This window comes from Thermobia domestica, chromosome 7 (assembly GCF_964235325.1).
Source record: "Thermobia domestica chromosome 7, izTheDome1.hap1.1, whole genome shotgun sequence".
Lineage (NCBI taxonomy): Eukaryota > Metazoa > Arthropoda > Insecta > Zygentoma > Lepismatidae > Thermobia > Thermobia domestica.
Window position 1 is genome coordinate 78,794,867 of NC_137460.1, and position 1,153,433 is coordinate 79,948,299.

General features: G+C 35.8%; 11 protein-coding genes and 1 long non-coding RNA gene across 22 annotated transcripts in view; 7 read left to right on the plus strand and 5 right to left on the minus strand.

Moving 5' to 3' along the window:
• The first annotated feature begins 14,808 nt into the window (after positions 1-14,808).
• Positions 14,809-35,227, plus strand: LOC145690213 (uncharacterized). Its single transcript, XM_081764884.1, has 3 exons — positions 14,809-14,962; positions 26,889-27,553; positions 33,463-35,227. Exons 2-3 carry the CDS (start codon positions 26,895-26,897, stop codon positions 34,073-34,075), a joined length of 1,272 nt encoding a protein of 423 aa, XP_081621010.1. The 5' UTR covers positions 14,809-14,962; positions 26,889-26,894; the 3' UTR covers positions 34,076-35,227.
• A 7,823-nt stretch (positions 35,228-43,050) lies between these two features.
• LOC145690215 (uncharacterized) lies at positions 43,051-51,670 on the plus strand. The gene is made up of 2 exons (XR_014132179.1): positions 43,051-43,177; positions 51,312-51,670. It is a non-coding gene; the product is annotated as an uncharacterized LOC145690215 (long non-coding RNA).
• On the minus strand, positions 51,398-98,213 carry LOC145690214 (uncharacterized). The gene is made up of 3 exons (XM_081764886.1): positions 98,056-98,213; positions 59,531-59,803; positions 51,398-55,108 (listed from the first exon to the last, which is right to left on the minus strand). The coding sequence occupies exons 2-3, from the start codon at positions 59,782-59,784 to the stop codon at positions 54,679-54,681; spliced, it is 684 nt and encodes a 227-aa protein (XP_081621012.1). The 5' UTR covers positions 59,785-59,803; positions 98,056-98,213; the 3' UTR covers positions 51,398-54,678.
• A 21,778-nt stretch (positions 98,214-119,991) lies between these two features.
• On the plus strand, positions 119,992-121,443 carry LOC145689230 (uncharacterized). Its single transcript, XM_081763367.1, has one exon. The coding sequence runs from the start codon at positions 119,992-119,994 to the stop codon at positions 121,441-121,443; it is 1,452 nt and encodes a 483-aa protein (XP_081619493.1).
• A 150-nt stretch (positions 121,444-121,593) lies between these two features.
• LOC145689231 (uncharacterized) lies at positions 121,594-122,091 on the plus strand. Its single transcript, XM_081763368.1, has one exon. The coding sequence runs from the start codon at positions 121,594-121,596 to the stop codon at positions 122,089-122,091; it is 498 nt and encodes a 165-aa protein (XP_081619494.1).
• Positions 122,092-129,721: 7,630 nt separating this feature from the next.
• LOC145690216 (uncharacterized) lies at positions 129,722-139,804 on the plus strand. The gene is made up of 2 exons (XM_081764887.1): positions 129,722-129,743; positions 137,968-139,804. Exon 2 carries the CDS (start codon positions 137,978-137,980, stop codon positions 138,665-138,667), a length of 690 nt encoding a protein of 229 aa, XP_081621013.1. The 5' UTR covers positions 129,722-129,743; positions 137,968-137,977; the 3' UTR covers positions 138,668-139,804.
• A 36,592-nt stretch (positions 139,805-176,396) lies between these two features.
• LOC145690217 (uncharacterized) lies at positions 176,397-240,831 on the minus strand. 3 transcript variants are annotated; one of them, XM_081764888.1, is made up of 2 exons: positions 240,678-240,831; positions 176,397-177,979 (listed from the first exon to the last, which is right to left on the minus strand). In XM_081764888.1, exon 2 carries the CDS (start codon positions 177,969-177,971, stop codon positions 177,234-177,236), a length of 738 nt encoding a protein of 245 aa, XP_081621014.1. In that variant the 5' UTR covers positions 177,972-177,979; positions 240,678-240,831; the 3' UTR covers positions 176,397-177,233. The 3 variants fall into 3 exon arrangements, with proteins under 3 accessions (XP_081621014.1, XP_081621016.1, XP_081621017.1); XM_081764890.1 differs by lacking the exon at positions 240,678-240,831 and adding an exon at positions 236,758-236,906; XM_081764891.1 differs by lacking the exon at positions 240,678-240,831 and adding an exon at positions 236,805-236,892.
• Positions 240,832-246,881: 6,050 nt separating this feature from the next.
• LOC145690218 (uncharacterized) lies at positions 246,882-271,774 on the plus strand. The gene is made up of 2 exons (XM_081764892.1): positions 246,882-247,037; positions 269,455-271,774. Exon 2 carries the CDS (start codon positions 269,463-269,465, stop codon positions 270,180-270,182), a length of 720 nt encoding a protein of 239 aa, XP_081621018.1. The 5' UTR covers positions 246,882-247,037; positions 269,455-269,462; the 3' UTR covers positions 270,183-271,774.
• Positions 271,775-288,478: 16,704 nt separating this feature from the next.
• On the minus strand, positions 288,479-872,791 carry LOC145690219 (WD repeat-containing protein 47). Of its 7 annotated transcripts, XM_081764894.1 has the most exons (12): positions 872,634-872,791; positions 829,791-829,898; positions 820,229-820,344; positions 760,688-762,247; positions 679,434-679,634; positions 667,040-667,121; positions 342,087-342,265; positions 315,002-315,171; positions 308,390-308,560; positions 306,608-306,744; positions 292,706-292,925; positions 288,479-288,713 (listed from the first exon to the last, which is right to left on the minus strand). In XM_081764894.1, exons 4-12 carry the CDS (start codon positions 762,226-762,228, stop codon positions 288,568-288,570), a joined length of 2,847 nt encoding a protein of 948 aa, XP_081621020.1. In that variant the 5' UTR covers positions 762,229-762,247; positions 820,229-820,344; positions 829,791-829,898; positions 872,634-872,791; the 3' UTR covers positions 288,479-288,567. The 7 variants fall into 7 exon arrangements, with proteins under 7 accessions (XP_081621020.1, XP_081621019.1, XP_081621021.1 ...); XM_081764893.1 differs by lacking the exon at positions 820,229-820,344; XM_081764895.1 differs by lacking the exons at positions 820,229-820,344; positions 829,791-829,898; positions 872,634-872,791 and adding an exon at positions 795,439-795,628.
• An 89-nt stretch (positions 872,792-872,880) lies between these two features.
• On the plus strand, positions 872,881-902,794 carry eEFSec (eukaryotic translation elongation factor, selenocysteine-specific). 2 transcript variants are annotated; one of them, XM_081764902.1, is made up of 7 exons: positions 873,138-873,275; positions 876,812-877,136; positions 880,508-880,677; positions 883,926-884,037; positions 888,271-888,431; positions 896,851-897,652; positions 902,534-902,794. In XM_081764902.1, exons 2-7 carry the CDS (start codon positions 877,094-877,096, stop codon positions 902,692-902,694), a joined length of 1,449 nt encoding a protein of 482 aa, XP_081621028.1. In that variant the 5' UTR covers positions 873,138-873,275; positions 876,812-877,093; the 3' UTR covers positions 902,695-902,794. The 2 variants fall into 2 exon arrangements, with proteins under 2 accessions (XP_081621027.1, XP_081621028.1); XM_081764901.1 differs by lacking the exon at positions 876,812-877,136 and having other exon boundaries at positions 872,881-873,275.
• A 7,145-nt stretch (positions 902,795-909,939) lies between these two features.
• On the minus strand, positions 909,940-1,053,201 carry Syx6 (Syntaxin 6). Its single transcript, XM_081764903.1, has 7 exons — positions 1,052,975-1,053,201; positions 1,018,689-1,018,858; positions 941,331-941,425; positions 936,337-936,396; positions 928,275-928,504; positions 918,485-918,588; positions 909,940-916,892 (listed from the first exon to the last, which is right to left on the minus strand). The coding sequence occupies exons 1-7, from the start codon at positions 1,053,007-1,053,009 to the stop codon at positions 916,816-916,818; spliced, it is 771 nt and encodes a 256-aa protein (XP_081621029.1). The 5' UTR covers positions 1,053,010-1,053,201; the 3' UTR covers positions 909,940-916,815.
• A 21,350-nt stretch (positions 1,053,202-1,074,551) lies between these two features.
• The window catches only part of LanB2 (laminin subunit gamma-1), a 488,424-nt gene continuing 409,542 nt past the window's right edge, over positions 1,074,552-1,153,433 (minus strand). For both annotated transcript variants that reach the window (XM_081764904.1, XM_081764905.1), the window contains 22 exons: positions 1,140,406-1,140,591; positions 1,137,189-1,137,414; positions 1,134,958-1,135,067; positions 1,133,836-1,133,985; positions 1,131,215-1,131,384; positions 1,128,543-1,128,675; positions 1,126,236-1,126,460; positions 1,121,652-1,121,837; positions 1,118,268-1,118,465; positions 1,109,500-1,109,696; positions 1,102,852-1,103,067; positions 1,102,115-1,102,385; positions 1,100,316-1,100,494; positions 1,098,968-1,099,098; positions 1,097,543-1,097,653; positions 1,094,339-1,094,543; positions 1,091,591-1,091,828; positions 1,089,865-1,090,067; positions 1,085,916-1,086,074; positions 1,083,082-1,083,199; positions 1,079,492-1,079,604; positions 1,074,552-1,077,963 (listed from right to left, as the gene is read on the minus strand). In XM_081764904.1, coding sequence (XP_081621030.1) covers positions 1,077,841-1,077,963; positions 1,079,492-1,079,604; positions 1,083,082-1,083,199; positions 1,085,916-1,086,074; positions 1,089,865-1,090,067; positions 1,091,591-1,091,828; positions 1,094,339-1,094,543; positions 1,097,543-1,097,653; positions 1,098,968-1,099,098; positions 1,100,316-1,100,494; positions 1,102,115-1,102,385; positions 1,102,852-1,103,067; positions 1,109,500-1,109,696; positions 1,118,268-1,118,465; positions 1,121,652-1,121,837; positions 1,126,236-1,126,460; positions 1,128,543-1,128,675; positions 1,131,215-1,131,384; positions 1,133,836-1,133,985; positions 1,134,958-1,135,067; positions 1,137,189-1,137,414; positions 1,140,406-1,140,591 — 3,848 coding nt within the window. In that variant the 3' untranslated portion in view covers positions 1,074,552-1,077,840. The remainder of the gene's footprint in view (positions 1,077,964-1,079,491; positions 1,079,605-1,083,081; positions 1,083,200-1,085,915; positions 1,086,075-1,089,864; positions 1,090,068-1,091,590; positions 1,091,829-1,094,338; positions 1,094,544-1,097,542; positions 1,097,654-1,098,967; positions 1,099,099-1,100,315; positions 1,100,495-1,102,114; positions 1,102,386-1,102,851; positions 1,103,068-1,109,499; positions 1,109,697-1,118,267; positions 1,118,466-1,121,651; positions 1,121,838-1,126,235; positions 1,126,461-1,128,542; positions 1,128,676-1,131,214; positions 1,131,385-1,133,835; positions 1,133,986-1,134,957; positions 1,135,068-1,137,188; positions 1,137,415-1,140,405; positions 1,140,592-1,153,433) is intronic.

Sequence of the window (1,153,433 nt, forward strand, 5' to 3'; positions counted from 1 at the left end):
ACCTGGAGGGGCAGTTGCCCCCTTACCCCCACAAGTTACGGCCCTGGAAGCAACGGCAGTATTTTCTTATTTAATGAATAATTTAATTGATCAATTAAGAAGCCTGAGAAAGACCAATATATCAAACAAGACGGCAGAAATAACTCGTCTCTTCTTGATGCCCCAAACTGGATGTAAAAGAAATGATTATTTTGAAATATCTGTTTTCGTCTCGGTTTACAATTTAGGTACAAAATGTACGCCCTGATTTTTTTTTTTCATCTAGAAGCTACCAGAACCCTTTCGCGTTACTAGAGATCCACGAAGGCTGTGACATGACAACATTAAATCCATATTTATTATTGGAGTAAATTGTGTAATGACTTGCGTATTATTAAAGGTCGATAAAGGTATTATTAAAGGTGTTCTTGATTGTATTCGTACAATAACTTTATCAATATATAGTTTTTTTTTTATACTATGAGCACTGAAGCAGTTTGATATCGAAGACTTGACTGAACTAGTGTTGGTTATGAGACTCGAGAAATTTCTCGTCTAGTCTCACTTCGAGTCTCGTCTCGGAAGCTTATCGTTTCGTCTCGAATTTCAAATGTACTTCTAACAACAATAAACTGAACCGAACTACTATGATACTTCTAAAATTTAAAAAAAAAATAATAATTTCTCATTATGTTATCTTACAGCTAAACGAGACGAGCAATTCATGAAGATGAATGGTAACAAAAAGGAATTGATGGAATAATAATGTTGAAGGAAACCCATTGAACGATGTTGTGAACTACAAACTCACATTCTAGGATCGATTTAGCGTTCTATCCTAAGCTACCGCGCCTTTCAATCTAGCTATTACTTGGATTTTTGTGTCCAAGGAAAGATCTTACAGGAATCGAATCTGGGACCACGCTGACACCAAACGGGCATGTGAGTGAACCACGTGGTATGAAGAAAAATTTCCACATTTCATATATACTTAGGTTTTATTTTAATTTCAATAATTTAAGTTTATAGTTCAATAAATGAGACCTTTGGTATTCCATTCGTGTTGATTTTATTAGACTGGAGTTTCAAACGCACTGACTGCGTCTACCTTTAGAATTGGACTAATTCGGGAACTTGCTGTACAATTATTGTGGAATAATTTTAATTGTTACATTGTTATAATTTTATATTCCAATATTTAATAATTAAATATTGTTACAATTTGATTCAAACTTACATTAACCGTTTTCCTAATATTATTATTGCTTTCGATTTTCTATGGTAACGAAATATTCCAAATTTCACTTATTTCAAACCTTCTTCCCTATTCAGTGTGTTATCGTGTAATTTTATTTGTATTGCTTCTCTCAATATTTTTTTTATATCCATGAATGGCTCTACATATCACCGACAATAAAAGCAATTCACATGCCACGGTTAAAAATCAGAGAAATGCTACCCTCCGTGTAAAATCAAGAAAGATTATACATCCTAGGTATTTATTCAATCCCATTTAAATGTGAATTAACATACATTGAACAAACCCAGAGAAGTCAGAATATTAAATCAACCAGAGAAATCAGGATATTAAATTAACCAGAGAAGTCAGCATATTAAAATCAACCAGAGAAATCAGGATATTAAATCAACCAGAGAAGTCAGGATATTAAATCAATCAGAGAAGTCACAATATTAAATCAACCAGAGAAGTCAGGATATTAAATCAATCAGAGAAGTAACAATATTAAATCAACCACAGAGGGCAGGATATTAAATCAATCAGAGAAGTCACAATATTAAATCAACCACAGAGGGCAGGATATTAAATCAACCAGAGAAGTCACAATATTAAATCAACCAGAGAGGTCAGGATATTAAATCAATCAGAGAAGTCAGTATAGTGCGGTATGTAGTAGAAGAAAATCATAAAATTTTGTTTGAAAATGCGTCGTCAGTGATATTACAGATTCACTGATGGATCTAAAAGGTTATTAAGAGAAGCAATACAAATAAAATAATACGACAACACATTGAATAGAGAAGAAGGTTGGAAATTAAGTGAAATTTGGAATATTTTATTACCATTGAAAAACAAAAGCAATAATAATATTCAGAAAACGCTTCCTATAAATTGGAATCAAACTGTAACTTGTAACACTATTTAGTTGATAAATATCCTTCCTTCCTAATCCTATCCTAACTATATATAAAACTACATTAAACTCACTCACTGACATAAAATAACGGGTACTTCCGGTTGACGTGGAAAGTTGAAATTTGGTATGATTGTAGTTTCTTGGAACTAACCCACAGGAAAATTGCCAAAAGTGAATATTTTAATTTTTAGAGCGTATAAAGGGGGAATGAAGAAATTTTCCATGTTATTTAAATGGGCTTTATTTTAGATGAATAACCTCATGTTTTATGTACTTTGAATTATAATAAAAACTTAAAATTCGGTATGCTTGTACGTTTTCATTAGCGCTACTTAAGTAAATCGCCGAAAATTAAAATCTTCCAACTTTATAGTAGTTTTATGGGAGTAGAGTAGAAAATCTTTCCCGTGTTATTTATATGGAACATCTTCTACATCCCAAAATGCTTAGGCACTTCCGGCAGGATTAGAATGATGAAATTTGGCATAATTGTAGTCTTCCGGGGCTAACCCACAACAAAATTGCTAAAACTGAATAATTTTGTTTAGATGAAGAAATTCCCCATGTTATTTAAATGGGCGTTTTCTTGGGATACGAAATATTATCTTTTAGTTAGTTGAAATACGAAAAGAAACTTGAAGTTCGATAGAATTGTGGGGTTAAGAGAAGTAAGGCCGTAGACCAAGCAAACTTAGTGGTCTGGGGGCAAAGTCCCCAACTGGCCAAATTCAGGAAATATTAAGAGCAAATGCACGAAATTCACTGTTCATACAAAGGTTAATACATAAGAAATGCGAAACCGTAGGTCGAGGAAACAAAGCCAAAGGCTCGTTGAAATATAAAATTATAACAGTATTAAAATTAAAATTATGCAATAAGTCTCCGAATTAGTACAACTCTAAAGATAAACGTAGCGAATACGATTGAAGTGTCAGTCCAGTTGCGTATTTAGGGGGGGCTTCCGGGCTTAAACCCCCCCGAAATCTTACTTACTATAGTAAAGTATATGAAATATCTTGCAGAATTTTCACATTTTCAGGCAAAGCCCCCCTCCCCCGAAAGTTAGCAAAGCCCTCCCCGAAACAAAGTCGTAAATACGCCACTGTGTCAGTCAAATAGAATATCAAAAATGTTATTTATTGAATTATAAAAATATTCGTGAAAATTAAGTGGAATATACAAATTTAAGTTCAGTTTGAATGTCACATAAACCCTTATGGGAGGATCAGGAGAATGTTATTCCTACTAAGAAAGATATTCATCACTATTATTATTATTGTTATTATTATTATTTATCAGCTCCAGTACCGGTACTAATTTTGTCACATTCTGAACTCTTGTATCATGTACAACAATAGTATTGCTTTCGAATAAGCTTTTCTAGAAAAACGAAACATAATAATAGCCATCATTGTCTTCACATAACAGCTAGGAATGTTCGCTATGTGCTTTCCAGATATATGTGGAAGATAAAGCAATCAGAACAAACTGGTCATCAACAACCTCTTTAGTTGAATCTGAATATAAGTTCCGTTAGACCTCTGGTGACCTTAAACTTCCTGTTCATTTAGAATGAATTTTCGTCCTTGAGATACCTAATGGAAATGAGACAAAGATAAATGGAAACGAGGAATAATAAAAAGAACATAAAGAGATTAAGCAAGAATTCTTTATGACAGCACAAGGATTCTATATTCATTTCTTTGTTTTATCTTTCTCTTTTCTTATATGCACTGAAGACTTAAAGACTGGAGTCGAACACAGGATCAGAAGAACCAAAGTTGAATATACTATTTACCTTTTCTCGTGCTTAGAATGAAGAAAGTAAATGTGATTCACATTCCTGATCAAGATATTAAGTAGTTCTTTATTCTTATTTTGCACTAACTGGAATACCCGTTCTTCGGACGGGAAGAATAAAGTTTATGGATTTTTTTTTAACTACCTTCAAAAATTAAATTCAAATGTTTCAGCCTCTTCCTGGCACATTATAATATTATAGAAAAGTCATCCTCCCCTTAGAAGCAGAATTTTCTAAAACGCTGCGACATGTGCTCACTTATTTTTAATGCGCGAAATAGCTCAAGTGGTAGAGTGTTGGCTTCGCATTCGGGAAGTCATGAATTCGATTCCCGCTGCAGACTATCCTGAAGGGTTTTCCGGGGATTTTCTCAGTACTATCAGGCAAATGCCGGGATAATACCTACTAAACCGGCCCTGGTCGATACCTTCCCAAATCCTTTCCATTGTTATTGTTGTTGTTATGTATCGAGTATAAAATGGCCTCTGAGCTGTATCTGGTGGTTGTTAAATAAATAAATAAACGAGAAGTTTATATGCCAAGTTTCATCTTCGTAACTTAAGGAGATATTCTATTCTTAATCCAAAAAAAAAAAAAAAATCTGGATCCCCTTCCTTCCCCTTCTTAGAATACGTTTTCCAATCAAATTGCAATGATAAAAGCTCCGCTTGACTTAAATGTTCATTATGTTTAGAAATTAATTTCAAATTCTTCACCCGTTACCTCATATTGGGCATCTTACGAATACAAAAAATTAAATTAAAATATTGACGTTGTCTCCATCCTCACTTGTGAGTGGAATTTTCGAAAACACTGGATAGTTTTCGGAAACAATCAGATCCCTGCCCTCTCCCCTTGAAAATTATTTTCCTTATTACACATTTTAAGCAAAATAATATCATGAAAACCCAGCTCTAAGTCAGTGTCTAAGTCAGTATGTTCAAATATTCATTGCAAGCAATTCAGTCGTTTTCCCATAATGATGTAACATAACGGCGATTTCATTGCTATTTATTTAGAAGATTTGTAGCTAAGGTTGATTTGATTTTCAGTTTAATGTTCCTTTCAGCATCGAGGCTATATGGGACGTGGACCTACAGCTTAACGTGGGATCCGAATCATATGAAGTCCTGCCGCGAATCGAACTTGGGTCTCCTATGCTAAAAGACGCGTATGCTAACCGCTTAGTCACGAAGGAGCTCTGATTTGTAACTAAGAATACTGAAAAGTGTCGGAATCTTAGGGCTCAGAGCAGAATCTTAATGCATTCAAAGGGATTATGAAGAATAAAGCACAATGTTAAGGGTCACACAATGACAGAAATCTAAAAAAAAAAAAAAAAAAAAAAAAAAAAATCTCAACTTTATCCTCAAGTTCCTCTTAACTTTATCCTTAGCAACATAATTAACTTAAAAAAAAAAAACATTTTAAGAGAATTTTCGGATTAAGAAAGTATTTGACCCCAAAGAGCAAATTTTCAATAGTAACATTTGAACATTTTCATCAGATAAATTGTACGAACAGAGTTAGATAGGCGAATATTAATGCTGTCCACGAGACAACACGACATTGAATATATCTCGTGAATTTTGTTGTGTTGTCTCGTCTCGATTTTCGAATAATTCCTCCTAGTTTCGTCTCGATTGTCGAAAAAGCTTTGGTTGCCTCGTATCGTTTTGTAAATTTAAGTCCCTGTGCTCTGACTTTTTTTTCTTAATTTCAACTAGAAATTACCAGAATTGTGAAGAAAGATACCATTAAGAAAGGATTTTTTGAAATTAGACAAGGAAGGGGGAGGATATGGGTAGCAATTATTATATATTAAAATGTTTGTAAAAAATCTGTAAATTTAGTATATGGATTTCTTATTTAAATAATTAGACATGTGTTTCAGCTTTTATATATTTACTCTAGAAAAGAAGAAAAATGAGAAGATAAGGTGGTATAATTACAATTATTATAAGAGTCTATAGATCAGAATATTTTACTCGTAAATTTAGGATCATAAAATTTGGCATTTGGACTCCTAATTTAAAATATCGACACGTGTTTGATCGTTTTCTGCCATTTGACCTAGAAGGGTAAGAAAATGTTGCTGGACTACAATTATAATAAGATATCGATTTTTATGATAAGAGGGACATATTTTGAAATCACTATTATTAACGCTAGAGACATTAAATTTGTCATTTGAACCTTGAAAATATGCTTCAACATTTTTTGTAGTGTTTAATGTTTTCTCGTCAATTTTGTGGAAAACATGTCTCGACTCGATTCTCGAAAAAAAAATTCCTGTCTCGTCTAGTTTTATAAATTTATGTAGAACATTTTATCCCTGATTTTTATCCCTGAATTCTATCTAGAAGTTACCAGAATCTTTTCCCGTCACGTAATTTTCAAGAAGGGTGCGACATATCATAATTATTAAAGAATATTTATTATTAAAGAATATTTATTATAAAGAATATTTATTATTAAAGAATATTTATTATAAAGAATATTTATTATTAAAGAATATTTATTATAAAGAATATTTATTATAAAGAATATTTATTATTAAAGAATATTTATTATAAAGAATATTTATTATAAAGAATATTTATTATTAAAGAATATTTATTATAAAGAATATTTATTATAAAGAATATTTATTATAAAGAATATTTATTATTAAAGAATATTTATTATTAAATAGGTCTAATATTTAGTAATGACTTGCATATCTTTAAATGTTGATAAATGCTCTTGGTTATGTTCATATAATTATTTTATCTGTCTATGGTTTTTCATACTATGGATCATATAACACAAAAACAGAGTTTGGGATCCAGGCCCGCAACCAGGGGGGCTAGGGGGCTGTCCCCCAAAACTTTTCGTGGCCCCTGCAGACCTTAACACAAAATGCTATTATTAATACAAAAAAAACACACACACACACACAATTTAGCTATTGGTAAGATAATGTTGAATGACTTGGCCCCCCCTTAACATATTCATGCCCCCAATCCTCTGTGGATGGTTGCGGGCTTGTTGGGATCTAAGACTTGGATGAACTAGTGTTGCTCACAAGATTCGCCTATAGATTCTCGTTTCTAAAACGAGATGATTCTCTTGTTTCTCGTCTCGTCTCGAATTGAAAAATACATTTCTCGTTGTATGGGAAACACTAGATTTCTTATATTTGTCCCAAGAGATAAGAGTGTTGGTGTCTGATGAAGAGGACGTTAGGTCCTTGAAACTGTAACACATTGTAAGTATAGTTTTTAATATATTTCATTCTGCTCTGGTCAGAACTGTGTTTTATTTGTTAAGCTACTTGTCCAGAGCTATGGAGTTTGTTCATTACGAAATAAATAAATAACAATATTTACAATGGTGGTTAAAAACTATTTGCTGCTACACAGCATACATATACAAATCTTAAATTTCTGTTCTTCCTGCTCTTCTGTGGTTGGTGACGACGGTGAAAGTGTAATTTAATTAAAATTATTTCTTTAAATTCAAATCTCGTATTCCTGATTTTTTGTAAATGCTGAATCATATTGCACTTCATCGAATTTGTAGTTTTTAATCTCAGATCAAAGAACATTATTAGGCTGCAGCAAGACTTTTTCAAATATTTCATATTTACTGGACAATTTCTTGCAGTCAACCTGTATGTCTCGTCTTGTATTTTCAATAAAGACTACAATTTGTAGGTAATTTATAAAAATGAATTTTGTTAAGGCTTTTTAAACATTAGTTCATAACATTTCATTCAACACTAGTTTTTGCAGTGTAACGTAATACATCTTATTATAATGGTATCCTTTGGTAAAAAATGTACTTACTGGGCAGCAAGACTTTTTGAAATGTTTATATACACTGAGCAATTACATAGAGTCTTCGTGTATCTTTACTCTCATATTTTCAATGAAGACGGATATTAACTAAGTAATTTAGAATATGAATATTATTGGAGGCTTTTGAAAATTTGTTTATAGCATTTTTAAAAAAAACACTTTTTACATAGTAGTATAACAGTGTATTAGAATTGTGTTTTTCTCATATCTTATTACAATTAAATAACAAGACATCATTTCCTTAACGATACTAAAAAACGCATATATAACCCGATTACTAATCCGATTTTAGAGGTGTAACTCGCTAAAGCTCGCTGGGGGCTCCGCCCCCAGACCCCCGGTCATGGCTTTGCCATAAGGTGTCAAGTTCTAGAAAACTATTCCTTGAGGAATTCACTTCCCTTTACAGCACACACCTGTTACCAACACATACTTCAATTGAACCGGTATTATTTCTTCCATTTAACTTTGGAAAGCAAACACACTATTTATAAAAAAGAACCCTATTACTACTTCTATTCTGGCAATCATGTACATGGCTAATTATATACACTTTGCGCACATCTATACATGTTAGAGACAATAACAGAATTTATTTTCTGAAACATAAACACCGGAAACTGTCTTGCAATAGCCTACCAATTAAACATTTCATTTTCCGAAAACACTCACTGTTTACAAATGTGAATTTTTCCACCCTTTTAAATATTATGTTTTGCAGTGTATTTTAGTACGTGCAATGTATTATAATAGTGTCCCTGTTGTTAATTGTACATATTACCTGCACTAAAAGAAATTCACATCTGTGATAAAAGAGTGCGAAAATATTTCAGGCTTCCTGCATATTTATTCTTGTATTTACAATGAAGACTACAATTTACTAGGTAATTTACAAATATGAATATTGTTGGAAATTATTTAAATTTTTTTCATATCATTTGAGTGAACACTACTTTTGTACTGTAATGTAGTACAATGAATTATAATGTAAACTTTGGGCATAGTGGTACATATTACCTGCAGCCAGGGACGTACGGAAGGGGGGGGGACACGGGGGTCCGGACCCCCCCCGAAATTTCGACTTTTTAAAAATTTAGCCTAATTTTAGGGGCAATTTTAGCTATTTTAATATAAAATAGCTTCATATTTAGTTTGAACCCCCCGAAATAAATTCCTGGGTACGCTACTGACTGTGAAGTATAATGATAGTAATAATAATAATAATAAGTGAGTTTCGTTTCACAGTGTGAAACCACGATAGACTTTCAAACTATGCGAATTCAATAATAAACTTGAAGTAGTACATCTAGGTTGCAATAGAGGAATAAGATCAAAGATCAAACCGGTTACTCGAACACTGAATCCAAAATTTCAAGTGAAAAGCCATTATTCGCTACCTCTTACTATTTTTGTTCTATGGAAATTAATATTGAAACCGCAAGTGCTAATTGATGTATATCACTTCCGGTCACAATAAAAGAACAAAATCAGAGGTGAAACGTATTCCTGTAGACTGAATCCGTACCAAAAAGGTACTTATCGCTCTCTCTTTTCGTTTTATCCATTATGCGATTAAGGTCGTAACCAAAAAACCGTAGATTTTTTTTTATCACTTCCAGTTTGAACAGATAGATAAAAATCGACATAAAACTCTTTCTTGAGATGCTGAATCTGTGTCAAATGATCGCTCTTCGATATCTCTTACCATTTCTGCTCTACCGTAATAAGTATTCAACTCGGAAGTAGAGTACTGGTAAATTTCAACCACTTTCGGTTTCGCTAGTGTTGCGGATGGTGATAGTATGTTATCTTAAGATGCTGTTCGATTGCTAGAAACTCCTTGTCGTTATCTGCTACCGTTTATGTTCTATGGAAATAAACGTTGAAACCAAAAATGGTTGATTTCTATCACTTCCGGTTCTAATACAGCGTTAACGGAGGAGATGAAACCTATTCTTGGGACGTTGATTTAATTGGAAAACACGAGTCTCGATATTTCTTACCGTTTTTAGCTCTATGGAAATCACTATTGAAACCGGAAGTACTAAGAAAACTTCAACCGTTTCTGGTTTCCGTAGTGTGTTGTGGGTGCTGATTGAATGCTCGCTTGACACTGAATCGATTGCACACACACAAAAATTGTCGCTTTCTGACACCGTTCTTGTTCTGTGGTGATAAACGTTGAAACCGGAAATGGTTGATTTCTATCTCTTACAGTTTTAATAGAGTTTTAAAGAAGAAAATAGAAACTATTCTTGGGATGCTGAATTGGCTGCAAAAATCCGCTTCTCGATATCATTTTACTGTTATTGTTCTACGAATATAAGTATTGAAACCGGAAGTAGTAGTAAATTTCAACCACTTCCTGTTCTGTTTGATGTGTTGAAGGTTGTAATTATATACTCTCATGAAACCTTTAACCCATTCCAGAAAACCTCTTCTGTCAATTACCATTTTTGTATTGTGGCGATAAGTGATGAAACTAAAATTGGCTAATTTGAACCACTTCCGGTTTGAATAAGTAGTTAACATTGAATATGGAATCTATTCTTGGGACAGTGAATCGATTACAAGAAACTGCATATCGATATCTGTTTCTGTCTTTGCTCTGGGGAATTCAGTGTTGAAGCCGGAAGTAATATTAAATTTGTACCACTTCCAAATTTACTTGCGTGTTGCGAACTCTCCCAGTATATTGCCCCAGTAGGACGCTAAATCGTTTATAAAAATACGTTTCTCGTTATCTGCTACTGTTTGTGTTCTACGGCGATAAACGTCGAACCCGGAAATGGCTAATTTGAATCACTTCTGGTGTGAATACAATATTAAAGAAGGAGATCAAATCTATTCTTGGAATGCTAAATCGATTGAAAAAAAAAAAAAAAAAAGCTTCTCGGTATCTCTTACCATTTTGGCTCTGACACCTGTTGACAGACTGAAGGATGGACGGACTAACAAAATAGCTCTATAAGACTCCCGACAGTGATGGATAGAATAGTTTGGAAGTCTAAAACTGGACAACTGTGGTTTCGGGCATTGATCAAACGTCGGAAATGGCTGATCTAATTTGATTTTTTAAAAAAGACTTAACAATAGGCGTGGTCAAGTGCTCACCCAATGGGTGTGAAGAAGTTGCCCCCCTTCCCTCTACTTCATCGGCTTACATCTCGGCAAGCGGGCTGATGAAACGATGATGTATCGTCTGGTAAGGGATAAAGAAACTGATATTAAATTCAGAATGCGCTGGCGTGAATTTATCTTTCTAATAATAATAATAATAAAAAGGACTATATTGGGTTTTGGGGCATTGATCAAACGTCGGAAATGGCTGATCAAATCTGATTGAAAGAAAGGCATAATGATTGTCGTTGTCACATGCTTAATCCGCTGGATGTGGTGAAATGCCCCCGATCTTCGCTGGCTCATATCTAGGCAAGGGGAGTCAATCAAACATTGAAAATGTTTGATCAAATCTGATCAAACATTAATGTATCGATTGGGAAGGGGGGAAAATGATTTTAAATAGAGAAACTGGTGTGATGGCTGGTATAATTCTTTTGACGAAAAACGAGACGAGATAGGTCACATCCAATAGAAAAATATACTCTACAGATCTCTCACTACATTTTGGAAACGAGATCGCACCAAATCCCGTCTCGGCTGCGACACTATATAGATTCAATACTTCATCATATCCCATGTTTGTTCTTCGTTTGGCCAGACTTATTCAACAATTTGCAGCGTTTGATCGACCTTGCTGATCTTGCTGATGCTGGTTTTAGTACCAGGGCTTAAAAATATGTTAGCTCTACCAATACTTTGATTAGACTCATTCGATCAGCATCTAAACAGGAGATATAAAATGTTAATTTACTTAGATTTAATGAATGATTTCCAACGTTTGATCAATTTAATAGACAGAAATATAAGCTACCTTCAGAAAAGAGCTAAGAACACGCCATCTGTTGTTCCCTCTCATTATGCTAAATTCGTAAACTCTCAATATCAGTCAGTATGGGGCGCGGTGGCTCAGTTGTAGAGCGTTCACCTCCGGTGCTTGGGGTCCCTAGTTCGATCCCAGCTCGCGCCGTGTGGACTTTGTGGTGAACAAACACCGTGCTCGTGGGTTCTCCCGTTTCCTCCCACTTTCTTCATTTCATTCATATCTCATCATCACCGTCTCCTTTAGCCTAACCGGCATAAACGTGGGACGTATAACTTAAACATTTCATTTCATTTTCTTAGTGTCAGTCGTTTGAGTTTTGTTCAATCATCAACGGTTTCCAGAGTTTCATCGGTTGGTTTGACAGATATATATAGCACTCCCTCCCCCCGATTTCTACCCTTTTATAGTTCTGTTAGCAAAGTCGACCAAGCGTTGGAAATTATTGATTAAATCTGATCAAACGAATATCAAATGATTAGCATCGAGAAATTTCGAATTTAGCGTGCAGTTAGCCTGCTTACCAAAAATTGTTTACATTTATGTTAGTAAAGCTGATTAAACGTTAAAAATTGTTGACCATACCTGATCAAACGATAACTAAATTATTAACATAAGAAATAATCGAATCAGTGGTGTAAGGAATCTGGCAATTGTGCAGAGATCTAGAAGTCATACCGGGATCTCAGTGGTAGAGTGCTTATCTCTGGTGGGTGGGGTCTCTTTGGTTCGATCCCCGGACAAGTAAGTTTGTGGTGGACAACATCGGGTTCGTGGGTTTTTCTCGGGGTACTCCCGTTTTCTTTCACATTAAATCCACCAATTCTTCCATCATCATTCACGAAGTCAAGCAAATACATTTTAAGTCTTCCAATCGGCAATAATATAGTTTAATATGTCGCTATTTAATTTTATCGACTTAGAAAATTAAGTTTTAATATTCAATTGCTTTGTATAATGTTTAAGTGTTGTACGAGTAAAAAATGGTTTTAATTTTCATCGGGAAATATAAATTCGTCTGCAGCAAAACAACTCAGGTTTTCCGCGCCACAGCAATGTATGCTAACCATATAGCTACAAGGGGCTCACGAATGTCCTCTGTAATAATAATAATAATAATAATAATAATAATAATAATAATAATAATAATAATAATAATAATAATAATAATAATAATAATAATAATAATAATAATAATACCCGAAGATGAATTTTTGATCATGTTATTGGTGCCTTCCACTTTGCTATGATCATGATCGTGATTGTTTCTACACCCCACACACACTTACATACAGGAGAGGATCCAGGGGGGCGATCGGGCCGATTGCTTTCCCCCCCAGAAGAGAAAACTTTCTTATTTTATATATAAATAAAAATCATTCCAGTGTTTGGAGCTCTTAAAAGTAGCAGTACCCCCAGAAGTCCGTCCTGGATCCGCCCCTGCTTACATACATACACAAAATTCATTTAACGTCTCCAAAACCTTGCGGAAAATGTTATCAATATGTCAAGTGATACATAACTAATGACATAGAAACAAATGAGCCTCCCTCAAACTAATTTCAACCTGAAACTAAATGAGTAAGGCAAAAATCTTGAACAAATTATGCACTTATGTTTTATAAAAATATCGGAGCATTTTATCATGTTTTCGATGAAAATACGCATTTCATTTAAAATAGGAGAAGGAAAGGAATTCACTCTGTCATTATTAATCCATATGAAATCCAACCAATAGGGACGATTAAGAACTCTCGGAAATATTTACGCCACCTTCCACCAAAATCTAATGATTTTAGGGAAGTTATGGGGGATTATTAAAAAAGAATCACACTGAACCAGGCCTGTATCCACGGAGGGCTAGGGCCCCCCCTAAATTTTCACTGCCTCTCCTAAAATTTTCACAGTATGCTTGCAAATGAACTATAATATGGTTGGCTCGGAGCCCCCAAACTTCTATCGCCCCCCTCACATTTTTGGGCTGGCTACCGACCTGCACTGAACAGGGGGAGGGGAAGTGTAAAGAGAGACTTCATTTATTTAATCCAACAGTGGATGTTGTGTGAAATCCTCAGTAAGTATATACAACACATTGTATCTTTTTTTTTTAACGAAAGTAATTGCGGAACATATATCTAGTTTCCCTTAGATTAGCGTCATTTCAGATTTCGCTTGGGGGGGGGGCAAGAGCACCACTGACATAAGACTTTCACGTTTTGTACTAGTATGTTAGTAAACAATCTATTAAAGTATATGTATTCCTCAAACTCTTTGGGGGGGGGGGCAATTGCCCCCTCCTGCCCTCCCTAAATGACGCCCCTGGAAATAAGTTTTCTCTCTTGTTCTCGACTAGAAATTTTAAATCCAAAGAGTAGGGATAATGTCAAGGCTCTTAAAAAAATGCACCATATTGCATATTTATTTTATGAAAATTATAATGGAACATTTAAAAAAAAAAACGGGGAAGGATGTATTAATTCCACATAAGGAGCAAAATTTATCGTTGTCAGTGGTAGAGCTGATCAGTAGGGTCCCTGGTTCGATCTCGGGCCGTGTAAGTTCGTTGTGAACAGCATCGTGTCCGTTTTTGGGGGTACTCCTGTTTCCTCACACATTTTCATGTCATCAATTATTCCATTATTATTGACTTGCCTTAATCATCCGTTTCCCTTAGCCTAATAGGCATACACGTAGGACGTTAAACTTAAAGATTTCATTTATATTTCAAATGGTTAAATTCCTTGGTACGTACAAACTGGTATATTTCCTATTTAAGCTCGTTCGAAGAATTAATGGATACTGGTTGCTTACATTTAAAAAATGTCATCAAATTCTACATATGAGCCCAGTCCTTTGAAAGTACGCAAATCAAGAATTAGTTTCTTTTTCGGCAAAGCGAAAAATCATGAAAACATTTTTACAATAAATTGATATGCTTTAGCAATTTGTTGGACACCACTTGTGACCGTTACATGACCAAAATAAATCTTTTTGGTGCTTCCGTTCCGTTTCTTACTCTTCGGAAAATCCAGAGTTCAATGACTTTCCCCACCCTCTCTCTCTCTCTCTGTAATGAAGGGTAGTTCACATCATGGAATTTTTTTTCCTTGTTGCTATCCTAAATAGCAAGGAGCAGTTATTGAACGGTACCAACGGTATTGTGCCTATATAAACTATTTCTTTCTGCATAAGACAGACAGTACACAATCAGTTAGTTAGTGACCGTGGATCCAGATACACGGTAAGCTCTTCAAATTTACTTTTATATCCAACTCTATATTATTCCATTAGAAATTATTTAACTTTTTAAATACTTAGGACTTGATTATCCTTACTTGTCAAAATATTGTAATGACTGAGATAAGACCATTTTGCTTTATAAATGTGAAAAATAACTCTTTATACTAATCTTTGCTATGTTTATCGCAATTTCCTTTTTTTAAATTTTAATGAATAACTCTAAAAAAAAAAAAAAAGAAAGAAATAGGGTTTGCTATATGTTTGCATTAATGTAATGCATTTTGAAAGTCTTTCCTTCCATATCTATACACCCGGTTCTTTCTGCCAGCGTTTTGCTATGCTATTGTTTTAAAAATAAATTATTTAAATATTTATATGGTTAAATCTGCGCACACTGTGATTCTATTTCTTATTATTGTGGTTATTATATGCTTAGATTAGTATGACAGCGTGTCCGCGTTTTGGAACTTTAGATATGCTAACCCTAGAATGTGAGTCAACAGGTTTTTGCAAAATGCAATTAAACAAACTAACAATATTGTTTTTCAAGACCATTCGTATAATGTAAATGACGTCATAAGTTACGCACCTAGATTTTTTGATCTATAACAAATTGTCTGGAAACAATATATTACTTTATTTTAGTAGCCTTTTGCAGATATTATCTGATTCACTTGCTTTTAAGTTTTCTTTTTTCTAAATTTCAAAATTAGATAAGGCGAAGACCTGTAACTTTGCTGAATGTCTGAGCCATTTTTGATTTTTACTCTATTGATTTACGTGGAGAATTATTGTTCTGTTTCCTTTGAAAGGGATCTGATTTTAATAATTTGATTTTTACTGATTTTTTCTCCAAATATATATTTAAATGTCCTACACTTCATGAAAATTAAACTCTGCATCATATAATTTTAATATTTTGATAATCAAATTCAGTTTACATAGTATTAGTTGTTGCGCCAAATCCTTCTACTTTCTCTGTACACTATAGGTTAAAAAATCATGCTTCACTAAAAAAATTCGAATTCTTTCGTTGTTGGAGCGGTACGGTGGCTCACTGGTAGAGCCCTTACCTCTGGTGCTTGGGGGCACTGGTTTGATCCCCGACCAAGTTTGTTGTGGACAACATTGTGTTCGTTAGTTTCCTCGGGGATTCTCCCGTTTCCTCCCACATGTCATTCCAGCCAATTCTTCAAACATAATTCACTTGCTTTAATCATCCGTCTACCTTAGTGTTAAGGGTATAATTGTGGGACGTTAAACTCAAAGACTTCATTTCATTTTTTTCAAGGAAAATTAAATTTTGTCACGTATATTTTTTAAATATTTTGATGATCAAATTTAATTTAATATAATGCTAGTTGTTGTGCCGAAGCCTTCTGCTCCCTGTATACTATAGGTTGAAGTTTGTGCTTCACTAAAAACTCTAATTGTTTACTTGTTCTAATGATAAAACATGCACGTTCACGTTCAGTGTTATTATTACCTATTAGCAAATAATTAAATTGAAATAATACAGTTAAAGCTGCAATTTAATCGTTACAATATACATATTACTGTAGAAATACACAAATAATAAGTAATGTTCAAATTTAAATATAATTACAGCCCTAGTCCAAATTTTGAAATAATCACATTGAAACAATACAGTTTTTCAGTGGGGATTAAATATATTTTAATGATAACACCTATGAATAATTTTCAATAATTATAATACTTTTCATTGAAACATTCCATTTTATCATTTCATGCATTTAGCATCAGAAAAGGGGATAAAAAAAGTGTGTTTCATTAAAAATAAACAAAAAAGTTTTCTAACGTAAAAATAATAATATTAATAAAGCTCCTTTATGGTAACTAATAGGAATCAATGATGCCAACCTGGAAAATTATAAAATCCTATCACTAGAGTCAAAAAAATTCCATTCTGCTTTTGAAATTTCCACCCTATACTAATTATAAGATAATAATAATAATAATAATAATAATAATAATAATAATAATAATAATAATAATAATAATAATAATAATAATAATAATAATAATAATAATAATAATAATAATAATAATAATAATAATAATAAATGTGCAATTGAACTATTCAATCTTACACTAACATAAAACAGCTTCTGAATAAGTATCCTTTAATCGAGAACAAGTATTATTTGTTGTCAGAAATGCAGTGTGTCCATCACACCTTTGTGCTTTCATTTCATGCTGAAGCTAACGACACTAGAAAATCTTCGTTTTCCACATACATGTGGAAAATTTTAGAAGTTGATTGTTACTTGTTTGATATTTTTCTTTCATTCATTCATTCATTCGTTTCTTCATTATTTTATTTTACCAGAACACAATTTTCGTTCCTTGGCGGTTGAATTTTGACCATTACACACTTCACAAACCAATTCTTAAGTAGCACGAATTTTCGAGATTTTTTTTTAAAAAAAATAATAAGTTCTGGTTAAAATTTGAGAATTAACACTAATTGCACCACACTCTTTGATCATTCATTGTGTTTTAGTCCTATAGAATTTTATTGACGTGGATTTATATATATATATATATATATATATATATATATATATATATATATATATATATATATATATATATATATATATATATATATATATATATATGAAAAATCCCATATTTGTTGCCAATTTCGACGAAACTTCCCTTTATCTCTTTCTGAAAAATTAATGTAAAAAACTCTGATTTATCTCACGAGTTGACATCAGTGTTCGTAGTTTAAGGGAAATTTCCCAAATCTAGGGAAATTTCGTAGGTAAATTTAGCAATAAAGGGAAACAGGATTTTTTTCGATAAAAATTGGAAATTCAGGGAAATTCTAGCGCAGACTGGTTGACTAATATGAGTGTTTAAACTTTTTCTTGTTCTTCAGAAATGAACCAATGCAATAGCAATAGTGTGTGTGTGTTCAAAGTAGTATCACACAACTTCTGTCAGAAATTGGGCACTAAAACTAACTAGGGAAAAATTTTATAAGAAATTGGAAAGTTTTGTCAGTCGAGGGAAATTTTCTTTAGGAAACCTATGAACACTAGTTGACATCATTGACAGCAATACGATTCTGTCACTGAAACACATTGTTGAATACCTACGCGTGTTTACTTTTTAGCTCTTTGTTTCAAATTGTAAATTTTTTTTCTGTTTCTTTTGAAATGAATTGGAATTTTAATTGTGATTTTACCAATTTCCTCTTGAAGTCTGGTTAACTATTCCTTGCATTTTTCAAAATGATAAATTAAATATTTCTTAAATTTAATTGGATTATTAAATATTAAAATTATAGATGTATGGCAAAATTTCATTTTCACGAAGTAAGGACACTTAAATATAGTCCTATTTGAAGAAAGAATCCATTCAATCACATAATTGAAATATCAGTTCGCTTCAAAGAAAACAGAAATATTATTTTCCAATATAAATCAATGTTATATAAAACAAAGATAGTGAATTCAGTATGCAAGCGGGGTTTCAGGGTTCTAATATTGCATTGAACAATATATTATGGAAAACTAAACATTTTTATATTAAGATTCGTATATAAAAATCTCGCGTGTCCTCACAAGAAACGAAATTGAGTACTTGAATCCCCCTTGATGAAATTCTTCGTACGCCACTGGGACTAGGTATTCAACATCGTTTTTCAAAGCTGCTAAGATCGGTAGCCAACATAATTTCGCAATCTTCCATGGTCACTTTGTAAATATGTATTTTCTTTTTCGGGCAATGAAGACATTAGGTAGATAAAAAGAACTACACAATTGCCATATAGATAAAAAAAAATACCAAGATGAAAAAAAAACGAAGGAACGAACTTCGGATGATTTAGCTTTAAAAAGTGCGGAAAGAAAAGAATAGAAAACATAGTTTAAGTTTTGGTCTAGCGAAATGTTTCGATGCATTAGCAACTCAGATGCATTCAAATAATCCACATAAATAAAATTTACTTGTTCTCCTATCGTTCTCAACTTTTCGGAAGTTTTTTTTCTTTAAATTTTAAATTAGTAATTAAAAATGAATATAACTACCAAGACTTTTACTAAGAATTTGAATTTCATCCATTGTTGCGCTTTCATTTATTTCATTTATCTTGCCATATTACATACAAAGTAGAAAATGAAAAACTAAACAAAAACGAAATATTTGAATGTTCATATTTCACTGTCACAAGAGATTATCTCGTTTTGATATTATTATTATTATTATTATTATTATTATTATTATTATTATTATTATTATTATTATTATTATTATTATTATTATTATTGCTTAGTGGTAGGGCGTTCACTTCTGGTGTATGGGGTCCTTGGTTTTGATCCCAGCTCACGCCAAGTGAGCTTTGTGGAGGACAAACACCGTGTGCGTGGGTTTTCTGGGGTTCTCCCGTTTCCTCCCACTTTCTTCATTCCAGTATTTCATTCATTTTTAGCCAGCGTAATCGTGAGACGAGCCGTGAAAATATATTATTATTATTATTATTATTATTATTATTATTATTATTATTATTATTATTATTATTATTATTATTATTATTATTATTATTATTATATGGGGAGCACAAACCTAGATTTGACTTCCTGTGATGATTGATTATAAGTTTGTGGGGTATATTTCGAATTTCAAGAGCAATTGCAAGGTAGTAAAATGAATAAGGAGGTGGTGAGCTGTGGTCTAGAAAGCCACAAATAATAGTGTTGGACGTCCATAAGTTGACCACGTTTGACCATCACCCAGTTGAATGTATATAATAATCTATTTTGGATTTATTGTGTCAGGAAGATAAAAAGTTAAAGTTTTTTAAAAAAAAGTTAAATGTAAAGAATTAGAATTTTTAATAGGGCACGATTTTAATATATAGTGTATAGCGACTCGTGAACTTTTAAGGAAGAACTATATAATTTTAATATTTAATAATCATTTTTAATTTAAGTAATATCAAATTTATATACAATGCAAATTAATTTCTAAAAAAGCGAGAAATATTTAACTAAACTTGAATATATCAGTAAAATCATGTCATTAAAGGTCCAGTTCATTTTAAATAGAACAGAAATATAATTTCTCCATTCTTATCAATGAAATATATATATAGATGGCGTTAGAAGTAATTTCGAAATTTCCTGGGTCAACACCAAAAATTATGAAAATCAAATGAAATCTTTCAGTTTAACGTCCCACGATTATGATGTTCGTTAGGCTAAGGGAGACGATGAATAAGGCAAGTAAATGATGATGGAAGAATTGGTGAAATGAAAAAGTGGGAGGAAACGAGAGTACCCCGAGAAAACCCATGGATACGATGTTGTCATTCACAATCTTACTTAGCCTGGGATCGAACCAGGGATCCTACGTACCAGAAGTAATCGCTTTACCACTGAGCCACCGTGCCCCCACCAAAAATCATGTGTCTACAAGGAATCAAAGTCAGAATCATTCATTATGAAAAATCCAACATACACCAAGTACATAAACCAAGTCCTACTTCAATCAAACCTTTCGGTTTGTGCATTTACTACGAACCTAACATTTCTTGTCTGATTCTGCTTTACAATATAGACGCCTCACTTTAAAAAAAAATCGTCTTCTGTATCTTCTGTGTACTACCTTCCTCTTATATTTACATTATTCATTATGGTCATTAGTGGATTAGTTAGTATTCAAGGTTGACATTGTGCAACAGGCTATAACACTTACATGTGAACTATAGTCAGTATGGACTTCAATTTCCTTCAACATGTCTAAATAGGCATTGACGCTAGTGAATTGGCCGTTACCTTGTATTGGAAATCAGTGGCGTACACAGAACCTCATCAAGGAGAAGTTTCAAGTACTTAAGATTCACATCGCTTCAGGGCATCCGTGATTTTTGCACACATATTTCAGTTATTATTATTATTATTATTATTATTATTATTATTATTATTATTATTATTATTATTATTATTATTATTATTATTATTATTATTATTATTATTATTTTGTTGAAAGCGGATGTTTGGAAGTTCCCACTTGTATACGCCATTGTTGCAAACGCTAAACTACTTATACTTTTATAAGTATGCATGGGTCACGGTAGCACAGTCATGTTAGCGTGGTGTAGTTGAAGCGGTCTGAGGTGTTAGCTTGACGATCGTTAGGCGAGGATTCGAATTCTTCTCTAGAGCATGATCGGATTTTTTAATTTCCTTGATGTTCCTGTGTTCGTGTCCCTGTCAAGTCCGGTAGTTCTGAAAAATGTAACAAAGAGAAAATAAAAGTTCGGAAGTTAAAAAAAAATGGTAAAGCGTTCACTTCCGGTGCTGGAGGACTCTGGTTCGATCCCAGCACATGTGAGTTTACGATTGACAGCATCTTACCCGGGTTCTCCCATTTTCTCCCACATTACCATTCTACCAATTATGGCATAATCATTTACGTTTATGAACGATCGTTACTTTTAACTTAAAGGACACAACTATGGCACGCAGAACTAGAAGTTTCATTTTATTTTCATTTCATAAGTATACACAGTTTCTCTACAACATATGTACTGAGTTTCGTAAGATGTAACCAGGACTATTGTTTGGGAAACGTTGCTTGAGCAGTAGCCTACATAAGGAAGTCTTATAGTATGTCACAGTCATACTTAAAGTTATATTCTCACGTGCGCCATTAAGAGTAAAATTAAGGTACAATGAATTCACAAACACATCAAATCAAAATTTGGATGGGATAGATTGATTGATCACAATTTAATGTCTCTTTTGAACACCGAGGCTACATGAATTAGGACCAGTTGCTCACAACTGAATTTGAGGCTAGCTCCCCACCAAAGATGGAACTTGGAGCGAGGCCTACAGAAACCACGCACGTTATTCGCTTGATCACGAATGCAGACAAAGATTTAGAGTCGAATCTTGAATTTAGCCCCAAATGTTTCTTTATTATTATTATTATTATTATTATTATTATTATTATTATTATTATTATTATTATTATTATTATTATTATTATTATTATTATTATTACAATAATTACAATAATACTAAGAGTTCAGCAAAGAATTTTCTTTCCGTTTCTTTCTTTAATTGTTTAGCTGCCTTTGGGGGACTAAACCCCTTAGCTCCTTATAGATGTAGCATTGCTAGATTTTAATACAAAACACACATATCTATCTAGCCTAAAAAACAATCAAAGCAATCCTTTATTATTACTAGTTACTCTGTGTTATAGTTTCAGGAATATATCATTGCCTTCTTCACTCACAATAACTGATGAAGGCAATAATCTATCGCAGAAACTGTAACATATCATAGATTAATTAGTAACAATAAGCGTGTGCTTCGGTCAAATTTTACTTTTAAATTTAAATTATACGTAGTTCCAAAGGTATTGCAGCAGCTATCAAGCCTATGTCTATATAAAAGAAGAACCTAGGAACCTGAAAAGTAATACAAGTGTTTCTTCTTAAACACTAGATTCTGAATGCCTAAGAGCAGAAAAGGAGTAGTAAATGTTTTCTCGTGTTTTACTAGATCTCGGAAAGTGTCGGAAATAGGAACTTGTCATTTTGTATTTCTTAAACAAACTAGTGAAACGATAGGGGGGCTTTTCTTTGCGAAATTCGATGCTTAAAGCAGACAGCCAGCCAGGGTTGGGGGAAAGGAGTTGAATTTTAAAAAAAATGATTATTAATGTTTCTTTTGATTTAAACCACTGGACGTACAGACATGAACTTCAAAGAGGTTGTGTACCTATGCCATATTTGTTTTCTAGGCCATTGATTTATGGGAGGAATTAATTATTTTTGTTTATCTTTTTAATGAACTTTGATTTTAATAATTTGATTTTATTAATTTCTTATTCAAGATTAGTGAAATTTTGCTTTTCGAAAATGAATTTGCATTATACATACCTTTGATATATATATATAAATATAAATATATATATATATATATATATATATATATATATATATATATATATATATATATATATATATATATGTATTCACGAAGTAAGAGATCCCCATTCAAATTCAGTCATCACAAATAAAACAGAAAAGTGATTCCTCATATAACCAATGGTCTAAAAACAAAGTTGGCGCTAGTATTAACATATTGATGCTTTTTAAATACATAGAATATGAACACATTCACTTTCCAAGAAATTTAAAAATTCTAAGTGACAGCGCTGAAGTGACGGAGGAAATTGGATAGGTTTTACAATTACTATCGTTCAAGACATGCTATATGGCTGAGGACGGGAGGCAGACGGAAAGAAAAACATTACCAAATATTTATGGCAATGGCGTGGATAGAATTTCCTTAAGATAGACAGTGCTTGTTGTGTATTCTAACCCTTTCCCCTTCTTCAACACCCAAGCTCAAGTCGTTTCTGTGCATATTTTCATTTGGTTAATGTTGATCTATCCTAAATATGTAGTTGAGGAAAATGGTTTAAAAAAAACGAAACCCCCTTACAGACGCCACTGATTTACAATATATATATATTCATAATGTCTTTAAAGCACTGAGGCTGTAATAGAAGCAAAGTCTAGTGTTTAAAGTAGAATCCAAACTCCTTAAATTTCCACTGGAACTTGAACTCGGTTTCTCCAGTCTGGAATGAGAAGTCTAATAGTTCAATTCACGAAATAGTTTTTTTTTTTCAGAGTAAAAGATAAGAAAGAAAAAAAAAACAATCGTGATCATTTTGATCAAAATATTAGCCCGTCATTTGTTAAGTGCTAACAAGAACCTGCATATCATTGCTATAGTTCTTCCCTAAAAACAGAATTGAAAGAACTTGGTTGAAAACAATTTAGAATTTTTATACACAACCATATACAGTGCACGGTATAAAGCAGGTGCAGAATCAGAAATTAATTTATATTTTAAAAAAATGGATTTTATTGCATTTTGCCTATCATGTTGAGTAAAGACAAAGTGGGAGAACCACAAAGTAGCCAACTTCTTTTTTTTTTTTTTTTTTTTTTAATATGTTTACTAGTTTGATCGTCGGTAAGAGCAAAGATATTTCGTTTCATGGAAGCTGGAATCTAGAAAGTTATATTAAATTTTTAGACAACAAAAATGAACAAGATAGTTGAAAGCGCATTGTACTGTTCCATAGTACTTCTATAATAATAATAATAATAATAATAATAATAATAATAATAATAATAATAATAATAATAATAATAATAATAATAATAATAATAATAATAATAACGGACAATCATATAGACAAAAATGAAATTAAATTTGCAACTAATAATGGCACTTTCTGACTTTTCCAATTTTCTAAGCAGTGGTAAAGGTTTGCAATCTGCTTAATCCCTGTTAGTGCATACATTCACAAGAGTAACTATGTTGCGACTATTAAAATTAATTAAATTTTCATAAGAAGATTTTAGTAATTTTATTTAGTTTTGTAAAATAATTTCTTGCTATAAAGAACTTGATTTTGTGCTATATTAATAGTAGTTCTCTAATTCATGTTAAATGGTTTTAATTCGTTCGAAGTTTCTTTTACATAAACAAAATTTCATGACGTGTGTAAAGGTAAATGATGACTATAATGAATTTTCGGAACGTGTTTCAAAATACATAAAACCTCTTACTCATGAGCGATTTTTCCATCAAGTTTTGCATCAATCTTTAGATTCAACTCTTGATCTCTCGCTCACAGTAGCAAGTGTGGGATATAATTTCCGTCATGTAACATTTGATCAATAAAATATAAATAGTCCAAAATTCCATCCAATTATTTCTTTATATAATTTGATCAAAACAAATTAAATAAATACATTTTGCAATGCTTTGTATTTTTTTTCTCTGATCAATGACTAATGTGTTACAATTTTATGTTAAGTTCTATTGTCAAAGAGAGTTTTCTTAAAACTGGTAGATGGAGAGTACAAAGATGATGAAAATTTACAAAATAAATATACTTAACAGCAATGTACATTTATAACTCGAAATATTAATTTTCTTTTGACAATAGAAATTAATTTTTAAAAAGTGGGGAAAAAGAGGCTCATCAAATTCTACCTGAATAAGATATTCTGTTGAAAATATACTGTAAATACTTTTGTCATCCTCATAAAACCCCACGATCAACATCCGTAAAGAATTTGATATTAATTGCAATCTATGCATGCTCGTAACATAAACATATACCCTCAAAAAGACTGGTATTATTTTTCAACTTCATATTAAGTTAATAAATAAGTTCTTTTGTTGTAGTTATAGATACTTATAGGGTTTTGTTTTGTATAAAATTATTGTTACTATTTTGGAAGGATTTAATTTCTTTGGGTGAAACAGCAATGTACTTTACCACAAAATATTGTTAAAGAAAAGATATTCTAGCATTTATTTTATAATTATTTCTCTGAATTATTACATTCTCTTTCCCACTTTTTGGTTGCAATGAACAAAAACAAAAACAAAAACAAAAAGAATCAAACTTTAGCGTCATGGTATGTAACACTTCTAACAAATTGGATCAGGTTTTTGCTGTTACAAGCAACAAATAGAATTTATACAATATTTAATGACATAAGTTGGATGAAAAAATTAAACGTGTGATGGGTAAAAGCTTTAAAACTCCAAGGGACAAGGAAAAGATAACTATAAATTGTTTCATAGAACAAATTAACATGTTAATTTTCTTTGCTTTTCTTTAGACAAAACGCACAATTATCGATGTTCCAAAGAATAAGATTAAAATTAATATGATCCGCAGAATTTGTTTATACATTTCTTTTAAAGCTTACAAAAACTTGGTATATGTAGAAGAACTATATGAAACGTCATTTTCTTTCTTTTTCATTTGGATCCAAAGTTATACGTGAGAATTTTTGTTTCAAAGTTTGAATATTTACTATTCATATTTTGAAAGGCTAATGTTCAAAGTAAACCAAATTGGTTTAAAAATATTATAAGGAAAGATCATGATTTAAAACATATTCTTTATTGAGCTTGATGTACTAAACAAGGAACTCCATTATAGTTTTATATACTTTTTAATGATTTCCAAAAAATATACAGAATTTTTGCTAATTTCTATTACAACATTAGGAAAACGATTCTTGTCATGAAAATAAGAACTTTCTTTTCTTCTTCTTTTCAATTAAAATCGATCTTTTTGTTTTCAAGTTATTATAATGTGGGATAAAATATACTACCGCACATACCACATACACTTACACTTTACAGAAAGCAGTGTAGAAAATTTTATAATTTTAGAAAACACATATGGTATTTCTGGAAGTAGACAATAATGTCCAATTCAGAACGTTAGGAAAGAAGCACAAGAATTTTTAATAGAGCTCCTTCGTGGCTAAGCGGTTAGCGTTCACGTCTTTGGCGTAGGAAACCCGGGTTCGATTCCCAGTGGGAGCTCAAGTGATTCGGATTCCACATTACTCAGTAGGTCCATGTAGTCTCATATAGCCTCGCTGCTGAAAGAGATACTAAACTCAAAATCAACTCAACTCAAGAATTTTCATATTGTATAGTAGATTTTTGAAGATTTCCTCTAGGGAACTTTTTCCTCAGTGTCTTCAAATTTATAAATTGAGTAATATTGTTAATTCTGGAATGATTTTCTCTGTTTTCCAAAGTCCTTAATGTTTGTTGTCCAATCTGAAAGTATTTTATCGTACAAATTCTGAGATACTTAACTCAGAAACGAAACAAACTTTTCTTCCATGACCTCCAGAAGTACATATTAGCTTATTTTTGTGAATAGAATAATTTTTTGTCCAAAAAAAAAAGAAAAAGAAAAAAATCCTGAAACAAACTGTATAAAGACAATTATGTCATATTTTTCTTTCGTTTTATGTATTTATTTATTTATATATTTATTTATTTATTTGCTTATTGTATTTTTTTTTTATTCTGCAGGTCAAAATGGAACGCTCTTTTAGCTTGTTTGTAGCCATAGTCGCAGCTCTATGTTATTTCTTAGCCCAAGATGTGGCAACATCTGCTGTAGACCTTACTAAAGTTTCCAAGAGCTCCAACGACGGAGAGAATGTCGCTGTGGCTGAAGTTAAAGAAGCAAGAAGCGCAGAAGAAGAAGTTCAGGCAATAAACGTTGAGTCCAGAGAAAATGTAGAGGAAGAATATCCAGAAGGTAGACAAGGATTGGCTGCTCTTCTTCCGCCCAACAAAGTAATGCATGAAGCAACCAAGACGGTCTTTGTTCAGGTTACTAAAGTTTTGACGAAACATCCTGTTTGTATGACTGTCTACGGAGTGAAGCCACCATGCTTACCACGACCTCCAGAAGTATATCTCAACAAACCCATGCCTTACAAACCACCACCACCACCCCCACCCCCACCAGTGCACAAACCTCACCCTCCACACCATCACGTACCACACCATCCTCCACCCCATGCTCACCATCCACCACCCCATGCTCATCACCCACCACCACCACCACCACCACATAAGCCTGTTCATGAGCATCCTCCTCATAAGCCTGATGATTGCTACAGAGAACACGAACATGGATATGACTACCATCATGGAGACTACGCCATTGAACCAACAGCAGTTGCACCGTAAGTATTTTTTTAATTACGTATTTTTTTAAAAAAAATCGAATAAAGCCGAAATTTTAACATTTCAGTAATCACTCCGTAGTTAGAAAATGTTGGATTAATATTGTAACGTTTAGAAACAGTATGTTCGTATCCGTTAGGAGCACATGTAGCACTGTTAGAAGATATGATTTTTTTTTTTTTTTTTTTTTTACATATACAGTACATTATTATATAAACAATCTATTAAAGCAGAATTAACAAATATTATTGGCAAAGAATGACACTTCATAACGTCAAAAAAAGTATATTTTCGACGATTTTTTTTTAAATTGTGGTAAAAATTTACCCTTAAGAACAGTGATCGAAGTGAGATGTTATGCGGTGGTATGCCATACCGCCTCTGGTTTTTCAGTAATGAAGGCATACCACCTCTGGTGATTCAGTGATCAAGACATACCGTCACTGAAAATGCCTTTAATAAATCCATTTTTATACATAGTAATTGACAAATAGCTCTGCATATAATAAGATTTTATTTCTTATGTATAAATAATTTCTAACTTGACAACACCGATAGTTTTGTTATCTTTTTCTTACGTTTTGTTTTTAAAATGAAGTCTTCAAAGAAGTTCATCTAGTTTATATTTTGATATACCATTTTGAATTATTTATTTCTTATATACGCGTGTATGTTCTTGCCTTAATGCATATAAATGTGTTTTGAGCATGTGAGAATTTAGGGGTTGTCTGCTGTGGGGGATGGATCTTCCGGGGGTTTGGAATATCCCTCAGTGGAGAGAGAACTTCGCTTTTGAGCATTTTCGTGCATAATTATCTGTAAATACAACATAAGGGGATATTTTTTACTTTTTCAGAAAGTTTTGGCGGGGGATCATAGTCTCTCCATGACTCCACCCCCGTAACTAAAGAAAAGCTCTCAAATGGTTTTCAGTCTTTATGTAAATTGAAATGAAATCTTTTAGGCCACATACCCTTACTGTATTTCAACATTTAGATAGCTGGTATGTCAAGTCAAAATCGTAACAAAACATACCGCCTCTCTGTTTTTCTTTTCCACTTCGAACACTGCTTAAGAATGTTAAGCTAGATGTATATTTCTCTTACCTTTAAACAATATTTTTAGTTAAATAAAAATTACAGTTTAAGTATTAAATCATAATTTTGGGCTATATCTTGTTAACCATACTATGTATTGTCCTCTTGCTAGTGTCATAATGAAGAACTTGATAAGCATATACTTTAGGATTAGCTTCATCTTAGTATATATCGTGATTATCGTTCAGAATCAATTTTTAGGTTTAAAAAAAATAAATTCGTTTTTCTAGATTTTTCTCGAAAACTACGCATACTGACGAATGGTATTTTGTTCTACTCAATGAGATTTATCGATGCTTTAAAATATCAAATACTATTTTTGATAAAGTGGATACACTTTCAAATATCTAGGATCAATGTTAACAAACGGAAACCATATTCACCAAAAAATTAAATGTCAACTAAAAGCAGAGAAATCGTGTTATTATTCAGTTTAAAATCTTTTGTTATCGCAAATTCTGCTAAGGAATTTGAAGTTTAAAATATATAAAACAATAATCATGCCGGTTGTTCTGTATGGTTGCGAAACATGGTCACTTACTCTGAGGGAAGAACATAGACTGAAAGAATTTGAGAACAAGATCCTGAGACGAATATTCGGACCCAAGAGGGATGGGAATGGGGAATAGTGGAAACTTCATAACTTATACAGTTTACAAACATTGTTAGGGTCATCAAGCCTAGGAGGCTCAGGTGGGCAGGTCATGTAGCCAGAATGGAAAATAGTAGGAACGCTTTCAAAGTCTTAATTGGAAGTCCAATCAGAAAACGACGATTAGGAAGACCTAGACTCAGATGGGAGGACAATATTAAGATGGATCTCGCAAAAATAGGAATACAAAGTAGAAACTGGATCCAGTTGGCTAAGGATAGAAGTCAGTGGAGAGCTTTTGATAACGCGGCATTTAACCTCCAGGTTCCATAGACCATACAGTTAATTAGTTCGGATTAGAGAGAAGAAGAGAACTGGTCAATGACAACAGTGGTAAAGCCAAGTCTATATGAAAGATCTGAAAAAGACATTGGTGCTAAATATCATATACAGATACTATTGGCATTAAAATCGTACATGACAAGGGATAGGACTTTCATTACAAAATATGAAGTCACACAAATATCAAGTAAAAAAAAAAAAAAGAGGGGGAGAAATTTACCAAATTTCGTTGAATTATGGTAGCAATGTTTAGTATGATTTCCGCTTAACAGGTGACTTTAAAATGAATATGTGATACAAGCAAACGTTATCTAACTTAAAAGAACAATTTAAAATATCCTTAAGCTCCTCAAAGAACAACTGTGCGCCTACCATTATGATGTGCTACCTCATGTTACATGTTCATTTTACAGTCATGTTAGTAATGACATCCGTTGAGAGATAACCATATTATACATTGCTAACCATCCTTCGATTCAAATTCTGAAAATGTTTGCATATATAATTTGTTAAAGTATATATATGTATTTGATTTAGGTATATATATTTGACGGATTATATTGCGCATACTTATATAAGGAATTACTTAGTTCACGAAATTAGTGAAAATGTTCAACACAAGGAAAAAAAACTATAAGCGCTTTCGCTAATTATTTCATCAGATGGTGAGCGCCATATTGGAATGCAGTTACGTAACATTGTTGCCAAGTTGAAAATCGAAAGAGTTTAGTTGAAAAATATAAAACTAGTAAAATGGGTTGCTTTGTAAGAGTACTTTAGGGAGAAGGAGTAGTAAATGAAGAAAGAACTTAAATGCATAATTATGTGAAATATGGGGACTGGGGTCCGGGTTAATTCACGTATAGTGGCAATGTGTTTTCCCATCTCTTTCTCAGTGACATGCATAGTGGAATCTGGGGGAAAGGATTTTCAGGGTATTAAGTTCGAGCTTCAGGGTATCAAGCTTTTCATTATAACACCAAAAGAGCAGTGTAACTTATGAAATTTAATAACCTAAAATTATCATTAACTAATACTTTAATTTGAATCTTAACTTTAATCTTGCAATTAACGTTTTCAAATTTCCTGTAACTCATTTTCCCATAATGATAAACTCCCGTTTGTAAAAATAATAAAAAATGCTGGTATATCTAACAATACTGTACTTTCACGATGTTTCAATGATTAGTTCTACGCTTATATGGAACATTCAGAGCACAAGGAAATCAAGTTCACTTACCAAAATTGCGAGAAAAAGAGATATAAAGTTGGTGCGGTACGCTAAAATGCATCGAAAAGTTAAAACTTGTTTTTAATATTATGAGAATTATTTACATATCTGAACATGAATCTTTCAAAGCTGTGAAAGGAGTTTCAGTTAGAGACCTCGAAGACTAAACATATCTAGATTTACCATAATTTCTTGACACATAAAAAAAAAAAAAAAAAAAAAAAAAAAAAAAAAAAAAAAAAACCGGAGTAGGGGCTTTGAGAAGTAAAAAAGACTAAATTCTAGAAACATTTTTACTCATTTTCTTTACTTAAAATAGATTTTATACAATTATCTTAATTATTTTCTGATTAAAAGTGTATTTTTCTGATGAAAGTATTTTTCCGAGGAATACTTTATTACTCTTCATTTTTTTCATAAAAGTTCACAGAAGACAACATTTTTTGCAAGTTAATCATATAACCAAACAGAGGGAAATTTCCCGGACTTCCATTGACTAACCCAAAAGTCTCGGACAAATTGCCGGACACAGGTTTGAATTCCGGACTGTCCGAGCTAATTCCGGATGTATGGTCAGCCTAAATATATCCAAAAAATGACCCAAAAGAAGACTTAAATTCCGTGAGCACTAAACGCATCATATCTATGATGCAAAGCATTTCACATAAAAGATCTTTTGCTCATGTAAAATGTTAGGTCAGGAACAAATACTTTTCATACGCCCTCACTTCCCTATTTCTTCTCTTTCGAATTTAAATTCCAAAGAGCGGCTGAAGAATTTCGTACCGAAAGTATTGGCAGTATAAGTGTACCTCCCTTAAGCTTGCATTACAATTCTCTCGTCTTTTGCATACTTCTTCATAGATGACTCTGTGGATCAGTTCGCAAATATTGATAAGTTTGCTGAACAAATTTTGTACACTATTGAAACTGAGATTAGAGAAATGTAGAAAATTAGATGTTTTGTAATTTCTCCTTAAATATGAGAGAAAGTATTATTACTTTAACAGACTTTTTTTTTCAGTGCAGTTATATCCAACGTATTAATTCTACAGAAATATCAGAATAGGAAACTCAAATTTTAAGTGATTTGTACAGATTTTTTTTTTCAAGCAATCTGCACCATGGTACACTTATTTTATGACTCGGTTGGTTAAATCTAATGCTAATTATCTACAAGAAATGCATTTAACTAAAGGTATATGTTCTATGTACGTGTAAAAAATAAATAAATAAATGAAAAGTAAATAGTTAAAAATAGTTTACTTTTTTTTCGGTAGTGTAACTCATGAGCAGAATGATAGATTTAAACAAATTACGGAGACCGTAGAAGAATAAAATGCAGGAGATATAAACAAAGCATATTAAATTAGGAATTGCAAGAAATTTTCATTTTTACGTTATTAAACATAATAAACTATATGAATAACGTGTAAGCAATTGTTTTTCAACATATTTCTTCCACTGAAGTAAAACGAGTTTTGATAATTTATCCAATTAACAAGCACACGGTAAAAATATACATTTTACTGGAGGTTCTCTTTTTAGAGCCAGTTTTATGATCTTCTGTTGACTTTGTGATAAAATTAACAGGATACTGGTAATAATTATGCGTTCTATCATCGCCTGATAGTAATAGATAGTAATGTAACTCTCTGATAGCTTTATCTGTAAGTTAACGAACTGAAAGTTTACCAGAAGATCATAAAAGTGGCACTAAACTAACCTTTCTCTAGCTTGCTCAATCCGTGACATATCAATCATTATCATCATAGATATTGTGCCATTATTGGCAGATTACTTGCTGCAACTGAGAAGCTTCCATGCTCCACGGTCTTCCTCTAACCTCTTCGTCTTCACGTACGATTATTCTCTTTTAATATTGTTCATTAATTGTAGTTTCCTTCGCCCCCCTCATCTCTTTCCTGCCACCATACCCTGTAGTACTTCCCTCATGATACCGTTTCTTCTTAGTCAATGTCCCAACCAGTTTCTCTTCCTCCTCTTAATAATATATAAAATTGTTCTTTTCTCTCCCACCATTTCTAACACCTTCTCATTCGTTTTCCGCTCGACCCAGCTAATTCCTAGATTCTTCTACACACTCACATTTCGAAAGCTTTCAATCGTTTCTCATCATTTTTGAATAATGTCTATGTTTCTGACCCGTATAGTGAATATCAAAATGAATATAAAATATCAATATGAATACAGGATAAGAACAAAACTCTGAAAACATGAAAAAAAAATATATTAAAATTTAATTATAAACATGTAGATGATAATTCCTACTCATAAACTACAAAGTAAAATGGAAATTATATGAGTAATGACAGAGGCCATTTTTTGAATATCTGGGAATTATTTTGGATTATCTTGATTAAAAATAATCGTGTTTCAGTGCTCTTTAGTGGCCGTTCCGTCCTCGATTGAAAAATGGGTTGTAATTACTTGTGCAAATTCCATTGATTTTAATAGACCATTCATATAGTTGAAGTGTTGTTCAACTGCCTGTATTTTAAGAACAAATAATTCGCGTCAAATTACAAAACTGCAAACGATGAAAGAATTGTTGTTATTTATTTACTTTCCTTCTTCTTCTTCTTTTTCTTGTTTTTCTTTAAAGTATTTCTTCTTTTTCCTCAGGTATTCAGGCGCTACTGCAGGTGTTGATGATGTTCTTGTAATTCCTGGCTTGAAACAGACAGATACTAAACTTGCATCTCCTTCTAAGGCACAATCTGTAGCCAAAGAAGCTGAACAAGATTTGAAGGCCGGCGCAGAAACTCCATCTGCAAGACAAGGTAGGGTTTTCGACTTGGAGAGTTCTCTACTTGACGAAGATGAATTAGATCTTGACGAATTAGATGATGCTGATGTGCTTATTTCGTCACCACGAGAAGACCTAGAAGGATCACCATTGGAAACACCCGCTTTAGAACCATCTAAAGCTAGACTTATTCTAGGAAACGCTGAGACGAAGATTGTTACCAAAACTCTGTGGGTTACTAAGATCAAGAAAGTTACTGATTATGGTGTAACAGCTACTTTAGTTGCTCACAATTGTATTCCCACGAATAATAAGATTCCTCTTTGTGCACCAGATCATCATCATTACAACCCTCATCATTCATATAAAGACACTGAAGATGAAACTTCTGATTTGAAAAACACAGAATCAGCTAAAGATGGTGAAAATGTCGAAGATGATAGCAATCCTATTGAAGAAATACAGGAAAGTGAACAATCTTTGAATTAAGTTATTCTTAAAAACGAAAACAGTCATAGCATAAATTCATACAATGAACTGCTTTCGATATACTAGCACAACTGAAGCATGTGTTCATGTGATGAGAATTAGTGTCAAAATTACTACATTATAAAAACTTCAATTTTGCAATTATTTAGTAACAAGAAAAAGCTAAACTTAGTAATCAGACTGTTTAGTTTTAAATTTGAATTAGATTTACTAAGCAGTAGTGGTGGTGCCAGAGAAATACTTTCCAGGTAACAACGGAAGGAGAATCAGAAAACTAGAGCAAAGTCAGAAAAAGTTATTTATTTAGTATACACGAATTGTCTAACAAACGTGGGGAAAAACATTTTTGAAGAATAATTACACCATTTCATCTTCTTGCAAAACAATAAATTTCATACATATACTAGGAAGTAAATATTACTTTGAATTGCAACAAAAAAAAATACTAACATGTGTAGTCTACTACCTAACCTAATCCAACCAACTACCTACTCTAACCTAACCTTACTTATCCTAATCTAACCTATTACCTAACTTAAGCTGCTTCCTAGCATAACCTAACTTACTACCTAATCTTACCTAACCTGGTCTAGTAGAGACGCATTTTATAAATATGCATGAAGATTGTAATTACATAATTTTGGTTATTTTCACCTTAAAATATAGCCAACGTAAGTTTGTTTTCCCCGTTTAGATTTTCTCGTATTGTCCTATAATATAGATCTGTAATATTATATTCTATTGTACCAATAAGTACTTCCATCACCTCATTACTGTAATTTAAATATGAGGAAGTTATTTTCTTGTTACTAAATATACACAAGACGATTTTCCTTCTTTGTAAAACATCAGATTATTAATGTTAACAGTTAGCCAATTTTAACACACAATATAATTTTCCACAATTGAAAAGTGCTGGATATGTCTTCAGCTTGTGGGATTTTTATAAGATATTTTATGTAAATCATTATTTACCATAAAAAAAAGAAAAAGCATAATTCATTGTTAATAAAATGCATGTTATTTATACCATTTATTCATGATCAAAAAGTGTACTTAATAAGTATTGGAATGTAACTACTTGAGTATTTATTGCTATTTATTAATGTATTATTTATTATTTAAAATAATAAATAAAGAAAATTATATGAATATGTCTTGTTGTGATTTTTTCCGTATTCCAAAGATTTATACTCCATATTATTTTAGCTTAGTACGAATACTTCATATCACACTATAATTGTGGTACCTTTAGGGAAAGTGTACACTCACACCGTATATAATTTTATCTATAACTTCAAAGTGGATGAAATAACTTGAGTAGAGTTTTCTTTGGCATAGAAAAAATTATCTGTAATTTACCTAAAAAAAGCCCTCTAATTGTTATATTTATTCCTAAGTTATCGCAGTAAATATAGTAGTACAGAGATGAATGTACAGTTTACCTGGCAACAATAGTGGGTTCCTCTCCAGGAAGTACGGGTATGAAAGGTCTTTATCTGAGAAATCTTTCTTCCTCCCTTTTTAAATGTTGTTACTACTCAAATATTTATTCATTAATTTATTTGTCTATTTTGCATACATTTGAGGTTACTCCCGTGTGATTCCATGAATACAGTCCCTTTGATCACCTCTGATCGATAACATAAAACTGCAGCAAAGTCTAGATCATATTGGTAACTGGTGTTCTTCTAATCAACTTGGAGTCAATGCAGGCAAATGCAAACTATTATCCATTCACTAGGAGCAAATCACCTCGTCATTTTGATTATGTAATTAATAAATATGTAGTAAATAGACATAATTCAGTTAAGGATCTTGGTGATACGTTTGATGCTAAGTCAACGTTTGACAGTCACATTGTAAATATAACAAGTGAAACATTTAAGCTATTACGATTCGTAATTAGGACAGGAAAAGAATTTAAGAACTGTTCAACATTAGAGAAGTTGTACAATGTATATGTTCGTTCAAAGTTAGGGTATGCTTCTACTATTTGGAATCTGTCTCAATTAAAAAATCGTGAACAATTAGAAAGAATAAAAGCAAAATTTTTGAAATTTCTAAGCTACAAAGAAACTCACATTTATCTTACTTACGGCAGTTATAAAACCATCCGTGAGAACTTCCATCTTCCAACACTAGAACAAAGACATAAAATGATTGATTTATTATTCATTCAGAAAGTAACCCAAAATATTTTGGACTGTCCTGACTTAGTTTCGTCATTAAATTTTCATGTTCCTTCATTAAAAACATATAAAAATACTGGCCTCTATTACTGTAAAAAATCAAAAACTAATATGTTGATAAAATCACCAATCTGGAGAACTATTTGTAGCTTTGTACAGTGAAACCTGTCTTTAGCGGAATCGAGCGGGACTTGCAAAAATTTCGGTTAAAGTCAGGTTTCCGCTTAGTGGAGGTAGACTTTTCCTTTCTTTTTTTTTTTTCTTTTTTTTAAATACATGCTTATAAAGGGACATACTGAGAAAATATATTGCTGTACGTACATTGTTCGATTATAGTACTTCTTTCTTCTACGAATAAATACACAAAAAATTAAAATGAATACAAAATATGCTATGCATACGTTTTCTTTATTTATCTAATAGCCAAGGAGAGTTTTCTGTGTACATTGCTGCTTGGCTGCTTGACTTTCCGCATACAGTTTAGCCTGAGAAATTATACTAAGTGAGGCAGAATCATTTTTTCGTAAGGCAAATTTTTGCAGTTTCTTTAAACTTCTGAGAGAATCTTGATATGTATTTATTCTATACTCTTCTTGGAACTCGGTATCGTATTCCTCTTCTTCCTCTATCTCGTTTTCTTCTTTCCGGCATTCCGTATGATTCTTCATTAAGTTGCGGGGGTTAAGGACAATTTGTGGGGGTGAATATGAGCAGTGCTTGGGGAAGATCAACATTGTTCAGAAATATTTAACAAAAGAACGAACATTTTATCGCAGACAGTGTAATGTATATGTCTCGCAGAATGTCTAAACATTTTCTAAACGCTGTAGTCCGGAACTCAGAATTTTCCGTTAAATGTTTATTTTTCTTTCCGTTGTCCGCGTAACACAGTTTCCGCTTAATGAAGGAAGTTTTACACGTTTTGTTCTCCAAAATTCATGGGACCGTGAAATATTTCCGTTTAAGACAGTTTTCCGTTTAATAAAGGGTCCGTTGAAGACAGGTTTTACTGTATAATAAAATGTGTGAATAATAAGGAATTAGATATACGTGATGCGTCGCCTAAGAAATTTAGAAAAGCTGTTATCAAGAGTTCCGAATATGTAATTATACAATCTTCAACACTGTAATTGCGCTATAGCCTGTTGTGTTGACAATTAAAAGAAGAATATTCAGCGAAAATATAAATGTTACTTTCAACGTTTCCAATATTTATAAAGCCTGTAGCAAAACCCTATTGTTTCGTCTGGTACCGCCAGATATAATTCTAAGTAAAACAAAAAAGGGAAGAAAAGCTAGTGTGAGGTATTCAATGGGTAGTTCACTTGTAGGACTCCTACCTACTATTTACTAAATAGGAGGGGCCAGCCAACTAGGCATTGAATCCTTCACACAGAATCTTCTTGTCTTTTATTCTTTAACCTCCACTCACTCCTGCCTTAGCACTTTGGTTAACAATTACTTCAGTCGCTTCTCTCCTAGGTAAATTCTAGAAGAATCTCTCCTTTTCTTTTTAAGTATATCATATGTCTTTGTAATTTTAACCTTGTCTTAACTTTTAGTAACTTGAGGTGAGAATATTTTTTTAAAGCATTCACCTAAACTCTAATTAATGATCAACTATTTCATCATTCTGGTTTTTAAAAGTTATGAACGTAACGAATAAAACACAATAGAATAGAATAGAGTAGAATATTTTATTGTCATTAAGCCTTACAAGCAACAGATAATGTCCAACTATAATTATACATAGTTAAGATAACAGTCAATCATAATATACAAAATCAAACAATGGTCAATATAATCGCTAAAATATAGTAAACATCATAATAATAATTTTAATTAAAATTTCATACTGTAGATTGCGACACAGTTTCTTTACATTCAATTAATAGGAGAACACTAATGCAGAAGCCTTATTGAACGCTTGCACGAACATGGATTTAGAAGTAAATGGAGAGATGGAAGTTTGCCGGGTTCGTAATACTGCAAATTATGGATGAGTGAATATATGTATTTAAAAAATGCTTTCGGCAAACTGAATACTTTCAAATATCTAGGATCAATATTAACAGACCAAAATCATATTCACGAAGAAATTAAATGTCGACTGAAAGCAGGGAATTCGTGTTTTATTCAGTTCAAAATCATTTGTTGTGGTGAATTTTATCGAAGAAATTGAAGCTTAAAATACTGTATATAAAACGATAATCATGTCTGTTGTGCTCTATGGTTGTGAAACATGGTCGCTTATTCTGAGGAAAAAATTCAAACTGAAAGTATTTGGGAATAAAATCCTGCGAACGATTTCGAACCCAAGGGTAACTGGAATGGAGAATGGTGGAAACTTCATAACGAGGAATTACATAATTTATACCATTTACCAAACATCGTTAGACTTATCAAGTCTAAGAGGATTAGGGGGACAGGTCATGTAGCCAGAATGGAAAAAAGTAAGAAGATATATCAAACTTTTGATTGGAAATCCAATTGGCAAATGTCTATTAGGAATACCTAGGAACAGATGGAAGACAATATTATGATGAATCTCACAGAAATAGGAATACAAAGTAGAAACTGGATCCAGTTGACTAAGAAGTCAATGAAGAACCTTCGTGAACACTGCCTTGCATCTCCGGGTTCCATAGGTCATACAGTTAGTTAGTTAGTTAGTTTAATTCTTGTACGAAATAAAACTGACACAAATAAAAATACACAACTAAGCTGGTATAAGTAACAGAAATATTATTCTTTTTCATTTCACCTGATTATGTCTTTATAATTTATTTTTCACCATATTACTGAGTATAATCGTAGTTCATATTGGTTTAGTACCTGTTTTTCTCAGCTATGCATTTTGAAGAGAAAAACTTCTGTGTATGTAATCTTCATCCGTTTTACTATATGCAGAAGTATAGTGTTGATTTCTTGATCGTACTTCATTGACTACATAAGTTCAAATAAAACTGTTCTCTCACCCAATATTGTTCTTCCAATTTTTCGTCTTTCTTACTTTTTGAGTGATCGAGTGAATTATTTGAAATATAGGAAAGAAAAAAAAATTGAAAGGAACACTACTATATGAGTAATTTTTTATTTATAGGATGTGTTCAATACGCTAGATATGTAATTGTGTAAGTTTAACCATTTTTATATCTGTTTAACATATACTTTTCTATTTACGCATAAATAAAAATAATTCCCTAACGTAAAAATAAATAAAAAAATAAAATTTGCTCTTCTCAAATATTAAATGTTCTAAAAAAAATCATGTTGGGCTCTTCTAGAAAAAACTATAGAGAGTAGTATTTAAAAAAAAAAAAAAAGACTACCTGTTAGAAATTGTCTTATGCCTTTACCATTTCGACATTCCTTGATTTCGAGTCTGTCTTTAATGTTTTAAAACGTCATAAATGTACTTCTTGCTTTGTTTTTATTTCTTTTAGTAAGGTTGCCATTTGTCGTTACCATTTTTTTTCAATGACTTCGTGTTCTTCGTTTCCAAAAATGTCTGAAACTTTATTTGTTCTTCCATTTTTTAGTAGTAATTTCCTAATGATCTTGTAAAACTGTAAAAATGAAGTAGTTCTGTGGGCAATAATAACTTGAAGTATCATCAAACTAGATGTCGAAATGTCTCCCATTCTTCTTAATAGAGCCATTCTTTACAATTTATTTTACTTTTCACGTACTGTATGTTAATGTTATGTAATATTCTGTGACCCCCAGATATTGTAGCGATAGCTTATTCTACATCAATTGTAATGTTCTTTATCACACCAGCTTTGCTAATTATATACTATAATTAAATAATAAATTAATCGTTAAGTAAAGCAAAGCAATTTTATTATGATAAAACTAATACCTTGTAACAAATTCGTCAACTAAACACTTAGCTTCATCAGACGCTATCAGATGAGATAGTGTATGATGAAGTCAAGTGTTTAACTGGCGAAACTGTCACAAGGTATTAGTTTTATTATAATAAAATTGGTTTGCTTTGCTCAATAATTAGTTTATTATTTAATTACTAGCATGAATTACCCGCTTCGCTGGGTAAAATTAAGAAAAAGTAGTAATATGTTCCAATAGACAGTCACTTTTTACTACTACTAAAGCACTCTTTGATAACGATATTTTCGATGATTTTTATATATCCCCCTCTCCTCCCCATGTTGCGGGGAACGGCATCGGAAGTGTAATTGTTCATCTCAGCGACCCCGAAAACTACAGATAGGACACTAATATCGGTCATTTTCGATCATTTTTAAATGTCTCTTCCCCTCCCCCTCCCTTAATTTACACCGTCAAACTGATACAACGATAAACATTTCGTGATATTGGTAATTTCGATCATTTCTATATATCTCCCCTCTCCCAAGTTGCGGGGCAGGATTTGGATTTAAACGGCATCAGAAGTGTCACTGTTCATTTCAGCGACCTGGAAATCTATAGATTCGGCACTAATATCGGTCATTTTAGATCATTTTATATATCTCCTCCTCACCCTCTCCCAAACTACGGGCCTGAATTTGGATTTAAATAGCATTGGAAGAGTCACTGTTCATCTCAGAAAACCCGGAAACTATAGATAGGACACTAATATCGGTCATTTTTGATCATTTTTAAATGTCTCTTCCCCTCCCCCTTCCTTAATTTACACCGTCAAACTGATACGACGAAAAACATCTGAGGCTCGAACTTCATCTGCGTTGAAAATTTGATCGAGATCGGCCCAATAGTTCAAGAGTTTTTGTTTTATTTATTATTATGTATCTCCCCCTCCCAACCACTCCCCAAAGTTCTACCGTCAAAATGAATAGACAAATACCATCCCATTCCCGAACCTCATCTATGTTGAAAATTTGATCGAAATCGGTCGGGTGGTTCAAGAATGATGAAGTCACAAAAACAGTCACTTTCATATTTTTTACATATATCTTCCCCCCTTCCCCTAGGTTCTACCGCCAAAGTGAAAATATTAAAAAATCTTTCCAGTCCATACCTCACGTATGTTGAAAATTTGATCGAGATCGGTCGAGTGGTTCAAGAGTTATTAAGTTTTATTTATTTTTATGTAACTCTCCCCTCCCCTCCCTCTCGTCTAAGTTACAACGTCAAAGTGATACAATAGAAACCACCCCAGGTTCGAACTTCATCTATGTTGAAAATTTGGTTAAGATCGGTCGGGTGGTTTAAGCATGATGAAGTGAAAAAGACAGTCACTTTTATTTTTATTATTTTTACATATATATCCCTCCTCTCCCTTCCCTATGTTGCACTGTAAAAGTGAAATGAGAAAAACATTCCAGACCTGAACCTTATCTATGTTGAAAGTTGTTTGAGATAAGTTGGATGGTTCAAGAGTTATTAAGTTTTATTTTTTTTTTATATATATATATATATATATAATTCGCCCTCCCCTCAGTTCTACCATCAAGGTGAAATGATAAAAACACTCCCAGGCCCAACCTCATGAATGTTGAAAATTTGATCGAGATCGGTCGGGTGGTTCAAGAGATTAAGAGTAACATAGTCACTTTCAATTTTACAATATACAGATAGAAGATAGCAATAACTTATCATGGCTGCAACTGTTCTCTTCTCGTGAGGTAAAAAATATTTCATTAGAGGGTTGTAATTTCCGCCCATTTTATTTAATATATAGTATATTTATGATTATTAATTTATAACATTTTTAAATATAATTTCTTTTCTTATCTGACCATATATACAAATATTGCTGCCAAACTCTGTGATACTATCAATGAGAATGTATTTTACAAATAAGCGAGAGATTGTACCACTGAGAGAATAGCATGGTGAAGTTACTGTACCACTGAGGGAATAGCATGATGACGATATTGGGAGACATTTTAGTCTCAATAAATTAAATCCCGTAGATTCTGTACACTAAATTCTGTAAACTCATCATGAGACGTGAAAATTGTATCAGCTTTTTAATAAATCTCGCTAACACCTCAGCACTAATCAACTTAACATCTCAGTACTAATCAGGCTAACATCTCAGCACTAATTTTGTATAAAACTCCTATTAAACTCAAAATGAAAAGAAGAAAACAAAGTCATCAAATGGTGAGTTCTTATCATCAACATATTACAATCTTAAAGATCGCAAGGTTTTATACTATTACTTTTGCTGGGGTTATAACGTAGAGCTAGGCGCTCAAAAGTCAGACCCAGAAACTCGGGTTTATGTACAAATCGGAATTTGGTCAGACGATGGAAATATGTCAATTCAAGCTTTACTTGAAGAGGAAGTTATCTTCAGCACATAAAGCGAATTCACAGACAAGATTATAAAAAAAAAATTCTTAACATTCTACAATGAATTTTCTAACATGAAATTACATGTAGTAATATTTTTTTCCCATTTGTTCACTTTCTTCGTGATGAACGACATTAAATTAGAAATAAAGTATAGTATGAATAAGAAGTTTATAATTGGCTGGTTACATTAATTGAAGTACACTCCCAAATGCATCAAATATTGGCTAAAGATTAAAATGAAAGTAAATTGTTATGAAAAAGTATAATATATACTGAAGTAAAAAGTTAAAACCTTCTAGGTAAACAGAACACTCTTAGTTCCTTTCCAAATTCTGGAGGAAACCATGAACTGAACAGAAAATTTAGACTTGAATTGAATTTCTTCTCGTATATGTTGATCTTGTGAACTCAGAAATGATAACCATTCTTCTGTAAACTATACTTTTCGGTGTCCTTTGACTAGTCGTAAATTAATTTGACAATTTTTTTTTTTTTTTTCAGTCCTTTGACTAGTGACAAAAAGTCATCAGAGATAGATCTTGAAGCCATCCTTCAGAAGAACAATTCATGGTGTTGGTATGAATGAAATATTCTTTGCATGTACGCTTATCTTAACAAAGTAAGTTATTATTTTTTTACATTTTCATATTTTGGCAAATTAACTAAGGACATTTCGTATCAGGTCCCCCTTTCATTAGATAGGAGAAAATATTATAGTGACAATAATGAGTCTACTAGTCCTTGTAATTACTCAGAAACTATATTTAAAAAAAAAAAATTAAATGTGTTTCTCGTCACTATAGTAGGTACTGTAATTGTAATATCTATGCTTAAGAGCCTGCCTTACTAAAAATAATACAAAATTTACCATTTTTCTTTTGCTTGTTTATTCATCAGTGAAAGGAGATAATGAAATGCAACTTACCACAATCATAGATAATGTTATTCTACGACAGAAAATATGAACCTGAAGAATGTTCAGTGTTGCCATCCACAGAAATTACAGTGTTGCCAGAAAAACAATTTCCCTAAAATCCAAGTTAAGGCAGCGAGTAGAAGAACAAACTCAATTGCATTTGGTTACGTACCATATTGTTTTGGTTTCCTATGAACTACTTTTTAAATAATAGTTTTATTTAATTTGTAATAAACAAAATAGTTTTAACATACAGTTATTAAAACTAAATAATAATGTTAATTAAAAAGTAGTTCACAAGGAGCCAAAACAACATGATACGTAATCAAATGCAGTTGAGTTCGTTCCTCTACTCGCTGTCTTAACTTAGATTTTAGAGAAATTGTTTTTCTGGCAACATTGTAATTTCTATGGATGCCAACACTGAACATTCTTCAGGTCCATATTTTCTGTTGTACAATAGCATTATCTATGATTGTGGTAAGTTGCATTTCATTATCTCCTTTCACTGATGAATAAACAAGTAAAAGAAAAATGGTAAATTTTGTATTATTTTTAGTAAGACAGGCTCTTAATGCGAAAAATGGCTATAGCCTTTCTATTGGAAGTGTGCACCTTCTGGCGCTTTTGTCGATTTGTGTTTGCTAATACCTCCCTGGAGAGAGGAAGGACAAGTTGTTGCGGCCGAGATCTTTCAATTGTTTTGGATGCAGAAGCGTTGCCACATTGAATTATTTCACGGACTTCGCTGTGCTCTGTCTTGTTGGCCATTCTAAGTAGCCTACGATCTTCGCTCGTCAAGATCGAAAGACTGAATGACAAATTGGCAACACAGCTGAAGTCATTCGTTTCTTTTCTCTAAGCAAAGGGAAGGTTTCTTTCGTCAGAGGGTGGCGGGGGCGGGGCTATAGTATGTTTCGCATATTTTCCGAGGACACACCTGAAATAAACATCATTTTCTTATTTTTCTACGATTACTAATTAATGAGAAAGATGGAACTTGTTGTTTTTCATTCTCTTTTTTCTTTTTCCAAAGGGGCTTAGTATTAAATTAACAGCTTTAGTATTGCTTTCTTCTTTTTAAACTTTGTTTTCTTTTTTTTTTTAAAGAGGTCAACTAAAATAACCATAAGTCGTGTGTAAAGTTACTTCTGCGTTGTCGACCCATCTTACAACACATAAGAAAAGAATAATTATTGTTGTAAAATGTATTACCATTTGCCTTTCTCGAAACACATTTTTTATTTCCCAGCTTAATGATTGTTTTTTCCGAAATTTCTAATTTCCCTTGTTATCTCTCTTCACGCAATGATATAGCTAGGTATAAATGAGGAGATAATCAAAATACATCCTTGTGTCGCTTAGATGTTGGCAATATTTTGTTTCTTGTACTAAATAAACAGCATGGAAAGACTTTTGTGTACTCAATTACTGCTGCAAGGGGTTAATGGCATGTAAAGCTGTCACACAATGTGCTGCTATTCAGCACTTGTACTGAAGCTTTGTACTTACTTCTGATAAAAAAATTTTAAGAGTTTTATTTAGTTTTATATGCAGCTATATAGCACTTGAACTGAGGTTTTGCACTTATTTCTGTTAAAAATCTTAAGAGTTTTATTTAGTTTTATATGCCGCTATATAGCACTTGAACTGAGGCTTTGCACTTATTTCTGTTAAAAATTTTAAGAGTTTTATTTAGTTTTATATGCAGCTATATAGCACTTGAACTGAGGTTTTGCACTTATTTCTGTTAAAAATCTTAAGAGTTTTATTTAGTTTTATGTGCCGCTATAGGCCTATAGCACTTGAACTGAGGCTTGCACTTATTTCTGTTAAAAATCTTAAGAGTTTTATTTAATTTTATATGCCACTATATAGCACTTGAACTGAGGCTTTGCACATATTTCTGTTAAAAATTTTAAGAGTTTTATTTAGTTTTATGTGCCGCTATAGGCCTATAGCACTTGAACTGAGGCTTGCACTTATTTCTGTTAAAAATCTTAAGAGTTTTATTTAATTTTATATGCCGCTATATAGCACTTGAACTGAGGCTTTGCACTTATTTCTGATAAAAATTTTAAGAGTTTTATTTAGTTTTATATGCCGCTATATAACACTTGAATTGAGGCTTTGCACTTATTTCTGTTAAAAATTTTAAGAGTTTTATTTAGTTTTATGTGCCGCTATAGGCCTATAGCACTTGAACTGAGGCTTGCACTTATTTCTGTTCAAAATCTTAAGTTTTATTTCGTTTTATGCGCCACTATATAGCACTTGAATTGAAGCTTTGCACTTACTTCTGTTGAAAATTTTTAAGCTTTATTTAGTTTTATGTGCCTCTATAAAGCACTTGAACTGAGGCTTTGCTCTTATTTCTGTTAAAAATCTTAAGATAAAAATTATAGTAAAATACTTATACTTTAAAAACTGAATGCTATCGTAGAGACGAAACTTATCACAAGATTGAAATTTGCAGTAATAACAAAAGAAACCTCCTAGCTCGTGACTAATGAACATTTTATGGTGAGCAAACATCTTATGTATGGTTACATGGGCGCATGGGGGGATATTCAAAATTAACAAAAAATTGGCTACTTACCAATGAATCCTCCCTTGAAAAATTTAAAGATTTTGGCGTTTCGGAACTCTCAGCTGGTTCCTTCCTCAGTGGCAAGGTAAAAAGGATTAAAACGGAAAGGAGATAAAAGGAGTAAAACCAGGAATACATACCACTATAGAAAAGTAATGTACAAAAAAGATCCTGAGATGAACAGAGCAGAGTGAAAAAAGAATGAGCTGAATAAAAAAGAACGCGGTGTCTATATTAGGCCACTATTGCCAGATCCAAAGTATGCATCAAAGGTAGGTACCCAAGTTCGATCAATGTTGCCAGTATCAAGGTTCAATGCAGGTTTGTATTTATGAATAAAGAACGATTCTTTAATTTCCCGTTTTTTTTCTTCTTTTAATTTTATTTTGCTGGACCTATTACCTTAACCTGTTTTATATTATGTGAATGTTGTTTTAGATGAAGCGCTAAACCAGACATGCCTTCGTCTTGTGACTTTTTTGATTGTCTAACATGTTCCTTCACACGCTTGTTAATATTACGTTTAGTTTCGCCAATGTATGAGGAATCACATTCGCAATGGACACGGTAAATACCTGCCTTATTTAATGGATCGACAAAATAGGTTTTAAATCCAGTGAGATGTTTTTGTAAACTTTTGGGGAGAATACTTGAAGCAGATATATTATGCTTTGCAAGAATACGTTGAATTTTTGTTGAAAGTTGTGGAAAATAAGGAATTTCAATCCAAGTTTTTGCTTTTTTGGATGTTACCGTTCCCAAGCAAGTCCCCAAAACGGTAACTTCCAAAGAAGCAAAAACTTGGATTAGAATTCCTTATTTTCCACAACTTATGTATGGGTTTTCTCGAGGTTCTTCCGTTTCGTCCCACTTTCATCATCCCACCATTATCGTCCATTTTTTCATGACCGTGCAGCGTCTCCCTTAGCTTCGATACAGAAGCATGGAACTTTAAACTAAATAACAAAATGATAATCTGTATTTGTATTGCTGATCAAAATAATGTAAGCGTTATCTTGTAATAAAGAAGTATTGCCAAATATTAAACTTAGAAAATCAAGATGGTAAGAAACAATTAAAAAAATTAATGACAAAGTTATTAATTTATTAATGGTGTGTCAAATACAACCAAACTACTATTTTTATATTGGAAAGACAGATAATAATGGAATATTGGAAACTATTATTATTATTTAAACCGAAAGTCAGCTATAGCTTGTATATTAGATTCCAGGCATTTGTCGAATGAAATAATGAAAATCTCCCAGGTATGCGTCCAATGACAATAAGGAAAATGTAACGATAAACTTAGAGAAGATCTCTGAACAATCCGATTAGATTCGATCCTTGGTTAAGCAAGAACACTAACCATCGATATACGTTAGATGTACTTATTCAAGAGGCATAGTGGTAGACGTTGACTTGCTATATGAAAGAGTGAAATATTATGATGTGCATCTTTTTGGTTCCCGCGTTATGGGCGGTCAAATTTTGAGTCATATTTTAGAAAACAGAACGTCATGCACCGAACACATCGAATCAGGATCAAAGTGAGCATGGTACTAGATTTGACTTGATATATAAGCGTGTGAAATATTATCATATAGGCTTTTGTTTCCGAGTTATAGATGGTCAAGTTTTGAGTCATATTTTAGAAAGAAATCAAACTGAGCATGGTGCTAGACCTTATTAGATATATAAGCGTATGAAATATTGTTATACAGGCTTTTGGTTTCCAAGTTATGGATGGTCAAGTTTTGGGTCATATTTTAGAAAGGAATCAAACTGAGCATGGTGCTAGACCTTGACTTGATATACAATCGTGTGAAATATTGTTATGCAGGTTTTTGGCTTCCGAGTTATGGATGGTCAAGTTTTAAGTCATATTTTAGATAGAAATCAAACTGAGCATGGTGCTAGACCTTGACTTGATATACAATCGTGTGAAATATTGTTATGCAGGTTTTTGGTTTCCGAGTTATGGATGGTCAATTTTTAAGTCTTATTTTAGAAAGAAATCAAACTGAGCATGGTGCTAGACCTTATTAGATATATAAGCGTATGAAATATTGTTATACAGGCTTTTGGTTTCCAAGTTATGAATGGTCAAGTTTTGGGTCATATTTTAGAAAGGAATCAAACTGAGCATGGTGCTAGACTTTGGCTTGATATATAAGCGTGTAAAACATTGTTATACAGACTTTTGGTTTCCGAGTTATGGATGATCAAGTTTTGAGTCATATTTTGGAAAGAGATCAAACTGAGCATGGTGCTAGACCTTGACTTGATATATAAGCGTCTGAATTATTATGCTATGTACACTTTTGGTTTCTGAGTCATGCGTTGTCAAATTATGAGTCATATTTTCGAGAAAGTAATTAACCGAACGTACTCAATCTGAATCGTTTTGGTGTGGTTGTATGATACTGACCTGCTATATATAAGCATGTGAAATATTGTGGAGTTCAGGCTTCTGTTTCCCTAGTTATGCACTGAACTAATGCTCTGAATCAGTTCATTGGGTATATTAAAAATACAAAAAATACTGTTTAATTAGCAATTAAAAAAAGTCAGCTTTGAACATAAAAAATCAAATGAAGAACGAGTTTTTGCACTATGCATATTTCACTTGTACTTGTTTTCATCGACTTTCATTTGACTTCCTCTTATCCATTATATGAAAAAAAAATATCGCAACTGACTTTTTGAATTTCATAATCATGGAGTCATCTTTAACATCCAGATATAGTCACATACTTAAAAAAAAGTAAAAAAAGATCCTCCATGCAATAGCTTCATTCGAAGTCTTTAAAAATATACATTTCTGAAAACAAAAATTGTGAACATGGGAAGAATTTCTACATTAGAGAAGGCATTTTCAAGCTCGTGCCGAACGTAAATAAACCAGATCTAATATCAGAAGTCACTTCGTTTTGAGACCCTACAAGATTTTAAGATATGTTGAGCCAGTCCTTTATATTGCTTGCACCTAAAAGTTAGTTATACATAGTATTATAAAGAAAAAAAGTTAAGACGACATATTCCTAAATATATATAAATTTGATGGATTTCTTTAATAAGACTGGTTCTTTCTACTATTACTACTACTACTACTACTATTGCTACTACTACTACTACTACTACTACTACTACTACTACTACTACTACTACTACTACTACTACTACTACTACTACTTATACATTATTATTATTATTATTATTATTATTATTATTATTATTATTATTATTATTATTATTATTATTATTATTATTATTATTATTATTATTATTATTATTATTATTAAATTATTGGCAGGGTAAATGACAAATGCTTTATGAACGACTACTAAGAGGGTAGTTATATTCTTAAACAGGAAATAAATAGAATAAAATTATTGCTAACATATTTTAGTTCTTTTTCAACTTTTTTTTTTTTTTTAAGTTTATTCTTCTTCTTCTTAAATTGATAAATATCCTGGCATGTTGTTACGAGGAAAATCTTGTGCTTTCTCCGTTTCCCATGTCTACTTCTTTTGCATTCTACACATTGTATTTATGCATACCCATTCGTTTAAGAAAAAACGCCTATATACTATTTTGTGCCTTTATGTAGAACAGTTCAAACTAAAACATAGTGCTAGTAAAATTTCCCTTCTGCTCGCCTCCTTCCTTCGGGAATGTTGTAGCGTATGAATATCATTTTTTCTTCACGAAAACTGCGCGAATTGATTGCCTTTTATTTGATTGTGAGTTATGCAATTTTGTCTAAGGATCTCGTGGTAAAAATCAATAAACTATTCATTACTCTGCGAAAATATTGGACCGTGATATTGGAATGGACCTTACAAACCCAGTGCTATATGCCCAATATGGACATACAAATTTCCCATATTTGTAATCAACTCACGAATAAGTGAACAACTTTTGTTTTCTAAATTTTGCTTGTAAAGCACAAGGTGTAGAATATTGTTATCTACAAAATGGTGTTTCTATAATGACTTGAATTTTATAATCAAATGTCCAGTTTTGTGTGATAGATCTATCCAACTATTATTTATTGCTATATATAGGGTGTTACAAAAATGTGTCAATATTTTGAGAACAGATTCCTTACATCAAAATATATATTAAAATAAAAAGTTCATATGGATCAGTGCTCAAAAGTTGATAGTTTCGGAGTTATAGGGTGCCGAAAACGTGAAAAAAAGGAACTTTAAAAGTTCATGACTCCACAATATTTTATAGTCGGGTCAAGACGTCACTGGTATGTGAACTTTCCAAATATCAATGTTTAAGAATGTTCCAGTACTTGCACACCAATTTTTTTAGAGAGGCAGGTAGAGAATGATCAAGTACTCCCAAACAACCTCTCAAAAAATGATTGTACAAGCACCAGAGGTTCTGAAAAATGGATATTTGGATAGTTTATTTACTAGTTTCTCAGTGATGTCTTGACTCGACTACGATTAGTCCTATAGTAGTGGAACTATGAACCATTAAAGTTCACTTTTTTTTTAAGTTTTCGGCCCCCTATAACTAGGAAACTATGCACTTCCGACCACAGGTTCATATGAACATTTTTTCCTATTTTGATGTGAGGAATCTATTCCCAAAACATTGTGACACATTTTTGTAAGACCCTGAATAAAGTCCAGGGTTATACTTAAGGAGCCGCACTTCCCATTTAGGAAAGGACGAGAAACACCATACTTTTAGGCATTATTCATTAAGTATCTAGCATGTTAAAAAGTAGGTAACAGAGTGAGTTCTAATTAGTTAATGAGTGATTCGAAATAAAAGAAGATGTGTGTGTATTCCGCTCTCGTTGTGTTTTGAAGTTTGTTTTGCCCTTGTACTTAATGTATGAGTATGTGTGGAGGCAATTGAACGCATATCGCATGTTCCGTGCACGTGGATACTTCTTACTGTTGCACTAGTTACAAAATTGATTCTATTTCATGTACAAGTGGTAATACAACACATAAGAAACCCAGATCACGCTGTATTCTCACTCCATATTGGAGTGTGAATACAACATGATCTGGGTTTCTTATGTGTTGTATTACCACTTGTACATCAAATAGAATCAATTTTGTAGCTAGTGCAACAGTAAGAAGTATCCTCGTGCACCGGGGATGAGAAGTAGCTGTTCTTAAGAATTGCCAAGTCCAGAATTGAGATCTACATGTAAATTCTTAACTACATGCTTCAAGTTATTGAATACTGTTTATTTTTTCTTCTCCACAGTTTTTTTCCCTTCGAAAACGAAGTTTCAAACAGTTTTTTTTTTACAAAAAGAAATATAAAAGGTTCAAGAAAAAAAAAACAGTCAGTGTGATGTGAATTTTGTATATTGTGTTTTAAGCTATTGTTCGTTATCTAGTAAAAAGAAAAAAAGGAAGAGAAACAAACTACATAAAAATATAGTACAACATAACATAAAGAGGTATTTAATACAGAGGTAGTAATATAGTATCATACATACAGAGGTATTTAACTAGTAACCATACATATAAATATGAAATGTATTCCAACAAATTAGTGAAGAAATGCCCAATATATATATATATATATATATATATATATATATATATATAATTTTTAATCATCAATTTTGCTGATAAGCTAAAGGAAGTATATACACGTTATGAAATACAAAATATGGCCATCACCACTTGCGCAAAAAATTGTTTGTATTCATTACTGTGTTCACTACGTAATACAACATCTTGTCTATACATATACATCATTACGTCAAAGTTGAAAATAAGTACAAATATTTTATTTTTTAAATATATATATATATATATTCACAAATATGGCAATGATTGCAATTCACCTGGTACTCAAGCTGTCTTTAAATGATAGAAAAAAGTCATAAGAGGAATAAAAGTATTATCTAATACTATATCATGTACATAATATTTTTAATCTCTTAACATATAATTCGATTTTAATGTTTTTTCTTATTATTACTGAATTGAAATAATCACTTAACAAAATTATAAACGGCAATGATAATGTTGATTGTTGACAACATAACAATGAGATATATGCAGGGGACGGATCCAGGCTGAATGTTTGGGGGGGGGGTCGTTTGAAGTCAATAGGTTTAATTTTACATTTATAATACAAAGGTAAAAATTCTTAGGATAGGTTTTATTTTTAAGATAAGAAATATCCTATTCTGGGGGGGGAGGATGATTTCCCTCCCTGGATCCGCCCCTGGATACATGCACCTGAAAAGCCCTTAAAATAAAATAATAAAAGCCCGACTCATGCTAGGAATGAGACTAATATTACCTATGGAACTTGTGAAAATAAGCAAGAAAATGCATTTGAATAATCAAATTAACACAAAAGAGTACTGAAATACCAATTAGTGTTCTTAGAACATTGTTTACACTTCATGGACACTGTCATTAGTCCTAAAACATATGTAAGTGTACACACTAAACATAACATATATTGTTTATATGTTACTGGCTGTGTAATAACCCTTGAAACATATTAACAACAAGTTCAGTACCATTATTTGGCGGAAACATACAGATACGTATGAAAACGAATATAATTGTTCTTTTAAAACATGTACAAGTAAGCATGAGTATATTCGGAATATTTTCGTTAAAATTAAACACTAGATTATTCTCGGACTTTTACATTAAGAAGTTAAAGAAAATCAAATCATGATAGTTTCCCCTACGTATATTTACATTTGTCTTATGTACGTTATAAAAATAGGATAGTATTAGTTACCGCAATAGTATTCATTCATATAAAGATGATTTAAATACTCTTCATTTTAGGCTAAGTACAACACAAAAAAAGTTATAAATATACTGACATAAAGTTATAAATATACAAACACACTACCAAAACGTATGCGAATAATGATGTTATATAAAGAATTTCAAACTGAAATATTAATCATTTCTTATAAATAATTCTATATATAGTATCGACGAATTTGAAGGAAGCTGTAAATTATTTGTTTGTATGTAACTGTTTGAATATGTTTAAATATTGACACTTTCTATGGAAACAAATGTTTAATGACAACAAAATATCATATTTTATTTCATTCCGTTCTATTCTATTTTTTTTAAATATCTATTCGTTTTCTTAGATGCACTTCGAATCGTTAATATAGTTTGGTTATATACTTTATTATGTGTATAATAAATTATGTTGAAATTCTGTCTCTCTCGAAAATAAAGTTCCAACATATTCCAGAGTATCTTTACTTACAATAGAACTTGGGATACTGTCTTTCTGTTATATTATTAACTATAAGCACTTACAAATGTTTACAGATATAACCAAAATATTTCAGGAATGTTGTAGAAACTGTGATAAATAACGTCAAGTGTTCTTTATAATAGGTTTATTTTTTGATGAGATGTGACCAAGTTATGACTAAAAAGAGATTGAAAACCTGATTTTAGAACTCTCAAGATCCTGTTTTTTTGTATTTGTCGAACTCCTAACAAACAAAGACAGAAGCATTGGAAATCTTTTTGTAAATAATTCTATATATAGTATTGACGAATTTGAAGAAAACTATAAATTGTAACTTTATTTCTTTGTATGTAACTGTTCAAATCTTGTATATGTATTTGTATAAATGTTTACAGATCTAATTAAAATATTCCAGGAATGCTATATAGACTCATAAGTTCATTCCTACAACAATATACCAACATTACATCTGTATATAATTCACTCTATTTATTTGTATGTTTATCAATGTTTATATCATTTTCTGTTATCTACCCATATTAGTGTGATTTTCTTGTCTGTGTAATAGTATACCACATATATGTATCTTTTCTTTATTTGTATTCGATATTTTTTCCTTATTTTAGTCTGTTTTGTTTTCACTCAATAAATCAACTTACTATTATGAACTATATTACTATCTACTTATTACTTATATTATATATATATACACTATAAATGAAAAAGTGATATCTTAATGTAAAAACAGGAATTTCTGATACGCTTTAACCAATGACTACACTTGTATGACAAAGAAGAAAACGCCGAAAGAACAAATCCTATTACCCTTAACTTTGATATTAGATCTCATAAGAAAGAATGACGCTGAGGACATTGCTGTGTGAATTATTTTAACGCACCCGTTCTGTTTATTTAGACAATGGTGGCTTACTATGTGTACACAATATCGTTCAATTTTCGCAGTACTGCTTTCAATAACAATGTTGCTCTCTCTTTCGTCTCGTACTAAGCAGATGGGCGCCTTTGATCTCATTACTTTGGTAACATTACAAAATTTGTATCAGATGAATTAGATGCGCACACGGTAGACCTATCCTAGATTGAAAAATCTTGCTCGACCAACAAAACCTACAACCTAGTTGAGATTTCTATTCTTTTCTTTGGTGGTAAGAAGATATATTCGAAATCCAGCAATATTTACCAAACTTTCCTCTTCAAAGCAGCATAAAATTTTAGTCTCGGGCAGGAGTATGTGTCTATACTTTGCGTTGGTTGGTTCTATTAAATTTCGTAATGGTGGTATAGACGTTAGTGCTGTGAGTAGCTGTGTAGTCAAATGTCTGGGTGACTGTTTCGTCGACGGTGCCACTGACTATGACTTCGATTGGTTTGATTGGTTTGTCGTAGGTGTAACGTCAGTTGGTGTGGTGTAGTGCGGGATATTGACTACGTGGTAACTTGTAACATCATATGATTTAGTGATGTCCACTGTCTGGAAGACGGTCAAAACTTGTTCACTTGACGCCTTCTTTTGCGGTTTGCTTTGTGTTGTGCAATATGAATACGTCAAGTCTACAGAAGACGGATTACAACCCTCAATTAATAACGTTACAGTATTATTGGTATCATGTATTGTTGTGGTACTAGTTCCGAATCCCGAAATTGTAATTGTTGTAGTGGTAGTAGATTCTGGAAATAAGTCAAATTGACGTAGCTCTTTCAACCAATCGTTTTCCTCGGGATACCAGAAATATGGTTCCGATCCCTCTACCCTAACGGTAGGCTCTATAGTTGCTTCCTCCCTGTAAATAAATGAAAGACTATTATAGAAACATTATTACAAGGAAAGTATAATTAGAAACATTAGGAATAAGGAAAGTATAGAATAGAATAGTGTAGAATAGAATAAGGAAAGTATACAAACATTATTACTCTATTGCCAGATTGTTCTGTAATTATTATTATTATTATTATTATTATTATTATTATTATTATTATTATTATTATTATTATTATTATTATTATTATTATTATTATTATTATTATTATTATTCGATATTTAACTCCATTTACAGCACCGACACAATATGGGAGTAATACATGAGTCTACAATTTATCTTGGAGTACGAACCACAAGGACTCCCTTTGAGGATGTAACTTGAATTTTCTGAACGCGAAATTCTAATCATTTATTAACCAAGGGAAGTTACATGCTTCTTCATAGTTACCAGACTTGCATGAGTTTGAAAATTTAGTTTCACTTGACACATTAGCAGATCTAGGAGGTTCGTCTGGGAGGGACCAGTCGCTTCCTGAGCAATAAATATATGTTCGATATGCGAAATACAAGTTTACATCAAAAAAGCATAAAGTGGTGCATTATATATATATATATATATATATATATATATATATATATATATATATATATATATATATATATATATATATATATATATATATATATATATATATACGAGGGGCATTCAATAAGTAAAGAGACAAATTGCTATAGCTCAGTAAAGATTTACTTCAATCTTTCAAAACTAAGGCTATTTTTCAATATAATCACCCTTTACAGTTATGCATTTGTCCCATCTTTCTTGCAGCTTCCTAATTCCCTTGGCGAAGAAATCTTTCGATTTACCCCGAAGCCACCTTTGCACCGCTGCCTTAACTTCCTCATTCTTAGCAAATCTTTTTCCACGTAGGACGTCTTTGAATGGTCCAAACAGGATAAAATCAGATGGGGCGAGGTCTGGACTGTAGGCAGGATGAGGTAAGACCTCCCAACCCAATTCTTGAAGCTTATCTCGGGTCAGCTGGGCTGTATGAGGGCGGGCGTTATCGTGCTGAAGAATGACTCCTTTTGACAATCTGTATATCCATACACGTAATAATATTATTGCGTTCATGTGTAAACCTAAGAAACATCTGACATCTGTATATCTTTTCTGTTCGTATGAATACCTTCGACTATGTTATTTTTTCTTTCCTTCTGTGGTAATAATAATAATAATAATAATAATAATAATAATAATAATAATAATAATAATAATAATAATAATAATAATAATAATAATAATAATAATAATAATAATAATAAGGGATAACATAATTACAATACCAATTACATGAACATTCCTTCCCATACAGAAAATTAAATAATGGCCACGACGGGATTTGAGCCCAGGTAGCTGCAATGGGAGTTTCCTGCTTTCACATTTTTTTTAAACAAATCGCCCCAACCGGAGTATTGTTCGCCACTGGTACTTCATGTCCTTTCGTCGTATTCCAAAAACTACAGGGACACGAACACAGAAATACTGATGACAGTTAAAATTCGAACCTTGCCCTTCAGAGGAATTCGAACCCATAGTGGATTACGCATCATGATCAGAAGCCCAGCGCCCGAGATCACTCGACTAGTGGCACCGGCTCAATTTGCCACAAATTCTTCATATGAATATAAGAAAATAAACTAGTAGTTATGGAACATAAACATAGAACTGTCTATTTCTACACGTGTTGATACAATTCAAAGAATGTGAAAATAATTTCTGTCGTCTTTTCTTCTTTGGAAATTAGAAGTTATGGTAAAGAAGAAATGTAATTAATGTAAATCGGGACTATCCCTGAAACCGATGACGTAGTCTCAACTTGAAGAACGTTTCGTGATATTTTCCTCATTGAGGAACGTCTATATAACTTGTTTTTGTGTTAAAGAAATCTCGAGATAGTCATTAAGACACTGACACAAGCATTAGCCTTGTTTATATTTTTCCATGAAACGATTGTAACTAGGTATTAGTTTGGGTGGAAGTTGAAGTGTTGCGATAGGTGAGTGGTTAGTGCATTGAACTTCTATTCGGTCCGGCGAGGCTGAAACTCTTTCAAGTGCTTCTGTTTCAATTTAAATACATACTCAGTGTGACAAGCAAAATCTTCTCTTCCCTAGTAAGAAAAAGATGTTGGAAGAAGGAGAATTGGAGAAGATCTGTCAATGGAGACAGTGATTTACAAACTTATTTCCTGCAGTTGTTCTAGATTTGATATTTTCGTCTGCTTTCAAGCATTTTCTGATTCATGTGTGATCAGTGTTTATATTTCTTTGAATATACAGTATATAATGAAAAATACATTACATACACAGCAATAGTGAGATTAACATATGATGTTCATTGGACAACACGCTTTGAACCAGAAAGATTCCTCTCAGAATGGAGAAGGGTTTCGTGCGTCATCTACTCACAATTTTACTTGCATGAACATCTGACTCAGTGCTACCAACTGCTGTCAGTGCCAAGAAAAGTTACGTGTAAGTTGGGTTGCATCTGTCCAGGCGTTCTCACAACTGCAAATTACCTGGACTCCAAGTAATGGAATTAGAGCACTTAGGGGAGAGATACTTTTGTGGTTCAGTGTACAGCCCAAACAGCTCATCCTATTTAAAAAATTCATTCCTTTAGGTTGAAAACATGATATTTGGAGACGGGTTTCTCTCTTATCTACATTTGTTGTAACTCTAATAATAAGTTACCCTATGTCAAAGGGGCTTTTGAGACACCCTGTATATATATCATTCTATTTCTGTGAAAGAAAAGTAATCTACATAAAAGAAAATTGTAATTGTCTACTTTTCGTAAGATAATGATGAAATTATTATCTATAACAAGAGTTTTATAAGTGTTTCTAGGCATCACTTAGAAAATAACTTCAGAGAATATTGTTGACTAAGGACATTTTGGAAAACAACGCTGTTTTCTTTTACCTCCAATCAATTTGATTTTTGGCATGAAACTAAGTTCAATATACGGAGATGCTAAAATCGAACTTAATAGAATCAATATCTCAAAATTGACAAAAAATGACTTAGGCTCTCGAATGACTTAGACTGTGACTTTGGAGTCCACCACTATATATATATATATATATATATATATATATATATATATATATATATACGAGGGTCATTTAACTCGAAGTGGCAAGATAGTTGTAAAATGGAATGTAGTGAATCACTCACCTTAAGAAGCTTACAGTCCTTCGATCCAGCCTGTTGAACCCTTCGCCAGATGTCTGGTAACCATTGAATACCTGTCAAAGCCTCACTTTGTGAGAGGGTGTTGACAGTGCGCCCTAAGGCACGAACAATGCTGGGAATGTCTCTGAAACGTTTGCCCCTGAAAGGTTCTTTCATTTTAGGAAAAAGATCAAAATCGCAGGGGATCATATCCGGGGAATATAGCGGATGCTCCAGTATCTCCCAACCCCATCATCGTAACAGAGTCTGTACTGGATTGGCTGTATGGTATCTGGCATTGTCGTGTAGGAGAATTGGTCCTGACTTCAGGAGTTGTCGTATGACATTATCATCATCACTTCACGTTATCATCATCATCACCTTACCTAAACTTTTTCGGTCGTGGAGATTCTGGGTGGCGCCATTCACTCGACTGACGTTTCAATTCAGGCTCGTAGGATCTTCCCCACGTTTCGTAACTTGCAATAATGCGATGCAACAAGTCATCACCTTCCTCATTGTTAACGTTGAAGATGTAGGCGCGCACATTCCCACCTATGCTACTTTTGAACCTCGGTCACAGCATGGAGTACCCATCTGGATGCAATTTTCCGCATGCCAAGATCTTGTGTTAGCATGCGGAACACTGATCCGAATGAAATGTTCACCTGTGCCGATTCACTACAAGTCCAGTGCCGATCACCGTCAAGCAGTGTCGTAGTCTGGCAAGATGAATTTCGTCCGTAGCCATTCGCATATGCCCTCCATCGTGCATTTTATCTGTTGACTGTCGTCCCGCCTGAAATGCTGCAAACCATCTCGCCACTGTCCGATACGGTAGAGCAGTTTCACCACAAGCCTCTACTAATCCTCTGAGAATCGCCCTAGTATTTCGCCCTCGTGCCACCTGGAATTTGATAAACACACGATGTTCTTGCACTCGTGAACATTGCGTTAGGGATGTATTTCACACAACAATCACTTTAACAATGTCTACTCACCACACACACTGTAATATGGGACCACAGCAGCGTTGAACTGACTCGTACACATGCACGAAACACACTACCTTCGTCATTTGTCTCCTGCCCACACGACATTCCAATCGTAGCAGTGTTGCCAGTTCGAGTTAAATGACCCTCGTATATGTATATAAAAAAAAGAATTTGTTACTATATATAAGAATTAATTTGATACCTACCGAGCGCTTCTTGTAGGCTTTATTTGTTTATAATATGTTGGTTCTTCACTTGACTTGCATGTATGCAGGTTTTCTTCAGTAGTAACACATGTTGGGTTAGCATACGAAGTTACAATATATGGCTTATAAACAATTTCTGTTATAGTTTTTGTATTGTCCCACAAGTATTTTCCCACACGATCTACAGTTTCGACCTTAGTGCCGAAGAATAACATGATAAGAAGCACTGACAAACTCAACAATCGAACCCACATTCTGGAAGTACAAAGGAATCTGAAAGATATAGAAGCAACATGATTAAAGTAAAATGAGTTGTCGAAAAATTGCGTGGAACAAAATATTTACGAGAACAACAAGAAATATTTACTTTAAATAATATAGTTATGACAGATTTTGCGGCCCCTCGAAACTTACCGCCTTGAGCAAATACAGTTGTTGCACATTTGATAGAGGCGGCCTTGTGCACGGGTAATATGCAATCATTAGTGTGAAATTGCATCTAATACACAGAAAATGCCTAGGAAGCTAAACATAATATAGTAATTCTAATTGCTTATCGCTAGAAAGGAATCTTTTTCGCTAGTGCGATATGTGCGAAACTTTTTTTTTTTTAAATTAGTATATGTTTCACGAAACCTCAAACTTTTCGTTTCAGAGCCAGAAATCACGTTTATATTATCGCGAATTTTTTGCGAAATTCGGCATTACTTGCTATAAATGCGAATGAAAACGAAAAAAAATTATTGCTAACAATAACTAAAAAAGCGCATTTCTAATATTATTTAACTTAAAAATCGTTGCATTGTACCGACAACGTGCATGACGCTAAATTAAGTTCTCGATAAAATCCGTACGCTTGCATGGCATGATATTACTTTCTGGAATTTGATATTGTTTAAGGAAGTTGACATTGTATCATTGTTAAAACAGTTCAAAAGTTAACCACAGGTCTTTTGCTGTCAGCTCATTACGTTCAACATGGTTGCCAGTCTCGAGTGTTGATGCCGAGAGATTCTTTTCCAAGTATAATATGATTTTTACTGACAGATCAAACTTTAAAAAGCATTGGTAATGTCTTACTGCATGTTATCCTTTAACAAGGATGACGTTACAGAAAGTGTTTAAAATTTTGCATTAATTCCTGTATTTCAGTGAATACATTAACTAGAATATGCACCTAATCAGTGGCTGCTAATGTTAGTGTTGCAGCGTTGCGCAACGACCAAAATATTTCAAGAAAAAATATTATCAGCAATGGTAGTAAAGAACAGAAAAAATACTTTCTAATACTCCCATATATACTTTAAATAACATATTTTTTACTTCTGTAACTATCCGTTCCGTTAATCCGTTTTAAAAATCGAAAAACAATCCATCACAGAGCCTCTAATTTATATTGCGTTGCAGCGAGCATACAACGACCAGATTCCTTCAGCGCGGCAATTGGAGCGAATGTTATGTCTCCTTTCCCCTATCTCAGAAGTTAAAGGCTCTGGTCGTTGCAGTGCTTCTGCAACACAGCACGGTTTCCAGTGAAGAAGAAGGTTTTTCGTGCTAAATAAGCTTTCTGAATTTTATTTCACTAGCAATTAACAAATGAAATTTGCTTTACGGGATTCATATTTTTATATTACGGGACTATACTGAAGCAAATCAATATAATGACAATTAAAAAAAATGATAGCAAAATTACAAAATAAGAAATTAAATATGTAGTAGAGCAGAAAACAAATGAAAGTAGACCCGCGTTTACAAGTTAATTCTTAGCTTATATAGATAATGAAGGTTTCTTCTACAGTAATTTGTGAACCAAATATTGATAAGTCAATATGTAGAATCCACCCCCTCTCTGTGGATACTATTTTAGTATGTACATATTTCTTTTATAAAATAAGTATATTTTATACTCTTGATAATTTCCACATTAAACTGTATGATGGGGAACACCACATTGAATTTGGCACTAGTTAGCAATGTTCAAGGACACCGGGTCCGGACCTCCCAAAAATTTCGAAGCTTGACTAACATTTGTAGACTTTCTTAACGGACTATACTTGTTTAACAGAGAAATGATTGATGTAGGCTAAACATTTTATTTTAGGCCTCATCATGTACTCTTTCTTTTCTTATAAAAATAATCTTTCTATAATTTTTTCTAAAAAATATAGGTGACAGTAATTAAGAATTACTTATCGTCTTTTCGGGTGCAGTATAAGAGAGATTCGATATTACGTAGTCGTATTGGACTCCCCTCAAATACTTTGGACCCTTGAAAGCTAAAATGCTGTTCCTACATCTGGCGGGTTTCAAGGTTGCTTTCCAGAACTATGACATTGATAAGCATTGTTTCGCCTCATATGGAAGTATATGTGTTCATCGTGCATTCCGTAACAACCAAGACGGATGATTTGGAATGTAGTTTTTTCCTTTACGCACATGTGTGTGTGTGTTGATGTATGAATAGGGTTGCCAACTCTATAAAATAAAAAACCGGCACCTCCTCAAAATTTCCTATGATATAGGTCTAGGCGTGAAGTATCCCTGTTCGGACCCATCCATGGAAAGAAAATGTACTATAGTGAACAAAAGTGCATTAGCACACATATTCTGTATGTCCTTAGAACATTCACTAATAAGCTCAATTGTGCTATAAATGAGAAACTGAAATTGATCACTCGGCATTGATGAATTGATTGTATTTACCAGTAACTACCATTTCTTTAAAATTATCGAAACAAATGAACAAAAGTATAATAATCTTTACGTGACAATTTTGAATTTGGAAAATGAAATTTACTCTTTAAACATATAGGGCCATATGCAGAATCGTTTTGACGTATGATTAGCAACATACTAAAGGCCTGACTACTGCAGGAAACATATGTTAGTTGAACTCTGTAGAATGGCACTAATCGTGCGTCAGAACGACTCTGGATAAGGCCTATAGTCTATATTTCAATTACAGGAAATTGCTTTAAGAAGTCCTTTTCCGCTCTTAATAAATGTATAAAATTACTTGAAAGTAAATTTCAAATTTTCCCTGATACAGTCTGTGTCATCTATCTAAAATTATCTAAACAAGTGAACAAATTATATTAATCGTTGATAGATGGTGAAAGGTAACAGTTCTGAATCCGAACTACATGAGCTCCCGCCGAGAATCGAACCTAGGTCTCCCACGCCAAAGGCGCGTACGCTTACCGCTTAGCCACGAAGGAGCTCATGAGAATACTAGAGTTCAACCAGCATGTATTAGGCAGATTTGCTCCAATCAAAGAGAGAAGAATGAACTTACTAATTAAATAAGGTGATTAATCGGATAAAATGTTCTGTATTTTTTTTTATTTTTTTTTAAAAAAAAAACAGAATTTTATTTAATTTAACATGTCACATAGCATTTGCATCTAAAGTTATGCTGATTAGTCAATGAGTCTACTTTATATCTTCTGTCTCCGATCGTTCGTACTGCAACAACCGAAACCACAATCTACTGGCCGCCACTGCACCTAATCAAGGTATATTCCCATTTTTGTATCAGATACACCCTACTATTGTGCTGCCAAAATGTCTTGAGCCGTGGCAAAAATGCGAACTAGCGCTCACACCCACGCGTTGAGTTAATAAGGGTTCAGCTGTTGCTAAGCGAAAGAAAGCGAGTGGAATTCCTTCAGCCGATAGCAGCGCTTGCAACGGAAGACTATTGTGTTTTTCAGATGTAAAGCATCACGGGCAGTAGCCAATGCTGTGCGATATTCCGCGCGGTGTTGCCGGATTTCGGACTCCCCTTTCCCTTCTCGCTCTTCCTCTAGTTGAGATTACTACACATACATTGGCAACATTATTCACAATGTAAATATACTATTCCAGCAAACTCAAAGATTTTGGCTGTGTATCCTAGAAGTATATATAGCAACTGAATAACCTACCTATTAACTTATTCCAGTGGAACTGCTAAACGTTCGTCTTCAACACTACTTTCACTATCGTCTATGTCAATTAATATTTCGCCATTGTCTGAATCTGACTCTTGTAAATTTTTTATTATGAGTTCCAAAAATTGTAAACACAAAAAATAATTCTTCGAGCTTCACTTCGTACCATTTTTTTTTTTATTTTTTTTTTTTAAAGAAAATTCTGCACTTGTACTCGGTTTCCTTAAAGACATTGTCAACTATAATTTTGGAGAACAAATGAACTACCACGAAAGAAAGCAACCTAGACACTGATGAATTCTGTTTATGCTAGAAGAAGAGAAGTTGCGTTCCTACACACACAATCAGCTCCTTCGCTTCCATGTAATAACATACTCTTATACTTGATGTAGGTCTCACAACAACAATCCATCTGATTCGTAAGCAACACGATATGCTCGAGTTTGTTTTGGGTTACAATAATTTATGACACCACTCAGACGCCTGGTGCTTTTGCATCCCTGCTAGAGGAGTAAAGAAGGAGTACGTAATTGGCCACACATACGTAAGGTATTGAAACGAAGAAAAAAAATCATACTGCGTTTCTTCTGTCGAATAAGGAAGAATCTTGCATGAAGGCAATTTCAAAACAATATTACGAATGTCCCATACCTTCTGTTCTTCCACATGAGCTCCCGCCGGGAATCGAATATATATATATATATATATATATATATATATATATATATATATATATATATATATGAATCAAATTGCAGAGGCTTGTTATTTAATTCGATCGCTTACTATTCTCAAGGGTGTAGAAACGGGGGAAAAGCGGGCCTTGACTTTCCAAACTATTTCCAGCCCCGAAATGAGGTTCATCTAGTATATGTTTAGTAAACTTATTTAATAATTAATGCAAATTAGGAACGTTTATAATAAAATAAGATTTTTAAAAAAAGAAAAAAGAAAACATCATCAATACAGTTTCTGTACCTAATTACAAGGACGCTGATTTCTCTGTAAATTGGGGGGGGGGTGCATTCAGATGCAGAAAGCATATATGATGATTTTAAGACAAATTGCATTCAAATTATGCCTAATATTGCACATTTACAAATAAAATGAGGGGCCCTGGCTCCCTCAGTCCCCCCAGGATCTCTCACTACTATATTATTGCATAATAATATCTGAGTTGATATTTTTTCGAGTTTTTTCCTTTTAGTATTTTAACCTACATAAACACAAAGTCGGATAAACAGACTGCTAGAAACAGCATTTGTTTTCTTATGAATAGCTTATTGATTTATCTCTTACAATCCGCTTTTCAACTTCAGTACTGTTAAGATCCGTCTTTTGTTAAGGTAGCATCGCGAAAACATAATATGTGTATAGTATACATGGTGAGTTAAAATGCTTTCATATTCTGAAAGAGGTCATTTGTTCTGTTTTTAATGTGTGAAAAGCTTTCCTCCCCCTGAAAGTAATGTTTCCCTAGAACAACCTGTTGGTTACACCCCTGATTATCCTTTAATAAAAGTTGAGTTCCATTTCCAAATCGAAGAAAAATCCACTGGAAATTAGACGGGACTCAACGCTCGTTTTACTAATTGTTTTATATGGAAACCTTTCAAAGCGTGTATCATGACAACCAGTTATCATAAAAAGATGTAGTTTTCACGTATGTGTTCGTAATTCTTTTCTCTACTTCGTAAAGTGAGCAGTTAATGTGCTAATACAATATTTCTAATAAGCGCCTCTGCTATTGTCAAGATTCGCAGTAGCGCGAGAAGTCAGCGTGCAGAACTGCTTGTCGCGAATTGTCAACACCGCTCAAAGCCAATTGGACGCCGCGTAAAGCCAACTCAAGGCCATGCCGCTTCTCATCTGAAATCTGCTGTAGGGATCAAGTCAATGTAGCATATCTATACCAAAAATATACTGTTTACAAGTACCATATGAAAAAAAAACTTGTGCCACATTTGAAAAATAAATACGAAAATAGTGATAATTAATACTACAAATATCAAAATTGTTGCGAAAATGATTCTTCTCTTCATATCGTGGTTAATTGCTTCTTACATACGTTCGAGCTGTGCAAAACCACATTATTCAAGGTCTATTTAAAATAAAGTCAGGTTGAATTCGTTCATCACATAAATTTAGGACAAGAAAGTAATTCTGAAAAACTTTATTTAAAATATGAGCCGAGCTTTTAAAAAGAGCGCTAAAAGGTAGAAAATTATAGAAGCGTAAAAATTAAATAATAATAATAATAATAATGTGCTTAAAACACAAAATAATTTATTTCTATTATATATAAGAAACTGAAGTCGTGTTAAGTCGAACAAATTAATGACTAGTATAAAATTATTTCAATGGTAATTTCACGAGGCATTAATATATTATTTTGTTATTTATATATATATATATATATATATATATATATATATATATATATATATATATATATATATATATATATATATATTATGTTATTTTATAAGAAGTTAGTATATTACACTAACTTCTTATAAAATGTATTTCCATACGAAATATGCGTGGACAAATGCGAAATAATTAATGATCAAGATTATTCAGATTTTTTTTAAAAAAAATAAATGTATGTAGGTAAGAACCTTCCTTGGGACTATTACATTAGTGAAAACCGCATTAAAATCTCACATAGTCTAAATATTAGTGATCTTTTGTGCACGAGGTGGCGTTAGAGTCCAAAATCTAAGGGTATTTGTGTCGCAACGGGTCCAGCCTAACGTCATTTGAAAGCGGGTAGTTGAAGCGAGTAGATATGGGAAAAGGATTGAAATTCTTACAATGAAACGTAAAGTACTGCACAGTGAAGAGGTATGAACTTTCCGTAAAACTCTGCTACATTTTATAATTTTATTTCGGATAAAAAGTAGCAGGTCACAGTAGTCTAGTGGTTAGAGAGTTGGATTCATGTCCGCGTGGTCCCAGGTTCGACTCCCGGCCCCAATTTTCGGTGTCGTGAGGCAAACTGGGGAGTCACGTGAATAAAACAAACATGACGGCCATTAGAAAGCTTGCAGCTGAACACGTGTTCGTCGCTATGCTAGACATAGTTCCGTCAGTCGCTAACAGATGGCGTTGAGCGGCTCAGGCCCACAAATCGGGTCGTTACACCTAGTGGATTGGTTTTTATTTCGATAAAAGTGGAAATGCTGCGCAGCCCCTATGAAGAAATTTGTGCTCTTTATTGACAAGATAAGATACAGTATCAATAGCAATACATTTGCTTTCGCAGGGACGTACGCAGGGGGTGGGTCCTGGGGGTCCAGACCTCCCCCCCAAATTTCGACTTTTGTGAACATTTAGCCTAATTTTAGGGGAAATTTTAGGAATTTTAATATAAAATACCCTCATATTGAATTTGGACCCCTCCCCCGAAATAAATTCCTGCGTACGCTACTGTGCTTTCGTTCTGGAATTTCGATATTATAGATGCTCCTTGCAGTGGGGCAAAGAATCACAGGAAAAAGTGGATGATATTCTAGCAAAAGTTGAGCAAGATTGGTATTTAACAAGTCATGACATTACCAATGACCTTAATAACATCCATCACCAAACAGTGTTAAAACCTTTTGGAGAAAAATAGCTACAAAGATGTTCTCAACTCCTTTGGGATATGCAAAACACCTTACTTTGTTGATTATTATCTCGTTTCAACATATTTTTGGATAAGATTTTTTTTTTTTTTTTTATCAGGCGTTACAGGAATTACTTGATATTTTAAAATGAATTAAATTATTATTTTTTTCTCAATTATTTTAAGCATATGAGCTCTTTGGGAATAGCTTATTTGGTTAGTAAAAATCTCATCGAAATATGACACCAATGCTTCTGGAAATAATCGCGCACATACCTACAAAGATATATATATATATATATATATATATATATATATATATATATATATATATATATATATATATATATATATATCAAACTGAGAAACTTTTAGCCGGTTAAAAAAGATAAGCTATAAGATATTTATAAGCTAAATAATACAGAAAATGATTTTAAGCATAAATACAGAACTTCCAAAATAAAAGTATTTAGTTCTAAATGAAGAAATAATATTTTTTAAATTTTATGCCCCTCGGATATGCCATGTAGGCTAAAGGAAACGAATGATAATGGAAGTAGTTGATGGACTGAGATTGTGGAAGGAAACTTTATGTCCTGGAGAGCTTCCTAATGGCTATGTGGTTAAAGCGTACACATCTTTGGAGCGTGTAAAGACCAGGGTTCATTTCAGAGCAGAAGCTCTTGTGCTTCGGATCCCATATTAAGTTGTAGATTAACTTCTCGTATAGTCTTGCTGCTGAAAGGGACACAAAAACTCAAATCATATGAATATTAGTGATCTCTCCCCAAAACTTTTCTTGCTGGCTGCTGGCCTGCTTTGAACCCGGATAAAACAATAGAACAAATTCTGCCACCCTTAAAAATTGAAACCAAGCTGTCCTGGTGTAGGAAGACGACTTACCGAATTTACGTCCTTCCGGCCCCGAATTTTGTAGAGGTACGTGTTTCAGTTTCGCAAAAAGAGATTTTAGGGACTTGTGCAGACAAGTTACACATTAAGGGCTAATCTAGATGAAATAATGTGGTTTTCCTAACCCAACTTTTAAAGCTACATTGAATCCAGTATTTTAAATACGTCTTTTGATATAAAAAAAGAGGAAAAATTAAACTTAGTTTTATACTATGTTGCCATTCGTCATCGGACACCTATGCCAGTACGTTAATCCAATATCTCAGCATCATATCATAAATTTGTAGGGTCATCTCTTGCCACAGTGACGTCCGCAACTCTTCAAGGAAGAATTTTTCATCAATTTACTGTACGTCTCGACGGAAATATTGGTCCATTCATCTTGCAAAGCGGCAAGCAGCTCAGTGGTGTTTTTTCGGCGACATGGCCTGGCTCTCAAGCATCTCTTCAACTCGTCCCACAGGTGTTAAAATGGGGTTGAGATTTGGATTTTGGGCTGGCTAATCAAGTTTTTCCACTCCCATGTCCTCTAACCACGTGTTTATAATGCCTGCCGTATGATCAGTTTTGGGGAGTAACGTAACGAAAGTAACGCGTTACTTTTTAAGTAACGTTTCGTAGTAACGCATTACATTTTTCCAAAGTAACTGCAACTGTAACGCGTCACAAATTTTTAAGTAATGCAGCAGTTTGCGTTACATTTCGGATGAGTAACAACAATATTTACAGTAATCTCTAATGACGCTTTCTGGTTTGAGTTAATCACGCTTTTTAAGCATCGACGGTCACAATCTGTTAATATTTTCGCATTAATGGACCTAGGCCGGCGTGTCATAACCCTCTCTTGCTTCCACTTCACGATAATACCACTCGCGGTCTTCCGGGATATCTAAAATTTGTTGGAAATTTCATGGGTGAAATGTCCAAACATGTTGACTTCGATGATCATCTCTTTTACCGCCTCACTAAGTTCGAGTCATCTGTCCATATTGACTGTTGTAGCTGAAATGTACCTCCTGTATGTATTCTCAACCTGCAATGTCTTTTATAGGTTGTATGACGTGTACAGACGACCCCAAGCATTTTTTCCGAGGGGTGTCCGGTAACGAATGACAACATAGTGTATAATCATGGAGAAAACATTGATTATGCAGAATAGAAACAAGAAATGTAAAATTTAAACCTTAGAATACAGTGTCGGATACGGCTGGTTTGTTTCAATTCGTTTTATGGGTAGACAAACAAAATCTCGCGCTTGAAACATTGACACATAAAATCTCACGGACCAGAATCTCCCGCTGAAACCTCACCAGTATCGCCTAGCCTCGCCATAACAACGTATGTATAGGAGTTTCTGCTGTCAAAGTATAATAATAATAATAATAATAATAATAATAATAATAATAATAATAATAATAATAATAATAATAATAATAATAATAATAATAATAAAAGAAAATGATGAAGAAGATGATGATGATGATAATAATAATGGTGGTGGTGGTGGTGATTCCGAAAATGCTTAATTTATAGTAGAAGCTAGAAAATTGAAGGCTGGCGGGAGTTCATGTGGTTCGGATTCCACGTTAATCAGTAGGTCTCATATAGCCTCGCTGCTGAACGGGACGTTAAACTAAAAATCAACTCAACTCAACTCAAAATTGAAGGCTCAAAATGAGTAGACGTATAACCTAAAACAAGCTCAAATTAGAGAATTTATTTTTGTTAAATTGTGTTGTAAGAGTGAATTACGAATCTCGTCGGGGGTTCAAAATTTATGCCAAAAATCTAGTGTAACACTAATTCCTTTAGTTGAAATGATGAATTCCTGTATATAAATTTCTCACTAAAAGTAAGTGGAAAAGTATTGCAGTGTTTCGAAAATTCAGCTTTCAGTGGGGTAAGCGGGCAATTTATATATTTTTTCCACATTCAATTCAACATTGTCTGTGTCACAGTCACTTGAAAACAGTTGAACGATTTGAAATGAATATTATGCCTACTATACTGTACTTTATACAGATTTTTTAAAATTGAAGATAGACGAAGTTTTATGTGCTAAATACGTCTGAATTGAGAACAGTTTCTGTCACTTAAGAAGAGGTAAAATAGTACGTTAGTAACATGTGGAGAGGAGAGAAAGAAGAATATTGTCCGTTTCTGAAAGGTCCATGAAATAGAGGGATATGTCCTACGATAATACCGTACATGTTGAGTATTTTCTTATTAGGCCAAAAAAAGAAAATTGTGTTCATATTATGGAGGTGTCAAATACATTTTTCAGAAAAAATGACTTATACATCCTATCCTAAACATCCTGAATTCAAAAACATTATTTCGTAGCTAAACTAGAGACCTGTACGGGCCGAATTTTTCGGCCCGAGCCCAATCCAGCCCGAATATACCTAGGCCCGGCCCAGCCCGGGCCCGAAACACTTTGGAGATTTTCGGCCCGAGCCCGGCCCGGCCCGATAACTTTTTTAAAATTCTTGGCCCAAGCCCCCGGCCCGGGCCCCATCCCGGCCCGATAATTTTTTAAAAAAATTTAGCTTGAGCCCCAATCTTTCTAAAAATTTAGTATTAAACTTGAGCTAACCCTCAGAAACATTTTTAAAACTCTGGTTGACAACCTGACGCTTGCCTCCCGAATGGTACCATTGCGTCCTAGAACTTTGCTGTCATCGAGAGAACAAAAACTCCATTTCCTGTAACAAAAATCTAACTTAATTGATTTTAGCATAAAGTGACGATGGCAATATTGTTTAGCGACAAGCAAAACTTTCCCATCCTTTCTTGTCATATTTAGGGTTCAGTGAAGATCAAGGTCAGAGCTTAATTTACTGCGCAATGCCTGCAATCCTCTATAGTGAAAGTGGAGCCCGCTAAGCAACACAAACTGTAAATAGCTATTGCATTCTTCGTAACATTATTCACGGGCACACTTTTTTAACGTTTGGCTTTATTCCAATTATCGTTTAACGAAAGTCAATAATTATTAAAGAATTGCAATTAACCGGCCCCAGCCCGGCCCGACCTGAAGAGAAATCAGTGTCGGCCAGGGGCGGATCCAGGACCGACTTATGGGGGGGGGCGATGGGTTGTCATACTGCTACTTTTAAGGGCTCCAAACTTTGGGATGGGTTTTATTTATGTATATAAAATAAGAAAGTTTCCTCTTTTGGGGGGGGGCGATTGCCCCGATCGCCCCCCCACTGGATCCGCCCCTGGTGTCGGCCCGCCCAAGCCCGGACCGCGGGCCGGGCCGGGCTTCGGGCTGAGCCTGTACCGTGCAGGTCTCTAAGCTAAACCCGGCATATGCTACTGTAAAATAATGTTGAAAATATGGCTCGGTTTAAAAATCCGCCAGATCCGAAGAGACCTAGGCCATGCTTGGTTTCAACTCCGCCACACGCAAGGCAGCCAATGAGAGTGCCGGCTCAGTCATGTGACTTCCCAGAATGCTCAGCGAGGTGTGTGCTTCACCGGCACTTGTCACTGCACCGGCACGCGGCACCGTTTCACAAGTTCCTTTAGTTACTATGCTTGTGACAAGGAGGACGCTTTAGGGACTAATCTGATTCCTTGTTCTGGAAAATAAGCAGGAAACAAAAAATGAAATCTTTAAGTTTTACGTCCCACGGTTATGCCGGTTAGGCTAAAGGAAACGGTGATGAGAGATGAATGAAATGGTTGAATGAATAAAGCGGGAGGAAACGGGAGAACCCCGGGAAAACCCACGAGCACGGTGTTTGTCCACCACAAAGTCCACACGGCGCGAGCTGGGATCGAACCAGGGACCCCAAATACCGGAGGTGAACGCTTTACCACTGAGCCACCGCGTCCCCAACCAGGAAAGGATATCTCGAACAATCAGGAATGGAAACGCTTTGGAGCAGAATAGAGGAACAATGAATCTCTTTAGCTTTATTATCAATTGGGAAAAAAATCAAGTTGGAGACACGTCTGAAGCAGCTAACGTAACTGAGTCTGACTGCGTAGTCGAGGAAGAAGAAGATGATAATCTTGGTGTCATTTAGGAATATAATGTAAAAAGTTACTCTTCCTAAGATTTAACAACAGTATGTTCTCAAACCTGAGATAGTTTTAAATCCGAGTCTGTGATTATGTAATCTAATTTTGACAACACAATAAAGTGTTTTTCGACATTGCATTTTATTATTGATATCCAATGTCATAAATTTTTGGTTTTCTCTCCTTTTATTGTTAAATCGAAGTTAGTTTTAAAACTTCTTTGAAGCAAAAGTATAAATTTAGTTCTGAGTTTCAATGCCAGCCAAATCCTGTCAGTATCAAACCCCGCCAAATCCTTCATTCACTATCAAAACTCGCCATATCCGAATTTCCAACAACTATTTTTCCTTATATTTTAAATTGGATTGTGTTCATATTTTGTCACTATGACACAATATAATTAACAACATGTTTGGTAAATAAATTATGTTTCAATTTTGAAGGGTTTGTTTGTGACAGTTTTTGTGCCTTTTCCACGAAAGTGTGTAAGAGGATTTGGCGAGGTTTGATTCTAGTCGCCTCAGTTCTGTTAAATACAATCTTGCTGGTACCTACTGCGTTATATTGAATGATCCTCATTCAATAAAAAGAAAATAAACTAGTATTGTAGTTAATTGATTAGAGATTAATGTTCTTTTTCAGACTGAGGTTTTAGAAGACATATCTATTATTTAAAGTAGAATCAGAATTACTATTCGGGTCTTATCAAAGGTTTGATTCATCCACTGGAGACAACCCGCGAACACATGCACAGGAAACAGGAGTGTTAGCCATTTATATACGAAGAAGTACGAAAAAGTGACTGACTATAAGATAAGAGTACTTGTTCCAATTCACAAGAAAGGCGACAAAACTGACTCGAGGCATTTCTCTTCTGTCAACATCCTATAAAATCCTTTCAAATATTCTATTAGCAAGACTGACCCCATACGCAGATGAAATTATTGGAGATTATCAGTGCGGATTTAGACGAAATCGATCAACTATCGACCAAATATTTACCATTCGCCAAATACTCGAAAAAAAGTGAGAATACAATATCCCGGTACATCAACTATTTATTGATTTTAGAAAGGCTTACGACTCGGTTAGGAGAGAAACATTGTACAACGTCCTTACAGAACTTGGAATACCGAGAAAGCTAATTGGATTAATTAAGATATGCTTAAGTGAATCCCAAAGTAAAGTCCGGGTAGGAAAATTTTTGTCCACGAGCTTTCACGTCGAAAATGGCCTGAAACAAGGAGATGCGTTGTCGCCATTATTATTTAACTTTGTGCTGGAATACGCTATAAGGAAAATCAAAGATAGCAACCAGGGCCTACAGTTGAACGGTATTCACCAGGTGATGGCATATGCTGATGATGTAAATTTAATAGGGGATGATAGGAGAACAGTAGAAATAAAGGCAGAGATCTTATTAAATGCTTGCAGAGACATGGGTTTACAAGTAAATGCAGAGAAAACTAAATACATGGAAGTGCGTCGGGACCGTAATACGGCAAATTGTGGGGGCGTTAAAATATTAAATAATACTTTTGATAAAGTGGATAATTTCAAATATTTAGGATCAATATTAACAGGCAAAAATCATATTCACGAAGAAATTAAATGTCGACTAAAAGCAGGGAATTCGTGTTACTATTCGGTTCAAAATCTCTTGTCGTCGCGAATTCTGTCGAGGAATTTGAAGCTTAAAATATATAAAACGATAATTATGCCTGTTGTTCTGTATGGTTGCGAAACATGGTCGCTTACTCTGAGGGAAGAACATAGACTGAAAGTATTTGAGAACAGGATCCTGAGAAGAATATTCGGACCCAAGAGGAACGAGAATGGGGAATGGCGGAAGCTTCATAACGAGGAACTACATAGTTTATACGGTTTACCCAACATTGTTAGGGTCGTCAAGTCTAGGAGGCTTAGGTGGGCAGGTCATGTAGCTAGAATGGAAGAAAGTAGAAGCGCTTTCAAAGTCTTGACTGGAAGACCCATAGGAAAACGACCATTAGGAAGACCTAGGCGCAGATGGGAGGATAATATTAAGATCGATCTCGCAGAGATAGGAATACAAAGTAGAAACTGAATGCAATTAGCTAAGGATAGAAGTCAGTGAAGAGCTTTTGTGAACGCGGCACTGAACCTGCGGGTTCCATAGGTCATAGAGTGAGTGAGTGAGTGATATATATATATATATATATATATATATATATATATATATATATATATATATATATATATGTGTGTGTGTGTGTGTGTGTGTGTGTATGTAGGGGTTGGACAAAAAATCTAAAAACTCTTCATACAGGACACGTAAGTTTGGCCCTCCACTGTACAACACGTGTTGCGGTTGCCGATCGTTTTTTCGTTTTCAATGTGTCATGTGGATCTTCCTCTTCCGTCAGCAGTAACCAGTTTACATCTGAGTGTCGTGGTGTGAAAGTGGTGCGGTAAAATGGGCGACCTGACAGACTGGTTGGAGCTTCAGTGGCAACAGTGGAGAACATTATGGGGGTATCGAAAGGCACTGTGACCAATGTCACGAGGGCATATACAATTCATGGGCAAACAACGTCTGCAAAGCACAACAATGGTCGAAAGACTATCCTGTCAGATAGGGGCCGGAGGGCATTAAAACGAATTGTACCAAAAAAAAAAACTGCAATGAAAATTACGTCTGAACTCAATTCCGGCCTACAGAATCCGGTTTCATCAAAAACAGTGCGACGGGAACTTCATAAAATGAAAATTCATGGCAGGGCCGCTATCGCCAAACCCCTGGTCACAACAGTAAATGCGAAGAGGCGTATCAGTGGTGCAAGGACCACAAGGCGTGGACTCATGAGAAGTGGAAACACGTAATGTGGTCCGATGACTCGACCTTCACCTTGTTTCCAACAACCGGTCGTGTTTACGTATGGAGAACACCATCGCAGGCCTATGATACAGATTGTCTGCTCCCAACTGTAAAGCATGGGGGTGGTTCTGTTACAGTATGGGCAGTGATATCGTGGTTTCCTGCAGGTACTATCATAGCCCTGTATGGAATGATGAATGCTAAGGCGTACGAGGCCATTTTGGGAGACCAGGTTCTACCCATGGCCCAAATATTGTTCCCTGATGGTGATGGTATCTACCAAGATGATTTGGTACCCTGTCACGCTGCAAAAACGGTGAAATCATGGTTTGAGGAGCATGACCAGGAGCTATCACACCTCCCGTGGATCCCACAATCACCAGATCTGAACATCATTGAGCCATTGTGGTCTGAGTTAGAAAGACGTGTGCGGTCTCATTACCCTCCACCAGCATCCCTTAAGTAACTGGACCATGTTTTGGAGGAACAATGGTACAGAATTCCACACACCACGATTCAGGAGCTGTATGCGTCCACTCCACGTCGGATCCAAGCTGTTTTGGATGCAAAAGGAGGCCCCACACCAAACTAGGTATGATTTTCACACTTTTGCAAACGTTTTAGGTTATTTGTCCAACCCCTATATATATATATATATATATAATTTGACACAATTTATTGCGAAACTATTGAGACGACTCTCAAAACCGAGAACTAGACAAACATCTGTCGATCAATACGGGAAAGAGATGGCGTTCTTCGACTCGAGAAAAGACAGAGACTGAGACTGCTATTTGTCGACCGACATTGTATGTAGTCTTGTCTCGTCTCCAGACCATTGCTACCAACAGATTATCTTGAATCTAGTCCTTCCATTTCATTTTAGGTCCTCCCCTCTTCCTTCTTCCCATTACTTCCATCTTTCCAATTCTTTTTCTCACATATAAAACTAACCAAGAAAGTTCTCTCGTTTTTGCATCCACCACCTTCGAATAACGATATGTTGTCTAAGACGAAGACGGAAAATCAAAAATAGTCCCCAGCAGTATCGGCGACCTTCTGTCAACGTTTTGGAAGGCCATGGATTCCAACGCGGAAGAACTTGGTGGGCCGTAAAACGAATAAGGTATCAAGTGCATTTCGCACCTCTACTAGGAATTTGAACTGGTGTCCTATAAGGTGATTGTCCAAGGAATGGAACAAATGATAATTGGACGGCGCAATATCCGGGGAGTATGGCGGACGCAATAGTGTTTCCCACCCAAGGCGTAGAATGGTGTCCCGAGTCATCCTAGCCACGTAGGGCTTAGCGTTGTCCTATACCAGGAGGACCCCTTTGCGATTCAGAAGTGCTGGCTCCAGAGTTTTGATTTTCTCTTGAATACAGCTGAACTGCTGACAGTACACAGTTGCACTGATGCTCAGACCGGCTGGTAGCAGTTCCCGATGCACGATCCCGCGAGCAGTCCACCAAACACACAGGAGAACCTTCTTCTTGTGTAGTGTTGGTTTCGGCTGATTTGGAACCAGTTCATAGGATGCTAACCAATGATGACGGCACCGTGAAGCTGCGTACAGAAGGACACACTTCTCATCACATGTCAACATTCTTTCTAGAAATGATTCCTTCCTCAGACGAGTCGGCAAAAAAACACAGGTATCTGCTCGCGTTGATTGCCGGCCCGGAGTCAAATCATGTGGGACCCATCGACCCAACTTGTAGTGCTTCCTAAGTTGATGGCGGTGCTCCGAATGGTTTCTCCATTTACACTGAATTGTAGTAACAGTTCCTCACATGTCTGGACACTGTTCGCCTCAATTCCTGCTTGAAGATCTTCATTTTGTACATGTGTTGGTCTTCCGGCACATGATACGTCTTCGAGTGTTTCGGCACTGTCCTCAAACTTGTTAAATCGCCGCTGCACTGTTCGCGTAGACACGACGCCCTCAGCAAAGGCTTGGTATATGTTCCACTCCAGTACAGCGGGGTTTGACCCCGTTTGAAGTCGTACAGCATACATGCCCTTATGACACTCTGTGAAGGTTCCATGTTCACTCTGTCTTTACGGAAGTTTACGGTGTAACTGAACTGTATGTTGGATATACACATACCAACAACTGACCTTCGCCTTATCTCCATTCACATTCAACTCACGGTGTGAGGGCCAATGGTACACAGACTTCCACAAAAAGCGACAGAATTTCTTGGTTACCTTTATAATTATCGTTTCTTCATTTTACATGTCCAAGTCATTCACCTTCAATTTTTACTGAAGGCTCCTACCTTAACACTGCTTCTCATATGATTGTTCCTTACTCTATTCTCCTCATCACAGATCCATCTTAACATTCTGATCTCTGCCACTTCTATCCTTTTCTCCTGGACTCTCATGATTGCCCAGGTTTCATTTCTGTACATCATTCCCGGTTTTATTACGGTTTCATAAATACGACCTTTTAACCTGCAACTTATTTTCTTTTCACACAGCGCCCTGCTCACCCTTCTCCAGTTTAATCAACCAGATTGTATTATGTGTCGGGTTTCAGTAACTAATCCTCCATCCTGATCGAATTACGATCAAAGATATTTAAATTTCGAGGTAGACAGTAGTCTCTCTCCTTGTAACCATAAGATCTCGTCTCCTTTATTGAGTTCCTCATGGGTTTCTATTGCAGCACCCTTTTCCATTCCTCCAGTTTCTTCTCTGCCGTTTCTTTGAATGTTTCGCATATAATGACATCATTTGCGAACAGTAGGTATATCCTATAGTAGTGGTTCTCAAACTTTTCGATAACGCGGACCCCTTGTTCATTCGGAAAGTGATCGGCGCACCCCTTTGCAATACTATCTGAAATTTCACTGTGGTATAAAGAAAATACTAATTAGAATTACCACTGACAAGAAAAACATCAAGAAAAATAATGCAATAAGTCATTTATTCTAAAGATACATGATTGATTCCTAGTGAACGAAATTTCAGTTGAAAATACAGTAAATTTCAAGACTGAAAATCAATGTCTTTTTAGTTTATTTTAAAAAAAAAACTATATCCACTTGATAAACAATGTTCTTAAATGTGGAGTCACTAATGTGAGGAATGAAATTCTTTGTCTTTTTCCATAATTGCATTGAAATCTGAAATAAGTTTTGTCAGTATCAATCTTAGATCCGATTCCACATTAAGACGATTTCGTTTTAAGGTTTTAATACTACAAAGAGCAGAAAAAGGTCATCTCACATAAGTAAGTGGTAGGGAAAAGCATCAAATGTTGCAATGCCTTTTTAGACAACTCTTCACACTTACAGCGCACACGCAACCGAAAGCTACAAACTTCATTTTCTTTGAAAAGTTTTTATATGAAATATCGCAGGATAGTTCAAATGACTGTTCTTGCTCTGTGTTAGATTCATACCTTGTATGTCATGGATTTCTACATTTTTCAATTCAACCATTACCAGGTTGTGGGACAAGGAAATAATCTCAAAAAACTTGCAGCTAATGCTTTCAAGTGTCCTGCAAGTGTTTTGTGCATTTCAGCAGTGTTTTTCACCTAAAGAATCAATGAAATCTTTGAGCACTGGAAATGATGATAGTTACGAGTATTGTTTTGTACTCGTACTGCCCACAACTGCAGTTTCTTAATCTTAAAAATACTTCTTAAATAACCGCTGTGAGTTTCATTTTACGAGGGTCACTACGAAACTTTTGAGATGTGAAATAACTTACATACTTAAAATCAATTTAACACTTACATTTTCTCAAAGTATTCACCATTACACTGGAAAACCACTTTTGGAAGCAGTGTTGCCAGTCTTTTTTCTTCAAGTGTTGAAAGTTCATTCTCGTAAGCCACTACAGCTTCTTCAGGGCTGCAAAATCTCTTCCCACGCATGCGATCTTTGATCCTGGGAACACAAAAAATCACATGGGGCCAGGTCAGGGCTATACGGCGGATGAGTCATAAGTTTGACCTCCATAGATTCTAAAAACTGAATTGTGATGTTGGCCGTGTGTGTGGACGCGTTGTCATGATGAATTAGGATCCCACGCAATCCAGTTCTTGGATGCCGTTCCCGAAGTTTCTGGAACACTTTTGTTAGGCAAACAGTGGCCCACCCAACCAGGTACATTCTAGGAACGTGCCATTTAAGTTCCATATGTACCGTTTACGTACCTGGTACTTGAAAAATGTACATTTCATATGCATAGCACGTGTCGCTAGGTACGTGCCTTTCGAGGAATTTCTGACACTTGAAAGGTACTTGTACATGCTTCACTGGAATGTGAGGAATGTGAATGGCACATACCCCATGTACCATGGCATGGTTGTGCGTAAGTTGCTTCGTATTGCGACTAGGGTTGCCAATTTAGCCACTTTGTGACGAGATCTGGCCATTTTGAGAACGTCGTTAGTCACATAATTTCCAAAGAGCCAATAGTGGCTTTTTAGCCATATGCTTTTCACTTCTATAGCCACTTTCTGAGTTTAGCCACATTGTAATATATTGTGTGTGTCATTTTGCAATTTTCTGCAGTGTTTTCTTTCTTCTTGCATGCAGTATGTAATAAGCAAATACATTACATACAAAATTAATATATTGTCAGTTATATATGGTGCTTATTGGGAAAAACACTCCCCAAAAAAGTTCATCTTAGACTGGAGAAATGGTTATCCTTCCTTTTCCATTATTATTTGGCTATGAAACAAATGCCGGAGACATATACAACCGCTATATACAACAGTGTGGTGTTGGAATGTGTAATGATTAGGATGTGATGTTTTATTTTATTTTTTTGAAAGTTCAACACTTCCAATGTACCCGTAAAAATGTACTAAAGAAATAGTGCCCATGTTTTTTAAATATTCAATTAGAACTGGACAATCTACATGAAATTTGCAATCGATCAGTGAAAACATCATCTTTCTAGAGCCTGTAGTTTCTGAGATCTCATTGTCGAGAAACATATATGTGTATTTTAAAAGAGCTCCAAAGATGGCAGCACAATTCATTTGCATGTATTTCGGAGAAGGCTTACTAAAGGCAAAGGCCTTTGAACAATAATTTAAAAGGATAAACTTTGTGAAAAATATTTATTTCAGTAATTTATTTAAACTACACTCTTTTAAAAATATTTGTCTTTGTTACAAACGTGAAATCACAAATAACCGTAAATCAAAGGTTTGAATGCTAAGATTATAGGTTAGAGCTCGGTCGCTCGTAAATGTTACTGTAGTATTTTAATAGATAGTTAAATTGCCACACAGATGCCGGAGGAGGGCATATATTTTCAGAGTTAGTTGCTTGGCTTTTTTTAAAAGTACAAGCTTCTAAATTCGAACGTAAAAATGAAGCGTTAAGGTTTTAGTATTTAAGTACTCGCACCCCCAGTTGCATAGCACTGCCCTAAGGAACATTACTGACATGCCTAGTACATTCCTGGCACATGCCAATGCCAAGTAAATGTGTCAAGTACATACACGGTACGTGATATACACATAATAGATACATTCCTCGGTATGTGTCATGCACGTACTTTTGGGCGGAAGTAACCTTATTCCTTACATGTGTATTTCACATGATTGCTCTATTCACGTACCTATCATGTACACCTTGTCTCAAAAAGGTTGAGCGCATTCTTTATTGGTGTTTTGAGGCAAACATTTTCAAAGTCCAACTTCGGGTATCTTCGGGAAATAGTAAACCAGGTTCGAACCTCCAAGCCAGCCTTTGCAATCGGGAAAAAGTTTGCAGATGTGTTTTTCTTCTTTTAAATATAATAAGAGTTGTTACCAAGTGTAGAAAAAAAGCAACATTGATTGAAATATTTAATGATACAATATTTCGAAACTTTGTATTAATGTCAGCTCATGTTTGTTTGTCATTTAGCTCTCCATATGTGATGGAACATTTAGATACGTAAACGAATCTTTCCATATGTAAAAGAATGCTCAAAGTTAAGACATAGAATATAATTATCACCTGAGCACTAAAATAAAAGTCAAAGTAGAACAAAAACAGCGTTTCTAGTGGGTATGAATGTCATAATTTTCTTGAGAACCGTTATACATCGCTAAAAGTACCTTAGCAGAAGTCCTTGTATTAGCTCACTGGTAAGCTGTCGGGTTTCAAATCATAAGGTTGTGAGTTCGAATCCCGTCTGGGTCAATGCTCTTTTAAAAATTATATTTTCCGCAATACATGAAAAATTATATAAAATAATGACATTAAATACATCAGTTGTATATATATAACATAATCATTGCAGAAAATAGTAATTATTATGTTTAAAATATAACATCTGAAATAGGTAGGTGTTCACAGTACGTGGGTATTATATATATGAAAATTTAAATACAAGTTAAGAAACTCGTTCACTAGCAATAAATAAATCATGTAGTGTATTTATTTGCAGCTATTTGTCATATAGGGGGTAATTCTCGACATTCATAATACAGCATGTCATTTATGTTCTTGAAAACTTATTCGATGCATAAACCGAGGGTTTAAACAGAGAATCCAAAGTCGCAACGCTCGCAAGAAATTCATGAACCCCAAAGGTCACGTGAGCAGACTGGAATTGTCCTTATGAAGCACGCCACAGCAGAAAGTCTTTACATAGATTTTCAATTCAATTCCTGATATATGCTTTTGCAATGTGGAAGTGGTGATGCCTTTAGTCGCTGTCTCTCGCTCGCTCGCTCACTCTCTATTTATACAGAATATAAAAGTGGATGTATGTGTGTGTTTCAACATAATTCTGATATATCTAGCGCAATTATAACTATATTTCTTACAGTCTGGAAAAGAGTACTGTCGGGATACATATCAAAAATGCTAGAAAGGGGTCGATAGTAGTATCGAATCCATAGCTTTGTGATCGCTTAGGTGAATAGTTCTACTTTCAATTCAAGTCCAATTAAGCTCCCATTAGCACCCAGGGTGGTTACGTAGCGACATAAAAATATCGAAATCAACCGATATTAGAATCGAATCGTAAGTTTTCAGCGCCGCTAACAGTGCCGCATTTCCCATTAGTCCACATTAGTCCACATTTCACATTAGTCCCATTGCCTAGAGGGCAATATATTTGCAGAATGCAAAGTTTAAAACTTGAATAATATTTTAATTTTTTTCCGTATGAAAAAGTTAGAAAATCAAGAGCAAATATACTATTTCATGAACAATCCTCTTTTACTGTTCTAATATGTATAATAATATCGTAAGAAATCTAAAAATAATTCAGAACACGTTTCACATTTGTTAGTTTTTGTTACGTAGTTCTAGCTGTAGCATGTAGTGAGTGGTATTTAAATGTAATAAATTCACTAACTAAGCATATTCGAATTAAGTTTTATTTTTAAGTTAGGGATGAAGGGACGGAGAAATATGTAGTTATTGGGGGCGCCGAGAGCAAAAGTGCGTAGGGCCGCCGAGCTTTTAAATGCAACACTGGTCGCTAAATTAATTGGTAGAAATTTTAATGTCATTTAAAACCAAATTTAGTCCTAACGGTGGCAGTATCCGTTTGCTCTCCTAGGAGAAATGAAAGGGGCTGACATCAAAATTATATATATATATATATATATATATATATATATATATATATAAGACCGACATTAGTGTCGAATCCATAATTTTCGAGGTGGATTAGATAAAGAGTGGCACTTCAGGTGCTTAATGATATAGAAAATTAGTTTTTCTTTCTTTTTTTACGTTGGTCTACTTTTCCTAGATTTGAGACTTTCAAATTTCATCCTATTTTCTACTGAAATGTGTCTGTAAGGCAACAAAGAAATAATTATATATGATAAATTTAAATTCATTTTAATTCGGAAGTTGAGAAACACTTTGCCATTATATATCGTAAAGGTCAGATCCACCAGTATTGTAACAGAGAGGTGCTTGAGCCATTGACGGTAGAAATTCAAACTCCGATAAGTGATAATTTCACAGTCTTGTTTTATTACAAGTGTAGCCTCTTTAGTCAATGGAGAAGAGGACGTGGATCATGGGTCAGAGTTGATGTCGATGGGTGTTGGTGAGTCGGAGTTGGTCGCAATGGTTCAGAGTGGTTCATAGTTGGTGGTGGGTCAGAGTGGATCACGATGGATGATGGGTCAGTGGGCCAATGGGTCATTTGGGTGGTGGGTGATACTGGATCATGGTGGGTCGTGGATCAAATTTTTATTGACCCACACCATCTCTGGTTAAAATTGTACTAAAGATAAGAGGCACCGAAGATGCATGTCGGCTATTATGCTCAAATTTTGCACATAGATAGTACCCCACCAGAAAGCAATAAATCTGAAACGGTTCACGGTATCACTTCCTAGAACTCGAGATGTAGGGGTTTGTCTGATTGGCTAAATTAAGACGTCAATGATTTATCCATCAACAAGCAAGCTTTTTATGATCGTTTCCGTGGGGAAATCAGAAGAACACGTGCCTATTAATCATAATATTGATAGTTCGCGTCCACCCCGGGGTATTTGTTTTTTGTTTTTTTGACTCACCTAAATATAAACAAATCACACATATAGGCATTTTAACATATTTTGGGAGAGTAATTTTGTGGTTCGTTGTCGTTTCATCGCGTCTCTGCCGCTGGTAGTAAAGTTTTCAAAACGGAACTGGGGCCACCGCGGATTGTCGCTGCGGGGCCACAATTTTTGGCGAGAGGTCAATAGTTGACCATCTGTAGTCCACCGACGCTTACAGCTTAGGGTAATGAACGATGTCTTTGCTTTGTAGACGTCATGACTACCGACGTCGGCAGTCAACTAGTTTTTAGTATTCCTTTACTTACCATCTATCGTTCATGTTTATACACGGTGTTGTAATAATAATAATAATAATAATAATAATAATAATAATAATAATAATAATAATAATAATAATAATAATAATAATAATAATAATAATATTTGTAGTAATAGTAGTATAATCGATAATAGAATAATTATATTGTCTATGTATTGTCTAGGTAGGACTACAGACAGGATTTGGCTCGTTTTAGTTTGACTCGACTCTAATCCGAGTCGAGTTGGAGGATATTTTTCGCGCCGAGTCCTAGAGTAGACCTCAAAGATGTCTGTTTCGAGTCGAGTCGAGTTTCAAAGAAAAGTCGCTCGTGCCCATCCCTACTAATGAGAGCTTAATCGGAGTTAACCGAAATCGAAAGTCACACTATTTATCTAAGCGACCCCGAAAACTATGAATTCGACACTAATACCGATCATTTTCTAGCAATCTTTTATATGTATCCCTCTCCCATTCACCATAGGTAATCCGACAGCATTCTTTTTCAGACTATAAGAAATTTGGTTAAAATTACTCTAGGCCAGTGGTTCTCAATCTAATTCCTATCACGATCCCCTTTTATCACATCCTCTTGCCAGCGACCCTTCTATAATTTGTGTTTTATAATAGGCTTGTGTGGGATTTTTAACATACCTATTTCTATAATAGTAGAATCCATTTCTTGTTTATAGTGAACAGTGCCGTGGCATGGAAAATCAGCGCTCGGGGCGAAAGTATACGACGATGTCTCCGTACATATGTGTGAGGTCGACAGATAAGCTGCGAAGCGCCACCATGGTTGGCACGGAGCTGAATAAAATTTTCAAAAGTAAACCCTGCCTTTCCTTGATTTTGAGCACATTTTATTACGTTTTTCCTTCTATTTTATACATGTGCACATGCACTTTCCTATAGGGATGCACGCGAGACGTCTCGTCTCGTCTCGCGTCTCGTCTTGCATTTGCGATACGAGACACGAGTCGAGAGTGAAAATTTTATGCGAGACGCGAGACGAGACTAAACCATGCGAGACGAGACGCTAGACGAGACTCGGTTAAGTCTCGCACGAGAAGTCTCGCGAGACTTCCCGCAGTCTCGCAACATTTATGAATTACATTTAATTGTATATTTAGTAATTTTACATTTATTGAGTTTTCTAAGTTGAGCGTTAATGCCTCCAGGAACAAAAAAGTGATTGGGGCAATAGACATTTTATGAGATTTATTATTATTCAAGGTTGATTTTCAGAATTAAAGCCTTCTTTAGTTTCTAAAAAAGAAAAGCTTTGTAAATTGGAAATTTATTACAGCATCGATTTAGGACTTTTTTTTGCGACACAAACACATACACGCGGGTGCGCATGAATACATGAACATCTATTTTTGGTCTGAAAAGCGAATAAGACTCCCTATTGCTGCGAAATATGATATTTCTGTTGTTTCTGTCTTTTTCACATTACTACTAGCGGTTAATGTTGGGGGATGGCGGGGAAATCCCCTCTCATCAAAGTTTATCCCCGGCCCGGCTCGCAGAAATAACATGATATTTTTACATGGAATAAGTATTTTCTTTCTATATATTTATCAAAAACATCCCCCTCTAGTTCGGAAGTTTAATTCAAATACTGGTTTGGCAGGATGTCCATATAGTTTTCGTGGGAGATGGTAGGAATGGCCCTATATCTGTCAGTAATTTTATTTTCTAGATCTGGCAGTATAAGTTGAAAGCGAAAGTTGATAAAATGCGATAATCCAACATTGCTACAAGCGCAAACGAACCAAAAGAATTGGGTCGTATTGTGTTGTGAGGCGTTATTTTGTTGGGTACAAGCGCTTTTGGTGGTATAAAAACATCTTTATACTGGAAAATCACCCTTCAAGGAAACGACCAAAACGTGTAAATGTTGATAGTGGCGACGATATTTTAGAAGAGCCAAATATTGTGCTGGATAACTCTAAACTGGAAAACAATGTTGGATCCAGCAACAATTTGTGCTGGTTTTGCTGTAAATTATGCTATTAATTTGACGAAAATTAATGGTCCAGCGATCAAATTCCAGCACAACTTTTCTTTTAATTTGGAGCGGAGGGGACACAAGTTCGAATACCATGTTGAACTCTAGGTTTCGTCTCCTTAGGATATTATGAACATTCATCCCATGGAAAGCAATGGCAAACCACCATTCACCTTGCCAAGGGACTTTTAGCTCAAATACCTGCCTTCGGACAGAATATCACATCATCATTCATTAACAGCCATAGAATAACACATTGCAAAATTTTGACCTAGAATATATGTGAGACTGCGAGACCATGCGAGAAAGTCTCGCGCGAGACGCGAGATGAGACTCAAAATTTTATGCGAGACGAGACTTCACATTTGCGAGACGAGACCTTACGCGAGACGAGACCAACGTTTGAGGTTGCGAGACGAGACGAAACTTTTCCATTTCTCGTCTCGTCTTGTCTCGCGTGCATCCCTACTTTCCTAACATGAGTAACACACTTCCTCCGAAATTTGTGCCCCCTTTTTCGGCGCCCGGCATTGTCAGTGGATATAGTAACTGTACTATCTATATTCCCAACGACGAAGGTGCTGGTTCAAGATGGATGTTAAACTCCTTCATTGAAGAGGCCATTAACGTATCTGATCTAAGCCCACAACTTCTTGACCAAATAATAGAATGATCATGCTACAAGTCTTTGCAACTGGTTTTCTGTAACGAAGACTTGGACAAGTTCTGCCTGATGAGAAGAGAAGAATATCCTGGTCTGGTATCTGCTGCTTTAAAAGTAATAATTCCATTTGCTACATCGTACTTGTGCGAAAGTTTTTTTTTTTCATGGTAAACATTAAAACAAAGACAAGAAATCGCTTATCAGTTGAGAATGGCTTCATAATGTTCGTCACGAAGATTGAACCGGGCATTGCTGCACTAGTGAAATTACACCATGCTTAGGTATCTCATTAGGTTCCAATTTTAATTGTATTTCAATGTGCAGGTTTTGTTCCATGTGTATTTTTCTAGTATTTCTATATACAGCTCTCATTAGTATCATATCATACGTCTTTCATTTAAATTCATTTTTAAACAACTCTGCACCCTTTGACAATGTTCAGTAGACTTATTTTTTATTGTTCTTTACAGTATGTATAAAAAATAAAAGTATGCCTATCAGAACAAAATTCAAAATAATTTCCGGTATTAGATTCTAACCATATTTATTTCTTCCCCTTATCTTCGCGATCCCCTAGGGGCCACGACTCCCAGGTTGAAAAACCCTGCTCTAGGCATACATGAGTTATATTGGAACATACATACATACACTTTTATATGTATAAATGCAGATAAGAGAGAGTTGAGAGAGAGCGATTAAGGTATTACCGCTCTCAATCTCTTCACTTTACTTTTGCGATTCGTGAATTTCTTACGTGACAGTTTGGGGCTAGCTAGTTTTTTGTCTTGAACCACGATCCGATTTTCGATATTCTCTACCTAAATGCTGTAATGCGAATATTGAGAAGTTACCTGCGTATGAAAATAGCTGCAAATAAATACATTACATAACTTATTTATTGCTATTACACGATTTTCTTAATTTGTATTTAATATTCACATATAACATACCGACGTTCTGTCAATACCTCAAATGTTATATTTTAAAGATAAGAATTGCTTATGTCGTGAAATGATATGAATATATATATTCAACTGATATATACAGCTGATGAATTGTAATGTAACTATTTTACATAATTTTCATGCATTGAGGAAAGTAGAATATCATAAAACAATCTCACCTGAACGGGTATCGAACTCACGATTTAAACGCTCGGGGGTGTACCACTGAGCTAACATGACCGCTTTTCGGAAGCTGCTTCTGAAATATAACTGAGCTCATACGTAAATTATTTTTTTTTTTTCGTATGGAAATCACAATGACGAAACAAGAGTGTGAATATATAGTTTCGAAATATTGTATCATTAACTATTTCAATCAACTTTACTTTTTTTCTACACTTAATACCATTTCAACATGTCTTATTATATATAACAGAAAGAAAAACATATCTGTACATTTTTTCCCGATTGCTAAGGTTGGCTTGGAGGTTCGAACCAGCAGCTTTAGTTTACTGTTTTCAGAAGATACCCGAAGTTGGACTTCGAAAGTGTTCGTCTCAATACAGCTATCATCATATCGCTCAATCTGTTTGGTATATGGTATATGTTTTTATACGTGTAAAGTCAGTATAAAAGTTCATTCTTTAAACAGCTTTTCGTATGTATTAATACTCCTTTATAAAAACTGTTTTTAATATTATTATTACGGCGCACCATTTTCAGATTTCTTTCGCGAGTCGTTGACCAAGTCGTTCCCCACAATAGGCGTGTCGTGCAATTAACCAACCACACGTCAGGTACTAGCTTTTACCTATTGCTTCCTGCTCACAGCTCAGAACATTGGTAACTATGGATAGACGTACAGCAGTAATTACTTTATGGGAGTTGGAAGGCTATTCTGCAACTGTAGCTAGCAGGCGAGTAGGTGTCCCGTCATTTACAGGAAAGCGATGGATTCGGAAATATGGTCCTACACGTCAAACTGGTAATTTACGATCTTCTGGTTATCCGCATGTGTCAACCGAAGCCGAAGATGCGAGATTAGTAAACGAAGCCCGGTTAGACCCACTACGGACGTCTAGACAGCTAAGGGAAGCTTCTCTCTTTCCTGGTAGTAAACATACAGCTCTGCGAAGACTTCGTCATGCTGGGTTACGTGGCTGTGTTGCTGCCGTGAAGGAAAAACTCTCAGACGACCACAAAATTTACCGTCTCGTGTTTGCACAGGCGAATGTGGGTCGCAATTGGGAAAACGTAGTTTTCTCAGATGAATCCATATTCACAACATCAAATGAGGGACGCCGTTTTGTGTATCGCCCGAGAGGCACCCGATATGATCCTGGATGTGTTGCTGCTTGAAATCGCAGTGGCCATGTATCTATTCATGTTGGGGTTGGATTTTCAGGCGCGGAGCAGAACAGCTTCACAGAATTGAAGGACACCTGGACAGTGCTCAGTACTTAGATATTATGAGTAATATCATGGTGCCATCTGTATGAGTATTTCCGCCTGATGGTGTAATTCAGTTCCAGCAAGACCAGTCGCCAATACATACTTCCCGTGTGGTTCAGGAATGGTTCGCAGGGCAGCCTGAGATTGATTTAATTGACTGGCCGCCTCGTGGAACAGACCTCAATCTCATGGAAAATATGTGGGCAGAAGTGAAGCGTACTCTAAGGGATAGTTGGCCTGAGGCAGATCCACCAAGAACCCAGGATGACCTGTGGCATCTTGTTTCCGAAGCATAGCTGGAGGTAGGGGAAGGAGATAAATTTGTCACCCATTTAATAGATTCCATGCCCAGAAGGATGAGGCGTGTAATAAATTCAGAAGGGTATTGGACACAATATTAATGTCCCCGCCTTAACTCCCGAAAACAGTCCTTTTCAAGGCTACCTAAACGCTTCTGAAAATATTTCTAGAAGTAAACCACTCCTTGAATCCGATTTCTGTGCAATTCTACTAACAAAAATAAATAAATAAATAATTCTCTGCAGGCTTTGAACTCAAGAGGACCTCATTAACAAGCCCGTACTCTACCAGTGAGCTAACATGAACACGCAAATCCAACCTGAAGAAACACGACTTTCAATTTCCGGAATTCCATGACACTGATGGTCATATACTTTGCAAATGTTGTATTCAACTTGGGATATTCCGCAACACATAAACAAAGCGAAAGAGAGAGAGAGAGAGAGAGAGAGAGAGAGAGAGAGAGAGAAATGAATATACAAAAGCATATTCAACGTATTCGAATGAGACTCTAAGTAACGATATTCCGTTCTAAAGAGAATTTATGTTTCTTCCCGTGACGTTAAGGGGATCGGGAAAAGTTATGTGTCTTGAAGCAGGATCCGACTTTGGATACTCTGTTTACACACTTTCTATATCCGAAGGAATATACTGTATTTCACGAATATAAATGAAATGTTGTATTGAGAATATTGAGAAGTTACATCTGTATGACAAATATTTAATAGTTGCAAATAAATACACTACATGATTTATTTATTGCTAGTGAACGAGTTTCTTAACTTGTATTTAACATTCTCATATATATAATACAGACCTACTGTGAACACCTACCTATTTCAGATGTTATATTTTAAACATAATAATTACTACATTCTGCAATGATTATGTTATATATATACAACTGATGTATTTAATGTCATTATTTTATATAATTTTTCATGTATTGCGGAAAATATAATTTTTAAAAGAGCATTGACCCAGATGAGATTCGAACTCACAACCTTATGATTTGAAACCCGACAGCTTACCAGTGAGCTAATACAAGGACTTCTGCTAAGGTACTTTTAGCGATGTATAACGGTTCTCAAGAAAATTATGACATTCATACCCACTAGAAACGCTGTTTTTGTTCTACTTTGACTTTTATTTTAGTGCTCAGGTGATAATTATATTCTATGTCTTAACTTTGAGCATTCTTTTACATATGGAAAGATTCGTTTACGTATCTAAATGTTCCATCACATATGGAGAGCTAAATGACAAACAAACATGAGCTGACATTAATACAAAGTTTCGAAATATTGTATCATTAAATATTTCAATCAATGTTGCTTTTTTTCTACACTTGGTAACAACTCTTATTATATTTAAAAGAAGAAAAACACATCTGCAAACTTTTTCCCGATTGCAAAGGCTGGCTTGGAGGTTCGAACCTGGTTTACTACTTCCCGAAGATACCCGAAGTTGGACTTTGAAAATGTTTGCCTCAAAACACCAATAAAGAATGCGCTCAACCTTTTTGAGACAAGGTGTACATTCCAATGTACCTCGAGGAACATTCTTTACACATGATCAGTATGTACTTGTGTTGGGTGGGGGTGTACCACTCAGCAGTAACAGTCCTTTGTTCTTCAAGTGGAACAGTTGCAGATTTGGAGAAGAAAGTTGCGACCATCTTCTTCCTCACACTTTGCGGTCGCTTCACTTTCGTGGGTGGATTTTCGTCTGGAAAGATCCAAACTGTAGACTGGCGTTTATTTTCAGGGTGAAATTGAGAGATCCAAGTCTCATCACCAGTAACAATGTCAGAGATGCGTCGAGAATTACCTCCATCAAACCTTGCAAGCATTTCTTCACACTATTCCACACCCATGCGCTTCTGCTGTTCAGTCAAAGTGTGAGGCACCCAACGAGATGAAACCTTCCTGAGCCGAAGATGATCATGAAGAATTTTTGTTACTGCTGGCGATTCAATGTTCACTGTAGATTCAATGTCCTTGAAAGTTGTTCGAGGATTTTCTCGAATCATTTGTTCCACAGCGGCAATGTTTTCATCTGACACAGCTGTTGCCGGACGTCCAGCTCTCTCTTCATCTTTAAGCGATGTCCGGCCTCTTCTGAATTCACCAAACCACCGATAAATTGTAGCACGGGAAGGAGCAAGGTCCCCAAATGCCCCTGCAAGCGGTCAAGGCTTTGTGTCTCGTTCAAACCACTTTTGAAATCGTAAAGGATCATTGCCCGAAAACATTCCCTTTCGATCTCCATTCTAGACAACCGAATACTGCTCACATCAACAAACAAGTGAAGGCGATACGGCCACGCCGATAAGCGAGGCGAGTAAAAACTTGCTTCGCTTCTTCGCTCTGGATATCACTACCGAACGCAATTGTTGGAATTCAAATACTGTGTCACAACAATGGGTATCTGAAAACTTTCGTAGTGACCCTCGTATTACAACACATTTCAATTTTTAGGCCTTGCGGACCCTCTGGCTCGCTCCCATGGACCCTACTTTGCGAACCACTGTCCTATAGTATTCTGAGGTCGCAGTGATTTAGTGGTATAGCATTCATCTTTTATATGTAGGGTGCTTGGTCCGATTCCAGCTAACGCTAAGTAAGTTTTATGACGAACAAACGCCGTCCGCGTGGATTTTCTCGGGGTTCTCCCGTTTCCTCCCATTTTCTTCATTCCATCACTTCTTTCATTCTCATCATCATACTCTCCTAAAAGCCTACATGACATAACCGTGAGACATAAAACAAAAAGATTTAATATCATTTCCATGGTGCTCTACTTTTTGACTCCCTCACCAATACGTCCATTATAAAATTAAACGAATATGGGCTGAGTGCTGATCGTTGATGTAGACGAATTTTCACAAGAAAACCTTCTATCATATCCACGCTATTCTTCACTTGTATCTCCGCTCCTTCGTATGTATTCAATAATAACTAATTAGTACTCTTTCCTATATAACAGAACTCCCATACTGCGATGTATTATACCCAAACCCGTTTAGCCCTACTTCACTTTGCATTGCTTTCTACTTAAAGGAGACGTTTCTTTCTCTTTAATCTCCAAAACATCTGTCAAAACTTACGCTGTAGTTCAGTTAATTTTAAAATGGATTGGAAGAAAGACCAAATTATAAAACTATCTCTAAGTTCTACTTTAGTTTTAGGATTATCGCCATTATGATTAAACATATATTTTAATATTTTGCTTAGTTGATTTGAAGGTAACGTTCCTTTCGAACGCCAAAATTTTATGAGACTTGGTCTCAGTAAATCGAGAGACGTGCGATTCAAACTACAAAAACATCTACCAGGAATCGAAATCTGGCCTCCCGTGCCGAACGTACGTATACTAAACACCCCCCCCCCCAAAAAAATATAGTATTTATGAGTATAGTTCTATTACGTGAAAGATTGTCCTCCACCTGAAGTTGGATATTAACATGAGAGCTCCCTGTGAGGGCCTTAGTCTTTAGGCGTTACGTTGGAAGAAAATCAGAATATACATTTATATATGAACGTATGTAATGCATTTCACTCTCAATAATTGGTACAAGAAATGGAATATACTTAAAAGTTTGAATCGAACTACGCGATACATCGGAGTTCAAATCTAACAGTTAAAAAAAAAAAAAAAAAAAAAATTCCGGGCTATGTATAGAAAAGATATTGACTATATAAAAGATCAGTTTTCATTAGGACGTGATCATTGCTGTTCCACGTATAAACATTCACCATTTCTAAACAGCACTAGTTCCTTTCCCTTTTTATGTTTTTGTTTAGAAAAACTTTATAATGGTGATCGTGTTTAACTGGAAAATGTCCGGAGATGGGACATATACTAACCGACAGATATCATGGAAAATATTGCTAACTGGCGTTCTCTTAATAAACTTAATGTAAACATAAACACGTGTAACATTTTATCGTTTACTAGAAACAAAAAAATCAAATAGGGTTTAATTCAAGGATGTTATAAATAGAGGATCTGCCCATATGTATCTTCATCCTATTAAATCGATGAAGCAAAAAAAAAAAAAAAAAAAGATCATCGACACGTCTGATTGGCTACTCTCGTTTCCGATATCGTCTGATTGGCTACTTTCGTTTCCGCTATGTTTGTTGGCTCAAAACATTGCGATCCTATTGGGCGGAGTGGACAGAGTAGGGGTGGCGAAACTATGACGTATGGCTTCAAGATTTTGTTGTAAGGGCAGATCCTCTATTTTATAAGATCCTTGGTTTAATTATTCAATTAATCAGATCTTACTAAATAGATTAAATTCAGTCAAAGATCTTGGAAGTTACATTTGATACGAGACTAACATTTAATAGCCATACAGTGAACATTGTGAACCTCTCAACATGTTGGGGTTCATAATTGGAACTAGGAAGGAGTTTAACAATATTACCACGCTAACAAAAATGTACTATTGCTATGTCCGATCAAAACTGGAATATGCTGCTGTGATCTAGAACCCATCGCAACAGCAATACCGACACCAACTGAGAAAAGTCCAATCTAATTTTTTGTCAAATATTTGGCATACAAGAGACTTGGAATCTATCCATCTTATGAAGTCTATCTAACATTAATAGACAACTTCCGTATACTGCACTTGAACAAAGGCGAAACGTGATGGATCTGATAAAATAGTACAAAACAAGTTTAGCTGTACAGTTCTGATATCGACACGAAATTTTCATGTCCTGAGACCCAAACAACTCGTGCTAATAACTCTGGCGTGTTCTATTGAAAAAAAATAGACCAACCTATTATTGGTCACTAATCTGCAGAATATGCTCTTTTTATAACAAAATATGTGTCGAACACAAAGAAATTGACAAATGTAATATGAACTATATGTTTAAGAAAATTATTGTAAATTTATTTTGTAATATACAACCAACACTATAATTGGGCTTATGTCTGTTGTGTTGATGACAAATAAATAAATAAATAAAAAGTAATTTGTTATAAACTTTTTAAAAAAAATGACTACGGTATATGTTAAGATGAAAATAACGTTGACATATACATTAAACAGGCATCTCGTTATGACATTAGCAAGAGAGACAGTACACAGTATTAATTAATAGATATACGCCAAAATTATGATCAAGTATTAAACTTTAATTTTTAGTTTAACATTGTCCAAAGATAAGATGTATATCAATCAAGAGATAGCAAAGAGGAGAAAGAATGATATACTTAAAAGGTTCAGCCCAACATCTGACAGTAATGAAATAGCTATTCTTTTCGAAAATCCCGACGTGCGCCACCGGTGGTACACAATCTTTATTTTGATATTCGTGGCTATGAGTATTTAGTTGCCTTTGGGTTTTTTAGAAAATTAGAACAGTGTTATGGATTTTGTTATTAACTTATATACATCGTAGGCAATCTATGGAGCATATCTGTAAGTCTTTTAGGGGAAATAAACCTGATATTTATTGTACATGAAGTGCGGTTAGTATGACTCTTTTATAATATAAAATATGTGTGGAAATTTACAGATAATATCTGCATGACTACTCCAACTGTGACAAGTAATGCAGGTATTCATCAAACTACCTAATATTCAAATCGGAAAGTTTTGACAAAATTATTGTGCGCTACCGGTGGCACACGTTAGTCCGCGCCTGTGGGCGCACAAATCCCCAAATATGTGAAAATTTCAGAATGATAGTATTTTATGTCCAAAGAGGCGCCTCAGAATAGATTGCTTCATAGAAACCCCAAAATTCTCTGAAATTTGAATGTAAGTTTTTTTTTGTGAAGGTAACGCTTTTCCAACTGCGTTACTTTAATTATCTTATTTTGTAAAACGTGCGCCACCGGTGGCGCACGTCCGGGTTGAACGTGTTAATAGGGTGGGCCGAAATATTTTTTTTTTCAACTAGTAATACCGTGGAAAAGTTGCGAATTGAGTTGACTAAAAACGAGTGAAATAAGAAAAAAGAAATAAAATCGGTTTATATCTTTCGAGAACACATGTGCTCTAAAATTTTCCGAAATATGGAAAAATGTACATTTTTACATTAATTTATAAGAATTTTAATTTAGCCTCTTCCCCAATATAATACATCAAATGTATTAGAGCCAAAAAAATGTTTAAATATTATTTAAATCCATTAACATTTTCTGGTTGCGCATTACCTTAAAAACTTAATAAAATTTTGAAACAAAATTTAGAAATAAAGGTAGATCACAGTTCAAGGAAAAAATTACTAACAACTTACATTTTTTGTTTCGTTTTTTGGCATTTCTTATTAAGTACACGTTCAAATGTTTAAAAACGAATTATTTTAGACCATTAGTAATATTTATAACCAGACTTTTATTGAGAGAACTTATTGACAGAACTTAATTTTGTCAATAAAAATATGTTTATATATATATTACTAATGGTCTAAAACAATGGCGTATGTAAGGGGGATTCCAGGCTTAAGCCTCCCCGAAATTTTATTTACTATATTAAAGTAAATGAAATATCTTGCAGAATTTTCACATTTCCAGGAATAAAGTTAGCAAAGTCCTCCCGAAATAAAATTGTAAATACGACATTGGTCTAAAATCATTTGTTTATAAACATTTAAACTTGTATTCTTTCTTCCAGTTTAACGTCCCACACTTATCCCTTCGAGGCGAAGGAAGACGAATGATTAAAGCAAACCAATGATGATGGAATAACACAGGCCTGCATTATTTCGGCTATGTCATTATTTTCAACATTTGATAATGAATTCCTATGTATCTTGGTGCACTGAATCCAAAAATGACCGTAGTTTGCTTCCATCACGTCAGAATTGTTTGCAAATCGCAGTGTCAGAATGAGTTACCAGTATATGTCTGAAAACATCACAGACGTACAGACAGATGTCAGGACACAGGAAATACCGCCATCTGTTTGATTATGTTGAAAACGAAACGCTGGCAACATAAGCCGGCAGATGGCAGCACTCGCGTCATTAAACGTGTTGTACATAAGGGCGCCCATGTTGTGGTTTCCAAGAGGGGGCAAGTATATGCGACATTTCATATATAGTTCCAAATTTTGTTGTAACTAATGTAAAAATTGTATTGGGTTTTCGATATTCCCAAGTACAATTTCCCCTGGGGCCGAGCGCCCCACCTTACCCCCCCTGATGGACGCCTTTGGTTGTACATTGCATCTGTTTATTCTGGCGCAACCATTCGTACGTATCCTCTGCGATCTAAAGTATGTGTCGGCGGAACAACAAACATACAGTGTTCGACATGGCGTTGAGAAGTTGTCAAACGTCTGTAGATTCCTTTTGTTACATTTGTGGTGAGTTCATGTTGGCAAGGCAAAAAATACAGATAACAACGTTAATGCGACAAGCGTATCTCGTGTATTTCGGTTACAGAAAAACAAATCTTCGTTATCTTTAAAGGAGTAGTAACCAAGTTTCTGGGCAACAAGAAGGATCCGAATTTCAAATCCATCATTAACACTATGCTGCTGAAGTACGAAAAGTTAGGCTGTTCCATGAATTTGAAGGTTCATTTCCTACATTCCCATTTAGACTACTTTCCTGAGAACCTGGGTGCTGTTAGTGAAGATATGGGTAAGAGATTCCATTAGGACATCCAAGAAATGGAAAAGCGTTACCAAGAACGACGGAATACAACAATGATGGTGGACTATTGCTGGATGTTGCACAGAGATGAACCCAGAAAAGAAAACGCGCGGAAAAGCCAGAAACACAGCATTACTGTCCTAAAGAGATCGACACAACGACTAAATTCGTGAGTATTTCTTTTCTATTACATTCTACTATATTACTTCCATTTCTAAGCCACACAGTACCACGTGTTCCATATAAGAAACGACTATGTCATTACGTCGCTTATTTGTGATATTTTTCGACATATATTACATTTGCGTATTATGTATTTCGACATATATTACATATGTCATTCGCTAACAAGTCGGACGTGATGGAAACAAACTAAGGTCCTTTTTGGATTAAGCGCACCAAGATGCATAGAAATCCATCATCAAATGTTGAAAAACAGAACCATCACAGGCTAGTGTAATTGGTGCAATGAAATGTGGGAGGAAACGGGAGTACCCCGAGAAAACTTCCTTGGCGGGGTATCAAACCAAAAACCCTACGCACCACAGTCAAACGCTCAATGATTGAGCTACTGTGCCTAAACTTCTATTCAATGAACAAAACAAAACAAAACAAAAAAACACGCATGTAAGTTGTTAGTTTTGTTTTCCTTGAACTGTGATGTACTTTCATTTGTAAATTTCGTTTCAAAATTTCATTAAGTTTAAAGCCAATGCGCAACCAGAAGATGTTGATGGATTTAAATCATATTTAAACGTTATATTCTGTAGTTCTATAAAGAAGAAGTTCAGGTATTACATTTGGAAAGAGGTTAAATTAAAATATTTAAAAATTATTATAAAAATGTGCAGTTTTCCATATTTTGGCAAACTTTAGAACACATGCGCGCCCGGAAGACAAATCGATTTATTTATTTATTTATTTATTTAAACTCCTTTGCAGTCTCCCCAGTTAGCAACTTTTCCACGGTATTACGACTTGAAGAAAACATTTTGCATTTTTTGGTCCATCCTAATGCTTAAGGATAAATTCTGAAAAACAGTTCCTGAGAAAGCAACAACAACAACAACAACAAAAAACTATATTTTTGGCCTTAAAAAGTCATTCTTTTACCAGTCTGATCCAGTTGATAGGTTTTTATTGCATTAGAATAGATTAATTATAATTATGCATAATTATGCACTCATGTACTGTATTTAATTAATGTATATCTTTACTGAAAAATACAAGTTCTATAAGAATGAGGCGAAGTACGAGCGGTAACTAAATTAAGACCGTTTTACTATATGCTATTGATTGAACTCGATAAAGATGAAAGTTAGTAAAACCAAAATAAATAAATAAATAAATAAATAAATAAATCTATATCTTCGTTACCTGTTTTGGTGTAGTATTAATGTTGACAAAAATGTCTGACTCTCTATGTTGTCTGTGGTGAGATGCTATTCAGTAAACGGTTGTTGTTAAACTGCTTTCTATATAAGTTTCGGAGGAAATAGAAACAAGTCGTTCCTGAAATATAAGTTAAGGTTGTTTTCTTGAAAACGAACGCCAATTAACACCATATCTTAATGTTCTCTCATTCATTATAACATAATAGTGTTTTGTCATCTTCAAAGAAGTTGTTGGTAACATAATTAGTTTGCTCATTCGAGTGTTTGATTAGAAAATCATTTGTCTTCGTTCTTCTCTTTTCTTTTTTTCTTCTTCTTCTTCTTCTTTTTATCAATCTGGATATTCTCGGAAAATTAAAAGTATCAATAAACATAAATGTGTTGCCAACTGAGAGAAAGAAAACTTTGTTGTAACTTTATTAAACTCGATACTGCGGGAGAAAAGTCATTTTTCATTGATTTTTTAGTAAATTATTATTATAAGCATACTGTGCATTTACAACATATGTATCCCTTATCCTCCAGGGGTAAAAGTGGATCTGAAAAGGTAGGGGGACACTTAACGTCACGTGGTCCCCCATGCCTATCTTTACCCATTGCAATTTTTAGAAAGTGGGGGAACATCATAGATCTTTTTGGAAGTAAAGGTACGACATCCACTCGCGTTCCTCCTCACTCTTACCCCTGCCTAAAGGGCATAATCGTGGGACGTTAAACCCTAAGATTTCGTTAATTTCATTTACAACTATGTACCCAACTGTCTCATTATTTACTTTCGTATCTCTTAAATTGAAAAAAAAAATGCAATGAAATCTTTGAGCTAACGTATCATAATTTTGCCTGTTAGGCTAAGGGAGACGACCAGGAATACGCACGACCGAGTTCGAGAAAGTTTTCTTTGAAACTCGACTCGACTCGAAACAGACATCTTTGAGCTGGATTCGAGAACTCCTTTAGCCTAGCCGGCATAACCGTGGGACGTAAAACTCAAAGATTTCATTTCATTTCATTCGAGAACTCGGCTCGAAAAATTTCCTCCAACTCGACTAGAAATTCGACTCGAATTCGGGGCGAGTTTCGAGTAGAATCGGCAAAAAAAAAAAAAAAAAATTAAGCAAGGTGATCCCCTGAATTTTACTAACACTTACTTGCGCAATTTTGAGAAACTCGCAAATTTGCATCGTATATGGGTTTTTATGTTGTAATGCCCCATCATCTTGCGTGATGGCATTACAAATACATAATTTCTGTGCGTTCTTAATTTCCAAATACTTATCCATTTATTACTCTACCTTTATAATTATATTTTAGATCCATCCATAATTATTAAATGATTTGTTAATTTGGTGGCAAGTAAAGACTTTAAATTCTGCGCCAGGAAAGCTACTGTTGCTTAAAGAAGAAGAAGAAATATATTTGAAAAAATACAGATTTCAGCTATGGAGTGAAAAATGTAAATGAAGATTTTAAAATTGTGTCTTTTAAGAAATATTTTAGTATGCGTTGCTTTGAATTTGTGTATCTAATTATGAAGTGAATTTTTCGAACCCACTCCGGGTTCTCATAAGTAATGTATCTTCCGATATTCGTATCAATAGGCTAAATTAATTATAGCCTCGTCAAAATTCCCTGTTAACTTATACTATGTTATTTGTGCATTGGCTATTCAAATGGTATCAGTTCCAATGGAAGAAGGAAGTCGTTAATGTAATGTTTGCAAAAGAGTGGTTTTCGTACTACATCCTATTTCGAAGGTTGCATGTCGATTGGGGATTACGTCGAAAGGAGACGTACTTACATACTTCTGCTTGGAATAAGTTGACGCGGTATTACATACGTATTTGATCTATTGGGTTCACAAGTGGTGCATGTCTGTTAAATACGTATTTACGACGAATAAAATAAAAATAAATATAATGATATTAAAATATTGCAACGAATGAAATGTTCTGCGATGAAAGTTAATATAAAGGTTTATAATAAATATAGTGAAATTGTATAAATATGATGAAAATGAAACCGACATAAGCCAACTTCTATGAACCAAGTACTGTTTAAAGTTATAGTTAAGTAAGAGTGTTAACCTAAAATCAAGCATGCTAAACAACATAAACAACCTTCTGGAATAAACTAGGTATTTAACATCAAACAACTCAACGGCTTGCAAATAATAGGAAATATATTCTACCAGGAACTAAACCTAATTATAGAACTTAATCTACACCTAGTTTTCGTTACAAACTAAACTTACAGCCAATGTATTTATTCATCACTGGAAACTCCAATCATTGGATTCATTAAAAAAAAAAAAAAAAAAAAACTGAAGAAGAAATAAAGCAAATAGACCGTATTTAATGATTCACAGATAACAGAATGGGTGCACCGACATTGCGCAAATTTTCCCACGCTTATCTGTTGACACAGATAAAGCCTTAATGAGCAGGCAACAAAATTGGAAATTGCGAAAAAAATCTTGTGCAACGTTGCCATCATTACCTTAAGTATATCGACTAATAAAAACAGTCACCAAAATGCAAGTCGTTTTAACAAAAAAAAAAAAATACAAAGTAATGGATAACAATAGCATTTTCAGTCATCTATATTATATGTGTGCAATGGCGTCGTTAGAGAGGGTGACTGGGGAATGTGTCCCAGTCATTCATTTTCCGTATCATATCTAACTGTAAGATTAAAACTGTAAGAATATAGTTATTGAAAGCAAATAGTTTTGAAATACTGTAAGGAAAACAAACATATATAAAATAAACAATATATATAAATATTTCTAGAAGTTCTCTTGAAATATCGTGAACAGACGTTCGACCAATCAGAAATAAAGATTTGTCTATATCTTCCAGTTTTGGCCAATCAGAAACAAGCACTTGTATACATATTTCAGGTGTGTCTACCACATATCTTAATAACTATCCTTTCACCTTTCTATAAATGATACTTAGATTTGCATTTGCGTCTTAGTTGTTCTTAGGTGCTGTGAGAAACATTTGTTATATATTACCTAGGTATTATCGTATAAATTGTTACAAGAATGAGTGGTCAGTGTATTAGAGATAAATAGGGCCCCTTGGCAAGAAAGCTCGCCCCCTTGAGTGATGCAGCAACTTATATCTACGTGTACCTCCTACATGCAGTTAGAATTCTAAAGCAGCATGTCGAATGTTGTGTCTCGCCGCGGTTTTCAACGAACTTAAAGAGTTCTGGTTTGGCCAATGGCCACCAATTAATATTGCTACCAAAGTGTTTACCATCCTCTTAGGTATTGATTAAGACCAATATCGTCTCTCTATGAATTACCGTTCCCATGATATTGGCCAAAAATGGCCGATTTCCAGAGATTTAAGGAGCATTATTTGAGGAACCGTAAGTCATAGAGAGGTCATATTGGTGTTGGTCAATATCTAAAAGGGTGGTAAATATTTTGGTAGCAAATAGTAACCGGTGGCCACTGTGCAACTGGCCATCAATTAATATCAGTACGAAAATGTTTAATGTTCTATTAGGGATTAACACTGATATCATCTCTCTATGACTTACCGTTCCCGTGATACTGACTAAAAAAGTTCGAATTTCTAGATATTTAAGCAGTCATATCTCGAGAACTATAAGTCATAAAGAGATGATATTTTGTTAATTTTTGCGAGAAAGAGAAGAGGGTGCGGATAAAAAGATTTACCTTTACATCTAGGAACAATTACAGCTATCCTTCCCGCTAGATCTCTCCATTCTTTTAAAGTTCGTTCTGGCAATGCTCTTAGAGCATTCTCAACTGTTTTATCCTGAAGATATTTACCGGACAGTGTACATTAGAAAGGTTTTGGACCTGAAATTGGTTTGTGGGCCTGAAAAGGGCCTCAGTTCTTTAATTACTGTGTATTTGCTTCACTCCCAGAGAGATAACAAAGCGTTTCCGTTAGCCGACTGTCGGCAAAGCGTGTTCAACGTATATGGCCAGAGCAAATGTTGAAAACATTCTCAAGATGGGTGCTGGTCCCTCCTTTGTTTGGACACGAATGAGGTTCGTGAACTGTACGTTTTGCTGTTTTAATGCATCTCTGATGTTATCTATGTTGGTTGTGGTTGGAACACCTTCTTCAGGAAAGCAATGCATCTCAGCAATTCTTCTCTGCAAAGCTTATTCTTCTCCGTTGTGCACTCTCCCAAATGTCACCAGCAACTGTATGTCCAAGGCCCAAAGACCAGCAGAAGTCAAAAGGAGCGAGTTTGTCATGAGGAAGTATGCTGAGTTCAGGAATTCGCAGAGAAACTATGAGAAGGCACGTATGACATTTTTAAAAGCTGTAGGATTTAAATTTCAAGCATTCAAACTGTAAAATGAAATTTTCTGTAAATAAGTATGTTGCTTTGTAAATATTAGAATGCAATAAAATATATCTCATAAAGGAATAGCTTTATACATTTCATTTCGATGCAAAATTTCACACAATTCCTTAAATCCTGTTGTTGGCAACGTCGCGGCGGAAATTTGCGCAATTTCAGCACTTTCTGCTCCTCGTTAATAAGACATAAATTACTTAGATTATCAACGATCTAATCTTTAGAAAAATTTGCGCAATGTCGTTGCATCGTAACAGAATATAGAAACAGTTATGAAACTATAATATTGTATTCCAACCTTGCTCTGTTCCAATTTATTGAGTTTGTAATAATAATTTTGAATCTGAAATTTCCTTGGTCATTTCTGTGATATATGTTAATAAGTTAAGTTTATACAAATGCTCGATTCCTTGGGTAGAATGTTTTTCACTCCGGATCTGGAAAGCGTTATCTGATGCGCTAATGTTTCTGGAGCTACTCTCCAGATGGCGACCCAAAATATACAGCTGCGTAGGAAAAGAGAAATAATAAGGGCTGTTTCAATGTTCGGCAATAGTATCCGTGTGAACAAATTTTCGTACTTACGTAAAGAACCACGTCCCCCGCGAGATGCAGGTTAGACATTCATATGACTTCTGTTCTGAAAATCACTAGTGCGAATAACATGTTTCCAGACATTTGGAAGATGATTGCGGGTAAAGGGTATATCGTGATCCTTAACACATAGATAAAAGATGAGATGAAGTACTGACTGACTGCATTACGTAAGTCAAGGGAGTGTGCGAAACATCCGTCTTCACATACATCCGCCCCATATCACGTCTCAAAACGGGGAGAGAGCAACAAAAAGTATTCGTTGCGACATATATTTCACACTATATTTTTGTCTCATTTGTTTTAACAGATATTTATTATTCAATTATTTAAGCACTTTTCGCCTATGCTGTATGACATCATTTCATCATCTTCTACAATATTAAACACAAATTCCCTGTTACACGTTCATGCTTTGCAAAACAATAAGAAATAAAAATAATACTCTATTATATTGCACTGTATTGCACTCTCAGGGCCGGACTGGCTACTAGTTAGCCCCCCGGCGGCTGACATGCTATGTTGGCCCCGAATTCTCAATCCCCCAACAACCACCACCCAAATTGCCCACTGTTTCCCCACAATAAAAGCACGCTATAGTCACACCATATATTATACCATAAAGATCATAATATAGAATCAGGGTGTATATATATTATGTAACAATATGAGAACAACACAGGTAATAATCATTAGTATTTTTTTTCATCTCACCATGGGATGGTGATAAAGAACTACGGACAAATTCATTTGGTCAGCACTGGCGGTTTCAATATTCGTGAACAATGGATCAGTGGCAGATCCAGGGGGGAGCGATCGGAGCGATCGGAGCGATCTCCCCCCCCCTCCGAAGGGGAAACTTTCTTATTTTATATATATAAATAAAACCCATCCCAGAGTTTGGAGCTCTTAAAAGTAGCTCTAAGTAGCAGTATTACAACCTACCGCCCCCGCCCAGAAGTACGTCCTGGATCCGCCCCTGCAATGGATATGATATGCTGCTAAACATAGTCCCCTGCACGTAGCCTGAAATATTTTTCGGAGGGATATATCCTCCGGAACAAGCACGACAAAATTTTTTCGTAAGGACATGAAGCACTATTGGTCCTCGAACTATGTTAGTAAGTACCCAGATTGGATGTAATTATTCAAATTGTGTGCATATTTAGACCTACAGGGTTGTCGTAATGGAATTACCTGTTATGGTTACGATGTGATCAAATATCAGGAAAGAAATTATCAATAGTAAATCTAAATATTCCTGCCAGAAAGTGGTGTAATGAGTTTTCATTTCGATTTACGTAATTATGTTCCAAATGTATTTGTATATCCAGTATTGCAGATACGAATACACAAGGACAACCGTGAAGGGGGATTCAACAGCAGCCACAGTTTTATTTAAAAGAAACACGTACGTACAAAGAATTTAATAATTTTTCACTTATCAGTGCTGCAGGTTCAAGAAGTCCGAATTTATAATTTACTCGTTACAATACTACCGTACTATCTCAGTTTTCAACGGTAATTTTTGAAACGACACGGTAACGACACAAAACCTCACAGTAACAGACTTTGAATGCAATGTATATAGAGTATTACAGGTAGCACATTTTCTGCTATCGAGAGAAAAAAATACCCAGAATTCTTGCGCGACGTGACGTCACGTGGAAGAGAGCACGAAACAAACACATTGTAGGGAATACAGTAAGCGGTGTCCATGCGTGAAATTTATAAAGAATGGGTAATTATTGAGACAAAAATGAATAAAAATAATTGTTGTTGCTCAATGTCCGAATTGAGAAAGGAAGACTCCATGTATAACATAGCACCCCTCTCCTAAAATGTTGTTGGTACAACAACAGTGAGTTTCTCCGTGTAAACGCGCCGACAGAATCGATGTAAACAATGCTAATATTTATTCTATTCATTTCTTACCAAAAGATTATGAGAGACTTAGAACACGAACTTCATAAGCTACCTGTAAGAAAAAATGTTCCTCCCTTATGCAATTTCTTCTCTGCATAAATCGAAAAATGAAATCTTTGAGTTTTACGTCCAACGGTTATGCCGGTTAGGTTAAAGGAGACGGTGATAATGAGTAATGAATGAAATGGTGGATTGAAGAAAGTGGGAGGAAACGGGAGAACCCCTAGAAAACCCACGCACACGGAACTGAGGGGAACTGTCTCCCCCAAATAATCAGATTTGAAATATGTTTCTTTTCGGAGGGGGGGGGGGAGAAATGTGATGATTTGTGTCCGATTGCCACAAGGAAAAGTGAGATGAAATTGATTTTCTCCCAGAATAAGCTTCAAATCTACCCGTCTCCCAATGTTGAAGACAGCTGTGCTCCCTTGATCTTCTACAGCATTATCTTTCAACTTCATAAATATTTTGAACATTGCTTAAAAAACTTATGGGAATGGTCTCACCCGCCCCCCCCCCCCCAATGTTGAAGACAGATTTGCGCCGCTGCTTGCAGTTATTATACGAATTTTGTTCGGTCACATTTTCCGCGAACTAAACCCAAAATATAGTAGAACACATGTAAAAACAAGAACATTTATTTGAGCAATCTCAACCTAAAAAAAAAAAAATAAAGCCCAAACAATGAACAAACACAGTGCAAGGAAAAATAATCAATGCGTTCCGGGTTCTGAGACTTCTGAGGGCTGCAATTAGAATTATCACTAACATTTCCTATCAATATTCATAAAACAAAATAACAGTGAGTGGATGATAACATATAATAAATTTATTATAATATAGCAATTTACCCTGCGTATTTGTAGTGTTAGAATTAGTAATATTTTTGTCTCTATGTAGTTTCAACAATCAAATGCAGTTAGAATATGCTCGGAGTATACAAAAAATATATGCTAAAAGCAGAAGACGCGGTTTCTTCTCTTCCACGTGACGTCATACTTCCAGCGACCAATCCCGGTTCGAATCGCATATTTAGCAGCCCCTGCTTTGAATGACTGACCGCGGCTCGACTTCTTGGCTGATAATATTGGCAACTACTGGAAGATGAAAGCAAACACTCAAGAGTGACTCAAAAATGCCAAAACCACGGGATCTTGTTACAGAGGCGACGGCGCAACGCCGTGATATCATTAAAAACAGGAATTAATGTCTTTAATGAAACTATGTACCCCTGACAAACAGCGCCGCGTTACTGATTTGAAAATTGTAAATGGTAAAACTGATTCTGCGGTCTTACTTTCGCAAATTAATTTTCGAGTTCCTCTGCGGCGAAATTGCTCTCTTAATTTGCTAGCTTACGAGACACCTAGGTTGTTCATTGTCAAGCGCTCCTTGTTTTACAGACTAGCGCACAATTACAATACTGTTTCAATAGATCTTAATATTTTTACTTCTGAACGAAACTTCAAACTCAACTGCAGAAAACAGCAGCGCAAATCTATCTTCAACATTAAGGGGGAGACGAGTGAGACTGTTCACACACACACACACACCAAAATATTCATGAAGTTGAAAAATTCCTGTGGAGGATCAGGGGAACAGAGTTGATTTCCACATTAGGAGGCGGGTAAATTTCAGGCTTATTTTGGAGGGACATTAATTTCATCTCACTTTCCTTTGTGGCAATCGGACACAAATCACCACATTTCTCCCCCCAAAAAACACATTTCAAGTCGTCAGATTATTGGGGGGGGGGGGGACAGTTCCCCTAGTTCCAAGATTGGAGGGTACAAGTCCCTCTCATCCCAGTGGAAGAGAATAGTGGCGCCAGTGGAAGAGAATATTCTATATTGAGGGGTGAACCTTCTTTTTTGTATTTGTTTTGTTACCTAGCTTTTATTCTCTTTTTGTTTGATTTTTCTTTCTATGTCTTTTTCTTTTTATTATGTGGATCATTTTCAGCCAATTGGCCGTGTGTTGTATGAAACAGTGAATAAATAAATAAATCATTCGAGTGATCTAAGATTTCTTTCTGTTGGGTTTTAAATTGTTATTTTTCCTAGGACAAGAAAAGAAACTTTCAAGAATTGTATTGTCCGGCCAGTATATTTTCGGCTCCCTTTTATATTCCGCGATAGGAAGCGTGTTGGATTTCACTATTGTTTTTGCTTGCACCGACATGACTCTGAAACTAGCATAGCCCACTCTTACTTTAAGGGAACGTGAGTCGCAACAAAATTTTAGTGAAACACTCAAAGATCTTGATGTGCGCATATTGCCGCCCTGGCTGTTCTCAAGAATATTAGTTGTCGCACATATTTTCCACATTTTTTTCTTTTCCTCCTGACTTTCCCTGTATTAAAATTTTCATTTAGCCGCCTTTTGATCTGGACCCTGTCTGGGCGGCGATGGCCACCTAGCCACCTGGACCAATCCGGGTCTTTGCACTCTACTATATTTTTTCTTTAATTTCATCTAGAAGTTATCAGAATCTGTCCACGTCACAAGAAGTGGACGAAAGGTGTTATACAACAACATTTAAACCATTTTTATTATTGCAATATATTGTGCAATGGCTTGCGTATCTTTAAAACACTTATAATTGCTCTTCATTGTGTTCGTACAATTACTTTATTAATTTAGACTTTTTTAAATACTATGAATCAAGTAACACTAAAACTATGTATGAGATCTAAGACTTGAATGAGCTAATGTTGCTCACGAAATTCGAGAAATTTCTCGTCTCGAAAACGTTCTCGTCTTGTCTCGATATTAAAAAAAAAAAAAAATACTTCTCGAATCCGCTATTATATAGTAGACGGGACGAGAAATTTCTCATTTCTTGGGCAACACTAGAAAAGTTTCATTTCTTCACCCTACGGCACCAAAAAGACCTCCTTCCTACTGCATGTTATTATTCCTTTATTTTTTATTTATTAAAATGAAGTGCAGTATCATTTTTTTAAATTATTAACTATTATTATTAGCTTTCTATTAATAATATTGTTTTCTCTGATAGTTTGCATTTTGTGTTGCGGAAAATGTGTAATAAATCATTAACAAGCTGTTTCGGCTGTTATGTTGTATGAAAACTGTCGGATTCCCCAAATACTGCTTTAAAAAAAAAAAAAAAAAAAAAAAAAAAAAAACAGAGGGCAGGTCACATTCGTGTCACGATGTTTGGAGGTGGTAACATCTCTCATTCTACAGTTTTTCACTACATACTTTTAATACTGTACTATGTAAAACGCTGTAATTAATTTATTAAACGCTTAATATATTCAATAACTGCCCAACGGGGTTTCTAGCCTGGGGCATTTAATTGGTGAAGAAGAAGAAGAAAAAGAAAAGGGCAGGTCAGACACACAACACGAGGTTCTTACTATACGATTTTGCGCTGTGTATTGCGCGAGTCAGGGACAGGACACTTACTCTTTAAAGCCGTTTAGTGTGATTGGTTTGAGGTTCCCAGTGACATAGCTTCCAGTCGTTTCCTACAAGATTCAAGTTAAGGATACTCTGTGCAAAATACTAAGAAGAGAGAAAGACTCAGGAAAATCTCAGGTAATAAGTATGTCTATTTAACGATATATTTATGTATTTCGATTTTACGTGTTATTTACAGCAGTTAATTAATTTATTTAAAGTATATATGCGAACTGCTCATTCCTACCACACAAACTCAAAATTTAAATTGTTCTGAGGTGTACTTCAATATCTTTTTATACGTTTGTAATTGTATGCTCCATTTTAGCATCGATACTGTACGAAATGTGAACATACACTTCATGATGGAATATAATAATAGCATTTGTAATCCAATTGGGGAACTTAGTGGCTCAGTGCTAGTGTTCATCAGTAAAATAGGTTGGGTTATAGTTAAGGAGCCGTACTTCCCATTTAGGGAAGGACGAGAAACGCCATACTTTCAGGCATTATTCATTGACTATCTAGGATGTTAAAAAGTAGGTAATAGACAGAGTTCTTGCCCTTGTACTTAGGGTGTTTAGGTAGTGCAACAGTAAGATGTATCCTCGTGCACGGGAGATGAGAAGTAGCTGTTCTTAACTATTACCATAGGGTGGTTAGATTTGAGTTTAGCAGCGAAGCAATGCGACATGTGGACCTACAGCTTAACGTGGGCTCCGAATCATATAAGCTCCCGTCGGGAATCGAACCCGGATCTTTGTCCCGCCTAGCGTAGCCTCTAATGCTCTCATTTCTGGTGCGAGGGTCACGTGTTCGATTCCCGTTGAGTACTATCTCGAGAAAGTATAAGGTCATGTTAAGACTAGCTATTCTGAATGCTTTCCTCGGTTTTATTCATTCACATCAACAAATGCCGGAATGGTACACGAGTGGAATTTATATTAGCTAAACTGCCGCATATGTCGGCCTCCCTTATAAAGCATACATGAATCTGTTTTCAACGTTGTATTACAACTTATTTATTTGTGACCTGCACTATTCATTATTATTCACAAATATTTATTTTCATGCTTCCTTTGCTCTTTGCTACATCAGTATAGCATTACTGCGCAAAATTAGTATCTTGGAACTGTAAAGTGTTGCAAACTACATACTACTCATTAATGACTAAAACAATGTGGCGAATTAAATGTCATGTCTTCCCAAAGGGGAGGTTAAATTTACATTGAAGTTGCACCATCCGAGCGTGACGTAATGTCATGTGGTATTTACTGCACTTTGAACACACGGCTTCATTGATAGTTATTTTCTTACCTTACGAAACATAGCTGAGCGAGGTTCAGCGAGCGAAGGGGTTTAGAAACTCCGCAGGGCTCCACCTTAACCCCCGTGATAATACAACAGCATACATATTCTAAGTTAGTTAATAACACACTGGGTTTGAAACACTGTCAGATTATGCTTTACTGTAGGGTGACCAAATCGTCAACTAGAAAAAACGGGACACCTTTTATTTCTGGATAGATTGCTCCCCTAAATATATTGTTTAGCCTCTCCGTTCTCTCTCTCTCTTTGTATCTCTCACAAAAAGGGCAAATTTACACTTTTTCGTTTTAAAACCTATTGAAAAGGTAGTGGAATTAATTAGATAGGTAACTATCAGCAGCTAACAAAAAATGAAATATTTGAAAACATTACTAAAAATATATGAGCGCTCAAATCTGTCACCGACAGGATTTATAATTACACTCAGCATCGGATTCCAACTCCTTTTATTTGCATTTTCTTACTTTTAAACATTATTTCACTTAAAACTTATTACCTTTTTTACTTTTACAGTTCTGTACCTTTGTTCTCCTTTCGTAGTGTTACATCTCACAGGAGTAGGCCGTTCCGGTATTCAACTGTTGTGACTAAAAAAACCAGGCTAAAGTCCTCTCGGGATAGTCAACCGTTGAGGTCTATCCGAAAATCTCAAGCCAACATTCAGCCACTGACCCCAAGACTGGTCTGTAGGCATTATTATTATTATTATTATTATTATTATTATTATTATTATTATTATTATTATTATTACTTGCTGTTATGCCCATTCTTCGCACGGGTCAGATAAAATATCAATGTAAACAAACTGAACAATGAGAGAAGAATTAAGAAACATTTCTAAAATTAGAAACATTTTGTGTGAATATATATCCAACAACGTACGTGTTTTCATTGGGAAGGCCGATGGGGGCTGAATTTGAACGTAAACACTATCGGGAGTACTATCGGAACATTCATCTAAGCGACAGCGAAAACTATTGATTTGACACTAATATCGGTCATTTTCGATAATTTTTACATGTCTCGCAATTCTCCACACCGGTGACTCCCGGCCCGCAACATTGGTGGCTGAATTTGAAATCATCGCTAATGAAAGTATCACCATTTATCTCAGAGACCGCGAAAACAGTGAATTTCACACTAATATCGGTCATTGTGGATTATTTTTACATGTCTCGGTGATCTCCTGGCCCAAGTTCCTTAGCTGATGGGGACTAAATGTGAAAGTAAACGCTATCTTGAGTTTCACCATTGAGCTCAATGACCCCGAAAGCTATGGATTTGACATTAATATCGGTCATTTTCGATTATTTTTAAATGTCTCGAAATTCCCCCCCTCCTCTGGTGACCCCCGGCCCGCATACAAATAGTGGCTGAAGTCATCGCTAATGGTAGTGTTACCATTGATCTCAGCGACCGTGAAAACTATGGATTTGACACTAATATCGGTCATTTTCTACTATTAATGTTGGGGGCGCGGTGGCTCAGTGGTAGATCTGGTGCTTGGGGTCCCGGGTTCGATCCCAGCCTCCGCCAAGTGAACTTTGTGGTGGACAAACACCGTGCTCGTGGGTTTTCTCGGGGTTCTCCCGTTTCCTCCCACTTTCTTCATTCCACCATTTCACTCATCTCTCATCATCACCGTCTCCTTTAGCCTAACCGGCATAACCGTGGGACGTAAAAACTTAATTTCATTTCATTTTTTACTTTTACATGTCCTGGTAAACGCCCCCCTGAGACTTCCTGGTTCGATTTTTTTAAAAAAAAAACGCATCGGCTTGATCTGGAGCCTGGACCAAGGTACCCGTGACCAAATTTTGGTAACTTTTGGTCCACTCGTATGGTCCCCAGGTCGCACAAAGACAGACAGACACATAAACTCTTTATTTTAATGATATTATTATTATTATTATTATTATTATTATTATTATTATTATACTATTTCGGGTTTATTCTTTTGTTTTAAGCGTTCTGACTATTGACTCAAGTCTCTTTAAAGCACTGCTCTAGTCCCTGAATTCAGAGGACTCTTGCTTTGCGTAGCAAAATAGTACATAAATATATAGCAAAAGACTGTATTGCTGAAATATTTGATAGTATATATTTCAATTTTTGGTCACCACAAATTTATAGAAGCTCATTTGTCCAGTGCTACCCGGACATCTCCCAATCTTCTATTACATAGAAAAATAATAATTTATATTGATTTCGACACTTCGGTAGGATTGGTCGTTTTCAATTAATTTTGCATGTCATCTTTCCCCATACATTGTATGAACAGGTTTGGTTAATTACTCCAGATGTACTGGGCTAGAACATAACCACATACACAAACACACTCCACACACAAAAAAAACCACACGCTCCCATATTATAGCAGCCACTTTCTGCTCTTTCCTGGCAACACTTGCTTCCTCCCCCAACACCCATCCGGTAGTTTGCTGCGTATATGTGAAGAGCTTCATTGCTTGTAATGTCCCCCTTGGCTATAGACGGCGATTTGCCGCGCCCGATTCTAGCAGGGAGATCCGGCTGTTTTTGCTCGCCGGATAAATGTCCGGCGACCGCCGCACAGATGTGAAGAGCTTCATTGCTTGCAATGTCTTTCTACCCCATCAGGCAAATCGCCGGATAATGTGAAAGGGACATTAGTCAAGTCACGGAAACACTGTACTGTACTGTACTGTACTGATGACAGCGCCTCAATGCGCCCAGACAGAGAGTAAAAACAGGTTACATTGTTCTTCATAAGATTTTCAGCCTGTTGCACTGTCTACGGAGTGGGGAGGCCTAGGAGGGAAAACAGTGCAGCCACTACATCCAAATTCCAAACGTCGTAATGACGTTGCTCAGTAATTAGACATATTCCAATATAATCACATAGCTTAGGAAAAATAATATAAATTAGGAAATTTTAGCGATTCGAAAGGATTTTTGTACCGAATGTACGTAAATACGGGACATTTTGTCGTCCCGGGAGAATTTTTCGGGATACCGGGAATAGTAGTGAAAACACGGGACAATCCCACTTTTACGGGACAGTTGGTCACCCTAGTCTGCCATCTCACCTCATATCGCATCAGCCTACGAACACACACATTCACAATTCAGCTTACGTTTTTCTCTTATTCACCCTACAGTGATGACGTTTCTAACATTTAGTCCGATTCTGTTCATTTCTCCGTAAATTTTGTATTTCGGGGCCGCCATCTGCGGCATTTAACTCTATATTTTTTTCTCTCCCCTTTGGCTTAAGAATATCTGCTCCGATTGGCAACACCGTTCCTGTGTTCACTTTAACTTTTCTCCCGTCACTCTCTTGCACAACACACGAACCGTGCAAAAACTTCGAACGCAGACAAATGACAGGCCAAGAAGTAAAGACTGTTTTAAATCACAAGTATTTTTTTTAAGTACGATTATAAACACCTTTCTTGCTCGAGAACATTGCATAAAGTGCTACTCACGCAGAAGTGCAAAGATGGAAAAGGACAGCTTATGTTATTTTGTGTTTGTAAGGAAACTCGTATAAACACATTTTTCTTTTCTACGTTAAGGATTTATATATTATATTAAATTTACGGTATTGGGTAACTGATCCGAATCGTGCATATTAGTGGATATTTTATTTATTATATTATTTGTAAGGTTTCACACATTCGTAATGTAAGTGAAAAATATATGTACCTAACGAAATAGACACGAAAATGCATGTTTCTTTGAAGGCAATTTGGAGCCCATGCTTTGTGCATGTTGCTAGATTTGACTCCTTATGAGGATGATATTGGTAGGTTCGTTGATTTGAAGTTCAGGGTTGTTTTTCAGCATCCTATTTGTAAAGCCATCAAGCCGCAATTCACTTACCAATAATAATAATAATAATAATAATAATAATAATAATAAATTCCCTGACATTACAGCCAGAACTATAGTCTAGCAAACTACTTTCAACTGAATTGTGTGGTGAACACATCGACACCAACGGGATTTTTACTGGATTTCTAGGCCAACCAGATTGCATTTAGTTGAGTTTTATGTGGCCACCACATTGACCCAAACGCGATTGTTACGGAGTTTCTAAACCTACCAGAATAGTTTTAGTTGGATGATATATTAAGAAATTGATTCCAATGCGATTGTTACTGGGTTTCCAAAAGGTAACAACGGTTTTCAGTTGTTATGCGTGTTAAACACACAGACTCCAACGCAAGAGTTTCCGGACTTTGTAGGTCTACTAGACTCTTATAGTTAAATGATTTATGGTCACACGTGGACCCGAACACGATTGTTACTGGGGTTTTTAGGTATAACCAGGGTTAAAAGTGAGGGGGACGTCCTCCCCCACTTCCAGAAAATATCTGGCGTCCCCTCACTTTCTAAAAAAATATACAATGGACAAAGATAGGCACGAAGGACGGCTTACAATGGTCGAAATAGCAAAAAAGCAGGACAAAACCCCAAAAACTGTCACTGGGACGAATGTCTATAGTCTTTTAGTAGGGGAATGTCCACCCTACATAGGACAGATCTGTTTTTCAACCTGGCATCACTCGTTCATGAGAGAAACATCTGTCGAAAGTTGATAATTGGCTGACCTTGTAAAAATGCTTATTCGTGTGTAGTATGACGGAGCTGTTGCTCTTAAGTATGTTGATACACAGTAAAAAATGGTTGTGTTAATTCAACTCAATTTTAACACAGGGCAGTGGTTCCAGCGTGACTACCACTATGCGGTGTTAGTTCAACACATATCCCGCATATTGGCGTTTAACACAGGGGATGTGTTACGTCTTTAACACACAACCGGTGTTGAGCGGTGTTAAATTCGGACCTGTGTTAGTATTTTCGGTGTTGATTCGACACCATGTCAGGGTCGATAGTGTCGAGAAAAGTGTTGAGTGTTACTTGTGGCGATGTTGCACCAATACGAAGAAAGTAACACAATGTTTAGTGTGTTAATTATTTTGTGTTAATATTACACCATGTCCCTGTGTTACTTCAACATCATTTTCTTACTTCAACACACAATATGTATCATAATTTGAGGTCAAAGCCGTATAAGTAACACAGTTTTCGTATTAATTCAACACTCCCTGTGCTAAAATTCAAGGTCAGATTAACACCGTTTTTGGTGTTAGTTCGACCCTACTTCTGTGTTGCTACGACACCTATTTCGGTGTTGAAATAACTCTGTGTGTGGTGTTGATGTAACCATTTTTGTGTTGGAAAACCATGTGGTGTGCATGCTTATGCTTACCGAAGATTCTAATTTTAAAATAAGAATAGTAAACTACAGAACACTTCATATAGAAAATCTTCATAGAAATTTTTGTCGTCCTCCCCTACGTTTGTGAAGTATTTCTTGATGTGCGAAACACAACCTTTACCAATGTTTAGTCCTAACATGTTTATTTAAATTGTTTAGTTTTGTTTAAAGATGTTTGTTCAATGTAAATTGTTAGCTATAGAAGAAGAAGAAGCAAGGTGTAGATGCTTGTTGAAACTGTGCATAGCAGCAGTGTGTGAGTGAGCGCGTAGCCTATAGCTGCAACATCGTAGTGTTCAATGTGCATTTTATGTTAACTCGGGAATTGTAAAATATATTAACAATATTATTAAACCAAATTATTAAAGAACGAACCAGCGTTTGTGTGATACAGTCCATCATAAAGATTTGGTCCTCCTACCCAGATGTTAATACGTGTTTGTGTTTTATGTGACCTACGTGCTAGGACTTGTGTGTTAACAAGAAAGAAGAAAAAACTGTGTGGGCGACAATGGAAGCTTACAATTCCCGAAAGCGTGTTTTAAAAGGCAAGGTCACTCGTGCTGAAAACTGCATAAACAATATCACAGAACAGGAAGATATTAGTGTAGTTCAAGTCTACAAAAACAAAGTGAGTGAACTGTCACGTGAAACAAATGAGCTTTTATTGCTAGCCAGTAACTTGTGTGCCGAAGAAGAAATTTATTTGGCGCAAGAAGAAGAGCTTGCTGCTATTGAAGATAGACTTACAACAAGGTCCGTAGACCCTACTGTTCCGCGCTTTTACAGGTCCCTTCATAACTCACTGTTTCTGCGTAGCCACTTTCTCCAGCTGTTGTGTGACGTCACCGCGGTGAAGCAGGGACAAATATCGTATGGTAAATCAGTGTTCCACCGTAGCGATTTGCAAGGAAAACAAATTTTAAAAATGAATGAAAAAAAAAGACTACATACAGATACAATATGTACTCACTTTAGCATTGTGCAGCACTTGAATAATAGTTTTGCATCCAGCGTGTTAAGAATATCCCTCGTCCGAAGTTCCCGTGTTTTTCTATTTAAAAACGGAATTTTGAAGAATATCCTTTACTTGTCAAATAGTTTCAACATGGAAGTGTCTTTCTTAGGACATCAAATAGTCGTCCAAACACACTTTTTTTTTTTTATTATTGACAGTTTGTGTGTGTGTGTGTGTGTGTGTGTGTGTGTGTGAGAGAGAGAGAGAGAGAGAGAGAGAGAGAGAGAGAGAGAGAGAGAAATTGTTGAAATAAAACTTCATATATTTTTTTTATTGCTTCCATCCACCCGGAGAGAAGGTGAAACGAGACCACCACATAGCCTCATATTGCCACTATTCAACTTGGAAACAATTGCAACTATTTAGAAACCTGACACATCAACTTTCGACATGATTTCGAAGACCAACTTTTTACTCATAGTTTTATCGAAATCATAATACACTGGCTGTTTCCACGCATCTGTCAAGCCTCCAATCCTTATCACCTGAACATTTATATGCGATCTCAAAATTAAATAAACCTCTTGATCATAGCACACGCGCCCCTTAACATTCATTTCATGAAATATAAACAATTAAAATTTCTCCACATTCTTTAAGCGGAGGCCTCCATCAAAATTTTTATAGCTGGAGTAAGAATAATGGAGAAAATTGTAATTTTTGCACACAACGTCGAGGTGTTGACTCATTGCGTAGGGGGATTCAGACTTGTAACAGAAAATGACTATATAATTTATCACTGAGGCGCGTTGTGTTAATGCACGAATGATACCTTAATCCAGCGTTTCCCAACCGGTGTGCTGCGGCACACTGGCGTGCCGTGAATGGGCCGCTGGTGTGCCGCGGGGAAATCGAACAAAATTATTAATTCTATAACAATCATATTGCAAGACATAAGGGAAAATTTATATTTGTATTTCACATTACTATGAACCTTTACTACGAATCTACAATTTTAAGTTTCATACCGTGTACAATTTTAATGTTGAAAAAAGTATTTTTTATCATTGTTATGACCATTGTTGCTCCTTTATTGTTGCAGACTATTTCGTAACCTGAAATTTTAAAATATCATTCAATACTTTCGACAAAGCAAACATGCATACAAATTACCTATATTTGTGTCTTATAAGTAAAAGAGATTTGTTTGTTCGTTTCTTATTTAGTGATCTATCTTCTTAGTGAAAGGTTGGATACAGTTTTCGAAAAAGAAAGGGTAGTTTTGCAAACCTGAGTCGAATATTTCATTGAATTATTTTCTATTTTTAAATTAGAATGAAAAGTAAGCATAATGATTAACCACGGGGAAAAACCAGTGATCGAGCTTACTTCTCTGTGAGAAAGATCATTAATCACAGAAAAAAAAAATACCACGGTATTTTATATTTACAAATAATAATATCTATGAGTGTGCCGCGAGAATTCAAGTTACACACGTAGTGTGCCGCAAGTTGAAAAAAGTTGGGAAACGCTGCCTTAATCAATCCATCTTAGTTTTTCTTGTCATTTATTGGCTTATTTACTTGGTCCGGCGTACAACTTTTTTTTGTAATATACCACTACTCGGTTTTTAACTACTCTATTGAAAGACCATGAGATTATGAACTGACATTTGAAATTCTTTTTAGTATAATTAACTCTTTAATTCTTTAGTATATTTGCTTTCCAGTTCTTTTAACTTCGTTTATAAATTTATTATTATGGCTTTGTACATACTGTCGGGCTTAAGTTTTTCGTGAGCTTCTTCGTGGCTAAGTGGTTGGCGTAGGCGTCTCTGGCATCAGAGAACCGGGTTCGATTCCCGGCGGGAGCTCATGTGATTTCGGATTCCACGTAAATCTGTAGGCCCGCGTTTCATATAGCCTTGCTGCTGAAAATGACGCTAAACTAAAGTGAAATCAGTTTTTCGTTCTCATCACGCAAAAAGGAAAGCTCTTCCTTTAGTTTATGCCCTTCGCTGTCCACAGAACAAGTAGATAGGGATGCGCACGAGACAAGATTTGAGGCTGTCTCGTCTCGAAAATGTGCTGTAAAAGTGATGTATCGACTCGAAAAACGTATATTTTTATATTGGAGGAGCTGTGTCTCAACTCGAATTTTCTCAGGAAAATTCTGTCTCGACTCGACTCGTGCGCATCCCTACAAGTAGAAGATAACACAGAAAAAGAGTTATTTTTTTGTTTAAGTCACAATAGTCACTTCATCCGAGTGCACCCCACTGTCTGATTTGTTATTTAAAAAAAAAAAAAAAAAAAAAAAGTTCAGTGAAGGCTTAAGATCTCGTTTCAACTTTTTCTTGGGTGGAATATTTAGAAGCTCAGATTTTAAATCACGTTCATAAGCTTCGGGAATAAAATGATAGGATCAGACGCGGGCATTTTCAACTTTAAATGTCTTTCCAACAGCATTTCTTTAGCCAAACTTTCCGCCGAGGATCCGAGGAAAATACATGATAAATAACTTCAGAACCTTTAGTATTGCGACAAGCACTGACAGTACAATTCGACATGCTTAAAGTCGAACCCTACAATAATTAATTTTTCTCAATACAAGAAAACAAAATTCGCTCAGTTCCCTGCAAAAATTAAACAAACAAGCAAGGGTGAATGACAAGGACCTTGGGTGAAAGCTGTTCTGCTCCCGCCGTGACGTCACACTTTTACTGCCGTCTTCGGTTTTCAAAGAAGGGTAGTTATGACGCGACCTTAAAAGAGGAAAGGAACAGTAGAGTCGACGGACCTTGGACTTACAAAGCTTAACGTGAAATTAGTGGAAGTGCAGGGTAAATTATCTCACGCTTCTTCTAGTGATGTGAATAGTCAAAAAAACAGAACAGAAATTAGACTTCCAACATTGCAATTGCCATGCTTTAGCGGGAACTTAAATGATTGGCTTTCGTTTCGTGATTTGTTTATCGCAGCAGTGCATAATAATGAAAAATTGACGGGTGCACAAAAACTTCAGTACTTAAAAGCTAGTCTGCAAGGTGAAGCAGCAACACTTATTCAATCTATACAAATAACTGACGATAACTATAAAGAAGCTTGGGACCTGTTAAATTTAAGGTATCAAAATAAACGAGAATTAGTCACGTCCATCTTGCGGCGCTTTGTGAGTCAAGGTCAAGTGCAGCAAGAATCAGCTGGCGCGTTACGTCGGTTGTTGGATACAAGTGTTGAGTGTGTGCGATCGTTATCAGTGTTGGACATAAAAGTAAACGAATGGGATCCTTTGCTTATATTTCATATAACAGAGAAGCTAGACAGTGAAACAAAAAGGCAGTGTGAACTTTCATTGTCAGACAGTGAACTACCAACATTCGACCAATTGGTGAAATACATAATCATAGGTGTCGTGCATTAGCAAGTAGCACTTCCAATGCAAAATCAACCCCACCTAGTGAGTCAAACAAGAATAATAAAAAATCAACAATAGCGCACCATGCTTCAGCTCAATTTTCGTGTTGCCAGTGCAAAAGCAAAAATCATCCTTTGCATAAATGTGATGACTTTCTTTCGCTGTCAGTTGACGAACGTCATTCTTTAGTGAAAAACAAAGCATTATGCTTTAATTGCTTACAATCTAATCATCAACTGTCCAGTTGCAAATCAGCATCGTGTCGTGAGTGTGGCAAATGTCATCATACTTTACTTCATTTTCCAAATAAACAGAACTCAGGTGTTTCAGTGGGGACTCATTTTTCAAGTGAAACTAATGTGCAACATGCAGTGTTATTACAGACTGCACTAGTGATGGTGAAGGATTCATATGGTAATTTACAACCTGTGAGAGGCTTGTTAGATTCAGCCAGTGAAAAAAGCTTTGTGTCAGAAAACTGCTCACAACGGCTTGGTTTACAAAAACAGCCTGTGTTTGTACATGTTTAAGGACTGAGTTCCAGTAATGTTGCTCGGGCAAAAGGTGTTGTTAATATTGTGTTTACATCAAGTTATGATGTTAAATCAGAATTTTCTGTAGAAGCGTTAGTATTGCCAAAGGTAACAGGTATGTTACCAAAACGGTATATTCATAAAAGCAAGAAGTGGTCGCATGTTAACACGTTAACATTAGCAGATCCGAATTTTAATGTTCCTGACAGAATTGATCTGTTATTGGGTGCAGATATTTACCCTCAATTGCTATTGGCGGGTGTGTGTAGTGGTGTTAATGGTTCTCCCGTAGCAGTAAATACCAAATTAGGATGGGTGTTGTTTGGTTCTATTGGCGACGATGAAGTGCGACGTAAAGAATTCACAGCGTCAACATATCATATCCAGTGCAACAGTGAAAGAATTTTGCAACAGTTTTGGGAATTGGAAGATATTCCTACACAGAAAATAATGTCGTCAGAAGAAAAGCAGTGTGAAATTTATTTCGAGAAGACCCATCAAAGAGATGAGACAGGCAGGTTTCATGTGCAGTTACCGTTTCGCGACAACAGTGCAAGACTTGGTGAGTCACGTGAAGTGGCAATTAAACGCCTTAAACAAGTAGAAAGTCGTTTGAAGAAGAGGCCTAAAATGCGTCAATTATATGTAGATTTTATTCATGAATATGAGGTACTTGGGCATATGGAGATTATTCCAGAGAGTGAAATACTGAAACCGACCAATGAAGTGTGTTATTTACCTCATCACGCAGTGTTGAAAGATTCCAGTTCTACAACAAAACTGAGAGTAGTTTTTGATGGTAGTTGTAAAACTTCATCTAATGTGTCATTGAATGATAAGTTACTTGTCGGACCTAGGTTACAGTGTGACTTAATTCCATTACTTGTGCGTTTTAGACAACATAATGTGGCATTGACGGCTGATATTGAGAAAATGTATAGACAGGTGAGAATCCAACCAGAACATAGAGACTTCCAGCGAATTGTGTGGCATGAGAAACCTAATCTTCCGATCAAAGATTACAGGCTTGTGACGGTAACTTATGGTACAGCTTCAGCACCGTATTTAGCGGTGAAAAGTTTGCAGCAATTAGCGAAATATGAAGAATCATCATTTCCTATTGCATCGGCTGTAGTGATGCAAGACTTTTTTGTTGATGACTTAATCAGTGGTGCCAACTCAGTTAGTGAAGCAATTCAGTTACAAGAACAACTCAGTGCATTATTGCAGAAAGGAGGTTTTGAACTGAGAAAATGGGCATCCAACAGTCCCAACGTTTTGGACTCCGTACCCTCTCATTTGAAACAAGCGACGAGTAGTTTAGACTTTGATAGTAGTAATTCAGTGAAAACGTTCGGAATTCAGTGGTATCCATCAAATGATGTATTTTCGTATAATGTCAATCTGTCATCAGTTAAGTCAGTTATAACTAAGCGTAATATTTTATCAAAAAGTGCAAAAGTGTTTGATCCATTAGGTTTGATTTCTCCAACTACTATTATTGCGAAAATATTATTGCAAGAAATTTGGAAACTAAATTTAGAATGGGGCAGTCCAGTTTTTCAATGAATTTTGAGGAAATGGAGGAATTACTACTCAGAGCTTTCTTTATTAAAAAACATCAAAATCAACAGGTGTATCAGTATCACTCAAGCTACGAGAAGAGAGTTAATAGGATTCTGTGATTCTTACGAAAAGGCCTATTGTGGAGTGGTGTATATGAGGTCTGTATCTCAAGACGGCCAAGTGAGTGTGAACATTGTTATGGGAAAAACGAAGGTGGCTCCAATCAAACAAGTGTCTTTGCCCCGATTAGAGCTCTGTGGTGCCTTGCTATTAGCTAAAATGATGAATCTCATATTAAATTCATTACGTTTGGAAGTGCATGACGTAATTGCCTATTCTGACTCTACTGTTGTGTTATCGTGGCTGAATTCGGATTCAAGCATATGGAAAATGTTTGTCGCGAATCGTGTAGCAAAGATTCAAACTCTTTTGCCATCAGTGAAGTGGCTCAAAGTGGATTCAAAGAATAATCCAGCAGACTGTGGTTCTCGAGGTTTATTACCTTCTGCCTTACTTGCACATCACTTATGGTTCTCAGGTCCAGAGTGGCTCAAAAACCCCATTCTCCCAGAGTGTAATGAAGATACAGTGGATTCAAAGTTAGTCAACCAAGAGGAAAGAAAACATAGTTTGTATGCATGTTCATGTTGATACCTCCATTATTGACAATTGTTCATCGTTGGTGAAACTTGAGCGAATTGTTGCATATTGTAAGCGCTTTAGTAATAATTGTCGTGTGTCGCAAGGAAACAAGCATACAGATCCACTTACAGTAACATAACTTTTCCATTTACATATTGTTTCATTTTTTACAGTTGTTTCAAATATTGTACTAATTCATCTTTTCTGTGTATCTTGAACTAGATCGTTCAAGGGTGGGGGCTATGTTTAGTCCTAACATGTTTATTTAAATTGTTTAGTTTTGTTTAAAGATGTTTGTTCAATGTAAATTGTTAGCTATAGAAGAAGAAGAAGCAAGGTGTAGATGCTTGTTGAAACTGTGCATAGCAGCAGTGTGAGTGAGCGCGTAGCCTATAGCTGCAACATCGTAGTGTTCAATGTGCATTTTATGTTAACTCGGGAATTGTAAAATATATTAACAATATTATTAAACCAAATTATTAAAGAACGAACCAGCGTTTGTGTGATACAGTCCATCAACCAATATCTTGTTCAAGAATGATAGGAAACTCTTACCTATATCCTTATAATTTGTTTGCCTCTTAATCGTGATTAAACTTGTTTTCCGGGGGGCAATGTGGCTCAGTGATAGAGCGTTCACCTCCGGTGCTTGGGGTCCCTGGTTACAACCAGCTCGCGCCGTATGGACTTTGTGGTGGATAAACACCGTACTCGGGGGTTCTCCCGTTTCCTCCCACTTTCTTCATTCCACCGTTTAACTCTAATCAGCACAGTCTCCTTTAGCCTAACCGGCATAACCGTGGGACGTAAAATTTAAAGATTTCATTTTCTCAACTTGTTTTCCGCCATTTTTGAAGCACAGTCCCCGGTGTCGACTGGTGAGCTCTAGTGCAGTGTAAAAGTGACACAGTAATACGATGTTGTTTCTCGCTGTTGACATATTTCTTCAGGAACATTATGTAAGACAATTGAAAACACATCGCGCGGTTTGCATGTTGAAAATTTGCGTATACCTGGATTTGTTTAAGTATTTCTTTTTACTGTGTTTGTCTGTAGCTTCAATTTATAAGCCTTTATAATTAGATGTCCAACATATTTCGCAATCATGCAGAACACAACACCGAAGATTCTACACTTGTGTTAATTTAACACACAGGCTGTTGTCATTTCAATTACCGGCATTTGACACAGAACTCCAAATGGAGGGTGAGTTGTTCAAACCACCTGTTTGTGTTATATTTTAACACAATCGTGTTAACGCATAGGCATGTCGTTGAAATAACACAACGATTTTTTGCAGTATAGTTATGAGATGTTAAATATTGATATTGTTGATCAAAGCAATGGCAATCCTTTAAGGCTAATAGCAGGCCTCTGAGGCAATTCGTATGTGCAACTGGGGGCATTTTTACAATATATTCAAAAGCAATGTTTTGCTATATATTTGTAGACTTTTAAAATTTTCCTAGCAAGTCCAAGGTTTCATTTTCATTTAAATACTTGGTGGTCTTTGAATTAATGATTTTTGTTAAAATTAGCTGCTACTACCTGCTACCTTGTAATTGAAGCGAGCTTCAATGAGTCTGGGCACGCGCTCACGGAGACTGACTGCTAGTCCCGTAGTGTTGTATCGTCTTGTCACCTAGACAAGTCTTCGCGCACATGGTAAATTGCTGGAGAATTTACTATATCCGTAGCTCCTTCCTCAATAGAGATGCTAAGTGAGGAAGCTCAAAAGTCTCGAAACAGACTTCCGCAGATATTGCGAGAAATGGTGCCGGAAAATCTCCAGGGAAGATACAAACCTAGACTTGCTACACATTTTTTGTCAGCGTCTGACCCGATAATTTCATCGCTTAGACCCAGCATGCAACAAATCGTAAGAACATGCAGAACGAAATGCTACAACTTTTAAATAGCCATCACCAATCTAATGTTTGGGCACCAGCACCAGAGACTTTCGAAAGTAATTAATTTCACAATTGAATTTTGTGATTTTTATTGTACTTGATTGGACAACTCCCACTGTTTTGTTTTCAAATGTGTTGCGAGATAGTTTAGTTTCTATAACTACCTCTTACACGGACCGACTTTTGGTTAACTTCATTTTTCTTGTTTATATGCAATTCTATGTTAATGTCCAAACACATGTTTATCTCGTTTATAATGGGATCTTCTCTGAAATTTTAATATGAATAACATTACCAAAGTTTATATATATATATATATAACGACCCAAGATAGTATTTGTAAACCTAATTTTGAAAATGTCGACATTTTTCGCCATCTACATATGCAACCCGCACCACTGACCATAAACGGTAAAATATTGTTCACACTACAGCAGACTAATCGAAAATAGCCTAATGTGCATTCAAAAAACACCATATAGAGAAAAACATTCTTTCAATACGCCCACAAATAGTTTCGCCGCGTTTTCTTGACATTACGACCACTGTGCGGCGTAATGTCATGCGTTCCCCTACCTTTTTAGATCCACTTTTACCCCTGGGTATAACAGACGGTATTTAGTTTATTGGTGTATGGTCACCACATCGATTCCCAACGCGACTGTTACTGGATTTCTAGGCCTACGGGATTGCTTTTAGTTGATTGATGTGGTCAGCATATAGACTACAATGTAAATCGGTTTCTAGGTCTACCACACAGCCTTAAAAATTACAGGTCGTCTATTTTACACTACCACCGTCTGTTCACTGCACACTGACGTTGCTACTCCTCCTTACGTAGTACGGATTTGCCCTAATATAACATCACCACATCCCTGACCTTTGAAAGCTCAGACTTCTGAGGTGTTTCCAACTCTAGAGGTTTCAGTTGAATTTATATATACAAGGCGTTTCAAAACACTGACAACGTTTCGGAAGTGATTTCTGACACCAAGATAAGACAAAAAGTATAGACCAACCTGGGTGCACAAATGCTTCTTTTCGGAGATATTGGTTGCCGAAATCACGGAAACTTAATCTTTAAAGGTCCATAGTTCCAAAACTATAGACCTAACGTAGTCGGGTCAAGACTTCACTTAGGAACTAGTATGTGCCATATCTAAATATCCATGTTTCAGAATCCTGTGATACTTCCGCATCAATTTTTATAGAGGTAGTTGGTGAGTACTTCTAATTATATGCTCGTATCCAAACTCCCTCTATAAAAGCTTGCGTGAGTACCTTATGATTCTAAAACATAGATTTTTGGATAGGGCATATATTTGTTCCTGACCGGACTTCGGTAGGTCCCATAGTTTTGAAGCTATGCACATTTTAAAGTTCAATTTTTCATGATTTCAGCAGCCTATAACTCCGAAAGGAAGCATTTGTGCACCCAAGTTGGTCTATACTTTGTCTTATCATTGTGTCGGTGTCGTTTTGAAACACCCTATATATATATATATATATATATATATATATATATATATATATATATATATATATATATATGGTGTAAAGAAAGGTTGTTTACAACGCTTGGGAGGAGATTCTACAGATGAAAACAAGTAAAAATGTCGATCTAACACAATGTCCATCTCGGCCTCCTAACCGAGTTACGGACGTCCGAAAGGGTGGGAAAATAAACTTTGAAGGCTAATTCTGGCAAAACAAGAAATAGAAGGGCGGTGTTAGGCGGCCCACACTCTCTCAACATGGACTATCCAAAGATACTAAGATTAGATCTGTACAAGAAGGCGAGCGCAAGGGATTCCCTAAAGGATGCCTCACTTTGCCCTCATAACGTCCGCGGCATGCTTCGCATCCTTTGGGGAATCCCTTGCGCTCGCCTTCTTGTACAGATCTAATCTTAGTATCTTTGGATATTCCATGTTGAGAGCCTGTGTGGGCCGCCTAACACCGCCCTTCTATCTCTTGTCGTTTTGCCAGAATTAGCCTTCAAAGTTCATTTTCCTACCCTTTTGGACGTCCATAACTCGGTTAGGAGGCCGAGATGGATATTATGTTACATAGACATTTTTACTTGTTTTCATCTGTAGAATCACCTCCCAAGCGTTGTAAACAACCTTCTTTACACCCTATATACAGGGTGTCAAAAGTCCTTGGACACCTGCATAAGTTTGAAAATCGACGGAAAAAGTAAAAAGTGATTATGGGAACAGAGGTTTGATGAGGGGTCGTAACTTTTGGAGTGTCATTCATGGCCGCCATCTTGAAATCCGCCTTTTTGGATTCAAGTCAATTTTTTTAAATGGGAAGAGGGTGTATAATGCATCAAATAACACTAGCTTGAGCTCAGGAATTTAGTGGTGTAATTTTTTTTCTATCTTGTACAGTTTAGAAGTTATTAATGTTCAAATGTGGAAAATTACCTTGGTACTGAAGTCTACGTGTTGTCCATCCCGTGCAATGCACAACTGTAGTCGCCGCAACCATCCTGACTGCACACGGAGGAGAATGTCTCCTGAAATTTCGTCACAGGCTTGTTGGATGCGTTCCTCCAGGTGTCTCAAATCACGGATTGTCTCAGCATACACTATCTGCTTAAGATGTCCCCATAGATAAAAAATCAAGCGGCGTTAAGTCAGGGGATCTGAGCGGCCACTCCACGCGACCACGGCGACCAATCCACTTCCCTGGCAGTTGTTCAGCCAACCATTCACGGACACCAAGTCTATAGTGTGGAGGGGCTCCATCGTGCTGAAAATAAGATGGGGAAAATGCAGTCAGCGTTCAGTGTGGCAGGGAACACAAGGTCCTGCAGCAGCATCAGATACTGTGGTGCAGTTAAGGTGTTATAAATGAAAAATGGCCCAATGATGCGGGTATCCCATATGCCACACCACACCATCACCTTCCCTGGACTGTTTTCGACTCGGGTCAACCCAGTTCGGATTTGCGTCACACCAGTATCGACAATTATGTCGATTAACCTACCCACTCAAAGTGAAATACACCTCGTCTCTGAACAGTATGCCCTTGGCAAACGCAGGATCCAGTTCGTGTTGTTCAGTAGCCCACATGCAGAAGTCCAACCGGCGATCAGGGTCATCCTCGTTCAGTTTATGTTGCATGTGCAGCTTGTAAGGATGCCACTGATTTGCGTGCAATATCCGGACAACGGAGGATTGGCTTATTGCACATGCTAGGGACACACGGCGAGTACTTGTTTAGGACTTTTCACAAACGACGCAACAACCGCCGTTGCAGTTTCCTCATTGGTGGCAGTCTTTGGTCGCCCACTACGCGCGCTATCTTGAACAGAGCCCGTCTCCCGGAATTTGGTGATCAACTGAGCCACCGTGCTGTGCGATACCGGTTCTCTGTCTGGGTGCCGTCTGTTTTAGTCAGCTGCTATTGTTCGGTAGCTCCGTTCCCCTGATATAAGTATGATTTCGATCTTCTGTTCACGTGTCAGACCCATTTTAAATCACCTGGAACAAAGAGAACTGGGTCAGTAACAAGGTAATTTCCCACCTTTGAGCATAGATAACTTCTAAACTGTTCAAGATAGAAAAAAAAAACAATTATACCATTCACAGTCTCGCGAATTCGAAATAGGGCCTGTTGAAATTTGGCTTTTTTGCGATTTTGGACAGCCCTAGTTCTGAAAATATGCACTTTTCACCATAGGTCCATATGAATTGTTCTCTTATTTTGATGTGAGGAATCACCTATTACAGTTTGTCGGTATAGTTCATTAACACTCTTATTATTATTATTATTATTATTATTATTATTATTATTATTATTATTTATACGGTATATAAATATGTACTTAGGTTGTGTGTGTGTGTGGCACTAAGAGAAAAAGAGATCTATCAATATAACTGAATGTTCTAAAATTGGGAATTGTGTTCCTTTCAATTATAAATTTATATTTATCTGTAGCGAGCGCGCACACATTGTCTACACATGAGATCATAGATCAACTTTACTGTTCTGAAAGAAAATACTTCTGTTTACATTGCAGACATGTTTTTTTTTCTTCCTCCTTGCTAACATGAAATATGCCTATTGTACATAATTAACTTTTAATCAGGCCATCAGATTCCGACGAATAGTTTATATATTAAGTCCACAAAATAGATATATTTCAATGGCCATATGAGACACACACTTAGTTTGTAGTGAGATTCGAACATGACCTGTTGCTTTGAGTTTGATGATTCTTTCACTTCCTAAGGGAGAACTGTAGTCATTTTTCCAATTGAAAAATATTGTCTTCCTGGCAAACGCTGTGGAAACTCTTAAGAGTAAAAATATACCGAAGATGCCTCGCGATCGAGGTCTAGGTTTAAGTCGCGGTCGCTATCTCGATGTCTAGGTCTAGATCAGCGTTTCCCAACCGGTGTGCCGCGGCACAGTGGTGTGCCGCGAGGAAATCGGAACAAAATTATTAATTCTATAGCAATCAAATTGCAAGACATACAGAAAAAGGTATATTTGTATTTCAAATTACTACTATGAATCTAAAATTTAAAGTTTCATACTGTGTTACTTTTCTGTAGAACATTTTTCTGAACATTTCTAATTTTGAAAAAAAAAAAAAGTATTTGTTATCATTGTTATGACCATTATTGCTTCTTTATTGTTGCAGACTATTTCGTAACTTGAAATTTTAAAATATTATTCAATCCTTCCGGCAAAGTAAACATGCATACGAATTACCTATATTTGTGTTTTAAAAGTAAAAGAAATTTTTGTTCGTTCGTTATTTAGTGATCCTCCTCCTTAATGAAAGGTTGGATACAGTTTTCGAAAAAAAAAAAGTGTATTTTTAAGAACTTGAGCCCTATATCTGATTGTAATTGTTTTCTATTTTTAAATTAAAATGAAAAATAAGCATAATGATTTACCACGGGGAAAAAACAGTGGTCTGGCTTTCTTCTCTGTGAGAAGGATGTCAGTAATCAGAAAAAAATACTACAGTATTTTATATTTTCAAATAATAATAATAATAATAATAATAATAATAATAATATGTGTGCCGCGAGAATTCAAGTTACCCTGAAGTGTGCCGCAAGTTGAAAAAGGTTGGGAAACGCTGGTCTAGATGGATGAAGGGCGCACATAGCGAAAAGGTCTCATCCTCGCAGTAAGTTCTCAGTTTTGAGAAGAAACATTAACATGACGCGTGTGAAATTATTCCGTCAGTGCTTAAAAATCGCTCCGAAACCACATTTTGAAATTGAAAGGACCAAACAGTTTATAAATAGGTATGGACGCAAGACGAGACATGAGAAATGTCTTGTCTCTTGTTTCGTAAAAATATTTGATTCTCATCTTTTGTCCATTTCTACCAATAAAAACATACTTTTTTTTCAATTTTCTGTGAAGATATGCCCTCTTTCAGCACTCAGGAGAGAATTAATTTCCTAGTGAAATAAGACAGGTGTATCTTCAGGTTCCGAGGTGGAGGGGTATTAACTTCACCAAATGAAGTTTCGTCACTACAATTCCATTATTCAACGTTGCCTCCCTATGGATACGTGCCTGTCTTTAAGAATTTCTTTCATTAATCTCGGAATTGGGGGCATGAAGTTCTAAGCATATATAGGGTGGCCCGTTTGATTAACACTAGCTTTTCTTTCCTTTAGAATTTCCGGAATTTAGAGACTTCAGCCCGAAAACCTCCTCCCTATAACCGCCACTGCCTTATATAATAATAAGCTACTGTATAATTGGCAAGTAAGTATGAATAACTTATCTGATATTTCCATTTGAGTTACTATTTTGTTCCATTCTCTATTTAAAATGTGCCTATTATGTTTGTGTCTCTTATCCTTATTGCTGAAACATTCCTCATTACTTCTACTAATGTCTCTCATAATAAAATGTAAGTGCAGCAAGCCTCTTGAGCATACACACAATCCTCTGCAGACGAAATTCTGAACAAATGAATATTTTATTCCGTGCAGCGCTTCAGGGAGAGCCAATGAGAACACGAGCCACAGCGATGTTTCCACTGAACATCGATGTTAAAACAAATTCAGTTGTTCATCATCGCGACTACTAATTCACCATCGCGATCGACCTCTAGGTCGCGATGTAGTGTATACACACGAGCAAAAGTGCATCCACACTTCCCATTTTCATATCTTGCAACGTTAGACAATCAACAATACTATTAAAGTTCGCTGGTTAAGAACTACATAAGACGTTCTACAAGTGCTCGAGTTTGTTCAAAACATGTCAGTGTAGCAAACTTCAAAAAATAGAAAAATATATAAAAAAATAATAATAAAAATAAAAAAAATGTTTATTATCTACAAGCGATTGATATCATGAGTTAGAAATTTTATTTAATCTTACACGGAGAAGGCAGACTTTGGTAAGTGAACTTCAGTGTCATCTTTTGCGAGGTGGTAGTGCGCATATAAAGAGTTAATTTTACAAACTGGGAGAGCGCAATAGCCAAAAGTTAACCGAGGAAAAGTCTTACAATTTTCTACTTGCCGCATATATCGTAAGACGCGCAAACTTAAGTGACGGCGTGGCAGAGTGAGAAGAACCTGAGACTCAAGTGCAAAGGGACCCGGGTTCGATTCCCATTTGAGTCAAACTTTTGTTTTATGCTTCAACTAATAAAGTAGCAATTTGCAACTATAAGTAAAATATTAATTCACCATGTATATAATGTATAAAAACAATAGAAATTTTCAATCACTTGTAAAATCTTTCAATATTCCATGTTAACTAGGAACAAAATTTAATTTCTTCCGTAAATATTATTGTTACGGCAGTTGTTGGTAAAAGTTTTTGAAGCTTCGTATCTACATCTGTTGAATGTGCGAATTACAAGGGGAATGAGGGGGGAAATCTCCTTTGGTTATAGCAACATCCAGTATTAGCAAAGGGGATTTCCCCCTCAAATTCTTTGCAATTCGCACACTGTCAACAGATGTATACACGAAGCGTCAAGAACATTTATTACACAACGATTGTCGTAACTAGTGATATCGGTATATTTACGGAATACATTAATTTTTCTTGCTAGTTAACATGGAACATTAGACATTTTCAATCACTTGTAAAATCTTTCATTGTTTTAATATACTATAAACATATGGTGAAATAATATTTTATTTATAGTTACAAATGGCTACTTTATTAGTTGAAGCAAAAAAATGTTTGACTTGAATGGGAATCGAACCCTGGACCCTTTGCATTTGAGTCTCAGGTTCTTCTCACTCTGCCACGCCGCCACTTGATAAGTTTGCACGTCTTACGATATTGCGGCGAGTAGAAACCTTTAAGAAGGTTTTTCTCGGTTATTTTTTGGCTATTGCGCTATCCCAGTTTGTAATATTAACTCTTTAAATGTGCACTACCACTTCGCAAAAATGGCCCCGAAGTTCACTTACCAAAGTCTGCCTTATCCTTATTAGATATACCAAAGAAAGATCAATGTTGGTCAAACATTCATTTCATTTCACAGGTTACAGCAGTAAAATCTGTGAATGTTTTACATTATTAGTTTCAACGTTATCTTTTAGTTTTGTTAGTTATCAGTTTTAGTATCTATTAAACTTTATGAAAAAAATGTCAGGTCAAGGTATTTTGACTTCCATCTTTGTTTTGTGAATTTTTTAAAAAAATCAAAACTATCCGAACTTTTATTTTATAAAAATGTATTTATTATTATTATTATTATTATTAATTTACACATTAAACCTAACAATATTTTTTTGCTATTGTGTTACTGGTTTCCGTGTGTTCAGAAAATGAAACAGAAAAGAAAAAGAAATACAAAGGAAAAAGAAAAAAAGACAATCTAAGAAAGTAAAAACAAGATATGGAGAGTGTCAGTTCAATTTGCGAAAACTATTACATTAGTAGAAAATATGTCATATGTTTTAATGACAAATAGTCATATTTTGTGTGCACATAACATGAGTTTGTGTAATTTAATCTCCAATTATTAATACAAGCATGTTTTTATTAGAAGCATATACGACATCAAAAGAATAAGTTCTCTCTTGTAATACGCCGTAATATGCCATTCACTATCCCTTGCTATATTCTAAGTAATTGAGAACTGTAATTTCGTAAACAAGAATAAATAAAAATGAAGTATAACGTAATCAAATATGAATATCGATGAATGTTTCAGATAATATTTCAATTGGAGATATCTCCACTCTCTCTCTATTTCTGTTAATATGTGCATGACTCTTGCATCTCATCTCTAGATGCAGAACTTTGAGCAAAGAAAGTCATCATACACGCTGCAAGAACTAATTAAATTTAAAAGTATTAAGTTGACTTAAAGTGGATTTGAACCCAAGACTCTCACATTTCTAACCTAGTGCCTATAACACCTCGACTATTCTTCCACTACTGCCGAAGTCTTCCAACTTAAGAGTTCTGTCATGAAATAATGGTCGGAAAACGAAAGAACGGAAACAAAACTTTGATTAAAAAAAAAACAGAAATAAACAAACTTTCGGTTTGCCGAATGAAGGCTTAAGTAGCCAAGTCTCGGTTAGGATAACCCTTTTGAAGAAATCTTGAATGTGACACAATATTTCTTTTCTATCATAAAAACCTGTGTATCTTGGTAGGTATTTAATTAATTACGCTGAAATCTAAAGAGAGCGTCTTGTGAAATAATATATTACTATCTGTCAAAGATTTTTGTCGCGAGTCTGCATTGTTTAACCCTTCTTGGAATCTGTTATGAACAATCAGTGTATACAATACGCATCCACTTCATAATTTAATTATGTTTAACAAAGGTATTCAAGTAGTAAATATGAATAAAATAGTTATATACATTTATTTTAATGTCGCTATTTAAACAAGCTGTAAAAATTAAAAAAAAAAACGGAACAAATCTTCATAGCTTAGCACTTAACGTTAATACAACAAAAGCATTACAACTAGTCCGAGATATTGTTTGTTTCAGAAATTTCTGCTGTGTATCGTTGGGTGAGTGGATACCGTACCTGAACAGTGAGATAGTCGTTAGGTGTCTTGGGTTCGAATCTCCGCCACAGCTATCTTATGATTCCTTTTTTCTAATGCTTGTTAAAAAAAAGAACCACGAAAAGAAGGCAACACTTCGATAATTTCAATTTGGAGCTATTTTTGTGGTGTTAAAAATAACGTATTTTGTTGCCAACCTAATAAAGCTCACAATTTCTATTCAGCTAAAATATTTATTTATAAACTACACAAGTTTTTTCTTGCAAAATTACGATTTTTAACTTCTCTAATGGAGAAGGTAATAAAAAAAAGTTAGAAATTTTACTTTTGAAGAGCAATGGGGGTAGAACAAAGAGGAAAAACTTAAAATACTGATATTCAACTAGTATTCAGGGCAGTGTTCGTAGTTGGAGGGAAATTTCCCTAATCTAGGAAAATTTCGTAGGTAAATCCAGCAAGGAAAAAGGGAATTTTTCGATAAAACCTTAAAAATTCAGGGAAATTCTTGTGCCGACTGATTGACCAGATTGTGTGTGTTTGTGTGTTCTAAGTAGCATAGTTTACAACCATTGTTCATTGGGTGTATTTTTTGTATTAAAAAAAGAGGGGGAAAGTAAAAAACAATAGAAATGAAATGAAAATGGAATCTGAGTTTAACGTCCCACACTTACGTCTGTTAGGCTAAGAGAGACGGATGAGTAAGTCGAGTGAATAATGATGGAAGAATTTGTGGAATTAGATTCTGCGAGAAAACGAACATTGTTGGCCACCACAAACTTACTTCACAGGGATCTAACCAGATACCCACGCACCAGAGGTCACCGCTCTATCCTCAGTCACCGTGTACCTAAAAAAATAAGCAAAAATAAATGAATAAAACAAATGCAATTAGTATTAACTTTAATATTGCTCATTTAACCTTATCACATTACTTCTGTCATAGGAATTGGGGACTCAACAAACTAAGGAAAATTTGATAAAAGGGAAAATTTTGAGTCAGTTGAGGGAAATTTTCTGCAAGAAACCTACGAACACTGATTCAGGGGAGTATGGTGGCTCAGTGGTAGAACGTTCGCATCTGGTGCGTGCGGTCCCCCACAGTGGGCAGAATTGAAAATTCCTAGTCAAAAATCAAAAAGTTGGAAATTCAAGGACGTATGTATTTTCACTGTTACGTGAAACGTAAATAGTAAGTGCATTATATACTGGAATAATTTGGCATTATAGAAAATGCTACTAATTTTTTTCATATGTTTAAAGTGCGGCAATTTTTAGAACCTATTTTACGTAATTTTGTTCACAAACTTTTAATTTCAAATCGTCCAAAGTAATATGATTGTGCAAAATAACTCCAGTCTGTAGAAAGTACATCACAGTATGTAGTTTGCTGCAACATACTTGTTTTTTATCTTTATGCATATTGCATGTGGAACTATGACCTCAAAGAAATAGCTAAATTTCCCTCAGTACAAATTACATTCGAAGTGTTTTTTTTTTTTAAAAAAAGCACCACTTACTAGTTAGTTCCACGGCGACAATTACACTCAATACCGTGCCGTGGGGGAGAGCGAGGCAACGACCCCGGTTGACGAAGTAAGGGGGCGCAAAATTCGGGAGAGAGAAATGGGGAAAAAAGAGGAAAAATTACTCGAAATATGTTTGGGGGCGCCGTCGTATGCTCTCGCCCCTGGCGCGGATTTTCCACCGCACGTCACTGATTTAGCCCTATACTGGAAGATACAGCAGGGTGTGCTGAATACGACAAATAAAAATGCCGATGTACTTGAAAATATTCCTACTTTCTTCCACCCTGGCTACATGATCTGCCTACCTGAGCCTTCTAAACTTGATGACCCTAACAGTGTTAGGTAAACAGTATAAATTATGCAGTTTCTTATTATGAAGTTTCCACCATTCCCGTCCCTCTTAGATCCGAATATTCGCCTTGGATTTTATTTTTGCATGCTTTTAAATAAGTATAAAATTGAATGTCATTATTTGCAGTGTATATTATCACCAACATAGGCCTAATAATTGAATAGTTACATTAGTACTTCACATGTAAACTTTATTTTTAAATGTTGATTTTTTTTTCCTAATTTTATAGTTAAATATAAAATGCCTTTACAGTCACTTTAGATTATAAATCTGCTTTTAAAGAGCATAAATGCTATTTTCTGTTTTATATAGTTTCTGGGCATTTTGTAATTGGAATACTTTCTTACCAGTAAAATGTTGTTAGTGTTTTCATTTCTCCTGCTTGTTTAATCCCTATGGCTCATTAAGAGGCCTCATCACGGCGAAATTAAAATACCGCTAATTTTACAGTAATTATGTGATATCTTCAGATAGATTAAAGATAATCGAAAAGTGGAACAAGAGCTCCCTAGACAATATTATTTTACATGAGATACCGTTATCAGGATTCACTTATCTGCTTTCGATTTACAGCCATTTTGAAAATCAGCATTTATTTTCGCGTTTCTAAATGGCTGCAAACTGAAAGCTACTAGGTGACTCGTGATAACGGTATCTCATGTAAAATAATATTGTCTAGCGCGCTCTTGTTCCATATTTCAATTATCTTTTATCTATTTGAAGATATCATATAATTACTGAAAAATTAGCGATATTTTATTTTTGTAGTGATTAAGCCTCTTAAACAGTAAAATTTCTTAACTTTTATTGCCTTCTCCATCTGAAATACAAGGTGTCCAATATACAATGCAATCCAGAGTTTGAGATAGTAGAACTTTTGAACCTGAAGTGATACACGAAAAATGGTTATACCAAAATGAAGCCTTGTTCATGCATATATTTTTAAACTGGGAAGCAACGATTGAAGCACATTAGGAACCACACAGCGTTGCCAGCTATAAACGAAGATGTAAATAATTTTTTTTGCAAAACATGTAAATTGACTCATAATTCATATGTATGGATGTTCTGTCATTATTTTTGTTTGTTTAGTTGGAGTAGCTTGGAAACTATGGAATGGAAACAAGAATTTTTCATTTCCACTGATAACTAATCGGATGAGACCTCTGTAGGCGGTTACTAGGGAAAACATGGTTTTCATAAATTAACATTCTGAATTGGCAACAGTGCTGATGTTTCAGTGCATCAAAAGGTGTCTTAAGGATATGTCTACATTATGCGATTCCTAAAAACAATGAAAAACAAACTTTGAAATTATCACGATAAAACTTTTACTTACATGCACCCGGCAACACTGCTATTGATCGAATTAAAACTGAGGCACTTCCAGAATCTGCCATAGAACTGACAATTCAGTTCGTGATGAATAGCAATGTTGCCGGGTGCATGTAAGTAAAAGTTTTATCATGATAATTTCAAAGTTTGTTTTTCATTGTTTTCAGGAATCGCATAATGTAGACAGATCCTTAATACGCCTTTTCATGCACTGAAACATCAGCACTGTTGCCAATTCAGTGTTAATTTATGAAAACCACGTTTTCCCTAGTAACCCCTTACAGAGGACTCATCCGATTAGTTATCGGTGGAAATGAAAAATTCTTTTTTCCATTCCATAGTTTCCAAGCTACTCCAGCTATACAAACTGAAAATTAACGAAAGAACATCTATACGTATGAGTTATGAATCAATTTACGTGTCTTGTAAAAAAAAAAAAAAAAAAAAAAATACACCTTTGGTTACATCTGGCAACACTGTGTGGTTCCTAGTGTATTTCAATCGTTGCTTCCTAGTTTAAAAATATATGCATGAACAATTATAGGCTTCATTTTGGTATAACCATTATTTGTGTACCGCTTCCGGTTCAAAAGTTCTACTATCCCAAACTGCGGGTTGCACTGTATAAGAAGTCAAAAATCGTAATTGTGAAATAAAAGTGCATTTTTGATTTCGTATAAAATTAAAGGAAAAGGATATGAAGCTTCAAAACTCATACATACGATCTCTAAATCCATGTAAAGCAGTACTGTTAGTATTAGAACTGATGTTTCTTCCCTTCACAATAAAATACTGATGCGAAAATTGAAATTTCGTAAGTTTCAATGCTCAAATATTAGATAAGTTTACGCTGTTAATGTACAGATGGGAGATTATATGTACTTGTATAAATCAAAATGTAGTGTATTTTGTGTAGAGTACACTAGCTTTTATTTCAAATATCTCAGTTAAGCAGTTTCTGAAATATTCCGAAAACACACACACAAATGCCAAGAATCCCTCCCAAAAAATGCACGTGCGGCACATTTAAAATCTAACCTAGCAAATACATTGTAAAGGTTCTAGAACATATGTCCCCCCGATACAGGTTACTAGGTTGGTTGGTTCCTTTCTGTACTAAAGTTTAATATTTAATTTACATAATATTGCCGAGCGAACGTTGGTTAGTTAGTCCCGCAGGGCACGTTGTTTTCTGTCTTTTTTTTTTTTTTTTTTTAGTTAAATGAGGATGGAGACCTGTGTTCTAGAACCTTAGGAAATACATTTTTTAATGTTAAAAAATTTATTTTTCAACTCTTGAGATAAATGCAAGTTTCAATATTAGCCTACACAAATTGGGTAAATGAAAAATGGTCATAAAATTATTACATTTTAGATTGGATGAATTTGACGTGGAATGAACCTGACATGAGTTTCCCATCAGACGTCAAAGTAGACATTTTATTCGGACAAACATAATATTGCTTAATTTCTCCAAAGAGGACACACACACTCGTACGAGTGGCGCACATTCTACTTTTTTTTCTTCGAATCTCCAAACTTTATCATAAATCAATGGGTTTACATTTGTTAAATCAGTGATTGAAAGCACAATTCACTTTCATGCAATCGGTACGCGACATATGATATTTCCCTCATCTGCATTAGTTTAGTCACACCAAAGCTTAGTGCTTTATTTGTAACATTTTTTTAAAATCACCGAAGATAGAATTAAACTCTTGACGATATGTTTCAAAACTAGGATATTTATTTGCAAACTTTTTATTTTTAGGTTTTGGAGGATGAATTCTTCGAAGAAAACTGGGTTTGGCACTTCTCGTGTGACGAATAAGTCGCGCGCTGCAATTACAGGAAACAAACCAAAGAATTCTTCTACAAGTGGCAAACCTACATCAAAGACATCGTTAAGTCACTCAGCATCCTCTTCCAAACACAATGGAGTCGCTCAGACTACAAATAAAGGAGCTTGCACTTCTGGTGCGACAAATAAGTCTCGTGCTGCAATAACAGGAAGCAAAACAAATAACTTTTCCACAAGTGGCAAACTCGTATCAAGCACATCGTCTTCCAAATACAATGGAGTTGTGCATACTGCAAGTCAAAAAGTAAACGCGAAGCGGCCTGCTAGCCTTAAAACAACAGTTACAGCTAATCCTGAACCTGTGGAGACTCAAGTGTCCGGAGATATTCAACCAGCAATCACAAAATCAGCATTAGAGAAAAATGGCGCAGTCCACTCTTCCAGGAATCAGCTTAGTCCAAGAGTATTTTGCTCAGTGTGTCTGTATTCCATAAAAGAAATTAAGGATAATGATGGAAAGTTGATGACTACAGTATGTGGACATATTATTTGTAAATCTTGCGTTGAATTCAAAATAGATGAGTATAAAGAAACACGTGTCGAAATATTCGAATGTCCCAGGTGTCGTGATTTATCGACAATTAAATCTATACATGAAATATTTCTGTAATGCGGTGCTTTATTTTAATGAACTGAGTATTATGTTATAGATTACAAATCTTGAAGTACTTTATTTTTATATAGAGCATGCAACGGAGTTGAATATTTTTACACGTATTTTTAATTTTATGTATGTTTTCTTAAAACTGAAAAAAAAGTTACTCTTGATTTTAATATATCAATTTTAAAGCCATTAACATATCATAATAATGCTACTACAAATTTATAGTTTCAATTTTTTAAAAAATAACTACAGGCTGTATAAAAATTATTATATAGCCTATAGTTTTTTTTTTTTTTTCAAATTCAAATTTTATAAATTTGTAATAGCATTAGTATGATATGTTAATGGCTTTAAAATAGATATATTCTTTTGAATTTTAAAATATCGACAGAACTATAACAGTATGCATAATGTTAACATTTTGTGATACTAACTTAACAGTCTTCTTATATATTATAACATAACAGTTTAAATGTTCATAATCATATTTGTTATTTGTACGAACAAGAGTGATTGTTTTCAATGGTGAGCGTGTGGGGGAAATCATATTGATAAAAAATAGATTATATCTCTACAAGTTAAAAAACAAGAAAGGTTATTTTAAAATGTACATATACGTAAATTAATACAATATCTGATAAATGAACATCTTTAGTTACATGTTTTAGCTTAGCATGAGAGGATCGTAAATTTTAGACCTGAAATTGTTCACATTTGTAAATTGTAACTATTCCTTTTATTGTATTTATTTATTTATTTATTGAAAAATGCTTTATGAATAAGGAGAGTAATAATGTGTTTTATATAATTATTAACGATTTAATGCCACAAGGTAATCCAAATGTTCATATTTGATTTGTTGAGTTTCCTATAATGGTTTCATAGTTTTCAATGTAATGAGCTTCCAATCCTATATTTCGCTCGTAAGAATCACTGCTGTTCTCTTATGTTCATTAATTATAATAAACAGGAATAGACTTTATCATTAACTAGAAAACGGTAAAATAGACAGTACACAATGGAAAGTTCATTTTTTAATTATATTTAAATTATTACAAGTACTGGATTCAACTTACGTACGTTTCTCTTTCACATGTACTACAGCGATTTAAAATTTGTGGTAATAAATTGGATTCATTAAGATTTGTCTGTAAAATGTCATTTTAAACACTACTAACACTATCAATCATATTTAAACTAAGCGTGATACATAGTGTTCATACGTTCCCAATTCTCTACCAACATGAGATGCGCCTTTTTTTAAAAAAAAAACGAACTTATTCAAAAGACGTCATACTATATTTGTGCACGTCTAATGCACGTACAGAAATGGTCACATTGAGCACGTTGCAACTTGTAGGGTAGAAGGGGAAATTGGAAGGTATGTTTTTGTCAACATTTCCTCCCCCCCCCCCCTCACAGGTTATAGGTGTTTTTCTAGTTTTGAAGAACTGATCAGCGTGGTAGGTTAGTGTTAAACTTTCGGCATCTTTACTTTTGATGCTGCAACATTTTTATTATTGTGGTCTGATTTCCCTTTGGGGGTAAATTGGGTACGAAATAATTAAAGCCATTGCCGGTTCACATAAACATGTGGGAGTGATTGGGTGTAAATGAAGAAAACTCAATTTTTGATTTGGTGTTTATACACGTAGCTTGTATTCCACTTAAAAACAAATAGTTGTATGTGGCCTAGAAAAAAAATACCTTTGTTTACGCAAAATAAGAAGTAATTTATTTCTAAATTCCAAAGACATTTGAATGTCTTTTCAAGCCTTCCAGTTAGTTTATAGCACAGTATATTATCCTGTGAACTTAATCCAACATGTATCACATACGAAAAATACTATAAGCGGTCAAAACTTTGGCCGAAAAGTTTAAAAAAAAAAAAAAAAAAAAAAAGCCCTGATATTCAAACAAACATAGGATAAGCTAATAAGACTAACGCTAAATACCTATAAAATATTACAATAGAACATGTGTTGGAACTCTGCATTGATACAGGTCCTATCTACAGCACCAGCACTATTGGCATACACAACGGCCAATGGAGGCCTAAGTTGAACAAAATATCTTAATTCTGGCGTTCGGTGCGAGCGGTTCCGTGTTCGATTCCCGGTGGGGGCAAACTGTCGAAAACGTGGCTTTTCAGGACAGCCATCTTGAATGACGTTTTCCTGGGTTTTCTTCATTCACACCAAGCGAATGCCACGGTGGTGCCTTGCTTATAGGTCCCAGCGTTATCCCTCATACGTGACGGGCTAAAGTCCTTAGATGCCGAAAGCCCAGAAATCTAAATCCTAAAAATAGCTTAAGCATAATGCACCATGAAACAAAAGTGTACACCACAAAAGACAAAGATAGCACAGCATTTAAATGAATTCTAAGCAAAAAATGTTCACTTAAGGCATTCCACCCATTTACCCCCGCATCATGCGTCCAATTGCCCCGTAGAGGTAATTAGGAGGTACAAATTTTAACAAAATTTTAACTGCCCCACAATAAGGATTCAAGACTGCTGCTCTTCACGGCACCACCTTTATGATGATTTTAAGCAGCAGTAAAAAAATCTGGCTCAAAACATTAACAGATGAGCGAATTATTGTAACCCAAACCAAAACACACAAACCTGAAACACTGTTTCAAATATATCATTTCTCAAGAAAATCAGTTTATCATTATTACACTCTCTAAAAATTAATCTAAGCTTTTTTTTCTGATCAACACCTACCCACACAAAATTTTGGTGTAATTAAATTCCATAAAATATACTGAAATGCAAAATATATTTAAAAAAAAATTAAGCCCAATTCCCCCTTCTACCCTATTGCACGTCAAAATATGTGTACAGTTTTTTTTTTTTTTTTTTTTTCAGAAAAAAAAATGTTCCGGAGGGACACTGCTGGTACTAGTCTATTCATATTATAGACATATTTTGGTCTCCTCTGGGGGGCTTCTCAAATCTAAGGGGACAGTGCCCCCCAAAAAACATATCTGGAAAAAACACTGCAAGGTTAAATACACACGTACAAGGGCAGTACAAAACATGACACTCTTCACGTGAGTAGTACATCGAGAAAATGTAAATCTATGATCGCACATGCGCAAAAACTGGTTTGCTTTCACTGTGATTTTAACAGACTGAGTAGCCAGTTGGCAGACTTCAAGAAATTGCAGTTTTTCTAGTTCCTTCAAAATTTTCTGTTTTGTTGAGGGGGGGGGGGGAATAAGGCAATTCTTGCCAATTGGATAAACCAATATTTGTAATAAAATCTTCATGGCTTATCCTGCGCAAGGAACAATATTAGTGGCCACCTTATAAAGTAGCCTCATGGTTTGAAAAAGCTTTGAACCACGAAGACCCTAACTCGAACAAGTGGAAATTGGTAAAAGTAAAGAGAGTAATATATCAAACAGGTGTCAATTTATGGGAAAACTTACAGAAAAGTCGGGATTTTGAGGAGGGCTCCGGACTTACTGGACCAACCTCTGCGTACGTTCCTGTAGCTACTCAAATATTAAACGAAATCATTCCATTAAAGTTTCGTGTAGAAAGTATTCTACTGTGGGTTTTATGGAAAATAACTGTATATCACTGCTTATAATAAACTAACATTTGGATATGCAGATGTAATTATAAAAGCTTTACTACATATATACTACAATACTATAATTCGAGGAGCTCCGAAATACAAAGTAACAAAATAGTATATATGATTGTTTACAGAGGAATTGCTATTTAAAAAATGAACATACTATTTTGAGAATTGAGATAAGACGAGAAATGTTTACGATACTTTTCCTCTCGTCTAGATCTTCAAAACGAGACGATAATTTGAGTTAGCATTGTCCCGTCTCGAATGTAATATGTTAATTCTAGTCTTTTTTTTTGTTTTGTTTTGTTTTAGAAACGAGAAACACTAAACAAAATGGAAATATTCTTGCCAAATGTCACGTTTCTGGTTGTAATGGTGTAACCTGAGAAATAAGCTAACTTTTAATCTTCTAGATCAGCGTTTCCCAACCTTTTTCAACTTGCGGCACACTACGGGTGTTACTTGGATTCTCGCGGCACACTTATAGATATTATTATTTGTAAATATAAAACACAGTGGTATTTTTTCTGTTATTGTTGATCTCCTCACAGAGAAGAAAGCTCGATCACTGGTTTTCCCCCGTGGTAAATAATTATGCTTATTTTTCATTCAAATTTAAAAATAGAAAACAAATGCAATGAAAACTTGGACTCAGGTTTTTAGAAATACGCTTTCTTTTTAAAAACTGTATCCAACCTTTTTACTAAGAAGGAAGGTCACTAAATAACGAACAAACAAACAAATATCTCTTATTTTTAAAACACAAATGTAGGTAATTTTTTTGAAAGGATTGAATGATATTTTAAATTTTCAAGTTACGAAATAGTCTGCAACGGCATGATGTAACATCTAAGGCATATATAGCATCTAGGATGCATCTAGGCAGTGCATATATAGCATAAGGATAGCGTATGCCTCGTACTGATTCCTGTAGTAAGCAAGAGGTTTCCGTATATTTGTACAATATATCGCTGTCTGGAGAACGGATTTTTCTCAGTATATGAAACTTAAAATTGTAGATTCATAGTAGAGGTTCATAGTAATGTGAAATACAAATATACATTTTTCTCTACGTTTTGCAATTTGATTGCTATAAAATTAATAATTTTGTTTCGTTTTCTCGCGGCACACCAGCGGCCCATTCACGGCACACCAGTGTGCCGCGGCACACCGGTTGGGAAACGCTGTTCTAGATTATAGTAATAATTAGTTTATTACTATTACTGTGATTATTCCTGAAGATTTGATAGTTCAAGTATTGAAACATCCGAGAATTCAAATATCTGAAGATAATAAAATGTCATCGCCGATCAATCAATACCAAAAAAAATTTAAGTAAAAAAATTCTGCCGTAGTTCTGATCCGAGGACCTCCAAATTACTTGTCGAGCGCCTTGACCACTGAACCACGATCACTACGCGTCAGGGATGGAAAATGAACCGGTTCTTATGAAAACTCTCTGGACAGGTTCCTATCTTTATCATGGATTCTTGATGCCTCAACTAGGGATGCATTCGAGTCGAGTCGAGTCGAGATTTAAGCCTGTCTCGACTCGTCTCGAGAAAATGTTGTCTCGACTCGTGTCTCGACTCGAAAATATGTTTGTCTCGACTCGTGTCTCGACTCGACAGTCTCTGTCTCGACTCGACTCGAATTCGAGTCGAGACGTCTCGAAATTCGAGTCGAGACAAAATATACGAGTTAAAATATACGCACACATCAGCCAGAATATTATGACTACCTACCTTGTCAGTGTGTCCAACTTTGGCACGGATAACAATGGCGACGCGTCTTGGCATGGACGCAATGATCCTTGAAAGGTCACTGGAGAGAGTTGATTGGTACACATAGGCAAGGGCGCCGATTTTTCTGTAAATGTGGGGGGCATTCAGATGCAGAAGGCATATATAAGAGGATTTTAAGACGAATTGTATTCAAATTATGCCAAATATTGTATATTCATAAATACAATGCGGGGGCTCACATGAGCTTTGGGGGTCCCCGGCCCCCTCGGCCCCCAGGATCGGCGCCCTTGCACACAGGTCATCTAATTCCCGTAAATTCCGGGAAGAGGGGCGATGCGCTCTGAAGTCATGTTCAATCACATCCCATTTGTGTTCGATTAGGTTCAGATCAGGCGAGTTGGGCGGCCAGCACATCACTTGGAACTTGTCCCTGTGTTCCTCGAGCCACTCCATCACAATCCTGGCCTTGTGATATGGCGCATTATCTTTTCGAAAAATGCCACTACCGTTGGGAAACATGGTCGTCGTCTGCAAGCAGTGTGTGATACGCCTTGGCCGTCATGGTGCCTTGCTCGAGCTTCACTAGACACATAGATGCTCACGTGAATGTTTTCCGGAACATAATTAAGCCACCGCCAGCTTGTCTCCGTCCCGCAGTACAGGTGTCAAAGAACTGTTCTCTTGAAACACGACGAATTCGCACCCTCCCATCGTCATGATGAAGAAGGTATCGGGATTTATCAGACAATGCAACGCTCTGCCACTGTGCCAAGGTTTAATGACGATTGTCATGTGTTCATTTCAGTCGCAGTTGCCGATGTCGTGGTGTTAACATTCGCACATAGATGGGACATGGGCTTCGGAGGACCATCGTTAGGGGTGTTCGGTGCACTGTGTGTTCAAACGCACTTGTACTTTGCCTAGTAATAAAGTATTATGTTAGTTCTGCCACAGTTCGCTGCCTGTCTTGTTTTACCAGTCTGCCCAGCCTATGACGTCCGACATCTGTAATGAGGTGGGGGCGCCCAATCCCTCGACGTTTGGACGTCGTTTTCCCTTGGTTTCGCGACTTGTTGAAGACACTCACCACAGCACTCCTCGAACATCCGACAAGTCCTGCAGTTTCCGAAATTCTCCTGCCGAGTATGCGGGTCATTACAACCTGCCCTCGGTCAAACTCAGATCGCGCGCCTTCCCCATTCTACACACGGCCAGCACTCTCACTGATACTACATGCACCGTACGCGTGACTGACTAGCAGGCATTCGTCGGCAGGTGACACAGATATCGCCTGGACGGAAATTATATCGATAGTAGGTTGGTAGTCATAATGTTCTGACTGATCAGTACATACTAAATAAATTTAAAATGTAGGAAATTTTCAACATTCTGATTAACATGCAGGAAATTTCACAATGAAAAGAAGCAACTGACTTGGACAAGACAACGGTTAGTTGATGGGGCAATCTTTTTTTCTGGTCTTTGAGGTGTGAGCTTTGACCATGCCTTGTGAAATTTTGATGTTTGGTGCTCATCAGTCGCGCTTCCATTTTTTTCTAATTGTTCCAGTTCATGATAATTAACAATACATTGCACAGTTCGAATACATGTTCACGTTTTCATTCAATCCAACTCAAGCCGCTTCAGATACTATAGAGTTGTATTTGTTTACGAAGAATTAATTGCGTATTAGAAATACACCCCAACAAAACATTCTGCGTGCTCATCTGCTCAGTATTCAAGGTTTTAATTACAACCTGAATTGTTAAAATGCGAACGTAAGTTGCATTAGATATCTAAGCAGTTCCTAGTCTATGGATAATTCAAGCAATGCTAATTAAGGTCTTTCTAGCAAGCACTTCTGCTGTTCATAAACCTTATGCATTGGAGTAGGCAAAAAAAAAAAAAAAAAAAAAAAAGAAAAGAAAAGAAAGAAAGAAAGAAAGAAAGAAAGAAGTAAAATTGGTAATTTTGCAACCGTGACTCACTCGGGCTCATGCTCTCTATCCTCAATGGAGCTCGCGTTCGCTAATTTCAATGAGGATCACACTAGTCAAGTTTCTCACTAATTCGAGCTTGAGCTTGATATCTACTGTGAAATTCTCTTCAGCTCGATCTCGTAATGCCACACGTCCTTTCTTGTTTTTACATTTGTCTCACCACTTTCGATTTATACGGGTGGCCGTGGACTTTTCAATTAAGTTTTTGTTTTCATTTTGACCCGCCGCCATTTTGCACAGGGTTGTCGTAGAGAGTCGAGACTTGCTCCATTTTCCTTCATTTTACAACAGATTTCAAACGATGTGCTACTTAACCCCCCTTGCCATTTGAAACTTTTTAGTTGGATCCCGTCTGGGGCCCTGCGGGGAACCCTGAGGCAAACTTTTTACCCCAAAAAAGTGTGGCCTTGAAAATGATGGGATACATGTTCACCGAGTTTTCCATTTACCCAATCGTTTCCGAACAAATGACTCGGTTCAAACTATTCTAGCAGGTAATTTCCTAGCTATGGCTTTTTAAATATCTAGAAATTGGCCATATTTTTGGCCAATATCACGGGAACGGTAAGCCATAGAGATATGATATTGGTGGTAATCAATCCCTAATAGAATGCTAAACATTTTTGTCCTGATATTAATTGGTGGCCACTGGCCAACTGGCCATTGGCCAAACCACTGGCCAGTTGGACAGTGACTACCGGTTACTATTTGGTACCAAAATGTTTACCATCCTTTTAGATATTGATCAACACCAATATGATCTCTCTATGACTTACGTTTCCCGAGATATGGCTGCTTAAATTTCTGTAAATCGGTCATTTTTTTGGCCACTATCTTGCGAACGGTTAGATTGACGCGAAAAATTTAATCATTTTGTCTAATAGTTTTTGATGCTCTATCTAATGCAGTGTACAAAATTGAAAAAAAAAATTGCAAATAACAGACAGACGGACAGATAGACACACAGACATAGAGAATTCAGTAACGAACTTTTTAAGTTCGTTGAATATGTTGTAACTCACATCCCGCCCGGTGACACGTATAACTTCGGGATTCGTCTAGTTATAACATATCCAATGCGAACACAATTGTCTCGTTCGGATCTCACAAGGGAACCTTCCGAAAATGATAGCTGCAGTGAAAGGTGTGGCCTATGCCAATTGAAAGAGCTGTAACAGAGATGAGCATTCCCAAAAAAATTAGCTGCCCATAGCAATAGGCTCAGGAAATATAAGGGGTGGAAGTTCGGGAAACAGCAAGGCTGGACAAGGGGGAAAAGTGCAAATTCCACAAAAAAAAAAAAGGGGGGTCACGGCAAAATACAATGCTGACAAGTGATGTATAGAAAGAGACTTGCCACAATAGGGAACAAATGAAGGCCACCAGTGGGGTTAACAGTGTTGCCAACTGCAATGAAAAGTACATGTTTTGCAAAGAGCACTATATGAAGTGAGTGCAATATTCAGTGTCAACCTATCATGTAGAACATAAGATATGGCGTGTCTAATCAGTGGTACAATCTAACAAAAGAAAATAGAAAAAAACAGAAGTACGAAAAATACGGAAAAAAAACGGAGTTGGCCATAATGCGCTACATTTGATCAGGGGCTGTACATATTAGAATTAACAAAACAAGAAGCACCGAATATGCATGAAACCGACGTACCTAGAGTCGAAAAGAAAAACGAGTTCCAAAGTTGGCAAGACTGGCCATGGGCATCCAGACAAGTCTAATATAGTTAGGCCACTCGCTTCAGAAAAAGAAAATTCCGGCAACAGGCATCACTCGGAATGCATCAATGTTAGAGTGATTGAGGCAATGTCAAGTCGGGGAACATGAAATGGTTGGGTTGAGCCAACAACCGATAATAGAAGCAGTGAACATTATGTCATGGTTGGGTCGTATGTGGGAATATGCAGGGTGTCCCATCAAACTTTGTGACCTGAAAGATTTGCGAAACGAACAAAAATGTGACGGATCCAGTTGTCCAGGAATGTACCAATGTCAGGGGGAAGCAAGTCAGTGAGAAAAGTCTGTGAGAAGCAAGTGCCCCCAGGATCCCCAACATAGGGCTCCAGGAGCCAACTTCAAATTTTCAAAAGGAAACAGGGACCGAGTGTTACCTCTCTCGATTGATCATGGAATGTGCAACAACATATATAGGAAACATTTGCTATATGAAGCATGTTTTTCAAAATGGACGCCACAAATATGTGCTGTCTTAACATGGCATCGAACAATGTGATCTCAAATTGCTGCGAAGCGAAAAGAGATGTTGCAAATCCAATTGCACAGGAATGTACTCATGTCGAGGGCCAAGAGAACTTTGTAAGAAGCAAGTCCCCCAGGGCTCCCATCATAAGGCTCAAGGGGGTCAACCGCAACATTTCAAATGGGAACAGGGGCGGATGATATTTCTCTGGATAGATACAACGCCGTCTATAAAAAAAAAAAAAAAAAAAAAAAACATTTGCTATATGAATATGAAACAGATGTCAGGCAAGGACAACTAGCGGTGTTTCCCATATGATCAGACGATGACTTATTTATGGCACGAGCCATAGTAGAAGGCGGCTTAAGGCCAATCTACACCATAAAAGATCTTGTACAAGATCTTGTAGCTGTCATAAAAAAAATCTTGAAACCCTACCATATTTCCCCGTGTACACATAGGCTTGATAGGGTCATAAAACATTTTTTCCATCTTGCAAGAAGTTCAACAGTGTCCAACTTTTTGGGCCGTCTTGCTTGCTACCTGCTATCGCCCTCCCGCTGACATAAAAGAAAATCCAGTTGCGCCGCTTCCGAAACAACGCTTTCTTTTGGGCTGGAGGGGGAAGAGCCAAAATACACATTTTTACGACTGCCAGGGAAAACAAGTGTCTCTTCTTTTGTTAACAGCTCGGTTCCATGAATGTAGGCATCGAAATAATTTAGCTTCCTCACAGATATGAAAATAGCATACTGAATTCAGGATGGTAGCAGCTTTAATCGAAGTTATTATCTTTCACAATTACTAATTTTCATAATAATAATAATAATAATAATAATAATAATAATAATAATAATAATAATAATAATAATAATAATAATAATAATAATAATAATAATAATGTTTTTTCCGATAAACTGATTATCACCAAATAATATTATATATATATATATATATATATATATATATATATATATATATATATATATATATATATATATATATATATATATATATATATATGATGGATTAAATGGAAATTTGAACCAATGTACATAGTTTTCAGGGTTGTACTTGAGCAGAAATCTTTAGGTTTTGCAATTATTCTAATTATGCCTATATTTTGATTGTAGATAGGAGCTGCGGTGGCTCAGTGGTAGAGCGTTCACCTCCGTTGCTTGGGGTATCTGGTTCGATCCCAGCTCGCGCCGTGTGGACTTTGTGGTGGACAAACACCATGCTCCTGGGTTTTCTCGGGGTTCTCCCGTTTCCTCCCACTTTTTTCATTCCATCATTTCATTCATATCTCATCACCGTCTCCTTTAGCCTAACCGGCATAACCGTGGGACGTAAAACTTAAAGATTTCATTTCATTTTTTCGCAATAATTCTGTAAGAAGAATAACTCTTTCTTTTAGTTTTATCATAAATTTTAGATGTTATTCTACTTGTTCTTCTTGGAAAAATACCTAAATACTATTCTCTTATTAGCAGCGTTATTCACATCTATATCAGTAAAAATGAATGTGATTAAAGAAAAAGAAAAAAAAAAGAAAGAAAGCTAACTGCATAGAAATTGAAAATTGACTGACTCAGTTGCAAGTAAACCGTTTGACATTATAGCTGAAACAAAGATAAAACAAACTTACTTCGGTCTAGTATCAAGTCATTTCAATTGTATTGTTTTCCAGAAGTTCACCTCCAACATGCTAAAGCTCGCAGTCAGGGGCGGCTTTAGGATTTTAATTTTGGGTAGGTCCGCTCCTCGCGTATGGATACATATGCACATTCGATTGATTAATGACAATAGGAAATTACCTGTACAGTAGTTGTTGATGCTGTTTATTAAATAATTATTTACCATTAATAGAAAAAGTGAAAATATATTTACTTTTTATTATATCTTTTAGTGTTTATATATTTTCAGTTTTATATATTTTTGGGTAGCCCCGTGTCTACCTGCTAAAACCGCCACTGCTCGCAGTACGTAAAAGGTTCCACAGTTCACAGCCTCAAGACATGTTTGGCCATATATTAAGCAAACAATGCAAAAGGATGCGTAAGACGGCCCTGATCCCCCATTATCTGACCCTATGATTTGATTGAAACTACAAAAAAAACATACAAGTATTTTGATATTGATATTGATATTTTGTATTGCTGCTATTTACATTGACAATATAAATATGAAAATCAAAGTATATATGATACTATTGCATATAGTATAGAATTATGTGTACACTGAGAAAAATCCGTTATTCGGACAGCGGTATGTTGTACAAATATATGGAATCCTTACGATTAGTACGGAAATCTGTACGGAGCATACGTTATCCATATACTACATAGTTACTGCCTTTTTCTCATTTAGACATTATATCATGTCGCTGCAGGGTGTCTGACATCTAACAAACTTCCGTATACTACACATGTATACGTATATTATATACGTCAGCTATATATTTCATACATCCATCTGTATGTGAGATTCTGACCGCCTATGGACAGTTGTTTCTTTCATCATGAGTGACGTCATTGAACAAAGAACAACTGTCGTTTTCTTGCGAGTCGGTTTATGCATATCGTATCATGGCATGGGAGGTCGTAACACCCCTCATTCTATATCTTCTACTTCGTGCTGTTAATACTTTACTACGCAACACGCTCTTATTAGTTTATTATAAGCTTCATATATTTACTAACTACCGAACGATATTTGTAGCCTCGGGCATTAAATTGGTGAATAATAATAAAATAATAATAACAACAATAATAATAATAATAATAATAATAATAATAATAATAATAAGATGATGATGATGATGATGAGTCATTTACTGAACGAGGTTTGTTTACAACTAAAAAGAACAAAGGAAGGAAACAAAAGCCTGAGTAAGTACAACAGTTATTATAACATCAATTAAATATTCCTTTAATTACCGATTACTTTAGTATAACTCGCTTTAAGTTTAATATATTAGTAACATGTTAACGTGACTTATGGTTGATGATGAGATAGGTGATAATGGTTGAATAAAGTTGGATGCAACAGGAGAATCCCAAGCACAGAGTGTTTGTCCACCAAAAGCTCACTTGACAGTGGCTGAAATTGACCTATGGACCAAACGCATAAGAGTTGAGCGCTCTATTGGGTCCAAGTGCTTTTCGTGAAACACTGTGAAGGGAGGGAATCAATTTTGTGAAGATAGGCGAATAGCACAGAGAGTTGAGGCACCAAATGTGATGGAGGGGGAGTTACTATCAGTCAACTTCACTTAATTTTACTATGCATACAGATTCACTAGCTTATCTGACCTACTTTTAAGCGCGTAACGTTCCAGTTTTGGATGTTCGAAATCTGAAAATATCGTGTTGATAGGTTTTGGCCATAAATACTTTCAATATAGAAAAGGGGTCTAGGAAAATTCGGTGTAAGAAAATTCGGTGTAAGAAAATTCGGTGTAAGAAAACTCGGTGTAGGAAAATTCGGTGTACAGAAAATTCGGTGTACGGAAAACTCGGTGTGGGGAAATTTTGGTGTACGGTAGATTCGGTGTAATGCATATTGAATATTACTACTTACAATAATTTACGGCATTTCATATTGTGAAAACGAAAACCATATAATGTAACGAATAAAATGTTATTACCTATTTCAAGAAAAGCAAATTTATTTTTCTGCCTTGAGTCCAATACCTCTTGCATGTCTTTTGCGGGGTATTACTATAAACTACTTTTCATCACACAATGAAGCTGACACTTTTTGTCAGAAATAAAACAATTACAACTATAAATTCAGAGAATAGTTATAGGAACAACTAAAAACACCTTTCCTATATAGTACATCATAGAACATATACAAGGTGATTCTTTTTAAACTCACGGATTTCATTTGGGGGTCTAGATTTTCTAACTGAAGTCCGATTTTCATGCGGTTTGTGGCAAATGATCAAGGAACGTTGGAAGATTTATGGAACTATGCTTACTGGTTTACATTCATTTGGGGTAATATAGGCCGCGCCTCTAGAAAAGCAGCAAATATTCGCCACTGTACCGAATTGGAATTAGGTGAGGTGCGGTATGGGGATTTGAGTTTCTTCGTTAGATGGTAACCTCGCGACGGTCAATAAGAAACAGGAGACTGGGCCTTCGTATTGAGAATTATGCTGTGCTACTGTACCAATATGATCAGGACGCAGTTACAATAATGTACTCTTTGGAGCAACGTGATTTTATCGTTAAAAAGATTTTAGAGGCCGGGATCTGTTGTTGCTACGCAAAGGGCAGCTACACGCAACTTTGCCTCACGTTCTGCCCCAAACAGGAACATAATATGGTCGCTAGTGAATAAATTGCAAGAAACAGGATCTCTTCTGAGTAAGGCAGGGAAGCGTCGGACACCGCTGGCGGATGTTGTTGGACATAAAACTTAAAGATTTCATTTCATTTCACTAACACTTAATTTGTATTCTCACTTACACTTAATTTGTATTCTTCAATTTCGCTTCAAATATCCAATATCTCATTCGAACTGTAACGTACAATGGCGAATATTTGCTGTTTTTCTTGCGGCCTGCTCGATATTACCCCGGATGAATTTAAACCAGTAAACATAGTCCCATAAACCTCCCATTCTCCCTTGATAATTTGCAACAAACCGCATGAAAACCGGACTTTAGTTGAAAATTCTAGAGCCCAATGAATCCGGGAGTATCACTCTGCATATACATATGTAAGATGCAAAAATATATTGATAAAAAAAGTCTTAGTGGAAAGGGCAATATAAAGCAGGATGGTTTTATCATATAATATTTGTACAAATAGTTTAATTCTCCTCCAATCAGACACTTTAGTTTGTTTGCCTTAAGTTAAGGTAAACAAGTACTGCAACGCTATTGACTCCTTATTGACTTCTCCTCCAATCAGGTTTAGATACTTTAGTTGAGGCATTTATTTTTACACCTTTGAGTAACATAAATAAACTATGTCGTTTTTGAAGAATTTAAATTTAAATATTTATTTATAAAATATATATAAAATCGTCAGAACATTTTTGAAAAATCTACAATTTTCAACTTTACCCGTCTAGTAATCTACTCTTTTTTTTTTTTTTTTTTTGAAATATAAAATTCTAGGAGACATCCTCCAAAACAGCATAAAAACTTAAGTTTTAAATGAAATGTCGATTGGTATCGATGATCGCTTCGCTAAATCACACAAACGGACATCAATAAACAAATTTCGCGTCATGTAAGGGCCATGAAATGCTAAAATCCGTCGAAATCTAGAATTCAAATTATTTCACGATCACAATTTTTCAAAATTTGGTATAGCAGACAGTAAAAGTACGTTCTACACAAAGTTTGAACTTAAAACTAATACGCTCATTTATGCTCAAAGTTAAGTTTTTAATAAATACTACTGTCTACTACAACGAATCTTTCTTTACACCGAACATTCCCCACACCGAGTTTTCCGTACACCGAATTTTCTGTACACCGAATTTTCCTACACCGAGTTTTCTTACACCGAATTATCCTACACCGAAATTTCCTACACCGAATTTTCCTGCTCCCATAGAAAAGTAATTCACGTGAAATATATTTACGACGTTAGAAGGTCCGTGGCATTATTTACATCTCATAGTTTATAAAAGGTATAAATAATACAATGTATATATATACTGTATGCTGTAGACTTATAACATGAATAAAGGTTTGCAATTTTATTAATAGAGGCAGCGATGGCTCAGTGGTAGAACATTTACCTCTGGTGCATGGGGTTCTTGGTTCGATCCCAACTCGCGCCACGTGAGCTTTCTGGAGGACAAATATCGTGTGCATGTTTTTTCTCGGGATTCTCTCGTTTCCTCACACTTTCTTCATTTCACCATTTCATTCATTTCTCTTCATCACTGCCTCTTTTAGCCTAGCCAGCATAACCGTGGGATGTAAAACTTAGAGATTTCATTTTATTTCATTTTTGGAGTAGTGACTTTGACTTTATTCAGCGGAAAGTCAAAGTTTGGTTTGGAAAAAATCATCGAAATTAATTTTATTTCTTCGGAAAATTCGATTACGCCGTTTTGGTGTTTTAAGTTCTTCTAATGTCCTTTTAACACGCAACCACCTAGTTATGTTACTGCATGTAAAGTATTGCTTAAATTGGAGCTTTTGTACAGGGCAACTGTAGTTGCTTCCTCTGAAACTGTAGTTGCTTCCTCTATTATTAAATAATGAGTTACATAGCCCTATTTTAGATATCGTATTTGAGACAAGAGATTACATTTCCAGTAATTCTTTCACAGAAATATTATCATATAGGAAATTTTGTCACGGTTATTTTTCACCTTTGTTGAACTAAATAGAGGCAAAGCATAAGCGTCTTTAAATATAGCCTTATGGAGCTATTAAGTAGTGAAACATGGATGGTGGACGGCATTTTTTCAATGGTTCCTTAAAAAAAAATCATGTATATGTTATTTGAGGTAAGACTTCCTTTACTAGGTGTAGGCCTACGCCTTAATGCACTGCAACACACAAAATTCATATGAAGAACTGTTTCGTGTGGTGGTGCATCAGTGCAATGAATTTAGTGAATATCCAGACCCTGTAACTGTGGTTAAGGATTTCAAGATAGAGGAAATGCGGCTGTAAAAGCAACTTTTGGAAATTCAAGTCGTATACACCGTTGGGTTTTTCATCTGACTCAGTCAACATGAAGGAAGGTCCAAGAGCTTGGACTCACATTACGGTACAAGAGCAATGAAAATATTCGTCTATTTTGCGAGAAAACGAATGGATTGGCATTTCTTCTCATAGCAGATGTGCATCAATTAATACAAGACAATTCAGAGGAAGAGCTGGAACTTCTGGACTATTTTGATAGTACTACGTGTCCGGCGCGTATTACCGTGTTAAAGCTTGGTCTGGGAATATTCGCTTACGTAATGTGCCCCTTCTATATTCCCCAGACACTTGGGATGTTCACCAAGCCACTTTGAACAGCAACTAGGACAAATAATATTTGTGAATCGTGGAACTAGAAGTTTCATCATTTGGTAGGAATGTCCCACCCAACTATTTGGAAGTTTACATGGAATTCAACAAGTTGAAGAAACGGTTTCAACTGCGCTTCATCAAGATGCTGTGGGTCAACCACCAAAAGAGAAAATTGGAAGAGTGTTTCAGATTTTGCAGAAACGACTCCAGTCTTTGTGCATAACGTATAACACTGGAACTAAATGTTTGAAAAATTTTTGCTTGTTGTTTCTTATAATGATATGAATAATAGAAAGTGGACATGTAAAACACTTATTGCATTATAAATAGTTATATTTTGTTTGCTATTTTCTGTTCTGAACTTTTGATATTGGCAAAACCTACTATTTGTAAATAGTGATATGTAAATCCATTAGCGGCCTATTTTTCCTGTGCTTTTAACATTTGCTGAACCTGACATTATGGTTTTCATTGCTGTTTGTTCTTGCGTCGAGTATCCGGGGCTTCGATTTTCCAGAGTCGAATACCAACTGAATTGTTTTCCAAGTTTGATTAACCCTGGAAGTCCAATTTTTTTTTTTTTTTTTTGGTCTCAAGTAGGTCCAACAAGGGAGGCTCCTCGAACCCACAGAATAAAAGTGAGATTTTTTATAGTTTGGTTGAAAAAGAAAAAAAAACTTTGTATGGTACTGGTACTGCATAGTGTATTTGGAAATAGAGTGTAAACCCAAGTCAAGTCAAGTCGTGAGTGGGAACCTTTCATCCTTCGTGGGGATGATATATCATTATCTTATTAACTTAGAGTATTCTAGATTTCATCAAAATAAAAGAATTCTTATTATCGGACTTCCGAAGAGAAAATAAAAATCTAATAAATGTATGACCGTGTTTATTTCAACTTGAGTTCCCAGTCACGACCCCCTTTTTCAGTTTTTATTTTTAAAAGGAGAAAGAAGGAGAGAAAGGAAAAGAAGAAGAAGAAGAAAAGGAAAATGGAAGAAGGTAAAAGAGGGAGAGTAAGAAGATGGAGGAAAGAGAAAATCTGTTATTGGTTAATTTAGGGGATATGGTAAAAGGAGTTGAAAAGTTGTCGAATTGAAATTGATTTCAATGATTATTCGGTAATGATTTGGTATTCGATGGTCGAGATAGCCACATGTCGATTCACACACACCGGACCTAGCACCAGGATGACCACATTTTCGGGGATCACCCCAGGCTAGCGCCGAAAATAAATGAGAAAGTTTATATTATCATTTCAAAACTGTTCGATGTTAATTCAACACTTGAGGTTTAAATTCTGAGATCGATTGTACTGTTAAACTGGTCACAGGAAAAAAAAAAATATTTAATTGGTCTCTGGAGATTCAATATTCCAAAATATTAATAAACAATGGTTAGTTCCGGCTTCTTTTGTTCTCTTCGCTCCTCTCATAGAGCCATTTCAGATAGAATCAACGGTTTTCATTAGTATTTATTAGTAGTAAACTGCAGCCACTGATTACCATTAATGAGCAAGTCTACATATAGGTAAACACAAATATTTCAATTCAAACTAAATCTAATGTCCAGCCACACACACACTTATACAGGACAGCGTGTAGGATTTGTATATTTAAATTAAACTAACCTAACTACAATTTACAAAACAGTTTATTACATCTATTAAAAAAAATATTACAATTGCATAAGTTAAAAAAAAATGTTTGTCATCAATAGTCACATAGATACGACAGTATGGAATTACTACATTATATGTATAGATATTAACGAATTTAAATACATTGAAAGTAAAAGAAGAATGAATATAAAAAAAAAAACATAATGATACTTCAAGTATTGACAATAGGATGTCAACATACTTAAATTTTCGTGAAATAAATGAAAAAATAAAAAAAAAATCTTTCGTTGACCATTCTACAACGTGTAATTAAAAAAAAATGTTTTAGAGAAAATCTTCGATGAGTTTTGGTTCTTTTTAAGCCAAATTATTCAACTTTTAAGTCATGTCTCATATTACTAACATCAATTTATTTAGCGAGACTCAATTGCACTAGTCAAAGTGTCCATATATATATATATATATTTATTTTCCGTGGTCTCTACCTAAACATATATATATATATATATATATATATATATATATATATATATATATATATATATATATATATATATATATATATATATTCACGTCGAAGACATGTCATATTCGTTCTAGGGTACACTCGATGCACATCAAATAAACTTTCAGTCCATATTTTTATTTCAATTACATAAACATTAATTCCATTTAAATTTCTAGGTTCGACTTCTCATCCCCAACCATAGGGAGAAATATCTTTCACTATAAGTTATTCTGATATAATAGGTTCTTGGACCACTCCTTGGTCCCCTATACTAATTGAGAAATATTACGCAATTTAGGTCAATTTCAGGAGCACAAAACACATCTTAATTTCCAATCCATGGAGATTTAATCACTGCACTGGTGAAATTAAATAGTTGCACTTTTGAAACGTATCGGGAGGATTTGGGACACACTGTTTCCGAATTTCGGGTTTGTAAATTCACAGAGGGGAAAAAAAATAATATTCGTCCAAGTGGTTTTTTTTTTTTTTTTTTTTTTTTTTTTTTTTTTTTTAATCTTGGTGTACTGATCACAGGCGAAAAATGCGGAATTGTTTTTCGCTGAAAATGCACTTTATTTTACGTCACATACTGGAGTTATCCAATGTCTTAAAACAACTATAGACTATTTCTATATTCTATGTATATTACTACAATACGGTATCATCCCTGTGATGAACGCATAAGATACCAGGATTACATTGTTGCCTGCTTCTTTATATTTATACAATCTTCCAAATTACGTTTATAATACTGATCTTTCTGTAACGTAAAACGTGCCCATGGAAGCTAATTAGTCGTCTATTAGATTTTGTTTTATGTATATGAAGGATATATATTAATCATCCGATTTGCAGCCAACCCTAAAGCATTTCTGGATTATGTTATTATTATTGAGTTGAGTTGATTTTGAGTTTAATGTACCTTTCAGCAGCGAGGCTATATGAGACGGGACCTACTGATTAACGAAAGGCGGAAATTTTGGCACCAGTAGTTTTGACACGGTAGTTTTGGCACCGGTAATTTTGGCACCAAGAAACGAAGCAAACGGAAATTTTGGCACCATTTATAATTGAAGTACAGAAAATGTGGGAAAATACTCTGAATGTAATAGATATTTAAATTTGCATGTTATGAACTAGAATTGTTCCAACACGACGAATCAAACCAGTGACGAATGTACAATCAGCGACAAAATTTCTTTCTCTTCTGTAAAATTTATTTTGCTTGTAACTTTGGAATTGATGGATTGATTTGAGTAGTTTTCCGAAATTTGCCGAAAACTATATCTGCTTTAAGTTGCTGAATATTGAACTCAAATCTGTCCGTCCATTCTGACAGTATAGACACCGGTAAAGATACTATTGGCAGTTTCATTATATATTCAAAGCAAGTTAAAATTCCCCTCTAATGGGTTTGTATTTTACTTTCAAGTGCAAACAGTAAAAGCTAATTGGAACCGAATTGAAAGCTAACGAATAACCTATCTCCTTTTGCTTTCCTGGTGGGAATTGACCCCTTTTCATTTTCTGTTGCGAATTATCCATGACCCGGTTATATATATATATATATTGCCCACTAGCCCGGTCAATGAAGGGAAAATGTCAGAACAAATTTGTAGCAAGATGAATTATCTACCAATCGTTAGCACACATGTAAAGGTATAATTTCTCAAAATTCTCCTAAATTCTCTCCGATGCTTATCCCGCTATTCCCCTAAACCCCCCTGTGAAGCGTTTATGGCATCACTCATATACTATATACCCTAGCGCGTTCACTCTTTTTTCCCCCCTAAGATTACGTAGTACAAATACGATTCAGTACAATTTATAGCTGGAAGTAACTGGTTAGGGGATATTTGTAAAAATCGAGACCCTCTCTCTCTGGAAGCGTTTACGGTATCACTCATATCTTCGTTATCGTACAGTCTGGCTTGTTTGTTCGTTTTTCATTTTATTTCTAAGACTACTTCTACAAAGAAGGTTCACTAAGATTTTTAACAGGGAGTAACGGTTTGGGAGATATTTGTAAGATGAATCGTGAAAACACCTGCTCGCATCGTGAAACACGGGCCAACAGAGCTGGCATGGCGTAACAACTGACTCGTTATCCCATCCCCCTTCTCTGATATTACACTTGTCTCACTTTTAGATATGATTTAATTAATGGATAGAATAGAAACGTTCGTAATATAATATCATCTTTTGATGTTAAAATATACTTTCAAAAATAATCAAACACAAGCAGGTTTCTAATCCTGAGAGAAATCCATATTCCATGAGGAGTAAAATATATAAATTAGTCCCTAACGGAGCGCTTGTTTAAAGGCTTTAGGAAAAAATATATATATAAAACTTCTTTCAAAAGAAAGATTCTGGGTGCGTTCGCCACTCCTCAGTGCCGCCTCTAGAAGGGTGGAGATAAATACGAATTATGAAGCACTGCAGTCCACACTTTTAGTTAGCGAACCAAATATCGAAAAATGTTTCAAGTTTATTTTTCAAACCTGCCAGCCCCCTCAAAAATTCCTGGATCCGCCTCCGGTATCGGCTGTTGCCAATTAATTGCTAATAGTCATAGCGTACCTTTTGAAATGATTTCAAACGTTCTTTGCATAAAGTCCGTTCGCACATGCACCCTTTTACTGTGCGCCCTGGAGCAACTGTTCCACTCGCTCCATTGTAGTTACACCACTGGCCCAGGTCATACTAATATACTAAAAAAATGTGATATTTGGAAGAAAAATCATTTTAATATGATAGCAAGGAATCAGAAAGGATTTTAAATTAAAATACGAACTCAAATGGGGAAGCGGTAATGGGTGTTCAAATGTTTTACCGAGAGTATTTTAGAAATCCCTTAAGTAAGGGACGTGAAATTCGGCATATCAACTCCTTGTTATATATAACTGAACACATGCTGCAGCGTTGTCAAAAATTTCGATGTTGAAGAGGGAATGAAGGCAAATTTCTTTAATATTTCAAATTTTGCGATTCTTTGTTTAGAAAAAGGTCAAATGTAAGGATTTTTTTAAAATTGGAGGTGTGTAATTCTGTATTTGAACTCTTAATTAAAAATAGTGAATATCTGAAAGCCACATAAAAGTGAAGAAAAATACAGTATATAGATAGACTTCATTCAGGTGATTCAGGTAAACCCATTTGTCATCCAGGCAGAACCCTGTAATGAGAAGGTTCACTATTTGTCCACTAGAGCGCAGTGCTGCATGGGTGGAAATGTCTTTCTTGCTTTCAAGAAGTTGCTATGTGTAGACAGTAAATAGAAAGATTGGGTTTCAAGATTTTTTTATGACAGCTACAAGATCTTGTACAAGATCTTTTATGGTGTAGATTGGCCTTTAGTTGAAGAAACTACACCCTCTCAGTGACCTAAATTGCACGAAAATTTCCAAAGCAGGTTCATTGACCTGACTACCGCATATTGCCCACTTTGTCCAAGAGCGGCATGGTTTGTTTCTAACTTTTCTACCGAAAAGCATTTGTCTGGAATGGTGTTTCGGAGACAATAAAATAAAGAAAATATACTAGGCAGAGAGAGAGCAGGGAGGAGGGAGTGTACCAATTATTCTTTCCTCTAAACCAGCGTTTCCCAACCTTTTTCAACTTGCAGCACACTATGGGTGTAACATGGATTCTCGCGGCACACTTATAAATATTATTATTTGTAAATATAAAACACACTGGTATTTTTTTTCTTTGATTACTGATCTCCTTCGCACAGAGAAGAAAGCTCGATCACTGGGTTTTCCTCGTGGTAAATCACTATGCTTATTTTTCATTCTAATTTAAAAGGAGAAAACAACTGCAATGAAATGTTGGACTCAGGTTATTAAAAATGCGCTTACTCTTTCGAAAACTGTATGCAACCTTTTACTAAGAATGAAGATCATTAAATAACGAACGAACAAATAAATCTATTTTACTTTTAAAACACAAATGTAAATAATTTATCGAAAGGATTGAATGATATTTTAAATTTTCAAGTTACGAAATAGTCTGTAACGATAAAGAAGCAATAATGGTCATAACAATAACAAATACTTTTTTCAACATTAGAAATGTACAGAAAAGTAACACGTCATGAAACTTAAAATTGTAGATTCATAGTAGAGGTTCATAGTAATGTGCAATACAAATATACATTTTCCCCTATGTTTTGCAAATTGATTGCTATAGAATTAATAATTTTGTTTTGATATCCTCGCGGTACATCAGTGGCCCATTCACGACACACCAATGTCGCGGTATTTTCACTGCTAGCTTCTCATTTTAGACAGGTATATTTACAACAAAGGGGGTAGCGTGCACCTTTGCACCCCCTTAAATCTGGCTGTGTCCAGAAGTTATGTAGCCCTATATCGTTCATGGAAATAAAAACACAATATTTATAACTATGCTAAATTACTATAGACTGCCAATTGCTCATTCAGACAATTTATGATGTTCACTTTATTGCAATGTTCTTATACAGACTAGATATAGGCTACGGATAATAGTTTTATACAAACTAGATAATCAATTATTATTATTATTATTATTATTATTATTATTATTATTATTATTATTATTATTATTATTATTATTATTATTATTATTATTATTATTATTATTATATTTGAAGTACAATCAAATATCACGACATTAATTACTAGTTTTAATTAACTGAATTGAGCTGAAAATTAGATCTTGATCTCGGAAGATTAACTATTAAATTTATACGTTCTGTACCTTTCTAAAGTAATAAATGCTGGAATTGGTTTCAAGGCTGTTCCTGAGTGAATAATTTCTTCATAATAATATTAAAAGTTTTAGAAAAATTTTCGAGACATTCGAGTCGAGTCGAGATTTTTATGAGCTGTCTCGACTCGACTCGTGTCTCGACTCGAAAATTCGAGTCGAGAAACACGTTTGTCTCGACTCGTCTCAAATTTTACAAAGTGTGTCTCGACTCGAATCTCGACTCGAATTCGAGTCGAGTCGAGTCGAGATTCGAGACATGTCTCGACTCGGGCGCATCCCTAGCCTCAACCGGTTCTTTTTTCATCTCTGCTACGCGGTTAATGATTCGTCTTTAGTGTGTTTACGTTAAGTTTCTTTGCCTCCACTTACAAATTTCTAGTTTTTTTTTTTTTTTTCAAAGCCTCTTTCGTATTTTTTATAAGTCAATCTTTGGCATAGGTTATATTAATAACTTGTATTGTTCTTAAACCTTTGGTTCACAATTTTGTTTCTTCTTCACACCAAACTACAGATATGACAGATTTAATTCTCATCCCCTGCATTTGGTTTCAAAATGGTCTCCGTTACATGGTCAATAACTTGTGAGAGTCACGATACACTAGCTGTACTTGATGAAAGAAGATAGTTTGCCTTACCTAAGTTACATCACAAGTACTTGATTTACTTACTAGCTAAAATGCCTGCTCTTCGCACGGATAAGGTTAAATATCATTTGAAGAAATTAGTGAAATAAATAAGAGCAGTGCCTTCGGCTAGTGACTGTCAGTATCAGTGAAATCTATATTATAAGATTGAAAGTGACTGTTTGTGACTCTTAATCTTGAACCACCTGGCCGATCTTGATCACATTTTCAACATTCATAAGGTTCGGACCTGGGGTGGATTTTATCGTATCACTTTGACGGTAGAATTTAAGGGAGGAAGGTAATAATAAACTTAATCCGCCTTATGCAGAGTCCTTTTGACGTATGATTAGCGTCATGCTAAAGGCATGACTACTGCAGGAAACATATGTTAGTAGAACACTTAAGTATGACACTAATCGATCGTCAGAACGACTCTGCATAAGGCCCAATGGGTCTTATGCAGAGTCGTTCTGACCCGTGATTAGTGCCATACTAAATAGTTCGACTAACATATGCTTCCTGCAGTAGTCAGGTATTTAGTATGACTAATCATACGTGAAAACGATTCTGCATAAGGTCCCATAACTCTTGAATTACTCAACCGATCTCGATCAAATTTTCAACGCAGATTAAGTTCGGGCCTGGGATAATTTATCATTTTAACTACTCAAATATTAAACTAAAGCGTTCCATTAAAGTTTCATGTAGAAAGTATTCTATTGTAGGTTTTAATGAAAATAACTGTATATCACTGAAAAGTCTGTCTTATAATAAACTAACTTTTAGGATATGCAGATGTAATTATAAAAGCAGGAGAAGGGGGAGATATCTTTAAAAATAAAAATGAGTGTCATTTTGTGATTTCATCACTCTTGAACCATCCGACCGATCTCGATCAAATTTTCAACATAGATGAAGTTCGGGCCTGGGATGGTATTTATCTATTCACTTTGACGATAGAACTAACGAGAGGGGGAGGGAGAAGTTAAAAAAAAATAAAACTGAACAACTCTTGAACCAAATGTCAATCTAGATCAAATTTTTAACAGATGAGTTTCGGGCCTAAAATGCTTTTTATTTCATTTGACAATAGAACTTAGGGGAAGGGAGGGGGAGATGCATAAGAATAAATAAAACTTAAAGGGCCTTATGCAGAGTCGTTCTGACGCGTGATTAGCACCATACTAAAGAGTCCGACTAACATCTGTTTCCTGCAGTAGTCAGGCCTTTAGTATGACGCTAACCATACGTCAAAATGACTCTGCATAAGGCCCAATAACTCTTGAACCACCGGACCGATTTCGATCAAATTTTAAACCTAGATGAAGTTTGAATCTGATATTTTTTTTGTAATATCACTTTGTGTAATTTAAGGAAGCGGGAGAGACATTTAAAAATTATCGAAAATGACTAATATTAGTGCCAAGCAGTGGCGGCGATTGGACGTTAAAAGTGGGGGGGCAAGATATGATCTGAATATTTGTATATCAATGTTAGTTTTCCTGGTTGTTTCTGACACTTTGTTTAATGAAAGGTTGTATAACTAATAGGATACTATCTTTTTCAGTTAAAATACCGTATATCGTGTTTCATATTTAATTAAGTAAATTGACAAGAGCAACGCACATTAGGTACTAACCCTTGATTCCTTGCTCATGAACATCATAAAATTCTGTCTGGAAAATTGTGTGATCAGATTATTTAATAACATATTTGCAAAACAAATAAATAGAAATGATAATATTAATCATACTAATGAATAATGAGCCTTGTTTTGTAGAAGTTATATTGAAACTGGGGATTAATAAACAACTTACATTTTTAATTCCACACTTGCCATTAAATGTATGTCATTACTTTTAGAAAATGAAAGACAGTAAATACTAGAAGCATATGCTACGACGCAATTGTAATATTAATTCCTTTGAATTGCAATTAAAACGCAATTCCTGTAGCTGTCTTAACTTTACGGGAAGACAAATAACCAATACCCACTTACGCAACGATAAATATTATATGGTGCCATTTTTTTATAAACCAGTAATATATGCAAAAACTTTACATTTTCAAATTAAACTATATACATTAACCATTTTAAATTATGGCTTTTTAAAGGTAAATTATTGAATTTCAGTCAATCAGCTACAGCATCATTCCTATTTATCCTAGGATCATGGTCAGTACCTCATTCTCTTTAGAATAGAACAACCTTTCAAACGGTTCCATTTACGTTTTCCTATCATGTCCCTAAGGCAGGAAATTTTGAGGGAAATATGGATTTTTTCTTATTTTTCTCAAACTTTGATCCTCTCTGGACCCCCTATATTAACGCACAGATCTCAAAATCAACTGAAAAATTCGAAGGGGTGTACTAAATATGTATAAAAAATTTCAAGCTTCTATCTTGAAAACTAAGTGCGGGAAAATGTTTACCAATGAGCTAAGAACATTCCCACAATGCCCCAGATGACCCAGATGTAATATAAAATTTTCCTGAGATATCCCTATTTATCCTAGGATCATTGTTCGTACATCATTCCCTTCAGAATAGAGCATAATTTCAAACGGTACCACTCACATGTCTCCATCTTGTACCTGAGGTGGGAAAATCATGAAAAAATGGATTATTTGTTTAAAAAATATTCCTTCATTGTACTTTTTTTGCCCCTCTGTACTCCCTTGTTTTAACGCAGAGATCTGAAACAAATCTGAAAAATACTAAAGGGTGTACTAAATGTGTGTGCAAAATTTAAATCTTCGAGTTGCAAAAGTAAGCCCGCCAAAAATAATATCTCTACAATACTCCAGATTATCGTATAAAAAAGGATCTCAGGTAAAAAAAAATCCCTCAGATATCCCTATTTATACTAGGATCATGGTTCGTACATCATTCTCTTTAGAACAGAACAGCCTTTCAAACGGTACCACTCACAGGTCCCCATCATGTATCTGAGGAGGGAAAATAGCGAAAAAAGGGATCTTTTTTGCCCCTCTGGACCCCACTGTTTTACCGCAGAAATCTGAAAAGAATGTGGGAAATATTAAGGGGTGCACTGAATGTGTGTGCAAAATTTCAATCTTCTAGGTGGAAAAGTAAGCTCTGCAAAAAGTAATAAAACAGAAAATATTTTTAAAGTTATGACGTCATCACACTACATCTCGACGCAGAAAGGCGTGAAAGGGTATTAACGTGTTCTACAATGCCTCAAGGCTTGAGAAAAAACAGAAATAAAAAGCTTTTTTTGGTACTTTTTAAATCGAATAATGAAGATTCTAGCCTATCACAGAAAAAGCCTAGCCTAGATGACATAATTTAAAAGAGTTAAGTGGTCACTTCAAAAAAGTGGGGGGGCAACTGCCCCCTCTTGCCCCCCCTAATCGCCGCCCATGGTGCCAAGTCTATAGATTTCCATGTCGCTGAGATGAACAGTGACATTTCTGATGCCGTTTAAATCCAAATTGAGCCCCACAACTTCGGGAGGGGGAGATATATAAAAATGATCGAAATAACCAATATCAGTGTCGAATTCATAGTTTTCGGGGTCGCTGAGATGAACAATGTCACTTCCGATGCCGTGCCCTGCAACATGGTGTGGGGAGATGATATAAAAATCATACCGATATTAAAGAGCTCTTTAGTAATAGTAAATAGTGACTGACTAACGGAACATATTACTATTATTTTTTCTTAATTTAGCCCAGGGAAGCGGGTAATTGATGCTAGTAATATGTAATTGTGAAGAGTGATGTCTTTGGCGTTGCCTGTATCAACATTACTAAAATAACGGAGTAACTACTTCGACAGCATTAGTATACACCTATCTGTATCGCCACTGATTCTAAATCTCTCCTCCAATCCTTACAATCTTCCTCCTGGATTCTTTATGAAATCCATTTTCTTTTATACCGTCGGACTTCCCTCAACTATACTACTTGCTTAATTTGGTCCAAAGACCATGTAAACATCCTCGGGAATTCTCTTGCCGATGCCGCAGCCCGTTTCGGAGCCCTGCACGGCACTCCCATAGATCTTTCAGTCTCGCCTATTGACCTTTTTCCACGACTTATTACACTTCATTATCAACGCTGGACTGCTTATAATGCCTCCTGTACAAAGGCACGTTGGTACTGGTACCATCCTTGCTCTCTCCGCTCTCCATCTTGGTTTATTCAACATCCTTTCTCTCCCTCCTACCTCCATTTTCTGCTCCGTAACAGACTTCACATTCTGTATACTCCCCAACGCTTATATCTTCTCCGAAAACGTACTACTCCACTTTGTAATTGTGGTCTCGATACTGGCTCTATCGATCATCTCATTTTCTCTTGCCCTCTCTATCAACAATATCGCCCACCATTTCTCTCTATTCTTCATAAATTTCACGGTTCTGGCTCTTTTAATGTAGATTCGTTCATTTTCACCTTATCCCCACCTGTTTTTACTGCCTATTATCTTTATTTACAAAGATCTAAGTTATTTAGCATCTTATAAGCATCTCTAAAGATTCATCTCAATTCCCCATCTGTTTCTTTTGATCATACCGTCTGTAATTGCCGGGAGAGCGATCTTCGCTAAGGCAAGTTGCAACCGCAGAAGAAGAACTACTACTTCGACGTTGCCCCTGCCAATATGAGTAATAAGTGCAACGCATTCGGCGGCATCTATAACCTTAAGCCTGTCACGTATGAGCAGTAATGCCAATTTAGCCTACTTTTTGGCTAAATCTAGCCTATTTGGAGAGGTATTTAGCTATACAAATCTACGAAATGCTTATAGCCTTAAATATAGCTTATTTTATGAAACTCTTTTGCCAATTTTGGCTTTTTTAATTAGCCGTTAAGTTAATTCTAAAAATACTTTTTCTTTAAAGATAGTGTAGTTTTTAAAAATTAACCTATTTGTCATTATACATTATTGTATTCATTGATTTCCCTAGACAGAGGGTGTTTTATTACGCAACAAACGTTTGTTTTTAATTCTTCTTTTCCTTCCTCACATACAGATTTACAACTACTTAACAATAGTTATCGATCCAGAAAGAAAATGTCGCTTCCGTAACAGCCCCGTTTGCTACTTTTTAATTATTTTAGTTTTCCAATATCATTGGAAGGATGAAAGTTTTCTAATACAAATTTAGTAAACTGTTCGGTTCTTCAAACCACAGAGATTGCTTTTGTTTATTAAAATAAACAAATAGGATATCTAAATTAGCTTGAAAACTCTCAATGCAATAATGATGATTCATTTGGGTGTGCGGAGAAATAAGAAGTGTTTGTAAGGACTATAACCTGCCGAAAGAAGTAAAACTGAAAACGGCAATCTACACAAACACAACCAATGTTTCTTCCAGACATGTTTTTTGGGGGCACTGTCCCCCCGGAACATTTTTTCTGAAAGAACGACTGAACACATCCAGTCCACAATCCAACGATGGTATGTACATCCAGTTCCAGGGCTTCGGCCAGCTGTGACGTCATCGATGACTTATTTCAATTCAACTGATAATGTGGCTGTTGACTTTCGCACATCAGATGAGTTGTTCATGGATTTTATTGTAAAAAAAAAAATAAAAGTCATGTATGTTGCTTGTTAGTCTTCAAGGAATAAAATTCAACATTTCAACATAACTCACTTATAATCTTACGTATAAAAAAGAGGGGTTTAAAATCTACAATATGGTTTATAGGTTAGCAGTTCAACATCTAGCTATTTTTTGCTTCAAAAAGCTTTTTTTCTGAAAGCCATGTAGCTTATTTTCTTCAGAGGTTGTTGGCAACACTGCGTATGAGGTATGACTTTCCCCTTCGAGCATACTAACCGAGTAACCGGAAAGGAAGGAACCGGCCTAAGATCTGTGTTAGGTAACATTCCGACATTTGTCTGGTCTGAACGAGGAAAACTTAAATCTGGATGACTGGCCTGAAAAAGTTGTTTCGTCTTTTCGACTGAGTGTCCCTACCGACACAGAAGTGAGAGGGGACTTATGCAGAGTCGTTTTGACGTATGATTAGCGTCATACTAAAGGCCTGGCTACAGCAGGAAACATATGCTAGACGAACTCTTTAGTATGACACTAATCACGCGTCAGAACGACTCTGCATAAGGCCCAGTGTGTTAGTCACACCACAAGCATTCAAGATATTAAACAAGGGCAATAAACATTTTTCATTATATAACATAGGGCTTATGCGAAAGAAGCCTTTAGGAGGAAGAAAGTCTGTTTTGTGGGACCTTGAATAACGAGTTGAGAAAAAGACTCATAAAATGCTTTGTGTGGAGTGTTGTACTGTATGGGGCGGAAACGTGGACATTCCGTAAATGTGATGAAAATAGACTGGAAGCCTTCGAAATGTGGGTGTGGAGAAGAATGGAAAGAATTAGTTGGGTCGAGCGGAAAACGAATGAAAGTGTGTTAGAAATGGTGGATGAGAAAAGAACACTTTTAGATATTAAGAAGAGGAAGAGAAACTGGTTGGGACATTGTCTAAGAAATTGTATCATGAGGGACGTCCTAGAATGTATGGTGGCGGAAAAGAGAGGGAGGGAGCGGAAGAGATTACAATTAATGGATTATATGAAAACAAAGATCATACGTGAGGACGAAGAGGTTCGCGGAGGACCGTGGAGTATGGAAGCTCCTCAGCTGATGCAAATAACCTGCCAATACGGGCAGAACAGTCTTGGGATGTAACGTAACGCAAGTAACGCGTTACTTTTTATTTAACGTTTCCTAGTAACGCGTTACATTTTTTCCAAAGTAACTGTAACGGTAACAAATTTTTAAGTAACGTACCTAGTTTGCGTTACATTTCGGATGGGTAACTACAATATATGTATATTATGTATTTTTCGGAAACAAATGTTTCTTTCCTGTAAGTGAATTCCTCGGAATGGAGCAATGGAGCATGAACGATGTCAGTGGCCGAAAGTCAGTCACCGGCACTCAAACAAACAGATAAGATCATAGTACCACTTGCTGTTTCTGGAAGATGAGGACAGCTTCAGCGAAATCACGTGTACTGATTGCAAGCACCTAGAAGGTTTTGTCATAGATTTTGACAGCTCCAAGTCCATTCAGTGAGTGAACTACGAGTGCAATTGTACCGCTAGTCTATTTTACTTTGATTGGTGTTGTTTTTATAAAGATGGAGAACGAAAATATTTTACCGTTCGAACATTTGAAAGATATTCTAAAAAGCTGAAGATGATGATGGACAAAATTTAAAAGTAAAGTGGTGCCCGACGGGAAATATTTATCAACAACTAGGGAGCCATAATTAACGATATACAGTAAGGGGTTAATATGAATAAACTGTGTTCTGATGAGCAGGCCAGGCCTACTTTATTACTAGAAAATAGTTTGTTGATGGTATGTAATATTGGAGTTCTTTCAGACCAGTTTGCGTATCCTAGAGTCCCGTTGATTATAGAGTTTGGAACAACTAGCTTTAAAAAGCATGTATCGATTTTAGAATTACTGACAAGTTTTGATTCACCTTCAGTTAATGTGTTCTCATTTTATTAGTTGTAGTGTAATGTTTCTCTATATTCTGTATTTTTAATTTTACATAACATTATTATTATTATATAATTAGTTTAGTAGAAGAATAATAAGCAATCATTTCTCTAACGCATATTGATGGTCAAGAGTCGAGTTTTGAGTCGAGTCAAAGGTAATATTTTCGAGTCGAGTTCCCAACCGATTCACTGTTTTTGGCGTAGAGTTTCGAGTAGTTTGATAAATGGTTCGCTCGTTTTAACTAGTTTTGAAATCATGGCCTTATTACAGTGGAAAGCGAAAGCCATGAGAAATGTAAGCTAAGCAGTAATATGGAATACTTTTAGTGTTGCTCACGAGAGAGGACACTGCTTGCATCTCGTCTCGTCTCGATAGCGAGACTACAAGAGATTTTTTATAACAAGCTTAGCTTGCCTCGGCTTAACTAAGCCGATATGGCTCGAGCCGGCTCGCTTGGGGTGAACCATCGGCTCGAGCTGGCTTGGTTGAGATGAGCCATCTGCTCGGTTCGGCTCATCTGGGCCGAAGGCTCTAGCCGACTCGGTTGAGTGAACTGTTGGCTTGGCTCACTTCTCCGTTCGGGTCGATATTGAATGAGCTGTGAGTCGAGCTGCTCAAGTCGTTGACAATTCTCAACTCGGGCCCAGCAGTTTTGAAGATATTTAGTCAGTGCTCTATAACTTTTAACAATGTTTGGCTCGAGCCCGAATACTCACCTAGACCCTCAACCCAAATTGAGAAGCTCGTGAACAATGTCCTTGACTCCTAGACTTCACGACTACAGAGGTTGGCAATCAACTGGTTTCTTAGTATTGAAATACAAACCGCTTATCTTTCATGTTTAAGCACAGTTTTGTTATATTATTATTAATATAATAATAATAATAATAATAATAATAATAATAATAATAATAATAATAATAATAATAATAATAATAATAAAGTAGTAGTAATATCAATGATAACCTATATTGTTTATGCAAGATACTTGAAGAGTACCGTAATTGCGGGCTACTTGGACCCTTAAGGGGCTACTTGGACCCATAACAAAAAAAACGTTTTAAGTCCCATATGCACTGCAATAATGAGTGAGTTCAGAGTTAGATCCGTTAGATGGGATCATAATGCAGGCGTACACACATTGAAACTAGTTCTGTGGTAGGCTACGATTGAGCAGCATTGGTGAGAAAGGTCGTTGACGAAAAGAGTATATTTATTGAGCGCCAAACTTTTATGTGTGGACACTATTTGCAAGGAAGTGGAACCAATGCTAAGTAAACACATAAGTAGTTACATATAGGTTAATGAAACTGACATGGTAAACTTTCTCATATACAATAAGATGTTTGCGTAATTGCATTATACAGTATATGAAGTGTGTACATATGACCTGGAAAACACGGATATTTTGTCCCACATCTTTTGTTATCTTTATCCCACCCCATCCTTTGTTATCTTTATCAATGAAAAATAAAGGTCTGTTGTCACGTGTCACACAAGTAAGGACTTTTCATTGTTTCTTTAAGGATACCGGTACAAAATGGTACATCAATATAAAAGATTGCCTGCAGGTCGAAAATATGCTGATTTTTCACAACAGCTTGAAGAATGTTTACCAGCAATTCAGTCGAGGAAAATGTCGCGAAAAGAAACAGAAGCTCACTTCAAGATAAGTCATTCCACCATAGAAAGAAGATTAAAGAATAGGTCAAGGCAGAATCCGGACCATCTGAAAGTGTTCACTGAAGAAGAAGAATTAGCCTTCGCTAGTCATCTTGATAAAGTTTGTGATTTTGGATTCCTCGTTAATTAACTTGATTTCAGATTTATTGTGAAGTCCTATTTAGCCATGCATGGGAGAACTGTCATTGCTTTCTAAGACAATCTTCCCAGTCAAGATTGGATGAAGTTATTTTAGAAACTGCACCTCCAGTCAACAACTAGATTCGCTGCTAATATAGATAGGGCTCGTGCAGCTGTAGAAGAAAACGTAATAAGCTATTACAGTCATTATATTTGATAGTACCTCTTAATATGTTCTCTTTGTGGTTTGCAGTAAATAAAAAGTGTTGTTCTTGGAACACCTACGTCCTACTTAGTCTCAGAGCAGATTTCAGTGGTTTTCTGTAGGAAAATATGGGGGTGGGTTCAAGTAGCCCGAACGCGAGTCTTACTTGGACCCATTTTTTTACAATAATCGCCTGTGTTTTGTTTTCAATATATGTAACTAAAACTGTCCTGGATATGTACAATAAAGCCTGTAGTTCCACTTAATATGGGTTATGACAATAACTTTGGAGTTTTCGTGGATGAAAACAGGCCGAAAGAACGTATTGCAAAATTGGGTCCAAGTAGCCCGTGTTTACGGTACTCGAAATTACACACCAGATTTGGCTCGACTCGACTTGATCCGAATTAGAGTAGAGTTGGAGGAAATTTTTCGAGACGAGTTCTCGGGTCGAGCTCGAAGATGTCAGTTTCTAGTCGAATCGAGTTTCAAAGAAAACTCGCTCGTGCCCATCCTAGGGTGACCAGATTCTAACAAACGGAAAGTAGGACACAACTATAATAGTATATGATAGTTTACTGCGTCGGCAATACGCATATCCTTATTTAATGTTAACCTTAAGTTAATCAACATTTTTGTTAAAAAAAAAGAAGCACTGAACAAAAGTATTAAAGAAATCCAACAACTCCAAATGCTTTGATGAATGACAAAATGGTTTATTTTTATAAACGTACAGTGAAATTTCGTGTTGGGCTAAAAAAAAAATATTGATTTTCGAAGCGTGGTATTTTAAGAAATGAGAGAAAATTTAGATCGGCACAAAGACACTTCTACAGGTACCTGATCATCACTAACATAAGTTGAAAAATAAACTTTTCCTACCTTACCGATATCTCAACAAGCCCTTCTCAGTAAAAGCAATGTATTGTATAATAATAATAATAATAATAATAATAATAATAATAATAATAATAATAATAATAATAATAATAAAAAGTTTGTTGATTGTTCTCCATCCCGTCTTTTGAGGAGTGTTAAAAACACAGCGATTCATCATTCAGGAAAAGAGTGCGTTTGATTCAAAATAATGTGAATAAAGAATGAAACATTAAGATACTGCAAATAAATTAACTCTGTACATTTAGCAGGACATTTTAAAGGATATTTCTCAATTTTCTAGCAGTCTTCGCAACACGCAGAACAGCTCTTTGAAAAAACAGTATTGTACTGCGAAAATCAGTATGTCTGGTCACCCTAGCCCATCCCTACGTGTAACGCAGTATGGCATTTTAATCAATGTTACATTATATGAAAAAATCATATAGCTGTCAAGTAAAAAATTGTCCTTGTATTTACATAAAGCGATTCAGAACGTACGAAAAATTGAAGTAATAAGATTTTTTCACATATTCAAAGTTTCGGACCTAAAAGTAACGCGTTACTTTCGAAGTAAAATAAGTTACTTTTTGCTGGCAAGTAATGCGTTACATTTTAAGAGAAAGTAAAGTAACTTGTAACGCGTTACATTTTTACAAGTAACTTACCTAACACTGGGGCAGAATACCTATGATGATATTTTCTATGGGGTTCGTGTCAGGTAAATTAGGTGGCCAAAATAATGTTCAAATTCTTTCCATTTCTCTAAATTGTTTGAATAGTCTCTCTTGTATGGCATGTTGACTTATCCTCTTTGAAGAGCCAATAATCCACCTTCGCCTTGAGAAAAATGATCTGCTGCCAACTTCCTTAATTCCTTGTTCAAAACGAAAGTATAGTCATGCTGAATCAAGCTACTCGTCAAGAAATTTGAACCTATCAATTACTTTTGCTGAAAAGCATCCACAGATAGTCACGTATTCAGAGTATTTTTGGTGTTAGTAGCACATTTGTTTCTCAGTTCTTCACTAACCTTTATCCATATTTTCACATTACAATCATTCCTCTGTACATTATAATGTGTGTTTTAAAAAGTCTTCTGTTAATTCATTTCTATTCTTTTCCTAGGACTTGTCAAGAATTTACTATATTATATATATATAGGGTGTTTCAAAACAACACCGACAACATTTGGGAAGTGATTTCCTTACAGCAAGATAAGACAAAAAGTATAGACCAACCTGGGTGCACAAATGCTTCCTTTCGGAATTATAGGCTGCCGAAAATATGAAAAATGAAATTTAAAGGTCCGTAGCTCCAAAACTATGCGACTTACCGTAGTCGGATCAAAACTTCATTTAGGGATAATATGTGCACTATCCAAAAATACATTTTTCGAATCCTAAGATACTCACGAAGCAATTTTTATAGAGCAAGTTTAACTACGGGCATATAATTTGAAGTACTCTCCAACTACCTCTATAAAAAAAAATGTTGCGGAAGTACCATAGGATTCTGAAACTTGGATAGGGTACATACTAGATCCTAAGAAGTCTTGACCTAACCACGGTAGGTCCCATAGTTTTGGAGCTATGAACCTTTAAAGTTCATTTTTTTAAATGTTTTCGGCAACCTATAACTCCGAAAGGAAACATTTTTGCACCCAGAATGGTCTATACTTTTTGTCGTATTTTGGTGTCAGTAATCATCTCCCAAACGTTGTCGGCGTTGTTTTGCAACACCGTAATATTATATATGATTTTAAATAAAGGTAGTGGCTTAAGTTAACTAAGTTGTTTCTCGTTCCCTCTTATTCCTGTATCTTGCTCCAAGAGAGAGAAAGCGAAGAAAAGGTACGTAATAATACAGATTACCTGTACTTTGCAAATAATATATTGCAACTATAAAGAAATTATTCCAGAGTATTTGGTTCTGTATAAATAAAAGCCACTATACATCTTTTATTTACCTAGAAAGGATGCATAAGCTTTTTAGTCTAAAAGTAGGGAATTCTTGCAAACTATCGGGTTCAAAGTTCAAATTCTAAATCAAATATACTCAGCAATTTCTCTTAAACCAATTATTTATTCAAAATTTTGAAGCTTTGCTAATATGAGATTAACTGTTATCTCGCACATGAAGAGGGGACTCTCGATGCAATATCAAAGCTATATTTTCAAGCGCAGGAAATAAGCTCTTAAATATTTGTTTCTAAATTGTTTCTCTCTCTCGCTCGCTCTCGCTCTCTCTAAAATTCAAAGCTAGTATACAAATAGCAAATAGCACTGTGAGGTCTGCAGAGACATTCTCTTACAAGCGTGGTGTTAACCTCTTAATTTATAAGTGCCTTTCCTCACAGAATACCTAGCTGATTCCCATTCGTGTGAAGCCCGATCACGGATAGGATACTAAAAAGAATTGTAATTATGTAATTTACATATAGGAATGAAGTGAGATTATGGTTAGGAAGGATCTCAAAACAGAGATCAAATGATCTTTAAAGATCAGCTTTGTAAGGCAAACTAAAAGCAAACGTTCAGTCTTATTCTTCTTGAGAGCGGAACCTATTTAAAGTCTATCCACCAGGTCTTGTATAACTACTACATTAGACGGACTTGAACCCAGATCCTTTAAATCAACATTCAAAAACCTAACCAGTGGCGTTAAAAGACCGAAATATCAAGTAATATATAAATAAGCAACATAATTCTCTAAAGACCATCCTTTCTAAATTTTTTACAAGTTGTTAAAATCTATCCTGGCAAACATCCCTGCACTTATTTGTTAAACAGGGAATAAACGTTTCTGGAAGAAACGTTCAAGTATCTAATCACATAGACTTAATCGTTTATTCCTTTACCTCATCCTACATGTACTGTTTCTATTCCAAATGACAATCATTTTTTTTTCTGGCATCTAGTACATCCCTTAATGGAACCAATGAGCAGAAACCTGTTTTCCATCAAGGATTTTTTTTAAATGTTACAAAAGCAAAATTGCTAGTTCCTTTCATGTGAAAATCCAAGGCGGTAGCAATCCACAGTCTTGACAAAATTACTTTATATATATATATATATATATATATATATATATATATATATATATATATATATATATATATATATATATATATATATATATAATATATTCCTTATACAAATTAAAAAGAGAGACGACCCAGCATTACATTTGCAATAATAGTAATAATATGTATATACCTTTAATCCTAATACCAGATCAGGTTTCCTAGATAACTAAAGATACATAAAATGAAAATATATTAAATGGACTAATTATTTATACATATAAAATATTTGCATATCAAACCAGCAAATGCCATAAAACACAATCGTAATGATATTTTATAATTTCTTTTTCTAGACTGTAGTACATGATTTCTAGATTACAATTTTGTGCAAGATTGAGTATAATTATATATACGGTTCATACATCTCTTGCTTGCTGTTACATTCGTTATACTATATTTTAAATGTTAATGTTTATAATTAAAAAGAACATGAAAAATTATAATGCATATTTTGTTTTCTAGCTACAAAGTGAAATAAATTTATACCTTTTTTAAAAAAAATAGTAATTATATATCTGAAACAATTATAACCAATATATCAAATATTTACTACAATTTAAGGGGGGAACACGAGAAATGTATATTATATGGACAATAAACCACGTAATAAAATATGTAAGACTGTCAAAAAGAAAAGCAATGATTATATATTTCAACACACACAAACATAACAAATGTAACAAAATAAAGTATCTGCTTGTGTAGAAGACGACAGCAATGGAAATTTGTATTACGTCTATCATGTTTAACAAGTGAAACTTATATTCAAATAGGAACATAGGAACAGATAAAAAAAAAAGTTCACTACAAATATACTTAAAATACAATGTATGGATATAAGATACAGTATATATATTTTCACTGGTTTTTCTTTATTTAAAAAAATTGATTCAACTAAAACATGCACAGAACATTTAAAAAATTGCACACTTTTCAAATATTAAAATATCAAGAGTAAGCGAAAATTTTCTTTATCAAAATAACGTGAACAGTTTGTTTTGCTTAAAGAATTACAGAAAAATTTGATGTATGGTAGAAAAGTCTGATGATTTGCGACAAGTTGGGCACGTAAAATTATATGTGAACATATCTCTGCTCTTTTTAATCATGTCCTGAAGACAAGGATTACAAAGAATATGTCCGCATGTAGGAGACATAATTTCAGTTTTGCTCTTCTTCAAATCCATGTGTGATTCGAGACAAATGGGGCAATGAATGCCAGGACTCGTGGATAGAGCCATTCGCTGACTGAAAGGAGACATATTTCTTGGAGGAGAGCCTGGATAGTGTAAGTCCTTGCTCGCAACAGAGTTTTCTGTTGCTAATGAACAAGTACTCGACACTTGAGTTTCTGCGAGTTTTATCGGAACTTTGGATTTCATGTTGGCGTTCAAAAGTCTAGAAGAAGTGTTTGAATTTGCAGTACTTCTCGATTTGGTTGTATAACTAGTTCTCGTTGGATTAGGAGGAACTGTAACTGTTGTAGTTACTTTGACATTAATCCTCTTACTTGTGGTGAAGGTGGTGGTTGTATGGGAGACTCCATTGTGTGTGGAGGATATTACAGCTGATGTGCTGGAGGACGCTCCACCAGAAGAGCTCGAAGTTGGTACCCTGGCTGAAGTCCTGGTACTTGGAGCAGCGTTTGCTCTTGTAACTCTTGTAGCAGAAGGTCGAACAGTTGTGGCACCACGAGAAGCAACAGTCCCACGGACACTCGTACCCCCAGTTCTTCTATTTAAGGACATTTTAAAATCTGAAAAATAAATTGCAATAATAAATAAATCATTGAAATTTAATTATTTTAACAAATTAAATATGTGGATTGAAGTAAATATTATACGTAATTTAACATTTCATGATTATGACAGCTTACCAAAGGACCTAATAATTTAGTCTGAGGAAGAATGGTGAGGTTTCGTTGAGCGACTGAACAGAAGTAGTTGAATGATAGACCGTGTTGGTTTGGAACTCAAATAGTTAATTCAGCACAGAAACAAATGTAGTGTTACCAGAATCATTATATTGTTAAAAACATGAAATGTGCTTGCATACTAGCGTGTTTCTGTATATACACTCATGTCCAAAATTATTGTCGCATATCTATAACTGTCTTCTTGTAAGAATATAACTTAATAATGATTTCGCAGGGTAGTTTTAATACTGGTACTATGTGTATAATCAGGAAATGTATATTTGTGGTAAATTTTATAGGAAAAGAATTATAAATACGAAAATTATAATGAGTGAAATAAAATGTTGCTAAATGGACAAGGAAGTTTTATTTTCGTTTTATTGTTCTTATTTACTTCTCTTTTGACATGAAATTTTCCACATACATGTCTTTGCCGATTATACACATACTAATATTATAAGAAATACCGGGCGAATTCATTATCAAATTATATTCCTAGAAAAACATATTTATAGACATGCGACAATAATTTTGGACATGAGTGTACATCATTCACAGCGCATGCACAAAGCAAAATTTCATACCAGACACTGAAGCAGTCTAGCGTATTGTTTCACGTGCTTTGGACGTTAGTTTAGTAGATGGATAGATCGGACATCAAGGACCCATTACTTGTCCTCCAAGAAGCCCCGATTTCTCACTATTCTATTGTTTTTTGTAGATTTCATGAGTAAGAAACTGGGAGGGTGCGTTACAGTACAAAAATCTTTTTGAACGCGTCAATGTCAAATTCAGTAACAAGCCTGCCATGAAAGAAATTATAACATAGAAAACATGGAAACACAGAGATAAAGCACTAAGGTATTAGTAACGCAGTAGGATATTAATCTTTTGTCGAAGCTACGCGGCAAGGATAAAGAAAGACCTAAGTTAGAAGGAAAGATAAAGGAAGTCAAATACTTGACGCGATTGTCCATTGAACAGAAAACAAAAAAATGAGTTGAATGACAATAGAAAAAGGCAAACATATACGAGGAAGCAAGAAATAAGTTAACTAAGCACTAGGACAATCGCAATGCAGGTAGAACATGAAAGTGACAAAGAAACAAAAACTTGAGAGAGCGTTCCGTGGTCATCTCCGAGCAGTGTTAGTAAGTCTACTTGTAGGGCAAAGTCAGCTCGAAGCTAGCTTTGATGAGGACAAGCCACATGAAAAACTGTGTAGCTCCACAAGCCGCAGATGGTCGGTTTCACCATGAAATAAAAATCAATGTGTTAAGTATGGATGTCCAATGCGACGTAGAATTATAATTCGTTCCTGCTGTCATGAAGATTTTGAGCTTTTGGTCTACACATCAGGTGCAGGTTAAGTACATGTAATTTGTTGCTGACAGCCTAGCTGCCAAAGATGATGCAATTGAGAAGTAAATAGCAAACCAAATCTGAGTTTGGGATGGGAAGGTGAAGCTTTCTTCCTTCATGGGTAACAACTTTCGCTGTATGGTATGCCTTTTGATTATCCAGATTTGCCAGCATGGCTCGGATGCTATCAGAATTGTACCTCATATTCCTGTGCGAATGATCTTATGACATTATAGGGCTTATTGAACGAATGGGTGTTTACATTGCACATCAAGGGGTCTACTTAGAGCACTTAGCGTATATGACATACAAAGACATGATATAAAGTTTGTAAAATTGCAACCAGTTCAGCAGTGAATATTGAAGAAAAGGCATGTAATTTAAAACTGTAAATACGTGGTTGTAAAAAAAAATCCGACATAACCAGAATCTCTGGAATAATTAGTACAAAATATAGTAAAGACGAAATTACTGCAAGATGGAACGAAGATCTTGTTGAAATTCGTAAGGCCTAGTGCTTGACTTCTGGTGTTGGGCAGATGGAAAGGAGTAGCTGGACGAAGAATATTTCATGGGAGTGTGGGTAGAAAACTCAACTGATATGAAGAGGGAACTTCGACGTCAAGATCCAAAAGTTTCAGAGCACGAATTCCAAAATACATAGTAGCGTTGAGTCGTGGATGATAATGTTGACAGCGATCTCCAGCTTCCAGTTCAAGAGATTAAGGGTACTGAGGCATTGATTCTAGATTAGCAAATTAGTAAAGTATCTGTTGATAACAGCGTTGAGTTAAAGACTACTCCTGTATTTCAACATACAAGCCAGAAATAGAAGTGGAGCTGAATGCATCAGTCGCCAAACGTATGCCAAGATGATGGACAGTGTTCAGTTGACGTAATGTGGTAAGTCTGGCTGATCTATGAACAATGCATTCATATTTCAAATTTGAGTTGATTAGGGTACAATCCAGTTGTAGAAAGAATGCGATCAGCATCCCAAGAAACATGGAGCAATATTTTAAGAAGATTGAATGCTCTTAGGCAGCGATATTTTAGCTCTCGTAGGTGGACTACCCAAGACAGCCGATAATCGAAAGTAAGGACCAGGAATCAGACGTTGTCAACAGAAGACAAGTGTACGGCTCAAAAATATGTGCGCAATTGCGTAAGCGACAAAAGTGAGACAGTCTTGTCGATGGAGAGAGTAAATCCAGTGGTCGTGATCAACATGAAAACCTGTTCAAAGTCAGTCGTAATTGTCTAGCAGCAACACGAAGATAAAGAACTGCAATAAATTGCTAGATACTACACACACATAACATTTCATAAACGACAGCGAGTATGTCATAGCACCATTTATCGCCACAGCAAAGAGAGTGACACTTAGTTATTACCTCGTGGAAAGTCATTTTCTTGTAAGAAGCGGTCTGAGAGAGTGGATCCTAATCGCAGTCAAAAGTATCCATCTCCAAGAAGCTGGTGTAGAAAGCCCATATGGTCTCGTGCTCTCCAAAGTTGCTGTCATAAAATTCCATAACACCAAGTGCTTTTATAAGCCTCAGAAAATCAAAGATGACGACAAATGCTGGGAATGCAAAAAGTATCCTGGATTGCGCTCTCAAGATGAACAAGATGATTAGTAGTGGAATGGAAGTTCCGGAGACCACGTTGGAGATTGGGAAACAAGGAGTTTCAAATACCATAATAAGCATGTATTGATCATTTGCTCCAATAACTCGCATAAGCAACTGGTTAAGGTATTTGATCTGTAATCAGAGCTGGATAAAGCCGATTTTCTGTGTTTGAGGATAGGAAGAATATAAGCTTCATGCCAGGCAACAGGAAAGAATCGTTCAAGCCCAAATTCAATTATAGAGGTCTAAAAGGTATTCTCTACTGGTGTCGGGAAGATTGCGAAACATAACGTAATGTATGGAGCCTGGTCCAGGTGCAATGTTCATAGTGCTAGTGAGAGCAGTGGTAAGTTCAGCAGTAGTTGTTGTAATTATCACTATTTGGTGACGTAAAAGATAAGGGTCTACATTCTGATTGTGCTGTATCTAGCAACTGCAGCAAACTGCTGGTTGCACTAGCTACGCAGTTTCCCTTGTTTAATCAAGTAGTTTCTGCTCTGGCGACGAAATTGTGAGCAGTGGGAGCCAGTGATTCTTCCAGACATGTTTATGGGGAGGGGCACTTCCCCCCCGGAGCTCTGAGAGTGCCCCCCGAAGGAGACCAAAATAATACGTCTACAATATAATAATAAATAGATTAGTACCAGCAGTGCCCCTCCAGAATACTAAGTGTGCCCCCACGTATCATTTTTTCTGAAAAAAAAAATGACTGGTAGAAGCACAAAGCAACGAAGTGGTCGGCATCGTTCAAGAATAACTTGACGTATTTTTTTCAACCACCAAGGAACAGTGCGTTCTCGAGGAGCTCAATTTAGCAATGGAATCTAGGAATTGGCAACAGATATAACACTTGCATGAAAGGCCTCAAGATGTTCATCAACAGAGTTGGGAGCCTGCTATAAACTCAAAGCTGCCAGAAAATTGCCCAGGTAATGATAAAGCAGGTAGCCCAGTGAGAATGAACGAAAAGTGATCACTGTCATAAATCATCGTAGACACGCCACTGAAGATTAACTGTAAGTCGGGGGTAAATATGCCCACTTTGGACTAACCTCACTCGACCTCACGCTGATCCTTTCGACATCACATTCACTTGAAATGAAATGAAACGAAAATTCCTTTATTGAAGCGGGCGAGGTTCAGCCATATTCTTTTGAACCCTTGTCAAAAGAATACAATATTAAACATTACACATCAAAAAACAATGAAAAACCAAAAAATACAAGTAAAAGAATAAATCAGAAAATAAACAAGTCACATATGCAATAAAAAGTATCGATATAGTTGGATTTAGCAAGTTGTTACATAAAACTGTACATGTCGTAAGTGCCAGAGGCCAGTCGAAGGGATTTCATCAAATGTGATTTTAATGAATTTCGAAATGAATTAAATGACTTTTTTTCCGTTAGAGCTTTTGGTATCGCATTCCATACTCTCGGACCTGCTCTAGAAAATGATTCTTGCACTATCTTCAGTTTAAGTCTTTGTACATTGAATTTCTCACTGTTACGCGTAACGTGAGAGTGAATTTCTTACCGCTTTGTAAATTTACAATATAAATATTGTGGGGATTGAGTTTTAAGGATTTTATATATCATACAACTATAGCGTAGGTATCATCTTCTCTACCTTGTTAAATTATCGTTTCTATTTAGCACTGGTAGGATATGTTCCGATTTCTTTAAGTTAAAGGCAAACCTAATGCACGAGTTCTGTATTTTCTGTATAGCTTTAGAATTGTAAAAGGAAAGAGATGGTCCATATACAGCGTCGCAGTAGTCTAATAACGGTAAAACAAGAACTTGTATGAGATATAATTTCATAGACTGAGATAGAAAGTTTTTGGCTTTGTAAAGTCGACGTAATAAAGTAATAGCTTTATTACACTGGGTAGGTATATGGTTATTATAATTTAGTTCCTTATCCAATATGAGTTCTAAGCTTTTCACATGAGTAGAGTAAGAAATGTAAGTGTCCATAACTTTTAATTTTAGATCCGCTGCCTTGATTTTACTCAACTGTTGTGAGGTTCCTATAATCGTAAATGTACACTTACTGGGGTTGATGACAAGACCGTTATCGGTACACCATTTAGATATAGAGGTCAAATCTCTATTAACAAGTTCTACAGTTTGTTCAATATTTTGTGGTGATGACGTAATGCAAAGCTGTGTGTCATCCGCGTAGCAATACACAGTAGAGTGTTTAATGAAATCTATGAGGTCAGCAATGTAATAGAAAATAAAAGGGGACCCAAGATTGATCCTTGAGGTACTCCTTTGTTTATAACGAGTGACGAAGATAAGGGATTTTGAGCTGTCCTAAGATATACTTGTTTCCTGCCTAGTAAGTAGCTTTCAATCCAATTTATAACGGTATCAGAAAATTTATAATACCTTAGTTTAGCCAACAACAGATTATTATTAACTAGATCGAAGGCCTTGGTTAGGTCTAAGAGGACTATGATTGCAACTTGAGAGTTATCAACTGCGTTTAATATCCCATCTGTTACCTCGAGCATCTCACTGACAGTACTATGTTGCTTACGAAACCCGGACTGAATAATAGGGATAATATTATTCCTATGATTTACATAGTCGTATAATTGCTGGTTTACTAATTTCTCTACAACCTTTGACATTATTGGTAAAATACTAATTGGACGTAGCTCGTTTAAGTAAGTTTCTCGGGGTTTCTTTGGTAGCGGCACCACTTTGGCTGTTTTCCAGGCAGTAGGAAAGCAGCCGTTAACTAGTGAATAATTAATTATTTTTGTTAGAGGTGATAGTATGAATGGCAACGCTAGTTTGATCATTTTAGTGCTTATTGCATCAAGGCCAGTTGAATTAGATTTTATGCTGTGTACCGCCTTTCTCACATCGGATTCATTTACTGGGTTGAATAGAAATGTCTGCAACTGTGGATGTTTTTTTTTTTTTTTTTTTTTTTTTTTTTTTTTTACACAGAAATTTCTTACTTTGATTGTCAACTCTCAGTATTAATAGGAGGCAAACCAGGAAGACTGACGAAATGATCATTAATAATATCTGGATCATTGATTTCACTGGGAGGTGCTACATCATTGTTCCTGTTACAAAGGCCCAGCTCTTGTACTACTTTCCATTTGTCTTTAACTGCAGTGCAGTTTTTAATACAATAAGAGAAGTAAGCAATTTTTTCTTGCGAACCACTTGACCTCACGCTCACATCAATTCTTCATGTTCAACATCCTTTCGACATCATTCACTCAACATGTTGACATCACGCTCACATTGTCAAACCAACATAACTCTCATTCGACCTCACGTTCAACATCATTTTGCCATCATACTCACTCGACCTCACGATCCCATTGCCAACACAGCACATTCACTCGACCTCACGCTCACATCTTTTCGACATCACACTCACCCAACTTTACGTTGATATCACTAGTGTGATATCACACACACTCAACCTTACGCTCACTCAAATTCATATTAACCTCGTTTCGACCTTACTTCATTAATCATTGGGACTTCGAATTCAGGAAGTCTTTTTCACCTCTTCAAGCTTCAATGCAGAGGGTAGCCCATTTCTACTTATGATCAATTTATCCTTGACTTTGATTTTCGGGAAGATTAAGTCTATTACATTAGAGAAATTCCCTTTGCAGGCTCATTTTTGGGTACATATATTTCTTTGCTTAATCAAATGGAATACAAAACAAAAAGTGGATATTGAATTTAATTTTCAAGTTTGCATTACTTGTAATTTTAATATCTAGTGTAAAGTACATTATGTAGAATTTCGAAATAAGTGTCGCTGAGTAGAATAGTGTACATCTGTATTCCATTTTCAATTAGTGTTTCTACCTTTTTTAATTAGTTTCTGTACTTACACTTTTTGGTACTCTAGGTACATACTGTCGTTGAAGTAATGAATATTGTAATTACTTTAAGTACTCTCATTGAAGTACAAAGGTTCAATTGTAATTGAATTATTACGGCTTTCTTTTTACCGGTACTTTAGGTACAATAACTGACATGTAATTATGCTGTATCGGACTGCACTCTCATTACTTCGCGTATGTAACATTGAAAGTACTTAGTTTTGTACTTATACTCATTACCTGTAACTAGTATTACTATGTGTACTTACTGTATTGCCCTTTGAACATATGTAACCTCCAAAGTACTTACACTTTCATTACTTGTATGCAACTTACCTTTTCACGTATGTAGTTTTATTGCCGAACTATAATTAAAGTTCATAAGTACCCGTATTGTACCTTTTATTTGAATTAAACTTGTGGTAGTATGTTAATTACTAACCTTTTGCCATTAATATTAACATACGGCTCAAGGACAATTACTCACCCTCCATACTCACCCTTTCAGGACAGCAGGAAGCATTCTTTCTTCTTTGAAGACCATTAACTTCCAAGGTCAAACCTGATCGGTTTAACTGCTTCGTACTCTCTTATATTCATATACGGAGTTGATTTGTATGTAAGAAATATAATTAGTGATCTTTTGTAATTGTTTGGTAGGGATTATTATATTTCTACTTTTACATAAGTTCAGAATAATTTTGTTGCGTGTAATGACAACATTTAAGTACATAGGGTATGTATAAAGAATTAGTAATAAATTAATTTAATATTTAATTGTATTACATGGATGTGATACAGCATAGTAATTCTCTTTACTTGGTTGGAAGAGAGGAGAAAAAACGTGAATAAATTCTTTAGCGATTAGCACGCGGAAAGACGGAACGGAAAAAAAGGATGAAAATATCATTTTTTTTTTCTTTGGCGCAACTGAATAAGGTCGCCGAGGGTTTATGTTAATTTATTTTTTGTTTCGTATTGTCTGAGAGGAAACTTACATCTTTGAAATGTCTGCAGAATGTAATTTATATGAATTCATGTGAATGTACCACCATAGTCGCTTAGTTATATCTATTAAGAAAACGATTATACAGGTACAATAGCAGGGACAGCTGATTGGGTTTTTGTAACAGGTAGCAAGGGTTTTATTCACTTTTTGTTTTTCACTCTCTCTTTCTTTCACTCTCTCTATCTCTCTGTATGTGTATGTGTGTGCGTGTGTGTGTGTGTTTGACCTTCAGAACTCTCACACAAAGGACTTTTTTTTTTACCCGTTAGGAAATATATGCTGTATATTAGCTGGAGTAGTTGGGATATGCTGATTAAAATATATTTCATTATTTAACTGTACATAAACGCACAAATAGTTAATAAGACATATTATGAACAATGAAAACACACTTATTTCTTACTGATTGTGTATTATTGTTTGACGTAAAAATATGTACGTGTTTGTATTTCGAAAGTGGAATGAAATATTTCAAGTTTTACGTTTAACGAATATACCGGCTAAACTAAAGGAGATGGCGATGATGAGAAATGAATGAAATAGTGGAATGGAGAAAGTGAGAGGAAGCAGGAGAACCGCGAGAAACCCTATGCACGCAGTGTTTGGTTACCACAAAGTCCACACGACGCGAGTTGGGATTGAACCAAGTATCCCTGCACCAAAGACGAACTTTACCACTGAGTATTGCAGCTCTTGTTTGTATTTGAGTTTACTTTTTTACGATTATATTTTCGGATAAATTAGAGGAATTAATAAAGTACACATTTATAATTTGGTGGAACGAGAATGTAGGAGGACATGGGAGAACTATTGGCACAATATTTTGTACTAGAAATACACTCGAAATAAACGAAAGCATTTCGTTTCAGAAGTGACTTAGTTTATGGACAGTATTATTTACTGCTTACGAAGTTTTGGTACCAAACATTTTATAAGGAAAGAAACGTATTGTAGGTAAATAATGTTGCAAGCGTAATATGGCACATTTAGCGGATAAAATTCTGAATATGGAATTAGATTTTTATGTATGTGTATACATAATACAGTAAGTTCAAGGAAATGGATCGAAAATAATAAATTGTGTTATATTATTGAAGTTGAATTGAATTTCAGTTTAGCGTCCGTTTTAACAGCGAGGCTATATGAGACGCAGACCTACTGATTAACGTGGAATTTGAACCACATGGGCCCACAGGGAATCGAATCCGGGTTTTTGTATGCTTACCGCTTAGCCACGGAAGAGCTTATTATTGAAGTTGATTGCTTGACTGAAGGATATTGCTTTTAACACTGAAAACCCACCATTATTTTCCACTGAGAGTTCAATAGCGACTATATGTATTTAAAAAAAATAGATTAGTAAAGGAGCTATATGTAATGCACGTTAGGACAACTTTGGTATAATCTAATTAGTGTAGGTAGCGACATTAATAGTGTGTTTGTTTTTATTAGGATTAGCTTTGTATACAAATTGAAATATTCAATTTACAATAAGGGATACCACTTGGAACACTATAGTTTAGTGAAATTGTTTTACAGCGTCAGGTAGAAGGCAAACAGCAGCACAATTGGCGACTACTATTAGCATGACTAAATTATAGGATATAGTATGAATGAGAGACGGGGATGCCTTGTGTATGTAATAATAATAATAATAATTATGGCTAATTTTACACCTAGAAAATTATGCAATTAACATTTCATAACTGTTTTGAGGGTTGCATATGATATTCACAGACAGCCTGATACGTTTTTTAGTTGAGAAGTGTGCTTAAGTATTGAATGTGTTTTTTTCGTGCTTTTGAATTAAGAATAGAATATGTTAGATAAACTAGAAATACTTTCACCCATTGCTATGCTGTTGGAATGAAATACTGAATTTAATTATTTCAGGAAATTGTTGAGTTACTGTTTTTACTGGTTCTTTGAATGACTAAAATTTAAGATCAAGGCTACATGAGAAGGGTACTGTTGTTTAAAGTGTAATTTGAGCTATTACTGTGATTTATAACCGAGGAACGTAGTCCATTTAGAAATAGGAAGAGGTGGACTTAATTCCAAGCAAATGAGAAGTGGCTTGTTTTAATATAGTACTGGATAAAGCATACCCTTTAATTGGCCTACACACCGTCTACATGATGTAACTAGCTCTATTAAGAGTTAGGATGGGTTGTATTTTAGATATAACGAAAGCTTTACGCAGTATACTTAACATTTATGCTACGTAAAAATAACGTATTTTTAAATAATGTTTCATAAGTTTTTTTTTGTAAGTTTGTGATTTTGTTGTTAAAAATATGCATCAGGAACTGTGCTGCAATCTATTTTGTATTTATATAATTATATTTGCTATACTTCAAACAAAATCGAGACTTAGGCCTAATAAATGACTGCTTAATATTTTAACAAAACATATTGCATTTAAATTGTTTTGTTTGAAATATAATTGTGTTCATATATATTTTATATTGAGGAATTTCCGGCTGTACTATGATCATAAGACTTCTAAGAAGGAAGTGAAGAATAGCAAGCGAAACGAAAATGGCCCCAAATGTGTGTAAATCAGCAATTCACAACTTTTAATGCAAGTTGGCTACTAGTATGTAACTGACAGATTGTTAGAATCTAGCAGATGCTCGCTTGCTACTAACTTAGAGATCAGAAAACTTTTAAAAGTTCCGCAAGTCTAGTGCAAGTGAAGCGCAAACTTATGCTATGTAGGTTGTGACATACTCTGCAATGAAGCAGAAACGGAACTGGTGGGTCACATACCTAGAACAGATAGAAGATGGACGAGAAATAACCTACATTGGATTTTTTACAGATAAGGAGCGATGTACATAGAAGACAATCGAATACAAAATGTATAGATATAACCTGTCGTTTAGCAGAAACCGTACAAATGGAAAAGATCAGCTGATGGAAACATGTAGAAGAAAATGGAGACCTTTGTTCACCAGATGATTGATATCATTTGAATACATATGAAAGTTACACTTTTATATTTAAGCTGAACGTTACAATTTTTCTACAGCGATAGGAAAATGATCTATCAGTTGGCAACACTGAAAAAAACGTTAGAAGCACAAACGGTGGATGGTTTAAATTATTTATTTTTACGTCCTAATAGTTTTTAGTCTCACATACATTAATTGTATTTTCGTTTCTTTATTATAAACATGAACATGCAAAGCATTTTGTTTATACGGTTAGTTTTAATTATTTGGTATTTGATACTGTACTGATTGGTATATTATTTCAATTACTACAAGATAGTTGAAAAGTTTTGTGTAGCTAGACGACTATGGAAACCTTAGAGTATTGTGATATGAACATGTTTTAAGTTACAGAAGAAGGGTGAAACAGAATTATGATGAAGGAGAATGTGTAAGGAAATAAGAGAATCGTGAATTTAGAGAGACAATTGAAATCATATTTAGTTATTAAACTAAAATATTTGATAAAGATTTTTAAAACTTTTTTATAATTTTATCTGACATATCCACTTAAAAATGCGTACGTTATTCACAAGTAATGTAGTTAGACACATATTTGAAGACATTTAGTGGTACTTTGATACATTTTTAAAGATATGCCTGAATATTATTTTAACGATATATAATTGTTTGACTACATAGCTGAAAATCAATCATACTGATATGTATTTTGGTTATATGTTTTGTTTTCCAAGGCCCTAATACGTGATATAAGCTATTCAGCATTTTATAAACTTATTTTGTACATCCACTACTAAATTACATCCATCAGTTGCACATTTAAATAAGTAAATTTTTAACTTATGAACCAACTAGTTATTAGTGTGAAGAATACGTTACCTCATAATAAATTATAATGACCAAATCAATTACTTCTAAGTCTTTAGTAGTGGAGGTTCAGATGTTAACTATCTCAATTGTTCAAAATTGGATTCCAATTGTAAGTGCACTTGTTATGATTACTTTTGATATTTTAGTTTCATATTTAAGTATAAAGTTTGTTTGTTTATTATCTATATAAGTAAATGTTTGTATTCATACTATTTAAAAGTTCCTATAATACATTTTCAATGAAAGGAAAATTTTCTGCATTTTAGTTTATCCGAAGAAACAATATGTAGTGTATTCCCCTGCAAGAGAAATGTTTCTGAAATTCAGTTGAACAGAAAAAGTTGGTAACAAAATATGTTAATAAAAATTTTTAGTGCAAAAAGTTAATGTTAACGTTGTAACAATAAACATTCTGCATTTTAGTTTATTAGAAACGTTAGAAACAATATGTGATGTAATTGTCTGCAAGAAAAGTTTCTGAAATACAGTTTAACAAAAGAGTTAGTAACATAATGTTAGTAAAACACTTTTAGTGCAAAATTTATCTGTATAGTGTTGTAACAATAAACATTCTGCATTTTAGTTTATTAGAAACGTTAGAAACAATATGTGATGTAATTGTCTGCAAGAAAAGTTTCTGAAATACAGTTTAACAAAAGAGTTAGTAACATAATGTTAGTAAAACACTTTTAGTGCAAAATTTATCTGTATAGTGTTGTAACAATAAACACTCTGCATTTTAGTTTATCCGAAGAAACATTATGTAGTGTAATTTTCGGCAAGAAAAGTTTTCTGAAACTTCGTTTAACAAAAGAGTTAGTAACATAATGTTAGTAATAAACTTTTAGTGCAAAAGTTAATGTTTAATGTTGTAACAATAAACATTCTACATTCTAGTTTATCAGTAACGTTAGAAACAATATATGGTGTAATTGTCTGCAAGAAAAGTTTCTAGAACTTTGTTTAACAAAACAGTAACATAATGTGAGTAACAATTTTTTAGTGCAAAATTTTATCTGTATAATGTTGTAGCAATAAACATTCTTCATTTTAGTTTATCCCAAGAAACAATATGTAGTGCAATTTTCTGCAAGAAAAGTTTTCTGAAACTTTGTTTAACAAAACACTTAGTAACAATGTTAACAAAACACTTTTAGTGCAAAAGTTAATGTTGTAACAATAAACATTCTTTATTCCAGTTTATCAGTAAAGTTAGAAACAATATGTGCTGTAATTGGCTGCAAGAAAAGTTTCTGGAACTTCGTTTAACAAAACAGTTAGTGACAAAATGTTAGTAAAAAAAATTAGTGCGAAATTTATTTGTATAGTGTTGTTACAATAAACATTCTGCATTTTAGTTTATCAGAAATGTTAGAAACAATATGCACTGGAATGTTCTGCAAGAAAAGTTTTCTGGAATTTCGTTTAACAAAAAGTTAGCAACATAATGTTAGTAATACACTTTTAGTGTATCGTATCCACGAAGTGAAATTTCTCGAGTTGCTACTCGCCAAATTTCACAAGTTTCGTGGATACGATAGACTAAAAGCGTATTACTAACATTATGTTGCTAACTTTTTGTTAAACGAAATTCCAGAAAACTTTTCTTGCAGAACATTCCAGTGCATATTGTTTCTAACATTTCTGATAAACTAAAATGCAGAATGTTTATTGTAACAGCACTATACAAATAAATTTCGCACTAATTTTTTTTACTAACATTTTGTCACTAACTGTTTTGTTAAACGAAGTTCCAGAAACTTTTCTTGCAGCCAATTACAGCACATATTGTTTCTAACTTTACTGATAAACTGGAATAAAGAATGTTTATTGTTACAACATTAACTTTTGCACTAAAAGTGTTTTGTTAACATTGTTACTAAGTGTTTTGTTAAACAAAGTTTCAGAAAACTTTTCTTGCAGAAAATTGCACTACATATTGTTTCTTGGGATAAACTAAAATGAAGAATGTTTATTGCTACAACATTATACAGATAAAATTTTGCACTAAAAAAATTGTTACTCACATTATGTTACTAACTGTTTTGTTAAACAAAGTTCTAGAAACTTTTCTTGCAGACAATTACACCATATATTGTTTCTAACGTTACTGATAAACTAGAATGTAGAATGTTTATTGTTACAACATTAAACATTAACTTTTGCACTAAAAGTTTATTACTAACATTATGTTACTAACTCTTTTGTTAAACGAAGTTTCAGAAAACTTTTCTTGCCGAAAATTACACTACATAATGTTTCTTCGGATAAACTAAAATGCAGAGTGTTTATTGTTACAACACTATACAGATAAATTTTGCACTAAAAGTGTTTTACTAACATTATGTTACTAACTCTTTTGTTAAACTGTATTTCAGAAACTTTTCTTGCAGACAATTACATCACATATTGTTTCTAACGTTTCTAATAAACTAAAATGCAGAATGTTTATTGTTACAACGTTAACATTAACTTTTTGCACTAAAAATTTTTATTAACATATTTTGTTACCAACTTTTTCTGTTCAACTGAATTTCAGAAACATTTCTCTTGCAGGGGAATACACTACATATTGTTTCTTCGGATAAACTAAAATGCAGAAAATTTTCCTTTCATTGAAAATGTATTATAGGAACTTTTAAATAGTATGAATACAAACATTTACTTATATAGATAATAAACAAACAAACTTTATACTTAAATATGAAACTAAAATATCAAAAGTAATCATAACAAGTGCACTTACAATTGGAATCCAATTTTGAACAATTGAGATAGTTAACATCTGAACCTCCACTACTAAAGACTTAGAAGTAATTGATTTGGTCAATTATAATTTATTATGAGGTAACGTATTCTTCACACTAATAACTAGTTGGTTCATAAGTTAAAAATTTACTTATTTAAATGTGCAACTGATGGATGTAATTTAGTAGTGGATGCACAAAATAAGTTTATAAAATGCTGAATAGCTTATATCACGTATTAGGGCCTTGGAAAACAAAACATATAACCAAAATACATATCAGTATGATTGATTTTCAGCTATGTAGTCAAACAATTATATATCGTTAAAATAATATTCAGGCATATCTTTAAAAATGTATCAAAGTACCACTAAATGTCTTCAAATATGTGTCTAACTACATTACTTGTGAATAACGTACGCATTTTTAAGTGGATATGTCAGATAAAATTATAAAAAAGTTTTAAAAATCTTTATCAAATATTTTAGTTTAATAACTAAATATGATTTCAATTGTCTCTCTAAATTCACGATTCTCTTATTTCCTTACACATTCTCCTTCATCATAATTCTGTTTCACCCTTCTTCTGTAACTTAAAACATGTTCATATCACAATACTCTAAGGTTTCCATAGTCGTCTAGCTACACAAAACTTTTCAACTATCTTGTAGTAATTGAAATAATATACCAATCAGTACAGTATCAAATACCAAATAATTAAAACTAACCGTATAAACAAAATGCTTTGCATGTTCATGTTTATAATAAAGAAACGAAAATACAATTAATGTATGTGAGACTAAAAACTATTAGGACGTAAAAATAAATAATTTAAACCATCCACCGTTTGTGCTTCTAACGTTTTTTTTCAGTGTTGCCAACTGATAGATCATTTTCCTATCGCTGTAGAAAAATTGTAACGTTCAGCTTAAATATAAAAGTGTAACTTTCATATGTATTCAAATGATATCAATCATCTGGTGAACAAAGGTCTCCATTTTCTTCTACATGTTTCCATCAGCTGATCTTTTCCATTTGTACGGTTTCTGCTAAACGACAGGTTATATCTATACATTTTGTATTCGATTGTCTTCTATGTACATCGCTCCTTATCTGTAAAAAATCCAATGTAGGTTATTTCTCGTCCATCTTCTATCTGTTCTAGGTATGTGACCCACCAGTTCCGTTTCTGCTTCATTGCAGAGTATGTCACAACCTACATAGCATAAGTTTGCGCTTCACTTGCACTAGACTTGCGGAACTTTTAAAAGTTTTCTGATCTCTAAGTTAGTAGCAAGCGAGCATCTGCTAGATTCTAACAATCTGTCAGTTACATACTAGTAGCCAACTTGCATTAAAAGTTGTGAATTGCTGATTTACACACATTTGGGGCCATTTTCGTTTCGCTTGCTATTCTTCACTTCCTTCTTAGAAGTCTTATGATCATAGTACAGCCGGAAATTCCTCAATATAAAATATATATGAACACAATTATATTTCAAACAAAACAATTTAAATGCAATATGTTTTGTTAAAATATTAAGCAGTCATTTATTAGGCCTAAGTCTCGATTTTGTTTGAAGTATAGCAAATATAATTATATAAATACAAAATAGATTGCAGCACAGTTCCTGATGCATATTTTTAACAACAAAATCACAAACTTACAAAAAAAACTTATGAAACATTATTTAAAAATACGTTATTTTTACGTAGCATAAATGTTAAGTATACTGCGTAAAGCTTTCGTTATATCTAAAATACAACCCATCCTAACTCTTAATAGAGCTAGTTACATCATGTAGACGGTGTGTAGGCCAATTAAAGGGTATGCTTTATCCAGTACTATATTAAAACAAGCCACTTCTCATTTGCTTGGAATTAAGTCCACCTCTTCCTATTTCTAAATGGACTACGTTCCTCGGTTATAAATCACAGTAATAGCTCAAATTACACTTTAAACAACAGTACCCTTCTCATGTAGCCTTGATCTTAAATTTTAGTCATTCAAAGAACCAGTAAAAACAGTAACTCAACAATTTCCTGAAATAATTAAATTCAGTATTTCATTCCAACAGCATAGCAATGGGTGAAAGTATTTCTAGTTTATCTAACATATTCTATTCTTAATTCAAAAGCACGAAAAAAACACATTCAATACTTAAGCACACTTCTCAACTAAAAAACGTATCAGGCTGTCTGTGAATATCATATGCAACCCTCAAAACAGTTATGAAATGTTAATTGCATAATTTTCTAGGTGTAAAATTAGCCATAATTATTATTATTATTATTACATACACAAGGCATCCCCGTCTCTCATTCATACTATATCCTATAATTTAGTCATGCTAATAGTAGTCGCCAATTGTGCTGCTGTTTGCCTTCTACCTGACGCTGTAAAACAATTTCACTAAACTATAGTGTTCCAAGTGGTATCCCTTATTGTAAATTGAATATTTCAATTTGTATACAAAGCTAATCCTAATAAAAACAAACACACTATTAATGTCGCTACCTACACTAATTAGATTATACCAAAGTTGTCCTAACGTGCATTACATATAGCTCCTTTACTAATCTATTTTTTTTAAATACATATAGTCGCTATTGAACTCTCAGTGGAAAATAATGGTGGGTTTTCAGTGTTAAAAGCAATATCCTTCAGTCAAGCAATCAACTTCAATAATAAGCTCTTCCGTGGCTAAGCGGTAAGCATACAAAAACCCGGATTCGATTCCCTGTGGGCCCATGTGGTTCAAATTCCACGTTAATCAGTAGGTCTGCGTCTCATATAGCCTCGCTGTTAAAACGGACGCTAAACTGAAATTCAATTCAACTTCAATAATATAACACAATTTATTATTTTCGATCCATTTCCTTGAACTTACTGTATTATGTATACACATACATAAAAATCTAATTCCATATTCAGAATTTTATCCGCTAAATGTGCCATATTACGCTTGCAACATTATTTACCTACAATACGTTTCTTTCCTTATAAAATGTTTGGTACCAAAACTTCGTAAGCAGTAAATAATACTGTCCATAAACTAAGTCACTTCTGAAACGAAATGCTTTCGTTTATTTCGAGTGTATTTCTAGTACAAAATATTGTGCCAATAGTTCTCCCATGTCCTCCTACATTCTCGTTCCACCAAATTATAAATGTGTACTTTATTAATTCCTCTAATTTATCCGAAAATATAATCGTAAAAAAGTAAACTCAAATACAAACAAGAGCTGCAATACTCAGTGGTAAAGTTCGTCTTTGGTGCAGGGATACTTGGTTCAATCCCAACTCGCGTCGTGTGGACTTTGTGGTAACCAAACACTGCGTGCATAGGGTTTCTCGCGGTTCTCCTGCTTCCTCTCACTTTCTCCATTCCACTATTTCATTCATTTCTCATCATCGCCATCTCCTTTAGTTTAGCCGGTATATTCGTTAAACGTAAAACTTGAAATATTTCATTCCACTTTCGAAATACAAACACGTACATATTTTTACGTCAAACAATAATACACAATCAGTAAGAAATAAGTGTGTTTTCATTGTTCATAATATGTCTTATTAACTATTTGTGCGTTTATGTACAGTTAAATAATGAAATATATTTTAATCAGCATATCCCAACTACTCCAGCTAATATACAGCATATATTTCCTAACGGGTAAAAAAAAAAGTCCTTTGTGTGAGAGTTCTGAAGGTCAAACACACACACACACGCACACACATACACATACAGAGAGATAGAGAGAGTGAAAGAAAGAGAGAGTGAAAAACAAAAAGTGAATAAAACCCTTGCTACCTGTTACAAAAACCCAATCAGCTGTCCCTGCTATTGTACCTGTATAATCGTTTTCTTAATAGATATAACTAAGCGACTATGGTGGTACATTCACATGAATTCATATAAATTACATTCTGCAGACATTTCAAAGATGTAAGTTTCCTCTCAGACAATACGAAACAAAAAATAAATTAACATAAACCCTCGGCGACCTTATTCAGTTGCGCCAAAGAAAAAAAAATGATATTTTCATCCTTTTTTTCCGTTCCGTCTTTCCGCGTGCTAATCGCTAAAGAATTTATTCACGTTTTTTCTCCTCTCTTCCAACCAAGTAAAGAGAATTACTATGCTGTATCACATCCATGTAATACAATTAAATATTAAATTAATTTATTACTAATTCTTTATACATACCCTATGTACTTAAATGTTGTCATTACACGCAACAAAATTATTCTGAACTTATGTAAAAGTAGAAATATAATAATCCCTACCAAACAATTACAAAAGATCACTAATTATATTTCTTACATACAAATCAACTCCGTATATGAATATAAGAGAGTACGAAGCAGTTAAACCGATCAGGTTTGACCTTGGAAGTTAATGGTCTTCAAAGAAGAAAGAATGCTTCCTGCTGTCCTGAAAGGGTGAGTATGGAGGGTGAGTAATTGTCCTTGAGCCGTATGTTAATATTAATGGCAAAAGGTTAGTAATTAACATACTACCACAAGTTTAATTCAAATAAAAGGTACAATACGGGTACTTATGAACTTTAATTATAGTTCGGCAATAAAACTACATACGTGAAAAGGTAAGTTGCATACAAGTAATGAAAGTGTAAGTACTTTGGAGGTTACATATGTTCAAAGGGCAATACAGTAAGTACACATAGTAATACTAGTTACAGGTAATGAGTATAAGTACAAAACTAAGTACTTTCAATGTTACATAAGCGAAGTAATGAGAGTGCAGTCCGATACAGCATAATTACATGTCAGTTATTGTACCTAAAGTATCGGTAAAAAGAAAGCCGTAATAATTCAATTACAATTGAACCTTTGTACTTCAATGAGAGTACTTAAAGTAATTACAATATTCATTACTTCAACGACAGTATGTACCTAGAGTACCAAAAAGTGTAAGTACAGAAACTAATTAAAAAAGGTAGAAACACTAATTGAAAATGGAATACAGATGTACACTATTCTACTTCGCTGTTGTAACCCGAAATGATCCTGGTAACGAATTTATTTCCTCATGAACCTATTTCTGTTTCATTCCTAATTTTAGTTTCTAAGTCTTAAATTTTCAGTGTTCATTAGTGATGCCCACAAGATGAGGCAAGACCAAATAAGTTTTTTCGTCTCGTATTTCTTTTGTCAAATTCTGGCCTCTATACTAAAATTATTTCTAGTTTTGTCTCCAATGTCCGAACTCCTTTTCTAGTCTCGTCTCCAATGTCCGAACTCCTTTTCTAGTCTCGTCTCCAATGTCCGAACTCCTTTTCTAGTCTCGTCTCCAATGTCCGAACTCCTTTTCTAGTCTCGTCTCCAATGTCCGAACTCCTTTTCTAGTCTCGTCTCCAATGTCCGAACTCCTTTTCTAGTCTCGTCTCCAATGTCCGAACTCCTTTTCTAGTCTCGTCTCCAATGTCCGAACTCCTTTTCTAGTCTCGTCTCCAATGTCCGAACTCCTTTTCTAGTCTCGTCTCCAATGTCCGAACTCCTTTTCTAGTCTCGTCTCCAATGTCCGAACTCCTTTTCTAGTCTCGTCTCCAATGTCCGAACTCCTTTTCTAGTCTCGTCTCCAATGTCCGAACTCCTTTTCTAGTCTCGTCTCCAATGTCCGAACTCCTTTTCTAGTCTCGTCTCCAATGTCCGAACTCCTTTTCTAGTCTCGTTTTGTAAATTTATGACCTGATTTTCTTAATTTCATCTGAAAATTATTATTCTTATTCCTCAGCAGCAGTCTTCGAAGGATGTGATGTAACATTTAAACATATTTATTATTGGAATATATTGAGTAATGACTTTCGTATCTCTAACGTTGATAAATGCTCTTCATTGTGTTTGTACAATCACTATCAATTTATAGTTTTTTTTTTTTAACTATGAATCATATGACACTAAAACGTTGGCCATGACACTAAAACAGTGTTTGAGATGTAAAACTTGGTTGAACTAGTGTTGTCAGCGAGACTCGAGAAATTTCTCGTCTCGTAATTTCGAAACTAAAACTTTCATGTTTCTTGTCTCTTCTCGAATTTGAAAATACACTTCTCGTTTCGTTTTTGAAACCTCGAGGTTAACACTAGTATTCATGAAAGGACCAACGAAAACTCGCTTTTAACTATGTTCAAACCATCGATTTTAGTCTAGAAACAATTATATTCCATTAAGACGATCATCTTATGACGGGGCAGTGGTAAAAGGTTTACACCTGATTAAAGAATCCCTGTTTCTATCTCATATTAATTTAGTGAACTTGCTATTTTTTATCTTTTCTCGTTCTCATAGCTGTATTGGTCTGTCATATCACGAATCGAAAATAGTAGTTTTGATCTTGGTCTCGTGTCGATAGCCCCAAAATAAATCTAGTGTGAAATAAAATATGTATAGAATAAGCAATATAATCTTTGCAACCGGTCATTTTTTAAACATTCTCTATTGTAGAAATTGCACTTCGTATATTCCTTCATGACCAAGTAGCTACTGGTTGTGCTTTCTGTGCGTGTGATTGCAAGTTCGATCCCATGAGTAGGGTGAACACGAATTAATCACGAAGGCAAATTAAAGCTTTCAGGTTTATACAATTCTAGGCGTTTGTATACATATCTTAAATCGTAAGTACTACGCGGAGTCTGTCAGACTCCGCTTTTCGCCATAACTTCCCGCTCTACCGCCTCTCCCGATTGTAACTTCCTCTAATTTCTTGGTTATAGTTAGTGTGTGGGCGAAAATTAACATCGTGTTTTTAGTTTGTCCGCAATCTATTGTTCGGAGTCTGATAGACTCCGCGTAGTACTAATGTGTCAAAAAAAAAAAAAAAAACATGCGTATTACTTAAGGGTTAACATGGTAAATGTTTATTTTTGCATATTATCTTGATCACAGGTGGATTAAAACCTGCAAACACACCATCTCTCTCTTGGCCATCTCTTCGTTCCTATGTGCAGTACACACATGGGACCAATGGCGTTGTGTTTCTCTGCGTGTGCTCTTTTATATTATGCATGTTAATGTATATCGTTCCATTTAACAAAATATAACTTTGCTCCAGATGCCTCATTTGTCGCTCTTTTTTGAACCACCCCATACCTCCATTTTACGAGGCCCTACTGCTATTATTGTTTCTCGCAAACCTTACATCGTTAGTGTTTCTAGTTTCTTCGCTATATCAGGTGGTATACTCAAAATTACCAATATATATATATATATATATATATATATATATATATATATATATATATATATATATATATATATATATATATATATATATATATATATATATATAAGTGTATACTTACAAAATAGTTCATATTTGTTTGGGCTACAAATAGTTCAAATCCGTTACTTTTGGAACACACCCTCGATACTTGTTAATCGTCGGGTCTGGTAACACTGACAGGACGTTCCATACTAGTATTATTTACTACCTACGCGTTAGTTTCTTTTCAGAAGATAAAATTAATGGAAAATATTTGAAACATTCACAATTCTACACGACTTGTGGTCCAGGAAACTCGTTGGTACGAGTTCGAATTTAATGCAGTTTATGAGATCCCTATCTGAATATCGACCCTCATGTGCAGGTGAATATATGTCCGTATTCCTTTGCCTCATAATACCAAACTTCACATTTTTATGTCCAATAGTTCAGAATTATCGTCATAAAAGTAAAATTTTCCAGTTCTTTAGGGATACAGTTTCTTACATTAAGGGAGTGGATGAACAGAAGATATAAAAAAATAAATAGAACTTAACTCTTGAGTCACGAGACCGATCTCGATCAAATTTTTAATAGATTAGGTTCCAATCTGATTTTTTAAATTTATTTTTATCATTTCATTTTGACGGAGCAACGTAGGGGAGGAGGACTGGGAGATAAAAAAAATCAATATAAATAAAAATAAAAGTGACTAAATTTGTGACTTGATTTCTGATTCTTGAACCATTCAACCGACCTGGGAAGGAGATATATAAAAATGATCGAATGACCATTATCAGTGTCGATTCCATGGTTTTCGGGGTCACTGACATGAACAGTGACACTTCCGATGCCGTTTAAACCTAAATTCAGTCACGCAACATGGGGAAGGAGGAGGGGGAGAGAAATACCTCATTTCCCAACTATAAGTCGCGGACCCCTTGGTGACCTCCCGCGGACCACCTTTTGGGAACCACTAGGCTAGATAGTAAAACTTATGGGCTGTCTGGGGTAGAAGTGTTAGCTCCTGGGACAACAGTTACTGAGCTATAGGCGCCGAAATTTCGGGGTCTCACATCACGCCTCATAGACTAGCCGAGATAATACATAGATAGTCAAGGTAGTGCGCCTTTTGGGCTATCTGGGCTAACATCTTTCAGTATTTGTTCTATGTAGTTACTGAATAAAACTAATTATAATCTATATGTTGACTTCGACGTTATTATTGGAGGATTGTGTTTACGAACATCCATAGGGAAAATTCTGAACAAAAAACGGTGAAGTTGTTGCTCTTTCTGCTTTGAGCCACCTAGATTTTGCTTGGACCAGCATGTACTCACCCTGGAAGAGTACATAGTTTTTGAGACGTGGGCGTCAAAAATTTGGAGGCGAAGTTTCCGCTAGCCCCCAAGTATTGGGCTAATTGAGAATTTCCTTCGGCAAAGTAGTACTCCTTATGAGCTGTTTGTGCTATGAATTCTTAGTATTTGGGCTGACGTACTTACTGAATAAGAACAACGATATTGTATTATATATTGAATATATCCCTATTATATGATGGCTACGTTCACGACTTCCATTGCTATATTATGTTGTGAAAACCATGGCGATTGCTTACATATGTTTTGCTTGGGCCAACTAATACAAACCCTGGAGGAGTGGCCAAATAAATTCCAGCCTTTGAGACAATAGTTACTAAGATACAAACGCGGAAATTGGGGGGGGGGGTAACTTTATGCGAGCTCTGCAATTGCAACTGGCTAGCCGAAAATTTGCTAGGAACACGTATGACTCCCTACTGCCTGTCTGAGCTAGCATTTTCCACCATTTGGGTAATTTTTCGTTCGAACCTTAATACTAGAAGCTTCTTCAAATTCACTGAATTCACTGAACACCGTATGAATGTTTCTTTCGGTGGTGTTGTTCTGTTTCTTCGCTCCTCTTTCATTCCATCATTTCATTCATTATCAAATTTTTCTTCTTAGTGTCACAAAATAATTGTGACTCAAAAATGTTATTTATGTATTTAATATTTGGTGTGCACCCATTACACTTATCGATAGCGCTCTCCCTTTGGTGCGAGCGGTACCGGGTTCGATTCTCAATGGGAATAATCGCTTGAAACAACATTTTTTTCAGGTCAGACATACTGAGAAGTTTTTTCTCATTCACATCACGTAACTGTAGGGATAGTACCTAGCATACTGGCCCCAGGTAGCTTGCTTTCCCATTCCTCCCTTCCTCGGATAGTGTGCTGGCCGAAGGACCTCATATATATAATGAGCTTAAGGCCATAAATACCGGTAATGTCCAGAAATATGTATAATTGAAACTTAGATATTTGGGCTTTTAGATAAACTAAAGAAAAACTTGAGATGATTTCCATGAATGTAAGAAACTCTACCCCTAAAGAACTGGAAAATTTTACTTTTATAACTTGATAATTCTGAACTATTGGACATAATGTGAAGTTTGGTATTATGAGGCTTTTGATACAGGAATACGGACATACTATTCACCTGCACCTGCGGGTCTGTATTCAGATGGGGATCTCAAACTGCATTAAATTCGAACTCGTACCAATGAATTTCCTGGACCACAAGTCGTGTAGAATCGTGAATGTTTCAAATATTTTCTATTAATTTTATCTTCTGAAAAGAAACTAACGCGTAGGTAGTAAATAATACTAGGAACGTCCTGTCTGTGTTACCAGACCCGACGATTAAAAAGTATCGAGGGTGTGTTCCAAAAGTAGCGGATTTGAACTATTTGTAGCCCAAACAAATATGAATTATTTTGCAAGTATACACTTCTACTTATACTTCTCAGAAGCCTACCGTGTGTACGCTGAGAGATATCAGGCTCGTTCCCCAGATTTGACACCGTTAGACTTTTTCCTGTGGGAACGCTGAAGGACATTGTCTACGGCAGCGTTTCCCAACTGGTGTGCCGCGAATGGGCCGCTGGTGTGCCGCGAGGAAATCGAAACAAATTATTAATTCTATAAGAACCAAATTGCAAGATATAGGGGAAAATGTATATTTGTATTTCACATTACTATGAACTTCTACTCTACTATAAATCTACAATTTAAAGTTTCATACTGTGTTACTTTTCTGTACATTTTTAATGTTGAAAAACGTGTTTATCATTGTCATGACCATTATTGCTTCTTTATTGTTGCAGACTATTTCGTAACTTGAAATTTTAACATATCATTCAATAAATTCAACAAAGCAAACATGCATACAAATTACCTACATTTGTGTTTTAAAAGTATAGAAGATTTGTTTATTTGTTCGTTATTTAGTAGAGATGCAAGGGCTCGGAAAAAAACCGGCTTTTTTGGAAAAAAACTCGGTTTTTTCTGCTTTGCTTTTTTGCTTGGGAAATTTTGGGCTTTTTTCAAAATTCTGCTTTAAATCGATAAAGCAGACTTTGTTTCGCTTCTCTATAACACAGAAAGTCATTTAATTAGTGGTTGATGCCGATAATAATATAAAACCTCGAAAGTAAACCATGAATTTCGAAAAGATATTTTAAACAATTTTACTTCAACATTTTTACATTATGAATTCCAAAGGATTAACCAATGTATATAATAAACACATTTTAACCTCCTATATACAAAAGTAAGCAGAGTTGGCAAGAACCATGGTTGTTTCTGAAAATGCCAAAAACCCGTTTTGGGGGGGCAGTTTAAACCAGGCTTTTTTGGGGTTTAAACCAGAGTTTTTGATTTATATATTTTGCTTTATGTATTTGTATTACATATTCACAGAAATAAGTTTGTTTCGCCTTGGTGTTGTTATTCAACAACGGGGTTATGCTGGAAGAGGTCCCATAAGCTTAAAGAAGTCCGGTCAGTAAATTTCTTAAATTGAGAAACTCCCGCCCTAGCCATCGGGAAAATCCCGTCATTCTTTTAAATGTAAAACAATAACGGGAAAATCCTGTAAAATTTAATTTGCATGTAAAATTTAAAGATCAACGTATTATAATCAGTACGCTAAAACTGAGTGACACACAATCATAGTCAACGTCTTGCGAATAAAATCAGAAAAATAAACACACTGCTGAACAAGACTGCACTTATTTAATATAAAAACACATTTACACCTGACGTTTCGATCTTCTATCCAAGATCCTCATCAGACGTGAGTGTACGTCTGATGAGGATCTTGGATAGAAGATCGAAACGTCACGTGTAAATGTGTTTTTATATTAAATAAGTGCAGTCTTGTTCAGCAGTGTGTTTGTTTTTCTAAAACTGAGGTATTAAATTACAAATTTAGTATGTAGGTATCATTGAAAGTCCAATCCAAGCTAATGTTGGAAGCTAAGTAGGCAATCGATAAATTTTACCAATTTTAATCAATATATTTAAGCAACCTTCGCTTCTTTATAAAACAACAGGCATGCAGAAATATATAATTTGGTTTCGTTTTGTATGTTTAGGCTTAACATCCTTACGTAATACCGAGGTTATCAAGGAGAAGACTTTCGCTTAAAGTGACATCCGAAAGAGTACTTGGTTTACACATGAAAGAAGGGTTGTGGTTCGACCGAGAATTGAACATGGGACACCTTGATTAAAAGGTTAAAAGGAAATAAGACTAATGCAGATGGTTTGACATGTGAAACGTCACTATGAAGTTCACACGATTCGCATTTTTGTTCTTTTAATTTTTTTAGTTTAAACCAGTTATTTTTTTTAAAAAAAAACAGCTGGTGTAAACGAGCCAACCCTAAGAGTAAAAACTTCTTTCAAAAAATACACAAATAACTAGCAAAATTGTATGTAGTATTTTTACTTCAAAATATTCCATACCCTCTTTTTGAAACAAAATAAAATTAAAATAAAACATAAGAGAAATACTTAGATTTGTATGATACAATTAAAGGCTGCACATGGTTCTGTATATTCTTGAAATTCTACAGTCAAGTTTTTTATACCCACCATCAAGGGCGCCCATCAGGGGGGTTAAGGGGGCGCTTGCCCCCCCTAGAGGAAAATGTACTTCAGAATATTGAAAATCCAATAGGATTTTTACATTAGTTACAGCAAAATTTGAAACTATTTTTGAAACGTCGCTTATACTTCCCCTGCTTGGAAACCACAACATGGGCGCCCTTGACCACCATCACGGTTTACCCAGTCCTCAAGTTTTCTGAATTTTTAACAAGAGGGATTGAACATATCATTACGGAACAAAAAAAAAAAAAAAAAAAAAAGACTACGGAATATATTTAAGTTAAGCTAAATACAACTGCACAACAAACGTGACTGAGTGGTTGGCTTTTGCGCTTCTATCGGGAAGTCCGGGATTCAACCCAGCATTCGACCATTCTGACAAAGCCTTCCTTCATTCCATCTGAGAATGTAGAAATAGTGCTTGTACTGGCCGACTAGCAGAGCCGTAGCTAAGGGGGGGCCAGCGGGGCGCCCGCCCCGGGCGCTGACAACAAGGGGCGCCGAACGAGCAAGGAGAAAGAAAAAGTTGTGTTGGACATGAATAAAAGACGAGTCGCCCCCAGAAAGTATTGGCGCCCTATTAGATCAATATTGCTATCGGTTATCAATGAAATACGTAGATTTCTTAAAAATTTTCTTGCTCGCTTCGCTCGCAATCCAAAAGTTTAAATAAGTCACAACAAGTTTTTACTTATTACTTAAACAGTTATAGATGATTTCTTAATGACATGTGGTATACAAGGTGCCGAGTAATGACTTATAGTGTACGCAGGAGCATTTTCAAACTCAGAAACGAGCAAAGTCGTGTTCGGCGTTTTGACAGTGATGAGTTTGGTTAGTTCAAAACATTTTTCTACCCCTGGGGGCTCAGTGGTAGAGCGTTCACCTCTGGTACTTGGGGTTCCGGATTCGATCCCAGCCCCGCCAAGTGAAATTTGTGCTGGACAAACACCGCGTGCGTGTGTTTTCTTGGGGTTCTCCCGTTTCCTCCCACTTTCTTCATTCCACCATTTCACTCGTTACTCATCACAGTCTCCTTTAGCCTAACTGGCATAACCGTGGGACGTAAAAATCAAAGATTTCATTTCATTTTTTTTTCCTATCCAATCCGATTAATCACGACGCACAGTGGAGCCAAGGCACTGAATTCTTGGCAAAAATAAGAATTCGCAATATGAAGCAGAAAATTGAAAGAAAACCAATTAGTTTGGTGTGTGCAGTGGCTACAATAATGTTATTTCGACATTATTTTTATCAAAAACATAGAGTGTTACATCATAAAAGGAAATATTCCTTATATTCGCGCCTAAATAATATAACAGATTATATGATTGGCATAAACAAACGCGTGGGCAATATGCTTTGATTTGGCAACTTACGATTGACTTACATTCTTACGCATGAAAGGAAAAAGTGTACTTATTCTTTTTACAACTGAAGAGTAATAAAATTGAAGAAAAGTTCTTGCTTCTCAAAATTATTTCCAAGTTGTGGAGGATTCGTTATGACAATGAAGATGCAAGGACGCTTCAATACATAAAAATTATCTCATCACAAGTTCTCGATATATTATCAGATGTATTAAACATATGATTTACAAGCATCAGTAACCTGTTCAGCTTGTTTCATATATTGCATCGTGCATTACGTGGGCTGATTTCAGGGCTTGATTGGAACACTCTGAGCTGGAGCGAGCGGAGGCTCATTACAGTTGATTCCAATGTCACTTCTGTGCACGCATCGCATCACAATAAAACGCAATACTGAATTGATCAACACCATTTTAAATATGGTTCTACCTTATGGTCCATAGATTGTTTGGCAAACATTGACGTTTCAAAATATCGCCACCATTAATCACACATGTTTGACTAGAGTTTAGTTCTGTTGGCGAATGCCAGAGAAGTATGATTGGATGTTGGTAACAAGATGGGTCCTAGGGGGCGAAGCACTAAGTAGGTTTGGCGGCAAAATTACCAGAATTGATCTATATTCAACTTTGTCACTGCGTGCATGGGGATCACACGTCTAATAATCTAACACTTGCTCTCACATTCATCCCACCTCAATTCAAAAGCAGCATTGCATCCAAAATGCGGTTTTCCTCAAACATTTTCATGCGCTATATCCCCAAAAGTGCAACTATGTGCAGGTTTTCACTTTGCATACAGTAAGAACAATGTTTCCGCTACGATATATTAAAAAATCACAGACATAACATTATTATGCCATATTTTCTACTAAAATGCCATTCTATCGTTTGACTACAGTTTATATGCTTTCAGAACCACAGCATTTTCCAAATATGATATTAAGTAGGGGATTACCATAGGGATATGATACTGATATTAACATAATTCCAAATATGATTATTGATTACACATTATCTCAACATTCTAAATATACAAAACGATACATACATGTCGGTCGTGTCACCATGTTTACCAGTCACGGAATATCCACACGCAATGTAGGAATAGTCACATTCAAAGTCAATTTCTTATCTTCTGTCACTAAGCAGCACCTTTCCTGCTTCGGTGGATAACCAAATTTACACGTCCCATGAATTCATTGTAAATAGCTATCACTTCTTTTCCTGCACACTATCTTATGTGTACACTATTAAGGTTTCATTATAGCAAATTATATCAAGTCAATCTTTTACTTCATTCTTCGAGTTTTGCTAAGAATTGCCTGGTTTGGTCCCACTGTGCGACGTTGAGAATGAAGGTATGAAAGTGAGAAGAGTGAAGAGACACATTCAAGCTGCTGTTTGCGCGGGAATATTAAAAATAAAAGTAAACGAGGGAAACAATAACATTTTCGAACTTCAAGCAGTTGTAGAATAAGGGCTTAAGAGATCAGAACTTAGCCCGACGAAGTTCAACTTTTTTACACACACTAATCACTACCAATGATTTATTTTAAAATTCCATTGACATATCAAATGCTTCCAATTTGGAGGAATTTATTGAGGTCATTTTTCATCAACTTTTTATATCGGCACCATGTTATTTTGTGTATGCGTGTCTAGTTGTGTGATGTTTTTATCTATCTACATACATACAAAACATAAGTACACACATTCTTCATATATGTACGTGTTAGTGTATTTTAATATGTTAATTAATAATAAGTACCTTAAATTCGGAACTTTCATTCATTAAGAAATTAAGTAATTACTATAATTTCAGACATATGTAGTAGCCAAAGTATATTTTGCATTTTAAGTACAAACATTGAACATATTCTTCACCTCCCTCGATCAATATTTAGAAATTCACAAAGAAGGATCCTTCTGAATTTCCATTACATTTCACAAAATATTTTTTACCGTTAAGAGATCGAAATTAACATACTATTGATGTGGTCACATACAGAATAAAATTAAAAAGTTTACAATTATTACTGAAAATTAATACTGTCACCCATTTGGAACAATTTAAAAGCACGTAGTTTTTAATGTATTAAAATTTCATTTCTTATCAATAGTATGAAATGTTGTAAATAGTAGTAACTTTCCATAACTGTTCTCCTAGCGAATTTGTATACAACCAAAGGTAGTTTTGTCAAGTTTAACAAAAAGTCCAAAATAAGACTCTCGAAAACAGCTCTTATTTGGAAAAGGATACATAATGATCGTTTTTGGTTGTTGTAATGGTCTTTCCAAGAAGATTAATAAAAATTCAGCGTAACAACAAAAGCTGCTTTTCTTATATCTATATGGGAGACCCGGGTTCGATTCCCGGTGGGAGCTCATGTGGTTCGGATTCCACGTTAATCAGTAGGTCCACGTCTCATATAGCCTCGCTGCTGAAAGGGACGCTAAACTAAAATCAACTCAACTCTTATATATATATATAATGATTGCTAAAGTGAGTGTAGGGGCGCTGAATTCTACTTCGCCCCGGGCGCAGAAATCTCTAGCTACGGCTCTGCCGACTAGGAGTGTAGGAGTTGGCACTTCCTTTCTTATTGTTTTTAAATCGTTATTATTACTAATTACCAGCAGTGACGGTTTTGCGAAGGTTAGAGGATCGGTCTTTCGGACTGAAGCCTGTTCTCCAAAGTTGTGGAATGTCTAAAACGAACGAAATATCTATTAGTTATGCCTTTACTCATAAACTTTAAGCTCCCGTCAAATAAAAATTACGAATATTTAGAAAAACTAAACATTAGTAGTAAGAAAACCCCTCCCAAAACACTTTTTTAAATTCGCCACTGATTCTCAGTATAAAATGATCTTCAAGGTTGTATCCGGAAGATTATTGCTAAACATATAAACGAAACGAAATATTAGTTATGCCTGTACTCATAAACTTCAAGCACCTCCCAAATAAAATTAGGACTTTTTAGAAAACGAAACATTCAGAGAAACCCCTCCCAAAGTACTTTTCTAAATTCGCTATTGATTATTTGGGTATAAATTGGTATTCAAGGTTGTATCTGGAAAATTATTCCTAAATCATTGCACAACTACAGTATAACAGAAATGTGGAAATACGGTTTGACGGACATATTGAAAAACGTATGCTTTGACGGATATATAGAAAAACGTAAGTTTAACTTTCGTGCTAGAAGCTGGAGTACTAAGCTCTTAGAAATGAAACACGGATGACAAACTAAAATGATCTAGAGAAGGAAAAAAATGTCGATAACTCAAAAGTTAAAATAAAGTTAAATAACCTGTAAAATTGCCCTCAAATACTACATTCTTCATGTTAGCTTTAATTCGTAAAATATGTGCTCCATCCATCTTGATGGTGAATTACAGAGCTAAATATGGCATTCAGGTCGTGGAAATCTTATCTAACTATAGAATATACTATAAGAAAGCTATTTGGATAGAAAAATCATGAAAATGAAAAAAGCCAAAATTTCCAAAATTCTCGGTTTTTTTCCAAAAAAGCCGGCTTTTTATGTGAAAAAAACCATCGATTCAAAAAAGCCGGCTTTTTTGCATCTCTATTATTTAGTGATCTTCCCTTGTAGTGAAAGGTTAGATACAGTTTTCGAAAGAGAAAGTGGATTTTTAACACGTTGGCCGCCATGTGCATAATTCTGATGCACAAATAGTGTGGTCCAAAATACCCCCAAAATTTGGCTTGGCGGCTAACGTTTAAAAACCTGGGTCCTATATTTCATTCCAATTGTTTTCTATTTTAAAATTAGAATGAAAAATAAGCATAATGATTTACCACGGGGGAAAAGCAGTGAACCAGCTTTTTTCTCTGTAAAGTTGGTCTTGTATAATATGGTTCAACTTTATTACCTGAAACGAGGGGGAGAAAAACTGTAAAATATTATAGAATCTCTCTCTCTCTCTGTGTGTGTGTGTGTGTGTGTGTGTGTGTGTGGTTCATTTACCCTAACCTATCTACACGGGTTTGCAAAGCTCTTAATAGCATAGTAAGTAGGAGTGGTTGGAATTGGTAAATGCAAAAATAAAGTGGGAAAGTACGTTGAGCTAACCAACAATTTGACGATAGCCCAATGGTTCTCAACCTTTTCGAGTCTGGCTCTCCTTGGGTGACTGCTATTGTCCTGAGCGTTCCCGTCTCTTATAGTGGAGTGGCTTAGAGGAAAAATTCATAAGAATCATGCATATTGTGATAAGAACATAAAATTTTGCACAGAGTCTACTAATATAGTAACAAATGAATTCTGACGTAGACCCTAAAAATCCGACGCCAATTTCCTGGAATTTCAGGCGCTGGAACATCTGGAGCACTGGAGAACGATATGTTATCGCTGGAATAGCCATTATGTGAAAACGGTTTGACCTACAGAGCCAAAGTAAGACTCAAATGCAAGAGAAATACCAAGCTTTAATTTAAATTCTATATTGTCTTAATTGAACATCATCCAGGGCCGCATGAGGGGCCTAAAATTCATTAAAAAACAAAAAACCTATGGCGTTTGTTTATGGTTTTATCCATCTGGAAGCTTTGGTTTAACAGATAGCGCAATAACACTCTTGTAAATCGTTTAGCAAAACCTTAAGCTTTACGTTGATATCCTTTTAATGTATATGAGATCAATAGTCTCGGAGCTATGTGCATTTAAAGTGATGCGCTACACCACTGGTTTCCGTTCATGTTAGTATTGAATAAACGCCTGCAGCCATCACACTATCATTTTGTGGGCAAAAAATGAATGCAAAAGTGACCCACCCAGTGGTTGTATCTGACACCGAAGGAAGCATAACAAAGGCATGTAAGTTTCCTCCCAGTATACAGTTACAAATGTTTAGGCAGCAGTGAGAAATTAAACGCGGCTACGTAGATGTTTGTAGATAATTGCAGTGGCTGGCTACAGTGACTCCCAGCTGAAAATATGGTTGTAATGATAGCAACATTGCGCCGTAACTGAAGAAATCTATTTATATTTGACAAACAAGTTGTTGTCTTGAAAAATCAAATTATATTTTATCATCAAGAAAGCCTTTTAATATTACATATGTGTGAAAGAAGCTTGAAGGTGGAACTTTAAATAACCAGCCGATCTTTCTGCTGTTTATTGGGATGTATGCTGATATTCAGGTAATGTTGATAAAGTTTTTGTTTAACAGAAACAGAGCTGAGAAAAGATTTATATATCACAAGAATCTTCGTTGTTTAAGCTACCAGAATATATAAAAATTCCTACTAAACTACTAAATAACTTTCTCGCAATCTGTATGAGAAAGTGCGTTACCAGCGTGGTATACAAATGTCCCCTGGATGACTCCACTGAAATCCAATGTGCCCGTTTCGACCATAAATCCTGATGAACTGCCTGAGCAAAGTAAGCTATTGTCAAGCAAGTGGCTGGAACACATCCAAACAGTTGCAACAGAAAGTCCTGGAAATACGCCAAACATGACATGGACAGTTTTTATACTTGTATCGTGGTAAGGTTCCATCTAAAAGGTAAGGTTCCAGTGTGTTTTACTTCCGTTACTTCCAGATTCCATAAATTCGCCTGCAATAATTCGGCATTGCTTTGATATAATCAAGAGAACTTTATCTTCATTGAATCCATCTCAAGTACCTGTCATTACGTCTGATCAGCCTGTTTATGCGATGGCAAAGCAAGTACAATGAATGCTGCCCAATTTGTATGGAGAATACTTGACCCACAAAAGCCCAAGACCAGTTTTATTCGTTAGCAACTGAATTGAACAATACCGTGTTACACCGAAAACCTGAGAAGAAAACTAAACGAAATTCGTTTAACAAGAGAACGGGTAGTGTGACCGAAGTGGAACAACGGGGTTTTGGCTAAATGAATGATAAAGCCCATGTAACGTAGTGAAAAATAAAGTGGGTTACTGGTGGCACAAGGGGCGTTTGTGGGTTGGGCCCTTTGCATATCGAGATGGCGTCTCTGGAAATGTTGGGCACGTGGTTAACTGGAAGTGGATGGATGGATCTTTTGGTTGAGGCAGGCGTAACAACTTCTGGAAAGGGCGATCAATATCTGCATGGTTCTCACATTAAGCGAGCTAGATATGCTCCGGACGTAACATCAGCAGCATTGTACATTATACTAAGGAAATCGTACGTAGAGTATGTGGCTTCTGGTTCTGACAAACATCTATTATTTGAAGAATGGATTGATAATCGACAAAGTAAATCGGTTTAACTTAAATACTGGTACACAGTATTACAGTTGGAATTGATGCTCTTAAACTTCCTACACAGTGTGCGAATAGCAGATTTTGAACAGTATGTAAGCTCACTATCTCAAATGTGCCCTTGGATGTTTGCTCTTGACCATACTCACTACGCGAGATGGATATCAGTGTTTGTTAACTCTTTACAGGAACTTAGGGTTAGACATCCTGCCATTTTGAGGAATTTGTCCGTGGAGCTTTTGTAGGTTCCAAAACAAGTCGACCACATTCTTGTATGGGACATGATCAAATGCACGAACAGTGCAACAAGACGGTGAAGTCTGAAGGTGGTGCAATTGGAATTCTCGACAACTCAAGTGCGTTGCTAAAATGGATGGTGTCCGGACCTGTAATTGCCAACCTTGTATCGGGTTTTGAGGAAGAGTGTGGATTGATCTCTGATAATGATGATCTCAGAATACGCCACAAAGAATCATCTGGTGCTAAAAATGATGCGATTTAAAAATTATGTCACAGAATTGGTACGTGTGTTCTCAGAGAATGGCAACAATCCTTTTATTCAAGAAGGTAAAGAACAATTTGGTGTTGCGACTAATTCTATAATGCCCGATGATTCAGTTAAGTCGGTATACATTGCTGAAACTCTTGGAAGAGATCAGTATAAGAGTTTTAAATAGGAACGGTTACAGCTGTGCAGTAAATCACTGTTTGAACCAATTAAACGAAATAACCTTGCTCTTTGTCGCAAGACAATGAAAAAACTTAATCCTGAACACCGTAAGCTATCCATATTAAAATGACTGTGCTCTCTTCAGTCGTCTCTTCATAGCATGTCAGAATCGACAGGGAGATCTATCCGACTTTTTTGCTCATGAAAATCTGGGATATCCTCCGTCAACTTCTGAAGATGGATTCATACGCAAAGGAACTAAATCAGATGTAGTTACATGTTTAGAAAAATACAGCGATATCCAATTTACCCCTCCACCTGCTACATGTATGATATTGGACGGCTCTACTATCATCCATATGTTGAAGTCGTCACCATCACAAACATTCCATGATTACTTGCAGATGAAAGTACATCCTTATATTTCATCCATTCTATCAGAGAAGAGCAGAGTATATCTGGTGTTTGATCGTTACTTGCAAGATAGCTTAAAAGTGAAGAGAGACAGAAACGAGGGTCAGCATCACGAGTTCGTATTACAAACTCTACTCCCATCCGAACTTTCCAATGCAGAGAACAAAACCAGTCTTTTTGACTTAATTGCAGAATCTATGAACGCGTCTAAAATACCCAATGAGAAAACTGTTATTTGCACTAAAGGTATTGACATATGGGGTACATTTGACGTAAATATACACGATCCACTAGCACCGTGCACGCATGAAGAGGCCGATACGAGGTTGCTTCTACATGACAAACATGCCAGTAAAGCAGGTCATAAATCCAGTATCATCAAAACGGTAGATTCAGATGTAGATGTCCTGGCTTCGCATGCTTTCTCCAAACTACTTGTCCCACCTGTTGGTTGAATATGGTGTTGGTAAGCATAAACGCTTTTTTCCTATTTACCAGTACGCGGAGAAACTAGGGACTGAAATCTGTGACGGCATCCTGTTTTGGCACGCATTCACCGGATGCGATACTGTATCTGCCTTTGCAGGTCGGGGAAAGAAAACAGCTTGGGAAGCTTGGCGGACAAATCTAGAAATTACTGCAGCATTTGTAGAACTTTCACATGCACCTTTAAAGTTAGACAATACTACATTCATAAAATTGCAAGGTTTCATCTTGTACCTATATGATTGAACCAGCAACCTGCAAAATGTAAACGACTGTCGTCGATTGCTTGTAACTAAAAAGTGTCGTCAGTAGGAAAGTGTACCTCCAACTGAGGATGCACTTCTTCAATATGTGAAAAGAGCCGTTTTGCAAGGAGGATATATTTGGTCACAGTGGTCTGCGCTACAACCTGATTTGCCAGATACTGAACAGTGGGGCTGGAAAAGAAGTGATTCAGGGTATACACTTTTATGGTCTGTGCTACCAGAACTTTCCAAGCACAGCTAAGAACTTGTTCGTTGTGGATGCAAATCTCTGTGCACTAATATGTGTAAATGTGCTGGCCTATTCCTTCCATGCACAGCCTTGTGTGCCTGTGATGGTATGTGTAAATGACTATAAACTGATGCAATTACTACAGCAAGAAACTGTGGTTTACTTAATTTAAATTTTTGACTTTATTATTTGGTCTAGGAATTAATTCGTGCGGTTGGTACGCACACATTGAAGCTGTAGTACAAACACAAAATACATAAATACCTTAAGATAAATATTGTCCATCGCTAGCCACCACTTTCGCCCATCTGTCAGGCAATGTACGGATTCCGTGGCGAAAGAAGTCCTCATCCTTGGAAGCGATCCAGTCAGAGACCCATGTTTCGATATCTTCTGAAGAAGTAAACCGCTGTCCAATCAAATCGTTGTTCATGCAATCGAACAAGTAGTAGTCCGAAGGAGCAACGTCTGGTGAATACGGCGGGTGGGGTAAAACTTCCCATCCGACATTTTCTAAATAGGTTTTGACCGGTTTTGCGACATGTGGGCGAGCGTTATCATGTTGAACAATAAGTTTATCATGTCTGTTCTCCCATTCTGGTCGTGTTCTGGCCAGAGCTTGCTTCAAACGCATTAATTGTCGTCGATAACGTTCTCCATTCATAGTTTCACCCGGTTGCAGCAGCTCATAGTACACCACACCTTTCATATCCCACCACATGCACAGCATAACCTTTGCACAGTGAATATCTCGTTTTGGTTGTGATGGACCTGGTTCACCTGGTTTCACCCAGGCCTTTTTTCGTTTAGGGTTCTTGTAATGGATCCACTTCTCATCACCCGTAATAATTCGATGCAGAAACCCCTTTCTGCTCTGTCGTTGAAGCAGCAATTCGCAAATGGTTTTTCGTCTTTCAACGTCTCTGTCTTTCAATTCATGTGGAACCCAATGTGACATCTTTTGAATCATTCCCATGGCTTTCAAGCGTTTGGAGACTGTTGTTTGATCAACGCCTAATGCTGCTGCAAGTTGTTCCTGCGTTTGACACGAATCCTGCTCGAGCAATGCTGTCAATTCTTCGTCTTGAAATTTTTTTGGCTGTCCAGCTCGCTCTTGGTCTGCCAAGCCGAAATCATCACTTCTAAACCGTGCAAACCACTTCTGACACGTTCGCTCAGCTAGAGCATGGTCACCATACACTTCCACCAAAATACGATGACTTTCAGTCGCACTTTTCTGCATGTTAAAGTAATGCAGCAGGACACCCCGCAAAAACACTATCAGGCACAAATTGCGCCATGTTCACTTAACTACAAACTGGTGTTGTTGACGCTTTAATCCACTGCCCTATACTACGAACGATACGCGATGACAGGGGTTTGCAACACATGTGTGGATACACGGAACTGTGGGACGCTCCGTTCGTTGCGCCATCTCTTGTCCACCCGCACGAAATAATTCCTAGACCAAATACTATTTTATGTAACTTTTCTTCATGAAGTGACCAAATAAAAAGCACAAAGAAAAAGTACACCATAGGGTTTTTGTTTCTTAATGAATTTTGGGCCCCTCATGCGCCCCTGGATGATGTTCAATTAAGACAATATAGAATTTAAATTAAAGGCTTGTTATTTCTCTTGCATTTGAGTCTTACTTTGGCTCTGTAGGTCAAGCCGTTTTCACGTAATGGCTATTCCAGCGATAACATACCGTTCTCCAGTGCTCCAGATGTTCCAGCGCCTGGAATTCCAGGAAATTGTAGTCAGATTTTTGGGGTCTACGTCAAAATTTATTTGTTACTATGTTAGTAAGCTCTGTGCAAAATTTTATGTTCTTATCACAATATGCATGATTCTATCATTATGCTACCCCACTATTATTCCAATTTATATTATAAGAAGGAGATTAGTAATCACATAAAAATACCACGGTATTTTATATTTACAAATAATAGTAATATATATATATATATATATATATATATATATATATATATATATATATATATATATATGGGTGTGCCGCGAGAATTCAAGTTACACCTAAGTGTGCCGCAACATGAAAAAGGTTGGGAAACGCTGGTCTACGGGGATGTGCCAACACCAGAGGATATGCAACATTGCATTACTGCCGCCTGTAGGGACATTCCGTCTGCGATGCTACATTCGGTGCAACGATCTTTGCGTGGGCGTATCGATTCCTGTATCGCAGCTGACTGCCACCATTTTGAACATACACTAACAGGTTTTAGCTTATTATACAGTGGTTCTGCCACATACTGTAATGGCCATTGTCATTATGCTGTAACATTGTCACAAATTGTTCTGACGATGTCTCCTCTATTTTTAGTCCCTGTTATCATGCCCTTTCATCTTGTCCGATTTGTTCTGACAGCTCATACATACATGCCGTGGTACTGACGGTCGAGTGGGCCACTTGCTATTTTGTTTACGCCTATTTATATGGCCATGCGTTCCTATGTGCACTACACACATGGGAGCAACGGCGTTGTGTTTCTCTGAGTGTGCTCTTTTATATTATGCAAGTTAATGTATATCGTTCCATTTAACAAAATATAACTTTGCTCCAGATGCCCCATTTGTCGCACTTTTTCGAAACACCTCATACCTCCATTTTACGAGGCCCTACTGCTATTATTGTTTCTCGCAAACCTTACATCGCTAGTGTTCCTTTTAGCTGCCTCACGCTGAATATATATAAATATACAGGGTGTCCATAAAGCCCTTTGCCACCCCTAAAACTCGAAAACGGTTAAATATATGTCAAAACGAGGAAACACGTATTTCAGCATTTCAAAAGTACCACGTATTGAGGGAAACAAAGTTCCCCAGGGTCCCTCGGAGGGTCCCAGACGGGGTCCAACTCAAACTTTTCAAATGGCAAGGGGGGTGAAGTAGTATATCGTTTGAAAGATATTGTTAAAAGAAGAAAGATGGAACAGGTCTTATGTTTCAATACCAACCCTGCGTGAAATGGTGGGGGGATTAAAATGTTAACACGGTCTTAATCGAAAAGTCCATGTCACTTCCAATGATCCGAAACGGTAAAACATAAGATGTCAAAACGCTAAAAGGAGTGTTTTCTTATTTGTAAAAAGTACAGCTTTTCGATGTGCAAATATTTGTCCCAGAATCGCTCTAAGTTCCCAAGTGGGATCCAACTTAAAATTTGCGAATAGAAAAGGATCAAGTACCATATTCTTTGAAAGTTATTGGTAAAAGAATGAAGATGATACAAGTTCGGAGCGGCTATGCAAACCGTGTCCGAAAGAACATGGATTTGGTGAGCTGAGAGATATGCAAACAGTCGCATCTATTGAAAGGTTTAACTAGGTATAATGTGTGCATTACTAACTGAGACAATACTATTTCAAGTAGAAGTGTGCCTACTACTTCTGACGCTATTACTAATATTCCTAATACAAGTACTAATATTCCTGTTTCATCTTCCTTCTTTTAACAATAGCTTTCAAACGATATACTACTTGACCCCCCTCTTGCCATTTGAAAATTTTGAATTGGACCCCATTGAATGGGACCCTGGGACAATTTTGTTTCCCTCAAAACGTGGTACTTTTGAAATGATGGCACACGTGTTTTTCAGTTTTTATATCAGTTGAGCCATTTCAGATTTCTAGAGGTGCTCAAAGACTTTTCAATGCAAACTGCATTAACATTTTGTCCTGCCGCCATTTTGCACAGGTTTACTGTAGAGGATCGAAACTTATTCCTCGTTTTTATTTTATTTTTTTTTTTTTTTAAGTAGCTTTCAAACGATGTACTACTTGACCCTCTCTTGCCATTTGAAAATAGAGTTGGACCCCGTCTTGGACCCTCTGAGGGACCCTGGGGCAATTTTGTATCCCTCAATACGTGGTGTTTGAAATGATGAAATACGTGTTTCCTCGTTTCTGACATACATTTCATCGTTTCTGAGTTTTAGGGGTAGCAAAGGAATTTAGGATACCCTATATACAGGGTGCGAATTGGCGGGGGGATGCCAGGGATTCCCCCCCTGACAAAATCTTTCCCACCCTGGAGAAGAAAAATTTTATATATATGTGTGTGTGTGTGTGTGAGGACTGGGTGCGCATATGGGTGAAATTCATCCCCCCCCCCCTGGGAAAATTTTTCAATTTGCACACTGCCTTATATATATAGTTCTCAAAATATGAGGCGTACAAGAAAATGTTTGATTGAATGAAATATATTGAAATTTTTTGGATCAGGGGCCACAAAATGTTTGAATGGTCCCTCTATTGAGTTTTCGTATTTTTTACGGAATAAGCACATACTGAGTAAATTGGTAGTTCTGGTTTGGCTACATTATACGTAGTTCTCGAGATATAAGGCCTACAAGAAAATTTTTGCCTGAAATATATTGGATCTTTTGGTCCAAAAAAAGATTTTGAAACATCGTTGCCATTTTTGCATTACTGCAAGTTTCCGTTTATTATGAAAATTTGACAGATGCAATAACGTAATACAGATTCCAAAAATACGTCTGAGTTGGCAACACTACTTATCTGGTGATATTGCGGACTATGTCGAACACTGTTGCGCTGTCAATATTAGTATATGCATCGTAAAAAAAAAAAAATAAAAATAAGAGTCTACTTGTAAATATCAATAAAGTTACAAGAGCATTTCAAGATAAGCCTACGCAGAGGAGAAGGGTTCATTCTGGTTTTAACACTTCAACTTCTCGAACAAGATATGAAGAACTTCTACCATATTATACTGTACATATGCAAAACTGTTGAAACGGTATGAACTTTAGGGCTTGGACCTCCTCCCTCCTGATGAAATTCTGTGTGCGCTACGGGTCTACCATGTATATCAAAATAACTCTCGAATACTTAATTATATGATTTCATATTGAACGATTGAAAATCAGAATGTAATAATAAACTTTCCTCTAATATTCTTTTGCACGCCTCATTTCGTCTTTTAAGCTGTCGACTTTCCATGGAATTACGTTAGTTCTGTTACGACTAAAGATAGATTAAAAGTAACTAAACGAAAGTCTGAGAACACTCAGCGAGAAGATTGATTATTACTTAAGAACTTTGGCAGTAACCCATTGATTATTACTTAAGAACTTTGATTCAAACACAATATTTCAGCTTTGAAGGTTGTCGCTGATATCTTGACAAATTTCTTCTCCCCGTCTTTCCCACATCACACCCATAGACCTGTAATATGCCATTACAGTCTAATGAGATTATGTTTTTAATAGGAGGGTGCCCGAAATTTTTTGCACCGACTGTACTTGACGTTTAACAAAAAATTTCTGGCTGTTCATATAATTCGTAATATTGTTCATTATTCTATTTCAAATTAACATGGAAAAACTGTAAAAAATTTCATTAGGAATTATAGTTTTGGGAATCAATACCTTTATTTATATTTTAAATTAGTTATAAGTCTTGTATATGTATATGTAAATGGATTATTACAATTCTTACGGTGTCAGTGCTATCCGAAAATATAGATCCACTATTGGACGGAACTTTCCAGATCAAATAACCAATCTAAAATTCGACAGAATTTTCAGGACCACCCTTCACCTCTCTTTTAGATACCTAGGTCCTTCTAAAAACTAGTTTAATCCAGATTTTACCAAATTTTATTAGTTTCAAAGCCCCACCGCCAAAATGCTTAGTTTTGATTGGATGATAAACCCACGCTATGATATTAGGGCGCAATTATTCCATTCCATGCCGGAACGTCTCGCTGAAGACACTAGATTTGGATCGTCTAGCTCAAAAAGTTGAAAAAGGAATAGAACAGCTGCAAACAAGGTAATATTTGGGAGTTTATTAATACCTAAAATCTCTGGAAGTTTCGAGGAGCCATGAACTGTTAAATTTCATAGTCAAAACTGAACTAAAAAAGGCTGAAATAGTAAGGGCAATATACTGACGCCATGATTTCATCTGCCGATCGATATGGACAGGATTCAGAAGTGGTGTGATTTCTGTTTTCTTTTCTAAAACCGGTTCTGAAGATCAGTGTTTCCCATCATATTTCCACCTTCCAATTTTCCTGCTATTTGAGGGTTACAAGACCTGTCCATATAGAGATTTGTTTATGTAGGTAGCGAGTGATTTTTTTTTTTTTTTAACATACATGGCGGTATTTAATTTTGTTGTAGTTAGAGTAGTAATCACAATGTACGTGTAAATTTACAGTAAGGGCTCCTATCTGACTCCCAAATTGGGAGTACGGCTTCCAGCGGGATGAGTTGAACATTTAGTTTGTTTCCGGGTTCCTGCCCCTTCAGGGCAGGGGTCCTATTGTTAGCTAATACTCCGATATGTCCCCTCAGGGCATTGATTAAACAGGTTAAGTAAAGAATGTGATTTAGTAAATACAGGGCCAGTTGGCCCTGTTTCCTTTCTTCCCCTTTCCTTTCATAGAGCCGATTTAAAATGGTAAAATATGAATGTTTTCTGTGTATATTTATTAGTATAACATGTATTAATGTAGTGTGTAGTATGAATGTGGCATGTTTGTGTTCGTAATGTAGAAACATGTTCTAGTAGTAGTAATTGTGGTAGTTAAGTGATGAAAGAGTGTGTGAGATAATTAAATATGGACAGTGTAGTATTTACTATGCGATAAATTCTTTATTATTCCGTCATTAAGTGAACTCATACACAATATTTAATAGTGAACGTAATATAGTATAATAATTCCGTGTACAAGGTCACATTCAGTTGTTCAAGGGTTGATTATATCGTCGCTAGCCCTAGTGTCAAAAGTCAGTACTAACCGCCATTCTTCCGTCGAGGTGCTTAGTGATTTAGTTTTCATGAAATTGACCTTTCTTTCCGAAATAAAACCTAGAAGGTATAATTCACAGCCCATATGAATGTACAGTTAGGTCAAGTGACCCAAAATTAATATATTCTGAAAGTTTCAACATTCTGCATAGTCTAGAAATCGAGATATTTAAATAAATAAACAATACGTAATTTTTTAACAGAAGTCGGGCGATATGATGCTAGTTCTTCACGTATGGCAAGATAGCCCCCCCACTTTAGAAAATTGAAATAATGACTAGGTCATTCGTTTGTACTACGTTTGTACCGTTTGTACCGAAAATATTTTCGTTTGTACCATTTTCCTTATAGGGGTACCTGAGAGGTCAACTGGGGGGGTATCTTGGCGCCAAGATAGCCCCCCCTTATCACAGCACAAAATATTGGAATACACCATTCGAAAGCAAATCGTTTGTACCGTTTGTACCGAAAAAAGTTTTGTTTGTACCCCGATAGTTTTCGAAAAACAGGGGATGACATTTGGGGGGGCTATCTTGGCGCCAAAATAGCCCCCCCGTATCACAGCACAAAAAATTGGAATACACCATTCGAAAGCAAATCGTTTGTACCGTTTGTACCGAAAAAAGTTTTGTTTGTACCCCGATAGTTTTCGAGAAACAGGGAATGACATTTGGGGGGGCTATCTTGGCGCCAAGATAGCCCCCCCGTATCACAGCACAAAAAATTGGAATACACCATTCGAAAGCATATCGTTTGTACCGTTTGTACCGAAAAAAGTTTTGTTTGTACCCTGATAATTTTCAAGAAAGAGTGGATGGCGTTTGGGAGGCTATCTTGTACGCAAGATTGGCTCCCTAATATGTACTTTTTCCATGCCCATTAATAAGTATTATGTGTCTATTCATGTGAATTTATGTGAATTTAGATCTCTTGATGTACATATCCAAATGAAAAGAAGGACTTGTTGGGAATAACGCAACGTTAAAACTGAATCGGCGAGTGGGAAAACAGTGTGAGTTCAAAATAAGCCATTTTCAGTTAAAGGGGAAAATAACACTAAAGATGTAGAACTACAAGTTGTAATGAAGAGCAGTACAATTTGGAAGACCTCGCACGTTATAACAGAATGCTATAATGTCGACTGTACATTTGTGGCATTAACAAACGAAAGTTCTTTCTTCAAACATCTCAAAATGCGTTTTGTGCACTAGTAGTGTTTTTCCGCTCAACGATTCAATTAAATTTAATCTATTTGTGCCCTTTTCCGTAAATAAATACCGTAAAAAGCATAACGAAGTGTGTACAAATTCAGAAAGAAACTGGATTTACAGAAATAATCTTAAACAAATAAAACTAAAAGATGAAATGTTTGCTCACCTAAACTGCGTTCTTCCACGTTTCAGCTTTACACCAACTGAAAAAATTAGCTGTTTATATCTGTCACATTAACGGCTCGAGAAGTTTGCCGCTTTCATAGACAATAGACGAAAGCAAATAGGCCATTGCTGAATAATACGTATTTACTTAAGGAAAACGGCAGAAATAGAGAAAATTTAATTGAATCGGTGAGTGGAAAACTACTATAGTCCACAAAACGCATTTTGAGATATTTGAAAAAATAACTTTCGTTACTTAATGCCACAAATGTACAGTCGACATTATAGCATTCTGTTATAACGTGCAAGGTATTGCAAATTGCACTGCTCTTGATTACAACTTGTAGTACTACATCTTTAGTGTTATTTTTGCCTTTATTTCAAAATGGTTTATTTTGGACTCACACTGTTTTCCCACTTGCCGATTCAATTCTAACGTTGAGTTATTACTGAAAAATTCATTTTTTTATTGTGATATGCAGAACCAGAATTCTAAATACACATCAATTCACATGGATAAACATATGATACTTATTAATGGACACGGAAAAAGTACACATTAATGGGCCTATCTTGCGTACAAGATAACCCCCAAACTTCATCCCCTGTTTCTCGAGAACCATCAAGGTACAAACAAAACTTTCTTAGGTACAAACGGTACAAACGATTTGCTTTCGAATGGTGTATTCCAATTTTTTGTGCTGTGATACGGGGGGCTATCTTGGCGCCAAGATAGCCCCCCGCAACAAATATCATCCCCTCTTTCTCAAAAACTATCAGGGTACAAACAAAACTTTTATCGGTACAAACGGTACAAACCATTTGCTTTCAAATTGTATATTCCAATTGTTTGTGCTGTGATACGGCGGGCTATCTTGGCGCCAAGATAGCCCCCCCAAAAGTCATTCCCTGTTTCTCGAAAACTATCAGGGTACAAACAAAACTTTTTTCGTTACAAACGGTACAAACGATTTGCTTTCGAATGGTGTATTCCAATTGTTTGTGCTGTGATACGGGGGGGCTATTTTAGCGCCAAGATAGCCCCCCAAATGTCATTCCCTGTTTTTCGAAAACTATCGGGGTACAAACAAAACTTTTTTCGGTACAAACGGTACAAACTATTTGCTTTCGAATGGTGTATTTCAAATTTTTGTGCTGTGATACGGGGGGGCTATCTTGGCGCCAAGATAGCCCCCCCAAATGTCATCCCCTGTTTTTCGAAAACTATCGGGGTACAAACAAAACCTTTTTCGGTACAAACGGTACAAACGATTTGCTTTCGAAAGGTGTATTCCAATATTTTGTGCTGTGATACGGGGGGGCTATCTTGGCGCCAAGATAGCCCCCCCAGTCGACCTCTCAAGTAACCCTATAAGGAAAATGGTACAAACGAAAATATTTTCGGTACAAACGGTACAAACGTAGTACAAACGAATGACCTAGTCATTATTTCAATTTTCTAAAGTGGGGGGGCTATCTTGCCATACGTAGTTCTTCGCTTTGAAATTATAATAAATGTCCATTTTTCTTCGTGGCTGCAGAAGCTCATTGTTGCTGCAGAATTTTATAAACATTAAATATTATCGCGGATAATTCTATTTTCAGTGAACATACGTAGGATTTTTTTTTCGTTCTTAATAAAGCTACGAGGTATTACATAGTATTGTGTGTGTGTGAAAGAGTCTTGAGTTCGAGTGAGGTTGTCGTGCGGTGATCGGAATGGGAAATGTTTGTAGTGACTATAGATTTTAAAGTATTATGATGAAATGTGTAAATAGGCTGGGCGTAGATAGAGGAAACAGGGTGTTTGTAGAATATAGCGTCGTGGCAAATGAATATTAATGTGAATATGAATATAAAGTATATGAATATTGTAATAAATGAATATAGAATATAGGACACCCATATAGTTAAATATATAGTAGCCCAGTGAATATTTCGCCGCGTGTTGATATATAGATATTGAATAGATACGTGTAGCTACAAACATCTCAAGTTCTGACCCCTGCACCATGATATCACGCGGACCGGAGGGCAATATATAGTCGGACTATGGTAATACTTTGTAGTTTAATGTGTTATAGTAATAATCAACCATAGTAATACCATCTGATAGAATAGGTAGCATCATATAATCGTGGACTAGACATATTGAATAATAAATTATGAAAAGACAGTAGCAGTTATGCAACAGGGCTGTAGTGAATTATATTTTCTGGTCGGTTTTTTAAAATAGAATATCCTGCTCCGTGAGATTTTTTTTTTCCTTCACGTTACCTACTCGGGCTAGCTTACAATGTTCATGGAGGCGACAGCTCTGACAGGGTTACAGAATCAAAACAATTAATTATTGAAATTTATTCGCATACCCGGATGTCGACCCCTAGTCCCTTTAAGTATTTTCATTTCTTTTCTTAGTTTAATTAGACGAGGGAAATTAACGACATCCCAGACTGTGGCGTGTCTGCGCAGGGTAGCTATCGGTGAGGTTTGGCAATAGAAATCACCGATCCAAAATTCAGTTTATTTAATTTTTTTTTATTTCGGCAAATCATTAGTTAGGGATATCTTAGATAATACTTCTATTCTAGTTTCATTACTGTCCTCGAACCTTCTTAGTTTTTCTAAGGGGTCGAATATTTTTTTTTTTACTTAGAGATTTCAAAATTGGGGACGCAGTTACCTGGTCCCTTTCCCCCTCTCCTTTTATCCTGCTGGTCTGGGCCGGATACGGGGATCGGATTTCAATCTTACAAGCAAACTCTTGTGGGATTGGGATCTGATGGACACAGAACTTGCATCCTTGGCAGCAGGGCGCCCCTTGAGTCTACGTATTTGAGTAGACCACCCTTTTTGGCATGTTAAGAATATTTTGGCTATGGATTTGTTGAGAGCGAAATTCGACTTCTATCTTTGTAGCGTTAGTTATTTCTCACTTAAGTCTTTGGCGCCCCTATTCTTCGTCTTCCTTCTTCTCTATCTCTCTCTCTGTCTTCATTACTTCAACATTTTTTTTTCCAAATTTTCAACCTTCCCCCCCCCCCCCGATTTTGAACTTGTCACTTACGATTTATTTAACGTACAACTCTGATCTGAAATTACCAGCTGAGACGTTGCAAGACACGATTCATGGATAAAGTAGATAGTGATTGGGTCCTCCATCACATTTTGACCTATCGCCGAAATGAACAAAGACTTCGTAGTTGACGACACTTCGATTACGTTCTCTCACCGTCGTCCCTCTTAAGTTTTTTTTATCCGTTGGTCACTTTCCTTTCTGTTTTGGTTTTCAATTACCTTGTAGTTAACCTGGGCCCAGAAATTGTACTTTGGTTTATCTAGTTATATCTTTAGAAATGCTCTGTGTTACGTGCCTGCCTCACAAAGTTTTTTTTTCATTATTTAAGCACGAATTGAATATATAAAAGTGAAAAAATTTATAGATGCGCGGTATCAGGTAGAAAAGCGATTTTCTTTTTCATATGTAATGTCGGAAGTCATTTGTTTTTGGACAATGTTCGCAACCTTGTAAAAAATTTATTATTGGGGTGATTAATTTAAATGTGTGCGCATTTATTGAATATAAATATATATATATATATATAGAGAGAGAGAGAAATGAATACGTCGAAATGTATATGTACTTAATATGTGAATATGATTTTAAAGTAAAAGTATGATATTAAATGTATTATGAATATATGTAAGAGCGCTCGTGTCTGTCCCCCCTAAACGTGTATTGGTTGCTATAGTTTGCCAGTGAGTTTTCCGACGAATTTGAGAATGTAGATTTTGTCATGAATACCTCCGTGCACTTAAGTAATTTTTCTTTTCTTTTGAATAAATGTAAATGATACCTTATGTAATTCTGTAATTGCATGTATTGGAAAGTAACGGCAGGTCTAAACGTAACCCACATCATAACGAATATTATCCCTGAACTACCAACCAAAAACCATTGTGGAAAGTGTACCTTGAATCCTTCTCACCTGCATATGTATCCTGTGACTTGACCAGTTTTTTTTTTTTTTTATCCTCAATTTAAAACTTCATACTCCGTACACCTGCGGGAGATCGTTTTTAAAATCCGAATCATATAGACATATATACGAAAGTGATCCTAAAGAAAGGTCTCATGACGTGTCCCAGTGTTAAATAAATAACTTAAAACTATTCAAATAATAAGTTTGGAAATGGATCGTCTAAGAGGAGAAACATCCTCTAGTGAAAGTTATTTTCTCAAAATCCCTAGATGGATAAAGCGTCGTAATGTGCGATTGCAGACATAAACTGTTACGAGTTATAAACCAAATATAGACGATAAATGGTTTTTGTAAACCGATAGTTAGATATATATATATATATATATATATATATATATATATATATATATAGATATATATATATAAACACGAACGAAGTTAAATGGAGCGAAATGTTCTGGACACTACGAGTAGTGCGTGATTTGTGATTTGAACGCTCAAAATCATTAATATCTTATTACCCAATGTGAGGTAGAGACTCATATAAGTTCTAATACACCAGAAAGTTTTTTTTTCTTTCCTCTTTGTCCAAATTTTTTTTTAAAGTGAAATAAGTGTCTTATTTGCGTATGTCGCAAATCATAATTTGTTTTACCATGCCTAAGATATGATACATGTAAATATTTTTTTTTCTTTCCATTTGTCAATATGATTGAATATATAAAAATTTACTAAAATATAACACTATGTACTCTATTAATATATAACCAAGAACTTGTGCTTTTAAGATTTTCCTTGTAATTATTTTTCTTTTTTTTCACTATGAATGTAATAAACTATTTGTACCCTTGTAGTTAGTTGGTTTCCTTTAAACATATATACACTGTCCTGAGTGAGTGAGCGTGTGAATGCATGATGGATTTAATTTAAGTAATTTGTGTGATATCATTTGTCATATTAACATCTGTAATATATGTGTCATGTTTTAATATATGTGTTAAGGTAAATAACCTAGGTCATGAAGGACCGCTACTAATGGTTTAAATCGGCTCTAGGAGTGAAACAAAAAATAGCAGGATGAGACTAAATCCGACATCTTTCTTCCAGGAAGTTGAGACTTCGATTGATACGACACATAAATTTATATTGAGTTTATAATTTTGATTTTTTTTTTCCTTGGCTAATTCATATGTGTGGTCGATCCTAGAGAACAGAGTTCAGATGCTGGATGGTTATCAATCACCGGTTGGAATAACAGTACAAAGAATGATTTCACTTTTCTCATTTCCAGGTCTAGGTCTGGGCAACCCCATGATCGTGGTGCCTGGAGCTAGGTCTGGGTGGTATGAGGGAACATGTGTCTATTCCGAAGCATTCCAAAATTGATTAGTTGTTAATAACATTTAGAATGATTCATCTTTCAACGACTTTCCCGACCTTTTACTATATTTCCGGAATTATCCAGTAATCTGTTTCTTATTAAAATACCCTATTTCTTTTCTTTCTTCTTTACCTACCCCCTTCTTTTACCCTTCTACTTTCTTCTCTTTCTTTCCTATTTCTAAATGAAAGAAAACGGAGTCATGATTGAGAGTAGTCGCTATTGGCACGGTCAATAAGTTGTTTAGATGAGTTTTCTTCGGGAGTCCGATATGGAATAATTAACAATAACAAAAGGTTTATTGGAAGTTACTCTATTGGAAAATAATCTGGATTTCAATCAGTAAGTGATCTTTCGTAATCGTCCTCGTTAAAGAGAATTAATTTTAGCGACTCCTCTCCAGTACTTTGCGCCTTATCTTCGTTTACTTTGTTTTCTTTCAGACCGATTGTGTGCTTTGTACACAATGGATAAAGCGTGTAGTCTCCAACCGAACAGATCAGATTTTATCTTTGGTGAGGATTTCTCTCCATTTATTCTTGTCTAGTATGAGTCAGGGATTGTTACCCAGACCCTGTTAAATAAGCAATTTGGCAGTCAAGGCATCCGAAGTATGATGCTAATCATATTAGCTGCTACTAAGGTGAGTTGACGTGACCAGCACCGAAAAATAAATTCTTGCTAGAGAAAATAAATTTCTTCAATAATTTATCCAGGATAAGATCGTGTTTCGAGCCAAAATCGGCGAGAAAGACTTGTGTGCGCGATCACTGCACTAGCTCTCCATTTTAGTTGTGGTCATCTAGATGAGTTCACTAGATTTGTAATTAGCTTCCTAACTGACTGATGATACGCAAAGGCGCAAATCTGTCTTCAACATTGGGGGGGACAGGTAAGACGTTCCCATATATATATATATATATATATATATATATATATATATATATATATATATATATATATATATATACGATGTTCAAAATATTTATGAAGTTGAAGAACAATGCTCTGACGGATCAGGGGAGCAGAATTGTTTTCAGTGACGTATTTAGGAGGCTATCGGGCTCATTCTCCCCTCGAAATAATTTGTTAGTTTTACGCATTCCACGTACAACAATAATCCTTCTTACCATTTTTAAGAATGTCATTGACTTTCCATTTTCTTATGCTTTTTGTTCAGAAATAATACTGTATTTGTCAAATTTCATTCCGTATAAGAACTGCGTCCTTAATAGTTCTTTCTGTCATCCTTTCTATTTTTCTGTTTCTTTTTCTTGACGTTACTACTTTCATTTCGCCTATCATACTTTATCGACCGTTGTCAGTTGTGATTCAAGTTGGCCGTCATCAGTAACACCAAAACTAAGAAGAGTTGATAAGCGAAACTAATGTACCACACCAACATGCGCGGATATCAACATGACAGGACTTTAGTTATTATAACAAAGGAACAATTATATCGTTTAGTTATTTTTAAATGAAGGAAATGTTTGCATTAAAGAAAATCAAAACGGGGGAATAATTAGCCCGGGAAATTAGGACGGCCAAGAAGATGTTTTCTTTTTCTTGTATGAATAGAATAAAGGGTTAGATTCACCTCTAAATTTTTGTATCATATCATATAGGATTTATCGATCTGTAATACTTGCCATTATAACTTCAAAATGCATAAATTAAAATATATTTAATTCTCAAACTCAGGTGGGCAATTGCCCACTTCCTTCCTTGTGTTGGGCATAGCCCTTGAAAGAAAATCCTAAATACGCCATTGGTTGTCTTCAACATTGGAAGGTGGGCAGATTTGAGGCTTATTCTAGATAAGGGAGATGAAACTCATATTACGGTAGATGAATCTGATCAACTGTTGTAGAGTATATTATATATTAGGTGATGTAGATGAAGTAGTAGTACATATCAGTATTACAAATCACTGATGTGAAAACATTCTGAAATCTGAATACATGCATATTTATAATTGGTATGTTTCTAATTAGGCATCCACAAAGATCCACGTTAAAATTGTTTTATAGTAATATAATAATATAAATGACGCCTTTCCCAAAACCATGAAGAAAGAATATCAATTATGTATGACGCAACAATACTCTTTGAGCAAAATGATTATAATCTCAATAACATTACAGGAATCGTTTCGGAAATCTGACGCATGTTATACTCTTTACTTAACAGATGTAACCTTAAGATTATAGAGAAAAATGTTCCAGCAATTGAATTCTTTTCTTTGCTTACGAAACATCCTCTCTCAAAAGAAAAATTGGGACACGCGGAAATACGTAGGAACAAACCATGGTTCGAACTAGCAGAGAAGAGAAAACAGGCAAAATTACGTTGGTTACAAAATCCGAATGAAATAACTACACAAAATTTCGTAGACATCAGGCGAGGAACTTCCAAAACTCTTAGAACAAAGAAACGCGATATTTTGAAAGCTAAAATTTTGGAACTTGAAGATAATAGTAAAAATAAAAACATTCGGGACATGTATAAAGGGATCAACGAATTTAAGAAAGGCTATGAACCTCGTTCTTATATATGAAAGAAAGCTGATGGAACAGTTCTCACTGATACAGACAGCATTTTAAATAGATGGAAAGATTTCTTTGACGATTTGCTTAACACGCAGCCAAAAACTAATGTGCGTGGAGAAAGGAAGATACACACCGCAGAACCATATATTCCAGAACCCAATCGAATAGAAGTAAAAATCGCTATAAAGAAATTAAAGAAACACAAATCTCGGGTGTAAACGAAATTACGGCTGAGTTAATTTTAGCTGGAGGCAAAAAATTGTGGAACAAGATACACAAACTCATTCTCCTTATCTACAACAACGAAGAATTGCCACAAGAGTGGGAAGAATCAATCATTGTTCCAATCCACAAGAAAGGCGACAAAACTGGCTGCAATAATTATCGAGGCATCTCTCTTCTGTTAATATCCTATAAAATCCTTTCAAACATTCTATTAGCAATATTGACCCCATACGCAGATGAAATGTTTGGAAATTATCAGTGTGGATTTAGACGAAATCGATCAACTATCGACCAAATATTTACCATTCGCCAAATACTTGAAAACAAGCGGGAATACAGTAGTCCGGTACATCAACTATTTATTGATTTTAGAAAGGCTTATAACTCGGTTAGGAGAGAAACATTGTACAACGTTCTTACAGAATTTGGAATACCGATAAAGCTAATTAGATCAATTAAGGCATGTTTAAATGAATCCCAAAGTAAAGTCCGGGTAGGAAAATTTTTGGCCACGAGCTTTCACGTTAACAATGGCCTGAAACAAGAAGATGCGTTGTCGCCATTATTATTCAACTTTGTCCTGGAATACGCTATAAGGAAAATCAAAGATAGCAACCAGGGCCTAGAGCTGAACAGTGTTCACCAGGTTATGCGTACGCTGATTATGTAAACTTAGTAGGGGATGATAGGAGAAAAATAGAAAGAAATGCAAAGGTCTTATTAGACGTGCTTGCATGGACATGGGTTTAGAAATAAATGCAGAGAAAACTAAATATATGGAAGTGCGTCGGGACCGTAATACGGCAATTCATGTATGTGTTAAAATTTTAAATAATACTTTTGATAAAGTGGATTCTTTCAAATATCTAGGATCAATATTAACAGACGAAAATCATATTCACGAAGAAATTAAATGTCGACTAAAAACAGGGAATTCGTGTTATTATTCAGTTCAAAACCTCTTGTCGTCGCGAATTCTGTCGAGGGATTTGAAGCTTAAAATGTATAAAACGATAATCATACCTGTTGTTCTGTATGGTTTCGAAACATGGTCGCTTACTGAGTGCAGAGCATAGACAAAGTATTTGAGAACAAGATCCCGAGAGAAATATTCGGACCAAGAGGAACGGGAATGGGGAATGGTGGAAACTTCATAACGACGAACTACGTAAATTATACGGCTTACCAAACATTCTTAAGGTCATCAAGTCTAGGAGGCTTAGGTGGGCAGGACATGTAGCCAGGATGGAAGAAAGTAGGAACGCTTTCAAAGTGTTAGCAGTAAGACCAATCGGAAAACGACTTTTAAGAAGATCTAGGCGCAGATGGGAAGACAATATTAAGATGGATCTCGCAGAGATAGGAATACAAACTAGAAACTGGATCCAGTTGGCTAAAAATAGAAGTCAGTGGAGAGCTTTTGTGAACGCGGCATTGAACCTCCGGATTCCATAGGCTATAGAGTTAGTTAGCTTACGAAGCATGAGTAGATGCCTAGGCTGATACTACAAATAGATTAAATGCGCATTTACTGAAAAGATGGGTTCTACTGACGTTGGATAGTCTATAAGATTTATACTCTTCGTGTGCTAGGGCCTAGGGGAGAGGAGGAGATAAGATTTCATATCAGGTTACGTCACGCACAGTCGCACGCCTTCATTTTCATTAAAAATGGAAAAGCCAAGAGAAACAAATTTCATCTCACTTTCCTTTGTGCCAGTCGGACACAACTCATCACAGTTATCTGCAAAAAGCACTTTTCAAATCGGATTATTGGGAGAGCCTCCAGTTCCAATGTTGGGGGGGGGACATGTCTCCCCATTTCCCCGGAATGTGTGCCCGTACCTACAGCTGAGACAACTTTCCAGCATGAGGAGAGGGGCATATCCTCCTCTGGCATTTATTGCAATTTGTGCCCAAATAGCGGAATTAATACATATTGATGAGACTACTAAACTCACTACAGCACGACGTTCAGTTTGAAATACTACAGAATACGATTCTTTTTTAGAAAAAAAAAAATGGAAAAGCCAAGAGAAATCAATTTTATCTTACATTCCTTTGGAGCAGTCGGACATAAATAATGACACTTATCCGAAAAAGCACTTTTTAAATCAGATTATTGGGGGGGACAGTCCCCCCCAGGTCCAAGATTGGGGGGACATGTCCCCCTCGTCCCCCCCGGGATTTGCGCCAATGAATGATACGTTATCAACGCCGAAAATGTTCTAGTGAGAAAAGCTCTCGTGGGAATAACCGACCCAAACCCATAACCCCAATGAGATTTGTAATTAGACACGGCGCACAACAACTCTGCACTTGAGTGACGTAATGCTGTTCGCGATTTGGCTCCCATCTGACCGTGATTTAGGAGGCGGAAAAGTGAACTTATCAGCGTTGCCAACTAAAATAAATATTCGCTATGAATCTAGAAATGTGAGGTATTATTCATAAGTCGTACGTTGTACCTTTTCATCTATGTATATCTAGCTCATTACTATTAATAATAGACGTTGCATTCCACAAATAAAAATGAAATGTCAAATATTTTTCATCTATGTGTATGCGTACATAAAGGAAACACTCACCTACATTTCTTCTATTCCGGATAAGTCACCGTCAGCATCCTCTTCTGAATCACTGTTGCTATCACTGTCGACGCCACCGAGACTGATAACGACCCTCTCAGTAATTTCATCCATAATTCCTTCTGCTCCCTAATACTGAGTTTCAATTTGCTTCACGTGATTACAAACTGATATCCATTCGTTCCTCCCGAATTGCCCGAACCTAATTTCACCGAGTTTTTTGAACATCATTAATTTTGAAAGTTGTGTTTCATGACACAACCCATCCTTGGAATCTTTCTGTGCTTCACTTTGGGGTTCACTACAACACACACTGAGACACCTACAAACTATTACACTAGCCTATCCACACTACACTGGACCGGAATACGATCATAACACCCTCGTAACAACAAATATCTTATTTTCTATATACCAGCACACTACACGAAACCCAGCCAAAGAACAAACCTCGACAAGCATAGGAAATATCTAATTTCGAGGGGTGAGTGACACTTGTCCCTTGTTTTAGACCTTAAGCGATTGACCACCAGATTCTTTTTTCTTTCTTTTTCTTTTCTTTTTTTGGGTAATCCAAAGGTTAAAATAAGAAGGGTGAAAGAATGTTTTTCACTCAGTATTACTTAGCATTGTGTTATAGTGGTATATAAAAATCTGAATTTTTGTGTTTTGTAGAACTAAAATACTATGTGTATACATTCTTTTGTGTGGATATAATTGTATGAGTTCTTTACGCTTTTTTCTAATGCTGGCACGTTCAGGTGTTTGATACATTCAGTTATTTTTAATTTTAATAATTGATTTCAAATTCTCTTTTACTTTGGTTACTTAACGCTAGGATATGGAAGATAAAAGATCTTTTTTTAAAAGTTCGGGAGCAGTACTACGATCAGAAGTCTAAGTAGGGAAATTATTTATAATGTCAGAGTTTACTTTGAGAAAGAAAGAGCAAACGATGGTCTATTGTTATCAATTGTACCAATTGCAAAAGCAGTGGAGAGGATGTGTGATGCTTTGCAAAGAGGCAAACATTCAGTAGTATCAAATTATTTTTTAAAAATAAACTATTTAGGATCTACTACTGAGAAGTTTGGATAATCGCGGTTGGCAACATATCTTGCGCATGCGTAGTATCAACAGTTTCCTGTCATTTTCATCTCACTCGCTCGGGAAGCAACGGTTTCAAAGTGCAAAGTTAGCTTGCGCCGTGTATAGCTTCCTAACTGACTGATGATACGTTATCAACGCCGAAAATGTTCTAGTGAGAAAAGCTCTCGTGGGAATAACCGACCCAAACCCATAACCCCAATGAGAAAAGCCAGGGTAATCGATCCAAACTCTCAGCTTGAATGAGAAAATAGCCGACCCCCGTCCATAGCCTCAATGAGAAAAGGCAGGGTAACCGACCCAAGCCCCTAGCTTCAATGAGAAAAGTTAGGATAACAGACACAAAGCCCGAAAGAGAAAAGCCAGGATAAGAGACCAGAACCGTAGCTAAAATGGAAAAATTAGTAGCCCCAATGAGCCCAATAACCCCAGTGAATAACTGCTGCGTAACTGTCTCAAGTCCATAGACAGAACACTAAGGTAGTAGGGATCTGGCAACTAGAAAAAATAAAATGAAATCTATGTTTTACGTCCCTCGATTATGCCAGCTAGGCTAAAGGAGACTGATGAGAAATGAATGAAATGCGAGAAAATGGGAGAACCTCGAGAAAACCCACGCACATGGTGTTTGTCCACCACAAAGTTCATATAACGCGCGCTGGGATCGAACCAGGAACACCACACACCAAGGGTGAACTCTACCACTGAGCCACCGCGGCCTCTATGGCGTAACTAGAGTTCACCTTATATTCAATGTCTTAGCGTACAAATGCTATTAAGGAAATATGATTTTCCGTAATGAGCTTTATACAATCAAAAGGATTTAAAATGCATTGAACATAGTTTAATTGGTTTAAACAACTTCTAAGTATATCAAATTGATTACAAAATGAATACATAATTGTAACAAGTGAATATAACGCATACTTGTTTGCAAGAGACAAAATTATCTGGAACTATCATGAAAATTATAAACAAAATACCGGAACAGATACAATAAATAAACTGTCGCTGACAAAAGACCTTTGATCTCTTAAAACAATAAATGACAATCTATTCCTCCCTTCAGCGATGTAAGAAATCATTGTCAAATCTATAAGAACAACAAACCTTCACAGTAACAGAGCACTCAAGTTTGAAAAAAAGAAAAAAGAAAAAGAAAAAAGAAAGAAGTTGACTGAAATATTCTGAAAGAGACGGCCTGAAATACTAAGATTTTCAATTTATTATTATTATGTTTCGCCCCATAACCAAATTGGAACTTTCTTTTTTGGTCCCCACGAAATAACTCACAACAATTTCTTGTCAACTTACATTCTGAATACGCAGACGTATATTTAAACACACATTTCAGGTGCAGGGGTGCTAAGCTTCCCTGACAACCCTGTACCTACAGATTTGTTTGAACCCCCGGTAGGTAAGCACTCAAACGCCAGAAACCAGTACTTAATCCTCGCATTGTATGTAATTTCCTAGTATTATTACACAGGGACCTGCGAGTTAGATTAAAAAACGAAATGAAATCTTTCAGTTATACGTCCCACAATTATGCTGGCTAGGCTAAAGGAGACGGTGATGTTTAGAAATGAATGAAATGGCGGAATGAAAAAAGTGGAAGAAGACGGGTGAACCCCGAGAAAACCCACGCACATGGTGTTCGTCCATCACAAAGTTCACTTGGCGCGAGCTGGAATCGAACCAGGGACCCCATGCATCAGATGTGAACGCTCTACCACTGAGCCCGAAGTTAGATTGAGAAGCTCAAGAACGAACATTGAGTTTTCTTTGCTGGGTATAAAGTTTAATAACTACGTTTTCAAGAAAAATGTGCCGAGAATGGGTTAAATCCTATTATTTACAAAGTAAACAGTAACAGAACTTATAAGCGATGAGCACAAAGCAAACACATGCGCACAAAAAGCGTAATTTAACAAAGTAGAAGCAATTTTTCCTGGAGCAAACGTTCAATATGTGTATTCCTTATATCCAAAGCCACTTTTAATGTAAATGTTGTCTATAGGGTCTGCTTTAAATAATAAAAATATGCTTCGATTCAGACAACACGTCGACATGTATAACTACTGTATAACTGAACTGCAAAAATTATTATGATAATTGTTTTTTTAAAGAAGAACATACTGTACTAGTTGTAACGTATTTGATGTTATAACTATTTATGCAAAACGAACCGAAAAAGGAAACAAAGCTATAAGAGTAAAAATACTACAAAAAAAAAAAAAAAAAAAAAAAAGTAAATGTAAATTTACCTCGAAATTTCAGAATCACTTGTATATACCATTCCAATTCAACCTACTTTTTAGACACGTAAAATATCCTATAGCGATGTGTTGAGAATGCCGTACCTTTCAAGTCCTATGAGAGGTGGCAGAAGAGCCCTCTCTCGGAAGAACTTGATAGTAGAGACTAGAGCCAGTATTGTTTGATGCGAAATATTTTTTCTTGATACTTAGTATTGATAATATAAATATATATATAACATTTTTTGCTGGAGTTCTACTGACAACTTTCGTGTTCTATAGGTTAGAAACATACTGAATAGTATTACAATTTCACACCTTCTGTCACCCTCAAAGGGTATGTTTCCATGCTCAAACTAGGGGTAAGCCTAAGCTAAACCGATTTTTATAACAACCGGAAACTGATTTCTAGAATAACCGAAAATGGCATTGCGGTTTTCTCCAAAACGATTCGATTTTTCGCTGAAGCTGGTTTCGGATTTTTAGAAAACTTTCAGTTTTCCAAAGGTTCGGTTTCACCGAAGTAATTTCAGTTCAGTTTTCCTGAATAAATAATAAGTTCAGTTTTTCACCGAAACCTGTGTGGCTTTTGCTAAAGCTGGTATACTTTCTAGTTCTTTGAAAACATTTACAATCAAGTTAACGAAAAAAAAAGTTAGATAGCTGAACCAGGTTTAAAGTTTTTTTCTTTATGGTAGAAGACGAAACCAGTTTTGAAAAGCCGAACTGAATTTCAAAAGAAACACTACTTTGAAAGTTATCAAAAAAACAGTTATGGTTTTTGTGAAAACCGAAAAAATCTTCTCTGCTCGCCTCTAGCTCAAACCATAGGAGAAACACAAGACTCCTAGTTTCCTGCCTCGGTAAATTATTTATATTTCTTTATTTGCACATTTATGCGTAATACTGTAGGTCGCACCTGTATGAACCGTCTTAAGTTTTTGGTAGGGACGGTGGTGTCTCAGTGGTTGAGCGTTTACCTCTGGTGCATGAGGTCCTTGGTTCGATTCCAGTTCACACCAAATGAACTTTGTAGTGAACAAACACCGTGTGCGTAGGTTTTCTCGGGGTTTTCCCGTTTCCTCCCACTTTCTTCATTCCGCCATTTCATTCATATCTCATCATCACCGTCTCCTTTAGCCTGACCGGTATAAACGTGGGACGTAAAACTCAAAGATTTCATTTTTTCTACCTCATTCGATAAGTTTCTTTAGCCCTATTGTTTTTTTTATTGAAACCGTTTCTGTTCCCCATGTTTTAGGAAGTTCATTTGGAGCGCGATGGCTCAGCGGTAGTCCATTACCTCTGGTGCATAGAAATTGGTTCGATTCCAGCTTCCACCAAATGGGCTTCTTAGTCGATAAATACCGTTTTTATGAGTTTTCTCAGATTACCCCGTCTCCTTCCACATTCTTCGTTGCGCTATTTTCCTATTATTTTTATCACCATGTCCTTTAACCTCGGAATATAATCATTGGTCGTTAAACTTCAAGAAGGGTTTCTTTTTAAATTTTATTTTAGCATCTGTTCATTTTTTCTTAAGGGTCTGTACAGTGTGTTTCTAAGACGAAATACCTGCAATGAGTTTTCATTTTAAACCATGTTCTTGTTTCTTATTTTCGAAAAATATTTTTTCTGAAAAAAAAAAATACGCTTAATACCTTTGTTGTCTGGAAAATAATAATATATAAAAATACTATATTTTCTTTACAGTTTACTAAGCTGGAAAAGCTGAATATTATTTTCTCCAGCTTCTCTTGTTTTATTAGGATTAAGTTAATGTGAAAAATACGATTGCAATGCAAGTCCGTACGTCTGTCCGTTGCTCTACACGATAACTCTTGAATGAAAGCGAGTTTTAGATTAGGGGCGAGGGAAAGGTGTTACCATCTTTTCTCTCCAGATATGCTTACTGTCTCTTTCACTAACATAATAAATTATTATTTAATAGGAAATAGACACAACGAGATTGTATTTGTAGTGTTTAGACCTGTGAGTGCGAGTGTCCTTTTCCTCTCCTTCGTTGTTTATGAATTGTTATCATTCTATAACATTGTGGCTTTTAAGATTTGTTCTTTCTGGAGAAAAAGGGGACGGTAAATGATGTCATCCCACGGGACGACAAATTGCCTAGGGCAGGCCCTGCTTCTAGTTGAAGTGGTCAGCATTTCATGTATCAGATATAGAATATTGACAGTTACCGTTATTCTTGAAAATATTAGGAGATTGATTGCATTAATGAACTGGACCAAAATATTCGTTCAATCTGTATATTGTATAAAAAATCGAAAATCGCTTTCATTCAAGAATTATCGTGTGGAGCAACGGACGGGCGGACGAACTAGCATTGCAATCGTACAGTATATGGCACATTACCTTGACCCTAATAAAACAAGAGAAGATGGGGAAAAAATAATATTCAGATGTTCCAGCTTAGTAAACTGTAAAGAAAATATGGTATTTTTATATATCATTATTTACCAAACAACAAAGGTATTAAACATTGTACTTTTTAATTTTTTTTTTCAAAAATAATAAACAAGAACATGGTTTAAAATGAAAACTCATAAACTCAGGTATTTGGTCATAGAAACACATCGTACAGATCCTAAAGAAAAAAATCAACAGATGCTTAAAAAAAAACTTCTCTCGAAGTTTAACGACCAATGAAATGAAAAGTGAAATCTGTGAGTTTTACGTTTCACGGTTATGCCGGTTAGGCTAAAGGAGACGGTGATGAGGAGTAATGAATGAAATGGTGGAATGGAGAAAGTGGGAGGAAACAGGAGAACCTCCAGAAAACCCACGCACACGGTGTTTGTCCACCACAAAGTTCACTTGGCTTGGGCTGGGATTGTTTAACGACCAATGATTGCACTTCCAGGCTAAAGGAGACTGACATAATAATAATAATAATAATAATAATAATAATAAGCAAATAGTAGAACGAAGAATGTGGGAGGAGACGGGGGAAACATAAGAAAACTCATAAAAACGGTGTTTGTCGACTACAGAGTCCATTTGATGGAGCTGGAATTGAATCATGTTCTATGCACCATAAATGATGGACTATCACTGAGTCATCCTGCTCTAAAAGAACTTCCTAAAACATGGGAAACACTAATGACTTCAATAAAAAAAAATAAGGGAAAGGAAAGAAACTTGTCGAATGAAGGAGAAAAATCAAAAAATGAATCTTTCAGTTTTACGTCCCATGATTATACTGGCTATGCTAAAGGAGACGGTGATGATGAGAAGTGAATGAAATGGTAGAATGAAGAAAGTAGGAGGAAACGGGAGAACCCTGACAAAACCCACGCACAATGTGTTCGCCCACCACAAAGTTTACTTGGCCCAAGCTGGAATCGAACCAGGGTCCCCATGCATCAGATGTGAACGCTCTACCACTGAGCCCGAAGTTAGATTGAGAAGCTCAAGAACGAACATGGGAACCCCTTTGAGTTTTCTTTGCTGGGTATCAAGTTTAATAACTATGTTTGCAAGAAATATCTACCGAGAATGGGTTAAATTATTTACAAAGTAAACCGTAACAGAACTTGTAAGTGATAAGCACACACATGCGCACAAAAAGCGCAATTTAACAAAGCAGAAGCAATTCTTACTGGAGCAAACATTCAATATGTGCATTCCTTATATAAAGCCACTTTTAATGTAAACGTTGTCTATAGGGTCTGCTTTAAATAATAAAAATATGCTTCGATTCAGACAACACGTCGACAAGTATAACTACTGTATAACTGAACTGCAAAAATTATGATAATAATTGTTTTTTTAAAAGAAGAACATACTGTACTAGTTGTAACGTATTTGATGTTATAACTATTTATGCAAAACGAACCGAAAAAGGAAACAAAGCTATAAGAGTAAAAATACTACAAAAAAAAAAAAAAAAGTAAATGTAAATTTACCTCGAAATTTCAGAACCACTTGTATATACCATTCCAATTCAACCTACTTTTTAGACACGTAAAATATCCTATAGCGATGTGTTGAGAATGCCGTACCTTTCAAGTCCTATGAGAGGCGGCAGAAGAGCCCTCTCTCGGAAGAACTTGATAGTAGAGACCAGAGCCAGTATTGTTTGATGCGAAATATTTTTTCTTGATACTTAGTATTGATAATATAAAAATACATATAAAACTTTTTCCTGGAGTTCTACTGACAGCTTTCATGTTCTATAGGTTAGAAACATACTGAATAGTATTACAATTTCAGACCTTCTGTCACCCTCAGAGGGTATGTTTCCATGCTCAAACTAGGGGTAACCCTAAGCTAAACCGATTTTTATAACAACCGGAAACTGATTTCTAGAATAACTGAAAACGGCATTTCGGTTTTCTCCAAAACGATTCGATTTTTCACTGAAGCTAGTTTCGGATTTTTAGAAAACTGGCTCAGTTTTCCAAAGGTTCGGTTTCACCGAAACCAGTGTAGTTTTTGCTGAAGCTGGTATACTTTCCAGTTCTTTGAAAACATTTACAATCAAGTTAAAGAAAAAGAAAAAAGTTTGTTTGAAAACTGAACCAGGTTTAAAACTTTAAAAAAAAAAAAAAAAAGACGAAACCAGTTATGAAAAACCGAACTGAATTTCAAAAGAAACACTACTTTGAAAGTTTTCGAAAACCAGTTTTGTTTTTTGAAAACCGGAAAATCTTTTTCTCTGCTCACTTCTAGCTCAAAAAATAGGAGAAATACAAGACTCGTAGTTTCCTGCTTCGGTAAATTATTTATATTTCTTTCTTTATTTGTACATTTATGCATAATACTGTAGGTCGTACCTCTATGAACCCTTTTAATTTTTTGGTAGGGACGGCGCGGCGGTGTCTCAGCGGTAGAGCGTTTACCTGTGGTGCATGAGGCCCTTGGTTCGATTCCAGTTCACGCCAAATGAACTTTGTAGTGGACAGGTTTTCTCGGGGTTCTCCCGTTTCCTCCCACTTTCTTCATTCCGCCATTTCATTCATATCTCATCATCACCGTCTCCTTTAGCCTGACCGGTATAAACGTGGGACGTAAAACTCAAAGATTTCATTTTTTCTACCTCATTCGATAAGTTTCTTTAGCCCTATTGTTTTTTTTTATTGAAACCGTTTCTGTTCCCCGTGTTTTAGGAAGTTCATTTGGATCAGCGGTAGTGCATCACTTCTGGTGCATAGAACTTGGTTCGAATCCAGCTTCCGCCAAATGGGCTTCTTAGTCGAAAAATACCGTTTTTATGAGTTTTTTTCAGATTTCCCCGTCTCCTTCCACATTTTTCGTTGCACTATTTGCTTATTATTATTATTATCACCATGTCCTTTAACCTCGGAGTATAATCATTGGTTGTTAAACTTCAAGAAGGGTTTCTTTTTAATTTTATTTTAGCATCTGTTGATTTTTTCTTAAGGATCTGTACAGTGTGTTTCTAAAACGAAATACCTGCAATCATGAGATTTCATTTTAAATCATGTTCTTGTTTATTATTTTCGAATATATATATATATATATATATATATATATATATATATATATATATATTTTTTTTTTTTTTTTTTTTTGCTGAAAAAATACGCTTAATATCTTTGTTGTTTGGGAAATAACCATACGTAAAAAATACTATATTTTCTTTACAGTTCACTGAGCTGGAAAAGCTGAATATTATTTTTTCCAGTTTTTCTTGTTTTATTAGGATCAAGCTAATGTGCCATATAAGATTGCAATGCAAGTCCGTGCGTCTGCCTGTTGCTCTACTCGATAATTCTTGAACGAAAGCGAGTTTTAGATGGGGGGGAGGAGGGAAAGGTGTATGTGGTTACCATCTTTTCTCTCCAGATATGCTTACTGTCTCTTTCACTAACATAATAGATTATTATTTAATGGGAAAAACAGACACAACGACATTGTATTTGTAGTGTTTAGACCTGTCTGAGTGCGAGTGTCCGTTCCCTTTACTTCGTTGTTTATGATTTGTTATCATTCTTTAAAATCGTGGCTTTTAAGATTTGTTCTTTCTGCAGAAAAGGGGGACGGTAAATGATGTCACTGCACGAGACGGCAAATTGCCTAGGGCAGGCCCTGCTGGTAGTCGAAGTGGTCAGAAGTTCATGTATCAGATATAGGATATTGACAGTTACCGCTATCCTTGAAGATATTAGCAGATTGATTGCATTAACGAACTGGACCAAAATATTCGTTCAATCTGAACATTGCATAAAAAATCGAAAATTCGCTTTCATTCAAGAATTATCGTGTGGAGCAACGGACGGACGTTGGAACTAGCATCGCAATCGTACAGTATATGGCACATTACCTTGACCCTAATAAAACAACAGAAGCTGGGGAAAAATAATATTCAGCTTTCCCAGCTTAGTAAACTGTAAAGAAAATATGGTATTTTTATATATCATTATTTCCCAATCAACAAAGGTATTAAACATTTTTTTTCGATTTTTTTTTCAAAAATAATAAAAAAGAACATGGTTTAAAATGAAAACTCATAAATGCAGGTATTTGGTCATAGAAACACATCGTACATATCTAAAGACAAAAATCAACAGATGTTTTTTTTTTTTTTAAAAAAAAAAACTTTTCTCGAAGTTTAACGACCAATGATTGCACTTCGAGGCTAAAGGAGTCTGAGATAATAATAATAATAATAATAATAATAATAATAATAATAATAATAATAATAATAATAATAATAATAATAATAATAATAATAATAATAATAATAAGCAAATAGTGGACCGAAGAATGTGGGACCAGACGGGGGAAACCTAAGAAAACTCATAAAAACGATGTTTGTTTACTACAAAGTCCATATGACGGAAGCTGGAATCGAATCAGGTTCTATGCACCAGAAATGACGGACTATCACTAAGTCATCCTGCTCTAAAAGAACTTCCTAAACCATGGGAAACACTAATGACTTCAATAAAAAAAATTAAGGGAAAGGAAAGAAACTTGTCGAATGAAGGAGAAAAAACGAAAAAAATGAAATCTTTCACTTTTACGTCCTATGATTATACTGGCTATGCTAAAGGAGACGGTGATGATGAGAAATGAGTGAAATGGTAGAATGAAGAAAGTGGGAGGAAACGCGAGAACCCTGAGAACGCACAATGTGTTTGTCCACCACAAAGTCCACTTGGCGCGAGTTGAGATCGAACCAGGGTCCCCATGCACCAGAGGTGAACGCTCTACCACTGAGCCAACGCGGCCCTCTTGAATAAACGAAATTGATGTGATAACAACATAAGCTTTTCGCGAGACATCGACGTAGGTATTTTACTGTTGGCACGTAATGTATTTTCCTTCTGTAAGAAAATACCAGATTCACATGAGTGATTGAAGATCATACTATACATTTGCTTATCTTTATTTATTTTGCGATTTGAGCTCCCTTGTGACTAGGGATGCACGCGAGACGAGACGAGACGAGAGATGGAAATGTCTCGTCTCGTCTCGCAGAATCAAATGTTGGTCTTGTCTCGCGTCTCGTCTCGTTTCGCAAATGTGAAGTCTCGTTTCGCGTCTCGCATAAAATTTTGAATCTCATCTCGCGTTTCGCGCGAGACTTTCTCGCATGGTCTCGCAGTCTCGCATATATTCTGGGTCAAAATTTGGAATGTGTTATTCTATGGCTGTTAATGAATGATGATGTGATATTCTGTCCGAAGGCAGGTATTTGACCTAAAAGTCCCTTGGCAAGGTGAATCCATGGTGGTTTGCCATTGCTTACCATGGGATGAATGTTAATAACATCCTATGGAGACGGAACCTAGAGTTCAACTTGGTATGCGAATTTGTGTCCCCTCCGCTCCAAATTAAAAGAAAACTTGTGCTGGAATTTGATTGCTGGACCACTAATTTTCGTCAAATTAATAGCATAATTTACAGCAAAACCAGCATAAATTGTTGCTGGATCCAACATTGTTTTCCAGCTTAGAGGTCTCCAGCAATATTTGGCTCTTCTAAAATATCGTCGCGACTATCAACATTTACACGTTTTGTTCGTTTCCTTGAAGGGTGATTTTCCATTGTAAAGATATTTTTACACCACCAAAAGCGCTTGTAGACAACAAAAGAACTCCTCACAACAGAATACGACCCAATTCTTTCGGTTCGTTCGCGCTTGTAACAATGTTGCATTATCGCATTTTATCAACTTTCGCTTTCAACTTATATAATGTTGCCAGATCTAGATAATAAAATTACTGACAGATATAGGGTCATTCCTACCATCTCCCACCAAACCTATAGGGTCATCCTACCAAACCAATGTTTGAATTAAACTTCCGAACTAGAGGGGGATGTTTTTGGTAAATATATAGAAAGAAAATACTTATTCCATGTAAAAATATCACATTATTTCTGCGAGCCGGGCCGGGGATAAACTTTGACGAGAGGGGATTTCCCCGCCATCCCCCAATATTAATCGCTAGTAGTAATGTGAAAAAGACAGAAACAACAGAAATATCACATTTCGCAGCAATAGGGAGTCTTATTCACTTTTCAGACCAAAAACAGAAGTTCATGTATTCGTGCGCGCCCGCGTGTATGTGTTTGTGTAGGAAATAAAGTCCTAAATCGATGCTGTAATAAATGTCAAATTTACAAAGCTTTTCTTTTTTAGAAACTAAAGAAGGCTTTAATTCTGAAAATCAACCTTGAATAATAATAAATCTCATAAAATGTCTATTGCCCCAATCACTTAGAAAACTCAATAAATGTATAATCACTAAATATACAATTAAATGTAATTCATAAATGTTGTGAGACTGCGAGAAGTCTCGCGAGACTTCTCGTGCGAGACTTAATCGAGTCTCGTCTAGCGTCTCGTCTCGCATAGAATTTTCACTCGGGTCTCGCAAATACGAGACGAGACTTCTCGCGTCTCGCGTGCACCCCTACTTGTGACTTTATGCTTAGCGAGAGACCTGGGTTCGATTCCCGGTGGGAACTCATGTGGTTCGGATTCTACGTTAAATTATATGTTCACGTTTCTTATAATCTAGCTGCTGAAAGGGACACTAGACTTTAACACAGCAAATCATTTTATATAAACATTATGATAACTGTTTTATGTCCTGATATAACATCGTCAGTGGCGTATTTAGGGAGTGGCTATCGTGCTTAAGCCCCTCCCCGAAATAAATTTGTTATATGCAAAACTTTATTAAAATTTGTGGGCACCCAAAAAGAAAAATGCAAGTGCTTACTCACGTGTTCTGCATAGCCCTCCGACGAAACAAAACCCTAAATACGCCACTAAACATCGTGGTCACGAAAGTCTCAAGATACTTAATTATACTACTAAAAAGAAATGCAAAGTTTTAATATATCATTATAAAGTATAGGAAAAAGGATCATTGGCATCACCAGAAACTTAAGAGGGTTCCTACCAGATACGACCTTCGTTATTAACATAAATGTATAAATAAATATAAATAATTTATACGGCAGTAAAGTACGAGTCTTGTATTTCTCCTGAACTAGTGGCGAGCAGATAAACGGGATTTTCAGTTTTTAGAGAAACTGAAACTGGTTTTTGAAACCTTTCAAGAAACTGGTTTTTCAAATTCGTCACCTTGATTGCAAATGAGTTTTAAGAAGACAAAAAAGGATAACTTCAGCAAAAATTACATTGATTTCAGTAAAACGTTATAAGTACTAGTGAAAAGTGAAAGTGGTTTTCATGAAAAACCGAACTAGTTTGTGAAGGAAACAAGAAATCGATTTCGGTGAAAAACCTAACCAGCTTTCGGAGAACCGAATCAGTTTTCTAAAAATCCGAAACTGGCTTCAGTGAAAAACCTAATCTTTTTGGATAAAACCGAAATGTCGCTTTCAATTATTCTAGAAATATCAGTTTCCGTTGTATAAAAACCGGTTTTGCTTACCCCTAGTTTGAGCATGGGAACATACCCTCTACACTATTCAATATGTTTCTAACCCATAGAACAGGAAGGTTGTCAGTAGAACTCCAGCAAAATAATAATAATAATAATAATAATAATAATAATAATAATAATAATAATAATAATAATAATAATAATAATGTTATATTATATATATGTATGTTTATATTATCAATACTAAGTATCAAGGATCAAACAACACTGGATCTTCTGGACTCTATTATCAAGTTCTTCCGAGAGAGGGCTCTGCTGCCGCTTCTCATACGACGAAAGATATGCCATTCTGTACATATAGCTGTAGGATATTTTATGTGTCTAAAAAGTAGGTTGAATTGGAATGGTGTATACAAGTAGTCCTGAAATTTCGAGGTAAATTTGAGTTTACTTTTTTGATAGTATTTTTACGTTTATAGCTTTGGTTCATTTGGGTATATATAGTATTTATAAAGTCAAATACGTTATAACAAGTACAGTATTTTTTTTTCTTTTAATCAAGTGTCAATGTTCACGATTTTTGCAGTTCAATTATGCAATAATTATACATATCAACATGTTACCTGATTCGAAGCATAGTTTTATTCTTATTTAAAGTAGTCCCTATAGACAACGTTTACATTAAAAGTGGCTATCAAGATACGAAGGGTTATAGTTAAGGAGACGTACTTCCCATTTAGGGAAGGACGAGAAACGCCATACTTTGAGGAATTATTCATTGAATATCTACCGACTTAAAAAGTTGGTAATATACCCAATTTTAATTAGTTAATGAGTGATTTGAAATTAAAGGAGACCGTGATGATGAGAGATGAGTGAAATGTTGGAATGAAGAAAGTGGGAGAAAACAGGAGAACCCCAAGAAAACCCACGAGCACGGTGTTTGTCCACCACAAAGTCCACACGGCGCGAGCTGCGATCGAACCAGGGGACCCCAAGCACCGGAGGTGAACGCTCTACCACTGAGCCACCGCGCCCCCTCTCCAAAATGTAATTATACCGAAGCCTAGGGACAAGAGTACGCACTACCCCTAAAAAAAACTCCATGTTCAAACGTGAGCTTCTCAATCTGACCCCCAGATCCCCGTGTAGTAATATCACATGCAATGGGAGGATTAAATTCTAGTTTTTAGTACTTGTGAGAGGCTAAATACCAGGGGTTCAAATAAACTTTTATCTAGGGGGTGGCCAGGGAAACTTAGCATTCCTGCGATAATCTAAAACTTCCCTGAAATTTCGTGTTCATAGGTAGTCTGCACTAGCGTGCGCAGGACATTGGGAATGTGGATGCCAGATCTAAAGTACAACCATATGGAATGTCGTCCTCCCCCCCTTTCCCTAAGAAAAGATAGCGTCATTGCACCCGACGCTGCGTCGGTGAAGCACGGCACACATGCAGAAGGGAAATAATTTACACGAAATCTCTTCTCAGTTTGTAATAATTCTACATAAAGTTTGTCTAATGGGGGTGCCAAGGCACCCATGGCACCCACGTTGCGCACGCCTATGGTAGTCTGCCATTATTGGCAGTTACTTGCCGCAACTGAGAAGCTTCCATGCTTCACGATCTTCCGCTAATCTCTTTGTCTTCACTTTCGATTTTTCTGTTTCGATATCGTTCATCAATTGTAGACTCCTTCCTCTTTCCCGTTACCATACCCTCTAGCACGTCCCTCATGATACAGTTTCTTACCAATGTCCCAACCAGTTTCTCTTCCTCTTCTCAATATCTGAACTTGTTCTTTTCTCCATTACCATTTCTAACACCCTCTCATTAGTTTTCCAGTCGACCAGGTGGCCTCGTGTAGCGTAGTCGCTAGCGCTCTCGCCTTCGATGCAAGCGGTCCCGCTGAAGTCACTTGGTCGAAAAAGTGTAACACGCTTTTCCACGCCAGCCACCCTGAATGAGGTTTTCCTGCGTCTTCCTCATTCACAAATGCCGGAGTGGTACTTAACTTTGTCCCAGGCCGCTTCCTTCCCTTTCCCCGGATTGTGTCAAGGAACCTCATCCCTCACATTGTGAAGGACTAAATGACCTTAGATGCCGAAAGCCCAGAAATCTAAATCTTAAATCCCTCCAGTCGACCAAGCTAATTTTCTTTTCTTCATATCCACATTTCGAAACTTCCAGTAGTTGATCATTTTTGCGTCATGTCCATATGTCTGCTCCATACAGTACCAAATTTCACAATAGTAAATCCCCACGTTAAGCGGGTTTGCATATTCAGGATCCTAACTATGAAAACATTTACGATCACTCCAACCCCAATCATTTCACAGATTCAACCTATTATATAGAAGTTATTAGGACGTAAAATTGAATGTAGTTTAGACAAAAAAGACCTTTATGCATAGCAAGACCTGTAACGCCCAAATATTCATCACAAACTTATAGTGGTATCGACATAAAAAAAAAAAAAAAAAAAGTGTGCAGCAGGAAACTACTTTACACAAAATTCTGAAGAAGGCCAGTGAAGACGAACGAACTGGTCGAGCGGTTTGGGTCAATAGTCTGTCAATCATAAGTTTGTGTGTTCAAACCCTGTAGGAAGTGTTGGTTTCTTTTTTTTTCCTTTTTCCTTAAAAGCGTGTTCCTATTTTCATCTAAGGACTGAGAACATTTCTTTGAATAAATCTTTGGCAACTGCTTTTCTCTCAAATTCGATTAGAAGGGAACATTATATGAATTGCAAATCTAAAATCCAAAGCTGAAAACAAAATATTAAGTATGTTCAATATTTCATTATTATCCTTTGATTTGTAATGAAAAACTAATTATAAGCATCGATGATTTCAGAAGATTCTCCCCGGGTAATGGCCAATATATGAATGAGAGAAAACTGATAGAACATTATTAGTCCACTTTGAGCATGATCAAAGATATGGCCACGAAGGAGGAAATTTATGTCAACAGGATCTCAAATTCTCACACAGGTTATGCCCTGAAATGATCACTGTTTGATAGGTTTCCTTAACAAATACCTAGGTAGAATATTACATTTATTTCTCGTTCTAAGTTTTGAAATGACAAAATCATAATTTTAAAGAGAATTATAATACGATAAGCATAATGATTTATGGAACTAATGAAGTAAATAGTATTGTGTAAGTTATCGATTTCTAATCGGATTAAAACTAGAATATTCCTTTGCATCGCACTTTAAAATATATCCTCTCGAAATATAATTCTTACTGGAAAGCATGTTTAACTCCAATTACTTAATCAATATTTTTAATAATATATTTTTATTGTAATATTTTTACTATTCAATGTCGTATACACTTCATTTCCCAAAGCAAAACCTCGCAAATGTATAGTGGGCTAGTGAATATTATCAAATAAATTATCGTTTAGTTTACGTAAATACTGCATCGCCTGATTTGAAACTTCGTACTTTAACTAATAATAATAATAATAATAATAATAATAATAATAATAATAATAATAATAATAATAATAATAATAATAATAAAATCATAGCCATATATCAATTTCAGTGTTACTCAATAAATGAATTCAACGTGGTCTCTATTCGAAGTTTTATTTATTCGAATCCGATAGAAATACAAAGAGAAACTTCGAGAACAGGTAAAAGAAAAATGTTACTTTGGTGTGATTGGAACTAATCTTTAGGAGTCCTTTACAATTTACAGACAAATGCCTTAGATACTTTGTTTCTTTTCTTTAAGTTAACTGATTCACTGAACGTATGACTAAGTTGTTTCTATTTTCTACTCGGTTATACACGTTTTACAATCATTTTGTTTAAGCTTGAACGACAGGAACACGAATACAAAAACATTTAGAAACAGTTAAATTCCAAAGTTCCGCCACCAGGAATCGAACCCGGGACCCCGTACACCAAAGGCAGACGTGCTAGCCACTAGACCAGCGGTAAGAGCGAATGAAAGGTATTTTGTAGAGTCAAGTTTATACCTATTTCACCCTGATGTAATATGTCTATTGATTTTTTAATGTTTACCGTATTCGTTACTTTGAGGAATGGTGTATGTTATTGATATAGGTTGTTACTTATTCGTCCATAAATATTACATAAATTATCAGAATTTTTCATGATCTTCCATGGAAATTCACTGGTGCATGCGCAGTAGAAACATAAGAATGCAGTTTACTGATATTAGTCCGAATGCAAATTTCTAACAGGCTGTCAGAATTCCTTAATGGAAGCAGTGGTTCCCAACCTGAGGACGCGCAGCTTCCTCCTGGTTAAGCATGAAGAGGGAGTACGGGGGGCGAAAGCTACTGGCAGAAATGAATTGTGAAATAAATAAATAACGCACCACTTATAATGACTCTTTAAAATTTAGCTTGACAATTTCATAACGACCGTTTAAAAAATAATACTGCACTAGGAGGGTATGCTAAAGACTTGCTGGAAATAAATATAAATACTTGAGATTATTATTATTATTATTATTATTATTATTATTATTATTATTATTATTATTATTATTATTATTATTATTATTATTGGTCGCACTTCTTGGCCGAGATGTGAAATATTCACTCACCTTCTTCATACCACTAAATCAATTTCTTCACGGTTTTCTTGTCACAGCCCATTCCCCTAGCTATCTGAATGGCAGTTTGTCTCATAGTTACTCGACCTATGATTTCCCCTCGTATAGTAACAGATAGTTCTCTACACCCTTTAGAGCAAGGCATTTTGAGAGACTGTAGAAATTTGCATTGTTGATCGTATTAGGAATGACAGTAAAGTGGATTTTTCAGTTTCTGCTGTGCATTATCAGCATCATTATATCAGAAGTATTCCGCCATTACCAGCGGGTCACTTACCGCGGCTGAGAAACTGCCATGCTCCACGATCTTCTATTAACCTTTTCATCTTCACATAGATTTTTCTGTTTTGATATCTCCAATAGCCTAATTCTGTTTCTATATAGTCTAATTAATCCCCTCCATCTCTTTCCTGCCACCATACCCTCTAACACATTCCTCATGATACAGTTCCTTCTTAACCAATATCCCAACCGTTTTTCTTCCTCTTCTTAATAATATTTTTCTCCTTCCATTTCTAACACTTTCTCATTCGTTTTCCTCTCGACCCAGTTATTTCTCTCCATTCTTCTCCACGCACATGTTTCGAAAGTCTTCAATTGTTTCTAATCATTTTTGCGTAATGTCCATGTTTCTGCCCTATAAATACAGTAAAATACAGTACACGTAGCATTTTATAACTCTTTTTTTCAATTCTATTCAAGGTCCCATAAAATAGTATTTTCTTCATCCTAAAGACTTCTTTCGCCATTTCTTGCTCTTATTTCACGTTCGCATGTCGTATCATCACTGTTGATTACTCAGATTTCGCTAACTAGCCAGTTGTTGTTTTCTCCCGCTCCTACTTCTATATTTGACACCGATCGCTTTGTTTCAATCACCGTGGATTTTGTCTTTCTAACATTTATTTTCATCACATATTCTTCACAAAGCCTTTTCCAAGTTTTCTACATCTTATTAATTTTCTTTTTAAATTCTGCAACAACAACCATATCAACCCCAAACCGTATACACCTCATAATTTTATCTCCTACCGAAATTCCATCTTCATTATGCATACTAGTTTTCGCTATCTCTTCTACATAGCTATTAAATAATGTCTGCGAAATACATAATCTCTGTTGAACTCACCTTCCAATTACACTGTCTGTCTACTGTGCATGCAAAAGTGAATTTCCATGAAAAATCATAAATAATTCTGATAATTTATATAATATTTATGGACGAATACATAATAGAACCTATATGAATAACATATATCATTCCTCAAAGTAACGAATACGGTAGACATATTACATCAGGGTGAAATAGGTGTAAACTTCAGACACTTCAAAACACATTTCATTCGCTCTTACCGTTTGCCTTTTGTATACGGGGTCCCGGGTTCGATTCTCAGTAGGGAACTTTGGAATTTTAACTGTTTCTAGATGTTTTTGTATTCGTGTTCCCCTCGTTCAAACTTAAAGGAAATGCTTGTAAAACGTATATAACCGAGTAGAAAATAAAGACAACTTACTCAGATACGTACAGTGAATCAGTTAACTTAAAGAAAATAAAATAGTCTGGAATAAATGGAATTTCAAATAGAGATCACGTTGAATTCATTTATTGAGTAAGACTGAAATTCTTATAATATATGGCTATGATTTTATATTATTATTATTATTCTTATTCTTATTCTTATTATTATTATTATTATTATTATTATTATTATTATTATTATTATTATTAGTTAAAGTGCGAAGTTTTAAATCAGGCGATGCAGTATTTACGTAAACTAAACGATAATTTATTTTTTATAATATTTACTAGCCCACTATACGTTTGCGAGGTTTTGCTTTGGGAAATGAAGTGTATACGACATTGAATAGTAAAAATATTACAATAAAAATATATTATTAAAAATATTGATTAAGTAATTGGAGTTAAACATGCTTTCCAGTAAGAATTATATTTCGAGAGGATATATTTTAAAGTGCGATGCAAAGGAATATTCTAGTTTTAATCCGATTAGAAATCGATAACTTACACAATACTATTTACTTCATAAGTTCTATAAATCATTATGCTTATCGTATTATAATTCTCTTTAAAATTATGATTTTGTCATTTCAAAACGTAGAACGAGAAATAAATGTAATATTCTACCTAGGTATTTGTTAAGGAAACCTTTCAAACAGTGATGATTTCAGGGCATAACCTGTGTGAGAATTTGAGATCCTGTCGACATAAATTTCCCCCTTCGTGGCCACATCTTCGATCATACTCAAAGTGGACTAATAATGTTCTATCAGTTTTCTCTCATTCATATATTGGCCATTACCCGGGGAGAATCTTCTGAAATCATCGATGCTTATAATTAGTTTTTCATTACAAATCAAAGGACAATAATGAAATATTGAACATACTTAATATTTTGTTTTCAGCTTTGGATTTTAGATTTGCAATTCATATAATGTTCCCTTCTAATCGAATTTGAGAGAAAAGCAGTTGCCAAAGATTTATTCAAAGAAATGTTCTCAGTCCTCGAATGAAAATAGGAACACACTTTTAAGAAAAAAAAAGAATACTTCCTACAGGGTTTGAACACACAAACTTATGATTGATAGACTATTGATCCAAACCGCTCGACCAGTTCGATCGTCTTTACTGACCTTCTTTAGACTTTTGTGTAAAGTAGTTTCCTGCTCCACACCTTTTTTTTTATGCTGATAGGACTATAAGTTTGTGGGGAATATTTGGGCGTTATAGGTCTTGCAATGCATAAGTCTTTTTCGTCTAAACTACATTCAATTTTACGTCCTAATAACTTATATATAACAGATTGAATCTGTGAAATGATTGGGTTTGGAGTGATCGTAAATGTTTTCATAGTTAGGATCCTGAATATGCAAACCTACTTAACGTGGGGATTTACTACGTGGGGGTGAAAAAGCGACAGAACTTTCTTGATTACCTTTAAAAATAGGTTCTTTGAACAAGGGCTTAAATAGAAATAGTTATGCACAAAGGTATAATGTTTGCTCCGGGGAGTAGTTCTTGGTTAAACATAATAAACTTCCTTGAATGTAATTTATGGAGAAAAAGGAAAATAATAATAATAATAATAATAATAATAATAATAATAATAATAATAATAATAATAATAATAATAATAAGCTAAAAACAGTGTTTTTATTTTTCCGGAAGAAAACCAAAATTTTCCGGGTTTTTCAGGTCTCAGAAACACTAGCTGCAAACATTTTTTGTACATTGTAGCTGGCCCCCCTTCAAAAACGACGGTCCCCTCCTACATAAACCTGCTGGCTACACCCCTTCCTGAAATACTATCTTTCAATTAGGTTCTCTATTCCGCTCCACAACCACATAATTTAATATCTATCTAGACCAGATAATGAAAACGAGCTTACATAATAAAGATGGCATTTCGGTAGAAAGTAGAATGATTAGATGTATACGGTTTGCAATGATACGACACTTGGGGGGCGAAATTTGAAAAGAAAATCAATAAGTTGTTAAAACTTAAGGGTTGTGAAGAATATAGGATGAAAATAAGTGTTAGGAAGACAAAAAACATGGTGATTGAAACTAAGCGCTCGGTGTCAAAAGCTACACCTACTAAAAGCTATTCCTGCAATCCTATAATAGAGAAGAAAAACAATAATCAGTTTAAATATTGTCCACAAATACGCCATTTTCAGCAGTGTTTATCAATGTTTATCATATCTCCGGAACGGTTTAAGATATCGAAGTGCTGTAAACGACAAAATGATTTGTTTTCCAATTTCAAACCAGACAAGTAATTAGATATGGTACTTACGTAAGCATGTTTTCGAAATTACACCTTTCGAAAAAATTAAATTTTCAAGCCCTTGTAACTTCGCTGCTATTCATTCAAAACAAGTCATACCATGACCATAGTATCGAAGGCTATAAGGTACTTTCGATATGCATTGTTTTGTTCATCTCCGTTTTGTTATACGTGTGATAGAGGCTTTCAAACTTTGAATGTTTGTGATATTATAACATCCTTAATTTGCAACTCTGAATATTAAATGTGATATTTTAAGTTTTAGTTTAACATGTTGATTTGAAATATGTAATAATCTGACGTAGTGCCATTTGAAAAAATATAACTTTATACTGGGATGGCAACACTATTCACTTTGTGGTATTGTTTAATATGGGAAACTGTCCCCCTCCTTATAGTTGCTTCGTGCAAAGTTTCGATTTTCTCCCTCTTCTGGCTTCTCCGTTATCACGAATGTTCCAGATAAATTGTCCTCCCTGTATATATTGACTGTATGATAAATACGTGTCCTATATTCCCGGACTTGGAAAGTAATGACGCTGTTGAATCCTAGACTGTTTACAGTAGATATGGAAAATAGAACGCGAGAGTTCTGAGATTGTAGGAAAACTGGATGCATCAATATGAAAAGTTTAATTGTGGGAAACATCTTCGACAAATGGAAAAATGTACACGTCAGAAAGGAAAACGAAAGAAACTTATTCTAGTATAGTGTTTCACGGAGCTAGATTTAATGGACAAGAGTGGATAGATTCAATAAGAGCTTAGCGATTGTCAGATGAATTGGTTAATGAGGACTTAGAAAGTTGTTCCAAATTGTAATCGCTAAGCTGTTCAGGAAGATTCGGGAAACTTTATCCTACTATTCATCCTTTGAAGATACTCGGTTGAATTCGAAGGAGAGGTATAAGGTAGTCACAAATAAGTGGAGGGGCGATTCATTGGATGCAAGAAATATTTATGAAAGTATAAAAGCGCGTATATTGTTTTACCGTATCATTTTCTTAGTTTGTCCAGGGGTTTCCTTCCCATTGGTTTCCCAACACTTACTCATCCCACTCAAATCTTCCATTCTAGTGATGTGATCTCCAGCCTATCTTTGTGTTTAGACTTTGTTATCAGTACTATAATCAGCGATGAACTAATTCACTGTCTACAGCGTCACACTAGTGGCGTATATGGAGAAAGATAGGGTGAATTTATGAATCTGGCTTGCTATTTAACATTTTTGACTCAGCCTAATCGTACAAATACTCAGTTGCACCCTTGCTGGAAGATTAGTTTTCCTGCATCTGTTTTACTCACGAAGCAAGCGGGTTGGGTTGATCTGGAGAGAAGTAAAACTCCTGATAGTGTTACAATTACTCAGATCTGAAGATGGACCTCCAATCTAGTTTCCAGGGTTGAAATATTTTACATTTAATGTTTTACAGAGCTATTAGTTGTATGGAAAGATGCCAGAAGCTTACGCACAATAAATTTAGGTGTAAGAATATCTATTTCTCTGTGAATGTGGAAATTTTCCAGATCTCTTTAGATGTTCTTTCTTCATTTTAAGTTTTCTTTTTCTGTAATATACTTCATGTCAGCCAGTTATTGAACACTCGGGTGTCCAATACATGGATCACTGCATATTTTGTAAATAGTGTTGTATACACGATTAAAAAAGTGCATTACCACCTGCTATTATCCCTTTCCTGCAATAGTAGGCAACCCAAAACACTGGCGTTTGGGGTTAAGAATTAGAAAGAGGTTGGACCAAACCTCAGTTTTGTTACAAATATAGCAGTGTGGCAAACTGCAAAAAAGTGAATAAAATAAAGTAAGAATGATTTTATTATCGTGAGAGCAATGGATGACACCAAATTTACAAAATGATCTTGCTTAAGCAGTTCAAACAAGAATGGAAAGAAATAGATAACAAAAGAAAACAGTTTTTCATTTAAAAAAAAAACTCGCAAAAAGAGAAAAAGATTGCATAATGTAAAGGCTTAATATAAATGCGTAACAGCACAAAAACAAACACCCACAGGAAATGGAAAAAGAGACTGAGGAACATCAGTGGCGTAACAAACTTGCGGATATTATTATTATTATTATTATTATTATTATTATTATTATTATTATTATTATTATTATTATTAAAAACTAGTTTCCTTTTCAAAATTTCTGACTTTACCTCAGAGCGTGTGTTCATATAGGTCATGTGTGCACTTTTTGTCAACGAGCGGTCCCAAAGACCAAAAGGGATGGAAAGCTAGGAGAGAGAGTAACAAAAGAAATTCTTAACATAAATTCAAGGTCAATGTTCGAAGCACTTGCTTTTGACAGGCGCTTTTGTTTCTTTTTTTCTGGAATAGAAAAGTTCTGGCGGCTAAGAAGTTACAGTATATAATATTGTAAATTTGCAAGTGGATTTATTTACATTGCAGTTTGTGGTCATAAAGAAATTGTCTTTAGAAGACATTGTTGTAAAAATTAAGTTCTATTTCTTCATCCAAAGCAAGTCTTAGGGACCCTATATCTCACCCCCCGAATATCGATATCGAAAATTTAGGATGTTGATATATCGATATCGACATATTCGCAATATCGAATGTTGATATGTCAATATCAATATCGACAATATCGATATATCGCACAGGCCTAGATCCGTGAAATTATGCAATAATTTAAATAATAATAATAATAATAATAATAATAATAATAATAATAATAATACGAATATATAGAGGATGCTTGAAACATTCATTAAGTCACTTTCAAAATGAATGCGAAAGTTAGTGGTCAAATAAAATACTCAACTTCCAATAGGACTGTAGATCTTCGAGACACGTTTAGCATAATGTCAAACGTTTAACATATGCTTTTTTTCCCGAGTCGTTCGGTTGCAAATTCGGTAGTGTTCATTGGACGTACTGATCAGAAATACATTCTAATAAACCCAATAGGTAGTGTAATATACATACAATACCCTATGTAAATTATTATGATCTTATTTATGCATATAATTATTTTGCCTAATTTGCGTATAAAATGTGTTCTTTATGTATAATTTAGATTTAGGTAGGAAGTAAAGGATTAATTGTGGAAGTAATAGTGTAGAGTTAATTTCATTTTTGTGTATTATTATTATTATTATTATTATTATTATTCGTGTTTGATATCATATCATAAATGTGAAGGATCGAAATAAGATAGAATTTTATTAATATTGATTGCAAGTGATATTTAATTGCAAGGCGAAGCTCTGGTTAAATTCTACGTAGAAAACATAGGAAACTGGGAACCCAGCTCTCATGAAACCCAGCACAGAAAAAAAGAGAAAAGTTTAAAGTCAAGATTCTTTGTCTGCAAGAAGAGAACACACTTGAGTTTGAAGCAACTGGTACATCGTTGCTAACTCTATTGTTCATAGTATAGGTGCATATAGTTGAACTTTAAGTGTCTAAGGGTATACAAAAGACATATACGACAATTTTACTTCGGTCGGATACGTTGACAGCCGGAGACGCCGAGTCGAGAATAGCCATCGTCAAAAACGCTTACTGGAGTTGAGAGGCACATGCGAAAATATAGAATACAAAGAGGTGTGAACAAATGAAAACCTGACCAGATCTAACACCTATTTCCTTGGAAGCATCATCTCCGTAGAGTGAGTATTATACTCACTCTACGATCATCTCCAACGAACTTTTCGCCAGCTCAGCGCCGGCCTAGCAATTTGAAGCTCCCCCCTTTGGAGGAGAAAAATCAAGGAAAAGAGCATTACCTGTAGAAGCCTTCACCCCTGTAAATAATTATACATCCACAAGTAATTCTTTAAGTGTTGTACAAATATTTTTGAAGTTTTCGATATCGTAGGATAAGTTAGTTGCTTTATAGTATGATGTAGAAAATAAATGAAGAAAGGCTTATTTCGGTTCAGGACGGCAAGTCCAACAGTCTAAACCTGAGGGGGATGCATAATAGATGTAAGAGCGACAAAGTTCTTGTCGGAGAAGCAGACGTCCTGGGGAGAAAAACAGCACCCACGTCGAATAAAATCATGATACATTAAGTTATCATAGCATGTCATATGTTCATATTATGTGTATTTTTGTGTGTGTATACTTATTTTAATATGATGTGGGTTGACAATTAGTGCAATCACCCCAAAACAATGAAAATTAGGTGAAAATCTTAGTTGCGACAAACCCCTCATGCAGGTGAAATGCCTACGAGTAATCCCAACAGGTGGCAGCACCGGCTAAAGCAAGTGTGAGGATGGGGATAACTCGAGTGCAATGCATGCATATTGTGTTTAAAACTAATTTATATATCTATTTGTGAAATCCTCAAGAAGTGCTACATATGAAATGAAAGCTGATTTTTCTAGTTTACAGTGCAAGTGTCAGAATTTAAAGTTTACCAGTTCCATGTAATTAAAGTGAGGACAAGCCAAAGTGTGGTAATGAGGTCAGATAGTGCAATGATCTGTGGTGGAAACCCCCTCTTACCGCAATCACTCCCGCCATAAGATTCGCAGGAGGCAGAAAGCGAGACCAGACTTTTGGCAACAAGAAGAGTTTGTTAAAAGAGAATAGCGTGGAAGAATCGAGGTAATTCGTGCTTGGTCATCGGAAGAGAAGGAACACTCTTCGCGCTCTTCTCGTGAATATTGGTAATTCGTGTCTACACTTCCAAGGAGAAGTATCACTCTTCGCGCTCTTCGAGAATTCGGATTTGGTCTTCAGTGAAGAAACATTACTCTTCGCGCGCCTATGCATATTGAGTATGCATTTTTGACTTTCGTGAAGAACTTATACTCTTGGTGCTTTATTGCTCGTAATAGTGATGTGTGCGATCCGCAAAGACATAGACATTGTAAGAGCAATGAACTATTAGTCATGCTCGAGACTATTCATCGTTTCAATGTATAAAAGTTCATCGTAACGAACTGTGTACTTAGGTACAGAACAGTATCAGTATTTTTCTTTCTTTTTACGTTTTGCAATGAGCGGAAACTTCGAACTATTGTTTTGCAAGTTAGTTTTAAAGCCAGTGTCATCTTCCCTTTTGTATTAGGGTAATGAAAATTAGATAGTCGCACCATAGCCACTTAACGGGCTGGATCGCGCTAATTAGGTGAAACGAACAGCTTTCAGACAAACTAACTACACTGCGGGCACCACAGAATGGGAAACGTCAATTGTTCCCTAAAAGATAAGGCGTAGGCGAAACAGGAGTGTGGCAGAAAAGTCTTGTTCCAATGGGAAGAGGAGCAAGGCCATCGTTGGACCGACGTCTCACTAGAAACGGAAGATTGTGAGGCCAACGCAAGAAGAAGAGTACATGGAATCCACAGGAACCACTAGAAACTAGGACCAGGATATGTGACATAACGTGAACGAACTCTGAGTATAAGTAAAGATAGACCTAAATCAGTATAAAGAACTTTTCGCCGAAACAATCTCGAAATTAAAAATTCAAAAGTATATATATTTTTTTCTTTCCATCTGTAAACCAAGTGTACAGTGTGATATATCGCGTGCTTACGGCATATTAAAGTTTATTCATCCCAATGAAATCAGAGTGCATCATTCTCCACAGAAAGTCCATTAAGGTATGTAGAAATTGTGCCAATATTATGTATTCTTTTCAGCTGTCCTGGAGTTGTCCGAGTCCAGTACGACATGGTTGACCAACATCTTTATGTTGTTGCCTGAGTGGGAGATGGTAATTACTCCTTACACCTGGAGTAAAACTGCGTTTTGTGACCCTGAAAATTAATTCTCATCTTTGCTGGAAAGAGTTCATTTTGTTCAGCATAATATCTTCATCAGTTTAAATTAAATTTTGCTCTACCGACTTTAATCAGCTCTACCGACTTTGCTAGTAAATGACATATCATTAAGATTATTTACATTTCATTAAAATTAACTTCATTAGCATATTTAAATTTCCTTTTATTTACATATATTTACATTTCAAACTACCACAAAACTTCAGGGCCTTAGCACACACCTTGGATCTCACACGATTACAAAAAGTGGCTACCCAAGCATACTGGGTCTTCGTGTCATTTACAAAAAAGTAGCGTAGGTCATACCTTCAATTGCAGACTACTAATGCGAACTGAACAAAAAGAAAGGAAGGAAGAAAAGAAATGAAAAAGAAAGAAAGAAAGAAAGAAAATGAATGAATTCTGTTTTACTGCTAAATTTCTATCAGAAACACCCTATATGAAAATTCCAAACTGTACCATAATGAAAAGTTACAAATGTTCAAAAGGAAAATTGGATGTTCCTTATAGATGTAGCAGACCTTGCATGTTTCAAATTTCAAATGTAAATAAAACACATTGAGTTATAGGATGGAAACAAATTTTGTCAAACTAATAGAAGTAAAATGTTTTCAAATAACCAAAGAGGGGGGGGCTTTTCTAGTAATCTCGGAAGAGTTATCTGTTCCGAACGATTTCATCTATTGCGGATATAATGTTGTAATTCGCAAAGTTGGAGCCATTATTTCATGCGAAAAAACATACCTGGAGGGGAATCGAACCGAGAATTTCCACGTGGAAGTCTTGTACAATAACCACTACTCCAACGATTGCTCTACCTTAACTTTGCTTAACAAGTGGTGTGGTGTTTCTTTCTGAGAACGATAACACGAAAAGTGCTGCAGATCAATGAAGTGTTTCGAATGCCCTGGTAACTTCCTTGCCCTTTCCCAACCAACATTTTTAAGTCGTCTCTATCATGATACAGGTGTTTGTTTCCACATTTTTAAGGATTGCTCGTCCAGTACGAGAAGTCGATTTTTCACGATCACTTTGTAATAAAAAAAACTTGAGTGTGAACAGGACTCGAACCTAGGTTGGATAAGTGTACTGTTTGTAAGTCCGTAAAAGTAAACACCAAATATTATTAACTTCAGGTTTGGAACGATCAGCTTCTACTGGTAAAGTTATTTACACCAAAATGCACAACGAAATTCATTTATTCGACGACCTAGAGATAAATTAGTGCCCACTAATAAGCAATTAACATCCAATCGAGGAAAAGTTACAGAAATAATAACATATTATGCAGTAATTTAGCCGTGCAAGTTCAAGAGTCGGCGAATAATAATAATAATAATAATAATAATAATAATAATAATAATAATAATAAACAACTATATTGTTAAGGTGAACAATTATTATTATTATTATTATTATTATTATTATAACAATTGGGTTTACAACTACGGTCCCATCTGTTTATCTTGCATGTGAGGGTCACAAGTCTGCTACGCCATTAGTGTCCCTTATTCTGTGTTTGTCGCTTTTTCCGTTTAGTGTGAATGTTTAGTTTTGTGCTGTTAGGCATTTATATTAAGCCTTTACATTGTCAGGGTGCGAAATCATTTGAAAATGGTGGGGGGGGGAAGAAGTTCAGCGATCCACACGATTGCTAAGTGGAGCCTCCAAAAAATTGAAATATTAATGGATTATTATTATTATTGTTATTGTTGTTACTATTATTATTATTACTATTACTACTACTACTACTATTACTACTACTACTACTATTACTACTACTACTACTACTATTATTATTATTATTATTACTACTACTACTACTACTAATAATAATAATAATAATAATAATAATAATAATAAATGTTCAAACTAGTCGTTATTGTTATTTAAAAATACCTTAATGTTATTTATTCATTTAACCAAAATTAGTAACTTATCTACTGCATTTAATATACACTTCAGTGCGTATGGTCCAGGGTTAGACTCTCGTGGGAGCACAGTACCCTTGTGTTTACCATCATATTGAAGATTGCATTCACGAAAATAGCGGTAGAGATCTATAAGTCAGAAATAATCCTGACCGATGTCCTAACCAAGCATTAGAACTACTAACTTGAAGCGCTTCACCTGGCCAGCCATAGATCCTCATGAGCTGTAGAGTCAGAGTATAGTTTTTATTATTATTTATGAAATTCTCGTTTCTTCGCTACGTACGTAATGTTTCAGTTTGGTCGTTCAGATATACGGTCACCTTTGTAAGTCTAAATAATAATATGTATCTATATTGTATTATTAGCAAGAATATATTATTATAAATAACAGATGTGATTTCAATTCAAATACTTGATAGACAACAAAAAGCCGTGTTGCCTCAGTGGTAGAGCGCTCACCTCATGTGCGTGGGATCATTGGCTGGATCCTAGCTCGCGCCAAATTCTGCTTGTGGTATACAAACAATTGTGTGGGGGTTTTCTCGGGGTCCTCCCGCTTCCTTCCACTATCTTAATCCACCCTTATAATTCATCTCATCATGGCCGTCTTCCTTAGCCTTACTGAATATTCGTAGGACGTTAAACTTTAGAAAATAAAAGCACAAACACTATAATACGATTGATTTGCTGATTTAAGTTTAATGGCCCTTTTCAGCAGCGAGGCTATGAGATGATGACTTACAGTTTAAGGTGGAATCCGAACCACGGTAATCGTTCAAATTTTTGTAAGGCGCTCCCACTGAGAATCGAACCCAGGACCCCGTGCACCAAAGATGATGCGCGCGTGCTAGCCACTAGACCACCGAAGAGAGCCACAATAATACGAGTATTGAATGATTGTGTTACTGTATTTATAGACCTAAAATATAGTTTGCAATAACGTATCTTACATTAGACAAATTTTTTTAAGATTTAACTTCACTTTCTTTCCGTGTGTAACGAGAGTTGAACATGTGATGGCCAGAAGAAACCCACGTATGAGCAGAAGTAATAGCATCCCGTAATTTTAAAGGAAATCCACTCAGTATCAATAAAGATTGCAAGGTACTCGCCAACATACGGTTTCTTTCGGAACTTTTAATATGAGCAATACTGAATCCACGTTCACAGGCAGCAGTTGATAATGGCACAGAACGAACTTTCCGCGTTAAGGCTTTAAGAACTTGAAAATCACTTACCGACTTAGAACTTGACTTGTACTCTCTCCATTCTGACACTGTAAAACCCCCGCTTGGTCTATTGGCTAGCACGCTTGACTTCGGTTAGCATGGTCCCTGGTTTGATTCCCGGTGGGGTACAGTTGAACGACCAAAGTGGTTCGGATTCCATTATAATCAGTAGGTCCACGTCTCCTTTAGCCTAGCAGGCATAACCGTGGGATGTTAAACTAAATCAAACCAAATCATTCTGACACTGCAGTATCAAGATTCAATCCAAACCATTAAGCTGGTTTACATACGTCTAAGTTACCGTATAAACCACTCAGGCTATTACGATCTTTATTTTCAAACATTGAAAAGCACTTTAGCACATCATTAGAAGGAAACCTTCTTTCAACTTCGTCTATTAAACCCTGGATTACCTGCTTTTTTATTTGATCAAACTCACTATCACCACTCCCTGTATCAGATGCTTGTCTGCAGTGCACTAAATACTTATCTTTACAAAGACTTTGGTAGACATCATTTTTCATACGCATTTCTCTCAGAGCTTGGATTGTAGGGTCAATTATTTCTCCATTTCATTGTACGAAACTGCTTCCTTTTGCATCGTTTTACACTAATATTAGACAGAATGGACGCAATATCCAGAAGAAAACCGAGCGATAGAATGTTCTTTTCCCCCGACATTTTTTTTTTTTTTTTTGGTAAATACCACAGTTTAAAACTGTCTCTGTTGAAATGGTCAGTATTTTCATACTCCAAAAGTAGGAATTGCATTATACAAGAAAAGTATGTAAAGACTGCCAATAACGCATCCTTCTCATTTGAAATCCAACGTATGTGAAACAATCTTTTGATTTTCAGCAGTCCTGCGGCATCTGTGACTGTCGTTATACTTTTAAGTGTTGCAGATGTAGATGACTTACTGAACACCTTGTAAAGTTCGCCTAACGAACATTCAAAGTTGTGAATAGCATTCACATCACCAAAAACTCTTTCAGAAACAAGATCAATTCGATGTGCCATGCATTGTACGCTAATTAGGCATGGGTTGACATTTCTTCTAATTTGAGCAGCAACACCTTCGTTTCTCCCAGTAAACACTTGCATCCCCGTCCGATCTAAATCCAACAAGTTTTTCTTTAAGATTAAAAATATGCCATCTTCGGAAAATGCTTGAATAATTTTCTCTTCATTGGCATTTTCTACAGGCACTAACTTATAAAAACGACAAGGTTTATTTTCTTCGTCCACATATGTTCATATAACAGCAAGTGCTTATCCGCAAATCTGTTTGTAGATTCGTCCACTGAAACTGAAAAACAATCTGTTTGAGAAATTTTACCAATTTTGCATGCAACTGGTACGCTAGAGAATGAAGGTCTTCATCTCGTCAACAACCGAACAACCGAAAAAGTTACACCTGATCCTTTTATAAATAAACTAGGTTTTTTAAAACAGCATGCATTTAAAATTATTGTTTGTCTGAAAATTTTCATTATAGACCTACTTATATTTTCCTATTAAGGTGTCCCCCCTTACAGATTTTGGTGAGGGGGGAAACGCAAGTTGAAAATTTTTGGTGGGGGGGAAATCCCTCCCGTCCCCCCCGGGATTTCGCGCCCTGCATTAAGTAAACGTTTTTCTTTTTTTTACGATTTTTTTTTTGAAAAAGGAGAGAAACTGCTTTCCTATGATATCTATTTCTTACCATTCGTCTTGTTTGAACTTAAGAATATTTTGTAACTTTTTATGTCGTCCATTGCCCTCACGATAAAAAAAAGTGTCATTCTTAACAATTTATCTTATTATCTTATTTGCAGTTTGCCACATTGCTATAATTGTAACAAAATTGAGGTTAGGTCCAACAGCTTTCTAATTCTCAACCACCTCAACGGCGGTGTTTTTCGGGTTGTTTGCTATTGCAGGAAAGGGAACATTGCAGATGGTAATGCACTTTTGGAGTTGTCCATACATTCTGGAAGGAGAGGAGTCATAGTGATACAGTGGCTGAGTGCTCCCTTGTTGAAGCAAATGTACCATTTAAACTGAACTATTTTTTTAAAAGAAAACTGCGAATATGATAAATTCATTTATAAAGTCTTTTAGCCCTTGTATTGAATAACATTTAAAATATAAACTCACGACTATAGTGTAAACAATGACATTCAATTTGTTAAAATTAATTCAAAAATACATATTAAACTTACTTTTCGTGAGAAGTTCCTCTTAAACACTGTACGATGATGCTTAAAATTAGATCGCAGATTTCATAATCTTGTGGTGGAGTAACATTATTTGTGGAATTTCTTGATGTAAGCTCACTTGCGTCATTTACTAATTATTTCATCGTACACTTCATTTATGCTCAACCTCTCATCAATTGTAAGGGCAGAAGAGGCATAGCGTCTCCGTGGTACTGGTACTCAACATATTTCTGTAAAAGATTTCTGGTTGATATGTCGTCCTATATCATGTTCATGAGTTAGCTGAGATTCTTCTGGTTACTCCTGTCACTATCTTCCCTAACTCTTGAACCATCCTTCACTTGCAGATGTTCGAGAAAGAATGGTGAAGTTTCTTCGCTGTTGTGCAGGAGTGATGACATTTAGGTGGTTGAATAATAGTTTTGTTTGGTAATTCAGTCTGTTCAGTGCAAAAACAAATGCAGTGCTACCCGAATCCACTATTCTGTGAAGAAGAACATGTTAAAGTGCGTTTGCGCGTCTGTGTATGTTCTTTAACAACACGACACATCAGACGATAATCAATTTCGCACCAGATCTTATCGAGCATGGTATGGCGTAAATGTCAAACGCCCATATATTCTTTCTTTTAGATGGTTCACGTTACCGACTTGAAGACAGTAAACACAATCTTCCAAACTCAAGAAAATGTCCAGTGGTCGTGGTTTCTTGAGGGCTAAAGAATGTGACTTTGACGTCCGAACATTGATCTTCAAAAACTGACATCCAAAGCATGTGAAACAATATGTACAATGTGAAGTTTACATGCATTTTTTAATGCAATATAGTGGATTCTGTTAGTATTGGGTCATTCCATGTCAAATCATCTAGAGCACTGTGCTTCAATGTCTCAGATTCTCTTCAAATTTTTTTCATACATTAATACCAATGAAATTATGTTATTTTTTTTTCGATTTTTTGGAGAAATGAGCCGGGGAGAATTTTTTGAAAAAATGTGAATTTTGCTTCAATTTCACTTTTCGGCACTCAGTATCATGGAACTAAATTACTATAACTTCCTTATTTTTGAAGTTATTGGGCTCATCCAGGTGTCAAATGAAAGCTTAATGTTTGCTCTTTCAGTAGATTTTAAGTAATCTTGCAGAAAGTTACACTGTCAAACATTAATGGGCATACAAAGCAAATTTTAAGGTTTTTACAAATTGTACCATTGCTTAAAAGTTACAACTCTGAAACTTTTGAAACTTTTTTTGTACATTCATCTTAACAAGTAGATGGTATGGTTAAAAAATAGGTTTTTTTTGTATTTTTGTAATTATTATTTTTTATGTACGGAAATATAGTTTTAAGTTTTGTTACAAATTGTCATTGCTCGTAAGTTACAACTATGAAACTTTTGAAACTTTTGAAACTTTTTAATAGAATCTTCTTAGCCCATACATGATATGGTTAAAGTATAAAAGGGGTGCTCTTGGTATTTTTGTAATTATTTTTGTACGTCAGAATGCAATTCATCAATCGCTCTGGGCCTTCTATATTTTACTGGCCAGAAAATGAAGACTTTTGTTGAATACCTTTTGAAAATATAATCTGAGAAATTCCTGTTCCATCTCTTACAAGCCAATCAGCCCGGACTTTAGCAACTGAAAGCAAAATTAAAAGAAGACATCATATCACCAATGAAAAGAATGAGCTGTGAAATAAAGGACACAACATTTTGTATGTAAATCTATGTAATTCTAAGAAGTATTACTGGTATGTATGTTTATTGTTTTCATCTATGTACATTAGTCTATTATTTCTTATTTCTGTTGATAGGGTTTATAATAATCACTCAACCCATTACATTGCTAGGCGTATATTTTCCATTCGCAAAACCGCAAGATCATTGCAAAAAAGGTATCCCTTTTTGTTATTTAATCATACCTAGTAAATGTAAACTAATCCTATAAAAAGATACAAACGTTTGATAGTTGTAAGCGATGGTACAATTGGGAAAAAAGGTTGAAAGTCATAGTTAAAATACAAAAATATAATATTATGGTAATACCAAAACTACACATTACACCAATTCTTTTTTTAAGCATACCTAATATTTATTAAGATTATTATTTGAAAAAGTTTTAAAGTGTGACAGTTGTCACTTAAGAGTAGGGATGGCCAAAATTTGCCGAAATTGGAAATTTCACTTTCCGGAGTCTTTCCGAATTCCAGATTTTTCCGAAATCGGAATCTTTCCGATTTTACTTTCCGGAATCCGGAAAGTAAAAATTCTGGAATTGGCCATCACTACTTCAGAGGAAAGGCATAATCTGTTAACATTAAATCTGAATATTTCTGTATATATTTAAAACACAAATAATAATAATAATAATAATAATATTATTATTATTATTATTATTATTATTATTATTATTATTATTATTATTATTATTATTGCAAAAATACCAAAAGCACCCTTTTTATTTGTTAACCATATCATGTATGTGCTAAGATGATTATATTAAAGTTTCATAGTTGTAACTTACGAGCAATGACACAATTTGTAACAAAACTATATTTCCGTACATAAAAAATAATAATTACAAAAATACAAAACCACCCTCTTTATTTTTTAACCATACCATGCACGCGTACAAGAAAAGTTTCAAAAGTTTCATAGTTGTAACTTTTGAGCAACGGCACAATTTGTAAAAACCCTAAAATTTGCTTTGTATTCCCATTAATGTTTTTTGCAAGGTAACTTAGGATCTACTGAAAGAGCAAAAATTAAGCTCTCACACTTGAATGAGTCCAATAACTTCAAAAATAAGGAAGTTATGGTAATTTTAGTTCCATGATACTGAGTGCCGAAAAGTGAAATTGAAGCAAAATTCACATTTATCAAATATTTCTCCCCGGCCCATTTCTCATCCAAAAAAATCGGAAAAAAATAATTTAGCAAAATTTCACTGGTATTAATGTATGAAAAATTTTGAAGAGAATCTGAGACATTGAAGCACGATCATGTTTTTAAATTAGGTGATTTGACATGGAATAACCCTATTGCGCTTACCTTTGCGCTGAATATACCGAGTTTTCAATCAAAACGGTATATCATTCAATCATTCCGGCATAATAGTACCACAAAACTTCATCACTCTTTCTTGAGGACCTATATTATTAGCTCGTTTTGCAGCTTCTATAATCATGAAACATTAAATTTTGTAAAATGTTTGATTTCAATTATTGATACTTTATCTGTTAAACTAATTTAGTTTCAAATTTATTTAATAGTACAATTTATTTTCAGATTTTAAAATGTCGTCCTTAAATAGAAGAGCTGGGAGTACCAGTGTCCGTGGGGCTGCTACTTCTCGTAGTGCTTCATCTGTTCGACCTTCTGCTACAGGAATTAAAAAGGCAAACGCTGATCCAAGTACCAGGACTTCAGCTAGAGTACCAGCTTCGAGTTCTTCTACTAGAGCGTCCTCCACACGCAATGGAGTCTCCCATACAACCTCCACGTTCACCACAAGTAAGAGGATTAATGTCAAAGTAACTACAACAGTTACAGCTCCTCCTGATGCAACGAGAACTGGTCTTCCAGCCAAAGCACGAAGTACTGCAAATTCAAATGCCTCTTCTAGACCTTTAAATGCTATCACGAAGCCTACAGAAACTCAAGCGTACAGTACCAGTACGAGAAGTACTAGTTATCGTTCAGTACCAGAAAATGCAGCTTCATCTAGCAATGGTTTACACCGTTCAGGTACTCCTCCAAGAAATTTGTCTCCTTTCAATCAGCGGACAGCTCCATGCCCTAGTCCTGGCATTCATTGCCCCGTTTGTCTAGATTCTTACTTGAATTTGAAGATACATAAAACTGAAATTATGTCTGCTATATGCGGTCATATTCTTTGTAATCCCTGTCTTCAGGGCATAATTAAGAAGAGCAAAGATATGAAAACAAGTCTGTTCAGATGTCCAACATGTCGAAAATTACAAGACATATCCAGTGTACATAAAGTTTTCCTGTAATTTACTTTAAAACAATAGAAATAAAACTAACTGTATTCAGGTTATTTCGATAAAGAATTTACTCAAATTTAGTCTTCCGTTATTTTAATATTTATAAACTTGAATAAATTCTTTATCAAAATAACCTGAATACAATTTTACTTCTATTGCTTTATATATTTACTCTATTTTATATTTACATACTGTATTTTAAGATTAAGTAAATTTGTCCTGATATTTTTAAAAAACTGTTTTTCTCTGAATATTCTGTTAAATTAGTTTCACTTGATAAACATGATAAATGTAATACATAATTCTTATGCTGTTCTTTTTTCTAGAGTAGTACATACTTGATTTTCTGTTATACTTAAATAATTTGATATACAATAATTACTTTAAGCTATTATACATAATTCACTTCGTGGCTTGTTGTAAATATAATATAAAATTATCGTGCTTTTTTTTCTTTTCTAGACTGTAACGCAAATCTGGTTTCTTTTGGGTAATAATTGTTTGATGTATAATTACTCTTAAATTTATATATACATATGTATTTTTATTTATTTTATATATATATATATTTTAAATATCTTAAATATGCAATAAAATGTTGAATGTATATTTTTGAACTTGCTTTTGTAGCTTATGTAAAAAGATAATCGTAATTATAGTATACATTTTGTGTTCGTTTTTCTAGACTGTAGTACATGATTTCTGGAGTATAATTTGATATAAGATTGTAAATAATGTAATGACAGAATTGGTAATCTTCTGAATTGTTGTATAGAAAATCGGTTCCTCTGCATATTATATTGAATTAGTTATGTTATACATGATCGATACAAGATACATTTCTCGTTTGGTTTATGTTTGTTACACTGTGTTTTAAGTAGCTTTAATATTATCGTTCAATAACATAAAAAAAATCATGTATTTTTTTTCGTAACTACAATGTAAGTTAAAGTGAAATTATATATTATTAATTATATATAATTACTATTTTCTTACTATAATATTAAAGCTACTTAAAACACGGTGTAACGAACGTAAACCAAACGAGAAATGTATCTTGTATCGACTTTGTATAACATATAACTAGTTCAATATAATATGTAGAGGAACTGAATTTTTATACAACAATTTAGAAGATTATAAATTCTTTCATTATATCATTATCAATCTTACATTATATCAAATTAATACTCCAGCAATCATGTACTACAGTCTAGAAAATCTAACACAAAATGTATACTATAATTACGATTATCTTTTTTAAATAACAAGTACAAAAGCAAATTCAAAAAACATACAGTCGACATTTTTACTGCAAATTTTAAGATCTTTATTTTCTATATAGTACGCATTAAATTGTAATTATAATCATTAACGTGTAATTATATTATGTACTGCATGGAGGCTGTTTAGTATGTGGTAAAAAGTATAACCTGTTAGTTATTTAAATAAAATCTTAAAAACAGTTACTTTTTAACATCTCGCAGTAAGACTATCCAGTGTTAAAGTAGAAATTTGCTATACTTAGATTTAAAAACCGAAATAAAAAATACGTACAAATTATAGTAGCATAATTAATATTAAAGGAAATTTTTGAGAAATTTCTCACGTTATTTTAAGACTTCAATTACATTTACCCAAATATTTCCCTAAAATTATATTAAGCATGATTTTTACTACGAAAAAGTCTGAAAGTCTGGTTGAAGTGATTTTTATTGCTGTCGCCGAGACTTTTAACAGACCATGACAATCTGATTAAAGAACTGCATTGTAATTCTCTCCTTTTACTAGCTTACCCAGAATAAAGTACTGTGTTTCTACCTACTTTACATGTGTATGTGTCACTATTAAGTGAAATTAAATAATAGATAAAACATCTACTACACACAAAAGAGCGCTATTTTTCAGGTCAAAATAAAGCGAAAATATGCCCTCTGGGCATAGCATTATATAATGCGTAGCAAACAGTAAAGAGATGAAGAATAGAAAATTTCCAGGGACGAAATCTGAGATGAGTACTTAAGAAGGAAACAAATTAAAAAAAAACTCTGCTAAACTGTTCATCATGAACAAAGAAGAGATCGCTTAGTTGCAATAATTCTCTTATTACCTAGTTATATCATAAATACTGTCACAAAGTTCGGAGTGGAACCGTGCTACCATCTGTGTATAAAGCGGAAGATGCATGTAGTGTGTGTGTGTGTGTGAGAGAGAGAGTGAGAGTGACTGTTCATGACATACATTGATATTGTACTGAGTTCTGATGGAATGGGGCGATTACGAAACTCGTGTAGCAGTAATTGCACTACACAAGATCGGGAAGACAGCAGGTGAGATTTTCAAATCAGCAAGAGAGTCTTGTATCGCACCATACAGCGATACACCGAGACTGGAACGGCAGCTGACCGCGCAAGGAGTGGCAGACGGCGAACGGTACGAATCCCGCAGGTCCAGAAAGCAGTTGCAGCAAGAATTCGAAGAAATCCTGTTCAAACACAAAGTGTGATGGCTGCTGAGATGAACATAAGCAGAAATTCCATGTCTCGTGTGCTCAGGAGTGACCTACATCTACGGGCGTATAAGAGGCGGACTGGTCACTTTCTAACCCAAACATTAATGTCGCAGAGGGTCCTTAAATCAGAGACTTGCGGCATTATGCCAACAATCTGCACACAAAGATTCTGTAAACTGACTAAAAGCTGTTCACAATTGAGCAGGCCTACCACGCCCAAAATGACCGTGTGTATGCCACATCATCTACTACAGCTGCTGAGGCAGCTCCAAGGGTTCAGAGGGCACATCATCCTGCCTCAGTGATGGTTTGGTGGGGAGGGAGCTACTCAGGCACAACCCAGCTGCATTTTTGCGAAAAAGGTGTTAAAACATCTGCCAAGGTGTACCAGGACACAGTGCTAACACCTATAGTGAAACCACTGTCTGCTACTATGTTCCCCGGAGAAAGGTGGACCTTCCAGCAGGATTCCGCTCCAGGCCACAAAGCGAAAACAACCCAGGAGGGGTGGCACGGAACGTACCCGACTTCATTTCTACCGCTGATTGACCTTCTAGCAGCCCAGACCTTAACCCGTTGGACTACAAACTTTGATCTGTCCTTCTGTTATAAGCGGCATCCATCTGTCGACATTCTGAAACAGTCCTTGACCCGAACAGTGAACAATTTTCCCATGGACGTGGTGCGTAATGCCATTGATCAGTGGCCGGACAGACTTCGTGCCTGCATCAAGGCCAAGGGGACATTTCGAAAAATGATTCGTGCATCAGGTGTACAACGTATCAATGTAAAACATGACCAAAATATATTGCTTTGGTGTTAACTCTGTGTTACTCACTTTCAAACTTGTGACAGTATTTGATATAACTAGGTATACTAGTTCCACCAAGTCTTCGGCTAGTCTCAAAATTGCCTGCATGTTAGCGACCTCTCTTGGTGTCAGAAGGCAGCGCAGCTAGTGAGAACTATTAGTCTAAATTGTTAGAAATAAATAATAGACTGAAGTGAGAGAATAAATATTTCCCCTAATATCTGATTATTTTAGAGTATAATAGAACAAATATCTTTATACAATCTGTAACTCTTAAACGTTTTAAGGTTTGCATACTCAAGTTACTGACAGTCAGAAGAGTCCTATAATAAGAACAAAGGGGAATAGTTCATAATTCCTGTTCTTTTCCAGATTCGATTCCCGATAGGTGTATTCACCTCGAATACAAAAATACAAACCAGAGCAGTGGTTCGAATTCCATTTTGAACAATAAATCTCGCATCATAAAACCTAGGTATTGAAAACGAACACTTCAAGCCTATCAATAAGAAAGGGGATAAAAGAACATATTGAAAGCTACCGATTAGTTGACTTAATCCTGTACAGAATAATCATCAAAATGATTTTCAATCAACTTGAACGAAACTTAAATTTTAATCATGGAAAATTCAGCTTTTGCAGAGAATTTAGTACGTTGGATCACTCGTGGTTCCATTGCTCCAGTATACAGGGGAAGGCTGAGTTGAATATGTATATTCTGCAGTTCGACCACTTATTCCCGAACAACCTAGACATACCAACTTATCACAGCGAGTCTATTTGTGTTAAGCTATTATTAAATCTTAAATAAAAAAGTTGTGCAGAATCAATTTACAATTAATGACATTGATATTTACTCGTCTTTACAGAAGAATTAATGTACGAGAATCACTCATTGATTATTCACTTGAGTAAGAAATTGTCTTCCATGTTGGACGGTATATTGAAAGATTGTATGTCAAAACGTATGTAAGTAATATTGTTGTTGTTTCCAGTCAGTAAATCGTGCAAAACTTACACAACACGAATGTCTTTCGTCAACTCATAGTCTGCAATTAGTGATATATCTTTGTACTTAATTTTTAAGTTAGTAGAGCAAAAAGATAAAGGGTTGAGAGATAAAAATTAAAGTAGTTGTCACTTTAAATGAGTGACTATATATGTAGTAGCACTCTACAGAAAAATGTATATAAAATTGAAAATTAGTTCGCTTCTCAAGACATAAAAGTGAGTATTGCGAACGAGAAGTTTTGTATAAAAAAAAAAAAGCCAACTTCTAAATCTGAAGTCAAACCGATCTGTGTACAATTCTCCAATTGGTTATTAAAAGAAATTGGAACTCGCTTGGGTCTCTCTTGGAGTTCGTTGTAGCATCAAAATGAAATGAAATTTTTGAGTTTTACGTCCCACGATTATGCCGGTTAGGCTAAAGGAGACGGTGATGAGTAATGAATGAAATGGTGGAATGGGGGAAACGGGAGAACTCCGAGGAAACCCATGCACAGTTGTAGCATCAAAAGTTCATCAGTTACACTATAATATATTGCATTAAAAGTTCATAAGAGCACTAGGTAATAAGTACACATTCAGATGATGTTTTAGCAGTCTGGAATCCACTGAATAACTTCAGCTTTATGTATAACTGATGACTGCTACGACCAATCATCCACAGGTCTTCTAATCACTTCCTCTTTGACGAACTGTTGGTTGCCTGATCTTGAGACTGATCCTGTGGTTTCTTTTGTAGGTTCCATTGGCATGGGGACGCTTACTTGCTTCTCACATGTGGATGACTTACGATTTTCTTCCCATAGGATGTGTTGACGTAGGGGATTGCACAGTGATAGGGTTTCTATGAAGTCGTGACCATCGATATAAGAAAATACCTTGCTTATGGATGAGATCCTGAGAGGGTCTCAGATTTACTTGGAGAGGCGATAGGTTTTCATTCCTTTAAAAGAAAGCTTGATTTAAATGCAAATACGCGATTCGGATATTGTCCTTGCACAATCCTACAGTTACTGTTGGCTCTTATTACAGATCAATATGTGATTGAGCCATTACAATTAAGTATACATGTTACTCCATCTCTTGATGTCAAGACCAATGGCGTAGCGAAGGGGGCGGAAAATGGGCAGTGAAATTTAAAAAAATTAAAGCTACTCTCTACATGCGAAAACATTTCAAACCCGCATAACATCTGAAACATGATCGATCACTTGGATCAGTTTCAGACTTCAGTGTAACATAATAATTAACCATCGACAAGAAAGAACGTGTTTGTTTCCCTAATTCAAAATCCATGGATTTCGGCGAAAAGTAATATTTAGAACTATCATATAAACATGATGGAAATCCCATTTACATTTTTTCCCCACAGTAAAGACATGAACAATTGAACTTACCATTAAAATAGAAACTGAGCATCATGAAACTTCGTTACTTCCACAATATACAAGAAAGAAATTAACATTATTTTATGATCATTTGAACCACAAATTCTATCCGTTTCTTTCATTCTTTCGTTTTAGTGTGAATTGCTAAATGAAGAAATCCAACCTTCGTTGCGTATTTTTGGAGACAAGTGCTAGCAGGGATGTTCAAATGGTGGCACGTCCTCCAACCCCAGAACAGTTATGTCTTTTTCTCAAAACCTGCATTTCTATTACACTATATATATATAAATTCTTGTCAGAAAGAATCTTATTTTATAAAAGTTGGGACATTTCGTATTGGCATTGAAAAAGTATATGAAAATTTGGCTCGCACTAGCCTGCGATGATTGTTTTTCTACATTTGATGGAGGATTCCTATGTATCTTGGTGCGCTTAATCCAAAAAGTAATTTAGTTTGTTTCCATCACGTCAGAGTTGTTTATAAATGGCAATGTACCAAATATAGTATTATATGTCGAAAAAAATATCACAAATATGCTGCTTAATGACATAGTTTGATCACTGATATTACCTTAAGATCATCACATATGACCCATTGATGATCGTTGCATTTAATTTTCTAGAATACAAATTGTAAATTTTTGTAACGTTCTAGTATGTGTACTGAATATTCTATTGGGTATTGACTCATACCTGTTTGTTGTGAAGCAGGCCAACTTTTAGGCTTCGTTTCGATGAATAGTTTTCAATCAGTGCTTTCGTACGGAATATTCAATGTTTGAAGCAGTCCACACACATCATTGCGGAATACTAAATTTCCTTCTTACGACAAGTCTGGAAGAAATTGTTCTCTACGCCTGAACCAGGACAACGAAGTGCCAGTTGCGAGCAAATTCTTTTCTTTCAGCCTGGAACCAAGCAATTCTTTTGTCTCTTTGATGAGAGTAAGTCGCGAATTACATCGTTCCATTCCGAATGTGTAAATGGTTGTGGTGCAGACTTTACCAGGTTCGCAAGCCTCGTCGTTCTCGTCAGAGTCTTCGTCTTTCACTTTCGGAACCATCTACTTCAGGTAAATGTTCTGGTTGCATAGGCACGGACACGTCTGGACCATGAGGAAAAGGAAGTGACGCCGATGGCACATTTGGATAGATGATGTTTTTAGTCTTGACATTGAAAACGTAAACAGGTAACAATCAGCACTGTGATTTTGTGGCTTGCGCCAGACCATCTGAACGCCTGGGGCCTTATGTAGAGTCGTTCTGACTCGTGATTAGTGCCATACTAGAGAGTTCAACTAACATGTTTCCTGCAGTAGTCAGGCCTTAATTATGACGCTAATCATACGTCAAAACGACTCTGCATAAGGCCTCTGTTTCGGGTTGACCACCATCTTAGTCCTTCAACACACGTAAAGCACGCGTAGTGGGATGTCCAAGTTTTGTCTTGATGTCCTACTTGTACACCGAAACACGTGAGATACACTTGCCGCACGAACGTTGTTAACTGACAGCGGAGGGTACGTAAGAACGGTTGCATCAGCACTAACAGTTGCAGTGTACAGCACGTTTAATGACGCAAATGCTGCCATCTGCCGGTTTATGTTGCCAATGATTCGTTTTCATCATAAACAAACAGATGGCAGCATTTTCTATGTCCTGATATCTTACCGTTGTCTCATATTTGTGATTTTAAGACATATAACACATTGTGATTTACAAACAATTCTGATGTGATGGACACGCACTACGCTCATTTTTGGATTAAGCACACCAAGTTATATAGGATTCCATCATCCAATGTTGAAAAACATGAAACAACCGAAATAAAGCAGGCGTGTGTAATGTTTAGATAGATAGATAGATGGACGGAGAGACAGAAAGAAAGTGAGGCACAGACAGACAAAGACAGAAAATGAATGAAAGTTTATTTCAACAAATGGATCATAAATATTGTTCGCAAACTGCTTCATCATTTTTAATGACAGAATTATTTTAGAATGAGTATATATATGTATACAGCCACGGATCTAAGGGAGGGGCTATACCCCCCCCTTGATGCTCAGGTATATACTGGATAAAATGAGCTTCAATCCTGCTTTACACTGGATAAAGCGGCAAACTATCGTTTAGCCCCTCCCTTGATCATATCCTGGATCCGCCACTGTATATATTATGACATACATAATCATTAATAAGTCATTACAAATGTATAACTATTGATGGAGAATGGTTAAATATGTACCTACAGATGTTTGTGTTACAAGCTACCTTCACTTAATGTCGGAAAGAAATTCCGATAAAACAAACTTGTGAGAACGAAAAAGGAAAATGGTTGGAATTAAGCGTGCGTCGAAAATGAATTTACCATTGCATTGTTGATCCTACTGCAGTTTGTAGATGATTCACCAATATGATATTCCACTGCATAAGCGAAAAGCAAAAAATAATGCACACAGCTGCAGAAGTTTGTTACACATCGTTAGTGGAAAACACATATAAGTTTTTAAGTTTCAAGTCACCAATTAAAAATCAAGCACTCAATCACATCTGAAATAGTCTTAAAATTTTTATTTTTAATTTTTTTTTTTAAATCTCATTCTTAGTAAATCGAAATTTCCTGACTCTTAGCACAATTCCTATCTTGTTTTCTCAAATTTCCTCACATTTCCTGGTTTGTTGCCTGATGTATAATATACATAACAAATAACTTTAGGACAAATGATCAATTTACATGTGAATTGTAATAACATAAAACTATTAGGTTGTATCTGCATGAAGAATTGATCGGTTCATATATGATAGAACCGATATGATTGAATCGGTTCATTTATTCAAAGTTCAACACAAAAGTTGTATTTGGCGAGTATGAATATTTGTTGGCGACATGTCATAAAAAGTTTTGAGACCTATTATATAATAAATCTAATTAGAAAAGAAACTATTATCAGCAGTGATGAAAATTTTCCGATTCATAAAAACATACTCCACTTATTCCTACATCGTTATATAGCCGTGATGTGAGGTGGAAAATTTTCCGTTCTTAACAAATATCAGTGATCAAGTAACAATTTCTCAGTATTCATAAATTGGTTAAATTCATGTATAGAAATGTTAAAAATTGAAAGATTGTTTAAAGAATCTGAAAATTTTCATGGTTCAGACAATTTTCAGTACTATTTAGGAACAAGTGAAACAATTATCATGAATCGAAGAATCGTCTGTCCTGCACAGCGATGAAAATTTTCCGGAAAATTTTCCGATTCATAAAAACATACTCCACGTATTCCTATATTGTTGTTTAGCAGTGATGTGAAGTGGAAAATTTTCCGTTCTTAACAAATATCAGTGATCAAGTAACAGTTCCTCAGTATTCATAAAATTGATTGGAATCATGTATAAAAATGTTAAAAAGCGAAAGATCGTTTAAAGAATCTGAAAATTTTCATGGCTCACACAATTTTCAGTACTATGTAGGAACAAGTGAAACAATGTTTCATAAATCGAAATATTGTGTGTCTTGTATGGAAAAAATGAAGAACTTTTTATGAGTCGGAAAATTTTCATCATTTTGAAGCAAAAAGTAAAATAACTTTTTGTGAATCGGAAAGTTTTATTGCTCTGTAGAAACAAATGTAAGGGATTTTCATGAATCTGAAAATTTTCATCACGATGTAGAAGCAAGTGAAAACACTTTTCATAATCCGGACAGTTTTGGATATTATGTATAGTGATGTTAGGTGGAAAATTTTCCACTATATTTAACTGCACATTGAGATATGCAATTCCTGTAGAGGAAAATTAGACAGCAACAAATTATAATTTTCCAAGTAAAAATTTACATAGTGTTTCTCTCTCTCTTTCTATTATATCTACTTATTTATAAATGTTGCAGAATGTAAATCTATAAAAGTAGTAAAGCTATGAGAAAACCGTCTTATGCGTATTAAACTGAAGAAATCTAATATTGTAAGATCAAAGGTGGATTCTGAGGGAAGAACGCATTGAAGTTTTTGAAACACTCTTGAAATGAAGAATCGTTAGATTTTCACTTCATGAAACTTTTTAAGACAATATTTATTACCAATAAAATTTACGGCTAAACAACGATGTAGGAATAAATAATAGAATGGGATATTTGTACTCTGCGAACTCAATGTATGTTTTCTGCTATATATATATATATATATATATATATATATATATATATATATACACAGAGAGAGTGAGTGGGTGAGTTCAATTGAGTTGATTTTGAGTTTAACGTCCCTTTCAGCAGCGAAACTATATAAGACGGAACCAACTGATTAACGTGAAATCCGAATTACATGAGCTCCCGCTGGGAATCGAAGCCAGGTCTTCCATGCCAAAGGCGCGTATGCTAACCGTTTAGCAACGAAGGAGCTCGCAGATGAAGAAAGAGAAACACTTTGTAAAAGTTTACTTCCCAACTTGAAATATTAGAAAATTTTCCGGTTCCCGAAAGCTAATTGGAAAATTATAATTTGTTGCTAACTTACTTTCCTCTACAGAAATTCAATTTTGTAGTTCTATGTGCAGTTCAACATAGTGGAAAAGGACCCTGTGTAAGTTCTCGTCAAAAATAAAAGTTCTATTTCTCTCGCTTTTTTGCTGTATTCCTATAGATATAAAGGCAACTCCTCAGGAAAAAAATATTTCGACGACACTGATAACGATTTCAAGAAAGTAGGGCCAAAATACCGCAAATTTTTATAATGGAGTATATGGGAAACTACATGTTATATTCGGATTTTTGTAGGTACCGTCCACAACTCTGAGATCAATGATTTCCACATATGATGTGCATCAGAGTACGGGACAAATAATAGGTAGAAACGAAAGTGGTGTTATGTTTCCTTTGGCTGATACAGGGTGTTGAAATTGGGCACCATCTGGTAGTTTAATAGACTGTATGGGAGAGTATTTGGTGGCTGAGAATTGTATTACGTACCATCAGCGCCTCCGAAATGCTGATCAAGATGATGTGGTATTCCTCCCGAAGGCAGGGCTGTGACCCTGGGCAAGGTGAACCCACGATGGTTTGCCATTGCCTGCCATGAGATGATGACGTCCGAAGGATGGAACCTACAGTTGAACAAGGGATCCGAACTTCCTCTGTCCCCACCGGGAATCGAACCTGAGATCCCTTGATTACAAGGCGAAGAGCTTATCCATTCATCCACCTGGGACACAATCTTACAAATAAGACCATTGTCATATGATATTTAATATTACGAAATAGACAGAAAAGAAAGCGTTTGGGTCTGTTTCACACACACACCGACACACACATACACAAACACAAAAATAAGGCACCGGAAACATATAAAGATCACAAACTGTTAAATTCTATAGGAATGGACAATATTGTCTTTAGATATTAATGACAACCCCACGATTAGTGTTCAAAATGTGCAGCAGATCTCCTTATAACCAAAGTTAAGTCATGCCTGGATCTTCATTACCGTGTGTGTCCCTAGTGTCCAGAAAAATACCACTTAAGTGCGAAGCTGGAAAATGAACAGTTTCATAACGAGCAACACCAAGATACCAAAGAACGGAAGTTACATGCGAGCAACATCCGAGAACACGAGCTCCACTGGGGCATTTGTAGTACCATCCAAGAATAGCGTCGGCTCCTGATTTTTCTGGATCATACTCATTGAAAAGTGTGTACTGCAAACTCTGTACATGTCGAGATTGAATTTTAAACCTCAGGATGTATGGAGTGATATGCAAATGGAACAGTGAAAAACTACCATCAGATTTCATGTGCTCTACTGCATATGCGTGAGCATTTTGAATTTGATAAATTCCAAGCGTGATTTTGAATAAATCTTTTTCTGTCAATCGAGGGAAGTCAGTAATTGACGATCCGTCATACAGTTCCAAAATCTTTGCTGAGCGTTTGTCAACATCACCATATGTCTGTAGTTTCTTGTATAGTTCGTTTGTTAAACAAAAACGTGATAAGATTTCAATACTTTCGTCAGACTTTTCTGGTGCATCGTTAGTCAATGGAAGCGCAAACTGATTCTCTAAGACACCTGCAATGAGTAAATACCCGCGTAAGTAGAGAAGAGCCGCAATTGGAACCCTATCCCTAAACATCTTGTACTTCATTTTGAGATGGCCATTTTTCGCTTCTGCCCTTTGTCACAATACGGGATTGGTTTGCAGCCAGGCAGTCACACTGCTTCTTTCCCTTTTCTAAAAGACATGGCATTTTAGCAATGATCCCCACCACCTCCAACACCGTCATGGAATCTCGGAATCCCTTATCAACCAAAACGCAGTCCCCTGGTTGTAAGAGCTGGTTTAAACCATTTGCTGTGTCGGCGAACATAGAGTTTGTAATACTAGCATCATTATTTACACCAACAAGTGTACCAACAATGTCGACAATGTACCCGCTGGGTGTAACGATCATCATGGGTTTCACTAACGGACGTCCTTTTTGCACACTATACAGACGCCTTTGCAGAGTGTAGTTCATCGATTTTTCGGTGTAAATGTATGTTCCGTCAAAGACTAAAACCAGCTTGTCATCCCCTACCTCATAAAGTTTGCGGGCCCAAGCTGGAACCTTGCTCAGAAGAAACGAACGAGATAAATGCTTTGAACCGAATACGGACGGTACAAACTGCATCAAAGCCTGCCTGACTGATTTCAATGCATTTGACACACTTCCGTGGCATGGATATCCAAATATTGCTCCCAGAAAGTCATTACAAAGATCATGCCTGAGTTTCGTTAACAACATGCCCAGTCTGGTTTCAGCGCTTGTAACACAACTGTTATGTACCTTCATGTGCACAGGCACAGTTGACGTATCTTCAACGTTGAGATCCATCCCTGACTACCCATTTCTGGTTGTTTCTGCACACTTCTCACATAAGAACTTGCCTTTATGTAGCATGTTGTACATAGTACTGGTGACGGACCGAAGCACTGGAATGACTTACCTTTGCTCCCCCGCATGTAACTAACCTCTTGTAAGAACTCATTTCCACACACCGGAAGCTTTCTTTGCCCTCTAAACCATAGTTCGCATACGGAACATTGCCGATGTTTATCCATGCTTCCACCGGAAGCCATTTGTCACAACGTCACCAAATTGTTTTGAAATGAATAATATGGCCTTTGCATTACACGTTTACACACTGGCGAAACCTACCAGAAAATAACACCAGATAGTACACAACAACAAATTTTTCATAAATGTCGCGAGAAACAGAACAACAAAAGTCACTGGACAAAAGCATGCAGGAATTGCAACTTTTTGCACGCACAATGAAGTAGGCACAACACACGAATCGATGACCACCTACTTCCAGTCACTAAAGCTACTACAGAAATCAACACCTCCACAATGACGCTTCTACTGTACTTCCCTCGATAGAGGCAGCCTCCCAACAGACCGATAGCGAATATGAAGCAAATGTTTGCATATACACAACCTCAAACGTCCGGATCGGTCAAACAGAACATAATGCCACTGACGTTTTGAACTATTATTTGCCCCTGCTGTACATCATAATGTCAATGGCCTTATTTGTCAGAATATGTCCCCGGTGGATGAATGAATAAGCTCTTCGCCTTGTAATCAAGGGATCTCAGGTTCGATTCCCGGTGGGGACAGAGGAAGTTCGGATCCCTTGTTCAACTGTAGGTTCCATCCTTCGGACGTCATCATCTCATGGCAGGCAATGGCAAACCATCGTGGGTTCACCTTGCCCAGGGACCTTAGGGTCACAGCCCTGCCTTCGGGAGGAATACCACATCATCTTGATCAGCATTTCGGAGGCGCTGATGGTACGTAATACAATTCTCAGCCACCAAATACTCTCCCATACAGTCTATTAAACTACCAGATGGTGCCCAATTTCAACACCCTGTATCAGCCAAAGGAAACATAACACCACTTTCGTTTCTACCTATTATTTGTCCCGTACTCTGATGCACATCATATGTGGAAATCATTGACCTCACAGTTGTGGATGGTACCTACAAAAATCCGAATATAACATGTAGTTTCCCATATACTCCATTATAAAAATTTGCGGTATTTTGGCCCTACTTTCTTGAAATCGTTATCAGTGTCGTCGAAATATTTTTTCCTGAGGAGTTGCCTTTATATCTATAGGAATACAGCAAAAAAGCGAGGGAAATAGAACTTTTATTTTTGACGAGAACTTACACAGGGTCCTTTTCCACCTAACATCACTATACATAATATCCAAAATTGTCTGGCTTATGAAAAGTTTTTTCCACTTGTTTCTACATCGTGATGAAAATTTTCCGATCTATGAAAATCCCTTTCACTTGTTTCTACAGAGCAATAAAACTTTCAGATTCATAAAAAGTTGTTTTACTTTTTGCTTCAAACTGATGAAAATTTTCCGACTCATAAAAAGTTCAATTTTTCCATATAAGACAAAATATTTCGATTCACGAAAAATTGTTTAACTTGTTCCTACATACTACTGAAAATTGTCTGAGCCATGAAAATTTTAAGATTCTTTAAACGATCTTTCACTTTTTTACATTTCTGTACATGAATTCAACCAATTTTATGATTGCTGAGGAATTGTTACTTGATTACTGATATTTTTTAGAACGGAAAATTTTCCACCTCACATCACTAATTATCAGTAAATCGGAATGAGTGTTCCTGTATTCGATTCTTTGATTCAGATATAAGATCTGGTTCTGCCCAATCTTTACTTTCAAAAATTTTGTTTTGTTCACAAAAACAAAGGAAAGACCATTACAGTACTTAGCTAAGAACCTACAATTGACAGATGATGGATCACTAAAGTGGCGTTAGTTCTGGTCAGTATGCTCGTTTTCCATGTATGCTTCTTGTTTAAAATGATAATAATAATAATCTGTACAACGCACTTTGTGTGTTTTGCATGTCAGAAGGGGCGAAAATCAGCTACCAGGAAGATTAAAACTGGATCATGATTTTGAATGAGCATTACACTGCTTAGAAGATTACAACTGATGATCACAATAAAAGACTATGCTACCTTGATTATGAATACAATATACTTGTTTTCACTTATAATAGTAATTTAGTGTTGATCAACAAATAAGCACATTCATTTAATTATTCTACTCTAAAATTATCTTTTAGCCCTTTTGCGATCCGTGTATCAGCATATGCATCTGGCCAGGTGTTATTATTTGATTTGTATTTACATGTATTTAATAACATTGCAAGTGCAGGTTAGGCAATCGCCTTTTACATCTTCATACCTAATAAGCGTACATAAATGAAACTTGGCTCTAGTATATTTTCTGGATAGCTTTGGTGCAGATAAGCACGGTGCGAATTACCGGGGTGATTTCCCTCTCAACTCGATTTTGATCCTCCCTTCCAAAGACACCAGCTGAAGCATCCCTTACAGAGAGACGTTTTTTTTTTTTTCCAAATCACGTTTAATGATAGAATGTTTGAGTATATTCTCAACTCTATTAGTTTTTGTTCTTTCATGCAATTTCAATCTATTAGCTATAATCCAAAATGAAAATTGTAAACTATTCACTTTTGGATTGTCCTAAATTTATACTCATAACTACCACAATCTACACATTGTTTTCCCTTGTTTTCACCGTTGCCCAGCCTAACTCTTTTTATTGTGTCAATATAATCTCGCAATCTTATTTTCACACCCTTCTGTTCGTCCTTCAAGTTGGATTTGGATGACTATATTTACGAACAACGAAGTAATGTATGGATTTGCAAATGTCCTACACTGTACATATACAAGATAAGATGCATTGAATGCTGTACTCAAACATTCGAAAAGGTTAGGTGCAATAAATGCATAGTTAATTCAGTTATTGCTCTACACAGAATAATATTCAACTGTGCTTTGCGGGGAAGGGGGGTGGGGAGGGGAGAGGAAGGAAGTCACTGTCTCATTTTGAATTATTGCACCTTCAGAATTATTGTCCTGTTCGGCCTCATTTTTATTCCCCCTTAATACCAATAACCAAATTCGCACAATGCGGGCAACTGACTATGGGTCCCCGAAATAATATATATATATATATATATATATATATATATATATATATATATATATATATATATATATATATATATATATATATATATATATATAATTTATTGCGGAAACTCCTAAATTGCTAAAAATGTATTTTTTTTCGAGGAAATATAGCAAACTTTGCATCCATCAGGTATATACAAGCGCGGATCCAAGGGGGGAGGGGCTACAGTCCTCCCTTGACGCTCAGGTATACACCGGATAAAATGGGCTTCAATCCTGCTTTACATTGGATAAAGCTGCATACTATGGTTTAGGCCCCTCCCTTGATCATATCCTGGATCCGCCACTGGGTATCTCTCTCTCTCTCTATATATATATATATATATATATATATATATATATAGATAGATAGATAGATAGATAGATAGATAGATAGATATAGATATATATTGATATATAGATAGATAGATAGCGTGTGAGTGTGATCACTCGAAAGTCTGATTTATTCTGAAGATAATGACGTACGAACAATGAATCTAAGCTAGTTAGGGTACAAACAACAGCTTTTTAACTCAGTCAAAAATTTCTTTTGAAAAAGGTATATTTTATAAAAGGGTTGGAAATCAAACTGAAGCCATATTAGCAGACATTTATTTAATATGAAACAAAATTACAATTTTACATATCCATAGACTTAAAAGGCAATCATATTGGAGTATATATAAAGTGGATATCCTCAAATGGAAAAAAAAAATTAAAAATCTTCAAACAGAATATAGCATGTAAAAATTCTTCTCCAAATTTAACGACCTTATCAATTTGTCAATGAATAGACAAACATTATAATAGTTATTTCCAAGAGGTAAATAAGACATCAGTCGGATTAATTTCATGCATGGATTATACTAAGTAAATTATTGTAATCATCATTCTACGGCCATTTGAAAAACCGGAAATTAATTACAAAAAATAAGAGTAATAATAATAATAATAATAATAAAACAGTTACTTTGATTGAGCAACAATAGTTAATTTGGTCATTATGATTAATTTTTAGTATGGTTGATTGATCGTAAGTTCCAACAACAACATAAAAAGTATTGTTGAAGAAATTGTCAAAAATAAAGTTATACATATTTAAAAAAAAATAATAAATGAAATAAGTATGCAATGCAATTATAACTGAAAAAAAAAAACTATACCATACGTAGGCAATAAAGCTGTGAGATACATTTATATGTATATATAATCACAAAGGCACCACAACTGTATTCTATAGTAATTTCCGAAACAGTCTGTTAATTCAACAATAGAAAATGAAAACACGTAAAAGTGTATAGGTTTTTGTGTTGGAATAAACTTGCTTTCAGTCGTTACCGAATGCTAGATATAACATTCACGCACATACTTTAAGGCATGTTAGTTTTTTTTTTTCTTTCTTTTTCTTACTTTAAGAGAAAAGTTACATATCTTTTGTCTTTTCTATGATATTATTCTATTTTCCAATAAATATCAGTACTTAAACCTAGGCTTTTTTTCTGGTTACATTTTCTTTTTGTTATGACAATTCTGCGAAAATACTCTCTCACCATCACCCACGTTAAAAAGAAAAAAAAATAGACACAAAAGTCCTATCACCCACATACCTGCGGAATCCATATAATGTAAACATAATATACATGCATTAGTAGCACTAGACACCCCAACTTACCTTGATTTTTCTTCTGGACATTTAAGTCTATATTATAGCTATTTCCTACTGTCAGATTTCCTTCAATATGAAATTTTTACTTTTTGCTCCCACATTAACCACTTAAACCATATAAAAATAAAATTAGTACAAAACAGACATGCCTACTATGATTCATATATAGTATTTTATCATATACAATTATTCATTAGCTAAGTGTTTTCTTTACGATCTATTTACATATATATACGTTCTTCAAGATTTCACAAACGTCATACAGCACTAAGTAACATTACTAAGAAATACTCATAATGAGATGCTGTTTCCTTTTTTTTTTTTTTCTTTCTTTCTTTCTTTTACGGTTTACAATAAATTATATCTACATGAGTGATACGTGTTACTAAACTTGTTAGTCCTTATCATGTCTCTCAGATTAGACATGAATGCGCTCATCCTTTTACGAAGTACTACTCACTTTGTTAGTGAATTAAAAAAAAGTTCCACATAACAATAAACAGTAATAAAATTTTGTTTAAACAACACAACATGTTACAGATATTCAAAATTGTATTTCTTTATACAAGTTATTTTCACATTAACTGTACGGGGAGAAAAATCATTAAAAAAATAAGGTGCTGCAGTTTGTAGAACTGTCCCGTCAATTTATGCAATTCAGTTATATAAACCACCATTTGTCATTTCGACAGTAAAGTAATTATGTATACACTATGAACAAAAAAGAAACTACGATAGTATCAACACATGCACTTGAGTATTGTTAAGTTAATAAAAACTAAGCAATTACAATAATTCTTTCACACTAATAAAGCTTTTGTCACTTTCTCAGGCTGATTTTTCTTTCTTTCTTAATAGTTCTGTTTCCTTTTCGTTTACATTGTGGCACATGGATTCAGCCGCTGCTCCGTAAGAGAGACATTCTTCTTCAGACAGGTGGTAGAGCCCATAGAGTCGCTGTTTTATCAGCGCTCGTGCTGAGAAATGAGAATTCCGTTGGGTGCCATCTACCAGATATCACTTTATCTTGGTGATGGGCTACAACTACACTGGGAAGAGGCATTGTCAGGTCACCTATAATAAGAGGGAGAGAGAGAAAAAACGATAGATTATTATTATTATTATTATTATTATTATTATTACTATTATTATTATTATTATTATTATTATTATTATTATTATTATTATTATTATTATTATTATTATTATTATTATTATTATTATTATTATTTGCATATATTGACTGAAAGAAACTGAAAATATGTCACATAAATCGGTTAACATTCCTGTTTAAAATTCTACTGAAAACAACAATACTGTAAGAATAGCTAAACGCTTACATCAACGCAATACTGCTGTTAGATAAAGATCAGTTTCTCTAAAACAGCAAACATTGCTACCTTCGTGGTGCCTCGTACAGATGTATCTTGCTGCTATATTTCACAAAACATCACTGTTTGTTTTATGAAGCAGGCCTATTTCTCTGGATTACATCTTGAATTGCTACATATTTATGTTATTCCTCTTGTTTAGGAGCAAAAAGCACTACTTTAGCACCTAAAGTCTAAATTAAATATATTAGTACGTTGTTTCTCTTCTGACAATTGATCAACTACAGAATACCACTTCTGACACAGAACACCTTAGTACGAACGAAGAGGAAAGAGAAAAATGAAAATGAAATATTTCTGTGTTATGTCGTTTAGGCTAAGGGAGACGATGATTAACGCAAGCGAATGATGATGGATAAATTGGTGAAATAAGAAAGAGGAAGCGGGAGTACCCCGAGAAAACCCACGGACATGATGTCTACCACAAACGTACTTGCCCGGAAATAGAACTAGGAACCCCATGCACCAGAGGTAAGCGCTATACCACTGAGCCACTGTACCTCCCACGAAGAGAAAAGATACATTAATCCACCCTTCCTCCTTCTCAGAAGAAAAAACGCGCACTAACCTACGCACTAAGTGATGGAGAAATTCTTCGCTCGTAAACATGAGGAATAACACGAATATGTAACAGTTCAAAAAGTAATCCAGAGAAACAGGGCTACTGGATAAAGCAAACAATGAGGTTTGTGAATTGTAGCATTAAAATAAAACTCCACGACTCAACACAGGTAACAATATTTGCTCTTATATAAATTAGTGCGTTAAAACATATACGTTAATCTGTGCTTTCCCCTTCTTATGCCCCTCATAGTATGTACTGAAATAATTGCTAACATTATCCGAACAAAATATATAACAGTCCAAATTATAGTGAACGTGAGCATTCTGATTAGCTGAATATTGATTTTTTGTTTGAAATCTTGTTGATTGAATCTGGATCTTCCACGTCGAACGCGCATATTCTAATTATATAGCTGCGAAGAAGCGTAACAGTCAAAATGCAGAGGAGTATCGAGCAGCGATTCCCCATTCTCACAACTTCCCACCCGCGAAACTGGGTAGAGCAGCCGACGAAAAATGACGGAAAAAGGACACAAATCAACATGAAAATGCTTTTTGAACAATTTTAATTTACAGTAGGGGCTTACATACAATGAGTTAAAGAATAATTCTTTACTTGGAAGTTTCCTGCTTTATTCTTCACAAAAAAGTCACTTGTTTTTGTTTTTTCGTTGTAATATACAACTTTATTTGTGACTGAAGTTTTTCTAACAACATTTTGTCACAATTGTATAATTTATTCTCCGTTGTAAGTTTTCTTTTAATACTGTTAATATATTGTAGAAAAAAAAGAAAAGACTGCAAATAATCAAGCGTTTTTTAGATACCACTTGACTCAGCAAAAAATGGGAACAATTTTTTTTATTATAAAGAAATTCTTAGTTTTTTTTTTTAAAAAAATCACTATCTGAGTAATTTTTTACTATTAACGAAATGAAAACTAGTCAATATCCAAAGAAAAGTCCCGTCTTCTTTAGTTTAGAACGAGTCCTCTCCGATCTACATCGTTAAATTAAAAGTTTTACCATCTATGATCTGATTTATCGCGATCTACCATTTACGACTAAAGTGGTCACAATACGATTCCTTCCGTTGGTGACATGTGTAAACCTACGCCTACGTCCCACCTTTTAAGCCTTTCTATGATTAATATACTAAAGGAAATAAGTTCTTGAGAATGTAGTAGGAATTAAATTTGTTTCGCGTTTACCGTTCCGTTTCACGACAAATACTGAAACAGAATGCAGATCCACAGTTTCAAGTGGGATCATAACTATATGAGCTCCCCCGGGAACCGAAGGAGGACATTCCACACCGAAGATGGGAACGCTAACTGTTCGGTCATGGGAAAAGATATTTTATAAAATGCTATTAGTAGAACTCAGTACTTAGTAATGTCGAGGTCTTGGGTTATTACTGCGTCACTAAGCCATGCTGCAGCCTCTCTGCACGTGAATGGAGGCACCCTTGTCTTCCATTAACTTTCGAAGTGTAACTTAATTTGTTTAAATATCTTTAATTTTATAAATTCAATATAGCTTTTTCGTATGCACGTAACGTTTTATGTTACCTGAGAGCCTCTCAAATCATGTCTACACTTTTTTAGGTTGTCTTTTTCTTTTCTTTTTAATTCATAAATATCTTTAACATGTATTTGTAACGTATTTTAAGAATGTAAATAATACTAATAGTCAATTTGTATATTTCTCAAATGCAAGAATGAAATCTTTCCTCAGAATACAAAACTACATATTGATTAAAAATAGCGATTTTTATTTATTTAATTTCTACAATTTCTTCCCTTCTTGTATTCCACGTATCAGTTCAGATCGTACGTATACTTGACCCTTCAACTAATTTTTCCTTTAGTAATCCTTATTTCGATGTTTATTATTAAGGGATTACCAATGTCTTCACAAATATCTTGTAGTCATCCAAGCTCTTTGGTAGTATACGTAACTCATACGCCTTATAGCAGGGATGCAAATAAGCAACAAAATTTACTAGCCCAAGAAAAAAAAAAGCTACTAGTCCACATCCCACAATAGAAATTAACTTATCTTCGGTATGATCTCGCCCGCACCAATGAACTACTCGCCTCGGGCGAGTGGTTATTTGCATCCCTGCCTTATAGGGTTTTAGTACGGATCTGTATGCAACAGCGCTAATGGCTCATTTCGTTAAAGTTTAAAAATATAATTGTTTAATAATATGAGACAGCAACATTAGTACAATACAGGATGAGGCAGAAGTCTGTTACATACTAAAGGAGTAAAATTTAAATATGTTCGTTATTGTCTGCTTGTATACATTTTTCCATTCGATGCTCCCAGTTGCGCAAGAATTCTGTTAGTATGCTAAGAATGCGATAGTTTCTGTAATCCTTGGTTGAGAACCACGGAAGAATTTGCTATCACTTCTATCATGCTAACGTAAGTCTTGTTCAATTGAAGAATGAAATTGAGGTATGCTTTCAAAGAGACAGTAGTTGTATGGAATTACTTTTTGGATTTGTAATCTGACTTTTGCCTTACTCTATGTAGAAGCCAATAGTAAATACAAATGATACTACTTGAATTTCACCATACATATTCTTCATGGTGGCCAATGTCTCCTTCTATGAAGTGGCTAACCCGGGTTCTGATAGAAGCTTATTTGGCTTGGATTCTATTGTACAGCGTAGTTCAGTCTCCTATAGTATCGATAGTCAAACGGGAAGTGAAACAAGATTCACTAACCAATCTGAACTTTACGATATAACTTTTTTCTTCCGTCAAGTGGTTTTTGTGGTGTTTTTTTTGAGTTCTCCCGTTTCCTCCCACCTTCGTCATTCCACCATTATCATCCATCTCATCATCACCGTTTCCCTTAGCCTCGGTGCATAATCGTAGTACGCTGAACTAAGAAGAATTTCTTTTTCAAGTTCTAATAGTATTACTGGATTTCAGTGTTCAATATCACATTTTTCATAGTATAGAGAAAAAAAAACTGTTTGTACGTTACAGTCAATCCTTAAAACTTTCAGATTCCACGCCTTTCTAGAGTTGTTGCTTTTATGAAAACTGCTCCCAAGCACACAACAGAAGATACTGAAAGAAGGAATCTACCCACCTTGTAGATCAGTCAATACTAATTTGTTATCATAGCCTCCTGTGAGAAGGTAATAGGCACTAGGAGAAAATCGAATGGAGCGAATATCCGCTGAATGAGGCTTGAAACATTGTACATTGCGACCACCTCTGATGTCGTATAACACACATGATGAATCCTCATGTCCTGATACCAAGAGACGACCCGAAGGATCAACACATACAGCTGCCACTGGAGAACCCTACAAATAAATAAACGGTTACAATACGTAGAATATCCATTGAACATCGAAAAATGTTATCGCTAAACTAAAATCTGCTTTACACAAAAAAATTTAAATAGCACATCTACATATAATATGTCACAACATCTATCAACAGTGGAAGTTGTATATGTCTATACTATTTTTGCTATAATATAGTGGTATTGTAATATTCTAGATCAGTGTTTCCCCGCTCTGTGGTCCGTGGACTCCCGGAGAGGCCGCGAGAGATCAAAATAGAGTCCACGACAGGGTGCGAAATCCCGGGGGGGACGGGAGGGATTTCCCCCCCACCAAAAATTTTACACTTCCGTTTCCCCCTCACCAAAATCTGTAAGGGGGGACACCTTAATAGGAATATATAAGTAGGTCTATAATGAAAATTTTCAGACAAACAATAATTTTAAATGCATGCTGTTTTAAAAAAACGTAGTTTATTTGTAAAAGGATCAGGTGTTTAACTTTTTCGGTTGTTCGGTTGTTGACGAGATGAAGACCTTTATTCTCTAGCGTACCAGTTGCATGCAAAATTGGTAAAATTTCTCAAACAAACAGATTGGTTTTCAATTTCAGTGGACGAACCTACAAACAGGTTTGCGGATAAGCACTTGCTGTTATATGAACATATGTGGACGAAGAAAATAAACCTTGTTGTCGTTTTTATAAATTAGTGCCTGTAGAAAATGCCGATGCAAAATCCCTTGAAGAGAAAATTATTCAAGCATTTTCCGAAGATGGCATATATATTTTTAATCTTAAAGAAAAACTTGTTGGATTTAGTTCGGACGGGGATGCAGTGTTTACTGGGAGAAACGAAGGTGTTCCTGCTCAAATTAGAAGAAATGTCAACCCGTGCCTAATTAGCGTACACTGCATGGCACATCGAATTGATCTTGTTTCTGAAAGAGTTTTTGGTGTTGTGAATGCTGTTCACAACTTTGAATATTTGTTAGGCGAACTTTACCAGGTGTTCAGTAAGTCATCTACGGCTGCAACACTTAAAAGTATCGCGACAGTCACAGATGCCGCAGGACAAAAATTTGAACGATTACAGTGGTTCGAATTTCACCTTAAACTGTAAGTCCACATCTCATAGCCTCGCTGCTGAAAAGGGTCATTAAACTTAAATCAGCAAATCAATCGTATTATAGTGTTTGTGCTTTTATTTTCTAAAGTTTAACGTTCTACGAATTTTCATTAAGGCTAAGGAAGACGGTCATGATGAGATAGTGGAAGGAAGCGGGAGGACCCCGAGAAAACCCCCACACAATTGTTTGTATACCACAAGCAGAATTTGGCGCGAGTTAGGATCCAGACAATGACCCCACGCACCTGAGGTGAGCGCGGATTTTTGTTGTCTATCAAGTATTTGTATTGAAATCATATCTGTTATTTATAATAATATGTTCTTACTAATAATACAATATAGATACATGGTATTATTTAGACTTACAAAGGTGACCGGATATCTGAACGACCAAACTGAGACACTACGTACGGTACTTAGCGAAGAAACGAGAATTTCATAAATAATAATAAAGTACTCTGCAGCCCATGGTGATCTATGGCTGGCCAGGTGGAGCGCTTCAAGTTAGTAGTTCTAACGCTTGGTTAGGACATCGGTTCTCAGGGACTATTATTTCTGACTTATAGATCTCTACTGCTATTTTCGCGAATGTAATCTTCAATATAATGGTAAACACAAGGGTACTGTGCTCCCACTAGAGTCTATCCCTGGACCATACGCACCGAAGTGTATGTTAAATGCAGTACATAAGTTACCAATTTTGATTAAATGTATAAATAACATTAAAGTATTTTTAAATAACAATGACGACTAGTTTGAACATTTATTATTATTATTATTATTATTATTATTATTATTATTATTATTATTATTATTATTATTATTATTATTATTATTATTATTATTATTATTATTATTAATAATAATAATAATAATAATAATAATAATAATAATAATAATAATAATAATAATAATCCACTAATATTAAAATTTTTTGAAGGCTCCACGAAGCATTAGTATGGATCGCTGAACTTCTTTCCCCCCACCATTTTCAAATGATTTCGCACCCTGGTCCACGAAACATTTTATTTTCATTCAACTTTATCCTATGATGATGTTCACAGCTGGGATATTTGTAATGAACATTACATAGATTATAACCAATCAAGAATAGAATACAAAAAGAAATAATAAAATTTCCAACCAAGACTGAAGAATATATGCAAAAGAAACCTCAACATTACGAACTTAAGCTATTAATACCCAAGCAGTACCTGGTCTAGCACATTCATTTGGATTAATAAACTAGACTAGTCACACGCTATATGCCTTTTAAAATGAAAACTGTTCTTGACGAGACAGCAAAAATCGTTAGTTTTATTATGGTCCGTCCTCTTAACAGCATGTTAATTTCTGTTTCTTGTAATGAAGTGGGAAATGATCGGAAACACTTATTATTACACTCACAAGGGAATATCTTACATTGATAGAAGCGTTACCCAATTAAACAATGCGCAATTGATAGAGGAGTGAAGAAAAAAAGAGAAATCCAGTTATACGGGCCGACACCCAGAAACACAGGAGATGACGAAGGATCTAGAATTATGTGAATATAGCAATGCAAAAGATACACTGACACAAAAAGAACTTCAAAATTATTAAAGTAATCATTTAAACAATAGTATCTTCAACAAACATTGTACCCACAGACATGCTCATTAACATGATATGCAATGCAGTGTTGCCAACTGAGCACAAAACGAAGGTTTGTTAATTGACACGAAACCTAATTATGAGTAGAACCATACCTGTGACATCGTGATGTACAGTGTTGCCAAAGTTCGAGAATAGGTCTATATGAATTCCAGTATGAATGTCGGATGTAGAAGAGTACATACAGTAAGTACATGATTCGAACTAGTTAAAACCAAAATATGAGACCACAAACAAAAATATAATAACTGAATTACGAAAATAACGGAGGAAACACAACGTTGAAGCATTTTTACCAAAGGAAAATGTCAGAATAGTACCAAAACACAATACATAAGCTGAAATGATCCATACCCTTGGATGACCAAGGATCCGCAAGTGGTCCGCATTCTCGCTGCTGGTGAACATATTCGATTTCCGATTGGAGCGTTCTGCAACATAGTAGTAGTTGGAATCCTACATTAAGCTAGATGCAGGACCGGACTTAGAGTGGTAGGTCAAGTCAGCTTTGTCAGGTGTGCACATTGTACAAAATGCTTCTGCTTATCTCAAAACCTCATTACAAAACTACATGTGAACTGTTACCAGTAAGTCAATATTCCAAAAGCAAAATACGTGAGCTACATTTTAAGCCTTTATTGTAATTATTACACAATATCAAGCGCCCCACTTCTCATAGGGACCAACATACTGTGGAGCGCTTTATCAACAGCAACACTGAAAAACTGACTACCGATAATGTGCGAGGCGATACAATTTTACGTGCATCAGAAAAGTGAGCCTGCTAATCAATTGCCAATCCACGAGCATGAATCATTTCAGTTTTGTGTGTTGTGTTTGACACTATTCTGCTTTTTCATTTGGGTAAATCTGCTTCGACACTGTGCTTCGTCCCTTATTTTTCAGCAAGTTTATTCTTGTTTGTGGTCTCATATTTTGGTTTTAACTAGTTCGAATCATGTACTGTATGTACTCTTCTACATCCGAGATTCATATTGGAATTCATAGGCCTATCCTCAAACTTTGCCCACACTGTACATCACGACTTCACAAGTATGGTTCTGCTCATAATTAGATTTTCTTGATGTTATAATTTGTGTTCCATGTCATTTAACAAAACTTAATTTTGTGCTCAGTTGGCAACACTGCATTGCATATCATGTTATTGAGCATGTCTGTGGGTACAATGTTTGATTACTATACTGTTGTGTAAATGCCATTTTCATTACTTTAATCATTTTGAAGTTCTTTCTGTGCCAGTGTATCTTTTGTATTGTTATTTTTACATGATTCTAGATAATTCTTTCCTCTGTATCTCCTGTGTTTCTGGGTGTCGGCCCGTAAAACTTTGGATTTCTCACCTTTCTTCACTTCTCTATCGATCCCGCATTATTTAATTGGGCAATGCTACTATCAATATAAGATGTTCCCTTGTCAGAGTCTGGACCCGGCTGTCTCAGAGTAAGGTTCTGGCGCTTTTGAGCCTCTTGAACTGGGTTGTACCTTACAAATTCTAAATTTCAGCTTACACACAATTTAAACGATTTCACATGGCTCTCGTCTTTAGTCTATCAGGCAGACACTTAATATATTGAATACTTTAATTCAAGCCTTGAAGGTACAGCTGTTACTGTGTTTTGTGTGTAAAACAAGACAGAGGTAACAATCAAGAAGTCATATTTGTGATGTAACAGTTTGGGAAGAGAAAAATACGATTCTTTCCCCACCGAGTAATTTCAGTGAACATCCCCTTTCTAGTGACGTTGGTGAAGGATGTATTAGTGAACATTTGAGGCCATTTGCGTCTCAACTACGTTTGCAATTTCCGGTTTGCCCTAAAAAAGAATGGACAAAAATTCCCTTCCTAAATTCGGAATGTACTTCCTTCAGTTAAGAACCTGTCAAGCTACCTTGTGATTTAACATTCAAAATGCTATTTTATTTCCTCCGTTACCGTTATTGGCGTTTTGGTTCCATTCTAAGGATACTCATTCTGAAATTTACAAAATGACTAAGACATGCTGCCATTTGCCACTACATACGTATTTGTGCGAGACATTTTCTCACCTAGTGCATATAGAAATGAAATATACGAACACACTTAACCTGGGGTCAGATCTACGTCTCAATTATCCAGTTCTGATACAGACATACGGAAGTTCACATTTGAAAAATAGCATCACTCATCACATTGGCTGACTGTTGAATTCATAATATTAGGCCTAACTGGTATGGTAGTACTTTTACGAATGTCTCCATTTATAATAACATTACACTGCTGTAAATTACACACTTAATGTTTTACATTTGTAATTTATAACTATTTTTATGATACACATATACACATATTAAGAAAAATAATTTTGATTTCATGGGAGGTCACGAAGAATAAGCAGTTGCTATAAATAAGCAAGTCCGCGATATCAGAAAGATTGGGAAACGCTGTTCTAGATCATAAACATATCCCCTTTATATATCACGTGAATGTTTAAATGTCATTTACAAGAAAGAAAAGTTTGAAACGAATTACCATAAAATGCATTTCTACACATTAGTATGTTTAATTAAAAAAAAAAAAAACAATTTAGTGAATCTTGTAATTCTACTCAATATATTTTTTTAAAGTTCTATAGCCGATGTTACACATGCCAGAAGTTTTGCCATTATAATAGAACATGCTTTATCCTCGACAAATTACATTATTTATTTATTTATTTATTTATAGTTAATAGTAAGACATGTTTCTAAAGAAAATAGGACAGGAAAGTATTATCCCAGCATTAGCTTAGTGAGATCGACAATAAAACCATTCTGGATGGCCAGTCACATGATTCGAACCCAAAACCTTGTGAAACAAGAATGCTGAGATTTATCTACATTCACTAGGTGCTAGGACATAGCAGAAAAATGACATGACATTCAGGGGCGGATTTAGGATTTTAATTTTGGGTAGGCCCGCTTCCTCGATTATGGATACATATACACATTTGATTGATTAATGATAGTAGGAAATTAATTTTACAATAGTAGTTGATACTATTTGATAAATGATCATCTACCATTAATATAAATAGTGGAAAATATATTTACCCTTTGTTGTATTTTTTAGCATTTATATGTTTTTCAAAATTTGTGGGTAGCCCCGTGCCTACTCGGCCTACCCGCTAAAACCGACACTGATGGCATTTGCTATTTTACATAGAGGTATATGATACTAGCTGACATACTACCACAAACATTCTGCCCGAAACTATATTCAGTTGATCAAAGGAAGAAAAAAGGACAGATATTCAGAACTTATTGGGAGGACAAGACATGTATGGTGATTAATAAAATGTCACAAGAAACTCAACAAGAAAAGATCATTCTTAATTAGCAGACTTAATATTGAACTATGAAGGAAGTTAGTCAATTGTTATATATGGATTATTCAACTATATGGTTCAGAAACTTGGATATTACGGAATTAGAACAGAAATATTTAGAGCTTCGAAATATGGAGGAAGATGAAGAAAAAGTGGACAAAGAGAGTAACAAACGAAGATGTTTTAAAGCGGATAAGAGAGAAGAGAATGGCTTTAGCCAGCATCCTATGTAGAAAGGTCAATTGGATTGGACACATCTTGCGAAGAAATTGTCTTCTTCATACTGCTATAGAAAGAAAAATGGGAGGAAAAGTAGTAGTAAGAAGAAGAACGAAACTGATCGATAGTTTGAAAAATGGAAGAAACTATTGGGAGTTAAAAGAAGAAGCTGATGATCGCGAAACGTGGAAGAAACATTTCCAGGTCCAAACCTAAAACTAAAATTAGAAAAACTCATTAGTCCTAGGACCTGCGAAAAGGCAGAATACTTAAAAGTAATAATAATAATATGGAGAAAAGGCGTGTGTATATATACCAGGGTAGTTGATACTTTCATCCTTACCTTCAATTTTTATTTACACAAACATGCATTCCTTTCTAGCAAATAAATTTCTTTCAAAATATTATCATACATCAACTATTGTAATGTCAAGTATCTTAATCATTTTTCATATTTATTTTATTTAGTATATCAAACATATAAGCACATAATAAGACTCTTTGACGGCCTTAACCTTACCTCTTATATTTCTCAAAACGCACTTTGCAGTAAAAACTTATACAGTATATTATTACAATTTATCTAAATGATTTTTATACTATTTAAAAATCTTATTTACTAACATCAACAGTAGCAAGTCTCAAATCAAGTTTTATGCTAAAATAGGCTTAAGAGGCTTAAAACAGGCGAAGAGCAATCCGAGAGGCATGAATATGACACTTTTGTAAATAAAAGTTCAATAATCATATTTAATTTTATTGTTGTTTTGAAGAATGTGAAACAGCAAACGTATAACTACTTTCAGTAAGGAAAATATATTCATGTAGCACAGAAAACTGAATTTTTTAAACCTATCTTTCAAGTACCGCACATGTTGTAAGAATCCAAATTTTCATGCTATAATTAAGTCTCTTAAAGTATTTTAAGCAGGGGTAAAAGTGCGGGGGAACGCGGGGACACCGTTCCCACACCTCGAAAATATATGTACGACGTCTCCCAGTTCCTAAAAATTACAATAGGCAAAGATAGGCAGGGGGAACGGCATGGAGTCATGCCGGTACCTACCGTCCCCCCACCTTTTCAGATCCACTTTTACCTCTAATTTTAAGGATGGTTAAATAAATAAATAAATATGTGGAAAACATCAACACAAACGACTATTGTGGATAAAAGTGTAGATGAAAAGTTCTTATGTTACGGCTGCCAGATGTTAAAATTATTAGTAACACTAAGTGAAATAAGAACTTTCTTTAAAAATAATCAATGATATTATTCGAGATGTAACTAGCTCTGATCTGTAATCAAAGAGATCTCTTGATCATCATATGAAACGATTTTAATCTATGCCTTTTCTACTTGTGATTTTCACTTATATAATTCACTGCTGTTATTAACTTTCTGTTGAAATATGTCTGTATCAGTCTAATTTTGGTAAGTCAGAGATTGCTGTATCATTACTTTCAAGCATATCGAAGATGAATGTATACATTCACAAAATCAGCATAAAGCGAAAATGGAGAAAATAAGGCTAAGAAGACTTTTAAAACAAAATATCAACAAGCAAATTGGCAGCAATATTGTGCTTAGGAAAAAAACAAATCGATTTCATCTCTCTCCTAACGCTTTGTTCATGGAAGATAAAACCGGTTTCGTCTTTCTTCTAACGCTTTGTTCATGGAAGATAAAACCGGTTTCGTCTCTCTTCTAACGCTTTGTTCATGGAAGATAAAAATAGGGGTACAAGAAATAAAAAGATAAAAGAAATAAACGGGAATGGATTGCCTGGGCAAGAACATTTTATAGACATCTTGTCCTATGCATTCCTCCAATTCACTAATCATGTCCGACCTCCATTTCAAAAAGGAGATACATTGTCACTTGACGAATGAACAACAGCAATTCCTAAACTGCGAGCAAGTCTTCAAAAATAATGAATTATTATTTAATTTTCTCTATTGTTTGGTTTATATGACTGAGCTTATCTCAGAGATCAGTCACGTAATAATTCTGATATCATAGACTGAATCACTGAAATGATATAAACACGAAAATTAGGAAAACGAAAAATGGATCAAGAGACTGCGATCTTGGTCAATAATTAGTTTTTGGATCAGGGGCCACAAAATGTTTGAATTGCCGCTAAATCGAGGTTTCGTATTTTCTACGGAATAAGCACATCATACTGAATTATAACTGATAGTTTGGGTTTCGCTACGCTATATGCAGTTCTCCAGATAAAGAGGCCTACAAAAAAATTTTTGTTGAAATACATATATTGAGTCTTTTGGGCCAATTGGATAAGGGGCCACAAAATTTTTGAACGGCCCCTAAATCGAACTTTCGTATTTTCTACGGAATAAGCACATCATACTGACAATGAAAGTTTGGGTTTGGCTACACTATATGTAATTCTCCATATATAAGGCCTACAAGAAAATTTTTGCGAAATATATTGGGTCATGGGCCACAAAATTTTTGAGCGGCGGCTAAATCGAGTTTTCGTATTTTTTACGTAAGAAGCACTGAGTTAACTGATAGTTTGGGTTTGCCTACACTATATGTAGTTCTCCAGATATAAGGCCTACAAGAAAATTTTTGGTTGAAATATATTGGATCTTTTGATCTCAAAAAAGATTCATTAACATAGCGAAAATAGGGTTGCTCATTATTAACTCATTACGTATATGAGAATTTAGTCTTAAGAAATAAGACAAACCATATATACATATAAAGTTCACATAGCTCTAAACCGGGCAACAAATGTTATATATATATAGGAAATAAAGAAAATAAATTCACGATATCAATCGAAGCAATTTGTATGTATACTCTCTATGTTAACCACGAAACTAATCTGTAATTTAATCTCCCAATTGTCATTTATCCCAAGTTGGAATTGAAATGTGTTAGAACTAAGATGATTTTGAAGTCATTTGGTTACATTATAGGATAGACGATTATATCTATTGCTTGGTGGTGAAATAAAAACGGAGGAGATAAGTCTTGGAATACTTCCGAAAGAAAATATCATCAAACTGGTACCAATATTATGCTTAGGAAAAAAAAATCGGTTTTATAGTTATTAAACGGTCATGCATGATGGTTGGCATAACTTGATAAATTATGAACAAATTGGTACATTATAGCTAACAAAATTGAAAAAAATATATATATCTTGGGCAAGAACAGAGATGGAAACTAATGCCAGCTAGAATATAGTATTACAGTAGAATAAGAAAAAAAAAATGTCGTTGAAATGAATTGTATTATATAGATACACAGAAAAATACAGTGCTTTACGAACACAAAATTTAAAAGAATTTTTTTTTTTTCTGCTATAAGAATTTGCTAATTTTCCGAAGTTTGAAATGAATAACGTGCCTCTATACTCTATAGAATAATGTGGTTCATCATCTGACAAAGTGACAGAAGTTGAATATAAAGGTGTCCCAAAAATATGGTCCATTTTGATATTGGAAATAAAAGATGAATTTCTAAGCATGTATATTTATGGAAAAAATGATACAGAGTTCGCAATTTATTCTAAAAATGTTATCCTGTTTGAAGATGTCGAAAAAATTCCTACCATTCTGCTCACCATAAGTCATTTTATTACTTTGTAAAGGCACTTTCTGCTGAAAACGTGTGTTTTCAAGGACCCAATATCAGAAATTTTGCTTATTGCTTATTGATGAAACCAATGAAATGAAGATGTGCCTCGTCTGATATTCACACGTGATTTATTCTGTATGAAGTGTCCTTACAAAGCAATAAAGCGACTTACGGTGTGTAAAATGGTAGCTATTATTTGACGTCATCTTCAAAACAAGAAGGCCATCTTGTAAGTGATTTTTGCTTCCAGGATCACCATCTTTTATTTTCAATTTTAAAATGGCGTATATTTTTAGAAGACACTTTTTTATGTCTCTATAGTAATATATCCTTTGTTCTATTGTTATAATAAACATTGTTTTTCACTTAGATAAATCTTGGTATGCATCTAATAATTGCCTAAATTTTCTATTGCCTAATAATTACCTAATGGGGGAAATTTTCCTCAGTGGCGTTTTTCTAAAGCATCTACAACAAACTCATCGCATCACAATTCGCACCCCATTCATTGTTGTGGTATATATTAGTATCAAAACGAAAACATTTCTTCTAGTAATATCATCTTCTATCTTCTTGTATATAAAAATGTACCTATGTATGTACACTCATGTCCAAAATGATTGTCGCCTATCTGTAACTGTCTTCTTGTAAGAATATAATTTGGTAATGATTTTGCAGGGTACTTTTAATACTGATACTATGTGCATAATCGGGAAATGTACATTTCTGGTAAATTTCATAGGAAAAGATTTGTAAATACGAAAATTAGAATGAGTAAAATAAAATGTTGCTAAATGGACAAGGAAGTTTTATTTTCGTTTTATTGTTCTTATTTACTGCTCTTTTGACATGAAATTTTCCACATACATGTCTTTGCCGATTATACACATACTAACATTATAAGAAATACCGAGCGAATTCGTTATCAAATTATATTTCTACAACAACATATTTATAGACATGCGACAATAATTTTGGACATGAGTGTACATATGTACGTACGTTTGAGTTGATTTGAGTTTAAGGTCCCTTTCTGCAGCGAGGCTATACGAGACGAGACCTACTACTTAACATGGAATCCGAACTACATGAGCTCCTGCCTGTATGTACGTTTGTTCGATATACAAATCCACCGTTGGCTTGCCATACTTCGAAGTAATTGTATCGAAGATGTCGAAGTCTGGAAAAGACCAAAGTCTATATACGATTTTTTGATGCGTAATTTAAGGGAGGAGGAAGTAGTTCATAGGGAAAGAGGTGGTTTAAAATGTATGTCAAAAGTAGAGTATCTCACAAGCTCCTCATGTTAGGCATATGAAATTCGGTATGTAAACCCAATTTTTAAAAACAAGTGGACTACACTTATGACTAACAATCTAGAAAAAATATTGTGGGAGTAATACACTCCTAGCGGGGTGGGAAGGGGTGACACTACCTATAATAGTGTCGATTCCATAGTTTTCGTGTGCGCTGAGATGAATATGACTCCTGATGCTGTCTAAGTGCAGCACTCTACGGCATAGGGGCGGATGAAAAAAAAGGGGGGGACGAAAATTAGAAGTCCAAAATGATCGGTATTATACTCTGCGTCACCCGAACTGGCGTATGGCGTCAGTCAATAAGCTCACAGTGCGCTGTTACTAAACCTTCAGTGACGAATCTAATCATTCCTACACAGTCCACAAATACGAACAAAATCAATTATGGATGATTAGATTCCTCCCTGAAAAAAAATTAGTAACAACGCACTGCGAGGTTATTGGTTGATGCATACGCCAATTCGGGTGACGGGAGTATAGTGTAGAGCCCATAGTTTTCGTACATGCAAAGCTGACTGGTAACTATCCCAATGACATTCACGCCGAAGTTTAGTCAAGAACGTGCGAGTCAACAGCCCCTCGAATAGACAAGGACAACACTGAAGGCGTTGCTCCTCATTATTTCTTCTATTTAGTTCTTTATTTTGAAATATTTTCCACAATATTATTCTTCTCATGCAAAGCTGGGCATTTCTGCTAGTATTATATATTAATATATTATTACTATCTTCTTACGGACCATTTTGGTCTGTACCAGCTTTCTTTCTGGGAACGCCATCTTCAAGTAACAAGAACACGGCAACTCCTGATAATGTTGCATGCTGTTGCGACAAAGTAAATATTTTATGTTCTTTATAAATATGCTTTCGTTTTGATGCGAAATATTGATAATATTCCAATCCAACTGCCTTGTTTATGCTTCTTGTCTCAATTATATATTACTTTAAGTGTAGCTAAATTATTTTGTTATGTTCGAGCTGAAATTGTCTGCATTTTACACGCATATTCTTGTAATGCATTTCTTCTTCTTCTAGAGATAGATTCATGATAAACTAGAAGAAATTAGAATAATAGCTATTAATCGAAACTTTAAAAAAAATCTTAAAACTTTAAAAATCCGATTTACTTTTCGTTTTGCAACGATATTACCCGGACTAGTGCTGAAAATATTATGCTTGTATTCTTTGTTAATTGTAAATCAGTACCTGTGTTAAAATATCGTTTTATATGTCGATAATAATTAGAATCATGGCATTTTAAGAGCCGTTAGGCCTAAGCCTTCGTACTTCTTTATGTCGCATCTATACTAAAAATTTCTTCAGTGAGATAACGCACAATAGCGTCACTTTAAATGTATACCTCTCAGATAACCTAGCAGCTGAAGTGTGGTATGTACTATCTATAGAGTGTTTTCACTTCGGTTACTGTGAAGCTTCTTCGATTATTATTAAAGTAATTAAAGTAATTACTGAATCCTGATGAATACTGCTACTTGTATGAATAAAATGCTGCGTCAAAACGTTGGAACTGACATGGCATACTTAAATATATGAAAAGGTAAATAAAATAGGTATACTGATATGGGGTCGCTCTGACACAGAGCTGATTATCTGTTAAAGTTTTATACTGGTCGATTGTCACGTACGTCTACGTCACGATTGAACAAAATCCTAAACGACTGAGTTGATCGCTCAACATATGTTTTGTTAATTCCTTTGAGTTTGATTTATTGACAATAATTCTAGTTATCCTTCTTCTAGTGGGCCTTTTGTTCTTGCAATCACAATGAAGTTTGTAACTTGAAAGAAGTTAACGAGCTTACAGCCGCCAGCTACCGCATGCCGGTTAAAAATATGATAAAGGAGGACTTTAGAGCTCTATAAAAATACTGTTTTCTTATAACTAGAAGAAACGTTTTTGTGTTTATGAGTTTGCAATAGATGATTTAAGAAAACGCCGCCGAAGAAGATGAGTGTTCTCACTGAAATGTTTGGCAACTACTAAATGACAGACAAATACTTAGATTAGTCCACGTGAATATTATTTGTGCCCATGCGTCAGTTTACTTCCGCAGGTTATTAAAATAACTCAGCTCTACGTTAAAAACTAACGCTTTTGTAATGCTATTCTCTTTGAAGTTTTCTTAATTGTTAACGATTGGGCAATTTTACTTTGTTTAACTGAAAATGACTTTTTTTTTTTTTAAGAAAAAAGAAAAACAAAAACAGCTTAAACTTTCTTTTTCCTCATAGTGACTTGCTCCTAGCGTACAAATAAAAATATTCGCTATATTGTAGTATCAAATATTGGCGTGGAAAAGAAAAAAAAATCGTACAGCGACTTGATACTTAATATTAATATCTACCGGTACCTCACGAAGATAAATAAATACAAAAACTTCCTACCTTGTTTCCAGGAGCGGTGGCTGGTGTGACCATATTCACACATCCTCTAGCCCTCAAATCCCAGAACCGAACTGTCTTGTCTTGCGATCCACTTACAAACGTAGCACCACCCCAATTGTATAATGTTAAAACATGGCCTACAGAGAAAACAAGAATAAATCACAAGTTATGATATGAAAGAGAGCTACTTGGTGTGTATGTTACAATTAACTTACCAACAAATAATAATGTGCAGATAGTTTGCAATCATTTTTTCTTTCTTTTTTCCTTGAAGGGTTATGTTCAGGGCCACCTCTACCATACGTGCAACATGTACATTTGCACATGAAGACTTGTTTTGGGAGCCGCAAAAACTGTCATAAAGTCCCAAAATTGAAATATACAGGGTGTTTCAAAAATTTGTCTCAATATTTTGGGAATAATTCCTCACATCAAAATAAGAAAAGAAAGTTCATATGGACTTGTGGTCGGAAGTGCAGAGTTTCGTAGTTATATGGTGCCGAAAACGTGAAAAAAGGAACTTTACAGATCCATAGTTCCACTATCATAGGACCGATCGTAGTTAGGTCACTACATCATTGAGGAACTAGTATATGAACTATCCAAATATCAATCTTCCAAAACTTCCGGTTCTTGCACGATCATTTTTAGAGAGGCTGTTTGGTAATACTTGATCACTCTCCACCTACCTCTTTAAAAACTGTTGTGCAAGTACTGGAGCATTCTGAAACATGGATATTTGGATAGTTCACATATCGGTTCCTTAGTGATGTCTTGACAATATTATCGACAGTTCCCATAGTAGTGGAGCTTTTAAATTTCACTTGTTTCGCGTTTTCGGCACCCGGTAACTCCGAAAATATTCAATTTTGACCATAGGTAAATTGGTATTTTTTTCTTATTTTGATGTGAAAAATCTGTTCCCAAAATATTGTGACATTTTTGTAACATCCTATATCCGAAAAATTAAAAAACCTGTTATAGGACCTAAACAAGCTATTAAAGAAACACTACTCCATGGCAACAGAAGTTACCATAAATCAAAGGGTTAGTGGTCACCCAGCACAAGTTGATTGGTGCTTTTTTTGCATTAGTGCTTTTATTGATTAATTATGTTTTTATGTCCGCACGCTGTATTTATATTCATAACGGTTAAGCCCTCCTAAAATAAAATCGATTTCATGATGAAATAGTACGTTCATTACGAATTCAAGTACGGTCCCAGATTCTAGACCTACATCTTCAAAATTAAAATATATAGATAAAAATTCATTTGGCTTGCTTTTTAAAATTGTCTTTCTAGGTATAAATAACCTTTTCCACTTACAAGAGAAAAGAGAATTTCTACGCAATCCATATTCAGTAAATTAAAACGGGAACCGGAAATAGATGCAAATATACTGATTGATGGCAGTTCAAATTAGGAAATAAAGACTAAAACGGAACATTTAGCAAAACGGTTCGTTACAACCACTAATCTATATATTCCTGACTTACATAAATATAATTAAACATTTTCATAAATTTCAAATCAAGACGCCAAGAATTTTACAAAATTGTTATTGTGACTTAAAAAGTAATAACAAAACTTATTGTTTAACTATAATAATTCCAAATTATAATTAAGAATCACAAAGGCGTGAATACTCTTACAATTAATGACCGAGCAATGCCATCTCAACGTTAACACACACTGACACAGAATTCTTAATCCACGGAGTTCATTGAAATAAAGCACACAAACAGGAAGCCATAAAGATGAGGATTTCCTTAATAGCTAACCTGAGTGGCCACTGAGCGCCTGGAACGGTGTTCCAGTAGCACAATCAGTGACGTAGATCTTGCAATCACCAGCACCACCACTAATCAGCAGACTGGACTTATTACTCATGTCTTCCAAGAAGCACAGATCTCGAACAGTTCCATCGTGCATTGTCAATTCAATTTCTTGGCCTGTAAACAGTAAAAAGAAAATTATGAATGTATAAACATTAAGTTACGTTAATGATTACTGTAACACAGAGATAGAAAAACGAAAAATAAATAAAAAATATAATTACAGTATATATGCGGTACTTCAATTAAGTAGGGAGCCGCGGTGGCTCAGTGATAGAGCGTTCAACTCTGGTGCATGGGGTCCTGGGTTCAGACCCTACTCCCGCCAAGTAAACTTTGTGGTGGAGTATCCTTGGAAATCTCCCGTTCCCTCCCACTTTCTTCATTCCACCATTTCATTCATTTCTCATCATCACCGTCTCCTTTAGCCTAGCCGGCATAAGCGTGGGACGTAAAACTCAAAAATTTCATTTCATTTCATTTTCAATTAAGTAGTTTTAGAAAGGGCATGCTTCAGTCCTGGCAGAAGTGAACAGTCAAAAAACATAACTGTATGAAATCATAAGGTGAAGGTACGCTTACGTGCATTCAGCCACAGGTAGTAATATATCACAACCCGAATACAACTTTACTTGAAGTACTGCATAACAGTACACTAACTCCCTTTTAAAAGGAACTATAATTATCCAATTTACATTGTTTAAATAAATGGGTTTTGGGTTCACACAATATATACGTAAGATTTTGCGGTTCCACACAAAAAGTATCATGTCAAATTGTAGAAATTTTACTGTAGAGTGATTCGAGTGAACCAGTTTCTGTTCAATTCTGATGGATTACTGAAGAGACGATAATCCTTGTATTAGTGAAAATAATCAGTGCTGAAGTTCTAAAATTTTCACAGGGCATACGCTGTTTTATGAATATCTATGACTGGCATAAAAGACATTTTATGACAAGAGAGAGGGCATAATTTTTTTAAAAAATAAATAAACAATGTAAAACCCATGTATTAATAATTATTAAAATTAAGGGCTGCAATTCTGTTTTATAGTTTACACGCATTTTATGATTTTACAATTTTCTTGATCATATTCCTTAAACAAACCACTTCATTAATAATATAAATGGATCCAGATAAGCAGAAGGAACCAGCCCACTGCGAGGAGGATCGGAGGAAGTCGCACCTGATGTATCACAAAGAATTAAGAAAACTGTGATGAAAAGTACGGTGGAAATACGAATACTACAGTTAAATAAATTATTTAATATTTATATTATATTTGTATTAATATTCAGTGATCAAAACAAGACGAACATGAACAGAAACAGAGCGGACGTAATATTTCCACTTTTCTTTCTTTCTTTCTTTCTCCCTCCCCCCCCCCTCTCTCTCACACACACACACACACACACACACTTGCGAGAAAAGAAAACGGATCTTTTTTCGTGTAATTGTTAAGAATATGATACAAAAGATAGTGATATAATTAATTTATCACTCGCAGTCATTATCTGATTAAATAAATAAATAAATACATAAATAAATAAAAAACGAAAAATATAGAAAGTACTATACGCCTTGAAGCAGAAGGTATACTCTAATGGCAAAGATATGGTAAAGCATAGGGTGTACGGTATGTACTACCGAACTCTTAACTACAACCCTGAAAATAATAATAATTCGCAAATTTAGATGTTTTATAATCTTTAACTAAGTTTATATGGATTAAATATATCCCAAGGGTCTTCACAGTAGGAAAAAAAAAAAAAGCCATTACTGGACCGCTCTCCTGTGCCAATCTAATCAGGAGTGTAGTCACGGGGTAGCGTCGTACTTCCATTTTGGAGTGTTTCGAATTTCCACACTTGTTTTTGAACCTTTCAGCGTCCCTCTTACCTAATCAGGGGAGTCTAATTTTGTCTTACAGTTCTTGTTTGTAAACTATGTATCTGCATGTCCTCTGTTATTAGCAGCTATTGCTTAAGAAAGAATCAGAATTTTCAGTGTATAGTTTCAGATAACACCATAACAGAGAAAAATTTTACATGTTTTTACAACATTTTCTAGATCAGTGGTTTTTGAATCTTTCGATACTCGCGGATCGGCAAAATACACAGGGAGATGCTGGGGACCGGAAAAATATAAAGCACCACAGTTCACTTACATGTTTAATTTTAGTATTTAATATTATTATTTATAATTGAAATATGAATTTAAAAGTTTCGAATCTTAGAGATACAGTTACATTTTGCTTTCAAGTTTGAAATTTTACAGTCGCACAACCGTTTAGTTTATTTTCTCTGAAAAGTCAATTTTACGGACTCAATGCAACTTCTATTGTTCTTGGTTTGCCTAATTCTAGTCGATTTATGGAACCAACGTTGTTGTGCGGTGCATCATGTTGTAAGATAAAGCTAATCACCCGCAGAAAGAGGCGAGATAGAATCAAACTTCGGTGTAGATCGGATAATCTCCGGACATGAATTCTATACGAAATCTCTTTGACATATCCAACTTAACTTTTACAAACGGCCGCACATATTCGGAAATAAACAATAGTTACTTTAGGCACTATGTGATGAATGGTACCAACCGGTTACAGGAAGTTACCCACGACTTACTGGATACCATGCCACGTAGGACTGAAAGCTGTATGTGCACCCAAAACTAGCTCTATCAAGTACTAACTTCAGCAGCAGGAATAGTTCCTTTTCTACAATGATACCTAGCAATGACAACAGGTTCATTTTAGGAATGTGTATTTATACCTAAGTTAGGGTAGTGTAATTGAAACTTATACATTTTCCAATAGAAACTGGCAAAATTTTCATGGACCGGTGATTGAAAACTACTGTTCTAGTGGCGCACAGTGAGCAAAATCTATGCCCGAAACATTAACGTATCACCTCTTTGTCAGTGTTTCTACGGCTTTGACAACAGAAGAGTTCTTTTCAACGTTAATCTCTCTGTCATTTTGAACACAGGTAACATAACGACTCTGATGTCACTGTACATTGTTTCATATAAGACCTTCTGGATGAGGCACACCGGATTCCTATTGTCATTTGCAATTTTTGAGTTGGCCTTCTGCCCTTTTAGGAGTTTTGCTCGAAATATTTTTCATCAAAATAACCTGAAAACATGTTTCACAGCTTTCACACTTTCAGTTGTCTCAGAATTACAGAGAGTGGCAACAATCTTTTGTGCATCCTGACTTTGATTTATCACATCCCACCGAGTGACCTGAAACTTGTACCATATTATTTTTTCCTTGAGTTATTTCCAAATTATATATTCCTCGACTCCGTTTAATAATTAAAATATTAGAGTTGCTCCCCGCTTACTTCTCTGGCGACAACACTGGTGAAATATATTCAGCTCAAAACATCAACCTTTTAACATAATGGAACAAGGATGTCGGTGTTAATCGCAAATCTCAACTGTCTCAGAATTATAAGAGAAGCAACGGGCTTTTATGGACACCCTGTACATAGAAATGGAAAATTTGTAAAAGTAACTATAATCTGATACTGTAAAATGCATACAAAAATTGACTATAAAGACACTTATTCTAAAATACAGAGTTGAAAACCGCGTACGGATCATTCTTGTCACAGATTAGATTTAATAGAAAACAACGGGCGTCTTTCTTGATAGTACTGTGATATCGTTTATAAGCTGGTAATAACAGATGTAATCTTTAGTTTCACTAGCGTGAGCTATACTTTGTTTATGGAAAATTACTACGGTCGACTGAATTTGTTTTGATGAATAAGATACGCAATATAATGTTTTAACCACGGATTCTTATTATTTTTGCTAACGGTACTTAATATTGAATATTTCCTTCTTCCACATTCATCACATTGATGTACTAAACACTTCCTTCTTCTGGGTAGACAATCAGTTTCCCTTTTCTTTTTTTTTTTTTTTTTTTTTCACATGATTGTTTTTGATACGCCTTTCTCTTTGATCAAATACTTGAGATGCACATGGAATACAATGCTATCATCTTCAAAAGGAAATTATATTGCTTATTATCGGTCTAACATTTACCATCACTTATTATGTTACATAATTGTAGTTACAAATCAAATAATAAATCTTTTTCTCTTCTAATGTCCAGATAAACTTATCAAAGTTATCAAATCTTACACAGTGCTCCAAAAGTCTGGAAGCATAACAGATTTCGTCATTTTAATCTCTTTCCAGGTAGAGGAGGACAGGTCTTGTCTATGGAGCAGGTTGATCCTACCATTATCAACCAAATGTTTGAAAGGACTAACAGCATCTAACTCGGGAACTCCATGAGATGTCAATGAGGTACCGAAGAGCCAATTAGCTCGTTAAACAGCCCTCATCATACTATCATATTCAAAAAAGATAAACTTTTAATCGGCGTTTTCGGAAAGTTAGCAACGATATCTCACGAACAAGGGCAAACAGAACCATTCTGAACACAGAATATAAATCAGCAACCAGCAACGTACCTTTCATAATTGTTGTGTGAATGTTATGAGGATAAGATTCTTTTTCGGAAGTGGTTTTGTTGTAAAGCAGCCCAGCTTTGGTGGTTGGTTAAGCTCTAATTGCTGATTTATATTCTATGTTAAGAATGGTTCTATTTGGCCTTGTTCGTGAGATATTGTTGTAAATTTTAAGTTGATTTTCTCGAAAATGTGCCTTTAGTTCTCGAAAAGTATATCTTTTCCAGATATGATAGTATGATGACGAGCTAACTGACTCTTTGGTACCTCACTGGCATCTCGTTAGGTTACCGTGTAAGCCATTCTATTTGGTTCAAGACATGAAAACAATGTGCATTCATTTTCTCATTGTTACTTTTCTAAAGCATAGTCTATCCGTATTGTCTTAAACTTCTTGGGCTGTTGTCGAAATAAATAGACTTACAAATACAATACTATAGCCCGCTTTTACACTTTTCAAAGGACCGGAAGGAAAATGGTTTATTTTTTTATATACGAGGAGCTCGAAAATACTGTTATACCTGCCGTTATCCCATGCATATGCATGTAAAAAATGTTGAATAGGATAATACAATATTGGCTAAATAATATGATCTCTTTTGCACTATCAACTTATCTCTTCTTCTTCATACAGTAATTCAGCATTAAATGTTGCCATTATCATTATTTTTACGATGTTCAGCCAATGACTAAAGGATATTACATACAACAACGGAACTGGAAAACAAGCAAGTTTTTCGCGCGCAAAATGCATTGGAATCAGGTTGGTGGACACAAACCATGAGCACATCATGCATCAACTAGGCGAGAAGCAGGAAGCCATGATTGCTTTCGTTGTCATAATCGATTCTATTATGTATCTATGTGACGCTCTGTTGTTTATATGCTAGAGACCGACTTGACGTGCCACAGATAAGTGGGAAATTAAATATTCATAAACACTAAAATGTTGGTTATAATACATTGTGAATATATAAATACTGACGGAACCTTAAAAAATACCCTAAAGACAGGAAGGTAAAGCGGGGCAATATTGTTAATACACACAAAAAATTACTAAGTCATCTTGACTTTTTAAAAGGGGTATTTCAATACTGTGCTTTCCTCTTAAACTTTATTTCACTGATTGATTCTGTATTACAAATAATCGGAAATCATATCGAACATTTTCTATAAGAAATTATCATACAGAATTTTGAGATCCATATATTACAGAGTTCACATTGAAATTCAGGTATTGATTTTGCTGAATTTTCATGACTGACTAATTGAATTTTTCCTAATGAATCCCGCAGGGTGAAGACGACCTGGGTGAGAGTTCATGAAGTTTGGATCTCACCTTAAACTGTAGGTCCATTTATCATATAGCTTTGGTGCTGAACGGGACGCTAAACTCCCAAATAAACCAACCAATTATCATTTATAGCTAGGTTTAATTTTTTTTCCATTGGCCTCGACAATCTCTATAGATGTCGAACGCTCTCCTTTTTATTTTTTAAATTCAATATAAACTTATTTTCTTACTCTAAAATTTATTAGGAGTCAAACATTCTGTATTTAGAATACAATAAAACACTAGTACCGAACAATAATTACACTAATGGTTGACATTCTGAATATACTCACAAACATAAACAAGTAAACATATATCATAATCTGACCTCTCTCTCTCTCTCTGATTATCTACTATCAACAAACCTAACTCATTTTTTCTTTTGTCGCATTTTCTTTTCTGAGTCTTTCTCTTATATAATCTTTTGAATGTTTTAATTCCTTGAGGTGTTCTTCCTATCTTCGGTCCTGAAAAAAAAAGAAAATCCTGACTCTTCTGTGAAACATAGCAAATTTTCTTGACTTCGCATATTTTGAAGCATTCCTTTGACTTTCTTTCATTCATTTTAATTTCCCTGACTTTCAAGGTCAGTGTGAATTTTTTTTTAGCCTTTCAAAAATAGTTTAAATCGACCATAGAAGTAAAAAAAATATATATATATATATATATATATATATATATATATATATATATATATATACTGTAGTACGGAAATACTTAAAAAGAAAGTTTACCTTCCAAGTTAGATGTTTCAGCATTGAAATGCATTAACTTGACAGTCTTATCGTTGCTTCCCGTCGCCATTAGATCACCCATGGGACTCCACGCCAAGCAATAGATGGAGCCTTTGTGATGTTTGGTACGTTTGAAGAGCACAGTAGGTTGATACGTTGTATGGTCCTCTCTGAAATACAAGACCGAATTACACAGATAATCAAAATACTGACGCAATTATATTTACACAGTTGTGATTTTTGCATGAAATACATATATCGGTATATTCGTGCAATCACATAAGACGAGAAGCAGACACTCTTGACAATTTTTACTTGTAATATGTAAAAAAAAGCATAAGCACATTCACCTGCAAATATAATTCTTTCCCACAACTTAAACAAAATAAATAAATTAGAAAAGTATAAACTTCATAATACAGCACCATTCCCATTTGAAAATAGGGAGACGGGTGGATATCTACATCGTGGAACCGAACCGTAATACGCTATATGACACACTTAGAATGTGTATATAAAATATATTATCGAAGTACGGAGTAGCTTCTACAAATAATTCTAGAGCATTTATTCTGTATATGCTTCAAGCTCTAAGTTTCTACAGGGTTAAGAGTACGCGAACGGCAAAAGTACTATTTATTGCCTGCTTCTAATAGCTGAAAACACTGAGCGCGTTGATCACATCATCATGACAAAAGTCATGGCCACCAACATAAAATACATCATGAGCACGGATTTCATGTTTTTCTGATATATTATTTCGTGTTAGCAGATTAACTTACGTATTAACATAAAGTACGTCACTGCAAATAAATAATATTGACTGCCAAAAAGAATGGATCTTGTAAGGCAATATATACTACAACTTGCGTTCGAACTAACTATCGATTACTTAGCTGTATCGGATGAATAGTTTCACTGTGTAGAGCAATGTTTCTCAACCTGTGGAGCGCGTGCCACCGCTGGTGCGCGAGCCATTGGTGGTACATACTAGTGCTTGGAACTTTCGGGTAAATGGGTACCCGCCCGCCCGCTTGTTATCCGATGCATTCGGTTTTACCCGATCGAATGCAAGCTCAGGATTATTTGACCTGTGATCTGTATTCAAGATGTTCCGTCCCTACCAGACAATCTTGCAGACCTGAGAAATCGCATTTACGCTGACGTTGCAGAAGTTACGCCCGATCAATTGGAACGAATGTGGGAAGAAATTGAGTCCCAGTGGGATGTTTGCCTCATCACCAACGGTTATCACATCAAACCAAAATGAGAGTTTGATGTTAAACTCGAAGTATTTTACTACAAGCTGACACCTCTTTCGTTCCTGTGAGTAATTTCATAAATTTCTATATGCTTTCAAAGTTATAAAGTACTTTTTGACTCACCCTGTATACTGTAGTAATGCTGATGGAAGATTCAAATTACTTAAATTTCTTTCTAAGGTAAAAAGTTAGGAATCTATAGATTCTAGGCTTTACATTTCCGGTGTCACACTTTCAAAATATTTCTGGAAATAAAAAGGGGTGGAGTAGCACCTTAAGAAGAATGAACTTATCTGGACGCAATTTTACTTTCCACTTCCTGCATCCTCCCCATATTTATGATCCTGTGCTCCTCCATTTAATTGACTATCTCTACCTATGATCTGATTTCAGTTTTGGCAAAACCAAATTTACAAAGTTAGATATTGTAACGTTTCAACAGAAAGCTACCATAAGGAATAGGGGGAGGATCCGTTATAGTCACCGAAATCCAATTACCCCTCTCCATTATTTCACATCTGAAACCGTTTACTATGACAATGAATCACTGAAAAAGATTACTACATAGCAAAAATTATAAGACTATACTGACTGCCTACACCGAGGCCTTGCACATTGTATTCTTCCCTTCCCAGACAATAAATAAGTACGGTTTTTCCTTCAGCGTTAGAGGAAAAGAAAGAAAAAACATTGCGGTGCATACGAATGTTTCTCAATTATTTCTCACAATGAACAATCGGTCTTTCTCATTCTTTCACAAAGGTTACGTGAACTTTTCTTTCACATGAGACAGCTTCTGAATTCAACTCAAAACTTTTGACGATAAGCTACTGTACATAGTGGATAAATCATAAGGAAATTTATTATGTACTTTCTTCTAAAAACAAAGTTATCTTGCAATAACAACTGAAGACTACGATCTTCATATAAGAATAGAAGTCATATTAGAAAAATTTAGTCGACTTCAATTAATATACACTGGAATCACTTCACGTACATTACCCAAAGATTACCTAAGTTTAACCTCCTACGCTGCTAAAGTTTATCCTCAGAGCTAGGCAACGTGACCCCCAAATTTACCATTCTTTCCCTTCACCAAGATCGCCGATCCTGGAGGCGGGGAGCCCAGCCCCCAATGCTCATGTGTACCCCACGTATTTTTATGTTTTTTTTTATTGTTATACATATTTTTTATGAATATACAATTTTTGGCATAATTTGAATTCAGTTTATCTTAAAATCCTTATATACGTCTTCTTAGACCCTTGTCTGCAACCAAACACACATGTGAATGCCCCACCCCACCCCACCTAAGTTACAGACAAATTGGAGCCCTTGCCCTTCCCCACACAAAAGCGGATACCAGACTTGGTTGTGACAAAATCAAAATAACTTGCTTTCTTGAGTACGGTACATTTTATTCAATTTAGCGATCGATCTTAAAAACATCATTATATGGTATATTTAAAGTTCGATTGTGGTATTTTCAATAAAACATTATATACAATAAAAGTTCATGTGTGTAATCTGCGTCCTAAAACCAGCCTGTGGGGATCCCTTCATGAATTTCCTTTAATACTTCTGTTTATATATTCTGCCAACAATACAAAAGGACAACATTACTCAGTTTAGTGGATGCTAAACTGATGTTCCCAATAGCCATTCCTAAGGTCACAGTTACCTCCTTACCAAAAAGGTAAAGTTGAGTAGAAGCTGCCATACCTATATGCTCATGTCTACGTTCCCAAGATGTAAAACATCTGATTGAACAAAATTCGTTGAGTTTCAAGTCTATATTCTGTAGGCTAAAGAAGTTGAATAATGTATAAATTATCATGATAGGGTTCGGAGCTCTTAAAAATGCATACGTATGTGTATATGTAAATACATAGTTTGAAAGTTAGTGCATATTCTAAGGGTACTCACATATTTCTGCATATATTTGAAGTTCCGAATAATTTTAAAAATATTAACGTCTTGAATCGGAAGTTTTTGCCCAAATCAAAGATCAAGTCAATCAACTAATACATGTGTGAGGTAAGTAAATCTTTGCCAGATGAATGTTCCGAACTTTCTGTGCCGTTGTACGAATATTGCCCAACCACGCCAACTGCTGAAAAGTCAATCTTGACCTATAAATTTATTTTAATAGAAACAGACGAAGTTTGACACCAATAAACTTATAAAAAAAAAAAAAAAAAAAAAAACTGGTACTGTATTGTTAAATTTCATTCTGTACACAGTAAGCATTATAAACAAATGAATCTGAAGTGAACAAGCCGAGGTGAAACGAACTCACAAGCTCCTCCTGGTCATGGGTGGAGTTAGGAGTTGTCACCTGGGGGCAGATCTTTTGTCTGCTGGGGGCACGGTAAATACAAATGAAAATTGAAGGATCTTATAGGTAGTATTTTTATTTTTTGTCAAAAAGTTGGGGGCAATGACCCCCTACGCCCCCCATAGCTCCGTCTATGCTCCTGGTGGAACACAGCCTCTGTTGTCGAGCCAAGCCTGTCCTTGGCCAAAACTGACAACCAAATATATGCCTCGTTAGTTCCTAGGCGACAGGCTACTTGGCCACCGAATTTTGCTTAGATACGGCCAGTAGTTAATGGGAAATAAAGTACCACATACAAGACGGTTAAGCACCTTCCTAGCCGGGCCCGGCAACCAGATACAGCAATCTTTATTTCCTAGACCACGGACTATTTGCCCCATCAAATTTGATTTAGATCCAGCTAGTAATTTTTGAGAAATAAATTACTACATGCAATATATAAAGTATGCTTGGTTGCCAGAAACCCACCTACTTGGGTAATTACCAGTAAAACCTATTGTCTATTAAGGTAAGTCTTGTTATCCATTTCTTTTTCCAAAGATTTCTGCTCATAACCGTAAAAAACAATATTTTATTAGTGGAGCTTGCAACAAAAGTTTTTTTTTTTTTTTTTTTAATGATGAAAACCAGTGGCGAAGCGTACTATGAGGCTCTGAGGCTGGGCCTACCCTATTCTCTTTATCTTTGGTTTCTTATAAAATAAATTCAATACTTCAACATTTCGTTTTTTCGGTAACAAAATAGTAGGTTGGAAACACTCGGAGCCCCTTCCTTCTCGGCCTCACCAGCTCGCTCGCTATACACGCTTACGGGCTATGCTGCTCAGGAAGCGAAGCTATTGTCGCTGGGGATTGCACACATTGTTATGAAGGTGGGAAGGCTCGCCTCTGGGAGTTTAGTTTTAGCGTTGAAGGAATCTTTCTATGCTAATATGTTATAAAATGATTTCTTTAACACAGAGTAAGAAGTTTTTGTGTAGAATTATGTATTTCTGTAAGTGATAACTTGTTTAATTTAGGTATGTACTCTCAAAGGAGTTATTCAGAGTAGCTGTTTATGATACATTAAATGTTATTCGTGTTATTAATTTATCGGGCCTACCTTATTTGTGGGATTACGCTTCGCCACTGATGAAAACACAAATACAATATGAACAAATCCTCCTACAAATGGCTGTATAATACAGAGGCTTTGAGTGGCCAGTACTAAGAAATTTGGCTTACCAACCAACACTCTTTTCTGTCCGTTCGGGAGATTTTAAAAAAAAAATCTTAACTACTTGATAGATCGGCATCAATTTTGTCCAGGATGAAGAGGGTCAAAAGTTAAGAGCCGACTTCGCTGATGGAAGAGATTCATCCAATTGATCCAAAGATATGCCACCATGTATTTCCACAAGAAGCAATTACAGACAGCGAACTAGTCTTATTTTTTTTAAAAAAAGGTAGCAGTGCCTCATGTACACCACGTGAAGAAGTTTGGTTAGAATCTTGAAAGTAACTGAATAGTGTGGAACCAACCTGGCCTTTAGGCAGAGAAGTAGCCGAGGGGAGATTCCTTCCGAAAATTGAGGTGAAAGGGGGAAAATACTACCTAACCAATTCTTACGTAACTTCCAAAAACTGTAGCAATCGGACCCTCCCCAAAATGTAGTTTCTGGTTACGGGCCTCGCTTTAAGTAAATCAACTCCGCATTTCATCAGCAACATATCCTCACACCAATTTATACAGATCTGCTCCGTTTGTATGGAAATGTAATAACTTAAATTTGTATGCACATGGATAAGGCCTCATCACATATATCCTATTCTACACAGATTTCTGCAACAGATGGTGGCAGACACTTCAGCATCCACGCTAATCCCTCCCAGGACATTCAGTGAAGACACCTGATGCCAGTCCCATGGATTTTTGCGAATTTGTCCTATTGAAAAGAGCACTTGCATCTCGCCGTGTCACCACTGTCCGTGGCCTCTGGAAAGCCTACCAGGACGAGTGACTCAAAATTTCTGTTCATGTACTTCAACGGTGCCTCATACAATGGAAGTTACACTGCAGGAATCTTGCCAAGATACATGGTGCTCACATCGAGGGTAACTGATACTGGTAGTGCTCCTAAGGTAGGCGAGACGTCAACATCGGACATATTATTATGTAGCCAATATTATTATGTATCGGGTGTTCATTTATTATGTAGCCAAAATCCACTGGTGGAATTCTTACACTGAAAAAAAAAAAAATCCATATGAACCAAAAGTGAAAAACTCATTGTTTCAAAGTTACGAGATGCCGAAATCGAGAAATTTGTAATTTTGAGGCTGTCTAACTCGAAAACTATGACAGATATCAAAGGCGATTAAAAAATATTGGAGAAACTAGTACACTGTCTATCTAAATAAGCAAGTTTCAAAGTTGGGACGTATCGGCGAAACGGATTTTATAGAGGGAGCTGCGGTATAGGTTCTGCTCTTCCACTTCTCTCTCTAAAATCATGTGCGCCGGTACAACCCAACTCTAAAACATGGGTATTTGGATAGAGAGTGTACTAGTTCCTCTAATAGTTCTTTAACCCCATTTGATATCTCTTATAGTTTTCGAACTAGGCAGCCTCAAAGTTACAATTTTCTCGATTCCGGCATCTCGTAACTTTGAAACAACGCGTTTTTCGCTCTATGTTCATATGGACTTTTCTACTGTTTAATTGTAAGGATTTCAGCAGTGGATCTTGGCTACAAAATAAATGAACACCCTGTACATAGACGGATCAACCTTCTGTAACGTCCGGATCATTGTGTTGAATTATTTAAGTTAGTCTCTATCCATTATGTTAAGTCAAATGAATATATAAGGAGGGGTACTGTAAACGTCTTACTATTATTATCTCAAATCATTTTTGACACGTCTGTCTGTTTTTGGCCTTGACCAATCTCAACCAAACTTGGTTCAAATCGGTCAAACTGTTTCGGTAATATGCACGAACGGGAGTCACTTAACGAGAGATTATTTTAACCGTCACACCATACGTACCTGTATAAGCAAAGACAATCATGACAGACTGGGAACACGGAACAACAGATAACGAGGCAAACACGCTATTCGATAGTGGTTATGTTCAAGTTAATGTAGTAGCACGTTACAAAAGACTAACCATCCTCTTCATATGTATAAAATGCGAACTTAGATTTCATTGCAAAGATTGCAATAACATTAACATTAGTTACACTCGCCAATGTTAACATGAACGAAGAATATAATCATTTAGTTGAACTAATACAACATATTACAACAGATCTTAATCTACAAATAATTTTCAGCTCTATTCGTTACTGGAAAATGCCGCACAAAAATTGCCAACATAAAGAGCATTATTATAAAGAAGTGAGATAAATATCAAAATAGAGCATACATTACATTGAACATAAAGTGAAGTAACAGATTATTAATATTAAGTTAAGGGTGAAGAGAAGAGAAATCAGTGTTCCAAAATTAGCATGTTTTAAACTTTAGAAACTTCACTCAATACATGCATATATTCTAATGTGAGATACCGATTTATCAATGTAATTAATCGATTAAAAAGAGAAAATAAGTATTGTAATAGCCTAGCTCTGAACTCTCGACAATCATGACTGAAACGATCCTCTGAAACAAGCAACTGGTGGAATTGAGCCGAACACAGAAAATGTTGAAGTCATAACAACGAGTAAAAGTAATCAGACGCGAGACTTCCAAACTATGGATGTAAAAGTAGCAGAACTCTTAGGATGGCAACGGCCGTCTGTTTGTCAACAAGTATCAGAGCAAAAACGGTAAGAGATATCGAAAAGTAGTTCTTTGGAATCAACTAGCATCCCAAGAATAGGTTCTATGTTATCAAATAACTCTCTATTCAAACCGGAAGTGGTAGAAACTAACCATTTCTGTTTAAATATTCGACGACATACAACAAAATTTGTAAAAAGAAATAGCGAAAGCAGCTTTCTGGAAACGATTCTGAGTCTCAAAGAAAGGTGCGTTTTTTCTACTAAAACAGAATGTGATAGAAATTTATTATTGATATTGACATCCACAGAACAAAAACCGTACAAGACAGCGACAAGCAGTTTTTTTTTAATCGACTCAGTGTCGCAACAATAGAATCCATGTTCCGTTAACCGGAAGTGGTAGAAATTAATTTCCGCTTTTAACATTGCTATAAAGCAAAAGCGCTAAGAGGTAGCTAAAAGTTTTTTTTTCTTTTTTTAAAAAATCAATTCAATGTTTCAAGAGAACATATAATCATCATCCGCAACACTATGGAAACCAAAACTGGAAGAATTTTACTACTACTTCCCGTTTTAATATGGATTTCCATATAGCAAAAATGGTAAGAGAGAGTAAGAAGGAGATTTATGCAATGAATTAAGCTCCCGAAGAATTTGTTCTATTTCCAGCTTTATTTCTTTAGTGCAACAAATTGTAGAAATCTACAGGGTGTCCGGAATGGGACTGACGGTTTTTAAAAGTGTAGACTATAGTTTTAATATGGTCAGAGATAGGAAAAAAAATGATTTGAAGGAAAACTCAAAAAGTTTTGTTCAGCAAATTTTCATACTTGAACAACTATTGGTGACGGCGCTAGTATCGCTGATAAACAGAAATGGCGTCGGCAGTCGAAAAGGCGCAATGCGTGTGGTGGTTTGCAGAGACAAAATATGTTGAAGTTCCATGAAACCTTCGACGTGTTTACCACAAGGATCCTCCATCACGTAACAGTATACAGGCGTGGAAGGATCAATTATTCCTAAAGAACCATATTAGGAATGCGACTGCTTCAGTAACACCTCAGATGTTACAGAATACGTGGAGAGAGTTTGAGTTCAAGCTAGATATTGTAAGAGTTACAAATGGAGTTCACGTGGAGTTACACTGGGTTAGAAGTAAGACCAAATAAATTTTTGAGTTCTTCTTTAAAATGCGTTTTTTTTTTCTTCTTCTGTATCTCTGACCATACTAAAACTATACACTTTTAAAAACCGTCAGTCACATTCCGGACACCCTGTACTACCACTTCCAGTTAGAATATTAAGGTTACTGTGCCCACCCCCTTGTCCGAGCACTTCGCCTTTTCGCCACCAGATGCTCACTTTTTCATTTAGCAATTACTGCTGGCACCTCTACTGGGAAGAACTGAAAGATCGTACCGCTCAGTTTAAACGTGTCCAGGATATCCACAATTGAAGTGGGCGGGGAGATGAATCCAACAGTTTTTTTTTTCCTTCGTGCACCTACAGTCAGTCAGAGTCTATTTTTACAAGCCGTGTTGTTCAGCCGCAGGGCAAAATCTCAACCATTGACGGGTAACAAAAATCTTTTCTTTTTGCAGATAGGAATAGAGTTTTTGTACGAAAAACGGGAATTCGGTTGCAGAGAACGTCATTCGCATCGCGTTGACAAATTTTCTTTCGTCCGTTTATCACATGAAGCTCTTTTCTTTTCTTTTTTTCTTTTTTCTTTTTTTGATTATTACCAGAATATGAGATAAAAAACCTAAATGGTTCTTTGTATACAGAAAACAAACAATACCAATATTTTCTTACATATCAGTATTATATGATTTTTTTTTCCTGAAGTGTATGATGCTTGAAAAATGGACAGAATGAATTTTAATTTTTCTATTTGTCCCTATCCTTCTGAGTAGAGAGAATGCTGTGGCGCAACTAAAGGGCCTGCTACATTGAGAGGCCCAGAACAGAAAGAGGCCCATTTCAGTTTCGAAGTTAAACTTTATAATGTTAGGATGTTAAAAATTATGTGATGTTCCAACTATATATCATTTTTACCTGTGAAGATGGTAACACCTGAGCGATTATTTAGTAAATTAAATGCCAACAAAACTTATACTGACCAGCGAAAACATTATGACCACTCGCTACTTTTTGAACGAAATCATTGTGCAGAGATAAGAGCTACAAGGCATAACAACCGCGCGCCAAACGTAACAAGAATCTCACTCGGTTAGTCAGTGTGGTGCTTGTGCCTTGAATGGGGAAGGACGACGATATATCAGGGTGAGTAAATGGCTGGGAGCTTCATTTCGGAAACAGCGCGACTTGTCGAGTTTTCGCGATCTGCCGTGCTTATGTATTTCAAAGGTGGGAAAAGGACAGTGAACCAAACCGACAGTGAAACCAGCATCGAACCAAACAACAAAAAGTGGGGCGACTACACCTCATTAAAAATGTCGGATGTCGTAGACTCTCGAGGTTGGTACAGCAGAATAGACGAAAACTATAGCACAATAATAATAATAATAATAATAATAATAATAATAATAATAATAATAATAATAATAATAATAATAATAATGTGCATTTTTTTTGTGCATATGAGCAAGTTGTGACTCACTGATAGAACATAGAAAGTCAAAACTGTTCTCTGTAAATTTTACGTGACTCATGGATGTGGATAGAGGGGGTCCGTTTAACATTTTTGCGGGGAGGCCCATTCGTCCTTACTTACGCTACTGAGAGGTAAGGTAAAATAATAACACCAATATATATATAAACTCCTGGCGCAACAGTCCCTTGTGATCTGAGTCTGCAGCGGGCTTATGTCAGTGGTCACCACAACTACACCCAACGTAGCCGTCTGTCTAGATTGAAGTCCGCTATCTTTTAATTTCCCAACTTTTCTCTCAACACAGCAATGTTTGGTCAACACAGCAATGTTTGAATGCCACACCAGGAATTAAACCCTGGACGACGCACACCGTATCACTTTCGCTAATCTTTTGGTAAAATTCAGGTTAGGGTGGTACTGAATTATTTTTGGAATATGCCATTTCTCATAAGGTAAAGTTCAAAAGTATTGTGACATAATTAAAAAGCTCATTATCAACCACGTATTCTTGCCTCTAATATCACTAAAAGTTTTCGAGATATGTGTCAAAAATGGTTGAAACACTTGAAGTTAGTTTAGTAACTTGAAGAAGATAGTGGCCTTATACATACATAATTGCTCCAATTTTTATTTTTATTCTTCTCTCTCGTAAAGAAATACAAAATCATAATTTCAACCATTTTGGTACATTTTTCATAATTTGAAGGGCGAACAGCCGGTTTCTTTCCTTACGTTTTGAACTTGGGATTTATATTCTTCTTGTCACTTATCGTGAAAGTCATATAATGACATGGGTCCCAAAGCTAGAATATATTATGCGACAGAGGTAATGACAATTTCATCTCTAAGATCTATTAAATTTGACATTTATTGAACGATAGCGGTTTTATAATACGAATAAATTTTTCGCAATAAGGTGCATATAGTGGTCGTAAGAAATGACAAAAGCTACCATTGACCTTTATAGTTTGACTGATGCTTTTTCGATCATGGTCTTCCCCTTAAATTTTGTAAAGGACAGTATCACTTTAATTATCTTGGCCTAATTTCCTAAAGCCTCTCATTCGTACGCTAAAAGAAAGATTTCTATTTTTTATGTATAAGAATTCAGGGAATGCAAATTTATTCAAAATTCGTTTACAATTAAAGTCGGCTAAACAGATATTCCTTCGAGATTTCAGTATTTTGAAAACAAATTCACGATTTCAGTTCTTTGTCTTTACTTGTTTCCATGTTTATATATATATCTATATCTATCTATCTATATATATATATATATAATCAATACTGTATGATCAATTCCAAGAATTATTTTAGTTCCCCGGTAAATCCATTTATAACAAGCTCCAAACACTGCTACAATTTTAATGTGGTTTCAGGAGAATCTGCATATCTCATCCTTTTGTTACTCTCTATATATTCATCTACTATGTAAACAAACATCAGTGAAAGAAAGAGGCTGAGAGCTAACACGTGCTCCGTGAGGAACGTTGTCATTCCTTTTACTGATATATCTAGAGAGTCTAGTGTTGCCACGAGACAAGACTAAATTTCTGGCTGTGTCGTCTCGTCTAGAAAAGATGTGCCCGTCTCATCTCGTATCGAATGGTTCTGTCTCGTCTCGTGGCAACACCAGAAAGGCTGAGGCCCACAAAAAGAGCTGTTATACCAAGTGGTTAAAATTACAACTTTTAACCAAGTTTTGTTTGGTAGCACAACACAGAACACGACTGCAATCTTCCAGCAACGACTGCTTAGTTTCGACTGAACCAGTAATTACTTCGATAGGAACATTTGTCAATACCGTCAGTACAGTCGAAAGGCAAGATTTCCCCATTTATTCTGATATCCTTTTTTCACAACCCCTGGCGCCACTTCAACAAATAAGCAGGCCTATATAACTTTCCCATTTAAAAAATGGTTTAGCTTCGAATAACATCATAAAACAATAAAAAAGATAAATTTTGTTGTCAAATCAGCATCTTTTCAAAACTCAGTATCGAGAAAGGCTGACACGTTTCTGTCTTGGTTCGGAACGAGAAAGACCATGAAACAATAGTTAGTTACTGATAAAATTGCCACTTCTACTTGTACTTCTATAACAGGATTTTTATACGTAGATATCTCCACCAGCCCCCGGAATAAAATCTTCTGAAACACTGATCTCAATGAACGCTTTACATTTCTATTTGAATCTGGAGCACTATCACAAAATAATTAAACTTGAATCGATTGAAAATTGGAAGTGAAAGCTGTTTGTAAGAATCATTTTTAAAAAATTCTTTAGGTATTCCCTGTTCTTTGTAGGATTTGAAACAATGAATCATTTCGATCATTTGAAATAATAAAAGATGGTATACATTTCGAAGGCAAATAATTTATTCCGAGTTAATAAATTTTTAAGCAAATTCAGAAACTGTGTTTGTATTTTTCGAGACACGAGACGAGACATTTCACAAAACGTTTCGTATTGTATCGTGTCTCGCTTCAAAGAGTCGAGTCCCGTCTCGTTGGAACACTAAGAGAGTCTTACGCATTCTCTTTCCAAGAAAGTGAAACTTGAAAAGCACATTCAGTCAATTGTTATCATAGAATATACTATGGGCATAGCCACTGATGTGTAGAAGGTGACACAGGCGGAATTTGTTCTTATGGATCCCTTGGCGAGTTGGAGCCGTGGGGCTCTATTATTTGGATTGGAAACATTGGTTCAAAAATATTTTACATTTAGCATATATATATATATATATATATATATATATATATATATATATATATATATATATATATATATATATATATTTGGTCTAGGAATTAATTCGTGCGGTTGGTACGCACACATTGAAGCTGTAGTACAAACACAAAGTACATAAATACCTTAAGAAAAATATTGTCCATCGCTAGCCACCACTTTCGCCCATCTGTCAGGCAATGTACGGATTCCGTGGCGAAAGAAGTCCTCATCCTTGGAAGCGATCCAGTCAGAGACCCATGTTTCGGTATCTTCTGAAGAAGTAAACCGCTGTCCAATCAAATCGTTGTTCATGCAATCGAACAAGTAGTAGTCCGAAGGAGCAACGTCTGGTGAATACGGCGGGTGGGGTAAAACTTCCCATCCGACATTTTCTAAATAGGTTTTGACCGGTTTTGCGACATGTGGGCGAGCGTTATCATGTTGAACAATAAGTTTATCATGTCTGTTCTCCCATTCTGGTCGTGTTCTGGCCAGAGCTTGCTTCAAACGCATTAATTGTCGTCGATAACGTTCTCCATTCATAGTTTCACCCGGTTGCAGCAGCTCATAGTACACCACACCTTTCATATCCCACCATATGCACAGCATAACCTTTGCACAGTGAATATCTCGTTTTGGTTGTGATGGACCTGGTTCACCTGGTTTCACCCAGGTCTTTTTTCGTTTAGGGTTCTCGTAATGGATCCACTTCTCATCACCCGTAATAATTCGATGCAGAAACCCCTTTCTGCTCTGTCGTTGAAGCAGCAATTCGCAGCAAATGGTTTTCCGTCTTTCAACGTCTCTGTCTTTCAATTCGTGTGGAACCCAATGTGACATCTTTTGAATCATTCCCATGGCTTTCAAGCGTTTGGTGACTGTTGTTTGATCAACGCCTAATGCTGCTGCAAGTTGTTCCTGCGTTTGACACGAATCCTGCTCGAGCAATGCTGTCAATTCTTCGTCTTGAAATTTTTTTGGCTGTCCAGCTCGCTCTTGGTCTGCCAAGCCGAAATCACCACTTCTAAACCGTGCAAACCACTTCTGACACGTTCGCTCAGCTAGAGCATGGTCACCATACACATCCACCAAAATACGATGACTTTCAGTCGCACTTTTCTGCATGTTAAAGTAATGCAGCAGGACACCCCGCAAAAATACTTTATCAGGCACAAATTGCGCCATGTTCACTTAACTACAAACTGGTGTTGCTGACGCTTTAATCCACTGCCCTATACTACGAACGATACGCGATGACAGGGGTTTGCAACACATGTGTGGATACACGGAACTGTGGGACGCTCCGTTCGTTGCGCCATCTCTTGTCCACCCGCACGAATTAATTCCTAGACCATATATATATATATATATATATATATATATATATATATATATACATATATATATATATATATATATATATATACACGTACATGTGTGTTACATATACTTTAATTAATGTGTGGACCTGCGGACAAGGTATAGTTCGCCCGCCCAAAAAACCACCTCTGAGGGGTGGGTTCGAAGCGAACTCCTGAAACATAGAATAATGCTAATCGTAATTTTCCGAGATAGACTACCCCCCGAGGAAGAAGTAAATAAATAAATAAATAAAAAATAGTTTCGTAATGTTTATCTTCCGTATACGAGTAATTGAAAAATTTTAGTGTCTCAACAATGAGAGCTGTATACAGGTGATTCTGCGTTCCTGGGGGAACTTTCCTAGTTCCGGTCCAAAATTTCGGCTCTCTCCCCCACGGTAGTTTTAAGAATTTTTATCTATTATCTACTCCCTTGGAGTAACTGTTGCTCTGTATTTTCACGGGCTTGCAACCGTCAGAATGAATATCCTGGCTGCTTTCCCAGCTACCCATTCAGCATGCAATAGATACGTGCAATAACAATCAAATCCCACACAAACTACTCTACCCATCAAATATTTTAACATGGAAAGTTCTTTTACGCAACGTATTTCGTTTGTTTAAAATGGAATAGACCTAAATACAATTTTTTTTAATGTTCTTCTGGAAATTCGATAGCGAGATCGCTCACATCAAAAAATGAGATAATTAGTGCTCTGACAATCTGGTAGAAATACAACATGCCATATATACACATTACTGTAATTACATTGCTATTTTTTTCAATGATTATTTTGCTTAGAGCTTTCTTACTCTCCAGGGTACTCTTCAAGGGTATATAATTACTCTTCACTTATGTCGCGAAAAAATATTCAGCTTGCAAATTTATTTCGAGAACTTCTCATTCCCTAATACATGTTTATTTTCTGAATTTGTACGTACAGCCGACAAACTTACATAGAATCTCAACAGAGTTCAAATGTGAGGTGTCTGCTGGGAAGCACAGGTCAGCTGTATGGGAGGGGCTTTTAGAGTGCAATTCTAGGAACACTGTGAGCTTTTAGAGTGTAATTCTCGGAACGCTGTAGGGGGCCATCCCGCTCCACCTGAGACAAAAAAAAAAATCTGGAGGTCCACAACTAGTTCACACTGGTTATAAACAAGTTCTGGCGCAACAAAGTTCTGAATGAAATATATATATATATATATATATATATATATATATATTTTTTTTACTATTCCATTTTCCGAACAATAACATTTACCGATGACCTGTTAGCCCCTCCACCACAGCCACCATGAAAACAAATTCAATCGGAATTTGTCCAGCTCGTTTGATCACGAATAATTATCGTTTGATCCCAACGCATACTGATGTATTACACACAATTTGGCTAGGGCTTGTTAGCCCTTGATAATCGACATGTATCATTACATAGATATTTCAATCGTAAATAGGTAAGCAAAGTTTGCTTAGTTTCTGGTAGCAAGTATGGAAAATATTTTACTGTTTATTTAAAAATGGAGGCCTCCAACAATGAAACTAACAACAATATGAGAAATTGACATGTACCATTCTCTAGATATCTGAATCGTAAATATGTCAAGTTTGGTCAGCTTCTGGTAAAAAGTATGGAAAATAAAGTGAATCGTTTATTTAACAATGGTTCTCCAACAACGTAACTAAAACAATATGTGAAATCGACATGAACCACAGGATAGATATTTCAATCTTACATAGGTACGCAAGGTTTGGTCAGTTTCTGGTAGAAAGTATGACAGATAAAGTTTATTGTTTATTTAACAATGGTGGCCTTTAACAATGCAACTAACAACAAGTGAAATCGACAAGTACCATTTCATAGATATCTAAATCGTAAAGGAGTGTGCTAAGTTTGGTTAATCTGTGGTAGAAAGTATGGCAGATAAAGTTGATTGTTTACTTAACAATGGAGAAATCCAACAATTATTTATTGAACAATGGTGGCCTTAAATGATAAAACTAACAATAATATGTGAAATCGACAAGTACCATTCCCTAGATATCTCAGTGGTAATCCGATTGGTGTGTCAAGTTTGGTCAGTTTCTGGTACAAAATATAGCAAATAAAATTGATTCTTTATTTAACAATGGTGGCCTCCAACAATGAAACTAAGAACAATATGTGAAATCAACACGTACTATTTCCTACATATTTCAATCTTAAATGGGTGTGCAATGTTTGGTTAGTCTGTGGTAAAAAGTATGGTAGATAAAGTTGATCGTTTATTTCACAATGTAGAAATCCAAGGATTGTGTATTTAACAATGGTGGTCTTCAACAATGAAACTAACAACAATATGAGAAATCGACACATATCTTTCCCTAGATATTTCAATCTTAAATGAGTGTGTAAGGTTTGGTCAGTTTCTGCTAGAAAGTGTGGCATATAAAGTTGATTCTTTATTTAATAATGGTGGCCTCTAACAGTGAAATTAACAACAATAAGTGAAATCGACACGTACTGTTCCATAGATGTCTCAATTGTAGATGAGTGTGCCAAGTTTGGTTAGTTTGTGGTTGATAGTGTGGCAGATAAAGTTGATTGTTTAGGTAACAATTTAGAAATTCAACGATTGTTTATTTAAGAATGGTGGCCTTCAACAATGAAAGAACAACAATATGTGAAATCGACACATACCATTCCATAGATATCTCAATCGTTCATGAGTGTGCAAAGTTTGCTTAGTTTGAGGTAGAAAGTATGGCAGATAAAGTTGATCGTTTATTTAACAATGGAGAAATCCAACGATTGTTTATTTAATATTGGTGGCCTCGAACAATGAAAGTAAAAACAATATGTGAAATCGACTAGTACCATTAAGTAGATATCTCTGTGCAAATCCGATGGGTGTGCCAAATTTGGTCAGTTTGTTTTAGAAAGTATGGCAGATAAAGGTGATTGTTTATTTAAGAATAGTGGCCTTCAACAATGAAACTAACAACAATATGTGGAATCCACACGTACCATTCCCTAGATACTGCAATCTTAAATGGGTGTGCAAAGTTTCTTCATTTTCTCGTAGAAAGTACGAAAGATAAAGTTGATTGTTTACTTAACAACGGTGGCCTCTAACAATGAAACTAACAATATGTGAAATCGGCACGAACCATTCCATTGATATCTCAATCGTAAACGAGTGTGCCACGTTTGGTTAGTTTGTGGTAGAAAATATGGCAGACAAAAGTTGACTGCATACTTAACACTGGAGAAATCCAATGATTCTGTATTTAACAATGATGGCCATCAATAATGAAACTAACAACAACATGTGAAATCGACACATAGCATTCCGTAGATATTTCAACTTTCAAGGGGTAAGCAAAATTTGGTCAGTTTCTGGTAGAAAGTATGGCAGATATAGTTGATTGTTTATTTAAAAATGGCGGTCTCTAACAATAAAACTAACAACAATAAATGAAATTGACACGTACCATTCCATAGATATCTCAATCGTAAATAAGTTTGCCACGTTTGGTTAGTTTGTAGTATAAAGTATAGCAGATAAAGTTGATAGTTTATTTAATAATGGAGAAATCCAACGATTGTTTTAAAATGGTGGCCTCGAACAGTGAAACTAACAACATGTGAAATCGATTGATACCATTCAGTAGATATCTCTGTGGTAATCCGATGGGTGTGCCAAGTTTGATCAGTTTGTGTTAGAAAGTGTGTTAGATAAAGTTGACTGTTTACTTAACAATGTAGGCCTTCAGTAATGAAACTAACAAGAATATGTGTAATCGACACGTACTATTCTTTAGATATCTCAATCTTAAATGGATGTATAAAGTTTGGTCAGTTTGTGGTAGAAAGTACGGCAGAAAAAGTTGATTCTTTACTTAAAATGGTGTCCTCTAACAACGAAAGAACAATATGTGAAATCGACACGTACCATTTCCTAAATATTTCAATCTTAAATGTGTGTGCAAAGTTTGGACAGTTTCTGGTAGAACGTGTGGCAGACAAAATTGATTGTTTTTTAAAAAATGGTGGCCTCTAAGAATGAAAGTAACAACAATAAGTGAAATCGGCACGTACCGTTCCATCGACATCTCAATCGTAAATGATTGTGCAAGTTTGGTCAGTTTGTGGTAGAAATTATGGCAGATAAAGTTGATTGTTGTTTAATAATGAAGAAATTCAACGATTATGTATTTAACAATAGTGTCTTACAACCATGAAACTAACAACAATATGTGAAATCGACACATAGCATTCCATACATATTTCAACTTTAAATGGGTGTGCAAAGTTTGGTCAGTTTCTGGTAGAACGTATGGCCATTAATGTTGATTGTTTGTTTAACAATGGTGGCCTCTAACAATGAAACAAACAACAATATGTGAAATCGACCCATACCATTCCATAGATATCTTAATCTTAAATGATTCTGCAAATTTTGGTTAGTTTGTGGTAGAAAGTGTAGCAGAAAAAACTTGATTGTTTATTTAACAATGGTGGCATCTAACAATGAAAGAACAACAATATGTGAAATCGGCACGTACCATTCCCTAGATACTTCAATCTTAAATGCGTGTGCAAAGTTTGGTCAGTATCTGGTAGAAAGTGTGGCAGATAAAGTTGATTGTTTTTTTAACAATGGTGGCCTCTAAGAATGAAACTAACAAAGTGAAATCGGCACGTACCGTTCCATCCACATCTCAATCGTAAATGATTGTGCAAGTTTGGTCAGTTTGTGGTAGAAAGTATGGCAGATAAAGTTGATTGTTTATTTAATAATGGAAAAATCCAACGATTGTTTAACAATGGTGGCCTCGAAGAATGAAGCTAACAACAATATGAGAAATTGATTGGTACCATTTAGTATATATATCTGTGGTAATCCGATGGGTGCACCAAGTTTGGTCAGTTTGTGTTAGAAAGTATCGCAGATGAAGATGATAGTTTATTTAACAATGTAGAAATCCAACGCTTGTGTATTTAACAATGATGGTCTTGAACAATGAAACTAACAACAATATGAGAAATCGACACATATCTTTCCCTAGGTATTTCGATCTTAAATGAGTGTGCAAGGTTTTGTCAGTTTCTGGTAGAAAGTATGGCAGATAAAGTTGATTCTTTATTTAACAATGATGTCCTCTAACAATGAAACTAACAACAATAAGTGAAATAGACACGTACGGTTTCATAGATGTCTCAATTGTAAATGAGTATGCCAAGTTTGGTTGGTTTGTAGTATAAAGTATGTCAGATAAAGTTAATTGTTTATTTAACAATGGAAAAATCCAGCAATTGTTTGTTTAACAATGGTTTCCTCGAACAATGAAACCTGTCGAACAATCGACAGGTACCATTCGCTAGATGTCTCTGTGCTAATCGGATGGGTGTGCCAAGTTTGGTCAGTTTGTTTTAGAAAGTGTGGCACATAAAGTTGATTGTTTATTTAACAATGGTGGTCTTCAACAATGAAACTAACAACAATATGTGAAATCGACACGTACCATTCCCTAGATATTTCAATCTTAAATGGATGTGTAAAGTTTGGTCAGTTTCTGGTAGAAAGTACGGCAGATAAAGTTGATTGTTTACTTAACAATAGTGGCCTCTAACAATGAAACTAACAACAATAAGTGAAATCGACACGTACCATTCCCTAGATTTTGTAACGTCCATTAACCAGATTATATCCGTTTTTGCTTAATTTTTGAATTGTTCATTTTATTTTTGATTGTTTTAATTTTATTAGTTGCATATGTTAACATTGGTGACGGTGGCGCCATCTACCGTTTTAGACACAAACTATTTGGACGTAATGAATAACCTTAATCTTCATATACAAGAAACGGTAAGAGATATCAAAAAATAGGGTTTTGGCATGGCTTCAGTGTCCTAGGAATAAGTTACGTCTATGACCTTTTTTCTGTATTATTATACCTATACCATCAGTTTTAGTATTGAGCTGCTTTCATACAGTTTGGAAGTCTATCGTACTTTCAATATGTGAAAGGAAAGGAAACTCACTTGATACAAAAGGAAAACTTTTTCAGTTTGTGAGTAACGCTACTTGTGCTGGCTTCCTGCTTATCTAACGCCAATAGATGGCACTAGCGTGCAATTTAAAACTATTGTGACGATTTAGGTTAAATTGGATATTAAGCAGTGAAATGTAATAATAATAATAATAATAATAATAATAATAATAATAATAATGTAATAACATACAACTTGGATATCAAATTTCACGGTTAGTTTTCTTGGCTTGTGGATATGTTCAACTTACATGTGTTATCGTGATAATCCAAACTTCCAACATAAGAGTACCAGTCTCCTAAATTTTCGTAAATAACTATAAAGATGATCCTAACTCTTCCAAATAAGAAGAGATAACGATCACTAAAGTTCATAATTGACTTTTTGAGAACATGCTAGCCCTAATTGATGAATCACATCATACCTTTCCATTAATAAAAAAAATCACAGATTTCAAAATGGCGGCGGAGGTTCATGATCTACTCTGCCCATTCTTCTTTTACCAATATGTGAAACTACCACCGTTTGCATTGTCTATCTTTCACTATTTTCACGATTCAACAGTTTATTTGATATATTTCAATAACATAGCATAGCCCTCCTTCCACCAACTTTGACCCCCTCCCTCTCAGTTTCTTATGGTGCTCAGCCGCTATAACTTTGCACATATACATATTTTCACATCCTCTATCAATCGCACTATGTTTCATCCCGCAACTCGATTCATCAATTTGGACCCTTTGCTTGTGAGTTTGACCGAGAGCAGGTTGTAATGGCCCGGAGACTCAGCACGAGAATTTCGGAAACTACAGGACTTGTCGGACGTTCGAGGAGTATTGTGGTGAGTGTCTTTGCCCCCCCCCCACCTCATTACAGATGTGGGACGTACAGGACAGGCAGCGAACTGTGGCGGAACTAATATGCTGAGCAGACTTTAATGCTGGGCAAAGTACAAGTATGTCTGAACACACAGTGCACCGAACACTCCTAACGATGGGCCTTGGCAGCCGACGACCCATCCATGTGCGAATGTTAACCACATCTGCAACTACTACTGAAATGAACACGTGACCATCGCCACTGGACCTTGACGCAGTGGCAGAGCGTTGCATTGTCTGATGAATCCCAATACCTTCTTCATCATGACGATGGGAGGGTGCGAACAAGGGAACAACTCCTTGATCGTACTGCGGGACGTAGACAAGCTGGCGACGGCTTAATTATGCTCTGGGTAACATTCACGTGAGCATCCATATGTCTAGTGGAGCTCGAGCAAGGCACCATGACTGCCGAGGTGTATCGCACACTGCTTGCAGACTACGTACACCCTTTCATGATGACCATGTTTCCCAAGGGTAGCGGCATTTTTCCACAAGATAATGCACAAGGCTATGAGTGTGATGGAGTGGCTCGAGGAACATAAGGGCGAGTTCCAATTGAGTGCTGGTCCCCCAACTCGCCGGATCTGAAACCAATAAAACACATCTGGGATGTGATTGAATGACATAAGAGCGCAACGCCCCCCTAACCGGAATTTACGGGAGTTAGGTAACCTGTGTGTATACATGTGGTGCCAACTCTTTCCATCAACCTAACAAGGGTCATTGCATCCATGCAAAGACGCGTCGAGGTTGTTATCCGTGCCAAGGTTGGAGATACTGACAATTAGGCAGGTAGTCATAATGTTCTGGCTGATGTGTGCGCATATTTTAACTCGTATATTTTGTATCGACTAGAATTTCGAGACGTCTCGTCTCGAATTCGAGTCGTGTCGAGACAAACATATTTTCGAGTCGAGATAGCCTTAAATCTCGACTCGACTCATGCGCATCCCCAGACACAATGAAATTTAGAGCTATGTCGGTGGTAGTTCACTACTAGAAGGGCTACCCCTACCGAATTGGCCTAAATGAAGTAGCCAGGCGAATAGTGTTGCGGGAAAAGGCAGCAGTTCTCCAGTAGCCAAGTTGCCGGAAATCATAGTGATTGGTACGGCAACTTGGACTTAGTCCCAGGCGTGGTCAGGGTGGCTTTAACGGTTGGGGTACTGTGGGGTGGAAGGAAACGGGAAACCACACTCTACTTTTCCCTAGTTTACTGGCAGCAAAAAGAGAACATATGTACAATGGTCTTTCACAGGTCAAAATATAGGTCCGGAGGTACAATATCCCCCCATTCGGATCTCCGGGAGAGGGATGACTTGAGGACAATTGGACGAGAAAGTAATAATGGGGGGGGGGAAGACAGGCAGAGAAAGAAAGACAAGGAAGAGCAAAAGGTTTAAGATAGGAACACGGAACGTACGTACTATGTTACAGGAAGGAAAAATAGAAAATCTTGAAGAATAAATGGAACAAAATAACCTAGATTTGGTAGGAGTTTGTGAAGTTAGGTGGGAAGGTAATGGGATGTTGAACAGCCAAGGATATAGAATGTTTTACTCAGGTAATGAAAAGGATGGCCATAATGGCGTAGGAATAATTCTTGGAAAGCGCTTAAAGGAGAAGGTAGTAAAAGTACAATTTACTGATGATAGGTGAGTTATAATGTTAAGACTTAAAAGGAAAACGAAGGCTCTAGTGGTGATATAGATATAGAAGGATCTAGATATATGCACTGACGACTTCGCATGCAACAGAAGAAGTAGAGGAAAATTATGAGAAAACAGAAGAAAATGTAGATAGGGAGAAGATGGGTGCAGGTGTAATTGTAATGGGAGAAAAACAGGAAGGCAGTATCGTAGGCAACTATGGTTTAGGCGAAAGAAAAGAAATGAAATGAAATCTTTAAGTTTAACGTCCAACGGTTATCCTGGTTAGGCTAAAGGAGACGGTGATAATCAGAAATGAATGCAATGGTGGAATGAAGATAGTGTGAGGAAACGGGAGAACTCCGAGAAAACCCAGGAGCACGGTGTTTGTCCACCATAAAGTCCACACGGCGCGAGCTGGGATCTACCACTGAGCCACCGCGCCCCCTTTAGGCGAAAGAAATGAAAGGGGAGAGGGACTAGTGAATTTCTGTAGACATAATTTACTAGTAATTGGGAACACTTGGTTCAAACAGCACAAAAGAAGAAGATATACATGGAAATCACCAACAGACGGCGGAAGATATCGGATAGACTATGTTATGATTCAGGACAGATACCGGAATAGCTTAAAGAACGCGAAGACCCTTCCCGGGGCTGATATTTTCTCTGATTATAATAATATGCTGCCGAAGTAGATATTCAACTGAAAAATGTAGACAGAAGAAAAGTAGGCAACAACGTGTTGAATACTGAAAAGTTGAAAAACGAGGAAAGAATAGGCGTAGGTAGCAACGCACGGTGGAAACACATTAAACTTTGCTTACAGCAGGCTGCAGAAGAAGCAGTAGGTTACCGCGAACACAAAACTGCTAAGAAACGATGGGTTACAGAGCAGATGTTGCAGAAAATGAGGGAAAGGAAGACGTGGAAAAAGGTTGATACAGACACAGGGCAGAAAGATGTACAGAAAGTTAAATAATGAATTACGGAGAAAAACAGACAGAGCGAGGGAAGAGTTTTACAAAAGAAAATGCGAGGACAAAGGATTAGAAAGAGTTGGGAAATATGAGGAAATGTATAAGGAGATGACATCTATGGAATTTCGGAGGAAACAAAGGGGTATTACGATGGCAGTAGGAAATAAGAATGGGAAGGTAGTCAGCAAGAGAAATGAGGTCATAGGAAGATGAAAAGAATACGTTGAAGACTTCCATGAGAGTAGGGATAAACAGTGTAGCCTAAATGTTGAAGTCGAAAATGAAGTAGGCGAGGATGACAAAGGATTTAGTATTCTTCAGGATGAGTTTGAAAAGGCTATATCCGAAATTAGGAATGGAAAGGCAACCAGGATAGATAATATACCAATCGAATTCCAACTGACCAAAGCAGTATATATATATTTTAAGATTATATATTGCTTTGGTCAGTTGGAGCTTTATTAGCAATATTGAATTTTCCGAAGCTGCAATGATTAATTTACAATCAAATTCATTAAAAAAATAGGAGACAAGGGAAAGAACTGTTCCGACTATGCAATGAAATACATGAAACAGGAGAGTGACAAACACTTCCTGAAGACGATCATGATACCGATGGCTAAGAAATCGAACCCAAAGATATGTGAGGATTATAGAGTTTTGCTCCGAATATTGAACAGAAGGTTATACGGAAGAACAAACGAAGTAGTTGAGGAGGAGCAGTTCGAGTTCAGAAGAGGTAAGGGTACAAGAGATGCTATTGGATTACCTGGTATTATGGGCGATCGGTGAAAGATCTATATATAAGGAGAAGAGGTGTATGTTGTATTTATTGATCTAGAAAAGGCTTTTGACCGCGTGAATTGGGAATTGTTGTTGGGAGTTCTAACGAAGATAGGGTTGGAATGGAAAGATCGAAGACTCAAAAGAAACTTATACATGAATCAACAAGTGTTAGGATAGGGGAAGAACTGACGGAAGAGAGTGCAATTGAATGGGGAGTTCAACAAGGATGCTGCCTCTCGCCAACACTATTTAATGTCTATCTAGAAGAGATACTGAAAAAGAGTTTACATGATAATGACGGCATTTCGGTAGGAGGTAGAATGATTAGATGCATAAAATTTTCAGACAATATGGAGCTTGTTGAAGAATCTGAAAGGAAATCAATAAAATGTTAGAAAACCTGAGGATGGGCTTTGAAGAATATGGGATGAAAATAAATGTTAGAAAGACAAAAACCATGGTGATTGGAACGAAGAGGTCTGTGTCAAATATAAAAGTGGGAGGGGAGAAAATAGAACAAGTGAATAGTTTTCGATACTTGGGTAATATTCTTAGTAATGACATGAACTGCGAACGTGAAATAAAAGCAAGGATAGGAATGGAGAAAGAAGCCTTTAGGAGGAAGAAAAGACTTTTTGTTGGACCTTGAATAAAGAGTTGATAAAAAGACTCATAAAATGCTTAGTGTGGAGTGTTGTACTGTAAGGGGCGGAAACGTGGACATTACGTTAAAGTAATGAAAAACGACTGGAAGCCTTCGAAATGTGGGTGCGGAGAAGAATGGAAAGAATTAGTTGGGTCGAGCGGAAAACGAATGAGAGGGTGTTAGAAATGGTGGGGGAGAAAAGAACCACTCCTAGATATTATTGAGAAGAGGAAGATAAACTGGTTGGGGGATTGCCTAAGAAGAAATTGTATCATGAGAGACGTCCTAGAGAGTATGGTGGCGGGAAGGAGAGGGAGGGGGTGAAGGAGACTACAATTAATGGATGATATAAAAACAGAAAGATCATACGTGAAGACGAAGAGGACCGTGGAGCATGGAAGCTTCTCAGCTGCCGCAAGTGACCTGCCAGTAAGGGCAGAATACCTATGATGATAATATCAGTGTTAAACAAATGAAAAATTTGTTTGCTTTCATTATTGCAATGTTAAAGTAAGCTCACTGCCTGTCGCCTATGTTAGTGGCCTAATATTACAAAAATAAATTATAAGTTTGTTTCAAGCCATCATTATGTAAGTTTCACGTACACAAATCTGAATTCATAATATGTTTGTATTTACATTATTAATTATTGAATCGGTAGGTCTTTGTAAGGCCTCATCGCCCACCGCTTGCGACGACACTGACACAACAAATATATCATAACTTTTATAATAATAATAATAATAATAATAATAATAATAATAATAATAATAATAATAATAATAATAATACTTTCAAAACACAAGTTTTTATTATTTCTGAAATAATCATTCTTTGTTGTTCGTATGCCGATCGTTTAAGAAAGACAAGATACTCGGCACTAACAACATATATTCTCGGCACTAACAACATATATTATCTGCTACCGATACTGCTTCTCCCTTTCGATTACTTTTTGGTTTTGTCTCTAGCATGTTTAGTTTCCTAACGCTTTAACCGCTGCAACTCTACAAAAACACCGTCTTTACCATGTAGACAAGCGATACTAGCGGTCTCAGGAAAAGGGAACCAGAGCTTGGTAGCACTGTACAGCCCACACTATGTTTTGTTAACATCAAATAATTTTACGTGGCTTATCCCGCAAAATTGTTTTCTATGTATATGTTTAAAATTCCAATATAAGGGGAATTTGATCCCTTATTGTTGACGAATCGCAACCCTAAAACAGAGTTATTTCGAGATGTTGGTGGAAGAATGTGTATATTGAATTTTATTACAATGGAATACGTTTCACGAGAGTTATCGTGGATCAGACACAAAATATCAACTGAGACGAATGATGAAAGCTCGCTACAATCGCTCAACTACCTCGAATCTACAAGCAGTATAATATTCGCAATAGCGATACCCCCTCATTTTCATAATATACATACATTTGCTATTGTAACTGTAGATTATTCAGTTAAGAGTCTTCATCCCGGCGAAATTAAAATACCGCTAATTTTACAGTAATTATGTGATATCTTCAAATAGATAAAAGATAATTGAAATATGGAACAAGAGCGCCCTAGACAATGTTATTTTGCGTGAGGTACCGTTATCACAAGTCACCTAGCGGCTTTCCGTTTTGAGCTGTTTAGAAACGCGAAAATAAATGCCGATTTTCAAAATGGCTCGAAATGGAAAGCAGATAAGTGAGTCGTGATAACGGAAATGAAATCTTTAAGTTTTACGTCCCACGGTTATGCCGGTTAGGCTAAAGGAGACGGTGATTATGAGAAATGAGTGAAATGGTGGAATGAAGAAAGTGGGAGGAAACGGGAGAACCCCGAGGAAACCCACGCACACGGTGTAGTCGTGATAACGGTTTCTCATGTAAAACAATATTGCCTAGGGCGCTCTTGTTCCACATTTCGATTATCTTTTATCTATTTAAAGATATCACATAATTACTGTAAAATTAGCGGTATTTTAATTTCGCCGGGATGAAGACTCTTAACAGACAAAACAAAATATTTTCTCTACTTACCTGAGGTCGGCCACTTTTGGGTAAGAGCAAATTCGAAGCGTTTTAGAGTTGGAGCCAACAGCGTATAGTTTTCCCTGGGGATGAAACTCAGCGCAACGCACTGCCTGAACATCCTCCAGCGTCGTAACAGCCACAAATCTCGGTTTTCCAGCTCCATTTTGGGAAGGCTGCGCGGATGTCTGAAAAATAAAAGTATAAATAACTAACTAAATGGAACTTAAAATAATCATAACAGAATAATTATACTTAGAAGACGGTTTTAGCATGCTGATTACCACTGTATACTCATCTAGAATGATAAGAAATTGTGGAACATATACTAACTTTAATGTTCTGTAATCAATTACAAACCCTGAATATAAGGTTAGGAGTTAATTACAAACTGACATTATTTACTAATTTAAAATCAACGGAAACAGTTGAAATACCTAAAGATTATCTTAATTAACACACGTTTCAAGTTCATAAATTCTAAACTAACAATTAGAATGACGAATATTGTTCGAATAACAGCAGAAAAATTCAGCGAAGTATTGGAATAAGAATATTTCAATATGTTTCACTAACACAACAGTTTCGCTAGTTGTGTTTTATCCTAAGTTCGAACAGTTTAATCCATTAATAGTATATAGATACAATTAACTTTTAGCAGCTACCTCTCTGCCATTAATTTAACTATGGAAGAGTATTAATTTTAAGTGAATTCTACCAACATTATAGTGTACTCTTAAGAACACACAGTAGCACAACAATATTTTCCCTTCGTTTTTGAGAATATTTCTGTCATTAAAAAACATATATTAATTCTTCCTGATACATAACGAAGGACATACGAGGAATTAGTGGCTACTTTGAAATAATCTCAGCAAATCAGCTGAGAGGCTATTGGGTTTTCCATGGTTATCACTTGTACCTTACACAGGGATCTTAGCTAAAGGTTCAAAACTTGGATTCATCATCAAGTATCAGACTGAAGACGTCTGCCATTTATGTGGAATGGTAAAATAATTGGCTTTCCCCCTATATTATATATATATATATATATATATATATATATATATATATATATATATATATATATATATATATATATATATATACGTATATATAGAAAGGAATGAGGAATCTTGGAAAAGTCGTTCCAACAGGACTAGAAAAATTTCTGAATTTATTTCGATGGAATGTATGCATATGGGAATGGTCTTACCATCGTCTTACTTATCGTCCTTTCTAAAGCTCTATGTTCTAATTATGTAGTTAAGTTTGTGATTCCTGGATGGATGAAGACAAAACTAATATCTTTACTGAAGTTTGTAATATAATACAAAATATCAAGACTTAGGTTATGCGCATCCTTTAGTGTAGAACATTATTTCTGGAATTCTAATATATAAAATTCTTATTGCATCACCAAGTATTTACGCAAAAAATGTGAAGCTCCAATAACAGTGTCTGGATATTTTCAACGAATATTAACAACTCTAAGAATTGAATTTCCCAGCTATTTAACGATATTGCACAATACTTTCGAGGTGTGCAGCACTGTATATGTCTAAATATATTTCATTTCATTGTTTGGTAGATTGATTTAGAGATTAGAACTCCTTTTCAGCATTGGGGCAATATAAGACTTTTAAACTTTAGTTTAACGTGGGATCTGAATTATATAGCTCCCATCATAAATTGAACTCAGGTCTTTTCTGCCGAAGACGTATATTCTATTTATAAAGCCACGAAGGAGCTCTGTATATTTTATTTACGTTAACTAAAGTTTATAATAAGGTAAATTGTAACGCGCTGTAAATTGATGTACTTTTCATTGTAATCCAGACTGAAAAGCACAGCAAAACAATAGAACTTTGATTTATGTTTATTTCACATAGTGCATATTCACAATGGTATTCTATTGGATAGTTACAATTATATCCCAGCTGATACAATAGTAAAGTTGCCTTTTTTTTTTTAGGCAAGTTTCCCATTAAAGATACTACTTAACTTTTCCTTAATTTCTAAATGATGGTTTTCCTGCACTTGTGACAACTATCAAACTAAAACGTTTCTTGGTTCGAAGGGAACATTACATTTGAGCAAGAGAGTGACTCATGATCTCAAGTAAGTTCTGTAACCTGTCTTCTCTTTCACCACCTTTCTCCAAAGACAGGAGAACAGAGACAAGGAGCTGAGTCATTTACCAGAACTTCGGAAAAGGAAGACGAAAAAAACTTAAGAAAATTTAGGATTATCGATTGTTCTTATTAGAAGGTAGAAAGAAATAGGGTCATTAAATTCGGTCTGTAACTCAACCCGATCAATTCCTTGGATTTCAGCACTTAGTCTAAAATTCCTTTTATTATTATTATTATTATTATTATTATATTATTATTATTATTATTATTATTATTATTATTATTATCTGCTAAATTTTGATACCAAATTTCCCATCAATATACTAACACGTCCTATCTCCTTTTGCATCCGAAAGCGTCGAATTACCAGCAGGAGTTGAATTTCCATAGAAAATGTACATGAAGATATGAAAGCAACCAAGGATGTAATGGAGGATATATGGTGTACATCCATTTAATAATTGTATAGTTCATCGTACATTCACTTTAAATCAGGGATGTAATGGAGGGTATAAGGCTTGGTACACGCTATATTTCTGCAAACTTTCCAGCGTATAACTACCAAAAAATCTATCAATACCTTACTGAAGGCAACTATCCAGTTTCTCGAGCGCAGTACTTTCAAAGTAAAACTGCAGGAGAAAAACTGTACAATAGGATTTCTAATCTAAACTTTTAAAAGACACGACTGTATGCTTCATTACTAGGGAAAAAAAGTATTGAGTGCAATGACAAGCTTTGAATATAAAGGATGCACAGGCTTCATGTACTATCACCCATGACAGAGCTGCATTTCACCAGGACAATTCTAATTAACAACCTGTTAGTCCACATAGACTGAATATGAACAGAAGAAAAGAAAAGCCCAATGTGAACTAATATATTAGAAGCCTTCAATTGACCAGTGAAAGCTGAACGATTTTTATATTGAGATCTTCAACAATACACGAGAAATTATGGCTAGGAGTGGCTTAGTTGTGGAGAAAGTAATATAGAATGTAGACCCCCAAAGAGAGTGAAGGATAAAAACGCTTCAATTTCTGAGGATGACTATGCAATGACCTTCCTCTTTCCCTCTCTGCCTGTAGGGTTAGCACGCGATGGTCACTCTCTTAATAAATATATCTTTGCACGTGCACTAAAGAAAAAAAAATCGCTATGTATTGCTATGGGCAAACGAGGGAAGTCAATGACACAATTAGTTTTATGATGAATGTGAAATTGAATATAATTTAAAAATCAAGATATTACAAATAAATTATACAAAAAAAGTCTTTCATAGCAAATCTTTATTACCTATCAGATATTCTAGCACACTGCAGTAACTTAACGTTTACCAGGCTAACAGTAACCCTCAAATTAACATTTTAACAGGTTTGCTTCATGCATCCTTTCCCACTAATTCTTGCTCTAAATAGGAATTAATGAATAATATTTTTCCCGAAAATTTAACTGTCCCAAATTTTGATGACTATATTATTTAGAACAAAAGCAATGTCACAGTGTACACCAAGTAAAGGACAAGCTAAATTTTATCAAGCCTAGGTTTAAATTTGGCATTATACCTCAAATTTAATTGAAAACAGGAAGTATTCTAGTCTTTAAGATTTGTCGAGTAGAAACTAATTTAGTTTCATTTCTATTCTACGAACAGATTAGGACATCCTGAGCAATATACTAACACGGTAATCTCAACAGCACTAGGCCCTAAAAATAGACTATCAAGGAAGGATAATATCTATAATTACTTCCATACAAACATATGGGAAACCGATATTTGATTATCCATCTTTTGTCATCAACTGAATGGACCACCTTAATCAAGAACCTCAATCCCTAACTTCTGATCCTCTACATCCTACCCAAAAGTGGTAATCCATCAAGTAGTTATTGAGATCTTTTGACTTTAGGACGGACGGACACAAGGACAGACAGCATAAATATATAAAGAAGTTTTTTGTAAAATTCTTCAAATTCCTAAAAAAATCAAATGAAGGACGAAAATGAATGATCCCTCTAATGAAATTCTTTCCTGCAAACTTTTATAAGAGTTGGACCATTATAAGACATGTCTAATGTCTTCAAATATAGTAGTGAATCAATTAAGAATACTGGAGCTCAAGCCATACATTAAATACCGATGAGAGAAATTATTATTTTTTTTTTAACATACGTTTCTATATCATCAAATTAGAAATAGCTAATCTTTCAAACTACTTTTATTGAATAACGGTTTACTAAGCTCCTTCGTCGATTAACGATCGTGGTCTCAGGTAAGAATACTTGTTTCGGCTAAAACCCCATGTAGCGGTTCAGTCTAAGCAGCCTCCTGCTGTAAAGGAACTAAATATTATTACTATTATTATTATTATTATTATTATTATTATTATTATTATTATTATTATTATTATTATTATTATTATTATTATTATTATTATTATTATTCAAAGCCTTTTTCCCAATTAGTTGGGGTCAGCTTTTCGGATCGCTGTCCTCTACCTGTTTCTATCCTGTGTCATATCCGCTGTGACAAAAGGGACTAAATATTCCAATCAAGAAATCGAAAGAACGATAATTTTATCTGAAGATGAGAAGACAAAAATCGGCAACATTGAAGACTAAGATTTGTATGCTTCTTTTATTTTTTATTATTTTTTAAAGTTTAACGTCTCATTTTTATGCCTTTATGCTAAAGGACGCGAACGATTAATGAATGTTAATGATTGTGAAATTATTTTTTGTGTTCTCTCCCCGGGAACTGAACCTAGAATCAAGTACAGCAAGGCATACGCGCTAGCCACTACAAAAGTGAGGAGTGCCTTCCTAATTTATAGTAGGCCAATTATATAAAAGAGTACAAGTGACTCAGTCATCAGCGTCCAAGCCATACTACTACAGCTAGGATCGTAAAATTTGGAGAAAACTGTGTCACGGACGCGTTTTTTTTTTTTTTTTTTTTTATCCCAGCGTGGTGTTAAATTTTTAGTTAAGAATAGAGTATCTCACGAATCCCTCAAGTTAGGAAGATGAAATTTATAAAATAAGCTTCTCATTAAAAATAACAACACATTATTCAACATTTTCGAAAATTCTCACAAGTGAGACGTTTTTACAATGTTGAAATTTCCCTTTCTTTATTCACAAAGTGCTTAATATGAAAATTCACTTAAGTTGCAGGTGTGAAATTCGCTTTCTAAACTTCTAATTACAACAAAGGGAGCAAATACTGCAGCATTTTAGGAACTTCCGCTTCTAAAGAGTAAAATGCGAAAAAAATCCAAACGATTCAAATTTCGGATTTTATATACTAGCTATAAGCATCCGCTGTTGCCGGTTTTTAATTAGGAACCTGGATGAAACGAGAGCAATAACGTCCTACTACAGTAGAAAACAATGTATGAATTGCCTCTAGGCCAGTCAATGAATAAGGAAAGAAATGGTGGAAAGCTGGAACAAATTTTATTTTCTTCATAAACTTGTCCGCAACAACATACAATTTTGCACCCCTCTACATCCCGGATTTTACCACCATCTTGGAAAATGGCGCATTTTTTTTTTTTTTTTGTAAATATCTCGCATGGAAAGCATTTTAGAGTAAAACATGTTATTACAAAAAATAATCTACATTAAATTCTCTACCAGAAACGTTCTCTTCAATTTTTCTCTAGGATGCATGGCTAATTACGTATCGCTTTGTAGCAGAACCTTAACGAAAATTTTCTGATACTGTTTTGTTTTAGAGATTTTTTTTTTATGTAAAATAAAGAAATGAGTCAAATAGACAACAATTACCAACGCCTATTACCGGACTACTACGCATTTCCTTTTTTGCCAAAACTTTTGCGTAAATGTCACTGAAACACATTTATATACCTAGATACACGGGGTGTTAATGAACTATTTCGAAAAACTTTAAGAGATGATTCCTCACAACAAAGTAAGATAAAACGTTCCTATGGAACTGTGGGAAAAGTGCATAGTTTCAGAGCTAGTCCGAAATCGTGGAAAAACTAAATTTCACCACATACTATTTCGAATTCGAGAAACCGTAGAGTAGTGGTCCATATAAGCGTAAAGGAAGCCAGACATACGGTACTCAATTAAATATATTCGTGCTGTATGCATATTTCATTAACGTGCAATCGATTTTGTACAGGGTACAATTCCCAGTCATTCTCTAAATGTAATTTCAAGATATACTCTGAGTTCAATGTGAGTTCAAAGTAGACAAAAGGTAAGCCTTGAAAGCAGTGAAAATGGAATGCTTCGGCAAGGAGTCGGAAGTGTTAATGACCACCGACTTTATAGCTCTTCGTGTTCGGAATAACGTGTGCTGTGATGTATTTTGTCACGGTATAATTAATGTTTATGTATAAACGTGAAACAAAACATCGTACCATGTGTTATTCCGAACTCGAGAAGCCATAGAGCTGTCGGTCTCTAACAGTTCCGACTTCCCGTCGAAGCATTTCGTGTTCATTGCTGTCACGGCTTACCTTTTGTCTACTTTGGACTCATCTTAAAGTCTGAGCATATCTGAGAATTCTGTTGAGAGCATGTCTGGGAATCATATCCTATACGGAATCCCTTACACATCAACTGCATATCTGATGACAGATACATTTTTTGATTGAATAGCCTATGTCTGACTTCCTTTACGCTGATATGGATCGTCACTCCCATTTTAGCTTTTCGACCATTTTGGACAGCCCTATCTCTGAAACTACGCGCTTTTCTCCATAGGTCCATCAGAACATTTTTTCTTATTTTGATGTGAGGAATCACTTCTTTAAGCTTGTCGGTATAATTCATTAACACTCTGTATATTAGTCTAAGATAGATAAGACTGAAATCTACACTGACATGACAGTAACCAAATACTCAGAGAACAATGTTAGTTGCTTGATATGCATGTGCTGCAACACGATAATTTGTTAGGGATAAATGTTGAACCTCACATCCCTTGGAGTCTAAAATCGAAAAACGGCTTCGTACACGATTAGATTTTGTGAACATCTACATGCGTACAAAATTTGGTGGCCATACGTGACTCCTTTCTACCCGCAAATCTGATGACACACACACACACACACACACACACAATTATTTTACATAGTTTAGATCAGTGATTGCCAAACCGTAGATCATTTTCGGTAGATCGCGTTAATGCTCCGGTTGGCTAACTTTGATTTATTCACTGAGCTGACACTAACGGCAGAGGGCGCTGACGAGGTTGAGTGTATACGCGTGGGGTTGTGCGCGTTATGTTTTTCGTGTATTTATTAGACATTTACTAATTTGGATAGTCTGATTTCATATATTTACTAGAAATGTAAGTTATAGACAAGAAACAAATGTAAGATATTTTAAAAGAAGTTGGTAGTTCTTTTGGCTGATCGCTCACAATAGGATTTAAAAACGGTACGGTAACTCAGAAGCTTCATAAGTTCAGCGATCACTGGTATAAATTAAATTTTATTCTTCCCGTGCGAAGAACGAACAGTTCTGCTAGTTTTTAAATATTTCTTTTCTGGTCATTACACTAGAGAAAGAAATATGTTATGTTTGAAGCGGACGAGTGAAGGAATTTGCTGTTAACTTCATCAACATATTCAACAACGTTATCAGTCCACGACTGACAGGTAAGTATTATTTATTATACGAAGTTGTCTCATGCAACACGCTGGACATCATTTTCTGATTATCTATACACACAATTACACATACATTGTTCTGATTAAAACTCTAATTACGTCAAGTGATAAAACATTATGTTCACAGAACTCTCTCGACTTCAGAAAGAAAACAAGAAATAGTCTAGTACAACTTGTCCTGGTTTTTTGCAGCCGAATGTGTTGTTGGGAAGATACGAAACTTCCTCTGAGCTGACGACTGTACGTATACCGATGCTAAGAGCTGTTTTTCACCTCACGGACGTACAAGTTTCCGTGATGCTTTGGCAGTCGACCGTGGAAAGGAACTTCCAGCAGCTTACATAGTACATGCTCAAAGACAAAAGAGAACTACATATTCTCTAATAATATTTTCTGCTATCTACGTTTGGGAATATAACAACACAGAAAATTGACGTGCAGTCTTTACTTAACAACATTACCGAATAATAAGTCTAAAGCCGTGTTACGTTTACCACAATTAATTGTTTAATCAGGTGAATTGTTACAGTTATAATGGTGGTTCAGCAAGGAAAATTACATTATCGTTAACATTTTCATTGTGAGAAGAGTTAACATTGCATTATGTATACTCACGTTTAGACCACGATTGATGTAGTATAAAGTTCTTTGCTTACAATGTAACTTAATTGTTTATGTTGTTCTCTCAACGAACGAAAAAAAAAAAAACTAACAAGCATTAATAGTCCTTGTTTTTTATTATCATTTAGATGCTTCCCAATTAAAATGCAACTTCTGAGAAAATCAGTGAATTAAGACCGACAAAATGTACTAGCGATTTAAGTCATACATAGCCTACTTTCACATAAAGACCAGAGAATATTTAGTGCTATCCTGGGAAGGCTGCACCAATAACTAACTAACTAAATAAATAAAAAATAAATAAAATATATACTGTAGGTATATTTGTTTTGATGAATATACATTTCCAAGAGGCTTGAAATGCCATTTTACACAGTGTCTACTTAATTTTGGGGGTAAGGGTTTTGATTCCTGGAAGCAGCCTTTGTGCCATGTATGTAATGATCATTTTGGAACTACTTTTCACATCAATCATTACGAAATAATGAGATAAAATGCGTTAAGCGTAATCCTTCTGATCTACGCATTTGAAAGGTAACGTTAAGGAAAGCTGGCGTCTAACAGAAAACTGGACGTGATATGAACAAAAAGAAGGGTATGGTGTTCACTAATCACTGAGGTATTCTTATCACGCAATTTCTAAGGGAACCAAGGTCACTGTAGCCAGTAATTGAATGTTTGAATTTTCTGTAAAATATTGTTAAGTTCTATTACTTTTATTTGCAAATTCTACATTATAAAAATTACCCTCATAATACAGCGATTATAGAATTATGACTACTTAAATGCTACCAGTTGCTGTCACTATTGTTGCGAAGCTTTGGCCAACAACACCTCCAATATACACCACGTATTCTGCTCAATCCAATTGTATCTTTCAAATACCAGCTTTACTTAAATGGAAAGAGCATTAGTTAGGAATCGAACGTGTCAAACAACTTTGTCTTCGGACCGCAGCCAGCACTAAATGGTAGGGGAAGGAAATATAAGTTTCGGAAGCATACAATGTGATTTCGGAATATTATCTTGTGTAATTAATAAGTGAAGTAAAAATTCAGAGAGGTGGACTCCATGCCTTCTAACTTTAGGCCTGCACTCTGGAAATCTAGATGCTATCTGTCATTTAAAAGTAAACATAGAAACGAAGTTTACTGTACTGTACATACCTACACTCATATACTGTACTTCCACAGTACAATTCGTTTTCCAGACACGAGTCGTTGACACACTGACATTTTGATCGGCCATATTGAGTTCAATACGTCAACGTCCGCGAAATTTCAAACCAACAGATGTGTAGTGTTCATACATTTATCAATCTGCATAACATTAAGTCAATCTGCCCATGGGAAGTGAATGAGAGGTTGCTTGTAGAAGTCGATTGGCATGACCTTCGGGCGGCCATATTGGATTTATCCTTTGCTGTCGGCCCGGCATATTTCACCAGTATTCCTTCGTGGCCCTCGTCTATCTAAATATATGTGCAGTTTCCGGATCCCCGATTCTTGGGAGAGAACCTTTACTTGTAAGTCACCGTGCTCAAGTTTTTATGTATATTTAAAGTCGTGCAACGATGGTTCTATATAATAAGGAGCACGAGTACCTCATGAAATACGGAACTTCGATTTACTGGAGAAAGGAAATTTTGATAACAATAATGATGCATATGACAAAGTCACAAAGGATTTGTTAACGGCACTTGTTTCCAATGTTCCGATTAAGAAAATACCAAACTTAAAAAGAAAGCTTACTGCGGAAATCCATCATTATTAGAGGACAATTTCTTTGTTCAAAACCAGTCTAATGCAAACAATAAACAATTCTTCGTAGACCTTGTGTCGTTCCTGTTCATTGTAAATCGTCACCTTTACACAATTCCGTTCTAATATGTTCAGGAGCTTTCCACTTAGAGTGATCCAAGTGGCATCAAAAGTTATTTCCTTATAACGAAATATACCAACCTTGGTTATTCGTTTTTACGGACAAAATAATATTCCATAGTTTAAAGAATAATAAATGAATACATAAAAAAAGATAAAATAAATTTTACAAAACACAAGTCCTACGAGTCAAATACAGGAATTCAGAACAACATTGCATAGCCGTAAGTAAAACTTATTTCCAGCAATTTTGAAGAATAAATGTTTGCAGCATACATAATCACGGTACAGGGTGGTTGTAAAGTTAGTACCAATGGGAATACCTTTACACCTCGTAAACGTTAAACCATCCTTCTCCGATTTCTCTAACATGTAGTGATCCAGAACATTCTTACGGTAAGTATCCAGATCACGTACATTTACAACTTACGCCTGCAGTTTCGAACTCCCGTACAACGCAAAGGTCTTGAAATTGAGGTCAGCTGATTGGAAGAATTGGTGGAATGAGAATGTGGAAGGGACAGCAGTATCCCGAGAAAATCCACGGACACGATGCTGTTTACCACAAACATACTTTGTGAGGGATAGAACCCATGCACCAGAGGTAAGCGCTCTACCACTGAGCCACCATGTCCTTCATCTTTCTTGTAGACGAGATATTGTTAGTGTTGGCCACGAAACAAGTGTTTCGTCTCGTCTCGAAAATGAGACAAAAATTCGCTTTCAAATTCGAGACAATATTTTAGTGTTACATTATTGATAACATAAAAACTATAAATTTTAAAGTAATTGTACGAACATAATGAAGAGGATTTATCAACTTTTAAAGATACCAAAGTGACTACACAATGCACTCTAATAATAAATATCCCGCCCATCTTAGACGTGTGACGTGTGACTTTGTTATCCAATGATACTCTGTATCTGTTTCACTTTATGTAACTTTCTAAATTCACCTGCTTGTTCATCTTTGTTTGTACCGAATATATATATATATATATATATATATATATATATACAGTGGCGGATCCAGGATATGATCAAGGGAGGGCTAAACCATAATTTGCCGTTTTATCCAGTGTAAAGCAGAATTGAAGCCCATTTTATCCAGTGTAAACCTGAGCGTCAAGGGGGGCTATAGCCCCGTAGCTCCCCTTGGATCCGCCCTTATATATACTCTCAGTCAGAACTTTTTTTTCGAAAACCGTAACGCGGAGAGAAGAGTAGAGTATGTGTTTAAACTATCATTATCCACTTTTATAAGCAGTTTTAAAGGACTGGGGTTAATACGAACATTATTACAATGATTAATACACGTGTACATTTATTTTTGTATCTTTCTACCTTCCATGTTTAACAAAATACTGTTATGTTGATTTTCGCAGTACACCATTTCAGAGCTCATAGTGGTCTGGTCTCTTGTAAATAGTTGAAAAGTGACCAAAATCTCATCATGCCCTTTTTTTCCTTTGTCAATTTCTCCATCATCCCTCTCTTTGTTTGTTGTTTTGTTTCATCTTTTCTTTTTCTTTTTGGGCTTCCTCCTTTCTTAGGTATTCTTGTAGTTACGATAAGCAGACTTAGCCGATGTATGGAGCGTCTGAGTAAGTTGAACCAGTTCTGGCCTATTTCCGAATTTCTTCATCCCAGACATTATATTTAACTTCGCACTGAGAGTTCTCAAAGCCATGAAATATTCAAATTCATCACCTACTCTTAAGAAAAAGATACAAGAAGCATAACACAAGACGAACATGATGAACCACACAAACACACACACACAACGTTGAGCGGAGAGTTAACTATCACGAGAGAAAACTAAAAGACTATTATGATAGAAGATAGAATAGACACAGGAGGGTTCTCAACCCCACCTTGAGAGCTTAAGCATCCATTAACCATCCACTGCATTTTAGAAATAATAAAAGCTGAAGTGAGAATAAAGCTGACTGTTTCACATGGCAGCAAGTACTGAAGCTTTCAGAAGAGTAATGAGTAACAAGTTTCTGCCTTTTTCCATTTATAATATTTTTCTTAGAAAACTGCCAATGCAAAACATGTTAACTTTACCCACTGTTAAGACCTATAAGCTTCAATAAAGTAGCATCCTGAAGAACAACAACAACAACAACAACAACATAATAATAATAATAATAATAATAATAATAATAATAATAATAATGTGTATTATATTAAATGAGTTATTAATGTTTTAAATTTTGACAAAAGACTTTAGGTTTGCTTTTAGTATGTAAAAAGCCCGCCTCTCCCTGAAAATAATATATCTACCCCGTCTTGAACAATTTGCTGGTTACAACCCTCAGTAACTAAGAAGAAAGGGAGATGTAGGGGTAACTGAATTTGGTTTGTGACTGTACATAGATTTAAATCCGAATGTAATGAAATACATGAAAGCATGACTTCCGTATGTAGTTATCCTTACACCTTAATGAGTGATGAACTACAATGCACTTTTAAGTTCCCACGATACTGAACAACAGAAAATTTCCTACTACATGAAAGTTCACGGACACTACCGTTAAGAAACATAATTACTAACATTTTTTTGTTTCTTTCTTTCTTCGTTTGTTTGCACGAGTACACGGGATGAAGAAAAAATGAATGATACGCTGTTAATAGATCAAAGCTTTTTTTAAAAAAAAATGAAGTAGAAAAAACAGCAAAAACGTTATACTGCCGCAAGATAAAATAACAAATCAGCACATAAAAAAAATCGAATAGCCTGGCCCACTGTGTTATTTTTCACAGGAAGCCTCCTAAAAGTGCAAATTACAAAACCTACTTTCACTTATTTTTCTCTCTTTTATAAATGGAGGTTTATAACGAAGATGATGGTGACAGTGTTCTCTCGCTCGCCTCCGGTTGGGATGTTCCTCCTTCGTGGCTGTAAACGGGATGACCCTCCTTTCTCTTCTGTTTCCCCGTGTTTGGCGCCTATCAAGATTTGAATATCTAGAGGCCACAGGAAACACTTTCACTACAACTCCTTCCAGAACAGTCTTTCAGGTAGCCTTACAACAATTTCATACTTACAAGATTCACCTTATAGGTGACTACATATAAAAATTGTATATCATGTACACATAAAAAAAGAAAAGCCAATGAAGAGTTTTCTAAGGAGAAACAGACACTATCACTATCGCGCCAAACACGCGTCGCCACAAGGGATTGATCTGGTTGGTCCTTCGATATCTCTGTAAATCTATCTATTACTTTCATTTTCAAAGCGGAAAGAGCAATGCAAAACATGTTAGTTTAGGTCTTCAAAGTCTTATAAAGATATATGAATATTTACTACAGTAAAGGAAAATTATTTTTCTCACTTTTGTGTAAGTTTTCTAATATAGAAAAACATCCCTTAACAGATACCTCTATAATACGTAACAAACTGAGTTCCGTCGTGGTTAACCGGTTAGCGTACGCGCCTTTGCCGTGGGAGACCCGGAGACTATTACCGAGGGGAGTTCATGTGATTCGGATTTTACGTTAAGCTGGAGGTCCTCGTTTCATATAGTCTCGCTGCTAAAAGGGAAGCTAAACTAAAAATCAAATACGCACAATGTTTTATCCTGGCAAAAATATGTATGTTACTGCCAGACGGAATTCTCCCTTTTACTGACATCTTAGACACGAATACGGACAATTCCCACTTTCTTCTTACATTTTTTTTTTTTTTTTTTTTTTTGTACTCTATAACGGATGGTTTATTAGTATTTAGCACAGAAAATACTCTCTGCATTTTGAAAATGCAATATGCGATACAGCACAGTAAACAGAAAATATGTTCTATACAAAATGTCTGGGTCACGTGTCAATTACCTGATGAACCATCACCCAACAACAGTTGCAAGATGAAATTCTTTTTCTTCTCTGTTCATAACACATTGCTTTATGGTCGGAACCTTAAAAAAAAGTAAATACAATCGTGGAGAGCCTATCCTATAGCCAAGAATCCTATGTGGAACGTATTCCCTTCCCTCCTTAACTCTTGTTTTAAATAGCAATCAACTACTTTGCGAAATGATGGTCCATAGATCGGGAATCAAAAGCCTGTACAGGAAAATATTCCACATGCATACTAAGCAAGTCGAGATCTATTTCCATGGAAGTTTGGTCAAGTTATAATGAGTTCTATAATGGATTGAAAAGAAGAAGAAAAAAGAAAAATCACATGAAGGACGAAATCTAAATAACTATGGTATCCTTATACACATTTTCATCTGTATTCGTCAATTAACATTTCTACCAAGGGTTCTACCAACAACGCAGGTAACTGGGATACCCCATCACGTTTTCAGGGAACATATGACAAAAATTCAACTGTCAACAATTATATATATATATATATATATATATATATATATATGGTACTCCCTTTCCTTATCATGTTTGCTAATAACTGTTATCATTAGAGATGAAAAAACATGGAAAAAGAAGGAACTTTTTTCCTCTGCATTTTGAACTGAGTGCTTTATTTATATGTTATTTTAATACTTCAACTTTAGTTGAGATACAACAGTATTCCACTTTTGTTTTCCCTTTATAATATGAAAAAGCATTTAATTACTGCATCTAAAGAGGAAAAATTCAGGAATCAAAGAAAATTTGTCATTTAATAGAGAAGAGAAATGACAAATCACTCAATGGATTTCCTAGTTATAACGAATTGTTTAGTCTATAAATCTATTGATTAACGCTCAACGACAAAAACGTTTCAATTAAAAGTTTAATAGTTTTTATTAACTGTTCGACAAATATGATAGAGTTTGTGGGGGAAAAAAATATAATTTAACATTTATGAATAAACTAAAATCTGGTTGCAGCCGTATATAACTTTTACTGAAGCTGCTAAAATGCGGACGGGAGGGAGATTGTTTAAAACGCTATTCACAAGTTTCTTATTTCAAAAATTTTGACACAATCTACCTATTAAAATGCTACAAAACCAATATAAACGCCTTAGCTCCAACTTCTAATTTCAAACTTTTGATTTACGGTTATTTGTGATTCCAGTTTTAACAAAGACAAATATTTTAAATTATGTGTACTTTAAATAAATTATTTAAATAAACCTTTTTCATAAAGTTCACTTTTTAAAATTATTATTCAAAGCCATTGTATTTTAATAAGCCTTCTCCAAAAAATCAATGCAAATGAATTGTGCTGCCATCTTTGGAGTTCTTTTAAACTATATGTTTGTGGACGTTTATGTGTTTGTGTCCAATCCTTTCGACAGTGAGATCTCGGGAACCACAGGCTCTAGAAAGATGACGTTTTCACTGATCGATTGAAAATTTTGCGTAGATGGTCCAGTTCTAATTGAATATTTTATAAAACATGGCCGTTATCTATCTATTAAAATGCTACAATAGCAAAAAGCGCCTGAGCTCCAACCTATAACTTAAGCTTTCAAATCTTTCTTTTACGGTTATATGTGATTTCACGTTTAACAGAGAAAAACATTTTAAGTATTTGTACTTTAAATAGTCTAAATTTGTTAAATATATCTTTTTCATAAAGTTTATGATATAAAATTATTGTTCAAAGCCTTTGTATTTTAATAAGCCTTCTCTAAAATCAATGCATATGAATTGTGCTTATATCTTCCGAGTTCTTTTAAACTATATGTTGAAGACGTTTATATGTTTGTGGTCAATCTTTTCGACAATGAGATCTCGGAAACTACAGGCTCTAGAAAGACGTTTTCACTGATCGATTGGAAATTTTGCGTAGATTGTCCAGTCACAATTGAATATTTAAAAAAATGGTCATTATTTCTTTATTACATTTTTTTTAGGGTACACTGGAAGCGTTGAAATAAAAAAAAAAACTAAAGCATCACATATCCTATGCGTTATACATTCCAACACCGCATTGTTGTATGTTGGGGTTGTATATGTCTCAGGCGTTTGTTTCATGGCCAAATAATGAAAAAGGAAGGATAACCATTTCTCGAGTCTAAGATAAATCTTTATTTTTTGAGTATTTTGCCCAATGAACACCATATATAACTGACATAAAATACTGTCTATGTAATGTATTTGCTTATTACATACTGCATGCAAGAAGAAAGAAAACGCTGGTCATACATGAATAAGAAACTCCAACCGGAAGTAGGCTCAAATCTTGCAAACGGTGCGAGATATTGAGAAAAAATAATCGAAAAAATCTCCCTTTTATGATACCCCTTGCCGATTTTTTTAAAATCAAGACGTCTTTCACTTGGTCTGTAAAGGGACATGTACATATGTTGTGAGGAATGAGAAGGAGATTTATGCTCATATGCGAATGATGCGTTGTGTAGAGAGCGCAGGTGCAGCTAGTTTCTTTATTACATTTTTACGGGTACACTGGAATCTATCTATTAAAATGCTATAACAACAGCAAAAGCGCCTGAGCTCCAGCCTATAAACTTTGATTTCAAACCTTAGATTTACGGTTATTTGTGATTACACGTTTAACAGAAACAAATATTTTAAACTATGTGTACTTTAAATAAACTATTTAAGTAGACCTTTTTCATATAAAGTTTACTTTTTTTTAAATTATTGTTCAAAGACATTGAATTTTAATAAGCCTTTTCCAAAATCAATGCAAATGAATTATGCTACCATCTTTGGAGTTCTTTTAAACTAGACGTTTGTGGGCGTTTATATGTTTGTGGCCAATCCTTTCGATAATGAGATCTCGGAAACTACAGGCTCTAGAAAGATGACGTTTTCACTGATCGATTGCAAATTTTGTGTAAATTGTCCAGTTCTAATTGAATATTTAAAAAAAAAACATGGCCATTATTTCTTTATTACATTTTTATGGGTACACTGGAAGTGTTGAAATTAAAAAAGAAAAAAACTAAAGCATTATATCACATACATTATAAATTCCAACACCACATAATTGTACAAGGGGTTGCATACCTCTCAGGCGTTTGTTTCATGGCCAAATGATAATGAAAAACGAAGGATAGCCATCTCTCCACTCTAACAGTAAGTTGAATCATTATTGTTTGGAGTGTTTTGCCCAATGAATATTGTTTGGAATATTTTACCCACTATATATCACTGACATTCTAATTAATTGTGTGTGTAATGTATTTGCTTATTACATATTGCATGCAAGAAGAAGGAAAACACTGATCATACATGAATTAAAAACTCCAACCGGAAGTAGGATCAAATCTTGCAAACGGTGCGAGATATTGAAAAAGTAATCGACAAAATCTCCCCTTTATGGTATCTCTTGCCAATTTTTATCAAGACGTCTTTTTCACTTGTGTCTCTAAAGGGACATGTACAGATGTGGGGAATAACAAGGAGATTCATGCTCATATGTGAATGATGCACTGTGTAGAGAGCGCAGGTTCAGCTAGTTGAAATTAAAAAAAAAAAAAAAAAAAAAACTGAAGCATCATATCCTACGAGCTACACATTCAAACAGTACACAATTGTATATATCTCAGGCGTTTGTTTCATATCTCAGGCATGTTTCATGGCCAAATTATAATGAAACACGGAGGATAACCATTTCTCCAGGCTAAGATGAATCTTTATTTTTGGAATGTTTTTCCCAATTAACACCATATATCACTGACATTATAATTAATTGTGTATGTAATGTATTTGCATATTACGTACTGCATGCAAGAAGAAAGTAAACACTGGTCGTACACGAATTAGAAACTCCAACCGGAAATAGGCTCAAATCTTGCAAACGGTGCAAGATATTGAAAAAATAAATAATCGAAAAAATCTCCCATTTATGAAACCCTTGATGATTATTATCAAGACGCATTTCACTTGTGTGTGTAAAGGGACATGTACAGATGTGAGGAATGACAAGGAGATTCATGCTCATATCTGACAGATGTGCTGTGTATAGAGCGCAGGTTTAGCTAGTATGTAACAGTTAAGAAAGAAGAAATTCTGTGAATCATGATGTTAGACTAACATCACACCTAAAATTACCATTTATGGCTTTAATTTTGTAAACTGAACTCTCAGAAGCTCGTGATAGAATGTTTCTTTAACGCAGAACGAGATCATATCACAAAAGCAAAATAAGCAAACTTTTACACAAAAACGAAAATTGTTTTGTATTGTTCGTTGCTTTCTGGTATTGTTTTCCTTCTCTTCCAGTTAAATTTAGGCAATTAATAAGGCGTATAGTTGCAGGTAATTGGGCGTTTGATAAAATTTTAGGCAACCAAAATTACCTTTCGGATGTGAGGGTTGCATAACGTCACCGTGGCAACTACTGCAATGCCAGTTTGAAAATTAATCACGGCATCTAGCCGTTAACTGAACATAGGATTCACAAGTACTGGATATTGTAAACACATTTTCTTAATTGTAGAATCCACTATAGGGGAACAAAAGTGGAATTTAAACAAGAAAATTATAGAAAGGTCAAAAACGAAAAAAAAATGTTTTTTTTTTTTTTTTAAAGCCTGGTTTTCATGGCGAAATAACTTCCATCCCAAAAAACCGGCTTTTCTGCATCTCTGATTATAATTGATAAAATTATAACAGCAATGTACAAAGGCTCGAATGAGACTTTTTTTTAAATAGAAACCTTACATATTTTGAAGTAACCTAATCTAATCTTAATAACATTTTAACACACTATAATTTCAACATTTTTTAAAGGTTTGATACTTTTTTAAAGATGTTTTTGCACGACTCACATGTTACAGTATTTTCCTCAACTCTGTATGTAAACCGTTATATACTGCCAATATTCCGTAATTATTAAAAGAATCCGCATATACCAACAAGAATAATTGAATGTTTTCATGGTATATTTCTTGATCTAAACTAGATAATAATTAGTATGTTAATAAGTATACTTGGGTGTTCGATTCTTATTATAATAAACAATATACAGAAGGAGACACATTCGTCCTAGAATATCTTCATTGAAGACTTTCAGAAACACGGTTGTGGAGGTGTTACCCAACTTGATAAAAGAAACGTTACAGTGATCCGTCACAGAAGGAAAACTACTTTCCAATTAATCCCTAAATATCTTTATGTGATACTTCATATTCTTCTGTAAACAATAAATTGCAGAATGAGAATACCGAGTCACACAAACATGTGCACTTATCTTTGGCGTGGGGGACCCGGGTTCGATTGCCGGTGGGAGTTCATGTGGTTCGGATTCCCAGTTAATCAGTAGGTTCCGTTTCATATAGCCTCGCTACTGAAAAGGACGTTAAACTCAACTCAAATGCACTTATATTAGCAACAACAAAGGTGATTCTGTTTGTATTTTGCTGAAGAAGAGAGAACAAACAAAAATGAGTTTAGAGCAGAGAAAAGCAATTACTAAAAGGGAAAAACTTACAAACTTAAAGATATAAAGAAAACTAGGATGTTGAAAGGATTTTAAAAGGTTTTTTTCTTGTTCATACTAAAGTTTACTTTTAATCTCTGTTCTGGTATATATCAAACTCACCACCATTAGTCAGGTTACTTATCGCAAAATGAGTCAGCTTTTAAGCACTACGATCCTCAGCTAACCTCTTAATTCTGATGTAGAAATTAGAAATTATCCATTTTTATACCATCAACAATAATAAACTTTTATTTCCGCCCATTTTCTACTACTCCCCAGACCGGTAGCCAGCCCAAAAATGTAGGGGGGACCGGCTGAAGCTAGGGGGGCTCGATCAAACCATATTATAGTTCATCACCATATTATAGTTCATTTGAAAGCCTACCGTGGAAATTTTAGAGGAGGCCCGCTAAAATTTAGGGGGACCAGCCCCCTAGACCACCCCTGGATACGGGCCTGCTATTCCCTCCCCCCAGAATACAGTTTACTTCTAAAAAATGGCTAACAGGTATGTCTTCCTTTTTCAATTACCCCCAATATTGTTTTACTTTCCTCCTACTACTCCTAGCACTTCTTCGACGGTCTTCCGTTTCACCCACCAAACTTTCTTCATTCTTTTTCACATTCACTTTTCCAAAGTCCATAGTCGTTTTTTACCGCTTTTGTCTAGCGTTCGCGTGTTTGTCCAGTGACGTTCAATGCAATATTCCACACCGAACATGAATGTTTAATCCTATGAAAGACATCTTCCTCTTCCTAAAGATCTCTTTTGCTATTCTTACTCTTGTTTTTATTTTACGTTCGTTTTTCGTATCTTCACTAATAAAATTACATTAGTACCGAAAACTAGGCCTTTAAAAAGGGGGGGGGGAGATTCAGCGTTCTCAGAATAGTCATCATCATCATTTCTATTAACCCTTTATCCAAACCGAAAGTTGTACAAATCAACCACTTCTGATTTTAATGTTGATCGCTGTAGAGTAAAAACAGTAATAGATACCAAGAAGCGGATTTCTGCAATCAATTAAGGGTTCCCAGAATATAATCAATCCCCAGTCTAATATCTCTATTAAAACCGTACACGGTAGAAATATACCACTTCCAGTTTTGATACTATTATAGAAAATATCAAGCATAACAAACTACTTCACGTGGTTTTCTGTTGTATCTCATTAACGATAGTGTGTGCTATAGTCTTGCTAATATCATAAAGAAAGACTTGATGACTATACAGCAGTGCTTGAACAATCTTGCTTGCAAGTACTCGCCAGCCAAAAAATCTACTAGCCAGACAATTTTGCAATCATAGTGTTTATACAAATAAACAAAAATCACTTTGCGACGCAGTAAACATATCAAAACATTTTTATTTTGTTTATTGGTATCTCTCTTACAAATAAAAAAAGAGTGACATATGCTATTTATTCTTGAATTCATGTTTTTGATTGATCGGACATTACTCGCCAAATATATATAAATTCTCACCACTGGCGAGCAGGCGAGTGGATTTTTCAAACCCTGTCGAATAGTATATTTTAGTATCAGTTTCCCATTAACAGATCGTGTGGTTCTTATACGTGAATTGGAAATTTAATCTTGTCAGCTATTTAATTACTTAACACAAAACAGATAATTGCGTAAAACTTGTAGTCCTTCAATCATGTCGCCAGTGTTCTCAACAACTCGTTGTCAGCGATGTGGAAGTCGTATTATCTCGCCTGTTCTGTTGATAGTTTTGATGAAGTGGTCTATTGCATGCAGAATCTCGAGAACTGTCCACAAGCGAATATTACGAAAAACTTCTTCAACCTTAATGAGGCGTGAGTACGAACTCATCTCAAACGCCATACCAATGAGTGGCGTCATTACGATTTGTTTTGCAATATAAAAGTTCTTCAAAACCGGAATTGTGAATGCAATAAAATCGCTTCGTCAGAAGCATCAACAGAAAAGGCGATGTTACGGGGATATACAATAATACGATTTTCACTAGCTAGTACCGAGTTGTTGACAACGCTGAAGGGTTCGTCGAAAGTCTAAAATTTCCACGCAAATATCTTTTGTATTGGTGGTAACGAAATGGTTGGCACTATGAAATCTCCATCCTACGTACATGATTAATTTTTATATTAATCCTAGAAGATATGATGAATCGCACTCAATTTCCGAAAAAACAGAAATCTTTTTACGAAGCGGTGTGCCCTCTCCGTTGGGTTAGTACCTAGCGCGTGAGTTTTTGGTGTGCGTAGTCCCAGGTTCAATTCGACTGGGAGTGCATTGGACGTATTACGATGGTTCGAATTCTAGGTAAACTGTAAGTACACGTCTCATTGCGTCGGTACTAAAAAGGAACGCTAGATTTGAAAAACAAAACAATATAATAAGCAGAGATAGACGATCTTCCCGATTCAGCGTCATCATCGGATTTGTTTTTGTTGATATTCTCGAAAACTACACATAGGGATTTATCCTCATCCGTCCAATGTCAAAACCACGAATGTGCAAATTTTGCTATTTTCACCTAAGTGCACTTTCATGTTATTTGGGGCACACAGATTCCAATACCAAAGTCCCATTTGTGAAATATGAGTATATTAGACGTTATCGTCAATTCCTAAAACATGTACCTAAGTCTATATACTGATTTTTCGGGATAAGTTGAATATTAAAATGCTTATAACTCATTTAGCACATTTAGCACATTTAGCACATTCGCGGTTTTGGCATTGGATCGACGTCCTCAGATATGTCATTTTGCGACTGATACATAATTCATCTCCAGGATTTATTTTGACATACAGTAATACTGTATATATATATATATATATATATATATATATATATATATATATATATATATATATATATATATATATATATATTTTAAATACCGAATTCATTCCACTTATACAACACAACAAAAATGTGTTATTCTTGTCTCGATAATGAGAGAGAAGTACCGTTTTAAATTTAAGAAGAGACGAGAAATATTAAGAGACTCATGGCCAACACTAGTTCATTTAAATCTCACATCTTAAACGGTATTTCATTGTTATACGATTCATAATATAAAAAACTACAAACTGACAACGTGGTTGTACGAACACAATGAAGAACCTTTATCAACGTTCAAAGATGCACAAGTCATTACAAAATATAACCCAATAATGAATATGGTTTGATTGTTGTTACATCATACCCTTCGTGGACTTCTCGTGATGCGGAAGGTTTGGTAACTTCTAGGTAAAATCAAGTAAAAAATATCAAGGTTTGATAACTTCAAGGTAAAATTAAGCCAAAAATATCAAGGTTTGGTAACTTCTAGGTAAAATTAAGCCAAAACTATCAAGGTTTGGTAACTTCTAGGTAAAATTAAACAAAAATATCAAGGTTTGGTAACTTCTAGGTAAAATTAAGCCAAAACTATCAAGGTTTGGTAACTTCTAGGTAAAATTAAGCCAAAATATCAAGCTTTGGTAACTTTTAGGTAAAATCAAGCCAAAAATATCAAGGTTTGATAACTTCTAGGTAAAATTAAGCCAAAACTATCAAGGTTTGGTAACTTCTAGGTAAAATTAAACAAAAATATCAAGGTTTGGTAACTTCTAGGTAAAATTAAGCCAAAACTATCAAGGTTTGGTAACTTCTAGGTAAAATTAAGCCAAAATATCAAGCTTTGGTAGCTTTTAGGTAAAATCAAGCCAAAAATATCAAGGTTTGATAACTTCTAGGTAAAATTAAGCCAAAATATCAAAGTTTGGTAACTTCTAGGTAAAATTAAGCCAAAAATATCAAGGTTTGATAACTTCTAGGTAAAATTAAGCCAAAATATCAAAGTTTGGTAACTTCTAGGTAAAATTGAGCCAAAATTATCAAGACTTGGTAACTTCTAGGTAAAATTACAAAAAATATCAAGGTTTGGTAACTTCTACGTAAAATTAAACCAAAAATATCAGAACATAAATTTTGGATAGAAATTCATAAAACAAAACGAGAAAAGGTTTAATCGAAACGAGAAAGAACTCTTCGAGATTTGAGACGAGACGATACTTGTAAAAATTTTACAATGACACAAGAATTAATTTCTCGTCTCGCCTCGTGGCCAACACTAACAACGAATAATGGTGAAGCATAGCACAAATATTGCTTTATATTGGAGACAAATTAGCTGGCAGCTATATTTATATAATTATATTTCATTTCAAAACAAGACAAAAAATTGCATTTTGTACATTTTTAAAGTACAGTAAGACTGATGTAGGTATTTAGTAAAATCTCTTTGGAATCTTAATTTACAATATATTTCCCGGGCTATACTGGAAGCTTACTTGCATGCTGCTTGTTCTTTAAAACTTTGATTGGCTGTTTGTAAATTAAAACAATAATTAAGAGAGAGACAGACAACCTGTTATTCTGTCATTATTGCTCACTGCAGAAAAACTGCAAGAAAGATTAAGAGAAAAAATATAAATGCTTCTTGTCAAACTACCACAACCAAGTAACCGCAGCAACCAAGGAAGGAAAATATTATTTCAGGCCTTGAGGGTTTCAAAAATAATTCATTGACCTGATAACCGGCTGTTCTGTTGAAAGCCAGACCACAAGCATAACTGGAGCAACTTTAGCAAAGTAGTAATTTAGACAAAATGCATCAAGAGGAATTCAGCCACATAATGATAGTTCGTGTACTGCTGGACGTTGAAACTTTTTTTTTCTTTATTATTATTTTATTAAGTGACAACGTTTAGGTAACTACTTCTGACGTAAGATGATTTTTATATACATATTAATACGCTAAAATAAACACTCCATCTAAAGCAATACTGAATCGTAGAAACTGCATATCACATCATTACATATATATAATCCCCCACTCATGAGCTTTATTTCTTGCTGACGACGTAAAAAGGTATAGACGCAATTATACGATTTGTTATGCTCTCGTGTAGCCTAATGACTACCCAGGAACGGATTCAGGGGGGAGCGATCGCCCCCCACCGGGAGGGGAACTTTCTTATTTTATACATAAATAAAACCAATTCCAGAGTTCGGAGCTGTTAAAAGTAGCTATAAGTAGTAGTATTACAACCCCTCCTCCAGAAGTACGTCCTGGATCCTCCCCTGTGATTACCATCAATGACTTTATGTGTGCGCTCAGGGCTTTAGTTTTGGGAGGGTCCCAATTTTTACTTTTAAATAAATAGTTGACCAAACAAGGAGGAATGTCATGTGTATAATATGGGAGGGGGGGTTTGGTATCTATAGCGTGATATTTCTTCAATTAATATTGAAACTAGAAATGATAGCATTTTTTAACTCTTCTGGTTTTAGTATAAACATTAGAGTGCAAATGGAATATATTCTTGGGACGCTTAATTGATTGCAGAAACCTGCTTCTCGATATATGTTGCCGTTTTTAGTTTACAGCGATTAACGTTAAAACCGGAAGTGACTGATTTACTCCACTTCCGATTTGAATAAAGAGTTAAGAGAGAAGATGGTGCTTACTCTTAAAACTAAATCGATCCAGGAAAACCCCTTTCTTGTAGTTTTTAATCTATGTAGATCAATATTGAAATCGGAAGTTGTAGTGAATATTTCTTCCGATTCTGGTAGAGTTAAGGATGGAGATGAAATAAAACCGCTTCTCGTTATCTACTACCGTTTTTTGTTTTACAGTGATCATCATTTCCGGTTTGAATATTATCTTCGTTAACGAACTCGATTCCTCTACTTCATCGCCAATATTGATTACCCACCAAGTAGCTCTTGATTTTTTTTTTTATGGACAAACAAACACAGTACCATATAGTTTTGTATACATTCTTAGTGCGTTCTTGTTGCAAGAAAAATATATGGCCTCACGTATCGTGATAACAGTTCCCTGCTACTGCCACGCTTCGATCCAATCCAACTCATCAATAGATACACGAAATATATTTCATTGTTTTGCGAAATTTTTGACAAAATTAATTTCATGTATAGATACGCTTTCATTTGACGTTTAGAAACATTAGTTTCGAAGTTACATCATACTAATCTTCCCTGACTTACGTACGTAATGCTTCCGTAAACCTTTGCGTAAGTCTAAGTTATACATTGAATAACTGTAATGTCGTAAGAAACGGCAATATTTGAATTTATTATTATTATATGGATATTTTTACACGACATTATTTCATAAATGAAACATGTTATATATAGAAGTTCATATAACACATAAATACGTATAGGCCAATCATTGCACATTGCAATCGATGTCAAAGTTGAAAATATATTTAAATGCTTAGGTAGGTAGGTTTAAGTAGGCGAACCATCCGTAGAATCAGTCTCGTAAAATGATATAAGATGACGGTGTTAACTCAAAATAGCAATTTTTGAGATAGGTCTATTGGTTATTCTAATGACGATATATCTATTTGAGTACATCTATTTCATGTTCATGTATATTTGGAATAGAATAGTTAGGCCACCGATTTAATGCATGTTGAAGCAAAGGACATAACGCATTTGACATTGAACGTAGATGATTTAAGAACACGAGGAGTCGTTTTCTTTTTAAGTTGTTAAAAATTGTTTAGGCCCACCTATGATTGGGAGACTATAATTTTTTACATGTATATACTAGGTATATATGCGTGAGTGAACATAATATTTACGTCGTTCGTATTACTTTTTTCTTTTCAATATGAACATTTAGAAATTGAATATATCCATGAAAAAGATTCTTTCCTATCGATTACTTTGTAAAAGGAGGTACAAACTGTAGCCACGGAATCAGCAAATAATGACTGATATCTCCTTTGGACCCTGTACGTGCACATAACGTGAGCATCCACTGGAAATACTTGATGTCTATTTAACATAGAGAAGTTATCTAGCGTCTGTTTGAACCAATTACTTTTAGATTCATGTTTATTATTGAACTTCTTGTATCTCGCTTGTAGAAAGAAATCATCCTTTCAAGTTCGGTCACTTTTAACATCAGCATACTTATGACTGTTGTCAGTGTGTCTTATATCGAAAAAATATTGACACATGTATGTAACTACTATTTGTGTAATGAAACCACAATTACTCAGATCTTGTACTCCTAATGTCTAATGTATCCCTTTCACTCTTGCTCCAAAATCTCTCCATTACATACGAAAAAAATTGGACATCCTACCATTACAAATAAAATGAAATCTTTAACGTCCCACGATTATGCCTCTCAGACTATAGGAGGGGGATGATTTATGAAAGTTAATGATTATTTAATAATCAGCGAAATGAAACCGTAGGAGTAAATGGGAGAATACTGAAAAAAATAACAGACAATATGTTGTCAACCAAAAACTCATATGAACTGCGATTGAACCAGAGACACTTCCCAAAAGAGGTGAGTATTCTAGCAATAGTCCACTGACAATGGTTCCGACTAGCTATGATAACTGGAAAAATATAACTTTGCTTTTGATAGTATATTCGAATACATATACCTATACAAAGACCAAGCTGTTATTGCTATGCCCTTTAGGCTAAAGGAAAGAAAATATTTAAAAAAGTGAATTATTTTGAAATACTTGGTGGAATGAAAATGTGAAAGAAACGGGAGAAGCCTTGATGCTGTCCACCAAAACCTCAACATGGCCTCGCATCGAACCAGGAATCCACCACGGCACAGGTGACCACTCGATCACTAAGCCATCGTGCTCCCTAAGTAACTTTGTAAATATAATACAGAAGCTGAAAATTTCCCCTAACCCAGGACCCCAAGACAGAAAAGATGCATGATCACGCGCAAGGCAAGAACACTTCAAAAGTGTTTGACATGCAAGTTGCAGCAGATTGAACTACAAGACAGCAGTGATCAGTATTTAGGCTCTTGTAAGTCACACTAAGGTAAGAGATTTTAGAAAGCAGTCCCTATGAAAGTTACCGTCCAACATGAAAACGTGGACATTCTAACCTGAAACACTTATCAATAATTAACATTTTGAAGTCATTCGCTCTCTTTTGCTTTCTCCAGATTATTAGCATTCTAATGCAACACCAAAAATCAAGACTACTACCCGCTAATTCTTCACTGTTTCACTAATAAGAAACATTAGTATTGGATCAGTCGTTTATAACGCTTTAATGAAGAAAGAAATATAGGTTTTACAGCAAAGCACACAAGTTTTAATCTATCTTTTGACTGAAGTATCTACAATACGTTCACAACTAACTGGAGAATTTGTACTTTATAGATTTTAACACTGCCTGTTTGTTTTTGTTGAACGTCTATAGACTAACGTGGATCTGATCCACGTGTACTCAACGGGAATTAAAAGATAGAATATTAACCATTTACACACAAAAAATCTAATAAATAGTGGTTTAGTGATAAGAGTGCTTACTTCTGGTCAGTGGCGTACGCAAGAGAGGTTTTGGGGTTTAAGCCCGCTCCTCTGAACTATATTAAATCAGTAAGTATTGTAATATACAATATATATCGGATGTTCTACAAATGGCGCCCACGGACCACAGAGCACCATTCTACAAGTCAATATAAACCTATAGATATATATATATATATATATATATATATATATATATATATATATATACAGAGGGTTGATTAATTCGTGTGTCAATTTCATTTGTTCACTGTGCAAAAGTGGTATGAGGTAAAGCCGTGCAATTTGGTGTAACTTTAGACGAAGGACATAAGTTTTGTTTCGCCATAGAAGCATGACACTTGTACTAAAGATTGAAGAGATATAGGGTCGAAGGTCAAATTTCGATTTTTCCTTATGTGACTGCAATGGTAAATTCTGAAAGAACCTGAAAAAAGTAAATCGAAGTGATAACAAAGAAAAAGCTGTATGGTATGATTCTATGTCGCAAGGCGACCAAATATGCGTCAATCAAGTGTCAAGGTCAGAGGTCATCTTGAGAACCCATTTGGATACACTGAAAACAACGCAATGCCCGTACCTCATCATGTCAAATGGGCTCTCAAGGTGACCTGTGACCTTGATCTGATACTGATCTCTGACAATGACACTTGATTGACGCATATTTGGTCGGCTTGCGACATAGAATCTTACCATATTGCTTTTTCTTTGTTATCACTTCGATTTACGTTTTCTCAAGGAAAAAAATCGAAATTTGACCTTCTACCCTATATCTCTTCAATTTTTAGTACAAGTATCATGCTTCTATGGCGAAACAAAACTTATGTCCTTCGTCTAAAGTTACACCAAATTGCACGGCTTTACCTCATACCAGTTTTGCACAGTGAACAAATGAAATTGACACACGAATTAATCAACCCTCTATATATATATATATATATATATATATATATATATATATATATATATATATATATATAGCGTGTTTCAAAACAACACAGACAACGTTTGGGAGGTGATTCCTGACACCAAGATAAAAAGAAAAGTATAGACCAACCTGGGAAAATAAATGCCTCTTTTCGGAGTTATAGGCTGCCGAAAACATGAAAAAAAAAAATGAATTTTAAAGGTCCATAGCTCCAATACTATGGAACCTACCGTAGTCGGGTCAAGACTTCACTTAGGAACTAGTATACGTCCTATCCAAATATCTATATTTCAGAATCCTGCGGTACTTCCGCAACAATTTTATAGAGATAGTTGGTGAGTATTTCAGATTATATGCCCGTAGCCAAATTGCCTCTATAAAAATTGTTGCGCGAGTATCTTAGAGTTCTGAAACATGTATTTTTGGATAGCGTACATATTAGCTCCTAAGTCAAGTTTGACCCGACTACGCTAGGTCCCATAGTTTGGAAGCTATGGACCTTTAAACTTCATTTTCTCATGTTTTCGGCAGCCTATAACTCCGAAAGAAAGCGTTTGTGCACCCAGGTTGGTCTATACTTTACGTTTTATCTTGGTGTCAGGAATCACCTCCCAAATGTTGTCGGTTATTGTTTTGAAACACCCTGTATATATTTGTATACCTTGTACATTTATTCGCCAATTTCCGCGTTTTTGGACGAACAAAAAGAATTTTCCAAGATATTGATATAACCTTAATTATCGTTTATCACTACACTATCTTTGAGAAAAGAGAAGGAGAATTAAGTAAAAAGGAATTCCATCTACTAAACTTCAGTGGAAATGGTGCCTCAACCAGTTCCTTCTGTATATGGGGGAAACACAAACATAAAACAGAATTGACCATAAACATACGGGTTTACGCTCAATGTTTTAGTGGAGAGCAACATGGAAGTGTCTTTACCAATTCGTAACACGTTTTGTAAAGTATCGCCGAGGTGATTAGTATAGCCACGATTTGTAGAGGTTTCTAACGTAGTATCTCCCGGAATTGTATATTGTAGAACTGGAATTTCTAATTAACACTGACAATATGTATTCTAACAAGAAACCTCAGCATGGCGCACATAGAATGATTGTTTCAACAGTCAACAATTCTGGGAAGTTATGAAGAAGTTACTACGTCAGCATTAGCCTAAAATTTGTTTCCACATAACCGTTGCCTTCTTTCAATAGAAAAGAAAAATGGAATGAAAATGGCACTAAGCGAGCAGATAGGTCATATAGGGCTTCTAAAGTTTGAAATACAAATACTGAGGATGAGAAAATTCTATTAGTGACTGACTGAGTAACCTGGGCTGAACCAGCATTTACAATCTTAAGCCCGTCACGTATGAGGGATGACATTCCTCAGCGAGCACATTATCCGGGAAGGAAGGAAGGAAGAGGCATGGGACCTGTAAGTTAGATATCATCCCAACAGTTCCTTGTTGTGAACGAGGAAAACCCGAAAACTCTCACTCAGGATGGCTGGCCTGAAAAAGCCGTTACATCTTTTCGACCAAGTGTCCTCACCAGAAATCTAACCCGGGACCGCTCGCACAAAAGGTGAAAGCATTAGTGATGAAAGAACGTACCTGTCACCATGTATATAGATTCTGACTAGTGCTGTCGAATTTTTGTGATATTTGCGGCTTTCGGTTTTTGAGAAAACCGGTTTTCTGAAAACCGAAAACCGCAAAAGCGGTTTTCAAAACCGAAACCGCAAATGCGGTTTTCGAAATCGAAACCGGAAAAACGGTTTTCAAAATTGAAACCGCAAAACGGTTTTCAAAACCGAAACCGCAAAAGCGGTTTTCAAAACCGACATTTCGGTTTTATGAAATTTCACTTTTTTCAAAAACAGGTTTTCGATTTTTTTAAAAACCGATTTCGACAGCACTAATTCTGACCCACGCCAATCTTGCATCCAATTACTAGACGGTCAAAAACCGTCATCCATTCGAACACAAAAATCTCTACGTAAACACACCATATCGCCTTCACGTTCCATTAACTGTTATTCTGCAAAAATCTTTCGCCGAGAATTAAATCTCAAAAAGCAACAACGAATACAAAAACTTCATAAATAAGAAACGTGTTCGTATTTACTTTTCTTCTAGTAAGTACATCAACTAAAATAAATCCCAATGAACCAGCAAAATTCGATCAACCGATGACTAAGCAAAAATATTTTGAGACCATCTCTTTCCATTCCCTTACGGCTGCCGTAATATCTGGAAGTGATCTCATATATCTAGTAAGTGGAAAGTCAATATTGACTTATAGACATACAGTACCTGTTAAATGTCCGTTAGAACAGTAAATTGAAAAGCATACTGCTACAGTTTGTGAATTCATCATACTAATATTCTCATTTCTACTTTTCTTTTATATAACTTTTCTTTTTCAAATCATTAGTAACGGTGCAATTTGCCTTGACCTACATTTTATTTACTTAGAAGGAATATCAATTAAACTTCTAAGATAGTCACATTTTGGAGAAAAATTTGCATTTTTTCGGTTGCGTACATGTAACAAATGAGTGCAATAATTTACTACTTGAGACGGTCTAGTAACTTCGGAAAACGTGTATTCGTTTACCCTCTTATGAAGAAACATATACATTTAGAAGATTCAAGAGTAATAGAACTCAATGACACTTACTACTTTAGGGAAATTTAAGGAAACAGAATTGTATAGGGTTTACCAATAAAAACATCAAAACTTTAAAAATGAGGTAGAATGGAAACTACAAGGGACAGTTATAATTATATGTGTTTATTGTATACTGTAGAAAGAACAGTGACATTACTTTATAGGATAATGTCTTTCAAATACACCCGTCTACTTCGGTGGGTGAAATGGATTGCTCTGGGAGCTCCCCAGGAAGTACCCCGAACGCGTTCTGTAGAAAAATTGTCTGTGCAGATCATGTAATCATTCCTCTTGTTTATTTTCAATTAGGTTGTCTCAGGTCTATGAGAATAAATCGTGAACAATTCGTGAACTAAAAGGGAGCACTGATTACGAATTTACGCACAATTACGAATTTACCACGCATTGTGAGTGTGTGTGTGTGTGTACAGAAATGATACAAAATTGAACCTTTAGTATCTATTGCACCCACCGAACCATACGACGATATTTGAAGGATATTACTTTTTAAACATAATGTCTTTGATTACTCAAAAGATAATAATATAGATTACTTATCACTTGTTTTCATTCCTCGTTTTCAAGTTCTGACGTTCTTTACAATGAATTTACAAAATTTGTATCAGAACAGTCATAACTAAGAAAAAAAGGTGAAAATTCCAGACAAGTGTGCATCTAGCCAAAAACTGAGAAAATATGAATCATATATTGTATACAGATGAGTTAAGCAACTCCCGGTCACTTTCATCGTTAACAAAACTTAATTGCCAATTAAATAAAACATAGGCTGGAATACGTATTGCACCTAATGCATTTATTTTAATGCAGATTCAGTTCCTTTACCTCATTAACTCGGTATGTTTTTTCTTATTTTTTTTAAATATAATAATAAATCGCCAGATCGGACCAAAATACATAGCCACAGCTTATGTATGTTTTTCTTTACTTTCTAACCATATTTGAGAAAAAAAATACTGGATTGAAGTAGCAGTTGAAGTACCTTATGCTTCACTCAGCTATAAGACAATGTGCATTTCTGGTGCAACTCTGAGTGATACACGCGTTAAGTTTAGATGTTACGAATTATCCTGGAGCAGAGGCACACCAATGTCCACCGGATCCAGACCTCGTTCGAAAAAATTCCTAACGTACATTTGTATATGTAATAACTTGATGTAGCATGAACATTTGATTTTACACTTCATCAGTACTCTTTCTCTTACAAAAACAATTTACTTCTATACTCTCTCTTATAAAACGAATCTAGTTCTATATTTTTTTCTGAAAATATATGAGGAAGTATTTTAACAATTACTTATCGAGTACGGAATAATACTAGTTCAATACTACATTGATGTAGTGGCTTGTAATACTGGACTCCCCTCCTCACAAACACTTCTAGGTGCGCACCTGTCTTGGGGTATGTTGTTAATAATTACCTTGGAGTATTGTTTCTGTATTTAGTCAGTTTATTTTAAAAATATTTTATTTTATTTTGCACCAATTTGCTCAATTGGGATTAAAGCTACCAATATTTAAGCCCTCTGTTCAAAGTTTAAATTCATATTTTAAGTTCAAATGTCCAGTTAATTTTCGAGTTAAATCCCGTTTTAAGTTTCGATCTAATCTGGGTTAGTATATCTCAAACAAATGTGTAAAATACATTTGCCACGCATTCAAAATTTGTACGATATTTTGTGTATCCTAGAAACAATGTGGAAAAATGAAATCTTTGAGTTTTACGTCCCACGGTCATGCTGGCTAGGCTAAAGGAGACGGTGATGATGAGCAATGAATGAAATGGTGGAATGAAGAAAGTGGGAGGAAACGGGAGAACCCCGAGGAAACCCACGCATACGGTTTGTCTACCACAAGATTCATTTGGCGCGAGCAGGGTTTGAACTCAGGACCCCATGCACCAGAGATGAACGCTCTACCACTGAGCCACCTAGGTAGTGAACTGCACATCAGTAAATAGTTTCACTTTAGTTTTGTTTTCTCCTGTCCTTTCACTATGAACCATACAATTTACATTATTCCTGCTCGCATAACAACATACACCTTCCTAGTGTTGTAAAAAAACGGTTTTTTTTCTGTGAAGTTTTTTTTCAATAAAAAACATCGTTCTTTTTCATGTTTTTTTTCAAATGTCTGTTTTTTTTCTGGCAACTATTATTTATTGATTTACGTCGCAGATTATTAAAATAATCAACAGAACTTGTCTCGAAGCCCTCGTAACTTACAAATCTTTTGTTTCTTTGCACCTATATACTAGCAAAATTGTGTGATTATTCCTTTTGGCCCCAGGTCATTTTTGGCGTTTTCCTACATTTGCAGTTAGTGACTTATTGCTCAAAAACCATTCATTCGATAGATATGGTTAAGACCTTGGTTTTTAGAAAATGGATGTGGCTATCTTTTGGTGTAAGTTGCATTGCAGTGTTGCCAATGGGTGGGAAATTATTGAGGGAAATGTAGGAGTGAAAATTTACAAAAAATTCCCTAACCGAATTTCAAAATTTTTTGTATCTAGTACCACTGCTGCTATATGGGTTCAAGTCGCCTAAAAAATCTTTGGTGTGTTGACAAGGTACAGTGAAATCCTGTAGTCGCTTGCTTCCATCCAAAAAGGGAAAGAAAAAATTCTGTCATACACATGAAATTTTGACACTTTTTACGCCTCACAGGCAAAAATCAAACATGCCGGGCTACAGCTTCTCTAATTATCCTATTGAAACTTTTTATAGTGCGTTCTGTAGGGCAAAGAGGAAGCTTTCAGATAGTGGTACGTTTGTTTCAATGTTGCCAGTAAGAGGATAATAATAGAGGGGAAAATGGAAATTTTCCGAATTTTTCACCTAAAAGCGGGAATTAATTGTTTTAGCTGGAAACACTGCCATAAGGCAGACGAAAACTATCTGAAAATAGCCCTTAGTACTCCAAGAATATATCCTACAAGTATCATGGCGATATATAACAAAGTAAGCATAAATTTTTTTAAAAAAATTTCATTCTACCTCAGAAACTCACCATTTTCTTATCACTTGCAGAACATGGTTTATTATAAACCTCAACTGTACTTCCACTAATTATTCTAGTGAAACTTTTTGTAGTGCGCTGTGTAGGCTAAGAATGAGGCTGTTAGACACTGGTACGTTTGTTCGAATATAGCCAACAAAAAGGAAATAATAGAAATAAAAAAAGGATTTTTTTTTTTTCAAAATTTGCCCTAAAATCTGGAATTAAAATTTTCTGTAGCTTGCAACACTACTATCAGACATACACAAACTATCTTAAAATAAGCTTTGGTATTCCTCTAATATATCCTATAAGTATTGTGACGATATCTAATAAAGTAAGCATGTCAATAAAAAATATCTCATTCTACCTTTAAAAAAATCACAGTTATCATCCCAATTAGAGAACAAGGTCTACTGTACTTCCCCTAATTATCCTATTGAAACTTTCTATAATGCGTTGTGTAGAGCTAAGACGAGACTTCCAGATATTGGTACGTTTGGTCTGATATAGTCAACAAGAGGGAAATAATAGAGACAAAACGTAATTTTTCCAAAATTTCCCCCTAAAATCTGGAATTAAAATTTTCTGTAGCTGGTAACACTGCTACCAGACAGACGCAAACTATCTTAAATTAAACATTGGTACACGACGATATTTAAGGAACAAAACTTCTAATTACCAAAAATATATTACTGTAAACAGAAAAGTAGGGAAAAACTAGAAAAATCAAGGGTTAGAACCTAAATACGAATTTTCATGCGTTCCCTAATTACCCCATTGTAACGATCTGTACTTGCGTTTGTTAAGTAAGGACAAATGTTCGATTGGCGTAAGTTGACTTGCACTCAGACATATAGGTACGGATTTATAAACAAAAATTTCTAATTTTCCCCCCAAATTTAGGAAAATTTTAATTTCCCTAATTGGCAACACTGCGCGTAGGCCCGTCCAATTGATGTCAACAGTTAGGTATCCATCCGAGGTATCTACCTGGCAAGTATAAGGAGGTCTTTCTACAACGAAGGAAGCTACAGGGAAAAAAGAAGTAAAGGAAATTCGAAATTAGAAAATTCTCGAATTTTTGACTGGGATGAAATTTGAGAAGGAAATTCGACACCAGAAGAAAAAAAATAATATGATAAACTATAGTCCAACCACATTTTGCAAGAATAATATCCCGATATCTTAGTGTCCACACAGGAGCGGATTAAACAAATGACACCCGTGTGTGCCACTTTGGCTACCTGGGCCACCGAGTATACATTTGATTACATTTTTTTGACTACTAACTCGTGTTGTTGTTGTAGTTATAGTCTCGACTAATAATAATAATATAGTTGTTATAAACAATAACTTTATAAGGAAAATTTTCTCTCCTTTTTACATCTTAGTTTCAACACTGTTGGTGAGAAATGCAGGGTGTTTCAAAATGAATTTTCGGGTTTTAAGTCTTCGTAGTACTTATTACATTTTACGTACAATTATAAGCAATGCATCAAATGCATCAAGTAAAAGAACACCTCAAACAGTCTTTGCTACAAGTGTTCAATGTGAGATTCATTTGTCACACGGCACACATCTAGTCGATAGGCGAGAAAGGCCCATAAACTCCGCCATATGGCACAAAACACATTCAATTTAGGGAGTCTCGTTTCAAGTGTACCATCTCCTGAGGATTTGCTGACGGCCAGATACAAACATTATGAGTGTTTACATTAGCTCTTAGGTGAAATGTCGATTTATCACTGAAGACGACACGATCCAAAAAGTCTTCATTGGTATGCAGCAATATTTCACTTGCGAAATTGGCACATAAACCGTGGTTTGTAGACTTTAGACCTGTAGCAACTGCAAACGATAAGGACGTAGTTGCAAGCGTCTCCTTAATATTCTTCACACAGACGGTTGTACTGTACAGATTCAGTCTTTATTAAAACACAAAAAACATTCTGCTCTCTAGTCTACATCTTTGCTGCTTGCTCTTTCTAACGGCAAACAGAAGAAACAATGCATGTACATGCGTGCGTACAAAACTGTTTGAGTTGCTCTTTCATTTGATATAATATTTATAATTGTAAGTTAATTGTAATAGATACTACAAAGTTTCAAAACCCAAATATTAATTTTAAAACACCCTGCATTACTTCAAATTGTGTCATCCTATATTCATGTCTTTTATATACATGTCATCAGGGCCGGTCCTAGTCAATTTGTCGCCCCATGCAATGGCATAATTTGCCGCCTCCCCCTTTCTCCAGAAAGAACAAATCTTAAAAGTCATGATTTTAAGTATGCTACTCCAGCATGAACAACAAAGGTGAGGGTAAGTGCAGTTGCACTCAGAAAGGCTTAAATACTTACTAAAAATGCAACCCCGTTGTGTCTGTTTTTTTTTTAAATATTAATCTATTACGTTAGTGAAAGATAGGGCAAACACACCTGAAGAGGAAAAATGGTATTCCTTTTTATAGAATTCACTATCGAGCTTCAATCTCAATGTATCAGTTTGCAGTTCCAGTGCAACTAGCTCTTTTATCTTTATTTCTTGATTTCCCTTCAATACCTGTTAACATTAAAAAAAAAAAATTGTTTCTATCTTCAATGATAAGGAACTTGTTTCTGACAAAAACAAGACTAGTTGTCATATCAAAACTGTGATAACTTACTAAATGGAACAGATATTCACTACTATTCGAGAACTGAATTCTTGCATTTGGCAACAATCAAGCAATTTGTGCTCGGATTTATTCGACCATTTGCTTTAGCATTGTCCATGTGTGGCCTTAAACTAATGCAACCTAAACATAATTTATGAATGTAGTATTCAAATAGAAGGTCAGCTTAGTAAATATACGGTAACTACCATCATCATGAAGTCTGTTTCCAACAAGAAATATTTAATTTAAATAATATACTTATGACAGATTTTACCGGACCATCCAAACTTGCCACTCCACGCAAATGCACCGTGTTGCATATATGGTAGAGCCGGCATATCATAAGTCGACAAATTATTTATATATGACATTTAGAAAAATACTATTAGGCAAATTAGTATTACTTTTTACCTTTAGACAAGTTATTTGAATTTTATACTGTTCGTGACATTATTTTCGTACTTATTAAAGGCCTGCTTTCACGAAAAAACAAAATTTCATTTCTACTTTTATTTCTTAGTTGATATTGATGAAAACTGCTGAAACCCGAATTGTTAATAGGTATGGCATTCATGTAAATTGTAAAATATTTGTAGCGTATCAGTATCTAGCGTTTAATTTATGTTGCATTTTACGGTGATTATACCTATATAAAAATATTTAATACTTAAATAGACGTAAGATGCATTAGAAATGACTATTTGAAAAAAAACGAAATTTAGAAAAAAAACGAGAGGCAATGTTTTTTTTCTAAAAAAAACGTACATTTCTGAAAAAATACGAACGGTTTTTTTTCTATTTACAACACTACACCTTCCTGAACTACACGTATGACTAACCGCAATTCGATCACGTCCTACGTTAAAAACATGAGCTCTTTCATTAGCAATGTAATGAATCCGCAAAATTGTACGTGCCACGATTTCTTGAAAAGCAGCGTACGACAACACATGAAAAATACAGTGGAATCATACATCATTAATTACGACTACAAGCTACTCTATATAAATATTCAATAACTGGGACAAGGAAACACGAGTTCTAAATAACCTTCATTTACTAGACGCGTCATCTTCCGCAACAGCTTTCAATTGCCATTAATTTTAGCAAACAAAGAGATAGAGGAACCCGACAAATAAAGGATTTGGAGGCGTGAAAAGGAAATTCTATGCTGAAATGGATCCTAATGTTAACAGGAAGATTATTTGCAAATCAAATTAGAGAAATTACTAGGATGTTATTTAATAACCGGACATTCATTGGTCTCTACCTACAACAAATAGCTTTGTTCTTTTCAAAACACACACACATACATATATACCTGTCTACTCATTGTGTTTTGATATGACAGGACAAAGAGTATTTCGTTCTTTAAAACCTGATTATCTGCTATCTCATATCAGGAACTATAACCAAGTTATTACAAAACTTGTCGTAAGTCAATAATAATTTAAACAAAGGAAATGTTGGCATACTTCTTGACATCCACATAGTGAAGCTTTGTGAATCAATAGGCCTATACCTCAGAGTTATAAATATATAATATTGGATACATTTGTAAAATCTCTTGAGAATGCAGTTCTATTGCAACTAGGACAATCACACACATTACTACAGTGAAGAAAAAAACGACAGAAACTGGACAATAGGATAACAATGAATGGACAGAAACAAAATTAAGAATATGTCCATTCACTCACTGCCAAACAGTAACAAAGAACAGTATGATGAAAAAAGATCCACTAAACGACAAACCACAACACAATACGTTCTTTAGCACGAACGTGAGTGGTCACTTGCATAAATAATTTCTGAGGTATTGATACCCAAAGACAAAGGTTTTCAACATTTTCATACTAGCTGCAACTACAAATGAGGAAAGCATAAAATGAAATTTCTTCTTGATATTAAAAAAAATAATAATCATAAATAAATAAAACGTCAATGCCGAAGGTAGCCAGACGAAAGATGAACGATCATTCGCAGTACTTCCTAGATTGTGTTGACAGCATCGTGAGAACAATTATGGAGCCAATTGCAAGTACTAACGATCTAAAACCAGTAATTAACAGTGAAGAGTCTATGTACTGAATACGCACCATCCCCAAAGGCATGAATACCACAAGCCTGCCTTGTTGCGATCCCTACAGACAGATGGAGAAATCTCACACGTATTTCCCATGGGTGACTGATCGGTCATTGCATCTGTCAGGTGTGACTTTCTGTGTAATCTTTTGAACCGGCAAACAAGGATATTTTTCACGGTTCATGAGTTATTCGGCATTATATCAACACCTTCGACGGCTATTCAATGTCTCTCAGGTGAAAACGTTGCTGCTTTCATCCTATGCTTATTCGACTTTTTTTTTTTTTTTTTGCTTAATTTCATATTTATTATCACCACTTCCAATTCGTCGGTGTATACAGAACGAATATGTTGCTTACTGGTAATTAACAATTCAACCACGAGGCACGGTAGTTCTGTGGTAGAGCGCTTGCCTCTGGTGTGTAGGGTTCCTGATTCGATCTCCGGTCAAGTAAATTTGTGGTGGACAACATCGCGTCCGTGGGTTTCCTCGGGATACTCCCATTTCCTTATGTAATCTTATTCCACCAATTCTTCCATCATTATTCACTTGCTATAATCATCCGTCTCCCTTCGCCCAATCCTGGGACATTCAACTGAAAGATTTCGTTTCATTTCACAATTCAATCAAACGGGCTCCTAAAAAATAATCGACTAGCCTAAACTGAACACAACTGTAAAATAATTTCAAGGGCAACTAATGATCTGCGAAGTAGTGTACCAAAAACATTTGCCTACAAAATTGTCCAAATTCTTAATGGGATATTGTGATGCTAACAGAGTTTGTATTTGACCTAAAAGGATTGCATACATTCACAAAGTGATCTTGTTTTTGAACCGAACTGCCAAACTATTGGCTCCATTTCCATTTGGAAAATGTTCATTCACTGCAAGATAATTAAATCGTATTTTAATAGTTTCCTTTCACTGCAAGATACTTAAGTACAGGACACAAATTACTTCTGTTGTTAAACCATTTTAAACAACAACCCAGACACAACGTGTCTGCTATTCATTGACATCAATTATGCGTGAAATAAGAACAGTGAGTACTACAACCGCAGCATATGGTTCAACGAAAAACACCTGACTAAGACTTTACAGGGATTTCTGACTGGTTGTCGGTTTCACGCTACACAGATGTTGCTTTCTCTGCTAGCCTTATTTGCTGTGCTGGATGCGAATTCTTCATCTTAATGATAACCTTCGGTGTTCGAAAACTGTTAAAAGACTCAGTTATTATACTAGGGAAATTCAGAACTTATATAATTAAGAGAGTTACAGTACAAAAAAAGTTTTAGAATTTAAAACAGTCAAACAAAATATTTACAAAATTATATTATAACGTTTATACCTATAAAACCAAGACATCATAATACCCTAGTTTCAAAATGAAAATAAATTCGTTATTACCCACCGGTTTCCTACTGTGAGCTAAATTACTGTCAATGTTCAGAAGAAAAGGAAACGATATTTTGTGATATGTAATACGAACAAAAGGCGAAAACAAGTATTTAGTTTGCCGGATGGTTTGACTTAGGCCCTTCATGCCAGAAGTTTGTTGAAAGCAACTATAAAAGCTCAACGTTCGTGTCTGGTCTGAACAGTGATTTCAGACAATTTCCCGCGGTGGGTAATTTAAATACATTAGGGTGAAAGTAGTACTAAGAAAATACAGACAACCCTTGTTTATCAAATGGGAGATTTGCCCCGGGGGAATTTCGCTGCTTCGGGGGAAATTTCGCCCGGGTCATTCCCTGAAATTATCATTAAGTGGAAAGATTCCTTGGTTCAATACCAACATACGTGGATTTGTGGTAAACATAGTTATGTTCGTAGATCTTTTCATTTCTATTTATTATCTTAATTTTACCAACTCTTCCTTCACTTGTACTTGTCAGGCAATTTCTTTTTCCAGTGTCTTATTGTTTGACCACCTCCTGTTTTGTCTATAGCCCTGCTAGAAACTTATTTCACCATCTTATCCTAGATGTACGCAAAACAAGAATACCGCTTTGGTTATTCCTGTTTAGCACACAGCCTTGCGAACAATTTATATTATCCGTAGCTGAGCTAAGATGTAAGCGAATCTGTTTGTTTATACGATTTTTTTTTTTTTTAATTTCTATTTAGTACATTCGATACAATACACAGCCAAAGCCATTTATTACTCCTTATATCGTTGGGACCCTAGTCATTTATAATTGCTCTCCATATTCTGGAGACTTTACAACTTTAATAATAATAATAATAATAATAATAATAATAATAATAATAATAATAATAATAATAATAATAATAATAATAATAATAATAATAATAATAATAATAATAATAATAATAATAATAATAATAATAATAATAAATGTGAGTGTCTGTCATCAGCTTTTCGCAAAGAAAGAAGCTACCTCGAGTCATCAAATTTTGTACACACAGATCTTCACCACATATAATCGGGTACGAAACCTTTCTTCGATTTTCGACTTGGAGGTGGTGAAACTATGTGAAAATGCATGCACGTTTCTCGTAGTTTCTAAGAACGCCTTGTCCATATGCAACTCACATCACGTCTTAATTGTGCGGGCTTACATAACCGCATAGGCTAAAGAACCGGGTAAGAGGATGTATTTCCCCCCTTTATACTGTATACCCGTTCTGAAGTAAGGTACGGAAACGTTGAGTGCTTACAGCTAATGTAAAAATAAAAGACTGCTGCCAACCAGTTGAAGTTGTCAACGATACATACCTAGGTAGTACAAAACGAAACAAATAAAAGTCATTCATGTTATGCAAGAGAAAAGCAGGTCCATTTCTATGGAGTATGGAGAATACTTATAAGCCAACTAAGGTCGGCATTGATACTCGGAATGAAAACAGATGATCACGGTTGTTCATGGTATGGAGAACAAGTATAAAAATGAGTAAGGTTGTCCATGGTATCGAGAATAAATACAGACGAATAAGATTTCCATTGTGTATCTGACAAAATGCACGACAATGTCTGTATAGTACGCAAAACAAAAAACAGACGACGAAGGTCTCCATGGTGTGCAGGCCAAACACAGACGACAAAGGTCTTCACGGCACGGAGGAGTCTAAGTAACTGCTGCAAATTTACAATTTATACGTATTTGCAACGTTCGCGAACTTTCTGGATGAACATAGAAGAAAAACATCTTAATACTAATATTCGTAAGACTTAATGCTTTTCTCTTCCATTGGAACTAAAAACAGAAAATTCTAAATGTTTCTCAACGCAACCAGGAAGTGTACCTAGTTATATCATAAATGCTGTCACAAAGTTTGGAGTGGTGCTGTAGGCATCCGGAGTAGAGCAGTGCTGTCATCTGTGTATAAAGCGGAAGATGCATGTAGTGTGTGTGTGTGTGTGTGTGAGAGAGAGAGAGAGAGAGACTGTTCATGACATACGTTGATATTGTACTGAGTTCTGATGGAATGGGGCGATTACGAAAATCGTGTAGCAGTAATTGCACTACACAAGGTCGGGAAGAGAGCAGATGAGATTTTCAAAGAGATTCGTGTATCGCGCCATAAAGCGATACACGGAGACTGGAACGGCAGCTGACCGCGCAAGGAGTGGCAGGGCTCGAACGGTACGAATCCCGCAGTTCCTGAAAGCAGTCGCAGCAAGAATTCGAAGAAATCCTGTTTGAACACAAAGTGTGATGGCTGCTGAGATGAACATCAGCAGAAATTCCATGTCTCGTGTGCTCAGGAGTGACCTACATCTACGGGCGTATAAGAGGCGGACTGGTCACTTTCTGACCCAAACATTAATGTCGCGGAAGGTCCTTAAATCAAAGAGACTGTTGCGGTGTTACGCCAACAATCTGCCCAGAAAGATTCTGTTCACTGACGAAAAGGTGTTCACAATTGAGCAGGCCTACAACGCCCAAAATATACGTGTGTATGCCACGTCATCTACTGCAGCTGCTGAGGCAGCTCCAAGGGTTCAGAGGGCACATCATCCTGCCTCAGTGATGGTTTGGTGAGGAGTGAGCTAGTCAGGCACAACCCAGCTGCATTTTTAGGAACAAAGTGTTAAAACATCTGCCAAGGTGTACCAGGGCACAGTGCTAACACCTATAGTGAAACCATTGTCTGCTACCATGTTCCCTGGAGAAAGGTGGACATTCCAGCAGGATTCCGCTCCAGGCCACAAAGCGAAAACAACCCAGGACTGGCTGGCACGAAACGTACCCGACTTCATTTTTACCGCTAATTGGCCTTCTAGCAGCCCGGACCTTAACCCGTTGGACTACAAACTTCGGGCAGTCCTTCAGGTAAAGGTTTGCCATAAACGGCACCCATCTGTCGACAGTCTGAAACAATCCTTGACCCGAGCAGTGAACAATTTTCCCATGGACATGGTGCGTAATGCCATTGACCAGTGGCCGGATAGACTTCGTGCTTGCATCAAGGCCAAGCGGGGACATTTCAAAAAATGATTCGTGCATCAGGTGTACAACATATCAATGTAAAACATGACCAAAATACATTGTCTTGGTGTTAATACTCTCTGTATTATTTACATTCAAACATGTGACAGTATTTATGATATAACTAGGTATAATATTCAAGATTACTGCCAAACGACCAGAGACTCACCACGTTCTTTTGTCTGACCTTAATCCGTCATTTCATTCTCGAGTTATGGCCTCTTTATTTTATCTTTGCAACCATTTTTCGGCAGGCTATAGCTCCGAAATAACGCATTTGTGCACAGATATTGGTCTATTATCCTTTCTTTCATGTTTTCGTGTAAAGATTCACTTCCCAAAGTTGTTTGGTGTTGTTTCTGAACACCTGTATAGTTTGTGCAAATACTTAAAACTTCATTATAAAAGCTTTGAAAAGATAGACACCACGTTCTTTTGTCTGACCTTAATCCGTCATTTCATTCTCGAGTTATGGCCTCTTTATTTTATCTTTGCAACCATTTTTCGGCAGGCTATAGCTCCGAAATAACGCATTTGTGCACAGATATTGGTCTATTATCCTTTCTTTCATGTTTTCGTGTAAAGATTCACTTCCCAAAGTTGTTTGGTGTTGTTTCTGAACACCTGTATAGTTTGTGCAAATACTTAAAACTTCATTATAAAAGCTTTGAAAAGATAGACAGATTACTTGAGCTCACTTACATCTACAGTACATTCTATTTGTTCTAACTACTGTGTTAACTTTGTATTTTCCCACGATATGTTTACCAACTTCCATTATAAAATAGTTACGAAAGAAAGTATCACTATAGTCGAAATTCCTGAAATTTCCTTACTACAAACTTAATATATATATATATATATATATATATATATATATATATATATATATATATATATATATCGCATTGCATCATTAACCCAAATATTTTCTGCAGCTTGATCAAACTCTACAACAGATCCAGTATTTCCAGAACGACAATGGAATTCTACTACTTGTGTTGATGTACTAGTTAGTCTCTGATGATTCAAGTAAACAATCTCAAAATAACAGTACACAAATAATAATAATAATAATAAAAATAGTTACTTAACGAATTACGTGACTAGTGTTTGCATTTCTGGTAGCTTTAGCCTGTGAGCAATCATTCCTTTTTATCTAAACTGGATAACAATATGGACGGAAATACTTCATTTAATTACTAACATATTTTCTATGAAAGTAAGTTATCAGAAAATGCAAACAACAGTACTCTTTAATTCACTTTTAAGTGCAAAACATACACATTTTTTATTATTTATTTACTGTTTATTTGATGTAGCGGAATTGAGGCCACACAGTGTTGTTTACTATAAAATCATGAATAAATCGCCATGAAGATTTTGTTTTAAATACAATAATAGGCAATTCCAACTTTCGCTACAGATGAAACCGTGGTAGTCACTGATTACAAGAATTAAACATCGAACAGCTCTTTTGACGGTAATTTTATACATTATAGTCTTACGTAATTGAAACTTACTTGAAAGAAAGCTTTATTACACATTTTTCTTCCTTTTTATATCATTTATTATAAAATAAAACACTGTTAGATCAAATTAGTACCATTGCATATACCGTCTCAGCTATGAGGACATCAAATCCCTTTCAAGTTTTCACATAATGCAAAATAACGGGAACTTTGACTACTAATGTATGTTCAGAACTTATTATATATATACACATATACATACTGATATGCAAACTGCAGTATAATACATAAGAACGATAATTAGATTATTTGAAAGTCCGATTTATTGCTGAGATCAACTAATCACTATTACGGGAAGTAGAAAAAAAACTTTTTACGTGCGTAAGAGAATAACATTTATATATATATAAAACTCTTCATAATAATAATAAAAGCTTATTTTGGTCCACTTTATGTTACTAGCTAATATATACAGGCTAAAAATTGATTTCTAAAATTGAAGTAGAAATATTTAGTATAAAAGTTATGTCCCGTAGTCTGCCGAAGGCCAAGCTTCTATCAGCAATTGAACTCGGGACTATGCGCACCAAATATGCATTCACTGACAAAATAGGATGAAATACGATAGACTAAGAAAATGGCCGTTTGATACCAATCTTCCTAGATAACAAGAAGAAAGACCTCTGACGTTATTCAGTTGTATGTTCATTCTTTCTTATTACTGGAAATTTTAAATTACGGAATCATTTTTTGGAAGCTACAGACAGATTCGACTTTTTCCTGAGACTTTCGTAAGATATGACAATTCTTCACTTCTGGAACTATGAACAACATGTATCATTAAATACAATTTTACTTAAATATAAACTAATTATATACTGAGCAAAACTATATATTTTCTTAGCCAACTAACTCTTTGGTAGCCAACTAACTTTTCGGTAGCCAACTAAATCTTTGGCTTCATCAGGCACTATCCTCTAAGTCTGATGAAGCCAAAGAGTTAGTTACCGAAACTGTAACACGTGTTGAATTTTAATGAAAATATATAGTTTTGCTCAGCAAATAATTAATTTATCTTTAATTATAACAAAGCAAAGCTTCTACTTATGGAAAATATCAAAATTTTACTGTCTCGTTAACTTTTCTAACGTCTGTCGGAAACTATCCCTGGCAGTGTACTCCATCCCTCACGGAGATAAGACAGTGTGGTAAGAAAAGGTCAACTGTGTGTGACATAATCTCGTATAATGGTTTCTGCACATCACCAGCACTAAATTTTCCAAATTCTATTGGGGTACTAATGTTACAAGACCAGTTTATCAGTGAATGTGTACGTACATGCACGTGCGTGCCTTGTATGCCTAAAGTTTTTAGATAATAAAATTTGTGTAATGTTTAAAAGCATATGTCCTCTAGCGCTATAAGGTATAACTGCAAGGCTACAGATTGGTTTGTTTGAAAATTAGAGAACTGGAAGTGTGGTTAGTTTAAACTTGTTAGCAGGCAACAATGGAGCTCGAGCGACGTGATTTTCGTGCAATGATCATTTACGATTTTAAGTACGGTTTAACGCAGAGGAATGCAATGATCGTTTAGAAAAGTACCTTGAGGTCTCTACCCCTTCACGGGAAAGTTTTTAATTGGTTTGCGGAATTTAAACGCGGCCGACAAAGCCTGACAGATGAGCCTCGCTCTGGGCGTCCTAGCACCACAGTTACGAATGAAAATGCAGTAGTAAGCAATCTTGTTAAAGAGGATCACCCAATCACATACAAGGAAATTCAGTCAACTCTGAAGAATGGATCAACTGCAGTCCAGTCCATAATAAAAGATTATCTAGGCCTGCCCAAGCATTGCAGCCGCTGAGTCCCATATAAGCTTACGCTTGAGCAAAAAGATGACCGCATGAAGTGGTGGAGCTATATGCTTAACGTATTTTCGCATGGACAAAGTAATGATGTTTATAATATCGTCACAGGTAACGGAACATTGACTTACAACTATGAGCTCGAAACAAATCAGCAGTCGACAGTATGGTGTTTAAAAATGAAACTCCACCTTCGCAAGTTAAACGATCACGGAGCATGGTTCAAGTTACGGTGGCATTTGTGGTTTTAAGAATATAAAACACTATTCATGCTTGTGAAAACTACTTTGAGAAACTGGAAGAGGTTTATGTAAATATATTGAGTTTTCAAAGAGTATCTAAAACTTTCGGCATACCCCTTGTTGAAAATTAAATATACAACGTTGCACATACGAGGAAGGAAACAAAAGAAATCGGATTGAAAGCGCGCGGCCGTTTCTAGGCATAGTAGACAGCTCTCCCGCTAGGTGGATCTAGTAGACACCTCAAATCAGTTGCCCATGCGGCGTCTGCGTAGGACTTTAGTGTTGTTTTTCTCAACTTTTCTCGTCTGCCGTATGTGAAATTATTATGGCATATTTAAAGGAATGAAGAGTGAGTTTGAAATTTTGCTTCCTGCTCGAAAAAATGGGCAACGAAATCTTACCAAATGCTTCAACATGCTTTCAAGAAGGATGCTATAAGTCGTACACAAGTTTTCGAGTGGTTTGGGCGCTATAAACGTAAAGAGATGAGTGTTGAAAACCGTGCTCATTCTGGGCGTCCATCATCTCGAAACTACGAAATCACTGAAAACATCCGCCAAAAAATCAACGATGATCGTCGTTTCACGATCGACAAAATTTTAGGACAGAAGCTCGTGCCAGTGGATTTTGACTGAGGATTTGCAAATGAGACATGTTGCTGCTAAGACTGTTCCTCGTCTGCTCACACAGGATAAAAAAATCGTCTCAATTTGAGCCAGGACTTGAAAAATCAGACTGAAAGTGACCCATACTTTTTGACCAAGGCCATTATAGGCAATAAGAGCTTTACGGATATTACCTCAAGCCAAGCAAGGATCTAGCTAGTGGAAGATCCCCGAAAACAAAATGCAAGATAAGTGCAATCGAATCTTAAAACAATGATTTTTTATGTTCGTGGAATTGTGCACCGGGAATTATTCCCCTGGTCAGTTTGTTAACCAGAAATTTTATGGAAGTTTTAAGAAGTTTGTTGTTAGGATGTGCGAAGTAAACGCCCGGAACTCTGACGATCATGTGACTGGTTCCTCCACCACGACAACGCCCCCGCACAAACGGTGTTGTCTGTGGATCGCTATTTGGGCTCTCAGGGGTAGGTTATTGTTCCCCACCCTCCGTATTTGCCAGAGCTAGCTCCATGTGATTCTTTTCTGTTCCTGAGAATGAAAAAATCTAAAACGGGAGCGTTTTGATGATGTGAAGGCTGTAAAAGAGCTTCGCAGAGGGCACTGGCAATATTAAAGTTGAAGAGTTCCAGAGTGCTTGAAACAGTGGGAAAGAAGTTTGGAGAAGCGCATCGCATAGAATAGAAGTCCGGTTTCTTTTGGGTCCTCCCTCATATATATAAAACAGGCCAGTAAAGCCTAAAGCCTGAGTGCTGCTTAGTTCATAATTGTACTAAGTTCCTTGGGGCCAAGCTCTACAGGTTCCTTGGGGGCTCACGCCTTTTTGCTTTCATGTAGTCAGCATCAATGGTGCTCATACTAATAAAACCAACCTCGCTGCATAATCATGAGACTCTAAGCTTTAAAAAATGCAACTTAGGTTATCTTATGAAACAAGATTAACGCAGCTGCGGTGATGCGAGTCCTATTACACTCTAGTACTTGTAACAAACACTAATGTTAATATACAGATAGATGGTTCAATGTCTTTCTTTCTTGGGTTATAGAAACTAGTAGGATCAGAGCTTTCGAATACACAAAAAGAATCAAACTTATTTCACATTCGAGTCTACATTCATCATAGATGTCTACAGATTACAGACTACACTCTATAGAGAAGATGAAAAAAGATGAAAAAAAAGAAAAAGAAAAGAAATGGTCAAGTGCACAGCATCCAAGTCAAGCTCCGAGATTATCGAGGTCATTCTTCCTCCAATGAGCATTATAATAAGCCAAGCGATGCTGAATGCTTTCAGCGACGATGAAAAGTGCAAGAAACGGACACGCCTAGCGAAAGCTGAGCCCGTAACCGAACACCAACTCCTTTCTAATATTATTCAGCCTCCCAAGTAAAAATATTTTTTCTAGAATATTATTATTTTAGACATTCAATTATGAAACGAATACCCACTGATGCATTTTTGAAACAAAGTTCATAAGAATAATTTATCTCCAGAAGGTGGGTGGAAGTGGTAGAACTTTATTAATAGCTATGAGGGCTGATGGAGAAGTTTCTGCAAACTACGATTCTCAGTGGCGCTAGTGTTTCGATGTTCTAAAATTCAGTGGGATATACCCTCCTACATTTAATGTATATCTTTGATTACTCTATTCATTTATTATGCACAGCAGTTTGAAAAATTGATTTAGAAACAGTTGTTCGTAATGAGTCAACAGCTGCTTTATGCTCACGAATGGCTCACTACGTATCTTGTTTTTCTTGTGCGGGAAAAAACAGAAATCATTAGATGTTAAATCAGGTAAGCACGGACAATTAGTCACTCATTAGACATTTTTACTGGAATAAATATCAAGGGTTTGGTGTGCTGAGTAGGAATTGGGATCAGTCGTTCTTTCAGAAAAAAATGTTCCGGGGGGCACTGCTGGTTCAATATTTGATTTTTATTATATTATAGACGTATTATTTTGGTCTCGTCCGGGGGGCACTCTCAGAGCTCCGGGGGCAGTGCCCCAAAAAAAGTGTCTGGAAGAAACACTGGGATTGTGGTAGAGAAAAGTAGTACGACGATTTGCGTTTGTTTTACGCAACTCATTAATGACCTCTAGCAAACAAATTCTTTTCTATCATTCAGCATTTATAATCCTTCCATCTTCCAAAGCTATTGTTGCCTCATGTCCGGTCTAAGCGAAGAAGCAAGCGATCGTTTGCTTAGCAGCACTCATTGAATGAACAACTTTAGTTTGTTTTGGCCCACTCTGATACACTCAAAAAGGATATTGCTATTTAGTTTCGGATTCGTATGAATACATCCAAGTTTTATCCCCTATAGTAATGTAGTACACTAAATCTGACTTACGGGCCGCGGTGGCTCAGTGACAGAGCGTTCACCTCTGGTGATTAAGGTCCCGGGTTCGATCCCAGCCCCCGCCAAGTGAACTTTGTGGTGGACAAACACTGTGTGCGTGGGTTTCCTCGGGGTTCTCCCGTTTCCTCCCACTTTCTTCATTTCATTCATTACTCATCATCACCGTCTCCTTTAGCCTGACCGGCATAACTGTGGGACGTAAAACTCAAAGATTTCATTTCATTTTTAAATCTGACTTAACACAATTGATTTTTTGAGCATTTCTTTACACCAATGACACAAGCCTGTGTTTGAGCTTCAGTAAAGTTCTATGGCATCCAACGGCTTGAAACTAACCGTACATTCAGGTGAAATTGTATGCATTGTTTTCACGACAATGGTCAAGAATCCCTGAATCTCTTGGTATGTCATATGCCGATCTCTCTCAATCATTTCACGCACAGCACCAACAATACAACAACCACGCTGGAATTTTGGAAATCAATCGTACATAGTTCTATTGTATGGTGCTTTATCCCCAAGAACTAAGTGGAGTCGCTTGCTAGTTTGTTCTGGTGTTAACCTACATTTGAAATATTTTTTTAAAAATTTTAAAAAGTCCGAAAGTGTTCACGAGAAATTTCCACTTCTCAAACAAAACCACTACTTCAAACTGCTGAGAGAAACAAATATGTTTAAACAAACAAAGATAATTTAAACATAGAAAGGTATATTCTTCCAAATTTTATAATGGCGGACCACTAGCGTTATTGTAACTAATAGTTTGCAAGAACTTTTCTAGCAGACCTCGTAGCTATAATGCTGAGATAGATCCAGGAAGGGACTACTTACGGTTGTTTTTATCTTATTTTATTGTTGTTTCAGTAATGGTGGCTGTCAGAGTGTTCACTTCTAGAGTTGTCATCTGTACCGAATTAGGCGGAACATCCCGAACTTTAAGAAAAATTTCTGCGTCTCGAAGTTCGCCTGAGAGAGAGAGGTCAATTATCAAAAACACTAAAACAAAATGTGTGACAGAAATTCTTGGTGACATTATTAAATTTCGACCCATGATGTGTACATATGACTATCGAGATATGGATACAGTTCTATTTGCTAAAATTTTTCGAGTTGACAGCAGTAAAACTACCGCCAATGACGTTATTCTTTGTACCGGTTCAGTGTTTCGTAATTTCCCTTGAACTAAACGCCAAGCTGTATCTACGAATTTTCTGTTTGGTGAGTTTTTGGTAGTCTTTCTATTATTGATGATAAATTGTTCCATATACAAATTTGAATACGAAGAACCGGCGATCTGCACATGGTCGATAAGTGTGTCTCACTTTAAGCTCACCTATTCATTATCTCTGCTGCAAGTTTAGTAATTAGGCAATGGGTCAGAAGGATTTCCTGAATGAGACACATACAGAACTGAGGTGGTTCAACCGATGAATAGCTGCCCAGCTGTTTTGAAGTTTATGAAAATGAAATTAAATCTTTCAGTTTTACGTGCCACGGTTATGCCGGTTAGGCTAAAGGAGACGGTTATTATGAGAAATGAATGAAATGGTGGAATGAAGAAAGCGGGAGGAAACGGGAGAACCCCGAGAAAACCCATGAGCACGGTGTTTGTCCACCACAAAGTCCATACGGCGCGAGCTGGGATCGAACCAGGGACTCCAAGCACCAGAGGTGAACGCTCTACCACTGAGCCACCGCTCCCCCTTTTGAAGTTTATGAAGATTTATATGAATTGTGATTTTGCGTGACCAGGAAGAACAGAACAGAATATGTAGACGACATGGCCGGAAAGGGCTATGTTTGATATAAATGTTGCTGATGATATGCAGTTTTAGTGTGATGTAAGAATAAATGAAAATGTTAGTAGATTATAGCTATTTTGTCTTATTTCAGAAGTTAACCTTAGCTGATCTTGCACATACCTATGGTTTTATACTTGATACTGGGAACAATATACAATATGAAATCTTTGAGTTTAACGTCCCACAATTATGTCCTTTAGCCTACGTGAGACGGTAATTAAAGCAAGTAAATGATAATGGAAGAATGGGTGGAATGAAAAAGTGGAAGGAAATGAGAGTACCCGACAAAATCCACGGACACGATATTGTCCATCACAAACTCACTTGGCCGGAGATCGAACCAGGGACCCCACGTATTACAGCAATTTACAATAGTTAGATGTGATAGTCTCTGGAAGCAACAATTAATCAATTCTTGGCTTTTAGCATATCAAGGTCATGATAACGTTTTTCGTTGATTTGGAGTTGCGTTTCACTCAGCACAGACGTTATATGAGACGTAGATCTATAGCTTAATCAGATCTGAACGACGAGTTCCCACCGGTCTCGAAAACCGGGTCTATATCGCCATCAAACGCGCGTACATTAACTATGTAGCCACGAGGAATTCGATAACATTCTTGTTAGAAGTTAGCCACAACTACCGATCATTAAGAATTCTCATTTAATAAATTACAGGTTCCTGGTTCGATCCAGCCCGTGAGAGTTTGTGGTGCACAATATGTATGTGGGTGTTCTTGGGGTTCTCCAGTTTTCACCGATATTTGCATTCCACTGATTATTGCTCACCATTCACTTTCAGTAATCATCCATCTCATTTACTTTAAAGGACATAACCGTGGCATAAAACTAAGAAGACAGTAAACGGCGCGAGTTCTCATTTTCCGTTCTTAAAATCTACAGAGGCCTCTCAGTCTAGTCATACATCAAGTAACGTTTTAATTGGTGACAGGACAGTCAAGCAATAATAATAATAATAATAATAATAATAATAATAATAATAATAATAATAATAATAATAATAATAATAATAATAATAATAATAATAATAATAATACACTAAGTTTCACTAAAAATAATCTAATTAGGATATTATGTACCAATCACTAGAATTTCCTTAGCCTCATCTTCTACACCTGATCATTTATGCTAGTGGTGAAGCTGTTCATTGTTTTCGATTTACTAGTATATTTACACTATACGTCCCTGAAAACTGAAAATAAAATTAATGAAATTGCCAACTATTCCTGGAAAACACTGTTACGACAGATAAAGACAGAAGCAAGATGGAAAGGTGCTGAGATCTCGTCTTCAAGCTGACTCCATTGCCAGCTCAAGAGTGCTTCCCAAGGACGGTCAAGTGCACGGGAACTCCTACTAGCTACAGGGCAATGCACCAACGAAAACTACATGCCTTGCAGATATATCGTGATGAACATCAACCGTTCCTCAGCACGTCTTTCTCCGAGAATATTCTCAACTGACCAATTCACAAACCTTTCAACCGAAAGAATGGGAACTGCTCAAACCGCAAATGTCGATGAATATCTTCCGCTACAGAATCCGGAAGAGAGAGAGAGAAAAAAAAAGCAATAGTACACTTTTCCTCAATCAATGTATGCATTTTTAACATTTTTAGTCTCTTGAAAGTTTTAACATGATACACTGTACAATAATTTCAGCGTACTTAAAAAAAGAAAAGTCTTTAATTCGTATTTTTTATATGGTGAGTCGGACACTTTCTGACCACATAGTCCAACGTGAATAACACCAAACCTGAAAAACTGTCATTTTCTGTACAAATATCTTTATGAACATCGTTTGAACATAGCGTTAATTACAGTAGGAACTGATCGAAAAAACTCAAGAAGAGAAAGCGGAAGCAATAAATGCAAGTCACGTCTGTGGGCTTCACATCAGAATGCCTTTGTGGTAACTGTGTGTGGTTTTCTGTTTGTTTTTTTAAGTTTCATATTCAGGCTTTTGCGGCCAAAATGGAGAATCGAAACTATTTGTTTGCCAAAACTGTCTCACCAGGTTGCATTCATAATAATACGTACCCGGTACTTGGCATAAATAACACGAACTATACATCGTAAACATTGAACATTCTTTGGATGGTAGCACTACTATTATTATTATTATTATTATTATTATTATTATTATTATTATTATTATTATTATTATTATTATTATTATTATCTGAATACTCATTGTGTATCAGTTTGCAACGCACCGCAAAATTTTCGTTTCAGTTAGTGAAAATCGTCATAGGGGTTATGACTGCTTGCTGCATTCTTTTGCATTGGGTTGCGATCCTCGAGTTTTGTGAAGGCTGATGTGTAATGAGGCCCCAGATCTTAAATTCTACATGTAAAGCTTTCCAATAAAGGAGTTTGAACAGACAATAGGCATTAATTTACAAACAATATAATTATCACGCCTTAAAGGTATATTTTTGCCTTTCAAATACTATATAGCATAATCGACAAAAAATAGTTCAAATATATATCAGTACTGTTTAATTTTATTTTTCCTTCTTAAAAGCAATATTTTTAGCAGCAAAATTCACCAAAATTCTTAAGTTCTTTTGATAAAAATAAAATAAATATACTCTACGCTTTTCACACACTTTCATGTTCGTGTTGCCCACGGGAAGAGACCAGACATAAGATTTTTTCGCCCCGTCTCATAAATTTTGTGTAAATCTCGTCTCGATTCTCGGAAAACTTTGTCTAGTTTTGTAAATTTATGTGCAAAATTTATACAGTGATTTTCTCTTAATTTCATGCAGAAGTTACCAGAATCCATCCACATCACGAGAAGTCCACGAAGAGTGCGATATAACATTTAAATCGAATTTATGGAGTATAGCGTCTAAGATTTGCATATCTTTAAATGCTCTTCAATGTGTTCGTACAATCATTATATCAATGTATAATATTTATACTACGAACTATCTAACGTTACAACACTGTTTGAGAACTAAGACTTGAATGAACTAGTGTTGCCCACGGGACTCGTGACACATATATCGTCTCGTTTCGAATTTAGAATGGTACGTCTCGTCTAGACTTCGTGGGCAGCATTAATTACGCTTTTCACACAATTTCATGTTTCATTTTAGGCCTATAATTAAAACTGTAGGTCTGTGGAAAAACAATGCCAGACTGAAAGATGAAAGCAATAAAAATGTATCTACGTACTTCATACTTACAAACAGGCACGGATCCAGGATTTCATTAAGGGTCTTCACTACTGGGAAATTAAACTACCGCTAATTTTAGAGATTTTCTGTAATAATTTCAAAACAAATAAAAATATTCGAAAAGCAGAAACGTAGTGAACTAGACAATATGATTTTGCATGTGATACTGTTATCACAAGTCATCTATCTACTTCCGATTTGCAACAGTAGATATAGTATTTTTTTTTCGGATTCTGTAAATAGCGGCATGCCAAAAGCAGATAGGTGAACTGTGGTAGAGGTATCACATGCAAAATCATATTGTCTAGTTCACTACGTTTCTGCTTTTCGAATATTTACATTTGTTTTGGAGATATTACAGAAAAACTCTAAAATTAGCGGTAGTTTAATTTCGCTGTATTGAAGACCCTTAAGGGATGGGATAAGGGATAAACACATACTTGCATCATTTCGTCTATCGTGAAGTACGATCAAGAACCGTAAACGTTATTTTTCTCAACCTGAATTTGGACTTCAAGGAAAGTGTTTAGCCCCTATAGCACCTCATGGTTAGATTCATGTTTGCTTGAAGCATCAAATACTTTCTTTGGCAACAAGTAAATGTTAAAATATTTAAGGATAAACTTCCCTACCATCCAAATTTACACACACACACACACACACACACACACACACACATATATATATATATATATATATATATATATATATATATATACAGGTAAAACATTGTATCTTACTGTTGGTAGGATAGACACATGTCAATATTTTTATGCTTTCGTCTGTTCTTCAGTTACTAATTTTTGTACTTTTACACAACACGCAAATTTTTATTACCCATAACAACCTATCATTACATATGTTTATTTCGCAACGTGAGGCCAATTACAAAGAAGCAAATCGGCACTAATTTAATTACGGTGCACATCACGTGCGAGTTTTAATGGTATGTTCATGACGTACCAGACATAGTCACAAAGCTTTGTGACAATGATGCGGCATTTCTTTATTATGTTAAAAGTTTCACAACACTGGAAGTGTTATATGCACATCCGCACAAGATTACTTACCTGAAAAATCCGCCGGTTTCACTCTCCGAGCTTTAAGATGAAAGTAATGTTCCGAAAGTGCTACAAGACGGGCTGTCGTAGTAATTAGTACAATGCATATTTAAAAGCTCTCCACATAAGGAACTGGAAATTAGCGAATATGAGGAAAATGAGGGCAAGAAAAGTAAAACAAACGGAAATACTTGAGAGTTGCATATTGATCTTAACATGCTGGAATATACTTCTCATTCTTTACATTAAAAATTAACTGTTCAAAAATTAAAACTCCCTGGAATTATGAGTTCATGAAAGGTTAGAGAGTTTGGTCAATACACAGGGGTGCCCACAAGGGGGGGTTATGACGCAAAATGCGTCCATGAAATATTTGGGGGGTTAAAAATCTATATAAATATGCTTGAGAGGTTGTAAAAATTAATCGAAAAGATTTTTTTTCATGGAGGAACACCTACGGATAGGCAATTGAGGGGGAGTGCGTCATGGACATGAGGGGGGGGGGCACCACTGCATACATTAGTACTTATTGCCTTGTTTCTGATTTTCTATACTACAGTACGCTACGTCTTAATTCAAGTAGACGCCCCAATAATTTCACGAGGTAGGTCAGTCCTGGAAATTATGTGCCTTTCCATGGAAAGAAGCTCAAATCATGTGATCGGACTAAGCTGTCCATTGGGATTTACACGCAGCCGTAAACATGAAGTACCAGAAATATTCATAAAAATATATTTTTTTTGTTTTCTTCGTTACAACATCAAATTCGCAAAGTAGTAGCGAAACTAGGTTTTATGTAACTTTATACGAGTAATTCAAGCGAGTATATCGACCCAAGTTTATATCATACTAGCTGTAAACACCTGTCATTGTCAGGTCTTAATTAAGAGTCTGGATAAATGAGAGGAAGAAGAATGTTTCCACACCATTCTATTACAAGGGTGTTTAGCCTCTGTTATGTAAGCCCGCAACACCAAAATGTAATAGTGGTTGCGTACAGGCCAGGTGTTCTTAGTAAATATCCAAAAAGTGTGGGTATATATACACACACACACACACACACACACACACACTCTCTCTCTCTCTCTCTCTCTCTCTCTCTCTCTCTCTCTCTCTCTCTCTCTCCCACCAAGCCTAAAATCGATAAAGGCGATTAGATGTGGTGAAGATCTATTTATGTACAAAGTCTGGTAGTTCTAGGTTACTCTTTTCTATGCGGAAAACTGATGACAGATATACAAACATTATTTTATTATTATTATTTTTATTATTATTATTATTATTATTATTATTAAAGATAATGTACAGTTAATTCAAGATTAATGTTTCCGTCTAAGTGTTGTACCCAAACTCGGGGTTTAGCTTACCAGAAGCTCCCTAAGTGAATAAAGCGTGAGGTCCTTGCCTCGCTCCTAGCTCGCACCAGGTCGAGTTTAGAGTTTGTGGCGGATGAACACAGTGAGCGTGTGTTTTCTTGGGGTTCTCCATTTTCTTCATTCCACCATTTTATTCACTGTTATAATTCGTCTTCCCTAATAGGTGCACAACTGAGATATTAAACTAGAAATTTCATTTCATTTCATTCATTCATTCATTCCAGACATTCTGAAAACTTAATACTGTGAAATGAAGAACTAAATATCCATTCTCTGGTTATCGCTGACCACTGAAATTCACAGCATTTTGTGGGATAAACTGTGCAGCACGGCAACGTTCGTTACTAATTTTGAACTACTACCTATATTAAATAGCATTATGGTTTGCCTAGAATTCTGTAAATAAAGAAAGAAAAGAAAAGAAAGAAAACTCTGTCCTCAATTTTACGGACGACGATTTAACGGATTTGACTAGCATAATCTGTTAACAGTCGATTCACTTTGAAAGTCTACATTTTAAACTAAAAAGGTTGACTTTTACTATATTATTGAGGAAGAGGAGATAGAAGAAACAAGATTAAGGACTAAGACAATAAAAGAAGGAAGAGTAGATTCCATATAGACATAGGATTATGGGATTAAGACACTGACAAAGAAGAAAAGATAGTGTATATTTACAGTGCATGAGTGTACCCTAGTGGCGTATTTACGGGGGGGGGGGGCTTCCGGGCTTAATCCCCGAAATCTTACTTACTATAGTAAAGTATATGAAATATCTTGCCGAATTTTCACATTTTCAGGCAAAGTCCTCCCCGAAAGTTAGCAACGTCCCCCCGAAACAAAATCGTAAATACGCCACTTGTGTACTCAATTATTTTACACTGTCAGATCGGATAGTTTGCATAATTAAAAGTATTGTATTGTTATTCCTCTTTCTTTCGTAATATAATTGTAAATATTATCCACTGCACTTAGTGTCGCAACTTACGGACAATCGGAAATATCAGACAGCAATTGTCTTTTTAGTCCATTAACACGAGAGTAAATCAAAACAATACTGTTGATGTTCAATGACCACAATTTCACGAAAGGCACGATACCCAACATAATTTCTCTCTCAGTAATAAGACTTGATCTAAGTTTTTGCAGTCTTACTCAAAAACAATTCCACTTTCTACGGTTACTGTACTTATCATATTCAGTGAATTCTTGACGTTTCACGTGTTCTTTCTGTTCTAAAGTTGTGACTCGTACATTTGGAAGAAGTATTGCTATGACACTTGTCCGGAAATAAATGGATCCTTAGATGTTGGTGGCACGTGGAGTACTGACCATTATTTAAAACTATTATCGAAGTTCATCATCGTAAGCCAAGCTATAGTACGATTACAAACTAAACCGTAATAGCAGAACTGTGAAAAGGATATTGAAAAATCGCGCGGACTATCCATGTATCAATTTTACCACTACAATAAAGGATCAGCTACTTGTCATTGCCTGCACAAATACAAGAAGATTGAACTGCTCTTCAATTTAGTAATGCTACATGTAAGTCCTAACTCTCACGAAGAAAATAGTTGGTTTTGTTTCTGCGCAAAATATATTATATTAATTTCTATCTTCATGTTTCTTAACAGTGTTGTACCTACGCTATTTTTGTTTCTTAGCCCTCTGAATTATATGATTGTGATTTTATTTCTTCAAGTCTCAATAAGTCCTCTACTCTTTCAAAATCAATTTACGTTATGTAAATTTAATATTACTTTAATTTGATTATTAAAGTTTTAAGTTGTGTATGCCACAAAATTTAATGTTAACTAAGCACGGAGGAATACTAATAGATGTAAAGAATAAACCTTCAGAATCAAACCACTAAAGTTCCAGTTCATTTTAAAGAAAACAGAAAAGCAATTCCCCATAGAAATCAAAGAGGATAAACCAAGATGGCGTTTGTATGGAACATCGTTAAGAAGGGTGTTGGTGTTTAATGTCAAGTTCTGCACACAATCCTGAACAAGAGGAAACATTACAGATCCCGCAAAGAGTGCTTCAGAAACTAATATTCTCATTAAGAAAAAAGGCATATTTTTTTCTTTAATACAAACCAATGTATGATCTTATGCACGGATGTCAGATTGATTAAGAAAGATGTTGCTACCTTAAAGCTTTTCATGTGATTTACAGAATGATAGTCTTTAGAATTTAATCCTTACGTTTTAAAAAAAGCAAGCTTTTAACGTTTTAGTTTCTTAGCCCGTTTGTTTATACGGGGAATCATTTTTTTCTGTTTTCTTTCAAATGAACGGGAACTTTTAGGTTTTCAATTTACTAATTTTATCGTTAAATCTATTTAAATGTCTCTTATGTAGTGAAAATTACATTTATACATAGTTTTAAGTACTAGTTATTCGCACGGGAAGAATAATGTTTATGTGAAATCTTTGAAAGTAAATAAATTCGTAAAATACATATAACGGCGAGCAATGATTTTATCGTTGTCCTTATCGATTTCCGAACCAGCTGACATGGGGACAGTTCTTCTCATGGGAAGAATAAACATGAACTTTTACTTGAACGTCCCACGATATGCCTTTTGGGATAAAGGAGTCGGATGATCAATGCAAGTGAATGATTGTGAAAGTAAATTTTTGTTTTCTCACCGGGAATCGAACACGGCACCACTTATATCAAACTCGCGCACGCTAGCACCTATTATATATTCTAATTCAACGCGGTAGAGTGGGTACTCAATTTTAGTGAGCCTGACTATACAAGTATAAACCTTTAAAATCAGACTTCGTTGCAAGTTACTGATATTTTCTCTTCTAAAATAAATGTAAAATTAACCAAATGTGTAGTAACTACTATTTAATATGTAGAGTGCGTACTTTCTTTCTTTTAGAAAGCAGTTAATTCAAGGTTGTCATTAAACACTCATAACTTTCCTTAGAAGAGGTATTTCAGTGACGAAGCCAACTTCACTTTAACCTTAATTACTATGGTCAACTGTGTGTAAGCACACGAAACAAAAACTATTATGTTATTTTAATATGATACTTCAGACTGGGGAACCGTCAATTAGGGTAATTTGTGCAAAGATGACCTCGCGAATAACTATGGCATACTTCGTTCATACATTCACTCCAGCAGACCTCTGCTGACCAACAATAACTTCAAAAAAGTCACTCTTTGAATCCTATTCATTAAAGCTCAATATTATTTTATTATTGGACTGTGTAGTTAAGTAGTCGTTCTGTTCTCAGGTCATTTCTTTAATAAATCTGTATCAATCGCTTATCACGTATTTAATTTGAACTTAACAAATTACTTAGGATAAAAAAGAAAATAACACAGGCTAATTTTCATCGACTTTTCCAACTATGCAAATTATTTTACGAGATGAGAAGATATTTTTTTGTGTGACAACTGGACCAAAATCGGTATTAGTTTCGCACTTAAATAACATGTTTTATTGTCAGCAATGTTGTTCAAGTATCAGATGATTGTTTATTGAAAAACAAAATCCTACAGAGTGCAGAAAGACCATACAAAAAGTATCACTGTACGCATACCATATTGTACAATCTAACCGAAACGCCTATAACAGTAATCTAGAACCTTTTGGAACCTTATAATTCACATTTCGTTCATAAAGGAAATAATATTGTTAGTTATATGGAAAACATACAGGGAAAGCAATGAGCTATTTTCCATCGAGAAGAAACATTTATTGTAACTTCGACACTACCTCACGCAGCATTAGTGATGCAATGGAAATCACCGCTATTTTCTGACGATTGAAACACCGCCACACTAAGATCGCTCGCTCAGTCCCGCGAGTCAAAATCTCATGTGGCCATAGCATCCCTACTCAAAACCGTGTGGGCTGTGGACCAAAATCTCACGGGCCAAGATTCACTTTGGCAATATCTCGCGGAGACAAAATTTACAGGCCAAAATTTTGCCACAGCAAAACATCGATGTATCAACACATAAGATACTAGAGAGTTTCTAAGCTAATAATAATAATAAGAAGAAGACGAAGGAGGAGGAGGAGGAGGACAAACAGATTTAAGTAACGGGAAAAATTCTTACTATAGGCGCTAGAAGGGCAAAAAAGACGGGTAAAAAGTAAATGGATATATAATTGTAAAATAAACTCAAATTAGAAGAAATTATCCAGCGAATCCATTTTAGTTAAATCATTTGCTGAGCGTGAACTGCGAAGATTTTTTTTATCCAAAGGAAGTGTTATATTAATATACGCAGGGAAGAAACTAGTGGTGGGCACAAGTTTTTCGGTTTTTAGAAAAACCGAAACTGGTTTTTGATTTAAAAAAACGGTTTTGGTTTTCTCCAAAAACCGGTTTCGATTTTCTCCAAAACCGGTTTTGGTTTTCTCCAAAACCGGTTCGGTTTTCACTGGATCCGGTTTCAGTTTTCTTCAAAACCAGTTCCGTTTTTTTTTTTAATTTGTTCTATTTCTGACCAGAATAGTGTTTCGTTGTTCTCCGGAAATCGAATCAAGTTTCCACAGAAATAGTTTTATGTTTTCCAAAGGTTTTCACCGAAACCAGTTTCGGTGAAAACCGAACCGGTTTTGAAGAAAACCGAAACCGGTTTCGGTGAAAAACGAACCGATTTTTAGAGAAAACCAAAACCGTTTCCGGCGAAAAAACCGAACCGGTTTTGGAGAAAACCGAAATGTCGGTATTTCGGGTTTCGGTTTTTCTAGAAACCGGTTCCCATCCCTAGAAGAAACTGAAATCTTTCTTTTTCCTCTTTCTAAAATTAATAAAAACGATTATTATATTCTGTCCTTGTCTGAGTGGATATTGGAAGCTATCTTTCTCTTTATTTCAACGTAATTACAGTGAAACATCTGAATAACAGACACTGATGAGACATTGCTATTCGTCCGTAAATGAAAGTTTAGTATTATTATAGAGACCCTTTACAAGTTAGATTACTAACGGTCACAGCTCATGCGCAATTGTATGCACTATGCAGTAAATACAGCGCGGCCCATGAGAAAGTACCTCGTGTATATCAAATGGACAAAACTGACCTTGCGTGCCGCAGTTAACTCGTTCAACGCTATGCAAACTCGCGTTGTTCAAGGTTTATTTACGATTGGGTTTAATTTGTTCATCACGGACATTTTAGAACAACAAACAACAATAAAAGTTTGGTTATTTAAAAAAATGAATTGGTTAACCTATTGCCAATCTGTAAACATAAGAACACAACCTGCATTCTTCGGATTCAAGATTTTCTAGCATACGTAAAAAATAAGGTTCCAATGTACCCCCTCACAATTTTATTTAGTCCCCATCCTTACGACAAAATATTCTGACAGAAAGTCTACTTTCAAGTTCATCTTATCCCTCTTGTTAAAATGCTTTTATTCACATAATACACTGTACTAAAATAACATGATAAGAACATGCAACATTATGAAATACTGAAAATTTATTGTGGACAGAGAAAAGACAAATTTCAAGTTCAGCTTGCAACTGTTATGTGTGGTGGTTCACCAGATCTTATGACAAAGACCTTTTGTGCGGAAAGGATTTTCTATCTACCGAATTGTTCTCAGATTTATTTTGAAATTCCAGAAAGTGTTTTCTGTTCTAAACATTTAAATTGAAGTTTCTGTTCGTTATGAAAAGATTACTAAAATCTTGTGCATGGGGAAAGGAAACAGATCGTGAAATAGATTGTACGGTAATAATATATATATTTGCAGGGACAAAAAAGTCTGTATTATGGTAATGTCAGTTATTGAGAGTGGTATCCATTAATATATTGTGTATGTTATTTTAATATAGCCTATGTGTATATAGCTATATGCTGAATATTCTACACTGAAGGTCCCGCAAGATTTTGGCCCGCGGGGTTTTGGCCAGACGAGATTATGGGCTGCGAGGTATTGGCAACGACGTTCTGTACCCAAACCATATTTTCTGTCCGCATCGCAGCCGCAATAATACATGCAAAATGACGCATATCCCACTGTGGCTTGTACGCGTAATCTACAATTTCCCGCACAAATGGGTTTCTTGATCACGTAAGTTAAATTCGGTAGAGATTGTTGTATGGAATTACTTGAAATGCACTGTGAAGATTAGAACTGAAACTATCTGCGTGAGCGAAATATGCTTGTACACTCATGTCCAAAATTATTGTCGCATGTCTATAAATATTTGTTGTAGGAATATAATTTGATAACGAATTCGCTCGGTATTTCTTACAATGTTAGTATGTGTTTAATAGACAAAGACATGGATGTGGCAAATTTCGTGTCTGAAGAGCAGTAAGTAAGAACAATGAAACGAAAATAAAACTTTTTTGTCCATTTAGCAACATTTTGTTTTACTCATTCTAATTCTCATATTTATAATTCTTTTCCTATGAAATTTACCACGAACATACATTTCCCGATTATACACGTAGTATCAGTATTAAAAGTACTCTGCAAAATCATGATCAAATTATATTCTTACAAGAAGACAGTCATAGATATGCGACAATCATTTTGGACATGAGTGTACCTATACTATTGAACAGAATATTAACATTGATGTATCTTGTTATTTATCTATTGAAGCGAGACTTTTAAGCTATTCTTATATTGAACGCTTATATAAGGCAGTGTAGTAGAACATCAAAACTCTACTGATATTTAAAGAAATACATGATACAGTATATGAATATTGCCGTTAAGCGCTCCTTCAAAGTTTAGTAACCTAGGATGAGTACGCTAATTTTGCGTTGAATTGTGCATTAACCGAATATTGGAACAGTTACCAACACGTTGAGTAATTACAAGTTTTAACATAAATGAGGCTATAATCATACTTAACAATCCATTAAATGACCTTACTTGAATTTATACAATAATCTGTAATTTCTCATGTAAATAGGCTATTATAGGTCCTCTGGGGATTGAAAATCCACACTTAGCCAGGGCCTTTCCGCTATTCAAGATTTGTAGGAATTTTTCGCCGCCATTCATAAAATTCTGATATAATACCCTGAAAACAACTAAGTCATGTTACTAAGAAATAACTGATCGCACCACTGCTAACAATTGCTGAACCGTTAGATATTCATAACTGATTTTTTATCAACTGCTACTCTCACTGCTACAAACATGTTAAAAATCTGAGCAAGAACATTCTTAACTGAAAGAATTCTTCTTACTCAGCACTTTTGTAGTTACTGTATACTTACAATAAAAATGTTACGAGTCTTCTCATTCTCCTTATTGGAGAACAAGAATAAATACAACTAAAGTTTCAAAATTACATATACTAAAATATTAAATTAAATACGTAGTCAACTTATTTACAACGACTGACATTAAAAAAATGTATATGAGTCGAACTTAGCAAGTGCAAAGTCCTACGAGCTAGGAATTTGACAGTTACAAAAGTTATAAGATTAGTTACAAATACTCATTTAACACACTCAGTTTAAACGTCTTATGATTATGTTCCAAGACTAAGGGAGACTGTGATGATGATAATGGATGAAATGGTAGAATGAAGAAAATGTTAGAACCCCGAAAAAACTCACGCAGACTATTTTTGTCCACCACATCCCATTTGGCGCGTGCTGGGATCGAACTACTCACGCAAGCACCAGAGACGAGCGTCATACCACTAAATTAATTGCTTAATTTTTAGAAGTTTTCGATTCATAAATTAGAAATTCATTACATAAAAAAGACATTAATATATGCTTTGAATGTTTACGACTAATTTAGGCTTGTTGCAGCTGATCACACATTTTATTGTTAATGCGCATCATGACTACAGTTTGCAATGAGTTGAGCTGAGTTGAGTTGAGTTGATTTTGAGTTTAACGTCCCGTTCAGCAGCGAGACTATGAGAGACGTAGACCTACTGATTAACGTGGATTCCGAACCACATGAGCTGCCGCCGGGAATGGAACCCAGGTCTCCCACGCCAAAGGCGCGTACGCTAACCGCTTAGCCACGAAGGAGCTTACAGTTTGCAATGAATTATTTATTTATTTGATACTTAAGTTGTACATATATAAATCACTTATTTGCACTAAACAATTTTAGATAAACCAGGTTTGGACCTTCCACCCCAAAAACAAAAACTTCCTAAATCAACATACATGTGTACGCTTTCTCAATAACCGACTATACTTGTTTAACAGGAAAATGACTGATGTAACATGGAAATTTGATCTTAAACTTTGTATGTACTCTTTCTTTTATAAAGACAATATACCTAGGTAGTTCTTTTTTCTTCTGAAAATATAGGTGGAGAAATTCTACAATTACTTATCATCTTTCCGGGTGCAGAATAATACCCGTTCAATACTACATAGACGTAGTGGCTTATAGTATTGGACCCCCTTTCCAAAGCTTGGGCCCGCCCCAACAAAAATTTCTTGGTGCGCACCTGTGCTACAAGTAATATCGAAATATTTAATAACGCCAACACACCAAGTTATTTTTATTCTTACGAAATTTTGATAAATATCTCCGAGTTTTACCATTTCTCTCTAATCAATGATCAAATGACGTCAACACCCTTATTATTACATAGTGGTAATGTCTGATCAAAGCTCACGGAGTTAAGCGAAACGACTTTCAGTTGGGTGACGTGTGCCGAACATATCGCCTCTACTCGTCTTTATTTTCTAGACTGGAGCTGAAAGAACTCGGTAGCTCTTAACTGAGTACCTTTCCAATTTCCTCATAACAGTAGGTTAACACTGAATGTCCTCTGTTACTCCAATAGAAATTGCACCTAGGACTATGCGCATGAAAAGTATACATGCTAATTATATCATTAATTGGGATTATCGAACGGTTTTAAATCTGTGGTTTGCCGAAGTACAATCAGTTGCAGTCATGCTCCGAAAAACTATTACCATGTTTTCTGCCATAGTCTCGCTCAAGACATGTTTCTTCTGAAACTATTGAACGTACCGTGTGTATATTTCTAAAAAAAATATTTTTCTTACAGCCAACAACCATTTATTTTTCTTCCAAATAAAACTAACAGAACCACCGAACGATTTCTGTATTTATTAGCTTTTTAACTGTGAATAACCTCTAGGAACAAATTTTTCTTCACGTTTTAGACAGTTATACATACTTTATGTGTTTAACGTTTGAATTATTATGCTGGTGTTGATTGCATACTACATCCTAGCATTTTTTTTTCTTTTAATTTTCTACTCTCACACTTCCGTTGTACCACATCTCGCACTAGCACGAGGAAGAAAACTTTAACGAAACAAATACATCACGACACAGATTGTTTCATGAAGCTCCGAGCATAAGGAGTAACACATTCTTCTTACAAGTGACTGCACCGAAACTTAACGAGTCATCATCTTCTCTGACATCGAAATCAATGTTGGCAAAACAAACAAGAATCCATATATTTTCGCAGATACCACCCACCAGTGCAGGAGAAATAAATATGTTATGGGAAGACGGCTAATTACATCCCTGCCTTAAATTATTTTTTTTCCTACTTTGTACATATTAGATTAGAGTACGAAGGAAAAACTCAATATCCTACTTTTCTCCGTTTTCTATTGATTCAGTGATCAAAAATGGTGTCGTTTTCCTACACCCACTCACACAGTGAAAAAAGAAAAGAAAAGAAAATTATGTAAATATATGTAGAATGTTACAAATGAAATATTTCTATATTGATTGATTGATTTTTAGTTTAGCGTCCCTTTCAGCAGCGAGGCTATATGAGACGTGGACCTACTGATTAACGTGGAATCCGAACCACATGAGCTCCCGCCGGGAATCGAACCCGGGTCTCTCACGCCAAAGGCGCGTACGCTAACCGCTTAGCCACGGAGGAGCTCTATATTTCTATATTGCGAAGAATTACCGCTCCTCTTTAATGGTAGTCCTATAATTCATGTCCACAGAAATTTTCGGTTGGTCGTGAAAAGTGAGTCATCTGGACATTAATTGAATTAAGGTATTGCGATCTCGATATCCAGAAACAAAAATAGCGGTTATGGAAGTCGATGTCCTATTACTTAACACCTATTACCTATATTACTTAACCTAAGTAGTATACCTAACTGGTCCTAACAAAAAGCACCTATTACCTAACAAAAAGCAATCAGATTGGTCAAACTTCTTTGTAGAACCCTAGTGTCAAAGAAGCCGGGACTGGAAGCGTAGTCCAGTAATCCACCTCTATTGGAAGCGAGACAGTGTGATGGGGAATGGTATATACTATGAATGTCAATCTTACATGTTAGTCTGTGCATCTGCCAACTGTATTGAATTCACGCCCCCGTCGTGCAACGGAGTCTCGTGAACAGAGATGTTCACCCTCGCGAGGGTGGCCCTCTCGAGGGCATCCTCACCCTCAAGTTCCCTCGCCCACAGTGACGCGAGGGCGAGGGAGCGCGAGGGCGAGGACAAGCTTCGATGGCGAGGGTGAGTGTGCGCGAGGGCGAGGAAAAGCTTCGACGAAGAGGGTGAGGGTGCGCGAGGGCGAGGACAAGTTTCGGCAGCGAGGGCGAGGGTGCGCGAGGGCGAGGACAAGCTTCGATGGCGAGGGTGAGGGTGCGCGAGGGCGAGGACAAGTTTCGGCAGCGAGGGTGAGGATCCGCGAGGGCGAGGACAAGCTTCGATGGCGAGGGTGAGGGTGCGCGAGGGCGAGGAAAAGCTTCGACGAAGAGGGCGAGGGTGCGCGAGGGCGAGGACCAGTTTCGGCAGTGAGGGTGAGGATCCGCGAGGGCGAGGAGAAGCTTCGATGGCGGGGTGAGGGTGCGCGAGGGCGAGGAAAAGCGAAGGCGCGAGGGCGAAGAATTCAATAACGAACTTTTTAAATGAATTAAATGTAGACACCGTAAATTGATAACACTTAGTGTAATCCACTTCATCGAAGTCAGTTATTAGTTGATCAATAATTTTAATTGATCTTAAATTAGGATTATCTTATAAATCACTACTGTTAATGGTTTAATTGAATTGTCAATTTTGTAAATAAAATCTCATTCTAAGATAATTACGTTAAGTGTAGATCGCAACTATCTAGACCAGCCCACAAACTGTTTTTAATTGAAATCCTATCCGTTTTCCAAGTACCCAGTTGCAAAACTATTAAGTCAATACTGAAAACTAAAAACGAAAATATTTATTGCAATTAAACGATTAACACGATTGGTATTATTGGACGGGAGCACGTTGGCTCAGTGCTACAGCCAATCTCTGGTTTCAGGGGTCACTCGTTCGATCCCAGGCCAAGTGAGTTCGTGGAGGACGATAGCCTATACTTGGGTTTTCTCGGGATTTTCCCGTTTCCTCCCGTTTTCTCATTCCACCTATTCTTTCATCATCATTCACTTGCAATTCCATCAGTCTTCTTTAGCCATCGAAGGCATAACCGTTGGATGTTAAACTAAAGATTTATTTTATTTTATTTTATTTTATATTTTATTTTATTTTTATTTTATTTTATTTTTTTTTTAAGATTGGTATCTCTGAAAGCGTTTTTAATATAGTGTAAGAATATGCAGCGCACAGTCTTGAAAAGGGAGACTATTTTGGGCGTCCAGTAGGCTTCTTTCTGTCATCTGTTACCCTTCATTATCGACGTTTTTATTATTATTATTATTATTATTATTATTATTATTATTATTATTATTATTATTATTATTATTATTATTATTATTTTTATTTTTTTATTTTTTTATTTTTTTTTTTTTTTTGCTAAATAGGATATTAAAATAGAATGATTTGGTTCTATATCGCAAGTTTTAAAGCTCCCTGACAACTGATATTTAGTCAGCAAAGCATAGGAAAACAGAAATAAAGAAGCAAAACTACCTGAAGTATTCGGCTATGGTTCATCTAATCATGGGCGTCGTAACGAGGGGCTTGGGTGGTCGCGTTCCTCCCAGATTTTCGTCACACGTATGTAAGCAAACTAAGAAAATAAAAGCATATATTCAGGGGTGTAGTCGAGAGTATACGAAGGTGTATTGCTCAATCTTAGTCATTTGCGCATACTTTCTGCTTCAAGGCGTGTAGTACTATATTCAAAACTAGCATATATAACCTGTGAAATTTTTAAGACTAGCGTATACTCTGTGAAAATTTTAAGACTATGGTGTACGCCGTGTGAAATTTTAGGACTTGAGCAGGAAGTTTTTGATAGTCTATTATTGCAACACAGCCCCTGCCCGCTGCAGCCCCTAGTTATTCGCCTCTACTTTCTAAACATTTTCTATATATTTTACATCCCTGGAGTTGGTGGCCCCGCATCGTGGAGGTTGTGGGGACATTATCTAAGCCTTTGGTCAAGTGACCTTACATTTGGACCTGTCAAGTGATCTTACATTTACATAGATTACTATTGAGATAAGTGGGTAAAACTGCATTCAGGTTTACACCTATAATTTCATGATTCTTAGTGTTCATCCTCCCGAAGGAGAACTTTCGAGGATGTCCTCAATTCTAACTATAGAGAAACGTTCTCACACAACAGAATAAACAATTTCAAACCGTTCATGATCTATATTTAGAAAAAAATAGCACTCTACTAACGTAATTTGCTGTTTTGGAAAATATAAGTTTTACTTATTAATATCTGGGAATCAGTCGATCTGTCTGTATTTTGACGTATTAGAGTTAAAATCCCTTTATAATTCATCACCGATGCCGATGCTAAATGGTACGTGAATCTATAGTTTATGGTAGGATCCGAACCACCATAATGCGTTCAAACTTCACTCAAGGGAATCGAACCTGAGACTTTTGCTGCAAAGCAGACATGCTTGCTAGACACTATACTAACTTCTTTTGTATATTTCAATATCATTAACTTTCAGTAATCACCGGTAATCGACCTATAACCAGAGTCGAAGTCTAAGAGGGAGTTATTGAAAATGTTTAATTATCATAATTTTTATGTAAATATTTCACTTTAGAATATTAGCGTTTAAATACTCCTCTCCCCCATACAACCATTACACACACTAATACTATGTAACAAGCAGTAACGACTACATATTATCAGGTGCAACATTTAATCAATCAACATATAACACATAAAGCTTATAAAATTTTAATTAGTCACCTGGATTACATCTTATGAAAAAAGTTGAATAATTTCCACCTTATATGTTAGTTGTTTGACGCAACGTAAGCATGAAGATAAGCTTAGATCTTTGTTCGAAATTCACATTGAAATGATATTCGCAAAGAATCTTCAGTGGGCTGAATCTCTTTCGTTCCAGGTTGGCTACAAGACTGCGATAATCGTAGGACGTAAAAATGAAGATTTTATTCCCCAGTCAGAATTTTTAAACTATCCTATCTCTTCAAGTCAATAATTGTCTGTTTTGCATTATTACTTTTCAACCACAGAGCAAAATAATTCAGTCACTCTACTCCTGTTTTAATGATGTACCGTATGGCAGCGTGTAACAAATTGTTGCGAGGTCCTGGGCAAGAAAAGTTTGTGATCGCCCTTTCAGTTTTTAATTGCTAATTATAATAAAATTTCTGGAAATCAATTAATCTACAAATTTAATTATTTGTGCTAAAGAAAATAAAGGTTTGTTCTCTTACTTTCCCGTTCCACCATTTCTTTCATCATCATTCACTTGCAATTTCATCCACCTCCTTTAGCAGTTACATAACTCTGGGGCGCTAAAGATTTCATCTTTTCTTTCATTACTACAATCTTAAAGTTTGCACGACATTATTAATTGTTGAATTGGTGGATTTATAAAAGTCAGTGCTAAATCATTTTAGGCTCGATAATCTTTCCAAGGCCCCTGGAGGCGCTAAGCTCTGAGCGTGCCATTTAGGGAGGAACGGTGGCTCAGCGATAGAGAAATTACCTTTGTTCGAAGGGTCGCATGTTCGATTCCCGTCCAAGTAAGTTCGTGGTGGACATCGTGTTCGTGGGTTTTCTGGGGATTCTCCAGTTTCCTACCACATTCTCATTCAACTATTTCTTTCATCATTCACTTCTGTCTCCTTTAGCATTTAGCTTGCATAATCGTGGGATCTTAAACTAAAGATTTCATTTTTCATTTGCCTTTACGTATTTGTAGTGTAAGGAATCCTTGAGACAACGTTTGAAAGATATCATTTCATAATTGTGGGAATTACTGAAAATAAACTTTCCAACAATGATAGCTGCCAAAAATGAACCAAGACCAAAGTGATAAAGTGCACAAATTGGCCCCTAGGGTAGTTTCTTAAGACAAAGTTTCATATTTATGGCAATTATTGAAAAAAATTCAAAATTTTAACATTGTTAAGGTAGGACAAATGTATCTCTATTAGTGGTGAATATTAACAATATTTGAGCATCGAAATTAACCTTACAAGCACGTTGACACATTTCAGTTTATACTTTAAAATACCAATTAACTTAGGTTCACATTCAAATCAATGAAGTCATTCATGTTATAGGTTAGAGTGGGTATATATTTCCGAGTGATAATTCAACAATAGTGTTCTGAAGTATTTTATTTGTTTGCTGACGAAGTTTCAAAATTAAGCTCTTTAGATCTTTCCCTTTGAATTTGTTCAAATTCCTCAGTTACGCTACATACATCAGGGATGGCCAACGTGTTGACTGTCAAATTCTGACAGATAGTCCGCAGCAGTCACTCTACCGCCACTCATCAAACCTTGATTTCACCCTCACCCTCATGAGAGCCGACCTTGTGTGGCTGAATACTTATGCTTGCATCGTAGTTCAAGGAACATTTTGAAGTAAAGGCATTGGATACTGTTGAAAAATGATGTAAACGTCACTATCGACCGAGATCTCCATTGTAACAGTTGTTCCATTTTAGGTGTTCCACAATAAGTTGTACGATGATATGTTTAGTTTCCTTTTTTTAGGACGTATGTTAAGCAAGGGCGGATCCAGGACGGACTTCTGGTGGGGGTGGTAATACTGCTACTTAGAGCTACTTTTAAGAGCTCCAAACTCTGGGATGCGTTTTATTTGTATATAAAAATAAAGAAGTTTCCTCTTCTGGGGGGGAGCGATCGCCCCGATCGCCCCCCCCTGGATCCGCCACTGACGATAAGGAAATAATTCAACAAATAGGTTGAATAATTGATGCTCTGATCCTCACGAAGGAGGCCCTCTCGAGGTCTCCTCACCCTCAATTACCCTCGCCCTCAATGATATGAGGGCGAGGGTGCGCGAGGGCGAGGAAAAGTTTTGAGCACGAAGGCGAGGGCGAGCGAGGATAATGGACAACTACTATCGCGAGGGCGAGGGTGCGCGAGGGCGAGGACAAGCTTCGATGGCGAGGGTGAGGGTGCGCGAGGGCGAGGAAAAGCTTCGACGAAAAGGGCGAGGGTGTGCGAGGGCGAGGAGAAGCTTCGACAGCGAGGGTGAGGGTGCGCGAGGGCGAGGACAAGCTTTGATGGCGAGGGTGAGGGTGCGAGAGGGCGAGGAAAAGCTTCGACAGCGAGGGCGAGGACAAGTTTCGGCAGCAAGGGCGAGGGTGCGCGAGGACGAGGACAAGCTTCGATGACGAGGGAGAGGGTGCGCGAGGGCGAGGACAAGTTTTGGCCGCGAGGGCGAGGGTGCGCGAGGGCGAGGACAAGCTTCGACGGCGAGGGCGAGGGTGCGCGAGGGCAAGTTTCGACAGCGAGGGTGAGGGCGCGCGAGGGCGATGGACAATTCCATTCGCGAGGGCGAGGGTGAACGAGGGTGAGGGCCAACTGCTACTGCGAGGGCGAGGGTGAGTGAGGTCGAAGTAAAATGAACATCTATGCTCGTGAATACTAGGTTGCCTACACTGTACCTCAAATGCTGCATAACGGCGCAAAACACACACAAATCAAACATAGTATCTTTTTTTTTTTTTTTTTTTTAAATTAGTTACTTGTTCTTAACAATGTAACTAATTCTTTAACAAGAAAGATGTAGTTTAAAAGAACGCGGATTTAGTATACCCCTAAAAATATTTATTTTTAGAAAATGGAAAAAAATGCTTACATAGTTACGTCAGGTAACGTTCCGATTCAAGGACGAAAAATAACGTCTGGAAATCTTTCACGATTTGCTGTGTAGCAGCACATTTTCCCAAATTTCATAAGCACTTTTTCACACATATGGCTATCAAAGTAACGTTCAATTTCCTCTGTAAGTTCTTGCACTGTTCTCGGCTTGTTTACGTAAACCCTTGATTTCAGGAAGCGTTATCTTGTAAGAACCACATGTGTTTTCAGTATCAAACTCCACATTCTTAAATTGGAATACTCACTTGATTGTAAGCATCTGAAAGTAGTTTCAATTTTCTAAAAATTAAAAGTCATTTTGGAAATATTAAATCCCGCGTTCTTGTCGGTATATCTTATATCATAAATCCACACTAATATGACGTACACCAACCGAAATTTCAATTCTCGAAATACAGCAGTATTAGAAAAAGAATATCTGAACATCAATCTCTCACTTTTAGACGCTTTACATCTTTCTTTCACTAGAAGATAGCAGCAAAGTCATATATTCTTGATCTCATTGCATGTATCATAACACTATATTACCCATAAGGGCGAATTCAGAACATGAAAAGGAAATATAAGTTTTCACATTTCCTTGAAGATGACAATATGCTCTGATTTTTAATATTTCAATATTTAATTTATTTATTTTACGGAGTTAAGGGATCAAAAAGTGTATGCCATTTTGAGCGTGTGTTCGTCTATTTTTTTCAACTTGATTTAAATTCCTGTACATTTCCAAAGTTTAGCGTTGAGCAGGTGTTAGGAAACAATGTTGCCACTCAATAGTAATAAGAAGCACTGTCGATGTAATATAAATTATTTAAGTAACATTTTCCGCTCTCAACCTTGAAATCCTCTCATTATGTTTTCGAGTTGTTAAACTATTACCATAAAACCATAAAATAACACCAACCTACTCCAGAGACAATACAATGAATCACTTCCTCCTCATCAATAACATATACAACATATTACTTCCCATATGTGACATAAACTAACACTTGCTGGACCTGAAAACTTATCTGACGCATATCATTGTGAATTCATCTTTTTAAGCCACTGCTACGTGCACATATTTCTCAACGTTTTCAATTCTCTCATGGACAAAATAGGTACTTATCGTTTCCTTTCTTCTTCAGGAACGATGAAAACTTCTGACTTTTGAATGGCTTGGCTTTCGAGCAGTCAAACACTCAGAAATGTTAATCAAAGTATAGATAGGTGAATTGTATAATGTCGAATAAGTTAACACGCAAATAAAAATAATCTCTTTTAATTCCCTCACAATGATGAGTTGATAGGTGACAATATTATATCTTGGGGCCGCGGTGACTCAGTGGTAGAGTGCTTCTCTCTGACGCATGAGATTCTGATTTGATTTCTGCTCTCGTTAAATGAGCTTTACGATGGACAGACACCATGTACGTAAGTTTTCTTGGGATTCTCCTGTTTCCTCCCACTTCGTAATTCTACCAGTACCATTCATCTCAGCATTAATGTCTCCCTCACTCTCCGTGCATAACGTGAGACGTTAAACTACATATATATATATATATATATATATATATATATATATATATATATATATATATATATATATATATATTATAATTCTCTGTACACTATATAATATGTAATATTGTTTAAAATTACTATGTTCGTCGGCGTGTAACAATGAATGAGACTTGATATATATTAAACAAAATGTCAATGACCCATGAACGATTTGGTTCGCTATATACGAAGAAGTTTCACCACTGACAGAAAAAAAAACTACCAAAAAACTTTGACATTTCATCTTAAGTTTCCAGTTAATGAGCAAAATTGAACAGGATACAAAACAAGTCCATTATCTATTCCATTAGGCTAGGTACACAACCATTAATTATCCGCGTAATTAGTTTTAAGTTCTTTTATTGCAATGGATAAAAACAATGAGACATGAAGAGCAACTGCACGCGAAGTCCAAGATATAGTAAATTAAGTGCTAACTTTACATTTTTAAGAGCAAATCTTTCATACTTAACTAGTCATCTTCCTATATTACTTGGTCACATCCAGTTAAGATCACATCATAATACTGATACTTGAATAGCTACAGTAAGTACGCACATTATACATTTTAGATTTTTTTTTTTTTTAAGTACAGATTTGTATTTATACATAACATGGCGCTAGTCAGCAAATATCAGTAATATGTAACACTAGCTTCACCGAGTTGAATGGTTATTGCCTTTTGTTTCTCGGTAGGGAAACAGAACCCAGCATCCTGAGGCAATTGCTAGCTACTTGAGTTTAATAAATAAATAAATAAAATATATGAGTAGATTTAGAAAGCAGAATTCGTAGTATTGGAGCCGATACGGTGTAGATCACTAAGAACCATCTGTTTGGTTATAAATCTTAATAAGTGGTAGCGTATCAGGAATATTCTAATAATAATAAATTTTAGTGCGGCGAACAGCTTGTTGTCAAAAGTACAGCACGTGGTATCAGAGCACTACATTAAGATGGAATAATAATATTAATGCTAATAATAGTAATAATTATAAATAAGAAAACAGTAAAAAGAAGAGTACCAATATAAAACACAATGTGAATAGAAGTCAATTAAGTAGAAATAATTCCTTGTCAAAGCTGTAAAAGTTGTCAAGTTTTCTGTCTATCTAAAATAACGAAAAGCTAAGAAGAGCAGTCTTAAAATTACGTTTTGGCTTTATGTTTCTAAGCGTCATTGGTTAAAAACTATCAGTCAGATCGCATAAAATTTTCATACTGTTTAATACAGTAAGTCTAAACTAAGCTTATTATTATTATTATTATTATTATTATTATTATTATTATTATTATTATTATTAATCTGTCAATCTTTTTAAAATTTCACATTTCCAATTCAGAGGAACTAAGATCGTGCTATTTCTTATGCTATGATTGGGTACTTTAAAACCTATGTTTTGTAAACAATATTCACTGATATAAACATTATCTAGTATTTTTTGCATCCATACTCTATCGAAATTTTTCTTCTATCAAACTTAATAATAATAATAATAATAATAATAATAATAACAGAGACGTGTTTAGAACAATTCTCTGAATCTTAAGCGTACGATCTTTTACTTCTTTATTTTTATGTCAACTAATGTGCTACACTGATTTCAGTCTAATTTACTCAGTCAGAATGAAATCGAAATCAGAAACTTAAAACCCTCCTCGCTGCTCTAGTGGTTAGTGCATTCGCCTTTGATACACGTGATCCCGGGTTCGTTTTCCGGTAGAGCTTTAGCATTTAAAAGCATTACGGTGATTCGGATTCTACGTTAAACTGCAGGTCCACACGCCTCACAGAGCTTCGATGCTGAAAACAGCCGCTTAACTTCAATTAACAAATAAACATAATACACGGTTAATACGCCATCGATTGTGCCGCTTTTTCAATCGCGAGTCTATTCCAGTTTACAGTACATAATTTAGTGGTATTAAAGGAATTCTTTAAATATCTAGATAAAGTATTGATCTTCTATTGAACGTGGATCAATGTTGGCGTTCGTGATTATTGCTGTAAATGCTTATTGTACGAACTTTCGGGCATATTAGTTGTGTCTAGCTCATTCGATAGTTCTTCTAAGGCTTATCGAAAAGTGTGTCAAGATATATAACTTTTTTTTAACTATATTAACAATTCTTAATTACTCGAAGATGCACCGCGAAATTCTAACTAAAACGATCTTCCCTCTCCAATATTTTCAAAAATTAAAGCAAAAAAAAAAAAAAAAAAAAAACGAATACTGAATGATATTTCTACATGCTTTTATGTTCATTTTCAAGTATCTAAGTTAAGTGTATATTTCACCAAAATCTCTCCGAGTGGATAGGAAGGTGAGTCTTGAGGTGAAATAACACTTCAAAAAATAGACATTTCGTTTTAGTGTCGCTTGTCGTTTGAATCTAAAGGCAGATGGAAGAGGTATCAAAAACACCTTGTTAGTATATTTGTACAGCAGGCAAGCAAAATATTGAACGTAACTATTCAATTTTTGATAAAACCGGGAAAAAAATAACCAATTTGAACACGGTTTTCGAAAACTTGCCAAGAATTAGATTCTTCCTACATCAAAGAGATTGCACTCAAATTTACTTATCACTATGTTGCTAACAAAAAAACACATGGAATGATCATATTCTTTCGCTGGTTGGCTGGTAATTATATAGCGCCATGTAATACAGCAGATATTTTGAAAATAAATGACGTATTAATTCGTTAAAATTCGCCTTATCCATATAGATTTTTAAAAAAGGAGGTAGAGGGAAGAGCTCCTGCAATACAAACAATGGACTTGGCGGGAACTGCATTTCACATTATATTTTCATAGTATGTGGAAACAAAAGTTTCAACTTTGAACACAGCAAATAGATAACCTGGGGAAAGACCAATTGAATCCCACGAATCCTATTTAATCTTTACAGTTATGGATAAGGCAAGTTTTACACCTGATAGTCCTATATCTTTATTTCCTTGTATCTACATCATTCGATTCTTAAAAAGTAACACCATTAGGATCTAATCTTCCTTCTATTCAATATGATAAATGTAAAGTGCATTAACAACAAAACCTATTCGAGTGTCTGTAGATATTTTTGCGATTACAAACTAATGAATTCAAACTGAAAAATCATTCCGGATTTCGCCAAATAGAATACATTTTATTATTGATATGACCTACAGATTTCTTTTGGTCAAATAATTTAACAATAATACTCTGTAATATTCCTGTAAATTGTTTGCTACGAATACGTTTAAAAGGCAGAAATCAATGATTCTTTAATATACGGAAAAGCTCTCGTTTTATTCTGCTTACATACATTTTCTCTAAGTAAAAGGCATTTTTTTAAAAGGTTTTATGTTTACGAAAATATACACTAAGTAAATTATTTCTGGAACTACGCTTAAACAAGTTACCAAAATGAGAACTTCCAGAATGTATATTCGTCGTCGTCATGCCAAAGTCACAAAGTTCCAAAATCCATCTGCCAAAAGTATGGCATCTGATTGTTTCTGAGCTTTCTGAGAACGCATTCATTCTTTTTCAGTCGAAGAGACAGAACTGTCATTGATATCCATACTAAAACTAGGAATGCAATGGATATACTCGATTGCAACGAAATGAGCTGAGCGAGCTTAAGCAACGTAATCAGTTTATTCTGACTTTTTAAAACAATCAGTATTTTTCATAACAATCGCACAATTCTTCGTCTTGACCTTTTCTTCCGGCTAAAAAAAGTTTAAAAAATCGTTAATTTGTTTTTAAATTGTGATTAAAATTGTAAATTTTTACGCTAAAAAAATAAAAGGGCTTCGCCGGAATTTTTGAAAATCACGCGCAGATTTTAATTGTTGACAAAAAAATCACGTGAAAACTTTTTCCCCATGTTAAGTCTATGGAAGCGTTTTTCGGTGATTATTCCTCGATGGTACATCGGATTTTTTATTTCGACCTATGTTCTCACTCAGCACGACATACTCTATCAGCGTGCTAAGTTTGGTTGAGATCGGCCAAACGGTCTAGGAGGAAGCGTTTTTCGGTCATTATTCCTCGATGGTACATCGGATTTTTGATTTCGACCTATGTTCTCACTCAGCACGACATACTCTATCAGCGTGCTAAGTTTCGTTGAGATCGGCCAAACGGTCTAGGAGGAGTTCGCGGACAACCAAACGGCTAACCCGAGTATTAGAGCTTCGCTCGCTCAGCTCAATGAAGCACAGTAATAATAAACTGAATATGGGGTTAAGTGAAAACAGTCCAAACTGTACAAATGACTTGGGTATAGTAATATATTTTTCTTATATGTCAGTATTTTGGAAGCTGAGGAAAAACTTCATTATGAATTTCGACAAGTTATAGAGATTTGTATTCTCATGCTATTCGTTCCAACGTTACTGGTGAAGAACATGGTGGTTAAGACAGTGGTTAAGCAGAAGAGTCGCTCTCACCTGGTACGAAGGATCTCTAGTTCGACTGCCAACCAGGTAAGTTCGTACAAATGAAATGAAATCTTTCCTGACCGTTAGGCTCAGGAGACGGATGACTGAGGAAAATGAATGATGGAATGAGAATGTGGGGGAAATGGGAGTACCGGAGAAAACCCACGGACACGATGTTGTCTACCATATTCTGTGTGGAGTATCGAACCAGGAACCGCACGCACCAGAGGTAAGTGCTCTACCAGTGACCTACCGTGCCCCCCAAGTAAATTCGTAGCAAACAACATTAGCCCATTGGTTTTCTCGCCCCCACAAATTCCTTCTTCTTCATTCACTTGCAAATGTATTTCATCTCCCTAAGGCTATAGAGAATAACCATAGAATGGTAAGCTAAAAATTTTATTTACAGGCGACATCATCAATAACATTTCAGTACGCAACCATACTCTACATTTTACTGAAAAACAGATATTTAAATGAATACAAACTTTAGAAGAACATATCATATTGGGGATTACCATTAAAATATTTCTGGAAGGGAGAATTTATATTTTAAATATTATATCAATCATTATGGCGCATTAAAAAACACAAGTCTCTGAAGTGAAGAACTAGGCTCATAACTGCTTACTAATTATTTTAATTTATCGTTTACAGAACCATTTGTAAGATCAGTTTTAAGAACTTATTCATCTGTTTACTTGAATTCAAGTGTCAATGCACTTCAACAAGGTGAGCAATCTTTCTTTGGTTTAGAAGGTCAATCGTGACCTAGTCTTATGTAACAAAATGCCAATGTACTCACCCTTCTTCGGGGTTCTTCCAACAAATTGTCCATTGATCTTCTCTCGTTTTCCTTTCCCCAACCACGGCGCTTTTCCCTTTCCCATTCTTTCTCGCGGCATCTCCGGAGATCTTCCAAAGATCTCGATCGAGAGCACATGTTTGGTTCATTACAACATCGAGGACTTCTGCAAGTACAACGTTCTCGTAAGGGCACTCGATGATGAAGTTGTGGTCTCACTGTAGGGCGTGATTGTCTATCCATAAGCACCACTCGACGAGGTGACGTTTCGCGTAACTTATAAGGACGTCGGATATCAGGATAAGCTGGAGGAGGTTCTCTATAGAAAGGTGCAAAGAAGTAGTAGTCCCTACCCTTGTCTCTCCAGCCAGACATCGGGTCTTTATCATACGGTATCCTGTACATATCGTCAAAACAACACGGTGGTGGGCCTTGTCTCATCCCTGGTGGCCAAGGCCGCATAGGGGGTGGCCCCATCCGTCCAGGCGGCCTGCCGCGATCAAATTTCGGTATATTTGGTGGTGGATGTCGGCGGGACATCACCTGGTTCCGGATCATAAGTTCCGGATCCTTATCAGCAGACCACACCCCACCCAGGCTAACTTCACTTAATGTTCATAATTTAAATACCACACACATGACTCCCCCCTTCACACTCACAAAAGGAACCCTTTTGAACTTCCAGCACTGTCACAATCACATGGAACATTCACTATCGAAAGCACAAACACTAGATTTCGTCACTCGCAACAAGGTTGTTCTCGTTGTTTCATTCACTGTCACTTTTTATTGTTATTACTATTCTCTTTCTTTGTCGAATATGTTTTGGATGTGTGCGCAGCGCTACAACAACCTCCACGGATGATGACTCTCGGCAGACTGCAAGCAAAGCCGTCCATGCGGCAAGTGAAGCCATGTGACCCACATAGCTTGAGCGTCACGGACCACCGCCCTTCTTCCGATACAGAGTTTCTCTCACTTCGGTCGCAAAATATATGTCTATTTTGATAGTTAATGTCAACTACTGATCATAATAACATCTTCACCTAAGTAAGCTACCAAAATCTGAAAATGCGCTATTAGTTTTCCTTTATGAACTCCTATGCTTCCCATGATCTTTAATTTGCATCATCCATCTACAAACTTCCAAAGAGAAATCTTAAGGAACAGAAGATGCTAAAAATAAAATATTAAATGTATAAATATTTCAGTAATAATGTCAAAGCAAGATGTGCGAAAGGATCGAAGACGCTAACAAAATAGGCTGTAACAGGTTCAACTCCAAAACCATTCAAAAACAGCTGCTGGAACGGTATCTTGAAATAATATGTCCGACAAACTCTTATACTATTACTATTACTACTACTACTACTTAGATTCCCTTTATTAATCTTTCCAGCTGTAAAATGGACTGTATCTAGTGTTCACAAATGAATAAATAGTGCATCGTTCGGACGATACCTCCCTTATATTATTATTTTAGTGGTGAGCCTCTCTAATATAACTCTCAAATGTATTATTATAAATGAAACTAAAAAGTTCACAATCGTCCATCCACTTTCTTTAAGAAGATGAATGTTGTTAAATAGGATAGTAAATTTTTGTCAAATTGAAATTTAAGTCCGTTTAATAGTACATCTTACCAGTGACTACAAGTAGAAGAGTTTCTTCCTAAACCAAGGAAACAATATTGACTGTTTTATGAGTGTTTTCGATTTATATACAAAAATAAATTCAGTAAAACAACACAGAAAAGTAAAATGAATCAAACAGAGGAAACGATAAGGAAAAAATAAGTACATAAGTACGGATGTTAATGAAGAAACTAAAATTACAAAAATGAACTATGTTCTTGCCAACTCTACGAATGAGGGGGAATCAACAGCATCGAAGTATCATTTGTAAATCTACATTTGAATAAATAATAATTTTATACGAATTAACTTCTGAATAAATAGGCTAACTCAAGCACTGTATTTTGTCTCAATTTAAATAATATTTTCATTGGCTTGCAGAGAACTACAGTAGAATCGACTCAGTTTTTGTAAATAGGAAATCCAATTCGAAATGGTTCTCCATGAAAATCTGTTTCAAACAGCAATATACTATATACCAATACAATAAATAAAATCAAATGGTCAATAATCAGCGTAGTATGTCATGCGAGCACGGTATACTTTTCTCAAATGTGATATAATGCATATTATGTGGCTAGCATTAGGATTCTACATACACAGATTAGTTTGATCAGAGTATGGAGCTCTTCTATGGAGCTGTGCAACACTTGTACACTAGAATAAATCTCACACATTTCTTTACTATATGAATGCTCTTAGAAGCCTGATTTTAGTGGGTGAACCTAATTTTCGGTATTACTCGATAATTATAAAATAGTTGAGGCAAAAGAGAATTTCGGTAAACGAAAAAGTACACATGATGATTATATATCATGTACACTTGGTTCTTAAATACAACTGGATTTGTTTTTTGAATTTATTAATCTGAAAGTGTTTCTCGAAGAGTTGAGAACGAATAACGCGCATAATCTGATAACTAAATATTAACTTCACTTCTTATGCTTTCCAACAACTAGCTCCAGCAAAGGTGTATCAATTTTTTAAGAGGCCGAAAAAGTGTCTCCACCCTTTTCGTGAGGTGTTCGAGACGGATGATTCAATAATCATATCGTTGTTGCACTTTAAACAGCGTATCCAGAGACAATTATATTGGTTTTCTACAATATTATTTTCACGATCGCAAGGATCATAGAATTGTTGAAACCATTACAGGCTCTCGAGCATCAATATATATATATATATATATATATATATATATATATATATATATATATATATATAATAGCAGTTCTACTACAATATGCGCAAGCATGCGGATGCAAAAGGTAAAAGGATTGTATATGTTGATATTTGTAAATTTTAAGCAACAATGTGAAAGTACATTAAAATACAATGTCCAGCATTCAGTAAACGGTATAAGTAAAGCCAAGCAGATAGTGAAAATCTTTAGAAACGTAATATTATTTTATTTTCTCCATGTGGTTAATGTTCCGACTGCAGTTACAATTTTTCTGGGAAGGTTTTCATTGGCATGCTCTCGTCAATTATACTGATAAATAATACGCAAGTACTATTTGTGTATTCCTTTACCATTCACATTCAACAGTACTTCTACTATTGAATACAAATGACGACTAAACAGCACGCGTGTTGTTTCGTTTTCTATATTGCGTGATACGTTTATTTTATAGAGTGCATTACCATCCGAGTTTAGAAACATATCTCTTAGTAGTAAAGTGGTAAAAGTTGGCTACCGAGTCTTCTATACAGCCGATATCGAAAGTGGATACATTTCTTGTCCACAGATTCGGTATGTAACCGACCAATTATAAATTTGAATTTATAATGAACAGGTATGTGTTTCTCAATTTTTAAAACGGTTTTCAGATAGAGATCCTTGTCTCTCTACTTCAGACGTAGACTCTTCCAAAATTACTGAAGAACAAATAGTAAGTCTACTTTTTTTTTTTTTTTTTTTTTTTTTGAAAGTAGAAATAGCATACTTTTGGAGCAGCAGCACATTCATGCAAAATTTGATATTTAGTTATTTCCAGTTAAGATATATCCCAATAATACTAGCTATGATTACTAGGAAGTCATATCTGATTAGCAAAATGAAGAGCTAAATACTAGAAAGTTTTAATTGCGAGTTCAACGAAAAACATCACGACACAACGAATTTTTGAGGAAGGTACTAATACTAGATTTTTAAAAAAATCGAGACAATGTGTAACTTCATTTGAAGTACTGACACCAAGAAGTAATTCATACTTTAACTATTCGAAACAACACTAAAACTGGGAAGTTTTAAGAGTGAGTGCAAAGTCCTCTATCCGTTATTTCGCAGAAGCGCAGTAAATCCTGTACGAGATATCATCTTTCTCAGCGGCAACTGTAAGATAGAATCTCTCTCTCTTTCAGCTGAACAAATACCATAGTATATTTTCCCTTTTAGAATAACATTTTCTCACTTTCCCATACATGATTTAACTTCATATAATTTACTTTCAAGGGCACAGACCTAAGATTTCGTAATGCACCCATGACCTTTCTTTAGAACGATATCCATTCTGGATATGAAGAATTTACGATTACCTCTCCAGACAGTTCAGAAGTAATTATCAACCTATGCAATGATCTTTTCACACTTAGAAACGTAAGTCTCTCTTTTTTCTTTCTCTGTTCTAACGGATCAACACCCATTACTGAGGAGATCTTGATTTTATGGTACCGGAAAACATTTATATGACTGTAGCAAGAACAATCTTACAGCTTTTTTCACAAACTCGCAAAATGACTAATAAAACAGTATCTAAACATTTCAATGATGACAAAAACATTTTTTAAAAAATGACATTTTCACTATTTGAAATGACAATATGTTTATATTGTCATTACTAGTAATGAGCAGAAATTGAAGTTTATACTATAGTTCTAAGGTGTCCCCTTCTTCACAATCTAAATCTTCATCCTTTGTTTCCATTGACAAGATTGGCTGTATCTAACTCGAAGACACATAACATACATTATAAATAATCAATTTTTTTCATAGAAATTCATAGGTAAATCAAAATTAGTGGAGAGCAATACTCAATGGAAACTTCCTTGTAAATTTTACCAATATCTTCCGAATGACTAGGTCAAAGCCATTCAGTTTTCTGTAACATAAACACTTAAAGGGGGCATAGTGGTTCAGTGATAGAGCATTTTCCTCAGATTTTCTGGAGTCCCTGGTTTGATCCCAGACCATGTGAGTTTGTGGTGGACATTACCATGTTCGTGGGTTTTTTTGTGGATTCTCCAGTTTCCTCCCACAGTCTCACCTCAATCCCTTTACAATCATTCACTTCTGTTAATAACTCGTCTCCAACTTACAGGGCATAATCGTAAAGACGTAAAACTGATATTTTATTATCTTTTTGTAAACACTTCAGGCAGAAAGCATTGTATCCGCGTTTAGAAGTAACTGACTAACGCATTTACAAGTAACTGGCAAAATAAATTTCATAGAAGGAATAAGAAATATATGCACAATAAATTAATGGTTTGAATGGAATTTGAAAGGAAGTTTGTCAGACTTTCTTAAACACGCGTTAAAAGATAGATACACAATATTTTTGGCTAGGATCTAGTCAAAGAAAGGTATTTAACCTAGATTTAAACAGTTTTGACAAAATGTGTCTTAGAGGCAAACGCTGATAGATAATATGAGTATTAGGTATATATTTTGTTTTGTTTGTTTGTTGAAGTCATCGTCCATTTTTCGCATCGAGGATATATAATAAACCTACAATTTCATGTTGAATCAATCACCGTAATGTGCTTATGACCTCGTGTCAAGAACCGAATTGGGATCCCGTGTATACCAAAGGCTCAAGCGCTAGCCACGAAACCAGCAGGGAGAGTTATAGTTCTTAGAATAATTTCTCTGAAAGAAAGATTTTTAACATCACATATTGCATTCTGTCAACTAATCATACAAATTTATTTTTACGAGAAAAAATCCACTAAGTTCGTTCGATTAGCTAGAAATCTATCTCAAACATTGAAAGATGTTCCGTCTCCTGTCCACTGTTCTTCAAATGAAATCCAATAGCGGAAGAGCGCGAAATGAGGAGGCAAGTTCACATGAGAATTCCTGTCGATGTGCATCAGTAAATTTCAGTAGTTCACAGACGATCTGCCTCCGTTTCACTTCTTCATCAGTGTCTCGTGTTGAACTTTTAGCAGACACCAGGTATAACGAAGCCTAAGTTGGATGGTAACTTGCAACCATGTTCCGAATGGATGATGCCATTTCCTTGAGAGATCCATGCTGTATTCCCATACAGCTGGAAAAGACAATGGGTTGAGCTCAAGTTCTTTCATAATATCTCCTAGTTATAAAGCGTTCGTGACCTCCTCACACACCCGGCTATTGTTCACTTGCACTTGTCTAAAGGCTGGGTTACGCAAAATTACTGTTGATAGCATGTACAAGTTCTTTAACATGTAATTTCTCTCTGTTTCGGTATTTTACTTGTCTTTTCTTTTTAGAGTGTCAAAAATTATAATGGTGCTTGTACAGTGATTACAAAATTTTCTGAAGAAACATTTATACCAAACACAATCATGCAGTTTCGTGTATAGCCATTTCAAAATTATTTTCTTCACAGAATACTGGTAATATTTTCTATAAAACTCGAAGTTGGAATATGAACTGTTATTAATTCAACCTTCGATCGGACAATAATGTTTTCCAGTTATAAAGATTTTAATAAATCTTGAATTTTTACATTATTTTTGGTATGATTACTGTATGATGGACTTAACGGTGTTGTGTACCTATCCCATCTTTATGTTTTGACCTACTGATTTAGATCAGAAAATTATTCACCTGTTTTCTCTGGAATTATTGATGTGATTCTATTGATGTCTTCTTCAAGTCCATTTAAAATTTACCTAGCGTTTTCAAATGAAGTCCCATTATAAATAAATTTTAATATTACTTAAATATAAAAATAAAAGTCAATGTTTGAGACTTAGTAACTCTTGAAGCCCCAACTGATCTCGATCAAATTTTCAACATAGATGAAGTTCGGGCCTGGGAGTAATGTGATCATTTCACTTTGACGGTACAACGTAAAGGAGGGGGAGATATATAAAAATAAATAAAACTCAATACCTCTTGAACTACGAGACCGATCTCGATCAAATTTGCCAAATAGTGACGTTCGGGCCTGGGATGATGTTTTTTTATTATTTCACTTTGATGGTGCAACTTAAGGGAGGAGGAGAGAGGAGATATGTAACAAAAAATGATCGAAAATGACCGATATTAGTGTCGAATCCATAATTTTCGGCGTTGCTGAGACGAACTGTGACATGTCCGATGGCGTTTAAATCCAAATTCAGCCCTCATTAGTACTTTATGTTCAAAATGAAAGGTGTTCTCCCCCGTGAGAAAAATGGATATTACGCTAATACATTTAAATTGGATCATTAAATTTTAGGATTATAAATAACAACATTTGATTTTCACGAAGTAAGGGACATTTAGGTAAATTTCAAGAAGAAATCAGTAAAATCAAACCATTAAAATTCCCATACATTTGAAAGACAGATAATCAATTTCCCATATATCAATGGTCTAAAAAAATGGCACAGGTCTTAAAAAAAAAAAAAAAAAAAAAGTTAACGCTTAACGCTCTTCGCTAAGCTCAACCCTACTTTTTTCTTTTCAAAAATTTTAATGAATAACTTACCAAAGACAGTGAAGAATATCAAAACTGCAGAAAGTAAACCAGGAAGAATCTACAAAATGCTATTAAATTACCTCATAACTTTTCAAACTGTTTCCTATAGACCAGAAATTTGGATATCCAATAATTATGATGTTTTAAACTGCACACGATGTAATTGTAAACAATATGCGTAACCTACGTATATCTCTATAATAAGTAATCAATAATATTAAGCATCTGGAAGTTAAAAATATAAGCTTGTTTCAATTTAACGCTTTTAGTTGCTGAAGTTTCTTTCCACAACAATATAGACTAGTGGAGCACATTCATTGCAAATTCGACAACATTCTGATACTTCTGAAGATTGATCTCAAGTTTTTCATTGAAAAAAAAAAAAAAACATTTAACTGTTGCCTCACGGCAGGTAGATAACCCACTGTTGTTTCCCTATGCATTATTTAGTTGTTCTAAGTTTTTAATGGTAGTCGTCACATACAGTATGTGTCATCGTAAATGCAAAGATTCTGCGAACCATGAACCTTCTCTCCTCTTGGCCGATGCATCTGCTAGAGGTCTGCACGGGCTAGGGTCTACAAAGCATGTATCACTTGGGGCTTGGACCGTAAATGTTTAAAAATATAACCATATTTCTCGGGCCTTTTCGGTCTTAACTATGTAAATATACTGTACCACGCTATTGATTGGACCGTTCTTTCTGGAGAACTTTTAAAGAACAACTGCAAAATTAAACTTCTAATTGCAGTAAACAAAAATACAATTTTGCGCAAATTATAAAGTTTCTGTAATTCGGGCTTATTTCGGACTCATTTGATTATCACACGAGCTCAGACCGGGCTCAAGCCTAAATGCGAAAACATATTTTGGGCTCAGACAAATTATAAATCCACGGGCCGGGCCGGTCCCGGACTAAAAATTCCGGCACGTGAAGACCTCTAGCACCTGCGTCGTTTCAGTCGAGAGAAAGTACATATTATACAAGAAACAACACAGTCAATCCATGACAACCCGGAAAACTAGAGTAAAATCTTGAAAAGAAGAGAGGATTCCAACTAAAAGCAACATTTGACACATCTGGTACTTTCGGCCAGTTTTTTATTCAATACAAAAAGTGCGCATCTAAAACTTAAAATTTCACCAATCAATAACTACGATTAGATCATTACTGCTTCAGATTAAATTACCGGAGGGAATCCACTTCAAACTCAAATTTTGCATTAGGATTGTTTTCGCAATTTTTACATTTTCAAAATTGATTAATCTAAACAATAGTGAAGTTTCAGTGCTTTGCAATATGTAAGTTAGCTAGAAGCAAGCTACAGAATTATGCACAGAAATCGCTGAGGCACGATAAACAAGCAATTTTTTGTGTTTTTGTTCTTCGTTGCTCTAATTCGAAAGAAAATTCAACAGGAAATGCAGTTAATGTTTCGCTGGAGAATCAGCGCGTTGAAAATGCTATTGTCTTAAATAAGATCACACTACATCAAATAAGATGCGATTTACATGAATCTTTCAAACAGAGCGACTGTATTGAAATGAATAGTTATTTTGTATATTTTAGATAATCGGGAACATTTTCATTCGAAAAGAAGAAAAAAAAAGTAATTGCCACTCGAAAGGAAATATCGCTTGATCAAATGTTTTCTTTGAATTTATTCATTCATTCTGAATAGATTAATTTCGTACTTTCAGAATTCTCACAACATGACATTTAATTTAGTTACGTGTCTGTTAGAATTGATAAGGATTTATTTACAAACCGAATTATTCCACGTGGTTTTATACTGTGAAGTTTAGAGTGAGGCGCTCATTTCTTGAGAGCAAGGGTGTAAGTTCGAACTCAGGTCGTACGATATAAATATCTACCACTTACAATCAATTTTACTCGATTGTATTGCAGAGTCGCAAGGTGTATATTATGTCTTGCTGGATGGTTTATTCTGTTACATTATTTCTGACTCTATGTCCATCGATATATTTCATGCATATACATATGGGGAATCTTCAACAATTATTGTCCTTGATATAGCAGAGTTGAACAGAAAAAAAAAAATATGCTTGTAGTATGTTGTACTCTAAAGTTTTAGATTTAGGAGCATGTGTGCCAAAGTACATTGATACTGGTTGTGTTCTCTGTGTTTTGCAGGTAGCAAGTGCGTCCAGATTGTAAAATAAAGACAATTGACGGGCGTTCCAGATGAAAACTAACCACTGACACTAATATAGTAAGCGTGTTGGATGGTCGTGCTTCCTACTTACCAAATGATATAACACTGGCCATGTGCATTCTGTTTAGCACACAAAGTTGTGAACATGCTGTGGAACAATGGCTTGGTGAGCAACAATCATCATTTTTTTCTCAAGTTGAAGCAGTTCTAGAACATAGTTGGACGAAGTGTATTTCTGTAACGGATAATTTTGTGGAAAAATAAATTTTCTCCTATATCAGGGACAATAATTTAGAGGTTCAGCAACACTAAACTAACCCACAATTTTAATTTGAGAAAAAAAGGGAAAATGAAAAGAACAACACGCTGCGAAGTACACAATTCGTTTTCATACTTTGGCTTCTTACGTACCCCATGGACAAGCCATACCAACACGTACGGGCAAAGGACAGTAGATTGCATTGGCATGATATTCAGTCAAAATCTCAATCTTGAATAGGATGTTGGATTAAAGCACAGCAACTAACTATAATAATATGACATGCACAGTATTTATAGCGTAGTATATGTTTGCGCTGGTGGTTCACGTTTAAACTCATTCATGTGCATCATAACATAATATACACACATACACAAGCATAAAAGTGATTGTTTCTATATTTACCTAATAACAACAATACCTACTTCCACTGCGGGGAGACGTTTTGATCGCAGTGTATATATCTGCTGTGTGCGTGAAGGTGGTGTGTGCCTTAGTAGTAGAAATCTCACATCTGGTACGAAGAGCCTTTGGTTCAATCCTTGCAATCATTATTTTAATTAATCAAATCTTTTATCACTCACCTCCATTCACTATCCATTCCCGTTAGCCTACAAGGTATAACCAAGAAACGTTGAGCTAAGTGTAATTTCCTTATACTTGCCTATATATGCATTTTGATTATGTTTATTGCCAATAGGCTTACGCTAACATGATACTCTATTCATTATTTTCAAAAAGTAGGTTATCAAAGTAAGCATCTTAAGTTCAAATTTTGAAAGGAATTCCTGAAAGAAAATAAGTAGAAATCATGCACTATAGATGCATCAAAGTATTCTTAATAATTTGTATTACATGTGCAGTTACTGACACTTTATTCGTGGCTTTCTGATTGAAAACGTCAGATGCTATGACTAGGATAATAGAGACAGTTTTGCATTGCATTTCAAGAAATGTACAATCTATTATACTATATTGAGCTAATATCTTATTCGAACTTATACTAATTTATAAGCAAGGAAGAAGATATAGAACAAAGCCTTTGTCCTTACTCTAAGACGGTCAATGTCCAACGAAAGCTTTTGAAAGTAATTTTAACAGAAGAAACGTCACTTTAAATGTACTCAACATCAAAGTAACGTTAGTCTGAAAGATGAGTGGATGCCTAAGCTCTCTATTATTCTCTACTTCGAGGTTATAAAAGGTAAAGGCAACAATCATAATATCCTTTAACAGCAAATTGCACACACTTTCTATACAAAAATAATGACTCTAACAAGTAGAATATAGAAACTATTATCTTACCTATCACACGAGAGAAGAAGAAAATATCTTGTATAACACTCACCTGAAAATATGAGGGAGACAAAATTAGAAGCAATATTTCAGGGATAATAATAATAAAAAAAAATAAAATTAATAATAATAATAATAATAATAATAATAATAATAATAATAAATTTTGTTGTGTTGAGAACAGACTAAAGCAAAAAAAAAAAAAAAAACTACTTAGTCACTTAATTCAATATTCTTATTCTTCTTCTTATTATTATTATAAAACTATACAATAAAAATAATAAGAAAACGACAGAATACATTATACTAATTAGATATAAAATGAATAAACAGAAATTCTAATAATAAAGTCAGAATTAATTCTAAAATTCATTTACTCATATCAATGTATGGTACATAACGCCTTTGATTCAATGCGTGATAGAGGGCTCGTTCGTGGCTAAGCGGTTAGCGCACGCGCCTTTGGCGTGGGAGACCTGGGTTCGATTCCCGGAGGGAGCTCATGTGGTTCGGACTCCCGTTCATCAGTAGGTCCCGTCTCATACAGCCTCGGTGCTGAAAGGGAGGTTAAACTCAAAATCAACTTAACTCAATGCATGATAGATATAATCTGCTTTTCATAGAGATTAGTTACAATGGATTTACCTTTATATAAGTCATGCTGTAATTCTAGTAAAACACTGTTTATATTAAAAAATAAATGCGAATTTCAAAAACTTTGGAGAACTAATGACACCAATTAGAAAGAGTTGTAAAAGATTCAACAGAACTATCATTCATTAGCAATTTACGCAATATGAGTCTGTATTCTCTTTCTGAAGAGTTTGTCATTTTGTGAAAACTATTTATTTATTTTGAAATTAATATATCAATCAAAATTTTTAATCCTCTTTTCAGCGATCAGTAGTAGCATAGAGTTAAGAGCATATATATCATGCTGTGTAGACAAACAATAATCTATTCGTTTAGGAACACAATCCTTAAGTTAAACTTAGACCTCACTATTTGTATTTAGTCTAACATATTCTTTCATCATTGACAAATTTCGATTTTTTTAAAAATCTTTTTCTTAAAGCAAGATGTTCTTTTCCAATTTCATTAACGGTCCAGTCATTGTTCTTGCAACTTCCAGAAGTGTACTACAAGTTAGATACACGCCCTACTGCTACATATTCTGCAGCACATCACGAAATATTTGCGTGATCCACTTCATACGTCGAAAGTAGCTATCTGCAAAACATGAGTGTCCCTATGCACGATATCATTTTTACATTATTATCACTAAATTGCATTACATATTTCCTTTCACGATTCCATCAGGATTCTCGGCATCCTCCTCCCTCTAGATTCTTAGCACACTTGAATTTGTACAAAATAAAATGTGATGAGAATTAAAGTTGAACTTTAAAAAGAGGTTAGCTGGTTGTTTGGAATTCCCCTTTTCAACACTGAGTCTATCTGAAACAGAACATACTGTTTATTGAAGTGAAACCCGAATCGCTCTTCAGGTTTCTATGTCGAGTATACTCACCGAGAATCAAATCCGGAATCACGTGGACAAGCAAGTATGAGAACCAGTCACTCGGCAACGAAGGGGCACATTTGGTCGTTCTGAGAGGTCCTGCTTTAAGCATGAAAGGCAATGGATAGTTCTTATAAATTAAGAAATAAATTAATGAAGTTTGAAATATTGGATGGCATCAGCGTTTGTTTTTAATTTATATTTACGTTTTCAGCCTTATTGAAGATGCAAGTATTTTGTTGAAGTCACGTTTTCCAGATGACTGTTATACTGCTTACAAGTCATCGACTACGTCCATCATATTAAAATCTAACACAATGAAAAATTTACTGTCAATTGCACATAGTTCGAAAAACTGTCAACCAATACTGAACATCCACAATTTGCATGGTCGGGAATTCCTAATGAAAGTCCCTAGGAATCACGACACTACAGTGGTTTACGTAAAACATGTGCGATATTATCTACAATATATTAGAATCCTCTGTATTTTACAACAAATTCATTTTTTCATTACTTCGGACAGCAACATTTCTGAAACAGCAACAGTGATTTTAGTTTCATGTTTAATGAGATTTTCTGCCTAGGTCTGCATAGGATTCGGATTCCACGTCAAGTTGTATCTCATAACCTTGGTGTTGAAACGAGAAGTTTTCAACAACTAAAACAAAATTCAGATTTCAGACAATATTTTCTGAAAGAACCAATTCTCTTCATGGGTCTATTGTTCTCTTGTGGTCTACAGGAGGAAACATAACTATAGGGCTGCCTAGCAGACAAGAGTTCAGGGTGTCTCGTCTCGAAAAGGTGTCGTAAAAGTGATGTCTTATCAAGGGAAATGTACGCAATGTTTCACTTGCAAGAGCTCTGTCTTGTCTCGTATTTTGTCACAAAAATTAGCACGCGCCTCGTCTCGTTGGCAACCTTATCTAACCAGCTTATGGCGAAAAAAGCTTAGGTAGAAGAAGCATTTTGTTAATAGGAATTATATGTTATGAAAAAGTTAATTGAATGTTTCCTATGGAGTATTGGTGTGCTTTACAAAGCAATGATGTCGAAATTAATGGGATTCGCGCTTAATCGGGCTCGGGCTCAGTAATTAAACGCGAACTCCGGTGAGAATAGTACGCCCTAGTCTAAGTGAGCGTGAACCCAACAAGAATAGTACGGTCAAGTCCAAGTGAGCATGAGCCCAACATGAACATTACGCCCAAATCCGAGTGAGCGTGAGCCGCAACGAGAGTACTATGCCCAAATCCGAGTAAGCGTGAGCTGAAGATGAATAATACGCCCAAATCCGAACGAGTGCGAGCCCCAATGAGAATAGTACACTCTAGTCCGAGTGAACGCGAACCCTAACGAGAATAGTACACATAAGTCCGAGTGAGCGTGAGCCCATATTTGAATAGTACGTCCAAATCTCAGTGAGAGAGAGTCCCACTGAAATTAGCGAGCCGATCCAAACTGGCTAGCTGTGGCACAAAGCCAAAACATGAATATTACGAAAAAGGAGTAAACGTTTTCTAAATATTTTTTTTAAAGCTAAGTCACTCGGAAAACTTATTAGGGAGTGCTGCGACTAACAACAGACGAAAAAACGTATTAGAGATAGTTAAATAGATAGGAAAGAAAGTTGTTAGAACATAGCCTAATATAACTGTATTCCAAGGGAAGTAAGTGAAAGAAATAAATTTTGAACGAAAGCAAAGGACTGCGAATGAAACCTTATTTGATTGACGTTATTAAAGTAGACAATTTCTATGACAAGACAAGTATCATGTTAGCGAGGACCGCCGTGAATGGAAACATCCTATTGACAGGAAGTGGCCGATCTGTAATCACAGAACACTTATGATTATGCACATCTGTTGTGTGCTTTAAATAAGTTTTTCATCCTCGTTCGCGTTCTAGAGGTGGTCGAGATTCTAGAACCTACGGAATATCCATAATATACAAATAATGCATATTCAGCGCACGAAAACTAAACAACTACGGTAATGTCAACAAAATGAAACACTGACTATCAACGAACAAAGGGATTTCAATTCCCATCCTAGTTATATACACGGCAATTTTGAATAAATTATTATGACAGTCTTTTGAGAAGCACGATCATCACTACGCCTATCATTGCGTGTAGCCTCGTGCTGAAAGACGCCCATGGAATCTTAACTGTCAATCACACAGGAAGAGGTGGAGAGCTATCGCATTGTCCATCATGGGAATGAAATAAACAGGGCGAGGGCAAGGAGGAGGAATATTAATCAACTGCAACCAAAAAGCTAAGCGGAAGCTTGTGGGAGAGTAAGCTTATTCTCATCAATTTCCACAACTTACGGATACCTGCATTTTCCCAGAAGTAACTGTGTTTGTGTAGAGGTCCCATCTTTACGCAAATCAGCCGTAGCGGATGGAGTGTGGGAATTAGTAAAATTTCCAGGTCATTATTATCATTCAGAATTCAACTGGTGGACCACAGAGACTTTTCACATAGTAATTAGAAATGTTCAATACACCACCCTGATCTGCTACACAAATAAGGAAAAAGCTTTATATGTGGTACAGCCATCTTTTTCAACATAGAACAAGTGAAAGAAACGTTGATCTTCTCAAAATATCTGAAGCTATAAAATTAAAAATAGTAGTCAAATTAGGTTATTCTAACCACGTTTTCTCAATTACTTAACTGAAAATATGCTTTTATGGTTATTTTTATATACACTAGCTGAACCTGCGCTCTCTACACAGCGCATCATTCGCATATGAGCATAAATCTCCTTATCATTCCTCACAACATATGTGCATGTTCCTTTACAGACACAAGTGAAAGACGTCTTGATAAAAAAAAAAATCGGCAAGGGGTATCATAAAAGGGAGATTTTTTCGATTATTTTTTCTCAATATCTCGCACCGTTTGCAAGATTTGAGCCTACTTCCGGTTGGAGTTTCTAATTCATGTATGACCAATGTTTTCTTTCTTCTTGCATGCAGTATGTAATAAGCAAATACATTACATGTACAATTAATTATAATGTCAGTTATATATGGTGTTCTTTGGTCAAAACACACAAAAAATAAAGATTTATCTTAGACTCGAGAAATGGTTATCCTTCGTTTTTCATTATTATTTGGCCATGAATCAAACGCCTGAGACATATACAACCCCAATATACAACAATGTGCTGTTGGAATGTATAACCCATAGGATATGACGCTTTAGAGATTTTTTTTTTAATTTCAACGCTTCCAGTGTACCCTTAAAAATGTAATAAAGAAATAATGGCCATGTTTTTCTTAAATATTCAATTAGAACTGGACAATCTACTGGGATATTTCCTATTTCCTGGGATATTAAATCCCTTCCTATTTCAACATTTTGAGTTTGATCCCGTCTGGGACCCTGGGACTTTTTTTTAAAATTTTAATACGTTATACTTTTGAAATGATGAAAGACGTTTTTTCTGTTTTTATATCTGTTTCACCGTTTCAGATTTTTCGGGGTTGCAACGGACTTTAAGACAAGCTAAAAGGTGTTAATAAAAATTAGTAACGTGCTGCCCTCAAGCAGAATGCTTGAGAGCTCCCCAATTTTGGTAACCGGTTTTGATCTTACCTTGACCCAAGCTTTCAGGACATATATACATCACCCCCACTTTATGGGTTTAGGTTCAAGTACATCCCGTGTAAGTAGCAGCATTACAACCCCCTTCCAGAAGTCCGTCCTGGATCCGCCCCTGTTTCAAGCCAGCCATCATTGCCGAGGGATATCATCCGCGATACGTGTAATGGGTTAACATGGCCACAGATGCCGAAAGCCCAGAAATATAATTTCTAATCCTAATTCTAATTTTTTTGCAAACGGTTACAAAAATGTGAATGTTTGAACTTGTTGATATGAAGTTAAAAAAAAAAATACTAGTCTGCAACCAACTACACTTTTGTCAGTTCGGGTTGTATAAGCAGCAGGCGCTCCATAATTAATCCTTACTAAATAATATTCTTGTATATCACTTCATCCTATAAATAGTTCTATCGATGACTGTTGCAATGACGTAATCTGACAAATGAATAGTAGGAGAACGACCTACTCCACGTTTTGAAATTCTGGCTTGTGTTTGATCATGACAGTGTCGGAGGACCACATGTTGTTTATGAATTTCATTACAAACATTCAGCTAGCACATCGGTTCTTATCATCAATGCTGTATATGCCTAAAGGTACTGGTAATGTGAGGAAGTACCAGAGGTTGCGGTCTGGGGACACCGTCTCCCATATAAGCCAAGAGAAGAAAGACCTGTGCAGCTGAACAACAATTCCCTGTCAGCAGCGGTGGAGGCAAATCCAGTGCTAAATGTTGAACTGGCCAGTTAACTCCATGTCACTCATTCGACCATTCATCGACATCTGTAAGTCCTTGAGTATGCGTCAAAACTCCGTAACCATGCCTTAGAACCTCAACAAAAGCAGCATCGAATGGACATTTCCAAGTCCCTGCTCACCCGTCACAGATGTGAGCCATTTCTGGACAGAATACTGACAGGGGATGAAAAGTGGGTCCTCTACCAAGTAGGCGCTGTCATTTGTGTATAGCTACCCAAGGGGAATACCGGTACTTTGAAGGTAATCACATCAGTATGCAGCAATAACGTAAAAGCGCATTTTACGAAACGAGTGCGTAAACTTGATTGTCAGACCTTGTATATTTATTTCCTACAACATATTAGTAATAATGGCTTTACTACAAAGATGATCACTTGCTCACGTCAATTAATACTCCTACAATATAAGACACTTCTATGTTGCCAACAAGCCACACCCTTTATTGCTGAATCTAAAATCCTCCTTAATAATAGTAATAATTATTTCATACATTAATCTACAATCCACTAGCGAGTGCCTTCCCGCTGCTCACAATACAACTTCATAACGGCCCGAACTTTTATCATATTACTATTATTTTGTTAAGCATATTACTATGCCCTTCCTGAAGTCCCATCGAAAATGTATCGTCTATAGGTCTATAACTAAGTCGTTGCTACAACCATTACGTAGTCTTTCCTCCTATCTTCCCCTCCCATCTTCGTGAATTAAAAGACGAAAAGTGGTGCATATAAATCTTGATGAAACAGTTTATATACTAAGTGAGATTATGAAAGGGTGGTTTCCTTTACAAAATCAATGACGCAACCTAGAACGAAACTAGAATCGAAGCATCAGCACTCTGCTTTTCCAGGCACTGTAATCCAAATAAGGTACAACAAACGTAATTTATCTAATAAATTGTACGCTACATCAACAAGAAATGATCTGTAAAATGAGATGGCTGAAAAGTGAGACTGTACATGGACGCCCGAAGGGGGGCAAGGAGGCGTCCCCCTGGCTCACGACGAAAATGTAAATGTAATATAGCAAACCACGTATATTAAATACCAGACTAAATATAGCAACCATGGAGATGCCCTTCCTAAAAATTTTCTTTGGGTGCCCCTGAGGATGTCCTAACAGTAACTGCAGAACCCCGACAAGTGCATGGTTGCAAGTTTTAGAAACTTATAGGAAAAAGAAACCAATTATATAATGCTCTATTATTCTGACCTAATGTGGAAGGAAAACAATCAGTACTTATGTTATAAAACAAAAGATTTTCTATGTTTATCAATTGCTTAAAATCAGAAGTAGAAAACTATGATGTTTATTTTATTTTATTTTATTTTTTATCATGTCACTCACCAAGATACAACACGGAATGGACAACATTGTTTCTCACGAACCAGGTTTAAGAATAAAAAAGATAGAGAAAGCAATCTTACAAGAATATATTACAAACATGTCAGCATATGACACTAGCATACATGCTCTTGCAAGACATTAAGAGCTTCACATAGGAATACAAATTGCTGCATCCGGTTTGAAAAGAGGTTGACAAATATGGTAGGGTAACCTTTCATCTTACTGTCAGTGCTGCTGAAGAACTGACGTAACGTCATGTGAAACGTTAAGAATTTTTCTCTTCTTAGCAATTGAGAAAAACTGTGAATTTGATTAATGGCATGAATGCATCTTGAAAGCGCTTTTGATTTTAGAAAAGAAAACGAAATTTACGTTTAAAGACTATTAAAGATCTAAAGACATTAAACACGTTACTACAAAATTAATGGTTCATCAGCGAAAATTAATGATTCGCTGTAGTTTACATATACAGTGAAACCTCTCAATAACAGACACCGACGGAACACGACTGTCTGTAAATGAAAGGTGGCCGTTACAAAGTTACACAAATACTGATAACTTATAGCACATGTGATAATTGCATGCAGCATATAGCAAATACCTTAGTTATAAAAGTAAATACAATAATATTGAAATTTCTTAGAGTTCCTATTAGTGTGGAAATGAGGAGAGAAAATACTCTATAAAGAAACTAAAGTATCGCAGAAGGATGTTTATATGGGCGTGTGCTGCAAAATATAATACTTGTGTGATAATTTTCTTCTCATGTCTATGCTGTATCTCCATACAAATCCATTAATTCAGTTACTGACTGCATTGAAAGTAATTCAATAAGAACATGCAACATCATTATTAAATACTGAAAATGTAGACAGAGCCAATCAATCGTGATGATTTATTGAGTTCTTGAGAGAAGGTTTGAGTCATTGCAAAATATCAAGGTACAAGTTTCTGATCGAAATTTCTTTGTAACTACTGGATGAGTTTGAGGGATCAACAATTGAAAGATTTGTTTTCAAATTGCAGAAAGTGTTTTCTGTGCTCAAATACGTATGAACTGAAAATAATTCCGATCCGTTATGAAGAGGTTTCTGTAACATTTGGGATAAAATTCAGTCATTCGAAAAATACGGGGTCGCCCTACATTCGCATATTAAGCTTTGGTAGTTGAGTCAATGTTTTACTGTTTTACTGTGTGTAACAGCTTATACTGAACGTTAAAATATGCCCCCATTTTGCGGTCCTTGTTTTCTACTATTATTTTAAATTTTTAAATAGTTGCATTTTTCAAATCATTACTACCATAACCAGTGGCGTATTTACGATTTTGTTTCGGGGAGGGCTTTGCTAACTTTCGGGGGGGGCTTTGCCTGAAAATGTGAAAATTCTGCAAGATATTTCATATACTTTACTATAGTAAGCAAGATTTCGGAGGGGGCTTAAGCCCGGAAGCCCCCCCCCTAAATACGCCACTGACCATAACAATGTATGAATTACAAACTATTTACAGTACCGCGTTTTACCAGTAATTACTCTTTTATTACAATAATGGGCAACCAATAATTACCGTAAGCTTACAATAAGTATGTGTGTATTGTAAGCTATGATATTTTACATCAATAAAAAGATTTCTAATTTTGACTATAATGAATTTGTTGCAAATAAAAAATTCTCAAGAAGACTTCAAAATAGGGAGGTAGTCTTATAGTCTGGTAAGTGTAATACATATATATATTTTGTAAGAACAAAATAGTTTGTCCATATTACGGAGGTAACCACTATCGAAAGATGTCCGTTAAGGAAGGTTTCACTGTATTACGCAGCTATCTGAAGAACTCTTGTATTCCAGTCAATATATTAATTCCTTTAGGAAAAAAAAAAAAAACAATCAGAAACGATTTTTTAACTATTAATTTACTATATAGTTCAAGTTCCAAATCATACTGTTCTTCCATTATTAGAAATATAAAGTAAACTAGGGTCCAGGAAATTTAAAGTATTTGATTCTCAAGCGATGGATTGAAAGTACGATATTTTCATACCACGTCATGTCATGTAGACAAATGCAGTATACATGAGCTTGTTAACCCTGCAAGTACACACTGGGTCTATAGGACCCAATTTTAAATTAGTACTGTGAATTAATCTGAATAACTGTGTGCGGTCTGATGAACGAGATTACATGTAAATTGAGTTCCCAGCCTCAGGCTCCGATAGCAAACCAAAAAGAGTGTACTTGCTGGGTTAATGTTCCATCAATTCTTTCACTCTTGCTTTTTGTGTTTCAATTGTTTCCATTATAGAATATGAAACTAAAACAAGTAACAGTGGCACATGCACATCATGTGAAAGAGTTTGGTTAGAATATTGGGATTGGCCCCGTGGAGCGTAGTCGCTAACGCTATCGCCTTCGGTGCGAGCGTTCCCGGGTTCGATTTCCTGTGGAAGCATTCGGTCGAAAAAGTGCAAAAAGCTTTTTAGGTCAGCCATTCTGAATAAGGTTTTTCTGGGTTTTCCTCATTCGCACCAGGTAAGTGCCGGGGTGGTATCTAACTTATGATCCCAGGCCGCTTCCCTCCTTGTCCAATCCATCCTTCTTTCCCTTTCCCCGGATAGTGTGCTCGCTAAAGAACGTCATCCCTCATACGGACTAAATGGCCATACATGCCGAAAGCCCAGAAATCTAAATTCTAACTCCTAGAATATTGGAAGAAATGGGGATATGCAACCATCCTGATTTTCGCTACAACTGGGTTGTATATTACCAAGGAGTAATTCATTTATAATAATATTGCCCTATGAGAATACATAGGAGTGGAACTTATCTTCAGATCAACTGGATGGATCACCTGCATCAAGGTATTTAATCCCTAACTTTTGACCCTCTAACATCCTGGCCATTCCTGGCGATCCATCAAACAGTTCTTGAGATTTTTTTTTCTTCCGGACGGGCGAACACACGGACATACAAAGTAAATATATAAAGGGGATTTGATTGTTACGCTAAACTCTTTAATAAATAAATTTTAAAATATCAGTAAGAAAATTCTACACATCAGAAAGTTTATTTCTGCTTGTTACTTAATTTACACGAGTTTGACTTCACAGCTCAAATGTTTCAAGACAATGAATTGACAGGTACGACAAGAGAGGGTGAGAAACATGATTGGATCTGGGACTCGAGCGATTCGTCATGATGTCTATACTAGAGACCTGCACGGGCTGAATTTTTCGGCTCGAGCCCAATCCAGCCCGAATGTACCTAGGCCCGGCCCAGCCTGGGCCCGAAAAGTTTTGGAGATTTTCGGCCCGAGCCCGGCCTGGTAAGTTTTTTAAAAATTCTTGGCCCAAGCCCGGCCCGGGCCCGATAAATTTTCGAAGTTTCATTTTGTAATATTTTCACGGGCACACTTCTTCAACGTTTGCCTTTATTCTAATTATCGTTTAACGAATGTCAATAATTATTAAAGAATTGCAATTAATCGGCCCCAGCTCGGCCCGACCTGAAGAGAAATCAGTGTCGGCCCGCCCAAGCACGGCCCGGCCCAAAGAAATAATAGAGTCGGCCCGCCCAAGCCCGGCCCGTGCAGGTCTCTAGTCTATACTGCATTCCGGCTCTACGATTCGGAAATGGTCTCTATGCTCCGACATATACTGGTGTGGGAGGAACAGGAAATTAAAACTAAGATCTCCATTATTTGTACTGAGCAATCTGAGTAAAACCTGTTATTGAACGTTAAACTGATGCATAAAAAGGTAAATGATGAGATAATTGATTAACTGTGTGTGTACTTATAACGAAAGTGTGCTTTAAAATAATGAATACGAAACTTACTGCTCAGTTCAAAGCAAAATTTCAGAAACAGATTTATTAACATATATATATTCTAAGCATTTAATTATTATCGCATTCTTTTTCGTTCTATTTTTTGTACTTTCGTTGTTCTATCTTAGTTGCTTTTGCAATGTACTCAACATTTGCTGAGCAACTTATAAACATAAAAATAATTTTATTGTTTTGTTTTGTTTCGGAACGGATGTTTGATGCCGGATCACTGCATTTAGCATAAAACAGAACAATTCAAAACATGAAAGCTCTTTATATACACGTGTGTAAGATAAAAGCATTGTGCTAAAAACACTAATTCAAAGAACAAAACATTCAATAGAAGAAACATCCTGTCATCATTTGCCATACATTGTATTTTTCTAATTTCAAGTCACAATTACATTTTCGTTCTTAATTAAAGTTATTTCTTGGAGGAAGTCCAATATATAATTAGTTTTATTAGTAACAACGAGAAAACAAGTTTAGTTATATTATTTCCCATTTTGCAACATATAATTAGGATCATCTCGTGTGAACTACAGCTAACGTCTCTTGCTGGTCAGCATTTGGGCTATTCCTTTTCTCTCTCTGATTGAAACAGGAACGCCCTTTTTCAGCAAATGGCCCAATGAGACATACACCGACAATTTCACGTAGAGTATGAATGATATATGTCACCATGAAGAACAGATCCGGCGACCAAGTATTTGAACTTCAGGTGTGGAGCTTCGTAGCGATAGGATAAGCTTTAATATTTATAATATCACATAAATACCACGATCTTACTATTATATAAAATCGGTTGTAAGGACATTTCTTGAGCAATGGGTATCCGATTCTGTCCCAAGCCATGTGAATGTTATGGATAACATCGTGCCCATGGTTTCTCTTGAGGTTCTTCTCCTTTCTCCCATATTTTCATTTTCATCAATTCTTTCACAAGTATTCATTCATTAATAATGTTTCCTTTAATCTAAAGGGCACATTAAATACGTTAAATTAAAGATCACATTTTCTTTCTTTCTTAGGCCGTGGTGCCCCTCCCATAGGACGGCCTTGCTCTTGGAGAAGTCAAAACTACGTATGAGGCTGTTTTATATTTTTTTTTCTAAAGATCATGATCACTGGCAATCATCTTATTTTAAATACATCATAACCACTGTCATCATACAAAATTTGCTCAATGTATCTCAAAATCTCTACAGAAAAATTGTCATCAAAGAAAATTTTAGAAACTTCGGTCAATGTGCCTGAAATAATACACGATGGTCCGTGCGTAGTATGTAGCTTTCTCCATTCATTTGTTTGCTATTCATATTCAATCATTACAACATATATTTCATCAAAACTCTGCTTCCAAAAACCAATCTCTGCGAGTTACTTACAGCTTTCACATCTATCATTTGTACTAGCAGATAGCACAGGCCAATTTATGATGGGCCAGGACAAAATCAGATCATACTTACGGGTCATTTTTCTTAGCCTCTTTTCCCTTAACGCGACAATTCGCTGAACGTGCACTAAGCAGAGATGTAAGGGCTCGGGGAAATAAACATTTTTTCAACTGCTTTCTTCCCCTGGGAAATTTTGAATTCTTTTAAAGATTTCAACTTTAATAAAGGAATACCTGTACATTTCACCTTTCTTTTCTCATTATAACACGAAAAAGCATTCAATTACATCATTTTTAAAGAAAAAAATGAGAAGTTCAATATTCAAAGATAATCGGTCACTAGATAAGAAAAGGCAAATCGGTTGATGTCATGAGTTATTTAGTCCGAATGAATTGTTTGTAGAGCTAATTATGTTCTATGACAAAAATGGTTTAGTGAAAATTTAACTGTTGGCAATAAAAGTTCTGAAAATATAGCAGATATACTTAGTAGAACAAAATTATAATTTAAATTTATGCATAAACTAAAACTTCAGCTTTTTTGAAGCTAAAAACTATTTTTATGTCTGAGGTTACGCGGAACAAGTGTATCATCTATATAATTTATTGAGATGTAAAACTCGTGCGGGAAATATTAAAAATGCTACACGCAAGTTTTCTATTTTGAATGTAACTGACACAATATAAAGAAAGAATAAATTCTGTAAATAAAGAAATTTTACTATTGTTCAACTAACATACCCAAATTACAGTTCATGGCTTTAAGTTTGTAAACTTACATTAGGTTTTAATAGAATACCTGAAGTTCACGAAAATGTTTCCCGAACGGATATGATGATGTAAGCGAAATTCTATACCAAACCAAGTATGGGTTTGCATCTGTTTCTTGGTTTATGATACTTTTTTCTTATCTGCCAGTTCGAATTTAGGTAACCAAGTACAACACACATGACAAGATGTATAATTTCAGGAACTTGATAACCGGGTTAGGCAACAAATGGCCCTTCGTATATATAGGGTTGCATTAACTTTCACTTTCTGACCACCAATGAAATGTCAAATTTGAAACTAATAAAGCCTGTCAGTCCCGGGCTGAACATATAAATAATAGGTAGTGAATGTTGCACAGACACTTTTTAAATTGCAGAATTCACTATAGGAAAACAAAGGTGATAATCTGAACAAGAAAATCATATTTTTTAAGAATGCAAATTTCAATTCTTTTTAAGCACGCGTTTTTGCATCTGCGGTGTAAAATCTTCCGGAATCTTTGTTCCATTCTGCGAACCCTCTTTCTTTTTTCGTGTGCTAGGCCAATTACGACTTGGACTACAAATATTTGAAAGCAGCTATATACAATCCGCACTTTTCTCAATATTGATCAGTAACAACTATTTTATCTTGCAGAATAGGCCTGATAATCAAAACTTTCTCACAGTTAAGAGTAAAGTCTCGATTCAGGTATATCATGATGGTCAGTTACATTAATTCTGTTACGTATTGTGTTAAAATGGGAGTAAATCATGCGTGCACCCAGAAATTTTTGTTCGAGGGGTCCAATACTACAAGTCACGTCTATTTAGTATTTGAAGAGGTACTGATCTGCACTCGGTAAGTAATTATAAAATACTTACACTTATATTTTCAGAAAAAAAGATAGAACTGGATTGTGTTTATAAAGAAAGAGTATACATGAAGTGTAAAATCAAATGTTCATGCACTGAGAAAAAAACGACTAGGATTTTCGTGTGGATACATCGTATTTACGCGGGTACGCTCCTTAAGGTTCCTGTGAACTCCCCCTTGTCCGAGCACTTCGCCTTTTCGCCACCAGATGCTCATTTTTTCATTTAGCAATCACTGCTGGCACCTCTACTGGTAAGAACTGAAAGATCGTACCGCTCAGTTTGAATGTGTCCAGGATATCCACACTTGAAGTGGGCGGGGAGAGGAATCCAACAGTTTTTTTTTTCGTGCACCTGCAGTCAGTCAGAGTCTATTTATACAAGCCGTGTTGTTCAGCCGCAGGGCAAAACCTCAACCATTGATGAGTAACATAAATCTTTTCTTTTTGCAGGTAGGAATAGAGTTTTTGTACGAAAAACGGGAATTAGGTTGCAGAGAACGTCATTCGCATCGCGTTGACAAATTATCTTTCGTACGTTTATCACATGAAACTCGTTTCTTTTTTTGATTATTACCAGAATATGAAATAAAAAGAACCTAAATGGTTCTTTGTATACAGAAAACAGACAAACAATACTAATATTTTCTTACATATCAGTATTATATGATTTTTTTTCTGAAGTGTATGATGCATGAAAAATGGACAAAATGAATTTTGACTTTTCTATTTGTCCCTATCCTTCTGAGTAGAGAGAATGATGTCGCGCAACTAAAGGGCCTGCAGGGCCCGCAACATTGAGAGGCCCAGAACAGAAAGAGGCCCATTTCAGTTTCGAAGTTAAACTTCATAATGTTAAGATGTTAAAAATTATGTGATGTTCCAACTATATCTCATTTTTACTTATGAAGACGGTAACACCTGAGCGATTATTTAGTAAATTAAATGCCAACAAAACTTTTACTGACCAGCGAAAACATTATGACCACTCGCTACTTTTTGAACGAAATCATCGGGCTGAGATAAGAGCTACAAGGCATAACACAACCGCGCGCCAAACACGACAAGAATCTCACTCGATTAGTCAGTGTGATGCTTGTGCCTTGAATGGGGAAGGACGACGATATATCAGGGTGACTAAGTGGCTGGGAGCTTCATTTCGGAAACAACGCGACTTGTCGAGTTTTCGCGATCTGCCGTGCTTTTCAAAGATGGGAAAAGAACAGTGAAACCAGCATCGAACCAAACAACAAAAAGTGGGACGACCACACCTCATTAAAAATGTTGGATGTAGTAGACTCTCGAATTTGGTATAGCAGAATAGACCAAAACTATAGCACAATATAATAATAATAATAATAATAATAATAATAATAATAATAATAATAATAATAATAATAATAATAATAATAATAATAATAATAATAATAATGTGCATTTTTTTGCATATGAGTAAGTTGTGACTCACTAGATAGAACATAGAAAGTCAAAACTGTTCTCTGTAAATTTTACGTGACTCATGAATGTGGAAAGAGGGGGTCCGTTTAACATTTTTGCGGGGAGGCCCATTCGTCCTTACTTACGCTACTGAGAGAATGTAAGGTAAAATAATAACACCAATATACGTATATATAATCCTGGCGCAACAGTCCCTTGTGATCTGAGCCTGCAGCGGGCTTATGTTAGTAGTAAGCACAACCACACCCAACGTCGCCGGCTGTCTAGATTGAAGTCCGCTATCTTTTAGTTTCCCAACTTTTGTCTCGATATTTGGTCAACACAGAAATGTTTGAGTGCCACACCGGGAATTAATCCCTGGACGATGCACACCGTATCACTTTCGCTAATCATTTGGTAAAATTCAGGTTAGGGTGGTACTGAATTAATTTTGGAATACGCCATTTCTCATAAGGTAAAGTTCAAAAGTATTGTGACATAATTAAAAAACTCATTATCAACCACGTATTCTTGCCTCTAATATCTCTAAAAGTTTTCGAGTTATGTGTCAAAAATGGTTGAAACACTTGAAGTTAGTTTAGTAACTTGAAGAAGATAGTGGACTTATACATACATGATTAGAATTGCTCCAATTTTTATTTTTATTCTTCTTTCTCGTAAAGAAATACAAAATCATAATTTCAACCATTTTGGTACATTTTTCATAATTTGAAGCATGAACAGCCGGTTTCTTTCCTTACGATTTGAACTTGGGATTTATATTCTCCTTGTCACTTATCGTGAAAGTCATATAATAACATGGGTCCCAAAGCTAGAATATCTTATGCGACAGAGGTAATGACAATTTTTGTCATTTCATCTCTCAAGATCTGTTAAATTTGACATTTATTGAATGATATCGGTTTTATAATACGAATAAATTTTTCACAATAAGGTGCGTATAGTGGTCGTAAGAAATGACAAAAACTACCACTGACTTTTATAGTTTGACTCATGGTATTCCCCTTAAATTTTGTAAAGCACAGTATCATTTTAATTATCTTAACCTAATTTCCTAAAGCATCTCATTCGTACGCTAAAAGAAAGATTTCTATTTTTTATGTATAAGGATTCAGGGGATGCAAATTTATTCAAAATTCCTTTACAATTAAAGCCGCCTAAACAGATATTCCTTCGAGATTTCTGTATTTTGAAAACAATTCACGATTTCAGTTCTTTGTATTTACTTGTTTCCATGTTTATTTATATCAATGCTGTATGACCAGTTCCCAGAATTATTTTAGTTCCCCGGTAAATCCATTTATAACAAGCTCCAAATACTGCTACAATTTTAATGTGGTTTCAGGAGAATCTGCATATCTCATCCTTTTGTTACTCTCTATATATTCATCTACTACGTAAACAAACATCAGTGAAAGAAAGAGGCTGAGAGCTAACATGTGCTCCGTGAGGAACGTTGTCATACCTTGCACTGATATATCTAGAGAGTCTAGTGTTGCCACGAGACGAAACGAGACTTCTGGCTGTGTCGTCTCGTCTAGAAAAGATGTGTCCGTCTCGTCTCGTATCGAATGGTTCTGTCTCGTCTCGTAGCAACACCAGAAAGGCTGAGGCCCACAAAAGAGCTGTTAAACCAAGTGGTTAAAATTATAACTTTTAACCAAATTTGGTTAACAGAGCACAACACACAACACGACTGCAATCTTCCAGCAACGACTGGTTAGTTTCGACTGAACCCGTAATTACTTCGATAGGAACATTTGTCAATACCGTCAGTACAGACGAAAGGCAAGATTTCCCCATTTATTCTGATATCCTTTTTTCAGAACCCCTGGCGCCACTTCAACAAATAAGGAGGCCTATGTAACTTTTCCATTTAAAAAATGGTTTATCTTCGAATAACATCATAAAAGGATAAAAAAGATAAATTTTATTGTCAAATCAGAATCTTTTTCAAAACTCAGTATCGAGAAAGGCTGACACGTTTCTGTCTTGGTTCGGAACGAGAAAGACCATGAAACAATAGTTAGTTACTGATAAAATTGCCACTTCTACGCATACTTGTACTTCTATTAAAGGATTTTTATACGTAGATATCTCCACCACCCCCCGGAATAAAATCTTCTGAAACACTGATCTCAATGAACGCTTTACATTGTATTTGAATCTGGAGCACTATCACAAAATAATTAAACTTGAATCGATTGAAAAATGGAAGTGAAAGCTGTTTGTAAGAATCATTTTTAGAGACCGGATGTTAGGCAAAATGCCTATTCTTTAATATTAAAGATATGATCAAAAATAACGTTTTAAAGTTTATATAGGAGGTTATAGTTTCGATTTGAGCCAATTTTATTTTGCCTATTTTGCCTATTTCGACCTTTACTGCCTAAATAATTGCTTTAGTGCCTAATATTGCCTTTTCTATGCATTTTCTTCAAATCAAGCCTTCATTGGGAAAATATATAATTTATCTAACATAAATAATACACACATATATACGTATATTAGGTGTTTGTAAACACAAGCACGTAGTACGTTACAATATATACACAGGGTGAACTTCAAAGATGTGCACATACTTCCGAGGTGATAAATACTGTATATCAAAAGAAGACAAAAAGTCCTCTTGTAGTTTGTCGAATTCCGTTTCGTGTGCGAGTGATAGTGATGCCAACTTGGAATCAAAAATCGAATCTTGAAAATTGGAACGGAACAGATAGATGTGCACATACATTGGGAGATGATTCGCGACATGAAAAGAAGACATAAAGTCCTGTTGCATGTGGAATTCCGCGTCGTGTGCGAGTGACAGGGGTGCCAACTTGGAATCGAAAATCGAATCCTGACAATTGGAACGGAACAGATAGATGTGCACATACGTTGGGAGGTGATTCGTGACATGAAAAGAAGACAAAAATTCCTCTTGAATGTCACGAATCACCTCCCAAAGTATGTGCACACTTTTATGTCTCACTCCAATTGTCAGGATTCGATTTTCGATTCCAAGTTGGCCCCCCTGCCACTCGTATACGACGCGGAATTCCACAACATGCAAGAGGAATGACGAATCACCTCCCGAAGTACGTGCACATCTTCCAGGTTCACCAAGTATATATGGAATGCATAACAAGCTTCGTTTTTATATATACAATAAAATAAGATATTGATAAAGAAGTATGTTTCTATATTCTTTGAGCATTATTTATGACTTGAATCTATTTTTAATGGTATTGAGTATTTGTCTTCATTATTTCGAGCTACATTTTAGTGCCTATTTTACTGCCTATTTTTTAAATTTTTAGTGCCTATTTGCCTGCCTGTTTTCTAGGTTTTTAGTGCCTAAACATCCGGTCTCTAATCATTTTTAAAAAGTGCTTTAAGTATTCCCTGTTCTTTGTAGGGTTTGAAAAGTTGAATTATTTGGATCATTTGAAATAATAAAAGATGGTATACATTTCGAAGGCAAATAATTTATTCCGAGTTAATAAATTTTTAAGCAAATTCAGAAACTGTGTTTGTATTTTTCGAGACACGAGACAAGACGTTTTACGAAACGTTTCGTATTGTATCGTGTCTCGCTTCAAAGAGTCCTGTCTCGTCTCGTTGCAACACTAAGAGAGTCTTACGCATTATCTTTCCAAGAAAATGAGCTAGAAACTTGAAAAGCACATTCAGTCAATTGTTATCATAGAATATACTATGGGCATAGCCGCTGATGTGTAGAAGGTGACACAGGCGGAATTTCTTTAACAATGGTGGCCTTCAAAATGAAACTAACAACAATGTGTGAAATCGACACATACCATTCCCTAGATATTTCAATCTTAAATGGATGTGCAAAGTTTGGTCAGTTTCTGTTAAAAAGTGTGGCACATAAAGTTGATTTTTTATTTAACAATGGTGGCCTCTAACAATGAAACTAACAAAAATAAGTGAAATCGACACGTACCGTTCCATAGATATCTCAATCGTAAATGAGTGCGCCAAATTTGATTAGTTTGTGGTTGAAAGAGTGTAAGATAAAGTTGATTGTTTATGTAACAATTTAGAAATCCAAAGATTGTTTATTTAACAATGGTGGCCTTCAACAATGAAAGAATAACAATATGTGAAATCGACATATACCATTCCATAGATATCTCAATCGTAAATGAGTGTGGAAAATTTGCTTAGTTTGTGGTAGAAAGAGTGTAAGATAAAGTTGATTGTTTATGTAACAATTTAGAAATACAACGATTTTTTATTTAACAATGATAGCCTTCAACAACGAAAGAACAACAATATGTGAAATCGACACATACCATTCCATAGATATCTCAATCGTTCATGAGTGTGAAAAGTTTGCTTAGTTTGTGGTAGAAAGTATGACAGATAAAGTTAATCGTTTATTTAACAATAGAGAAATCCAACGAATGTTTATTTAACAATGGTGATCTTCAACAATGAAACTAACAACAATATGAGAAAACGACACATATCTTTCCCTAGATATTTTAATCTTAAATGTGTGTGCAAGGTTTGGCCAGTTTCTGGTAGGAAGTATGGCAGATAAAGTTGATTGTTCATTTAACAATGGCGGCCTCTAACAATGAAAGTAACAACAATAGGTGAAATCGACACGTACCATTCCATTGATATCTCAATCGTAAATGAGTGTGCCAAGCTTGGTTAGTTTGTGATAGAAAGTATGGCAGATAAAGTTAATTGTTTATCTAACAATGGAGAAATCCAACGATTGTTTATTTAACAATGGTGGCCTCGAACAATGAAACTAACAACAATATGTGAAATCGACTGGTACCATTCAGTAGATATCTCTGTGCTAATCCGATAGGTGTGCCAAGTTTGGTCAGTTTGTGATAGAAAGTGTGGCAGATAAAGTTGATTGTTTATTTAACAATGGTGGCCTCTAACAATGAAACTAACAACAATATGTGGAATCCACACGTACCATTCCCTAGATATTTCAATCTTAAATGGGTGTGCAAAGTTTGGTCAGTTTCTGGTAGAAAGTACGGCAGATAAAGTTGATTGTTTACTTAACAATGGTGGCCTCTAACAATGAAACTAATAACAATATGTGAAATCGACACGTACCATTCCCTAGATTTTGTAACGTCCATTAACCAGATTATATCCGTTTTTGCTTAATTTTTGAACTGTTTATTTTATATTTGATTGTTTTAATTTTATTAGTTGTATATGTTAACATTGGTGACGGTGGCGCCATCTATCGTTTTAGACACAAACTGGACGTTCTGAATAACCTTAAGTAATGTAATTTCATGTATAAAAGTACAGCAGGTGGGAACACCATGCCAAGTCTGTAGTTCGGCGTCGAACTAGACTCGCTGTGATTGGATAATTTCATTCACATGATTGATTTCGTGTTATTATTATACCACATTGACTTGATCCCTAGTCTTCCGTTGCAAGCGCTGCTATCGTCTCAAGGAATTCCACTCACTTTCTCTTGCTTAGCAACAGCTGAACCCTTATTGGCTCAACGCGAGAGTGTGTGAGGGTGTGAGCTTTAGTTCGCATTTTTGCCACGGCTCAAGACATTTTGGCAGCACAATAAAAACTATTACTCTCGTAAGGTAGGGAGTCACAGATTTAGAAAGAACCAAGAGGGGACACTCATAGGAAGGTAGTAACAACATTATATACCTAAGTTACCACCGTCGGAATGGGTATGGCGTTAATTCTAGATTTGAAATGGTGGTCCCACAATACAAAATTTTCCTGGACGGTGGTGTAGATCGTACTACTGATGAAACAACATTACTTAATGTAGTGACGCGCGTAACCTGGTAAAAACAGCATTTACATGTCGACTGGATTATGCATTTTTCTCCGTGTGCTATATCGATTATCTCACTGTTTTCCCCCTGTTTTAGTAAGTATAGTTATATTTAAAAAGTGTACAAATGTATGTTGAGCTAGAAAGTTTGGGTGGGTTCGGACCCAGTGGACCCCCACGTGGGCGTACCGATGGAGCAAATACTTTTTATTATTATTATTTTTAGGCCAATATTTGGCCATCATTCGCCTATACAGTACAACAGGAAGAATTATGTTTTTAAATGTTTCCATTTAATGTAACGGACAGCAAAGGAAAATGCTGCCTCTTTCTTGTGGAAAAAAAGGCCACCTTTACGAAGAGGCAAGCCTAACTCTATATTTCGAAGAAAGACATAAAATATTCATGCATATACTAGTAGAATTAAACAAGGGCACTAAGATGACAGAAGAAATGCACACAGGGGTCAAGCTTCAACTAGCCACAAAATTTTAAATTGAGGTTATCGGCTTTTGAAACGTTTTCTTTTCTACCTACAAACTTCCTGCAAACCATACAGCAAACTGTACTCGTAACATACTTTGAATAATAATTAGCCACGCTACTAGCAACAATGTAACAAAAGGAAGTCCACGTTCTGCAACTTTACAACAAATCAACATGATTCTGCAACTCAACAATACCATCATTCATGTTCACGAATCAGAAAGGAATTCAATTCTAGAAACACCAAGAATAATGCATCTACAACAGTTCTTATCTTATTGAGTAATAGTGGCATTGGTTAAAAGTTTTCAAGATGCAAGTATAAAGACGATATCAGTTTATAGGACTACACAACTAATTACAGTTGTCTTGTAATTACAGTAATGGCCAGAATTAAGGTTAAGTGAACATATTTTTTAAGTCGGTAAAAAAAAAAAATCATCAGAATTGGAAGTGTCAAACTTCCTTACATGTATTACATTTACATTCTTAAATTTTCAGTAACTTCTCACTAAGACTGGTTTTATCCTCGAGGTTGTGGGGGACGCGGTGGTTCAGTGGTACAGCGTTCACTTCCGGTGCTTGGGGTCCCTGGTTCGATCACAGCTCGCGTCGTATGGACCTTGTGGTGGACAAACACCGTGCTCGTGGGTTTTCTCGGGGTTCTCCCGTTTCTTACCACTTTCTTCATTCCACAATTTCATTCATTTCTCATCTTCACTGACTCCTTTAGCCTAACCGGCATAATCGTGGGACGTAAAACTTAAAGACTTCATTTAATTTTTTCAAGGTTGTGGTAGCCGTTCATCGACCTCCGCGTTTTCCGAACACATTGTGTTATATGGGACCTTTTATGCACAGCGGCTCGAACCACGCGGAAGATTCCATTTGCCTCAATGTAGTTGGAAAACGTAGTGGTTAACCAACCGGTACCGCAACCACCAGGATAAAGCTACCTAATACCACATACATAACATAACGTTAAGGTTATCTCTGCTTAAGACACTAAAGAGGAAACTTTTATTTACAAATTAATGCGCTTGCGTTTATAAAAGGATTAAAAATTTATAAACATTTTCACCTACATGTTTATGTAACCTGTATTCTTTTGCATCCTGGATATTAACGTTACACATAACGTACATTTCTGAATGAACGGTATATGGATAACCACCGTTACCAATGAAAATGATGAATGGATTGAGTCTATTAACGAACTATCGCGAGATAATAGCTCTACCTATCTACTGAAAAAAGAAAGAAATATTCACTTTCGGTTAAGAATTATCGTATGAAGTAAGGACGGACAAACTAACATTGCAATCTTTTAAGATCCAGCAGCGTAACAGTAATAAATTTGATTGCAGCATAATAAAAACTGCTGAAGCACCACTTTTCACACTGCCATTTGAGTCTGTGGACGTCCGTTCAATACGTGAAAAACTGGCGGTGTCATTTCTCACAAGTAAAAATATTCTACAATATTATTGGTGTATAATAAAAAATAAGGTAGATGTATATTCCAATCGACAGATCTTAATGAGCTCAACTATTAATATAAAATATATGTGACTGTATATTATCATGCATATTTTTCGAGAAAAAAATATAATTACCTTTTTGTGTATAAACATTGACGCTGTACAACAACTAAATCCTTTATTAGGATGAAAGCGATACCCAAGTATATATATCCTTATCAAGCTTTTCATTTTGACACTAGCAAAGCGACAGTACACTGTATGGTATCACATTTGTTCGACTATAATATTGTCGGAAGACGAAACATGGTATATCAACCGATACATCACATCGAACTAAACAAAATGATGGGGGATACCTGAGGGTAAATTCTAATGCGTAGACTTCGAGAAAATTGAAAAAATAAAATTATGAAGTTAAAAAGTACAGTCGTTCGTTCCAATAGTGTTCCAATAGTTTTTTGTGTTCTACTATTGTTCATTTACATTATTAAGTAGCAAATTGTATCCATTATTGTTTTTTCTTCCTCTAACAGTGACATATTCTATAGAGCTTCTCCTACTAGTAAATTAGGTGTTCAGGGTTCCACGGGTCTATCAGGCTGCGTCGTAGGACCAAGGTTCTATGACTGTATTGTATTAGGGGGACGCGGTGGCTCAGTAGTCGAGCGTTCACCTCCGGTGCTTGGGGTCCCTGGTTCTATCTCAGCTCGTGCCGTGTGGACTTTGTGGTGAACAAACACTGTGCTCGTGGGTTTTCTCGGGGTTCTCCCGTTTTCTCTCACTTTCTTCATTCCACCATTTCATTCATTTCTCATTATCATCGCCTCCTTTAGCCTAACCGGCATAACCGTGGGACGTAAAACTTAAAGATTTCATTTTTTTGTATTGTATTAGAAAGAACGCACTGAACTTCAAACCCATCCCTCGAAAAAAAAATGCTCAAATTTACAATTCAGCCAGATGCAGCGGCGGATCGAGGCCGGGGCATAAAAATAATTTATTTATATATTTTTGAAGGTTTGTAGTAAGCACTGCCTTTCACTTTTTATTGGAAAATTTTTGAAACATTAGATATAGTTTCAGTTCAAGTGTTCAAGGTTTGTTTACGTTAAGACATGAACAAAAATATAATGGATTTCTGAAGCTATTATTTAGCTCAGGGGATTTCATCCCCTCTCGAAATTTCTAAACCCTACAGCGATACATTCCTATTATAATTAATCTGTACCCATTTTACCAACACTGATCAGAGGCGCAATAATTAAGCATATAGCTTAGATGTAATTAAAAGAAAGAACGTTGTTATTGACAGGACATGTTGTCATAGTTAGTTGATATATTTATTATAATAACGGAGTGATTTAAAGGTACATAAACGAATCAGGGCTAAAGCGAAGTGTTTTTATAATATATTTCGTTTTATCTGGTGCCGAAGACACGGGACTATACTATACTATTTAGTTCCGAAGAATAGTAAGAACTGAGTTTATGTGTATACGTATTTTATGAGTTTCACTACTTTGAGAAGTGGGAAGAGAATCCAAAGAATTAGCAATATGCAGGATTCCGAGATTGAAGAAGTACCCAGTATTTCAAATGAAACCATATCTGGAAATGCCGTAACTGTGTCTGAACATTCCTATTCTAATCTTATTGATATGTTTAGTCAACTACTAGATGAAAAGCTAGAACAGAAATTTGATCAACAACAAAAATTGTACGATGAAAAGCTAGATAAAAAGCTAGAACAGATACTAGTGCAGCATAAATCTCTTGCAGATAAAGTACAAGGTGTGCAAGAGAATTTTGACCGCTTGCAACACAATTTGAAAGAAAATTTGCAAGTATTAGCTGATGAAGTTACCATCAAAATTACAAATGATATGACACGAGAAGTTGATACCAGGTTTCAACAATTTAGTAACAAATGGCAAGATAGACAGGATCAACTAACTCTAGAAACCGAGTCGATAAAGAAAGTCGTTGAAAACATGGAATCGACGACAGCCCAACAAAAAAGTCAGATAGCGAATATTACTGCCCAGGTCAATTCACATAGCATACTGATATCCAACATACAAGAGGAAATCAGATCGTTACAAGAGAGGGAATGTGACTACAATAATCCTATGTATAAGGAGGCTTTGGGTACTCCCAATCAACAGGAAACATTGCATCATCAACAGGAAACATTGCATCTTCAACAGGAAGCATTGCATCACTGCCCGAGAACTCCATTAATAGAAACTGACGGGATATCTTCTTCTAAGAGTTCTACTGATGATGGTTTAGTTGTGGAAAACCACAGAAGGCGATTCCAAAGTCCAGATCGCAAAAGGAGAAAGGAGATAAATAAGTGCGAAAGGGTTCCAGACCATTATCAACGCCAACAAAAACATAACTATAGCAAAATAAATGTTAAGGTCAGTGAAATTAAGGCCATGACTAAATTCAGCGGTAAGTGTGACGAAACCGCAAGCTCATTTTTAGAAAAATTTGAAGCAGAGTGTGAAATTATGGGTGTAGATCAATCTAAATTTATGAAGTTGTTACCACATCTGTTACTTCCTCCTTGTTCCTTGTGGTTTAAGGCTATTCGCGACCATATAAAATCCTACGAAGAATTTAAACGGGCCTTGTTGGCTAATTACGAAAATGATTTCTTGTTAGCTAACCGTGATGCGATGGTGCGAACTCGACACTATTCACCTCGGGTCGATAAATCTCTTACGGATTTTACAATCAATGCATATAATGAACTTAAACTCGTCAATCCGTTTCAGCCCGAATCCAGAATAATCGCTTCCGTACGCATTTTATTGCCGTATAAATTACAACAAATTCTGTTGTCAGCTCAATGCGTAAACTTCAATCATCTCATAATTTTAGTTCAAAACTTTGAGAATCAATTCCCGAATCCTAATGGGAGTAATCGTAATCCGTCGAATCCGATTGCCGTCAGAAACTTGAATATAACTAATGAAAATACCGAAAATCTTCGCAGCGATGAGAGATCACGTGATAATACTGGCATTGGAATTAGTGAGAGATCTGTTATACGTACTGGAACTGGAGCCAATGGAAGATTCAATTCTAGCGGTAGAAATGGAACGAATTATAATAATCCGAGGAACAGTTGGACGAACGGGAGAAACTTTCGTGGAAGACGCAATTACAGTAACAATGTCATGCATACCGGTGTAACTCAAAACAGATGCAATTGGAGATCTCGAGATGGCAGGAACTGTCGGAATAGGACCGAAGTAATAAATGAAACAGGAAATGGATCAAGAGAAAATAACCAAGATTGTGGTGTTCAATGTACTTTAATTGACTCGTTTATTAATCATAATTTAAACTAAAACCCGCTGTTAACTAAATTAAACTTGGATAACAATTCTTAATTTATTCTCTCAGATGTTATGAGTTGTGTTATGAATACTTCATTTGGACTTTATATTTGAGCAACATGTTATGATGTAATTAATTTATCTTATCTTTGTATTAACTTTGAATGTTATGTTTATCTTTATTTTACTTTACATGTTCAAAAGAGATTTGATTGTGTTAACTTGAAATCCATGACAGTGAACTTAAATTGAAGCTTTTAAATGTAATTATTACCTTCTGATCTTGTTGTTGACGTGTGATATGATGGCAATCTTAATTGTAAATAATGTTGTTTGTATATGAATGTTATCGCTCGATGTAAAAGAGGAACAATTAACTAGTAACTCTGTGTAAGTCATCAGTTACTTATAATTTTGAATAGACCCACAAATAATATTTTTTTTAATGAATCGACGCTTTATGATATGTGATTAGTAATAAAAGAAAAATGTTGTTATAAATGAATTGATATATATATGGAGAAAGAAGAGAAGAGAAAACTACTTATATTGATGTAATAATAATAATTAATAGGAGAGTTAATTTAGTAATAATTAGTACGAGGGCTATTCAAAAGGTGAATGTTTTGAAAATATACAGGGTTCTTTCCTTCACTATAATACTGTTACGGAATTCCCGTTCTGGGCGACATTCATACAGCGATACATTCCTATTATAATTAATCTGTACCCATTTTACCAACACTGATCAGAGGCGCAATAATTAAGCATATAGCTTAGATGTAATTAAAAGAAAGAACGTTGTTATTGACAGGACATGTTGTCATAGTTAGTTGATATATTTATTATAATAACGGAGTGATTTAAAGGTACATAAACGAATCAGGGCTAAAGCGAAGTGTTTTTATAATATATTTCGTTTTAACCCCATCAAAATTTTCTGTGGTGCATGCTGCATGAATATAATAAGTAGACTTGATAACATGTGTTTGTAGCTGCTATTAACGGTATTAAATTTTCTTGCTGCTTAATTTGTATAGATGCAATGATATGTTATTATGGTGTCATAAGATGTTATATTGAGGTTGGTTACAGGCTAACGATTCTGGAAGAGCTCACTAAAATACGTCAATTGTATTTTAAAAAATAGTTAAAAATGTAGATATTATGATATATATATAAATGAAAGTATATAAAAAAGATAATTATGTTAATATAAAAGTTGCCTATAAGTGCACAGATATATTTATAAAGGATGATAAAGTAAAACTTCGTATATTTGATGTATATGAGCGTAGGAACGTCAGATAGTTTGAAATGTTTGAATCAATGTTTGAAAGAGAAAATAGAAATGAAATGAATTACTGCAAGATATTCACAAGCAAGACACTAAAGCGAGCTACATATACTTAAATAAATATAAAACGAGCTACATACAAACAGAACTATAGTTATAATCATAGTACATGCAAGCACGCGCAAACTACTACTAAATTACTTAACAAATTTCAATGGTATGGATTTATTATTCATAATGTGATTATTACTGAATTTGCTCTTCGTTTTCACAATATAGATTTCAACACGATATAATGTGTACAGAATCATTGTAGAACTGCTAGAAACTAAATTTACTTAAAGTGGGATTTTGGTGCAATCCGGTTCAATTTGATTGCGTTCTGGAACATTTAAATGCATTTGCCAGACGTTGTGAATTTTAGATTCCCGCTACGTAGCATCCATCTCTACCACGAATCTATAATTTTCCTCGGATAAGGAAGGGGAGCATCGGCGACTCCGTTACTGGGCCACAGGCTCAGGTCTTCTCGTAGAAGATTCTGCGCCTGTATTATCTTATAATAACACCTAACTCATTGGAAGTCAGATACTGTTTTGTGTTGTCTGTCTTGTTGAAGTAGTAAAGGATCCTGAAACGACATCTGTAAAGTCATCCACGGCAAGATAACTGAAATAGTTAATGACGTCTAGGCATGGAGGGCGTTAGTGAGAGTTAGCGCATTACATTTTTGGCGTCCCAAATCCAGGATATGGTTGTTATGGAGACCAGATTTTGGTAACAATTGGTGTGATATGACAATTACAATCTAGGTATTGATGTTATGAAGCGTACGGGAATAATTTTTATCTTTTCATATGTTTATGTCTAGCAACGTTTCTATATAAAAAAAAAAATCCAATATTTATCTCCAATAATTTTACAAATTATTCAAGCTTTTGATTTGCAGCCCAGTATATATTTGATGGTGTTATACGATGGTGTTAGAAGACGAGGAAGGGTAAGCCCTCTGAGCTAACAAGTAATAAATAAAGAAATATGGCAGTGAACAGTGTACAGGGTAAGTTATTAAGCGAATATTACAGAGACAGTGTTCGTGAGGTGGACACTATGCAAAGGTTATTACTTAAGAATGGCAGAATGAATGTTGGTGAAATAAAAGGTGATAATTCGGTTACAATGAATAAGAATAATAAGTCTACCCATACGACTAAGAAAAATAAAGAAGGAAATATGGAAAAAGAAAGAAGAAAAATAAAAGATGTTAGTAAAAGTGGAGAGAAGATAAAAGAAAGGAAAACAGTAAAAGATAATACAAAAGATATAGAGAAAAGAGATAAGAAAATAGTAAAAGATGGTACTAAAGGTGTAAAGTTAAAAGAGAAGAACGTAATAAAAGGTAAAACAGAAGATTTAAAGGAAAAAAAGAAATCAAATGTAAGTGAAAGTGATATAAAAGACAAGAAGGGGAAACTTAAAAGTTACGACAAAGAAGAAAAGATAAAAAGGGAAGATCGAAAACATAAAGATAATTGTAGGAGTGAAGCGAAGGAGAAACAAGAGAGGAAGCATAAACACAAAGAAGAGAAGAAAGAGACGACAATTATTAGAAATAATTCCGCTAAATGGAAAAGAGACTCAAGGAAAAATGACGAGAGTGATAGTGAGAAGAAAAGTAAGAGAAAAGAAGGAGTTCGAATTATTCCTGAAAAAGAACATAGTAAGACAAGAAAGAAAAGACACTCACATGACGACTCGAAAGTAAAACATAAAAGCGATAATGGAAAAGAGAAGTCGAGAAAAGAATGGAAGAAAATAAGAAGCGACAATCATGAACAGAAGGCCAAAAAGGAAAAAAAGAAAACTAGAAGCGATACAGAAGTAAAGGCTAAAAAGGAAAGAAAGAAAACAAGAAGCGATACTGAAAACGATAATTCGAGAAAAGAAAGAAAGAAAACTAGAAGCGATACAGAAGATGTAAAGGCTAAAAAGGAAAGGAAGAAAACGGTAAACGATACTGAAAATCAGAAGGAAGAAAGAAAGAAATCGAAATGTGATATTGAGGATGAAAAGAAGAAGAATAGAGAGAAGAAAGAAAGTTGGAATATAGAAACTAATAGTAAGAGAATAAAACCCAAACTTAAAGACAAAATTGAAGAAGATGAAAAGAAAATAAAGAAGTCGAAAAGCTATATTGAAGGTGAAAAGAAGAAGAGCGACAAGAAAAAAGGTAGCAATATAGATGCAAAAAAGAAGAGAACGAATTCTGATATTCAAGATAAGAAAAATAAGAAGAGTGAAAATAAAGAAGGTAGTAAAATAGAAGCTAAAGAGAAAAAAACGAATTGTGATATTGAAGATAAGAAAAAGAAAAAGAGTGAAAAGAAAGAAGGTAGTAAAATAGAAGCTAAAAGAAAACAAATTTTGATATTGAAAATGAGAAAAACAAGAAGAGAGAAAAGGAAGAAAACGGTGGTAGAAAAGTTGGAAGCAGAGAGAAGAAATATAAAATAGAAGATGGGAAAAAGCAAGAAGATAGGAAAAATTTAAAAAGGAGATATTTTGAGGACAAACATACAAGAAGAGAGAAGAAACGTTTAGAGATTAATAAAGAGTGATGATCAGTTGGAAAAAAGGTTAAAAGAAATGAAAAGAAAGCCTATAAAAGAGAAACTAATGAAAGTTCACAATATAACACATGATGAAGAAATTCCGTTTGTTGTTTTTCGGGAAGCAACAACTGAAGAATATGACAAGATAGAGAAAGGTATTGACGATATTGATTTTAATGAGATGACTCGGTATGAAATTTCGCGGTTTATGTTCAAACAGAATATGCAGTTTCTGAATGAACTGAATACGAGTCTTAGTTTGTCTCAATTCTCATCCTATTATCATAACAAGAGGGACGAAGTGAAAGACCGTGAGTATAGTGAAATTAGCATCAGAACAATAGATGAAAAAAACACCAAGATAATTTTATAGACAATGAAGACACTGAAAAGCCAAATATTTTAACTGAAGAACAAATCGAAAATGAAACAATGATTGTAAATGAGGTTGGAAGTAACTTTCTCTGTCAAGAAGATAAAGTAAATCAACACATGGAAGAGGAGAGCAATTACGAGAAGCAAATACAATTACATGAGAAATGTCAGTTTCAGGAAATGAGACAATATTATCATGACGAAAGAGGAAAATATGAAATTAGAAAGAATGTCGACATTAACAATGAGCACTTGGGAGAAGAAAGAGAGGCAGGGTATGGATTAAAGAAACAGAAGTATAAGAAAACAAATGTTGAAAGGTGCAAAAGATATCGAAGGAAGAGAAAGGAACTTGAAGTCCATCAAAAGAGAGAAAGTGAACCAAGAAGAAAAAGAAAAATAAAACTCGCCGAAAGGAATAGAATGATGAAAAGAAAAAGAAAGAAAACTGAAGTTTCCACATGTTGGACACCAAAGACAAAGAAGACAAGATTCCAAATCCGGAAAAGGACGAGAAGAAAGTTGAAACAATTGATACAGTGTGGATTAAGATTCGGAAGCAAAAGCGGAGAAGTAAGACGAAAAAAAGAAATAGAAATTCAGAAATGGAAGTGGAGAAAGAAAAGGATGAAATTCACAAATGGAAAACAAAAGGAAAATAAGAAGAAAAAGATGTGTTTAGGAAACAAGAAAATGGGAAGGAAGAAATCAAAAACAGATTGGAAACATGAAATATATAAAACGAACCAAGATATGAAAGGCAAAAGAGAACATAGGAAATTGAAAATCCGAATAGGCAGTAACGAATCTTGGCATTCGATGAGACAACAACCATTTGTATTTGACCCAGGTGGATGAACTAGCAAGAAACGTTAGATGATATAAGTTAATTTTGTGCGTTTGTTAATTTTTGTTCAAGTTGTTTTTGTTAATATTTCATGTTATTTTATAAAATTATTACATCTATGAAGTTATTGCTGAAGAGTGAATAATCCAACATATAGAATAACCCAATTTCGAATGGTATTAGTGAAAGGTTGCATAAGTTATTTAATGGTTAAATATGAAATAAAAATGATAAACTATTGTGAAGGAAAAGACATTAAAAAATTTTATCAAGTGATAAAATTTTTGTTCAGACCAAGGAAAGACTGTAATGCCCCGCTATTTTACACCTGCGCCGCATTACATTAAAGTATATTTTGGAACGTGGCGATTTGCATTATGATCTGTATCCGGTGATTTAAATCTAAACAAAGATACATTTTTCGAATCGAAATTTAATTTTTAAAAAGTTTGAGTCGAAGAAGATAGAGAATATAAAATGGAAGAATCAACCCTGCGAATTATTTTATGGATTTAATGTTATAGTGACGAGGATTTGAAAAGTGCAAAACTATTGTGCTAAATTTTAATTAACTTTCTAAATAAGTGTTCAAGGTTTGTTTACGTTAAGACATGAACAAAAATATAATGGATTTCTGAAGCTATTATTTAGCTCAGGGGATTTCATCCCCTCTCGAAATTTCTAAACCCCATCAAAATTTTCTGTGGTGCATGCTGCATGAATATAATAAGTAGACTTGATAACATGTGTTTGTAGCTGCTATTAACGGTATTAAATTTTCTTGCTGCTTAATTTGTATAGATGCAATGATATGTTATTATGGTGTCATAAGATGTTATATTGAGGTTGGTTACAGGCTAACGATTCTGGAAGAGCTCACTAAAATACGTCAATTGTATTTTAAAAAATAGTTAAAAATGTAGATATTATGATATATATATAAATGAAAGTATATAAAAAAGATAATTATGTTAATATAAAAGTTGCCTATAAGTGCACAGATATATTTATAAAGGATGATAAAGTAAAACTTCGTATATTTGATGTATATGAGCGTAGGAACGTCAGATAGTTTGAAATGTTTGAATCAATGTTTGAAAGAGAAAATAGAAATGAAATGAATTACTGCAAGATATTCACAAGCAAGACACTAAAGCGAGCTACATATACTTAAATAAATATAAAACGAGCTACATACAAACAGAACTATAGTTATAATCATAGTACATGCAAGCACGCGCAAACTACTACTAAATTACTTAACAAATTTCAATGGTATGGATTTATTATTCATAATGTGATTATTACTGAATTTGCTCTTCGTTTTCACAATATAGATTTCAACACGATATAATGTGTACAGAATCATTGTAGAACTGCTAGAAACTAAATTTACTTAAAGTGGGATTTTGGTGCAATCCGGTTCAATTTGATTGCGTTCTGGAACATTTAAATGCATTTGCCAGACGTTGTGAATTTTAGATTCCCGCTACGTAGCATCCATCTCTACCACGAATCTATAATTTTCCTCGGATAAGGAAGGGGAGCATCGGCGACTCCGTTACTGGGCCACAGGCTCAGGTCTTCTCGTAGAAGATTCTGCGCCTGTATTATCTTATAATAACACCTAACTCATTGGAAGTCAGATACTGTTTTGTGTTGTCTGTCTTGTTGAAGTAGTAAAGGATCCTGAAACGACATCTGTAAAGTCATCCACGGCAAGATAACTGAAATAGTTAATGACGTCTAGGCATGGAGGGCGTTAGTGAGAGTTAGCGCATTACATGCTGTTTTCCGGTTATGCAATGTGAAAACAATACTCAAAGGTCACAATGTCAACGACCAACCTAGTCATAATATCGATTAGGAAAGAGTTAATTTGAAAACTTCTGCAGGACACACAAATAATTGTAAACTCATATCATAGTGTGGGTTCTGGCTGGCCGCCCATTTTTAACTTCTAGATCCGCCATTGGCCAGTTGTCTTGATTATGTTTTACTACGGTTTGTTCGCTTATCTATACTACAAAAATGAAGAAACAACACGTCTATAATCAAATGAGTCTCGTTTCACATTGTGAAAATACAGTAGACTTCCAAACTATGCGGGGCCGCGATGGCTCAGTGGTAGTTCATTCACCTCTGGCGCATGGGGTCCTTGGTTCGATTCCTGCTCGCGCCAAGTGAGCTTTGTTGTGGACAAACACTGTTTGCGTGGGTTTCCTCGGGGTTCTCCAGTTTCCTCCCACTTTCTTCATTCCACCACTTCATTTATTTCTCATCATCACCGTCTCCTTTAGCCTAGCCGGCATGAACATGGGACGTAAAACAAAGATTTCATTTCATTTTTCTCTTTTTCAAACTATGCGAACTCAATACTGAAACTGAGGAGGGAGAGGTGGCTCAGTGGTAGAGCGTTCACCTCCGGTGCTTGGGGTCCCTGGTTCGATCTCAGATTGCGCCGTGTGGACTTTGTGGTGGACAAATACCATGCTCGTGGGTTTTCTCGGGGTTATCCCGTTTCCTTCCACTTTCTTCATTCCACCATTTTCATTCATTTCTCATCATCCTCATCTCCTTTAGCCAAACCGGCATATTCGTGGGACGTAAAACTGAAGGACTTCATTTCATTTTCAATACTGAAACAGGTCGCAGTAAATCTACAGTATAACTTCCAGTTGTAATACAAGTATAAGGTCACACACGGAACTTATTCCTGGGACGCTGAAACCATATCAAAACGCCATTTTTTTCGCTATCTCTTACCGCTAGGGGTGGATACAGGACGGACTCCTCGGAGGAGGCGGGTATATGAAAGATTCTCAGTTCTCTCTCTCACTGGGATTTGCAACGTTGATGCTTGTGCTGTGCCGCTCAGTGTAGGGGCAACCGGCCTTTTTTTTCCCTTTTGTATCCCCCTATGCTTACTGCTTTTGCTATATGAAGATTAATATTCAAGTGTGAAGTGGTAGTAGATTTCTACAACGTCTGGTTGCATTGGAGAAATAAAGTAGGAGGTAGATAAGGTTGTCAACCGTCCAGTATTATACCGGATAGTTTAGTTTTTGACCTTGTCCGATGTCCGGTACAACCTCAATACCAGATGTTAAATGTCCGGTAATTTTTCCTCTTATTATTCCTATTCTTTGCTATATTCAGATTATTTTGGAGTGACGAAAGGAATCGTCTGCCGAAAAACATTATTAAAGCACAGATTATAATTCGCTTTGATATCTACCAATCATGCACAGAATTTGCTGAAGAGTTGAAGGCAGCAAAATTTAATGAACTTTTCAAAACTGCTAAACGTCAACAAAAGTACATTTTCAAGAGCGCAGGTAGCACTGCTTCATCCTCAGCTGCATCCAGATCAAGTAAATGTAGGCATTATGAGACACTACTAGCCCCAGTGAACCTGGTAAGACTTATATTTTAAGTATATTTTGTGCATGCCATAATTATTTTTGCTTTTCTGTTTTAAATACGATGTATTATTGATGGTAGTCTACAAAACTTATACGACGATCAAAACTGGAATAAGTAAAATAATTAATGCTTCAAAAGTAACTAAAGTTACTAAATTCGAACTCTGAATCCCTCAATTTTATGTGAAGTAACCACTTCAGGTTGATCACATTTTTGACGAGCGATGATGTTTAATCTTAAGAGATACATGTACTCCAGGAGGGTGTCTGGTATTTCCATTCTCAAAAGTTGGCAAACCTAGAGGTACAAAATATTCTTTGGATGCTTAACCAATTCCAGAAAACCGCTCCTCGCTATCTCTTACCGTTCTTATTCTATAGATATCCATAATGAACCCGGTAGTAGTAAATTTCTAGCATAGAGATATGCAAGTGTATACATATTTTCTTCAGATTCTGAATCGATTCAGAAAAGCCACTTGTCACTGTTAACTTTTTTGTTTTATAGATATCAATATTGAAACCGGAAGTACTAGTAATTTCTACAATTTCCGGTTTTAGTAAAGAGAGGTGAGTGAAGATGATATATTTTTTCTTGAGGCACTGATTCGACTGCAAGAAACCGCTTGTTGTTACCTGTTACCGTTTTTATTCTATGGTGATTAACGTTGAAACCGGACCCTTTCACTTCTGTTTTGAATACACGGTTAAAAGACTAGATGGAGCCTATTCTTGCGACGATGAATCGACTGAAGGAAGTTGATTCTCCCTCTATACGATTTTCGATACGGTACTTATCCATACCATAGTTCGGAAGTCGAAAATGACTGAAGATCTTCGTATTGGAAAGCAAACTAACTGAAGATTTCAATATTATGGTAAGTGTTGGCCATAGCAGAAAATCAATACACAGAATTAAGTAAATACTATCTCCGTAAACAGTACACGAAAAGAAAATATTAACATTTTACTTAGGAGAAAAATGTTAAATAATTTAACTGTCATATTTCCTGTGCAACATTTATAAATTAAGACATTTATATTGCCAACAAAACGCATTATTTTACATGAGAACATTCGTGTATGACAATAGCTGTGTCATACACAAATTTAGAAAAACAGTAGTAAAAAAAAAAAAAAAAAAGAAGATCCAACCACAACAGCACAGACTATCTGGACTTGTTGGTTCACTGTCCTAAGAGCATTTAGTAACACGCAAGATAACTGGAATGGTCGTATGTGTTTGTTTTTTTTTTTTAAGTTTCTTTTATTCTTTTTATTTGTATCTTGAAGCAAATAACACCATACTAAAAACTTTAATAGACAGAGATTCACCAAGGCACACTATATTTTGGCCTTTATAGAACTAAACTAAATAATACGCAACTCTTTGTAAGATATACTTATGTGTATCTTGTGCTTTTCATGCTCAATGATTTTCTGCATATCGATGTGAAAGGTAAAATAATGCAATAAAACACTAGGAATAAAAAGACAGAATGAAAGATATAGAAATGCGAGTCAACACACACACACACACATTATATATAGACAAGACAAAAAAATAAAGTGAAGACCAACCTGGGTGCACAAATGCTTTCCTTCGGAGTTATAGGCTTCCAAAAACATGAAAAAAATTAACTTTAAAGGTCCATAGCTCCAATACTATGGGACCTACCGTAGTCGGGTCAAGACTTTGGGAACTAGTACGTGCCCTATCCAAATATTCGTGTTTCAGAATCCTGCGGTACTTCCACAACAATTTATGGAGGTAGTTGGTGAGTAATTCAAATTATGTGCCCATAGCCAAACTGGCTCTTTAAAAATTGTTGCATGAGTACCTTAGGATTCTCAAACAAGTATTTTTGGATAGCGTATATATTAGTTCCTAAGTGAAGTCCACCCGACTACGGTAGGTCCTATAGTTTTGGAGCTATGGAGAGCTATGGACCATTAAACTTCATTTTTTCATGTTGTTGTTGTTGTTTTGAAACACCCTATTATATATACATATAAATAAAAACACAAAAGCAACATCACTAAGTTAATGACCCGTTAGATATATATCTTCAAGTTTTTCTACAGAGTAGAAAGAACCTCGTAAAAAAATATTACTATACTGTTTTTGATTTCAGACTCAACAAACAAAGACTCCTGCAAATACATTTTAGGACAAATGAAATCTATTTGCACTCGATTATTCGTGACTTCTTTTTTTCTCCTCGGTGGCACATTTTTTATTTGATTGAGTTGTATTTACGTCCTTAGTCAGCATTGACGTTGCAATGACGAACCCTACAAATTAAAGTGGAATCTGAATACCGTAGTGCGTTAGATGCTTTCCTAACAGGAGTTGAATCCGGGATCTCGTGCACTAAAGGTACACCCACTAACGACTTTAGTGATATGTAAATGAAATCTTTCAGTTTAATCTCCCACGATTATGCCCTTAAGGTTAAGGGAGACGATTATTAAAGCAAGTGAACAATGATGGAAGAATTGGTGAAAAATGAAAATGAAATGAAATCTTTAAGTTTTACGTCCCACGGTTATGCCGGCTAGGCTAAAGGAGACGGTGATGATGAGGAATGAATGAAATGGTGGAATGAATAAAGTGGGAGGAAACGGGAGAACCCCGAGAAAACCCACGCACACGGTGTTTGTCCACCACAAAGTTCACTTGGCGGGGGCTGGGATCGAACCCGGGACCCCAAGCACCAGAGGTGAACGCTCTACCACTGAGCCACCGCGGCCCCCAAGAATTGGTGAAATGAGAAAGGGGAGGAAATAGAAGTAATCCGAGAAAATCCACGGACACGATACTGCCCACCACAAACTTACCTGGCTGGGTATCAAACCAGGTATTCCACACACCAGTTTCAGTGATATGGGTTTGATAAGCATTTTCTATCATTTACTATAATAGTACAAAAAGAATTGGTCTTTATACTAATTGTTGTCCATATCTGAAAATAAATAACTTCTTTCGGAACATTACTGTCTTAAATCCTTCTTATACAACACCACCACACACAAAAAAGTAACGCTAACATTAAAAAAAAAAAAAAAAAAATATGGGTTGCATAAACATCTAGGTGTAATTTTGATATTCTTAACCTTTATTATAAAGAAAAGATGCTTCAGTCTCTGAGTTACACTAATTCAGAATAGTTCACAGTCAGGCTAATGGCTGTCGCTAGTTGTGTTGCCTCCTACATGACGCCACGAGATGTCGCTAGCATGCAGGAAATTTGCAGAGGAGCCGAAGGTTTGAGAGAAACAACTAGTACCTAACAAAATAACAATAATTCACTTTCCGCTGAAATTCTCTCGACAGTACCCTGGGTTTTTAAACGAAGCATGTTCCAATATAAACCTAATGTTAAAAAGGTTGTGTTACACTTTGAGGAAGTTCAGCTAAGTTTTCTTTACATAAAAATAAATAAAATCTCAAAATTTTCTAAAGAAACTACTATAGCAAACAATCTGTACATTTAAATTCATTTTTAAAAATGGAACTTCAAATAATGTCTCTATGTAAACTCTTCAGATTTTACTTCTAGAGCTTAGTATCGAATGGAAAGTTACCCTAAAGAATATGGGTAACTGGACAATGAGTCTGTACCATATGATAATGAAGTTGGACGTTGCTATGTAGTTGGAGACAGTGGTGCGATCATATATTACTGTTCGTTAGTTACGAAACGTATTATCTCTCTTGAATAATATACAGTATATCCTTTAAAATAAAGGTAGCTCAATATTATATTTACCTGTGATTATCGTAGGTTGAAAGTGTGAATAGTTATAAACTTAAGCTATTAGCTATCAAATAACTTAAGATAGCAAAATTTTTTACAAGGAACAATAATTACATAGACCCCTATATAAAATTCACCAATAAACAGTAACCTTTCTTTCAAAGTAAAAGCTTCGTCTATAAATGCAATGTCCTAATTATACCAGAATCCGCTGAACTGCAGGAGAGAATAATTGAAATTTAGTATATTGTTAACGCCGTGTAGTGAATTTGAGTTTGTTTTATACAATTTCTTTTGTGTTTGTAACGACTAAAGCGAAAAGTGCTAAAAGCATGTTTAGCATATTCATTTCATGTGAACTGTTTATTACAATGTGATCTTTCTTCACGCATTCTGCGTATTGAGCGTCAAATGTGAATGAAAAAAGGCTTAAAAGACACACTAAGATATCATTTTTTAAAAAATAAAGAAATATGGTGCCTACAATTTCATATAATCGTACGATAGCCTAGTTCATTATTTTGATTTCGTCTATTTAACGAGTGTGGATGTTCAATTGTCTTCAGATATGCAAAACAGCCACACAAAAAATGTTCAAAATGTGATATTTACCGATTATTGTTTTACAGTTTCTCAAGTTGCCATGAATTCTATTTAATTAAGGTTGGGTTTGTTAACAATTCAAGCTTTGTTACGGGTGTGATTCTTTTTTAAACACACATCTTATAAATTTAACTCATTCACACTTATAAGGATCACGGTCAAAGATTTATTGTCAGAAACAAACAAACAAACAAACAAAAACCTACCTTGACTCAAACTATGCAAAACCAATTTAGTTAAGACTTGTTATATCCTTCATCTCAAAGATTCTGTTTTATGTATTGTCTAACCAAAAATTTCTTTTCCAGAGGCTTCTTTGAGTTCACAATGATACGGATGGTTCTGTTTAAACTGCATTTCTCTCTTATAGACGATTATGTTGCATCAGGGGCTTAACCATAGGAGGTCGACTGGGTCCGGCTCAATCTCAAAACTTCCTAATATACATTTGCTCTCAATAAAACTATACTTGTTTAACAGGTAAATAATTAATGTAGCATAAAACTTTAATCATACATTTTATCTGTACTGTTTCTCTTATATAAAAACACTCTAGTTCTGTCATTTTTTTCTGAAAATATTTGTTGAAGTGTTTTACAGTTACTTATCGTCTTTTTGGGTACCCGTTCAATACTAAATAGACGTAGTGGCTTGCAGTATTGGACCCGTTACAACAAAAATTTCTGGATGTGTGCCTGCGTAGCATCAATTCTAACTAGTTTCACAAGACAAAAGCAAAGATAGTTACTTTGGCCTAATGGAATAAGATATCTAAATTATGTCTTACTCTATTTATTTATTTATTTATTTATTTATTTAATGGGGTACAGTGGTTCAAGGTACAGTAGAGCGCTTACTTCTGATACGAGAGATCCCTGGCTCGATCCCAGAACATGCGAATTTATGGTGGATAACATCGTGCTTGTGGGTTTTCTCGTGGTTTTCATGTGTTGAAGATGAATTCTATGGTGAATATTTTTCCTTGTTAATAGTGTGATTCTTCTGTTCCTCCCACATTTATTACTCCATCAGTATTTAATAATCATTCACTTTCATTAATAGGGTGTCTACTAAAATTCCAAGATGAAATTTCGTGACCTTTTCTTTACCAAACCATAAAATTTCGTAACATTCTCAAGAGCGAATTTGGGTGCGAATTAGGCTGAATTTTCATGCATGCGATAGAAGCATGCTTCCCTTGTGATTTGGTAGCGTCTGAAGTCAACCATAGATATTTGTGGTGATGAATTTTGACATTTTATAGAACAAAGTTTTCTAGTCTGTACTTATATTTGTACAGAAAAAATATCGTGACCCGAAAGCTAAACTTCGTGACTTTTTCTTGACTTTCGTGATCGTTTTCTGATTTAGTGACCTATAGACACCCTGATTAACCATCCGTTTCCTTTAGCATGAGAGCATAACAATAGGGCATTAAATTAACGAATAAATTTTTAAAAATCATAAAGACTGTACAATCCAACCACCTTTCTAGGTACTTTTTTTTTCGTTTCAGTACCTATACACCACACTTGCATTCCATATTCACATTTATTTGTGCGTACCACTCACAGACATGTATACCAAATACTTTTGTCTGGATAGATATATCCAGAAGAGAAAATTCAATACACTCATAAGTTCTTGTCTCGAACACTCATGAACACTCAAACTCTGGTCGTCTTTGATCTTCGTAATTTAAACGTACACGGAGGGAAATACTGGTCACAGATATATGCGTCAACAAATCAAGCTAAAATTAAATTAACACGCCAATATATGGTGTACATCACGGTAAATTAACTCTACCCTTTTAATTGTGTTTTGATGTTCTATGAAGGAGGAGGAACACAAAAGAACGGCGAATCTCTTGTATCCAGCTAGTAACTTTTTTACAACCTGGAAGAAAGGTGATAGCTGATGTTAAAGAGTGATGACGAGCGTGAGATTAAGCAAAATAGTAAAGCTATTGTTGAGAGAAACGATGGAAGATCCTCTGTGTAATTACTTTCTCACTCATTTAAGCACATAAAAAAGCATTCCGTAGTTAGCACACACATATATCCGCTTATATACCGTATCTTAAGAGATACACTACACAAAAATACAGTTAATAAGTTTTATGTCTCTCTCCTCAGCATTTTCACTTCATAACGGTATTAAAGAAAATTAAGGCAAAATGTTGATTGGTTTTCATTGTTATTTAGTTAATTACTAAGAGAGATTATTTTTCTATGCTCGTCACATAGAGTATGAATGACTGAGTAAAATCAATTTTCTCCGACACAGCGAGTCTCGGTTTTAGTCTGCAGTACTCCTATCGAAATAAAGCTTATACTGATGAATATAAGATATATTTTCTAGTAAATGCATTAAATTAGAGGAAATCAGTCTAGAATCAAAACGTATAAGGTCATATACAAAGGGACTGAGATGGAACTCTAGGATTTTTTCTCCTCATTTACCTGTGAAATGTACCGAATTATTATTATTTATTATATACAGGGTACTTAATATGAATGAAATGAAATTAAAGCTTCAGTTTTACTTTCTTTCTATGTTTATACCTTGTATGTTAAAGGTGAATTATAAAAGAATTAGCAAAATATGAAAGGAAACGGTGGAATCATGAGAAAGCCCACAGACACGATTTTCTTCCCCAGAATCCCGTATGGCCTGGGATTGAGCCAGGGTCCCTTCGAATCAGAGGTAACGTTCTACTACTGAGCTACCTTGACCCCAGGATGTCTATTAACAAAAGAAAGAAATTTAATGCTTTATAAATACGAACTACTTACTATTTATTCAAAACTACTTACGTTATTAGATATCACCTTACATTGTTTACGAAGGTTGGAAATTTAATAGTATCAACTATTTAATTACACTAATACAAAAGATGTACTTACATTAAACTTCTACAGTCATTCAACGAAGTCGTCAGCGTTCTCAACAACTCCCTCCCAAATCACACAGGCTTAAGTCCGATGAATATGGTGGACGGAAAAGCACATCCCAACCCTAGCGACCGAACAAATTAGTCCGTGTGTGTCACATGTGCCCACGGATTATCCAACAAAATGATTGGAAGATTCTACAAAAGTAACATAGCTTCGTTCACAACAATACTATAGCTTCTTTCGCAAAGTTAGTCTTAGATTACGCTACAAAAATGAACAATAATATTCTGAATTTACAATTTGTCCTTGGAGTGCGGTATGCGTTAGAATAACGCCATCATAGACGTACACGATTATTACTAGAACTTTCACACATCAGTTTTGACTAACTTTCGTTTTGCAAAGTGACCCATATGGACGCCAATCATTGGATTGACGTTTGAGGTGAGGTTTGTATGATCAAGTCTACGCCACATCAAGATGAAGAAACTACTTTATGGCATTCGCCTCCGGATTAATTCCGAGGTTCTTCATATAATAGACCGTTCCATCAGATCCATCAACGGAACTGGCGCTGCTACAGGGATAGGCCTACTACAATTTCGACATCGATGGCAACGATTTGTTAAAACCGCTGATGATTTCACTGAAGAACTGTAGAAGTTTCACGCGAGTATCTCATTTCTATTAGTAATATTTGGTCTAGGAATTAATTCGTGCGGGTGGACAAGAGATGGCGCAACGAACGGAGCGTCCCACAGTTCCGTGTATCCACACATGTGTTGCAAACCCCTGTCATCGCGTATCGTTCGTAGTATAGGGCAGTGGATTAAAGCGTCAACAACACCAGTTTGTAGTTAAGTGAACATGGCGCAATTTGTGCCTGATAAAGTGTTTTTGCGGGGTGTCCTGCTGCATTACTTTAACATGCAGAAAAGTGCGACTGAAAGTCATCGTATTTTGGTGGAAGTGTATGGTGACCATGCTCTAGCTGAGCGAACGTGTCAGAAGTGGTTTGCACGGTTTAGAAGTGGTGATTTCGACTTGGCAGACCAAGAGCGAGCTGGACAGCCAAGAAAATTTCAAGACGAAGAATTGACAGCAATGCTCGAGCAGGATTCGTGTCAAACGCAGGAACAACTTGCAGCAGCATTAGGCGTTGATCAAACAACAGTCTCCAAATGCTTGAAATCCATGGGAATGATTCAAAAGATGTCACATTGGGTTTCACATGAATTGAAAGACAGAGACGTTGAAAGACGAAAAACCATTTGCGAATTGCTGCTTCAACGACAGAGCAGAAAGGGGTTTCTGCATCAAATTATTACGGGTGATGAGAAGTGGATCCATTGCGAGAACCCTAAACGAAAAAAGGCCTGGGTTAAACCAGGTGAACCAGGTCCATCACAACCAAAACGAGATATTCACTGTGCAAAGGTTATGCTGTGCATATGGTGGGATATGAAAGGTGTGGTGTACTATGAGCTGCTGCAACCGGGTGAAACTATGAATGGAGAACGTTATCGACGACAATTAATGCGTTTGAAGCAAGCTCTGGCCAGAACACGACCAGAGTGGGAGAACAGACATGATAAACTTATTGTTCAACATGATAACGCTCGCCCACATGTCGCAAAACCGGTTAAAACCTATTTAGAAAATGTCGGATGGGAAGTTTTACCCCACCCGTCGTATTCACCAGACGTTGCTCCTTCGGACTACTACTTGTTCAATTGCATGAACAACGATTTGATTGGACAGCGGTTTACTTCTTCAGAAGATATCGAAACATGGGTCTCTGACTGGATCGCTTCCAAGGATGAGGACTTCTTTCGCCACGGAATCCGTACATTGCCTGACAGATGGGCGAAAGTGGTGGCTAGCGATGGACAATATTTTTCTTAAGGTATTTATGTATTTTGTGTTTGTACTACAGCTTCAATGTGTGCGTACCAACCGCACGAATTAATTCCTAGACCAAATAATTAAATAAACAGTTGCTATTATTAACTTTTCAACACGCACGTATAAATATTTGTTGTTTGAAGTTTGGAAATTTTTAATATTCAATGTACGATCCGTTTCTCAGACAGCACAAATTTGGCATATGCCACGAAATCTAGATTTTTTCCACGGTATTCAGCTACAGTAATATCAGAACCTTACCGAACGTCTGCAGTTGTCCAACACTCATGATTCCAGAGAGTGGTCCAAAAGGAAAACTTCTCAGGAATACCTTCACATACATATTCTTCCGAATTTTGTAACATTAGAACACCAGTGCCACTGTTAGTAGTAGATTGCAGAAAGTTTTCAAGCAGTCCTCGTATCTATGAAACTTTCTGAAGTCTCTGTCAAGCCAAACAAATAAAACGCATTACAGAAGTATACGTGAACATACACACGGTATTACCACTATCAGCTGTTGATGAGTTTCATGGTCTAGCTCTAAGGACTGTCATCAGACCCTGACAAAATGTATAATGATCCTGCGAGAAAGGCTTTGAAACTAAAATAATAATAATAATAATAATAATAATAATAATAATAATAATAATAATAATCAAAATCGGTACACCTGTGAATGTGCAGCAATAAAGTCAGTCGATTACGATATTGGTGCATGTTCAACTGTAGAAGAGTTTCATGGTCTAACTACGAAGACTATCATGAAGTTCTAATGAAATATAGATGAAACCACCGCGAAATGCATACTCTTCCAAACAAAAGGAGTAAATGAACAAAAAAGTGTGCACCTATGTTGAAGTTATGCGTGTTCATACGTACAATTCAAGGGCTCGGGGCAACAAGTGGACAAGCCACACTTTTGTGAAAATCCTTTTATTAGTTTAAATGGTGTGTTGTAAGTATATCTACATTTTTTAAAAATATACTTCGTCAGATTCCGACACGATAGTGCTGCCATCGTGTCGGAATCTGACGAAATATATTTTTTAAAAATGTAGATATACTTACAACACACCATTTAAACTAATAAAAGGATTTTCACAAAAGTGTGGCTTGTCCACTTGTTGCCCCGAGCCCTTGAATTGTATGAACACTATGGTCTAGCACCGAAGACTGTTATTACTCGAAGATCTTCATGAAATTTATATGGGAAGGAATACTTTCACAACAAAAAAGAAAACTCGGTACACTTGTGTCGAAGTTATGAGTGAACACAGATATACATAAACAGATCGAATTGAGAACTTTTTTTTTTTTTTTTTGAAGTCGCTGCGAGTAGTCACGGGTTCGATTTTCAGTGCGGACACTCGGTCGAAAAGTATAAAAGCTTTTTTTTCAGGCCCAGTCATTCTGAGTAAGGTTTTCTTGGATTTTCCTCATCCCCACCAGGAAAATGCCGGGATGGTACTTAACGTACTGGTCCCAGACATAATGGATGGTTCCTTCCTTCTCCATTGTTTTCTTCCTTCCAAAATTCTCGAGTAGTGTGATCGCCGAGGAACATCCCTCATACGTCACGGGTTAACATGCCCATAGAAGACGAAAGTCTAAAAAAAGAATTAGGACTAGCATTTCTAAAGTCGATTAAAAATAAGCCTCTCTTTGTTTCGAGCATTTGTATTTAATGTATACATGCAAGAAAGTTCTTTAAAAAAATAAGTGAATCTACTCCGATTTCTCTTCAACAGAAAATTCTTCTAGTCTATATATTAATAAACGTTTAGTCTTTATTAATGTTGAATACAAAAAGCTATCCATTTTCGCTTGAAAGAAATCGATACACAATACGAAAAACTTTTACTCCTTATTATGAATGTAAAATAAAGTTTTCTTGGAAGTGGCAACGAAGAATCGCCAAGCACAGAGAATGGTCGCCCCACTTTCGGAGTTTATCATGCGTATCATAATAGTACATTTTACACTCAATAGCGAGAGCGAGATTTTTCGCTTATTCCTCGCCCTTGTCCTTGATTTGGTATTCAGTCTCTTTCTAACGAAAACGGACAACTCCCACATGAGACAACGTAAAAGCAAATGACACTTGGAATGCATTTTCTCGATCATGACAACTCACAAATAGTAAATAACGTCAAGTTCAAATAAAGTAGATACAGAATGGTAGGTAAATAGTTTGGAAGAATCTATGTATGGGTAAATGCATATATAAAACAAATAAGACTAGTTAATCATATATTTTATTAATACCAGTTTTTCATTCCCAAGCCTTCGGCTCGCCTACAAATTCCCTGCAAACTAGCGACATCACTTGGCATCATCTAGGAGGCGGAACAGCCCGTGACAATTGTTAGGAACTAGTGTGACTAACAGACTGAGATGTCGTACTTTCGGGGTCTAGTAAGAATAACTAAATATTATATTTTCGACTAGATGTTTATGCAATCCGTAACGCAAATGTTTAACAAAGCGCTCGTCTCTGGTGGTGGGGTCTGTCGTTCGATCCCAAGCCGCGCTACGTGGTTGGCAACCACCATGTACGTGGGTTTTCTCCGAGTTATTCCGTTTCCTCCCACTTTCTTCATTCCACCATTATCAACCACCTCACATCACCACTCTTATCCTCGGTGCATAATACATAAATTTTAAATGTTTTGAATTTTGCATATTAGTGTAACTAGGGACTTATGTGTCTTCCCTTTATAATAAGGATGCATATTAGTTTTTAATAATATAAATTTTGTTTACAAAATCATAATTAGAAATCCGGGTTGTGTCTTTCATTTTCTATGTCAATGATTATGGACTACTAGTATCTTTCTACTCTGCTAGCATTCAAATACTAATATGATGTTGGGTTAAATGCATTACTATAGTGCAGCGGGGGACAGCATTGACAGAAAAAAGTGATTTTCATATAACTAAATCTGTTCTGTAAGACCTGGTGTGACTGGAAACACCCATGTAATAATAAAATAATAATAATAATAATTTTAGTATTGTTTCTTCCCTGTGACAGTGTTTTCGAAAACATTCTTCTGAAATTTAGAAAATTTATTATTATTATTATTATTATTATTATTATTATTATTATTATTATTATTATTATTATTATTATTATTATTATTAGAAAACAGTAGTAAAACGCACAGACGCACGATGGGAAATGAAGGTGAAGGTGTACTCATAATCTTGTCGACTTACTAAAGACGCATGTACAGAGTTTTTCTAAAATAAAACCTGGTTATCCACTTCTATTTGAAAAGCCCTGTACTCTAAACCACATTCGAATTAAATCAAACAAACGTTGATTTTCTTTGGCCAATTGATATCATTACTTACAAGCTGATGCATTAGAATTTCCTAGGTATGGTGGTTTGAAAATTACCTTCTAAAGCAAAAAGGGTGGACAAGATTGTATTTGGCTTAACATACCAAAATGTGTGAACTTTCTTTTTGTTGCTTCGATTCCATTCAAAATTGAGTCTTCGTAATTATCTTTTGCAGTTATTATCATGAAAATTATTACTTGTTCGTACGAAAAATTACGATACACTTCAAGTTCTTTCCATAAAATAATTGCTGAATGTTTCTTTAAAATACATATGTAAAGCCGCGCGTAGAGAAAATATAAGACATTCGTTTTCTAAAGATACAAGTAATAGCAAAAAATTATTTCGTCCAAGAATGATTGAAAAACTCAACTAAAAAAATTCAATATTTAAGAATAACTACCCCATTCAAGCACGTGTTTTCTTATTATATATATATATATATATATATATATATAAATTAGTGGCGGATCCAGGATATGATGAAGGGAGAGGCTAAACCATAGTTTGCAGCTTTATCCAGTGTAAAGCAAGAATGAAGCCCATTTTATCCAGTGTATCTACCTGAGCGTCAAGGGGGGGGGGCTATAGCCCCTATAGCCCCCTTGGATCCGCGCATTATATATATATATATATATATATATATATATATATATATATATATATATATATATATATATATATATATATATATACCTAGTTATATCATAAATGCTGTCACAAGTTTAAATGTGAATAACACAGAGACTATTAAAGCCAAGCCAATTTATTTTGGTCATGTTTTACGTTGATATGTTGTACACCTAATGCACGAAGTCTGTCCGGCCACTGGTCAATGGCATTACGCACCACGTCCGTGGGAGAATTGTTCACTGCTCGGATCAAGGATTGTTTCAGACTGACGACAGATGGATGCCGTTTATGGCAGACCTTTGCCTGAAGGACTGCCCAAAGTTTGTAGTCCAACGGGCTGCTACAAGACTAACCAGCGGTAGAAATGAAGTCGGGTACGTTCCGTACCAGCCAGTCCTGGGTTGTTTCCGCTTTGTGGCCTGGAATGGAATCCCGCTGGAAGGTCCACCTTTCTCCAGGGAACATGGTAGCAGACAGTGGTTTCACTATACGTGTTAGCACTGTATCCTGGTACACCTTGGCAGATGTTTTAACACCTTGTTCGCAAAAATGCAGCTGGGTTGTGCCTGAGTAGCTCACTCCCCACCAAACCATCACTGAGGGAGGATGATGTGCCCTCTGAACCCTTGGAGCTGCCTCAGCAGCTGCAGTAGATGACGTGGCATACACACGTTTATTTTGGGCATTGTAGGTCCACTCAATTGTGAACACCTTTTCGTCATTGAACAGAATATTTTTGTTGGCGTAACGCCGCAACAGTCTCTTTGATTTACGGACCCTCTGCGACATTAATGTTTGGGTCAGAAAGTGACCAGTCCGCCTCTTATACGCCCGTAGATATAGGTCACTCCTGAGTAAACGAGACATGGAATTTCTGCTGATGTTCATCTCAGTAGCCATCACATTTTGTGTTCGAACAGAATTTCTTCGAATTCTTGCTGCGAATGGTTTCTGGACCTGCGGGGTTAGCACCGTTCGTGGTCTGCCACTCCTTGCGCGGTCAGCTGCCGTTCCAGTCTCGGTGTATCGATGTATAGCGCGATATACGAATCTCTTGCTGATTTGTAGGGGTTTCAGGAGGTTGAAAATATCACCTGGTGTCTTCCCGACCTTGTGTAGTGCAGTTACTGCTACACGATAAACAATTTTCGTAATCGCCTCACTCCATCAGAACTCAGTACAATATCAACGTATGTCATGAACAGTCACACACACACACACTACATGCGTCTTCCGCTTTATACACAGATGACAGCACTGTGCCACTCCGGATGCCTACAGCGCCACTCCAAACTAAAATCAAGGATGTTATAAAATAGAGGGTCTGCCCATACAACAAAATTGTGAAGCCATACGTCACAGCTTCGCCACACCTACTCTGCCCACCCCGCGCCACTCAAAGATCGCAATGTTTCGAGCCAACAATCATGCCGGAAACGAGAATAGCCGATCAGACATACCGGCTCAGACGATGCTTGGTTGTTTTTTGGCTTCACTGAGTTCATCTGGTGAAGATACGTATGGGCAGATCCTCTATTTTATAACATCCTTGACTAAAATTGTGACTCAGTAGAATAATTTGAACTGGACTATACGGAATACATCGATTATATGCAACAGTATGTTTCCGAATTGTGAGCGGGAAAGTCGCTGTTTATTGATTTTTAAACCAAATCCTTAGTAAAATCGTTTTGCGAAAATTTCAGTAAGTTCAGACTACAAATTTGGTAACCTGTAACTCCGAAACAAAAAGTTTGTACACTACAATTTTATTTCACACATTTGTACAGAAAAGCAAGGTCTACCACCATGCCAAACTTTATCCATATAGGATGAGTTTTGTTATATTCTTTTTCTTAATGTAACTAAGTCCAAACTGCAAATTTGATAGCCCATACCTCAAGAAATCAAAAGCCTGCATACCACAATATTTCACAAGCAGGTTAAGGTTTACAACATGTAAAATTTGATCAAGATCGGACAAATTCGGTTGATTGTTTTGTGTATGCGAAAAAGTGCCCCAAAATTTGATAGCCGTTATACGTACTAATACTATATATATATATTTAAAAACACTTTAGAGTATTTATATTAACTACTAATATTATATTTTACTTATAATACGTACTAATATTATATTTTTCTTAAAATTGTGTGTGGAATTTCCCGCAAATTCCTTAGATCAAAACTGTTCTATTTTGCTTCCATTATCTTCAGCATTCATTCACAACCAATCTACAGAAAACTTTTGTATTACTTTATTTGTTTTACTTCAATCTAATTTCCAGAGTGAGAGGCACGATGGCTCAGTAGTAGAGTGCTTACCTCTGGTGCATGAGGTCTCTGGTTCGATTCCCGGCCAAGTACGCCTGTGGTTGACAACATCGTGTCTGTCAGTTTACTCGGAGTAATACCGTTTCCTAACACATTCGCCGTAACATTACACCAATCACTTCTTCATCATTCATTTGTCTTAAGGTTGGTGTAAAGGGACAAGTTTTGCCAATAGATGTCACTACAGTCTTCGTATCTCTCTCTCATGTATTTTTTACCTTTCACGAAAATTCACGATTTCTCTTACAAATTTCAACCTAGAGATTTCAAATTTTTAGAGAAAGAACTTCATAACCTATCGAAGGCAACAATCCGTGCCGATTTCTTATTTAGAATTTTCTTCATTGTTGAAACAGTTATATTGTTAAAGGTTTGGATATCCCTTTCAACAAACAAGTCATTTCAACAATGAAGAAAATTCTAAATAAAAAATCGGCACGGATTGTTGCTTTCGATACGTTATGAAGTTCCTTCTCTAAAAATTTGAAATCTCTAGGTTGAAATTTGTAAGAGAAATCGTGAATTTTCGTGAAAGGTAAATAATACATGAGAGATACGAAGACTGTAGTGACATCTATCGGCAAAACTTGTTCCTTTAAACTAGCCTTAATCACTCGTCTCCCTTAGCCTAACGTGCATAACGTGGGACGTTAAACTGAAAGATTTCATTTCCTTTTCATTTTTAATTTCCACAGTGCTCTTAACTTGTTTTGTGTAGAACCTATATTACATTTATTTTAAGCATTCATTCTTTCAATTAAGCACTTGAACTATCATTCTTTCAATTATAAAACTTACCGTAACATAAAACGAAAATGGAGCGTCTTAGAAACAAATTAGAACTTGATTGTAGTAGTCAGAAAAAGTAAAAATATTTAAATTAATGTAATTCGTACATAACTGTCCATTGCTGTGGAGATATAGGACAACGACTGCCCATTAAGCAACCACTCGTACCACACGCCACACACACAATGTCTGAATTTTAGTGAATAATGTGACGACAATGAATACTACAACGTATAAAAATGTAGAAAATAAGCCGATAGTATTTTCTAAACGGTATTTTATGAACTAATCATATAGTTTCTAAGGCGTTTCGTATAGTGTATAGGTTTGGGTACCCAACAATTATGACGTCACAAACTGCGCACCCGAACTTCTGGTCTATAAGGAAAGGAGTAGAAATTGTTAGTATTTTATAATATTTTGTCGATACTACGTGGCTTACTTTCTACATTTTTGTATTCTTCATTTACTAAGTTATTTACAAAAATTTAAAAGAAGTGGGAGTGAGTAGAGCATTCAGGGCGCGCTGAGAACGGAATTTCCGTTTGTTAGCACTCGAGTCGTTTTAGGCAATTTGGATTATAGACAACATTATTTGTTTCAGATGTGATCTGCTACTGTATTTGCAAAAAGTGAGCTTTTTATATCTAGTCTTGTACCCAATCCAGATCTAATTATGCTTGGTAATAAAATAACACACACATACACATACAACTCATAGTTGGCCTCAATGAAGTAGTCAAAGTATTGCCTACCTAATGCTCAACATCGAATGACATTTAAAAAAAAAATGTGGAGCAGGTAGAATGCTCTACATATAACTGAATAACATGTTACTATTTTTTATGCAGTGATATATAGTTTGTAGTTCTCCATCGTTAAAACTGAAATAAATTACTAGTGACACGCAAACAAGGCCTAATGTTAAAGTTAAACAAATTGTTTTTGGTGTCCATTTGAAGTTGATGAAGCGTTTAACCTAGAAAAAAAAATATCAACATGAACAGATGGGTGTGGAGGACACTAATCAGTACATTTCTGCTGAACCTCATCCAAGAAGAGAAAAGGCAAAAAGCATCACTCAATCACCGTTCCTTCACCTCATGGTCACTTTCGGATCCTAAGAATTTCACTAAGCAACCTAATTCCAGCAATGAAGACTGACAGCCTGCCCAAGTATAATTATTGCCTTAAGCTATGAAATAATTTCTTCGTTAACAACTAAGGACATTAATGCGGTTTCTAAACACATATTCAGTTCATGCAGTAGTATACTCGAAATTATATTTTTCACTTTCCCAATGTTGGTGAATGCAGAAGGGTTTTGTGTATAAAAGATATCAACAAAGTTCTTTCTTTTTTTGTATTATCTATTAATATACCGTTATATAGTAATATCTTTTAGAAAATATAAAACATTACACATTTGTTAAGCGTCAGAACCTAACACATACAGAGCAGTTTTTACCTCTGTGACGTATTAAAGGCTGTTTTCCTCTTTTGCGAATTTTAGAGAATAACACACAAACAACGACTACTTCAATAAATTTGGAAAGCAGACCCTCTAGCACTTCACTCTTCCAAATCCTTTCTTAGGTTAGACATTTCCACACTTGTATTTCTACAGCTATTGACGTCATAATACTCGGTATTCGATATCTGCACTAGAATATAATTTAACATGTATTAAAAATTCGACTTTCCCATTAGGTAAGATTGTATCTTGTTACTGCTAATCATTCCTCACAACTTCTTTCTAACAACAGGTAAAGGGGAAAGTATATGCGAAGAGAAACCGGCACGGATTTCTTTAAATGAGCCTATGTAAGGATATTTGCATTAATAACAGAAGGCATAAGCCTCTTTGCGTTGTCCCGGGTCCAAAGCAGTAACCTCGACGCTAAAATCAGACGTTAAACTTAAATAAATCTAACCCAAATACAATAACAAAATACACCAAAGTAAAACAATAGCTCATATAACATACAATTAAAAAGTTGAAAAAATTGAAATGTGAATAACGTGATTTCACACAAAATAGGTGCAAAGCAAACAGCAATATTTTAAACTGCGTACAAATTTTGAGATACAACAAAATGCATATTGAAATGATGAGATAATCAAAATAATTGCAAGTTCTGTCAAAATATAGTAATTTACTCCGTACCGTGAATTGTCACTGTTCACTAATTTTGTAGTTTCTAATCTTGAATCCTTTTTATCACAAGATACATACATCTGTTCACAAATATATCGTAAACGCACATCCAAAACTAACAGTTCTGCAGGAATAAATAAATTTTAAATTTTAAGATTCACAGTGTTACTCATATCGGTGCTTCAGAATTATCATTTGACGCATAATTGGTTCCGAGTATACGGTTTCCGAAAATTCTAGAAAGCTCTTTCTAACATTCTCGTTTCCCGTGGATAAATTTTGGTTCCCAGTAAGAAAGGGATGCCCAAGAACGAGATGAAAAAGAATTTTTGTGATAAGAGCTCTTTCAACAGAAATCTATATTATGAAAACTTCATTGTATTATTATTATTATTATTATTATTATTATTATTATTATTATGTGGTTGTTTTAAGACAAGATAATTTCGCCACTTCTCTCGTAGGTAACTCTAGATTAGAATATACAGGGTGACCGGTAAGGAAAAACAGATTTTTGGGAGATATAGGAGAGGTCGTACTAAGCGAAAAAGTTTGTTAACATATGGTCTATTCCCCTGGTTTCCGAAATAAGAGAGGTTCCTTTTCAAACAATGAAACCTATTGCGTACAAGACACCCTGTAGTTGGTGTAAAGACGAAAATTATATATCATTCGAAAGGTAATGAAGTAAGCTTTCCGATGGTGTACAGATTATTGCAAGTATGTCTACAGGAAGTAACAGGGGGAAAATTTTACAATTTCCCTCTAAAATCCCCTGTTTTTTCAATTATCTCCTGTTATTGAGTAGTTACACTGCCATTATGACCAGGGCCGTGCCGTGGGGGGTCGAGCGGGACAACGGCTCTGGGCACCGAAGTAAGGGAGCGAAAAAATCGGGAGAAAAAGGGGCAAAAGAAAGGAAAAATTACTTGGAATACATGTATGGGGGCGCCGTCGTATACTCTCGCCCCGGGCGCTGATTTTCCACGGCACGGCACTGATTATGACAACAGAAAACAATTGGGTGGACACTGTACTCTATGCCGAAGATGATGTTAAAGATCCACGTTGTTGGCATGAACAGTAGTAGTTGAGAGAAAATAATAATATACCTTTACGCCAGTAAAAGCAATGTTGCTTGGGCTTTGCGACTGTTTATTTCAATAATGTTATTTAGTAATAATTTATTTAATTACAATAATATTTAATTTACAATATCATGAGAATTTTATTAATCTTCTAATATAAATAAAATAAAGTTTATTTATGTGTTTGTCTGTATGTCTGTGTGCGGCCTGGGGACCAGACGAGTGGACCGAGAGTTACCAAATTTTGGTCAGGGGTACCTTGGCCCAGACCACAGACCAAGACGAAGCCCTTTTTTCAAATTTTGAACCAGGGGGGTCTCAGGAGGGGTTTACCGGAACCGGCTTGGAAAAGAGACAAATCGACCGAGAGTTACCAAATTTTAGTCACGAATACCTTGGTCCAGGCTCCAGACCAGAGTTAAACGTTTTTGTCAAAATTCGAACCAGGGGGTCTTAGGACGGCGTTTACCGAGACATGTAAAAGTAGTAGAAAATGGCCGAGCGAATATTAGCGTCGAATTCATAGTTTTCGCGGTCGCTAAAACCAATGGTGAAACTCCCATCCCATTAACTTCCAAATTCATGCTATTCGGCTCCGGGCCGGGGGTCACCGGGGAGGGGGGGATACGAGACATATAAAAGTAATCCAAAATGACCGATATTAGTGTGAAATCCATAGTTTTCGCGGTCGCTGAAATCAATGGTGACACTTCCATTAGCGATGACTTGCAAATTTAGTTACAATTGTATGCAGGCCGGGAGTCAGAAGGGGGGGGGGGTATCCGAGACATGTAAAAAAAAAATAGCCCAAAATGACCGATATTAGTATCAAATCCATAGTTTTCGCGGTCGCTGAGATCAATGGTGATACAATTACAGGCGCTGACTTCCAAATATAGCCCCCGTGTGAAGCATGGGTATATTCAACTAGTGTTACAATATAAATCAAAAAGTGATACAATACAAAAATACTGGATGCACAACAACAGAAACGTACTGAAAATGTAATTGAATGCAGTTTCTAAGATACCAATTTCAGGAGGAATAGATCATATGTTCATATAAACTTTTATGCTTAGTATGACCTCCCCTAGCACCTCCAAAAATACTTATACTTCCTCACTGGACATCCTGTATCCTTAAAGTTTTGCGCTAAAATGTGCGCCCATAGCATTTGTGTTTAAGGGACTATAAAACTTTCAATAAAAAGAAATACACAATTTTTTCTATTAAACAAAGTGAAATCTAATTAGTCTACATATGTTCATGAACATATTTTGCATCAGTTGCATACGCTAACTTACTACATCTTCATGGCGTCTAAGTGCTAATTACAATAGACTCTCACTAAGCTGACAGATATCAGTTCACGCTGAGTCGGCGTACCGAAATCGCAGCATTAGGAAGACCATCTATAAAAAAATAATTTAAAAAATTAAATAACTAATTACAGAAGACGTTATATAATTCGCTCATTCGCTATTACGACTTCCAAGCTAAAGAACAAAAATCTTGCAGTAATGATCAGAGATGTCCAAATCAGAAATGGGCACCCTCACTCCTATGATCATTTTGGTACATGATACAGTGCAAGTGAGAATCAGGTTCTTATTTGAAAGTAAGAGCTGAGCAAGGATATATATATATATATATATATATATATATATATATATATATATATATATATATATATATATATATATATATATATATATATATATATATATATATATATATATATGTGTGTGTGTGTAAGGTTGAGTGGAGTGGAGGGCATCAATATTACTTATGGGTAAGGGCGATAGGGAGTTAATAAGGACAAGCAAGAGTGAGGCTGGGCTCATCAACGTTACTTGAAGGGGCGAAGTCGAGTGGTGTTAGGAAGAAGGCCCATTTCTGGTTCAAAAATGCGAGCACGGCTATCGAGATCGAATAATGACGCGCGTGAGCCCCAACGAGATTAGTGATTGTGAGCGAGAGTCCCACTGCGGATTGTGAGCCCGAACTCAGTGAGTTTACTGAACGCAAGCTTCACTAACGACAGCGAACCTGAGCTCAAGTGAATTCACGCGTAAGCTGAGATGAGATTCTTTAAGATTGGTGAGGTAAGTCTCATTCAGAATAGTAAGACCGGGGAAGCCCTAACTACAAAATTACCCTCTATGCTAATGATATCTACTAAGTGTATTATGAAGTGAAAAGATTGTCAAGAGTGTACAAGAAACGCTGGATTGAAAAGAGAGTCAGTCTTCTGTATTAAGTTTCCATCAGACACAAGCTAAAAGAATTTGAAAAATATAGCTGGCGCTGTTGTATGTATATTTGTACATTAGAACTGAATGCAACATATAATATTGACATACAAGACTTCAAAGTTTTATCTCAAATTATGTCCTTACAGTATATATTCAGAAATAGTGTTGCTCGTGACTCGTCTCGATACTCAGAAAGCTTTTCTAATTTCGTTTTGTAAATTTATGTACACTCATGTCCAAAATGATTGTCGCATATCTATAACTGTCTTCTTGTAAGAATATAATTTGATAATGATTTTGCAGGGTACTTTTAATACTGACACTATGTGTGTAATCGGGAAATGTATATTTGTGGTAAATTTCATAGGAAAAGAATTATAAATACGAAAATTGGAATGAGTAAAAAAAAGTTTTATTGTTGTTATTTACTGCTCTTTTGACATGAAATTTGCCACATACATGTCTTTGCCGATTATACGCATACTAACATTATAAGAAATACCGGGCAAATTCGTTATCAAACTATATTCCTACAACATATTTATAGACATGCGACAATAATTTTGGACATGAGTGTACAAGATGTATGTTCTGATTTTTTTTTTCTGAATTTCATCTAAAAGTTACCAGAATTCTGCGTGATGAGAGATCCACGAAGCACGTGATTTAAGAACACTTAAACCATATTTATTATCGGAGTAATATATATACGTATGTAATGACTTGGGCATCTTTAAATCAATAGTGCTGTCCACTAGACTCGAGAAATTTCTCGTGTTAAAAATGAGACGAGACTTGTAATATTTCTGATCTCGTGGCAAACACTATCTACAAGTGCAGAGCGCAACAGAAACTCAGATCAAGACATCTGAAGGCTTCCTTTCCGTGTGGTCCAAGCTTTATATCGCTGGAGCGCGTCAAGTAGAACAACTTCCGTAGCATCAATTCGCTTTGTATAATTGCCGGACGACGGCCTTCCCTCTGGCTGTACCAGAACGCTACCGTTCATTGACCGCCCTTGATGCAAGTCTTCCATGTTCTATCAAGTGAACAGCCGTATTGAAAGGATTTTGCGGGAAAAAATAATAAAAGAAGATCTGCATATTTTATCAAAATCGTCACGAAACAAGCAAGTTGTTTCGTACATTGTAACATCATAATTTGTATAGTAGACTCTGATTAACAACGAGGGATATCAGGAACTTCTCAATTCTGTGTAACACTTTTAACTTTATTTTTCTATTTAATTTCTGATTTATTTACAATAACGGTGCATGCTACAGACCTATTAGGTCATCCACAAGATGACAGTCCACGGACACTAATTAACAACAAAATAAATAAAAGTCTAAATATAACTTATGATTTGTTCAATTCAGATTCTCTCTACTCTACATGAAACACGGAATATGACAGGTATAGTATGTTCACTCAATACGAGTGCAATTAGGCAAGTGTTTTTGAAGTTTCCATGTTGAACTTAACAACAGTATCCCTTCCTCCATCCATCCCTCTTTAGACAGCATAAGCAGGCTTGCAACGTCTTAACATCCACTATGTCTGTTCTTTCTTTCCAATACTATGGCTAACATGAAACAGATGTCAAGCAATGTAAGAACAAGGAAGATGGTCTTGGGAACAGGAAATCGAACACTAACTTAAAAGACAGTGTTTGGAATTGTGGCAACTAAGACTCCATGTGAAGTTGACAAGCGACTGTCAACTGTCTGAAATGAGGGTTCTGGTTAGCCATTTAGATATCGGGGGTGTTTTACGAAAGATTCCTCGGACGATGACTTATCTATGGTACATTCTATGGTAAAGAATGGTAAAGAATGCTGCCTATGCTATATATGGTAAAGAATTTTGCCACCACAAGTAGAAGGCAGCATAACTGCACTATGGTTGAAGAAACGAGCTGTACCTGTATACCGATATTTTTTCCTTTTGGTCCTCAAGTAACAATGTAATCTGCAAAATATCAGAAACTAGCTCAAATACCCGTTCTTCGTAAAGGAAAAAAAAATAGACTATTGGAGAATATCGAAACCCTTTTCCTCTCCCTTAGAATGGTATTCAATCGAAATATCTATATACATGAGAAGTTCTGAGTGAGTGAGATTGATTAATCAACGCCCAGTTGACAGTGCATAGGATTTGCAACATAAGATACCACTATGGAAGGATTTCTGGAAACTCGACTGGGAAGTGGGAAGGGAAATGAGATTGGCAATTATTATAGTAAAATATCCATATCTCCAAATGGTAGAGACATGAAATTTGGTATATGGACTTCTTATTTAAAAGAATTAAGACATACATTTAAGCTTTTTTTTATTATTATTATTATTTATCCTAGAAAGGAAGATTACAGTTGTTATAAAAGATCACCACATTTCGAAATCCTTTAAGGTTAGAGATAAGAAATTTGGTATTTAGACTTTCCATTTAAAATAATTAAAGAGGTGTTTCAGCGTTTTTTTTCATATTCCCTGTAAAGGAAAAAAGTGGTAAGAAAACAGGATGGGGGCTGCAATTGTTATAACAAGATAATCATATCTGATATCTCTTAAAGTTAGACATGACAATTGGTACTTGGGCTTTTATTTTAAAATCAAATGTTTCAAAATAAAATAAAGAAAAATCAAAATATAAGTGTTTTAGGTTTTTTTTCTTGTATGTTTCAGTTAGAAGTAAAAAAAAAAAAAAGTCGGAAAAGAAAAGGAGTGGGTGCTGCAATTGTTACAATGAGACGGCCAGATCTTTAAATTTAAGATAAGACACATGTTAGGAATTGAAACTTGGTTTGCAAACGCCTTATTCACAACAAGAGTGCACTCTTGTCGGATTGCCGCTAAGCTTTATTTTCTTGTTATTGATGTTGTAGTTTTATATTTTGGTATTATTATTCTTACTGTTTAATTAGAATAATTGTCAGTGTTCGTGCTATAATTCTTTAAGTGGTATTTTTCGTCGGTCATTTGCCTTTTTTTCTAAGTTTGGCAACGTTGCTGGTGCACTTCTGCTGTTTTACGGGGTCCCGGGCTCAAACCCTGCCCCAGCCAAGTGAACCTTGTGGTGGACAAATACCGTGTGCATAGGTTTCCTCGGAGTTCTACGGTTTCCTCCCACTTTCTTCATTCCACCATTTCATTCATTAATCATCACCGTCTTCTTTAGTAACAACCGACCCGGCATAACCGTGAGACGTAAAACTTAAAAATTTCAATTCATTTTTTTCCTCAAATGTGCGTTCAGAAGGCAGCTCCACGAATCGTACCAAATTCTTTCGATGCATCACACGTAACGGAAAACAGTTCGATCATTCTCGTAGCGCCCCGGCTTATTCCCTCCAAAACGACGCATGACGTTTTGCATTCACTTGTATTACTTTGCTCTGCTCGATGACGTATATACATTAGCACACACATATTCCTTAGACTGTTTTTTTTTTCGTTAAACTAGTAAAATTGTGCAATTTATTAAATTTTACTGAATAACTTGAAGACAACAAATACTACTAAAAAATTAGTAAACAAATCACATAGCATGTACAAAATACATTAAATCCATAAATTAATCATAGTCTCAATTAGTGTTCTTGAAGTAGTTCGAATAAATATTCGAGCAATTTTTCTGCTCTTATTCGAATATCCGAATATTCGTTTTCAATATTTGAATAATTATTCGTTATCTGAAAAAAGAATTCATTATTCGAACATTCGAATTTTAACAACATTAGTCTCTAGATGTCTTATACACCTGTTTATGGCCTACCAATAAAATATCCGATTCTCTAAAGCTGTGGTTCTCAACCGATGTGTCGCGAAATTTTAGAATTTAAAAATCACGAAGAATAGCGACCAATAATAATTAGTTTAAATCGAGGTAGACAATACTAGTCAACACTCCAGCGGTAGCAACAATGCTCAGTGCTATATAGAGTCATTAAGAAAATTAAATGGTTTCACAATTATAATAGTTATTATTATTATTATTATTTAATCAATAATATCAAACAAGTGTGTCGCGATGTCCTGAAGTTCATTAACCCTTTCGTGGGCAATGGGAAGCATACTTCCCACCAAGGAAGACTAGGTATGCTTTTTTTTGCTGCACTGGGAAGCGATATTCCCATTAGTTATAAGTCTTTTCACTATGGAAATGGGGATTGCACTCGAGAAACGATTTTATGTGTTTTGAGTGTGTACTGGGGAGCATAGAGAAGGTATCGTCCCATTCCTTGTAGAAAAATTCGCCCACGAAAGGGTTAAAGTGTATCGTCAATCAAAAAAAGTTGAGAACCACTGCTCCAAAGAAAGCAATCCTTCAACAAGTGTAAAGTACCAAACTCTAGACTTCAAATGTGTACTTAATTCCGACTTAATTAAAATCGCTTTTGACTGGACTGTGTGTGTGTGTGTGTGTGTGTGTGTGTGTGTGTGTGTGTGTGTGTGTGTGTGTGTGTAAATTACTGTACTACATACAGAATTATTCATTATTGTTAAAATATACGACAGGGCCATGATCGAAATGAAATGGGAACTATTGCCTTGGGTTATAGTAGCACGACCATGTGGGGCACCTGTAAAGCTTTTGATCCACCACAATCGACTAACACATTCTATTCTCAATGCTTCGCCAATTATTATACTGTATAAATGTGACTTGCCTCATTATAAAGGGTACTACAATTTCTGTACAATATGAAAGATCTTGCAAGAAACATTTCGTTTAGTAGTAGTATGTACAGTAGATATTACATTATTTATTTTACGCAATTGTCACATTGTTAATTGTTACTGACTTACTTGCAAAAATAAAATGGAAGCGTAATGAAAACCTAATTGCTCTTAAAAGAGTTGTTAACTCCAAGTATACACAAATGTAAACAGTCAACACCAATAAAAGTTGCATCTACATCCATCGTCAACATCATTCGTATTAGTCATCGTTTATCCTGTTATACATGCATTGCATGAACACTGAACACGACAAGGATTTTCATTTAAAAAGTAAGGCTATGCATATACACATTCCTTTTTCTATTGATTTTAAGAAGCTTTCCATTAAATGCAAATACTTCAGTACACTGACCACTTAAATGTATCTTTTTGCAGCATTTTGTTACAAGAAAATATAACACTCTCATACTAAAAATCCAACCTCAAGTTAAATGCAGTGGAAATAATTTTTAAAAGAAGGAGAAAAATGTCCTTTCAAAATTGCATGTCTTGAGTCGATTATATTTTCCAATAATAATAAAATATAAAAAAGAGCAGAAAATAATTATAGTATATAAAAACAACAACATACTCTTCCTTTCTATTAATAATGATGGCTTATAGAACATACATACCTTTCGAAGCCATTTGATGAGAAAAAAAATAAGGTTAGTAGAATTGAGGTTGATAGTAGAAATAAGTTTGCACTTCTATCTGTAACATCCGCTGTTCCATTTTTCCTTATCCAAAGCTATTTTGAAATTTAAAGATATTTCTATCAATCAAAGAGAGAAGTAAAACCAATAATAATTCTCATGTATGCCAAGTAAATTCCTCACAACAGTGATACAGTCATTTTTTATTTTACGAATTACGATGTGCCAGTAGTCGAGGGAAATACTCTTATATTCCATTGGGTCAGTTCGGAAAGCTACAGATATTCGGATATCGGGAACTGCAATATAACTCAGTCATAAGCGAGCAATTACATGAATAGCAACATAATCAACAAGAGCAAAAACAAGTTGAGCATGGAGTTCCTGTGCTTTAAATATTTATAGTTATAATTTTCTTCACAAATAAACAGAAGAAAGGCAGAGATTTTTCGTAGCAAAATGGTTACTGTTCCCGTTTTCAGCTCCGAATACTACAGTACGTTTGATTTCCAGTAAGAGTTACTGTTGTTTGGATTTCACGTTAAATTGTAAGTTCATGTCTTATGCAAGCCCGATGATACTATGTTTAATTCTCGTCATTTCTTGCATAATTCTGTTTGTTTGTATGTTTGTGTCAAATTTTGCAAATTAAATTTCAAAGAATTCCGTACTAGAGTCCTTAAATTTTGTAGAAGTAGTAAAACTCGATGACAATCAGGGACGCACCCCACCCACGGTGGGGTTTTATCAACTGGTCCGAACCCCACCCCAAAAATCTTCGTAATTTGACAATACATTTGTATACTTTTTTAATAAAACTATACTTGTTTCGCAGAGAAATAACTGATATAGACTAAATATTTGACCTTACTCATCATCTGTACTAGTTCTTTTCTTATAAAAATCTAATTTTATCATTTTTCGTGAGCATATACAGGTATCAGTACTTAAATTACTTAGTGTTTTGTTTCTTTTTGGCTGTAGAATAACATCCGTTCGATACTATATAGTGTCTCGTATTACTGGATCCCCCAAACCTAGGTCCCCTCTCAACAAAACTTTCTGGGTGCGCGCCTGATGACAATATATGCTTTTTCACGTTAAGTTCCGCTCTTGTTTATCGTTTTACTATAAAACTAAGTCATTACACACATATTTTAATTTCGAATATGCGTTCACAACGTTAGTTAATTAAGAATTATTTCAAACTATAGCCGAGTGGTACAATGTTGATTCCGAGAACTTTATATGGCATATCTAATAGAGAAGTACTATTGTCTATGTCTTTTATAACTGTTCTTTCACCCGTTTGAAGATGCTGGAATTATGTAATATTTTCAAGTTAAGTTAGGAACAAAGATTTGTTCGCAGGATTTTGAAGAAATACTAAAAAGTAAATAATAGCTTTAACCCTTTCCGACCGTGTGATTCCATTTGGAATCACAAGATTCCTTGGCTTTCATAGCGCATATGTCGTGCCGAATGATTCCAAGTTATCTCATACGTTGTAGTTATAGCGCCCTGGCAATATATAATTTTGAGAAAAAAGTTTATTTTCTTACTTCCTTAGACTTAAATATATAATCCATTGAAATAAAAAAAAATCTTTATTTCCAAAACATAATTCGTCAGAAAGGGTTTTAAGAAATTTTAAAAACTACAACGATAACCTTGTATATGTTGTATATCTGATTTAGTAATTAGGACAGAAGTGCTATCCTTGCAAGCACTAGCTACAAAATAAAAGAAGAAAGAATAACTAATGTCAAGTGTGTAATGTAGACTGGGCAATGTTTTAAGTATGTTTCAGTTGCCATGGCGACAATATTCGTTGTCAAGGGTATGTTTATAAAAATAATTTAATCGTGCGAGACGCCATTATAGACAGGTGCATAAATTGAATTGTAAAACAAATCAGCAATTATCGTAAAATATAGTGTGTTCTGTGAATTTGAGACTGGCGTATAATTCTTTAAGTTATCTTCAGTGTGAGTAGCATTTAAAATATATAAAAATATATACGATTATACGAACTGAGGCGTTGTGTGGTCACAAACAATGCTCTTATACAATGTACTAAAAAGTTTTTTGTAGGGTAAAATAAAGAAATGAAATCAACACTAAAAAGCATTAAGGATTATCATCCCTAATATCTATTAAAAGAATTAGTCTTCAAATTTAGGAACAGCGTCCAATTCTTGGTCTCACCTCATCAATTTATCTCACCAAGAAAAATATTTTCATTTTTATTAGTGCATTTCATAAAAAAGTTGTTGTTTCAAGTATTTTTAAATTTTATAATTATTTAATATTAAGTTAAGCCTACATTTCTTGTTACTATAGTTCTTTCTCCTATCTCTCTCGCTTACTTTAGAAAGTTGCGTTGCAAAACGAAATACATATGCAGTGACTGTTCTAGAAATACACTTTAGCTTGAACTGATAAACATATAATTGAACTATTATAATCAGTTCTGTTTGTACAAGAAACTACAATCAGTTTTGTTTTAGCTACAAAACCCAGGAGGAAGAAATTTTGCACGCAATCAGTATTAGAAGACGGATATAAGTAATTATAACTCCAGTAGATAATGACACATTTTAAGAGCAAATCATTAAAATTTAGAACACAAGAAAAGACTCTCTTCTTCAAAAATGAAAACTTTCCAACTATTACTATGTATACAACTTTTAGTGTTAAAATTTTGAGTTTTGTGACCCATGATTCTGTCCTTTAGGCTAAAGCAGGTAATAAGGAATTAACATTGTGAAATGAGTAGTAAAATGATAGCATATAATACATATGCCTTGATCGGGATTCGAACCCGTGACAAACAAGTCTTGTGATCGTCTCCTTAGTTCCTCAAATTGCTCGATCATACCAGCCGTTTCACACACCTTGTAATTCAATTACTTATTAAATCAGGAACGGCGATTCAATGCAACATGATATGTACATTAGAGAAACTAGTCAACTCACATTTATTCACTCTTTTCCCAAAGTCTAGTGGCTAGCACCTTTGGTACACGGGATTCCGAGTTCGATTCCTGGTTGGGTAGCCTTGATTTGAGTACATTATGGTGGTTCGGATTCCATCTTAAACTGCAGTTTCACGTCTCATAATATAGCCTCGTGCTGAAAGAATGCTAAACTCTAATTCAACCATTCAGTAATGTTCTTTATAAAAATCCCACAAGGTCTTGATGATATCTCAAAATCTATTGGTCAGACATCGTCAAATTATAGAATGTGAATACAAGGAGCATATTATTAATAATGAAGCAAAACGAAGGAAGTAATACAATTTCCAATCCTTAGCATCTTCGAATTTGGTATACAATCTTCCAAATCAACAACTCTGTATCAGAAACAGGAATTTGTTTCCGGGCAACGACGAACGACTGGCACTCTCTTGGTAATCGGGAAATCTCGGATTTAAATCCAAGAATTTAAAAAAAAAAAAAAAAAAAAAAAAAAAAGAAGAAGAAGAAGAAGAAGAAGAAGAAGAAGAAGCTCACCAGGCGAATGCTGTGATGATATGTATAGGCTTTGGCTCGCTCACCTCCTAAATTATTTTCGCGTTTTACCGTCAATTGTTGTTAATGTAATTATCTCTATAGCAGTATCTGAAAGTTTGTTAATAACTAAATGAAACTGTAATTGAAGTCCATCATTTTAAACCCAGAAACTATTTAGTCTCTTATGTCCAATTAAAAGTATTCTGTTATGGTTCTATCTACACTGTGAGGATTCTTCTGTTTTACCGAGCACTTTCTCGCGGAAGACTTCGTATTTGGATTTATAAGTAATTTCAGAAGCACAATTACATACACTGAATTGGAATGACTAAGTACTCAGCACCTAACCCAACAAATACTGTCAGTGCTATTATTCTCACAACGAAAGATTATGTGCTTTCCGGTTTTTTTTTTTCACTATTTTCATATTTTCATAATGGTTGTTCACTATTTTCATAATTGGGAAGGAATCATCTAGCTTCGGCAACTTCGCAATTCCTATCAAGAATATATTAGTGATAAATATTTAATTAATATTTAAGTTACAACGTTTTCCTGATGTGAAGATATCAGAATCGTCCTACCCTCCTTGACGGTCTACAACAGGGTTTCTCAACCTGGGGGGTGCGATAATAGAGAGTTCGTGAGAGGAAATCATGAGGTTTGCAAAACGAGATTAAGAAGATGAATGTTATTAGGATTTAGTAGCGGAAAAAAAAATATTTTTAAAGATTATTCTGAATTTCTTGTTTTGATACATATATTTTTATTTCTATACTTATTGTCACTACAGTAAAACATATTAAACAAAATTTTAAACTATTAACGACTCGTTAAAAAACAACTGGAATAAAAACTGAATGAAATTCGTTAAGTTCTCCATATTTGAAATACCAGTTGAGAATGTTCCAAGAATATTGCCAGGACGAACTTGAAAAGAATGGAGAGGTGGAGCGGGAAGGATAATTGTCATTGTTCCTAGATGTAAAAGTAAATCTTTTTATCGGCACCTTCTTCTCTTTCTCGCAAAAATTAGCAAAATATTATATCTATTATATCTCTATGACTTACAGTTCTCGAGATATGGCTGCTTAAATATCTAGAAATTCGAACTTTTTTGCCCAATATCTGGGGAACAGTGTCCAGTTGGCCAGCAGACAGTTAAGCAGTGGCCACCGATTACTATTTGGTACCAAAATGTTTACAATCCTCTTAGGTATTGATCAATACCAATCTTAGGTATTGATCAATCTCTGTGTGACTTACGGTTCCAGAAATTTGGCTCCTTAAATCTCCCGAAATCGGAACTATCTTTTGACCAATATCACGGGAACGGTAAATCATACTGGTGTTAATCAATCCTTAATAGAATGTTAAACATTTTCGTACCAATATTACTTGATGGCCACCATCCGACTGGCCATTGGCCAAACCAGTGGTTACTATTTGGTACCAGAATATTTACCATCCTCTTACGTATTGATCAACATCGATATCATTTCTCTATAACTTACGGTTCCCGAGTTATGGCTCCTTAAATCTCTGGAAATTGGCCATTTTTTGGTCAATATGTCGGGAACGGTAAGAGTTATGCGAAAAATTTAATCACTTTATCTGATAGGTTTTGATGCTCTACCGAATGCAGGGTTCAAAATCGAAAATATCGCAAATAAGAGACAGACAGACACACACACAGAAAATTCAGTAACGAACTTTTGGAGTTCGTTGAAAGAACAATACAGCAAAAAATGCATACTGAAATACAATGCATAATGAAGGTTACACACTTCTACAACTGTAAGCAATACGCAGCAATAATCAAAAAGCTTATTACAAAACAAAAATTACTTATAGGTGTCTCTTGACGAGAGGATGTGATTAAAGGGATTCGTGATATGCAGGCCCGTAGTCAAGGGGGGGCTAGGGCGGGCTCAGCCCCCCCTAAATTTTTTGCAGCCCCCTACTAAAGTCATAGTTCGAATTAACGGGGGAAGCCGGGGAAATTCCCCTTCGGTAAAAATTTATGTCCGGCTCGTATCACAGAAGTAACATAACATCCATTTCTGGGATAAATTTTCGCCTTCTACATTTACAGCAAAAATACATAAGCATCCCCCTCTCGTTCGAAAGTTTAATTCGAACACTGACTGAAATGTTGGAAGAAATTGTATTTCCAAATGTACTTTAGAGAGCTAAATTAAAATTTACTTTTATTATCCTCATTTAAAGTATTGACCTATTTATGCGCTATGCTTCTTTGAATTGCTAATACAGTGAAACCTGTCTTCAGCGGAATCGAGCGGGACTCGCAAAAATTTCCGTTAAAGACAGGTTTCCGCTTAATGGAGATAGACCTTTCCGTTAAAAAATATATATATACGTGTATGCTTATAACGGACATAATGAGAAAATATATTGATGTACGCAACTTGTTCAATTACAGTACTTTTTCCTTCTACGGATTAATACCCCCCCAAAAAAAACTTAAAATAAACACAAAATATGCTGTGCACACTTTCCTTTATTTTTCCTAATAGTCAAGCAGGATTTTTTGCATACATTGCTACTACTTGGCTGCGGTATACTTCAGGACACAGAAAAGCTTTCTCTGGAATTTTGAAAGTCCTCTGAACTCTTTCCTCCTTGTTTTCACGACACGTGATGGAGATATATAACTTCTGCTTTACCTCAATTCCTTTTTTCCAGAACTTTGTTTTGTCAGTTTTCTTCTCATTTTTGTTGGCTGTCGCTAGTTGGTACACAAGTGGAACAGAAGTATGCCTACAAAAAAGACTGACAGCTGACATGCTACGTAGGACTAGCGAAAAATTGTGGGAGCTGAATATGAGTAGTGATTGACGAAGGTCAACACTGCCCATAAAAATTTAACAAAAGAACGAAGTATTTATCGCAGACAGTATATGTTTACCCTCTCACAGGATGTTTAACACTTTCAGCCCCATGTGTATCTTTTTGATACACAGTGAGGGTTTACTGATGGACCACGTGTATCAAATAGATACACATTAGCTGACAGTGTTCATAGCAAACTGTAGTCTGGTCCCGGGGTGAAATTTACTCAAACAGGGTTGGGGCTGAAAGTGTTAAAAATTTTTTAAACGATATAGTCTGAAACTCAGAATTTTCCGTTAAAGGTTTATTTTGCTTTCTGTTGTCCGCATAACACAGTTTCCGCTTAATGAAGGGACTTTTACATGTGTTTTACTCCAAAATCCATGGGACCATGAAATATTTCCTTTTAAGACAGTTTTCCGTTTAATAAAGGGTCCGTTGAAGGCAGGTTTTACTGTATTTCTTTGAGCGTGATACTTTTTTTTTAATGCTTCATGTGCAAACGACCCTCGCTGTAGGAGAAAAATAATTTATGGTTATTCTATCGGCAAACATGCATTTGTGTTCAGAAACAACATAGTTTCACCTTAATCTGCGGACGAAGAGTTTACTTCTTCCTGTCCTTCTTGGAATTTGCAACTGAAAACATCCTTTTGCTGTGAGTCATTGGCTTTCGGTCAATATGCAAAAGATTGAAAAGACAGCATCCCTTAACAGGGGGTTGCAACTGCTTCGCTCTAATCATCACATAGGTGTATGTTTTTGTTTTGTGTATATTGGACATGGAGAGAGAGGGGGGGAATTTTGACTACGTTTTATGTCACGTGATAACGGAGTAAGAAAAGATTCCTTTTCTGAATTGTGTTTACTCTTGTTGTGTTATGAGTTGAACATGATTGTAATTGAAAGTTGATCGATGCTGGTTTCTGAAGATGCACCAAAGTTGACTTGAAGAATGAGAATTGTAGTGTATCAGCAACTTGACTATTTGTTAAATAATTTGGAATAGATAGGTAATACTTTTAATATATCTTTAAACTAAAAATAAGTTCGATTCACTTAATCTTTCTCGGGGATGAATTATTAGATACTTTATTAAAATAATTTAATAAGTTTAATTGTTGCCAATCTTTGGTGCCAGAATCAAATGTTCATGCAGATCATCAGACGTAAGCCTAATCATCCAAAGTTACTATTTTGTAAAAGAATACCTTGCAATCTTCTGGTATGTAAACAAAAAATGTAGCGAACTAAACGGAGGTAGTAGTTGCACTTATAGGAAAAACAGAATTTTCAATTAAAAATTGAACCTTATTGGATGATATGTATAATGCTTTATCAATTTGAAATTTGACCTTTGACTTAAAACAGGGTGTGTTGGGGAGTTTAGCGTCCCTCTTCAGAAGGGAGGCTATGCAGACACGGGACCTATAGCTCAAAGTAGCATCCAAATCACTATCGGTTTGAATCCGAGGACTCCCAGTACGGTTTGAACCCGAAACCAGACGCGCCAAAGGCAAGCGCTGTACCCATGAGGCTACGGGGTAGCCCACAAAAGTAACAATTTGTTAATGTAGTTTCATTTTGAAGAAGAGATATCTTCAATAGAAATAAGTAAATAGCAGTTTAAATCATTAGTTCTTAACTTAAACTTTTTTAGTACCTACGAAAGCAACTGATCTCGAATTCTTATTTGTACAATGTAAAGAAGAATTTCATGTATACTTTGATATGAATTGTACTATACAAAGAAAATTTAATGAATTGTTACTTCTCTTGTCAATTTCGTTTCGAGAAAGAAGGTAACTGCGCTAGAACAGGGAACTTTTTTGGAGTTATTTCTTAGTTGAATGCTCGAGTACCAAAACATAACATATTATTTTTACTTAAACATGATTTAGTAGCAATCGTCCTAAATGATTGTTGATAGTATGTTTCAAAGAGTCTAGAGCAGTGGGTTTTTAAACTGGAGTCCGCGGACCCCTGGGGTCCGCGTGACCTGGCTACGGGGTCCGCGACGTCTAAAAATTGAAACATGTTGTCATAAAATGGAACTCACAGCTGTTATGCAAAATGTATTTTTTCAGTTACTAAAAAGAAAGCAATTAGAAATTATACCTACGTTTGTAAATTTGAATATTTTCTTTACTAAATTTCTGCCCTGAAGCCTGTCAACCGTTATGTAGGACTACTTCAGGTGAGAGGAATTTCTTCTTTGTTAGGGCATTTTTTCAAAAGGAGTTCTACATTAACTGCACCGTGCCGATCTTGTTTTGTTGAGTTACAACAATGACATCACCAAAAATCTCGATCTGGACACAATTGTTCTAAGATTGGCAGCATCCAAAACAAGGAGACTTATACTGTGATTGTGTTGTTACTGATTGTTCAAATGTATATACAACTTGTTTCTACTATAGTGTGCCAACATGAGGAGTGTATATATGCGTGTTGTGTTTATGTTTCTTAATCTTGTAGACTAAAATTTATAAATTTGTAGATAGCAAAAACCCATAAACATATCATTATTTCTTTCGAACATCACCATAAAAAACTGATCAAAAAATGTTTAGAAGTACAAGTGTAAAATAAAGCCCGTAATATTTGAAGAAATATAAAGTTTCGTATCTAAGGACATGTAAATAATAATGCAGGTAAGATGTTAATTTCATTTTTCCAATATTCATATATTTGTTTAGGCCACATGTATTTCAAAATATTGATTTAAGATTTTGAGACCCTTCTCTGTAGAATCTCTTTGAAGATAGTATTAAATCTCATTACTCTCTAGATGTTTTCGAGTTTCACAAATATTTTTTCAGTCCATCAAAAATTTAAAAACGTATTTCCTGTACTAATTCTTTGGAAATTTTAATGATTGGTTCGTTCGGCCAACTATTTTTTTAAAAATATTTTTTTATTTCCTTGAAGATGAGAAAACGGAAGAAATATTTTGTTGCCATAACAAATAAATAAAAAGGAAACACATAGTATTCTAGCTTTCAGGTACAATTATTGTACTAACGCTATAGAGGAAAATTTTAATAGTAATTCCTTCACGCTGTAGTTTTAGTTTTAAGAGCATAAGAAATTATTCATCATCACACACAGAGACAGACATTATATATATATATATATATATATATATATATATATATATATATATATATATATATATATATATATATATATATATATATATGTGTGTGTGTGTGTGTGTGTGTGTGCCCACCCTAATTTACATTTAGCCCCCCCTAAATTTCGAGGCTGGCTACGGGCCTGGTGATATGAAATACGTTGAGAAAGCCTGGTCTAGTGGGTAACGCGTTTGCTTTTGGTGCATGAGGTCCTGGGTTTGATTCCCAGTGAGAAAGTACTAAACGAACTACAATGGTTCAGATTCCACTTTAACACTAGAATGCCCAACGGAACATTTTTGTTCCACCATCATCTTCATTGCAGTTCTTATCTATTAATTACCGCACGATTTTTATTACATTCCGTGACTTTTAATCTTTTGAAAAAAGGATGCTATTGCGAGAAAATTACCTTCGTAGGAATTATAGATTTTTAGATATTACCATATTCCCCTAGAATGCCCGAGGAACAATTTTGTTCCACCATGCTTAGGTATATGAGAGATACATTATTACGCACTTTTTATTTCCCCTTTTCTTACACTGACGTTCATTATCCCTCTTTTGTTTCATTCCTCTCCCTCCCCTCAATGCGTTCTCTCCCCTCAACACCACCTATCCCTCGTTCACTTCCTCTCATCCGCCTACCCAGGAAAACAAAGGCTTTATATAGTGTTTCAAATTTTGCACACTAGAGGCGCTGTGTAATTAGCTTCGTTTCGCGTGCCATAGTTGTGCATCTAGTTATGACTACTATTGACTAAGTCGATGGGGATGACGAGTTGATTTTTAGCGCAAATAATTGAAGTGAAGTTTACGGTACATTGGACGTGTCATTGTTGTGCAGTTAGTTTCAGTTGATTATGGGCTGTAATTGACAACTTTTTCGAAATTTGTGTTCGAAAATGTCACGAAAGAAAGGAGTAAGCACGGAAGAGATGCTTCAGGTGTTTGGTGAGCTATCGGAGGGAGATTCGGGATGTTTGTCAGACAGCAACCTCAGCGGTGACGAGGACTTCATTCCTGTGTCGTCAAGTGATAGCAGTTTATCTCATGAATCATGGAGTGACCACATCTCTGACTCCTGTTTCTGACATAAACGGGCCTGTGATGTACAAGGTGAATTTCAACAGACCAAAAAAGTAGCAAAAGTCAGTGAGGGAAAGTGTTCTTATGAGACACATATTTCAGATTCTGTGGCAGATGATGGTAGCGAATCCATGTCAGAAACTGTGCTTCCGGTTCAGCGTGTGTGTAATGCAAGGGAACAGTCCACTTTCCAAATTGGTATGACAATTTCTGCTCCAGATGGTACTCGTTGGGATGTAGTACGTCCAGGTAATCCTGCAAGTGACAGGGTTGTTAAGCAAAATGTACTGAAAGAAAAACAAGGTCCGACATCACACGCGATACGGCACATTGCTGATGAGAGTGTTGCCAGTTCTTGGCGCCTAATTGATGATCCTATGTTCAAAAGAATACAACATACACAGAAAAAGAAGCACGCAGACAAACTGGAGAGGAAAGTTGGTCGATGACACTGGATGAGTTATAAGCATTTATTGCAATAATGTACGTTAGTGGTTCTAAAGAGACAAAACGTTTCAAGGTACATTCTTTATGGTCCCAGAAATGGGGTGTACCCTTCTGCCAAAAGGCGATGTCCACGAACAGGTTCTTGGAGATTCTGAGGTACTTACCATTCGAGGACAAGTCTACGAGACGCGCAAGATTGGGAACAGACAAATTTTGTCATATTTCAGAAATAGGTATAAGTTCGTGGAGAATTCACAGATGTGCTATGTACCAGGCCAAGACATAACTGTGAATGAACAGTTGTTCCCGTCGAAAGCGCAGTGTACTTTCACGCAGTATATGCCGTCCAAGCCCGATAAATATAGGCAAAAATTTGGGGTAGCCGTGGACAATGATACAAAATATGCAATAAACGCCTGGGCAAGGATAAGTTTCGTCTGGCAGAGGAAATACTTTCAAAATATGTTGCGATGAAACTAGTTCAACCCTTCTTGAGAAAGGAAGAAATGCCACGTATGACAATTACTTTACTTCGGTAGCACTTGCTAACAGACTACGTTTTGCTTCTACAAGTCTACAAGTCTAGTAGGTACTATGAATCGTTCACGCAGGGAGATTCCAGTTTCTGTGAAAAAATCAAAGGTTTCTTTACATTACACACAGGTGTTGCAACATGGACAAACTACACTCAAGGTTTACTAGGCAAAAGCGAACAAAAGTGTCATGATATTGAGCACAATGCATCCACAAGTGGAACTGCAAGCAAATGGCAAGAAGAAACCTGAAATTGATATATATTACAACAAGAAAAGAGTTGTGTGGTTTCAGTGGCATGATGGGTCTCAAATATTCTGTGAAGCCTGCCAGCCGACGATGGCCTGTACACACTTTTTTGTAACTTATTGGACCTGGCAGCAATTCATTCTTGGGTGCTGTTCAAGATGGTCACCGGAAAGGTCATTGAACGTCACAAATTTATTTTGCAACTTGCAGAGGAACTGGCAAAAAGGTACATGGTAGGAAGGAATAGAGAGGAGAGTCAGACACCGGGAACATCAACATTTTCCAGCTCTACGGAAACTATACGAAGGCTTTGCCAGGTACGTAAGAAGTGTAAAGTGGGTTATGGACGATCATGCAATGTGTGTACGTCTTGCAACAAGGTTGTGTGCAAACAGTGTACTGCGAAAGAAATGAAAACATTTGTATGTGTAGCATTCATGCAAACTGATAATAGTGTTTGCACGTTGGGGACGGTGGTGTAACAACTCCAATGAGCACTTTCCACAAAATATTTTTTTCAATTTCTGTTAGTTTTTTTCGCATTCATTATTTAAAAGAAATCATTCCAAGCAAACACTTTTTGTAATATGAGCAGAAAACAAATAAATACGCTGGAGCATATAGTTCAGATATAACGTAAAATTTTCATACAAAATAAATGCATTTGAACTTAATTTCATATATTCTTCACTCCAGCCTGCTTCCCCCTCCCCTACTTCCCCTACCTCACAACAATGCTAGAATAATGTGATACGTCTCTGCTGAAGTTTTTAGTGGATTAAGGCATATAATATTAAGATTTTAAAAAATATATTTTATTTGCTATAGACTCGAAAGAAGTGGAACATTTTTGTTCCACTGGGCATTCTAGGTATGTCGGAAGTGCGGGCATTCTAGTGTTAAACTTTAGCTCTCATCCCATATATATGTACATGACTTCGCTGCTGGTGACAAAGAACGCATACTATTTTCTTTACTATTAAATACAGAGCTTCACAAAGGAAAGTACTTTCTTTTTTCATATGAACATACATGCTTTTAAAAATGTGAATGCCACGTAAATAAACTGCAATTTGACATGCTAAATCTGAAACAAGACAACAAGGCCAAGATTTCACCGATACCTATTCATCATGAGAAAATGGGAGATATGGTTCAACGAGCCAAACGATTATGGTCTAACGTTTCGGTTGATTAAGAGGGATAAGTAGGTAGAATTTCACGGTGACACTCGTTTCTATGGTTTAGGGAAAGGCTCGAACAAACCACAGTTAACAAGCGGCTCGCTCTGAGTTTCTGTCATAATATATAACTGAAGAAATGACAAAAGTTGATGAGAATTCACAAGTCACTTATTGCAAGAATCATTACTCCGTTGCATGAAAGAGAGAACTCGTAGTACAAATTATATGTAGTGATTTGCTATTACCTGTGCGCTGTGTATCATATAAAAGTCACAGAGCGAAAAGTGAGATAGATGATGTGATGATTTCTAGAGGAAATATATAAATGACAATTAAGAAGGCATCGTATGAACATTATTCAAAAGTGGAATGCAGCAAAGTTCCAAATGAAAGGAAAACAGATATTAACATATTTTCGAGTACGTACTGGAATACCTTGCACAATGCAGTTAATTAGATCCACGAAACGTCCATTCTCTGCAAATTCACGTTGTTCGAAGTCTATTTACAACAGGTTTTAACTCAATTCGTTCATCACAATAACTTAGGATGAAAATTAAGTTTAAGAATGAAATAGGTTATAAACTAAATAATATAGAAAATGTTTTAAAACATATAAACGTTGAACGAAAATACATATTTACGTACTTCATCAATTGTAAATAAATAAAAATGGATGTAACGATTTTTCTCCGCAAACTACTCCTAGACCGCTATACTGATTTGATGATTTTTGGCACATAAGTGGACCCTGGCCTAACAGGTTTTTAGGACATTTCCATGGTGAAGTAGTTGTCATGAAAAAATAACAGAAAACAACCGATATAAGTTTTCAACACATAGTTTTCACGATCGCTGAGATGAACAGTGACACACTCGATGCCGTTCAAGTCCAAATTCAACCCTATCGGAGCGGAAAGTTTGAGAGGTAGGGCGTGAGTAGGGGGTTGACATGTAAAAAATAATCGAAAACAATCGATACTAGAGTCCAGTACTTAGTTTTGAGGGTTACTCATATAAATTATTGACATGCCCGATCCCGCGCTGAACTTGGACTTGCCCATATCGTATGGGAGTGTGGGGTGGAGTTGACATTACAGATTTATATTATTACACTTTCAATGAAATGTATATCCTGAGCGTTGATGGAAAGAGTTTCAAATGCTTCCTACAAACCTATTCTTTCCGTGTGAAGAATGGGTATTTCAGATTATTGTAAACTAAATCAACTCTTTCAGTTCCCTATTATTGCCGTTAGGACAAAGAACACGGATAATTAATGAAAGTGAATGATTATGTGAAAGGAGAGAGAATTTTGAAAGAAATGGGAAAACCCCGAAAAACCCACAAACACGATGTAGTCTTCCACAAATTTATATGGTTTGGGATCGAACCAGAGGTTAGTGTTACGCTACTGAGCCACCGTGCCTACATTTCTTTAACTGAAATTAGTATGGTCGTAGTCTGTTCAACTTGAACAGTAATTCCATCTATACACTCATAGTGCTATTTACTGCTTTTAGTTGGTTACTTTCTAAAATCTATATTGCCAGTTCGTAAATGTTGTGAAACAAACACCGCGTTAGAGCAAACTACGTTGTTTGAAACTTTATTACTCAAGGTATTCATATATTAGCATCTCATTTGAGAGGGAGACAAATTCGAATAAACTTAAAAAAAAAAAAAAAAAAAAAAAAAAAAGTAGAAGAAACTACCACAGCTTTTTCTACAATGATAGACGGAATGAAGATGACGTAGTATGATGCTCGCCTCACATGGCAGCGTAAGACCCAAGCAAGAGTGATAAAGTGTTGTCAATATTAATGTTGATATATTTATATAGGCCTATAGTCTCAATATTGCTCCAATACTGAAACTAATTATAGGAACAATTTTAACAACAGTAGTATAAACACCAATGAGGACACTAAATACAAGCTTTACAAGATAAGTGATATCAATAAAAAATGCAACATACCCTATTTATCAAGCATACTAATATGGAAGCCAGCAACCATTATGACTTACGGGTTGCATAAATATCTAGGCGAAAATATTTAGATATTCTTAATGTTTATTATAAAAGCAAGACGCCACACTCTCTGTCACGCTAATTTCTGAAAGTTCGTCATTGGCGTAATAGTTGTTGCTAATGAGCTGTCTCATACATGACGCCAACAGATGTCGATAGCTTGCAGGCAATTAGCAGACGAGCCGTTAGCTTGGAGGGAACAACTAGTTATTTTAAGAAATTATTTAAGGGTCTTCACTACAGCGAAATTAAACTACCGTTAATTTTAGTGTTTTTCTGTAATATCTTCAAAACAAATTTAAAAATATTCGAAAAGCAGAAACGTAGTGAACTAGATAATACGATTTTGCATATGATACCATTATCACAACTCATCTATCTCCTTTCGATTTGCAATTGTAGGTAGATTTAGCATTTTTTGCGGGTTCTGTAAATAGCGACATACCAAAAGCAGATAGGTGAATTGCGGTAAAGGTATCACATGCAAAATCGTGTTATCTAGTTCACTACGTTTTTGCTTTTCGAATATTTTTATTTGTTTTGAAGATATTACAGGAAAACTTTAAAATTAACGGTAGTTTAATTTCGCTGTAGTGAAGACTCTTAAGACCTGAGCCGCGTGGTTTTCTTTATTTTCCTCCAATTTCGGATCAAAATATATGGACTGCTCACGTGGTTAGAACGATATTTACCATTACATATGGTTATCAAATTGACGCTGAAACGTACATTTATGAGTGAATGGACTTGCGTTTATAATAAGCTTTACGAATATGTAAATATTTTTGTCTAGATATTTATGGAACCTATAACTCTTAAATGCATTGACGTTGGCCTATTAGTGTTACGCGGTACGTTAGATTTCTACCACTTTCGGTTTTAGTAGAAATATTAGATTGGAGATGGAATATACACTTGCGACGTTTAATTGATTGCAGAAAACCCACTTCCTGCTATCTATTAACGTTTTCGCTCTATAGTGATCAACAACAAAATTAAAATAGTTCATTTTTACCACTTCCGCTGCATGGATTACCTCCACTAAGGAACTCGGCTCCTAAATTTTGACCCTCTATATAATGAGCCTGGGACTAATAGACGGACAGTGTAAATATATAAATCAGTGTTGATAAGCCAAACTCCTTAAAAACGAAAATTTTCTTTAGAGAGGGACAATAGTCGCGTGCTCTAGAGCACTGGTTCTCAAGTGGTGTCGCGAGACACTGGTGTGTCACGCAGTCCCCTAAGGTGTGTCGCGAAATTTTAGAATTTAAAAATCATGAAGAATTTAATAATAATTAGTTAAAATTGAGACAGACTGTACCAGTCAACAACTCCAGCGGTAGCAATAATGCTCAATGCTACATCTATAGAGTCATTATAACTACTAATACGTTTCACTATAATAATAATAATATTTATTTAAAAAATATCAAACAAATGTGTCGCGATGTCCTAGACGTTGAATAAACTGTGTGGTCAGCCAAAAAAAAGGTTGAGAACCACTGCTCTAGTGAAGTACTTCAAGAGTAGCATAGAACGCTTAAAAGTGGTCTCCACTGACAAAAGCTTGAGAAACGCTAGGTTAGAGTACCAGGTTAGAGTACCACTACAATTACTACCAAACTTACAAACTGTTTATTTGGAGCACTTGCTCGAATAAGCAGTCCAATCAGCTGTCAAAAAAAAAAAAAAAAAAAAAATGTTGTTCTGACTCTTTCTTCAACAATTGTCAGCAGCTCATCTCCTGAGAAATTGAGATAACGGAGTACTTCATGTTACACTGTTCTACACGCTTTCTCGACTCTGGCGCAACCTAACAGCCACCGGAAAAATCAGACAGTACAGAAAAGGTGTTATTACACAATGGGAACAGAGCAAAAGGGGTGGGGGATATATGAATGATTCTACGAACACCAAAAACCGCAACGGAACTGACGTAACAAAAGGTGACTGCCATAAAATATAGGTATAATCAAACAATAGCCTACGACAACAGCTGTGAAATAACTGCAATACTATACATCATGTGTGGGGGACACACAATAATCTTGCGAAAAAAGAAAACGCACTGCTGTCCTTTTAACAATATAGACCCCTGTGTTTATAAAAGCACAGAAAAAACTAATTTTCAAAAAATCCAGTTAAATTAAGGAAAATTATAATATGTACTAATGAGACATCCCTCATCAACGATCAATTTTGAAGTCAAAGGTTTTGTTGTGATGAAATGTTAATTGGAAATTTATGTTTACGAAACAATACAATAGGAAGTCACATACTATGAAAAATAACGAGTTGTTATGAAGGAGTGTGAGATTCACAGGAATATGGAGAAGTGTAGAGGAACAGATCCTCAAGTTTAGTTGATACAAAGTATGCCCACTAGTTACTTTTAACGGACATGAGTTGAGAAAGATCTTGAGTAGGTATGTGGATATAAGATGTAAGTCTGTAAGCTAGTATTAAAGAAATAATACACCAAATGCTGATGGCTTATTAGTAGTATGTAAGTTATGCATGATAATACTATATAGACCGCATTCGTTACTTGTGTTTCCGGAGAATTATTCAGTGCATTCGGATTAAAAAAAGAAAAAGCAATTCACGTTTACTGTATAATGCTGAAATTATCATAATAAACACATAAATAAACATAACTACTGTATTAATCAATATCATATTATTATTATTATTATTATTATTATTATTATTATTATTATTATTATTATTATTATTCGTACGTGAGGTCTCGAGTTTGAGTCACGGTGGGATACACTTTTTTGTGTTGACCTAGAATCACAGGGTTCTAAGAAGTTACTTGGACTCTCGCGCTTGGATTATTCAACGCACACTATAGGGGCCATGGTGGCTCAGTGGTAGAGCGTTCACCTCTGGTGTGTAGGATCCCTGGTTCGATCCCAGCTCGCGCCAAGTGAGCTTTGTGATGAACAAACACCGTGAGAGTTGTTTTTCTCGGAGTTTTCCCGTTTCCTCCCACTTTGTTCGTTCCACCATTGCATTAATTTCCCATCTCATTGTCCCCTTTACCCTAGTCGGTATAACCGTGTTACATAAAACTGAAAGATTTAATTTACTTTAACATGCATTACAGTCTCTGAATAAAATATTTCAGGAAATGCTCATTTGTCCACGCACTCCGTTTACTTAAAATAAACGTAAAGAAGCGCCAAAGCGACTGAAACTTTTTCCCCATCTCTCAAGCATGTGTTTTACAAAAATACATTATTCGCAATGGTTCAGCTCACTTCGAGGGATGGATAATGGAAGTTTACCCAAAGAGAAGTTGGACAATCACTGACGGACTGTGAAGTTTAACAATGCTTTTAAGCACCGAGGTTATGCGAATGAAATCTATCTATGTATCCGCTTCACTTCACTACTTGCATATGAAACAAATGTTTATACTGGCGCTGTTAAAATTCGAAAGTTCGAATAATAGATTCTTGGAATGATCGAACGAAATCACTTACTCAAACAACTGTTCGAATAATAAATAATTATTCGAATATTGGAAACGAATATTCGGATGTTTGAATAACAAAAGAAAAATTATTTGAATAATTTTGACAGCATTAATTTATGCCTATCGGAGATCGGGACCATGAAATCAGGGACCACGTACATAGAAGATGGGAACTTGAAGTTCCAAGAAAGAATGAAATGAAATCTTTACGTCCCACGCTTATGCCGGCTAGGCTAAAGGAGATGATGAGGAGGAGGAATGAAGGAAAAAGTAAAATGAAGAAAGTGGGAGGAACGGGAGAACGCCGAGAAAACCCACGCTCACGGTGTTTGTCCGCCACAAAGTTTACTTGGCGCGAGCTCAGATCGAACCAACGATCCCACGTGCCAGAGGTGAACGCTGTACCACTGAGTCACCGCGGCCCAGGAGCGTCATTTCAGATTTTGCTTGGGGGGAGGCAAAACCCCTCGATATAAGTAAAATTTCGCGTTTTTCACTGATTTACTACTATTTTATTAATAAAAGTTATAGAAATCTCACACTCAGGGGGGGCAATTGCCCTTCCCTACCCCCTAAATGACGCCCCTGCCGCGGCCCCTCCAAGATAGTTGAAAGATTTACACAGGAGCCCAGGGCTAAGAACAGTCAATGCCAGTAAAGTTTTAATGTCCATTTAATTCATTAACTATAATTTGTTTTGTAAGTCGCAGTAGAAAGTTTCTTGATAAAATCATACATAGGATTCCTATAGGGCAACAACAAAATTTCGGATGAAAAAATGTTATGATGTACGAAATAAAGCTCACGGGAGCCTACAATGCAGGGTGGACGGGACATTACATAATTCTATCCTGGATTTATGTGGCACAAGTGAATATGAAATTTATTGGTTAAATTGGATTTTAGCGTCCATTTCAGCAGCGAAGCTACATAAAACGTGAACGTATCGTTTAATGTGGGATCCAAACTGTATAAATTCCCACCGGGAATCAAACCTAGGTCTTCAAGTATGCCAACCATACAACCACGACAGGGTTCTAAATATGAAAATCACCAAAGTGTGCCTCATCTTAAAAACCTGATTGGCATGCTCCTCCTTCAAAATTTGCCTCTAACCAGAAAAAAATTCTGAGGCCACACCACTTCACACGATGATGATTTGGGATGGGTTTTAAAATTCCTGCTATTATACATAATTGCATTTTCAAAATACCATTTGCTTACGAGCCTCTTACTAAAAATAATACAAAATTCGTCATTTTTCTTTTGCTTGTTTTTCATAAGTAAAAGGAGATAATGAAATGTAACTTACCACGATCATAGATAATGTTATTCTACAACAGATAAAATGAACTTGAAGAATTTTCAGTGTTGCCACCCATAGAAATTACAGTGTTGCCAGAATAGCAACTCCCCCAAAATCTAAGTTAAGGTAGTGACTAAAGGAACGAACTCAACTGTATTTGATTACGTATCATATTGTCTTGGTATCATGTGAACTACTTTTAAATGACAGTTGTATTTAATTTGTAAAAATATCTATGATCGTGGTAAGTTGCATTTCCTTATCTCCTTTCACTTATGGAAAACGAGCAAAAGAAAAATTGTAATTTTTGTATAATTTTTAGCAAATCAGGCTTTTAAGAAAAAAGTTGCGAAACTATCGCTACTCCTCAATTTCTGCAACATTTTTTTTTAAATAGAAAAAAAAACTGTATCCCGAAACTCGGTGAACACCTAGACCATGATATGAAAACAGTAAACTTAAGGAATGTAACAAAGCATCAACATACGGCGCAAGACGCTTCAAATCTTGCTGTATCATCATTGTTACCTTATATTTTTAAAACTACCCACGCAATTAGTCAGCATTCAAGTTCATAGACCCTAAACAGCTTTTGCAATAAGCTCTTGGCTCTCCACTGGCGTCTACTATTTCAACTGAACATCAGTTAGTATTGAAATTGAAAGTAAAATCCTCAAGTGACTGAACTGAAAACAAAGAGAAGCTTGTTACGCTGATTGCAAGTTTAAATTTTAAAAAAATAATAATTAAATGAGAGCGGAAATAACAAACCATTATAGCACATCATGTTTGGGTTTGTTATTATTGCAGTCTATGTGTCATTAGCACCGTCATAACTGTTTATTACATACTGAAGAACGACGGGTTCTGTGGGAAAACATATTCTTCTACTAATGATTCACTCAAACACCGATGTTGTAACAGTCATATGTACAAAAAAAGGTACTGTACAAAACTGCAAATGAAGGGTATCTACAAAGTGCGGAACATGTCTTCTAGAAACTGAAAATGTAAGGGCTTATGGATGACAAGAACTGTTACCCGATTTAAATTCATGGACTGTATCTAATATGTTAGACTTTGAAATTTGGGGGTTATACTGTGAAGACCCGAGTTCCAGATTATCTTTCGAAGAGGAAAACCATTGCAACGTCTACAATGAATCCTCAAATTCTGAGAAGTCAAAGACTTGAAAATGATGGACGTGTGAAGTAATTTTACATTACGGTAACTAATTTTTCCATCTCAACCCTTCATCCGCTTGCAATTAAATCCTTACAATAGTTTTAAATCAGCAAATTGTCTGTACAGCTTGACACCCGAATGAAATTAAAAGCATATACTTACTTTTTTACAAACGAAAATTTATTTTTAAAACAAATTAAGATATTATAATAAACACAATACAGTGTTTCAAGCTTAAGTTACATATATCTTTAGGTATCGGAAAATTATTTATCTGCAAAAGTATTTTAATGTACAAACTCAATCAAGGCTGTTGTCGTTGCCCACTTACTGATACCACGAACTGCAGCGCTTTGCTCAATTGTCTTAAAAGCTAAGGTTCGTATTATTTTAATCATATATGAGGGGAAGTCTATAATTCTCTAAAAAACTTCAAAGCAATTGATAACTTATTTACTGAAGATTAGTGATAGTCAGGGACTACGCAGGGAGTAGACTCTGGGGTTTGGGCCCACCGAAAATCCCTACTTCTCTGTAAATTTAGTCTAATGTCAGTGGCAATTTTACAAATTATAATTTATTGTCATTGAATTGGGACCGCCTGAAAAACTTTGGACCTCCCGAAATAAATTCCTATGTACCGTACGTCCTTGATAACAGTAACCACATTAAGTTGACAGGAAGTGTAAGAAAGGCCACAAGTTGAACGTGTGGTTGCAGAAACGAATAAATATGTTTAATACAGCGATCATTGTTTATTATTAATTAAAGCATTGTTTAATATTCGCCGACGTCACAAAGTGATTGAAGCTATAATACGGTGTATCGATGCACTGTTAACTAATGCTTGCATAGGAAAACCTTGGTCCGATCTTCGTTTAATCTTGCTGTATTTTCTATTTTACTCTAGTAGATCTACATAAAACCAAAACGTAGCACAAGGTTTTATCAAATATATCAATGCATTAATCATGCTACATAAAATAATACACACTAAAATATATACATCAAACAGCGTCTGTGATACATGCATTTTGAATTGACTGATTGATTGGTCTTCAACTTTTTTCAGCTCCAACGAGCGATGAAAATCGTTGAAGAAACGATTACCCAATCTAGATGTCCGAAACGATGCCCAGATACCCCGAAACTAACTGCTATGTCATTACCATGTCACTTCCATTAACTCTGCTCAAGACTTTTATGTAACGCCTCTAACGGAAAAGTTACTACGTACTGCTGCTTCCAGAATGCAATTAAAAGAAAGGGCTCTTTCATTGGATCATTAAGATGTAAGACAGATAACCGGAGTTTATTTTAAAAAAATATAATTCATACAAGTATATAATAGGGTACCTACTACAGCATAGTAAGATTCAAGAAGAACTGATTGAATGTGAAAATTTCTTATACCAAAAAGCAAAACATAATAAAGAACTCTCTCTCTCTCTCTCTCTCTCTCTCTCTCTCTCTCTCTCTCTCTCTCTCTATATATATATATATATATATATATATATATATATATATATATATATATATATATATATATATATATATATATATATATATATATATATATAAGTAGTAATCGCCCCACTTGGTCTCACTTTGGACTTTGACCCCGACCTTTGTGACGTCATAGGTCAAAGGTCAATGACCTTGTAGTAGTAATCGCCCCACTTGAGGCAAATTTTACCGCCCCCTGGAGCGTGGCGCCCGCCGCCGCCAAATTTTGCGCCCCGGGCGCCCGGCGCCCCATTTTTGGGGTTACATGGCCCGGGGTCAATGACCTAGGGGGCGCCCACCGCCGCCAAAATTTTGCGCCCCGGGCGCCCAGCGCCCATTTTTCGGGTTACGTGGCCTGGGGTCAATGACCTAAGGGGCGCCCACCGCCGCCAAAATTTTGCGCCCCCAGGCGCCCGGCGCCCATTTTTCGGGTTACGTGGCCCGGGTCAATGACCTAGGGGTACCTAGGACCACCCCCTCTAAATTTTGGCAGGGGTACCTTGGCCCACCCCCCAAATTTTGGCATGGGGTACCTAGGACCACCCCCCTTAAATTTTGGAAATTGCCAAATCTAAAAATTTGGTATGGTAGCCTAGGACCATAGTATGTACCTCTATCAGTATTGGGTGTCTATGTCGTTCCCTTTCATGGGTAAAAAATTTGCCAAAAATTCAAATTTCGGGGGTTTTTGACCTTATTTATCCCCTTTGATGAGGTATTATTACCCTATATAGTTATATGGGCGTATACAGGGGTTTATTACCTTTCATAACATATGGGTATATTAATGCACCCCTTGAAAAATTTGGGAGGGGTACCTTGGCCCACCCCTTAAATTTTGGAAATTGACCAATTTAAACATTTGGTATTATAGTACCGGACCCTAACATGTATTATGATAAATTTGGGTGGTCCACCTCGTTTCCTTCTAGGGGTACAAAATTGCCAAAATATAAACGTAAGCAATACGTTATACCACGTGTTTGGTTTTGGTCGATTTTATCCCCTTTGATGAGGTGTTATTATCCTATATAGTTATATGGTCATGTATAGGGGTCCATTCCCTTTCATAAGATATGGGTATATTTGTGCACTCCTTTAAAAATTTGGGAGGGGTACTTTGGCCCACCCCTTAAATTTTGGAAATTGCTCATTTTATATATTTGGTATTATAGTACTGGACCCTAACATGTATTATGATAAATTTGGGTGGTCCACCTCGTTCCCTTTTAGGGGTACAAAATTGTCAAAATATAAACGTAAGCAATACGTTGTACCACGTGTTTGGTCTTTTGGCCCAATTTATCCTCTTGGATGAGGTTCTATTACCTTATATGGTTATATGGTTATGTATAGGGGTTTATTCCCTATCATAAGACATAGGTACATTTGTGCACTCCTTTAAAAATTTGGGAGGGGTACTTTGGCCCACCCCTTAAATTTTAGAAATTGCTCATTTTATATATTTGGTATTATAGTACTGGACCCTAACATGTATTATGATAAATTTGGGTGGTCCACCTCGTTCCCTTTTAGGGGTACAAATTGCCAAAATATAAACGTAAGCAATACGTTGTACCACGTGTTTGGTTTGACCTAAGTTATCCCCTTGGATGAGGTTCTATTACCTTATATGGTTATATGGTTATGTATAGGGGTCTATTCCCTATCATAAGACATAGGTACATTTGTGCACTCTTTTAAAAATTTGGGAGGGGTACTTTGGCCCACCCCTTAAATTTTAGAAATTGCTCATTTTATATATTTGGCATTATAGTACTGGACCCTAACATGTATTATGATAAATTTGGGTGGTTCACCTCGTTCCCTTTTAGGGGTACGAAATTGCCAAATTTTAGTACAACCACGTGTTTGTTTTGGCTCAATTTATCCCCTTGGATGAAGTCCTATTACCTTATATGATTATATGGTTATGTATATTGGTCCATTCCCTATTATAAGACATGGGTATATTGATGCACCCTTTAAAAATTTGGGAGGGGTACCTTGGCCCACCACCTAAATTTTGGAAATTGCCCAATTTAAACATTAGGTATTATAGTACAGGAACCTAATATGTATCATGATAAATTTTGATGGTCCACCTCGTCCCCTTTTAGGGGTACAAAATTGTCAAAATATAAACGTAAGCAATACGTTATACCACGTGTTTGGTTTTTGACCTAATTTATCCTCTTGGATGAGGTCCTATTACCTAATATGATTATATGGTCATGTATAGGGGTCCATTTTCTATCATAAGACATAGGTACATTGATGCACCCAGGGATGGGTACCATAGCCAATCTCTTAAATTTTGGAAATTTTTCAATTTAAGCATTCGCTATCATAGTACATGACCTCAATATGTATCATGATAAATTTGGGTGGTCCACCATGTTCCCTTTCATGAGTAAAAAAAAATGCCAAAATATAAACATAAGCAATATGTTGTATCACGTGTTTGGTTTTTGGCCCAATTTATCCCGTTTGATGCGGTCTTATACCGTATATGGTCATATGGTCATGTATATAGGTTCATTTCCTATCATAAGACATGAGTACATTGATGCACCCTTTAAAAAATTTGGGAGGGGTATCTTGACTCATCCACTCAGTTTTAGAAATTGTTTAATATAAGCATTTGGTATCTTCGTACAGGTCTTCAATATGTACCACTATAAAATTGGATGGTCCAAATCGTTCCCTTTCATGGGTAAAGAACTACCAAAAATCAAATTTCGGAGGTTATTGACCCTTTGATAAGTATTTAGCACGTTATATGGTTTATTACCCTTATATGTTTATGTTCTCTTTTAAATTTGGGAATTATCAAATAACATAATTTGGTAAACGTTTCCTAGGACCCATTGGTGTTCCTCTTATGGCCAAATATTCAAAATTTAAAGGTTATTGACCGGCTTTATTATTGAATAAGTACAGGATTTATTACTTTTTTCATAAGACACAGGTGTATTTGTGTACCAATCTTAAATTTTGGGAGGGGGTACATTTCTTATTGTCATATCAATAATTGGTAATTGTTCTTAAAATTGGATAGTATCTCATTCATTGGGTAAATCATTATGATCACGTGATCAGTTATTGACCTATGATGGGATTGGGAGTCCAGGACATTGGTACATTTAAACTTTGTAGGATAATTTGAGAATGCGTCATTGGTTTCGATTATTACAGCCAAATATAAACGTAAGCAATACGATGTACCACGTGATTGACCTTGATGAGGTAGTGTACAGGGATACATAGCTGACCTTATTGAAACTTATGACTCATAGTCTTAAGGGAATACATGCTACAACACTGGCAAAGTTATTGTTGATGCAATTTGATTGGTTGATCACTATCTTTCGTGCAATCTGATTAGCTGATCACTATCTTTCGTGCAATCTGATTGGTTGATGATTTTCAAATCTTTGCTGTATTCAGTTTTAAGTTTTGTTTAACATTAAATCTTGGTTTCGTTCAACATTTTGCACTCACTGATAAATATGATCAAAACCGTTTATTAGTTAATCGAATAGTTAAAAACCGGATAAAGTTTGACGGTTAACCGTGAAACGTAAAATTTTTTAGTTTGAATTTTTTTTTTTTTGCTTGAAATTTTTTGTTTGAAAATTTTTTCGTTTCCAAATTTTTTTGTTTCAAAATTTTGTTTGAGATTTTTTCGTTTGAAATTTTTGTTTGAAAATTTTTTCGTTTGAAATTTTTTGTTTGAAAATTTTTGTTCGAAAATTTTTGAAAATTTTTGTTTGAAATTTTTCGTTTGAATTTTTTTCGTTTCAAAATTTTGTTTCAAAGATTTTTGTTCTAAATTTTTGTTTCAAAGTTTGGTTTGACATTTTTAAAAGTTTGTGCACTTATTAGTAAAGAACTGGAACTGTTTAGAACAAAAACCTTTGACAGCATTGTGGTGCAATAGTACACGTCAGAACCTGGGGTTGTACTTGAAATGAAAAAACACAATTCATTGAAATGGATCATTTTATTACACTCCACATACATCCATACCAGATAGTGGTTCTGGATATTGTCGATACAATGTATTTTGAACTTCTTGCACTAGTTTGTCTTTAGCATATAATTTTAATTCCAGTTGAAGTCTTTTAAGATCTATTGCGATATCAATTGGTGGAAACTCAATGTCCATTTGATCACAAATAAACTGTTTATCAATACAGGTATGCACCCACGAACGATGTTGACAACCATCACAATATCTAGATACATGTTGTACAATATGCATAACACATTTTTCAAAATAGTACTTTTTCAGGAATATACTTGTTTTGTTGCACACTTCCACTGCATGTTACACACACTGAAATACGCTGATGAATTTGTTCCATTCCGTTTGCGTTAGATACACCATGTTGCGAGGGACATGGAATGTACTCTTTTTACGTAACAGCACCATCTTCTCTTCGAGGACTGTACGCAGCACCACTTCATGATTTGAGCCTAATGATTTGACTATGGTCACATTTAGCTCATCATGAAAATAATTGTTCATTTGGTCGATTCGTGCCATTCTTCACAGGTCAGTTGTACACCAAATTGTTTTGCTTTGCCCAATCGAATCACTGGTTCAAATGTTCTAGCACTGATACCAATCATCACATGTTTTGTTTGAAATATATTTATTGGATAATAGCTTGCGAAGATGAACTCTTTATCGTTAGAAGTACACATCTTTCCTCCTGAAAAGCACTTGCTCAAATGATTTCACGGTATTGGTTGATTTATAGAACTACGACTGACGTCATTGGAAAGGAATGTGCTGACATTTGAATTCATGGTTTCATCACAGTCGCTGACGTCATGCTGACCAACCACATTTATACAACTATGTCTGATGTGCTGACGTTTGAATTCATGATTTCATCACAATTGCTGACGAATCCGGCTGTGTACTAAATTCAAATTGATGACTTCGACCCAAGAGTCTTTTATAGCATAAAGATACAGATCCAGTATTTAAGAAACGTAACAGTTCTTCTTGTTTTGATGCTTCCATGGGTAAATATCTTGCTGGTAAAATTATATTCTTATCATTTTCAAGCTTACTACGATTCTTAATCCAAACTTTGTAGGGATCATTTGGCTAGCTAAGATTCTATAAGGTACATTCTGTTGTAAATCAGTAATCTTGGTAAATGATTTCATCACATCACGTGTGTTTAGAAACTGCAGACAAGTAGCCATGATGATGTTATCATGAATACTAACGCGAACGATGATGCAAAACTGATGACGTTGCATTATCATGTTCTGACGTGCACCATAATGTTGCCAGAGGTTTTAGTTCTAAACAGTTCCGGTTCTTTACTAATGAGTGCACAAACTTTTAAAAATGTCAAACAAAAAATTTCAAACAAAAATTTTCAAACAAAAAAAAATTTGAAACAAAATTTTGAAACGAAAAAAATTCAAACGAAAAATTTCAAACAAAAATTTACAAACAAAAAATTTCAAACAAAATTTTCAAACAAAAATTTTTTCAAACAAAAATTTCAAACGAAAAGTTTCAAACAAAATTTTCAAACAAAAATTTCGAAACAAAAATTTTTAAACTAAAAATATCAAACGAAAAAATGTCAAACCAAAGTTTCAAACAAAAAAAAAATTCAAAACTTTTTAAATGTTAAAACAAAACTGAATGGAGCAAAGATTTGAAAATCATCAACCAATCAGATTGCACGAAAGATAGTGATCAGCTAATCAGATTGCACGAAAGATAGTGATCAACCAATCAAATTGCATCAACAATAACTTTGCCAGTGTTGTAGCATGTATTCCCTTAAGACTATGAGTCATAAGTTTCAATAAGGTCAGCTATGTATCCCTGTACACTACCTCATCAAGGTCAATCACGTGGTACATCGTATTGCTTACGTTTATATTTGGCTGTAATAATCGAAACCAATGACGCATTCTCAAATTATCCTACAAAGTTTAAATGTACCAATGTCCTGGACTCCCAATCCCATCATAGGTCAATAACTGATCACGTGATCATAATGATTTACCCAATGAATGAGATACTATCCAATTTTAAGAACAATTACCAATTATTGATATGACAATAAGAAATGTACCCCCTCCCAAAATTTAAGATTGGTACACAAATACACCTGTGTCTTATGAAAAAAGTAATAAATCCTGTACTTATTCAATAATAAAGCCGGTCAATAACCTTTAAATTTTGAATATTTGGCCATAAGAGGAACACCAATGGGTCCTAGGAAACGTTTACCAAATTATGTTATTTGATAATTCCCAAATTTAAAAGAGAACATAAACATATAAGGGTAATAAACCATATAACGTGCTAAATACTTATCAAAGGGTCAATAACCTCCGAAATTTGATTTTTGGTAGTTCTTTACCCATGAAAGGGAACGATTTGGACCATCCAATTTTATAGTGGTACATATTGAAGACCTGTACGAAGATACCAAATGCTTATATTAAACAATTTCTAAAACTGAGTGGATGAGTCAAGATACCCCTCCCAAATTTTTTAAAGGGTGCATCAATGTACTCATGTCTTATGATAGGAAATGAACCTATATACATGACCATATGACCATATACGGTATAAGACCGCATCAAACGGGATAAATTGGGCCAAAAACCAAACACGTGATACAACATATTGCTTATGTTTATATTTTGGCATTTTTTTTTTACTCATGAAAGGGAACATGGTGGACCACCCAAATTTATCATGATACATATTGAGGTCATGTACTATGATAGCGAATGCTTAAATTGAAAAATTTCCAAAATTTAAGAGATTGGCTATGGTACCCATCCCTGGGTGCATCAATGTACCTATGTCTTATGATAGAAAATGGACCCCTATACATGACCATATAATCATATTAGGTAATAGGACCTCATCCAAGAGGATAAATTAGGTCAAAAACCAAACACGTGGTATAACGTATTGCTTACGTTTATATTTTGACAATTTTGTACCCCTAAAAGGGGACGAGGTGGACCATCAAAATTTATCATGATACATATTAGGTTCCTGTACTATAATACCTAATGTTTAAATTGGGCAATTTCCAAAATTTAGGTGGTGGGCCAAGGTACCCCTCCCAAATTTTTAAAGGGTGCATCAATATACCCATGTCTTATAATAGGGAATGGACCAATATACATAACCATATAATCATATAAGGTAATAGGACTTCATCCAAGGGGATAAATTGAGCCAAAACAAACACGTGGTTGTACTAAAATTTGGCAATTTCGTACCCCTAAAAGGGAACGAGGTGAACCACCCAAATTTATCATAATACATGTTAGGGTCCAGTACTATAATGCCAAATATATAAAATGAGCAATTTCTAAAATTTAAGGGGTGGGCCAAAGTACCCCTCCCAAATTTTTAAAAGAGTGCACAAATGTACCTATGTCTTATGATAGGGAATAGACCCCTATGCATAACCATATAACCATATAAGGTAATAGAACCTCATCCAAGGGGATAACTTAGGTCAAACCAAACACGTGGTACAACGTATTGCTTACGTTTATATTTTGGCAATTTGTACCCCTAAAAGGGAACGAGGTGGACCACCCAAATTTATCATAATACATGTTAGGGTCCAGTACTATAATACCAAATATATAAAATGAGCAATTTCTAAAATTTAAGGGGTGGGCCAAGGTACCCCTCCCAAATTTTTAAAGGAGTGCACAAATGTACCTATGTCTTATGATAGGGAATAAACCCCTATACATAACCATATAACCATATAAGGTAATAGAACCTCATCCAAGAGGATAAATTGGGCCAAAAGACCAAACACGTGGTACAACGTATTGCTTACGTTTATATTTTGACAATTTTGTACCCCTAAAAGGGAACGAGGTGGACCACCCAAATTTATCATAATACATGTTAGGGTCCAGTACTATAATACCAAATATATAAAATGAGCAATTTCCAAAATTTAAGGGGTGGGCCAAAGTACCCCTCCCAAATTTTTAAAGGAGTGCACAAATATACCCATATCTTATGAAAGGGAATGGACCCCTATACATGACCATATAACTATATAGGATAATAACACCTCATCAAAGGGGATAAAATCGACCAAAACCAAACACGTGGTATAACGTATTGCTTACGTTTATATTTTGGCAATTTTGTACCCCTAGAAGGAAACGAGGTGGACCACCCAAATTTATCATAATACATGTTAGGGTCCGGTACTATAATACCAAATGTTTAAATTGGTCAATTTCCAAAATTTAAGGGGTGGGCCAAGGTACCCCTCCCAAATTTTTCAAGGGGTGCATTAATATACCCATATGTTATGAAAGGTAATAAACCCCTGTATACGCCCATATAACTATATAGGGTAATAATACCTCATCAAAGGGGATAAATAAGGTCAAAAACCCCCGAAATTTGAATTTTTGGCAAATTTTTTACCCATGAAAGGGAACGACATAGACACCCAATACTGATAGAGGTACATACTATGGTCCTAGGCTACCATACCAAATTTTTAGATTTGGCAATTTCCAAAATTTAAGGGGGGTGGTCCTAGGTACCCCATGCCAAAATTTGGGGGGTGGGCCAAGGTACCCCTGCCAAAATTTAGAGGGGGTGGTCCTAGGTACCCCTAGGTCATTGACCCCGGGCCAAGGTCATTGACCTTTGACCTATGACGTCACAAATGTCGGGGTCAAAGTCCAAAGTGAGACCAAGTGGGGCGATTACTACTTATATATATATATATATATATATATATATATATATATATATATATATATATATATATATTCATAAAAACAAGTACTCAGCGCTCTATGCTTTTAATCCATTTTCATGATTTTACATACAAAAAATCTTTTTCTTTTTAGTGCATTTTGAGAAAGAATAATTTATAAAAGTTTTATTTTATTTTTGGCGACTACTATACGCTAATTTATAATATTTTTTTTTAAAAAAAGAAATTTAGATGCACTTTAATTTGCAGTCGCACATTCGAGACTGTGCGTGTTTAAGTAAAATGTACGTATTGTACGTGTTACAGACTTCTTTGCCACTACGACTCTAGAAGGTATCTGCTCCAATTGTCCTACCCTAGCTGCGCCGTGGCATACAATCGGACCAGATTTATTGGGTTTGGGTAAGGAAGATCTCTCTCAATACTAATAAAAACTATTGGAACTACGCGCATCCAACTTTATGATAAAACTATGCAGATTGGCCCTATTTTCCGGTGGTAAGCGGTATCTACTACATTATTAAATGCTCAAAAGAATCTTGTAATTTTCTCTGAAAGAAAACAACACGAAAATATTAGGCTATTTAGAAAAATCATTAAGCAAGGACATTTCCTGACAGATTGTATTAAACAAAGTAAAAACAAGAGTGTCTAGTACTTTTTTAAACTTGTTTGATTAAAATCAAGTTGCAAACAAGTATTTACATGTCAGAATCAAGGTTAAACTTCTTAACGTTACTACACATTAACTGAAAGTGACATATTAAGGTCTTTTTACTAATTTTAATACCCTCATTGAACACTTGACCAACTAAAATAGTCTATGCAGGAAACCGATACTCGTCTTTCACTTTGATCTTTTCTCACTCTTTATAATTAGCATTACAGGTTAATTTCGTTCACTGCACAGTCCCAAATTCTACTTGGATTGATACTTGCATTGTCCTGTGTTTAAAATTCAAATGTTATTGATAAGACTAGATCACACAAAATCAGCTTGCAATCCATAATATTAAATGTATAGCCGAAGGGTTAGCGCAGTTGTTAAAGTCAATTAAATGAAAACCTGTTACTAACGATTTCTGAAGTGTTAATAGGGTTAATTTTATTCGTATTAAATGCAATTACATTTGTATTTGGAAGTGATATCTATGCCCAATGGAAAAAGAAACAGTAATACCGTTTGATTCCATTAAAGACATGTTTCCCCTGTGTAAAACAGTATTTCATTACTACTACTACAGTAAACATCATTGTCCGCACTTGGATATTAATACTGAATTCTATCACTTTTCAATATACACAGTATTCTATCATTCTGTCATTCCTCACAACATCTGTACATGATCCTTTACAGACACACGTGGAAAGACGTCTTGATAAAAATCGGCAAGGGAGATTATTTCGATTATTTTTTCAACATTTCGCATATTTTACAAGATTTGGGCCTACTTCCGGTTGGAGTTTCTAGTGCATGTACGATCAGTGTTTTCTTTCTTCTTGTATGCAGTATGTAATAAGCAAATACATTAAACACACAATTAAATATAATATTAGTGATATATGGTGTTCATTGGGCAAACAATCCAAACAATAAAGATTCGTCTTAGACTACAGAAATGGTTATCCTTCGTTTCTCATGGTCATTTGCCCATGAAACAAACGCCTGAGACATATACAACACCAGTACACAAATATATGGTGTATAACTCGTAGGATATGAAATTTCAACACGTCCAGTGAACAACTAAAAAATGTAATAAAGAAATAACGGCCATGTATTTTTACATGTTCAATTAGAACTGAAAAATTTCAAAGCATTATAATCGATCAGTGAAAACAACATCTTTCTAAAGCCTATGGTTTACGATAACTGTCGAAAGGATTGGCCAGAAACATATAAACGCACACAAACAAACTTCCACATACATATAAATTTTTCTGGACCACAAACATATAAACCTAGGATTTTAATATATAGATAATGACACACCCTGGCTTCTGAAATGCCCTCTGTTGAGTTAACCTGGGAATGGTCGAGTGTTGATTTGTGATGCGAGCGGTCGACAGGTGAGCGCGGCGCTCACTTACAATATAATCGTTTCTATAGCTTTTTATGACTTTATATGGGATTTATTTTGAACACATTTCTATATGTTGACATTTTGTGATATTATTATTATTATTATTATTATTATTATTATAATTATTATTATTATTATTACTAATAAAATAAAATTATATACAACTATTTCTTATTATAAATTATATCTATTTTTATTATCAAAGTTTTTATGAAATCAATTTCTGTTATCCCATAACTAACTAACTAAACTAACTCTATGGCCTATGGAACCCGGAGGTTCAGTGCCGCGTTCACAAAAGCCCTCCACTGACTTCTATCCTTAGCTAATTGCATCCAGTTTCTACTTTGTATTCCTATCTCTGCGAGATCCATCTTAATATTGTCCTCCCATCTGCGCCTAGGTCTTCCTAATGGTCGTTTCCCGATTGGTCTTCCAGTCAAGACTTTGAAAGCGTTTCTACTTTCTTCCATTCTAGCTACATGACCTGCCCACCTAAGCCTCCTAGACTTGACGATCCTAACAATGTTGGGTAAACCGTATAAACTATGTAGTTCCTTGTTATGAAGCTTCCGCCATTCCCCATTCTCGTTCCTCTTGGGTCCGAATATTCTTCTCAGGAACCTGTTCTCAAATACTTTCAATCTATGTTCTTCCCTCAGAGTAAGCGACCATGTTTCACAACCATACAGAACAACAGGCATGATTATCGTTTTATATATTTTAAGCTTCAAATTCCTCGACAGAATTCGCGACGACAAGAGATTTTGAACCGAATAGTAACACGAATTCCCTGCTTTTAGTCGACATTTAATTTCTTCGTGAATATGATTTTCGTCTGTTAATATTGATCCTAAATATTTGAAAGTATCCACTTTATCAAAAGCATTATTTAATATTTTAACGCCTCCACAATTTGCCGTATTACGGTCCTGACGCACTTCCATGTATTTAGTTTTCTCTGCATTTACTTCTAAACCCATGTCCCTGCAAGCGTTTAATAAGATCTCTGCATTTATTTCTACTGTTCTCCTATCATCCCCTATTAAATTTACATCATCAGCATATGCCATAACCTGGTGAATGCCGTTCAACTCTAGGCCCTGGTTGCTATCTTTGATTTTCCTTATGGCGTATTCCAGCACAAAGTTAAATAATAATGGCGACAACGCATCTCCTTGTTTCAGGCCATTTTCGACGTGGAAGCTCGTGGACAAAAATTTTCCTACCCGGACTTTACTTTGGGATTCACTTAAACATATCTTAATTAATCTAATTAGCTTTCTCGGTATTCCAAGTTCTGTAAGAACGTTGTATAATGTTTCTCTCCTAACCGAGTCGTAAGCCTTTCTAAAATCAATAAATAGTTGATGTACCGGTATTGTATTCCCACTTCTTTTCGAGTATTTGGCGAATGGTAAATATTTGGTCGATAGTTGATCGATTTCGTCTAAATCCGCACTGATAATCTCCAATAATTTCATCTGCGTATGGGGTCAATCTTGCTAACAGAATATTTGAAAGGATTTTATAGAATGTTGACAGAAGAAAAATGCCTCGATAATTATTACAGTCAGTTTTGTCGCCTTTCTTGTGAATTGGAACAATGATTGATTCTTTCCACTCTTGTGGAAATTCTTCCTTGTTCCGGATAAGGAGAATGAGTTTGTGTATCTTGTTCCACAATTTTTCGCCTCCAGCTAAAATTAACTCAGCCGGAATTTCATCTACACCCGGAGATTTGTGTTTCTTCAATTTCTTTATAGCGGCTTCCACTTCTATTCGATTGGGTTCTGGAATATACGGTTCTGCGGTGTGTATCTCCTTTTCTCCACGCACATTAGTTTTTGGCTGCGTGTTCAGCAAATCGTCAAAGAAATCTTTCCATCTATTTAAGAGGCTATCCGTATCGGTGAGAACTGTTCCGTCAGATTTCTTTAATATATAAGCACGAGGTTGATAGCCTTTCTTAAATTCGCTGATCCCCTTATACATGTTCCGAATATTTTTATTTTTACTATTATCTTCAAGTTCCTTAATTTTAGCTTTCAAAAAATCCCGTTTCTTTGTTCTAAAAGTTTTGGAAGTTTCCCGCCTGATATCTGCGAAATTTTGTGTAGTTGTTTCATTCGGATTTTGTAGCCACCGTAATTTTGCCTGTTTTCTCTTCTCTGCTAGTTTAATGCATTCTTGGTCGAACCATGGTTTGTTCCTACGTATTTCCGCGTGTCCCAATTTTTCTATTGCTGAACTTTTAATGCTATCTCTAATTTCAACCCAAGTATCCTCAACACTAGTGCACTCCGAGTCTTCTAAAACCGCGAATCTATTCGAAACTTCAATCTGGTATTTTTCTCTTACCTGGCTCTCTTCTAATTTCTTTAAATTAAATCTCTCCGTTTTCGGACATTGAATATTACCTTTATTGAACGATAATCTCTCCCGTATTATCGCTAGTACCAGGTAATGATCAGTGTCACAATCAGCCCCTCTAAACGACCGGACGTCAATTATGCTAGATTCTCTTCTTCTATCTACTAAAACGTGATCAATTTGATTATGTGTTTTTCCGTCTGGTGATGTCCAAGTGTATTTATGAACGTCAAGAAGTGGGAATTTTGTACTCTTCACGATTAGGTTTATGGGATGGTCTGTTATCCCATAAACAATACAATTAGTTGATTTGTCGCATAAAATTATATTTTTATCATCATTATCACATAAGTTCACATTTTCTAAAAAAAAAAAAATAATAATAATTAGAGCGTTTTTAGTATATGCTCTTCAAATGTTCATACTATTCATATTTTGAGTTGGAAATTTCTAATGAAATTAAAGATATAAATATCTTAGTGTGAACACTCTACTTGTCTCTTGATACATAAAGTAGGTATTTCAATAAGACACCGTTCTACTCCATGTCTCATTACTGCCTTGATGTTACCGATTACACTTCCAGCAGATGTTGACAGTGCGTTTCCCACAGATTGGCACTTCATAGGCAGCATGTCGTACAGTTATTTATCTTTTTTTCGTAAGCCATAGCCGAATCTGCTTCTTGTTGTTGTCCATGATCTCGGAAAAATCACGCCGTCGGTCGACAGGTGAGCGTGGTGCTCACAAATTACGTATACTCACCTTTAAAAGGCCAGTGCCACTCCAACATAAGAGAATGAAAAGGTTACACTTGACTCTCATACACAAGACATATCAAGAGACAGTTAAATGGCGCCTCAAATCTGTGACCCTACAAGGGCGGATTTAAAACGAAAACTTCAAGCAGGGTGAGCGCTGCGCTCATCTGTCGACCGTTCCCGGGTTAATAACGGATTGCCCTACGAAAAAGTGAAGAGCCCTTTCTTTCATGTGATTCGAATCACTTACGGCTGTTCGCTAAGCTCACCAGAATTTTATTGAATTTTAGAGAGTAACTTACAAAGAAGAATGTCAAAACTGTAGAAAGTGAACCAGGAAAAATGTACAAAATGCTATTAAATAAAAACGGTTTTCAAACATTTCCTTATAGACCAGAAATTTGAGTGAGCAAGTTATGACTTCATAATTGTTCGACACTCAAATTTATACACTATACCAGGGATCGAGTCCTTCTGGACCTGCTGTGAAAAATGCTAAATTATTTAAGAAACATATGAGAAATATAATTTATAAAGTTACATATATCAAATAATATACTCTTAGAGCCTATATAATATGATTTATACATTTTCATCTACATTATTAATGTAATAACTGTAAAATAACTACAAAAATGAGATTATTCGAAACTATCATTTGTGGCGTTCTTGGGAAATCGGCACTGTCAATGCGGCCTTCAAACAACACAAAAAAGGGTTTCCCACTCCGTGTACTATACGAAAGGTATTGAAAACGATTATTAGTTCACATAACACGTTTTGCTCACTTCCTTAATCCGATGTTCTTCAAGGTCGTCAAATTATTCACTAAAAAACAGAAATTTACAGTTGAGCTTACCAAAAAGCCTTAAGCTGTAGAATAGTTCCACTCATAATTTATACGGCATTGGTGTAGAAAGACGATGTACAACTGGGAGAAAGTCTAACAAACTGTTAGATATGCGGGATAATTCAAAAAGACCTTCACAATATTATAACGTTATATGTATGTAATGCAGCGTTTCCCACCCGGTGTGCCGCGAATGGGCCACTGGTGTGCCGCGAGGAAATCGAAACAAAATTATTAATTCTATAGCAACCAAATTGCAAGACATAGGAAAAATGTATATTTTTATATTTCACATTACTATGAATTTCTACCATGGAAAAAAATACTGTGAGTGTAATATATTATTCTACATCTATTACTGTGTAGCAGACAGTATTTCGGCTCGTACACATTTCCTTGGTTAGCTGCTATGTTACGCTTCAATTGAGAGTCATACTAACACCAAGAAATGGAAGCACTTGCACGGTACGCGTCAAATGAACGTTCGTAGAACACTCATTCGCACGTGAATGACAGAACAACACTTTGTTCAACAGCTGTGTTTTGACTTCCACGCATCGGAAGCTGTGCGATTGCAATAATATGCACTGGTTTTGATTAAAACAGCAAAGTTAAAAGTACAAGACATTTGTGTGTTCGTTCGTTATTTAGTGATCTTCGTTCTTAGTGAAAGGTTTGATACAATTTTCGAAAAAGAAAGTGTATTTTTAAAAATCTGAGTCCTTTATTTTATTGCAGTTGTTTTCTATTTTAAAATTAGAATAAAAAATAAGCATAATAAATTAGCATGGGGGAAAACCAGTGATCGAGCTTTCATCTCTGTGAGATGATGATCAGTAATCACACACACAAAAAAAAATACCATGGTATTTTATATTTGCAAATAATAATAGGGATAATAATAATAATAATAATAATAATAATAATAATAATAATAATAATAATAATAATAATAATAATCTATGTGTGCCGCGAGAATTCAAGTTACACCCGTAGTGTGCCGCAAGTTGAGAAAGGTTGGGAAACGCTGATGTAATGAATTGCAACGAGTGACGTTTTGTACCTACATAGAAGAAGCAATTATCAGTTTTATTTCGTACTGTTTGTGATTAGTAGTCTTCGCCTCTGTAGCAGAAGAAACAAACTGGCGACAAAAATAAAGAGGGTACTTTGAGAAACGAAAAGGGACCTGATGCTTAAAGTGGGATTCGAATTACTATTCAAGTTTTCGCACAGGACAAATATTCCCACCCAGGGGTCTATTTAATTTTTTTGCCGCTCTGTGTCACAAGAAGAAGTGTCGCCCCAGAATATCGATAAATATTGGAGTACGAAATTGAAAACAGACAATCTACAATATTACTAGCGTTTAACGGAAATAATTTTGTCCCAAGATGAGACATGTATCAATCGATAGATCGCTCTGAACCAGCGGCGCCATTTAGAGGGGCAGGAGGAAGCATTTTCCCCTCTTAAAGTTTTGAGGAATGCATATGCTTTAATCGATTGTCTACTAATATACTAGTACAAAACGCAAAAATCTTATGTCGGTGTAGCTCTTGCCCACCTCATGCGAAATCTAAAATGACGTTCCTGCTCTGCACAAAAGGATATAGGTTAGTGTAAAAGTTCATGTATAGTTTTCGAGACAACCGAGAAAAATGAATTTCTGTATTCCTAAAAATTGATGTTCTACAACTACGCCATCTATTAAATGAAAATGAAATAAAATTTGAATTTTACGTCCCACGATTATGCAAGCTAGGCTAAAGGAGACAGTGATGAGAAATGAATGAAAATGGTGGAATGAATGAAATGGGAGGAAACGTCAGAACCCCGAGAAAATCACGCACACGGTGTTTGACCACCACAAAGCCCACTTGGCGCGAGCTGGGGTCGAACCGAGGACCCACACTAGAGGTGAACGCTCTATCACTGAGTCACCGCAGCCCTACCTATTAAATAATACTTGTTTAACATATTTTTAAAAGTATATTGGGGAGAGGTGGGTAAAATGACTCCTGCAGGTAAAATGATTACCTAACCCTACAGCGGAAACAAGTGGCGCTGCCTGTCGTATCACGTGGTTGCTACATCACACAAAATAAGCTGTCCTTGTTCATCGGTTTTCTTTGGATGAGAAATTTTGTTCGTTTTCCAGACTAAAAGAAACATTTTTATAACATTGTTTATAGATAAGTGCTACATTTTGCTGTACTTGTACTAACGCATAAATTAGAATATAACTCAAGACACTATTTGTTGAAAAGTCAGTGCTTAACTCTATACATTTAGCAATGCAGGTGGGAATCTCCATGTTTTGTCACACAAGAACGTATTTAATGGAAGCCATTGAAAAGGCATAATGATCCCGGGATCATTTTGCCTTAGGATTATTCTACTTTCTTAGAGATCATTTTGCATTAGACATCTGATGATATCCATATGTATGAGCATAATAACTTCCTGAAATTTCCAGAACCAGAGTATGACATGTTTTTTTCTTCCCCAAAACTTGCCACTCCAGGTCATGATCCAAGTTAGCTCAAGCATTACTGCGGCCCTGACAGCACCAGAGATCTAACCTAGATCTAACCTAAGACCATAAGCGACGACCATTTATATTGGTCGCGAACTCTTTGTTGTTTAAAGTTCAATGTTCCTTTTTAACACCGAGATTGCTTTAATGTGAGACTCGAATCAAATGTTCGCTCTCCAAATCAACATTCCCCGGCAAATCTACATCCCATTTCTTAGTTGCTGAATAATAACTACAACATACAACATAAATCTTCAATAAAAGCCACTCATTGCGCTTACGATCTTAAAGTTCGAAACGAAGTTACCAGGTGGCAGCACCATCTTTTGTAGGAAAAAACCGCTTGTAGTTCTTCTCGCATCACACAGATGGCGGCACAAACTGACACCACGAAACCTGTACCCCGTTACATTCCTCTGCCAGCTTGTTACGTATGATTTTCAGCTCGCAATCAATTACATGGGGTGAAACAAGAAATGAAAGGAATTTAATAATTTAAATAATTAATTCTCTGATGATAAAGCCTTCTTTTCTAAAATGAAAAAAAAAAAAAGGAAAGGAAAGGAAAGAAAGAAATCTTCGATGTACTTAGATTTTGTTTCCCAACATCACCTTCCAAAAACCTCAAAAAACTTATGTTGAAGCAATATCTCATATAGTAATCCAACCTTTTCTTTACATTCCGTTACTTTGCTAGTAAAACGAATGTGTCTAGCCTTGATTCATCATGCTATTTTGGTCTGTTATTGAATGCAATAGGAATTTTAAAATGGGTAAGTTGTATTAACAATTTTCACGGGAAGACAAGCGCGGATATTGGAATGTATATGTTAACATGAACAACTATTTTAGCCTCGTTGAAAAATCTTTCTTTAAAAAAAAAAAAATATAATAAGTAAACATACAAAAAAATTTTCCCATAAGAAGTATAAGCAAAATAAAAACGCGATTTAAAAACAAAATCATTAATAACGAGTCAGATGAAAATAGATTCGAATGAATTTCGAAATTTACACGATCTTCAACTTCACCATACCTACAAGTCACTGTATATAAAACACGGATAACGAAATCGAATGTCTTGGGCACGTTACTCACATGCTAATACACGTGGGGAGAAGAAAATTCTACCCGGGAACAGAGATGGCCCTTTGCAATCGGGGTTACAGGAAATGGCTTAGGTTCAGGTTTATTAAGCCAGCTCAACATAGTATTTCATACTTTTACACAGTAGGTTAAAATCTACTACGTATACCACCATGCCAAGTCTGATCCTCATCGGATAAACTAGTGCGATATATTATGTCCTTGATTTTTCAGGAAAAAATCAAATGAAAGATGAAATTAAGCCCGTGCTAAAGATAAAATTCTAATGTTATGCTCTCCAAAGTACGTTTCTCTGTAGTTAAGGGTGCCTGGATATGAAATGAAATATTTAAGTTTTATGTACCACGCTTATGCCGGCTAGGCTAAAGGAGACGGTAATGATAAACGAATGAAATGAAGGAAGTGGGAGGAAACGGGAGAACACCGACAAAACCCACGCACACGATGTTTGTCCATCACAAAGCTCACTTGGTGGGAGCGGGGATCGAACGAAGGACCCAATGCACCAGAGGTGAACGCTCTACCACTGGGGCACACCGCGGCCCCTATACTTTTCAAGGTACGTTTCACTGTATACTAATGGTGCTCGGGGGGACACGGTGCTTCAGTGGTTGAGCAGTTACCTCTGGTGTGTGAGGTCCCTAGTTCAATCCCCGGCCAAGTAAGTTTGTGGTGAACAACAGTGTCCGTGAGTTTTCTAGGCGTATTTCTGTTTCCTCCCACGTTCTCATTCGACCAATTCTATCATCATTCATTTGCCTTAATTATCGTATCCCTTAGCCTAAAGGGCATAATCGTGAGATATTAAATTGAAAGATTTCCTAAAGGATGTTTATCAGTGCCGCTCCAGTTCTCTCTCGCTCTCTCTCTTTCCAAAATATTGCAGAAATCAAACAATAGTCCTAAAATTACTCTAGGCAATTACTATTTATTTAAATTGTGGATTTGAATGTGTAAAATGAAATCTTTCAGTTTTACGTCCTACGGCTATGCCGGTTAGGCTAAAGAAGACGGTGATGATGAGTAATGAATGAAATGGTGGAATGAAGAAAGTGGGAGGAAACGGGAGAATCCCGAGAAAACATACGCACACGGTGTTTATCCACCACAAAGAGGATTTGTATGTGTGTCGATTAGTACTGTTAAACTTTTTTTTAAGAATAATTCGAACACTTGTTTTCAATATTCGAACAATTATCTTAATTGTTCAATTATTCGAATAACGAATATTGTTATGAATATTCTAAGAAATTTTTAACATCATTAGTGTCGATATGTCTCCTCATTGTCAAAAAAATACGACTTAGAATCCATTCTGACGTAGGGTTAAAGGCGACAAACTGGGCAAGAAAAAATAGTATTTCAAAAACATTTGTTGACTACTGTTACTGCGAAAAACAAAAGAAAAATGTAAATTCTTTATATCCGCAGTATCTTCAACACTTGAAGGGTGTGAGGGCTTTATCTACGAGACAAGCAGGAATATTCGTGACGAGAGCTCTTAAAACAGAAGCAGTTAAAAACCTTCCGAGACGAGACACCACTTCTATACTTTTCTAAATGACACAACCAGGGGTGGATCTAGACCAGGGCCGGGGGGCCTAGTCCCCCCTAGTTTTTTAGTGATAATATTAATTGAAGCTCTTACGTACATACCTTATTTTTGAAAGCTTATAGTAAGCCCATCATAATCTGGGTTCTGGTTGATCCCCCATTTTCCCCCCTCTAGATCCGCCTCTGGAGAAACCTTAACTTTTGTCCCAGACCAGTGGTTCTCAAACTTCTTGTTACTGCGACCCAGGTTAAATAATAATAAAACGTATTTTGTGGCCCACCTACTTTTATTCAAATACACAGTGGCATGGTAATGGTGCTGTATTTCAAAGCAGTTAAATTTTGTAAATCATATCTCTAATTCCAGTACGTTCAGTAACAGTGATTAGCATGAAATTTATTTGGGGATGTTGTGAACAACCCGAGCGACCATCAATATTACAAAGTAGAGCTTGATTCTTAAATTTTAATAAATCAAAATTTACGAGTAGTTGGTTTCTTTTAAGTCTATCGTAAATATCTCATTTTCAAACTAAATTGTAATGCAAATTTATGAATATAGTAGTCCTGTCGGTAAAAGAATATCAGTCGGTGACAATCGAGCAAGTGTAATCTAAATTTATTTCTCAATAACTGTATCTATTATATGAAATTGGACGCACGCGAAAAGCGAGTTAAAGTGTTTCCATAGAAAGGTAACACAGAGCTAACACTACTCCCGACGCAATGCCCTACACCGTGACAGATTTTGACTCACCTACTCTCTTTCCATCCTAACCCAGCATCTCTACTAACTATACAATAGTGCAGAGCTCTGAGTGACCACTTACTCTTCACTTAATTAGCAAACGCTTCCCAATTTTAATTTTCTGAATAGTACTTTACAAGATATGTTTCTGCATCAAAATAAAATTTCATAATTAAAAGGAGAAACTTCTCGCGACTTATCAAAAAGCGGACCTGGACCCAATGGGTCGCGACCTATACTTTGAGAAACACTGTCCTAGACAGCTCCGGGAAATAGTGGGAAGAATTAATGAAACGAAAATTCAAGTGGCATGATGGAAGAATTAGTGGAGTCAAGTGGACGTCTGGAAACGATTGAATCCTGAGAAAATTTACGAACAGGATACCATGTTGTTCATCACACACTTATACTGTCAAAGATTAAACTTAGGACACTGTATTAAAGGTGAGTTCTTACATCAAGGATCAACGGATTGAAAGATACTGAATATACTGGACAACTATACTAATAATCAGGGGTAAAAGTGGATTTGAGAGGGTAGGGGGACGGTAAGTAGCGGCATAACGTCACGCCCTTCCTCCTGCCTATATTTGCCCATTGCTTTTTTTTTTTTTTTTTTTTTTTAAGGAACTGAAGGGACACCGTACATATTTTCTTGAGGTGGGGGACAGCGTCCGCCCGCGTTTCCCTTCACTTTTACCCCTGCTAAAACTCCTATTCATATATCCTTCCACTGGTGAACTATGAATTTAGCAAAATTGATGAATATCAAAAAGAGAGTCTCATTAAAGCGAGATTATGAACTAATGTTTTTACACGAAAATGTATCACGCAATGTTTCGAGTATTAGTTAAAATAAGTTTAAAAAGAGTTTAGGTTGTCAACAATAGCGATCATTAAGCATAAGTAATAAAGAATATTATATAACTAGACACTCAAAGACGACACAAAATAGGCAAACTAGCATGCTACAACAGAAAAGCATTTATCAATGAATATTACAATAGTTGCACGTTGTACGAAAAAAACATTGTATTTTTAACAGAAGTCACGATGCAGTTCAGATATATCCATTATTTGAGCTCAGATTGAAATAATATGCTTCCCTTCACTACCATTTCCTCAATTTCACTGCGATTTACAATTCATTTTAATGTTACGAAAGTAACTTATTATTTTTGCAATAATAAAGTAACATAGCAATAAATAGCGTGAATATTAGTAGCAATAACAGCCTGAATTTATCACTTGTAATAATGGTCCACCGAATAATCAAGTGATTGGACACTCACCTCTGATAAGTGTCGTTTCAGGTTCCATTACCGCTGAGACCTCAGGATCTATTACCCAACAGGGAACGAGGCATAAATAAAATATTTAAAACTTCTAAAAACAAACATCTATAATGGTAATAGAATATACGAAAATAACCGAGGTCCTTCGTGGCTGAGCGGTTAGCGTATGCGCCTTTGGCGTGGGAGATCTGGGTTCGATTCCCAGCGGGAGCTCATGTGGTTCGGATTCCACATTAATCAGTAGGTCCCATCTCATATAGCTTCGCTGCTGAAAGGGACGGGGAAATCAACTCAACGAAAGTAATTATCGATTGCTAATGGAGTTTTCAAAACATTATAGGGTAATATATCAAATTTTCAGATTGCAAGAGAAAGATATCAGTAATTCCTAACTTTTCCGTTCAAGGAGCCACATAAAGCTCTTGAACCGAAACTCAACCAATCTGCTATCTATTGATATAAATGCTTAATGAACTGATGTTGCCTAACCACATTCGACTTTTCTATTAATCAATTTTATAATAAAACTAACAGCTACAGCGAAAGCTACATGAAAATACAGGGTGAGTCAAAAGTCCTTGGACACCTGCATAAGTTTGAAAATCGACGGGGAAAGTAAAAAGTGATTATGGAACAGAGGTTTGGTGAGGGGTCGCAACTTTTGGAGTGTATGCCATTCATGGCCGCCATTTTGGATTCAAGTCAAGTTTTTTTTTTTTTTTTTTTTAATGGGAAGGGGGTGTATGAAACATCAAATAACACTAGCCTGAGCTCAGGAATTTAGTGGTGTAATTTGTTTTTTTTTTTTTTTTTCTATCTTGTACAGTTTAGAAGTTAATGTTCAAAGGTGGGAAATTACCTTGATACTGACCCAGTTCTCTCTTTGTTCCAGGTGATCTAAAATGGGTCTGACACGTGAACAGAAGATCGAAATCATCCTTATATCAGGGGAACGCAGCTACCGAACAATAGCAGCTGACTGCAACAGACGGCACCCAGACAGAGAACCGGTATCGCACAGCACGGTAGCTCACGTGATCACCAAATTCCGGGAGACGGGCTCTGTTCAAGATAGGGCACGTAGTGGGCGACCAAAGACTGTCACCAATGAGAAAACTGCAACGGCGATTGTTGCGTCGTTTGTGAAAAATCCTAAACGAAGTACCCGTCGTGTGTCCCTAGCATGTGCAATAAGCCAATCCTCCGTTGTTCGGATATTGCACGCCAATCAGTGGCATCCTTACAAGCTGCACATGCAACATAAACTGAACGAGGATGACCCTGATCGCCGGTTGGAGTTCTGCATGTGGGCTACTGAACAACACGAACTGGATCCTGCGTTTGCCAAGGGCATAATATTCAGCGACGAGGCGTATTTCACTTTGAACGGGGAGGTTAATCGACATAATTGTCGATACTGGTGTAACGCAAATCCGAACTGGGTTGACCCGAGTCGAGAACATAGTCCAGCGAAGGTGATGGTGTGGTGTGGCATATGGGACACCCGCATCATTGGGCCATTTTTCATTTACAACACCTTAACTGCACCACAGTATCTGATGCTGCTGCAGGACCTTGTGTTCCCTGCCACACTGAACGCTGACGGCATTTTCCCATCTTATTTTCAGCACGATGGAGCCCCTCCACACTATGGACTTGGTGTCCATGAATGGTTGGATGAACTGCCAGGGAAGTGAATTGGTCGCCGTGGTCCCGTGGAGTGGCCGCCCAGATCCCCCGACTTAACCTATGGGGACATCTTAAGTAGATAGTGTATGCTGAGACAATCCCTGATTTGAGACACCTGGAGGAACGCATCCAACAAGCCTGAGACCAAATTTCAGGAGACATTCTCCTCCGCGTGCAGTCAGAGTGGTTGCGGCGACTACAGTTGTGCATTGCACGGGATGGACAACACGTAGAACATGTGTTGTAGCATTCAGTATCAAGGTAATGTCCCACCTTTGAACATTCATAACTTCTAAACTGTACAAGATATATATATATATATATATATATAAAACAAATTACAGCACTAAGTTCCTGCGCTCAAGCTAGTGTTATTTGATGTGTCATACACCCCCCCTTCCCATTTAAAAAAATTGACTTGAATCCAAAGTGACGGATTTCAAGATGGCGGCTATGAATGACATACATTCCAAAAGTTGCGGCCCCTCATCAAACCTCTGTTCCCATCATCACTTTTTACTTTTCCCGTCTACATTTTCAAACTTACGCAGGTGTCCAAGGACTTTTGACTCACCCTGTATTGTATTGTTATCGGATTGTGATATGAAAATGCATGAAATTTACGTTGCGACATTTGACTCTAAACAAACGAAAAGAAAAGTAAGCTAATAAAATCATTGCAATGAAAATACAATAAGCATTTTATAATTTTGAACTACTAAACACAAGCTTTGATGCTATCAGTTTTCTGCTGATGTCGATGAACGTAACAATCTGGAAAATCTTATTATTTTAGGCTGCTTATACAGTTAGGATATTATTTTATTAGGATTTAGGCCTACTTCGGAAAAGATATGAACGTAACAATGAAGAAAAATTGAATGATACAATAACTATGCCATTGTTCTTTCATTTTGGATTTTTTTAGATCTTGTCTTGGGCGTGTGTCATTAGCAATTGACCTTGGTTACAAAATTCTAGCATCCACCAGTTGGGTGTAGTCTTATTTCTTATCCAAATTTGTGTGACGCGGGAGTGTTACACATGATCTCATCGTCTTCCTTTTGTTTCTGTTTATTGTATGACAATCATCTTTAGGATAGGCAGAGTAGGTTGTTCGCTAATTATAGCGCGCTCATCAATTTCTATGTAAAAGGATTAATTTTGCACTTACGTTGTCCACTTGCAAAATACATGGTACTCATTCTTCCTAGTTCAAACAGTGTAGGATTGAGGAAAAGAATATAATGAAAAAAGAATCATGAATATTTACAACGTGTTATAGCGAACTTGACATGATTTAGTTGTTAGCATATTTTTCTTTCTTCACTAGAAGATACTGTTTGAAAGTTAACTTCGGAGGTGGAAATCGTATGTACGTACATACACTCGTCTTACGCGACTTGTTAGTATGTTTCTAAAACAATGCAGGTATTCGTTCGTTCTGAGTGGTAAAGTGCTCACCTCTAATGCAAGGGGGTCCCTGGATCGATCTCAGGTCTCGACAACTTCGTGTCCACGGGTTTTCTTGGTGATCTGTTACCTCCCACACTATCTATAATTCCACTACACATGGTTAGCACAAACTCCTTTGATGCACGTACTCAAGAGTTCGATTCCCGGTAGAATGCTGAACGCAACATGGTGGTTTAAATTCTACCTTAAATTGTCTTATATAGCCTCGATGCTGAAAAAGGACATTAAATTTTGGTGCTGAAGGGGATAAGCATCTTGTATGCTTTGATAGAGGAAAGTATAGATTTGCGTGCAAAACCTGTGAGGCCCTGATCATTTAACAAAATGTGTTCAACAATACTATAGTCTGCAATATTAATAAGTCTATATATTCAGTGTTGTACATGCAAAATTTGGCAGAAAAATACTTTATGGTTTATTATATAGCCCTATGTACACCGAGTGTATCGAAAGTCAGGACCCATATGTCAACTACGTTATCATTAAAGATATGAAAAACTGGAAAGAAAGGAAAGTTATTGGAAAACGACGGTTTTTAATCTAAAATGATGGAAGTTTTACAATCACACCATACGTTTGGTCTCCAAACTGATAAGGTGTCCAACGTTAAATGAAGGTTAAATCAAGCAACGCTACCAGTTTAGTAAGCTGTTACCTTGGAACCTCACCATATCAGAAGAAAACAAAATGAAATGAAATCTTTCCTTTAACGTCCACGATTACGCCTTTTAAGCTAAGGGAGACGAATGATTACGGCAAGTGAATAAGGCTGGAAGAATTCGTGGAATGAGAATGAGGGAAGAAATGCGAGTACGTCGATAAAATCCGACAAATATAATTGCCCGGGGACCGAATCAGGAACCCAAAGCAACAGAGGTAAGCACTCTATCATTAAACCACCGTGCCCCCTGTCTCACCATACCAATAATATATAATCATAATTATTTTAATTAAACTGCTAAGGAAGTTACAACATCTCTTCGGTTTAGTTAGGTATTAGCACATTTTAGCCAATTTTAGAATGGAGGCACAAAAATTCAATTTCTTAAAATGTAATAAAAGATTATTAATAATAATTTATGCACATAATGTTTATAAAAGTTCATTGCCTATGCTTTTCGAGATGTTTACTTCCTTAACACAGCCTTTTTTTTTTTTTTTTTTAAAAAAACTTTTGTTAAATAAGTTTTGTTGCTTTCAAATGTCTCTGTCTTTTAAGCGTTATCACAAAATATCTTTTGTTCGCTACGGTCGAAAGAGGAGAAAGATGTTCGGTGGTTTAGTGGTAGAGTGTTCACCTCTATTCCATGATTTCCGACTTTCGATCCCAAAGTGAGTTTGTGATGCAAATCATCTTCATGTTATTATTATTATTTTGGGAAGATATTCCAATTTCCTTCTGTATCTTCGCTGCCTTGATTATTCTAAAATCATTAAATATTATGAACTCCCTTTCTTGTTTTGCCCACAGAACATGAGCGTGGGTAATTTAACTGTGAAAATTTTATTTTATTTCATGTATCCACTGCATTGATTATTTCTTGTAGTTATGCAACCATGCACGGCACACCAAAAATCCTTCGATAACTTTATTCTGTTCAAGATATCGATATTTTATCAATGACTTTTAGTTACTGGTTGGAATGTCCTTTCATACGTCATGAACTGGACTCATCTTTCCCAACGGGAATATCCTGGAATCCCTCACTTCGTATTACGAGATCCTTTGCACAGCCACTAAAAGATTTTGAATCTTGAATTCCTGGACAGAGTAAATTACAAGTTTAAGACGACAGCATGCCACCTTAGCTCACTGACTAGTAGTTTTTGGAGATATTTATTTCCAAAGTTCATTCTTCAATGCTTTCGGTAGCCTGTAACTCTGAAAACATTGCGATTTCGAAGAAATGTTTACTAAAATTATTTATTTATTTTTTCTATGAGTAGATTCTCCTTTATAAACGACCTTCCCATACACTCTAGAATACCACTGGTGATATTTATACATGAAGCAAATGGATTTAATATTTTGAGTTATGAGCATTTTAAATTTCTACTTATGCAAGATCATGACAACAACGTAGTTTCATCATAAAATATAAAGCTGAAAAGGTTCAAGAAGTGTTGAAGAAAATAATTAAAAATCTGCTATGAACACCATCCCACAAATGTAATCGATGTAACTGATCATCACCGAGAGTTCTTACAGATATCTGTGTTCAATGAAGTGTATAAAAGCGATTACAAATCATTAAAAGCAGATAAATCACTTGAAGATAATTTATAACCGAAGATCGAAACGGCTAAGTATTCACTTGCGCATACTTTCCTCACCACAAGGGATTTTCCTTGGCACAATATCAAAAACAGCGGTCGGTGACGTACCAAATTGCTCCATTCTTCACTGGAAGTCACCATTAGTTCTACTTGCTTTCAGGTCTCTGCGACAACATTTGCTGAATAACATATTATAAGATCTTGATCGAATTTTGGAAATATTTCAAGCAAAACGTCACTAAACTAATTTTCTTAATGTTCTATTGAACAGATATATGTATTGTAAAGTACATACTTGTACACTGTTATCATATATTTTTAAATTTAGAAATTAAGCTATTCTTTTTTTCATAATGTTCTTTTAAGATTCATTAATGACATTTCTAAGAAACTGTAACTTAAAATATAACTCGCGGTTAACAATTACTGCTCCCTATTAAAAGTTAAATCGTGATACCGTACTGGAAAATGTTTCAACATTTCTAAAAGGAAATATTTTAGGTAACTTTTTACTTATGTTTTTCTTAGTAAACACATTCCAGCCTCGCCCACTGTTCCATCCTGTTAACTATATATATATATTAAAAAAAAAGCTTATAGTAAGTGTCTCGTATAAAAGGTGGTAATAATAATGGTAATGGTCAATAATGAAATACTAATGATCGATCAAAATCCTTATATTCATTATTTTTAAAAAAACAGCAATTTTTTTCTGCACTTTTGACAGAAATTAATTGTGGCGTATTGCAGAGTTTTCAATTACGTGGGGGATCAAATATAAACGGGATTTTTGTTCCTGAACATCAACAGTTGGTAGGACTGGCCGCGCGCTTCTGCTATGTTTAGGCGGGAGCGGGACCTCTGGGAGTGGAGAGAGCGTGCTATTAGATATTTGCCGCCATTTCGTCAGTACCGCTCATGATGTCGGAGCAACAAGTGCACTGCGCAACGCATAATTATAAAATTTCTTGTTCGTGATGCAATTATTCAGCTCACGTTTACAATTGATATATACCAAGTTAACCGGAGGTGGAGCATGACACACAGATCTCCAATTTTGACTTATCTCATTTTGGCCAATTTCTGACATATTGTTTCTCCCGCGCAGTCTAGAACTGTTTATGATGCTTAAAAAACGGCATTAGAACCATTATTGAGGAAAATAACACAGTGCAGAGAGATAAAATGGAAAATTCTAGAGCAATTTTTATCAAAGCTCTTCGCCAAGCTTACCTCTACTTTTTTAAAATGTTAATATGTAAATTAAAAACAATGAACATACAAAAATGTAGAAAGTAACCCGGGTACTATATACAAAAGGCTATTACATGGGCTAATAATGGTTTTCAAAATATTTCGATTACTATATATTCTACATTTGAGTATCCAATAATTATGACGTCATAAACTGTGCACCCAAATTTGTGATTTATAAGGAAAGATTGGAAATGGTTATTAGTTTATTTAGATGGTTTACTTTCTATACTATTAATATTCTTAATTTTTTGTATTATTTACTCTTTTTATTATTCACTATTCATTATGTGATTGAAGTGGAAACAAGAATTTCTCTTTGAATTCGAGACAAGATAAGAAATTTCACGAATCTCGTAATCAACATTAGTTCACCGAAGTCTCAGTTCTCAAACACTGTCCTCCTATCCCCACACACATCAAATTGTTCAGTTAAAACTCCATCGGTCTCATAATATTTATATATCAAACAATGTATTTTGTAGTAATACTTTTAACAGTATCATACTCCTATGGGATGGAGTCATTTCGTTGCTATTGGTTGCTTACTTTTGTTATCCTGCTTCATGTGTTCCATACATACAGTATTCATTTAATAAGTATTTAGTACAGTAAGATTTATTACTGGGATACTACGAGATCTACTGGGCGGCCAGTATCTTCGTTTTACCACAAGAAGGGGTCTAGCTATGTTGTAACAAAACTAACAAACTGCCTCTGTTAGTTGGTTGGATTGTACTTTAGAGTCCCTTGCAATACCGAGGCTATATGAGATGTGAGGGTTACCAACCGTCCCGATTCTGTCGGGACGCGTGTTGTTTCGATTTATCGATTTTCAAAGTTAATTAATATTTTACATTTTTACAAAGGAATAACTTATTATTTTACACACACAGTTTTATGTATAGAATTAATTTAACAAATTTGTTTTAATTTGACTCATGAAAAAATAGCAGTCTGTCTTTAATTTATATTTCTTCCCTAATTGGTTTCAGTTGCTCTCCCACCGGGAATCAAACCCGGGATCACGTGCATCAAAGATGCGCGCGCTGGCCACTAGACCAACGAGGAGGCCAATTAAAAAGCCTACGTAAGTTACCTAATATTTAGTCACAAATATGTTAACAAAGATCAGAGGTTGAACAACTGAGAACTCATACAGAAATTAAAATACATCAATGGTCTCTTTCAGTTTCAATAAAACGTTTACCGTGAAAATGATCACACAACGAAGATCCTAACACAAAGTAAAAACAATTCAATAGACTGGTAAACGCATTTTGATTGCAAATACTCTTAGAGCATCTTGTTTTCCCTTACCCATGTTGCGACAAAGCACTCCCGTTTCATCCTAATTCAATACTTTCCCTTTTTGTCGTGACTACGTAAGTCCCTCTGCATTTAGCCGAAAAGAAGCAATCAACTGTCAAACGGGTCAACAGCTGTCAAGGATAGGCCGTCAATATAAGATTCTGCCAAGTTTCTTCGCCAATAGGTCGTCAGCTTCACGGCCAGCCCACATACCTACCATTCTTCTCTCTCTCTATTTTTCATATAATATATAGCTACGCCTTCATGTACTATCATGACCTTTTTCATTATTATGATATTCTACGTGCAGAGAGGAGAGAGGGGGGCTCCCCTATGTTCTGATGAAACGTTTAATCAAATTGCCCTGGGACGAGCAACTTTTCACGACACAAAGCTTTCTTAGACCTCCTGTAAAGGCGTTTCAAAATACTTTCGATGAAAGCTATTGTTGAAGTATATATAATGACTCCATTGCTCTCGTAATGCGGTCGTTTTGAGATCAACACAAAATATTTTCCGCCGAACTAATTTGTTGCTCTATAGAAAGTATAGTTCGTGTAAGTTCAATCAACTTCTCTTTCACTTGCAATTTCCTCATTGGGTTAGGCACAAAATATATTAAATCTTCTTTCGTATCAAGCTGCAACTTCTACAGAAAATATTTTGTTCATTTGATTAAAATAAATTTCATGTTACTAATATTTCTGTTAAGGGCTGGTCTGAATTTAATTCAAACCACTCTTATGTAGGAGAAATACGAGGACTACTGGAAAAGTTTCTGCAAATTATTACTTACATGGTGCTAGTGTTCCGATATTATAAAATTCTGAAAAATACACCCATCATCTATAAATTACCTTTAATTGTTTTTTCAAGCTTATTTGTTTATTTTCCACAGCATTTTGAAAAAGTATCTCACAAACCACTTTACGGAACACATCAATAGCTGCTTCAGGCGACATAAATCGCTCGCCACGCATCTTATTTTTCGTTGTGTGAACAAAAAGAACTCATTAGGTGTTAAATTAGGCGAATACAGACAATAAATCTTTAATTCTACATTTTTACAGGAGAAAAATCGACAGTTTGGTGTGGTGAGTGAAAGTTGGCGTTGTGATGGTAAAGAATAATGCGACAATTTGGATTTGTGTTATGCAATGCATTGATGTCCTCTGAAGAAAAAAAAAATCTACATTTAGAGTCCTTTGATCTTCTAAAGCTATGGTTGACACATTTTCGGTGTAACCGAAGAAACAAGCAATCATTTACTTGGTAGCACTTCTCGAACAAACTTTTGTTGGTTTCAGTTCACTCGAAACACCCAAACAAACACATTGCTGTTTAGTTTCAACTTTGTATGAATAGTTTCAAGGTTTCATCCCCTGTAACGATGTAGCACACTAAATCTGACTTAGCTGAATTTTTTAGCATTTTTTAAATACAAATTCGCACGAGCCTGTTTTTGAACTTCGGTCAAATTGTGTGGGATACAACGGCTTGTAAGTTTTCGTACGTTCAGGTGGCCATGTAAAATCGTATGTAATGCTTTCATGTCAATTGTTAATGTGAAAGGATGCCTGAATCTCACGGTATATTAAATATTGATCGATCTCTTATCACTTCATACACAGCATCAACATGACTAACAACAACAGACTCGGATGGACGACCTTCACAAAATTCATCATTCAGAAATGTGCAACCACACTGGAATTCGGAAAATAAATTATACATAGTTCTATTAGATGATGCTTCATCCTTAAAACCCAAATCAAGTCGCTCGGTGCATTGTTTCGGTGCTGAACTAGATTTGAAGTCATTAAAAACTCATTGATCGAAAGTTGATGAGATGATTTTTAGTTTAACGTCCCTTTCAGCAGCGAGGCTATATGAGACGTGGATCTACTGATTAACGTGGAATCCGTGTTCACGAGAAATTTCAGTTTCTCAAGCAAAACAACTATTTTAAATTACTGGAAATAATAAACGAATCGGCTTAAACAAACAATCAAAGATCACCCAAACAGCAGAAAGGTCTATTCTTCCGAATTTTATAATAGCGAAACACCAGTGTCACTGTTAGTAGTAGTTTGCATAACGTTTCCAGCAGCCCTTGTATTAATAAACTGTGTAAGTGGTTATTTTTCTAGTGAAGACAGAATTATTCAGTTCTTAATGCGTGGTATCCTTATTTCAATACATATTTCTACTACGGCTCTTAATGCATGTTTTCAACATATATTTTTACCAAAGGAAAAAGGAAGTAAACTGGCTACCCTGTCCTCATCCACTGGCTTGTAATGGACCCATTACCATGCTAGGTAAATAGGCTAAAATACTCACGCACATACTCAACCTTTATATATTAATTGTCCAAGTAGTAATTGAGTAAAATCTCCCCACAAAAAAAAAAAAAAAATAATGTAAATTTGAGCAATATATTCTCTACTTCAGTCATTTTAAATTTCACATCACATTACTGTACTATTGTTTTCCCATTATTTCTCGAAGATTTTCAACGTATACTGAATAGAAAAGACTTTTAACTCCTTTACTATCCATTTATTGTCTGATTGTTCTGCCCAAGGCAGGTTCCACCCAGTTACCTAGCGCAGCTAATTAGACCGTTGAGTTAATCGAGTTTGGATTGAATGGACTATTTTTTCTAATGTGGTTTACAGAAAATCGTTAGCTACTGAGCTGAAGGAGAGAAATCAATTAAGAATTAGGATTAGCACTTATAGCAGTTACTTTCGAGGTTTCGAGTGACCTTAAGTAACAATAAGACTTTCAAGGACAAAGATACTCTCTCGCACACTACTTATCTGTCGCGAGATTGAATCCCGCTCAGACTATGGACGTTATGTATTGTCCTTGCACTAGTCATTTCATTATTATTTTCTTATCGTCTTATCGTTTCATTTAGGCTTAAGGACAAAACCGTGGAAAATAAAACTTCTATAACGTCCTTTCACTCAATCCCTGACAGAGATTTTTTAAATGAAATTTCTCTTTCATAAAATGTAGAAATACAATGCTCATACGTTATAATTAAGTATTCAAATATATAGCTATGCTATCTGCACCCATTCAACAGTACTCTAAAGCATGTCATATATGACATTGAAAATGAATTGAAGTCTTTTTTAAGTTTTACGTCCCACGCCTATGCCGGCTAGGCTAAAGGAGACGGTGACGAATAGAAATAAATGAAATGGTGGAAGAAAGTGGGAGGAAACGGGAGAAGCTCGAGAAAACCCACGTACACGGTGTTTGTCCACCACAAAGCTCACTTGGCGGGAGCTGGAATCGAACCAAGGACTCCATACACAAGAGGCGAATGTTTTACTACTGTGTCACTGCGGCCTCCATATACAACATTGGAGCGGGATGAGATGAGATATACTGCACATACCGTAATTAGTTAAAATTCTTAAGGAACACCAGAAAAAGACCTGTTGTAACTGTATTAAACAAAAAAAAAAGTACTACGAAGAAAAGGCATTTTGATTTTGTTTGGAATAATATATATATTATTCCAAACTCACTCGTACACTACTATATATATGGGATCAATGTGATGACAGAAATTTGAAAGAAAAACAGTTTTACCTATTTTGGTAGTTCTTGATACCTTGCCGATTTATCTCGAAAGCATTTTGGCGTTTAAATGGCCAAAAATACCATATTTTTGAAAAGCTTTCAAAACGGCTTCGTGTGGTTAAATTTGCTTATTGGGATAGAGAGTATATGCAGTTCTCGTCGTTGTTATTCCAACGAGCGACAATTGGATATACATAGGTAGAGTAAACTCTTTAATATATATATATATATATATATATATATATATATATATATATATATATATATATATATATCTTTTTGCCTTCTTAAATGTTAAGACATCAACTAGGTGTAAAGAACTACAACACACGTAAAACTTGTTTTCATTTTAAGTTTATGTCACTTCTTTGTTCCCCTACGTGTAGATCTTTCAAACAACAACAAAATGATGTCTCATCTCTACACTATGCAGTATAGTACTGCCTTCTTTGGTGTAAATTTAATATATATATATATATATATATATATATATATATATATATATATAATTTGATAGATCATCTCTCATATCCCGATCAAACTGACTTCAGATGTTATGTTTTAGGCAGGAATGTATCTGATATACTGTGGCAAAGTTCTTGTGCCAATATGATAGGTTCACAATAGGTGCTTACTCAACTCATGGGCGGGTCTTAAACTTTTGACTGGTACTATATATGAGATGGCACTACTATCTAGAATAGTCAGTGCAACAGTCAGCCCCTGGGTTAGTCCCGGCCTATTGAACTCTTTCATCCGGCCTACCTGACCCCTTACTGAAAATGTACTCTTTACATAATCTTAAACTGAATTTAAAATATTTCCTGGATAACTGATGTCCACCTTGCAAAATATAATCCACATTGGAACATACAGCGTAGCCTACCACGCAATATTAAGAGACTAGTTCAGAACATGAAGAATGAAATACCTTATTAAAATGATAAATAGATTTTTTTCTGCTTTTCTTTAATAAATATTTTGGTCATCGTTATAACAGTTTTTGTTCTTGTGATGTGTGTGTCCTCCGTTAAATATGACCATTCGATTGTTATGAAAATGTTATACAATGTCTCATACAGCCCTCGACGCCAGTAAGTTCAATGTGATTGACCCACCCCCCGGACCAATCACATGCCTGATCTACAAGTTCTTCAGATACGTTAAAAAAAGCCTGAAATATTTCAGAACAACTTGAAACGCTTTCTTTTTGACATACAAAAATTTCTGTTATTCAGAAGCTTTCGGTTTTCATGTTGGACGGTTCCACTTAAGACGAGTGTAAAGATTCCTATCCTCAACAGATGGAAGCACATTATCTCTATCTTTCTGATGTACGAATACAGTATTTTGTATGGAATGACAATATTCAAAATAATTCAATCAAATCCAAGAGATCAATATTCAAACTTTGCCAAAAAGCAAACTGGATAATTAATCAGAGGATAATTCGTGCACTTTTACACAATTTTGTTTTATTCATTATAGCGTGGACTTAATTTTATTCATCAGAGAAGATTCTCCAAACAATGAAACACTCAACAAAGGAAAGAAACGATGACAGAAACAGATTATTCTCTGATTAGAGATTTAATGTTTTTTTTTGGGGGGGGGATAAAATATGAATGCTGATCTCTTGAATTTGAATTATTTTGAATATTTCCGCTCCATACAAAATATACTGAAAAGATAGGGATAACCCTCTGGTACATGAGGTTCCGGCTTCAAACCCTGCTCCCGTCAAGTGAACTTTGTGGTGGATAAACACCGTGTGATTGGTTTTCTCGGGGTTCTCCCGTTGCCTCCAACTTTCTTCATTCCACCATCTCATTCATTGCTCATCATCACCGTCTTCTTTAGCCTAGCCGGCAAAACCGTGTGACGTAACACTCAAAAATTTCATTTCAAGATAGGGATAACGTGTCATCTACTGGGTATTTATCATTCCTTTAAACTCACCTGAACACTCTTCACTAAGTTCATTCCCACTTTTTTTCTCAATTTTAGTGAAGAACTTAAAGACAATAACGAATATAAAAATGTAGAAAGCAAGCCAAGTAGTATCTATAAAATGCTATTATAAGAACTAGTAACTGTTCTCTTGATCTTTCGTGTAGTGTACATATTTGGTGGATGTCCAACAATTATGATGTCATGAACTATGTACTCAGATGTCTTATCCCACATGTTATGCCGGCTAGGTTAAAGTAGACAGTGATGACGAGAAACGGGATAACCCCGAGAAAACCCATGGAGTAAACTTAGAGCGAACAGGGATCGAACCAGGGACCCCACGAACCAGAAGTGAACGCTCTACCACTAAGCAACCACCGCTCTACCCTTGAAATATGTAAGTTTGATTTTAAATTAAAATAACCTATTAAAATGTAAATTTAAGACAATTTAATTAATAAGACATACAGTACATTATTCAGCGTAAAGTGCACTAATTTCCAGGATCTCCTATGAGCAGATGTGTTTATGCTATGAGCAAATGTGTTTATCTCGGTGCAAAGTCTCGAGCATGTTACCAAAATTAATTAAATGACATAATAATAATAATAATAATAATAATAATAATAATAATAATAATAATAATAATAATAATAATAATAATAATAATAATAATAATAAAGTACTCAAGCTTACGAGAAATGATGAAAATTCGCCGAGACAGAAAAAATGGCACAAAAAACTGAAAAATTACCTAAAAGCTTAAAATTTGTAAAATATCCAAAAAGAAATGCAATTTAAGATTACCAATTTTTGTTTCAGAACGAACCGTAATATTAGTTATTTGATGGACACTGTGTACGCGATACAAGAAAAAAGAAGGTATTTCATCAACTTCCGCCCCTAGTTTTAGTTTATTTAACAGCAGTTTGTAGATACTACTTGGCTTTTATTCTCTTCATTGTCTTTAACCTTTTCGCTAAAGTTATTTAAAAAGAAAAATAGTGGTGGTGAGCTTACCGAAGAGATTTAATACAGGTTTTGTTATACGGAATTATACACGAAAGTTTTCCAGGTTTCCAACAGCAGATTCCATTTCATACATGTTGTACTGTATTACGTTGTAAGGAATGTTGATTTCCATCTTGCTTCGCAGCTGGTAAATTATAAACTTTACACGCCGTACATATTAATGTTGTAAATGTTAAACGTGTCAAAACAACCTTTTAAATTACAAATTAAAAAGTGCCTTTCAATTGTCACTCAGTTCGACACTATTAAAGCATTAAACATTAAAATAGTTTTATCTGAGGTTTACAGGGTCTACAAGCTGACACAAACACCATGTGTGCATCGTAAACAATCTTATTATGTCAAGGGCATCAGACTCACCGTTCTGGTCTCTTCATGAGAGAGCGGGTGTTGATTTTGAAAGCTGCACGACGACGACGACAACGAATCAGCTGGACGAGAGTGGATAGGACACTTGCCCACACCTTCCCAACAGTAGTAGGGAACAGGAGGCAAGCGTTTCACAACGCCCCTCAACGCTGGCCACCCGCTATATACTGACGTCATATTGACGTCACACAACAGGTGAAGCTCTTGATCAGACCACTGGTATCACTTTATTTTGAAATGCAAACTTTAAATCAAGAAGAGAAAAAACTGCCATCGCCTTATTTGGTTCATTACAACTTCAATACATCAGAAAAAACGCAAACTGACACAGAACTTGAAAAAAAAAATAATGAAAAACTGTCGTCATATCAAAGCATTTCACACTTCACAAGATAAACACTTTTTTTTTTTCACATCTCAGCACCATGTTTTGATTACATTTTAAGGTGGAGTAGTTACTTCTTTTCATCACCCAGAAACTTTACAAAGATTTGTGCTTTTCACCAAATGGTGCAAATAGCCATGCTGATCAAAGCAAGAGTATCTGGCCACGAATTTGTTCGCACGCTTTCACTATTTCTCGTTAACTACCGTGTATTGGCAATAAATAACGGCAGCAATGCGAAACAGGAAGTGATTGAAGAGATACCACAAGCAAATAAAAAGAGAGAACTAGCAATAACCGCACCATAATATTTTCTTTCTCGTGTTCTGCAAAGTCATATTACAAAATATTCATACCTCCGCTTATGTAACATTTAAAGAAGTTAATTTTATAGCGCAGTCTACAATGAAATATCGCAAAGTTGGTTATACAGCATATATAAAACTCGGGCGTTATCCAAGACTACGGACGTCATAAAAAATTAATCTCTCATGGTGCAATAGAGTTGAATGATATACAGAGAAACCTGTCTAATTCGGCTATTTCTGATTTCATACAAAACCTCTCCCTCAAACAAATGATTGACTTACGAACTAATATAATCAAACCACTAGGAGTCCCCGTTCTTCGCACCAGGAGAATAAGGTTTAATGAATACTACATTATACGTAAAGGATTCCAAGATATAAACACATTAATAATTGCAACCCCACCACTTTTTCTTCACTTCATCAAATATTAAAAAAATGCTCAAACACGTAATACGAAGTTTCATGTACCAAAATCTAGCCTTAAGCAAGATTATTGGTTTATCATCGGTCTTATCGGGCTAGATGCTGGAAGCATGAATGAAATATAGTACTCCATGCTCGCTATAGGCATTGGAGTAACTAGGTGATATTCGCTGCCGAAGCCTAGCTGGCGATCAGGCGCCCTCTCACCGTGTCTTGTTCTCGATAGGGCATACATCCAAACAACAAGAGCAGAAACCGTGTCAGTTAAAGCCCGCTGAGTTGCCCTAGTGATAGGAGGACATGTGTTATTCTGCCTGAAGATGAGGTCCCTGAAAGTGTCCAGTTAAGATATGAGAACTAGATTGACGGCGTTACGAATGTACGACACACTTAGTCATACTGTCCTAATTGACCAAAGGATGCGAGATATGTAGCTTATTTCTCTCATACCAGAGTAGCTGATGTGAGTCCTGTGTGGAGTCTGAACATATCCTAAATTTTCCCGCCCACTTATCCATCTAGGGCCATGAACACGATCGTCTCTGTATTCGAGACAGAGACCAGTCCCCAACACCACAAAAGACGTTTTCCGTGATAGGAAGGTGTCATCCTGTACACCATGTCCAATATCAGTTTTCGGATTTGGTTAGTCGGACTAACAAGTGAGCAAAAGATTTTACTCAGATGTAACCAAATCACCATGCCCTTTATTATTCGGATAAAAATCGTCTGAACATATGCATTTTTTATGACACCTCTGAAGTTAAATTAAAGGGAAAATAACTCTGAATCTAAATATATAGCACAAAACTACTACTGTACTGTAATTAGCAGTACAGTTAAAATTCGAATAATTCGATATTCAAGTATTATGCATTATTCGAGCATCAGAAGAATATGGATTATTCGAAGAATTATTTGGATAATGATATTAGAATAATTGTTCGAATACTGAAAACGAATATTCGCATATTTAAATCTATATTATATATAAAGTGACTATGTTTGTGACTACGTACCTCTTAAACCATCCAGCCCACCTCGGTCAAATTTTCAACATAGATGAGGTTCAAGCCTGGGATGGTTTATATCATTTCACTTTGGAATCAATCTATTCTAAGTGATCAAGTATGTGCCGCTCGACCATTTCCAAAAAAATATATTTTTCATGAATGTTTATCTTATATCAGAGCACTTCAAAACCACAATTAATTATTTTTTACAACATCCCATGGCGGCGCAGCGGCTGCCGCAATTTTGCATTTTTTCGATTTTAGGAGTTTACGTTGTTTTGAATATTTCAGCATGTATTTGTCCTATCAAATTGAAAATTACTGGACGTCTCCAACTCGTGCAGATCTAAAACTTTGATCTCTCACTATTTTTTTTCTTCCTAAAATCACTTGAAGGAAGTAAAATCAGGGTCTGCAGTAGCAACGTTTTTGGACATTGAAAATATGATTGGGAAGAGGAAACAACTGATGTAGAGGTCTGAATTTGCATGTGCACGTACTCCAAGGTCATAAGTTAATACACAAAAATTTACAGACCTGTAGCTGCTCCCAAAGGCCTGAAAAAGTCGTAAAGTTGAGGAATTATGCCAATTTAGCACAATTCGCTGTCCAATATCTCCAATGGGACTGGATACACACACACACACACACACACACACAAAAAAAAAAAAAAAAAAAATCTGAAATTTTAGGAATAGTTAGTCCTTTAGTACATCATAATACACAACAAAGCGCGTTTCGTGTTTTTGAGCAGAAGGGGGTCAAAGTATATATAAAGTTGGCATTACTTCAACAAAAAGTCTTGTGTCAATTTTCGTGGGCTGCCTAATTATAATGCTCAGCAACCTGTTATATTTTATGAGAGTAGCAAGGTCATAGTAAATGCAGTAGAAGTTCCTTTTGTAACAAAAGGAAAACGCTGAGAGTACAGGAAAAGGGTGTTCCATCTGGTTTGCTTAAATGAAAACTTCTTAGTCATTACTTCCTCGTTCCTCCTCCGGTGACTCTACTAGCCTCATTTGCTTTGGATTATGAAAGTGCTTACCGTCAATATATCAATAAATAACACATTCATCTTTGCATCAATAACAACAATAAAAAGCAAATATTGGTGCACTGAAATCAAGGATGCTCATTTGTGAAGTTTCAGAAGGGGGGGGGGTAAAAGTTACTTCTTAAGGAGGAGGAAATCCAAAGAGTAGTTCTGGATTTAGCGTTGGTAAAATTGAAAAGTACCAGCCCATACTAAATTATAGCAGGCCGCTGGAATATAAATGACAAGAGCCACAGGGCTTGAGCTCCACCTCTTTTCCTGTATGTGTGTACAAGACTGACATTTACAATAGTTTCTCTAGTACAAAGAAATTTATTGTGTTAACTACCAGACAGAAGTCGAGGTATCTTGTCTCAGAAAGATGTTCACGAGTGATGGCTCGTCTCGGGAAATGTATTTCTTTCTAATGGAGGAGCTCTGTCTTGTCTTGTAGCTCATCACGAAAATTTAATCTTGTCTCGTCTCATAGGCAACTAAATTAACTACGGTGTTTTCTTACACCGTAGAAATTAATTGCGGCCTTCTCACCCCACTTTGTATTCGAAGCCGTGCAAATTCATATTCAGTAGCAAATTGAAAGTGTACCAAGCAAAATTCCAGATCTCATTATCCTATTTGGGTGTAGGGCAAATTAGCAAAAGAAACTTTTGAAGGATGAAAGGAAAAGAGGAAGAGAATGAGAAAAGAAAAATAGAAAGTATATAGAAAATTTAGTTGGCAGAAAGACGACAATTAACATTTTAACATGATATACTTGGACTCGTCACACCTGCGACTTCTACAGATTTAATTTACCTACAGTAATACATATTGCTGCTGAAATTGGTTGACGGTGAAAACTGTTGCGGATTGCACGAAGAAAAGAAAGTATGAATTTAAGACGCCTCGAGACTTAGAAAGATGGATAAATTTATACAGAATTTAGCTACAAGAGTGAAAAGCGAGGAGATTAAAACTGGACTTCAAATCTCAAATAAGGACTACAGAAGTCACATCACATAGTACTTATTGTTGAAATTCGGAGAAGTGCTATCTATCTTATAGATTACTATGTATTGCTAGTTTGTACATGATGCATTTTCTATTTCAACATTTTTTCATATTGTCATTTCACAATTCAATTCACTGTTTCACTGTCCCCATCACTTTTATTTGCTTAAAATACAAAAACATATATGGAAAATTAAAAATTTTCATTCTTTTATAATTACTGTAAATTGGTTTCATACTACACAATAGTGATTAAAAAGTTAAATTTATTTATTTAATGAGAAAACATTTGCAAAAGGGAATGCACAGGATTCATAATAGAGGCTGAATATGGCCGTGGTAACTTAGTGGTAGAACGCTCATTTCTGACATATGGGAACTCTGGTTTGATCCAATCTTCCACCAAGTTGGTTTCGTGGTGGACTGTCCCTGGGATTTCTCTGGGTTTTCCCCATTTCCTCCCACTTTCATCATTATCATTCATCACAACATTAACATCTTTAGCCGACGTTTATCATCGCTGTGGCAGGTCACTTGCCACAACTGAGCAGCTTTCATGTTCCACGATCTGCAGCTAACCTCTTCGTCTTTACGTTTTTCTGCTTTGATACCGTCAATCAATTGTAGCCTGCTTTGCCCCCTGCTTTTCTTTCCTACCACCATACCCTCTATCACCTCCCTCATAATACAGTTCCTTCTTAGCTAATGTCCCAATCAGTTTCTCTTCCTCTATTCAATAACATCCAAAATTGTATTCCCCCCCCCCATCATTCCTAACACTTTCTCATTCGTTTTCCGCTCGACCCAGCTAATTCTCTCCATTCTTCTCAACACCCGCATTTCGACAGCTCCCAGTTACTTTTTATCACTTTTGTGTAATGCTCATGTTTCCGTCGCATACAGTATAATACTTCCATACGAAGTCATTTTCTCAATTCTTTATTGGATATCCAAAAAAATAGACTTTTTTTCCTCCTAGAGACTTCTTTCGCCATTCCTATCCTTCCTTTATTTCACGTTCGCACTTCATATCATCACTAATAATACTACTCAGATATCGGAAACTAGTCACATTTACTATTTTCTTCCCTTCTACTTCTTTATTCGCACAGACAGCTTTGTTCCAACCCATCCCATATTCTTCACAGCATTCCTTGAGTTTTCTGACATATCATTGGTTTTCTTTTCTGATTCTGTCATATCATCTGTAAACCGTAGGGTGGGTGCGCTATATACGGAATACGTTCCTAATTTGAAATACCAGACTATTTCGTCTACTATGTGCTGCCGCCGAGAAGACTTTACGTAAACTTATATACAGTGACACCCTCAGTCTGCGCATGAGTAGTTTGCTCCCGAACGATAACAAAACATTTTCTTTTGTTGCAGAATATTTTTCTGAAGAACTTGAGTTTTTCGGACGTACCCTTCCAAGCTGCTGAATGTACGCAAAAAGGCCTGTATTATCTTCGAGTTTGTGATGTCTAGATTACATATATAGTGTACCATAAGAGTATGGCTCACGTATCTGCCAATCAGGACTCCGAAACGCTTTCAGCATCCATTCTCTCTTTTCAGCAACGACCAGCTCTATCTGCCCAGCATCGCAGCTTTGCAGGACTAAAATCATGCATAGGAATACCCATACTCGCAGAAATCAGCGACAGTTGCTGATTCGGCTCACATTCATGGAGAAACACCTCAAATACAATTTTCACTACGAGGCAGGGGCTGAGTGAGTGGCCCGGAACTCAAAATCGATTAATTTGTCAAGATAAACCTGCAACCTGCAACCCGCATAAAGATTCAGTACACTGAGAATCACGTAAGCGTGTGTAGGAAGAGAACTATCCAAAATAGCGATTTTATGGAATACTAGCAGGATCCTAATATGTAATATTCCTAAACAGGTTCACACGTATGTGAACTAGAAGTGAAGAAGAATAACTGAAGTTATATTATAGTCCGCGTTACTCGAATTGGCGTATGGCGTCAACCAATAAACGTGCAGTGCGCTGTTGGCAAACCTTCAGTGAGGTTTCTAATCATTCGTAAATGACCATAAATATGAACAAAATCAACTACGAAAGATTAAATTCCTTACTGAAGGTTTGGAATCAGCACACTGCGAGCTTATTGGTTGACTCCATACGCCAATTCGAGTGACGCGGACTGACAGGCCTGACATATTATTTTAGACCAAGCGTCAGCGAACGTCTCCTAGTCAAGACGTTTGGCATTTGTGTTGTCTGTCTGTGTGTCTCGCGATAACTCCTGAACGCGTGAACCGATTCGAATGAAATTTTCACAGATTATTTATTGGTTCAAATGTCCCAAATGCCGTGTCGTCTACAGTGAAAAGTGAAGAGAACAGCACGACAGTACCGATTTAAGTAGTGAGTCCGCTACCACAGCATTGCAGCATTGTGAGTCCACAACTACAGCCACAGCATTGCAACACACTTGGTCGAAAGCCAGGTGAGGCTAAAGTAGTTACGAGCACTCTACACAAAAAGATTTAGAAGCTGCCTCTACCTCATCACAACGGGCCTTTACCTCATCACTGCAAGTAGCTAAAAAATGTTTTAACTTTCCAAGCCCCTGCCAAAAAAATCCAATCGAAACAGCCAAAGATAAGGGCATCAAGTGGCTACAAGTTAGAAAGTTAATCTAAAGAGTCAGTAAGTGATTTGAACAAAGATCGTGACAGTTTAAGTGATCCTACTGACGATGACTATGATGAGGAATGTGGACATTGTGGTAAATTGTGGTCGCTTAGTGCAGGGAAGGGAAATTGATTAAAGTGGCCACTTTGTAAAAGATGGTCCCACGAAACGTGTCCCATGAAAGATGGAGAAAAATATGTTTGTGGCCAGTGTTTTGCAAAGCAAAACTGGAATTAAAAATTTGGACACCTTAAAACACACTAATCCAGTATGTTCGAACTTTTTCTTTATATAGGGCATTTTTGTATACTTTATTTGTCGCATGTAGTTTGCTTCCCCGAATATTTCGTTTTACAAACAGTTTACAAACATAGGCCTAATGATGAATGTCCAGTCAAGTTAGATAATTATCTTTGTACTACGTAGAATTCTGGTATTTCTGCTGTTTTATGTTTTAATTATCTTAAGAATGTTATGTAATCTTTGTTTACTTGTCTTATAGACCTATAGGCCGCAATGCCTACAACGCGACATTTGAATAATTAGAGCATGGGCACGATCACTGCTCAGACCGCCCATTCAGAATGAGGTTTTCCCTTGTTTTCCTCAGTCCCATCAGGCGTATGAAGGGATGGTACTTTTCTGGAGCCCAGGACCAAGTCCTTTTCAGTTCGTAGACATATTAAGGGCCTATGTGTTCTCGGAGTTCGAGTCTTGAACACTTCATATCAGGGCCTAAAATTCAACGAAATCACAGCTACACACTGGTAGAAATTTTATATAATATAGAAAAACTAGTTTAGTCAGCATTTGTTTAGACATATAATCATTGTTCTGTCCAGTACATCATTAGCTGCGACCAAAAAATATTATTATTATTATTATTATTATTATTATTATTATTATTATTATTATTATTATTATTATTATTATTATTATTATTATTTAGGAAAATGTTGGCATCCAGAGCAAACAAAATTAAAGGCACATTAGGATACATATTTAGTTGTATTGTATTAAACCATAAAATACAGGGAAAAAAAACCGGTAAGAAAAATAGTCACACTGGAAGAAAAATAGTAACTTTTTCTTACATAAGAATTTCAGTCATTTTTCCGTGATCATCACGCTGTCTCAGTCTGTTTTCTGCCGAGGCAAATACACCGTCATACCAGGGCTGTTCCTTTGACTTCCTACCAACTTCAAAACGCCTTCCCTTTCTTTCCAGCCATTTCATAACAGCAGAAGTTGGGTTAAAATCTTCCTACGGACTCATATTCATATTAACGTGAAGGTAATTTTTCACAGTAGTGGGAGTTAAAGACAGTCTGTTATCTGTTTTCAATATGTTGTAGTCACTTATAAGTCTTTCAACATCGGAAGAAGATGGTTTCGAAGCAACAACTCGTGCTAGACTTGTTGACAGAGCATGAAATGACTGATTTCCACAGATTTTCATGAGAAGGCTTTTAGCATCTAGACCTTTCAACATACTGCACGATGATGCCTCTATATTGCATTGCGAACTGGAGAACATCTGTATCAAGACAAATAACTTTGTGGCATTCTCTTAGGACATCATCAGCTACATCCTCTTGCAAAACACGCAAAGGCTCCAAAGCAACAATATTGTCTTCATACAGCAAACGCTGACTAACAAAGTTAATTATGGAATCCAGGACTTCGTAGCGTACTACAGTAAAATCTCTTTTCTCATTGACATATTTGTTATGGGATTTATTGCGACGTGTATTACGATTAAGTTGAATACCATGTAATGAGTACTGTATTTCTCCGTTGACGTTCTCTTGCACACGTTCGTTTAAAAACGTTTTTTCCCACCCGCCTAACAGAGGTTTCTCTTTCATACTCTCCAATTGTGCTACAGTTCTATTTTTATTTGTTATTATGTCCAAAAGAAACATTTCATCACTCTCAAACTTCTGCTGGCAATTCTTGAAAACATGGCCTATAGAGCGTCTGTCACAAGACACAGAAGATGAAGGCGATCTACATCTATCTATTTACGCAGATGACAATTAACTTCATTACATACATGGCTTTCCGTTTACAAGTAAAGGCAGCTTGGATACCAACTTTATAGGAGAGTGGTGAGCATACTGAATGAAAATTTGTCCACCTGACGTCAAAATATTCTGGGTAGTGCAAAACTTCTAAATTATTTTCTGAAGCTACCATCGTTAAACCTTTCGTTCGCTGCCCTGAAGAGTGATGGAAAGCACACAGTCCAGATGCTGCTTATATGAGAGATGAAACTTCTTGGACATTCTTGGTGACATCTTCCCATGCTAAATTAATGCAATGGGCAGAACACCAAAGTTTCAACAGAGGCAACGTTTCACCTGAAGCACTCTTTCATCAGTTGACAATTTCCACATTCCTTTGTGTTCTCCTGTATTCATGTTTTCACTATCAGTAACTATCGAAGTCACTCTGGGAAACATTACTCTTTGTACTGATTTTCGTAACGTTGTGCTTCGGCTAAATTTTTGGCGGTTATTGATATAGGTTATCTCTGGTAGTACATATTTCTACAACGGGTTGTAAGAATCGTGTAATTTTTATCTACAAAACAATACATTTCATTATATCGGAAAAAGTGTAATGTCCTATTGAAACAACAGATAAACGTGCAGTTAGTTGCATATTTTAAAACTATATGAATGCAACCGAAAACGTTTGAAAACTAAATATAGTTAAAACGTTCCTTCACCTCAAAATTGGCAATGGTTTTCCCTGCTATCTAGGAGACACGTATACGTATTAACTCTGGCTTAATGTCATATACTGGCAGTTATATGGAATTGAGTAACCCCAATTGCATAATGAAAGTATTGAATCAGTCAGACTTAGTTTGACACACTAAACGCGTTTAAATGCATAATCCGAGAAAAGTAAGGTACTCACATTAATACCAGTGCACACTTTAAGAATTATAGTTCCACACTCCTTTTCTACAGTTCCACAAAGTGTGGAGTACTCCACTCAATTTTAGGCCCTGCTTCATATGCTTCTTTTCTTGAACTAATAAGTAAATTTATTCCTTAAATAAACAAATAAATTGCTCGAATGCATCGCCCATGCTCGAGTTGTTCAAATATCGTATTGTAGGCAGACGCACACATTTGTTCTAATATTCCACTTTAAGAACAGATAGTGTTTCATATTAGGAGCGAAGTGTGCCTAATATGGGAAATTGAGTTTCTATCAAATTTGTAATATTGTAAAAAAAAATCAATAATGTGGAACACACTTTCATACTTGGATTTTGTTTTGCAAAGGTACCGCAAGTATTATGATGTAAAATATTTTTATTCTGGAATACGCATTTCTGAGAAATGAAGAAGAAACAAAGAGCATTCCATATTCGGTGCCTTTACCCTATACATCATTCTACCTTCTATCGAAATGCCGTCTTCATAATGTAGGTTCTTTTTCACTATCACTTCTAAAAAAAAATATTGGCGAGAGACAGTATCCCTGTCGAACTCACCTTTAAATTGCACTCGCCTCCGTCGTTTCCTCCCCAATTCTAACACCTACTTGTTGGTTCATATATAAGTTTATTGAGTTGATTTTGAGTTTAACATCCCATTCAGCAGCGAGGCTATATGAGACGTGTACCTACTGATTAACGTGGAATCCGAACCACATGAACTCCCGCCGGGAATCGACCCCGGGTCTTCCGCGCCAAAAGGAGCTCTATATAAGCTTATTATGAGACTTCGATTTTTTCAATGGAGGGCACGGTGCCTCAATGGTAGTGCTTACCTCTGGTGCATAAAGTCCCTGGTTCGATTTCCGGCCAAGTAAGTTTATAGTAGACAACATTGTGTCCATGAGTTTTCTCGGGGTACCCCCCTTTCCTTCCATTTTCTCATACCACCAATCATTTTATTATCATTCACTTGCCTTAACCCTTAATAGGGCGCATAAGGAAAAGTTACGTAATAGGGCGCGTGGCGTACAAAGTACCACATACACACATTTAGTCCCTGAAGACATATTTACTGTAATTTTTCAGTCCTAAGTTGTTTTTTAAAGTATTTATATGTTAAAAAATTTCAAATTTGACATTTTTTTTAAACAAAATTTATTTAAACTTATCATTTTATGCAGTTACAGGTAAAAAAAACTAAAAGTTAGGAAAACTTGACTTTATTACAAGAAATGAATATAAAATGGAACGTTTGACCGACATTGTGGGACGAAAGTACTCAATTCCTAGTCCATCGTTTGCCCATAGATCTTCCATACGTGTATGTGAGGACTGCAGCACACCGGCAAGAAATAACAAACCCATAACACCATTCATTTGTAATCGGTCAGTCTCTTTAGCGTCCCTTTCACGCCCATAGTTTGCTCTATTTGTCCGTATCCAAACATTGGTATACTCAACAATTTCGTCAATGAGCGAGTCAGGGAAAAGTAGCTTCCAAGTTTCGTATGAGGTTTTCGTTGCCAAAGCTTCACTTTTTGGTGTAGGAAGACGATCTCCTATTCTTTTTGCTCGAATAATATTTTGTCTTCGCACTCTTCCACGTAAATTAGGATCGTTCATGTGAGCATTCCATTCAGTTTCCTTGTCTTTTCCAATTAACACATTCGGGTTTACTGTTCCATCACTATCATCTTCTATTGCAGTTTCTTCATTAGCAGACATTTCTAACTCCGTATCGTGACCACTGTGTTCCAATTCATCTTCGGACTAATCACATCCTTCCCCTTCGATGACATCTTCTTGAGCAGGTTCATTACTTCTACTATCATCTTCGTTATTTGCAAACAAATGTTTACGCAAAGTCTCTATACCAGGTTTAGCATTTCTTTCTTCTTCTTGGATTTCTTTCTAAACGCTATCAAGTAAAGAAAGCAAACGATTTCTTTCTTCACTTTCCATTGTAGCCAAAATATCTTTACCACAAAATTCTACAAAGTAATAGGTCTAATTACAGATTCAAATTAAAATACATTACAAACACACAACACACGGCGACATGAAACGCAAAACAAGACGATTTCACTAAAACAAGTACGTAAAATGTTTGTAAAAACAATGCCGGTGTAGGGCGCGCGGCGTACAAGTGTCCGCACAAAAACTCACACAATAGGGCGCGCGGCGTACAAAAGACAACACTTCTTCCTAAGAGGCCGTTTAGACGTTATGATAAATCATCAAGGGTAGAGATAAATTTCAGAAATCATAACGTCTAAATTAGTTTATCTCATGATATCTCTCCTGCATATGATACGATGCGATAAGTTCGACATGTTCAACTTATCGCATGCAAGCCAGGTATAGCCCCCCGTAGAGAAACAAAGGAATGAATAGGTCACCGCTTCCAACCCTCCTTGGCTGCCAGCTTCTTGGAAGGAAAGCGGGAAATATCTGGTTAAAAACAGGTTTTGTTAAGAATTTGCTTATACCTGTCGTCCAGCGGTTTGTTCTGTTGACAAAAAGGAAAGAAATATCTTTTCCCCGGTTTCTGTTTATGAAATGCGAAGAGACTTCCAAACTACGAAAGCTACAACAAATTAACCGCTTCAATTTGGTTTGCTTTGATATCTGAAGTTTAACCTCGGCTAAAGCAAAGGTAGATCCATAGTTTAAAATGAGATAAAACCGACTAGCACCGGGAATTGAAACCTGAACCACATACATCAGAAGCGACACGTCCTTGATTGAAACCATTTTCATGTCTTCGAAACAAGTCATTATAACCAACCAGAGATGGCCAACACATCAACCATGGTCTCTAGCCTACCGGCAATCGTGAGAGGTAGCCCGCGGTGGTCTGTGTCACACTATCTGTATCAATCAGTCTCGATGGACTGATTTCTAGTTTCTGATAACAAATGAACGTTTCTGAGAAAATAAAAATGAATTAATTAGGTTTTTTAAAAAATATTTAATCTTAATTTTATTGTTCGTATTTACTTCTTCTTTACTGTCCATCACGTCCTCATTATTAATCTATATTTTGATTAGTAGATCACTAGAGAATTCGGAAATGAGAAGTAGCCCTCAAACCTTAGAAAGCCTAGCCACCCCTGTTGTAAACCTATTCAATATTGTTTTATTTTCGGTTCTTACTCTGGCTTGTCAATCAAGCGCTTTAGTGCTTATCTCATGTTATTATAATCAATTTCGAATTCCAAAATTGTATATAGAAACTTCATAATTAAAATTTCGAATTTTGAATTTATGTATAGTTATTTCATACTTACTTTACTTCTATATAAATTGTATTTTATTTTAAATATCGTATTAAAATATTTGAACCAAAAGTCACCGCATTAACCATTATGTTAGTCGGGTTAATCTTCTCCCTAGAACTTCTAAGATTATATGTAATAACATTATATAATATACTGTTCCATAATTCATGCAATTTCATGTCATAATATATATATATATATATATATATATATATATATATATATATATATATATATATATACAATGATTAAATGAGCGCATACAGTAAATTAGAAATTTTATAATGTAAAATTCAATTAAATAACAATGTACTTGTAATTATAAACCATCATTATATCCACCTGCCATTTCGTCCTCTGTCAAGATGTCCACTGGCCACTTCCTCCATTAGTTTGGGCTGAAATATTTCCTGCTCTTTTGACCACTCTCAATAATATGTTCTTCTGTTATTTTCTGTGTAAATGATAAGAAGTGACCTAGAAGAGGCCCTGATACCGTATTGTATGGTCAAATTAAGAAGCACTGAGGAATGATTTGAAAGAGGGTTGCCCAAGATGGAATGTTCTGGAGAAATGTTGAAAGATCTTTATCAAACATTGGATTGACAACGGTTGTAAATAATAATTATCATGATTTTATATAATATTTTTGATTCCCAGATAATACAGATAATTCAAATTAAACAGAGTTGTTAGATTGATTTTCCATCTAGTATAAAATAACTTATAAATAAAAATTTATTGCCATTGCTTATAGCCTACCCAATTTGCAAATATATTACAGTGCAGTGTCTTCTAAACGACCCCCCCCCCAAGTTGTAGAATTCCTCTAAAGATTTTTGAAAATACCTGCAACAAAAGTTAAAAAGTCATGAATATCCCCTAGAGTGTTAGATTCTCCTCAAAATTAACAGAATTAGACAAAACACTGCTGGTGGTTATTTTACAACTTTATCTCACAACACTTGAAGAGCTTTACATAGTTCATAGTTCATAGAAATGAATAGTCATAGTTCATTTCTATGCTCAAAGTTAATGTTCTAATTTGCAGTTATTCATTGAGAAACTAATACTGCAAAATTCTATACTTCGGAAATGAAAAATCAAGTAAAATGTTTTGTTTTAAATAGATTATATCTATATCTATCTACATTATAACTCACAGCATTATTAATCTAATTAATGCGCTTATCGTAGCTCCAGTATTCGGTTGCAGGAGCGTAAATAAGGGGTTCGCGGACCCCGCATTGTGGGGGGCCCACACCATCAGGGAGCTCAAAATTGTGAAGTGGGACGTAGAGAAGGGGTCCCACTCCATGCTGTCTACGGGAGAGCCCAAGCTTTTAGACGCCACTGTTCGGTTGTGCCACTAGTTTGTATGGCTGGAGAAATCAAATTTATGTCAAGATAAATTTGACTTCCAGTTCTGGTTTTGGAGAGTCGCTTGAGTAATCAATCACATTGAAATTAAGATCAATGTACTAAATACTATGAGGTCAATTCGGAAAAGGACTGCCGTTTGATATCAATGGCACACACTCGCAGATACAAAATGTTTATTATACACATGGGAAAAATATCACATTACATTACTTTTCAACATATTCACCATTCAAATTGAGGCACTTGTCATAACGTTTTATAAGGTTTGAATTCCTTCTTAAAAAAAAAAAAAAAAAAAAAAAAAGTGACAACGTTCTTTCACAGCGTGAAGCTTAGGGTTATTGCCATATATATAGTATGATTTGTATCTTATTCCGTAGCTCATTGGGCCCGTGCAAATTCCCATTCCCGCGACCAGTGTTCGAGTTTTCGTTTTACTACTTTTTTATTTTTATTTTTTCATCGATCAGATAGGACTCCAGTAAAGAGGAAAATATTGTTACAGTTAAAGGTGTGATTCAATATTCTGCTAGTATTTATTTATATATTTATTGTCAAGCAAACAAAATGAAGTAGAATTTTACAAGCGTAAAACTGTTCTAGATTTTACTATTAATAAATTTACAACTCAAAAATAAATTGAATGCTCTTCAATTATAGTCCATAATTAGCTATGGTCAAGAAGATGGATTTAAGTTGTTTTGTGTGTGGTCCGCACATTGGCATCCATCATCTTTAATTCTGGAACTAAATATAACTAATTTTATTTTTCGTTTAGAAATAAAATAGTCACCTTTAGCTCTGAACGAAACAGAGAGCATAGTGCAAAAGGTCACTATGGCATTACATTTCGTTATGTAAAGAAATGAAAAAAAAGTACATTTATACTTGAAAATGTCGAAGATAATTAGACAAATATTATGAACAATTCTATAATGGAATTAAGCAATAATTTATAATAAAATAAAACTGCAATGAAATGCAGGTGATATGAAGTTAACAAAAATGTTTGCCCCTATATGCTGAAATACAAGTTTCTTGATCAGATAGGGAAACTTCGCCTTGAAATATACACCATGAATTTGATTCTCGATAGAATCTGAAATATGTTAAGATCATGGAATTATTTATCGTAGGATCATAGTTTATACTTCATTTTCTTCAGCACAGTGGCGGATCGAAGGAGGCAGGGTGCGAATTACCGGGGGGGGGGGGTGAGGGGGATTTTCCCCCTCAATCACATTTTGTTTCCCCCCCCCCAAAGAAGTCAGCTGAAGTATCCCCACTGGGGATGCTCGCTTTCCCCCTCAAACTATGCTTAGTATAACTCCAAATTTCACTGATTTTTGTTATTTCTTGTAAATTTAATCTTCTAGCTGTATTTCGAAATGATCGATGTAAACTGTTCAGTTTTGGTCATTTCTAATTGCCACCTAATTACCCACTATTTTCAATGTTGTTTAGTTGAACTATATTATTATGACTACGGTTGTTAGTTGCAACTGTACCTTCGCACTCTTCAGTTCGTCATCGTTTGTGAATTTGAATGTACTAATTGCGTATAACAAAGCCACATATAGATTTATAAATGTTCTTAGCGGTTGCCCAAGAAGAAGTAAACAAATAGCTTCTTCTACCATACTTGGCGAAGTTCGGATATGTCATATTCATCCTCTATATTTGTATCGATTATCATCTTATTTTAATTTTTGTTATAACATGTTATTTCATTTTCCAGTGTACTCTTTGTTAGCACATGGTCTTCATTCCCTAGTAGGTTGTGTGTATGCAACTCAAAAGTTGCATTTAATTTGTGATAATTAGCATAATAATCACTGCTTTTACAGTTTACGGAAATGAACTTTTGAAACTGTACTCAAAATCTGAGATATAAGTATTCTCTCGTAAGTATATGTTAACGTACACGCTGGGGGATACGCTCGTAGTGAGCAGACATGTTAATGATGGTAATTTTTAGGTGAATAAGCGAATAATTCAAGATTTGTTTCAGCATTTGTTAATACGACTGGTTCTCCGTGTCATTGTCTGTGTCTGTATAAGCATTTCAACTGGAGCGGTTTTTTTTTTTTTTTTTTAAGTTAACCCTTCATTTTTCCATCTTTTCGCTGTACATTTTGCTGTCCACGCTAATAATGTTATCTGAAAAACTTCAATGTTTTACTTTATTTGAGTAACGTAGCCCATAGTGAATCAACTCATCTTCAACCTAACAGTAAAGTAATTTGTAAGTGTTGACTTTCTGTGCCCATCACGGAATAGATATTTGGAGAAAAAAAAGTCGTGATGAGCACAGCTTTAGCTGGAAGTAGAAGCACATGCTCGAAATTTGAATTAAGAGATTTTAAATATTTGGCCTTCGATTTGACCTTGATGTGAGAAATCGGGACCAGCAACAATCCATTTATTTGATAGGCTAATATCTAGATTTTCTTTTAAAAAAAAAAAAAGTCCGGTTTAGCTGATAATTTTAGTGGTTTTTACAAGACTGAAGTAGATTTCTTTTCGCAACCTGTATGTATTAATGCAAAGTGGAAGCTTTCAATATGAGTGGAAAAATTAACATATGCTTGTGATCATGGCTATCGCTCGAGCCGAATTATTAACTAAATAAACCTTACAAGGGAACCTTCCGAAAATGATAGTTGCAGTGAAAGATGTGACCTATGCCAATTGAAAGAGCTGTAACAGAGATGTTCATTCCCAAAAAATTAGCTGCCCATAGCAATAGGTTCAAGAAATATAAGGGGTGGAAGTTCGGGAAACAGCAAGGTTGGACAAGGGGGGAAAAGTGCAAATTCCGAAAAAAAAAAAAAAAAAGGAGGGGGCACGGCAAAATATAATGCTGACAAGTAATGTATAGAAAATGATATGCACAGCTCGTGATCAAATGTGGCACATTATGGCCAACTCCGTCTTTTCCGTGTTTTTCGTACTTCTGTTTTTCTATTTTCTTTTGTTAGATTGTACCACTGATTATACACGCCATATCTTATGTTCTACATGACAGATTGACACTGAATATTGCACTCACTTCATATAGTGCTCTTTGCAAAATATGTACTTTCCATTGCAGTTGGCAACACTGTTAACCCCACTGGTGACCTTCATTTGTTCCCTATTGTGGCAAGTCTTTTTCTATACATTACTTGTCAGCATTGTATTTTGCCGTGCCCCTCTTTTTTTTTTTTTTTTTTTTTTTTTTTGCGGAATTTGCACTTTTCCCCTTTTGTTCAACCTTGCTGTTTCCCGAACTTCCACCCCTTATATTTCTTGAGCCTATTGCTATGGGCAGCTAATTTTCTGGGAATGTTCCTCTCTGTTACAGCTCTTTCAATTGGCATAGGCTACATCTTTCACTGCAACTATCATTTTCGGAAGGTTCCCTTGTTAGAGAGCTACGGGGACAAGAGTGAGTACAACATTAAAACACGTTCAGAAAGGTTTAGTGGGGTGTGTGTATGTCAGACAATATGTATGTGCATAGTTATTGTCGGTAGATTTATTAAATTAATAAATCTCTTATTTATTACAGATGTCACTCACTCACTCACACACACACAGACATTATATATATATATATATATATATATATATATATATATATATATATATATATATATATATATATATATATATATATATATATGGGGGTAGGGCATTTATTGTCTCATTTTGAAATTTAAACCTTCAGACTATGTCCTTTGGCCTAATTTTATCTCCCCCGAATATAGATTATTTAATTCGCACACTGGAAGGAGGGGCTATAGGGGCTCTAGCCCAGCCTTGACGCTCAGGTATACACTGGATAAAATGGGATTCAATTCTGATTTACACTGGATAAAGCTACAAACTACGATTTAGTCCCTTTCTTTATCATATCCTGGATCCGCCACTGATAGAGCATCATTTTCAACAGTACCACTCATTTGTCCGTATTATACACCAGAAACTGTAAAAAATCGAGGAAAACCGGGAGATTTTTCGATTTTTTCGAAATTATTGCGTCCTTCTGGCCCGGGCTTGGGTTCAGGTAGGGATATATTTTTTTTCTTTTTTTTAAACGTAGTTACGTAGACAATACGTGTGCAATATTTCAATCCTGTATCTTGAAAATTAAGGTCGGGAAAAAAATTTTGCAAGATATATATATATATATATATATATATATATATATATATATATATATATATATATATATATATATATATATATAATATACTGTTCCATAATTCATGCAATTTTCTACAGCACTGGGAGAATATGAAGTTTTCACACTATTAATGTAAAATTTGGCACTCTTATTGAGAAATATCTTAATTTTTTGAATTTCTAAAGGAAATAAGAGAACATTTCTGTTTAGCCCCTCTTTTGGGGGTGTAAACACAAAAGTTCATTTTCCTTATGGGAGATTCAATGTTAAATTTTGGAAGCAGTTTTCTCCAATAATTATTCGTAAAGATTTTGGGGCAAATGAATTGTATTTGTTACAAAATGCAAAAACACTCATTAACAAAGCTAATAAAGCTGTCTCAAACATTATTTTGGGAAGGCCCCCCTTTTGGGGGCAAGGGGCGTAAAAAGGTGGTAGGTGATGTGTTACCAAAATCCCAAAATTTATTTTCGGTGTGCCAGTAAGCGTCAGGTTAATCACGAATGACACATAATTAATGCTCCAATGCTCCTTGCATGTGCCAGGGACTATAGCTATGTATGGGGCTATAGCCCCCTCTCAAAAATATAAAAAAAACATCCATAAATATCCTTAGTAGGGACATACGACAAGAAGGTATTTTTTGTTAATTGATGTGAAATTTGGCGTCATTGTAGCAAAAGAGTATGCGGTTTTCAAATCTGGAATGATATTTTGATAACGCACCATCTTAGGGGGGCAGAGGGGGCGAAGCGTATTTTGGTGGATCTTTATAAAAATTTCAAATTTTATTTTGGAAATTTCAGGAAGCGTTAGATTAATCACAAATGATACAAAATTAATATTCCGATGCTTTTTGCATGTACCAGTGACTGATATTGGGCTACAGCCACCCTTTCAAAATTCATGTAATTTACGATAAATATTCTTCGCAGGTCTTAGGGGGGCACAGGGGGTGAATCAACAGATGATGGATCTTTATAACAATTCAAAAGTTTGTTCCGGAAATGCCAATAAGTGTCAGATTATTTACAAATGTCACAGAATTAATATTCCAATGCTCCTTACATGTGCCAGTGACTTATATGGGGCTATAGCCCCCTTTTAAAAATAAAAAAATCACCATAAATATCCTTAGTAGGGACATACGAGAAGAAGGTATTTCTTTGTTAATTAATCAAAAATTTGGCGGCATTGTAGCAAAAAAAGTATGCGTTTATGAAATCTGGAATGTTATTTTGATAACGCACCATCTTAGGGGGGCAGAGGGGGCGAAGCATAATTTGGTGGATCTTTATAAAAATTTCAAATTTTATTTTGGAAATTTCAGGAAGCGTTAGATTAATCACAAATGATACAAAATTAATATTCCGATGCTTTTTGCATGTACCAGTGACTGATATTGGGCTACAGCCACCCTTTCAAAATTCATGTAATTTACGATAAATATTCTTCGCAGGGACGTACGGGAAGAAGGTAAATATGCTTTACAATTAATGTGGAATTTGTCATTATTGTAGAAGAATGTTTTGATTTTTTTTTTTTTTTTAAATCTTGAATCTAGTGTAAATGAATATCGTCTGTCAGTGTACCAGATTGAGGATATAACTTTGTTGTTTTGTCATCACCGGAATATAATCAAAGATTTTTGGGTTTTTATAAAACAAATTGGACTCTTTTTATAACATAAAATCACACATACAAGTTACCTGTATATTTTCTGCCCACTTCAGCAAACCAACTCCGACACAAAATGACAATGGAAAATGCCGCGGGTATCACGAACGAAAAAATCTTAATGAGAAGTAATATTTTAAAAGTTAAAAGTGTAATAGGTGACCTTTAAGTTTCAATAATGTTTTCTTTATTCATAAAAAAAAAAAACATATATTTTCCTTACTTCTTCCACAATAACTGTATGATCCCGCTTTCCACGCAGTAGCTTACTCGTATACTGCACTTGTAAGCACGTCAGGAAATCGTATACTACGGACACATGGTTCTTATAACCGTGTTTCTCTTTTCAATTTTTGGCTTTATCATTTCAAGTAATTCTTCAAATAATTTATCCGGCATTCTAAAATAGTTCGTGTACATTATACTGTCTTCAGTCCTGATAACCTGTACGAGGTTAGCATGAATCCCATGTCCGTATCGTCCTCTAATCCAATCTTTTACCCAGACTTTTCGATTTCTTTTCTTTTTTAAACATAAATACAATGATTCCATTGCCACAGACATGATAAAACTAAAAGTTGCAGCATCCCTGTCTTCCATTCCAAGGTCTTTATCTCACTACGGCGGGAACAAATTAGCGAGAAACAGGAATTGTCCTTTTCTGACTGACACGGTGCTCACACATACACACACACACACACACTCACAAACAGCGTGGTCATCTTTTGTTTGTCTAGGAGACACTCAAAGTTTCTGAAGTAGTTCGCATAATCTCCGAAAGATGTCAGACCCTATAGACCATGTGCTAGAGATATCTACGGAAAATATCGCTGTGTGTAAATAGAAAATATCTCACCTGCATATGATAAAAAAATCTCTACCCTTGATGATTTATCATAACGTCTAAAAAGGGCCTAAAACGCCTAGCCTAGCCAGAGCTGAGTGTTCAAACTGGTTCTCTCTCTAAGGGTCAGGTAGAGGGGTAGTGGGGGGTAGATAAGGTGGGGGGTGAGCGGCGGGGGTGCCGCATTGTGTCTCATACAATACTAAAAGTATTTGCTGCGGAACTTTGTACGCCGTGCGCCCTATTACGGGTTAATCATCCTCTTCCTTAGCCTAAAAGGGCACAATCATGGGATGCTAAACTCAAAGATTTATACCCCGGTTACCCTAGCAGACATCTGCTACGTTAAATACAAAATGTTAACAGGGTTGCCAGCAACACGAATTTTAATACCATATAGTGTTCTACTAATTATTCGATATGCACAAACCAATTAAAAACAAAAATGGCATACTTCAATATTATAAATGTATCAACTAAGCGGCGAGATGTACAACAATGAACAAAATATAACGTGAAGATTAAGCATCACAATGAAAAAGTAATTTTGAAAACAAGAGCGAAATCAGAAATGACCACTCAAGAATTATAACAATAATTATCCAATATTCATCTACATAAATACCACTATAATATTAACCCACTTAGAATGTAAAGACGTCATCATGAAAGGCCAAAAATACGAGGTGTTCTTAAAAATAATTATATGCATCAAGGTTCAGCTGATTTTCCAATTAAAACCCATGAAACGGAAGTGACCTTATACAAATCGAAATCTAAATTATACAGTAAGAGTCTACCTAGATTCTTGTATAGTTGAAAACCGCTTAGAAAGACCGAATATACGAGGTGTTTTTAAAAAAAAATTTTGTACTTTTAAGTTCACCTCCCATACCAATTAAGATACAAAAACCGGAAGTGACCTTATAGAAATGGAAATCCAAGTTATGCACTAATAATCTACATCGATACCACTATAATTTATAGCCCCCTAGAATCTAGGGACGGTACTACAAAAGACCGAAAATACGAGGTATTTTAAAAAATAATTTTGTACTTTTAAGTTCAGCTCCCATACCAATTAAGGCATAAAAACCGGAAGTGACCTTATAGAAATGGAAATCCAAGTTATGCACTAATAATCTACATCGATACCACTATAATTTATAGCCCCCTAGAATCTAGGGACGGTACTACAAAAGACCGAAAATACGAGGTGTTTTAAAAAATAATTTTGTTCATTTAAGTTCTGCTCCCATACCAATTAAGGCATAAAAACCGGAAGTGACCTTATAGAAATCGAAATCCAAGTTACGCAGTAATAATCTACATCGATACCACTATAATTTATACCCACTTACAATCTAGGGACGGTACTACAAAAGCCCGAAAATACGAGGTGTTTTAGAAAATAATTTTGTACTTTTAAGTTCAGCTCCCATACCAATTAAGGCATAAAAACCGGAAGTGACCTTATAGAAATCGAAATCCAAGCTACGCAGTAATAATCTACATCGATACCACTTTAATTTATACCCACTTACAATCTAGGGACGGTACTACAAAAGCCCGAAAATACGAGGTGTTTTAAAATAATTTTGTACTTTTAAGTTCACCTCCCATACCAATTAAGGTACAAAAACCGGAAGTGACCTTATAGAAATGGAAATCCAAGTTATGCACTAATAATCTACATCGATACCACTATAATTTATAGCCCCCTAGAATCTAGGGACGGTACTACAAAAGACCGAAAATACGAGGTATTTTAAAAAATAATTTTGTACTTTTAAGTTCAGCTCCCATACCAATTAAGGCATAAAAACCGGAAGTGACCTTATAGAAATGGAAATCCAAGTTATGCACTAATAATCTACATCGATACCACTATAATTTATAGCCCCCTAGAATCTAGGGACGGTACTACAAAAGACCGAAAATACGAGGTGTTTTAAAAAATAATTTTGTTCATTTAAGTTCTGCTCCCATACCAATTAAGGCATAAAAACCGGAAGTGACCTTATAGAAATGGAAATCCAAGTTATGCACTAATAATCTACATCGATACCACTATAATTTATAGCCCCCTAGAATCTAGGGACGGTACTACAAAAGACCGAAAATACGAGGTGTTTTAAAAAATAATTTTGTTCATTTAAGTTCTGCTCCCATACCAATTAAGGCATAAAAACCGGAAGTGACCTTATAGAAATCGAAATCCAAGTTACGCAGTAATAATCTACATCGATACCACTATAATTTATACCCACTTACAATCTAGGGACGGTACTACAAAAGCCCGAAAATACGAGGTGTTTTAGAAAATAATTTTGTACTTTTAAGTTCAGCTCCCATACCAATTAAGGCATAAAAACCGGAAGTGACCTTATAGAAATCGAAATCCAAGCTACGCAGTAATAATCTACATCGATACCACTTTAATTTATACCCACTTACAATCTAGGGACGGTACTACAAAAGCCCGAAAATACGAGGTGTTTTAGAAAATAATTTTGTACTTTTAAGTTCAGCTCCCATACCAATTAAGGCATAAAAACCGGAAGTGACCTTATAGAAATCGAAATCCAAGCTACGCAGTAATAATCTACATCGATACCACTATAATTTATACCCACCTAGAATCTAGGGACGGTACAACAAAAGACCGAAAATACAAGGTGTTTTAAAAAATAATTTTGTACTTTTAAGTTCTGCTCCCATACCAATTAAGGCATAAAAACCGGAAGTGACCTTATAGAAATCGAAATCCAAGTTATTGAATAATGATCTACATCGATACCACTATAATTTATACCCACTTAGAATCTAGGGACGATACAACAAAAGACCGAAAATAAGAGGTATTTTAAAAAAATAATTTTGTACTTTTAAGTTCAGCTCCCATACCAATTAAGGCATAAAAACCGGAAGTGACCTTATAGAAATCGAAATGCAAGTTATTGAATAATAATCTACATCGATACCACTATAATTTATACCCACCTAGAATCTAGGGACGGTACTACAAAAGACCGAAAATACGAGGTGTTTTAAAAAATAATTTTGTACTTTTAAGTTCACCTCCCATACCAATTAAGGCATAAAAACCGGAAGTGACCTTATAGAAATCGAAATCCAAGTTATTGAATAATGATCTACATCGATACCACTATAATTTATACCCACTTAGAATCTAGGGACGGTACAACAAAAGACCGAAAATAAGAGGTATTTTAAAAAATAATTTTGTACTTTTAAGTTCAGCTCCCATACCAATTGGGGCATAAAAACCGGAAGTGACCTTATAGAAATCGAAATCCAAGTTATTGAATAATGATCTACATCGATACCACTATAATTTATACCCACCTAGAATCTAGGGACGGTACTACAAAAGACCGAAAATACGAGGTGTTTTAAAAAATAATTTTGTACTTTTAAGTTCAGCTCCCATACCAATTAAGGCATAAAAACTGGAAGTGACCTTATAGAAATCGAAATCCAAGTTATTGAATAATGATCTACATCGATACCACTATAATTTATACCCACTTAGAATCTAGGGACGGTACAACAAAAGACCGAAAATAAGAGGTGTTTTAAAAAATAATTTTGTACTTTTAAGTTCAGCTCCCATACCAATTGGGGCACAAAAACCGGAAGTGACCTTATAGAAATCGAAATCCAAGTTATGGAATAATGATCTACATCTATACCACTATAATTTATACCCACCTAGAATCTAGGGACGGTACTACAAAAGACCGAAAATACGAGGTGTTTTAAAAAATAATTTTGTTCATTTAAGTTCTGCTCCCATACCAATTAAGGCATAAAAACCGGAAGTGACCTTATAGAAATCGAAATCCAAGTTACGCAGTAATAATCTACATCGATACCACTATAATTTATACCCACTTACAATCTAGGGACGGTACTACAAAAGCCCGAAAATACGAGGTGTTTTAGAAAATGATTTTGTACTTTTAAGTTCAGCTCCCATACCAATTAAGGCATAAAAACCGGAAGTGACCTTATAGAAATCGAAATCCAAGTTATTGAGTAATGATCTACATCGATACCACTATAATTTATACCCACCTAGAATCTAGGGACGGTACTACAAAAGACCGAAAATACGAGGTGTTTTAAAAAATAATTTTGTACTTTTAAGTTCAGCTCCAAAACCAATTAAGACATTAAAACCGGAAGTGACCATTGAGAAATCGAAATCCAAGTTATGAATTAATGATCTACATCAATACCGCTATAATTTATACCCACTTAGAATCTAGGGACGGTACAAAAAAGACCGAAAATACGAGGTGTTTTAAAAAACGATTATGAACGTTTAAGTCCAGCTCCAATATCAATTCAGACACAAGAACCGGAAGTGACCTTATAGAAATCGAAATCCAAGTTATGCAGTAATGATCTACATCGATCCCACTATAATTTATAGCCACCTACAATCTAGGGACGGTACTACAAACGACAGAAAATTCGACGTGTTTTTTTTATATTATATACTTTTAGGTGCAGCACCCATATAATTTAAAACCCAAAAACCGCAAATGATCTTATAGATACCTAAATCTTAATTATACATTTGTAATCTACCTAGATTCCTATATAATTGGCACCCATTTAGAATGTAGGGACGGTACAACTAAAGACCGAAAATACGAGGTATTTTAAAAAACGATTATGAACGTTTAAGTCCAGCTCCAATATCAATTCAGACACAAGAACCGGAAGTGACCTTATAGAAATCGAAATCCAAGTTATGCAGTAATGATCTACATCGATCCCACTATAATTTATAGCCACCTACAATCTAGGGACGGTACTACAAACGACCGAAAATTCGAGGTGTTTTTTTTTTATATTATATACTTTTAGGTGCAGCACCCATATAATTTAAAACCCAAAAACCGCAAATGATCTTATAGATACCTAAATCTTAATTATACAGTTGTAATCTACCTAGATTCTTATATAATTGGCAACAACTTAGAATCTAGGGACGGTACTACGGAAGACCGAAAATACGAAGTGTTTTTTTTTTTTTTTTTTTAAATAAAGGTTATAGGTTCTGGCCGAGCTCCCATACCATTTAAGACCCAAAAATGTTAAGTGACATTATGGAAATCAAAATCCAACTTATACAGTAATGATCTATATAGATCCCACTATAATTAGTACCCACTATAGTTAGTATCCACTTATAATCTAAGAACGGTACTACAAGAGACTGAAAATAGGAGGGGTTTCAGAAATAATTGCATACTTTTAGGTCCAGCTCTCATATAATCTAAAACACAAAAAGGGGAAGTGACCTTATAGAAATCGAAATCTAAATTATGCAGTAATAATCTGCCTACTTTGAAATTAACACCCACTAAGAATCTAGGGACGGTACTACAAAAGACCGAAAATATAAGGTGTTTTAAAAAGTATTTTTTTAAGATCCAGCTCCCATACCAATTAAGACATAAAAGATCGGAAGTGACCTTATAGAAATCCAAGTCCAAGTTATACAATAAATGTCTACATCGATCCCAATATTATTCGTACTTACTTAATATCTAGAGACGGTACTACAAAAGATTGAAATTACGTGGTGTTTTAAGAAGTAATTTTATACTTCTAAGTCCACCTGCCATAACAATTAAGACACAAAAATCGGAAGTGACCATATAGAAATTGAAATGCAAATTATATATTAGTAATCTACATGTATGACACTTTAATTGACACCGTCTTAGAATTTTGGAACGGTACGAGAAAAGTTCAAATATACGATGCTTTCTTAAAAATAATTTTATACTTTATACTTCAGCTCCGTTACCATCTCAGACTTATAAACCGGAAGTGGCCTTATAAAAATTGAAATTCAGATTTCCCTTCAATCTTATACACTCAGTTTCGACTTATTTACCATTTAATACATATAAACCGGAAGTAACCTTACTTGAATCGTAATACAAATCATCCAATATTAATCCTCATGAAGCCCACTTTAATCGACACCCATTTAAAATGTAGGTATACGTCATTACAAACGGACAAAAATAAGACGCATTATTAAAAATAATTTTATACATTTAGTTTGAACTCGTTAATTATTCAAGACCTATAAAGCGGAAGTGACCTTATATGAATCTTAAGCAAAAGTATACAATATGAGTCCTCATAAACCCCAAATTTAAGCCCACTTAGAATGTATGGACGTCATTACAAAAGGACAAAAATACGATGCAATTATTTTATTTTGTTTTTTATTTATTTATTTACTTTTTTTGTAATATTCAGTTTCAACTAATTTGATTAACCCTTTTAGGATTTTTTTTAAACTTTTGTTACCATGGCGTAGTATCGTCTTTGGTCACTTATTTAGGTTCTATAACAAGTATTTACGCCGTTTTTTTATTGGTCAAATGGTGGATGGATCACAAAATACCCAAGATGCGTTTTGAAACCGGTTGGTCAACATGGCGGCGCCAAGTGGGGGCGAAGAGACGTGCCTTTTTATTTTTTCTTAAGGCAAATTTCAAAAAATTTTCACGCCTTTAGTTTCCAAGATATGAGATTGAAACTTTGCATACGGATTGTGTGTACCATTGGGTATTTCTCAATTTTTCTTTGGAGATCCCTTCCCGAAACTGGAGCCGGGTTTGAAGGGCGCAAGTGTTAAAAGGAGTTTTTTTTTTTTTTTTTTTTTTAAGGAAATTTACAGTTTTTCACGATTTTCCCGTTTAATTATACGATACGGACATGTGATTGGTATCGTAGGAAAGGGATTGTTGTACTCAAGAAAATGACGTTTGAGCCATGACTCCTAATAGTAATGACGCAGTAAATTTTTACTATATATATATATATATATATATATATATATATATATATATATATATATATATATATATGTGTGTGTGTGTGTGTGTGTGTGTGTGTAGTGGCGGATCCAAGGGGGCTATAGTCCCTCCTTCACGCTCAGGTATACACTGGATAAAATGGGCTTCAATCCTGCTTTACACTGGATAAAGCGGTAAACTATGGTTTAACCCCTCCCTTTATCATATCCTGGATCCGCCACTATATATATATATATATATATATATATATATATATATATATATATATAGGGCCTAAATTCAGACTTTCAACAATTTTTCCAACCTATGTTTTCAGATACAAGATAAATATTTTGCACACGTGTTATGTATATACATAAGAACGTATTACTTACAAAAAAAAAAAAATCAGATCCCTACGTCAAAGATTTTGGTGGGATTTTCAAAAAATATTCCGGCTATTTCCCGATTTTTCCAGTTCAGGTGTATAATACGGACACGTGAGTGGTACCGTTGAAAAATGCTTGTTATACTAAAGAAAATGGCGTTTTTGGCCACGTGCTCATCTTGACCTGGTTAATCTTGAACCTGCATTTTCCCATAAGATATTCGTTACTTACTACTCTGTATGTTGGTCACTTGTCTGTCTTGGAAGTTGGCTGCATTGAAGCAATGTTTACCCTATGATGATAAATTTGCCTGCATATCTTGGCCACGCAAAATACCGTTTTATTTTTCGTATTCCCATATGAGAGGCAGATGTTCTGTATTTGTGAATGGAGACAAGGAAGCATAGATTCCCACATTTGTTCTTGGCGGTCAATGGCCAGAACACTACCCTGATAAACGGGGGGGGGGGGGGAAGGAAGATGTGAACAAGAAAAGGCACGAACAGGAATATTGTACAGGAAACGGTTTGCATATTTCTGTTCCCTCTATCTTTTGGTAAAACCAATAGCTATATCGGCTCCTTTAATCAATGAGAGGCTTTAGTAATTCCGGAAAATTCTCAAGGTTAAAGTTAACCATCTCAATTGTCAACTATTGGCACATGACGGCTTGTTGAAAGACAGCGGAGGTTTTGATATATGAATTCCCTTAAGATTTATTCAAAACATATTTTGCTCCTAGGGAAACTCTTACAGCCCATTAACAAGAGGTAGTTAAGTACCAAATTAGAATGTGGATACGTGTCAAAAAAAAAAAAAAAGAAAGAAAAGAAAAGAAAAAAGAAAAAGAAAAAAAATAAAAAAGAAAGAAAGAAAAAGACCGTATTTTGCAATAAGAAAAAAACAGTAACAACTGAAAAAAGTCATATAAGCTGCATATAAATTTTTCGATGTACTGTATAATTTTGCTTTTCTTGATTTCAATCTGAATAAATGAGTTTGCTACAATATGAATTTCAATAAAGTGCGTACGTAAGGTTCTATTTTATGGTTGCTCGTGTTATTGAGGTTTTCAGTCCGAATAATTCAGTATACCAGAATAAATTTCAGGAAGAGAAAAAGGTATGTAGGGGAGAGTGGATAAAATTATCCCCTTAAGACAAACTGGCCTCCAGATCTTAGCTCTAATGAACTATATTGTGGTAATTGTGTCGGTAGGATAAGGTGTTATCTCAGGTTTCTAACATACAATTTTGAACATTGTCAATAAATATCTTCGATATTATTTTGACACAAATTTCAACCTTTTGATAAAGGATCATTTTGCTTTAGGGGTGGGTAAAATGATCCCTCCATTGAAAATAATAGAAAAATATTGTAAACTTACAAAAAAGATATTATTTTTTAAAACTGGAGTACAGGGTGTAGTAATACTTGTTAAAGCATGTTAGTGATAATAGTACGAGTATTAACTCGTACTCGTATTTATAGTTTGTACTCGTACTCGTATAACTCGTATTTATAGTTTGTTAAGGTAGGCTAATATATTGTTCAATATAGAAAACATATTTTTGAACACTTAGTTCTGTTATGCTTTTTTGGGAATCAGCTTTCTTGTAGTCTAAGTAGCAGAACACATGTCACATACAAAGAAATTTGCATCTTCATCAACATCAACACACTGATCGTGGGCCCATTCTTGGAACTGCTGACACATTATCCAACCGTCAACTCCAGCAGGCTTTGAATATAAGTCATAACAATAGATACAGTCGATATCTGTCATGGATTCGTCGTCAAAAGCAGACGACATTTCTTTTATGCGCCTTGCAACTTCATTTTAGAAATCATTGCCTTCTTTTTATATTCCTTTAATTTTGAAACAACAGCTTCCAAAACAGTAGGAATAGAAAGGTTTGATGGGTTCTGATGGACATCACTTATAGTAGGCCTATCTCCAAGGATTTCATTATCGTGCTAATCAGGATTAACTTGAGTGAAATAAACAAAAGCGGCAAAATGATCCCTAAGAAAATGGAATAACCCTAAGGTAAAGTGATCCTTGAATTATTTTGCCTTTTCATATGGCTTCTATTAAATACGTTCTTGTGTGTCAAAACATGGAGACTTCCACCTGCATTGCTAAATGTATAGAGTTAAGCACTGACTTTCAACAAATAGTCTCTCATTTATATTCTAATTCCTGCGTTAGTACAAATAAAGTTAAAAAAATAGCACTTACCTTATAGACAATGTTATGGAAATTTTATTTTTTCGTCTGGAAGACAACAAAACGTTTCTCACCCATAGAGAACAGATGAACAAGGACACCTTATTATGTGTGACGTAGCAACTACGCGATACGACAGGTAGCGCCAACAGTTTCCGCTGTAAGGGTAGGGGATCATTTTAACTGCAGGGATAATTTTGCCCACCTCTCCCCTACATATATTGAACATACTGCAGTAATTCTTTCTGGAAATGTATATTATTATGTTTACACTATATGAATTATTTAAAAGTAGCTGTCCTGCCATTGCTCATTGAAATTCTATAATCAAGTAATGCTAGAAATCCTATTCCAAAAATACAACTATCACACTTATTTTCTGTAAATTGGAAACATGTCTAAGTTGCCTACTTTTCAATGGAACTGATGGTGGACACCATAGACAGCTTTCACTGTACATAAGTATTGTTGCGTTTTAGAAATTAATAAAGAAAAGAATTAACAAAGTACATAGGCTACCACATGCATAAACAATATTATGAATGATGATATGCAAAACATTTTATGAAATAGCGTAGGTCTTATGAAAAATAATATTGTATAGTTTATGTTACATTCATGTAAAGTTAGCTTTTAAATAATAAGAGTTGAAACTGAATGTATAATATTATTATAACAGTTCCTAGCATTTTTGTAATTTTGTATTGACGTCCCTACATTGTAAGTGGGTGTCAAATATAGTGGGAACTACATAAATTATTACTATAACTTGGATTTCGATTTGTATAAGGTCACTTCCGGTTTAAAGGTATTAAATCTTAAAGAAGCTGAACCTTAAAGTATAAAATTATTTTTAATAATGCCTTGCATTTTTGGCCTTTCGTGGTTGCGTCCCTAGATTCCAAGTGGGTGTCAATTACAGTGGGATCTATATAGATTATCACTCCATAACTTTTATTTCGATTTTTGTAAGGTAACTTACAGTTTATATGTCTAATATGATAAGGGTGTTGAACCTTAACGTATGAAAATATTCGTAAGAATGTTTCATATTGTTCGCTTTTATAGCACCGTCCCTAGATTCTAAGTGGGTGCCAAGTATAGCCGGATCAATCTAGATTATTACCATATAATTAGGATTTCGATTCGTATAAGGTCACTTCCGGTTTATAGGTCTTAAATGATAACGGAGCTGTACCTTAGGTTATAAAGTTCTTTTTAAGCAAGCCTTATATATATATATATATATATATATATATATATATATATATATATATATATACAGTGGCGGATCCAGGACATGATCAAGGGAAGGGCTAAATCATAATTTGCCGTTTTATCCAGTGTCAAGCAGAATTGAAGTCCATTTCATCCAGTGTAAACCTGAGCGTCAAGGGGGGGATATAGCCCCTTAGCCCCCTTAGATCCGCCCTTGTATATCTATCTATCTATCTATCTACCTACCTACCTACCTATCTATCTATCTATCTATCTATATATATATATATATATATATATATATATATATATATATATAGAGAGAGAGAGAGAGAGAGAGAGAGAGAGAGATTGATATAGATATGGTCTCTCGTGGTAACGTCCCTAGATTCTATGGGTATAATTATAACAGTATCGATGTAGATCATTATTCCATAACTTGGATTTCGATTTCTATAAGGTCACTTCCTGTTTTTGTGCCCTAATTGGTAAGGGGAGCTGAACTTAAAAGTACAAAATTATTTTTTCAAATACCTCGTATTTTCGGTCTTTTGTTGTACCATCCCTAGATTCTAGGTGGGTATAAATTATAGTGGTATCGATGTAGATCATTATTCCATAACTTGGATTTCGATTTCTATAAGGTCACTTCCGGTTTTTGTGCCCCAATTGATATGGGAGCTGAACTTAAAAGTACAAAATTATTTTTTAAAACACCTCGTATTTTCGGTCTTTTGTAGTACCGTCCCTAGATTCTAGGTGGGTATAAATTATAGTGGTATCGATGTAGATCATTATTCCATAACTTGGATTTCGATTTCTATAAGGTCACTTCCTGTTTTTGTGCCCTAATTGGTATGGGAGCTGAACTTAAAAGTACAAAATTATTTTTTCAAATACCTCGTATTTTCGGTCTTTTGTTGTACCGTCCCTAGATTCTATGTGGGTATAAATTATAGCGGTATCGATGTAGATCATTATTCAATAACTTGGATTTCGATTTCTATAAGGTCACTTCCGGTTTTTGTGCCCCAATTGATATGGGAGCTGAACTTAAAAGTACAAAATTATTTTTTAAAACACCTCGTATTTTCGGTCTTTTGTAGTACCGTCCCTAGATTCTAGGTGGGTATAAATTATAGTGGTATCGATGTAGATCATTATTCCATAACTTGGATTTCGATTTCTATAAGGTCACTTCCGGTTTTTGTGCTTTAATTGATATGGGAGCTGAACTTAAAAGTACAAAATTATTTTTTAAAACACTTCGTATTTTCGGTCTTTTGTAGTACCGTCCCTAGACTCTAAGTGGGTATAAATTATAGTGGTATCGATGTAGATCATTATTCCATAACTTGGATTTCGATTTCTATAAGGTCACTTCCGGTTTTTGTGCCTTAATTGGTATGGAAGTTGAACTTAAAGTACAAAATTATTTTTGAAAACACCTCGTATTTTCGGTCTTTTGTAGTACCGTCCCTAGATTCTAAGTGGGTATAAATTATAGCGGCTTCGATGTAGATCATTATTCCATAACTTGGATTTCGATTTCTATAAGGTCACTTCCGGTTTTTGTGCCTTAATTGGTATGGAAGTTGAACTTAAAGTACAAAATTATTTTTGAAAACACCTCGTATTTTCGGTCTTTTGTAGTACCGTCCCTAGATTCTAAGTGGGTATAAATTATAGCGGCTTCGATGTAGATCATTATTCCATAACTTGGATTTCGATTTCTATAAGGTCACTTCCGGTTTTTGTGCTTTAATTGATTGGGAGCTGAACTTAAAGGTACAAAATTATTTTTGAAAACACCTCGTATTTTCGGTCTTTTGTTGTACCGTCCCTAGATTCTAGGTGGGTATAAATTATAATGGTATCGATGTAGATCATTATTCCATAACTTGCATTTCGATTTCTATAAGGTCACTTCCGGTTTTTGTGCCTTAATCGGTATGGGAGCTGAACTTAAAAGTACAAAATTATTTTTTAAAATACCTCGTATTTTCGGTCTTTTGTTGTACCGTCCCTAGATTCTGGGTGTATATAAATTATAGTGGTATCGATGTAGATCATTATTCCATAACTTGGATTTCGATTTCTATAAGGTCACTTCCGGTTTTTGTGCCCCAATTGGTATGGGAGCTGAACTTAAAAGTACAAAATTATTTTTTAAAATACCTCGTATTTTCGGTCTTTTGTTGTACCGTCCCTAGATTCTGGGTGTATATAAATTATAGTGGTATCGATGTAGATCATTATTCCATAACTTGGATTTCGATTTCTATAAGGTCACTTCCGGTTTTTGTGCCCCAATTGGTATGGGACCTGAACTTAAAAGTGCAAAATTATTTTTTAAAATACCTCGTATTTTCGGTCTTTTGTTGTACCGTCCCTAGATTCTGGGTGTATATAAATTATAGTGGTATCGATGTAGATCATTATTCCATAAATTGCATTTCGATTTCTATAAGGTCACTTCCGGTTTTTGTGCCCCAATTGGTATGGGAGCTGAACTTAAAAGTACAAAATTATTTTTTAAAATACCTCGTATTTTCGGTCTTTAGTTGTACCGTCCCTAGATTCTAGGTGGGTATAAATTATAGTGGTATCGATGTAGATCATTATTCCATAACTTGGATTTCGATTTCTATAAGGTCACTTCCGGTTTTTGAGCCCCAATTGGTATGGGAGCTGAACTTAAAAGTACAAAATTATTTTTTAAAATACCTCTTATTTTCGGTCTTTTGTTGTACCGTCCCTAGATTCTAGGTGGGTATAAATTATAGTGGTATCGATGTAGATCATCATTCCATAACTTGGATTTCGATTTCTATAAGGTCACTTCCGGTTTTTGTGCCCCAATTGATATGGGAGCTGAACTTAAAAGTACAAAATTATTTTTTAAAATACCTCGTATTTTCGGTCTTTAGTTGTACCGTCCCTATATTCTAGGTGGGTATAAATTATAGTGGTATCGATGTAGATCATTATTCCATAACTTGCATTTCGATTTCTATAAGGTCACTTCCGGTTTTTGTGCTTTCATTGATATGGGAGCTGAATTTAAAAGTACAAAATTATTTTTTGAAACACCTCGTATTTTCGGTCTTTTGTAGTACCGTCCCTAGATTCTAAGTGGGTATAAATTATAGTGGTATCGATGTAGATCATCATTCCATAACTTGCATTTCGATTTCTATAAGGTCACTTCCGGTTTTTGAGCCCCAATTGGTATGGGAGTTCAACTTAAAAGTGCAGAATTATTTTTGAAAACACCTCGTATTTTCGGTCTTTTGTTGTACCGTCCCTAGATTCTAAGTGGGTATAAATTATAATGGTATCGATGTAGATCATTATTCCATAACTTGGATTTCGATTTCTATAAGGTCACTTCCGGTTTTTGTGCCCCAATTGGTATGGGAGCTGAACTTAAAAGTACAAAATTATTTTTTAAAACACCTCGTATTTTCGGTCTTTTGTTGTACCGTCCCTAGATTCTAAGTGGGTATAAATTATAGTGGTATCGATGTAGATCATTATTCCATAACTTGGATTTCGATTTCTATAAGGTCACTTCCGGTTTTTGTGCCCCAATTTGTATGGGAGCTGAACTTAAAAGTACAAAAATATTTTTTAAAATACCTCGTATTTTCGGTCTTTTGTAGTACCGTCCCTAGATTCTAGGTGGGTATAAATTACAATAGTATTGATGTAGATCATTATTCCATAACTTGGATTTCGATTTCTATAAGGTCACTTCCGGTTTTTGTGCCTTAATTGGTATGGGAGCTAAACTTAAAAGTACAATTTTTTTTTAAAAACACCTCGTATTTTCGGTCTTTTGTAGTACCGTCCCTAGATTCTAGGTGGGTATAAATTATAGTGGTATCGATGTAGATCATTATTCAATAACTTGGATTTCGATTTCTATAAGGTCACTTCCGGTTTTTGTGCCTTAATTGGTATGGGAGCTGAACTTAAAAGTACAAAATTATTTTTTAAAATACCTCTTATTTTCGGTCTTTTGTTGTACCGTCCCTAGATTCTAGGTGGGTATAAATTATAGTGGTATCGATGTAGATCATTATTCCATAACTTGCATTTCGATTTCTATAAGGTCACTTCCAGTTTTTGTACCTTAATTGGTATGGGAGGTGAACTTAAAAGTACAAAAATTTTTTAAAAAAACACCTCGTATATTCGGTCTTTCTAAGCGGTTTTCAACTATACAAGAATCTAGGTAGACTCTTACTGTATAATTTAGATTTCGATTTGTATAAGGTCACTTCCGTTTCATGGGTTTTAATTGGAAAATCAGCTGAACCTTGATGCATATAATTATTTTTAAGAACACCTCGTATTTTTGGCCTTTCATGATGACGTCTTTACATTCTAAGTGGGTTAATATTATAGTGGTATTTATGTAGATGAATATTGGATAATTATTGTTATAATTCTTGAGTGGTCATTTCTGATTTCGCTCTTGTTTTCAAAATTACTTTTTCATTGTGATGCTTAATCTTCACGTTATATTTTGTTCATTGTTGTACATCTCGCCGCTTAGTTGATACATTTATAATATTGAAGTATGCCATTTTTGTTTTTAATTGGTTTGTGCATATCGAATAATTAGTAGAACACTATATGGTATTAAAATTCGTGTTGCTGGCAACCCTGTTAACATTTTGTATTTAACGTAGCAGATGTCTGCTAGGGTAACCAGGGTAGATTTATTTCATTCTGAATTTTTTCCATTCCAATCCAACTTTCTTCAAACTCCCAACAACAATTCGCAATGCACACGGTCAAAACATTTTTCTAGATCAATAAATACAACATATACGTCTTTCCTTTTTTCTATACTTCTGTCACCGATCACCCTTAAAGATCCCATTATATCTCTCGCGCCCTTATCTCTTCTGAATACGTACTGTTCCTTTTTTTTTTTTTTTTTATTTGTTCTTCCATGCAACCTTCTGTTCAGCATAAGAAGCAACATTTTTGCTGCATGCGATAAACTAAAGAAAAGCTAAATAATCTTATAATTGATTGATGTGTCCTTGACTTCCGATATATATATATATATATAGGTTCGATTCAACATCTCCAGTATGTTGTAGATACGAGTAGTTAGTTATGCTGCAGTTAAAGATTCCACGTGAAGCTATACACCCACTTCTCATTAGCATTGGTACTAAGATTACAAAACTTCAAATAAGCAAAATAATGCAGGGTCAAAATAAAGCGATTTCGATAGAAAAACACTTTTTATCTTAATTCTAAATAATATTAAATATGTACTTAGATCAGTTAACATTCCGAACTTAAAATCTTACGGACACCTCGAAAAGTTTCCAGAAAAACTTGAATAAACTTGCTGGTAAAGACATGTCAATATGAAACAAATAGGAGCCACTGCACTAAAACCATTTCTTAAGTTAAATCTCGATGTTGCAGCTATTACTTAATTATTTACCTACAATATTTCTGTATGATCAAAATCGCTTCTGTCGTTGTTGACAAATTCCAAAATAAATAAATATACCTGGGGGAGGTTTTTCCAAGAGAAATGACTTTGCTGCATTAATGGTTCAAGGTTTCTTTTAACATAGTCAAAATTAAACCGTTGTCTATTAAAAGATTTATAAGCAGTTTAGCGAACACTATATAATTAAATATTCTGCCTAACTGTTTAATACGTATAAAAGAAAATAGTCATCAAATTAACATGTTACCACTCGGCAACATCAAGTCATATCACGACAGTATTAAACATTTTTGGTCATCAACACATACGTATATAAGAATGATTCCATATAAACACGTGCAGCGATTACTGTTAATGAAAAATGAAAGTTGTAAATTTAAATAACAAAACAAAGTTTCGCATTCAGATTGACATCAAATTACCAACATATCTTTCAACACCAGCACAAATGCAATGCCACTTGAAGGATATTTTTCATTTCATATTCAAATGCAAATAACAAGCACTGGTGTGTGAAGCAAGAAGAGCTTCCAGCCACGTAATTTTCTTATTACATGTATTTTCCGTAATAGAGAAAGTATATTTGAAAGAAAAAGATAAGCCCTCTTACCATTTATTAATCATATATTTCTGAGAGTGTAAAGAATAACATTCATATATATATATAAAGAGAGAGAGAGAAGATAGGATAAACATTCATCACTTGATAAGGCAATGTATCAAGTTTTAAATCTTTCATTCAAATCCAATGTATCAACTTTTCACAACGTATCATTCATGAACTATACCATAACACCTTCTTTACGTCAATTAGTTAGTAAACTGACAACTGAACAAATGTCAAGCAACTAACTTATGATTCTACACTATACAGTGTATCCGAATGAAAATATACCAATAAGAAATTTGAATAACTCGAGAACCAATGGAAAGAGGAAAGATAGAATTTTATACCTAGCACACAAAAAAAAAATCACTCAATTTATCACAGTATACTTTCACGTGTGCTCTTTTGTTGCTCGGCAAACATCACGGCGGTACTCAACCTCCCTCCATGTGTTGGAAATATTTTAAGTGTCACGGATCCATAAGCATAGACAATTCTTTGTCTTAGATCGTTTGCGTCAGGTACACGAAAGTCTTCACATACCTTCAAAGAAAAAGTCAAGAAAGGTGAAGTCAGGCGATCTCGGGGGCCATTGAATGGGACCTTCCCTTCCGATCCGATTGTTCCGGAAATGGCTATCCAGAAATTCTTTCACGCAACGGGGATAATGTGAATTTGAAGCAGACAATTTCCTGATTATGGATTTGCGTAGTTTTCCGGCTCCCTTTTACTTTCTTGTAATGCCTATCCTCTCATCACTTACTTGCATTGTCGTATTCTTTTTAAATGTGCAGATTATACGTTCAGGTCGTTTTGGCAAACCACTCGAAATACTTGCTGAAAAATTATAATTCTTTCATTTATTTCCTTCTTATTGTTCCCCAAAATATTTGCCCTGGGCGACATGACATTACCTAATTTAGCATAGATAAAATTCAAGGGGTCTACCACAAATTTAAGTTGAAAAATTACAGTTCTTTTACGATTTGTGTATAAATACGACGTCCAGATGTGTGGCATGAAAACTACAGTGCAAAAAATAAAAACCAACCTAAGTATAGATTATAATCTTGAGGTAATTACATAATTTTATTGATACGTAAAAATACACTTGTTTCTCTTTGATGATACATCCATGTTTTACTTACAGTTTGTGGTTTACAAGTACAGCATGTTACTAGGTCTTCTAAACTTACCTGTAAAAAAAAAAAAAAGAAAAATGATACAATGATTTTTTTTAAATATGAATTAATTTTACAAATAATATAATATTTGTAAATATATGAATACATGTAAAAATTTTGCAAATAGGATATATATCAAGTTTCAACCAATTACAAAATTTTATTAGATGAAAATAATTGTAAATACAGTGTTCACATTTACAGTTTGTGTAAATACTGTACGATATAAGAGAGATGTAATGTTACCATTGGTAAATATCCTACGTTCTGTTTCTACTAATAAATCATTTATAAGGAGTTTGGTATTCTAAAATTCCTTTACATATTTCTTCTGTCCGTGTATCCATCTGAGAGAAACAAAATCTCTACAACTACTTGATAGATCACTATTATTTTTTGCCAGAACAAAGGAAGTCAAAAGTTGGGAATCGAGTTCGTTAATGAGGGTGATCCATCCAGTTGATTTCAGGATATGAACAATTAAAAGTCGATCCTAAATGTATTTCTATGGCAGAAATTATGGATATCATGCTTGTTTAATAGATTAAACGCCGTTCTGTTAAAATTAGCAGGTTGAAATAATGCTCAGGAAGCAAAATACTAATCTATCCGTTCATGGAATACAACGCTAAAATGCAACTGACTTCTAACCACTCCTTCATGTGATGTACACTAGAACACTGCATCACTGCTACTTGCTGAAATGCATAAACATGGATTCAAATATGCAGTTGCCAAAGCTACACACACAAAAAAAAATATTAAAAAAAAAAGAAAACAAGAATTTTTAGGAATGATAGAAAAATGCATCAAAAGATTGTGATCTTGGCCAACAATTAGTTTTTTGGATCAGAAGTCACAAAATTTTTGAACGGACCCTAAATCGAGTTTTCGTATTTTCTATAGAATAAGCACATCATACTGAGTTAAGTGACAGTTTGGGTTTGGCTACACTGTATGAAATTCTCCAGATATAAGGCGTACAAGAATATTTTTGATTGAATGAAATATATTGGATCTTGGATCAGGGGCCACAAAATTTTTGAACGACCCCTAAATCAAGTTTTCGTATTTTCTACGGAATAAACACATCATACTGAGTTAAGTGATAGTAAGGGTTCGGCCACACTATATTCACTTCTCCACATAAAAGGCGTACAAGAAAATTTTTGTTTGAAATATATTGAATCTTTTGATTTTTTAAAAAAAAAAACTAATGACGTATAAAATTTCTCTCTTCCTTTTCTCAAAATCGTACAAAAATCGGAAACGCTTTCGTTTAGGTATCTTTTATTAAAACATAATAACTTCCTTTTGTCACACTTTTAATCAAGTAAGAAAAGAGAACATACATCTTTCCACATTAGAGCCCTTTAAAATCATCGCTGAAAAGATTTCTTTTCAGCGCTACTTTCAGGACCAGAAAGTCAAGCACCTGAATCACCTGTATTTATGAACAAAGATGATAATTCCTTACACATTTTCTCAATAAGAACGTTTCCATACAAACTACTTTTCCACGTCTACTTTTCGTGATAACAACAGATTCTGTATGTCTATTTACTTATGTGTTTAACAATCTTCCAAATCTAGCTTTAAAGTCTGAGATGATAATACCAAGGGAAGAAGTGTCAGCCAGGATATATTTAAAAGGTACAATTACGGGATTTGCCTTCTAAAGTTAAAGAAATTCCCAGGAAAATCTCAGTTACGGTGGTAGTCACCATATTCAACCCCAGGACCTCTCGACTGCGAAGTAAGAATGTTAGCCACTCACTCGTACCCATAGACTTTAGTCTCTCTATGTTACTATTATTGATTACTATACTTTCACTGCTGACTTCATTATAGTTTCCCGTCGCCGACACATATTTCATTTTATCTACATTAATTTCTAGACTGATTTCTTTTCGTGTAGTTTAGAGATATCGCATTTTCTGGAATTGATTTCCTACTATCTTTCAGCAATCAATGTCGCTACAATATGTAACCAACTGTTTACGAATTAAAACATACAAAACGAAAGTGCACAAAATACTTTTCACACTGAAGTCAATCTATAAGTCAATCTATTTCAATCAAAACTACATAAACCTTTCTTCACACATACAAGACTACGGAAATTAAAACACGTTTTATTACTATGGGGATTAAAATGATAACCATATAATATCGCCTAATATAGAACAGGGTAGTATGCGGAAGATTCAGATCGCTACCCCCCCCCCAAAAAAAAAAACTGCTACTAGCCACCCACTTTCGCAGGCGCCTCCATAAGGCAACATATCTTACAGCCCCCGTATTAAACTGGTTTTCCTGGTCCTACTTTCTATGCACGCACCGAAGAAATGTAATGCGAAGAGTTCAACAACATCAGCTGAGCCCACATACAGAACTTGCTTCCAAGATGTACAAATTAGTATCGGAACAGCTTTGTAAGAAACAACAAAAGAAAAACAATAATAATTTTATTTCATATCATAGAAGCAGAAAGTTCAAGAACCCCTTTTTCCTTACAATGAAATGAAAAATATGTAGATTCAAAGAAACGCAGACACAAGGAATAATTTGTAAGCAAAACCACATTAAAACTAATTACGGTGATTATCAAAATTTGATGCATGTTAATGGAACATTGTTTTGCACATATTCATGCTTAGTTGCTTCGTCGACTGATTAATATATTTAGTCCTTTGCCACCGATCAGACTATATATTTGTAAGATGGGATCTATAGTTTACGGTGGAATAAGAACCACTCTACTGCGTTCGATACTTTCCCAACGGGAATCGAGCTCAGAATTTCGTACATCAAAGACACGCACTAGCCACTAGTCCAACGATGAGGGCTTACATATATGCCTTTTGACAAACGGTACACTTCCTTGTATCATTTAATGCACTTTATATAGTTCTCACCTACTAATATTCTGATAATTCATAAAGTAGTACAATATTAGACTCACAATGCATCGTGTATTTCTAATGTAATTATAGGGTAGTGGTGTTCCCAATCACTTCTATCTCTCGTATTCCTTTTTTTTAAAATATCAGAGATTATACTTCCCTACTTAGGTTAAAATGTTTCATTTTTAACAATTAACTTCCGCGGAAACTCAGGCCCGGTTTCCGATAAAAATTCATGTGGTTCGAATTCCACATTTAAGCTCCACGTCCTTCCTCTTATATCAACTAATTACCACTACATATAGTGAAATTTCAAAAAACTCTTAATTAAATTAGACCCTATGTAATAATGCTTTGTGAAGTAAGAATATGAAACTATGTATGAAACGTGTTCTGATTATATGTAACTCCTTCATTCACCACAAAAACTTACGGAAGATGAAGTTTATTCTCCACTACTATTATTTTCTACGTATCTATGAACGGTCCAGCGCACACTTTCCCCAAGACTGGGAGTAGGGATGGCTAAGGGATCCGGATCCCAATATTTTAGCCAGCCCTTCGGTCCCACTGATTGACGGACGGATGAACTTTGGTATCAACAATGTAGTTAAGTATCAACAGGCAAACGAACTAACTAAAATGAACAGCATTAAAAGCTAGGGCTTCAGTTGTGTGCTACCACTGAATGTACTATGTGCTGTTTAAATTATAACAACAATTTGGTTCCATTAATAAATTAAAGTGTTTGCTGCAATCCGAGAGGGGAAATTAGAAGCAGGTGTTTCAACATGAAACTGATTGCACTACCTCAATATGGTTTGGCACCATAATATTAAGTCCATAGAACTATTTACTTTCTTGTCATTTCTACTACTCGCAGTTGTTTCCGTACAAGAACAACAAAGTCATGCATTTCAAATTTTAGTAGAAGTGGTATAGCTTTTTCTTGCAATGGAGACCTAAGTTTCCAAAGAGCTGCCCACTACTCGAGTAATCGTTCGAATAACTGTAAGTTATTAGGCTTCCAAACTATACTATGCATAAGTGTCGAAGTCTTATAGAACGGATTTTTCTGTTCATCCATCCATACGTCTGACACATATCAGAACAAATAAGGTAAAGAAATATCGAGATTTTCTTTCTTTCTTTTTTTTCAATCAATTTAGCATCCCAAGAATACGTTCCATCTTCTCTATTAAACCTATATTCAAACCGGATGGTTCAAGTTAACAATTTCCAGTTTCAACACTTATCGTCATAGAACAAAAATGATCATATATAGCGACAAGCGGATTTCTGCAATCGATTCAGGGTCTCAATCACAATCCCCAATACACTACCAAAACCGGAAGAAGTTGAAACTTACCACTACTTCCGATCTCAATACTGTCTTGCGTGGGTGGCTTTTTGCAATCAATTCAGTTTCCCAAGAATAGGTTCCACCTCCTTCGTTAACCTTCTATTCGAACCGGAAGTGGTTCAAATTAAGCTTTTCCAGTTTAAATATTTATCAGCACAGAACTAAATAGTAATGGGTAGCGAGAAATTGCATTTTGATATGGATTCAGCGTCTAAGGAACAGATTCTATCTTTGATCTTATTAATCTATTGCAACCAGTGGTTATACAAGTACAATTCAATTTAAGTATTGAATTCGCATAGTTTGGAAGTCTAACGTATTTTCACAATGTGAAACGAAATTTCCTTGTTTGGATAATCATTTATTTATTCAAATAAACAGATCTAATAATTATTCGAATAATAATTGTTTCTCGAATATTCGAACATGAATTGATCGAATTTTAACAATGTTAGTATTAACTACTGGCTGCGCGGGAATCCTTATTTGAAACTATATAATGGCACATGTAACATGTATTTCAAGTTTTGTACCAGTAACATTTTGTTTTTAATATACCGATCGAACTTCTCAGGATACCCGCCACTATTTGAAACAGTGTTGATTTAGCACTATTTCTGTATGAAAGATTTGTCTTTGAATGCTTTTGAAACCAACTTTAAGTCTAAATAAAGCTTTTATGTATTTAAATACTATCATACTAAGAATTTTAGATGTAATTGAAAAGGGGAAGAGAAACTTGCTGGGACATTAGGTAAGAAGGAACAGAGGAGAGAAGGAAGTTACAGTTAACGGATGGTTCAAACAGAAAATGAACTGAAATATTTAACGTCCCACAATTATGCACCGAGGCTAAGGAAGACGATGATGGTAAAATATGTATGAAATAGTAGAATGAAGAAAATGCATGAAACGGGAGAACCCCGAGAAAACCCCCCACACACGGTGTTTCTTCACCACAATGCTCCCTTGGAGCAAGCTGGGATCGAGCCAGGGATCCCACCACTAGAGGTGAATGGTATACTATTGAGCCAATCAAAACAGAAAAATCGTACGTGAAGACAAATAGGTTAGCTGAAGACCGTGGTGCACTGAATCTTTTCAGCTGCGGCAAGTTACCTGCTAATAATGGCAGAATACTTATGATGATGATGATGATGATGATGATACTAATTTCTTAACATCTACTTCTAATTATTTATATTAACTTCGCATAAATAATAATACTAATAATGCGATGTTAAATAATCACATTGGGCGGTATTCAGAGAGGATTCGTTAATTGAGAGTTAGTCACAGATTAGTATTCACTTTTTGGTATTCAGAGTCAACTTTGAGTACAACTAAAATGATGATTTGGGTATGATTAATTTATGTTACGGAAAAGTAGATCAACGCATGCGTAGTCTGTAAAAATGAAAATATATGAAATAAGAAATACGAAATGTTGTGTCGCACGCTAAACTGTGGGTAAAAGATTAGCCTCTGCTCTAGATTAATTAGTCACATGTGATTAACTACGTCAAATACTAAGTCCTCATCAGGGTCCCTGAATACAATTTTGATAACCATCCTTTAGTCAACCCCGTAGTACGGCTTTAATCAGACGTCAAAACGACTCTGCATAAGGCCCATTGTCTCTTGCAGAAAATTCATCAGTAAATAGAACTGTTGGATGCGGAAGACAGATTTAATTCCCTAAGAAATACCGTGCGACCAATAAGTTAAACTTTCATTCAAACAGCTTGGCGTTAATATTACTGCCTATTAACCATAAAATATCAGTCACACATCATTCACTGGCATGGAAATGATTGCATGTTATACAGAAAACACGCAGTGTCTTTCAGAATGGCTGAAAGAAGTTTTCAAAAGTGTAATCTGTGTTTTTGTTCACATATTCCGGGCTTTATTTCATGTTGCTAGCACATTAAAAATGACTCGGATCCTTCAATAAGCTGCCGGATCATGTCTCACCTAGTCTGTGTTGAAAGGGAGCATCAAAGTACACACCAACTATTGCAGCCGAATATCTTTTGTTAACTCAAAGCGATTCTTAGCAATCTATCAAAAGCACACTACTACCTACCTGTACGAGAGAATTCGTAGTAAATTCTGCTGTACGTACAAATAAAAGCTCATCCTTCACTGAAAGGCTCTTTACTCAGTCTTATTGTTTATACATATCTAGTACAAAACTTATAACTGACAAAGTTGCCGCACATTACAAAAGTAACTTACAGCGATAGGACAGTATGATTTTCAAACAGGAGTTAATGTTCAATATTTTAAAACAATGACGTTGAGAACAAGCTTTATTTTCATCCGTTTGAATCAGACTTACTTTCAGAAAATGTACGGGGGTAAGGGGAAAATCAAACTGCGAGGTGACGATGTACTAGTCTACTAGGACGATGTACTAGTAGAGGACGCACTCTGCAGGAGACCGATATGCAAGGGTGGATCAAGGGCCGAGCAACTGCCCGGGGCGCCACAGTCAGGGGGCACCAAACGAGCCTCAAAAAGTAAATTTTATAACGTGTTTTCTACTGACTTTTTGGTTTATATTCTTGTAAAGTACCATCAATTACATCATCTTTTTCTGTTCTACCATGGAAGAAGAGAGTTTCATAGCACTAGGGGCTACTGACAAATTAAGACACGTCATGTAGAAGAAAGAGTGGAGGGGTAGTTGGTATTGTTTATACCAGGCCACGTTCTTTGTGATTTTTTTCCAGGCAATTAATGTTATTGGATTTTAAATATGTTACTATTTTGAAATGGTAGTGGAGGGGAAACACTATATACAACACTTCCTTTTGATTTCTTAGAAACGACACCGCTGTGCAAACTGTCAGCCTTTGTTGAAAGTAGTGTCTAGGGGATAACAATAATCATGTTACCATTAGTAGTATTCAATTAATGCTGTTCGATATTGCTTTTGTTTATACATATCGGTACATAAATAATAATAATAAACGCAATGTAATTGATACCATATGTACATTTTTAAATACTAAATATACTTATGTATTTGAGTATTAATTTTTGTGATATTAAAATCACTATAATAAAATGTAGAATATAGGATAAAACTAGGGGGCGCCAAAAAGTCGCCTTGCCCTGGTAAAAATTTTGCCTTAGTCCGCCCCTGCCGATATGTAACCGCAACTTAATTTACCTTAGCTATGGGAGGAGTTGGTTACTCTTCTCTGATATATGCCTCAAAGAAACGATGATTTGAACAGTCACAAATGTGACAGCTTCTTCATTTAAGTAATTTATTAACGAGGTGTTGAAAGTTGAAGTGAATGAAAACAAATTCAAATATTCAAAAAAATTCTCCAATGCATCTAAGCTTATAAAAGCAAAAATCTAGAATGTGCTAAAGCTTTGAGAACAGCTGACATATTTTGCTAATAGTAAATAAAATAAAATAAGACTTTAGCGGGAAAAAAGGGCTACTTGCTGTAAAGCACTTTCTATCGCACAGTAGCATCACAGATATTTTTCCTTTTATTTGCCACCAAGAAGTTTTCACTTCGGTGCAAAAGCAAGCAAAGATAGCAAACAACCCTTTCATAATTTGGTACTATAGTAGAAAATCATTCAGATTCGCAAAATTATAACTAACTTCAATATTTATATCCATTACAACCTAAACATATCACTAAAGAGATCTCCCTCCTACCTACATGGTTAGTGTACACTCCTTCCCTGCGAGACACGGGTTTGATTCCCGGTCGGAGATTATGTGGTTCCGATTCCACGGTAACCTGTAGGTCCACGTCTCATGCACCCTCGGTACTGAAAAGGAACGCTGAACTCCAAACAAACCAACCAACTAAAATTAAAGATAACTGTAAGTTATTAAAAGCACTAACAGAGTGTATATATTACCTTTAATTTAAACGATTAGTTGTTTATAGAAAATCCAATATACAATCAAAGGACGATACTAAACACAAAGAGGGGCCGCGGTGGCTCAGTGATAGAGCATTTACCTCTGGTGTTTGGGGTCCCTGGTTCGGTCCCAGCTCGCGCCAAGTGAACTTTATAGTGGACAAACGCCATGTGCGTAATTTCCTCGGGATTCTCTCGTTTCCTAACACTTTATTCATTCCACCATTTCAATCATTTCTTAGTATCGCCGTCTCCTTTAGCCTAGCCGGCATAACCGTGTGACGTAAAACTCAAAGATTTCATTTCATTTCATTAACACAAATGAGCTGAGGATGATTATTTTCTACGCTTTCAAATGCTAATTTGTCAAGTTGTACGAAATTCATCCTTCAGAATGAAATGGAAATTAGATTTTATCTTCAAAAACAAAATCTCTGTTTGTAACCCTATAACTTAAAATGCTAGATGGTTTGTTACAACATAACGGAGAACTCGCAAAATGATATCTTCTACCAAAAACTTCATTCAGTAAAATTTCAAAAATAGTTGTAATTAAGTCTTAGATATTGATTTCCTTCCCTTCCCAACATCGATAAATTATGTTTCTCAAGTCTACTCGTTTTGGAGATAACATCTTTCCACATAAGAAATAAGTTAAGAATACCCTCGTAGCTATAGTGTAAGTACATACGCGCGGAATACCCAGATTAAATTCCCAGTGAGAGATTATGTGATATAAATCCTACGTCCAGTTGTATGCCCATTTCATATTACGTAGCAATTTCTACTATTATTCCAGTGTCTTATATTTTATTGCGAAGTACTGAATTGTTCGGATATGGCTTTAAAAGTAAATTAGTAGTCCATACTTAAAAATAACTTTTAAAAGTGAATATACACAAATTATAGGTTACCGGTATAAACTATTTTATATGTATAAATATTAAACAAAACAAAGGAAGGAAGAAAAACATAGTTTTTCTTTTTTTATTATTATTATTTTGAAACTACCATATACTACTAACTTTCAACGACCAACTACATGCTGCTAGATGGTTTGTTTTGAATATTCTGTACAGTAATAAATAAGCAGTAACTTACATTGATGAACCACATACAATCCTTACTGTGTTGATTGACCCCTCGCTTAAATGCCTGAGGTCCTACCAAGTGTCACGGCCGAAAAACTTTCTTCTGGCCTCCTTTACGAGTTCATGTCAACTTACACATAAATACCAGATACTTAAGAAATGTGTGTTATAGGTATATGTACAAACCTTTTCACTTATTTCACACACATGCACTATCATGTAATTCACCATGATATGCAATATGTTTAGAAATAGAGAGCTGAGACATCCAGTTGAGAATGCATGGTTATAGAAGAATAGTTATTAGGACCAGTGTTTTCTATTCATCTTTATCTACTATTCATCCTTAGTAAAGATATACTATTCCATGTTACTCCAAATTAAATGTGGTGGACAAACACCGTGTACGTGAGTTTCCTCGGGGTTTTCCCGTTTCCTCCCACTTTATTCATTCATTTATCATCATCACCGTCTCCTTTAGCCTAGCCGGCATAACCGTGGGACGAAAAAGTCAAAGACTTCATTTCATTTTTCCAAATTAAACTTATAGCTATTATACTTGGTATAATCTAAATCTATCTGAGATTCTCAACTAAAGTTCACTTAATTAAGGGTACCTTTACAAAAACTGCTTTACATATTAAAGAGTTTGTTTACTGACTGTCCATATATCCATGCGGGATACATACAATCTCAAGAACAATCTGACAGATCGCTATCAATTCTGGCTAAGATGTGGAGTGTCAAAAGTTAGAAATCGAGTTTGTTGATAAACGTGATCCATCCAATTGATCTCAAGATATGGACAATCAAAAATTGGCCCTCCATGTACTCCAATGGAAATAATTACTGATACCAACCTTGCTTGACAGATTACCAGCAGTGTTGTTGCAATTAGCGGGTTAGCGTAATGTTCAGGATGCAAATTACTAATTTGTCTATAGAATACAATGCTAAAATGAAACAAAATCACTTTGTGCTCGATAAATCTAAGGATTTTATACATTAATTCGCCTTAAAGTATACTACATTTAAATTGAAGCAAAATGTTATATTTAAACCTACGTTGGAAAATTTGGCTTAAGAGGTTTACTTAAAAAAAAAAAAGTTCGTATACAAATGATACTGCTACTTTTTTCTTGTCTTTTTTTGGACTCAAAAGTTCAAACTAAGAGAGTCACAAGGATATATATCGAAAACTACTTGTGGTTCGCGAACCTCAGTTAAAAAAAAAAAAAAGCATGAAATGAAATATTACGTCCCACGGTTATGCTATATAGGGTTAAAGGAGACGGATGATGAGAAATGAATGAAACGGCGGAATGAAGAGTGGGAGGAAACAGGAAAACTCTGAAAAAACCGCTAAGCCCACTTAGTACGAGCTGGGATCGAACCACTGACCCGATTCACAGTTTGAGAAACGCCGTCGTAAAATATTTACGAATTCTCCTTTAATTTTACACCGCCATCTGATAGAAATCCCACTAACAAGCTCCACTTACAATAATTAGTTCAGTACCTAATAAACCTGATTGATGCATTCCTCACAAGTTCTAACTTCTACTAGGAAAATGCACGGATGTATCACACGTTAATGCCTCATATCTTCTATCGCGTTTAGAATACTACGACATTTATGAGTATAGTATGTCAAACATGAGAAAGACTTGAGAGTCTTTTGCGCTAGCAAATGATTAAGAAACACAATTATTACATTAAAAATTATCCTTGATCACACAGACGACAGGTATTAATTTTCTAGAACCTAAAATTAGAACAACAGTATTACAAAGAATATTGTATATCATGATTCGATTATCCTAATTACCCCGTACTTCCTACGGGGAAGAAAGCGCGGAAAAAGTGAAAACGAAAAAAGTAATTGCGTACATCCACACATTTCCCACAGGCCATCAATTACTTCTAACTAAAGCAGTAGGCAATCTAACTGACAATGATGATTAATGTTGACATTCGCTGCTAATTACCTTGATACTCTGTAAACATGAAGAGAAGGAAAACTTAAGTGGATGCCACAGAATATTGAGTAAAGAGGAATTAGAAAGAAAAAAATAAGTACAAAAAACACGTACAAAATCCATACGCATGTGAACCAAGAAACCCAGATCTAGGAATGTGTTCTAATACGTACCATTTCTTTCACCATTCCATTGAAATTTACAAGAACATTTGACCGATACAGACAAAGAAGCATGCTCTAAAATCATGCGAAAATATGTATACTAAGCACTCTTAGTGAAAGGACACGGAAAATGTAATCAAATTTAATTTTTCTAAAATAGCAGAAGGGGGAAAAATCAAACAATTGCGGATTCGTTGCCATCAGAGAGAGTATTTCTGTTCATGGTAACCTGAACAAGTATGCTAAAAGAGAACTCATTATTTGCACTTACTGTAGATTTTAGAATTAGAAAAAAAAAAAAGTTTTTTTCTTCCTCCAACTTTTCTCTGACGTATTAGAGGCAAATTCTTGGTTTACAAAGCAAAAAACTCTAGATCCAGAGACATACTCGTAATTTTAATTTAGCATCTGTTTCCAATAAACAACTCTGAACAAATGTGATAGGTTTTTAACACAAGTAACATACGCATTACAGAAGTTATCTCAACCGTCAAAGTTTTATGCTAGCATTAAAAAAATATAGGCCTAAAAAAAGATTGTCTTAGAACGGCGGCGGCTCAGTAGTACAGCTCACTTTTGAGATGAAAGGTGGCAAGACTAATTCCATTTAGTATCGTGTTGAATTTGTGTCAAACATCGCAAGTTCTTCCACTTCTTTCTACTCTGCCGCCAATTTACTATTCTTTTCTTTCTTTTTCTTCTTCTTCTTCTTTTTTTGTTATTCTCGTTACTCCCCACGGAATGGTTGCGGGGTATTAAAACATTATTTCGTGACTCTATATCTAAGGAATCTCTGGTTTAGTTCTCGCATCCTCTAACTACATAGTGATGTTGGCATGAGTAAGTATAAATCGAAACCAAATGTATTATTACAAACGCTGGTTGCAAAAAACACTTTAATTTTTAAATATGTACATCAATTTGGCTCTAGAATTTCAAGTTCGAGGGTGCATACACTTACAGAAATCGAAATTAATAAAGAAACCAACCAGAACAGAATCCTGTTCAGAGCTTCACTGGGAATCGCAACATAATAATTTCAAACATAACGTTAATTCTTGTAAAGGTTTCAAACATAGGATTTGAAAGTTTTTAAATACACTCTATCAAAAACAATAAGAGATGAACAATGTGTCGGGACATTTATACATAGACTCACTTCTCACGATTAAAGTTCCTGACTTTCTACGTCCTTTTATGCACAATATCACACTGTCTCCACAATTTAAAATAGATATATTTCAACTTCGTACCTCGATTTTAAGATATCTTTTGACTGTACGAATTTTTAAGTATTATTATCGTTAAAAGTCATGTCAGATAGTTATACTTGCGTATAATGCAAAATATTTATATAAATATTACACAAAAAGGTATGGGTAGTAAATATTTTGGCAGATAATATTATCAATTATGAAAATGAAATGAAATCTTTAAGTTTTACGTCCTACGGTTATGCCGGTTAGGCTAAAGGAGACTGTGATTATGAGAAATGAATGAAATGGTGGAATGAAGAAAGTGGGAGGAAACAGGAGAACCCCGAGAAAACCCACGAGCACGGTGTTTGTCCACCACAAAGTCCACACGGCGCGAGCTGGGATCGAACTAGGGACCCGAAGCACCGGAGGTGAACGCTCTACCACTGAGCCACCGCGCCCCCCGAATATTATCAATTACGCGAAACTGGTGCGTAAAAGTCATAAGAAAAATCATGGCCTTGACCACATCTGTAACAAACAAATGGTTTATCTCATTGTTGAGTAAAATATCCATATTAGTGTTACTGTTATCTGGCATCTGAGATACACATTGTAATTGGCTTGTTTATTTCTTGAGAGTTGTGCGAGAACAGGCAAACTAGAGCACAGAGTTGGCTCCTTCAATGACAGTATTCTGATTATGCCGTGAAAATTGATTCCTTGCTGCTGGAAGTCTTCTTGAATAGCTTCTGAGATACAACTATAACAACACAAATTGCTGTTTAGAAGGTGTCTTCTGTGAGTTTTCATTATCATCAGTGTTCTTTTCTCTGCCTAGGTGAAGTTATTTCTGTTGTGTCTGTAAGTGGTGAAAAAGATGAATGATCAGTGTCTATGTTCTTTATATAATATTCTTGTCTGAACAGCTTAAGTGTATGTTCCTGGTCCTCATTAATATTCTCAGAGCATGATAATCTTCATCAATAGAGAATGTAATGCAACCATAGGCTGTCTAATTTCTATTTTCTTTCTTTTCTCTCTCTCTCTCAATCTTTTTGTAATCTCTCGTCTGATGATTACTAGTCTCTTGCAGTAGGGTATATTCAAGTTACACCGACGATATTAATTTCCTAATTTCAATTTCTACAATCCCTTTCTCTCTCTCTCTCTCTTCTTAACATCTTCGTGTATTTTACACACAATTTTATTCAATGTTTCCTTCCTTTTGGTCGAGTTATTTAAATGTTTTCTGAATTTTCTTCCGGGTGATTTCCTCAAAAGAACCTGCTATTTATACTTTGTCTCCATTTCTTTTCTTTGTGAACTTTTGCAGCAATTCCTCGGCAAGATCGAATCACACAACTCTATTTAAACTTCAAAGCTAATTGATTGTTGAAGAATGTGGAAATTTTCTCAAGTGCGTGTTGAAACTTTCTGAGCAATTAGTCCACCTGTTTGATACATCTATACACTGTGGATAAAGATTACGTAATATTTATGTATGCTTGAGACATATTACTGAAACCAAGATAAACTGTTGCGCAAGGTTACCCACTAGACGAGACGAGACAGCGTGATGAGATATGAAACAGAGCTCTTCATGTAGAAACATACATCACTTCCGAGACGAAACTTCACTTGCATGATACTTTTAGCAGACGAGACAGACTTAACTTTTGTCTTGTAGCAACCCTATTGTTGCACATATCTGTAAAAATACAAACTGGCGAAGTAACACTTTTTTTTTTTTTTTTTTTTTTTTTTGTCACTGGAGTATCTCGCTCAGAATTTGTAAATATATTCTATAAATGCGCTGAGTGCGCTTGAAGTCCCATTAGAATCTATGTACTAACTTGACATTTATTCTCAAACAAAGCTTAGCAGACAACTCTCATCTTTGTTAAAGTGAAAGTAGTCAAAATTAAAATCAAAAGAAATAATGCAAATTACTGATAACTGATTTGGGAAAAGACAAGATTCAATAGCAATATTTTGTTTCTGAAGTAACGAATCTTCTGGTTTCTGAAAGTCATAGAGGGATGCTAGAAAAGTTTTCGCAGTGTTCCGCTATTATAAAATTCAGAAGTGAACTGCTTTCTGTTTAAATTATTATTATTATTTTTTTTTTTTAAGATTAAGATTCATTTATTTTTCACAGCAGTTTTAAAAAGTAGTTTTGTGTGAGAAATTCAAATTTCTCGAGAACACTTTCGGGCAACGACTTTTTCTGACTTCAAACGTAGTTAACCATCGAAACAATGCATTACGCAACTTTATTTTGCTTTTGAGATTAAGCACCATCCAATAAAACTGTGTACAATTAGTTTTCCGAATTCCTGCGTGGTCACGCATTTCTCAGTGATTAATTTCATGAAGGTCTCCATCCACGTCTGTTGTTGCCAGTAATGTAGTAATGCTCATGTTGTCGTGAAATGACCGAGAGATTGGCATGTGACACATCGCAAGATTCATGAATCCTTGAACACTGACATGAAGGCAAAACATTCGATTTTGCAAGGTCATCTGAACGTACGGAAACTTTCAAGCCATTGATTCCTACACAACTGGAGAAAACTCAAAACAGGCTTGTGACAATTGGTGTAAAGAAATGCTCGAAAAACTTCAAACCGAGGTAAGTCAAATTTAGTGTACTACGTCGTTACAGGTAACGAAACTTTGATTTGTATTTGTACGAACTCGAAAGTAAACAGCAATCCCCTACTGGAAATTTCAAAATGACTCGAAACCAACGAAAGTAGTTAGTTCGAGGAAAGCTGCCAAGCAAATGATTGCGTGTTTCTTCAGTTATACCGAACATGTGGTAACTACAGCTTTAGTAGATCGTTGGATTGTAAATGGTGAACAGTATACAATTTCTTGCCAGAGATGATCAATGAATTGCGTAAAACAAATCCGAATCGTCACATCATTCTTCACCACGACAACGCTAGTTCCCACTCAGCACACCACACTTTTGGTATTTTGACCAGTAATGTTGAATTAACGACTCATTGTCCGTATTCACCTGATTAATCATCCAATGACTTCCTTTTGTATCACACACAGAAAATAAGATGAGTAGTGAGAGATTTATATAATCTGAAGTAGCTGTTGACGTTTTCCGAACAGCGGTTTCTGAGAAGATAGCTTCAGAGTGGGAAACAATGCTTTCAAAATTAGCTGAGGTGAAAAAAATGAATCGATCTTAAAGAGGAATACTATGAAAAGCAATAAAGCCATTTCCAGAATTTCGTGTCTTTTTTTATATTAATTGCCCGAACTTTTCCAGCAGCTCCCGCATACACTTAATAACAATCGATATAACTTACTATTCACTGACATATTTTTTATTTTTCCTTAAATAGGCCAATAATGTCAGTGAATATGAGTTTGATCTTTCTTAACTTCGTTATATGTTAAGCATCGAACCAAATCACGTTAATACGTAATCGTTAACTTATCCTACTTCGATCCTTTATCACTATACTTTCGTTCCACAGAAAAACATAAAATTATATTCCCATTATGAGAGAAGTGGAATACCTGTAATTTAAAATTCATTAGTCTACTTTTGTCCATCACTACTTAAATACCGCAACTGAAATTTCTTTCATGACAAAAAAACAAAAAGACTAACAGACTAAACAAGACCAAAGACGACAAATGTACACAAAAATTGCTCCTTCCAACCAACATTTCTTATAGATAGCCAGTTTTGTTTCTTTACGATTTTACTATTGATGTATATCGTTTCTGGAAAGCGTGCACTTTCTGCCCTTATAATAGATGCACAATTTCAATAAAAACCATGCATAGTATTTACATGGGCCTACAATATTTCACACCCTGTCGTGGTGTCATATTTAAAGTCATAATTCAGTTTCAGCCATGTCGATAAAAAGAAGGTCATGTTGTAGGCACGGTAACTCTGCAGAACCTTTTATGGCTAGTTCGTGCCTTGGACACCTACACTATGTGTCAGCTGCTAAACTGGACCCTACACTTCTTTCGTTCTCCCCCTCCTCCTCCATCTTTGGAGCTGGAGGTGAAGCTTCAATAGTCCACTTATCATTCGCTTTGATCTTTATATAAGCATCTTCAAAGAAGAAACATTCCAGTTATTCCGATTGCAAATCGCAATTCCACGATTAATAATTTTATAAATTAATGTAATTGTCCTGTATTACTTACACAAAAAATGTTTAAAACTTTACAAATAAATAAATAAAATCTATATTATTAGCATTGGGGCCGCGGTAGCTCAGTGGTAGAGCGTTCACCTCCGGTGTAGGGGTCTTTGGTTTGATCCCAGCTCGCGCTAAATGAACTGTGTGGTGGACAAACGCCGTGTACGTGGGTTTTCTCGGGGTTTTCCCGTTTTCTCTCACTTTCTCCATTCCAGTATTTCATTCATTCTCATCATCACCGCCTCCTTTAGCCTAGCCGCCATAAACGCGGGACGTAAAACTCGAAGATCTCATTTTATTTCATTATTAGCATTTAACAGGGGAAAATGATCCAAAGATGAGACATATACCAATCGATTGATCACGTAGAGCTGAAGAAAATATGGGTAAGTGCAAATCCCCATATGCGTAGTTTGAGAAAATCGAAAAAAGATACTTTTTTGTAGACCTAAAAATTAATACTGTACGATAAGTACATCACCTATTAAGATTAAACTGATACTGAAGCTCATCTCTCATCAAGCTTTTTTTTTTTTTTTTTTTTTTTTTTAATGACACTAGAAAGACGACAGTGCACATTACGGTTAATGAGATATGGCCAAAAGTTATAATTAACATTGGATTTTTAATTTTTGTTCAATTATATTATTATGCAAAAATGGAACATACAAACATCGACATATGGCATCGAGTGCAACATAACTGAAATGCTTGAGGAAAAGGCTCGTGCATCGTTTTCGAAAAAAAAAAAAAAATAAAATAAATAAGTGCTTGAAGTATGTCGATCGTTGCAAATAATAATGGATAATATTTAATCTGCTGGGATATATTATTTGTGTACTATATATGTAAAATATACACTATTTAATAGCAGAATACAGAGATTGATTCATTTACATTAACCCGAAGTCACTGTGCAACTGTATCTCGTTAATCACGTAGCAGAACAATGGGGTCGAGATTAATCTGATGCCGATGAAACTGAACAGATTGTAGCGGCTTACGATGCTAACTTATCGGCGTTGCCTGTGGAAGAAATGTACCAAGTGCGTAATTTTTGTGTACTGTTATGCCACTGTCAATCATATTATATGGAAATATGCGGCACAGAGTCCTGGGCTCACCACACCGATGCGAGCAGCTAGAACCGTTTCCCAAAAGGGTTGATTACTGTGGTCAGTTTCTCGTGTAGGGACAAAGTGCGTCTCCGAAAGGTGGAGCGAAACGTCAAATTCAATGTTTCATACTACCAGATTCATGTCCTAATTGAAATGTACCAGCAGGAAATCCCAGCATTGTCCGGAAACGATGTGAACCAGGTTGAATAGCACCGACACAAGGCATCCAGTCACACAATGAAACCATCGCTGGAATTCTATCGTTGTAAGGAACAGAGACCTGGAATTCCGGGAATTCCCTTCTCTGACACAATTGCAAAAATTCAAATGCCTGCCCAATGGACTATCGTACTTTCGGACTTCTCAAGCGAAGTCTGTTCCATCGTCGAGACCGCACCGCCACCAAAACTTATAAAGAAGAGTGGTAATGCACTCTCCTGCAATGGAAACATACTGTAGATGCCGGACAATAATCAATAGAGGTGGCCTGCAGATCGTACACAACCGAAGACGGAAACACGATACCGCTAAATATAAGTGAATCAACTTCCGTATATCTACTGTTTCTCCTAATGGTAACAGATACTTCTAACAATATTGCATAGACGAGTATTATCTGTAGTTCTACGAGTGTAATTACCATTTGTTACTTACACTTAAAGAAATTAAATAGCTATACTAAGAAATATTTGGACCATCGTTTGCCAGAAATAAATATTTGATAAAGGCTAAATTTATCATAACTTTCATACGAATACATAAATTACCTAAACACGTACGACTAGTAAAGATTTTTCAATTATTTCCGTAACTTAACGTTTATGTCCTTTAGGCTAAAGGAGGTGGGTAATTAATGAAAGTGATTATGATAGAATTGGTACAATGTGAATGTGAGACGAAACGGGAGAACCCCGAGAAAACTCACGAACACGAAAAGATTTTCAAGGTATAATTCTGGACATAGCAAGTGAATACATTATATCTGTTCACCCATTTTAAAAAAAATGACAAATTTTGCAATATAGTTGAAAGTAATATTGTTAAAATCAGAATAATACATATTATTCACCTTGAGGATTGAAAACGAATATTCGAATATTCAAATAATATTAACAGCATCGTCAAAAGTTAATGTTGAGAGCCAAGAAGTCATGACTGTCAAAAATTCATGTACTTTTTTTTTTTAACTAGGGAAAAGCTTAAACCTCCTTCGAAGCTACATAGTTACCGTCCTTCGCCCTGGTTCAGATTTTTACTGCTGTTAAAATTATTAGAACTTTTCCATTGTTATTCAAATAATTGGTCGAATAGTTGTTCGTTACCCAAATAATTATTCAGACAATTAGTCCAAATGAAATGACTCTAGTTTTATGTACCACAGTTATGTCCTTTAGGCTAAAGGAGACGAATGATTAGTAAAGTAAATGATAACGAAATAACTGGTGCAATAAGAAATGTGGTAGGAAACAGGAGAACCTCGACAAAATCCATGTACACGATGTTGTCCACCACAAACTCACTTGGACTGGGATCGAATAGGGACTTCTAGCATCAGAGATGAGCGCTCTACAACTAAGCCACTGTGTTCCAATAATTATTTGAATAATGAGTATTCGAACAAACATTATTCGAATAATTAATTATTCAAATTTTAATATCACTATTGCAGCTGACCCGGCTTCCATTCTGTTTGAGAATACATAGGTTCCAATTAACAAACAATATGATTAGCCTAGAAGCATAGACTTTCTTGATCGCAGCACCAAATTTTCATTTGTGTTATGAGCGTCAACTAGAGATGGATTGGGTTGTGGGTCAACAGGATATGACCCACTGCGACCCATTCTGACTCACTCTGCTCAGTGCATTCATTGTAGACGGCATCTTCTGAATACTGGTGAATTTGTTTACATTTTACTTTCAAGGCCTCCATTTTTCTTCCTTTTTCATTTGTTTCTATTCATTTACCCGAGAAGACCATATTTATTTATTTATTTATTTATTTATATCAAAATGAAAAAAGAACTTCAGACATTTTTAAATATTGATATTTGTAATTGTAATAATAGTAACAGGACTTACCACTTTGTTTTCGAGAGACAGTCGAATTTTACAGATTTTTTTCCCTTTACGTTCGCCTACTTTAGCTTGATTTGAGACTCAAATTTCATCCTATTTTCCACTGAAAATGATTTATAATTCAATATGAAAATAATTTTATATGGTAATTAAATTTAAATTCATCGTAAGTTTGCCCATGACAAACACTTTATCATTTTATATCTTAAAAAGTCAGATCTACTGGAATTGTAACAGATGAGTGCTTGAGCGATTGACCGTAGAAATTCAAAGTCCGAAAAATTACAAGTCCAAACTTTTTAGTCAGTGCAGAGGACGGCGTGGACCATGTGTCAGAGTAAGTCACGGTGTGTCGTGGTCCAGTGGGTGATCGGTCAAGTTTTCATTGACTGACGCTATCCCTGGCACCAATCCAAGCGGATTCTCTTGAGTTGAGTTGATACTGAGTTTAACGTCCCGTTCAGCAGCGAGGCTACATGAGACGTGGACCTACTGATTAACATGGAATCCGAACCACATGAGCTCCCGCCGGGAATCGAACCCGGGACTCCCACGTCAAAGGCACGAACGCTAACCGCTTAGCCACGAAGGAGCTCGTGGATTGTCTTGAGTATTGTAGTGCAATATAGTTACTGCGGTTTTCGTCCTTAAGAGCCGGCGGGAGTCAAGTGACCTTGACAAATCGAAGATATCGCAGTGCAAAGTGTTTCCTTATTTTGGCAACAGATGGGGTTGTCGTTGAAATGCCGTCAAAGCAAATGCACCCGTCCTTTTCCTTCGTTTTCCCCTGCATGTGGTCAAAGTTGGACAGCGTAGGAGGGGGATGGTTACGGCTGTAAATGGGACAGAAGAGTGAAATTCTTTTCTTTTGGCTAAAAGAGAAACAGAACTGAAGAAACAAATAAATAAGAGGGACCAACATGATATCAGCCGTCAGCTCCCTGTCAGAGAGCCACTCAAATATCTACAACGGTCACAAACATACCATAGAGAACTAAAGCACTTGTCGCCTGTCTCTTTCTCAAAGGATTCTACCTATGGTAAATAACAGAATAGTGCGGGAAGAATCTGATATAAAATGAAGAACCATGCCAATATTAAAAAAAAAAAAAAAACAAGGGAGAGTCGATATTCTAATTTATTTAGAGCCTTCGTGGTTTAAAAAAGAAAAAAAAACTTGGAATTGAAAGGCAGAAAACCCAGACAAAGATTTGAAATGTATTGACAATGTGAATCATTTTTTTAGTGGAATCCATTTCCTTATTTTCTTTTCAAAATATGACCACCAGATTTACCCTCTCTCTCGCCTTCACATTCGAATGGTCCTGGGTTCGATACCAGTTGCTGACCATCCTGAGTTTTTCCTATTATAACAGGAAAAAGCCGCAATGTTACATTCAGCCTTGGGGGCCGGCTTAGAAGGACAGGAGGGAGCACATGCCCTGCTTGATGTTGGTTTTTATTGGGGGAAATAGACCACTTCATTAACAATAGAATTAAAAGATGTGTCACTCATGTCCAAAATTATTGTCGCATGTCTATAAATATGTTATTGTAGGAATATAATTTGATAACGAATTCACCCGGTATTTCTTATAATGTTAGTATGCGTACAATCGGCAAAGACATGTATGTGGCAAATTTCATGTCAAAAGAGCAGTAAATAAGAACAATAAAACAAAAACAAAACTTTCGTGTCCATTTAGCAACATTTTATTTTACTCATTCTAATCTTCGTATTTATAATTACTGTATTTTCCTATGAAATTTACCACATATATTTCCCGATTGTACACATAGTATCAGTATTAAAAGTCTCCTGCAAAATCATTATTACATGATATGTTTACAAGAAGACAGTTATAGAAATGCGACAATCATTTTGGACATGAGTGTACAAGGATGTAACAGGTGTTTGTTTCAAACATTAAATAAGTGTTCGTATAAATTGAACTTATTTCCTGACGTCATAGAACTAAGAACTGTTGCAGAGCGATGTAAGTCCGGTGACAATACAATATTCCATTCTTACTTTCATACTTTGCAATATATCTATTTATTTTAAAAGCAAATTTTAATATGTTTTTATTTTCAACTTCCTTATCCTAAAATAAATACTAGCCTTTAACCAGCCCTGGTATCCCTGGTTGCATATCACTTTAGGATTTGGAAAAGGTGTCCAACGAATTAAAAAAAAATGATAAGACATCTTTTAAAGACATTCTTTTGTTAATAAATTCCCACTAAGAAGTTAAAAATAATTTTGTTTATGCAAGACTAAATAAAAAGAATGGAGTGCGTCATTTTAAGAATTTATAAAGTAACTGTAAGCCTATATGAGAGCGCATCCCTTTTTTTTAGTCACGCATAAACATTTTTTTTTAAACTTTTAAGTGCGACTTGATTAATGAAAGAATATCTTTAAAATGTTTATTATTATCTTTTTTTATTATTGTTAATGTTTGCGTCCTTGGCATAGGGTGTTTATTTTGGTAAGGTACCGTATGGTACGTTTCTATACTACTAGGGTATATTAAAATTTAGTTTCCTATGCGTTACTACATACATTAAAAACATTTTTTTAAAAGAATTACTACCGAATATTACTACCGCTCCGCTAATAAGAGGGAGACAGATTGAGGATACCAAACACCCCTACCGTTGATTGAGAAATATTTAGGTGTCGACACCGATGAGCAACATCTACATATGAATTTGAATGTTTTATGGGCTTTAGACAATTGATTCAGACCGGGAAACATGGGGGACAGAATGTTGGAAGCAAGTAGTCCAGTCCCTAGTTTGAATGCCTGGAATGAGTAAGGACTCTTCCCCCCTTGGTAAAACCTGCCGAAATTGGAAGCAATATCAAAGAAGCACTGCTTCGAAAAAAGAGGGAGCAAACATGCATAAATAGTCAGAGTCGGATTTAGGTTTAGTGGGGCCCCAAGCTGTTGAAGGTAATGGGGTCCTTTATGTGTCCAGATGAACATACGCACCCTACATACAGCAATGAAGAAACTAGAGATAATTTAGGAAGCAGACTGGTAGAAGGAGCCCTATTAATTACACGAACGTAGGCTACACAGCAGGAAGCACTGTTGCTACGTATATATAAATTTTACTTTATTTTTTTAAATTTTCTTATATTTTAGAAATCCAATTTTTCTTTAGATTTTGGGGCCCCTAAGAGAGCGGGGCCCTAAGCTATAGCTCGTTTCGCTTACACGTAACTCCGGCACTGTAAATAGTATACATATACAGGCGCGGATCCAAGGGTGGCTATAGAGGCTATAGCCCCCCCTCTTGACGCTCAGGTATACACTGGATAAAATGGGCTTCAATCCTGTTTACTCTGGATAAAGAGGCAAACTATGGTTTACCTCCTCCCTTGATCCGCCACTATATATATATATATATGTACACCTTGTCTCAAAAAGGTTGAGCGCATTCTTTATTGGTGTTTTGAGGCAAAAATTTTCTAAGTCCAGCTTCGGGTATCTTCGGGAAAAAGTAAGCCAGGTTCGAACCTCCAAGCCAGCCTTTGCAATCGGGAAAAAGTTTGCAGATTTGTTTTTTTTTTTTCTTTTAAATATAATAAGATTTGTTACCAAGTGTTTAAAAAAGCAACATTGATTGAAATACTTAATGATACAATATTTCGAAACCTTTTTTTTTTTAATGTCAGCACATGCTTGTTTGTCATTTAGCTCTCCATACGTAATAGAACATTTAAATATGTTAAAGAATCTTTCCATATGTAAAAGAATGCTCAAAGTTAAGAAATAGAACATAATTATCGCCTGAGTACTAAAATAAAAGTCAAAGTAGAACAGAAACAGCGTTTGTAATGGATATGAATGTAATCATTATCTTGAGATCCGTTATACATCGCTAGAAGCATAGTTCTAGAAGTCCTTGTGCTAGCTCATTGGTAAGCTGTCGGGTTTCAAATCTTAAGGTTTTAAGTTCGAATCCCGTCTAGGTTAGTCCTTTTTTTTTAAATTATATTTTTCGCAATGCATGAAAAATTATATAAAATAATTACATTAGAATACATAAGTTGTGTATATATAACATAATCATTGCAGAACATAGTAATTATTATGTTTAAAATATAACATCTGAGATAATTTTCACAGTAGGTCGGTATTATATATGAGGATGTAAATACAACTTAAGAAACTCGTTCAATAGCAATAAATAAGTTATGTAGTGTATTTATTTGCATCTATTTGTCATACAGATGTAACTTCTCATTATTCCCATTACAGCATGTCATTTACATTCGTGAAATACAATATATTCCTACGGATATAGAAAGTGTATAAACAGAGTATCCAAAGTCGTATCCTGCTTCAAGACACATAACTTTTCCCGATCCCCTTAACGTCACGGGAAGAAACACAAACTCTCTTTAGAACGGAATGTCGTTACTTAGAGTCTCATTCGAATACGTTGAATATGCTTTTGTATATTCATCTCTCTCTCTCTCTCTCTTTCGCTTTGTTTGTGTGTGTGTGTGTGTGTGTGTGTTGCGGAATATCCCAAGTTGAATACAATATTTGCCAAGTATATGAGCATCATTGTCATCGAATACCAGAAATTGAAAGTCGTGTTTCTTCAGGTTGGGTTTGCGTGTTCATGTTAGCTCACTGGTAGAGTACGGACTTGCCAATAAAGAGGTCTTGAGTTCAAAGCCTACAGCTAATTATCATTCTTTTGTTAGTAGGATTGCACAGAAATCGGATACAAGGAGTGGTTTACTTCTAGAAATATTTTCAGAAGCGTTTAGGTAGCCCTGAAAAGGGCTGTTTTCGGGAGTTAAGGCGGGGACATTAATATTGTGTCCAAGACCCTTCTGAATTTATTACACGCTCCATTCTTCTGGGCATGGAATCTATTACATGGGTGATAAATCTATCTCCTTCCCCTACCTCCAGCCATGCTTCGGAAACAAGATGCCACAGGTCATCCTGAGTTCTTGGTGGATCTGCCTCAGGCCAACTTTCCCTTAGAGTACGCTTCACTTCTGCCCACATATTTTCCATGAGATTGAGGTCTGCTCCACGAGCGGCCAGTCGATTAAATCAATCTCAGGGTGCCCTGCGAACCATTCCTGAATCACACGGGAAGTATGTATTGGCGACTGGTATTGCTGGAACTGAATTATACCATCAGGCTGAAATACTCGTACAGATAGCACCATGATATTACTGATAATGTCTAAGTACTGAGCATTGTCCAGATGTCCTTCAATTCTATGAAGCTGTCCTGCTCCGCGACTGGAAATCCAACCCCAACATAAAATAGATACATGGCCACTGCGATTGCAAGCAGCCACATATCCATGGTCATATCGGGTGCCTCTCGGACGATACACAAAACGGCGTCCCTCCTTTGATGTTGTGAATATGGATTCATCTGAGAAAACTACGTTTTCCCAATTGAGACCCACATTCGCCTGTGCAAACTCGAGACGGTAAATTTTGTGGTCGTCTGAGAGTTTTTCCTTCACGGCAGCAACACGGCCACGTAACCCAGCATGACGAAGCCTTCGCAGAGCTGTATGCTTTCTACCAGGAAAGAGAGAAACTTCCCTTAGCTGTCTAGACGTCCTTGGTGGGTCTAACCGGACTTCGTTTACTAATCTCGCATCTTGGGCTTCGGTTGACACATGCGGACGACCAGGAGATCGTAAATTATCAGTCTGACCTGTAGCACCATATTTCCGAATCCATCGCCTTCCTGTAGAGGCCGGGACACCTACTCGCCTGCTAGCTGCAGTTGCAGAATAACCTTCCAACTCCCATAAAGTAATGACTGCTGTACGTCTATCCATAGTTACCAATGTTCTGAGCTGTGAGAAGGAAGCAATAGGTAGGTAAAAGCTAGTACCCGACGTGTGATTGGTTACTTGCACGACACGCCTATTGTGGGGAACAGCGTTGCCAGATCTAGCATAATGATGCTAGATCTAGCATAATTTGCATGTCTCTAGCATCTAGCATCTTGCTTTTAGCATCCTGCCCAAATCTAGCACAATTTCAGCAAGTTTATCAGAAAGCCGTAAAACCTGGAGATGAGAAAGAAGTTGGTCGTGGGAAGAAAAAGAACGGCAGAAATGTATCCTCTTCCATTGATTCATACAGTCGGTAAACCATACAGGCAGTCTTATTTTCCGAAGTAAGTTCGAAACGTCTTTGGGATTTTTTGTGGCTCCACCCAGGGTTTTCTAATCCTTTAACTCCGAGGCATGGGCGGAGCTATGGGGGCCATTCTCCCCCCAACTTTTTGACAACTTCACCATCTTTATTTCTGACTTCATGATCATATTTATTCCTGAAATGACAGCTCCGAGACCGACCAAAAATCTGCGGCTTCCCCCCCCCCAGCAGACGATTCCCAACTCCCCTTATGCTGCGAAGTAATTTTCTTTCAAAATATGTAAACAAAAACTTTGCATTCATTTATACGATATATACGCCATTGAGTCTGGCAACGACTGCATTAATTTAGCTGAGTTAAAATTTTGGTGCGTGAAGTATTGCATTCTTGCTCTCTGTGTATTTTAAGTTACGTTATCGTATCTCAACTTCGTTTTTTTAAACTCCTGAATTAGTAATTATGAGGATCTAGCATAATTTGACCGAATCTAGCATAAGTTCGATCAGGTTTTGGAATAATTCCGAGCTGTGAGTCTGGCAACGCTGGTGGGGAACGACTTGGTCAACGACTCGCGAAAGAAATCTGAAAATGGTGTGCCGTAATAATAATATCAAAAACAGTTTTTATAAAGGAATATTAATACATACGAAAAGCTGTTTAAAGAATGAATTGTTATACTGACTTTACACGTATAAAAACATATACCATATACCAAACAGATTGAGCGATATGATGATAGCTGTTTTGAGACAAACTCTTTCGAAGTCCAACTTCGGGTATCTTCGGAAAACAGTAAACTAAAGCTGCTGGTTCGAACCTCCAAAGCCAACCTTAGTAATCGGGAAACGATGTACAGATATGTTTTTCCTTCTGTTAAATATAATAAGACATGTTGAAATGGTATTAAGTGTAGAAAAAAGTAACATTGAAATACTTAATGATACAATATTTCGAGACTATGTATTCACACTCTCATTTCGTCATTGTGATTTCCATACGGAAAAGAGCATTTACGTATGAGCTCAGTTATATTTCAGAAGCAGCTTCCGAAAAGCGGTCATGTTAGCTCAGTGGTACACCACCGAGCGTTTAAATCGTGAGTTCGATACCCGTTCAGGTGAAATTCTTTTATGATATTCTACTTTCCTCAATGCATGAAAATTATGTAAAATAGTTACATTACAATTCATCAGTTGTATATATCAGTTGAATATATATATTCATATCATCAGTTGTATATATCAGTTGAATATATATATTCATATCATTTCACGACATAAGTAATTCTTATCTTTAAAATATAACATCTGAGGTATTGACAGAACGTCGGTGTGTTATGTGTGAATATTGAATACAAATTTAAAAAATCGTGTAATAGCAATAAATAAGTTATGTAATGTATTTATTTGCAGCTACTTTCATCGCAGATAACTTCTCAATATTCGCATTACAGCATTTAGGTAGAGCATATCGAAAATCGGATCGTGGTCCAAGACAAAAAACTAGCTAGCCCCAAACTGTCACGTAAGAAATTCGCGAATCGCAAAAGTAAAGTGAAGAGATTGAGAGCGGTAATTCCTTAATCGCTCTCTCTCAACTCTCTCTTATCTGCATTTATACACATAAAAGTGTATGTATGTATGTTCCAACATAACTCATGTATGCCTAGGGCAGGGTTTCTCAACCTGGGAGTCGTGGCCCCTAGGGGATCGCGAAGATAGGCGGAAGAGATAAATATAGTTAGAATCTAATACCAGAAATTATTTTTAAATATTATTTTTAATTTTGTTCTGATAGGCATACTTTTGTTTTTTATACACACTGTAAGGAACAATAAAAAATAAGTCTACTGAACATTTTCAAAGGGTGTAGAATTCGTGTTACTATTCGGTTCAAAGTCTTGTCGTCGCGAATTCTGTCGAGAAATTTGAAGCTTAAAATATACAAAACGATAATCATGCCTGTTGTTCTGTATGGTTGCGAAACATGGTCGCTTACTTTGAGGGAAGAACATAGACTGAAAGTATTTGAGAACAAGATCCTTAGACGAATATTCGGACCCAAGAGGAACGGGAATGGGGAATGGCGGAAACTTCATAACGAGGAACTACATAATTTATACGGTTTACCCAACATTGTTAGGGTCGTCAAGTCTAGAAGGCTTAGGTGGGCAGGTCATGTAGCTAGAATGGAAGAAAGTAGAAACGCTTTCAAAATCTTGACTGGAAGACCAATCGGAAAACGACCATTAGGAAGACCTAGGCGCAGATGGGAGGACAATATTAAGATGGATTTCGCTGAGATACGAATACAAAGTAGAAACTGGATCCAATTGGCTAAGGATAGAAGTCAGTGTAGAGCTTTTGTGAACGCGGCATTGAACCTCCGGGTTCCATAGGCCATAGAGTTAGTTAGTTAGTAGAGTTGTTTAAAAATGAATTTAAATCAAAGAGGTATGATATAAAACTAATGAGAGCTGTATATAGAAATACTAGAAAAATACACATGCAACAAAACCTGCACATTGAAATACAATTAAAATTAAAACCTAATGAGACACCTAAGCATGGTGTAATTTCACTAGTTCAGCAATGTCCGCGGTTCAATCTTCATGACGAACATTATCAAGCCATTTTCAACTGATAAGCGATTTCTTATCTTTGTTTTAATGTTTACCATAAAAAACACACTTTCGCACAAGTACAATATAGCAAATGGAATTATTACTTTTAAAGCAGCAGTCCCCAGACCAGGATATTCTTCTCTCCTCATCAGGCAGAACTTGTCCAAGTCTTCGTTACAAAAAACCAGTTGCAAAGACTTGTCGCATGATCATTCTATTATTTGGTCAAGAAGTTGTGGGCTTAGATCGGATACGTTAATGGCCTCTTCAATGAAGGAGTTTAACATCCATCTTGAACCAGCACCTTCGTCGTTGGGAATATAGATATTACAGTTACTGTATCCACTGTCAGTGCCGGGCGCCGAAAAAAGGGGCCACACATTTCGGAGGAAGTGTGTTACTCATGTTAGGAAAGTGCATGTGCACATGTGTAAAATAGAAGGAAAAACGTAATAAAATGTGCTCAAAATTAAGGAAAGGTAGGGTTTATTTCGAAAATGTTATTGAGCTTCGTGCCAACCATGGTGGCGCTTCGTAGATAGTCTGTCGACGTCACTCATATATACGGTAACATCGTACTATACTCTCGCCCCGGGCGCTGATTTTCCATGGCACTGTTCACTATAAACAAAAAAATGGATTCTACTATTATAGAAATAGGTATGTTAAAAATCCCACACAAGCTTATTATAAAAAAATTATAAAAGGGTCGCTGGCAAGAGCGTGTGATAAAAGGGGATCGTGATAGGAATTAGATTGAGAACCACTGGCCTAGAGTAATTTTAACCACATTTCTTATAGTTTCGAAAAGAGTGCTGTCGGGTTACCTATGGTGAATGGGAGGGGGATACATATAAAAGATTGGTAGAAAATGATCGATATTAGATTCATAGTTTTCGGGGTCGCTTAGATAAATAGTGAGACTTTCAATTTCGCTTAACTCCGATTAAGCTCTCATTAGTAGGGATGGGCACGAACGACTTTTCTTTGAAACTCGACTCGACTCGAAACAGACATCTTTGAGGTCTACTCTTGGACTCAGCGCGAAAAATATCTTCCAACTCGACTCGGATTAGAGTCAAGTCGAACCAAAACGAGCAAAATCCTGTGTGTAGTCCTACCTGGACAATACATAGACAATAATTATTCTATCATCAATTATACTACTATTACTACAAATAATAATAATAATAATAATAACAATAATAATAATAATAATAATTATTATTATTATTATTATTATTATTATTATTATTATTATTATTATTATTATGACAACACCGTGTACAAACATGAACAATAGATGGTTAGTAAAGGAATACTAAAAGCTAGTTGACTGCCGACGTCGGTAGTCATGAACTCTACAAGGCAAAGACATCGTTCATTACTCTAAGCTGTAAGCGTCGGTGGACTACAGATGGTCAACTATTGACCTCTCGCCAGAAATTGGTGGCCCCGCAGCGACGATCCGTGGTGGCCCAAGTTCCATTTTGAAAACTTTACTACCAGCAGCAGAGACGCGATGAAACGCCAACGAACCACAAAATTACTCTCCCAAAATATGTTAAAATGCCTATATGTGTGATTTGTTTATATTTAGGTGAATCAAAAAACACAAAACAAATACCCGGGGTGGACGCAAACTATCAATATTACGATTACTAGGCACGTGTTCTTCTGACTTCCCCACGGAAACGATCATAAAAAGCTTGGTTGTTGAAGGATAAATCATTGACGTCTTAATTTAGCCAATCAGACAAACCCCTACATCTCGAGTTCTAGAAGGTGAAGGCGTTTCAGATTTATTGCTTCCTGGTGGAGTACTATCCATGAGCAAAATTTGAGCATAATAGCCGACATGCATCTTCGGTACCTCTTATCTTTAGTACAATTTTAACCAGAGATGGTGTGGGTCAATGAAAATTTGATCCACGACCCACCATGACCCACTATCACCCACCACCCAAATGCCCCATTGGCCCACTCTGATCCATCAACCATCGTGATCCATTCTTACCCACCACCAACTATGAACCACTCTGAACCATTGTGACCAACTCCGACCCACCAAAACCCATCGACATCAACTCTGACCGATGGCCCACGTCCTCCTCTCAATTGGCTAAAGAGGTTACACTTGTAATAAAACAAGACTGTGAAATTATCACTTATCGGAGTTTGAATTTCTACCGTTAATGGCTCAAGCACCTCTCTGTTACAATACTGGTGGGTCTGACCTTTACGATATATAATGGCAAAGTGTTTCTCATCTTCCAAATTAAAATGAATTTAAATTTATCATATATAATTATTTCTTTGTTGCCTTACAGACACATTTCAGTAGAAAATAGGGTGAAATTTGAAAGTTTCAAATCAAGGAAAAGTAGACCAACGTAAAAAAAAAAACAGAGAGAGAGAGAGAAACTAATTTTCTATATAATTAAGCATGCCGTACTAATTGAAAATACCCATGTAATTAAGTTTAGAATACAAATTTTATGGCCATTTTTCTCTAACTTTATGGCTTGATTGCCTTATGCTCGGAACGCTCCATATATTAAACACCAGCTTCAGCAATTATAAATAGAAAGCAGTGGGTATAAAATTCAAAAAGAACTTTAATTTGCATTACTCAATTTGTTTCTCAACTAATATCAATCGTTTTCGATTATTTTTACAAATCAACCCACTACCAATTTCCAATATATAGAAAATGCACCCCCGTCCCCCCGCTCATAAAAGATAATTTTAAAAAATGCCAGGACATATTCTCTTTATTTTTAATAAAGAGTTATATGCTGAATTTCAGTTCTCAGTTGAACGGCTTGTGAGATACTCAATTTTTCGCTCATGTGGTTCGGATTCCACGTTAATCAGTAGGTCCACGTCTCATATAGCCTCGCTGCTGAAAGGGACGCTAAACTAAACTCAACTCAACTCAATTTTTCGCAAAAATTCGGACTTCTACTCCCCCTAAGGATATGTATTATAATGAAAGTGACACGCGTATGATAACTTCCCAGTTGGGATTGGAGCCTGATTATATACCAAACGTCAATTTATTTGACTTTGCAATTTGACCGTGATGATTACGGAGACATAGTTACTTTCAATTTTTTATGATACATATCCTTATTTCATATGTTACAGATGATTCAAAAATACTTTTTCAAGCAGTTAGCTCCTCTAGAATCTCACACGCTGCATCCCAAAATCCAACTCCTACTATCCTATGACAATCCAAAAGTGACTGAACTGTTTTTATTAGGAACAAATGACAAAAGAAAAATGGAGATCTTGAAAGTAAAATGTAGAAAAGCTCGGTGCCCCCAATAACTACATATTTCTCCGCCCCTTCATCCCGAACTTAAAAATAAAACTTAATTCGAATATGCTTAATTACTGAATTTATTACAGTTACATTCCACTCACTACATGCTACAGCTACAACTATGTAACAAAAAATAACAACTGTGAAACATGTTCTGAATTACTATTAGATTTCTTACGCTATTATTAAACATATTAGAATAGTAAAAGAGTATTGTTCGTGAAATAGTATATTTGCTCTTGATTTATAACTTTTTCATACGGAAAAAAATAAAATATTATTCAAGTTTTAAACTTTGCACTCTGCAAATATGTTGCCCTCTAGGCAATGGGACTAATGTGAAATGTGGACTATTGTTGACTAATGGGAAATGCTGCACTGTTAGCGGTGCTGAAAACTTACGATTCGATTCTAATATCGAATGATCTCGATTTTCGATATCTTTATGTCGCTACGTAACCACCCTGGGTGCTAATGGGAGCTTAGTTGGACTTGAATTGAAAGTAGAACCATTCACCTAAGCGACCACGAAACTATGGATTCGATACTAATATCGACCCGTTTCTAGCATTTTTGATATGTATCCCGACAGTACTCTTTTTCCAGACTGTAAGAAATATAGTTAAAATTGCTCTAGATATATCAGAATTATGTTGAAATACACACATAAATCCACTTTTATATTCTGTATAAATAGAGAGTGAGCGAGCGAGCGAGCGAGAGAGGGCGACTGAAGGCATTACCACTTCCACATTGCAAAAGCATATATCAGGAATTGAATTGAAAATCTATGTAAAGACTTTCTGCTGTGGCATGCTTCATAAGGACAATTCCAGTCTGCTCACGTGACCTTTGGGGTTCATGAATTTTTTTGTGAGCGTTCCGACTTTGGATTCTCTGTTTATACCTTCTGTTTATGCATCGAATAACTTTTCAAGAACATAAATGACATTCTGTATTATGAATGTTGAGAATTACCCTCTATATGACAAATAGCTGCAAATAAATACACTACATGATTTATTTATTGCTATTGAACGAGTTTCTTAAGTTGTATTTACATCCTCATATATAATACCGACCTACTGTGAAAATTATCTCAGATGTTATATTTTAAACATAATAATTACTATGTTCTGCAATGATTATGTTATATATACACAACTTATGTATTCTAATGTAATTATTTTATATAATTTTTCATGCATTGCAGAAAATATAATTTAAAAAAAAAGATTAACCTAAACGGGATTCGAACTCAAAACCTTATGGTTTGAAACCCGACAGCTTACCAATGAGCTAGCACAAGGACTTCTAGAATTATGCTTCTAGCGATGTATAACGGATCTCAAGATAATTATGACATTCATATCCATTACAAACGCTGTTTCTGTTCTACTTTGACTTTTATTTTAGTACTCAGGCGATAATTATGTTCTATTTCTTAACTTTGAGCATTCTTTTACATATGGAAAGATTCTTTAACGTATTTAAATGTTCCATTACGTATGGAGAGCTAAATGACAAACAAGCATGTGCTGACATTAAAAAAAAAAAAGGTTTCGAAATATTGTATCATTAAGTATTTCAATCAATGTTGCTTTTTTAAACACTTGGTAACAAGTCTTATTATATTTAAAAGAAAAAAAAACAAATCTGCAAACTTTTTCCCGATTGCAAAGGCTGGCTTGGAGGTTCGAACCTGGCTTACTTTTTCCCGAAGATACCCGAAGCTGGACTTAGAAAATTATTGCCTCAAAACACCAGTAAAGAATGCGCTCAACCTTTTTGAGACAAGGTGTACATGTATGTATGTATATAAATGTGTGTATCTAGTATGCTGTACGATGGAAGCTGATGAAAGAGCTTTATACCATATTATTCTTGATTTTTTGACAGGTAAACAAAGAATATTTCGGGAATTAATCTATCCTAAAGATTATAATAATGTATCTTATTTTTTCTCTTGCATGTATATTCTTAGCCTGCAGGAAGTTTTCATTTCTTTCTTGGAATAGATAAACGAAGACTTTGGTTCGGCTTCTCCTTCACAAATTTTTGTCGAAATGTTGACTTTATCGCTACAAACACAAATTACTTCTTCTCACAGAAACCATCTACAAACACACTGTACTGCTGAAACAGAAACCATCAACCAAAGAGGTCATAAATTTTGCCATTCCTCGTGTTTGAAGTTCCCGTTCTTCACAATGATTTCCTTCCTCCCGCCCCTGTTAAGAAGTTCAAAGTAGATTTTCAAAAGGACTGGCTCCCGCTGAGAAGGAAAGGGGGATGATTGATTGATTGATTGATTTTGAGTTTTACGTCCCGTTCAGCAGCGAGGCTATATGAGACGTGGACCTACTGATTAACGTGGAATCCGAACCACATGAGCTCCCGCCGGGAAGAAAGGGGGATGAGGAATGACTATAGTGCCATCTAGCAGTTATACGGCCAAGTACGTGAACACGAAAAAATCTGATTTCTGATTTCTGTAGATTCAATTATGAAGGATATAATTTCTCATCGATTGTGAAATGGATGTCTTTGGAAACAGCGAAAAAATAGTACAGTAGCGCACAAATACAAAGATTGTACTCCATTCTCAAAAAAAGTCCGGAGTTTTTAGCTCTTTTCCTTACTGTAAAAAAACAGAAGACTTTTCCGTCTGATTTTGATCATTTTCTTATGGGAATTTGGATTATAATTATCTGTATTTATAAGAAGAAAATATCACGCACAGCGTTCAAATTGCACCTTTAAAATGAGATGCATCATATTTAGTGCGCTACTGAGACATTTTTGCGAAAGAACGAAATGAAACCGTGATTTGCCTAAAAAATGGTTGAGATCCCATGTTAAATTGAACACCAATATTCCGGCCGCTTAAGAGCCTGCCTTACTAAAAATAATACAAAATTTACCATTTTTCTTTTGCTTGATTATTCATCAGTGAAAGGAGATAATGCAATGCAAGTTACCACAATCATAGATAATGGTATTCTACAACAGAAAATATGAACCTGAAGAATGTTCAGTGTTGCAATCCATAGAAATTACAGTGTTGCCAGAAAAAGAATTTCCCTAAAATCTAAGTTAAGACAGCGAGTAGAGGAATGAACTCAACTGCATTTGATTACGTATCATGTTGTTTTGGTTTCTTGTGAACTACTTTTTAATTAACATTATTATTTAGTTTTAATAACGGTATGTTAAAACTATTTTGTTTATTACAAACTAAATAAAACTATTATTCAAAAAGTAGTTCACAGGAAACCAAAAAGACATGATACGTAATCAAATGTAGTTGAGTTTGTTCCTCTACTCGCTGCCTTAACTTAGATTTTAGGGAAATTGTTTTTCGGGCAACACTGTAATTTCTATGGATGGTAACACTGAACATTCTTCAGGTCCATATTTTCTGTTGTAGAATAGCATTATCTATGATTGTGGTGACTTGCATTTCATTATCTTCTTTCATTGATGAATAAACAAGCAAAAGAAAAATGGTAAATTTTGTACGATTCTATTCGACATTATACCCTTACTAGGATTTAAACCTGCAGCGAAGAGCACCGCTGTAGCTACATAATTATGAAAGCAATGAAGCACCATGGGCAATGAAGCATTTGTTTCGAGTTTTATGTTCCTTTTCAGCATAAGAGCTATGGGAGACATGGACCTACAATTTAATGTGGGATCTGAACTACGTGAGCTCCGACAAAAAGGAATCCAAGCCTTTCGAAGCAAACGCGGAAACAATACTTGGTTTAAAAAGGATCTTCCAGTACCATGGCCTACATTTACTTCTACACAGCATAAATGCATTCAATCTGTTTTATTTGAAAATGTTTATCACCATCAATCTACGAATCGAAAATTCTATGATAAGTCATTTTGATTTCGATTTGGAAGCTCCAACTGAGATACATGTCCCTTAACGCAAAGCTCGCAACAAAAAAATTGACGAAACGAAATGGATACGAAGAAGGAAACTAACGTGGTTAGAAATGTCCCACAGAAAAACACAGTAAAGCTAAATACTTTCTCGTCTGGCAGTAACCATAAGAAGCAACACGTTGACCCACAAGACCATGCTATACCGCCTTCAGTTAATTTTCTTCCAGCACTCATGAATGAGGTTAATCATAGGGTTCAGCAAAACCTTTAAATTACAAAAATCCGCAGGAAAGGTATTTTTGCGCGGAAATATACATCCTTTCTTAGTGTGTGGTGTTCAATACAAACTATATTTCAATGTCCTGCTTCTAATTATGATTTAAAGCTTATTTCATACTTAAAAACAGAAAAATTAAGTGTAAGCTGTGCAAATTTCTCAAACGAACGTTCGGCTGTATAAATTCTGGTTTCAACATGTAATTTATCAGTAGACAAATTCTGCAAGTATGGTATCTACTTACTTCTAATTTATTATTTTAGAAAACTTTTATAATTCATCTACATTACTCAAATGCCGAGTATTGCAATGAATCCAGTAGAAAAGCTCACTCATGGTTAGTAAAAGGCGAGGGAGGCCGACGTTCAATTCCTAATGGAAGAGTTTAGGTAATTCGGATCCCACGCAAACTGTATGACACGTTTCATTAAACATCGGTACTCAAACAGTATATTAAACCTTAACACAAAGAAACTATTCAATTGGAATCACCATAAATTGGAACAAGAATCAAATGGTTTTCATACACGTGCTGAATCATCTCAGTACCGGCGGATGGCGTTCGCAAGGTTTGCTTCCTTTTATGCATTTCATCACTTTGGACCAAAAAATACGTTAAAATCATAAGCTCAATCGACTGCTTAATAAATACATATTATACAATCGATCCTGTAACAACTTCATATTAACAAGAATATTCCACCTTAAATTAATACAAGCTGAACCCATTCTGGAATTAGTTCTTATTTGGGCAATATAAATAAGTTATTAGTAACTGAAGAATAAATTCGAACTATTATTTTTTAAAGATTTTTTTTGACAATATTATCACTGCCGATCAACAATAATTTTTAAAGTACAAGTTCCACGGCCTCTCAACCTGAAAACTACGAGTAATGTCAACGGTGGACCTGAATATCATGGGACTTACCCATTTATCTTCCCAGCAAATATCGTTAATTACACACTTCAAACTGTCTGTCTGTCTGAGTGTTCTGTCCGAAGGCAGGTTATAGCCCACTTACCCCCTAACGTAGCTAGGAAGGGTTACAAAATCAGTAAGGCAGGGTTACGGTGGCCAGTTGCTTTCCTCCGTGGTTCAAAAGGGGGTATAGCGAATTAGTAACGAGCTAGAGTACAGGAACAGGTTGAAAATCAGGATTAGAGATAGACGTATGCAAAAACTGTGTAATTATGATTCGTTACACAGGTATGACAGATTTCAAAATGAGCCCAGAACAACACATAGATCTACCCTTGAGATACCTCTGCTAGCAAACACTTACCAACCTTATATGATCTCAATATTACCCCACCCCATGATGTTCTAAACTTACTGAACTCTATTTTCTGAACGTTATTGAGCCATCAAGCTCAAGCAAGGACGTGATTCTTTAAATTGAAAACAGTCGATGTCAAGTATTGACATTACGAGCTCTATCGACTGAGAATTATTTAACCTACGCCGGGAGTCCTACCCGGGACCATACTCACCAAAAATACGTTAGAAAATAAGAGTTGTTGAATGCAAATATTTCCATATTCAAACTATGAATAAATATTGCACTAACAAACTACCCGTATAAGTGAATAACTCTTCATATAAAGTTGTTCAAATAATTATTTCAACTAAAATTGTTCGGATAATTTCTCTAATCAAAATAACAGTTTCATTATTCAAACGATCATTCTAATTATCAAATAATTTTAATGCCACTATTAGAAAACAGATATATGGAGTAATTAGCTTACAATAACAATTAATTTAGCCAATAAAAACACCGATAATGAACTCTTGTAAAATCATTCAGTGTCTGTTATGGTGTATGGCACACGTTAGTTACAAAACATTACTTGTTGTAATGTTAGCAGAGTGGATGAATGACATGACTTGCAAATAAACACTGAAAAGTAGTATGTAACACACAACAGACAACATTGACAATCTGTAAATTGTCATTGATCCCTTGAGTGCCAAGTAATAGTTCGAACATATGAAAGTATATAGGAACTTCAGAACGCGTAAGTCATTTTTGTCCCACGCCGTAGAATAAATTGTCCTGCTACTACCAACAGTAAAGAACAAACAATGATCTGATTCATTAAGAGACAAAATAAGTCTCTTTCTGGATGTACTTACAAAACCACTTTTATGTTGTGTGCAAACAGAATATTGTCGGTCAGAAAAAGAAAGACAAACCTAGGTCACCTTAATGATACTGAAAAGAAGTAATAAAAGATGCATTGTTGATCCTTGCTCTACTTCTTCCCTGGATTCTTCCTAAGAGGACAATGATATTTTACTTTCCCCATCACCTAACTATGGCCTCATTGGAGACGCCTTTCAATTTATTTTAAAGGAACGAAAGAGCTTTACCATAGAAACAAATACACTTGAAGAACACTGAAGTAATATTAGCATTGAAAAAAAAAAAGCTCAAGAATTTACTGTTAAGAGCACTCAAACAAGATTACTTTCAAATATTGTTTTCAAGAATATTTTTTCTTTCAATCCGTCTTGTTCGCCAACTTAGAAAGTTATTACAATATATATTTTTTTACATTGTCTTTACAATCCTAAATGGATTATTAATGTGAGAGAAATCATCTATATTAAGATTTACACAATCAAAACTTATATACAAGTAGTTACCAGTAATATGATTTTTAGTTTATTTATTTTCTTGGCTTTGTTTCATCTGATACATATTTTGTCGACTTGGACTTGATAACTCTGACAATGAAAATATTGCTTTTCTTCTTTAATTTTACTTTCAATTCTAGACTGTGATGTACACATGTAACTATAAGTCGCAAATTGTTGCAAAGTATGCAATTAGAATTTTATGACATTTAATTATCTGAAACAAAATTTCTAAGGAGACTGTTTTAAAATGTCTGAATCGACAAAACTTAGGACGACCTTCTACTTGTTTAGAAATAAAATACAACAATAATACGTAGTTCATTCAGAGGGACGAACATTTTGGTGTAGAGAAAGGGTCTTCAACTCATCTGATAATGGGGGAACATTAACGATTTCAATAACGCCTGTGAGCCACGAAGCTATACTGCGGTATTTAGAGATGTTTTCAATCGAGTATTCATGTTAAGTACTTAACTAGTCGCGCATCAGAGTTAAAGATCCTGATGACGTGCTGAGTATTTAAAAAACAAGTAATGAGAGGATAATATTACTGGGCACATCGCTCTCTACCAATTTTTCTATACCACCTATATATACTAGGTTGTTTCTCAGGTATTTAACTAGTCAGTGACAGTTCCCTTAATGGTAAGAAAATAGTTTCAGCTCGGAAATAAGCAACGATCGATGGATGCAGGATACATGAGCCTTTTTTTAGTATTCGAAAACTGTATCACAAAATGGGATGATAACTTTTCTCCATATGTTTAAGATAGAACACAATTTGATAAGAGTCAGCACTGTCTCGTTATTCACTCAAACTGAGTTACGAGCACAAACACTTAGTTAAACGTGTACGTCAATGGTTTGCAGCATGTGTTCGATAAATTTTTCTTCAAATAATCTCTTGTTTAACATGTTTTATATCAATCACAATATTGTTTACTTGCTGAACAAGCCTCGTATTTATAATGAAGAAATTAGTTTAATGTTAAGTGAAATGAAGTGTGTGGGAAGCACACAAAATTGGCCTACAAGACCTAATATATGATCCACTATTATGTCCCTATTTTTATTTTACTGCTATTTTATCACAAACGATGTAATATAAATAACGCTACCGTTATATTATGTTCTATTCTATGCCATTACATGTCATTATGTAATTGTTACGTTATTATTATTTGTTGCAGGCCTAACCAGTAATTAAGTGAAGATGGCGCAGAGACTGACATTGCTGACCGTGCTCGGATTACAGCGAGGATGGAAGTACGGCAGTCGCCTGTAATGATGCAATGATGGTGGGGACAAGAGAAGAGGAGACACATTGACTCTGGACGTGAAAACAAAGAGATTGGATGCGAATTTGTTGCGTACGGGTTTGATTACTCACCAAAAGGGTACTGGGCCCCCAAAGAGAATGTCACTGAAGAGGCTAAATAGCCAATGCTGCTGCGGCGTTTGTGCAAAGTCCCTGAAACAATATCATAGGGATAGGGAATTTGGTTTATCGTATGGTTCGGTCCAACGGCTAATTAAGGTGATCGACTGGAGACCATGGAAGCCACATTTTGTCCAGGCACTGTCACTAGAAGACTGTGATGTTATGATGGAGTTTGCTGAATCCACATTATATCTACAATGGATGGAAGAAGAACCAGAAATCCTGAATAACATTCTGTGGTCACACGAAGCAGTGTTCCATGTGGGTGGGTTTATAAATCGCCATAATTGCCAATACTAGACCCCTAGTAACAACAATCCTGGAGCTACAATTGAACGCTGACTGTGTGGTGTGGTATTCGTGATGACACTATTATCGGTCCTTACTTTCTTCGTGAAACAATAATGAATGCGGAAAGGTATGTGCACATGCTACAAATGTTTGTTTATCCCATTGTTTCAACCTGGGACGGAGTGGACTATTGGTACTTTATGCATGATGGGGCACCTCCCCATTTTATGCATGGGAAATGTTTAGTGGCCACCGAGAAGTTGACTTGACCCAGTGGATTATTTTCCTCTGCGGTATTTGAAAGAGAAAGTGTATGCCAGAAAACCGCGTGACTTGGACACTTTGGAAGCAGTGTGCGCGGGTAGCAAACGACATGTTGCAACTGTCTGTGAGGATCGTTGGGCCCCGACTGCAACGGTGTGCTACTAATGCTGGTGGCCACATTGAATGAAATGGCAAGGACCATAGTACATAACAGAACTGACAGCAACAATGGAACATTGTTAATGACAGAATAATAGTGAAAACCTTGAAACTGAACTTTTGTCGCTGCTTCAATATAAAATGCTAATGAAAAAATTAAATAACAAATATTATCAGGATTTCTCTTCCTGCTACGAATTTATCATCTTTGGCTATGGTACACCATGCTCACAGAAAGCACATACACAGTGACGGCTTTAGCGGGTAGACCGGGTAGGCATGGACCTACCCAAAAATTTTGAAAAATATATAAACGCTAAAGGATACAGTAAAGAGTAAATATATTTTCCACTACGGTATTTATATATTTAACAAATAGCATCAACCACTACCGTAAAAATAATTTCCTACTGTCATTAATCAACCAAATGTGTATATGTATCCATAAGCGAGGGAACGGGCCTATCCAAAATTAAAATCCTAAAGCCGCCCCTGCACGTGCTTTAGCAACTTAGCCACGAGGATGATAAAACCTTAACTAAATGAGAGTAACAAGTCAATCACACTGAAACAATTGCTGCCACAATGATGTTAAAATGAGAATAACCCCTAGGGAAGTCTCCAATGCATGCTCATGTAAGTGGGATCAAAATAGCGGCAATGAACACCAGAAGCATGATAACGAAAACAATGCAAGATAGCGCACTTGAAATTTTCTAATTAAATAACAATATAACCAAGAAAAAGTATTACTTGAGATTATGATAACATTAATCCAGATAATCCACAATATCACTTTCATAAAGCTTAACGTTTTATTACTTTTATTAACAGAAAATCCCGTTAGTTATCTATTTGAAAGGTGACAATCGATAGCAATTCAAATACCGAATTACTATTCCAAAAAAAAAAAAAAATGTACCAAGTATTTTTAAAGACCCACTGGATTTGAAAGAGTTATTTGATCTAAACAGAGTTTAATTAACATAATGTGGAAGCCAGTGCGGGTGGGGGGTGGAGGATCGATTCCCCTTCCCACCCAAAGTTTATCTTTTTTCCTCTTACCTCATGAGCGATTAATGTAATGTTGATATACAAGTTTTACATCAAAGCAGAATACGGTGGTGCAATATATGTATTACTGCAAATTCATATGTACACTCATGTCCAAAATTATTGTCGTATAAGTGTCTTCTTATAAGAATATAATTTGATAATGATTTTGCAGGGTACTTTTAATACTGATACTATGTGTATAATCGGGAAATGTATATTTGTGGTAAATTTTATAGGAAAAGAATATAAATACGAAAATTATATTGAGTAAAATAAAATGTTACTAAATGGACAAGAAAATTTTATTATTGTTTCATTGTTCTTATTTACTGCTCTTTTGACATGAAATTTGCCACATACATGTCTTTGCTGATTACATACATACTAACATTATAAGAAATACCGGACGAATTCGTTATCAAATTATATTCCTACAAGAACATATTTATAGATATGCGACAATGATTTTGGAAATGAGTGTATGTATGTATACAGAATACGAATCTTAAACATATTATATAAGAAATTAGTTATGATTTGTTATATTTTTGTTCTTACCTTTTACATATTAAACAGTAGGTTTCATCTTTTACATGTCTGTTTCTAACAAAAAACGACAATACAAAATCAATGAACCCTAAAGTCTGAAATTTTGTAACCTATCGGTAAAGAGCGCTTAAGATTGTTTTTTTTTTAATTATTACTATTTTGTTTTTTTAATTATTACTATTTATTTTTACCTTTTTTTATATAAAAAAAGAGGATGAGAGAAATCGCGCATCCTATGCTTCGGGCCTCGCATTCCATACCAATATCCTTTTCTGTGACACAAAGATAGAACATATTTATTTATTTCTGTTCATTCAAAATATGTATCATATACTTGCTCCTTTGAGGCTTATCATGACTAGACCAAGGAATCAGAAACAGAAATATTTATAGTTAATGATTTGCCTGGGTCAGGGTTGCCAACTGGCCAGTTTTTCACCGGCCTGGCCGGAAATAATGCTGTTATTTTGATTAAAGCCGGTGACCGGTACAAACTTCTTACCAGGCCCTTTATGGCCGGTTTTTTAAAATTTGTATCTAGTTCGAAGTATAGATTTTAAAAAGTAACTTTTACTCTGTAAATCCAAAACTGTCACCTTTCATCATCTATCAACAATCAATATATTTTGTTCATCTGTTTAAAGAATTTTAAAGAGATGACAGGAACTGTTTCAGAGAAAATTTGAATTTTACTTGTAAGGAATTTTATACGTTTATTGAGAGTAAAAAGGGACTTCTTAAAGCAATTTCCTGTAGTTGAAGTATAAATTTGAAAGAATAAATTTCATTTTCCAAACCCAAAATTGTCATGTAAAGATTAATAAACTTTTGTTCACCTGTTTCGATAATTTTAAAGTAGTGGCAGTTACTGGTAAATACAATAAAATGATCAATGCCGATTTCAGTTTCTGATTTATAGCACAATGTATCTATTAAGATTATTAGTGGATCTACTAAGCCTAAGGTTATGTAAGATACAGGTGCTAATGCACTTTTTGTTCACGATAGTGCATTTCCTTACTATGGATAGGTCTGACCAGAGATACTTCACACTTAGACCTATATCATAGGGAATTTTGAAGGGTGTTTTTTTTTTTTTTTTTTTTCAGAATTGGCAACCCTAGCCTGGGTGGTGTCACTCAGTTTAGATAGGGGGCGGGGGAGGATGAAATAGGACATACAAAACAACTCTTCCGATAAAAACCTGTGCACTTTTTTAACTTTCACGAGACATTTTCGAGACGAGACACACTCAGCTCTTGTCCCTTGAGCAACCTAAACCTGGCCACCCACCTACCTATCTTTATAAGAAGGTATATTCTCGCAATTAGCTCTTACGTAGGCGAGACAACGAGGTAACGAACTGCCTAGTCTTTGGGGGGTTGATACTACATAGTGGTCTGCGCATCCACCAACTACACTGGATTAAAACTCTAGTCGTGACTTCGAAATCGAGTCCACGTTATTAGTAGGTCTTGTCCTTCATAACTTTGGTGTTGTATAGTGACGGGAACAGAAAAACTACACTTATCGAAGTTTTAATACTTCGGCTTTCACAATTGTTTGATTTAACTTAATTCGATAAGAATACGATGTTTTTCCAAGTGAAATGGGGTAGTGCCTTGCTTTTAACAAGACACTATAATATTATCTTGACGTTCGTGAAATAAAATAAAAGAAAAAATGAAAATCTCAACGAATGTGGAACCAAAAAAGAAAAAAACACGTTCAATGTAGTTACCAGAGAAAAAAACGCATAAAAACATCTTTACCCCTTTCCGTTTCGTTTATGCAAAACATTTCTGTAGGTGTGATGGCACTTTTTCATCATCGAGAACGTTGGACCCGAATCACGCTGGAGAGGTCGCGGTGGCTCAGTGGTAAAGCGTTCACCTCTGATGCATGGGATCCTTGGGTCGATCTCAGCTCGCGCCAAGTGAACTTTGTGGTGGAGAAACACTGTGTGTGTGAGGGGAATTCTCGGGGTTCTCCCGTTTCCTCCCACTTTATTTTCCCTCATCATCACCGTCTCCTTTAGCCTAACCGGCATAACCGTGGGACGTGAAACTTACAGTTTTCATTTCATTTTTCCGAATCACGCTCACGCATTCTAATATATATATATATCACTACCAGGAATCGAATCTGGCTCTAATCCATCAAAGGTAAATACACTGAATATTTAACCATGAGGAAAACCTCTGGTATTATAGTCTTGTTTATTACTTGTAACTTATTACTTAAATGTATAGTCTTGTTCATTCATTTTTCTATAAAATGTTTGAAATAGGATGCTTCTGCTTATTTTTTGTCAGATTTTTTAAGCAACACATTGAACTCAAGTACGTACGTAACACACCTTATTAAAACATACGGAAGAGAAAATATAAAATAACATATCTATTAAACATTTCTGCATTTCTAAGTGCTAAAAATGCAAAATTCAGGGAAGAGGCCAGAACAATGAATAATGTTTCTTCTACTGAAATCAAGTTCATCTTTCAAGTTAAGGCTGGGCCACTATTTTTATGAAATAAAGACGTAATAACATGAACACTTCCTAAAGAATAATTCTGGCCGCAGGTCTACTCTTTTTGCCGGTCTAACAAACCGCAACGGTTAACTATTAGACCATGCCAGGTGAGTACAAGTTAATTAATTGGTTGCTATCTGATTCCTAATTACCCACAAGCACGGCAATTAAATAGTTAATAAGCAGATATTGCTAATCCTAGGAAGAAACTATGTTAAAACACACACACAGAAGACAGGATATTTTACGGTTCTTTATGACAGTCATACGTACATTATACTACTAAATAATGTAGATAATATAAAAATCTACGCAAGTGATTACATGTTAGTTGATGTTAATCTAATAATATATTCTGGCATACCTTCTTGTCATGTTCTTCTACTATTATGTCCTCAAAGCCACCACCTGAACTTCCAGAGGAATTTCGTCTCCCGTAATCCCACGAATCCCTTCGGATATCCAGAGAGTCAGTGGAAAATGCTGAAAAGCGGCGTGATCCCAATGAACCCGATGAATCCTTTCGAAGGGATGGCACAGCCAAAGAATCTTTACGAGACGGGGACAAACTAAGAGAACATCGTCTCTCTGGTACGGCTAAAGAATTCCGGCGAGAATTCGATGAAGCAAGAGAATCACGCTTCTCATGTAAATTGGGAATGGAACCTCGTCGTGAATCTACTGAAGATTTTCGTGAGTTGATCGAGTCCCGTCGTCCCGAGGAGCTAGTAGAACTTCTTCGACTGTTGCAACCATTTTCTTTCCCGTGCATGTCGCAATGCTTTGTTTCAACTATTTTAACATGGTGCTCAAGGATATGATTCTCCTGTTGAGCAATTTTTATGTCCCGAAACATGTCTTCTAAACGTTTAAGAACTGCAGTCTCGGACATTTTGATCTATATAATTTCACTACCACAACACGTAAACACCAACTTCACTTTCAAAGAGCGAAATGATAAGCACTTGAAAAGAACGAGCGCTGAGCACTGTTTACGGAATAATTCACTGCAACATGTATATCCGCTGACTCACTTGTCTACATTCACAACGAATTCCAAGAATATGTGATGTCAGTTTCTTTATAAAAATCGCCACACTTGACGTTTCGCGTACTGTCACATATGTCGAAGACGATTAAAAGGATTAAATTAATGTGTATCAGTACAGAGATGAGCGATAAAGCATGGAAGAAATAGTTGTTTTTTGTAGCAAAAAAATTACAAGAAATAAACACAAAGAAATCCTTTCACAAATGCTGCCGCTGTAGGCAAGTGGCACACTGGCTTTCCACTCCACACTGGATCACACTGAGTCTGCCATATTAGGACGCGGCACTACGTCTCCAGTCAATTGATGGCTGTTTAAGTCCAGTTTTTTTCCTCTCGTCAATTTATGCTGCTACAGACGCTTCCCGCAGGAAGATTTAAAATAGAGTTTCCTCCCCACAAAAATAATATATTCCCGCAATGTCAGCTATGCCATCCAACCTCCACAGGAATGGTGGCAAAAGAAAACAACATTAGTGGTAGACAAGAACAACAAAACTTGCAGAGAATTCCTTCAATTCGCTGTTCTATATGTCGTCTGCTATAGCATTCGGAACGACCGCTCGTCTTCTTCATTGAGCATGCAAACTGAACATCCGAAACGCAGGTCCCTGCATCCTTCGTATCAGACCACAAGAACCCACTACACAGAAAAACAGATGGGATGCGTGGGAGATGTATGAATATGTAAATTAATCTTCTTTGATTTACTTTGTATTTGCGGTGTAAGAACCATTGACACAGTACCTATGTCAAACTTGTTTCAATGCTATGAAATAGAAGTAAAACTAATTTGCAGTTTAGCGATGAATTGGAATAATCGCGCGTCTTTTTACTCCTTTCACATTACGCAACTATCACTGACCCAGTCTTGCTGGAATTTCATGCTCTCAGATCTTCCTTCAAGATACGAACGAAAAACTAGAGGGTTTCTCGAGTTGCTAGCACGCTCGCGTTTGGTGCGAGTGGTTCCGGGTTCGATTCGGAAACAGAAATCTATCATCCCTTACCTAAATGAACCGTGGGTATCATATCAAGAGTCAAAGAAATATTTCTTTCTTAAGAACAACATGATCGATGGAAAACAAAAAAGTTACAGCTTAATCTTCACCACAGCATTAAGGATGTATTTATCGACATACATATTTCGAATGCAGCTACACAACTCATTTAATATAAAAATCTGCTAAAAACATAAATAAATAAAATAAAATAAAAGGAAAAAGATACTTGTTTCACACTACAATTCAAATTTGACTGGAGTTTTTTGTTAATCTTTTACAATTGCTACCGTTTGCATTTTTTAAAAAATATAAATTGCTACAAAACTAGAATTTTTTCTTAAAACTCTCCGATAATAACTCAGAAAATCTTAACTTTATTACTGTAATAAGCTTGGGTTAACAAAAGGGATGCTCGTAATTACCAAACCAGGAAAAAAAATACTGTATTAAGTATATTCATATGAGAACAAGCAAAATCAAAAATGAAATGACTAGACTCATATCACAATTAAAAGATGCACCAATTACCTCACCATGTTTCGGTATTTTATTATCAAAATAATATTTTTAAAAAATAGAAGTTACTATCCTTTTGTCATAATAATTACCTAAATAATTCGTAATTCAGCGAAGTGGAGAAAAGTTAATGATATATTTTTAAGAAAATATTAACTTTGTGATTGCACAGTTCGTACGTAGTTCTTAATGTGTCCATAATGAAGCTTTTCATTGTGTGTTGAATCCGTAATGGCATAAGGAAACGGCAAATTGGAAATACGCTGTCCACGAAGCAAACTTTAATATTTTTGCAAAATAATAATAATAATAATAATAATAATAATAATAATAATAATAATAATAATAATAATAATAATAATAATAATAATAATAATAATAATAATAATAATAATATTATTATTATTATTATTATTATTATTATTATTATTATTATTATTATTATTATTATTATTATTATTATTATTATTATTATGGGAGAGAGAGAGAGAGAGAGAGAGAGAAGTTCTCAGTGGCTGGCTACTAATGAAACCGCCTAAGCTAGAAACTTCAAATTTGGAAAGGCATATGTATTATGACTAAGGTACTACTACGGGAGGATTGTTGGAAATTATCGAGGAAGGAGAGAATTAAAAGTGGCAATTATTATAATAAAATGTTCGTATCGTCGACTTCCTGAAGACTGTATACATGGAATTCGGTATATGGACTTCTCATTTCAAATATCAGGTTGTCAAAAAGTATTGACACTTTGGATATCAAAACTGAAAATACATTTATTGTGATTTAACAATAACATTATGAAAGAACATTATTAGGATGGATTCGCTGGAAATGGCGTCGAGTATATTTATTTATTTATTTATTTATTTATTTAACAATCACCAGATACAGCTCAGAGGCCATTTTACACTGGATATCCAACAACAATAATAACAATGGAAAGGATTTGGGAAGGTATCGGCCAGGGACTGTTTAGTAGATACCATCCTGGCATTTGCATGGTAGGACTGAGGGAAACCCAGGAAAACCTCAGTCAGGATGGTCGGCAGCGGGATTCGAACCCACGACCTCCCGAATGTGAAGCCAACGCTCTACCACTTGAGCTACTCGGTATAGGTAGCATAACAGAATTATCTGACCATGAAGCGGGGACGCAGATAATACGTTCCGAAGCAGATTTCTGTAGAGTATTATGGAATCTCTTTTCAAGATTCAGTCAGTAGTGTTAGCGTCAAAAGGAGCATTTTCGTCACAACCATAAAACTGCTGACCAGTGGAAGTTCAAAGAAGATAAACGTCATAAAGGGATCTAGTACATATAATACTGAGGTTATCTGAATATTCTGAACAAGAACAGGAAGGAAATAGTCAAGCCACGGTTCTGCTGAAGCAAATGGGGACCACAAAGAAAGATAATAGCAAAAAGAATATAGTTTTTAAGAAATAAGGTTAGAAAAAACAAAATCCGGAATCGAAGTCAAAAGGAAGATTTGTTACGAAGCCGAGATGATGTCAATAGATGTAGGCAGTTAATAGAAGTGAAGGAAGATATGATGCAAATCCTAATAGATGAGAAATGAGAATGAGGCCGAGAGAAGGCATGGTTAAGATTACGCGGCGAATTGAAGAGTATGAAAGGGATACTAATAGGACTAATGAATATCTTCAGTCAAAGAACAAAAAGAAGAAGGACAGTCTTTTTCACGTGGACCCGGGATAATGAACGGAAAAATTTACTGAAATATCGGACAAGGTGTTGCCGTAGATTTCATTTGTGATTTATTTGTTAATAGATCATGGGTTATGCAGTCAATGGTAATTTAGTTTGGCTTGTGTGAATATTGATCGTGGGATCATTTACTTATGTTTGTTTCATCGATAGGTCTAAGGGCATGATAAGCTATTATATATTTAGAAGAAGGACCAATACGTAGTATAGTTTTAGTTTTATTGTTATTACAATGTCTTAGATGTTGATAGTCTGTCCATGTAATAATAGTTGATACTGACTGAGTTCTACAACTTCTACGTATAGAAAGAACGATACGATACCTTTCCTTTGCGCTACGCTCATGGTGGAAGAAACAATTCAGTACACATTGCACCCTACAGTGATGTCAACATGGTATATGACACTCTTTCTGTTAACCAGTTCCGACTGTTTCTTTTGAATTAGTAGGTGCATTCATACTAATTCTCGGCAGTATAGATCCTGGTCTATCATTCTACCCGGTGGAAATGGCTCATGATGCTCTTACAATTCCAACAAACAACCAGCACAATCTTCCTGGGCGTCAGGTTTGGCCACAGGTTGTGGAACGTCTCCTCGCTTCGACTCCGATTTTATTCGCATGTGGTTGTCGTAGGTTGTCATTTTTCATCCCTAGTGATCAGTCGATTCAGAAATGGCTCGAGTTCGTTACATTTTAGTAGGATTTTACAGATGGGAAATTCGATCGAGTAAATGATCATGTGGCACCTAAACGTTGAGCTTCTTTTGTAGCCAGCTATCTCCAAATAGTTTAACACTGTTTGGTAATGGATGTTTGGGTCATTGGCGATATCATATAACTATTTACATGGAGATCTCGCTCGATCTTTACCAGAATATCATTCACTTCTGTTGTGATTAGCCGCCCACTGCGAGGAGCATCTTAAAGATCGAAATTTTCAAAACGAAAATCACTAAATCATCTTTTGGCTGTTGCTAACGTATCTTGTGCATAAACTCATAAATTTTTTCACACGTCTGCGCAGAATTGCGCCTTTATCGAAATAAAATTGTACAATATAGCAGTTTTGCAGAAAGTTTACTCATCTTTAAGGTCCAACACCTTACATTTGATTATACGAATTCCAACACTTATTGCACATCAACTAGCTTCAACTGCCAAATGTCGAATAACGCAAGGAAGTTATACAACAGAGGATCTGCATATATGTATCTTCATCCTATTAACTGAATGTAGCTTTAAAAAAAAAAAAAAAAAAAAAAAAAACTGATCGGCACATCTGATTGGTTATTCTCTTTTCCGCCATATATGTTGACTCAAAATATTGCGATCTTCGCATGTAAACATGTAGTGTGTCTGTCGTTTATTTTTAACTTGTTGCTTCATATTTATATTATACAATGGTTACATGCTGCACGTATGGGTGTACAAATAAGAGTGAGAAAAAATTACCCGGAATAATCTGTCACAGGTAAGAAAATCATCAATCATAGGATACGTATGGCTGTGACGTATGGCTTCACGATTTTGTGGTATGGGTAAATCCTCTCTTTTATAACATCCTTGGAATAATGTTAGTCCTGAGATGCTGCAACTCATACTCCGTGATATTTGGAACATTAATGCTATCTCATGCGGAAAACGCTCAACACATTTTAAACGACCTGATAAGACACGAGTTCCAGAGTTTTCCTTTTTTTAACATTTGACAAAAGGGAAGTAAAAGGAAGTGGAAATTACAATTATTATAATAAGATGCCTATACATCGGAATTAAGGTTAGAGATGTGAAGTTTGGTATTTGGATTTCTCATTTAAAATACTAAGACGCATGTTTAAGCGTTTATATATATATATATTTGACCTAGAAGGGAAGAAGAGGAGTGAAAAGGAAAAAAAGAGCGGGGATTACAACTGTTATAAGAAAAGTCCATAACTCGGAATTCCGTAAGGTTAGAGATATATTTGAAATTTTACTTCTAATTTAAAATAATAAGACATATTTTAAGTATATTTTTTTAAATATTTGATCTAGAAGGAAAGAAAAGAAGTGAAAAGAAACAGGGATGGAGTTTTAATTTATATATATATAGGGTAAACCTACCTAACTCCGTGATGTACCTTAATTCGTGATACGAGACCATTATTATTCACAGAGGAAGGTATGCATTATAGATAAATTTACATCAGTGCTCAAGAGAGGGCAGGAATATCGACATGTGGTGAAATTGTTTTCCAGTGGCAATTGTTACCGTGCGGGCGTCACTCACGATGTTAATTGGTGCACAGGGTAGAAAGCGGTTCTCAGTCAAGTGACCTTCGAAGACCAAATATTTTGTGTCTGTGCGCGGTGTCATTGTGTAGCTGTTGTTACAGATGTGCTCTAAAAATACTCTGGTTATCATTTTGTGTATAACATTGAAAGAGTAGTGCAACTGTAAAGCAAAAGACGATTATCAAATTGCATCATATTCTTCTAAAATTCTGAGTCAGGATGGCTCATGGTCGTTATGAGTTTCACTCTCTCTTCAACCCTTCCTTCAGTAAAGCATTTTCCGTAAACATCGTATCTGGTTTCACTAAAACGGGAATATTTTCTCTGAATCATCAAGCAGTATCCAGTGAAGCACTTAACAACAGTCCCAACACGTCCCGACTCCTCCCTGGAAGCAACTAAGTCTGTATGCGCTTAGAATGAATTACTCGCTTCGACCAGTATTTCTACATCATCGATGGATACTCTTCTCCGTGTACCGAATTTCACCCTGCCTGACAAAAACAATACTGTTTCTAGCAGAAAAGCTCGACGAGAGACGAAGGCAACAGTTCATCTTCCTGATCAGGCCACAACGTCGACGACAAATGCCACTGAAGTGGAAGGTGATTTTCCAGCTAAAAAGAACAAGTATCAGGGTAAGGAAACTGATGACCTGTGCGCTAGTTGTAACAAGAGCTAAAGCCCAGGAAAGAATCGTAGCCCCTGGATACAGTGCTGCTTCTGTTTACGATGGTTTCATGAAAAGTGCCAAATTCATAATTCACCTGACATAACCATTCTCATCTGCAGCATATGAGCAATGATAAATGACAATCACGAAATTAGAGACACACCCTCCCGGAATAAGATATGCTATCACGAAGTTAGGTAGGTTTACCATATATATATATATATATATATATATATATATATATATATATATTACATTCCTAAGTTTGAAAGATGTCACTTATAATCCAGAATCGAATTTAAGTAATCCTTCTTCTGGGTAAAAAATTCGACCTAGCAGTTTGTCCAGAAGTTCAACGAACAACACCCGAACCGTGATACCATCACAAATGACACTGTTGCTAAGTTGATAGCTAAGTTCACGGAAATAGGTAGTGTGAAAGACAAGAAGAGAACTGGTCGTCCGATGAGAACAGCTGATGAACAGACATTGACATTTACCATTGCGTCCATATTAAAAAGTCCGAAGAAGAGTACTCGTCAACTCTCAAAGCAGACAGGTTTAAGCCATCGGAGCATTGAGCGAATACTCAAAGTGAATAAATGTCATTCCTACAATATGTAATTGCTGCATCATACTAGTAAAGATTATAATGATCGCAGACTCCAATTATGTGACTGGGCTGTTGAAATGCAGGTTCAAGACAAGACCCGGATTTTATAGGAACCATTTTCTTCTTGAGTGAGGCTGAGTTTTACGTTGGCACAGGTTCAGTGAGCAAAACATGCGATATTGGAGTAAAAATAATTCACATTGAACCATGGCCCGCAAGCCAGCAGGCTGTAAAAAGGTAATGGTGTGGTGCCGAATTTGGGACATGAGGATCGTCACACCGATATTTATCAACAAAAACCTCAACGCCGAAAGATTTTGTAATACAGTTGCTGAAACCCTAATGGAACCGCATCCACCTTCTTCCAGCATGACAAGACACCTCCACATTTTGGAATGTATCTGCGGCAGTGACTTGACAAACTTTTCGGGGCACCCCGCGTTCGCCTAATTTTGCCCATGTCATTCTTTTTCATGTAGTGTCATGTAAAACCAAAGGCGTACAAAGAGAAAATATGGAGAATGGGAGAAAAACATATTCTCGAATGGGAAAGAATTGTCAAAATAACCAATTTTGGTTAAGTAGTTTCGAACATTACAGGGAGCGGATTAAGGGCGGAGTCAATGGAGTCCAGGCTCCTGGGCCTCCAGGCTCAGGGGGTCCCAAAAAATTCATCTCCTTAATATTAAAATATAGCAATCAAATTATTAAATTATAGGCTTCAGACTTATGCTAATTTTTTTCACGCTCACTGCGCTCACGGTATCGTTAGAGTTAAGTCTTCTTCGACCACCGTCTTCACGCAACTTATTTTGTGAGGGAGTGAGCTATTTTGGGCTTCTATTACAAACCAAATTATTACCTTGTGGTGATAATTCCTTCGATAATTCTGAAGATTAGGAGGAATAGAAATGCCTGTTCTGCTTAAGGATAAGATAAAAAATATGCTACAAAGTGCTGGAGGATCATTAGGCAGAACAGGAAGGAACAGTATGGTTCAAGTTTCAACGATTTATGCCACTTGGGAGTGACACAGCATGCAAAACTTACTTTCGTCCTTAAGTATTGCACACCAGTGTAGTTTAGTATATCAAATTATTATTGTAAGTTTCTCTACGGCATCCTTTAAAAAAATAAATTACTGCCACGCTCAACAGTTCGAAATTAGAACACAAAGCCCACCGAAACAACAATGTTAGAACTACTTTTCCATTGCGCTCCCTCTCTCACGAAATATTGGAAACGAGACGTAGGATTGAAAGAGCAGAAGAAGGATTAAAGTGCTCATCACCTGCTGATCGAAATCTCTATGGCCCACACTTAATGACCTGTAACAACACATGCTGAGTTATTACCCGCTCCACCCATTTTAATTTTTATTGCGTCATTCAGCACATTCAGAGTGAGGGAGGCAGCACGCCTTTAGAGATTCGATATCCGTGGTCTCTGAAATTATGCAAAATAAACAGAGCAACAACGCAAAACTTTACAAAGTAACCATTATATCCATCACCTTCACCAAATGTGGAATGAAGTCCACGTGACTGTATGTAATTAGTGCGTCAAGTTCTATCTACAAACTGTTGACGTTGCATAAGGAGTAAGTGAAGACGATACCATTTACCCACGATAACATGGGCGTATGTGCTAAACCATACATGGAAGTTTCATCATGTAAATTCATTATGTAACATCCGTTTCTAATTCTTCATCACTCGGGTAATGTCGCTGCTTTGACCTTGATTTTATCGTCATTTCTTTAAAAAGTACAACTCCTCTAGCATATGTCCACCAGTACACAAAAACATGTCCAGCGACAATTTGAAATCAGAAGTCTTACCACGAACGACAAGCAAAATGTTTACGACAATTCCTGTTCCATCGGCAAAATAAACAAAAGAACAAAAATGAGAAGTAAGCAAATAAGGTACTAACTACGTAATCGACAAATTTTATTCAAAGAGTGTGCATCTTGTCCACAAAAGGAACACCCACGTATTCGGCTTCTTTTCGTCCTTTCTTTGTTAGAGTATTGTTCGTTCCGGCATCCTCTGATAATTCCGATTACATTTTCTTTGAAAATTTAATATTTCTCTACGCTTTAATGATAATTGCAGTAAGCCGGATCTCCAGATGTATTCCTTTTAAGAGTACAGTATTGCAATCCTCTGGAAGCTCCTATACTTTTTATTCTCGCCAAAATCGTTGTTTCATCCTCTTTTTCTGTTACATGAAAATTATTACACATAAAAGCATTCGAAACTTAAAAGATCACCAATACTTATTTGTGATACCAATAAATGAATTCTCTTAACAGAAACGGTAGTTTAACATTTCATTCTTGCCACCTCACTCAGACACGGCCATCGCAAGAGAGATAAAGATGGCCGTGACTTCAGGAAGTAATAAATTCCAGCGGATGTAAAGAACATGAAGTATATTCTTCTCGCTCTTTTTTGATGAATTTCAAAAGCCATTTGCTTTCCTTCTCAATCCACGTATGTCATAAGAATTCAATGATAACGAAATTTCTGATACGTGCTGCGCAATATCAAAATTTTGATGAAACAGGGAAGAAAAGAGATGAGACTCTTAAGAATGAGGACAGTGTATAAAGATTTAACGAGGGCAGGGTATAATTTGAAAGTCATATTGACACTTACGAATTTATTTTCGCTTTACCTGGAGCAAATGTGGAATTTAAGACTCTTCATTCTCATTAAGAGGGAGAAGGAGTGCCCTACAACGACCGGAATATTGGTGTTCAATTTAACATGGGATCTCAACAATTTTTTAGGCAAATCATCGTTTCATTTCGTTCTTTTGCAAAAATGTCTCAGTAGCTCACTAAATATGATGCATCTCATTTTAAAGGTGCAATTTGAACGCTGTGCGTGATATTTTCTTCTTATAAATACAGATAATTATAATCCAAATTCCGATAAGAAAATGATCAAAATTAGAGGGAAAAGTCTTCTGTTTTTTTACAGTAAGGAAAATAGCTAAAAACTTCGGACTTTTTTGAGAATGGAGTACGATCTTTGTATTTGTGCGCTACTGTACTATTTTTTCGCTGTTTCCAAAGACATCCATTACACAATCGATGAGAAATTATATCCTTCATCATTGAATCTACAGAATTCAGAAATCAGATTTTTTCGTCTTCACGTACTTGGCCGTCTAACTGCTAGATGTCACTATAGTCATTCCTCATCCCACTTTCCTTCTCAGCGGGAGCCAGTCCTTTTGAAAACCTACTTTGAGCTTCTTAACAGGGGCGGGAGGAAGGGAATCATTGTGAAGAACGGAAACTTCAAACACGAGGAATGACAAAATTTATGACCTCTTTAGTTGATGGTTTCTGTTTCAGCAGTACAGTGTATTTGTAGATGGTTTCTATGAGAAGAAGTAATTTGTGTTTGTAGCGATAAAGTCAACCTTTCGACAAAGATTTGTGAAGGAGAAGCCGAATTAAAGTCTTCGTTTATGTGTACTAGACACACACACACACACACACACACACACACACATATATATATATATATATTATATATATATATATATATATATATATATATATAGTGGCGGATCCAGGATATGATCAAGGGAGGAGCTAAACCATAATTTGCCTCTTTATCCAGAGTAAACAGGATTGAAGCCCATTTTATCCTGTGTATACGTGAGCATCAAGGAAGGGGAGGGGGGATATAGCCTCTATAGCCACCCTTGGATCCGTGCCTGTATATATATACTATTTACAGCGCCGGATTTACGTATAAGCTAAACAAGCTATAGCTTAGGGCTCCGCTCTCTTGGGGGGCCCCAAAATCTAAAGAAAAACTGGATATACATTTTTAAAATATAAGAAAATTAAAAAAAAAAAAAAATTTATATATACATAGCAACAGTGCTTCCTGCTATGTAGCCTAGGTTCATGTAATTAATGGAGCTCCTTCTGCTAGTCTGCTTCCTAAATTATCTCTAGTTTCTCCATTTCTGTATGTAGGGTGTCTATGTTGATCTGGACACACATAAAAGGCCCCATTACCTTAAACAGCTTGGGTCCCCACTAAACCTAAATCCGACTCTAACTATCTCTTTATGCATGTTTGCTCCCTCTCTTTTCAAAGCAGTGTTTCTTTGATATTGCTTCCAATTTCGGCAGGTTTTACCACGGGGGGAAGATTCCTAAGTGCGTTTGCACACGGCAACGATAATATCGGTGGAAGTGCCGATAATGGCGGTGAAATAGACTTCAAATCGTAGCTTGCACACGCCACCGACATTATCGACCGATCCTCCGACACGCAGATGCTGTCGGCCAAGCCCCCGATATTGTCGGCGATATCGCCGACACCGATTTTGTCGGGGGCAATGTTTTCTTATGATTGGATGCACATGCGGCTTATAATGTCGGCCGGCCAGTGGGTTAGATGAAGAGAGTGAGTTACAAGGCGCTGTGTATTCTTGTTTCGTTTCATGTCTTTGGAATTTTTTTTTTTCATTTTATCTATTACAATTGTATATTAATATTATTATTATCTTGTCCTATAAACAACTTCGGAACAGCTTATTATTTTTTTACAGTCTCTGTTTTGGAGTAGCTAATTCCCTTTATTAAATAAGTATAAAATGTGGGAAGTCTGAAGAATACTGGTTTCCCTCTAAATAGCTATTACCAAATAGAGTATAGGAAATTTAGATAACTAATTTCTTGATTATTTTCCACTCCTTTTTAAATTTTTGTTCTTTCTCTCTCTCTCTCACACACACTCTTTGATGGTATATTTTTTAATCTATTAATGCACATAAATTTTAATACATTCTGGAAATTAATTTAAGCGTCATTTTCAAAGTTTGATACACTGTGAACATAAGCATATGGAAAAAACTCCTGATTATTATTACTTCCTTTTATTTTCATCAAAATTGTGTGCAGATCACTTTTCCCGGTCCCACTCAATTAGCAATGATTGAATAGAATATTTGTTGACAAGTCAAAGTAGAATTATCATTATTTTGAAACGAAACCAGCACAATCAAACACTCTTTGCAAAGCTCCAAGGACAAGTGACTCATTTGGCATTTTCTTGATTGTGATCTCAACAACAGGGATGTGACTTTATGCTTCACTTGTTGCAGATTTTTTCTCTCACTTCCAAAACCCCCATTTTTAAAAGAATTTGTGGAATGGCAATTGAAAACAAAGACCAAAGCTATGTATCGAAGTTTTCCCTCTCCCCTTTGTACCGGCTTCGACCCCCTGATAGAGTTCCGCAGTTTAGCTACAGTGACTGGATGAAAAGGTTGTGTATTATTGTATTCTTACCTTTCTAGTTTTGCTTAGATTTTTAGAGATGGCAAGAATTTTTCCATTCGATATTTTAACCCTTATTGAACTTGTGGAATGTAGACCTTACATATGGGATAAGATAACAGACTCTTTCAAGGATAGAATTGAAAAGCAAAAAGCATGGCAGGAAGTTTATGCAAGCCTTGCCCAGGATTTTGAGTTCATGGACAAAAAGAAACGAGAAACGACAGGTATGTATGCAACAGTGCACATCTGTCTTCAACATTGGGGGAAGGGTATGTTCGTTCTCATATTATATATATATATATATATATATATATATATATATATATATATATATATATATATATATATATATATATAGCGATGTTCAAAATATTTCTGTAGTCGAAAACAATGCTGTGGAGAATTGGGAGCAGAGTTGTCTTCAACATTGGGAGATGGACAGATTTGAGGCTTATTCTGAGTGGACATTAATTTCTTGTATGTATGAGTTTGTATGAGTTTTCTTACCGTTGGGTGATTGTGTCTAACCAAATGGAAAAACTTATGATTCCACCCCTCACATAAGTTATTTATGCGAGGATTATTAAATAGAGTTGCCTCATGAGCATCCCAAACTTCCGGCGGAAATCTTGGTGGCACTCTCTTAATTCTCACGACATCACAATTCTCAGAATTGAAATATTATTAGCAGTTCCAATTTTGGAACATAATGAATAAATCGAAAATTTATGTTGAAATCTTCATTTACCAAGCAAGAAATAAAATAGTTTAAAACCCGAGAGTTCAAATTATACTTTCTGCTTTTATGTCCTCCTGCCATTTCGTCCTCTGCTATTTCGTCCGCCTGCCATTATGTCCGTCCCCCATCCCCCATGTATCCCGGTCTGAATCATTTGTCTAAAGCCCATAAAACATTCAAATTCAAATGTAGATGTTGCTCATCAGTGTCGACACCTAAATATTTCTCAATCAACGGTAGGGGTGTTTGGTACCCTCAATCTGTCTCCCTCTTATTAGCGGAGAAACACTCTATATTCGGTAGTAATTCCTTTTTTTTAAGTGCTGTTTAATGTATGTAGTAACGCATAGGAAACTAAATTTTAATATACCGGTACCCTAGTAGTATAGAAACGCACCAGATGGTACCTTACCAAAATAAACACCCTATGCCAAGGATTCAAACATTAACAATAATAAAAAAGATATTAATAAACATTTTAAAGACAGTCTTTCATTAATCAAGTCGCACTTAAAAGTATAAAAAAAAATGTTTATGCATGACAATAAAATAAAAAATGGGATGCGCTCTAATATAGCCTTACAGTTACTTTATAAATTCTTAAAATGACGCTCACTATTCTTTTTATTTAGTCTTGCATAAACAAAATTATTTTTAACTTTTTAGTGCGAATTGATTAACAAAAGAATGTCTTTAAAAGGTGTTTTATCATTTTTTATTCATTGGACACATATTCCAAATCCTGAAGTGATATGCAACCAGGGAAACCAGGGCTGGTTCAAGGCTAACATTTATTTTAGAATAAAGAAGTTGAAAATAAAAATATATTAAAATTTGCTTTTAAAATAAATAGATATATTGCAAAGTATGAAAGTAACAATGGAATATTGTATTGTCACCGGACTTACGTCGCTCTGCAAAAGTTCTTACTTCTATGACGTCAAGAAATAAGTTCAATTTATACGAACACTAATTCAATGTTTGAAAAACACCTGTTATGTCCTTGTACACTCATGTCCAAAATGATTGTTGCATATCTATAACTGTCTTCTTGTAAGAATATAATGTAATAATGATTTTGCTGGGTACTTTTAATACTGATACTAATTATGTGTACAATCGGGAAATGTATATGTGGTAAACTTCATAGGAAAATATTTATAAATACGAAAATTAGAATGACTAAACAAATGTTGCTAAATGGACGCGAAAGTTTTATTTTCGTTTTATTGCTCTTATTTACTGCTCTTTTGACATGAAATTTGCCACATACATGTCTCTGCCAATTGTATACATACCAACATGATAAGAAATATCGGATGAATTCGTTATCAAATTATATTCCTACAACAACATATTTATAGACATGCAACAATAATTTTGGACATGAGTGTACCTTCCTAAAGAAGATGACACATGTTTTAATTCTATTGCTAATGAAGTGGTCTATTTCCCCAAATAAAAAACAACACCAAGCAGGGCATATACTCCCTCCTGTCCTTCCAAGCCGGTTCCCAAGGACCCGGGTTCAATTCCCGGCGGGAGCTCATGTGGTTCGGATTCCACGTTAATCAGTAGGTCCACGTCTCATATAGCCTCGCTGCTGAACGGGACGTAAAACTCAAAATCAATCAATCAATCAATCCGGTTCCCAAGGCTGCATGTAATATTGCAGCCCTTTCCTGTTGTAATAGGAAAAACTCAGGATGGTCATCCACTGGTATCGAACCCAGGACCATTCGAATGTGAAGAGAGAGGGTAAATCTGGTGGTCATATTTTGAAAAGAAAATAAGGAAATAAATCCCACTAGAAAAGAGTCACATTGTCAATACATTTCAGATTTTTGCCTGGGTTTTCTGCCTTTCAATTGAAAGTTTTTTTAACCACGATGGCCCTAAATAAATTAGAATAGTTTTATTGACTCTCCCTTTCTTTCTTTTTTTTTTTAATATTGGTATGGTTTTTCATTTTATATCAGACTCTTCTCGCACTATTCTGTTATTTACCATAGGTAGAATCCTTTGAGAAAGAGATGTTTGTAACCGTCGTAGATATTTGAGTGGCTCTCTAGACACGGAGCTGACGGCTGATAATCATGTTGGTCCCTCTTATTTATTTTTTTCTTCAGTTCTGTTTCTCTTTTAGCCGAAAGAAAGGAATTTCACTCTTCTGTCCCATTTCCAGCCGCAACCACCCCCTCCTGCGCTGTCTAACTTTGACCACATGCAGGGGAAAACGAAGGAAAAGGAGGGGTGCCATTTGCTTTGACGGCATTTCAGCAACAACCCCATCTGTTGCCAAAATAAGGAAACACTTTGCACTGCAAGGAGAATCAGGAAGGCTGATAGATCCTCGATTTGTCAAGGTCACTTGACTCCTGCCGACTCTTAACGTGGACTACCAAAGGGGGTCATTTTATACCCACCTTTCAAGATTAAATGTATCTGGCAGAAGAAACAAATTAGAAATTCTCAAAAATCTACAGGGACTGAAATGAACAGTACACGGGATACGACTAACAACTATTTATTATACTGCCATCTAGGAGTGATACTTCTAAATCAATCACATCTCCTACCAATGAAGGAATTTGCACCACCGTGTGATATACGCTTTAGCGAAACATTTTGAGCAATATTATATATATATATATATATATATATATATATATATATATATATATATATATATATATATATATAATTACAATTTTAAAGAAACGATTAGAAGAGTAATTACAAAAAAATATACTGTGGTGGGCACAAACTCCCCCTCTCCGTTGGCAGTGCGAGGGTTAAAAATTACTGATGTCATATATTAGTGTCGACTTTGGAACAAATTAGAAAAGTAAAATTCGATGTGAAAATGACTGAAAAAGTCAGAGTTCTCAGAAGTAGGAATTATGGTGAGTGACCCATTTTGCTGTTATTATTTTTATCCCCCCCCCCCCCCCGTGATTTTTACAGGCTCTCTACTTACGAATTCAGTGATATATTTGTTTCCATTTTCTGTTGGTTTACACATTACACCCTTTTTGGTCAATCTGGTCACCTAGCAGTAGGTCTGACTTCCAAACACTAAAATTATTCTTATCCATTAATAGTGACTGGAGACCCCAAAGACCGAACTGGAAATAAATTACTACCGGTATGCTTTTGTATGCATAGACATGTCTTAAATATACTTTCTAAGAAGTTGCTAAACAAGTTATCGCTTTTCCACCGCTTTATCTTCTTTTATTTACGAGTGTGTTAATTTTTTTTATTTTATTTATCTTCTCGTATTTCTCCGACGCGCAAACTGTAACAACGTACTTGCCATCGCGTGTTACAGCAAATGTCTAAAACAGGTGCATAGCATTAATGATGTGTCGAAGATTACGTTTCCATAAACAGAGAAACGATAAATTCTACACTTTAATAAGTTAGACAGCCCAAGGGGTGCCTCGGAGGCACCCTGGTCAACTTTTAATGCTATTATTCTTAATAGGTATTTCGTGCCGTGTCCTGCGCTCTAAAATTCTCCTATCTGTTTGAAATACACCCTCTCATTGTATTTCCTAAGCTCTTTTTTTTTTTTTTTACTTTATCTCAGAAAAAAATGGGTTATTTTTTTATACTAACCTAAAGGCCCAAGGGGTGCCTCTGAGGCTCCTAGTGAAGTATGTACTTTTCTAATTATTTGACACTGTTCATTTTTTATTACCGGTACCACTGACAAATGATTTCATAGCAAAGCAGTGACTAGCCTTTCCTATTAATGACGGAAAATGCAAATGGTCGCGGTAAGTTCAGATAGCTTGTATATGCAGCAGGGAGTCTCAGAGGCATCCCTTGGGGCCTTTTAAGGGTAAAATTAGCATGGGCTTTCTCGGGTTAAAATCTAGACTAACTAGTGCAATTCCACTGAGCAGGAAACATACATGAGAAAAAGAGAGAGAAATGAGAAATGAACAAGTGGACATTATTTCAACATTGTATAACTTATTTTACACATTTTTAGGAGTTTAATTTACCAAACCTTATCTTGTACTCCGTGCGTCCGTCTGGGAAACAAACAAAAAATGACGAAATACTTGATGGATTACCATCAATTTTAGCCACGATGTAAAGAGTCAAAAATTAGGAACGGAATTTGTTGATGGAAGCGTTTTCAAACCGGAAGTGGTAGAAATCAAACATTTCCGATATTAACGTTAACTTCTGTAGATATAAAAGCTAATAGCTAGAAGCGGTTAACTATCCCAAGAATACATTTAATCTCCATCCTTAACCTTCTACTAAAACCAGAAGTAATGGGAATTCACTACAACTTCCGGTTTCAATACTGATATACGTAGAACAAAAACGATAAGATATAGCGAGAAGAGTCTTTGAAATCAATTTAAGAGGAAATACCATCTTCTCTTTTAACCTTTTAAAACCTGAAGTAGCAGAAATCAACCCCTTCTGGTTTTAACGTTGATCGCTATACAGTAAAAATAATAGATGCTGAGAAGCAATTTTCTGGAATCAACTAAGCGTCCCAAGGATACTGTATATTTCTTCTCCAAACTAATATCTCTACTAAAACCGGAAGTGGTTGAAATCTACTACCACTTTCGATTTTTAATTAAGAATATATCACGCCATTATAAACCAAATTTCTTCATGCTACTTGTTATAGCCAGGATGCGAAATCGCAACAGTCAAAGTGGATGGGGGGCAGAAGGTAAGACTTCGACATGGAGAGTTCACATATTTGAAGATCCATAATTACTAAACTATATAATATGATTAGGGATATCGTTAACCACTAGTTCACCCATTAGGCCTATATGTGACATATACTATGTTAATTAGCCCTACATGAGGTGGTATTATAAAGTTTCGAGACTAGTTCGGTTTACAAGAAAGTATTTTATCTATCTACGTTTATACACAAGCTAATACCTTTAAAATAATCACCTTGTAGCACTATAGCGCTCCTAGGTCTCTATCACTGCTGGAATGTGTCCTGGAAGTCTTCTTTCCGAAGCGTGTCAAGCGCCTTCTATGATTAGCGCCGAATTTCCGCAATTGTGTCAAACTGTGACTTTCGATTTGGATCTTCAGTTTTGGGGAGATAGCAGAATCCACACGAGCCAAATGTGGAGAGTAGGGTGAGTGTGGAAGTGCGATCATCTTATTTCTGGTGAGAAATTCACGTATGAGGAAAGAACGGTGTCAGAGTGCACTGTGGTCCTGGAACAGCAACTTTTTCGCACGCCACAGATCCGGTCGCTTTCACCGAGTGTCCTCCCTTAAATGCATAAAAACCTGGCAGTAGAACTCGCTATTGAAGGTCTGGCCCCTGTGGACGAATTCATAATTCACAATGCCGTAAATGTCGAAAAAGACGATGAGTATGCACGGTCTCTTCCACTGTGAAGACTGTTGTTTGTCTCAGGGTTGTACCCGTACACTCAAGTTTTGTCAGCAATAATGATCCTCGACATGAAGGACGGTTTATCTACGGTATGATGACGACTTAAACACGGTGTTCCTTCTGTTCCTGGGCAAGCTGCTTGGGGACGAACTTGGCAGCAACACAGTAAATGTTCAAATCTTAAGTAAGGATTGCTCGCACAATTCCGTATCATACACCGACAATGGCAGCAATTTTGTGGACTGGCCTCGAACGACTCTCTCATGCACAAGTTGTCAAATGGTTTCGACATTTTCGAATGTTGTGCTCGTTGAAGGTCGTCCTGATCTCTCGTCGTCTATCAGGATGTTTTTCTGCTCTTCAAGTGCGCGTACCACTCAAAACACCTCGAACAACTTATTGCAGCATCACTGTACACTTGTCAAATCATGTCAAGCGTCTCTGTGGTGAATGTGCCAACCTTCGCACAGAATGTCACGTTCTCTTGTTCTAATTTGCTGTTCATGATGAAATCACAGACGTGGTAACACACGTGGTCAGATTAGCACTAGCTGCACAACTCCCGATGTATACAAGACGATGTCTCTTGGCATACTAAGTTATGAAAGTTGGTGTTCCTTGTGCTGCCATCTGTTGGCGCGTTACATAACCAGTCTCGAAACTTTTTAACACCACCTCGTACATGAATTACTGTAATTAATTTGCAAGCTTTTGATCTTTTGCAATAGTATAATTTTATTCACTCCAGTAATTTTTTTAGTAAGGGGGAATTTTCTTCCAAAATATTAAGTGGAAAGAATTCCACTTCCTCCTCCCCCAGGACTTCGTACTCTGGTTACAACTGTAGTAACCGCAACGATTCAAGAAAACCGGTCTTTACACTAATCATAGAACTGTTTTGCTTCACGAGTACATCAATATATTTCAGTACCATTTGTTAGGCTGCCTTACGAACGCACACACTTGAGAAAATGTCCAACATTAGGAGTGCACCATTAATCGAGAAGAAACGAGACTTCTATAAAAAATTTACAAGACGAGACAAAAAAGCCTCGAAGGCAACACTAAGTCAAAGGCAATTTCGTCATCTTGGCCTAAAAACCATGGGAAAATGATAGTAAGAATACACTGAAACGAGACTAAAATCCTAACGAAAAAAGGAACAAAACGCTGACCACAACAAGCTTACACTGCCTGGACAAGGCTGACAGACTGAACTGATGGCATCATGACAAGACCTGAAATCAACAACATTTGTTTAATTGCCGACATATAGATAATAAACGTACAGTGTACCGAACTAAATGATAACACAACACCTAAGTGATTATATACGCCTACTTATTATTCTTGAACTCTCTCATGGGTACATGGTTTGCGTACGTATCTTCGGCGCGAGATCCAGGTTCGATTCCCGGCGGAATTTGTGGTTCGGATGCCACGTTAAGCTGTAAATCAACGTCTCACATAGCTTAGCTCCTGAAAGGAACGCTAAAACCCAACTCAAAACTATTATTATTATTATTATTATTATTATTATTATTATTTGGTCTAGGAATTAATTCGTGCGGTTGGTACGCACACATTGAAGCTGTAGTACAAACACAAAATACATAAATACCTTAAGAAAAATATTGTCCATCGCTAGCCACCACTTTCGCCCATCTGTCAGGCAATGTACGGATTCCGTGGCGAAAGAAGTCCTCATCCTTGGAAGCGATCCAGTCAGAGACCCATGTTTCGATATCTTCTGAAGAAGTAAACCGCTGTCCAATCAAATCGTTGTTCATGCAATCGAACAAGTAGTAGTCCGAAGGAGCAACGTCCGGTAAATACGGCGGGTGGGGTAAAACTTCCCATCCGACATTTTCTAAATAGGTTTTGACCGGTTTTGCGACATGTGGGCGAGCGTTATCATGTTGAACAATAAGTTTATCATGTCTGTTCTCCCATTCTGGTCGTGTTCTGGCCAGAGCTTGCTTCAAACGCATTAATTGTCGTCAATAACGTTCTCCATTCATAGTTTCACCCGGTTGCAGCAGCTCATAGTACACCACACCTTTCATATCCCACCATATGCACAGCATAACCTTTGCACAGGGAATATCTCGTTTTGGTTGTGATGGACCTGGTTCACCTGGTTTCACCCAGGCCTTTTTTCGTTTAGGGTTCTCGTAATGGATCCACTTCTCATCACCCGTAATAATTCGATGCAGAAACCCCTTTCTGCTCTGTCGTTGAAGCAGCAATTCGCAAATGGTTTTTCGTCTTTCAACGTCTCTGTCTTTCAATTCATGTGGAACCCAATGTGACATCTTTTGAATCATTCCCATGGCTTTCAAGCGTTTGGAGACTGTTGTTTGATCAACGCCTAATGCTGCTGCAAGTTGTTCCTGCGTTTGACACGAATCCTGCTCGAGCAATGCTGTCAATTCTTCGTCTTGAAATTTTTTTGGCTGTCCAGCTCGCTCTTGGTCTGCCAAGCCAAAATCACCACTTCTAAACCGTGCAAACCACTTCTGACACGTTCGCTCAGCTAGAGCATGGTCACCATACACTTCCACCAAAATACGATGACTTTCAGTCGCACTTTTCTGCATGTTAAAGTAATGCAGCAGGACACCCCGCAAAAACACTTTATCAGGCACAAATTGCGCCATGTTCACTTAACTACAAACTGGTGTTGTTGACGCTTTAATCCACTGCCCTATACTACGAACGATACGCGATGACAGGGGTTTGCAACACATGTGTGGATACACGGAACTGTGGGACGCTCCGTTCGTTGCGCCATCTCTTGTCCACCCGCACGAATTAATTACTAGACCAAATATTATTGTTATTATTATTATTATTATTATTATTATAGAAGCTCCTCACTGCTGAAGAAGTCAATTTTACAGAACCGTTTTGCGTAAAATCTTTGACAAGTCATTCTCAAGTTCATCTGAACGCAAGTGTAAAATGGCTACCTTGCTGTATCTGGAACTTTGGCAAATAAACAAATTTCGGCCATCTCAAGTTCTTCGACTCAACTGACAATCAAGCTTTCGTTATATTAAACACTGTTCGACGTGGGCATTATTATTGTCAACAGGTTTGGTGCACCTGCTTTCCTTAAAAAACCTTCTTAATTAACAAGTATTATTCTCTTTCATAGCAAGTGTTGATATAGATTTCAGATCAAAGAACTTAATATAGCCTACAATTGACTTCCACCGGAATTAATTTCAAGCTTCACGCTTACCTCTGACAAAACAATAATTAAATGGAAACAGTGTTGCTGCAGTCAGGTAGTACAAGCTAAGCAATGAAAACCTAGGCTTCTTTTTTGTTATAATAGAAATATGATCCTTATAAATAAGTAACAATTAAGTAGAACATATAAAGTAGAAATGGCATAGATACTACATTATACATAATTTAATATTTAAGCCCGCAGACTTAGTTCGTTGGCCTGCAGACTCATTTTTAATTTTTTTTCCCCCCCGAAAGTTGGCACTCCGAGTGGTGCGCGGAGATCTGGCAATACTAGGCCTGGGATTGATCCCGGGACCCTCCACTTCAGGGACATACACAAATTTATTTGGGAGGATCCCAAATTCAATATGAGGATTCTATCTATTAAAATGATACAATAGAAATTAAAAGCGCCTGAGCTCCAACCTTTAACTTTGGCTTTCAAATCTTTCATTTACGTTTATGTGTGATTTCACGTTTAACAGAGACAAACATTTTGAGTATTTTTACTTTAAATAGTCTAAATTAGTTAACTATATCTTTTTCATAAAGTTTATGATATAACATTATTGTTCACAGCCTTTGTATTTTAATAAGCCTTCTCTAAAATCAATACATGTGAATTGTGCTTCCATCTTCCGAGTTCTTTTAAACTACGTTTATATGTTTGTGGTCAATCCTTTCGACAATGAGATCTCGGAAACTACAGGCTCTAGAAAGATGACGTTTTCACTGATCGATTGCAAATTTTGCGTAGATTGTCCAGTTCTAATTGAATATTTAAAAAAACATGGCCATTATTTCTTTGTTACATTTTTTTAAGGGTGCACGGGAAGCGTTGAAATTAAAAAAAAAAATTAAGCACCATATCCTATGCGTTATACATTCCAACACCACAAGGATGTATATTGGGGTTGTATATGTCTCAGGTGTTTGTTCCATGGCCAAATAATAGTGAAAAAGGAAGGATAACCAGTTCTTGAGTCTAAGATAAATCTTTATTTTGGAGTGTTTTGCCCAATGAACACCATATATAACTGACATTATAATTAATTGTATATGTAATGTATTTGCTTATTACATACTGCATGCAAGAAGAAAGAAAACACTGGTCATACATGAATTAGAAACTCCAACCGGAAGTAGGCTCAAATCTTGCAAACGGTGCGAGATAAAGAAAAAAAATAATCGAAAAAATATCCCGTTTGATACCCCTTGCCGATTTTTTTTTTTTAAATCAAGACGTCTTTCACTTGTCTGTAAAGGGACATGTACATAAGTTGTGACGAATGAGAAGGAGATTTATGCTTATATGCGAATGATGCGCTGTGTAGAGAGCGCAGCTTCAGCTACTAAATTAATTAAAATTTGTAAAATTGCCCTAAAATTAGGCAAAATTTATACAAAAGTCGGAATTTCAGGGAAGGTCCGAATTCCCAGGACCCACCCGCTGCATAATCTGTTTCTGCTCCGCACCCCAAATCAAAAGTAATTCCTCACTATAGCAAACGTTTGGAATGAGTTGCAGTAACTACCACTGGAGGCGCCTCGATCCAACATCATCGTCTGTTGTTGACATACATTCAGTTCAAAACTCCATCGTCAGAGGACTCTACCGGCAACATTGCACATGAAATCGCATATCCAATATTGCCGTAAGAGAAAGATGTCAGTCACTTATTTTCAAGCTTACCCAAAAACAAACCGAGCGAATATGCTATCTCGCTTACGAGAGTTTCTAAACCGACATGACAATACGAAATAATTTTGTGAAAGCGTCTTCTACTGGAAAAATACGAACGTCTACTTTGATTTCTTTTCGCAACAATAATGATTAAATTTAGAATTATAAAGTATTATATCTTCTTTCTCTTTTATCTTCGCAAGAATATTGATTGCATTCACAAATAAAATTCCACCCATATCCATACAATTCAATGCATATCTCTTTCAATTTCGGATGAAGCTAGTTTGCACTTCATAGATTTATATATATTGTTACTAGGCTACGCGTAACTAGTTTTGTCACGCTTATCAAGTATATCGTCGCTGCGCCTCGAAGAACCGCTATGTGTTAAAACCACAACTTTTCAGAAGAAGCAAAAAACATTCCGAACTCTTAAAATTTTGCCAAATACACGGAAACACTTGAAAAATGTAATAAAATTGGTTCTGCATATATTATGCACTGCACATTGTTGTAGCTTGCTTCAAAAGTATTATGTTACTATTTTTGTGTTTACGTAACACCTTTTGCGCCTTTATAAGCACATAGAGGATTTGTATACATTAATCAATGCGTACGTGATGAGAACAGAAGCCTAAAATTTCAATCTATAATTTTTCATTGTTGGGGCGAAACAATTGAATATTAACTTATGACATTATAAGGGACGCTGCCTGACATCTTTCTGGTTTATTTGCACGACATATAACATTTTCGGCAAAAATGTCACATAGCGGTTCTTCGAGGCGCAGCGACGGTGTGTGATTCCTAGCATTGCCCGTTATAAACATCGACTTGTAAAACATATGAAGGGTATTGACAATCTTCATGAATTTAATATAATGGTAAACAACAATCAATCACTATTCTCTTACGCCGAAAAAAAAATCTTTTAATACACGAATCAAAGCATGAAGAAACTTTCGAAAACCAAAACTTGGCAATACAAAATAGTTTCCGTAGAAAAGTTGTTTTATGATAAGTTTCGAAACTTCACACGATTACTTCCATCACTCAGTACAGTTCACGGTAAAAATTCAATGGAGGAGAAACGAAAAACTAGCGTATGTACGGGGCGCCTGAAGAAAATTTTCTAGGGAGACATCTCTATGGTTGCTATATTACGGCTGGTATTTCTGATATTTAATATTTAATATACGTGGTTTGTTATATTACGTATACATTTTCGTGAGCCGGGGGGAAGGGGGGGGCGCCCATGGTATGTTGTATCTAGTCTGTTTAAGTCTTTCTTCCAAGGATAAATATCAGCCTTAAATGCGATTTCATTTTTAAAGAGCTTGGCTTACCAAAAACTGCTTTTTATCCTCCTCAGACCTGAAGAAGAATTTTGGTAGCTGAAGCTACCATTATTGGCTATGAATTCATTACTCAACACTGATGCTAAGAAACCTCCTCAGGTCCGAATGGCATCTCACCTTACCTTAAACGAATCGTGGGCAACTTGAAAAATTTCAACAAAACATTTGTAAGTGTCAGCACGTTATCGAGATGGCAGAACACCAGACTGGAAAACGTGCTCGTGAAAATTGTGGTAAGTTGTCGACTATAGATAATTTTGTCAATTTCTTTTGAAAGACAAAGTATATCTAACATTTATTAGATGGTTGCTGGAAGTAAGTGACATCCAGGTGAGATGCCATTCGGACCTGGGTAGGTTTCTAAGCATCAGTGTTGAGCAATAAATTTATAGACAGTGGTAACTTCAGCTACCAAAATTCGCCTTCAGGTCTGAAGAGGAGTTCAGTTTACTTACACAGCATTCCAGTGGACAACTGAGGAGTGTATTTCCAAAACATGCTAAATCCAAAAATGTCCGATTTTGAATTGAATATGGAATAGTATACTATGAAACCTCTTGGTTATTATTATTATTATTATTATTATTATTATTATTATTATTATTATTATTATTATTATTATTATTATTATTATTATTTTGTCAAACTATTTTCTGTGGTAAATTCCATTTGAAATATCATTTGCTATAGCGTTTCAATGTAAAAAGATATAGCTTTTTTGCAATTTCTGATGAATTCTAACAAACGGATTAGCATGTTTTGGAAATATACTCCTCAACTTTCCTAGAGCGTTCCAGAGCCCCTACTACCCAGTGGCGGTGCTACAGGGGACGAGCAGGTGCAACCGCCATCCCAATATTTTTTCTCGCCCCCTCATTTTTCTATGTACAACCAGTTAATATGTACAAACGATAATAGTAATATTCAAAGCAAAACAAGTGTGGTTGCCTCGCCACCTCAAAACTGTTCTTGCCTCCCCTCTTGTTCCCGTACTATTACGGGTCTAGCGCCGCTACTGCTACTACCGGTCCCGTGAGTATGTGGTGCGGGGACTATTATATGTAAAAATCTAAAGTGGTAACTTTTTTTTCATTGCTAAGTGTTTTTATTTCAATAGTCCCGGAACTTGTTCAACACACTATATAGCCTATAAACGAGTTGGATATGACCAACATGACCATAAGTGATATACGATTAGTTTCTTGAAAATCCCTTTTGTTCTTACACGATGAGGTAAAAACAATGACGTAAAAAGATGAAAACAAAAGTATTGGCACTTACCTTCACAGCATCGAACCTTCCCTCTTGCATTCCAACCATTTCATTCGTTGTGTCTCCATGAAACCCTGGAGGTACTTGGCTCCTAAAACAAGATGTACTGTTATTAGCTCATATTTTGCTATCTATCAAACAGCGGATAGAATCTTCTATTTAACTTAGCACCGTGAAGCAATCAGAAAGGTTCTTGAATTAAAATAAATTAAGATTTCTGATGTACATAGGTTGTTCAGCTTACGTTTGGACGATTTCGTTCCTTCCCCCTCCCGGGCAGAATGGACTCACCCGAACTGGCTCATGGCGTTCTGCAGTGTTGTGCAGTGGCTTCCTGGGAACGGATTGTTTTCCCGCGCGGGCGACAATAACACAGGACCATTGTTATGTTTGTTAAATTTGTTTCCAAGTGTATGGGTTTCCGCTCTGTGGCCAAAATGCCGCCCAAACTAAGCCGGTTTTGGGAAGGCTATGTTGCGGCTCTTTATGAGGCCCACTTTACTGTTTCTGTCATTAGAAAACAGTGCAAGAAGAGTGGTTGCAACATCAGTTTAAGTGGATTAAAAAGTACAAGGCAACGAAGCTCCACCATTTGGATCACCAACGAAGTTGCCTAGGAAGCGGGAATGCACCAAGGCCACCTCCACCATGCAGAAGAAACTTCGCAAAATGGCAAGAAAATCCGCGAACACAAAGGTGTATGGCAGGGACGGCGCCAGAAACGTTTGATGGAGTGGGCGGAAAGAGGCGGACCTAGTTGCTGGGTGGGCGGACAATGAAAATAAGAACTGGGCAATGTAGACATTTTTTGGACAATAATTTTCAATCTTTAAACTCTTTAATTAGCTAAGGCTCAGACCGAAATAGAGGAGGGACAAGGATGTGGAAAACAGTTGTCTTGGCCTTATAGAAGGTACAATTCCGGCGTTCGCCTGGTGGATCTAAAGAAATGCAGGACTTAGGATGAGCTGCAGGAGTTCGTGGCTATACTCTCGACCTACCAAATTCCGCATGACAGACACAATACCTCTACTTCCACATTTTTAAACCAATAATAACGGTGTGTACTGTGTGGTCGATGAAGTTTAAAATAGCTTTACTTTCTCTCCCTCCAAGAATGCACATGAATGCATAGAAATAAAAGAAGGTTCAAACAACACAGACCAACAAATAATATTCTCCTTTCGTTAATATCATAAAATACACAATAAGTAAGTAAAGTAAAACAAGAATAAAATAGGGTATTGCAAACATTTTTATCTTTGAAGCATTGACTGATTACAAAAAAGCAAGAGACAAAAAATATAAATCATTTATATATTTTCTCGTATATCCTTAATTTGTGTACATTAGATTGTTTGATGTGATCTCTATATGCAACAGCAAAGATCTACGTTACTAAAAGAATAGGGAAATTCGACAGCATAATTGTTTGATCATACCTTACACAGAAATCATTGAAATTGAAACTCAAGTTGAAAAAAAATAAAACAATTATAAATTGGATAAAGAAGTAAATAGCAATTAACAAAACTTCATCATGATCCACAGAAACGACAATGTATTTTGAACTATGAAGGGCTGATCACATGATGCGAACAAGCTTACAATAAACTTTTATACCTGCACTTTATTGGAGTACATTGCGTTGATTGTTATGTCCAACATCAAATAATTTTACCACATTCTCTACAGCAATATTCACTACAAGTTTTCTTTCTACTGAAAGGAAACAAAGATCGCTTAGGCATCAGTTTGCCATTCGATTTCTTATATATGTTTTAACTCGTCTAAGACACGAGGAAGAACGTTCACATGGTGAACTAGATACAGGAATGGTGACAGCAATTACGGCTAATTTGTGAATTTCATGAAAAGCAATATTGAAACGATCCATCACTTCAGTAAACTGAGAAACGGAGGTAATTTTGCATTGCTTTTCCTCCTCGTAACGTTTCAAAACTTTCGGAAGAAGTTTCATTTCCACCTCTACACTAGTGATGAGCAAATGCAAGACCAAGACCAAGACCGGGGTGGTCTTGGTCTTGGTCTTGCACATCCAGTCTTAGTCTTGGTCTTGCGCTGGAACCCTTGGTCTTGGTCTTGGACATGCACACCCAGTCTTGGTCTTGGTCTTGGTCTTGCTGCAAGAGTCTTGCAAGTCTTGCTTTTAAGAAATCTTATGCTTTTCATAGGTAAATTTTACTCTGGATAAATTCTACAATACGCCAATAGTAACAAAAATACAATGTATGTTTCTAAATGTAATATACGAGGGCCATCCGGAAAGTGGTACCTGTTTGCGCCGCATGAAGCGCTGACGACTCGGGGAGCCGCTGGGCAAGGTCAGACTGCGTCAGTGGCTTGTCTGCCTGCTCTGTGCGAGGTTGCGTGACACAAGCAGTGCCTGTGTTGTGTCTGTGCTCGTTTATAATGATTAAACGATTTGAGAACCCCGCCAGTTGTGAAGTGAGGGCCGTGATTAAATTTCTTAATGCACGAAACGTTCGACCTTGTGAAATTCATCGCCAATTAAAGGAGGTGTATGGAGACAATGTGATGGACGAGTCATCTGTTCGGCGCTGGTGTCGCAACTTCAGCCTGGGAAGGGGAGTACCAACGACGAGGAGCGTTCAGGGAGACTATTTGTTATTACAGACGAACTGCTGAGGTCAGTAGACGAATGCGTGAGGAACGATCGGCGCGTCACAATTGATGAACTCTGTGAATATTTTCCTAATGTGTCTCGAACAATTGTTCATGAAATTGTCAAAGACCATCTGCATTATTCAAAAATCTGTGCAAGGTGGGTCCCTCGCATGCTCACAGATGAGCACAAAACCAAGCGTATGGCTGCAGCACTGACGTTTGTGGGAAGTTATTCCGATGAAGGAGACTCTTTCCTGAATCGCATCATTACAGGGAACGAAACATGGGTTTGTTATGCATCACCTGAGAGTAAACGACAGTCCATGGAGTGGCATCACGCTCATTCACCAACAAAACCCAAAAAATTCAAGACAGTTCCGTCCACCAGGAAACTCATGGCAACCATATTGTGGGATCGATGAGTTGTACTTCTCATTGATTTTATGACCCGTGGAGACACAATTAATGCTAATGCGTATTGTGAAACATTAAAGAAATTACGGCCGGCAATACAAAATCGACGGCGAGGTCTGTTGTCTACAGGCGTCATTCTCCTTCATGACAATGCCAGGCCCCATGCAGCTGCGAAAACACAACAACTTCTGCAGCAATTGAAGTGGGAAACCTTCGACCATCCACCGTATAGCCCGAACTTGACACCTTCGGATTTTCATCTCTTTACGAAGATTAAAGACTTTCTGGCGGGAAAAAGATTTGACAGCGATGAAGAACTTAAACGAGGCGTGACTACGTATCTCAATACGCTGGCGGCGGAGGATTATGACGCTGGAATACAAAAACTCGTCACACGGTATGACAAATGCCTCAATTTACTTGGTGATTATGTGAAGAAGTAGTGTAAAGTATGCACTTTCCAATAAAAATGTGTATATTTATTAATATGTACTACTGTGTCTTTATTGCACAAACGGGTACCACTTTCCGGTGGCCCTCGTAGTTTACCTTCATATAAGCATGATGATAGTGTACAACATAGGCGATAACCTTTATTTTTTTTCAATGGGTCCCCACGCTTCACTACTTATAAGATAAATTACAACGTTTCGTAATCTTTTTATTCTTTTTTAACAGATCTAATACTACACTGGTTCCCAAACTGGAGAGGCTAGCCCTGAGACGCATGAAAGAAAATCAAGACGGCACAGATTATTGAAATACTATGAATTGCAAAATTATTTTTATACTCTAAAGGCGTTAGATTTTTTTCTGTTCAACCACGATTAGCTACTCTTTGTATTAAACAAACTTCCATTTATCGAGATTTTGTTTTACTGATTCAAATATGTGCTCTATGGGGCAGTGGCATTACGCAAAAGCGATTAAAAAATTGCAGGTTTTCGAAACGTGGGCGTGTAGAAAAAAGGAGAGAATTAGCTGGGTTGAACGGAAAGCGAATGAAGTGTTAGTGTTAGAAATATTAGCAGTAGGGGATGAAAAGAAGAATTTTAGATATTGTTTAGAGGAGGAAGAGGAACTGGTTGGAATATTGGATGAGGAGGAACTATATTATGAGGGACGTGCTAGAGGGTATGGTGGAAGGAAAGAGAGGGAGAGAGAGGAGACTGTAGTTGCAGGAAGGTATTAAAACAGAAAATTGCTACGTCAAGACGAAGAGACTACCTGAGGACCACAGTACATCGAAGCTTCTCAGTTGCAGCAAGTAACCTGCTAATAATGGTAGAATAGTTGGTGATAAGAAATAACTAAAATGGTGGAATGAAACAAGTAGGAGGAAACGGAAAACCCCAAGAAAACCCATGCACACGGTGTTGTCTACCAAAAAAGCTCACATGGCTCAATATGACACATGTGTGGCTTGAAAACGACCAATTTCTACAGAAAATGCGAAAAACCAATGCAGAAAACGACATACTGTAGTTATATGGTACAGGGGAGATCAACTCACATGGCTTGCATAAACTACTGAGAACACATTCACTCCAGCGGCGTTTTTACTGAAGCCAAGAAATTCAAGTAGAAGATGTAATGATTTCCTCCCTTCTTTTTACATTCTATAAAAAAAATAAAGTAGTACCGGTACATGTGCAAGACTCTTGCGCAAGAGTTTTGATCTTGGTCTTGGTATTGCAGGTATAGTCTTGGTTTTGGTCTTGGTCTTGCACCCCTTGGTCTTGCATCGGGATTCCAGGTCTTGGTCTTGGTCTTGGTCTTGCAGGCAAGACTCTTGCAAAAACTGCAAGACCAAAACTCTTGCGTTCATCACTACTCTACACTATCGACATCACATCCATAATGACGTGCAAGTGGTTCTATTTTCTCAAATGAGAGGAAATGTTCACTTTTATGATGAAGACTGCTTATTCCAGTGCAAATTGGCGTTCAGCTGTATCTGGAATTATGTTTGTAAATAAAATCATTGTTCATTGCAGAGTTAAACAGAGTCCTAGAACATATTACATTACAATCAATAGTAATACCGATTGCTTTTGATACAGGGTGTCACCTTCATTATTCTACTTCTGTTGGGGTGGGCGGATGGGTGGGCAAGGCCATTCATTGGGTGGGCGGTCGCCCACCCCCGCCCACCCTTAGTGCCGTCCCTGGTGTATGGCTAATCGTCTTGACGTGTCTTTGGGGACTGTGAGCCGGATGTTAACACCATCAACTCAAGCTGGAAAACGTAGGTAATGTAAGCTCGCGGGCATCTTCTCACGGATGCCCACCAAAAGGAACGAAAGTGTAACGCCCGGAAGCTGTACGAACGGCATCTGGCAAAACAAAGGTGGATGTACGTCGCAACGCTCGATGAAGTATGGATTTACCTTTCCGACTGCGGCAAACCGAGAGCCATCATGTACCGAGAAAAAGGAGCCAAGAACTTCAGAAGGTAGGTCCGTGTCTGTAAAGAATCCTTCTCAAAAAGGGTTCATGGTCGTTGCTGACTACTGTTACCGAGGTAAACTGAAGATTCGTAGGGTGGCGAAGAACTGCAAAGTAAATTCGCAGTATTTTCAGAAGCAGATCATGCGGCCGATCTACGAGCATGAGATTCCAACAATGTACGGAAATGACGCCAATCTGGTGCGCATTCACATGGACAAAGCCTCATCACACCTCACGATCGTCCCTCGCATTCTACAGGAAGATGGAGAAAGCAAGCGGTATACAGATGATACCTTTCAATGAGGTACCTGTTAAATCTCCAGATGCAAGTCCTATGGACTATTGTGGATTTGCATTGCTGAAGCGGGCTTTGGGAAAACGGCGTGTGGCAACTGTGGAAGGACTTTGGAAAGCTGTGCAAAGGGAATGGGACAAAATTCCCCTCTCAGTTCTTCAGAGAAGCCTATTACAGTGAAAATTGCGCTGTCGGGCTATTGTTAGGAACCAAGGGAAACACATTGAGCACTTACGGACCTGGCGCCATGGATTCTTCTAAATTTTTAGGTAAGTCGAAATTGGCCAAATGTAGATTCAACAACCTCTGTAGAAGGCTAAACGCACTGATACTGGAAATTCAACGAGAGAAGTGCGGGTCCAATTCAATTGTAGACCAACAACAGTTGTCCGTAATAGCCTTTCATAGGTTATAACGTCAGGAAGTTTAGTTTTCCTTTTTCTCATCTACCATTGTTAAATTCTACACATTGTGTATCAATGCAAGACACAGATAGGGTAATCTGAAAATAACAGTAATAAAAGCGCGAAAATAGTAAGAAAATACTGTTTAATTTTTAAAGAAGCTATTTCTATATCCTTAACCAAGCAAAGATAAAAACAAAATAATATTCTTTTTAATACCTCACGAACTTAAGGAACTAAATTTATAATCACTATAGCATGCAGAGTATTTCATCTGACGAGGTTGCAACCTCAAATAATTTTCGAAACCAGGCCAATAAAGGCACATCTATTTGCAGAGGAACGTATGCATGCCAGAAGCCACATCAGAGGATATGCACAATCCAACAATTTAGTTCCTTTGCAAGTAAATTCTCTATATTTTGTTTCGTTTCCAAAATATTTGAGGTCATAACGTTAGATAAAATAACCTGTATACAACCAAATTACCACCGATTGATATTCGAGTACCTTTCACCGGATAAGGTGAAATTTCGTAATTATTATTCGTATATTTAAGGTGCTCTCTAATTTATCATTTTAAACACTCCTTAAGCGGATCACAAAAGGGTTTTTACCCGTTGGACCAAACTTTGAAACCGATGGATGCAATTCTAAGAAATTGATCATTTGGGGGCGTGTTTTCTCAGAGATTATGAAGTCATCATTCCCTTCCATTAACCTCTTGCATTGAAATGACGAGTCTAGCTTGTCATGGCATCCCGGTGCCAAATCGCACAATGACGAGCTACACTCGTCATAAAATTTAAACTATTGTAGCATCACGTAGGGTTAATATATTGATGTTTTGAAAGTTACATAATGATAAATCACCTACATATAATACACTTTTATAATTTATACTTCATATCAGAATTCAGAAAATAAATCGTAGTGGACGGGGTTAATTGAATATGACATGCGCACGCAAAATGGCACTTCCTTTGACCCCCGTCGTCCTTACTAATACTAATAAATAAAAGAATGTGTGTCGATGTTTGTGTGTGTCTGTCATCAAATTTTCACATAGGAAGAAGTCATCCAGAGTTAACAAATTGTGTATACAAAAAGGCCTTTACGAGAACTAATCACGTACGAAACCGCTTTATTCAATTTTCAACTCGAGAGATTATTGGGGGGGGGGGGGCGTCACATGTTCTGAAGGGTCACAAATGTATGGATTTCAGAAGCCCTTAAGTTAGTCAACCCAAAATGTTCTGCTGTACTGCAGGTTGCATATTTTTAGCGTATGCTACGAACGGGCATTTCTGGTAGTAAGACCATAAAAGTTGGCATCTGAAACATTTTATTTCAGATGCTACGAATCGGTCACTCACTAGCACGAATTCCGTATGGATGAGCCAGACGGTAGGAAAGGGGACAGATGCTTTTCAATCATCAGATTTAACTTTTGAATCGCATCGACCGAAAATTGATATTTGAGAGTCTTTTTGTTTCACAAAACATGTTATCTTTCATTAACTTTCACTAATTCAATATTGGTTGCACAGAGAACGTGGTGAGAAACAAAGGATGCTGATCACAGAAGAACGTAAGCAAAATATCTGCTTTTGAATAACGATTTCCACGAAATGCCAAGATTTAGCTTGCCCAGAACTCGTCAGTCAGTATCCCTAGAATAACAATAATGATGTACTACCGTACATAATAACGACGAGGGCTAACACCGCCTTTGACCCTTACACAACTTTTGAACAGTCAGAAATAACGGCACAACACTGGGTATCTGGTTCAGAGAACACATATCTATAATTAACTGACAGGGGTTTACTATGAATGACGCTGAGACTGAGAGTGGGGGTGCTATTTTTTTCTTAAGCGACTGGACCTGACTATTAAAAGCCAAGTGCAGAAGTGGGCAGTTTGATTTCCAGATTTATTCTTTCAGAGAATATTAATCTGTAATTCGCTTGTATGAATTCAATATGGTGACTATGGCAGCGGGTGACTGGTTAGTTGATGACAAATCTATATATATAAAAGAGAACGCACAAATCCTTTGTGAACTCATCACGCTAATACGGCTGAACCAATTTCTTTCATTTTTGGGGGGTTATTAGGATTTGGACCCTAGATGGTTTTTATCATATCACTTTAATTTTTAATTACCAGTGTCTTGAGATAATTGACCATTCAAGTGTCCATACGTACAAATCCTTTGTTATTAGTTCATCATAGGTAAAAATAAACGTATTTATATGCAACCCGCATGACCATGTGACTCGGCGGGTTAACATAAATGACAGGCGATATAATGTTAACATTTACTGGAATCTACTATGGTTTTTATCATATCACTTGAAAGCGAAAAAGTAAAAATTATCTAATTAACAAGGTTTATTGCGTTCCGGGGTGACCGCAGCGAAGCGGGGTGAACGCTGCTAGTACAGGATATTGGGCACAGTAAATAAATAAAGCGATCTTGGGAAAATTTATTTAAGAGATGTGTGGCGATTTTGTCTATTTCCATGAAGTACGATAAATCTTGTTTTCTGGAGCGAGAAACCGATTTAGATATATCGCGACTTCAGAAAATAGAATTTAGAGAGACAGTGCAAAAACCTGTTTCGGAAGATGGGGAGAAGTTCCAATTGAATACGTTAAATTAAACTTTTAAGGTGCGAGAAACCAATTTAGTTAGTTGCTAATTTCATTTCGGAGAGACAATGCGAAAATTCACTTCGAAGTTGGGAAGGAGGAGATTGTTTCTATTCCAAATTCCGGTGATTTGGAAACTCCGTGAACGAGCTTCATGGACCAGAGGCCAATATTTCTTTCAATATTTTATAGTAATTTTCTCTCTCTTTCCATGTAAAGAACGAACATTCCTGCTAGTAGATTAACAGTCATTAATTTTTAAAATGTACACTATCTATCAAAAAGTGACCGATCAGTCTGCTAGGACATCGCCGAAAGGAATCCAAAGCAATCTGCATGATGCCAGTCATTTGTTTCGGTGCAGAAGGCATTATCAGTGATCGTACGTCAAGCGAGGAGTCAGTTCGACTGTCAAGGCAGGGTATCCCGGTGTAACACACCGATTTTGATAAGATTGCACAGACATAGAGAACATCGAAAAAGAAGCGACACGTATTGTTTTTTTTTTTTTTTTATCGGCCAACAAGCGCATTGAAAGGGTCAAATAGGGGCATAAATATGGGGTCAAAATGAGATTATGTGGAATATAGCGAGAACGAGAAGATATATCGGAAAAGGTTAAATGTACGAAACCCTACCCATAGTCGACGCAAGGCAATGAGGTAGAACAGATCCATGCAAAAAAAGGAGAACATCCGGAAATGGACCAATGACGTGTACAACATTGTCACAATGTATTACGGAAATGAGTGAAGAGGTTGGCAATGAGCAGGAAGAAAGAAGAAGCGAAAACAGAAAATACGTATTTTTGTTTTGGGTGCATATGTCGCCCCTATGAGAAAGAGACGCAGATTCATCTCAATGCGCGAAGATAGGAGAACACGCAGGAATGATGCAAACCCCGTTCGTATAGAGAGCCAGCGAGATAGTACTGCGCAGTGGGTTGCTTGTATTGCGTAATGGAAACAATGATGAGATGGATGTAGAAAACGAAAATGTATGTAGGCAGTAGTAACACAAAGACAAAAAAGTTACTATTACTGTTGTTGTACGCGTATTTTCATAGTGATGCAATGTTGATACTCATGCGTGGTACTGATACTACTGTTGCTACCTGCTAGCAGGTAGTGTATGTGGACTACCTGCTACTACATTCTAAATCCTATGCATTTTTGTTTCCATTACGCGATATATGCATCCCACTGTGCAGTACTGTCTCGCTGGCTGTCTATATGAACGGAGTTTGCATCCTTCCTGCGTGTTCTCCCATCTTCGTGCATTGAGATGAAATGAAATGAAATCTTTGAGTTTTACGTCCCACGGTTATGCCGGTTAGGCTAAAGGAGACGGTGATGATGAATAATGAATGAAGTGGTGGAATGAAGAAAGTGGGAGGAAACGGGAGAACCCCGAGAAAACCCACGCACACGGTGTTTGTCCACCACAAAGTTAACATGGCGGGGGCTGGGATCGAACCCAGGACCCCTAGCACCAGAGGTGAACGCTCTACCACTGAGCCACCGCGGCCCTTTGCATTAAGATGAATCTGCGTCTCTTTCACATACGGGCGACATATGTACACAAAGCAAAAACACGCATTTTCTGTTTTCGTTTCTTCCTGCTCATTTCCAACATCTTCACTCATTTCCGTAACACACTGTGACAATGTTGTACAGTCATGTCCAAAATGATTGTCGCATATCTATAACTGTCTTCTTGTAAGAATATAATTTGATCATGATTTTGCAGGGGACTTTTAATACTGATACTACGTGTATAATCGGGAAATGTATATTTGTGGTAAATTTCATAGAAAAAGAATTATAAATACGAAAATTAAAATGAGTAAAACAAAATGTTGTTAAATGGGCAAGAAAGTTTTATTTTCGTTATATTGTTCTTATTTATTGTTCTTTTGACATGAAATTTGCCACATATATGTCTTTGCCGATTATACACATACTAACATTATAAGAAATACCGTGCGAATTCGTTATCAAATTATATTCCTACGACAACATATTTATAGACATGCGACAATAATTTTGGACATGAGTGTACACGTGATTGGCCCATTTCCGGATGTTCTCCTTTTTTCGCATGGATCTGTTCTACCGCATTGCCTTGCGTCGACTATGGGTAGTGTTTCGTATATTTAACCTTCTCCGACATATCTTCTCGTTCTCGCTATATTCCACATAATCTCATTTTGACCTCATATTTATGCCCCTATTTGAACCCTTCAATGCGCTTCTTGGCCGATACGTGTCGCTTCTCTTTCAATGTTCTTGTTTGTGCAATTCTTGTCTGTGCAATCTTATCAAAATCGGTGTGTTACACCGGGGTACCCTGCCTTGTGAGAATGGCGCACAGACAAGAACTTAGTGAGTTCTATAGGGGAATCATCATCGGCTTTCATATTGTGCGGGTTTGTCGAATCGTGCCATTAGTGCTCAATTACGCCACCCAAAATCAATGGTGAGTGATGTAATCCTGACATGAAAACGTCACGGTGTTACCAGTGTCCCTAAACGGCCCGGACGACCCAAGAAATTGATGGACAGGGACCGAGAAGTGCTGAAACGAGTGGTATCCAGCAATAACCGTCAAACTGCATCTGCTCTCCAGCACGAGTTCCACACTACATCGGGCACATCAGTTTCACTGAATACTGTCAGGACAGAACTGCGTGCACTTGGTTTCCATGGTAGAGTAGCTGCCCCAAAACCACACATCACTCCAACAAACAAAGCCAGGAGATTGGCATGGTGTAAGGCTCATCGAAATTTGACCCTAGACCAATAGAAACATGTGTTATGGAGTGATGAACCACGCTACACGTGTTTCATGTCAGGATGAACGGGCATGGGTATGGCGATAACCTGGGAAACGTTTCTTACCAGACAGCATTATGCCGGAGAACGCATTGTCAACAGTGAAATTTGGTGGTGGTGGTGTAATGGTATGGGGTGCATTTTGTTGGTTTGGCCTAGGTCCGCTTGTTGTTGGTAATATGACATGTGCAAATTATCTGGACATTTTGGACAATTCAGTGCTTCCCACATTGTGAAAATTCTTTAGTATGGATCCATGTTACTATAAGGGATGATGATGCCCCTTGCCACAAAGCTCCCAATGTTATGTCATCGTGTGACTAGGACAATGTGCAACGACTCCAGTGGCTTGTTCAATCGCCTGATTTGAACCCCGTGGAACATCTGTGGGATGAATTGGAGAGGCGTTTAAGGTCCAGACCAACTCGTCAAAATTCACCTGCCGCACTTGGAACCGCCTTGCAGGAGGAGTGGGTTGCCATCCCACCTGATATCTATCAGCAACTGGTGGAAAGCCTTCCTCGGAGGACACATGCTGTGATCCAGGCCAAAGGAGACCCTACCCGATATTAGGTACGCCATGATTTGCTTCATTTCGAAAGTTGTGGGGTGACCGGTAACTTTTTGGTAAATAGTGTATATAATTTATGTACTAGTAATTCACTGCTAGATATAGGCAAATCACTGACACTCCTTACCTTCCGTCACTTATACCGTTGACACCTGTCGCCGGCACTGCACCTCCCATGCTTGCTGGTGGAGCCCTAAGGCTGCCACCGCCTGGTCCAGGAAGTGGAACTCCAGTGCTACCAGCCCTAACGACTATGGAGCTGGGATTGCCTCCAGGAATCGGCACTTTACTCCCAATAGAATTTACCTGATTTGGTAAGGATTGTTTGCTGGAAACAGAAGACAATGCTCAATTAATTTTATTTCCATCTGTAAGTATATTTAAAGCTAATAATAATAATAATACAACTAAGAAACTTCATAACCACTTAAACTTGAGAACTAAAAGACATGTCGGAAAGTCCAAAGTAAATTAATTATCGTCAAATATATCTACAGTGGAATTTAAACCAAGCTGTCAGGCTTGAAAAATGCATTTACATATAAGTTTATATAATTTTACTTTCTTAGTTGGGCGAGGAAACAAAGGTTTTATTCCAACTGCAGATTACAGCAGCAGTACGATTGTGGAAGTGATATGTAATCTTACTTTCACTACACAAATTAGACACATTACGTTATCTTATTGCCAGAAGAGATCAAGTCGCTAGAGCTTCAAACCAGTAGGGTTATTTCAGGTTCTGCCAGGAGAAGGGTGGAAAAATTTTTCACTGACATAAGAGTTGCGAATTTTGTTGGTATATTAGTATAGAGTTTATTAAAAATGAAGTTACGATGGAGGAGTTACCATTGTAGACAGTGTTTCACAAGGAATTAATGTTGGCTATTATGCTCATTACCTGGAACATCATTTTTGTTCTTAGAAGCAATATATCGTATTGGCTGTAATCAAAACAAAAGGCAACGTTCTGCATTTCAATACAACATATTGTACAGAATTTACTGAACTTATATCTTTACTCGTCAACTGAGATCTTGTAATGCGATATTCACAGCATCATTTCTACCGTACGATTATTGCTTCGAACTTACCGTTTCAAACAAAATGATACATTCAACGGCACTGAATGCCTGCTAAATGTTCGGAACATGGTAGCTCTGCACCAGGTGATATCAGTTCCACGTCAATCAAGTGGTCAAATTCTTTATATACCAGATATGGTGTCACTTCAAGAAAACAATTTTGTATAATATGAAGCACACAATTTTACTAGTATCTAGCAAACGGCATTGTTACTAACAAGCTAAACAAGTATGATACTAACAAGTTAAAAAAAAAAAAACTCTACATTTTAACAGTTGCTGAATTACAAATATTATATCTGCTACAGCTTCTTGAAAAGTATGATTAGACAAACGATCCAATGTTGGTTGGCTGGATTTGAGTTTAGTGTCCCTTTCAGCACCGACGGTAAATGAGACGTGGATCTAAAGCTTAACGTAGGATCCGAATCACATAAGCTCCCGATGAAAATCGAACCCAGGTTTTCCGCCCCAAGACAATATATTACCCTAGGTTTATGAGTACTTGGATGGGTAATTAGGGAAGAGCAGGCAGCGATTGAAATACAGTAATTATCCAGTGTCGTGAGGATAATCGGGAATATAATTCAATGGAAACCGATCAACAAAGCCAAGAACAGCGATGATGTAACTTGCGATGTGCTGACCACACATCTCACCACAACTACAACTTTCCGGCAGGACGACTAAACTTCATCGAAGCTTTCTACCAGAGAGTTACAAAGCGAGACGCGCATAGCAGATGCGAAATTTTCAGTATATAATTTAATTATGCACGTTGTTGATTAGCAGTTTCTATTTGCCAGAATTGTAGAGAATTATGGCTATTGCTTTCTTGCAGAAAACTTGAAGACATCTTTCATTAATAATTCGTTTCATGGAGCCCTATTGTTTGCTATTTGACGCAAAAGCCGTCATCTCTGCACAAATCTTAAACACGTAACACTACCGCATAAGACTATACGGCTTTAACAAATCCCGCAATTATTCCATTGTTACTGCTTGCTTGAAACGACATAATTTATTGCTACATTTCCTCTCTTTTATCCATTCTCGGGAAAACCTGGCAAACTACCAAGAAAGCTCAGGCAATTTCGAGTACCCTGAAAATAGCAAATTTCTCATAACTACGATGCAATTTCTGTCAAAAGATACAGTTTTCTCAAATCACAGAATAAGAGTGAGCCTTTTTTTGCATGTTAACTAACGCTAAAATGTATTGATGTTGGGGGTGGGTGAAACAATCAAGAAACAGAAGCAATCAACTGGAATGTATTATAACAAACGATAGCCATAATCAAAGTGTTGAAAACTAATATTTCAAGCAAATTACTGTAAGCACCGTTTCACAGAGAAGGAATTATTTTACATTATTTTTTCTTGTCCTTGTATTTAATTTGGATTTCTATTTTTCTTTTTTTTTTTAAATCTCAGTTACCTACTTATTCATCTCGTTACTTATTGTGGTCCGACAGATATTAGCCTAGTCTTCATTAGTTCAATTACCCTTACATCATTCAGTTACCGAAGTTAAATGAAATTTTCTACATTTCATCAATAATACTACTACCATCTTGATTATATGGAAGACTCTTGCTGACAAAACGACCCGCTCGGGAGAGTAATACTCCCGCAAGTACGTTTTTTCGCGCGCTACTCTAGCCAGCTGTTTTACGCGCTATCCTAGTCAGTTGTTTTAAGTTGGTCACAAAATCTATATCATTTAGTACAAGGGGAACAAAACGAGCCTTATATCATGGAGTACAGGGGCAACAAAACGAGCCCTGCGGGGCTTCTAACCCGTTCCTACTACTACTACTACATATCTGCACAAAAGTCAGTAAGTCACATTTTTTAGTATTATTTTCGTATTATTTTAATTTAAAAAGTGTTATAAAAATGTAAAAAAAAAATCCTCGGGCCGGGTTTGAACTCACGCCAAAAGAGATTTTCGTTACTAGCATATAGCGCTAGCCCATTCGGCCACGAGAACCGACAACAACAATCGTCTGAATTCTGCTATTTGAATGCAACGTGGCAAGACATAGATAACGCCAACCAATCAGAACTGTTTTTCGTTCCTACTTCCGGGAGCATTACTCTCCTGAGCTAGTCCTCTGACAAAATAGTTAAAGTTTCTTTTTGTGTGGGAGACCCATGATCGATTAAGAGTTTCGGGTCCCCCATTAAAGAGTAGGTCAAAGTATCAAGCAAGTCGGTGCTGAACAGGACGTAAAACTCCAAACAAAATAATTATGTTTGCATGCATTTCTGTTATTTGAATTAGATTAGTTAAAATAGGTTTCTAACGAAATAATTAACACTTCTGACCAGCTTTATAACACTTATTTATTAAAACTAAAATACAGTGTAACGGTTTCGACAACTTATCTTCATCAGACTGAGTTAGTGTCTGATGAAGATAACGTTAAGTTGTCGAAACCGTTACGCTGTATTTCAGTTTTAATAAATGTTATACTCTGGGTCAGGAGTATTAATTATACCTTTAGTGAGTTCCAGAGTTGTAATGGATAGAGTTGCACGCTTCTAACATTCAGGAGGTTTCATATATTAAAGTAGCAAAGCAATGTCTTATGTTTGCGATTAGGGACTCTTTTTGCAGATGAACGCAAGCTTAGTTTGATTTTTAACTGATATCCTGAAATATCTTCTTTCTGAAATTCTACTATGTATTTAGTTTTTCAGTTATGTGAATGAACAGAACTACCATGAAAGGCCTTGCAAAACTTTACAATTTCGCCGGTATTTTGAAACAGACTGACAGCAATAAATAAAAAGAAATATTAAGAGTTCGTACTCTGTAACGTATGAATGAGATTTATGGATATTTCGAAAAACAAAATGAAATTAAAAAAAAGATGATGATTCGAGACAAGGAGCTTAAAAAAAAACTTTTTATCATAAACAGAAAGTAGTAATAACAGAGGTTTATTAAGCCCGTAATAAATGAACGAAAATGATGGGTCTCAAGAGACTAGAATTAAAGGCTACAAAGATCAGAGTTTTTTCTTTCTTTTTTCAAATTCTGCAAAACAAAAGGACTATAAACATGATACAAAACAAATATGATATTAATATTTTACGAACTAGAATAATACGGAAGTCACAGGTATATAAATTTAAATATTAAATTTGGTCTACATAGTAACTGAATAAATTAAAGAGAAATACATTTCCACGACTTGGTTTCCTTTCAACGTCAGATTGCTTAGAAGACCTATTTATTATGATCACTAGCCCTAGATGAAATGGATCTATACATCAATCATCGTCTAAAGCAGCGTTTCCCAACGGGTGTGCCGCGACGAAATCTAAACAAAAATTAATAATTCTATAGCAATCAAATTGCAAGACATAGGAAAAAATTGTATATTTCTATTTCAAATTACTATGAACCTCTACAATGAATCTACAATATTAAGTTGCATACTGTGTTACTTTTCTGTATATTTTAATGTTGACAAACGTATTTGTTATCATTGTTATGACCATTATTGATTCTTTATTGTTGCAGACTATTTCGTAACTTGAAATTTTAAAATATCATTCAATCCTTTCGACAAAGCAAACGTGCATACAAATTACCTACTGTGTTTTAAAAGTACAAGAGATTTGTTTGTTCGTTCGTTCTTGAGTGATCTTCCTTCTTAGTGAAAATCGGATACAGCTTTCGAAACAAAAAGTATATTTTTAAAAATCTGAGTCCTACATTTTGTTGCTATTGTTTTGAATTTTTAAATTAGAATGAAAAATAATCATAATGATTTCCACAGGGGAAAAAACAGTGATCGAGCTTTCTTCTCTGTGAGATCAGTAATCACAGAAAAAGTACCACGGTATTTTATATTTACAAATAATAATAATAATACTATCTATGAGAATTCAAGCTACCCGCGTAGTAAGCCGCAAGTTGAAAAAGGTTGGGAAATGCTAATCTAAAGTCTTATATTAATTCTGATCACTTCTTTCTTCTGCTTGTTTCAACTCCAAGGAAACTGTCCCAGCAAGGGTAGAGATACAGGGACAAATGGGACTCCCAAACGATTTCTTGGCTCCCTAACTGGGGTTCCTCTGTTATATGGTTTTAAATGAAAAATGCTTATAATAGAATGAGGAAGAAAAACATTTTTAAACCACCTGTAAACCACTTTAACAGGTTAAAATAACTAAAACTACTAAAATTAAGCATCCACTTTGTATTCTCACTTACAAATTGGTAGCACACAATTGCGAATTTATTATACTATTGCATAATAGTGTCAGAGATTAATTTTTCTTAGTGTTTTTATACTACTTATACCAATATAAAGACGCCGCAAAACAACTTTCACAAACAGCTTTTGTTTCTTTATGAATAGCTTACGGTGTTCGTATTTTCTTACAACCTGTGATTCTAACCTTATCACGCACTGATAAGAGATATTTCATAAAAGTAACATACTGCAATAATAATAATAATATGTATGTATGTGATATATATGTTTGCTTACGTTATTAATGCTTTCGTATTCTTTTTTTTTTTTCTCTTTCTTTTAGGATAGAAAGCGTCTTCCTGAAAAAGTCATGCCCACCAGAACAACTTGCTTGACTACACCGCCATGCTCGAGTCCAAATCTTCGTCACTTAAGGAATTTAAATACAGTTCGTACTGACCGTATTAATTTACCAATTGAAGTCATTAAAAATATGGGAGACAAAGACAAGAAAGAATTGGTCCGACTCTGAAGTGAAATATATGAAACAGGACAGTAAACTGAAGATTTTCTGAAGATGATCAGGTACCGATGGCTCAGAAATCGAACCCAGATAAAAAAAAAATAAGGAGGAACAGTTCAGGTTCAGGACGGGTAAGGGCACAATAGATGCAATTGGATTATAAAGAGTAATCAGTGAAAGGTTTAAAGAAAAAGGAAAAGAGGTGTATGTTGTATTTATTGATCCAGAAAAGGCTTTTGTCCGCCTAAATTGGGAATTGTTGTTTCAAGTTCTTTCTAAAGAAAGAATGTTGGGTAGGAATGGAAAGAGCAAAGACTCACAAAGAAAAGTATATGAACAACAAATAAGTATTAGAATAGGGGAGAAAATGACAGAGGACAGTAAACTGGAAGGGGAGTTCAACAGGGATGCTGTCTCTTGCCAATATTATTTAATATATATCTAAAAGAGATAGTGAAAAAAGCATACATAATGAAGACGGCATTTTGGCAGGAGAGAATGATTAAATGTATACGGTTCTCAAATGATATGACGCTTGTTGTGGAATCTTGAAAGAAAATCAACAAAATGTTAGAAAACTTGAGGAAAGACTGTGAAAAATGAGATGGAAATAAATGTTAGACAGTCATAGTGATTGAAACGAAGCGGTCGGTGTCAAATACAGAAGCAGTGTCAAATACACAAGCAGTAGGGGAGTAAATATAATAGGTACCTGGGTAGTGTTGTTAGTGCGAATGTGAAATAAACGCAAGGATAGGAATGGCAAAAGAAGCATATAGGAGGAAGAAAAGTCTATTTTGAGGGACCCTGAATAAAGAGTTGAGAAAAAGATGTATAAAATGCTTCATGTGAAGTATCATACTGTGGGGCAAAACATGGACACAATACGCACACATGATTAAAAACGTATGGAATCTTTCAAAATGTGGGTGTTGAGAAGAATGGAGAATTAGTTGGGTCGAGCGGAAAATTAATGCGAGGGTCTGAGAAATGGTAGAGGAGAAAAGAACAATTTTAGATTTATTGAAAAGAGGAAAATAACCTGATTGGGTCATTGGCAAGAAGGAATTGTATTAAGAGACGTGCTAGATGGTATGGTGGTAGGAAAGAGAAGGAAGGGAAGAAGTAGGCTACAACTGATGGACGGTATCAAAACAGAAAAATCGTACGTTAACGAAGTGGTTAGCTAAAGGTCGTGGAGCATGGAAGCTTCTTAGTTGCGACAAAAGACCTAACAATAATGGCAGAATACCCATTATTATTATTATTATTATTATTATTATTATTATTATTATTATTATTATTATTATTATTATTGTACTGATCGTATTAGTAATGGCCTAACGTAGAAACTCCCAACGAGAGTGTCGCAAAGTCAAGTATGTGTAGTGAAATTTTAGAATTTAAAAATTATGGCGCATTTTATAATTAGTTAAAATCAATTTTGAAACAGACTGTTTCAAAAAATGAGATGAAATCTTTGTGTTTTACGTCCCGCGGTTATGCCGGTTAGGCTAAAGGAGACGGTGATTATGAGAAATGAATGAAATGGTGGAATGAAGAAAGTGGGAGAAAACGGGAGAACCCCGAGAAAACCCACGCACAGGGTGTTTGTCCGCCACAAAGTTCACTTGGCGGGGGCTGGGATCGAATCCGGGACCCCAAGCACCAGAGGTGAACGCTCTACCACTGAGCCACCGCGGCCCCACAGACTGTTTCAATTAACACCTTCAGTGACAACAACAATATTCAGTACTACATAGTCACTACTTCCCAGAAACTTCTTAAGTCTTACACTATTATAATTTGCATTATTATTAATAATAAATCAAACATTAGTGTCATGATATCGTGGAAGTTCAGTAAAGTGTGTCGTCAGTCAAAAAAGGTTAGGAACCATTGGCCTAACGTACTCCTGGACGAAATTGCTAAAACAAGAACTAGGTTTATAAGTCCAACAACGCAGAACACATGGATATTTAGAGAAAACGAGGCCCATACCAAGCCCCAAACAGCATTAAGTAAGGAGTAATAAATTTATCTGCATTCCTCCACCAACGTTTAGTTAAAGAGAGAGAAAATGAAATGGTTGAATCTTGAAATCTACTTGGATGTACTCTTCCCTACCCTATCCTCACTTGAGTGTGAGGGCCAAAGGTTGAATTCAAGAGCAGACAGTAATTGTGTGAAGTTCAGCGCACTTTGTAGCCAAACATTAAGAAAAAGGAGCTGTTCCGTTACTCCCATCCTTACAGACAAGAAAGGGAAGATGCCATAAAATTTCAAAATTGCAGTTAAAACATGCGTGTTACTATCATCGAAGATGGTGATTTAAAAAAAAAAAACAGTATTCTTAACATGTTTTTTGTCAAAAACAGTTCTTCCATTATCTAAAAAGCGGTGAGACAATATGGAAACAAAGTAAACAAGAGTAACCAGCCTCCTCAAGCTATTCCCTGTCAAATACAAGTCCTGACTGACCAATACTAGGTAAAACTGCTAACTAGAAATCTGAAATTTAGACAGTGCATAGGATTTGTGAGGTAATGTAGGTTTAGCATTACGGATATATATATATATATATATATATATATATATATATATATATATATATATATATATATATATATATATATATATATATATATAATGAGACATGGAAAAGGGTGAAATTTGTGTTGCAACTACTATAAGATGATGTCCATATCCCAGAGTCCCTTGAGGTTACAGACACGGAATTTGGTATTTTGTGCTTTTATTTAAAATAATGAAACACGGCTTTTCTTTTATTTAAACTACAGCAAGTGGAAAGTAAAAAGGTGCGGGTGAATCAATAAGATTTCCACATCTCTAAATTACTTAGGTCTAGAGTACTTTGATATTTAGACTTTCCATTTTAAATAATTAAACACATGTTTCAGCAGTCTTTAGGGGAGAGGGGGCAAGTGCGACAGGGACGGCAAGTACGTCCACCCCCATATCGCCAGTAAGATATGATTATGTGGACGAAGCTAGAATTCAGTATGATAGTGTCGTTTATCAAGTGAACGTCGATGTGCAAATGTCTGCCCGAAATTGAAATCTGAACAGGCAAATTTCTATTTTCATTCAATTTCAAGTAAGCATATCAGCACATTAAAGTCCAGAATAACCATAATTGAATGGATAATAGGCACTATGTGTGACATGAAGGTTGAGTTGTCACATGGAAGCCTGGCAGAAGTGCAGAATTCCTAGCCTCGTGAACAAGCGCGAAACACTGAGTGCAGGGTGGGGCAAGTGCGACCAGGAAAAAGAATGAGTGGACGCACTTGCTACCCATCTGGCTCATGCGCTCATGACGAACCATACAGGAAACAGAGTAAGTGAATATTATATGGGTCCCATTAAAACAACGCATTTCTAAGAGTTGTCACTTCTAAGCAGTGGCGGCGTAGGGCAAACTGGGGCCCGGGGCCAGTCAAGTAGATCGGGGCCCCTTTTTGAGCAATCGTGATTTATACACTTCTACGTTTGACATTCATTTACATAACCATTCTTTCTGTATACTCCTCCTCCTTTCCCGTTGGTGTGTGTGTTTAGATCATTTAATCTGGGATATATATTAAACAAATGGGGGTGACATTCAGAACCCCTGTCTATTTTTCAAATGCTTACAACCGCCTTCAGGCTGATATCTAAAAATAAAACTGGACCAGGCTATCATTGCATATTTTTCTATTTTATTCAATTTCAAACAAAGGACACGATAGAAAAGGAATTAGGGATACAAGTGTAACGGAAACTACAACACACGACAAAAATAGCATAATCTTAAGAGCAAGCAAAACGTAACAATCAATAATCCTACACCTATATTAGCCTAGTATCAACGCGTACTATAATTAGATGGAATAGTGGAAGTAATGCTCCTAACAATACATTTAGAGTCAAATTTACGTACGGAACGTAACAATGAGCTGATATTGCAAAAATTGCAAATAATAATATAACCGATGCGATTTCTAAATGTAAGCTCTATGTTTTCTAGAATATTTTTGTTCGGTTCTCGCCTTTGGTGTTTCTCCTGCACAATTTCTCATATGGTTGTTTATTCATAGTTTCTCCCTGTCTGAATTTACGCTAGATGGATTTTATTTGATTAGAATTTTCTTCTACAATTAGCCCCATTCACTTTAACATTCGGTATCTCTCCAGTGATCATACACAATACTCAAATACTTTTTTTCTTTACCGAACTATCCGTAAATAATGGATAGAATAGATTTCTCCCCTGCGTGTCTTCTTCGTCCATCTTTTACTAGGCTTCTCTCCAGTGATAATGTACGGTCTATTTAGTCCCACTGCTTTTGCCGAAGTATCAATGAATAGTTAAGCACCAGAATATTTCTCTCTTGCTTGTCCTTTTTACTATTGTTTTCAGATTTTACACTTGTATTATGATTATATTATTTTGTATTTAATAGTTCAGTCATGTTTATTCTGTCACTTATGACTATTTCCATTACCACTTACTAACGTACTTAGTGTTACAATAACAAAAATTCCTGAATATATTGAATAATTGGGGATATATATATAATAGATTAATGTATGAGCACAGAATTCTTCTACGGGTTATACCATCCTACTTTTCATTACCACCTATCACCAGTCAATTGATAGATCTTGACGCTTTTTATTACTCTTTTGGTACTTTTGTATTTTTATTGCCTTTACTTGAAACATGAAACTACTTTCGACAGCACTTCTACTACCATATTAGCCTGTGTTCCACCAACATTCAGAATGTTACCTTCCTTGTTTTGGTAGCTGCGAAAGTCTCAACTATATTATCAAAATCCAAAGTGGATGCTATTTCATTTTTGATAGAAAGAATGGCTAGATTCGTGAATCTTTCTTGACTCATTGTGGAACGCAAGTATGATTTTATCAATTTCATTTTGCTGAAATACCTTTCACATGATGCGACAGATACGGGCAGTGTTATCAAAATCTGAAGAACGGTTGCCAATCTTTAGTAAATTTCAAGCCCCATTGAAGATACATATTTCAGGATGCCTTGTGGGGAAAAGTCAAGTTGTTCTTTAGGTTTCTGAGTACACCTTAGTGAACGGATTATATCCTTACAATCCTGAAATAATTTTAAGCCATCCAGGTCATTCGGGTAGAACAAAGCCAAATCATAGCAACATGGTTTTAGCCTTTCCTTGCTCTCATCATCTAGCTGTTGCACGAAGTTGGCCATAGAACACAGGAATACAAATCTGTCTTTCATTTCATGCATCTGAGTAAAATGATCCTACATTTGTTGTCTCATCTCATCCAGAATTTCATTGATAGAGCGCTTCACTTCGGAATGTGCGGTCAAGGGTTCATTCTTTGCTTCTCCAGGCATGCATCTCCTTCTTCTACTGTGTGTACCCACAGTTATGTTCCATGCCCTGAAACTTCCTTCAGCTGTGGATAAGACTTCCTTGCCCAGCTCAAGTCTCCAGGTATCAATGGTGTCAGCCAGGGTCTGTAACTGAGTAAGAGGGATCCGATCAATATATGAGAGATCTGCAGACCAGAAATATAGTAAAGCGATTAAGTTAAATGACTAGATGCTTGCAAGAAGAAGACCAGCATCTCGTCTAATATCAAGCGTTTCGATCGAAGTGTCACGCAGATCTTCCAACAGATTAATTACTTCACCAATTGACTAGAAAGTGTCTTTAAAGCTTCTGCTTTTGAACTCCATCTAGTATCAGTTTCATGTTTTAGACCAATCTTTATATGATTTTACAGCACATTCCATCGGTAAGTAGATCTAGGGAAGAATATCAACAAACGTTCCATTGCTCCAAACAAAGTGACCTCCAAAACGTTAACATGCGCAGCATGTAAGCCACAAAGTTCAATGAATTATTGTTACGAGGAACGAAAATGGCCAAAGGACCTATATTCCGTATCAAAGTTGGAACTCTAGTTTTCTTATTGAACATTTTCTTCACTCTTTTGTGGGCTGAAATGTAAATTCATGTAATGCCAAAAAAACAAAGAGCAGAAATGGGGAAAACAGCTATGCAAAAGGGTCTCGGTCGCCGAAAATTCGACTTGTAAAGGACAAAAGAAAAAAGACAGAAGTGAATCAGCGACTATAGCGTCTGCACCAAAGAGCTTTTAGTTAACAACATAATGCTAGTACCCTAATAAAGCATTATGCACGTTGATCCCTTCTTTCTACCATTCTATTGAACTGATATACGAATAAATAAATAAATAAACAGTGATATTTTAGGAAGCAGGCTAATAGACGGGGCCCCATTACTTGCATCGGAAGACCTTACAATGTAAACAACACTATATATTTGACTTTCTTTTATTGTATTTTAATCTACACTCAGCTTTTTCCTTTAAATGTATCTGAGGTTATTGAACAGAGTGAAACTTTTATTTTATTCGTATTTCGATACACATACATTGTTTCCTTTAAGTTTCTTTGGGGCCCCAAGAGAGTGAAACTTTTATTTTATTTTTTCACCTACATTCAAATTTTTCTTTAAGTTTCTTGGGGGTCTCAAGAAATTGAAACGTTTGTTTTATTTTTCTACCTGCATTCAGCCTTTTCCTTTAAAATTCTTTTGAAGCCCCCAAGAGTATGAAACCTTTACTTTATTTTTCACCTATATTCAGAGCTTTCTCCTTTAAATTTCTTTGAGAGCCTCCAGGATAATGAAACTTTTATTTTATTTATTTTTAATCTACATTCAGTTTTCTCTTTAAATTCCTTTCGGGTCCCCAAGAGAGTGGGGTCCGAAGTTTTCAGCTTATACGGAAATCCAGCATTGATTAGCTTTATTAGAGAGATATTTGTGTTGTTTCATGCGTTATTTGGTGTAATATTGATTAACAATTAATTGCGTTTACATTTAGGGAAGGTATGGATTATAAACCTTGACGGCTCTTCTACGGCTCATGCTAAAAAGGTTCCTTAGTAATTATTTTTTTACATGCCGTTGGGGGCCCCCACAATGTGGGGCCCGGGGCGGGGGCACCGCTCGCCCCGCCCTTACGCCGCCACTGCTTCTAAGAACATGGTAAGTGGGTTCGAGAAAGCCGGCATATTTCCTATGAACCCAAATATTTTTGAGGACAGTGAGTTTGAAGTATCGAATCATATGAGACAGACTTTAGAAGAGAGGTCAAATGCTGCAGCTGTTAGGGCTACGCAGGAGAAGCCGTTAGTAGATAATGATGGTAGCGCCAGCAGTCTACGAGAAGAACATCAAGGAAACAGTGAAGGACTTCCTTCTGTGCCTGTTGGTACTGATCGGCCTACTGCAGGACCGAGTACTTCGTACGTCCCCCTTATTGCGATATCCTCTTGACAACCAAGAAGAACATTGCTTCTAAAAGGAAGCGCAGATCTATGCAGCGTGAAAGGTCTGAAGTGATCACCAACTATCCATAAAAGAAAATGTTGGAAGACAGGCAACGATCCAAACAAGCAAAATGAACGAAAGGTTCCACAGACGTGATGAACCCCAACCGTGATGACAAGCCCAAAACCATATGAAGGTAAGTGCAAATTAATGAAGGTCCCACTTCTTCAATTGCAGCTGCTGAAGAAGACAACACATTGTGTGTATTGCAACGAATAATACGCCGACATTAATATGGAGGAGTGGATAATATGTGTGAAGTGTAATCAATGGATGCACGAGGAGCGTACTGACAATGAACCAGGCATGGATAATTTTGTTTGCGACAATTGTCGTTAGTTTCTCTCTTCCCTACTCTGGACAGAAAGCCAGGTGTGTATGGGTATTAGTTTTTGTTGTACTGATGAATACTATGGGATGATAGTCATAGGCCTAATGTGTAGCTCTGATGGTTATAATAATATAGCATCATTTAGAACGCAGTAAATGCTCATTTAATGTTAAGTAATGCTTATGTCAGTAACAGCGACATGTTAAAAATTCGTTGTTCGTATGTAATTTCACTTTATTATAACTATTTTCTTTTTTATTAGTAGTGTAGAAAACATTGGTGGACTCCCTTACCCCACTAGATGGGGCAAGTGAGTCTTCTTGGTATATCTCCTGTTTACTGATTTTATTAAATCACAATAGATTAGCAGCGACTTCGCATTATTTATTAGATATCAGCAGACACTACTATTTACTTTGTCACAGGTTTCGTGCTTCTAATGGTTATTGACGTTATTGACGTTTTTTGTTTTAACGTGTCTTACTTGCCCCACCCTCTCATATATATATATATATAAAACTCTATGGCCTATGGAACCCGGAGGTTCAGTGCCGCGTTCACAAAAGCTCTCCACTGACTTCTATCCTTAGCTAATTGGATCCAGTTTCTACTTTGTATTCCTATCTCTGCGAGATCCATCTTAATATTATCCTCCCATCTGCGCCTAGGTCTTCCTAATGGTCGTTTTCCTATGGGTCTACCAGTCAAGACTTTGAAAGTGTTTCTACTTTCTTCCATTCTAGCTACATGACCTGCCCACCTAAGCCTCCTAGACTTGACGACCCTAACAATGTTGGGTAAACCGTATAAACTATGTAGTTCCTCGTTATGAAGCTTCCGCCATTCCCCATTCTCGTTCCTCTTGGGTCCGAATATTCTTCTCAGGATCCTGTTCTCAAATACTTTCAGTCTATGTTCTTCCCTCAGAGTAAGCGACCATGTTTCGCAACCATACAGAACAACAGGCATGATTATCGTTTTATATATTTTAAGCTTCAAATTCCTCGACAGAATTCGCGACGACAAGAGATTTTGAACTGAATAGTAACACGAATTCCCTGCTTTTAGTCGACATTTAATTTCTTCGTGAATATGATTTTCGTCTGTTAATATTGATCCTAAATATTTGAAAGTATCCACTTTATCAAAAGTATTATTTAATATTTTAACGCCTCCACAATTTGCCGTATTACGGTCCCGACGCACTTCCATGTATTTAGTTTTCTCTGCATTTACTTCTAAACCCATGTCCCTGCAAGCGTTTAATAAGATATCTGCATTTATTTCTACTGTTCTCCTATCATCCCCTATTAAATTTACATCATCAGCATATGCCATAACCTGGTGAATGCCGTTCAACTCTAGGCCCTGGTTGCTATCTTTGATTTTCCTTATGGCGTATTCCAGCACAAAGTTAAATAATAATGGCGACAACGCATCTCCTTGTTTCAGGCCATTTTCGACGTGGAAGCTCGTGGACAAAAATTTTCCTACCCGGACTTTACTTTGGGATTCACTTAAACATATCTTAATTAATCTAATTAGCTTTCTCGGTATTCCAAGCTCTGTAAGAACGTTGCATAATGTTTCTCTCCTAACCGAGTCGTAAGCCTTTCTAAAATCAATAAATAGTTGATGTACCGGGGTATTGTATTCCCACTTCTTTTCGAGTATTTGGCGAATGGTAAATATCTGGTCGATAGTTGATCGATTTCGTCTAAATCCGCACTGATAATCTCCAATAATTTCATCTGCGTATGGGGTCAATCTTGCTAACAGAATATTTGAAAGGATTTTATAGGATGTTGACAGAAGAGAAATGCCTCGATAATTATTACAGTCAGTTTTGTCGCCATCACTGGGCCATCGCGCCCTCACTCCCCCCTCCCCGTGCACGACTTTTGAGTTCAGAGGAATTCTAATACGAAAAACACAGAAGGAACAATGCAAAATATTGTCTGCAGCAACACGTGTTGGCATTTGTTAGTTACAATGTGAAAATGATATTTGTACAAAATATACGTGTAACGTAAAATAATGATATGATCCGAAGGTAGACGAAAACAAAACGTATATATATATATATATTGATGGGAATCATGCATTAATTCAACTTTAAAATAAATTAAACGTTATATAAGTTTAAGGTAAAATAAAATAAAATAAACGTTATATAACTTTTAGGTCTTTGCACTAACGACTTAAAGAACAGTTAATCCAATTACTTTTAGATTCCAAATAAATTATTAGTATTATTAACTATAACATACATTTAGCAGCTGTATCTACGAAAATCTAAAGAAATCTAGAGAACGAAACATTAGAGTCAGCGATGACACACCAACAGGTATGTCGAACTTTTGTCGCTACAAGTATTTTCACTCAGCGTTACAATATTACGGTACTTTAATTAATGAACACAAGCAAAGATAGTTGTCTTCGCATTGTTAAGTTGTGGTCATAAAGAAAACTCAAGCAAGTCTTTACAAGCTACAGGCAGCTATGAACGAACTGTTTGAAGTACGCGGTTATAATAACCCGTTGATATATATATATATATATATATATATATATATATATATATATATATATATAAAACTGCACTCTGCAATACCTTTTCGATAGACAGTGGCTCGCTGAACTTAATTCAAATTCAAGCACCAGCTATTTGTATACGATTAAATAAATAATTCAACATCCATTTCCACTTTTAGAAATCTATTTTCCATGTTGTACGATACATAGAACACAGTAATATAAATTAGTATTACAGGCATCTGAAAATAAGTAACTTCTTTTCTTCTATGAGTAGTGATATAAGGTGGAAAATTTTACGCTACATTCTTCCGGAAAATTTTCCGTTCTAACAAAAAATATCAGTAAGCAGGTAACAATTTCTCAGTAATCATAAAATTGATTAAATTCATGTATAGAAATGTTAAAAAGTGAAATATCGTTTAAAGAATCTGAAAATTTTCATGGCTCAGACAATTTTCAGTACTATTTAGGAACAAGCGAAACAATTTTTCATGAATCGAAATATTTTATGTCTTCTATGGAAAAATTAAAGTACTATTTATGAGTCGGAAAGTTTTCATCATTTTGAAGCAAAAAGTAAAACAACTTTTTCTGAATCGGAAAGTTTTATTGCTCTGTAGAAACAAATGCAAGGAATATTCATAGATCGGAAAATTTTCATTACGATGTAGAAACAAGTGGAAAATACTTTTCATAGGCTGTACAATTTTGGATATTATATATAGTGATGTTAGGTGGAAAATTTTCCACTATATTTAACTGCCCATTGAGCTACAAAATTGAATTTCTGTAGAGGAAAGTTAGTCAGCAACAAATTATAATTTTCCTTCCGGGAACCGGAAAATTTTCTAATATTTCAAGTTGGGAAGTAAAAATTTACATAGTGTTTCTCTTTCTCTCTCTCTCTCTCCCTCTGAGAGCTCCTTCGTTGCTAAGCGGTTAGCATATGTGTCTTTGGCATGGAAGACCTACTTCGATTCCCGGCGGGAGCTCATGTAGTTCGGATTCCATGTTAATCAGTTGGTCCCGTCTCATATAGCCTCGCTGCTGAAAGGGACGTTAAAATCAACTCAACTCTCTCTCTCTTATATATATATATAATATATATATGTGTGTGTGTGTGTGTGTGTAAAGTGCGGAGAACAGACATAGAGTTCGTAGAGTACAAATATCCCATTCTATTATTTAAAATTTACATTTATTAAAAGTGATTAAAAGTTATTAATATTTTCCGATTCATAAAAACATACTTCACTTATTCGTACATCGTTGGTTAGCCGTAAAATTTATTGGTAATAAATATTGTCTTAAAAAGTTTCATGAAGTGAAAATCTAACGATCCTTCATTTCTTCAAAAATGTTTCAAAAACTTCAATGCGTTCTTCCCTTAGCATCCACCTTTGATATCACAAAATTATATTTCGTCAGTTTAATACGCATAAGACGAAGTTTTCTCATAGCTTTACTACTTTTCTAGATTTACATACTGCAACATTTATAAATAAGTAGAGATAATATAAAGTGCCTACTGTAAATTTTTGACTATCCAAAATTCGAGTTTAAGTAACTCATGGAAACAAATACTGACCATTTTCTGGAAATAAACATTTATTTATTCATATATTCATTCAGAAGAGAAAGTGGAATATAATAAGGAAGCTGATTTGTGTAGTTGTTTTTCCAATAAAATAATAAAAGAAACGTAAAAAGTTGCACTATTAGCGCTGCGTCCTAAAAGCAACAAGTAATTTCATTTTAATTTCTAAAATAAAAAGAAACATATTTCTTTTTATATATGTGTGTGTGTACTTTTCTATCGAATCGTCATTATTTCCAATACATTTTTATACATACGAATGGTAGTTTTACAATACAAATATCTGCTCTAAGATGTTGATTATACAAAATTCCAATATTCAAATTATGATTTACGAGTGTTAATAAAATCAAAGCATTTCTTCTTATTTTGTTACAAAAATATCTTCATAAGGAACTTTTATGTAGTTATTTCATTACATAGGCAGGTCTATATTTGAAGAAATAGTGGAATTTTCTGCTTTTCAAATAATTGATAAATTCACAAAGGTTTGTTTTCGATTTCTTGTTAAATTTTAAATTTTGGAATGTGAAAAAATAGTGGAATTTCCTATGTGGTAGGCCTATATGTGAAGAAATAGTGGAATTTTCTGTTTTTCAAATAACTGATAAATTCACAAAGGTTTGTTTTCGATTTCTTGTTAAATTTTAAATATTGGAATGGGATATTTGTTCTCTACGAACTCGATGTATGTTCCCTGCACTTCACATACACACACAGAAAGAGAGAGAGAGAGAGAGAAACACAATGTAAATTTTTACTTCCCAACTTGAAATATTAGAAAATTTTCTGGTTCCCGAAAGCTAATTGAAAAATTATAATTTGTTACTGTCTAATTTTCATCTACAGGAATTGAATGTTATATCTAAATGTGCATTTAAATATAGTGTAAAATCTTACACCTAACATCACTATATATAATATCCAAAACTGTCCGGCTTATGAAAGTTTTTCCACTTGTTTCTACATCGTAATGAAAATTTTCCGATCCATGAAAATTCCTTTCACTTGTTTCTACAGAGCAATAAAACTTTCCGATTCACAAAAAGTTGTTTAACTTTTTGCTTCAAAATGATGAAAACTTTCCGACTCGTAAATAGTATTTCAATTTTTCCATAGAATACCGAAAATATTTCGATTCATGAAAAATTGTTTCACTTGTTCCCACATTGTACTGAAAATTGTCTGAACCATGAAAATTTTCAGATTTTTTAAACGATCTTTCATTTTTTAACAATTTGTTTAGAACGGAAAATTTTCGGAAAAATATAGAAGAAAATTTACTACCTCACATCACGGCTAAACAACGATGTAGGAATACTTGGAGTATGTTTTTATGAATCGGAAAATTTTCATCTGTCTATGAGAACCTTCAAATGTAGCTTCCTGACAAAAATATTGCCAATACAAATGACCATTGTTTTCGAGTTAGTTGACCCTTATGTTGATGATCTTACCTACATTTATATTACCATATGTGATTTGAAGAATGTTCAAGAAGCAACAAGTTTTTGAAACTAAAGGTATTTACATCATGGTAATTTGGGTTATGAAGTTAACAAAGCAAACTTCTGACATTCTTCTAACAAGTTAGTAATGAAAAAGGGACGTTACGAACTTCCCAGTTGTGTTTCGAGCCCACTTCAAATTATCCAACTTGAGGTGAGAACTCAACAAAACTAAATGAATTATATCCTTTGTTTTCATGTTATTTATTTAAATATTTATGATAAATAAGACATAAGAATTTTGATTTTACATTTGAAATTTGTTGTATTTTAATTCTAATTTATCAAAAACAATTGCTGTTTTCATTCTCAAGAGTTCCGATGGTAAAATTGATTAATATTACGAATGATGCTTCTTCATTTTTTTAAATTCTGAAATAATATATTAAAAGATAATGTCTTGTAATTTAAATATCACTCAAATTGTTATGCATAAGAGAAAGAACTAAACGAAGTACGTACCAACAACGTAAATAGGAGAAGGATTGGAGTTTCGTTTTCTAACTGATGTTGAAACAACATTCTGATTATATAGTTTGTAAAGTTTCTAAAAAACAAAATATATAATAATTGTCACGTTATTACATCCCTGTTATATTCGACTTTAAATGTATGTGCTGTTGTTTCGAAAAACAGCAACTATTTTCACACGTTACGATGTTATAGTATAACATCTAAGATGTCAAAGATAATCGTAATTTTTCCAAACTCGAATGCAACTCTGAGGTTGAAAACATTAAATTGATTTTCAAGCATCTATATATTGAACCGTACCTCCAAAAGATTGAGAATATTAAAGAAATAATGATTAAATTAAAATTGTATCAAATCAATAACTAAAAGGAACAGTGAATTCGTTATTCAAATTAAATAGTCAATCAAAGAGTGAAATTAAACGATTGGTTGTAATTTTATTGTCATAAATGACAATATTTTGTTAATGTAACAACTGACCTACAATGGTAATATAGTGGATATTTTTGTAGCAATATAAATTAGTCAACTGTAAATATTCAAGAGTATTTAGTTCATAACTAGACATAGTATGTTATCTTAACTGCATAACATGTAACTATAAATTTACTCAATGCTAAGCCAATTATGACATAAATAAGCTGAATATTCAAGTATTCAAATTTGCCTGTCACTTTCAGAGACCTCCTCATATCATATTACATGCAAAATAGACAGTTAAAGTTCTCTGTAGTCATACTTTATCTTAGTGCATATTTCGCTTGGTTTTGACCAAACAATGGTCTCTCTTGTGGTATTTGTGATTTCTTATACACCTTTCCATTGCGATGTTGGATGCAGGACCCAGAATGCAGAATCATTTTTTAGTTGCAAACTTGGTCATTTTATATTGACTATTGTCCTTGTTTGCCTTAATTATTTTTCCTTTTTACTTTGCCAAAAGCCAATATAAAAATTTACATCATCTTAGGAAAGTCCTAATTACATTCTCTGAAAAATATCGTTGTTTCTATTGATGTAAAAGTAAATATTTTTGAACTTTAATTTACCTTGAGATTTGCTTTCGTCTTTTTCGTGATTTTATCCGAATTGTTAATTACTACTGACAAGCATTGTTATTTGACTACAGGTGATTCTTCACTATTTTGCTTCTGCTTCCAACGATTTCTTGATTACAAATACTGTCCTTGTGATTTTTAAAACTAATGTTATACACGTATCCAACAGTTAAGATATTACAAAAAAAAAAAAAAAAAAACTTCGTTCCATTTTCACCTACCAAATTGCCATTATGATTTTTATGAATAAAAATGTTTTTTTTTTTTTTTTTTAATTCTTAGTTCGTTGTTTCATTACAATATTAAAATGCTACGTTTATATGCTTGTCTCCAAAGAAAAGTTTATATGTTTGTCTTTAATCATTTCGACAACGTGATCTCGAAAACCACAAGTGCGAGAAGCGTGCCGTTTTTACTCCTTGATTCCAAATTTTGTGTAGATTGCTCAGTTCTAATTGATTAAAAAAAAAAAAACAAAAAAGCTGTTATTTCTGTATTACATTTTTTAGGGTACAATGGAAGCGTTGAAATAAAAGAGCAATATATCCTAAGAGTTATACATTCCAACACAGCATAGTTGTATATCTCAGGCGTTTGCTTCATAGCCAAATGATAATGAAAAAGGAAGGATAACCATTTCTCCAGTCTAAGTGAATCTTTATTGTTTGAAGTGCTTTGTCCAATGAACACCATATATGAGTGACATTATAACTAATTGTTGTGTAATGTATCTGCTTATTACATACTGCATGCAAGAAGAAAACACCGGTCATACATGAATTAGAAACTCCAACCGGACGTAGGCTCAAATCTCGCAAACGGAGAGAAATATTGAAAAAAATCCCCTTTATGGTATCCCTTGCCGATTTTTATCAAGACGTCTTTTACTTGTGTCTGTAAAGGGACATATATAGATGTTATAAGGAATGACAACGAGATTCATGCTCATATGTAAATAATGAGATGTGTAGAGAGTGCAGGTTCAGCTAGTGAGTATTAAATAACACAAATCGTGAATGGATAACCTTAAATCTCACACACAAGGGTTTTGTATACAATTATATATATATATATATATATATATATATATATATATATATATATATAGTAATTGTATACAAAACATTTTTATGCAAACACAAGTACCTTTGTAACAAAAGTATCTATCTAGCACATGTAATTTCTCAGAATTTCAACAGCTTATATATTATATCAACTATATCAACTGCAAATTGAAATCTGTGTCTACTTATGCGAGATGTTTTCACGTCATGATCGGTGTTTGATATATAATTAAATCTTGAAGATTTATGTCCCATAATTATGATCTGCAGGCTAAAGGAGATAGACGATTAATGAAATAATTTATAAAATGAGAATGTGGAAGGAGACTATAGATAACTATGTATATTTTCAAACAAGGCTATTTACTATTTTCTATGTTCGTGAACTATGTTCATTAACAGATTAAATTGCTCAAAGTTGACAAAATTACACGAACATAATTCTCTTAAAAACATAAATCGCTCTGTACCTGTGATGTAATGTATTTCTAATAATCTGCTTGTCATGCATTGATAATGGGTAATTCTTGTACAAATCAACTTAACTCATTTCTATTAAACAAATAACTCCAGAAAGTATTTTAAAATGATTAAGTTTATGAATATAATAAAGTGTTTTATGTAGAAATAAACGAACTCAAACTAGAAAAAGAAATCTCTATGATTATCTTTGATAATTTATAACACAAAATAAAGATTTAATTTGGACTCACAAAGTTTATTTTAACTTAGGATAATGCGTCTAAGTGATTTCGATCAATTTTTATAAATACAACCGATCTCACGATAATGTGATCGTGATTTCGTACCTTGATCCATTTCCGCACAACGTAGTTCATATGTACTTCATTTCAGTATGCTCCGAAGTGTTGTTTTCTACTACAGGAACTCTGGGGATCTGGTGTACGGGATTCGGTTCGATCCCCGGCCAAATAAGTTTGTGGTGGACAACATTGTGTCCGTGCGTTTCTTTAGGGTACCCCCCGTTTCCTCCCACATTCGCATTCCACCAATTCTTCCATCATAATTCACTTGCCTTAATCATCGTCTTCCTTAGCCTAAAGGGCATAATCGTGGGACGTTAAACTGAAAGATTCCATTTCATTTCTACAACAGGAACAAGCAAATAAAATAAAAAAAAAGTATACACAAGTACTGTTAAAATTTGGGGAAACTTCCAGAAAACCCATGATCACATTGCTATCCACTATAAACTCAACTCAGCCTGGGATCTTTCGTACCAAAGATGACGGCTTTGTCACAGATCCCGGATCCATCTGATGGGAGATAAATAGAAGAAAAATCACGAGCAACAATCACGCTTTCTTCTACACACACAAATGTCCCGGGGAGTCAAAATCAGAATGTGAGGAAGCTGCATTGGAATAAATAAATAAATAATAAAAAAAACGTGCCTGCACGTGAGTGACATATGCCCATTTATTTACCTTAGCCCCAGAAGACCGCATGTCAACTACGGGGGACTCCCCGGAAATTATGCTTGGAGGAAACAATAACCATAATCATACACATATGAACACTTTCAATAACTATGAAAACGAATGATACATTTTATTACCTTCGTGGAATAAAACGAATGAAAGTGAAATATTACAATAAGAGCAAATGGGGTGTGCCTTACCGGTTAGAACCTGCTGATATTGTCTTCCAAGCCGGCCCCTTTGATATTGAACTCTTGAACGGGCTTTCCTGTTTCTTGTATCTCAATGACTGATGATACATATCACACCACAATTATTTTCAAGAACAACATTCGCGTTATGTTCGCCACTATTAAAATGATTTTCTGGAAGAACTTAAAAAACGAAAACCTCTGCGATAACTGCAAATGTGCCTTCCTTGCATTAACAAGTTGCCGGAACAGGGTCAAACAGGGTTGCCATGCTGTTCTTATCGTAATCACAAAGCGTACCTTCGTAGTCCTTCCCGTGTAAAATGGAGAATATAAACAGGCGACACATGAAAAAAAAGGGAGGGAGTCAGTGGATACTATCTACATTTATTCTTCTTGGCAACGCCATGCCTTACAGTGATTCTCCCTCATGGATAAGCTGAGAGTCACGCAATATACACAGAAGAATACACCTCCAATGCTAATGTGAAGAGCTCCGGATTACTATTACATTCCATTTATACACAAATGCGTCATAGAGTTAATTAGCACGTCCGAAAACAAACTATGTCACGTGGATAAGATTTAAAAAATATAAGCAAAATGCAAGGTCAAAAATGGTACTTGAAACTGCCTGGCCATAAATTATGTAGATGAACTGAAGGACTGAGCTGAGATGTAAATGAATGTTTGTGCGCGTGCTCTCGGGTACCATTCCCAAAGTGGTGTTGGGATAGTATTTACAATGTATTAGCTACACGTTGTAAACCTGCAGGGATAGACAAGTGGAAGGACTGCACCATCTGGCAATTTTTGGTTTACCAGAACTCCTTCATATTATTTATTTTATCGGTGTGACTGTTCCCAACAATTACTTGATGGATCATCATCTATCTATTTTCGGATGGATGTAGTGATGAGCGCAAGAGTCTTGGTCTTGCAGTTTTTGCAAGAGTCTTGCATGCAAGACCAAGACCAAGACCAAGACCAGGAATCCCGATGCAAGACCAAGACCAAGACCAAGGGGTGCAAGACCAAGACCAAGACCATACCTGCAAGACCAAGACCAAGAGTCTTGCACAAATACGGTACGACTTGATTTTTTTATAGAATGTAAAAAGGAAGGGGAAAAATCATGACATCTTTCACGTGAACTTCTTGGCTCCAGTAAAAATACCGCCGGAGTGAATGTGTTCCCAGTAGTATGTGCAATCCATGTGAGTCGATCTGCTCCTGTAACATATAGCTACAGTATGTCGTTTTTTGAATCGGTTGTTCATGAGACGACCAACAGCATAATTCTATGAATTGTTACAAGCTATAATAACTTCAGTGTCTGATTTACTTTGGTCATCATTTGATCATTCACGACGGCCCATGATTGGATTTTGGGAAATCATACGAAGAATAGTTGTGTCCATAAGAAGTGGATAGGCAAAAATAAACTAGAGCATGTTATGGACACGGGAGCTCAGTGGCAGAGCGTTCACATCTGGTACATGGGGCCCTGGTTCGATCGCAGCTTGCACTATGTGAGCTTCTTTGGTGAACAAACACCCTGTGCGTGGGTTTTCCGGTTTCCTCGTACTTTCTTCATTCCACCATTTCTCATAATCACTTTTCCCTTAGCTTCAGTGTAATAATCGTGGGACGTTAAAGTAGATATTTCATTTCCTTTCAAAGCATATTAGTGGTATTCTTCGTCCAAAACTAAAGAGAAATGTAGTATTGAACATCGGCAATTCCGTACACCATAGGTGTCGACTACATGGGTATGGCCTTGCCTCTGAGGTTCAAGCATCCGTTGGAAATTTTTAATGTGTACTTATAAAATTAATATTGAAATAACATTTTCATGACATTGACAAAAACTTAGTGCATGTGACCGCAAGTTTGATTTCATAGGTGGATGCTTGTACGTTGAATAATTGTTTATCACTATAACTTATAGCCCCCTTAGGTATACGGCATATCTAGGATTCAACTATATAACATTATACAACAATAAATAATCTATATTCACAACTGAGAGTGATTTCGTACTTATTTCAAATAACTTGAAGTTTGATGCCGTTATTATGTATTTCTAATGTAGGTCAAAAGTATTTATATAAATTGAGTTTACACAAAAGACATAGACAGTTGAGTCGTTTTCGGTTTTCACTCAAATTATTCTAAAGTATTGGGGCCGCGATGGCTCAGTGGTAGAGCGTTCAGCTCTGGTGTTTGGGGTCCCGCGTTCGATCCCAGCTCCCGCCAAGTGAACTTTGTGGTGGACAAACACCGTGTGCGTGGGTTTCCTCGGGGTTCTCCCGTTTCCTCCCACTTTCTTCTTTCCACCATTTTCATTCATTTTTCATCATCACCATCTCCTTTAGCCTAGCCGGCATAGTCGTAGGACGTAAAACTCACAAATTTAATTTCATTTCACATTCTAAAATATTAAGAGGTTTAATTATTATTACTTTAATTTTTTCTCTCTTTTTTGGTCAATATTGCAAAACATATCATCATCGTCATAATAATAGCTATTCTGCCATTATTGGCAGGTCACTTGCTGCAGCTGAGAAGCTTCGATGACTGTGTTCCTCAGCTAGTCTCTTCGTCTTAACGTAGCAATTTTCTGTCTTAATATCTTTCTTCAACTACAATCTCCTTCGCCCCCTCCCTCTAGCACGTCCCTCATAATACAGTTCCTCCTCAGCCAATGTCCTTCTCTTAATTACATCTAAAATTCTTCTTTTCTCCCCTACTGCTACTATTTCTAAAACCTTCGCATTCGTTTTCCGTTCAACCCAGCAGATTCTCTCCTTTTTTCTCCATGCCCACATTTCGAAAGTCTAATTGTTTAATCGTTTTTGCGTAATGTCCTTGTTTCTGCCCCATACAGTACATATTAGAATCAGTAAAACCAAATTTCAATATTTAATTGGAGGGTTTGTTCAATACAAATCGTGGTTGGAAAGAAAAAAATCTGACGCCTTTAGAGTGTAAAAATAATTTTGCAATTTCTAGTATTTCAGTAATCTGTGCCGTCTTGGTTTTCTTTCATGCGATGCGTCTCACTGTCAGGGGTAGCTTCCCCAGTTTGGGAACCAGTGGAGTATTGGACCTGTTAAAACATATAAAAATATTACGAAATGTTGTGATTTATCTTATAAGTAGTGAAGCGTGATCACCCATTGAAAAAAAAAGTAAAGGACATCGCCTATGTTGTACACAGTGTTGGGTAAGTTACTTGTAAAAATGTAACGCGTTACAAGTTACTTTACTTTCTCTTAAAATGTAACGCGTTACTAACGCGTTACTTGCCCCAAAAAAGTAACTGTTACTTTATTTCGAAAGTAACGCGTTACTAACACGTTACTTTTAGGTCCGAAACTTTGAATATGTGAAAAAATCTTATTATTTCAATTTTCCGTACTACTATTACTACCGCTATTTTATTATTATTATTATTATTATTATTATTATTATTATTATTATTATTATTATTATTGCACGTTCTGGATTGCTTTATGTAAATGCAAGGACAAATTTTTACTTGACAGCTATATGAATATTTTCATATAATGTAACATTGACTAAAATGCCATACTGCGTTACTCATAGGGATGGGCTACGGTGATCAGACGTACTGATTTTCGCAGTAGAGTACTGTTTTTCAAAGAGCTGCCCTGCGTGTTGCGAAGACGCCTAGAAAATCAAGAAATATCCTTCTTTTAAATGTTCTGCAAAATGTCCAGAGTTAATTTATTTGCAATATCTTAATGTTTCATTCTTTATTCACAATATTTTGAATCAAAGGCACTCTTTTCCTGAATGATGAGCCGCTGTATGATAAACTCCTCAAAAGACTAGGGATGGAGAACAATCAACAAACCATTTTTTACAATACATTGCTGAGAAGGGCTTGTTGAGATATCTGTAAAGTAGGAAAAGCTTATTTTTCAACTTATGATAGTGATGATCAATTTAAGTACCTGTAGAAGTTCCCTTGTGTCGGTTTAGATCTTCTCTCATTTCTTAAAATAATACCACGCTTCGAAAATCATTTTTTTTTTAGCCCAACACGAAGTTTCACTGTATGTTTATAAAAATAAACATTTTGTCATTCATCAAAGTATTTGAAGTTGTGTTGAATTCCTAGAATACTTTAGTTCAGTGCTTCTTCTTTTTTAAAAAATGTTGATTAACTTAAGGTTAACATTAAATGAAATAAGGATATGCGTATTGCCGACGCAGTAAACTACCATATATTATTATACTTGTGTCCTACTTTTCGTTTGTTAGAATCTGGTCACTCTAGGATGGGCGAGTTTTCTTTGAAACTCGATTCGACTAGAAACAGACATCTTTGAGCTCGACTCGATAACTCGGCTCGAAAAATTTCCTTCAACTCGACTCGAATTCAGGTCGAGTTTCAAGTGGAATCGAACCAAATCTGGTGTGTAGTTTCGAGTACTCTCTTCAAGTATCTTGCATAGACAGTGGCGTATTTACGATTTTTTTCGGGGAGGGCTTTGCTAACTTACGGGGGAGGGGATTTGCCTGAAAATGTGAAAATTCTGCAAGATATTTCATATACTTTACTATAGTAAGTAAGATTTCGGGGGGGGGGGGCTTAAGCCCGGAAGCCTCCCCCATAAATACGCCACTGTGCATAAACAATAGAGGTTATCAATGATACTACTTCTACTACTACTACAACTATTATTATTATTATTATTATTATTATTATTATTATTATTATTATTAATTATGACAACAGTGTGTTTAAACATGAAAGGTAGCGGTTCGTATTTGAATACTAAATTGCTAGTTGATTGCCAACCTCGGTAGTCGTGAAGTCTAGGAGTCAAGGACCTTATTCACGAGCTTCTGAATTTGGGTTGGGGGTCTAGATTGAGTATTCGGGCTCGAGCCAAACATTGTTAAAAGTTATAGGGCACTGGCCAAATATCTTCAAAATTGCTCGGCCCAGGTTTAGAATTGTCAACGACTTGAGCAGCTCGGCTCACAGCTCATTCACTATCGACCCGAACCGAGAAGTGAGCCGAGTCAACAGCTCACCCAACGGAGTCGGCTAGAGCCTTCGTCCCAGATGCGCCGAACCGAGCAAATGGCTCATCCCAACCAAGCCAGCTCGAGCCGATGGTTTGCCCAAAGCGAGCCAGCTCGAGCCATCGGCTCAGTTGAGTCGAGCCGAGCTGAGCTTGTTATAACAAATCTCTTGTGGTCTCGATATTGAGACGAGAAGAGATGCGAGCAGTGTCCCCCTCTCGTGAGCAATACGAAAAGTATTCCATATTACTGCTTAGCTTACATTTCTCATGGCTTTCGCTTTCCAGTGTAATCAGGCCATGATTTCAAAACGAGTTAAAACGAGCGAACCATTTATCAAACTCAACTCGACTCGAAACTTGACGCCAAAAACAGTGAGTCGGCTCCGAACTAGACTCGACAATATTACCTTCGACTCAACTCAAAACTCGACTTAAATCTGAGTCGAGTTTTAGCTCGACTCTTGCCCATCAATATGAGTTAGAAAAAATGATTGCTTATTATTCTTTTGGTAAACTATATAATAATAACAATGTTGTTATGTAATATTGAAAATACAGAATATTGAGAAACATTACACTACAACTAATAAAATGAGAACACATTAACTGAAGGTGAATCAAAACTTGCCAGCAATTCTAAAATCGATACATGCTTTTTAAAGCTAGTTGTTCCAAACTCTATACTCCACGGGACTCTAGGACCCGCAAACTGATGTGAAAGCAGGGGTGGATAACTTAACGTAACTGTAACGTAACGAAAATAGCTCTCTGTAACAAAATTATTGGTTATTTAATGTAGGTAGGTACAAGGTATACCACCAATTTTTGTTACGACACCGTAACGTTATTCGAGCATGTAACGTTATTGTACCGTAACTAATTGAAGGAACAAATCTATTTCTGGTATGCTTTATAACTCCTCTGGGCAAAAAATCCAGCTTTCGTACCACCAGAATGAGATTCTTTCCTATGCGGGTATCTAATGGAACGAAAATGTGTGGAACAGAAGCTATTTCGTTACCAAGACTATTTGCCACATGAGTAACACAGTTGATCAGATAGGTTTGGTAAAGGTATTGTGTTCATCAGTTACAGATCTTATCAGATCTTTGGAGAGTTCCTTGGCCATGGTTTCAATTGTATTGTTCTTCAGAGGGTCACATTGAACTTCGTTCTTCAGGTGGTGAAGCAGAAAGAAATTTCACTTTCATATGTTGTTATTGCAAATCTAAAGCAGTAAGGAGAAAAAGGAACTTGATCGATTTCTGTGAATATCACAGGGGAAAGTCAGTCACAAGGCAGGTGGAACCGTGGAAGGGGCAGCAGGGTCAGGGGGAAGCATAGAGTGAGCCAAAAGTGGCAAAGGGGAGGGAAAAATAGACAATGTCTTTCATTCTTCATCTTGCTTTGTTTTCATAGCGCTCTTCGCTGTCCACAAGAATAGGATTATTTGATGTGAAACCTGCTCCATGAATGGGGGCGCAAGCCTGTGAAAATCATATTATTATTATTATTATTACTAAAACAAAACTTTACAGTTCTATACAACCCACAAAATAGCTAGAAAATTGTGTGATGCATGGCCACGGGGTATTTCAGCGGAGTTTGCTGATTCTTAATCCCGGCAGATCCCCAATTGGTTCACTATATTGAGTAAAGATATTATTATTATTATTATTATTATTATTATTATTATTATTATTATTATTATTATTATTATTATTATTATTATTATTATTATTATTATTATTTCTAACGAGCGTAGGCTAGTGGTTAGCGTTCTTCCTTCGCAAAAGGGAGATCCTAGGTGCAAAGCTTGTGGCTTGCTACCCTGACTAGTTATACCAGTTTTTTCGCGGTTCCACAAGGTGAATGTCGGGATGTTATCTTTAAGCATAAATCCTGCCTGATTTTCTTCTTTCCTTTTTCCACTATTGATGTTAAAATATTCTGTTGTAAATTGGCCTTAGAGGCTGTATTTGAAATATTGTTACATAATTAAATGAATGTTTAGAGCACACCAGGCACGCGTCCAATTATTATTATTATTATTATTATTATTATTATTATTTTTTTTTTCTGGATCCAAAGATTTTTGGGGGGTCTTATACGTATATTGTAGTATTTAACCTGTGTTATTCAACATCTGAAAAGACTAAGTAATTGTCAATTAGTGCCTCCTATTTCTCAGAAAAAATGATAGTGCTAGAGATATAAAATACAATTTTTAGGCCATATCATTCATTTCGATATGAAACAAATATACTTGTGTTAAGAAAGTTCACAAACATTCGTCAACCTACGAAGTTTAGTGAGGGCGGGGAATCTGAATTCAGTAGACCCCACGTAGCTCCTGGTTTAAATTCTCAGTAGGAGCTAAAGTGTTACCCAGCATCTTGAGACAATGGGAAAACTTCCTAAGTTAAGACTACGGTAGACTAGCGGAATCTGGTTACGTGCTATGTGTCTTCCTTTCACTTGCAGCAATAATGCTATTGTTTAGAGTTAAAATTCATAAAGTATACTGCGGGGAGAAGGGGGAGTAAATTCAATCCCATGTTGCAAGTTTACACATGTACATGGAAAACAATATTTCAATTTAAACTATGTAAAATATTTTTATGACAAAAGTTGGTATATACTATATTTTCTTTATGACATCTTGTATATCCCTCAATTTTAGGTTAAAATCTGCCAAGAATAAAAGTTTAAGTTCACCTTTCTCCATATTTTTTTTTAAAAAATGTATGTATGGTCAACGATAATTTTCGTTAGAAAGTATTCGATTTTGGGGTAATTTGGCGTACTTTTATTTGAGGCTTCCCGATTTTTATTCCCTCTGCTCTGAGTTAAAAGCAATAAGAAATAAACTAGTGGGTTTACCCTCCTAGCCCCCGTGCATTTCTTTTAGAGTTCAATGGTAAATTTTCTATAGTTTATTTGATACAATATAATGTTGTTTTTTTTTTTTTTTCACTCTTTCCATAATCCCCAGTGCTTGGAATTAAAATCACTCAAGAATGAGCGGTGAATTCAACCCTCTTCCCCCTGAACTTAAAAAACATTTTTCTCGATAATTTCCGTTACAACTACAGCGAGAAAAAATGAGTGATACGTAAAATTGTATGTTACATTTGTATTATCCTGTAGTTTTTGGACTTAACGTACAGCAAACGTATAACTGAAAACGCATGTTTTATAATACTTTCTGCATAAGTATTCCAATTCCATCTGTACGTACTTTCCGTATGAAACAATATAGGCTATCAGGATATCACATGCAAATGGACGTATATAACATATAGTTGACGAAGGTAACATACATATATATTGTATATTATAAGGAAGACTATTAGATATCCCACATCGTGCAACGACATGATGTAACATCTAAGGGCAGGGCCTATGTAGCATACGGATAACGTTTGTTCCCTACTGATTTCTGTAGTAAGCAAGTGGATTCCGTATATTTGTACAATATACCGCTGTCCGGAGAACGAATTTTTCTCAGTGTATGGGTAGTGGATCTGAAAAGGAAGGGGTGCCGCGGTGGCTCAGTGGTAGAGCGTTCACCCCTGGTGCTTGGGGTCCCGGGTTCGATCCCAGCCCCCGCCAAGTGAACCTTGTAGTGCACAAACACCGCGTGTGGGGGGTTTCTCGGGATGCTCCCGTTTCCTCCCACTTTCTTCATTCCACCATTTCATTCATTACTCATCATCACCGTCTCCTTTAGCCTAACCGGCATAACCGTGGGACGTAAAACTCAAAGATTTCATTTCATTTTTTTTCTGAAAAGGAAGGGGGTTGCATGACGTCATGCCGTCCTCCGAGCCTATCTTTGCCCATTTTATTTTTTTTTTTTTTAGGAAGTGGGGAATGCCATAGATATTTTTTTGTGTGTGGGGTAAGGCGTTTAGTCGCCTTCCCCGGTTATAACTGTTCGATTTTAGTGTAATATGCCGTATATTTTCCTTAAGGCTTCCTAATCATTCACTCTACATGGAGCCGAAATCAGTAAAAAAATAGCTTAGTGGTTTTACCCTCTCCCCGATTATTTATAGTTTCACAATAACTTATATAAATCTCATTCGGTTTGATGCAGTATTATATATATTTTATTTCACTTTTTCCGTAATCTGCTGTTCTAGTAATTAAAATCGGTCATAAATGAGTGATGAATCACTCCCTCGCCCCTTTCTTTATATTAAGAAATATGTCCAAGATATATTTCGTAAAAATATTAGATTTTCGTGGAATATACTTTTTGAAGCTTTAAATTCATTTCCACTACTTCGATTTAAACTAGGTAGTGAACTTATTTTTTAACTAATAAATAATATAGAAAACCATATCCAATTTACTTGAAACTTAGTGCAAACATAGCAACAATAAATAAGGGATAATGTTTATTTTCCTGTTCTGTGAAAACTAGTATAAAGAGTTAATGGCCCCTCTCGAAATATTTTGCAGCTAAATCTGAAAGTAGTAGAAGAATATGACTAATTCAGTTATAGCTCCGTTCATACATACATTACAATAGTAAAATAATATATTATGAACTTTATCTTTTACATGAAAAGCCCGTTCAAGGGAAATATTTTCGACCCTTCGGAAATATTTTAATGCCAGTGAGAGAAACGCTAGAACACGTCCAGTTACCTTGAATTTGTATATATGTACATACTAACGATAAAATATGAGCACTTTTTTCTTTTCTGCGGAAACCCACGGAAGGGACAACACATCTCTAAACATTTTGCGGCTGACTCCGAAAATGGCAAGATATGTCTAGTTCACTTAAAATTACGTGCATACATAATACCTAACAATAAAATAATAGTTTTCTTTTAAGTCAGCAAGAAAATTAAAATGGCAAAATCCCCTTCGAATTATTTAGCAGAGATTGTCGAATATGTCATATCAATATGTACTATTAACTTATAACTGCGTACAACAGCTGAAAATTAATGAATCCAGAGGTTAGCCTGGTGAAAAATACCCCAGAAATTCAGAATTTCCCCGGGAAAATCATGCAACAGTTTTATATTATGTAGGTTTTAGTGTTATGTATTTACACCAAATGTAGTAAAAATATAAAAAGTAAAATTGTTGTGTTACTCTATTTACAGTATAGTAGAATCTTAACAGATAGGAAACGATTTGTAGCTATTATTATTATACTAGCGTATCTCCGAGATTTTACTTTGTCCATTGTTTTTAGAAAAATGAAATACTATTTATATTATTTTCTAAGGTTGCTAAACCCATCGATTTTTGCAGAACATTTACTCCTCGCGATAGTATTCCTGGCCTGGACTAGTGACAAAGTTAAATGTGTGGTAAGAAAGATTTGGGACATTTGGTCCAACATTCGATTCGAAACGACACACAGACTGAGTTGGGTCTTGGTCTCGTCTCGAATTATAAATCTATTTAATACTTCATCTTAGGTTTTTTTTTTTTTTTTTTTTTTTTTTTTTTTTTTTTTTTTTTTTTTTAGATGATGATGGGGCATCAGCAGCATTAAATTATTTTGAGTTCTTTTGGAAATGGCATCGTGAGGCCATTCCATTCTTTAGGAGTTAAATTGAGAGGATAATATTTAATTCAACTTAAAGATGTATTATTACTGGGGACACTAATAATTTTACTGAAATGGGCCCAGATCACATTTCAGCAGGATTTATGTGCCTATGTTTATGGGATGTGGTGAAACTATTCCATGCAACATTTATACATTCATGTTAGTATTGTATCATATGGATTAGAAAAGTTTTATCTTAAAGTGGGCCCTTCTTGATTAGCGGAAAGCTTAAATAGGAGGAGGAATTGTCCCTCCTGCCGTCCATAAGTATGGCCATAGCAAAAGATAATTCTTGTCAAACTTTTGATAACTCTACTCTATTTTGACTACAAAACAAATTATTCTGAGAGACGGAAGACATACAAGGCAAAAGTTGCTTTTCAAATAGATTCCTGACCTATATTTTGAGAGGTCTTTTGAGGATAAAATTTATCAGTTATGAGTTATGAGCGAGGGGTAGTATAACTCATGTAAAGTTATTATTTTTTGTATCTAATTTGGAGTCTAAGTTTGTTTCCTTAAACTTCTATCTACATTTTCGCGGGCTCTAGGTTTTTAGACCAGCAGGAAGAGCATAGGCGTTACTAAAGAGAAACTACTCCCGACTAGCAACTGCTCATTACTCCAAAGAAGAAGAGCTATTATTATTATTATTATTATTATTATTATTATTATTATTATTATTAATAATAATAATAATAATAATAATAATAATAATAATAATAATAATAATAATAATAATAATAATAATAATAATAATGTACAGGTGTCATAAAGGTTAGTGGTAGCCCAAGCCATGAAACCAGTATACGGCACTGTTATATATTAGTTTCCCTAATTCATAATCCTTTGTTCAGACGCGCTACTCCGTTTGACTTAGTCAAGCTTAGACAGCACTGAATGAGCAGAGTGGTAAATAATTTGTGCTCTACTGGTAAATCATTTGTAAAACTAGTTTACGTATGACCTCGAGTTTGACTTATTTCATTTTTTAAAAGAAAATACACGTTAGGGCTACTCAACAAAGTAAAAAAAAAGTTCATAAAACAAAGTAGGTTTCTGTAGTGCAATATTTTTATTTTCACAATTAATATTGAAACCCCAAAAGGTAGTAGATTTCTACCACTTCCGATTTTAGTAGAGAGATTAGAATACAGACGAAATGTATATTTTTTGGACGCTTAACTGATTGCAAAAAAACAGCTTCTTGTTATCTATTATAGATTTATTCTATAACTCTCAACGTTAAAACAAGAAGTTTCAGAATTTTGACCACTTCCGGTTTGAATAGAGGCCCAAGACAGAAGATGGCAGCTATTTTTAGAACGCTGAATAGAATGCAGAGAGCTGCTTCTCACTGTTACAATTCCTGTTTTATGGATATGACTATTGAAACCGAAAGTGGTTCATTCCTACGACTTCCCGTTTCAATTGAAGATCAATAGAGGACATGAAAGGTATTCTTGCAGTTGCGTAGCGAGAAACTCATCAAGGGGGCGTTCACACACAAGCATTTCATATATATATACAGGCATGGGCGCCGATCCTGGGGGACCAAGGTGACCCGGGACCCCCCAAAGCACTGGGCCCCCTTATTGTAATTAAGAAGATATAATATTTGGAATAATTTGAATGCAATTTGTTTTAAAATCCTCATATATGCCTTCTGCATCTATATGAGTCCCCTCCCCCTCATTTTACAGACAAATCGGCGCCCTTGTATACAGGCGCGGATCCGAGGGAAGGCTATAGGAGCTAGTCCCCCGCCGGATTTAGGGACTGCAAAGGTGCACTTCCCCCGTTTGTTGTAAATATACACTATCTAAAATGAGAAGCGAGCAGTGAAAATAGCAACACATTCCGAAACTTTTTGCCATCATGTTTCTGTTTGGGGCTTAAAAGAAAGCAGAGCTTTGCAAAAGCATGATTTTCTGAAGGTTGAAGGAAAAGAATTCACCAAGCAAAATAATATAACTTTTGTCAAGTAAGTAAGAAAACATAAGGCAAGAGGAGAGAAGGATATTTTTGTCCTCCATTCCACTTGCATCCCTGTTTAAAATATTTCGGCCAGTAGTTACTGAAAAAGAAGATACAACGTACAAGACGAGTCGAGTCGAGACTGTCGGCGACTGAGCCCAGACATAATATATAATGATCTTTATTCTTTAAGCGATACTTGGAAACCAAATTTGATTTAAATCTGACCAATAGTTACCGAGAAATAAAGTACCACATACAAACAGAGCCGAACCGAGCCTGTCCTTTGCCGAGTCGGCCACCAAGTATAGAGATGTTTATTCTTTGGATAATGGGCTATCTGCACACCAAATTTCGATTATATTTGGCCAGTAGTTAAGGAGAAATAAAATAGAACATACAAGGCAAGCCGAGCCGAGCCTATCGCCGACCAAGCTCGGTCATCACATGTAGTGATCTTTATTCCTTAGATGATTGGGTACTTGTACATCTAATTTGGTTTAAATTTAGCTGGTAGTTACCGAGGAATAAAGTACTACATACACACATACTTAATTACATCTGGAGTAAAACTACAAGCCCCCTTATGCTTACTAAGGAAACTAAAAAGAAAAGTTCTAACATTACAAATGGAACATACTTCATGTAAGCAGAATCCACTTTCAACATTACAACACTAATGGGGAGAGCTTGAGGCGGGTGAGCCCCCCTGACTACGCCACTGCACTTTTGAGACACTTGGGAGCTATTCGATTGGAGAATACTGCTTTCATCTATCTTTTACCGCTCTTGCTCTATGTAGACCAATATTTATTGAAACGAAAAATTATAGTTGAATGAACCACTTCCGGTTTTAGTAGAGAGTTAATAATAGAGATTAAATATGTTCTTACGAAACAGAAACGCGAATCTTAATACGTATTACGTTTTTCGATCTATGATGATCAATGATCAAACCGGAAATGGTTTATTTAAACCACTTTCGGTTTGAGAAGACTATTTTAATAACAAACTCACTTCCTAATTCTTGACTCTTTGTATTTTTACCAAATTTGGTGATGATCCATGAAATACTTTATTTATTTATTTATTTATTTATTTATTTACTTTTTGTCACACACGGATACACGCGAATATGGTAAATATATAATGGAGTTTTGATAAACCAAACTCTATTTATTCAAAAAAAAAAACAACGAAAACTTGATTTTTGCCATCCCTGCACACAATTAATCCGTTCTAACCACAGAAACATAGTACTGTGTGCGTTTTTGTGATAAATATTATAAAATGAAAAGAAATCTATCCTTCCAGAAAACAAAAGAAATAGGCAAATATATAAGAAACATTTAGACTTTTTTTGGTTATACATTTGTGAGTGGAAGAGATTAAAGCTACTGCTTCGAAGGAGAATCCATCCGTTTCAACCAACAAAAGATGTAGAAAAGCAATTGGAAAGACATTCCGTACTGAGGTTTCAAAGATCATTATCTTTGTTCTACGAAGTATTTTGTTGACACGTGAATCATACCAACTTACGCCGAAGAAGCACATTCAGATAGTTGCGTCGTAAAGTTGTGGGAAATCAGTAGGAAGTGGGAGTGGGAAGGGAGACTGCTCAAGGCATAAATGATTATGAAACTGGAGGGGTAGACACGGGTTTCACTTTTCAAATTATCATAGTACATCCCTCCTCAGCATTTGTTCTTCAAAGAATGTCATCCATAGTAATTCATGAGGTTTGCAAGTGGTCTTTTGACTCTTTACCTGCAGTAACTCAATACAGAAGAATGCATTACAATTAATCTAAGTAATTAGGTGCAAAAATTGTGACAGCCATCTGAATTGTATTACTCTTTGGCAACAAAATTACCAGTTCCTAAATGCAGTATTTTCTAAGATATTTATGAATTAAATTTTACATGTTATCTTATGAAGATTCTGAAGCCTCTGATGATGGGAAGACATCCCCTTAAGCTGTAGGTCATGTCTGACAGTGGCGTAGTCAGGGAGGATCACCCGGCTCAAGCCCCCCCCCCCATTAGTATTGCGATGTTGAAAGTGGATTCCGCTTACATATAGTATGTTCTAATTGTGATCCTGGTGTTAGAACTTTTCTTTTTAGTTCCCGGCCTAAGCTGACCGGATGTTGTACTTTTACTCCAGATGTACTGTAATTATGTGTGTGTGTATGTACTACTTTATTCCTCGGTAACTATCAGCTAAATTTAAACCAAACTTAATGCGAAAATACCCAATCATCTAAGAAATAAAGATCACTACATGTGATGGCCGAGCTCGGCCGGCGATAGGCTCGGCTCGGCTTGCCTTATATGTTCTATTTTATTTCTCCGTAACTACTGGCTGAATATAATCGAAATATGGTGCGCAGATAGCCCATTGTCCAAAGAATAAAGATCGCTATATTTTACAAAGCGACAGGGCAAAGGACAGGTTCGCCTTTACAACAACAAAAGAACTACGAATATATTTTGTTTGACGGAAGGTGAAGGGGCTGAAATATAATTTTGGGTGTGCGAATGTGTTCATTTGGCCCTGTACATTGTCAGTTATTCGCTTCAAACGCCATATTTCTTACCTTTTCATGCCGGCATATGTAATGACTTCTATATATTGATTTGCTATATATTACAGGCACGCCACGAAACCTCAAGTCTGAATCCAGCAACAAGATCATATAGTTTTTTTTTTTTTTTAAGATATAATTTATGCAAATGTCTATCGCCAAACTGAAATATTCAGTCATCATTGGCGATCTGGCGATCGAAAATTCCAACCTGGCGACCAATTTGGTACATGGTTTTGTTTTATATTACTTAAGCACCAGACAAGAGTTGGAAAAATAGTTTTATTTTTTTTTTTAAAAAAGAACAAAACATGTGTTTAAACATAAAAAAAGATGTTCAAAACGTTTTAAACATGATTTAAAACACAGACGAAAAAAACACATGTTTTAAACATTTTTAACAGTTTAAAACACGATTTTTAACATGTTTCAAAATCATGTAATAACTTATTTCTTAGGACTTTTTGCTCTTTCCTAGCAACCGACCTTTTCATTTATTTTATCCTGATTTATAACACTGTGCTGGGTACAGAATATTTCAGTATAGATTAGTAATTCTCAACTTATTTCATATTCCAACCCCTTTTTATTACACCCAGTGATTCTCATAAGTACTTTCTTGGTTGTAATTAGCTTTTTAGGTAGATTTTAAAATCTACCTACTGTGGAGATTTCACACAATCTATCAATATGCATGGTGAAACAAAAGTCCTCACCACCTTTGTGCGTTGAGAACGGATTGAGGGAGAAAGGTGAAACTTTTAAGTGGTCTGACACATCAGATAGTGCTATCAAGCATCATGGCTGCCATCTTTGATTGGAATTCAAAATTTCAAATACAAATGGAGTCATGTTACGTGTTTTAAGGCTAGAACTTTACCAGATATACGCTTGTGCGGTTACTTTAGCCTTAAAACAAGTCTTTCGGAGTTACTGCTTCTGAAAATTTCCTAATTATGCTCTTAGGGGCTAAGATTGCGTTTCATGGAGGCGGGTGTGAATTTTAATTGCAAAAATTTGATTACTATTTCAGAACACTCATGCTAATAAAATTATCTTAAAATAATAAATTTTCGAAAAGTAATGATAGTTTGAAGCACACTTCATGTTGTGCTAACTTTAGAATATTTTCTGCAAGCCTATGTAATTGGTTGTTTTTTAAGTCAATAATTCATTGAAGAAAAGTAATATTTGAGGCGTTCAGAGCACTATGGATCCAAGTCCATTTTCAATAAGGTTCAGGTTTGCTCAGCAAATGAATTTTATTTCCAAACGTAATATTTTCGCAGTCAAGAGTCCGCAATAAGTATAACTAAAACCACGTTAAAGGCCGTGGGATAGTTTCATATGACAGCCGCTAGATAGGGGCGTCAATGGAGCAGGAGGGCATCCGCCCCCACCCCACCCTGAATTTCAGACTTTGGGGGCAGTAAGGCAGTTTTAAAAACCTTTCGATAAGCAAGATCCAACAAAATAAGTTTGAGGTCCTTACACCGAATAAATAAGGAGGAAATACAGATGATCGAAACTGGAAAGTTGTTCCAAATGATGTCGTTTTTTTCTTCCCGTAAAACTAATGTTAAGCGATTCCAAGTTGTACGGAGACTGACAAGGTACATTCGCGAAGTGTCCCCTCGGGATTCGTGTAACATTGATTCAAATGCAAAGTTCTCCGTGGCCCAATGTGTATTGTACTAATTTAAGCGGCCCATACCGGTAATTTCCATATTTATGGGCCTTCATATATCCAGAATTCAATCATACACTACTATAACACTCGGACACAAAGTTGATTTTAGTTCCTTTAGATTTCACTGGACATGAATATGGGCATATGCAGAACAAATTGAATCAAGTACTCCTTCTCTGACATATGTTACCCACCTTGGCCGCCATCTTAGATTTAACTTTCGGTTTTTCAAATGGCAATAGGTTCAAATGATACATCAAATTAATGTAAACTTTTCTCGGAATTTCATTGGCGTACTGAGTTTTATCGTAGCTTGTAAATGTCAAGCACTTCATATTGAACCAAATAGAAAGTTGTGCAGGGCCCCGTGTGTATATGCAATCTTTTATGTGTTATTGTTGATGAAATATTCTCTGAACTTATATACATGCAGACACACAGATGTCAATACGGAAATGGTAGGTCTTTACCCAAATTTGGCCGTATCTGGATCTACATTAGGCATTTTGACAGTAATACAATACTTCCTTATTATAGTATAACATGGAAGTAATAACAATCACTCATGGAAATGTAATAAGATTGTTTTAAGGAGTTTACCAGTTAGAAATTGTTTTGATTTGTCAACATCAAAAACGTAAGCGTAACTAATATTAACCTACAATGTCTATTCGCAAAGTGGCTGGAGGGAATGAACATGTAATACCTTCCAAATGGTACAAGCTACGGTAAAATATATTACACCAGTGAATGTAAACGTAAGTGTCCGATGTAACACTTGCCCCTATTTCCATTTGAAAAACCAAAAGTAAAATATAATATGGCGGATCTAAGATGGCGGCCGGGATGGGTAACATGTGTCAGAAGCAGTACTTGATCCAATTTGTTTTTCATATGCCCATATTCATGTCCAGTGAGTAACATCTAAAGAAACTAAAATAAATTTTGTGTCCGAGCGTTATGGTAGTGTATGATAGAATTCCGGATATATGAAGGCCCATAAATATGCCAATTACCGGCATGGGCAGCTAAATTTAGTACAATACACATTAGACAGCAGAGAACTTTGTATTTAAATCAATTTTACACGAATCTCGACTCGAGGGGACACTTCACGAATGTACCTGGTGAGAACCAACATGTTGGCTACTATATCAACAAATGCCTGCGATATATTAATTTCAGAACCGCAATTTAGAACCGCAAGAACCCTATGTTTGTTTTCTGAATACAACATGGAAAATTTGTTTCCATGATAATTCTTTTATTTACTTTTTAATATCAGTTTTACAAGTAGTACAACCTTCGACTATGACACTTTCTTGCAAGTTAACTTATAAGCATTTAAACAATAAATTGAACATTAAAAATCAAAGGGAGAAAATGAGACAAAATAAACTGTAGATTACCACATTGCCACGAGAAGTCAAAACATTCACATGAGAAGAAAATAGTCTTCTGAATGGGTAGCACTTTTTGACAATTTTCTTTCTCTGGCAGATGTTTTTTTTTTTTTTTTTTTTTTTTTTTTTTTTTTTTTTACAAAAATAAGATAAAATAGAAATATGTTTAAAGGTGCAAAGGTGCACGTGCACCCCCTCCCTTGTAAATATACACTACCTAAAGTGAGAAGCTAGAAGTGAAAATAGCAACACTTTCCGAAATTTTCCTCTGTCATGTTTCGATTTGGGCTTAAATCAAAGGGAAGTTTTGCAAAATCGATAGTTTAAGTCAATTTTCTAAACGTTCAACAAAAGGATTCACCGAGAACAGATACTTAGGATTTCCAGGGCATTTCCTCATTCATACCACAGGTGCTAAAGGCATTTAAAAAAATTCAATTCAATTCAAATGTAGGCCTACTGGTAGTTATTGGTGCACCCCCTCAGAAGATCCTTTCTACCAAATCTTGATGAGTTTCTCGCTACGCCACTGATGTCTGATATGTATTTGATTTATAAACTAAATTGCTTGCAAGCAAATGAAATGGCCTTCCTGCTTCCCTGGGGGCCAGTATATGTGTAACTTTGGTGTATGTAGCTCCGGGTTCGATCCTTGTTGGGAAGTGAGCTCGAGCTTCAACCACATTGGTCAGTGCAAGACTGTTGTAAAATAAACATATATGGTGACTACCGGCAGTGAGCTCCTTCATGCCTAAGCGCTTAGCGTACGCGCCTTTCGCCTGGAAGAAACGGGTTCGATTCCCGGCGTGAGCACATGTGGTTTCGATTCCATGTTAATCAGTAGGTCCCGTCTCATAAAGCCTCGCTGCCGAAAAGGACGTTAAACTCCAAATCAACTCAACTATCGGCAGTGTCATCACAAGAAGTAAAAATCTTATCAATAAGCTTACATTAAAAACTTCACTCTTTGATCATTTCTCTTTTTCCTCTTTTTAAATACAGAGCAATCAAAGTAATGCTATTCTCAAAGGACATGTGCCTGGGGGGCCTAAGGTGTTTGCTGAATCTTAAGTATGAGGAAAAAGAAATCAGACTGAAAAACGTGGAATTTATTTACTAGTATAATGGAGATTATTTTAAAGCCAACCTTAGACTCCCTGTCGCCAAGGGTGTTTAAACGTTACTCAAGCGTAACTCCAAGACCATCAGAATTGAAGAAGATGAAATACAATTACAAAAGGTAACCGATAAAGAAAAGAGAAACATAGAAATGGTACTCATCATAACAAAAATATGTCTACTTACACAAAAATGTTCTGCAGAATTTCAATACGTTTCATATCGCTAAAATCAAGGAACAAAACCCATTGGGTTCGAGAGAGAACTGGTATTCAGTGGAACCAGTTTTATCTTAACAATCTCAAGCAGGTACGACCTACGTGGGTATTTCGAGTAACGCTAATCCCTTGGTGACCGTAACTACAATACCAAAATGCAGAATGTTCCATTGAGTAACGTTACTCAGCGTAACATAATTCAGAGCGTACCATTTTAAAAGTTACACTGACTAATAACGTTATTAACTAGGTGCAGAAATGGGTTACAAAATAGTAACCGTAACAGATAACAAAATGTAAATATTGCACATTTCGTTAAGTTATCCACCCTTGTGTGAAAGAATTCCAATATTGCATACCATCAACAAACTATTTTCTAGTAATAAAGTAGGCCTGCTCATCAGAACACAGTTTATTCATATTAACCCCTTACTCTATATCGTTAATTATGGCACCCTAGTTGTTGACAAAATTTCCCGCCGGGGCAATCAGTACACGTGACTTCCCTGAGGCTGTCCTCATTTTCCAAAGACAGCAAGTGGTATTATGATCTTATCTGATTCTTTGAGTGCTGGTGACTGACTGTCGGTCAGTGACATCGTTCATGATCCATTGCTCCATTCCGAGAAATTCACTTACAGAAAATAAATGTTTGTTTCCGAAAAATAATATACATATATTGTAGTTACTCATCCGAAATGTAACGCGAAAAAAGTAACGCAAACTACGTACGTTACTTAAAAATTTGTAACGCGTTACCGTTACAGTTACTTTGGAAAAAATGTAAGGCGTTACTAGGAAACGTTACTTAAAAAGTAACGCGTTACAAGTAACGCGTTACTTGCGTTACGTTACTTCCCAACACTGGTTGTACAGTATCATCACACTTACACGAAGGTAAAATATATTACATTTAGAAACATACATTGTATTTCCCTCACTACTGACGCAATGTAGGATTTATTATCCCTTATATCCAAAGTAAAACTTACTTATGAAAATCATAGATTTCTTAAAGCAAAAGCAAAACTTGCAAGACTCTTGCAAGCAAGACCGAGACTGGGTGTGCAAGACCAAGACCAAGACCAAGACTAGGTGTGCAAGACCAAGACCAAGACCAAGACTGAGGGTTCCAGTGCAAGACCAAGACCAAGACCACATGTGCAAGACCAAGACCAAGACCAAGACCACCCGGGTCTTGGTCTTGGTCTTGCATTTGCTCATCACTAGATGGATGTAGAGGGTCAAAAATTAGGAACCGAGTTTGTCAATTGAGGTGATCCATTCAGTTGATCACAAGATCAGTTTCCTATGCATGTTCATGGGAATAATTATGAATATCACCCTTGCTTAATAGACTGCATGCAATGTTATTAAGATAAGAAGGTTAGTATAATGCCCAGGATACTAAATACTGATATGTCCGCGGAACACAACGCGAAAATAAAACTAAATGACTTCTCATCCTAATTCTGCCTCATGGTGTACATTGTGACATTGTTACTTATCATATTAGTTTGTTTTGCTTATTGGTTGGAATTTAACTAAACGTTCATCGAGTTTACTTGATAATTTGTAAGTCTCTATTTTAAATTACATTTGTTGTGGTTTCGAAACCTTAAATAAGCATAGTACATGTAGTAATCACACAATATAAACGTATAAAACTTGTTTAAATTTAGGGCCCCTTTTCAGCACGAAGGCTATATGAGACATGGACCTATACTTTAAGATGGAATCCGAATCCGAATAGGGAATCAAACCCGGCATCACATGAACCACCTATGTAAATTTTTGAATGGTATTATTCTGATACGTCTCTTCTTACGCTATAATTAGTCTATGTTCATGGTAAATGTATGTATGGTACTACCATTGTATTTATAAGTTGATGATGAAATATTAGTACAAATACAAAAATTATCTTCTACAGTTGGACGTTATGGGCTAACTGTACCCGTATATGTATAAATATGCATATTAAGTCTGAAAAATAAAAATATGTAATCAATTAAATGTTTTTATCATTCTCACACACACAACTTTCAGTGTTAATCTCATAAAGCTCTCTTCCCTGGTCTAATTCTAAATTGTCTGTCTGATGAACGAGTTTCATTGATACCAGATACGAACATAATCTGTATTAGCCTATAATGTACACAAGTAGAAAGTAAAACATACCTTCTATTTACTTCCCAAACAAGACAGATCTTGCAATCTATCGAACTGAAAAGGATTCAGGAAGGGAAATGCAACAACACAATTACGATGCCGAACAGAAAAATTCTTGCTTATGAAATGACCGCATAATCTACTACCTACTATAGTGAGCTACATAGGTGTTTGCAATTCACTACGAAATAGAGTAATTTTAGCGCTGTCGAGACTGATTATATTATTATTCAAGTCCAACTCGAAGTACATTGCTCCCAAAGCGAGTTTCACAAATTATATCGATGTTAACTTAGTATACCTGCATACGGTATGAGAAGTACGTAAAGGAAAAAAAAAAAGCTCTCGACAGTAAAAATAAATAATAATAATTATTCCGTACTACACTATCAATTCAATTCTAGCGATATATCGTAGCATTTTTCGTCGTTCATTTGATTTTATCTTGAAAAATCAAGGACACTATAGGGCTTATATATCGTACGAGTTCAACCGAACTCATTCAATATGACCAAATTTGCCATGACGGTAGACTGATCCGCGATGTAAAAGTATGAAATATTTAGTTGTGCAGACTTTCGGTTCCAATTATAAGCAGTCACATTGACTTGCATTTTCGGAAACAAAAATCCATACACCGAACTCATCTATCGGGATCAAATTTGGACTTACTATATAAGAGTGCGAAATATTATGTTGTGCAGGGTTTTGGTTACCGAATTATGGGCAGTCAAATTTCGGGTTAAATTTTCGAATATAAAACCCATGCATCGAACTTATCCAATCAAGATAAAACTTGGGATGTGGGTACACTTTGATCTGCTATATAAGCGTATGAAATATTATGGTGTGTATACTTCTGGTTCCTAGGTATGTCCAACCAAAGTTCTATATGAATTCATTGGGTATAATGAAAACGTAATATATGCTATTTAAGTAGCAATTACATTGTAAAAATCATTCTTGAACAGGGAAAAAGATCAAATGAAGGACGATTTTGTTTCATGACTGTGTATTTCATTTGTACTACATATGCCTAAACGTCACTTGAAAATACTCTTATTTGAGAACTTATAATATCTAAAGATAGATTTAATTTCTTTCTTTCAATATCCAAATAATAATCTATATATGATATTAAAATGCTATGTTTATTTATTTATGGTCAATTTCTTTCGACAATGAATCTCGAAACCATAAACGCCCAGTTTTCATCAGTCTATTGCAAATGTTGTGTAGATTTGTCAGTTCTTATAGAAACTTTCAAAAACTCCGTTTTTTTTGTTTGTTTGTTTGTTTGTTTTGTTTTGTTTTGTTTCTATTCAACGTTCAGCTCATAAGATAACCATTGTCGCAAGGTCGTTGCTAAAGTTGATAGCCTTGTGTTAGGCTTCCAGTACAAGAGATATGTACAGCGGGTTGACAGACATTTCAGGTGCTTTGCTTTAATCTGACAACGATGTCAGTGATCCAAGCTGACTGAAATCAACTTTGGCAGGTAGATATAAGACATTAAACAAGTATATATATGTTTTTTTTTTTTTTTTTTTTTTTTTGCGAAGAAACTCTTCTTATGAGCAAAACCTCCTGCCCAAAAAATTTGAAATTCGACGTCAAGAACGCAGGAAGAAGTAATCTGAAGCGAATGAAAATACGCACAGATACAGTACATGTAAAATAAGGGATTATCCGTTTCCACTTTCCTTGACAAAAACGGTTGGGTGAGACAGAGATTCCTCCTATCTTTTGACTACGAAATTACAAAATTTGTAATGAAGGCAATTCAGAAGTATCTAAGGTACATGCAGAATAGTACTGGCCTTACTTTGACTCACTTTAATGACCCTAGGTCCCTTGTCCAGGAATGCATAGGACCACTCCCTCTAAATTTACATTCTGTCAAAGTTACATTCAAGATACACTCGTTAAAAAGTATCTAAGCATGTATGCACTTTCGTAATGAGAACACAATACTTAGTAACATTTGAGGATTTTGAGCACAGTTGAAAAGCGAAGTATGGAAATACACGTTCTTTCCTCACTACTACCAACCATCTACCTGAAAATGCCATGATTTTTATTTATACTTTTACTAAAATTTAAAAGAAAACAATTCTCTTCTGAATGTCTACCCAACGAAGATTCTAGCCAATTTACTTAGCGTGACTAGGTGAAGCCACTAATCCAGCGCACCAAAGGGTATGACTACTTTTTTCTTTCTTCGTAATGGTTGTTCAAAACGGACAGAAAACTGAAACTAAGAGTGAAGAACCTCGCTGAGAATTAAGATATCACGTATGTTTGGCGTCAGAAATTAGCTCAGGCCAACTCAGCTTTTCCCAATATTTCAGTGTCGTTTTCGTGTTCCATTATTTCTACAGAATATTGTTTTCTTTTTCTGACAAAGTTTTCAAAAGTGACTAATGTAGGGTTACCATATGCCAGATTTTTTAAAAAAGGACATTTATAATTTCTCAAAAACATTTTTTATTATTTGACACATCTCTTAATGGCATAGAAGGAAAGTATAATTTATACAACTGAACTTTTAAATTCCGACTACACAGATATTACGTTCTTTTCCTCACACTTTCTTAGACTTTCAAGCTATGCAATGCATAATTCTTGGAAGTCTTATAGAATAGCTAGTCCGTCCGTCCATATATCCAACCGTCTGTCTGTCGACACGTGTTACAGTAAAAATTGTAAGAGATATCGAGAAGAGGTTTTATGCAATCGATTCAGCATCTCAAGAATAAGTCCCATCTCCTAAGTTAACCCTCTACTGAAACCGGAATTGGTTGGAATTATCATTTCCGCTTTCAAGTTTTTTTCTGTAAATCAAACACTGTCATAGACAGCGAAAAGTGGTTTACTGCAAACGATTCAGCGTTTCAAGACAGCATATCACGACTACGAGCAACATACTACCCAGACCGGAAGTGGTTCAAATTTATTAGTATTTCTGGTTTTAATACTGAATTTTCATAGAGCAAAAATGGTAAACGATATTGTGAAGTTGTTTCTTTTGCAATCTATTCAGCATCTCATCTCCTCGGCTAACAATCTATTCAAACTGGAAGTAGTAGAAATCAACCATTTCCGGTTTCAATGTTTATCGCCATAGAACATAAACGGTAAAAGATATCAGGAAGCCCTCCCTTTTTCTTGCAATAGATTCACCATCCCGAGAGTAGGCATCATCTCGTTAACCTTTTATTTAAACCAGAAATAGTAGAAAGTAACCATATCCGGTTCCAAAGTTCATCGCAATTTCCGGTTTCAACGCTTTTTACCGTAGAACACAAACTGTAACAGATAACGAAAAGTGGTTTCTTGCAAACTATTCAATGTCTCAAGATATATCGTCACTACTCTCAACGGAAATGGTTCAAATTTCCCACTACCAAAATCGGAAATGGTTCAAATTTACTACTACTTCTGGTTTCAATGTTGACTTTCATAGAGCAAAAATGGAGAAAAACATCAGGAAGCCGTTTCATACAATCGATTCAGGATCCCAAGAGTAAGGTTGATCTCGGTTGACTCTCTTTCAAACCGGAAATGGTATCAATCAACCATTTCCGCGTTCAGTGTTTATCGCCATACAACAAATAGTAAAAGATGTCAAGATTCTTTTCCCAATCGATTCACCATCTCCCCCGTTAACCTTCCATTCAAACCAGAAAAGGTTGAAATCAACCATTTCCGATTCCAATGTTTACTGCCAATGAAGAAAAATGGTAACAGCAACAAGCAATTTTCTGCAATCACTAGCAGAATGTCTACAAATGCTAACTGCTAGCCATGCGTGGTGTTACTAGTAGTGAATCACGGCAACAGTTTTTCCATCTTACTGCAACGTTTAGTTACCAGTTAAGAATACTAGACATTTAAAAATCTTCTCTCTCTCTCTCTCTCTCTCTCTCTCTCTCTCTCTCTCTCTCTCTCTATATATATATATATATATATATATATATATATATATATATATATATATATATATGTATATATATATATATATATATATGTATGTATATGTGTGTGTGTGTATATATATATATATATATATATATATATATATATATATATATATTACTTTCTCATGCACGTACTACGGAGCTTGCCGTAAGACATCATCACCTAAAGCCTGGCGCTGCTGTTACCGCCTGAACATTGTCAACAGACATCTGACTTATTTAGAACTTCAAATGTTTCCATTAACTGATAAAGACCTGTATAAGCTGCAGGGAGAACGACTGGAATAACAGTTAAGCAAAATTAGGGAATAATTCGTTATCCTGTCCAAAAGCTGGGGAAAGGTTCAGGCTAACAATTATCTAAGGCTAGAAGATGTATAAACCCGCTGCCGATTAAAGATCAATTGTTTTTCAACTAAGCAACCCTGCACCTTACAATTCCCTTATTTTGATTTAAAATTACCGAGTGCCTAGCGTTCCCAAGAAGATCATCTCGTCTGGAAAAAGTGTCGTTAGTGATGTATCGTCTAGGAAATATTTTTACGAATATTGGTAGAACTCTGTCTCGTAGTAAAAAAATGGTCTCGTGGACATCTCTAATAGAGCTCCCATCATTTCTTCACGTCGGTGCTTATGGCACGTGCAAACTGGTGTAATATAGGCCTATTCATTTGAACACACACAATCACTTCGAACATGTCAACTAATACTCCGAAGAAACTAATATATTCCCAACATTGACTTAAAATAGTTCTAAGAAACCAGACTTTAACAGAAATAGTATTCCAATGTTCAAACAAATTACATCAGTAATAAGGAAGAAATGTCTGAAGAATGTTTAGTAAACTGAACTATTGCAGCGTTTCGGCTACGTTTTGTTTCTTTTCGTGTATTGCATGGAACACAGCACGTCACGCTTACTTACATTGTTCGGAAGCACGCTTCAAGAACTTCGGTATATTGACCCACACATGCCAACATAACATGATTTTTATGAAAGACAACTATGAGCATTAGTCAAGTTCACCATTATTCTTTTAAACTTACAATATATGCGAAATAGAATACAATAGATATAAAAAGCTGACTTTATGTAGTGTATCTGACATTACTAGTCTTGTTTTCCATTCCTAATATTCATTTTAAAACTACTATAATTTATTGAAAGTAACGTGAAAACTATAAAATGTTATAGTTTTATACTATAACAAGTTTGATACCAGCTTGGGAAAACATATTAAACGCACTGTTTATTACCGATAAATGTATATTATTATTTTCTATTTTGTAGCCGATTAATCAGCTAATAACTAATTCCAAACTTCACAAAATCGCACTGCTAAATATAATGTAAATAGAAAAGAACGCATGAACTTCACTTCGTTAATAATCTGAAAACTGATTAGCACCACTGTGTATAGGTTTCGGTAAACTACAGAGAGTTATGGTCTCTATATAAAGAAGAATCTGCACTTAAATTTATCTAATTGTCCTAAGAAAAGAATATTTGCGGGTATATGTACCCATGTTATGTACTTGAATATTAGCTCAGACCAGTCACTTCCAACTGAACGCTTTGTGACGTGGAAGTTTCTTGCTCCCTTTCTCAGTAAACCACATAGAGAGGGAAAGGAACTGAGATGTAACCTGACGTTCATAGAAGACAGTGATGAAAGGTAAACAAGGACATCGATAACGTAGTCTATGATTTTACAGATAATCTACCCGTCGATCCATAGTTACGAGTACATTGGCAATATTTGCATATTCAACTCTCCTACATCACCCCCTTCTCCTTTCTTCCACCTTCTCAGACTGTAAAAGAAAGCTCCTACGTCATACATCGCCAGTTAGAAATGAATGGTTTAAACCGGCCTTTCCCAACCTTTTCCACACTGCGGCCCCCTTTAGAATCTTGCAATATATATACGATTAGTATTTATATTTCTTCCCCATAATAGTGCATATATATACAGGGCCGGATTTAGGGGGTGCACCAGAGCACGTTCACCCCCCTCCGTTGCGAATATACGCTATCTAAAGTGAGAAGTTAGCAGTGAAAATAGCAATACTTTTCGAAAATTTGATGTCTTGTTTCCGTTTCGGGCTTAAAAGAAACCTGAGTTTTGCAATAGCAATAGTTTGTCAACTCCTCTTACACACCAAAGATGCCTAAAGGCATTTAAAAAAATTAAATTCAAATGTACTGGTAGTTATTGGTGCACTCCCCGTAAGAAAATCCTGGATCCGGCCCTGTATATATATATATGGGGTGGGTGTGAGTGGTATTTGTTTTTCTTCGCAGTGGTATAATCATGTTACACTGGTATGATACCTACTACGTACTCGGGTGGCTGACTTTCATACCTGGGGCCGGACACCATGATTAAGATGTTGCAAATATATAAAGTCAAAGATTTTTGACAAACGAAAGAATGCCAAGTGAGAATTTCTCATTCCCTTCCCTTTTCGAGTCACCTATTGTATCAGATTTTAGTTTCAAGATATTTTACAAAATAGTACATCAGTCTCTACATGTTTTATGGCTGTCATAAAAAAAAAATCCAGTTGCAGTATACGCAAATTCTTGTAGATCGAACATCACTTCTCATCCAAATTGACTTGTCATTACTAATTCGATCATTTAACTTAAAATGATATGGGTGGGTTGGCTGCCAAGTGGTGTAAGTCACAAAAATTGAAAAATGGACTAACACCACATATCATATTTAGGCAGGCAACTACACTTATCTGCTAAACAGTGTGAATCCTAAAGCCTGTGACAAACATCTTGGCATTTCAGCTAAACGAATAAAATGCAAACTCTGGCGTGACATTGCCAAGTGGGAAAGGGGTGTGGCTATAGCTAAGTAGACAAACTACAGCGCGATCAGGTGGCAGGGATAGGCGTGGATGTGTACAATATAAACGTGGCAATATCGCTGGCCTCGCATTTGCTAGCAGCATTTAAAGGGAACTTGGAGCGCCGCCTTCAAATGTCAAGATGTCTGTCACGCTGTTTTCACATTCCGCTCACAAATGGCGCTCGTTGTTTGTCGGCCAAACGAAGCAGCTGAGCGACTTGGAGTTCAAGTGGTGTGAGTCCCAATTCTTCCGCTTAACGCTAGTCCGTGCTTCCGAAATTCAGTTGTAGAAACATATTGATAGTAGAATGTAATCTGCATGGTAGAATTTGCTGCATTGTTTCAATATTCTGATACTTTTCAATAACGCTCTTCCAACAATATATTGTTGGAAACATTAAACTTATTACTAAGCAACTGTGATTCTGTGATTCACTGATATGTTATCAACTAACCGTAGTCTGAAACGAAGATTGTGTGTGGAGTATTTACTTGCTCTTAAAGACAATTCTACAAGGTATGGATAATAACTGTGTTTATTGTACAAATATTACGAGAGTTTGCTTTTATATTACCGTGTAATTGGGGACTTTTAGTTTATAGTTTTTGTTTTCTCTATAATAACATACGGCAGCCTAACTGGCGTTTGACCGTGCTGCTCTTATGATGGATGCGCTTACAGCGACGTTGCCAACGCAGAGTTGCGGGAGTCCGATTCGCCTGACATGCTGTGTTTTCAGTGAGGTCGTTTGTCCAATGAAACCATACTTCCCACGGAAAGTTTGGCATTGCAAGCTCATTGGTTGACGCCAAAAGCCGCGTAGTATATTTCTGTAGTCATATCCTATTGTGGGGTTTCTCAGCCTTAGAGTCGGAAACCCTAAAGGATCGCGAAAGGAATACATGACAGTTACAAAGGAACGTGAAAAAGATTAATGCAATTAGATCCAGTAGCAGAAATATATTTTTAATTATTATTTTCAATTTCTTCCATACTTATCGTCAAACTATTATGTCTATTCCTATTATAAGGCTTACACACACAGACCTCACAACTGTAAGCGATAAACAATAACAAAAAATCTTATTACAAATAAAAAAAATAGTTGGTTGTAGCTGACGATCCCTCCCAAGAGGATGTGATAAAAAAAAAAAAGGAGAGTCGTGAAATGAAATACGTTGAGTAAGCCTGTCTTCTTATTGTACAGAACTTTTCAATATTATTGATTCAGCAAGCCGAAAGTCTAGTTTAGCTAACTCACGGAAAATCTGCAATAATTTACAGTTCCAGTAAATACACGCAGGCACACAATTCCCAAAAACTTTAGACAGTAGAAAACTTTATATTTTGGACTTATTTCAACTAACCTACAAGAGCAACGAAAATTTACATGAAGCTGGTAACAAAATCACGAAACACGTTTCACTTATAGCGAGTGTTTGATGCCAACCTTGCAATGCACTGAGTACGTAAAATCACGAAAAAAAAACAGTTGCATGTTCCCTCCTTTAATAACTCTGCAAATAGATCTTGTATTTTGATTGCAAGCTGCGATCATTTTCATACACTTTAACGGAAGTTCAGATTAGTGCAAATGAACAAGTAAAAACTGAGAAATATAGAGAAGTTCTATAAGGAAGAGAGCGTTTCTTGTTCTATTGCACTTAATTTAAAATTTTCACTAATACATTTTACGAAGGTTATTGCAAGAAAAAAATGAAATGAAATCTGTAAGTTTTACGTCCACGGTTATGCCGGTTAGGCTAAAGGAGACGGTGATGATGAGAGATGAGTGAAATGGTGGAATGAAGAAAGTGGGAGGAAACGGGAGAACCCCGAGAAAACCCACGAGCACGATGTTTGTCCACCACAAAGTCCACACGGCACGAGCTGGGATCGAACCAGGGACCCCAAGCACCGGAGGTGAACGTTCTACCACAGTTATTGCAAGAAATCTAAATCAGCATTTAAACAGACATAATTTCGACTTCTTGATTATAATTTATAAAGATTGCTGCAAAGAGGTAAAAATCAATATCAGCATTTACCTGTGTGGAGATATACGACTCACTGACATTATGAGAGTCGCCGTCAATTAAAAATTAAAAGATGTGGAAGATGAAAAGATTTATCATCATTCCTTAGTGGGGTTCTCTGACTGCAACTTATTTCGAAAAAACACTGAAGCAAAGGGAAACAACTTTTGTTGCTATCAATGATGATAATATAGGAAAATAAGCTTCTATTTCCTTTCTTCATCTGCAGATAAGCAGTAATGATTTTATAGGGCGGCTCGGGGGAGAATTCTTCCCCGGAACTACGATTTCTAATTATCAATACATAAGAATCACTCAATTTTTTGTTATTTATAATTTTTTAGTGGGCTTCATCTTGTCTATATAGTTATCGTATGGGTGTTCAGCGCAGAACACAAAGCTTCAATTCCCGGTGGGAATTAATGTGGTTTGGAGTCCACGTTAAGATATAGGTCCACGTCTTCTGTAACTCCACTACTGGGAGAGAGACTGAACTCCAAAGAAGAAACAAACAAAAAAGAGCAACATGAAAACAGTGGGCTGAAGTATTGTTTTAAAGAAAAAAAAGTTTTGCTCCTGAATAGATTAATATTTTCCGCTCTCAATATAAAATCATAAATGTAAAAAAGTAATAATTACTCCAAATTACCCTAATATTGAAATGCATTATGCTTCAAATTTTCAGTGAAGTAGCTGTTTTGGCATGCTCCCATTACAGCACCCACATACAAATATTTGCCAGGTACGACTACCACAGAAAAATCTCCAAGAGAATCGCTTCCCAAATACATCTGTCTTTCCGGCTGCTGGACTTTAAAATTCACATTAGTTACGATGCTTCACACACTGAATCTCTTGACGGCATTTTTATGCACTCAGTACATGAAAATACCACTTATGCGCAGAAGGGAAACCTACATCCATGATTCAGTGAACACACTTGCATTAAAGCACTAAAAAAAATTTTCTTCTCTTACTATCAACAACTTATAGTGATATTTAAACGCGTAGTCACACTACTTTTCTCTGTCTTTACACTGGACAAATAGTAAAAGCTGATACAGAAAATAGAGCCTAAACCGAGCTCGTATTAAACACTCAGGGTAGTAAGGGTGAACTACATCAGGTCTTTTATCATTATTTATTTACTCAAAGTGATATGTTCCAGCAACCCCACTTGCATGTAGGTAAATTGTGTGGAGTTCGCCCCTCTATTCCATAACAATAATAATAACTAATGAATGTTTTTCTAAGCTCATCCTTATTATTCGGAACGCCTTATATGTACTGGTTCCTTCATTGGAAGATTTTAGAACAGCCCGAATTTTAAATACAAAGGAAATTTTTAGTTTGCTTTTCGGCTATTACACCCTGTACTCCAGAGGGGACGAATAATAAATGCAAGTGAATTATAAATGAAGTGCGAGAAAATTTAGAACGTCGAAGGAAAAAGAAAGCCCGATGTTGTTCACCACATGCTCACAGTTTGTCATCGAACTAAAGACCCTTCACACCAGCCCAACGTCAAGAAAACAAACGGCCCAGTGTTTACTACACGCGTACGTAGTCTCTGACCGAACCGGGACACTTCGAACCAGAGCCACCAGTTATAGAGTAGTCGTCTGAAGCTTGTGTAACAAGTTATGCTTCTTTAGTTTGAACAATTGCGTAAGTTTTAGGTTCGAATTGTACACACTTTTTCTTTCGTTCTTCCAATACTAAATTCTTTTACAAGAATAATTAAAAAATCTTAAGTCTAGTAGTGTTTACAGCGCTTCTACAAGAACCTGGCTTCTTAACAACAGGAAACTAAAATGCCTTATATCGTAGAAGTATTAATTGAAGTATGCACGTAACTGCATTTATAATCACCTTGTATACGTTATGTCTCCTAATTTTAAGTTCATTTCTTAATTCCAGTTCTCTTAATTTTCAGTTTTTCGTATCTTTTGAATCACAGAGGAAAGAAACTTCTCTACTCTCTCATTTATTGGGCTGGTGATCTCTCGTAGCTACGCTAGATTAACTGACTGGAACCTGCCTTCAGGGACAACACACAGATAAGACACCTAATGTCAAGGTAAGCCTTTGACTAATTGACTGTTTCTTTGTTCTAGCTTTCTTTTTAAACCATTATACTACAAGAAAAAGTTTTATTCTTTAAAAGAAACCTCTTCACAAAGAAAACCAGAAGCATAGCACCTCCTGCAAGCGAAGTGACTGTGTGCTTTGTAACATGATGTCTACCATACAATTCTATAACATGTAATCGAAAAAAATATTCCTCACACTTGGGGGAGCATTTCAACGCTCAAGTCACGTTCATGAATAGGAGTGGAATACAGCTAACCAGTGAATTGGTGGAAAGCGCTAGTTGAAAATATGTCACCAAGTAGAAGAAAAGAAAAATGTTGATTGTTTCGATTCGGATGACAATACTCTGCAGGTTATGTTAGTAGCGAATAATCCAACTAATTCTACATAATGGTTTATTTTGCAATTGTGTAGAGCTGGAATTTTGAATTTTCATTGCATCCACATTTTGTATAATGTTGCGTTAATTTTTTAGCAATCAAACCTCGTCGATTAATCATAGAACCCACAATGCGTTTTGGATCAATTGTTTATTGCACTGTATGGTACCTGTGCACTTACCAGATATCAACATCATAACCATCACCGTACGAATTCTATCTCCATTGGTAGATGGGCGATTACCGCAAATTATGACAATTCCACGTACTAGTTATGGTCACCAGCTAACCTTTTTCATTTGATGTAGAAATTATCCTTTTTAATACCGCCCATTAATTCTACTCTCCCTCTTCCTCCGATTGCAATACCTTTTATTACGCTCCCCAGAATATAATTTATTTTCAATTGTCTAACCGTTTTCTTTTCTTCTTTTTAATTACTTCAACATGTTTCACTTTCCCCTACCATTCCTAATTCTTCTTCATTAGTTTAGTATTGAAGTTATAAACTCTGAATTCGTACAGTTAATGTGGTTGTTATTCCATCAAATCACTACTCTTATTTTGGATTTTGCTGAATTGACTTTAATAATATCTGGAATTTGTAAAAACTGAATTTGTGGAAAAGTAGATCTTAGTGGTGGATACAGAAACTGATTTTTACAAGAAAAAAAAATAGTTTTTGAAAATTAAAAAAAAAAAAAACTTTTTCAAAACCGGTTTGGAATTTATTAAAACTGAAGTTCTGGAAATGTATATCTTCGTGGTAGGTACGAAAACCAGTTTTTAGAAAAACTTAAACAATTTTTGAAAAATATATATTAAAAAAAACTACTTTTTAAAACCAGTTCGGTTTTCTCTGAACTCTTTGCTTCTTGATTAGCTTGTTTGGAAATAAGTACCAGAAGAACAAGAACAAATACTGGCCTCGATGAAAATCACTTTCGATTCACTAAAAAGTCTAAAACTTATTTGGAGAAATCCCTAGTATCAATCAATCAATCATTCAATTATAACGTTACATTAAAAAAAATGTAATAGCAACGGTAATTACACGTAACTGTAAACTAGATATCATAACTGAAACAGTTCAGTATAAAATTCGCAGATACCAATAAGTATCAATTTGCTTCATTGAAGAAATAAAAATGAAAATGAAATGAAATGAAATTTTTGAGTTTTACGTCCCACGATTATGCCGGTATGGCTAAAGGAGACGGTGGTGATGAGAAATGAAGGAAATGGTGGAATGAAGGAAGTGGGAGGAAACGGGAGAACCCCGAGAAAACCCACGAGCACGGTGTTTGTCCACAACAAAGCCCATAAAGTCCACCACAAATACCGGCGAGAGCTGGGATCGAACCAGGGACCCCAAGCACCGGAGGTGAACGCTCTACAACAGCCACCGCGCCCCCGAGAAAGAAATAGAAATGAATGAATACCTTATTATAACACTGAAATCTAATTAATCGATTAAATCAATGAATCAAGATGGAATACCTTATAATGGGTACGCATATTAATATTCCTTTATTTTTATTTATTTATTTCTGTCAATAGTACAGAAAATAAAGAAAATATGCCCAATCACAGGACCGCTGCAACATTAAATATTTTTGCTAAAGTATTTGAAAGAATAGTATTTCACATAAGGTATTAGTGACGCATAATGAAAATTAATATACCTGTGGCACGCTACCTCTGTGGTAGAGCGCCCAAATTTGGTACGAGGCATCCCACACCATGAGAAGTACGGGTGGAATACATCGTGTCCGTGGGTTTTCTCGGGGTTCTCCAGTTTGCTTTCACATTCTCATTACATACGTCGGACGTAAAACTTAAGAAAAAAATCATTTTCAATTAACATACTTTTATAAAACAAAATTATAACAAAAGAAACACTGACCAAAGCTTCAACACACACTGGATTTTAAACTATAATGTGTTACGTAGTATAGATTCTATAGTGTCTGACGGGGCCGCGGTGGCTCAGTGGTAGAGCGTTCACCTCTGGTGCTTGGGGTCCCGGGTTCGATCCCAGCCCCCGCCAAGTGAACTTTGTGGTGGACAAACATCGCGTGCGTGGGTTTTCTCGGGGTTCTCCCGTTTCCTCCCACTTTCTTCATTCCACCATTTCACTCATATCTCATTATCACCGTCTCCTTTAGCCTAACCGGCATAACCGTGGGACGGAAAACTCAAAGATTTCATTTCATTTCATTTCTATAGTGTCTGACGAAAGATACGTTAGATATCCGAAACCGTAACACATTATAGTTTAAAATACTGTGTGTGTGTTGAAGCTTTGGTCAGTGTTTCTATTGACAATATTAAATCCAAAGCCATGGATAGTGTTATTATAAAAAATAAATAAATAAATCCTGCCTTTTATTCCGTTATAAAATATAGAACCTCTAACTGTTCACGTTTCAAATAAGTACCATAATGTCACTGTTCTTTGTTGATAATTGAAACGTTATATATTTATTATACTATTCCGTGTTGAACTGTTATCTGTGTTAGTATGATAGTACATAATAAATCCTCCATAAAGGTAAGAAAAGCTCTTCAATGTGAAGAAAGTTCCCTGAAATAACGATAGGTGGCAGGTGTGTACACTCTTCATTACTCTGTTCTTCACAAAACTACCCACATCTACAGAATTGTATGTGGTGAACAAAAGTTATTGAATCTTTTTTACAATATAAAATTACACTATACATCATTAAAATATTAATACTCCTAATTAGAAGATTGATGTGGTGGCTTCACTGCATATCCGTCAAATTTCCAAATGCGTATAAACACACCGCTGGCTAATAGTCTGTAGATCTCCCAGCAAATATAAATTCCTCACTCACAACCAAAACATACATAGGTGAATACATACGAAAACTTGTTATAAAAATATTAACGGCTAAAAAATGCTTAAGAAATTTAAAAAGGAGAAAATTTTTAAAAAGCGCTAAATCATTTATTACTATAATCAATATAATCTGTGCCAACTCAAACAAATAATTGTCTAACATGAAATTAATTTATAATATCAATTGTAAATTTTATTAGGCACTACTTTGATTGGATTGGCACAAATTTCAAAGTTTATTATTGATAATGGTAACGATTTAGCGCTCTTTAATTTTTTCTCCTTTCTATTGCTTTTAACATTGTTTCTGGTTTTCTAGAGTTTTCAACATTGTTTCTGGTTTTCTAGTTTTCTTGAAGTCGGTTAAGATTTCTTACAAGTAAATTTCCTGCTTTGTAGCGCTTCATTAAAGTCGGTTAATACTTTTGTTTCAAGTTTGTTTCATTTTTCCACTTTTTTTTCCGTTACCCCAGTCGTATAAAAACGTACCTAACCTAAAAGTAGGGCACTAACTTCCTATAAAATGGATCGGTCTAGGAGACATGCGTGTACAAACACTTTTCTTCAAATCAGTCTACGCGTTCCGGAATTAATAGGATGTGAACATAGTTACATTGAATTACAGTATTAACATTGTCGCCTGCTGAGAAGTTTAAAAATCTAGCTTCAAATACTATCACTAGTCCTAATGAAAATTACACGAGACCATATCGGAAGTATATTCTTTCAAACAAAAGATAATTAAAACCGACACCTATGTAACGTGATTATACATACAATTATTATATTGACGGTTATCAGGTATTGAGAAGTTTTCTGATCTAGCTTAAAAGACTATAATGTTCTAATAAAATTTATACGAGACTACTGAGGAAGTATACTCTTTCAAACAAAAGAACCATAAAAACCAGTACACTTATGTAGAAGTTATCTGCAAACATGCACTGAAGTCGGTTAGTTATGGTATTAACATTGCACTTGATGATGAAGTGTTTTATGGTCTAGCTATACAAACTATCATTAGATCCTAATGAAATTTACATGGATCCACCAGGAAATATGTATCTACTTTCAAAAAACTTTCAAAATTTGTGCACCTGTTTCGAAGTTATGCATGAACATGCTCACAATAGGTTATATTACAACGATAACATGTGTTTACTTCTTTTATCTTATAATATTCAGGGCAAAAAACGTTATTTTATGTGACACTAGCTACAAATTAGAAGAAAAATGTTACGAAGAAACTTGATTTGTAAATGTTTTATTTTTCTATCACTATATGTAAATGTTTTTTTATTCACGTTAGGACAGTAATCCAGTTGCTATGGTAACAGTTTTCGTTACCAGGGGTTTGTTCACAAGTAACTGCCAATATACAGGGTGTTTCAAAACAACACCGACAACATTTGGGAGGTGATTTTTGACACCAAGATAAGACAAAAAGTATAGACTTATCTGGGTGCACAAGTGCTTCCATTCGGAGTTATAAGCTGCTGAAAATACGAAAAAATGAACTTAGCTCCAAAACTATGGGATCTACCGTAGTCGGGTCAAGACTTCACTTAGGAACTAGTATTTGTTCTATCCAAATATCTATGTTTCAGAATCCTGCAGTACTTCCACAACAATTTTTATGGAGGTAGTTCGTGAGCACTTCAAATTATATGCCCATAGATAAACTCCCTCTATAAAAATTGTTCCGTGAGTATCTTAAGATTCTGAAACATGTATTTTTGGATAAGGCACATATTAGTTCCTAAGTCGTCTTAACCCGACTACGGTAGGTCCCATAGTTTTGGAGCTATGGACTTTTAAAGTTCATTTTTTTCATGTTTTCGGCAGCCTATAAAGGAGCATTTGTACACCCAGGTTGGTCTATACTTTTTGACTTACCTTGGTGTCAGGAATCATCTCCCAAACGTTGTCGATGTTGTTTTGAAATATCCTGTATAATTCAACAGGACGCCATATAATCTAGAATTGTATTGAACTGCTGTGAAGAATTAACAATTATTTTGAAATATACTGCATTTTAAGTCATCACAAATAGTGTGTAATTCTCGTATTATTATCCCAGTAAATCTTATATATGAATTATATTACGAGATATCTTAAATAAATCGAACCGTGATGTGGTGTTATAATATAAAATGGGTCTAATTGAGAACAACCTATTTTGAAGTCGGTTAAGAAAACGAACACTTCAATACGGACGATGTAATCAATGCGAAAAGTAAGAGAAAAACCCAAATTTATATCGATATAGCAGGCAATACAGAAGGCGTAATACTCTAAGATCAACTATTTTTCGGGAAGGGAATATATTACGTTCTTTAAAATTAAAATAATAATCTGCTACAATACAACAAAAATAGCTGTTAAAATCATAAAGAGAAGTCTTTAATTAAATTCCTACTCTTTGCCCAACCTGATAACGGATAATTCTTTTACAAGATCAAATGATACTAATGTTTAATACAATATCTCTGGGTTCGTTTCTCTTCCTTGTTTAATTTTATACGCCAGTCTTATATTCTGTTAGTTAGTTAGTTATTTAATAGTTCTGTTAGTTAGTTTGATTTCAACTGGGAGTCAAAGCAGCATCAATTTACAGTTTGTTTTGGAAGTAGGAGTCAAGATTTTCCACTGAAATAGGTAGTTTTTCATTTTTTAAAAATATATTATTATAGTGTACACTGTACAAAAAATGAAGGAATTTGGTTTGGATTTTGGTAATTTTACCTCAAATGGAATGAAGTATACTTTAAGATGAATAAGTACTTGAGAAAGAAATGTTAAGTCTTTCAATCTGTCGAGTAGAAAGTCACTTAGTTTCATTTGAGCTTTATATTCCTCGGGCAGATTAGTATTTTGCATCCTGAGCATTGATTATACTAACTCGCTAATCTGAATAGCACTGCGGGTAGTCTATCGAACATAATTACTCCCAAAGGCGTACATGAACCGATTTTTGATTGTTCGTTTCTTGGGATCAATTTGATGGATCACATCCATCAACGAACGTTCTTTCTAACTCTTGATCCTTTACATCCTAACCAAAACTGATGGTGATCCATCAAGTAGTTCTTCAGATTTCGCATCTTGTGGACGGACACACCGATAGACAGAAAATACGAGCATATAAAGGTGGTTTGATGATCCTAACTCTTCAAAAATAAATATATCCTCAAATTCAATAAGGAAGGCAACCGCTGCCTTCTGTCTTTCCCGAAATGCAAAGAATAAAGCAACACCCTCTTCACTTGTAGGTGAGTACCATTTTGAAATGTTCAACATTTACAAGGTCTGTATGATAAGTAATGAGACTCGCCGCGCCGCGGCGCGCGTGTCGCTGGAGCGGGTTTGTCGGTGATGGAGGATGTAGGGGGGGGTCCGAGCAAAGCAACGCACCGCGCGTCAGTTGGCTCCGAGCCTTAGTGGAGCGCGGACAAGCCTTGGACAAAGCCCTTGTGAACATTCTTGTCACGGCGGAAAATCAACAAACATGGAGGGTTCCATCGAACAGCGTTATGCGATCAAATTTTGCGTTCGCCTGGGGAAAACGGCTACTCAGACGCTTTCTCTCATCACGGAGGCCTACAAAGAGGAAGCCCTATCCAAAGCCCAGGTGTTTCGTTGGCACAGTGCGTTCCGGAACGGCCGGGAAAGCGTTGAGGATCTGGAGAGGGCTGGACGCCCGACAACAGTGACTACGGACGAAACTGTGGCAAAAGTGAGGGATCTCCTGAACTCAGACCGTCGATTATCGTTGAGATTGATTGCTGATGAACTCGATATGAACCACACAACAGTGCACAAGATTGTGACGGAACAATTGGGAATGAGAAAAATCTGTGCGAAACTGGTGCCGCGAGTGTTGACTGACGAACAAAAGCAACGACGTGTTGATTGTTGTCAGGAACTGTTGAACCTCATGAACAGTGACCCTAACTTTGAAGATGACGTCATAACAGGTGACGAGTCGTGGGTGTTCCAGTACGACCCTGAAACGAAACGTCAAAGCGCGGAGTGGCACACTCCTGCGTCCCCGCGCCCCAAGAAGGCCAGAATGTCGAAGTCAAAGGTGAAAACAATGTTGATTGTTTTTTTTGACAATGTGGGGGTGGTCCACAAGGAGTTTGTACCCCAAGGACAAGCCGTCAACGCCGCCTTCTACAAACAAGTCCTTGAGAGACTGCACAGGAGCGTCAAGCGGAAAAGACCGGCGATCGCTAGCCGGTGGAAGTTGCATCACGACAATGCCCCTGCCCACACCGCCTTCTTAGTGACCTCCTTTTTGACCCGGATTGGGGTGGAAGTCCTTCCACAACCACCCTACAGCCCAGATGTGAGCCCGGCCGACTTCTTCCTCTTCCCGAAGCTGAAGCCACGCTTGAAAGGAACCCGTTTTGCAGACGTCACAGCCATCCAAGCAGCCGTGACCACATTTCTAAAGGACATGCCGGCTGCTGACTTCCAGGGGGCGTTTGCAGCGTGGAAACATCGATTGCAGAAGTGCATCGACGCAAGAGGAGAGTACTTCGAAAGCTTTTAAGTCCCTGTACAGATCAGATCAATAAAACAATGTTTCCAGACCTGGTCTCATTACTTATCATACAAACCCTGTACTTGTTACAAAGGGATTTATATAACTTAAGTCTGCTAGGTTCATTACTTTGTAACTCGTGTCCCGTAGCCATACCAACATGAAATTTACGGAACATGTAAACACCATGAGACTGCACAATATCTTTAAAAAAAAAAAAAAAATCAAAAGTGTATTTTTCAGATATTCGCGGTCAACGGTCACAGTATGTGACCTTGGCCCCAGAAAATAACAGAAATGGTTTACACTTATTTTATTTTTATTTTATTTTATTATTTTTCTTTTAATTGAAAGGGCATTCCTTCAGCTTTACAAGTCCAGACGTTTCTACCTAAATTAGTAGTGAAGTTATGATTTTTTTTTTCATTTAGCATGTTTGCGAAAGTGGCACATTTGTCAGATTGGCTACACTGCTATCTGACAACTACTTGTCACTGGAGCTTATAACTTGGCAAATGTTTACTCCACAAGCTCTTACTTTTCACCAACTTTTATCACAATCTAAGATGATGAGGTTTTTCGTTGTGATGATTTGGAATAGAATGACCCTGTCCTCTTTGGCTGATAATCTATCACAAAACACCTTCGTTGTATAATAATAATAATAATAATAATAATAATAATAATAATAATAATAATAATAATAATAATAATAATAATAAAGACGCCATAATCTTCGAAGCCGACTTTTCCACTTTGAATTTCTTTGACGGAATTTCTCCTTTCTAATTCACTGCATAGACTTCTGTCTCGACTCCGGATCGTTTTGTCGAGTCCAACTTTCATCTGTAGTTACAATTCGGGCGCAAATTTCGTCGAGAATGTCTCCAGCTAACTTCAAGAAAAAATCTTTACAACTCACCAGCTGTCGTTGCTTGTCAAGCGGCGTGAACATTTTCGGTATCCAGTGCGCGCTAATTTCTTTCTTTTTTAAATGTTTAAATGTTGGTACAAAATTTCTCCGGCCCGTTCTTTATTAATCTGCAACACTTCCGCCATCTGCCACAATTTTATTCTTCGGTCGGCTAGAACTAATTTTTCGATTTCGCGATGTTTCCTTCAGGAACCACCGCCACAGGACGTCCTGAATGGTGGCCATCTTCACAGCTCTTTCGCCCTTGTTGAAATAGATGGACCCATCTTCGACCATGGTATACGAAGGTCCAGAATCTTTTAGGGTTGGCCACATGTCTTCAGAAATTTCTTTATGCGATTTTCCTTTCTTCACAAGGTATTTTACCAGGGCGCAATGTTCAAAATTGAGAAATTTTTCGTATTCGGTCGACATGGCGATGTTTATCCTTCCACAGATAATAGCATAATGAGATTATTATTGAAATGAGGGGATATTTATACTTCCAAAGAGTCCTGCAATTAGTGCTATCATTAACGAGTCCAAGAACCATTGCTAAGTACCTCAGGCCACGAACCCATCAGCAATTCCTCGTAAACACGCATTGCTGGTTTGTAAAACTTCACTTATATTGCCTTCAATTGTCAGTCCTTTAAGGTAGTCTATATCTTGTAAATTGAGGTAAGTTCGCACTCTTTATACCAGTAATTATAATCTAAGGCCGAAACTTATAAGCCTAATTAACTAATTGAATTTATATGACTGTGGCATCTGGTTACCAGAACTGGAGCCTAAGTTAGAAGAAAAAAATCGAATTCTGATTGTGTTTCTTCGAAACTCCTGCACATAAAACTAAGAAATTGCAAGTTTAGGAATTTTTTGATACACAGCATATGAATATCTCATTTACTTGCAAGAATTTGGAAGCTGCACCCAAAGGAGTAGGGACGAACTCAATATAATGAATAAAGGAAGGGGAGGAAAACTTTCTCTAAACCGTTGAATATAACAGTACGAAACTGTATGTATTCATAGATCTTGATACACAGAGTATGCATATTATATTACACAGTATGCATTTAAGAAATTCAATGTAGAAAGAAGAATTTGAACATTTTTATACACTTGTTGCTTTCCTTCAAGCCTTCGTTCGGCCTGCTGTATATTATAGGTTAAAATCGTATCATCTTCACCTATTTCGAAATAAGTAAATTAAAACTATTCAGTTTAAGTTACAATTAAATCGTCACAATGTACTCATGACCCTTCTATTTTAGCTGTGGCCCTTCTCCTATTTTGAAATAATTAAACTGAAACTATAGTTTTTAAGTTACAATTAAATTGCCATAATTTTAATAAATTTATAAATTGCCTCAATGCTAGTGACATCTATCGGCATCACGCAGCAATAACTATTAGCGTGTGGGAGACTCGGGTTCGATTCCCGTCGGGAGCTCATGTGGTTCGGATTCCACGTTAATCAGTAGGTCCACGTCTCATATACCCTCGCTGCTGAACGGGACGTTAAAATCAACTCAACCTATTAGCGTGATTGCTTACTATTACGAATTAGCGTGATGCGCTGACATGTTTGTCTTTCATAAATAGGTTTTTTTTTGCAACTTTTGCACATAAAACACGAAGTTTTGTATGTGAGTTGTTATATTACTAGCTGTAAGCACCCGTCCTTGCCGGATCTTAATTCAGAACATGGATTAAAAGAGATGTCTAAAGTTCTTATTCCATTCCCCAGTATTTATCCTCTGATGTTATGTAGCCCATTTAACCACAGTGTGATGGGGGTTGCGTATATACAAGTTGTTGTTTAAAAAAACTAGAAGAAACGTGCACATGTTTACGCATTCATTTTCCCCATAATCTGACCCCCGAGCCGAAAATCGAAAACAACGCTTCGTTGGCGATTAGTTATTTTTATTTTTATTCTTATTATTATTGTTGTTTACAGAATACGAATATCATATTCACTCACAAGAAAATTGGAAGTGTGGTAGTACTCCAAAAGAGAATGGGGGAAGAGTTCAATATTGCGATCGTAGAGGGATGGAGACTTTTCTCTGAACCGTTGACAGAAAGCAATCTTTTTTTTTTTTTTTTTTTATCCTGGAATTTTACACAGCATAGAAATACTGTATTCATCATTCATACTGTATTCATTTGTATCAAATTTAGGAAACTTCACCCCGACGGAAAAGGAAATGTAATTAAGTATTAAAAAGATTACATAAAGGAGGAAATTTGGAATGTGTGCTTTACATATATTTCCAGATATACTGAGTATGAATATGTCATTCATTGCATAAATTAGAAATCTAATTTACAAGAGGTTGAAAACGAATTCAACATGGCAAGCGCAAAGACAGAGAAAAAATAACTATTGAGCATTAAAGAATCATATTACTATATAGACACCTTTCAAGTGAAATAGCCCATGTCATTTCTTAATGAAATATGAACAAAATCATTAGAACAGTTTTCGATAAAACTGCAAGAGAGAAACATACGCAGTAGTTTACAATCTATTCTGGATCTATCCGAGAGAAATTATATATATATATATATATATATATATATATATATATATATATATATATAGTATGGCGCTAAATTCGTTGCACAAAAGCAGAGGAGTGATTCCTAAGATTAAAACAAACAAAAAAGTTTCAATAAACATAGGCCGAAAACCACGTCGTTTACGTGTTATAGGCTGCCGAAAGCGTGGAAAAACAAACTTTAGAGTTAAATATTGTACAAACTACTGACCGTAGACATAATGTGGCATGCTATCGTCAAAGGATCCTAACCTGCTCTATCAAATTTGCAGTTTTCAGATTTGTGCAATGGCGTCGCAAGAGATTCCCCAAAGGACGTTAGGGATTCCCGGACATTTTATGATGTGAATTGAGTGGACAAGAGCATGTAAAGGACGTCTCACTGTCTGGAAATAATACTACGTGGCAGGTCAGAACTCATACACGCAGATTAAAAGATGACGGATGAGGTAATAATCACTGTGAGTGGTTGTATACCTCCTCAAAAAGTACGAGTAAAGATGTTATACAAGAATTCACTGGAAACGTCACGTCGGTACAATGTAAAAATACGTACAACACAAGCCGATAGGTTACAGAAAATAAATTTCGATTGCTGATTTGCTCATATTAATATCGCAACCATTTTGAGAACGCGTCTAATTTTACTACTACAGGAATTGAACAAGAACTACTATTAAAAGACAAATAAAGAACGCATAATAATAATAATAATAATAATAATAATAATAATAATAATAATAATAATAATACACATAAAACCAACACGGAATGTCAACTTGTTACCATCAGGGACGGATTTCTGTGATTGTGTAGGCAGGAATCATTGATAACTATCTCATCGGACGTACCTACTGTCACAACGCTTGAGCTGGTGTGAGTATCGCATATTTTTGGAATAATTTTTGGCTGAACTTTTAGAAATTGTGTCACTGGCTGTTCGTCGAAACATGTGTTTTATGCACGACGGTGCTCCATCACATTTCGCTGCGGAGGTGCGAAATTTTCTCAAGGCATCCTTTCCGAACAAATGGATCGGCAGAGAAGAACAAGTAACTCAAAGACCTTAATCCCTTTCTTTTTCTGGGGTCATATGAAATGACTAGTCTATGCGACGTCTGTATAATCAGAGGAAGATTTGGTTACTCGAATTGTTGCTGCTGTCTGGAGCATTAGAGAAACACCCACAGTGTTTCAACGCGCTCTCCGGTTCCTTCGCCGCCACTGTAACCTTTGCATTGAAGTGGAGGGTCGAAACTTTGAACACCGTTTGTAGTGACAGTTCTGACAACCATCCTCTTTTCATTTCAGGACCTCTGTACCTTGCTCACTACAACTCTCTTCGGTATGCAGTCCCGTTATATAATTTGGGACAAGAAATATCAGCCCTTTTTACAATAAATATGACAAGTGGATCGAATGTTTTGTTTCACGTCCTTCAGTTTAGAACATTGATTGGAAAAAAAGAATGTACCGTAGTCGCATTTATGTGATGTACTGATCAAAATGAATGTGCTCAGTTATGTGTATTATTATTATTATTATTATTATTATTATTATTATTATTATTATTATTATTATTATTACGTGTTCTTTATTTGTGTTTTAATAGTAGTTCTTGTTCAATTCCTGTAGTAGTAAAATTAGACGCGTTCTCAAAATGGTTGCGACGTCATTAATACAGGGATGCAAATCAGCAACACAATTTTACTCGTCCAAGAAAAAAGCTACTGGCCCACACCCCATAATAGAAATGATTTACTTACCTTCAGTATGATATCAAATACTCGCCCGCACCGATGAACCACCTGCCCCGGGCGAGTGCTTATTTGTATCCCTGTATTAATATTAGCAGAGCAGCAATCGGAATTTATTTTCTGTTACCTATCGGCTTGTGTTGTACGTATTTTTACATTGTACTGACGAGACGTTTCCAGTGAATTCTTGTATAACGTCTTTACTCGTACTTTTTGAGGAGGTATACAACCACTCACAGTGATTATTACATCATCCGCCATCTTTTAATCTGTGTGTATGAGTTCTGACCTGCCACGTAGTATTATTTCCAGACATTGAGACGTCCTTTACATGCTCTTGTCCACTCAATTTACATCATAAAATGTCAGGAAATCCCTAACCTTTGGGGAATCCCTTGCGACGCCATTGCACAAATCTGAAAACTGCATATTTGGATAGAGCAGGTTAGGATCCTTTGACGCTACCATGCCGCATTATGTCTACGGTCAGTAGTTTGTACAATATTTAACTCTAAAGTTTGTTTTTCCACGCTTTCGGCAGCCTATAACACGTAAACGACGCGGTTTTCGCCCTATGTTTATTAGAACTTTTTTGTTTGTTTTAATCTCAGGAATCACTCCTCTGCTTTTGTACAACGAATTTAGCGCCATACCGTATACTTATATATATATATTAAATATTTATTTATGAAGATATATGAAATTGTTAGATTATTCCAAAAAACAGTTTGAAATATTTACCTTCACTACTAAATCACACCTTACGGATTTTTACGAAAGATAATTCCGCCACGCTGTAAGATTGTTAATTGAATATTTATTTAAGAAATATGAATAATATCATAGTTTTGGTGAAAATCGACCAACCAGTTAATTACTCTTTATGGGCACTCTAGTGCATAATTATGCTACGCTGTGAAGTTGTTAATGAAATATTTAATTACAAAAATTAACAAAATTATTTTAGTATCTTCTCAGAAAATCTGTTAAAAATTTGTCCCAACAGTAAACTATATTTTCTATTCTTTTAAAAAAAGACACAAATTATGCCATATTGTAGCGTTGTTTAAAATGAAATGAAATCTTTTAGTTTTACATCACACAATAATGGCGTTTGGCCACAGAAGAAGGATAATTAATGAATATGAAAGATTTAGTGGAATGAGAATATGGGAGAAACCGGTTGAATCCCGAGAAAACCCACGGACATGATCTCCACAACAAACGGCCATGGCCTGGAATCCTTCGTACCAGAGGTGGGCACTCTACCACTGAGAAACTGTGCCCGCAATGAACAGTTGTTAATGAAGCATTTACGAAACATGAACCAAATCGTTAGTGTCGTATTGAAGAAAATCTTTAGTCCCACAGTATTTCATCATGTTTATTTTTCCGACAAAACCACTGCAATGTTACAAAATATATATTTAAAAAATACTATTTTTGTGAAATAGGGACAAAATTAAAGCTACTTTTTGAATAATTTGCAATTTTCGATTTCACTCCTCTTGTAAACCGCTACTATTTTTGGCAACTGGAAATATATAGCCATACGAACCCATTTCCTCTACAGAATTTCATAAATATGTTGATTATTAAAACGTTTGGTTTACCAAACTCCTTTACATATTTACCCTGTTCGTTCATTCATTCGGAAGAAAAAATCAAGCACTACATGATAGATCACCATTAATCTTAGTCAGAATGTAGAGGGTCACGGAAGTGGTAGAAATCAAGCATTTTCGTTTTTAACGCTAAGCATCACCGAGCGAAAACAGTAATATACTGGTATGTCGATAAGCTGTTACCGACAATCGATTAAGCTTCCGAAGAAAACATTCATCTCCACCCTTAACCAACTCTTTACTAAAACTGGATGTGATATATATCCACTACCACCTTCTGATTTCAACGTTAATCTACACAGAGCAAAAATAGTCAGAGATAGCGTGAAGCGTTTCTTTTTAATCGATTAAGTGTTCAAAGAATAGGTACATCATCTCTTAACTCTATTCAAACTGGAAATGCAAAAAGACAGTCACTTCCAGTTTCAATAGAAGAGATGATGTACACATTCTTTGAACGCTTGATCAATTAAAAAAAAAAAAAACCGTAATAGATAGTGAGAAGCGGTTAAGTCCCAACAACACATTCCATTTTTACTCCCTCTCTCTAATAAAACCGGAAGTGGTACAAATCTACTATCATTTCTGATTTTAATATTTAAAAAATATATCATGACGCCAAATAAACCAAACTCCTTTACGTGGTATACACGTGACACTAGTACTTGTTTTGTTTTTTCAGTTATTACAAGATCACTCATTTCGTCATTCACAAATAGAGAAGTTACCATATTTTTTTTTCCTTAACAGTAATTATTAATCTAGATAGAAGTAATAATGAGTAGATAATCGACACTCTAGACACTGATCGATTGATCACTTGAAGTTGAGTGTTCTGTTTGACTTAACGACATAAGAAACATCTTTTTAAGTTTGAAGCCCTATGGTTTGTCAGCTAGGCTAAAGGAGATGGTGATGATGAAAAATGCATAAAATCGTGGAATGAACAAAATTGGGAAGAAACGGGAGAATCCCGAGAAGACCCAACACACACGGTGTTTGTCCACCACAGCTCACCTGGCTCGAGCTGCGATCCAACCAAGTACACCATGCACCAGAGGTGAACGTTCTACCACTGAGCCACCATGGTCCCCTAACGAGATTAGACCTACTATTTGAAGTTACATGAACATCTCACTCTGGTTTATACCCGTGGCTCTGTCCTACTGGGATCGAATCTGGATCCCGTTCACATATGGTGCGTGCGTTACCTATGTGGCCACGAAGGGGCAGGGTACTCCTTAGCGTTATTTTGGATTTTCCTAGGAAGTTTCAAGATCAATTCTTACGTGAAGCTGTAATTTCCAATCTTAAAACTCCTTGAGAATTTCCACAGATTTCGCTCCTTTTTGTAATCTATCTCTGATTAAAACAGATCTTTTAAAAAAAAATGGCCAACCGATTACAGGCACTTCGTTCCGCAGGCCCAGCCACAAAACAGTTCTAACACTAACTACTAGAACCCTAGTCGTAATCAATCAAATTTAGAGTATTGGTCTTCAGTTTCCGATAAAAAATTCGAAAGATGTTGAAAAGATGTGCAGGTACTAATTAATTCCTTTAAAATATTCTACCGACATCATTGCTATTTTAGTGTCCAATCTCATATACCATGCTCATCTCGTAGTAATTTCTTCGAGGAAGTGAGATGTGCTACATTGCAGGCAAAGGTTGCTAGTATGATGTTCAGCTTCGAGTGAAGTGGTGCACCTGTTTAGCTTACTTTCGTTCGACACGCTTGAGATCTTGTTTCTCTGTAATAGTGAGGGTCAGAGAACCTACATGGCACGCGTTCCGTTGTGGCGGACCATCAATTTCCTTGCCATTGGAAACAGGTAAGCAAGCAAGCAAGCATCCTCGCTTTGACTATGTCCCTTGAGGGAAAAGGGACTCTCGTTTCTGTGTTGTGGTCATTAGAAGATTGTCCGGTCGCCACGTCGAGAGAACTTGCTGACCAAGTTATTCTTACATATTAGATGAACTCATCTTCAATACCTTGAGCGTCCAGCTTCTCGTCTTTTTCCGTTTTACTTGCATACTAGGCAGGTACTGTTTTTTTATTCCTCTACATTGATGAAACTGAATGGTACAAATAAAAAATTCCAGTGTTAGTTCTGAGGTTATTTATTAGTATATTGGTGTAGTTTCAAATACAGCATGTTGCCCATTTACAATGATTCAAGTATTAAAAAATTATACGTAATATTAACAACTTAATTTTGAACAACGCTAATCAGAACATTTTTTTTAGGAGTAACATTATCATATCGTGCGATTAATGATGAGAAGGCTCAGGGCCGGATTAAGGGGGGGCTTAGGGGGCCTCCACCCTGATCAAAATCTCAACTGGCTATCTAAACAGAATCATGAAGATAAAATCATCATCATAAAAATAAAATATGATCAAAAATATTAAACATATTCCCTTAACTTTCCCACTGTACTTTCACAAACATGTATAGGTGAAGTCAGCTCGGGCCACCTCGGCCCTCCAGATGGGTTAATTCAGCCCTGAGAAGGCTTTAAAGTTTAGTTAAGTCCACATTGGTAGGTGGAAGCCAGTTGAATCCAGCAGGTATCGGGCAAGTATTGCGAGAGATGATTGGTACATAATGTGAAAGAAGACATCCGAATATTGAAAGTGGTTAACTGGAAATAAACAGCACGAGACAAGAAAAGCTAGAGGCAACTGGTGGAAGAAGCCAAGACTCATACCGCCCTGTAGAGCCGTATAGTATATATACTGTTTTGCCTTTTGATTTCCATGGAAAGGGTCGAATCTATGACATTTTCAGACAGGAAAGCAATTTACCTAAGTTTTAACTTTGGTAAAAGCGAATTAATGCTGAATTGGAGAAAATTCGTTTTGAAGGGAGAAGTGTAATAATCATGAAATAGGATGTGGCTACGATTTATGGATATGAGAGAAACTGATTTGAAATTCTCGATGTTGGACAAATTCGTTCAGAAGAGATTCAGAATCCTTTTGGATTATTGCAAATTTACGTTGCGGAACAAAATAAACTCGTATTTATGTATAGTACGAATAGGCACTAGAAAATTAGTCTAGAAAGTAGGCAGCAAGAGTTTGATTTCCCATTTACCATTTTATGAAGGAACATTTTTTTTCGACAATGAGTTTTCAAAATAATTTCATTATTTGATCCATGCCTTTCAGGAACTCCGTGATGAACACTGGCTAAAATGAAGATCAGTGTCAAGCAGGGCCGTAACTTGTGAGGGGAGGCAGGAGGGGTAACTGACCCCCAGGGAAGCTTCCTGTCGTTCGAGGGGGGCCCACTTTAAGACAAAATTTTCTTATGATACGAACATGAAATTATAAATGAAGCATCAAATAGGTTCAGTACATTACATAAACAAAACATCACGCAAAAGATAAAACAAAAATGAGTCGTGGGCTCCTTTCAGTAAGAAATGTCTACTATTACGGGCCTAGAAATAATGCTTATTCGTATGGCTTTGAGATTTGTCAATATTGCCCCCTTAATTAATTTGTCATGTATGGAAGGGATCCGGGGGCGTAACTAAGGGTCCTGCAGCAGACCTTGCCATGCGGGAGGGCCCACAGGCTCCGGGGGCCCAAGAATTAGCAAAACAACTTTTTCTAGGGGGCCCAAATACGCGTATTAATGCTTGCCCCCCAGAAAAATCTAAGTTACGGCGCTGGTGTCAAGTATAGAAAAATATGTGGGATATGGCTTTAGTATTATAAGTAGAAGATATTTATTCATTTTTTCGGTTCTTGGAAGTGTTTCTTCCACTTTCTCGATCTTCAGGTTCCTCTTTTATCTCCCACTACTTTCCTCTACTTCTCAAATCATCGATCAGTTGTATTCTTCTTATTACTCATCGCTTTCCTTCCATTTCTATGGCATTATGAAGAAGACAATTTCTTCGTTAAGATGTGTCCAATTCTATTGGCCTCCTACGAAGGACACTGGTTAAAACCGTTCTCACTTCTACCTAAAACATCGTTTGTTGCTCTCTCTCCGTCCACTTTATCTTCTTCACTCCCAACACCACATTTCGAAGCTCTCAAAATTATTTGTTCTCTAATCTCTACAATGTCTAAGTCCCCGAACTTTACATTCGAATATTCCATATACAGCACTTGACCAGTACTACGACAACTTTTGAATTGCAGTTTTATTGCACAATTCCTTCTTTATTATTATTATTATTATTATTATTATTATTATTATTATTATTATTATTATTATTATTCAGTGTATATATACACAAAGTAATTCGCGTCTCTTGTGAATCTTCGTCGAATGCTGTTAATGCTATCTAATGCGGCAACAAGGCATTGTGTGTGTTTCTTGAGCTTCCTACCCTATGATGACTCTCTCACACACTTCACAACTGACTGACATAATCAGGGTTGAATTCCTTACTGCTGATATTATTGTCCTCTGGTGGTCCTTCGCGACGTCCCTGGTCTTTGAAACTTAACTAATCGTTTACACACCCTCAATAGTGCACATCTACCGAATTGCACATCTACCGAATTGCAGTTAAACTGGACGCTTTCTTCCTTATGTTTTTTGTTAGTGAGGCGTACACAAAGTAATTCACGCATCTTGTGTATCTTCGCTGGTAGTAACCTTTCAAGACGTGTATAAGATTTACTAACCTGAAGTTATAGCTATATTGCCATGGCGATGTAACTGTCTTCTGTAATCAAACATAAAACTAAAACAGCACTTTTGTTTGAAGTATCTTTATTTCAAAATGTCATATGTTATTGGTAAAACCATATGTGTTTATACAAATAATATGATATCTATAGCAACAGACATCTATAAAATGACTTAATACTCCCCCCCTTCTTCCTATCCGACCAAACCAACTGGTATGGCGCCTTTCCAATATCTATTCCACCGTTCTTTTCATGAAGCTGGTCCACGCCTGAGCCACCATCCCCCGAGCATAAAAACAGAAAAAAATAGGTTAAACGAGCATTTCCCAATCTCTAACACTGTCAAGTTCCATAGGAAAAATTCACTAAGATGCTGGCAGTTCCTGGTCTCTTCCATCATGAGATAATTTCATGTCTATACAATATCCAGAAGCAGAGAGATGTGCTTGGACAATATATTTATTCAGGCACTACAATTATTACTGGTAGATCATTATCGCAAATTGAGAAGCTTCCATCCACCATGGTTTTCTCGTTGTCTTGACGAAACATTGTTTTGTTTTAACACCATCCATCAATTGTAGTATCTTTCCCCTCCTCGTTTCTCCTGCCACTGTACCTTCTATCCCACACCTTAGGATACAATTCATTATCAGTCAATGTCCTAACCAATTCTCGTTTTCCTGTTCATCCTATTTTTCCTAACATTCCGTTATTTGTTTTTGTCTGACCCAGCTATATCTCCATTTTTGCTCCACATCATCATGTCGAAAGCATCCAATCACTTTTCGTCGTTATTGCGTAGTGTCCCTGTTTCAGCATCATATAGTACTACACTCCACACAAAACATTATTTTTAAAGTTATTTTCTTAACATTTTATTCAAAAGACACTCAAAATATAAGTTTCTTGTTCCTAAATGCTTCTTTCGCCATTTCTATATATATTTGCTTTCATTTTACAAAAGCGCGAACAAGGAGGCAGAAAATATGACGGTTATGAAGTTTATGACAGTTCAGGAAGATGTGTGTGTGCATCATGCAGCAATAGAAGGGGAAACAATAAATTCTGCGACGAGTCTTTTCAAAGTAAATGAAAGAATATTGCAGCTGGGAAAGCAACGACAGTTCCACTTCAGCTATCACCTTCTGGATGAAACGACAAGAAAAACTCGAACTGATCGCTCAAGGAAGTAGAAAGTAGAAATAATTAAAAGTTTCTGCACTACTAATCTGCATCGAATGTCGTCGTTTAATACTTCAAAAATGAAGATATATATATATATTACTACTACCAAGCAAACCACACTGAGTTGTTGATTTTAATGTAAGAAAATATAATAGTCAAGTTGAACTACCAAGTAGATATAGAACAGACAATTTAACGGATTCTACGCGTATATGTACTGAGATTTAGGATCGATGCATGAGTTGCTGCCTGTTTCCATTGGGATCTAATTGAAATTCAGAAGTGAACACCATAACTGAATTTCAAACGTTTGAGGTGTCAATCGATCGTGACTGTGCATTTCAATTCATGTAACGATTTTCTGTCTTCTAGTCAATATAATCAAAACTGTCTATCAAACCGACAATATTCACTAAATGGTATTGAATGACAAATCACGAGTAACAGTATTTCATGTTAGCAGTTATTTGAAGCATCAAGTGTCATTATGTTAATGAGGTTGTTATATATTACTACAATTTGTATCTTAAAAATAAATAAATACAGAACATTTCCATGTTCACGAATAAAAACAAACCACTGCCTACTAAAGTACACAGTAACGTTAGTTCCTTCCTCATTTCTCGATCCATAACAAAGTATTACGTAAAGAGAGAAAGAGGCATTGGAGTACCGTGGGCCAGACTTCATTACTTTGTAGCTTTTCTTATCTGTATCTTGTACATATCGTGTGTATCTTAGTTATATCTACCATCAGAAAAAAAAATACAGTACGGCTTTTCACATACAATATATTGTATTTGACATCTAACTACCTCGTATTTAGTGTTAAGTACTTCTTCCATAACGCTATAATGATTATATAGTCATTATCCAAAACTCAGTCACACTATATCATTTTTGTATTATGTTATAGATACGAAAATGTTACCATATACTGTGTTTATTAACTAGCAGAATAACTGTTCTTCACACGGGCAGAATAAATTTCATTTAGGATATACAATACTAATGGATGATGAATTTGGATTTAAATGACATCGGAAGTGTCACTCTTCATCTCAGCGACCTCGAAAACTATGAATTCGACACTAATATCGGTGATTTTCGACCATTTCTATATATCCTCCCCTCCCTCAAGTTGTACGGTTAGCGTGTTTGCACACGATACCGACAAAATTGGAAGAAGCCCAGATAATATCGGTGTCGGTGTCGGCGTACTTTGCACACGTTGCCGACAATATCGGTGGAAGCCCCAACAATATCGTTGCCGGTGATGAGCGAAGTAAGCGACACACATAATATATTCTGCACTGCGTTTCTATGAAAACAAATAAAATAAAATAATAATAATTGGGAAAATTATTTTTTAAAACAAGGACTACAAAAATTGTTCCGAAGAGGTGTGAAGAACGGTACAAAACTTGAAAAAAAAAATAGGCCTATGCCTAAGCATGTTTAAATTTAACAGTGCCGTTTTAAATAGATGTCGTAAACATATTATTCTCGTTTCGATGAGAATTGATGCTGCGATACATTGCAAACTATATTAGTTTTAATTTTTGTTGAAACACTGTTACATATTGTATGTATGTATATTATTTTGTTTTCCATGCAATTAACACTAATGTCATAGTAGATTAAATGATAAGATTTGAATTAGTAATTTTGTTTTACATTGCTTCATACATACACTGGCGCAAATCCCGGAAGGATGAAGGGGACATGTCCCCTACAATCTTAGAACTGGGGGGACTGTCCCCCAATGATCCGATTTGAAATGTGTTTTTGGGGGAGAAATTTGATTATTTGTGTCCGGTCGCCAGGAAGGAAAGTGAGATGAAATTAATGTCCAGTCAGAAAAAGCCTCAAATCTGTCGACCTTCCAATGTTGAAGACAACTGTGCTCCCCTGATTCTCCACAACATTGTTTTCGACTACAGAAATATTTTGAACATCGCTATATATATATATATATATATATATATATATATATATATATATATATATATATAAAATATGGGAACGATTTTACCCGTCCCCCCAATGTTGAACACAGATTTGCACTGTTGCATACATACCTGTCGTTTCTCGTTTCTTTTTGTCCATGAACTCAAAATCCTGGGCAAGGCTTGCATAAACTTCTCGCCATGCTTTTTGCTTTTCAATTCTGCCCTTGCTTTTCAATATTATCCCATATGCAAGGTCTACATTCCACAAGTTCAATAAGGGTTAAAATATCGAATGGAAAAATTCTTGCCATCTTTAAGAATCTAAGCAAAACTAGAAAGGTAAGAATACAATAATACACAACCTTTTCATCCAGTCACTGTAGTAGCTAAACTGCAGAACTATCAGGGGGTCGAGCCCGGTACAAAGGGGAGAGGGAAAACTTGGATACATAGCTTTGGTCTTTGTTTTCAATTGCCATTCAACAAATTCTTTTAAAAAATGGGGGATTTGGGATAGTTTTGGAAGTGAGAGAAAAAATCTGCAAAAGTGAAGCATGAAGTCACATCCCTCTTGTTGAGATCACAATCAAGAAAATGCCAAATGAGTCACTTGTCCTTGGAGCTTTGCAAAGAGTGTTTGTGCTGATTTCGTTTCAAAATAATAATAATTCTACTTTGACTTGTCAACAAATATTCTATTCAATCATTGCTTATTAAGTGGGACTGGGAAAAGTGATCTACACAAAATTCTGATGACAATAAAAGGAAGTAATAATAATCAGGATTTTTCCATATGCTTATGTTCACAGTGTATCAAACTTTGAAAATTAGGCTTAAATTAATTTCCAGAATGTATTAAAATTTAAATGCATTAATAGATTTTAAAATATACCATCAAAGAGTGTGTGTGAGAGAGAGAGAAAGAACAAAAATTAAAAAACAAGTGGAAAATAATCAAGAAATTGGTTATCTAAATTTCCTATATTCTATTTGGTAATAGCTATTTAGAGGGAAACCAGTACTCTTGAGACTTCCCATATTTTATACTTATTTAATAAAGGGAATTAGCTACTCCAAAACAGAGACTGTAAAAATAATAATAATAATAATAATAATAATAATAATAATAATAATAATAATCTGTTCCGAAGTTGTTTATAGGACAAGATAATAATAATATTATTATACAATTGTAATAGAAAAAAATGGAAACAACAAAATTCCAAAGACAAGAAACGAAACAATACACAGCGCCTTGTCACTCACTCTCTTCATCTAACCCACTGGCCGGCCAACATTATCGGCCACATGTGCATCCAATCTTAAGAAAACATTGTCCCCGACAAAATCGGTGTCGGCGATATCGATGACAATATCGGGGGCTTGGCCGACAGCATCTGCGTTTCGGAGGATCGGTCGATAATATCGGTGGCGTGTGCAAGCTACGATTTGAGTACATTGAAGTCGATTTCACCGCCGACATTATCGGCGCTTCCACCGATATTATCGTTGCCGTGTGCAAACGCACTAAAAATGAAATAACATCACTCCCAGGCATGAACCTCATCTATGTTGAAAATCTGATCGAAATCGGTCGGGTGGTTCAAGAGTTGTCACAAATATAGTGACCTTCATTTATTTATACATATATGAAGTATTTGCGGCAAATAAGGCCCACCTAAGTATAAATGCTTTATTGCGTAAATACGTATGATGTAATAGACAAAAATTTATATGCATGTTATTTGTCAATGTTTTATCTATCTTATGGTATATTTACTTTAACTTAAACATTGAGCTAAATGTATGAAAAACTTATTCAATGAGAAACATACAAAATGGCGTTATTACCCGCACAGTAGATAAATAAGGCCCACTATTTGAAAAGTAAAATTTTACGACCTGAGAGACCACTGGAACTCAATTAACAGAACATTTTTATAGGACTTCAAATACTAATAATAAAACAATATTTAGTAACAATATGGATATGAAATAATAAGAATATAGGTAATCTCCCATGTGCTATGTAATCGTTAGTTAAAGTCGTTACAACTAACTGAAGTTTAAAGAATAAGCTTGGACACATAATAAACAAGTCACTATTGGAAACAGATTTCACACTAACTTTCAATAATGTTTACACTTGATAACACTTGTAACTAATGAATTCTTCACCATCGGCGTCGACCAAGCCAATGCATTCTTCGTGTACCCAAACACCACACCCTTTACAGCTTCGAAATGATCGAGATGAATTCATCGTTTCATGAATCTATTTTTTCCGACCTTAAAACCGGAAGTGACTTATCTACTTCTTATGGTTTCTATATTTGAAATCACAGTCTGGAAGTTTATCGTACTTTCACAATGCAAAACGAAACTTTACTCAAATTTTATCTCATTAGGTATTTGTCTGACTCAAACAGAAGCTTTGACACGTATTCCTATGATCTGAGATACAATTTGAGCTACCAAAATAATAATAAAAACTAAGAAACAATAGAATCCATGGAATCAAACATCAGCAGAACAAAAGTACGATTGTACAAACGAACTGATATTGCTCTGCATTTTATACAGTATATCGATATTTCATGAAAGATCTAATCTCACTATTTTTAAAGTCAAAAAATGCACAAGAAATATATCAATTTTAAAAATAAGTATAGACTTACTTCAAAGCTGATTGGCTGTCATCCACTAATCTATTATCTGCTTGCAACGAACGTAGTAACTCCTCACGCTCTCTTTCTTTGGTCTGCAATGTTTCCAACAATTTCTGCTTTTGCCGCTGATATTCCTTCAGAAGATCTCCATCAGCACCACCAGTAAACTCATTGGGAGGGAGCACTACTGAGGTTGCTGGAGTACACTTATCCGAAAGGGAATCCCTACGAGATGATCGGGGTGAATCTGGAGGAGCTCGACTTGTTTTGCTGCTACTGTTACTACTAGCTGGGGAGTCCCTACCTCGATGTTCTGGAGTAGACGCTGCGGATCCCCGAACACTACCATCTTTTCTTTCAGGACTACGAGATCGTCCACGTCGCGGAGGAGGTCGAGGAGTATCATTTTTTTCCATAATCGCAGGTAAGTCACCGTAACTACTTAAAAACACATTGTCTTCATTTTCGAACAATCGATCAACGGACGTGTTCATCAATTTTTTGCCTGTTAGATGAAAACTCGCAAAGCTTCTTGACATACTATTCAGGTCACCTGTAGAGAGAGCCATTGCATTTCTCGATTGGCCTAGCCCAAAGGGAAGACCATCCAGCGCAGGTATAAGCGAACGAGACATAATATCTGCCGACCGAGGTCTCGTGAATGGCATCGCCGAATGCGGAAATGTTTTTGGTTTAATTGGAGTGACTAGCATGTGCTCCGTCCACGACGTCTCTAACGACGGCTTTTCTAAACGTTCAACGTCCACATTAAGCGTACGCTGCTCGAAAGGACACGAGAACGTTTCTGGAGGTATACTTTGAAGCCACGAGAGAAGACTTAAATCCGAATCACTAAACCCGGAACCATTTAACAGTTTAGAGAAGTTCATTTCACTATGTTCTTTAGAGCCCGTTGTTGCTTTTTGTTGACAGTAATTGACACACGATTCGTACAAAATGCCCTTGATTATCAACTGAATCAAACGATCATTCTTGGCCATTAAATTCGCCTCTCCCTGCTTTTTATCGCCAGGTAGGAACTTTTCGACTAGTGGAAACACTTCACGGAAGCACTGAACACGAGCATTACTAGGGTTCCAATCTTTGTACTGAAGATGATCCGAAAGACGAGGAAGAGTCAATAGCAGACATAAGTTCGAGTATTCATCTTTAGAAGGAGCAAATTTTTCAAGTTCGTTCAAAACTTTAACCACTTCTTCAACTGCGTTATCTACGTTCGGAACTGGTCCTGCTTCCGATTTTATACACAATAATTCGACGTATTTATGTTTGAGTATGATATAATGAAACTGGCGCATATCAAACAATTCAATGGCTTCCAACGGCTGTATAAACTCCAAGACATCATCCCATTGTCCATCTAAGATTAACTGCCGCAGGAAAAGCACATCATCACTGTAGACTCCATTGATCACACCTGTTTCCCGTTCTACACTGAGCTGGGATATGTGCAACTCTCGATTGTGTAGAAATTCGAGGGTGAGACGCACGACGTCTTCCTCCCGCAGCGTCAAATGCGCCGACGGCATCACGTAGCGAATCCGAAACCTTCAAAGAGAAAAGAAAAAAAAACATTATTACACCTTTATGCACTTAACACACCCATTGCTGACATTGGCATGATAAAAGCACTAATTATACACATTATAAGAAATGTATAGGAAAATTAATTTCTTATAGCAAAATCTTTCGTCTTTGTTTATGCAGCACTGAAATATCATTAAAAAATGTTTATGTCCCAGTCTGAAACTGCAACAACGACTAAGCGAAGATATAAAAGGTTCCTCATCTTGCGAACAACAATTCGAATCCACGCTCTCGTTTTCGATTCGATTTGAACATTATATCGAATGACTATTACAATCTTTCGCGATATCTTTTACGCTCATTATTCGAATAGTCTATTAGAAATTGAAGCATGTATTATACACAATCCGTAACCTGGATTACCCGCAAGACAAAATATTTGTATGCTGAGGTAGCACTGTATTTACAAAGTAAATAATATTAAACTCAATTAACACATACGTAGTCATTGATTTCTGCAATGTTATTGTATATCAGTACGATCTATTCTACTTGAAAAAAAAAAAAAAAAAAACGGGCTCAAGCACATTGACAATGTGAATGGACTGTTTTTCCAAGCAAAGATTTTTCCGCAATTCGTAGAAAACAATAGCTTAAGTGGTTTTTATTTTAAAGATATTTCTGAAAATTACAAAGCCTGCTATATATATATATATATATATATATATATATATATATATATATATATATAAGAAGAGGAGGAGGATGTTATGCCCGTTGGATGTTAGTTTCACGAGAGTTATAACAAGCCGCTTGCCCGGAATATATGAACTTGAATTAAACTTGAAAACATCCACCAAAATACCAGTCTCCTACATTATGAGCCCAACGATTTCCAATAACATACTCCAAGCATTAAACTGTAAAACATGTTATATTATCGACATCCCAATTTAAAAAGCAAAACTTCAGACCTTCATTCTGTGCTTCACGCTAATAGGTACCGCTATCTGCATTGTTTGTCTGCCTAATGTTAATAGATGTCGCTAGCGTGCCAGCAATTTGTCGATTTAAAACTAGTTGTCCCTCCAAGACCGGCTCGTGTGCAAACTGTCTGCACGCTAGCAACTTATCTTAGGATCAGATATGAGCCAGCGCAGTTAGCGACAACTATTAGCCTGACAGTGAACTATTAGGAACTAATGAAACGAAGGGATGGGTATCAACTATAGAAATAGGAGGGGAGAAAGTAGAACACGTGTCTAGTTTTCGATATCTGGGTAGTACTATTAGTGATTATATGAAGTGTGAACGTGAAATAAAAGCAAGGATAGGAATAGCGAAAGAAGCTTTTTAGGAGGAAGAAAATACTATTTTGAGGGACCTTGAACAGTCTTGCGAAAAAGACTCAAAGTGCTTCGTGTGGAGTACTGTACAGTATGGATCAGAAACATGGACCTTTATTTATTTATTTGTATTTGTACCCTCAACAGAGTATAAAACTCCAGTTACAGAAGGTTAACATTAGTGTTTATGTCCAGTTAACCAGTAAGAGTAATGATGATAATAAGTTTAAATACATACATAAATAAATGCATAATAACACGACAAGACAAATAAATTACATTAAGTGTACAAATAGCCTTGAATCATGGGATTTCCAAAACTTGGTTCCTGAAGTGACGCTCTTTGTTACTGAATATATCCAGAAACACATTCTCTTTACTTATTGCGTTGTAAGCAGCACTAATTCTCCAAGTAGGTGACATATACAGTATATTTGTTCTTGCTTTCCGGCAAAAGAATATGTTATTATTTTTTGCACACGTTTTGAGGGACGGGGCTTGAATAAATAGATTTTGTAACAGCGCTGGACAGTCAATTTTATTATGCAGAAGTCGAAAGAGAAAAATTAAGTCAGTTAGTGTTCTTCTTTGTTCTAACGTCCTGAATTTAAAATTATCAATAAGATTGGTATAGTGTTCAAATTTTGGATAAAGACCGGTCTTTTTGTAGGTAAAATATCTCAAGAATTTACTTTGTAATTGCTCGACTTTCTGGCATTCAGATTTTAAGTATGGATTCCAGATAACTGATGCATATTCTAATTTAGCCCTAACGTACGAAAAGTAAAGAGTCTTCAACGTCATCTCATTTCTAAGTTCATTACTCACTCGAATTACGAATCCGAGGTTCCTCGGACATTACGCCAAAATGATGAAAAACGACTGAAAGCTTTCGAAATGTGGGTATGGAGATGAATGGAAAGAATTCTGGGTCGAGCGGAAAACGAATGAGAGGGTGTTAGAAATGCTATGGGAGAAAAGAACAATTTTAGATATTATTAAGAAGAGGAAGAGAAACTGATTGTGACATTAGCTAAGAAGGAACTGTATATGAGGGACATTTTAGAGGGAATGATGTCAGGAAAAAGAGGGAGAGGACGAAGGAGACTACAATTAATGGACGATATCAAAAGCGAAAAATCGTACGTGGAGACGAAGAGGTTAGCGGAAGAGCGTGGAGCATGGAAGCTTCTCAGTTGCAGCAAGTGACCTGCCTTTTATGTATTTTGAGATTTGCCTATTAGAATTATTGACAAATTGAGACCTAATGCTTCTATAATAAAAATTGTGACGATTAAATGCAACTTAAATACCGTATTTTTTCAATTTAATTATTTCGAAATTGATAATGATACTGAACATGAATGTATTGTTTATTAGAACAAGAGCCGTGACTATATTTGAGCATTATTATTTGTGTAGTTGCCTGTTGGGTGATGAACAAAATAAAAAAAGAAAGAAATGCAAACAATTAGAACTTATAACGATTTTAATCTATAGTGTACAGCGGGCCGAAGACACGAGCGTCACAAATAGTATAATAATAATAATAATAATAGGAAAGAGATTAGTCAAACTGAAGTGGCACATTCTTCTTCTTATTGCTGTTTGTAAATTCAAAACTTGCAGGCGACAAAAGTTAATTTTTATTCATTAAACCATCCACTTCACACGTCTTTAAATTGCATCTTGTTGTCTACGGACATCATTTCAGACACGACTTCCACTGACACAGTGTATGAATTATTCAGAGGTACGTTAGATTGAAAGCACAAGTGAATGCCACTCAAATCGATACTTAACCTAGCTCCGCTGAAACTTAAACCCACTAGCTTACTGAGCGTATGAGAAGTTCTTTGAAAAGCATCACCAATGTCCCATTAAAAAGAAGTTAACATTAATGGTCACCGAATAAGATATCTGGACACCTGGACAAGACAAAAAAATAATATATATATTTTTTAACATTTTGAAATTTGCATGTTCAAGGAAGGGAAAGAGAAATATGGCTTAAGATTTTTCCTTCTTTGTGTTTGTTTGATGACTTGGTGAAGTGCCAATATTAATTACGTTCTATGACGACCCTGACATCTCATTTCCGACTGGTCAATAATTTGTTCACTGAATTTTACAGCTTGAATTTCCATTGCTCAAAATGCTGAAAAAACGTAATTTTCGTCCATTAATTGATTTTTTCTCGTTAAAAATTTATGTGAATGAGCACTACAAACCATACATGTCTTTGAGGGACTCCGCCCTTATCTAACCTTGACATCCTTACAAAGCGGCAGATTCAATTTATCGTTAACATAAGAAAATCGATCGAAAGACGACGTTTCTCGACGAACATCACACTATTGCAAAATGCTATAATCTAAAATTCTCAGATAAATCTAAAATAAAAATTCTGAATACTGCATGGAATTAATATTAAGTTATCATAAGTCATAGGAAGGCTAATTGGATTGGGCACATCTTGCGAAGTAATTGTTTTCATAACGCCATACAGAGAAAAATGAAAGGAAAGCGAGAAGTAGGAAGAAAAACACAACTGTTCAATCACTTTAAAAAGAGAAGAAAATATTGGGAGTTAAAAGAAGCTGAAGATCGAGAAACGTGGAGGAAACATTTCCAGATCCGAATCTACGAAACAAAGGAAAACCTCTCATAATAATAATAATAATAATAATAATAATAATAATAATAATAATAATAATAATAATAATAATAATAATAATAATAATAATAATAATAATAATAATAATTCATCTTTAGAAAGAATACGGGCTCAAACATTTAAATATGTGAGATAAGATAGCTTTTAAGTAACTTTCGTGTAAGTAAAGTAAATCATAAAAAACTCAGCGGTCAACTGGAGAAAAGATTTTGAATCTGTTCTACTATTTTGTTGCTCAAATTGCAATTGCAACCATTAGCTACATGAAAAGAAAGAAAGAAAAAATAATAAGATTCATAAAATGAAACTAAAAAGATTAAAATTCTGATATTGTACAAACTACAGTATATAGAATCGAAAGCTTATTTTATAAACCAGAATATTCTTAAGAAAATCATGACTGAAAAGTAGCATCTTTTCTTCGAAAAAACTTCATATAAGGAATGTTGAAACAACATTGGCACTCAAATACTGATCACTGATTGAACGAATGTTTTCGTAATGTTCCAAACAGACGGGGAGACATAAGGATAATTTCTTTGGGGAAGGGGAGGAATGTATGGTTCTCCATTGTCTTCAGCAGTCTGTAATGACTTTTTTTTCGTATTTTCCCTTATTAAACGAACTGGGCGAGTGAAGTACTTTAGGGTCCACGTTTCTTTCTTTCGTTCTTTCTTTCTCTCTCTCTGTTCCTCATGGACTATCTGAACGATGTTCATCCGTGTTAGAGGTAACCAACGATGAGACTTTATCGAGACTTTAATTGATTATGTCCTTGAGAAATGATAGCTAAAAAGCTGTTTAATACGCACGACATTGAAATGTATCATTATCTTAGTCGCCGTACTATAGGTTAGTTGAATGTAGTGCCACCAGAGGACACTTCTTATGGCATTATGAGCGCCTTATGATTGGATTATGATCTTCGTGCATTAAGATACTTTTCACTCGAGACCCTGCTGCCACTGATATAATTTAAAATAAATTTTAAATCGTTAAGAACTATTTTGTGTTATTTGGATTTAAATAATCATCATCATAGGCAGGTCACTTGCCGTAGCTGAACAGCTTCCATGCTCCACGGTCCTCCGCTAACCTCTTCGTCTTCACGTATGATCTTTCTGTTTTTATATCATACATTAATTGTAGTCTCCTTCACCCCCCCTCTTCTTCCCGCCACCATACCCTCTAGGACGTCCCTCATGATACAATTTCTTCTTAGGGAATGTCCCAACCAGTTTCTCTTTCTCTTCTTAAAAATATCTAAAATTGTTCTCTTCTCCTCCACCATTGCTAACACATTCTCATTCGTTTTCCGCTCGACTCAACTAATTCTTTCCATTCTTCTCTACACCCACATTTCGAAGGCTTCCAGTCGATTTTCATCACTTTTACGTAATATCCACGTTTCAGCCCCATACAGTAGTACAACACTCCACACGAAGCATTTTAAGAGTCTTTTTCACAACTCTTTATTCAAAGTCCCACAAAACAGACTTTTCTTCCTCCTAAAGGCTTCTTTCGCCATTCCTATTCTTGCTTCTATTTCACGTTCGCACTTCATGTCATTACTAAGAATACTACCCAGATATCAAAAACTATTCACTTGTTCTATTTCGATTTAAATAAAACTAATGGTATTCCAATAATCAATGAAAACACACCATACATTTGACCGATTGAACGTCCAACTTCTTCGTTCCACCGAATGTCGTCAAAACTCATGAAGCGGATTTGTGCACCCAGAGCATAGGATGAAGTAAAGATCTATTTCTATCATAAAGAATTATTTCTGTTCATTGATAGATCAAATATCCTTAGTATCTCTGAGTGGTGGTGGCTGAATTTTGGATTTTAAGAACCTTCTGAGGTTGAGAAAGTACCACTTTGCTGTTTTCAGGGGACAGGGACGATTCTTTTGATACAAACCATTCACTTACTCACCAAATTCAGATGGCTGATAATAAGGGCACAGCAGGAAGAGGAAGAAAAACATTTACTGAAGCAAACATTTACTTTAGTGAAATTCAGCTAAATTTATTTATTATAGTGCTGCCCAAATGTCTTGAGACGTGACAAAAAAAGCGAACTAAAGCTCACACCCTCGACACACCTACGCGTTAAACCAATTCGAGTTCAGTTGTTGATAAGCGAGGGAGCCTTAGCGAAAGGGAGTGAAATTCCTTCAGCTGCAATTTGTTAAATTAAAGTGCAGCTTATGGCCTTCTGGCTCAGAGAAACGGAGTAAGAAATTAATTTGTTACGGAAATCCGACGAGGCTAATAGTTTACATCAAATAAAATATCCTAAGATACATAAATATACTAGCTACACTCCGTTTCTCCATTGTATTTCCTCCCGTAAATGCGTGGGCTCCAAGCATACTACAAAAATCTGCATGTCTTATTGTCATTACACGAAGTACATGCACCTGCAAGACAACTCCACGTAGTTACCGCAGTGTGTAATAATGATCTACTTGAAATAAACGTTAATAAGTGTTCAGTTATATCTTACATACAAAAAGCAAAATTCCTGTTTACTTCCCGTCTACTTTGGCTATTCTTCTTTTCAGATCTATGGCGTTTTATAGCTCAAAGTCGAACATTTTATGTGAATATTTCCAATATAATAAGCGAGAGAATAGGAATCTTTGTTTTCTAATACGAGCTAGTGAATTCTACACAAGCAAATACTCCAGAAGTTACGTACTCCCTATGTCGATCGAAGTTGGATTGTACGCTAATTCTATATCACTTCCATACACTAAATAACATATACCTAAATATGAAAATCGATAACGACTCCAAAAAGAGTATATTTTATCATTACGACTCCTTGAGTCTGCCACTACTTTTTCACTTTTTTATAATATTCAAAGCCAAAGTGGTACATCCCTGATCTCTGGTGCGTGGGGTGTCTGGCTCGATCCCAGCTCCCGTCAAGTGAGCTTTGTGGTGAACAAACACGTCTGTATGGGTTTTCTCAGTTTCCCCCCACCTTCTTTATTTCATCATTACCATTCATATGATTATCAGTAGCTCCTATCTCGGAGTATAATCGTAAGAGCTTAAGCTATTTTTTTCTAACAAGAGCACAAAAGTCAGTACTGATTTCTGGTGTGTGGGGTCTCTGGTTCTACCCCAGCTCCCGTCAAGTGAGCATTATGGTGAACAAATGTTGTATTTATGGGTTTTCCAGTTTCCTCCCCCTTTCTTTATACCATTATCATCATCCATATCACTATCACTGGCCCCTAGACTTGGAGCATAATTTTAGGACGAAACACTACTTAAAAAAAGGAAAATAACCTCTTCATAGAATTTTGATGGAAATAATTATGGAGAGAAAATCAGAAAGTCATAATTTCACTTTACATACAACTCTGTAAATAACTGTGAATCGATTTCTGTGATTCATTATCAGTAAAACAGAAATTGACCAATCAACCATGGATCATGGATCTTTCGAAACTATGTAGGGAGCTTAGGCTGCAAATGCAGGCGATTCAAATATTAAATAATTACTCCGACAATAGAATCGAAAGTCCCATTTGTTTACTATGTATCGTTATTATTGACTTGAAGCATTATGATCTAAGCAGGTAGCAATAAACTTACTGAAAGAGATGAAATACCAATAAAGAAGATATTTTATAATTTTATTTTATTACTTTTATGTTTTACAAGTAGCATGTGAGCCATTCTTCGATTGTGTCCGTCACTGTTCCGAACGTGTATGTCACCGTAAAGACTGTGTTACTATTAGGGGAAATCAAATAACAATAGAAACAACACTGTTAGGGAAAATCAAATAACAATAGATATAACACTGTTAGGGGAAACTACATAACAACAGAATAATTGCTACTTAACAGTGTATGTACTTCATATAGTACATAAATAAATAAATAATCAATTCTAGCAAAATTAAAACTATCAATTGCATTAAACTAACAACGAAAGACATATTTTATAACGACATAGAATTCGTTTCTCGATTTTCTCGAAAACTACGCATCAGAATCTATCCTCTATGCATGCCATTTTGTATAGTTCGATGTGATCTATCGACTGACTTATCTTTGGACTTACACTTCATCAATTGCATCTTGGTGTCATTATCGTACAGCATTAATTTTTAAGTTCACAAAAAGGTTATATATATATATATATATATATATATATATATATATATATATATATATATATATATATATATATATATATATATATATATATATTGTCGCAAACTATGAATGAAAATTTATACCCTGCCATATCATTTGTTCAGCTCAAGAAGGTCTATCAATTTTTTTTTTTTTTTTTTTTTTTTTTTTTTTTTTTTTTGTTAAGCGCTAATGAAAATCACTATGACTTAATAACTCTTGAACCACCCAACCGACCTCGATCGAATCTTCAACATAGATGAGGTTCAGGCCTGGGATCACGTTTTCTTATCATTTTACTTAGAGAGTGAAAATTAGAAGAGGGGAAAGAGAGAATATTATATATATATATATATATATATATATATATATATATATATATATATATATGGTCTAGGAATTAATTCGTGCGGGTGGACAAGAGATGGCGCAACGAACGGAGCGTCCCACAGTTCCGTGTATCCACACATGTGTTGCAAACCCCTGTCATCGCGTATCGTTCGTAGTATAGGGCAGTGGATTAAAGCGTCAACAACACCAGTTTGTAGTTAAGTGAACATGGCGCAATTTGTGCCTGATAAAGTGTTTTTGCGGGGTGTCCTGCTGCATTACTTTAACATGCAGAAAAGTGCGACTGAAAGTCATCGTATTTTGGTGGAAGTGTATGGTGACCATGCTCTAGCTGAGCGAACGTGTCAGAAGTGGTTTGCACGGTTTAGAAGTGGTGATTTCGGCTTGGCAGACCAAGAGCGAGCTGGACAGCCAAAAAAATTTCAAGACGAAGAATTGACAGCATTGCTCGAGCAGGATTCGTGTCAAACGCAGGAACAACTTGCAGCAGCATTAGGCGTTGATCAAACAACAGTCTCCAAACGCTTGAAAGCCATGGGAATGATTCAAAAGATGTCACATTGGGTTCCACATGAATTGAAAGACAGAGACGTTGAAAGACGAAAAACCATTTGCGAATTGCTGCTTCAACGACAGAGCAGAAAGGGGTTTCTGCATCGAATTATTACGGGTGATGAGAAGTGGATCCATTACGAGAACCCTAAACGAAAAAAGGCCTGGGTGAAACCAGGTGAACCAGGTCCATCACAACCAAAACGAGATATTCACTGTGCAAAGGTTATTCTGTGCATATGGTGGGATATGAAAGGTGTGGTGTACTATGAGCTGCTGCAACCGGGTGAAACTATGAATGGAGAACGTTATCGACGACAATTAATGCGTTTGAAGCAAGCTCTGGCCAGAACACGATCAGAATGGGAGAACAGACATGATAAGCTTATTGTTCAACATGATAACGCTCGCCCACATGTCGCAAAACCGGTCAAAACCTATTTAGAAAATGTCGGATGGGAAGTTTTACCCCACCCGCCGTATTCACCAGACGTTGCTCCTTCGGACTACTACTTGTTCGATTGCATGAACAACGATTTGATTGGACAGCGGTTTACTTCTTCAGAAGATATCGAAACATGGGTCTCTGACTGGATCGCTTCCAAGGATGAGGACTTCTTTCGCCACGGAATCCGTACATTGCCTGACAGATGGGCGAAAGTGGTGGCTAGCGATGGACAATATTTTTCTTAAGGTATTTATGTATTTTGTGTTTGTACTACAGCTTCAATGTGTGCGTACCAACCGCACGAATTAATTCCTAGACCAAATATATGATGGAAAATGACCGTTATTAGTGTCGAATACACAGTTTTCGGGGACACTGAAATGAGCAGTGACACTTTCGATGTCGTTTAAATTCAAATTCAGTCTCCATTAGCAGGCCTACTTTATGTCCAAAATGAAACGTATTCTCCCGGTGCGAAGAACAGGTTTTGTGCTAGTAATATTCTATTTATTTGAAAAAATGGAAATGAACTTTATCCATAGTTAAAATTACAAGAAATGTTACATCTTTTTTCTTTCTATGCGCACAGTACCTACAATATAGTTGTCCTAAGCTATTTTATAGCATGTGTTTTGAACTTGTTTTCTTCAGTGTTAAATTCCAACAAAAAAAAAAAAAATCAAGAGCTTGCTTACTAAACTTGTTTGTTACATTCCCTTACAACTCCATCCATTTTCATTTTCTAATCAAGTTTCACAACACTTCCGTTGTGGGAGGAAAACAAATGTAAAACGAATTGCAGCATTCAATTACTCATGTTCAGTTCAATCTGGAAAGTTTCTTTCAATTCAGTATAAGGATGATTTTCTCGGATTTTTTCCCAGTAATTCCCACATTTATTCTCAAAGACTAATGTAATAACTGACACTTCATGGGAATTCTGTCGTGAAAGACTGTTCCTGACACACTGGCACACATGGACCTCGAATTTAAAATTATTTCTCAATAGAGACTTTGTTCCAGCTGATACCAATCTTCTCGAAAATTCAATCAAATAATGGACGGTGCTGGACTACGAAAACCCCCAACACTATTGATCAAGTCTTTGGCAGACTTCTTCTATTCCGCTTAGCTTCTCTTCTCGCGCTCTCCGTTCAATTCACATTAGAAAGCCATTATGAACGCGAAAAGAAGCCTCTACACGAAAGATTTGCTGCGCAACACCCAGTTCATGGGAACAATTCCATCAAGAAATACTCTTTCTTATCTATTAGCAGAATTAACAATGTAACGAGCAATTAGTATTTGCAAAACCTCCTTTCATTTAATGCTCAACAAAATTAGTGCGACGAATGACTGACCAGTATCGTATGCAGTATTTCATGAAGGGAAGAGGGTACAAGCTTCCAAAGTTATACTACTTCTAATCTTATTTTTCGTCTCCTAAATTTTATACGTTTCGTCTCGATTCTCAAAAAAGCATTTCTCGTCTCATTTTGTAAATTATGTTCGAAATTTATGCTTTCTCTGTTAATTTCCTGTAAAAGTTATCAGAATCCTTCTGTTCACGAAAGGTCCATGATTCATGTGATATAACAACGTTTAAACTATATTTATTGCTTGAGTATGTTGTGTAATGACTTGCGTATCTTTAAACGTTAATAAATTCTCTTCATTGTGTTCGTACAACACCTTCATCAATTTACAGTTTTTATCCTATGAATCATGTAACGCTTAAATATAGTTTGACAACTAAGACTTGGACTAACTAACATTCCATATAAGACTCCTTAAATTTTTGGTATCGTCTCGAAAACGGGATGAGAAATTCTTCTCGTGGGTAACACAAATCATTTCAGATGTTCCTATACATATCTTAATATGGTAAATGTTTATTTTTGTATAATACCTTGCTCAAGGGTGGGAGTTTAAACCCCGAAATAATCCTTGTGTACGCCATTGACTCTAACAAATTTTTGAAATGAGATTCGAACAGTTTATTACGCTCTGATATATCTGTGGAGGCCAGAAGATTGTGAATTATTTTCTATGTTCACAAGTGGCGACAAACTTATAGCATTGTTGTCAGAGATGAAATTTTAACATGTGCGTAAGTTGTCCTAGGAACAGAAAAGATAATTTGAACCTAATCAAATTTGTGTGAGAACAATTGTATACCCACTTCACGTTGTTTTACGATGAATATGTAAAACTATTTAACATGAAATCAAATATTTAAATTATCCAAATTGTTGCTAATTTAATTGCTATATTTATATGAGAAAAGAACTTTAAAGACTATGTAAAACTATTTAACACGTGATTAAACATTAAACCATCCAGATGGCTTTAAACTTACTTGTCCTATATGGAAAAAGCCTTAAAATATTAAAGAATATATATATTTAATATGGGATCAAACGTTAAACCAACCAGCCAGCTGCCAACTTAATACTCCATACAATGACGTATCAAGATAGTGCACCTTGTATATAATTTTTCCAGTAGATCAGACCAAATTACTTTATATGGCAATTTCTAAAGTTTTCATTCTGCTTTTCAAATCGCAATAATTACTTCAACAATTGTATAGGAAAACAAAATGAGAAATATGTCTACTGACTTTTACTGCTCTTATATTCTGGCAACCCTGTAAAGTAATTCAGAAGATCAGTCGTTTCTTCTCTCAACATACCCTTCACACCGTTGACCTATGTAAACAATAGCAGCAACTCTACACAAGGGAGTACGGTGGCTCCGTAGTAGAGCGCTTACCTCTGATGCGTGGGGTCCGTGGTTCGATACCCGGCCAAGTTGTGATGGACATCGTGTCCGTAAATTTTCTTGGGGTACTTCCGTTTCCTCCCATATTATCATTCCACCATTTCTTCCATCATCATTCACTTTCCTTAATTAACCGTCTCACCTAGTCTAACGGGCATAATCGTGGGACGTTAAACTGAAAGATTGATACAGATCCATCAAGTAGTTCTTGATATTTTTATCTCCCGGACGGACGGACACACGGACAGACAGGCTAATATGAGTTTATCAAAACTCATTTATAAAGAAATTTTGATAACCAAACTCCTTAAAAACATGAATGCATTTTAAAGTATTGTAAAACCATTTAGGGTTAAGAAACTATATCAGAAAAAATATAAAATTTAAATACAATAACCTGAACAGAAAATAGACGCTGCTGCTTCTCCCGTATTTCGCAAGTGAGTGAAATTAATTTTCAGAATTCCATTCAACTTTAGAAATGATAATGGCTGGGTTTCCGCCCTCTACTATGGAATTTAGGACACAGCCTTTGTAATAGTCGCTCTGCTCCGGTACAACCCTCTTGATGCAACAGATCCGGAAAGACAATCGACTCATTCACCAGCTCAAACATTTACTGAAATGGTCTTACTATTCACAAAACTGAGAGCAGAGAAATGCAAACGTAATATATTGATGAAAGGCGAAGTGAGGCGAGGGGAAGAAGACCTTTTGCTGTCGCTGTTGGAAGCAAAAGATAACGACACAACAAAGGAAATATTATACGTAACTCTATGCTTTCGTTGCCCAAAGACATGACATCGAAATTTTAATTTGCAACATATTGCTTTAATGACGAGAGGGATTCCGCAGTAGATTTGCATGCATTGCGACGCTCATATAATTATTAAGAAAGAATATATATAATACCTTCTTAATTTACTTTACAATTTCGGAAGAATTCAATTGCACCTGCTGTGTGTTTACGTACCTTCTTTTCAGGCATTTAAAAAACGAATGGAAATTCTTGAACTATATTTTAAATGTATTTCCCTCTGAAATGTTACTATGAAAACAAGTATGAGAAATCACAGATAAATAGGTTTACACTCATATTACAATAGGAATTCAAAATAGATAATTATAAAATACCAATAAGCAGAGAATAGTCATTTGTCAATTGATTTGAAGACGTGATTTACAAGATGACAACTATTCTACTGGGTGTTTCAAAACAAAACTCGAGAACGTTTGAGAGGTGATTCCTGACAGCAAAATAAGACGAAAAGCTTAGACCAACCTGGTTGCACAAATGCTTCCTTTCGGAGTTATAGGCTGCCGAAAACATGAAAAAATGGAATTTGAAGGTCCATAGCTCCAAAACTATGGGGTCGGGTCAAGACTTTTCTAAGGAACTAATATGTGCTCTATCCAAAAATACATGTTTCAGAATCCTGCAGTACTTCCGCAACAATTTTTATAGAGGTAGTTAGTGAGTAGAGTACTTCAGATTATATGCCCGTAACCAAGTTGCCTGTGCAAAAATTGTTGCGTGAGTATCTTAGGATTCTGAAATACATTTTTTGATAGAGCACATATTAGTTCCTAAGTGAAGTCTTGACCCGACTACGGTAAGTTCCCTAGTTTTGGAGCTATGGACCTCTAAAATTCATTTTTTCATGTTTTCGGCAGCCTCTAACTCCGAAAGGAAGCATTTGTGCACCCAGGATGGTCTATACTTTTCGTCTTATTTTGGTGTCAGGAACCACCTACCAAACATTGTTGGTGTTTTGAAACACCATGTATATTCGATGTCCGGCTTTCTGTTTTCCACGTTAGTAGAAAGACTACGAGCTCGAGGAAACCGCTACTAAAAGCCCAGGATGAAGAGAAGACCAGATGAAACTGCATCGGATATACTGTTGTAGGCTTTCTAGTGTATGTTCGCCGCACCTTAAAAGTTGCTTTGGAAACTCGAAGTCCAAACATTGTTGAATTCTTTTCTTTTTTCTTTTTCTTTTTTTTAATATAGTGCTTAGTTTTAATAAATAGGGTCACTACAAACACGATATGCGTCTGAACTACACAAACACGTGAGTAGACAAAACACTCTAAATGCTATTTAAATATACCATTGCTACCCTTTTTGTCTACAAAAATCTTCTGAGTTCGTGTTTCTAGGGAAGAATTATTGTATTTCTATAAAAGCCATTCGTAAACACGACAATATAATTAATATTTAACCTATCCACTCGGAATCCACCCGTTGCACCTCTGTATAGGCTAGATCCAAGTCCCCTTACTTATCCTCAATTATGTGTATTAAGTTACTTTACAGGCTATTCAAATTAATCATCCTAAGTGTAATGATTTATAAATCTCTATATTCGATTACTGCATGATGACATCGAATGAAGAACGGTATTTTGTTGGAACCTATTCCCTGCTATAGGAAAATAAATAGATAAAGAGTGAAGAGGATAGAGTACCACGACACTATGACAAATTTAGAAGGGAATAATTTGTAATATAATTTTCAATTTATAGTAGGTCACATCAAAAGCATACACGAAGAATTTGGAACAAATTTCTATCTTCTGGATTTCTCTTCCTCGACCATCTTCCCCCCTCCCCCCGAGGAGTATTTACAATAGTTCTCGTTCACAATAATTACTACTATTACTGTCCTCCATAACCTTTTAGTAGCTGCAAAAACATTGTTGTTACAAAGTTGAGAAGTCATATATTGTGTCGCGCGTGATCTTTTTATAAAAAGACACATAATAGTTCAAGATGCATGTGAAAATTAGGAGACGGAATATAATACAGTTGTATCGTTGATTATAGTGGGATTTAGTGTGAATGGAATTTGACCTTCCAAGGCTGTGACCTTTAGAGGAAATCCAGTTGCAGCAAGTAACCTCAGTACCTGAAGGAATGACTCGAATGAATAAGTGGGTGCTGTTGGTTGTTCCGGTTGGTTTTAGCGCAGGTTTGTTGATGCAACACCACATTTTTCTCTCTCCTTTAACCTCGTATAAAAAAATGCGTAATGGATATTCCTGCTGGACAACTTACGACAGATATAGTACAGTTCATTGGGTTACGACTGTGGTCAGTCTTTTTATATCTATGTCTGCTTTTAGTTTATCTCTTTGCATTAAAGGACTAAGAAGCTGACAATGAGAATACGTGGCTTTTCCAACTCTCTCCATCTTTCAGACGAAGAACTACAATACACCAGAACTCCTCAAAATAAAGACCTTGCATTAGGTGCATATAGTTTTGTAGTTCAAACTCAAATTTATTTTATTTTAGTCCATCTTCCCTTTTAGCAGAGAGGCTATACGAGAGTGGATCTACAGCTAAACATTGGTATCCGAACCATATGAGCTCCCGCCGGAAATCGAAGCCGGATCCTCCAGGCCAAAGGTGCGCACGTAAACTCTTAGCCACATGAGAGCTCCTAGTTCAAACTCAAAACACTGGTAGGGAGTATAACAGAAACCCGTTATATCACGGTTGCGATACATGCTTTACAACCGCGTTACGAATTTACCGTGAGGTATTGTAATGATACAAATTTATGTGATAGTTAAAGGAAATTTTCGTAATTTTATTAACATAACTTTGTTTCTGAAGAAAGCATTTACAAAAACAGTTTTCATTTTCATATCCATCCCAACTTCGGCTTTTATCCTTCAGCTGTCCAACATTATTTTAGCCCAAAGTCAGTAAAATACTCAACTCTCCTTCACGTCTTATTCGTAATTGTATTGTATCTTCTGCTATTCCACATTGTCGAAATATACTCGCTTTTGATTTTGATACGTTACTTTAAACTGTCTCAAATAAAATCACAATACATAAAGGAGTGTGTGTCGCCATCAAGGGACGGCAAACAATAGTAAAGGATACAATCTGCTACTGAACAGTGTATTCTGCTACATATGAAGTACATAAATAAATAACCATTTTTTTCAGCGAAATTAGAAACTGTTAATTATTATTAGCAACGAACAACATACTTTTTTTTTTTAGCTCCAGGTGACCCCACGTAGTGTAGTCGCTAATGCTCTCGTCTTTGGTGCGAGCGGTCCCGGGCTCGATTTTCGGTGGAGACACCCGGTCGAAAAAATGTAAAAGCTTTTTCAGGGCAGCCATCCTGAGTAAGGTTTTCGTCATTCACCAGGCAAATGCCGGGATGGGATCTAACATATAGGTTCCAGGAGGCTCCTTCCTTCCCCAATCCGGAAGTGTAATCGCCGAGGGACATCATCCCTCATATACGTGACAGGCTAATATGGTCACAATTCCTAAATTCTAAATCCCTTTTAAGCTCTATAAAAGTTCGTTTTTTTATCTTCCCGAAAATTACACATGTGAATTAACCTTTAACGTCTTCATTTTGTTCTGCTCGATGTGTTCTATCGACTGATATCTCTTATTTTTGGACAATATTTTAGTTAAACTGAAATTAAATAAATTAATAATTAGTGTTGCCACGAGACGAGACGAGACGAGACTTCAGGCTGTCTCGTCTCGTCTCGTCTCGTGAAAAGCATGTCTCGTCTCGTGTCTCGTCTCGAAAAAATGTGCTCGTCCCGTCTCGTGTCTCGTCTCGGGATGTTATGTCCCGTCTCGTCTCGTCTCGTCTCGTTTGTCTCGTTTTGTCTCGTCTTGTCTCGTAAAAAATATAGCATCATACCATGGGAACGAAAGTAAAATGTAGCAGGCTGCACCATGCTAATCAAGATACAACTAAGTTACAAGTATTACCCAGAACACACAAGACAAGAAATGTCACGGTAGCTACACCGTGAAGCCTTCACCTCTGGTGTATGTGATAGTCGGTTCGATGTCGGTTAGTGCAATGTGAGCTTTGTGGTGGACAAACATCGAATGTGTGTGGGGACCGCGGTGGCTCAGTGGTAGATCGTTCACCTCTGGTGCTTGGGTTCTCCGGTTCGATTCCAGCCCCCGCCAAGTGAACTTTGTGGTGGACAAACACCGTGGGCGTGGGTTTTCTCGGGGTTCTCCCGTTTCCTCCCACTTTCTTCATTTCCACCATTTCATTCATTACTCATCATCACTGTCTCCTTTAGCCTAACCGGCATAATCGTGGGACGTAAAACTCAAAAGATTTCATTTCATTTTTCGAATGTGTGTGTTTTATCGAAGTTTTCTAGTATCCTACCACTTTATTCATTCCACTAATTTTCCCATCATCATCCATTCGGCCAAAGTTGCCTAAAGGTCTTAAAAATAAATTCAAATAAGCTCACAAGGCAAGTTAGTGGAAATAGTTAGTTAGTTAGTAGAGACAAATAGTTTACAAGATAATATATCTCTGCTGTTAGTTGTCTGAGGCTTCTCGACCCTGGCTTTTTTTTCTTACATTCTAAAACATTGAAATTTGTTTCACAAGTTTCAATACACGAATATACAGTAAATTGCTCATAGGTACGTCGAAGATGAAGACACTAATGTCAAATAATGTTTACACGACAAGCAAAGTTCGATGTAAAGATGTCACCATCCCCGACGCTATCGTATACTATCAGCCCACTTGCTTTATAGTGTCTGTATATATATATATATATATATATATATATATATATATATATATATATATATATATATATATATATATATAGAGAGAGAGAGAGAGAGAGAGAGAGAGAGAGAGAGAGAGAGATGGAAAGATACAGTATTTAGATAAATAGAGAGATAGATATGTGTGTACACTTTGATTTCATATATTCCAGCCTTTAGGTTTCACAGTGTTAAACCATACCAATCCAAAAACTACTTTTCATTTTACTATGTTTAGATTTGTTGCAATTATTTTTTTTAAAAAAAGTTCGGAACCAAATTACGTATTTTATTGAGTAATGGAAAGTATTTGATTGAAATTTTATTATGTTACTGCACAGTAAACTCTACTTGAAGTGCCATAGTAATGGGAGCTGAACGACACATCGGACGAAAGAATGCTTGGAGCCAGTCTTCACCTCCATGGTTCAAATCTGTTCCCATAACCGCGGTGTGTGTGCTACTATGGTGGTGGTTGCCTCGTTTGTGTAACAAACCCATGGCAGTACACCCAGATTAGCTAGTGGTCTAAAAAAAAGTTGATTTTTGGGTGGCCATATTGGATTAAAGTTTCTTATATTGTAGTGATATATTCGCAATCATACAACGTACATCTTCATACCAAACCGAGAGGTCTGCGGCGATAGACCATCGGCTTGAAGGCCCAGGGTTGAGTCCCGGAAGGGTCATGTGTATGGATTTTAACACCATTTGTTTTTTCGTATTGCGTCAGGGGGCGAAATCGTACGGGATAAAAGGATTTCAGTCTGAAAAAATTGAGATAATATCCTTCCCAGGATACTTTCATGAGAGTAAGGAATTAGTAAAAATATAGGATATACATTTTATAGCAGGTTTAAAAATATGGTTTGGGTATCCTATTTCTTTTCTGTTAATTATGTTCTTCAATGTTCGAATTTTAATCATTCTCATGATATTTTCTGCTTTCAACGGAGTTCCATGAATATTATACCAAATGTTCTTTACACTCTGTAAGAAACCATTTCTGGAGATAATTCAGGTCCTAATGAATATTATTCACTAGGAAAGGGAAGTATTCCCGTCCTCTAAACATGGAAGCAGAGGGCAATTTCACACTCTGTCAGATCAAACATTTCCGCGTAACAAAACGAAGGTACCCCTGTCAAACCTCTTCAACTCAAGTGTTACTGTTAGTATCATAAATTTGCTGAAAGCAAACAATTTGAAGGGTTCGTCGATAATATATTTGCTTTCTTTGTCCTTCGCCCGTCTTCCAAACGAAGAGGTGAATTTTACAACATGACTGCTGTATAATAAGCAAGCGATTGGTAAAATGGTAAAAGTGTGTTTTTATGTGTATGAGTGTGTGTGTGTGTGTGTGTGAGAGAGAGAGAGAGAGAGAGAGAACAATTTTAGTTGCAAGATGACATATACTTCAATTGCCGTTTTCGGTTCATATAGCAAAAAGAATACCGCCACTAGAGAATAAAGACAAGTGTAGTTTGTTCTGTTCTCTTCCACCATCTCAGCCAGAACTTTCAACTACAGCCTGTAATGAGTGTAGACCTTACCCAATTTTCAAATTGAATAGATGGTGGTGGTAGTTCGGTTTCTTGACCTTGTAAAAATCTTCCCTGTCTTTGATTTTGTTTGTCATCATTCCAGCCAGAAATGAAAAAAATGAGAATTCCTTAGTTTACAGCAAGGGGAATTGGGGACAAGACATTGAGGATGATATTCCTGGAAGCTCATGTGTCACGATTGTTTCATTCAATAGACAGAAGACACCTTTCTATGAAGGCTTTTCAACATGTTTTCTCACAAAGGGGATTTTCCTTTTGCAATCTATATGACCACTGGCAATTTCAATCTTGGCCATTCTCGCCAGCATTTTCATTTTCGAGACACGAGACGAGACGAGACATTTCATTAGACGTCCTGTCTCGTCTCGTGTCTCGTCTCGTTTTCGAGACGGGACAAGTATCTGTCTCGTCTCGTGTCTCGTCTAAAAGGCTTCTGTCCCGTCTCGTGTCTCGTCTCGTTTACGAGACGAGACGAGACGAGACACGAGAAATGTCTCGTCTCGTGGCAACACTATTAATAATAATGTTAGGCTATATCTCATTAAAAATACTAGTACACCTATGACCATCATTCACAAATAGTCCTCGAGATTCTCTTAGATTGAACGTTAGTCCAAACCAGGCCCGTATCCACGGGGGGGGCAAGAGGGGGCCGCCCCCCCTAAATTTTGGCTGCCCCCATAAAATTTCACGGTAGGCTTGCAAATGAACTATAATATGGTGATGAAGTATAACATGATTGGGTCGGGCCCCCCCTAACTTCTACCGCCCCCCCCTAAATTTTTGGCTACGGGCCTGGTCCAAACAATAGAAAAAATCTAAATTGAAGAGAACTGCAAACCACATGCTATAGCTGCGAACTCTTAATAAGTAATTTAATAAGCTACAGATTATACAAAATTCTAATAGCTTATACAAATGTATTATTATAAAACATTGATAGCCTTCAATTATTTATGGTGAACAAATGCCGTGTGCGTTGGTTTCCTCGGGGTTCTCCCGTTTCCTCCCACTATCTTCATTTCATCATTTCATTTATTTCTCATCATCACCGCCTTCTTTAGCCTAGCCGGCATAATCGTGGGACGTAAAACTCAAACATTTCATTTCATTTCCTCCGATTATTTAAAAACCAACACGTATCATCTTCTATTAACATAGAATTATGGAAATTTTAATAGAATTCAAAGAATATAAGTAAAGTGCTAAACTGGTATATGCTTTTTCTTTTATTTTCTTCCTTTTAAAAAAATGCTTTTGAAGGGAACATTAAGGTGGACCGAAGAACATTCTGACAGGTAAAGGTTGTCCCCACTTGGAAAAAAAAGTTTAAGAAACAGTGCTTTAGCCTAAAAACATAATCGTGGGGCTTTCAGGACAACATTTGAATACTGGCGAAAGCAAACAAGCAACAAACCAGTTTGGAAGTATACAAATTGATCGTAGTTAACAAAAAATGGATGAACTGACAGAACGAGAAATTTATTTTTTATGTTTTTATTTTATTTTATTTACAAATTTTAGAAGCTGATGTTCTAGTTAATATAAATCCATATACGACTCTATAATGCTATGGAACGTCTCATTGGTAGTGTATGTGGGAAAGGTCGACGACCTTGGATATCTTCTCCTGGCTTTGTCCAATGGAAAAGCCTCCAAAGCAGATATGATTCTCCATTTGGCTAAAAGACTAACATTCTCTTTTCTCGTGTGAAAGGGTTGCGTTCGATCTCCGGTTGTACGGATTCCAAATTCAACTGTAATCTGCTTTACATATTCCCGTTCTTTTAAATTTAAATAAATTCACTTAAATTGTGGGGTGCGATGGGCTAATTCAGTTTTATCTACGTTCCATCAAGCGAATGTTCGAATGGTATTTTATATACATTGTGCATTAGGTCCTGAGCGACTTCTTTCTAAAGTTCATTTCGAACGTTTCTAGTGTAAAATATCATTTCAGCTGCATCTGAAAATTTAAATATTAAATACAATTAAACTTTTTTTTATTGGAGTTTTAGTTCAATCATTGTGCTCTATAGGCTAAAAGACACAAAGAAAAGGCGAGGGTGAAAAGTGATGTTGAAATATTAAATTAAATTATGACTCCAAAATAAACCTACCCTGGGTAGATCCCAAACCAGTGAGAGCACCCTTCGCTTATTAGTGTAATCCGAACACCACTCGTATATGCCAGTTAGTGCTATAAACTAAACAAACAAAATCCCTGTAGTTTAATACACTGATTTAATGTACGTTGTTTAACAGACGATGTTCTAAAAGTTTCGTAAACACTGTTTCAACCTACTTTAAAAGTCTGATAATACAAATCGGTTCACGACCTACTCCATTCACGATGATTAATAGTAATTTTCATTTCGATTTTTTCCCTTGGAAATAATGACGGAATTATGAGAGTAACATCCTGAATCATTCTCATACACTGCCTTAATCTATTATTTCACCAGTCTTTCACCTCCAGGGAAAAAAAAATGTTCCAAATGAGCATCAAAATTACGACTTTGATCGTAACAAGAACAGCATAACTAACTTCCACTTTCAAAACACACCTTGATTGACTGGGAAATCTCTGCAGGTCATGTCAAGATCACGAATAACAACAGGATTTTATGTTGACTAAATATATATAATAGCGTAAAGATATTTGACTCACTCTTCATTTTTTTAAAAGTAATAATACACAAAGAATGAAAAATAGTGTTCGTTTCGAACAGCAGCTTGGGAAACGACGATTCAGTGATAGAGTGCTAACTAGTAATGTGAACAGTCGTTGATCCGATTCTAGGCCTTGATGGTTCTTCCGACGTTTCATTTCATTGAAATCATTCATTAATCATTGTGTAATTCTCATACACAATGTACAGTAATTCTCATTCTCAAACCTTGACGCGAGAGTAAGAGGACACAGTGGTTCAGTGGTAAACTCATACCTTTGGTGCGAGGAGCCCTTAGTCTGATCTCTGGCCACGTGAGTTTCATAGTCCTTTACTTCCATTAATCATCCACTTCCCTTAGCCCATATTGCATAAGCGCGGGACGTAAAAAAAAAAAAAAAAAAAAACTAGCACTCTTCTTGGTCCTATATTTTAGAGAAACAGGGTAGTGCATTTTTTTTCCTCTAACAAGTTATGAACATTTCTCGATATACGTTTCTGCAGAAGTGAAAATCACGTGTATTTTATTTTTCGAACAAAAATTCAATCTTGTAACGTAGGTCAGACCCCTTTAGTTCAAAACCATATATTCTATCAGCGTTTCTCAAACTTTTATCATTTTGAGATTACTTTTATTAGAATGTTCTACGGACCGCCCTATTCTTGTCTCCCTCGAACGCAAATTTATCACTTTTTTAAACACATACGAGTATATTTAAATATAGTCTTGAAACAGTATTAATTAATTCCCTTGATTTTATATTGGTATTCGTTGAAAAAAAAATACATTCTAATTTATTTTCTTTTTGCATAATTTAAAAGCTATTAAGAGAATATTTTACAACAAATACAATTTTTATCATCTTTACCTTACCACATCGTATAACTTATTATTTGTATAATCTGTATTTGTTGGGTATCCTCCACTATATATGTGTAATACTCAATACACTTCACGTGATTTTCATTTTTTCTGTCCTTTTTGGGCTAATGTTCAAAGGACACACTTCGAGGACCAGAGTTTGCGAACCTGCTGCATATGATTAACGGCAGTTTTTTTAAAAAAAAAAAAAAAAAAAAAAGAAGAAGTTATAGGCGCTTCTCGATTTCTTGCCTTTTTATTGGCGAAAATAGTCTTCTAGAAATTTCGCTTGAATTTCTGAAAGTTAGTCTCTATATATTAGATAATTTCTCCTCACTGAAAAAGAGAACTGGTTTCATACCTCAAAGACTTACATCTACCTTGAAAAACGAAAACCGAACCTTTCGGCTTGAGCAGCTAACAGGTAATAATATCTTTAATGACTCATAATCGCTACAATAAAATAATGCGTGTAACAAATTAAGAAAAATCATATTTGCTACAAGTGACAATACTTCATTGATTTTACATATACATTTTTTCTCTGGAACTTCATTGATTTTACATATACATATTTTCTCTGGATGGATAGCTTAAAAAATTCGTTACAATAATCATTCTGTAGATTAAAAAAAAGCAATGTGATCTACATTTTAGAATGAGAATATCCATAGAAACAATATCAGAACTAATTACAATTCTTGGTGAATACATAAAAGTACCACAATATTGGAATAAGATTTTACTTATATGCTGAAGCGTAAGATACAGGTCTTTTCATCAAAAAAAGTGGAGAAGCAATATTTTTGCCGTCTACATCTACGAACAGCTACAAACAAGGCAACAAGTAAAAAGGTGAGAGTTTTTATTATTATTATTATGAAGGGTAAAAGTAGAAGTAAAAAACACTTAGTTTGAATGAAATCTCAACCTACACATCCCATTTCTTGCGCATGGTGTTATGTCAGAACAGAGGTCCAAAAGGCGAACAAGTTTCCCCAACTACTGTGACAGATAATAAATCACGGTTTCTCCTTCCATGTACTACGAGGGCTACACTGAAAGTTTTGAGAATTTAGTATAGGAAAACTTGCAATACACTAAAAATTGTATATTTATAAAGGATGAAATGTGTTCAATAAGCAGCTTCCCAACTAACAATGCTTGCTTTTTGTTTTACAGGAGCAATATTTGAAGTGAGGAAGTTGGTGGAAAAATATTTCTGATACTTCATCTACTACCTCCAACGGATTTTCTAATTATACTACGTTCATAGCGACCATATTGAAGTCTATAATGTTAGACACAGGTTTAAAACTTTCACTAGGAAGGGGTAATGCAACATATCGTTATGTGGGGGGAGGTACCTATTCACGACAAATCTGTACCTGAGAGCATGAAGTGCGTAAGTCCAATTTTGGCGAAAATGAGTTAAAACCAGTTTTGTGTATCTTTCGGAATCCTGCAACGGATCATTGGTTGTATTTTGTTCTATACGGATAGATGATGTAATTAACCACATACTGTATAATGTAGTATGTCCAATATGGTGTCTTCCCACTTGCGACAGTCCTATTAGCGACAGGAACTGTTAACTGTCCTATGAGCGACAGATTCGATCTGTTAACTGCTCTATGAGTCACCGATTCGTTCATACTAAGATAATGGGAGAAGATAAGGTTCTCTTTTCTTTAACTTGTTTCATGCTAATGTAATTTAGAACCTAACAAAGTGTACTATGAAAAATTTCGCTCTACCTGAATTTAATATGTGAGAATGCTCTCATTACATTAACAATATTTTATACGTTTTTCCTAATATTATATTTTTGAATTAATTTCTATGAATACATTCATTGTATCAAGGGGAAAACTAACTAAATACATTTAGAGTAGCTCCGCCTTTGTCTATGATTCTAATATAATTAAAAATTTCTTGTTAAAATGATACGGAGCATAAGTTTAGATTGAATATGTTTATGGCATAAGAAAGAAATCAGAAAGAGGTAGGGGCGCCCGAAGAAAATTTTCTAGGGAGGGGCATCTCCATGATTGTTATATTACGTCTGGTATATATGGTATTTAATATATGTGGTTTGCTATATTACGTATACGTTTTTGAGACAGTGGGGCGACTCCTACCTTCCCATCGGGCGCCCATGGAGAAAAGGTATTCACCACTTGAGGATATCAAAGAAATCTAAAACACGGTGTATTCGAAGAAATTATTACACAAGTTACAAATCTCTTGCGGGACTTAACAGTTCGTCTAGTTATAAGGGATTATTTCAGATTGCTACACGACAAGCTATTATGTATAAGTTAAAACAAGGGAGGAAGGTAGTTTAAAGAGTTTGTTTACCTTTTGGATTGTTTAGAGTGAACTGCATTGTAATTGGTGGGATTGGTTGAGAATAGCCAATCAGATGTTAGGGATCTCAAAAGCTGTCTTTTATCATTGACATTTTTTTTTCATTTTATTCATAGAGTCTTAGGAAGTCTAAAAAGTAGATAGTTGGCAAAACTGTTACACGTTTAAGTTTTTCAAAATAAAATATATTACTGTGTTTAGTGAATAATTACATTTGAATCAAATTAAGTACAGAAAACAGAGCTTTTGAAGAAAGAGGATATTACAACTGGATTTCCAATAATTACATAGGAATATGCTTTTCATGGAAATATCCCTGTTGCCTCGTTAAGTTATTTGATATGTTTTATGTCAAATCTAACTCAAAATTAAAATAAGTTTTATTTGCATTCACAGTAGAGGAAAAATATATTTGACGAACAGTATCACTGGCACGTACATATTTCATACCAAGGTTGTTCGGGCGCTAATAACGCCAGAAGCAAACATATTTTACGAGATGGAATCATATCACCTTCCATCATCTCATTGTAAATGAATCGGTCGCTCATAGGACAGATAACAGTTCCTGTCGCTAATAGGACTGTCGCTTCTGGGACTAATTCGTCCAATATACAGTATATTTAGTGCTTAACTACGTACTTTTGCTGTTTTCTGGAGAACAAGGATTTGTGACTTACGCACTTCATGCTCTCAGGTACAGAAATATACATGTGACAATATTTCAATCTTATTTCTAATAATTAAATAGTTATTGCATTCATAATATGTGATTATTAATTTATAATTGCCTTTAAAAACTTACAAGGTACATTTCGACTGTAATTTGCAGCTACTTCGTATCTCAAAACCAAACTTTACAGAAGAAGAAAAGTTTGAAAAAGTTGGAATTAGTTGAAAGTCAGCCACTTTTCTGATGGAGAAGTCAATTACGATAAGAAACTGATTTCTCCATCAGAAAAGTCGCTAACTTTTAACTAATCTCAAACTTTTTTTTTTTTTTTTTTTTTTTTAAAGATACGAGGTAACTGCAAAGTACCGACGATTTGCCTCATACTGTATACCGTAAATACATTTCAAAATTTGAGGTCGTTTGGGGCATCATTTAATATTATTCAATTGAGTTAATTTTTCTCAAAGAATAATAATCATCCTTAAGAAAATTCGCATAAAACTACATTAGCAGCTCATATTAATTAAAGAGTTTCAAACGAAACAATTTTTCTTTGGTGGTTAAGTGCTCTACAGTGTAATTACTCTCATACACGATGTCAATAGTTAGTAGTGCTTAAGGGGGAGTGGGAAGAAGGATCATGAAAATTCTGGCATTTTCACGAATATCTAGAGTTTTATCCGCAATCCGTATAGAAAGTAACAATACATATGCAAAACTTATATTGATGCAGATATCCGCATCCGCCCAGATTGTCCTACGTAGCAGCTTTGTTGCTGGAAAAGAAACTACTCCCAATAAACGAACACGAAACGAAATATACATTTTATAAAGAATTTGGGCAAGAGGGCTCATTTCTTCGTTTGTTTGCTCGTTGATTTGTATGCAGATATTTATCTGTTTAACTATACCTATAGACTAATGAAGGGTCTTCACTACAGCGAATTAATCTACCGCTAATTTTTAGAGTTTTTCTGTAATATCTTTACAGCAAATAAAAATATTCGAAAATACGATTTTCGATGTGAATTAGAAAATACGATTTTGCATGTGATACCTTTCCGCAAAAAATGCTAGATCTATCTACAGTTGCAAATCGAAAGCAGATAGATGAGTTGTGATAACGGTATCACACGCAAAATCGTACTGTCTAGTTCACTACGTTTCTGCTTTTCGAATATTTTTATTTGTTTTGAAGATATTACAGAAAAACTCTAAAATTAGCGGTAGTTTAATTTCACTGTAGTGAAGACCCTTAAGTAACCAAAACTGAAGCCGTGGAACACAAAACACAATGTCACGATTACTCAAAGAGCCCAAATTTCAAGTTTCCTCGTCTCTTATTATATAAGAATATGATGATCACAATTACACAAATATTATTAGTAGACTGGAAAGCAATATGCTAATTATTTATTTTTACATTTATGTTAAACAAGAAGAGTGAGAGTCAAGTTCTCGATTATCATTACCAAGTAAACTTAACGGTATTGCATACTTTAAAAAAAAGAAAATGAAAGCAAAAAACTGTTTTCTTCCTTTTCACGACACCTAGCCTTTCCCTATCACAAAATTGTTTTACAGAAAGGAACTTGGTGTGTAACGGAAGTTGTTTATTTCCGTCCAGACATGGTACGATTAAACGCTAATTTGAAAACTATACAGAAAACTAAACGCAAATAGGAGACACTGAAAAAAAAAAAGAAAACTAAAAAATTAAAAATACTAAAGATACCTACAATTAGCTAGATATGTATATTGTAATGTCTGCAGGTAAATATATAATTGATTTATTCTTCCATTCGTCAAAACAAAAGGAATATAAAATGTTGCTTTAATCTGAAAGTGCGTCTCTAAAACTTGAAATATTTCACAATGACAAATTACCCTATAGTTTGACCTAACCTTACACTCATGCATTTTTATTATTGAAGACGACATAAAACTTCAAAACATACAAAATACGAACACAAAAGGAATCGTTTAAATCACCTCAACCACACAAACACGTGTAAATGGGAGCTCGAATGGCTGTATGGATTCAAACAGACGGTTAGCTATGTTGAAAGTATCAATTAAATATTCGTTGATTGGTTAATGGGAGCTTAGCGTTTCTTTCAGCACTGAGACTATACGAAACGTGAACTAACAGCTTGATGTGGGATTCAAACCACGTGAGCTTCTACCGGAAATCGAACTCTGGTCTCCTGCGTCAAAGACGAGTATGCTAACTATACGGAGTTCTTGTCTTTTCTTGTATATGTAACACTGGATATAGGGGTCTATTTTCTTATATTAGAGCACGGTGGTTCAGTGGTAAAGTGATTAACTATTGCGCGAAGATTCTCCGGTTCAATCCCATAACTTGTGAGCTTAATGTGTTTACTCGTTTTGTCATAGTTTTCCCGTTTCCTCCCTCTTCTTCTTACAAAAATTCTTTCTCTATCAGTCATTTACAACTATGTTCTTTGGTTTACAAGGCAAAGCCACAGAACGTTGAATATTTTATTTATTAACTTCCAGTATAAACTTATGGGAGCATGTAGTTTCAATCCAGGTGCAATATATTATATTATACTAGCTGAACCTGCGCTCTCCACACAGCGCATCATTCACATATTAGCATGAATATCCTTGTTATTCCTCACATCTGTACATGTCCCTTTACAGACACAAGTGAAAGATGTCTTAATAAAAATTGGTAAAATACCATAAAGGGGAGATTTTGTCGATTACTTTTTCAATATCTCGCACCGTTTGCAAGATTTGAGCCTAGTTTCGGTTGGAGTTTTTAATTCATGTATGATCAGTGTTTTCTTTCTTCTTGCATGCAGTAATAAGCAAATACATTAGACAGACAATTAATTATAATGTCAGTGATATATCGTGTTCATTGGGCAAAACACTCCAAACAATAAAGGTTCAACTTACTGTTCGAGTGGAGAAATAGTTATCCTTCGGTTTTCATTGTCATTTGGCCATGAAACAAACACCTGATAGGTATGCAACCCATGTATACAACTATGTGGTGTTGGAATGTATAACGTGTAGGATATGATGCTTTAGTTTTTTCTTTTTTAATTTCAACACTTCCAGTGTACCCGTAAAAATGTAATAAAGAAATAATTGGTATGTTTTTTTTTAAAAAAATATTCAATTAGAACTGGACAATCTACACAAAATTTGCTATCGATCAGTGAAAACATCATCTTTCTAGAGCCTGTAGTTTCCGAGATCTCATTGTCGAAAGGATTGACCATAAACATATTAACATAGTTTAAAAGAACTCGGAAGATGGAAGCACAACTCACATGCATTGATTTTAGAGAAGGCTTATTAAAATACAAAGGCTTTGAACAATAATTTTATATCATGAACTTTATAAACTAAAATATATAAAATATATAAATTAGGTTATGAAAAAGATATAGTTAACTAATTTAGACTATTTAAAGTACAAATACTTAAAATGTTTGTCTCTGTTAAACATGAAATCACACATAACCGTAAATGAAAGATTTGTAAGCCAAAGTCATAGGTTGGAGCTCAGGCATTTTTAATTGGTATTGTAGCATTTTAATAGATAGATAACTTTTATTTCTCAGTAACTACTGGCCAGATTTGAATCAAATTTGCTGGGTAAATAACCCCTGATCAAATAAATTTTTAAAAAGCTATATTTGATGGGCGCGCTCGCCTTGAATCCAGCGGCGTCCCGCTTGAGGGGGGCAAGACCACCACCGACATAAGACTTCCACATTTTGTACTAGTATATTAGTTAGACCACCAATTAAAGTATGTGTATTTCTCAGACTCTTGGGTGGGGCAATTGCCCCCTCCTGCCCCCCTAAATGACGCCCTGCTTGAATCACCTTGTTACTTTATTTCTTGGTAACTACTGGCCGAATCTCAAAAAATTTGGTAGGCAAATAGCCAATAGCCAAGGGAATAAAAATTGCTATTGGTCGGGCTCGGCTAGGGACAAGCTCCGTTCGGTTCAGTTCGACTCGCCTTGCATGTTATTTCTCGGTAACTACTGGCTGGATTAAAACGAAATTAGGTGGGCAAATAGCCCATCTCGTTTAAGGAATAAAGATCCCTATGTTTGGTGGCCAGTCTCAGCTTGATCATAGAGGCAGTTTCACAGCTTTGCACGTCGGGAGCTTTTGAATTCAGTTCAGCCCGCCTTGTTCTAGTCTTGACATTTAACTAATTCCGTTTTCTAATCCAAAGCACTTTCCCTTATAGTTTTATATAGAATATAATAGTACTATGCAATTTACAACAATGGTGCTAACTAGGTCAGAAATGACATAGCTTACATAATAGGTATTTGCATAAAGAATTTTTCATCTTATTTACATATACGGTAATTATTATTGTTACGTTTAATAGTGAAAAATAACTTACAACTCTATCTTATATATCAATTTACTTGATTCACATTTAAAGACTTAATTTTTGTTATAATCATATCTTGAAGGGGTTTATTAAAAAAAAAAAAAAAAAAAAAGACTGAGCAGAACTATTCAAGAATATGATGCCGGCATTTTGGTGTGTCACTGAAAGAAGTTTATCCAGAAAATCGAGCTTAGCAGAACTTGAAACTACTCAACCTGTCCATTTTCAGAATCATAGCGCTGTTTCCTACCACACCACGCAAGAGGTCAGTGGCCTATTCTGCTAGACCTCTGGTAAGCAGAGCTAACGTTGCAGTATGTCTATGAAGCAATACTTGCCAGTGTTTCCCAAGGTCTCTTCATTTTCGTTACAACACGTAAAGACATGGTTCAACCACTTTCAAAATTATTATTCCACGTTATATGTCATGTCATAAATCTATCTTGTTCACTTCCTAATTAATTGATCAACAAGAAATTACACTAGCTTTTACAATATATTGTACTAAAACAAGTCTTAACGGGAAACGGGGTGGTATTAGAGGAGCTCAACCTTCGAACGCGATTCTGCAATTATAAAGCTGAATTGGTTTCCCCATTTATACAAAATTTCTTGTTAATATAATCACTAGTTATAGTTTATTTACTTCTTTCAAAGACAATATAAAACTCAAATTGGACCTCAAATTTCTAAATTACTGTTACCAGAAACAAAAACGTTTACCGTATTTATTGCACTTTAGTTTCTCGTGTCGCAAATGTATTTATCGGCTAATAATAATCACGAAATTTGAATATATACGATTCATTTAAAAAAAAAAAAGCTGAGATGACAATGAAAAAGAGGTATACAAGAAATATTTATTGGTCCACCACGAACTAAACATGTCAAAATCAGACAAACACTACTAACGTATGATGAAACTCTCAATTTTAAATTTGCACTTAAAATAAATTTGAGATCACCTACAAACGATATATATATATATAAACATGAAATAACATCTTTAAGTTTTACGTACGTCCAACGATTATGCCGGCTAGGCTAAAGGAGACGGTGACAATGAGACACGACCCACGCACATTGTGTTTGTCCGCGACAAAGTTCACTTGGCGCGAGCTGGGATCGAACCAACGACCCCACGCACCAGAGGTGAACGCTCTACCACTGAGCCACCGCAAACAAAATATCATTCGGTAAGGTTCACCATAATGCAAATTCGTAAATGAATCTTCTTCACCTAGTTATTATTATTATTATTATTATTATTATTATTATTATTATTATTTTACTATAGTTCTTGGACCTAACTGGAGCCATTTTTGAGCATACTAAATATGAGCAGTATACAAATACAAATCAAATAAGTTTGGGAGGGTTCATTTCTGCTTATTATAATTTACTGAAGCTTATTCTACCTCTAAGACATACGATGGCTTAGTAGTACAGGGATCACCTCTGGTGCGAAGGGTTACTGGATCGATCCCAGATCATGAAAGTCTGAGGTAGGCAACACTGTTCGTGGTGTTTTCTAGGGTTCTTCCATTTTCCCCTACCGTTTCACCAATTCTTTCATAATCACTCACTGTCGTTGGTCATCAGTCTCCTTGAATCTATACAGCATAATCGTTGAACGGAAGACTCAAAGACTTAATTTCGATTTTCATCTACCACTCTCTTTTATCTTCCTCTAATTCTTCTGGGGCCACCAGAAAATGTGATTCCTGTCTCCCTACTACAGGTACCTGGCATACAAGAGAAACTGCAAACGCAACTCTGATGCGTACATGATGTACGTTAAGAAATTTTTATGACATTACCCAAAGCATAGGCCTACATGAATTTTTCATTTTTTCATTGAGAAGGGTCGGTTTTAAAATCCGCTATTCCACATCTCATGTAAATTCTTCTTACAGTTGCTCTCCCTCTTGGTTAGTGGCTAGCGCGAGGCCTTTTGGTTTACGGAATCTCAGGTTGGATTTCCAGTGGGAGAGAACTAAATTTTCAACGTTTTACGGTGGTTTGGATGCCACCTTAAACTGTAGGTCTATATTTCATATAGCCTTGATCCTGAAGAAGTATGCTAAACTACAACCAAACTTCTTGAAAAATGAAATGGAATGAAAACTTCCAGTTTTACGTTCCACACATATACCCGAGCTCCGCTCATGGCTAAGCCATTAGCATACGCGCCTTTGGCGTGGGAGACCCGGGTTCGATTCACGGTGGGAGCTCGTGTGGCTCGGATTCCACCTTACGCTATAGGTGTACGTCCCATATAGTCTCGTTGATGAAAGGGACACTAAATTCAAACTGAATCAAATCAAAGCCCTGGTATATGCCGGGTAAGCTAAAGGAGACGGTGACGATAAGAATGAATGAAATTGTGCAGACAAGAATGAATGAAATGGTGGGAATAAGGAAGTGAGAGGAAACGCGAGAACCCCGAAAAAACCACGCAGACTGCTTCTTACAGTAGTTCTAGTCTTATTTGAAGTCGATGGAGAGTGGAACTAGACTTAATTTATCTACGTAGTAACGTTAAGTCTAGGTATAGTATATAATTTAGCTGTATTCTTTCTTTGGGATTTTAAAAAGAATATAGCATCTGTAAATGGCAGAATCTAATATATAGGCCCTCGAAGGCTTAGTTTGAAAATTTCTTTTCGCCTTCTATTGTTCGTAAATAAATTCACAAGTTTCTTAGGGATCTATCAGTCCAATATTAATACTATAATATGTTTAAATACCTGCTATGTCGCTCACCTCTTTAATCAAGTTCCAATGAAAAATAATAATTACGGGTAAAACAGTATAACACTGAATCATTCGGCAAAAATCACCACTAAATCGCGACAGTATAGATTACCACTATAATTAATTTTCACCTTCAGACCAGCATCCTTGAAAAAATTATAATTTCCACTATCACACATGGCACTCAACCACAACTAAACATAGCGACCAACACGCGGATGCGGCCACTGCTTCGAGATAATAAACACAAGACAACACACTTAAGACCCGAGCCGGCTACGTCACACGCGACGTCAGAAGGCTGGATCCTGCGCTTCACTGAATTTGTTCCAGGCTGGAGGTTCGCAAAGCTGTACAAAAAGATTGCGATAGTCTGTCAATTACTGTCCATCGCAGACGAAGACACATTATAGTACCCATTAATAAAAGGAAAGTGACGACAATATGATGCACGTACTTCGTTAAAAAAAAAAACACGATCGCCATACAGAAAACTAGAAATTCAAAGTTAGCTTTCTCATACAAACATATTTACTGTTTCATTCATTTTTTATATAAAAAAATACACCGACAATATCTGCTGTGGCGTAACGAAGCGTTTAATCTCTGGCGCAGGAAAAAAACCGCTGTGCTACGCTACAGACTGTTTCTTCAGTCACTGCCATCTGGACAAGAGGGAAAACTAAGAAGTATTTCTGTTCAGAAGATTCCATGTATCGATAAATTCACACCACGATCATGAAGTATATATATATATTTTTTTTAGTACTTAATATGTTGATAAACCATCTGAAGAAAGTTTTCTATCACTTTCGATCAATTTTCTTCACTTTTGATCGCAAACACATTTTCTCTTAAATCGGGTTAAGCACGAATGAAACAAACCATACCATACAAAGCATATTTTCAAGATAACAGTGACAACTTGTGAACTCTTTGGTGTGAACCAGTACATCCTACCACCATCATTTTGTAGTTATACACTGCAGTTCACAATTGGAAATTGACTCCGTCTCCAACTGTTTTAATTTACTTTTTTTTTTTAATTTTAGCCCTAAAATGGTCCAATATCAGATCAAAGTAACCCACGAGAAAAATCAGCTCAACTGAACAATATTAAATGGTGTCCCAAGCGACCTAAAATTTTGAATCCATCTACAGTATATAACATGAGGCAAAGTAATTAGTACTAAGCGATTAGAGGGAGCAACGCCATACCTCGAACTAGACAAAATACGTTTGAGGTTGCTCGTTGACAATAAAAATTTACATTTTTATTTTGCTAGAAGAAATTATTTATTGGTAACAAAATACACAACGTGAAGATTGTATCTGCGGTTGTTTGTCTTTTGCTATCAGTGACACACATAATCCTTTAGGCGCATAGTACTTGTGAATAATTTTATAAACGTGTTATGCTGCGAATAAATTCAAATATCCATATAATACGTGTAACAAGCCAAGAAACAGCTCATGAACAAGATGGCTGAAGAATGTTCCCTTCCAATAAACATTACGCAAAAATGAATCATTATAACACACACAAATATTTATTGCGTCTCCACGCAAACTATATAACGCTAAGTAATGTACACAATTAGGGCTATAATTACTGTAATTAAGTGTCGTGATGATTACCAAAATACCACCGTCGTTTCAAATTAACGAATGCAATATAACAAGTCACACTTAAATAAATTTTATTTGCTACTGGACATACAAATATCAACGCTTATCACACAACAAGACAAACTGTTTCCCACTGACGCAAAGTGATTCCTTCATGCTTCAGCAAATTACTATAATAAACTATGAACATATACACAACTAGCTGAAATGCTCGTTCTTCCTACATGGAAAACAGGATATGGAAAATGTTTGTACTCCTTTCCCACATTGGATACGCATTTGAAAGAAATTGTAATAATAAAAGCCCTAAGATAATACATTTTTTGAATGAATTTTATACCTCCACTATTCCCTTAGATTGTGCCTTTTAATCAAATTTGCATGATAACAACCCAGCTGGAGGTAGGTACTAAACATGTTGAAAACAAACTTTTAAACAGTCCAGCCAATTTGTTGTGACACGGACATAAACGAAGATAAAGTAGGAAACTCCAGAACACCTGTAAGCTTATCATCATATTCGACTAAACCTGGAATTATTATATATTATCGGGATTATCAATCAAGTTAATAACCACGAAAACTACAGATTAGACAATAAACTCGGACATACATTTTACACTCCTTCTCACCCCCATGCCGGCTGGGGCTGTATTTGGATTTAAACAGTATCTGGATGTCAGTAATCATCCTAGCGACCCCGAAAACTATGTATTCGACACTAATATCAGACATATTCGAATAATTTTACATATGCCTAACTACATCCATCTCAAAAGGTGTTACAGGTCTTACCCCCAGATTTTTTTTTTTTTTTTTAAGATTATAAGTCATGTGGTACCAAGTTTGACTGAAATTGCTCCAGGCGTTCCTGTTATGCTAGAACACACACACACATATATATATGATTCAGTAAAATTTACGAAAAATATTCCCCAAATTGTACTATTAAAGCTGTAATTTTGATACATTTTACGCTAGCAATCAGCTCCAATAGGGTAAAAATAAATAAATTAATTAAAAATGAACTTTTCCATTTCATGTTCTCAATGTTTTTGTCACAATCCTCTTGTCTAGACCCATGTATTTTCTCGCTGAGTAAAAACATAAATACAAATTATTTTTAATTAGTTTATAATAATTTCATTTAAGGTAAAAAGATCAGCGTACATACTAGCAGAAGTTGCAATATCAAAGGTACGATGTCGCTTCCTATTTCCGTGCGTTACTTCAATATTTTGAAAATACAGATACGAAAATACCATCTCCACCGTTTTCCTATTTATTGATTTAATTCAGTTATTATCCAGTTTCAAACATAATAAACAATTACTGCTCAACTTAAGTTAAAAAATAATTTCTATACAAAACTTCGACATTGATCTTAAACACGAAGGCTATACGATAACGCATAAATTATATTTTAATAGTTATGTATGTTGCATTTCGTTTATGAAATTAAAAGCACAGCATTCTCAAGGCACACTATCAATAAAACAACAATGCGTGATACTTTTTATAGGAGTATCAAATAAGTTTTCGGAACACTTCGAAATGAAATTAAATCTTTAAGTTTTACGTCCTACAATTATGTCGGTTAGGCTAAAGGAGACGGTGATGATGAGAAATGAATGAAATGGTGGAATGAAAAAGTGAGATGAAACGGGAGAACCCCGAGAAAACCCACGAGCACGGTGTTTGTCCACCACAAAGTACACACGGCGCGAGCTGGGATTGAACCACGGACCCCAAGCACGGGCGAACGCTCTACCACTGAGCCACCGCGCCCCCCTCGGAACACTTGAATAACATTTCCTCTCCCTTCGTGAAAAGAACTCGAATTTAATTGTATGCAGTTGCATCAAGTTCATATTTGTTTGTTTTTATGACGTGTTTTTATCCATCACATTTAATGTCCCATTTCTTCACAATCTTCAATCATTTGCACACAAGGGATTTAAAAAAAAGTTCAGACAAAACTGGCGAAATTCGTAACTAATTCGAAAGTAGATTACTGGTGGTTATCAAGTGAATGCAACCACTTGGCAACAATATGAGAAGATGGGAGCGATGCAGGTATAAATGCTTTTCCATGTTAAGAAATAGAAACTCTCCGCTATATGTTTAATATTGCTGGATGCGGTTGCAACCTCATATAACCACAGACATAGGGTCTATACCGTTCTTTTTCTTTAAGCTTTTTAATAAGAATTTTTGAGAAATGCATGAATAAATTTTCTTACGCTGAAGAACGAAGTTTTAATTTTTTCAAACACTGCTCTACCACTTAAAAAAAAAATCTTTGCGATTAAAAAATAAACGGCTGCACAACTATGCAGCCTATTTCAGGAGCCGCTCCTGGCACGTACTACCACTTGTATTATCTGTAAGAGGTGAACTAGAGTATCATAAGGTTTCATGAATACAAAACTTATTAAGACTATATGCGCTACAAAGCATGAAGGTTGATTGTTATTGTTTTCTAATGAGAGAAGACGGAATTCTGAAGTTCTGACGATTTTTGTGATGTCCTTTGTCAAAAATACACTTATTTTCGATTTATATTGATTTCAAATATTTGTAAATCGTAGGTAAGTACTACTAAGTGAGTGAATTTACAGAATAATTGGTAAATCATGTCGCTAGTTATCCCGTAGTAAAAGTTTCTTACGAACGGGAATTCAGTATGTCGAGTCGACCTGTTTATGTAAAATAAATTCTTAAACAATATTTAAACGGACGACCAGTCTGAACGGAATTCAAACTCATTTCACTGACTGACTGGCTTTAATTCCTTGTCAGCACTAAGGATATAGAATGTATGCTCTCTCTATACTAAGAAGAATAGAGACGTGACCTACAGTTTGAAGTAGGTTATGAATCATGTATCTATTCAAGTAATATCCAACAGAGGCTAAATTGAAATCACATCCAAAGAACATGCTTTAGCAACCACGAAGAAGCACTCGGACCCATTTAAGTCATTTGTATGTTTGCTCATTATTTATACCTTTGTTCATAAAAGGCAACAGCTCAGGAAAATGCACGATTACTTAACAAACGAGCTTTAATTACTATGGTTTGAAGATAATGTTTTAATATTGTTCCAAGACCTTGGATAATAAATTGCTGCGAAAACAATACATTCTCTCTCAATGGTCAAATTCAATTAATCACAGGTTGAAAGAGTAAGGATAGGGATTACTGCACAAGAACCGATGCTTGGTTTCGTTGGACGCTCTTTCACTGATTTATTGGTGACATCACCAGATTCTGTGCATATCACGCATTCCTCTGTTCTCGAGACAGTTTAACATCCTATTCACCTGCGAAAGCATTTTATTATTCTTTGCAGCAAGTTTGTATGTTATGGATTTTCCTTCAAATTTGAGTTCAAAAGCATAACAGAGAAGGTTAACCCAAAATTCGTTACTCTTTTCTGTCACTCGCCCTTACAGAAGATTGAAACTATGTTAACGTAAATGTTTTTGTTCCAAATCATTTGTAACTGTTTCTCGTTTACTTGCGCTCGTAACACATTGAGGTTGATAAATAGGATGAACTTACTAAATAAGAACTTTACTACCCTGAGTTTATTCCCATACTAATTGACTGGGATTTGAATTTCTTTTCAGCTTCAGATTGTGAGACGGGACAACCTGCATATACGACTTGTTTTTATTTTTAATCTGACTTAGTGCCCTACCATAGCCCCGATCTGGAACTACGAGCAAGAGAAGTCCCAAATATTACTATGTTGCATGTCTTCCTGTTTGGTGCCGGGATAGAAAGGTGAGTTGTCTAAACTTGTGCGCTCGGCTCTCGAGTTTATTGGATTCGAGAGTTCAATAACGAAACACGAGTCAAATATGAGTATCACATCTATAAGTGAACAACAAGTCAGGACCTCGAGTCCGAGCAAGTGAGAGTCCCAATGAGGTTAGCGAGCACTAGCTTCACTGAGGATGACACTTAGGGTAGGGATTAGATTTCTGGGCTGTCGACATCTATGGCCATTTAGCCCGTCACATATTTTCTATATCGGGGATGACATCCCTCGGTGAGCACACTATCCGATGAAAGGGGAGGAAGAAAGGACTATTATGTTAGGTACCATCCCGGCATTTGCCTGGTGTGGATGGGGGAAACCGAAGACAAACCTCACTCAAGATAGCTGGCCTAAAAATGTTACACTTTTTCGACCGAGTGTCCCTACCGGGAATCGAACCCGGGACCGCTTGCACTGAGGATGACACGTCCGTGCTGGAGTGAATGAGTCTGCAACACCGTGACCCTAATTGAGAATGGTGAGTTCAAGCTGCAACGATTGACAGCCTGAGATACCGTGGGCCTCACTGAAGATAGCAAGCCTGAGCTGGAGCGAGTGAGAGCCTGAGGTAACGTCATCCTTATTGAGATTAGTGAGTGCGAACCTCACTGAGGACGGCGAGCCTGAACTGGAGCGAGTAAGAACTTGAGATAAGGTGAGCCTAACTCAGATTAATAAACGTGAGCCTCACTGAGGATGGCAGCTCAAGCTGGAGCGAGTAAAAGCCGGAAATCAGATAAGCCGCACTGAGATTAGTGAGCGCGAGAATTGAAGATGGCAAGCCCGAGATAGAGCGAGTGAGACCCTAAGATCGCGTGAGACTCATTGACGATAGCAAATACGAGCTAGAGCATTTTGTGGAGATCAGGATTCGATTCCCGACAGGAGCTCATGTGGTTCGGATTCCACGTTAAGCTGTGGGTACACGTCTTATATATCCTCGCTGCTTAAAGGGATGCTAAACTCAACCACCCAAATTGGAGCGAATGAGAGCCTAAGATACCGTGAGCCAAGATTAATGAGCGCAAATCTCATTGATGACGGCAGCTCAAGTTGGAGCAAATAACTGTCCGAAATAGCATGAACCTAACCGAACTTACAATGAGCCTCCTTGAGGATAGTAAACCCGAACTGGTGTGAGTGAGAACCTGACCCCGTGCGAACCGAAATGAAACTCGATTGCAAAATGGTCATCTCTGGTGGGGATACGATATTCGTGCGACCATAATTAAACAATGAGTACCACAATGCGGTCGACTGCAGCGAAACTGCGCTGTCACAGTATTCTTCTTCAAGAAATTGCTCCTAAGTGATCTCTTCCACAGCTATCAATGTTATTCAATTTATGACAGACATATGCAATAGTCTACCACTAAGCAAACAAGTTCAATGTGTCATTTTGAAGTCTATATTATCCGGAATAATTTCCACACAGTTCTCAACATGCGTTCTATATTTTTCCAACCTTGTAAGACACACGTAAGATTAACGTCAAAGTGAATTTATGTATGAACTATAACAAATACTTATAATCATAAAAAAATAATTAACATTAACAAAACTTTTTCAGTTTTTCTTCTAATAAGAAATACATATTATAATCTTACTATACTTTGTAAAATGTTCACGGGGATTTTTAGTAAAAGCTCTGAAAATCGTAAATCTTTTCATGTGTGGATCTCTTCTATATTCTTGTTAGAAGGTGAAAAGAATGCGTGCTTTTACATTCTTCATTCTACTGAAATTCTGCAAACATTCAACACGAGATCTCTTTCTATTACACTTCTGTTTCATAAAAATCCTGTAAATCTTAATTTTAATGCGTTTTGCATGCCTTATAATCTTTTAGAGAACTGTTTAAGTATTTCATCCGCCACATGCATGGCATATTTTCATTGCATAAATTAATCAACTTGTTCAGAAGCATTCTTTCTTTCGACGTGTATTCAAGCTGAATTTTACTTATTAAATCGACTTTATGATCATTAAAAAAAATGTCATTTTAATGTAACTATCACTATTTTGACGTTTTATTCTTTTTATATATAAAAATGAGTTTTCATCTATGTGTTTATAGTTATGGCATGGCTATTTTATATACCTTGATGATGACAACAGGAATACTGACTTGTTTCTTGAACGAACAGAGAATTCTGTCATTTTCTAGGGAACATCCACTAATTAAACGCATTAAATTTTATTCTAGGGCCGCGGTGGCTCAGTGGTATAGCGTTCACCTCTGATACATGAGGTCCTTGGTTCGATCCCAACTCGCGCCAAGTAAACTTTGTGGTGGACAAACACCGCATGCGTGGGTTTCCTTCGGGTTCTCCCGTTTTCTCCCACTTTCTTCATTCCACCATTTCATTCATTTCTCATCATCACTATCGCCTTTAGCCTAGCCGGCATAAGCGTGTGACGTAAAACTCCAAAATTTCATTTCATTTCATTAAATTTTGTTCTAGTTATTACAGTTCTCTTAGGCTATACATATATAAGAAGCGTTATTTCTTCAATTCAAACTAAGTGCAACAATTCTTTCTCGCTTTTCTTTTAATTTATTTCTTCAGTCAAGAAAATACTTTCCTCGCGTTTGCCTTCTAAAGAACGTACGCATGCATGATAAACAAAAAAGAAAAGAAAAGAGAGAGAGAAAGAAATGTATAACTCCAGACTTTTTTCTAATAAAGTTAATTTCTTACACATTGTGACGCTATTGTTAAAAGGTATTACTCCACAAAACTTAAATAGGTTTATTCACCTCGACAACTCACCTCTTATACACAGAATATAAATTTTAATAATACTCAACACTACTACACAGCTATTAATAACTTATGCAAAAATCAGATAAATAATAATAATTGCAATAATTACAGTGTGAAGTTCGCTCTTATATATGCAAAAGGTTGATCCGTTTGTGTGTCCAATTTTGACGCCTATCCTACCTTAGGGAAAACCAAGGGACCATCATCAGTTGCCCTTGATGTAAGCACTATGTATCTTGGCAATACCTCTGCATTGTAATTTCTATTGTAGGAGGCTACGTTTAAGTGTAGGAACGGGAATCGCGAACCATTCCTCTGGCAGCTTTCCAGAGGCCACAGACGATGGTGTGACACGACGAGTTGAGAGTGCTCTTTCCAATGGGTCTAGGATGTTTCGGTGTAGGGCGTTTTGGTGTAGGATGTTTTGGTGTAGGATGTTTCGGTGTACGGATGTTTCGGTGTAAGGACGCTTGGCTGTAAAGAAAAAATGAAATAAAATATTTGAGTTTTACGTCCCACGGTTATGCCGGTTAGGCTAAAGGAGACTGTGATGATGAGTAATGAATGAAATGGTGGAATGAAGAAAGTGGGAGGAAACGGGAGAACCCCGAGAAAACCCACGCACACGGTGGCTGTAAAGGACGTTTCGGTGTATAGCCTAATATTTGATTGCATTAATCATATGCTTGTAATGAACAGCCATGAAGTGTCATAGTGTAAACTGATTAACATTGTTATTGAGTTTCATTGTTATTGCTCAGTCTCTTCGTAACATCGGCGTATTTTTTCTTTTTTCTGACTTCATGTTCGTCAATTAACTTATTTGTTCCATTTGAACAGCACTAACAAGGAGACTTACGGAAGTTTAATTTACTGATTTTGAATGAAACTTTGCATACTTGTAGAATATCAACAAATAATCGTCAAGTATTTTTATTCATTTTGACAATGATGCGGGTTTAAGGGTAGAAACCACCCTTTGAATGTTAGAGGTGGTATCCAAGCATAAACAGAAAATAATGATTAAAATATAAGATTAAATGATACTGCCAGCTTACTGCCAAGGGGGTTTTAGGACAGGTGATTCAGAACCTGACGTTAAAATTACAAAACTCAAATTGGCGGATCCAATATGATGATTACAATTACAAATAGTCTTCTGGTTTGAAATGTTCTGCAGTTAGCCAAGAACAATTATAATTGGCAGGGACTACTGAGAGAAGGTGTGGACTGATTTGAAACCCCTTTCTGTACTTATTTTAACAGGACGTTTGATTAAATCTATAGCCCCAAAAGTTAGAAGCCAGTGCCAATGCATTTGTCGCGAATGTGAAGCAACACATGTTATTGAAAAATAAAATATTTATAACTCTGAACAATACGGTTTAATTTGGAAATTCAGATGGGACTTACTCTAGTGTTTACAGGAGCACAAACAGTAGAGAGTGTGGCACAGTCAGTAAATTCTATGACTCGTAGCTACATCATACAGCCTTCAATTTCTGCAAATAGTGTTTTGTTATCACCACTTTTGATTGTTTAGTAGGAAAACAATGGAACATTTGGTCTTATAGTCCAACACAATCTCTTTAAATTTGAAGATATCCTTTTGAAAGCATCAACTCCAGAAAATTTAACATCAAATCTTGTGAGATCATGGTTCCAAGAGATTTTTCTTCAAGCGTCTAATGCAAAGTCCATTTTTTTATTAGCTTCGTGGAGTGGTCACAATTCATCAACTTTGAACCTATTTTAAGCGCAAAAGAGTAACTCATAACAAACTATTTATTCAGGAACAACTGGTAGGATTCAGCCTCTTTTTGCGTTCTTTAGGCCGTTAAAAAAAATCTTGAGATATTTTTCTGACACTGTCCTTCTCTACAACTATAACATGAATTTACATCTCCGTAATAATATAATTAAGATCCAAACACTGATTCATAATCAATTTTCTTCTCCTAGATTTGCTAATCTTATTGGGTATCAAGATATAAAAGCGGTTATTTGGAAGAAAAACCACCTGTGTTTGAAAATTTCCTTTCCAAGATTGTGCAGCATTTTGCGATTTGTGCACAGTTATTGCCGTAATAAGGTGTGTGGTGTACACAATGTTTATGCATCACACACTTTTTTACTATATATCATTACCGTAAAACGTTTTTCCAATCAATTCATAATTATAACATTTGAGGATATAAGAAGTTCTGACATAGAGTGAAGTGAGGGGACTCACTATAAATAAGTAACCCCTGTCAATTACAGCAGCATTTAATTTTTATTTTATTTATTAATTTATATTTTCTACTTCATGAATTTATTTCTCCCTAACGAATAATTTTCATTTTGAAGAGTGGACGTTTCGGTGTAAACATTGGAACTTTTACACCGAACCAACCTCACACCTAAACGTCCTTACACCGAGACATCCGTGCACCAAAACGTCCTGTACCAAAACGTCCTACACCGAAACAGCCGTATCTCCTTTCCAATAGGCCAAACCCGCAAAAACCCATGGGACTGGCATCAGGTAACTCAACTGATATGTCTTGGAAGTGAATAGACTGGATGGCGGTGTCTGCCGCCATTTGTTGCAGTAATTTCTGTGTAGAAGGTACGTATGTGATGAGGTCTTACCCATATTCACACGGACTTGATTTACTGCATTTCCATACGAAGGGGCACATCTTTTCTATAAATGGCACGAAGATATGTTGCTCATATTACAGTTCATTTTGCAGTTTTTAGGCACCTGCTGAATCGTTAATTTGCCTTCATAGCAATATCCCGCGACAACCAGAAATCCCTTCGAGAAAGCTGCATAGGGCACTGATGCATGAAGTCAGGATGGGTTTTCGCGTCTCGAGGCTCGAATTTTACCACAATCTGAGATAGATAAATCCATGCTTCATCATGTGTGCCAACAAACTTCTGGTTGTTCCCAAACATCAAGGATGCTCTTCGTGTACACCATTTTGCCAGTAGATCATCCCTGGGAAGTGCTATTTTACAGTATCTGAACCACATCCCCGAAGATGACTAATGTCCGGATTTGTATGTAATTACATATTTTTCCTTCATATGTAGGTTCGTCAAAGCCTTAAATTGTTTGTGATTCACACCTGTAGGGTGCTTCAACTCAAGTTCATATTACATACTTTTACATATTTTGACCCATATTATTACGTATTTCCATGGTTTCTACATAATTTTTGTTTACATAAAACTGTCTTAAAATTTTGCGTTTACTAAAATTTTAATTTAAAATAATAATGATAAAAAAAACTCTCCAACTGTGCAAGGCTTGCATCTAGATTCAATTTTGTCATGTTTATCTTTTCGTTTCTTTACCGAAAGAGAAATATATCTCTCTTTTCTTTATTTGTCAAACCATGTTTCGCAGAATTTTCGCCGATAACAAAAGAAATATAAGAAGAAAAAGTAAAAATCCTCCCTCCGGGTTACATTAGCATCGCCCTTTATTCTCAACTCTGGAGGAAGATAGATCACGTGCCTCACAGGCAACTGGCCAGGAAATTCCTAAAATGAAGTCTATTTGATTGTTATCGGAGGTCGGACGGAAAAAAAAAAGAAAAAGATGAAAGCAATTCCTGCAATTCAAGTTAAAACTGTATGCTAGTGTGCTTCAGGAATTTACTGCAAGAGTTCGTTCCAAGAAGTTGGCGACAATGGCAATATCATAGCAGCTAACCTAAGCTTTCAAAGAACTTCGCTTGTTCAACTGAATGACAGGAGGACAGTACTGTAGTATTGCAGTTGCAAAACGCACGTGTTCTGTATTGACCATCGAAGTTAGAAACGGCTCCGGTTACCTCAACTTTATCAGCGAAATTGCGGTCGTGGGTAACTATCGATGATCGTTTGGTGGGTTAACTATCGTTTACTACGGACGGTAAAGTGGTGTTGTGTCAAGTGTGTGATAAAAAAAAAATGGGTTTAATGAAATCTCAATTAGAACAACATGTACGAAGTGCACTCCATGCAAGAAATGCAAATTTGCGAACTGCAAAAAAAACAAGTACTCTTGACACAAATGCATCAAGATACTTAAGTGAGTGAGTTTTTCAAAGACGTGCCAAGCAATGATAGCAGCAAAGATTCCTTGGAACAAAGTTCAAGTGCCAAAATACCGTGTTTTTCTGGAGAAGTACTGCGGGCGTCGAATTCCTGACGAATCCACTCTTCGAAAGTGTTATCTCGAAGTTTGTTATAGGGAAGCTATAGATACCCTATTAGGTAGGCAGAAATAGGTAGTTCATTTGGACTTCTGTGGACGAAACAACAGACGTTTTGGGATGTTATGTAGCAAATTTAGTGATGCTCCATCTAAATCCTATCTTATTGCGAGTCAATTGCTGGAACGCACGAATCATTCCCACGAATGCTCGCTTTGTAAACGATGGTCTTAAAGTGTTGTGGCCGGGAGGAGCTCAGGGAGAAAAAGTTCTTGTTCTCTATACAGACAGTGCGGCGTACATATTAAAAGCGGCTAGAGCACTTCCAGTTTTTTACCCTCACTTAATTCATTTCACCTGTATGACCCATGCTCTTCAGCGTGTTGCTGAAGAGGTGAGAGACAACTTTTGCGAAGTAAATCAACTAGTTTCTTCCACGAAAAAAATGTTTGTTAAGGCGCCACAACGTGTTCAAATTTACAGAGATCAACTGCCAGACGTGCACTTCCTCCGAAGCCTGTGCTAATGCGATGGGGCACTTGGACACAGGGAGTACATTTCTACAATGAACATTTTCAAAACATTAAGCCTGTTGTTCATTCATTTCCATCGGAGTCTGCTGTGTTAGTTGGCATTGCTCAGAAACTGTTTAATGACTCAAAAGTAGCGTGTGATATCGCACACATAGACAGCAATTTTGGTTGGCTACCTACAAGCATTAAAAAGCTAGAGACTGTTGGGCGGCCTCTTCCGGAATCCATGGAAATTATAGAGAATGCAAAGAGACTGCTGCAAGGTGTGTAGAGATGTAGGAGAAAAAGTTCGAAAAAAACTAAATACAGTGCTGGAAAGAAACCCGGGTTACGACAGCCTATTGGCAGTGTGTGAGATTCTCAGTGATGAAACAAGAACCCCATCTGAAGATATTTCCCCCAATTACATCCCCCTGTTGAAATACGCTCCTGTTACCTCGTGTGATGTGGAGAGATCATTCTCTGCATACAAGAATATTTTATCCGATCGCCGACAAAATTTTACTCCTGATCATTTGGAAATGTACCTTGTAACCCATTGTGCAACAACACACAGTTGAACTGCAGGCACATCTTTTCTAAGTACTCTATTTCAAATTAAAAATGTTCATTAGTGGAAATATTCTTCAATCTTAGTTCAGCTGGTATTGTTTAAAAGATATAGGACTGCTTTTCCCTGCATGAAATAAATGTATATAAAAACAATACATTTCGTCTTAAGTTGCTTTTAGTATTTAAATTTGTATATTGCGTATAATTCATTTCAAGATTGGACCGTGGTGACGGATGCGCATTTAGTGTAAAAGGTTCTAGATTTGAAACGGGACCACACCACATGAGATTTCTGGCGTACAAATGCCGTACGCATTGCTTTTCTCGGGGCTTTCCTGTTTCTCTCTAGCCGATTCACATCTTCCTTCATTCGCGTCTGATTTTTATTATCCTGCAATCAGTTACGTCAGTGACGTATGGCTGTCTTAGCTGTTCAAGCATTTCACTTCATTGGGGGACGTGCATTAAGCAGGATAAAGTGTAGTAGATTTTCCTTTTTATTTTCATAATTCGTTTAAATATTGGATACTCATACGCGTGTTAATATTACGTTTTCATAAATATGTAACATATGTAATTTTACATATTCTTATATAATATTACATATTTCTTACATTTTAAGCGATTTTTGTTACATATTTATGTACATACTTAGGGGGTTGATTTTACATAAAAATCCGGACTCTAAAGATGACTATACTACATGTTACACAAAATGGACGGGGCAATGGCAACTGTGTATCAATAAAGAGGGAGAGTTTGTTGAGAAATAGACATAGGTTAGTTCCCTGTATTTCCTTGTTCTTGGAAATTAGAATGAAACGGTGCGTACTTTTGGTGTGCACCTCGTATATAGCAAATTTATTCTCCGTTTGGTCAATCAATGAAATGTTTCAGTATTCAATTTCTTGAAAACACGAAAACAACGAAAATGTTATAATTAATTAATTAATAATTTTCACAATTTTATGTAACATGCCATTCATAGGAGCGCTTCACACTGTATATCTAATTAACTATAATTTTTTCTCGTCAAAGAAAATGCTGCTACCTATCACAAAGACAGACTTGAAAAAATTATAGATATTTCCAAATTTTGGTAACTGGAAAATAAATTTCCGACATATACGTATTTCCATGGCAATCGATATATGTGCACACAAACACACACACACACACGAATAAAAGCAGGTACTGGCACGTATTGATGCCGTCACAAAACCAGCTTTGTGTGTATATTAATTATTTTACTAAAGAACGCCTTACTAAAAATGCCAAGCTGGAGTATACTTACACAAAGGGCCATAGAATAACACCTAACCTCAAGTCGTCCCTGGGCTAAATCAATTTATTTGTTTTACTACGAAAAACTAAATATATATTTACTAGTCCCGGGATTTGGGCTTGAGATTTTATGCGAACACAATATTTTTTTTTTTTCTTCACGTTTGTCCCTTTAGTTCCCTGAGGTTCTATTTTCATAATACACAGTTACATTCAAAGCACTTTAAATACAATGGATAAACTCGTATTTAATGAATTGCTTGGGGATTTTTTCTCAAATGGATTTTGCACTTAATAGAATATGTTTGATCTAAACTAACACGTGTAAGATATATGTATATGAACTTTTAATATATTTTGTGTTTCTAAAACAGTAGATCTGAATTATTTTTATTTCCAGTTTAAGATTTCTTCATTTAAAACACTACAAAACTAGCAAATGTCCCACATGTTCGAGTGGGTAATATTTTGCGTTCATTCTTTTGTGTTTTTCATATAGAATTCAGCTGAATTCAAACATCTCCTATGAGCACCTTAGTGAAACACCTCATACCTCGTTCTTCCCTTCTAAGTTAAGTATCAGAAAAGGCTGAAAACAAGTATTTAATTATTTAAAATGATAAGTTCAAATACTAAATTTCATGACACTAACCTTAAGGGATTCCGAGATATGGATATCTTATTATAATAACTGCAACCCTCACATTATTTTTCTTCTCACTTCTCTTCTAGGACAAATCAAAGGACTATGAAACATGTATTAATTGTTCTAAATGAATGGTCCAACCACTAAATTTTATGCCTCGAACCATAATGGATTTCAATTTTGATTTGATTTTGAGTTTAGTGTTCTTTTGAGCTGCGTGGCTATATGAGATGTGGATTTACACCTTAACGTGAGATCCAAACTATTAGGCTCCCACGGGAATTGAATCTGGGTCTCTTACGACAAAGGCGCGTACGCCAACCGCTTAGCCACGAGGGAAATCAAGACACACATTTTAAATACGTATTAAATTAAATACAAACAAATTTAAATTTGAACAAGGCATAGGATTTGTTATACAAGGTCCCACTAAGGAAGGAGTTTTGGATATTCAACGGGGTAGGAGGGTGGCAATTATCTTAAAATGTTGATATCTCGGAGTCTTTGAAAGGTAGAGTCAAGAAACTGGTATTTAGACTTTTTATTTAAAATAATTAAAAGAGATGTTTCGGCGTTTTTTGATATTTCCCCTACAAGTAAAGAAACTAGACGAGAAGAAAAATGACTGAAAGTGCAATTATTAAAATAAGATTGTCATTTCGAAATCCCTTAAAATTTAGAGACATGAAATTTAGTATTTAAACATTTTACTTAAAATAACTGAAGATGTGTTTAAGCATTTAATATATATATATATATATATATATATATATATATATATATATATATATATATATATATATATATATATATGTATGTATTTCCCCTAAAAGGGACGAAAAAATGCGGGAGGAAAAAGTTACAATTGTTGCGATAAAATGGTCATATTTCCAAATTGCATAACGTTAGAGGCATTAAAAATGTTATTTTATGCTTTTAATTTAAAATAATTAAACACATGTTCCGACATTTTTTTTAATACTGTTTCTCATAAAGAGGACAAAACGAGTGTGTGGTTGCAATTGTTGTAATACGATGGTCATATTTTGAAATCCCTTGCGATTAGAGATGTGTTAGAGACATGAAACTTCGTATATAAACTTTTCATTTAAAACAATGCCACAGTGTTTTAGAAAATTTTGCATTTAACGGCGATTTCAATTTTTTAAATCTATATATAAAAATGACTTCGCAATTGTCAGTCTCATCATCAGGCGAAAATGGGTGAACCATGTGAAACGAAGTTTTGAACGCAATTTTTACTTGGGCCGACTTTTTTCATTTCATTTTGACTGAAATGCGTATTACAAAGTGGAAAGGAGTTTAAATTTTTTTCAAGAATACTGACAAATTTATTCTTGCCATGCTAGGAACAGAAATAAAGGTTGAAATATGAAGTGTGAGGCTGTAGGCCGAGCAAACGCGGACGTCTACGGTGAAGTCCGCAGCTAGTCGAAGGCTAGTATATATGTATTGTAACTTCTACTATTATTCCATTAGCCAAAAGCAAACCAAAAAAGAAATTACGCAACATATAGTATTGTATTCTGAAGAGTATTAGTGAAGATAATGGCTTAACGTTGAAATTTTTAAGCACGTTCCAACTTAAAAAGCTCGAAAACTGTCAAAACCAAGTCGGAGTGAGGCTTTCTGAAATTATTTTTACATTTCTATAACACCCCAATGCTACAACACACCAATTATTAGTATGGAATAGGATAAAAACAACACGATTTTCGAGACTATCAACGGTATTTTTTTTTTTTTTTTTTTTAGTATCAATGAACCAATCGTATAAGTGCTCTTTACTTACTACACTTTGTAAAGAAAAAATAGCGACACTTGCTCGGATATGGTTTTCGCAACATACTTTAATCAATATGACCTTTTACATGAAATCCTGATAATATTACAATGCATATTCCTAATAAGCAGTTCATTCTTAATACTTGCGCCAGAGTTTCAGGCTTTTGACATGAATTTAATGAATTTATATGCATATATAGGTAGCTGTGTGTGTTTTGAGCAAAATCGTTTATATTAAGAGTTATACATAAAACTGAAAAAGATCAACATCAATAGCAGAAAACAAGAAATGGAATTTCTTAAGGGTAAGACATATTATGTGCAAACATCGGGAAGTACCATACACCAAACTAGTATTTTGTATGTGCACCATGGGCTTTCTGCAGTGCAGCGAATCATCGGAGAACTTTGGTAACAAGGCTATTGCAAAATGCAACCTCGATTTCAGGGAATAACACCCAGATTATCTGTTCCTTGAATTCCATTCTATTTGAGATAGTTGTCTATTGAATCTTCTGCTCATATTGATCCACAAATTTTCAACTGGATTCATGTCAGGTGAGTTTGTAGGCCACATGAGTTTCTAAATAGTCATATTCTTGAACCACGCATTAACGATTTCCGCTCGTTAACATGAAGCATTTTCGTCCTGGAAAAGGAAGTAGTCCAAATTTTCTTAAGAAAAGTCATCTTTAGCTGTTGTAAGAACTTTACGTACCAGAATTTGAAGATATTTTCGTGCATCAAACGATCCTTCACATATATCCGTCGTTCTGACGTCTTTAATGATGAACCAAGCCCATACCATCACTCAGTAACTGAATATTTGCATCTCTTAAACAAAATCCTTTTCAAGTTCCTTGCTTGTTCATATCCACAACTTCACACCACCATCGTTTCCCACTATTCTAAACTTCTTTTCAACGAAGGAAACGACGTGCTTCCAGTTGTCATAAGTGCAAGTTGCATATCGACTCACAAAACTACATGTTGAAGTCCTCTGTGTTTTGTCAGTTTCGACTTTCTACGCGGTTTCTTTGTATTATCCTCTTCATACAGTCAAGACGATACAGTTGTACGAGTAACTGCAGTTCCAAGATCATGTCAAACTACAGAAGCGATTTTTGGGGAAATCACTCCTTAAATCTGCAGTGCTATTGATTTCATTTAGCAATCTTTTCTGGGTAATGCTTTATTTTTTCTTGACGAAGGGACGATTTGTTATGCTGTTTCCACTTGTGAATTAATCTTCCTGCCGTAGAATGATGGATTTGAGTATTCCATTTATTCCCTTGGACATTTGCCTTAGCTGCGCAAAGCAAGAATTATGTCTTGTTCACATGACAACAAGTCACATTTCTTACCCATCTTATTTGTTTGCAGTCCACATGTAGCAACAATATCACACACAAACAACGCTGCACAACAATAATTTTGCCACTTGACACTATCCAAACAATGAGAAAGCAAAGAACAATCATAAAATGCTATTTACTTCAGCCTACACATCACAAATGCAATGCAGAATCCTCACTACAATAATTTACGAGATGCACTCAGTACCATCTAGCGAAAATATTACTGATACACAAACAACTGGCAAGCGATGTCGTACACCACAGGTGTCACAGACAACGCAAAGAACTATCCCACTCTTCATTTCCTTCTATTCCTCTTCTAACGGGCTGCAACTATGATTTTCTATGTAAGTTAGCTTGAGAAATAAGGTGTCGCTATTTTTTCTTTACAGAGTGTAATACAAAATACAACAAAAACCTTACTTAATAAGTTTTATATTAACTCAATACATATCACAAACCAATATTTACTAGTGTCAAGTAAAAATAAATAAGTAAATAACTAATTAAGGGGCAGGCCATGAAGATCAAAGGAGTGTGTGTGTGTGTGTACATGTCCTCTTGGTTTCTGTACTCATGGAACTGACATAGTAAGTATATACCTAGGTACATAATGCTCCGGCGGTATACGTAGTCCCGGGTTTGATTCCAGATGGGAGAGCAATGAACCGCTGCGGTGATTTGGCTGGTTGGTTGGATTGGAGTTTAGCGTTCCTTTCAGCACAGAGGCTATAAGGGAGGTGGGTCTACAGCTTAACGTGAATCCAAACCACATGAGCTCCCACGGCAATCGAAGGCTGATCTTCCGCGCCGAGAACGGGTAGGCTATCTATTCAGCCACGAGAGAGCTCTCTACGGTGATTCTGATTCCACTTCACATGATTCGGATAGACTCGGTGTTCAGAAAGGAGACTAAACTTCACGAAAAAACAAATCACGCTCCAGCTTGCTATGTAACCCAACCGCCCAATTTTACCAACTACACTGCCGTAGCTGAAATGAAATGAAATATTTAAGTTTTACGTCCCACGGTTTTTCCCAATTATGCTAAAGGAGGCGGTGATAAGGAATGAATGAAATGGTGGAATAAAGAAAGTAGGAGAAAACGGGAGAATCCCGAGAAAACCCACGCAATGCGTTTTTCCACCACAAAGCTCACTTGGCGCGAGCTGGGATCGAACCAAGGACCCCATACACCAGAGATGAGCGCTCTACCACTGAGCCATTGCGGCAGTTTATACTGCCGTAGCTATCGATTAGTGTTAAGTATTTGAGAAAATAAGACAAGTTCTGGACTACAGTGGTCCATTCAGGAAATGAAAAACAGGTACTTTCCAAATGTGAGACACAAGTATCAGTCCCTCTCCATACTGGCAGCAATTCGCCATGGATCTTTCCAACGAAGACAAAAACTACGTGCCAGAAAGAAAAAGGGAAGACTTAAGAAGTCATGAAAAATGATCAACATTTCAAGATCTTCTGCGGTAACTTGGAAAACAAATTTCCAACAATTACATAGTCCATGACCATTGATAAACACGAAGCCTGATTGGTGAGACAATCAAACTCTTAGACACTTCCCTATTCGTCTTCCATACGCTCTTTGTCTCTGCTTTTTCAAGATTTGTTTTTGTAGCTTCATGAGAGATAAACATTACAAAAAAAAAAAAAAAAATGCACTTGTCTTAGATACTTGTCGTCACGTTATCTGCAAGAATTACACAGATTAATTAACTTAAACTCTTAACACAGAAAGTTTCTTCGTACTTTAGTATGTGTTTCCTAATCACTATTTTACTTCAAATTTTACTCTTTCGCTATACATTTCACCCAACGTCCTGACATTATAATAAAAGTTTTATATATATATATATATATATATATATATATATATATATATATATATATATATATATATATATATATAGGGTGTTTCAGATAAAACGTCCAGTGCTTATAAATCCGAAACGGCTGAGAATAAAAAGATGAAACAAAAACTGAGATAGGAAAATGTCATAGGGCGCATCACATGGTGTTGTGGTGACTCCCAGGGCCCTCCTTCAAGGGGGCCCAGGGGCCAACTTCTAATTTTCAAATAGGAACACGTATTGAATCATACCTCATTCAATAGTACTTGAAAAACGAAACAACTTTTGTAGGAAACAATTTTCGATTTGGGCCACCGTTTTTAAATGGCCGCAAAAAGTGGGTCCTATATCAGATAAAACGTCCAGTGCTTATAAATCCGAAATGGCTGAGAATAAAAAGATGAAACAAAAACTGAGATAGGAAAATGTCATAGGGCACATCACATGGTGTTGTTGTGGAGACCCCCAGGGCCCTCCTTGAAGGGGGCCCAGGGGCCAACTTCAAATTTTCAAATGGGAACACGTATTGAATCATACTTCATTCAATAGTACTTGAAAAACGAAACAACTTTTGTAGGAAACCATTTTCGATTTGGGCCACCGTTTTCAAAATGGCCGCAAAAAGTGGGTTCTGTATCAGATAAAACGTCCAGTGCTTATAGGCCTAAATCAGAAACGGCTGATAATAGAGAGATGAAACAAAAACTGAGATAGAAACGATGATAAAGCATATCAAGTGGTGTTGTTGTGGTGACCCTCAGGAAACTCAGTGAAGGGGGCCTAGGTGCCAACTTCAAACTGATAGAGGACTTTTTGCGGCCATTTTGAAAACGGTGGCCCAAATCAAAAATTGTTTCCTACAAAAGTTGTTTCGTATTTCAAGGACTATTGAATGAGGTATGATTCAATACATGTTCCCATTTGAAAATTTGAAGTTGGCCCCTGGGCCCCCTTGAAGGAGGGCCCTATGGGTCACCACGACAACACCATGTCATGCGCCCTATGACATTTTCCTATCTCAGTTTTTGTTTTATCTTTTTATTCTCAGCCATTTCGGATTTATAAGCACTGGACGTTTTATCTGAAACACCCTGTATATATATATATATATATATATATATATATATATATATATATATATATATATATATATATATATATATAATTACTACAGAGGTTGACTAATTTATATTGAGCCGCATTTGAATGTACCACTTATCCAGAAAATGCTGTGTTTCCACCACAGGTTGTGTTTGATCTGCAGGTCACCTCTGCTGACTATTGCCCAGCATCGGAGTTTCCATTGCAGGAAACTGTGTTCTAGTTGGACCGATGCATCCCACTTTCCTTTAAAGGCTTTCCACTAGCCGAAGACGGAGCGGATTAGACGATGGGACAGGTGCCGCTTGAGATGTCCCAAAGCAATAGTCCATTGAGCTAGCATCTGGTCTTGTTCGTACAATATTGGGACTTCATGGTAGTACATTTCAGTCAGAACATCTGTCTGGAAGTACGCAGCATTGATTTTGACGTTTCATTCCACCTTTGGGAGACACAGTTAAGAGTCTTCATCCCGGCGAAATTAAAATACCGCTAATTTTATAGTAATTACGTGATATCTTCAAATAGATAAAAGATAAATGAAATATGAAACAAGAGCACCCTTCACAATATTATTTTGCATGAGGTATCGTTATCACAAGTCACCTAGTAGCTTTATGTTTTCAGTTGTTTAGAAACGCGAAAATAAATGCCGATTTTCAAAATGGCTCGAAATCAAAAGCAGATAAGTGAGTTGCGATAACGGTTTCTCATGTAAAATGATATTGTCTAGGGCGCTCTTGTTCCACATTTCGATTATCTTTTACCTATTTGAAGATATCACATAATTACTGTAAAATTAGCGGTATTTTAATTTCGCTGGGATGAAGACTCTTAACCCCTGTACGAGAAACTAGCCACAACCATGAACCCAGGTCTATATATAATGGCACGAAATTTACCAGTATGCGAGGAAAATTCACGCCTCATCAAGGAAACAACAAACGTCCACCGATCTTTCGCGAGATGACGTTCATACAGCCTCCTACAGTCCCTTTTTATACTCAGCAACATGACACGGTTTCAGGACGTGCACACTGCTGCTGTGAGCAACAGCGAAGCGTGAATTTATGTGAATGGCGCGGCTGATTATCGCCTGCGAATAGGGTTGCCAACTTTGAAAAATAAAATTACCGGCACCCGTTCATAATCACCAAAACAGAGCTATTTTAAACCTTGAAACATACTGTTGAGTCTGACAAAAATATTGGTCTGCCAGTAAAATACCGGCCAGTTGGCAACCCTACCTGCGATATGTGTCGTTTTCTGGCCATCGCATGCTGTGAAGAGGGAATTCAGAGGTAGCTATTATATGCAATAGCGGTAGGGTTCTCTTCCCGGGAGGCCGGTTTTTAGCTGTTTGCGTCTGTGTGGTGGGCCCAGAACTAAGTACTGCATATTCCGATGTAATACGATTCACTATGGCACGACCTACACGAAAATTACACACTTTACACATTTCTACGATGTCCGACGCCGTGAACTTAGCGTCGGAAAAAGCCACAAGGAATCCTTTCTAGAGTCTATTGAGTTTCGGCGGCATCAGACTATGCTCGTCCACACTGCTCTCTAGCGTGACTAACGAGATACTGTTGCCTGCTTGGTAGCGATAGGTTGCGCAGGCGCGGTACAGTTGCACATTGACATCGGCTCAATATAAATGAATCAACTTCTGTACAAAAGACACAAACATGCCAGTGTGTCACGGTAATTCTTAATAGTTAACATTCCGGCTATTAGTTGTTGCTATTTGTGCTGCCTACCTTACGCTAGCAAATGTGGCTATCGTGGAGGCAAGTTACAGAGTTAAAACTAGTGTGACAATCTAAGTGCAGTTTACAAACTGCATTGTTTCAATTTAATTCTTTAAAAACAGGACAAAGATCGTAACCGTATTTAGATCTGATCATTAATACTTGTGTTGTTTCCATACTTGATCATTAATATTTGTGTTCATGTGTTGTGACGATTTAACTGCTACTAAAACTGTATTGTTTCAATTTAGTTATTTGCAAATGAATAGTGTTCAACTCAGAATTAACATACAATAAACACATGCATGGTTTGACATAGTAATGTAGAATAATTTAACTGAAAACAGACAATTTGATCAAAAATAACTGCAATGCATAAAATAAAACAAAAAAATAAGTATATTAGTCTTCCCGGTGGAAGCTCATGTGGTTCGGATGCCACTAAGCAGTAGGTCCCCGTCTCCTATAACCTCGGTGCTGAAAAAGACGTCAAATCCAAACAACCAAGCATATTACACAAATCTTTATTGCATTTTAATGAAGACCTTGCATTTCTTGGTCCTTTTGGATGACTGTCGCGAATTTGCGACATACTTCTAATGAGTGTTTCTGCAAGCTGATGTGTACCGGCGGTCGTAGATGCCAACTGTAATGAATTCGCGACGCATCCACTCATCCAATCCTTGCTTACTCGGTCATCTATTGACGATTTTCTCTACTCCTGTGATTGTTAATATTTTGTCGGCAACAGAACGTGTTCCTGCGTTTTTGCTAGTTTCATATTATGTTCCAATCCAAATGGTTCTCGAAATTTTACAGTAAATTACATAGTCAATTTTACTGGAAATACATACTAATAGAATAAATTTAGCATATTTTTAAGTTGATTTAACTTTCTAGAATATGTAACTGAATATTATATATATATATATATATATATATATATATATATATATATATATATATATATATATATATATATATATATATATATATATATATATATATATATATATTTCAATTTTGCGTAATTTCGACGTAATAATTGTCTCACATCTATAAGGCTATACGTTCAAAAATCATCGCAGAATAATACATCGAAATTCACAAGCACTTGTAGTTCTGCTTTTAGTAGCTTCTGTTCCTGAAATCAGCATATCACGATCGATCGAAACTGTGGTGTGATCCAGACTATGTCGACAGACGAAGTAGAGTCTATAAAATGCTAAAATCAAATTATTCTTAAACATAAGACTGGGACATAGTCAGATATAGAAGCTAAAAACGCAATTCTAATTTACAACGTTGAGTTACTTCGTTAATAGTAAGTGAAAATATCAGCACCCTTAATTAAAAAAAAATCGCACTAACTTCTAAAAATATTTTAGAAGTGTTTAGGGATATCATTAGTTTTTATTTATTTAAAAGTACGGAAGAAATATTTTTTTTCGGGAAAGAAAGAAAAACGTAAAACTTACGGAATAACGTAAGGCTAGGCAACCCTAGATGACACTGAACATGAACGCTGTTCGCTGTTTCCTATTAAGATACGAGTAGTGACCAAACTTGGACTTCAGCAGTATTATTTCTGTAACTGCAAATTAGTTGAAGAAAATTAAAAAGAAGTTACATATAAATGATTAGAGGTCTTAATTAAGCACACTTTTAACTTATAGTGATCAGCGAGCCGAAGGCTTGGGGAGAATAGAAAAGGGGTCGCTCCATAGGTATTTAGAGGAAAAGAATGATAGTGGCTGAAATATTAATCTACAATACCGTCAAATGGGGTGAATAGAAACATGGGGGTGAATAGAAACAAAACTCCCGGATTAGTTTTGGATTTATCTGGACGATAAATTAATCAAGAAAACTGAAATTTCTTAACATAGTCTTATACGGCTAAAGTGTCCAGGGCAGAGACAAAATGTTTTACTGAGTTGGGAACACTGAGGTAGACGGCAGTAGCATTAATGTGTTACTGAAATCTTACACGGTATTTTAGCGCTCCTTAAACTTTCTTGGTAAGTATGACATTTTCATATTTGTTGCATTTGAACATATGCCTATTTTGTAGTTTGTTGTTTCATTTACTGACGTTCATAGTAAAAGTTTTCCTTTTGTAAATTATTTTTAATCAAAATTTAACTTTACTGGGTTATTGTTATGATTTTTAATTAGTGGGGTGAATAGAAACACTTCTTGGGAAATTCTTGAAATTCCTCAAGGAGTGGAAAATTCTTGAGGAGCAGAAAAAAGGACCTGATAGGAATGTATCAACCATCTCTAAGAACAAATTTCCAAGTCTTCTGAAAAAAAAAAAGTGTGAAACTGAAGGAGGAAAATATCAGGGCTGGATTTGAAAAGTGTGGAATTTTTCCTCTTTGTCGAGACCAAATACTGAGGATGTTGCCAAGAAAAGACAATGAACGAGAAGAAACAGAACAGCAAAAGTCATCTCAGACTGTAAACCGTTCCCTTATGGATTTTCTCAGGAGCATGAGAGAAGATGAAAAAATTAAATAAGGGAAGAAGAGAGTACGAATAGATGTTTCTGGTAAGAGCTTTGGTTTGTTTTCTGAAAATGATACATTTTCATCAAATCACAACGAAACTCAACCTACCTTTGTATTGTCGGAAGAGGAGAAAGACAACACTCCAGAAGACAACATTCCAGACGATCACGAAGTAGATGATGGTTTTCTAAAGCTGGTGATTTTGCTGTGGTAAAATGAGAAGCTAAAACTCGATGAGACTATTCAGCACCTAAGTGGGAAAATGGGAACATGATTCATATGTGGGAGTGTTTTATAAGAGAGCACATAAACAATGAAATTTTCAGAACGAAACTGTTGGGTTTTATTAGGAGTTCGTCAGCACGCTTTAAGTATATGATAACTTTCGGGACCCTTCGTGGCTAAGCGGTTAGCGTATGCGCCTTTGGCGTGGGAGACCCGGGTTCGATTCCCGGCGGGAGCTCATGTAGTTCTGATTCTACGTTAAACAGTAGGTCCACGTCTCATATAGCCTCGCTGCTGAACGGGACGTAAACCTCAAAATCAACTCAACTCATGATAAGTTTCCCTAATGATTTCTGTGGTTTAAATCTTATTCAAATATCATCAAAACTATATGGTCGTTTATACCTATATTGTGCATTGTATTGTTTTATAAGTTTGTAACTTATGTAATACTGGTCTTATTGAACTAATATCTTGCAGGTATCAAATAAATAGTTCGTTTCAACAAATACGCTGTTTCTTTTTTACCTTTCCAATAGTATAAAAGAAACAACAATGAAAATAAATTGTTTCTATTCACCCCATGGGTAGGGGTGAATAGAAATATCAAGAAAAATCAAGGTGAAGAAAAGTGGAGTTGATAAATTAATATGACGTTTACTGAAATTCATTAGCATATTAAGACCTTTCTTTTGGAATAATCTGATACGCGAAATCTTTAACATTACCAGACTTATATTCTCATATAGCCAAAAATGCGTTTCTATTCACCCCATTTGACGGTACCTAAAATTAGCTTTTTTTTTGGTAAAGTGACAACGTATGAAATTTTGAGAATATGTTATCATTTAAAAACAGCTTGACCTACCTTTTTACCAGAAATTAAAGAATTCCGTGTAGTAATGGTTCTTGAGGGAAGTCACATAGAAAATCGCTGCAAATTAGGGGGAAAAAAGCTTAAATAATGTACTATAATTCTTACATGCAAGAGTAAGTGCATTAGGCAAATACTCTTCCCTTTACCAGATACACACGTTTTATGCATATTTTCAACGTATCTAACACGTAAATGCACCAGCCTATTGAGATTTAGGTGATCTATATTCTATCCTTGAAAATTAATTAGTAGTGACGATCGCAATAAGATCATATTATTTGAAAAAAAGAAACAGTACTGTAAATATGTAATTGAAAATTGTTTTTCTATTATGAGAAATACAAACCTTAGGAATTTACTTCCTTCTATTTTCGAAGATAAAGTTCCGACGGCCATTGTGCATTTCTGACTTGGTAATTACAACAACTCCGAGTCTAATGAATTACAGTAATCCAATCCAACTTATCTAAGTTACACATTTAGTATTTTCCATTTTTACGAAGTACAAGATTATAGATTCCATCAACATGTCACTCGGCAAAACACATCCTTAGATTAATTTTAAAAAAAGAAAAAAGATTTAGGCACAAAATAGTCGCGCGGTTGCAGCTAACACGATAATTCGTCTGGAATATTGCGTACCACGAAATCATCATCCATCATTATAAGATTTGGACAAAGCAGAAAATGTCATTCAGGCTTACTTGCATTGTGATTCACCTTCGAAGAAGTTAGAAATACCATCGCCATTACTCATAGTCGACGTTACACTTCATAGTTTTAAATTACATAACTATATTTTATCATCGTCAAGTTTAAAACACGTAAAATGGTGGTATTCACTGCACTAGTTCAAACATTTTTTCTTCTGCGCTCCACACGTGAATAGCAAACAACTCTTCAAAGTCATATATATTTCTTTAAGTTACTGAACAACCCTGCGCTTGATTGCTCTTCTATTACTACTGAATGTTCTACGCGAAGGAGGTACACAATATTACACTGAACTGAAACTTCAAAAAGAATGATTAATAGCTGGAGAAAGTGACATTAATAGTTTCCACTTTAATAATGATCTGAAGTTTCTACGATAAAAACCAACAACGACAAAAATTATAACAAATTTCAGTCACACACAGACCTGCTGGTGAATCGCACTCAAGCAAAATACGAAACAAAAATAACCGAGTCGCATTGCGGAGGCTGGTACGTACAAAAAGAAAACATTTCCTTTTGTACCATCACAAGTCAAAATCCTAACCTAATTTCTGTGGCTTTGCGTGCAATTTATCGTTTGTATCCCCAAAGCTCCCTTCTATCGTGACGAATCGTACGTTTACTTGTTACTCGCATTTGTAAAGATACATCTAAACTAGAAGTTGAAAACTGAAATTCAACGTCGCTAGGTGAGATAATTTATAAAATGCGCAACTCTAAATATACATACTGTAGTAGAGCCACATGTTGCATTACATTCTCTTTCATTGTTTTAACGGAAATTTTTAACGCCGTTAAAATACATACCAATGGAAAGAAAAATATCACAGTGAGTATGCAAGCATAAAACACACCTACATGATAAATCTGTTACGAAAAAGATAAAAGTTTCCCTTTAAATGTATTAACTAGTCTTACTACAGTATATTACTTTAATGTGAAGTTCTTCTTACAACTGATGAGGGCGTTAAATCAATAGTGAATATATTCAGCGCTCGTCTTTGTTGTACATAATTTTGGGTTAATTTTCTGTAGAGACCTACGTGTGATTATGCTATCCTTCGTAATACCTGCAGTTTCTGCGGAGCTAAATATGTTTATGCTACCTTATCAGTCAAATCGTTGACTGTGACAACTGGATAAATCGAACTGATTGAAGTTCCGAGACGGTAGCCTCGAGAAAAAAATTTTAGTTACCTCCGGCCTTATGCAGAGTCGTTCTGACGCGTGATTAGTGCAATACTAAAGAATTTGACTAACATGTTTCCTGCAGTATTCAGGTCTTTAGTATGATGCTAATCATACGTCAAAACGGCTCTGCATAAGGCGGCTCATATTTACGTTGCTTAGCGTTCTCGCCTTTAGAAAGGGAAAACGACCGGTTGTATTTCAAAATTTTGGATGGCCGTCTTACAGAGATTTCACTATATAAGCAAGAAAGGCCTCCTACACTTAATACGTATCGAACTGCTAAATAAGCCCGGAACAAACAATAACTTCACATGCCCCAGAAAATAGTACGTGGTACTCTGAAATCTGATTCACTCTTTCCTGAATTAGGTATTCGTGTCACCGAGTTAATGACCACACTAACTACAGTATTTAAATGGTACGTAGAACTTCTTTTGGATAAAACCTGAGACAAGATACTCAAATAATATTCATGAAATACAGACAAGTTTTTCTCTTTGCTGATTCAATTATCTAAGATTATCCATGAATCATAACGAACTCATCGAACGATCACAGTCTAACTGCAAATAACATACAATTACAGTACTGCTGCAATAAAATTAATTTCATTGTTGTCAGACTCTTGCGTCTTTTGCTTACAACAACTAAGTAACTCTTATGGTCTATGGAACCCAGAAGTTCAATACCGCGATCACAAAAGCTCTCCATTGACTTCTGAGCTTAGCCAATAGGATCCGGTTTCTATTTTGTATTCCTACTTCTGCGAGACACATCTTAATATTGTCCTCCCATCTGCGCCTAGGTCTTCCTAATGGTCGTTTTCATATTGGATTTCCAGTTAAAACTTTAAAAGAATTCCTACTTTCTTCCATTCTGCCTAGATGACCTACTCGCCTGAGCCTCCTAGACTTCATGACCCCAACAATGTTTGCTAAACGGTATAAATTATGCAGTAGGGTGGAGTGAAATAGTGGTCAAAAAAATTTTTGGGGAATTAATTTTTCTAATAGGGCGGAAAAGTTGCCTTACCATTAGAGTACTGTATTACAAAAATATTAGTCTTGTTAATTAATTCCTTTGGGTGCCACACAGGACTTGAAGTTTGACTGAAATCCAATATTTTTATCCGTATTGGTAAAGGGGACAAAATTATTTTTTTCTGTATTATTTTTTCTAATAGAGAGAAAAAGTTGCCTTACCATTAGAGTACTGTGCCACAGAAATATTAGTCTCTTGAGACATTTCCTTTGGGTGCTATACGGACTTGAAATTTGGCTGAAATATGTATTTTTAACAGTATTGTGAAATTAGGAATTTTTTTCTGTTCGGAAAAGTTGTTATACAACAATATTGTATCACAGAAACCCCACTCCTCTGAGTCAGTTCCTTTTAGTGTTATAGATATAGAGGGCTTGAAAAGTTAGTTGTAACGTACTTATATTTTTTACAATATACTTGAATGGAAAAATGAAACTAAGTACCTTACAAAAATGCTATATTCGAATACAACATCTTTATAATTATTACAAATATTACACAAGTTTCATAACATCAACTTTTTTGTTTCTTATCTAATTTTGAAAATCAGTTGGAAAATCTTTATAAACATATGTGAGCAAACATACAAAAGAACACTACCTTGTACGTAAAATTGCACTAGATTTATGTGTAGTCTGTATTACCCTACGTATATACTCGACTACAGGCATCATTGATAAATACTGTATATTAATAATATTAGAGAAGTTAGTGAGGCGATTTTTCATTCTTGTCTGTTTGAATATAAGCTAAGAAAGATTTATAATAGATATGTGAAAAAAGATGACAAAAATACACCACTCAGTACAAACATAAGATTTAGGTTTTTGTGTGTAGTGTATGTTACAATAGACATCATCACACAATTTTTAGATTAATTGCAAATATAAGAAAAGTCATGTAATGCCATAAACATTTCTGATCTCAGTTTGAAAATAACCTAGGAAATCTTAATATACAAATAATATGTGAAAACATGACAAAATACATTATTTTCTATTCTTGAAAATGAGCTAGGAAAACTTCATATCAAAATAATATGTGGAGATACATGTCAACATACATTACACTGTAGAAAACTGACTTTGTGTTGAAGACAGGCGTACGTCTTCGAGACTCGAGTCTTGCCCTTATGTATCCATCTCGTCCACTTAGACCACAAACACAGGACGATGCTTCTGTCACCAATTTTACACATCGTTCTACAGCTTGGCGAAGGAATGGATATGGAACGTTCGGAATTTCAATATTCGTGGTATCACCTTGAATGACTCTATGAATATTCGCAGCAGTGAGATCCATAATAAATGGGGGGCAATTTATAGCCAAATCTGCCCAGTTTATGAGTTCTGTGTAGTCTTTAGCTTCAAAATTGAGTAATGGAATGTCGTAATTTCTGATTCCAGGCATTTGCGAGGTTTTTGCCTTAAGGACTCGTCGAAACCCCAGTTCTCTGATATGTTTCCTCTTATCTGTCATCATAGAGAGGAGAATGTTTTCAGGATGTGCATAGTATCCATTTCTTTGAAGTACAGGATCAATGACAGCCTTGTACTTTTCAGGAAGGAAGCGCGATAACTGAATTATTTTGAAGAAATGTCTTGATCCATCTGTGCCAAAACGTTTCTGTTTTATGCTGAACCAAACTGGCGCATACACTTTTACAACATACTGAGAGAGCACTTTAAATTCTTCTGAAGGGTTTGGTGTAGCTACATACAATCGAATAATTCTGGTTGCTGTAGGAACCCACCTGACGTGCGAAATGTTTCCTGGATAGCGTTTTGCCAAAGAATCAGGAAAATGTCCATTTGAAACAGCCCTGCAAATCTCATACAAATATTTCTGATCCGCACTGAGATCATTATAATTCTCGAAAGCTGAAAGATGGCTCTCAATTACAACTTATCCCACAACTGGTTGGTCTTCACAATTTAATAATGATCTTCCAATCTGTCCAGAAAATGCATGAGGACCTGTTGTCTTACCAATTGATTCTAGCAAATGTCTTAAAGGGAGCTCATTTACGTGCAACAGACAAACCAACCATTGCAAAAGTCTCTGAACAGTCTCTTCTAAACTTCGTATTATTCCACCCTTTCTGCCAGTATTTGTAGCACGAAAAATTGAAATATTTTCACTCTACGTATTGTAAAATGCTTTGGCAGAATAAAAACACATACTCTCCATTTCAATTCTTTTTAGTTCAAGTTTCTAAGACAATTATTTGACAGGATATCAACCATTCCTCTAGTCTCCTTGCTCGCCAACCTAAAAGTTGGAAAATTTTGCGGAAGGAAAGGGTTAACTATGCTGGTGGCACCCAAAGATAATAGATTTCAACGAAAATAAATATTGATTTTTAAAATACTTACTAAGGAGCAATAATCCCGCACTATTAGAATACCGATGTGCAAACTTAAATTTTTCACTCCACCCTATTATGCAGTCCTCGTTATGAAGTTTCTGCCACACCCCATTCCCGTTCCTCTTGGGTTCGAATATTTGTCTCAGGATCTTGTTTTCAATACTTTCAGTATACGTTCTTCCCTTAAAGAAAGAGACTTATGTTTCGCAACCATACAGGACAACAGTTGTATGATTATCGTTTTATATATTTTAAGCTTCAAATTCCTCAACAGAATTCGCAACGACGAAAGATTTTGAGCTGAATAATAACACGAATTCCCTGCTTTTAGTTGACATTTATTTTCTTCGTGAATATGGTTTTGCTGTGTTAATATTAATCCTGTATATATATATATGAAAATATTTATTTTGTTGAAAATACTATTTGATATTTTAACGCATCTTTAATTTCCAGTATTACGATCCAGACGAACTTTCATGTATTTAGTTTTCTCCGCATTTACTTCTAAACCCATGTCCCAGCAAGGGTTCAATAGCACCTCTGCATTTCTTACTACTGTTCTCCTATCATTCCTTATAATATTTACATAATTAGAATACGGCATAACGTAGTGAATACCACTCAGCTCTAGGTCCTGGTTGCTGTCTTTGATTTTCCTTACAGCGTAATTATTACTACTCCTTTTCTAAGTTTTATCACGGCGATATCATTTTACTATACTTAATTTCCAGTAACAATCACATACCGCATTCACTATTAAAAGGTTGTGTGAATAGACTAATTAAATTTAAAGAAACCTTTACTGGCAAATTCTCTCCAATAATTGTGAAATACTACAACTAAAACTAAATATGCTCCAGATTCCACACTTAAAATGAATTACGCGAATTAGTATAACTCTTACAGATACACGCAATCAATGTGTTTGAAATGTCAGTTAAATAGAATAAACACGGGTGGAATATGAAGTATTATTTATTGGATTATAAACATTTCCGTGAAAATTATGCGGAATATAAAATGAAATCTTTGAGTTTTACGTCCCACGGTTATACCGGTTAGGCTAAAGGAGACGGTGGTGATGAGAGATGAGTGAAATGGTGGAATGAAGAAAGTGGGAGGAAACGAGAGAACCCCGAGAAAACCCACGAGCACGATGTTTGTCCACTACAAAGGCGGAATATAAAATCCAAATTTTCTTGTTTAATAAACTGAATCCACGCATTTCCGAAGAAACAAGACATGATTCGTTATCTAAACATATAGTCTGTATTTACCAGAATCCATCTGTCTTTGAATTTGGCCTCTGCATGAACTTGTCCAATTTTGGAGGTGTGTTATGCCATAATACTATGTTCTATGGCGCTGCCAGTTTAAATATAGTTCCTTTCGCATCCTATAGTAGTGTTTTTGTCATAATCCCTCATATTACACTTGTTCTTTTGTGATATTCACTTATATGCTCGCTCGTAGTACTTAAAATACATTTATGTGTATACTTTGCACCCCCTTTTCTCAAACAGTCCAAGTTTGGCTAAACAACTAGCGTTAATTTGTAGTTTCGATTTCGCGCCGTATCATCTTTGTAATAGGTTTTCCGTTTCAATACGAAACTACACGAAGCAGGAGATAGCTACGGTTACTTTTCTCCAAAGCTTCTTCCCAGCCGGACTTTACTTTATATTGATTACACGAAATAGTATTTAAAGTATCTTTCAAAGTATTAAATTTTCAGTCCTTTTCGCTCGTCTAATCACTAACGTGCCTTTGTTACACGGAGTCCCGGTTCAAATCCCAATGGAAGAGAATTGAAATTTAAATGCATTACGGTGGTTTGGACTCCATTTTAAATGGGTCCACGTCTCATATAGCCTCGATGCTGAAAATAAACGCTAACTTAAACAAACAACATGAAATAAAGTGATATAAATTTTGTGAAACCATTGACTTGAAAATAACTTGCATCTCATTTGGAAAAGTAAAGTTTTAAAATATAAACTTTCACGGGAAAAAATATCTCGCTAGAATGTTCAGGTTTGACTTCTGGTGTGAAGCCACGTGGTTCAGATTTCATGTTAAACACCACATAAAAGAAACAAACTTACCCTCAGGATGAACAGATAGAATCCTCAGGATTCAACTGTTTATGTAGTACATTTAACAGTGTGTTTATCACTGTAACATCTCAAACATCTGCATACAATCACGGTCGCCTGAAACAAATAAAAGAGTTATTTTAAAACCCAAGTTACAATCATAAAATGTTACTTAGATATGTCTTGAATATTGTCCGATGTTACACATTCTGTCTGATTAGCAGAATCCTAAAAATATGTATTATATCGTAAGAATAATAAATAAAATTGAATATGAATAAAACAGCAACTGTAAAACATTCTCATAAATTTTAGAGTACGCTGGCAGGAAACAACTGGGTTAGGATACTCTTATTTAAATTAAATTTATATTACACTAGTATGTGGAAATTAAAAGGTCTTGTGCAAATCTTCAAATTTCTCTTAACTTTAACACTACTTCTAGAACTTCTAAGCCCTCACCTAATATCACATGTAAATACTTCAAATTTAATCTATCTCAAACTAATCACTAGTTTGTAGACCTTACTACTAACAATGAGGATAAGTAAAGTGAGTTAGATATCAATAGCGTATTTCGGGAATATCTCTTTTTCTATTTAGTATCTACATATTAAAATTGTAGGTTTGTATGTTTGTCTCCAATCCTTTCGACAATAAGATCTCGAAAACCACAAGCGCTAGAAATATGCCAGTTTTACTGGTTGATTCCAAATTTTGTGTAGATTGTCCGGTTCTAACTGAATATTTAAAAAACATATCCGTTATTTCTTTATTACCTTTTTAGGGGTACACTGTAAGTGTTGAAACTTTTTTAAAAGTAAAGCATCATATCCCATGACTTATACATTCCAACATATATAGTTGTATACAAGGGTTGTATCTCAGGCGTTTATTTCATGAATGATGAAAAACGAAGGATAATCATTTCTCCAGTCTAAGATGAATCTTTATTGTTTGGAGTGTTTTTGAAATTAACACCATACATCACTGACATTATAATTAACTGTGTATATAAGTATTTTCTTATTACATACTGCATGCAAGAAGAAAGAAAACACTGACCACTCATGGTTTAGAAACTCTAACCGGAAGTAGGCTCAAATCTTGCAAACGGTGCAAGATATTGAAAAAAATAATCGAAAAAATCTCCCCTTTATGATACCCCTTGCCGATTTTTATCAAGACGTATTTCACTTGTGCCTGTAAATAGACATGTACAGATGTTGTGAGGAATGACAAGACGATTCATGTTTATACATGAATGAAGCGCTGTGTAAAGACCGTAAGGTTCAGTTGTCTACATATTAAAATATTAAGTTTATGGGTTTAAGGCCAAGAAAAGTTCATACGTTTGTAGTCAATTCATTTCGACAATAGGATCTCGAAAACCATAAGTGCTAGACACGATCCGTTTTCGTTGGTCAATTCCAAATTGTGTGTAGATTTGTCAGTTCTCATTCAAATTTTCAAAAAAAAAAAAAAAAAAATTCTAATCCACATTTTAGGCGTCGTTTTGTCCTTATTAGTTTAATCCTAGAAAGTTCGTGCTCGCATCTGCTACGTAAAGGACCATCGGGGTGGGTGGGGGGTCAAATGTGTCCGCGCTGGTTTCAAGTAGCTTTCAGAGTATACTTGTTCAATTTGAGTTAACGTGTGGAACTAAATTTCAAAAAAGAATCTTTTCAAGGAATTGTGCTTTTTATTCCTAAAAAACAAAAAAAAAAGGGCTAGGCATAGTGCGTAAAACTGCTTATATATTATACCAAATTCCTTATAATACTATGCAGAAAATCAGTATTATAACTTAACACTTGACAAGTTCTAGGAAAGCCTAAATGTTCATATAAAGAAGAAAATTAACATTTTTAAAAAGTAATACACATTTTGATATTAAAAAAAAATGAAAGAAATTTTGGGGAAAATAAAGATGTATAGCACCTACGATCAAGTAGGGTTAAATCGACCCGCACATGATTTTTTTTTTTTTTTTTTTTTTTACAAAAACCAATTATGTATATTCCAGGCGAAAAAAAGCGAAAATGAAGCTTTCATCAAAAGGAACAATAACAAAAAATAATAATAATAATAATAATAATCTGAATACATATTAATTCATATAAACTAAATAAAAGAACTCGTGGGCAAAATTGATCCCCCACCCTTGGTATTTCTAGGGTTAATATTGCCACTAGGACGTTAAAGTTGATACCCTTGTGAAAGGCAATCTGTACAGGAACAACGTACAGCGGGTTAATGGACATTTCAGTCGCTTTGCTTTAATTTGAATGATAAAACTTATTGTATGCTGGCAACTTCGAAGGCTCGTGGATCCGCAATGAGGCGTACTCGGATATGCAATTATAAGAAAAAAATGCATTTGGTATCATCTCACTTATGCAAATACGCCACAAACTCACTCCAACATTCTATATATTAAAATACTACATCTATATATTTGCCTATAGCAATTCACTCCCTTTGATAGGAGTCTTCCTGTCCTTTATTGGTATCCGTAAAGAGACTCTTGCACATATATAGTGAGAAGAAGATTCACGCTCATATTAGAACCGTGCGCTGTGTGTAAATAACGCAAGTTCAGTTAGTCACTTCATTAAAAAAAAAAAAAAAAAAAAAGTAACACCATAAAACTCTGACCCCATAATACTTGTGGATGCCATTTATTGCTAATTCACTCATTTGCCATTGATCAGCATGGAGTTAGGAGTCAGAACACCGACCACACATTGTCCCGTGGAATGTCCGTCATGATTTCGGATGAGTCCGCCCTCAATCTATCCTGCACAAGTGTCGGAACGGCAGGTATGGTGATGGGAGGGCCATTGGGCTGCTACATATTTAGGGCAACTTATCCGTCACACCCAACCTTCTACATAAAGGAAGATATAGGCTACAGGCAGAGATCATACCTTTCTTCCAGACAACTCCGCAAACTTTATTTCAGCAAGACCATGATAGGCCATTTTATGTATCCCGAAATGTGAAACCTTATACCACTGCTTTATTGGGATGTCGCCCGTTGAACATGTCTGGAATATGGGCGACATACTGTACGTCATGGTCTTTCAGCACAGTATCGATGTCCTGAGTATTCGTAAGCAGCGTGGCAACCGATTCCCCAGGAAGATACACATGTTCCCCCTTCCAAAACACATGAACAATTTAAGTTAAAATATTACATCAACTCTAATCATTCCACGTTATAATATAAAATAATTACTGAAACTACTTCATGTAACAATTCTTTCGTTGTTTGTGAGCAGGAAAATTACTACATCTAGCATCAAAGCATATATCCTCGAATAAAACATAGCAAATATTATTAAATAAGTTTCTCATGCAACTTACGGAAAACACCATTGTCCTAATGGAATTTTAAAATATGTTTAAGCTTTTGCGTTTTACGTCCCACGTTCTGCTGTGAAACGTAATGATATGTGATTAATTAGTTTCCATGCTACATATTTTCTCAATTCTTATTTTAATGGAAATTCCATTATTGGTCTAAATTCACAATTGTCTTACTATTGTGCCCATTGTTCAAAAATCTACTTACGTATAAATGCATAATGAAATTCCAGCTTCCCTACTTAAAATCAGAAAAATGACAGAACATAAGGAGCAGCAAATGAAAATTTGAAAAAACAGACAGACCTATATTACATTGTGAATTGTTTGTGTTAAAAGTAGTGTTTAATTCCAATTAAGGTACATAATAAATCAAATGAATAATTATTTATTTAACAATCCACTAAAGTTATTGTATTAGAATTAAAAAAAAAAACATTAAATATGCCTACATTTCTCAACATAAAATGCAAATATGAGGGTCATCCCGAAAATAAAAACCGTTATACACAATAAAAATCAATATTTATTATTATTATTTAACATCTTGAAGCTTCCTTCACTTCTGTACATAATCAGCACCTTCATTTAAATATCTGTCGTATCTGTTCACGAGCTTCAGAATTCTTATGTTATACTCTTCTGCCGCCAGTTCCAGGGGTATAGCCAAGGGGAGGGGGACATCGGGGCCAGCCCCACCAAATGGTTTCCTTCCCCCCCCAAATGACCAGCTTTTAAAACATCATAGTAAAATTATCTCGCTTCATTCATTTAAAAGTAACAAAGTTTATTGACAATTAATAATTTACGATAAAAAAGTATGGAGAAATATTGTTTTTCCATACCAATCGAAAAATAGTATAGCATCTCTTCCCTATACCGATCGACAAATAGGATACTTTTTTGTGACAGCAGATTACACAATTTACTGCGATTTATATTTGTCAGTTTGAAGACAAACGTCTTAACAAGATACTACAAATACAGCCATAAAACAAAGGTACTAGACTGATTTGTAAGTACAGTATATTTTATATGCTTTACGAAGTATTTTAAGACATAGAGGATGGAAAATTTGGTGATAAACAATGATTTTATTCAATTAGGATTTCATTCGCTCTCTCTTTTATTTCTACTCAGTGTAATAAAATAATTATTTTTTTTTTTAAGTCACGAATAATAAATAAATATTTTTGCCAGGAAACAGTAAAGAAATTAAGTGAAATTTCAAAGAAAATCAATCTTGTGTAGATAGGTTCTGTATACAAGGTCTTAAATTTAAATATAAAGGTAACCAAGAGAAGTTCTGTTGCTTTTTCACTCACCACCTTCGAACATCGATATGTCACCTAACCTGGAAAATCAAAAATAGTCCCCATCAGCATCGACGACCTTCTGAAAACGTTCTGGAAGGCCATGTAATCCATCGCGGTAGAACTTGGTGGGCCGTGAGACGAAGAAGGTATCAGGTGAATTTTGGAATTTTACTAGGGATTTGAACTGGCGTCCCTTTAAGGTGATTGTCCAAAGAATGGAACAGGTGATAATGGGACGGTGCAAGACCGGGGAACATAGTGGTTGTAATATTGTTTCCCATCCAAGGCGAAGAATGGTGTCCTGAGTCATCCTATCCACGTGGGACTTAGCGTTGTCCCGTAAACGAAGGACCCGTTTGCAATTTAGAAGTGATGGCTCCAGAGTTTTGAGTTTTTGTTGAGCACAGCTCAACTGCTGACACTACACAGTTGCATTGATACTCTGACCAGCTGGTAGCAGTTCCCGACGCACGATGCACCAAACACACAGAAGGACCTTCTTCTGGTACAGTGCTGGTTTCGGCTGTTTTGAAATCGTTCATGGGATGCTAACCAATGATGACGGCGCCGTGGAGCTTCGTATAGGACCCACTTTTTATCACATGTCAACATCCTGTCCAGAAATGGCTCCGAAACAGTAAATAAACACAGGCGACTGCCGCGTTGCCTTCTGGCCCGGAGTCAAAACATGTGAGACCCATCGACCCAACTTGTAGTGCTTCCCAAGTTGATGGATGTGCTGCCGAATGGTTTCTCCACACACTGAATTGTAGTCCCAGTTCCTCTTTGTACATGTGTTGGTCTTCCGGCACGTGGTGTTTTCGGGTGTTTCGTCATCGTCCTTAAACTTGTTAAACCATCGCTGGACTGTCCGCGTCGTCACGACACCCTCAACAAATGCCTAGCATATCTTCTGTCTCGCTACAGCGGCGTTTGACCTCCATTTGAACTTGTTTAGTATACATGCTCTTATGACGCTCTGTTGATGTCCCATGTTCCCTCTGTCTTTACGCAAGTTCACGGTGTATCTGAATTGCCACAACCAGATAGTATGTTGGATATACCCACACCAACAACTGACGTCGCCTCATCTCCACTCGCATTCATCTCACGGTATGAGGTCCAATTGAACACAGACCTCTACGAAAAGGGACAAAATTTACTTGGTTACCTTTATAGTTATGCACAAAAGTATAGTGTTTGGTCCCGGGCAGTAGTTCTTGATTAAGCATAATAAAAACTATCTTAAATATAATTTGTGGAGAATAATAATAATAATAATAATAATAATAATAATAATAATAATAATAATAATAAGAAGCTAAAATAGTGGTTTTAGTTTTCCAGAAGGAAACCAAAATTTTCCTTTCTTTCAGGCCTCAAAAACACTAGCGGCAACCCTTTTTTTTTTTTTTGGCTTTGTACATTGTAGCTCCCCCCCTTCAAAAACGACGGGCCCCTCCTACACAAACCTGCTGGCTACACTCCTGGCCAGTTCATTAAGCCAGGTGGGCACTGCATTCTCCAACTTCCCAGCACTTCCAAAACGTCTACCGCCCAGAAACTCTATCACCTTAGAGAAAAGGCGGAAATCGCAATAACGTTTTGCATTGATTGTAGTGCCTTTTGAAATGAAATTAAAAAAAAAAAAAAAAAAAAAAAAAAAAAATTACGACCTCAAAAGACTGTTGCCACGACCTTTCGTGTTGAGAAAATCTGAATTTTCTCGGGTTTTTGGGTGATGATGGATGATGCCACTCAAATGATTTGACATTTGCTCTCTGGGATTATGTGAGGCACTCAAGTCTCATCACTAGTCACAATCCGATAAAGAAAGGGGTCTTCAACTCATCTGTGTGATATCGTGATGTGATGACAGTGGCAACCGGGCTTAATGACCTGGCGGCAGCAGAGTATACCATGGGAGATTCTGAATCTCGTGAACAGATACGACAAATATTTAAATGAAGGTGGTGATTATGTAGAGAAATTAAGGATGCTTCAGGTATGTGACAGAATTGATCTTTTTAAAATACATATTGTGATATTGTGTTTTCCACTTTGTATAACTAAACGCCGATGTTTTTATTATTATTATTATTATTATTATTATTATTATTATTATTTTCTGACCCTTGTAATTCTCATGTACTTTTTATGAACTAGTAAACACTGAATATTAGTGTACTGCGACTGTCCTGTTAGTGATGTCTTGGCTGATACTGAGTTGTATATAAAGCGGCATAGTATCGATTTATGCGTGTAATTAGATCACATATTGCTGATGCAAAGATGAGAGCTCTCCGATTTTTAGAGGGAAAATAGTGGATGTGAAGTAGGTAGGAGCAAGTGTATACAAGACTGAAAGACATGCAGACAAGCATAATCTTTTACGCGTTTGAAATCTGTCAAACAACCAATCAACGTTGGATTTCGTCGCAAAATGTTGCTGCTGGCGTCCGTTTCTGCATATCACTTAACGTCATGGATTGTCATAGTTATCAGCATGCTTTCATCTGTTTTACTCACTGGCTTTGCTTGTCTGTGTGTAATCGACTCAGTGCGGAAGTCAGGTAGACAATTTACCCCACTGTATATCTGTCTCCTACTAATTTGTATCTGCTAATATAGCCACGTCTGTGCACAACACAAGTCCTCAATTCCTTAACCACATTCCAGTGGATGGTTAGAATCAGAATTTCCATACAGCGGATGTCATATCAACAAGTAGATTCTTCGTCCAAGTAAGAGGCTTAACTGTGTACTAGATACGTGAGATTTCAAGATTTTCGCCCAATTTTGTTGTCTGTACGTAAGCTATTCTTTGTCTGTTACTGCCAGTGTGTTACACGTATTGGGAGCAATAGTGATCCAGATGACAATGGCCACAGAATTCCTGGCAGAACATCAGAGAGGAAAACAGTGGACGGAAACCGAGCGTACGTGAAGGTGATCGCAGAACACTGAAGAGGTTTTTCATAAAAGAATTGCACAACTAATGTGGCTCCAGAACTCAATCAGCAGCTGGAACGACCAGTTTCCACAAAAAAAATAAATAAATAAATAAATAATAATTAAAACCCGAAGAGAGCTCCATAACTTTAACATCCGCGTTGGGTTGATCTGATCACCACCGCCAATGAGGCAAAAAAAGCCGAGATAACAAAGCATAAACCACCGATTTAGAAGATGGAAATCTAGTGCGATAGGTCATCCTTCTCCTTATTACCAACTGACCGAATTTATGTATGGTGGACTCTCAAAGATATATTAGCTCTAGAATATACATTTCCTACTATTCAACATGGGGGGTAGCTTTGTATTGGTGTGGACCTCAATTTCATGGTATTCCGTTGGTCTTATAGGTACTTTCAAAGAACGAGTTATTGCCAGACTACGTGGTCGTTTTAGGTGACCAAATGCATCCTACCAAGATAGTTTCCGCCCTGCAACTGATAATAAGCCGTTCATGGCATATAGTGTCATCTATGGAAGAAATAATGTAACAGTTTCAACTGTCTACCTGAGGCAGCCATTAAAATTAGTTCCTATGCGTTGAGCTTGCATACTGCATGACGATGCTCCAATCCACACGACTTCTGTTGCCAAGGCTATAGTGAGACTGTGGTCTCTAGGAGATTCAGCACCCATATTACAGCCCAGATTTAGCACTTGGCAACAATAGCAAGTGCAAAATTTGGGCTATCTTTGGCAATCTTGGGAATCTTTGGGCTTATTGTTGGGAATCTTTAGCAACAATAGCCGTGTGGACTGGAACATTGTCATGCAGTATGCGAACTCAACGCACAGCGACTGATTCAAATGACTATCTTAAATTAAATGACGAAGCAAGGCAGTTGAAACTCATACACTTCTTCCCAAGATGACACTATAGGCCATGAGCGGCTTATTAGAAGTGGCGCGATATTTTAGTATCAGGCTGAAAACTTTGGAAACTGCCATTGTAACCTAACACTGAAATCTTCGAATATGACAAAGCACCAATATACACCTTCAGACTTATTCAGGTGTGGTTTAAGAAACATCCTGATGAATTTCAATTTCTTGGTCCACTCAATCTGCTGACTTAAACATTATTCAACATCTATGGTAAGTTTTAGATCAGCATATCAGGTACAGATTTCCTCCTGCGTCATCGCTGACGCACCTAAGTGCTACATTGCATGAAGAATGGTCCTCTAATGCTCTGGAAACATGTTACTTATCTAAATTCAGTGACGAATATAATCATACTGTGCGCCCCTGTGCTCTAAATAATCTCCCCCCCCCCCCGCATAAAATTATATCTCAAATAAGGAAACAAGCCGTGATTTTGCAAACATACCAGCTCTTGTTGAGTAGTAGTTTAGGAATTACAATTTACAAACTTTATAACGTAATTTTAAATGGACTTCTCAATGATGATTATGATGTGGTGTTTTGCCCGAAGGTAGGTGTTTGACATGAAAGTCTCTGGGCAAGTTGAACCCATGGTAGTTTGCCATTACCCTCCATGGGATGATGATGACGTACTAAGGATGGGACTTACAACTTAACTTGGGATCGGAACCACTTGTGTTCCCACCGGGAATCGAACCCAAAACCCCTTGATTACAACGCAACGAGCTTAACCACTCATCCATAGGGGACACATTCTCTCAATACAGGCATGTAATTTATTCATGTAGGTTTTCATTTACTGTCCAGAGAAAATGCATTCAATTAATTCTTAATCAACCGTTATGTTATTTTTATATTTTATAATTTCACTTGATAAACGATTCATAAAGTTCCTTGACCGCAGACACAGTTCGTTGGCAGCTGAGATATAGAGGTGCAAAATCCCCATAAGAATAACATGGGGAATTTTAAAAATAATCGTAAACGGACAATATTAGAGTTGAATTCATAGCTTTTAGGGTCGCTGATGAATAGTGACAGTTTTAATCCAATTAAACATCAAGGCCATACTCCACTCCCCACGGAGGGGGGCAAGATTTTAAAAGTAATCGAAAACGACAAATATTAGTGTTGAATTCAAAGGTTTCGAGGTCGCTGAGTTTAACGGTATCAGTTTCCATTATGTTCATCTTCAACTCTTGGGGTGGGAGTGGAAGAAGGTTACCTTTTAAAAATAATCAGATAAGTTAGCAAATTAGTAACTACTGTAATTAAAACGAATTAAACACATTAACACATTTTCTCGCGCTTGTGTAGGACTCTGCGAGTGGTATTTTTTTTTAAATATTACTTTATTGTGAATCTTTAAAAAAAAATCAAAATTTTGCTGCCCCCTAAATTCTGCCACCCTGTGCTCGAGCACAGAATAGCACTTACCTAAATATTACTAAGGTAAGATGCAGTTTGTTACAGTGCTGTTATCTTCATGTATTCAGAAAGAAAAAGTCTACGCAAGATTAAATTACAGATTCTAGTCAGTGTTTAAGTAGTTCTTACTTGAACCTTCGACATTCGCAACTTTATATAAAAGGAAAAAAAAAAAAAGTTGCAATGTCACTGAATACATCCGATAAAGGAGTTTTGGTTTGCCACAGTGTACAATAAAGTGAAAACTGAAGTTTTAACTGCATTTCCCTCACCCTCCATTTCCCACTCAAAAACTGCAGTAAAATGAAAGAATATTTGAAAATAGAATATATTTAAATCTTTAGGTTTGTCGAGTTGAAAGTCGTTTAGTTTCATTTCAACGTTATAGGGTACTAGCAGCGTTCACCCCGCTTCGCTGCGGTCACCCCGGAACGCAATAAACTTTGTTACTTAGATAATTTTTACTTTTTCGCTTTCAAATTGCAGTAAATGTTAACATTATAGCGCCTGTCATTTATGTTAACCCGCCGAGTGACACGGTCATGCGGGTTGCATATAAATACGTTTATTTTTATACCTATGATGAACTAACAAAGGATTTGTACGTTATGGACACTTGAATGGTCAATTATCTCAAGACACTGGTAATTAAAAATTAAAGTGATATGATAAAAACCATCTAGGGTCCAAATCCTAATAACCCCCCAAAAATGAAAGAAATTGGTTCAGCCGTATTAGCGTGATGAGCTAACAAAGGATTTGTGCGTTCTCTTTTATATAATAGATAATCCAAGGACACATTGGTATTTCAGATCCTTAGAATTATACCGAACCATTAATCTTGATAGCACTGCGGGTAGTCTATCTTCGGTTTTGTCTTACATTTTAGAAGCATTGATCTTTAATAACATATAGAGTAATTACACTACTCAATTTATTCACATGTATCATCTTTACGTATTTGCTTGCACCACAGTCGAATAATCTGATTAACATATTTAAAAGAAAAATCTCGGATAGGTACTTAACACCAACAAAATTAAGAGAGAATGGCATAACAAAAATCACCTGAGTTTGAGAAAAGTTCAAGGTACGTGGAAATAATATAAAGTAATAAGACATTTAAAAAAATATATATCTATCTAAAATTACATAGGCCCACACTCTCGAGATGTTCATATTGCCTCGAAGTGTTTATATTGTCCTGTGATATTGACTCGTCTATCTCACGATTTCAAAGACCATTGTATAATGAATTCAATGCTATACGCACGAATTTACTACGTCGCAGAATCTACAGAACTTCACTCTGTCTTTCCTTTCCTTTCTTTTCTTTCTTTTTTTTTAATTTTCTTTCTCTTTCTAAGTTTAGCAGAACTACATTATTCCAATTTGTGGGACACTCGCCTTACTAAGCGACCAAACATAAAGTAATTTCCGTAATTGTATTTCTTTCACATCACGGACCGATCATATACAAAGAACAATTGTTACAGATACAAGGTAAGCTTCTTTTGTTTCATTTCCTTGTTAAGTTAACCACAGAAAAGCAGTTCTAATATAGCCTGGTTCAGAAACACCTTCAGTTATCACAATATCGGTCACCAGTGTATGTCCTCAAAGCAAGTTTTGACATTTTTTCTCTATTTTATATATAACAAATGTACTGAGACAACAATGACAAAAAAACTAACTTAAGTTTAGTAATTGGTATGCTAAGACCGGAAAAAGCACTTTCCAACGATGGAAACTCGAGAAGCGGACAAACATCCAACCATGGCAAAGAGCATCCTCTTCATCGCGCCTTCCTGGAGAGTGGGTCTACTGGACATCAGCACAAAAAACTGATCCAACTACTCCAACCAACGATTTAATGCTTTATGCACTGAACCTGTTCCTGCTACCTCTTACCTGACATCACATAAAAACCAACACAAACTCCAAATGAACAAGGTACTCTGAAGGATTTGGGTGAACGCATATTTTACAGTACGATTCTTCATTAGGATACCTGCAGCCAAGATAGTTATCCTTTCTAATGATACATTGACGTCAAGATTGTGATAATAAATTCTGAAGCCAGTCGAGGTTACTTACAGGGCATAGACCGACTTATAATTTGCAGAGGAACAAAGCCCATTAGCTTGGAGGAAACTGCAACAGAGAGCTCTGAACTTTTACATGCAATCTAGCTTCTTTATATGATAACAATTGAGCTGATCAGGTGAACATAATGGTATGCGCCACTTTCGGTGAAACTGAGTTGAGTTGACTTGATTTTGAGTTTAACGTCCCTTTCAGTAGCCAGGTTATATGAGACGGGACCTACTGATAACGTCGAATCCAAACCACATGAGCTCCAGCCGGGATTCGAACCCGGGTTCCGATGAAACTAAGTTATTAGATGGGATGTGTTATAATCGAACCACAGAAGAGTGTGTAGGTAGTTTAACTTTGTAAATGTACCTGCAGATAGCAGGAAAAGCTTGTTTGATATGTATCATTGTATTGAATTGCATGGATTGGTCAACCTTCTTTCCCAGTTTACTCGAAAGTTAGAGATCATTATCGACTGAACCGCTCAATTATTACACGACAGAAGCAATAAGAGATTCATTCAATATATTATCTTATTTCTAATAAAGGACTAAACTCTCTCGCTCCAACTTTTTAAGCTAAATCATGTTACGCATGTTGTTTTCTTGTGAAATTCTAACAAAACTCTAAGGTGTTTTCGGAAAATTTCACCCAAAGAAAACTACACCTCCAAAAGTCAACTACCTCTTGTCGATTTTTCCATAAGAATACGACATACCACATGTTAAAGTTATTAATGAAACATTTGTATATAAAATCACAAAATCACAGAAGTTGTCTTTTACAAAACTCTCAAAAAAAATCTACCCCAAAAGTAAACTAATCCTTAGAAATATTCTCACGGAAGTTACTTTCGCAACATTATAGGAATATTAATGAAATATTTATTTATGAAATATGAACAAAATCGTCTGTCATTTTTGAGAAAGTAGTTTGAACAGAAACTTATCCCAAGAGTAACTATCCCTTGTAAATTTATTCCTAAGTAATTTACGCAACATTATAGAGTTATTAATGAAATATGAATAAATTGACTGAGTCAATTTTTAGAAACTTGTCCGAAGAAATCAGTCCCAATAATAAACTACACTTCGTACACTTTTCAGAACAAATCAATTATGCCATATTACCAGGCTATTAATAATATATTTATTCATGAAATATAAACAAAATTATCTGAGTCGTTTCTGAGAAAATAGCTACAATAAAAAACCCAAGAATAAGCTATTCTTTTCTTGAATTTTCCTCAGAGAAGTGACTTATACTATGTATACGATTGTTACTGAAAAAATGGATTTATGAAATATACACAAAATTGTTAAATTCATTTTTTAGAAAATCGCAAATCTTGATTTTCAACTTACCCGTGTTTTCACTCAAAACCTCAATATTCTTATTCGTCAAAAGATCTTTTACGAATTTAGCGCAAGTATTTTTCTCCGCAACCGTGCTTTCAATTAATGCTGTCCAAATTGATTTTTTTTTTTTTGGAAAACCGAAAATTGATCTTCACATAGTCGACTCATCAAAAATCCGAAAACCGAAAATACCATGAAATACAAACTGAACTACTTTCAACCGAATTTGAACTCAGATAATGCGAAAAATAAAAAATAAATAAATAAATAAATAAAAAAGTCCTGTCATATGGCGAAGGATGAACACTGAGATCCAACGTCTCTTTCTTTCTGTATAAGATCCTGAGGGAGTGAAAAATATTCTGTGAATGGGAAAAAGACGGTAGACGAAACAGAAGTAATCAACATCCGGAAGCTTTCATCAAATATTGAATTGAGAACAGCTGTAAATGATGAATGTCATTTTTACCAAATGACAAGACGTTTACCTTGAAGTTAAAACAAGACTTCCGCTGGAATTCTATATAAGGTGTTGCTGTTCTTTAAATTCCATCACGGGTCTCTCGCCTCCATTTTTTTTTTTACGACAAATAAAACAATCACAAAAACAGCTTTTTCACTTCAAAAAAGGCTACAATTTTTGCATACTTTTTACAAGTAATATGTTTATCACTTTTAAAGAAAAAAAATGAAATGAAATCTTTGAGTTTTACGTCCCACGCTTATGCCGGTTAGGCTAAAGGAGATGGTGATGATGAGTAATGAATGAAATGGTGGAATGAAGAAAGTGGGAGGAAACGGGAGAACTCCGAGAAAACCCACGCACACGGTGTCTGTCCACCACAAAGTTCACTTGGCGGGGGCTAGGATAGAACCCGGGACCCCAAGCACCAGAGGTGAACGCTCTACCACTGAGCCATCGCGGCTCCCACTGTTAAAGAGTATCAGTGTGTGCAATATTACAGAATAGTATGAGGTGATGTAAATTTAATAGGGGATAATAGGAGAACAATAGAAAGAAATGCAGAGATCTTATTAAACGCTTGCAGGGACATGGGTTTAGAAGTAAATGCAGAGAAAACTAAATACATGGAAGTGCGTCCGGACCGGAATACAGCAAATTATGGATGCGTTAAAATATGAAATAATACTTTTGATGAAGTGGATAGTTTCAAGTATCTAGGATCAATATTAACAGAGGAAAATCATATTCACGGAGAAATTAAATGTCGACTAAAAGCAGGGAATTCGTGTTACTATTCGGTTCAAAATCTCTTGTCGTCGCGAATTCTGTCGAGGAATTTGAAGCTTAAAATATACAAAACGATAATCATGCCTGTTGTTCTGTATGGCTGCGAAACATGGTAACTTACTCTGAGGGAAGAACATAGACTGAAAGTATTTGAGAACAAGATCCTGAGACGAATATTCGGACCCAAGAGGAACGGGAATGGGGAATGGCGGAAACTTCATAACGAGGAACTACATAATTTATATGGTTTACCCAACATTGTTAGGGTCGTCAAGTCTAGGAGGCTTAGGTGGGCGGGTCATGTAGCTAGAATGGAAGAAAGTAGAAACGCTTTCAAAGTCTTGACTGGAAGACCAATCGGAAAACGACCATTAGGAAGACCTAGGCGCAGATGGGAGGACAATATTAAGATGGATCTCGCAGAGATTAGAATACAAAGTAGAAACTGGGTGCAGTTAGCTAAGGATAGAAGTCAGTGGAGAGCTTTTGTGAACGCGGCATTGAACCTCCGGGTTCCATAGGCCATAGAAAAATGAATTGAAATCTTTGAGTTTTACGTCCCACGCTTATGCCGGTTAGGCTAAAGGAGACGGTGATGATGAGTGATGAATGAAATGGTGGAATGAAGAAAATGGGAGGAAACGGGAGAACCCCGAGAAAACCCAAGCACACGGTGTTTGTTCACCACAAAGTTCACTTGGCGGGGGCTGGGATCGAACCCGGGACCCCAAGCACCACAGGTGAGCGCTCTACCACTGAGCCACCGCGGCCCCCCCATAGGCCATAGAGTTAGTTAGTTAGTTAGTTAGTACGAGGGTCACTATACAAGTTTCGAGAGAGGCAGTTATGGGTACATGTATCTTTATTTCAACAATTATAGTGTAACTTTTCGAAGTATTCTCTCCGCATTCCACACAATGTCTCATCCTCCTAAATAAATCCTGGAAGCGCTGGTGCCACTGGGTTTCAAGCACCTTACCTAACTGTTTTTCGTAGGCATTCACAGCATCTTCCGGAATGGGTGCTTCACAAGGAAAACTCCAAACAGATAACTGACGCTTTGTCTCTGGATCAGACTGGCAGATCTACGTTTCATCACCCGTCACAATGTCTGAAACCCTCCTAAAGTTCCCACTCTGAAAATTCTGAAGCATGTCTTGACACCATTCCACTACTGTCTGCTTTTGATTTTCAATCAAGTTGAGCGGCACCCACCGAAATGAAACCTTTCTCACACGCAAGTGTTTATGCAGAATGGTTGTAACCAGGGTTGGCAAAAACCATGGTTTTTATTAAAAAAACCAAATAAACCGGTTTTTTTTGTTTAAACCAGGTTTTTTTTGGTTTAAACCAGGTTTTTATGGTTTAAATAATTTGCTCTATATATTCATATCATATATGGACAGAAATAAGTTTGTTTCGCCTTGATGTTATTATGCGACAACCGAGTTATGCTGGAAGTGGTCACATAAGCTTAAAGCGGAATAAAAACCGCTTCTCGAGTTACATCCGAGAGAAATTGTCCTCCATTTGAACTCGGAACCAGGACTAATTGGCCACAAATGCGATACGTCTGCCGACTCACTCACGAAGGAATCCTGATAAAAATCGTTGTACTGATCTTTACATGCTTCTTAATATAACTGTCAAGAGTCATTTCAGAAGGATAAAAAGATAAACAGTTGCACAAGTGAAACCATTACACAGAATTACATATGAACAATTTCAAAGTACTACGGAGTACAGAAGAACTAATTTAGTTCAAGTTAGTAAACAACGACTTTTGTTGGTCCAAATTAAAGAAATACACCGACTTAATCTGCATATCAATAAGAAAAGTGAATAAAGATACGAATTATTTGAGTCCACTTTGGCTCAGACTCATTTATACATAAATAGATACCAAAGATACTTATTTCACTAAAGGCCTCTCGTGAGGTCTGTATGACCCTTCCCCCCCCCCCCCACACACACACACAAAAAGTACGGCATTTTCGATGTATTTTATCAATAGTAAACATTGAAACGAAACAATATTTAGAATTTTTCTTTGATTGCAATTACATAACAATAATAACTACAAAAAATCACAAAATAAACATTTATAAACTTATAAAAAAAAAGTTGCTTTTGTAGTATAATCTTTTTGAGTAATGAATGGAGAATTTAGGTCTGAATATAATACGAATAATATACGGGAGTGAAACGTGATAACCCACAAATGTGTGTTCATCAAGATTTTACAAACACTTACACTTTTACGAACATTTTTTGTTTTTTGGTTTAAACCAGTTGATTTTTTTGAAAAAACCAGCTGGTTTAAACCACCTTGGTTTAAACCAGCCAACCCTGGTTGTAACACTCGGGCACTAATCCCAATGGCACACTTGATATCACTGTATGTCACTTGTGAATCATCCCTAATCATCTGCTCCACATCAACGGTTTCCTCTGTTACTGCTGTTGTTGACCTTCCACAGCGCCCCTCATCTTCTAATGAGGTCCGGCCAGTTTAAATCCTGAAAACCAACAAAACAGTGTTGCAAGCGATGGTGCACTCTTACCAAAGGCTCGTGTCAAACTTTCCAGCACTCCAATTCATTTAAACCGCTTTTAAATTCCTACACCTTGAATGAAAAGTTGAGAAAAAGACTCATGAAATGCTTCGTGTGGAATATTGTACTATATGGGGCAGAAACATTGACATTACGCAAAAATTATGAAAAAAAAAAAAAAAACGGCTGAAAGCTTTCAAAATGTGGGTGTCGAGAAGAATGGAGAGAATTAGTTGGTTCGAGCAGAAAACAAATGAGCGTTAGAAATGGTGTAGAAGAAAAGAAGTTTTAGATATTATTGAGAAGGGGAAGAAAAACTAGCTGGGGCATTAGCTAAGAAGGAATTGTAACACGAGGGACGTGCTAGAGGGTGCGATGGCAGGAAAGAGAGGGAGGAGGCGAAGGAGACTACAAATGTTTTGGACAATATCAAAACAAAAATTGCACACGAAGATTAGGAGGTTAGCGGAAAACAGTGGAGCACGGAAGCTCTTCAAGTGCGGCAAGTGACCTGCCAATAATGACACAATACCTATGATGATGATAATGATAATGATAATGATAATAATGATGAAGTCGTACAGACTCATGGCTCGCAAATCCCTTCTTTCCAACTCCGTGGTTGAGGTACAAATGATGGCAACTCAGGCCATTTGGCAACACCATTCACTACATCATATGGCATGATCGTCGTGAGACTGGGCGAGTTCACTTACAACGGAGAAGCGTTTCTCATACGCAAGCAAGCAAAATTTTATTCCTGCAATATCCATCCCGTTTGGCTGTATGTTAAAACTTTTCTAGTCACCCTCGTATCTGTCACAGATCAAGGCAATCAACGACATATACCATCTGCTTCTTAACAGTGAAATTTTTACACACATAATACGTAAATAAATAAACAACATATTTCAAAAGAATACAACTTATCAATTGTTATTGGCAATGAACGACATACTGTTTAGCACCATAAAAATAGTTTATCTCAAAAACTACGCATGAGACTTTTACCTTTAAGCATGTCATTTTGTTTAGCTCGATAAGGCCCGTAACTAACGATGCATTCCCACAACAATTTCCGTGAAGTCCTCTTTCCACGTTCATCAAGATACGTAAAATTGAAACCGCATTGGCGAACATTTTTTTTTTTTTTTTTTAATTTGGATGTTCCATCTAATCGCTCTCTTGTTAGTCATATATTACATAAAAACAGCGTACATTATTATACCCAGCTTGAATTTGTTCTCAAGTTTATACATTTATAAATCTATTCTTTTTACTGTGAAAAACAGGCATCTTTCACCTTTAACAAAAATGTTTGTGATGCACCGAAAATATGCCAATATAAGCAAAATAGTGATATGAATTGTGTTAGGTTGTATAATAAACTTCCTACGTACTTAGCGAATATGACTAATGTTACCATTTTTCGTAAAAAGTTATTTAACCTACTTACTGTAAAGTGCTATTACAGATTAAGAAACATGTAAATGATTCATTAAACGAAGAATTAGTAACAGATAATGCTCCTTAATACATGCCACGTGTGGTAGAAATGGTTTACCATGTAAATACTTGATATCTCCTATTTTATGGCTTTAAAGTTTAGTAAGATGCATAAGTGTAATATTATGTATATCTTTTGCTACCTCATAATATTTTGTATCTATACTGATGACAACTATAATGCTTACACGAGAATTTTCTCGCGTTTTGTACGCTAATGAAATGAAATGAAATCTTTACATCCCACGGTTATGCCGGTTAGGCTAAAGCAGACGGTTATGATGAGAAATGAATGAAATAGTGGAATGAAGAAAATGGAAGGAAACGGGAGAACACAGAAAAAATGAAATCGTTGAGTTTTACGTCCCACGGTTATGCCGGTTAGGCTAAAGGAGACGGTGATGATGAATAATGAATGAAATGGTGGAATGAAGAAAGTGGGAGGAAACGGGAGAACACAGAGAAAACACACGCACACGGTGTTTGTTCACCACAAAGTTCACTTGGCGAAAGCTGGGATCGAACCAAGGACCCCATGAACCAGAGGAAGCTAATGAAACAGGCAAGTAAATGTAATGACATTGTTACCAAGCAAGAAAATAAAATTTAATTCGCTCTTAGAAAATAAAATTACTAAATATTGTCAAATGCTTTTAGTTTACTTTTCCAATATCAATACAAAGTGTTCGCGGTAATCTAAATGGATTTTTCGACACTAACCTGAAAATGTTAAGAGGACTACAAAACAATGTTGAGGACAAAGTGTGAAACAATATGAAAACTGGAAAGTTAATTTAAGAATCATAGCATCATAACATTCTTCGAAATATCTTCAAACCTTAAACAAACCCCTTCTGTTGTGTCCCGTCCCCCGCATTGCGGGCCCATTAGTTACACTATTGGCTCGAAATAATATCAACTGATAGGCCTATATACCTCTCTTTGGACAACATTTTAATTAAACAAAAAGTTTTAAATATTATTATTATTACTATTATAATATCTGGTCATAAATGTAGTTATAATTAAGTAACAAAAGAAAAAAAAAAACAAAACAGAATATGTATATGCCGTTAATATCATAGGGGTAAAGGTATTTATAACACAGCGTTCGGTTCAAGAATAATATAGTACGCTAACTCCACATCGCAATGTTTCATGATTCTACGTCCGAAACCTGGTATAGTAGTAGTCTGCAAACAGTAGGTCGTTCGCATAATCTAACGGATAGTTTTAAGTAACACGCAAACCGTGCACTCATTGTACCATATCCCTGTCTGCAAGCACGTTACATTCTTTTTAATAATCATGTCAGCACAAAGCTCGCATATTTGGGAACTGAAATTTTTACTTCCAAGAAATTCTCCGCATAAAGTATTTCGCAATCACGTCGAAACAAAAATGCAAACTCATTCACAATAGGATGCACTTGATTGCAAAGAAATCGTATCCCAAATATAGATTTTTTTTTCTACGTTAGAGATAATTATAACAAAATATTTTAGTTTCATAATGTTTGCTTATTTATAATCTAGCTCTATTAGCACATAGGCAAACTCTGACTGAATGAAACCGTTTCCTGACTAAGTAATTTGTGTTAGCTAATTTAAATATTCCCCAATTGCCTAATGATTAAATTACAATTACGAAAATTGTCCCCACAGGGAAATGAATCTGTGACCGCGCCCATCAAAGTCATGCACGCTACCCTTTAGATCAAATTATACTCTGAAGTCTAAATGATACTTGCTTCCAGTACCGATATAATTTCTTCAAATATTTCAACAATAGGAACAGTTCGTCTTTTACATAAAGAATTCAAAAAGGTACATATTTCAGTAAATCTGTTACTCTGAAAACTAAGAGGTCAAAGAACTAGGCGTGTTCCCAATCCTCAACTCCCCAATCCACATTAGCAAGGCTCGAAAAAAATGTCTTCTGCCTAGGTGCCAGTTCTAAAAACCAGATGCCTCAATAATACAAATCCAATTTGATATATGTCTCTATGCTTTGACCTTACACCTGGAGCAAATTCCAAACTTGGTACAAACTACGACACTCCTAGAAGTAAAAGGTGAGAAGGGATGACATGTAAAAAATAATTAATAACGATCGATATTAACGCTGACTGCGTAGATTTCGAGATCGCTAAGATGAATATTAACACTGTTGATATACTTTAGATCCAAGTCCAGCCCCTATCAGCCTGCGAAGTGAGAAAAAGTGAAAAATAAAATGTCCAAAATGACTGAGATTACTGTCGAATCCATAGTTTTTAGGGTCGGGAAAACGGCTTGCTCGTTTCGAAATAACTTTTGGAATAAAGTTACCATCCACCTCAAGCTGAGCTTTTATCATATTACTGGAGTATTCTAGGGAAGTAGAGTATTTCAAGAGTTATGTTGACAGTAGTATTTTATGGATTTTTAACGTTACACTTTTATTGAAATTTGTATTTTAAAAGGAAGGGAACGAACAAGGGGATTTCAGCTAGTAAATAAACAAAATCCATATAACTATGAATTATACAGAACATTAAGAGTCTTAATTGTTTGGCATCGCCAAAAGGCAAGATATTCGTCTTTTCAAGTCATAATTACATACAATTATGGTGTATTCCTACGGAATTCGTTGTTGAGGAACGACCTGTGTTGTCACTGTAACTTTGTATTTCAGTATTCTGAAACGCTTCGAGTCCACTTGAATATTCTGCACCTGACAAATTGGTCCTTCTGCATCGTCTTATCGGCCAGTAGCTGTGTAGTAACTTTTGACCCAAAAGCGTGTGGGTCGACAATCCACTCTACTACCCAAATCTGTACCTTATGAATATTTTGTTTACGAAACTCAATTTACCATTGAAACAGAGTTTCTTGGATGACGCTGAAAAAACAAAAGAGGTGTAACATCGAGTCTTCGGGCAATACCACGCGCAAACTTGCAGAAGTCGTTCCAGTAGACCCCTACCTGTTAGACCGTAGCATTCGCTATCTAATAAAAAGTTAGTAAAGTTTCGCGAAAAAGATACTAGAGAAGATAACACAAGAACAAACGAGGAAGAAATTAACCTGGAACAGTCATACATAAAAACTGGCCTACTTACTACCGCGAAATAAGTATTATGTCACGAAAAGAAAATAGCAAGAATGGATCACCAAGTAAATTCTAGAATTAATGAATAGGAAAAGGAGATAGAAGAATGTTTATAACAACAAGGCTAAGGAGCAATATAAAAGAAAAATAAATGAAATTATCCTAAAATGCAGACTTACCAAGGAGGAGTGGATAAGAAAACAATGTAAAGAAATAATACAAAGTGCGGGACAGAAAGTGCAGGACAAGTAATAAACGAGTAATTTAATTAACAGCATTTATGGAAGAGAAGAAAGCATTTATCCAGATTTCAGAAGAACAAGATAGTGACAATGCTAAAAACAATAGACACTGACTGTGAGAAATGCAACCACATGTGATCAAACCATCAACAAAGAGTATTATTTAGGAGTTACAAGGTGTTTGAGGCAGAGTGTGAGGAAGAAAAGATCCGCAGCTTGGAAAAACGGAACATAGATGCTGTACCACTTCTACCTATTCCGCACTCCTCATTTGGGAGTTTTGGGAGAAGAACAATCCACTGTTGTATAACAAACCTTACTCGCTTGATTTGGTATCTGCAGACTTCTTTCTATTCTCAAAGTGAAAATCTATCATGAAAGATCGCAGTTTCCAATCCATAGAAGAATTAAAAAAAAAAAAAAATAAAAAATGTTGAGACCTTCATGCTATTCAACGAAGTCCGTCCCAGGATATTTTCCAGCACTTGAAGATGCTTTGGATTGGATTTGAGTTTAGCGCCTCGTTTAGCAGCGAGGCTATATGGAGACGTGGATATATAGCTTTAACGTGGGATCGGAGCCTCATAAGCTCCCGCTGGAAAGTGGAGTACGTGATGGAAATGATGCACTAATACTGGAGGGAATGATTCTGAAGGAGATACATATGAATTACCTCCACAAACAGTAAGTACCATTACATTTAAAAAGTTTAGAACAGACCTTGTACACGATCAAATATAATACAAAATGTGGTAAGAAAAAGTACATAGGAATGAATAGTATAGCTCAGGTGAAAAACTGCATGAAATCACTCGAAAGACTGTCGGCCTGAGAAGGAGTAAGAGGAAAAGATTGTAATTGGGTGGGTTATACTGCAAACGTCTTTTTGCACTCGTCAATGTGCAAAATTCAGTCACGAGTCTAACATGAAAATAGAAAACATGCAAACACAATGACAAAAGTACAAGGCTAAAATTAATAACACAGTAGGATATCTTCTTTTGCCAAAGCTATGCGGCTAGGGTAAAGAAAGGTCCATGTTAGTATAAAAGATAAAAGAAAATTAATAGACATGGCCAATTCCGGAATTTTGTTTCCGGAATTCGGAAAGTAAAATCGGAAAAATCCGGATTTTTCCGAATTCCGGAATTTTTCTGAATCTGGAATTTTCTAAATTCCGGAAAATTTTGGCCGTCTCTAGAATTGTCACTTAATCTTAAAACGAAGAACTCATTTAGTGACAAGCTGACTTTAAAAGAAGAAAGATGCATTCGCTGTATCGATACAAAAGGGATGTACCGTACTTTGAAACACAAACATATATTACCCTACTTATTCGTTCTTAGGTTAATAACCTCTATATCATTACTTAATTATAGAATGGCGCATTTCCTTATTTTAGAGCTAAGTTTGAGAGCCACCATATTGCCAAAGCAGGAGTGCATCCACGGGGGTTCACCGGGTCCGGATCACCCGTAAAATGTAATAACTCAAAATACATTTGTACACTTCAGTAAAACTATACTTGTTTCACAGGGAAATGATTGATGTAGCATGAAAATTTGATCCTACATATCATCCGTAGGCCCTACTCTTTCCTTTTAAAAACAATCTAGTTTCATCATTTTATTTTCTGAAAATAAAAGTGGAAGTATTTTACAATTATTTATCGTCTTCTCGGAGCAAAATACCCGTTGAAACCTGGGGGGAGAAATGTACGAGGTCTTATGAAAGATAGAGGGTTGTCACTGCCGACTTATACTGAGTGTGACAGTATGATTGAAACAATTCTATTGCTTCGTGCTGTGTTGTTATTGTTAAACAGATATAGTTTTTCTCAGTAAGTAATATTAGCACTATATTATTGCTTATTTCGTGCACAGAGTATTGTCGATTTGATTCAGCCAATGAGCTTATGTCTAGTGGACAACATTGTGCCCATAAGTTTCCTTTGAAATCTCACTTTTCCTCCCTTCCACACATACACATATATTCAATTCCACTAATTATTTCATAACGTAACTAATCCTTTCACTTGTACTTAATATTTGTATCCATTAGAAAAGAGAGCTTAACAAGGGCTGTTAAACTGAAGATTTTTTATTAGAATGTTCTTTCTTATTAGAATGTTTATATAGGTTCTCCTGACGATCCCGTCCGTTCCGATTTATAGTGATCGTTACTACAAAAAAATTACGTTTTTATATAATGCTTAAAATATCATTGTATTCTTGACAAAACGCATTTCACCTACTTTTCTTTCTTTTCTTTTTTTAACATTCCATCTATTCTACACAACTGTGTTTCGGTTTCATTTGAATACAAAAAGACAAGTTACCAGTAGCTTCGTAAACAATTCTTACTTCTAGGTTTGATTACAATTATCAAAATATTTTGTTTTTACTACTATTATTAGAAATGAAACAGCACAATAAATCTTTAATCAAAGATCGGTTATCTTTGCCTTTCATAAACATGAAAATGTGGGCAAACAGTATTACCAGTCACAACAAAGAAAACAGGAGCGTGTTCCCCCGTCTTGGTATCGAACCGATGTCACCTACAGCCTTCAAGTTGCCATAGTAACCATCTCTCTAGAGAATGGCAAATCAAATAAGTTTCTCGACAAGAAAATCTACTTACTAATATTTGAAGGTTCAAACAAAGTAAAAAGTAGCCTACTCCATTGTAAAGGTCATAAATAATAGTTCTTAACATGATTTTGAGCAGATATCTCAACATTTGAGACAAAATGCTCTTATCAAACGTTGTGCAACATCTTTTGTCATCTGAGTAATAGGAAAAATCCACAACCAGTCTTAGTTCACTGGACTTCGTATCCTATATTGTCTACGTCACAGTATGCTTTGTCGGAACACACGGCCGCGGCTCTCTGGCTCAATAACTGAAAGTGAACCCTTGAACCCAGTAAGTGAATAGCATGCACAATGAGTTCAGTGAGCGAGAGCCTTATTAAGTAGAGCAAGACTAAGTCTAAGCTAGTGTGAGCCTCATAATATTAGTGACTGCGAGCTCCATTGAGGATAGCTGAGCCGCGCGAGCCCAAGTGTGGGCCGCGGTGGCTGTGGTAGAGCGTTCACCTCTGGTGCGGAAGATCTCTGGTTCGATCCCAACTTGCACCAAGTGGACTTCGTGGTGGACAAACACCATGTGCGCGAGTTTTCTCGGGGTTCTCCCGTTTCTTCCCACTTTATTCACTCAATTCATTTCTCATCATCAACGTCTCCTTTAGCCTAGCCGGCATAATCATGGGACATAAAATTAAAAGATTACACTAGACTGCGAGTCCGAGTGCGATACGACTGCAAAAATGAACATATATTCACAGCTTATATCTTCCATACAAATCTAAATTCAATTCACTCACTTTTTAATAATAACTTCAGACCTTTCGCAAACCAACCGCAATTATTCATACACATCAAAGATTTGAACTTGCTATCTTCGAAAAAAATAATAAACTTGACTGTAGTTGCAATTTTGATATTCCAGGCTTCTCACTTTTTTTTCTTCGCCAATACCGAAAGAAAACAGCTTCTGAACTACGAACCATTTCAGTATTTGCCTAGTCCCGCTCAAGATAAACTTCCAGCAATAATTACTAACAATGGCCAGAATCTCTCGAACTGCGGATCATTGCACCAGTCTGACGTTTACCTCGATGTAATAGTGTCTACATTATAGCCTCGCTGCTGAAAGGGACGCTAAACTAAAATCGACTCAACTCTAACAAATACATTGCTACCGCAACTAAAATCAGATTTTAAAAAGGGGTGGAAAAGTCACCGCAAAAATGAAATGAAAATTCGTTCATCAGAATCCTTGACAAATCCAAGCAAATAACTCTTATTATTTACCTCCCAAAGATATTAATACGTTTTATACGTATTAAAATTATCCTCTCATTATCTTGATATAGCCAAATCTGCTAAATCTGGTCAGAAGATAATACGCAATACAAACAACAGTACCTATGAATGGTTTACTTAACGGTACTTATGTCCTCTTTCAACTAGTAATGATTTTCCCCAATTGCGGGGGGAAAATACCATTTTACTTAACATTTAATCTGAAAATGTCCCTCAAGATCCGTCACTGAATACAGTACACCATAATAAGTTGTTAAAAACTGCATCTAAATCATGTCGCCGTTCTTAAGTCTAGTTTTGACCACGAGATGAAAAGTATATTTTCAAATTTGGGATGAGACGAGAAATTTCGCGAGTCATGAGCAAGACTAGTTCACCAACGTCTTAGATCTCACACTCACACACTGTTTTAGTGTTATATGATTCATATATAAGAGATATGGTATAAATTGATACAGTGATTGTATGAACACAATGAGCAGCCTTTATCATCGTTTAAAGATACGCAAATCATTACATAATATACTCCAGAAATAGATATAGTTTAAATGTTATATTACACCTTTGTAGAGGTTTTCATAACGTGGAAGGATCCTTATAACTTCTAGTGAAAATTAAAATAGGAATCAAAACGCAAATTTTGTACATAAATTCACAAAACGAGACGAAAATTCTTATTAAAAAAAACGAGACGAGACAAGATTAGAAAACCTTTATTTCTCGTCTCGTTTGCAACATTATTGAAAAGAGCCTTTGAAATTTTCCTCATAGGAATATGAAATACAGTACAACCCCTCAAATCCGAAAACCCGGCAAATCCGAACACGTTCTCAGGAGGAAAAAAAAAAAAATAACTACAGCTGGAAAATGAAAAAAAAAAATAGATTTAATCACACAAATTTATTTTTTTTTAAGGTTTTAACATTTTTAGACTTAATGCTTATTCAAAATCATTATCTAATTATATTCTTACAAGAAGACAGTTATAGATATGCGACAATCATTTTGGACATGAGTGTACACCCGCCAGTCAAGGTCACTGCCCTTTCGACCACTGGGTCACCCTGTCTAACCTCAGTCGTTGTTTTACCGCAAATTCAGTGACGAAATAAGTACGTAATATTATTTCCCGGGTAATTCGAACCCCCCGAAATCCGAACAGGCTTCAGTCCCAATTAGTTCGGATTTGAGGGGTTGTACGTACTACGAGAAACTTGGACTTTGCTAACGCAGTTAAAAGAGCGATGTAATGTTGCCATGTGGTAAGAGGATAGTAATAAAATAATTCAAAGTCGTTGATGAAATAAATCCGAAAGTCCGTCCATGGAATCGAACCTAGAGCCTCCGAATATCGAGTATCGTTACAGTAAGAAGACCAGACATGCACATGCTCCTGAACGGTACATATTTCACACTTTTGAGTCGTAACGCTGAAGCGAATTCATTCATTAGCAACACTGGAAAGTAACTCTTTGAGTTCGCACTATAGTTTAACCAACTGCATACTTAAATGCACACCTCACGAACGGAAGACTTCAGTTTCCTTAAATAGACCTATCTTTGGAGCACATTCATATACCGTTATGTTTACAAATTAACATTCTAGTGTATTCAAATCAAGAGAACGGAAAATAATCCCACGCGCAAAATACAACGATTATGTTACCATAAACATCCCTCAAAATAGGTGCACCTGATGTACTTAAATACACGTATGGGTTACGCAGAGCTATTTTACTACCTTCAAAACAACCCTCATGCACAACAGAATGTCAACGTCCTGGAACGTGATGCAAAAGCAACGGAACATAGCAATGGAAGAAAAGCTTGGAAGATCCAGAGTGTGAGCATTTGGAAGATACTTTACACAGTTAAAGAAAGAAAAAATAGCAAAACAACCACTTGAGATAGTAACTACGACGACTAAAACAAAAAAAGAAAAGAAAAAGAAAACTTCTTCCCTCCGAGATCCTCCCTTCTTCGCTGCAATCTTCAAGAGACGCCTAAGATCAGAACACTTAAATGATGGTAGAAAACATTTTGCCTTTGGAAAACAGGAAGTATAAAAATAAGTTTCACCTCAGAAGAAAAATACGAAGAGCACTGCATCATGCAACTAAAAAGTTAAAGTCAGAGTTGAACTCAGATAGTGAATGCATTTCATGCCTCAGGGAAGAACTCAAGAAGAGCTTATCAAAGATTTGTTATTGTTGTTTTATACCAGCCGCATTCAATGTAAAGATTCTAAATCTTTCTGTCCCGAAATAAAATATACATCCCTCCTGAATATCGATGTTCCAGATTACAAAGGGTCAAGAGAAAAATACCCTCCCTCTGAAATAAACAATTGTTCCTTCGATTCCATTTCTTTTTAGTACCTTTCCAGCACCGAGGCTATATGAGACATCGACCTACAGTGAAGATGGAATCCGAACTAACGTAATATGTTCAAATGCTAAGCTTTCATACCGAAAAAGAACGTACGTGCTAACCACTAGATCAGTAGGAGCTATGTTCCTTCGATTTGAAACGAAATGAAATCTTTTAAGTTTTACGTCCCACGTTTATGCCGGTTAGGCTAAAGGAGACGGGAGAACCCCGAGAAAACCCACGAGCACGGTGTGTTCCTTCGATTTGTGTTACACTTCTCCCATTTATCATTCCGCCAATTTGACTACGGTATTCCAACATGCTTCAAACCAGAGTTTCCAAATCTGAGACCCGTGGACACCCGGTGGGCCGCGATAGATTACAACTGTGTTTGCACGATATTTCATTTTCAATAACATTACCTTATAATATTCCTCAGATTTGGAATATCTGTAATGTACATTGCCTAAATTTCAACCAATTAAGAGCACAATACCAAAAGATAAGAAGAAATAACAAAATAACAAACCTAGGTTGAAAGATACATTACCCATTACATTAGGTGAATGATGAATTCATAATATTAGGCCTAATTGGTAGATTATATTTTTCAAATATATCCATTTATAGCAGAATTACATTATCATACGTGACATATTTAGTATTGTAAAAATATAATTTATCATCTCTTTGCTATTTAAAATACATATTTAAAAAAATGGATTTTATGGGGGGAAGCAGAGAATTAAGAATCGCTACAAGGAGCCAGTGACATCAGAAAAATTGGGAAACGCTCTTGAATAAACTTTAAATGTAAGCTAAGATCCCGTGTAATTGCATGCTTTTTTCTGTCCTACATTCGACTCCCGGTAGGCATAGCGAAGCATCGTCGCAACTGGCGAAAGTGGAAGCTAGAAATAATGTCGACAAGAGTCGATGTGCTTACAGCTTACTGTGTATCTTTTTAACGAAAAACCGTTCATAGCTCTTCAAGGGCTGTAATGGTAGGAAAAAATAATTATCTCCCTTAACAAGTTCTTTCTACAATAATATTGTATATTTTTAATTAGTCACATTATCGTATCCATTACACAAGCGCTCTGTATATACGAGGGGCATGCTGAAAGTCGTGAGCAACATGTTTTCACAACCGTAATCCTTAGTTGTAAGTGAACAAGTATATCATCTCAATATACAGATATATCTATCTTTTTTTCTTTCCAGACGTTAACGCTGTTTGTTGCTAGCACGTGACCACAGGCAAGATTTCCAAAAGCGATGTTTCGTTTCAACAGCGTGCTATGATTGAATTCCTTGTTAAAGAGGACCAACAGCATGCTTCTGAAATTTACCGCAGAGTGCAGCGTGCCTATTGGAGATGTGTGCATGGGTGCTAGCAGTGTTAGGAGGTGGGCGAAACATTTTAAGGATGGAAACACGAGTACCGAAGATGAGCGTCGCAACGTGCGTCCTCGGACTGCCTCCACGGAACGCAATAAAGGTAAGGGTTTATGAGCTGATTAGGGAAGATAGGCGTATCACTGTGAAATGAAATGGCTGCAAAACTTGATGTTGGACATAGTGCGGTGCAAGAAATGATTCACAGCTTAGGTTATCGGAAGGTTTGTGTCGGTCGGGTCCAACGGTTACTAACCGAGGACCACAAACATCAGAGACTCACCTTTGCCCAAACTCTTCTTCAGAGATTTCGACATGACGGTGATGACTTTTAAACGAGTATTGTGACTGGAGAGAAAGCTGGTTCCATCACTATGAACCTGAAACAAAACGACAGAGTATGGAATGGCACCACTTGAATTCGTCACCAAAGACGAAAGCGAAGACAGTGCAATCGGTAGAGAAAATTATGGTGAGCGTCTTCTGAGATGCACAGGGTTGCATTCTGATTGACTTTCTTGAGCCTGGACAAACCACAAATTCTTCCCGCTACATCCAGACACTTTTGAAGGTCCGTCGTGAACATGATAAACGTCCTGGAAAGAAGATCATCCTTCAATAGCATAATGTGCGTTCGCATATTGCACGTGTCACTATGGAGCAGATCAGGATATTTGGGTAGGAAACACTTCTACATCCCCCATACAGCCCCAACTACCATCTTTTCCGTTTTGTGAAGGAACAGATGCGAGGCCATCGCTACGAGACACTGCAGGATATTCGGCAAGCAGTGCGTCAGTGTCTACGGGCAGCTGCAGCGCAATTCTATCGCAAGGTATTTTCAAACTTGCAGAACGATGGGGGAAATGTGTGCAAAAAACTGAGACTATGTGGAAAAGTGAAAGCACTGTCTGTAGACTGAGATGATATATTTGGTTTCACTTACAAATGAAGATTACGGTTGTGAAAAAATGTTGCTCACGACTTTCAGTATGCCCCTCATATATCCAGTTAGTGGTTTAGTGAGCACTGTAGCTTAGTGATATTCTCGTTCAAAGGTTTCAGCTCCAGGTAATGTGCTTGTGAAAATGAAATATTTAGTTCTTCACACAACTGCGCTTTATAACAGTGATTCACAAACCGGGAAGAACGCTCCTTAGAGGGAGAAAGAATTTATAAGATGGGAGGTAGCATCCATTGGCTGCTCAAAGATTGTATTTATGCTGAAACACACAAGAAAAAATAATCCTGCATCACCCTCTAGTTAGAAACCGGAATCGCATGTACCACAAGGAATGTATAGCTCCAGCGAGGTAACGTTTAACAAAGAGAAGAGCCAGGTTAAGGTAAGCATAAAGGTTCGGATTATCACCAATGAATAGCAGAGTGCTCACCTCTGTTGCGGGGGATCCCTGGTACGATCCCTTCCCCCGTCAAGTGACCTTTGTGATGGACAAACACCGTACAAGTGTTTCCCTGCGGTTCTCCTGTTTCCTCCCACGTTTTTCATTTCATCATTTACATCTATCTCATTACCATGTTTCCCTTAGCCTCGATGCATAATCGTGGGGCGTGGAGTGCAAATAAAAAGTACCGTTGTTATACTTTCAAACGTCAATACACACAAGGAAAAAATAAGTGAAAACTTGCCAATTGACAGTAATTTCTCCAAAAATGTAGGATATGATAGTACTACTCAGAGGCGCAAATCTGTCTTCAACATTAAAGAGAGGGGGGGGGGCATTCTCATATATTTAAAAGCGATGTTCAAAATATTTATGAAGTTGAAAAGCAATGTTGTGGAGGATCAGGGGAGCAAAGTTGTCTTCAAAATTGGGAAGCGGGCAGATTTGAGGCTTATTCTGGGGAGGAGGGGAGATTCATATTACGGTAGATGAATCTGATTTCTGAGGTTAATCTGTTGTATATTATATATCAGGCGATGCAGATAAAGTAGTGGTACATATCAGTATTACAAATCAGTGCCGTAAACATATTCTGAAATCAGAATACCTGCACATTTATAGTTGGTATGTTTCTACTTAGGCATCCACAATGTAGATGAAAATCACATTTCAAATCGGATTATTGGGGGGATAGTCCCCCCAGTTCCAAGATTGGAGGGTACATGTCCCTCTCATCCCCCCGGGATTTGCGCCAGCGGTACTACCTATTGCTTCTTATTGCTATTGTTGGTGAGCATATGAACAGATCACCATCATTAAGACCTCCCATTCATATTATACATTCAGGTCTTAAAGTACAAAACTATTAGGACGAGTTTATTGAGCTATAGATGCGCTTTGTTTCGTCACGTTTTCATGTATCATCGTCATAAGACCACAGCACAAAATGCTTAAGAAACAACGATCAGATTAATGTTATAAATCGGAAAAACTAACGACTCAAATCCTTCCTGGTGCCTGGTGGTCAAAACCCATCACCAGGTTATATCTAGCAGTTTGCCAATAAAGAACGATGGCCTGTCTTCGTATTCAATTACTTTCTGGAAATTACGATATTGTCTACATCTAATGTCATTAGAGATCCGGGGAAAACGGCTTAAAAAGAAATGAAGTCTTTCTTCAACAAATCTTTTCGCTACGGAAATTTTGAGCTTTTCTGAACATTTCAAATTTAATGAAAAAAAAAAAAAAAAAACGACAGTACTTTCAGCCTTGCTTTTCTCATTATAACACGTTTAATTACTGCGTTCGAAGAAAAACTACGGTTTTAATTTTGTAGACTGAACTCTAATAGAATATCCGAAGATCACAATAACGAGTTTTCTGAACGGAGCACGTGATATAAGCGAAATTCTGCACCAAAACAAATATGGGCTTGTAGCTGTTTCTTGGTTTCTAATACAGTGTTTTTCCTTGTGTGCTAGTTTGAACCCGTACAACACCCGTGGAAAGATATCTATAGCATTCACGAACTTAATACAGTGATTAGACAGCCAACATGACCAATGTGATATGTTGCGTTCCACAACTTATACTTGCTGTCCACCAATGAAATGCCAGTCCGAAAATTAATAAACATAACCAGCCCCAAATCGAACATAGAGTTTATAAATAGTGAACGTAAAGGCACTTTTTAAATTGCAGAATCAACTACAGGAAAACAAAGGTGAAATGAAATCACTGAGTTTTACGTTCCACAGTTATGCCAGCTAAGCTAAAGGAGATGGCGATGATGAGAAATGAATGAAATGGTGGAATGAAGAAAGTGGGAGGAAACGGGAGAACCCGAGAAAACCCACGCACACGGTGTCTGTCAACCATAAATTTCACTTGGCGGGAGCAGGGTTTGAACCAGGGACTCCATGGACTAGAGGTGAACGCTGTACCACTGAGCCACCGCGGCCCCGCGAAAACAAAAGTGAGTCTTAAATTTCAAAAACCGTACGCCAAAAAGCGAAAAATTTACCGAATTTTCGACAAAAAAAGCCCTTTCTTCTTTTTTTTCATAGAGGAAAAAGACAAATGGATAAAGAATGTGAAGTTTGCTAGATAATTAGCATGCTCAATAATGAAATCATTAATCTAACATCCTACGGTTATGTCCTTTAGGCTGGAGACAAATGATTACTGAAAATGATCGTTTATGAAATAATTAGTGGAATAAGAATGTGGGAGGAAATAAGAGAAACCTACGAACACGATGCTGCCCACCAAATTCCCACATGACATAGAATCGAACTAGGGACGCCTACCACCAAAGGCGAGCGCTCTACCACTGAGTCACCGTCATAAGAGTATGCTTATATTATTGTACATTAGATAACTGTGATTTAAAGTTACTACGAGAGTCTGTAAACTGATTCATATGTGACCGTTCTACCAAGTCAATTGGCCGATCATGATTCCTTCAAACCATAATAATAGTCTCATTACAGTATTACACTTGGGTTTATCTTATTTAAGTCATTAGTAACATGGAAATTGTAGAAGAACAGTACTAATTTCGTTTAGAATATAATAGAAAATATATATCTATATACAATATTAGAAATAATAATCTACCTTACGAATCATAAGTAAATAAATTTTAATCTCTCTCTAAACTGAATGGAAACAAAAATACCGTACACTAATTAAATTAGTAGTAAATAAAAAACACTTCTTGTTTCTTTACACAGACACTCACACTAACTTCCTACAATGTCTTAACCAAGTGTACATGAGGTTCCAATTACTGCCAAAGTGAATGAGCTGATGGAGTACTTGAAAAGAGACCAGCTATCTATAAAAGTTACAGTGGCAGGCTAATGATGTCAATGGAAACTTCACGAATCACGAAACGCATTTATTCCATATAAGCTGAAACAATACTGGGTATCTACTTAATGGTTTATTTTCAAATTACTGGCCCTCAAGGCATATGAACCTATTTTCCCAGTGTTAATCAGTCCAGTGAGAACATTTGCTATAAGTTAAAGATGATCAATTATCTTCCAAAATTCACGGCGCAAAACCCGAAGCTATCGCCACCTTTGGGCGGCTCGCATCAGTTACTGCTGAATTATTAGGGATGCGTTCGAGTCGAGTCGAGACAGAATTTTCCTGACAAAATTCGAGTCGAGACACAGCTCTTCCAATAGAAAAATATATATTTTTCGAATCGAGACATCACTTTTACAGCACATTTTCGAGTCGAGACAGTCTCAAATCTTGTCTCGTGCGCATCCCTATAAATTATTCCTTCAACGAATGCAAAACATCTTATAGTTCAAACATGTAGTCAATTCTAGCTCAATTTAATATGAAACTTCTGAAATACGCTAGGGTAACCAGACGTACTGATTTTTGCAGTACAGTACTGTTTCTCAAAGAACTATCCTGCGTGATGCAAAGACCTCTAGAAAATCGAGAAATGTCCTGCAAAATATCCCGATTTAACTTATTTGCAATACTTTAATGTTTTATACTTTATTCACAACATTTTGAATCACAAGCATTCTCTCTTTTTCTGAATCGAATTTTAGGAAATAATGTGATAATTTTATTCAACTTGTATGAAGTATATTGAGTAGTGGTCCAATCAAATCAAAACTTTAACCACACTTCACCTCGGACCAAAGAGCACACAACTTCATTTCACCAACGTTAATTGAAGAGAATTGTGCAGAACCGAAGACACGTCTGCTTCTAATTACAACAATTACCACAAGTTAAGATGGAATGAATTATTCAAGCATTTTGAAGAAAAATCCATTCTATATTCCCAAGTATGTGATAATGCGGAGTTCAGTACGTGGCTCTCTACCACAAATGTTCCGAATGAAAGGATATTTTGTATAATGAATAATATAGTAAATACAATTTCGGGACGGCTTAAGCCCGGAATTCCCCCGTAAATACGCCAATGATTATACTTGTGTCCTACTTTTCGCTTGTCAGAATCTGGCCACCCTAAATTACGAGTGTTTAAATGTTTAAAACTAATTTAATGTTGACTACCTTATTTTTGAGGATTTAATTAACGCGCTGCATAACCAGTTATTTAAATACGATTGCAATATAAAATTGCAACAATGGAAATTACAAAATCTGATAAACAGCAATTCGTTTGCTATCAACAGTAGCGACATCACGCGGCGGAACTCTGCTTTGAACGATTTTGGTGCTATTTCGCAAACAGTTATTTGTAAAAAGTGTTGATCGCGAAAATGTGCTACCAATTGTGACACTGCTGCAGCAAGGTAAGATTTATGTATGCACTCGACGGCAACATAGGAAGAGTATGAACCATTAGTTTTATGTTCGACCCATTTAATTCTCCCCATTCTTCTTCACACCCACATTTCGAAAGCTTCCAGTCCTTTTTCGTTGCTTTTCCGTAATGTCCATGTTTCTGTCCCATATAGTACATTTCGTGAGTCTTTTTCTCAACTTTTTCCCCCCCAAAACTCACAAAATATACTTTTTCCTCCTAAACGCTCCTTTCGTTATTCCTATGAGGTGAATAGTTAATGAAAGCATATGATTATAAAATGAGAACATGGGAGAACCCTGAGAAAATCCACGGACATAATTATATCCACTACAAACTCGGCCTGGAAACGAACCAAGAACTTGGTGGACCAGACGTAAGTGCTCTACCAAAGTGACCGTGTCTCCCCTCCTTCGACTTCGTTTGCAGAGCTTACCCAACAGTAAAGCCTTAGGAAGTCAATTTCATGGATACATGCATTTCTATTTCATAAATTTAAGAAATATCTGTCGTATGAAAATTATGACTGTTAGCTTAAGTGCTTTATAGCTTCCTGCTACGGCCATTTAATACCTCTCTCATAAATGCATTTAGTATATCTGGAAATATGTAGCAAATTCACGCTTCCTGCAACCTTGCCAAGATTTTGTAAATAGCACATATCTTTCACGGAGATTGAAATAAAATTAACGTTCTTGGTCCGTTAAATTTTATATATATATAAAAATAATAATAATACATATTCTACTGCATCCTTGTAAAATCTTCTGACATGTTATATTGAAAATTTTGCCTTATTTTAGTTCCAAAGATGTATGAAAAAGAAAAGATTCATGGAGAAACCTTGTGCTTTAAATCGCCCTACGGCACATTAAAAAAGGACACAAATGTATTTACTTATGGAAGATACTGGACGCATATTTACTATTGGAAAAAATCTTACCCTGCTGGTCATAAGTCACAAACAAGTTTCAGGACTTCTCTGATCTCTTTCTGAATGTATCTCCTGCCGCTATGCTGCACATTAAATAATGGTTATAGGTTCTGCCCATCCATAAAGACCCAACGTTCCAGTATAAATGTTTATAAAGGATTGAATCCTAAAGGTGTGGATTGGCTGTCTCCGTAAAAATCTAATGCTTCACGGTAAAAACTTTGTAAAGAATTGAATACTAAAGGACCATTGGTTATTTACGGATGACGGAAACTATAACCACGATTTAGTGCACGGTGTGGAATATACAAGTCCTGAAAGTGCATGTTGTAATTCTCATGTCCAGGATAATCTTCCCCAATACGAGGAAGGTTCAACAATTATTGTCCCCGGCATATTTAAAATACTTGAGCTGGGATGGATGATGGGGATATTGTAGCCTAATGTCTTAGATGCCTATATGCTAAATTTCAGAACCATAGCTGCTATATTAATATTCTTTTTTGTTGTTTCATGTGTGAGAGGTGGCACCTAGCTTGAAAAATGGAGAAAACCGAACAACTAGCTGTCATCAAGTACCTCCAGAAAAAGGGGTTAAGCCCAAAGGAGATTCATGAGGATATGATCAGTGTGTTGGGTGATGGGGCTCCTTCCTACCAGTTGGTAAAGAACTGGTGCCGCGACTTCCGTTGCGGCAGGGAAAGCTGTCAACAGACCCCTGGTGCTGGTCCTCCAACAACAGCATGCACCCCAGAAAACATTGATGCTGTGCATGATACGATTAGAGTAGACAGACAAATCACGGTGCAACAGTTAGCAGACATCATGCACATCTCTGTAGGCTCAGTGGAAACCATTGTGCATGAACTCTTCTGATTCAGAAAGGTGTCAGCGCGAAGGGTACCCAAAATGTTATCTCGTGAACATCAGAAAGACAGGCTTCGATGTTCACGGGCTGGTTTGGAGGTTATGGGGGCAGACCTGAAACAGTTCCGTGATAGAGTCGTGACAGTGGATGAGATGTGGCTCCATCACTATGATCTCGAGTCCAAACGACAGAGCATGGAGTGGCGGCACAGCAGTAGGCCTCCCCCACGCAAGTTCAAGGTGCAAGCATCAGCACGCAAGGTTATGGCCATAATTTTTTGGGGTGCGAAGGGTGTGCTCCTTATTGACTACCTGGAGGTTGGACACACTATCACAGGGACCTATTATGCAGCCCTAATCCCTAAGTTACGCAAAGCAATCAAGGAAAAACGGCGCGGGATGTTGCAGCGAACAGTGCTGTTCCACTAAGATAATGCTCCGGCCCACAAAAGCCATCTTACTGGTGCCGTAATCCATGCTGCTGGTTTTGATGTGTTGGAACATCCTCCCTACTCACCCGACCTCGCCCCTACTGACTTTCATTTGTTCCCAAAGTTGAAGGAGCACCTTAAGGGGAAGTTACACTCAAATTCAGTTGCTATTGAAGCTGTGGAGGAATGGCTCACGGCTTTACAGCATAGGTGGAAGAAGTGCATTACTATGAAAGGAGACTTTTTGGAACAATAATACTACTTATAGGTCAGGGACAATAATTATTGAACCATCCTCGTATTTCAAGAAATCAAAAAAACTGTACAACTGTAGCGCATCACCCATCTAATGAAGAAATGCATTTGTTGTATATAGAATCATTGCTGTCGTGTGTATGTGGAATGAAAAAGGGGAGTGGGCTGAGGATAGAAGACGAGGGTGGTTTTCGGTACTATCTGCCAGAGTTAACATAGATAATGTAGTTATCAGTTCCATTTCTCGGTTGTATTTTAGTTGCTATTATGTAAGATTGTCCAAATGTGTGTACAAAGGCGGGTGTCATCAAATGAAAACGAAAAGGCTGTGACGAAATTCTATCTCTATAATATAATAATTAGGACATTCTTGAAACATCAGAACGCATATCTACCAGAAACGCTTTTTTTTCTTTCTGTTCTTAAATTGTGTCAGGAAGACGTCCGTACAGGCCCATAGCCAGGGAGGGGCTAGAAGGGGCACTGCCCCCTAAATTATTTTTTGTCCCCTCTAAAAAGTTACGATGAAGAGAATGTTCAAATAGTCTCATAACCAGTGAAATTCTTACAATTATATTTACCGAATTAAATTCAACTTTGCCAATTCTGCTCATTTCTGTATAAAATTATAAGTTTCTTGCTACATGCACAAAACATCTTCTATTACCTTTATTCATTTGAAGAATTTCAAACCGTACCCTATTATTGCAATCATGACAAGCATCCATGGATACCAGACGCACTTGCAAACACTATCATAATTCACAACGTTAGTTGTGAATATAAATAAACTGTAGTGTCTCGCTTATTCTGGAAGGTAGAGAACGGAGTACAAACGCTGAATAATGCATATACTTCTATTTTGTATTGATATAATCCAAAGTTACTGTAATACAATTTTGTTCTTATGTTTAAAAAATAAATACTTCAATTTTAATTAATATGAAACAAAATACGCCGCAAAGAGCTTGTATTAAGCACACAAAAATGAAACAAAAATTACTATCGATTATACATATGTAATAATATTCTCTTTCAAGTTTTTTCTATTAATAAATGCAAGTGTTTTGGACTCAGTATTTTTACCTCATCATTTTTAGGCATTAATAGAAAAAAAGTTGCAGTAAAGGCTTACGAGAAATTAATAAATTGCGAAACAATACTACGGAATAGCCCTTTTCGCTGGTCTAGTGAATAGAGCGCGTTTGTTTGAACGTGATCTCGGGTTTGACACCCATGGAAGTCTTGAAATTCGAGAGCAATGTGGTGGTTAATATTCCTACTTTAAACTGTTAGCTTTTTTTATAGCCTCGGTGCTGAAGAAAAGACGCTAAGTTTTAACAAACAAACAAACAAGTTGGCCTTCTACAAAAGACAGAAACAAAATAAATCAGTTTTAATGAACATATCAATATGCTATTATACAATAAAAGTTAATTGGAGTGTTTCGTTGTGACCAAATAAAAAAAATCTATGTCAAAATATTCTGTTTTCTGCAAATGGAACAACCCTAATTAATTGGACGTGTGTTCACTCTAACGTTCAGTTAATCAACTTTTGTTTAGTGTAAATGCGTCGTACAATGACGTTCCTCACCTACATTTACCATAGCATTATATTGCTCCAAGCACCTTAATTGTATAGCATCTGTTTTTTTCTTTTACCTTTGTATGCTTCCATATTCCTAATCTTGAATTTGTGTACTGTAATATTGTCAATATAGGATATTATGTATAAAAGAAGCTATAGCTGTTAGGCTACAGATTCTATAAATAATAAATAAATATACGATTTTATAATGTTCTTTGATGTCTTTGTCACTGCCCCCTCAGTATTCACTCCGCCCCCCCTTAAGAAATCAGGCTGGCTACGGGCCTGCATCCGTAAGTGAAGACGTGTGACGATCTACAAACTATATCACAAGATTCTGTGTTCCGATGTTTCAAGAAAGTCCTATAAGTGGATAAATAATTAAGAAAAGTAACAGCAGCAAAAGAGAAATTATCTAGAGAGGCCCCAGAAAAGGTTGAAATTATATAAAAGAAGAAATAATCATTAGATAAAAGATTAGTACTTAATTTTACATAATTTGTGGTGGACAAACACCGTGTGCGTGAGTTTTCTCGGGTTCTCCATTTCCTTTCATTTTATACATTTCTCATCACCACCCGTCTCCTCTGGCCTAGCCGATATAAACGTGGGACGTAACTGAGAGATTTCATTTTAAATTAATTTTAAATCACTTTAACTTAAAGAAAATAATTTTTTAACAGAATATTTGCAGGCATGAATTTCTAAAGACAGCCAATCCAAAGAGAATTTATATGAAGAAACTACCACAGCTATATTATACATCTTAGTAACAATATGATAAAAGTAACTAACGATCTCATGGTTGGAAGTGACAGATTCCATGTATCAACTCAATTTACTAGACCTAGCCTCACGTTCATATACAGCAACAAGCATTCCTGGAGCACTTCTCTTAAAGACAGCAAAGTGAAAAAAAGGCTATAGCAGGGCACAAAATTACAAAGTCAGACGCACCCGCCAATCCAAAAATGATGGTCGCCAGTATTTCTTCAAATTACGAGAGGTTCTCCTACCACATGGCATTTTGTTTGGCAAAGAGATTACATCAGGGCATAAAGTTTCAAAACCAAACAATTAGATTCAGGTTAATCAATTTTGAATTGGACAATTCATTTGCATGTTAAAAAATACCTTAAGAGTCCATGTTTGTGTACCGCTCTCTCTCTCTCTCTGCGCTGAAGTACCAGTAGTCGAGTGCAGTTTTCGGATCAAAGTCCTTAAATTAAAATCCGTTGATGGAAATTGTCAGCAAATCAACCAGTATGTCAGTCTTCAGTGAATTCCTGTAAGCAGTCTTAACTCTGTTGAACTGCTGAAGCCTCTCCCACATGAAGCAGTACTCACAAATACAACTGTACAAAATGTGACAATTGGAAACAAATATGGGAATCTCGTAATGAAGTTTTCGATTGAGGGAAGGAAAGGAAAGACGAATTACAACGTTGCGAAGACTTCACATTCCGCGTTTCTTCTCACTCAGTAACAATTATTTTCTGTGAAACAGAAACTGCGCAGCCCTGAGAGTTTAGGCAGAAACCAATCCTACTGAACACTGGTCGCCAGCTCTTAATTTATGGTCGCCAATGGCAACCTGCGCGACCGGAAATTTTGCACCCTGTGTTATAGTACTCTCCAAACGCCGAGCTCCATAAACACGGTTCGTAACGACTCATATCAATCATTCAAAAACTATACATTTTAAAACTATTGCATGAAACTATAGGAACATGCAGATATCCATTCCTTTACACGTCAAGTTGTTCACAATACAATTTTAGTACGATATAGTTAGGTTTAGATACAAGAATGAAATAATTCGACTTCAGGCCATGTGAGCTTGTGGAGGACAACATCGCATCCCTGGGTTCTCTCAGAGTCCTCTCGTTCCCCTTATTTCACTTCACCAATCATTTCATAATTACTTACTTTCATAAATCACTAATTTCGTTTCATTATTCATTCTTGTGGGCACTAGAAATTCCATTTCATGCCATTATCTGCCAAAATCAAAAGCGAAGACGGTATGTAATATAAATATTGTTATCTCTGTGGTGCATCAAGGTTTATTATTTTCCTATCTCCCAAACCCCACTGTCTGCCTATTCATGCGTACAATCATTGCACATAACTCATTTCATGGATGGCATTTAGTATCTCCCCCAAATCCACCGACCATGAGTTTTCTCGGGGTTCTCCAGTTTTCTTTCACTGTTATCATTCATCTCATCATCACAGTCACCCTAAGCCTAGGTGCATAATCGTGGAACATCAAACAAAAAAAGTCAGTTTTTTTTAAATTTTTTTTTGTTTTGTTTTGTTTTTCCCAATAAGGTGTGAAGGTACCGTATATAGCTCACTGACAATTACTCAATTTAAACGGCTTTTTTATTGTGAATCTAAAAAAAAAAAAAACTATAAATCTTGAAAAATCATGCTTACACGTTAGAAAATTTGGTAAAAGATGTGACTACTTTAATATTCTGTTGAATTTGCAAACACACGAAATTACACGCTATCTGAAAGTTTTATCCTTTTACTGCTTATCGCGGGATGAAATTTAACCCTTTTCATTAACTCCATTATTTTAGGCCTATGTCGTTACTAATTTAAAACATCGGGGCGCCACCCAAGCAAGGGGTCGCTTTTTAACCTCCAGTTCGGTTTTACCTTATTAATTGCCTGAAAACCTACATAGTCTATTTATTAGCTGATAGCACAGGTAACCACTCTTTTAAGTGAATATTGAAATGAAAACGTTGAATGATATATGTAAAAACTGTGTTCAACTAGCCCCGTGATAGCAACTGTGAATTGTGGATTGTGTAGCAGAAAAAAAAAAGCCTTAATCTTATTAGCCTATCTACTATCTTAAATTACGCTAAAATGTGTAAGATAAAAACATATTTCCAGGTAGTCCTGATATATACCTATAATTATAGTGACAGCGTAGGTTTTACTTAATCTATGCTGACAAGAAAAAAAGAAATACATATTTTTAAAGCCAACGGCATTTGTCAAAACATTAAACTACTACGGGAAGTAACTAAATTCACGAGCGTTTAAATTTCATAAACACAAAGTACTCGTACATGAATTAAACTAAGTACAAGAAACGAATCAAGTTACTTATAATTTACTAAGGTAAATGACATTTCCTGCGAGTGCGATTAGGCGAAGTGTAGGCAGATGATTTGACCATAGTTTCCAGTCAAAAAAACACGCTAAAAATTTCTACTTACAAACACCATGTACAGTCACTGTATCAGATGTATTCACTTACTTTTAACTTTTCCTGTTGAATTGACAAACACAGGTAAATAATTCTTGCAATAAGAAATTATTTTATATTTATGCACTAAAGAAAATCTTTCACTACTACACCTACTTCATCACCGGTTGTTAACCACACACTGACATCTAGCAGTACTAATGGAAACAAAAATAAAAAACAAATGACAGCTGAAAATAGTTTAACAATTAGTCAAATAATATTTTAGTAAACAACATCTTTTTATGATGAATGGCAAATCTGCATAACACTAAATTAAACTTTTTATTTATTATTTTTTAAAAAATATTTTTGATATTCTATTTGGGCTTTGATTTCTCAGCTAAGAAATATGACAAACGTAGTTCTTATGAATGAAAATGGCAGAAGTATTGAATGTAAACATTGGTGTATTGGGACATGTTGATAGTGGAAAAACATCACTTGCGAAAGCTTTGAGTACAGTTGCCAGTACAGCATGTTTTGACAAAAATCCTCAGTCCCGTGAAAGAGGAATAACGATTGATCTTGGTTTCAGTTCATTTTCGGTGGATTTACCAGAGCATCTTCAATCAGTGACACCGAAACAAACACTTCAATTTACGCTAGTAGATTGTCCAGGCCATGCTTCGCTTATCAGAACAGTTATTGGTGGTTAGTATTATTACAATATTGTGTTAGTGTATAAATGCTGATATTTTAAGGTATTGTCAAAATGTTTAAGAGAAAACGTCAACAGAAACCATACCTAAATGAGCCATTCGGTGCTTCTAACCCCCTTCGCTCGCTCACCTATATTTTGTTAATGCTGTAACACTGGATTTGCAAGATTGAGGGAGAAACTAAAGGATACCCAAAATCCCTTGTTTAACAAGGTTCTAGAACACAGGTTCCCCGTCCCATTTAGCTGTAATAAAAACATAAAACTTGTCCTGCGGGGCTATAACCCACCTTCACTCGCTGACGCTCTCTCGGCAATACTATATGAATTAAATATTAAAGTTTGGTACAGAAAGGAACTAATCTGAATGGGGAACGTGTGTTTTCAAACCTTCCCCATTTGTTCTGCTAAAAGTGCACTCTTACCAAAGTACTGTATTGTAGATTTGACTGATACGTGTGATATTCTGACAAAAATGTATTTACTTCCAAGTATTTATTTGTTTTCAGAGTTCACAGCACTTTGTTTCTAATTGATATTGAACCATTTAATAGATTCTAATGTGACTCCTTACTGCTATTTTCGTGTCATCCATGAAACAAGAGTTGAGTATCAAAGCAATTACCGGTGCCTGAAGTTTACATTGACGCCGGGGGTTGATGTTCTGCTATACAAGTAGCACTGCTGTGAACATTTTTGGTGTATCGCCATCGCACACGAAAATCGGAGGGGGGGTGGGATTACAAAAGTGTAGCTACTAACGTAGATTAGACTATGTTAGGTTAGGTCAGTTTGTTTCCACACATACGACAGACTGTTCGCCTGTTCAGTAGACCGTGTCTTTCACAGAATTTCAACTACTGACCCTCGTTATTTTTATAAAATTCGGTAAAAGATCACAACCATGACATATAGGCTATGCGCCATTTCCACACTTCTTTTCCTGCCACTAAATCATAACAAGTGTACCTCCATAGTTCCTTCCGCCTCCATATACTAAACACCTGCAAGGGCCGAATTCTTCGACCCGAGCCCAATTCAGCCCGAATGTACACTCATGTCCAAAATTATTGTCGCATGTCTATAACTATGTTTTTGTAGGAATAATTTGATAACGAATTCGCCCGGTACTTCTTACAATGTTAGTATGTGTATAATCGGCAAAGACATGTATGTGGAAAATTTCATGTGTAAAGAGCAGTAAATAAGAGCAATTAAACGAAAATAAAACTTTCTTGTTCATTTAGCAATATTTTGTTTTACTCATTCTAATTTTCGTATTTATAATTCTTTTCCCATGAAATTTACCACAACTATACATTTCCCGATTATACACATAGTATCAGTACTAAAAGTACCCTGCAAAATCATTATCAAATTATATTCTTACAAGAAGACAGTTATAGATATGCGACAATCATTTTGGACATGAGTGTACCTAGGCCCGGGCCCGAAAAGTTTCGGAGATTTTCGTCCCGGGCCCGATAAATTTTAAAAATTTCATTTTGTAACATTTTTCACGGGCACACTTCTTCAACGTTTGCCTTTATTCTAATTATCGTTTAATGAATGTCAATACTTATTAAAGAATTGCAATTAATCGGCCCCAGCCCAGCCCGACCTGAAGAGAAATCAGTGTCGGCCCGCCGAAGCTCGGCCTGGCCCAAAGAAATAACAGAGTCGGCCTTGCAGGTCTCTACCATATACAATGCCGCTTACAACCTCAAAAACAACAACAACCTTAACTTCGACCATTCCCCTCACCTGACTTTCATTCATTCTTCCTCACAAACCAAAATAAATTCTCCAATTGACCCGGTAAATTTCCTGAAATCGGTTCGACAATACAGCAGTAACCCCTCGCTGTGCAAAAGACACATCAGGTTGTGCTAAGCAATCATTACCAACTAGTGTTGCATCTACTTGTGTTCCAAAGCAGGGCGAAGTTCAAGGGCTTGTCCAGAGATGTGTCTGTAGAAAGAAGACATTTTAGCGACGTTATGTATCAGGATAAAGGATGTCCGTTTGTTTCATCATTTTCTAATATTACGGTTTATTCTCATTGTTGATAGTAATGTAATTTATTATATTATGTCTGTAGAAGGTGAGGTTTTCCAGGATTTTCCTCAGTCCTACCAGGCAAATGCCGGGATGGTACCTACTAAATAGGCCCTGACCGATACCTTCTCAAATCTTTTCCATTGTTATTGTCAGATATTCAATGTAAAATGGCCTCTGGGCTGTATCTGATGATTGTTAAATAAATAAAAAAAATCTAATATGTTAACCCAAGTAGATTATATTATGGTTATAGTAGCAACGCTTTACTTAAATTCTTCAATTTTCCATATGTTAGTCCAGGAACTGGGAGCACTACTTCCGCAGACAATTATACTGGTTATGATCCACATTTTGCAAATTTTTCCTTTGCCTACTATAACTGGTTGTTAGCTCTCTTGTTTTTTGCATAAATTTACATTCCTGTTTCACTTTGCTGAAGCATCACACATGTACCGTATTCTACCTGCAAATTTTCTATCTTGTAGAACTGTCTGCGGAAGTAAAATCGAACTGGGTTTCATTTCCTATTGTCCTATTGTGAGAAACTTATTGTGTCAAGGCTACGGCAATAATGTGTGCCTCTTTACCAGTTCTTAAGTAACTATATGCTACCTGACGGTTCAATGCCCCATTCATAAAAGCTTTCCACCAGTGGCGTATCCTAAAAATGTATTCGTGTTTACCGCAGCTTGTATAGGATAATATCTTAACTGTACAACATCATTTCTCACTATATTCCATATTACAGAACAACTTAACTGTATACTTCCACAAAAACTGTATTCGTAATGTATGAGTTTTATGCTTATTATAACTGATATTTAAGTTAGTCCCGGTCACAGATAATGAGCCGGGCTCTACTCTGGTGAGTGGGGTTCCTGGTTTGATCCTGCCCGCCAAATGGTCTTTGTGCTGAACCAGAATTTTGTGCGTCGGCATTTTTCAGGGTTTTTCCCGTTTCCTCCCACTTTCTTCATTCCATCATTTAGGCATATATCATCAGCTTTACCGTCTCCTTTAGCCGTGGTGCATAATCGTTAGATATTAAATACAGAACTAAATAAATAAGATGGAATACTGGTTATTTATTAATAGACACAATAAAATAGTTTTAACAGCATAAACTGTGAAATTCGTGTCCTCTTACTTTACTTCAACACAAACTCTAATCTCCTTATCTTTTTTGTAAAGTTTGTTTGGTTTGATTTAATTTGATATTAGCGTCCCTTTCAACAGTGAGGCTATATGAGACTGGACCTACTGCTTACGTGGGTTTCGAACTGTACGAGCTCCCGCCAGGAATCGAACCGTGTTTCCCATTGTAAATTTCATTGTAAGACCATCATAAAATTCGAAGCGCACATTTTGTCCTATTTCACTTTTTTTTTTTTTTCGTTGGAAATCAAAGCTAAGATGTTGAGTCTTTCCTGTCCTGTATGGATCGACAATAAGTCTTGATTCTTTTTAGGGAGGAGAAGGAACGCTCTACCCAGGCTGTCGTATGTCACGATCAGAATCTACGATGCATTTCGAAGATCCACACTTATCTTCAGGATAAACAGGCCTACTTAAATTCAACATTATTGCTACCATACAGTGAAGACAAATCAAAGTACGAAAAAAAAATGCTCACTACCCCACCGCGCAATCAACAGTGAAGCTTACAATCATAAACGCATAGTTTTTGTTGTTTTTTCTTCGATTCGCACTTTGACCTACCGCCCCAGCTGTTCTACTTTGGAGGAGGCCAATGTCTAAGAAGGAGCCCAGAATAGTATTGAAACAATACACAGGTGACTTCTTGTATGAAAAACAATTTGGTTGTTGTGGTTTTCTTATTTCTTTGTTTTATTTATTTTACATTTATTTTACATTTTACATTTTAATTGTGAATTTTGCAGTATTGAAATTAGGTACTACAGAAAATAAATGTTAATTAATACAATAAAATGTGCTAAATGCCGTATAATTATTTACTTTGTGTAGAGGGAAAGATTAGATTTCTCGTCGTCTAGTGATGAATACAAATATGTTCATAAGATGTCGTGACAACCGGTAGAACCGCTTACCCCTCTGCAAGGATTGTAGCAGAAGCCTTAGTTGGTCGCAAGCTTCAGCGATCAACTTCGCCACCGATCGCTGGAGCAGTCCCATGCGTCTGGATGTTGCTTTCCATGCTGCTTAGATGTATGTTGACAAGTATATGTGAGTTGCTCACTCCTTCGTCCGATGAACTGAACAGATTCTTGTGTCCGCTAGGAGATGCTGGTGGTTCAATCTCGTACTAAAGCGTAGTGAAGACATAGTTAAAGCCGCGAGACATTTTTATGTGTACTTGGAGTGAGCCAAAATCAAAACAATAAATTTTACTCCAATTATTTGTTTACCGCCGGTAAACGAGGTAACACCGAGAAGTTGCCACTGCTTTCCACTAACTTGTGTCCTTAGCCAATTTCTACTTCCTGTTTCTGTTTCTACGAGATTTATTTTAATATTGTCCTCCCATCTGTGTCATGGTTTTCCTAAGGATCTTTTTCCGATTGAGTTTCCAGTTAAAATTTTGAAAGCGTTCCTACTTTCTTCCATGACCTGCTCATCTGATCCTACTAGACTTAATGATCGTAAGTTTGTCAGATAAATCGTATAAATTATGCGGTTTCTTGTTACGAAATTTCCACAATTCTGCGTCCCTATTGGGTCCGAATATTTGCCTCAGAATTTTATTTTCAAATAGTTTCAGTTGGCGTTCTTACCTCGAAATGAGTGACCATGTTTTGCAACTGTACAGCAGAACAGGTATAATTATCGTTTTATATATTTTAAGTTTCAAATCAATTGGCGTATATAACGGGTCTGTAATATAGGGAGGGGGCAGAGCAAAAAGGGGGCCCATTTAAGTTTCGAAGATTAACTTTATGTGATGTTGCAACTATATCTCATCTCTCTTACCTATGAAGACTGCAATACCGGACCGATTATTTAGTAAACTAAATGCTAACAAAACATACCCTGACCGATAAAAACATCATGACCACTCCAGAGGCAGCTTGCGAGGGAAGTCACACCGGTAAAAACTAAAGTTTTCTCTCTTGAAACTAAAAAAATAAAAAATCCGTAATGTACTAATCGTTGTATACAACAATTAATTTAGTAGAAAACCTTTAAGCCTTTAGTTTTAGACAATAAAACTTTAATTTTTACTAGTGTGACTTACCTCACGAGCGGCCTGTGGACCACTTGCTACTTTTTAAACGAAATCTTTGGGCAGAGTGAGGGCCGTGAGATACAGAACCGCTCGCCAGACGGTAACAGGGATCTCACTCGATTAGTCAATGTAGTGCTTGTGTGTTGAACAAGGAAAGACAGCGATATATCAAAGTTTATTAGGACGGCCAAACAGCTGGGAACGACATTTCGGAAACAGCGCGACTTATCGGGTATTCGTGATCTGCCGTGCTTACATTCGCTGTGAAAACTGAAGTGCTATTAAATTTCAACCACTTTCAGGGAGATGCTGAATCGATTGCAAAAGAACCGATTATCGCTGTTTATTACCGTTTTTGCTCTATGGTGATAAACTAAAAACCGGACATGCTTGATTTCTACTACTTCCGATTTGAGTAAAGGATAACAAATTAAATGGAACCTATTTTCGAGACGCTAAATCGATTGCAAAATACTACTTGTGGATATATCTTACCGTTTTGCCCTGATATCTATCTACACACAGACGAACGGACATATCCGTTGTATAGGACTTTCGACACTAATGCATAGTCTAGAAATGATGTCATGATAAATTTGTTTTCGTAGAACACACGGTCGCTGGAGATTTAACGAATCTTTTACGTGAACTCTTGTGTGTTAAGTAATTACTAATGCTATGCAATATATATTAAATAAGGATTACTGTGCTTACCTTTGTACCGCTCTGTTTTTCTTGCTTACGCATTAGTAAATATCAATATTTCGATTCATACTGTGATCATCTTCGGAGTCAATTTAATATTTTAAGCTGGAAACCCACTCTCTCAAATTCTTACGGTTTACCGAGTTCTTTTGTGGCTAAGTGGTTAGCATACGCGCCTTTGGCGTGGGAGACCCGGGTTCGATTCCCGGCGGGAGCTCATGTGGTTCGGATTCCACGTTAATCAGTAGGTCCACGTCTCATAAGCCTCGCTGCTGAACGGGACGTTAAACTCAACTCGACTCTGTGAGTTTACTTTTTGTATTGTCCTTAAGGAAAATGAAGACACCACAGTGATCCGGAAAAAAATATATATATATACTCAATTACGTCTCTGTTAATCAGTCCTTAGCTTATGTACGTGTCCACTAACAAGTTGAAGAGAACAGCAGTTTATAAATGACGGTTTTCGTATTTTCGCGTGTGACTCCTTGATCCAGGTGTTATAACCTATGTACAAAGACTATTTTACACTTATTTTTCTTGTTTAACTCTGTATTCCTTTACAAAAGTTCTTATTTAGAATATATGTACTTTATTTACGGGTCTTTTTTCTCAGTTGTTCTTATATTTCCTAGAGAACAGCAGTTTATAAATGACGGTTTTCGTATTTTCGCGTGTGACTCCTTGATCCAGGTGTTATATTATAACCTATGTACAAAGACTATTTTACTCTTATTTTTCTTGTTTAACTCTTTATTCCTTTACAAAAGTTCTTATTTAGAATATATGTACTTTATTTACGGGTCTTTTTTCTCAGTTGTTCTTATATTTCCTTTACTCTTTATACCAGAAAACTCAGCAGATAAAATACCAGAAGGCTATCGAAATTCTCGGTGTGTAAAACTGTAGCCAGATCCTATTTCAAATAATTCTTACAGTGGTATTTTGCAAATATTGTATGGACGGCTTACTTTCTCTTTCTCTCCCTATCTTCATTGTATCTAAGCTGTTAACTAAAATTAATTTCTAAAAGTGTTAAACTCGAGAATTAAAAAAAAAGCAAAAAAAAAAAAAAGATTGACATATAGACTTAATATATATTCAAGTCATTCCGAGTGTGAGACTAGGAAGATATATGAGCACGTTTCCACAGGACGATTTCGTGATGTCAATATCGTATGAGGTTTTATTGCTAGCATTTTATTTTAGTTGCATTGTATGAGAACTAATCGTCAATTTTTTTTCTTCTTCCAGGATCTCAGATAATCGATATGATGATATTAGTTGTAGATATTGTGAAAGGTATGCAAACTCAAACTGCAGAATGCCTCGTAATTGGAGAAGTCACCTGTAAAAGAATGGTTGTGGTATTGAATAAAGTAGATTTGCTCCCAGAAGACAAACGCTCAGCAATGATCGAAAAGGTATAATATTAAGCTTTTTAAGACTTGTTATGTCTAATTAAAAATTAACATTATATTCACTAAAGCGCCCAAATGGTAATGGTAAATCGGTGCTATGTTTCAATGATCCTTGCCATCTTCTTCAGGAGTATATTTTTAAGACGTAACACTTTTTGTAGAAGTACATACTTTGGTCAGTTTTCTCCATCGTAGGGACAATGTTAACACTACTTGAATCGCAGCTACGAAAATTCCTTGATAGTTGTATAGCGAGTGCCGACTTCTTGTGAATGTAGTGCAGATAAACACTGATAAACAGTAAGTCTGTTTGGGCTTTTAAGTATTTGATTTCATACATTGCGCTGGTTTAGATAACAAGTTAAAATAATGCCCACTAATAATCAGCAGTTTGGAGCTATGACTAAGTCTGTTTAATAAAATGGATGTTAAAATAAGTAAATAAATAAAAAATCGTGTTCTTTGGTTGAGATTTATTACGCTTTTGATGAACACTATTACCTGCTTCAATTGGCGAAAATTTGTGGTAAGTGTTTCTCATATGCTAAATACTTTGTTTTGTATCTTCAATTCAGTTAACAAATTCAAGCATATATGTAAACAAATTATTACCTGAAACTAAGTTGACCATGCTCTTTTTATCCTTCAATTCTGCTAATTGAAATTACCTTGATATATTATAAATGAGATACAAAGAAAATATTATAATGAGATACCACCCCCAGTTTTTCGTGCCGATGAGTTAACGGGTGCGCTACCTAATTTGCTATCCGAACATCCATACATTCTTCTAATATAAAATATTTACACTATTATAAGATAAAACAGAAACGAGGTATGTCGTTCTTTGTCGAAGAACTGGCATTCACTACAGTACACAAGGATCAGATTATTAAGTGTGTGACCGTACGTAAGTATTAGTCACTTATCTGGTAAACGTCTATATTTTATAAATAACCATACAGTTTCGACGGATAATCTCCATCATTATCAACGGTGTTGAAGGAACTTCCGTTGAAGTCACATCGCTTCTTTTGTTTAAAATTGAATATTCCTTAGCTAACTTCCAGTGTACCTAGCTTTTCATTTTCTTCATGAATACAAGCTGATAAATGTTATTACGCATCGGTACTATAGTTCAGGAGTGTTGTTAAAGTTTGTATTATAAGAAAAGATGTGGTTTCAGTGAAAGTTTTTTCAACACTGTTGATAATGACGGAGATTGTCGGTCCAAACTGTATAATTATTTAGATTAAGGAGGAGGAGGAGGAGGAGGAGGAGGTGGTGGTGGTGTTGGTGGTGTTGGTGGTGGTGGTGGTGGTTGTTGTTGTTGTTGTTGTTGTTGTTGTTATTATTATTATTATTATTATTATTATTATTATTATTATTATTATTATTATTATTATTATTATTATTATTATTATTATTATTATTATTATTATAAGCAAACAGTAGTAGAAGTTGAAGGAGCGAGTAAACAATAAAAGAGCAATCGGGTCCAATGTAGTTTTAAGTTGACATTGTTAGGTTGGTCAATTTGTTTGAACTATCTTTCCCTATCTCTGTAGTGAATCTTCGATGATGAACTTCGATAAAGAATAGATATGGTTTTGTACAGTACCCAGAAAACACATTGTTAAGTGTGTAAATGCATCTACGTTGCGTATTATTAATTAATTATTTGTTTTCTATCGTTCTGGGTAATAATTACAACAAGTCTTTCTCTCTGTGTACAAGTTACTGTGCACACAGGCTACATAAACCACTACTGCTGAAGTGATATAGCAAGTTTTAGTTTGTTAGTCCTTATTTTGGATGTATACCTGTATTTTTAAATTTCTGTATTCGAAAAGCATAAGTACTTTCTCTATTAAAACTTTTAGTCCTGCCAGCTAGTTTATTGTTGGCGCTTGGGTTAAATGAACGTAAGACTGGATTCGATTCCTGCTGGAAAAGCAGAAGAAATTTAATCTCACAATCATTCGTTTCCTTTAGCATAAAGGACATAGCCGTGGGTCATAAGGTTAATTTCATTAAGTTATTGAAACTTTCTTTTCTCCTGAAGTGAAAAGTATTCCAACCCTACATTTTGGTAAAATCTCCAAAGAGAACTAAGTATTCTAGTAGAATTGTGAAATGAATCAATATCATCTGTATAGGATGAATTTTAACGTAATAATTTACATATAAGTAAATGTTGTTACCTATATGATACGTAGTGGAGTTTATTTTATTTCTGTATTTCACAAACCTCACTGTTTGTTTTGTTAAGCAGGCCATTTCTCTGGATTACTTCTTAAATTCCTACATATTTATTCCATTCCTCTTGTTTACGGGAAAAAAAGGACTACATACACAAAGCAATTTAATATTTTCATAAGAGAAAAGGCGCACTAATCTACCCAATAATAATTTAGACGTTAAGTATTTGAGTAATCCCTTTTCCCGTAAACAGGTGGATTAACATGAATATGTAGCATTCGTGTTACTATTCGGTTCAAAATCTCTTGTCGTCGAGAATTCTGTCGAGGAATTTGAAGCTTAAAATATGTAAAACGATAATCATGTCTGTTGTTCTGTATAGTTGCGAAACATAGTCGCTTACTCTGAGGGAAGAATATAGACTGAAAGTATTTGAGAACAAGATTCTGAGACGAATATTTGGACCCAAGAGGAACGGGAATGGGAAATGATGGAAACTTCATAACAAGGAAGTACATAATTTATACGGTTTGCCAAACATTGTTAGGATCATCAAGTCTAGGAGGCTTAGGTGGGCAGGTCATGTAGCTAGGATGGAAGAAAGTAGAAACGCTTTCAAAGTCTTGACTGGAAGACTAGTCGAAAAACGACCATTAGGAAGACCTAGGCACAGATGGGAGGACAATGTTAAGATGAATCTCGGAGCGATAGGAATACAAAATAGAAACTGAACCCAGTTGACTAAGGATAGAAGTCAGTGGAGAGCTTTTGTGAACGCGACATTGAACCTCCGGGTTCCATAGGCCATAGAGTTAGTTAGTTAGTTGTGTAGCAGTGCCAAAAGTAATCACGAGAAAGAGGGCTGCTGAATGAAACAAACAATGATGTTTGTGAAGTATTATAGCATCACACAATTAAATCTTCTTATTTGTTTTAAAAACTGTGATGTTGGAAACTCTTTATATGCATTTTTGATTTCCACAGTGTTCGTGTAATGATTACCAAAATATGCTGAAAAATGAGATGTTAATTCCAGTTTCTATATGCAGATGACAAAGAAAATGAAAATAACTCTACAAAACACCGTGTTTAAAGATGCTCCAATTGTGGCAGTTGCTGCGAAACCTGGTGGGCCAGATGCACCTGAAACTGAACCTACAGGTAAACTTATAATAAGTGCTGTGTTACTTTAGCTTCTTAACTTTAGTGTCCGATTCAAATAATTATTTTGCTGATTCATACATTTCAACATACTCTGATTATTTTTTTTTTCCAGTAATTCATAAACTGGTTACACATCTGACTCATTGAAAGGATATTCTATCTTAGACAACCTACTACATACATTACAGAACACCTGTAACGATTGAATTATGTTTTCATGTGATAACTGAAGGAATCTTGTAGTCTACCAGGGACTCATTTGAAGGTATTATCCTGAGATTCGTGTACTTACCTGGTGAAACTGAGAAGAAACAACTAAAAACATTTTCTTAGAATAGTCACAATTTAAAGACAAGATTACTCTCTACCAATTGAGTCCCTGCCGTTGAGCAGATGCGCCAAAAGTAGTGTAAAAACCGCTAAAAGGTCTGAAAATACTAAATCATAGCCAAATCCCATTGGGAAAAAATTGGTCGTTCAACGGCTAAATTATAAGCTTAATAATAATCTGCATGTGCACATTCGATGCGTGAGGCCTCGGATCCGATTCATTTGTGGTGTTGACCCAGTATCGTGAGGCAATTGGGCTTTGGTGAGCAACTTGAGTTAAGAAGTAGTGAACTCCTCCTGTCTAACAAACTAGCAATAACAGTGAAGATATTAGCAATTTGCTGCTTCCCCTCCCCGTTAAGTTAATATCGCCGGCCGGTCAGCTTAAGCCCTTCATTGATTCTTGCTATGGAGCTGAAGTTTTATTAGTTCCCGGCGTAAGCATACGGGAGCTTATACTTTAACTCCAGATGTGTGTATATGGTACTTTGTTTCTTGGGAACTACTGTCCGGATCTAAACCAAATCAGTGTTGGCAAGTAGCCCATTGTCTAAAGAATAAAGATCGCTGTATTTGGTGGCCGAGCTTGGTCAGGGACAACCTCGGCTTGGCTTGGCTCCCTTTGTATGTGGTACTTTATTTCGTGGTAACTGCTGCCCGGATTTGAACGAAATTTGCTGAATAAGTAGCCCGGTAACAGAGGTTGTATTCCATAGCTTCACACACCGGAAGTTTTTGACTGCGGTTTACGTGATGACGACGATGACCACGTATCAGCACAATGATGTCACAAAATCTCGATGTATATAGCTATTCAATTCATTCACAAACATTTGCTAACAAAAATCCTGGTAACTGAAGATGCGAAAGAACAGATAGTATATGTTGTGAAATGTTTTAGGAATCATCATTTTGCATCTAGTAAATATCACGAAATGGAGATTGAATCTTTAAATATTCCTTCCAAATTCGATGGAGTACTATAATTTACCGTTTGGATTTATATATATATATAATAGGCAGTTTTAATGAAAATTTGTGAAGAAAATCGTTTACAAATAGGTTAGTTTACACAGAAGAAAGTAAGAAATTTACACATCAAAAGACAAGCAGAGAATATGCTTAGTTTTTGAAAACCGATATCTATTAGTTTAGAACAATACAAAGAAACGACACAATAATAGATGCAATGCAAATAGAAAAATATTGATGACAATTATATGATGGCTTCAACATGAAGAGAAAAAGAACACCTACTTCTTGGCTTACATGTTGAATCCAAGGCTTCCATGATGTATTAGACCTGTATCCAATACCATAAAATTACGTATTTTCTAAGCTACTTATGAACTATTTTTTTTATATCAGTGTGGCAAGTTGTCTAAAGAACCAAACTAACAAATAAATAAAAACAAACCGCTGACTGATAATGTTTTGTTGGATTTTAACAAAAGCTGCCTTATGGGTTCGAGGATCTCCTTCCCCTTGTGATTTCTAGGGTTAAGAGCAGCGGCACAAATCTGTCTTCAACATGAGGGGGGGGGGGGTAAGACCGTTCTTTTTTTTAAACGTTGTTCAAAATATTTATGAAGTTGAAAAACAATGGTGTGGAGGATAAGGGAAGCAGAGTTATCTTCAACATTGGGAGGCGGACAGATTTGAGGCTTATTCTGGGGGACATCAATTTCATCTCACTTTCCTTTCCTTTCTAGCAATCGGGCACAAATCATCACATTTCTCCCCCAAAAAACACATTCCAAATCGGATTATTGGGGTAGACAATCCCCCAGTTCCAAGATTGGAGGGGACATGTCCCCCTCATCCCCCGGGATTTGCGCCAGTGATTTAGAGTCAATCCTAATTTTGGGCGATATCACATTAACCGTACTGTATACTGTCGTCTTGCTACTAGCTAGTATCATAATGAAAAACTTGATTAGGGTATACTTCAGGATCAGTTTCATTTTAATAGGTCGCGTGGTTGTCGTTTTAGATTTACAAAAACAGTTTTTTTTCTTTCTTGAAAACTACGCATGAGGATTTACACTTACCTATATTATTTCGTTCAGCCTAATGATATCTATCCATTGATATGTCTCATATTTGGACTTTTTTTTTTCGTTAAATATAATAATATTGTAGAATTTCGTTTCACAAATAATTTAATTGGTCGAAGAAAAGTGTTAGCACTACATTAATTTGAATCGCTTCAACATTTATCAAAAATCAAAATTTGAAATATAATGCATTTTTAATCACTCTATTCATTATCCTAGGAACGTAATGGGACTTGGAGAAATGGGATTTCTTATTTCACCCAATCCACAATATTTCTTTCCTCTTTGAGGGGCCGCGTTGGCTCAGTGTAGAGCGTTCACCTCTGGTGCGTGAGGTCCCTGATTCGAATTCAGCTCGCGCCAAGTTAACTTTGTGGTGGACAAACACTGTGTGCGTGGGTTTTCTCGGGGTTCTTCCGTTTCCTCCCACTTTGTTCATTCCACCATTTCATTCATTTCTCATCATCACCGTCTCCTTTAGCCTAACCGGCATAAATGTGGTACGTAATACTGAAAGATCTCATTTTTTCTTTCTCCTTCGAAATTTTACAGATTATGTTCACACTATAGTATTAACATTTTACTTCGACCAATTATTTTATTAGTGAAGTGAAATAAAGCATAGGTGAAAGAAGCAAGATTGAGAAGTATTATTACTGTAATGATTATTAATCAGTTCCGTAAGATACTGGTTAGTACTTATGAAGAAGAATTTTTGAGTAGAAGGAAAAGTTTATGAAGGACCATTGGAAGTAAGAAAAATAATGCTGTCCGGGAGAAAATAATCAACATAATGTAGTTGCACAAACAACGTTAGTTTCCTGAAAAGATACGTGTTGAAGAAGGCAAGAACGTTTTCCCGAAATGTTGATTAGATGGTGTATGGTCTTTTGGTGGAGTACTTATTAATAAATGTTGAATATGCATTCTATTAAATCAAGTAGATTTTTAAATTATAACATTATGTTAGGTGTCTGATTATTAGAATATTAGTTATTAGATAAAGTTCTTCTCGGGCAATCAGCCAGGTGAAAACTGGTGGACAGGCCAACGTTTCGAGAGCTGTCATCGTTCTCATCATCAGGTCAATGATGAGAACGATGACAGCTCTCGAAACGTTGGCCTGTCCACCAGTTTTCACCTGGCTGATTGCCCGAGAAGAACTTTATCATATACGCCGCCAGGAAAGCTTCAAATCTTATTAGTTATTAGGTTGTTATTTGCATCTAACCTGGAAAGTCACCGTTTCTTCATTTCTTTTAAAGGAAATAATTATGGTACTTGTTGAATTCCCACTCTAATTAGGAAATCATTGAGAGAATATTTAAAACATAAAAACTGAAGGATAAAATAGGTATAATAAAAATTAGACTCGAAGGTTTCATGAGGGATTATTTGGTCTGTTGTAGATTTGAAGTTCGGTAACAACAAAACTGCGGCATCGATCATTATCACAATAAAGCAGATTTTTTAAGTAATAAGAGGTGTCTGTGTATAATCGCTTGTTATAATATTTGTTTTGTTTGTGTATAATAATTATTTTCAAGTTTTTAAACTAGATTTAGAAAGTGGTAGTGTTTTAATATGTTTTGAGACGACGACTATAATTGAATAGTACGTGAATTCGAGTAGGCAACGTTCCTCAAATTTAAAATTGACTGAAGAAAGCAAGAAAAGTGTTGCTGAAATTATACCAAAATAAAGCTTCAAAGGTTTATCAACAATTTTGTGACTGTTCTTTCAACAAATGTACCAAACGTTATCTTTATTACAGTTTATGTATTTTTTATGTTTATTTTTAGCTATAGATTTCTGCTTACTAGCTGTTATTATTGTATTGCAGGTGTAAAAGATTTAATTGAAACTCTGAAGCAGCATGCTTTTCTGCCTCAGCGTAATGAAGACCAACCTTTTTTGTTTGCAGTAGACCATTGTTTTAGTATCCGTGGACAGGGAACTGTAATGACTGGCACAGTGTTACAGGGATCTATCCGAATAAATGATGTAAGTTGATTGTTAGGATTATCAATATAATAATATTATAATAACTCTTACCTCTATCATTTTTTAGTAACAAGTGCTGTTAATTACTATATATTGTACCGTCCGGAAAATAATAAGACTGTCTCTACTGTCACGCGTAGTCGTACTTGAGGGGGAGAACCGTTAGTGGGGGAAGAAAGAGCCAACCATCGTTTGTGCAACGGTGGCGCGTTAGTGGATAGGATTCAGGGCGAGTGAGCGAACAGCCGGTGAAGCGAATGTATATGCAAGAGTCGCGTCATAGGAATAATGACATGTAATATGGAACAGCGTTTCGTTGTTAGTTAATCAAGATCGGAGACGGTGAAAATATTAGACAGCCTATTGTAATGAATGAATGTCCAAGTTGTTAGGTGGTACAAAGCTTTTGAAAACGGGACAGAAAACGTGGAGAGCAAACAGCGATTCAGGCGCCCTACTACAATTAAAACGAAGGAAATTGTTTGTCGTTTGCTTGATTCTGAATACTGAAATGTCTGCTTCACAGGAGAGGAGTTGAGCATCCCGAACAAAACAATTCATGAGATCGTAGCCGATGACTTGCATATGCGAAAAATGTGTCCAAAACTTGTGCACAAGATTCCAAACTAGAAAGAGCATACCAACATTTCTTCAGCTATCGTATACCCAAGATCTCTCATCCTGAGATTATGTCCTATTCCGAAGCTGAAGAAAGCCTTTAGAGGACATTCAACGGGCCGTGACAGACTACCCGGATAGCATTTCAGAAACGGAGTTACACCATTTATATCAACAATAAACATACCATAATAGGCATTGTGTCACCGTGAAAGGGCCCCATTTTGAGAAGCATTAAGTGTATTCGACAGTATTATTATTATTATTATTATTATTATTATTATTATTATTATTATTATTATTATTATTATTATTATTATTATTATTTCCAGTCTTATTACTTTCCGGACAGACTTTGTATTTCAGGCAGTTAATTATACTTATAATCAAGACAATGATTTTCTTTAAAAAAAGAAAAAAAAAAAGAAAAAAGGAACGACACACATACACAAAGGTAAGCGTATGAGAGGGACGTACACAAATGAAAATTTGAAACTGATGACTATAATGATTTAATATTTTGAAATTAGCACAAATATGTTGATTGCGTCCTCTTTAACACTAGGAAAACATGTACGTGTATTTCACATAGAAGTTCAAAATTGCGTTATGAGGCGCTGCTGTATTTTAATACAAAGCATCAGAAGGTAAATTATTTTATTATTTCAATATATTTAACGATTTTTCTTACCTAGATATTTATCTGTAGTTGCCTTTCTGTGCTTAAGTTTATAAGATGATGTAGGAAATTTTAGCTCTCAATATTTTTCAATATTACTTTCAACACGACGAGTTGTGAGGCCACGGTGGTTCAGTGGTGTTAGGTTTATTAGTTGGGGCGAGAAATGTTTTAAATTTGTAATATACTTACTAAAAAGAAAAAGAAGTGTGTTGCTAGGTAGATTGTTGTTGTTTATTGAAATTGGGATATACAATTTGAGATTGGAATATAGGACATGGATTAAGGTTAATGTAAGTGAGATACGTGTAAATAAGTAGTAGAAGTTGATGGTAATTTGTGTAGTGGAAGATTACGACATTATGATTAAAGTGTATTATGAGTTGTAAAGAATAAAGGTATTTGAAGGAGGTAACAGGGTTGAAATATATGGAAGCTAGTGAATTTGAATACATCTATTGCTCTGCTGGTAAATGAAATAATTTAGTGGAAATTACTTTTAATAATTACAGTAAAGAAGTTTAACAATTGGCGCAGTCGATTATAAAGAACAATACGCTTTTAAATACTAAAGATGGCTTCATTTAGCAACTTTGAACCTTTTGATGTGGAAACAGGTAGAATTCAAATTTACATTGAGAGATTCGAACAGGTGGCGTTATCTGCAGCTTTACCGGAGGATCGGAAAGTAGCGACATTTTTGGCTGTCATAGGGGGTCCAGCTTATGAAGAGTTGAGAAATTTGTGCACGCCAAGTAAACCAGCACAAAAATCGTATGAAGAATTAAAACAGTTGATGTTAACGCATTATGGAGTTAAAACTAACGAAATAGCTGAGAGGTTCAAGTTCCATCAGTTGACACAACGAGAACATCAAACGGTTGCCCAATTTGTATTGGTGTTGAAGAATCAAGCTGCTTACTGCAACTTTGATAAATGTTTAGACCATTCATTACGGGATCAGTTTGTGTTCGGCATGAAAAATAATGTAGCCCGTAGGCAGATATTGACGTCTAGTTCCCTTGATTTTCAACAAGTAGTTGATATTGCTAAGGCGGTTGAAAACACGGAAGAGCAGATGACGATTTTCAGCAGTGTTTCGGAGCGAAATCAACTTCCAATGAACATGATGCAACACAGCAGAATGAGAGAAAGGAAAGAAGTACAAGGTCGCTCAGCATATCATACTAGTACAAATAACTCACCACGATCATGGTATTCTACAGATTCTAGTAACTCGCAAAGAAGTACAAAGAAGAAATTAGGTTATTCAGTATCATTAGATTCTTCAGATAGCAGTGATGGAAAAGTTATTAAATGCCGGAATTGTCGACGTTCGCATGTTAAAGATAATTGTCCAGCTTTTGGTAAGAGGTGTTACAAATGCACAGGATTGCATCACTTTTCTAGTGCCTGTATACTTCAACAATTAAATACAGAAATTAACGAATTACAAATAGATGACCAAGCTACGGAAAAGGAACAAAGCTTTAGTCACAGTATAAAGCAAGTATCAGACAAGCCTTCAGTATTGGACCAGACGCAAGTACAAGATTTGTATACAGTACTAACTATGGACACCCTGCATTACCAATCTTCAAATGAAGTTGTAGACGAATGCACAAATGTACCTCAGCCTGAATTAAAAATCAGAAAGAAATCTAAGAAAGGTAAATCGAAAAAAGAAGAACAAGATAAAGATTCAGTGAACACGAAAGATTATAAATTACTGTCCGATTCTGAAGAAGAGGAGCTATTTTACAATTATAGTGGACAACCTAATTCACCCATGGAGATGGAACATGATAGTTACAAAGGCAAAAATAGAAAACGCTATACATATGAAAAGAACTATAGACGAAGAAAGACACTTACAAATGTTAAAATGCTCAATACTGAAGAATATATTTTGGAATTAAAAAAGGAAGTCATTCAGTTTCTCTTACAAGATCTAAGAAAGTGGCATAAAAAGGTACTTCAATGGTGGGACATAATGACGAACATAGAGAAGAGTTTAACACAATCAGGCACAAATGGCTGTTCATGTAAAAAGAAGAAGGAGAGAATTTAAAAACAAAAAGAGAGGGTAGAATATTACAGTGTACAGTTCATTTTTTTTTTTTTTTTTTTTTCGTTGACACCCGGGAGAAATGTTAGGTTTATTAGTTGGGGCGAGAAATGTTTTAAATTTGTAATATACTTACTAAAAAGAAAAAGAAGTGTGTTGCTAGGTAGATTGTTGTTGTTTATTGAAATTGGGATATACAATTTGAGATTGGAATATAGGACATGGATTAAGGTTAATGTAAGTGAGATACGTGTAAATAAGTAGTAGAAGTTGATGGTAATTTGTGTAGTGGAAGATTACGACATTATGATTAAAGTGTATTATGAGTTGTAAAGAATAAAGGTATTTGAAGGAGGTAACAGGGTTGAAATATATGGAAGCTAGTGAATTTGAATACATCTATTGCTCTGCTGGTAAATGAAATAATTTAGTGGAAATTACTTTTAATAATTACAGTAAAGAAGTTTAACAAGTGGGTAGAGCGATCACCTCTGGCACGTGGAATCCTTGGTTCGATCCGTGCTCCCGCCAAGCGGGCTTTATGGTGGACAAATGCTGTGTACGTGATTTTCTCTGAATTCTTCCGTTTTCTCCCACTTTCGACATTCCATTCCACTATTATCATTCATCTTATCATCATCGTCATCTCTCGTAGCCTCGGTGCATAATCATGGAACGTTCAACTTTTTAAAAGATACAAATTATTTTGAGCGTTCCCTAACCAATGAAGCCATTGGAACCCACGGAGCCATTGTAGCCCACGGAGTGTTAAGGTAAGACCCAATACCCCCATGACTGTAGCATATATAAGGTGATGCGATCAGCACCATACTTCTACCGCATTTGGCCAAGGGTACTATACGATAATAAATCTCTCGACTGGAGATCAAACCCGGATCGCCAGTTGGTATTTGAACACCTTTGCGATTATGCCACCGCGGCTCTAATAAGCTATTTTTACATACTTGAAATACATACACAAAGTTCTTTACTACCGTTATCTTATACGGTCAATTAATGTCGTCGTTCATTATCGTTTTCCGTTAATAATGGGGTTAAAATCATTGTACAATCATACTCATTTAAATCGAGAAATACCTACGTCTTACATACGAGTCAAGGATTACTTGTTCGTAAGAAATACCGGTGTACATTAGTTAAGATAATGCCTACTTCAAATAAGTCGCTTTGGACGTCTTCTTAGTTTTAATCTGTAGCTAAAGGTACGTTAACTCTTTGTTAGGATAAGGAAATATTACAAATACAGTATTCGTCAGTTTTTAACTAAATTTCTGTCAAAAGAGTAAAATAAACACAAATTATTACCGCTGATGCGGACATTTTGCAAGTATTTCTCAAACGTAAATTGTATGATTGGTAAAATATCCGTCTTTTTAGTTAAGCACTGAAATACATATGTATACGTATGATCGTAATTCGAATATATTTCCTTTCATTTATGATTGGTAGAGACTTAGTGTCACATCCTTTGGAGAATGCTTCTTTATCTCTTACTGACTGTTCTGTCTTTTGTATTTCCCGTCATAGCCATAGTTTATAGCAGTGGTTCCCAATCTTTTTTGACAGACGACGCATTTTATTTAGTGCCCACGACATGTCGGCATACTTCTTTAATTTCTTTTATTAATGATTATGTATATTATAACAGTATAAGCCTATAAATTTATATAAAGTAGTAACTGTGTAGTACTGAGCATTCTTGCTGCCACTGGAGGCGTTGACTGGTATAGTCTGTCTCAAATATGATTCTCACTAATTATTAAATGCTTCATGGTTTTAAAATTCTAAAATTTCGCGACACACCCTATGGAACTGCATGATACACCAGTGTGTTGTGACACACCGTTTATAGAATAAAATTCAGGATGCAAAGCGTATTTTTCCTCTAGTTTTAGGCAGCAGGTTGTTGGCAACCTTTTATTTTCAATTAAAACTTGAAGATCCTTTTTCATGATCTTAACCTCTATAATACAAATCTTTTCCGCTGGTTTGACTCCACTGAGAGGTAAATTGTATAATATACAATATTTTAACGTGTTGATTCAATTAGATGCTGAAACAGTTTGATGCGAGAATTACCTAAGGCTTAATCAGCCAACATGTTCAACGTCGCAGAAGCAAAAACCCATCTTTTGATTCTATTCTGTGCGTATTCAATTCAGTCAGTACTTATACAGAGAATGCTTCGAGAGAGTAGTTGTAAAAAATAGTGTCTAGTTCCTTTATATCTTAAAAAAAAAGTACTTGAAGATCACATTCGATAATACATAGTTTATTAAATTGATAAACAGTATTTTGTTAAACACTGCATATAAAAACAACTACTGGCAAGTAAGTATAACAATAAAAGTTTACTGAAAGTACTGATGGAAAATAATTAATTATTAACATTCCTAATGTTACTGCCTACGTCCTTCAGATATTTTTATGGGCTCATTTTTATCTTCCCTACTTAAAGATTTTATAAAAGTAACCAAGAAAGTTGTGTCGCTTTTTGTAAAGGTCTGTGTTCAATTGGCCCTCACACCGTGAGTTGAATCCGAATGGAGATTGTTACACCGTGAACTTGCGTAAGGACAAAGTGAACATTGGACCTCCACAGAGCGTCATAAGGGCGTGTACGCTGTACGAGTTCAAACTGGGGTCAAACACCGCTCCAGCTGGACGGAAGATATGCCAGGCCCTTGGTGAAGGCGTCCTGACTACGCGGATATTTCAACGGTGGTTTAACACGTTTAAAGACGGTGAAAAAACACTCGAAGACTCACCACGCGCCGGAAGAACAACACATGTACAAAATGAAGATCTTCAGGCAGCAATTGAGGCGAACAGCGACCAGACATGTGAGGAACTGGGAGTACAATTCGGTGTGAGTGAAGAAACCATTTGGCAGCACCTCCATCAACTTGGGAAGCACTACAAGTTGGGTTGATAGGTCCCACATGATTTGACTCCGTGCCAGAAGGCAACGCGAGCAGACACTTGTGTTTCTTTGCTGTCTCGTCTCGGGGAAGAAGCCATTTCTGGACAAGGTGTCGACATGTGATGAGAAATGGGTCCTGTACAAAGCTTCACAGCGCCGTCATCATTGGTTAGCATCCCATGAACCGGTTCCAAAACAGTCGAAACCAGCACTTCACCAGAAGAAGGTCCTCCTGTGTGTTTGGTGGACTGCTCGCGGCATCGTGCATCAGGAAGTGTAAAGCTAAACCCCACGTGGCTTGGATGACCCGAGACACCATTCTGCGCCTTGGATAGGAAACACTATTGTATCCGCCATACTCCGGGGACATTGCACCGTTCGATTATCACCTGTTCCATTCCTTGGACAATCACCTTAGAGGATGCCAGTTCAAATCCCTAGTAGAGGTGATACGTTTTTTGCATTTGATACGTAGAATGCATTTGATACGTTTTTTGCTTGTCGGCCCACCAAATTCTACCGGGATGGAATCCATGGGCTTCCAGAACGTTGGCAGAAAGTCGTCGATGCTGATGGGGACTATTTTTTATTTTCCAGGTACGTCTTGGGTGATATATCGATGTTCGAAGGTGGTGGGTGAAAAAGTGACAGAACTTTCTTGGTTACCTTTATACAACAATAACCATGTACCAAATGTGTGGACTGAAACATTGTGATTATTATAAAAACAATAATAATGGTGTATCTGATTATGAAATTTTGTAGTTGCTTTTGTTTTATTTATATATATAATATATATATATATATATAAACTGACAACGTGTGGGTTGGTTTTCAAATTAATGAAATGTTACTTGAACGTTGATTTTCCAGAAAATTGATTTCAATTGTATGTTTACATTTAAAAGTTATATTCCTTAGAAAGTATTGGTAGTATACATTATTATTATTATTAAGTAATCTGCCTGTTAGTAGGTACTGGGACTAATGATTTTCTTCTTCCTTTCTTTCATTTCTTTAATTCATAGATTCGGGTCTGGAAATGTTTCTTACACATTGCTCGGTCTTCCACGTCCTTTTTTAACTTTCAATATTTTCTTCTGTTTTTCAGATTATCAGTCAGCTGTGTTCTTATTTCTACTCGTGACTTCCCTTCCATCTTTCCCTCTATGGCGGTATGAAGAAAACAATTTCTTCACAAGATTGTCCAACTCAATTGATCTTCCTACAAAGGATGCTGGCTAAAAGCGTCCTCTTACGTCCAACTCGTTTTTAAATCGTTTTCGTGTGTCATATATTCTCTTTGTTCTCTGTACACAACATTACAGTGCAATTTGTTCTAGGATGTTTTTCTGTAGTCTATTTGCACTTCTTAACCGTAATGTCTCTCACCTACCGCAGTTACTCTTGACTACATTCTCCTAGGGTACTAAGAGGTACTCAACTGGTTTGGCCCAGCCCATGTGAGATTGTGGTGGATATCATATTTGTGGGTTTTCGTAGTTTTCTCATGCTTTTGTTCTGTTTATTCCACCAATGATTTTATTATCATTCACTTGAATTTATTGCCTACCTTCTGTCTGCAGTTCATAAACACTACTAAACTAGGTGTTTCATTTTATTTACTGAGAGCACTGGCTCAGTGGTAGAGCGCTCACCTTTGGTGGAAAAGATCCCTGATCGACTCCATGCTATGTGAGTTGGTAGTCATTATAAAAATAATAATAATAATAATGTGTCTGATGGTGTCCGTGGGTTTCTCGGGGTTCGTCTATTTCTCCCTATATTCTCATTCCACCATTCATTTCTCCCTATATTCTGGGTTTTATGTTATAATTAATAACTTTCATTAACCATTCATCCCCTTTAACCCAGAAAATATAACCGTTGGGTGTTAAAGTTTTCATTTTAGTTTATTTTCTGTCATATATAGAGGGAATAATTTATAAGAAAATCCATTTCAACTCTCATCAGTTTCAAAGAAAGTAATAAAATTTAAGATAAAAGTTAAGTATTGTTTTGTCTATTATTAAGCCATACTTTTTTTTTTCGTAATATCAGTATTATTTTATTCTCATTTCTTTTTCTTCCTTTTTTTCTTTCTTTTTAGACTGTTGAAATACCCTCGCTAAAAGTGTCAAAAAAGGTGAAGTCAATGCAGATGTTTCGTAAAGCTGTAGAAAAAGCGATCCAGGGGGACAGATTAGGAATATGTGTAACTCAGTTCGATCCGAAGTTACTCGAAAGAGGACTCGTCTGTACACCAGGATATGTTCCTACAGCTTTTGCAGTTATTATATCAATAAATAAAATTCGATATTACAAAGGAAGCATAACTACTAAGGCGAAGTTTCATATTAGCATCGGCCATGAAACTCTTATGGCTAAAGTGTCGGTGTTTGGTGTTTCCGCAAATGAGGAAGAGCATACAGACAACGATAAGTTTAGTTTTGAACAAAAATACAGATACCAGGAAGAACTTCTGGTTCCTGAATCAAGTGCTAGCGATGAAAATAAACCTGAATATGTGCCAATAAGACAATACGCATTACTAGAATTTGATAAAGCAAGCCCCGTAGTTCCACATTCTCTTGTAATTGGTTCGAGGTTGGACGCAGATATACATACAAACATGTGCCGATTAGCGTTTTGGGGTCATGCAGTTCATGTCATGGAGGAGAAAAACTATGCCAGTACTGTGTTACCTAAGTTAAAAGTGTACAAAAATAAATTTAAGGAAGGGATTGTTGAACGATGTGTTAACGAGCATGAAGTGATCGGCAAATCAATGTTCAAAAAAGAAACAAATATACAGTTGTTTGTTGGACTCAAAGTTACGTTATCTACAGGAGAGACAGGGATAATAGACGGCTCTTTTGGTCAAAGTGGGAAGTTCAAGCTACGAATTCCGGGTAAGTTTACGTTCTAGCTAATAAACTAACCTTTTCAAATGCTCATTGGTTGATTAGTTGATGGTTAGTGTAGGCGTGAACCCACAGCTTAATGTGAGATCCAAACTACATGAGCTCCCACTGTCAGATTCTAATGTTGAATTGTTGTGTGTTCTCCGGATTTCGAAGGTCACATGTCCAATATCAAAATATTGCATCATGATTTATTATTTTTATATTCCGAAGTACTGGAGGTCTTTTTCAGTTAAATAATTAGCGTTCTTGGCTTTCATATGGAAGACTCATATTCGATTCTGGGAGTACAAGTTTATGTGGTTTGGATCCTATGTTAAACTATTGGTCCGCATCTCACATAGTGTTGGAAAAAACTTCAAATAACGATTCCTAAGCAATAAATCTCCGGCAATATACAGTGTCTCTGGAAGGTTCCTCTGCATTCAAAGTAACATCATTTTGAAATTTTTCTATAAAAGATGTTAAAAACAGACCTCTTTGGACATACAAACATGTTTCATACTTTTCTACACGTTACGCTAGCAATTTGGTTTACAAATCATACATTACTTACATAGAAGCTTCCATTTGTAGTGCACACTCTGTATTTCGAAGTCGTATCGTACTTCTTACCATTGTAACTGTGTAAGTCTTCATATTGTAATATTTGGTAGAGTAACAATACGCGTTTTTTTTTCTCACCTTTTATTATGAAAAGATGTTTATTAAGTTTTACAGTAATTACAAATAAGTAATTTTCTAGAAGTTCTTCCCTCTAAGTTTAAGTACAATTGGACCTTCTGCTAGTTGCAGCTCAGAAGTTTTAAGGTTTGCTGGTTAAGAATGACCCTATCCATTGCGACTGGGTCTAAAGGAACCTCTTGCCCGTTGCAGCTCGGAGACAACTGAGGATATCTCTTACCCGTTGCAGCTTGGAAGGGAGGGAGTATCTCTTGCCCATTTCAACTTACAAACCAGAGATAGGTAGGGTGTGACCAGTAACAACTGATGTCTTTTGCCTCGAGGTATCCGTTTATACAGGGTGTTTCAAAACAACACGGACAACGTTTGGGAGGTGATTCCTGACACCAAGATAAGACAAAACGTATAGACCAACTTGGGTGCACAATGCACAAATGCTTCCTTTCGGAGTTATAGGCTGCCGAAAACATGAAAAAAATCAATTTTAAATGTCCATAGCTCCAATAGTATGGGACCTACCGTAGTCGGGTCAAGACTTCACTTAAGAACTAGTATGTGCCCTATCCAAATATCCATGTTTCAGAATCCTGCGGTACATCTGCAACAGTTTTTACAGAGGTAGTTGGTGAGTACTTCAAATTATATGCCCTTACCCAAACTCCCTCTATAAAAATTAACCACGTATTTATCAGTATATCGTGTTTCCTACGAAAGTCGATGGGCATCTTACTGCGTGCGTTTCTTCTTTAGTCCAGATGATTCACACCACCTTACTCAGAGCGCCTTCTACCACCACGCTGTTAAAGTCTCTCATTACTATGATATTGACTTTACCTCTTCCCTCTTGATGCAGTATGTCACTTATCTCATCATGTATTTCTTCTGCTTCATTGTCATCACTATCGGTTGTTAGCATATACACTTGTAGCATCACGATATCCACTGGTTTTCCATTTAGCTTATCAGACGGTCACTATAACATTCCACTTTGGTTAGCGTTTTGCTATTTCGTTTCTCAGTGCTATCGCGACATCAATCTCGGCTTTAACGCTACCTGAATAGAACACTGTGTAATACCTTAACACTGTTTCACCTTTTTCTGACTATCGCACTTCACCCACTGTTTCCATTTATTCATTTCCACTTTTATATTTTCAAGTTTAACCGCATGTCGTAAAGTTTATACGTTCTAGGTTCCTATGCTGAAATAAAAGTTATTATTATTTCTCCCTTGATGATTATTCTCGGGGTAGTCCCGAGCCGAAAATCCGAACGGGGTACTATTTTACTTCAGGAAGAACCATCACTTATTCTTAGGACTTATTAGGAGGACTGTGTTTATTTTCCTCCTTTATCCCACCCGGGAATAAATAATGTAGTATTCCCATTTCCTCTTCACATCTCCATACCTTTGACCACCCTGTGGTTCATCTACCTTTTAGAACATTTTCCGTTTCTAAGGACAAGAAGGTGCCCTGACCTCTACCTACTCTTTTGCTACTCGAGGAGGCCGTTGACACCTGGTAGAAACTGACCCAATCCGGGAGTCAGTCGGTCTCTACCTACGTTGACCGCGTAAAGCGTTGCCCTCTTTCCTGTACGAGGAGGTGTAGGTTGATATATTCCCTTCTTTAAGATGAAACGCGAAGGCATTACTCAAACCTTTCCAGTAGAATCATGAAGCTTGCAAATCCATTTCGAAGTTCCCTATTCGATTTCTTTTATTACCATACTTTCTTCTGTCTTGTGGTTGCTCAAAATCGAAATGATAATTTGAATTTTATTGGATTGGAGTGGATAAATTTGATTTTTGACGTGCCTTTTCATTCCCGAGCCTATATCACACGGGACGCATTGTTTAATTTGGAAACGGAAACGCTACTCGAGTTCGCATCTGTGGCAAGTACTCCCGCCGAAAATCTGTGCAGAACCATGCCCACAGGAATTTTATATAATGTAATTATACAGTTTATATAATTGGAATTGTGTACGAACAGATGGTTCTCAAAATAATAAGAAACACTTACAGAATAGTGTGACGTTGGATCACTCTTCGCCCACAGAACATTTCTGATGCGACATGGAATGGAGTTACAGAAGTCGTGAACGGTGCTCCGTTTTGCGTGCAGTGCATCACGTGGTTCCATGAGAGAAGATAGAGATGGAAATCTGCACCGGATTCATGTCTCCAAAACGTACCACAGATGTTCAGTTATGTTCTGATCCGGGAATTCGACGGGCCATCGCCATCCCGATGTTCCTCAAACCACGCTGCAACAGCACCAGCTATATTAATGCGCACGTTATCATCCTGGAATTTTTTGGAGCCCTTTACTCATTTCTGCCAGCGTTTACTTAACGACTTAAGGCAGTCGCTTCTGTCCCAGACAGTTTCGACGGAATATATATCAGTGATTTTAATTTTAAAAGACACATAATTCACACAACATGACACATAATATGCACAACAGAGAACAATTATAATATATGTGCCAAATATTCTTCGTTCACCTGTCTGCTTTCTTCAAATTGGTTTCCGCTTCTCTGTGTGGTTTTCCTCTAATTTTATTGTTTTTACACCTTTGTACTTCGTTTCTCTTCCGTAAATTTGACTATAATTCTTTTGATTTTACACCTGTTGGTTTTCAGTTGTATATTTGGTTTATCTCCTTTGCATTACATTAAAACACACAAGACAAAATTGCGTCATTGCCGGGAAACAATCTGGACCATAGAATGCACATGGTTTCCTAAAGTGGCAACATAATCACGGGCAGTGATGCGACTGGTAAGCATGAGCACAGTATCCACTGAAAACCTGGATATTGCGGCCCACAGCATCACACAGCCGCCGCTATGTTTCACGATTCGGTGGAGACGCTGCGGAAGATATGCTTTTTGTTGAGTGTCCGCCACATATAAACACCCGTGGTTTACCATATCACACGTTTCTAGTCATCAGCTATCCATGTTGCATGTTCGCGGCACCATTAGCAAATGCAAAAGCGTTATAATCCCATATCAGCGGTTTCGCCCATGCAACCCAATCCTTTAGCTTTAGCGTCTTCGTTGGTATGGTTTTACCGCGAGTTTTGTAGGACTCATTATCTTAAGACACTGAACCTCGTGACACACCCAAAACACTTGCCACTTTCGTCACGCTCACATCACATAACCGAGCGCAAACAGTTTGCCCTCTTTGTAAATCAAAAAAGATCGCTCATTTTATATTATTATCGTGTGTTCAATTCACTGCATACTGTCGTTCTACTGCTCATCATGTAGTATGGGGTTTGCTCTAATACACCACCACCAACCCGGCGCCACTACTGCCGCCTGACCGTTGCCAACTCAGACATCTGATTTTTTTTTTTTTTAATTCTGATAACCATCTGTTTATCAATTACGGTGGACTAGGGTCACGAACTCCTTTCTTGGCGAACAGATCAATTCACGAACAACTTTCCCGTCTGCTCACAAGCGACATTTCGGGGTATGAACGTACCAATATCCTAACAAAGTGTGGCTAATAGAGCAGTTTACATTTTAAGTGGCAACTCAATACTCCATTTAAGTACAAATGAGCAGGAAAGAAACGAGATCTTTATTTTAAAAAAAACATCGATTTCCAGTGCGCATATTTGAAAAAGAACCACCTGAAACATTCAGAGAGAAAAGAAAGAAACCCTAAATTTGATTTGTAATCGATTGTCATCCAAACTTGCTTTTAGTCCCTGTATTGGGTGGCATTAATCACATTCTCACTTCGAAAGAAACCTGTTCTCTAATTCCGTGTATCGGCGGGGGAGAGAAAACAGGGTGGAGCCTCTAAGTTCTGTACTGATCATGTGCACTGTACACAGAAAACAGGAGGGATTTGTTCTGTTTCTCACGGTTTTCATCAGATAGCCAATGTGACTTCCCTCTTGTAGAACTCTGGAGCTGCTACTGATATGTACTATTATGGAGATTTAACAAAAAAAAAAAAAAAATCTTTCTTGGTATCCCATAGTTAGTGATATCTTAAGTTGCATTTTTATATCTAGAGGCTGTATGTTCCAACTACGTCGATTGAATTTTTTGTTCAACATGGCTGTACAACACATCAGTAAAATTCCTGTAAAATGGGTGCTGTACAAATTCAAAATTGTTTTTGTAGTAATCAATTTCTGATCGTTGTTTCAGATGGTTTGAAGGAAGAAACTGTTTCAAAACTAGCATCTGGAGGAAAGAAGAAGGGAAAGCAATCGTCCCAGGAATCATCGTCTGATTCAGAGCCAATACGAATTACGTTAGCATTTAAGAAATATGTGTTCGATCCTCAGAAGAAGATGATACAGTTATAGAAGCAATGTATTGTGTGTTCTCACTCAAGACATAATTCTGTGATGAAGTGCCAACTATGATGTATGTGCTATTAAATGAATTAAATTAGTTATAATAATACTCTTTTTATATTAACTAAACTAACTCCATAGCCTATGGAACCCGGAGGTTCAATACCGCGTTCACAAAAGCTCTCCACTGACTTCTATCCTTAGCCAAGTGGATACAGTTTCTATTTTGTATTAATATTTCTGCGAGAGCCATCTTAGTATCATCCTCCCATCTGCGCGTAGGTCTTCCTAATGGTCATTTTCCGATTGGGCTCCCAGTTAAGACTTTGAAAGCATTCCTACTTTCTTCCATTCTGGCTGCATGACCTGCCCACTTGAGCCTCCTAGATTTAATGACCCTAACAATGTTTGGTAAACCGTATAAATTATGTATTCCTCGTTATGAAGTTTCCGCCTTCCCCATACCCATTCCTCTTGGGTCCGAATATTCGTCTCAGAATCTTGTTCTCAAATGCTTTCGGTCTATGTTCTTCCCTCAGAATAAGCGACCATGTTTCGCAACCATACAGAACAACAGGCATTATTATCCTTTTGTATATTTTAAGCTTCAAATTCCTCGATAGAATTCGCGACGACAAGGAGATTTTGAACTGAATAATAACACGAATTCATTGCTTTTAGTCGACATTTAATTTCTTCGTGAATATAGTTTTCGTCTGTTAATATTGATCCTAGATATTTGAAAATATTCACTTTCTCAAAAGTATTATATGATATTTTAACGCATCCATAATTTGCCGTATTACGCTCCCGACGAACTTCAATGTATTTAGTTTTCTCTGCGTTTACTTTAAACTCATGTTCCTGAAAGCATTCAATAAGACCTCTGCATTTCTTTTTATTGTTCTCCTATCATCTTCTATTAAATTTACATTATCAGCAGACGCCATAACCTGGTGAATCCCATTCAACTCTATGCCCTGGTTGCTATCTTTGAGTTTCCTTAGAATGTACTCCAGGACAAAGAATAATAATGGCGACAACGCATTTCCTTGTTTCAGGCCATTCTCGATGTGAAAGCACGTGGACAAAAATTTTCCTGTCCGAACTTTACTTTGGGATTCATTTAACACCTTGAGCTCCTCCATGGCTAAGCGGTTAGCGTACGCGCCTTTGGCGTGGGAGACCCGGGTTCGATTCCCGGCGGGAGTTCATGTGGTTTGGATTCCACGTTAATCAGTAGGTCCACGTCTCATATAGCCTCGCTGCTGAACGGGACGTTATACTCAAAATCAACTCAACTCAACTAAACATACCTTGATTAATCTAATTAGCTCTTTCGGTATTTTATATAGTTAATTAAAAACATATTCCCGTTAAATTTTTATAAGTTGGTTTCAGCGAAATGGTCTGTCCATTATTTTTTAAACGTTTTTTTTTTACGCTTATGTGTATATATATGCATGATGCGATAATATACACTATGTGATCAAAAGTATCAGAACACCTGGCTGAAAATGACTTACAAGTTTGTGGCGCCCTCCATCGGTACTGCTGGAATTCAATATGGTGTTGCCCCAGCCTTAGCCTTGATGATAGCTTCCACTCTTACAGGTATACTTTCAATCAGGTGCTGGAAGGTTTCTTGGGGAATGGCAGCCCATTCTTCACGGAGTGCTAAACTGAGGAGAGGTATCGATGTAGGTCGGTGAGGCCTGGCACGAAGTCGGCATTCCAAAACATCGCAAAGGTGCTCTATAGGATCCAAGTCAGGACTTTGTGCAGGCCAGTCTATCACAGGGATGTTATGGTCGTGTAACCACTCCGCCACAGGCCGTGCAGTATGAACAGGTGCTCGACCGTGTTGAAAGATACAGTCGCCATCCCCGAATTGCTCTTCAACAGTGGGAAGCAAGGTGCTTAAAACATCAATGTAGGCCTGCGCTGTGAGAGTGCCACGCAAAACAACAAGGGGTGCAAGCCCCCTCCAAGAAAAACACGACCACACCATACGCACACCCTGCCATCGGATCGCCACATTGTGTACCGTGATTCGTCACTCCAGACAACGTTTTACCACTGTTCAATCGTCCAATGTTTACGCTCCTTACACCAAGCGAGGCGTCGTTTGGCATTTACCTGCGTGATGTTGGCTTATGAGCAGCCGCTCGACCATGAAATCCAAGTTTTCTCACCTCACGCCTAACTGTCATAGTACTTGGAGTGGATCTTGATGCAGTTTGGAATTCCTGTGTGATGGTCTGGATAGATGTCTGCCTATCACACTTTACGGCCCAATTCAGCTGTCGGCGGTCTCTGTCAGTCAACAGACGAGGTCGGCCTGTACGCTTTTGTGCTGTACGTGTCCCTTCACGTTTCCACTTCACTATCACATCAGACACAGTAGACCTAGGGATGTTTAGGAGTGTGGAAATCTCGCGTACAGACTTCTGACACAAGTGACACCCAATCACCTGACCACGTTTGAAGTCCGTGAGTTCCGCAGAGCGCCCCATTCTGCTTTCTCATGATGTCTAATGACTACTGAGGTCGCTGATAATGAGTACCTGGCAGTAGGTGGCAGCACAATGCACGTAATATGAAAAACTTATGTTTTGGGGGGTGCCCGGATACTTTTGATCACATAGTGTGTATATATAAGCAGGAGCCCAGTAATACTTTCAAAACTTAAGAAAAACTTTTATAATACTTTTTATGGTTTGTATTCGCACTTGCAGATGGTAAATTTTGACACATACGCTAAAGAGCTTAAAAAGTTAAAGAGTATAGCATATATCCAGTTTGTTGAAATCTTACGAAGTGTTAAATATAGAGCTTCTGGAAAGTAAGTAAGCGAGTGACTGAGTGAGTGAGTAAGTAAATGAGTAGGTAACTAAGTAATAAGAAATTAATTATAAAATAAATAAATAAATAATGTTAAGAGCAGGTTCACAATGGGACATACTGCATGTAAGTAGAATCCATTTTCAATAGCATTGTATTAAGGGGAGGGAGCATGAGCCGATCCAGCTCCCGACTCCTCGACTGCGCCATTGACTCATATCCACTGAAAGAAATTCTAATACGGAAGTTCTTTACTGTGCTACATTATCTTAATATGTCAAATTATCGTAAATGAGCAGTACATATCAAATTTTTACATTTTGTTTGTACAGAGTACAATAGTGCAGTGAAAGTAAATTTAAAAGAAAGAAGAAACATATTCATACAGTTTTTACATGCATAGAATAGTGCAATAAAACTTAATTACAAGAAAATTGAAGTTCCAAGGATAACCACAGCTAATGAACAAATTACTAGAAGTACCATGAATTGTTTAGATAATTACAAATACAGTTGTATTTTGTTCAGTGTTTGTATTATTTTGATAACTATATGTGTATATAAGAAACATGATATCTCCGATTTCTTCCATTATTGGTGCTGTGCCAGTGGATAATATATGGTTGCATTTTGCTTTTAAATATTTTAAGTAGATAAACCAACACGGAAGCACAGCAAGAAGTTTTGAAAAATCATCACACCTTAAAGGTTGGATTTGGCGACAAAGAAGCACTTCTAGTTTGAAGAGATTTAAAGACATTTAACTTGCACATAGTTAATGTAAACAATAGAAGTTTAAGCGTATAATAATACACACACACACACACACACACACATATATATATATATATATATATATATATATATATATATAGGAATAAGTGTGCACAATAATCACAAAATTGAATTTAAGTGAAATTAATTTCTTCAATAACACAAACAAAAACACAGATGTGGAATTCCACAAAATCCGTAATCGAATCGACCAGTTGTGTACATAAAATGATTGATTGATTGATTTTGAGTTTTACGTCCCGTTCAGCAGCGAGGCTATATGAGACGTGGACCTACTGATTAACGTGGAATCCGAACCACATGAGCTCCCGCCGGGAATCGAACCCGGGTCTCCCGCGCCAAAGGCGCGTACGCTAACCGCTTAGCCACGGAGGAGCTCTGTACATAAAATGAATAAATAATAAAAAATGATAATAGGGTTAGTGAATAGATAAAAGTATAAACCACAATAAAGTTTATGAAATAATTTGCATGCAATTGTACTTTTTATGTATGCTAAAAACCACAATAGATGATGTAAATTTTAAAAAATTATGGTGACGCAGGGATGCCCAAGATGATCTCGAAATATCAAATTAATGAAAGAAAATAGAGGTACAAGGTAAACCACATTTCTTTTATATATATATATATTAAGCAAAGTGAAGAACTTTTTATTTTATTTTATAATTTTATCTTATTTTTTTTATGTTTCACTATCTGCATCAATCTTAAACTGCATTCATAGTACAGAAATTACTATGAATTGAAGTCAAAATAAATTTATGATTTGAAGTCAAAACATGAAAGTGACTTCAGTGTTGTCAAGAGAAATCTTTAAAATGCCCTAAATTTGTACACGATGACCTTCATTTTTATTGCTGTTACTATAGCTGAAATATCCGTTTTTCGCATGGGGAAAATAGATTTATGGAAAATACTTTAACTTTCTTCCCCATTTATGATACGAATTTCAATGAAAGTCTAATTATAGGTAAAAGCCCACAAGATACTATTTTTGGCGTAAATTTTGAACTTCCATACCCCTTTGAATACACCCCTTAATCAATGTGACATGATAAATGCCTTTAGGGAGGAACTAAGTTCCAAGATTCATTTCAAACAGGTGAGCCGTTTTGGTTATGTGATCACAAACAACAGATAACGCCTATTCCACTGTGGCGGAAAAAATATAGAAATAAATCACATCCAACATCCAAGTTTCTGAGCGGTTGTAATTGTGCACTATGTTGCTAAATCACTCTAACAGGCTGAAACGTATACAATATTGAAGAAGCTGCATTTCTGGTTTCGTTTCCAACTTTTCTTTCTTTCTCTCTCTCGCTCTATAGTATGTAGGTTGCGGAGGCCCACATCTAATAGTACACGCCGGACTGTGTGCTCAGACACACTCGTGCTTTGTGCAGTGTTAAAATATGTTGTTAATTGTGCCAGTTTGCGACTAACCTGTTATACCAACCTTGACTGTTAACGTCCGACATCCTTAATGAAGTGTAGTCCCCCCATGCCGTCATTTGATGCTGCTTTCACCAGCTTTTCCCCACCTTTGGAAGATACTAACCACGGCAGTTGGCGAACATCCGGCAAATCGTGATGTTTCCGAGATACCCGCTTTCAGCTGTCGCGATCACAATCTGGCCAATATCAAACTCGCAATATATCGCCGGCTTTTCTCGTTCTACGCACAAACATCACACTGATTGATCGAGTGAGATACCTACCTGTCACTGTCTTGTGAGCACTTCTCTGTGTCTTGTGATTCTTCAGTCAGCCAACTTCAATCAAAAAGTAGCTGTGGTCATAATATATATATATATATATATATATATATATGCGGATCGAATTGAGATCACCTCCTCCTATTCTTATATTGGTGAAAATTTTCGTTAAAAGAGCCTAGGTGTGCGAACTTTTTTTCAGATTGTGTTTATACATTTCATCACAATATAGTAAGATTTGACTGTTGTCAGAAATACAGAGTGAAATATGTTACTAGGATGAGGCTTCAATCTGAGGCATTTTCGCTCTTCAGGACAGTCCTTAGTCACTCAGATCACATAGCAGCATCAGAGAATTATTGTCATGCCAGGGCAACCCTATGTCTATATTTCGGAACACCTTTTCACAGTTGAGGTTAGTCCACCGACAGGGTAAGTCTGACCTTGGTTCGATCTCCAGCCTACATACACTTTTTTATTCAGAATTTGCAACCATAGAAGAATTAGGTGTCGAAAATATCGTTCCTTCCTCCACTTCTTGTACAAAAAACATTAGCAATTTGTGAGTACATAATGAATTTTATAAAACTAAATCCTTCACTCTTATTGGAACGCCGCCTTTTATATTTTGAGGAAAGCAATAAATAATACTATATTTTCATTCGCTTAATTTTATTCAAGGTTTATACTCTATTCTTACGACTTTGGCTGGCATAAATTTTGAAAATAATTCATTTACATAAATACAGATTATATGTATCAAAAAATTGCTAGTTTTAACCGCAATCGCATACCAAAACAACTCTTTTTACATGATACTATATAAGATTTTTATCCCACTGTGTAATGTACAGGAACTCAAAGAAATAAAAATATGATATTTATATATATAGATATATGATTTTCTTTACACACACATGCGCAAATTACACACATACACACACGTTTTATACAAATACATACTCGATATACTAAAAACACTCTTGATATAATACAATTATTTGCACTAAAATGAAATGCTATGCACAAAAGAAAAGATATATACTACAGAATATATATATCTGTGTCTGCATATTTATTATGTACATACATTTATGTTTAATATTTGTGACAGCAACACGAAGGGACATCAGGAAATTATATATATGCCTTTCTCACGCTAGAACACTGTAAGGGAAGGCATGAACTAAAAAAAAATAAATAAATAAATAAAAAAAAAACAATGTTCTCTACTCATTTTTCCAGCATAAACGTTACTGATTTTTATTAGTTTCCCAATGTATATTTATGGTAATTTTAAGCTGATCTAACATCTTCCGGATTATTTTTGTTGAATATGTATGTTTAAAAATTATCGTACTTACATTATAAAATTATACATTTGCAATTTTAGGACAATAAACAGATGATACTTAAATTTATTTTAAATGTTCGTAACATACAAAAATGCATCACACTTTATTCTTTTGATTAGAATTATATTCATGTTTTACGAATTTTGTAAATTTCTAACATGAAAATCGAATCACTAATTTGTAATTACAAAATAAAAAGATCAATTTGTTTTTCTATCAAACTTACCATCAACCGCACGAAAACGTTTTGTATTCGTTCGTTCATAATTTTATAATTGCATTCATGATATATTCAAACGACTTGGAAATTATTTTTTACAATGTACATTTTTTTTCAATGTAACTAATACATTATTAAAGAATTCAGGTTAAAAATACAAATGAATAATTAAATTATTTTGGACACTATCAACTAGAGAAACATGTTATTAAAAAATTACTCGAGCACGTTTCAAGCTTTAAGCAACTGTTGGTACTTAAATAAATAAATCAAAATCTGTAGCTGTTTTTCTCTGATCAAGCATTCCTTTACTTTCAGGAGATTGTCTTTGCTCAAAAATAAAGAAAAACGACGGAATATAATCACGAAAAGTTACATTAATTGATGTTTCTGACGATTAATACATACGACTAATAATATATCGTACTTCGAGTTATTCCATATTTTACTAAGAATCAACTTCCCATAGCGGCCGATATAGAACTACTGAATTATTAGGTTTTCTTGTTGGTAATCTCGGTACGTAGCAGCAACAGTTTGTAAATAAAATATACTGCCAAGTAATTTTCAATGTAGATCGTAGGTAACAATTATCAACAGTCAAAATTTAATACCCGACAGGCCCCTCTTTTTATTTAGTATCATTCAGCACGAGGATCATATTAATAATAATACTAATAACACTTATTCAGCTGTTGAAACTAGTATTAAAAAACCTCCATCCCTCAGCACTGCTACAAAAAATTTTACAATCTTATCCTGAATAGTTTCTCTCTTTAAAAACTAGCAGCTCCAGAAACTACCTAAAGATAATTTCACAAAGTAATCCCACTTTTAGATAAATACCTCAGACATCACACAGGTATTGATAAAACTAAATAAAATATAATAAAAATAGTATTATATTGCACTTTCGTAACTAAATACTATGAGCACTGTATGTATTGCACTATGAAGAACGTTTAAGCTCACAATGAAATCACTTTTGTCAGTTAATTAAAAGAAGTCCCTCAATATTTCAGATTTTTTCGTAATGCTAGTCGGAAGAAAATTTGAAAAACCCCATTGCTCTAAACAGAAGAAACATTATTACCATGAAATTCTTTCTGTAAACTATTAATCAGACATTTTACAAATTGCTTCACAAAGCAGAAAAGCATCCTGCTTCTCCATACATTAAATAATTGCTTGAAAACGTCTAATTAACATCAAGTATTTCTATTGCCAATACAATAAAAAAAAATCCAAAGTGACACAAATAAATCAATATACTCAGTCATTCGAAGTGTCAAAATAACAGTAACATTATTCAATCTCTCAACTATTGGTAAAAATCTTTTCATGTCGTTTCCAAAATATTCCAGCTCCTCCAAAACTTAATACATGGTTAGTGGTAATCCTTAAAAATTATTGATATTACAACTCGTTACAAAATGAAATAAACTTGTTAAAGCTACAATTTTACTAATAACAATTATTGCATAGTTAATTAGAAAAATCGTTTTTCTCTGATGTACTCTTGGATGATATTTACATGTGGTATGCGATAGTCTATTCACTTAGTAATAATAAATAAACATGTATACGCTGACGCACCCTTCTTTCACATTTCCTTATCTTTGACTTTTTAATGGCATAATTAATAATTATGAACCATTGGTAATTATTTTTTAAAATATTCGTCAGATGGTACATTTAAAACATACAGTATATGCACATATAGTATAAAGTGTGTTTTGGTTAGAGACAATAGCTTCACTACAGTCATTTCAAAACTAAATTGTAATAAAATAAGAAACACACATTTGAAATATATGTAAAATGTAATTTTATATTGTGTATGTCCATCCCTTTTGATACTGACTCTTTGTGTATCAGATATATAACTGAGGTGATGGAAAAGGATAAATAAATGCTCAGATTGTTTCAAAAACTGCTGCAAAATTTTAATTCAAAATTACTTTCGAATTTATGGATCACTTTTATTTACACACCAAACTGCAAAATACAATATTAAAAATCGATACTTAACACCTTCATTGCCAAAAATATCGACGATTTAACAAAAAAAAATTGGAGTGAACAAAGCATATTATTATTATTATTATTATTATTATTATTATTATTATTATTATTATTATTATTATTCGACAAATCTGAGGCCAATCACGGTTTTATATCTAAAAGATAATTATATTATTATTGATGGAGTTTTGACCAAGGAAAAAATGTAAACACTCAGTTTTTTAATACTAGTGACTGACCAACACACGATTATAAAAATCCTGTTACAGAACTTGGCATGTTTAGCTGAATATCGGTGGCAAGTTTCCGACTATTGTGACATAGACACAATAAATCATTTTCTATAATTTATAAGCATGACTAGCATAACAGCTATTTAGTTTTCCGTTAATAATGGATGCAAAAACTTGAATCTTTGTTTCCTGGAGGCCATAAGTATAATATTTTTCAACATGACAAAAAATGAACATTATTTTATCCAAATTTACGAAGAAATGCATTAAATTTGCACGATGGTTGATCGAACTAATTTTAAAAATTGGATAGAACGAAATCCACCACTAAGTTAATATTATGTTCAGTATAAAGGCAAATTTTTGTTTCTTTGTGGTATTTCATACAAATGCGTTTCGGTTTATTATTATATCGTCCTCCATTTGCTGCAATTTTCCCTAGATATCATGGATTTTACACTGGTTTTCTTCTTTATCCGATTTTGCTTTAATTTTATAATTTGAAGAAAAAGATTATGCTCAAATATATTTAATAATGTTTTGAATAGCATGTAGGATCTTCCCTTCCATCACAGCGCAGAAATTTTGCAAAACAGCCATTAATCCAAAATTATTTGAAAATCCATGTAAATGTTAGAAAGGCAAAAGTCATGGTGATTGGAACGAATGGGTCGGTGTCAAATATAGAAGAGCGGAAAAAATAGGACAGGTAACTAGTTTTCGATACCTGGGTAGTATTATTAGTAATGATATAAAATATGAATGTGAAATAAAAGCAAGGATAGGAATGGCGGAAGAAAATTTTATTTTGTGGGACCTTGAATAAAGAGTTGAGAAAAAGGGTCATAAAAATGCTTCCAGTGGAGTGTTGTATGGATCAGAAACATGGACATTATGGAAAAATGATGAAACACGGGTTGAAACTTTCGAAATGTAGGTATGGACAAGAATGAGCGAATTAGCTGGGTCGAGCGGAAAACGAATGAGAGGATGTTAGAAATGGTACAGGGGAACAATTTTAGATATTATTAAGAAGAGGAAGAGAAACTGGTTGGGAGATTGGATAAGAAGGAACTATATCATGAGGGATGTACTAGAGGGTGGTAGCAAGAAAGAGAGGGAGCCGGCGAAGGAGACTACAATTAATGGACAATATCAAAACGGAAAAATCGTACGTGAAGACGAAGAGGTTAGCAGAAGACCGTGAAGCATGGAAGCTTCTCAGTTGCAGCACGTGACCTGCCAATAGTATACATACGATGTTGCCATATAGCTCGTTTATCACATGACGTACGAAATAGTGCGAATATAACAATTCTCTCTACATGTTACATATATTTCAATTGATTGATTACAGGTTTAAAGGGAAAATCAAGATCAAGGTCAAAGTTATCTGCCCCATCATAACATCGACCAGGGCTATCACACAATTAATCAAAGACTGATTAGTTAAAATCACAACTGAAATAAAACATTTTTTCTTTTGTTCTCATTAACACTGGAATTAAGTGTAATAATTTATTCTGATGATAAGCCATGAAACACAACTCACGATGAAACATTCGATGGCGCAATATGTTGAAATGTTTTCTTCATAAGCTATATATACTATATGTATATATACTGGAATCATCCGACAAGTACTTAAAAAAAATATTAGCTATCTGCGTAGCGATTTTCAAATATCACCAAACAAAATTTCAGTTCTTTTATTTAAGATTCTCTTTTTAAAGACAAAATTTTCTATTTATATTAACTAAGTAACCACGTTTTGAAAGAATAATCGCAATAAAAGAATTTCTCCAAAATTAAAGCCCTTTTTCAAATCAATTAATAAGGTAATTGAAAATATATTCGACTTAGCTTACTAATTAAAATTATTTGGCAGCATAGCGTGTATATAGGTAGAACGCTATTCTTAAAACTAGTACATAAAAGACTTTGTATGTGAATTGACATTAGGTTTATATAGCTGCTTTGGTAATTGTGGATTTTTATCCATATTTCTCATTTAAAAAAAAAAAAAAAAAAGTGAACCCATTCATCAAACACATCATCGCCTTTCTTTATGCGTATAATGCTACTAGACTATTTAATATCACTGGTCATACATTAAGTATAACAACATAAAGCTGCGCAATACAAATACATACAATATACACCCTTATTACGATATGCTCTAAAGTGTTTACTGTGCTACCTGCTAGAAAACGGAAATTGTATCCCGTCACTTATATTGTATTAAAAAGAAAGGGAAGTTCAATAATTTTTATACTTTTATCTTGAAGTATTGTGTATGGACACAGGAAAATATAAATTTTGTTTTCATAAATTAAACTATATTCTTTCATTAATATGATATTTATATTTGATATAATAGGTTTTCATCCTTGAAACTGTATCTTGATTATTTTATGGACCATTTACTCTACAGTAGAAATTGGCATGCTGAAACAATCCTTTTGGAAGAAAAATGTTATACAAGTAACGCTACCGGAATCCTAGCATGGATATTTGTAAACCGAAATAAAATAATGAAATGTATTTATATGACGGTTATGGACAACAATAATCTGAAAAGACTAAACACACACTATCATATCGTCGTCATAACTGGGTATGCTTTTACCTTCTCATGAGATAACAGGTCATCTTGAAAGCGTGATACTGTGTAATCTATAGCTCTCATATAAGTACTCTACTATGTCTAATTCTTTGTTTAATTAGAATAAAGAAACTCCGAGACAAGCATGAGAAATAAATTATTTACCTAAAAAAATTATGAACATTATAGCGAAACCTATTTACGAGAAAATATCCTATATTCTTTCGCGTTATGATTCATCTGACAAGGAGAAAAAAAAAATAATAGAAAAAAAAAAAAAACGAAAGCTGAGAAGCCCCGTTATGATGGCAATTACAGTCCCAAAGAAAGGTTGATAGTGTAAGAAAGATAAAACTAACGGGACAAGTTGGACGGTAAAGGTGGAGGGCGAAAATAAATAAATGAAATAGTGAAGAAAGTTATAGATACATAATTTCGCCTTAACAGTGACACATGATCGGATATCTCTCTCTCTTCCAAGTATTCTTTTTCTTTCTTCTCCCAACTTCATTAACAAATTTCCAAATTTTAACAGTAAAGTGTTTTGTGCCTTCAATGCTTTTTCATTGAAAACTAACTACCTTGTAAGCTATTTTCCATTTTGATATATATGATGAAAATCGATATATTATATATTCTAGCCATATATGCTTCTCAGCATCAACATATATTCAGCACCTTAATAAAAATAAAGCATGGAGGTTTGTTTCAATTCGGTATGAGTTCAAGCTTGAGAAAGAGGTGAGAAGACACCTATAATAGTGCTTCGTTTCAACATTTCTACCAGCAGTACATACTACTTGCACTACACAGTACTTGAAACTACAAGTGTCAGTCAAACGTATTGCATGCTACTCAAGGAGTTGTAATTTCCAATGATGGAAAAAAAAAAAAAAAAAAAAGAAAGAAAGAAAAGAAAAAAGAAAAAGAAATGTTCCAGTTAACGAGAGTTTTAAATATACAAAATTAAAAGACACAAGAAAAAATGCTGCATGTCAGCAACTGCGTTTACGGATGTTTATCTTCATAGTTAATGCTGATTATCCTGACAATACTTATATTTTTATGTGCTATATTGTAATTTGTGACACTTCTCCATGTTTTCTGTTCAGTTATTTATTCGGTTGACAACGGTCACAAAGATCAAAAACGGAACCCAAGAACTTGTAACTTCAGCGGTATGATTACTGGCAATCTGTCTCAAGATGACGATGCTTATTTAAAACTAAGTTATTCCTTTGTATATATTCTTCTCTATTTTAAAGTTTTATCTTTTTTTGCTATAATGTTCTCTCTACAATGCATTTTATATTTATTTTTCCATTGTATTTGCTTTTCTTCGTGAATGTATTAAAATAGTAAAATATAAGACAGAACGAATTGCCTTAACTTCGCCATTTAAAATAAGAATAAATAAATAAATAAATAAATTACGATTGTGACAATAGTATTAACTTTATTTTGCAGTATAAATATATGGCGGCATACTGACATTTTTTTTCTTTCCACTTTCTTTCTTGTATGCATACCTACATATACATACCATCATAATCATCCAAGTAGTTTCAAACGTAATCTCTGCATCAGATTTTTTTTTTTTTTTTTTTTTTTTTTTTTCATAAAGCCATACTAATAGATAATTCATTTTTCGAAATTTCCTTACCACAAAGTTGGCTATATCTATTCAATGTTGACCTTTTAAATACTGTGAATGACCTGTCAAGAGCAGAGTAACACACTCAAAACGAGCATATTTTAATATATATTTTTTATAGCAATAATATTGCGAAATCAGAATACAGCACAACCTAAGAGCTCTAGCACCTTATATCCACAAAGATTATTAGTTTTCTGCGAAAAACTGTGACACTATAAATTCTACTCTCCTACAAGGAATGAAGAAAGAGAAATATATCTTTTTTTAGAATATTGAGTACAGAAAGAACGAAGACTATTAAAGAAGTAGAAGAAATATGATTTAAGTAGCATTATTTGTACATACTAAGTAGTAGATACAACATTCCATATCATCGGTTATGGCATAGAGAGGACCAAAGTATCTATGTATGTATATATAGACAATTGTTGTAAAGGGCATCACAAATCATGGTATGTATCAATTCCACACAGTTTTACAGAAATATGTATGTATGATTATGGTGTAGCACGGATCACATGCATGGCATGTCAAAATATCACAATGCATTACCAAACTTCTTTTTCTTTTTCTTTTTGGCTTAATTCACATCACATTCTTTTTTTTAAAAAAAAAAAACTGATTAACTGGAAGAATCTGAGATCAGATTAGGTATTTCTAATATCTATTTATATTCTTTCAAATCACAATGAATAATATAATAACTGCAACCATCACTCCCGACAACACACCAATCGCTATCCACTGCCGTCGATCTGCAATTAAATAAATAAGAAAAGTAAATAAACTGTTGCGTCAGTAAAGTTTAAATATTACAAATGTATTTCCAATATTAATATGTGTAGCTAATTACGTAGATTGGCTTTGTTTTAATTACAAAAATTGTTGGACCATCCTGAGATTATGTAGGTTTGTTGTGTAACGATTAGAGTTAATATTCTGAAATGCCAAAATGCGGACAAAATTCAATCTCGTTAACTCGCCATATAAACATTAACTTCCGACACAGAAAAGGAACTCACATTGCATCCGGTGCTTTTGTTAAAACCTAATCTTCAATATTTCAGCCCGCGCGGGAATCATGATTGCGAACACTCTTACTGCAAACTGGAAGAAAACACTTAGACATTATGTAGTTTTTTAGTCCTGTAATAACGAAACACTTCACTTGTTTACAAAACTCTTTAAAAAACACTTATCAAGTCGAATTATGTCCGTTCATTTTTAAGTTTTAAAATGTATTTTTGAGAAAATTTGTCTCGTCTTGATATTTTCACTTTTACGAGAAAAATATCATTTTCATAACTAAAATAAATGTTGTACATAGGTGAACATGAGAAAATGTATACTTCTAAGAGAACAGTGCACATAGTGGAACAAATATTGAAAAGTGAAAATATCTAAACAAGACAAATCTTCCTAGGAATACATTTTAAACCTTAAAAACGAATCGACATAGTTCGAACTATTGAGTGTTAAATATTTTTTAATATTTTATGGACACTTGTAGTGTTTTGTTATTATAGAACTAAAGAACTTCACAGTGTCTTAGTGATTTCTTTGAGTTTGCGGTAGGAGTGTTCGTGATCATGGCCCCAGTGCGGGCTTAAATATTAAAAATAAAGGTTAGCGGGAATACAAAAGCGCCGAATGCAAGGTGAATTACTTTTCTATGTTAAATATGTATCCTAGAGCATCTATAATACAATTACTATTAACTCTCAACATAAAGAATGATAAGTGTTATCTCTTATTTCAAGTTTGCTTTTAAAGCATTATGAAAAATAATTAAACAATGGCACTTACACAGCATTTTAATACGGTTTTTAAGAGGAATAAACCTTTATTATTATTTTTATTATACAATTATACACACACAGCAACATGTTGACTTTGCCTGTTCACATTTTTGAGTAGATCTGAACCTTCTGACAATTCCTTCTTCCAATAAATAAAAAAAATGAAATGAAATCTTTAAGTTTTACGTCCCACGGTTATGCCGGTTAGGCTAAAGGAGGCGGTTTCAATAAATAAAATAGCCCAAAGTCAAAGTTAGACTCAAGCAACAAGCCAACGTATGATTTAGTATGTTTTCTGGCAAAACAGTTATGGAAACGCAGTATTCCAGTGAAAGCATCACGCAGCTGCCTATTAAGAATAACGCAAATTTAAGAACATTTCTTGGAATCTCAGGACAAAGCTACTATTTATTCATCAATGGCCGGGGAATCTACTAAAAACCGTCCAATAAAATGTACTAAGGATACCTTTTTACAATAAAAAATTAACGTCTAACTATATGAGAGAATTTTTAAGTGGTAATTACGAAAGGAAAACCAATACTGACCTTTCTTTCCGTTTGATATATGAAGAACTTTTGCAACTTTTTTCATTGTCGAGTCCAATTTAGAGTCTGCATTGTCAAGTTCATTCCCAAAATCATCAAGCATCCTGAAAATTCGATATAACAAATACATTTTTAAGCATATAACTGATTTTCCATTTAAATTTTTATAAGTTTTTACATCTGTTTTTTATATTTAAGTAAATAATTTGATTAAGTTATCATGCACATAGAAAATAGTTGAATCTGTGCTACTGTATTTATCTTTCTTGTTTATCAAGAAAGTTCCAAATTCCTATGTATTTTCTTTCTAAAACGTATTTTAGAAAAGAAAGATTTAAATGCACCTCACGGATGATGCTAATTTAATACATACATCAACACTACGAATAGATACCTTAAAATTATTTTTTTATACCTTAATATTATTTTTTACGAAATAATATTCGCCACGGGAGCCAAAAACCATTAAATGATATACTTTGTGTTATTTAAAAATAAATAAATAAAATTTTAATAAAAGTAACAATCTGGCACTCTAAGATGTCATTCGTAACGTCACCTCAGCCACAAGAAGCTAAAAGATTAACTATTTATTTCACACCAATTTCCTACCTTATTTCCTTTTCTCTTTGTTGTTTAATAAACTGCTGTTTGTAAAAACTTGGACATCAAGGAAGCCGTATGGGTGGAAATACTGTATACGAGATGATTACTATTTCATTGCTTGTATGTGAGTCTGTAAGACATCGAAACTGTCTTCTGGACGACCAGGACGAACCAAGTGATGATCAATCATACACCACAAAAGTTCGATGCCAGCTGATCATGCCACACAAGCAACGATTCTCGTCATTCGACGAAGGCGGCTTGGGCATTCCGGGATACAAATAACCTGCTGCTGTCCTACTGAAATATGGCACCCCAAGTTGTTTGAAGACAGGTTATGTCCTCAGCCTCTAGGACTTAGTGATGTAGCGGTCACTGGTGATATGGCTCTTAATGCGTAACAGTCAAGATCGTGTGTTATACATAGGGCGTCCCACACTATCACAGATGCCGTTTGACCGCATTGACGTTTACCAATACATGCTGTCAAGTTGTGCTCACCATTACACCCCTACCATATATACAGTCATCCTATAGGACAAACTGAAGTGGGTCGCGTCCGAAAACACCACCATTTGGCACTCAGAACACGAGCGATGATGTTCACACGCCAAATATACCTGGTAGTGTTTAAGGTTCTGGACCAATGCATGCACGTGTGCTGCCAGTCTAACGTTCAACAGACATAATCGAACTTTCGATACAGACAAGTTCGCACCTGATACCATGCTCTTGCGTGGAGGTAAAACTCTGGTAACATTGCACAGGTCGTCATGGCAATGCGGACAAAATGTCTGTCATACTGTGGTATAGTCACAATGCGTGATCGATCGTTGCTGCGTACGGTTGGTTCGCTTCTGTCCATTGTTTTACAAACGCACATTTGTCATGGTGGCATATCATATACGTGTATCGACTTCGATACACGAAAAGTCTTTTTCCTGTAAGCCGATTATGTAACCTCGTTTGACTGCAACCATCTGCTTATATTGGACCCTTTTATATGTGAAGTAGCAAGCGACGTTTCCAGTTTGCTTGTGCAAACTACACTACGTCAGTTCTGCATAAATCTCACTCTCCTGATACTACTCCATGTACCGAACCGAAAGAGGCACCAAGCAATATTTGAGAGTTAGTAATACTAAACATTCGTACACTTCAAGCAATGGCGGAGCTGAAGGAGACCAGGCCCTTACCTGAAAACTTGTTTTCGTCAGTGGTCCTCTGCTCAGTAGTGCTCATGTTGCAACTAACTACCATAAAATATTGAAAATTGTACTGATCGATAATTACTTAGTGTTATCAAAACTACAATACGCTTGATAACCCTAAAAGTACTTATCTTTGAGATAAGTAGTAAAAATAATTAAAAATCGCTATCATGAGTCCAATGTTCGTTATAAAACCACATCGTGATTCTTTTACATATAAGATTCTGCTGGAAACTACTTTCATTTCATTTAAATGGAGTGAGGAGAACGATCGTATCAAATTACCTGAAAACCCTGAAGAAACGTTACCCCCACCCCCAATAATCCTAGCTACGCTATTGACTCTTGACTGTCTTGCATTAGTGCTGTGTTGGTGATAGTGAGCAATACAAAAGATGTGTATCATGGATTTGTGTCTGCAACAGGCCAGATGTTAATGGTACAAAATCGGAGACCTTCGATTTTTCAAAAAGGGGCAAATAGAGGATATGGGGATAGTTGAACGAGTATATTCAAGACTACAGACAAGGAAAATAGTGGATGGAAGTCCAGCTTAAACGAGAGGGATCACAAGACATTGACAGGGCTTACTACAAAAGAATCGTAGAGCAAATGCGGCAAAAATGACTGCCGAAATTGACATCTGGAACGTCTCGTTTCTATAATCATAATCTGATTAGAGCTGTATAACCTTAATATACGCGGTTGTTTTGTGAATTCGTAACTTCTGATCACCGCTGCTAAGGCAGATGCTACGATTATAACACATGCAGTACAAGAGCCTTGAAATATAATCAAAAGAGTTGTTAAAATAGTAGACAGATCCATAGATAAAAATTCCATTGGTAGTGCCTGAGCTAATTACGTTTGAATCAAGCTAGTCGGCAGAATTTAGATATACAAGGTACACAATACTATAGCGTCTTTCATACCTCTCATACTGGCCTTTTTACCACAGTAGAAGAATAGGACAGAAACACATGCAAGGGAGTTTGGAAAGAAATTTCGCGGACGAATGAGACTAAAATGTATGTTTCGTCATTAGTTATTTTAACTCTCTATTTTGTATATAACAGTTCCGAAGAAACGAAATTCACTTGTTTAATTTATGATCGAGTATTTAGTATACTGCCTGACTGTTCAACCATCTCTGTCAAGCACAAATATGTCATTCACTGTTATGATTACGTTTCTTTTTTACATCTGCTTATATAACAGCAAACATTGAATTTGTATACAAGCTTCGCAGCAGGAAACATTTCCTACATTCTAACCAATGTATATAAAAGAAGATAACCTTTATCGTTTCAGATTTTCTTTTTTTTCTGTAAAGGTCAACACAAACTGAGCTGACCGCTTTTCAGAAAAATGAAATGGAATGAAATCCTTGGTTTTACGTACTACAGTTATGTCCTTTAGGTTAAAGAAGACGGATGATGAATGAAAGTGAATAATTATGAAAGCATGTAGGAAGAAACAAGAGAACTCAGTGAAAACCAACAGATACCATTGTTCACCACTTTAACACAAGTTTATATGACTTGAGATCTAACCAGGGATCCCTTGCGCTACTTCAGAGATGAATGCTTTATCATTGAGCCATCTCATGTTTTTATTAACATTTCAGTATACATATAACTTATGTTATTCTTCAACACTGAACACAACTATCGTTGGAAACGTTCTAGAATCAACTCCAACATCGAGCCAGGGATTTCGCCAAACGCCCCCAATGGAGGGATATCACTCCCCTAAACTTCTTGTAACATTCCTCCAAACTTCTGCTTTCATCCGAGCCTGAACACGGAATTTTTCACGTACTTCATGTTTTGTGCGAAGATATCGAATTTGAATACAGAACTCTCAAACGATTGAAAGAAGAACTTTCTTCATCGGATTTCTTATTGAAACTTTCCTGTGAAGAAAATAAATACAATACGTTTACTAATTTGTCAGCTCTGGCAACAAAACTGCTTCTTCCAATTGGTACCACTTCAGTGGAGAGAGAATTTTGCTTTTCTTGTTCAATACTTCTTTGGCTATGGCAATTCTTGACCTGATCTTTTTTGGTACAATAAGCGCCTCTCGTCAAAATACTTCCAAGATACTTGAAATCATCTACCTCTTCAAGTTCTCTTTGTTCTACTGACCCGTAAGGGCACGTTTCCAAATTTAATAATCAAATTTCATTACTGTTGTTGTTGAGTTGAGGTTTGGTGTCCCAGTCGCAGCGAGGCTATATGAGACTTGGACCTACACCTTATCGTGAGCTTTAAATCACATGAATCCTGCCAACAGTCGAACCCGGGTCTCCCCGTCGAAGACGTGTACGCTAATCATACAGTCACAAGGGAGCTCTTAATCAAATTTTAATGTAAGTAGTATTTAATTTATCTACAATACAAATTCATTTTGAAAAAGAGAGAGTCCAGTTCATTTCAAAGAAAACTAAAAAATAACTGTAATTTCTCATATAAATCAATGGGATAAAAATCGTGTTGGTACAACAGCGTTAAATAAATGTAAACTTTCACAGATTGTCAGAAATCCTTAGCAGAATTCTATGCAATTTCTCTAATGGATCCCCATCTCCAATCTATGTCAATTGTCTCGAAATATTTAAAACATCATATTCATCACTGGTGGAATCTCTCTTTAAACTTTGCTCTCATTCACGCAAACTACGTCTAACTACTTCATATAACAACAACTTTTTGCAATCTTCAACTTAATTTCAACGAAGACATTGATTATACACTAGAATTGGGCCTCAACTTACACGGGATGCACAATAATATCCATAGAATGTTTGCCTATCATTCTTAGAAAACAGAATTTATTGGGGGGAGAACAGGATGGAAGTTTTTCACACTTATCTCCTTGAAGAAAGATTATGTACATACACATTAAAAAAAAAAGAAAAAAAAGAAAGAAGAAAAAAAACTCGATTCTTCTTCCCGCAGGAAAGTTCCTAAAAGATGTTTATACACACTATCTTCAAGGAACATGGAGATGAGTGTGAAAATTTTTAAGTGATCCTTATGTTCTTTAAGTAACTACGTATCATAGTGAATAGTTATTTAGTAACTCGCAAATTTAATTCAATAACAAATGCATGATACAGGAAAAATAATACGCTTAGTAAAGGTTATTTAAGTGCCAATTCCATTTGTTTATTTGGAAATTAACATACTTTTTAATAACTGAAGTTACATGAAATGCAAGTCTATAGTTTAACATAGGAACCAAAGCATACGTGATCCCGCCTGGGATTATTTCCTGGATTATGTGTAAAATCGATTTTGTGTCCAGGAAATTTACCTAGACACTACTAATAATTAACAATAAAATTGCCGATTCTATTTCACTGCTTAATACGTAGCCTTTCTCTTTCTGAAAAGTTATGCCTATCTTCAACATATACATATCATAAAATATTACATATTAAAATATGATGACAGAAATATAGAACAGAACGGTACGAGTGAATTAATGTAATTTTTATCTCTGAACTAATGAAATCTCGTAACAAATCACACTTTCAACATTACATTACTTTTGTCCTTCACATAATGTCAATAGATTTTATGTATGCATCTGTCTGTCATCTGTGTTGACAAGGAGTATTGTTATCTTTATGAGTTTGATAATCGTTGCTATGTGGTATTATTAACATACGTGACATGTGCGCAAATAACGAAACTTTCAGTACATACTTCGTTTTTTCATCCTTTTTCTTGGAATAGTGATTGAATTAAGCCGCTACACAATATAAGCATTAGTTTTTAAGGGTTCTAAATATGGAGTATTCTTTCCTGGAGAGATTAATGTTCTGTTTTTGTAGATTCATTTTACATGGTTACTATGATGACAATTACTGTGTGAAAATGAGTTCGTTCGCACATGCTAAGCACATAGTTTTAAGCATAAATTATTAATGACTTTGTGTGAAATATGAAGTTTTACTTAACGGAGCCAATAATTCTTTAAATGTATCTTATAGAATCCTTACCATAGCACAATGTGTTACTCCCTCCCCATACCCCTAAAAACACATTTATGTGATCATATAAAATTACTCCTTTTATTAAATTTTATTGTAAATTAAGCTAATATACGGCACCATGCTTGAAACTAATGAGTTCATAATTTCAATTGTACAAATATTTTAGTGAAATAGTATATATTCTTACCTAATGAATCCAATAAAGAATATTGTATTATCTGTTCGTACTCTGTTCTCGTGAATTGTGTACGTAGTTCATAATGAATAATTAAAGGTCTTTATATACACATATTAGTTTTCGATACCTAGGTAGTATTATTAGTGATAACATGCAGTGTGAACGTGAAATAAAAGGAAGGACAGGAATGGCGAAAGAAGCCTTTCAAGGAAGAAAATACTACTTTGTGGGACCTTGAATAAAGAGCTGAGAAAAAGACTCATAAAATGCTTCGTGTGGAGTATTGTTCTGTATGGGTCGAAAGCATGGACATTGCGCAAAAATGGTGGAAAACGACTGGAAGCTTTTGAAATGTGGGTGTGGAGAAGACTGGCGAGAATTAGCTGGGTCGAGCGGAAAACGAATGAGAGAGTCTCAGAAAAGGCGAGGGAAAAAAAGAACAATTTTTAGACACTATTAAAAGGAAGAAAAACTGGTTAGACACTGGCTAAGAAGGAACTGTATCATAAGGTACGTACTAAAAGGTTTGGTGCAGGGGGCGAAGGAAACTACAATTGATTGACAATAAATATCAAAACAGAAAAATCATACGTGAAAACGAAGAGCGGAAAATTGTGGAGCATGGAAGGCTCTCAGTTGCGGCAAGCGACCTATGGTGATGGCAGAATACCTATGATGATGATATATATTAACATTCACAATAAATTCATTTTATAAAGCAAAGAACATCACCATATGGAAGAAAAAATTAAAATGTTCCATAATTTCTGCGAAGGCTCTGACCGATTTCCTGCTTTACAAACTTCTCATCGTGTATATTTTAATTTTAAAAATAAATAAACGTGATAAAACATATACCTCAAAAGCCTACAATTTGTTTAAGTATATACTTATCTTTAAAATCGGTTATTTACACGAGACTATGAGACGATATTGATTTCTCGTTTTTGAATGATGTAATTCTCTGGAATGTACTTGATCAAGCTTTCCACAACTATTCTCATTTTTAGCTTATTCATCGAAGTTGAGGCTACTCATCAAACTTTTAATTGGAACTTTCGAGGCCCTCTCATTAAGCATAGAATGAAATCGATTGGTTATTTTATACTGTTATTTGTTTTATCTTTTATTCAAACAGATCACTAATTCTACTTGTCACTGGCTGAGGTTGCTAAACCTATAAACATAGTAAATTATTTTATTTTTACACAACATAGTTTTACATGAAATAGTGCTGGAAATACACGAAATTTTGATTGGAGTAAAAAGGAATGAATACGGATAACCAACGATATGATCACGTTTCCTGGCCTGAATACTCCTAAAGTTTCACAACTAACCAGAGAATTTCAGGTAATTATTTCTATAAACTTTTTTTTTTCTTTCTTTTTGAGAAATAATGTTGGAAAAGTAGAACGCACTGCTGCCTCGGTGGTAGAGCAACAGTAGTCACGTGACACATTTATGATCAACTCTATACCAGCTTTACAATGAGATCTTTGTATTCCTATATACTGTACTTACTTTCTGAACTCCACTTACACTAAATCATTCCCTCATACAGTGTGCGCTTTGCTTGAGATTAAGAGGCTTGTTCATATTATTTGGTGTAGAAAATAGTCAAAGGGAGACTGTAAAATGACCTCATCTTATGTAAACATGTTAATCATACATTTCTAAAATTCTCATTTTCATGAAGCATTGCATATACCCTCATCTAGACTACCTAATGAGCCTATTGCTTTTGCTTGGTATTACTGGGAAAAGAGGCAAATTAACTCCAACTTTATGATCTGATTAGCGTAATGTAAAATATTTTCATGAAACAAGCGTATGTGTCTTTGGAGACTTAGTTACTTTTGTTGGGTGCGTGTTTTCTATTTCGTAATGTTCAAACTGTTAAAATCACTCTGATCACGCATGGAACTGATCTGAAAGTTTCCGTACCGATCACTAGTATTTCAGCCAATTTGACTATTGGAAGAAGTGCTCCGTCTGGCCACTCAGCTTGAACCAAGTCGACATGAATGTTTTCTTAGTGAGTTACAGCCAAGGTAGCTCTAACTTTTAGTGTAACACGACACAATAAAAGTCTAAGTAAAAGTCACGTCTATTGGAGAGGATAATTTCCTTAGGGGTAATGAACCATAAAAAAATTACCAGTTCAATATTAATTTTCTTAAAACATTTTGTTATGATAATGTAAAGCGGTTTACTTAATGGTCTGAGACATTCTATTATATATTACTCTGCACTTATAACTACAGGGTGATTTTTTTATAACTCATGGATTTCATTTGGGTCTAGAATTTCTAAATGAAGTCATATTTTCACGCGGTTTGTGACAGATGATTAAGGAAGGACAGGAGATTTATGGGACTATGCTTATTGGTTTAAATTCATCCGGGCTAACATCGACCACCCCTCAAGAAAAACAGCAAATATTCGCCAGTGTACCTCACAAATGGAATGAGGTTTGGATTTTGAAGCGAAATTACAGAATACAAATTAAGTGTTAGTGGTAACACCCATAACTCACATGTTGAATAGCTAGCCGGTTTCTTGCGACAAACGACGGAGAGATTTCTTGGACGACTTAAGGAGCTGATAACTGACATCTTCCACAACACCCACCTGTGGGGTCCGATGCTTCCCTGTCTCACTCAGAAGCGGTCCTTTTCTTCCGATTTATTTACTAGCAACCATACTATGTTCCTGTCTGGGGCAGAAAGTGAGGCAAATTTGTTTATAAATGACCTTTGCGTAGCAACAATAGATTCCGTTCTCTAAAAACTTTTAACGATAAATTCATGTTGCTCCAAAGAGTTCTCTATTCTCACTGTGTCCTGACCATACTCACACAATAGCACAGAACTGTACAGCACAATTCCCAATACAACAAGGCCAGTTTCCTGTTTTCTATTGGCCTTGGCACGGCTGCCATCTAACGAAAAAAAAACCTCAAATCTCCACACCACACCGCACCTCATTCTAACTGGTACACTGGCGAATGCAAGTATTTTCGTTTTTCTTCTGGCATGGCCGATATTATACTCGATGAATTTAAACCAGTACACATAGTTTCATAAATCTCCCATCCTTCCCTGATCATTTGCCACAAACAGCATGAAAATCGGACTTCAGGTAAAAATTCTAGATCCAAATGAAATTCGTGAGTTTTAAAACAATCACCCTGTATATGTAAGGAATATTTTACTTATATTCGTAAGAGAACAGAAAGAGCCGTCTTTTTATTGCTCCAGATTTTCGACTCGAGATAAGTTCCGGTATCACAGGAAGATAATTATAGTAACTTCCACTTCTCCCTCCCTTTCCCCTCAAAGAAAACAAAAATACAGTAGTAAATTTGTTTTGGTAAGAAGAAGCTATCTAGTTGGTTAAATCCTGTTGCTGCGTAACTAATAAAATATACCATTTTATCATCATACGTATACATATCAGATGGAAAATTACACAGCTATTTTTTTTTCTTAAAAATAATAATAATAATAAAGGTGTATCTAATTTTCAAAGCTCAACTAATTGAAGCTAAGAATATTTAAGTATGTTGCCATTATCAAGCAATTTCATTATCAAGCAATTCCAAGTAAGTTGCTAAGTTTCACAATTCTAACAAGTGTCAGTAGTTCGGCCCCAAATGTTGCTCATGTAGCAGCAATCCTACATTTAAACAGATTTTATTCAACCATTTAGTTTCTTAAGGATAACCGACATTTTTAAAATTAATTTTCACTCAGAACTATCACATTTCATTTAAAATATACTTACACAGCCTGTTCGTCCATCTCATTTCCAATCTGCCTTGACACTGTTTTAAGGCTGCCTATCGAATCCCCTATCATATCCATTGGTTCATCCTGAGTTCGAATTAAGTGATGCTGTTGGAGTGTGTCGTCTAAAAATTGCCTATTCGGACTATCCAATTCATTCTCTAACTTCGAGTACTTTGTCGTTCCATGACTGGTTGGAGGTCTCGCTGGACTATTCTCCAACAAAGGCTATAGAAAAAAAATGAAATGAATGTTACAACAAAGAAAAGAAAATAATACAATTATTACACTACACGGCGAACCATAAGTCTTACAATTTTCTGGTACACAAGATACCTGTATTTATTGCAGAGCAATGAAATCAAGTTAACAATCAAAATATGCCCCTCGTGTTGGACTACCTGCAGCTACCTTTCTGTCAGTTCCTCGATTCCACGTCGATATCACGTCTTGTCTCTAAAGGCAAAGAAATCAATCATTGTTGTTTCTATCTCCTGCTGGTTGATGAAGTATCATGATTTCAGTAAGTGCGCTATGAACCGAAACTGGCAAGGTCAGGGCTATATGCTGCATGTGCATAAATTGTTGATGACCGGTTCTGGAAGTCGGCCCTTGCTTATCTATTTGTTTTTGTACATTCGGATTTCGGAAAATCATTTTTTTCATCGTGTGTAACAATCCGTTTCAGGAACGCACATCAGGCGGACTTTGCATCAATTGTTGGTACACATCCACTCTCCTCTGAGCCAACTCATGTGGCACAATGTGGCAGTTCCTGACAGTTCATGAAGTTGACGCACTACAGTGAAGTGTAACATGCCGAGTTGATTTGACAATCGTCGTGTGCTAGTGGATGGATTTTCCTCAATGCCATGTTGTACGACCTCAGAATCTATTATGCTTGAGCGACCAAACCTTGGCTGGTCTTTAATATTTTTACAACCTACGCGAAATTTCTAAAACCAACGAGTTGCTGTGCTGTAGTTCGTTGCACATTCCACTTTTGCATGACAAATATTTTGGGTTGCTGCCGCAGCGTTATGCTCGAGTTCATAAATTAACAGTTTACGTATCAGACATTGTTGAACACTCATCGTCACTGCTACTCAAAACTGACTGAAGATACTAACAGAGTGGCGGAATCTGTGTTAAATAGTGCGCTTGCCACACTACCTCTTAGGCCAGATTGACGCTGTATCTAGGTCAACCACGACGTATACAGGCGCCTACTGTTTGCACTGTGGAAATATTGCGAGACTTACGACTCACCCAGTCAAGGTTCTCAAGCTTGTTTCTTTCCTCTGGTTGTGACTCATTGTCTTATCACACCCATAGCAGCACTGGTGAAGTATGCCGCTATCGGCAGAAGGAGAGAAAAGTCAAAATGCACACTTGACAAAATGTCTGTAAGTACTCATTGCTATAAACAATGAGACAGTGTACACTGACTGGGGAATGTAAATCAACCGAAAGGACAACAGTCTCCTGCGTGAGTTGACAGTTAAAACAAGAATAACCAAGATTGAATATCGTGTTGATATAGCAAGCAGCAAGAGCAATAAGTACTTACTGACATTTTGTCAAGTGTGCATTTTGACTTTTCTTGCCTTCTGCTGATAGCGGCATTCTTTACCAGTGCTGCTGTGGGTGTGATAAGACAGTGAGTCACAACTAGAGGAAAGAAACAAGCTTGAGAGTCTTGACTGCACTAACCATTCATCCGACCTTTATTTTACTTCACAACAACAAATTTCCAGTTGAATTTGTGAACAAAACACACCTACAGTATGCTGTCATTCCTTAATACTTTGACTCCCTTCTGTTCACAAACACAAAACGCGCTTTGTCGTGTGTTATGATACACTAAAGAGTAACTATTCCCAAAGTTTCAGATTTTCCTATCCGGGCCCACTGAAGATAATGGACAGTGAAAAATGCCGAATTGGCATAATTCCCCAACTTCATTATTGTTTTACAGGCCTTTGGAAACAGGTACAGGTCTGCAAATTTCTGTGTATAAACTTATGATCCCAGACTACATGCACACACAAATTCAGACCTCTACGTCAATTGTTTCCTCTGCCCAAACAAATCTTTAATGTCCTAAAATGTTGCTACTGTAGGCCCTAATTTCAACCCTTTCAAGTGGTTTTAAGCAAAAATGTTAAGAGGACAAAGTTTTAGTTCTGCACACGTTGGAGACGCCCAGTAATTTTCATTGAGGTAGGGCCAACTCATGTGGAGATATTGAATAATCCGTAAATGCCTCAAATCGGAAAAACGCAAAATAGTGGCAGCCGCTGAGTCACTACAGTATGTCTTAAAAATACAATAATCGTGGTTTTGAATTACCCTTATATAGGATAAACACTCATGAAAAAACTAGATTTTTGGAAATGGTCGAGCGGCACATGCTTGATCACTTACAATGGATTGACTCATCAGTTATTAAAATTTGCATAACTTTTATCCTATCGAATTACTTACTTATTTATAGTGTGTGATATGCAATTCATTTGAATTTTATTTTTCTGACCTAATGTTTTATCTAAGAGGACCATATGGGCATATCTCGACGACCACTCATAATCCGCGGACCACCGCTTGAAATACGCTGCTCTAACCAATAAAATTAGCAGGAACACGACAGTTTTTGTGGATAGGACGTACTATTAAGATACGCTCCGTATCATAACTGAATTAGATCCCAAGTGCTGCACTTCGACCAAAGTTTGAGCTTGCAAACATACATACACAAAAGTCAAAAGGTGCTAGCCGTGATGCTACAATTGAGGCCTTTATCTACAAAATATTACAGCAAAAAAATGGTTATTTCTCTATGTGGAGTGCAACATTTCATTTCATTGATAACTGCAACTATTGAACAGTGCAGTAAACAACAGTAGTTGTTAAAACTGGTGATACAGCAGATGATCATTAATACAGTACCGTACTTTTATCAAGTTTTTGTATTTCTGCTATGCATTGAAACAAACACTGAGGCATATACGATGGGAACTTGGGAAATAACTTCAAAAGAAGGGGACTTGGAAATCAATGAAAAGATGTTCAAAAATATGTTGTTCAGGTCAATCGCTTTATGCTTTAATTATCTTCCTTAATTTAACATCAAAGCAATAATTCAGCACCTGAAAGAGATGAACAGAAGCATATTTGAATTTTCCAAAAAAAAAAAAAAAAAAAAAAAAAAAAAAAAAAAAAAAAATTATAGAATTAGGGGTCAGTATTATTACAAAAAACATATTGTTTCAATGGATAACCTCTATCATCTTCGGTGGTAGTTTACACACTTGAGTCTTACGATCAGGGCCCGGATTTTGTTGACCTAAAATTTTCTAAAAAGTGACTTATAAAATGACACTAAAATTCCTCTAAAATGACTCTAAAATTCACAAAAATTGACCTTAAAACTTGCGTTTTTTAAAACGTTTATTTCGTTAAACATTGACATTTAAAAAAATATCTATTGGATTTTAATTAACGTTTCTCACTCATATTCAAAAAGTTTTGTTTCAGTTAGTTGCAGTCCATTGATCAGTCCATTGTACGGCATTGTATGTACTGAATGCGTCAATTCACTCCCGAGATGAAACTAGGAAGCACTCTTAAACAATAAAAGTTCGCAAGTGTAGACTTCATGGAAATAATAGATGAGATAGTCTTTGTACGCCTTCTAATCCATTTTTAGTTATTCACGTGGTCACATCCTTTGTGGTCAACAACCCAAAACTATCTGTTTGGCCACCTACCAACCCCCACCTTTCGTCAACCCACTACAGCTTTCTTTTCATTAGCTCGTTAGGAATGCAGTTTTTCCACCCCAATAGTCAGGAAGCATGAAAAGAGATTATTTAACTTCGTCTTTTTCACATCCATAAACAGTGTTCATTTTAAGATTTCCTTATGTAGAAGAAAATAATAAAAAGGTCATTAGTGACCTAAAAGTGACCTTAAAATAGTGAAAAATGACCTGAAACTTCAAAACGGTAAAAAGTGACCAAAAGTTGACCCTAAAAAAATATAATTTTAGAACCTAGAGTTGATGGATAACGTTCTTATTTGAATTTGCCTTGTCCTATGCGTAACAGAAAAACATTGACTTGTCAACAAAATCCGGGCTCTGCTTATGATGAAAAAAAATTACCAAAGAAGTGCGTACATTGCTCATAAGTTTTAAACACATAGTTCTTTCTTCTTCATTAGTACCAAGTAATTCAAGGAATTCGAGTTTTCATTCACATTGCCGATATATTTTTAGTCTAAAGGAGTTGAAGACAACATTCTATAATACGAGGTATTTACAGCTTAAGATTTTACCTTCCACCGAAGATACGGAGGTATTATGTTGAAATACTGTAGTCTACTTAATATTAGTGGTGTTTAATTATTATTATTATTTTAACAATATTGCAGTAGTTCTTATGAATAATTGTACCCGTAGTTTTCGATCAAATAAAACTTTAAAACAAGCAACAACATGTTATATGAATATAAAGAAGCATATAAAATTTAAAGTTCATATTAATCCTCTGTTTATCAAGTTAAAAATAGTTACACTGTTTACCAGATGAGGTATACACGCATCCCATAAAAAACTGATTTTTTAGAGGAGTAAAGAGTTATTTATATATCATACTTTTTCTCAGAATCATCAGTGTAACTGAACGTATCGTAAAGTGGGTATACTTTGAAGCTGGGGTTACTTTGCATCGAGCAGGAAAAATGTTTCGTTCGTGCTTGTTAACAAGATTGTTATATTTTCTGACGAGTATGACGCGATATCACAGACGGTAACGTTCAGAGAAGTTGGAAAAGGTTTTGCAGTAATTGAGCTGTTACTTGCTCTGTGAGAAGACAGAGAAGTTTAGTGGAAATATTTACGTGAAAGAGAAGTCAAAATAAATCTACATTCATCTTAGTCTCTATGTACTGTGAGGAAGTAAGCAATATTAAGTTCAATTTGGACGTCTGTAAAGACAGAGTGAGTAGTTCTGCTTTTACTCAAAAAAGTGAGACGCTACATTGCTCTATAATGCTGCTACGAATGTTTATTTTGCACCAAGCGGAAATTAGAAAAGCGACTACAGATTATCAGTAGCAGTTGCTGAAAGTACTGAGATCGGTAACAATACAACAAGAATGCGGAGCGAAGGAAGCTAAGAGCAAAACCAGGTAACCCTGTGTCACATTATGTTTTACAAGAGTTGAATACACAGGCACAATATGAAGAACTCTACCAATATGGAGAACAACTGGAAACCTCTGAACAAAATTAAAGTTGAATATGTTGTATTTTCGTCCGAAGGAGAACTGTTTCTCTCTCACATTGTGTATTTAAAGAACAGTTAGGTTGGACAGATCGTAAAGATATTTTGGAATATTTCTTAGAAATGTTATCCAAAAGCAATCTCACGTCGTAGTACGTATTCAATTCTGAACCTACAAAATAGGTGGCCTGTGTAATGAGCTGATTTGCTATATGTATGAAGTGGGTGTAGATTTCATAAAATGCTTGCTTAGTTCTGTGCCGTAATAATTCTGTAAGGAGAGATAATCGTTCGTTAAGTTTGTGTTATGGTATCGTAATACAAAATTTCCTAACATACAACATGTTTTGTACTGCTATTGACATAATCTATGTAATATTACACATCGGCTTAGATATACTTCCTTCAGAAAATGTTCAGTAAATTTATAAAACATTGTTAACAACAGGACTAAAAAATTACAAATTATGCATAATATTTCTGTTCAATTCTTGATGTTTTTGTAACGTCTAATGGTGGAAAAGATTCAGTACACACTTTGTAGTTTCATATGAAGCAGTACACTACAGTACAAAAACTAAAAATTTATACTGGCGCAAAGTTACATATGCCGATTCCATCATACATTTAAGGCACAATTACAGCCAGAACATGATATGCTTACTTCTCAAGGCTTAAAGTAAAACGATGAAAACAAATCAACCCTTTCTCACTGAATAATGGAAAGAACTGGGTAACAAATCACACTTTGCTCGAAAATGCAATAAAAGGTATGCCCATAGAGTTGCTAACTGGCCGGTTTTTCACCAGCCCGGCCGGAAATATTGCTGTTATTTTGATTAAAGCCGGTGACCGGTACAAACTTCTTACCAGCCCCTTTATGACCGGTTTTTCAAATTTGTATCTAGCTCGAAGCACTTCATCTAGTTCGAAGTTTAGATTTAGAAATTAACTTTCATTTTGTAAGTCTAAAACTGCCACCTTTCACCGTCTATCAACGATCAATATATTTTGTTCATCTGTTTAGATAATTTTAAAGAGATGACAGGGACTGTATCAGGGAAAATTTGAAATTTAGTTGTAAGGAATTTTATACATTTATTGAGAGTGAAAAAGGACTTCTTAAAGCAACTTCCTGTAGTTGAAGTATAAATTTATAGAATAAATTTCATTTTCCAAATCCAAAATTGTTACATAAAGATTAATATGCTTTTGTTCATTTGTTTCGATAATTTTAAAGACATGGCAGTTACTGGTAAATTCAATAAAATAATCAATGCCGATTTCAGTTTCTCATTTATAGCACAATGTATCTACCTAGGTATTAAGCTTATTAGTGAATGTACTAAGGATATATAGAATACAGGTGTTAATGCACTTTTGTCCACAATAGTACATTTCCTTCCCATGGATGGGTCCGAACAGATACTTCACACTTAGGCCTATGTCATAAAGAATTTTGAGGGGATGCCGGTTTTTTTTATTTTCCAGAGTTGGCAACCCTATATACTTACTTTATGGTATCAAAAATGTATTAACACAAAACACTCTAGATGGGGAAATAAAGTATGGAATAATACATGAGACAGAATCTGCCTTGAATTAAATACAAAACAGAAAAAATAACACTTAAGTACACCTACTCCCCTTATATACTTGGTACCTGACGTTTACTCATGGTAATTGTGTAATTGCGATAATACTACTTGAAAATTATAAACATGGTCAATCATTTACTGATAATTCAGGAAAAAGTTGACTGCTTTAAAGCACCTTTATTTACCAACTGAGATGTACACTCATGTCCAAAATTATTGTCGCATGTCTATAAATATGTTGTTGTAGGAATATAATTTGATAGCGAATTCACCCGGTATTTCTTATAATGTTAGTATGTGTATAATCGACAAAGACATGTATGTGGCAAATTTCATGTCAAAGGAGCAGTAAATAAGAACAATAAAACGAAAATAAAACTTGCTTGTAAATTTAGCAACATTTTGTTTTACTCATTGTAATTTTCGTATTTATAATACTTTTACTATGAAATTTACCACAAATATAGCCTACATTTCCCAATTATACACATAGTATCAGTATTAAAAGTACCCTGTAAAATCATTTTCAAATTATATTCTTACAAGAAGACAGTTATAGATATGCGACAATCATTTTGGACATGAGTGTTCATACATTCCACTCAATTAATTTCGAACTTCTATAAGACATCTTAATGAGCGATTTTGCTTTTTTTAAAGGTATGTTTAATAGAAATAAAATAAATAATAAAAACCAAGGAATACTATCCCTGAATATTATTACTTAAGTAACAACAAAATAAACATCACTGGGCTGCGCGTACACCCCACTTGGTAAACATAAAGTAAACCCCTTTAATTGGGAGTGCATCTTTAGATACGAGAGAAGATCACGCTGAATCGAGAGCGTCTTTTAGACGCGCTCAACAGAAATTAATTTCTTCGTCTTCGGAGAATGTCTAGAGATGCAATCTTTAGGACCTACGTTCGGCATGGTTCTGCCATCTATTATGATTTTTTGGCCTTGGTGGTCAACGCAACAGACACAGCTTTACAATCTATCAAACTGACTACAATTCTTTCATGTAATGTAAACTTATGTCTTACAAATTAAAACTATAAAAACGTTTTAACAAAAAATTTCATAAGCTTTTTAAATTATAGTTCAGTAATCTATTTAATAATACAACGAAGTCTCACACTGTTGACTCTTATATTTTTAACGAACATTTACCTGTCTTGCGGTCCTGTCCCTGTCTCTTCCTCTAGATATATTCATTTTATCTTTCATAGTCTGAAAAAAATAATTAACAACATTAGCTTTTCTTTTGTTTCTTAGAAACAACAGGTTCAAAACATTGTGTAAATAATTTCTTTTACAAACACAAAATTTTTCGGTATTTGTGTAATAACCTAATAACTCTAATACAAGAAAATTCAGAAATATTAGGTTAATACGATTAAAATATTCGCTGACACATAAATGAAAGGTGTCCTCTAGACAAAATTACTGGTGACGTATATTACTCCCAATGGTTTTGAAAAAAGTGCTATCCAGTGTTCAGTATTGTATCACTACAACCAGATGAAAGTAAATGAGCAACATACAACTGAAAATGATTTTTCTCGTATGAATTTAAACTGTAATATTTTGTACAATTACAACGTATAATATTAACGTAGGATTTCACAAAATACTGCAAGTAATGCACTAAACATTACGAGATACGCGAAACTTTCAATGTATGTTGGATGATAAGCATATTAACAACTGACCAACTCCTGTTTTAAATAAACATCTTCATACCATAGATGCTACTTGTACATTCCGCAGCAAAAAACCTGCAACATGAGCATGTAAGTTTATTGTTAAACGACGAAGTCTTTTGATCCAAAATAAGTGTGCAGGGGAAGACGCCGAGGTTTACCCTGGCGTAATTCGTGCCACTTAGACGTTATGTTGATTTCCTGCTCTGTTAGGCGTAGTTTCACAATAAACATACATGCTCATGTAGCAGGTTGTTTGCTGCGGACTGTACCAAAGTGATTGCACCTCATAACTTTTCCTCTACTTGGTGGATTGGTAAGAATCTGATATGATAGAGGCTCATATTTGTGGTAATGATATTTCGAGTAATTTAAAATGTCATTCCGTGACCTCCTCCGTATTAGAGAAGTTCTTAAATCGAACTCCTGATCTGGGAGCCATTCTAGCTGAGGTTTTATCTAATTCTTCTTAAATCCACAGAGCATGTACGGTACACTTTAGGGCAGTGTTATTCAATATCCAAATATAATTATATCATCACAGCTGCCTTCTTGTGGAATTCTCAGGTACAGCCATGGTCTAAAAAAAATCCACCCATCTCATTTTCAAAGTCATTCTACTCAGAGACTAGACATAATAACGTGAAACTTGTAACAAGGTTTGGAGAAATAAATTTCTGATCCAAATCATAATAGGGGTCATGCTGGCTCAGTGGTAAAGTGCTCACTTCAAGTACAAGAAGTTCCTTGTTCGATCTCAGCTCGCACCAAGTGGGTGGGCTTTGTGGTGGCCAAACACCGTGTGCGTGAGGTTTCGGGGTCTTCCTGTTTCATCCTACTATTTCATTTCACCATTATCATTCATCTCATTATCACAGTCTCCCTTAGCCTTAGTGCATAATCGTGAGACGTTAAATTCAAAAAGAAAAAGCCGCAATAACGATACAGAGCTATTAAAAATCAGAAGAGTATTCAAAATCTTTTAAGCATAACTGTGAATGTTACGGCGCCTGTTTGCTTGAAGTGGAGGAATTTCTCTTGGGGGCACTGTTGTTACTTTTCAGAATTGCTTGGATACTTTCAAACTGTTTGTGTATTCTTGGAATCGCTTACCACAGTTTAAGAATCTTTGGTGTATTTGATATTTCAGTTGCGCTAATCCACTATATGATACTGATAGACAATTTGAGGAAAAGATGTAACAATATGGTTGAAAATAAATGTTTAAACATCCAAAGCAGTAGTGTAACGAATAGACAGCACGAATAGTCAACTACAGAAGCTGGGTTCAGTCATCACTTGGAGTTACTAGGTTGGTGCGAACAGAATGTCGGCTTGGAGATCTAGTGAGAAACTCACCTCAGTAATACAGCACAAGAATAGACTAAGATCACGTATCTGAGATCACAAACCCTGTACACGTTCAGCAAACAGGCTGCGGAACCTACACAGTCCAACGCAGTGTGCGGAGAACCATCATGGAGAACACACAATTGCGAGTGATTTTTTCTTTACGACTTAAACTGCGACACTCTGCACAACAAACCGAAAAATATATTAACAGTGCATTTGAGTGAGGAATAGTAAACGAACCCACATTCAACTTTTTTTTTTTTTTTTTTTTCAAATTTCGTTCCGGTGAAACAGCATTGCAAAATAAGCCACGTAGGTACCCAGCAACGTTATGTTTGGATAAGCTCCTCAGGAACACCGTGGAAGCAGACCCTAGGAAAATTGCTCGTCCTATTGCAAATGAGTTAGGCATACACCATACCATTGTCATTTGGCGACTCCATGCAATCGGTAAGGTAAAAATGTTGAGCTCATGGGTGACCGACCAACAAGAATCGCCGTCTGAATGTGTGCAATTTTCTAAGTGTAAGAAAGAACCAGAAAGTTCCCTCCATAAGAGTGTCACCTTTGGTTTTCTTTTCAATAAATCTGTTACGAAAACCGTAACAGTGGTTGAATCTTGATCGAAGTCGAGAACGGTTTCCAAACCCGTAGAAAATTTGTTGCTGGTATTGTGATCTATTATGGGATTGATCCACCATTTTTTTTTTTTCGTCAAGGTGAAACTATCACTGCGGACCGTCACAGTTCAAAACTGCATGAAATGCACCAAAATTTTGCCCGCAAGGATCCAGAAATGTTTAAAAGACACGGTGTCCTCATGTTGGACGACAATGTACGCGCGAATACCGCTCAAAAGACGCTGCAGACTCTCTATGAGTTGCATTATAAAATCCTTCTTCATCCATCAAATTTTCCTGACGTCTCTCCCACCGACTACCGTTTTTTCCGGCATCTCGAGCACTTCTTGGGAGGAAGACATTCTCTGAATATTGGGCGGTGTAATATGCAGTTAAGGACTTCTTTCATCACAATATCCAATGGTTGACTGAGCGATGGCAAACGTGTGTGCTTGCAGACGGCGATGATTTTTATTAACCCATTTTGCCATCGCTCAGAGAACGATTGGATTCCGTGGGGAAAGAACACAAGAGTATCCGATACGAAGAAGTCACAACCACACGTTGCACCGGTCAATCTTCAGGGAAAGTCTCCCTCCCAAGAAGTGATCGAGACGCCAGAAGAGGTGGTAGTCATTGGAAGAGATATCAGAAGAATACGGTGGATGAGGAAGGGTTTCACTGCAACTCATCACAACTCATGAAGAGCCTGCACCGTCCTTCGCTCGACATGTGCGCGAGCATTGTTATGCAAGATACAAGTATACCATGTCTGTTGACCATTACTGGATGCTTGCGGTATATTTCATGGATTTCAGCATCACAACGACCTGCATTGATAGTTTTACCTCGCCTGAGAAAGACACGATGGATTACTTCCCCCACAGATTTCCATACCAGCAACAACACATTCTGTGGGTGAAGAAATGGTTTAGGAAAACTGTCCTGGAGATTTATCACAATCCAACCACTGTCCTGATTTTTTCCGATTATTATGAAAGATCCATTGCAGCATTGTTGCCGATTGAAACCGATGCAGCATTGTTTTCCCGTTTATTCCTTACACTCACATAACTGCATATCTTCACATACTATTCTTGTTGGCCGGTGTCAACTCATGTAGCACCCATGAGCCCAAAATTTTAATCCTACCGACTGCACAGACCAGTCGAACGACAGTGTATGTCTAACTCGTCTACAACAGCAAGAACACTTTTACGAGTCTCCTTCCACGGGCTCATTTTACAGTGTCCTCACCGAAACGAAATTTGACAAACCAAGGGTGATTGGTGCGGTCATTCGCCATTCTTAACCAAAATGCACTGTTAATTTTCTTTTTCGGTTTGCTGTGCTGAATGTCACAGTTTCAAGTCGTAAAGTAAAATAATTTCTAATTGTGTGTTCTCCTTGGCACACCTTCATACGACCCTGTTCAACAACACACTAACTGGCTGGCTGGGTACCCCAACCTCTTCGTTGGACGTGTACAGAGTTCGTGACATTAGACGCATGACTTTAGTCCATCTCTGTGTTGTGTAGCTGAGGTGAATTTCCCATCAGACGTCAACGCGGACATTTTATACATCAACCTAAAAAATTGTATGATAGTGGGTAAAATAGTGAAGGGTGAATACTGCAAACGGAGGAGTGTTAAACAGGGTAGCGTAATTGTTATGACAAAACGAAGAGGGTACTTCACACCTCATGCCAGTTGGTACCAGCTATTGTAAGGGATTTTTCCATAATTCCACCAAGTGAATCCCAAAAAGGTGTCCATAACAAGAGACATCATGCCTATTTTTCCAGAAGTACTGAAGATATGATACTTATCCTTATATTTTATACTTATTCTTTAAATTTAAAACCAAAAGAAATTATACAGAAGTATATTTTTAAAAGTATCTCAATGTGATGAACATCAATTTTAACCTCACGCCACTTGCCCATTCCTCAACATCCTTTTATCAAAAAGCACAAGTTTGCTGAACTGCATACTCATGAGGATACGACCACATCTAATCTAATCACGCTACAACTATTTCATGAGTAAAATCTAGCCAGTGGCGGATCTAGCCCGGAGTCAGGGTGGGGGTTGTTTTTTGAGTGACAAAAATATTGGGTGGGGGCTATTGTTTATATATATATTTTTTAAAGTTTAGCGTAAATTTATGATATAGCTATCATAGCCTGGGTTTTGTTTGCCCTCCTGTTTTTACCTTCTAGATCCACCACTGACGATGACTCAGTGGTAGAGCGCTTACCTCTGGTGTATGGGGTCCCTGATTCGATCCCCGGTTAAGTAAGTTTGTGATTGACATCAATATCCGAGAGTTTTCTCGAAATACTCCCGTTTCCTCCCACTTTCTCATTCCACCATCATTCACTTGCTTAATCATCCGTCTCCCTTAGCCTCAGACATAATCGTAGGACGTTAAACTGAAACATTTCATTTCATAAGTAACATCTAAAATTATGAAAGCGTACATACCTTTACTTCTTCTCTTGTTTGGTCTATGAAGTTACGTCGACATGTAAGCTCCTTGTTGTCGATCTTGAACTTGTTCGGGTTCTTCTCGACGATAAGTACTTCAGAGTTAAGGTTCATAGATAAGACTGCTAAATAATAACACAATACAAGGACAAATACAACAGCAAATCCTAAATTAAGTTCCAAAATAAAAAGACCAGCGATCAAAGACAAATAATCGTGAGTTGAGAGATTAGTAAACATTGTGCTAGGCAGATTTGATACAAAAGATCTAAAGAAAGAACTCAAATGTGCTGCTGCTATGTGCGAGATTTGCACTCTGTATACGACATAATCAGTTCCGTATTGCACTGTTGGTTTGCCGGTAAAACATGAGAGTCTCCCAAGATACAGAAGCAAAGACCTTATACTATTGTTTCCAGAGCGGTGGACCGACTTATCTTTTTCTTAACAACGTGAGAATATTCTCTTACGTTTTACCACTACGAAGTCACGCTACACGTTAAAAGAACATCGTGCAATATATACTAGTAGCCACGAATCAAAACTATTTATGTAATTTATTATGAAATATTATCAGTTCGTCCTAAAGAAAAAAGAAGTATTATTCCGCAGTACATTATGAGATCTTATTTGTTTGTTTGTTCGGCTTTAATGCTCCTTTTCAGTATCACGACTATCTAAAACGACATGGAATCCGAAACACACAAGCTCCCGTCTAGAATTGAACCTGGGTCTTCCGAATAATAAAGGATCCTATGTATTAAACGAAATGAATTTATAAATGTTTCAGAACTCCTTACACTCTTGTCATTTTATAAAACGTTAAGTAATTTGCGAGATGGTTTGCTGTTGCTGCTTGTTGAAGTGCAGCGCCCTTTTCAGCACCGAAGCTACATGAAACGTGGACCTACAGTTTAAGGTGAAATCTGAACTACCATTATGCATTAAATTTTCAATGTCCTCCCACTGGGATTGAGCCCGGGACCCCCGTGCTTCCGCTAGCCAGTACTTTGAAAAAAGTGAAAAACATATTGATGACTGATTAGAAGTCTGGAAACAAAACTTATTGACGCTAAGTTGTGATTTTTGACCCCACGAAGGGTTCTGGTTTACCAAATACACTAGATAGGTTGGTTGGTATGAGATGAGCACATCGGGTCTCATTGCTGTATCAGCTTTGCGGATGTAGTTTCATATTGTATCCGGAGTTTAAGTGACTCTTGAATATCCTCAGGGATTCGTCACTCAAGAAACTGTTGCACTGGGAACGAAACCCATAGCATCATGGACGATTTCATGATTTATAAAAAGGATGAACTAAGAGTCTCCAAATATTGGATATTTTATCTATGTACGACTGATACAACAATTGTTGGATTTGCGATTTACAGAATCATGAATTGAAAAGATCAGGTCCTGTGAAATGGTCACCACTATTCCCGATATGTCGCCCTTGGGCTCCCACCTGTAGGAACACGTAAAAGAAGAAGTATATAAGATAATGACTGTCCATGTAAGATCCCAAGCAACGAATCGAGACATTTGCATCCATAATGCCAAAAATTCTTGAACTTGTTTAACATGAATTGTTGAATGGCCTACATGTGTATATCTGGAAATGATATCTTAATGTTTTACGTCCCATGATTATGCCGGCTTGGTTAAAGAAGACGGTGATGATGAGAAATGGAGGAAATGATGGACTGAAGAAAGTGGGAGGAAACGGGAGAACCCCGAGAAAACCTACGCACATGGTGTTTGTCCACCACAAAGTTCATCGAACTTTGCGAGAGCTTGAATCGAACCAAGGACCCCATGCACCAGAGATGAATGCTCTACTATGAACCCACCGCGGCCCTGTATATCTGAAAAAATGGTAGTCACATTGACATGTGATTCCAGTATAGTAAATGCGAGCTAGGATGAGAGTGCCTCCACGAAGGAAACTGTTGCTTGGAAGGAGTGAAGTAATTCTGTTACTTAGGGACTAAAATAACATGTGCAAACAAGATATAAAATCAAGAATAGCTGAAGCGAAGAAAAACAAAAACTTTTAACCAGAAACATCGACACCTAACTGAAGAAAAGTTACTGACAGGATATGTACGAGGTTGTATGGATGTGAGGCATGGACTCTTAAGAGAAGAGGAAAAACGGAGAATGGACGGTGAAAATTTAGATGGATGGATAAAGTATTAAATGAAGAGTGATGGAAATGATCGCAGAAAAATTATGTATACTGATGAATATTTTGAAGAGAAGAGATAGGATGATTAGAGGCATTATGAGACATGAAGCAATCATGCTATTAGCTAGAGGAAATGACAGAAGAAAAAATACCCACAGGAAGGCTGCAATTGAAATATACAGATTAAATTATATAAACTGTAGGGAAGGAAATATACAGAGAAATGAACAATCTGGTTCAAGATGGAGAAGACTTGAAAACTCAAATCAATTGAAAGATTGCTGTCCTGAGAAGAAGAAAATGGTTATCAAATATGGAGGCATCTGTACTTGCAACCCAATCACGTGTAAGATGGTGAACACTGAGGATGCGTGTGCAAAACCTAGTCGTTGTTAGTGATATATTAGGTGCTTATCTACAATACTCATGTGTTAAAGAAAGAAGGTGTGATAAAGCGGGCAGACTATGATGCAAAATGGAAACCTTTCTGAATTTCATAGACGTCAATGGGTGCAAAGTTAGTTGGCTCAAGTGCACCTATGATGGCCGTCGCGAAGAAAAGTATCCAAGGTGATGACGGCTTACAGAATTCATAATAAAGCAGCATCAACAAAGAGTAATAGTGAATGGAAAAGAAGGCTTAGTGACAGGAATTACCGAGCACTGAGGAGCAAGGATCGTAAAGTGAATGCGACAAAAATGAGACTGCGTAACTCAACCAACGTTTTGAACAACCTATTATTATGACAATCACACTTCGACGTAAGTTGCATAACCTGAACGTCCCAGGTCGGGTTGGAGTTTCCAAATAGCTTATCAATCACCATCAGTTCCTTAAGGACGAAAAAAATCGTGCTGTGTAGGGGAAACGGGGGTATTCGCGAACACTGAGGTAATGCCGAACACCCAAGGAAGCTTGTTAGAAAACAGACGAGTTTGCTGCACGCTAGCGGAGAGACGTGGAAAAGTGTAGCATAAATTTGGTGGCAGTCAGATGAATGAATTGCCAGGAAGAACACGTTTTGTTGTTTTTGTCGATTCACTTATAACGCTGATTCAACAACGTGGACAAGGTATGTTGGCTCTTATCTTATCTACGTTGTTACAGATAAGGCTATATATCCCTTTATATTTGAGCATTAATACTTAGTAATCTTACTAGCCTGTATGCAGTCAACAATTAGTTTCAACTATAACAATAAAATGGCGGCTCATGGGGAAATGCCAGACAGAATGTTTGCCATTACCCCGGAGGTTCGGGATTGCTCCATTGTGTGAAATAAATTATCAAAAAATGTTGAATAGTTTTTTTTATTTTTTTTTATTAAAAAGTAAGTAATAAGTTAATGAAATTGGTTTGGGAAATAGATCATGTCTTGGCAATAAGCGTTATTAGTTTCATTAATTAGAACAGTTTGCTATATTTATTATTTGCTATATTTCTTAGTCATGTCTGTAATTTTAATTCTTATTAAAGATTTAAATATTAAATTACGGTCTATTTTTAATGTATTTTAATGCATTTCGCTTGTTTCGTAAAGGAAAGTTAAAAATAAACAGTATGTTCGGGATTACCCCGAACACTGGGGCAATTCCGAGCAAAGGTACATTTTTAAAACATCTCACTGATTTGTTGAAAAATGTTACTTTTAATTTTCCTCAGCACTATAGTAAACAGGAAAAATTCCAAGCTTTCTATACACAAGAAATCTTAATTTTATCTCCAAAAATAAAAGAGTTATTTATATTCAAAGTTTAAGTGTTCGTGAATACTCCGGTCTCCCCTTCCTGTAATATGGACCATTTAGCTATAACTGAAAGAGTATAAGTTCTCTTTTCCTCTATTTCCAACAACATGCGGTGTTTATGTACGGAGGCAGTTCAAAGAAGCTTATGCTCCGAACTGTCTCGTTCCTATCGTCAAACATCGCAGCGCCTCTGTGACAAGCCTGTATCTACGGGGGGCGGCCCCCTAAATTTTTGCTGGCTCCCTAATTTTCACGGTAGGCTTGCAAATGAACTATAATATGCTGATGAACTATAATATGGTTGGGTCGGGGCCCCCTTACTTCTACCGGGCTCTCCCTACATTTTAGGGCAGGCTACTGGCCTGCTCTGTGATGCTATGGGACACAATTTTCTGATATTTCGTGAGTCCTTTGACTACGCTCACAGGACGTATTATTAGTAATTACGTGGATATATATATATTAGGTGATCACGTGCATCCTATGATCTAGATGCTGTTTCCTACCAATTACGTAATTTTCCAAGATGCCAAAGAGTTAGCGTAGTTTCATGAACATAGAAACGAATTACATCTCCGCTGGCCCGTCTATTCTATGAACCTCAATATTAAGGAATTCCTGCAAGGTAAGTGGATTAAAACCTGGCTTCAGCTCTTGAGCTCACGAATCCGGAGCAGATATCCACCTCCATCTTGGTCGAGGAATAGTACAATCGTCTTCTGAAAACCACGACTCCATTCTACGACGAATCATAAGTACTCTTAAGGCAGACCATCTTTTCTTAACAATGATGACTCTACAGAGACGCATGGTTTAAACGATTAGGAATCGCTGTGTTCGTCTCAAATCTTCTTTGTATGCATGTTTCATTTTCTTTTACACAAAACGAACTAAATCACCGAAGTTCTAAACACTGTTTGATTCTTATTTGAAATCAGGTTTCATTTTTAAGCACTTCTTTTAATATATACAGGGTGTTTCAAAACAACACCGACAACGTTTAGGAGGTGTTTCCGGACAACAAGGTAAGACAAAAAGTATAGACCAATCCGGGTGCACAAATGCTTCCTTTCGGAGTTATAGGTTGCCGAAAACATGAAAAAATGAATTTTAAAGATCCATAACTCCAATACTATGGGACCTACCGTAGTCGGGTCAAGATCCCACTTAGGAACTAATATGCGCGCTATCCAAAAATACATGTTTCAGAATCCTAAAGTACCCACGCAACAATATTTATACAGGGAGTTTGGCTAGGGATGTTGGATTTGGATGTTGTTTTGAAACACCCTGTAAATTTCCTAAACTATACTCCACACACGAAAAAGCTTTCTCTTACAGAAGTTGTTTGTTTCTTTATTATCTTTTCAATTCAGTATCCATTTTTTTATCTTGCTATTTTATACCGTTCGATTCACCATTTTATATATTTATGTTTCAGCGTTTTTTCTATCACACGTGGAGCACGGTGATTCAGTGGTAGAGCGCTTACCTCTGGTGTATAGGTCCCTGGTACGATCCTCGTCTAAGTAAGTTTGTAGTGGACAACTTGTGTCCGTGGGTTTTCTCGGAGTACTTCCATTTCCTCCCCCATGATAATTCGACCAATTCTCCCATAAACATTCACTTGTTTTATTCATCTTCCTTGGTCTAGAGCAGCGTTTCCCAACCTTTTTCAACTTGCGGCACACTACGGGTGTTACTTAGATTCTCGCGGCACACTTATAGATATTATTTATAAATATAAAACACAGTGGTATTTTTTCTGCGATTATTGATCTCCTCCTCGCAGAGAAGAAAGGTCTATCACTTGTTTTTCCTTGTGGTAAATCATTATGCTTATTTTTCATTCTAATTTTAAAATAGAAGAGAATTGCAATGAAATATTGGACTCGAGTTTTTAAAAATACGCTTTCTTTTCAAAAACTGTATCCAACCTTTTACTAAGAAGGAAGATCACTAAATAACGAACAAACAAAAAACTCTTTTACTTTTAAAACACAAATGTAGGTAGTTTGTCGAGAGGATTGAATGATATTTTAAATTTTCAAGTTAAGAAATAGTCTGCAACAATAAAGAAGCAATAATGGTCATAACAATGACAACAAATACTTTTTTCAACATTAGAAATGCAGAACAGTAACCCGTTATGAAACTTAAAATTGTCGATTCATAGTAGAGGTTCATAGTAATGTGAAATACAAATATACATTTTCCCTAAGTTTTGCAATTTTATTGCTATAAAATTAATAATTTTGTTTCAAATCCTCGCGGCACACCAGCGGCCCATTCACGACACACCAATGTGCCGCGGCACACCGATTGGGAAACGCTGGCCTAGAGTGCATAAACGTGGGATCTTAAGTTGAAAGATTTCATTTCCGTTTGTGTGTGTGTGTGTGTTTATTTATTTATTTATTTATCACTGTTTGTGATATTTTTGTTGAATGCCCCATAATTACGTACCGAGGCTAAGGGAGATAATTACCTCCCAGATGTGTAGGGCGTACATTCCTGGATCCATACATGTCAAAATCATCCCCAGATCCGTAAAAGTGCCATGGGCGATGATATGACATATTTTGACATTGATAAAAGATTTCCCACTTCCGTACGTGTTTAATAACTGACACTTTCTGTGCATTTTAAAGAAAATTTGAGAAGAGGAGGATATGGAATTGTATGCTAAAGGAAGTATGAAAAGATAATAATAATAATAATAATAATAATAATAATAATAATAATAATAATAATAATAATAATAATAATAATAATAATTGTTGGCAGTGGCACGAAGTTGGCACAAAGTGTTTTCGTATTGAACACATACTATTACGAGTTGGCAGAAAGTGCTTTCGAATTGAACACATACTATTATGAACGTTGAAAATAGAATTAACCTGTGCAAATATAGATAGAATATGGGACTACTAGATTCGACGGATTATGATGTATCCTCGTCGCCAAAAGTGCCTTTACATCGCCGTGACGGGTATGTGACAGCGCAGTACATTAAAGAAGGGATGGTTGCATAAGAATTTGTGATTAATTTTGAAGAGTTTTTATTTTGACTAGGAAAATAAAGTAGGTATAGGGAGTAAAGACACAGATTTGAAGCATCAGTGCACTGTCATCTCTGAAAAGATTCGTATTATTGCCTTATATGTTAAGTTAAACACCACAACATCTGGTAGATCATCTTACTTTTTAAAATTGCCTCTGTAGCCTATTTGTCCATACATTAATCTCCAGACACGATGTATAGAGAGGAGAAAGAAAGAGATACAACATCTGTAAGATTTATGTAATTCACTAAGGGACTATAGGAAACGACTAAGCTAATTACTGCTACTAGCGCTTTTTAATCTTCAGGGATTTACTACATGTTCGCAAAACATTATTCTAAGTCCTAAATCTGTGCGTGAATTATTTCGTTCGCCTCACTGTAATTATTTTAGAATGGAAACTGATTACGCTGAACGTGAAAATGTTTCTCGTAAAGCAAGGGCCGTAATAAATGTAAATAAGGTTCTCATTATTATATAAAACACATAAGTATTTATTCCGTGTATAGAACAATATAATACAGTAACTAAGCAACATCATAATCACTAACGCCCGCAGGATTTTTTTCAATGGGTGGAGGGGAAGTCCGATATAGAATGTTTCGTTTTATTCCCTATATATATTAACAGTCATAACATTTATCATTGATAGCGTATATCGTCTTTCGCCACTGTAGCTTATTAGTCAGAACATTCATCTCCAGACATGATGTCGAGAGAATAGAAAGAAATAGATATGAACAGTGGTGTAACTAATTTTACTGCGCCCTGGATCGATCGATCATCGATTTACTCATACTCCCCCAGGCCCTCTGAAACAGGTATTTCAGCTGCTGCGTTATATATATGGTTCCATGTTAGAAGGGCCAAACAAAAGGGCGAAGACAGAAAGACCCGAGTCAAAAGGGCCCTGCGCCAAATGGGCCCGGGTCGAGATGGCCCCCTCGCTACAAAAGGGCCCGAGACAAAAGATCTCCGCAACAACAGGGCACGAGTCAAAAGACCCTGCGTCAAACGGGCTCGGATCAAAAGGGCCCGAATCAAAACGCCCCTCATAAAAAGGACCCGGGTCGAAAGGTCTCCGCAACAAAAGGGCCCGAGTCAAAAGGCCCCGAATCAAAACGACCCTCATAAAAAAGCCCGAGTCAAAAGGGACTCCGCTACAAAAGAGCCAGAGTCAAACGACCCTGCGTCAAAAGGGACCGAGTCAAAAGTGGCCGAATCAAAACGCCCCTCATAAAAAGAGTCATAGTCAAAAGGAGCCCACGAGAAAAGGATCCGAGTCAAAGGCCGTGCGTCAAATGAGCCCGGGTCAAAAGGGGCTCTGCCACTAAAGGGTCCGTGTGAAAACGACCCCACATCAAAAGGTCCCGGGTCAACAGGTCTCCACAACATAAGTCCCGAGTCAAAAGGGCCCGAATCAAAACGCCCGTCATAAAAAGGAGCAGAGTCAAAAGGGGCCCCGCTACGAAAGGGCCCGAGTCAAACGGCCGTAAGTCAAAAGGTCGCGGATTAAAAGGTCCCTAGTCAAAAGAGGCTAAATCAAAATGCACCTCAAAAAGAGCCCGGGTCAAAAGGGTTCCACGACAAAGTTACCTGAGTCAAAAGACCCTGCGTCAAACGGACCCGGGTCAAATAAAGCCGGAGTCAAACGGCCCCGCGTCTAAAGCGCCCGGGTCGAAAGGTCTCCTCAACAAAAGGGCCCGAGCCGGAAGGCCCGAATCAAAACGCCCCTCATCAAAAGGGCCATAGTCAAAAGAGTCTCCCGACAAAAGACCCGAGTCAAAAGGACCTGCATTAAACGCGCCTGCGTCGAAATGGGCCCCGCTACAAAAGGGCCCGAGTGAAATCGGCCCCACATCAAAACGGACCTGTTCAAAAGGTCTCCACAACATAAGGGCCCGAATCATAATGCCCCTCATAAAAAGGAGCCGAGTCCAAAGGGGTCCCCCTACTAAAGTGGCCGAGTCAAACGGCCGTGCGTCAAAAGGGTGCTGGTTTAAAGGGCTGGAGTCAAAAGGGGCCGACTCAAAACGCCCCTCATAAAAAGAACCCAAGTCAAAAGTGTTCCACGACAAAGGGACCCGAGTCAAAAGGCCCTGCGTCAAATGGACCCGGGTCAAATAAAGCCGGAGTCAAACGGGCCCGCGTCGAAAGGGCCCGGTCGAAATATTTCCTCAACAAACGGGCCCGAGACAGATGGCCCGAATCAAAACGCCTCTCATCAAAAGGGCCCGGGTCGGAATGTCTCCGCAACAAAAGGGCCTGAGAATCGTTTGTTAACACAACGCAAAAATTTGAGATTTAGATAGCGATAATAAACATAACAATTATAATGATGTCTGCAGAATTTTTGTGTATACTGGTACGGAATGACAACCAACGTCAGTAACAGAGGCGACTCTTGAGGGAAGTGACATTGGTAAAAATTAACATTTTACGAACGCAATCCACAAGAAGTTAACTGCACAAATGTATGATGGAATTTCATTTACGGTGGAAAACATTAACGGTCTCAAAACAAAAGATCAAACAAAACTAGTGATGAGCGCAAGAGTCTTGGTCTTGCAGTTTTTGCAAGAGTCTTGCATGCAAGACCAAGACCAGGAATCCCGATGCAAGACCAAGACCAAGACCAAGGGGTGCAAGACCAAGACCAAGACCACACCTGCAAGACCAAGACCAAGACCAAGACCAAGACTCTTGAGCAAGAGTCTTGCACAAGTACCGTTTCGGTGGTAGAGCAGTCACATGTGGTTATACGGGTCCCTGGTTGGATTCTAGCATGCGCCATGGAAACTTTTTAGTGGGCAAACACCGTGTGCGTGGGTTTTCTCGGTAGAGACCTGCATGGGCCGGGCCTTGCCCGAGACCCGAAGCCCGGCCCTACCCGCGGGCCGGGCTTGGGCGGGCCGATTCTATTATTTCTTTGAGTCGGGCCGGGCTTGGGCCGATTAATTGCAATTCTTTAACCCTCGAGAAGTCGCGCTGAAAAAGTAACGCGAGTAGTCGCGCGCGGTCAAATGGACCGAACGAACATAATGTGTTGCAAAAATCGTTTTAAACAGTTTTCTTGTATTAGAAACGTAATTTTGTATATTTTCTGATTAAGAGGGAATAACATTTTTATTATTATAATAAGTTTTACAGTAATAACTATTAGAGAAACCTACAACTAGACATGTTATTTTTTTATTTCTCATTTGGAATAAAATGTTTTTGTCGTTACATATTTCTTTAGATAGATAGCTACGCACTGGTTTTATTGAAAATTCTAAACCTGATGATGATCTTTTGTTTTTGTCAACTTTGGTTCGTCTAAAATTAGAAATGCAATAGTAAATTAGTTAAAAATATACTATATAAACATAACAATAAAACAAAGCTTCACAGCGCATTTTACATTGAATTAGAGCTCAGTCGTAGCTTAGCGGTTAGCATACACGCCTTTGGCGTGGGACTGCCGGCTCGATTCCCGGTGGGACCTCATGTGGTTCGGATCCTTCGTTAAGCAGTAGGTCCACGTCTTACATAGCCTTGATGCTGAAAAGGGCGCTAAATTGAAATCAAATCAAATTTACATTGAATTATTTTAAGGTCCTGTTATTTTGAAACTTCACTATACAGCACTACATTGAATTATTTTAAGTTATCTTCAAATTTACACTGTTCTACACTTCGTCGTCGCTTATTTCGTCCCCTCTTGCTCTGACTACATTCGGGGAATCGCTGGTCATTTCTGGGTTTAAGGTCTTCAGATTCGCTCGCAGACTCCTCACTTGACCTTTCGTGTTCACTCATATATAAATATTCGTTATGATCTTCCTCTGACAAAGCTTCCACGAGATCATGTCGGCTGATTTATCCAAATAGTCAATCCCTAACATTTCCCTCCGTTGTTTTAAGCTGTTCAGTTCTAATTTTCTCTTTTCTCATACTTGGTATCAGTTTGTTAACTCTGTCGACCTCTCTTCCGTCCATTAAAATAATATTTATGTTTATAAAGCTTAAACACCTCCAAAGCAAAGGTCACGTGCAGAGCGAAACACTGAGAAAAAACATTACACGGTTAGTCGCGCGCGGTGGAAAGCACCGCAGAATCACTAAACAATCACTAGTACTTAAACTAAACAACGGATAACGGAGTGATTGAGCAGGAATGTTTGGGAAGGTGAGGGGCAAGGTTAGCTAGACGGAGAAGTCTGTCGGACAAACAGAATGGACACACGATCGAAAATAATTTCCCTGTGGTGCTTTTGACCGCGGCGCGACTACTCGAGGGTGACATTCGTTAAACGATAATTAGAATAAAGGCAAACGTTGAAGAAGTGTGCCCGTGAAAAATATTATAAAATGAAACTTCGAAAATTTATTGGGCCCGGGCCGGGCTTGGGCCAAGAATTTTAAAAAACTTATAGGGCCGGGCCGGGCTCGGGCCGAAAATCTCCAAAACGTTTCGGGTCCGGGCTGGGCCGCGCCTACATACATTCGGGCTGGATTGGGCTCGGGCCAAAAACTTCGGCCCGTGCAGGTCTCTATTTCTCGGTGTTTTGATGTTCCCTCCTACTTTCTTCAATCCACTATTTCATTCATTTCTCATGAATACCGTCTCCCTTAGCCCCAATGCATAATCGTGGGACGTTAAACTAGATATTTCGTTTCGTTTTAAAACATATTAGTGGTGTTTTTCTTCCAAAACTAAAGTGAAATGTAGTATTGAACATTGGTGATACCGTACACCATAGGTGTCGACTACATGGGTATGGCCTTGGCTCCCAGACTCAAGCATCCGTTGGGAATTTTTAATGTGTGCTCATAAAATTAATATCGAAATAACATTTTCATGACATTGAAAAAACTTAATACATGTAACCGCAAGTTTGATTTCATGGGCGGATGCTTATACGTTGAATAATTGTTTATCAATATAACTTTTAGCATCCTTAGGTATACGACACATCGAGGGTTGAGCGATATAACATTATCCTACAACAATAAATCTATGTCATAAAATTGAAAGTGACTATTTTTGTGACTCCTAATCTCTTGAACCACCCAACCGATCTCGATCAAATTTTCAACACAGATGGAGTTTGAGCCTGGGAGTGTTTTCATCATTTCACTTTTACGGTAAGCTTAGGAAAGGGGAGAAGGGGGAGTTATATAATAATAAATAAAACTTAACAACTTCAACCAAACGAGTAATCTCGATCAAATTTTTAACATAGAGGAGGTTCAAGCCTGGAATGTTATATGTCAGTTCACTTTGGTGGTAGAACCTAGGGGGAGAAGAGCGAAAGGGTATATATATATATATATATATATATATATATATATATATATATATATAAAACTTAATAACTCTTGAACCACCTGACCGAACTCGATCTTATTTTAAGATAGATGAGGATCGGGCCTGAGATGGTTTTTATCAAATCACTTTGATCTTGAAGTTTCGGGGAGAGGGAGAGGAAAAATATTTAAAAATGATGGAAAATGACCGACATTGAAATGGAATCTATAGTTTTGGGGACCGCTAAGGTAAACAATGATACTTCCGGTGCTGTTTAAATCAAAATTCAGCCCCGTAGCTTGGCGGAGGGGAGGGGAGATATATAAAAATGATCGAAAATGGCGAATATTAGTGTCGAATCCATAGTTTTCGAGGTCGCTGAGTTGAATACTGAGACTTCCTATACCATTTGCGACCAAATTCAGCCTCGTAATTTGGGGAAGAGGGAGATGCATAATAATGATTAAAAATGACCAAATATTAGTGCCGAATCCATAGTTTCGTGGTCTCTGACACGAGCAGTGACACTTGTGATGCCGTTTAAATCCAAATTCAGCCCGGCAACTTGGGGAGGAGGAAGAGAGGGAAACATAAAAATAATCGAAGATGACCGATATTAGAGAGCGCTTTACTAATAGCAAAAAAAGTGATTGACTAACGATATATATATATATATATATATATATATATATATATATATATATATATATATATATATATATATATATATATATATATATATATATATTATCATTATTATTATTATTATTTTAGTTTAACCCAACAAAGTAGATACTTGATGCTAGTAATCCATATTCACAAGTGAGACTTCAAATAACTTGGAGTTTGATGCCCTTATTTTGTATTTCTAATACAGGTCAACAGTATTTATATAAATTGAGTCTACACAAAAGACATAGACAGTTGAGCTGTTTTCAGTTTTCCCTCAAATTATTCTAAAATATTAAGAGGTTTGATTATAATAATTATTATTTTAATTTTCTTTCCCTCTTTTTTTTTTTTTTTTTTTTTTTTTTTTTTTTTTTTTTTTTTTTGTCAATATTGCTAAACATATCATCATCATAATAGCTATTCTGCTATTATTGGCAGGTTATTTGCTTCAACAGACAAGGTTTGACGTTCGGTGGTCCTCAGCTGGTCTCTTCGTCTTGACGTGGCAATTTTCTGTTTCAATACCTTCCTTCAACTAGTCTGCTTCGCTCCCTCCCTCTTTTTCCTTCCACAATACTCTCTAGCACGTCCCTTGTAATACAGTTCCTCGTCAGCCAATATATTAAACAGTTCCCTTTCCCCCTCTTAACAATATCTAAAATTCTTCTTTTTTTCTCCTACTGCTAATATTTCTAACACATTCGTTTTCGTTCAACACGGCTAATTCTCTCCTTTTCTCTCCATGCCCATGTTTCGAAAGTCTGCAATTTTTTCATCGCTTTTGCGTAATGTGAATGTCTCTGCCCCATGGAAATGAAATGAAATCTTTGAGTTTTACGTCCCACGGTTATGCCGGTTAGGCTAAAGGAGACGGTGATAATGAGTGATGAATGAAATGGTGGAATGAAGAAAGTGGGAGGAAACGGGAGAACCCCGAGAAAACCCACGCACACGGTGTTTGTCCACCACAAAGTTCACTTGGCGGGGGCTGGGATCGAACCCGGCACCTCAAGCACCAGAGGTGAACGCTCTACCACTGAGCCACCGCGGCCCCCTCTGCCCCATGGAGTACATATTGGAATCAGTAAAACAAAAATTCAATATTTAATTGGAAGTTTGTTTAATACAAGAATTAGCTAATCGTGGTTGGAAAGAAAAATCTGACGCCTTTAGAGTGTAAAAATAATTTTGCAATTCATGGTATTTTAATAATCTGTGCCGTCTGATTTTCTTTCATGCGAAACAGGGGTAGCCTCCTCAGTTTGGGAACCAGTGGAATGTTGGATCTGTTAAAATATATATATATATAAACAGATTACGAAACCCTGTGATTTAGGCATATCTTATAAGTAGTGAAGCATGGGCACCCATTAAAAAAAATAAAGGTCATAACCTATGTTGTACGCTATCATACTTACACGACGTTAAATTATATTACATTTAGAAACATACATTGTATTTCCGTTACTACTGGTGCTTTGTAGAGTTTATTATCCCTTATATCCATAGTAAAATTTACCTATGAAAAGCTTGAGATTTCTTAAATGCAAAGAGCTCCTCCGTGGCTAAGCGGTTAGCGTACGCGCCTTTGGCGTGGGAGGCCCGGGTTCGATTCCCGGCGGGAGCTCATGTCGTTCGGATTCCACGTTAATCAGTAGGTCCACGTCTCATATAGCCTCGCTGCTAAAAGGGACGCTAAACTAAAATCAACTCAACTCAACTCTTAAATGCAAGACTTGCAAGACTCTTGCATGCAAGACCAAGACCAAGACCAAGGGTTCCAGTGCAAGACCAAGACCAAGACTCGATGTGCAAGACCAAGACCAAGACCTTGCGTTGAGTTGAGTTGATTTTAGTTTAGCGTCCCTTTCAGCAGCGAGGCTATATGAGACGTGGACCTACTGATTAACGTGGAATCCGAACCACATGAGCTCCCGCCGGGAATCGAACCCGGGTCTCCCACGCCAAAGGCGCGTACGCTAACCGCTTAGCCACGGAGGAGCTCAGACCAAGACCTTGCATTTGCTCATCACTAAACAAAACACATCAATCACTTTTTGTTCATTGTTATGCATATTGTAATTATTATTATTATTATTATTATTATATTACTTTTATTATTATTACCATTTTTATTAATAATAATATGCAAGGTCAGTGGTAGCCCATGCCTTCAAACCAGTATACGCCACTGTTTGAAACTATGAAGTCTACATTAACATAGGTCGTCTTTCGATCATTTTATGTTCGAAGGTGTGCATGGGTGTCTTACCCCTTCCCCCAAAGCATGAAAAGCAAACACAGCCAGGGGCAGAGAGAGAGACACACACAGAACACACAGCTCGCTGTGTACCTGCAAGAGACCTATGGGTAACTATAGTTGCCCTCTTGTTACAAGGTGTTGAGTCAGGTAGTATCAAGGTCAGTTCCTGCAGTTGAACACGAAGTTGACTGTTAGAAAACAGAAGCATATAACTAGTCTCATCTGTTTACTTTTCACGAATATTTTTCACCTTCATGTGTACAGATCACGTCTGGCGTACATTTAAAAGGCATGCTGTGTCAAGTATATATTCCCAAAAAGATATGAGTACTCAAAAGGCAAAAGCCTGTAGCTACTTTTGTTTTCCTTTTTCTATTAGCGTGGAAGCGTTGTTTCAACATCCTTCTTGCGGGAGCTCATGTGGTTCGGATTCCACGTTAATCAGTAGGTCCACGTCTCATATAGCCTCGTTGCTGAACGGGACGTTAAACTCAAAATCAACTCAACTCAATATCCTTCTTGTAGCTTGCTTAGCACTTTCACTTCATCTTTTTAGTTGAGCTTTCGGCTATGAATACTAGGGATGGCCACATTTTTTCGAAAAATACTTTTTCGAAAAATGAATTTTTCAAAAACGAAAATTTTTTCGAAAATACGAAATTTTTTTCGAGAAACGAAAAACGATTTTTTTTCGAAAAAACGAAAACGAAATTTTTCCGAAAACCGGAAAACGAAAACTACCGAAAAACGGAAAACGGATAATTTTTGTAAAACAAACTGAGTTTATTTCATTTGTTAGTACTTCCAAACTATAGTATACTATGCATACGTATAGGAAGTCTTATAGAAGGGCTATGTTCATCTGTCTGCCTATCCATCCGTTCGTCTGTCAGCTGGTATCAGAGCAAGAGCGGCAAGAAATAGCGAGAAGCATACATGTAAGTTTGCAACACGAATAGATTCATCTAATGCATTTGACTTTTATTTAATAATCCAGAAGTGGTAGAGATCTATCGCTTTCTGCTACATTGTTGATCAACACAGAACACAAACGGTAACATATAGAAAGACGCGATTTTCCAGAACCAATTCAGTGTCCCAAGAATATATTCAATGTTCGCCCTTATTACACTTGCAGCTTAAGCTATGCATAAGTGTCGAAAATCTTGAGAATGGCTTTGTCCGTCTGTCTGTCGAGAGGTGTCAGAGCAAAACAGTAACAAATATTGAGAAGTCGTTTCTTGCGGTCGATTTAGAGCCCCTAAAATAGATTCGATCTCCTAAATTAACCCTCCATTTAAAACCGTAAGTGGTAGTAATACCATTTTTGGTTTCAATTTGTATCGCTATAGAACGAAAATCGTAATAGATAGCGAGAAGCGATTTGTTGCAAACAATTTAGCGTCTTAGACAACATACAACTATCCACAACATTTAATCAAAACCAGAAATTGTTTATATTTACTATTATTTCCGGTTTTAATACTGAATTACGAGATATCGAGATGTAGATTTTGGCAATCGATTCAACTACCTAGAAATAGCTGTACCTTTTCCATTAATCCTCTATTCAGATCGGAAGTTGTTTAAAATAATCATTTTCGGTTTAACATTGATCGATATAGAACAAAAATGGTAATAGATAGCCACAAGTGTGTTTTTTTTAAAAAAAAAAAAAACGAATCTATACAGCGTCTCAAGAGTATATAAGCTATATATCATCTCAACGCACAATACTATCGAAATTGAAAGTGGCTGAATTTACTAGTATATTCAATAGGGATTCAATACGGATTTTTATAAAGCAAAAGATTGAAGAAATAGTGATGCGGTTTTTCGCGATCGACTAAGCGTTCTAAGAATAGACTCTACCTTCTCCCTTGATCTCTATTCACACCAGAAGTGGTTCAAATTAACGATTACAAGTTTCAACATTAATCGCCACAGAAGAAAATTGGTAATAAATAGCGACAAGTGGTTCATCTACAATCGATTCAGGTTCTCAGGAGAAAATACAATTACAATCCACAACACTCCACAAAGGCAGAAATGGTTGAAGGTTATTACTATTTTTGATTTTATAGGTAATACTAATTTCCATAGAGCAAAATCGGTCAGAGATATCGAGATGCATTTTTTAAAATTAATCCAGCATCCCAAGAATAGATTCCACCTTCTTCGTTAACACTTTATTTGAACCGAAAGTGTTCAAATTAACCATTTCCGGTGTTAACACTTGTCGCGATAAAACAAAATTGTAATAGATAGCGACAGGCAATTTTCTGGAATCAATTCAGGGTTTTAAGAGAACATATCTTCATAACCTGCACCACTCTTCTGAAACGGAAATGCTTGATATTTACTACTACTTTCGGTTCCAATACTTATATGCATAGAACAATAACTATAAAAGATATCGAGAAGTTCTCTGAAATCGATTCAGCGTCCTAAAAATAGATTCCGTCTCCTCCCTTAACCCTCTATTCAAGCCGGAAGTGGTTCAAATTAGCCATTCCTGCTTTCAATCTTTATCGCCATAGAACAAAAACGATAAGTGATAGCTAATAATGGCTTTTTGATATGGATTCAGCATCCGAGGAACAGATTCTATCTTTGATTTTATTAACCTATTCCAACCAAGAGTTTTAGTTGTGCTACTTGTTGTACTGAAGTTTTGAATATTCAATTCGCATGGATTGCAAGTCTGCCTCAGTTTTACACTGTGAAACGAATCTCATTTGTTTCTCTACAAAAACAGGAAAAAATGTATCACAATCAGGGGGGATCCAGGGGTCGATCGCCCCCCAGAAGAGAACACTCCTATTTTATATATAAATAAAACCCATCCCAGAGTTGGAGCTCGTAAAAATAGCTCTAAGTAGCAGTATTACAACCCCCCCCCCCCAGAAGTCCGTCCTGGATCCGCCCCTGATCACAACTCCCGATTTCAGTATTGATCATCATAGAGCAAGCGAGAAGCATGAATTCAGTACCTTCGCAATAGACTATGTCCAAGTTTTATCCTGTGGTAGAAATTTACTACTACTTCTAATTTCAATAGTGATCACCATAGAGCAAAACTAATAAGAGATAATGAGATATGTTTATATATATGAATCCAGGATTCGAAGATTGTCATATCGATCGCTATCCCTCTATGTAAACCGGAAATAGTGAGAAACTACCATTTCCGATTTCATAGTAAAGAAAAGGCGATAACCGGAAGCAGTTTTTGATATGGATTCTATGCCACAATGGTAGTTTCCATCTCTAAGTTTAATGCAACCGAAAGTGATAAATACTTACTATATCTCTGGTTACAATCTTTCTTTCTCATAGAACGAGAGAAGTACTAGGAAGCGACAAACGTTTCTTTTCAATATATAATTTTATAATTCCAAGAAAAGATTTCAAGCCCTGCAACTGGTCTAGTGGCTAGCGCGTATTCCTTTGATGCACAGGGTCCCGAGTGGGAAAACATTGAACGTGTTATGGTGGTTCGGATTCCACTTTATAATGTAGGTCCAAGTCTTGTATAGTCTTGCTCGATTCTGAAAAGGGACGCTGAACTTCAACAAACAACCAAATAAAAAATATTTCATCTTAGTAGTATTCTTCTACTGAAGTTAGTAGCAGTAAAAATTAATACGAAAACGAAGACCCACCTATTTAAAATTTGAATTCTCGTTTGATGAGATTATTATAGTCAGATACTTAGTTCTTTGTCTTACCGTATATAAAACATCTTTAGAACAAATAAACCATTCAATAGTATTTTGTTAGTATTAAATTGCCTATTTTTGAAAGCAATCAAATTGTTTTTGATACTGACTTAATTAGTTATAGAAAATAAGATAAATGAATGGGGGATCTTAGTGAGAAGTCTTTAGTATCAGTACATATAATCACTTCATGTTTCATATTTTGTTAAAATCAATTGTTAAAAGTCAATTTATTACAGAGTTGCCTGATACTATCACGATCAGTTTATACAGCATCCTTCTATTTGGTAATTTATTAGTCTTTTTTTACATTATAAAATATAATGTCGGGCTAATTGCTGTATCACCGGACTAATTTTAGGAAATTTACCGGGTCAATTGGAGAATTTATTTAAGTTTATGAGGAAGAGTGATTGAAAGTCAGGTAAGGGGAATAGCAAAAGCTCTGATAGTGATTGCATTTGCTGGTTGTTTTTGATGTTGTAAGCGGCACTGTATGTGGAGACGGATGGACTATTTCGCGGAGAGGTACACTTGTTTTACTATACGAATCCATAGATTGTAAAATGTATAGATAAATTTGAGCAAATCTTTAATTTTCTCATTTCATGTCGAGAACAGAAACCAACGAACCCCTGTGGGGCTTCTAATCCGTTCCTACTACTATCACTACCCCTACTCCTACTCCTCCTCCTACTACTACTGCTACTCCTACTTATACTATGGATCCGTATAGTAAACCTACGCACCTAATAACATAATCTAACGTAACTTAATGTAATCCAACCAAATATAACCGAATGCAGTATATTTTGTTCCAGTTTTTCGATTTTCAAATTGATCCGGCGATTCAGCAGTAATACCATATTGTCGATGACACATTAATAATCACTAGTAAATAATGATTTTTTAATATTCTGTAAAATATAAATTTTACACTGTTTACCTTTGTGAATTATTATTTCTAATTTATATCCCTCAAGAACCGAGAACCAAGGGTCTGTGGATCACAATATTTCATGCTGAGCTCGCACACGTACTAGACTTGTTAAAGTCTATGACCATATCAACTTTGGCCAATATCGGATGAGATTAACGCGTTTTAATGAAATTTATTCATTTAACTAAGTTCAAGTCCAAATTTTCTGAACAGTATTTTGAGAAAAAATACTGCTACAGGCTAGTCAGAGCATCAATGCAACTCTGTACTGTCAACAGTTGAGCCGTGTTTAAAAAAAAAAAAAAAAAAAAAAAAAAGACTCTGGTGCCAGCACTTCTGAATCGCAAAGGGGTCCTCCTCTTACAGGACAAAGCTAAGCCCCACGTGGCTAGGATAACCCGGGACACCATTCTACACTTTGGATGGGAAACACTATTGCATCCGCCATACTCCCCGGACATTGCACCGTCCGATTACCACCTGTTCCATTCCTTGGACAATCAGCTTAGAGAACACTAGTTGAAATCCCTAGTAGAGGGGCAAAATGCACTTGATACCTTTTTCGATTCACGGCCCACCAAGTTCTACCGCGATGGAATACATGGCCTTCCAAAACGTTGGCAGAAGGGGACTATTTTTGATCTTCCAGGTATGTCTTAGGTTAAATATCGATGTTTGAAGGTGTTGGGTGAAAAAGCGACAGATCTTTCTTGGTTACCTTTATAGTTACTAAGCTCGTCAAGATCTACCACCTTACCAAGTTTGGTAAAAATTGGATGAGTTCCATCTTTCGCGCTTTAATGAAATTTCTTGATTTCACTGATTCCAAACCTAACATTGATAGCTAATAACTCAGGAACAAAAAGTCTGCACATCATAATATTTTATATGAGCTTCCATGCATACCAAGCTTGTCAATATTTACGATCCTACCAACTTTAGTCAAGATCATTTGAGTTTAATCAAATGCGACTTGGTGAAATTTCTTGATATCACTAACTTAAAACACAAATTTGATTAGCAATAACTCGGGAACCAAAGTCCCAAACACCATAATATTTAACATGTGTACTAAATACATTGCAGTCCATAACCATACTAATTTTGGTCGTGATTGGATGAGTTTCGTCAATAGTAGCACTACACACTATCCTTTCATTAGATCGAGCTCCTCCGTGGCTTAGCGGTTAGCGTACGCGCCTTTGCCGTGTTAGACCCGCGTTCGATTCCCGGCGGGAGCTCATGTGGTTCGGATTCCACGTTAATCAATGAAATGAAATGAAATCTTTGAGTTTTACGTCCCACGGTTATGCCGGTTAGGCTAAAGGAGACGGTGATGATGAGAGATGAATGAAAATGGTGGAATGAAGAAAGTGGGAGAAAACGGGAGAACCTCGAGAAAACCCACGAGCACGGTGTTTGTCCACCACAAAGTTCACTTGGCGGAGGCTGGGATCGAGCCCGGGACCCCAAGCACCAGAGGTGAACGTCCACGTTAATCAGTAGGTCCACGTCTCATATCGCCTCGCTGCTGAACGGGACGTTAAACTCAAAATCAATTCAACCTTTCATTAGATCCAAATCCAAGGAGCACGGTAGCTCAGTGTTAGAACGCTTACCTCTTGTGCATTTGATCCCAGACCAAGTAAGTTCGTGGCAGACAACATCGTGTCCGTGTATTTTCCCGGGGTACTCCCATCTCCTCCCACATTATCATTCCACGAATTCCGAAAACTTTTCGAGAAACGAAAAATCATCAAAAAAGGGAAAACGAATTTTTCGAAAAAAATCTTTTCGAAAAACGAAAAACGATTTTTTTTCGAAAAACGAAAAATCTTTCGAAAAAACGGAAAACAAATTTTTTCGAAAAATGAAAGACGAAAAAATTTCCGAAAAACGAAAGATTTTTTTTTCGAAAAACGAACGAAAAAACGAGAAATGAAATTTCCGAAAATCAGATTTTTTAAAAAGGCCATCCCTAATGAATACCACCGCGACAAGTCGTGGTTCTTATGATAGTGGCGTATTTTCGTCCGGAGAAATTATGGAAATAATAAATAATGTAGACTCCGATGCTTTTGAAACGGACGATGAATGTAGTTTGTACGAAGATTCTAGTATCAATTTATGTGACACACATACCTCTTTTCATATAACATCGCTGTTGAACGGGACGTTAAACTCTAAATCAAAACTCAACACATACCTCTTTCTATTTAAAAATATTGTGTGGTATACAATATTCGTAATTCAAGATGGCTGCCATGATGTGCACTAAATCAATTATGTCGTTATTATTGTTCTGTCCCAATACTTTTCAGTAACCCTGTATACAGATCCACATGTCTTCTCACAGCAAAATTAATCTAATGTTTTCCACAGAATATTTTTCATACTAATATGTATTTTTATACTTTGATCCAGGAGTAGAAATGGAATTCTAGAAGTAAGGGAAAAGTCAGCAATAGATAAAGTTTGATTGAGCTATGTCACGAGAATACAAACTCAGAAAGACGGTAGTTAGGGGCGGACTGGCCAGGGCCCTTAGGTCGCAATCGCGGCCTAGGCCCTCTAAGAAAACAATGAAAGAATAAAGAAAGAAAGAGAAAGAAAAGCTAAAACAAAAGAGAGCTAAATAATTCGGTAGCTCAGTGTTATTATGCTACCAACAAACGATCCTCTTCCACCCTTCCATCAATCAGTAAGTTATCTTTTTTAATAGGGTCCTTTCGTTACTAGATTTGTGGCTAGGTCCATCTTTCACTATGGTCTTTTATTATCAGAAACTGTGATTTAGTTTGTACCTGGGACCTTGGGCCCTTCTTTCAATATATTGGACAGTTGGGTCCTTCTTTCATTACATTGAGAAGTTGGAGCCCTGGGCCCTTTATTCATTATATTGGGCAGTTGGGGCCCTTCTTTCATTTCATTGAGCAGTTGCGGTCCTAGGCATGTTTTTCATCATGTTGAGCTGTTGGGACCTGGAACCTTTTTTCATAATGTAGGGTAGTTGCATCCCTTTCAAGGTTGAAGACTGGTGCCTGGTTTGTAGCTGGGTTCATATTTAACCACAGGCTGGATGGTTCTTTATGGATGTTAATACACCTTGTAGGTCTATATTTGATAATTCAAAAATCGGAAAACAACGCATTTTTAAAAATTTATTTTCTATCAAAAAGTTTACAAAATAACAGGAGAAAACAGTGGAAGACGCCAAGAAAGCGGGCATTTCAACATAATGGTTGATTCTATCCAAGATGTTTTAGGGCTTAATCAGCTGGCTATAGTAATTCTCTGCGTTATAAACGGTCAAGTATTTGAGCGGCTGTTAGTAGTTGTCGTAAACAGCTTGGGCGTCTCTGGCAGGGGGACGATGGGGACGCGTCCCTCCAATATTTTGAAGTACAAATTATTCAATATTTTGTTCTAATTTAATTTATTTACTAACGGCAGAATAACATATAAATGATAATAATTATATTTATTTGTCATATAATATTCAGGCTGTGTAACAGAGTTCTTCATATGCCTCACGGGGTCCGTGAAGGTAAGCAGAAATGTAACAAATGGAATTAAAGATAATAACCAGGTTGGGCTAGATAGTACCATTTAAATAACTTTCTTTGATGTCCTCCCCAAATTGTATATGCCAGAGACGCCAGTGGTAAACAATGACACTACAAGACAAGTAACTTATAATGAAATCAAAAGAGTACTTTGTGACAAAAATGTTTTGATTCTTGTGATGATATTGTAAGTTGCTTTTTTGATGGAGCTGCTAACTTCAGTGGATGCTATTAAGGAGTTAAAGCATTACTGGAGAAGGATAATCCTGAAATCATTTACACCCAATGCATGGCTTATGCTCTTAATTTCGTTATGACAAATTCGACTGAGTAGATACCTGAAGCTGCAAATTTATTTGAAACCAGTGCCATGTTCTGTCTGAATACTACAAAAGAAAGGATGTTTGTAAGAAAATGATTGATGCAAGCCACGAGGGACATGACAGACTACGAAAAGTTCAACAAGTTGGTACAACACGATGATGGAGCAGAAACAAGGCACTGAATGCAGTAGTGGACACTAATGAGTTTCGCTACGAAACATGAAACCAAGACGAGGATGACTGTCTATCATCAAGATTTCTTTCATTTTTATTGTTCCTCAGTGATGATGTACAGAACAGGGGTTTTAATGCGAAATGAAAATTTTAAGCTAAACTTTGCTGAATAAATGGGCAGAATTTAACACTGTAATGAGGACTTCTATGTTTCAGGACTTATTTACGGAAACGGGGCCTGTTTCAAAATACCTGCAGTCTCACGGATTGGACTATCTTACTACCTGGAGATTTCTAGACAATTTGCAGCAGCAGCTTCAGAAGAAAATAGAGGCAAAAGATGTCTGTTTAGTGCTTTACGAAAACACAAAAATATTTTGTGTGAAAATAAATCAATAGCTTGCGCAATCTGGTGTAGAGATAGCAATGGAAAAAGACTTTTTGCACAGAAGAATCTTAAAGAAAAAGAAAATGCCAGGAGTGCAGATGAACTGGAAAAGAACTTAAATATAAGTGAAAATGATTTATTCAGAATAAAAAAACTTCAACGAAAATTCTGAATACAGCTGTTACATGTGTCAGTGATAGATTTCAGCAGCCGAAAGAATTCCAAATACTGGAACCTAAGGACTTTTCAGAAATCAAGAAGAATGGTGTATCTGCAAGAGCTTTCAGAGTTCTTCCGAAAAAAAAAACTAAATATAAAACAGGAGAAAATATACAAAGAGCTCCAGCAGTTCTCTGTCGTGTATTTCCCTGTCACAAAACGTTCTCGTTTTTGATGATCCTGAAGAGAATGATGCCCCTGAATCCGTAGATGATGATGATGATTATGCATCTGAGCATGCTATGGAAGATGGAACATCTTTGGACGGGATTCACGGTAAGAGTGATAATGATGCTGCAAACACCTTGTATAAAAATTGTTTGTCATGTGCAGGGAAAATTTTGCACCAATTTCCGTCAGTCTAGTTGCTTTAATAATTTATACATTGTATACAAACATGCGTTGTCTCTACCATGCACACAAGTGACATGTGGAAGGTGCTTCTCAAAGTTAAAGTTAGAGTAAACAAATCTCAGAGCTAGTTTGTGTGAAGACATTTGGACACATTTTTGCTAATGAATATGGAAAGAGACATGTTAAATTTAGTGTCTGTGAACGAAGTTATTCAGAAACTCCGCGATTCATAAGCTGAACTGCAAAGAATCTGAACTTTTTAAAATTATTAGTTGTTTTGTGGTTCAGCAGTGTTTATCATTTTCAGTAAAACTGTCGTGTTCATTCCACAGTCAAAAGTTATTATTAGTTGTTTAGTGTTACAATTTTTAGTAAGCTGCCCTGTTCATTCCATAGTAAAAGTTATTCGCTATTATTTTTTTAGTGTTTCAGCTACTATACAGAGTGTCTCAAAAGTCCCGTGACATACGGTAACTCTCTTATTATCAGAGTTACAACAAAATATAGGCGGGGAAACGGTCTCCAAATATGATGTTTACAATCTAAAGTGAAAGAATTTTTCAAATCGGACAAGCAGTTTGGGCTGTACACTCTATATGCGCCCAATGTTACATGAAAATGCAACGTTACCATTTACCCGGACCCACAACATAAATGAATGAAGTTACTGTCTATTAAAAACATTATATTTGTAGGCGGTTTCCTCTCTTACATTTTGTTGTAACTCTGATAACAACAGAGTTATCCCTGTCAGGGGACTTTTTAGACACCCCGTGTGGCAATGCAATAATAATTATAAAATATTCTCTTGAAAGTTTGTTTCTGGAAATTCTGTGCTTGCTGTGTCATCAAATTTTCAACGACCAATGATAAATTATAGCTTGCAAAAACTATCAAGTAACAACCAATTTACAACTGCACAACGCGATGGCTCATCGCAGATGTTGATTGTACGCAGTGGCGCAACCAGGATTTTATTTCGGGAGGGGCCAAGAATATCCAGTACAGTAGTCTGCAAACGACGTGCTGCACCATTTGATGTGGACAAAATTGAAATTTTGAATTCTCCTCATTACAAGCAATTTAGTTATCCTTATTATTAACATGCTAAAAAACCTTAAAATGAAAATTCCAATTCACAAATTCCCTATTATTAACGGTTACAAGTTTTAAAATTTGCGCTATAATAAATATTTTGAACATCTTTATTTTTGCATAAAATGACGCACTCTTTACTAACGTTTATTACTCTAAGAAATTAATGTAGGGGTTTTCACTGGGTATTTCTCCTTTCGTACAGTGCTTTGACTTAATTCAATATTCATTTATGCTTTGATCTATTTTGAAATTTCACCAAAATTTGTCTGCAACGCTGCTGTATAAGATAGATCAGGTTTGCTTCGGAGAGGGCATGGGCCCCCGAGTTCATAGCTCGTTGCGCCACTGATTGTACGTTATTTTAGAAATTGGTGTTATAGTCTGAGCTCCCTCCACAGTAACCGCGGCCTAGGCCCTAATACACCCAGTCCGCCTATGACGGGAGTGCAAGCAACCTTTCATGAAGAACGACTTAAGCGATAGTGATTGTTCCAAAACAATCAACAAGCAAACAAAACTAATATTATCATTCAAATTTCCTATTTGTTATTAATAACCACAGATATATTTCCTTCATTTGCATAAACACTTCAACTTACTAAGGGAACACAATCCTCTTTTGCATGATTGATCTCCACTCTTGCTTTGATCTCAAGCTTTTTACACGTGGAACCGTATTTACCGGGGCTTTGGACGCGGGGTCTTTCTGACTTGTGCCTTTTTGACGCAGGGCCCTTTTGACTCGCACCCAGTTGACGCCTGGCCGTTTTGACCCGTGCCCTATTGTAATGGTGCTCCTTTTGATCAGGGCCCGTTTGACGAAGTTTCTTGTTGACTCTTTCCCTTTTGTCGCAGAACCCTTTGTATCCGGACCCTTTTGACGCAGCGTCCTTATAACTCGGCTCCTTTTGTTGCAGATCCTTTTTAACCCGGGCCCTTTTAACGCAGAGCCATTTTGTCGCGGAGACCTTTTTACCTAGGCCCTTTCGACGCGGGGCTGTTTTGACTCGGGCATTTTGTAGCGGACCCCTTTTGACTCGGACCCGTTTGACGCAGGGCCCTTTTGACTCGGATCCTTTTGTCGTGGTACTCTTTTGACCCAGGCCCTTTTCATGAGGAGCGTTTTGATTCGGCCCCTTTTGACTCGGGTCCTTTTGTTGCGTAGATCTTTTGACCCAGGCCCTTTTGATAGGGGGCCATTTGACTCGGGTCCTTTTGTAGCGGGGCTTTTTTTCACTCGGGCGCGTTCGACGCAGAGCCCTTGCGACTCGAGCCCCTTTGTTCTGGGAACCTTTGACTCGGGCCCTATTGATGAGGGGTGTTTTGATTCGGGTCCGTTTGACGCGGGGCATTCTGACTCGGGTCATTTTGTCGTGGGACCCTTTTGACACGGGCTCTTTAAATGAAGGGCGTTTTGATTCGGGTCTTTTAGACCCTTTTATTGCGGAGAGGTTTTGACCCGGGCAATTTTGACTCGGGCCCTCTTGTACGCGGCACCTTTTGACACGGGTTCATTTGAGGCAGGTCTCTTTTGACTCGGGCTCTTTTGTCGTGGGACCCTTTTGGCGCGGAGCTTTTGATTCTTGCCCTTTTGACTCCTACCCTTTTCTTGCGGAGAAGTTTGTCCCAAGCCCTTTTTTCGCGGGTCCCTTTCGACTCGTGCCCTTTGTAGAGGGGCCACTTTTGACTTCTGCTCTTTTCTTGTGGAGATCTTTTGACCCGGGCCCATTTGACGTGGGAAAGTTTTGACTCGGGCTCTTTTGTAGCGGGACTCTTTTTATCCTGGCCATTTTCATGAGGGGCGTTTCGTTTCGGCCCTTTTTGACTCGGGTCCTTTTGTTGCGGAGACCTTTTGAACCGGGCCCGTTTGACGCAGGTCGCTTGGGACTCAAGCCCTTTTGTCGTGGGACCCTTTTGACTCGGGTCCTTTTAATGAAAGGCGTTTTGACTCGTGCCCATTTTTGCGGAGACCTTTTGAACAGGGCCCTTTTGACGCCGAGCCGTTTGACTCGGGCCATTTTGCAGCGATGCCCCTTTTTGACCCGGGGCCTTTTGACTCTGGTTATTTTGTCGTGGGTCTCTTTTGACCCGGGCTCTTTTTATGAGGGCCGTTTTGATTCGGCCCCTTTTGACTCGGGCCCTTTTGTTGCGGAGGCCTTTTAGCCTGGGCCGTTTGACTCGGGTTCTTTTGTAGCAGGGCTCTTTTTCAGCCGGGCTCGTTTGAAGCAAGTCCCTTTTTACTCGGGCCCTTTTGTCATGGACCCTTTTGATGAGGGTCGTTTTGATTCGGGCAATTTTGACTCCTGCCCTTTTGTTTCGGAAACCTTTTGACTCGAGCACTTTTGTTGCGGAGTCATTGTGGTCTGGCTTTTTTAAAACATGGTCCATTTTGACTCGGGCCCTTTTGACTTAGGCCCTTTTGTTGCGGAGACGTTTCGACCTGGGTCCTTTTCACATGGGCCATTTTGACTCGGGCCCCTTTGTAGCGGGGCCTCTTTCAACCCGGGTCCGTTTGAAGCAGGGCCTTTTGACTCGGGTCCTTTTGTTGCGGGCCATATTGACTCTGGCCTTTCGGTCTTTTCCCTTTTGTCAGGCCCTTGACATGGAACCGTATATATAACGCAGCAGCTGAAATACCTGGGGCAGGGGGCCTGGGGGAGTATGAGTAAATCGAAGGTAGATCGATCCAGGGCGCAGTAAAATTAATCACATCACTGTTCATATCAATTTATTTTTTCTTTCGACATATCTGGAGATCAGTGTTCTGACTAATAGCCTACAGCGGCGAAAGACGATATACGTTATCAGTGTTATGACTGTTAACGTAATATATATAGGGAATAAAACGAAAAACTCTATATCGGTCTCCCCCCCCCCGTTAGAAAAAATCCTGCGGGCGTTAGTGATTATGATGTTGCTTAGTTACTGTATTATATTATTCTATACACGGAAAAAATACTTATGTGTTTTATATAATAATAAGAACCTGATCTACATTTATTACGGCCCTTGCTTTACGACAACGAAACATATTCATGTTCAGCGTAATCAGTTTCCATTCACAAATAATTACAGTGAGGCGAATGAAATAATTCAAGCCCGAACATGTCGTAGTAAATTCCTGAAGAGTGAAAAGCGCTAGTAGCAGTTGTTAGCAGTTTTTAACTTAACATATAAGACAATAATTTGAAAAACTGAGAATACAAATCTTTTCAGAGATGACAGTGCACTGATGCTTTAAATCTATGCCCTTACTCCCTATACCTACGTTATTTCCCTAGTCAAAATAAAAACTCTTCAAAATTAATCAAAATTTCTTATGCAACCATCCCTTCCTTAGAGTACTGCGGTGTCACATACCCGTCACGGCGATGTAAAGGCACTTTTGGCGACGAGGATACAATTCTGTTAGTGTATTTGTTGAATACATGGAAAATAAGTACTTGTGTTGTAGTTGGGTTCAGCTGAATAATAAAAGTATTAAATAATTTAAATACGTATTTTTTACAATGCAATAATAATAATAATAATAATAATAATAATAATAATAATAATAATAATAATAATAATAATAATAATAATACATGCTTTCTATACTGTTGTAAGTATTTTTTAAAGTAGTAACAAGAGTACTGGTACTAACGTAAAACGGTCAACTCCTCGCGTTGAATTCAAATTCACAAATTACATCAAATTAATACACAAGTCGCGTCTTATAAAGAGACTTCGTCGAATTAGTATCTGGACCTTCTATGATCTTGGTCCATCTGTAGCAAGCCGTTTAAAGTTATCACCACCTATATGCTATTATCAATATATATATACACACGATTTACAGTTTATGATAACTTATGAAAATATGAAAGTGCAACCAAACATCTTCTAACATCTTTTGAAATATCAAAAGTACTAAAAATGTTATTTTTTAAAAAAATCGAGCTGCACATCTACTTTCTTTCTTCTTTTACCTTGCAAGCTGCGATACTTTCCGTCGTAAGCATGGTCACTTGTCCTGGCTTCTAACTTGAAAACGGACTAATTCGATGACATTATGAGGACTGTTGCTTGTTCAGTAGAGTATTAAACTATTATTACAATCCTCTGCGGAATTATTTGTTCTATGGTGCTTTTCATTACAGTTCCACATGCTTACTGGGACTACGAAATAGTCATAGAACTGCTCAAGCTTAGGGGATGAGGTATGAGACATTGACACTAGACAGTCTTCCAAATGGAACTTTCTAGGCCTCTTATTGGCTGTGTTGCTATTCAAAACGAAACGCTTACTGTTAGATTCCATATCCCCCTCTACTCAAAAACTAACAAAAATTCGGAGACTAGCCGAAACAGTGTGCAGTTACCCTTTCAGAGTGTCTACAAGGAGTTAGAAATACAACCTGCAACACATACATAACATTAACTTTCGTGCTGTCAAAGAAGTAGGTACTGTATATATATTTCTTGCACAATCACCCTTGATGACCTTAAGTTCCTCCGCCGTTTTTTTTTTTTTTTTTTTTTTTTTTAAGTTTATTGATTTATACTGATCATCATTTTGTTTTCTTTTAAAGGAACTGGAACTTTAATAATGTGATTTTACTAATTTCATCTTCAAGAGCTATTAAATGCCCTTGGTTTTTCAAAGTGAATTTGCATTATATATACATTTCATATTATTTAAATTTGATTATTAAATATTAAGATTATAGATATTTTATTTTCACGGAGTAAGGGAGATTTAAATAAATGTGAACAATAATTAAGCAAAATTAAATTACTAAAATTTCAGTTCATTTAAAAACAATTCCTGGTATATATCAAATGGGCTTAAGAAAAAAAAACGATGCCGCAGGTATTCAACACCGTTAAACCATTAACAAATATATTTTACTTCCTGATATTTCAAATTTTAGATCTAGAACATAGCCTACTAGATACAGATAAACATTCCAAACTTCAAAGCAGACTTCAGTTCCTATTAAAATATAATCCCAACAGAAAACAGCAACTTTTCCTTTAGTTGCTTGACCTTTTTCTGATTTATTTCTTTTCCGTTTTTTGGTAATCATCGCAATTCCGGATTTATTAAGGGAATAGCCCTTACTCTTCTTGCGTATAAGGAGAAATCAATTAGATTATTTATTTCTTTAGTACATTTCACAAAATCAAATGCACACACAAGTTGATGAATTTCCCATCCTTCCTCCCGTCTCTTAACAGCATGAACCAGAGTCCTTGAATTTTTATTAGTACCACAAAGATAGGGATTTATCAGAGGGAGGAAAGCCAGATAATCTCCCCTTCCTTCCAGACGTTTCTTATTCTGCCCCTACATTTAATCTCCCTTCCTAGTCGGGAAAATTCCTTCCCACCTTTAAAATCGTTTTTACGAAATATCTTTCAACTTTCGCATAAAATCAATACAAATTTACTTGGGTTTTCTGAATCAAATACACGGTTAGCATTTCCTGTTCATTGTCTTTCCTCAGATTACTATATTTTATATATCGGGTGTTCTAACCATGGCGCCCACGGATTACACAGCACTACCTTTGGGGTCCTCGTCTGAAGAGGTGAACTGCATTATGTTCCAAGGTCGCAGATAAAGATCCATTGAATAGATTTACCAATCCATCAAAGATACATCGATTCTTTCCAAATGACAGTTAAACTCGATGGACGTTGACACTAGCACTACTTATCAGGGGGCGAATCCAGGGGGATCGGGGCAATTGTCCCCCCCCCCCAGAAGAGGAAACTTTCTTATTTTATATATAAATAAAAACCATCCCAGAGTTTGGAGCCCTTAAAAGTAACAGTATGACAACCCACCGCTCTCCCCCCCCCCAGAAGTCGGTCCTGGATCCGCCCCTGCTACATATTAGCGTAACAATCGATGTAACTCCTTGACGGATTCGTAGAGCAATGCTAATGGTTCCAAGTTCATCTATGACGTTGCCACGTAGTGAAATTTCTGATAGACCCCTACCCTGTAGCGGCTGAAAGAGGGTATAAAATTATATAGCATTTTCGCTTTATTTTGACCTGTAGAATAACGCTATGTTCTTCGTGGTTGCCATTTTTTTTTTTTTTTTTAAACACCCGATATAGGTAGAGCACCCGCGTGCATACTCAATCTGGCGGTTTGCAGATTTTTTTCCCCTTTTAATGTTCGTTTTCAAATGACGGGGGAAAAAATATTGTAAGTGGTCAACATAAACTCCCTAAAATACCTATTCACACTCCCCCTCTTCCTCTTTTATTTTTTTCTTTTTATTAAATGTGCAAGTTCGGTAGTTTTGAAGAAGTCTTCTTTTTCCTAAACTCACTAATAAAACACGAATAATCAGCAATAATACAGTGAAACCTATTAATTTGGCCATTTACTTATGTTACCCATACTTTTGTTAAACGTTTACGTATACATTGACCACGTAAGTTTCGAAAGATACGGTGACCATTTAAGATACAGTACTTTTCATTGATTAAAAGTGTTGAGTACCTACGCTACTTTTATTATTTAGCCTTTAATTTAAATGTTAAGAATCATTTACATAAGGAATGGTTACGGAAGAAAGCACCATTAAAAATCTTACTATTTTCTGAATATATTTAAATTTTACATAAATCAGTGATATTATACGACATAAAAAATAACAAGACTGCAGATTAAAAATTGTATGCCACATTACACGCTTCAGTTCTGTTACATAATTGGACGATACATCTATGACATACTTCCGTTTTTCTGAACTTAACAGACCGAAAAGTTCAACTCCTAGTAAACATGTATAACCATAAAACAATTTCAGTAGCAGAAATCTGATACTATTAAAATTATCAGAGAACGATATCGAACAAACAACATCCAAACACACGGCTGCAACAGAATTAAACAACGTACGTCGTCTTCGGTAGTCATGCGCAAAAGAAAAAATCAAATTACAAACAGTTGATCTCTTCCCTGTCTGGTTGGAGAATCTGATTATTGCAATCAATTGTAAATCGTCTATGAGGTAGAGAGACTGCCGAATGTTTGCGAGAAAATAGGAACTACAAACAAAAACTATTTTCTTTTCGTGTTTCTAAGCTTATCTAACGAAATATTACAGTGCCAGGTTTACATTAGATTTGAGTAGTATCGAAAATCTAAACATTATTTACGGAAACCTTGATGTTTTTAATTTTTAATTACCTAAATTATTTCAAGTATATACAGGGTGTTCCTAAACACCAAAACATTTTGAGAAATTAATCCTTACACGAAAACATGACATATGAGTGCACAAATCTGTCATTTCGGAGCTACAGACCGCTGAATATTGGTCGAAAACGATAAAATCAATGGCTATATCTTGAGAACGAAATGTCAGATCATGGTTAGGTAAAAGAACATAAAGCTTATTTTCATCCTAGATTACATTAATGTATTAGTGGGTGGCTACCGGGTCAGCTTAAAAACAGAAAGAAATTCAAAAGATCTTCTACAAACAAAACACTATAGGCCTGATCAGGAACTGAAAACTGCCGCACATTCTATACACACAACCACATTAATGGAATCTACGTCTTTTACCTGGCCTTGTTCCGACAATCCATTCTCGATCTACGACCCTTATCGCTCCATCCAAATTTTAGCAAGTTGTAGCACCAAAATGACCCATTTGTGCACCCATGCTGTTCTATACATTGTTTCATGTTCTTGTGTGAGAACTAATTTCCCAAAACACTGGGATGTTGTTTCCGAATACTCTATATTATATATGATGAACCATTTATCTTGATATGCCCTACTAACTTATAAACTAATAGACAGACGCTTTGTGCCACGCAAATATCGGCAAGGGGATATTGTTTGGGTATATTCTGTGATAATACAAGGTTAACAGTGTTACCAACCCAACATAACGATATTTTTTCTAATGGCATTACATCAGGTTATTACATATTTGAACTCTACATGTTAAACCAAAAATTACATTTATTAGACATATTCAGCGTTGCAAACCAAGGACGCTACAGAATCACAAACATCCAAATTTTTGTGGCATCTGTAGCAGTAATAATGTAAATGAGACAAACGAGGCAATGCACGTTCAAAGTATTTCTAATACTATAATCGTGATATGACGGATTTCAAATAAACATTAAAAAAGTTACGGTCTGAAAAGTTGATTTTTTCAAGTCTTTATTTAAAAAAAAAAAAAAAATGCTTAGATAAGTATTTCATTCAATTACATACATGGTTTTCAATAGATGTTAGGGCCAGAAAGCTATTTATAGTAATTTGATATCTCAAACTGTCCTGGAAATATGGTTAAACAAAGTTCGCTACATTACTTAAAATTATGTAATTAAGAGAACTTACTGTAACTACACTTACCATAAAATATTATTATAATGTTATACAAGCAAAGTAAACCAAGAATTGTCTTTAAAAGTTCACACAAAAACGTTCTTATAAGGAATGTGTCAAATTTACCGGGTTTTCTTATATCTCCTGAATGGTTTGAGATAATCAAATTGCCATAAACAACATTATGATCTTTATCACCACCATCATCATAAGTGTTCTACCCTCATTGGCAAATCACTTGCCGCAGCTGAGCACCTCCCATGCTCCATGTTCTTCCGCTAACCTCTTCGCCTTCACGTATGATCTTTCTTTTTTATATCATCCATTAATTGTAGTCTCCTTCGCCCTCTCCCTCTCTTCCCGCCACCATACCCTCTAGGACGTCCCTCATGATACAATTTCTTCTTAGGCAATGCCCCAACCAGTTTATCTTCCTCTTCTCAATAGTATCTAGAAGTGTTCTTTCCTCCCCCAGGATTTCTAACACCCTCTCATTCGTTTCCCGCTCGATCTTACTAATTCTTTCCATTCTTCTCCACACTCACATATTTTGAAGGTTTCCAGTCGTTTTTCATCACTTTTACATGCTTCCACCCCATACAGTACAACACTCCACACGAAGCATTTTGTGTCTTTTTCTCAACTCTATTCAAGGTCCCACGAAAAAGACTTTTCTTATTCTTAAAGGCTTCTTTCTCCATTCCTCTCCTTGCTTTTATTTCACATTCGCACTTCATGTCATTACTAAGAATACTACCCAGATATCGAAAACTATTCACTTGTTCTATTTTCTCTCCTCTCAATTTCTATATTTGACACAGACCGCTTCGTTCCAATCACCAATCTGTATTATAAAATGAAAGTGGCTATGTTTGTGACTCTTAATCTCTTGAACCGCCAGACTGATCTCAAATTTTTGACGTGGATGCGGTTCTAGCCTGGGAGTGTTTTTTAGTTATTCACTTTGACGGAGGAAGGGGAGATAGAAAAAATAAATAAAACTTAATAACTCTTGAACCACCAGATCGATCTCGATCAAATTTTCAACATAGATGAAGTTTGGGACTGGAAAGTTTTTATGATTTCACTTTGACGGTAGAACCTAGGGGAGGGGGAGGAAAGAGGAGATATATACGAAAATAAATAAAATTTAATAAATCTTGAACCACACAATTGATCTCGATCAAATATTCAACACAGATGAGGTTCGGATCTGAAATGACTTTGTCATTTTACTTTGAGGGCACAACGTATGGAAGGGGGAAATATATGTAAATATATAAATAAATAAATAAAATAAATAAATAGAAATAAAAGTGACTGTCTTTGTGACTTAATCACTCTTGAACCACCCGACCGATTGCAATCAAAATTTCAACATAGATGAACTTCGTACCTGGGGTGATTTTTATCATATCACTTTGAATGTAGAATTTAGGGAGAGGGAGGAAAGGGGGAAATATATAAAAATAAATAAAATCGAATAACTTTTTAATCACCTGACCGATCTCGATCAAATTTTCAACATAGATGAGATTCAGGAGTGGAAAGCTTTTTTTTACATTTTCTCTTTGACGGTAGAACCTAGGGGCGGAGGAGGTGAGAGGGAGGTACATATAAAAATAAATAAAACTTAATAATTTTTTAAACATCCAACCGATCTCGATTAAATTTTCAACATAGGTAATGTTTGGGCCTGGGATAATTTGTTATCATTTTACTCTGCCGGTGAAACTTAGGGGAAGGGGAAGGGAGGAGACTTAACTCTTGAACCACCCGAGCGATCTCTATCAAATTTTCCTCACAGATGAGGTTCAAACTTTTTGACAGTGCAACTTAGGGAGGAAGGAGAGGGAGGAATAGTCCGGTAGCCAATCTAAAAATGTAGGGGCGCGGCTGAAGTTAGGGGGGCCCGATCCAACCATATTATAGTTTTTCACCATATTATAGTTCATTTGCGAGCCTACCGTGAAAATTTGAGGGGGCCGGGCCCCCCTAATCCCCTTGGATACGGGCCTGGGGAGGAACAGTTATAAATGATCGAAAACAACCGATATTAGTGTCGAATCCATAGTTTTCGGCGTTGCTAAGATGAGCAGTGATCATTCCGATGCCGTTTAAACCGATGCCTCTAATAACGAAAACAACATATTTCACGGGTACCAAACACGAGATATGGAGTTGTGCATATAAATTTTCATTTTTACCCAGCGAAGCGGATAATCGATGCTAGTTATATCTACTGGAAACCACATATCCAATTTGATGTGGAACTTATCTAAACACCTCTTCGAAATAAAGTCGTTTGTAAAAAGTCAAACTTTTAGTTCCTTGTAACTTTGTTCCTACTTGTTCGAAATGCGTCATATGGTGATTGTACATGTAGTATTCGACATTAACTTAACTTTAGATGTCTGTTACCCCGTCCCTCTCACTTGGGTTATCACTGTTGTAGAGCAATCTGAGGATCCGGCATGTCGTGGTGACAAAACCCGTCACACCAATAATAATAATCTATCTATCTAGTAAAAAGCTACAATAGCAATTAAAAGCGACTGAGCTCCAACTTATAACTTTGGCTTTCATATCTTTCATTTACGGTTATGTGTGATTTCACGTTTAATAGAAACAAGCATTTTGAGTATGTGTACTTGTACTCTAAATAAATCAGTTAACTAGATCTTTTTCATAAAGTTTATGATTTAAAATTATTGTTCAAAGCCTTTGTATTTTAATAAGCCTTTTCTAAAATCAATGCTCATTAATTGTGCTTCCATCTTCCGAGTTCTTTTAAACTATATGTTGTGGACGTTTATATGTTTGTGGTCAATCCTTTCGACAATGAGATCTCGGAAACTACAGGCTCTAGAAAGATTACGTTTTCACTGATCGGTTGGAAATTTTGAGTAGATTGTCCAGTTCTAATTAAATATTTTTTTAAAAAAAAAACATGGCTATTATTTCTATATTACATTTTTAAGGGTACACTGGAAGCACTGAAATTGAAAAAAAATACTAAAGCATCATATCCTACGCATTATACATTCCTACATTACACTGTTGTATATAGGAGTTGCATACGTCTCAGGTGTTTGTTTCATGGCCAAATAATGAAAAAGGAAGGATAACCATTTCTCCAGTGTAAGACGAATCTTTATTTTTGGAGTGGTTTGCCCAGTGAACACCATATATAATGTATTTGCTTATTACATACTGCATACAAGGAGAAAGAAAACACTGGTCATGCATGAATTAAAACTCCAACCGGAGTAGACTCAAATTTTGCAAACGGTTCAAGATATTAAAAAAGTAATCGAAAAAAATCTATCTTGCCGATTTTTATCAAGACGTCTTTCACTTGTGGCTGCAAAGAGACATGTACAGATGTGAGGAATAACAAGGAGATTCCTGCTCATATATGAATGATGCGCTGTGTAGAGAGCGCAGGCTCTGCTAGTCTATATATTAAAATGCTAGAAAAAATTATATGTTTGTGGCCAATCCTTTCGACAATGAGATCTCGAAAACCACAAGTGCTAGAAACTTGCCGTTTTCGCTGGTCGATTTCAAATTTTGTGTAGATTTACCAGTTCTCATTCAATTTTTTTAAAAGTTTTATTTTTCTATTCCACATTTTAGTTGTCGTTTTGTCCCTATTAGTTTAATATTGCAACTAGGTTGATGCCCTTGTGAAAAGCAACCAGTACGAGAGGTACGTATAGCGAGTTGACGACATTCCAGGCGCTTTGCTTTAATCTGAATGACAAAATCTATTGCAAGCTGGCAACTTCGAAGACTTCTGGACTCCCAATGAAACATACTCCGATATGGAATTATAAGAAAAAAATTCGCATTTGGTATCATCTATTACTCCCCTCAATATTCTATATATTAAAATACTACATTTATATGTTTATCTATAGCAATTCACTCCCTTTGAGAGTCTTCCTGTCCTTTACTTATGTTCGTAAAGGGACTTGCACAGATCTAGTGAGAAGTGGGATGGAGATTCACATTCATATTAGAACTGTTCGCTGTGTAAATAGCGCAGGTTCAGCTAGTAATAATAATAATAATAATAATAATAATAATAATAACCGACTAAGTTAATGATTAGTGTTTTACAACTGGGAGGCCTTGGATTTTGCGCAAATGCTAGAATGGTACCTTTAAAAGCACGTCCTGACACATTCTTCCACTTCTGTCAATATTATTATTGGTGTTGTATTCCAGCATGAATTTACTTTGCATACTGTATCTGGTAGTTACCTAAATAATAATAATAATAATAATTTAATGGAAAATATTAAATTAGATATTTACTACAGACAATAATGCAAAAACAAAATCCATTTTTCAGCTCCATCCTTGCTTCCAAGAATCGAAGCCGAGATATTTCTCACACGAAGCAAAACAAGCACGATTACGCTACTCTTAAACAAAACTAAATTCTTTATCTTTTCTACGAGCTCTTCTGAAACAAGATCCTCTTTAATTCACTGACGTATTCAGCCACACAATGATGTTCACAGACGTGTCGGGAAGGATAGCGATCAAAGGCTGAATTTGCATAACACAGATCATTAACTTAAGGAGAAAAATCAGTTCCAGGTGAACGCTTATGCTGCATTTTTCTTTTATTTTTTCATTCTTTTTTTCTCAATTCAAGTTTACTCATTTAAAGGAAATGAATTCACGGAATGGAAACGTATAAAGGACTTGATATTGCGTCTTTTGTCTCAGGACTACAAAATGATCATTTCATGTTTTGGCTTTTCTATTGTTCCACATACAAGGAGAAATCATGAAATACACATTCTGCGAAAACGTGTGTACGTTTTAATCTATCTAATAAAACATGTATCGCTCACTCGTACCTTTTTCTTCCTACATTTTACAGTACTATAAAGTGACAATAAACCACATTCCTTGGTCTCGGTCGATGTATGAATTCATTTATCATTCATTACAATGTGAAGTCTTCGAGCAGCGAAGACAGAATGGTTAAAAACACTCTAGAGGCTGGTGCGAGATCGAAAGAACGAAACTGTATTTTGTCACAGAAACTTAAGCTGCGATGACACAACATACAACTTTTAATAAAATAGACTTCTATAGGGGAAGATACACAAAATAGCATTTTTATTACATACGTGGATGAATCTAAAGATTATTCAATATTAAATTGTGTCACCTAATATCGTCGCCAAGAACTCTGTTCACATACATGGGTTTCTCAATTAGTTAGGATATTTTTTTGTTTTCCGTGCAATTACAGTAAAACCTGTCAACTTGGCTACCTTTCTAAGTTGGCCACCTGCTTATCTTGGCCTGGTTCGTCTGGAACCTGCATTTTCCCATAAGACATTCCTTACTTATTACTCTGTAGGTTGGCCACCTGTCTATCTTGGAAGTTGGCCGCATTGAAGCAATGTTTATCCTATGATGATAATGATAAATTTACCTGTGTATCTTGGCCACGCAAATACTAGTTTGTTATTTTCTAACTCTTTCGTATTTCCATATGAGAGGCAGATGTTCTGTATTTGTGACTGGAGACAAACAAGCATGGATTCTTACGATTTGCTCTTGGAGATCAATGGCCCGAACACTATACTATTAAAGGGGTGGTGAAGAAAGATGTGAATGAGAAGAAAGCACACGCAGAAATTCAGGAAATGGTTGTACGTATTTGTTTACCCTGTCTGTTTTGGTAAAACCATTAGTTCTATCGACTGATAGTGAAGAGCTTTAGTAATTCCAGAAAATTCTCAAGGTTAAAGTTAACCATCTTAATTGTCAAATATTGGCACTTGACGGCTTGTCGAAAGGTAGCGGAGGTTTTGAGATATGAATTTCCTTAAGATTTTCTCAAAATATTTTTAATTCGCGGGAAATACTTGTAGTTTATTAACAAGAGGTAGTTAATTACAAAATTAGAATGTGCATGTGTGCCCTTATATATTATTTAAAAGTAGCTGTCATACCATTGCTTAAAGTTTTACAATCAAGTAACACTACAAATCCTGTATTAAAAGTACATCAATCATACTTATTTTCTGTAAGTTGGCCACCTGTGTAAGTTGACCACTTTTTAATGGAACCGATGATGGCCAACATAGACAGGTTACACTGTATTAGTTTGACTGGAACATTTATTATTATTATTATTATTATTATTATTATTATTATTATTATTATTATTATTATTATTATTATTGTTGTTGTTGTTGTTGTTGTTATTGTTATTATTATTATTATTATTATTATTATTATTATTATTATTATTATTATTATTATTATTATTATTATTATTATTATTAAATAGCAGATAAAGATTTACCGTAAGAAACTATATTCTACTCTTCCCAAACTGTAAACGGTAACTGAGAACATCTCAGTATTATTCACATATGAGAGTAAGTCAATAAGTGGGAGGGGCTGCTGGAAAAGTTTTTGCAAGATACTATGGCGCTAGTGTTCCACTATTACAAAATTCAGAAGAATAGATCGTCCTATGTTTAAATTACTGATTGTTTGTTTATACCTATTCGTTTATTTTTCACAGCAGTTATTAATTGCTGATTTGTGTGAGAAATTGAAATTGAAAGTTTCCCGTGAACACTTTCGGACAATGATTTTTTTATATTTCAAATATAATTTAACACTGAAATCATGCATCAAGCTACTTCATTTGGTTTTTAGTGATGAAGTACCATTCAATAGCGTTGTGTAAAAATGGTTTTCCGAATTCCAGCATGGTTGTACAGTACATATTTCAGTGCTGAATTTCGTGAAGGTCGTCCATCCACATCTGCTGTAGCCACTGATGTTAATGCTGTGCGTAAAATAATTGAGATACGGCATGTGACATAGTATGAGATTCAGGCATTCTTGAACATTGGCATGAAAGCAATACGTATGATTTTGCATGGTCACCTGAATGTATGAAAACTTCCAAGCCACTGGATCCCATACAGCTTGGCCGAAGCTCTAAAACAATGGTTGTGTCAATTGGTGTAAAGAAATGCTGAAAAAAAGCAACCGAGCTAAGTCAAATTTGGAGACGTTCGTTACAGGAGAAGAAACTTGGACCTATTCATATGAATACGAAACTAAATAGCAATCTGTAACTGTAGCAAATAATAAACAATGTAACAGTAATAATAAAATAAGACATTATAACACATAGCACATAGATTGGCATAATTGATTGCTCAAATTCAACATTAACAATATTTTATAACATTTTAAAAAGGTTAATATAAAGAATAAGGGCACACAAAGACGAGATCACATAATTGTGGTCGGTTTCTCGTACAGGAGCAAACAGCGTTTCCGAAGGGTAAAAGGAAACGTCAAAATCAATGCTGCGTACTGCCAGACTCATATCATGACTGAAATGTACCAACATGAAATCCCAATATTAAATAGGCAAGACATAAATCACGTTCAACTGCACCAAGACAAGGCATCCAGCCACACGGCGAAAACATCGCTGGAATTCTATCCTGCATGGAGTAGGAAACTAGTTAGAACTGCGACAGCTCCTTTCTCTGACATCCCTGTCAAGAGTCCATACGCCAACCCAGTGGACTATTGTCCTTTCGGATCCCTCAAGCGGCGCCTCTCCCATCGTTAAGTTCGCACTGTCTCCAGCCTGTGGAAAGCATATAAAGTGGAGTGGAATTCAACACTTATGGTTCCGTTGTAACACAGTTTCCTGCAATGAAAACTTCGATGCAGGACAATAGTCACTAGATTGGCCTGCAGATCCAACACAACCGGTGGCTTGAAACATGGTACTTAGTAGGTAAAAGGCACATTCAAATTTGGTTCAATACAACTGAATGGACCTCTGTATACGCTAAGTAGGCAGTGGTTTCAAAGATAAAACTTCAAGTCTCTCAGAATGAAGAAAAGCTGACCTTTCTTCCACTGGCTTTCAATTGTTACGGACTCTTAAACCTCGTCAATAAAACGAAACGAATTCTTTTTGAGAAAGTACAGAAATTAATGTAAACTGATTATTTAACGGAATCATTAACATTGTTTACCTTTCGGGTAGAGTGAACACACTTGAGAAACAGAAATCCTATATGCCTAGGAGAAGCATATATGCAACTCCCCCAAGGTGAATTATGCTATAATGCATGAGTAAGTGTACAGACACCCCTATTTCAATTAGAAAATAATCATGGGGACTTCGTACTAGGATATATTACATACTTTCGAACCTGGAAAAGAACTTTTAATGTTTTATCTTCCAAGAGGATGGTGCCCTTCCCGTTAGTCCAGTGGCTAACGCGCACGCCTTTGATGTATTGAGTCCCGGAATCAAATTCCAGTAAGAATATTGAAATTTGAAGATGTTTGAATTCCATATTAAACCGCAGGTCAATGTCTCACATAGCCTCAATACTAAAAGGGAGTCTAAACTCCAAGACCTCCTTGAATGTTCACAATGAAATGAGCTTAACAGGCAATTACCAAACAGATTGGCCACGATGGTTGTACCGACATAAGTTCTTTGGTTTCCACGTTTCTCGGGCATTAGGTACTCCTCTAATTTGTTTTTTTCTTTCCGGAAAGTGTTAAAGATAGAGGCGACAAACGACCCTTATTCATCCACCACGTATGATCTACAAGTATGCATTAGTCGCTCGCGATACGCAATGATGTACACGACTGGAACTTTATTACTGATTTGATGTGTCGAGCAACAACGAGAGAATATCTTTGATGTGGAAAACCTATTCTCATGCCGTGAAACAAAACTTTTTGAGATTCCATTCATACCACTTTTATACAGAGTGTCCCACAAGGTGTTTACATTGTTTAAATGTTAATAACAGAGGAGGTATTAAAGATAACCCGATAAAATTGCTATTATTTGGCACTCTCACGAATAGTGTATGTGGCCATTCATTTGTTTTTGTTTTCTTTCCCATTTATTTGTTTTGTTTTCTTTTGTTTTCAGTTCAGTTGCCAGTAGCGACAAGTAATTGACAAAATGGCTGGGAACCTTTCCCTGAGCAACGAAAGTGGATTCTAAAATGTTTCTGGAAAGGTGAGAATATGAAAGAAGTGCAAAGACGACGGCGGGCAGAATATGATACTGTGCCACCGTCATGTGTAAAATTATGAAATTACAGGACAAGATTGAAAAGGAAGGAACTGTCTGTGATCTGAAGCAGTGACGGTGTGGCATGAAGAAATCAGCAGCAGCAGACGAAAGAGGGATGGAAGCAGTGTTATAAACTTTTACAAGATCCCCTCAGAAGTCCATACGGCAAGCTTTGCGTGAATAATGTGTCACCAAATCAAGTGTTCACCGCATTTTAGAGCAAGCAAAGTAGAAACTTTACATTACCAGGTTGCTTCAACAAATGAGGACGATCCGAATAGGTACCTCCTATTTTGTGAATAGATTTACGATAATGAACAGTTCACTGATTCATTGTTGGGTCTGGTGTGAGGCGACTTTTAAATTAAATAAAAACCATTAATCGACATAACTGTGTGTGCTGGGCAAGAGATAATCTCCAGGTTATGGAAGAACGAGCTGTTAGTCTTTCTGGATTATCAGCGTGGTGTGACATGTCTCTCAGAGGACTTGTCGGACTATTCTTTTTTAAAAAAGAATAGCAACAGGTGTAGAGTACCTTAATATATTGCAAGCGAAAAATGTACCAGCTGTTCACCAACTGTACTCAGATGAACACTTTTTTTAAGAAGACGTCGCACCGTCACATTACCATTGAGGCGTGCGGCAATTCTTGAATGAAGCAGTTGTTGAGAGATGGATAGGCCGACGAGGAAGTGTCGAGTATCCACCCAGATCTCTTGAATTAGAGCCATTAGAATTCTTTCCATGGGGAACTCTGAAGAACACTGTCCATACTACAAAACCACATACAAAACCCATGTCCACGTTTAGCCCCAGCGCACAGTGATTTTCGATTGTTTTCTTTGATGCAACATTGGATAGAAATAGAACATGTTTTATTTTAGAACAGTTGTATCAAATCTTGTAACCAACCCAAAAGTTGCACACAACTTGGTATCGTACACGTTCAAATTCCCCTTTGCTGAAACATTTGATACAATATTTGATGGAATATTTGATTATGTATAACCCTTAATGGTTCACTGCTTCCGGCACTGTTTGCAAAACAACATATCCACAGACAACTTCCCGCGAAAAATTTACCAGAGTTGTCCCCAGGGGCAATAACTGCTACCATCGCGGAAAGTAAGTACACAAATAATCATAATGAACAATACCTGATCTCTTCAAACGCAATACACAAGATCAAACAAAGGTGTAGCCAAATGGTTACGATAACTCGTTAAGGGATAACCGGCTTTACGTACAGTTGATGGTGTTTTTATATAATTAGTTGCTGTAGTGTTGAGTTCTTTTAAGTAGACTAACTCCAAGTGCTATAGGGGGCGCGGTGGCTCAGTGGTAGAGCGTTCACCTCTGGTGCTTGGGGTCCAGGGTTCGATCCCAGCCCCCGCCAAGTGAACTTTGTGGTGGACAAACACCGTGCTCGTGGGTTTTCTCGGGGTTCTCCCGTTTCCTCCCACTTTCTTCATTCCACCATTTCACTCATCTCTCATCATCACCGTCTCCTTTAGCCTAACCGGCATAACCGTGGGACGTAAAACTTAAAGATTTCATTTTTTTCCAAGTGCTATAAGAAATGGAACCAAAAGTTCAATATGAAAACTATTAACCATTCATACAGAGGATAACGAACCCACAATCAAAAGTTTAGAAAACAAGAGTGTTAATCAGAATTCGAAAACTTATGTTCTGTGCTTTGGTGAACTGAATTGGTTAGTTAGAATTTCTCTCTTTCAGCATAAGATTGTGGATCAAATAACACCAGATCTAAACCACATACACCAGCAGGAAATTTAATCCAGATGCCCCACATTACAATGATAAACTTCTCTGCCACAAGCTATATTTGTGTTTTATTTGCATCTCCCTCCACCACAATCCACCTCTATTAAAAAAAAAAAAAAACTGCAGCTGCGAGGTTTTCGCTAATGCATGCATTTACGAGTATAGAGATTCCGCAACAACCGTAAGTTTACAACCCTTTAAATCTTTATAAGTTTATACACTATGGCAGAAAGCAAAGGTGGGTGTTTAAAAAACATAAACAGAAGTTTAGGAAAAAAAAAACAGTAAGTAGCTTGTGAGGCAAAATTTATCAATGTCTTGTTTGGAATGCAGACATGCAGTTCTGTCTGCCGCCTATTCGTTCTAGCAACACCGCCAGCCAGTCTTTTAAGAGCAACACTTACTATTCTATTAATATACTAAAAACATTCCTAGCGTGCACTGAACACACCAACTCCTTCGTTCTACAAGGGCCATTGCTTAAAACTTTTTTTTTTTTTTTTTTTTTTTTTTTTTTATAAAGGCATTACATCACACACTGAAAAGGAATTGTTATTTACAATTTGTACTAGTGCCGTTCACATTTCATGAGATTTTTGGTTTTCGTCTTTTTGGAAAATTGAATACCTGAAAATCGATTTTCAGTTTCAACCGATTTGTCGGTTTCTGAAATCATTGTTACAAAAAAATCGAAATTTCGGTTTTGAAATAAAATAGTTTCAAACCCAGCCACCACTGGCGATTTTGGTCATCTCTCCATTACAAAAATACTCCCGCATATAAGCGTACTCCAGTTAGGAGATATGGTATTTCCTTTCTTTCCGTTTCTTTAAGAATTCGCTATATAACCAGCATTCGAAACGAGAAATACCAAACACCAGCGCCTATATCCTATATAAGGAGTGCGATTTAAGTTAAGGGAACTTTGAATTTTTGTAATAACTTTTTTATTTCTTGAGAAATCACAACACATTTTAATATAATAAACAAATGATATCTGAAAAAAGAAGTAGTTTACTATTTGACGCTGTAGACACCCTTACGGCCGATTTCTCGAAGCTTGAACAGGAACTTCTGGAAAAGCGCTTGTCCACTACTTTTCGCCACTTCTTTTGATATTTCCGACCACTTTGTTTTGCATATCTTTCACAACCTTGATGAAAGTAAGCTTTTTTAGCCATTTCGTGTTTAACTAGAGCCCAAAAATGCTCAATGTTTCTAGCCTGAGGAAGTTCTGGCGCGTTCTCGTTTTTACCGACAAACCCGATACCAGCATCAGTAAGCGCGTCTCGCACTTTTTTCACATAATGCGAGGATGCCATATCCAGCCAAAACACAATATCATGTCCGGTGAACTCTTTTTGTATCCATAGAGACAAAACCTTTTCAATGTACTCTAAATACTGGTCACCGTTGATTGTCCCACTTCGAACAAGAGCAGACGAAACTTTACCGTTTGCCGCGATCGCTTGCCAGATCAAAATCTTTTTCGTATACCTGTCTTTAGGTTTCACGAACTTGCTAGGATTAACTTGATGTTTACCAATGTACGATACATACTTGGAAACAGGTGCGAACGCTAAATTTTGGTAACAGTAAGTTTCATCATCCATGATCACAATCTTGTTCGCGAACTTCTTGTCGGAGAGTTTGCGGCAGTTGATCTTAGCGCGCTTCTTCTATTCGTCTGTATAAAATGGTGCACTTTTACATGTTTTAACCTTGAATCCGTATTCTTTCTTGATCTTCCTTACACTGAATTCAGAAATTTGATATTTTCGTCCTAAAAAAAAACGGTTTGACAAGTTAGGGGTCTTCAAGAGTTCTCGTCTAATCGAACTTTTCACTTTTTGTGTACATTTTGAAATTGAGCAACCAGATTTTTTCTTTTGTGATGCTTCACCAGTCTCCACATAATTTTTCAACATTCTATGCACTGTACTATAAGGATATTCACACTTAAAATGGTTTAAAGCAGCCGTAAAATTACATGTCCACTGGTTCTCGTAGAATTGGATAAGCCTCTCGCGGACAGCCTTGCTCTGTTCGGCTGTCATTCACTTCCCGTTTATGTTTACGCGCTCGAACTTAGCATACACTCGTGAGATACTATGACAAGCAAAGGGTGAAACTTTCATTGAGATCGAACGAGTGGTTTTTGTTTTATGCATGCTTTTTGCCAGTAACCTTAACTTAAATCGCACTCCTTATTTTGCGTATGAATTTCAAAGTGTATCGTTCAATTGAAAGCTTTACATTTACAATCTCACTACAAAAGGTGCCGATATAAAAATTAAATGGAAGAAAGACATGTCATAGTATATCACACTGAAGTAATAGTCCCTTTTCGAGCATTGCGTAACATACTCAGCGCCATAATAAATCTCTTCGGGGCTCCGGCGCAGGATATTTTTGATACTCCTCAATCAGCAAATTTATTAAAATATAGAAAGGTTTTTGTCCCCTTCTCTCCCCCCTCCCTCCGCAATCAAGGAGTTATTTTGAGGATTGGTTCTGCGGGACCTTCCTTCCTCGTGTCCTTTTGAGTGCACGAACGAGTAACACCCTTTTAAAAAAAGTCAGCCTACTAGATCTTTAACAAAAACATTATACATAAAAGTGTAATATATCCAGTGGCGTCGGAAGTATTTTTCAGCTGGGGGGGGGGCAAACTGCTGTCTAGAAAATAGATATGGGAATGTAACACAGGTAAGATAATACGAATATATGTTTGTAATGTAACAATCATTTGATTTGATTGGTTAATAATAATAATAATAATAATAATAATAATAATAATAATAATAATAATAATAATAATAATAATAATAATAATAAAATGAAGCTGTAAACAGTTTCCGAGGCAGTTACCGAGGCTATACGAGACGTGGACCTACTGATTAACGTGTAATCCGAACCACATGAGCTCCCACCGGGAATCGAACCCGGGTCTCCCACGCCAAAGGCGCGTACTTCCTTATTCTTGTTTACAAACTTGGTCTGAAAGGAGAGCTGAAACAGGTGTTATGTTTCTGCACTCATATCTTAACCCTTTCACTACCACTGGGACATATGTGTCCCACGATACATTCCCAGAGGACTCGTGCTAATTTACCGCATGCTAATGCTATGAATCGATGTTTCACTAGTAAAGACAAGCCTGCTAATGGCTCATAGAATTGTTCTGAACATTATCAAATAGACAGTAGTGGAAGTGGACGTGAACAATGAAAGTGAGGAACAATGTGCTAGTGATAAAGCAGTGGTTGCATGTTCTGTCATTTGGAAAAGGATTCCGAAATATAAAATATTTGTAATCATAAATACGATCCAATTGTTTTTCTGACAATATACGTTTCATAATTGAAAATACAAGATGATCATTCATGTCAATACCACTCGGACATATAGGTCCCACGTAAAAATATTAAAGGGATGCATAATGTTCCACCCTTCCCACATCGAAAAACGAAACGGTGGAAAATGTTTTTTATATATATTTATACGTTTGAAAACAACTTAAAATAGCCATATATTAATGTTTCTCACTCCGAAAAAAATGGTAGTGAAAGGATTAAACGAACGGAACGACAATAGAGTTCGCATTTTTCATATGCTCTGAATTATTAATCCTACCTTATACATTTTTCCTCCTCACTATAAAACTTACTGCACTCTGCATATTGTTTGTAAGAACATTAATTTAACTTTATGGAAAATGTATTTAGGCCCTAAATGTCCGGTTACTCATTTAAACTGTTATATTTTTCAAACTTTAAAATCTGCTCGACGACTCGTTTCATATTGCAGACTTACGATTACTTAAACAACAATTTTAAAAGAATTTACAGTCTTTTGAGAATGAACACCAATGGAAATAAAGAGAATATTCAATTCTTTTTCCTAACTCTTTCAGTCTAACATGAGGGCAAAAAAAGCGCCCGGTCTCTTGTTTCAAAGAGAAAGATGAATCAGGAATAAAGAATTTGTTTCACATTACTATAAAAAGCAAAATTTAGTTCATATAATCAGTGTTGTGTGATGTTTCTACAGTCTGAAAGTGAGGGGGCAAAAAGGGTATCTTGCCCCCTTTGAAAATTTCAGGAGGGGCAACTGCCCCCCTTGCCCCCCGGTTCCGGCGCCCCTGAATATATCTACTGATAATTTATCGATACATTGATGACCAGCTTCATCATCGTTCCAGTAACTTCTTTGCTATATTATATTCAAGCATGGAGTAGTTATGATATATTTCCTGGCGAAGGATACCCTAATTACAGGGACATCTATACTTCACTACTGCAGAAATTACAAGATTCCATCAAAACCAAGAGGTGTGGAATCCTGATCAAAGGTGTTCGTATCCTTTAAGACACCCTCCAAGTTACAACTCGTAAGTTGCCCAAATAGAAGCAGGACCCAGTAAGTACGAAATTCATCCCAATACCCTCCCGACTTTGCACCATCTGATTTCACCTCTTCCCAATCATGAAGTAATTTTTGATGGGAAAGCATTTCCAAGACAATTAAGTTTTGATTTTTGAAGTCAAGCCATGGCTTCTGGAACATTCTACGGACTTCTATAAACAAAGTCTCTACAAGTGCATAAAACAATGAGAAAAGTATGTGATCATTAGAGGTTCCTATATAACGGACGAATGTCTGTACTAAATTTCATTTATCTCAGCAGTAAGTACGTCAGATAAACCCGTAATGAACATCCCTTGTAAATGCGTAAAAATAAAAGCAAAGCTCCCTTCATGGTTAAATGGTTGGAGTTCTGGCCTCAAAAAGACTCAGTGCTGAAACATGATCTACCAACGAACCAATAAAAATGTACTCTTAAAGAATTAAAAGGAAAAAAGTAAGACTTCATTTACAGAGTGAATGTTCATTCTAATTTCATATTTCGCAGACGCTGGATTCAGAGAAGCCGTCCATGCAAAGGGCACCACGAACACGCGACCTCAACCCCATTGACTTCCCCATTCGCAGAACTTTGAAATATGACAAGTATATAAGGATCTGAATCAGGATAACCACTGTAATGGTTGCTCTGGATCCTCACATGTTAAAGAGAATCTCCCCCTTAAGCGTTTGGCTCGCTGTATGCTATATATTAAAATCATGGTTAATTAGAAGTTCTAATTGTTCACATTTAACTTTTTTTTTTTCACCTAACCTGCTGATTACATAAATATTAATCCTCCGATCTAAATAAGGTTACTTTCTGTTAAAGGTTCCTGTGGGATTGGCAGTAAAGCTTGTTAAATATTGCACTGTCCTAAAAGTAAACAGCAACAATTGTCTGTAGTTTGTATCGTATACTGTGCTCATGTTGCTTAATTAATAAATTATACTGTGCTTGTGCATATTTTTACGCGTATAATTAAGTAACTACAACCTTATTTACATTTAATATGGCCCTTGTTTTAACAACAAACAGTTAAGTACGTCATCCATTTTGAACACGATCCCTATTTTCAAATAAAGGCGTACAGGTAGGCACGCAGCAACCAATCACAGCGGAACGGCGACTATTAGGAATTTGCGTTACTCAAAAACTGAGATGATTTTGTATTATTAATAGATATGATTAATCGTTTCAAGAAGTGTGTTGAGAATGATGACGAACCTGTGGAGCGCGTAGTTTATTAGTCCACTCATTGTTTCTAGACTTTAGCCACACACGAAAGCAAGGACACAAAATTACTTATAATGCTCATAGCTAAGTTGCACTAGATTAATTCAAATTTAATAATAACTTCACAGACCTAATGAATCACTTTGGAGATTTTCCGATTGTAATGGAGTAACAACCCTGGCGTTATTTATTAGACACTGAAGTGATTCAGTGTGATCCTCTTCATAAATACACAGGAATTAAATAACGTGCACAATCTTTGAAAGTTTTTATTATAGATCGTTCGCAGTTCCATTACCATCAAAGTTTACCATCATCTTCCTGCATGTCGACATATGCAAAAAGCTGTAATTTCCAAACAGGTTGATGCACTTACGGCAATAAAATCCTAAACGAAGACGAGTCGTATGCATAAAAACCAGTTTTTTTTTTTTTTTTTTTTTTTTTTTTTAATGATTGATCAAAAAGAAACAAGAAGCGCTTGAAGCAATTCATGGAAAGAGGTTGTGTCATGAATTGACTCCTAAGGCTCCAGTACAAGACTCGTAAGATTCCAAAATTGCCTTGAACAGTACTAATTTACCTCAAATGTTGAGTAAATGGATTATACAAATAACGGTTCTTGCTTTCAGACTGTAATTGCAATCAGTATATCCATCCAGTTTCAACAATTTTTATTTCCTAACAAGATTGCCCGTGCTTTTATCTCTTAAACCAATTATGCTCTTTTCGCGTTCCAGCTGTATAAAGAATCCACAATCAAACCTGGAAAAGTCAATGACTGATGTACGCATAGGCGGATTCGAGGAGGGAAAGGATTGTTTGATCCCTCTCTTTAGCGATACAGACATCAGTTTTGAGAAGAAAAAAAAAACGGAGAAAAAAACTTGAGACTTTTTCAGCTTCCCCACCTCCACTGCCCCCAGGAAAATGAAATGAAATGAAATCTCTTTACGTCCCATGATTAGGCCGGCTACGCTAATTGAGACGGTGATGATAACAAATGAATTAAAATGGTGGAATGAAGAAAGTGGGAGGAAACAGGAGAACCCGAGAAAACCCATGCACACGGTGTTTGTCCACCACAAAGCTCACTTGGCGCGAGCTGGGATCAAACCAAGGATCCCATGCACCAGAAGTGAACGCTCTACCACTGAGCCACCGCGGTCCCCACTGCCCTCAGGAGTCAGTGCTGGATTCGCCCCTGAGTGTAAAAATAAGACATGGTGAAAATAGTTCATTTTCAACTCGGCAACAAATAAAAATGATTCCTCTTCAACAAATTTACTTAGTTCGTGATTAAATATGATGAACTAGCTTGCCAGACCGTTTCACTGACCAAAAATAAAGATATTTTCCTTCATTTGATTTTTTCTAAAGTAAATAAACATTGCTATAGATAGTAAAAAGGATTACGCGAAACATCTATTTATGTTTCGAGACGTTTCAATGTCGTCCAATAATGTGAACCGTCAGAGGATGTTTGCCGTCATCTAACGTGCGATATTTAACATAGAGCATTCTAGAATTATACATCTCTGTTTCGAAAGTAAAAAATACGGATAGCCACCATTAGTCGCCGTTACCCGTGAAGATGTTAAGGGATTGACAAACTCGGCCGACATAATCGCTCTTGCTCAAGAGCTATAGTGTGGGGTAACGAACGAAGGACGTACTAACATTACAATTTTATGAGGTTTATTTAGCGTGATCCTAATTTAAAAACTATATCATTCTATAACTTAATTACTGTAACAAACGTCCGGAGGTGATTCCTGACACAAAGATACGCAAAAAAAAAAAAAAAAAAAAGGTGCTTATCTTGCCGCGGTGGGGGTAGGGAGCATTGCGTGCTCTAATGATCCCAAGAGCTATGCCGGAGATATTTCCCCATGCCGAACAGGTCTTTAGGGGTAGGAGTCAGACGAAGAGGGATATTATGGTACTGAGCAGCAACTCTCCCATTACCACACTGAGACTGAAGATGATTGACATCGGCAAGGCTCCGATGTGGACAAAAATAGGCAGGGACAGGATATCCTCTATGGCTGTTTCACTGCGAGGTGGAAGGACTTGGGACACCACCACTTTACTAGATGACATGCAGTCCCTAGTATCAATACTGTTCACTGACGAGGCCACCTTTGGAAGGGATGGTATTGTCAACATGCATAACATACACACGTTGGCAGATGCACATCCCCATGGTACGATTGTCACTCATCATCAATACCAATTTAAACTCAATGTACGGTGTCGTCCATAATCAACTGATCAGAACATACATGCTACAACGAAGACTGAATGGAGCACAGTATGCGACCTTCTGCAGGATATACTGCCCTAAATAATACGGTGTATGAATTTTCGCACGCTTCAAAATTCCCAGGAAATTTACAACACTATATATAGTATTCTGATCTGGTTCGATTCCCAGCGAAGTCACGTGGTTCGAATCCCACGTTAAGCTGTAGATCCGCTTCTCATATAGCCTCGCTGCTAAATGGATGCTAAATCCCAAACAACCCAACCCAAATTCGATGGTCAATAATTTGGAAACCAAACGGCTGTAAACCACAATAATTAATACGTGTATAAGTTCGTCAAAGTCTACCAGCATCCCAAATTTGGTCAAGAGTTGTTTACTTTCGTCGATCAGGTACAATATTTAAAAGACTAAAAGGAATCAATTGAAGGAGGCAGCAGAAAATACGTGAATAAAAAATATTTCAGTATTACGTCTCAGTTTTGCCGTGTATGCTAAAGAAGACGGTGATGATGACAAATTTTAAAGGATTTTTGCATCTTCTCTGTGCTTTATTTTTTAAAGCTCTGAAAATATATGCGCCCTAATTGTCACTAATAAATTAGTCAATGTGTATGTCAATTTGTGGATTTTTACAATGTGAGTTACGACTAAGGCATATAAGGTAATCTAACCTTCATGCCTATATAATGAACATAAAAAACACAAATCATATTGAATTATGTCGCTTGTGTCCAGTGCATTCGTTTAATAATAATAATAATAATAATAATAATAATAATAATAATAATAATAATAATAATAATAATAATAGGAAGAAGAATAAAAAGAGAGAAATAATATCCTGTAGTGTTAGATATAGGATCCTTCCGATTGACGTAACAACAAACTCTGCTTTCAATTTTGTTTTACTGACCTTGCAGGGCCTAGTATTTAATACGCAGGAAGTCAATTGCATGATGTAACGACACATCCGCTTGTATCTAAAAAGAAAACATGAAATGTACCGTATCTTGCAACTGTTTTTCATCGATATATTTTCATTATCATTTTTTGCTTTTCGTGCTCGGAAAAAGGAAAAGAGGAAAAAATAAAATGTTCGGGACACCGCACTAAACTTCCTCACTCTAATTTCTTAAACTAAATCATGTTGTGCTGCAGTTATTAATGAAACACTTTCTTGTGAAATATGAACAAAATTATAAGACGTTTTCGCAAACTTTCGTCCAAAGAAAACAGCGATAAAAGTAAACTATCCTCTGCAGATTTTCCCATAAGAAAATTACTATTGCCACATGCCAGGGTTATTAATGAAATAGCTATTTCTATATAAAATAACAAAATCGTAGAAGTCGTATTTCACAAAATCTTAAAAAAAAAAAAAAAAAAAGTAAACTACATCTAGCGGATAGCCTCACTGAAAGTATTTATGCAACATTATAGGAATATTAATAAAATATTTATTTTGAAATATGAACAAAATCACCTCCATCGTTCTTGAGAAACTCGTCCGGAAAAAACACTCCCCAAGAGTAAACTCCTCTCTCGATTTTTCCAGAGAAATCACTTTTACCACAATATGGGGACGGTATTGAAAAATTGATTTATGAAATATAAACAAATCGGTACAGCTGTTATTGAGAAAATCGCAAATTTTGATTTTCACTCTTCAGTAAACCACCTTTTTTGAGGAGGAGAAGGATTAAAAAAAAAACTGAATATTTAAATAAAAATTTTAAGTTTCAATATTGCTCTCGAAACGATGAACGGTCAGGCATCTATCTCTAGGCGTACATCAGGACGAACAAACCGACAGATGACGAAAAATTACTTTTTCGGTATGTATGGATAATGAAACGTGTAAATCTGTTGAAATCTCGAATTCGATTTTATTTCACGATCATCATACTTTCTTCTCTTTTTTTCGTCACTCGAAAGTAAGAAAGTGATAATTGAGTAATTTTGATGGTTTGGTTTTCGACTACAAAAAATCACATTAAAATATTAATAAGAAGAAAGCAAATATTATCTTTCAGTGTACTTTGGGAAAGAAGACAGTTGGATAAAATCTGACTGAAGACCAAAGGAAACGACAAAACTATGTCTATACAGTGTATTGTCCGTTCACTCTAGGATGGAAGATTGTTTACAAACAACAATTGTAGTGCGAGCGTCAACACCTTGCTTCTCACCCCTACATGGTAAATTCATGGTTGCCAGGCACATGAATCGCCGAACCGAATGTACCTACTTCTGCACAGTCATAGAACAATTGTTATTACTACTAAAATTGCTGCTTTTGGGATGGCTTAGATATTAACGTTATGACAAATCGAGTTAGTTATTATGTAATACAATCTTACATACAATGCATACTCAATTTTGTACAAGTGTTCTTGTTCGAAAGTGTGCGGAAACCTTGCACGCCTGGCAATATTGGAAGCATGTAGCTAGTATTGTAAACAATAAACAGAGAAAGCGAACACCGTTAGGTTCGCTGGACAGTGTTGTTTTCATGATAAGGCGACAGAAACATCTTGTACTGATTGTAAACAGAGGCTGGGAATTTCGATGCGAGTATAGGTGGAAATATTCTCGCCACATTATTGCCTGTTGGTGAAGGTTTGCAAAGTTGCAAACTGCCAAGTCTAGAATTTCATACTAATTGAACGAGCATTGAGAAGGATTAGTATGATGCAATAATTATAAATACTAACAACCATAGACTTAAAGTATTAGAAAATAAAGCATGCTGCTGTAACAAGAATATAATACACATTGATTACGTGTTCAAAGTACAGTATAAAGCGAATTTTTACATGTAAATATTTTAAAGCAGTACGCATTTACCCTGTTTGGGTGCCCTTACCAGACACTGTCCAACACACACACACACAAAGGCATTAAAATAGGTAGATCGAGCAGAGGTGGGCATGAACCCAGCTCTGGCTGGTATTCCTTATTAAGGTTTTACTCAGTCCCACGACGTGAATGCCTAGACGATAGCTTCTGTAAGGCAGGAGCGGATTCATGACGGACTTCTGGGGAGGGCGGTGGGTTTTAGTACTGCTGCTTAGAGCTACTTTTAAGAGCTCCAAACTCTGGAATGGGTTTTATTTAAATATATAAAATAAGAAAGTTTCCTCTCCGGGGGGTCCTGATCGTCCCCTGGATCCGCCACTGCTGTAAGGTCAGAATTGGGCCAAACACTTAGGCCCCAGAATTGGCGGGAAATATATTACGCCAAAATGTTGACAACACTTCCACAAATATTATGGTGGAGGGTTCCGATATCTCTTTTTCGTTTATATTTGTTTAAATTCATTATGAAGTAAATGTAGAAGTGATTCTTTCATTCTCTTTCTTTCTTTCTTCTCATTTTCCTCATCCTGGTTCTCTTTTCCTCACCTTCTTAAAATCTGAATACTATCCTCCTGTAAGATTGTTTCTCTCCACGACCCAAGGTTTAAAGAGACCAACCTGATATAGTTAACTATTAACAGAACTATACCAATAAATTCACATTAGAGAAAGCGCCGTAACTTAGATTTTTTTCTGGGGGGCAAACATTAATACGTGTATTTGGGCCTCCTAGGAAAAGTTTTTTCTTATTCTAAGGCCCTCCTCTTTCTCTGGAGCCTGTGGCCCTCCCTCACGGCAAGGTTTGAGGGGCCGTTACTTACGCCCCTGGGCCCCTTGCATACATGACAGGGGACAACATTGACAAATCTCAAAACCATACGAATAAATGTTATTTCTAGGGCCCCTAATAGTAGACGTTTTTTACTGAAGTGGGCCCACGACTCACTTTTGTTTTATTTACCTTTTGTACGCTGCTTTATGTAATGTAGTGAAACTGTTTGATGCTTCATTTATAATTTCATGTTCGTATCGTATATGGATTAAGAAAATTTTGCCTCAAAATGGGCCCCTTCGAACGGCGAGGAACCTCCCTGGGGGGCAGTTGCCCCTCCCCTGCCACACACAAGTTACGGGCCCTGATTAGAGAAGAGGTAAACTGTTTCAAAATTTACGCAACTTACAAATACCAAACCCTAGTAGTGCTAAAGTTGATGAGTTAGTGCCACTGTTACCACTGCGATAAGGGGAAAGAAGGGGAAGGACTGCTAAGATTCGCTAGCCAGTTTTTGTATCAAAACACAGCGCCAAGCTACAGTAAACGGACAATATCTGAGTATTCTTCCCAAAGTACTTATCCTAACGTAGCTAGACGGAGACCACTAAGCCAGTAGAGTAGAGGGTATGATGGCCAGTTTCTCCCCACCATCGTTCATAAAGGGTTATGGCTAACTAAACGGCGTGACAAACATCTTGGCAATTGAAGGCGGCACTCCAAGTTCCCTTTAAATGCTGCTAGCAAATGAGAGGCCAGCGGTATTGCCACGTTTATTTTGTACACATCCACGTCTATTTTCTGCCACCAGATCGCGCTGTAGTTTGCCTGCTTAGCCATAGCCACACCCCTTTACCACTTGGCAACGTCGCATCAGAGCTCGCGTTTTATTCGTTTAACTGAAATGCCAAGATGTTTGTCACAGACTTTAGAAATTAAGAGCTAGAATGAAGTAACAGGTTGAGAATTAGGAATACCATATATTCAAGAACTGTGTAATAGACTCATGTGCATGTCAATTAATACTCCTCGCTTTAATGCACTCGGACATTATTTCCGATCTTGTCAAGAAGCCGGAGACTTCACAAAGAGAAGATCGGGACAATATTACTCGCTAATTCTTCTAGTTTTAGGAGACTGAAACAGAAAAACCTGAAATTCCTATAGTATTCCTTGTTGACTGGAATTTGATGTCACTTTTATCAGCGAGGCTATATGAAATACGAGCCATCAGCTTAATATGGAATTCAAATCATATAAATTCTCATTGAGATTCGTGTTTCTTGCCACTCGATTTTGTTCGAAACCCGGAGGGGCCATTTATTCTTAGTCCTGAAGAAAATGTCTATGTGGAAATTATATTCTTAAAATCAATTTATTTTGCTTTTGAAATATTAAGCTCAAATTATGTGCCAAAAGTAAAATTTCAGAGATTATGAGATTGTAAGATTTTGTAACACGTAGGGCATAGCACTAATCTTTTGGTCAGGTCATCAAGTCCGAAATGAGAATTCAGATACCGACGTTAATTTTTTTTTCTCAGTGTTTATGACTTAGTTTTCGAAATTGTGTTAGGCACAAAAGAATTTTCGCACAGGCATTTTTCTTTCTATTTTTGACAACTGACTTCTTCTGCACTTAACAAATCTGAATTCTAGTTATCTTAAAATGTATGAATATATATCCCAATCTATTAACCGGATCATCATGTGCACGATGCAAATTCAGACACCGGCACTCGCTTTCTTCAATTTTTTTTTTTTTTTTTTTTTTTTTTTTTTTGTATTAGTTTTCGAAATTCCAGTGAATATTACGATAACTTTTCCAAACGCATTATTCTTTCTCATTACGAAGATTTACTTTTTCTGGACTCAACAATATTCGTACTTTGATGTTCGTGAAATCTGTCAGTTACACAAATACTTTGAGTCGGTATTACATACGCCGATAACATGGAATATTTGGGTATTTAGGTAAAACATGTTCCAATTGCCTTACGTTAAATGAAAAATACAAGTATATTAACGAATAAATGTTAAAACTAAAAGGGAACCAACTATTCTTAATCTTAAAAAAAGAAAAAAAAATAAGAAAATACTAAAAATACAAGATGTCTCAAATTAATACACATTCATTAAACATAATACATCACACTACTTAAAGCAGGTAGGTATAAGCTCTGTTGTGCACCTTAAGAAAGTAAATGTTCAAAATGGCCTCCTTCCGCCACAATATATAGTGGACACACGGATTGTATTGTTTCTGATGGTAAAACATTACAGCCTACTTAATTTACTCTCTCAGATCTTCCACTGTTTGTGATTTTTCGGCATACACACGGTTCTTCATAGCTCGCCAAAGAAAAAAGTCTAGAGGGAAGGTTAAATCCGAAAATCAAGGTGGGTACTCCGGAGCACGTCCTCTTTGTCCTGTTCATCTCTCAGATAGGGAACGTTAATCGAAAAAAAAAAAAATATCTCACATTGAGATTAAAGTGAGGTGGCGTCCCATCATGTTGAAGGTAGTACCTATATTCATCGTAAAAAAAAAAATCGTCCTTAAGGTACACAACACTACAAAAATTGTATACTTGTCTGCTATAATTAGTGAAGTATGCTATTTTAAACAATCTAGACGTTAACTTAAGACACCCTGTATTTGTGTAAAAGTACATGACAAAATTTACCAAAACATTATCATCTGCTTATTGAAAGAAAATGAATGATTCTACTTCTAGACAAGATAAATAGAAGCAATCATGCAAAGCACCACGACATTGTATTTGCAAACACCGTATCTTACAGAGTTTTTCTTAGCTGGAATTGTATTCAATTTGCATAACCTTGAATATTGCCTGGTATACATTGCATAAGTTTCACACCTGACCTCCAAAAGAAAAAATTACGACTTCACACAACAATAACGAAACGAAGGGATACAAATAATAATAATAAAAAAGTAATTTTTTAACACCTTTTGACAGATGTATGTTTTCATTTGTCGTTTTCTTCTACTTAGCACAAACTTAAAGGCTGGCTTATCAACTGCCAAGGCCATGGTCAAGTTTAACGCTTCACAGCAATCACAAAATGCTCTTTTGTCATCCTTGATACGGTTCGTACACATACGCTGAATACAGTAATCAGTACCTGAGGATCAATACGGGTTGTTAGTCTTTCTGAAAGTTAATTTTGGCGATAAATGGTATTTTTATGAGCTCTTTGAGGGCTTAAGAGAAAGTAAAGAGTGAACTCAGCTTCTAGTACGACTTATGAGCTTCGATTTAACCAGGGCCGGCGCGAGGGGGGGGGTCAAGCCGTGCCACCGTCCAGGGCGGCAAGTCTGATGGGCGGTAACATTTGAAAAAGAAAAGAATAAAGGGGCGGCAAAATTTGAGAAAGAAAATAATAAAAGGGCGGCATGTGAGAGTACCGCCCAGGGCGGCAAAACTAGCGCCGGCCCTGGATTTAACACGGGTCATGCACAGTTTGCCTTACAAGGAGTATGCGTTACTGGTAGATTAGGATTATGTGGAAGACTGCTAGAAGTATGTCACTGTTAGGATATATCAATCAACGACAGGTACAATTTGATACTTGGGGGCGCGATGGCTCAGTCGTAGCATGAAATCCCTGGTTCGATCCCATCTTGCTGAAAAAGGGCATTCTGGTCGACAGACAGTGTACGTGAGATTTTTTGGGGGGTTCTCTCGTTTCCTCCCATTTTCTTCATTCTGCCACTGCATTCACTTCCCATCATCACTGTCTCCTTTAGCCTAGCGGCATCCCAGTCGGACGTAAAACTTGATTTCACTTAAATCTACTACTTAACAATATATATACATATATATATACTACTTAACAATACAATATATTCATACACAGTACATAAATAAATAAATAATCTGTTCCAGTAAATTAATTGCATCAGATTGGCAATAAATGATACTTTTTAATGCCACATTTTTTTTTTTTTTAATTTCTCGAAAACTACGAATGAGGATTTGGCCTTTAAGGATATCACTTTGTTTATCTCGATGTGATCTATGAACTCGTGTATGTCTTACCTCTGAACAATGTTATAGTTAAAAATTAATGCAACTGTAGCGATGAAAACTTCATGGGCATGTTAAAGTTGTAATTTATTATAAATGTTGTAAGGACTAGTGTTCGCCTTTACTGTGTTTTATTTTTTGAATAAAGGATTAGTGTAGAAGTGTATATAATTTTGTTACTGATAAAGGTAAGTCTAGCCAGACATATATATTTAACTACATATATTCTTATTATGTGTTATATAATTTCATCTTACAAGTGACATCACCCAATTGTCCGGCCCCGATTTCAATGTTTTTTTTTTTTTCTGATAGAGAACATATATGCATTATTTGTGATGATAGAAATTTTTGCCATGGTGCAGGTTTTTTCTTTTCTTTTTTTCTTTTTTTTCCATTTTTAGAGTTGTGATGTGGTTATTAGAGATTACTGCAGAAGTTCCTTACTATCCTTTGTAAACGGAGTGTTAATGAAAAACCAACCATGTAGATACATATAAGACCTAGGAGGAAGTCGTACGGTAGGTATGACCTTGACGGTAGCCATCTTGAAATCTGCCATTTTGAATTAAAGTGAAATTTTGAAAATTCAGAAAGATTGCTGGATGCTTATTCCAACGCTATTCATGAACTGACAAATCGCAACTCTTAAAAAATGTAATAAATTTAGAAAACATGAGCCATGGCAACAATTGCAAAGTGCCACTTGGAATCTTAAAACATGCGGTGAAAATTAGGAGTGTTGCCAATTTGAAAGATCGAATAATGAACGTTTGGTGTATATTAGAAGCAGTCCTAAATTCATACTGGTAAACTATAGAACAAAAATAAGCATACCATTGGCTTTTTGGGAACATTTGCTATTAAAATGAGGTGTCACATACTATGGTTTTCATTTTTCAAAACTTCACTTTAATTCAAAATGGCGGATTTCAAGATGGCTGCCACCAAAGTTACCCTTACAGTACCACTTGCCTCTAGACATAATATGTATTACCGAAGCTTTCATCCACTTAATATCATTAATACGCGGGTTAGAAGCGGAGGTAAGAGATTTACGCACATAGTAACTATAAGCAATTAATATGCCTGTTACTTTCCTCCAAATGTGCGTATCTTAAAACTAACTTCACCATTGTCTTTTCTTGATTAAATTATAGCCCGAAAATATGTATCATATTACCCTATTTCCATTTTAAAAACTTGACCTTAATTCAAAATGGCGGATTTCAAGATGGCTACCGTCAAGGTCATACCTACCGTACGACTTCCCCGTTTACAAAGGGTAGTAAGGGACTTCTGCAGTAATCTCTAATTAACCACATCACAGCTTTTTAAAGATATATATATATATATATATATATATATATATATATATATATATATATATATATATATATATATAAAACATGCACCATGGCAAAAATTTCTTGTCATTAGAAATAATGCATACATGTCCTCAATCAGAAAAAAAAAAAACTCATTGAAATCGGAGCCGGACAATTGAGTGATGTCCCTTGTTAGATATTGCTTACTTATTTGGGTCAATCTATACGAAGTGGTCCAGAGGTGGTTGCTCGACCACCTCCGAAAATTCTAAAAATTTGAGTGTGATGAACCTTGTGTATGAGTAGGTCAATAACATCATTCACGTTGACGTATATACGACTGTTCCTGAATGGTGGCCATCTTTGTTACCAGTGGAGTGCCAATTTTTGCATTTGCAAGCATTTACGAAAACTACAGTTGCTCAGCATGTACGAATCAGACGAACACCAAACAAAAACGAATGTTTACAGGAGAGACTGAGGTACACGGTAATATGCAGGGTTGCAAACCAATACATGAAATCACCAGGAAAACTAGAGAAAATTACACATTTAAACGGGTTGTATTTTGGAATGGCATAAAGTGGAATTTCATAAGTTTTGTGCTGAATACTATTGCGTGTAAATATTCTGTACAAATATCCACAGCTATGATGCTACTGACGCCGTAGATTTAAGGAGGTTCGAAAGTTCAATTTAGTGATTTTGATGCCATTTTTGGGGCGTAATATCTCAGGAGGGCAAAGTGCTAAAAATTTCTGCTTATGCCACAAACAGGACTGTGTTCAATTTGGTATGGGTATATCCAACATACTATCTGGTTGTGGCACTTCAGTTACACCGTAAACTTGCGTAAGGGGAGAGTGAACATGGGACCTCCATAGAGCGTCATAAGGGTGTGAATGCTGCACGAGTTCAAACTGGGGTCAAACGCCGCTGCAATGGAGCGGTAGATATAACAGGCCTTTGGTGAGGGTGTCGTAACTACGCGGACAGTGCTGCGGTGGTTTAACAAGTTTAAGGGCGGTGACGAAACACTCAAAGACGCACCACGTACCGGAAGACAAACACATGTACAAAATTAAGATCTTCAGGAACAGTTGAGGCGAACAGTGGTCAGACATGTGAGAAACTGGGTATACAATTCAGTAGGAATGGAGAAAACATTTGGCAGCACCTGCATCAACTTCGGAAGCACTACAGGTTGAAAATGAAATGAAACCTTGAGTTTTACGTCCCACAGTTATGCCGGTGAGGCTAAAGGAGACGGTGACGATGAGTAATGAATGAAACGATGGAATTAAGAAAGTGGGAGGAAACGGGAGAACCCCGAAGAAACCCACGCACCCACAAAGTTCACTTGGCGGGGGCTGGGATCGAACCCGGGACCCCAAGCACCAGAGGTGAACGCTCTACCACTGAGCCACCGCGGCCCCCACTATAGGTTGGGTGATGAATCCCACATGGTTTGACTCCGGGCCAGAAGGCAACGCGAGCAGATACTTATGTTTCTTTACTGTCTCGTCTGAGGAAGGAAAATTCTTGGACAGGGTGTTGACATGTGATGATGGGAAGTGGGTTCTGTACGAAGCTCCACAGCGCCGCCATCATTGGTTAGTACCCCATGAACCGGTTCCAAAACAGCCGAAATCAGCGCTGTATCAGAAGAAGGTTCTCCTATGTGTTTGGTGGACTGCTCGCGGCATAGTGCATCGGAAACTGCTACCAGCTGGTCAGAGCATCAATCCAACTGTGTACTGTCAGCAGTTGAGCCGTGTTGAAATATTCAAAATTCTGGAGTCAGCACTTCTAAATCGCAAATTGGTCTTCCTGTTACAGGACAACGCTAAGCCCCTCGTGGCTAGGATGACCCGGGACACCATTCTACGCATTGGATGGGAAACACTATTGCATCCGCCATACTCCGGACATTGCACCGTCCGATTATCACTTATTCCATCCTTGGACAATCACCTTACGAGGACGCCAATTCAAATCCTTACCAGAGTACTAAAGGCGCTTGACACGTTCTTTGCTTCCCGGGCCACCAAGTTCTACCGCGATGGAATCATTGGCCTTCCAGAAGTTGGCAGAAGGTCGTCGATGCTGATGGGAACTATTTTTGATTTTCTAGATACGTCTTAGGTTACATATCGATGTTCGAAGGTGGTGGGTGAAAAAGTGACAGAACTTTCTTGGTTATATTTATATATTTGAGTTTTTTATTATTAAACTAATGACAACTTTAATATGCCTATGAAGATTCAATCGATACAGCTGCATTAACATATCTCTTGTTTATAATCAAGTATTGTGCCTTGAAAGAACAAGCAAGTTTCATTTCACAATGTGAAACTACAATAGACTTCCAAACTATTGGAATTCAATACTTAGATTGAAATAGTAAATCTGTAACTACTGGTTGTAGTAGAGTAATGAGATCAAAGATAGAACCTGTTGCTCGGACGCTGAATCCATATCAAAAAGACATTACTCGCTTCTTTTTTTTTTTTTTTTTTTTTTTTAATGGCGACAAAGGTTGAAATCGTTACTTTGATCCAATTTCAGATTGAATAGGGTTAAGAGAGAGATAGAACATACTTTCGGGAAGCTGAATCGATTGAAAAAAAAAAACTGATCTCGATATCTCTCAACGTATTTGCTGTATGGAAATAAATATTGAAACCGGAATAGTAAATGTCAAGCACTACCTGTTTTGGTAGTATTGCGGGTTGTGATTATGTGTTCGAGATGGTCGTGGTATGTTGTCTTAAGACGCTGAACAAAGCAACGTTTCCAGTTCAGTAGGATGTTCGAATGGAACGAAAGCCCACGCAAAAATGACACGGGGAAAATGCAGATTGTCATGTGCACTAGAATCTGTTTCTCAACAATGGTGTATTCTTGGTATGGTGAGAGTCCACGGAAACAGCTGCTGAACTGGAAACTTTGCTTTGTCATTGAACATAGGACGCCCTATCAGTGAGGATATAAGCGGCTAGGGCAACTGGAAAATTTTCGCCATTTTAGATTGAAAACCACTTATTTCCAACAACTTTCCTCCCTTTACGTTTTTGCGTATCTTTACTTACAGTATAATGGAGCTGGCCTATGGCCCCTGGACTTTTGATACACCCGGTAGGCTATATGTTTTTTAACCTTTCGAGTTGCCCTTTTTTTCTGCTGCAAGTGTTTCGTACGACACAGGAGTATCAAAATGCACACATACACATGTATAATTACCTCCTCCCCGTGCAAAAGCAGGAGTGATGCGTTAGTACCCAATCACAGTTTCGAACAGCAGAAGGATATAGATATTTTTGTTCATCTTCGTTTACAGGTAGGGCGGAATACGTAATAGTATTCTCTCAACACTGATAGGTATTATTGAAAATTGAGAAGTTTACATGACCACACTTCTCAGTTACTTTCTTCGTCTTCACGTGGTAATTATCTCCTTTAATATCGCCCAACTGTAGTATTCTCTCCCTGGTTCTCCTTTCCCCATATCTTGCACCACTTCCCTCAGAATAGAATTTCATCTCAACGTGAGTACTATCCTTATTTTCTTTTACTCTTATCCGGGTCATCGGGTCTGTCCGGGGCAAAATGGATCTGAGAAGTATGACACACACCTGGGTAAGCCGGACATAAAAACTGATCTAAGTACTTAGGTAACTTGAATCATCACCGATATTATTTGACGAGAAATATGGTCATTGTAAAGTATGGACAATGTAAACAGAGGGAGAGTAAAATCAAACTGATACGTAGTGAAAATTTTAACCCGACAGAAACTTGTAACTAAAGTCAGCCATCTTGAATTCAAGCCAATTTTCTTAATCCTGCAATCCTCGCGCGGGGCAAATATGACCCCAGAGGGATATTTTTGTTTGGCTCTTCTAGACAGTTGGCAATTCTGACCCGGACACCCTACTAGCTGTCTGTTGTATTGTCTACTTCAAGGCCAACAATTAGTTGTTCACTGCATCTCCTTCGGTCAGTAGAATAGGTCCTGTGCGTCCGGGGTCACATTTACTCCACGCGAGTGTTACTGTAACTTAGTTTTACGACTTAAATGAAAATTGTTTTTTTCTTTATGCTGGTTTTCAGTATGATATATTTTATATTCATTCAAAGTAACTTATTTGGTGATAGTTTCTAAGGATAAATATGGCTTATGAGAGACACCAGAGTAAGTTTGAACAGTTTGTAAGAGATGTTCTTGCTGAATCCGATGAAGAGGAAGAGGTCGGTGGTGTTGCTTCCGAAGATGAAGATGCCTTGGAAGTTCAACAAGGAAACAGTGACAGTGATCAAAGTGCCGATGAAGAAGATTCAATGGAAATCGAGACAGAAGATTTCAGCTGTGATCAAGTTCGTTTTTACATTGGGAAGGACAAGGAAACGTTGTGGATGAATCAACCATCCCCACAAACTGTTCGGGTCAGAGCACGGAATGTGATCCCTGCAATACATGCACCAGGAGTAAGACAAGCAGGTAAAAACGCACTTACGCCTATAGATAGTTGGAACCTATTTTTCTCTGATGAAATTTTAGAAAAAATTGTAGACTACACAAATATCAAAATCCAACTAAAATTAGGATGCAATAGAGAGCGGGATGCTAAAGAAACAAATTTACTTGAAATAAAAGCAGTGATAGGACTTTTATATTTAGCAGGTGTAAAAAAATCTTCCCACGTCAATTTGAAAGACTTGTGGGCCACTGATGGGCTAGGCCTTGACTTGATTAGGTGTGTTATGAGTTTGAGCCGATTTGAATTTTTGCTGTCAGCTTTGCGTTTTGATGATATTTTGACAAGAAATCAGAGAAAAAGGTCTCAATCGCTTAGCTGCAGTAAGAGAAATTTTTGAATATCTTGTTGAAAACTTCAAAAAGTACTATTCTCCTGGTCAAATGATGACTTTAGATGATAAACTCGAGGGCTTTCGATGCTCATTTAGGCAGTTTATCAAAAATAAACTTGCAAAATATGGGATAAAAGTATTTGCACTGGTTGATGCGAGGATGTGTTACACTTACAATTTGGAAATTTATGCTGCAAAACAGCCGGAGGGTCCTTTCAAAGTTTCTAACTCAGCCAAAGATGTCACTTTGAGAATGATAAAGCCAATTGAGAATTCCGAGAGAAACGTGACAACGGACAACTGGTACACCAGTGTGCCATTAGCGTTAGAGATGTTAGATAAACGGTTAACTCTTGTTGGAACTCTTCGCAAAAATAAAAAGGAAATACCATCAGAATTTTTATAAAAGAAGCCGCTACACTCAAGTTTATTTGGTTTTGATGACAATAACATGACTCTAGTTAGCTACTGCCCAAATACGAACAAAAATCTTTTATTATTATCCACTATGCATGATGCATCAGAGATTGATCCATCTACTGGTGTACAAAGAAAACCAGCAATCATAACTTTGTACAATGAAACAAAAAGCGGAGTGGATACGTCCGATCAGTTGTCTTCTTTGTATTCAGTGTCCAGGAAGACTCGCTGATGTTGATATTTTTCAGTTTGCTGAATACTGTTGGAATAAATGCTCAAGTCATTCTCGCATCAAATCGCCATTTTGAAGAAAAGATAATAAAAAGGGAATTTTTACAAGAGATAGGCAAGAGTTTGATCAGACCACACATGGAAGCTAGAGCGTTGATGATGAATCTTCTAAAAGAATTACGGATCCTCAATCAAGAAGTATTTGCCCATGGCAGAAGAACCTGCAGGACCGCGAGAGAGACCAGTCAGAGGAAGATGCAGCTTCTGCCCTCGTTCTCGTGACAGAAAAACTCCATTTTCCTGTGAAACATGCTACAAACTTCTTTGTAAAGAGCACATGAAAATTGTATGTGAAGACTGCATGTGAAAAAAAGAGCTTTTGATATCTGAGTAAACATCTATTTAAGTTTTGAATCATTTTTCACTGACTTTGGCCAATTCATCGGGAAACCATTTTTCTTTGTATTATGATGAACATTGCCAAGGTTATATTATAGTTTTACAGTGAATACTTTTCAATTTATGGGAAAAAGCATACAATTTTGAATTTAAAGTGAGTCTATTGTAAACAATATTTTCTTTTTGAAACAAAAATATTTGTAATTTTGTATTTTTATTATTAACACAAAAAGTAATAATAATAATTTTCAGAAAATTATGTATTTTTTCAAATATTACTATTAAATCATTTAAAGAGTACAATATTTACAAAAATATGCTATTAACATTTTTCGTACACAAAAAATAGGTTTAATATAAAGTGGGGTCACTGTGACCCCACGCGAGGGTTGTTGATACCTAACACCGCGCGAGTGGTGCAGGGTTAAATACAGTACAACTGAATTATGCAATATCTGATATAAGGTTTGAAATTTGATTTTGTTTTCAACCTATTTTAACCCATAAAATATATAAAAGCAGGGCTCATAGTGGTCTGGTCTCTTGTAAATAGTTGAAAAGTGACCAAAAGCACAACCAAAAAGTGACCAAAATCTCATCATGCCCCTTTTTTCCTTTGTGAATTTCTTTATCACCTCTTTCTTTGTTGTTTTGTTTCATCTTTTCTTCTTTACTTGTTCTTTTTGAGCTTTCTCCTTTCTTAGGTTTTCTAAGTATGCTTTTTATTTACGATAAGCAGACTTAGCAGATGTAAGAAGCTTCTGAGTAATGGAACCAGTTCTGGGTTATTTCCGAATTTCTTCACCCCAGACATTATATTTAACTTAGCATTGAGAGTTCTCAAAGCCATGAAATATTGAAATTCATCACCTACTCTTAAGAACATACAAGAAGCATAACACAAGGCAAACATGATGAACCACACAAACACACACACACACAATGTTGAGCGCAGCGTTAACTATTATGAGAGAAAACTAAAAGACTATTATGATAGAAGAAAGAATAGACACAGAAGGGTTCTCAACCCCACCTTGAGAGCTTAAGCATCCACCAATCATCCACTATATTTTAGAAACAATAAAAGCTGATGTGAGGATAAAGCTGACTGTTTCACATGTGGCAGCAAGTACTGAAGCTTTCAGAAGAGTAATGAGTAACAAATTTCTGCCTTTTTCCATTTATATTTTTCTTAGAAAACTGCCAATGCAAAACATAAATCACACGAAAAAGTCACTTTACCTCCCAACATAGTAACTTTTAGTTTTAAAAAAGTGACTCGCTATGAGCCCTGAAAAAGGTATTTCTTTATGCCAAAATTCGCTTTGTTCAGAATTAGGAATTATAATTCTGGGTTTTCAGCATCTATGGCCAGTTTAGCCAGTCACATACAGGGAAGAGAGAAAAAAAAAAAAAAATCTAAAACGTTTGCAAAGGTCTGAAAATCATACCTAGCATGGTATGGAGACTCCTTTTGTGTCCAAAACAGCTTGGATCCGACGTGGCATGGATGTATACAGCTCCTGAATCGTAGTGTGTGGAATTTGTACCAATGTTCCTCCAAAACATGCTCCAGTTCCGCTGGTGGAGGGTAATGAGACCGAAAACGCCTTTCTAACTCAGACCATAATGGATCAATGATGTTCAGATCTGGTGATTGTGGGACCCAAGGGAGGTGTGACAGCTCTTGGTCATGCTCCTCAAACCATGATTTCACCATTTTTGCAGCGTAACATGGTGCCAAATCATTTGGTAGATGTTATCACCATCAGAGAACAATATTTGGGCCAGGGTAGAACCTGGTCCCCCAAAATGGCCTCATACGCCTTAGCATTCATCATTCCATGCAGGGCTATGGTGGGACCTGGGAAAACCATGATATCACTGCCCATACTGTAACAAAACCACCCTCATGCTTTACAGTTGGGAGCAGACAGTCTGTATCATAGACCTGCGACGGTGTTCTCCATACGTAAACACGACCGGTTGTTGGAAACAAGGTGAAGGTCGATTCATTGAACCACATTACGTGTTTCCACTGTTCATGAGTCCACGCCTTGTGGTCCTTGCACCACTAGATACGCCTCTTCGCATTTACTGCTGTGACCAGGGGTTTGGCGATAGCGGCCCTGTCATGAATTTTTATTTCGTGAAGTTCCCGTTGCACTGTTTTCGATGAAACCGGGTTCTGTAGGCCGGAATTGAGTTCAGACGTAATTTTCATTGCAGTGGTCTGCTTTTTAGCTGCTACAATCCGTTTTAATGTCCTCCGGTCCCTATCTGACAGGACTGTCTTTCGACCACTGTTGTGCTTTGCAGACGTAGTTTGCCCATGAATTGTGTATGCCCTCGTGACATTGAACACAGTGCCTTTCGATACCCCCACAATGTTCGCCACTGTTACCACCGAAGCTCCAACAGATGGGCACCAACGATCTTGCCTCTTTGGAAGTCTGTCAGGTCGCCCATTTTACCGCATCACTTTCACACCACGACACTCACAGGTGAACCGGTTACTGCTGACGAAAGAGGAAGGTCCACATGACACATTGAAAACAAAAAACGATCGGCAACCGCAACACGTGTTGTACACTGTACAGTGGAGGGCCAAAACTTACGTGTCCTGTATGAAGTATTTTTAGATTTTTTTTCCCGCCCCCTGCATAAGGATGACATCCATCGCCAATCACACTACCCGAAGAAGTGGAGAAGGAAGAAACTTAGGACCTTTATATTAGGTACCATCTCGACACTTGCCTGGTGTAAATTAGGAAAACCCAGGAAAAACATTACTCAGCATGCTTATCTGAAAAGGATTTCACACCTTTCCGACCGAGTATCCCTACCGGGAATCAAACCCGGGACCGCTCACATTAAATCCCAGAGCATTAGCAATTAAGCTACGCGGGCACATTCACTTCGTTCAAATCTATTCTATTTCATACCTAGGTTAGACGATATTTAACTCATCCTGTAGCACTATGAGCTCTTTTAGTGTCTTGTTACTATTTTATTGCTGCTAAATTTTTATATTTGTCGCCTTTTATTGTTTTTCTATACATTGTTATTGTTATATATATTTATCTTATTTACTCTTTTATTTTCCTTTTCTGGTTTTGCTTTTCCTTTTTATCATTTAGCAGCGCTTTGATTTATTGAACTCTATTCGTTTTAGCTTTTTTTTTTTTAATCTTACAGTTCTGAGCAACCATGTTGATCGTGACGGGGACATATAGCCTCGATGCTGACGTCCCCATTAATCCCCTTATTCTATTCTATTCTATTCATCCTGTAGCTTCATATGTAAATAATTATTGGAATTTATCATTTTTTTTTTTTTTTTTTTTTTTTGAAGCGCAACTGAATTCATGTTTGAAGATTTAATTGCGCATTTTATGTTTTCCTTTCTTTCTTTCTTTCTTTTTCGACCTTCGCTGACAGTATTTGTTAATAATGAACAACATTACGCCTCTTCTTGGAATTTATTCCTGGCTCTACCTATCTAATGGATAAGGCTCTGAAAACTTCCGTTCTTTTCCTATTCTTGTTCTCATCATAAATTCCATTTCTTCGTATCCTCTCCATATAACGATGCGCCACACTACGTCAGCGTTATCCCCCTGACTCCTTCTAAATCCCCCTCGTTGTCCCCATTTTTTTTTTTTTTTCACGACCATGTAAATAAATCATTGCAAATTGCCTTCCTATTGATCGAGATGTGTCGGAGTGTTTCTCAAATAGAAGAATGAAATGTTCTGGTAATTTAAAATGAAAATAATGACATTTTAAAAGTACTTTTCTGTGTGTGTGTGTTCTCAATGTCGACTACAGTGTTTAACTATTTCTCCTTCTTTTGCACGATATACATTTTCTTCCGAAGGCAATATGCTCAGAAATAAATGAGTAGCTTTCACCATGTATTTTGTATTCGGGTACAGAATGGAATAATGGTTAGAGAAAGCAGGTAAGTATAAGTAGACTCAACAACTGAACAAACTACAAGCTAGTGTCCCTAATTTAATAATGCTACGTCCCTAAATTATTGAAACATCCAACCTCCTCAACTATAGATAGTCAATATTTCTTTCACATGCCAATTCGGGGTATATATATATATATATATATATGACAATTAATATTATTTTATGTTCAGGAACATATTTCAGATCAGCATCTATCCTGACTACACCATTAACGAGGTACGCGTCGATTTTTTTTCAACATTCACCTTTATACATTGTATTCAAAAGTAGTAAATATTGAAAATTAATTTTCGAGTCAGGAAAAAAATAATTGAAATGAAGTCTTTTTAAGTTTTACGTCTCACGGTTATGCCGGCTAGACTAAGGGAGACAGTGATGATGAGAAATGAATGAAAGTGGTGGAATGAAGACATTGGGAGGAAACGGAAGAACCCCGAGAAAACCTACGCACACGGTATTTGTCTACCACAAAGCTCACTTGATCCGCACTCGAACCAAAAACCCCATGCATCATAGGTGAACGCTCTACCACTGAGCAATCGCGGCCCCTTCGAGTCAGAAAAGAATCAAGGTTAAGGAAAGTAGATGAGTATAAAAAGAGCCAATTATAGATTATATTACCAGTTATTGTCGCTCCTTTAATAATGCAACGTCCCTCAATTGTTGAAAGACCCATCTCTCTTCATGACAGAAGGCCAATCTTTCTTTCAAGTCATTTTTGAATACACGCGAAAGCAATATTATATTTTGTTCAGAAACTATATCCAATCAGGAATTATACTAACCACAACATTAGCGAGGTACGTGTCAACTTTCCGTCACTACATTGACCCCAAACTGAGGGCGGATGACACCCTGTGTCCGTAACTTTTCACAAGATGGCACTGATCGGAAGTTTCATCTCGAATTTAACCATCTTCACTGAATACACTGATAACGTTCTAAGGTCGTATTCGGTATTTCGAACGAAAAAAGTCGGACGGTACTAAATCTAGAGAACATGGTACATGAGATAGCAGTCTGTGGTGTAATTCGACAGTTCTGACTACGTCAAACGTAAGGGTGGGCCGGGGCATTGTCCTGACGAAAGATATTTTTTCTTTGCTAAATAGAAAGGTACTGATTAAGCACCACTTTTTCGCAAGGAAAACTAAAGACACACATATACAAAAGATTCGAAAGTATAATAGAGACTCCGTTCCGCCTCATAGGGTTGTGCAGAAGTAATTCACAAAATTTCGTTGTGGTAATATGAACACGAACACTGCTGAGCGTTCGAAGTGTCCAAAGAAGGTGACATCTGAGGATGTGGTGAATAAAAATCATTACATATCTTGAAAGATCGTTGAGTGAAGACGTGAGAGAGCTAGGATGATCAGCATCTCAGTTGAAGAACCTGTCGGCAAGATGAGTGCCGCGCTTGTTTACTGCTGATCAAAACCGGAATCGCAGGAATATTTCAAAACAGTATTTGAACACCTTTAATGCTGATGAAAGTTATATACATTATTGTCAACTAGAAGGTAAAGAATAATCAAAGCAGTAGATTTCAGTAGAAGAACATGCTCCAAAAGGAGGAAGAACCCCAAGAACCCCTCTATTGGCTGGCAAAATGTCAACAATTTTTGAGATTCCTATGACATCGTTCTTATCGATACCTGGAAAAGAACCTAACTATCTTATCGATAAAACTAAATTAAGTACTGTGTTTCTTCATTAGATGGTTTTCATAAAGAACCGATGAGTACCGACCCAATTTAGTGTAGAAAAAATATTCTTACTAGGACAATCCTCCGACAGTCATAGAAACTGCCACAGTCAAAACTCGAATTACACTGAAAGCTGTTACCTAATCCACCATATTTCCCATATTTGGTCCCTTCTAACGTTTCTTCTTCATAGGCCTGCGGATCTGGCCGGTGGAAAAACATTCGTATGAGACGGGATGATCATGCTTGACACAAACACCTATTTTGCAGCATTCCACTAATATTATTTGTTTGGAAGACATTCAAATAATGACAAAAATTTAGACAAAGGAATGTATCGATTAAAATGGAAAGTATGCCGAAAAATAAATTGATTTCCAGTGCAAAATACCTTATATATATATATATATATATATATATATATATATATATATATATATATATATATATATATATATATATATATATATATATATATATATATATATATATATATATATATATATATATGTGTGGTTCTTCATGGTCTTAACGGTACTATGCACAATTGTTTTATTTCAGCTGATTGCACTGAGTTTTTGCTATCTTCTCGTATAAGCGTACATCCATTGACTCACTCACAGATTTACTCATCACCAAATCTCCGAACGTATTACGCGTAGAACCTTCAAATTCTATACAGGGTGTTTCAAAACAACACCGACAACGTTTGGAAGATGATTCCTGACACCACGATAACACAAAAGTATAGACCAACTTGGGTGCACAAATGCTTCCTTTCGGAGTTATAGGCTGCCGAAAACATGAAAAAATGAACTTTAAAGGCCCATAGCTCCAAAACCATGGAACCTACCGTAGTCGGGTCAAGACTTCACTTAGGAACTACAGGGTGCGGCACGTAAAACGGGCCCGTAAAGAACACATAAAATGAAATGTAATGTATTGAATATGATTAACTACAACACATAAATGAAATGTAATGTATTGAATATGACTACTCACCTTCACAGCAGCCTTCACAGCAGGTGCTGAAAGTGTCCTCCGCCCACTTCAACACACATGTGAGTACGATTGAGGAGATTCATATATACCCTTGTCAGTTCTTGTGTTGTAATGCTATTGGTGACATCCTGGATCCTGGTCTTGAGTTCTTCAATTGTGTGTGGATTTGTTTCGTATATTCTTCCCTTTAACAGTCCCCAGAAGTAAAAGTCACACGTGGACAAGTCTGGTGACCGAAGAACCACTGGCAACATTGCTCAACAGCCATGAACAGAAATGCACCCTCTTCTGCAGGTCAGGCTCCTTCAGTTCTTGCACAACACTTATCCGGTACGGTTTTAACTTCAGTCCCCTTAAAACACGTCTGCAACTTCTCTCACTCGCATGAACCTGTTGACTCAATCTCCTGGTTGACTTTCGAGGACTTCTTATCATTATCTCCTCCACCTGCATCTTTAATTCAGGTGTGCAGACAGATGGTCGTCTGTTCCTGGGAGCATTTTGAACCGATCCTGTACGCCGCCATTTTTCAATTAATTCCTGAATGGTGCTTTTTGCTGGCACAGAACGTCCTGGAAATTTCTCCCGAAACAAATTCTTTGTTTTCACAAAAGATCCAGTGAGAATGAACCCTTCAACAATGGCAACACGCTCGGGTATCGAATACGCCATTATCACACACTGACACTCACCCGGCTTAACACAACGAGGCCTTTTTCTCAACTGGTTTCGACAAGTTTCACTGGCTGCGGCTGCACGTGACTGCTGCAGGTCACGCAAGTCGACCCGACCTCGACACGCCATCTCTTGGTAGGAAGGTAGATTATTTAAGTGTTGCCAAAAACACAATATACCAGAATATTACGACGGGCCGGTTTTACGTGCCGCACCTTGTAGTATGTGCCTTATCCAAATATCCAAGTTTCAGAATCCTGTGATACTTCTGCAACAATTTGTATAGAGGTAGTTGGAGAGTACATCAAATTCTATGCCCGTAGCTAAACTCCCTCTATAAAAATTGCTTCGTTAGTACCTTAGGATTCTGAAACATGTATTTTTGGATAGAGCACATATTAGTTCCTAAGTGAAGTCTTGATCCGATTACGGTCAATCCCATAGTTTTGAATATATGAACCTTTAAAGTTCATTTTTTCATGTTTTCAGCAGCCTATAACTCCGAAAGGAAGCATTTGTGCACCCAGGTTGGTCTATACTTTTTGTCTTATCTTGGTGTAAGGAATCACCTCCCAAACGTTGTCGGTGTTGTTTTGAAACACCCTGTATAATAATTGTCCATGCACCCCAGTCGTAGGTAAGAACGCGAATCATCGAAACGTGACCCTTAAGGACTTTTTTTTATTTTTTTAAAGCCGTTCACATCATTGAAACTATTAAGCGTACAAAATGGAAAAATACTATAAATTATCTCCTTAAATCTTAGTCCGTATAACGTTATAAGACGGGTGCAAAATACAACCCTTACGAGGAAAAGGTATAAAGCTCTGAAATTTTGTACCTGTACCCTCGGTAGCAGTCATGACCAGATTTTGCGAGAAGCGAATCTTAATTGGGGGGGGGGGGCTTGAAATTTATTTTCTTCTCCAAATCTCAGAAAGTCACGCGTACAAACTTGACAATTTGTAAATATTCTCCATTCCTAGACTGATGATAAAATATTTCCCTAGACTGACGATAAAATTGAATTTTACAAAATGCGATCCCTGAGAAGGGAAACCGGGGGAGGAGTTAATTTACGTAGCTCCAGTGAAATCGAACTTCCATCAACAAATACTTTGAAACAACAACAAAAGAATATATCTTTCAATTTTTTTTCCATAAACCCATTCTTATTCTGCTACTTATTAGCTTACTGTATAAAAATAGCGATGCTGTATTTCAAATGTGAAAATCAGGGACACTATGCTTTCAACTTTAAAATGCGCGAAATAGAAGGGACAAAATTGTGTTCATTTCCCTCCCCTGGTGTAGCAAATATAAAAACCTAAAACAAAGTATATATATAAAACATTCACATATTGGATAGCAATATTGTAACATAAAACAACTTTTAAATATCAATTTATGATATCTAGACTGATATAAAAAGAAATACCAACAATATTACAATAAATGCTGATTTGTCAGTTTATGTTTAATTTCTTACATGAGTGCTTTATGAGTATATCCATAAACCGAAGAGAATTTGATAAAATGCTGAGAAAAAATATTTTTCACTTGTTCACCGTAAACCGGGACATTTATGCGCCCCGAAATTTATTTTCGGGACGACGGGACGCAAATGTCCATTCCAGGACTATTGCACAGCATCCCTACACAAAACGGAATTAACAAATACCGATATAAATAGCTAAAGACTCATCCCCTATTTCAAATTCTGAGATAATATGCTGCCATTCATGTACGGTGATGAATATCAACTGAAAATAAACTAGTAATTTTTACTTACTACCCGCAGGCCATGTCACATGTAAGCACGTTTATTATATGACAATGAAAAAAGGATATCAATTGTGTCCTCAAGATCTTCCAGGTCCCACTCAATACTCCTGAGTGCATTCCGTAGCTCCGTAGTCGTCCACTCCACCTCATCCTTGGAAATATTGCCTGTATCATCTTGGAGTTCCAACCAACGCCGATACAGTCCTCTAGTCTTATTCAACGCTTTACAGACCTCACTGGAACAAAGAAAAGAAATATAATAATATAAATAACAATGCAATAGAGGCATTTTTGGTTTTATTCACATTATCTTACGAAAACATACATATATATTAATGAATATCCTTCTTCTTAACAGCTCTTTAGTCATATTACTAGATGTAACGTGTTGGTAGTCCTGTTAGAGAGTCTTCAAATGGATATCCACACGGGGGAGTCCACAGCAGGGTTTTAGGACGCACACTACGCCCATGAGAATATTTAGGGGAATATAATTTGTCCTTTAAAATTGTACAATCAAACTCGAGAATTGTAAATTTGGGACGTTTGGCACTTCGTATTCATATACGAGGATTACCGCAGACTTTTTTTTCTTTTTTTAACGAAAATAGGAACGAAGCAAGAAACTCTGGAAGATGCAAATGGAATGTTGGTACATATGTGAGGGTTACATGTAGGGAGTTGGATGAACAAACATATTCCCATCAGCATATAACACGAGAAACGATACACCAAAATAGATTTTTCAAAATTTTCAAAATATTAACACTTTGATTTCAACTTGTTACTTAGTTATCTATTCCGCAATTGTTTGTTTGTTAATACTGCATTCATATAACCAATCAGCAAATCACTTGAAATTCTGGTTCTTGGTTCGACATCTGAACTACCCCTCGTTTTTTACTCAACGTTGAAATTTTGAATCCGTCAGTTTTGTCCTTTCATTGCATGGATTTTCGAAATAATAGTGATGTCTTCAGTTGTTTGTCTTATGATATTTCAGTTAGCTACGTAAATAGGTAAGTTATATATGCATGCTAAATAATAATAATTGGGTTAGGGGAGAGTTCGTAATTTATATTAGTGAATGTGTATAAGTTGTAATTAGGAATATTGAATAGGTTGTAGTTCATACTCCTATGTTTTATGATTTGTAATTCTTATTTACACTATAAGTGCATTTTACTGACTTCTGTTCATTCCTCCATTTAGATTTCTGAGGTTAGACTAGATCAATCGTGTAATTATTCATACGTCACCGATAACGTTTGGGAGGTGATTCCTGACACTAAGATAAGACAAACGTATAGACCAACCTGGGTGCGCAAATGCTTCTTTTCAGAGTTATAGACTGTCGAAAACGTGAAGAAATGAACTTTAAAGGTCCATAGCTCCAAAACTATGGGACCTACCGTAGTCGGGTCAAGACTTCACATAGGAACTAGCATGAGCCCTATCCAAACATCCAAGTTTCATAATTCTGCGGTACTTCCGCAACAATTTTTATAGAGGGAGTTGATGAGTACTTCAAATTATATGCCCGTAGCCAAACTCCCTCTATAAAAATTGTTGCGTGAGCACCTTAGGATTCTGAAACATGTATTTTTGGATAGCGCACAATTAGTTCCTAAGTGAAGTCTTGATCCAAACACGGTAGGTCCCATAGTTTTGGTGCTACGGACCTTTAAAATTCTTTATATATATATATATGTTTTCGGCAACGTCTTATCTTGGTGTCAGGAATCACCTCCCAAACGTTGTCGATGTTATTTTGAAACTCCCTGTATAAAATCATTCTTATTATTATTTTACATAGTTTTATCTTTCCTTATTCATTTAATTAATTATTTATTTTCTATATTCATTATTATTATTTTATACTTCATAAGTTCCGTCGTACTTATATTCTTTCACTCTTTTACGTAACGTATACATATGCCTCTAACATGAGACCAGTGATTATATACTTACTATAATTTTCGCAGATTACCAGAATATAGAAAGAATCAGAAAGTGAACATAAGACAGTAAAACATATGGAAACACAGATAGTGCATGCTATGATTGCTCCTGTCCTACTCATATAAATACCGCCGTACGCATGATGGTAGATAAATTATAGCATGTATATATTAATAATAAAGTGTGCCATAAACTACGTCAGTCCCGAAATTTTGCTAGATACTAATTTATTTAAGCATATACGTAATACTATGACGTCGATAATAACAGACAATGCCAAAATGAAACTTATAATGAGAAATGAGAATTTTATCGACACATATATTTTCTTAATTCTGGATTTGAGTGCTTTGCGAATTTGAGGGGGAAACAGGGTTTCCATCCACCGAACCTGGTCCTTTAATGCGCTAACATTTTAATGGCAATCATTATTTTCGAAGATATGAGATGAAAACTAGAAAAGAATAGCAGTGACTTACTTCAATTTTACATCTAATGTATCTTATATTTATGTTGCTCCTCAGACGATTTTTTTTTTCCTTTTAGGTGATTTCCAGATAAGATTAGATCAATTCTGGTGAATTCCTTCTGCATAAAAAAGCAAAATTGATTATTCTTATTCATATTCATTCCTATTTCATGTTCTTTTTACTTTCGTATACTTATTTACGTTTTCATATTTCGATCATTTTAAGAATTACCATATATTTATTCAAATTTTGCTTATTCTAATTTAATATAAAACTTTTTATTCTTCTTCTTGAGGTGCAAATCTTATTTATTTCAACATGTATTTTAATCATGAAGAATCAACACAACTTATAGCAAAATAGTATAAAATACGAGAAATACCAAACAAAACACCTAGTAAATTGAAACATTAGAACATAATCATAAAGGGAAGTAAATAATAATAATAATAATAATAATAATAATAATAATAATAATAATAATAATAATAAACTGTAGCGTTAGTGATAGCGTAGCACTACATTTTTGCGTCGTATTTCAGCAACATCACGTTTTCGGTGACATATAACACAAGACTAGAATGTATGTTCACGATACTTTGCAACAACTACGTAATGCATGCTTGGTTATAAAAGAGTACGGAAAAATCACGTGAATTTACGTCAGTTACTATCGATAAGGCGTAAAACAACACAAGTTATAGGATGAAGTCCTTATCGTAAAAGTTCGATTGGTATAAATTTGAAAGTATATACGTTATGTTTTAAATAAATACACAAGCAGCAGTCTCACAATGTGAAGGAGTTTAGTTTGTCACAGTGTACGCAAAGTGAAAATTGGTGTTTGAATTCTTGCATTTACATTCCTTCTCCATTCCCCACTCAAAAACTTGCGTAAGATGAATGAATATTTGAAAATAGAAAACATTTTGATTTAAGTCTTTAGATTATTCAAGTAGAAAGTTATTTAGTTTCACTTTAGAGTTGTACTAGCAGATTGCCCGTTCTTCGCACAACATTTCATTTTGGACATAAAGGGCAATGGGGGCTGAATTTGGATTTAAACGGCATCGGAAATGTGTCACTGTTCATGTCAGCAATATATATATGAAGGGGTAATTTGGATAAGGGCGTAAAATGAGTTATATACATATTTTCTGCAAGTTTGAGCATGTCCGTATTATGTCTAGGTGGTGTTAAGGTACTATCTCTGCTCCGTAGCGAACGCCTGTCTCCAAAAATAGTGTGAGAATGCGTTGGTTAACTGGATAAGGGCGTTTGTTTTCCTGCTCTCCTGAAAAACTGAAGAATTGCTAGTTACGCCCTTATCCAAATTTACCCCTCATATTATATATATATATATATATATATATATATATATATATATATATATATATATATATATATATTAGGAATGATCCGAATTTTCCGGAATCGGAATCTTCTAAATTCCTATTTTTTTCCGAAATCGGGATTTTCTAAATTCCAGAATTTTTCAGATTTTAATTTCGGGATTCCGGAATTGGCCATCCCTAATATATATATCCCCCTTCGCCTCCCTCAAGTTGCGGGGCTGAATTTGGATTTAATCAGCATCGGAAGTGTCACTATTTATTTCAGCGACCCCGAAAACTATGGATTCAACACTAATATCGGTCATTTTCCATAATTTTTAAACATCTCCCCTCCCCTCAATTAAGTTGCATCGTCAAAGTGAAATGAAAAAAAAAAATCCCAGGCCCAAATCTCATCTATGTCAAAATGTCAAAAAAAAAAAAAAAATGATCGAGATCGGTCGGGTGGTTCAAGAGTTATAAAGTCACAAACATAGTCACTTTTAATTTCATATACTAATAAATATAATAATAGATCCCACGGACAGATCTGTATATTATATTCCTGAGCATTATAATAACTCGCTAATCTCAACAGCACTGAGGGTAATTTATCAAGCAAGAATTCCATCAATAATTACTCCCATAGGAATACATGGAGAATAGATTTTTGATTGTCAATATCTTGAGATCAACTAGATGGATCACGTCTAGGGATGGGCACAAGTCGAGTTACAACTCGACTCGACTCGAAAAAATGAAGTGAAAGTTTAACGTCCCACGCTTATGCCGGTTAGGCTAAAGGAGACGGTAATAATGAGAAACGAGTGAAATGGTAGAATGAAGATAGTGGGAGGAAACGGGAGAACCCCGAGAAAACCCACGAGTACGGTGTTTGTCCAGCACAAAGTCCACACGGCGCGACCTGAGATCGAAACAGGGACCCCAAGCACCGGAGGTGAACGCTCTATCTGAGCCATCGCGCCCCCTTGCGACTCGACTCGAGTCAAGGTAATTTTCTCGAGTCGAGTTCCGAGCCAAGTCACTGATTTTGAGGTCGAGTTTCGAGTCGAGTCGAGTTTTATAAATGGTTCGCTCGTTCAGCTCGTTTTAGCTCGTTTTGAAATCATAACCTGATTAGATCGAAAACCGAAAGTCATGGTAAATGTAAGCAGTAATGTGAAAAATTTTAGCGTTGCTCACGACATGGGACACTACTTGCATCGATAACGAGACGACAATAGACTTTTATAACGAGACAGCCGCAAATGTCGTAAGCATCAATATAAGTATATACTGTAGTACTTACCATCAAGGCTGAGACCTACACGATCGAATTTTTGAGCGGAAGCAGAAGCCCAACTCGGGTAGTGACATCAACCAGGCACGCTCCGTTCAACTGTGGGAACAGCTCGAGCCAGCTTGGGTGGGGTGAGCCATCGGCTCGGCTCTATTGAGCCGATAGCTTGAGCTGGCTCGGTTGGAAAAAGCCATAAACTCGGTTCAATTAAGCAGCTAGCTCCGTTGAAACGAGTCCACCGGCTCGGCTCGGCTCAACTGATCTGATGGCTCGGTAAGCCTAGGTTGGGGTGAGCCAACAGTTCGGTTCGGTTCGGCTCGGGTGAGTCATCGGTTCGAGACAGCTCGGTTGGCTGAACTGTTGGCTCGGCTCATTTCTCGGTTCGGCTCAATAGTGAATGAGCTGTGAGCCGAGCCAGTCGAGCTCTTGATAACCCTAAACCCGCGCGAGCAGTTTTGAACAAGTTTGGTTGGCGCCCTATAACTTTTAACAACTTTTGGCTCGAGACCGAATACTTGCTCCTCCGGAACTCAAATCCAGAACCTCGTGAACAACGTCCTTGCCTGCTGAAGACTTCTCGACGACCGAGATCTGCAGCCGATTAGTTTTAAGTATTCAGATACAAACTGACTACTTTAACTTTTCATGGTTATACATGGTGTTGTTATAATAATAATAATAATAATAATAATAATAATAATAATAATAATAATAATAATAATAATAATAATAATAATAATAATAATAATAATAATATAGTTATAAGTAGTAGTAGTAGTACCATTGATAATAATTATATTGTCTATGTAGGATACTTGAAGATAGTACTTGAAACTACACACAGGATTTAACTCGATTTGGCTCGACTCGACTCGAAACTCGACCTGAATTAGAGTCGGGTTTCAAATCAAGTTGGAGGATTTTTTTCGAGCTGAGTTCTCGAGTCAAGCTGTAAGATGTATGTTTCGAGTCGAGTCGAGTTTCAAAGAAAAATCGCTCGAACTCGCTTGTGCCCATCCCTAATCACGTCAATCAACGAACCTGATTCCAAACTATTGACCCTCAATATCCTGGCAAAAATTGATCCTGATCCATCACGTAATTTCCGGACGGACAGACAGAGTAAACAGATAAAGAAGATTTTGTACACCAAACTCGTTAAAAAAAGGAAAAAAGAAAAGAAAAACTCGTAAATACTAATCTAGCGCTTAGGATTTCTGAAAACACAGGATACATGAAAAACTATTCCGATATACGAATCATATTAGGCTATATATTTCAGTGTATCTGAACAGTTAACGCATTTGTATTTGATGCGCGTAGCCAAGACTTGAATTGAGTTGATTTTGAGTTGAACGTCCCATTCAGCAGCGAGGCAATATGAGAGGTGGACCTAACTGATTAACGTAGAATTCGAACCACATGAGCTCCCGCCAGGAATCGAACCGGGGGCTTCCACGCCAAAGGCGCGTATGCTAACTGCTTAGCCACGAAGGAGTTCGTAGCCAAGAGTTCGATTATCGGCAGTGGTGCACATTGTATTGCACATTGTATATGGCATAGTTGCGCACTTTCGCGACACCTCAAGCTTTCCTCTTCAAAACTCCACTTTTCTGCTTGGCGGGCTAGGGGTTTATATCTCTGTCATTGATTTATAGATTTTCCGTGATATGACTACCATTATATTGTCAAGTTATTGCAACTTAATTTCCAAAATGAGCTAGTATACAGAATCGTGAAACGATTAACTCCATGCCTGTGTAATGCATGCCATTACGTTGTACGATTGTACGGACAGCGACCAAAGGTTACTTCTGTAGGTAAGACAAAATTCCCAGAGAAATTCCAATTCACTTATTGTAAAAGACGAAAGCAATGCACGAATGTCATTACCTAAAGATCTGAAACTCTGCATCTTTGACAGGAGGTCCTTTGTTCGAAGCTTAATTCCAACAGGGTTCACTATAAATGAAAGGATACACCCTTTGTTCTGAGAATAGAAAACATATTGAAGATGGTGTTGCTACTGCTTCCTCCCAACAGGAACTTTTTTGCTTTGAACAAAACGGAACAGCACTTTTCCTCCTTTCATCTTCCAAGGACGAACAATCTCAGATTCGTTAGATTGTCGGCATGGATCGGCAGCATCAAACACGACATCATATGAACATTTAAAGGATGCTTGTTGGTAGCAACTGTAAACAGACACGCAAAAATAACTAAGCATGGACTACTGCAACTTCATGATGAACAAGTTTAGTGGCGGAAACTCAAAACTGCGATACATTAACGAACTACGACACATAAATGTATCACTTTGGTCCTTAAAGCTAACGCCAATCGATGGACTAATAAAGAGAAGAGATTCTGTTACTATTATGATTATTATTAGTGTTTTAGACTTCCGAACTATATATATTGTGCGTCCCTACGCTCTAAATAATTTGCCACCTTTCTTCCCCGGAAACGACCAATATTACAGTTGAATTCATAGTTTTAGGGGTCGCTGAGATGAATAGTGACAGCTTTAATCCAATTCAACTTCTAGGGCATACTTCACTTTCCAGGGAGGAGATGAGATTTAAAAAGTAATCGAAAACGACAGATATTGGTGTTGAATTCATAGTTTTCGAGGTCGCTGAGTTTAACGGTATAAGTTTTCATAATTCCTTACCCCTTTGGGTGGGGGTGGGAGATGACTTTTTGAAAACAATCAGATAAGCTACCTACTTAGTAACTACTGTAATTGGAGTGAATTAAATACATTAACATATTTTCTCGCGCTTGTGCGGGACTCTGCGGATTGCTAGTTTTAAATATTACTGTATTCTGAATTTTAAAAAAAAAATCATGATGGCCCCGGTGGCTCAGTAGTAGAGCGTTCACTCTGGTGCATGGGGTCCTTGGTTCGATCCCAGCTCGCGCCAAGTGAGATGTGGTGGACAAACACCGTGTACGTGGTTTTTCTCGGGGTTCTCCTGTTTCCTTCCACTTTCTTCATTCCACCATTTCATTCACCCTCATCATCACCGTCTCCTTTAGCCTCGCCGGCATAAACGTGGGACGTAAAGCTTAAAGATTTCAAATCATTTCATTTAAAAAATCAAAAATTTTGCCGTTCCCTAAATTCTGCCGCCCGGTACTCGAGCACAGAATAGCACTTACCTAAATACGGGCCTGATGTTATGCATAAGTATAAGAAACCTTATAGAAAGAAAAATGAAATCTTTAAGTTTAACATCCCACGGTTATGCCGGTTAGGCTGAAGAAGGCGGTGATAATGAGAAATGAGTGAAATGGTGGAATGAAGAAAATGGAGAAAACGGGAGGACCCCGAGAAATCCCACGAGCACGGTGTTTGTCTACCACAAAATCCACACGGAGCGAGCTGGAATCTAACCAGGGACCCCAAGCACCGGAGGAGAACGCTCTACCACTGAGCCACCGCGCCCCTTACCTTATAGAAAGACTATGTGCTTCTGTCCATCCGTCTGTTTGTCGACAGGTATCAGAGCGAAAACGGTAAGAATAACGAGAATTGTTTAAAAATATGGATTCAGTATCCCAAAACCACTTCCCACCTTAAAACTCTATTCAAACTGGAAGTGGTAGAAATTATTGCTTTTAAAATTATAATATTCCTTATTCCAACAACTATTCGAATATTCTTTCAGCTGTTATTCAAATATTCGAATAATGAATTATTTGAATTTTAACAGTATTCAACAATTTCCTGTTCCAATGTTATGTGATAAAAATTACTACTACTTTCGGTTTCCATATTGATTTTCACAGTGATTAAAAAAAAAAAAAAAAAAAAAAAAAAAACATAAGAGAGAGTGGGAGATGGTTTTATGCTGTGCATACACCATCTCAAGAACAAGTTTCATCTTAAAGCCTTATATCCAAAACTAAAGACAAATGTAGTATTGAACATTCGTACACCATAGGTGTAGACTACGTGGGTATGGCCTTGGATCCAAAACTCAAGTATTTATTGGAAATTTTTAATGTGTGTTCATAAAATTAATATCGAAATAACATTTTCATGGCATTGACAAAAACTTAGTGAATGTGACCACAAGTTTGATTTCATGCACGGATACTTGTACGTTGAATAATTGTTTATTAATATAACTTTTGGCCTCCTTAGTTATACGGCACATCGACGATTGAGCAATATAACATTATACTACAACAATAAATCTATATTATAAAATTGAAAGTGACTATTTTTGTGACTACTACTCTCTTGAACCACCCGACCGATCTCGTTCAAATTTTCAGCATAGATGGGGTTTGGGCATGGGATGTTTTCATTTCACTTTGACGGTAAAACTTAGGGGAGGGGAGAAGGAGGAGTTATAAAATAATAAATAAAATTTAGCAACTCTTGAACCAAACGACCAATCTCGATCAATTGTTTTAACATAGATGAGATTCAAGCCTGGAATGTTATCTGTCGGTTCACTTTGACGGAGCAACGTAGGGGAGGAGGAGGGAGGGGAGATGTACAAAAATAAATATCAATACAAATAAAAGTAAGTTTGTGACTTAATAACTCTTGAACCGATCTCAATCAAATTTTTAACATGTATGAGGTTCGGTCCTGGAAAGTTTTTTTAGAGTTTGTTTCATTTTGATGCTAAAACGTAGGGGAGGAGGTGATGAGGGGGAGATATATATTATATAGAATAAATAAAACTTAATAACTTTTGAAACACTCGACCGATTTTGATCAAATGTCTAACATAGATGAAGTACAGGCCTGGAGCGATTTTTATAATTCTACTTTGATGGTGCAACGTTGCAATATTGTGCGTTATACCGCGCGAAGAGAGGGCATTTTAGCTAGTTGGTAACAAATATTGCCAGTATTCTCTTTAGTATTCCGTGATGATTTGTTTCCGAATGTCGTCTCGGTGTACGGCCTTGGATGTTCTTGATATGGACACCTTTCCACTTAGAAGTGTATACGTTATTTATACATATTATATAATAATTACGCGTCGTAGTTATACAGTAGATAAATGTATAATTGGTTAATAAACTCCACATGGGGCCGCGGTGGCTCAGTGGTAGAGCGTTCACCTCTGGTGCTTGGGGTCCCGGGTTCGATCCCAGCCCCCGCAGAGTTAACTTTGTGGTGGACAAACACCGTGTGCGTGTGTTTTCTCGGGGTTCTCCCGTTTCCTCCCACTTTCATCATTCCACCATTTCATTCATTACTCATCATCACCGTCTCCTTTAGCCTAACCGGCATAAGCGTGGGACGTAAAACTCAAAGATTTCATTTCATTTCTATTGCAACCAGAAGTCGTAGATCTACTGCTTCCGGTTTCAATACTGAATCCTCATACTTTGGAAGTCTACCACAGTCTTACAAAGTAAAACGAAGTTTCAAACGCAGGAAGGGATTCGTGGAATTCTGCTTCACAGCGTGAACTTAATGGTACTTATTGCAGCATTCTTTCAATTTTATTTTTTTTTTTTTAATTTGTGAATTTAGCGTTCCTTTTAACGGCGAGGCTACATGAGGTGAACCTACAGCTCAACGTGGAATCTGAATCACATGAGCTCCCGCAGGGAATCAAACCCGGGTCTTCACCCCCAAAGACGCATATGCTAACCGCTTAACCATGGCGGAGATCACCACATCCTTCCAATTTGCTAGTCGTGACACTGTGCTATTTTATTTTCTGTTTCCAATACGTAAGAAGAACACAATGGAATGACATTTGATAATGACGAAGAGAAGACACAACATTCTAGTGTACTAATCGGAGGTGTATCTCCAGAAGGCTGGAAGTTTGCTTCAGAAGATAATGTTCAAAGACGGACAAGTATAGGCGGATGGATAACTTCGAACGTCATCATTGTTTTGCTGAACGAATGAGAGCGTAAACAGAAATTCGAACGATTTTTGAAATGAAATGAAATCATTCAGTTTAACGTCCCACGGTTATGCCCTTTAGGCTACGGAAACGGGTGATTAAAGCAAGTGAATGATGAAAGAACTGGTGGAATGATAATGTTGCAGGAAACAGAAGTATCCTGAGAAAACCCACGGACACCATGATATTCACCACAAACAACTTTGGCCGGGGATCGAACCAGGGACCCCACGCATAAGAGGTAAGCGCTCTACCACTGAAGTGTTATGCCTTTTAATGATAGGAAAAGTAGGAATTTTAGGTCAAACTCTAGATAAACTTGGAAATTTTGTCTTCAAACTCTATCGGAAATTTTGTTCGACTCAAGTCTGCAACAAACTTTGAACTAAAGACACTGACGTTCACGAAACAAGCTAACAAACTCTTGAAAAGAGTCCAACCTTGAAAATGGTAATGACGCATGTACTACAAAACTCAACTCGCTAAGAGTTCTCAAAGGAGAATCTTTTACACTGATCTTTTGTTCTGACTTAATGGTCTCGTTTAGGAAGCTTTAAGATGATTATTATACCATTTTAATTGTTGGCCACTGAGTAATAAACCCTTTCAAGCAGCTGGGATCAAGGTCAACCACCGGTGTTTTAACACAAAAAAAATCCAGCGTAAACTTCATGAAAATAGTACTTGCATATGTTTATTTCTGACTGAAAAGTAAAGTAGCACTTATATTAAGGAGTCTGGTGCACCAAAACTCCTTTATATATTTACTTGTCTGTTCGTGTGTTCATCCATGAGAGAGAAAAATCTCAAGAACTACCTGATAGGTCACCACCAATTTTGACCAGGATATAGAGGTCATGTTCCTTTTATGTATGTAATTCATCCAGTTGATCCCTAGATATGAAAAAGAAAAAAAATAGGTCTCCTCATATTCTTGCCTGATAGACTGCCTGCAGTGCTGCTAGGATTAATGTATAATGCTCATGATCCAAAATATTAATATGGCCGTGGAATACAACACTAAAATTAAATTAGATGACTTTATTTATACCTGATGAGTCTCTAAAGACTTCAATGTATTATTATTATTATTATTTTCAAATATTCACGCATCTTACTAAAATTTTTGAGTGAAAAATGGAAGGTGAGGAGAAACGCAAAAATTCCAACCTCAATTTTCATGTTGTGCACACACTGCTACTTCTTTTCAAAACTATAATGTTTCTTACTTTCCTACTAAAAAAGTACGGAAAATTGGATCTCTGCGTAAAATTTTAAACATGAACGATGTGTTGTTCACATCCATTCGTCACTGAACTTAAATTTCTTTGGAGCGACATGATAAATTTTGACCAAAATTGTCACGATGGTAACTGGTAACTCTATTTACGTGGCACACCAAATTTGGCTAGATCGGTGAAGTCCAAAAGCCGAAACCGCCATGTGTGTCAGAAAATGACATAAAACTAGAATATAATAGCAAATTTGATATTAAATTATCATATAATCCATCCAGGGCCGGATCCAGGATTGTCCGAGGGGGAGTGCACCAATAACTACCAAAATAACCAATTATACTGACTCTTCAAAGTGACATGTGACAATATTCTTTGCCACTGACAGCAATGATGCATAGTATTGCTGACAGCACTGACAGCAACGGAAGAAAGTATTTTAAAGAGGGTCGCAAGTGGAATACAGTACAAAAATTTCCATCTCTCCTCCTGCCTTCTGTTTTCTTTCCTACTTGAGAAACCTTATATTATTTTAATTTGAACCATTAATGTTTGTATAGTTTAATAGTTTTATTTTATACAATACTGGTTCCCAACCTTTTTTGACTGACGGCATACCTTACTGACCACCCATGACGACATGACACACTTGATTTTTTTAAAATTAATAATAATATAAAGTATAAAATCGTAAGTCTCTAAGTTTCTATAAACTAGTGACACTATGTAGGAGGGAAAATCAATGCCTCTGTGCCTACTGATTTATTACTTTATTACAAACCATAACCCTTTTGAGATATATTGTAGATTTTACTACGAAATGATAATGTCTTCAAAATTAGATTAAAAGAGAACTAAGAAAGCTATTTGTAGTTTCGGTTCTTTATTTTACAAGAAATGATACACTGAAGAAAGCCGTGGAAGGGTCTATACGCTTCCGAGCGTCGGAACATAGAGGGGGTATGACATCATTAGCGGTTCAGAGGAGCTAACGGGTAAAAAAGGGATATTTCTTTACCAAAAATTCCACTTTTGCGATTATTGCTCCGCTCGGGTACATGATAGGGACATCTGACTGGTAGGCCTACTTTCTGAAAGCCTACTCGATTCTAAACAAAACAACGTATGAATCATCATTCTACGATAATTTGGGGCACCACATTGCTGAGACACTTCTCCCATCGCACCATAAGTTCCTTGATCCTGTTTGCGTAGAAAGCGACCGGCTGCTCACGGAACCAACAACGAACAACGTTCTGCACTTCGATGTCGCTCGCGAACCTCTGTTCTGCCAGGAACTTCTTCAATGGACCAAAACGATGGTGATCACTAGGGAAGGGGTGAAATCTGGACTATAAGGAGGATGCTCCATAATCTCCCATCCCCAAATATGAAGTTCGACGATTGTTTTGTCTGCCACCTGGTTGTGCTTTGTAATAGAGGAAAACCACGCTGTCAACATCCCAAATACTTTGACGCTTTTTCCTACTGGCTGCTCCCCGACAGGAGAATATGCGACTGTAACCTTCTACGTTGATGGTTTCACCTCCTGAAAGGAAATCCCGTAGGAGTAATGCCCGAAACACTATGAGCATCAGTTTACGATCGATCGTGTAATTCGGAACTTCGATACTGGCGAGCGGAATGAGTCCACACCATGCTCTGCTGTTTTACTCGGGAGTGTAATCTACGCTTCCTCACCAGTGACAAGGTCCAGGAAACTGTTGCCTTCCTCGACGTAACGCTGCAAATGGTGCAATGATATGACCATTTGCTTGCTCTTGTTGACATCGTTTAAAAGCTAAGAAACCCACCGTTATGACACCTTACGGTGTCCCAACGAATCGTGGACCATGTCTTAAACACAACCATAGGAGTGACAAGCTTCTTGGTAGTGTCCTTCAGATAAACTCGTCAATCCGTTTTCGCCATTTGGCCAACACGTGTAATGTTGTCTGATATCAGGAATGAGGTCGGCCCAATCATCCGTTGTTCTGGAGATTTGCTTATCTATTTTCAAATCTCCTGCACCACCACTGCACCCTCCGCACCCCTAAACATTTGTCCCTATACATCGGCTTCATTTCCCAATGGATATTTGTGGCTGTGTATCCCTTGCACCATAGAAAAGGAATAGCAGTTCGCTGCTCAAAAGATTGGCCGCCCTTAGAAATCTGGCCATCTTTGGCAACTGATAACAGCGCTGTGCAGTGGAAGAAATCGAAAGTTACACTAGGTCAGTTCCAGGAAAAGTGTACAGCATCGCTCGAACTCGATTTAATATGAAAATGTATTACACGTTTGAAAAAAATAAGAGAAAAACTTTTCGACTTTCCTCCGTAGTACTGTGCATTGTTGTTGCCACTAGAAGCGTTGACTGGTACAATTTGGCACAAAATTTTAACTAATTATGCTTTATGATGTTTAAATTCTAGAATTTCGCGACACACCACTGCAGGTGCCTTTGAGTACTGCGTAATGATGAAAAGTTGTATTTCAATAGGACAAGTCGTTCGGAAGATGTAAGAGGAAAATTCAAATCCTATCCCGTTTTGGGAAATTTCCTTAAAGTAATGGAGTCAAATTTAGAAAAAAGAATACGGATTGCTTAATTTTCGAGGAATGAACACACACGATGGTGCTTCAGCAGACTTTATCCAGACATAGAAGGAATCCTCGCAGAAAAACCAAACCAGTGTCACTTTTGCACAAAACCCCCTGTAACATTAACTCACTTTTCTGAATCGGCCTTGTAGCACGTCATTCCCAGCAGGAAAAAAAAAAATGTTAAGTTGATCCTGCAGCCAAATACCCACAGTGTCCATACCCTCAAAATCACTGCGAAAATGTCTGCCCCGAACCTTCTTCCGGTTAGGGAACAGATGAGTAACTGAGGTCCAGATCCGGAGAATAGAGGCATGGGGGACACGTTCCAACTTTGATTCACGAATTGAAGCCACCGCAACTTGGGAAGTGTGGGCGGTGCATTATCGCAATGAAATAACATTCCACAACGTTTCTCCTTCATGGTAATAATATGTAATTTGGCAATTACGGATGCAATATAAACACTTGTGATTGCCTTTCCCCGTTTGAAATAATCAATCATCTCTCTGTATCCCAAACAACATACAAGTCACTGCTTCGCCCCAATGTTGCCAGATAAGCTATAAGTAGCGGATTGGGCAATTTTTAAGCGCCCTCGCTACCAAAATTTCAAATTGAGCGACACGCTACTTTTTGGGTACTTTTAATTATCTGCAGGCTACAACTCTTAAAAATGCACTACTTTTCATTTTTATAAAATGCAATACAAGATTTTGTTTGTTGAACACTCTTTTCACAATGAACAACAGTTTTACTAAAACTAACATATTCGATACTAGTTCAATTCTTCTTTTAGTACTTTTAAATCTCCAGATCTGACAACACCAGACTTTTGTTAAGTTTGCGCTGTTGTCATGTCGCTCAGTTATGTGGGGCTATGTAAACATAAATATTTAATTTTCTTACTGTATTTTCCATATTAACATAATAGAGTTATAATAAATCTTCGAAAATTTATAGCTCCCAGACAAAGAATTAAGCAAATGAATTAAAGAAGTGCGGAATAACAGTGAATAAACATACTGTGAACCTTGTAATGTGTATTTCAGAGCCCACAAAACTGACTTAAGTAGTGGTCGAAGTGAGACGGTATGCCATACCGCCTCTGTTTTTTCGGTAATCAAGACATACCGTCACTCGAAAGTAGATGCTAATATACCTTTAATAAATCCATTTTTTATACACAATAATTGACGAATAGCTTTGCAAGTCAAAGATTTCAAGTTAGCAACATCGACATTTTTGTCACATTTTCCTATCTTTTGTTTTTAAAATGAGGTGTCTAATAGGGGTGTTCGATAAGGCTGAAGACCTATCGAACTTCGGGAGTGAAAATTTATCGAGTTGTCATCGGTTACTCGAAACCGTTCGAGTATTTGAAATTATCGAGGTTTCGGGTATTATCGAAATTTCGAGTATTATCGAAGTTTCGGGTATTATCGACATTCCGAGTATTATCGAAGTTTCGGGTATTATCAACATTTCGAGTATTATCGAAGTTTCGGGTATTATCGACATTTCGAGTATTATCGAAATTTCGGGTATTATCAAAAGTAGTGATGAACAGTTCGGTTCCTTCACCTCTCCAATGATTTCTTCTTGCAGCCAAACTAGTCAAACAACTTTTTTCATCTGATAAGTTATTGCAAAGTTGCATTTGTCGAAATCACATGTAAAATTATTTTTCTGCCTTCCCCGTTATTGGCGCAATCGGCAAAGTGACTATTAGTAGACTAATGTTGTCTTGGATTCCAATTCCATTCGGGTGATGCGTGTTTTCTCTTCCTCTTTCTCTCTTCTGACAGACTGCTCAAACCTTTTACAGATCTGTGGGGAAAAACTTTTCCTTCACTACATTGCTAAGGACAGAAGTTTTAAAATGAACACTCTGCATATATGCAATACATATTATATACAGCTATGATAACCTCGAATACATCGTTTCTTTCGAACACTCCGATAGTCCTGAACTTTTGTAAATATTCAAGCGACTCGACAAATGCGATCATATTAATATATTTCTGTATTTTCTGCTTTCAAACAATTCGAGATTCTCGAACAATTCGAGTGTCTCGAAGTTGTCTAATGTTTCTTACATTTCGAGTGCCTCGAACACTTCGAGAGTCCCGAACATTTCGGGAGTTTCAATCATTTCGAGAGTCTCGAACATTTCGGGAGTCTCGATTATTTCGAGAGTCTCAAACATTTCGGGAGTCTCGAAAGTTCGATAATTCGATAAAATTAAAATTCTTTATCGATGAAACGGTTTTGAAATTTTATCGAATTGTTATCGATTACTCGATTATCGGAACAGCCCTAGTGTCTAAAAGAAGTTCACTCCTTGCTTTTATGCAAGAACTCGTGTTGGTTTTCCTGGTGAGGGCACTCGGTAGAAAAGGTGTAAAAAGCTTTTTCAGGCCAGCCATCCTAAATGAAGTTTTCCTCATTCATACCAGGATGGTACCTAACTTACAGGTCCCAAACCGCTTCCTTCCTTGCCTTTCCCCGGATAGTGTGCTCGCCAAAGGACGTCATCCCTCATACGTAACGGGCTAAATGGCCATAGATTAAATCCAAAATTGAACGAGTGAGTTGAAAAAGGTACACATTCCAAAAAATAGGCAAGCTAAACTGGGATGGTTATATTCATTTTATATGTACCTACACCGCTTGAGAGGAACAAGGAACCCAATCATTAATTTTAGGTCATCTTTACTGAAGTCTACGGGAACGTATGTGTGAAAAATCGAAGATATTTCTGGAATTTTTTCATGTTTCCACCCAGTGTTTGGAAGTTGAGGTTTTTGGAATATGTTCCTTTTTCAACTCACCCATTCAATTCTCGTGTTGGTTGTATTGGTTGCAGATAAGGGCCATATAACAGAAAGGAATGAGTCATTGGCAGAATCCAAACAAAAAACTGTATTGAAGATACTACTCCTTTAAACTGAAATCGGAAAATATTGTTATGAGTTTGCTGGGATTCCTTTTGTATCTACAATGATAAAGAAATACATAACTGAGTTCCGTATTTACAAGAAAAATATAGTTTATACATTCAAAAAATATGTTGTTTTGCTGAAGTGTTTTGTGTTAAAACTGTTGTTTTGCTTATCGTTTTATACTAAGCGTTTTATATTTTGTTGTGTCATAGTCAATTTGTTTCCTTCTTATGTATGTGTGTATCTTCTTGCCTTAATGCATATAATTGCCGTGTTTTGAGCATAGGTCGATTTAGGGGTTGTCTGCTGTGGAGATGAACCTTCCGGGAGTCTGGAATACCTATCAATCGAGTGAAGGTCTGTGAGTTCTTTCGTGGGGAATTGTTTAAAATCGTTACGTAAAAACTCAGTTTTGATTTTTCATATATAATTCTCTATAAGACAACTAAAGGGGATATATTTTTTTCTCAAAGTTGGGGGAGGGGCAAAGACTCACCATGCCTCCCCGTAACTACGGAGAAACTCTTTTATGGTTTTGTGTAAATAGAAATGAGGTAACATACCCTCATTTTATTCAACATTTAGATAGACGGTATGTTTCGTCAAAACTTTAATAAAACATACCGTCTCTGCTTTTTCTCCACTTCGAACACTGGACTTAAGCACAGATGTCTCCTTGAAAATCAGAAAATTCGTCCATTTTATACTATCACCGTCTACCTAGTTCACTGCACACTGCACTTCTACTGCAACTGATGTAATATGTAGTTTGCCCTAATACACCAGCGCCAACAACTGAAATCGCGGTCGCCGCCTGACTATTGCCAACCCAAACATCTGACATTTTTATGTTTAGGCTACAAATAGTTATAATCCGCTACTTTTAGAGCACAACCTCATTACTTTTTAATCTTCAGATCTGGTAACACTGCTTCACTCTTTGATGGTAGGACCTTAAATTTCTTGGGATGTGCGGAGTGGGGGGTCCAATTGCGTTATACTCAGGATCGAAGTAGTGACCCATATGGAGACAATGAACTTCGAGGATAATTAAAGCCAGCCAAGATAAGATATCGAAGTGCAAACGATGCAAAAAAAAAAAAAAAAAAGAAAAAAAAAGAAAGAAAGAAAAACTGCAGTGTCGGTTTACAGTCGATATTTCAGAGTAAAGGATTACAAGCATAAATATATTTCACAGAACGTAGACCGAAAACGGAACAAATGGAAACTGATTTTTTTTTTTTCGTTCGCGTTCTATTATAAAACTGAACGAAATGCAAGGAATGTGCTCCTTTTCAAACACTGTAAATCACTGGTGATGCCTACCTCTGAAGTTCTATCAAATACTATCATAGATGTGTCCGAGAAAACCGTTCTACCAAACTTATCGTATTAGTAAATCGCTCTTTTTGGCCATTTCTGAAAGAAATGTTTCATGCCATACTTCTAGAAATTATCCGAGAATAAACTTCCCTCTATCAACAAAATACCTTTCATTAATATTTCATAGAAGAAATGAGCTAGCCACGCCTCGATGTGTAGCATAGACTTAGATTATGAACTATGAAACGTATAAATCTGTTGAAACTTTTTTTGTATCTCAATACATTGTTTACAGCTAACATCGCACAAAACTACAGTAAAAATCAAAAGTTTAATAAATTAAAATTTAGCATTTCAAGATATTGGTGAATGAACTATTTCTTAGACAGTCACAGTTTTCAATTGTGGTTATTTATGAACTAATTGACGTGATTCAGAGACGACACGAGTTTCTAAATCGAGCACCTTAATCCCCTTACAGCATCCTCCTCTCCAAAACTACTAAATAAATATTAAAGTCGCTTCTAGACGAATTTTCAAAAAAAAAAAAAAAAAAAAAAAGACAACGGTAAATCGGTTTCTTGCATTCGAATGGTGAAGACTAGCTCCAGTTCATGAAAATCATTAGGATTGTGTTGAAGATAAAATTAATACCCAGACACTAGAATATTGCCTGCTGTAGAGTATAAGGTAGGCCCTAATGATTTTTACTTTCAACGATATATTATGAATAAATTGTTAGTCTGTTTAAATAAATGAAAGCTCATTGTATTTACATTTAAGTTGTGAGTCACTTTTAAAAAAGAAAGAAAGAAAAGACGAAGTTACTCAGTCTGACGTACAATGCATGTTTTCAAATACTTTTGGTGACGCCAAAGACATATACAAGTGATAAGGACTACAATATCAGTTCGAAAAGCAACGTGAACAAGAAAAATATTAATCAGTCGACAAACACGCATTCGAATGACGTAAGAAAACAACCGCTCCGTTCGATATGTTTTCAAAGACAGGCAGAAAAAAAAAAATAATAAAGCGTAGAAACAATGAAATGTGGAGTTTATGAAAATGAAATGAAATGTTTGAGTTTTACGTCCCATGGATATGCTACAGGAGACGGTGATTATGAGTAATGAATTGAAATGGTGGAATGAAGAAAGTGGGAGGAAACGGGAGAACCCCGAGGAAACCCATGCACACGATGTTTGTCCACCACAAAGTTCATTTGGTGGGGGCTGGGATCGAACCCGGGACCCCAAGCATTAGAGGTGAACGCTCCACCACTAAGCCACCGCGGCCCCATGTTCAGTTTATTAACCAATTATACACTTATCTACTGTATAACTACGACTGGCGTAAATATTATATAATATGTATAAATAACGTATACACTCCTAAGTAAAAAGGTGTTCATATCAAGAACATCCAAGGCCGTACACCGAGATGACATTCGGAAACAAATTATCACGGAATACTAAACAGAATACTGGCAATATTTGTTACTAACTAGCTAAAATGCCCACTCTTCGCGCGGCCTAAAACAAATAGGCAAGGATTTACACATTTAGAGACCCGGGGCTAACAATATTGTGGAGCACCTACTAACCAAAAAATACAGTAGACTCCTAGTTAACTGTAAGAGGGACAAAATGGCTCAGTAGTAGAATGCATACCCTATGGTGTGTGGAGTTCCTGGTTCGATTTTCAGCCAAATAAGTTTGTGGTGGAGAACATCGTGTCCGTGGGTATTCTCAGACACACTCGTTTCCTCCCACATTCTCACTCCACCATCATTCACTTGCCTTAATTATCCGTCTTCCTAGCCTAAAAGGCACAATCGTGTGACGATAAACAAAAAGATTTCATTTCATTTCATTTTCATGCTAACCGACACCACGGGACCGGATCGACCTTGGTCGACTTAAAAAAATAAATAAATAAATAAATAAATAAAATAAAATAAAATAAAAGTGGATTAAAACAAAAATCATTATTTCATAGCCCCAAATTGTATAGTATCTCCATAACAGTTCAAAAAAAAAAGAAAAAAGAAAGAAAAGAAAGAAAGCATAGTATTACTATTCAATAATTTTTCTTCTAAAATAAAAAGCTTCGACCTCAAGCTGCTCCAGTAACACTTAACTGAACGAAATACTGTATTTTGAATAAAATACAGTAGACTACCACACATTTATGGTATACGTGTATTGATTGGAAAAAAAAAAAAACCTGAAAAGGTATGATTGAGCCTACAATACAGAATTAAGTACAGTACTTATTCTATCATTGCTGTATGTACATTTATTATCATTCTGGAGCACCAAGCGTAACTAACAATAAAGAATACTTATTTCTTCGAAAATGGGCAGTTAAGAGAGAGTCCAATGTAACATGATTCAGTGACAAAATATCAATAAAGCAGAAAGGAGTCAATAAGATATAAAGGAGGAATACATAAAAGAACTGCTTCAAAGATATACGTAACGATCGAAGTAGAGGAAGAGGTGGGTGATAAAGAAAAAGGAATCAGTATATTGAAAAGTGAAGTAGAACAAGCCATCCTGGACATGCAAAAGAGGAAGGCCACTGGAGACGACGACATACCACCAGATTTGCTCAAGAGACTAGGACAGCGTTTCCCAACCGGTGTGCCGTGAATGGGCCGCTGGTATGCCGTGAGCAAATCGGAACAAAGTGATTAATTCTAAAGCAATCAAATTGCAAAACATAGGGAAAAATGTATGTTTGTATTTCACATTACTATGAACCTCTACTATGAATCTACAATTTTAAGTGTCATACCGTGTTACTTTTCTGTACATTTTTAATGTTGAAAAATGTATTTGTTATCATTGTTATGACCATTATTGCACCTTTATTGTTGCAGACTATTTCGTATCTTGAAATTTTAAAATATCATTCAATCCTTTCGACAAAGCAAACATGCATACAAATTACCTACATTTGTGTTCCAAAAGTAAAAGAAGTTTGTTTGTTTGTTCGTTATTTAGTAATCTTCCTTCTTAGTGAAAGGTTGGATACAGTTTTCGAAAAAGAAAGCGTATATTTGAAAACCTGAGTTTAATATTTCATTGCAATTGTTTTCTATTTTTAAATTACAATGAAAAATAATGATTTACCACAGGGGAAAACCAGTGATCGAGGTTTGTTCTCTGTGAGATCAGTAATCACAGAAAAAAAAAATACCACGGTATTTTATATATACAAATAATAATATCTATAAATGTGCCGCGAAAATTTAAGTTACATCCCTAGTGTGCCGCAAGTTGAAAAGGGTTGGGAAACGCTGGATTAGCAGATAATGCAATGACAGTACTGACTTCACTTATTAACAAGATCTACTTGAATGGAGAATGGCCAAAGGATTTTCTCGATGTTATAATAGTTACACTAACCAAGAGAAACAAGCAAAGGAGTGCAGCGATCACAGAACCATTAGCCGTATTTCTCACACTGGAAACATTACTGCCCGCATACTGAACAGGCGGCTGGAAAGTAAGGTAGAAGAGATGACGGAGGAAGACCAATTTGGATTCCGGAAAGGGAAAGTCACCAGAGATGATACTGGGTTGATGAGAATTATATCAGAATGAGTTCTTGACGTAAAGGAAGAGTCGTGTTTGTGCTTCATCGACTGGCAAGAAGCTTTCGACCGGGTCAATTGGACCAAACTTCTGAAAAGTTACAGAAATCGGGCTCAACTAAAGAGACCAACGACTCATTCGCAACCTGTACACTGGATAACGAGTGAAGTTGCATTTGAATGAAGGAGAAACCAATAGTGTGGAGATAGAAAGACGTATCAGACAAGGATGTAGTGTGTCGCCCCAATAATTTAACATTTACAATGAATGTTTAATGAAGAAAGCATTAATGAGGATTAAAAATGAACTCTTTTAACGTCCCACGGATATGTTCTTTAGGCTAAGTGAAAGATTATGTAAGAACTGGTGAAATGAGAATTAGGAGGAAACGGAAGTACCCCGAGAAAGCCCACAGAGACGATGTTGTCCACCACAAAATCACTTGGCCGGATATTGAATCACGGACCTCAGGCACCAGAGGTAAACGCTCTACTATTGAGTCACCGTGTCCCTTTAATGGGGACTGGAGATCTCAACATTGGAGGGCACATCATTAACAAGATCGCGTATACAGATGACACGGTTATTATACAGGGTGTCTACTAAAATTCCAAAATGAAATTTCGTGACCTTTTCTTCACCAAAACATAAAATTTCCTAATATTTTCAAGAGCGAATTTGGGTGCGAATTAGGCCGAATTTTCCTCCATGCGATAGAAACGTACTTTGCTTGCGATTTGGTAGCGTCTAAAGCCGACGGTAGACATTTTTGGTAGTGAAATTTGACATTTTATAGAACAAAATTTCTGAATCTGTACTTACATTTCTACAATTAAAAAAAATTGTGACCCAAAAGCTAAATTTCGTGACTTTCATGACCGTTTTCTGATTTCGTGACTTTTTCGTGACATTCGTGACCGATAGACACCCTGTTATAGTTAGAAACGTAGAAGAACTAAAGGAGATGATGGATAAAATAGTTGACACTGGGAAAATATATGGAATGGAAATCAGCATCGAAAAATCGTAAGTCATAGAATATCCCGTGGAAACGTGCCCTTACGGGTCAGAATAGAACAAAGAGAACTTGAAGAGGTTGATAATTCCTGAGATGTATTTTAACGAGAAACGCTTACTGCACCAAAGAGATCAAGGTAAAGAATTGTTATAGTCAAAGAAGCATTCAACAAGAAAAGATCACTCTTAACTGGCAGGCTTAATATTAGACTAACGTAAGTTGGTCAAGTGCTATATATCGAGTATTGAACTGTATGGTTCAGACACTTGGACATTACAGAAGTTAAAGAAACATTTAGAAAGCTTCAAAACGAGGTGTTGGGGGAAGTGGAGGAGATAAAATAGACAGAGAGAGTATCAAACGGAAATATTTTAAAACGGATAGGAGACAAGAGGAGGTTTTTAGCCACTATCCTTCGTAGGAAAGCCAATTGGACTGGACACATCTTGCGAAGGAACTGTGTTATTTATACAGTCATACAGGAATAAGTTATTGTTTATCTGGTACTAGCATATATAACCCGCTTCGCTCGATTAAATGAAAATTTAAATATACAACTCCGTCTCGTGTTTAGTACCCGTGAAATATGCTGTTATGTTTTTAATGGCATCCGAAAGATCATTGATAATCTCAGCGACCCCGAAAACCATGGATTTGACACTAATATTGGTCATTTTCGACCATTTTATTATCTCCCCTTCTCCAAGTTGCGGGGCTGAATTTGGTTTTAAATGGGATCGAAAGTGTCATCTCAGCCACCCCGGAAACTATGAATTCGACAGTAATAGGGTTTCCTCTTTATCAATTTTATGTATCTCCCTTCCCCCCTCCCCCAAGATGTGGGACTGAATTTAGATTTAAACAGCATCAGAAGTGTCACTGTTCATCTCGGCGACCACGACCATATATATATATATATCCCATGTTGCGAGCCATGGCATCGGAAGTGTCACCGTTCATCTCAGCGACCCCAAAAAATATGGATTCAGCACTAATATAGGTCATTTTCGATCATTTTTAAATATCTCTTCCTCCCTCTCCTCGAAGTTGTGCGGTTTAATTTCAATTTAAACGGGATCGAAAGTATTACTGTTCATCTAAGCGACCCAGAAAACTATAAATTCGACACTGATAGTGGCCATTTTTGATCATTTTTATAAATCTCTTTCTCTCCCTCTCCCAAGTGGTGGAGCTGATTTTGGATTTAAACCGGATCGGAAATGTCACTCTTCATCTGAATGATCCCGAAAACTATCGATTAGACACTAATATTATTCATTTTCGATCATTATTATATATAGCTCCCCCTCCTCCGTACTAGGGCACACGGCATCAGAATTGTCACTGTTAATCTCAACTACTCCTAAAACTATGGATTCGACGCTAATATTAGTTATTTTCAATCATTTTAAATGTTATCTCCCTCCCTACGTTGTACCCTCCCCTTCCCCGACTATCAGGGTTGAATTTGGATTGAAAGAGCATCAGAAGTGTCACTGTTTCTCTCATCGATCTCGAGAACTATGGATTCAACAGTAATATCGGTCATTTTCGATCATTTTAAAATCTCTCCCCTCCCCTACGTTGCATCGTCAAAGTGAATAGCCTAAAGTAATTCCTGCCCCTAAACTCATGTATGTTGAAAATTTGATTGAGATCGGTTGGGTGGTTCAAGAGTGATGAAGTCACAAAGGCAGTCATTTTCTATTTTATTTTTAATTAATTTTTTTTTACATGTATCTCCCCCTCTCCTAGGTTGGCTCGTCAAAGTGAAATGATAAAAAAAACACCCAATTCCCGACCCTCATATACATTAAAAATTTGATCCAGATTCGTTGAATGGTTCAAAAGTTATTAGGTTTTATTAGTTTTTATTCATACGTCCCCCTCCCCTAGGATCTACCGTTAAAATGAAATTACAACAATGTTTCCAGATCCGAACCTCATGTATCTTGAAAATTTGATTGAGATTGGTCGGATAGTTCAAGAGTTATTAAGTTACAAAAATAGTCATTTTCAGTATAAATTAATTTTTACATATCTCCCCTCCTTCTCCCCTACGTTGTTCTGTCAAATTTGAATCACAAAAACGATTCCAGGCTTAAACCTCATCTATGTTGAAAATTTGAACAAGATCGGTAGAGTGGTTCAGGTGTTATTAAGTTTTATTTATTTTTCTATATCCCCTCCCCCACCTCTCAGTTCTACCATCAAAGTGAATAACCTAAAACCAGTCCAGCCTCGAACCTCATCCATGTTACAAGTTTGATCGAGATCGGTCGGGCGGTTCAGGAGATTTAGAGTCACAAACAAACATTGTGATTTTCAATTTTATATATGTAGATAGATTCATTACGCGGAACTGGAAATGAAAGCTGACTTTTAATCAATCATTCGAAAAAAAAAATCAAATTTATCACCTTATCAGAAACTCGTTCTGGATAAGTATTTACATTACAGACGATCAATAAATATCTTATGGAGTAGATTTGCTTCATCATGTTTGTTTACATTATGTTGTAATTGCAGTAGAATATTTTATCTTTATTTTTCCAAAAATTAGTGTCTAATAAATCGACTTTTTGAACTAAAGTCACTTAACTACACTTCTGTCATAAATAATAATGAAATAATAACCACAAAGAAATCTTAACAACCACGAAAAGTATGCAGCAAACGTGGTATTCAAATGTAATGCCTTGTTGAAGCCCACTTTGAAAATTAAAAATACGCAGAACTTAAGACATATGAAGCACAATTTCCAGCTGAGCCGAATGATAGTACAGTAGAGCGTCGATTATCCGAACGTCGGTCAACCGAACGACCGTTTAACCGAACTGTGTACTCGCTCGCACCTGTTACTCTCCCACCCTACCGTCCATCATCCCCCTCACTCCCAAACCAAGTTTCCCACAGTAGTCGCCGCACTGAGCCACCGCTGGCGGAACATTGCTTCTAATGGGGCATTCATAAGGCGCTGCTAACCGGCCAAGCCGCCAGTCGCTGTGTTTCAACAATCAGCACACTTCTTTTTATGAATAAATTTACTGTACAGTACTTTTTTTTGGCAAATAAACATGTACAGTTCGATTATCCGAACAAACCAGTTTTCCGAACACCCATGTCCCCCAATTACTTCGGATAATCGACGCTCTACTGTACGTAGTATAATGCCATGAAATAGCAATAAAGGAAGGGCAAACACAGTAACGGATTCAGTTTTCTCTATAACTGAACGGCTGTCTTCAGTATCGACACTAATGAAAAGTGAAACTATAATTAAGTATTATCAAAATCAACGTCATAACCAGCAATGTTGAGGGTACTTGAGATGAAAACTCCCAAAGACAAACTAATACTTTAATTCAGTTTTAAAATCCCTCTAATAAGAATTTTGGTTCCTTTTCTTTTAATCTCTCTTCGAATTTTACTTTTACTAACGTGGACATTGAACTAAATTGCATGCACTATCGAGTATGCAGTACAATTGAACAAAGGAAATACAAGTTATTTGTTGGTCTGTTTCACTAAGTGGACGTAAGAAGTGATCTAGTATCATTCAATGATATTATAGAAAAAAAAAAAACTATTATCCTCTGGAGCAATATTAGACAAGTACCAATAGACTACACTCTTCTCGGTACCTTAAAGACAACAAACTTTGCTCTACAACAGAAAAAAAAAAAAATCTTGTCTGATTCAAATATAGGTCATGTATAGCTATAAAAAGGTCATTATTGTGTTATTTTTGAAAAGCAGTTTTATATGGGTTTATCCGAAGACGATTATACAACAAGTAACTTTAAGCCACTAAAATAAAATGAGAAACATTAAACCTCGTCGGATACCCTGAAGTTCTGAATAGATATCTCACTACTGAAAAGCACAAAAATTATGGGCGCAACATTGAAAGAATATTCCCTTTTAAAGGCTCCTTCAGCTGAAATGAAACCTTCGTTACATTAATTATCTTTGGAGCTCATGTTTGCATAAACGAAGGTAAGATTATATCACCAGAAAAAATATTAATTTTTAGGTTTTACAAAGAAGAAACTTTTTACGGTAACAGGTTACATTTAGTATCTTGTATACTATAGCTTTACTCAAATGAGTATTACCGGATTATGCAAAAATAAGAAATCAATATCAGGTAGCATCTATTATAAACCTATGATGTATTTCCGCCACTATTTGATGTTCATTCGTTTCCGGTGCGTTTTAAAGATGTGAGGTGTATATATGGAACTTTAAAATGGTTGTTTTGTATTGCCTTATAAATATTACAATGGAAGAGAGAATGGCAATTTTTTTCAAAAGTTTCTGAAAAAAGGAAACTATAAAGAGCAAATACATCAAAGATAAGTAAGGAGGGAAACATTTACATGCAATTAAAGTAAAACATACACCGGCCTATGCTTTCTTTATCTAGCACTAGCAGACGTATTGTTTGAAACCGAAAATGTGATTTTTAAATCCTTGCACTTAGATTGAGAGCGGAAGTAACAAAGTTACTTGACTTATCCATTATTGCGAAGGTTATCTTTACAGCTTTGGTACAAGTATTGTATTAGTCAACAAGAATAAACTCAATTGCACTCTCGATCGGGCAGAATATGCAGGTCTTATTATCACATTATGCTAATATCTATATATCATTTCTTCCAAAAATCAGTTCTGAAAGACTTCAAACTACATATTCTATGAACGCCATTATGCCCTTTCAATTTTTCACCATGCATATTGACAATAGGTCCCTATACATATTAAGGTTAAACTACAGTGGTCAGTAGATATTCTAATATGAACTTTTTTTTTTAATGGGCTTTTTAAAACTTGTATTATGATAGTACTCTTTACCGTTAAAAATATTAGAATACAGCCGCAGTAATCGGCAAGGCAGCTACGTAACCTTCAAACTTGACGCCCCGGGCTCGTTTCATCCTAGTGGTGGTGCGGGATTTATTTATCCTAAATGTGGTAATGACTATATATGAATGTACCGAAGTGATGTAAGTCAGGGTTGCTACCTATCCCGAAGTAGGCAGGACTTCCCGAATTTTAAGAATATTTTTACCGTTCTGAATTACACCTATGAGGGACGTTAAATTACCCAAAATACTTACAAAACATGCGGGTGACATTTGTAAATTTCGATCCAAAATGTATATCTACTATCGAGATATCGATGTGACTCTATGGCTAACATGTTTAAGATCACAATCAATTATGTTATTCATTGTTTGTATACGGTTCAATGGTTCATAACTTCTGTTCAACGAACCGGAAACAAGCTAATGTTGCAAGTGTTTCTTGTGTTTTGGTGAGGTGAAAAGGAGAAAAACTAATGCAGATGGTTTGATATGTGGAAACGTCAGCATGCAGTTCACACGATTTAAAGCATTTTTCGTTGTTGTTGTTTGGTTTAAACCAACTGGTTTAAACCAGCCAACCCTGGTTAATATTGATTGTACAAAAAGGACACTTAGTTTGCGCAAGCTTTCTACACATTCAAAGGTCATTGCACTATTCTCTAATGTTGCTCTCCTGTGTACTCTCAACTTAACCGCTACCGAACAGGTAACTTAAACCCTAATCTAACTCTCACCTATCCTCAGGAGATATCACAGCTCACACAACACGATTTTGAGAAATTTGGAGGTGATCTGGATTTGATCACAAGACCTCTGTCATACAGTTCAATTACGCTGCCCACCTGTGTGTCGTATGAAATAAGTGAGACTTTATTTCTCTTTTAAAGTGCTAAACTCGATTGTATAGAAAAAATGTGAAGTGGAAGGAGTTCGACCCGAAGACCCTTGCAGTCTAACTGCGCCGACCACTCGACCATGTAATTTGCCTTATCATACTAGCTTTTAAGTTTAAAATATCATTTTAGTCCAATTTTGATCGACCACAGCTCACCAATGGTACATTTCCCCAAGGCGAATGTAAGCGAGGTCTTATTAAGTACTATTGAAATGTATAATAAACACACAGAAGTTGAGGTTAAAAGAAAAGAAGAAAAGTTATGCCTATTTTTGTACTTTCCCCACAGATGATAATGTTGATTCAAAATTCAATTTTCGCGCCTCTGTTTGCCCTTTGCCCAATCTAATATGGTGTTTCGTATTAACTCATGGGCCTTTCCATATGAAATCAATAAATCAAGGTGGGTCATGTGCTTTAGATTTTCTTCAAAGTTTGTACAAATGTTGTGGTATCAAACATAGCACACCTGTCAAATTTTACAGCTCTACCTCAAAGGGAACTGCTGTAGGAGCCATTTGAAATTTGGGGGGTTTTGTGCAAAAAGCACCTAAGTCCGCCTTCGACTTAAAGTACTGAAACCGCTAGATCTCTGAATGTTGAAGCTATTTGAAAATGATTTTCACTACAATAATCTTAGAATTTGTAGCATTTAAAACATTGTAGAAAATAACTTCCCAAGTGGGGTTAAGCATATGAATTTCACCATCAAAGCGAAAAAAAAAAAAGATGTCAAAATTTGGCAACTATTTCTGTAAAAGGTCACGTAACACAAACCTCAAATTTTCAAAATAAGTAGCTCTGATGTTCCTCTTTAACATATAAAAAAATTAGGAGGGTGTTTTTTGGTATGTTCAAGATAAACAAATTATGGAACAATGTAAGTTGAGGGCGGATTTAGGCACTTTTTGCACAAAACCCCCCAAAATTTTCAATGGCTGTTTCCAATTTTCTGTGTTGGAAATGTTTATAATTGTCAAGACTGAGGTGACTGAATAAATGAATTGTGCCATAAATCTGAAATTTCAAGTACCATTGCTGAAGGAACTCACATTCTGTCACTAGTTCGAAAATCATTGGCGACTATGTAAACTATTGAAACTTTTCAAACAGAGTATCTCGTTCGTGCATTAAAAGAACTGGCTCACTTATAAGTACAAACAATGGATTCAAACTGACAGAACCGAAATGGAGACAATGATTAAAGATACAGACGACTTCATTGAGATTTTGGTAGGAATAAAATGACAAATTAGCGCAGCATCACTTCATAGCCAAATCCCAGAGCAACTACTTCAAATACACACAACAGAGACTTTGGATGACAAATCATGCTTAATTATAGTTAATTTTGCTGAAAACTACTCCTGCATTATTCAAGATGAAGTTTAAGTGTAGCACTGGACCAAAATCTACTCAACTGTATAACATTCTAATCTTTTTAAATGCAACATCCTAAGAGATCCTGTAACTTCTGTTATCAAATGTTTCACTACGTTGTGTCAGTGATATGTTAAAGCACGATACAGTTACATTTTATGTTTTCCAAGTTATTCCTTTGATGTATGTTAACGATGTTTTTCCTCAAATTAAACACGTTATCTACTTTGGAGATGGGTCAGCAGCCCGATATAAAGATTATTAAAAAAAAAAAAAACTGTCATCTTATGCCTGCATGAGTGTTTTTGGACTCACTTGTGAGTGGAACTATTTTGCCACAAGGCACGGCAAAAGTGTCTGCGATGACATAGTTGAGACGCTGAAATGTGTAGACATACTAGTTTATAGAGGTCACTGGATGACCGGATTGTTACTGTTGCCGATTTCTTCGAATTTTCTCAAACTACAACCAATGTCAAACTATAACCAACTATAACCAAACGCTTTTTTTTTTATGCTGGAATGTGGTGGAAACCTTTGTTCAATGCTTCAAAAAGAGACTAGAAAAGCCATAACGTTGCAAGAGACGCGTGAAATTCATCATTATGAACACATCCGCCTGTTGAAGCTTGAAGTCAGTCGTGTATCTTCTTCAAAGACAACATTCACTCTAAATACTTGAGCAGAATTGAAAGACATTAATCTTTCATGTGAGCAATTTATTGCGTGCATTTCTGAAGAGAAATGGATTGGAAAAACAGTTGAAAATTCACAGGAACATCGCGACTAATTTGAATTTCCTTCATCCTCATGGACTCACGAAAATGTTTTTCTGGCCAAAACCACCTGACACATGCTGGATTCCATACGAAAACTGCATCATTAATATTGGGGTACCCAGTATTTCAACTGGTATTGGCAGAAATTATAACATTTCTGAAGAAGAAATTCAAGCTACTGAGAAGACCTTCTTTAAAATTGGTGATGAGAGATCTTAGGCTCACTATTTCAAATTACTTAGAATCAACCAAACATGTAAATGTTATTTGTGTATTATATAACGATAGTTCACTATTGTTCAGTGTTTCTTTTATTAAATCAAACAGCACTATATAGGCTGCGTAATAGGCACATATTTTGTTTTAAAATAGCTTTATAAATTACATTTAAGGAAGAGTTTCTACTTGTTTATTATTATTATTATTATTATTATTTTCATAAGAATCATCAACCATTGTAGAGGAACATACTTAGCCATGCAAGTCGTATTACTAGAAAATTAAATAATATGAGACTTGAATTACGTTTTTTTTCCTTCAACATATCAAAAAAACCCAACTATTTTTTTATATGATAAACAGGAATACCAGAGCTACTTATTTTGAAAATTTGAGGTTGATGTTAGGTGGACCTTTTTCAGAAATAATTGAAAAATCTTGACATTACTTTTTCTTCCTTTTTCTCTTTGATGGTAAAATGCTTACTGACAGTGACACTCAATCTAGCATTTTAGGGCACTTCATCACTGTTGTAAAATTCTGTGACTAAATTAAAGGTGTTTGCAGGAATACTATATCCTTTCTTAGAACCAGGTTTGGCTAAAATAGAATGCTCCTTTCAGATCTTCTGGGCATTACGAACGAGATATTCGGTTGTATGAAATGTTTCAATAGTTTTCATAGTCGCCAATGATTTTCGAACTAATGACAAAATCTGAGTTCTTTTAGCAATGGTACTTTCAGATTTTTGGCACAATTCATTTATTCAGTCACCTCAGTCTTGACAATTATAAACATTTTCAACACAGAAAATTTGAAACAGACATTGGAAATTTGGGGGTTTTGTGCAAAAAGTACCTAAACCCGCCCTCAACTTACATTGTGCCATAATTTGTTATTCTTGAACATACCAAAAAATACCCTCCTAATTTTTTTATATGTTAAAGAGGAACACCAGAGCTACTTATTTTGAAAATTTGAAGTTGGTGTTAGGTGGGCCTTTTTCAGAAATAGTTGCCAAATTTTGACATTATTTTTTCTTCTTTTTTGCTCTTTGATGGCGAAATTCATATGCTTAACCCCACTTGGCAGTTCAGTACTACAATGTTTTAAATTCTACAAATTCTAAGATTATTTTAGTGAAAACCATTTTCAAATAGCTTCAATATCTCCAGAAATCTAGCGGTTTCAGTACTTTAAGTCGAAGGCGGACTTAGATGCTTTTTGCACAAAACCTCCAAACTTCAAATGGCTCCTACAGCAGTCCCCTTCCAGGTAGAGCTGTAAAATTTGACAGGTGTGCTATGTTTGGATACCAGAACATTTGTACAAAATTTGAAGAAAATCTAAAACATATGAACCACATTTTAGTTTCAAATTTGGTGATTTCATATGGAATGACTCTCATGTAGTACTTTAACAAATACAAGTTTCATTGGATTATCTATTGGGAACATGGCTTATGGGAAATTAGCTTCATCCTTTGGGTATGATGAACCGGTGATATGCTCATATTCGGCCAGTGTGTTCCACTTGTGCAGACTGCCAATTAGTAAAACTTGGCAACCCTAAAACAAGTGTAAGGTGTTGCACTCACATCGTCCTATCTCTGGATATTATTACCTCTAACTGTTTTGAATGGACGCGTATCTACCCATACCATATGATAAATACAGATTTTTTTTTTTTTTTTTTTTTTTTTTTTTTTTTTTTTTTTTTTTTAAGAAAAAGTTTGCAAAATCGATGCACTCAAAACACGTTACCATGTTAGGGAATTTATACTATTACTAGTACATTTTCAAGAGAGGATCGTGGCTACAGGGTACTGGAGCCAGAGCGAGCGAATAAGAAAGTAGCATTGAGGTATCGAAGACACAGAAGCGAGTGACATTTGGGTTACTATCGCTTCTAGTACCTTTCATAAGCTTACAGAGCAGACAATGTTCGACTATGGTGCTTTATGCTACCGATAGTATTATTCTTTCTACGCGTGTTCTCCGAAAGAACCCACACAAAATTTACTTCTTTGATATTAACTTTCTTCTAAATCATTTCAGTATTTTCCGTCAAGTACGGCTTTAATATTCTCAATCTAGATTATCAATTTTCTTCGAAATGGTTCTAAACGTAAGGTTTCATTCGGACTGTGTATGAAACAAAAATAATGCACCCTTAACCACGGACAGAAACTTAACTTTTTGATCCCTGAACGAAGGCAGTAAAACAAAGAAAGGAAAAAGAAAAGGAATTAATATAGTGTGAATAGTATAATACACTTCGCTGCCCTTATTATATCATTTTTATTTGCCGCATAAACTCTTAAAGAATGTTTATGAAGAAAGAAAAATATAGTACAAGGGTTATTCTTACAGTGAAGTCAATTGTTATTTAGCACCCTCTCTTTAAAATTGTAATGTTTACATGTCATGTTATTTAAAGTTATGTGATATGAGCATCAACTGTAGGATCTATAATTTAGAATGTACACTTTGCTGTAGTGTAAAATGATATTACTTACTCCTTTACAACAAAGAAAGGGTCTTCGAGTGTCATGTCAGCTATCACTTGCACTCATAAGTCGACGTTATTCCGTATATTGCACGCACAACAAAAACTGTAAAAAAGTCATATGTTTAATTCACTATAAACTTCATCATATAATCACTAACAACAAATAACACTTGTCTGCCACGGCCAAACATACAGCTGTTCACCGCACAACTCGTAAGCGCTAGGTGCACAGTGTAACTAACTAGTAAAACTACAAATTCTCTAAAAGTAAACCCCTAACCTTTTCCCGAGAAATATGTTATTTCTATACGCTTCTTGACAAAGGAAGTCATTTTGCAACGATTTGTATCAACACTACGCAAAATCTGCGTTTTGATTTGTAACAATATGGATAATAGTTACTATTGTTTCTTGCATGTGCTCCGTTGCGTTACGCTTCGCAATGTTTGTGAAGTCTGGTACGGAATGAGACCCTACATTGAAATATTAAAATAAAGTGACGTATGTAAATTTATATGTGAATGATTGTGCTACCACTGCGCTTTTCTTGTATACGTGGTATTCCTAACCATTATTCTATATTTCTAAGTGTCCTTATTACAATAAGTTCGAATTTTACAGCTTTTCATATTAGAGGGATTTTGAGTTCTCCGGGACCGTATATCGATCGTATTCAATGTAGATTACTAATATTGTCACAGTACCACTTTAACCCTCTGTCTTGTAAGTCCTCCCTCTCTCGCGGGAAAAGCCTTCTGAAGTTATAACTCATTACAGACGAATAAATTTGTCAATCCCCTTGTTCTTCACTCGTTTCGTAACTCTGCCTAGTTATTTTTAGGCTTACTTCGGGGAGAAAGATTCAGCTGGAAAGTTCTCGTCAATATGTTCGCTTGGTGACAAGGGCTTGCCTTGAATACAAATGAAAAATGTATCCGGTCCCACTTTACTTATAGGGAGCACGGTAGCTCAGTGGTAGAACTCTTACCTCTGGTGTAAGGGGTCCTTAGTTCGATCCCAGGAAATGTGACTTGGTGTGTGGTTTTCTGGGATTCTCCCGTTTCTTCCCTCCCACATTTTCATTCTACTAATTACTTCATTATCAGTTACTTCCAATACTAGTTATAACAGATTTTTAGACTTCCAAACTAAATATACTTAAGTGTCAAAAAGTCTTATTAAATGGCTATATTCAACTGTCTATCCGTCCGCCTGTTGACAAATATCAGAGCAAAAATGATCAGAGATATCGAGAAGCGGTTTTTTGGAACCTTATATTCAAACTGGAAATGATTCAAATCAACCGTTTCCGGTTTCAACGTTGGTCATCATAGAAAAACAAAAAGCAGTTTTCTGGAATAAATCCAGCGTCTTAGGAAAAGATGCCATCATCATCATATTACTATTTACTCTACTTATAGCGGAAATGGTAAAGTGTACTAGTACTTCCGGTTTTAATACTAATCACTATAGAGCAGTAGTGGATTTAAAGGGGGGCTTGCGGTTGAAGTCCCTTCAAAATATTAGAGCAAGAGGAATTTGAAGTCATTCACACTAAAAATGCTGAGCATTTAGCTGAAGTGATAAATAAGTTTTCATCTGAATTATGGAAATGAATGATCGGGGCTTCCTCTTGTGTTTGGCTTTAGATATTAACTGCTGTCTTTTCAATGACGATGGCCTTAACAGCCAAATCGCGAAGTTAAGTTGTAAACAGAAACACCCAGAAACATTCCAGAAGATTGTAATTTTCGTACGATTGAAGCAAAGATATATCAATTTTGTATTCTTTAGTTTTGTTTTGTCGTGAAGTTCATGATATGTATCCTTTGTTGCAAAATATTTCGTGTATCTCCCGAAGTTTTTTTTTTTTTTTTTTTTAAGTCGTAGCTCATTAAGAATACAGAAAAAATATTACAATGAGATACATTGAACAATGTAACAATTTTAATAAAATAAACCTTTTAAATAGATAAGGTGACGCCACTTCTTTGGCTTCATGATTTAACCTATTTTTAACTAAATGCTAGTGTATTATATATTACTATGAAATTTGAGCAGCAATTATGAGTTTTATTGTTTTTTTTAATTGTTCCACACACTCCTCAAAAATAATTTCTGGATCCGCCACTGTTATAGAGCAAAAACGGTACAATATAGTAAGAAATAGCTCTATATTATGGATTCAGAGCCCCATTGACATCTATAATTTGTAATTTGTGGTGGAAGTTTATGTTTGCCAGTTTTACGTTGATCACCATATACCAGGGGTAAAAGTGGATCTGAATTGGTAGGGGAACGCTTGACGTCACCTCATCCGCCGTGCCTATCTTAGCTTTTTTTTTTTTTTTTTTTTTGAAAGTGGGGACGCCATAGATATTTTGGAAGTGTCTGCTTGCGTCCCCCCCCCTCACTTTTATCCCTACCATATACTGAAAAACAGTAATAAATGGCGAGAAGCATTAACACAAGAGACCCTATATTCTATAGCCCTAGAATAGTTTCCACCTCGTATTTTATTCCTCTATTGCAAGCAGAAATGGTTAGAAATATGATACTATTTTGGTTTTAAAATTGATTCCAATAGAGTGAAATTAATAGGAGAACACAAATGATTTTTTTATGTGGATTTAATATCCGAAGAATAAACTTAGAGTAGTAATAAGTAGGAGAACATTCCGTCTCAATCAGGGGTGCACTTACGGGGGTTTACTGGGTTCACCCCTCTCCCCCCCAAAAAAAAATGTAACTCGACTAACATTCGTACACTATGGGGCGTTTACACTTAGTCAATTTGCGTTCAATTCAGTTGAATTGACGTCACTTTCAACTTAATGACCGTGTAAACAGGACTTCAACTAAATCGCTTGTTGATCGAAAGCGACTAATCGACTAGCAACTGAATTGAAAGACGTTCTATTTTCTGTGGTCGATTCTATTTTCTTCTGCTATAATACCGTAAATTGTACCAATTACTTTTTGCTTGGACATCTTTAAAATTGCCAGTCGATTTCGAATCGACCAGAGGAGAGCGAGTCGACAAGCAGCATTCAATTTCGGTTGAATTAACATACCTATACTTGTTTAACAGAGAGACGATTCATGTAGCCTAAAGATTTAATTTTACACTTCGTCTGTATTCTTCTTTTCCTTATAAGAATTATCTAGTTTTATCAGATTTTCTGGGAATATAGATGGCAGCAATTAACAATTACTTTTCGTCTATTCGGATTAACCAGAATAACAGGTAGGTTTAATACTACATGGACGTATTGGACCCCTCAAAAAAAAAATGGACCACTCCAATAAAAAATTCTGGGTGCGCGCCTGGTCTTGATACTGTTTCCGGTCAATGTTCCGTTAAGGGGGTCCAGTGTCTTTGACACCACTTCTTTCTATTGATTTTCGTTTGATTACATAATATAACGTTATATTAGGTTAGGTTAGGTTAGCTTAAGGGGGTCCAGTGTAGTTTTGGACCCCCTTAACGGAACATGGACCCTGTTTCCTATATAATAATAATAATAATAATTGTAAGACATAGCAAGAAACAGTTTTTGATCTGGATCAGCGTGTCTCACATTATCTCTCTATTCCAGCAGGAAGTTAAGGACTTATTTCAGTATTGAGTTCGCATAGCTTGGAAATCTATCGTAGTTTCACGACTGTGAAACAAAACCCGTTTGTTTTAAATACATATGTTACTGTATTAGTGTTTGACTGTTGGAATAATATTCTAAATTATAGATCTAACTAAAAGAATTGCACACCACCAACTTTGCCAATTGCCAATTACCAGACTTTTTTTTTTCTTATTTCTATGCAGATTGGTGTAACACAAAATTCGAACAAACAATTTTTCTTAACTCTCAGTCTGACAGACAAAAAAAAAGAAAACTATTATTCATTGCGACGAACAGTCCTGCGTATAAGAAAATTTAAAGGTTGCTTTTATTAGTTTGCAACACTAAAACACGTATAAAATCAGTTTGTCCAGTATGTTCACTCGTTGTATATACGCATGCAGTTGCAATGACTGCGCGGATATTTCGGTGTAAGAAATTTTGATACAAAATTTGTATTTTTCTAATCATTGTTTTCGCGGTTGATCGTCAAGGTAAGTTATTTTCAGAATTATTTTAATTAGCTGAGGGTTAACTTGAAAATTATTTAATTTTGTACTTACTAGTGGAATAAAAGATACTAAAAGTTGTATTTGAAGCGTGTATTTTAATTGAAACGCAATATATTCCGACAATGTAGATTTGCCTATGACATGTTTGAAGGCATAATTGAAGTAACTACCATACTCATTTAGCTTAACGAATCTTCAGTTTTATGGGATTATTCAGTTACCATTTGTAATATAGTACAGCAGATAAGCAATGAACTACCCCAGAAATTATTACAAATACATCATACTTTTAGCATTGCGCGATCAGTGTAGAAATGAATTAAGTTCACTTTTCGTCATTTTGAACGCTTCATCTTAAACTCTCTATCTGAAGTTCCGTTCAGAATTTAAAATATTTATCTCAAGATATTGTAAATTGTACTGAAACGTACCATACAGACTTCGTGTCTCTTTTTCTCTCAACTTTGGTGATTGATAGGGCTTCCGGACCATAGGTGCTCATTTTACTCCGACCTCACTCATCCTTGCCCTCGCGAAGGGAGTTGTTCATCCCCTCGTTCGTTTTCGTGCTGGAAACTTGTCCTCACCCTCACGAAAGGGGTTGTCCATCACCCTCGCAATAGCAGTTAGTCCTCATCCTCGCGAAGAGAGTTGTCCATCGACCTCTCTCGCCCTCGCTCTTGTGTTGGGAATTTGTCCTTGCCCTCGCTGTCGAAGCTTATTCCCGCCTCGCGAGGTTGAACACCTCTGTTCCGAACGTACCAGATTTCCATCATCAATTCCTCCAAAATTTGTTCAAATCTCCAAATGTACCGGTTTTTCTTCAAAACATAAGCTAATATTCGTGATCGTGCGATATTAAAAAAAAAAAAAAAAAAACTTTCATTAGTATTCGATACTCACTAATAGAAGTAATTAATTTACTGTTCCTTACTTTTGGTGAGTGTTTACCTATTATTTAATTAATTCTGGTAACTCAGTAAAATGAATTTCACATGAATTTACCATAAATTTTCATGCGATGTTACTGTTTTTTAGTCTCAAAACCTGGGAGCGCTAGTAGTTGGACTTGGTTCCCTTGTGCTCTGATCTCCCCATATATCATACGATTATAATAGCCTACTATTTAGAGTTACGATTCCTGCTTAATGCTCGAGATAATTTGAACACAGGTAGAAAATCGTCCAACCAACCAAAATAATAATAATAATAATAATAATAATAATAATAATAATAATAATAATAATAATAATAATAATAATAATAATAATAATAATAATAGACCTAATAATAATAAGAGAGAGAGAGAGAGAAAGTTAAAGGAAGGCAGCATAGTTGTTTTGTGTAACTGAGAGAAAAATCTGGAGAACTGTGTCCCAAATTTGAATTCGAAACTAACAAATTGCGAAGCAAGACCGCTAATCCCTAGTTACTATCCATCAGGGGTGTAGCCGGCAGGTTTATGTAGGGGGGGCCGTCGTTTTTGAGGGGGGGCAGCTACAAAGCCAAAATAAATTATGTTGCAGCTAGTGTTTTTGAGGCCTGAAAAAACTGGCAAATTTTTGTTTTCTTCCGGGAAACTAAAAAACACTGGTTTCTAGCTTCTTCTTCTTCTTCTTCTTCTTATTATTATTATTATTATTATTATTATTATTATTATTATTATTATTATTATTATTATTATTATTATTTGCTTTTTGTCCATAAATTATATTGCAGGTAGTTTTAATTATGTTTAACCAATAATTACTGTCCCGGACAAAACGTTATACCTTTGTGCATAACTATTTTAGTTTAAGCCCTTGTACACAGAACCTATCTACATAAGGCTGATTTTCTTTGAAATTTCACTTATTTTCTTTAAGATTTCCTGACAAAAATAATTTATTATTATTTGTGACTTAAAAAAAAAAATAATTATTTTATTAACATCTATGTCTCATTTCCGGTTCTAGGGGCCGTCTACATATTACGCAGGGGTGCCCACAAGGGGGGGCTATGACGCAAACTGCGTCATTGAAATATTTGGGGGGGTTAAAAATCTATATAAATATGTTTGATGGGGGGGGTAAAATTAATCGAAAAGAAGATTTTTTCATGGAAGAACACCTACGGATAGACAATTGGGGGGGGTGCGTCATGGACATAAGGGGGGGGGTGGGCACCACTGTATTACGTAACGCTATTTTTGACCAATTCTTACCCCCTCCCTCCTGCTTGTCACACTTCGTAACGCAAGGCCGAATCCCTCCCCTTTGTTACGTATCACTTTTTGATTTTTGCTTTTTCATTATTTTGATTATTTTAGTGGTTATTACAATAAAAAAAAGTATTTTTAATGGTAGAACTTTTTATTACAAAATGCTTATATTATTGTGAATATATTTGTAGCGTTTTTCGCAAACAAATCAAAGTATTAGAAAATGGTAGACTCGTAATAATCTTTTATCCCCAAGGTTGTTTAATCAACCAATCCTAATTCTTCAAAACTACTGTCGTTTCCCCAAGGAGATCGCACCCATCATTTTAGGTCACTGGTGATTGGCAGGGAGAAAGTACTGCGGAAGATGCAGTTAAAACAGGATTTAAAGAAATAACATCGACCTCTGCTTTCGAGATCCAGGATGCATTTGAAGTTCGCCAGTGTTAACGATACAGAGTTCTGTTCCTCGTCGACCACAGATTCGAAGTGCCTGCACACGTGAAGAAACAGGGACATCTCGTTTGTAAACAAGCTTTCGAGCATCTTCTTTTGACTTCGGACTTCAGTTTATCACTTTACAAATTCTTTTTTCCTAAATCAGTGCGAGAATGCGAATGAACTCGATTTCTTCAGAAATATCCAAATCTAAAAATAATAATAAAAAAGTACTACGACATTAATATCCGACGAATTAGGTTTTTAATATCTTTAGGTCGGCAAATCGAGCATTGTTCCGTCGCGGAAAATATTTCGCAAAAAAACAAAACAAAACAAAAAAAAAGTCTTCTGTTTCACATGCGAAACTTCTTCGCAGAAAAGAGTGGGTAATGATTCGAATCAGCAATTTTAAATAACATTATCAGAAATAGCGATACAAGTGGGAACGCGAAGGAATTTTAAAGCGGTTGTTACGATCACTAACAACTAACTCCAGAGTTTTATTGTATTGTAATACACACGGGGTTCTTCACCAGTCATGCTGCTGTCTAGTGCGTCTTCGAATAACTTCTGTATGATTCAATTTATATAGGCTATAGTTCGCAACTTTCCGAAATAATGTAATTATTTATTTATCTATCTATATATCTCTATATATATAGGGTGAACGGTAACTACGTGGACGAACTTGGACGGGTGATAGTACATCTTTAAAAAAAAAAAAAAGTCCTAGTGAACATGGGGGAAATTCCGTCCTGTTTAGGAATGACAGTGTGTTGAAAGCGTGGGAACATGAACTTCAGAGGCCAACAGCTTAAAAACAATACATCGTGGAAAGTGCGGTTAAAAACGTCACTTGGAAAGTCATACCTACTCTATTGAAAAATGCATATTTGAAAACGCAGCTACGTGTGCGCATGGGATTAACAACGTGTGACACTTCTTTCCCTTACAGCATGTCCGGGAATCCCTACGTTCCTCTGGGGAATCCCGTGCGCACGCATAGCTGCGCTTCCAAACATGCATTTTTCAACAGAGTAGGTATGACTTTCTAAGTGACGTTTTTAACCGCACTCTCTGTGATGTATTGTTTTTAAGCTGTTGGCCTCTGAAGTTCATGTTCTCACGCTTTCGACACTCAGTCACTCCTAAACGGGACTGAATTTGTCCCATGTTCACTACGACTTTTTTTGCTTCTCGTTAGATGTACTATAACCCGCCTAAATTTACTAAATTTGGCCCAATATATATAATGAAATGACTACATTTGTAACAACTCTTGAGCCACCCGACTGATTTCGATTAAATTTTCAACGTAGATGAGGTTCGGGGCTGGAATGTTTTTTTATAGCTTCACTTTGAAGGTGCACTTTGAAGAGAAGGGGAAGATATACAATAATGATCGAAAATGATCAATATTAATGTCGAATCATAGTTTTTGGAGTGGCTGATATGAACAGTGCCACTTCCGATGCCGTTTAAATCTAAATTCAGTCCCCATTAGTACTCCTAAGGGGGATGGTGACATGTAAAAATAATTGAAAATTACCTATTAATTGAAATCCATACTGAAAAACGATGTTTTTCACCACATTTTCCATCTGATATAAATATGTTTTTTTTTCTAAATACTAGTTAGAGCATATAAAAAATGTGATGCAGGCCTACTTACAAATCAGTTTAGTACCATTGTTTTATGGTAGTATTTACAGTATCTTGTTGAAACGTTTGTCTTCAAAGTGTCAAATATAAATCGCAATAAATTGTGTAATCTGCTGTAAAAAAAATTAAACCATATACTGTTTTCCGATAGGTATAAGGAGCAGATACCATACAATTTTTCGATTAGTATGGTAAAATAGTATTTTTCCATACTATTTTGCCGTATATTATTAATTATATGTAAACGTTGTTATTTTTAAGTGACTGAAGCGAGGTAATCTTACAATGATGTTTTAAAAGCTGGTCATTTGGGGGGCCGGCCTGGCCCCGATGCCCCCCGTGGCTACACCCCTGCTATCCATATTTGTTCAGTTTCTTCAAAGGAAGAAGTCAACTTGGCTTGTTGAAAAGTAGAGACGTCAACGTGGAGCAGAAACACAGGTTGCAGTATAGTTTATTCAAAAATAACCTCTCTAGGCTATATACGCATAAAAGATGATGTCCTGAGTGAGTGACTGATCAACACCCAGGCTAAACTGTTTATGTTAGAAACTTCAAATTCGGACAATTTAGATACGCAACTATCAGTTAAAAAATGCTTAGCTTTCCAGATTTTTCTAGGGGTAAGTCGTGGTTCGTTAAAAGTCCGAATGTAGGAACAGGTAATGAGTGAACAAAGTCACTTCAAGTAGACGAAAGTTTTCGCTACCTAGGATGTTGTACTTTACAGTTCAAAGTAGAAGATATAGAACTTATCAGAGGAATATTTAGAACTATTTTTTAATTCACTTAAGTTTAAATACAAGTCAAAAGATCATGTTGCTAACGACTTATCTACTGTCTGGATTCTTTTGAAGTTGAACGGTGGCAGAGATTAGTAAAACGATGTTAGAATTATTGGACGGGATAATTAGGAATTTTGTTACGAAAAACTCTGCATCTCTCCATTTCAAGTTGTATTCTTTATTTTAAAAAAGGGATGGAGGTTTAGCCATACCATGTGTTCGGAATGTCATAAGATGAAGTATATTGAGGAATAGTGATGTCAACCGGCTCGGCTCGAGCCCTGAACCACCGGCTCAGCTCGAGCTCCGGCTCGGTTCAACTGAGCCATCGGCTCGAGCCGGCTCGGTTCCGGCTCAGCTCTGGTAAGCCATCGGCTCGAGCAGGTTCGGTTGGGGTGAGCCATCGGTTCGGCTCGGTTCGGTCCAAATGAGCCCAGGGCTCGAGCCGGCTCGGTTTGGTGAGCTGTTGGATCGGCTCACTTCTCGGCTCGGCTCGGTGGTGACTGAGCCGCGAGCCGAGCCGTTGACGTGGCTTAAACTTTTAAGCAATAACGATTATGTGATTAGACAAATTGGAATGGAAATATGAAATGAAATGAAAACTTTCAGTTTAACGTCCCACGATTATGCCTTTTTGGCTAAGAGAGACGATAATTAAGGTAATTGAATTATGATGGAATAATTGGTAGAATGATAATGTAAGAGGAAATGGGAGTACCCCGAGAAAACCCACGGACACAAAGTTGTCCACTACAAACTTACTTGGCCAGTGATCGAACCAGGGACGCCACTCACCAGACATAAGCGCTCTACCACTGAGCCACGGTGTCCCCCAAACTTACAATGGAGGCAAAATTTGAAGATTCTATTAAGAATCTAGGTAATGAGATCGGAATAAAAGGACCAGTTACATTGGAGAACTTAGGAACAAAGACTTACAAGGGAAGCTATCCAACTCCACAACGAATATCGTATTGAAACTTGCACAAATGAAACGACATTTCGAAACATGGAAACATGCTATAACTCCGACGATTCGCAACATCGTCGAACAGGAAGTATAATGATTTTTCTCCATAGCCCCTGAAAGTTATGTACTCTGTGCCTACATGGCTTGGGTGGGATATGAATCTAATACACTTGAACTTGTTTTCTCACAAAGACAAATGTTGCAAACTGAAGATGATAACAGTCGGTGGTGATTGTGATCTCTGGTACGTCATTGATGCGAATCGATGACAAATGGGACACGATATGCGATCGTAAGTTCAAAACGAACACGTTTACCCTGTGAAGAAAAGGGACACGCTGAAACCACAACGCAAAAATGAGTTTCTATAATAATAATAATAATAATAATAATAATAATAATAATAATAATAATAATAAGAAGAAGAAGAAGAAGAAGAAGAAGTAGACAACAAAGGTATTGTTGGGCCCAGTAGCGTAGCCAGGATGTGTGTTTGGGGGGGCCCAAGTGCTGTTATAGGTACATATAGAAAAATTACAAACAAAAAATATATAAACATAAAAAAATATAAAAAAATTACAAACTTCAAAGTATCAAAGTACATTGTCGGACCTCTTTGGGGGGGGCCCGGCCCCTCTGGGCCCCCCCCCCTTCCCTACGCCACTGGTTGGGCTCGTTCAGTAACGAAGGAGTTCGTTCCATCTTGATTATCCTCTAGTGCTGCTATGGAGTTTTCAAAATCCACAACCAACCATAACTCAGCCGGGATCTTGGATAAGCTAATGGGTAACATTGAGGTTTCCACCCAAATGCAAGTGGGCCCGAAGAGCCATCTACAACTTCGTCGGGTGTGACCGAAAGTGATTTCTGTGCGGCAAAGAGGTCGAAAAGCTGGCCAAGTCATATATTCGGAGTTGGCAGGCTATTTGAGCACGAATATATATAGGTTGATTCGTTGATCTCACTTCCATTGGAAATCTCGAACCGGAAGTGGTCGCAGGGCAGCCTGATTCACCTAATGTGGGTCTCCAGGTTATAAAAATAACAATATATATATATAGGTTGACCCAATGTCCGAGTGGTCACTCGAGCTGGGAATGGTCAGCATGTACCCCCCTGCTAATCTCCGAAACCGGAAGTGAGATCTGGAAACAGATTGCATATTTGGAAGCCTGGTCGGATGGAGACGACAATGAATATATTTTGATTCCGATCTGGCCACTTCCAGCTGGACTTGAACTCTCGAAATCCCACCGGAAGTGGCCTTCTTCTTGTTGTTGTCTTCTTCTTCTTCTCATTATTATTATTTTTACTCATCATACTACTTACTAATATTAATAATATTAATCATGCTACTACTATTACTACTACTACTACTACTACTACTACTACTACCGCTATTATTATTATTATTATTATTATTATTATTATTATTATTATTATTATTATTATTATTATTATTATTATTATTACCACTACTAATACTACTTATACTACCACTACTACTACTACTAATGATAATAATAATAGTCATCATCACAGAAAGTCATTTTTGGGTTATGATTTCAGCGTGGCCTTTTTCTCCGTCGGGTAACGTATCGTGTTCCATTTGACTTCGATTCGCATCAATGACGTACCAGAGATCACAATCACCACCAACTGTTATCATCTTCAGTTTGCAACATTTGTCTTCGTGAAAAAACAAGTTCCAGTGTATCAGATTCATATCCCATCCAAGGCATGTAAGACCAGAGTACATAACTTTCAGGGGCTAAGGGGGGGAAATCATTATACTTCCTGTTCGACGATGTTGCGAATCGTCGAAGTAAGTCTGTTTCCATCTTTCGACATGTTCTACTTGTGCACATTTCAATGCGATACTCGCCGAGAAGTTGGATAGCCTCCCTTGTTAGAATGGGCAGAACAAGAGCCCCAGATAGGTCTACTTCAAGGGTCAGTCACATCGAGTAAATTTCTTTTTCAGGGAACTTTGATGAGTGACTATCGTTTCATCGATGTTCTTAAAGAAAAAAATAAAACGTTTGGCCCTTGGGTAGTTATGGGATGGCTAAGATTAAACAGACAACCAAAGTAACTTCTCGGAAATGTAGTTATAAAAAGGAGATGTTGGGACACGTCATGGGCGAGTATTTTGCACATAAGCCCAAAAGGATTCATTGCCACGTTGAGGTAGTGAATTTAATAGAATCCTAACGTGCACGAAGAGGGTACCGGATTACGAAAAAAAAAAAAAATAAAAAAATAGAGTTATCATTGATGGCGAATGATTGAAACCGGATCTTATCGTAGAGACGGAACTGAGTAGACATAAGTGTGGGATTTGAAGGATATAGTTTGGAAATGGCGAGTAAAGAAAAGGTAAAGAAATATAATAAATTGAAACAAACTTTTGACCAGTCAAATAATTCAGAGTTCTCAGGTGCGGATCCAGGACCGACTTCTGGGGGGGGGGGCGGTGGGTTGTCATACTGCTACTTTTAAGGGCTCCAAACTTTGGGAGGGTTTTATTTATATATATAAAATAAGAAAGTTTCCTCTTCTGAGGGGGGCAATCGCCCCGATCGCCCACCCCTGGATCCGCCCCTGAGAGTTCTGCCTATTATTGTGGAGCAATCCTGAAGCTAACTCAGAGAAGGCTCGAGGAATTAAACGTTATTAGTAAACAGATCCTGACGATGATATCGATTATTGCACTGACATATTCTATCGAAATCGCGAATGCACGTCTCGATTATTAGTTATTTCTGTGGTGAGGGCATTCTAGTGTCTAGATGTATAGTATTTTGACCTTTTTAAGGGAGATTTTTGAACCAAAGTCTGGACAGTTGCAAATCTGGAAGAGGATAATATCCTAGACAATCAGAGACAGTGACACGTGAGGGCATTTGCCATTAGAACAATAAAAAAAATCAATGTGTATCTGAAACTAAAAAAGCAAGGAGGAAAGTGCATGATGTGATTCTCCTAATGCTATGAAGACGTACTTCTATGTCATGTTATTTATTTCGTACGAACATTTTCTTTCCCTCTTTGCAGTGTCTCTATATAGTCATTGCTGCCTGTCGCCAAGCTGTCAATTTTCTCATTGTGTCTGGAGACTCATTTTAAAAGAGATTGGTATAATAGAAACTCCTTTATATGCCTACAAATTAAGCATAAATGATCTCCCTAATGTCATGTAGGGGATGTCAGTTTGCAACACTGTTATTCAGTCATGTGACAACTTGAAACGGCCAGTTTTGGAAGGAAACAGCCATTCTGTGTTCTATTGCCAGACACTGTTGTTCGCAAGAAAAAAGCTTGTGGTTCTCTTGGAAATAACTCCGAATTTGTCTCTACATTTGCTGTCCCGTTTGTAAGAAAAGTGATAAGAAACTTCATTTTACATATTATAAATTAATATATTCTGAAAAACATGTAAACAGTGACGACGCCAGAGGGGGGCGAGCGCCCCCTTGTGGCTACTCCTGCCCCCCTGACTGCCATCCAGACTGCCCCCCCCCCCAGACTCCTACAATCATAAAATATTCTACATATAGTATTTTATATCAGTATCATAACCAATCTCATTGTCAGATCGTACTATCTATACATTTACTATGTGGCAGATTAGTCCTCAGACTTCCTTCTTTGAGCGTCTGGGTATGCACACATATTTCTGTTTTCTAATTTAGCGCCTTTTCCGGTAAATTTTAGTTACAGTTCTTTCTTATGAATCTTAATTACTGTGCCTAGCGAACAATAGTAGATTTGGTAGACTTGTTTTCTTCTCATTGGATCAACTTCGATTAGAAACAAAAGAAAGGTAAAAATAATTACATAACTTGTTTGAATTTATCCAGTTTTGAAGTTTTCAGTTTCATATTTTGTTTTATTTAAAGGTTCTATACTTCTATTTCCTGAAACATTATTCTCGGCTTTCAATATTCGGAGGATGGGCTTATAACAGCTTAATTTGAGACTACCAGGGCTTAATTTTTTGAAGGAAAAAAATGTGTTTTCCCTTCCTGCAAATGATAATAATAATAAATATATTTAATTAAATCGATTATTTATTTAGCTCCCAATAAAACGTATTGTCAGAGTGTTGATCTTTAATTAGTAGTTGGTATGTACTAGTGCTCCCTTACTTATTTTGTTTCAAAGTACTGACATGACGTCTACCATATTGACTAGAAATGTACGTCGAGCTGCTGAAAAATTCGTAGCCCAACCCAGGAGTGTACGTGGAATGATGAAGTTTTACTTCTTCTACATTTCCCCCGAGAGTCAATATACTACCTTGTACAGTGCTCCAGTTTTGCAGAAGTTAAAAAAATCTGGAGACTTCCTCGCACCACTGTTCGTAATACTACCCTTATCAGATCTAAAGTTCAATCAGATCTAAGTTTGGGAAATAAATACAAGCAATAGTTAGACGGTGCTAAATCTGGGGAATAAGGATGATGATCTAGGCACTGAAATCCTAGATTATGCAATGCTAATTGTGTTCGCAGGGGTTCGATGGACAGGTGTATTCTCTTAAAGGAACACATTTTCTTTCTTTTCATTTTCTGCGGTGTTGAACTTTGAACTTTTCTTTTAGTTTTGTGAGTAATGTAGAGATTCTGAATTAAATATCTGACCGTTGCGGAGGTAGTCTATGAGTACGACTCCATACTTATCCCAGAAGAATGTTGCAAACAGTTTTTCAACCAACTTCTGTGTCTTGAACTTCGTGGGGCGAGGGAGAAATGAGTGCTACTACTCCATTGACTGTTGTTTCGTTTCAGGATCATAGTGGTACAACCATATTTCGTTCATGGTTACTATTCGTGAGCGAAATGATCAGCATTACATTCAAACTGGAAGAAGACTTCTCTTAATGCCGTCACTATTTTATTCTCCTGACTGATTTTTGGGAACCCATTGTGTCAAGAACTTGCGCACACCCAAGCCATTCTGAATTATACTACCGACACGTTCCAAAGAAATGCCCACAATCTCTGACACAAGTTTTACTGAGACGGTAAAAACTGATGGAAGGGGGTTGCAGCCAGACCTCAGACTATAATAAGTATATTGTGATTTTATTATACACTTTAAAAACTATATAAATAATAGCTTAAATTCTTTTTGTCAGTCAAAAACTGGGGTGGCGTAGGAACCCCGGCCCCAGGTTATATCTACCACTGGCTGAAATGCTGCAATGTTCAAGAATAATGTCACAAATTGCATCCATGATTTCGGGAACAGTCACTGGATGTAAAGTCATCCTGGATGTAAAGCATAATTTGTTGAGAAACAGCCACGTTTCAACTAAGCCATCACTTCTTCACCACTGTATATAATGGAGAAAAGTTCCGTAGTGTTTCACTGATTTTCTCATTAATTTACTTTGGTGAGTATCCTTGGTGGAACAAAAATGTTATAAATGTTGTGATCTGGATGTTCGTGAAATTCGCTGTTTGGGCACACATAATCACTTCAGAGGCCTGAGAAAGCAATAAGAATTTCATTATTAATATGAAAAGTTGTTGAAAACATGTTTTTCAAAACTACAGTTTCATCTTTCTACCTAGTACCTACACTCCTTCTGGGTTGGATTACGAGATTTTCAGCAGTAGACGAATTTGTTACTTGTAGCAAACGCGAAAGTAATTCAATTTAGGTTTCAAAAGTTGCATTGAAAAATATTTCATGTGCAGACGTTACTTATATAAAAACAACAACGAAATACACAATGTAAAGTAAGTCAAACGTAATAAATGTCATTTTTGGTGTGGAAAATAGCCGCCCCCCCGAAAATGTATCTGCCCCTCCCTTGCCCCCCTAGGAACTTACAGCTGGCGTCGTCGCTGCATGTAAACAAAGCAAATTACCTAATATCAATTTAAACTTGAAATTTAATCAACCAGTTGGTCGCACTTAACAAATAAAAGCTTTTGAAAGTGTGGCCCGTCAGTAAGATTTGGTGTGTCCCTTCCGTAAGTACTACTCAGCACTACTAGAATTGCTGTTTGATTACATTTGTATTTGCCGCAAGAGGTTTGGCTTTTAGTTTTGGTGACTTTACTTCAAACTTCAGGAACCAAATATAATAAAATGACTTGAAAGCAACTGCTTTTACCGATAGATAGCAGAAGAATCTCCCTATCTCTCCCATGTACTTTTTTTGTGTCTACGAAAAATCAAAACTGCTCTCACAAATTCTGACCAAGAGAGTTCAAACTTTCAGAGATCAACCTTCAAAGCCGATCTACCGATTTGTTGATTTTATATTTTTTTCATTGTTGCAAGTTTACTTGTTCAGTGACACAAATAAGCCACTTCAACAATGAGAGAAGTACAAAGTCATAATATGTAACTGGTGAATGGAGTTTTTTGCAATTTCACACGGGAAAGGAACCATCGGCGGGATAGGTGGCACACTGAAGAGAATGGTCTGGGAAATGGATTTTTCCACAGCAAGGGATTTTTACAACTGTTGCAGTGAACTTTGCAAACCTAGAGGAATTCAACTCTTCTTTGTTGATGACGAAATTGTGGGTGAACACCGGAAAATACTAGAAAAAAAAGATGGATTAATGTTTGTTCTATTCCGCAAGTTCAGTCTTGACATTACTTTCGCCCTGTTGATGAACGTTGCATTGAAAAAGGGAGAACAGTTCACTCTGAGAAACATCAGTGCACAGTGTAGAAGCACAGTAAGGAAGTATCATCAGATTCAGACTCCATTGACGATCGCCTTCAAACAGAGTGGGTGAGGATTAGTGATGTTTATTCGGATTCTGAAGAAGGTGGAATTGTACATGTTAAGAAGGGAGACATTAGGAGTGGTCATTAGAAGTTGCAGAGTTACTGCAAGAAGTCCAATGTCACATGTAAATAATGTGACGCAATGTTTGTAAGGCGTTTCAACTGTATAATATCATTTTGTAATTTAATTTTGAAAATATTAAGTGTAGTTTTACTTACTTTTGGGTTAACAGTTAAGATAAATCCAATAAAGAGCACATTAAAGAAGACCTTATGCATTCAATTCTGCATATGTCCCGTCCGTAAGATATGTTGTGTCCCATCCGTAAGATTAGTTTATTTCTTTTTACAATTTAGTGAAAGTAGTTTTCTTAGTTAAACGTAGGCCAATATGTAGGGAAACATGCTCCACAAATCAATGAAAAACAATTAGCCTACTACGATTTTACAACTCGCAGAAAATTAAGCTAAAATCAGTGCGTAGCAAAACGCATGTAAAAAAAAAAAAAAAAAAAAAATGTCCCGTCCGTGAGATTAATTACTGATCATTATAAATGTCGTAAAATATTTCTGTTGTTAATAGTAATAAGGTTGTAGTTTTAAAATATCTTTGGTGACTACTGAGAGTTACGGAACTGTACATTTTAGCAAATATCAACAATTTTTATTAAATGTCTCCCAGAATTGTAGGCCAGATTGACCCGTCCGTAAGAATGGAATGGCTGACACATTTGTAATAACTTGCTTTTCCATTTAAGCATATTTATATTAGTGCTCATACAATTCAATAATATTCATATTATTGAGCTGTATCGGCACTAGCGGTACACTTACAATTTGTCTTTAGCAATATTGCCCAAGATCCGACCCATTCTGACCCGAAATTGAAGTATACAAAAAATATATAGCAGGTAATTTAACTACAAACTGAACGTTTTATATTTACCCAAATTTTAATTTGGTAGGCACCAAAACATGAATAGATAAATGATTGAAGTCTAGTCTAACTCCGGGATTTCCTCTTGTAAGCTCATACACTAGTTTTAATCTTATCCACAATTCTACGGAGCCCAAAGATTTCATTAACTTACGTGAATATCAACTCCACTACTTCTGATTATTTAATTAATTCATTTCGCTAGCAGTATTATTGTTGAAAACTAATCAACAAATTAAGAGTGCAATCATCTAATGCTATATGGCTCTGTTTCCGAATTAAAAGCTTGAAGAAGTAAATTCTAATTTTGCAGCAAGACTGACATAACTTTGGTCTGCCAATTCTGAAACAATTCCTGGAAATTTGCTTGATTCTTCAATATGACGTAATCCTTTTCTTCTTACATTGTGATTTTACACATACATACAACTATATTGTAGATCAAAATGAAATGAAAATTATATATATAATGATATACTTCCGGGGCCTCCTTTGGACGCTAGCGCCAACGTAAAATTTTACGATATGGTAACGCCGTAGCTAAACTTTGTTCCATTAGCATTGCTCTACGAATCCATCAAGCAGGCTTTGTTTCTCGCCAGATGGAAGTTAAAGCTGTTACCCCTTTATTAACATCGGTACAAATTATGTTAGTCTCCGAGAAAAGTTACGTCTTTAGCAAATTGTTATGTTTGTTTGCTCCTCTCTTAACCAGCTGTGTTTATTTCTATTCATATTCATAATTTGTACTGATCTTAATAGATGGGGTCAGCATAACTGTTTATAGGCTTTAAATACCAACTGGAAACGATTCACGTTACTACTTTGATAGATCTGTAGATCTATGCTTTGGCTCAAAATTTATCTTCGACGTTGCCACATCGTCAAATGCTTGCGTAGCGCCCTAGACACAGGGTATCCCATTGTATAGCATTTTTGCTTCATTTTGACTTATAAAATAGTTTATTGTGGTCCGTAAGCCTCATTTTTAGAATAGCCGATATATATATAGGGTGATGCAACAATCTGTCAATATTTTGGGAATAGAGTCTTCACATCAAAATAAGAAAAAAAGTTAATACGGATCTGTGGTTGGAAGTGCGTAGGTTTCGTAGTTATAGGGTGCCAAAAACGTGAAAAAAATGAACTTACAGGTCCATAGCTCCACTACTATAGGACCGATTGTACTATAGTATGTGAACAATCTAGTATAATGAACAGTCCACTAGTATGTGATACGATAGGAACTAATATGTGAACAATCCAAATATCCATCTTTTAGAACTTTGGAGCATTCTTAAACATGGATATTTGGATAGTTCACATACCAGTTCCTCAGTGATGTCTTGACCCATCTACGATAGGTCCCATACAGTAGCGTACCCAGGAATTTATTTCGGGGGGGGGGGTTCAAACTAAATATGAAGCTATTTTATATTAAAATTGCTAAAATTGCCCCTAAAATTAGGCTAAATTTTTAAAAAGTCGAAATTTCGGGGGGGGGGTCCGGACCCCCGTGTCCCCCCCCTTCCGTACGTCCCTGGTCCCATAGTAGTGGAACTATGAACTTGTTTCACGTTTTCCGTACCCTATAACTCTGAAACTATCCACTTTTGAGTACAGGTTCATATGAACTTTTTTCTTATTTTGATGTGAAGAACAGGGGCGTCATTTCAGACTTTGCTTGGGGGGGGGGAAGTGCACCACCGGCATAAGACTTTCACGTTTTGTACTACTATATTAGTAAACAATCGACTAAAGTAAATGTATTCCTCAAACTCTTGGGGGGGGCAATTGCCCCCTCCTGCCCTCCCTAAATGACGCCCCTGGTGAAGAACCTGTTCCCAAAATATTGTGACACGCTTTTGTAACACCCTGTGTATATATAAGAGAAAAGAAAGGAGAAAGAGAGAGACAAGTCTTTCTGGACAACGATTTCTTGTTTCACTTTTTCTGTCGCCTCCAGAGTATTTCCACAATCATGTTAAGAACATGATCATGGAAACACTCTAAATATTATCGTATTTTAAAATAAAGAAGTAAATACTCCGGTGCAGAATTAATAAATGAAACTGACTCGTATATCATACTTTCTTATTTCTTTTTATAGTAATTTACATAGAATACATAACATGTATGTATCCGAGGAGTACGGTGGTTTAGTGGTAGAAAGCTAACGTCTGGTATAAGAGATCCCTGATTCGGTCCCAGATCATGTGAGTTTGTGGTGGAAAATATCGTATCCGTAAGGTTTTCTCGGAGTTCGGCCGTTTCTTCTCACATTCTCATTCCACCAATTCTTTCACAATCATACACTTTCATTCATCATCCTTTTCCATTAGCCTACATAGCACATTAGCAGAACATAATTAAAAAAAAAGAGAGAGAGAGAGAGAAAAGAATAAGAAGTATGAGTTAATGATTTCTTTGCTACTTGAACTGAAGCCTACATTTAGTTCAAATAATTCAAAATAACCATACACATGTTTTCATTCACTTGTAAACGAAAGGAAATACGAGGGGCAGTCAAAAGATTTCCGGAATGTTGTTCTAATTTTGGCTTTTGTGATGCAATCACAAAACCGAGGAATATGTGGTGACCAGTTGGTGCAATGTCGCGGTTCAAACACTGCACAAACATCAAGTTCATGTGCAAATTGGGGAAATCTGTTTCAAATACGTACTTTAATAGCCTTAAAATCAGTTTCCGGTGTCAGTGTTTTAAGAGGCCTCATCCCTGTGAAATTAAAATACCGCTAATTTTACAGTAATCATGTGATATCTTCAAATAGATAAAAAAAATAATCGAAATGTGGAACAAAAGCGCCCTAGAAAATATTATTTTGCGTGAGGTACCGTTATCGCAAATCACCTAGTGACTTTCCGTTTTCAACCGTTTAGAAACGCGAAAATAAATGCTGATTTTCAAAATGACTCGAAATCGAAAGCAGATAAGTGAGTCGTGATAACGGTATCTCATGTAAAATGATATTCTAGAGCGCTTTTGTTCCACATTTCGATTATCTTTTATCTATTTGAAGATATCACATAATTACTGTAAAATTAGCGGTATTTTAATTTCGCCGGGATGAGGCCTCTTAAGAAAAACAGCACCGATACCCATTTCGCCACCGTAGAAGACATCAAAACCAACGCGACGGCTGAACTACGGAAGATAGTAAAAGAGAACTTTCGTCGGTGGTTTCAGCAATGGCAGGAGTATGAATGAAGTGTGTACGTTCCAAAGATGCGTTCTTTGAAAGCGATTAAGTAAATGTTTACTTATATTGTGGCAATAAAGAGCCACAATAAAATTCCGGGAACTTTTTTGACTGCCCCTTAATGGAATCAAAATAACGAACATACAATGTACGTACATATGTATTTCTTATGAAGAAAATTTTTATTAGCAAACAGCATTTTCTTCTTGCTGCTCAAGAAATTAATTTTCTTACACAGTTGATTATCGTACGACATACATGTATATAAAATTACTTGTGTGTATACATATACAAATATTTAATTGATATGATGACTACATTTTTTCTTAACAATGGTATGAACACTTGCATTGACTATAGCATTAGCAGGCTCAGTTTATGCACAAGGAATGATACTCTCAGCTACATTCCATCTTAAATTATATCTACCATCATTTTATTACAATTTTCTCCAAAAAATATTTTTTTTAAAAAAAAACAAGAAACCTGCAATTAACTTTTCTCTCCTCATAAAAATATTCACAATTCATCATTTCTCTCTTTTATTGTTTTATCTAGATTTAGAATGGACTCAGGTACTGCCTATATTAATTTTTGTTTGTAAGTAACAACACAGCAGCAAAAAATGCCCGTGTTTATACTCTTAAAATAAAAATAACAATAATAATAAGGAACAGAGACCGAAATTATATGAACTAGTGGCAGTGCATATATTAAGAATAATAATAAAGGAAAAACAAGGGAGGGAGAAAATGGTGATATTACAAATGTACAATTAATCGTCTGCTTACAAAGATGTTTGTTATACATAAAAAATAAGGAAACTTTAGCATACATAAAGGAAAGCTTACAATCATCTTTGGTATATTTCATTACACATGCACACTCACACATATTTATACATTTAGCTCTTAACATTTAAAACTTGGCTATGTGCGATTGTTACTTTTTTAAACAGTCTGTATATATATATTTCATATTATATAACAGAAAATTTCAATAAAATATAATGTGACAACGATAGTTATACAGGTACATTTTAACACAGTTATATATATATTTGCACTTTAGAACACTATAGTGCTTGGTAACAATATGGCACATTCTTTACCACTTCAGAAGACATAAAATATACCTGCATTACTCATATCAAACTTCCGTATCACACTTTTTCCCATGTAACTCAATGACTATCATAACTTCTTCTTTTCATATTAGCAGATATTTAAGGGAGCAAATTAGAGAAAAAAAGGCCTAATTATGCGAAATTCTAAAAGAACACGACATTTGTTAATGATTTTGCTTACAGAGTATTTGAATCCTGCAGCCAGAAGTTGATATATTCTGTATATAATATCTAGTGGGTTATTCACAATAATTTACAGAACAATTTTATTAAATACTTGACTATTTGTTTACGCACTTATTTCACGTGAAACACTGTACTGTACAAGACAGAAACATTGACAATACAATAGAAGTCTTTGAAATGTTATGAAACAGGCTAGAAAAAATGACCAGGAAAAATTTGAAAACGCAGACACGTTACAATATTAATGAAAAAAAAAAAAAGCAAAGAAACTAGTTTGAACTTCATTAGTGAAGAAATTACATTCTGGAAGGTGTAGCGCAAACTGTGGTTGGTGCGTGATGAAGAACAGAAATAATTCTTACATCAAAATGAAAATGTTATCAGGGAAATCGTTAGTGCACGAGAAATGGTAAGTTACTAATAGCTGATAGAATATTATGATGATAATGATCATTTATACTATAAAACATTTACAATTAACAAAATGTGCGAACAGAACATTCTATTTTCTCCTTCCCTGCGGATATCTCATTATCTCCAAAAAGGGGAAGCTCTTCTTAAATTACACCACCCATTTATTTAGTTTAACAACATAAATAATAGAACAACATAACCACTGTCAGCAGTCAATAATACTATATCTAATGAAGCAATTGAAATAACACATTATCAACAAAATTAGAAAATGTTATTTATTTGTTTCGTTGAGTATTATACCAAATCTAGCCTAAGCTTATGTGTCGTATTTCTTTCTGATCCAAAATTTTATAAGGTATATTAGAAACATTAACTTGCGATGATTTTAAAAAAAATTATAGCTTATTTCAATCAGTACAATATTAACACTGTAGACAGATGAAGAACCTCCCTAATTTCAGGCGAGGTTGCTAAACCTTCTCTGGAGCATCCCATGCAGTATATTAATTAAATTAAGCCGTACAACACTTGATGTCCATGTACTAAAAACGAAAAATCTCTTACCCGTTTACCTGAGATGTAAATATTGTTTTAATGATTTAAATGTAATTTGTAGAGAATCTAGAAGAGGGAGATACACTTTCCATATGAATAAATAAATAAATAAACACAGGATTAGTTATAGCGATAAGACAAAGGTTTTGATTCATATTTTTGTTGAGGTAATTTCATTTTCCCTATTTCTGACAAAATATTCTAACTTGCTCCCTACTGTTCTTATATTTCTCGCGGCACTTTGCATCACAATAGTATTAAAAAAACTGAACTGTACAAGTCACTTATATAAGAACGTTCACGACAATAATAATAATAATAATAATTAAAAAAGACTATACATGACATTCACTAACACATGCTCACACTCATCGTCACATCTGACGGAAAAAAAATAAAATAAAACTACTCACAATCTATTCAAGACATAAGACAGAAATTTGGTCGTTTGTTCATAAGCTACGTTTACGCATTTTTTTTTTTACTTACTGTAAAATTGTATTTCATTAAAAAATAATGTTTGGCAGTATTGTTTTAAAGATATATAAATATGTAGATTGAAGTAATACATTATGCATCGTGTAGATTACCTGAGGTTTTCAGTATTTTGAACTTCTTTTCTAGAATGCCACACTAAGAGGTGCTTATTTCAACATATCAGATTAGATAAAACATAGTAAAATAAACCTTACAGAATCTTTGGCATACATAACGGGACTTTTTAGAACTTATTATACTCTTAATTTTACACGAACCAGTATTCTTTTTAACATTTACTGTATTTTACGGACTATAAGACGCACTAAGCTATTTTTTTTAAAAAACACCGTAACATTTTTACCATTTTTATTATTAGATGGCGGGGCGGGAGGGAGGGAGACAATTTAGCAAGCTTGTGAATCCCCGCAACTCATGTTCGTCGCATCAGTGCACTGCTGCTGCCAGTTGAATCCAATGTTGCCAGATAGAGATAGGTTTCCTCCGGCATCGAATATATGGCCATTTTTTAAGACTGGCGGGAATTTTAAATCAAACACTTGACATTTTTTATATTAATTTCTAGTATAAGACGCACTTGAATTTTGGAGAGAATTTTTCAAACAAAAAAAAGTGAGTCTTATAGTTCGTAAAGTACGGTAGTACTTTATTAGTAAAGTACAGTAGTGCAAATCCTATTGCACTTCAACACTTTTTTCGGAAAAGAAAGAAAGAAACCTCAATACTTAAAAAAAAAAGAAAAACTTAGAAAAAATATAAGTTTTCACACAGTTGTTCTTGCATCACTATAGATCCTTTCATGAGTAGCAGTATTCTTTCCTTCTTCTTGTTTCAATAATACACTTGGCACTATCTATTACTTCACTGCTCTCTTGTTTTTTGGTCTTAACAGTCAATTAGTTTTTTTTTTTCATTTAAAAAAGTCTCTACACAATTACAATTATTTATACAAATTTAAACTTTATTATTATTATTATTTTCCTAAGGCTCCAGTTTGACCCTCTTGAAGCAATCGTCCGGAAGTGCATCACGAATATTTTCAATTTTATCAACTTCTTCAGTTAATCTTGCTAATTCGTCTTGATAATTTTTTATTTGGATCGTCTGAAAATTTAAAAGATTATTATTATTATTTTTTTAAGATCATATCCATTTTACCGCTTACAATTACGCACAACAATGATTCATATTTTGGAAAACCTGACTTGCTGAAAAATAGACGCGTGTTATATGATCGGATAATAGTACAAAGCTTTGAAAATAATAAATTGTCCAGCACTTAAATAGATCGAAACTTTTTTTTACTGAAGTTACGAGAAGACGAAAAATAACATATCTTATAGGTATGGTAGATGTTAAGAAACTATAATAAAAATTTTTTTTTAAAAATACCTCAAGAAAATTAACAAAAATAATGATACGATAATCGTACTATTTCTATATATAAGGAGTGTTCAGTAATTACCGTCCCATATATAGTAGGAGTTGAACAAGAATATTATATCTAATATATTGTACTCTAAAGCTTTAGAAATATACGTAACAAAGTACAAGTGTAATGTCATAGATACTGGTTGTGTTCTGTAATTTGCAGGTAGCAAGAGCGTCCGGATTGTGGAAATGGAGAGAACTGAAATGCGTGCTGTGATCAAATACTTCTAGATGAAAGACTCATAATGTATGCGGATATGGTTAGTGTATTGGGTGATAGTGTTCCCCTCCTACTAAGTGATAAAAAGTGGTCACACGAATTCCGTTATGACAGACAAAGGCTGTTCACATGCAAATAGTGTTAATTTTTTTATCACTTTGTAGGTATTGTATTACAACCTAGTTAATCAACCGTCTCACCATTTACATTTTTATTGTTTAAATTAAAGTTTAAGAAGCCTAATCACTGCGAAATTAAAATACCACTAATTTTACGGTAATTATGTGATTTATGTCTTCAAGTAGATAGAAGATAATCGAAATGTGGAACAAGAGTGCTCTATATAATATTACTTTGCATGAGGTACCGTTATCACGAGTCACCTAGTAGCTTTCCATTTGCAGCCATTTTAGAAACGCGAAAATAAATGCCAATTTTCTAAATGGCTGGAAATCGAAAGCAGATAAGTGAGTCGTGATAACGGTATCTCATGTAAAATAATATTGTCTAGTGAGTTCTTGTTCCACTTTTCGATTATCTTTTATTTATTTGAAGATATCACATAATTACTGTAAAATTAGCGTTATTTTAATTTCGTTGTTATGGGACCTCTTAACAAGTTTTTTTTTTTTTTTTCATGTATTTTTTGTTCTAAATATCAAAATGTGACGAAATCCAATCCCTAATTTGATGGTGTATATCTCGGGAACTATTAATAAAAACTTGTGCATACCATAATATTTCACGCGTGTACTAAGATCGTCAAGGTCTAACCCGCTTCCAAGTTTCCTGGTCAAAATCGAATGAGCATCATCGATTGCATTCGATACATACTACCTTGTGATTTTTTTGCTTTCTTTTTTTTTAAAAAAAAGTATAAATTGAATGAAGGAGGAAAAGCAAGAAAGAGAAGAAAATATACAAACAATATCTAACTTACATCAGTACAAATTAATTAAAAGCAAACATTTTAAAACTAACCTGTTGTAGTGTAGTTTCTTTAAGTTTGTTCACTTCCTTCTCTAACTCTGCTTGATTGAGATCATTTTGTGCGTCGTTTAACTTCCTCTCAAGGTCATCGAGCTGACTTTCATCTGCAATTGAAGCATTACAGTAATCAATCACTTCTTGTTTTTTGATTTTCGTCTTCGTATATACGTGTAATGCACGCAGCAGCGTGCAGATGCAAATTGAATATGCACAACAATGGCAAATACCAGAAGTAAGTAATGTGTACATACATAATGTGATAGGGAGACTCATTACGACATCCTTAAAGGTAGCAATAGATGGGCTTTTAACAAAGAAATCAATTGAGGTCAACAAGTGCTCCTTGGAGGAAAAGACTATGAGTTTATTGGTCATCTTCCCTCTTAGACGAACCATCACAGTATATATTCATCATTATACTAATAATCACTTATCTTCTTTTGCTTCGCAATACATATATATATATATATACAGCCGCTGAACCAGAATATGGTCAAGGGAGGAGCTAAACCATATATATATACAGGGGCGGATCCAGGATATGATCAAGGGAGGGGCTAAACCATAGTTTGCCGCTTTATCCAGTGATCCAGTGTAAAGAAAGTAGGATTGAAGCACATTTTATCCAGTGTATACCTGAGCGTCAAGGTGAGGGGCTATAGCACCTATAGCCCTCCTTTTGGATTCGCGCCTATATATATATATATATATATATATATATATATATATATATATATATATATATATATAAAGCCAATCCATTTAATGTGGCAAACAATTTTCAACAATTTCAAACTTAACCATTAACAACAAAATCCAGACTTCATACTATTTAGAAAAAGAATCTTTGAAAACAAAGAAAATACTACTTATCACAATATCTTAGACTCTCTGCAAATAAGTCAATACCTACTATCAATACGGCAAGTAATTACATAAGTATTACATTTCTTTTTATCACAAAATGCACATTTGTCTTTTTTTTTTTTTTTTTTTTTTTTGAGTTCCTTTAATTGCTTTCAGAAATAGTTAGGGAAAAAGCATGAAACTACTAATACTTAAAAGAAACACAATTCCTACTGAGATGATATAGATAAAACGCACATAATGCAAGAGAAAGCCGAAATTGATTCTATTTTGTACATATTCAACTATGTGGATTCTAAATCTGCAATATTTTCTATGAGATCGTAGGAGCTCCCTTGTGGCTATATGGTTAGTGTACGCGTCTTCGGCTTGGAAGACCTGGATTCGATTCCTAACGAGAGATCACGTGGTTTGGATCCTACGTTTGAGTTGTAGGTCCACATCTTATATAGTCTCACTGATGGAAGGGACGGTAAACATTAATTCCGATGAGACCGAGTTTTGAGACATCCTGTATACTATAAGTAAATAAATAAATAACGCTATAAACTTTCGCATACGTTTTATGGTAGAAAGGAGAAAAAGCAAAAGAGAAAATAAATAACAAAGTAGATGTGAAGCATATAGACGGGCGGAGCCATCTGTTTTTGTTTGTACTTATTTTATTTTATTATATATATATATATATATATATATATATATATATATATATAGTTATCAAAACCCAGTTGAAAATAGGGAGAGAATAATATTTACACATGTTTGTTCTAGACTTTCACACTTTCCATGTTTAATACTGATGTTCTCTCTCTCTTTTTTTTTCTAAACGGTATTTATATCGTCAATTGCAATTTGATTCTCTTGACCAATACTATCAAGAAACAAACGAGATACCCAGTTATGATCCTTCAAATTCTTATAGATTGTTTTTTTTTTTTTTTTTAAAAAAACGTATTAAAAGTCGAATTTTCGCTGACAGCCGTCACCATACCGTTTCTTACATAAGCCTTGCACAGATAGCGAAAATTGGAAGTTTGATATATTTTTTTAACCAATTTATAAAATTTGGAAGAGCAAAAATAAATATTTTTGAGTTTATTGAACATTTCTATTAAATATAGGCGGCCTGAGTTGATAAGTAAGTTCCAGATTATTACTAGAAAATGCACCGCGTTTCCAAAGATGTAAAAAAAAAAAAAAAAAAAAAAATGCAATATTCTAGGAGGTACATGTAATAACAGATCGTCAAAAATACACAATATTTTCAAAATGTAAACTAATTTATATAATCGCTTCATGCTTATCAACTTAATTGTCCTTGGAAATCTGGCGATTCCCAAATAAAATGTCGGACTTTGATATCAAACATCCTACAGAAAATTAAAGATCTTACATGGCAAGTGACAATTACGCTAATACACAGAATACTTATTTGATCAAGTTTCTCATATATTTATTTGCAGTTCTTACAAAGAAAAATGAAAACCGAAAAGAACCTTCCTTCAGTAAGAAATATAAACTCAAAATAAAGAATGCGTTCCAAGGATACCAGGATTCAAGGAAAGAATTTTAGATACATTAACGTTTCAGACTTCAAATGACTTCTTCATTATTATTATCATAAAAGTTTACACATGGAGGTCATAAATAAGTTAATAACTATTTATTGAGTTAATTAGTAAATTAACATTAACGATAAGTTTGAGACAACAATTAGCAATGTTATACCTACCGTATATAATTCATGCTCTAACCAATAATATATCAATACATGGACATTTTTTTGTATTATCAGTGATATTATTATTATTATTATTATTATTACTCGAATAACTAAAACCTTGATAAAATCGATAACTGTAACGAAATTTTGACACATGCAGTATTGAATAGTCACTTTCGCTGACGATTTTAATACATGAAATCGAATAACTCTCGCCAACTTTAGTAAAAATGAAATGAAATCTTTCAGTTTAACGTCTCATGTATGCCCTTTAGGCTACGGGTGACGATAATTAAGGCGAGTGAATGATGATGGAAAAATTGGTGGAATGAGATTGTAGGAGGAAATGGGAGTACCCTGAGAAAACTCACAGACACGCTGTTGTCCAAGCGCTCTACAACTGAGCCACCGTGCCCCCCTCTAAACTTTAGTATATATTGTAATCAAATGAAAAGCGGGAACGTTACCCTGTAATGTACCAATTCCAATTCCTATTATACGAATGTATCTTCGTATACTATACCAACAAAACACGTGAAAGCCCTGTATGTGTCAATTCAAATCCCCACCATACAGATATATATATATATCTTCGTATAATTGTACCAACGAAATACACGAAAGTTGCCCTTTGATGTGCTAATTACAATTATCCCATCCAAACTGTTCTCAGAAAACGGATCTCCCACGTTTTTAGAACATACCGAAACAAAGTAAATTATAATATTGCAAGTGCATTTTTCAGCTTTCCTATTAAGTAACACACTAAAATATTAAGTAATTATGTACAGAAACTAATATGTAGCATAACGTGTTTTAATATAAAAATAATTATAATGATTATGTGGAAAGTAGGGCGAATATATATGGTGTTGCATTGTAAAACAACCTAAAATATGAGTTAATAAGTAAAGAATTCCTCTAGTAAGTAGAGTCTGTTCCAAATTTTAAAACATGGACTGTCTTAACAGAAATTAAGTATCTTACTCACCAATATCTTCCAGAGATTCTAATTCATCAAGAATTTCTTGTACAGTTCTAAGAGCATCTTCCACTTTGGTGGCAGCTTCGTTTGCTTTATTCGTTGCCTCGTTGGATTTTTCTAGCGCCTAAAATAGAGAAAAATAATTATATTGTTTAAATAAACTGTAAAAAATTAAACGTGTCTCAACAAACCGCATAAAATATACAGTAATTAATTAAAATTAAATAGTATGCAAAAGGTGAAAAAAATGCACTCTGATTACTCTGCAAGTGTGTGTTGTTACACACTTTAGGGTATACTAGTCAAGTACAATGGAGTACAAACTACTTACATAAGACATTTCTAAAAAAAAAACAGCTTGTCTTGTCGGAAGGATGCAAACATGGCATCTAACGTCTCAAAAATTGCCCCAAAAACTTCAATGTAACTTCAATTTCAGTATGAGCTACAGATCAAAATATTTTTTAAACGTTTTATAAACATCTTTTACTAACATTTTTCTCCTTTTTAAGCTAGAATTTCCTATCTTCCCATTTTTTCTATTTCTTTTCCCACTATTTATTTTAAATTACCATGCTTTCTATCCTGTAAATAGGACAAAAGAGCCTGATAAGAAATCACCCACACATATAACCAATATAAAACCACACCAAATATTTATATTTATAAACTTTGGGCACAAGCTATTAGCTTCAAGTTCTTTCTGCAATACTAAAGAGTTCATGTGACTTTGTTTTTAAATATTGAAACAAGTATACCCGGTAACAGATATTCGAATGTAGATAAATTTAAACTATGCAAAAGAAAATGGTGAAATTTGAATAACGCTACACATTGATTATAATCGAATTAAACGCAGTGTAGTCTCCCTTAAGTATTATATTGCTCTTATTTTTACTTACTGTTTACTTTAACTAATATTGACAAGCTTTATACCTGTTAACTCTTGATCATGTTAAACATAGCTGAAAGTAACGCTAATAAATCCAAATCTGAATCCTAGAAAAAAAATACTAAAGCTGATCAAAGCAAACATTCTTATCAATAATCTTCGGCAAATATATTATTGTCTTCATCAGATACTTTAATGAAGGTACAGTCTAAGGCTATAGCTTATAAATCTTGTTGGTTATTAGAAGTGACTTCTCATATTCTGAGATTTATTGCTGAAACTGTAACAAAGATTATTAATTTAAATGTTCGGTTTGTTCAGATTTTATTTTCATTTAAGTTACACACAGTTCCATAGCTAGAATGAGTAGTATTCAATAACAAACAGTTACACGTAGTTCCATAGCAAGAATGAGTAGTAAAAAAATCGAAAAACGCTATCTATCATAGTATGTGCGTGCGTTATTAAATTTTGTTTTTATTTATTTTCTGCAGAAGCGATCCTTCAATATTATGACGTGTGCGATGAAAACAGAAGTATAGGAAATATTAGCTTATCTTTTAATTAGCTACAAATACAAAACTATATCTATGACTTAACATATTTGATGGTTCATCGCTGCACTGGTATAACTCGATCAAATTTTATGCCAAATCAATCCGGTAGCGTTTGATACATATTTCCTCAATATCCTGTTTTGTATATTATTTTGCCATCTTCTTCTAACCTACCCAGAGATGTCTTGTCCAAAAAAATTCCAACTAGAATTGTAAATAAGCAACTGAAAATTACGGGATCTATTAATCAGTTCAATGAATTATTTTTACAAAACTACCATACGCTCTAGCTAAATATCTATGTTTCAGAATCCTGCAGTATTTGCGCAACGAATTTTATAAGAGAGGTTGGTAAATAGGGAGACACCATAAGTACTAATTAACCTGCATGACATTTTTTTTTTTTTTAGTAGATTACGTTTAAATGTCATTGCATTACTATGTTAATGGATTGCAAATGATTAACAGATTATGATGGTATACTCTTCGTTTTCATTTAACAGTAAATATTATTTTCAGGGATTATGTAACAACACACAACGTATTTTCTCTTCAAAGAAAATTTCTTCTTCCTAACAGAATATACAGCATAGTCCCTAAAACTCGGCATTCGATAGCCCGGCAGTCCGGATAACTAGGCCACACCCTTACACGGCGAAAAATCCCGCGCGCAAACCCGTTCAAGGTCATTGCTGGGTATTTTTCTGAGGTCTGTCTTATGAGGTCAATTGCTGTACAGTGTATATTCATTAATTTCCATTTTCATGTATAGTAAAGGCTCTATGCCTTTATAAAGTACATACTTTTCCTCTGTTTAAGGATAATGGGGCAGTTTATTCTCAGGCAATCAATATATACAGGTACAGTACATACAAACTACAGAGGAAACACTCGTATTTATTCTTTTTAACCCCATTCTCGATAACTAGGCATTTTCACAAACTCGACCACCTTTCGGTCCACATTACACCAAGTTTTCGGGACAATACTGTAACTGGAATAAAGTTTTCTTCTTAAAAGTAATTTTGTGACAATCTTAAAATCATATTTATTAACTTGCTTCTGTTTAGAACATAACCGTCATTTCATGTTTGCTTTGAGGAACAAGATTCTCCACTATTAAAGCTTCACGTTTTTCGCTCGTATATGAAACTTCGCGGGGAACGGGGTTAACATAAATAATAGCCCTAGTTTAGTACTAGAAATTACTTTTTAAAAATCGTAATTTAAGAGTTTGACAATAATTGCTGTCTCGTACAAGTGTGCAGTGCTTCGCGGACAAAAGGAACTGTGAATAAAAAAAAAAATAATACGCCTGTTGGTGGGTAACAACACATAGTATTAGTATCGTAGCAGCAGTTTGAAAATAATACATTTCCAAACAAAGTTACCTTCTTAGCATTTCGATCGTCTTCGTCAGCCTGACGCTTAAGCTCCTGTAGTTTATTTTCGTTCTCCGCCACTTCTCTCGCCAAAGAGTCCGATTGGTCTTTCAACCGCTCTGCTTCTTCTTTGGTTTTACCGGCCCCTTCACGTATAGCATTTGCTTCCTAGAAAAGAATGCAACTGAATTAAAAAAAGAAAGAAACTATATAAAATACTAGCACCACATCACTAAAAACAACTTCACATTTAAAGTAGGTAAAGAGTAAACTTCAATCATGAACACCAAAAAGGGAAAAACGAGTCCAAATAAAAAAATGAAATGATATCTTTCATTTTACGTCCCACGCTTGTGTCGGTTAGGCTAAAGAAGACAGTGATGATGAGAAATGAGTGAAAATGGTAGACTGAAGAAAGTGGGAGGAAACGAGAGAGCCCCAAGGAAACCCACACACACGGTGTTTGTCCACCTCAAAGTTCAGTTGGCGCGAAGTGGGATCGAACCAGGGACCCCAGATGTGAACGCTCTATCACTGAGCCATCGCGGTCCCAAAATTCCAAATCAAGTTTCACTCGAGGACTTCATATAAAATAAGTTCGCCATTTATAGGAGGTTGAGCTGCGTATATGTGTCTAACTTTCGACCCCATCTATGTGCATAGTATCGATTACACCGGATTGTTTCAAGATCAACGTACAGATGCAAACTTGCAGTACTGTTTAGTTTTCGCAAGTGTGTGTTGCATGCATCATAGGTCCCAAAGTGAACAAGTTTTGGGAAAGCTATATCGTGGAACTTTTCTGTGTTTAAAATTCAAAAACTGCAAAGAAAATGGATACATCACAGAAACGTCTACTAACAAGAACATAACTAAGCGGCATAATAACCACGGGATTCGAGATATTAGTTCACCCACTAAGGATGTCGATTGCCATCGTTCAGTGTAAGCCATGGTGCAGTTATGGTGCAGTTGCAGTGCGGTGCAGTTATGGTGCATTTGCAGTGCAGTGCAGTGCGTTTCGGAAGTTACACCAAACAGTCCTCCAGGAAAACGTCCTACACAACGTGTGATAGCCACACGACTACGCGTATCCCAGAGAACTATGCTTCCAAAAGCTATTTAAGTACCCGGGACATTACCTAAGTGTGGCTCATCGTTTGAAGAGAATGACCAACTATATATGCCTCTATGAACACCAAAAGTGAAGTTGATCGTTATGCTGGTTAAAGCTTTACTTAATCTATCCGATTGTGCTGAACTTCGAGACATAACTTTCACTTCGGCGGACCAATGTTATGGAGATAGGTTCTTGCCGGAATTTGTTATGCGATTAACCATAGACCGAGAGACTCTATCTTTAGCCTGTGATCATTGTTAGTAGTTTCAGTTGTCCATGTTTCTGAAGCAATTAAGAAAATAATTAATTACAATCAACAGAAATAAACTTGAAAAAGAAGAAATGAAAACTGCATTAAAGAACTTAATGATCATCAACTCAATTCTGAAAGAAGAAATAAAAATATATGAAAAATGTAGATTCATATGTTAACAAATTAACAGTTACTACTGCTGACAAATGAAGAGGAGAATGATAAGTAAGACCGTGAAAAAAAAAAAAAATAAAAAGATATTTAAAAAATATTAAGTATAAACCAGAATGCAGACAACTGGGACAACTGTCCGAATCTGAAGAAGTGCCCATAAAAAGATTCCTTGAAATTGAAATTGGAACATAGTTATAGTTCACTATAAATTAATAGTCTGAGTGTTATTTTTAACCATAAAGTGTCTAATGTGGAATGTAGTAGCGTAGGGTTAAGTTTCGCAACGGGTAGACAGCAGGGTCGCACCCACAGGGGGTTCAACCGGGTTCGGACCCTCCCAAAACTTTCTAAGTTAATATACTTTTATTCCCTTTCTTAATAAAACTATACTTGTTTAGCGGAGAAATGATTATTGTAGCATGAAGATTTGAATTTACACTTCCCAATTATTTGTACTATTTCCCTTCTTATAAAAATACAATCTAGTTCTGTAATTTTATTTCTGAAAATATAAATGAAAGTACTTAACAATTACTTGTCTTCCCGGGTGCTGAATAATACCCATTCAATACTACATTTACGTAGTGGTTCGTAGTATTGGACCCCTTCCAGCAACAACAACAACAAATCTGAATGCGTGCATAGCACATGTTATTATTTCTTCTTATAAACTTTAGAGTTCGGAACCATCATTAAGTTGTAGGCTAATGTCTTATACAGCCTCGGTATTGGAAAGAAATGTTGAACTCCTAACAAAATTTCGTTACAAACTGATTTTTGCGAGGTTGCACTACTGTGTATAACATATAGAGACCTAATTTTGATCAACATAGCCGTTAACGATTAAATCAAAGTAGTATATCGATATTAATTCATTCTGAAGAATCTCGGTACATACACTGAATACATTAAATTGAAGTAATCATTTACTTCCTATGTATAATCTTCCTACATGCTTCCCCCTTTGTAAACTATGATCTCTGATTCAAAAAGTAAACTTAGAAGTTGGCTATTTTTTAAAACTTGATACTAATCTTCATACGATAGCTTAACATGTCATTTAATAACAACTGATGCAATAAATCTATATATAATCATTTAGTTTCCACATAATACATAATTAACAAACACACACACACCTAAATTCACGCAAAGTTAGTTAACGATTTTTAAACAACAACAAAACAACAGACTATGAAACCTCTCGCGCTCGCTTTTGCCTTTCGCAGTGTTGACACATTCTGATGTTACGATTAAACAGAAGCCCAAGCTAGATTGTGGAAGGAATTACTAGCATCCATAAAACTTTCAGCAATTTTTATGGTAGTTATTAATTTAGTTTTTTTTTTTCCTTCTGTTTCTTGAAATTTTCCCTGAAATATGAATGACTATCTAAAAGGAAGAGTGAAAAGTATGCTGGATTTAAATTAGTATAATTGCTATGAGTATGGTATCTTTGCTGCTTAAACATGTTTCTTTGCCAGGTTATTTCAGCGAGTAAGAATACCATATGGCCACATGAGCGCGTTACTTTCTAGTGGGAGCTCCACTGACTTGTTTCAGCCGCGTTGAGACAGTTTTCTCGTTGACTCTCTGTAGCCTGTTTGACGGAGACAGACCTTTAATTCCCCAGTTTTGAAAAATAAAATTATTTACAAATTATATTCTACTACCATTGCTATTAACCAAGCTATCACCGATCCTATTATTTCTATATTTTTCTACAACATGAAATGTATATTGATTCTTACTAATAAAAGATAATTCTAAAACTATGTTCTTTTAATTTGAAAGAGTAGACAGCGTCTCAGAGTCTAATAGCACTCTACGCTACTGGTGGAATGTATTCAAGAGACTTACATGAAGTGTTTCGACCTGTTATTGTATTGCGTTATAGTATTATATATCTACCAAACAAAGAGTACAATTGGCTAGGCTTAATTGGTATGTAAAGCCTCGTTGTTGCAATTAAGATTATGATACGAATACCTGATTGCTCCTAATATAAAGGGAACTCACATAGATTAAGGAAGCCTTTTCATATTCAGAAATTGATGAATTTAATAAGCTTGACGAATTTAACAACAAAGAAGTGAACAGTTACAAGTACCTAGAAAAAAGAACTAGCTACAAGTACCGGCAGCTGTATATAAAGAGCTCATGAACAGGATGAAAAACAAGGGGCATCACTCTACCGACAAGCGAAATATCTCTTTCTTCTGAAACAAAGGTATACCAAGAAAAGTAAAGATGCTACTGTAGACGTACAAACTACACTACGTATCGATCACGACATACAGAACAGAAAACCTGGCACTACGCAGAATGATCTCATAGTAATAAGAATAAGAAGAAGCTGCCTGATCTACAGGTATACAATACATGTGATAAACCAATCAACTACAATGTACCTCTGAAGCCCGAGTAGCGTATGTCTGTTGAGCTTCTTGAGCTTGTTGCCTTGCATTTTGGGCGTCTCTTTCAGCGCCCGCTAAAGCCTCTTCAGCGTCAAATGTTTTCTCTTCAGCTCTTTGAATTAAATCTTCAATTTCATCAGCCTTCTCCAAAGCATCTTGGGCCTTTCCTTTGCTCTCTTGAACTTGTTGATCAAATTCTTTAAAAAGAAAATAATATTAACATAATCATTTTGAAGATAGAAGAACAATAAACAGCAAATATTACAATGAATATGGTAATAAAACTGGCATCCTCCTCTGACATATATACTCCTACGGATCCCTAGTAAAATACGTTGTACTGAATTAGTGGGTTCTGCTGAGAAGAACAACAAATAAATATGATCATGTACTTCACCGTAGATTCTCAGCGATTTTAGGATCTATTATTACCAGTGTCTTAGAATTGAAGAAAAATTAAAATTCAGGCCCGTAGTCAGGGAGGGGCTAGAGGGGGCACTTGCCCCCTTTAAATTATTTTAGCCCCCTCTGAAAATAACACTAAATAGAATTTTTAAACTGACTCAAAACTAGTGAAATTCTTGCAATTATGTTTACCAAATTAAATTCAACTTTGCGAATTCTACTCATTTCTGTTTAAAATTATGTTTCTTGCTAAATGCACCAAACATTTTCCGTTGACTTCATCCATTTCAAGGATTTCAAACCGTACCCTATTATTGCAACCATGACAAGCATCCAAGGATACCATATGCACTTCCAAACAACAGTATCATAGTTCACAACGTTAGTTGTGAATATAAATAAATTGTAGTGTCTCGCTTATTTTGGAAGGCAGAAAATTGAATGCAAACGTTGAATAAAACATATACTTTTATTTTGTATTGATATAATCTAAAATTGTTGTAATATAATTTTGTTCAAATGTTTAAAAAATAAGTATTTCAATTTTAATTATTAATATGAAACAAAGTACCTCGCAAAAGAGCTTGTATTAAGCACACAAAAATGAAATAAAAATTTATGATTTCGACAATTCAAAAATAAAATACCTTTCTGTAAATAATAAATAAATATACAATTTTATGGTGTTCTTTGATGTCTTTGTCATTGCCCCCTCAGTCTTCATTTCTGCCCCTTAATAAATCTGGCTGGCTACAGGCCTACACATTAAAAGTTCACATATTCGTATCTAATATGAGAGGATATTCTTTGCTGTAAGAAATACAACATAACTAAAAGAAACTAAACTTTAGCTAGATGCTTCATCAGGTAGAGAAAGGAATTAAAGAAATATTAATGGAGGTGACAGTAGGGGGTGCCTGGGATACTGCTTATGAAGCAAAAAAAGTCATTGAAATTTTAGTGAAGACGAGAAACGAAACGTTAAATCAGTTATTTTATATATATATATACACAAAAACAAGATTTTAATTAAGGCTATACCACGAGGAGAGAGTTCTTGGGGATCAGGACCATTGAGAAAGCTTCAAAGTATATAGTGTTTTAGTTGGAATGGAATGTCAGGAGCACTTCCCCTGAGTATGGCGCTTAACTCTATGCTTTTCGGTTACTGTTCCTCTTTGATGAAGTGTTTAGCGAAAATATTCACAGTGTAATTTCTCTTAACTTACTATTTCCTGGTAAGTTTTATTTTCCAGAACCGTTTTAGGATCCGTTTACTTCAACCACATATAGAAGAAACAAAAGAAGAGTTTACCTGCGAGAGTTTCCAACGTTTGTTGAGCTTCCTTTACAGTTTTATCTCCAAGATCAACAGCATCTTTTGCTCTATCTAACGTTGCATCAACATCAGCCAACTGTTCATCTGTTATTTGTTGCTGTTCTATTGCCCTATCCAGCAGGTCTTGAGCCTCTTCAATCTGCCTTTCGAGATCGTATAGAAGGTCTCTATTCACTTCCATTAAGTCCTCTGCCTCATTTGTGATACGCCTCGCCTATATACCCATTTTGAAGAAGAAAAAAAAAAATCATTATCTACTTCTATTACAATTTTAGCACAATTAAATGAAAATTACACCTTTATTTAAAGTTATGCAATAAGTTGTTGACGTTCAAAACAATTCGGAAAATTTTAAAATAGCTATTGCTTTTGCGAGAGGCTATGTCAGGAGAATTTCACCTCTTTTATTTTTAATTATCCATCGTATATAACGAGATAATTGAGATGACCAAATACATGTGCAAATCGCACCTTGGTATGAAATATGTCAGAAAATATTAACATGGTTAATACATATTATATGTACATATAATTAATTCATTACCATAAATGAAAGTACTATTTACATGCATGACATCAAATAAAACAATAACAATTGCTATAGTTACACTAGAACAGTGGTTCTCAACCTAATTCTTATCACGATCCCCATTTTATCACAATGTCTTGCCAGCGACCCCCTTATAATTTCTGGTTTGTAATAAGTTTGTATAGGATTTTTAGTATACCTATTGCGGAGATCTCACGATATCCATCTATTTCTATAATAGAATTCATTTCTTGTATATAGTGGATACAGTAACTTCACTAAAAGCAAATGGATTAATACCAAATTTGGTCATTTCATTCATATTACAAATATCGAAACCGATCCGTAATACTGTTTCAAAATAGAGGCCGTTTGAAAATTTTAAAACTTCATAACTCCCTTAATTTTGGGTTATATAATAAAAAAAAGTAAAGTAATTTCTAATTTTGTTTTTTTAAAAACCTGGACATTTGTTAAAAAAAGATATTGAATACTTTAAATGACTTGATAATGTGCGTCACGAAGATTGAACCGGACATTGCGGCACCACTGAAATCACACCATGTTCAGGTATTTCACTAGCTTTCAATTTTAATTGTATTTCAATATGCAGGTTTTGTTGCATTTGCATTATTCTGGTATTTCAATATGCAGTTCTCATTAGTTTAATAGCGTACCTTTTTCATTTAAATTGTGTTTTTAACAACTCTGCACCTGTTGAAAGTGTTTAGTAAACCTATTTTTTTGTTATTCTTAACAGTATGTATAAAAATAAAATATGCTATGCAATATGTATAAAAAATATTTTCCGGTATTAGATTCTAATTATATTTATCTTTTCCTCTTATCTTCGCGATCTCCAGGTTGAGAAACCCTGCTCTAGAATATTATTCTCATATTCTTTATTTAGAAACTCGTTGACAGAATAAAACATTATTTTAATAGAAATTTTCTTACTGCTGTATTGAACTTATTAACCTATTTAATCGGTTTAACAATTTGAGGTAAATGATTGAACAATTTAATAAAAAACTATTTCTATATGTTTCCAGTCTACATGAAGGAACATGTATATTTTCTTTAGCTCTTGCATTATGACTATGTATTTTTACATTTTTGCATATTTCCGTATTTTGTTTTAAGTACATTACACAGTCTAGTATGTAAAGCAATGACATAGTAAGCACATTTAATTTTCTAAATAATGGTTTGCAGTGAAGTCTTTAATTATTTCGTGTGATAGCTCTGATAATTTTCTTTTGTGCTTTGAAAAAAACTTCGTATGATCTTGTAATATTACCCCATAACATAATTCCATATCTTATATAATATTAAAGTTCGTTTGTTTTGTCTAATGGTGTCACACCTACTCCTAACAGTGATGCCATATGCTTGTAACAGTGACGAACATTTTTTTTGTAATTTTATACAGTGGTAGTAGCAGTAGCCATTTTAACTTAATAAATATTTAAATTTTCCAATCTTTACAATTAATGCCAAAATTTCAGTTCAAAAAGTAGTTAAAGTTATTGCTAAAAAACTCATATGTTCTGTAGTCTAAAGCACTACTTTCAATCAGATCTTTCAAAAATATGTAAACACGAACTATATTCAAAAGGTAATGTAATTATTTTAGTAGTAATGTTATCAAGTACTGTAATTCTGATTGTATTACTTTATAGACAAATACTGTAATTCTGATTGTGTTACTTTATAGACAAATACTGTAATTCTGATTGTACTATTTTATAGACAAGTAGTGTAATTCTGATTGTATTACTTTATAGACAAGTACTGTAATTCTCATTGTATTCCTTTATAGATAAGTACTGTAATTCTGATTGTATTACTTTATAGACAAGCACTGTAATTCTGATTGTACTATTTTATAGACAAGTACTGTAATTCTGATTGTATTACTTTATAAGTATTTTCTCAATATTGTGTACCTTTTTATGAAACTGCAAATTCATTGTTCCGAAGGAAGGGAAATAAGTAAATATAACTGGAAGCAATGATAATAATAATAATAAACTGCTTATGAATACATGGCATACAAACGTTAAACTTCAAGGCTAAAAGCTTCTGAGAATTCGCGGCACATTACTGAGTTGCCACATACACTCTGAGAAACCATCTTCTACAACTATTCAAAAATCAATAAAGAATATTTTATAAAATAATACGTCTCTCACCTCTTCTGCAATTTGATCCGCTTCGTCCTTCAGCTGAGAAACGTTCGATGGTGGAATAGCGAGAGCAAATATTTCCGTCAAAATATCAACTGCTTCTTGTTGCGCTTTGGCAGCTCTTCCTCGGGCATCTTCTGCGAGTGCTCTCACTCGATCAAGATGATCGGAAGAAGCTTCGATGCTCTGTCTCAGACCACGCAATTCATCGCTGTAATTTGTTAGAGAGTTGTAAAATATTACTATTGAGATGCACACACAAAAGAAGTAATCAAATTGATCATTTCGAAATTCAGATTTAGTAGAACAAATTCGCACAGGTTAAATGTAATAAATATGAAAATTACAGAAGGTTGATCGCTGTATACTCAACCATTTTCGATTCGGTGCTGCAACTTGGCGTATCATGCTGGAACTAGGGGTTTGCTGGCGGGAGCAGTGTTGTGTCTGACCTTGTAGGTGCGTGAGTCTTGGTAGTGAGTGTTATCAAAGGTGCCGAATATCAACCTATATTGGGAGGGTTACGCAATGGGCCTTACCCATGCTAAGTGTTCGTACATACGCATTGTGAAACAGTGTTAGTAGAATGGGTTAACACTCGAGCTGACTACTGTGAAAGCTATTGTGGCCCGTTACACACAACACAGTCTCCTTGCGAAATATTCACCCACGAAAACCACCAGGAGAAGCGCTACAAGCAAAGTGACACCCGTAGTGCTAAGAGGGATCTGTCGATTGGCATGTCAAGAAAATCCCTCGATGGAACGTGATATGGGCGACAGATTTCACCTCCCACTGTTAACTGTGAACAAAACATTTTGCACGCGCTTCAAATTGAAGTATGTGCGGAAGGCCCATATACACCACCTGCTACTGCACCATATTGTCGAAGGTAAGATGAACTGCAGGAAACTGTATGAAAAGTACCTGGCAGGTTCCAAATGGCAGGAAGTTGTTACAATGGATGAATCATACGTCCACTGCTGGAAGTCATATTCGGTCGATCACATACCGTGACATTGACGGCAAGGGGCGCATTAACTTTGTTCGTTAGGGCAGGGAAAGCTTTCCTCGTGGCTTTGTGGTTGTTACGGGATTCGGGTATGAGGGAAAGTTGATGATATGCAAGGTGGAGAAAAACGTAAAGGTCAATGAAAGATACTTCTAAGAATCCTTCTGACACCTATCTATCGGAGAGACATCCCACAATTGTATGGAATGAACGCGAATCAGGTGATGATCCACAAGGACAAAGCTTCGAGTCATACCGCCAGAACATCACTACGTATTTATCAGGAAATGGTAGAAGAATTTGGAATTCGTGTCATTTCGTTTGAAGATATTTCTCTGAAAAGCCCAGATGCCAGTTCAATGGATTTTTGTGCATTTGGACTGTTGAAACGACGTCTTCAACATCGCCGCCCTGGATATTCTATGAAAAGCTTGCAGGGAAGAGTGGGACAGAATTCCCATGAATGTCCTGCGCTGGAGTTTGCTGCAATGGAAACTGCGATGCCGTGTGATAGTTCACAATGATGGTGGTCCAATAGAACATGATCGGTAGTATCAGCGCGTAATTCTTAAGGTGAGTACCCGACAAAATGGTCGGATATAAAGCGAACAACCTTCTGTATTGCATAGTTTATCTTCAAAATACCCTAATGCTTACGAAAACTGCAAACCAAGAAAGACATCGTGAGCAATTCATTACACAGCTGTACAGAAATACAATTTTAGAACTGTAGAATACTTATGATATTTATAAAATCAGTTTGGCGTAAAACTTCTACGCGTTGCAATCAAAACTCCTACATATATTTTGGCGTTGGATGAGCTCTTGAGGAAGTGCCTGTCATGCTGCTTGTATGAGAGCTCACACATCGACATTGTCTGCTGGATATGTAACCGGTGCGAAATACATCAGGTGACCGTGGAAGCCTAGGAAATTGCGGCAGCGTTCTTGGAAAAAGGTGTGTACATTCTGTGCGATCTACTGTTCAATCGTTGTCGTGTAGGTAGTGCTGTTCATCACTCTGCACGCGTACCGATTTCGTGGCTCAAGAAGCCGATCCGCGTAGGAGGTCGACCATAAGGTTCCGTTCAAACGCAGTCGTCTACTCATATTACACACTGTGTCATCGACGAAGCATGGTGGCGCGCTTCCTCACACACTTTTCCACTACCTGAATGCTGCATAAGCCGTTTTCTCGTGATACTATTCCGATTACCGAACCGAATATGTTGCTGGGCGGAATCATACGCCTTCCCGCTAAAATTGTAGCCGTTCGTACGTCATCCCATCCTACAAATCCTATAAATCCTATGTATATGAAAAAGTATATTCTTCCATGTATAGGGTTGCTTAGGTTCACTGGTAGCTCAACTGGTTAAAGTAATAGGGTTCAATAACCATCAGTCCAATGTTCAAATATTTCTGTATAATTACACCTTTGTATTGTATTTGCAGACTAGTCGGATCTTATGTCCTGTTTTGAATAAGACAGAATCGGCTTTATCTTATCCCTACTGTAGCTGTCTTGTCGTTTTAACAAAAATGATAATTTTGTTTCGTTTTCCATACTGGTTAATAGTAAATATTCATTTATCGTAACCTATATTCCACGGATACAACTTACTTGTATAATCATTGCGTCGCATGTTTAATACCACGCATTGATCTATTTAGAGAAGATGAAAATCGCATACAGTCAAAATTTATGCATCTCATAGTGTTCTGTTTTGGACAGTGCCATGCCATGGAAAATCAGCGCCCGGGGAGAGAGTATACGACGGCGCCCCCGTATATATGACTGAGGTCGACAGACTAGCCGCGAAGCGCTACTACCAAGGTTGGCGTGAGGCGTAAGAAAATTTTCAAAAATAAACCCTGCTTTTCCTTGATTTTAAGCACTTTTTATTACTTTTTACTTCGATTTTATATATATGCACATGTACATCCTCCCGAATTTTGTGCTCCCTCACTTCGACGTCCGGGGTTGTCGCGCTGCTCGGCCCCCTCCACAGCACGGTACTGGTTTTGGATGGCTTTCTTTGCTAGTTGGTTGTCTTGTGCCATAGCGGTTGATAGTTGAGTTCTCAATGTTTCCTTTTTGCCTCAAAGGAATGTGATTAGTGAACTGCAGGAAATTTAGAAGAGCATTTCAATATAGCCTGAAAGATTGAATTGAAAGAAATAACATATATGCTCACCTTATATTTCGTTGTTGATTTACTGCATCTCTTGCAAGTTCATATGCTTCCGTCGAAGTGTTGTAGGCCCTTTCCGCAATTCGAGCTATTCCGGCTGCTTCTTGTTCTTGCCTGGATTTTGAAACAAAGAAAATAAATACATAAAAATATATTGCATAAAAATAAGAAACAAATATTTTAATTTTATGTTGGTTGTTTTGGCAAATAACAACTTAATACATAGTATACCTCCTAGAATGAAATATGTACAAGTATGAGACATTGACACCTGAACCTGAGACTCAAGTCCATAATTCTCTTCCCTTTCCCAATCTTACTGTGAGAGATCAATTCCCTCAATATTACAGGAATTTCTCAATATATTTTATGTTAATTGCAATGTAAATCGCTTAAGAATAATTTTATCAATAAACTCAAAAGGTAGTCAAATTTTTACCAAAGGTACTCAAATGATACTCCAGTTTTGCTCCTCAAAAATCCTTATAGATTGATAAAAGAAAATATATTAAATATCAAATTTTCGCTGCATATGGTGTATCGGATGGCTGATATGTCCCAAACTACCCTTCCTTACTTAAGTCTTGACAGTGCAGACAGCTGTCAGCGAAAATTTTATAAAGATTTGGAGGAGCAAAATTCTATGAAATTTTGTAATATTCTATAACATTTTGGAGAAGCAAAAAGTCAGTACCTTTTGATTGCTCGAATTGAAATTTAGCATCCCTTTCAGCACCGAGCAGGGTTACCAAATTTCATGAAGAAAAAAAATTGACGAAAACATTACAAAATGTGAACAAATATAAATACTTTTCTATCTTTTAAATGACATTTTCTTTGCCTTTCTTTGCCTTATACAACTTTAAACATATGTTAAACAACAAATGTCAATTTCTGATGTACGCATCCACTGATGTAACTGCTGAGCAAATTTTAGCTGTCTCCTGCGTTGTATTACCAGATGAGCTTCTTCGCTGCTTCGATTTTCATACATATCCTTTGTTGTCGGTGTACACAAATATTTGCAAAATTCGAAATAGAACTATAAATTTCAATTTTCCATTTTTTTCGAATTGTTAGAAAAGACCCGGGAATTTCATTATGAGAGGAAATCCGCCTAGATGCTTATTTTAGTCATAAAAAGAGAGACAGGTCTGGGTAAAAAGAAACGTTTGCTAACTCTGATTATACATTAAGTTTTTGCTAACAGGTAAAAAACTATAATTAAGAAACACCCTATACCTACTAAATACTACTGTTCCTCAAGTAAGCAAAGGTAATGGCTGTCAGCAAAAATTCGATATTTAATATATATATATATATATATATTTTAAATGATCTATATGAATTTGGAGGAGCAATAATGAGCACTTTTAGAATTTAATAAAGTTTTATATTCCATTTCATTCATAAAAGTTGTATACTTACTGTTCAGCTAAATGACGAGCCTCTTGTGCAATTTCGGTCATTCTATCGCTTTGCTGGCCAAATTGTTCTGAACGTTCCACGGCTTTCTGCAATGCATCTTTACCATCTGTCTGCAGATAGTTCAATGCGTCCTATTCAAACAAAAGAACATGAATAAAATTAGCTGTGATTTTTTTTTTTTTTTTTTTTTTTTTTTTTAGAATATTCACGGTAGAGGTAAAAATTATACCTAATATCAGAAGCGGATAACACACATAATTATTGTTTGTTATATATTTACATAGATTAAAGGACAAAATAGTTCAGATTCTAGTAAAATACCTTAGGTTACTTATCTGTGGATTTTTTCTCTTGGAGCCACATGACGTAACAATAATGACTATTGACAGTATTAATTTTCTTTCTCATAATTTCTTTATCTTTTTCTGTACACGTAGATTGAAAGCTTGTAAGCATCAATAAACCCATTTATTATCTAACCCTACAGATATTATAGGTATTTTAGTCCAATATTGATGATTACTAGGGTTCGGATTTCTATGATCTAAAACTTAGAAAATATGCAAATATTTATGCCCTGAAAAATATGATCTCTCTCCCCCCCCTCTCTCTCTCTCTCTCTCTCTCTCTCTCTCTCTATATATATATATATATATATATATATATATATATATATATATATATATATGAGGCGCCTAGTATTAAATTCCGCCACACCCATTTCGCTTAGTTTCGAGTAATCTCGCAAAACGTGCAGTGAAGCTCCATATACATGCGTACAAAGTCCCATATTTGAACTAGTTTTTAGAAAGAAAGAAAAAAGAAAAACACTTCTGTCGTATTTTCAATAAATACTGTTATATAATAAATTTTTATAAATAAACCGGTAATGGAAGTCAATTCCAAACCTTGTTTTTATTACATAGCTCTACCTACCAAGAAGTTTTACGATATATATATATAAATTGATAACGAGTTTTTTTTTAACAAAAAACCAAGAATGATAGAATGTCCCACGACCTCTTGAAGATAGGGAGATGAAACTCGTATTATAAACTTTCCATTAGAAACAACTGAATGTGTTTCAGCTTTTTCGAAAATTCCACTTTTCCTGGGGAGCGAGAGGGGGGGGGGGGGGGCGGAGAAGGGAAAAGTTTCTACAATATTCAAATTTTCGCTTTTATACTCCATTAAACTTATTTTTCGTGGGTGAAGGGTGGTCAATTCAGCTAGTAAATTGATGTAGTTTTATAGGTGGTTGGTACATGTTTAGGCTAAATGGAAAATTGCATCAATTAGTTCTATTTCACTTCAACACAATAATGGTAAAACTCCCAAAACGACTCACCTGTAGCTTTTCGTTTCCCCTCTCAATAACATCTTTAGCAAGTGTTGCATTTCTTTTTCCTTCCCCGGCTTTCTCTCTTGCTTTGTCTGTCCAGTCATCAGCTTGATCTAACAAATCACCAACGGTTTTCAGTCGGTTGCCAAGATCTCCTAGTCTCTCTACAAGACTCTTATCATCGCCTGTAATAAAAAAAGGTTGAAATTACTACCTTAGTAGATACTACGTGGAACATTACTATTAATAACAATTTCTATATTTGCTGTTCTTTGCCAGAGATAGTCATTTCCCAATCGGAGTTCACTCGAGTTCGGGCTCACTATCCTCAATGTGGCTTGCATTCAGTAATCACGAAAAGGCTGATGCTAGCTCATACACTCACTTGCTAGAGCTTGAGCTTGCCTTCCTCAGTGAGACTCGTATTCATTGGGCTCGCGCTCACCCTTAATGAGGCTCGCAGTCGGTCGCGCTCAGAAGCCACAGCAGCTCGTGCAGGTTGCTATCCATTTATATATATTGTACTGTATTTATTGCGTTTAGTGCACAAATACATGTGCAAATTGAACTTTTGTATAGAAGAGGAGTTGAAAGAATTCATTCACATAACAGATAGATTATATCTTCAACTCCATTTCATAGGGTGTTCGAAGCAGCGTTTCCAGATTTATAAAACGGGGAAACCATGCGAAAAATAAGAATTAATTTGTTTTAATCTTCGGAGAACCTTTACAATAAAATTTCTTATGAAAGTGCTTTACTTTTAAAGGCATATCACTTTTTTTTTAAGTACTGTATTTAGATATGCTTATTTGTTTGCTTGAATTGTGTGCGACAAATAAACACATGTGTATATTCACTGTAGTTATAAGTTTATTTCTGTTTTTTCTCTTCGATAATATTTATTTTACTGAAGGACGAAAAGGGAAATCAGGAATAGAATACCCACGGGTGAGTTTCGGAATTTTGAACTTCTTTGAGCAAGATGACCTGCAAAAATAAACATTTACCTGTATTAAATATATATATATATATATATATATATATATATATATATATATATATATATATATATATATATATATATATATATATATATATATATATATATATATACACAAACACGTGAAATCATATGAATTTGTGGGAGCTTGAACGCCCCCTTGTCGAACTTCTGCTTACGCTACTGACAGTCAGCACTATTACAACAGATTGAGGCAAGTTGAAGACGAGTACTCATTGGGAAATAGAAAACAACGAAAAGACAAAAACGTATTGCTTAAAAATGAAATGTTACTACCTAGGTACAAAATCTCAGTAATACCGTACATAATGCATACGTTTAAGGAGCCGGACTATATGCCGTACGAGAAGAGTAAATTATCTTATTTGTACAGTGAAGATCGATGGTCTGAGAATGTTGATTCACAGAGAATGACTGAAAAGAATTTTATAAGCCTTAGAATGTTTCTGGTAAGGATACAGCTGCCAGATGACAACAGGTGCCATTCTGTGCACTTTTTGGCGTATCTATAGCAAGGAGGTAGCTTCTAGATAGCAGCAGGTGCCACTTTGTAACATTTTGTAGCATCTTATAGATAATACATATTATTTATTCTACTTTTATCAGTAGAAAATAGTTTGTTTTTATGTTACACAATAACTTTTTTTTAACTAGAAATCTTTTTAAACCATTGCTGTTCCCTAAGCATGCATCTTTCGTAGAGAAACTTCAAAACCTATCAAAATAATACCCTTTAATATATATAGACCATTAATAACAATTACCCATAATTCTTCCTTACCTCCGGCTCCTTTTCGTGCATCATACAACAAATTGTCCACATGTTCCTGGACTGAGGACAATTTCCTTTCAAAGTCTAGGTCGTCAATAACAGTCGGGGTACTTGCAATCTCACTCAATTGACGTTGTAAATTGGAAAGTTTTCTACGATGCTCATTTGTGGCATTTTGTACAAGGTTGTAGCACGGTGGACAGTCGATACATCCCTGTTGTCTGTTGTATTTATTTTCTTTACAACGATCACATCTTCTCCCTTCTACGTTCTCTCGACACTGAAAATATCAAACAGAAAAGGGAATAAATAATTTATAGATTATAAATTCTTCGCAATTGAAGAACACAATGCACAGCTTTATTCAAGAGATCTTGTCTACCTACCTTGATTTAGAAGGCATTAGTTTGGCAACCATGTGTAGAAAATTCTAAGAGTTCGGCTCTAAGCAAAGATTTCAATTAGCTACAGCAAATCAACTTTTGTTTGATTTAGTTCTAATCTTAGGTAAGAGTGCAAGACTGCCCTGAGCGAAAGGGTCCCGTATAAACCTAACCTTACCTTAAATATTCGAAGCCACAGCTGTGTTCTAAGGATATAACTGAACTTGGAAACGCCTTTATTAATATTACAAAGAAACTTTGTAAATTGTTTATAGAAATTTATTTTTATAATAAACTGATGAAGGGCTTATTCCGAACTATTTATTGACTCTACCGAAAAATATTTCAATATTAAGTACTCACCGGACATTGTCCATACGGATCACACTGTAGAGCAACAGATCCAATTACATCACAATCACATGGTTTACATCCTTCTGACGAAAATCCATAATGGTAGGGCTCACAGACATCACAATGCTGTCCTACAATACCAGGTCGGCAGAAGCATTGTCCTGTGTAAATGTTACAGGTATGATTCAAAGAACCAATTGGATCACAGTTACATGGTTCGCATCCCTACGAAGACAGGTAATAAAACTCAAAATTATATTGCAAATAACACAAAAAATAACATGCACTAAATCAACTGTACTCTTTCTTCTATGCTATACTGTGTTATCGAAAATAAATGTAATTACAATGCAATACAAGTAAAAAAAAATAATGAGGTAAAGTAATGATGACAAATTTAGTATTTGGCTGACTCACAAAAAAAAAAAGAAAAAAAAAAGAAAAAGAAAAAAAATTAGAATGAACTCATAGTAAAACGAAGAAGCTGTGCTTATGTCTCATGTCAGCTCGATGATCATAACACAAGCTTTATTTGTCGTACAGTATTTTATTAAGGGGTAATTATTTTGAGGTACAAGTAATATTTAAATGTCAAAAGAAAGCGAGAGCAATAACAGAGATGTCAAAGACATACCTATGTAGACCTTTCTTTCTGAAGATTTTAAAATAATGGCGAGCCCCTCCATATATATGAGGAGCAGTCAAAAAGTTCCCGGAATTTTATTGTAGCTCTTTATTACACACTATATAAGTACACATGTACTTAATCGCCTTGAAAGTAGGCACCTTCGGAACATACACACTTCCTCCACCACTAGTACCATTACTGAAAACACCGACGAAAGTCCTCTTTGGTATCTTCCAAAGGTCAGCCGTCGCATTGGTTTTGGTCTTCTACGGTGGCGAAACGGGTATCGGTGCTGTTTTCCTTAAAGCACTGACACAGTCAACTGATTTTAAGGCTATCAAACTAAATGTCTGAAGCACTGACACAGTCAATTGATTTTAAGGCTATCAAAGTAAATGTCTGAAGCACTGACACAGTCAATTGATTTTAAGGCTATCAAACTAAATGTCTGAAACATTGACACAGTCAATTGATTTTAAGGCTATCAAAGTAAATGTCTGAAGCACTGACACAGTCAATTGATTTTAAGGCTATCAAACTAAATGTCTGAAACATTGACACAGTCAATTGATTTTAAGGCTATCAAAGTAAATGTCTGAAGCACTGACACAGTCAATTGATTTTAAGGCTATCAAACTAAATGTCTGAAACATTGACACAGTCAATTGATTTTAAGGCTATCAAAGTAAATGTCTGAAGCACTGACACAGTCAATTGATTTTAAGGCTATCAAACTAAATGTCTGAAACATTGACACAGTCAATTGATTTTAAGGCTATCAAAGTAAATGTCTGAAGCACTGACACAGTCAACTGATTTTAAGGCTATCAAACTAAATGTCTGAAACATTGACACAGTCAATTGATTTTAAGGCTATCAAAGTAAATGTGTGAAGCACTGACACAGTCAATTGATTTTAAGGCTATCAAAGTAAATGTCTGAAGCAATGACATAGTCAACTGATTTTAAGGCTATCAAAGTAAATGTCTGAAGCACTGACACAGTCAATTGATTTTAAGGCTATCAAAGTAAATGTCTGAAGCAATGACATAGTCAACTGATTTTAAGGCTATCAAAGTAAATGTCTGAAGCACTGACATAGTCAACTGATTTTAAGGCTATCAAAGTAAATGTCTGAAGCACTGACATAGTCAACTGATTTTAAGGCTATCAAAGTAAATGTCTGAAGCACTGACACAGTCAATTGATTTTAAGGCTATCAAAGTAAATGTCTGAAGCACTGACATAGTCAATTGATTTTAAGGCTATCAAAGTAAATGTCTGAAGCACTGACATAGTCAACTGATTTTAAGGCTATCAAAGTAAATGTCTGAAGCACTGACATAGTCAACTGATTTTAAGGCTATCAAAGTAAATGTCTGAAGCACTGACATAGTCAACTGATTTTAAGGCTATCAAAGTAAATGTCTGAAGCACTGACATAGTCAACTGATTTTAAGGCTATCAAAGTAAATGTCTGAAGCACTGACATAGTCAACTGATTTTAAGGCTATCAAAGTAAATGTCTAAAGCACTGACATAGTCAACTGATTTTAAGGCTATCAAAGTAAATGTCTGAAGCACTGACACAGTCAATTGATTTTAAGGCTATCAAAGTAAATGTCTGAAGCACTGACACAGTCAATTGATTTTAAGGCTATCAAAGTAAATGTCTGAAGCACTGACACAGTCAATTGATTTTAAGTCTATTAAAGTAAATGTCTGAAGCACTGACACAGTCAATTGATTTTAAGGCTATCAAAGTAAATGTCTGAAGCACTGACACAGTCAATTGATTTTAAGGCTATCAAAGTAAATGTCTGAAGCACTGACACAGTCAATTGATTTTAAGGCTATCAAAGTAAATGTCGGAAGCACTGACATAGTCAACTGATTTTAAGGCTATCAAAGTAAATGTCTGAAGCACTGACATAGTCAACTGATTTTAAGGCTATCAAAGTAAATGTCTGAAGCACTGACACAGTTAACTGATTTTAAGGCTATCAAAGTAAATGTCTGAAGCACTGACATAGTAAACTGATTTTAAGGCTATCAAAGTAAATGTCTGAAGCACTGACACAGTCAATTGATTTTAAGGCTATCAAAGTAAATGTCTGAAGCAGATTTCCCCAATTTGCACACGAAATTGATGTTTATGCATTGTTTGAACCGCGACACTGCACCAACTAATTACCCCATACTCCTCCATTTAGCTATACTACTCGTAAACTGACTATTATGACCTGTTCACACTTGTCATATTCATCACTTTGATTGCATCACAAATGCCAAAACTAGAACAACATTCTGGAAACTTTTTGTCTGTCCCTCGTATATTAAATTGCCTTACGTGTTAAAGAAAACTATATGTGTTCTATTACTCGGTGTACTGTTCACTCATACAATACAAGGTGCAAAAATAAAATAGATATTCCTTATATCAGATTAAGAAATAGTTACAAGTACATTGGAAGGAAATAATACAACTTACTGCCACCTAGAATAAATTAAGATTAAAAAAAAAACTGATTTTGAAAGTTTCTGCAAAAAATTAATAATAAATAAGTGTATTTATTAGATTATAGATTTTCAAGAAAAAAAAAGTTTTAACTCAGGGTAGAAAGGATTTTTATAAGTTCTTGCTTCAATTCAGTCATTTTAAACTATGCAAAATATATAAATATGGTATGGATTAATTATAACATATTTTAATCATCATTGACACATGTTAACTTAAATCTTGACATTGTCTTTTTCTTGTTTAAGGATTATAAATAATTCTTATTCTTATATACGTGAGAATACTCGTACAATTAATTCTTGTTGAAGCTGTATTTAAAATAAATGAGACAGGTCGTCTGGAACTTCAGAGTGTGTACAGAACTCAAAAAAAAAAAATTAACAATAAAGAAGAGTAGTTAATGTCTGATTTGATAATACAGCCCGTTGTGAATTTTGTGGTTTGAATTCCACGTTAAATTGTAGGACTACGTCTCAAGTAGTCACGTTCAACTCCAAAACAACCACCAATAACTTACTTAATAGCATTTAAATCGATTATCATTTTTCTTCTCCTTCGAGCTTGTAAATTAAGTTACTTGCATAAACTTAAGTAGCTGTGTCTTTGGACTCAATATTGCATAATTATACCATTTCACCCCCCTTTCCTTGTGTATGTTTGTGATCAAGTGGGTAATGATTGTGCCTCTTATGCATGTGGTTCCAGGGTCGATTCCCAGTGAGATATTCACCTTGGACATAAGCCTGAGTAGTAATTCGAGACCCAATTTAAACGAAGCCAAATGATTGACAGAAAAGTACGTCATACGTTTTGTATAGTTTTACCGGATTTCTCCGAATTTTAGTTATATTGGTAGCACTGTGCCAACAATCATACGGATCGCGTTTCTCTTCGCTGTTGAAAAGAGACGACAAACTTCAATCTTCCTCCTAGTTCTATCAACTACTGATCTTTTCTATTCACCAATGAAAGTATCAGTCCTATCCATGGAGCTACAGGATGGGCCAAAAGTCACGCAGGTGTTATAACTGTAAATAACTTACTTTTTTATCATTAGTTTCCATTGATATTTCACAGATTTTGAAGACCAAGGATAGGAGACTGTTTACACTTTTGTGTGGAATATAATTTCAGGTAGATGTTCACCATTATGGATCTCACAGATACGGGCCCGCTGTGTAGCATATGATTCATGATAAGGGTCAACACTTCTAGTTCGAGTGCCCGTGTTCTTGCATGAATATTGTCCTTTAGCTGCCGTATTGTTTGTGGTTTGTTCACATATACTTTGCCCTTCAGATAGTCTCAAAGTAAATAATCAGTCAAGCGGAGTGAGCTCAGGCGAAGAGGAGGGCCATTGTTTCTCGAGATGATACGATGGTCGAAAATGGTCCTCAGAACCCCATTGAGGCCCTTGCCGTATATGCTGTGATTCCATCTTGTTTAAATTACATCTCAGGCCTGTTCTCCACTGCAAGACCCACAATACTGTAGTCTCAATCATGTTTCGATATCAATCACCAGTTACCATTACTTCATCTTCAAAGAAGTATGGCTTAATGATCATTTCTGACGTCATGCCACACCACACAGTGCACTTGACAGGATGCAATTCACGCCCATGCATGCTGTTCGCATTCGAACCAGAAGTGTTGATGCCTGTCATGAATCATTTGCTACATAGGACCCGTATCTGTGAGGCCCATAATGGCGGACACCTACTTGAGATTATATTCAACACATAAGTGTAAACAATCTCCTACCCTTGGTCTTTAAGTCTGCAAAATATCAATGGAAACTAATGATAAATAAAAAAAAAGTTAATTATAATCCCTTCGTCACTTTTGGACCACCCTGTAGAAATCATGTAAATCTTAACAGATAGGTTTAAGTCACTAATAAATACTGCAATATTGTTATACACACATTTCTTTTTATTTTTGGAACAAGTGTGTCTCTTTGTATAGAATCTGTATGTAGTTATCTCAAGATAACATATTTTAATTAGTGTCTTTATTACATTGCGTATTTATCTTACATTGCTGCTTTGCATTGCCTTTACACCGATTTTGTTCTGACCTATCAATTTATATTGGGATCTATGGGCATTGTGTTTGTAGATAAGAACAAAATATAACGAATAAATTAAAATTAATTATCTTTTACTTTATAGTTGAATATAATTCCACCGGTGTAAATCTCAGATTTTAGAAGAACTGGCGTTAAAAGTATAAAGTTTTTTTATACTTGAATGCTAATGACGCATGATAAAAATGCTACAATAAATTGTACCCTTCTATTGTTAAAAATTATTAGAAAATTGAAGTGTTGTACGTCTCATGGAAATGAAACGATATGTATCATGGAAATGAAAGTGAGTCAGAAGTTGCGCAATGAGTTGTTTTGTAAGTAAAATATTTTTATTTTCAATATTTAACTTTGTAGTACACGCATTTTTATCCACTGAATCATAGCTTAATGCATTGAATATCAGAAAAGTATTTCATTTATATTTGTGTTAAAATATTATGTTGTTTCTGTTTTATACTTAAGTTTATTATGGTATTTACGATACATTTCATAACTTACACTTTCAGTTACACTAATACTGCCTTTGGATCTGTCTACTAAACATGCTTGTACTAAACATGCTTGTAACTCTTTGTCAATTCGTGGTATGTGGTATAGAGAAAAAAAGAACAGCACTAGAACAAGCTTCAACTGTTAAATCCGGGGATCTCGAATTGCAAAAACATTGTGTCCAGAGTGACTTGTTCACAGTATGGTCCTTCATAGAAACTAGGTGAAGCTGGTACCCCACGCTTTCTTGCTCGCGCAGCCGTCAGGTATCAAAGTGAAATAAAGCAGCGATCTTCAACCTGTCAAATAGTATGCTCCACATTAACAAATTGAATGGCTCTTGTGGCCCGCTGTTATTCTGCGGTACTGCTTTTAATCGGATTTTCATGTTAAGCATTTAGCTTTTATAAAACGCGCGGACAGCTGCAAAGAGCTTTGCGAGCTATTTGGGGCTGGTTGGTCATGCATTGAGGACTAGTAAAAAATTTTGAAAGGAAACATTGAAAATTAATTTACGAATGCTGCATCACGTCTTCGGTTCAATGTGTGCGAAAAACGGACAAACAACAACATGAACACTGTCAATAGCGTAAATTATGCTGCACATATTGTTCCTTACGAGAAAAATATACAAGTAGCGGTTTCATCTCGTTGACGGTTCTCTCCTGTTGTCCCATACCCCAGCAGAACATCCATATCGGATGGTGACTGGTAAGTTAAACTTTTTGATATTGGGTGGCAAATATTTGACTATATTGGCACGAGATACGCATTTTCTTCTTCCTTTGATTGACTGATTTGGGGTTTTGCGTCGCTTTTATCATCGAGGCTATATAAGAGAGGACCTAGCAACAAGAGAACAAAATTAGATAAATACTTCAATATTTCAACAGAATTCCACTAATTCAAAATGCGCATATTGTCATACCTCTCCACTATCAATATTGTAATATCCATCTTCACATTGGTTACAATTTGTTCCTATAACATGTGCTTTACAGCGGCACTGTCCACTTAATTGATCGCATAGCGGTGGACCAGAAGCTATCTGCTGAGTTCCTAAGTAATAGCACTGACATGGCTTACAATCTCCTTTCACTGGCGCCAATGCATCTCCGTAATATCCTAAAAAAAATACAAATTGTACGAAATAGTGCGGTTATTTATTACAAATTACATTAAACTAGAATTAAGATTTATAATGTCAGAAAGTCGTATTATGCATGCGGAAATAAATAAATGAATTCATTTGTCTACAATATTTCTCATTATCACATTCAAATACAGTAAGTAGTAAGACAATTATCGAAACATTTTTATTTGATCTGTTGAATAATAATCCCAGTGATTTGATAATAATATGTGCATTGTTTTTACACATATGTTAAAAATGGATTTAGGTCTGAACTATGCGGATCTAATAGTAAGGTGGAAAGGGGGATAGCACGGTTGCTCAATAGCAGAATGCTTAGCTATGGTACGAAGGGTCTGTATTTCCATCCCGTGTCATGTAAGTTTGTGAATGACAGCATCGTATCTATTGTAGAGGTTTCTCTACCATTTTCTTACATATTCCCATTCTCCTAATTACAGTAAAACCTGCTAACTTGTCCAACTCTCTAAGTCGAACAATGTCTAATTTGGCCTTATTTTTGTAGAAGCTGAATTTCACCATAGACATTCATTATTTATTATTATGTACGTTAGTCACCTGCCTAATTTGGTCTCATTTCTATAAAACCTGCATTTTCCAATAAGACATACATTACTTATTATACTGTAAGTTGGCCACCTGACTAACTTGGCTTCATTTCTTTTAAAACTTTAAAGTTTTCCAATGAGACATGCATTACCTATTACTCTGTAAGTTGACTACCTGCTTATCTTGACCTTATTTTTTTAGAACCAGCATTTTCCAATAAGATGTACATTACTTCTTGCTCTGTAAGTTAGTCACCTGGCTAACTTGGCCTCATTTCTTTTAAAACTTTAATTTTCCATTACTTATTACTCTGTAAGTTGACCACCTGCCTAACTTAATCTAATTTTTGTAGAACCTGAATTTTCCAATAAGATGTACATTACTTATTATTTTGTAAGTTGGTCACCTATCTATCTTGAAACTTGGCTGCATTGAAGCACCGTTATTCCTAGGCTGTTATTGTAATATTCACATACGTATTCTGACCCTAACGGATCACTTTAGTTCAGAAACCCTAAGAATGTCTTTTATTATTATGTGCTTTGCAAAGTCAGTTGTTATATGCTTTGTCAGATTGACTTATTGAGTATTCTTTCTTTTCGTCATATCTTCAAATTATATTCCTTCTGAGAACTTGCAGCAAATTTACGACAAATGACGATCGATTCATATTACAAAGTTGTTACTGCTTCTAAACAGAAGCTTCATTTAGGGGGGGGCAGAAGGGGGAATTGCCCCCCTCCCAAGAGTTTGAGGAATACATGTACTTTAATATATTGTCTACTAATACACTAGTACAAAACGTGAGAGTCTTATGTCGGTGGTGCTCTTGCCCCCCTCAAGTGAAGTCTGAAATGACGCCCCTGCTTCTAAATGCACAATAGGGTCACTTTATTTTCCAGTACTTAAAACAGGGTCATACGTCAGTATTGATACTTTCAGTATTTGCTGGAACTGTCTGCACTTACCGACAGAGGTGGAAGGGAAAAAAGTATACAAAATGTGACGTAACGTTTTGTAGGTAATTAGCATCTTGAAATTACATTGTGTGAATGGTGCACGTTGTTTTTATATTGCAAAAATAATTTTTGCTTCAAAGTTTATTTATTTTCTGTAAGTTTGGGCAACTGCCTAAAATGAGCTATTCAAAAATATTACTGTTTCTCTGCAGAAAGTAGAGGTCTGTACGGGCCGGAACTTTTAGCTCGGGCCCGGCCCGGCCCGGCCCGTGAATTTACAATGTGAGGCCCGACCCGAGTCCGAAATATGTTTTAGCCTTTAGGCCCGAGTTCGTGTGATAATCAAATGAGCCCGAAATAAGCCCGAATTACAGAAACTTAATAATTAACGCAAAATTTTATTTATTTACAGCAATTAGAAGTTTAATTTTGTAGTTGTGCTTGGAAAGTTCTCCAGAAAGAGCTGTGCAATATATTGTTGTACAGTATATTTACAAAGTTAGGCCCGAAAAGGCCCGAGAAATATGGTTGTACATTTAAAAAATTACGGCCCGAGCCTGGTCCAGGCCCGAAGTGATATATGCTTTGTAGGCCCGAGCCCGTGCAGACCTCTAGCAGAAAGTTTCTTACTATTCTGCATGTATATAGTACTACAATCAGTATTTACTCTATTATTATTATTATTATTATTATTATTATTATTATTATTATTATTATTATTATTATTACTCATGAGCCACGTCAAAAATAGTGAGTGACCAAATGTCACAGAAAGCAGGCACGTAGGCCAAGGAGTGGGTCCGGACTCCCCTTCCCTTCGAAACCACAAATGAAAAGATTATGGAAGGATAAAACAAAGAAACGAGGAAAAGAAGAATCAGTGTTAAAAATAAAAAGCTACAGCAAGCGTTTGGTTACTCTTTCTTATGAGGAGCTTCTAAATGTGTAGAAAACGAGAGGGGGGGGGGGTGTATGTTAAAAATGGATAATTATGATTGGAACGGAGCATTCCGAATTCCATCTAGCTTCATGCTAATCCTATGCACTACAAATGACGATCGATAAACTGTTTCGATCCGATAGACTCTCAGATAGAACTTAAAAAATGCCCACAATCACTACTAATACGAGCCTGGCAACATAAGATTCCAGTTACATTTTTTAAAGAAATTTTCAATTTCATGGCAACACTAATCCATTTTATAGTATGTCTTTACTGCCGAAAGAGATCTCGCCATTCAACGAAGATAAGAAAAAGAAGAAGAAAGAAGACAAGAAGTACCGAGTTTGGATGACCTCGGAAGACTATATCTTTTTCAATACTGTTTCATATTTGACTCGAGATTTCTTTATAGTTTGTTATTAAAATACTTACTAACATATCGACATATTATTGCCCTAACGAACCAATATGGGTATGTTTCCATTAAAATAGTTTAGATTGATAGAGTTCCTGGTGTGTAACCACAGTATTTCATGTCACACGCACCCTCCTGCATTACGAAATACTGGCTAAACGAACCAATATATGTTGTCAGTAAAATAATTTAGAATAATCAAGCTCCTGATGTAATAACCAGTGTATTTCGTCATGGACCCCCCTATTACGAAATTCTGGCTACGTGTCTGCACCAAGTGAGTATGCAAGAATAAAAGTTGAAAAAACTTGGGGGGAAAAGTGTGTACTGATTCTAATCAACGTGCAACGGCTATACAAATATCTAAAAATCACTTCATTTATAATGAATAACAATCTACATACGTACAATATATTTTAGTACGTAAACTTAGAGAAGGGATCCCCTCTCAAAATCTATACTGGATCCATTACTGAACTATTTTAGCACTAAATCAATGTTTATGTACCTTGTCTTATTTACCTTTGCAGTGGTGGGTGTAATAGACGGTCCTCAAAACAACGAAAATTTGGTAGAAATTCAACAAGTTAGTAATGGTAAAATATCTGATGGTGAGTCAAGAAACAGTTCTCTAAGTAGAAACTGTAAATACAGTAATAGTATACCAGAAATTGATAACATTACATTAGCAAAGTGTAGTTACTGCAAAACTCGAATCAGTGAGGTGAAAACAAATGACGATCGAACGTGCTGGGAGAAATCTTCGCAGAGTAAACTAATAACTGAACTAATTGAAGAGATACATTCGCTGCGTGAGATTATTTCAGTGTTAACAGGTGAAAAATGTGAAGATATTCCTAGACAAAAGCAACAAGATGGATTACCGGTAATTAGTGCAAGAAATGGTTCGCCGCTTTATAGTGAGGTAATAGTGCACAATAACAAAATAAGTGCACAACAACCTACAAATTGCAACAAACAAACCTGTTACAAGCATAAAGAAACATCAAAGAGTGATCTTTCAATTAGTAACAAGAAAATAAATTTTCAGAAACACAGTAACAACAATACCAGTCAGCATGGTGTATTACAGGAAATACCCACACAAAACAGGTTCACAGTTCTACCCGATCTAGCAGATGTGAATAGTAATAGTGCAGTTAGTGAAAATTGTATAAGCAATGTACACAAAAGTTCAGGTAATGTCAGTGTAAATGGAAACTTAGATGCTACAAGCAGGTGCAAGAAACTAAATAAAAGGACTACAAATAGTAGTAATCACACAAGCGTTCATGATGGAAGCAGTGGCAAAACTGAGAGTGCAAAGCTGCATAGTTTGAGAGCAAGTAGTGAAGTAAAGACAAGGAATGCAAGTGTAAAATTTGGTAGTAATAATTTGAGGGGGAAGTCGAAAGTAAGTTCAAGAGAAATAAACAAGCAGAAAGTAGTGATATATGGTGACAGCCATGCAAAGGGATTGGCCGGTATTTTAAACTTCAAATTGGTAGATAAACAAATTACTAGTTTAGTTAAACCGGGAGCAAGAATAGGTAACGTAGTTGAGCCAGTGGCTTTAAATAGTAATAATCTAACCAAGAACGATGTACTTGTTATTATCGGAGGGACCAACGATATTGCTAGAAATGAAGCTGATGTGGGTATAAGAAATCTGTGCTCTTTATTACCAAATCTAGCTCATACAAATGTGATAGTTGTAGGTGCTCCACATCGCCATGATCTTATTAGCTCTTCTTGTGTAAACCAAGCGGTAAAAAACTTCAATAAGAAAATTAATACATTAAGTAAACGTTATAGTCATGTGCACCACCTAACTGTTGAGGATTTTCCTCGTAGGTATTTCACAAGACATGGTATGCACTTAAGCAATACAGGTAAAAAAGAAATATGCGAGAAACTTAGCGTAATGATGGGAGAGCTTTCAACAAAAATTAGTGTAAATAAAACACGCATAATTATTGATACAAAGGGTACAGTACGCGAAAACTTTGACATAAATTGCAAAAGTAGTAAAATTCCATGTCAAGAAAATTGTTTCATACCATCTAATGAAGACGGTATCAGGGTAGAATCGAATATTGAAAATATGAATGTTTCAAATGGCATTGTCTCTCCTCAAGAAATTACGTCATATCAGGACAATGTATATAGGAAATCAAAACGAGAAAGAAAGCCTCCAACACACCGTCCGGATTATTTTTTATGGTAGGATCATCAACCCAACATAAAGACATCCGTAAAGATAATTGGAGTTCTGATAAACGTCTAATTGACAATAAATTAAAACTAAGGTATATTGAGAGTAATGCTGTTAAAGTGCAGACATGTTATCAAAGTATACAGTCTGACAACTTAAGTTACAAACACAATACAAACAATATAGTTATTTTCCATCAAAATGTACAAGGGTTTTCGTTATATAAAAAAAGCATGTTGGAAGAACTACTTTTGGACAAATTGTTGGGAGTAAATTTAATATGTATAACAGAACACTGGTTACAATCAGGCTGCTTAGAATACCTAAGCATTCCTGAATTTCAGCTAAGAGCAGGATACTACAGAAGTATTAGAGATAGAGGGGGAGCCTGTATATATGCAAAGAGGGGTCTAAAAACGAAAGAATGTATTAGGTTTAAGTATTTAAATGTAGAAAAGCACTTTGAAAGTTGTGCATTAGAAATAGTAGATTATAACCTTGTACTTGTATGTGTATATAGAACTCCTGACAGTGATATAGAAATTTTTATAAATAGGATGGATACGATACTAAATTATTTTATGAAAATCAAGAAGACCGTCGTAATTGTTGGCGATATCAACATAGACTTTTTACAGCCTATAAAACACGAGGTAGAACTTCTTCTAGATTCATTTAATATGGACGCAATTGTTAAAGTTCCCACACGAATTACAAAATACTCTAAAAGTGCAATTGACCAGTTCATAGTGAGCAAACATCTTAACTACAACACAGTAGACGTCTTCAACAGTGGTTTTTCAGACCACCTTGCCCAAGTACTCGACATACATGTAACTCCTAATAAAAATTTTTGTAATGCAAAAGCAAGTAGTGTAACGTACAAAAGAAAATTTAATGACGAAAATATACAATATTTTAATCACCTTCTCAGGGAAGAAAATTGGAACGAGCTTTATATACATAATCAGGTTAATGAAGCTTTCAGTTATTTCATTGACACCATAAGATTCTATTTCGATCTAGCATTCCCTGTTGTAAAATGTGTAACTTCAACAAAACAATCAAAACCCTGGGTAACACAAGGGATCAGAATAGCAAGCAAAAAAATGAGACTTCTTAACAAAGCTAAAACACAAGGAAATCTATCACCACATACAGAGACATATTACAAAAGATACAAGAACATATACAAACGGGTTCTGAAAGCAGCAAAAAAAATTACACAATGACACAATCATTAAAAAATCAGATAATAAGTCGAAGGCGTTGTGGAAACTAGTGAAGAGCGAGTTAAGTTTAAACACTCGTAATGATGACGGTAATTTAGAGGTAATTAAAAATGGCAACATAATAAAAGACCCTCGTATAATTGCTGACCTATTTAATAACTATTACACTAACTTATCACATACGTACAATAATGATCCAGCATTGTCCACTTCGAAAATATTCTCAAAAATTTGCAACAATACAATGTATCTACATCCAGCTACTAATGCAGAAATAATAAAGGTGGTAAAGAAAATGAAAAGTAAATGGTCAGCTGGCGTAGACGGCATACCGCCAAGTATTGTAAAGAAAAGCATTAAATATATTGCTGACCCTCTGAGTTTCCTCATAAATATGTCGTTTTCAAGTGGAGAATTCCCTAGTATATTAAAAATTGCAAAAGTAAAACCAATATATAAAAAAGGCGACAAATCAGCGCTTGAAAATTATAGGCCTATTTCGCTTCTCTCAATTTTCTCAAAAATCTTAGAAACCACAATGAGTGTCCGGCTAGCATCCTTTTTACTTAAATATGATCTAATAACACACGAGCAACATGGCTTCCTACAAGGGAAATCAACGGAAACCGCAATATATAACTTCGTGGAAAGTGTACATAAAAGTTTAGATAGTAAGGAGAAATGTATAGGTGTTTTTCTGGATCTTTCGAAAGCATTTGACTTAGTGTCACATAGAAATCTTCTCTCAAAGCTACAAGGTTACGGAATAAGAGGCATTGCATCCAAATGGTTTCAATCGTATCTGAAAAATCGGCAGCAAGTAGTAGAAATTACATACAATAACAGGGATACAAACCAAGCTACACACTACATATCAGAGAAACAAGAAATAACATGTGGAGTGCCACAAGGATCCGTATTAGGGCCGCTATTATTTTTGATATATATTAACGACCTACCAAGTAATATTGCTCCAGCAGAAGCATCCCTTTATGCAGATGACGCTAATATTATAGTAAAAGGTAAAACAAATGAGGTTGTTGAAGGTAGTGCAAACGAAATCCTTTGTAAAATCTCTCACTGGGTTAAAGAAAATAAGCTTAAATTAAATATTGAAAAGACACAAGCAATTAATTTTCATCACATGCGCAACAAATATGCACAGCCTAGGAACATTATAATTCAAAATAATGAAATAGAATATGTAAACTCAACTAAGTTCTTAGGAATTTGGATAGATAAAAATCTTTCTTGGGATGTGCAAATAACTAAGCTTAGTAAAAAATTAAACCAAATATATTTCGCAATTAAAGTTCTTAAAAATGTTTTAAGAGAGTCTACTTTAAAAACAATTTACTTTGGATTATTCCAATCGAATTTAACGTATGGTATTATATTTTGGGGAAATACACACAAGGCCAAAGTCATCTTTACGATACAGAAACGAATAATAAGATTGATGGCAACTGCTAAACCAAAAGATCATTGCAAACCAATATTTAAAAAACTTCGTATACTTCCAGTACCCTGTTTGTATATTTTAAATCTATTGATATTTGTAAAGAAACACCTACAAGGTATCCTTACGCGAGTAGAACAGCAACATGATCATGACACAAGAAACAAAGAAAACTTTTCTATTGTAGAACACAGAACAGTATTATATGAAAAAGGATGTAAATACGCGGGTATCATGCTTTACAATAAACTTCCGAAAGAAATAAAAACTCAGGACTCTGTTGCTAAATTTAAAAAAGAACTCCAGAAATATTTATTACAACATTGCTTTTACTCGGTAGAGGAATACATGAACTGCTAAGTAAATAGAAACGTTACAGGATATACAGTAAATCAATGTCATTACTTGCTTTTAGCATTACATATTTGTTGGAGGGTTTCTAAATACACTGCAAGTAATAATTGCTAAGTTTATTTTTAACAATGATGTCATGTAAAATGTATAGTGTAATAAGATGTAAGAAGTAAGGCTTAATTACTAACCTAGTGTATGTAATTTTCACTATTATTGTTTCTTTTACTTCTGTATTCATATATAAATGACGTGTCCGCTTCATATGCATTGTATTACAGTGCTAAATGTATGAAAAAAGGACGAAATAAATACAATACAATACAATATTTTACAACACGGTACTGACGAAACATGTTAAAATGAAAAAGAAAAAAGAAAAGAAAAGAAAACAGAGAAGTTAATAATTTATGCAATTACCTGGCAGACATTGATCACAGTGTGGCCCACCAGTATGATAGATACACTTCAAGCACTCTCCAGTAGTTCTATTGCAATTTCCCACTGCATTTGGATCGACATTGTCATTACAATCACAGAGTTGACAAGCCCTTGTTGGTCCAAATCTTCCAGTTGGATCTCCATAATAACCATCACTGCACAAATCACATCTAGGACCTAGAATCATAGAACAAAACTCATTATTTATTATGGAAATACAGTACTTGCAAATTTAATGGAAATTTTTGAAAATCCGATATTACAATACTCAAACTTTGACTGTGTCTTGTATAGGATTTCAGTATTTATATTTTAAGCGACAGGATTACTCAAATTTCAAATAAAATACTATTAGGATTGGTGCGAATGTTTGCTTTGACGTCTGGTGGGAAATTAACGTCTGCAACACAGAGATGAATTAAGGTCACACGTCTGTCACAAACTTTGTAGACGTCTAGCAAACAGGCTCGAGTACTCAGACAGTAAAAAGGAAGTGCTTTGTCGAATAGGGTCGTAAGAAAGTGCACCATTAAGAACACACAATTGCAAATAAGTTTTTCTTTACGAATTCGAACTAGGACATTCTGCATACAAAGGGGGGGGGGGGAGTTCTCAGTTCATTTAGGCCAGGAATGGTGAATGAACGCACGTTTCTTCGTCGGTGTGTGAAATTTCGTTCTGATGACAGTATTGCAAAATGAGCCCCGTGAGCACCGACCAACATTGTTCAGATCAGCTCCTCAGGAACACTGTGGAAACAAACTCTCGGAAAAAGTGATCGTGCCATTGTAGACGAGTTAAGCATACACCACACTGTCATTCGGCGTTTCTGTGCAATAGGTGCCATATGAGTTGATAAGATTGACTTGTATAGAGATATGCAGTTCTCTAAATTAAGGAATAACCGGGAAAGTTTCCTGCAGATGAAAAATGACGCATCTGGGATACATATTTCTACGACAATCGTAAACCGTCACAACAATAGTTAGATCGTGATCAACATCTACGACTGTTTCTTAAAATCACCTCTCTAATCACAGGTGTTATTGCTGGTATGATATTCTATGGTGGAAGTGATCTACCATGTCTTTCTCAGGCCAGGTTAAACCACCAATTGAAATCGTTACAGTGCTGAACTCCATGAAATGCACCGCAAACTTGTCCGCAAGTATCCAGGAATAGTTAACAGACATGTTGTCCTCATGTTGGGCGATAATACTCACTTACATGTTGCGCAAAGGACGGAGCAGCCTCTTCATGAGTTACAGTATGAATCCCTTCCTAGCTATCGTATTCCACCCATGTATTTCCCACTGACTACCATCTCTTCCAGTATCTCGAGTACTTGTTGGAAGGGAAATGACTGGGCAGTGGCAGAAGTATGGTTGCAGATGGCGACTACTTTGATTAATCAGCTATTGTAGTTTTCTTCTCCTTTTTTCTTTTTCTCTTTTTTAAAATCAAATATGAAATGAAATCTTTAAGTTTTACGTCCCACGACTAGGCTAAAGGAGACGATGACGAGAAACGAATGAAATGGTGGAATTAAGAAAGTGGGAGAACCCATGCACACGGTATTTGTCCACCACTAAGTCACTTGGTGCGAGGTGAGATCGAACCAAAGACCCCATGCACCAGAGGTGAACGCTCTACCACTAAAATCAAATATAATAAAAAAAAATATAAGATTTATTTTATAATCTCGACTCTCAGAATCCCATACTATTCTTTTCATGGATTAGCTTTCATAATATGGATAAAATCACGGATAATATAATATGAATGGAACATAAGTTCTAAATTTGTATTCTGTGCTTAAATAATACTCGAAGTATTAAATTATTCGTAATTTTTAAGAAGTGCTGCTAAACATGACAATAACACATCATTTTTATGAATGATTATTTTTAAACATGCATGCTTGTGTGAAACTAATACTTAAAATGTTCTTTACTGTAACATGACAAGACGTCACACTGCCAACTCAGTTTAGCCAACCATCTCTCTTTATTCGGAACGATATGGACAAACACAAATAACTTTGCTAGGGAAACGAGAGAAGACTAACATAGCCATGTAAATAGACAAATATTTCCTTACGTTTCTTTCATTCCTTGCTGCAAGTCTGTTATATACTGATCTGAATAAACTGTCCAATAATAACTTGTAAAATTAATAATACAAGAAAATTATTGGGTTTCGGTGCTAGTTTATATAAGCTATCACAGTTCGAAAACGATTTTGTTTCTAAACAAGAAAAAGAAAATGTTCCTGCTGTTGAAGAAGCCAAAGTTTCAGTTTTAGTTATTCACTGATCTACACCATTTATTGGATATAGAATCCTTTCTGATTCTGTAGGACAGGGTTTCCAGTTTTGACAGTTCTTATACTGAAAACATCAGAACGAATATAGGAACATAGAATACAAGAACATGTAAAGAGACGCAAAAATTCAGGATTCTGCGGTTTCTGGTCTATAAAAAGATCTAGGTATAACCAAACACAACTTAAAGTTACTTTTTAAAAAATGTCACAAACAGTATAAAGAAATGTATTCGAGTCATATTAGAACAAAATACCCATTGTTAATTTTGGACGCAAGAAGACTTGACACGAACTGGAATTTAATTATAAACAGCTTCTCTCAAAGCGTAATTTTTTTATGACTTCAAATAGTATAAAAATCGCAATTTTCCACATTTGTATACAGGCAGATTTCTGTAAGTTGATGTAAGGCTAAAGAAGAAAATGAAGAAGAACAAAACAAATGAATTAAAATTAAGAGAAACGTTTCACATCGTACAAAGTACATATTTAGAGTACATTACATTGTAGACTGCGTTAATATTGGTACTTATAGTCTTGAGTTTGTACAGCAACAAAAATATACCACTAAAATTTTAATAACTTACTGTTTATTTTTGTGTTTTGTGTGAAAAAAGGACTAAATTGAACAAAATGTGAGGGGAAAAAATATTTGTGAAGCCGAAGCGCTTCATTACTGACTAGCTGTCGAAAGCAACAGGATTGGTTGCCTAAATTACACTAGGAATATAAAAATCCTTTTAGGATTGACAAGGCACATTATAGGTGAATATTAGTTAAGATTTTAACTACTTCATTTAATCGTCATCGTTTTAACGGATTAATAGCAAGGCTGGCAATAGCTAAACACCTAACTTGATCTTTAGATTATAAACATTTACAAAATATACATATACAAAATATTTTGTTGTTGCTGTAATTCTTTCATTTCATATTTCATTCATCAACTTTTTTTTTTATTTCTTCTTTAAAAAAAAGATAAGCTTTGTATAACATATCATTTTTTTTCATTTCTTTAAAAAATAAAATTCACCTTACCTGCATATCCTGTTGGACATTCCAGACAAACTACAGTTTCGTCAACCAGCTGAATGCAGGGTCCCTGGTTTGGACAAGGGCAAGGACTACAATCGTTCGAAGTTCCTTGAAGCGCGTTGCCGTAATAACCTCGAGCACACCTCTCGCAATTGTCTCCACCGGTATTGTGCTGACAAATACAACGACCTATAAACATTCAATAAAATTTAAAGTCATTACCCTACTCAATCGATTAACAACATTATATATTCAGTAATAACTTTAAACAAAAATTCAGCAATAAGTCTATTTCGCATAAAGTTTCCGTCTTATTTGCTGCCATACTAATGCTAGATTAATTTCAACAAAATTATTCACATTGTTTAATTTTTTATGGGCAAAGTACCTAGGTATATTATTCTGAACATACGAAAGATATGACAAATCCTTCATTACAATTTTCACATTTTATATACATCTCGTTCTATATACGTAACACTTAAATTGAGAAAGAAATGTTTAATTATATATTCAGTTCATTTAATTCATATATGGAATGACAAAAATTATATTGTTCCAGAATAGTACATTTCAGCTCATTAAGTGTTAAAAAATTCTAAACCAAATTTTTGTACACTACATTTGATAAATCATTCATACAAAATATGGAATTTTTGTCAAATATTGGTTAAAAAAGCATCCTAATTTTTACCAATATTTTCTTATACAGAGTGGCCCAAAAGTAGGTATACACTCCTGCTTTGATCAAGTATATTCTAGCTCACAGGTTTATTTGCTTCGGCTGTTCCGAGCTTAAAGGAGCAGTTCGACTTAGAAATGCATTTTTTACAAATTATTTCCATTTGTAGAGTTGACAATTCTAAAAGGAACGGTGTTTGATTTATCGCGATACGTTCAGTCGTTAGCGAGCAACAGAGGAAAAAAATGTGATGACGTCATACGTGGTCAAGCAGCGAAAGCAGGCTTCCATATACAGTGCCAAGCATTTCGTTTGTGAGAGGTGCGGTGGCACGTTCCAAAGTGCGATTTCCTTTCCCAGAACTGATTGCAAAGACTTAAAAATGTCATCTGCATGTAGGAAAGATAATATGTGATGGTGAGCTACACAAAAGTTTTTATAATATTATAAAACGTAGTTTTTCCAACGAAACATAAGTTCAATGTTCCACAAAAGAAACTATAATTTCGAAACCAATATCATGTAAATAGATGAGGGACGAAATTGCTACAACACCTAAGTACCTTTTCTTTAACCATGCTTCCGATTCCCAAACATAAATATGTTCATTTTCACGTTTTGTTGCAATTTTTAACGCTGACCCTATAATTTTGTGCTTCAAGGTATGGACAGGAGCGCGACATATATAGTAAAAATGAAATAACATCTGTACAGTTGGTCAGAATACGAAAAATACTTTACCGGTTAAATTTGTTTCATTCGCATCGTTCTCCGCGGAACAACTCTGGTCACCCGTTTCATCACTGTCACTTGATACAGTGGGGCCGCGGTGGCTCAGTGATAGAGCGTTCACCTCTGGTGCTTGGGGTCCCGGGTTTGATCCCAGTCCCCGCCAAGTGAACTTTGTGGTGGACAAACACCGTGTTCGTAGGTTTTCTTGGGGTTCTCCTGTTTCCTCCCACTTTCTTCATTCCACCATTTTATTCATTTCTCATAATCACCATCTCCTTTAGCCTAGTCGACATAACCGTGGGACGTAAAACTTAAAGATTTCATTTCACTTGATATAAAAAAAAATAAACGAAATCAATGTCCTGTGGAACACTGTCATCGTCACTGATTCCTTCTACGAGCCGGTATATTTCACTCCTCAATTTACACTGTATAGCAGTTGTATTTACATTTATTCCTAAAGCAGTACCGTCATAATCATGAGTGACACCGTTGCTATTACCCTCTAATGCCTCATCTCAACTACAACCGTCAATTGCGTCTTGTACGATACTTTAACGTTGGTAACTTTACATAGATCGGGGCTTATTCAATAGGTCGGACTCTAAACCTTTCAATAATATACCTGGAACAGCATTCTTTCTCAGTTTGTGTGTAAATAATTCTCCTGGCATTAGCTTTTCTTTCAGTAAACATGACTGCTCGAAGTCGGACTGTTCAAGATGTTTGGAACAAACACGAGCGTTTTCATTTGGCACAAATTTTTTTCTATCGATTTTCTTGAGTCATAATTTATATCGATTGAGTTGAGTTGATTTTTAGTTTAGCGTCCCTTTCAGCAGCGAGGCTATATGAAACGTGGACCTACTGATTAACGTGGAATCCGAACCACATGAGCTCCCGCCGGGAATCGAACCCGGGTCTCCCACGCCAAAGGCGCGTACGCTAACCGCTTAGCCACGGAGGAGCTCCATAATTTATATCGATCTGATGATTTCTCACGACTTGGAAACGTAAAAAAAAAAAAAAAAAAAGTTCTCAGCTTTAATCGCATGAGAATTACAACTGAAAACAACACGTGTTAGGCATTTTACCTCAATTCACAGACATAGCACGCGCTGTTCTAACACGTGTTTTCTACTTCGCAGCAGTTTTTTTTTCCAAAAAAATTTCCAGGGGGGGGGGCACACTTACTGTTCGGAAGGGCACATTATTTTCATACAGTACTATTATATTTATTATATTATAAACGTATTATTGTGGCATCTTCCGGGGGACACTCGCAGAACTCCGGGAGACATTGCGACCACTAAAAACATGTCTGGAAGAAACACTGCTTCTCACAACACTACGTAATTACTGTTCTCTCTCTACTCTTTTTTATACTAATGCTGTAGGAAAAACAACTTACAAAAACGTCCCTCATGAATTCAACACAAAGCAAGACTGCTAATGAACCCAATACACAATCTATTAAATCCACGATGCTTTAAAGGTTTATCAGCTGCGTACAAGGGAGTGGTAGCTGACTCACATTGAGTTCCTCGCGTAGCCCACGAGTGACGTCAGCATTTGCGATTCATCAAAAACACATGCCTATAGAAGCTGAACGAGACGGCCTATCAAGACTTAAAAAAATACAGGTCTTTTATTTTTTTTGTTATTCTCTCTATTGCACCAAACTTGATTTTAACTCGAACTGCTCCTTGAAGATATAAGTAAAAGGACAAGTATAAAGACATTAAGAACAAATAATAAAGAAACTAAGTCTACCTGATGGATAGCAATATAAAATGATATAAAAAGCAATGAGTTGACTGTATACCTACTTGTGTATGTTAAAGTTTTTCTGAAGCATTATGTAACTACATTTTAATTATTCATTAAAATTAACATTTCAATTTTGATATGTCCGCATTCGGATTTCTTCGTTCTAAACATAGTACACCTAGGAGCATTTTATATAGTAATAAATAGAACGTCGAAAATAAGCAGAATACCAAAGTACTAAAAATCTCGAAAGAAAGGGGAAAACGTAGGTGCAGAATAAAATAAGAACTGGGAAAATATATATATTTTTACACCTTAGTTTAATAAACAAGCAACACTCCCTAATAATTACACGAACCTCTTTTGTATAACCATTATTAATGTAAAACCTCAAAGCTTGAATAGAAATTGCAAATTACCCGAAGACAATAGATTATGTCAGAGTTATTTCCAAAATCTTAATAATTCAAATTATTGATACAAGTTATAATCTTTTTCTATTCTGCAGGCAGACAACTGGAAATGTTCATTCAAGAAAGTATAAAAGGCATGCAGAATACACTTCAACTTTACATATAAAAATCTCTTGGTTAAACTTGTTAGCTTGATCACTTCAATATCACAAGAGACAGTTGTGATCATGGGCGCCCGAAGGGGAGAGCAGGGTGGAGCCCGAGCCCCCCACTGGCTCACGAAAATGTATTAAATTTCTTAAGATTTTCTTTATAAAAATAAAAAATATCAAATTTAATATAGCAACCAGGGATTTGAGCCCCCCACCCCCCTAGAAAATTTTCTTCGGGTGCCCATGGTTGTGATCTCTGTCATTCTCTGATAATGTTGCAAGGTTCAACTCTGCACCAACTCTGAAGATATATATTTTTTTTTTAACATCTCCTGCTCAGATGTACAATGCAAATGCTTTTGAATATTTCCATCCTGATAGTACTTTAAATTTACCTATAATATTCAAACATAACATTAATTTCTAAGTTCTCTTAAAGAGTCTTATTGCTCAGAGCTATTATGCTAGAGGAATGTAATTTCATAAAAAATTCTTCAACATCAACGCACTGTATTTTTCTTTTCGCTTCACTCAAGATGCCTTTTGGAAAAACTATATTCTTTTCTACATTTTCTTTTGCAAAATTCTGCTGATAGTTCCCTACGAGTATTAGATATTAGGTGAATAGACCGAGAGTTAAAAACCATGGGTTCGATCCTTATTCGGATCTAAATCATATCCATCAGATAATAATAATTCAACATTCCAATAACTTTGCCTAATATTTAGAATTTACTAATAATGATCATGCAGTTCTTTTCTGATTCAAGTTTTCGATTTCAAAAATAACCATTTAAATCTATCATTTTTCTTTGTTAATATTACCATTTTTTCTTACCTGTTTCGGCATCACAAATATCAGCATGACCATTGCAGTTACACGGTACACACCGTGCAAAGGGTCCACCGTTAGCTGGCTCATGGCGGAATCCAGGTGCACAAGATTCACAATACTGACCAACGTAGCCATCGGGACAAGTACACATTTCAATCCAATTTGCTGGCTGACCGGCTGCTCCCCGCCGAGCTGTTTCTAAACGCACATCATCCAGAAATCCTACGCCTGGGAAAAAAAAAAGTAATTATTCCATAAACGTACGAAAAGATTTATTTAGCTTACTTAATAACCTCTGGCATGAATTCAAAACTAATTCAAAAAATTTTTATAGTTACGCTAGAAATTAGTATATTATTAAACGTAAATGATTAGCGTTCTCGCGTTTTGTGCTGGAGACTCGAAGAGAGTATGTATGGTTTTGACATCATGTTACCTTATATATCCACGTTTGTGACGTACCATAAAGGGAGAAAGGGGTTTATCACTAGTAATACAAGAGTGAAGGGCATGCTACAACATATTCATATAAAGTGATAAGTAATAATTAAATCATCACAATAAATTACTGTAGAAATACACAAAAATCAACCCTCAAATCAAAGTAAGGTTACGGCCCTTACCCAATTTTGAAATACTTAAATTGAAACAGTGCAGTTTTTAAGTTGCAGTTAAATCATTATAATTTTAAATCAACAAATTGACTAAACGCAAGCGGCATGTATTGGCGTTAGGCAGGAAGGTATCGCAGCTAATGACACATATTATTATTATTATTATTATTATTATTATTATTATTATTATTATTATTATTATTATTATTATTATTATTATTATTATTATTATTAAGTATTCTGCCTTTAGGCAGGACCTGGGACTAATGTTTTTTTTTTTCTTAATTATCAGTTTGGGCCTGGAAATATTTCTTCCATGTTTCTCGATTTTCAACTTCCTCTTTTAACTCCCGATATTTTCTTCTATTTTTCAAATCATCGATCACTTGTGTTCTTCTTCCTATTCCTCGCTTTCCTTCCATCTTTCCATCTATGGCAGTATGAAGAAGACAATTTCTTCACAAGATGTCCAATCCAATTGGCCTTTCTATGAAGGATGGTGGCTAGAAGCGTCCTCTTCTCTCCTATCCTTTTTAAAACATCTTCGTTTGTTACTCTTTCTATCCATTTTATCTTCTCCATCTTCCTCCAACATTACATGTCGAAGCTCTCTAAATATTTCTTCTCTAACTTCCGTAATGTCTAAGTTTCAGAACCATAAGATCCAATACTCTATATACAGCATTTGACCAATTTCTTCCCTAGTCCAATATTAAGGCCGCTAGTTAAGGGTGACTTTTTTTTTTTTTTTTTTTTTGCTATGGCAATTCTTGACCTGGTCTTTTGGTGCAGTACGCGTCTTTCGTCAAATACTCCCCAGATATTTGAAATGATCGATCAGGTAGTCTTTGTTCTATTCTGACCTGTAAAGGGCGCATTTTCATGAGATATTGTCATGTCTTTCGATTTTTCGATGTTGATTTCCATTCCATATAGTTTTCCAGAATGACACCTATTACAGTGATTATTTACTTTTATAAATTAGTGCGACGGACTGATAGTTTTGTCTATTATAAATTGAATTATTTACTCTTAGTACACTATTGTTTTTTATCTTATATGCATGTTTCGTTTTTTACAGTGTTATCTGGAAGTAATATTTTAAAATTTATTAATTACATATCAATAGAATTGTATTACATTGATGTATCTTCCATAATTATGCGATTTAATTGTATTATTATTATATATTGTAGATCCAAGGTTAAAGATGTAGACTTCCATGGATTTCTTCTTCTTCTTCTTCTTCTAAATAAATTAAAATTTTATATAGCTTAATCTGCGTTTGAGAGCACTTTACCACATATGACAACACAGAGATATTTGAATAAATTAAAGAACCATTTGGACAGGTCCAATCTTTCGCATGATTTCAAGATTAATCTATACATAAAATTTTACTTGAGTTATAAAGCAAAATAAATTACACTATAAATGTAAGATAAATCTAATTAAAACTTAGGAAAAATATTATTTTTTTTAAAGATTCGTACAGTGCTTTTTAGTGATGTAAAAAAAATAAATATAAACTTCTCACACATACGACATTGACGAATATGGAGATGAAAATTGATCTCATGTTTTAAGCATGCACCTGAGAAAATTCTCTGAAGCAAATTACGAAAATGATATATACACGTGTAAATAGCGTGTATTACTATTCCACAAATAAACATAATCACAACTTAAAGCGTACCGTTAGGTGTATAAGTTCCTCTTATCTTAATTGAAGTCAAATTTGCAAGGATGCTAATGAAATCTCGAGCAGTAAGTCTTGGATTCCAGCCATAATCTGAATGCTCGTGGAGTCTAAATTTATATTCTTGTGTCTGTAAAGAAAAGTCATTACAGATTATAATAGTATTTAATTAAATATTTAATCACAATCCAAAGTAGATAAATATTAGCTTTAAATACATCATTTATTCTATTAGCTTTACTAATTAGTTCAAAAATAAGCCAATAGAATGAGAATTTGGTGATAAATTGATCACTTTCACATGGTTTCTTTAACCTACAACGGTTCAACCGTGTATTCAAATCCTGCAATTTTAATTTAATTCATTTGAGTTGCAGTGGCTCAGTGCTAGTTTTCACCTCTGATGCGTGTCGTATCTTGTTCGATACCAGATCGCGCCAAATGAGCTTTATGGTGAACAAAGACAGGGTGCGGGTGGATTTTTTTCGAGGTTCTCCAGTTTCCCCCCACTTTCTTCATTCCGTCATTTCATTTATTCTCATCATCAACTTCTCCTAACCTCGGGACATAAAACTGAAAGTTTTCTTTCATTTTTAATTTTATTTCTTTCCTGACGTCATACAATGATGATGAAATTTTGCACAATGACGTAAATAGGATAATAATGAAATATTACGTTGTTACTTCTTTTATATATTTACTTAATTACTCTGTTATTAATATTGGTCCCCACTATGTACTGTATCATATTCCGTTATACAACCAAAATTGCTGTTGAGGTCCAGGGAGATCCTCGTAAATTGCGTTCCAGATTGTGAACGTACGATAAACTTCAACAACTGATTGAATGACAAAATATCTTACAGCAGAAAATTAAAAAAAAAACAATAAGCGTGAAAAAGTTTTTACAAACTGCGCAGGAAAGAAGATTTCTTTCTGGGTAAAATTAAGAAATGGGTCTAAGAATATAAAAGCATTGGATGTGACTTATTATAATGGATTATAGCAAAACCACTTAGATCACCTAATGCTTTTTTCCAGTCTTAGTCCCATTTCTGCATTTTAATTATTTATAATGGATTATAGCCAACCACTTAGAGCACCTAATGCTTCTTTTAGTCTTAGTCCCATTTCTTTATTTTAAGTATTTATAATGGATTATAGCAAATCACTTAGAGCACCTAATGCTTCTTTCAGTCTTAGTCCCATTTCTTTATTTTAATTTATTATAATGGATTACAGAAAACCACTTAGAGCACCTAATGCTTCTTTCAGTCTTGCTTTTTTTAAGACTTAGTTCCATTTCCTCATTTTAATTGATTACAATGAATTATAGTGAAGCACTTAGAGCGCCTAATGCATTTTCAGTCTTAATCCCATTTCTGCATTTAAATTGATTATGATGGATTATAGCGAACCACTTAGAGCGTCTAATATTTTTTAAGTCTTAGTCTGATTTCTTCATTTTAATTAATTATAATGAACTATAGCGAACATCTTACAACACCTAATGCTTTCTTAGTCTTAGTCCATTTCTTCAGTTTAATTGATTATAACGGATTATAGCCAACATCTTAGAACACCTAATGCTTTTTTAGTCTTAGTCCCATATCTTTATTTTAACTGGTTATAATGGATTATAGCAAACCGGTTAGAGCTCTTAATGTTTTTATTGTCTTCGTCCCATTTCTTTATTTTAATTGACTATAATGGATTATAGTGAACCGCTTAGAGTGCCTAATTCTTTTTTAGTCTCAGTCCCATTTCTTCATTTTAATTAATTATAATGGATTTTAGCAAACCACTTAGAGCATTTAATGTTTGTTTTTTTGTCTTTGTCCCATTTCTTCATTTTCTGCCTCTCTTCTTCCAGAAAAAGCTAGTTTTTTTTATTAGTTTTTGAATCTCTTCCTCAGTTAGAGTACAGTGGTGAAGGACAAGAATTTTTTACAAGCATATAGAGGGAAAAATCTACAACGATAAAAAATGTATTTAATTATAAGTAACGAGTAGAAAATAAAATACAATGTATTTTTAAACATCCTTTCCTTAAAAACATGAACGAACCAAATAAGACAAACCATACTTTAAAACAAAAAGTTATTTTTAAAAGAATTTTCTATTTACGTACGACTAAAAAAGTAAAAATTAGGAAGCGCTCTCACACACTTATGTTATAAATTGATTGTATATGAGAGTTTAGAAATCTTCACGAAAAAGCGTATAAAATAATATAGATTATCGGGAGTTCTTAAAGATAGAATGTAAAGAAGTGGAACAGTGTAAAATTTCCGAAAAAATATAGATCAAGTTTAGATGACATAAAACATGATTGGAATAAGGGAATATTCAAGAAATCTTGTAGAAACAGCCAGAAGAAGTTTACAGTACTGTGGAACACAAAACATTGCTCACGAAAAATACAAACTACACCATTCAGGTAATAAATTATATTCTTATATTACATAGAATGATTATAAAGATGCAAACGTTACAATACATTGTTAGATGTTTATATTAATGAAATTTAAAAATTATATACTCGCATTAAGGAAAAATCTACATAATTAAACAGAATAACAAAGCAGTGCGAAACCAAAGAAATTTTTAAAGATTGATATATCTTATATTGCAAACATTAGATAACTCTTTACTTTGCTGCTACTCACTTGAATTGCTGGTAAGGGATTTCCCTGACCAAATATAGTTTGCGTAATGGAAAGACCAGCTCCCTCTAATATAACATCCTCTACTGTAGCCCGAGGGCCGCTTTCTCCTATTCTCAGTTTGAATGTGAGATCTTGATTGTAGCTAGCGCGTTGATCTCCAAGGAATCTGTCTGAAATGTATATGTGATTTTTTATTATTATTATTAAGTATTTTGAAGTTTCAACAAACTGCACTAATTAATACCCACACAAAATAAATACATCTCGTTACTAAGTTAAGAATATAATGGATTTTTCTAAAGTAATATAATTTTTCGATCAAAAGATCCAATATATTCCAACCAAAAAAATTCTTGTAGGCCTTATATCTGGAGAACTACATACAGTGTAGCCAAACTCAAGCTATCACTTAACTCAGTATGATATGCTTATTCCGTAGAAAATACGAAAACTCGATTTAGGGGCCATTCAAACATTTTGTGACCCTGATCCAGAAACCAATTATTGGCTAAGATCGCAATCTTTTGACGCATTTTTTTGGATCATTCCTAAAATACTTGTTGACTTTATTTTTCACTATATTTTTATACTTCCACTCTGCCGAAAAGGTTCGCGAAACAAATCTGCGACAAGCAACTGCTTCTGACACAAAAGACAGTGCTGGCACTCTGACAGGTTAAAGTTATTTTGTGTCGTTATATTCTGAATCCCTGTTTTCAGCACTGCATTTATCTCGTCGCTGAGTTGTAATACCATTCTTAAATGGGAAATAAAAAAAATAAAAAAATAAAAAAAAAACAAGTTTCCATTGGAAGTCAATCAAAAATATTCATTATCACCTGCTTCTTCTGTAAAAGTAATGGGGCAAGTCAATTCTCAGGAAGTGAGTACGGTATGAAGATAAAGGTAAAAACATTCATTAAATAAATAAATAAATAAATGTTTTACTGAAGCTTATCAAATTAAGACAATACATTTCACCTTAAATACTAATTAAAGTAATTTAAATTCTACAACAAACAATGACAGTGTCTAACAAAAATGTCCCAATATCAGAAATCTACCAATCGATACATCTAATTAAACTTAGCAAAATGATATGTGTGAGTATAAAACTAGATGCGTAGCTTATGAAACAAAAAAACTAACGTTGTACAAGAATGACGCTATCTATTAAAGGTGAAACTGACACTGAACCTTTTCATTGTGACACTGGCTAGATGACAGAACATAATATGGGCAATGAGATATAGGTCCAAACTTATCTTTAATTCTGACAGAACATAATATGGTTAATGAGATATAGGCCCAAAATTATCATTAATTCTGATAAAATTAAATACTATATGGTTAATGAGACATAGGCCCAAAACTATAATTAATTCTGACAAAATATAATATGGTTAATGAGACATAGGCCCAAAATTATCATTAATTCTGATAAAATTAAATATTATGTGGTTAATGAGACATAGGCCCAAAATTATCATTAATTCTGATAGAACATAATATTGTTAATGAGATATAGCGCAAAATATCAATAATTCTGGCAAAATATTATATGGTTAATGAGATATAGGCCCAAAATTATCATTAATTCTGATAGAACATAATATGGTTAATGAGATATAGGCCCAAAATTATCATTAATTCTGATAAAATTAAATATTATGTGGTTAATGAGACATAGGCCCAAAATTATCATTAATTCTGATAGAACATAATATGGTTAATGAGATATAGCGCAAAATATCAATAATTCAGGCAAAATATTATATGGTTAATGAGATATAGGCCCAAAATTATCATTAATTCTGATAAAATTAAATACTATATGGTTAATGAGACATAGGCCCAAAACTATAATTAATTCTGGTAAAATATAATAGGGTTAATGAGGCATAGGCCCAAAATTATCATTAATTCTGATAAAATTAAATATTATATGGTTAATGAGACATAGGCCTAAAATTATCATTAATTCTGATAGTACATAATATGGTTAATGAGATATAGCCCAAAATTATCATTAATTCTGACAGAACATAATGTGGTTAATGAGATATAGGCTCAAAATTATCATTAATTCTGACAAAATATGATATGGTTAATAAGATATAGGCCCAAAATATCATTAATTCTGACAGAACATAATGTGGTTAATGATATATAGCCCAAAATTATCATTTATTCTTGAACTTTAGTTTTTGTTTAACTAAAATACTGTCCAAAGTTGATAACTGTATCAATCAGTATCAAACTACATTAAATGACATATTTGAGGTTCAATTCCTATGCGTAGTTTTTCTAGAAAATTAGGAAGAATCTCATTTTATGGTGCTAAAATATATGTCCTTTGCTGTCAATATTAAGAATTATTATTCTGCTTATTGTATATGTAAAAATACTTTTTTATCTATTGTTCTCCTTACGGTGACACTCATGATCCTACCAATAACATGCATGCTTCTAACAGTTACACATACTACTTGTAAATTTTGATTCAATATTATATATATATATATATATATATATATATATATATATATATATATATATATATATATATATATAAGGCCTAAACGCAAACCATGACAAAGTTTCAAAGAAATTGAACTTACCTGGCGCAATAAAGTAAACGGATTCCCTTCCTGAGGCACTAACAGAAATTGTCTGTGTGACAGTATTGTATTGCATGCTAATAGAGCGTCCAGTATGGTCTTGAGCAGTCCATCGTTCGTTTCCACGAGCAAACACACTCTCCACAAGCACTGGCAAAAATAAAGAAGTGTAAATTAAATTAACAAACGTATTTGTTTTGGTTTAGATCATAGAATTATTTCATTGCGTATGGAAATATACAAATGGTATAGCTCATATCCAAATATAAATGAATATATTTAAAAATAAGCTACTCATAAAACTAATTGATTCTAGTGCAATGAAAATCTTTCCAGGGAATGTAACAACTAACAATGAATGTAACAATTGCACTTCACTGCAGCAAAAAGAACTGAGCCGACTGAGCTGAAATCTTGTACACAAATGAAGACAAAATGTGTCAGGTCTGAAAGGACTACTTAATATAGGTTAAGGGGGTGGTTAATCAATCGTAGTGTGATATATCAAAATACTGCACTTTTTTAAATTTATTTCTTTACTGAGTTGAATAACACATATAGATTAGTATGATTCTTGCCTATATTGACGTATGCAAGCAAAAAAACATGTCATTTGAAAAAAAAATCAATATCAATAGAGAAGGTAATTAGTCTTATTAATTGAGAAGTATGGATATGGAGAAGTATGGGTGATTAAACGTATGATAACTTTTATCTCATTTCATCATTTTCATTGCCTCAACTCCCTAATAACACTATACTGATCCCTCTAATAACTTGAACATGGAGTGAACGTGAGTATAACCTTCTCTCACCGATCACTGTTTGTTATGGTATAACTATTCACTCATCCCGCATTGCAAGACGTTGCCGAAAGTAGTTATTGATCTCGGAGACACACATTGGAATTTTAGGATTCGTAAACAGCGGGAACCGTATATTGATACAAAATAAAAATTGATTATACAGTATCGCACCCTTGACGTGACTAGTGTGCAATTTACTTCAAAAGCAAAGCAAGTAAAAAAGCAAACTAATTTCTGCGTAAGTGGTGCGTAACCTATTTTTTCAAACATTAAATTTCAATAATTTTAAAGTTTCATACATTGTAGTTATTCTTACCTCTTGAATATCCGGGAGCTGAGCGACAAACTGATGAATGTCCATAGCAAAAGCATGGTGTGCATCCAAACTCATTACCAATGTCAATATTGAAAAAGCCTGGTTTACACCTAAAATAACAAACAACAGTGAATGGATTTGGATGTAATTATATATGAAAGGTAATTGACTGTACTAATTATATATAAAAGGTAATTAACTGGACTCATAACACTTTTAATCTTTCCATACAAAGGACTTATCCGGTTTACCATAAGGACAAGACTATGATCGGGTCAAAAGTCACGTTGCGTGCTAAATCGAGTCTGGAAACTCCAAATCCAGATCTGAGATATTTCAAGCACATAACCTCCGCATGGAGCGTCCTGGGTAATTTGAAGAAAATACATATACTCTATCATTATTATTGATTTTACTCAAACAACTTGACTTTTAACAATGTTCTATCCATATTTACCTTACGTGCTATACATAAATTTTTACGCTATTATGTCCTTGCAATAAACTTTCAATTAGACATCTTATTATAGGTTTTGAGATATGTGGACGATCATCCATTGACTCTAATGTTCATATTTCGTTTTTTTTTTTTTTTTTTTTTTTTTTTTTTTTTTTTTTTTTTTTTTTTTTTTTTTTTTTTAAACTATGTCCCATCCATTTTGTTACACTATCTTTTTTGAATGTAGAATCTACATAGTATGTTCTATATTTAAGCTGAATTTCAGCCATCTCCCTGTTTTGGTTTTTGAGATAAATGGAGGAATTATTGTTTTTCATCGATTTTCCATTGACATTAATGTTAATGTTCCGTGCTTTTCTTGACTATGTTATATCCATTTTAGGACAATTTGCTTTTGGAATATAGAATCTCTACATAGTCTCTTCTACATTTGAGCTGAATTTAACCCACCTCTCTCTTTTGGTTTTTGATATAAATGGAGGATTTTTTTTTTAAATTGAGTTTTCACTGACATTTATGTTAATGTTTTGTGCTTTTTTGACTATGTTCTATCTATTTTAGGACAATTTGCTTTTGGACTATAGCATCTACGTAGTCTCTTCTACATTTGAGCTGAACTTCAGCAATCTTTCCCCAAAGTCTGTTCACATCATTGCAACTGGATATGCCCTTCGTGAAACTTCTCCCATTTCTTCAGTGGGCGAAAGGTAAGTGAAAGCACATGTATGGATAATTTAAAGTAGGTAATTAAAACCTATAATTAAGACCTATTTATCAATTTTCAACTTTTTTGTTGTTACAAAATACGAACTCTTTTCTTTCTTTAGAATGCTACTGAGTTATTTATAGAAAAGATCAATGAAAATTTTTAAAAATAAAATTACAACTTCAAGTGTTTCTTTCTTTCTTTTCTTTTAATTTTCATTCAGAAGTTGTCTATCACGAACTCACATGACCATGGATCAAACCAGAGGTTCCTTTCACCAGAGGTGAGCCCTCGGTAATCATACTAAAACCAAAGCTAATTAAATATCCCCTAGTATGAAACCTCGAAGGAATTAAGCCGATCAGCCGATGATTTTAAATTTGTAGATCTGTGATAAGCACATGGTGAATTCAATTATCGTAGTTGTTCATTTTTTCTCTATAAAAGTCCCTACTTCTTTCAGTCAGGTGGCTCCCCAACTGGCCTCACGACGGTGGGTGAACCTTGCACTTTGAATATCATCTAATTTTCTTTAACATTGTATATTTGTATATTTTAACTTCTGTTACAACATACAAATATACGAAAAAAGAAACGAAAAGAGGTACAACGTAATTTGTTTCAGAATTTTCTGCTGTTTTCCATATCCTGAGAAAGAGAAGTTCAAGATAATGCAGATTTTACATATATGAATAGGAGTAGTAAAATATTCTAAGTAAAATGTTTTGTAGTCCGAGAAGGGGGAGCATTGCTCATGGCTGAAGGCTTTCGAAAACAAAGTTTTATGAAAAAAGATTGTTAAAATGAAAAAGCAGATGAACAAACAGATAAATGAAAAAAGTTCTGTAACGAAGAAACCTGCATGATAACTACGAGTGAATGAATATTAAACAGATGTAGATAAGTTCGAGATTCCCATCGAAGCCCGTATTTATATATTTTGCGCCCCTGTGCTCTAAATAAGTTTTTGCCACCCTGAGCAAATGTAGTGTTGTGGATACGGCCCTGTTGGTAGAATAGTGTCAAATGATATACATTTCTTTCTTATGGATAACTATCACTTACCTATCACAACGTTTGCCTTCAACATTTTCCTTACACTGACAGGTACCAGTATAAGGATCACAGTCAGGTTCATTGGCAAAACTTCCTGGAATGCTGCATCCACAAGGTTTACACCCTTGAGTGCTGAATTCGTAATGATTTGCCTCACATCTATCACATTTTTCACCTGTTATTCCTGGCTTACATTGGCATTTGCCTTCACTATTACATTGCAAACTTCTAGACCCTGTAATGTAAAAGAAAAATTTAGTTACTGCTGCTTTCTAAAGAAGAATAATGTAATAAATAGTTAGGATGCTACTATTGAATGAAATATGGAAACTCGTTGACTTTTAATTACATATCTGACAAAGTTGGCAGATAAAATTACCAGAGAAAATGCATTTGTTAACTCTCTTACTATCGGTAGTTACTCTTACCCTACCCCTAGTTAGAGGTCTGCACGGGCCACGGGCCGGAATTTTTAGCCCGGGCCCGGCCCGACCCGTGAATTTATAATTTGAGGCCCGACCGGAGTCCGAAATATGTTTTAGCATTTAGGCCGGAGCTCATGTGATAATAAAATGAGCCCGAATTGAGCCCGAGTTACAGAAACGTAATAATTAATGCAAAATTGTATTTTTATTTACAACAAATAGAGGTTTAATTTTGCAGTTGTGCTTTAAAAGTTCTTCAGAAAGAACGGTCCAATAAAAATCGTTGTACAGAATATTTACAAAGCTGGGCCCGAAAAGGCCCGAGAAATATAGTTGTACATTTAAAAATTTACGGCCCGGGCCCGAAGCGATATATGCTTTGTAGGCCCGAGTTCGGCCGCGGTCCGGGTCGGGCTTAAGACCGCGGGCTCGGCCCGAGCCCGTGCAGACCTCTACCCCTAGTATCATATTTGGTCCTTACCCTTTATCACCATTATCCTCACCATCGCCTCGCGCCCTCAAATCAACTCCAGGCTCAGCAAGGACCTTTCAAACTTATCGCGCAAACAATCCGGATATGTGAGTCACAGAGTACCCTATATAGTAAGGTAGGGTGTTGTAAGGTATAATTGAGTTGGTTAGATTCGGTCATACCTGCGGAACCTGACTCCTAGTTCCATATCCCTTCCTGCATTTTGTATTCCCTGCTCTTCTAATACAATTTCAGAATGTTTCTTCAGTGCGTGAATGAAAGCTATATTTGCGCCATGCTTCACTTTGTCAACTGATTGCATCGCATCAATTAACATCAACGCTATCTGTGCTATTGTTGAGCGATAGTACTCGTTGAACCAGCAATCAACGCAAATTGAAGCGTATCGCATATATAACATACTTTTTGAACAGCCCCATTATACAATACTATGGTATTTAAACTGCCTCGTTGCTATATGGTTAGCTAAGTGCCTTTAGCGTGGAAGATCTGGGTTCAATTTCCGGTGGTATCCTATGTGGTTCGGATTCCATATTAAATTGTAGGTTTATGCCTCTTGAAAAGGGACGTTAAAACTTCAAAATAATTTTAAAAAATAGCACTTTTTGTCAACTACCTCCAGATGAATAGTTTTCTATGCCTAGCAGTGTTATTAGTGAATTATAATTTTCCTATATTTATTAAGTTTAATCTGATTTTATACAATAAGAGAGTGCAATCATTTTGAAACTGAGTGTGTCCTGGATTTTTATTTCCCGAATTTCATTACCCTAGTCAACACCGAAACTTCTATGTTCTTACCAGAAGTCGAACCCAGGACCACAGTAATAAAGGACTACGCTAAGCATTCAACTATTCGAAGCAATTTGTGCTCTCATAAAAATAAAATTCAGTTCTAAAAATGTTCCTCAATAACACTAGCTCTTATCTTTCATAGCTCACTAGAAATCTTCACGATGACCTTGTTTGGTCACCCACCTCGGGACAAGAGTGACTTCTATACTTGCACAGGTGAATCAGAGAACGTAGTATCTTTAGAGTTTATACTACCGTGTTCTGGTGAAGTGTACTTCCGGCTACGACACACCCACCACGATGCGCCCACGTTTCACCCAAATACATCTTTCCTGGCAGGTGCTAATAATGTCGAGAACAAGTCCATTAAGCTGGTTTAGTGTAGGAAGATATGATTACTATATTAATAGCATAATATAGGACAGATTCTGAATAGTGCAGTAACTCATATGGGTGATCAGAGGGATAATTAAAAGAAAAAAAAGTTGTAAGTAAAGAAGAAAGATAGAAAGAAATATTGTAACGATAATCTGTATAAATATGTAAATGTTGTTATGGACAATGGTCTGGTACGGAAGATATCATTTTCTTTTATGGTCAGACCTGCACATTTATATTGTTAGGTTTGGTAGCCAGACAGATTTCTAAGCAGTTACGATATAATCCAAGCAAAGACGTCATTGTGAATGCATGTATGTTCAATTTAAAAGTAAGATTTATTGTAAAAATATAAGCTAAATTTAATTTATTTTATTTTGTGTATCATTGAACATCCATTGAATGAATTACATCTTAAGTAGCTCAATAATCATATAATCTGACGAACTTAGGGCAAATACGTAACTAACTGTCCAAAATTAGCTGAAGTTGGAATAAAAGTTACAATATTAGCTACTAATCTACAACCTATAAGGAAAGTTTAACATTAAATTTGTAAAATTGTTCTTTGCCTTTAAAAAAAAAAATGGCACATTAATGTGCTTACCAAGCGGAAAGAAAAAGAAGAAAAGATATACAGAACAGTTATTAGTTTCCTCAATCATAATGTTCACAATATGTCTTTTTTTTTTTTTAATTTTCAAATACAAATTTTAAAACATGATCAATCTTCTCCAATCGGGTCACTGATATACATACATATTTCTTTAAATAAATAAATTGTTTACGTTGTCCTATTTCACGGGGTACTTAATGTCCTTACTAGAACTTGTTCGCAACTAAACTTCGTAATATAAACTTCTCCAAACAACAGAAAATTGTTTTGTTTATCCAATAAGATGGAGAAATATCTACCAAAGATAAACCTTATGTCTGCTATATGGGCAACAATGGAATAAAATATAAAAGATGTGTGATTTCATATGCTAATTAACAAAGAATGTAACATACGGTAATGATCCTATTTAAAAAAAAAAAATCAAGTAACCCACTAGGAAATAAGAATGACTGAATTCAGCGTGATCAAAATAATGAGTGGGGATTGGGTGATAGAGAGGAATAATTTTTAACTTACCAATTTGGTTACAATTGCACGCTATACAATGGCCGTCTCCTCGTTGATAGTAATTTTCTTTACAGCGTTCACAATTAGGTCCATCTCGATTTCCTGTGCAGTCCAAACAATGTCCACCATGTCCCGTTCTGTCATACAACTCTTGGTCGAAGAAACATCGATTGGAGAACCCGTTACAGTTACAAGCTGAATAGGAAGAAAAGAAAAAAAAAATACAGTATAATTACCTTACTTACACAACACTTGAAAAAAAAAATGTCATGAGTGTAAATTACGCATATACCTACGTTCTTAGATTTTTTCCCCCATAATTCTCAATATAACGAGAGGAAAAAGCACAATTGTTGCTTCTAACGTAGACTAATTGTATCGACATGGCTATGAATCGAAAATTGAAATATACATGTATTGCTCCCATATTGTCAAACTACACACAACACACTGAGCAAGCCTGTGATATTTTAAAATTTCTCTACCTTATATATATATATATATATATATATATATATATATATATATATAAGACTATCAGATTTTTTTTTCTCAATGAATCCGGGGCCATATTCCAATTTTATTCGGAATGATAGTTCGATAGGAAGTTTGCCTTTATATTATTAAGACAAAATACGTTTAAAAAAAAATGGATTTTGTTCGTGGGCAGATTTGTCAGAATTACGATTGCCCCTGGGAAGCAGGGTCTTCTAGTATCTTTATTATTTTATTGGACTACGACCTTGGAAATGCAAATCGTCACTTTGTATTGAAGACATCAAGTTTAAAACAATAAATTAGATCTCAGTTACTCGATCCTCATGCTAATACAACTATTCACTGTTTTTACTTTTAGTTTTTTTTTTTTTTTTTTAGATATTTTTTAAAACTTCTTGCATGTTATTAATATGGACATTTTTCAGACATTTTTAAAATAAACTTCCGCCAGATGTCACTAGCATCATCAATGTTACGTTGTGAACAGCTGACTGACTCTAAACCACAACATATCAGTCACAGCTGCCATGAGCAGCACACGATTTCCTCCTCGAGTGCCAAGTTTACACCAAGCAAGTTATTAAAAAAATAGAGCGGGAAAAAAGATCAGAAAATAGGGATTAAAAAGAGGCAATGAATCAGAAACCTGCTAATATCAGGTGCCAAGGAGGAGCATTCTAAATCAAGCTGAGGGCCTACATAAATATAAAGGAATAAATCACCCACCTCAAGAAAACAAGCTATTTACATTCACTGTATTATTTAGGTGATTGCCGGTAGTCTGCGATTTGTTTGAACATTGAACTTTTAAGAGTAAAATCCTAAAAACTGAACTCCGTTTTTCTGTAAGAGCTTATCTACATATATAAAAATGAAAGTGACTATGTTTGTGACTTAACTCTTGAACCACCCAACCGATCTCGATCAAATTTTCAATATAGATGAGGTTCGGGCCTAGCATGTTTTTTATCATTTCACTTCGATGGGACAACTTAGGGGAGGGGGAGAAGAGATATCATAAAAATGATCGACATTAATGCCGAATCCATAGTTTTCGGTGTCACTGAGAGGGACAGTGACACTTCCGATGCCGTTTAATTCCAAATTCAGACCACAACAGTAATATTTAATTTTTTATTTATATAGATTAGACTACTTGTTATTTTATGACCTTTCAGTATGTTTTCTGTTTCTATTGATTTGAGAGCGCTTCAACTGACTAACAAACTTATTAGTAACTTTTCTTACTTTAACCAAGCGAAGCGGGTAATTGACACTAATTCAGTGGTGCCCACCCCCCTTATGTCTATGACGCACCCCCCCAATTGTCTATCCGTAGGTGTTCTTCCATGAAAAAAATCTTCTTTTCGATTAATTTTACCCCCCCCTCATCAAACATATTTATATAGATTTTAACCCCCCCAAATATTTCAATGACGCAGTTTGCGTCATAGCCCCCCCCTTGTGGGCACCCCTGACTAATTGATAATATTCCCAGATGTTATTCTGGAGTAAGTAATGTTCAAACAGAAATTACTAAACACTGAACTGAAATAATAAATTTGAAGGATTAGATTGTAGGGTTCATTCTTCTGCAATATTTTGTGATTCACAATTTCATTGTGGAAATTCTGTTAGAAAAAAAAAATATGTAGACGATTATTTACATACGCAAAAAGCAATAGGTATCTTTTTGTGTAATCTATTTGTGTACTGTGAGTACGATTGTGTTTATATAACATTTAGATAATTCTTTTGTCGTGTTCTATAAACCTGGCCTTCTCTAATTGTTATGAATAAAAAAAAAGGTAGTGTCATGATAAACTTAACTCTAAGCAATTTTGAGCTTTGCACAATTTACCAGATCACTACAGCAACAAATATTCTGTATTTAAAGAATAAATCCTTAGACAGTACCAAGACTGAAAAGGGGAAATAACATTTAGTAGGTCTAGGTCAGGGTTTCTCAACCTGGGAGTCGCGACCCCTAGAGGGTCGTGAAGATAAACGGAAGAGATAAATATAATTAGAATCCAGTACCAGAAAATATTTTAAATATTATTTTGAATTTTGTTCTGATAGACATATTTTTATGTTAACACATGCTATGAAGAACAACAAACAATAGTCTACTAAACATTTTCAACAAGTGCAGAGTTGTTAAAAATCAATTTAAATGAAAGAGGTATGATATGAAACTAATGAGAACTGCATATTGAAATACCAGAAAAATACAACTGGAACAAAACTTTCATACTGAAATACAAATAAAATTGAAAGCTATACCCAGGCCGGTGAACGATGATTTCTGACAGCTTTGCACAAGGCCATGCCGAGCGAGCAGAAGACAGCAGGTCAACCAACCTTAGAGGCCGTTTAGACGTTATGATAAATCATCAAGGGTAGAGATAAATTTCAGAAATCATCACATCTAAATTAGTTTATCTCATGATATCTCTCCTGCATATGATACGATGCGATAAGTTCGACATGTTCAACTTATCGCATGCAAGCCAGGTATAGCCCCCCGTAGAGAAACAAAGGAATGAATAGGTCACCGCTTCCAACCCTTCTTCGCTGCCAGCTTCTTGGAAGGAAAGCGGAAAAAACAGGTTTTGCTAAGAATTTGCTTATACCTGTCGTCCTGTGATCGATCTGTTCTGTTGACAAAAAGGAAAGAAATATCAACTTTCCCCATTTTCTGTTCATGAAATGCGAATAGGTTTCCAAACTACGAAAACTACAACAAATTAGCCGTTCGATTTAGTTTGCTTTGATTTATGAAATTTAACCTCGGCTAAAGCAAAGATAGATCCATAGTTTAAAATGAGATAAAACCGACTAGCACCGAGAATTGAAACCTAGACCGCATACATCAGAAGCGGCACGTCCTTGATTGAAACCTTTGTCCATATCTTCGAAACAAGTCATTATAAACCTAAAATTAAATACAGTATTTGCAATAATACTTCCACATAAATTTACTGGGGACCAGAGATGGACACATCAACCATGGTCTACTAGTCTATAAGTAATTGTGAGAGGTAGCCCACGTTGGTCTGTCTTACTGTTTGTATCAATCAAGCATACCAATCTCGATGGACTGATTGCTAGTTTCTGATAACAAATGAACGTTTCTGAGAAAATCAAAATGAATTAATTAGTTTTTTAAATATTTAAATAATCTTAATTTTATGAATCGTATTTCCTTTTTTTTTTTTTTTTTTTTTTTTTTTTTTTTTTTTTTTTACTGTCCATTACGTCCTCATTATTAGTCTATATTTTAATCAGTAGATCGCTGGTGATTTCAGAAATGAAAAGTAGCGCTCAAAGTTAAGAAAGGTTAGCCACCCTTGTTGTAGACCTATTCAATATTGTTTTATTTTTCAGTTCTTACTCTGGTTTGTCAATCAAGCGTTTTAGTGCTTACCTCCTGTTATTGCTGAACGGGACGTAAAACCCAAAATCAACTCAACTCAATTCAATTCCGAATTCGCCCTCGTGGCTAAGCGGTTAGCGTACGCGCCTTTGGCGTGGGAGACCCGGGTTCGATTCCCGGCGGGAGCTCATGTGGTTCGGATTCCACGTTAATCAGTAGGTCCCGTCTCATATAGCCTCGCTGCTGAACGGGACGCTAAACTAAAATCAACTCAACTCAATTCCGAATTCAGAAATCGTATATAGATACTTCATAACTAGAATTTCGAATTTTGAATATATATATATATATATATATATATATATATATATATATAATATATATAATATATATATGCTTCATACTTATTTCACTTCTATATAAATTGTATTTTAATTTACAATGTCAGATTAAATATTTTAACCAAAGGCGAGCTCTTTAACCAATAGTAACCATTAGGCTAGAAAGGTTTATCTTCTTCCAAGAACACTTAAGATTATTATAATATAAACTATGGGTGTTCTAAAAATGGTGCCTACGGACCACAGAGCACTCTTCTGCAGGTCACAATAAAGCGAAAATGTTGTATGATGAAATGCCCTCCGGGGCCTCCTTCAGGCTCTATGGGGAATCAAAATTTTACTATGTGGCAACGTCGCAGAGTAACTTGAAGCCATTAGCATTACTCTACGAATACAACAAAGCGTTAAATCGATTGCTTCACTAATAAGTGATGCCAGTATCAATCAATATCGACTTTAGTTGCCATCTGGAAAAGAATCGATATAACTATTTGATAGATTGATACATCTAAATCTATGGTTCTTTATTTGCGACGTTGCTACATAGTGCAATTTATGTCTCCAGACGACGACTCGAAAGGTATACAAATATATATATATATATATATATATATATATATATATATATATATATATATATATATATATATAAATACTGGCGGATCCAGGATATGATCAAGGGAGGGGTTAAGCCATAGTTTGCCGCTTTATCCTGTGTAAAGCAGGATTGAAGCCCTTTAATCCAGTGTATACCTGAGCGTCAAGAAGGGGGGCTATAGCCCCCTCCTTGGATCCGCGCCTGTATATATATATATATATATATATATATATATATATATATATATATATATATATATATATATAAGGTATGGGTCGCGGACATAAGCTCACCAGTAATAATATAATTGTATTATGAAATAATTAATGAAAGGAAAAAATACAATAATGATAACTAATTACACTTATACGTTAACTAATTTATACTAATTGCAAAGGAAAATAAACATGAATAAAATAAATACAAGTAAGCAATGGAAAAATGGTAAACGGAAAATATGACTAAAATCCAAACTAGACTTTGAATATTAATAATCTGGCAAGATAGCCCCTTTAGACTTTAGAAAATTGAAACAATAACTAGGTCATTCGTTTGTACTATGTTTGTTTTTGTCGATTACAGCGCCATCTATCACGTAACGAAAAAATGTTCAATACAGAAGTTACGTATTTTTTCACGGAGAATCAGAATATGCGATAAAAATGGGAGTTCCTATTTAAGATTTCAAAGTTGCCCCTCCCTCCCCCGGGTGGTGGGGGCAGGGGGTCGCGTGTGGTATCTTTGGATGTTCCCCTTCGAGGTGAACAACTTTTGTTGCAACTTTTTTAAAATCCGATTTGCAGTTTTCAAGATATTCCCAAAAACAATTTTAAATGCTTCACCCGATATATATATATATATATATATATATATATATATATATATATATATATATATATATATATATATATATATATAGGGAGGATTGGACAAAAATCTAAAACGTTTACAAAAGTGTGAAAATCATACCTAGTATGGTGTGCGGCCTCTTTTTCCGTCCAAAACAGATTGGATCCGACGTGGAATGGACGTATAGAGCTCCTGAATCGTGGTGTGTGGAATTTTGTACCACCAGGGAACAATATTTGGGCAATGGGTAGAACCTGGTTCCCCAAAATGGCCTCATACTCCTTAGTATTCATCATTCCATGCAGGGCTATGATGGGACCTGCAGAAAACCACGATATCACTGTCCATACTGTAACAAAATCACCCCCATGCTTTACAGTTGGGAGCAGACAGTCTGTATCCTAGGCCTGCGACGGTGTTCTCCATACGTAAACACGACTGGTTGTTGGAAACAAGGTGAAGGTCGATTCATCGGACCACATTACGTGTTTCCACTGCTCATAAGTTCACGCCTTGTGGTCCTTGCACCACTGGATACGCCTCTTCGCATTTACTGCTGTGACTAGGGGATTGGCGATAGCGGCCCTGCCATGAATTTTCATTTTATGAAATTCCCGTCGGGCTCTGTTTTCGATGAAACCAGATTCTATAGGCCGGAATTGAGTTCCGACGTAATTTTCATTGCAGTGGTATTCTTTTTAGCTGCTACAATCCTTTTTAATGCTCTCCGGTCCCTATCTGACAGTAGCTCCAACCAGACGGGCACCAACGATCATGCCTCTTTGGAAGTCTGTCAGGTCGCCCATTTTACCGCACCACTTTCACACCACGACACTCACAGGTGAACTTGTTACTGCTAACGGAAGAGGAAGGTCCACATGACACATTGAAAACAAAAGAACGATCGGCAACCGGAACACATGTTGTACAGTAGAGGGCCAAACTTACGTGTCCTGTGTGAAGTGTTTTTAGATTTTTTGTCCACCTCTGGCCCGGATATATATAGGGCCCGATCCAGGAATCTCTGAGGGGGGTACACTAATAACTACCAGTACATTTGAATTAAATTTGAGTTTTTTAAATGCCTTTAGGCATCTGTGATGTGAATGAGGAATTCCTTTGGAAATGCTAAGTGTCTGCTCTCGAATTCTTTTCCTTCAATCTTCTGAAAATTGACTTAAACTATTGATTTTGCAAAACTCTCTGCTAGCTTCTCACTTTAGGTAGTGTATATTTACAACGGAAGGGGGTGCACGTTTACCCTTGCACCCCCTAAATCCGGCCCTGTATATATATATATAGTAGGTGACTTGTGTATCTTATTCCGTAGCTCATTGGGTCCCACTTTTTTTTTATTTTTATTTTTTCATTGATCAGACAGGACTCCAGTAAACAGGAAAATATAGTTACAGTTTAAGATGTGATTCGATATTCTGCAAGTATTTATATATTTATTGTCAAGCGAACAAAATGAAGTAGAATTTTACAAGCGTAAAACTGTTCTAGATTTTAGTATTAATAAAAACTACGAATATGTTTACAGCTCAAAAATAAATTGAATGCTCTTCAATTGTAGTCCTTAATTAGCTATGGTCAAGAAGATGGATTTAAGTTGTTTTGTGTGTGGTCAGCTCATTGGTTTCCATCATCTTTAATTCTGGAACTAAATATAACTAATTTTATTTTTCGTTTAGAAATAAAATAGTCACCTTTAGCTTGTAACGAAAGAGAGCAAAATGTCACTATGGCATTACATTTCGTTATATAAAGAAATGAAAAAAAAAAAATACATTTATAGTTGAAAATGTCGGAGGTAATTTGACAAATATTATGAACAATTCTATAATATGTAGAATTAAGTAATGGTTTATAATAAAATAAACTGCAATGAAATGCAGGGTATATGAAGTTAGCAAAAATATTTGACTCTATGAGCTGAAATACAAGTTTATTGAATAGATGGGGAAACTTCACCTTGAAATATACACCATGAATTTGATATTCGATAGAATTTGAAATATGTTAAGATCATGGGATCATTTATCATAGGATCATGTTTTATATCTCATTTTGTTCAGAATAGAACATCCTTTCCAACTGTACTACTCCTTTGTCCGTATTATACACCAGAAACTGGAAAATCGAGGAAAACTGGGAGATTTTTCGATTTTTCGAAATTTTTGCATCCCTCTAGTTCGAGCCTGGGTTCACGTAGGGATATGAATTTTTTATGAAAATACGTAGTTATGTACACAATACGTGTGCTAAATTTAAATCCTGCAAAATTTACATTATATATATAATTTACTGCATCGTTACTATTTGGCCTAGAGTCATGGTTTAAACGCCATTTTCTTCAGTATAACAAACCCTTTCCAATGATACCACTTACATGTCCGTATCATACACCTGGACCGGAAAATTCGGGAAAACCGGTTTTTTTAAAGGATCCCCCCGAAACACTTCACCACTTTGGCCAGTGGCGGCTCTAGCCCGGGGGACCTAGATCTAGGATTCTCTGAGGGGGTGCACCAATAACTACCAGTACATTTGAATTAAATTTGAGTTTTTTTAAATGCTTTATCTGTGATGTGAATGAGAAATTCCTTTGGAAATGCTAAGTGTCTGATTTCGATGAATTCTTTTCCTTCAACCTTCAGAAAATTGACTTAAACTATTTATTTTGCAAAGCTCTCTGCTAGCTTCTTACTTTAGGTAGTGTACATTTACAACGAAATGAAATGAATTTTTTTAGTTTTCAGCCCCACGGTTATAACGGTTAGGCTAAAGGAGACGGTGAGAATGAGAAATGAATGAAATGGTGGAATGAAGAAAGTGGAAGGAAACCCACGTACACGGTGTTTGTCCACCACAAAGTTCACTTGGCGGGAGCAGGGTTTGAACCAGGAACCCATGCACCAGAGGTGAACGCTCTACCACTGAGCCACCGCGGCCGATATATTTACAACAACGCGGGGGTGCATGTGCACTTTTGCACCTCCCTAAATCATGCCCTGCCTAGGACCCCAGTTTTTTGAGTCAAAAAATAATTTATTATTTATATATTTTTGAAAGTTTATAGTAAAGTCATGATATACCTATCATAGTCTGGGGTCTGGCTGGCTCCCCGATTTTTTACCTTCTACATCCGACACTGACTCTGGCCCGGCCCTGGGTTCACGTAGGGATCTGAAAATTTCTTGAAAATACGTATTACGTACACAATGCGTGTGCTAAATTTCAATCTTGTATCTTGAAAACAAAGGGATGAATTTTTTTTGAAAGTCTGAATTTAGGCCACACACGCACGTATAACTAACCGGTTAGCGTACGCGCCTTTGGCGTGGGAGACCCGGGTTCGATTTCCAGTGGGAGCTCATGTGGTTTGGATTCCACGTTAATCAGTAGGTCCACGTCTCACATAGCATCACTGCTGAACAGGACATTAAACTCAAAATCAACTCAATCATATTATAAAATTTACTGCGTCGTTACTATTTGGCCTAGAGTCATGGTTCAAACACTATTTTCTTCAATATAACAAGCCCTTTCCAACGGTATGACTCACATGTGCGTATCGTACACCTAAAGCGGAAAAATTGGTAAAAATCAGAATTTTTTCTGAAAAAATCGCCCCCTCGGAATAGTTGCGACCCTCAGCCTCGGGCCCGAGTACACATGGATCTAAAGAATTGAGAAATAGGCCTACTCAAAGGTGCACACAATCCGTGTGCAAAGTTTCAATCTGGTATGTTAGAAACTAAAGGCTTGAAAAAGTTTTGAAATTTCCTCAAGGATAAGTCACTTCCCTCTGTCCCCACTTGGCGCCACCAAGATGACCATCTGATTCCAAAATGCATCATTTTTTTGACCAATAAAAAAGCCGGCCTAAATACCTGTTATAGAACCTAAATAAGCGGTCAAAGACAACACTTACGCAAAGATACCATGAATCCTAAAAGATTTAACGAGAAGTTGCATAGTTACGGATTAGTATACAAGGTATATATATATATATATATATATATATATATATATATATATATATATATATATATATATATATATATATATATATGGGGGGGTGTTGTATGTTTAAATACTTGGGACAAGAATGTATATTTTATCTTTTAATTTAGATATATTCTGTGGACACAAATACAAAAAATGAATTAAAAACCCCAGCAATAAAATGACACTCGTCTTTCAGCTTACTATTAACGATTCTTAAGTGTCTAAATAGGCAACACCGTTCTATATTTCTTTTCTTTTTTAAACATAAACACAATTATATCATTGCTACGGACATGATAATTGCAAAAGCCGCATAATAGTTCTTTTCCATTTCAAGCTCTTTATTTTACTACGGCGGGAACACAAATTACCAAGAAACAGGAATTGTCCTTTCACAAGTGGCAGGTAGAAACGCACACACACACACCACAAGCAAACATCGTGGCGCTGTATTTTTCTGAAATAGTTCACATAACCTCCGAAAGATGTCAGACTCTATTGACCTCTGTGAGGAATATCTCCGAGCGATATCGCCGTGTGTGAATAGAAAATATCTCTCTTGCATATGATAAAAAAATCTCCACCCTTGATGATTTATCATAACGTCTAAAAAGGGCCTTAGGCTCAGAACCTGTCGCGTCTCCATGGTAACCACCGCACATTGCCAAACTTTCACTCACCCAGTTTCACCCTCAACAAGAGAGCAGACGATTCTCTCCTTGCGCGAGAAGCACATGGCAACACCGCACTCCTCAGTCGCTCTTGCGAGCTGAGCTGTCAGAAATCATCGTTCACCAGCCAGGGTATAATGAGATACCTGAGCATGGTGTGATTTCCGGCAATGTCCGGTTCAATCTATGTAACGCACATTATCAAGTCATTTTCAATTGATAAACGATTTTTTGTCTTTGTTTTAATGCTTACCATGGTAGAAAAAACTCCGGCCAATGGTATTCATTTTGAAACAGTATGACGGATCAGATTCGATATTTGTAATATGAATGAACTAACCAAATTCGGTTTTAATCCATTCGCTCTTAGAGAAGTTACTGTATCCACTATATACAAAAATGGATTCTACTATTATAGAAATAGATAGATATTGTGAGATCTCCGCTATAGATGTATTAAAAACCCCACACAAGCTTTTTACAATCAAGAAATTATATGGGGTCGCTGGCAAGAGGATGTGATAAAATGAGGGTCGTGATAGAAATCAGGTTGAGAACCATTGGTCTACGTGACAATCTGTTTTTTTTTTTTTAATGATTTTTCTCATTAACCAAAAGTTAGTGTTTTCATTGTTTTTTTTCCTTTTCTTCTCCTTTTTCTATTTAGTTTCAATTGATACGTTGCTATGGTCGTTTTCTCCTTTTGGATGTTTCTCTTACTCTTCTCTTTTCTTTTTACAATTTTTCCCCTCAGTAGAATGTTAGTCAATTCTGAGTGACGAATTAAAATGACTAATCATGCTAATTTAATATATTCGTAACCGAAAGGCATCCGTTTTTACTTCTTCTTTCTTATCCATGACACACAACATTCTTGTCCAACACTACATTATCTTATTATTATTATTATTATTATTATTATTATTATTATTATTATTATTATTATTATTATTATTATTATACTTCCAAACTATGCTGTATAAGTACGGGAAATCTTATATCATATAATAAGTATGGCTTTACTGTCCATCCGATCCATTTTCGTCTGTCGACACGTACTAGAGCAACCCGTCTCATACAGCCTCGCTGCTCAAAGGGGCGTTAAACTCAAAATCAACTCAATTAGAGCAAAAAATGGTCAGGTAGAAAGAATGCTCTTCCTAAGGCTGAGAGCTAAATTATGCCCAATGCTTTGAACCTTACTATCAGTTCTTCAATTACCCCACTAAACAGGGTTGGAAAAAAAACGTTTTTTTTAAAGAACGTTTTTTTATGTTTAAAACATGTTTTTTTGTTTAAAACGTTTTAAACGTTTAAAACAAAGTACTTTGTTTTAAACAAAAAATATGTTTAAAATGTTTATTTCGTTTAAAACAATAATCTAAATACGCATATATATCACATTTTTACACTCTTAGGTATTGCTTGCCATCTATATTCAACCGCTAGATCAAATTTCGGGAACTTCCCTAATCTCGATCCGCCCAAATATTCAATTCCGGAGAATTTATTCCTGAAATATGCAGCTTTGCTGGTGTGCATTTTATGTATATGGGAGGAGGGTAAATATCGTCTTTTTTTTTTTTTTTTTTTTGAAAAGTTTTTTGGAGGCCCATTTTCCCTCCTGGGGGATAGATTCTTAAAAATTGTTACGTGAAGCAATGAAGTAGGCCACTACATGGTAATATCGTATATTTGTACTTCTTGCTTATATGGAGGAGAACGGAGAGGGCAAAGTTAGCCATTTTTTGGAGTTTAAGTTTTTTGACGTAAATTACATTTATTTTTACAACAAACATCATGGGCGGCGATTAGGGGGGGCAAGAGGGGGCAGTTGCCCCCCCACTTTTTTTGAAGTGACCACCTAACTTTTAAATTATACCATCTATTTTTCGATGATAGGCTTGAATCTTCATTATTCGATTTAAAAAAGTACCAAAAAAGCTTTTTACCTCTGTTTTCTTTCTCAAGCCTGGAGGCATTGTAGAATACGTTACATATGCTTTCACGCCTTTCTGCTTCGAGACGTAGAGTGTGATGACGTCATAATTAAAAATATTTTTGTTATGACTTTTTTGTTACTTTTGCACCTAGAAGATGGAAATTTTGCACACACATTCAGTGCACCCCTTAATATTTTCCAGATTCTTTTCAGATTTCTGCGATAAAACAGGGGTCCAGAGGAGCAAAAAGGTTAAAAAAAAGTATCTTTTTAACAAAGATCCATTTTTCGCGATTTTCCCTCCTCAGATATATGATGGAGACATGCGAATGGTACCGTTTGAAAGGCTGTTCTGTTCTAAAAAGAATGATGTACGAACCATGATCCTAGTGTAAATAGGGATGTCTCAGGGAATTTTTACCTGAGATTCTATTTTATACGGGAATCTGGAGTATTGTAGAAATATTATTTTTGGCGGGCTTACTTTTGCACCTAGAAGATTGAAATTTTGCACACACATTTAGTACAGTCCTTAATATTTTCTGTTTTAGATTTGTTACAGATTTCTGCGTTAAAACAGGTGGGTACAGAGGGGCAAAAAAGTACAAAGGAGGAATGTTTTTTTAAACAAATAATCAATTTTTTCATGATTTTCTAATCTCAGGTACATGATCGAGACATGTGAGTGGTACCGTTTGAAAATATGTTCTATTCTGAAGGGAATGATATACGAACAATGATCCTA

Coding starts and splice junctions, on each gene's coding strand:
- LOC145689230 (XM_081763367.1), top strand. CDS start 119,992: ATGTTACCAAAACGGTATATTCATAAAAGCAAGAAGTGGTCGCATGTT.
- LOC145690214 (XM_081764886.1), bottom strand. CDS start 59,784: ATGTGGGTTCGATTGTTGAGTTTGTCAGTGCTTCTTATCATGTTATTC. Junction 55,109..59,530: donor AAGCCTACAAGAAGCGCTCG/GTAGGTATCAAA, acceptor ATTTATTTACAG/GGAGGAAGCAACTATAGAGC.
- LOC145690218 (XM_081764892.1), top strand. CDS start 269,463: ATGTCGTCCTTAAATAGAAGAGCTGGGAGTACCAGTGTCCGTGGGGCT.
- LOC145690219 (XM_081764893.1), bottom strand. CDS start 762,228: ATGCCGTCGGCGCATTTGACGCTGCGGGAGGAAGACGTCGTGCGTCTC. Junction 315,172..342,086: donor CCAAAAGTGGCCGACCTCAG/GTAAGTAGAGAA, acceptor CTTGTATTTCAG/AGAGGACCATACAACGTATC. Junction 306,745..308,389: donor GGCGCTCAGTGGCCACTCAG/GTTAGCTATTAA, acceptor TTTTCTCTGTAG/GCCATGTTTTAACATTATAC.
- eEFSec (XM_081764901.1), top strand. CDS start 872,996: ATGAAAATGGCAGAAGTATTGAATGTAAACATTGGTGTATTGGGACAT. Junction 873,276..880,507: donor TATCAGAACAGTTATTGGTG/GTTAGTATTATT, acceptor TTCTTCTTCCAG/GATCTCAGATAATCGATATG. Junction 880,678..883,925: donor GCTCAGCAATGATCGAAAAG/GTATAATATTAA, acceptor TTCTATATGCAG/ATGACAAAGAAAATGAAAAT.
- LOC145689231 (XM_081763368.1), top strand. CDS start 121,594: ATGAGGTCTGTATCTCAAGACGGCCAAGTGAGTGTGAACATTGTTATG.
- LOC145690216 (XM_081764887.1), top strand. CDS start 137,978: ATGAATTCTTCGAAGAAAACTGGGTTTGGCACTTCTCGTGTGACGAAT.
- LOC145690217 (XM_081764888.1), bottom strand. CDS start 177,971: ATGTCCTTAAATAGAAGAACTGGGGGTACGAGTGTCCGTGGGACTGTT.
- Syx6 (XM_081764903.1), bottom strand. CDS start 1,053,009: ATGACACTCGAAGACCCTTTCTTTGTTGTAAAGGA. Junction 1,018,859..1,052,974: donor CCTTTCTTTGTTGTAAAGGA/GTAAGTAATATC, acceptor TCTTTGTTCCAG/TGAGGTCTGTAAAGCGTTGA. Junction 941,426..1,018,688: donor AGATCTTGAGGACACAATTG/ATATCCTTTTTT, acceptor ACTCTGAAGTAC/TTATCGTCGAGAAGAACCCG.
- LOC145690213 (XM_081764884.1), top strand. CDS start 26,895: ATGGAACGCTCTTTTAGCTTGTTTGTAGCCATAGTCGCAGCTCTATGT. Junction 27,554..33,462: donor GAACCAACAGCAGTTGCACC/GTAAGTATTTTT, acceptor CTTTTTCCTCAG/GTATTCAGGCGCTACTGCAG.